Here is a 1,133,089-nt window from a genome sequence, read left to right as displayed (position 1 = left end):
GGAACTCTAATTATGCCAATCAATAAACTCTGTGACTTTGTGGGCACTTGCATCAAGTGGATCGTTGCGACTCATCATTGAAGTTTTGGGCACAGGAAAGTCATTATACTAGTAGAGTGGCGGAAATTATTTTGATCACTTTTGGCAAATAAGGTGACATAGATTGGTATTCATTGTGAGAAAAACGACAAACAAATTGATGGCAGTTAAATTAACATGGGAAAGAGTAGTTGAAACAGAGAGGCTAGTTACACATCAGCGTGAGTAAAGGTTGATGACATCGGAATGTAAGTTTAATTTGGATTGAATACGGATGCAATTTGTCATTAAAAACTTGGAAATAGAAGTTCCTTGGGAGTGCAACTTTTCTTTTGATTTGAAATATATATATATATGCGTATATATATATATATATATATATATATATATATATATATATATATATATATATATATATAATATTATACTTACCACTTAAAGTTTTACCATGCATATGCCTTTACTAATCATGCCTTTACAATGAAAGCTTAGCTATAAAGGCATGCATGGTAAGACGCATTCATTGTAATGAGTGCAGGGAAAATGCATGTGTGGTAATGGCATGCAGGGTTCCATCATACAACCTTCTAGAAGAGTTAAGACAGTAGCGTAGTGACTGTCTCTGACCTCTGCTCTTTGAGCGTCTTAAGAGCAGTCAATTTCTACATCTGTTACAGCTACAAGTGTTTGGTGGCCAGTTTCACTTGTTCTTCCTTCACATATCTTACATTCCTAGAGCCCTGTCCAGATGCAGCCTCGTGGTCGGTCCTGTCTGATTGTGTCATAAGTATTTGTGACGGTAAATATCCTGACACAGACCTATCAACTTCTTGAATTTAACTGTATGCACTTGTGGGTCAGGCATTTGGGGTCTCGGTCCTGTCACACCTCAAGAGCACAACTTGACATTTTAAATTATTTTTCTAATTCTACTGACATTGTGCACGACTTATACATGTGTTTTCCAATGGGGAATTCTTTCTTTTTTACCTTTTGAAACAATTTTTCTATTCGTGTTCACTCATGTTTTATATCTTTCTAATTAAAGGTTTCACTTCGGATTAAACTTCGTACCATCATTCGGGTTCTTTATTTCTTTAACTGTATTGCTGTTATGTTGACTTCTCAGGCACAGTATGTCACGCATTTTCTTAGAGGATCACCTTGCTGATCAGACAAAGCTACCACACGTGAACTTAAATTTTCATTATTGAACTCAGTACACTGATGTGGAAACCCATGTCTGTGCCTTGTAGGAACAAAGTCACAGTTCATATCAAGAATGCGGTTCCTCTCTTCAATGGCCTCTAGTGCTTTTTCTTAAATCTGTAATTTATTTGTGCTTTTTGTTCAGGATAATGAGACATTGATGATTCTGTCCCTTCAGGTGGCATGATTCCATAGCACTGTGAGTCCTGGAATGGAAAGGTGTACATGGCATTGCAGCATCATTGTCTTCATGTGCAAACTGGCTGGGCCAGGTTTGGAAAACCCCCTGACTGAGTGACAGGAAGCAAGTTCAGGAGTACACTTCCCCCTTTAGGAGTTTCTGATGCATCTCTGCCGTGAGATAATGAGGGCTGATGGAATCCTCCCCTGTTAAGTGTATTTGTCTTCTTAAAATAAATTGTTATACTACACATACATGCACGTAGGCATCTGGAAACATGCCTGCAGTAATCATGGCGAGCCATATGTTATTAGCGGTCTCATATTAAGTCATGCATTCCTTAATTTAGCTTTTCCTTGTGGTGACAAATGTATTTTGCTTCTTCGAACTGTGTTGCATGATGTTATTGGCCACTGTTAGAAAGTATGTAGGAAAGACTAGACTTACTTCAAGAGACTGGGGAAAGATTTCTTCTGAGATTTTCCTCTCCTCTTCTTCACCAGAGTTCAGGCATAAACATTCCAACCTCCCTCTCTCTCTCTCTCTCTCTCAAGGTTCAAATTGACACTCTGGTGAAAGCTACACTATCTGCAGCACCAGAAAGAAAATGCCTCTATATCCTTTCCTGAGGCATCTACATGGAGAAGGTGTGTATATCCTTTACACACCTCTGTGCCAGATTAATTTAACACTGGAGGGCATCACAAAGGACCTTTTGGAGAACCTATGATCTCCTAACCTTGAAGCTTCTTCCACAATATAATACTCTCCATTCTGGTAATATCAGCGTTCTTTGATACCCAAACTTCCTCTGAATCTTGTAATTGAGGACACTATTCTATAGAGTGTTTGGAACTGGACAGGTTGTCAATATCAACATTTTATGCTAAGATGCATAGTATGAACGTAGTTCCTGAAATGGAGTTAGCCAGTGCTCTTTCGGTTGAATTATTGACTTGTAGCTTGTTAGTTTGCCCTTTGGCTCTCAGGAATGTGTCCCTCTTTCTAAAGAAATACTACTCATATTTTATCTTGGCTCTGAGATCTGGCTCCTCTGTAGCATATATCTCACTGTCCCTCCTCGAGGGCTTTCTACATGGTATGTAGGGTCTAATTGCTTGGTAGTGTTTGACTCGATAGAGTAACAAGTGTATTTCCTGTCACTATTGTGGTGGGGTTAATTGGCAGCCAGGTAATCAGCAATGACAAAGTAGGCTCTCTGAACATCTCTTACCAAAGCTTTGGTTTAAGACCAGGGCAGTGCAAGTGATGATTTCCATAGACTTGCATGGCTGTGTAAAATCACTTCATGCAACTCAGTACCCTGCGTTTCATGGGTGGAGCATGGGCGTTTCCAGGCATCCATCCATGTATTTTGACACAGACCCAAAATATACTAACAGCAGTATACCTGAGTTTGTACCAGAATAGTGTGCCTACCTGAGAGATTTGTATTGATGAGAAATATCTTAATTTCTCCTTGTTACTTTGTCTTTCATTGTGTGTTACATTCAGGGCTGGCTGTAGCACTGGTGGCACCTGGTGTGACAATCTTTTTTGGTGCCCCCCCCATGACCTCCTCCTCAGATTCCCTCACACCCAGCAAAAGTGCCCATATTCTCTCCATAGCCCACTCTTACATACATTTAATTTGTTTTAAAGTGCTATTAAAAGGCGGCTTTAATTTTAATAATCCACTCAGCTATCCACAAAAAATACAGATCTGTTCTTTGCAGCAGGAATATTAACCCTCTTTGCTACTTTATGGTGGGTCAAAACTGCCACTTGGCAAAACCTGGATCTCTCTTTAGCAGGAACATTACTCACAAGTATTACAAACAAGAAACTCTGCAGCAGATGCTTTCAAATCATAAGTAATTGCCAAACACAGTGCCTCCCTGAGGTCAATGCCCCCCTCCAGTTCATCGCTGAGTGTGGTCACTCAGCACATGGCCTGAGCAGCATTCTGCTGTTCATGGAACAGTTGCATGGCCCTAGAGCATGACCTGGCTGCATTCTGAATCTGCAGCACACATGGAGAGAGAAATATACCTCTAAGGATTATTTTTGTGCAGGGAGGTATCTCTCCTTGCACAAAAACAATCCTGCCCGTAATGCAGGCACATTTGCATCATGGGCCAAAAGTATCAGCATTGGGGCTAGGCTACCTAAAGTGCACCAGCACAATGAGAGAGTAGAAGTAGCCTGTATCTTTGTAGATATGGCACGTATGTTCTCTTCCTTTTACCCAACGCATTGCAGCAACTTCCCTTGCTGCGTTATGTTGCATCAAAGTTTAGTAAATGTGCCCCTAAATGTCATCTTGTGAATAGCTGTGAAATGTCACGGAGAGGACAATGAATGACCTTCTTTGAGTGGGGAGATTCTGGGGCATCTACTTCTACTTGCTGAGTCTTTGAAACAGTGCATTTTGTATTGGTTTAGCTTGACTCCGATTTATTTTAGTCTGAGACACTCATTATTTCTTGACATTATATGTATGTGGAACATCATGTCTAGTGATACACTACTATAACTCTAAATAAATGATCAGTGTCACATAGTACACCTGTGGTGCTCTTTTCTCTTCGGTTTATGCCCAGATACTGCTTGGTTATGTCTCATCTTGTAAAACGGCGGGCGAGGAATAAGGGCAAAGCTCTAAAGCTTTTGTCTGACCTTCATTAAGCCAAGCCCTGCATTTTCTCATCCTGCTTTCTATAACGCTCTCCCTTTTGATTCAAAGATCTCAATTCATTGAGAGGGATCCTGTTTGGTGCCTTTGTTTACCACATACGGCGTGGAGGCAGAGAAAGAGAAGGAGGATGAGCTATGGACCTCATTATGGATCAGCCTGTTAAGGGTTTCTGTAAGTTCTCAATGAGAAAAAATACTTGGTTTCTTAGATAGGCAGCAATGTGGCTTTTTTAAGATGTGCACCAACCTTATTCTGAATAGGACTAGGAAGAGGAAGAGGGAAACTTCCATTATTATGAGTGGCCTTGTCAATGGGCTGGATTTTCCCCATCAGAGGTAGTTACCGATACCAGGGATACTATACATTTTGGAGTGGCGAAAATACACCCATTGCAAGTTGGACCTAGTTGGTCCACTAAGAACTGAGGAATTACTATGGGAACCCATAAATCTGGGTACGATTGCACTGTTAATTCCTTATTTGGGCCAGACTGTCACCTGGATACTTTGGCTGCTTTTAGGTTCCGAAATCTTTGGGTGAAAGTTAAGATGTCTGTGGTGTTTCTGCATATGTCATGATTCCAAACAAGCTGTTGTCTGCTTTTACCTGTCCCATTGTACGGGGGGACCACTACTAAAGAGGGCATATATGCAAATAATATTACCAAGCAGAGAATTATCTCAACGTGTGGGCAACTGCACGGATTGCTTTGATGCAAATGACTTTGTACATCACTGTTCACACCACATAGAACACTTTCCTAGCCATTTCTGTTTAACAGTAAATCTTCTGCACTTCTGACGAGGTCTTAAGACACAGCTCTCAAATCAAGCCAGGCAGTTGCATAGCCATTCTTATAGTTTCAAACTCCTGAACATGTGGATACACTTTAAGGTAAACAAATGTAAGTACTAGAATGGTGCAGTGAAGAAATATGTAAAATTGGTGTTGAATGAAACTTAGAAGACATTTAAGTAAATTTGACTGCAAGGCAATGGAGGGGAGAGAGAGAGATTAAACAGTCCCCAAGGAGACACCTATAAGAACAAATCACATTTGGCTTTGCTATGGTAACGTAGCGTGAGCAGCAAAGCAAGCCTCTAAAGAAATGCATGTGAGGATCTAGTGGCGAACAAATGACAACAAACATTAGTAAATTAAAAGAAATAAAGACATTAAAGGTCCAAGTAAATTTAAATAACCTTGATAGCAAGATAAAATGTCATAGGTGCATAGATAGTAAAGTTTAAAAAAATCCTCATAACAAAGCAACTGTTTAGTGTCAGTCAGTGGTAAAAGGGTAATATCCTCTAACAATAGGAAAGTCTTACTGGAACCCAGGAACAAAGTGAGGCTGGCCCACAAAAGCACATGATTAGATTAACTTTGGGACTTGAGCTGCTCAAGGATTTTACATTCTGATTTAGAAAGGTTTTGGAAAAGTCAGAAGTGCAGGCTGAACCCAGACTTGTTCGCTGGTTATGCAGAATCTAAAGCTGCATGCTGGAAATTCACAATTGAGGATGAATGTGCTGAGTGGAACACTTCTCCTAACTGAGGAGGTTGTGTGTTTCTCAGGAAGGCACTACAGGGCCATCCTAGTTCTTGCAAACTCCCAAATGTATATGAGTCCTATTCACAAAGATACACAGACGTTTGGTCTAAGCATAGACCAAACGTCTAAGTTTACGACTATGGGAATTCACAAAGGGCATTTACGAATAGTATCTTTCGGTCTGCACATGGGGGAGGAGAAGCCCCAAGTGCAGACCTAAAGACACTACTTGTAAATGCCCTTTGCGAATTCCCAAAGCCATAAACTTAGATGTTTGGTCTACGTTTAGACCAAACTTCAACGATTACCTTCGTGAATCTGTACCAATAATGTTTCACACCAAAGGTGTTGTATTTCTACATACAGTGAAAAGGCAAGTACAGACAATCTTACTAAGTTAGTAACTCATCCACTTTAAGATAAGGGTCTAGGTATAAACTGGACAACAGGCCCCAAAACTATCCCAGTACTTCTTCAGTCGCCTGGACATTCATGCAATAATCAGATGGTTCCATCTGTTCCAGAACCTTTCAGCAGCAGGCATTGCCAGGCTATAGAAAGAGGGGAAGACGATGGTGCAGCAGGGCCGGATTTAGCACTGGTGGCACACAGTGCTATAGTTCCCCCATGACCTCCTACCCGCTCCACTTTTCTCTTTTTGTACTTCTTCTATTTCCACTCATTTCTCTTCCCTCTCCTTGTGATCTCACATTGTCTTTTGCTTCCTTTCCCTCCTCCTTTCCTTCTTCCTCACATTTCTTTTTTCATGCTTCTTTCTTTTTGTTTTTCCTCTCTAGTTTTCTTTCTCATCTTCCTAGGATCTTAACGGATTCATTTGTGTGTCATTATTGTCATAATGTTTTACAGTGTGGCAGTCACTGTCAAGATATGTTTACTTGTATATGCCTATGAAGTCTGCATAGGCCTCACATAATGCATTAGTGCTAATGGTCCTTCTGCACGAACTATCAAAATGAGACAGCGTCATCTTATCCATTGAATGACAATGAGAACATAAGTCTAAATTACAGCTCAACAAATTTCCATTTTTAGAGATAAATACAGACAGAAAGCAATGTTTTTCCTATCTGTATTTACTTTTAAATGCAGAAAAATACTGAAAATTGTACTTTTGAGTGACTCTCCATGTTGTCTTTCATTAATTCCAGGATAATATCTGAGCAGCTAGAATGGGGAGTTAAAAATACAGGTTGAGATTTCCTCAACCTAATATTTACCTGAGAGTGTAACACATTGCTGTAAATTGCCTGCTTAATTTGCTAAAATGCAACACACATCAAAGTAAGACTGTGTTCAGCAATTAAACAAATGTGGAAATATCCCATTTTATAACTCCATTTATTCTGAAAACACAACATAAATATGGATAAATACCAATAAGATGGTCAAAAAATCAATATGGAGAAATAAAGATGGAAATGATTAAAAAAATTAATACCATAACACCAGTAGCCCTAGCCTAAATTGACTCCTACGTCTCAGTGTGATTCAGACAACAGACAAAACTGAACCTCGTGTGCCCCACAAAGTAACATTTTCTGTAGAGCTAACGGTGCATTTGTGCTATACTTTCTCCACACCAGGACTGGTTTACTCTAGGGGCAGTGTTTAAGTTCTTTAGACTTTATGTATACTTATTAAACTCTCTTATATTAGGTGGTAGCTCAAGATGGTTTTCAGTGACCACAGGTAACTCTCGCTACAGAAAAGGTTGGAGTCCTCTAGGCTAGATTCTCGCCCTATGCTAATGGTGGATGATTGTTGCTTTCTCCTGCTCTTCAGTCCTTTCGGGTTCCTCAGGAACTTCCTCCTCTCCTTTCCATATTCCTTCTTTCTTGATTGTTGATAGATGCGAAAGGACAAGGCCTCTCTTGCTATTACAGATCAGAATGCCCAAATCCAATGCCCAAATCCAACTATATCTTGGGCATAGACCATTTTATCTTTTTTTTTGTTAATAAAAATAACACCGAGTGAGATGTTACTCTGAGATGTTAATTCAATGTATGTGGTATTCGAGTGATGTAGTTTGTGTATGGATCCTGCAATCTCTTACTGCCAAATGTCATTCAACGTAGTGCAATGAAATAAAACTTATTCTATTTGGTATAATTTGAACTTTAACAATATGGTTACTGAATTTGTTTATAACATGTAGTAGATATTGAGATAACATATCAAAATATATTATTCTCTATGATTTAGCTTGTGCAATATAACTTGTGGGAGTGTAAGATCGTAAATGAAGAAACCACGCTGGGATCACAAAGGAGTCAATGTGGGGTCTGAGGAAGAATTTCAGCTGAATGAAGTGACAAAAATGAATATGACAATCTAGATTTCTTTTTTTGCTTCTACCTGATATTTGTAAATATGTTTCACACCAATGTTTCTTCGCGTAGGCCTTGACCATTTCTCTGGAAGTGCGGTCATGAGGCACAAATGTTTTATAAACACTGTATTAGACATTGTGAAGGTGTTATGTTGCTAATCGCTTTGACATTTCGTTTTTGATGCGCATGAAAAGCAGAGTTTGACTTTTCATAATATTGTAATTTGCACAAGACACGATGATAAAAATTTAAAATTAATTATTTCATATTTAATATTTATATTTATTTAGAGCAACTAGAGACGAATTCATGGGAAAAACTACAAAATATGTGATTTGCAAAATAAAATAAAAAATGTAAATATGGCATACAATAAAGTATGACTACAGCTATGACTATGGTTTAAGTCTTTTGCATTCAGGGTGATGGAAGGGCCGACAAGAGCTGAGAGACTCAGACACAGGAAGTGTTCAAGAGTGTAGGGCCATATATGGATTGTGGGGTGTCCCATTTTCCTATTAAATGCTGACAGTTGGGTTCTTGGAGGGCCTTCCGGGTCTATGAACCCTCTGCAAATCTGTATTTCATAAATGATACAAAATAGCTTGTTGAGATGTGTTTTTTCCATTTGCTTCAGGGCCGGGCCAGGTGTAATAATTCTACGTTTGTGAGGTGGAAAAATCGTCCTAGTCTGGCTAATGTGCTATGTGTACTCTACTGTAGCTCTCTTCTGCTCCATAGTCTAAACCCTGTGAGCCTTCAACGAGGGTGAAACTGTGTGGCTCTGACAGGTAATCTACATGAAACTGAAGAAAATTAAAACAATAAAATAAAGTGAGGACAGGTTTCAGAGCAGTTCGTAATGCTGTTCTTTGGAAGGCACTTCACTTGTTTGGACTACAAATATGAATGGAAGGATTTTGGACCTCCTAAATTGGGAAGTATTGTGTTTCTATCTGGGAAGGGTAGATATCAGCACCGGCCACTGTACACCTTTAGGCTAATGGCCGATGGGCCAGCTGCAGTTTTCATGCCAGCCCCTTGACGGGTAGGGCCACTTCACTGCCAAAGTTCCTTTTCACCCTTCTAGTATCGCAAAACGCGTAAATTGTGTAGTGCAAGACACCTTCTGGTCCTATGGTCATGTTCTAAGCAAACTCCAGGCAAAAAGAGGCACTCCACAAGTGTTATTTTTGAGAATAATGTTCACCTGCTCACAGATATTTACAAAACGCCACTCAAACGTCTTTCCTTGAAAACCCTCATGCGGAACACTCTCCTTACCGCTATCCCAAGTACTACCAACACTCGTTGTGCCATCTTTTTGTTGGGCACGTTTCAGTGCTTGTTGGAACATTTCAGGCTTAAGCTCTCTGATTTCTACTGGATAAACAATGGCCCTGCAAATAGTGATGCATCTCCTGCGAGTAAATATTCCTTCATAGAACTTAGCCCCTGTATAATGGAATGTTTTCACCTGGGTAATGTTCTATATGTGTATAGTTTGTGCCGCCTGTAGATGATTGTATGGAACAATAGTGTGCTTTTCAGACTTGCAATACCTGCTTGGGTGAGAGAAAGATACACTGCCATCCTCTACAGTGATGTCAGCTTTTTCACAATGCCCGTTAGTGAACATCAGCCTGGCTGAGTGTGGAAGAGGGGCATTCAGGGAACAACCTGGTTGAGACTGTAAGAGGGGCATTCAGGTGTCAACCTGGCTGAGAGTGGAAGAGAGGGTAACTGGATGTCACCAGGTGCCAGGCAACCCTTCCAACCCGGTGGCATCCACAGTTGCACTTCCACATATCTTCTCCTGATGGCCTACTGGAATACTGAACTATGCAGCCCAGCTGATTAACAATCGATGAACATACAACAGAATTGATCCCATTCTAACCTCTCTTGTTTGACTAACCCTTGAGTATTGCTCCACTTATAAAGAAATGTGCCCTTTAGAAAAAGCCAGATACCCAAATACCTCCCACATACATAAGCAGGAAGTGTTCATTAATAATATGATACAAGCAAACCCATCTACACTACTTCTCAAAGCACATTGTTTCAAAAATATCTAGCTTTGGGCATAATATTTCATGGAATTTACCTAGTATCTGGAATGCCCTTCCTTCTCATATAAAATTTTCTTTCCAAATTAATCATTATAGCCAAAATATGAGTCCATTTACTGACTCTTCAATTCCACCACTCAGTTTCTTCATACCAATAAACTTACCCTGATGATGTGGACAATATGTGTTGCACTACCTTTGTACAGTTGTTGACCTCAAAGGTATAAAACTTGTCATTTGCACCCCTACTACAAAATTATGTCAAATTCTTATCACTGCTCTGAGGTTCAAGTGAACTTCAAGTCTTCTTCATGTACTAACCACATTGTCACCCCATCCTCACTGCAATAATGACTGCTTATTGGGAATGCACATATCTCACGTATTACTATTTTACTGCTTCTCACTACATATGTTCAATTATTGCTGAAAACAAATGAGTATATTTCAAGTGCCTTCATTTTAGCGATTAGAAATATAGAACACATTCAGGGCCATATGTACTAAAACATTTTTCCATAGACATAGAATGGGTAAAACCCTTTGATACATCTGGCCCTGTTACATCTCTTCTGATTGCAGATGACGTTCAAGTTGTTATCTTCCATTAATCTATTTTTTAGAGCACTCTGTTTCTACGGGTCTACCAGCTCTAAAGCAAAACCTATATAATAATAATAAAAATAAAATAAGAAGCAATGTGAATGCTAAATATTGTAGGAAACATATATTGCATAGAACTGGAAAAGAATCCAACCACTTGCAAAAAGACCCACAGAGAAAATGAAAACAAAAGTCCACTATCCTCAGCTTCAGGAAGAGGCCTGAGAAGTACATCTCCTAAGAGCAATGGAGAGAGTACCTTACAAGGAATGGTACTAGGAAACTAAAGAGTACATTCAGTATACTTCCTAATACCAACCTAGGCTTTAAGGTGTAGATCAGTTCTGGGCATGTCGCTCTTAAACAAGTTTGTAAAGACCCAACAGTTCCAGATGAGAACACCGCAAGATGTCATTCTCTTATTGGAAGGAGTCTTCTTCACAACAACAGATCTCAAAGATGCCTACTTTCACATTCTGATGAAACAGGACCATCAAAGGAATCTAAGGGTTGTGGTGTGTGCTGTGGCTTTCTGTCAAAATATTTGAAGCAGATGTGTTAAAAAATGTCTAATGGTGGTTGCTGTGCACTTTAGGCAATAGACTATTCATTCTTACCCACACCTAGATGAACTAACTGGTAAAGGGAATTTACTTTTACAGTGTCAGAATGGTGACATATCTATTATACATATTGGGGTTTGAAGACAACATGGAAAATGTCATAACCCATTCAGCCCACACAAATTATTTTCTGAGAAGTGGAGATGGACACAGAAATGGCAGTACTAACACAAAACACAATGCTTGTATTACAGGAACAAGTTGTCCTCTACCAGCCATCCCAATCTGACAGTGAGAACTGAGATGTAAATGTTAGGAATGGTTGTGTCATGCATTCATTTGATGCACATGCACAACTACATATGCATCCACTACAAAAATTATTAAAACACTGATAGGGACAGACGCCAGACTGGGATGATCAACTGGTAGTTGTGAGCAAGATGAAAAATGAATTAAGGGACTAAGCCCATAACAACATGATGAAAGAGAGAATCTTCCAGAACCAGCTCGACAGTGACATTAACATGTACTGGGCATGCATCTAAACAACTTAAAGGTCAAAGGTCTTTGGGCACCTAATGAAGTTATCAAATGTAACGCTCTTAAAACTCAAGACACTACGGCGTATTTGGTGGCAGGGTACTCCACCATAAACAAGCCAGTTATTCTGTCAACACAATTACAAATTACATTATAATCCATGGTACTCAAAGTACAGCGTAAAGCTTTTCAAAGTTAGATGCAAGAGAATTTAATTCAAATACAGAAAGACAATAGCATCGCTGTTTTGCATAAACAAACAAGGAGGAACAATGTCCTACACTCTCGCAAGGTTCGCTAGGGCATTTGGCAGTGGGCCATTCATCACCACATTAGAATGGTGAAACATCACTTACTAGGAGAATAAAATGTATAGGCAGTTGTGTTAAGCAAACAGGCAAGCATTTGCCATGAGTGGGAGCTCGATCATGATTTTGTCAATGTCATCTTCCCAATATAGGAAACACCAAGCATACATGTGTCTGCTATGAAAAACAATTCAAAATGACATACTTTACATCCAGACACCCAAACCTCACAGTCTCAGGGGAATGCACATATTCAATCCAGAAGATTTAGGTCACTTTTCCACTGAAATAGATAATTTCTCTCATCAGCAACTGGTGCAGAGTCGCACATATGACCAAGGCACTAATAGCACCACAGTGGTTTCGACAGTTATGGCATTTCCATCTCATGACAATGTCACAATAAGTGACATTTTCATGAGGTGACATTGTCAGTGGCTGGTGATATTTTCACAATAGCTAACTTTGGGAGGGGGAAGAATTTATCCACCGGAAGCTCTGATTTCAAACTCCTGGACACATGGCATTCCCACATTTAGTACCACAATGAGCAACCCACATTCATCCCTAAATTACAACAGCATGAAAATTCAGTAGCGGTACATTGACATCAATGAGTATTGGAAGTTGACAGATAAGCAATGGGATAAAAAGAACTTCTCAGCCATCTTGTTTGAGTATTCTGAATCAAGGCACTGGCAGGAGAATACTATGGCCCTCATTACAACCCTGGTGGTCGGTGATAAAGTGGCGGTAATACTGCCAACAGGCTGGCGGTAATAACAGCGAAATTATGACCTCGGCGGAAACAGCTCAGACAGACAGCCACTTTAACACACAGACCGTCAGGGCGGAATCAACAGGCACCACAGCGGTAACCTCCTACAGCCAGGCGGAACACAATGTTCTGCCCACTGTATTATGAGACAGAAAACCGCCACCTTTTCTGTGGCGGTACCAACAACATCAAAAGCCTGGCGGAAACAGATCTCAGAAGTCAAAGGATTCACCTGTGGAGGCTCAGGGAAGAACCATGCCACCATGGAGCCTGAGTTGCATGTCTTCCCAATGTTCTTCTACGTGCTGCTCCACTACGAACACCAACGATGGCAAAGACGACCACGGTGAGTACAGCCACCTAGCACACAGGGGAAGGGGAGGAAAAAGAGAGTGACACACACACACAACATGCAACACCCCCACCCCCAATACCACACACCCAAGCAGATGCAGTAACAAAACATATTCACCCCGTACTCCTCAGGAATAATGCAAGGACAACTACAATAGAGTAAAAAGAGTGTAATAAGATAAATATGGTAGTAATATGTGCATCTAAATCAAAAAGTATATACATATTCATACATATTCACAAATCAAGGGACACTGCCCAGTCCTCAATGTTCGTGGGCCACAGGGCCACATCACAAAGTCCAAGGCCCCACCTCACTCCTGCAACAACACGGAGAAAACACTGCAGGGGCATCAGGTCGAAAATAGTCAGGCACCTCAGGGGGATGGGGAATGGGGGGGGGGCACCTCAGCTGGAAGATGGTACAACACCACTAGTCCTGGAGGGGGCAACATGCCCTGTGCTTGATCCCGGGGAGTGCAAGACCACAGTCTCTCAAGTGGGTCACTTGCCCACATGCTCTGGAGGGGGCAAAATGCCCTGTGCGCTGTCTTTGGGAGTGCAAGGCCACAGTTTCTCAAGTGGGTGACTTGCCCACATGCTCTGGGGGGGGGGGCAATATGCCCTGTACTCTGTCCTGGTGAGTGCAAGGCCACAATCTCTCAGGTGGGTGACTTCCCAACTGGTTCTGGAGGGGGCATCATGCCCAGTGAGCTTCATCCTGGGGAGGATGGGGTGAGTGGATGTCTTCTCCACTGGTTCTGGAGGGGGCATCGTTCCCAGTGAGCTTCATCCTGGGGAGGATGGGGTGAGTGGATGTCTTCTCCACTGGTTCTGTAGGGGGCATCGTGCCCTGTGAGGTTCATCCTGGGGAGGATGGGGTGAGTGGATGGCTTCTCCTCCACTGGTTCTGGAGGGGGCATCGTGCCAAGTGAGCATCATCCTGGAGAGGATGGGGTGAGTGGATGGCTTCTCCAATGGTTCTGGAGGGGGTATCGTGCCCAGTGAGCTTCATCCGGGGGAGAATGGGGTGAGTGGATGTCTTCTCCACTGGTTCTGTAGGGGGCACCGTGCCCTGTGAGCTTCATCCTGGGCAGGATGGGGTGAGTGGATGGCTTCTCCTCCACTGGTTCTGGAGGGGGCATTGTGCCAAGTGAGCATCATCCTGGAGAGGATGGGATGAGTGGATGGCTTCTCCAATGGTTCTGGAGGGGGCATCGTGCCCAGTGAGCTTCATCCGTGGGAGGATGGGGTGAGTGGATGTCTTCTCCACTGGTTCTCATGGGGGCATCGTGCCCTGTGATGCAGATCTTGGGGAGTGCAAGGTCACAGTCTCAGCTGGGTGTCATACCCACAGGATTTGCAGAGGCTAGGCCGCACAACAGCCCAAGGACGCAGGCCTACACACTGTCTGCCAGCGGTGATGGCTCTTCAGTGGTGGCAGTGGTGGTGCTGCGGCTGGTAGTGGTGGAGGGAGGCTCCAGCCCATCCCCTGCAGCCTTGGATGGCTTCCCACTGGTGCTGCTGGTGGTGCTGGTGGCGCTGCTGGTGGCGGTGCTGCTGGTGGAGCTGGTGGTGGTGGGGGGAGGCTCCTGCCCGTCCCCTGCAGCCTTGGACAGCTGCCCACTGGGGCTGTTGCTGCAGGTGTCGGTGCTGCTGGTGGAGCTGGTGGTGGTTGCGGGGAGGCTCCTGCCTATCCCCTGCAGCCTCGGACGGCTGCCCACTGGGGCTGCTGCTGCAGGTGGCGGTGCTGGTGGCGGAGCTGCTGGTGGAGCTGGTGGTGGTGGTGGGGTGAGGTTTCAGCCCATCCCCTGCAGCCTCAGATGGCTGCCCACTGGGGCTGCTGCTGCAGGTGGCGGTGCTATTGGCAGTGCTGCCGGTGGAGCTGGTGGTGGTGGTGGGGTGAGGCTCCAGCCCATCCCCTGCAGCCTCGGACGGCTGCACCACCATGGTTGGTGGTGGTGGCTCCAACTGAGTCCCAGCACCAGGCCCCTTGTCTCTACTGCCTGCTGTTGCAGGCCCCTTGCCCTTCCTTCCTGCAGCTGGGGCTGGCTCCTTGCCCTTCCTTCCTGCAGCTGGGGCTGGCTCCTTGCCCTTCCTTCTTGCAGCTGGGGCTGGCTCCTTGACCTTCCTTGAAGCACTTGGGGCATGCACACTTTCCATCTGGCTGGGTGGTGGCCGGGATCCTTTCCCACCTGGAGTTGCTCGGGACACTACTGTGCCTGTGGACTGGGTGGCTGAGGTGCTTGCCTGGATTTTGACTGCCCTGGCCTGACGTGAGGGATGGGGGGGAGGGCTAGGGAAGAAGTTAATGGTGGCGAGGAAAAGCTTCTTAGGGACATTAGGGCGGGAAGAGGGAGATGGTTTGGGAGTGGAGGAAGAGGGAGTGGTGGTAGGAGGTGTCAATCTGTTGTGTTTGGGTGCATGTGCGTGGGCTGGATGCTGTTGTGAGGTGGATGGCTGTTGGGTGTCTGAGTGCTTGCGTTTGTGTACTTTGGGAGGAGGGGGCACAGACACAGTGGGAGAGGACACAGGGGATGTGTGCATGGATGTGGGGTTGGTGACTGCCAGTGAGGGGTGTGTACTGATAAGTATGCTGGTGATAGTGATAGTGAGTGAGGATGTAGTGCATGCAGGTGTGAGTGGAGACGCTACTGGGAGGGAGGTGGACGGCGAGGAGGAGGGGGCCACAGTGGAGGCAGTGGATGTTGGTATGTCTGCTTCTGGATGGTGTTTGTGTGAGTGCCTGTGGGATGAAGTGTGGTGCTTGTGTTTGCCATGTCCACTCTTGTGTGTTGTTCTGGGTGCCTGCTTGCCTGCCTGTGTGCTTGGGATAGGTTGGGGTTAAGGGGAATGGGATTGGGAAGAGGAAGTTGGAGGGTGGAAACATGTACAATGGCTGCCATCAGAGAGGAGGCCAGAGCCTGGATTGATCTTTGTTGGGCCGCCAAGCCAGTGTGAATGCCCTCCAGAAATGCATTGATCTGTTGCATTTGGGCTGCCAGCCCCTGGATGGCATTCACAGTGGTTGACTGCTCAACAGAGATGGTTCACAAGAGGACAATAGCCTCCTCACTCAGGGCAGCAGGGCTTACTGGGGCAGGGCCTGAGGTGCCTGGGACGAAGGAGATGCCCACCCAACTGGGTGAGCGGACATGGGAAACTCGCTGAGGGGCTGCTGGGAGGGCGGTGCTGGTACGAGGGTGGTGGCTGTACCTGTAGCTGGGGTGGGCACAGAGGTGTCCGTCACAACCAGGGAGCTTCCATCGGAGGAGGTATCCATGTCCGAACTGTCCCCTCCAGTCTCTGCTGTGGTGGTCTCCTTGCCCTCCGTCCCACTGGTGCCCACACCGTTGGTGGATTCGGCCTCCTGGGTCCTGTGGGATGCAGCTCCCTCTGTCGCTGGTGCCTCTGCTACTCCGTCAGATGATGCTAATGCACATAAGGAGAGGGAGACAAAACAAAAAGGGGGGGAAGAGACAAAGGACCCATCCACCAACGCCTCTACATGAGGCCTTCACACACAGCCCTCCATGCATTCACGTCCCATGCATCATACTCACGGTGTATTCACCGGTTGGTCTGGAGGCCCATACAGCAGTTGGTACTGGGCTAGGACCCCATCCACCAGTAACTCCAACTCTGCCGAGGTGAAGGCAGAGGCCCTTTCCCCAGTAACACGAGCCATGGTCGGTTCCAGACACAGGTCACAGCAGCACATGCTTTATAGGTCCTATCCTGTTGAAGGTCAGGTAATAAGTGAGTGAACAGATAGAAAATGGTGGTCACGTCCGCAGTGGTACGTACCGTCACTGCCGGTGTATATCACTATTGGCCACTGTACCCCATAGGGCCCAATGATAACCAATGAGGAGTTGCAGGGTGGTTCTCGACCGCCTCCTGCAATGGCGCACAACATCATCGGAATTATCTAATTTCCACCTGTCCCTCCATACAGGACAGGAGGATGTCATTTCAGGGGGGGTGCAGGCCATGGATCCTAACTGCGTCACAGTACACAAATTCACATTTTGGACATATCCCACCAAAATAATGTTACAATCACAATATGCTTTGAACTGTAGTGGTTAAAATGTACAGATAATGACCAGCTGCTCACTCTTTTGCCCAACTGATTGCAACCGCTGCGGATGAATAGGAGATGGAGACATACCTCTGTGTACAAACCGTTGGTGGACCTGGCAACAATGGAGGACAGGCACATTATCCTCATCTATAGACTTGACAGGCCCGCAATCACGGAGCTGTGTGCCCAATTGGAGCCTGACCTAATATCTGCTATCTGTCACCCCACCAGGAGCCCCCCTCTTGTGCAAGTCCTATCTGTGCTCCATTTCCTGGCAACTAGTTCTTTCCAAGTGACAGTGGGCTTGGCAGCAGGAATGTCATAGCCAATGTTCTCAAAAGTGCTGACCAGAGTGTTGTCTTCCCTGATTAAACACATGTACAGCTACATCGTTTTCCCCCAGGTGAAGGATTTGGCCACAGTGAAAGCTGACTTCTATGCAATGGGACATATCCCCAACATCACTGGGGCAATAGATGGAACACATATTGCATTTGCCCCCCCCCGGCGAAATGAACAGGTGTTCAGAAATCAAAAGAGTTTTCAGTCTAGGAATGTCCAGATGGTGTGCCTGGCGGACCAGTGCATCTCCCACGTCAATGCTAAGTATCCTGGGTCTGTGCATGATGCCTTTATCCTGAGGAATAGCGGCATCCTAAATTTGATGGCCCAACTCCAGGGGCAAAGGGTGTGGCTAATAGGTGAGCCCTCGTTCCCACCCAGCGGATGTTGGTGTGTGGGTATGTTGTGGGCCCTAAAGCGAGTGTTGTCCCTCGATATTTGCAGGTGACTCTGGTTACCCCAACCTCTCATGGCTACTGACCCCTGTGAGGAATCCCAGGACAAGGGCAGAGGAACGTTACAATGATGCACATGGGCAAACAAAAAGGATAATTGAAAGGACCTTTGGCCTCCTGAAGGCCAGGTTTCGGTGTCTCCATCTAACTGGTGGATCCCTGTGCTACTCACCCAAGAAGGTCTTCCAGATAATTGTGGCATGCTGTATGTTGCACAACCTAGCCTTGCACCGCCATGTGCCTTTTCTGCAGAATGAGAAAGCTGGAGATGGCCGTGTGGCAGCAGTGGACCCTGTGGACAGTGAAGATGAGGAGGCAAAGGATGAGGATGAGGACAACAGAAGTGCAGTTATTTGTCAATACTTCCAATGAGACACAGGTAAGACAGCGTTATTTCACATATCATTGACAGTTTGATGTGTGACATTGTCACTGGCAGGCTGTGAATTCCTACTTCTATGCCCACTCACTGTACACTTTGGTATCTTTTTTTGCAGAAGTTGGTGCCCCACTATTGCTCCTGGTGTGTTCAGTGCGGCCAACTACAGGTCTTTCCTATGTAAACATTACTGTACAGTTGAATTGCAATGTTTGAACCTTGTTAAACGAATACATTTTTAAATCATTTGACATACGCAATACTTGTATTTTATCAAAGTGTGTTTATTGCAGTGCTCTGAAGAAGAGAGGGTAGTTCAATAGGCTGGGGTGATGATGGAGGAAAGTCCAGGTTAGAGTCCAGTCTATTTGTAGCACAGGTGCAGTGTCCAAGGGGGCAGAGGAAGGGGAGTAATGGCAGTCTTGGCAATAGTCTCTGGCTTCTGCCTGGATCACAGGCAATGTTTGTGTGGTGGTTCTCCTTCTGCAGGGGGAGGGGTGCTGGTGGCCTCCTGTCCACTAGTGGCAGAGGAGATGGAGGGCTGTTCAGTAGTCTGGCTAGTGTCAGGGGCCCGCTGGTGTGCCACTGCCTCCACAGCCTTATGTTCTCCTGCATCTTGTCCATGATGTGGCCCAGCGTATCCTGGGAATGGCGGTATGCTCCCAGGAACGCAGTGAGTGCCTCCTGGAGGGTTGGTTCCCTGGGCCTGTCCTCCCCCTGTCACACAGCAGTCCTCCCAACTTCCCTGTTGTCCTGTGCCTCTGTCCCCTGCACTGTGTGCCCACTGACCCCAGGTCCATGATTGTCCTGGGTTTGTCGGGTGCCCTGGGGTCCCTGTAGTGGTGGACACACTGCTGACTGATGTGTCCTGGGGACAGAGGTATGGGCCCGCTGGGTGGGTGCTGTGGTGGTGTTTCCTGAGGGGGGAGGCTCTGTGGTGGTGTGAGAGTGTGCCTGGGTAACCGACTGTCCGGTGGTCCCTGATGGGCCAGGTTGGTCATCCAGATCCAGGCGACCAGAGCTGCTGTCATCACTGTGGGCCTCTTCTAGGGGGGAACTGGATGTTGCTGGCACCTCTTCGCCGGTGACATTGGCTGGGTTACCTGTGGGGATGTAAATGCAGTATTATTGTTTCTGCGTGTGACATGTTGTGCATGGGCGTGTTGCCCTCTATGGTTGTTATTGCTCTGGCAGCTTTGCCTTGTGTAAGTTGTTATTTGGTGGACTAGGTGATTCTCTCTAGTGTGCATGCTGTGGCGATAGGTGTCCATGTAGGACTGTGAGTGGTGTCCATGCATTGATGGTGCATGCAGGGCTTGGCATTGGGATGAGTGAGTTGTGATGGTGGGGTGTGTGGGAGGTGGTGGAGTGATGGGAGTGAGGGTGATGGTGGGGTATGTAATGGCATGCAGGTAGGGGGTGATAGTAATAAAAAATTGACTTAGCAGAGTCCAGTCCTCCTTCTACTCCTGCCAGGCCCTCAGGATACATGATTGCCAAGACTTGCTCCTCTAGTGTTGTTAGTTGTGGGGGAGGAGGTAGGGGTCCACTGCCTGTCCTCTGTACAGAGAGTTGGTGTCTTGCTGCTTTGGAACGCACCTTCGCCTGTAGGTCGTTCCACCTCTTCCTGATGTCATCCCTTGTTCTTGGGTGCTGTCCCACGGTGTTCACCCTGTCCACGATCCTCGCCATAGCTCCATCTTCCTAGCAATGTATATCTGCTGCACCTGTGATCCAAATAGCTGTGGCTCTACCCGGATGATTTCCTCCACCATGACCCTTAGCTCCTCCTCAGAGAACCTGGGGTGTCGTTGTGGTGCCTTGAGTGTAGTGTGAGTGGTGTGGGTGAGGCTGTGCAGGGTGATGTGTTGGGGGGTGTGATGTAAGGTGCGTGGGTGGTGTATAGGTGATGGTGGTATGTGGCTCTGGTTGTGTGAGTGCTCTTGCTGTCTTGCTCTGCTGGCAATTGTTTGTAGTCTTAAAGGGTTGTGGGTAATGTGGGTGTGTGTTTTATAGTGGTATGTGTGTGGTGTGTGTATGGGTGTCAAGTGTGTGTTTGAATTGTCCAATGTGGTGTTGTTTTGTTTGAATGTGTGTATTTTGAGAGCAGCGGTATGTACTGCCAATGGTTTACCGCCATTGAATGTCCGTCATGGTGATTAGTGGGTCATAATGTTGTGGGCGTTGTTCTGTTGGTGTAATGGTGTGGGTTTTGATACTGCCAGTTTATCACTGACCTTTGGGCTGGTGGATTTGTGTGTGTGGCTGAATAGTGACGGATTGGTGTGTGTGCGTGTCATAATATGGTTAGCGGATATCTGCTGCGGCGCGGTATGTTGGCGGCAGTCTGCATGGCGGTAAGTGGGATTCACCGCCAATGTCATAATGAGGGCCTATATCTTTGATATCTGGCCTAGTGTAAACAGCATGCTCAATTCCACCACAGCTCGGTCAAGAAACATGCAGAAAGCAAAGAAACAGGTATAACAAGGAAAGACCAAACATAAGATCACAAATAGAGAGAAAAAACATTTTTCGAATGAATTCTGGGTGTAGCCTAGTAGGAATGAATGAATGAATGTATTAATTAAGCTAATTTGTAGAGCATTTGGCTGCTTATACTGAAACATGGCAGTGCTAAGTTTATGCATTATCTGAGAGGGGGCTGTGCAGTATCTAATACTGAATTAGCATAAATTAAAAAGCCAATATTTTACTTGTTTTCTTAAAAGTGCCTCGGAAAAAGTTTTCCAAAATTTTACTGGCAAGCTATTCCAAATTTTTGGAACAAAAAACCCCACCACTTTCTGCTTTTAGGAATCTTTGGAACCAGTGCTAGCCTAGCATCACAAGGGGCCTGATTTAGATCTTGACGGTATAACCGCCAATCTACTGCGACGGTGGTCCCAAGTACTCCGTCAAACTGACAGTGTTCCAACTGCCATATTTAGATATATTGCAGTTCAACCACTGTCTGCATATTGTACTCCATTGTGCTAGCTGCAACCCACAGCCGATGCGTCGGACTCCATTGCTGGCGAGTAGCACTCCATCCCCGTTGGTGAGGCGGTATTGCACCCACCATATTTAGATAACACAGTTGAGCTGGTGGTGTCCCAAAGGCGGTCCCATGACAGTGGGAGTTCGTTGTGGGACCTGTTCTGCATTGGACTATTGCTGTGGCTAACGGATGGATGATATCAGCCCACACCTGATGTATCTTGGACAATTATGAACACCTGCAAAACACACTCCATTTCATACCATGATCCTTTGCCATTCCACTGCTGACCATTTGACCATTCTGAGGATGACTTTGCCACTGAACAGCCAGGTTATTTTTTGTTTTCCTATTCTCTCTTTGTTTTTTCACTTTTCAGTTTTTTCATTATTTTTCAAATCACTGTAGGGACACTGGAATATGTTATCTTTTCATCACTATGGCAGAGAGGAGGAACCTATGTTTTACAGAGGGAGAATTGACATTCATTGTGGATGAAATTATTAGAGTAGAGCCACAATTGTTTGGAGCACAAGTACATAATACTACCATTTCCCAAAAAAGACAAATGTGGAAAAGAATAGTCGACACAGTGAATGCTGTAGCTAACAGTGTACGCACACAGCAGGAAATTAGGAAGAGGTGGAAAGACGTGCAGAGGAGAGTCTGTTCCCTGGCCTCTACGCATCACCTGGAGGCCCAGAGGACTGGTGGTCGTTCTCCCAGCTCCCTATTACAACTCTTCCGCTTGGAGGAGAAGGTGTTATGGAACCCACATCCTGAGGGCTTGACAGGAGCCCCTGGTGGAGTTGAGGCTATTAAGATGCACCTATGTGTGTCTCACTAATCACAAATGGAGTCCTTGCCATTAACATAGCGTTTCAGAATGTTTCTAGAAACCTATCAAAACATATATATTTAAACTTCAGTTACCAAAATACCCTTTGTAATTCAGATCAGTAGCATCATGGTTGTTACAATTTATTTAACAATGACCAATATGTATTGTCAGATTGTGTGTTGTTCTTTCTGGATCCCCCCTTGCATTTGTCTAGTCCTTAGATGTATCTCAATGTAGGTTGTTATACTTCAAGAAACAGGCTCCAAACTCCATTCAAATGCACATGAACCAATAGTGCTTATAAATGGTATCTCAGCCTGTTGACGTTATAAACATGTGTGTACATATTGTAAGTGTGTGTTTAATGTTCACTGTATAAATGCATATCCGTATGTGTGACCCACTTTTTTACAAGTATTGGCAATAGTGTTCTCAAATGACTACAAAAACCATGATGCCCTGCTTTTGTCTCGCAAAACAAGAGTGCAATGTGATGTTGCCCAACCTCCCTTTCCTTCCATGTATGCACAAAAGCCAAACCTTTATGTAGTTGTTGTTCACCATTTCATGTATGTATCACACTTTCATCTGCTTAGTTGGTCCATTATGTTGTCACCTCCTTGTTACTCCATTGAATTGATCTACTTGCTTGCATAAATAATAGTGTGTATGTTCAAAGGTTTCCAATCATGTTCTGCGGCATGCCGATTATAAATACTATTGATACACAATTTTCTTTGGAGTGTTCATATGATGACCAATGCCATTTAATCTAATAAGTTGTACCATGGCTTGTTTTTGAGGCTGCTAGCAGTTAAAATGGCTCAACTCTCAAATCTCATCTCTACTTTGTTGAGTTGCATGTCTGGTATATGTAATGTACACTTTCTAAACAATGTTTTACATCTTAGGACATCTCTTCATCATTGTTACTGAAATGTGCCTCTTTGTATTTTAAACTGTATGATTAAAAACGTGAAAAATCACACAAAGTCATCAACATCCCATTAATCATAACATCTCTTTTTTTAGGTTGCTTCATCTGTACCTGAAGACAGATTTAAGGTACAATACAGACTTTTAATGACCAGAAGACACCTTTGCTCCAGGCCAGGATCAAGCATTCAGTGAGGACAATACTCCTGCAAGTCCAGATGATGAGGGGATGCCTGGTCCATCTGGTCTGTCTGGACAGACAGCACCAATGAGTCACACTCGGCCCACACCTACACCTCTCACCCCATCTGCTACAACAACTATCCTCATGGATACCTCTACTTCCTTTGTCCAGAGGAACAAACCCCCATCTTAGGTCCCCCCATCCTGGCTACTGTTGAGCAACCTTCACCACCACCTCCAGTTGTGCCAGGACCCAGTGGAATGGGCCACACTGCCTCAAGGGTACAGGCTAGTGGGAGTAGGTGTCGTGGAAGGGAAGCAGTGGGCCAGGAAAGTGAGGCCATTGGCATCATTGTCACTCAGCTCACCATTGACCGAATCTTTGGAGCAATACAAGGGTCGCAAGATATGATTGGCCAGGTCCTAACAGAGCTCCAGGACATTAAGCGGGTGCAGAGGGAACACAGTGTTGAGATGCAGAATATCAACTCCAATTTGTGCTTCTTGACTGGGGCGATGTTTGACATTTGTCAACACATGAGCAGGGCTTTTTCTGTACCATCCACTCCTGCCTGTGGTCCTTCTACATTCGGACAAAATGCACCTTACGCAGCCACAGACAGGGAGGACCTGCCACAACAGGACAATGATCCACCCACCCCAGTCCCTTCACCGTGCACCTGTGGCCCCCTCCACCACCTCAAAGAGATGCAGAACCTAATTTCCTCCAGTGTGTGTGTCTACCATTCACTCTGTTTTTGAGAAGAAGTGTATTTTGTACATTGGACTCAAAACAATTTGAGCTCAACAATTATAGTTTCATGACCCACGGTAGAATTTAGTTTTTTAATCTTGTTCTTTTTCATTCTGGTTTCAAAACTATTGCACTCATCGTTTTATTAAAAATAAATGCACACAAAACAAAGACAACAACCAGTGTTGCATTTATTGTGGTAATTCCTTTTCTATGTCTTCTGCATACCATAATTTTTTTAATCTGTCAAACAATATGATACTAAAACAAATGAGAGACGCCAACTTGGTAATGTGTTTCCTTTGTAAAGAGAAAGATGGAAAAAGAAACAATGAAATCTGAATGTATTGGTGCCATACATCTCTAGGTAACAAGTTTATGTCACAACCAACTATGCTTTCACAAGCCATGCAGAAGCCAAATCATCTGTGTCATTTAAGAAGTTGACAATCCAGAACCTTGACACCATGGACAAAAATATTTCATAAAATCAACTTAAATAGGCAAACTATTGTTGATGTGTGACCTCAGCTGCAGCCAGTCATTCTACCCTCACAATAGGAATTCTACATCAGCAACACCAATAGTCTACATCATTGCAGTAAAAATAATTGAGGCCATATGACCATTTCAGGACACTGTGGCAGTATCTGGTGCAATGTCATAATCACGATTTAGTGGTGTGCTAAAAAAGTTATTTCAGATATGAGGAGATACATCAATAGCTTCCTACACTGAACACAAATGGAAGATACAGCCAATGTGAAGGGAGATCAGTATGCTATGGCTAGACAGACACATGTGTTTAGAGCAAGTTAAGCAGCACATATTGCCTTGGTGGCAACATCTAACAGAAAACAGGTCTGATACAATCGCAAGAACTTCCATTCAGTCACAGTGCAAGTTGTCTTTGTACAAGATCTGTCCATCCCAAGTGGGTGTCCGTGTCAAGATCAACCCATGTTCACTTTGTACTTTCCAACAGCAACATATCAATGTGAATGTCACAACTTTGAAATGTCCAAATTAAGATGACATTGTGAAGGGACCTGAAACAGAATAACAAGGAAAAAATTATAATTTCACATGTACAATTTGACTCAAATGTTAAGTTAGAAGGATACATATTTTTATCACAAGCAAAGTTAATCTCTGTCAATAAACACAGTAGTCAATGTAGGGAAACTCTGACCCAGAAACATCTTTGCCTTGGACTTTTCCAGAACTAACCATTCCTGCCAAATTACCACTGCAGACAGATATGTTCAGTATGTCACACGTTGTGCTGACTTCATATGCCACAATATGGAAGGTTGCACTTACAAGCAGGTGACAAATTGGTCAATGATCTCTTGAGGTAGGTCAATGACATCCTCACCCAGTGGTTCTTAGTGGTCTCTATCTTCTGAGATAATTGAGATGTTCCGTCAGAAGGGCGATGTTGTGCAGCATGCATCAGGCAATTAGGCACACGTTATTGGGTTAGTTCATGAGGGCTCCATCGGGCTTGTCCAGACACCTAAATCTGGGCTTAAGGAGCCCAAAAGCCTGCTCTACTGGCCTCTGTGTTCTTCCGTGGACCACATTGAATTGGACTTCCCCTGGCGTTGTTGTATTCCTCAGTGGTGCCAACAACCATGGTCAGTTATGATAAGCTGATTCTCCTACATAGAAGCAATAAATTGATAGATTAAAATCTTATCAAGCCATTGTATGTTCCTAAACTAGGAAAAGAGCAAATGATCCTCAAGTCATTGTACTTACCAACAAGCCAAGCTCTCTCATGTTCAAGTTGTGACATTTGCAGGGGTATGGTGCTGTTCGTAGTAGAAGGGAATCATGTGTTGACCATGGAATGTAGGCACACACACGTGAGATGTATAAATCCGATAAGCAGACAACTTGCACACTGATGGAATGGAAGTTCACCAGATTGCGCTAGACCTTTTCCCTGGTGTGTGGTGGCATCAAGGCAATATATGTGCCATAAATTGCTCCAACCACATGTGGTAAGCCGCCGAAATGAAAATATTCTCCCCTCATAAATGTCAAATCCTGAGCTCTTGAAACTGAATAAAGTTGTTGATGTATCTTATCATTGTAGCAAAGACTTCTGATAGCACACCACTGCAAGTTGGCTGTGACATGCCATCAAATACTGCCAAAGTGTATTGAAAAGAGCCAGTGGCCACAAAATGAAGTTGTATTCCTATTGTGACACATGACATAAGGCTCCAACTGCTGGCACAAATCCAGAATAGTTTGCCTATGTAATCTGAACTTTTTGATTTTGTCCCTTTCCTCCATGGTGACAAGGTCTAGAAATGGTTTGAAGACTTGAGGATGCCTTCTTCTACCCATCCCTGGGTTCATATGTCTAACGAACTATCAATTAAAATTGTCACACAAGACTTTCACAATCAACACACATCTCATGTCTTAGTCAGATTAGTGATCTGATTGTGTCATATACGTTACCATAATTTTCAAACATCATTTTACATTTTTCCAAATAATGTGTGAATAATACATTTGAAATCTTTTTTTTACAATTACCATCAACAGAAGTATATAACATATATCGCATCACTATCTATGTCAAGCACAGTTATGGCTCATTTTTTTATGTGTCATATCTTGCCAAAAACAGTGTTGTACACATCTGAGATTTGTATACAAAGTAGCTACTATTTTGAGTACTGGTGATACACAAACAATTAAAAAATACACAGCTACACATCCTAAAATGGTGATTGCCTAACCTTGCAGTCAGGATATTGACTCTACAGCAGCTGTCGGCAGAAGTTGACCTCATAGTAGGTGGAACACTCCACGACAGGCACTGTCATAGACTAACGTGTGTAATAGCTATGCACGAAAGCCAATGACTGTGTCCATCTCTGCCACGGAGCATATATGCCGTGTATTTATACATGGCATGTGGAAAATAGCAGACTTGCCTCCTAACTCTGCAGCCAACAACACCTCCTCGACTTTTGCTGCTGTTACTGACCTCTGGGAGCCAGGATGCTGGGCGAAGCAGGTGACAGGGCTCCTGCCTTCTCCCCTAATGAGTTAGGGATCCTCATCAGAGAGGTCCTGTACCTGTACAGCGAGCTGTGTGGGAACCCAGAACAACAGGTACATATTTGAGTGGGAATGTTTTTCAAATTAACTTGTTTTTTCTTTGTACACAAGCCAATTAATCCCCTTTTGTTCATGAGTGAAGTGTTGTTATTGGAGAACAGTGAACTGAATAATTTAGCTGGGTACAGAATGTTATTTATCAATATTAGAAATGTCTGTACATAGAAATGTAAAGTCACCTGAAAGAATAAGCTTAATTTCCAGTTCATGTTACTCACAATTCCAGATTTCATTAGACAAACTGCATGTCCCTTATTTCCAGTGGCCAGTAGCCACTGTACCACTAATAAAAGTGAAAACATACAGCCCATGTTGAAACAAGTGAAATGTAAAGTGCAAAAAGAATCTTTAAAGTTGTGGAGTTGTCTGATGCTGTTCTGTCAAGTGAAATTACATCCCATAATTAGAAATGAGTATGTGTATGTTTGAAACATGTCATGGTGCTACAGTGTAGTTTGGCCTTTAGTGGCTCACAACGATTAAGACTAATCAGGATTGGCTCTCACTACAGGAAAGGTTTCCTAGGACTGCCTAGATGATGTTTGTGGCCTGGATTGGTAACATGAGGAGATAGAAAGTGTTTGAGGGTACTCAACAGATCACTGCCAATTAGTATTTCCTAGGAAATTTTAAATGTTTAAACAAAATTGTTCTGAGTGTTTTGGGAATAACTGTGAAAGATGCAGCACAATTGTGTAACCCCACTACTGACAAATAAAATCACTTTTCACAATCATTCAGGTCAACACCCATCAAAAGCAGGACATATGGTAGGCCATCTCAAAGAATGTGCAGACACTGGAGGTCCATAAGTGATGCAGCCTGCATTGCAGCAACAGTTGCTAGGACCTCTGATGTTGTACCAGAAAGTCAGCCCAAGCCAGATCCGCCAAGCCTCCCAACGAGGCAAGCATGTGCACTGCTCCATAACCACCCCTAATGGCCGCCTTCCTTGTGGCGGCCTACCAGGAGCTTGATGGGCAGTTGAGGTCCCAACAGCAGCATCGAGGGGGTGAGTTATTGTATGTAGCTATTCATGTTTTTTTAACTAATTTGATTTACAGCAATGTTTTTGGGCATCAACATGACGGTTGACACACATCCATCGCAGATGAGGATTTCTGGAGGTGTGAGTTATTCAGATGGTGACTGATGCTGTGTTTGGTGTATTGTTTTGTGCTAACGGTATTCACTAGCTTCCTCATCACATGCCAATTGCTGTTTTAAGCAGACACATCTCTGCATGCAAAAAAGGGGAACCTGCATTTTCTCCATGCAATGAGGAACATTTGTACCAAGCATGCACAATTTGAGGGTTGGGTCAGGTTGTCGAAGTAAGCCTCAGCAAGGCCTACTAGTGCAAGGGGTTCGCCCTTCTATGCACAAAGTCCTCAGACCATATAGGAAGAAAGTTGGCACAGAAACTGAAATAAAAAACGAAGTTTATTAAACCTCATGAGGTGCTGCCACAGTTCAAACAGCACCCTTCGGTAATGTTTGAAGTAGCACACTGGATAGTCAGTAGTTTCCTGCCCCAGGTGGAAACAAGAGCCCAAAACCATCCAGAAAACGTCCAAGTACCAGTCTCTGTGTGAATTTCTGCAGCAATTTTATGCAATTTAGATATTGCATCATATACTGAAGGTGAGTGATCTGGAATGAAAACACAGCAACTACTACAGATGATGCGACATGCACCACCTCGCTCAGCTAATATCACATCTAGTACCATACGATTTTGGAGCGCTACAATCCTCGCAATTTGGAGCTCCTCGGTAATATTCCCAAGTGCCAGAGCTGCCTGATTGGTAACAGCTTCCACAACCCTAGTCAATCGTCTCACTTTCCTACTGTTTAACGCAGCATCCACAAAGGAGAACAACCAAAATTAAAATTAACATATTGTTGCAGGCTAGTGTCCGTTTGGTCTACCTCATTTGTACGTATTGTCCTTTTATATCTATTTTTAATGATGTCATTGAACAGTTTAAAATCTCGGTGATATGATGCAGGTGCCAAAAACACAGGGGGTAATAGAAAAGATACATAACACACACCTGACCACCCAACAGGTAGTTGGTAATATCCATAGTTACCATAAACAAAATATGTATTATGTGAAGCTGTAAAACTACTATTATTTACACCCTGAATAGTTAAAATCAAGGTACAATCGCTTGTCCCCACTGGAATTCGCCCAATGCTATGTATACATAAATCTGCTTTAGTTTTTGTAACAGAAATCACAAATTGTTCTTTTTTGTCAGAGTCTCTTATATTTGTGAAGACATATGGTATTGAAACATTGTCCGGTTGATACTCTTCCCATTCCCATTTAGTTCCTTTGGCTTGGGGATACCCATCTTTGTCTTGGTAGCATACTTTATTAAGGCGAAAAAGAAGTCCACCCTCTGTACGTTTTCCTGATGCAAACAAAAGCGTATACCAAGCTTGACAAGAACCATTGTGTGAAAAGGAAGAGGAATGAAAGGTGTTCCTCCTTTCTTTTGATGCGCAGGTATCATTCCACATACCCAACAGTTAGTAGTATTTGTAGCATTATGAGTATGATGCAACATCTGAATGAAAGTATTATTGAAGTACGATTGACGGTGCTTCTGCTCCTGATAGGGAAGCATAAAGTAATAGTGATCCTCTGGTACTGGAGTAGTGGCAACAAAAAACTCACGCGCAGGAGCCATCTTTTCAACAAACCAGGTGATTATTGCTATAACCACCAAAACAACAACAAACCCCCTAGTACTAATGATCACTTTGTTATTCATTTTAGCAACAGTGATAACCGACCCTTCCAGAAATTAATAAAAAACAATCGTTGGCGCTCTTATCCCTGGACAGCCGCTGATTTTTTCACCACGGGCCAAGACGGGTGTCATTACTCTAATGCATGGCTGATCCCCCCCCCATTGCCACATTGGCTCCCCGTTTCACTAACCCAGGGCGGTAACTCAACCAGTTTTTTTCAGCACTACAGATTCTTTCCTCGGTCTCAAAATTTATCGCGACACTCCAGAAATCGTATGGTCCGGGAAGAACTCCGCAGATTCGTCAGGTGATATAGCACGGCCTTTCTCCGTAGTCAAAATCTCTCGATGATCGGTCAGCACAGCAGAATCCACCAAAGTAGGTAGCACTCTCTTGCAGTGAGTACTATGGACCCAATTCTTTCGGTTCGTCACTCAAACTGCTGTCCTTGTCGCAAGGAGCACCTGCTCTGGGCCTCGCCACCTTGGTTCCAAGCTGCTTGATCTTTCAAAGGACTTAATCATCACCTGGTCACCAGGTCAGAGTTCATGGCCTTCACCTGTAGATCTGTCATGAAGTGCTTCTCGAACCTGCTGATGAAAAGAAACCAAATTGTCGGTTAACTGTGCCAAATAATCATTCATCAGGGCACAAGGTACATCATATACAGAATTTGGCTTAGGAACTCCCCAAATGTTCATTGGCCTTCCAAATACTATTTCATAGGGGGTAAGGCCTGTTCGAGAGAGTGGCACTGAGCTAATAGACAATAATGCCAACGGTAATGCATCCGGCCAAGTTAAAGATGTGGAAGCCTGTATCTTCGCTAACTTCAGCTTCAAAGTAGCATTATACCTTTCCACCAACCCTGCTGATTGTGGGTGGAAAACCGCATGGAACTTCTGTTTGATCCCTAATCCTTTCAGGACATACTTAATAACTTCCCAAACAAAATGAGGTCTGTTATCATTCCATAAAAGTCTACAAACACCAAACCTAGGGAAAAATTATTTCAAAAGCACCTTCGCTGTGGTAATGGCAGTATTATCCTTTGTGGGGTACGCCTCTATCCATTTACTGAAGGCACATACCACCACCAAGACATACTTTAAATTGCTGCAGCGTTCAAGCTGAATATAATCCATTTGTAGAACTTCGAAAGGTGCAGTTGGTGTAGCAAACCCTCCCGTAGGAGTTTGTTTCCCTTTTCCAGGATTGTATTGTAAACAGATCAAACAAGACTGTACTACTCTCTTAGATATACTGCAAATTTCTGGATGCTCCCAAACTTGCGTAAGCAACTTCGTTATTGTGGAAGCTCCAACATGTGCCAGCCCATGTGCCATCTGAACCATAGGTTGTACAAAAGCTATAGGCAATTTCCATTTATCCATCTGCTTATTCCCCCACCAGCCCTCATCATCCAATTCTCCTTCTTCAGACCATTGCTCACGTTCTTTCACAGAAGCAGATTTCTGTATATCTAATACGTCTTGTCTAGCATTATGCCATAGTTCAGCTTGTGACTTCACTACATACATAGAAGTAGTACTTCGCTGCATCGCTGCATCGCAGTCTCACGTGCTACGCGGTCCGCAAGGGAATTACCTTGCCCTATCTTATCGGTCACTCTCTTGTGTGCACTACATTTCATAATAGCTATTTTCTTTGGATATGTCAATGCAGTCAAGAGGTTATGCACTAATTCTCCGTGCATTATCTGCATCCCGTGGGATGTGAGAAAGCCTCTCTCCTTCCAAAGCAAACCAAAATCATGAGCCACTCCAACAGCATAGCGGCTGTCTGTATAAATATTCACACATAAGTCAGTACTAAGCTCACATGCTCGTGTCAAAGCTATTAGTTCAGCTGCTTGACCTGACTTCTGTGGTATACGAGCTGTCTCCACTACCGTGTGTATTGTGGTGATTGCATATGCAGCTGAGGTCGTACCGTCTGGCAACTTCAAACAAGACCCATCAACCCACAATTCCCCGTCTACATCTGGAAGGGGCGTATCTTGCAAATCAATACGACCCTTTGTCTGTTCTTCGGTAAGGAATGTACAATCATGTGTTTCTTGTGACTGAGGCTGAGTCACCGGATATGGCAACAAAGTGGCTGGATTTAGTGTTGCACATCTCTTCAGTGAAATGTGATGAGCCAGCAATGTCAATTCATATCCTGTCAGGCGAGCGCTAGTTAAATGTTGAATCTTTGTTTGATTTAAAAGAGCATCAACCGCATGGGGTACTAACAGCAACAGCTTATGTGAAAAAACTATCCCTTCACTCTGACGTATTGACACAGCTGTTGCTTCAACTGAACGAAAACACCCAGGCAACACTCGAGCGACAGGATCAAGTACTGCTGAAAAATATGCGCAGGGACGCTGCTTATCACCATGTGTCTGTACTAAAACTGACAATGCACATCCATCTTTCTCATGTACGTAAAGTGCAAAAGGCTTTGTGTAATCTGGAGTACCTAACACTGGTGCTGAACAAAGGGCTTGTCGTAACTGCCGGAACGCGGTCTCACATTCATCTGTCCATGGGAGGGGCATTGGAGTATCTTTAGGCAAAAGTGCTAGCAAAGGTTTGACAATGTGTGAAAACCCTAATATCCATTGCCTACAAAAAGAAGTAAGACCAAGGAATGCACGAATATCTTTCTGAGTAGAGGGTACTGGTGTGTCTAAAATTTCTTGAATACTATCTGATGTAAGTGCACGGCCCTCCTTTGACAAAAGGTGACCTAAATAGGTTACCTTTGGTCTACAATATTGCAATTTCTTCCGCGACACTTTATGAGGTGTGAAGCAAGAAAAGAAAGTAAGGACAAAGTGCACTTTTCACATTGCTCAGGGGTATCAGCTGCCAACAAAATATCATCGACATATTGTATGAGAGCCACACCTTCAGGCAAAACAAAAGAATCAAGTTGTCGTTTTAACGCTTGACTATAAATACTAGGACTCCCAGCATAGCCTTGAGGAACTCTGCAAATTCTATATAATCATTTATTCAAAGTTAAACCAAACAAATATCGGCTGTCAGGATGAATAGGGATCGAAAAGAAAGCATTCTTCAAGTCTATCACAGAGAACGTAGTTGCTGTCGGGGGAACCAAAGTAAGAAGTGTTGTGATGTCAGATACCACAGGATATTGTGGTACCACAATCTTATTCACTTCTCGTAAATCAATAATGAATCGGTAAATCCTAGTATCAGTATCCTTTTTCAGAATAGGAAGAATCGGACTATTACAAACATTATACAGAACTTCCTCAACAACTCCAACTGCAATAAGATCATGCACAATTCGTGTGGGTGCTTCTTCGCCCTCCTGTGAAATTTTGTATTGAGGCCAACGTGGCAATACAGCTCCCTCCTTGACACTAATATGTACTGGTGGAATAATCATTTGTCCCACATCAGTATCTGAAGTAGCCCACAAAGTACGGGGGAGTGAAGCTAATGCAATATCCTCTTTAACAAGACAAACTCTTTCCATCACAGGATGATTATCATTCAAAATAACACGCACCCCTTCAGGAGAGCATCGTATTGTAGCCCTGAAATACTTGAGCATATCAAGACCCAAAATATTGTCTGGTGTATTTGGAGAAAGCAAAAATGGACATGGAGCAGTAAATTTATCAACATGGAATGCAAATGGTTGTGACAATGGGCTAGGGGAAGGTGTTCCATCGAAACCTATCGATGTACTGGTTAAGCCAGACAGGGGAGCCCTTGGAACCAATTGTTTAGACAAGGCACTACGAGTAGCTCCTGTATCAACCAGAAACTGATCAGTAGAACCCAAAACATGTGCTGTAACATAGGGACCCCTCTGATCTACTGGAACTTCAACTGATTCCTTACCCCATCCTAGGCAATCCTATGCATAAGCAGAATCTTGGAAATCAGGCTGCACATAGTTAGACTTCTGGTATTGGTTCCGTCTATCAAAAGTGTTAAACCCATCCTGCCTTCGTTCATTAGCATCAAACCTAGCATGATCATTCGTGCTTCTTGTAGGCCCTGAATATCCTGAGCGATTTCTCATTTGTCCCCGACCACGTGAACACTGCTGAACACGTAGTGCTGGACAATCGGCAGCCCAATGCCCACATTTCTTACAATACGCACACTGATCAACAGACAAATTCGAACGAGTGTAAGAAGAACCATAAGATCCACGTCCACCTCTATCACTACCTCTAAAAGGCGGACCATAAGCTTGAGCCAACATAACCTTCGTCTTTAATTCTTTAATCTTTTTATCCTCGCTACCTTTTGCTTCTAATTCCTGAAGTTCATAATACTGGGCCATAGTCAAAAGAGAAACCGGAGTAGAGGTAGTCCATGAACTTTCACTAGCTTTTAGATGACTAGCTATTCCTGGTAACAGATTTGCGACATATTTATCGACAAACAAATGTCTGACCGTATCATCTGACAATAACTGGCCGCTAAAATCATGAAATGCTTCTTCAAAGCGTGTAAAGAAATCAGAGACCGATTCATCTGCCTTTTGCTTACAAGACGCTAAAACAGTCCAATCTATTTTTTTAGGGGGAATTATTGTGTTTAACTTAACTAATATGGCTGCGGGAAGATCTAGAATCAACTGATACAGCTTTTTTGCAGGTTCCCCATCCCCGTCCATCTGTTCTAATTCTTTCCATGAAACTACACGATCATCAACTTTACGAACCGCTCTCCACATATCTGGCGGTAATATAAATCCGAAAAATAAATCAATGTCAGCCAAAGTCATAGTACAAGAACTAATTGCTCCCTCAACTTCCTCATAACAGGCGGCTGGATTTTTCCACGGGTCAGGTAATGCTGTTTTAAGTGCCATTACATCTGCCCTATTCCAAGAAGTATACACCCAATTATAAATAAAATAACCCTTAGCATCAACAGAAGTTTTATCATCACTTGTACCCGATCCTTTAGGAGGAACATACAAAGGCGCGGCCTCCCGCATTGGTTTCGTGTGAACTATCATAGTCTTATCTGTTCCTAAGATAGAAGCTTGCACCCCGCCGGTCTGAGATGTCCCTGCAACTGCGTCCACGGCCCTTTTCTCCTCTTGCAAACGGAGTGCCGCAACACATAATTTCACCAAACGCCTGATTGCATCAGCCACCCGGGAGAAAACAAAAAGACCATCACACATTTGCTTATGATCAGCTGATACATCATCGGGCTCTAACTCATCAATGTATTTCCGAAATAGTTCAATAACTTCTGTGCCAAATGCCTCAGTAAAATATAGCTTCTCCTCTTCCGTCCACCCTTTCATATTGTCTAAAAGTTCAGAAGCAGAGACAACGCTACGAATTGTTTTATGAGCAGTAGATCTAAGCTCAGACGCACGGTCAGCAGGCAACATAGAGCGACTGTCTCGTATCTTCTGTTGCTCCGTACCGGAGACCTCAGCTAACTCATGAGGGGCAGAAGGAACGACATACAGAGGTGGAGGGCGATCTAGTAACAAAAAAGCATTGTGCGGTTTATTAAGGATAGGATAGAGAGGTTGACGAACAGTGTATTGGCCAGTTACCTGTAATGTACGTTCATTCTCTTCTATCTCCTTTAAATCGTTTATTTCTTTATTTCTCAATTCCAATGCTTTCACATATACATTCTTCCGCTGCTCTTTCTCAAGCAAGGCTTGCTCACGCTTCACTCGTCCACGCACTTCTTTCTCCCACATTCGTACACAGTCAAACATATCTTGCCTAGACCTTTGCTTACACATACATTGTTCCACGTACTCAATCTTTCGCAAATCAAATGACCCATGCATAGGCCAACGTAACTCAGGATCCGCACAAGTGTATTTATTCCAGAACTTGCTGTACGTTATAGAAGAAAGACCATGTTTAACATACATATCTCTATTGGGCGTCCCCTCTGGGGGTGCAGGTTGCGATTCTTCCAGTCTCAAATTGGTACCGTTACAAAAGCAACACATCCTACGAAGTGCGCTAAAAACAGGCATGCCAAAAATAGTGCAGAATATGCAGTATTATAATCAAAGTAGCACTTAAGGTGCCGTTCAAATCAAAATTAAATTGGAGAAAATTCTCCTCATTACCTGCCTATATAAATTGCAATTTATATGTCAATTCAAAGGACACAAATTGACTAGTCACCCAAAACACGAGAGCCACAGTAAGTGGTGAAACCAAGGCATCAAAACCCACAGCAAGTGCCGTAAAACGGCTCTTACCAATCACAGGGCGTCCAGGTTCTAACTGCCAAGTTCTAAAATTGACCAAATGGTCACTGCACGACGAATGAACAAAAAGGATCTCAGTCGAGGACCGGCGCCACCTGGATGGTCAAATCAGAAAGAAAGGAAAAACACTGTGGTTGTCAAGACTCGGGTCCCCTCAGGCATTGATCGTCCACAACGAGATCCCAATCCTTCGTCGCGACCAATCCGTCGGGCGTCCGAGTCGCTGATGAGTCCCTGTTCGGGCGCCAATTTGTCGAAGTAAGCCTCAGCAAGGCCTACTAGTGCAAGGGGTTCGCCCTTCTATGCACAAAGTCCTCAGACTATATAGGAAGAAGTTGGCATAGAAACTGAAATAAAAGACAAAGTTTATTAAACCTCATGAGGTGGTACCACAGTTCAAACAGCACCCTTCGGTAATGTTTGAAGTAGCACACTGAACTAAGAGAGCATGGACCTTTTATACCCACGCAGTGGCTAAATGAAGGTGGTACAATTATAGAAGCAAGACTTATATACATATAAGGTCATATGGAAATGCACAGTCGACACGTAGGAGGGGCTAACAGTTTTCAAAGACTAGTAGACACATTACTGTCGGTTACTAATTACTAACAGGCGCAGACCTTACTAGGCATGTGCAAAGTGGGAGATGCTAAATTTTACTTGTCACTAGACAGATTTTCAAGAGTAGTTAACAGGAAGGTAGGACAGAGCACATGGCGAGCACATGGCAGCATGTGGCAGAGATAATGGCTGCTATGAATACAAAATGGATTCCTCGAAACGTTCACAATAGTTGCTAAATACAAGATGTCTTCTGCTAATGCTCTATCTAATCGCTACTAAATTACAACAAGGTGTGATGCTCCATCACAGTTGTGAGTAGGTAATGGAGGGCCTATAATTGCTGCCATAGTATAATATGCACTTATGGCACAGTTGATGTTTCAGACTTTACATTGGTAAGTTGATACAATGACAATATGATCAGGAGCATGTGCTCCAAAAGGACTGGAAACATGTACAATGGCATCAATCCTTATCTTAAAAATGTTAGAAATATATTTTCACACCAAGATTCAAGTCAGTTCATGGAGCCAGTAGCAGACTGTCATGAAGCCTTAGGGGCATATTTATAAGAAAGTGACGCATCGGTCCCGATACGCTACTTCTCTTGCATCGCCCTTGCCCAACTTAACGACAATATGGATGCTGCATATTTATAATATGGGGCAGCATGGTGGTCGTTACTACAACAGCGTCTGAATTTTTTATGCTGTTGTGGCGCTTTCCTGCACTAGCATAAAAAAAATTGGTACTAGTGCATCAAAGCACTGCGAGCCCCATTGATTTTAATGGGTGCGTTCTTTTAACGCCTGCAAGCAGGGGGAAAGGCCACCTTAGCGCTGCCTTAGCGTAAAAAAAATGATGCTTTGGTGGTGCTAAGGTGGTGCAAGGGGCATGTAAATATGCCCCTTAGTCCTTCGCAAATGTGCATGTAAGCCAGTCTATGTCAAACATCATGAATTCTTATGCCAAACTGTATTGATTGAAACAGACAGAAATGTGTCCCCATTTGTGACATAGTTAGACGTAACCCAAATGACATTTAAGTGTCCTTAGTTATGTCCAGATTAGAAATCAATGATGGTGAGAAAATTGATACTCAAAAGGACGTTTGTGGATGGAAGGTTACATCGTATAGATGTTGAAGTATCCCATCTTGATGAGTCAATATTAGACCCAAAACATGACTTTTTTGGAAATGTGGATATGTTTTAGTGCTGTATTGAAGTGGGTTAGGATTGTTTCCAGGCTTATGTATATACTCATGCTGTCGAGGTCATTTGTCATGCAGAGAAATAAAAGTGGATACAAGACAAAAGGCATACAAGATATGGGAACTAGACTGTGAGGAATTGGTTTGTGGTGAATGATACTGATGATAAAGAAGCCAAGTTTGAGGGCCTTGAAACTAATTTAATATGTAAACTTCGCCAATGTTTTGTGAGCAAATTTCATGTTCCATTGTATTTAAACAGATACACTCAAACTGTTGCATCTGTGTTTTCAGCATACTCAGGACAAGGCGAAGGTGACAGCGGCCATGTTGGCAGGGAATAAGCTGAGCACTGTGGTACCGGTTCAGACACCACCAACACTGAGGGACCCAGTGCCACGGAGGATGAGGAGACTGACATGAAGGCCACCAGTGACTCAATATCATCTTCAGAGGCCTCCACAGAAGACCAGTCCCTAGTATTGGTGCATCTAGTGTGACAATTCCACCTGTATTGTTATCCACCATCCATGTTAGCCTTCTCCACCCTCCCTCCTGCTCCCTCCAAGTTGGCTGTAGCCACCCCCTAAAAGGGGATGAGTCACCTCTGCTGCAGACATTTCCCCCACCCCTGTTTCTCAGTCTGTGCTCAATTGAGGCCAGACTGCACTACTGAAGGTCATCCAGGGGCTTAGTGGGCAGATGATGCAGATACTAGCTTACCTGGATGGCATTCTGGTCTACAGAGGTCATTCAAAGGTCTGGCCTCCTCATTGACCACAGCCTCCCAATCCTGCCTCCACTTCCACCCCTTCCTCATTCTAAATCCCTCTTCCCAGCACTCTCCAAAGCACACACACACATTTGCATGCACCCACTCAAACACACACAAGCAGCACACCCACACACAAACACAGCAAGAAACGCAGAATCACACACACACATACAGACACCACACACCCTCACCACCACTACGACCACAAGTATACCCACAGGCACCACACCTACCACACAAACATCCACACTCAACAATATCACACTCTCACACACCACTTCCACCATGACACACTCATCCACAGAAACCACCAGCTCACCCGCAGACACCACACCTACTGCAATACAAACATCCAAAACCACAACCACCACATCGCAGCCACCACAAACACCATGACCCACACTTGCACCAGCACATCCACTGGGAACCACCACCACACAGCACCTCCGCAGCAGACCCATCCACACACACATACTGTGTGCACATGCACACACTTACCCACACAACAGACACCAAGTGAAAAACACAAACCAAAACATATACTACGTACACCAGACCAACTAACACCCCCACCATCAACAGACACTGCCACTCCCTGTCAACCCCAAATCCCTCCATAACACCCTCCCTTTTTCTCTAAGGAGTACCTGATATCTGCCCTGGTCTTGACCGCTTCCTCATCCCAGACCACCCTCCCAAACATAAGACCACCCCACCTGCACACCTTGGAACTCCTTACTCACCCCAACCCACCCCTTCAATATCCCAACCCACCCCTTACAAAGCCAAACCCACCCTTCCCAAATCCAAACTCACCTCTCCCAAATCCAAACGTGCCCCTCCCAATCCCAATGACCCCCGTCCCAAGTAACATAATTGAGTTGCCTGCTCTCTGCCCCATAGATGCCCCTTCCAGAGGAGGTTTATTTTGCCAGTGTGAGTAGGAGGCAAGTTATTGGAACACCACCCAGAATTGGGACTTTGTAGCCTTGAGCCTTTTCTGTTTTTTGCTTGCTACAAAAAAGAGTTATGTGAGAGTTATCTCATTTATATAAAAAATATATTTTAGAATACCTTTGTCCTGATGTTATTTTTAAGTGTTACTAATTGTTTGCTGATGATGTTATTTCTGCTGTGTGTGCCATGCAATTATTTCATTTGTGACAGTGACAAGCACAGGTTTTCTTTTTTATACATACTTTGGTGTTGTACATTTGTGATTGACATGTCAATTTTGATGCAAGCATCCATCATGTTACTGGATGCTTACACCACAATTATAAGTGTTTCTGTTATTGTCACTGGGGAATGCATGTGTGTTTATTGTGACATGATGTGTCAATTATATGCACATATGCATTACACAGGCAACCTGACACTTCACAGTTAAATGAAATCTAATGCTTGCCGTATATTGCACAAATCAAGGGGACATGTGACCTTCTTACATCTCTGACATGTTTGCAATTTTGAGGTAAGATTGGTTGTACATTCTGTGTACTCCCACTTGTAGCATTTTGTAGTGTAATTGCTGTATTATAATGAAGTTAAGTAGTTCCTATTAAGGATACTGTTTATGTACATGATATGGTAGTTTAGGCAAGATAATTGCACACACCTGTATGGACACATTTGAATGTGGGATTGCTGTGACTTTTTGTGTAGGTGTCCGTTGCCATGAAGGCAGTTAGTACTAGTTGGTGGGTGTAACTAATATCTCAAGGTATGCTTTTTAAGTTTTTTTTAACTACAACATTACACACACACAAATGCATTGCACATCATTGAATTTTTGTTTGCAAGTATTTTTTAAACATGCTAGAGTCCAGTGCTAATGTACCGCAACAATTACGAGGATGACAGGTTAAACAGTGACTTATCTTCTGTTGCGGTGATGACGGGTTGATTTTCATCTTGGTCACGTAGCAGCAGAGATAGTACTTGCACGATCGGATCCATGGTGGCAAGAAATGGGAAAAGTGGAAAAAGGGTAGGTTTTGTGATTATATCCCTCCCAATCTACCAACTCAGGTGTGGCACTTGGCCGCCAAAATTAGGTGTGCAGGAATGCACATTGTGATTGGCTTGGCAGGAAAAGGGGCTGAGTCCTCACGCCAGCGGCTTTCGCTATGGAGCCGTCAACGCAGTTCGCCAGCGGTCTTTCGTCCATGAGCTCGCTAACATCTAAATAGGGTGGGAGGATGGCCAAGTCGATGGACAGGGAATCCAATGGAAAATCAATGGTGGGACCGTTACCACCAGGATCTAAATCAGGCCCAAGATCTCAATTGTCTTGCAGGGGAATAAGGCTTGATCAAATTTTGAAGGTAATGTGGACCAGTATTTGAATGTGCATTATAGATACAACATACGGCTTTAATTTAGATCCGCTGCTCAATTGGTAACCAATATAGCTCTCTCAGGCCTACCCTAATAGATGCTTGTCGGGGGATGTTCAGCAGCAACCTTGTGGTCAGTTTAGACTTGTGTAGGAAAGACCTAAACAGAGAACATTGCATTAATCCAGACCTGTGATTATCAGAGCTTGAATTAAGATTTTCTGAGTCACCAGGGGTAGAAACCATAGTATCTTCCTCAGACCTCTTAATTTACCAAAGTATTTAACTCTTAAGGAGTTTACTTGATCTTCAAAAGTCATCTTGTGATCTAACCAGACTCCTAGGGTTTTTAACTTTAGGGTTTGGATGAGGAAAAGGACCCAGGCGCACAGTTACTGGTGTCGTTGCCCAGTAGCAAAGCTTTTTCTCCCTATTAACTTTTAGGCAATTACCATGCATCCCTTTTGGCCACCTACAAAAGGCAAGAAATCAACTGAGGGGCTGTTACACTGGGATTCTGTGAGAAATTAATAATGAGTTGTGCATCATCTGTGTAGAAAATTATTGAAAAAAAAAGGCTTCTATAATGTCAGGCAGCGGCTGAATATAAACATTAAGAAAAATTAGGACTCAGGGAAGGCCCTTTATGAACTCCTTGTCGCAAAGGGAGACCATAGATTGAAAAAGTTTTAAAGTTACTTGAAACAATTTGTCTTGCAAATACAAGGCAAGCCATAGTGGTGCCTCATTAATGATACCACACTCCCACAGTCTCTTAAACAAGATATTGAGGGAGACCGTTTTAAAGGCTGCACTAAGACCTAACATAATAACTGCTGCTGATCCACCCTGAGTTAGGATTGAATGTATACTTTCCATAGCTAGTAAGAAGGCTGTTTCTAAGCTCTAGGAGCGATGAATGAAGGTTGTTTTTTCTAGGAAATTAGGAAGCTGTTTATTTACATGTTTTTCTAAGATCTTCATAAAGAATGGTAACAACAAGATTGAATGATAATTCTCAGAGTTTATATGCATTAATAAATTGTTGCTGTCAAATGTAGGTTGACATCCCTCCTGGAACCTTAGACGTGACCTTCAATACCAACTGTATGGGATCTCTGTGGGGAGTGTACAGTGTTGATGGAATAATTGATGCACATATGTCTATTTGCATGATTCTAATGACCATATTGTTTTAATAGAGTCTGTCTGAACAGTACGTGTATACAGTCTTTTTTACATGTGCTGGATATTGGATCTATTTGACCAGTGTGATTAAATATGGCAAATTGTACTTAAATAATTCCTCTAGGGACATTTATTTTTTGAAAACTTTTAAAAAGTGGCATTTTCAAACTTGCAATGATAAATCTAACTTTACCATTAAAGAGGGTTTTAAATGCCAAGTCAACATAACAATGTGACACTGCCTTCAAGCTGCATTGGCAAACTTTATTGGATCTAGCAGAGATTTGTTAGCATTGGAATTACCATCCCATGTTTCCAGGACAGACGTACACATCTGGTAGTGATAGATAAGTTAATTAATTCACATAATACCGGTTAAATGGATAAAGGCCCATGCTAAAGAACATGTGGTCGGTTGGGATCCTGCGGAACCCTGATGTGACAGAATTCCTGAGAAGCAACATCTCCTTCTGTTGGATAGGATCAAACATTAGTAGGCAAGGGACCTCATCTGTTGTAATTGCCCAGGTATCTGTCTGGGGGCAATTTCTCACCTCTGCCAGAAAATTTGCCTATATCCTATTCTCTTTTTGAGAAAAGAAAGAGGCCAGCTCGTAACTCCCCTGCAATGAGGGTAGAACAACAGGAATAATTGACAACTATGTAGTGTTTGATTTAACTATAGACAAACCCTCTCTCAATGACTTGGCAGCATTCTGAGGTTTATGCACAAAATGCTTCTTGCAGGTTTGCCTGATCAATTTCTGGTGACTTTTATGGACTGCTGTAGGAAAGTACCATCTTGCCTGGTATGTTACCCCCATATTTCACTGTATATATGTTGTTTTAGTCTATGTGTCACTGGGAGGGCCCCAGTGCTCATACGTATGTGCCCTGTATGTGTTCCCTGTGTGATGCCTAACTGTCTCACTGAGGCTCTGCTAACCAGAACCTCAGTGGTTATGCCCTCTCTGCTTTCCAAATTTGTCACTAACAGGCTAGTGACTCAATTTACCAATTCACATTGGCATACTGGTACACCCATATAATTCCCTAGTATATGGCACTGAGGTACCCAGGGTATTGGGGTTCCAGGAGATCCCTATGGGCTGCAGCATTTCTTTTGCCACCCATAGGGAGCTCTGACAATTCTTACACAGGCCTGCCAGTGCAGCCTGAGCTAAATAACATCCACGTTATTTCACAGTCATTTACCACTGCACTCAAGTAACTTATAAGTCACCTATATGTCTAACCTTCACCTGGTGAAAGTTGGGTGCAAAGTTACTTAGTGTGAGGGCACCCTGGCACTAGCCAAGGTGCCCCCACATCGTTCAGGGCAAATTCCCCGGACTTTGTGAGTGCGGGGACACCATTACACGTGTGCACTGTACATAGGTCACTACCTATGTACAGCGTCACAATGGTAACTCCGAACATGGCCATGTAACATGTCTAAGATCATGCAATTCCATGATCCCCCGGGTCTCCAGCACAGAACCCGGGTACAGCCAAACTGCCTTTCCGGGGTCTCCACTGCAGCTGCTACTGCTGCCAACCCCTCAGACAGGTTTCTGCCCTCCTGGGGTCCAGGCAGCCCTGGCCCAGGAAGGCAGAATAAAGGACTTCCTCTGAGATAGGGTGTAACACCCTCTCCCTTTGGAAATAGGTGTGAAGGCTGGGGAGGAGTAGCCTCCCCCAGCCTCTGGAAATGCTTTGATGGGCACAGATGGTGCCCATCTCTGCATAAGCCAGTCTACACCGGTTCAGGGATCCCCCAGCCCTGCTCTGGCGCGAAACTGGACAAAGGAAAGGGGAGTGACCACTCCCCTGACCTGCACCTCCCAGGGGAGGTGCCCAGAGCTCCTCCAGTGTGTCCCAGACCTCTGCCATCTTGGAAACAGAGGTGTTTGTGGCACACTGGACTGCTCTGAGTGGCCAGTGCCAGCAGGTGACGTCAGAGGCTCCTTCTGATAGGCTCTTACCTCTCTTGGTAGCCAATCCTCCTTCCTAGGTAGCTAAACCTCCTTTTCTGACTATTTAGGGTCTCTGCTTTGGGGATCTCACCAGATAACGAATGCAAGAGCTCACCAGAGTTCCTCTGCATCTCCCTCTTCACCTTCTGCCAAAGGATCGACCGCTGACTGCTCAGGACGCCTGCAAAACCGCAACAAAGTAGCAAGACGACTACTAGCAACCTTGTATCGCTTCATCCTGCTGGCTTTCTCGATTGTTTCCAGGTGGTGCATGCTCTGGGGGTAGCCTGCCTCCTCTCTGCACCAGGAGCTCTGAAGAAATCTCCCGTGGGTCGACGGAATCTTCCCCCTGCAACCGCAGGCAACAAAAGACTGCATCACCGGTCCTCTGGGTCCCCTCTCAGCACGACGAGCGTGGTCCCTGGAACTCAGCAACTCTATCCAAGTGACTCCCACAGTCCAGTGACTCTTCAGTCCAAGTTTGGTGGAGGTAAGTCCTTGCTTCCCCACGCCAGACTGCATTGCTGTGTACTGCGTGATTTGTAGCTGCTTCGGCTCCTGTGTACTCTTCCAGGATTTCCTTCATGCACAGCCAAGCCTGGTTCCCTGACACTCTAACCTGCAGTGCACAACCTTCTGAGTTGTCCTCCAGCGTTGTGGGACTCCCTTTTGTGACTTCGGGTGGACTCCGGTTCACTTTTCTTCTAAGTGCCTGATCAGGTACTTCTGCAGGTGCTGCCTGCTTCTGTGAGGGCTCCCTGACTTGTTGGGCACCCCCTCTGTCTCCTCATCCAAGTGGCGACATCCTGGTCCCTCCTGGGCCACAGCAGCATCCAACAACCCTAACGCGACCCTTGCAGCTAGCAAGGCTTGTTTGCGGTATTTTTGCGTGGGAACACCACTGCAAGCTTCTTCACGACGTGGGACATCCATCCTCCAAAGGGGAAGTTCCTAGTCCTCTTCGTTCTTGCAGAACTCCAAGCTTCTTCCAACAGGTAGCAGCTTCCTTGCACCCTCAGCTGGCATTTCCTGGGCTCCTGCCCACTCTCTACACAGTTGCGACTATTGGACTTGGTCCCCTTGTCTTACAGGTACTCAGGTCCGGAAATCCACTGTTGTTGCATTGCTGGTGTTTGTTCTTCCTGCAGAATCCCCCTATCACAACTTCTGTGCTCTCTGGGGGTAGTAGGTGCACTTTACACCTACCTTTCAGGGTCTTGGGGTGGGCTATTTTTCTAACCCTCACTGTTTTCTTACAGTCCCAGCGACCCTCTACAAGCTCACATAGGTTTGAGGTCCATTCGTGGTTCGCATTTCACTTTTGGAGTATATGGTTTGTGTTGCCCCTATACCTATGTGCTCCTATTGCAATCTACTGTAATTCTACATTGCTTGCATTACTTCCTTTTGCTATTATCTGCATAATTTTGGTTTGTGTACATATATCTTGCGTATATATCTTATCCTCATACTGAGGGTACTCACTGAGATACTTTTGTCATATTGTCATAAAAATAAAGTACCTTTATTTGTAGTACTTCTGTGTATTGTGTTTTCTTATGATATTGTGCATATGACACCAGTGGTATAGTAGGAGCTTTACTTGTCTCCTAGTTCAGCCTAAACTGCTTTGCCATAGCTACCTTCTATCAGCCTAAGCTGCTAGAAACACCTCTTCTACACTAATAAGGGATAACTGGACCTGGCACAATGTGTAAGTACCTCTGGTACCCACTACAAGCCAGGCCAGCCTCCTACAACTGCCAGGTAGCTTAATTTACATACTGGCTTGTAGAACCTGCGCCATAAACATTCTAAGGCCTAGATTCTCTAAATTCTTCTGCAGCACAGCGGCCAAAAATGATGCACTACATTGTGTGAGAAGGGGAGAGCAGGAGAGTGCCATATTTAAAGAGACATGGAATTCTCTTCCCCTGTCCGTAGCGCTGACACTCAATCAGGCAGCTGTGCGCTATGCACACATCTTTGCACCATACTGCAAGGGTATCTGCATGCTTCTAGCATAGGTTTTGTCCTGGAAGGGTTTCATTCCAGTACAAAATACTATGCTTAGACTAACTTTAAACTTTTTCTCACCTGGTATGGGTGTTGTACCGTGCAGCACACATGCAAAGTTGGAAAAGGAGAAATTAAAGCTTTTGTCCTTGATATCAACTATGTGAAATGGGTATTCTTTTTGACACAACTCCCTATATACTCTTTTTAATAAATAGGGTTTTGCATCAAAAGCCATGGGTGGTTGCATGGGAGCACCCATGCATCCACACATGGAACACCCCTTCACATTAAGAAATACAACACAGTACTATGCCCTGCTTTGTGTTACTTCCAGGTGAATTTCAAGCACATTACATGTTTTGCGCTGGAAAGTAAATTGAGAAAAAAAAAAAATCTGTACATTTGTGTCACTTTTTCTGACACACACACGGTGCTAAATCTAAGTAAACATACCACTAAATGTTTATACTTCTTCTTCATGACAGTTAATTCATTATTACACCAGAATGCTGATGGCTTCAATGTAGATGAAGACAGTGTGGTTAAAAGGATTGTTTTATCCAAGGCCTCAACAATTCAACTACCTACTTCCTCATTGGCCTTTTCTACGTTGTTAGCCAGGCTAGGTTTGTGCCTTCTAGACGTAACAGAAACAGCCAGTAATAAGCTTAGCCCGGCGACTAGACCGCAAAGGTGGAGGCACTAGGCCATATTCGGCCCTCACGACTGTCACTACCATGGGAATGGTAAGATGGTCAGACCAGATCAATAGAATAAGGTCTAAATTGCCTATATAAGGAAAACCCTGGTCTAAAGTATGGTAAACAAACAAATACAGCCAGAGTAAAAAAGAAGGAATATCAGGAGCCAATGGATTGGCTATGACATCCAGGTTAAAGAGCAGGCAGAATGGCTGGGTGAGTAACAAGCACAGGGTGTTTAAAGAAGAGTGTGAATTTTACAAACTGAAGGAGTGGCAGAGGAAGAGTGTAACCACCATCACAGGTTGCATGTCAAAATTTCTTATACAACTATATCATCTTACAAACATGTTGAGTACCACAATATAATTAAAATAAGTGTATATAGGAAAGAATAGAATTACTTTTCTTAAACCACAAACTGTGTGCAGGCAGATGATAACAATGATTGTGTATTTCACTAAGTCAGCAGGTCAGATGACATGCAGGGATGAGAGAGATCATCCAAGTCTGCAGATGCTGTTTCTATCACAACCACACTTGCTGCTTTGAATTCAAAACCAAAATATCATAGAGCACACTCAGAGGAGAAAGCTGGGCATTTCTATGCCGAACAGCCTTGATGTGCAAATCATTCTGCTGCCCTCATGCTGCTAGGCACTCCCTTCTTAGTCCTCCAGTACCCGCAGCCGTGGGTATTGCTTGAAGAATGTGTTGCCCCCAACCTGATGCCAACACAACCCCACTGCTACCCGCATATAGGAAAATATTGTGTTCCAAGGAGCTCGAATGGAAAGAGTAGAAATTAGCACCACACCACAGCCCACTGAATCTCACAAAAAGACAACTAGATGGAGGTGAGGAAAGGCAGTATAAGCTGCCAGGTGTGAAAAAAATAGAAAGCAGACTACTGCCCAGGAAAAATGAGCATCAAAACCACTGATGCACAAGAGAACGCACCCCTGAGGAGACCACACCAAATGGATTTCCTCCTCCAGCTCTCAGTCTCAATCACCAGCAGGCCCTTCAAACGAAGCCAAAAAGGCAACACCCACAGCTGCTGGTACTGGAGGGTCAGATAGGGAGTGCCTAGGAGCATGTGGGAATAAAAGTTATTTACTACAGCAAGACCATTCTACATAACAAGTTACTTACCAAAGGACACAGTCACAGGAGCAGTAGATGGTATGTATAAAAGGAATGAAACTTATAATTATCTGAAAACAGAAATTATCGCATCAGAACAAATAGGACATCTGGATAGGTGGTGCCTATTCATGACTCTGAGGAGTTTGTGGAGCTAGACACAGAGACCTAGGCTAAGAATTACCAAAATATTGCATTGAGTTTCTGTCACTTATTTAACGCAGACTGGACACAAAGTCCATTTTAGCATTTACAAGCAACACACCTGTCAATTTGTGTTTCCTTGTAAAAAAAATTACATTGCATCAGGGAAGCATTCCATGGGTAGCACATAGCCGTAATAGTGCATCAACCCATGGATTTTGACTCATATCTATATTTACAAAGAGTTGTAGACATGAGTTTGCACCAAAATGGTGCACCTGTCCAAGGAGAAATCTCTGTAATTTTCCTCTTTATTTCCTCTTTGCATTTCTGCTGCATTCTGCAACACATATAGAAAGAGGAAAAAGCCTCCAAGGATAGTTTTTGTGCAAGAAGGAACACCTTCCTGCACAAACACTATCCTGACCGTAACACACAGGCACCCTTGCACTATGACAAAAGGGTGCCTGTGTGGAAGCAGAAACATACCCAAATATTCAGGACACCGCAAAAAGCAGAACACCCAAAATGCACCTCAAGTGGTTCTCCCCATGTTGATCTTGCGCATAAAGGTACCCTTCCCAACATCAATTACCAGAGTGGCATAGATAAGTAATTAGACCCAGTCAATAACTGACTTCCGGATCAGGAAAAAGTTAAAGGGTTTTATTACAAACATCTCAGAATCTCAGAATCAAGTGGTACAGAATAAATGTAATGGGGGCTCAAATACAGAGTTATACAGAGTAGTCAACATAATTCTAAGTACCAAATGAGCATGAAAATCAAAAAAGAAATGGGCAGCATCTTTAGTAGAAAAGGAAAGTCTTAAAAAATCTCTGTCTCACCCACAAAAGCAAGGGGATCTTACACAAAATTCTTGAAAAACAATTTCAAGAAACAGCTAAATCATCATGGCATGATCACAAGTAAACACTCTCTTGGCAAATCAGAATAAGACATGCCATCATTTCAGTAGCTAAACACTATCCCTTTTTAAGTGAGCATCTAGAATCTTTCATGTTACCTCCAGATGGAAAGGTTCAAACTAACAGGTAACATTTCAACAATAATGCTTTACACAAATTGCAAGAAATTGGGTTCTTGGATGAGTTGGGTATGAGCCCCGGTCAAGCACCAGACACAATCCCCTGCAGGGAAAACCACAAACACTCAATAATTTAACCTGTGCTTAACTATGGGTAGCTTGACACAAAAAGCTGTGAGGCTAAACTTAGAGGCAATGCGTTAAGTATTTATGCAGCACACAAACAGCAATACAAATACCAAACCAATTTAGAAAAATTGAGACTTTTTAAATAAATGATTTGACACCAAAGACATAAAAATTGAATTAGTAGAACCAGAGTTAAGTTTAAGGTTCAAAATAGCAAGTCCTCAGTTTTAGAAAATAGCCATCTAGGCACCTTTAGCACCACAACCAATTGTCCAGGAGTGGCCATTGGACTAACGCTGCAATGGTACACCTAGGACATGTTTTAAAGTGGGTGGCACAATAGGTGCTGTAGGCCCGCTGGTAGCATTCAATTTGAAGGCCCTGGGTTCACAGTATACAACTCTACAAGTGACTTGCATGTACATTAAATATGCCAATAAGGTATATGCCAATCAATTCATGTTTTAAGGTCAGAGCACAAGCACTTTAGCACCACTGAGCACAGAGTCCTAAGAACATTAAGCAAAAAAATCCAGCAAAAAGTAGGAGGAGGAAGGTAAAACGTTTGGGGTGACCCTGTAGAGAGGGCCATTTCCATCACAAATGAATAAACTAGACTCAGCAATGGAACTACAGTGGAAGGGCTTTTTAAACTGCTACAGTAAAGAACACCAGAAAGTTAATTCTAAGCACAACAGTAAAAATCCATTATATCAATTCATCTTCCCTTTTGCAGAGCCCACAAGGAGAGAAGATGCACAAGGGGACGCAATGGGAGGATTGAATGAAAGGACAGCATCCGTTTAATCTAATATGGCATTTTCACAGAAAATGTGGCTCAGATAAATTAAATCATTAAACAGTCATCTGTACATCACCTAAAACTCATTGAACTTTAATCATGTTAATTCATTATTGACATATTGGGTCCAACATAAAATTCATTATTCAACATTATTATTTTTCCACGAAAATGTAAACCCAGAAAAACACTACCATGCCTATGTTAGTGCTAAGAAATCCAAAGAGCGCTAGCACAGGGAGAGCTGTTTTACAGGAACTCAGGTCTTTTAAACTGATCACCAATTTGAATCTATTTGATGCTTTAGAGAACATTAATATCCAAGAGTAGACTCTGCATTCACTCTCTGGGAGAGACAAAGGAATGATGGCACATTTCTGCAACAGTTTTGCAATACTCTGTAGTCATATAGTCGTTCTCAGACCTGTAGCCACTGTTGACTTTATAAATTCTATTCTCACATTCTATTTGATATCCCTGGGACAACACATTTAAAACCCATTGGTCAGACACTAATGGATTCCATGCAACGTGAAAACATTTCAGACGTCCACTGACCAGAGCATCCTTTGGATAACTAATCTTCCAGCCAGGAGGAATAATCTTCCTTCTGTTATGATTAAAAGTGAGAATGCCCTTTCCCTGCTGGTGGATCAAATATACTTTTCCAGCATTACAAAATGAAGAGAATGAAAAGAAAAAAAAACAAATCTGTGTCCTAGTTCCTGAAATGGTGGCAGATCCTTCTTGAATTTACATTGGAAAGAAAATGCTGATGTGGCAGAGCTCCTTGTATAGTAATATTCTCATGTAGTCATTATATAAGGAGTCTCCACTGGGCATATGGACCTTTGATTGTTGACTGAAGGCATATGAAAGGAGATAGCATCAGCAACATATTTCAAATTACAGTGAATTCAATTTGGTGCCACAGAAACAACAGGGCAGAGTGCCCAAATTATGAAAGGTTCATTAACAAATTAATCAAAGTACAAAGCCATCAATTAGTAAGTCAGTTTATGCAAAAACATATATATCAATATGGTAATGCAATCTAAATGTGTATATAATAAAGAAAAAGATGCAAACTATAACAATGTAAAGAGCACAGAATCTGAAATAAATGGATTCCATAAAGAATTTCCCTATTCTAAATAAAACATCGAAAGTAGCAAGGGAAAATTCAAAGAGGAAGGTGTCAGCATCAGATGAACAAAGTTAAAATTCTTGAGGCTAGCATTCAGGCGTGAAGCTCAACACCCGGAGTAAGGGAAATCAGCAGAGTTAAGAAAGGTCTTTCTATAGCGAAGGCAAGACAGGATCTGCAAAACTAAGCTAAGAAACTCAAAATTACTAACCAATAGAACCTTCTGCTCAACAGCTCCCACTCAACGGTCCGATCACAAGATGTTGTTTCCTGGGGGCAGGTAAACTCCCTTGTTTCCCAGCACTGGACAAAGAAGGCATGCACCTGCAAGGCCTTGAGATTACCAACAGTTTGGTCTGTCTGGCACAGGAGGATCTTTGCCATCCCCACCCAAAAACATGTTCAGAGCCAAATTCTAATTAATCCTAGACATAGCACATTTTCAGTACAATAAAAATGAGCTTATTCTAACTAACGAGGATTCTTATAAAGCACCTGCAAAGAAAAGAGAACATGAAACTTACAGTGCAATTATAAATGAACAATTTATGTCTGAATCTTGATTACAAGTTAGGTCAATTTTAGAACATCATGGTTTTCAAACAAATGCAGTTAGCATGAGTAAGTACTCTGATTACATTTTGGTTATATATGTATGGCGTAAATGCAGTTACCTACTATTATTGAATCAGTATGATGCAAACAGAATAATAGGATTATCATATAACATGTACGTAATGTAACCATGCATGAAGCTCTAAATTGCACTGTACCAATACATACTTCTAAATCTCAAATACCTTCTTTCTCCATGTTGGTGGCTATTTGTATTATTATTTTACATATTATTAACAATATGAAGAATGTGGATTTATTCTCGATTTTATATGTGCATTCTGATATAATAGCATTGCATTTGAAAATATTTTTTTATGACATGAGAATTGTAATCTTGCTCTTGTTAACTAGGCCTCATTTTAGGCATTGCAGCCTTTTTTTACAAAATGGATGTCCCCCTCTGCACATGCACACTTTCGTTATTTCTGCAGCACCGAGACAAGCAGAATCATGTTTGTTTATTTCCATTTCCATTATTCTTTTGCGATCTTGAAGGAAATTTCCAACATGTATACTGTATTGTTGCTCTTTTCACAAGGCTCTTCCACTAGCTCACTGCACTGTATTAATTCAGAATAGCATATTGTTCATGTAATTAGCGTTTACTGCCACCTCAGTGAAATTAGCATAGAGTAGGCAGGAATAAAATTAATTTAGTGGGATAGTGCTTAGGTACTAAGGCAATAAGATGCTTAATAAAAATGTGCTCTCATCTTCTGAGACTGTAGCTATTTTGCCCACACCACAATGAATGAGCACTGTCTATTTTCATGTTCTATGTTCAATTGTTCAATTGGAACTGAAAGGGGACCTTGTGTACTTCTAAGCCACTCTTTGAAGTCTCCCCCACTTCAAAGGCACATTTGGGTATTTAAGCAGGGTCTCTGACCCTACCAACTCAAACACTTCTGGACAAGATACCACTGGAAAAGAAACCCTGAACCAGAACCTGCAACATGCCAAGTGGAACTGCCTGGCTGCCCAAAGGACTCACCGGACTGCTTTTCTGCAAAGGACTGCTGCCCTGCTGTTGCGCTGTTGCCTTGCTGTCCTCTGGCTCTGCTCAGAAGTGCTCTCCAAGGGCTTGGATAGAGCTTGCCTCCTGTTCCCTGAAGTCTTAGGAACAAAAAGACTTTATTACTGCAAAAGAACTCCCTGTGCAGTGAAAATCAACACACAGCCTGCAAGAAATGACGCACAGCCTGCATCCCGGTGAGAAAATCACTGCACACCGAACTGGATCGACACAGCCCGACTTCCCAAAGAGGTGAATGATGCATCTCTACTGTTGCGACCGGAAATTTGAAGCACGGCCCACTGGATTGACGCAAAGCTGTGCAGGAACGATGCAGCCCGACTTCCTGAGTGGAATCGATGCAGCAATTGCCATGGGGCTGAAATTTCCATGCATAGCCCACCGGATCTACGCAGTCCCTGTGACTTCATCCTGCACGCCTACGATTTCCAAAACCCCACAACCCAAAGAGGATCCCAGTCTACGCGCCGGAAATCAATGCAAACCTGCCCTGCGTGAAAACTCAACGACGTATCGTCTATGTGCGCCGGAAAAATCGACGCACACCTCCCCATTTTCCACGCAACTCCTCCTCTGTGATCCCTTGCGTAGAATTTGAATGCAAACCATGTACGTTGTGCTTGCAAGAGACATTTGTTGCTTTTTAAGAACTAAAGACTCTTTATATCATTTTCCAAGTGCTATTCCAATGTGTACTTATTGAATCTTAATTGTTGTGACCTGCATTTAACCAGATAAATATTATATATTTTTCTAAACACTGTGTGGTGTATTTTTGTGGTGTTATACTGGGTTACTGCATGATTTATTGCACAAATACTTTACACATTGCCTTCTAAGTTAAGCCTAACTGCTCAGTGCCAAGCTACCAGAGGGTGGGCACAGGATAATTTGGATTGTGTGTGACCTACCCTGACTAGAGTGAGGGTTCTTGCTTGGACGGGGGTAACCTGACTGCCAATCAAAGACCCCATTTCTAACAAATGTAATATGAACTGCCACCCTTGGCAAATCAGAATTTTTCTTGTAGATTGATAGATCAGTGTACTTTGGAACTTCAGTCTTGGTCAGTTTACAGCACTCTCCTGAGGTGTTCCATGGAGATCTAGAGGCTTGGAGATGCTTTGTTGATCATGATGTCTTGCTAATTAAGATTCCCTGAATGCTATGCCCTTGGGTAGGAGAGATATCTTCCTCTCTGCTATTTGCCCTATCCTAAAATTCCCTTTTTAAATTTAGTAATCCTTTATTTTGCCCTTTCCAACGACTCATGCCTGACACTTTCTCTTTTTATCTATCTTTTGCCAAACTTAATTAGTATTTTTACAGTCAAGGTTGTGTTTTATCAAATTATTTTTGTCCCTTTTGTGCTTTTTGTATTTTCCCCACATGTGTTCCTCCCCACACATGTATTAACTAAATTTGGTTAGCTGTGCCCAGCCAAAGATTATTCACTCTGCTAAATTTGAATCGATTAATGATTGTAAATTCTGAGCATCGTGTATTATCTGTGTCACAGATATTATTATTGACGTTATGTATTATTCTTCCTGAATGCTTAGTTTTATTAATGTTAGTTCATTTAGAACTTGCTTTTATGCACTGTCTACATGAGTTTGAGCTTGTGTTTGTAATAAATTATTTAAGTTTATTTTTTATTGGAGTTTTTCTTCTGTGGCCACATTGGTCATGGTGGTGTCTAAATTGTTGGGGTGGTGTTGAAATACTGTTGACACATCTTTCTGGGTCAGTGTCTTCATAATAGCAATCCTTAACCCTACTCTGTGTTCTTTGAAAATATTTTACCTACTCTTCAGTTGCTCCCTTGACCTCAGTACTCTTTTTATCTTCTTCTACAATTATTTTTTATTAGGCTCTTTATTTCAGAAATAGTTCATATATTGTATCAGTTTTTCATTGATCAAATTTTGAATTTGCAGATCAATAGTTCTTTTGTAATCAACAGCTTTCAATGAGGTTCTAGCAGTCCCTTGTTTCAATCAAGCAAGTCAGAAATAGGAACATTCAGAATTTGGCTTTATAATATAACCATTCAGGTAACAAATACCTTTGACACCTGCTTGAGCTTCTGATTGTGTTTGGTTTTTCTTCTGTGTCACTTATAGCACTTACCTCTGCTTCTTCTTAGATTGTCGGTAGTGCTGATTCAGCTGACACATTCAATCTTGATTTTTTTCTACTGTAAGCTTTTGGCCATCTTTCATTATGTGGATTACATCTTGTCTTCATTTCAGAACGCATTCCTTCTCCTGGATCATCAATCTTCTCTGCTCCTTCTGGAACTGATCCAGAAATGTCTTCATCAAATTGTTTTACCAGTTCTTCTCCAGTGCCACTCTGAGAGATGTCCGGCAATTGGACCTCTTCACCTGTCAGAGATTCTTCACCCCTTACTCCTTCTAGCTGTCTCTGATCACAGTATTTTCTCTCTTGAATTTATTCTCGTCCAATGTGTGATAGTACGTACACCAGTGTTTTTGGTTCTGGCTCATAAAATATTATTTCTTCCCTCGTTCTCTGGGTGTGTAATGTGTGCACCCAGTTTGGGATTCCAGCACATTTAACTTCTGCATTTGTGATCGGGTTTCCTTGATAAGGGCCTTTCCAACATGGCTCTAGACAAGTCTTTTTCACATGCTTCTTGACTGAGACCCAGTCACCAGGATTAAGGTAATGACACTGCTTCTGGTTTGGATTTGCAGTAACAGCTTCAACCTGCAGAGAGAAAGAACATACCACATCAGACAATCCCTTACAGTAATCAAGTACCATGTCATCTGTAATATTCACAACTACAGTTGCTGGAACTGCAGACAATCTCTTTGCTCTACCCATAAGGATCTTGTGGGATGATAGGCCAGTTTTCCTGTCAGGTGTACTTTGTACTCATCAACACTAGAGGCAAATCATCAAGCCATTTCAGAGAACTGGAAGCACAAATTCTCACCAATCTTGATTTAATCATCCCATTAACTTGCTCCACAACGCCTGAGGCTTCTAGACGATAACTGCAATGAAGCCTCTGTTTAACTTGTAATGGTGCACACAACATTTTCATACTCTCACTGTTAAAGTGAGTACCTCGATCTGACTCTAGAGAGACTTGCCGCCATATCTTGGCACTAAAACATTAACTTTTCTACAGTGACACTATCATATCTCGTAGTTAAATAAGCTTCGACCCATCTGGAGAAGATGCAGGCAATCACTGGGATATATCTCAACCCATTACAAGTGGGCATTACTATTGGTATGTGGTTCCCATTTTGGTAATAGTACTGCATGTTTAGGATGGCAGCACCACTGAGTGTGAGAGACTGAGTACACCCCACACAGCTTGGCAGTTGTTGGCCTATCTCCTGGCTAGCTCGCAGTACCTCACCCCCACCACCAAACCTGTCAGGGCAAAAGGTGATTACAGCAACGTAAACATGATACTCAGACTTCTCAGGGAAGTTGTGAAAACAGATTGGACCCCTTTCACTCAGTTACTCACACAATCCAAGGTCAAACACAAAATACGAAATGTAGTTCTATGCATTTATAAAAGTGACCACATTTGTGTATAAAAAGCATGAGCTGTGATAATTAGGCAGATAAACATAGCACAGTGACCAACTGGACAGCAAGAGTTAACAAGATAAACAACCCCACCACATTGCTTGTTCCTAGAGAGCCTAGGTGTTCCAACTAAAAGCCTATGTCGAAATCGGAAAGCAAAGTGGTTGTAACCCCTTGCCTTGCCTGACCTGAATCATTCACCCCAACCCCATGCCTGAATAGAGCAGAGGTCTCCCTATGTTGCAAATGGTAGTCTCCTCAAGAGGCTGAGATATCAGCATCAGCATCAGCAAAGTTGTTGGTCAAAAGGAAAGCGTTCTAGAATGGTCATGACCGGAATACCCTCTACCCATTTTGAGTCTAGGTGTAGTTTATACAATGACCCATGCCTCATTTGGGCAACAGCTCTGATGTAATGCTGTGTCTCAGACATAGAAACTGACTACTGGGCTGGCAAATACAAGTTAGCATTTCATGCCTTGTGCGTCCCAGCCTTGGGCAAAGAGTGCAGATTATATGTCGTATGAGGCTGATTAAATGTGCAGATTGAACTCTGCCATCCTAGAAGAAGCAACTGATAAAATATAAAAACAATTGCTAAGAGCAAGCTTGCTAAAATATGAATAAAGATGCTTATAAATATGAAATACGGCATGAGCCATGAAACTAAACTAGGAAAGGGGTGCCCAACCTGGGAACAAAAGGCCCTTTCAACAGCCTTCTCTTGCTAGTCTAGGAGTGCAGATTCTAATATCCCTAAAAGATTAAAGGAGAAAAATTATTCTAAAGCAATAAAAACTTAACAGTAACGTTTAGGGAAATGGATCCAAATTAAAAGTCACCGGGACCCTCCAGGTGGTCATCAGACACATCAGTGGAGATGGGATCTAAGAGGGACTCCACTTCAGAAGACAACATAATCACCAGAACCTCATCCAAAAGGTCAAAGGAGCATACATGATCAATAGTCTCAGCTGTAGCAGAGGGGGCAGCATTCCATGCAGTGCCAGATGATGGGACACCAGGAGCAGAGACAACCTGGCCCTGGAAAGATGACTCAACGGAAGCGCAGCAACCGCAATCTCGTAGGACAACTCTGGGAATGAACCCTCAATGGGAACATTATCAGATTAATGTTCGTAGAAAGCATCTGTTGCTGAACAAGACACACCTCCATTGCATTCTCAAAAGGACACCATCAGCAATGGAAAACACGTTGCACACAGCAAAACACTGGCCCGAACCAAAGAGACCAGTCCTTATTAAGTTCCTCTAGAAGTGATGCTCCAAAATACTGCATCATGAGTTCAGGACACAGTTGGGCTGGTGGGAGCTCCATCAGCCTTCTTGTTTAAGATGGAGCAGCCATTGCAAATCAAAAATAGCAAAAGCAAAATGCTGCCAATTTAAGCCAATAAAAGTGGAAAACCTCCACCACACTAAAAAGAAGTAAGTGTATGGCTGATGGTATAACCCCCAAAACGGTCTGGAGTGTGCTTACAAATCCAGAACTTATAGCTTTAAAAAAGTGTACAATCCTTGCAGTGTTGGATGGTTTAAAAATATGGCTCACCAATTCACTGAAGTGTCTTGTGAAGTTAGTATTTAAGAGGGACTGTATCTCAGCTGATGACCTTGCCACTTGTAGGTCATAGGTTTCACAGGCAGATATGAGTGCCATGTCATTTTGAAACAAAAGTGCCTTTAGCCTGCTCAGGTTGTCGAAACTGACATTGGAAGTAGCAATGTGAGGCCACAAATTTGCTACTTTTATCTCATGTGTGGGCAGGAAAAGTATATTCCTACAGTAGGCCACTATATGAGAAAAATAAATCACATATGCAACGCCTGTTCTCATCCCACAGCAGCACTGATTACTTGGCATTACTCAGCATACAGAAACTCCCATTCGAAAGTAACTGAAATATTGGGTGAATCAAAGTAACAGGAATACCCTTCAAGTAGCAGGCTAAGGTAGACAATGATGTGTTGCAAGAGAGGTGCAATGCCACCTGTTTACAAATCAATGAATGGCTTACAGAAGTTTTGTCCTCGCTTCCGCTAAGAAAAAATTGCTTTTCCCCACTCACACACTTGTATTCAAAAGTAAGTTCCCACACCCCATGAATGTAACTCCCCCCTAAACATTCAAATCTGCCTATTGGAAAATGTTTTAGACATTAAGGGAATCATTATGACCCTGGCGGCCGGCGGTAATTTGGGGAAAGGTACTGCCAACAGGCTGGTTGGTCTCTTTTCCCAAATTATGACATTGGCTGTTTGGCTCAAGCCAAACTACCAATGTACCACTCCGTCCGCCAGGGTGGTAACGGCCACTGGGCTGGAGATCCAGCCAGGCGCCGTCACAATCCCATCCTCGGGATTATGACCCCGCCTACCGCCATGGTTTCCGTGGCAAGCGTACCGCCATGAAAACCATGGCAGTAGGCACTATCAGTGCCAGGGAATTCCTTCCCTGACACTGATAGGGGTCTCCCCTGCCCCCCTCCCCAGAGTCCTCCCCCAGCCTCCCTCTCCCTCTCCTGCCCCCGCATATTTACACACCCACACTCGCGCACACACAGACTCATACACACACGCATACCCACATCCACCCATGCATGCACACATACATACCCACACACAGCAACACACGCTAACATACATTGTCGCACACACGCATTCACAACACACAACATACACGTACACTCACATTCAGTCATTCACGCATACATTCAATGCGACACACACCCGCATGAATGCATACAAAAACAGACACACACCCCCACACAGACACAACACCATCAGAAATGCACACAACACCCTCCACCTCCCTCTCCTGTCAGAGAACCCGACTTACCTGCTTGCAGGGGGTCCTCCGGCAGGAGACGGGACGTGGCGCTCATGATACGGTCGGCGGTGTTTTGCTGGCGTGACACTGTTGCTGACAGCAGCGCCACCTTACCGCTGTCTGCCGCCATGACTGTTGACGCTATTCCGCCAGCCTTCGGGCGGAAATCTGTCAACGGTCATAATGTGGGTGGGCAGCTGGTAGGCACGGCAAAGGTATGTTGGCGGCCGTCACCATGGTGGTAGGCGGCAGTTACTGCCAAAGTTGTAATAAGGGCCTAAGTGAATTGGAATGTAGAAATCGGCAGTGATATCATCCCATTTATTAACCACACTGATAATGCTGTTTCTGCAACCATAAAATGCACTAAGCATGATGTAGCTAGATTCTTTCTTTGCCATTACTTGTTGTTTCCTAGTAAGGCTGAAAGGAGTAAATAAGGGACTGGAGTGGCACATGATTCCCCTTCAAGGCTTGCAATGCCCAGCTAAACTGCAAAATGAACCTAAGCTGTCTCTGTCCATATTGTAATGATGACATGTCTTTTTGAATGACGCCAATTGCAGATGACACTATGGGGCATATTTATACTCCGTTTGCACCGAATTTGCGTCGTTTTTTTTTACGCAAATTCGACGCAAAACTAACTCCATATTTATACTTTGGCGTTACACGCGTCTAGCGCCAAAGTTCCTGGAATTAGCGCCATTTTTTTGCGTGAAAACCTTCCTTGCGTTAATGATATGCAAGGTAGGCGTTCCCGTCTTAAAAAATGACTGCGATGCTATTGCGTCGTATTTATACTCCCGGGCAAAAATGACGCCCGGGAGTGGGCGGGTGTAAAAAACCCGCATTCGCGCCGGATTTTAGCGCCTGGGTCATGGCAGGCGTTAAGGGACCTGTGGGCTCAGAATGAGCCCAGAGGTGCCCTCCCCTGCCCCCAGGGACACCCCCTGCCACCCTTGCCCACCCCAGGAGGACACCCAAGGATGGAGGGACCCACCCCAGGGACATTAAGGTAAGTCCAGGTAAGTATTTTTTTTATTTTATTTTGTGGCATAGGGGGGCCTGATTTGTGCCCCCCTACATGCCACTATGCCCAATGACCATGCCCAGGGGACAGAAGTCCCCTGGGCATGGCCATTGGGCAAGGGGGCATGACTCCTGTCTTTGCTAAGACAGGAGTCATTTCAATGGGGGATGGGCGTCGTTAAAAAATGGCGCAAATCGGGTTAAGACGTTTTTTTTGCCTCAGCCTGACTTGCCCCATTCTTAGACGCCCAAACGCCATTTTTCCCTACGCCGGCGCTGCCTGGTTTACGTGTTTTTTTTTCACGCACACCAGGCTGCGCCGGTCGGCTAACGCCGGCTAACGCCATTCAATAAATACGGCGCCCGCATGGCGCTTCAGAATGGCGTTAGCCGGCGCTAATTTTTTTGGCGCAAAACTGCGTTAGCGCAGTTTTGTGTCAGAAAGTATAAATATGGGCCTATATAATTTGAAGTGTAAATTTGAGTGGACAGTGTAGTCATACCATTATCAACATGGCTAGTGCTTTCTCTAAATGCCTTTATCTATTTGCCTTAAACAGGCCATTTGTGAAAACTTCCATATTTCATTGTACAGTATATTGCATAAAAAAATCTTTTGGAGCGTGGTTTTCTAGGACCTAGAAAGACATCTTGCAAATCAATTTCTTCAGAAAGGAAAGTGAGGTGTTCTTTAACAGCTGTCAATGTGGAGTGCTGCAACCTTTGCCCCCACTATATGTGTGACTATACCTTAGTGATGTCTGGTGATGTACAGAGTGTCAGGTTTGCTTGTCTTAAAACCTGGTGAAGGGTTAGTAAAATGTGCATGACAACCATTTGTGTCCACTGGCCACAGTAACCTCTTGTCGGGACCAAAAGTGTTGAATTAAATGAGCCATTCTTAACCATGCCATTAGTCTCGTCTTCAGTGAAATGCACAACATATTGCCAATTCTCAAATTTTCCTATTGTGGGAATACTTAGCACATTCGTTTCTTTCACTTTTGCTAACCCTATGCAAGTTGTTTGCTGAACAACATCATTAAAAAAAAACATTTACAGTGGAATTAAGCATGCTTTGAATAAGGCATCCATGCCTTGCACCTCTCAATCTTTCACTCCCCAAACTGTTTCTCCATCGATTTTCCTTTTCCAATATTCATAATCTTCTATGGCTAACTGGGAAACAAATACATTTGAGTAAATCAATATGGTATCTGTCAGCAGGGTTTTCCTGGGTTTAGTTGCAGGCAATTTAAAACAATATGACTCTATATTAAAACCATCATACCCAGTAAAATAAGTAATTTTTTCTACAATGTTTTAGAATTCCCCAAAGGTAGAGTTGGACAATGTTCCCATAGTGTATAATTAAAAACTATACGTGTGGTACTAGCTCTGTGCAGGTAATACTGTCCATAATGATGGTAACAGAACATTTCACCAAAATGTGCTGAATTCATGTACATATTCTCACTTTCAAACACAGTATAATATTCAAGCTCAGAAAGAATAGAATCCACTGTTTTAACATCCCAATCATCAGACACACACACAGGTGTGATAATGTCATTAAAGGAGATTTTAAAAACATAAGGAATCTGTATCGTTTCAGTAGGATCAAAAATGGCACATGGAACTTTATCCCAAACAATCCAATCAGGATCTGTAACAGCAGAAATGTTCCCTAGGGACAAGTCTCTCCGTATTTTGAGGGAGGATTAATAAGGTATAAAACCTCATCCACCAGTTCAAGAGCAGAGCTTTAAGGAAGATAATGCCCATGTTTAAGCAAGAAGAAAACAACAACAAATCCAATCCAAAGAAGAAAAGCAAATAGTGTCAATATAATCAATCGATAATACAATGGACGAATCAAATAGGTTAGTTTAATCCAATTGAAAAGCTCACCTATACCATGTCTTAAAGCAGTCGGCGTTGAAGTATTAGTTGTCGCTGAAACTAATTATCCAGGTCTACAAATTAACCAGAAGCAGTCTGTGCAAAAACTAGAGCCAGTGCAGGCGGAAGAGAACTGGTAGATGCATCCAATGGTGGTTTATCATACAAAATCCCATGTGTTTGTGTTCATTAGTGATTTGTAGATTAACGTTTTGGACGTTTCTTGTGCTTGTGGTTATAGCAGTAACAAGAATACACAAAAGTTCATTCTATGCCCTAACCAGCTTAGGGGAAACAATTTCAGCATTGTTCAGTGCTTGAAGAGGTATCTTCTATAGGGTAGTGAGAGGGGTAAGGTAACTACCCAGGAATCGAGTTCTACTGTACAGTATCGGCCATATAATGCAATTTTATTTGGTCAATGGAAACACAATAATTGCCTTTAGAGTCAGGCAGCGGTGGTAGTATCACTGCCCTGCTTCCCAGAACATGACCGGTACTCAATAAGATGGGCCAGACTTCTTTTTCAGAGGTACCTTTTCACGAACCAGAGCCCCAACTTTTGGAATCCAGCCTGTGGAAGTGTTTAAATCCCTCATTCCAAAGTGGTGGCTTCCATTGTGGAACGCTCATCTCAGAACTGTTGTAATGCCTGTAAAACAGTAACACGTTCATTTATATCAATAGGTGTGTCTACTACCACTGCTCCAGGATCATCAAGATCTGGGATGAACATAGTGATGCCAAACAGGTCTTCATATGGGGTACAGCCACCGAAAGATCTTTGAGGCAGATTGTTTAATGCTTTCTGGACCCCATATAGGTGATGGATCCAACTACGACCTGAACCTAATACTCTAGCTGTTAAGGATTGCTTTAAGTCTCGGTTTTTCTCCTCCACAATCAAATTTCCCTCTAGATGTTATGGAGAGGAATAATGCACTGAAACACCCAACGTTCTCATGACATCCCTGTAAGCTCTAGAGGCAAACGTAGGGCCTTGGTCAGAATGGAAGGTGGCACCTGCATATGTCCCAATAAAGACTTGCAAATGTTTAATACAGTGCAAGCATCAGCCTGTCATTGTGGCCAAGCCCAAAGGAATCTGGAGCAAGACTCTCCAACTAGTAGTATGTATTTGTATGCACCATCAGAATTCAAGGGACCACAAGGCTATAGGTACATACACTGCATAGGCTTGTTTCACACTAAGACGGGTATCTGCAGTGGGCGTCTGATGGTGGAGCCTTTGATTCGTTGACAGAAGTGACAACTAAGGATATACTGTTTGATCCATCTGTATAGACCATCCCACTGATGATGCTTTTGTAACAACGAGATAGTAGCTGCCACCACAGTATGGGCAGAAGCAACACCCTCATGTGCTGCTTTAATGAGTTCTAGCTAAGATCTTGGTTGGGGAATGATCGCCCACCCCAATTACTGTTACATAAGGAATGCTTTGTGCACTTAAGTGGTAGAAATATTTTGTTGGGTTTGCTTTTTGGAGCGGCTTGCCATCAACCGAGGCATTTACAGTAGCCAGAATTTCATCACCCTCATATTGGAATGAGTTATCACAGCAACAGTTGCTGTAACAACTGCAGACTTGGTCGCTTCATTAGTCAATAAATTCCCTACAATGTGTATTCCAACACATTGGTGACCCAATGAATGTATTACATGAGCCCTGTCATGACCCTCTCTTGCACCCTCTGTACAGAGGGTTTGCCACACAAGGCTCATGTTGTATTTCCCCTTTGGAACTTTATGGCCTCCTGTGACATCAGGATAAACACCCTTCAGACCACATGTCCCACTACACTTAACCATTGGTAGGCCCATACCAGAGCACATTAACCCATTAGAACATTCTCATATCATTTTTCGTTTTCGGTTTGCACACGTGAGGAACAGACACGTGTTTCCTGTTTATTGTTTCCAACTGCCATGACCTATTGACTCCACCTGCCAATGTTAATTGATACCACCTACTTCTGTTTATTGTTTCCAACTGCCATGACCTATTGAATCCACCTACTAATGTTAAATGATTGTATCTGCTTGATTATAAGGTCAAAATCATTAGGCTGACCTATGTGCACTCCCAGGGCCCATTATAACCGTCTTGTCTCCCACATGAGCCATGTGCCTTTCAGGAGTCAGCCACACCCATAGAGTATTTAAGCCACACTTGAAACTCAAGTCGCTGCTTGGCCTCGTTCCTGTCCTGAGCAAGCATCATCCCTGCACTCACCTCCTGAGTCCACCGGGTTCCTACAGCACTCCAGTCTTCCTCAGCCTAAGCCTCCCTGCACCTGCTGTGATCCTCATGCCATCAATGCTGCTGTCTCCAGTGTGATTCCTCTTCGGCTCCCTGCACTACAGCTACAAAGACATCCTTTGGATTTCAATTTTAAGTAGGAGAGACAAGGCTAGGTACTTGATCACAGGTTAATGCACACTAATCCTTGGATTAATCCCAAAACTATCCATAAGACTGTATACAGAATAGAGAAAACTCGATTTTCAGAAATCAGGCACTAACTTGGTTTCAGTAGCTTTAGTTCTCTGAACTCCTTTACTGATACAGAGTGGGCACTTCGGACTTGAATTATATCAGAACTGAAATACGCTCACCACTAATTCTTGACAATTGTTGTATTCAGAATAAGAGAGGACTTACTAGAGTGCCCTATATATGTATACAAACTTGTTCAGAAAAATGAATGTAAAATTATTCTTGGGAGTGCCAGAAATTCCAGCCTTAAATCTTGATTTGTACCTGCTCTCATTCAGTACTTGTCGTGAAGCCTGTAAGTGCATAATACTGTGAATAACTACCTAATCTTTGTATGCTGAGAACTGTTGGCAAACTATTCTTCTTGTTATTGCACTACATCCACACCAACACAAAAGGTCCGGGGAGTGCAGAACACAGTGTTGCAAGGCAACAGAGCAGAACCAGTGCTGCAAGTCTATCTTTTCTTATTTTGTCCTAACCCCCCTTCCCCTCAAGGGCAGTGTGTGATTTAAGGGGCTAGAGTTCCTTGATTGTGGGCTGCCCTCTGGGGGGATAAGAGGTCCAGCATTGCCTGCGCTGTTAGAACCAGGAGAGTAAGTGCTAGAAGGCCAAGCCTTGCACTTCTTCCACTGCTCTGATGATATGGACGACCAATTACATGTTCAAGACCTAGCTCAGACATTGTCAGAGTACTTTCCAAATGTGTTAGAATTAGCAAGGGCACTATTTGAAGTGCAAAATGAAGTTAACTCCTTACAACAGGAAAATCTGTTGCTCCAAGATGAACTTGTGCGATATCGCCCCCTCTATTCGCCATGGTTATCTGATGCTGGGGTAACTCCTAAAGGTATACGTGCAGTTCTTCAACTCATTTTGGCAATTTAGGGGATCAAACTGGCACTTCCCCCAAAGGTTCTGTTAGTCCGGTTCATTTCACTGTAACCACTCCAGTCCCTGTGCCCCTGACTCTGTCAGAAAGGATTTTTGGAGATAGTAATACATTTGATGCATTCTGGAGTCAGTGCCAATTGCAATGTCTTGTAAAACCAGGTGCCTTTCCTTCAGACACAGCTAAAATTGCATTTATCATATACTATATCGGAGGCACAGATGCTAACTGGGCTATTTCACTCATTGAAAAAAAATGACCTGTTGTCAGATGATTTTGGAAGCTTTAAAGAGTCGATGCAAAGTCTCTTTGCCAAACACACCTTTGTTAAAGCCAGTGATAATGAGTTATGAAATTTTAACCACACACCTAGACTGGAACAATACCCCATGATTGATTTAAATGACAGTCAGTAGGAGATTAGGTGTTTGGTTTTTATGTGTTTTAAGGCCGTAAAGGATGTTCTTTTTTATTCCTCTTATTTCCTTTTTAACATAATTTTTACTTATCTTTTATCTTTCTACCGGTGGTTGTTTTGCTTTTAGGGTTGAAAGTAACCAATAAAGCTATGTATGTACAAATATAACTGTGGGAGAAAACAATTTTGCGAGGGCTTGATAGTGTGCCCCCGAAGTACACCACTGATCCCAATGTTTCTTGATTTGGGGCTAAACCAAGTAGCTGATTTAATTTCCCTATGACCTCTATTATATTGGATAAGGATTTGGACCACCCTGAATTGGATTTATACAAAGCATCATTGCTTGACCTGCTAAAGAGACCAAATGCAGCTATTATTCCTTGGATTAAATATGTGTCCAATTGGTTTTGTATCTTGGGGTTTGGAGATTATTGGGAGAATCCCCAAAAATTAGTGAAATCCCATAAAACTGCTTTGAAATCAGCTTACTGGTCCAATGTATGGAACAATTATATTTGTTGTAAAACTCATGGTCGATTATCTAATCTTTTTACTGATTTTAAGTGGTTTCCGCAGTATGAATCCTATTAAGATATTATACTAGATCTACAGGGCAAAGGTTTATGTGCTAGATTCCGTTTTGGGTCCTTACCAATGTTGTCTTTAACTTGCAACTGGGGGCCAATCACTACTTCAGATATATGTCCGGCTTCTGGCGGTGCCCCGGAAACAGTTGAACATTTTATGTTTTTTTGCCCAACATATTTTTTTTCCACAGTCAATATGGATTCGAAAAACCTGTAGGGAAATGGGGCTGGAAAATTGCAGTATAGCAATAAGGGTTTTAAAAAAGCCATAGATCAAATTAATTAATCTTAGCAGTCAGCAAGTTTTTAGTGGCAGCATGGCATATACGTGATCACCATTTCAATCAAGGACCCACGAAGCGTGCCCAGGCAGGATTTTAGATGAATACTCTGATATCACATGTATGTATTTATTTATGTGTTTTTTTTTTTTTTTTTTTTTATAAAATTATTAAATCATTGTACAGATTATAAAATAAGATGAAATTTTTCTTTTAATGTATGTGATGCTTTCATGGTTAATTGACCGAATAAAGCTTGACTTGACTTGAGTTATGAAACTTACGTCAGGGCAACAAGGATTTCCAGACTTACATTACAACCTTTTGTAATCTGGTTCCAGAACCCCCTGGCAAGAAGAGAAAATAACCTCCATCTTTTAGAAAGGGTTAAGCTATGACTTCATAATCAAAGTTAAAGTCAAATCAGCTTTCTTTCGGTTAATAAAAACCATACAAGCATAAACAAATTAAAGATATAAATAATTACAATTATATACGGTAATAGAAATGGTTACAACATTAAATCAACCCCCATTTAATATGCAAACACCCTTAACCAAGCAACAATATGCAGGCTAAAACGATAGTCCCTCAAGAACTCTCTTAATAATAATTCTAGGGACATGTCCTTCTCCTACATCTAATCATAGACATTTAAAAACTAGCAATGTATGAAATGTCCTGTATACTATGAAGCATCTGGAGGTAGCTTGAATGCTGGTCTAGCCTGAACAAAACCCTTCCCCTTTAAAAGTGGCACAATAAACCATTGATGTGGGGCACAACGTGTTTACACAATAGAACAAAGTGAAGAGTATCTTGCACCGAACGATTATTGCAAGAGCATGGGCCCATCTTCTCCAGGTTACATATCCCTTGAAGACTAGCTAGCAGCCAATGCAAGTGATTTAACCTAAACATGGTCATAAGAAATCTATGATAGGGTTTTCTTGTCTCGACAAGGTAATGCTCAATGGTAAAACCAGTTTTAAGCACGATGTAAGACCGCACTGAGGGTTTGACTAACTCACTGGCTTCCCATTCCATATTTGCCACTAGCAGAAATTACCTTTGCTTTCATTTCAGATCTTTTTTTAGTAAGTTCAGTTGGAGACTCAAACAGCTCCGGGCAACCCAGTTTCTGGGAGAGGCTTTTTATATGCTGTAAGCAGCAAATGCTTCTCACTTTCTTCAGGGCCAAACAATCCCTGACAATCTTCTGAGTTAACTCTAGAGCAGAGTTTATCCATATCCTAATCCAAAGTGCAAAAGGAAATATGATCACCTGATCTGAGAGATACCCCATCCCCAAATCTTTGTGCCCGATATATGTGGCTACTAATTGAGGTACCAAGATAAGCCTGCCTAGAAATTTGTTTTCCATGATTTGTAGTGCCCTGCAGTCCTTGTATCCCCAGACCTCATATCCATAACTTGCTATTGGTATGCATTTTGCATTTTACATCTTTAACAGAGCGTGTATTGGCCTTGCCCCCAGCCTTTTAGCAAAATCATGAAATGCCCCTACAGCTCATCAGGGCATATCCTTTTGCTTTCCAGAGGGGTACCCAAGAACCGTTCTCATCGAACATGGCACCCAACTAAGAAACATTTGGGACTCTCATGATCTCATTGGTTCCACAAAAGATTTTGTTACGATTTCTCCGTCCAGAACCCAGTACCATCATGTGGGACTTAGCAAGGTTGGTACTGAGGTCCAACGAGGCCATGACTTCTAAGTAGCCCTTAACTAAACGTTGCAGACCGACTGCTGCCCGGCCCAGCAGGACAGAGTTGTCTGCATATAGGAGCAATAGGATGAACTACCTTAAAGATGATTAAAAAATTGCTTGGTGCACGTAGTGGAACCCCCGTTGGATTGCTCTGAATTCATTGAATTAGTTGTCCGGTCAGATCATAGGCTAATTTACCAAAACCAAGCATCAGGATAATACAGAGTCTATGCAGATAGGGGACTTGCACAGCCCTCTGACCAATGGGGAAAAGGAATGTAGAAAAAGGTTACATTTGTGTTTGAATTGTGATAAGGCAGGGCACTTTGCTCAATAGTGTGCTGTCAAACCAAAAGCAAATCAAAAGAATGTTGCTGTGACAAATGATTTGGTCCTGGAACAGACCCCACATTACGTGGCAAACACCTCAGATAATGTCCCACAGCATTTTACAATACTAGTCACCTTTATATTTTCGTCCCAACAGCAGAAGGTCATACCTATGCTCCTAGACTCCACGGCTATTGGAAACTTCTTAGACCTAGCATTGGCCATTTTTTCACATATTCCACATGTTGAGAAAAGCGAACCGGAACAGATTAGAGCTGTGGATGGCTCTGAGCTTTCTTCTGGGATGATCACTTATCAAACTGCACCAACAACTCTAGTACCTGAGAATAGGTATACTGAGACATTGAACTTGATCTCAATGATACACCCACCTTTCACACAATATTAGGGGTCCTCTGGCTTCAACTTCACAACCCAATCATTGACTGGGCCCTCCTATTGGTCATCCTGGATTCTCACTTCTGTCGAACCCATTGTTATAAAGAGACACAGGAAGTTCCATCTCCCCTGACATGTGGGGTCTTACAACATGAATCTATGATGCAACTTTCTGTAGAATATCAGGATTTTCTAGACATCCCTGCAGCTCCTGATGCTATTGATGCTTCTGTCATCTTCAGTTCCAGTGTGGTGGAACCTCTTTCTCTTCAGATCCCTGCACTACAGCTACAAAAATGTCCTACGGATTCCAGTTTTAAGTAGCAGAGACAAGGCTAAGTACTTGATCTCAGGTTAGAGTGTGTTAATTCTTAGATTAAGCCTAAGACTATCTATGAGACTGAGGGCCTGATTTAGATCTTGATGGGAGTTCCGTTGCCCTGCTATGGCAGCGGTTTTGAGTACTCCATCAAGCTGACGATGTTCTGACAGCTGTATTTTGATGTATTTGTGTAACAACAAAGGTGTAGCCCTTGACGTCCATGGCAGTGGTTGATTAGCTCACATCAGTAAGGCTTGTTCAGTACCTTAAACATTTTATTCAACAAGCATAACTCAGACTTGCCTAAATCTAAACAGTCATCAATTTTACATATTTCGGTTCAGGTGCTCCTTTTAAAGTAATGTGGAGTGCAAGTGATTAAAGTGAATCTAAAAGTGCACTGTTATAAAACAATTTATACAAATGTGGCTATAACTTCTCTATGCAGCCCTTAATAAAAGGTGTCTAGAATCTACTAGTAGGTTTCATGAGAGTCCACATTCAATTTCTGTCAGCATTTTGACCCAACCTATAAAGTTGATTAAAAATGGTTCATCATTAGGACGAAATAATGTGTGCAGCATTTCGAAAAAAAGCTCACTTGCCCCTTGGCACTGCAGTCAACACCTCCTCCTCCACTTTTGCTGCTGCCACGATGCCAGTCAAAGCAGGTGACAGGACCTCTAACATCTCAGCTGAGGAGTTGGGAACACAATGATGTTTAACAATTTTTTTAAATGTCTGTAAACTGAAATGAAAAATATTCAGAATAAATAAGGTGACTTTTTGTTTTAATTTACTCACAATTCAGAATTTACCATTCACAAGCTGCATGCCCCTTACTTCCATTGGCCAGTAGAAAATGCACCATAAGGATAATTGAAAATTACAGCCATATGTTGCAATGAGAGAAATGTAAAGTGCAGGAAAATGCATCTTTTCTGATTTTTTTTGCACTTTTATTTTATACCATTGTCTGAGTAATGTCTATCTGTACATACTATACATGTAATGATGCCACATTTGGGGAACGGTATGTCCTTTCCTGCAATGACACAGGCTTTAAGTCACCCATTACAAATATGTTCCATTCCTACACACACTTGTTCATACATCATCAAAAATCATGCTCTCACTGACACACATGGCAGCTCTTCTATACTGCCTTTACTCATAGTATGTGGTCCTAACCATGGTATCTGGCTTTAAAAACATGATGCATTAAGCCAATGAAGATGGGCGTGAGGATGTGTGCTAACAATGTACAAGTTGTTTAGCCTGAAGTAGATTGCAATGATTTATACAGATTAGAAGTAGCTGTCACTGCAGGGAATGTTTCAGACCCCTTGTTAGATCTGACACCCTTCGGGAGTTTCCCATCATGCCTGTTCGCATTGCCTTTTACATCAAACGCAACACATTTATGTTCTTGCATTCAAAATCACACGGAAATGGCACCACATGGTTCACATGGGCATGGCCATCTTGTTTTTTACTCTGTTTGTGGTGCTTTTTTCATCCCTTAGTGATCTTTTCAACCCTCTACGATCCTAATTATTCTACCCCTCATTTTTAGGGTCGAGCCTGCGTTGCATGCGCTTGCGCATGCGTATCGCAGCGAGACTCTTTAGTGTTCAGAAAAGGGCTTGGAGCCCTGTCAACATCACGTCAGTGTTTTTTATTGGTTCGTGGGCTTGCCTAATAAAATCTGCTTGCTTTCAATAGTCGAAGGCACGCATAAGTCATGCCTTTTCCGGTGGCTAGCCCTCCTCGAGCGCAGCGACCAAGTACAGAAAACATGCGAGGCTCGCTGTTTTCCATCGGGCTCGTGGGCTTCTTTTTCTCTAATTTACGAGCGCGATCTCGCTTGGCAGAAGTCGAGTGCTTTACACACCTCACCCCTATCGTCCACCAAATGGAGCTAGTCAGCAGCGGTGGCTGCTCCTTTAGGAAGAAGGAGCATCGCCCCATTGCAAATTCACTCTACCTACCTCAGATAGTTGGCATTGATTTCCGTACCTCCTGGACAAGGGAGCGGGGGCGGTTCTGTTGCCTTTGGAGTCTGCATATAGCTCCTTCCAGCTTGCTTGTTATGCCAATGTTTTTTTGTGAGGTTGCGTAGTTATGTGTTTTGAAATATAGGAATGACAGCTCAGTGGGTTGAGCGGTCTTTGATGAGATGCGCATGCAACCTGCAGGTCGCAGGCTTTGTACCCTCAATCTGTTCATTAGAATTTTTAATTTGATAAACTGAAAACCGCCAAACTAGGGCACATTGATCTTATAGTGCTTAGAATCAGAGTGCATTGTAATTGAGGTGGTGTCTACATTTGCCTTGACCAAGGCTGTTTTTCAGTTATGTAAGTGACATTTTGAAAGACTTTTGTTTGATTGGAAGTGTCCTCTAGTTCGTGGCTAGTAAACAGAACAAGTGGCAGCGGCGACCTATTAACTTCCCAGAGCTGGGCTCGTATAGTTCTCGGTAGCTCATCGGATGAATGTGTTGCCGAAACACACATCGACTCCGTAGGCAGCTCACAGCTCCGATGAAGATGTTTCAGAGCTGACACTGATCGGACAGGTTACTTACTAAATCCACACCTTGATGAGCAATGCCTGTGTTTGTCTAGAAGTGCTTACTTGTCATGAGTAGTGAAGTGTTTTGCTTCTTTGAAGTTAGTTTTGCAAGTCGTATCCCAGCTCCGCAAGTTGCAATGGTTGATCTTGCGCAAATCGCAGGGTCTCCTCTCCTCCTGCCTATATTGGAAATAATCATCTGTTTCCAAAAAATCTCTTTACCCTCTTCTGTTCCTTAAAACCATTCGACAGCTAAATAAATCCGATTTTTTCTACTTCTTTTGGGTTCAGATATGTGCAGTGCTTTGAATCAGTTTTATGACTCTGTGTAGCGCTTTACTTTACAAGTACGCCAGATAAATATAGATAAATAGATATACAATAAACTGCTAAATGTACGTGAAGCGTTTGAAATGTGACAGTGGACAGCTTGCTGAAATACCTATATTTATTCATTTATGTGCAGTGTGTGACATTCTATCAGATTTCATGTGCGAAGGAGGGGGTTTGTTAATAGTCAGGTGCCATAGATTACAGTCACCCCTGTCTATACCAGATTGTTGCTTGCTCAAAGAGAGTTAGTTAGTAAATATAAACTCACGAACCAGCCAAGATCACACATGGCATGTGTTGCGAGCTGTGAGGTATGCATAGCTTTCCCATTCTGTTAAAGCTGTAGTTGCTTGTTAAATGGCTTCCAGTAGCTATTCTCATATTATTGACTTATTACTTGGGACAGGAGAAGAACATGGAGGTGGCGGCCAGCAGTGCTCGGTAGGATGAGATTGTGTTTTTTAGGGTCGAGCCTGCGTTGCATGCGCTCGCGCATGCGTATCGCAGCGAGACTCTTTAGTGTTCAGAAAAGGGCTCGGAGCCCTGTCAACATCACGTCAGTGTTTTTTATTGGTTCGTGGGCTTGCCTAATAAAATCTGCTTGCTTTCATTAGTCGAAGGCACGCATACGTCATGCCTTTTCCGGTGGCTAGCCCTCCTCGAGCGCAGCGACCAAGTACAGAAAACATGTGAGGCTCGCTGTTTTCCATCGGGCTCGTGGACTTCTTTTTCTCTAATTTACGAGCACGATCTTGCTTGGCAGAAGTTGAGCGCTTTACATAGTTAATTGCACTTTTTCGGGTTTCGTATATAAATGCACTTTTGCCCGATAGGTGAAAAGTCGGGTTAGGAGTTTACAACGCGATCAGCTCTAACATGAGCAAACGCGAGACCCGTTGCATTGCAAATGCTTGTTATTTATTGTATTAGTGTGTCTTTTTGTGTCTGTGTATTTTTACTTTTTTCATTTTTTGTGCTTTTTGTGACTTTTTGTGTTTTTGTGTATTTTTCCCTTTACTTAATGAATTATTCTAATTTCTTCCTTCCTTCCTTCACCTCATGTTTCTTTTCTTCACCCTACCACCCAATGCCATGGTAAAGTAGGGCAGCACTGGTGAACAGGAGAGCAGCAGTGCCAGACTCCCCCTTGGGACAGCCAGCAGCAGCCTTCTATCTTTTGTGTTGTGGCACCGCTAAGAGGTGTAGCCCTGGCCCATCTTTTGTGAGGTGAAGGTGTCAGCACTGGTTTTCTTCATGCATCACCACCTGGTGTACATGCTGGCAGCATGGCCTGGCAGCGGCTACCCTGCTGGGGCATCAGCTCCATCGGGGGAGAATGCTCAGATTTGTTAGGTGCACCACCCAGGTCCAGCCAGAAGATATCATCGACCGTGAGCAGGACCTGGTTGACCTGCTAGACGTAGAGATTCAGGGTCTCAGTGAGTATTTACTATATTTGTGTTCTAAAAAGCTATTTTTTTTCTCAATAGCATGCTACTCACTCTCAGAAGTAAACTACCTCTAGTTTACATTAAGAATATTATTATGTGATCCATTTAGAGCTAAGCAGGTGCTCATCGCTTCATCATCATACTAATTGGCGCTCGCTTAGGCTGATTATTTGAGAAGCCATTGCAATGCAGACTCCTCCGTCTTCCTGTCAGCATAGTGAATTTGTGAAGACAGTGAATTAGTGTTCTCTGTGACTTTCTTTATGTAGCTCGTACAGTCCCAAGCAATTTCACAATGATGCATAGTACTAGTATGCATCTATGCACTGCAAAAAAGGGAGATTGAGTTGGTCCATGAAAGGGGTTGAGAAATGAGAATAGGATCAAAGTTCACTCATTACAATGCATTAGTTCCAAATGCAGTTTTTGTTAATTACATTTGGAATAAGGATTTTAGGATTATAGCCAACTCAACAATAGTCGATCCTACTTGAACCTTAGACGATCTGATTTAGAAAAGTACAATGTTACTGCATTTGCCTGTTATAATAATTTTGTGGAGATTAACTGCACTACTAACCTATTTTTTTATCTTCTTTTTTTCTTACATCAGCACCCAAGGGCAAGAATAGGAGCACCATACAGGTGGGTACAGCAGGAGCTAGGGAGAAGCCGACCACCAGCACCAATGCTGAGGGCTCTGCTCATTCCAGTAAATCATATTATTTATTATTATTATTATTTCCCTAACTTTTATCTCTGCCCACTATTATTCTACTTTTAATTTTGCCTTGTTTACTTTTTTTATACTGTCTCCTTTTTTTTTAACTCCCTTATCCAATTTTTGTTTATTTCCTGTTATCCCAGCATTATCTTTTTTTGTTGCCTTTCATTGACCATTTTTATTCCAGCCCTTCATTGCGCTTCAATGATTCCCAGTCATCATCATCATAGGCTATAGCTCTGCCACCCCGTTATGCAAAGTTTTTGGTTGGTTTGACTACCTGGCTTTTCTAGCATTGTGAACCGACAAAATGCCCAGAGTGATATTTTTGATAGAAGATACTGCACTGCTAACTGAACTGTAGCAATGTATAGCGGTTGCATTTTTTTTATTACAAAAATTAAGGGGAGGTATGCCTGGCATTTAAATACTGTATATTGTTTTTTCTAGTGAAACTGACCACCAGTGGAGCCGGCTTAAGTTCTGCTGCAGAAGCAGATGGAGCAGGGGATTAGCGGAGGCAGGGACGGGTGGTGGTATGTCAAATTGCTTGCTTATTGACAATTACTATTGCTCACCAGCTACAAGAACATCATCATGATTGTGAACTTCCCCACTTTACCAGCTCCAGCAGTGGTTGGGTTACTTGTGGCCTTTTCTATATGCAACTCAACAAAACCACACATAGGGGGTCATAGGGGTCTTCAGACCGCCAGGGTAAAGGTGGCAGTTTCACTGACCACCACATTATGAGTGTGTCAGGTTGGCCTGTGCCAACCTGCCACATCTCCACTCATACCGTTAGGGTGGTCGAAGCCACTGGGCCAGAGATGAGCATCTCCCACCTGGCGGTCCACAGAGACTGCTGGCAGTATTAGGAGCCACCTTTCCACTATGGTTTTCCGCAGTGGCAGCACCGCCACAAAAACCCTGGTGGAAAGGATGCTGTGACAGTGAATTTCTTCCCTGTCACCGGTAGACGACTCCGCCACCCCACCAGCAAGCACTAAACCCTCCTCCCCCCTCCTGACACAGCGCCCCCTCCCCCGCCCCACTTCCCCCTCACCCTCAGACACAGCACCCTCCTCCCCAGCACCACGCATACACTCATTCACCTACACCTACACACATGCAATCACCCCAGCACTCATGCACGCATTCAACCACGCATACCCACACCCATCCAAACATGCACACTCACATGCAAACACACATTCACCACAACACTCATACTCACATACACACATGCATACACACTTACATGCATACACGTACTCACTTCTACATTCAGACATGCATACAACCACACATACACACATTCATGCACACACGCAGACACCACACACTCACACACGCACACACAATTTTTTTATTTTTTTTATTTGAATTCATTCGGTCTAGAAATCTGGACCATTTAGAGTAACAAAGGTAACAATCATACATGATAAATAATATATGTTAAAAAACGTAATAACAATATAAAAACCAATATAATCAGAACAATATAACAATAAAATCGACAGGACTAAGCTTTTGATCATAGATAAAAATACAATAAATAGGACATGGATAAAAATAGTAAGAAGAAAGAAGATAAAAGCTAGGATATAAAACTTTTGTCTAACATACCAATGTGTGCAGCTATTTTCCCATAAGACCTGGCCCTCGTCAATCCAAGAAACAAATATAGTTCCCATTTAGATATAAGATACTTTGTCAAGAAGCCTATCAGATTTCAACTATAAAAATGGCTCTATGAGCTTATACAATCTCTATTGTTCATATGGAGGGCAGCAAGTTCCTACTGAAAATTCCTACTGGTACTACATTGAAAATAACAGTTGAGACTCTTTCTGTGGACTAATGTCAGGATGGCTCAAATGCCCTTTGATACGGTAAACCTACGACGGATGTACCAGGCCTCCAATAGATATTTGGTAACTGTAATAGCTACCACGGAGGATGAATCATGTGTACAGATTCTGGTGGCGTTTGCTCTATCCTGCAATGACATGTTTTTGCAGAGGGGAATGATCCACCTCTCTCTGGGACTCTTATACAAAGGGCAGAAGAATAGTATATGCTCTGTTGTTTCTTTACAGTATTGGCAAGAGATGCATCTGTCATTTGAAACGATGTTAGATGGCCAGTGAGCCGTAAAACCATTAATAGGCAATGTACCATATCTTAGCTGGAGATATAGAGCACGGGCATATGGAGGCATGGGAAGGTTCAAGAAATTCTCAGCCCAAGGCTCGTGCTTGAGTTGGAGAAATGCCATTGTTAGCCTGCCCGCCCCCTTTTGGTGCAAGGAGTCTTCATTAACTTTCTCCCAATATCTTCTTACGACAAGTTTCCTTGCATTATCGGGGATTTGATCCGGATATTTCCAGTAGTGGGGAAGACCTAATTTATCCCAGGCAGATTTCATCTCCTTCAGCCATGGAATTTTCTCCAGTGCCTGAGGGGCGGCTATGAGCTCTCTTATAGCCAGCCTATATGGTTCGAGTTCAACAGATTTCCATAAACGAATCCAATAGGAGAGAGGTCTTAGGGCCGCTGTGGTTTTAATACTATTTAAACCTAGGTCGAGCCTTAAAGGGGTCATTGGTGTGCCCATACCTAACCGGGACACCTGTCTGAGGAAATAATTTTCCTTGGTTTGCAGAATGTCCAGGTTTTTGTGGGACCCCCAAAGTTCCGCTCCATATAGAGCCGCCGCTCTGATTTGAACATTGTAAATCTCCGCAAGTATGTTCAAGGGGGGGCTCTGAGCCTTTCTAGATCTACGGACAAGGGCCCCGCCTCTTTGGCTTATGATAAGAGCCCCTTTGTCAATGGCTGCCTTCCATTTGCCTGTGGTCGATAGTCTGAAACCCAAATAGTCGAACTCTTCTACTTTCTCCAACGGAATCGAGTTCATTTCTATACTGACGAGCGATCGTTTCTTGGAAGTACTATATATCATAAGTTTTGATTTCTTGATGTTTACGTCCAGACCATAATCACTACAATAAACACAGAATTGATTGATCAAGTTTTGGATTCCCATTGGCGATTTTGATAGCAAAATTGTGTCATCTGCATATAGCAGACACAGGATTTTTTTCCCAACCAGTTTAGGTGAGTCATTTATACAATTCTCTAAGTAGTGAATGCAATTATTGATATAGAGCAGAAGAAAAGTGGGTGCCAGGACACATCCCTGTCTAACTCCTTTTTTGATAGCTACGGGGTCAGTCAGCTCACCCCCCTGGCCACATCTAATTTGAGCGAAAGTATTTTCATGCAGTTGAGCAATGAGTTTCAGGAGACCAGATGGCACTCCCATATTTGATAATGTTGACCACAGCAAGTTTCTGGGGATCAGATCAAATGCGGCTCTGAGGTCTATAAAGACCACATAGAGATTACCCCTCCCCAGGTCAACATTCTTCCATTTTATTGACATGAATCTTAGGGCTTGGTCAACTGTACTCACTGCAGGTCTGAATCCCACTTGTAGGTCAGAGAGAGCTTCAGACTCCATAATCCATTCCTCAAGATGGAACATAAGATGTTTAGCATAGATTTTTTGGGAGTTATCAAGGAGACTAATCGGACGATAATTGGCAGGGGTATTTGGGTTTCCTTTTTTAAAAATGGGTACTATTTCAGCCCCTTTCCAAGTATGTGGAGCGGGGGCCCCCGCTGCAATTGCATTGCAGATAAGGTTAAGATATAGTGCCCATATGTCGGGTCTTGATTTGTATAGATCGCCTGGAATCTTATCTGGGCCAGGTGACTGTCCCCATTTCAATGAATCAATTGCTGCTCTTGTTTTGGTTAGAGAGAATATAATCGGGGTGGTCTCTTGGTTTATTGGGGCATCAGGAGCCCACAGAGAAGCTTCAGATGGCCCTTCGTATAATTGCCCAAAGTGCTCTACCCATGATGCTGAGAGAATTGAGGAGCCAGGTGCGGCAGGGGAATCACTACAGTCAAAAGCTATTAGTTTCCAAAACCTAGATGTATTGTTGGATTTAGCAGACTCCAGAATGGTAACCCATCTGGCCTCTTCCCAGCTTCTGCGTGCCTTGGAACATTCCTTCTTATAAACCTTCCTGGCTGTTCTTAACAGCTCAGCATGGCCTTCTTTTATTGCTTCCAGGAGAGATAGTTGTGCTTCTCTGCAAGAATTGTCGAACCAGGGAGCGCAGTGCTTTTTATTTGGATTATTGAGAATCTTTTTTGTAAAAAGATGCTTTAAAGATTGGAACAAATCAGTGTGGGCTGCTAAGAGTCTGTCACCCTCCCCGTTCTCATTAAACCAAATCATACACTCCATTTGGTTGGCAAGCAGGTTGTAAATAGATGCCTGGTGCTTAGGGGAAGAAATAACAGATTCCCATTTTAGGTTGCGTCTGTTATGTGTTAGGGCCAGCTGGGAGGCATGGGTCTTAGAGTAGGGCACTTTAAACGTAGGAAAAAGACCTCTGGTCGATAAAATCAACAGGTCATGATCGCTCTCAATCTGCTCTTGGACCCTCATATCGGACATGTGGCTCCACAGTCGGATGTCAAGAAATATATAATCAATACGACTACTGTGCCCTCCGCGCCTAAAGGTAGCTTGCAAATTTGCATCTGAGCGCGAGCGACCGTTGCAGGCTCGTAGGCCATGGGCTAGTGTGATATCAGCCAGTAAGCGCGCAGATTTGTTCAGTCTTGGTCTTTTGTTGGAGACTAGCTGAGGAATGCCCCAATGGGCGTCCTCTTCTTTACATATTCCTTGAACTAGAGGATTGGGTTCGAAAGAGACATTAAAATTCCCTCCAATCAAGACAAAAAATGAGGGATTGTTTTTAAGAAAACTGTCCAAAATGGACAGGACATCGGAATCAGGGTGGGAGCTCACATTCCTGTTATAGATATTAATTAAAAGTAAAGGTCTCTCTTCAGAAATCGTTATTAATAGGACTTGCAAATCAGGGCAACCCATATCTATTTCTTCTAACTTGCACCTAAGAGAAATATTTATCCACACAAGCAGCCCTCCCGATGGTCTCCCAGAAGATGACTTGCGTGCTGGAACCCAATAGCTTTTAAAGCCTGGTCTATATTTGGGTTCTAATGCCCACGTTTCTTGGAAGAGGCAAATCAGGTGATTATCAATAAAGTTGCCCCATCCTGGGCTTTGTAATTTGCTTTCCAACCCTGCTATATTCCAGCTGAGTACCTTATCGAGATCCTCTGTTTTTGTGGACCCTACTTTATTCTGGGGATATTTCCTACAGGGGGGGGAACTGCTAGGAACCATGCTATTTCCCTCAGGTATATTAGAACCAGTAGCTTTCTCACTCTGTGCCTTATAAACCTCGCTGGATGTGATCCCAGCTATATTTAAGTTTGGTGAATTGGCTATGCGGGTGGACCCCAGGATGTAAGGAACAATTGACAGGTTCGGAATACATTCCTCGCTTGCTTGGCACATGGTGCTTGTGGGTAATCCCTGATTAACAAAATTTGCCAAGGTCAAAGGGACAACAGGGTTAGAGATGCTGAGGACAGTAGGGTGAGTGTCCTCAGCTTCACAATTACTCGGAGCCACTTCCGAAAGGTCATCTCCTAGTCAGTCTGTCTCAGAAAGAGATGACGAAGGGCATCTAGGGCCGAGTGCAGGGATAGACTGTGTGTGGATAACCGGGGGAGCCCCGTGTAACGGTGGCGATTGTCTACTCCAAGATGGCATGGAAGGTGGATAAAACACTTGTAGCCTGCAAAGTGAAGCTTGACTAATTATAGGATAGGGTCTATTAGCGTTTAAAAAAAGCCGTTGGACAAGGTCAGGAGAGTTAAAGTTGATAACAATGCAGTCCCCTGAACCGATCTTCGCTAGGGAACCCACCCACCATACCCTTCTCACCGTCAGTATTGAGGGTGTCATGGGAAAAGCAAACCCCGCATACGCGTGCAACCAATGGATGACTTTGTTTTTAAGTTCGGTGAAAGATTCGGTGGAATGAGGTTTGAGTTCAGGTACATTAGATATAATGAGAACATAAGGGCTTGATTCTGGTGGTAAATGGAGCACTTTTGGATCTAGCAGACCCCTGATCTTGTCCCTCTTCTGGTGTTCTGATTGCGGGTGCTCCCAAGTGGGGTTACCATTTCCCGGATTAGTTACTGGGTTATTCCATGGGGCGGTTCCTTTTGAAAGGTGCCCAAAGTGTGTGTATATATAGCCCGGCCCAACCACTTTTCGGGCGCAGACGGGCGCAGGACGGGTAATGAATTTTAGGTTCCTGCCCTTGGAAGAAGAGTGGTGCCGCCTCCTTCCGCCCTCCAAAAAGCGTGATTCAATAGGGAGTTATGTGATGAACTGAGATAAATTCAACTGAGTATACAGAAAACCTGCAAATATCCGGTTTGGGTTGCTAGTTTTCCACGTGCTTGATGGGGCCTGGGGCTCTATGGGAAGGCTGCCCACGCACGAGCAAAGCAACTTAAATTCTCCTTCAGGCAGCCATGGGCAAGTTAGCTGTCAGGTCCCCGTCTTTGAGTAGATGACAGGGGGGTGGCCCAACCCTGCCTCTTCCTGGCAATGACGGGCAAGGACGGGCCCGCGCGGCGGGAGCGCAAGTTCAATTTAAAGGGCTCCTGCCCCTTGTCAATCCTCCCGGCACCAACAGCGCTTCCCGCGACGGCGGCAGTGCGAGTTCAATTTAAAGGGCTCCTGCCCCTTGTCAATCCTCCCGGCACCAACAGCGCTTCCCGCGACGGTGGGAGCGCGAGTTCAATTTAAAGGGCTCCTGCCCCTTGTCAATCCTCCCCGCACCAACACGCACACACAACAATGCCCACCCTTCCCTGTTGGATGATCAACTTACCTGGTCCGGGGAGGAGGTCGTCTGGCAGGGAACAGGAATGGGCGCTTCCACTGCCGGCAGTGCCCCACCAATAGGACACCGCCTGCTGTATTATTGCTCATAATTTGGCGGGTGTTGTCCTAATGGCAGGGCGGGGCCGGTGGCGGAACCAGCCAAGCGCCTCCGCCCGCCAGCATGGCTACTGCTGGTTTTCCACCCAAAGTGTAGCAGAAATCCAGCAGTACACGTGATATGGTGGGCGGAAGACCGTCAACACTGGGGGTCTTCTGGTGCCGTGGCTTTGGCAGTCTTCATGGAAGACCGCCAAAGTCATAATGACCCCCATAATGTACATTAAAAATAGTGACTTGATGGAAATGGGAAAGAACAGAAGGTTAACAGAAAGCATGGGTGAAATGAGTGAAAGGAAAGGATGCGTGGGTGGGTAAAAGGATGTGTGGGTGAGAATTGGGTAAGTGGATACAGGGGTTAAAGGATGATTGAAAGAAAGGGTTGATATTGGATACTGAATGGATGGATAATGGATTTTTTATTTTTGTGAAAGGCTGGATGAGAGAAAATAAAGCTTCAATCAAGCTACGGGTGAATATAGTAGGAAGAATGAAAGGATGATTAAATAATTGCTTGGATAATTAAACAAGGGAGCTGTTCTGGAGAGTGGCATGCTGCTCACATACTTTACTTTGTGTTTTATGGCTATCAAAGCTATGGTTCAAAGTAGGGGGTATTTTAATTTGTATTCTAATCCCTTGACTCACTGTAATTGTTAAACGAGGCAGATATGTATGCCAACAATCATCATTCATCAACCGTCTCCCTGCCCATGGCATTTGATTTTGTCACCTATGACCGAAGAAGTGCGGTATAGTTCAATTCATGCCTGCAGTGTTGGCTGTGCAATGTGCGTCTGTTTCAGTTAATATGGCATTTACAAAATTTTCAATGCATTGCAAACCGAACACACAAGATGTGTTGCTTTGCTTCGCCCACTCAGTCACCTCTTAGTACTTCACTTCCCTCTTTTATTCTTTCCTAAGTTCTTCTGTCCCGGCCTACCAAACAAATTGGAAAATTCATTCTTGGCATGTGCTACATTTTTATGGTTTCCCATAACAGATTTATTGTACACCTGTCCAGATTGTTCCCTTTAGACTTTCACCTCTACTGTTACTGAATACGCCACAGCTTATGCACATGATGAATCGATGATCAGTGACATCCCTCTAATCTATAGCAAAATTCTACCTACCCGCCTAATCTCTCTGCCTTACTTTGCAGTAGAGTAAGTCAAGTTTCCTTTCCTTACTGCCAAGTGAATGAGTTTGTTGGAAAGAATTTGAGTACAGTGGGACTACTAATTGTCCAATTTGATTTCATGTTTAGCAGAAGGGATTCTCTGTGACGAACGTGCCAAATATAATCTATGTCGCCCGTTCCTTTCCCTGTAGTGCAGCCTATCACTTAATATAATATATCCACAGTTTATATGTGACGTGTGACGTATCTTATTTATTCATCTGACTCTTTGGAGTTGGGGTAGAAACTAAGTGAAAGGCATTTGGGGAAGAGCAGGGCCATTGGAATTGAAGATAGATAATTGTCAACTACAGCTGCACCAGCTGCAGACAGTAGCAAATTACTCAAAACAGTGTTAGCATGCCTCCATTAATTTTGTACAGCAACATGCACTCCATAGTGCACATTGCCTTACTCATAAATGAGAGGTCATTAATTTTTACCACTAAAAGTGTCTGTTTAGTTACTAGAAAAACCTTTAAAAGAAAAAAAATGAAATCACAGTTTTGTTTAATCTGGGGTTATTCTGCCTTAATTCTTTTCTGCCAGACAGCCACTGTTTTTTTATGTGAGGCAGGTTTGGGGAAGCATATAAAATTGGCCCGGTGACTCCTAATCATAAAAATCACATCAAATTCCAATGTCCCTAGAGGACCAGCAATGTACTGCTACTGTGCCACCCACTCCCTACTTTTGAAGAAGTGTTTGTTCAGAGCATTGTTTACAATTTGTCTTTTTTATTTTTGTTTTTCTTGATATAGCTATTCCCCCTGGTCGACCAGCACCACCCACCAGGGATGAGATAGCGGCCCAACTGTGGTGGCAAAGGCTGGAGAACATTCTGGCTGAATATCGCCGGCTGGTGGTCCTGGAAAGGGAAGAAGGTAAAATAGTTGTCTATGACCCAGGACCCATCTCAGCAGCACACCAGGCCCAGCTTTTAGCCCCCCGGCCACTACATAGCTGGTGCCACCTCCAGCTGTCAGGGTCCCTGGCTGAACCTGCTGCCACCCCCTCCCCTCTCTGACAAGGCATTGCTCCACCATATCCTGCAGTGGATGGACTGGATGGAGAGCCAGCTCGCCAGGATCGAGCAGAGCCTAGACGAGCTCCGGACCCATGTAGACAGGGCTCTCTTCTAAGCCCTTTTTTAGTTTTTTTGTTTTGGTGCGAGGGACTTCTGGGTGGAGAAGGTGGGGAGGGAGTTGGTACCAGGTTTCACATTGGACTTTTTGTTTGACTTTTCGGGGAATAGGCTATTTGTGTGGGTAGAGGTTTGGGCCTCTTGTGCGTAGAAGGGTGAGTTTTTGTATTTGTTAAAAATGAAAAAAGGGGATGATTTATTTTACTTAATTTATGGCTGAAATGTTTATTTTGGTGTTTTAGTTCACACTGTGGTATTTTAGTGTAGCCTGTTTTTTAAATCTGCTACAAAAAGTGTATATCATTTACTTATACCCTCTACTGCCCCCTGTAACTATATTGACCACTAGGGGATGGTTGCCATTGCCTATTTTGTCTGCAAAAACATAGATACAGACAGACAACATCTTCTTCAGTAGGAGGTAATTACTAACTAAACAAGTCCTCCTTGACCCATAGTACGTCTCTTACCTGCATAGATGAAGCGAGGAAGTCTTCTTACTGCAGGTTTTTTCCCAAGGTGGCATCTTTATTCTTTAAGGGGTGATAGTATTAGCAGGCTAGGGCGCTAGCAGGGAACACACAAGGTGCTACTCCCACCCATGTGAACTCCAACTGTAGGTGCCTAGCTGAACATAGTCAGTAGGTGCGCTGGAGTCTTGAGCTTTCACCAAGTTTTGTTCTTGCAGGAGAGGACTAGGGTAAGGCCTGCGTATTGTAAAAACAGTAACTGTATTATAGAGTAGAGGAGAAGGACAAAAGGAAGCAAGGTAAGCTTCATGAAGAGTCAGCAGGGTACCAAGAAGACTCAGAAGCAGAGCAAAAACATAAGAGGAATTTGACTTTTGAGCCAGCATAACGGCAAACACATGCCCAGCAGTATTTACCAACAACACACCTCTCTCCAGTCCACAGAGCTGAGTGAGTACTAGGCCTCAGAGTCTTCGCAATCATCATTGTTTCTCTTTGAAGTTGGTAACTTTCTCCTTCTCGCAGTTGAGGTAGTCCCTCCCTTAGTCCTTCCACTCTACTCCTTCTGATTCTGAAGAACTCTGTCCCAGTCCTCCCAAACTGAGGCCCTCATTATGAGTTTGGCGGTCATGAGACCACCAAACTCGCGGCGGCGGTCTAACCGCAGCGGACCTTGTGGTAAATACCGCCTCATTATGAGTTGTGGGGTTTGGCCCAAGCCAAACCGCCACAATGCCACCTGTCCCGCTGGTCCGGTCGGACCACTGCAGCCAGATGTGAGCTCCTCCAGGATGTCGGCAGGCGTAAGGTTGTGGGCCTTATAAGGAGGCAGCAAACCGCCAGGCTTTTCGCTGCAGTTGCCCCACCATGAAAGCCCTGGTGGTAACACACTGGGCGACAGGAATCCCCATTCCTCTCACCGCCACACCCCCCCCCCACATGTCCACACACATGCAGACACCACCCCACCCTTCCACACATTTCCAAACACCCCCCAACAGCACACATCCATACCAACACCCCCACCCACTTTCACACTGACATACTCACACCCCCACTCACACATACACACCCCTCTCTGCAATCATTCACACCCCCACACCCCTCCTCAATCATCCACTCCCCCACCCCCTCTGCATGCATGCACACCCCCTCCACGCACACATACATTCACACACACCCCCATCTGCACACTTGCACATACACCCTCATCCATACACTTTTATATGAACACCCCCACTAGACGGCACGCATCCACAGACACCCCCACTCATTCTCAGAATTGCACACATATATGCAGACACACACCCTCCATGGACACAAACATACACACATGCACTCATGCACACAAGCCCCCTCCTGTTCACACACTTGCGTACCCCCCCTCCCAACCGCACACTTGCAGACACCCAGCACCAGAACACACGCACATACATACAAACACCCCCACTCGCTCTCACACTGACATGCACGCACCCCTTCTGCATTCATACACACACTTCCCCCTCCACATTCATACACATACTCACCCCCTGCATTCATACACACCCTCACCCCTTCCATGCATCCACACACACACCCTTTTGGTCGGTCCAACTACCTGTCTGGGCGAGGTGGTTGTCCGGGAGGGGATGGGTATCAGCTGTTCCACGGCCAGCCCCCTACCACTGTTCAGGATCCGCCATGCTATATTACATATTGTAATACGGTGGGCGGAGTCCTTGCAGTGTGGCAGTGCTGGCGGTGTAACAGCCTCTCACCCGCCGTTGGTCAGGCCGACTGTGAAAGGGCAGAAATCCGTGGGTGACACAAAATATGTCAGTCACTGTACCACCAGCACTGGCAGTATGTTGGCGGAATTATGCATGTCGGTCTTGGCAAAAAATTCCTGCTGTTATAATGAGGGCCTGAGTGAGGTAGACCTGGGTAGTCAAGTGCACTGCTGTTGAAGAACAAATAGAGAAACAGAACTGGAGTATTTTATGTAGATTTGTGTTTGGTAACTAAAGTGACTGGTCTAGTCTGAGGAACCAGAAAAAAGGAGTAGACTCTGCAGGTAAATTTCACTAAGTATGAAAGACCAATAGTTTTCAGGTAAAAATGATCAGCCATTGGCCCCCAAACATTGTAAATCATCAGACTCACGTTTACAAATTTCTTGAACTCCCTACCTCATTATCAGCCACCATACACATCGTCAATCATCACTCACAATCACTCAATATATCACCACTCATTGGTGCAATAGTTAGTAGTTACCTCTTCTGACCCAAGCATGGTGGTCAAACACAATTATCTCCTGCATTGGTAGCAAGCAGCAGCACTTTGGAACTGTGCATTGGCACTGGCATCCTCTGAGGAAGCCCTGCTAGAGGTAAACGTCCTCAACAACGACTCTGGAAAAACGATCACGTGAGCAACGCGTAATCACACTTGCAGAACAAGGGGTAGTTGTTTTTGGGGGTTGGAGGTCGGGGTAGTTCTGTTTTTAGTGGTGGATGGGGGGGTCGGGTAGGTTTCTTTTTGGAGGTGGGGGTCAGGGTAGTTTTGTTTTTGGGGGTGGGGGTTGGGGTAGTTTTGTTGTGGGGTGGGAAATTGGGGTAGTTTTGTTTTTAAGAGGGGGGTTGGGGTCAGGGTAGTTTTGTTTCTAGGGGTGGAGGTGGGAGGATCGGGGTAGTTTTGTTTATAGGGGTAGGTAGGGGGATCAGGGTAGTTTTGTTTTTGGGGGTGGGGGATCGGGGTAGTTTTGTTTTTGGGGGTAGGGGTACTTTTGTTTTTACAGGCGGGGTGCGGGATCAGGGTCATTTTGTTTTTAGGGGCGGGAGTGGGTGGTATGGGTACTGTTGTTTTTGGGGTGGGGGTTTGCGGTACTTTTGTTTTTGGGGGCAGGTGGTCGGGGTAGTTTTGTTTTTAGGGGCAGGGTGGCAGGATCAGGGTTTTTTGCTTTTGGGGGTTGGGGATTGGGTAGTTTTGTTTTTAGGGTGGGGGTGGGGTGTCGGGGTAGTTCTGTATTTAGGGGCAGGGTGGGTGGCCTGGGTACTTTTGTTTTTGGGGTGGGGTTTGCAGTACTTTTGGTTTTTGGGGCGGGTGGTCAGGGTTGTTTTGTTTTTAGGGGCGGTGGTGGGGGGATTGAGGTTGTTTTATTTTTAGGGTCAGGGGCGGGGGGTTGGGGTAGTTTTGTTTTTTATGGGCGGGGTTGGGGGGTCAGTTGTCTTTAGGGCGGGTGGGGGATGTAGGAGAAGGTTTTAAGGCTCAAGGTGGGTGGGAGATATCCAGGATAGTTTTGTTTTGAGGGCTGGGCGGTCAGGATAGTTTTAGTACTAGGGGTGGAGTACTTCTGGGCCTTAGGGCAGGTGGGGGGTTACATGCTAGAACCATGCATGCCTTTGCACACATGCCTTTCCAAGGCATGCTTTTACAATGAAAAATCGCTGTAAAGGCATGCGTGGTAAAGGCATTTGTGGTAACAGCGCAGTCATTGTTCCGACCGCGTTGTTCAGGCATGCGTGGTTCCACATTAGTGTTCCATCATACAATCCTGCTAGGTGATGTAAAAAAAAAGATAGGCAATGGCATGTGAGGAAGGCAGGCATTGTCTCCAATGTACTGGAGGGAATGTAGGCACTTGTTTCCCTGCACACAGGTCCAACTCTAAAACGGCCATATAATATATGACTAAAAAATGGTGGGCCAGCATAAATTCAACACAAACATAATGTTCCACTAGTAATTGTTTTTGCAAAGACAGAAAGAAGTTCAACGAGAAATAATATAAAAGTTCTATGGTTGCAGTGGCATACTCAGACCAGGAAGTAGAGTTTGTCCTCAGGCTCAGGTGGTTCACCCAGAAGTTGGTCAGCAATCACACTTGATTCTGAACCAATCATCCTCTTCCTCCTCCTGTGGTGTTTCGGGAACAGGTGTTTTAAAATACTGGTCCTTTTGATCATGTTTAATCTCACCACATCTTGAGGTGAGAGACTGGTTAAAACAGCAACAACTGCACTGAAAACACGTTCATCAGACAGGCTGCCTATAGTACAAGCCAGATACTTTTTTGCCAGCCTGCTGAGCTCTGGCCATTGGCACATCTTCCCATACCAATGCACCAATGGGTTTTGATCCACATGCACCTCTTTTGGGTCATCCAGATACTCCTAGAACATCATCTAAGTGTCATTGGTGCTGCCACTTGCTCGACCTCTTTTGCCTTTGCCTCTGCATTTAAGAGCTGCCACTTGAAACCAAGACAATGCAGAGATTGGATCCAATTCTTCTGATTCTGTTATTGCCGGTGTTCTTGTTGCCAGTTTTGGCTGCTGTGAGACAAGTCTGCCTTTTCTGGAAGTTGAAAAGGAGGTTTACAGCTGCTCAACGTGGGACATACTTGTCCCAGCATCCTATGGAGGCCATTGAGGGATGGGAGGAGAAGCCCTGTCATGTCATCTTTAGCACTATATAGCATGTCTCAAGCCCTTGTGGAATGGGATGTTTACAGCTGCTCAGCGTGGGACTACTTGTCCCAGGAATCCTGTGGAGGCCATTAAAAGCAGGAGGATGAGGAGAAGCCCTGTCAAGTCATTATTAGCACTATATAGCACATTTTAAGACCCCACAGCATGGGATGTTTACAGCTGCTCAGCGTGGGACTAACTGTCCCAGGAATCCTGTGGAGGCCATTGACGGGTGGGAAGAGAAGCCCTGCCACATATTCATTAGCGCTACATACTGTATCTCAAGCCCCTGTGGCGAAGGACATTTACAGCTGCTCAGCTTGGGACTACCCGTCCCAAGAATCCTGTGGAAGCGATTGATGGGCGGGAGCAGAAGCCCTGCCACTTCATCATTAGTGTTATTTTGCAAATCTCAAGCCCCCACGGGACACGCGCGGGTGAAGTCCGGGTGAAGGGCAGGCCCATCCTGCGCCTGTCAGTGCCAGGAAGAGGCAGGGACAGGGCTACCCCCCTGGCTCTGTCCATGATTTTCTGTATGGGTAAGAGTTTGGTTTATTGCTAGGTGTAATGGTAGACTCCCTTCCCTCCTCATTCTAGTACTGTTTTTCATGACTGTTTGACGCTGCATAGTAAAACTAAGAGGGGGCCTTGTAAGAAGTTGTAGAAAAAGGGTGTTTGATTTTGATGCTCTGTTTTCAGATTGAATTCTGGTGCTTTTTTAACTTTATTTCAGGTTTTTATTATAGAGGAACAAAGACATCACACAAAGCATGAATATTCAGATAATATGAGCATGAGCATGACAAGTCAATCAAATACAATTGCCCAAACCAGATATAATACTGTTGGAAACCAGGGTGTATTACAGTATTCAGTGTGTAACATAGGGCTTTAAGGCACCTCAGTGGGCAACAGAAGGCTGCGGTCTGAAGTAGGGGAGTGTCCATTGTCTGCTGTAGGAGGGACGGGCACCTGAGTTTGAAGATATGTCTTTAGAGGTTGCCATATATCCTTCGGGCAGGAAGCTGGTGGTTGCAGAGAGGCATATAGTTCACTGATGGTGTCACAATCAGTGAGATCTCGCAGCCATGCCATCCCCATGGGGTAGATACCATTGCACCAGTGCAAGACAATCCGGCGTATTGCTTGCAACAGTGCTATAGCAGCAAATCTCCAAATAGACGTTGGCAGTGGTTTAAGGTAACCCAACAGAGCCTGAAGAGGATCAGAGGCAATCTCTTGGTCAGACAAAACAGAATAGATGACACCCCAGTATGCAGAGATAAAAGGACAGAACCAGGCCAAGTATAAAAAAATCGACATTTTCGGCCTTGCACTTCGGACAGTGGTGGGACCGTGTAGGGTCTAGTAAAGAAAGAGCATGTGGGGTGGTGTATGCTTGGCGTAAGAATTTAAAATGTAACAGTTTATGTCAATAGTTGTTTAACACCAGTTTAACCTGTGTACAACAATAACACCAAATTTTGTCTGGCAAACACCACCCCAGATCCCTCTCACAGCCGACCATTGACTCTTCCGGCCCACTAGGTCTGAGTTGCAGGAAGGAGTGGTACAGTTGTGAAATTATATGCGAGCAGTCAGAAGTCATAATGATTAGGGACAGTGGGGAGAAATTCTTTGGTTCCGCAGGGTGAGGATTGATGTCCCTTGGTCACAGTCGTGGCTGAGCGGAGCATGTAGTCTACAAACAGGTCCCCGACTGTGCATAATTGGAGGGAGGGAAGGGTGAACTAAGTCAGCCACTCACATATGAGTGGGAGACATGGATTGTTGGATAGGGTAATGTGTGGTGAGTAAAGGGTGTTAAAGCCCAGGTAATGGAATTGTTTCATCCATGTCCAACAGGTTGTGGGGAGCCTCTGTATTTCAGCTGGGTTTCTTGGTAGGCCTTGAGGCAGCAAGTTTTTGGAACCTATTATTGGGATGGTACCAACAGTATACAAAGTGCACCTGGGCAACTAGGTAATAAAGATAGAAGTCCGGGACACCAATGCCTCGACCTTCAAACATGAGCGTTAGTGTGGACCAGCGCACACGGGGTGTCGACCCGCCCAAATAAATTGCATAAGAAGGCCACGTAAGAGAAATTGGAATATTTAAGTATAGAAATCGTGGGAGAACCACCATCTTAAATATGGCACCTTGCCCAGCAAGAGACATGGGCAAAGTGATCCATTGCTCAGTTTGAGTGGTAAGTTTATCAACTGCTGGGTCGTAGTTGCGCCCAAAGATTTTGGCACCACTCCTATGAAGATTATACCAAGATATTTAGTAGAGTCTTCTCTCCAGATTAAAGGATAAGGGAGTTGGCAGGGAGCCATGATGTCAGTAAGAGGGAATAATTCAGAATTGTTTCAGTTAATGGACAAGCCAGAAAAAACGCAGAATCTGACCACTTCTCCAATCAGTGGGGCAAGATTGGTGACTGGATCATGGACAAATAGCAGGATGTCATCTGCATAGAGGGAAGCGCGTAGGAGGCCATGTCGAAATCAGAGTTCCCAATGTAGAAGGTGTTCCTGGAAATGGCACACCGGAGGATCCATGCAAAGGATAAATAAAAGGGGGGAAAGTGGGCATCCCTGGCAAGTGCTGCTGTGTGTTAGTGAAAATGGGTCAGAGAGCTCCCTATTAACCCACATTTGGGTCAGTGGTACATGTATAATAATGCTATAAGGTCTCAAAAGCCCCATTGTAAACCTAGTTTATACAGCATCGCATAGAGAAAAGGCCACTCAAGAGAATCAAGATCCTTCTCAACATCTATCAGGACAGCAGCCGCGGGAAGTTCTGGAGTTATCTGATTGAGGACAGCAAAAAGCATATGCAAATTATTTGAAGTAGAACGGTGGGGAGCAAAACATGATTGCACGGGGGCTATTATGCTTTCCATTAGTAAGAACAGACGTGTAGCAAGGACTTTTGCTTATTGTCATGGTTGAGTAATGACAACGGGCGATATGAGGTGAAATGTTGAGGGGGCTTACCAGATTTAATGAGAAGTACAATCACCGCCTCGTGCTTTGTTGGGGGGAGGATACCCTGATCAAGGGACTTAGCATAGACCTCAAGTACGTGTAGGTGTAGAATAAGGACATCTTTATATGCCTTAAAGAAAGCACCCATTAAGCCGTCAGATCCCGGGCCTTAATACTGCCAAGAGAATCTAGAGCCTGCAACACCTCCTCAGCATTAATGTGAGAGGCCAGGAATTGCTGCTGGCCAGTGTCAAGCCACACCATAGCAAACTCAGCCAAGTAATCTGTAACTTCAGCTGTGGCTGCAGTAGCACATGCCATTTATAAGAATTGACAATACTTTGTGAAAGTAGATAGGATGGCAGGGGTGTCTGCGGCCATCTGCACATTGTCCATTTGGTGAGTGGTAACATCGGAGGATTTATATAAAGGGTGTTGCAGGCATGCAAGTGGGCAGCCAGGTTGATTGCTTCGCTATTATGCCGTGCCATAGTGTATTTACAGAGGTATGGCACCTCGCGATCAGCAGCTTCCCGAACGTCCCGCACCAGGGAGGCTTTCTATGGGGGCATCAATGATGTTGGGGCCGATATAGCTTGATGATCTAACGCTTGTAGCTCACTCTCAATTCTAGCAGGTCTCCCCTGATAGAGCGGAGCACCCCAGCGTGTTGGGAATGCACATCCCTCTGATGTTGGCCTTGAAGGTATCTCAGAGCATAGCGTGCTTTTGAACAGTGCCCACATTTACAGCAAAGTATTCAGATATGGCGTTGCGGATTTCAGAGTGGAACACTGCATCATGCAATGCATTTGCAGGAAAACAGAGCAGCTGAGTCTGGGACAAAATACGTAGGGTAGCTATCACCCGTGAGTGATCCAACAATGTATGGGGGAGATGAAGATCCCCGTAAGCCAGAGGAGTGCAGCCGGCGTCACATACCAGTGATCAATTCGGGATCATACATTATGGGGGCTAGAATAAAAAGTATAAGCTACAGCGGTGGGGTTGTGGGTGCACCAAACATCAGTGAGCTGGAAGTGTCAAGCAGGGTAGGCAATGTCTGCATGAAGCAAAGTTTAGTAACCCAGGCGGAGCGGTGATGTCTAGTTGTCTGAGGCAAGTGAGGTTAAAGTCTCCATCTAGTAAGATGTGTTCAGGTTGGAAGCGTTCCATCTGCACACATAGGTCTTGGGAGTCTGTGTTGGACACATAGAGATTGACAAGGAGGAGAGGGATGTCAGTCAGGGAGCCTCGAACAATTAAATAGCAACCTTCTGAGTCAGATAATGACTTGTGACACACCAAAGGTAGACTCTTGTAGATGAGAATGCACACCCCGTGGTGTAAGAGATGTAATGGGAAAAATATCGATTCTCTCCCCATTGCAAAGCAAAACTGCAGGTTGAGCAGGGTGACAAGTGAGTTTCTTGTAGAAAAGCAAGCTTAATGCCATGCCTGTTCAAATACGAATGGACCTGCTTATCCTTCCTGGGATTGTTCAGCCCCCTTATTTTCCATGTTGCGCAAAAGATGTCAAGAGCTGGGTCATCCATGGAAAGGTGCGTCATGGATGTGGTAATGTACCAGCAGGGACTGAGCAATGAACCTGTTGTGCAATATCGTGTGATTGAATAACAGTAAAAGAAAGAAAACAATATAAAAAATAAGATAAAGAAAACCCCTCCCACACCAGAGAGAAACATTTCCGGTGAAATTCCCAAACCCCATAAGAATGAAAAGGATAATAACACGGAAAACACCATGTGGATGTAGCAATACTCCATAAAAGGGACACACATATTGCCTTATGGGAGGAGAGTAAAGGAATATAGTTAGTACACATCCGCCTGTAATAGTAATAGATCAGCGAGAAGCATCACAGGGGGATCTACAAGTGTCAGTCGGTGTGGTCTTCCAGCAGCATTGGGAAGTAATCAAGACAGCAGTTGAATACCACCTATACACAAGGCAATGTGTCTCACATTGGTGTGGTGCTGCGCGATGCCTCCGGTGAGTGGTGCAGGGGTCCCACAGAGAGTGATGCCCAATTGATGAGTGATCCAATTTCTGTTGTTTGCAAAAATGTGTGCACCTGCTGGAGTATTGAAGACATGGTTCATACCGTTCAGTTTGATGCGCAGATGTGCAGAGTATAGAATGGAATAGCACAGGCCAGCTCGCTGTAGTAAGTTTTTGACATTGGCATATTTGAGACAAGCTTCCTGGATCATAGGAGTAAAGTCAGGATATAGTGACTAAGCCATTCCCTCACCCTGCAGTGGGGCCTTATCACCAGCTTAGTGGAGAGCTGCGTTGAGGTCCTGATAGTTTAATGGGAGGGCAATGATTGGGTTGGGAGGACCCCAGGGACGGGTTAGGGGCCCAAAGATTGACGTGCCTTCTCCACTGCAAGGGTAGCAGTAAAGGAGTCCCTGACAAACAGTTCTATGAGGAGATAATTGATATAAGTACTCATGGTTCCGGTCTTGATGGATTCAGCCACGCCCGTGATACCGATATTATTGTGCTGTGAACGGGCCTCTAGATCTTCATTTTTCAGCGCCACGGTCTTCAGCAATCACTTGACTCTCTCAACGTGCACGGTCAGGGTTTTCGCGCCCAGCCTGGTAGAGTGTTTATCCAGGTGCTCAAGCATTCCATCCAAACACATCAGAAGGGCATCAAAGCACGTGTCTATGGCCTTAAAACCACCCTTAAATTCAACCATTATCGCCGTGGTACCCTCCAGCAGGGTGGGGCAGGTTGTATGCCATCAGCTGGTCTGTGCCAGGTGGTTCCTCAACCCCCTGGTGCCGGGGGGGGGTCCTAACCAAATCAAAAGAGATTTTGCACTGTTTAGGGTCACTGCGCCCCATCTTGAAATCAGCGAAGGAGGAAAGGCTGGGCAGCGTGGAACAGCCAGGGAGGGGTGGTACAAGCAGACTTCAGGTAAAGTATAGCCGCAGTGTAACGAGCGGCAGCCAGCCACGCTCTCCAAGGAGTAGCTGGCCTCACATGAAGAATGTGGGAGGTAAGTATTGTGGTGCGGGGGGCCCAGCATGTACTGTTTGGAGGTTGTAGAGGGTTATTCACAGAAATGGGGCTGCAGAGGCTGCGATGTGTCAACATATTGCATGCACTACAATGATGTGGTTGATAATCTCCAAAGCACTAAGACTAACAATCACTCATAGGAACCTTCCTCACTGAGAGGGCCTGAGGGATAAGTCCCAGGTGGCGGCCAACAGGCCGGTCAAATCAAGGAGGCCATGTACAACTAGCGGGCCAACACAGAGCGTCCGGGAGGCATGGCAAGCTCCCTACAGCACCTCACAGTGGGCTCCACAGATGGCAGTGCGAGACCTCGCCAACACAGGTCCCAGTGCTCCCCACCTGCCTCAGGCACAGGAGCACAGGCAGGTGGAGAATCTGAAGCCCGCCATCGTCAGCTACATCAGACAGAACGCAGCTACTGCACTGCTGAAATAAGCCGCTGATTGCACTGTGGCCCTGTACTCAGGCTAACCTGCATCCCCTGTCACCACTAGACCTCCAAGGAAAGCAACAGCCCACTACGGCTGGTTGCGCGCTCCCTCTACCCCAGTGCTACACCAGCAGGCACCCAGTCACCAGCAGAGTGGTTAGTGGCACTCAGGTGCTGGTTCGGGCGGGTGATGATGGCAGGAAGAATTTATTTGCAGGCAATGTCCCGAGAGCTTCACAGCCGCCCAGCCATCTTGGTTGACAGTTAGGCCATTTCCCCTGAGTTCTGGTACTTAATACTCACCTGCAGCAAGTCTACAATTACAGTACTATGGAAAAGAGAAAGGGGGAGGTGCAGAATACCACAGACAAACCCCCAAGAACAAGCAAATCCATACTACCTTTCCTTAGCATTGTAGAGGGGGTGTTAATGGATGAAATCATTAGCATGGAAGATGAGCTCACGCATTCCCAACAGGTAACAGACACCTTGACAACTGCAGACGAACTCACTCCAGTGGTTTCAGCCTGTACTGCATCTACCCAAACCCTGCCTCTCCCCAGCGCACAGATTCTCCCCACTTCAAATGAAGTCCAGGAGGCTTTTGTCACACTTACTCCGCAATAACAGCAAGGAACTTGTAAAGTAAGTAATGGGAATGTGGAGGGGGGATTGAGGCCAAAAAGTAAAAGGGTCTCATAATTCTAACCAGTTCCAAGTTATTAACAAAGTCAACGGGAGCAAGAGGGGTCGACCTTAAATGTGCCAGAGCTTAATAACATGCAGGTATTTTTCCGGAAAATGGAAGGTAAAATGCTTTCTACTTTTGACATTCTTAATGTGCGGACAGCAAACTTGGAAGCAACAGTAGGTTCTCTAGCGAAAACGGTGGAGAATTTGTAATTCAATTGCAGCTACAAGTCTCCGAAGAATACTCCCCCAATTACTTTACACCTGGGCCAAATTTCTTCTACCATTCTATATAATAATAAGGATATGAACTCACTGAATATTCTTGAGTAGTTAGAAGGTAATTGGTCAACGGCTCACAGTATATCTGACTTGGGCCATCAAGCTCTGGTCCCATCAGCTCCTTTGCTGACAGATGATAGAGCCCCATGTACAAGGGAAGGAGGTATCTCTGATTTAAATCCTGGGCACACGCCAGGAAATGGGTTGGGAACGAGCCAGCAAGCTCCATCTAGTAATTCCCCGGCTCCAATTCCCACTGATGTAATTATACAACGTCCTCCTGCTTGCACACCATATGTTTTGCTTTTGGCAAATGTACCCCCTCTAAATCCCAAATCTGAATCTTATGATCAACTCAAAAATAAGGATGTACATTAGCTAGCAGGAAGGTTTACAAACCAGCTCAGTCATGAATTGGATAAGCAAATCATTATGATCAGAAGGGTGGGCTGGATCGGGCGTGCCCAGAAAGTCTATAAAGGAGATTGTATTGTGGTCAGTTTTCCAAACGCTTACAGGGTGGGTTTTATTCTAAATGAGTCCCTGCCCAGTCTGGGCCCCAATAGAAATATTATTCCTTTACCACTGTGTTTTGCTTATAAGCCAAAGAAGGAGGAGGGGTCTCAACAACTTTATTACTGCAGAAACTCAAAGACCCCCTGTAGTACTGAGTCATCGGTTTGAACCTTTGAGTGGATTTGATGAGCAGAAGTGACTCGGTACCCATACGTACCAAAGACCCTAAGTGGCTTAAGGTATTGAACTCTCTGGATATTATCTACTTACAGGAAGTGTGGGACTCTAAAGATAAATTTTGCTTAGATGGCTATGTCTCATTTAGTAAAAAGGGTATCCGGTCGGGCAGTGGGCGAGCAAGATGGGTCTGGTTACACCGTATAAAACTAAATTTGGAACGTAAACCCAAGGTGATCCTGACTAAATCCCTCTTTTAACTCAGTATTTTCTTATCTTTTGGACAAATTTTGTATTATTTGTATTAATATACACAATTCTATACATGGAAAGAGCCCACAGATGTTGTGAAGGAACTGGCAGAGTTTTTAAATGCTTTCATTACCCCTCATGTGAATCAACAAACCGTTTTTTTTAATAACAGGAGATTTTAATCTTCACCCGTGTACTGATTGTTATTTATATGATTCTATGGATTCTGCAGGGATTGAGAAAGACCAAGTGAATATTAAGCATAGTCCCCAATGGGACTTTTTGAATGACCTGCCCATGGACTTTTATTTGGTTTAAATTCTCTCTTGAATGGGTCGATGTCATGCTAACATATAAAGGCCGGGGGTGGGTCCAATCCTGATTACTTCTATGTCTGTAAAAGTTTCATCCCGTCTATGAACAGCTTTGCCACAGAATCGAACATCTTTAGTGATCATAATCCCATGTTTGCTATGATTGCATGGAAGAAAAGACAGGCAGACAAAAGTGTGCTATATAAGGCTGTGGCTCTCACTAAAGACAGAGGTCAGAGATTGAAATGGGACAAGTTTGTGCTCTCGAGTCCTTTCATACTATTATGATACAGGCATGTCAGAATTAATTCTTTTATCTGTTTAGATGTAGAGGACCCAGATGAGAGTATTTACTTGGGGTAGGCGGTGAGCTCCACTGGCAGTGCTACCAGAGTTTTTGGCTCTCCGCGTTCCGCTTGAAGCGTGGAGTTCTACCAAAAACTCAGCTAGTCCCACCAGTGGAGCAGAGCTCACCACATGCACACTTCAGCCCAGGTAGGGCCACACAGCGCAAGTGCAGACAGTCTGCACTGTGTAGACCATAATTGGTCTGCAGTGCGGAGTCTTGGCCTGATGTCAGCGCCATGGAGCTGCTGTTGACACCAGATCCAGATTCCCCCAGGCCTCCCTCCGCCAGCAGTCTTGGCCAGGCCCGGGAGCAGGGGGCAGAGGGAGGCAGAGAGCCATGCCACTGGCAAGTGGCAACGGGGACCCTGGAGTAGACCTGGACCCAGGTGAGATCCTGGTTTCCCTTTCTCTTCTGTGTGCATATGGCTGGGGCCTGAATTCAGGTCAGGGCCGTAGGCAGCAAAAGTTGCTTTTTCAGGCCTCTTGTGCACTGGTCTGCCCAGGCCTTCTGTGCACCAGCCTGCACTTGAGCAGTGCACATGGGGCAGGCTGGTGCTCTAGAGGCCTGAAAATGCAACCTTCTCTGCCTATGGCCAGTCCTGAGTGCCCTGACTTTGGAAGCACAAAGCAGGGTTGGCCCTGCTTAACACTTCCTAGATTCAGGACAGGGTGCCAATAGGGCACTGAAGGGCAGGTGGCAGTGGCACTCCACTGCTCACGGAACTCCGTCTCTGTGGAATTCCAAGGAGTTTTAAATCAACCCTGCAGAATTTTGTGGAGTGGAACTCCATGAGCTCCACCCAGGCCTCGTATTTACAAGGCTTTTGATTCTATCTGTAAGTTTGTAAATTCAGCCCTTACTAAATCAGGGGGAGCTGGTCCTCCTAAGCCCTATAGCTGGTTTGATACATATTGCACCAAGACCAGGAAAGAGCTCTTGCTCACTTTAAAAAAAGAAAAACAAGGGACAGGGTGGAGATCAGAAGGTGTAGGCATGCTTATAAATCTGCTTCAAGAGACAGAAAGAACAGCTTAAAGTCCAGGCTATGGAAGGAACTGATGACTGCAAGTAACCAGAAGGATAGTTGCCAGTTTTGACAAATTTGGAATCATCCTTTTTTTAAGAGGGACCAGCTTTTGGATCAGGCACCCACCGTTTCTGCTCAGGTATGGGTAGATCATTTTTCTGCCCTCTATGATTATGAGAGTCCTGAGCTTACATCCCAATGTACCCTACAGGAAGGTAGGCTTTCAGTTACATGGGAAGAAGTTAGAACTGCAATTTTATCCCAGCCCTCAGGTAAGGCGCCGGGTGCGAGTGGGGACCCAGGAGACTTATTGAAATATCTTGTTGAATTATGGGCACCTATTCTCACCCTACACATTAACGTGGCCAGCCGGGGATCCTTTCCAGAGGCCGGGCGACAGTCAGTCATAATCCCAGTTTAGAAAAAAGGAGATAAAAGTGACCCAGCCTGGTATAGGCCAATCTCTCTAGTAGATATTGAAGTTAATGTAGTAGGGAGTGTTACTTTGGAGAGACTGATTAGCTGGGCCAATGAAAACAGAATCTTGTCTGACATTCAATACAGGTTTAGACCCGGAAGGGATAGTGTGGAGCAAATCCTAAATTCGTCCCTACTGATCTCCAAATAAACTGTGGCTAGAAAAGGTTGAAATCTCTCGCCTTCATAGACCTAAGCTCAGCCTTTCATAAGGTTAATCGCGAGAAGCTTTGGACTGAGCTGATGTCCATGGAGGTTGAGCCGGCTCTTGTTACCTCTTTGAGAGATTTGACAGGGATGGTAGCCTACAGCGCCAATGGTGAGTGCTCCCAGCTCTTTCACTTGAAAAGAGGTATGCGTCAGGGTTGTCTCCTTGCTCCGTTTATTTATTATGTATATTAATTGTTTGGAGGGGATCCTCTCCAATAGTGGATTAGATGTCCCTAAAGTTAATGGCAGGCCAATTCCTGTGCTTCTATATGCCGATGATGTGGTTTTAATCTCTAGAAAAGCCTTTATATTTATTCATTACTTTTATGGATGATATGGACCTTACCACAAATTTTAAAAAAATCTAATTTTATGGTGATGAGTCCTAAGAATACTAGAAGCGCAAGATTTTTGGCCCAAGGGCTGACTCTGGATAAGGTGGAAATGTTCTCTCATTTGGAAATTCTATTAAAATAAAATCTTAGTTGGCAGCCTATGTGTAGGGTCCCTAAAGAGATCTAGTTCCGGCCTAAGTGACTTTGCCAATCGTAATGGCCATAGGCCTCTAAAAATCATGCTGGATGAATTCAAGGCTAAATGTATTTCCATAGCAACATTTGGAAGTTAAATCTGGGGTTACGCCACTATTGAAGTAATTCAAGTCATGGAAAATACATTTTTGAGGGGCCTTTTCGGGGTAGGTCAGCGCACTTATGCGGCAATTGCACATGAGAAATTAGGTATGAAATTTATTTCAGGTTTTATTTGTGTGTGTCCACTTTTACTCTGGAGTTCAGTTTGGTATAAGGAGGAGCTCTAACTAAATAGATTGAGCCTTCTGGACTGCTTATTTCTGGATAATGCACTTCAGTTTCTGTGGCTGTTATATAAAATTGACTTTTAATATTTTATGACATCCGGGCTTTTTCCGAGAGCCTGAGGGAATTAAGAAAACAGACACTGTGTGGGTAAAACAGTCCTTTTCCCTCAGGATGGAAGCAGATCGGGAGGCCTTAGCTCCAACGAAGCAGTCCATGAGATCATATGTAATGGCCAAATCAGTAGAGGGAATTAAGTCTTACTTTTGGAAATGTCCCATCTTCATAAGCGTCTTTTGGCTTATTTTAGACTTGGTACCTTTCATCAACTTTTGTTTCCAAATGGGGTTTGGCATAAACCATCTAAAATGCCCCCCGTACCTGTGATAATATATCAGTGTGTGGCACAATACATGTTGTGCTTATCTGTCCCAGATTTGCTTCTTTGCTCCATAAATACATTTGGCCTCTTTTATTGCCCATGGGTTTTAGACAAATTAGACCTGCGTTTTTATATTTACAATTGTCATCTACACCAAACCTGTGTTTTTATGTGTCATGGTTTTTGGTGGGGGTTTTTAAGGCAAGTTTCTAGTCTACCGGCTTGTTCGCTTTTCTATGTTTTTCCTGCTGGATGCCCTGTAAGGTAGTTTAGCCTTGCACTTAGTACTATATTTTAGGCCAATATGTATTACTGATGTTTTCTCTTCTGCTTTAGGTATTTTAAAATATGTTTGGCTCCTGTCATGCATGGATTTCAACTGCTTTTAATGTATTTTGGCATATTAATTGTAATGCATGCTTATATGATTTTTCAAAAAATCAAATAAAATTCTTTGATGATGATGAAGGGCACACCTCAGAACTGCACAGTGGGACTCTAAGTTCCAGCCATTCTTCTTCCAGTTCTCTGGCTTTCGCAACAGTCCATCTTTTGTATTTTGAAACATCCCCTTCAGTAAAAGGAATGAAATTGTGGAGAATGTTTTTGTAGCATGGATGAAGTAGGGTGGCACAATATACTCTTTGGATGAGATATTGTAATTTTGTAGCCTTGCATATAAAGTGACAGATTAAGCTCTCAACTAAGACATTCACTTCTGGGTTTTCCGCTCACACCTCCAAGTGCAAACCTTTCAGACAGATTCTTCAGTTGCTCCTTTCTCAGATGCAATAATGGATAGCTTGGCCCATCATACTGTCCTCCTTGCTAACTTCCCGTGTGAAAACCTCCAAAAGGAGAAGCATCTGTGTCAGACATTTGACTAGGCCCCATTTGTCTGCATCCATAGGCATAGCTTTCCCAATTGCACCCCATCTTAGAATGAAATACTCATTGATCAGTCTGTACTGCTCAAACAGATGTTGAAACATATAATCGGTTGAGTTTCAACAAGTTACCACCTGCTGTACCAGGACCTTAACTGGTACTCTGTTACTACACTGAATAATCCCCAAGTACTTCCAGGCTTTAAAAGAATGGCTGAAATGAGTGCAGAATCGACTGCAAGTGGTCAGTATGTTGCTGACTATGGGCATCATTATGAGTTTGACGGTTCATGCACCGCCATGACGACGGTCTGAACGCCATCGGCATGGCGGTCAGACCACTGTATAATGAGTCATGTGGACCTATGGAACAAAGACCGCTGTGGTCCCGCCGGCACCACCAGGCAGCGCAGACTGACGCAGTCACCAGGCAGCACAGTCTGGTGGAGCAAGTGTTTCCACCGGACACATTATAAGGTTGCACACCGCCAATGTGACTGTGGCGATTGTTTTGCTTTCCTTATCATATGACCGAGCTGACAAAACTTCTCTGGAATTCACTTCTTAGTTTAAAGAAGACGTTTATTATTATTACTTAATCACAAGGTTCCTGAGAGACGAGATTAGTAGGTTGGAAGCACACGTTTAAAAGTAGTCACAGCAATGAAAGGAAAATATATCAAAGTACTTCGCAGTTGCAATGTACACAGCAAATACATGTGATTATATTATAGCATAACTTCAAAGCGAAGAATAAAAGTCAAAATTCATCACAGTAGGACCTATCACTGCTCGTCATCTTTCTCATGCCTGCAAGTTGATGACTCCTGTTCAACTGCGAGAAAGAGATTTTCCACCCAAACGGGAGGTCAGGCAGCTGACGTCCGCTCCTGATTGAAGTCTTGGAAAATCCCACCTTGCTGCTGCCCAGGGACACCGTTTTATAATGAAAAAGCCTGCTAACAGGCCCTTTCCTCTAATAGTCAAAACATGCATAGTTGGGAAGAAAACAAGCTATTGGAGATTGGCCAGATCTCCTAAACCTCGCTCCTTCTCAAGGCTGAGTAGAGAGGAAAACACAAAATATACGCTCTCTTTTCACGCTAGGGTTCGGTGTGAACAAAATACGCTTGGTCTACCATGTGGGAAAACACAGCTCATCTGCAATGTCTCAACTGCAATGTCGAACTCCACGATAAAGCCCATAGGCAGCTAAACTGAATACAAAATGTAATGTCTAATGCCACGTTAAAGTCAATAGACAACTAACCTAAATACACAAAGTATTGTCTAATGCCACGTTAAAGCCAATAGCCAGCTAAACTGAATACAACACGTAATGTGCTACTGGTGAACATTGAACAACTAATATGCGCAGTGGTGAAACACAAAGTCAGTGGTCAACCACAATTAATGGCATAACAACGATCCAACCACCACGTCCCATTAAACTGCAAAGGACCCACACATCACCCACATTGCAACACATTGGAAGGACAATGGGACACACAATAGTCAGAGAGACAAATATACAAAGCTCAGTATGCAAACAATACCTGTACAAAAAGGATGGGGATCGGGAGCACTCAGGGAAGGATGCTGCCCTGGAACTCATTACACTTAGCACACACCCCTGAAACAACATTTGCACAGGAACTGGCCCTTCATGTATCTCAGGGACAAACAATAGTAGAGCCTAGTGAAATGCCTATCTGCATAATGTGTAAGTGCAAGTCAGGAAAGCACATACAAGAGCAACAGCATGGGCCATATATTTAGATGAAGTAGCTGCAAGGTGCACACAGCAAAATAGAAACATGTTCAGTCAAATGCAAAGGAAGTTAGCACATTTGAACACCCTCCATGTCTGGACAAACAAACCTTGAGCTCCCACACATGAGACAAATATACAATCCATATCAGGGGGACAAGTCTAACACTATACATGCTGACATTGGCCAACACAAGATGAAATACTTACCATGCAAAATGTAACATAATGCAATGACACCCCAACTGCATTAACACTCACATATCCATACAGTTGACATCTACCTCTCTCTTGGGTGACATCAGCACTGCCCACAAAGTCAGATATTGCAAACAACAGCAAATGGATCAACAATCAGGGTGAAACACACACAACTGTAGGCATACAACACAAGTGGTGGTTGATGTCTGTGTGGGTGTATGTTGAGTGCTTGCGTGCCGGTGTGTCTTGTGGTGTTTGTGTGCATCTTGTGTGTGTTGAGATGGGTGTGTGTGGATGTGTCTGTGTGAAGAGGGAGGTGAAGGCGGGATGGAAAGAAGGGTAATTGGCTGTCGTCAGTGAGGAGGCCAGAGCCTGAAAAGATCTCTGTAGGCCAGACAAGGCACTTTGAATGCCTTTCAGTAAAGCATTGGTCTGCTGAACTTGGCTGGCCAACCCCTAGATGGCATTCACAATGGCAGTCTGACCCACAGAGATACTCCTCAGAAGGTCAATAGCCTCCTCACTCAGGGCAGCAGAGGTGGCAGGTGCTGGGGCAGAGGCAGAAGTGCCTGCAGCAAAGGAGGTGCCTCTTGGGTGAACCTGCATGGCTAACTGGATGGGGAGCAACAATGAGCATAGAGATAGACCTGGGGGTGACGGACAAGGATGGTTCAGGAGTAGGTCCCAATGGGTCTGCCACCATTAGGAAGTGGCCACTGGAGGCAGAATCAAATGATGATGATGTAGATTCGGTCATCCCATGGCACCCCCTCACCCTCTGGGCCACTTAGTCCCTCTGTGTCAGTGGAGTCTTGACGGGAGGTACTGTGGCCAGATGCTTCCTCACCTGGCTGTGCCCTGTCTCCTTTGCTTGTATGGGCTAATGCTGAAAATACAGAGAAATAGGGTCACCACATGTCCCTGATCACACTTGAACAACAGCTCTGGGTAGCAAACATTACCATGATGTCAAGTAGGCCCCAGCAACAAACTTCACCTAAGTGGCCCCTGCATATGCATGAATATGATCTGAACTGTCAAAAGATAACCACTGGAAAATCAGGATCCAGACAACTACAATTGCATGGTTTAAGTTGTGCAATCACAGTAACCATTTAACAAGTAGGAGACCAAATCATCTTCAATACTTTGCCTCACGGAGCATACCTCAGTTATCTGTTGTCATACAACAGTAGGCCAATGCCAAGTGCATTCCCAAAGATCCCAGAGAAGGTCATGCAAACATTTATTTGCCACATACACAATAACACACAAAAAAAAAATGATTCTCCCGGAACATGCCATGTTGCTGACAACAGTACAGTAGCATGGAGGAGGTGACATGAAAATACTCTTGTCACACTGGAAACATATACACAATGCGCACTTCATTAAGTGAAATTTGCCAAAATCGAGTCATGGAGGTAGTGCCAATGCTGCTTTGATAGGCTACACATTCGGCGTGGAAATGTACACTGTAGGCATCATTTGCAAATTGCCAAGGAGATGTGTCCTTAAAATCCACAACACAATGAATCAGCAAGCCCCAGGGAAATGACCACTAATGTTTCGCACCTCTTGCAATTACATACTCTGACTATATCAGCAGAAGCCACTAGTCCTTTGTATGTTGGAGAGGCACAGAGGTTTGCAAATACTTGTAGAAGGCCCTCAACGTGTTGCCCAATTGGAAGCTACATCACTGTCTCCATTTTGGTCCAGCAAACCCAGATGTCTGTGAATAAATGGTTGTACCCACCCACATCTGATTTCAACATAACTGCAAGTCATTCCATGATGCATACCAACAGTAAGGTAAAAAAAACCTTCCCCATTACACATGTGCAGTGCATTTTGCTACATGGCCCCACATCAATGGCCTGGAAATGCACATTGTGGCTAAAAAAATCTAGTCCTACACTTCTTGTCCCTCATTGCTACTGCAGTTGTACATGCCAAATGACATGCAATGACGGCTGAGAGTATATGTGAGCCGAGAATCAATGGTAACGCACTCCTGTCTGTGGCACCACATGAAGTGTACGCCGTTTGCAAATATCCTATTCTTCACACAGGTTGGCATGCATGTATATGTGAGGGAATAGAGGAATCAGTCCATGAACTGAGGTAGACCATGCATGAAAGAGCAGCGTACACATTTTGTCAAAAGAGAAAGAGACACATGCCAACATGTAGGCACAAGGATTGTTGGCAACAGTGATGGCACACAACTCAAGTCCATGGACATTACTCACTTACCAAGGGAAAGTATTGATCTGTAGCTGCACCCAAAGACCAATGTATGCCCTGTCACATGTATGATGGCCATCTTTACATGACAGCCTGTAGTGAGACACCAGCACCTGTCACACGCTGAAGATAAGTAGCCTCCAGGTGGCAGATGCTAATATACTATTTTAACCAGATACATGGCTGAAGACAGTGATCCATCACTTCCTTTCCGTTGGCCTGTACAACTGAGGAGTAGTGGTCTGATGCATAGAATTTATACCCACTACAACAACAAACATTACTTGATTGATCAATATACACAGCTATATGTTGTCCCTGGAGAGCAAATTGTTTGTGGATTGTACAAAGTTGTGTCCTAGGTCCTGGGCTAATAGGCAAGACACATTAGTATGCACCACATTACATATCTACACAAACAGTCACTCATCTAGCGGGTCACACATGGCACATCCCTAATTGTCAGGGGAGATGTCAGAACCTGGCAATGTCACAGGCAGGGTTATGCCCTGTACTCACCCCCTTGTGCCCATCAAGGTCTGGGTATGCCAGCACCAGAATGCATGACATTGGGGAGGTAATGGTCTGAAATGGGCCCCACCCACATTGGAGGACAGCCCCAGCTGGACTGCAGCGATTTTCCAGTCTCAGCGTCTCAGGTCTTCCCACCTCTTGTGAGAGTGGGCACTCCACTGGCTGTGGGCCCCCATGGATTGCACCTTCTGGATGATGGTTCTCCATAGCTCCGTCTTCTGATGGGTGTTCACCTGATTGGATGCAAAAGACAAATCAGGAGATTACAGTCCCAAGTTTTGGCACAAATGGTTGAGTCACACACGTCTGAAACACCAAGCTATACATTTTTAATTGGTTAACACAACACAAGTGTAAAGCACACAAGCCCATAAATACAGGGACATGACTACAGACATATATATATATATATATATATATATATATATATATATATATATATGTATATATATATATATATATATATATATATATCAATCTGCAGGTTAACCCACTACCCTGCCTACAATGACTAACCAGCACTACTGACATCAGGTAGCCCATGCTCCAGCAACATGAACTGTAATGTGAGCCACACTGAAACACTATACATATATGTGGCTTCTGAACGGTAAACTCTTGAGGCCTGACTGGACAACACAGTCACCCTCTGTGAGATTGACTCACTCCATACAGTCCCTACAGGCAACTGCCATAGTACAAATGTCACCCTCACACTTGAGTGACAATGAAGGAGATGGCATGGTGGGTACAGAAAGTGTCTTCCTTGTGCATGTGTGGACATGTGGCCTACCAAATGCAGACTCATGCCACTTCAGGGGCTGGGTTATGTGGTATGTACCTGTAGCTCACAACATTCCTTTGGACATTTGTGTCTATCCTACAGAGATGACATCCAGCATACAAAGGTATACATTGTACAATTTCTTCTACAATGGTGGTTGAGTAGAAGGACCTTTGTGACCAAGCTACTGAGTCACATGTCATGGCCTCCCAGGAATCAACACACTGTCTGCACTGTGGGACTGGCATCAGTGCAGTAAGTCTGTTCAGGACAAATATGACTTCTGTGAAGGAGACAACAGAGCTGTGGGAGTAGGGGACCTGTCATGAGTCACAGACACACATTGACCATGATGATAAATGCACATATTGACTAGTTCATGGATTTACCTCTGTACCCATTCCTAATCTAGTCAATGGACTGAGGCATTCAGGGCACGTTTTGCCACTAGGCCCTCATATTGGCCACATGACAGGATCTGCTGTTCTACAGGGAGTGGGCACAGTGCAACAGCTGCATAGGCACAGTGATTCTACCACAGCCTGGACTATGCCCCATACTGGGAGATACATTTTGACAGATGATGGTCTCTGCAGGATGAGCATGCCTACATGTCACTCCATGTCCATCACTTCCATGCATGACAGTACATCATGTGGCCATCAGCAATTTGGCACTTGGGCCCTGATTTCAACCAAGGCTGAACCGCCAGTCGGCCGCCCATGCTGCCAGAAACCCACCGGATGCATTTGGACAGCGGGGATGTCAGCTGTAACATTGCAGCCGGGTCCTAATAGAGTCGGCGGCAATGTGGCGGTGCGACGGGTGCAGCAGCACCCATCGCGCTTTTCACTGTCTGCCAGGCAGACAGTGAAAATCGCGACGGGGCTGTGTCTGGGGGCCCCTGCACTGCCCATGCCAAGTGCATGGCCAGGCAGGCGGTAAGGGTTGTCAAAATGCCCAGGGCAGCGCTGCAGCCCTGGCGGATTCTGACTGCCGGGACATCCATGGCGGTAAACCGCCGGTCCCAGCGGTGTGACCTCTGCGCTACCTCCACGCTCATAATATGGCGACCGTAAGGCTTGTAATGAGGCCCTTGGTATGTGTGGCAACCTAAAGAGCATATTGAGTCAGGATATGCCTTCAGAACTATAGTTTGGCAAGGCCAGATGTGGGGTGAAAAATCTGTGGTACTATACACATTGCTTACAAGATCATCAAATGACTCATACAAAATGCATACACAGCTCATGCTGTCATGCACATACATGTTGTCTAAGTTTTACAAACAGCGTAAAGAAAAAGATGTCAGTGGGTGTAAGCAAAGTCTCCTTACCTAGTTATGTGTGTTCAAACAAGGAGGATCTAGGACCCCAAAAACCTCACACAAAACAATGTGACTGAAACAAACATATAGCACTGACCTCCAATGCCTGCACCATGTACATCCCATTGATGCCACTCAGATTGCAACAGCAGGCACAAAAGAAGTCTAATTGGCACATAGGGGCACATTGTAGTCTTTGAGGAGGGAAAGGATGGTGTTGAACAGTATCAATTGTTCCCATGAAATTCTTACCTGTTCCTCTGGTGAGCCTTAGAGCTGTTCATACAGGTGTAGGACCTCATTAACAAGCCTCTGCAGCTCCTCATGAGAGAAGGCAAGGGCCCTATCACCTCCTGGACATGGCATGATTGCTCCCAGAGGCAGCACACAGGAGCTCAGGTCATGGAGGTGTTGCTGGCAGCAGTGTCAGGATTCAAGTGAGTGAATGTGCACAACAGGGCAGTCAGAGCTGCCTCATACATGGTCGTCACCACCGGCGGACACAGACATTGGGCCGTGACCGTCATAGACAACAATGTTAGAATTTGACTGTGTCTGCTGCGGTTGCAATCTCCTACCACCCTGATGACTTCCACCGGTGTTCAAGAACGGTTGCTAATGTCCAGTGGAGTAGGTCAGGCATCCTCCATTTTGGCAGCCTGGATGCTGTATTAGGCTTTATAAACTGTGTCACACCTACCATGAACATCCTTATTCTGTCTTGTCATGAAGGTCCTTCTCCTCAACCACCATTGTAGTTTGTTGCAGGGCACAGATGGCATTTAACATGGGCCACCACCGCCAACAGTCTTTTTGTCAGTTGGAATACACAGTCACATTTCGACGGGCAATTATGTAGCACATCTTTGAGTTTCATCCAAATCCATGTTGTGTACATGTGACCCATGTGTAGCTGCCAGTTGTGGTGTGCGCTATGTGTCATGTCTATCCAGTCAGAAATGCTTTGTAACACCGTATTGTTGGCATGCATCATGTATGTTGCTGTGGACAAATTGAATATTGTTACAAATCATGTCTTGTCAAACATAGGTACTCTGGGAGAGGGAGGATGCAACAACCTGCTGTCTACCGTCCACTGCCCAACCTTCAGGCCATGGAAGAATACCATGTCATCCACCTGTATCATCTAAATAGGTAAACAATAGTGGACTTATGCCGTCAGTTGGGGCCAAATCTGATGCTAGCTATTAGTTATCCAACCAGCACACCACTTATTGTACAAGTCATGTCAGTATTGCACTTCCTACACACAGGATCCTTCCAACATACAGTGGCCCTATCTGCTGGTATGCCCCAACCTATGTTCAGACTGGTATTGAAGGATTTCCTCTCAGCAATGGTGAAACACATTGACAGCTTTATCAGGTTCCCTGACATGAGGATTTAGCCAATGTGAATACTGACTTCTATGGTTTTGCCCGCCTTCCACATGTGATGGGGGCCATTGATGGCACACATGTTGGCTTGGTGCCACTGCAGGCCACTGAACAAGTCAAACACAATGTGCAAGTTTTCTGCTTGGCGGATCACTGCATCTCACATAACTGTGCCCGTTATCAGCCTCTCATTACTTCATAGTGCATAACAGCACCATACCCCAGCTGATGGCACAACTGCACCCAGAGAGGGTCTGGTTGGTTGGTAAGTCATGTCTGTCCTGATCGCTTGTGTGCAATGAGAGGTGCTTCAATCAAGTGAGTGACTCATTGTTGCACTCATGTCCCATTCCTTGATAGGAGACTCCGCAAAGCCAACCTGTCCTTGATTGTTAACGCCACTGAGAAATCCAACCATGCCAGGAGAAATACACTTCAATGAGGCCCATGGAGGCCAGTGAAGCAGGCTTTTGGGCTACCGAAGGCCAGATTTTGCTGTCTTGACCAGACTGATGGAGCCCTCCTCTACTCACCCGGGAAAGTGTGTCAGATCACTGTGACATGCTGCAGGCTCCACAACCTTGCCTTGCAGAGGCATATCCGATACATCCCAGAGGAGGGGGAGCCTGCAGTGCCACAGGGTGAGACTCCTGAAATGCCAAGTGAGGATGACAGTGGTGAAGAGGAAGGAGCTGACTTGCAGGAAGATCTCAACAACAGCTACTTTTCATGAGTGTAAGTATGTCATGTGATGTCATGACTGTGACTGTATGATGAACTGTAATTGTGAGAATGTGTAGCATTGAGTGTTTTACAAACAGCTAGAGAGCTGATACTCTGCAAAATATTAAGCCAACGGCTGCTTGATAGGATAGCTTTTGTTGCACCCCCACCATGATAATGTTGCTTTTTTGTGTCAGTTTTCAAGCAATGTACTTTGTTTTCCAGTTTCTTGCTATGTGGCTTGTGTCATAGGTATGGTTTCAAGCCTATATTACTTGGGTTGTTCTTTGTACAGGTACCTTAACCAGGGCATCTTCATGTGGGCATTTCAGAGTTGTGACATTGGCAGGTATCTGATGCTGTTCTGAAATACAAAGTGGGCATGGACTTTTCCATGTAATGTAGGTCGCAGTGTTTGGATGTATGAGACCTGTACCAAGACAGTTTGCAGTGTTTGGGTGGAGGTACAGAAGTACATATTGCACTTGTTTTGTGTCTTGTGGTGGGTAATGTGCCATCATGTGGTCTGAAAATATGTAGTCCTAGCTTTTGACCAAGTTGTTTTCCTTCACATTGTCTAAACACTCCTTTTGTATGACCTGCATATAGATGTAGATGTCTTTCATCATTGCAGGCAACAGTGCCTGTGCCACAACACTGACATAAGTTTGTATCATACCATCAGATGCATGAGCATTGGATTATGATGGGCCTGTGATCAGGGACTGTTGTACTGCCATCTGTCTGTATCTTGGAATATGTGATCTTGGATTACTTTGGTGTGGTATGTGATAACATTCAAGCTGCTGACATCAACCACTTTAATGTTTGCCTATTCTACAGGACAATATCTGTCAAATCTGGTCTGGGGGTCTGTACCTTGAAATATGTACTTTGACTCAGTATGAGTCACACATTCTTGTTTCTAAAAGTCCACCTATATTGGCCTATGTGCTGTATACTGGAATACAATTGTTGGTTTGACCAAACACTTGCACTAATGTGTTGGTGTGTAATGGTGGTAATCCTGACCTGGACACTGCATACCTGTAACATATCCTTGCTTGCACGAGTAGTTTGTATCTTCATCATATGGTTCACATGGTCTTCCATCTTTACATTGCGAACTGTGAAAATTAAGCAAGCAGACAATAAGTTTGTGATGGGTGAATTTCTTACAATGCCAATGCAGAAAATACATTTTGGACAGAAAGAAACAAAAGATGTAAAGTGAAGGGGTCAGTCATGGTGAATGAAATCACTGGAGTAGATGCCACTCCATTGGGAGTCCACAGTCCAGAGAACTCCTCCAATTGGAACTGGTAGGTGGTCAACAGAGTGAATGTGTGGCACACAAAGGAGATCCTTTAGGAAGAGCTCACTTGCTGGCAGTGGTGGGTGTTTTGGCATCTGCACCTCCTGGATTCTTCGCTGGAAGTGATCTGCTGCTGCAGAGGTGTCTGGGGCTGCTTCTTCCTCTGGCAGTGGCTCCCTTCCAGTGGCTGGCACCGATGTTGATGTGCCTGGTGTTGATGAGCCATAGGAAGGGGTGGACTGTTGTTGAAAAGCCCTGCTCAGGGTGGTGTGAATGTCCCTCAGCACCCCTATTAGGGAGGCCATGTTGGTATTGTGGGCCTCCATCTGTTCCCATATGTCTCTGTGCACGTCCCTTTGTAGGTTCTTGATTTCCCAGAGTACAGTCAACAGCTGGCCTGTCACGCCTTGGGACTCATGATGGACCCCCAAGACATGGCTGATAGCAGCCCCAGATGCCTTGGCCCACTGGCCCACAGCAGCCCTACCCTCACAGGCCTGTGCCCTTCACACAAGGTGCCCTCTCCAACTTGTTTCTGGACCATCATTGTTGGAAGTGTTGTGCTGCAACTCAAGATCCAGGACTGGGGGCACAGGATTATGGACTCTCTGCTAGGGTCAGCGAGACCGGATCCTCGGGGTTTGCGCCTGTTCCAAATATGTCCACCTCTTGGCAGCTCCAAACTCTGCTAGCCGTTATAACACAGAGTTAAAGAATGGCCAAGTGGGGGGTGGGGTTTAGGTTGGGAACAGCGGGGAAGGAGACCTGTGGAAGCAAGAGTTAGGAACACAATAGCAAAGTTATTCACATTAATCTTCATGAATTTTGTTATAAATATCTATACTCTGATAAAATGAGAGATTCAAATGCCAGGAAATGATTGCGCACTCTGCTGATCTGAACTGCAAGGGTTAATTGCCAAGAACGAATCACGCACACTGCTGCCGATTCAACCATCAAGATTCAAATGCCAGGAAATGATTGCGCACTCTGCCGATCTGAACTGCAAGGGTTAATTGCCAAGAATATATCGCACACACTGCTGCCGATTCAACCATCAAGATACAAATGCCAGGAAATGATCGCGCACTCTGCCGATCTGAACTGCAAGGGTTAATTGCCAAGGATGAATAGCGCACACTGCTGCCGATTCAACCATCAAGATTCAAATGCCAGGAAATGATCGCACACTCTGCTGATCTAAAATGCAAGGGTTAATTGCCAAGAAACAATCGCACATGCAATTTAATCAAAAGACCAAAACTCAAAAATCTCTGGAAACGGAGTTGAGGGGCTTACCCCAACTTCCGCCTTACAGCCCTGCTTGAGGATCACTAAGGTAATGAGTACAGGGCCTGGAAATGTCCAAGTAGGCCTCCGGAACAGGAGCCCTGGAAAATGCTGCTGCTCTGCACCGGGACCTCTGAATAGTGAGCACGTGGAGCTGGGCTGGGTTCCTTAAATAGACCCAAGCCCCACCCACCTGCCACACCCAGTCAGGCTGCAGGAAAGGCTAGGAAATAACTAATACATTGCAAACAGTATTATTGCAAACAGTTTTAATGACATTTCAAGATTATTACCTGCAATGCAAAAAGTTAATATGCAATATCAGCACACAATGCATGAATTATTACATTGCATAATGTTTGTCATCTTGCATTATGTTGCCTGTAGAGCGCGCACTGTCCTGGTGTTGACAGCTAGGGTCAAAGGTTGGGGGGCGAATGGTTGCCTGTGATGTTGAGGCAACAGGGCTGGGAGGTAACATTGTGGCCACAGTGAGACTCACTATTTTCTCCTGACCAGGTTGCCCAGATGGGCCAGAACCGTCCTCCACATCCAGACATCCAGGAGTGTCTTCTTCACTGAGGGCTTCATCCAGGGGGGTAATGGCAGTCTCTTCTGTGGCCTCTGGGTGCCCCGTGGCAGCTCGACCTGTTGATGTAAAATGTACATTGTTACTGGTTGCATTGTGGCATCTATCTCCAAGAGTTTAGTGGTGCAGTAAGAAGAGACCTTGTACAAAGTTAAATTGCAGTTAATCCTACTATGGCAAGTAACCATGGTACTGGGTGTATTGGCATGCCATGTGTGAAGCATGACAATTCATTTTGACTCAAGCTGCTGCTGAAATGTGCAGATCCTTGGCACTTGGGAGGATGGCCTGAAAATGACATATTGCCATCAGTGAAGGCAGAACAGTGGTTAGGCAAGATATGGATTTGCCCATTAGGATGCCTAGGTGAGTGTGATGCAGGCAGACCCAAGAATTCATCATTGTGGGCCTAGTGCACGTGGAGTCATCATGTGCTTATTGCAGTGTGACTGTGTCTGCTGACAATACCAATCTGGTAATGCATCTTGAGGCCTTATGAATACTTGTTATCCTGTCCTCCAGTATTTCATCTTGGGTTAGCAAGTCACAATGGAGCTATGGTGACAAATGCATCTGTGATTTGGGCATGATCTGTACTTGATCAGCCACAGGTGAGTATACTTCAATTGAGAGTTGACAAACAAGGTATTTGGGCAAGTGGCCACTGTGCTTGTGGTTGGAGTTAGAGTTACTTGGCCTATTGGGCTTTGCAGTCGTATCACTCCCACTACTTCCAAACACTTAGCAAATGCTATCCTCCCAGGTGAGTACACTTCAATTGAGAGTTGCCAAACTGGGGTCTTTAGGCAAGTGAACACTGATCTGGTATTTGGAGTCAGAGAAACAGTGCGTCATGGGAGTTGCAGTCAAGTTATTCCCTCTTCTTCACACACTTGACAAATAGTATCCTCCCAGGTGAGTAAACTTCAATTAGGAGTTTCCAAACAGGGGTCTTTGGACAAGTGAACAGAAGTCTAGTTTTTGGAGTTAGAGACACAAGGCCTCCTGAGAGTTGTCAGAAGGTCACTCTCTCTAGTATACACACTATACAAATGTTATCCTCCAGGTGAGTGCACTTCATTTGAGAGTTAACAAACAGGGATCTTTGGCAGAGTGTACACTGGGCTGGTGGTTGGATCTACAGACACAGGGCCTTCCTGGCCTTTGCAGTCAGGTCACTTCCTTTGCTTCCCACACTTGATAAATGGTATTCTCCCAGGTGAGTAAACTTGAATTAAGATTTACCAAACAGGTATGTGTTCAAGTGAAAACTGGTCTGGTGTTTGGAATCAGAGAAACAGTGCCTCCTGAGAGTTGCAGTCAGGTCACTGCCTCTACTTCACACACTTGACAAATAGTATCCTCCCAGGTGAGTAAACTTCAACTGGGATTTACCAAACAGTGATCTTTGGAAAGTGAACACTGGTTTGGTGTTTGGAGTTAGAGACACAAGGCCTCTTGGGAGTTGCGGTCAGGTCACTCTCTCTAGTACACACACTATACAAATGTTATCCACCCAGGTGAGTACACTTCAACTAAGAGTTAACAAATGGGGGTATTTGGGCAAGTTTACCCTGAGCTGGTGGTTGGATTTACAGACACAGGACCTTCCTGGCCTTAGCAGTCTGATCGCTCCCTCTACTTTCCACACTTGACAAATGGTATCCTCCCAGGTCAGTAAACTTAAATTAAGATTTACCCAACAGGGATATGTATATAAGTGAACATTGGTCTGGTGTTTGGAGTTGCTGAAACAGTGCCTCCTGGGAGTTGCAGTCAGGTTATTTCCTCTACTTCACACACCTGACAAATAGTATCCTCCCAGGTGAGTAAAATTTATTTGTAGGTTACCAAACAATGGTATTTGGACAAGAGAACACTGGGCTGGTGAGTGGAGTAACAGGTAACAGGGTCCTGGCCTCAGCAATCATGTCACTCACTGTACTACACACACTGTACAAATGTGATCTACCCAGGTGAGCAAACAATTTGTGAGTTACCAAGCAGGAGTATTTGGACAAGTGAACACTGGTCTGGTGTTTGAAGTTAGAGAAACAGTTCCCCCTTGGAGTTGCAGTCATGCTACCTTCTCTAGTACACACACTATACAAATGTTATCCTCCCAGGTATGTACACTTCAATTGAGAGTTAACAAACAAGGGTATTTTGGCAAGTGTACACTGGGCTAGTGGTTGGATTTACAGACACAGGACTGTCCTGGCTCTAGCAGTCAGGTCACTCTCCCTACTACCCACAATTGACAAATGGTATCCACCCAGGTGAGTAAACTTAAATTAAGATTTACCAAACAGGGGTATGTGTTCAAGTGAACACTGGTCTGGTGTTTGGAGTCGCTGGAACAGTGCCTCAAGGAAGTTGCAGTCAGGTCACTCTCTCTAATTCACAAACTTGACAAATAGTAACCTCCCAGGTGAGTGAAGTTCAATTGTGATTTGCAAAAACGGGGTCTTTGGACAAGTGAACACTGGTCTGGTGTTTGGAGTAATAGAAACAGTGCATCAGGGGAGTTGCAGTCAGGTGACTCTGTACTACATATACTATACAAATGTTGTGTATTACATATCTGTATGCAAACTGCATTTGGGTCTGGGTATATTTACCTGTTGAGACATGCCACGAGTCCTGCTATTATTATTAGATACTGAAAGACTTATAGGCCCCATTTCTATTTATGACATGCGATGGGCCTTGGAAGCTGTGCTGTTTGGTCCACCAATACAGATTGACAGTGTTAAATCTCAGATACTTTGGGTATTGAATGTTGGTAGGGTACATGAACAAGACAATGGCAAAAGGTGAGCTGTGAGCATGCATGACATGGCATTGTGGTGACAACGTTTTGTTGTGACTTACCAGACTCCACTCCCCCAGATAGTGCTGTCAAGCCTTAGGATGCAGGATGGCCACGATCTTCTCCTCCCGGGACAAGAGATGTAATGGGGCATTGAAGGGCCGCCACCAGCTTTCTTGGCTTGCAGCTGGTACCTGGAGACCAAGGAAACTCACTTTGTCCCCAAGGTCATTCCACCTCTTCCTGATGTCCTCCTTTGTGTGCAGGTTGATACGTACAGCATTCACCCGATCAACTATCCTGTCCTACATTTCCATTTCCTACAGAGAGGAGTGTGCTGGACTTGTGATCCAAACAATTGTGGCTCTGCTGTTATGATTTCATCCATGATGACTCTTAACTCATGTTCTGAAAAACGGGGACTTTTTGAACGTGACATGGTAGAAAAAAAACAGGTGACAGTGACTTACTAAACAGGAGAAGTGCAAAAGGGTGTGAATAGACAAAAGTGTGTTCAGGGTGTTCTATGGGATGGTGAAAAAAAGGGTGCCTAATCTATGAAGTGCTCGGGAAAAAAGATGCTCCGGCTTCTGTCTTTTGCATTGAAAATGTAAAGTATTGTGGACTGTGAAGGGGTATGTTTTACAGTGTCCTTTGCAGGTGTGTCCATTGTGGCAATGTGTGTCAGCTGTTTTTTTTTTAAATTCAACCAATGTACAGTTGTCTATTACTTTGCTGACCACGAACCACTGTGGTTTAGACCACCGTTGGCTGACCACCCTGAAGGGTCTGCCACAGCAACTATGTGTTTGTAATATGCTCGGTGGTTGGCTGCTGTGCTGTTGGCACTGGAGGTCGGGCTGTCTATTTCCAGGCCGGCATGCTGCTGGCGGTCTGCCACTTTTGCTTGCCGGTCAGAGGTTCTGCCTGTACAACTCGTAATAGGGTAGTCTAAAAGAACACCAGCATCAAAGTCTTTTCAGGACCACTAACATGGCAATCAGGCGGACCGACCACCAAACTCATAATAAGGCCCTATGTCTTCTTTTTTAGAAAGTTTCGCATAGCCAGGTTGCTGCCATGTGCCAAACACAGGACCCTGAAATAACCACCATCTGCCATGGCCTTGACTATGCTACTACCATTGTCCATAGCAGCAAATCCTATTCTGAGACCTCTGAGTCACAGCCATTCAGACACCTTGCTATTCAATTTGTCCAACATGTTTGCAGCTGGATGTGATTTCTCCATGTCAAACATGGCTACTGTTGCATGCCACCAAACGCTCTTAAAAATTCCTTCAGGGACAAGACCTGTAGATAGCTTTTGCCATACCCCGGCAAAAGACATCCAGTGTGCTATGATGGCCATGCAGTCAGTAGCCTGAAAACTGGTCCACATGTCCGTCGTCAAGTGGGTAGTGTGGACAACAGTTTGCTGCAAAGCTTATCCAGCCAATCGCAGCACATCGTGATACAGCATTTAGACAGCAACTCTGGCAAAATAGGTCCGACTTGGAACCTTCCATTTCAGGCAGATGCCTACCATAAATTCTAAGAATCCCACTCCTTCCACAAAAGAAAGAGGAAGGCAGTCCAGTGCTAACATTTGTGCCAGCTTCCCATTGTTCAAAAATGCCATTGGGTGGTTGTGGTTGTAGGACCCCTCCTGCCTAAATATGCCCATAATTGTAGCCTGGATTTTCTTCTTATGTGGGGCCACAGACACATGCAACTTTTGAGATGTAGGTGGTGGTAGACTCAATGTGTGTTGTGGTTCTATATGCTGTAGTGTCTCCATTTGACTCTGAGTCTTCATGTGCCATTATGAGGTTCTTGAGGCAGGTGATTCTGGCGCACTGCTGGGTACAAGGCTGCTTTGCGTAAGGATATCACCCTCTTCTTTTCCACCTTCCACTGTGATTTGACCAGTTGTAGCTAATGTTTCCCAGCTCTCCTCCTTCACCACCCCAACCACGTTCAGTCAATTTTTTAAGGTGCTCCACCCACCGGATTGTGTGATGATTTATCATATGGGTCATCAGGCTTCCATTACAATAATGTGAACCAGGCATAGCTCGATGAAGACTCGAGTGGCTCATGGAGCATATACCAAAGATTTCCTGTTTGCTTATTGTAAAAAAATTACCGGGAAGGAGTACTTTCATATTGGGCCACTGCAAATGCTTGAAAAAGAACTGGAGGTTGCCTTTCTGCAGTGCATACTTCTACTGAGGTACGGGTTGGTGCAGGTCTCTGCTGGGGCCTTACAAATATGGGAGCTGGTGGTACTGCCTGTGCCACATCCCTCAGAGCAGGTGGATACTAATGTCAGACCCCTTTGTGCATGCTTCCAAAATGACTGGCTCATCATCATCATCCTCATCATCATCCCCTTCCATGATTCTTTGGCTTTCTGGAACTTTTCTTTTCCCTTGCTATCATCTCCCGGACTCTGCCAGGGTCCACTCCATGTCCCTATCCTCGTCACCAGAAGTGGTGTTTTGAGAAGAAGGTGGAGTAGTACCCTTCCTTTTTCTTGCTGGAGATCCGGGAGCCATTGATTCTAAAAGAAGAGGTTATTTCTCGGCAGGAAGCCCGACCTCCTGTTCTGCTCCAACTTCAGGAAGATCTACTATTGCTGGCTGCAATTGCTGTCCACTTTGCTCTGTTTCCTGGAATGATTGGGTACTAATTTGTAAAACGAACAAATCCAATTCAATGTCACTGCTTGTCAGCGTCGCCATGATTGAACTGGCTGCCTCACTGACAAACATGGTTGTTGGCTTAAACTGGGGTAGTACTGTGGATGCAGAAGTGTTGCTGCTAGGTTCCTTCCTTGAGGCCTATGTAGTAGGCACACATCTCCTGAAAAAGGTTGCAGTTGGCATGACACTGGTGAGAAGTTGCTTCTTCTCACTGTCCACTTTCTTGGGAGCAACTTTCTTTTGGGCCATATTAAGTTCTAAGTTGTCAGTGGCACTAAGATGAAAAAGCGGAAGAGTTTGGAGGACTGAAGTAACTCTACAGGACTTCTTTTTGGCAGTGCTGCATGTGATATGATGTCTTTTATCTTGTGCACCTAAAAGCAACCAAGCAAGAAGAACATGTAGCTAATGAAATGTGGCATTGTTGCAGGTTGAAGTAATACAGACAAATGCAATCTTAGTGCGATTGGTTACTTATGTAATAAATACCAATTTAATCAAACATTGTAAAGTCGAACCACACCACCACACCATAAAATTTCATTTCAAATTAGGCAGCACAACATGCAGATACAGCTCTTTGCATTATATTCATCTGTTTTAAAGGAGACACCTGTGGTAGTCAATGAGAGGTGCATGGTTAATGGAATAATCCTTAAAAAACCTATGGAGGCAAGGTGGTCCAGGGGAAATGGAGTAATCATTTACAAAAATTACATATGCTGCTGATTTGTCTGCAGCGCACCACAGCCAGGATGTGCAGGGAGAAATAGAACTATGATACACCTGAAGAAACAGAATGCTGTGGTGCGGATGTGCGCCTTTAGTGGATGGATGGAGGAATGGATGAAATAAAAAAATAAAAAATATAAAAAAATATAAAAAATGTAAAAAATATAAAAGATATAAAAAATGTTTAAGAATTAAAAAATTAAAATAAAAACAAAAAAATTAAAATGAAAAATCAAATAAAAAAATTCAATTAAAAATATTAGCATAAAACTTTTTTTAAAAATTGAAAAAATAAAATATAAAATTAAAATAAACAAACGATCAATAACTAATGGTGTTTGTATATAAGCCTATGGCAATTGGCAAAGACACACTGGCTGGATGCACAAAATGGCTGCCAGCCAACTGGTGAAACAACAACAACGAGCAAGGAGGCAGGCAATCAAAGCGCACATGCAAGCCTGCGGCAAACGGACACTTGCTGGATGGAGAAAATGGCTGCCATCCACACAGTCAAACAACAACAGGGAGCAAGGACGAATGGCAAACAAAGAACACCTGCAAGCCTATGGCAAAAAGGGACACTTTCTGGATGGACAAAATGGCTTCCAGCCAAATGGTCAAACAATAACAACAAGGAACAGGGAGGCATGGAGACCAAAGAAAGAACACATGCAAGCCCATGGTAAAGGAACACTGGCTGCATGCACAAAATGGCTGGCAGCCACATGGGCAAACAACAACAGCAAGTAGACATGGGGAACTAAGAAGGAACACATGGAAGCCTATGGCAAAGAAACACTGGCTACATGCACAAAATGTCTGGCAGCCACATGATCAAACAACAACAACAAGGAGCAAGGAGAACAAAGAAGAAATCATGCAAGCCTATGGCAAAGACACATTGGCTGAATGCAGAAAATGGCCACTAGCCACATGGTCAAGCAACAACTGCGAACAAAGAGGCATTGAGAACAAAGAACACATGCATGACTATGGACGTAGACTACACAAAATGACCCCTGGCCACACGGCATGGAGAACAAAGGCATATGGTGGACAAACACATACACACTGGCATGGAGGTAACACTGAAGAAACACTAACATTAAGTCAGCAATGCAAAACATGAAAATTAACTGTGCTATAAAAGTTTCACAACAACAGTACACACATCCTCCTATGCCATCAAATATTACCACACAACATATATACTTTTTGCAAAACAACAAAATGCAAACAATAGCCAACATTTTTAATTTAATCCAATGCAATTTCTGCTCTAAATGAAGTTTTAAAAACATATACCATTGAAATATTTATTTCAAGCACTGATGATTGCTTGTATTGAGCATGCTGGCGAGATGGCCCTTTGGAAATCCAGCCCACATGGAAAATAATATTGAAAATGCTGCAAACATGTAGAAACGGACAGGTACTACTGAGCTGTGCAACAAGTTTCCTTTACAAAAGATGAAAAATCAATGAAATGCTAAATAAATACCTAGGCCCCAAATTAAACTCCAGGCCACCCACCACTATAAATGTTTTAAATCAAATACAATACAAAGAAATATTGGTGCATGCCCAGGCAAACCAACAACACCCTTATTCAATAGTCTTGGAACTTGTGTGATTTCACAAAAATAAAGTCCTTAAATCCAAAGGTATATCCAGGAGACAAAGTGAGTGATCCTTCTACCTTGAAATCTAAGTGAAAAGCGAGCAGGAGATGAACAAAACACTGGGAGGAGCCTGCTAGATTGGAACAGGAAGTTGAAGTCTCTGGGCCACTTCCTTTCTGTTTGGAAAAAAAAGTCTTCTCGCACTGAAAACTAACTTGAAGGGTCTATTGGAGAAGAAAATCCACTAAAAAACCACTTTTTGACTAGATTTAGATGTATCTCATGCTCATGAGTGGGAATGTTTTGGCCGCTGCCATGGCCAGAAGCAGCACAGGTAAACACAAAGTCTTGCGTGCATGGCTGGAAACAGCGGGAGCAACTAACCTGAATTCCGCAAACTCCACCAGAGGAGTGGAGTTCTAAACCCGGGCCTACATATATCACCCCTAAGGTAGACCCTAGGAAGCCCATAGAACAGGGGGGGTGTAAATAAAAATCAGGACATGTACTTTGAAGTTTTACATGTCCTGAGAATGAAAAACTCCCAAAGTCATTTTTTATTACTGTGAGGCCTGCTCCTCTCAAAGGCCAGCTTTGGGAATTTCTTAATATAGTTTAAAGCTGTAATTCCTGATCAGAAAGTAGTAGCTGCATCCTGTTTTTTATCAGTGGAATGGTAACGATAGATACTCTTTACTGGTAAAGTCAAATTTAATATTTCTATTTTATAACTGCCACTATTAGAAAGTGGCCATTTCTCTAGCCTTGTGTGTCTGACAGCCTGTCTCCAATACCTGTCTGGTCTGGGCTGGGTGACAGCTACATCTAGGCATTCCCTTCAGACACCTACAACACAGGATACTCAACTGCATCTGCATTCATCTGCACACTGATGGGTCTTGGGAGGGTTGGGAGGGGCTCATACTTACACTTCAAAGGGTAGTGGCCTGAGCTCACAAAAATGGCTGATAACCCCTCACTGATAGTCTGGAGCCATGGCAAGACTGAAAGGGGGACTTGTGCACATCTGAGAGTTCCTTTAAATTAATTCCCCATACCAAAGGGACTTTTGGGTATATGTAATGATTCTCTGGCCCCTTGAAAGAGGATCACTACTGGATTAGGGAAGAACTCTGATTGATTAAAGACTGCTGTGCTGTAAGGATTGCCACTCTGCCTGGACTGGCTGCTCCAAGGAACTGATTCCCTGCACTGCTGAGATGCCCTGCTGTCTGCTGATCTCTGCCTGCTGAGGACATAAGAGCCCTGGAAGTAGGGTCCAGCAATGGAAATGGTGGTAGCATACCTGAAGTTTTCAAGTGAGTCCTGAGTCCATATCCCAAAATATATGATGCCTAGTTTCAGTGTGGGGGATGACGTAGATGACTGGTTGGCATTTTATGACGTGCACAGGGTCCCAGAGGAGTTCTGGGGAGGTAGCCTTTGATGGTACTTGCCCCCAGTCGGGAGGGACACAGTCCTTACATTAGAGGCGAAGGACCAGACCAACTACCAAGCCATGAAACTATTTTAGTCAGGGTGTTTGGTTTGTCATCTGAAATGTAAAGGGAAAGGTTCAGGTTTAGTCGCAAACTCAACACACAAACATGAGTAGATTTACTGGATTAAGCTGGTAAGGCACTGAAGGACTGGTTGAGGGGCAGCAATGTTGATGATTATGAAGGGCTGTGCAACCTATTTTTGAAGGAGCACACGCTTGATAATTGTTTCCAAGATCTGCACCAACAACTGGTGGATAGCAAGCGGACTGACTCCAGGAAGCAGGCTGAGGAGGTGGCTATCTTGGTCAGCACCACAGTATCCACAGAGGTAACTAGGGGGGTCTCAAAAGGGTGGTCAGGGTTCGCAACAGAAGAAAAAGGGGGAAGATAAAAAGAAGGAGCTCTCTAAAGACCCCCAAAAATCTCACAGAGGAAAGGGTCTGGTTCTCATTCTCAATCAGGCCACCAGAAACAAAACTACCCTGACAAAAGTCAGCAGCCCAAAATGCCCAAGTGCAATGAGTGCGCTGAGTATGGACACTATAAGGGGGAATCTAAGTGTCCAAAAAGAGCACACCCTCCCACTGGAGGTAAGAATCTAGGGGTGACTAGCGTAGTGCTGGGGGAGGAGTTTGTCCCAGTTAATTGGAGGAGTTAGGTGGGGTTACCCTACTGTCTCTGAGATGGTTCCTAAGATCCATGTGCCATCAAATACTACCAAGTATAGGCAATGGATCACCATCAGTCGACAAGGTGTTGAAGTTCTGAGGGACACAGGTACCAGGATGACTATGGTAAGAGATCAGCTGGTGTTTCCGGAGCAGGTGATTCTCACTGCATTCCACCAAGTTGTGGTGGCTGATAACAGGGAGGGTCACTATCCAGTGGCCTTTGTTTCATTTGAGTGGAGGGTTTTAGGACTTCTGAAGGTTGCTGTGAGTCCTGGCATGCCTGTGGAGTCTTTGTTAGGTACTGATTTTGAGTCCTCTATCTGGAAGGAAGTGGAACTTGGGCCTTGTGTGGAGATGTTGGGGTTACCTGATTGACCATTGAGAAGGTCCATGGCTGCCTGGGAGGGGAGTGAAGAAGGACTGGATCCTGGAACAATGGCTCAGCCAGCTTCTACAAAGGGGAAAGGTGGAGGGTGTGATAAACAGGCCTCTGAGGGTACCTCCAGTGAGATGGATGGTGCACCTGTGGGGGCCTCCCTGGAGTCTACTGAGGAGACCACTGCTCCCCTTGGTGACATGCCTACAAGTGTTGATTGGCATGTGAAAGGAGGACCCACCTAGGGAGGAATTCTATAGGGCACAAAGAGAGTCCCCAACTCTTGAGGGCATGAGGCGACAGACCGAAGCCCAAGCTACAGGTGATGTCTCTGAGAGCTATCACACTTACTGGGTGGACAACCTACTTTACAGTGAGCCTAAAGGTCCTGTGCATTTGAGAACAAGGGCCCTGGTGGTCCCCCAATGCTATAGGGCCTTCCTACGGAAGCTGGCTCATGGGATTCCCATGGCAGGATACTTGGGTCAAGACACAACCTTTGCAAGCCTTGTCCCTCACTCAGGACTTCTTCGGGCACATACTTCAGGACCTGTGTGACCTCACAGGCCAGTGGGAACACAAGGAAAAATCTAAAAGCTCTCCTGGAACCACTACCCACCAATAGCACCCCTTTGAAAGGGTGGCTCTGGTGAAACATGCCACATGGTAGCCAGAGTCCATCCCTCTGAGGACCACCCCTGCACCTGTAGTGGCAAATGTCCTAGTGGGGATTTTTACCCAGGTGGGTTTCCCCAAGCAAGTGGTCTCTGACAGGGGTACCAACTTCATGTATAAGTATACAAGTAGTCCATGTGGAAAGTGTATAAGGTGACTTACAAGTTCTTTCCCCTTACCACCCCCAAACCAATGGGCTTGTTGAAAGGTTCAACAAGGCCCTGAAAGGTATGATCAGAAGTCTGCCTGAGGAACAAGTGTTAATATGGATAAGAACAATGTCACTGTATGCCATGATATGTGCCAGCACAACAACAAACTTGCATCACTGATGTCGAATCCACTCTACATGAACTCCCCATCAACTCCGAGTCAGAAATACATGGTCAGGCAAGCCCTGCGACCTAGACCTGAAACAACTGAGTGACAGATCACAAGTGGGGGAACACGTAGCCAGTAGACAAACACTCGAACAGAAAAAAAAACAGATCAATCCCTCAGATAGACAGTGACAGCACAGTAGTCGTAGGAGATTGGCCCCTAATAAAACACAATTGGGCATTTGGGGGTAGGGGCACAAATTCCGAAAACGCCATAAAAGTCAGATGCCATATGAAGTTAGGAAAAGTCCACCTTTTCAGTTCCAAGATGAAGCTATGTTCCAGTGTCTGCAGCCAGGTTTCCCATACAATTGGGATGATGAAGACAACTTAAATCTCCATAACACTCGCACCAGATTGTAAAGCATCACATGGCATCAAGGCAGTCATTATGAACATGGCGGTTCGGCCCGCCATGCCGGCAGTGGCGGCTGAAGCCACCAGCCGGCATGGTGGGCCGAACCGCTACATAATGAACAGGTGGACGGCCGCCAGCGGCAGCCGTCACCCACCGCAATCCTCCTGCCACCAGGCAGCCTGGCAGCGCAATGAAACACCATCCGCCAGGGTAGCTGCGCTACCCTGCGGATAATGTTTCATATGCTGCCAGCCTTTTCCTGATGGGATATCCCGCCACGAAAAGGCTGGCGGAGGGGGTGCCCCGGGGCACCCCTGGGGGCCCCTGCACTGCCCATGCATTTTGCATGGGCAGTGCCGAAGCCCCCATTCAGGCCCCGTCGCGCAAGTCACTGCCCAATGTACGGGAATAGACGTGCACGACGGGTGCTGCTGCACCCGCCGCACACCAACATTGGCGGTGGCTCCTAATAGAGCCGTCCTGAATGTTACGGCTGTGTTCCCTGCCAGGCCGGCGGGCGGAGACACTGTCTCCACCGGCCGGCCTGGCGGGGAAAACATTATACGGCCGGCAGGTTTTCCAGGGGGCTGGCGGTCGATGAAAAGACCGCCAGCCTGAACACAGCGTGAAATTCCGCCGTGTTCAAAATGAGGGCCCAAGTCAGTAGGAAAATTAATTCGGCATCCCAGCTCATTTCCCATATTGGACAAATGTTGACAAGTCCTAATCAGGCACCTTACTCCCATCGTAGCAAATGCTCTGCCACCTCTTCTCCCCAAAAGGCTTCCAAACAATCAAAGTCTGCTTGTTGGATCATGTCCCTCCAAAACAGCAAGAGTAGCGTGTTGCTGGTTAGAAGTCCCTGGCCATAGCTGGGGGCGACAGGCCTAAACATCCAAGAGAAAGGGTGCTCGGAGGGAAAGGGACTCTGTAAATGACCATCACAGTCCCATGTGAGGTGCACTGATAAGCTCACCATCGCATCTGGCCTGTCAGTCAGATTACATGAGGCCTCCAATAAGCACATCATCTGGGAAGCAATAGGCCTGATCCCAGTCATTGCTGCATCAAAATCATACAGGGACCATGGAGCACCTTTCCAACACTATTTGGCAAACCGCAATAAAACACCACCACATGAAGATCTAGAGAAACTCCTAGTGACCCACAAAAAGAAGCCCAAAATGGATTTTCCAGAAAAGGGATGTCGACTAAAACACCTAACTCTGTAAAGAAGAACCTTATTGCATGCCATGTTCAGAGATTAGAGGGGCATACATGTGTCCTCGGAGCACGTTGCAAACACCAGCAACCCCAAAATTGGGACACTCCCCTTTCCTTTCACATTGCTCCACACATGTGTAGGTCAAAAGGTTCTATCTGCATCAGTAAAGCACACACACAAACACGTTAGGGAAAATAGCTAAAGAATAACCCCACAAAGATCACCCCAGAGAAACACTCTCCTTTGCTATGGTGAGAGGAGAAGACCAAATGCCCCATAAAATAAAACTCTGGCAACCCATGACTGAAACGCTCACTGCTCCCTAAAATAGTTGCCCCTACTGGGGCCACCTCCAAAATAAATGTAGGGAACATAAGTATTAAAGGAAGGCAAAGGAGTCTCCTTAGACCAAATAATGATGTATGTTTTTCTAAGCTAACCTAAAACCCACAGCTCTTATCCAACAGGTCTGCGACCAAATCATGAGTGCACCACCTTTACAGTGACCCGCCACCTCCTCAGCAACAACTTCCAGAACTCAGACAAGATCGAAGTGTGCAAAGACAAGAGCACGGACTGTTTTTTATGGACGTTCTCTTACAAAGTCTCTTAACAGGTACCGCAGCACTTGGCCAGAGAAAAGACAACCCTGATCATTAGAAGATCGCAGATGTTTCCACAGAAAACCATCCTAAGACCTGAAAAACTCTAAAAGGTATGTATTTTGCACCATTGTACCCCCTTTGTTTGTTGTGAGTGTGGCTGAATCCATGCATAGCCAGAAATCTGCCTAGTCACACAGAGCCTATCTCAAAATTACTACAGCACCTACATAGGGGCCTTTCCCATATCACTTTCAATTACACTGAAACTAATGTTAGTACTCCACATGTACTACACAGCACACTCTCACACAAACTTGGTATCAGCACATGGCTGCACAGACATCGGCCAAACCGTACTACATCTGTTCGCTGATACCACTTGCAGTAGGTACAGATAGGCTTTATTTGTCCCAGTAGATAGCCCCAAGGAAAGCAAAATGTCTCATACACCTGCACCATTGTAGAATCAGGGTCAAGATACAACCTAGTAGGGTAGAACCTCATAGAGTAATAGTAAACATTACTCAATGTGAGATCAATTCCACTGTACTGTACCTTTACACTGAGCCGAGCGATCTTGAAACTGAGCTAGACAGGATGCGCAGGTGGGACACTGTAGAGGAGAACACTGTTTGGACCTGAGAATTTCCAGAAAAGAGGTTCTTGGAGGATGCAAAACCACTGCAAAAGTGCACCCACTGCATCAGTGCACAAACATTTCTGCTCCTGCCTTCGTCTATGGTCCCACGGTGGCTCTTAGCATGGCTGGGGCTGCCTTCCTTAATAACAAGTTGATCCCAGACATGAAGATCCTATGTAGGGCTATCCACCTCAATGATACAAGGGGAAATAAATCTCATAAGGGAGGATTAAATACCAGCATAGATATTGCATGACATGAAATCTGGGATACTGAAATATAAAGGTACAAGTGGTTGGAAGGGAAGGGGCAGCCTCTAATTGTATGGAAACCAACTTTGTATTTATTGTGTTACAGAGGCAAAAGAATGATCCCTCTCGGCACAAATGAGAACTGTGGAAAAATACTGCACATACCAGACATGCATTGTGGCATCTCTACGTTGATGGACTTCTACTGGCAGTGTGGAGAATTTGCCTACACTCAGCCTGTCCCCAGATGGCTGGACCTCTGCTCCCTCCTGACCTTATATACTCCAACCCTGGTCATCCCTGGAGAAGACCTGTCTGAGTTGTTGCAACATCCGCTACAGAAGAAAACAACTCTGTTGTATCAGACTTGAGAGAAAAGAATTCCTGATTATTTTAGCTAGGCTCAGTAGAAGAACATTCCAGAAGAATTCAGACAATTCACTGACACTCAAGTAAATGCCGGAGGGTCCATACCCTTTTTCACCCTACAAACAAAAACGGACGCCCGCTGGTTGCAGATAACCATATGGAAAATGCTGATCAACAATACTGAACTTGGCATAAATGCTATCAAGGAAGAATTAAGCGCCGTCCCCCTCATGGTGATGCAACATCGCCATGTGTTGGACTTGATGGCCGTGCTGGAGGGTGGAATGTGCGCTAAGATTAGTGCGTCCTGTTGTACGTTTATACCTGGTAATGACCTGGACAATGGGACACTGACTTTTGCCATCCAAGCACTGCACCATCTAAAAGTCAACATGAAGAAGGAGGGAAGTACCCCTGGGCAGGAGTGATTGTTTGATTGGTTTTCATGGCTCCCACAGTGGGTGACCAGACTGTGCATGTCATTGTTGCCAATTCTCATTCCTGTGCTGTTTTTGTGTTGTTTCATACAAATGAGAGTTTCCTGCTGTAAAAACGCAGTTTGGCAGTTCGGGGTGGCCTGGGAGCAGGGTCAAGACTGATTTACATATGGCTGGGTCTGAACTTGGTGACGTGGCAAGTAAAATAATGATGGATTAAACCTAGATCTGTGACTGGGGGTGAGTGTTCGAAAAGTTTTAACACTCCGTCTATTATTTTATTTTGTGATGTTGTAAAAACCCAGTCCTCAAATTAGGTAGAATCAAAGTCATTAGGGAAATAGTAGTGGACCCACCAGAAACATGTCAAATCTCAAACAATGTGACTGTCATGACATATGGGGTGGATAAAGTATGAGAAAATTCAACTAGCCATGGGAATATTAATATGCATAAAAATGATATCAATGTATGCCATGATATGTGTCAGCATAACAATGAATTTGCATCACTGTTGTTGATTCCACCTGACATGACCTCCCCATCAACACCGAGTCAGAAATACGAGGTCAGGCAAGCCCTGTGACCTAGACCTGAAGCAACTAATTGACAGATCACAGGTGGGTTAACACATAGCCCATAGACAAACGCTCAAACAGGAAAAATCCAAATCGATCCCTCAGATAGGCAGTGACACCACAATAGTCATAGGAGATTGGCCCCCAATAAAACACATTTGGCCGGAGAGGTGCGTGTTCCCAAAACAGCAAAGAAGTCAAATGCCCATGAAGTTAGGAACACTCAGCCAATCAGAACACAACACACACATAGCACACAGTGATCACACGCCCCCCATACCAGACATCTAGACATATTATCTACTGGGCCACATTTTGTCCACACAAGGTCGAGACCCACCTGAGCACATTATCAGATGGTCAGATTTACAACTCTGTGACTAGGCCCGGATTCCTTTCTGCAAATAATGTATAGAATTGTTTTATAACCCTTTTCAGACCCTGACTCTGTACTGCACTCTTCTGGCCACTACGTATAATTAAACCGACTGTTACTGCTTTGACAAATGCCTCATCTCTTTCATTTCTTTAGGGTAAATCTGCAGTCAAACACCATTTTATTACAGGGAGGCACAGCAGAAGGTAGTGAGCTTCAGCCCCTTTGAGCTTCTATATGGGCACCCCGTCGGAGGGCCCCTTGGTTTGGTGAAGGAGGGTAGGGAGCAAGCTCCCAAGAAAGCTCCCAAGAAAGTCCTCCAGAATATCGTGAGCTACATGCTGGCCTTCTTCTGAAGCCAAATGGCTAAGTTGAGGAAGCAAGCTTCTGACAACTTAGAAGCAAACCAGGCTGTGATGAATGAGTGGTATGACCAAAATTCTACTACTCTGTAATTCCAGCTTGAGCAGAAAGTGTGGGTGATTGTACTGGTATAACTTGGGAGACCCAGTACAGCTGGATGGGGCCCTATGAGGTGACTGAAAAGAAGGCTAAGGCCACCTATGTGGTGGACCTTAAGACCCCCAAGCAAACCTACAGGTTGCTTCATATCAATCACCTCAAACCACGCTTTGAGAGGTCTGAGGTCACCATGCTGTTGGTGACTGATGGATCTGATAAGAAAAAGAGTGAACCTCTACCTGACCTCTTGGCTTCCAAGGAAAATGATGGGTTTGTGGAAGGAGTAATCCTATCCTGAAATCTGACTCCTGATCAGCAGAGGGACTGTCACCAAGTGTTGGAACAGTACTCCTCTCTGTTCTCCCTTGCTCCTGGGATTACCCACCTGTGTACCCATGATGTGGACACAGGGAACAACCTCCCTGTCAAGAACAAATCTTAAAAGTTGTCAGATAAGGTGGGGGCCAGCATCTAGAGAGAGGTTGCTAAGATGCTGAAGTTGGGGTGATAGAACTCTCCAATAGGCCCTAGTCCAGTTCTGTGATTCTGATACCAAAAGCTGCCCCACCGGGCACCACATCTGAGCTGAGGTTCTGTGTGGATTATCAAGGGCTAAATTCTGTAACCAAGACTGATGCTCATCCCATTCTCCAGGCTGATGAGCTGATTGACAGGTCAGGGGCTGGCCAGTACTTAAGTACCCTTGACCTTACATCAGGGTACTGGAAGATCGCTCTGACTGAAAGCGCGAAGGAGAGGTCAGCCTTCTCCACTCCAGTGGGCCACTTTCAGTTTAGAGTTTTGCCCTTTGTTTAATGGAATGCCCCACCACCTTCCAGAGGCTAGTGAATCAGGTCCCCGTTAGGTTGGAGGCCGTCTCAGCCGCTTATCTGGATGACATAGCTGTCTTCAGTAGCAGCTGGGAGGACAAAATTTTTTACCTCCCGGAAGTGCTTCAGGCTCTGTAACAGCCAGGCCTGACTATCGAACCCAGTAGGTGCTAGATAGGGGCAGGGGTCAGTACTCTACTTAGGACAACTGGTGGGAGGGATAAAGTGCAGTCTCTACAGGCCAAGAGTGAAACTTTCATGGCCTGGAAGCCCGCCAACATCAAGACTGAGGTCAAAACATTCTTGGGCTTCACTGGATACTATGGGCCTCATTCCAACCCTGGCGGTCTATGACCGCCAGGGTGGAGGATGCCGGAAGCACCGCCAACAGGCTGGCGGTGCTTCATATGGCATTCTACAGCCGCGGTCTCCCAGCCGGGTCCGGCGGTTTCCCGCCGGATTTCCCCCGGCTGGGGGAATCCTCCATGGGGATTCCGACCCCCTTCCCGCCAGCCTGTTTCTGGCGGTTTTCACCGCCAGAAACAGGATGGCGGGAACGGGTGTCGTGGGGCCCCTGGGGGCTCCTGCACCGCCCATGCCACTGGCATGGGCAGTGCAGGGGCCCCCTAACAGGGCCCCAGCAGGATTTTCACTGTCTGCTTTGCAGACAGTGAAAATCGCGACGGGTGCCACTGCACCCGTCGCAACCCTGCAACTCCGCCGGCTCCATTCGGAGCCGGCTTCCTTGTTGCAGGGTCTTTCCCGCTGGGCCGGCGGGCGCCCGCCGGCCCAGCGGGAAAGTCGGAATGACCCCCGTGGTCTCTTGACCGCGGAGCGGTCTTCCGACGGGGTTACTTTGGTGGGCGGCGGAGGCCCCCTATGACCCCCTATATGTGGTTTTTCAAAGGATATGGCATCATTGTTGCTCCCTTGACTGAGCTGACCCCTAAGACGCAGCCCAGAAATGTGATTTAGTTGGAAACATGCCAAAACACATTTAACTCCCTTAAGCAAACCATGTGCACAGCCCCTGTGCTCACGGCCCTGAACCTCTTCAAGGAGTTTACCGTTCAGACAGGTGCCTCAGAGCAGGGCATGGGGCAGTTTAATCACAGCTCTTTTTAGAAGCCCTGGACCAACCTGTAGCCTTCATCTCTTGGAGTTTACTTTCCCAGGGAAGAGGTGGAGTGATATTGAGAGCGAAGCTTTTGCTGTGATTTCTGCCCTGAAGAAGATGAAGCCATACCTGTTTGGCACTCACTTCCTGTTTCAGACTGACCACAGGCCCCTCAGGTGGCTCATGCAAATGAGGGGTGAAAACCCTAAGCTATTGAGGTGGTCCATTTTCCCAAAGGCTATGGACTTCAGAGTGTAACTGTCAGACGCTCAATCCCCTTGGTGCCTCTGAGGTTCGAGCCCTTTAAAAAAGTGGAGCACGTAGCCTATAAGGCTGTGTGTTGCACCTCAGATGACCACTTGTTCTTTGTACTTGCTCCTGGTGTTTCCAGTGAGATGTGCTGCTTGTGTCTCTTCTCCTGGTGTCTTTGGACAACTTCTGACTTCCTGCTCTCTGGTTTCTTTGCAGTATGCTACCGGCGGCTCCGCTGGCCCTGGGGTGATTCTCATTCCAAAAATGTGTTCTTCTTTGGAATACACATTTCAAGCGCTAATTTGTTTGAACCTTTAATTTTCAACTACAAGCCTAAAGACATTATTAAGTCTTGAAATACTTGAGATTCTGTAGTATTTGCTTGCCTTCACAAATTGTTTGCTATCGGATATGTTTGTTTCATGGACATTACTCATTGCTCTTCTAAAAAGCAGAGTCATATAACGCAAACCTGTGTTTCACTTCCTATGTGTATGAGCTCTATGTGAGCCTAAGATGTGGTTGTGACCTTGCTGCATTTTCTTACCATCTGAGTTTTGGGAATGAGAAACTTTCCTTTTGTATTACACAAGGATATTAAGTAATATTCCTGACGGAGTGTAATGCATTGAAGCGATAATCTATCGAAGTTTAATATTCTAGCCAGAACTGTCTGCTCTCTCACTCTATATTCTCTGAGAAAACATTTGTTTCTGGGAAATAGCTCTTCGGTCAATGCTCCCTGTGTAACAAAATAGCTATTCTAAATTTCAGCAATTTATATATATATTCACGGAAATAAACAAAGGTTATAGGGGCGCTATAGTTAGGCTCAAATCTTAAGTGTACAAAACCATAGAAATACATCTGTTATAGTTAGAGTTATGCCAAGCAACTATAACTCATGCCCTAAGGTAACTAGAACTCACGCTCCCTCCATACACAGTTTTTTCATCATATATTTTACTGCAAATATCAATGATGTTATCAAAGTTGTCATGAGTCCTGTAATTTGTGTGGTGATTAGCAGTACATGGCGATGGCACGAGTTTGCTCTGGCTTCCACAGCAAACAGTTAGGTCTCATGGTGGGCACCCCAGGACACAGCAGGAGCGGCCCTATGGAGTGGTGGTCCCTAGGGCTATTATTGGCTTGATGAGGGGGTCTGCCAACGTGCACATAGCCCTGGGGAGATGGTGATCCCCGAGGCTAATGGAGGTCACAAACAGACCCTCTTTACATTATTTAGAATGTGCCCCAGTAGGTGGTGATCCCCAGGGCACGAGAGGCCGGTTGACCACTGCTAATTATTCATTCTAGTCCTGGAGAGGTGGTGGTTCCCGGGGCCCTGCGTGAGGCCACTGGGCCTCCCCCACGCATGAAAAGCATTTTTGCCCTGGGGGTGGTGGTCCCAGGGACGGGGGCTGGACGCCCCCTGCACACATTTCAATATTCACCCAGGGAGTTGGTGGTTCCTGGGGCCGTAGGGCCTCCCTACTTAAAAAAAGCATTTTGCCACACTACTTCAAATGCCCCAGGGAGGTGGTGGTCCCCAGGGCTTATTAAATTCTTGGAAAAATTAGCAGATACATTCGCAGATTTTTCTGATATTTAAAAAAAAATGCTTTTTAGCCTTTGTGGAGTCCCTCAGGGACCCCAGCACTAGGGCTAACGGGTCCGGGTGACTCTACCATGGCCCCTTTTCCTTTTGTTTTACTTTTTTTCTGGGACTCGGCTGAAGCCGAGTCCCAAGATGGCTACCAGCACTTCCTTGTTGAGGTGTGGGCAGCCAATCAGATATCAGTACGGGGACAGTTTGATCCATGGACAATCTTCGGTGGTAGATACCTATGTTTTTGGCCTTAAATTACTCCAAAACTACTGAACAGATTTACACCAATCCACAAAATGTGTGATCTGTGGAACAGAATATAGCTTTATGCCATATCTGGTAAAATGTTGTTGAGCGGTTCAGGCTGTAGGCTTGTCTAACGAATTGAAAATCCCCATAGACACAGAATGGGGAAAAAGTGCTTTGGGACCCCCCTTTATTTCGGCGGCTCCCACTTCATGGATCACCCCAAAACATCTAAGACATCAGCTGAACTGACCAAAGCATACGTTTTGAAAGTTCTGTGAAGATTCATCAAACAGTGATAAAGTTATTGGCAAAACAAAAAATCCTCCGTCTACGGAAAAAATGATCCTAACTATAACTACCTAGTGGCGACCACCACTAGGTAATATATATATATATATATATATATATATATATATTGATATAGATTTATCTATAGATATAGATATAAATATAGATATGTATCCAGTGATTTGTATTAGCAATGAGACTTGCCTTTTGAATTTTATCTGTAGATTCAGGAATCAGATCCTACAAGGTGCCCTTAACACAAAGATAGAGAGAGGGGATGTTAAGGTAAATCTATGCTACCTATGATTCTAGTTCTAGATAACTATATTATTGAGTATGAAGGTATTAATGGTGATATGTTATTTTATAGATGCAGATAAAATGCACCACAACAGATGTTAATAAAGGTAGCCTGGTAATCTACAAAATACATTCCTTCTTCCTGGGGAATCAGATGACTCTTTTATGGAGATGGTTTGGTTATTTGGAGACAGGGTTCTATTGTATCCATTTCACTCTTGCAAACAGGTAGGAGCCTGACAGGAACATAGACCTGGGGTAATGCTGATGGCCCATCTAGGTTTTTCTGCCTTAATGATGAGAACTCTCTAGAGGTTGGTTAGCATGTGATAGACCTGACATTCTTAGGGTGGTCTTACCCTAGACTTTTTTGCCTTTCATCTCCTGCTTTTAGCTGCATCTTTTTTGTTGGCCTTTGGACTTCTGAGCACTATACCACCGCTAACTAGTGCTAACGTGCATGTGCCACTCCCCTAAACATGGTAACATTGGTGTATCCACAATTGGCATATTTAATTTACATTTAAATCCCTTGTAAAGTGGTAAACCATATACCCAGGACATGTAAATTAAATGCTGCTAGGGAGCATGCAGCACTGATTGTGCCACCCGCATAAGTAGCCCTGTAAACAAGTCTCAGGTCTGCCGCTGAAGAGCCTGTGCGTGAAGTTTCACTGCTACTTCGACTTGGCATTTAAAACCTCATGCCAAGCTTCAAACTCCTCTTTTCTTCACCCCTAAGGTAGACCCTAGGTAGCCCATAGGACAGGGTGCCATGTAAATAAAAAGCAGGACATGTACTTTTACGTTTTACATGTCCTGGTCATGAAAAACTCTCTAAGTCATTTTTCATTACTGTGAGGCCTGTTCCTCTTATAGACCAGCGTTGGGAATTCCTTAATATACTTTTAAACTGTAACTTCTGATCAGAAAGGAGTAGTTGCATCATGTTCAGTATCACTGAAATGGTAATGATAAATCCACTTCACTGCTAAAGTTGGATTTATTATTACTACTTTTGAAATGCCACCTTTACAAAGTGGGCATTTCTCTTCCCTCACTGCCCTATGTGCCTGACAGTCTGTCTCCAATACACGTCTGGCCTGGACTGGGTGACAGCTATATTTGTGCATTCCCTTCAGATACCCACAACACATGATATTCAACTGTATCTGCATTTATCTGCATACAGATGGGTCTTCCTGGGGAGGAGGTTGGGAAAGGCTCACACTTACATGTCAAAGGCCTGAGCCCAAACAAAGGGCTGATTACACGCCCACTGATAATCTGGGGCCATGGCTGGGGCGAAAGGGGGACACGTGTACTTCAGAGAGATCCATTGAAGTCATTCCCCACATCAAAGGCACTTTTGGTTACAGGTACTGGGTCTCTGACTCCCTGAAATCAGATCACTATTGGCCTTGGGAAGACCTCAGCTGGAGTAAAGACTGCTGTGCTGTAAGGATTGCCACTCTGCCTGGACTGACTATTCCAAGGAACTACTTCACTTCATTGCTGGGTTGCCCTGGTGGTCTCTGCCCTGCTAAGGACAAGGACTGAACCCATCCTGCTTAACCAAAGTGTCTCCAATAGCTTGTTGGCTTACCCTCTGTTCTTGTGCATTCTCAGGAACATCCAAGACTGCTTGCAACTCTCTTGATACTGCTGGACTCTCCCATCTGTGAGTTCTACCCTTGCCTGAGGTGCTCCTCTCCAGTCCTGGGCCTCAGAAGTGGGTTCTGCAGCTACCCCGAGTGTGGCAGGAAAACCAATGCATAGTGCCCTCAGTGACGATTCTTTGCTCCTCAAACGTATTGTTTCAGTGGACCCTGCGTGAGTTCTGTAGCCGGCCTACCTTCCATCGTGGTCATCTTGGATTTTGACTTTGCACCAGTCCCCCGTGACCTCAAGTAACCTTTTGATGGCTGAAGACTTCTAATCATTGTTTTCACATTTAAGGCCTGATTTAGATATTGGTAGATGGGTTACTCCGTCACAATGGTGATGGATAGCTCGTCTGCCACAATCTAAATCCCATATAATATACTGGGATTTACATTTCAGTGGATGGGATATCTGTCACCGTTGTGACCAAGTAACTCATCCGCCAATACCTATAACAGGCCCATAATCTTTAAAAATTAATATCTCAAATTCTACCTATTGGATTTTTGTTGTTTTGGTCTTGTTTTATTCAGATAAATATTCTCTATTGCCCTAAAACTGTGCGGAGTATGTTTGCGGTGTTTCAATAGAGTTACTGTATTTTAAGTGTGTTGCACAAATTCTTTACGCATTGCCTCTTAAATTAAACCTGACTGCTCCATGCCAAGCTACCTGAGGAGGAGCACAGGTTAATTTAGGGAGTGTTTCTGATTTACCCTGACTAGGATTGTGGTACCTACTTGGACAAAGTGCATATCTCTGGCAACTTGAGACCAAGTTTCTCAACCCCCTTGCGTAGATGGTGTTTGTGGACTGATTTTTTAAATGAGGATATTAAAAGTGATGAGGGTACTCAACATGTCACTAGAAATTAGCATTTCCTAGGCAATAACAATTTTTAGAAAATAATCTACAATAGCATTTTAGAAATGCTTGTGACAGATTTTACAAAATTGTGTGGCAGTAATGCAGACATTCTTTTTTCATATCCAAGCAATATGGAAGGCCATCATGTGGACGTTGGGAGTCTACAAGTGATGCAGCATCCTTTTCTGCAGGGTTTGGGAGGACCTGCAATGCTGGACCCAAAAGTCATCTGAAGTCCAGCTCGGCCAGTCTTCCGAACGTGGGAAGTTCATGTACATCACACAAACCCCCTTAATGGCCTGCATTCTCATGGTGGCCTATTTGGACCTTGATGGGCACTTAAGAACCCATCAGCAGCATCTGGGAGGACAATATTGTTAAAGTTCTTATTGTTAGTTAACTATTTTTTGTTACAGCATTCATTTCTGGCCTCAACATAAAGGCTGACACACATCCAATGCAGAAGAAGAGTTCTGGAAGGTGTAAGATTGGCAAAAGGTGTATGATAATGTGCTTTGTGTACTGATTTATGTGAAAGGTTGCCAATAGATTCATTTTCACTACCAAAGGACTGTTTTGAGCAGACACATGCCTGTCTGCAGCATCTCTGTAAGCCAGACAGCGATTGCAAACGGCATCCGTGGGTTAGTTCTCAAATGCAACAGATGGTGCGTTCCTGGAAGCCATTTATATCTCAATGTCTGGCATGCAGAGATCACTAGCAAAAATAGCCTCAGCACTGACCACACCCTACCAACTGGCCCAACCGTGTCCCTACTCTGGTCACATCCTCATCCCAAATCCAAACTCCCACCCCAATCTCAAGCATACTCACTTCCTAGCATGCACATACTTCAACAAACAAAATCAGCAAACACACACATAAACACAAACATACACTATCTAACGCTACTGACACTACACCTACAGACACCACCATAACCACCACACCCAGAAGCACCATCATGCCCACAACCACATGCACCACCACAACCAACAGTACACCCACAAGAACTATAACCACAACATCCACCTCAACTTTACATTCATCCAAACACACATACACACAAACAACACCCACCAAACCCACATGCTCACAATCAACAGAGTACAAAATACCTACAAAACAAAACACATTGAACCATACACCAGACACACATGCAACTACAACACATACAGACACCTGCACCACAACAAACACCTCAACTGTACACTCACAAAAGAGCACACACAGACCAAAACCCACCAAACCCAAATGCACACACTCACCTGAACACCACACACATTCAAAGAAAGACACACCCAAACATATACCACATATACCAGACCAACATGCACCTGCAAAACAGAGAGAAACACACGGAACAGCCACTCCAGCTCCCTCTACCTCCCAAACAACATCCTCTCCCACCCCTTCTATCCCTTCTCCTCCAGCCGCTTTTACTGCCTACCTGTCCTTGGCCCCTTAAAAAACCAAACTCACTCCTCAGAAGAAAGATCACTGAGGTGCCTGCTCTGCCCACTAAATGCCCCTTACTGAGGAGGTTGCCCTTGGCAGTGTCACTACGATGCAAGTTCCGGCCCAGAAGCCCAAATTGTGTAGCCACATAGCCACATCTTTGAGGGACAATCACTATTTTTTGTTAAATCAATGATTCCAAGAAATGTATCTAATTTATTAAATACATTTTCATTTATTTTCACAAACTTTGTCTTGGCATTATTTTTAAATTAATAGTAATTGATTGATTACAATGTTACTAATGAAAATGTAAGTAACATGAACTTATTTTAATTTATGACAGTGACAAACACAGGTTTTATTTGTGTCATATGTGTATAGTGCATACATTACTGATGGAAATTTGTAGTGGAATGGTTAATTTTGGTGCAAGCATACACCATGATAAAGGACACTTACACCAAAAATAAACATGTTCATATTTTGTAACTTGTGAATGCAGGTGTGTTTATTTAAACATGATAAGTGTTAACAATAAACAAATATGCATTACCCATGAAAAAAACTGTTTTTGAATGAAATTAAATCTAATAATTTACAGAAAATGCACTAGACAAGGAGAACATTAGTAGATGCATGACATGTTTTAAGTTTAGAAGTGACAATGAATGTATGTTTCTTGTTAACTCATTTGTTGCATTGTGTAGTGCAATTACTACATTTTATTAGAGTAATGTAGTTCTAATAATGTGCAATATATATGTATCTGATGTGGTAGTTTAGGGAAAATGATTAAACTCACCTGTATGGGAACATTTTGAATTTGGAATTAATTTGGCTTTTTTTGTAGGTGTCCATTAGCATGAAGGCAGTATGGACAAAGTAGGTAAACGTAAATAAAATATAGAGGTGTTTCTTTACATTTTATACCACAATACACACCTATGCATTGGTCATTATTGTACTATTGCTTGCAAGTATTTTTTATAAATGCACAAGTGCAGAGTTAATGTACACAGACAATTCCAATGGTAACAGATAAAACAGTCATTAGCTCTGTGGTAAAACTGGCTGTGTTCCCTCAGCCAGCCGAATTTGCCTATGGTGCCGTCGACGGCGGTTTGCCAATGGACTTTCTTCTATGGGCCCGTCAGCATCTAAATTGAGCGGACAGACTGCCTTGTCAGCGGACAGATTATCAGAAGGAAAAACAATGACGGGACCAATTCCGCCAAGATCTAAATCAGGCCCTGAGTTCTGAATGGAGAAATCTTGCTTTACTGAAATTGGACACTACCTTTGTTTCAATAGCTTTAGTGCTCTGAAATATCTTAGAGAGTGTGCACTCCGGACTTGAATTATATCAGAATTGAAAACCGCCTACCAGTAATTCTTGACAAATTGTTGTGATAAGAATGAAAGAGGACTTACTAGAGTGCACTCTACATCTGTGAAAACTTGTACAGAGAACTGGATGTAAAATGATTTGTACCTGCTCTCATGCAGCACTTGTGGTGAAGCCTGTAAGTATACAATATTGTGAATAACTACACAATCTTTGTAAGCTGAGATTTGTTGGTAATCTATTCATCTTGTTAGTTTCCGTTCACTACATCCACACCAACACAAAAGGTCCAGGGAGTACAGAACCTCTTATGCAGTGTCACAAGGCAGCAGACTGGTGCCATAAGTCTATCTTTTCTTAGTTTGCCCCAACCTCTCTTCCCCTCGAGGGAAGTGTGTGATTTAAGGGTTTAGGATTCCTTGATCGTGGGCTGCCCTTCGGGAGGATAAGCGGTCCAGCATTGCCTTCACGGTCAGAAGCAGGTGAGTGTATGACGAGCCCATGGCAGTTTATCCTTAAACTCTGTCACCTTCCCACACAATAATCGTTCTTTTATGGTGTTTCCTTTGAAGTCTCTGAATCCATTAAGGCACCAGACGTGTAAAGACTGTACAAAATAATACGAATCACACACAGTGAGTGTGGACAATTTAGGATTTGTACGTTCCAGTTGCCAAACCAATGCTTTGTTCTTAGCAAGTTGAGCTGTTCAGTCCCCAAGGGACTATGGGGGTCATTATGACCCCAGTGGTCGGTGGAAATGTGGGGGTAGTACCGCCAACAGGCTGGCGGTACATACCGCCACATTATGACATTGGCGGGTTAGCTGAAGCCAACCCGCCAATGTACCACACCGACCACCATGGAGGCAGCAGCCGCCGGCTGGAGATAACAATCTCCAACCCAGCGGCTGCTACTGTTCGTAACGCCATGAAAACCATGGCGGTAGGCCCTACCAGTGACAGGGAATTCCTTCCCTGTCACTGGGAGGAGGCTCACCCCCAACACTCCCCATACTTCCCCTACCCCCATCCACTCTCACCCCCTTTCAATCCTCTCCCCCATATACACACACTCACAGGCACACACCACGCATTCACACACTCACTCACACAGGCATACACGCATTTGTACATGCATGCATCCATTCATTCACGCACACATCCGTACACACATCCCAACTTACACACTGACATGCATTCACATTTGCATTCATACACGCAGTCTCACGCATGCACACACAAACGCAACCAACACTACACACTCATGCGCATGCACGCACACACTTACACATTCATGCACACACACCCCCTCAGAAACCCGACTTACCTGAATCCAGGGGGTCTTCCGGCAGGGGACGGGATGGGGCGCTGCTACCGCCAGCAGAACACCATCAGGCCGTATTATTTGTCATAATACGGCTGGCGGCGGTCTACTGGCGTGGCGCTGCTGGTGGTAGCAGTGCCACCTTAACACCGTCCGCCAGCATGACCACAGCCGGATTTCCGTCCTTCTTGTGGCGCAAATCGGGCTGCGGTTCTATTATGGCGGATGGATGTTAGCTGCAGCGACGGTCTTTAGGCAGCATTTACAGCCAAAGTTAAAATGTGGGCATATTTATAGATTTGGTGAGGGTTGAACTTGTCATCCCTTGACTCTCTAAATGGCTTCGAAAGCCATGGATTACTGGTGAGTGGTACCTATGACAGTCTGTGCCGAACCATCAGTGTAAATGAAGTATTTGTAATGTACTAGAGGCATGACACTAGTGGGCAAGAGGTACTCAAGTTCATATTGGAGAAATTCTTGGGTCAGTATTTTTGGATCAAAAACAGAATCAACATCAGTGGCGGTCAGGGAAGTAGCCCAATGTATCCATTGTGGATGTAATGCTTTAGCATTAGGAACACTTGCTTTGGTAACAGCCTCAATGGCTGCAACTACTGTAACAACAATAATGCGCTTGCCCTGGGCTAGTGGTCTCTCCTTAATGACAGCCATCTGAACTACAGTCAGTATTTTTTCATTGGGGACAAAACACATCTCTGCGTTACAATATAAATAGGATTAATTTGCAATTAGTACTGTGTCACCTTAATTGAATGTGACATATGTGAATCTGATGGCACCTGGAATTATCGGGATGACCACATTTGTTTTATTTTCACATGTATGCAATTGTTTTGCTTCAAGCATGTCAGTCTGTAATGCTCTGAGTCTTTGTGCATGTTGTGGTGTCCAGTGTTTACTAGAAAAATCTTGATTAATTAAATCATAAAGTGGTTTTATGCTCTGTGTATAATCTGGTATATATATAGTCTGCCAAAATTGAAGAATCCTAATAATTGCAATTTTCTATGGTATTTGGGGGTTGTAATTGGGCATACTTTTCTAGGAAATGAGGTGCCAGACTCCTCCCCTCATTTGCCAGTTCATGTCCCAAGAATAAGACGCTAAGAAAAGCAATTTTTGTTTTCTTAAAGATAAATCTTTAGCCCTGTTTGACAAATCCCAGTATAGTGTGATCCACCAAAGCCGAATGTGTATTGAGGTCGTCATCTGTCAGATAAATGTCTTCTAAATAAGATAACACCTCAGGATCAATATCATGCAATACTGATGTTACATGCATTGAGACCAATTCAAGGTATTCTTATACCCTTGGGGAAGTCGACAAAATCTGTGTTAAGAGCAGAGCATGGAAAAATCAATTAGATCCCTGCTTTCAGGCACTACATTTTGGCAGAAAAAAACATTGGAAATATCCTATTGCAAATATGCAGATAAGACTATTCTGTAGGAATGATCTGGCTTAGCTATGGGGAATAAAGGGTTGTTTATTGACAATACACATGGTTCAATTACTCTCTGGTACTCTGGTGTGAGAGAATTACCCTTACAGGGGCTTTAGCATTGTACTTTATTGGGCACTATGGTTGTAATTGTGGGCTGGACTGTATGGGTATAACATGGAAGGGAGAGTCCCTTACCCAGCCTATGTGGTTGCGGTACAGTGCCGGAGCCTTTGCCAGAGCCCAATCTGTGGCATAGACTTATTTTACTGGATCTAGAACTAGGACTGAAAAAGATGACAAAATAACATCTCCTTGTGGGAGCGTTCTGGCAAACTCTGGGGGCCAATCTTTTTCTCCCAGAAGAATGTCATAGCTGAGCAATAATCTTTCCCAGAATATTACTTTAATAGTTAGCTTTATGTTTGGATGTTTAATTTAAAAACACGATCAGGAGAAGTGACCCGCCTGTCTGGGGTTTCGACTTCAATGTAATCGTTAATCACTTTCACATCCAGAAACTCTTGAAGATCCTGGTGAACTATTGTGACCTCTGCTATGCTGTCTAGCAGAGTCACTGTGCACGTCCTGTTCTTCCGCAATATCCTTAATATATGTGGTAGACTTAGTCGAAATCCCCGCAACCTTCTTCTTTTTAACTGGGGTTGTTGTTGTGGAAGTTTCTTTTACCTTTTTATTGTGATGTCAGATGAGCGTTGTGAGACTTTTTTTCCATTTCACGTACTCTTCTTTTCTACGGTCTGCCCGTCCACCTCTCTAGGTCCGTTTGTTAGACGAGTCCTGAAAGGAACATGAAGGGCGTGTATCAGTATACTGATGCCTGCCAGGTTGGTTCAAATTGTCATAATTTCTTATATTATATCTTTTCTCTGAGGTCTCCAAATGCGGAGGTTCTCCACACGGTTTAACTTTATTTTTATAAAATGTTGGTCTGTTCTAGCATTTTTTAGAAAACTCCTATGCTTGCGTGGTACTATCCTTTTTGGAGTTTCAATTTAGCTGTGGTTTATTTGGTCTTGCCCCCAAATTATCCCAATTTATACTACTATAAATCTAAGAAATTAGCTCAAGTTCCTGGTCTATTTGAGGAACTTGGGTGAGCTGTTGGCATGCTACCAGTGCTGATGTTTCCCCTTTAATATTTCCTAAAATAATTTAGGAGACTGTGGCAAAAGTGCCCATTAATTTAATCCCCAAATCCAGGCCAGGGGCAGTCTAGTGTTCATTTTGAATTTGTTTCAACGCCTCCAAAAGATCCAACATAGATGGTGTACCATGAGTAATAATATATATTGCAACATATTTTATACTACATGTGGAGCAATGTCAACTGAGAGTACTATCTCAAATGACTAGCATATTTGTGAGAATACTATGTTTATCATTGGATCCCGTATGGGGAAACACTAATTTCAGCTGATTTTCTGCAATTCAGAATGGAATTTCTTCGTGCTTGGCAGGAACCTTACCCATAATGGAATTAATGATTAGCAAGTTTAGCCCTGGTGTAGCCAATTGGTGTTGAACATTTGGAGCAGCCCTTGATAGGGCAGTATTCAATGTTCTCATTATGAACTGTATTAAGTGTCTGTATATTCTTACTAGATTATTATTATTATTATATAATGGGCATAGATCTGCTACATGCCAATTTTGTGTATTTGGATAAGGGGTGTAAGTAGCCAAAACAGGTCATGAGGCACCGTCATTACTGAGGGGACCCAATCTAACATGTTCAACTACATTTGAAAGGGCACTTTGGAACTGATTTTGATGTTACTGGTATGTTAATGTTATTTCTAAATTATTGCATGCTCTGTATTGTGCTGGTGGATTGGGCACTGTATATGTGTGAAATGTATTTGAATTAGCATTGGCTGCAGGAAAAGTGGCCCATGAGTGAAACTATTCAGTTCTATATGCATTGTGTACCTCAACCATGAGCATAATATGTCCTCCCCCATTCTGTTGCCCATTTGCTAATAAGTATTGAGTGACAGCATGTCCAAAATATTCTGCTATACTCACTGGTTGTACCATTGTTAAACAGAATTCAGAGATAGAAAAACCAAATGGGGTATCCTTTTAAGGTTCAAGCTTAAATGACCTACAGACTAGTATGGGTGCTACCAATACAGCTGAGGATTTTCCCTAACACCACAGACGTCTCTGTTTAAAATGGGTATAAGGCACCTTTGCCTATGAGAACTGCTCAGGAGATCCTTTAAATAAGTACTTCACCTTAATATGTTGGGTGCCATGTTATTCAGTTCCCATACTGGTAATACGACTGTGTGTGTAGAACAGCAGTACCACTGAGTGTGGGAGACTGAGAACACCCTACACCACTTGCCAGCTATCGACCTAACTCCTGGCTAGCTCACAGTGCCTCATCCCCACCACCAAACCTGTCAGGGCAAAAGGTGATTACAGCAATCTAATCATGATACTCTGACTCCTCAGGGAAGTTGTGAAAACAGATTCTACCCCTTTCACTCTGTTACTCAAGTAACCCAAGGTGAAAGACAAAATGTGAAATGGATTTCAGTGCATTTATTGAACTAATCACATTTGTGTATAAAAAGCATGTGCTGTGATAATTAGGTAAATGAAACATAGCACAGTGACCAACATGACAGCAAGAGTGAAGAAGAGAAACAATCCTACCATATTGTGTGTTCCTAGAGAGCCTAGATGTTCCCACCAAAACTCCAGGTCTAAATCTGAGAGCATAGTGGTTGTAACCCTCTGCCTGGCCCAACCTAAAGGATTCGCCCAAACCCCATACCTGAATAGAATAGCAGGGGGTCTGCCTGTGTTGCAAATTGGCAATCTCCTGAGGAGGCTGAGATATCGGACCCAGCATCAGTTAAGCTGTCAGTCGGAACCAAAGCATCCCAGGATGGCCATTCTCAGATTGCCTTCTACCCCTTTGGGTCTAAAGAATAGTTTATATAATGACCAATGTCTCATTTGGGCAGCAGCTCTGATGTAATGCTGTGTCTCGGAGATGGACACTGACTCCTAGGCTGGCAAATACAAGTTAGCATATCATGTATTGTGCATCACATCCTTAAACAAGGAGTACAGATTTTATGGTGCACAAGGCTGATAAAATGTGCAGCTGGAACTCTGCCTTCCTAGAAGAAGCAACTGATAAAATATAAAACCATTACTAAAAACAGACTTGCTAAAATATGAATAAAAATATGTATAAATGTAAAATAAGGCAAAAGCTGTGAAACTAAGCTAGGGCAGGGGTGTCCAACCCTCGGAACAAAAGGGCCTTATGACACTATGAAGTCCATCTGCATCCTGTTGAATGATCTTCTTACATGACTCAATGTAACCTGCTTGTTTGCCTACATTCATTTTTTGACATGTTACACATTGCTGACACAGTTCTTCTGCATGGGCTCTGAATCTGGGATCAAACCAAAATTGTTTAAAGGTTAGAATCATTGCATCCCTACCTAGGTGAGTTGGGCCATGGACATGTCTTGTCATTGGAGATAGCAGACTGTCTGGCAATGCTGGTCTTCCATCCACTGAAACCCTAAAAATTTACTTGTCTATTCCACATCCTGCACTGATCCAACCCTGTTTCTCTGTCTCTGGTGCATTTTCTTGCATTTGCCTCAATTCATCCCAACTATCAGCCACTGTCAACATCATGGAAAATACATTTTCCCCTGGATTTTCATTGGTAAATAAGTGTAGGCTACAACTGCACAATGGTGTACCTCTTCATCAGCATACCTGTTGCCGGCTGTGACATAGCTACTGTCACTCCTGTGTGCTGCACAATTCACAACAGCAACTTCAGTGGGGAGTTGCAGAACTTACAATAAGTTCCTAACTTTTTCCCCACTTCTAATGGCCGAACCAGATGAGGTCATGAAACCTCGCTGTCATGACAATTGTTCAAAATCATGGACAACACCAAGTCCATACTGTTTATCTGTAAAGACAGTCACTCTCAATTATGCTGCAAGCTCTGGCAAGGGCAATTTGTTCTACTTGTGCTGAAGAAATTCCTTGAAGCCATGAAGCTTCTATTATTTCTTGAATTGTGCAGACTGCGTATGCCGCTCTCAAGGAACATTCATTTGTTCTCAAGCATGAGCCATCCACAAATAGGACATAATCTGGAGTTATTAAAGGCTCGTATTTTCTTTCTGGTCTGAGTTTGGTGCAGAAATATGTTACATGAAGGCAATCAAGTTCAAAACAGTCAGATTCACCTCCCTTGGTGAGTGGTAACAATGTGCTAGGATTCAGTACTTGATGTCTTCTCAGCACAACATTACTTCCCACCAGGATCTGCTGTTCATAACAGGGTTGCCTTGAATAAGTAAGGTGCTGTGTTTTTGTTCTTGTAAGTAATACCTCTGCAGAGTGATGGACCATAACTAATAAAGTACCTCTGCAGAGTGAGTGACCATGATTATTAAAGGAAGTCCTATCACAATGTTTTCACACTTTTCCAGGCTAACGCTCACTGCAGCTACTGCTTTGAGGCAACCAGGGAAAGCAGCGGCTACAGGATCAAACGTCACAGAGAAGTATGCCACAGGCTTTTTGGCGTCACCATGAATTTGGGTTAGCAGTGAAAGAGTGCAGTCTTCCCTCTCATTGTGAAGCAATATGAAATATTTTTAATAATCCAGCATTCCCAGTGCCACAGCACAACAGAGACTTTCTCTCAGTTCTAGGAAGGCTTTCATGCATTCTTTGTCCCATGGAATCGGATCTGATATAGCTTTGTGTGTCAACCTTAGTAAAGGTTTTGCCACCAAGGAAAAACTGGGGGGCATATTTATACTCCGTCTGCGCCGATTGTGCGTCAAAAATTTTGACGCACAATTAGCGCAAACGTTGCCCCGTATTTAAACTTTGATGCTCGAGCCCTCGGACGACAAAATTCCTCCGTGTGCGTAATTTTTTGGATGCGGCAACCCGCCTTGCGTCAATTATATGCAATGTAGGCGTTCCCGTCCAAAAAATGGCTTAAACGCCCGTGCGTCGTATTTATGCTTTCGGGCAAAAATTACGCACGGCCGGGAGGCGGAACCAGAAAATGACGCACAGCCCGGTTTGCGTCAAATTTTAACACCTGGGTCAGGGCAGGCGTTAAAATGGGGCAAACACACCTGTATTTAATCAGAACACACAGAACAAACAGCAGACGCAGAGCCCAGCAGCAACAACAGCAGCTACAACAACACCAGCAGGGACCCCAAAGGCAGCGCAGAAGGCAGGAGAGGATATTCCGCCCAAGAACAACCCTTCATGGCCTCAGGGAACACGACATCATACAGAGGTACCGGTTGAACTGGCAGGACATTCAGCAGCTGCTGCGAAACATTGAACAGAAGTTGGCCCCCACTTTGGTGACACCCCGCACCATCCCAACAGAAACAAAGCTGCTTGCTGTACTTCATATGCTGGCAAGTGGCTCTTTTCAAACAACTGGTGCCCTGATTGGCGGAATATCACAACCATCATTCTCCGCCTTTTTGCCCAAAGTACATGCGTCCACGCCATCATTCGACTGACACCTCGCCACATCTGCTTCCCTAACACACTGCAGAAGCAGCAGGAAACTAAACAGGGGTTCTACGCAATCAGTGGCTTCCCACACGTCCTTGGTGCAATCGACTGCACACATGTACGCCTTGTGCCACCTGCTGCAACTGAACACCTCTACTGCAACAGGAAGCCCACACATTCCATCAACGTGCAGGCCATAGTCGATCACCAGGGATTGATCACCAACATCATGGCTAAATATCCTGGGAGTGTACATGACTCATACATCTTCCGTCACTGCACCATCAATGAACACTTCCAGGATGGACGGTATGGCAATGGACTACTTGTTGGTAAGTACAAAAACCTACCTATACATACACTGCACAGCAACCCTCTAGGACACACAACACATACACCACTACAGCAACATGTAAACAGGAACACACTGAGGTCGTGACATCGCTAGCCATGTTTCTTAAGTCACCATTGAACCTGTCACACATTGGAATTTACTGTACAGCCTAATGTGAAGACGTCAATGAGTGTGGTTGCCTAAATGTCACCTTGCAAATTGTAAGTGTCCCAATGACATTTACATTAATACATTGCATAAGTCTAAAGATATGGGATGTCCAGGGTACTTTGATATGAACGTGTTAACAACACTTTCAATTTTAACTGTGCATGGAACTATCATCTCACCCCCAGTGAAGACACACGGACACCTGTATCACAAGTCACAATGCTAGGGAGGGCACACTGTACTGCAAATCCCAAAACATACTGCTGACAAACGGTCAGCAGGCAAACACTCGTTCAGCCAAGGAAACAACACAATGCAGATGGTATAGCCTACAAGGATGTCACATTAGTACACAAAAGAGTCACAGACAACACAAGACAACTATTGCCATTAAAGGTCTTTTCAATAGTGCCAGCTACATCAACATGATCCCATTCATTTTCTCTTGCAGCTGATCAGGGGTATGGCATCCAGCCATGGATTATGACACCATTTGGCAACCCGAGTACAGCTGCAGAGCGTGCATACAACGAGGCCCATGGGAGGACACGCAGCATTGTCGAGCGGACCTTCGTCATCCTCAAGTCAAGGTTCCGCTGCCTCAACATCACTGGTGGTAGCCTCCTATATTCCCCTGAGAGGGTCTGTAGGATCATCCTCACATGTGCAATATTGCACAACATTTGCATTAGAAGAAACATTCCCCTCCTGGAACCAGAGCCACACATGCCTGAAGAGGAGGAAGATGAGGATGCTGGCATGCAACAGGAGGGGGAACTACAGAACACAGCTGCTGGTATACGCAGACGGCAACAGATTGTAAATAATTTCTTATGAATATGATCACCTTCACCACTTTAGTTAACTGTTGTATTTTAAATAAACACCTATTATAATCACCATATCATGGTCTGGCTATTCCTTTTTACACACCTTCATCTCTACTTATCAGAATAAGAGTGTTGCCTCATGGAGCATTGCTGAGATACTGAGTAGGACACGGAACATCCCAGAGCTTATGTGATGCCTAACATACAATGGTCACATACACACACACTCTCAATGACATATATCATGTACATATCTCCTTTGAAGGCCTATAGCAGAGGACCACAACTATTTCACACATACATGTTGAAAGCAAGGTCCAACGCAGCATATGGCACACAACTATGACACCATCACTCAATAAGGGGAAAACAAGCCTCATACATGAGGCAGTCAATGTGCTTTGGCATCACTAACAGGAATGTCTGACAAGACCCTTGACAGCCGTTAGTCCAACTGCATCCAATATTTGCAAGGAATATCTGTGACTAGAGTTCCATAGAAGCAGAACATAGACAGAACAAGTGCCACACATATGACATGCATTGCGCACAAGACATTCCATGCACATGTCAGCCCATTTCCTAACTCCTGACACACCCATGCACCTGGTCACAACCCACCTGTCGAAGAGGTCCCTGGAATACTAAGATGTGTACCCTGATAATACCTCCTCTACACACACAGAACAACATTATCAAACCAGTGTGCTACACCCTTTCCTAAGGTATGCCATTGTCATAGAACATCTGACTGCATGGACATCAGGTCAATTTATACACTGTCTTCTAGTTTCAAAGCCCTGTTAGCACATGTAGATTGCTTCCCCTTGTGAAAATGTCTGTTGGCCCTTAGAATGCAAGTCTCACCTACAGGACTGGTGAGAAACAGATGTAGCCCACACCTGTGATCACCTCCATGCACACCACCCATTACAAAAAGCACTGCCCCTGATGATGCATGGAACAGCATAGGAGTCGCCATTATGTCAAATACACGTCAACCATTGATAGTAATTAAGCCGTGTAACACAGCCCTTGGGTTCATTTGTCACCTTCAAAAACACAGGACGTACACAGATTGACATGTCAACTGTCTAGTTTGTCCTCCAAACAGTCTCAGTCAGACCACTGATTATGTAACTTGTCCAGTAGCTGGCTCCTGAATCATCTTGCATTCTGTCAGCCTGACTGGCAACTGTCTGTGCGTCACACTAAAGTATCCCTGTGTCTACATATGTACCACACTTGCGTTAGCAAACCTGCCATTCATCAGGGGGCATTGGGCATGGGCTTCTACCATGCATACACAAATACATTGTATAGCATCATCTGCCTTTTAACTGTCCAATTTGAGTTAAATCCTCTTGGAAAAGCAAAATTCATGGCCCATCCCTTGTCTGGGTTGCATTTATGCATGAATGACAAAGTGTGACAGTGTCCCAGGGTCATAGGCAGGGATTGGGTACGGGGCTTTCAGCACAACCAGCAACCTCTGATAATGTCCATGAATAATACACAAATGTCAGAACCATGACAGTTCACACACAGCATCAATGGGCCGTGTGTGGTGTATAGCTGTGAGAATAAACAGCACAGAGGCTATGATGTTCCCAGATGCAGTGGGAAGTGCGGAGGCCAACCTGTGTACAAATGTTGTAATGACACCTGCCGGAACATGACAATTGAGACATTATCTCACTCAGCACACCAAGGTTGCCCTGTTGACTGTCTCATTACACGTCATTAGTGACAGGGTGGGACCATCCACATGTTGGTTCACATGTCCACATCTACTTTACTCACATTGATCAACCAAGGATACTCAGTAGTTACAGGAATAGCTGCCACTGACTCATGATGAGTCCTGGTCCGAACTGTGACAAATTACACCCCAAAAAAGCTACAGGATCATCATTGGACCACACACATGAACAAGACACCTATGTGCAATTGATCACTGGAAATATGTGGACACGTGCTGTCTTGAATGCTGGTCCACCACAGCCACTAGATAGTTGGGGCTTACTTCTATGGCCTCAACTGTGGTGTCATCATACATATGAGATTGACCCTTGTCTGTCTGTGCAAACAACATGGTACCCACTTCCTCAATGCATGTGTATAACTCACTGTGGGATTCATCAACTAGTGCCTAGGAAGCTGTTACCAATACTCTAGGACATAGGATGTAGAAATTGTGGACCTTTGACATGAAAATGGGTCTGCCATCCATCTGGTGCATGCTATGTCACATGTGGTGTCTACGTGACCCTAAAACCTGGAAGTATACTTTGCGGGTGTTGTTACATGTATGACTAACACATGCCCTTGCTCATTCCAATTTTTTTCTTGCATCTTAGGGTTGGACACATGGAGGTCACATTCATACAACCAAATGTACAATAATGCTTCATGTGATGTACACACACACTTGGTCAACCAACAAATTAGTTGTCAAAGCACACACTTTGAGCCAAAGGCAATTAGGTATTGCACATATGTGCGTCACATTGCTATCCTCCCCTTATGGCAAACATGCACAATTTGTGCCACACATATATGTAGGGCACACTTATGACCATCTATGACGTCAGCCAACTGTAAACATACTGTGAAGGGTGTAGTGGATGATGTTCCGCTGCAGTATGATGTCACACATGTGAACATACACCATCAACACCATACTGTCTTCAATTAGCCAATCTCTGATGTGTTCCAAATGTAAAATAACCAAAAAACAAGTACAAATGCCCCAAACCAGTTAATGCACTGTAATTTTGACGTCCCTAGCGGTGTGCGTAATTTTTTGTTTGCCAAAACTGTATTTGCGTCATTTTTGTTTGACGCACAGGAGTGAAATTTAGCCCGCATCCAGATATTTGTACAGTCCATGTATCAATGTGTGGATGCGGGTTAATATTCATGTCATAACGCGAAAAAGGCGGGACTTTTCATACAGGAAGTGATGTAATAGGATATCCTGTTTACAGATCATGTACAGTGGGTGTACTTTCACTTTCACTTTGCAGTCTATGATCCTTCTAGACTGTGTGGCTGTGTAGAGAGTGTTGTCCAGAGAATTTGTGCTGTATTTGTCCTGTGTGCTATCTGTAAAGTCCTTTTGTTAAATAAATATTGTTTGTGTATACTGTAGTACTGTGTTTTGTCTACATTTGTCCATTTATCTTGTGTATTTCTTGTTTGTGGGAGTCTGTTGTGGGTAGTGTTAGTTTGGGGATAGTTGGGCTCTTTTAGTGTTTAGGTTTACTTTATTTCTGTCTTTTTACCCCTACTTTCACCCATTTCTCCTTTCTATATCTTTTACCCCTATTCCTTCTCTTCAATTATAAGTATGTCTGGTAGGCCACGTCTTGGCAGGATGGGGGAAGAGGAGTTGGGGGGCTTCATCTGGCTGGTGACACATTTCTTGCCGCTCATGATCCAGGCAGGGTCATACAGGGGTACCCGACAGAGGCACGCAGAATCCGGTGGTGAAAGGTGCTGCATCACCTGCAGCGTGTGTATGCCAGCCAGAGGAGTGACCACCAGCTGAAGCACCGGTGGGCTGACCTCATCACCAGGGAGCAGGATCTCTTGGACCACCTGGAATCATGATTGGTGGCACTGTTGGTGAGTATGACTATTGTTATTGTGCACAATTAAATGCTCTGTAGTGACATCAGTGGATTAGTGCAATGTCTGCCAGCTAACTTGATGACTGTGTGTAATTTTGAGGAAATATAAGGGGATCATTGATGCACTATGGCAAGGATCACAATTGCTAGCTGTCAGGTAGCACGTGCTCAGCAAACTTACAGGCAACTTTACCGTTAAAGGAAATTGGTGCGGCCTTTTTGTCAGCACAGCTAACAAAATAGGAGCCAATCTTGTCTATATAGGGTATTATTGACAGAGAAGTACAGATGTACCAACATTTAGGCCAACTATGTTGACGCAATTGCTAGACTGACTTTAGAATCACTACATGATGCTGAAAATTAATGCTGCCTTCACGTCAATTGATAATAGCAAAGTGGCTCAAACATTGGTCTCATGTTAGTCTGGTGAGTGTGGAAGGAAAGCGTTCACAGAAGTACTATGAATGTGTGGGATTATTGTGTTTCTTGATCTTTTTGGATACATGTCAGTTCATGATTTGAAAACATTGTGAAAAGGTGTAAGGTGCCCTCAGCTAACATCTTAAGATGTTTGTTGGAATTGGTTGAGCCACAATCCAAATATGGATGGCAGTCCAAGTGTATGCACATGGCTTTACATCTCCATGGTTGGTGCAAATCACCATAGCTGGGCCACATCAATTGACTATACTGTAACAACAGGATGGCTTACAGGAGTCCCTGCCCCTCCCTCTGTACATTGGGCCTATGTGCACTAAATGTGTCATGGCCACAAGGCATGTTTGACTGGTAATGCAGTCCTCAAGTAACCAGGCGTTGGATGTTTCTCTTGGATGCACATGATGAGACGATTACACTCAATATTTTTTAGTGCTCACCAATTATGGGGCAAGTTTGCAACCACATGATAGTTAGGGCCAATGTATGTGTGCAGATATGTGTGTAACTGTCACAGGAGACCCATGCTATGTACAAGTTGGCCGTGAAATATCAGATGCAGTACCATCATGTCTGAATGGCTGCCATTTCCTTATTCAGCCTACACATTGTAAATGATACTGAAAATGTTGCACTGTGCACAGATTTTGAGCACATTTCTTCCTTCCATACCTTACAGGTGGACCGGCGCCCTACACTGTGGGAGAGGTGGTGACATTTGAGGACCCCGACCACTACAGTAAGTGTTGATATGTCTGTTATGTGTTGTGTTTGCTGGTTATGGACTCGTGTGAGTTGGACGCATAGCAAGGTGTGATGCGGTGGGCAAGTTTTTCACTTGTTCCATGAGTGGGAATGCAGTTCTCACATGTTTTGAGTTAGCCAATGGGTATCCAATGGTATCATGTAGGGATTGTAGGACATCCCTGTAGGCCCCACTGTGAGTACAGGGGATAGTCATGTCTCTGACACTTGTATCACCAAGAGTCGCAATGGAAGTCAGCCCCTGTTTAGTCAGCCTGTCAGACCCAGATTCTCTAAGATTGGTGGAGCTAATAGCTTCCCAATAGACATCTGCTTCCCTATTTACCTACGTCATTTTGAAACAGTAGGTAGAACCTCCTAGCAGCATGTACTTCCACATGTAGTGCATCAAGTCTGTGGAACCTGAGTCTAATGGCCTAGGTGTGCATGCAATTCATGATCATGGGTGTTCTAGCAACTCTGTGTCTGATGTAAGTCAGGCCTCACTGGAAGTATATGTTGTGTACTAAGTTCTGATTTTCCTGACATGTCTGACCCTGTGAGTGCTCCAGGGTTTGTTGACTCCAAATTGTAGATAGACCTTATCTGTGGTGCGTCTGTAGAGACAAACACGTGTGGATTAGCCTATACACTCCTCGGTGTACGTGTTGTTGGCAAATTATAGTTGTGTATCCACCGCCCCCCCTCAAACACGGCCATGGGTTTGTGAATGGGGTACCTAGTATTGATGCTACCAGTATGTTACACAAACCTGTGAATAAGTGACGGTTTGGATGCATAGTAGTATACACACTCAGGTTTGGCACTTGGTACCATACTGGAAAGTCCAGTTACAACTTGCAGACCATGTGGCTTTAGTTTTGCTTTCCGTAGACTGACATTTGTAGCCCAGCTCTTGGTGGAGGATATGCAGCATGATTCTTAGATGTTAACTCTTAGAGCTCAGATTGCAAGTCAAGGCCAGTTGTTACCCATCTTGTGGGTTATGAATGTGCTTTGTGTGATGTGACCTTTGTAGTCTGGCCTGCCATGTACTTCCTCAGGGACATTCGATGCTCTGTATCGTGATATGAGCTGTTAGAAGTACAGTAGATGTAATGTCTGATTAACTTGCTGTGCCGTTTCACACAATGTAGTTACTAAGGTGGCATATCTGCATTTGTCTTCACAGCAGCTAACATGACTCCAGACCAGGTCCGTGAATTTCAGTGTCAGGCCATGCGATACCAGCACATCCTGGTGGTGGAGTCAGGGTTCCGGAGGATGGCCCGGCAATATCGCCATGAACGTGCCTCCAGGGCATGACGAGCCTTCCCACAGGGTGGGCCTACTGTGCCCACCACAGCCACCACAGAAACAACCACCAATCAGAGCCAGGTGGCCCCACCCACATCTGCCTCTGTTGAATCTACATCTGCAGGACTTCCTGGCCCCAGCATTGCCACCGGTGCAGGACAGCCCACACAGACCACCTCCACCGGTACCCAGACTGCCACTGCTCCAGCTGTTGACCCTGCAGCCTTCAATAGACTTGAACACAAGATGGACAAAGTGCTGCGCAAGGTGAGCCACCTGAGCCGGGACGTGCGGCACATTAAACAGCGGGTGAAGGATATCAAGAGGACCCTCCGGAGGGCCAACCTCTAGACAGTTGAATAGATGGACATGATACCCTCCCCTCCCTCCTCTTTCCTTGTTCTTATAGTTAGTGGGCTTAGGGGGCTTAGTGTTAGGTTAGTATAGGCTGTTAGTTTAGTCAGTGTTAGTGGGTGGGGGTAGGGGGTTCTGCTTGTTTCTTTTTTGACTTATTACATGTGTGGGTGGGTGGGTGGTGGGCTATGTTGGGGTTATTGTGTGTAAAAAAAAAAATACCAAAAAAAGCAAAAAACATAAAAAAAACAAATTAACAAAAAAAAATATATACTTGTTTAGGATAGTATAGTATGTGTTTAGGTTAGTATGTGTTGTCCTCAATGTGTCACGTCTCATAAGGTGGGTGGGGGGTAGATGTTTAGAATGTTTCGTTACATGTGATAAGTAAGTGTAGCTTAGGTTAGTTAGGGACAGTTGTGGGTAATGAGTAGTCAGGGTAGATTAGGGTAGGTAAGATTTTTCCTTCAGTTTCCTCATCTATGGTTAGCTTTTAATAAATATTTGGTTACTCCTTAATAGTATGTGTTGAATGGTACTTGATCATGGGTTTGGATTCCTTGTACATCTCTTTTGTACTAAAACATCTGTGTCCAATGCTACAAACAAATCCCAACTGAGCTGTACGATTGGCAGCTAACCCAGAGCTACCTTGCAAAGTGTCTACCCTTTATTGCAACCACCAATCACAGTTAATATGGATGACAATGTGTTTCTGTTGATAAGTGTGTTTTCAAAGTCACTAACAGTGCTTCCAGACTTGATATTGGGGAAACAGTTTTAGGTCTGACTGCAGTGTGATAATCATGCACACCCTTATAAGATGAGTTCTCATTGGCAATCTTGTATTCTTGTCTTCATGACCCTCATACATCATTTGTGATACAGTTCGGCATGATTACTTATTTGTATGTTAACTCAGACACCTTCATTTATGCAGTTTTTTTTGTATTTACTTAGATTAGTGTGTCATGTTTATTGTGTTATTTTTGCATGTTGACAACATTTAGAGGGCACTATTTGATGACTTAGTTATCCCCTGAGGAAGTATTCTTCTGTCCAACACAGCATGGTGGTGTATGGTTTCTCACTTCATCAGATTATTCCCTCAGGATGGGCAGAGTATGATGCAATCATGGTCACTGTGCAGATTTCTCTAACTACATAATATCTGGAAAGTTGTATTGACAAGCTACGTTATTTGACAGTAGGGACATTTCAATTATCTACTTCACAGTTGATATGTCACATTACCCAGAGACAGATTTGTTGTGTAAGTGCTATTTATTGAAAAGGTCTGTAGTGCTATATGTACATTGTCCATGATTGTGAGTCCATTATAGTGATATCTTCCAGTGTGATCCAACACAAGGGTTTACCAAAATGCTTTTGTCATGCTGGGGTTGCTGTTTCAGACAGTCCGGAGGGACAGACTTAGCCAATGAGTAGGAGAGAGACAATCACTGTGCTGGGTGACAAGTTATACAGTGGTTAGCAGAACAGTGCTTGAGTACAGTTGTTGTAAGACTGTCATGTTTCAAAACGCAGGACTTTGGTAATGGTTGGCCATGTGGCAGGGACTAGTGCTTCCGGGTACTTTTCCTTGTGAATGTGATCTGTTCCATGTCTTCTTCTTCTGATGTGTGTGTTGCCTGCTTTGTCCTTGTTGTTGTTGGTTGTGAAGGGGCAACACACACCTCAGTGTTAGAAGACGTGGAGTCAGACATCCCGGTGGCTGCTCCCTTTGAAGGTCTTAAGGCCAGTACTGCTGCAAGGAGGGCCTGCTGGTTCTTGAGAATAGCAGCCACATCACGATGGTAGGCAGCCAGGTCGGCCCTTAAGGGTTCAATGTTGCATTCGTGCACACGTTGACAGGATTGCTGTTGTAGGTGTTGGGTCAACTGTATTACAGCTGTGCTGATTTCCTTCTGGGTTTTCTGCAGTTCCTGCAAGATAGATGTTAGGGCTTGCATAGCTGCTGCCTGATCTGCAGATGACATCATGCACGAACGCATCCCCTCAAGGCTGGCTGCCATATTTTGCATCCCCACCCGCACCTCCTTGGCCAGCTCCCGCTGTACTCCAACTACAGTTCTCTCAAAGCTGGTGCCAGTGTCGTCTGAGTCCTCAGCTGTATTGGAGCTGGCAGGTCTTACAATTGGGGTGGTGGGTGATTCCTCTGCGATGGCTGCTTGTTCTGTGCTCCTCCTTGTGACTGAAGATGGGGTCTGGAGGGTTTCAAGGACCTTTTGGATAGTCTCCTGGGGAATGTTTATCGGCTCGTCATCCATGTCATCAGGGAAATCTGGGACAGGCATATCGGCAGGAGATCCATCTTCCTCTGCAATGAAACAGGGTACAATTAGTGTGTCTGTGTTGTGACAATTTTGACGTGACGTGTCTGCCTTTTGATGAATTCACTTTGTGATCTTGTTTTGGATTAATATCTGCAGTCCTTCAGATGGGCATTGTTTCAGGCCTATGGCCCACCTGTGTGTCACATGTATGTTATTGGGTTATCAGACTTGTCAGCCTCATCGCCTCTAGGTGTTGGTTTATGCCAAATAGAGAATTGCCACCTTCTTGTCCTACTCGACCCTCCGTGTATATCCATTCTCATGGTGAGACCTTTCACTGGCTGTGGGTGTTCTGATGGCCCTGGCAGCACACTTAACTATCAGGACCTGCCCCAATCCCTGATCGTTCACATCGACTTAAATGTAATTGACATGTTGCATATCCTATGCATGGCAATGTTATGATCTGATATGGATGTTGACATTGTTAATGGGTCCTGCTGATGTTGGGTAATGTGTGTTACATTGGATTGCCCTGATAGTCGTATCAGTGTCCTATTTCGTCCTCTGACTGTGCAGGTGTATTTCAGTGACCAGTTACATGTGTCCCCTCCTCAATGCTGTTGTCTGAGCAGTATGACATTTGGGATGTTGCCTTGTTACCCAGGCACAGGATGGACCCTGACATATGCAGCATGGGTGTGTCCTTAGTGCTGTGTCGCTCCTATTGTTGTTTACTTTGGCTGATGTTTGTGACAACTATGGGCATTGACATTTGAGTGTACTGGGGCCTTTGTCTTGTTTCAGGGGATTGTTGCAGATGTCATCCTCACCCCCTAATTTAGGTGTGTATGTTCCATGGGGAGGTTACTGCCATTGGCTACTTGAGCTGCACACAGATCAGAGGTGGTAGTGGCAACTGTTGTCGCAGTTACATTGCAGTTGTCGGTTTGGCTAGAGGATTGCTAATAGGGCCCTAGTTAATGTAGGAGGTATGTTGGCTGACGAGTGCCAGGATGTCAGTTTGACGTAGTGGCCTTCCCTCCTGTCGTGGCTTTCCCTTTGCTCCATCGTTGGCATGACAGCATGCCCCCATGGGACTGTTGTTGGTGTTGTGTAATGGTGTGCCCCAGGTCTTCTCAGAACGGGCCATACTCCCATGCCGTGCCCCTTTACCCATGCCACTCCATGTATTAGATGACTTCCATGCATTTAGTGGTCGGTATCCTCCCCATGCTCACAGTTGACATTATTGCATTATAATTCCCCATGCGACTTACCCTGCATGTGCGTTGTGTCCTGGTAGTCTGCGCTGTCCTGTCCTTGAATCCCTGTGACAATCTCCTCAGGGATGACGGCTGCGACCATCTCCTCCATGTGGTCCAGGGCCTCCTGGTGTGCTGGACTCCCCCCTCCAGTCTGCAGTGCTGCCTTTCTGTTCCTGGCCATCTTTTCCTTGGTCCTACGTTTGCAGTCATGCCAGCGTTTCTTGCACTCGATGACTGTTCTGCATACTTCTGCCACACTGTTTATCTTGTCAACAATTTGTTGCCATATAGCCTCTCTCCTACTGATTGGCAACTTTGATGTGACAAACAGTTGTTGCTGGTGTTCCGTTACCTCTTTAACCAGGATTTCCTGCTCCTCTGCACTGAAGTGACACTTTATTTTCTTCTTAAAAGTGTCCTGGTTCTTGTGTGGGTCCTCCTGGCTGGTTCCTGGTCTGCTGTCATCTTCCTGGGGTCTGTAGTGGCATCTGGGATCCATTTTGGCTCTCCTCTGGTGAAATGGCTGTGTTTGCTGTGTTTTTTGATGCTATTGCGTCAAAAAAAACGGCGCATATCCGGTTTGCGGTGTCGTAAATCGACCCACAGTCATTTCAGCTGGGTTAATGTTGTTTTCCTTTACGACTTGACGCAGCGGTGTGCGTCAAAAATAATGACTCCCACCTGTTGTTTGTGCCGCCGTGCGTCAAAGTATAAATCTGACGCCCGCACGGCGCACCAAAATGGCGTTCGCCGGCGGTAATATTTTTGACGCAAAACTGCGCCGGTGCAGTTTTGCGTCAAAAAGTATAAATATGAGCCTGGGTGTCCACTGTCTACAGTAGCCAACCATTCCCAGGAACATCATGACTTCTTTCTGTGTTTTAGGATCACTCATTTTCAGAATAGCTTTGACTCTCTATTTTGACACTTTTCTTGTTCCTTTTTCCATTATGTTTTCCAAATATTGAACCTCTTTTCAACAATATTGCCATTTCTTTGGAGACACTTTGGCGGTCATTCTGACCCTGGCGGTCAAAGACCGCCAGGGCGGAGGACCGCGGGAGCACCGCCGACAGGCCGGCGGTGCTCCAATGGGGATTCCGTCCGCGGCGGTAAAGCCGCGGTCGGACCGGCACCACTGGCGGGCTCCCGCCAGTGTACCGCCGCCCCATTGAATCCTCCAAGGCGGCGCAGCTTGCTGCGCCGCCGAGGGGATTCCGACCCCCCCTACCGCCATCCAGATCCCGGCGGTCCGACCGCCGGGATCCGGATGGCGGTAGGGGGGTCGCGGGGCCCCTGGGGGCCCCTGCAGTGCCCATGCCACTGGCATGGGCATTGCAGGGGCCCCCGTAAGAGGGCCCCTAAATGTATTTCACTGTCTGCTGCGCAGACAGTGAAATACGCGACGGGTGCAACTGCACCCGTCGCACAGCTTCCACTCCGCCGGCTCGATTCCGAGCCGGCTTCATCGTGGAAGCCTCTTTCCCGCTGGGCTGGCGGGCGGCCTGAAGGCGACCGCCCGCCAGCCCAGCGGGAAAGTCAGAATTACCGCCGCGGTCTTTCGACCGCGGAACGGTAACCTGACGGCGGGACTTTGGCGGGCGGCCTCCGCCGCCCGCCAAGGTCAGAATGAGGGCCTTTATGTCCATTCTCTGCCAAATGATTCAACAAAGCAGTGGTGTCAACTTTGCTAAATTATTTTGTTCCTGATGCAATGATTAAGTCATCTCTATATTGCACCAAGACCAAACTTCGGGGTAGGAGCAATGTTTCTGGATTCTTTTAGAAGATCTAGTTAAAAATGGAGGGACTCTCAGTGTACCTTGTGGGACACAACACCATACTAATACTTTCTCTTGGAACATGAAGGAGAACAAGTACTGACTGTCTTCATGCAATGAAATTGAGAAGGAAGCCTGACATAGAACACTCATAGTAATCCACCCAGCTAAGAAATGGAATTTGATAAAATATGTTGGCTGGATCCGACACCACAGGACAACATGGGATTACGACATCATTCCCTTTTCTCAAGTCTTGGACATTCCTAAATTTCCCATTTAGATTTTGCATTCCCATAATTGGTGAGTTACATGGACTACCAATTATCCCTCCTAAAATTCCCTTTTCCAGCATGTCAATAATCAAGGGTATTATTCCCTCTATCTCTTCAGGTGTCATGTGAAAAGGTGGTGTTCTAAGGAAAGCTGCATTTGGTGTTATGTTTAATCTGATGTGTTCAACTCCTTTTATTAATCCAATGATCTTTCCTGTGAAATCCCACACTTCTGCATTAATTGCCCTATTAAATCTGCAGGCAAATCTTTTGTTATTAACATTGGGCAAATCCCTAATGTCTCTTGTTGGGCAATTTTAAAATCCAAGTCCTCATAATGAGTCGGGAACTCCAGTCCTCGAGGCATGCTGTAGATTGTGCAATTTAACTTGCACAATAAATCTCCCTAAAAGATTAACAGGACTCGAATCACACATCATACACTGATGATTTTCTTCAAAGGAACCTATTTTTACAGGAACTTCATTTGAAATCGGATGAGTAATTTGTCTGTATGTTACTCCTACGACTTAGATCTCTTTTCCCAAGAGGGGTAGGTTTGGTAGTTACGCTGTTCTTACAGTGGAATGGGTAGCTCCTGTGTCAATCAAAAATTACACTTGGTGGCGATTCACTTCACCTTCTGCAAATGGTTCACTCTGGTGTACCTCTAAGACTGCGCCAAGCATGCAATCTACCTCCCCTCTCAGGTACTGTTATTATGACGTGCCTACATTTAACATCTCACTGTTAACAAACATGGGAAACTGCTTTTCTGCATTATGATTCTGAACCTCCATCACATTTCAATTAATTTTCGGCAACTAATTCTGATATAAACTTGCATTGTTTACATTGGATTGGACCACAGGTGCTTGTGGCATGGGTACCATTTGAACTTGATTTTACATTGGCACTTGTATCTGTCCCATAGGAACATTTGGCATCTGTATTTGGTTTACTTCCTGCATCTTATTATTGACAACTCTATGTGGATTTAGCCTACACTCGTGCTTTCAATGCCCCACCCTCTTACACAAGTGAAAAGGTGTCATCTTCTTCAGCCTTGCAACATGAACACCTGGGCCCAGATCAATCAGAGCACCTCTTTCTCTTCCCTGAGACAAAACAATTTATCTCTGCACAACCTGCATTCCTGCTTTAAAACCACCTGTTTGCATTCTGCTTACTTCTTGAACTGCACCAACATTTCTAACAAACAGCTGATTCTGAAAACCTTGTGCAAACTAAGGGCCTCATTAAGAGTTTGGCGGTCTAACAGCCAGATCACTGTGGTGGCAGCTGCCAAAAGACCGTTTTGTTGATAGTGATACAGACCATCATATTACGAGTTACACTGCAAAGGCCACCAAAAGACAGCCAATATCCCGACACTGTCAGGACTCTGGAGGGTAAAAAAGAAGTAGTCCGACCACCGGCACAACCAGCCCATTAACTAATAACAGAACCTATTGCAATTTGAAAATTGCCATGGTGGTTTTCCAATGGCAGTGCAAACCACAGCAGTTGGCGATCCCCACAATACCATATGGATTGATTTGAAAACAACATATCTGACACAAACTCACACACTCAACACACTATAAAACACACCCCTCCACACACAATCCTCTGCATCTCCCATGCCAAATACAGAGACCAGAGCAACATTGGAGCAAACCAAACCATAGACTAGGCACCCCACCCTATCTCACAATGCACATCTTCACAACACCCCCAACACAGATATTTGCAGCCTATCACCATATTTACTCCTCGTATCCCCCTCATCACACAGCATGCACAATTTATTTTGCTCATCACTTCTTTGCCACCACCATGTTACCACAAAAACATCCCCGTTTCACAGATGACAAGTTAAGAGTCATGGTGGATGAAATCATTAGAGCAGAGCCATATCTCTTTGGAGCCCATGTTTAGCAGACCACTATCACTAGGAAAATGGAAAGTGGCAAAGTATAGTCACCAGAGTGAATTCTGTACGCAGCTACCCACGCACAAGGGATAGCATCAGGATGAGGTGGAACGACCTGAGTGAGAATGTAAGCTCCACGCCATCCAGGCACCAGCTGGCAGTCCACAAAACTGGTGGTGATCCCCCACCTCCTCCCCCACAGTTCACAGCATGGGAGGAGAAGGTCTTGGCCATTCTGCATCCTGAGGGCTTGACAGGAATACCTGGGGGGGTGAAGTCAGGTAAGTCACATAAACAAATATTGTCCAGCTAATTGTATTGGCATGCATGCTCACTGATCGCCTTTCCTCACCTACAATGTCACACCACACAACAGTCCAGTATCCAACTGTCCATAAACCACTGTCTGGCCTCCAACATGCCAATCACACCCACCAGGGGGAACAACATCTCTGTGTAGTAAGTGTAGTACAGTGTTTGACAGCACTGCAACTTCCAGCAGGCACTGTTCCACCATCAGTAATACCAGAGCAGTGTAGCCCAATCCAAATCATCACCTTTGTCAGCTCCACATAGGAGTGTACCCGCCAGAGAGAATATAAACTGTACAGTGTGTGGGTTAGACAGGCAAAAACAGCAATGTCAACCTCAGCAGAAACTCGCAAGGTCACTCTACTCAGCCAGTACTGTGTTGTCTGCTACTAGGAACATTCTCTCTCTACTCAGCCTTTGCCATGTACTCGCCTATGGGGATACCGACTGTATAGTGTATGGGTAGGACAGGCAAAGACCGCAGTGCCAAGCTCTGCAGGTACTGACAATGTCACTCAACTCAGCCATTACTGTGTTCTCTGCTCCTAAGACCATTCTCCCTCTACTCAGTCTTTGGGGATATCAACTATATAGTGTATGGATAGAACAGGCAAAGACAGCAATGCCAAGCTCAGCAGGCACTGTCTACTCAATGCAAAACACCTGATCATTGCACATCTGTCCTAAGATCCTTGTACAGCAACTTGCTATGAAAGTCTACTCACCTGAGAGGATGACTAATGTATGCTGTGTGTAATACTTGGTGTAACATGACTGTAAAACCCAGGAGGAACAGTCTCCCTAACTCCAATAATCAGGACACTGTCCACAATGATATTGTGCTGCTGTCTGTTAATTCGCAAATGCAGGTTACCTACCTGGGAGGGACCAATATACAGATCATGGTACACTCTGTGATGTGCCAAATCAACTAGATCCAGCTTGAGCAGCCAATATGAAAATAATGTGGACAGGAAGGACAGCCCAACCTATGTGCCCCATTAATGTAGGACAACTCAGTGCTACCAAGATTCATCATCAAAATGCATGTGGCAGAACACATATTCACACTGCACGGACAGCATAATGACAACTAACATATACAACAACAAGGATTTGGGTCTGCCTGCATAGCAGTTTACTAGGTCTTGCGTTTACCTAAGCGACATCATGCCCAGACACTGATTTGACTACACTGCTGGAAAGGGACAAGTCTATGAACAGACATCCAACTGCCAAATACTCAGACCTCCTGTAGCAAGGTGACTTGAAATGGAATTGTTCTGTTCCTAAATGTTAGGTCTATACAGTTAATAGCTGGTGTGTCTCTCAAGGGGAAAATGCAAAGCCAATGTGTACATGGCCTTAGTCAAATGTCACTGTAAACTGTTGATACATGTCACAATACAACTTGTAACATTCTGTCCCTCACTTCCACAGGTCTACCTGCCACTGGGTACACAGACACCAATCAATAGACTGCCGCACACCCCATGGATCAAGCCCTCAGTAAGGATACCATTCCTGGACATGTGGACGCTGAGGACGGCGCTGGTCCATCTGGGAAACCTGGTCAGACGACACCAGTCAGCCTCACCTTGACCACTTCAAAACCTTCCCAGACATATTACATCAACAGGCAAGCAGTCACCCCCAAACCTGTGTCTTGAGGACAGAATCAACAATTTTGTGCCCCCCCAGTCCAGGTACCTGAGTCACATCTAAACACCTCTGACAATGATGGACCTTGGCGAAGTGGTAGGGGCCAAACTGTTCCGAGGGTTCAGGCAGGTGGGGGTGGGGTGCATGGGAGGGAGGGATGGTGTGGGTCAGCGGCATGAGGCTGCTGGGGACGGGACTGGCCAGGACACCATCACCTAAGTTTTGGGAGCCTACCAACAGTCCCAAGGCATGATGGGCCAGGTACTCACCAAACTCAGGGAGATCAAGTGGCTGCAGAGGGATTACCACCATGAAATATTGCAACAATGGGAGGCCCACAATGCCACCTTGGCCTCCCTAACAGGGGTACTGAGGGACATCAACACCACCCTGAGCAGGGAACGAGAGCAACACCAGACCCTTTACATTGGCCTAGTAACATCTGCCCCTCCAACCTCTGTGGCAGCCAGTGGAAGGGATGCCCTGCCAGGAGAAGGACCTGCCTCAGACACTCCTGCCTCTGTAGCTGAAGAACCTCCCACAAGTGGGGAAGTCCACCCAAACATCCAGGAGATGCAGATGCCAAGAACTCAACCACTGCCAGGAAGTGACGGCTTCCTGATGGAGCCCCTTTGTGTGCCACAGATTCGCTCTGTTGACTGTACTTCACACACTATCCATTTTCCAGGATAGTAGGGCACTGGACTTTGGACTTCAAATGTTTTGCCAGCTACTCCAATGATTACATCCGCCATGATTGATACCTTCACTATTTGTATTTTTTCACAATCAATTTCCACCTTAACATCCAGAGCACATGTGAATAAACAGAACTAGCACAAAATAAATGCCTAGTAGTGATTGTGGGATGTACACTGTGAACTTCATCTGAATAAAATGAGGCACTCTTAAGATGGTAATGTTAGGAGGTATATATCACTGGCAGTGTCAAGCTGAGGACTACCAGCAACACAACAAAAGAAGTGGTTTTTATTTACACTGTACAGCCCATAGGCTGAAATTATGTCTGGACTGCCATTGCCAAGAACGTGTGAACAGTGTTGCTTCTGGCTACATATCTCAAAGTACCATCTCCCTGGCCCAGAAAGGGCTATGTCAGACCCTCTCCCTTAGTATTGTTGGATGTTGTCACCAGCCTGAGCATTATCACATACCAATACCAGGTCTATTCAATTTAACATACCCCATTACACAGATAGAGGACAGTATAACAGTCCCTAGTCAGAGGTCCATCCTGTTACAATGGTTAGGCATCTAGTGGTATGTTACACACCCATATCAGTGGTATGGCACAGGCTCTATTACCTGCAATGAGGAAACACATGCACATCTACGTACAGGGCATACAGGATCATTATCAACACAATAAGAAGGGAAAATGGATGGATTGCACAGGATGCCATGTTACAAGGCCACATGATCACACACATGAAACATTGGACCAACATACCAGGGCAAAAAGGTCTAACCTGCAGCTCAGATAACTGGCCTCCCACTGTCCAGGCAGCCTGGGCATGGAACTCACGCAACTCAAAGTTGCGACAAACAGTACTTGGATCAATTCCATGTCCCCTTCACATTTCAGACCAGCTACAGCCACCTGCCAATGACACAATTCTGAAATGCCCACATGAGGATGGCATGGAGAAGAAACCTAGAAGGAGAAAATGGTGGATGCCTGACCAACTCCACTGGCCATTAGGAATTGCCTGCAACCGCTGGCGGAAGACATCATGGCGGTAGGTGGATGCTACTGCGCTGGATACTGTCATAGGATAACATTGCCGCCTGTGGTGGTCTTGGCCCAATGGCAGTGTCCGCTGGTGGTGATGGTCGCATACATGGTGGACATGACTACCATTTTCTACTGATTCTCTCACTTGACTCCTGACACTGCTGCCAGCAAGAGCTCCATGACCTGAGCTGCTGTGTACCACCTTTTCGAGAAATCATGCCTCATCCTACAGATGATAGGCCCCAGCCTTCTCACTCAAAGAGCTGTAGAAGCTGGTGGAGGAGGTCCTACTCCTGTATGAACAGCCCTATGGTGCACCAGAGGAGCAGGTAAGTGCACCATGTGCACACTGTTCGCTGTACCTCAACTTATATTATCTTAAGTCATCCTAGGCTCAAGACCAGTTTGTCTTATTGTGTCTGCAAAGACCTGTAGGTACTGTCAGTGTACATTAATGGTTGAGTCAAAGGGCATGTATCTATGTCAAGTGACAGGTTTGTAGTCTTGTGGCAATATGGTGAGTGTGCATTGAGTGTTCCCTGTACCAACTTGCGTTTGATGCACATGGCTAGGTGAAGTGTTATGACAGCAATCCCCAGTGCAAACTTAGCACAAGATGTTTGTAATGCGTAGTTACATGTGGATGCATGACAGCAGAAGGGTTGAATGCATATTGTATGTGTTGGTAGGCCACTATTTGAGCTCTTTCCGTGTCTGTACAGAGATCTCTGCCCACATCTGGCCTTGTTGGACTGTTGTTCTGTAGCCAGGTAATGACTCACTATGCCCCTCAGGTCTGCACATAGGCAACAAATGTATATTCACAGTAGGCTACATGATGTCATGTGGTACAGGTTTATGTTTAGGACATGGTATATTGTTTAGGTATGTCTCCTCAGCCTGCGGAGCAGGGGCCTACGTATTGTCACTCACTCCAGAATTGCAAATCTGGGCTGGCATCAATTCCCTTTTCCACTACAAGTGACACTGTGCCCACTCCCCGTATCTCTGGACATCGTGTGATGGTGCCAAAAAATTCCTCACTGCAAATCTACAGCTCCTTGAGGCCATGTCCACTAATTACTATGGGAATGGCACTGGGGGCAGGGTCATGATCTGTGACTGATGTGATCATAATATCCCTGTCAATGTGTGTCACATAGCCTTGACAGGTCCCTGGATCCCACAGCCCTTTTGTCTCTTTCATCCAGCACTGATTTGTTCAGTGCAGGCGCCTATTATCGACAGGCAGTGTGCAGTTGAGTGATGTGCCATGATATTGGACTTTGCGGTTATGGTCATGAGGCAGAACATGTACAATGCAGGACCAGGTTTCTCTTTCAGTACTGTAGGTCTTGTGGACACACATGTGAGTGTGTGAACCTTAATTTTGATGTGACACACAGACCACCACCATCAGAAGTAGCAGGTGTCTGCATCTGTATCTGCAGATGTTCACACATGGACAGGCTTGCCTATTTGCGTGCTTAACATGTCACTCCCTTCAATGAGGTTGAAGCACAATGGGTCTGTATGTTGGCTTGCTTTGACATGTCAGGACTGTATGCAGTGGGTGACATTTAGAGGTAGTAGATGCTTTTGTGCATTGTTTGCAGTGTGCTTTAACTGTCATCTTCCACATGTTCTGGTCAATGTCAAGTGATTAGCTCATGTCTTACCAAAGTCACAGCTTTTCTACATGGTCAGTGCAGGGCCTGAGCTAGGGAGTGTGTATTGTGCACCCTAATGGGGAGTGTTTGCTGGCATGCCCCTGAGTCCAATGCATGCTATGTGCCACAGGTAGACAGGACGGGCAGGACAGGACGTCATTACCTAGGTGCACTGACATGTATGTGACTCAGCCATTTTGTATGGGACTTATGGACACGATATTCTGTCTTGTCTTTTGCATCCATGAAGGTCAACGCACATCAGAAGAAGGAGATTTGGAGAGCCATTGTCAAGAAGTTGCAGACCCAGGAGGCCCACAGCCACCAGAGCGCCCACTGGAGGACCTGAGACTCTGGGCCTGGAAGACTGCCGAAGCCCAGCTGCGGATCTCCTCCCAACGAGGATGGTGTGCCCGTTGGACCATGACCCCCCAATAGCCCACATTTTGGTAGTGGCCTCTCTGGCCTTGGATGGGCATTTGAGGCCAGCAAAGCAGCCAAAATGGGGTGAGTACATAGAACATCATGATTGAACCTTTAGCAGGTGATTGAGTGAGGGTCGGACTGCTCCCCCTGACAATGTAACAGGTGTCATGTGTCACATATCATCTGGGATCAAATTGATGTAGGCAGGACATGTGTTTCCAACTAGTGTGCTCATCATTTCTGAGGTGGGACCTAGGATTAAACTATGCTGAACCCTCAGTCACAATGCCCAGCGTGGAGCAGTTCTGACTGTGTTAAGTGTTCAGATATCCTGTTTTGACTGGCCTGGTGATTGTTAGTTTTCCACCAACAGATCACTCCTGACAAATGTTACAGTCCAAAGGTAAGTAGGATGTGTCTTATGTCATGTTTCTGGGGACGTAGGTAGGTTGGCATCTGCTAACCAGGTGCAAATTTTGCTCCATTGTATTTTGGGTGGTGGTGCCTCACAGCAGTCTGTGATGCATTGGTGTCCATCGTACTGTGACATGACCTACATAGTAACATTTTGGCAGCTGTAGCATGCTACTTTCCCTTGGTAAGTGGGGAATGTGCATTGTAATGAGTGATGTGTCATCAGTGTAGTAAACATATGTGTATACGTGTGCTCCATTCCCACAAGGACACATGTCTATGCAGTAGATGTATGGAATGTGCTAGCCATGCATATGGGATGATGTTGAATAACTCTCAGATATATGTTCATAGGGTCCTGTTGTTGTTATGATACTTCTGCAATGGGTGCCCAGTTACTATGATGCCCCAGACAGGACTGTGTCACCATCATATGTAGTCAGACAGAAACCTTATGGTATGTCTTAAGTCATGTGTAACTGCAGTAGCCATGATGGACATGACAGGTTGGGGCAGAGTGTTGATCCACTTGATTATGATTTGTACCCTTGATGTGGTATGATGATTGTAGGTCCACATCACCTGTGTGTTGTTTGTGAATTGCGCCCTGGCTGTATGGATGCATCATGGATTGACTTGCAATAATGTTTGTATGACATGTGTTTTGGGTCAGTGATTCATCCACTGACAGATGCCATGCCTGTTATGTCTGATATGTAGGTAATGATGTTGATTCTCATTGTACAAAGATTTGTTCTCTTCCTGATAGTGATTGCAAGGTCTGTGCCCAACCAATCTGCACGGTACGGTTGTCTACTACAACCACACTAAGAAGTGTACATGGAGATGGGTATGAGATATAGTTGGGGGACACCCTGGTCCTAACAGGGCAATTCATGTGTGTATTCTGGAGACATCTCTCCATGACGTTTGGGACCTGACTTCATTGTTGTTACATGCAAAACCACATGTGGTTCAAATCTGGCTGACCTTGTTACTATCTCCTTGACTCATGTTAGAAAGGTGTGACTTGTGGTGCTGTACATTGTTGTGATGTATACATTGTGACATAGATGTTTCCATGGCACCAAATCCAGGAATGTCTGTTTTTCCTTACCAACATCACTCATTGTAGAGACATCATGTTGATGCAAGTTAGGTGTGTGCATAGGCTTGTGAGAGTGTAATTTGTAGGGTACCTTACAATGGTATCAAATTGTTGGCTACTGGTTCCATGTGGTGAGCTGCATGTGGCACAAGTTTGATGTAGAGTGGTCAGCTGGTTGGGTTATGGTTAATGTGGTAGCTAGACTTCATCCTTGCTATTGTAGTTATCTGAGACCAAGATTTGTTCATGTGTTACTTTTGTGATTCCAGATGGCATGCATGGTTTGGTATTGGCACATGATGCTGGCACATTGCTGGCACTTTATGTGGTGGACCACTTGACATGATGGTATGTTTTCTCTCTCAGAGTTGTGATTGATGTTTCATCATGTGCGTCATGACCTAAAATAACTATCATTGCCATCATCAGAACTGGCAAGCGAAGGGGATGGGCCGAGCCAAGTTGGGAGGCATCTGGCCACGGGTCCTTTAGTTAAGAGACCACTGACAGAGAGGAACCCAGTGCCCTGGAGGACGAGGGGAGTGTCACAGGGGAGACAATATCTGACTCAACATCATCAGATTCCTCCTCCAGTGGCCACTCTCTAGTGGTGGCAGACCCTTCGGGAACCACTCCAGTACCATCTTTGTCCACCACTCCCATTCTGTCACTGCCCTCCCAGTTGCTCGAAACCTAGTTGGCAGTGCCCGCTCACCCAAGAGGGTGGGCTTCTTCTATGCCGTATTCACCTCAGCCCCAGCTCCTTTTAGCCCGGCTGCCCTCAGTGAAGAGGCAAGTGATCTCTTGAGGTCAATTTCTGTGAGTCCATGGCCATTGTGATGCCATCCAGGGACTAACATGCCAGATCCAGCATAGCAATGCGTTCCTTGAGGGCATTCACTGTGCAATCGCTGTCCTACAGTGATCATTTCAGGCTCTGGCCTCCACACTGATGGCAGCCAGTTACCCCTTGTCTTCTGTCCTCCCTCCACCTTCCTCTTCTCATTTCAAATCCCCTTTCCCTGATCCACCCAAAGCACACAGACAGAACTACATGCAATCACCTCAACAGACAAGGCTAGTGCACACAAACATAAGCACCACAAGACACACACAAACAGCATCCACCTGCAGACACAGCAACAGTCACAATTTCCCCTGATACCCCCACAACACACACACAACATCTGGCACATCAACAGACACTGCATCACCAGTCACTGATCCAGCCACCACACTTATCATACCTGCAGACACCGCCCCAGCAGACCCTCAGACATCCACCCCATCACCACACCCACAGACACCACAACCACAGACACACCTACATGCAGCACATCCATCATACCTGCAGTCACCATCCCAACAGACACCCACCCACACACCACGACACCCCCAGCACCCCCACTCCCTCAGCCCCAAACACATAAACGCCCTCATTCACCCACCCAACAGACACTCACCACACACAAGAACACCTCCCACAAACATGCAACCAAAACATCCACAACAATACGTCAGACGTCCACTCCCTCAACCTCCAAATACCGAACCACTTCTGATGAACGGCAGTGTGTGTCTAAAAACATTTTCCTCTGTGGTCTTGACCTTATCCCCTTTTCTTTCCCCACTCTGTACCACCCCAAAACATCTGTTTCCCTCCCCAAGGCACCCCTTCCACCTTCAAGACCTCCCATACCCCCTTGCAAGCACCCATGCCCACCCCCCCACCATGAAGAATCTAACTGCTCCCAAGAAGGTTCCTCCTCCCAAGCCCAGGCCCAAGTTCCCCCTCCCCAAACCCTATAATCTCTGAGGTACCTGCTTCCCCCCCGATGCCCCTACCTGTTGCAGTTACATGGCAGTCAGGAGTCAAATAGTGGCCCAACACTGTGCCTTTTGGGAAGACATGTTTGTACTGGCCTATGGCCTTGGACTAAAAAACAGTTCCATTAATAAACAAACCAGTTGCTGGTGTTTTGGATACAGCTTTGTCCTGTATTTCCTTCTGTAGCTTTCTGTTGTTCCTGGCTGATATTGGTGGTGTGTCTGTAGCTGTGTGTTTTTGGCCTGCTTGCTGCTCCATGTGGTGTTTTTTCAAGAATGTGAGTTTGTACGCATTGCTGTTGACCCCCAAGTGGAGGGAGTGTGTTGTGTGATGAGTATGTGTGTGTTGCTGCAATGTTGGTGTCATGGCATTGTCTTGTGTTGGTAGTGGTATGTGTATTTTTTGGCGTTGTACAATGTGGGCATGTATGGTGTATGACTTGTCCCCTGATATGGCTAATGCCTACTTTTGGTTTGTTTTCTTGAGTGTTCTCAGTGCAGAGCTGGAGTGCGTTGCGTTGTGGTGGTTTGCTTTGCATTGGAGTGCACATGTGTCCATTTGGGTGTGGGTCCCTTGCATCTCGTTAGTGTAGGGGTATGCCCAATGGACTGTGAGTTGTGTGTGTTTTGTTGCCTGGCCCTTTCCCCATTGTGTGACTGTGCATGACAATGGGTATTGGTATTGCTTGTCCCTGATATTCAATTGTGTACAACTGCTGTGCGCATGTTGTTTGGTGTCTTGTTCAACAGGATATGTGTCCCAATGCAGCCTCCTTTCAAGTATGGTCCTGCAGCTGTGCAGGTGTTGTGGTGGTTGTGCGCTTTGTGTCTTTTGTCTATTTGTCTCTGTGTGCATTGAGCATGGCATTGTTGGTCTATTGTGCTATGGGTGTGTGTGTTGTGTGTGTTGATAGCAGTGGTGTTTGATGGTCCTGTTATGTATATGCCATGGCACATAGATGTATATGTGTGTTGTTTGTGTGGCCAGTCCCTGGCCAGTGTTGCTTGTGAGTTTGTGAAATGCATCCATATCTGTGCAGTTGTTGTGTAGTTATTCCTCTGTGTGTGTATGTTTTGTGGACTGTAGTGTCCCTGAGCCTGTGTTGTATAGTTGTGCGTATATGTGTGGTACTGTTGTGCAGTGTGTGTGTGTGCTGGCTGAAGTGTACATGTTGTCAATGTGTGGGTGTCTGTGTTGCAGTATGTGAGTGTATGTGTCTGGAATGATAGGTGTAGCTGCTGCCCATGGCGTTTCCCAGTAGTTGTGTGTACGTACGGTTGGTGTCGTCCACATTGGCATTGTAGCTATTGTCTTTTAGCGAGCAGGATCAGCGGCATGATGTTTAGGAATGGCTCGTTGGCGGCTCTGGATGTGTATTGCTGTGTGTAGGTGAGTGTCTCCCTTTAAACTGCTTATTTCTGCCTGCTGACCCGTGGTGGTTGGACCACGGTGATGGCATTGCCGGTGTGCTACCTCGTAATAGGTCCAGCAGAAACATGGTCTCCACCAGCTTGTTTGTGCCTGCAGAAGACCGCGGCAGTCTGTGCTGCCTGGCGGTGGAGCAGACCGCTGGCTGTCTTCTATTTCCTCAACCGCCAAACTCGTAATCTGGCGGTCCACTCCACCATGCTGTTGGTGGTCGGACCGCCACCATCAACATGCTGGTCACTGGACCACCAAACTCATAATCAGTCCTTTAGCCTGAGCCAACAAAAACTTCTCCTTAACCTTGCACTGTTTCTTCTCCTGCTCATCGCTGAAGTATTGTGCAAACTTCAAAATCTTATCCAAAGACTTTGTTTGTCATCAAATTATATTCTGTTGTATGTTGTGACAAATCTCAGGCCTCAAACCAAGCAAAAACAGTATAATGAAAAATGGCTCAAAATGCATCTGTCCTGTATCCTGATGAAATGCTTTCATCAATCTTTCATCGACTTCATGAACAGTTTCCTTTGCTTCCTGCTGCACTTGATTCAATTTTAAATTATTCAAATCTTTAGATAGAATAGTGCCTTTCAAAAATGTTATCACTCAATTACATTTAGTCATTAACACAGGTGAAGGCGCATTTGTGATAGGATCTCTCGCTCTTCTGCATCTGGCCTTTAAACAGCAGTCTTACATTCTGCCCACATATCACTTGGAATCAAAATATTGAAGAATGCATTTAAACCAAACCACAACACCTTTGAAATCTTAACAAATGTCTTGACTTGTGTTTACCATTGCTTTGGGATTTCTCTCAATTTTGGAAAATTGTTAATAAATGATGCAAGGTCTTTCCTACTCGGGGGACATGTACATACCCTCCACCTGGTGTCTCTCTTAAAGGATAAGCTGTAGTTGTTCCTTTATTTTCTGAACATGCTGTTTGTTATATTTTCTCCTCGGCCTCTTCTACCCGTTTCTTTATCTTCTCATGTTTTTGTGACCATTTATTTTCAAATTTGTCAAATTCACGCTATTTGCGTAGGCATTTTATTAATTCAGTGAAATGAATTTGCGTTCCTAAAGAGTGCATGTTTTCAATTGATTCATCATTTAATTGTGCACTGAAACTTTTCTGTAATAGTATGTGTTGGACATAGCTCTCTGGGGGGAAAAATTCTGATGTTTTTTGCTTATTCGTATCAGCCTATGATGTCTCCATGTGCCGGACCTTGGGACTCTGGAAACTTTCCTGTTGTCTGGCAGCTGGGAAGCAAGCCCCCGCCTACCGAAGATAGGGTAAGGGGGGTAGGACGTGGTGGGAGCGCTGCCTCCAGCTGACCCCGTGCAATAGGTGCACTAGATATCTGGGGTGGGGTTGCGGCCTTGGTTGCCAAGGGGAATTCAGGCACATGTGCGGCCCCCATTAGCAACCCCATTGGCCATGTCCAAGGCCTAACTGAGTAGACCTGTGGGCACCTGCGCTCAGGATCGGATTCCAGTGACTAGGACTAGACCTGAGTGGGCTCTACGCTGTTCCCAGAGGGCCCAATTAGAAGGGTCGGCATGGAGCTGGACGGGCACCCCCTCAAAGGACGAGCCCAGGTAGGGGAGGACCCCCCAAGGAGGGGAACCCCTACTAAAAGGGAGCTGGCTGGGTCCCAAGGTGGGAAGATGATTCCATGATACATGGCCATAGGCCACGAGCATTGGCCCCCTCTGTGGGCAGGGTGGAGATGGAGGCACGGGGGCTCCTCGAGTGATGAAAACGTGCTGGTCAGCATATGTGGGACCAGCCAAGGTTGGATGTAAAGTGTGCCTCAGGCCTGGAGGGCTGGGTAAAATATAGGCACGGCACAGCTGGCCTGTACCAGCATACCAACATGCTGGTGTGGTGCGCAGGGTGGTGCGCTGGGGCAGGAGCTTGGAAGATGCCTGACCGCAGTGGGTCACCATATGACTCAAGAGCATAGGAGCTCAGAGCACTTTCCCTCTTCAAGAGCTGGGTGAAAGTGCCCATGCCATCCTTATGAGTTGGAAACTGTCACTGTCACCCATATGCAGGTTTGAGTACTTGGGCTGGGCCAGGTATGGCTGGGGGGTGGCCTCTCCAGCCCGATCGTCCATGTCTACCACCGGGTGGGGTGCTTCCTATGTGGACGCACACATGGCTGAAGTGACAATGGTGAGCGTATTTACGTATGAGTATTCATGAAAGGAACAGACCCTGGGGGCTCAGGCCTACCAAGGTGCACGGGCACCATGGTAATGGCTATAACTGACGTGTCACCTGCCTTAGCAGGTTTGTGCATGAGCTAGGGCACATGTGCCCTGGGAGTGCCGAACACCCACTCGTTATCACACTGGCACTGAGAGATGCCCTACCCATATAGTGATATGGACACCAAGGCATATTAAGTGCAGTGCAATAAAGGATTGCATTAGAGTAGCCTCATACTGTTTGCTATTGTTGGACTCAGGATGACAAGCTCAAGCTGTTGGTAACTGTAGCTTTGTCAGCCTTTGCCAGGAAATACCACTTCTGGGAAGTGGGCATTTCTAGGCATTGGGACTGGTTCTCGTGCCCCATAAATTAGGCTTCAGTACAGGAGTATCAGGGGACGAGCACATCTGCACATTCCCAAGATGACCACTATAAAACTTGGGCAACCAGAATGAAAGATCCCTGCCATTTAGGGCCTGGTGAAAAAGAGTGGTTGAGACACTTGGCCTCCCAGAGCCAGAGCCTGGCATCCATAAAGATAAAGATCTGCATTCCAGGACCCCAGGGCAGATATGGAGGAAATTTAGGGGAGACACCTGTTGTTCAAAGGAATACCCTTCGAGCCACCCCCACTTCAAAGGTTTTACTTATTATAAGTAGGGGTACTCAAAGTCTGCAATTTAGAGTACCACTGACTTGGGACCAGTGCATTTGGACCGCGTGGGCCTCCTGTCAGAGGAATCTGGGTGCCCAGGAGGATAACTTTTCAAGGAAGGGGAGCCACACACCTTATACCTATAAGAGACTGGCCTGATGCTGATTATCTGCTGCTGTGTGGAATCCAGAAGTGTCTCGCAAAGGGCAGGTTGGCTGCCCCCTGCACTCTGCAAAGGTCACAGGGCTATCAAAGACCTCCTGAGAGGGACATACATCATGATAGGTAATATCTGGAGAGCGGTGCCCTCTGGGTGTACATTGTGCCGGACTCCACCTGGCAGGAGCGGTGTATGTGTGGACCAGAAATTATGTCTGGAGACTGGGTGCACCAGGTGCGGGGTAGCAACATATTGCTCACACTGCTGGTATGTGGCCCTTCAGCATGGGGACCACTGCACCCCGAAATGGCGTGTGAAGTGAACAAATCACTGATGCAGGACCCTGCTGGGGCCTCGTTGAGGTTGAGTGGGAGCATTTCTCTTGTTTGACCCTTCGCTGCATGCTCATTGTTTGCTGTGCCTGTTCATAGGTTGAAACCTGTGGAGGTGTGGGTACAACCCGAGTGTTTTACATGGCTTAGTATTGCACAACAGAACTTCGGTCTAGTGTGTTCATCTGGAGAGTCCAGTGCTACAACAGTCATAGCCTACTGGACAGAGTATCTCAACCCAGAGGGGCATGGAAACCAAGTCTGGAGCATGGCACTGAGCACTTTCTACATGGGATTGGACCTGTGTGGGGCCACCGGAAATTCACAGGCACCAGACAGACTATCTCCAATCCAGAGACACAGAACTGGTCACTTGTTGTGTGAAACTTGAAGTGTTGAGGGCGTGTCGAGTCAACACACCCTGATGGAGTCTCTCCATTCCGGAGGTGCTAAATTTGGTTACTATTTGGTAACATTAGAATGTCTGGCAGAGCTGGACGCCTCCGAGTCTAACGATTGGCCCTGGTGACTATCCCCCTGTATTTTGCAGACCTCTGAGTGACCCCGCTATTGGGAACCTGAGTAGCTCCTACTTAATTGTTTACTGGCTTTTGTTTTTCCTGTCCCACACCTCGGCCCTGACACCTGAGGATTTGTGACTTAGTCGTGAGCAGCTGGGTGCTCAGGGGAAAGTTACTATAATCTATGGGGTTGCGGTGGAGTGAGGTTAACTTGAGGCTGGTTGGCAGGTGGAGGGCAGGTTGGGACTCAGAGGGGGTACAAGTGTATGAGAATCAACTTGCCAGTTATCAGGGCACAGCATAAGGGTGCCGGATGTGAGTGCAGACGAGAGTGTGTGCATGTGTAACAGCAACAACTGATACCTGGGCCCATGCATAGGTGCAGGGTAGATGTGCGGGAGTGAGACTGAGCTAGAACAAGTGAGTGCTGGGGTTGCATTATGGTGTTGCTGGGTACTTAGGCTCTGCGATGGAGTTTATAAGGCAGACATCACAATTTACTAGCATGGCTGAGGCCGTGGATCTAGGTAGGAGTGTGGCTTACTGTAAGATACATTGTGCTGGTACTGTCAGCCCTGGTTACACCCTGGATTGCACGTGTTACACTGATCGGGGGTACTGTGAGGGTGGGCCTAGTGCTGACTGTGGGTGGGCACCTTATGGGGATGCAGGGAGGAACTGAGCGGTTTCCTCAAATGTATATACAGTGATCAATGGTTAAAGCAGTGGGACCTATTATTGTGTGTTGCGGGAATCATTGAGATTCACGACCAAGTTTACATTGAATATTATTGATATAATCTAGGTTTTACACCTTCTGATTCCCAATCAAGAAGAATTCTCCACTTGCAAGGATGAGTTCTCGACCTGCGAGAAATCACCTAATTAGTGTTGTCACTTTTGAGCATCAGGCTTCTTACTTCTTAGTCCGATAACCTCTTATCTCTTTGACAAAGCACATAAAACATAGCAATTGCAGTTCAAAATATGATTAAAAACATTTTCAATAGAAATGACAAATCAAAATGTGCCCAATATTGACGCATCACTCTATTGATACTCATACCTGTCAGTTTCACTAGTTCTTCAACTGCTATTGTTTCAAACACTGCACTTCATCAGCCTTCTCAACTAGGTTCTAGGCAATTGGGCTTTATCTAAATGTGGGCACTTTTTAAATACTGCAGCCTATTTCCCTTGCCATACTAACCTTACCTCTGCTACCAACTTTCTGAGAGTGCAGAGAATCCTACATTTATAAAATACCTGCAACTCTTAGACACCGAGGGGGGATCGTTGGAATGGGCTAGAAATAAAAGCTGAAATTTTCAATTACAATACACGACAAATATACCTTTCAGAAGTCAATAAGGAGAGTTTTAGTTAGAATTAAAGGTCTTATTCATCATAAGTTTAAAACTGTTACTTTATTAGTCAAATAAGGTTTACAGATCATTTGCATAAAGCATATCCTGCAATCTATCCCCATTCTAGTATTCTAAATCAGTAGTAGTAAATCATTTTAGTCAGAAAATAGCAAAAGGGAACAAATATCTGTGAGGCAATCTGGGTAATGAAGCTAGCAGTACTCATAAATAATAGTGTAACAGACTGTGCTAGAGAATAGTCCAGGCAGAGAGCAAAGTCTGTCTGCGTCTCACAGTCAAGAGCTCTTAGAGAGAATAACCTGAATCTGAAAGTGTGATATCTGTTCTTTCCCTAGTACACCTTTTATAATAGAATGCAATAGTATACATTTTAATACAATTGTTTTAGATAGGATATTAGACAGCCAATCACAGGCAATTAAAGTGTGAGACGAGAACAGTTTCCATAGAGATGGTAACTTTCAACAAACAAAGCTGTAATGTAAAACACATTTAACAGCATTTCTACATAAGATGATATTCTAAAATATTTTCCCAGTCGTCCTGGTCTCTGAAAGAAAAGACACTCATGTAAATGTTATTCACAATTAGCTTAGGTCATAATTATTCTCCCATCTCCATCCACTAAAGCCTATTCATAAAGATTAGTTTTCTCATCCTTCAACCGACCACTAGGCACTCTTGTAACATTTCCTGCCCCATGGTCCTGCATGGAGCCTCCGTAGCAGAGACTGACTATAAGATGCAGAGGCACTCAGTCTGAGGACACCCAGGACCTCACTGAGGTGTTGTGATCGGCGTACACCACACAGTTTGCAGGGGGAGATGTGTGGGGGGGCCTGAGGAATAGCTGGCCATTTGCTCTCAGCCCTCAGCTGCGCACCAAATGCTGCTGAGACCCTCCTTACCCTATGTGTAGTTCCAACAGTGAGGACAACATACGGAGTGAGGGGCTGCTCATCCGGCAGACTCCCACAACATCAGGGAGGTATCAGGTTCTTCCAGCAGGGTTAGACATATGATGCACTACGAGCCTGGGAAACTGCCTGTCTTATTCTACCCACACCCCTCGACTACCTGCCTGACATTGTGAGGACAGCTCTTGCACCTTGGTCCTGAGGAATACTCCCACCACAAGCTGCACCAGCAGTGACTAAAATTACTGTACTCCTGTGGACTAACACCAGGGAATTCTCTGGGGCACTGTGACTGGGTAACTCTTGATCCCCAGTGGCTGCTAGCGGGCCTGCTCCGCCTCCCTCTTCCTTCGTGGGATTGCCATACCCCGAATCCTGCATGATGGGGCACACTAAGCTGCCTAAACCAGACCAGCCATATTCCGTCCCATCAACCCTACAGGTCAGACAACAAAATCTGCGAAATTAAGCACCATTCTTCACATGATTGAAACCTGTCAACTTTCCCTTGAAGCCAAGGTTGACTATGTGACAGTAGATTTTACTCTTCTACAAGGTGATCACTTTAAAATGTCAGATAGAGTCACCAGTCAGAGAAGACTCTGGTTGACACCTCAAACCACTGACCGACAAGCCCAGGTGAAGTACCTCAGAGAACAAGTTTGTTTCCTAGAGGCTCAGGCTGAGGATGCGAAGGCCACTTCTGCTGCAAAGAGTTTTGAATCGTGACCTTGCGGAGGGCCGACAAACTGAGGACTTCTTGGAGACCTGGATTTGTGAGCTGGTCCTTGGCTGACAAACTGACCTCATATATTTCAGTGGAATGAGACCACAGGGTGCCCAAGCTATCATAGCCAGTATCCCACACTATAAAACTGGGACACTATCCTGCATCAGGCTAGACACCAATCCCCACCCTTAGGTACAACTAAAGAATTCTTGTTTTTCCTGACTACACACTGGCAGTCCAAAGATAGAGGACCTCCTTTTTGGGAGTCAAGCAGGGACTTAGAGACCTGGGCCTTTCATATGCCCTGCTCTTCCCAGTGAAGCTCAAGGTCATAGCTGATCAGAAGACCCACATTTTCACAGACCCACAGGATGCCTGGGAGTGGGTTGAGATGAGGGATGCTTCCTCTGCGACATGGTGTCACAGGGCCCCTCCCTGCAGTTACTCCAGCTATTTGGTGGGGGGTAGGATAGTTTATTTTTTAGGGCGAAGGTTTAAGGAAGGGAGGGAGGAGAGGAGGAAGGATCAGGAGAGGAAGCAGTGAGATAAGTGGGGTTGGATTTAGTGCTTAGGGTAGGTGGGAGGGTCGGGATAGTTTGTTTTTAGGGGCAAGGGTGAGAGGGTTTGGGGTAGTTTTTTTTAGGGCTTAGGGTAGGTGTGGGTTGGGATAGTTTACTTTTTAGGGGCAGGATGGGCAGGCAGGGTAATTTATTTTTTAGGGGTGGGAAAGATTTAAGGAGGGGCAGGAGGAGAGTAGAGGAGGAAGGATCAGGAGAGGAAGTGGTGAGGTAAGTGGGGTCAGATTTAGTGCTCAGGGTAGGTGGGAGGGTCAGTAGTTTTTTTTAGGGGCAGGGGCGAGAGGGGATGGGGTAGTTTTTTTTTTAGGGCTTAGAGTAGGTGGCGGTCAGGGTAGTTTATTTTTTAGGGGCAGGGTGGGGAGGCAGGGTAGTTTATTTTTTAGGGGTAGGGAAGGTTTAAGGATGGGCAGGAGGAGAGTAGAGGAGGAAGGATCAGGAGAGGAAGCGTGAGGTAAGTGGGGTTGGATTTAGTGCTTAGGGTAGGTGGGAGGGTCGGGTAGTTTTTTGTAGGAGCAGGGGTGAGAGGGGTTGGGGTAGGTTTTTTTAGGGCTTAGGGTGCATGGGTGTCGGGGTAGTTTATCTTTTAGGGGTGGAGATGAGGATGCAGGGTAGTTTATTTTTTAGGGGTAGCGAAGGTTTAAGGAAGGGCGGAAGGAGGGAGGAGAGAAGAGGAGGAAGGATCAGGGAAGAATGTGGTGAGGTAAGTGGGGTTGGGGCAGGGTTTGGGGTAGTTTTTTGTAGTAGGGTGGATTTAGGGCTTAGAGTAGTTTATTTGTTAGGGTTATGGGTGGAGGGGGTCAGGGTAGTGTATTTTTCAGGGCTTACAGTGGGTGCGGGGTCAGGGTAGTTTAGTTTTTCGAGGAGGGGTGGGGGATTGGGATAGGTTTTTTTAGGGCTTAGGTTAGGGTGAGGGAGTCGGTATAGTTTACTGATTAGGAGTAGGGATAGGTTTTAGGGCTCTGCGTGGGTGGGGGTGTCAGGGTAGTTTAGTTTTTAGGGTGAGGGTTGGAGTAGTTTATTTTTAAGGCTTAGGGTGGATGATGGTTGGGTAGTTTAGTTATTAGGAGTGGGGGAAGGTTTTGGGGCTCAGGGTGGGTGGGGAGTGTCGAGATAGTTTAGTTTTGAGGAGCAGGGTTGGAGGGTTTGGGTAATTTGTTTTAGGGCTTAGGGTGGGGGTCGGGTAGTTTAGTTTTTAGAGGTGGGGAAAGCTTTTAGGAGTCAGGGCGGTGGGGGTGTCGGGGCAGTTTAGTTTTTATGATTGGGGTGGGGAGATTGGGGTAGTTTTTTTTGTTAGGGCTTAGGTTGGGTGGAGGGGTCAGTGTAGTTTACTTATTAGGAGTGGGGTTAGGTTTTAGACTCAGGGTGGGTGGAGGGTGTTGGGGTAGTATAGTTTTTAGGGGTGGGGTTGGACTAATTTTTTTAGGGCTTAGGATGGATGGGGATTGGGTAGTTTATTAGGAGAGAGGGAAGGTTTTAGGACTCAGGGTGGGTGGAGGGTGTCAGGATAATTTAGTTTTCAGGGGCATGGGTGGAGGGTTTGGGTAATTTTCTTTTTAGGGCTTAGGGTGGGGGGTCGGGGTAGTTTAGTTTTCAGGGGTGGGGAATGTTTTAGAGCTCAGGCTAGGTGGAGGGTGTCCAGGTAGTTTACTTATTAGGGGTGGGGGCAATTTTGAGCCTAGGGATGGGTGAGGGGTTGTGGTACATTTTTAGGTTAATAGGGGGGTTGTATGACAGAACCATGCATGCCCTTTCCACATATGCCTTTACTAAGCATGCTTTTACAACGAAATTCGTTGTAAAGTCATGTGTGATAAAGGCATGCATGGAAAAGATGTGGTCGTGGTTCTGACCTCGTTGTTAAGGCATGCGTTGTTCCGGTATGCGTGGTTCTGTCATACAACCAACTGATGTCTTCAGGACCACCTAAAGCTCTGCTGCCACATGCTCCTTTCCTCCCCGTGTCCACCTGTGCCCGATAGCTGATCTTATGGGAAATACAGACAACATTATTCTCATATGCTAACTGCCTTAGTCTGGTAGTCCCCTGCATGGCGCCTCTTCTATCAGCCATTACAGAATCCTAGGCTTGCTCTTGGCTCAAGCTGACACCTAGCACACCCAGACCCCATGCTGGGGTTGTTACAAAGTGGTTTGAATGATAGCCTATAGACTTGTCGCCCTTTTACCAATACGCTGTTAGTATCTAGTTTTATTGTTCACAGTATTATAAAAGCATCCCCTCCTTGGCTACATCCTTCCCACTCTGAGGCCTTCTACTCTGGGTAAATTCTTTGCTCCCTGATGCCCCACCTCTGCACCTTTCAGGTTATGTCCTGGAACATCAAAGGTACACAAATGCCTGCATGCCACAACAAAATTAACTCCTTCCTCAGATACAGGTTTGTTGATATAGTGCTGCTACAGGAATAGCACTTCACACACGAAGAAGCAGAGCCTCTCCAAAGGCAACGGAGGGTTCAGGCATACTGTACTAGTTTTTCACACTATGCCAGAGACACTTTCATTGGGCTCTGGTGAGGAATTTCCTTCCAGGTTTTGTCCCATGAAATAGTTCCAGAGGGTCGCTTCATCCTCCTAGAGGCCAGACTGGACTAGTTGACAGTATAAACTTCCCCAACTTTGATCAAAACAACCTCTCTGTGCCGTCTATCTGCCCATTTGGTGAAGTGGGTGCATCTGCCATAGGTTTTGGGAGGGGACTTCAATAGCATCTTTAATTTTTCCTACGACCACTCTCACCCTCCTCTCCCAGCATCCTCATCATTGACCACTGTTTGTAGTCTACCTTCTTGGCACCACTAGTGGTCTCTCTGTATTGCCTGGCAACACCATAACCCCCATACTAGACTATACTAATGTTTCTCCCCGGAATACAACCTCTACGCCAATCTCAATCAGATAGTACGCTTGACCTCAATTTGTTCTTTGGCTTCTTCCCCTGAGTACTTGAGCAGAGAAATCTCCAATCACAACCCCCTACTGATGGGCATGAAATCAAGGTAAGCCCCCTCCCAGATCCCCATGCAAAAGCTACAACCTTCCACATTGAAAAACACTATGAGGGTAGTTAGGGTGAGAGCAGCCGTACTTCCGTTAAGTAACAACACAAGTAAATAAGAGAATCAGTGAGAATAAGACATTGGTGCTCGATGGGTCGGGTGCCTAACTCCCCTAGTAGGCACAGAAATGCGTAACAGGTACACAATGGAAATAACAGCAGAATGACCCCGGCACACAGAATCGGTGTAATCACAGTTCAAAATGTAGGACAAGTGTCCCTGGTGTTCAGGTTCCGGACGTGAGTAATAAATCCGAATAGTCCTCAGTTGGTGATGCAAGTGTCTTTATTTGAAGGCCCAATTTGCCATAGGTTTACGTAGTCATCAAAGAACAGCCAACACGTGTTTCGTCACACAAGTGACTTTTTCAAGGCTGGGCCAGTTGGCCAGGAAGGTAAGTATTGGGTGAAACCGTTAAAAGGAGTTGAATGGTTGGTAGTGAGTATGACCGATCCAGTATATGTCGGTAAGCAAAAGAAGCCTTGATAAGCCTTAGTTGGAGACCCTGGTGGGTTGATAAGCCGGTCGTGTACTGACGGTGAAGCGCGTCTCAGTGAAAAACACAATCTTTCAGACTATAATCGCCAACCAGTTTGTGGACTATTTTGACCATAACAATGGCTCCACCACCTCCAGTGGCTGGGTGGGAGCCCTTTAAAATGGTCTTTAGGCAGTCTTGTATTCATGACATGTATGGTGGAGCCTCTTGAGGGAATTAACCCAGGCAGAGCAGGCCTACATTGACATGAAGTGTCAAACGCTAGACAACCCATACCAAAGACCCTCCCTGACCCAGATTTGAGAACAGAAGCCTCAGCTGCTGGGGCGCTTCTGCTGCCTTGACTACTGGGCCTGTGTTGCCAGATCCCACTCAAAAGAGGACAAATCATCCTTCTTTTGGCCTGGCTAGTAAATAATGGATTGCAACAGCCCCCAATACTGCAACTCCGATGGCCAGATGGCACTATCTTTTACTGTCAAGAAGATATCCATGAGGCCATGATGGCCTTTTATGTCTCACTTTACTCACTGCTCTGAAGCGCCCCAGAGGCAGATGTGCAGAGATTTCTAGGCACTGCGTCCAATGCCACACTCTCCATGTTTGAGAGACCTGAGATTGATGCCCCTGTTACAGCCGCTGACATCAAAGTAGCAGTAATGGAAATGGTGACAGGGAAAACACCTGGTATCGATGAGCTCCCTGCATAATTCTATATATAATATGCAGCCACCGTAGTTCCCCAACTGGTGAAGCTTTTTGATGCCTCAGTGAATCTGGACACCTTCCCGAAACTCTCCATGAGGCTCTGTTATTTTCTCTGCTTAAACTGGTAAAGGAACCTGACCTCTTATCTTTCCAATTGCTATCAGAAATGCAGATTATAAGATAGTTGGGTGGCCTCCAGCATCCAGTGAGCTCTCTCTTGGCCCAGACCCGCAAGCCTGGAACATATTCCCTAAACCTAAGGCTGATGTAAGAACACCTAGACATTGATGAAATTCTGAAAACTTAACTCAGTTCTCGCTGGTCTATAGTCCTGTTATGGTTGACAGTTGAACTTTGTAAGACAGTTAAGAAAGCCTAAAACAATATATGTCAGTGATCTGTGAATCACTGGATTCACACAGGTATGAAGAACAACAAAACTAGATTCAGAGAGAAATATTCAGGTGAATCTCAACAGTAATCGCATTCCAAGGGGAATCCTTTGATCAGCTTGTTACGTCGACAGCTCATGACTTCAGATTAAGCAGCTCAGTTGTGTATCCCTAGACCTATCTTTAAAGGGTTTGGGAGTAAAATTAAGGTGAAACTCTCCACTCTTTCTCTAGATACCACTTTAATTGGACCCAAAAGATGTGGCTTTTTGAGTATATCCCGCTGACAGCTCATGTAAGGCACAAAGAGTGGGGACCTAGGTCTAATAAAGATCCATGGTGAGCATGTTTACCCCTGCTGTGGAGCTGATGACCTTAAATACAATGTTGGATGGTGATGATGTGAGAGAATGCATAGTGCGCTACAGGTCTATGGCAACACTGATATCAACTGTAAAGAGTAATTGTAAGAAGGTCTGGACTACCCATGAAAGTGGGCCCAAACATAAGTAAAATGTGGGTCCACCAAAGCAGGTTGACATCAAGGCTAACATGAAATTGTTTGGTGAGGTATTCATCATAGGGATTCCTTGTTCAGTGGGTGGTTTTTGCCACATGTTCTGGTCAGGAAAAGAAGAAGCCATTTTCTTAGGAACACTTAGAGCTTATGATGTGGTGGGGTCACCACTTATAGGTACAGATCTCAAACATTCCATTCATCAAAGTCAATGTTTCCTCCTTGGTCCAAGAGTAGTAGAAGGTGGGATAGTCATGCAAAGACATGTAATGGTAGATGCCAATAGGAGTTGCTTTATTTCTCACCTCCCACTATGTGCACATTTGATCAATTTGTCCACTTTGTCTGATGGAAATATTAAGGGGGTGACTGCTAGAATGCATTACAATGCCATAATAATAGTAGATTGTATTCAATTTTTGAGACAAATAACAATAACAGCAAAGATCTAACTGTAAATCTATTCACTGAGGACTCTAAATTCCTAGTGTACCCTCACACAAATTACAACCCATTCAACATATGGATATGGAGATTAAATAGGTAGAGGAAAGGAAGATGCAAGCTATAGTGGTCTTAGTTCAGTTTTATCTGCTGCACTGTAACACTGTGGATCCCTTTACTTTCACACAGAGACATCGGCTGCTGCAAACAGCTGGTATCCCCGTTTGAAGGTTCAGGAGAAAGTGAGGAAATACTGGGGCAACCACATTAGAAATTTCCAATTGACTGGTAATTTTTCATTTTTTATTATAGACTGTATTTTTTCTATACCCAGAGCTCTGGGTAACCCCAGTACCAGTAACTCAATGGTATGGGGAACTACTGGTCCATCATAAGCCACTTATGATGAGGCCATAATGCTGAAGTTTCCTCCCTAACCAGGATTTGTGAGCAAATGACTTTTTGCTGAAAAAGGAACAAAACAGAGCATGCTGATCTATAAAAAAGAATAGAAACAATGACGCATCACCATTTAAAAATGTTGTGTTTCTGAATCACGCAAGCTACCCAAACTCATAGTATTGGTTATCCGAATAGATATACCTTACTGCAGTCACAGAATTGGTTAATCTGCATAAAATTACCTGTCCAAGGTCACAGTATTGGTTAACCTAAGTAGATGGTTTAGTTAAATGAGTTAGTGGTCTAACTACTTCAGGATAATTCAGAAATTCTTTTGTGTGTGAAAGGTGATGTGACTGTCATCCCTTTGGATTTAATCAGAACCCTATTGATGCACTATATTTGTGCAGCCAAACCAAGGTGCAGTGGTCAAAAGAGGTAAGGAAGATAGCCTTCCTATAACATATGTTGCCCCTGGCCCTATGTTCCAGAGGTTTAAGCCCTGGCATCTCAAGAGATCTTTACAACAGTTGGTAAAGATCTCTTTGTTGGAGAATGCAATAGGACTAACTTCAGAGATGGCTGATGCACATGCATGCCTAAAATTGGAGAGCAGATCCTGAACAGGTCTGATGTCATAAAATCAGATAACAATAAGCTAGTTTTCCCTTCTCCCAGAGGGCCATATTTATCATTTTTTCAGGCACCTTGCTGCACTGCATGAAAGGGAAAGAACAGGAATGTGCAGTATCTATCAAGATATGGGGCATTCCTGTTCTGTCTTATGCTCTGGACCCTTTTGGCTGCCTAGTGCCAACAAAGCAACCTTTGCACCATGGGACACCTTCCTACACAAAAATAATCCTTTCCGGCTTTTTCCTCTTTCTGTATGTGCTGCAGAATGCACCTCATGTAGAAAGAGAAAAACAAGGAGAAATAAAGATATTTCTCCTTGTTATGCCTCCTCTGGGAAGGTGTAGTATTTTGATGCATCCCCAGGTCTACCAACAAATCTGAGAATGCGCCTAATTCCCACACTCCACCCATGGAAGACATCACTGGGGCAGAGTAATGCAAGGCAGTGACTTGCGCTGTCTTATGTTACTCCAGATTTATTAAGCCATGCAGTGCCACGCAAGGTGGCCTTGCGTGGCTTTGTAAATGCCATTTTAGGTTTGGCGTCACCCTGCAAACCCTTGCGTGATGCATGGTTAATGTAAAACCTTTGATAAATCGGGCCCTAAGTGTTGAGCATAAGGGAAGCCCCAAAAAGAGTGGCATTCACATACAGACTAGTGGCAGGTATTTCACTCTGAAGAATTTATCTAGGGACAATAGGAGTTGTTGTATTGTCTTGAGGTAGACACAGGCAGATTAACCTTATGAGCCTCTTAAGATATCACTAGCACCACTATGTAAGCTAGCATATCTTCATTCAAATGAACGTAATAATGGAACCCCAATGATTGGATGTTGCCCAATAAGATGTTCTTTACAATTCCAAATGAATATGACTAGATCATATTGAATCTAGCTTCTTAATGCTCTACAGACTGGAGTCTTGATATTTCCATTGGAGCCAACATGTAGAGGCAGTGGGTTTGAAGCCATTTTTCAAAGATTACACATATCCTTAATCCACTCCTTTATTTACAGAAATCATTCTAGGTGTGAGAGGAATGATACTGTCCTTGCTAGGGAAAGTACCTTCCAACACAAGCATCGGACCTAGCCTGGTTAAGCATGTTCATAGATGATATTCTGCTCTTTACAAGGTTCCCACAATTAGAAATAGTCTGGATGACAAAATGCCATATTCCATGATCTAATTTTAGCATGTAATTTGTTATAGGGTTTTGAGGGATATTTGTAAGCAACAAATCTTTTCACACAGTCGACAACTGCTCACCAGTTGCATACAAACAATAAACACACATGGAGATAGTGGGTAGACTGGTGGAACTGGTCATAAATAGAACCTAATCACTTTACATCCTCTTTGGGCTAGGATATATTTCAAAGGAATTTTTGGGCCTGACAATAGGCTTATTTTGCTATGTCAACACAGCAGTGAAACACTGCACACACCTGCTCTTCAATGGCAGGCCTGAGACATGGTTAGAGGGCTACTTAAGTAGGTGGCACATTCAGTGCTGCAGGCCCACATGTAGCATTTAATTTATGGTCCCTGGGCACCTGCAGTTGAATTTACTAGGGACTTGTAAGTAAACTAAATATGCCACTTGGGGAATAAGTCAGTGTTACCATATTTTAAGCAGAGAGCACAAACACTTTAGCACTAGTTAGCAGTGGTAAAGAGCACAGAGTCCTAAAGCCAACAAACAAAGTCAGACAAAATAGGAGGAGGAAGGTAAAAGGTTTGGGAATGACCCTGCAGAAAGGGCCACGTCCAACATTGTTCATTTATTGCTGTTTCTAAGTGCAAACTGTATCCTTGTATCCATCTTACATGCGAGGATGCATTTGTGCTAAGAAATAGCATTAAATGTAGAAACACTCTTCTCGCATAGTTCTGCAACATCTTGTGGCAATCTGAGGTATTTCTGCATGATTATGCTGCACAGAATGATGCGTGCTACACCCACCTGTAATGCATTGGTTCAAATGGGATAAACATTAATATGACCAGCAAAACTAGGACTTCATAATCTTAGATAGGTGTGAAGATAGTTATCCTTCTAAGATGTATACCCGAATCTGTGTTTGATTGCACAGTGTCAAGATTGCATTTAGTTGTCTGGGCTTCAGACGCTAATAATGTCAGACCCGGAGAGGAGATGCTTTTAGCCAGAGCGAGAGAGAGAAAGTGAGAGGGACAGATATGTACAAGTTACTTACCTTTGATAATGATATATCTGGTAGAGACATATTCTAATTGCAGATTCCTTACCATAGAATTTCCCCCAGGTGTCAGACTGGATCCAGAGATTTTTCTTCAAGCAGTACCCCTGCGCGCCGTCAGGTGATGTCAGTCTACTCTGCGGACGTCGTTGGCATTGTGGTTGTGATATATTTGTGATATATTTAGAATGAGCTATTTGTCTCCAATTTAAAATAAAAAATGTATTTTTATTCTTAAACATAATATATTTTTTTGTTTTAAAAACAAATGGAGATAAGTCCAACTGGATTCAAACCCCCAAATCTCAGTGTGAAGGTCACAGACCTTCTCAATGGGTTATGTTTTTTTTTTAGCCCTTTATGTGCTTTCTGGGATGGCGAGGGAGCCTTTTCAGTTCCTAACTATTGTTTAAAATTATTAATTGTTTTGAAACATTTTTTTTTATAGCAAATAGCCCTTTATGGGCTACCTGGCAATGCAGGGGAAACCTTAAGGCTTTCCTCGTGGTGCCAATGCTTCAGCATGCAGGGAGATGCTTTGAAAGCACCTCACTGCTTGCTGAAGCATTTCATCTCTGTCCCCTGCACTTGTGCAGGGGACAGAGATGAAACATTGGATTTTGACAGCGGGACCTGGTTTATGTGGTTCCCCTGTCAGTGGGGAGCTGAGGGCCCCCCTGCATATTTTAAAAAGAAAGCCCTAGGAAGATGGCGTTCCCCAGGGCAGCGGTGGGCTATGGGGCCCCCACCATATTCGTAAAGGAAAGCCTTGGGGAGGTGGCTGTCCCCAGGGCTGCAGGGGCCGTGAGCCCACACACAAATAAAAAAATGATAGCTCCGGGAGGTGGTGGTCCCTGGAGCTGTGGGGTGGACGGGAGGCACCCCTACACTAAATTTTTATTGCCCCTTGGGACCTGGCCCACCTAAGGGGGCTATAAAAAAACAAGCGCTGGAGCCCGCGCTCGTTTTTTTTAAATGTGTTTCTACAAATTTGTAAATATTGCGAACTTGCGGCCAAAAAATAATGATAAAAAATACTTTTTTGCTCTGAGAGGGTCCCTCTAGGTCCTTCTGAGACCCCCCCTCCACACCTAGAGCTAAGGGGTCAGGGTGTCTCTACTCTGGCCCCTTTTTCTTTTGTTGCTGGTTCGAATTGTTGGCAGCCAATTAGAGTAGGCATTTCCCTTCGTGACCAGAGATATACAAATTTTAATTTCCCTAAATTACCACCAGCCTTTCCATGGTAGTCAGACAGCCATGAAAAGGCTAGCAGTAAGTTGAGATGGAATCAGCCAGGCGGTGCTGAGTTCAGTGCGGCCCTGGCTAAATACAACTCAGACTGCCGTCACTCCATCTGGAACCATGTTCCTGGCTGGAACGTCGGTCTCCTGGTGCGCTCGCCCACGAGAGTTGTAATGTGGCAGTTGGACACCCACAGTTTAAGCGGTCTGACCGTCACCATGAGGCTGCAGTCCTACGACCGCCAGCCTTGTAATAAGGCCCTTAATTTTTCAAATACTTACAAGTACACGTGCATTTTTTACCACAAGTCTGTCTTAACCATTCATGCCTTTACAATGAAATGTGTTGTAAAGGCATCAGTGGTAAAGGTATACTTGTGGTAAAATTGTTGCAAATTAATTGTAAAAACTTTTGTTGTAAAGACTTCCACAGTTCTGCTGTTGTTAATAATGCTGTTTTCCTGATTTACGATTTATATTGGAAACTGAAAATGGGTAATATGACCTCCCCTTTTCCTTCCCATCCTTTATCCTCAATTTTCTAGTTGGAATTATGAGTGGAATGTTTGTTGTTAATTTCTAGGGTGACTAACAAACTGTGATCCTCTGTATTAATAACATTGTTGATTAATTAATGTAAAAAAAACAGAGAGTTTTCAGAGTGGGCCAATGTTTATAGAATAAGGGTCTCAGGACTCAAAAGAAAACATTATTATGAAGGCTTTTATTAGACCTGTCAGCCTTAAGGTGGTCTTCTCCCAACCTTTTTGCCTCCTCCCTACTTTTTTGCTGAATTACGTTTTGTTGGTTTTAGGAGTCTGTACACTTTACCAGTGTTAATGTGCTTGTGCTCACTCCCTAAAACATGGTACAATTCGCTTATACTTGATTGGCATACTTAAATTACTTATAAATCCCTGGACAATTGCTATACCATACACCTAGGGCAGGTCATTTAAATGCTACAAGTGGATCTGTAGCACTCATTGTGCCACCCACTTATGTAGCCCTTGAAACACCTCTCAGGCCTGCCACTGCAGCCTCTATGCAGCTTTAAACTCAAATTGCCAATTTGATGTGGCAAAATAAATACCTTGCTGGACCTATAACTACCTCTTGATACATATAAGTTACCCCTAGGGTGCGCCCTAAACAGCCCATAGAGCAGGGTGCATTGCATTTAAAAGGTTAAACATGTACATTTAAGGTTTATATGCCTTGGTTTTGAAAACGTTCTAAATTCGTTCCTCACTACTGGGGGGCCTACTCCTCCGATTGGATAATACTGGGTTACCAAATTACATTTAATAAGTGACAATGTTAGTTTGGATTATAAGAAAACAACAGTTCTTATTAGCAAAAATTCAACATGGGAATAAGATAAAGCAACAATGGCTGTACATAACATAATTGTTCAAAAACAAATTACGAAGAAGCAGAGAGTAGGCAAAAAAGTATGCAAAAAGTAATTCATTTTAATCTAAATATACTCAATGTACACAGTGTCCCACGTGAAAAGAATAGAACCAAACAAAAAACACAATGCATACAAATACCAGAAAGAAATAACAAACATATGTGTTCCTTAGAATGACAAACAACCATATAAGTATCTGAATGTGACAGGAAATTATAATAAATCCTTTCCATTGAGTCATTCAAGGGAGTTCGAAGGTTGGTTTGTTTGGGTTAATTAGGTGCTAATGGTGTTTTGATGCAGTACAGGACTTTAGGTCTCATCAAGACAAACAGGTATAGGGACACCTATAAAACAAATAGGAAAAATAAATTACTACTCTGTAGAGACAGGAGGATAGGTGTCATTCTAGATAGTAATGGACACTGTATACTAATGGTATCCTCCAGGACTCAATAGATAGGCAACAAAAAACACCCCCAGTGTCCATAAGGAGAATTTATTACTCAGGAGGACCCCCAATAGAAAGACTTTAGAGAAACAGAAATTGATATTAAAATTAAAATTAAAATGAGGAGATTTAGATGAAGATGTCTTGAAATCTGGGGATGCACATTTACCCCCGAGATGAAATTGGAATGAACAAGTGTGCCCAGTTACTCTTGACACATGAGCAAATATGAGAATCTTCTTCATGCAGTGGTTGTAGTAATGAAAACGCAAGTCCAGCCTAGGGAAAGCATGGCAATTTGAATTAGGATAGGGATATCATTAGGAGGCGCTTTAGACATGGGAGGGGTTTTCTCCTAAGTCTCAATGTAGTCCATGCACATCATCACTGGTGCCCTGGCTCGTGAATTTGTCCCCCTCCCCGAGCAAAAAGGATCACCTCTTTCACTGCTGCCATTGTCCCCACAGCAGAAACCATCCGTTGGACACCTGGCCCCATCCTCTACAAGGCCCATGCACACCACTGATCATGGATTGAGGGCTGCCATCTTGAATCCCACTGAAGAGCTAGGGAGTTCTTCTGTTGGTTAATATCTTGGGGCTGACAGTATCAAGCTTCACTGAACATGAGTTGGATTGCAGAGAGTTGCTTCTCTTACCAGTGTGTTCATAATCGCCCCAAGGTATCCTTAAGATGGAAGGCAGCAGCTATGTACAATGGATCTATGAGGAGCTCCAAGGAGTGCAACTAACCACACTTCCCGGATCCACTATCTTTATAGACTACCATGGTTTGACTTTGTTGCATTGTTTCATATTGAATTACCATTGAGTTCTGATCCAAAGCTGTGCTTTACACGGAATGATGGAAGAAACAGAAAAAGGTTCTAGGATGTAAATATTCAGTTGACTTCTGGAAGGCTATTACTAGATCACTCTGCTTAGTTAAACCTTGCTGCTGAAAATGGTACACCTGCTTTATCCTTGCCACCCCTGCTTTCTTTTTGTTTTTTTTTATATTGATTTTCCTATTACCCAAAGCTAGGTATAATTAGCAGAAATAAAGCGTATGTATATGACATTATTTGCTGATTGGACCTAGCTAGAGAGCAGACACAAGGCTGGTGGATAGCCTGGTTCTGCAAGTGACAAATAGAAACCCATGTTCTTCACAAGCAAAGCTCGTCATTTTTTTATTTGCTTGAAGAAAATATGTTGAGACACACCTTCGATATTCCAAGTCACACACACAATTGTGACCAAAGTATTATAAAGAACACTGATATTGTTTTAATGTATGAAAATTTATTAAACTCTGCAATTAATATTTATTTACAATTGACCGCGGATACAACTGAGGTAAAAATATATGTGAGGTATAAATATGATTACAACATAAACAATGTCCTTATATTTTGGATTCCTTTTGGCAAGATATTTGAACAAAACACTGTTATGGATTGTTACACAGACATTCAATGCATATTTCTAGGACACGTATTGCATTTACATTTGACACAACAGCTACAGATGCTAACACAAATTTACCTGAAATCTTGTGAACATGTTACAGCAGATAATTCGGAGCAGGAGCATAGTTAGGGATATCACCAGACTTTTTTTTTGTAAATATTCATCATTGTCTACTAAAATTGACTTTTGTTTTTATATTGAGGACCAATGAAGGAGAAGACATTTTGACACCTAACACTCTTATTCTTGTAGGGCTCGCATTCGTACATCTGGAAGCTGAAAACAGAGGTATGTAGAAAACATGCTATTGGTGGTATTTAGGGTAAAAAGGTAAACATTGTGAATTTGTGGGCTCTGACAGGGGTGCTCTCAACTTCCCCTATAATGACCCGCTCCATCAAACTTCTCAATCACGCCTGTTCAGCAAAGAGCCGGGGGTCTTTCAATTTCTATGCAGCAGTACAGAAAAGTGAGTCCTGTCATGCATAGTTTAGAAAAATTAGAAATGCCAACTTAATAGTAAGGTAATCTGGCGAACTTAATCTAACTAGTGGTACAAATGTGAGAAAATATTAGCTAGATATTATTTTCCCACTATGTATTATAAAGAGATGACACTGCATTAATCAGACCACTACCCATTTTGACCCTAATCAATGAAGGCAGAAAGTAGATTTTACCAAGTCATTGCTATTTTTATATAATTTTGAGTTCTGCGGAATGCAAGGACCTTTTATGGGTCGCCTTTTCCTTTTTATTACAATTGCTTTCACTTTTATTGAAAGCAGCTGCTTAGGAATCCTTCACACATGCACCTCGCCCTAAAACAACTGTTTTCCTGAATCTGCGCATTATCACATACCGGAGCCATTTTTTGCTTGTATGAACAAGAAACACAACATTAAATAGCTTCTGAAGAGACTGGGAGCCTCATTCAGAATTTTATGGACAGTACTCCATCACAAATGAGACAGATATACCATCCCTCCAATTACAGGTACATTGTAATATAATCACTTGTGATAAGTCGGATGCAACATCTGCCACCTTTGAAACAGAGTACCTGCCAGGCAAACTCAAACGCTAAATCGGTCCCTTGAAGCCTAAAGATGCAGTATGGATTGGGAAAAAATGCTTCATTTAATAGATGAAAGTAATCTGCATTGATCTGTAGACTATTTGTCTTAGTGATTTTATTTCCAAGTCTGAGAAAACAGACACGGGGGTTATTACAACTTTGGAGGAGGTGTTAATCCGTCCCAAAAGTGACGGTAAAGTGACGGATATACCACCAGCCGTATTACGAGTCCATTATATCCTATGGAACTCGTAATACGGCTGGTGGTATATCCGTCACATTTGGGACGGATTAACACCTCCTCCAAAGTTGTAATAACCCCCACGGTGTATGCCGTCCACTACAGACATCAGATTTGCATCTTAGGCAGTTCCTTCTTGTTCTTATTGGGGGTCTAGATCCTGAGAAATGAAATGACTCAGGACAGTAGAACTATACAGGACTTGTTGAAAAATTAGTTTCAATGAAGTTACAAAGATCGCTGTATGGAAAAGGCACGAAACGGAAAACCAGGAACTGATATCTGTTGAAAACATCTGAAATATTCTATGAAATATACTCTATAAAGATGTTATTGGCCAAAATCAAAGCAGTGACATAAGAACATGCTTGATGATCTAGCATTATAGCTTGCTGCAGATGGCTACTCTGGCAGTTAAGGGCCCTCAACGCGTTGCATGAGGAGGGAGAGGGCACTCAACAACCAGCATAGCCTGGGGCACTAGAGCAATGATCACATTAGAACATTTTTCTCATATAGGGTATAGTGTTCTATATTAAACACGGAGAAACAGAAAGACAAAGACTGAAATATTGGCCAGAAGCTCTAGACCTGCATTATTAACCCTCTGCACTCCATTGTCTCCAAAGGAGCTCTCAATAATGCAAAGCTCTAATACACCACATTGTCGCATTTGAATAATGTAATTCATTTTCTGCTGTTCCAGTGGACTAATCATTGACTTGGGTTTGAAAGTTTGTGTGTGTTTGTACACGTACAGACATGAGTAAGGCATAAACTCAATGCTCCAGATTACCACACTGGTCATCTGTATTGGCAACAGAAGTAAAATAAACACTGGTATGTAGGTAAGTACAAATGTAACCTAAACCAAAGAATCAGAAGTGCTAACAGCAATAGGGGACAGACAAAGTCATATTATGACATCAGAAGGGGTGTTTGAAGGAGTAGACCGTCGTCTTTTGCCACAGTCAGCTCCTGGGTGTCATTTCTTTCCTTGTTTAGATTAAGAGAATGTGTGAAGACTGGTAGGTTTCTGGGTTCCAAAAAACGGCAGATTTGTTAAAAGGGACCCGTTAACCATTTTGATTCTCCAAACTTGATGGCATATTACATGTTCTAATTCCCTCTGGAGGATTTGGTGACCAGTGTGTGTGTTATTTTCTGGTGAACAGAAAACTACTGTAGACTCCATTTAATTTTCAGATATCTCTCGACTGCCCCAAAGAAGCTTATCATTGCAGAAGAGGCGCAATAACACTGCGTGAGTAATAGTACTCTTTGTGATTCATGTGAATGGCAGTGAGGACAAGTCAATAGCCTAGACTTGATGATCTAAACCATTTATAGCACAGCAAGGACAGATGGGAGGATGAACATAAGAATAATAAAACTTCAGGGAGCGGATGTCTTTGGACACGCCAAATTATATACAAAATAATTACTTTACATACAGTAATATATTATATGTACAGTATATAGCTATATAAATATATACATACCACATAGATCATTTTATGTACAATAATAGTACGCTTCTTAGAAGCATATAAATATAAAAGTGACCCAATACTCAGATACTCTGTTTATTGTAAAGTCCCAATGATAAAGCTCTGAAAAGTTAAAAGCCTGGTTCAATGAATGATATGAAAATTGTGGGGTTTGGACAGGATGTTTTTTGACTGAGAGCTGGTCTCGGCGACGGTCCGATTTCAACACCAAAGCTACTCGAGGCATGAAGACTCTAGTAAAGTCTTCACTTGGGAATAGGGTTCCATCCTCGTTGGACTTCATGCAGTTTTTCATGGAAAGAGCTGTTAGATTTTTGTTTCGGGGCCTTCTGTAACCAAAGGCTGAAATGAATTCCTGATCCTCGCCACCTCTGCTGCACACAGGTGACCGAAACCCTTATTGTACCATTCCAGACAATGACCCCTAAAGAAAAAGAGGAATAATTGTTAGAGGACATGCTTTCCTTGCATTTCAAAACCAAGAATACCTACAGCAGCCGTAGTAGAGGAGCACACCTTAGATACAATCACATCTTCATCAGTAAGTCACAGAATACCACAGGGATAATCTACAGTCTGACCACCGAGATCTACATCGCTAAACTATCACACATTTTCATCATGGTTCCATAAGTAGTGCAATGTTGCTTTTAATGTACATACCTGTCCTCACAAACCAGAATGATCACCTCACAAGTATTTTTTTTATTTTGTGGGGTCATGAAATGATTACTTTTTTAATTGCAATTAACAGCAGATATTTCTAACACACTTCATGAGTGCATAATGTTTTCTCAGTGTTAAGAGGCAATGATAAAGGAAAAAAGTGTCTAGAGTAAAAGATTTGGAGACCCAGCTCTAAAAAATATAAAGATCTATAAAATGAATTATTATGTAATCTGAGTACATCCAAGATGAAGTTCCTTTCGAGACGGATCTTCTGACAGAATGTGAAATGAAGGAACACCTGCAGAAACAATATGTATTTCTCTGCATATTGTAATGTGGGCTGGCCTAAAGGTGGCAAAAATTAGAAGATTGCATTAGGAGACTCTTTTAAATATGATTGAATCGGGGAGAGATGGACAGCCGTGATTTCTCAGGGCATTTCCAGATGGTCTTTAGCATATTTTCCACAACCAAAGATTTATCTTTGGTAAAGTTCAGTCTTTACAAAAAGTACAATCATTTATGGCAGTTATACTACAGCGATGAGGTTTAGATGGCAAAATCCACCTCTCCTCAGGAACATTTTGCCATATCTTATTACAGGAGGATTCTGATGTCACAATACCTCCTGCCGCACAAAACCTGCTCCTGTCTTCCTTCGATGACTGAATGTGAGGCGATGTCTGGAGGACAATCAAGTTCTCTGCCAGTGTGCCAATGTCATGGCATGTAACAAAATTCTACTAGAGATGGCACACTACTGAGCAGTAAATGAGGAAACATAGGTAGAAAATATGTGCATATGATGCTGTTTGGGAATGAGCTCTATGGAAGGGGGTCAAAAACTGTGTATGGATGGGACATGCTATCGGGTATTTTGGATTTTAAAAATGGCACTGTGGGCTTGCAGGGCATGGCATAAAACACCAGTGATTTTGAAGGAGGAGGAGCATGAAACTTAGGATCCAGAGACGTGAGGGAGAGGGTGCTCACATGCACACAGAGACTGGCACAAACAGAATGCCAGCACAGATCACATTACAGTGCTCAATCGTGACGCAAGGCAAGAAGTGTGAGTGATAGCAGATCAGTATGACTAACATTAGGTACTCACTTGAGGTCTATCCTAGAGATGTGTGTTAGCCGTGATTTCCCAGAACCACAGGGCTCGATTAGATACTGTGAATCGAGAACAGCAGCTCGCACTCCTCCCATCAGTGGGGCTTCTTCATGATCCACTGAGATGGCTACCATGGTGCACATTCCTTTGGGCAAGTCTGTCCTCCATGTCCTTATGAAAGATAAATAAAAAATATGTTAGTATTACTTTGGAAAGAGCTTCCGGAGCATGACTTTTGCATTGTTGCTCATATGGATTGTACTTTGTGTAGATTACCAGGCAATAAGGGAAATGTTTTCGTTTCATAAGGAAAGAAAGGGGTCAACCATGCTACAAAAACTTTTCTTGCCGCCAAAACATGAAAGCAGTGAATGAGAGAACACACATTTACCCCCTTGCGCTACAATTGTTACGCTTGTACACTGGTATAATAAAACAAAAGATAATGACAGTAGACATCTGACTGTTCGGGACACACAATTATGCCCTCAGTAAAAGGCAGGTATCCTTTCAGAAAAAATACTCTTTGCATGTTGTGCCACCTATTGTGCTTCTGAATAGCCAGTAACTATCAGAATCTAAGTGCGGGGCTACATATCTGTGCATAGATATAAAAGCTCATTACATAAACCTGCCTGTAGGAATTTTAAAACCACCCCATGCAGGTACCATGGTGCACTGTCAAAATCACACATTTGAAGTAGTGTAAAGCAGTAACTTTATGCATTGTTCACATGCAAATCAGGACAAACAAGTGAACATCACAGCACTGCACATTTTAAATTACCTGTTTAAAATGTCTACTCATCTGATAGGCAGAGAACCATTACAGGACATGTGTTACAACATATTTGTATGCACCATATATTAAGGGCCTGATTAGAGTTTGACAGACAGGCTATTCTATCACAATTAGAGTCAAATTAAGGTAAGAACTCAAGCTCTACAATGATCTATTTCCCCCCACAACCAAGGGAACTCTGAGTCTAGTTTAACCTTCAGGGGTGGGGTCATTTATTTATCAGTGGCCATTGATTGCAAGGCATGGTGGTCACCAAAGAGGAATGGCACACCCTCACCCACAAAAAGTTGGTTAGGGTGCCACTTATGATGATGGACCACAAATATTAATGGAAAGGTTTGATGACTTCCTACTTACCACCTGAACATGTATTGGGCAGACGTTGAATTTTGCCAACTCACACTAAATATGGTGCATGGCTGGATGCTGCACAAGATGCCACAGCTTTGTAGAGCCGAGAAGCATGCCCAGCACCCAACTTTCTTGAAACCACAGACGGGTTTCAACATCGGAACATGACGGCCTCAGGATAATGGCCATTTTGTGTTGTTTGCTGCAGGAGGGAGCAGTGTATAACGCAAGAAGCGTTTTTCACCATCAGGCAGCTGCCATTTTAAAACACCTCATACATGCCTGAAGTAATTTGTCTCACAGCACAATGAATCCGTGCACGCTTCCCCACATCTGAATTCCAGCTGTATTCCTCAAATGGATTTATTTCTGCATTTCTACTAAATATATCCCGTAATATTCTGACTTGGGCTCATTATCATTATTTTTTATTATTTCTTTCACGGAGGCAGTAACTGTGCTCAAACATTATAATTGCCCCAAACTTTTCTCATAATCATTTCTGCCTCTTTCGTCCAGTATTATTATTACAAACCTGCCAGTGTTGTTATTGTCCTATAATTCTCGCTTCTTTGTTTTTCATGGGAAAGGCACATAAACCTAAAGGCAGTCAGTCACCTTTCTCCAACACGTTTGACACCTCCCTACGGGTTTTGCGCACCTGTCCAACAAAACCTTCTTTACCACAAACAGTCACCATGGAAAATGCTTTCGAATTCCTAAAAGAATGCTCCCCGCCCCCTCATGTTACCAACGCAGTTGCAGAAAAATCACCTAATACCACTTCAGTCAAACTGCCAAAAAAAAACTTGAATCTTCCTCAAAATCGCATTTAACCTTGGATGACATCATGGAAGAATTAGGAGCCTTAAAACCAGTTATTATGGACACAAATCCATCTCTACAATGCATAGAGGAGATGTGGTCAATACATGAGCAACGTATTCCAACTTTGGTCCAAAGAGTTAGTAATCTTGAGGATGACAACAAGGATAACTGTAAAATCTCCATGGAGACAGCACACCTTAAAAGTCTCACTGATATTTTGGAAAATAGAAACAGGAGAAATTGGTATTCCAAAAGGATCAGAAGGTTCCAACATGATTGCATTCTTGCTAAAGGCGATACCTTAAATTCTCCATTCGCCTTCTTCCTCAACTATTTCTATTCAATGTGCGCGTCGTTTAGGTCCATGGAATTCTACTAGCACTCATGCTTGGCCCAGAGTAATTACCATCCTCTTTCTACAATTCACTGATTTGATGAACATTTTATCTGAGGTGTGAGAAGGTAGCCTCTTTCTAGCCTTGTTACCCCCACTTTTGGCCTGTTTGTGAGTGTATGTCAGGGTGTTTGTCACTGTTTTCACTGTCTCACTGGGATCCTGATAGCCAGGCCTCAGTGCTCATAGTGAAGACACCATGTTTTCAGTATGGTTGTTATGTGTCAGTGGGATCCTGCTAGTCAGGACCCCAGTGCTCATAGGTTTGTGGCCTATATGTATGTGTCACTGGGACCCTGTCACACAGGGCCCCAGTGCTCATAGGTGTGCATGTATATGTTCCCTGTGTGGTGCCTAACTGTCTCACTGAGGCTCTGCTAATCAGAACCTCAGTGGTTATGCTCTCTCATTTCTTTCCAAATTGTCACTGACAGGCTAGTGACCATTTTTACCAATTTACATTGGCTTACTGGAACACCCTTATAATTCCCTAGTATATGGTACTGAGGTACCCAGGGTATTGGGGTTCCAGGAGATCCCTATGGGCTGCAGCATTTCTTTTGCCACCCATAGGGAGCTCTGACAATTCTTACACAGGCCTACCACTGCAGCCTGAGTGAAATAACGTCCACGTTATTTCACAGCCATTTTACACTGCACTTAAGTAACTTATAAGTCACCTATATGTCTAACCTTTACCAGGTAAAGGTTAGGTGCAAAGTTACTTAGTGTGAGGGCACCCTGGCACTAGCCAAGGTGCCCCCACATTGTTCAGAGCCAATTCACTGAACTTTGTGAGTGCGGGGACACCATTACACGCGTGCACTACATATAGGTGACTACCTATATGTAGCTTCACCATGGTAACTCCGAATATGGCCATGTAACATGTCTATGATCATGGAATTGCCCCCTCTATGCCATCCTGGCATTGTTGGTACAATTCCATGATCCCAGTGGTCTGTAGCACAGACCCTGGTACTGCCAGACTGCCCTTCCTGGGGTTTCACTGCAGCTGCTGCTGCTGCCAACCCCTCAGACAGGCAGCTGCCCTCCTGGGGTCCAGCCAGGCCTGGCCCAGGATGGCAGAACAAAGAACTTCCTCTGATAGAGGGTGTGACACCCTCTCCCTTTGGAAAATGGTGTGAAGGCAGGGGAGGAGTAGCCTCCCCCAGCCTCTGGAAATGCTTTGTTGGGCACAGATGTGCCCAATTCTGCATAAGCCAGTCTACACCGGTTCAGGGACCCCTTAGCCCCTGCTCTGGCGCGAAACTGGACAAAGGAAAGGGGAGTGACCACTCCCCTGACCTGCACCTCCCCTGGGAGGTGTCCAGAGCTCCTCCAGTGTGCTCCAGACCTCTGCCATCTTGGAAACAGAGGTGCTGCTGGCACACTGGACTGCTCTGAGTGGCCAGTGCCACCAGGTGACGTCAGAGACTCCTTGTGATAGGCTCCTTCAGGTGTTAGTAGCCTTTCCTCTCTCCTAGGTAGCCAAACCCTCTTTTCTGGCTATTTAGGGTCTCTGTCTCTGGGGAAACTTTAGATAACGAATGCATGAGCTCAGCCGAGTTCCTCTGCATCTCCCTCTTCACCTTCTGATAAGGAATCGACCGCTGACCGCGCTGGAAGCCTGCAAACCTGCAACATAGTAGCAAAGACGACTACTGCAACTCTGTAACGCTGATCCTGCCGCCTTCTCGACTGTTTTCCTGCTTGTGCATGCTGTGGGGGTAGTCTGCCTCCTCTCTGCACCAGAAGCTCCGAAGAAATCTCCCGTGGGTCGACGGAATCTTCCCCCTGCAACCGCAGGCACCAAAAAGCTGCATTACCGGTCCCTTGGGTCTCCTCTCAGCACGACGAGCGAGGTCCCTCGAATCCAGCGACGCTGTCCAAGTGACCCCCACAGTCCAGTGACTCTTCAGCCCAAGTTTGGTGGAGGTAAGTCCTTGCCTCACCTCGCTGGGCTGCATTGCTGGGAACCGCGACTTTGCAGCTACTCCGGCCCCTGTGCACTTCCGGCGGAAATCCTTCGTGCACAGCCAAGCCTGGGTCCACGGCACTCTAACCTGCATTGCACGACTTTCTAAGTTGGTCTCCGGCGACGTGGGAATCCTTTGTGCAACTTCGGCGAGCACCGTTTCACGCATCCTCGTAGTGCCTGTTTCTGGCACTTCTCCGGGTGCTACCTGCTTCAGTGAGGGCTCTTTGTCTTGCTCGACGTCCCCTCTCTCTTCAGGTCCAATTTGCGACCTCCTGGTCCCTCCTGGGCCCCAGCAGCGTCCAAAAACGCCAAACGCACGTTTTGCGTGTAGCAAGGCTTGTTGGCGTCCTTCCGGCGGGAAAACACTTCTGCAGGACTCTCCACGGCGAGAGGGATCCGTCCACCAAAGGGGAAGTCTCTAGCCCTTTTCGTTCCTGCAGAAACCTCAGCTTCTTCTGTCCAGTCGAAGCTTCTTTGCACCTGCAGCTGGCATTTCCTGGGCATCTGCCCATCTCCGACTTGCTTGTGACTTTTGGACTTGGTCCCCTTGTTCCACAGGTACCCTAGATTGGAAATCCACAGTTGTTGCATTGCTGGTTTGTGTCTTTCCTGCATTATTCCTCTAACACGACTCTTTTGTCCTTAGGGGAACTTTAGTGCACTTTGCACTCACTTTTCAGGGTCTTGGGGAGGGTTATTTTTCTAACTCTCACTATTTTCTAATAGTCCCAGCGACCCTCTACAAGGTCACATAGGTTTGGGGTCCATTCGTGGTTCGCATTCCACTTCTGGAGTATATGGTTTGTGTTGCCCCTATCCCTATGTTTCCCCATTGCATCCTATTGTAACTATACATTGTTTGCACTGTTTTCTAATAAGACTATACTGCATATTTTTGCTATTGTGTATATATATCTTGTGTATATTTCCTATCCTCTCACTGAGGGTACACTCTAAGATACTTTGGCATATTGTCATAAAAATAAAGTACCTTTATTTTTAGTATAACTGTGAATTGTGTTTTCTTATGATATTGTGCATATGACACTAAGTGGTACTGTAGTAGCTTCACACGTCTCCTAGTTCAGCCTAAGCTGCTCTGCTAAGCTACCATTATCTATCAGCCTAAGCTGCTAGACACCCTATACACTAATAAGGGATAACTGGGCCTGGTACAAGGTGCAAGTACCCCTTGGTACTCACTACAAGCCAGTCCAGCCTCCTACATGAGGCTAGAAAGGTGAGCCTTTTATACTGGTCAGATCACAAGGTTTTCTTCACACAAGACTTCTCTCCTGCAACAGCAGCATGATGGAAACACTCCTAGAGCTACGACCACAACTGAAGTCTCTACATTTTCTATAGAGGCTACTCCATCCATGCCTATTTAAAATAACGTTCAAGGATAAAACCTACTCATTTGAGGAACCTGCAGACCTGAAAATGTTCATAAACCAACATAAAATAGAAGCTATGGATCTAGGATCGTCCTCTATCACTTGAACATTTAGTATACTATAACTCTAATGTTAACTATTTTCTTCTTACATTCTATCCTAATGTATATAGTTGGATAAGTGTTATGTTTCAACTTGGTGTTTTCTTCCTTTGTTTTAAGAGACAACACTTTTTGTGGAATCCTTGTGTGCTTTCCATGTTATGTTTCCTTCCCCGCCCTCCCAACTGTCCCTTCTTTATTTACAATGGTAAGTTTGGTTTTCATTTATTCCAACCAAAGTCCTCATACATTTATATGTTTTATGTTACCCATACGCCACACGGTTTACCATGCATTTCATGCATATATTGTCGTTTTACATTACTGGTTCTCATTTCTCTCAGTTTTCTAATACTCTTTTGTTTTATTAAGGATGTCAAAGTTGCTTCTGCCTGTCTCTCTCAGTTGTTCTGCTGTCTCTCTGCCCTTTGGGATTTCTCCTTTTCTATTTACTTTCTCTTTTAGCATTCAAGGACTCTTGTTCCTAAAGTGCCATGTTTATTTACATACATTTTGAGGTAATTCTGCTCCATCTCTCTCCTATCATTTTGCCATCCTCTCTTTTATTTCACTTTCATTATATTGACATGCATCATATTTGTTCTTGTACAGCAACTAGGTATTAAATTCAGTTGTTATGAAACTTAGAATAGTTACTTGGAAAGCTAAGGGGCTCAAAAACCCCATAAAGCGTCAATGAGTTAGCTAGACTCAAATGTCATATCACCCTACTGCAAGAAAGTCATCTTATAGATAAGGAAATTCTTAAGCTTAAGAAAAAAATGGTTGGCAAAAATGTTTTCTCTCCCTCCACTACAAATAAAAACGGAGTTGCTATTTTATGTCACAAATCCCTCAAAATCACTACACTATCACAAAACCAAGACAAAGAAGGATGCTGGGTTTTGGTTACAATTACAATTGACAATACTACTTTTTCTACCCTGAATATACATGGCCCAACACACCAATACCCAAATTTTTGGCAGAATCTTTCCTACACCATCTCTGAGCATGCTTCGAGAAATGTAATTCTTGGAGGTGATTGTAATCAAATACTGGACCCCTATTTGGACAGATTTTCCACCTTACGGTTCACTCCACATGCTTCACATAAAGCATTTAGAAATCTCATTTCCCATCATGTGCTATCAGATTCATGGAGAAATGTCAACCCTGATCTATTGGAATACTTATTTTCCTCTCCCACTCACAATCTAGAATTGAATACATCTTTCTCAGTAATGACCTATTGACACACATGCTGAATTCTGAAATTGGCTCTATCTTCATATGGGATCATGCACCAGTCATAGTAGACCTGGACATCCTTGCAGTTACACATAAATCCCCACCTTGGAGATTTAATAATTTTTTACTCTCCAATGCTCCTTTTATCACCTCTTACACTGCTTTTATTGAAGATTATTTTCAACTTAATTATATTAACCAAGTATTATTTCATGCAGTGTGGGATGTCTTTAAGGAGGCCTCAAGAGGGTTTATTAGAGGACATGTGCACTCTAAAAAGAAGTCTGCGCAACAAAAGTCTGCTCACATTCTTGAACGCATAAAATAGCTTAAGCATGTTTATTATACTCAGAAAAATAATAAGACATCTTGAGGCCTTGGTTACAGCTAAACTACAATTTAACAAATATACCATGATACAAGCATGCAGTACCCTTCCTAAAGTCAATGTCAGATACTATGGAGGTAATAATAGGGTGGGATCTCTCTTAGCTCGATATTTAAAACATAGAAAGGAGAAAACAACCACAAAAACAATCACAGCTAACCATGGAATTAAACACTTCATGGGTGCAGATATTGCAACTCATTTTGATTTCTATTATAAGGATTTATATACTGCAGAACAGAATCAGATGACTCCTTTAAAACTGATTTCCCCCACCTCCAACCTGGAACAATGCCAACGATTTATCTCTCATTATTAGAACAACCATTTAAACTTTCAGAACTCTTTACAGCATTGCAATCGCTACCTAGGGGGAAGGCCCCAGGGCCAGGTGGCTTTACCTTCGAATTTTAGATCCACTTTGCTAATCTTCTTTTTCCCAAATTCTATATATTATTTAAACACTTCATAACTTTAAACTCTGCTTCTAGATCTTTTACAGAGACCATGGTATGTTTAATCCATTAAAAAGATTAAGACTTAACTCAATGCAAAACTTATAGACCCGTGGTCTCCAAACTTTTTAATGCTGCGCACCCCCCAGTTGAAAAATAAAAATCATTGGGCCCCTTCGCAGAATTTTTCACAATTATTTTATAAAGATGGCAAAGTTTAAATATGTCTAGACCTATTTAAACATTGCAGTTAAGTACTGCTCCCTTTTTAAAAATGCAATAACATGCTTCTGCTTAAAACAAAGGCCTATTATCTGTCTAATGCTTCTTTTGGCTAGAGTCTGCCCCCCCCCACCCTGGGAATCACTTAAGGCCCCCCTAAGGGTGCCCGCCCCCAGTTTGAAGACCTCTGTTATAGACCCATATCTTTAATTAACACAGATTGTAAAATGTATGCCAAAGTCTTAGCTCTTCATTTGCTCCCTTTTATGTCTGATCTAGAAGATGTGCATCAGTCTGGATTTATTCCTGGTAGGAATGTTGCAGATAATTCCCATACTTTCCTTAACATCATTAAAAAGGCTTTTAAGATTAAGATTCCTTTGGATGCATTATCATTAGATGCAGAAAAGGCCTTTGATAGGGTTAGCTGGTGCTTCTTCTCAAAGTCTTTGGAATAGCACAGCTTTGGTCCTACGTTTAAACAGCTTATATCATGGTAATATTCCTCACCATGCTCTCTGGTTATAACAAATGGTATTCAATCCCCTTTCTTTTCTCTTAGTAAGGGTACCCTTCAGGGATGCCCATTATCTCCTTTACTTTTCGTTTTGGCTCTTCAACTTTTTCTTCATCAATTAAGGATTTCAGAATGCTTCACTGCTTTTCAAATTAATAATGCACACATCAAATTTACAGCGTATGCAGATATAATTTTATTTATGTCACATCCAGATTGCTCACTTACTGCTTTCTTTAATGAACTTCATAAGTATTCAGATGTTTCATGTTATAAATTTAATCTCAACTAAATTGAAGTTTTACCTCTTAACCAGTGCTGTTCAAGATCTGTCTTTGTTGATGCAGGCTTATCCTGGAGCTCTTTCAAACTTAAATATTTCGGCATAAGTTACTTCAATACCCTCAAGGACACACTGGATGCCAATGCAGAGGTTTTATGTGAAAAGCTTTTAACTTTGTCCCAGAAATAGTCCCATTGTATCTTTCTTGGTGGGGTCGACTCGATACCATAACAATTATGCTTCTCCCAGTAAGTAATTTTTTTCGCATGATGCTTCCCATTAGGTTACCTAAGTATGTTTTGGTTCATTAGGCAAAATATTATCCAACTTTTTAGGGCAAGGTAATACTTCTCAAATCTCTCTGTCAAAATTAAAACTCCCTAAATCCCTAGGTGGAGTTGATTTTCCAGATTTTCTTAACTACCATAGGGCATTTGGTATCAAGCAAATACAGCTCTACACGTGTAAAATTCATTTCACTGCTTGCATTGCCAGTCTCACTCAAATCATATTTTTCTTTTATAGCAGACTCTTTTGCACCCCTGACTAACTTTGTAAACTTAAACTTCTTCCACATGACACTTGCTGGCGACGCACTACCCAACAGGGCACATTTTTTCCTATGTTCTTTTCCTGTCCAACATTATCCTCTTATTGGGCCTCGAAACATATAGAAATATGGAAACATATAGAAGATAATACCCAGATATCTATCCCTCTCTTGTATGGATAGTATACACAGCATTTGAATCTCACAAACGTTGCTTGGGAAATTGGTGGACCTATTGTTTTCTTTGGCAATTTCTGTTATTACTCCAAATTGGAAAACTCCAGATAAAGTCACCCTGCTAAATTAGTGGAATTTAGTATGTTATCATCACAAATTAGATACTTATAAACTGGACTCTGTGCAACTTTTTATCAAACGTCATCAACTGTGGATGCCACTCTGTAGTTATCTGTCATGTGTAGCACAGGACATGGACTTATCCCACCCCAAAATAAAATTATAAGTTATTATATACTTAACTCTATTCTTACAATGTATCATTTGTATATAGATATGCTGTGCATTTTACTTATTATTCCTCATTTATATACGGCTATCAATTGTTTATACTTTCCGCTGTTTTCTCTCTCTTGTCGCTTCTAGTCTTCTCTGTTTCTTTCTTTCTATTGTTTCCCTCTACAAAAACTTATAATTTGACCTTACATTTCCAGATTTAATTAGCTTACGCATTTTTTAAATGTTGATGTGAAATATCCACTATTTTATTATTTAAATATGTATTGAAGGTATCATTTCACTCTATGTATAAGCAATGCATTGTTCTATTTATTTAGATTTTTCCTATGCTCTAAAAAATGTCTTTAAAAAAAAACTCACACTGCAAGTGTGAGCGCTGCTCCAGAGATAAGGGTTTATTACTGTGTTCAAAGATCAAGCCCACTGCTAAAACTGCCGGACACACAGCAAGATTTGTTTTTGCCTGCCAAATTAATATTTCCAGTGTGTCTAAGTGAACCAGGTAAAATATGTACGGTATTGTAAAGCAAGGTATAAGGACAAATGATAACATGACGTACATGCTCACAACATCTTCTAAATGTATGAAATGGCAGAGCAGAAATGTAAGATGCCCTCTAAATGTCCTGAGTTGAGCAGATTTTCCCTCTTCTAAAACTGTGACCTACCTTAGCACATTGAAGTCCCTGGTAGGATGCGGTGCCATGCTGTTCAAAACATACTGATAAATCTCTGTCTGCTTATCAAGGGTCTCCACCATCTTCCACTGCAGAAAGTCATCATCCCAAAGGTGACGTTCTCGAAGTATTCGGTTCAGCACAACCTGTGGAGGGGCTTCCACCTCGACAGAGGCCTTCCACAGCCTCAATGGATTCTCATCACCGACCTACAATAAAAAGTGCATTGGTATTCAGAACACTGGATAAAGCTAATTTTGAGTAATAAGAATTCATTGTAATGAAATAAATGTCCTGCATTGTTGCAGTGTGTTGTCCTCTCCAGGTCAGTCTTCTAAACCGAGGCTGCAAAGGCTGCCCATGGGTGTTAAAAAAAAGGCCCGACCCTGTGCAGAGCAGTGTCTGCACACCCTATAGCTTACCCCAGGTTAGCCTAGGGCCTTGAAATGTATATATTGTGAGGAAGAACAATGACTTGTTAGCTGCCGCTCTTGTAATCCTGCAGATGGAGCCCCACCGTTTTGTGTTACTTCTCTGCAGTTACCTTTTTGTATGTGAGCTCTGCGTTGTTAATGCTAGGACAGGAGACCCAGCCCTTGAATTTCTCCTTGGCTTCCTTCAGCAGGCCTTGAATGAGGCCCTCCAGGTATGTGTGGTACGTCCCCCCTTCCTCTTCCAGCTGCTTCCCGAGCTCCTCCAGTGTCAGAGGGTTGACTTCCGCCTCCACATACGAATTGCGAGACTGGGTTATGATCTCATGTGGTACCTGTTTTAGAAAAATTTACGCTGAATTAAAAAAGGGAAAACACGTTATCTGAAACACAGACATGTGCATGCTCTGTGACACCTTTCAGGTTGGTACACAATGCAAGCCATATGCAGGTTTGGATCAGGTGGTGGACTGCCAGGGTGCTCTGCATTTTCCTAGTAATATAAAAGATATTGGACAGAAAAGTCTGAGGCTGTGGGTATGTATGTTCCACCCATGATTCAACATGGAGGACGCTGCCTTCGCCATTTTGAAGGCGTATGCTTTTCACCATCCTTTTTACTCGCTGTAATCCTGGCGTCCCACATACTTCACTTCTTTCAAACAACGCAAGGTAGATGACGTCGATGAGACCCGATCTGGGTGCATTGCGGCTGTGATTGCAGAATGTATTTCACAGACATCTGCCTCGTAAGCGATCTGCTCTTTTATAGTTTTTAGGCAAATGGCCCGTGCGCCGACTGTGTGGGAAATTGCTCAATAACTGGGATCAGGGGGCAGCGTGGTTTATAGATAGCAGTGGCGATTGCCTTTTCTCACTGCGCCAAATTACATGAATACGTCACTGGAACAAAACAATAGCTTCCCCTCCTGTTTAGAACTCAGTGAGCGTCTGCGATCATGTGTGAGTTGAGTCAGCCACAGGAGGACTGGTGAGGAAAGAGCGCAAAAAATACCGGAAATGAAAAGGAGAATGAACGGTAAATTCGGGATAGATATACAGTGAAAGAGAGGAAGTGATGCAGACCACAGACAGAGAATAAACACTGAGAATGCCCCCGGAGACACAAGTCCTTCGTCTGTGTTTTGTTTACAGGGAGAAGGCCAAACAACAGCCCCTGAGTCACTCACCTCAAAGAGTTTGCTGCATTCCGTGATCATGTGCGCGAGACCTTGTGTCGCTGCCAAGTTCTCATTCAGATCTTTCTGATCCGGTCTCCCGGTCGCGTACTTTTTCTGTATCATTCTGTATTACATGGAAGGTCAAAGGTCAGAACCAGAAGTACAGTACATGCACAGACTTGAAAGTGTCCAAAATATTGACTTTCCGATTAAATGGCGATTATTGTATTATTGTCATTGGGATAGCTGTGCTCTTGCTACAGGAAATACCCATAACGTATCCTAAATGTCTACGGGACAGGGAATTACGACTCAAAGTGCAACCGCGAAGTTACCGTCGATACCATGAGATTTGATTTGTAATAAATAGTACGGTATGGCAGGGTTCCACCACTGTACGGTACCGGTGATTACGGGTTTGGAGTCTGCACCCCTCAAGTAACATTTAACTTGTACTGAGACCCCTAGTAATAACATGAGACAGATTGAGGGGGCACATGGTAAGAAGGAGAAAGGATAATAGGAAAAATGCCACATCATTGTTATGGAAAAGTAATAATATTGTGGTTAGTATAGTGTTGGTTTTTTTTTCTAAAGAAAACAGTATAAATTATTAAACAAAGGCTTCCTTTATTCCCAGTGCATCGGAATGGGTGAAGCCCTTTTCGTTGGGGAAAATGGATGCATTAATCCAAAGTATTTCATCAAGGATTGTTTTTTCAGCAGCTGCTTGGACGTTATAAGGGACATGGACCCGTCTTATCTATATTTGAATTCAGCTCCAAATTTTTGGGGCCATTCCTGAGAAAGTTCTCCAGGGATGGATTTTTTAACAAAGCGAGTAAGTTGTAGCCTGGTATTTGCTCTCGCTTCTGTTTCGGGGCCCATGTTAAATAAGAGCAAGGGGATTACAATGAATTGTCACATGGAGTGGTCATGCACCTGTGACGCAGGAGAAGGCATCTACAACTTATAAAACACAACAATCAACAAAGCATAGGAGTAACATCAAATATGGAGAGGCAGGAATGTCATGTCAACTACTAGCATGGACATAGATGCTGGCACTAGATAAATGCCACCCACCCCATGCTGCACTGCTCAGTCACTCATCTCACACTATTACTTTCCAGATCACAGAGATATGTTTTGGGTGCACCCAGCTGCACCTACTAGCAACAGCAATGAACACCTGTTCCTTCCAGAGCCTGGGGGGAACTTGGCTCATTTTTGGAGCGAGAAGTCTCACTGGCTTAAGGCCCCTCTTCCTGAACTTGCATTGTGACACATTTCATTGCATGCCACAATTTAGCAAGCTCACTCCCAGGAAAGGCCATAGGTAGTTGTTGTGATGATGCTGGGGCTTACCGGTATGTAAAGGATGAAATGCTGTGCCTTACTACAAGCAAACTCCAACTACAGTGGTCAACTACTTAGGCACTCAGTTGGAGGGCTTCAGTAATTCCAGGATTGGTGCAAGTGAGTGCTCCCCCTTAATTGGACTTTGTGCACAAAGCTTGCAATAACTGTGTGTTTTTCCCTCGCACACACTTTGCCAAGTACGATTTGGCAAAATCTTGACAGGCATAACTTGAAAAATTCCATGATCTGCAGGTTAGAATGAAAAAAAATGTGCAGTTTTGCCCCATTCTGATCTGGAAAACTCAGAATGGGGAGGTCACACTACGCTGAGCAAAAAAATCCTCCACTGTCGGTATTTCCCCAGGTGGTATTACCACACCCAGGTGTTGTGCCCTGCAATAGGAAGACCTTAGACACTCATTTTTTCCATTATTAGAACCGGCAAAGTATTGATTTAGGGCACAGCGTGTCAAACATGTACAGCTATTTCCAAAATGTAATGATCAGATAAAGAGACTTTAGAAAGGAAAGTGACTGAGAACATAACAAAATACAAGAGTGAAAAGATACATTTGGAAGCCAATTATAAAGGTATACAAATCAATTAAATGAGCTTCATCCTTAACACATTTACAGCAAAGTCTTGAAAGCCACCTAGAAAGGATCGGTGAAAGTGTCTACCTTGGAGAATTGTCTTTCTTTAAGAGATTGAGGTGGAACAGGGAGGGTGCAAGACACACTGCAATGTTCATGGGAGTCATCTGGTTCTCTTCCACGGAGGTGACGTCACCCAAGAAGCACAATAGGGTCTGCAGGACCTCTCGGTTTTCGTCGGACATCAGCATGATGGCCGCCTGCACAGCCTGGAGACGCTGCTCTTTGGGAACGTCTAGGGACAGATAAATAACAGTGAACGATCAATGAGCAGATGGACCATACACACCCTGGAACTGTGGGTAGAAAAAGCAGTGCTATAGGTAGCAGAAGACAATCCAGGAGTAGCAGCCCCAACACATAGCTGACTGCAAATGACACCCATGGATTCAAGTGAACAGGCCCCTTACAGAAATTATACATTTCGAAGCAGGTTACATGTGCAGTGGTCCCGCGCCCACCCACAGTGGACCCACTGTTAGCCCTTTTTTCCCGGGGCCATCTCACTTACACTGGTAAATATGAAGGAAGGTCTCTCCAAGTTTACTGGTGAGAAGAGGTTCTGGAAGGTCCCTAAAAAACTGCTTGACCATGTCCGCCACGTCGTAGGCAGACTGGTCTTCGTAGCTGACATTCTCTGGGGAGCTTTCGTTCATCTGTCGCAACGCCTGTATCCGGGATTTGACTCCAGATTTTCGGAACAGCCCCACCTGCAAGAGTCATGACAGTGGCCATGTGGTAAAACAGCATATATAGGACACTTTATAAACTCATGAGATTTTGCTGTGAGCGAGGTGGAATTTTGAAACATGGGACGGGCCTAGGGACAACTTGGTAAATAAATAACACCATAAACCAACTCTACTATCTTTTAAGCGCAGAAAGCAGGCTACTGCATGGTACAAAGGGAAAACTTGTTTTCCACTTTTGTTTCCTATTCCCCTTTGTGTGGATGTAAAATATATATATATTCACCAACGAACAATCTACGTTCACCTTCTTCGAGATTAAATTGAAAAAGTGTTCAATTACATTCCCCGAGTTGTTAGATACCATCGTGTGTGAGTTTGCAAAACTCCTCTTTTTGTATGTTAGCTGTACCAAAGAGATGTACACAAAACATATTGTTAAACGCAAGCCAGTGCCTCATTAGAGAGTGTTATTACTGGTGTGAATGTTTCAGTTCTGAATTAAAATAGTCCTGTTCACTGTGGGTGCTGGTCAAGGGGGGAGTGAGAGCCTAAGGGGCTTGAAGACTTCTGGGCGGTAGTTCTGGAAACGAGCCCTAAAGCTTTGCCTCCACAGCTGCACTGACTGCCCTTTGCAGTAGTTCTCATAACTGAAATACCCTAGAGGCGAATTCCTGAGCAGCAGCTACATCGTTCACTTCCTATAAAGTCTCCTCTATTACACTCGGGATACAACATAGATGGGATCCTTTCTGGCGTTCTCATAGGAGAAAAGCACGCAAAACACAGCAAGACAAAAAAGGAACAACACAAAACGAATCTTTTTTTCTCTAAGGAGGGTGTAAATAGTCTGCAAACGAGGTAACCCCAAAAGGGACGTGCGGCATTGCCCTTGAATTTTAAGAGCACTCATTACACGACAAGTGCAAACAAATGTGTTAGCACACACAGGTGGCAAAATGGCACCCGCTGTACCTTGCGGATCTCCGCAGAGAATGGCGCTGTCTGCGTGGGACCAACAGTAGTACGCGTAGTTAATGTGCATGCGTATGCGTTTGTAAGGCCTGAAATCATGTGCAGCAGACGCTGGAGTGAGTTCAGGCTTTGGCAGTTTTCCGTGCACCCTCGCTGGAAGGATTTGTGATGGTATATAATGATACAACCACAGTCAGGTGTTGATACATTTACTGGGGAATTTGTGGGTCTTTCTGGTCCTTTTGAGAAACATAAGACATGAATATGTTCTTCCTGTCACGTTACCACGTGGGGAATTGCCACTCCTGCCTACTCTACAGCTGTATTGCTACATCTGCCACAACGGCGATGCAGTTCGGCTATTATACTTGTTTGCTCGCTTTGGTCAATATCATAAATACCGCACCTAGCCTTGTGTCTGCTTGGAATGAAATGGGTCTGGATAACTATGCACGCACGAAGTAACTCTAAAAGTTATTTACTGCACGGGCTCCAGTCAGCGCATCTTGGAAACATTAAGCTGTCTTTAGTGCGTATGTTATTCACATCTGCGCCAGCAGAGGGCATATGGTGGTTCCAAAAAGGACAGCTGTTGAAAAAGCACTGATGGAAACAGAAAGCCCGGCTGTGACTGTTGCGTGCTTTACGTCACCAAGAACTTGGTCAACAGTTTTGGCAAATACGATGAAAATGAAATTGAATCTAGAAAGTTTAGTAGTCCAATTAATATTATTTCTCCGTCTAATTGCACTTTTAGTCTGCGGTGATGGGAAATATACAAGTTCAATATTGGAGAACTAGCGTCAGGTAGCATCTTCCTAGTTCTGTATTATGTTTGACATTAAGCAATTAAGCAATTTGCAGTTTGACAATTTAGTTCTGCATCAACAGAATGCTAAGTCAAGTTGATCCAGAGTTTCCTACAGGCAGCAAGACACTGGACATTATTTTGCTCCTGTTTGCTAGCCAGGCATATAATTAAAGCACACTTTTTACAGCCTTTGGTAGAAGAGCACAATATGAAGGCTTACCTGGTCCAGGCAGTTGTTGCGCAAGAAGCGTAAAGCTTGCTGAATGCTTTGAGGAAGAGGTTGCCCAGTCCGTTGGACATGAACTATTAATGGGACCCCAAATACATTCTTGTCTTTGTAGTCGGGAACTTTCATCCTCTTCATGAACTTGGGGACAGACCTGGAATGCATACAATTATGGTTAGTTGTTTAATGCCGGTGTGTGACCGAACAGGACACTTGCTGCAGAAGGGATTATGTTTGGCGGAGAGCAACTAACTAATCTGAATAAATTAAGTTTTGATGTTTCATTACACAATGTGGGCTAAAAAAACAATCACTTAAGTATGATCTATGTACTATTTATGTATTATATATTATCGAATATATGTGGTCCATTCATAAATTAAATAATTCCTTACCATTTATTGTCAACAATGGTTGAATTTTCTTTACCAGTGTAGGGGTGTAATGTCAGGTCTAGTATGCTATTCTATGCCAGTAGTTATTTTCAAAAGCCAGTGCTAACTTCTAAGAAGCACTATATAGTAGAGGGCCACGGTCAGACCATGATGAAACTCTGATAATAGGTTCATCATGTGAGGAGTTGTGGGGCCTTTATGGGGAAGGATGTTCTGAGGTGCGGTTTGAGGACATCCCCTCCTGGTCAACCATGGAGCTGCCAGGGCCATGGAAAGGGGTGAGACTCAAAGCGCTGCAATGTCTGAGCAGATCCTTCACATCCTTCCTCAAAAACAAATAATGAAAGCTTCTGAGGCTGCAGTTGATGTCCTGGGGAGGGCGCAAAACCCCTGATGGAGTAGTGCACAGCCTCCAAACACGAACTGGAAACTCGCACTCTGCAGGGTTTTCCACCTCACTTTAAGCCAGGGGTCTTCAAACTGGGGGCGGGCCCCTAAAGGGGGCCTCAGGTGATGCCATGGGGGAGGGGGCGCACAGGATCTGGCCAAAAGAAGCATTATGCTCGCAATAGGGTTTTGTTCTAAGGTAACAAAAAATAATCAGCAGTAAACTGCTATGTAATGGTCCATCATTAACCTGTACTGTCATTTATATCCAAGCTCGGAGTGTGTCAAAAGGGAAAGGACTCCAAATACTCTTTAAAACCCACATCCCCACTTCTATTAATCACACTGTGGATACGTTTCCACGTTAGTACTGCCTGCCTGACCAGAATAGCATCATGTATTTTATTACATTTTGAAAACAGTACCAGACCTTAACTACAATCTGTAAATAAGTGTAGCTATACTTTAACATTGCCAATTTAATAGAATAATTGTGAAAAATTTGGAGGGGGGCAATGATTTTTTTCCCCCACTGGTAGGGTGCGGCAGTAAAAAGTTTGAAGACCACTGCTTTATGCACATCATATGACATTGACTCCTTATCTGAGGGTCGTTTAAAGGAGCCGTTATCATGTGACAGGGTGTCACCATATGAGTTAGAAGGTTCTGTGGTACTGTCAAAACAGACACAAGTGGTATTAGTACCAGTTTCATCATCAGGACTGACTTGGCACAACATGCAAGTTCTGCTGCCTCATATTTGATGCTCACTCTTGCCACCAGCCTTTATCTAGTGGTAACAATGAGTGCAAGCAGGACACATTTAATAACAAAAACAAAGTAGAACTGAGCACAAAACAGCTGCTCATTTAGAACTACAGACTCCGTAGATGAGCTCCATGTAGATCACTGCATGTATATTTTATTTCTATTGGATATCCTCAAATTCTGGGCTAGACTTTGTTCTCCTGGACCTACGTTCGACAAACCTGCTTTAAGACAATGGTGTTTTATGTGTATCTGTGCACACCAACTAACTGCATCTTGGGCTGATGGCACCCACAACACTAAAAATTAAGGCTATTAAAATACACCAAAGACGGTTCCAAAGCCCAATGCCTACTGTTTAACATACCTGCAACTGATGGCACCATATATGGGGCGAGGGAGTAAATATATGAAAGGTTAACATCAACCTCCCGATAATTTTTGCATTGTGATTTCTTTCAAACTATATTGTTCAGCCCTCCATGAACCTGTGTAGGAAAGCTACACACACACGTGCATGGCCATGCGCTCCAACTAATGTGCTGCGAAGACACACCCACCCCTCAGATATTTGTACCACACTGGCGTTTCCGGGCTCCTTCTGCTTACCAGGTCCAGCCATGTTTGTTTGACATGGAATACTTCTCCATGATGGCGGTCAGGCGAAGCAGCGAGAACTTCTGCAGCAGGTTCAGCTGGCCGGCGGACTGGCTGCTGATCTGCAGCGATGCCACTGAGCGGCTCATTCGATGGGAAATATGGAAGCTGTGCCACCGTAATCGCCTTCAAGGACAGACACAAATAGGATTGCAAATTACTGCATGCACCGGCAAATACTGGCCACATTTATACTTTGCAGCACATCTAGCAACACGTCCTGGGAAAATGCATGTACAAAATCTGTATTCTCGCCAATGGCTCGCCAATATATTACAGGTAGTTGCCACAGCACTTAAATACTATGTAGAACCTGTAAAGCAATGCTCATTTCCAGCCAATTTATTAGAGCAACACTCTTACGTCTGTCCCACTATATCTCTTTAATGCTCACAGATGCCTTGAAGTCTTCAGTCCTATTATTTCTCTGAAGATTATAGTTGTACAAATAAGTTCAAACTTAATGTATCTCCGTATGGATATAAATACTCTATAAACATAATTACTCTACAGTAAATTGCCCTGTTCTAGTGTACAAATGCATTGTTCCTATTACTAAAACAGGTGGACTGTTTCACAGATAATTAAAATCGCATCGTGCATGTCTGCTCTCCATGGTTATATTACGCATCCGTATGTTCTGGAGATGTCGAATAAAGCAAATCATGTGTCAGGAGTGTGGGTTCAAGAACATGGGCATGGATTTTCCTGGTTCCCTTTTCAAATGCGAAGCTTTCTCATGCATGCAGACACCGCGCAGACTGCATTGTCTCTAGACTGCACGTTCTAACGTAGAGAAGCATGAGACGGACTGCACTTTTCAACAAAGGGCCACAGAATGTAGACTGCACTTTCTAAGAAAGGCATCATGCAAACTGCACTTTCCAATGCAGAGAGGCCTCAGGACGACTGTGCTTTCTAATGCATGAAGGCCACGTTTGGACTGCATTTTTTAACGCAGGAAATCACTATGCAGAAAACACGTTATACTGTAGGGAAGCACATGCAAGATTGTGCTTTCTAAAGGTTGGCGATTTTATGGCAATTCATCTTTCTGATAAAGAAAGCATCACACAAACTGCAAAGTCTAAGATGGTAAGACACGAGACAGGGTGCATTTTATAACGCAGGAGGGTTCATACAGACTGTACTTTGTAATTGAAGAAAGCACTTTGTCTTGTGGGACACAAGAGGGACTGCACTTTTTAATGTGGAAAGAGATGAGACAGGCTGCACTTTTTAATGCACTGAGACATGAGGCAGCCTGTGCCTTTCAGTGTGGGGCTGGAACTGAGCAGAATGCACTTTATCGTGTGGAAAGGTATCTTATCAAACTACACTTTCTATGGCATTATGCAGAGTGTACTATGTAATGATGCATTGACAAAAACTATCATTTGATATTCATTAAAACTTACATGTCATAAATCCATGATGTTGTACACAAAAGTAGGTGATTTGTGGCACTTTAGCAAACCTTAAATAGGCGCAGTTTATGCACTTGCATAGTTGTTTGCCCAAAAATAAGCTACACTACCTTACAGGCCACCCTTTCTTACAAATGTCCTGGGACATGTCTTGTTTATCTAGATGGAACTGAGGTTCTCAAAAATGTATGTCGGAAGTTTTGTGACTACCCTCAAAGTTGCTGCTTGGTGGGTGTATTGGCTTTTTTACATTGCACAGACTTGGCACTACGAACATACACTTTTACACAAAGCGCATTGGTATGGATACACTACGTACCGTTCACATAGCTAGATAACTTGTCAGTTGGCATACTGCACCTCTCCGAAATGTACAAATTTACCTAGTGAGTGACTCTGTCGAGGCCGAGCTACGGGCAACTGGCGAATCCAGTTCAAGAAACATAGGCAAACCCCTGGGGCACGCTCCACACACACTACAAATATTTCTGAGTACCGAGCTAATTTTACTTTGACATAAAACCACACAACGTTTTACTAAATTAGACATTTAAAATAATCCATCTCTCTCAACCATACATAATCAAGCACCCATACAAAACAAATCAATGGAGATCTCAGAACTGTGTGCAATTGGCTCCCAAATTCAATTACTGATAGTAGAAAGTGCTTTTTCAAATGCTATTAACATAGACAATACACCTCGTATTCTAGTCACAAGTCACGCCTTCACATAGGAAAAGCTGTATTAGTTGCAATTGTATTTATATAGCGCTTATTAGCCCTGATGAGGCATCAAAGCACTTTTTCATTGAGTAGTCCGCTAATCCAGAACCCAAAAAGGATTAGTGGTGGATTATTATAGGGAAATATGAGTTAATTTTAGCGGTGTCTATTAGTTGGATTAAATAGGAGAATGGAGGGATAGAAGAGGGAAGGGTCTAGAGAGATTTATTTGGGATATCATAGTAGTAAGATGAGGTTTGGGGTGAGTAAAAGGAGAGATGGAAGAGGGAAGAGTCTTTAGAAATGTATTAGGAAGATCATACTAGTAAAATGAGGTTTGGAATGAGTCAAAGGAAAGGTACATGAGGGAAGAATTTAGAAAGGGTTGTTTGGGAGATCATAGTAGTAAAATGAGGTGTGAGGTGATCCAATGAGGGATAGAGTAGGGAAGAGTCTAGAAAGGATTATTATGAAGATCATAGTAGTAAAATGAGGTTTGGGATGACTCAGAGAGTGGAGGCAGAGGATATGTTGAGTGATGTATAGGGTAAAACATAAAGTAGTGCACTGGATATAGTCAAAGGTTTTTTTTTTCTTTCATTACTATGAAAACTCCGCAACACATCTTCCTCCACTTGGGATTTTCACACAAGGTCCAGGCTACTATCTCTCTTGTACTGTCTAAACCTGTTTATGTCAGTGGCCTCTACCACAGATAATCTTTATCAACTATGAAAAGACTACAACAGATTCAGAACTCTGTTGCCAGACTACTCCTACATGTAAAGCCACAAGCCCACATCTCCCTTGATTTGAGGGCCCTACATAAGTTACCAGTTGCAAGAAGATCCACCTTCAAGCTCCTTTGTATCACTCAAAAAGTGATACATGGAACAGGACAGTTTTCATCTGTATTAAAATCACCAAATGCATCCAACAATGGAACATCTGCTCCAGATTGGCACCTAAGGCATAGCTCGTTCAGGCTACTCATAAATATAAAGCCACAATTTAACATCTCCCCTGCTTGGGGGTCCTACAATGGTTACTGGATGCCAGAAGATCCACCTTCAAGCTGATTTATACCACCCACAAGGCAATAAATGGAAAAGGACTGCTTTTATCAGGAATAAAATCGCCAAATACATTCAACAAAGGAACCTCCACTCCAGATTGCCACCTAAAGCATAGCTTGGTCAGAACTATCCAGTAGCTATGTTGGTGGTGTACCCTGTGCTTTAGAAAAGCCATAAGTGAATGTGACGTTCACATGCGTTCACCTTCTCAGGGTGTGCTTTGGGAGTTTTTGGTGTGTTCTAAGCTACCTACTTTGTAATCTGAATATGAATCATATCTTCACAATTTTACCTTGTCAAATGGTAGAGTGCACAAAAAGAATCAGTATTAGCAAATAAATCATTTAGTTATACACGTTACCTTTATAATTACTATTGTCTGCAAAATAAAAGTCACACCTTTTATAATAAAGCTACCAACCTGTTGGGTCTTGTCAAGGATGCACCAACGCCAGAGTCCCTCCGTTCTCTTGGTCCATCTAATTCATCAATTGATGCCCCATCTCGGTCCATATCACTTGGTGTTGTCCGGCCATCTGAGATAGAGTTACCCTCAAAATCCAATGTTAAATGATTGGGAGACTGGAATGGTGCAGAAGCCGGTTCTGCCACCGACAGATTCACGTCCTGTAGTTCAGGCAACACATTCTTTGACCAGTGATCAACAACTTTCTGGAGTCCATTGACATGCAGTAGAATGTCATCCAAGTGTGGAAAGAGGTCCTCCCCCATGTCCATGAGGTCTCCTGTGCTAGCATACAAGTGAGACCCAGGCACATTGTCATAAACACTTACCCTGCTCCCACGCGGACAAAAGGAAGTGGCAAGTCTTGGTTCCTTTGGATTGCTGCCTGGCTTCCTGTTCAGTGAGCTCTTACCAGTTTGCCAGTTGATAGTGCTGCTGTCAGTCGGGGAGAGACTTTCAATGGAGAGGGCCTTTGGAAAGGTCCCAGGTTTGTGATCCTTGGGGATATAAACAACAAGATTTTCTTGCGAGTGATACTCATTCTTACGATTTTGGTCCACCACACGCCGGCCCTCTGAGGCTTTTAGGATGTCTACGTCTTCCAGGTACATGCCCCCTCGCTTGTTGCCTCTATGACCATTGTGCTCTGTTGAGCAGGGTGTGCTTACAGCACTGCTGCTAGTTTCTGACTGACTACTGTCACTGCTGGACTTAGCAGAAAAAGAAAGTTCCCTTCGTGCTATGTCTGACGTCATGTTTGTCACATCATCATACCCTATCCGTTCACAGGGCAAGGACTTCATAACTTCTGACTCCTGCTGAAGGACTGGTCCACTGATTACCAGATTTCTAGTCCGCCCCAACCCCTTTGTTTTTCCAGGACTTCCTCGCTCCCTTAGAACGTCCATGCGCTTAAAAATGCTTCTGGCCTTGATTCGTGCTGGCTTCTCACTTCTCGTGATAAGTGAGCCATGTATGACGTCCCGTGGGTAGTGGGGGAGCGTGTCACTGAGGGAGATGGAGTCAGGCAGGAGGGTGGGCTCTGCCCAACTCCGACCCGAACAGTCATACATTTCTCTGTTCACTGTGTTTATGCCAGACTGGCTCCTAGTGTCACTTCCTCCACTGCTCTCACTGTGAAGGGAGGAGACCTCAGGCTCACTCAAATCAGTGAGCACGCTCTCACTGCTGGTCGTGTTTTTCATTCTCACGTCCCCCACAGACCCTTGCCTGTCTGATCGGCCCAGGAAGCCGTCAATGTCGTCCACCCGGGACCATCGCCGGCTGGTCCTCTGGAACGTCCATTTGTCACTGATGGCGCAGTGGCTTTCTTCATCGGAGTCTTCACCCTGAAAAACACCAAATTTAATTATATACAACAAGAAGTGTTGTTCTGTTTCCAAATATATGTATAAGAATGATTTGGATTGCGCTGTTTAATTATCAACGGGTTTCCACATGTTCCCTTCCTGTAACTTCAAATATATTAATTGAGGAGTCCAGTTCTCTTACTGAAAAAAGGAGTTCAGAACAACAAACAGCCCAGATGCAAACAATTTTGATGGAAACATGAAAGGATCTGAAAATGAAAAAAAGTTGAGGGGGCCACAGAAATAACCTAAGAAGCGCGGTTAATAATGAAACTGTGTAGACACATGCCCTATGCAGCACTAGACAAATGCCTCGCTATTGCATATTCATACGCTTGCACCCTCTATACCAATGAGTCATCTGACTGTTTAATGTTCCAGAAAACATCTGTATTTCAGCGAGCATGTACTTCTATCAATGGTATATCAAAAAGAAGGTTTCAAGAAGTCATGAGTACGGCCAATTGGTCTTTTGACATGATCCAATGTTTCTCACAATTATTGTTCATATTTAGTGACAAAAACTCCTGAGCATAAAAGATTGCCGTTTGATTCCAACCCACCTAGCTCTTAACACAAACATTTACAGACAATGCAAAACCCATTTCTGTAAGAGCAAACTTTAATTCTCTACCTTTCTTAACACTGAGTTCCAGTGTTCATGTGCATAATTTTCAATTCTGACAGGTTAAGTTTGAACTTTCATTGCACAGACCTAATCTGGTTGGCCTCCTGTAAGCCTGCACAGTCTATTTTCTGTATTTGGGCATGAAAACCACCTTTTACTCTAGGCCACTCAGGGGCAGACAAAAAAGGGAGGAGTTTGAATGGTTTGCATTTCGACAAACAACTTTGCCCACCCCCTGTTCATTAGGATGTATTTCCTCATCTTCTCCATACCTGGACATGTTTACTTATGCAAGCCCAGACTATGTTGAAAGTATAAGTATAGGAGAAACAAGCATTAGCAAAACCAATAGGTTTTGACCAAAATATTTAAAATCCTGCGATAGTGAAAAGAAAAGATAAAAAAGGTGATCTTTTCTGCCTATAATGTGTCTATGAGTTAAAGATTTTAAAATGTAGTGATCTAGAGTACTTTTAAAAGGTAAAATAGTTGTATGCAATGCAATGCCAGTACTCCATAGGCGGTTGAATGATACACCAAACAGCTAATAACATGAGGTGAGACAGTAACACTCGCTGTTTACAGCCAAAAAAGATGCTATTGTGTATTTTAAAGAATTGATAAAATAGGTCTTTCAGACAGACTAAAAGACTAAAAAACACGAGACTGGTGCAATTTGACTTCACCTCTTATTCCATCTGTTTATATACAAATAGGTTTGACAATGAGGAAAACATAATTCCTTCAAAGCTTCGTGATTCACTTAACACAAATGCAATTCGGCTTATTTATTTGCATTAGCTGTAGAATTTTCAGTTTATTCAACCTGGTAGGTAAGCTCGATTTGCAGTAAAGTACCTTCCCTTAGCTGTTAGGATAATGTAAGGTGCATTGTCTGGTATAACCTGAGAAACTGAACTTACAAAGCTCGATGATAATTGGTACATTTTTCCAACAATTAAGTTGATCAACACTATCCTATTATGGAAACTCTATGAAGACTATTAGATATATGAACAAAGATGGCTTTCACAAGGTTAAAGAGTTATCTAAAGTGTAGTCTACATTTTACAGGTGTTATTGACCTGCACGGTACTTAGTTGAGAAGCAAGACATGTGGGTTGGCCACATGCTAGTAAGGTTTTCAACAAACAGTACCTCTGTGTGGTGCTTGGCTTGCTTATTCCCTCTTTAGGGCCAGCACGGCTGCCCTACCATGCTCTTCTACACTGTACACTTCCACACTACACAGCTTTGCATAGCGTTGCATCGCCCACCAGCCTTCACTTCCTGCATGCCCAGGACTTGCTTTGTGGGCCAGACATTTCCCACTGCCCTTTCTCCTTGCTTGCTTTTCCCTCCTGCTGCATAGTGTATCTCTGTAATCTGCCCACCATGCTTTTGACTGTGCTGCTGCAAGAGTAGGCTCCTGCTGTGACGAAGATGATGTTTGCTGACCACTTCAGCCATGATGGGTTCTCGCCTTACATCATGTCCCCTTGACCCGCTAGATGTTACAGATCTGGAAGCCTTCGCGAAAGCCTGTTAACAGTAGCAACTGGCCTAAACCTAAGGCTTCTGATGGGCACACAGACCTTAATGATCCCTTCAACATGGTGATACAAATTATCATAGACTAAGAGGACAATACTATGCAAACTAATTTACAACAGAAGTGATTTACAATTTGGTGGTAAGCAGCATCAATTAGGGACAATCTAAAGGTCAATTGTATTTTCTGGCCATTTGGAAACTTTGTAATAGATAGAGAGTAGTAGGATAATGTCTTGTTAACAACAAATAAATGTATCAGAAAGAGGGTCATGTTCTTGTCCACATGGACAGAGACGTATATTCTTGTATCAAGCCCCACAAACAGAACAAGCCACCTGCAGTCCACTGATGTTCTCATAGTCAGATATATGTCAACTCTGTGAAAGGAAAATCTGTGTACCGCCAGATAAAACAGAGTTCAGAAAGTCAATTTTATTCCTAGAACATAAAAGAGAACATTTATGTGAGCTGCTTAAAGTGAGCATGCCTCTATAAGAGAAGGTTCCACACAGGAACGGGAACCACATTAACTATAGGGGGAGATTGCCTTCTAACACTTTATAAAGAATAAAGTGTTCCTGTGAAGCTGGAGTATTTGGGAAGTCTGATTAAGACAGATGTAACCTTCCGCAATCAGGAATGAACATAGTTTTGTTAGTTACCAAACCTAGTACCACTACAACCTGATGTAAATGTATTTTAGTTGGTTTCTTCTATAGTGTCCATAGGGATAATGTGTCACTTCAGTTGCACACAGAGTCATTCATGAACAAGTCATGGCAAAGCCACCTGGTCTAGCTTTGCCAATGTGCTTTTGCTGCTAGTATTGGCTTTGTCAGTGTTTGTAGAATAGTAGCACAAGCATTTACAAAGCCCATGGCCGGCGAAGGGCAACCATCTTGGGCTGTTGATTTGCATAGTTCCAAAGCTGCAGTCATACTGCATTTAGATGCAATGTGACAGCCATAATGGAATTGTATAGCAAAAGGTAAACACAATAAAACTGTTTACGAGTCCAAGAAAGCCATCACATTAAATTTAGATGCAATGTGGCAGCCATCTTAAAAGTATACAAAATAACACTTCAAGGTGGCACGTTCACTGCTATTCATTCGTTTGTCAGTATTTGTGCAAATTGCAGGGTAGCTACAAACGGGAAGTAAGGTCGGGGGGAATAGGGGAAGGATAAAGAGAGAGAAAGGAAGGAATGAACAGAATATGTACTCCGTTGAGTACTGTAGCTCAAATGCCACATAAATATGCAGAAAGAAAAACAGATCGGTGACGTCAGCAGTGGCAGGAGACCCTCAATCTATCAAATTGCTGGTGAAATGCACCAGCAATTAGACGAACAGAAGAATGGGTGTTGAATGAGGAGCAGAAAATCAATATAAACATGGAAACCATCCATTAATGAGTAAAGGGCAGACACAAAGCCCACTCTAGAAGTGGTCTTCAGCATGACCACAAAAATCACATTCATGTTTGTACCATGATGATACTGACATCTATAGATATTCCTGTTCGGATTCTCCTAAAGCTACTACCAGGAGAACGTATACAACACGCATTTCGATTACCCAGCCAATGAAATTAAGGTGGGGGTAATGGAAAGTGTGTCGCCGTTCCTTCTCGCAGTGGTAACTCTGCAGTGTTGCCTGTGGAGCGACATGAAACTGCTCTTTGACTAGTCTGTTCGACCCTCATCTGTGACTAATCTGCATCCTTGCAGCTCTTTGGGTCCGTGTGCTTCCCCTTAACTCCAATGCCAGACCACGGTACTCAGAAAGTGAAGGGGGGGAGTGGGGGAGAGGGGTATTATTACAGTCATTTTAACACCACTATTCTTTTCTATCGCCTGCTGTCCCTTTCTGCAGCTCACTGGTGTCTGCAGCCCTGTGCGTACATTTTAATGGACGTTGTAGAAATTTAGCATTTTTAACTATTGCCAGTCCATAGACTTAACCCATTTCCGCAGCCAGGCGTCCCTTAGTGCAGTTTTGAGACGCATCGGTGCAGGGAGAGATGTGTGAGCTGTCTGTCGCCCTCCCACTACCTGGCCCCCTTAGCCCTCCCTCGCCCCTATTAGTCTCTCACTGGAGGTGACAGGCTCACTCAATACATTGAAGAAGCTGCGCGCGCTAACGTGACAGGAGGACGTGTCCCACATTCCTCAACACACACTCCGCGCGCGCCTGTACCTCACCGCTCCACGCGCTGGCGAATACACACCGCACCCCTTAACGCCCCACGGGCCCCAACCATCCAAATGACCTGCCACTTCTCACAGCTTTGTGAGCTTCCGGTGAAATGTCAAGATCTACTACAGTTTAATGAATGGCATTAATTGTTTTTCACATTTAAGTCCCATGAAACCTATACAGCGCGTTACCATTAACGTGCTGAATTTACAGAATCAGTTTTAAGTGTTTTACTAATGATAGGGCAAACAACTACACTTTAGTCAATGATGACATCTACTCTGCTGTCACAGCTGCGCACCCCCTACCCGCCGTTAATACTCTTCGAACCGCAGACCTCAAAGTGCACTCTTTTTTAATGAGGTTATGTCACTTCCCTGCGTCTCGTGCCCTGTCTTGTGTGCGTCTGTCTATGACGTTCACACTGTGCTCGCGCCACTCCTCTCCTCCCCTCCCCGCGAAATTAAAAAATTAAGTCTGTTTTTGACTTGGGGACGAAATGTCCACGTTTGGAAAATTGAAAGCATTGATGGATTGCCGTATTATTATATATTGTATAAACGACACGTCTTACTTAGCAGGAATTGTTCCATGGAAGCATAAACATTATAAATACACTAAACAGACACCTAAAGTCACTGAGGCGAATCTCTAGTCGCTTTTTTAAAATGTTTTTGGTAACTTTATTTGTGTTATGCTCCTGTTATATTAAGCGAATTGAATATATTTGGAAAAATAAGTACACAGAATGGTATATTGCCATCTTGAACGTGAACATACATATAATACATTGCTGAAATGAAAATATGTATGGAGAACTTTGGAATAGATTCTGGTTACGTACGTTATATTATTGCATCATTAGTCACTGATGCAATTTTCAATGTACTATCTCCAACGTAAAGGATGGCTGTACCTCATATATCTGTCAGCTCAAAAAATAGAATGTAACGGAAAAGCTTTTTTGTGAAAGATCTTCGAACAGAAAAGTCTGATTTACCATGGTATAGTCAAAAGCAGAAACCAATAAACTGTTCTCATTTACCAGACTAATAATTTGGAATTAGGGAACTTTCAGAAAACCGAGGAGCACATTGGCGAACTGCAAGTTACCTTTTCTTGTCACTGGAGAGTAAGCAGGGGTGGAAACAGAACCTCTGCAAGACAGAGGAGGTGTAGGGCCGTGGGTGGAGGAAAGGGGCATGAGGTGGAAGACTGAGCACACTTGGTGTTCGTCAATATGAGCTTTTGGCAGTGCCAGTGGTAAGGTTTAACTCTATCTATCTATCTATCTATCTATCTATCTATCTATCTATCTATCTATCTATCTATCTATCTTAAATTAAGCATTAGTGGAAGGATTGGTAAACTATTAAACTGTCCAGTTAAGAAACTAACTAGGAATCCACTCAAGCAACAAACACACACAATCAATTGACTTTTTTACAATTTTCATCCCATGCACCGAAAATATCACAGAGCATTAACCATTTCCAAACATTTATCATTGAATATGAAAAAACATTACGCTTTGAAAGCTGAAAATACTAACCAAGATGATTTCATACATAAGACAGTGTAGTTCTGCGGTTTAAACATCAACATTGGCGTTATGCCACTCACAGAAACAAAGTAAGTAAATAAAACTTGAGATATAAACAGTTATTTTAAAATGTTGCATTTATTTATTTGTCCCATCTAGTAACCCAAACTTCGAGCAATTGCTAAATCGAAAATTCATCTTTTTCTGTGCATTTATTCTCACATGGTGTAAGTGCATGAAAGGACACGGTTACAGAGAGCAGCCTGGCGCATGCGCGGACTCACCTTCTTCCTTTGAAAGTTCACATCGAGTTTCATGGAGGCGCACTTGTTCAGGGTGTTCAGCCGCCTAGGAATGAAGCAGAATCCAATGATTAACATCCCGGCACTGACTACCAGCCCTGGCTTCCGTTCTTTCTCGGTCTGCTTTTCCTTCCACGGCTGCCCTCCCATCGCCTCCTGCGGCCTGGTTCAAGCAAGGCCCTCGGGTATCTCAAAACACAGTGTCTCTACACCGCCTGACGCTGGGCCACCTGAGGTACCATGGTAAATACAATCCCAAATCCTTGCCACACACTGTAGCCACGCTGTTTCCCAGGGCAGCTCCTGACTACTGTGCGCTGATGGACCTCAGATACGTCCCGAGGTTGGAGGCAGCATCCAAGGGGCTCCCATTCATTCAAGTCCAGGTAGCTCCAGCCAGCACCTCATTGGCCAGATCTTGAAGAAGCCCCGCCTACTCTAGCCAGGACAGTGGCCCCTTCCACCTTTCACAAGGTGATTAGGTGCAATAATCCACCTATCAACTTGCATCCTTAGAGGGTTAACTGTTTACCTTTAACCTAATCACAGCTCTCGTTTTTGTAATGTACAGAGTTAACTTAAGCCTTTCAATCTTTTCAAACCTAATCCACACAATTCACCTTGAAGGAGGCTGATTAGTTTAAATCGTGCTCAGGCCTTGCTGCGCTCAAAGCCATCAGCTAAATCAACATCTCTCATTGTCCAGGGAAGGACCGAGGCAGAAAGAGCACTTCTGCACACTCGCACTAAAATATCTATTTACACACACACAGCAGACAGGCGCACAAACACCAGCCAAATTCTACCAAAGCCCGTGGACTGCCTAGATTCGTTCGTACAAGTGTGCCACTTCCAACATCATCAGGGTAATATTTACCGAGCAGCGTTACCCTAGTGATCAGGACACTCCACACATTTATGTGCCCCTGGGTGCTTGCTAAGTGGTGCGGTTAATAGCTTACACAAAGATATATGAAAGGTGGAGTCAGGCAGAGTATGAAGCTGCGATCTGTTTGTTACTGCATTGGCGCCACGAGCAGGGTCAAGCGGTGATAACTCAGTAGGTTATACCGAGTTATCACCGCTTGACCCTGCTCGTTGCACTGGAGTGCACTCAACCATCACAGCATGCAGAACTCTAACCTATCGCAAGTAGCTGCGGTGCCCGTCCTAATGTCAGCATGTCCCATATATTACTTGATGATGAAAAAAACACAGACACGTCTGGGAAATGTATAGAGAGTGGAAAAGCGCTCACTGGGGACAGAAAGGCTCTGTGAACATGAACACCCTGTGCTTTGGAGGGGCTCCTGTGCTCCCCAGTAACCTTCACACATTTTACACATTGCCAGTGCTTAATTTGTGCTTGTTGTTTCCGGTGCTGAGCACCGGCACTGATATATGAGGGCTAGCGCTTATCTTTCTGCCTCAAGCACTCACTGCGAGCACAAAGCAGAAAGCTGCAAGACTGAGCTGAGGGGGCAGTGAGTACCTTAAAATGGATTGAAGAGGCCCGAGGCGGCTTCAGGATTACCTGCCTCAGTATTCCGTGTTCGCACATTTAATTGCGGCAGCCGCGTGTTTGAGAGGAGGGCTTTGAGCACCGGCACCTGTTTATTTACAAATTAAGCACTGCACAGGGCACATCATATCTAGGCTTACAGGGGATGCATCAATCACCCCAGGACCTCTTGGCTCACCGAGCGCAGAGATAAGAACACACACAGGCCAGCCGCAAGGCTAGGCCTCTCTCATAGATGCTTCTTCCGCGGCGACGCGCAGCCCACCGCTGCCAGGCTCTCCGAGGCACACCACAGTGCCAAGAAGCTGTGGAAACGGTTGACTGGGCACTATAGAACACTGCGTGTAACAACAGCATTAGAGTCTTTAGATTTTGAACTGAAACACACATACACCCCTGGTTGTGGTATGACGTGACAGCATAGCTGTCACCAGACAATTATGTGAGCATCATCCGAGTAGGGCTTTGACTCCGCCCACATGTTGGGAGCCAGGAGTACTTGTTTCCAGTGGGCAGACGTGCGCTTCCAGGAAAAGTGCTTGCCTTTCACACTGCTGAGATAATTTTTAATAATAATGCAGCTGCATAAGCCTGAACTTTCAGAGACACACACATAACATTGGAATGCGAAAGTGTCTTCCATACCTAAATAATCGATGTTATTAGCTGTGGCAGCAACACAAAGGGGAGGAGGGCAGTCATCAAACTACATAGACTTCTAGATCTGGTATGACACTGCAACTGTCACGTGACCTTTTAACCTACACCAATATTATTTTACGATTCATTGCTTCCATAGAAATACAGATCCATTCCCATGCAATCTAGCCGTAATGCTCCACATTCCAAAGCATCATTCCTTTAAAGCTAGTCCTATTGGCGTTACAAGCACATTTTTGTTGTTTCTTTATACTAATAACGCAGTGCACATAAACTGCACAGGCCTCTTCAATGACTGTGCTATAACATACACAGAGTTCCTTGTAACAATCTACTCGCCTGTAATAAGAACAAGAAAACACGTCCCTTCCCTGCTGCAGTCGTTTATCAATGCTGCCCTATGACGTCACGGCACCCGCTGCCGGACTCCAGTAAAGGCAACTTCTTCGCTACTCAAACAATGAAAAGGAATCGGGGTGACTGGCCTTTCAACCCTGTCTTCTAAAGGTACTTTATCTGAAATCCACCATTAGCTGATAAAGAATCATTTATGGGGGTGTGCTCACGTGTTAGAAAGTATTTCAAACAATATAATTGGCTTTTACTTTAACTGAACTGTTTGAATATGTATTTGAAGTTGATTACGGTCTTCACAGTCATTGTTCTTTTCACAGTTTAGTTTACACATTAATTATTCTGCATATTTGTAATCGAATATCTCCTGCAAGAGCGGGAGGACAAGTCAAAGGCTGTGGCCAATTATTCTTGTCACATATGGGCAGAAAACTGCCACTTGCACAGACCAGATCCTAATCCACAGAATGGTGATCATTAAACAAATCTGCTGCATGTGCCAATATTTCTGCTGTAAACGATTCCCAAGGCTGGAAAAATATGAATTCCTATAGAAGTGTCAGGGGTGTGGCTATTACGAAGGCTGAGAACACCCACAAGGTCGTATGTAACTTTATGTGTATTATCAAACATTTGAAAATCTATTGCCGCCTTATAGGCACTTCTGTCCCTACACTTATAAAAAGTAGATGTGGGTACCCCATTTAGATCGGAAACGTGTCCCAAACTCCCCTCTTTTGCGCTGAGGGTGCAGGGAAGGGATTTCTTCAGTTGAAACATATTCTCAATAAGGAGAACACAACCACTGGCAAAGCCAATAGGTCTCGCCTATACAAGAGCTATTGGCTTTGGCAATGTATTTTGCCACATTGTACACCAGTGTGGCTGCAGTTTAGCATGGCTAAAAGCTAGTGGGGTGGAGTGAGAGAGTGGAAGAAACAGGCACAGCAGGACAGCATTGCAGCTGGGTCAGTTACAGTGCGTGAGTAGAGAGACACTAAGCTCACCAAGCTCCCTAGTTGGACCTCGTACCCCCAGCTGGCAATGCCAAAAAGGAAATACAATATGTGCTGGCAAGGGATGTGGGACTGCTCTACCCTGCAATCCAAATGCACGGGGGGAAGCACTTCTCACCCACTGGCTGCTAGGGCACTGGACGGAAGCAGCAGTGACTCCCTAGACCATACAACAACACAGATCCGAAGGAAAGGACTCCATAGTCCGATTCCTCTATAAACCAGCAGCACAGGTTCCAGAATGGGGTAAAGCGCTAGTAGGGCCACACGCAACGGAGGAATCAGTCACCCAATCCACCAATCTGGGGCAACGCCCTGCACACAGCACCGCGTTAGCAGAGATGTTTACAGGGGGTTTTAATGTGCAAAGATCACTCTCATGACCCGCGTCAACAGTTGGTCATCACGAGCCCAATTCCTCCTGCGTTTCCCCCCTGCTAGTAGGGAGCGCATCATCACCACCTCGGAACAGAGCCTTCATCACTACAGCAGACCAAAGCCGCTCAGCAACTTAACCGTCCCGTGGCTTGCTCCCCTGGGGGGTTGGTAAAAAAATGCACAAGATGATGACCATTGCCCAAGTAGTCCGTGAACTTGAGTGGTCTCTGGTACAAGAGAAGTTGGTGGCAGAATGCAACTCCTTAGAGATATCCTATACACCTGAGGAACAAACAAATACCTTGCCCACCATTCAGGGCAGGACGAGTCTCACAGATCAGGAGCTTGGGGCACTGTCCGAGCAGTTCCTCAACAATCTCGAGGAGCAGATTGACAGAAAACTTAGCCTCACCACAATAGCAAAGAGGCACTCGGGAGAGGATGGGGGCAGACCAACTTGTGGATCAACTCAAGGGTGCCCCACAAACACACAAGAGCTGGCGGCTATTAGATCCTCGCAGGACATTATGGAAAAGGCCCTTCTCTGTCAGTCAAACAAGATGGAGCTGGAACTGGACCTGTTTCAGTCCTGGGCCACACACCTCCTTGGAATAAGAGCAAAGGTAATGGACTTGGAGACCCACCTCGCTTCCACAAAGAAGGGAGCTCAATGTTCTTGCTTCCCGATCATCGACAAAATAAGCTACCTACCTAACATTCTGAGTGAGCTAGTCAGAGTAGTCAAGGGGACAGCAAGAAGAGACAAACCTACAGTGGCATCATTCCCCTCCCAAAGGTGCCATCCTGCTCAACCAGCTCAAGGCCAAGGCCAAAGCCTGAACACAGCTGAATCAACAGTAACCCCAAGCAGCCAACCCTTAACATCTCCTGGGGTAGACAACTTAATTTCATATAGTTTATCCTCCCCAAGTAGATACATAAAGCCCTGCAAGTGCGATAAGACAGAAGCAAATGTTAAAGCTGTCACCTCCTACCACGGTGACACAATACAATCATGCAACTCCTCTGCAAAGTCCACTCAAGTCGGAAGCAGAAATGCCAAAGGAGATTGGTCAAAAGCCTCAAAACTAACATCGCCCCCGAAGCACCGAAAGAGAGTGGCACAGCTAAACTGTTCCCAATCTTTCAGGCACGAACAACACAAAAAAAGCTTGGAACAAGATCAAGCGGAAGAATTGTTGTCAGCCCCCTCATGCAGGGAAGGGAAATCTACATCTAAAGCACAAACATCACCACTTGGCACTCCCTGGCGACCACTACCTGCTCAACCACAAGAACATACAGAAGCAACAAAGATGGTGCCTCTGAGGGATCAGGATGCAGCAGTAGCCACTGGGCCCAGACCACCATCAGACAACAGAAAACGTGCCCTAGTAGTCACAGCAGGGAGCCCAGGGACTCAGAAAGCTTCCCTGGATTACAGAACCCAAGATCCAAGGTCCGTCCTAAACACAATTCCAGTAAGGATTTCAACAGCCTGCTCCTCTAAGGAGGGTGCAAGGGAGCACACTAGTCTGCATAGCATACAGGAAAATCATCATGATCTCCATAAGGGCACAAGGAGTGCTCAGCAACTGCAGCTCATAGTGTCAGCTGGTTCTAGCAAGGAGGGCACAAGGGAGCACCTTAGTCCACATAGCATACAGGAAAACTATCACGAAATACAAACTGACACATGGAGTGCACAACAACCACAGTACTTAGAGTCAGCGGGCACCACCAGCTATGAGAGCAGGGGAGAGATGGCTCTCCCATATAGTGCAAATACAAATCACCTCGACCCTCCAACTGACACCTCTAACTGAGCCAGGCTGGGCCCGCTGTCAGCTGGACAGGATACATCAGAACCGGTAGAGCAGGACTCACTGGAACTTATGTTCATCCCTCACTACACCTCAAAGGGCCTTATAGATATTTTAAACAGTAGGAATTTATTGCGCTTATTTCCTCAGGTACCAGCTCTCAGGCACATCACCTCAGAAGACATGGACTGGGTTAGGTTCGAGCCTCCCTCCCTAAACACAACCAGCGAAGTCACAAAAACAACTTGGAAAGGCGCAGAACAGTGGGCTGCAGTCTGTAATGCAAGAGAGTCCTTTGCAGACTGGGGCATTGAACTACACATTTCCCCACCTCACAAATATCCTTCTAAAAACTCTCCCTGGACACAGGCCGAAATCAGTCCTAAGAGGATCAACTGGGGGGAGGAACCACGGGACCCATACAGTAGTGTCCCCACAGACCATGACCATAGTCTGTGCGCAAAATAGAAGAGAGGTCCACACGGTCACACACTCATCCCCGCAAAGCAAGAAGAGGGACCAGGTAGAACCAAGGTATTGGTCCTAGTACTAAGTGGGACATAGAGCACTTCACTTTGGGCTCATCCAAATTCCTGTCAATCTTGTCATGGAATGTGGCAGGCCTCAGGAGCATTGGCAGCTCTAGTGAGGCAATGTCCTACCTAAACTCTAATGATATCATCTGTTTGCAGGAAACTTAGGAATGCGTTCCATCTCACTTGCCAGGTTACTAGGAGATCTTCCAGCCAGCCACTCACCCAAGTATTTTTGGTTGGCCTTCGGTTGGATTATCCATCTTCATCAAGCATGTAGTGCGCTTGGCAACCACTGAGCTTACCATCAACAGCAGAATGGCCCAAGTTATCACCATTAACATTGCCCGACAAAAAGTAGATTTGATACTAATCAATTGCTACATAAATGCTCCAAGGAAATCAAAGGTAGCGACAATCCCCAAACTCCTGGAGAAGTTGGAAACTGTCATCTTCAGGCATCCCAGCCACAAAATAGTAATGTTGGGAGATTTTAATGTAAGTGGGCTAGATGCGCCACCTGAGCATCCCCCCCAGGACAGAGGCTGTCAACTACTACAACATTTTCTTACAATGTTCAGACTATCTTCAATCCAACAGGAGCACACAAACTTTCTGCAAGGTTGTCCCATTCCTCCATCGTTCAAGGGAGGCTCAACTATTGATTACGTGTTCCTCTCAGAAAAGCTCACGCAGAGACTTAGCCACTTTGAAGTCACTGAGAGGGCCGAGAATGATCACAATCCCTTGAAATGTATAATTGAACTACAAGCACAGGCAGTAAAGCAGTACACAGGGGCAGGGGCCTCACCAGGCATTGAGAAGGTACACTTGGTGAGAAGAATCAAATAAAGACCAGAGTATTCATCTAAAATAGCCTTATGGCTAAAAACCCATCCTCGAGAGCCTAACCAGAATCTCGAATGGTGGGCAAAGTCGGTGGGCGATCTATGCATTATTCTACAGGGTAATCCAAGGTGTGCTCACGTATCTCGCTACACTCGAGGAAGTACGACAATACCACTGGACAAAAACGTGCTCAAGGCAAGGCGGGCACTTCGCAGAGCTATACGTATGCATAAACAAAAGCCCACACAGGACACAGTGGCTCAGATAACAAAAATCAGAAGATCCCTCAAGAAACAGGTACGGGAACTCAAGCTGGCACAAGATCGGAAAGAATGAGAAACCTTATTCCAGCTCCTAAAGGACCCAAATCACGCATGTTTCTGGGACTATGTATACAAATTAAGGAACGCCATAAGTCAAGGGAGAATGGCATATCAGAGGCTGTATGGGTCTCTCACGTAACAGTCTTGTACACATCCTCCAAACTAGAACCAGACTTGCCCAGCAACAGGCTGGAAAAGACTCAATTTCCATCCTCCCCCACCACGATAGGCCATCTTCAACATCTGAAGAACACATGAGAGCGAAGCAGATCAGCCAGCCGCATATGACGAGGCAAAAGGCACGGAACCGACTCCTTCCTCCATTAGGATGACAGAGAATGTTATAAAGAGGTTGAGGAAGGACCGAGCCCCAGGGCTAAATGGCCTACCCGCTTCTCTGTTTAAATGCTCTCCGTCGGACTGGGCAGAGCGGTTGTCTCAGATCCTTAACAGCGCATATTACCTGACCATGATCCCGGATTGCTGGAGAGGGTCTATACTTTTCCCTATATACAAAAAGGGGGTCCACTCAGTAGCTTCAAACTACCGACTAATAGATCTCCTGGATGTGGAGGCAAAAATGCACGCATGACTGCTGTTGGGTCAACTGGAAGCCTGGGTTTGGAACTGTCAAATCCAGCCATTCGTCCAATCTGGCTTCAGCTTTGGGGCCTCAACAGTGGACAACATCATGGCACTGGCATACTTGCAGCATAAAGCGGCTAAAATCGGTCACAGGCCGCTATTTTGCTGGTTTGTTGATTACAGTATGGCCTTCTACAGGGTAGACCCTGAAACTCTATGGAGGAAGCTGTCATAGTTGGACATTCCCACACAACTCTTAAGAGCTATCATCTCATTGTGCTCCCATACTTGGGTCCGGGTTCAAATAGGTCCAGGATCTTTATCACGGAAAATAGAAACCAGCAGAGGCCTCAAACAGGGATGCGTTTTGGCCCCATTACTGTTTAATTTGTATACTGCAGACCTGGAGAAACATCTGAAGGCCAGCACCCTGGTGCTACAAAAAGATCAGGCTCACAAAACTCCAAATCATTCAATATGCCGAAGACATTGCAATAAAAGACTGCACAAAAACTGGCCTACAGCAAGCTCTAAACACCCTAAACACTTTTAATAAGGCTAATCATCTCCACATTGACCAGGAAAAAACTAAAGTCCTTACATTTGGAAGGTACAAGAACAAAAATACCAGAACCTGGCAACTGGGAAGCCAGACCATTCGCACAGCCAGGAAGTATAATTACCTGGGGGTGTGGTTCACAGAAAACAACATGGCAGGGGCACAGAAAACTGCAATTAAACATAAAGCTGCAGCCATCACATGTGGAATCTCCCAACTGAGTAACAAACTTAGAAGCGCTTCGGCTGCCCCAATACTGAGGGTAGTAAAGGTGACCCTACTGCCTGCCCTGCAATATGGCTACCTGGCATTTCCGGGGTCTTTAGAATCCACTGTAGAACAAGCTCATTGCAGAGCATATTTAAAAATCTTCCAATAACCAAAGTACACACACGGCTCCAGGCTCAGATTGGAAATGGGCATACTGTCACAGCAGATAGATGGTCAAAGCCGTCATCCTGAAATATTACATCAAGCTCAGGAAGGCCAACTTGCTCACTTTAAAACACCACTTGAGAACTATTGTTGAAACTCCCGGCAACCCATGGTCCATGCAGCTAACCAAAGAACAGGTGACTCCATTTAGGTGAGAGACACCGTAGCTTTGAGTGCATGGAACACACCAATCAACAGAGGAGCAAAGGAACTCCAAGGGAGCACGACATTCTGTCAGTTAATTCTCCATCAACAATGCCAGGGTTAAACGATTCCTATTTGATAGGAGCCCCTCAACCATACCTTTTAGAAGCAATAAATGCAAGAACTTGGCACCAGATTCTGTATATGCGATCATTAGTCCTGCCAATAATGGACGTTAATCCTTCCTGGCCTGCACATAGGTACAAAAAAGCCTGCTGGATCTGCTCCTACCATCAAGAAAGTTGGCTACACCTTCTGTGCCGCTGTCCCAAACTAGCAGCCGAAAGAAGAGAGTTAATAATTCCAGTGGCGTTGGTTCTGGGGGCGCGGTCTTGTAACGAGACATCTAATGTCTGCTTTTCACACTCGGCTGCCTGGGCCTTGACAAGTTGCGCAAAATACGTGACAATTCTCAGGCGGCTGCTAACACAGCCGTGGGGGGATAACAGCTTAGTGCATGTTGGGGAAAAGACACTTAAGCCCCCCTTGCTGCAAACTGAGACAATATTTACCCTTTCATAACAGTTTTTTTTAAATCAAATTTTAATGCATATATTTTCTACTGTATTTTATATAATGGTTTCAATTAACTCAACAATAAATTGACATTGACATTGAGAGTGAAGTGGGGCAGTAGAGTGTTGTAGACTGGATTTCTTTGAATGTCGTAGAGTGGAGTAGGAGGATTAGGTGTTTTACAGTTGAGTAGAGGGGAGTAAGGGTTCAGTGGCAGAGGGTGGCATGGAGTGGAGTGAGGTGAAATAGGATGGAGAGGGTTGGAGTGCATTGAGGTAGTGGGGTGAATTGAATTGGAGTAGAGTGGGGTGGATTGGGGTTTAGTAGGGTGGATTGAGTAGAGTGGGGTGGATTGATGTGGGGTGGATTGGACTGGAGTGGGGTAGATTGAAATGGGATGCGGTGAATGGGATTGGGGCGGATTTGAGTTGGGTAGATTAGATTGGATTGTGGTGGGTGGTCTGGATTCAAGTGATATGCTCAGGTGGGGTGGATTGGATTGGGGTGGATTGGATTGGGGTGGGATGGATTAAATTGGACTGGAGTGGGGTGGATTGGATTGGAGTAGAGTGGATTGGATTCACTGGATTAGACTGGAGTGGGGTGGATAGAATTGGAGTGGGGTGAATGGATTGGGGAAGATTCGAATGGAGTGGGGTCAATTGGTTAGAAGTGAGGTGTGGATTGAAGTGGGGTGAGGTGGGGTGGTTGGATTGGAGTAGGGTGGACTGGATTGGGATAGCGTGGGTGGATTGGAGTAGAGCGTGGTGGATTAGAGTGAAAGGGGTTGATTGGAATGGGGTGGGGTGGATTGGATTGGAAGGGGGTGGATTGAAATGGGTTGAGATAGACTGTACTGGGATGGGGTGTGTTGGATTGGAATGGAGTGGTTTGGAATGGGGTGGATTGCATTGAGGTGGGGTGGATTGAAGTGTGATGGGGTGGATTGGAGTGGGGTGGACTGAACTGGGGTGGGGTGGACTGAAGTGGTAGATTGTGGTGGGGTGAGTTGAAGTGGAGTGGACTGAATTGGAGTCTGATGGATTGAGTGAGTGGGGTAGATTGAAATGGGGTGGGGTAGATTGTAATGGGGTGGGGTGGATAGGATTGAGTGGGGTGGATTAGATTAGAATGGGGTGAAGTGGGGTGGGGTACACTGGAGTGGGGTGTGTTCGATTGGACTGGGGTGGATTGGAGTGGGGTGAATTGCTTTGAGGTGGGATTGATTGGAGTGTGGTGGGGTGGATGGATTGGAGTGGGATGGACTGAACTGGGGTGGAGTGGATTGGACTGGGGTGTGTTAGATTGGGGGGTATGGAGTGGACTGAATTGGAGTGAGGTGGATTGGAGTGGCATAGACTGACTGGATTGGAGTGGAGTGGACTGAACTGGAGTAGAGTGGAGAGGGGTGGATTGGGTTGAAATGGGCAGGGGTGGTCTGAAGTGGGTGGGTTGTATTAGGGTGGGGTGGGTTGTATTAGGGTGGGGTGGATTAGAGTGGGGTGATTGGGCTAGGGTGGATTGGACTGAGGTGAATTGGATTGGTGTGGAGTGGCTGGAATGAGGTGGATTGGAGTGGGTGGACTGGAGTGGGGTGAACTGGAGTTGGGTGGTTCAGATTGGGGTGTATCTGATTGAGTTGGTATGTAGTGGTTTGGAGTGAAGTGGATTGTATTGAGTTGGGTGGATTAGGGTAGGGTGGATTGGATTTGGGTGGATTGGATAGGGGTAGGGTGGCTTGGACTGGGGTGATGTGGTTTGGACTGTGGTCGGGTGGATTTGGGATACATTGGAGTGGATTGTGGTGGATTGGACTGGTGTGGAGTGGATTGATTGGAGTGGGGTGGATTGATTGGAGAGGTTGGACTGGAGTAAAGTGGGGTAGATTAAGGTGGTTTAGAGTGGGATGGACTAGACTGGAGTAAGGTGGATCAATGTGGATTGCACTGGAGTGGGATGGACTGGGGTGGTGCGGGTGGAGTGAGGGGAACTAGATTGGAGTAGGGTGGGATTGGCTTGAGTGGGTGGGATGGACTGGAGTAGGGTGGGATGGACTCGAGCAGGATGGATCGGACTGGAGTGGGGATGGGTTGACTGGAGAAGATTAGACTGTAGTGGGTGGGTTGGATTAGGATGAGGTGTATTGGATTGGAGTGGGGCAGATTGGACTGGGCTGGCCTGGGGTGGATTGGACTGGAGTGTGTTGAACTAGATTGGTGTTGGAGAGGACTGGATAGGAATGGGGTGAATAGGGGTTGAGTGGGTGGATTGGATTGGGATGAGGTGAGGTGGATTGTATTGGAGTGGTGCAGATTGTTTTGGATTGGAGTGAGTTGTTTGGGATTGGAGTGGGACAGGGTTGAGTAGGGCAGATTGGAGTGGGGCTGATTGAAATGGATTGGAGTGGGGAAGGTTTTTTTGGATTGAAGTGTGGCAGAGTGTTTGGATTGGAGTGGGGCAGATTGTTTTGGACTGGAGTGGGACCGATTGTTTCGGATTGGAGTGGTGCAAATTGTTGTGGATTTGAATGGGGCAGATTGGAGTGGGACAGGTTGCTTTGGATTGGAGTGAGCAGACTGTAGTGGGGCAGTGTGTTTTGGGCCTAGAGTGGGGCACATTGTATTAAGGTGGGATTAAAGTGGAGTGGATTGGGTTGGTGTTGGGTGGGTTGAATGGGAGTGAGGTGGATTGGAGTGGGGATAATTGAGATAGAGTGGGGTGGATTGGATTGGGGAGAGGTGGACTGGATTGGAGTGGGGCTTATTGCTTTGGGGGCGGATCGTTTTAGGTTGGAGTGGGGCAGATGGGAATAGGGCAGATTGGAGTGTAGCAGATTGCTTTTGATTAAAATGGGACAGACTGGAGTGAGGTGCACTGGAGTGGGGCAGATTGTTCTGGATTGCAGTGGGGCAGATTGGACTGGGGTAGATGGGAGTGGGGCATATTGCTTTGGATTGGAGCGGGCAGATTGTTTAATTGGAGTGGGGCAGATTGTTTTAGAGAAGTGCAGATTGCTTTCGATTAGAGTGGGGCAGATTAGATTGGAGTGGATAGGAGTGGGTTGTGGTGAGTAGTTTGGATTGGAGTGGGATTGGTATGGGGTGTATTGCACAATTATGTGTTAAAGCATGATTTCATAAATTACACATAATAAAGAAACAATCTTGCATTGCAATATTTCGAACAAGAAGATTGCCATTTTTTGAGAGGAGTGCCCATGGGCAAAAACAGAATAAAACATGAGTGGAAAGTGAGAAAAGACTACTTGGCAAAACAAAAGAAAGTTTGGTATAAAAAAGGTAAACTTTGAATTTTTTTTTTTGTCCTTCAGGGCATATTTTTGCCCTTCACTAGCCTTCTGTTTGCAGGGCACTGGAAGTTAAAAAGAACAAAATAGTATCTCAATCATGTCGGGAGCAGCGTACGTGCACTGGTTAAGTTTAATCAATCAGTGCTTCATCCTTGCACCACAGAGAGGAATGGAAATGATGACAGGCCTGAAGTGGACGAATTATGACACTCTAAAGAAGAGTGCCAGTGGTGAGAGACAGGCAAGCTCCAAACCCTTTACTGTACACAACAGAGTCTTGCAGACGAGACAACATGTGCTAGCTCATGCACTCACAGACTTGACCCTAAAGGTGAAAAGGAAACATTTGCAGATGTATACTTTTCTTTCTCCACACTTGCCTGCTCAGAGGACAATCCGCAAGCATTAGGGGAAACAAGCCTACGTTTCTAAATCTATGAAAGATGCAGATTCCAGGAAGTATGCGAGGCGGTAAGCGGGTCTCTTTCTTGCAACTCCCCACATTTTTTGTTTCCCCCGCCCACCATGCCGAGAGTAAATAGCACCAGGTAAGGGGAGTGCTCGGGTGTTGTGGCATGATGGGAAGGGTAGTTAAAAGGTTATGCAATGGTACATGGTGTGATTAAATGAGATTTCTATCTTAAGTCATGGTAATGGCTTGTGTCAAGTCTAACCCCCTTTTTTATCTCATATTTAGTATGTCGTATTTATGTTGGTCGGCGGGTGAGGTCATGATTGGTGGGAACAGTTCTGGGCCATGTCAGACATCTTTTTAGACCAAAAATAACAGCGGTGTTACAGGACCTTCCAAGAGGTGCTGGCAAATTTGCAGGGTCGCGGGAGTTTGGGGTCGTCGCTGACATGTGGTCCTTATCTGGAAACCACCAGTGCAGGTACAGTGCACACAAGCTAGCACAGGCCTTTGGGAGGTGGAAGATGGGTGTAGCAGGTAACAGAGGTAGGTTCGTAGTGGGCAGATGGGCCCACTGTACAGGCACATCCTGGTATGGGAGGTCAGAGGGGGAGGTCGTCCTATAAGGAGGGACTCATCCATGTCCATTTCATAGGGCAAGGGGTTTTAAGAGGAAAGGCTACTTGAACCAGTCATGATCTTACTCGTAAAAGTATATTTTGAAGAATGCACAGGAACAATCTTAGCTATGGTTAGGTGACTCCCATGTACTAGTATCTCTGTTAAGGCTAGGACTTAATCCTGTAAGGAAAGATGTACATTTTTGGGTTAATGTGCATAAATTGCTGAAATGTGTTTTTGTTTATATGTGTAGATAAATACAGTCAAAGGTCTTACAACCCTTAACCCAAAGAACTTGGTGTACTTGTCAGTGGCATATGTGTGTTGAGGTGGGTGTGGCTGAGGGTCTTCTCAAGAGACATCTGCTATTGCCAGGCCATATCAATATTTCTTCTCAGCAACAAATGTAGGGTTAAACAAATGAGCATCTATACAAAAACGGATTGATGTAATTGTCAGAAAGAATGCCTGGGTTCCGGATAAGGATGCTTCTCGCAGGGTTATTTATGTAGTGCACATCAAAGCCAAAGCTAGCCTTATTCCTCAGTAAGGGATCTAATTCATTACACAGTTTTGGCGGGGCCCTTGTTCTGAACAAAGTACTGGACAACACGGTGCATAGAAGATCTGTTGAGGGGTCAACCATGAGTCTACCCAATTTACTCAAATGGCTGTCTGATTTAGAAGCACAAATGTGAATATTGCACTGTAAATATGTTATGGTCAAGTTGTCTTCTTCTGATATGTAATTGAAAATTTCAATAAAAATGTTCATTCAATAAATACAGCCTGAGATATATTCTCAATCGACAAAGTTCAGTCTCTGACATGTTACAGTCTGGTCCTTCCTCTGAGTGAGTTGCAATATATAACGAGGCCTACTCAAAGCCATTTTGGATCATGCAACGTAAAACTCATGTTCATGTATAATTCGGTTTTACGTACTCTAACATGCTTTTCCAAATTGCCCACACAACATCTAATATGGAAATATAGTGGTAATACTCAGGGTTTATTCTTATAGATTTAGTATGAATAGAAAGGACTGTGCCCTCTGCAATTTTACCAACAGGGGCTAATTCTCAAAGGCGTGTAACAGTACACAAAAGATGACTCATGTAGTACTACTTTTTATATTCACAAATGCTTTTGTGGATCAGCCCCTTTATTTTATTTTAAATGGACATACTTTTGTGGTTAATATATCTGATGTGTTCTTTAGGTGTCAAAGACCCATAATTGGAAAGTACAGCATGCAAAGTTAATCCATTGTTTTCTCACAGATGTTTGTTAGGAGTATTGAATGTGAAACATATGACCAAGGTACTCGCACTCAACCATATCTGCAACCACAAAGGCATCCCTCTATCCTGCAGTTATCTCCTATGAGACACATTCATTAGTGAATATGGTCACCTCCTACTTACTCTCACCCATGCTTGATAGACCCCTGGCACATGCCTACCACAAATACATGTCATTCAATATGGAACCCAAGACAATGCAACATCTAACAATATGCATTTTCAAATTCACACAACTTGACAGTAAAAATAAATACTGCCCACTGTCCGACCTGGTTCCTGAACTTTCTACTGAACCATGCCCTCTCAGCTACAATGGCTTAGGAAGGTCTTGACCAGTTGAACGATGTCTCAGTTCAGCACCCAAATGACTTGTAGACCCACCTAATAAATCACATTCAGCACAAACCTTTTGCAGGCAACATATTTAGTGTGTCAGTCAAAGATTCTGCAGCATTCACTAAACACCTGTCATCTCACCAAACATAGCCCACATGCACACGAGAGCAGTAACATAGGACCCTTTTCGGCCACCAGATGTCTTCCTGGATCGGACGTATAGTAAGTCACCATACTTCCACCTGACATGCAACAGACCAAGTTCTTTTTTCCATGCCTCCTGCATAAACAAGTACCTAATTCCAGCTGGATCCTCATTTACATGCACATGCTTCATTTGTTTGTGGCTGTACACACTCATCTGACTTCTCCACTGTAAAGTTCTACTGGTAGTAGAAGGTGCGGCTCAGCCTACATACACTGCTGACTGCAGGATCATCTGAACAATGTTAGCAGACACATTTCCACTTCCTATTTACCAGACCAATTGGCTTCCTAGATTCGGATTATGAGCTGCATGGTACTGGCATGCTGGTAAATCTGCATGTGTTCAATTATGAGCTGAACCCCATGGAATGGGGAATTATTGCATGGGACCAGATTTTGGGTTATAAAACCACAAGTAATTCCAACTTCCATTGGGTTAAATGGATACATTTAGCACCTGTTATGCGCAGGTAGCGTGCAGGGGCCTCTATGTGGGTATGAATGGAGTGAGGGGGTGAGGGAATTATGGGACGAAAGGGCAAACTATGTCCTAGCATGGGGTAACTTTGCATGGTTCCCTGGCCAGAAAAAAAGGCTTCACCCCTACTGCAGCCAAAGCCTCATGCAATTTTTCCCGGCGGAATTACTGCCTAGTACAATAGGGTCTGGAGTTTCAACACCTGGGAAAACCTAGTGCAGGAACAATAGCCCACTCAGAATCAGGCGGCGTGAATTCAATACAGTACCTCAGCTCTGCCGCCCTCCTAATCAGCACTTTAGTAATAGTCCAGCAGCAGCTGCTCTCTGCACAGCATCACCTTCCTTCGCAGCAAGTGATGGTCCACTTACTCAGCCTTCTGACGTTTCCTTTTTTTTCCACAATAATTTTTATTGAGGTTTTACACCCCTTGTGGGTACAAAAATTATCAAGAAGGAATAAACATCAATCTATAGTCTCTTTGTAGCTGTTTATCTCTATGTTTGAAACAGAGAGACTCAATCGCAAAACAGGGAAATCACCGACTGGAGAACATAGTCATAGGTTCGATATTCATATACAAATGAAAGCTGCTAAGGCTTGATTGTATGTGAGTGACTGTGTCGGTATATGTCTTGAACCAATGTCCCAACTGAGCATGGGTAGTTTGAGGGTCCTGCAAAGGCAGAATGAATCTATAAGAATGGAAAGAAGGAACCTCTTGTGATTTGGGGGAAGAACATAAAACTGGGGATAGGTCTGGGGTAAGGAAATAACCAGGGGAGGGGAAAGTAGCACAGGCGGAAGCATCAAGTTTGTGTCCAGACTTTGGGACTGAGATGAGGACAGGAGTGCCTGAGGGGGCGAGGGCAGGATGGAGGGGTGGTGGTCAACGGGGTGTTTCATCTTTCGTGTTGTCACTCGGGGAGTGGGGTAAGAGAGATGCGTAGTAATATAGTGACTCCGAAATGCGAGGGTAGGCCTAGGGGGTACGTTTGGTTTTGTGTTGCAGATCTGCTAAGATCCCCTACATCTAAAGGAGATTAGTAGCCTTGAGGCTATGTAGTCTGGGAGTGAGGAGAGCGCTCCTGAGTTAGGTCCACGAGCTGTGTGCGCACAGTGTCCAGGCAGCTGCGATGGTGCACCTACGAAGGTGCCGGGCCACTTCCCAATGTCATGCTGAGCTTTCTGTCTCCACCCAACAAACCATTGATCCTCCTGACGTTTCATGGTTACTGGTGAAGTTTAAGGTTTTATTTTCTCTTCAGTCTTCAACACACAGGTCCTGTTTCTAGTCAGTTTCAATACTGTACTCTCTCATAGTCTCTTATTAATCTAAGGCCAGTCCAGTAGAAAAACAGTTCTTATTTATTAACGAGCAATAGCACTAAGTTACTAATGAGTCTTCATGTATTTTGAATACTAAGTTTATGTAGAAAATGTAATAACTTAGAAAAATAATGGAGGCATTTGAAAATGTGATTACGAAAAATAGCCACAAATGTTAATGAAGTATACTAATCAATGATTAAATATTATGAAATGTTAAATATATGTTAGACTAAGGCAGTAATATATCATATTGAGGGTTATGTAGTATGCTTTAGCTTTACTAATTGTAGGCCTTAACTTAGCAAGTGTCTAGGCCTACCTCCCAGGCCTCATGTAAAAGCTGTATTTCTTAGAATTTAATAAAAATGCTGACCAAGTGAGTTAAACGATGAAATGTATATTTTATTGTTTAAAGGTGCTCATAACGGAAGCACTTCATGAGAACCGACTGCTAGGAGATGATGTTCCTGCTAATGCAATATTTTATGTGTAATGGGTGTGAGACTGACTTTCCCAGGACAAGAACAATGAAGATACTGACTAGAGTAGAAGCTGCAACAATATTGTTACCTGACAAGCCGGATGATGAGGACATCGCAAGACAAACCAATCAACAATATGAGAATGGAGAAATAGTCAAATTCATGGATTTGAGATTTTAGTTTTATTGGACAGAGCGCGAACATACGATTAACTGACCAATAGGGAATAACTGCACTGAGAGAAAGCAGTCATTCTGCCCTTGTCTTCATGCAGTCATTCTGTCCATATTTTCCTGACCGAAAGGTTATTACTTTCTTATGTTTCTTGATAAGAGACATGCTTAACCTTAATGCTTAAAGCCGTTGCCCTTTAATAATTCTGATGCTGAAGCCTGATGTTTTGCTGATCGACTGATGTCCTGAGGACGAAGACTGATTCTGCGTTGCTTATCCACCCTGAGGATAGGTATATTCCAAACTGTGATTACCACGCATATTTGCTTTTTCTTTCTAGGTACCAACTGCGCTATTTTGATAGAACCCTTGTTAGAAGTTTTTCCAAATTCATGTTACTAAATTGTTTTGCATGAAGCCCAAAATGTTGATGCTAATTTGATGTTAGTTAAGGATTCTCATTATTGAATTGCGATAACAGGGACTAATACTTGGTGAATTTTTCTGCTAAACTTCATGTACATCATTTCGCTGACACAGTTGACTGTGCTATTGATTTGCACCATAACCTTAGAATGTGTTGTAGTTCAAGCTTTGATTAGGCTACATTTCTTCTACCGCTTTGGACAACCAGTGTTGTTTTTGTATGTGTTCCATATGATTTTGAGATTAATCTACATGACCTTAGCATTGTTAATATAGGGAAATAAACATTCTAAACTTTACTAAAGGTGTGTTTATTCATGACTGAAAGGTCATGGTGCGAGACAATTACTGACTCCATTGATTATTGATTTTATTGATTAATGATTGTTGATTATTGTGTATTGATTGTTGTTTATGTACTGGAGCTATGGTAGGAACATCTTAATTGCGAGTCAAAAGGTTCATCAACCTATTCGCGTCCCCTTGTTAGTTTACTTATTAAGGTCAGGAGCGCTAACAACTCACTAGCATTCTGTCATACACCGGCAGAGGTGGAGCAGAGCATGGAAAGGAACAACAGTGACAGCAGACTATGATTATTCCTTGGTATTTCACATTTGGTTATTCCTGTAAATATATTTTATTCTGCCCATCACATTCCCCATCACATCCTCACCCTCGTCTTCAAATCTGCTCACCTTCTACAACCTCCACTAAACTTTTAGTAACTCTCCCTCCTAGTGCTTCATCCTGTTCTTGCTTCTTCGTGTTCCTCCCCCACAAGCTGGAATGTTCTTCATCTTTACATTCATTCAGCCAAGACCCTTTCATTTTCTCGCCTTAAGCACTCTTTCCTATAGTCTTCGTTGTGATCCTCTTCCAATCATATTTTTTTTTAGCATTGCCATTGGCATTTTCTGCCGATTGTCTTGTTAATTACTTTTTTTCCTTTTGCAGTCTTGCATGAACTTACATGAAAAGTGGAGTTAAAGGTTGACATCATGCATTTTTAGAGTGTAGTCCTTTGAAAATAATGCCAATGTATGAAACGTATTTACAATGTGCCTACTTTTGGTGGGATGGGGTCCAGCCTACAGGTTCTGCTGCCTACTTTCAATTACCTGGATGAAAGGACAGACAGCAAGCACACGCAAAATCTGACATTTATGCTTTTCTGTCGCTCTGCTGTGTGAAAAATAAGGGCCTGACTTCTGTTTCAGCCGTTTCTAATATTTTGGAAAGTCTGCGCCAAACAATTAAAGGATTAACAATCTGATTCACAGGTTTATCCTTTGCCAGAAACCCATATTAAATGCAGTTTTCCCAAACCTTCCACACGTGCAAGGCATGTCACAGCGTGCCGCACTGAGGTTTCCTTGTTTGTTTTACTCAGTTACTGGAGTATCAGCCAGCAAACCTCAAAGAAACAAAAAAAGCCTTTAAATGCACCAACAACTGAAAGCACAGCCACAACAGGCCATCGAGAAGCTGGTCTTATATGGCCCAAGATCTGAAAGCCACTCTTGCTTATGAAGGAAGCAACAACACGTAGAGGAGGAGCTGTAAAACGAAGCAAACATAGGCCTCTGTCATAAGAGACACCTTCTGCTAGGCCTAGGTTGTCAGCCAAGAACCCTGTGTATGGTGGAGGATGTAAGCCGACACTTCCATTGCAGGAATAAAAAAAACTACACATCCCAGCAAGCAAAATGCTGTTGACTTTAAAAAAAACAGGATTGGCGTAAAACAATAACAAATATACAACTGCAGATGAAATACTGCTATTAGAGTGACTGACTGCTTTCTGGTATTTTTGTGGGCTACGTTCCTTTGCAGAAAAAAAGTTTATCTTCTTCAGGACTCAAAGTTTCATGGAATGGGCCCGTGGATGTGTCTTAAGCCATGCGGTAATAGGTAGAAATTCTTAATCGCAAACTAAACAAATTACACATTTGCCAAATTCACTGATATAAATTGTGAATTGTAGGGCTTTGCCAATGCAGTTGTGAGGTTTAACAGCCAACCAAACATGCTAGTGGCCAATTATAGTTGGGAGCTAGGGATGGAGCCAACCTACCACTATGTACTATACTTCTATTTCCATAAACCTTTCTTATGAAGTCAGTGAGAAGGTACCGATTATTTGTAAGTACTGCAGTGCCCATGTGTAGGATAAAAAGACCATGACTTAACCGTGCATAAACTACACATCTCGCATATGTGCACTAAGGGCCAGATTTACAAAGCTTTTTTCTTGTTGCAAACAGCCCGATTCACAGAATCAGGCCGTTTGCGACAACAAAAAAGCATTTTGCGATGCGCAGTCCCAATTTTGCAATTGAGTAATCTATTTACTGAATCGCAAAAAGGGTTTGCGTGTCGCAATTAGGAAGGGGCATTTCCTTCCTAATTGAGAGTCGCAGTGCAATGTGTGATTGTTTTGTGACTGCAAATGTTGTCACAAAACAATCACAGTTAGCAGCAATTTCAAATTTCCCCTCATGGGACCCCTTCCCCTTTGTGAATGAATGCAGAAATATTTTTTCAGAGCAGGCAGTGGTCCCACTTCATTTTTTAGGGTCGAGCCTGCGTTGCATGCGCTCACGCATCGCAGCGAGACTCTTTAGTGTTCAGAAAAGGGCTCGGAGCCCTGTCACCGTCACGTCAGTGTTTTTTATTGGTTTGTGGGCTTGCCTAATAAAATCTGCTTGCTTTCTTTAGTCGAAGGCACGCATACGTCATGCCTTTTCCGGTGGCTAGCCCTCCTCAAGCACAGCGACCAAGTACAGAAAACATGCGAGGCTCGCTGTTTTCCATCGGGCTCGTGGACTTCTTTTTCTCTAATTTACAAGCACGATCTCGCTTGGCAGAAGTCGAGCGCTTTACATAGTTAATTGCATTTTTTCAGGTTACGTATATAAATGCACTTTTGCCCGATAGCATTGTAAACTCCTAACCCGAATTTTCACCTATCAGCTCTAACATGAGCAAACGCGAGACCCGTTGCATTGCAAATGCTTGTTTTATAATGCAGCCGTTTTCCTTTAAGGAAAACGGGATGCATTAAAAAAAAAAAAAACACTGCTTTATTTAACAGCAGTCAAAGACATGGTGGTCTGCTGTCCCCAGCAAGCCACCATCCCTGTGAGTGCGGTGATTCCCAATGGGGTTGCAATACCTGATATTTGTACATGTGGCCCTAAATCTTTAGTGCTGAGCAGGCTTGTGCAGAATTACTCAGTTCTGCTTTGCACAAAATTAGGATCAACACCCCAGATGTACATGTTACCCGATGTTAGAAACTCTATCCAAGGTAGGAGCTGCCTCCCTGAATGCCCCTACAGTAGCTCTGTCACTGAGTTTGCCACTCCAGGTCTCAGGAGTCTTGAAGAAGGAAGCAGGAATAGGAAGTAATGGGTCTATGACAAACCTATTAACTTTCCACTTTATGCCCTTGTTTTATCACCCCTGCAGCGAATAAGAAAAAAATTGTTGATTGGCTGAGTCAGACAAAGATTCAAACAAGTGATGTTACTGCGTCAAAGGGAGTGTTGTGTCACTTAAGCTTCTCCTGGCATTCTGGTGAATCGACGTTCATGTCAGCTCGGTACGGTATTTTGGGTACATTTCTGAAATTTCAGAATGTTTTCATGTTCGGACATTTTTGAAGTACATTAAATTTTCGGGGAATAAAAGATGCATTTCATAACTCATTTTTTAACAAAATAAATAGGTTCAAAAGGTCACCTTTGCCGCATTTTGGCTGTAGTTGTGAACGTAAGTTCAAACCTCAGGATGAGGCCAGGTGGACTTGTAAGGAGATAGTTCTGCAATACCTATGACATTTTATACAATATATTTTGAAAATTGAACTGTGAAATAAATGGTTTGGTCCCATTTAAATATATATATATTGAAGAGCAAACCTACAAAATGTTTCGAAATCTGCATTTATATTGCACATTTTGCCAATTGTAAATTATGTGCAGTTTTCTGGTCATATTCCATTAGAGGTTTTTTTGCTCACTGTAGCACGAGGCTGGTATTAAAACATATGTTAGAGTTGCTTTCAGCTTCCACTCCAGACCCTTCAAAGCAGTGCTTAATTTGTAAATAAAAAGGTGCTGGTGCCCAAACTCTCCTCTGAAACACTGCAATTAAATGTGCGAGCACGGAATACTGAGGCGGCGTAATCCTGAAGTCATCTCGGGCCTCTTGAATCCTTTTTCAGACACTCCCTGCCCCTTCAGCTCTCTCTTGCATCTTTCTGCTTTCTCCCTTTGACACGCTTTGTCATTTTTCTCTTCCTCCATCTTTCCCATAGGTGTCTTTTGATCGCAGTAAATGCTTGAGACAGAAAAATAAGTGCCTGTTCCCAGCACCGGAAACCACCAGCCCAAATTAAGCACTGCAAGGTGCTTTTGTTTTCAGCTAATGATGGTTCACTTAGGCAGGAGCACACATAAAAAAAAATGTGGAATTCTCCATACATACACTCAGTATTCTAATATGAGTGGAAAAAAAGTCAATATTTGAAGAATAATATTTTACCTTTTTAAGCAGATCTTAGTTTGTGCAGTTGCACTCCCTGTACTTGTGCACTGCTTAAGTGAAAATGCCTATTTTTTTTGCAGCAGTGTTAATGGTTTTTGCTCCCTGTCTGCCATTGTAGAGCCAGCCAAGAGATTTAGTTTTTAATAAATTTGTCAATATGTACTAGTCTCTACAAAAGCCAGGAAAACCACCTCAGTGCACTTAGTTCACTAATGAGCACCATTATTTTAATTAACACTAACACATGCTATTTATACCTCTTATGAATAACAAAGCTGCAGTATTACAAACAAGCACTTGCAAACCTAATAAGGGAAAGTGCTTTCTTACAACAGAAAGTGCTTCTTTATTAATTGTGTACGCGATTGTGGTGGATGGCTCAGATTTGTGCAGATCTGTGTTTGCATATTTTAGCACAATAAAATCATAGCTATTGATTAGTGTTAACGTCATAACACAGGCAAACAAAAGGATGTATAAGCATGTCATTCCACTACAAGAAGTAGAAAGAATGAATGAAGCATAAAATGCCTACTATAAAATTCATCCATCGCTATGACTGTAACTAGTTGGCTTATTCCCACAGGCTTGAGAATAACACAAAATACTAAATGGAAGATACCAGGAAAATAAAGGCTCCAGCCAGAGACTCCATTGCCGGCGAATTTCAACCCACAGCACAAGTCACTCAAAAAAAGACAAAAACCCTTTGCACACATTCGATGGGCATTGATATGATTTATTTTCATTGGAAGCCATTCAAACAATATGTATCTTTGTTTATTTGAAAGCCCCTCTGTCGGAGATACTGTCGATATTAACATTGATTAGGGAGGATGGGAAGGGAATACATTGCGCTACGATGTTGAAAATGCTTGTGGTTTAAAAACTCCGGTAAAACAGCACAATGCATTAGAGCAAATTAAGAGTATATATCTAGTACCATCAACATTTTAAAACAAATTTACCACAGCAGCCGACGCTCAGAACTTTCTTTTTCTCAGCGTACCTCTTACATCATCATTAGACCATTAGGATTTCAGCTGCATGGCAGATTTGAAAGATCACAAAACATTGTCATATCTACTGAGCTGTGTACTCCCCAGTGGCTGCCGACAATTTTTTTTTTTTTTCAAAAACCCGTGTTAATAGCATCGTGTGCTTCATCAAACTGATCACGTATATATTGAGATGTTCAAATGCTATATTTCGTCGAGGCACCTTGGCTCGACTTTTCCCAAGCTCTCATGCATTCTTCGCATGACATGATCCAGATCTCAATTCTAAAGCCTGAAACGCCCATCACTTTCTGTAAACGGTTTAAAACTTACTCACGCTTTAGTAGGCTCTTCCTGTCTCCTAAGTATAAAAGCACATCGCTTTGCTTAATCACGCATTAGTGGAACACCCTAACGAGTAACACTGCGCTGTAGAAATGGCCACATCAACCAATCATTCAACACTGAGATCTCCATGGGAGACAATAATGACTGGTGTTGTGGCCCTTCCTTTGCTCCAGCTTTCCAATGTTTGTCTTTCAGTTTCTCGGAGTTCACTATAGAACATTCTGTCCTCAGTGAGTGGAAAGGTCTAATTGCTTTATATCCCTTCTGCCTCGGGCTGTTTTGGGAGTTACAAGCCGTCTCCCGCATTACGGGCTCTTATTTGCGTCTCACGCCTAAAACGACCAAGATAGCCCGCGCAGCGCCCTATAGTAGCGGATAGAAACGTCCGTAGACATCTGTTATGCTTCTGCACTGCGTCACTGCAGTTTCATTTGCACATGACGTTCACAATTCCTGTTGGATCCTAATACACTTTTCTGAGCGCGCTATTTTGCTCGAGAATTTGTATTTTAAACACAGTTTAGTCGACTGTTCAGTTGTTTTCGGTTTCTGAAACCGATTTCTGCCTGAAAAAGAAAAGTATGCAGTGCAGTGGTCCACGTAGCAGGGAGACCACAACACCAGAGAAGGAATCTATTTTAGCGCTTGATCTGTAGTAAAAATTATTTAAAGGCTGCGAACATTGTGTTCTCCTTTTTTAGTAGTGGCAAGAGGAGTCTCTCATTTGTATTTGTTTTCGTTTTATGTAAACGTAATGTGCATGTAATACTCACGTTAAGGCACAGAAATGCATTTTCAAATCTACTATGTAATTTCTTGTTTTATGCAGTGCAATGCTCTTCATTTCGACACAATGCCAGCTGTCAATGCAAAGTAGGACAAGCCGCATAAGGACATTGCAAAATGTACCCCCCGCTGTAAAGTCCCACTGTTCATTGGCTTCGAGTCAATCAAATGCCAGGGGTAGTGTGGGTGACATCACGGCCACGATCGAAGTAGTCGATAGGGTAATCTGGCATTGCCAGAAGGGCTGGTCTGAAGGGTCAGTGTATAGGCCGTTTTTGGGCTGTTCGTGCGCCTGCAATATTGTCTTTTTCTTTTTTTTTTTTTTTTAATGTTGATTTCCCTGATATTACAACAAACGTTGCCGGAAGCAAGCACAAATAAATGTAGTTAGACATACCTGGCAAAACACTTATGTAAGTTCAAAATATGTCTCGATTTGCAGAATGTTTCTCACTTTCGTGGCAATCTGATTTGCTGATAGGGTCCAGTTTTATATTGTTGCATGAGCCTATCTGAGGCCCCAGTCCGACCTTGATCACAACTTTTTTGTCTACTCACATAATCCCAGGGGGTGGCATTACCCCCTCCTCGGCCTCCTATTTGCTTCTGTGTGGCAACAAGATGGTCAAGGAATGTAACCCATAGGAAGTAAGAAGGGTTCTTGGAGTCACATTTGCTTTCTCTTCCTTGCACTGCCGTCATATCCCCTGGGGCTAGGGCTATTTAGGGCAGCCCCTTCTGTACCCAAGTTGTCCTTATGGGCAGTACATGCAACTCCTGGCTACTTCTAATGGGTGTCCATGTATTTTCACTCTACAAGAAGGATGCTGCTGTTAAGCAGAAGGCGTAATGGTGCATCTCCAGACACTAGTGCCGATCTGGCTTAGGAATTATGCTAATATGTCATGTGAGTTTAAAATTTATGTTGTCCTGTATGCCACCGTAGGCTACTTCATACAAGGTGTTTGTTCCAAACTGTGTGAGTCATCTGACCTGCCATCTTTCTTCTGCTCTCATATTAACTACAGGAAAAGGCTATATGGAATGTAAGTGCTTTAATGCAGCACTATAGCGTGCAGTGGAGTGTTATAACAATGTTTAAAGACCCTCTTCCTCTGGTGCAGACCTATAGTGAGGGAGAGGGGCTTTAGCAACTGGCAGAGAGGCAAAAGAGCTATAATGCTATTAAAGCATCACATCATACGAAAGTAGATTTTTCAAAATTAAGCACAGTGAAATTATATTTTGTCATGTCACACTCCTGGCAATGGAACATATTTTATAGTCCTACCAGCAAATTGGCATTCCCTAGATGATGGCAATCAAGCAGCAGTCTAGAATTGCTTTGCTGTAATTCCACCCATAACACTCCCTCAGGCCTGCTAAGGAAAGTATAAATATGCTCTTGAACTATTCTGTATGGTTAACAGACTTCACAAGCACTGAGGCTGTACCCACAAATGTGGGATGATACTAAATCCACCATTTTCGAAGCTCAGATCCTTTTATATCTGAGATGCAATCTTGCCAGAGGTAGGCACCGGGTTCAGTCTAAAAACAAAAAACACTTGTCTTGTGTTTTTCCACCACTATTTCTGTTCCTGAGTCAAGTTTATTTGACCTTCATCAGGATGTCTAACTTCATGCCCCTAAAAGAGATCAGTGTGACAAGCCCGACAAGTGCAGGTGAGCCGCGTGGCAAGTCTGATTGTTGAGCACACATCTTTTGTGTGCTGAGGTCTTACTTGGTTGGTTTTAGGGACTCCCCTACTAGTCCCACGTCGGTATGCACTAGACTCCATCTGGTCCATTGTGTTGTATGCATTAGGTTCCTCTTTTCTAACTTTATTTTTGCTCCTCCTTACTATAGCCTTCCACCAGAAAGACGAATCTTCTCAAGTAAGAGATTTGTCCATCTCCATATCGACCTTCAAAGACAATATATTAAAATAGCACTTCCTCAGTGACTGTATTATCCCTTCCTCAACACCTAGGATCCCAGTCCTGGAAAATACTTTCCCAGAGTGCCAAAACATACCACATCGACTCCCATCCTCAGGAGAATCCTCTGAAGCAAATATAAGAAGAGAATGGGGCCTGGATAAGGAATTGGGGCCTGGATAAGGAATTAGGACAATACACTGACTATCTAGAAGCTCATGCCTGTTCCCAAGCAATCCTCTGAAAGGACTTTTTTATGAACCATCCTTGATTGTTGGAGGCCTCCCCACAAACGTCTCAAAACATCTAAGGGAGGCCCTTTGGCTCATCTGGGTCCTTTAAAAATCTCTTATTATTATTGTCTAATAGAAGTATTTTGTATCAACACAATACATTTTATTTCACTACTGTGCTCGCGTGAGCAGTTCACTCACTATGCTGAATGAATTTGAGCGCCTTTGTTTTTCTACTTAGTTCATACTACATTTCATATTCATTATGTTGGAACTTCATGCTAATAAATTACCTTCAATCTAATCTTCAAAGTATGAAATCCACTTTGGGCCTTATTACAACTTTGACGGAGGGGTTTCCTCCATCACAAATGTGATGGATAGGCCATCCGCCGTATTACAATCTCCATTGAATATAATGGGATCATAGTACCATAGACAGGATGTCTGTCGCATTTGTGATGGAGGTAACCCCTCCGTCAAGGTTGTAATAAGGCCCTTTGTCTTGTAGTGCTATTTTCAGTAAATTGCAACTCTGTATGAATAGTTCACTCAAGGTCACCATTAACCTTTATTTCCTTGCTACAAAAGATGTCTTTCATAATCTATTGTCGAAGAGGGTTCCCTCTTTGAGTGTATCATCTGATAGCATGAGCACTGGTTCATCCCCATTGTTGGTAGTCTGAGTTTAAGAAAAAGTGTCTCCAAACCAGGTGTTCAACACTTAGCTGGCTTATCATCTAGCTTTATCAAGACACTCAAATACGTCCTTGTGTGGACACACGTCACAAGATCCACTGAGAGTCAGAACCCTATCAGCACCATTATCTGTCCTTTTGGATGTAGAGATTGTAGTGCAAGATATCCAAATCTGAAGGTTACTCCAACTAGGACCATAAACTGGAAGACAAAGCACGGGCAGTATTACACATTGTGCCATGTGTGCCCACTTTGAGCACCACTGGGGGCACAATGGTATAATAGAAGGGGCCGCAGACACTTGAGTGGCCAATTCTGTAATAATGATAGTGCTGGCACACATGTAGGTCCAGGGCTTTCCTGAAAAGGACTTCCCTCATTTGCATGTGAGTATGGCCCCATGCAAATGGGGGAATCAATTTGCCTCTGCTCTTAGGAGGCACGCTCACAGTGCACCACAAAATGATTGCGCACTATCAGGGCACCTTTTAAAGGCAGCCAGCTATGGAAGAGAAAGAGGTCCCACAGACATTCACTAACTGTACTTGTCTGCAGGGAGATCTTAATCCCCTCTGCATGCACTGCACAGTGAAATACAGAGTGGCTGATTTAAACAGCTGCTCTGTATTTCACTAAATGTGTTGCCCCCAGGGCAGCCTTGAGTTTGTGAAAGTGCTCAGGGGAGCGCATTCATTGTAACTGGGTGTATTTTCACGTTTGCCACCAACGCACCTATTTAAAAACAGTAAGCCTGACACATAGTAGGGCCGCAGTGTCCAAGCCGAACACATTTTTACACCACACACAGACACATTGATTTTACTGTGCTGTATAATACTTTATTTCCACATGGGTGACATCCTTTATTTTGTGTGTTATAATTTCCCTAGGTACTGCAATCCTTTAGTAGACATGAAAGGCATATTTTTGTTTTGGCTGGAGTATCATGATTGACTATGTTCTAAAATTTTCAAAAACTGTTCTGCATTTGTGATCACATAGTTATCAGAAACAATATATACATTGCTTGCAATGTATATGTTACCCTTAGTATATGTATCCAGTGAGGATAATGCATTGTTAGTTTTAGTAGCTGCTTTTTTAATGCGTGTGATTTCTATCATTTGGTTTCTATTTTTATAGTGTGTGTGTATTTACTCACACAAAACCAGAGAAATTCAGCAGTTATAGTTATAGTTATTTCAAGTAACTATAACTCACGGTTTAAGGTAACTATAACTCATGCCATCGCCCTGCACAGTTTTTTCTTTAATAATTTGACTTCTAATGTTTCACTGATATTTTGATTGCTGTTATAAAAGTTGTCGTGAGTGCTGTAATATCTGGGGTAACTAGCAGTGATGGTGAAGGCGCAAGTTATAGTTACCTTAGGCCGCAAGCTATAGTTCCTTCAAATAACTAAGTATAACTGCTGAATTTCTCTGGCTTTGTGTGAATACATTTAGAATTTAACTATAATGGCCCTGTAACGGTTGGTTTTTTAAGTGGATTTTTATGTTTAAAAAAAATTATATTTCCTAACTATAACGTCCCTGTAACCTTTGTTTTTTATGGGAATTCCTAGGGTCTTTTTAACCAAAAATAATTCTCAAATATGTTAATTCAACCACCACCCGCACAGTCTTTGGCTGTGTGCGGCAGTGACTGGCAGCAGGTCCTGGCCTGTGGTCAGTCCCTGCGACCAACTCTCTATTACCACCCAACCCCAAGCCTGGCCTTTGGCCATGTGCAGTGGGGGTTGACTGCAGGGCCTGTGGCCATACCTCTAACTACCCAACCCCATGCTGTGCACTTCGGCTATGCACAGTGGGTTTTGGCCACAGGGTGTCTCTCTCTGGGTGTGAGAATAGGTGTGAAAGCATTTTTCCGGGTGTGAGAGTGGCTGTGAGAGTGTCTGGGTGTGAGAGGGTCTATGTGGGTGTGAGAGCGGGTGCTAGACTCTCTGATTGTGTTCCAATAGATGATAGATGCATTCACCTCCACAATGGATTTCACATCATTTTTCAATATGGAATCGCAGAGTAAATACACTTCCTTTGCCTTGGCCAAGCCCAGGAGTTAGGATCATGTGCCCTTTCCAGAAGTGAAGCTTTAATCGCGGCACCTGCTATGTTTATATTTGTAAGTGCTTCCTGTGAAGGTTTATTTCCTGTGAAATTAGTATTATGGCCAGAACAGAAGCTCACCTGCTCGTTTATCCAGCAAAATTCCAACCTTTTGCACAAATGTCTATCCAACGAGAGTACTTTCTACTGGTTAGTTAGAAAGTACTACCTCGCTGGGTGAATGGCCAGTGTGCAGGAGGGGGGCTACATGGGCCCCACTCCCCAGCCAATTTCAGCCCCGGGGACCCCATCCCCCAGGCCCACCACTATTAAATGGGGGAGGGGAGCCACATAGCCCACCATCCCTGGGCTGATCTCTTCCCCCACACCCCCAGGGCCCAGCCTTCATTATATGGAGGAGGGGACCGCATGCCCCCCCGGCCGATTTTGGCCCCAGGGACCTCTTCCCCTGGGGCCCTGCCTTATAATATATTTTTTTTGGGGGGAGCATGGTCCCACCTCCCGCCGGGCAATTTCAGCCCCAGAGTCCCCATCCCCGGGGCCCAGCCTTAATATATATTTTGTTTTTTTTGGGGAGGGTGGCCATGCGGTGCTCCCAGGGCCGATCACGATCCATCCCCCGGGGCCAGGCCATGTCACCTTGGTGCTCCCAAGGGCACCCAGTCACCACCATTGGGGACAGAGGGTCCCAGTTGGCTCCTCGCCTCCTGTGACAACCGGCACTGCGGTCACAGACAGGGAGCTGCTAAATATGCAGCTCCCTGTCTGTGAGACCAATCATTTCCTCTGTTTCCCTCCCGCATGTCTGCAGGCAGGGAAAGAGAGGAAACCTCCACTCCCAACAAGTGATAGCTCTCGCTTGCCGGGAGCGGAGTTGTGTTTGCTCTGACTTGCCAGGAGCTGTCAAAGCTCCCACGAAGTCAGAGAAAACAGCTATGTTCTGGGAGTGGGTACCCTGAACATAGCAGGAGTTGGCCCTTGGAGGTGATGGTCCACAGGGCTATTATTGGCTCCACAAGGGGTGCTGCGTGGCCCCCCTCCCACATTTAAGTTAGCCTCGGGGAAATGGTGGTCTCCAGGGCTGGGGTCCCGCAGTGGACCCTTTATCTTATTTTATTTCAGCCCTGGGGAGGTGGAGGTCCTCAGGGTTGTGGGGGGGGGGGGGCTGTGAGCCCTCTGATTATATAATAGATAGCTAGCCCCAGGGAGGTAGTGGTCCCCAGGGCCTTGGGGGTAAGCAGGACACCCCCTACTATAATTTTAAAAGATTGGCCTGGGGAGCTGGTGGTCCCTGGGGCACAGAAGGCTGCATGGCCCCAGCATACTATTTGATTTAAGCCCCAGGGCGGTGCCAGACCCCGGGGCATAAATAAGCCCAGGAGGGGGTGTTGGTGTAACCCTTCCTTTATTTTTGATATCCCCCCATGACCTGGCCCACACAGGGGCTTTAGTAAAACTAGCGTGGGAGACCTTGCTTTTTTTAGTTACAAAATGTTTTTGCTGTGACTTCACGACCTCCAGTAGGTAATATATATATATATATATATTTATATATATATATATAAATATATATATATATACACACATTGTTTAGGGTCTCATTACCCTGCTGTTCTGGTTTATCGGGTTGTATTAAAGGTGTGGAGTGCTGTTCTTTTTATATTAAATTACTGTTTGGGCATTTTATTTCTTTGCTGTGTTACGCACCACCACATTTGAGCTAAGCCTTGACTGTTTGACAATACTCTGAAGAATATTGAAAGCAGGGGAGCTCTCAAGAGACTATGCAGCCTACTTTGTGAATATCATTGTGGAATGGCTGGAGGGCCCAAGATGGCAATTCCTGGAAGCACCCATAGCCCTGAAAGATTTAACAGCAGTGATAGTCATGTAAGGCTCTCAGAAGCAATGGTTTCCAGATGGGGGTATATTAAGCTTACTCACACCTACTGGCTCCCTAACTCAAGAGTTTATAATGAGGCATTTGAAAAAGGTCTGCTCCTACCCTCCTTTAGAGTAGGCAGAATCATCTCACTCTTAAAACACGATAAGCTACCCACACAATGTGACTCATGCCTCCCTGGCTAAGTTTCTGGCAAATCTGCTGCTACTGCTGATGCCTTATCTGGTCCTACCTGCCAAGGCAGGATTCCTCCCAGGAAAGTCCACCAACCATAATCTCTACTCCCCATTTGCTCTGATGCATCATTTAAACTTGCAATAGAGCGCTTTGGCAGTCTTCCTGGTTGCCATCAACATACATTGGACTGAACTTCTGTACTCGCTGCCCACTGCTCAGGGGCAGCTGAAGGACATGCTTTCTGATCAATTACCACTGGGGCAAGGCACCAGATAGGGCTGTTTACTGTCTCCCGTACTGTACACCCTGGCCTCCAAACTGTTGACCTGTGCAATTTGCCAATTGCATGCCCAGCGTGGCTTGAACTTCATGCCTGCACTCTCATTGTGTCATTGTACACAAAAGATATTACATTATATCTACGAGACCTAGCTCGCAACCTTGGTCCCATCATTAGGGAATTCACACTGTTTAAAGCTGTATCAGGTATCTCCATCAACTGGATTAAATCTGCAGTATTTTCGCTGACCTCAAACACTGTTGAGTTTGCACTTGAATATGTTGTTTGCATGTGATTTCATAGAAAATATATTTTATGGAATACTATTACTGAGAAACCCTTTCACCTAAACTGTTTAACGGAGCTTTGGAGGATGAATGGCATTTACCATTTCATAAAAAAACCGAACTGAATGACTTTTTCAGTATTGGCTTTTGCGTGCTTATTTTGTAAGATGTGAGTGCAACAGTTGTGGGCCTTACTTTTTTGTAGGAGGTATTTATTTTAATGCTTTTAATTCACGAACCCTTTACCACCCTCAAACACCATCAATCTCTGACCGTATCACAACCCCAGAACACCTGCATCCCAGCCTCCTAAAAACCCATCACTACGTCATCCCTAACCTCGAAGACCCTCCCTTCCCTAACCCTGGCCCTAAAAGCCCTTTCTACCCCTAAACTCCACCCATCCCTGAACCCTAAAAATTCTTCACCATACCTAAACTGCACCCATCCCTGACTCCTAAACTCCACCTTATCTTGAAGGCTAAAACCACAAATTATTACCAAACTCCACCAATTTCCGAACCCTAAAAACTCCTATGCCCAAATCTCACTTTTAACTGAACCCTTAAAACCCCTTACACCACTAAACTTTACCCATCCCTGAACCCGAAAAAAACAATCAACATCCTTAAACACTACCCATTCCAGCCCCTTGAAAATCTTTCCTCACCCTAACCTTCACCCATCCCTGACCCCTAAAATCCGCTTTCTACATCTAAATTCCACCCATTTTGGAACCCTTAAATCCCCTCACCACTCCAACCTCCACCCATTCCTGAATGCTAAAAACCATTTACCTCCCCTAAACTCTATCATCACTCAACCTTAAAATCCCCCTTAACCCTGAACTCCGTCCATCGGCGAACCCTAAAAACCTTAACACTCCACCCATGTCTGAACCCTAAAAACCCCTCACCACCCAAACATTCCACTCATCCTGGAGCCCTAAAAACAAACTCACCCGCTATAAATTCTACCCATTTCTAATCCCTAAAACCTTCACCACCCCTAAACGTCACCCATTTCTGAATCCTAAAAACCCCTTTCTATACTATAACATGCCCATTGCTGACCCCCAAAAATATCACCCATACCTGAACCCAATAACTGCTCACTACCCTAAAACCCCACCCAATTGTAATGCAATTCTGGATTTTTGCCTAAAATGATCTTTCCTTTCAAATGTTTTCTTTAATTTTTTTCCATTTCCTTAAAACTGTTTTTCTATGATTTGGTTTCCTCCAATGTGGTTTCTCATTTTTTATTATTTTTATTAATTTTCATACATCAGAATACCCTATTTTTTGGTGCACTACTTTGACAAAATACCTGGACATCTGGATTAGCATGGGCAAGGACATAGTGCAGTCTGAAAACTATAGAGTGGGCATGGTTAAGATGTAGGATCAGGTCCACAAATGGCAACACTTACCCCTCTCTTTCATGAGCTGTCTTGCCTTGATGAAGATGGTCATATTGCCCCCTGCTACTATACATCTTTTATAATGTCCCCATCATCCTGACCAAACAGTGTTTCGCAACACTAAGCTCGAGCATGATTTCCCTGGCATGGGCAAGCAACAAACTCAGGGTTTGTTTGAGAAATTCCATATGAACAGGTTGACCTGGCAACACCTGACTTGGAACTATATTGTACCTGTGCACAGGCACAATTCGCCCACATTGGTTACACCCCCTGCGGTATATTACACACACAGAGATGGGTTTTACAGTGTTTTATAGACTGCTTGCAGCCTGAGATATGTGAGTCTGTGAAGTCCACTGCAGTCTCTGGTAGCCACAATAGATATGCAGTTGAGGAATTGCCCCTCTGGGTATATGTCTCAAATCTGAAGCAGCCTCCAGGATTGGAATACCATAGAGCCCTCGCTATTTGTGTACATCAGTGGATGTTGTGTGAGGTGCTGAGAAGGGGCATATAGGCGATCATTAGGACCCTGGTGGTCACCAGGGCTGTGGTGGCGGTCAGACTGCAGCCACATTACGACTGTGGCGGGTGCGCCACGGTTGGACTGCAGCATTGCCAGATCACGACTTGTCATCGGTCTGGCAGTCCTGATCCAACAGGGCAGTGATGCAAGCAGTGCTGCCCTGGGGATTACGAGTCTCCTCTCTGCCAGCTTTTACATGGTGGTAGCACTGCCATGTAAAGGCTGGCAGAGATGAGGTGCAGGGGGCACCTGCACTGCCGATAAGCAGTGCAGGGGCCCTCATGGCGAGCCCCATCGCGCTTTTCACTATCTGGTTAGCAGACAGTGAAAAGCGCAACAGGTGCTGGTGCACCCTACGCACTGAAACATTTCCGCCGGCTCAATTATTAGCCAGCATCAATGACCCAGTGGGAAACTCTTAATAGGGGCCGTGAAAAAGGGGACCGCACTGGCGGTAACCTGACTAGGGGAGTTTGGCGGGCAGCTTTTTCTGCCTGCCAAACTCATAATGAGGGGCTTACTCTTGGCAGTTTCAATCTACACTGAATACTTTCCCAGGCTTTCTGAGTGGAAGCCACCAATTTAATCTCGGAGCGGCAGCAAGATTGCTTCTGGCCAATCAGTGCCCCTAAGGAGATGAGGTAGCTCAGTGTCATGTTTGATTATCCCTCTTTCCAGGAAAACCCCCCACAGTGCAAGGCCTTGGAGACAATCTTCACTAACCTGTCCAAGCTGACAAAGGGGGGCACGATTACAAATGGGTAGCTGTGAGCAAACTGGTGAACTGTTCCCAAATGGCCGATTGTGACTCATACACTTCAGGTTCCTGCATCGGGTGAACCATATGTGCTTTAGCCTGACCGAATGCCAATTGTGGCTGGACTCTCATTGTCTTAGATTAGGGCCCCCGGAAGAGGACTAAATTTGTCTTGCCTGGGGATGCTCAACAATAAGCATATGCTGGACCTAGATCTCTGACACCCTACCGGAAAGGAGTGAAGCCCCCTTAGAACTCTCCCCAAAGATGCAGTTATTGCGATATACTGCTAAAGTTCAAGCATGGGCACTCTGCAATTTCTCTCAATTGCCTTTCTGCTAGACATGTGCCATGTAACTGGGAAAAGGACAAAACACCCACTATTAGTCAATGGCTGCTGGACAGGATGCTGTGTAATAAACAACTACAACTGTATTACTCTATCATGCCTCCATCCAGGAGACCTAACCTTTGCAATCTTGCACGCTGCAGAACAGACCACTGGTGGTTCCTGGACTAGGAGTAGGTAACAGGATTTAAATGTTAATACTCATCCTTCACATGTGAAGTATTATAACATGTGTTAAAGTTTATTAAACTTTAAAGCAAATCTAATATAAACATTACCAAAATTATTATAAATAATTATAAATATTAATGTATAATAATCATACATTTGTTTTAAATCTGGAATTAATCAAATGAAATTTCATAGCGCATTGATTTAAATTATTAATAATTAAATTACATATTTATGTTAAATATATCTAACTTAACAATAATATCCTAAAAAATATTTTTTTTAAACCTCACTTACATTAGAACAATTATTCAGTATGCAATAAAATATATTAAAAGTCATATAAGAAATTTAAATAATAAGTACTTGACAAACATTTTAAAGTTTATTATACTTTAAATATTACAATGATTGTATTATACTTCCAAAAAACAATTATTAATCACAGTTTTTCAATATGAACCGAATGTGTGTATATATATATATATGTATATATATATATATTTTTTTTAATTTGAAATAATTTAATTTATTTTAATATTATTTCCAATAGGGTTTTGTTTTTAGTCCCTGCCTCTGTTAGTTACCACGTGAGTGTGTTGTAGTGCCTGTGAAACATCTGTGGTGCTGCATATACTCCTATGTTGAGCTAGAGTACATTTCCAACTGTTTTGGGACCACTTTTGCTGTAGTAACTTCAGAAGTACAGGTGGGAATAACAATGGGGTTACTTTTGTGTGGGTGGGTTTGTTTTTACATGTCCTTCCAGTGAACACCTCCTTAATCCTCCCTCCCCCCCATTTAGCAGTAAGTGTTCCCCATTTTCCAGCTACTCCCCCTGTATCTTCCACATTTGTGACTAAAACATAGACCAACGTGTGCGGAGGTTTCAGCACCTATGGCGGAGGTCTCAGCACCTATGGCAGAGACTGCAACAAAGAAAAGATAGAAGAGAAGTGGAGGTCTGTAAATTGTGTTTTGTAGCACTTTAGAAGAATTACAGTAGTAATTCTACCAAACATACTCCAAAATGCCTTTTATGAATCAGGTCACTAGTGTGCTGTTTTATAGAAAATACCTGCAATCTTATCTTTGAAACTGATACTGCTAAGTGATTCCCTCTACTTCCTAGGCCACGGAAAATGTTTGGTAGTGACACTGGTGTTCAGTCTTTTTTTGAATGCTCAATTTAGGCAAATAGAGAAAGTGGTGCAAAGGAAGATATGATAAAGTGCCTATGGCATAATTATAAATCAGGTATTTGATTCTTCAAGGTTGGATAACACTGACCATACAGAAATTGCAAAAATATACTTTGCTAAATGTTTTCAAGTGTAGAAAACACATTATTGCTTCAACTGAACATGAAGATGGGTGGCAAAATCTTTGCATAGTACAAGAGAAGATTATCAAATTCTGGCTAATAACAGGGAGAGAAGACAATCCTTTTCTCATCACATTGTTCCTGTCAATGTATTTATTCAGTCTTGCATTGCCTGTGGAGATGCAAATTGTCCACTTCTAGCATTTGCTGCTTGCATATGATCCAATGTAATCATGTCAGGATAGTACTTGCTTTGAATAAGTGAAAACCTGCCCACCAAATGCCACATCAGATGAAACCCACGGAAGGGAAGGAACTAAAAGCACACAATAACATGCATATGCATGAGAACGTTTGCCATTGTGTATTCCACACTGCTCTGATTACTGACACATCAGGAACTAGTCACACCATGACATATACACAAAAACCTACCCTTGGCCTCCTCAGCCAAAGAAGACAAAAGGAGCTGGAAGACAATTAAACCTAGTGTTCTGCTTTGAAGGGAAATGTCTGCAATCCCTCCTTTGATATTGTTAAGTGGTCGCTGCAACTTCAAAGATTAGAAAAAATGACTGACAGCATGCAGCAATGGTCTTGGGTCATTTGCTGAATACTTAATTTAGGCGAATAGAGAAACTAACACACAATGATGTACCTAATACAGTCAGAAATCAGAAGGCTGGGTAATAGTGATCAACCAGAAACCCCAAACTTTGTCAAACACATTTGGCTCAATCAAACATAAGGCTGCACTGCGGCAGGCACAATGAAACCATCACCAGAGACCTAAATCCATGTGGACATTGTACAAATAACCCTGCAAAACAGCTTATGGTCCCAACTCTAATAACTAAATATTACAAACATCATGTATCTTCCCATAAACACACAGACACAGAAGCGGCAGGAGAATACACCTGATGCAACTATAAAACATCTTCAGAAGGACAACAGTACACAATCCAGCGTGTACAATTTAGTGCCATAGCAACTGCCATCGCTCGGCAACTGCCCTTATCACAATGCACTCAAGCTGCAAACCTTCCTAACCCCCATGCAGGTATATCTGGGGTCTGGATGAAGAAGTAGAAAGCGGCAATCAACACAGCAGAAGGTACAACCGAGCCAAATCCCATTATGTTCATCAACTCACTTTCATTCTGTACAATGCCATTAACACCCCTTCGCTTCAAGTTAATTTTCTTGGAAATCACAGATGAAATGAAATACATCTACTGGCTACTCAAGACACAACGAGCCCCAGAGAAGAGTGTGAACACAAGGAGTGGTTGTGCCTTGACAAGCGACTTTCAGAATGTAAAATATTTAGGTTTCTTGGAAGACACAAGTGTATTTTGATGTACAGTGTTTCATATCACATCTATTTTAGCTTTCAGGTGTTGACCCCAGTAAGCCAACAGTGTACTTCTTCAGGTTACCTGCAAAGTGGTTCTACATGGTCTCTGTCCAGGAAATCATGATCTTTCTTTACAGCTGCAATGTCGATTGGGAACTGAGAATCTACAAGAAAAGATACAGCATTTGTAATCCTTACTCAGCAATATTAAAATACATTCCACATGTACAGTACACTTAAGTTCTTCCTGATGGTGGTCTCGAGTGGCCCATTCTGATTCAACAAAGCACACCCCAATGTGTTTCCTTAACATCCAGCACATTGTTATGAGCCATACATAGTGATAGTGAAGTCATCTTTAGAATCATGGGTTGAGGTTGAGCTTCATCAAAATGGACCACTCGGCGACATTTATTAGTTGTACCTTGTCATGTTTGCAGTGCGATCTGTTAGCTGCGATAAAGCTTCTACTTTTGGATTTGTACACATCCCAGGCAGGTCAGTGTATATGTATCAGCAGCCCCACAATGCACCCTCTACCTGCCATTACTCCAGTCACATTTTACAAGCCAGGCAATATGCAAACCAAATTACCCAGACGTCTCACAATCCATTTTTAAGACCTCTGGCCAAACCCATCAAACACTACACCTTTTGGACACATCCAGGAACAAAACACACATTGATAAAAACAGTAAAAACAACTTCAAATACACCATTGATGATAGAGCTAAACAAGCCAAACCAGACCCTGGTCCGTGAGGGAATCCCCGAGATCAGCAGTGGAAGGTACTCTGAGTCCATTATCATCACACATGCATACTACTGTTTGAAGGTATACTACATGACTGCATCGCAAAATAAATTAGATGCATGTGACCCCTCCCTCCCCCCGACAGCATCTAAAGTGTCAACCAGGCAAATAATCGAGTGCAATACGATCACAAAAAACAAGGATTTTTTTTTTAAATCCTCACAGGGTTAGCACAACAAAAGTTAATGATAGGGAGCGGGCCACCCCATAAGGTGTGACACAAAGTACAATTTTACAAAAAAGTATTCAATCTTGATAAAATGATACAACAAAAGTGTGCTACATTGTACACTCTGCTTTCCATCCTGACATCACACACACTATATCAAAGCTACTGCACTCTCTATTATGAAGTGTGGAAGTAGACAAACTACTTGTTTTTGATTGCAGGCTTCGTTGGCATCTCTAGACCCATCCTCTAGCAAACACTTTACAACAGTCTGCGTTTTAGTTCATAATTCCATGTTCTTTACAGACAGTCGCAATGATGGCCCGGGTATCTAGAAGTACCTTAGATGCCTGATGAAGTGATGCTGCTTTCATCACTAATGTAGTGTAGGAGTGAGTGTGATTGGGGAAGGAAGAAGAATAGGATGCCTACTCCAGGATAGGCTTTCAGTCCAGCAATAAACAGCTGAATTTGAATACACATAAAAAAAGATTAGATTACCATGAATTCAGAACATCATACCAGCGCTCCTCTCCCTAGAGAAAATGCTGCCACAAGATGGCTGCTGTAAGGCATACTGATGTTTAATTCATGGTGAGGCATGTACTCTTGGAGATAACATTAAGTCTCCCTTTACGTATCTCAGAAGTCTTCTTTCGAGATGTCTTCTCAGATGGTGTCCACTGAAACGTGTTGAACAATTTTGGTGGATCGTGCACTTCACAGCTCTGCCGATCAGATAATATCATTACATTTCAGAGGAGACATTTCAACAGTAACAAAGGATTAAAGGAGTGCTCATATTCAAATAGCTTGGAATATTCAATAATGTCACCTATTTTTAAGCTAAGATTATCAATTAGGAGCATTTTGCTCACTATTTTGATTGCGTAAATTCATTTTGTGGGGGCTGAAAAATAATTCCTTTTTCAGCATGTTTTTGTTGCTGTGATCTCTGCATCTTTGCTACGCATTACATAAAAAGGTTTACTCCTCTGAGAAAAAATGATAAGATGAAAAGCAGAGCAGGTAGTATTTGGGTTTCTTTTCGTTTCCAAACAAGGCAAAGGAAAATGGGCCTCTGAGATTTAGGGTAATGAAGTAAAACCATTTAGCCCACTGGCTTCATTTTTAAAAAAAAATCCTAGAACTCTTTCTCCAGTGATGTGAGGAGACCCCAGCTTCCTCATGCAGCAACACCACCACGATACAGTCAGGAAAAGCTTTGCAATCTACTATTCACTTCGACGAGTCTGATATGAGAAGCTTAATATAAAACGATGGGAATTTAAATTAGTGTTGTCTGCTAGTAAAACTGCCTTCGGGAAGTTCTGTCAAGAGCGACAAGAATGCTACATTGAGCTGCTCTAAAGGCGATGACTGATTCCGTGTCATGCAATGTCTCATGTGAATGACAAGAAATCTGAGGGTGGACTGTTGAGAGTATTTACAGAGATCTTTCCGTCTGCAATTTACTGATCTGCACTCCTTAGTAGAGTTAACTTTAAAAGCTGGAGCTTGGAACTTTTTCATTTTTAGGGGAGAGTGTCCTTCATCAATGTGTATCACACTGCTCTTCCCACACACCACCCAGTTCAGAGACTACCTGCCTAGTATGGGTTTGATGGAAAGTGAGAACTTTGTGAGCTACAACTAAGAGTAAGAGAAAGGGGAGGGAGGGCGTGCATGAGGTATCACTGAAACACAAGTGTTTTCTATCTCAGTTAACAAAGTGATAAATAATTGCCCTTTCACCTACTCACAATCCTGAAGGAGTCACTCTCTTAATACTCTGCACCTTGAACAGTTGAGTTGTGTCTTATGTTTAGCTTGTAGAATATTATAAGATGCAGCCTGCATCTCATGTCATGGCTTTCACCAAAAGTAGCACATATGCATGGGCGTTTTAAGATGACTGTGAATGCCTCTTTAGCTGCATTATGGCTGGACTAGTCAGTGTCTGAGGCAGTGAGGTGAATACAAAATCTGTCAAGTGCTTCTGTGCTGCTAGATCACTTCTTCAGTGCATCCACCGAACAATCTCCATTGAAGATCTTCTTAAGAAGAAAGGCCTAACTACACCAAAGGCCAAATAATATCTAAATAAAAAGCCAGGTCATTCATTCTTTTTGAAAGCTCTCAAAGTTCACTTCTGCCCTCAAGGATTACGGCAATGAGTTCCAGTGCCTAGGGTCAAGTGAGAAATATGCTCCTCCCTAGTGCACAGGACCACAAGGGACATTGCGTTTGATGATCTCAATGCCCATTTTTGGAGAAGCGGGACTCCTGGCTTGGATTACCAGCAGTCCTTATGTTGAACTCTCTATGGAACACACGTAGAGGCTTAAACTGTACATGTTGTTGCACTGGAAGTCAGTGCAGTCCCCTTAGATGGTACTTCGTGGCTTTGAGCAGTCAGTCTTATAAGTAATCTCAGCACAGCATTTTGAATTTCTTGAAACATTGGGTAGATTTCTTAGGAAGGACGAAATATAACATTTTATATTAGTGAATGCGGGATAAAATGAATGCGGAGACCACAATATTATGTGTGCTTTTAGGGAGGAAAGACAGTACTTTGAGCACTTTGTGATAGGGACAACAGGTAGATCTGATGATTTTAATTTGTTGAGAGAAAGAAAGGGTCGAGTCCGTCATGACACCCAGTTTTCTTTTACTATGTCTTTTGGAAATGGGCAGAGGCTCCATATCAGCTGGCCCCCATACTAGGGACCAAGTCAGCAAAGCCCCACCAAGCAATAGTAGTGCTGTCTTATCCCCAAAGAAGTTGAGCATATGAGATCCCATCCATTCAGCCACAGATAACACAGTCCTGACACCTCTGTCTGGGAGCATGCAAGGCACTAGCAAAATATACCGAAATGTGTGTCTCACCACAAAAGGACATTAAAGCAAAAAACGAAGCCCTAATTAGGCTCAGCAACAGGTGTCATGCAGATGTTAAAAAGGGCTGGATATGCAGGAAGGCCATTATTATTTTTGTGTTGCTTTGTGTCTGGCTTGTGAATTGGTCCACCTCATGGTCCAAAAGACTGCAGTGACAGAAAACCCTCATGGGTCATAGCAAGCTCTATAAATCTATATAACATAATATAATAGCAATAACTTAATATAATGTGCATAATGGACATTTCATTATCAATTCTTCTCAAGCCTAAAGAGCACAGTCTCAGGATACCCTCTCAGTTGATAGCATGCTCTATAATCGAATATAACCTAAGATAATAATAACATAATATAATATACATAATGGGCATTTCATTATCAATTCTTCTCAAGCCTAAAGAGCACAGTGCCAGGATACCCTCCTGGGTGACAGTGTGCTCTACAAATCAATATAATATAATAATATAATATAATAGGCATTTGTTATGTTTCCCTTCTGCCAAAAAGGTTCACAAATTCAAGATGTTGGTAATCTACTGTTCAAGAAAGAGAGAAGCAAAGAAACCACCAGCCACCTCACAGCTCAGTTCAGTCCACAGCCAATTTCATTAAAATAAGAATACATCTCAATGAAAAGCCCATATGATCCAGTGACATTCTTTTAGCATCTGTGAATGCAATACAAAGAATATTACAACATTTCATTATCGGTTCTTCTCAGACCTGGCTACGCGATGGCTACAGGAGTTGACAATCAGCAAAGACAAGCAAAGGCAGTTTGGTTTCCCAGGAATGAGAAAAATGCTAGGACCAGATGAAATGTAAATTATGCTGGAGTAATCTGCATAATTTCAAGAATTTTGGGTTACCCTTATTAACCAGAATTCTCCAAATTATGTCACGCCATGTGATAATACCACAGTTTGTGGCAAAATTATAGCGCTGAAACACAGAAAGAATTTGAAGATCTAGAAAGCAAGTGGTTGTTGTTTGCAGCAATTGTGCTGTTCTCACTCTTTTTACGTAAGAAATGCATCCTTACATCAAAAATTGACACATTTCATTCTACAATATATCACTAAATGACTGATTTGATTTTCACGTAATTAGTCAGACTTTCACGTAATTTTATCAACATTTTGAGTACTTTCACATAAGCAAATTACGAAACCCCTAAAAAATTCATGGTTTTACTGGTGTGCACCTGATTTATAGGGTTAAAGTTGGATTTTAAGAAGTCAGCCACTATTATGCAACTTTGACGAACACACCTATCAACACACACCTGTCGAATCTACTGTATGCTCATGAGAAAGCGAAAAGGAGGATTACTCAAATACAGTGAAGGGGTACACTGCAAAGGTGCATACTAGATGCATATAAGAAAGCATGCAAAACTCTTATCCAAACAGGATACCTCGCCCTTCTGCCCTTCTTACACGTTGCTTTTGGTAGTGAGAAGTTATTACATCCTTTTAAATGTTCCATGCTCTCCCAGAATCGAAATTACCCTTCAGCCATTATATTTTCTGATTCCTGTCCGGCTTTCCTAACGTTACAGTCACATCAGGACTGGATGCAGGGCCAAGCAGCAACATTGGATAAAAGAAGGTTGTTCCCCATATGTTAATTTATGACTAGTAATTCAGGACATACACTTGAAGAGAAGGTAGAGTGAAAAAATAAAAACTGAAAAGAATCGAGAACCATGATGATCCTATATTTTATCAGTGGTATTCTACAATGTAAGATCTAGACACCTTCTGGTTCTGCAAAGCATGAGCACATTTTTCAGCTAAAAAAGAGATACCAAATGCAATGATGACCATAGACCAGGAGGCACTAGATTTGGCTTCGTTGGGCAGAGTTTGGGAAAATGTTTGCACCACTGCTCTAGGATTACATTTGACTTAGGGGTGGATGGATGAAAAGGTATTACATCCTATTTTTACATGTATCCAAAATATATTTGTTTCATTCTGGCTTGAAGACAGAGGTAAGCCATTTCAACATGTCAGTTATCAGAGAGTAGTTCTATGGGACACACATTTACACAAACCCCCTGTGTGATTGTAAACTGCTTTTTGTGTGAATGTCTATTCATATAGTACTTACATCCGTCACCTAATATTTTCTAAGAGCTCTCTTGGAAATGGAAACAAGGGATGATGTAATTTGCCAGAGAGCACACACTGTGCTCAAGTGAAGGAGCTACCGTTTAGACCACGGGACTCCAGGATCCACAGTTGAAATCGTTGTCAGAAGACCAATCCAATTTCTAGGAATCATTTGACAATTACATAATCTGCCTTAGCAAACAAACTTTCTAAAACTCAGAGACGTGATTTGCCAGTGCACCAATGCAGCAGATTTCAGAACAAACAATCCTTCAAGCACATTGTCTAGAGACTCTAGCCAATAACCGATTGACTGATATGTAATATGCTAGCATTTTACTTCTGAATGCAATGAGGAAATGCCGTTTCACATGCTGTTTAACAGCGCTGTTCAAATGCAATGGAGAAGGTAATCATATATTATGATAACGCAGTGCTCTTCCTAAAGATAAGGGCTTGTGCTAAGTAAATGGAAAAAGAGCCAGTATTCTTTAGAAATACATGCTAGCTTTGTACATTTATTTTGAAAACGGTCTGAATATTGGAATGGCTATAAATGTGGATGAGCTCCATTTACCTTCTGGGTCTCTGAACAATCTTTTTGTATAGTAAAATGTGATGGCATTAGATATGTTTGAAAAATGTCCTAGAGATTGCACAACTTGAGAACTTTGCACTCTGTTTGAGAATGCATGTGTGGGTGACAGGCTAACTTGTGAGAAGATAATTTGCTGTTGTTGTGTGACTACGCAGATTTTACTTCCTTCTTGGTTGTTTACACTCATCAGATAAAGGGAGGGGGATTGACTGTTCTGCCCTATTATTAGCCCTACTTGTTCTGCTTCGTTCTCATACGTGCATCTTACTGAATTCTGAATAACTTGACTCACCACAAATTTCACCTTTGCCGTCGCATAAATACTGGCGTCCCTAGAAAGGGGCCAGATGCTGTCAGATAGCCTAATCCACTAAACTTAGTCTGTGAGGCTGACAAATAGAACAAGCATTTGCAATGCAACAGGTCTCGTGTTTGCTCGAGTTAGAGCTATTAAACCCAGCGAGATCGCACTGCGTGGAAATAAAAAGATAAAGTAGTCCGGAAACCATGCAGAAAACATGGAGCCTCATATGTTTTCCGTAGTTGGCTGATGCGCTCGAGGAGGGCTAAACACGGGGAAAAGGCATGATGTATGCATGCCTTTCACTAATTAAATCAAGCAAATTTTAAAAGGCAAGCCTACTAACCAATGAAAGTGACAGGCGTGTATGCCCAAAGAGAGATTATGACAGGGATGGATGGAGCGCTTGTGCACTTGACCCTAAAAATGTGGGAAGGTTGCATGCAAAACTCAGAGGTGATACACAAAGGCAATTTGCCTGTGGAGATGCCACTCTTGCATGTGGACATTATGTTTAACTTATCGATGTGTCTGTGTCACCAAAAAGAGTAGCTGTGGCAATTTCCAGGTGACATTCTAGGTGGATTTAAAGTGGAAAATCACAGCTGCACATTCCCTGCAGAATAATGTCCATGGCCTATGCACTGGCATTTTAGGTTTCTCACGCATCTGCCTTTCATAGGGAGCTACTGCATATAATATGCGAGGGGGGTAAAGGGTGGTTGTGGAAAGTGTTGGATTTGTGATTGCTTGAGCAAGAAATGAATGTGGAATTCATACTTTAGGAACAGAGTTTAGCTGTCACACCTAGCTAGTATGACACCTCCACTTCTGTTGATGCAGAAAGCACTTTGCGACAGGTATTTGCTATCAAGCCTATAATATGATCAGTATCTATAACCTGTGGATGATCGGCTTACGTTGTCGCTTTCAAATTCGCGCTCTGGCCGTTGTGTCACTTGGAAAAAGAAAGATTTACTGGATGGGACACAGTCCGCATGAAACAGTAAATACTTATTGTAGAAAGCAATAACTGTGTCCCCAAAAAATGTGTGTAACCATTACCTTTCCGCCCTTCTCGTTGTTGATGGAAAAACAACACCGTACACAACTTGAATGTTTACTTATTTTATGAAAAAATAAAGGGAAGACAAATTTCATTCTTCTGCTAAATACCAAGTTAAATGTAATTTGCATAAAAATAGGAATACAAAATGAGATAGCCGTAAACACCAATTATATGTTTGGTTTGAAAAACGAAATCTCGAAACATTATAATATTGCAGACTGCGGGGTGGTTGGAGGATAGCTTGCTTAATATATGCTGGACATCATTTTTGAATCCCTGAGCTTTCATTTAAGAAATCATGAATTCTGGGATTTGCAGTGCTTGTTTAGTTCTACTGAAGCAATCTTTCGAATGATAGTGAATTGTAAAGGTGAATTCCAGACCTGTGTGCAAGGTGTTTCCTGTACATGTTGCTAACTAGGAAACCTAAGTGTGGCATATGAGTATTAGAGCAATGACGTTAATGGATGGCAGTGCTGAACAAGAATTGGGATAGAAAAGAGACCAGGTACAGAGCAGGAATGGAGAGCGCATTACGTTGTTACCTACAGGGGAGTGATTTACTATTGTCATTTTGCACCTTTTTCTTTGTGTTCCCATTCATTACGATTTTTAACAAATAAGGGAAAACGATGCAAATAAAAACTCAGAGCCCTGGCTAATATTGCATCACAGATCTTTCTATTCAAGAAAAGGATTTCTCCTATAGCTCTAAATGCAAGATATCTACTCAATTATCATTTTGTAAGGTTTAATACAAGACATAGGCCCTCATTCCGAGCCTGGCGGGCGGCGGAGGCCGCCCGCCAGGCTTCCCCCCTCCGAAATACCGCTCCGCGGTCGTAAGACCGCGGAGGGTATTCCGAGTTTTCCCCTGGGCTGGCGGGCGGTCTTCACAAGACCGCCCGCCAGCCCAGGGGAAAACTCCCTTCCCACGATGACGCCGGCTCGTAATAGAGCCGGCGGAGTGGGAAGGTGCGACGGGTGCAGTTGCACCCGTCGCGTATTTCAGTGTCTGCTTTGCAGACACTGAAATACTTTTAGGGACCCTCTTACGGGGGCCCCTGCCGTGCCCATGCCATAGGCATGGGCACGGCAGGGGCCCCCAGGGGCCCCGCGACTCCCCCTCCCGCCATCCGGTTCCCGGCGGGAGAACCGCCAGGAACTGGATGGCGGGAGGGGGAGTCGGAATCCCCATGCCGGCGCAGCATGCTGCGCCGGCTTGGAGGATTCCTTTGGGGCAGCGGGAAACCGGCGGGAGACCGCCGGTTTCCCTTCTCTGACCGCGGCTGAGCCGCCGCGGTCAGAATGCCCCACGGGGCACCGCCGGCCTGTCGGCGGTGCCACCGCGTCCCACGGCCCTGGCGGACTTGTTCCGCCAGGGTCGTAATAACCCCCATAGTTTGTTATATATTATACACTGTATATTTAATGTGTTGTGGGTTTATAACTCATGAAACTATAAAAGTAATGAAAGTGTTATTTGATACAGTCCAAATTTCTTCACTATGAATAAAAAATAAAACAGGTGAAGCACACTGGAATGGGGAGTGGGTCCCACCTGGGAGCTCCTTTGGAAAAATTAGTAGGTGCATTGGGCAGAGAGCTCCTTCTTGTGAATGACTAGTGTTAGAAATGGGGTTTCTGGTTGGCTAGGGTATGTACCTCAGCCAGGCAGAACGTACCCACTCTAGTCAGGGCAAGGGAGTTACACAACCAAGATAACCCCTGCTCACCCCCTTGGTAGCTTGGCACGAGCAGTCAGCGTATGCACAACACAAACACATGTGACGCAATATCCCCACCACAAAGGAAGCACAACACCAGATTGTATGAAAATATACTGTATTGTACACAACGCAATTATCAGACCAAACATCACATATCAGTACTATCCTGCTACCTTAGCAGTTGTCAGAACATTACACATTAGTTACTCCGCAAATTAGCAGTAGTCACACATAACACACAGGTTACTCAGTATTCCGCAACATAAGCAGTAGTCAGGAAACACGTTATCACATTAGAACACTTGTCATAAGAATATCATAAAACGCCCATAGTAGGAACATTAGAAAACATATGGCAAGTTAGGGAAACATATTAGCAAGTCATGCCCATAAAAGGAACATTTGCATATGCCCATGAAACACTATCAAAAACAGGTAGGCAACATATAAATCGGAAGAAGTCTCTAGTAAAAACTTTAGATTATATATGTGGACCCTTTTTTAGGGAGTACCTGTTTGGATGGTAAAGGCACCTCCAGTGCCTGAGGAACGAAGAAGGTAAAGAAATGGGGCCCCCGCGCTTCTCTGCGCCGAACGGGGGCCTCCCTGTTCCTTAAACCAGAGGAGGGCGGCATGCATCTCCTCTCTTTGGCGGACGGGCCCCTCTGGGGACCTGTGGTCCTTAGGGCCCCCCCGGGCCTCAACTTGCCCACACGAGGGAGGGGGCCAAAGTTAGGGAGTTATTTTCTTTTCTCGTGGAGGAGGCGGACGCCTTGCACCCCCTCCGTTCTCAGGGCGGACCCCTCCTGGGGCCTGTGGTGGCTGGGGGGCCCCCGGGCCTGCACTGGCCCTCCCATGCAGGGGGGGGCACCCTTAAAGCCCAGCACTCCAAACATGGGGCTCGGCGGTGCAGGGAGCCTCCAATGAGGGTTCCGTCCCGTCGGCTCTGCCGAGGAGGTTGACCGGGCCCCTCCTGGGGCATGCGATCAGGGCGCGGCCCACACGAGGGTTGTGGTGGGGCAGGGAGCCTCCGACGAGGCTTCTCCTCCTGCCCACCTTCAATCTGGACGCTGCGACCCGTCTGGGCTGCAGCCGAAGGCAGGCACCCAAGTAGGTGCCTGCTTGTGTCCCGGGGGCGCTCCCTAGAGCGAACCTCACCCCGGGGGCACTCTACGAGCACTTTTGCTCCGATATTTTTGCCTGAAGGTGCCCCGGGGGCATGGAGAGGAGTGCGCCGGCTCCTCTCTTCTTCCTGGGACTACACACAGCACGCTCAGACACGCTTGAGTGATTTAAAGGGGCCCGGCTGCGGCGGTGAGTCCTTTGGCCGAAAATAAAGAAATTAAATACCAGCACAAAGCCCCAGCAAGGGGAAAGCGCGTTCCAGCGCTAAGGGAATACCCTGAGGAGCGCTTTCCAAAGCGCTTAGTTTTCTAAAAAGGCGAAGCAACTCTCGTGCTTTAGAGTCACTGCAGGGGTCAGAGGCCACAGCACCCTGCCCCTGGGGAGTCCAGGTTCCGGAAAAGGCCCACAGGTGGTGGGGCCCTAGCAACAGGCCAGCACAAGGGAAAAGGCAGCAAGTGGCAAGTCCTTTATAGTGACCAAGCAGGTCACAGGTCAGCACATCAGCAGCAGTCCATGGCGGTCCCTGGTAAGTCCTTCCAGCATTTCTGTGTCCAGTTCCATGATGTTCAAAGAGTCTCCAAATTGTGGGGAAAATTCCCCTGTACTTATAGTCAGTTCTTACAGTGTTTCACAATGGTAGGGAGAGGAGATCCCAGCCAGTTACAACTGGTTCTGGGAGTGCCCCCTCTCTCCCTTCAGCACAGGCTCCAAACATCAGTGGGGGGTTAACGACCCTATTGTGTGAGGCCAGGGCACAGCCTTTACAAATGTAGGTGTGCCCCGCCTCTCCCTTCTCTCAGCCCAGGAAGACTATTCAGTATGCAGATGCACCTCTGTGACACCTCCACCCTCCCTGTGTACAGGCTGTCTGAAAAGTATGCACAAAGCCCCAACTGTCACTCTGCCCAGAGGTGGATTGGAGTCAAGCTGCAAAACAGCAGAGTCATAAGCACAGATAAATGCACTTTCTAGAAGTGGCATTTCTGTGATAGTAATAAAAAATACACCCACACCAGTAAGCAGTATTTATTATCACCATCACAACCATTCCAAACACGCCTACGCTACCCCTCATAAATCAGACAATACCCTTTACACATAAGGCAGGGCATTTCTAATGCAATCCTATGAGAAGGCAGTACTCACAGCAGTGAGACACCAAGTTAGGCTGTTTGTCACTACCAGGACAGGCCATGCAATATGGCACATGTCCTGCCTTTCTACATACATGGCACCCTGCCCATAGGGCTAGCTAGGGCGTACCTTAGGGGTGACTTACGTGTAGTAAAAGGGGAGTTCTGGGCCTGGCAAGTAAGTTTAGATGCCAGGTCCCTGTGGCAGAAAACTGCGCACACAGGCCCTGCGCTAGCAGGCCTGAGACAGGTTTGAAAGTCTACTTCAGTGGGTGGCGCAAGCAGCGCTGCAGGCCCACTAGTAGTATTTAATTTACAGGCCCTGGGTATAGAGATACCACTATATAAGGGACTTATAGGTAAATTAAATATGCCAATTCGGTATAAGCCAATCATACCAACTTTAAATGGGAGAGCACCTGCACTTTAGCACTGGTCAGCAGTGATAAAGTGCTCAGAGTCCTAGAGCCAACAGCAAGAGGTCAGAAAAACCAGGAGGAAGGAGGCAAAAAGACTGGGGATGACCCTGCGTAAGACAAAAAGTCCAACAACTAGCGTCAGAGAGTCCAAACTGGGGATCTTGATGAGCATGTGGGGTTCAGTAAATTACCAATATATTCTTGATAGTCCTTAATTGTTCTCAGTGGTTTCGTTTTTGTGGGTTCTCCAGATCCTCCTGGGTGCAAACGTTGGTGTATGCATTATGTTTCGATAGAGGAGTATTAACTTCTCAGGTCGTCATCAGGATAGGGGTCCTAGGTGTTTCCGCTATTATCCTAACCAGGTGTAAGGACTAGTTTCACAGGTGGGATACTCACTACCCGATGCCCAACTAGGATCAAACCTGTATCTGGGTTATTCTCTACCCACCTCCCTAGGAGGAACAAGTGCACTGATGCCAGCTCCCTGGACTCGTTCTACACTCTCCCATAAGTAACCTATAAGGCCAGCAAAAATGCACAGCAAAAATGTGTCCTGTAGACTCCTTAAACACCTAAGATCCATGTCCTCTCTTGAAGCACCCCTGTTTGAGCTCGGACAATGGTAGTCTTTCACAATAAGCAGACCCTAATATAGCCCCTAATTTTCCACAAGATACTTCACTCTGAACTCCATTTGCAATTAAGTTACCAGTGCCATGTTTTACGAAAATGTTTCACAAACGTAATATACGTTTTCCTACTTGTGTGTTTTCCGTGTGGTATTTTTTTTATTCATGGTGTAGGAGTTTGAACACTATTAACTGAGTGAAATTGCATTTTGAGAGTTTTTGTAGTTTCATGGGTTATAAACTAACAACATTATTAAACAAACAATATATAATAATTAACACACAATGTCCAACAGTAGGCCTTAAAAAACGTAGAGCTCTGTGTGCATCTGGTATTTAAAACCACAACTAACTTGTGCCTCCGCAATAAAGATTTATTTAAGATTAACAACGGAAGGAGGACTTTCTCTGTGAGCATTTCCAAAGGTCTGTATACCACATTGTTAGAAATGGGGTCTCTGGTTGGCAGTCAGTTTGCACTCTATCCAAACAGGGACCCTCACTCTAGTCAGGACAATTGAGATATACACTCAGGATAACCCCTGCTCACCCCCTTGGTAGTTTGGCACAAGGGCTTATCTCAAAGTTAATGTGTAAACTATTTGCACCAACACACACAGTAATACAGTGAAAACACTACAAAATGGACATGACACCAGTTTAGAAAGATAGGTAATATTTATCTAAATCAAACAAGACCAAATACAGTAAAAACTCAAAATATGCCTTTTGCAATTAAAAACATAGAAATAGTGCCTAGAGGCACCATTGCTGCAATTTGATGTTAAGAGGCATTGTGTCGGAGTCATTTCCCACAATGCAACGCCACTGTTGTATGGACCCCGAGGTACAGTACCTTAATAAATGTGTTGAAAACAAGCCGGGGCACGGAGTTGGGCATCGCAGCGTTGCTGGATCTGAGGTGGTGTTGGTTCAGGTGCTGTGGAGCAGAGGAGCTGAGGCGTCAGAAAGAGGTGTTGGGTCTTTGCTGTGGAGTGGTGGAGGTGAGGCTGCGTTGGTGCGAAACGTTGGATTTGCGCACTTTCGGCGGAGTCGATGTCCGGTGGTCACAACCTGGTGCAGCGACTTTCACGGAGTTGTGGATTTCAGCGAGGCTGCAGCGGCATCGGCTCTGTGGGGTCATCGCACTCCAGCAAGGACCACGGCTTCGGTTGCATGCGGCATCATGGGATTCTGCAGCGGCGTCGGTCCAGAGTCATCCGAAGTTGGTTCACTTGGTTTTTTTTTGGTTTTTCCTCCAGCTTCTCCTTTCAAGGGCCCAGGGACTGAAATAGACACCACTTGACAAGGCAGCAGTCTCAGCAGAGAGTCCAGGTACTGGCAGAGGAAGTCTTTGATGGCACTGAGACTTCAGAACAGGGGGCAAGCTCAGTCCAAGCCCTTGGAGATTCTTCTCAAGCAGGAATGCACAACAAAGTCCAGTCTTTGTCCCCTTTCACAGGCAGAAGCAGCAACTGCAGGATAGACCAACAAAGCACAGTCACAGGCAGGCGCAGCACTTTGCAGTTCTTCTCCTTGGCAGAGGTTCCTCTTGGTTCCAGAAGGGAACTTGAAGAAATCTAAATTCTAGGGTTTTGGGCACCACTACTTATACCCCTTTCTGCCTTTGGAGTAGGTAAACTGGCCTGGCTCCAGACTCAGACCAGGGGGTTGGAAACTGCATTGTGTGAGGGCAGGCACAGCCCATTGAGGTGTAAGTGACCACTTCTCCCTCCACTCTAGCTCAGATGGCCCATCAGGATATGCAGGCTACACCCCAGCTCCCTTTATGTCACTGTCTAGTTGGGATTCACATCTGTCATACTGACCCAGACAGGTAATCCACAAAGAGGCAGAGTCACAGAATGGTTTAAATAAGAAAATGCCTAGTTTCTAAAAGTGCATTTTCAAACTAACAATCTAAAAAACAACTTCACTAAAAGAAGTATTTTTAAATTGTGAGTGCAGAGACACCAAACTCCAGATTTCTATCTGCTTCCAAAGGAAAACTGCACTTAAAAGATATTTAAAGGCAGTGTGCATGTTAACCTATGAGAGAGATAGGCCTTGCAACAGTGAAAAACGATTTTGGCAGTATTCCACTGTTAGGACTTGTAAAACACATCAGTACATGTCCCACCTTTAACACACACTGCACCCTAACCATGGGGCTACCTAGGACCTACCTTAGGGGTGCCTTACAAGTATAACAAGCATTTGCAATGCAACGAGTCTTGCGTTTGCTCATGTTAGAGCTGATAGCATTGTAAACTCCTAACCCGACTTTTCACCTATCGGCAAAAGTGCATTTATGTACGTATCCCGAAAAAGTGCAATTAACTACGTAAAGCGCTCTACTTCTGCCAAGCGAAATCGCGCTAGTAAATTAGAGAAAAAGTAGTCCACGAGCCGGACAGAAAACAGCGAGCCTTGCATGTTTCCTGTACTTGGTCGATGCGCTCGAGGAGGGCTAGCCACCAGAAAAGGTATGACTTATGCATGCCTTCGACTAATGAAAGCAAGCAGATTTTATTAGGCAAGCCCACGAACTAATGAAAAACACTGACGTGACGTCGACAGGGCTCTGAGCCCTTTTCTAAACACTAAAGCGTCCCGCTGCGATATGAATGCGCGAGCGCATGCAACGCAGGCTCTACCCTAAAAAGGGAAAGGTTAGGCCTGGCAGGTGGGTACACTTGCCAGGTCGAATTGGCAGTTTAAAACTGCACGCACAGAGACTGTAGTGGCAGGTCTGAGCCATGTTTACAGGGCTACTCGTGTAGGTGGCACAGCCAGTGCTGCAGGCCGACTAGCAGCATTTGATTTACAGACCCTGGGCACCTCCAGTGCACTTTACTAGGGACTTACCAGTCAATCAAATGTGCCAATCATGGAAAAGCCAATTACACAGAAATTTTACACAGGGAGCACTTGCACTTTAGCACTGGTCAGCAGTGGTAAAGTGCCCAGAATACTAAAAACAGCAAAAACAGAGTCCAGCACACAATCAACAACCTGGGAAGCAGAAGCACAAAGTTAGGGGAGACCACGCCATGGATGCCAACTCTAACACTCCTTTATTCACTTTCACGTAAAATATTTAATTGCAATTGGCAGAGATGTGACTTTGCCTAGTGTGCTCTGCAGAAAGACCAAAGACTGGTGGGCCTGTAGACTAACCCAATGTGTGATCCATTGACAGAAACTCACATTGCCTTCAGCCTTAACTCCTAAACTCTCAATTGCATCTTGTTGTGAGCACGCACCCACAGCCTCAATTCGCTCCAGACACTAACAACTACAGAAACACAACATCTCCTAAGAATACAAGCACAGTTCCCTTTATAGTTTTTTTCTGAGGGGTAGGGGTGGGAGGGATGCCCATAAATTGGTGGAAGCGAAGGAGAAGGGGACCCAAATGAGAACTCCAAATGAATGCAGATCTGCACATGTGCAACGAAGTAAATGTGGGCGTATATTTTAGAACTTTTTCTGAGAATTAGGCCCGTAAAGAACTTTCAACATAAGATTGGGCAATGTACGCTTATTTTTCACACATAGCAATATGCATCCATTTTATTTTTCTTTGGGTATCTTTAGTACATGGCCCTAGCTTTCATGTGATCGACAGATCACCGTGCAGAGAAGGGGGAGAAGAATACTGTTGATGCGGCCTCTTTGATTACTGGAGCTTCACTGAGTTCACGGGAGGAGACATTGGCGCGCACAATAAGCAAAAGCTAAATGAAATAAAACCTGAGCGGCGCGCGAGCTCCTGTCAGGAAGTCTCAATTACCCATTCTCTTCTTTGTTTTCAGTGCGTGCCAGCTATTGCGCCGTGGCATTAGCCGGTGATTAAACAGGCTTTAGTTAAATGATGCTATTGTTAAGAGAGAGTGCCTACCTAAAATATTCTGGCACACTGGCAAACTTTTGAGAACTCTCTTCCAGGTGTATTACAGGGAACACCAGGGAGGCCCCTTAATCCCTCACTCCAGTGCAGGGAGTAAGGGCATTCTTTTATTTTTATTTTTTTGGGGGGAGGGGTGTAATGGTGGGAAGGGGGTGGCAGAAGCAGCGGGAATTTTCTTCGATGATGGCAAGTAAGAGTATGGTGACAGAGCCGCAGTGCTATTGAGGGGCAAAGCTAGCATTTATGCAGCGGGAGAAGTGGCACCGGGGTCCAGGAGTGGGAGGGCGCCACTACACCCCAAACACTGCTCTCGTTTACCATCACATCGACAAAACGTAGGGGCCCGAAGCACCCTTGTGCCGCCACTACTGCGACGTGACTTCAACAGCTAGAAAGGCCCTTCCCTATAGAGCAGTGACTCGCAAAATTGAGCCCAAGATCAAACAGACAATGGCAGCCACACGCCCAGGAGAGGGGAGGGGATGCCCACGATGACCTGTGAAGGTCAGGAGGCTGAGGGAACGCGAGGCAGACACAAAGACGCAGACACGACGCGACGTTGATTCAGACTTTCAGCTCTCTGATCAGTAGGTGGCTGCGAAGGGGCTAGCTGCGTAATCAACACCCTAATTCACCCAATCATGGGCATTAAGCAGCGGAAAACACGACCCACCCGCCGGGAGGCTGATGGCAGCAGGAACACCCAAAGGCATGCGCAGTGTTAGAAGTTTGCAGAGCGCTCTCTCGCCCTAATCAGATTCAGCAAGTGCGGTCCAGAACGGGTGCTGACTGCGGATAGGAAGATCGATCAAGCCATCACCGTAAAAGGTGGGGCACTGGTCCTTATAAAAGGAAGGGATTTGCCCCCCGCCCTTAGGTCTTGCTTCCGTAGTAAAACTCAGAGACTATCTGCGTTGAAGTGGTCCCATCGGACAAAGAGACCTGGTGACACTGGACCGGGTGCAGCGCGCCCAGCAAAGCCCTGCACCTAGCCCTCGTGTGTGGGATGGATGTTACAGTCATGCACATTCATAACATGCTAAGAGTGTCATTTAACAGGGGTTGCACTCCTCCTCCCCTACTATAGTAGGGGGTCTTACTTAGTTGTATCATGGCGTCTGCCAATTTCGAGAACTGCTCACTCCACAGATGGATAACCATCCCCTTATTCTGGTGTATGCTGAAAAGTCTAAGGGGCTCTTAGGATAGTTTTTTCTTAGTTTTTAAATACATAAGCAAAAACTCGCAGAAACACAGATCACTGTTGTATGAACTATCTGAACCAAGCAGATTCAATCTTGCCAGGGCTAAAATTGTCTTTTTCTATATTTTACATCATGTTACTTGCATCCACTTTCTTACATGCTTTACAGGCAGCGCTTTCTTTGTAAATTAACAACTTTCTGACCGAACTCTTTCTTAGAAGCCTGTAGCAGGCCTGCAGAATGATTTTTTAGGTCTCAAATGCACTTTACAGGCATCAGTCAATCAATCACACAGAACACGTGGGAAAAATCAAGGAGAAAACAGTGAAAACAAGGGAAAAGCTAGGAGAAGGAACAAAAAATAGGGGAAAAACAAGGAGAAAGAATTGATAATGAGAGAAAAGCAAGGAGAAAGCACATACAAAACAGGGAGAAAATGCAAGGAGAAAGCAGTGACAATGAGGGAAAATCAAGGAGAAAGCACTCACAAAATGGGGGTAAAAGCAAGGAAAAAGACAGGAGCCAGAGTGATGCAGTAGTAGGGGGAGAGATGCGTCTATGACCTGCTCAATGGGGTCGCACTGCAACCTCCATTAAGTAGGTCCTGGGAGGAGTGAGGGGCACTGGGAGGCGGTGGGCTGGGCTAGGCAGGAGGCAGCAAATATGGGCAGCAAGTGGGAGCGGCAATGAGGGAACAAAGCAAGGAGAAAGCAGTAAAAACAAGGGAAAAGTAAGTAAAAGGAAAGCAAAACATGAGGGAAAACAAGAAGAAAGCAGTGAAAATGAGGAAAAAGCAAGGAGCAGGCACAGAGAAAAATGGGGGAAAAGAAAGGAGAAAGCAGTGAAAACCAAGGAGAGGGAAAACCAAGGAGAAGGCACACAAAAAAACAAAGGAAAAGGCAAGGAACAAGCAGTGAAAATGAGGGAAAAGCTAGGAGAAGGCATACAAAAAATGACAGAGAAAGCAATGAGAAAGCAAGGAGAAGGCACAAAAAAATGGGGGGGAAGCAGGGAGAGTACAGTGAGAACGAGCGATGCAGCAGCATGAGAAGAGCTGGGCCTGAGACCTGCTCAATGGGGTCGTGCGGCAGCCTCCATTAAGTAGGCCCTGGAAGGAGGCAGGGGTGCTAGGACATAGTGAGCAGGTCTAGGCAGGAGGTGGGAAATAACAGGTGGCATGTGAGAGTGGCAATGTGGGAAAAAGCAAGGAGAAAGCAGTGCAAACAGTGGAAAAGCAGGTAGAATGCACAGAAAAAACAGGTAAAAAACAAGGAGAAAGAAGTGAAAATGAGGGAAAAGCAAGGAGAAGTTACACAAAAAACATGGCATGGGCTCTCCCTTGTGAGAGATGTTTTAGATAACCCGGGCTTGCAGCCCGCCTGTTGCTTAACATTTTTTGGCTTCATTGTCACTCTTAGTTACTGCCTTCTAAATGGTCAGCACATGCTAACTTCTTTTCCTCTTCTTTCGGCTACAGCATGGACCAGGTACTGATTACTTCAGCTTAACTGCTGTCCTTAGGCTGATCACTCTGTGATTGAGGTACTACTTTTCTTTTCCCTTCTTTCCTGTTTTCCTGGTTGAACACCCTGCCATTTGTAACTTTTTTTACTATGCCACAGGCACTTCAAATTAGCCCTTTCTTCTTTGAAAAACATGTTTATTGAGACAACAGATGTCTCTGCTTTTATTGTGAAAACAGATGTTATATGCTTCCAAATGTATTTTAACTAAGACATGGACATGGGTGCAACTGCTTTCCTCATATGAAAGGAGTTTTTGGTAAATTACTTTTTTTTTTTACACATGGAAAAATTTAACTGATTTGCTCAGAATCAGAGAGGAGTTGTGCCGAAACCTAACAAGCATTGACAAAGTCATTAGGTCTCAATGTGAGTCTATTGGCTCTGCCATTGCCCTTTGTTGATTCTGCACAGCATGGGTATTGCTGGATTTCACAATGATTTGTAGCTATACTGTAAAGCAGGGTGACCGCTGTGCAGCAAGGCTAAAAATAATTAAAAATGCATCCAGAGCTAATGCACTTGGCTGCATCATAGAGCTTTTTGAAATTAGTTTCAGCCACACTGTAAAGCATTTGTGCTTCTGTAGAGCATGGCTGCAAAACATTGCTAAAGCCAATAGCTTGCATAGACGAGACCTATTGGCTTTGCCAGTGCTTGTATATTTCTCCTTTCTTCCTTTATCTCTGTTCTTCGTTTATTCTCTTTCTCTTTGTTCTCCATTTTCTGCCGTCCTTTCATTTGTTGAAGGTCAAAGTCTAATGATGTAAAATAAATGCCAGTCTAAAAAAAGAGAGTGCCAGTGGGCTCCGCTGCCAACCACTGGCTGAGATTAAGCACCGCATACAGGTGCCCGTGATTAAAGCCTTTCTTTTATCTCTTATTTCTTTCTATGACAAAGGACATTTATTTAAAGATTTGGCCAGTTATTTTTTTGCTCAGATAGATTATTTATGACAGGAAAATAATGTGGCACAGGACACATTATCGTTGCTTCCTCCAGATTTTGTTTGTTCGGAGATGAGGAGAAGGTATTGCTCCGGATCACAAAATTTTTTAAGTGGAAATATTTCGTGTGCATGGTGGTAACATAAGGCAGTGCCTATGGCAAACAACTTCTAACACCATATTGCTATAGGAGGTTTATGGAAGCGATAATGTGTGACATAACTGGTTGTGCATATTTATCACGTGGCATTTTGTTGTAGTGATGATCTGTTGTCTTTTTGTGCTGCATCAGAGTAATATAATGCAACGCAATGGTTGTTGTGTTCTGTTTTTATTGTTTTGTTGTTCTGTGCCCGGTTGTGTTTTAATTGTCTTGGCATGTTGTTTTGTGTACCTTAGTGAGTTTTACTTTGTTTCTTACTTTAGATATGCTAACAAATCTTGCTTCATTTCCAGCCAAAAGCAGCAGATGCCTTTAACGTTCCTGTGACAAGCAATCATTTACGACTGTCCAAGGCGGTAAAATATCATTACTATAGCTCTTCAAGATAAGTAAGTCAAAGACTGTGAAAGAGACTGTGTCTTAAATTAGCACTGTGAGTGCCCACCTTTATGTGATACAGAGCATTGCCTTTTATGGAGTACACCTAGCATTGTTCAAGGAGGTTTTAAGTTTGTCATGGCAAGAGTTATAGAGCAAGGCACTTTTGGTGGCATGTTGGGTTGTTATTCGGTTTAGTAATGGCACGACAAAGGTACAGCCAATGTCTTTTTTGGTAACTGTATATAGGGACTTCTGGGCATCTTTTTCCAGAATCAGCTTTTGAAAACATCAGGGTCCATATTATGAATGCGGCTCACTTTCCTTGTTTGTGCCACAGTGCACCTTTCAAGAGGTCACTGTGCACTAAGAAAGAAAGTGTTCCATTTTACAAAGAATGCACTGGCCCAGGGCAGTCACGAACACACACTGCCCTGGAGGAAGCATATTCAAGTGAAACAGGGAGCAGCTGTTTAAAATATCCTCCACGTTTCACAGTGCAGGCAGCACCCTGCCTGAACTTTCAAGAGGGATCAGAGATCCCCTTGCAGGCAGGTGCAGTGGAGTGACTTTGCCCACCTTCAAGGGCATGTCTGCCCCTTCTGTAATACCATTGTGTCCCAGGGGCACACAAAGCAAGCACATGTGCCTGTTGTGCTCTCGTGGGCACAATGTATAATTGGACCCCTTCTGTGAGATGACTGTGTCCTCAAAGTTCTATTTCATATCCCATACTTGAGCCCAGTTTGGTTTGGAGTACCTGGTCATACTTGCTCCTGATCAACAGGATCCCTTAGGTAGCAATTTATGCTTCTGCAGCAGTTTTAATGGTACGTAATATTTAGTAAGTTTTAGGGAGAAAGTTATTCCATAAGCACAAAGAATCTTCTACTTAGTCTAGTGATCAACCTTATCAAGGAATTTTTGGGTCAGGCACGAAGCGCTCAGACCTGTTGTAATCTATCTGTGGGCTTTTAACCACGCCCACCTCACGTCCATCACTATCACTCGCTCGTGGGCTTGCCTTTCATAAATCCTTTGTTATTATTGGTAAATACTTTACGTTTGTCCCTCATTGGGGTAGTTTTGTTACCGCCTTGGCCATCGACCCTGTTACATGGATAATTACACATTTGGTATTATGTTTGACTGCAAGCAAACTTCTTTTTCTTTTTGTGTCTCTCCTTCGCGCTCATGCTCGTGGCAGCCGTGGCACTTTGAATCAGCTCACTTATGTCAACTGTTTTACTTTTCATTTTCAATTTATGTGGCAGGAAAAGATCAGTTAGGAATTTACAATGCTAATAGCTCTAACTTGAGCAAACACAAGACCCATTGCATTGCAAATGCGTGTTGTTTCTTTTTGCCAAAGTTTGAAGACCATATGATTTTTGTTTTTTTACATTTGCCTTTGTTATTTATGACTTTATTTCTCTTGTAGAATCTTTCTATCCATCTTAGAAGCCTCTGAAATACGTTTCCCACATGGCCAAGATTACAGACTCACTGTCAAAGAAAAGAAGGTGGATTTTCACTCCTCCCACTTTTGAAATGTCAATGACTGCTCTTTGTTATGTGTAAAGTGAGGGTATGCAAAAGTTCTCTAATTTGCATTTGTGGAACTATGCAAAATTTAGCCAATATTATGCGTAACTATACAAAATCAAAATCCTTCACTTTTTGCTAAATGTTAACACAAACTGCATTATTGCATCATTTATTTTAAACATAAGGATGCATTTTGTGCTACAAAAAAGAGCAAAAAAACAAAATCACCAGGAACCTCAGTAGCTTATGTTACTGATGTTCAGGTACGTTCAAAGTATAGCTTTACAGTAAATAGCATTTTTCCATTACATTTTTCCTGCGAATGGTGTGTAATTATGCAAAGTGGCGTAATGAGTAATTGTGGGAATTTTGTGTAACAAATATAATGCAAAATCCCTGAAATACGCAAATTACACCATTGTAATTTCAATTTCGCCCAGGCCTAGTGTAAAGCAGATCATAGGTGCACGGACTGAAGAGGAGACGCATTGTGGAATGACTGTATAGCTCAATTTGTTTGACACCCAATAGAGATTAAGACCTGATTTCCTCAGCTTCTTCCACAGCCAGGCTGGTCTATCAGATCAAAGGTAGAGAAGGAGAAGAGAAAGATGGTAAAGAGGGACATCCTTTTATTAGTGGAGTGGCTACTGACAAATATTTGGAGTACAAACATGGCCTAGAACTGTAAGTCACAGGCTGTATCCTCTCTGGATTGATGTTAACACATTTTTGTTGACTCAGCTAGTCTTGTATGTTTGTGAGCATTTTTTTGTGGCCTTTCATTGATCTTTTTATATGGAGTGGATTCGAAACAATCCTTCTCTGGGATTAAAGCAAACTCAATTTGAATACAACATTATAGAATTAGGGGGTTATTACAACTTTGGAGGAGGTGTTAATCCGTCCCAAAAGTGACGGTAAAGTGACGGATATACCACCAGCCGTATTACGAGTTCCATAGGATATAATGGACTCGTAATACGGCTGGTGGTATATCCGTCACTTTACTGTCACTTTTGGGACGGATTAACACCTCCTCCAAAGTTGTAATAACCCCCTTAGTCTTTTCAAAAGCTGATTATAAAAAAGAGACGTCCAATAGTCACTGCCACCTTTGACAGAATTCGAAGATCACATTCATATGTAGATGTGAGGCTGCCATCTTTAATTTAGTTTCAGGAACCTGGGCTCCCTCAACAAATACTCTCCAGAATTTCCTTGTTTATTTTTTGCTCTACAATTCTTAAATGCAGTATTTTTTACCAGAGATGCTCCTCTATTTTGTTTAATAAATCAATTCTACCCTCCTCTATGATTAACAAAATGTTAAACCAATGAGCAAAATGTGTTTGTGCTTAGTTTGCAACCGGTTTTACAAGTTGTGTGCTTATTGAATATGTCAAGGTACTGACCCAGGCATTAAGTCTAAAGCTCTAAATAACATGTGCTGCATTTGGGGACAGGCGTTCTTGAAGGCAGCTCTGGATGTTTAGGACTGCCTCCATTAATAGTAACTGTACGAGCTGAGCCATGCTTAATACTGGACCTCCAACAAGGGCCATTTCTTTCTCTTTATTATTTATTTGGTCATTTCCAGTCACCAGTCTCTGTTTTGTTATCTTCACCAATCATCTCATAAGTTGAGGGCTCAAAGCGCTGATATGCTTCTCTTCCATTACAATAATGTCTTTTGACTTATAACTCTTATGGGTACTCATCATTGCTCCTTAAACTGGAGAGTAGAGTATCATTCACTTATGTCCAGCTCTGAGCTTAATTGAGGGTTTTTGTATAGACTGTTTGTTAACAGATCATACCTGGACTAAGAAGTACTTCGAAAACAGGACCGTTTAGAGGTATTCTGTCTGTAAAAATAAATGAAGACAAATTCTGTTTGTGCTTGTTATCCACCTTTGAATGGTGAGAAACTCGTAATCAGCCACAAAAACTGACACAATATTTGCAGGAGCAATACTTCCATTGGTAATTTTGGTGTCCAATATTATCATCTGAATGAGGCCGTTCATACTAGTTTTGTAGGTCGAGCGTAAACTTTCAACCCCGTGTTTACTTTTAGTAAACTTCTTATGGGTTAAAGCGATTTCATGTATTGTTTTCAGTGTCCTTTAAGAATTCTTGCTCACTAGTGGTCAGTTCTTCCTTTTTCTCCCTCCTTTTTCTGTTTCAGAGCAGTAACCACCTACTGTGTTATTCCACTTTGGTTTCTTTATCTGTTACTGTGAAAGACTACTTTTGTCATTTCCTTGTTGCTCACTTTTCACTGTGGGTATTTTAGGCTGGTAGCTGCCTGTGTTTTATTGCAGCATTCCGTTCCTCCCACCTCCTCCCACGTCGCTGACCCCCAGCGAGATGGGAGAAGATTGGCTTTATTCTTTGTGCTGTCCTCCTTTACCTCTGGCTCCTAAAATAAGCTTATTTTACAAAAGAAACACCTGGTCCTTTGGCTCTCTGCTCACAAAATCCACAAAATACCCTTTCTGTTAGAATGTAGCTAAACATAAAAGCAATGATGTGAAATTTGCTTAGCCACACATCACATCTCAAGTCTCTCTCTCCAGGGCCCCTTCCTGTCAGCATTCACAACATAACACACAGGGCATTGCTTACCTCCTTTAATGGGGCCATAAATATTCTCAGGCTGCCCTCCTCATTAAAATATGAGGCAAGAATGCTTGCAATACTTTTCAGTCTGTTACAATAAAAATAAAATACTTTTCCAGCTTTATTTTCCATTTTCTGTTCAGACGTTTGCACAACTTGAAGTAGTGCAGTCATCTTCTTGTCTCTCCTCAAGGGATTGTTTTCACTGCACATACAACTTTAGTTGTGATGTCAATAGCCAGAAATGCTCATGCCAAAAAAACTGTTCCAGCACCACTGTGTGGAAACAGAATAACCAACAACATGCGTCAATATGACTGTGAGAGGGGAATTAAATTAAGTTAACAATGTATTTAATTACAAAAAAGTCATTCACAACGACCCCACTGTCAGGAAGTCGCACGCTTGTGCTTCTTCAAACCTCTCCCATTTGCTGTTCAGTACGATATAGCCAGACTCTAGCTTTTGCCATGCCCTGCACACCAGTCAAAATGAAAACCAGAAACCCCTTGAGTGAATCACAATAAAAGTTCCATTCAAACTACATAAACAAGGAAACTATCCTATGACCATGTGGCTCTCCTCAAGGGCGAAGGAAATACAGATTTGTTTTTGTGTTCAGGCCATCTTGTGGTGCGTTAGGTCCAAAATATAATTTTGCTTATTCCAATTCTTGATGGTAATTAATGAAATAATGACTATGCCCCTTCAACAATAATTATAATTTCATAATTTATACAAGGGCACTCCCTGTGAGGGTTAATACTCATATATGTACTTTGCATAATTGCATTATTTAATTGGTAAACAATGTCGTCTGACAAGCGGAGCAGAGGGGCTTAACTTGACAGAAAACAAGAAGAGGAAAAAGCAGTGCGTGTCACATTAGATGTGTTTAGTGAAACAATAATATACGTCGGCTCTGATGTTGAAACCAAGGCCTACTGCCAGATAATGCAATTAGAACATGTTAATGCTGGGAGTTCCACTGAAAGCATCTGAGTGGGAGAGGTTTGATGCTTCCTGGCATAGCGTTTTCAATTACAATGTACTAGAACATTCAGCCCTCTGTAGATGGAATGTTCTGGCAGCATTGGAACCCTCTTGGCTCTGGGATATGCCAGTCCAAGGCCCTCTTCTTTTAAGTTGTAAGCCTCGGATTGGTTGAGACCTATAAATCAGAGGGCTTATTATAACCAGTCAAGCCTGCGGCAGAAGAGGTATAATGTGGTAGAACGTACCAATGTATTAGTTAAAAAACCTCATAGTAGCCAGCTAAATGCGTTATCATTAGGCGTGTGGACGTGTGTGCTCCAAAAGACATTACAATTAATTCTGCTCTGGGGGGGCATTTCTCGACTTGTCGCTAACTTGTGTAGAATATTCATCAATTATGTGGCTTTAGTGCAATGTGAGGGTGATAGATTCATGGCAGCTTCTTTTCACTGACACGCAGACATCAGAGAGCACATGGTGCACCACTGGGGTGACAACACATTCACAACTACATGGTGCAAGGGGTTCGTTATTCTTTGTTTCAGATATACGGAACCCTAAGATCCAAGTATTTACGTAAACTGTCACTCAGGAATTGAACCAGGTTGAAAATGCTTACCATGTGAATGCGCATCTTCTGAGTGCAGCCCTGAGGGCCCAAACTGTGAGGGTGATTCAAAGGGCCTACCATTCTTAACACAGGTCCTTTGTCCTGTTAGGATTCAGTTTGGGCTGCGTGCATATCAAAAGCAGCACCGGACGCCACCCACTCACCTGCTATCCTTGTCTTTATTGTCTATGTCTCACCCTTCCTTTCCGCCTGCTATCACCTAATGACAGGCATTGTCATATTAATGGTCAGTAAAAGAGTTGGCCCCCAGCTGCTAAAACTACCAGACTCTCAGTTCCAAGGAGGTGGATGTGCGTATAATTAACAGAGCAGAATGAAATTAGGATGCTAAATGGCAACATTTTATTTTTTCCTGCAGATAGAGGAAGAAGGTGTATGAAGTGCTTTAGTTATATGCAGGGCTACTGGAATTATGTGGTAGGAAATGACCAAATTATAAGGAAAGGTTGACCAATTTATGTGGCAAGCAAAGTCCAATTGGGCATTAACAATGCCAATAGCTCGTACTGCTTCGCTGCAGACCTGCGATTGTCAGACCTGTGGCGGTGTGCCCACTCCACTGACAGGAAATACTCTTATTTTTCTGGGGCCCATAAGGTCTTTTCTATACTAGATTATATTTTTACCCCAGCGGGAGGTGGGGACTATCCACCGGGCAGATTACCTGGCCTGGGGCTTGTCTGACTGCTCTCTTCTGATGGTGCAGTTTGGGAGTCGAGGAGGGGGAACACGGAGATGGAGGCTGGAGGCCTGGGACTTACAGGATCGGAGGGTAGCTCATGGGCACTGAGTTATATTTCTGAGAAAATATGGAGTCAGTCGAGTCTCCAGTGGTGCTCTGGGAAGCACATAAGACAGTGATTGGGGGTAGTGCCCAGAATTTAGTGGCACGGAAGAGCAGAAAGGCATTGAGAAAGTGAGCAACAGCTTTTGGCACTTGAGGAGGCTTTGGGACAGGTGCTAGCCCTCCCCGCCCTCTGCAAACTGGAGCTAGTGAGGGCTGAATACAGGGAAGCAGCAGAGAGGGAAGTTAAAATTCAGCTGCGCACCACCCAAAACAGACTATATGAAACGGGAGATAAAGCAGGGAAACTCTGGCTTGGCTGGGAAGAAAGGAAATGGAAGTGAGGTGGAAAGATGAGATAGTGACCCCAGACGGAGATAAGGTGTCAAATAAAGAAATTGCAGAGGCCTTTGCCGGTTACTACCATTATTTATACAAGGCAATTCCGCTGCAGGATGCCCATTGGATTAGGGAATCCTTACAGGGCCTAGTTATCCCAGTGCTGGACACAGAGGCTCAGCCGCGATTAGAAGTAGCTATCGCCTTGGAAGAGATTAAAATGGCCACAACGAGGCTGCACTCGGGGAAAGTCCTTGGACCCAATGGGTTCCCGGTGGATCAATTTAAAAGATTTGGTGATATCTTAGTCCCCATCTCCTTAAAATGTTCCTGGAGGCGAGAAGTCAAGGAAGCCTTCGCCAGGAATTGAGGCAGGCAGAGATAGTCATAACTTACAAAGAAGGAAGGCCTAAAATGTCCTGTGCATCCTATAGACCGATTTCCCTCCTCAATGTAGAGGTGAAAGTTTTAGCTACAGTCTTAATGATGTGCCTCCACAGTGTTATCACTCCCCTAGTCCACAGGCTTCATGCCGGGATGCTCCACGAGATACAATTTGAGGCGCACACATAATTGGCTACATCCTATCCTGCAAAGCCTGGATCCACACATATTTTTGGCCCTTGATGCTGAGAAAGCATTTGATGTGGTGCACTAGTTCTTTCTGGAAGGCACTTTGGAGAGATTTGGATTCGGCCCCAGATACCGGGAGGGGGTGAGACTGCTCTACTATAACCCAGTGGCGGCAGTTAGGGTGAATGGGACCCTTTCATCTGAGTTCCCAATTGCAAGGGGTACCAGGCATGGGTGTCCCCTGTCCCCCTTGTTGTTTCCCCTCACCATAGAATCACTAGGATGAAAGATCCGTGTTCATCCTGAGTTGCATGGGTTCAAGCTATGAGGGGAGGAGATTAAGGAGGAATGCATTTCATTATATGCTGATGACATACTTTTGTATGCAGCGAGGACCCTAGAATCTCTTACAAGACTTTTCCAAGTATTTGCAAAATATGGAAGCTATTCTGGCTACCAGATTAACTGGGATAAATCTGTGTTGTCTGCCCCGCAGGAGGATACGGTTCTCCACTCCCTCCCAAGTCATTTGCAATAATTGCGTGAGGGATTCAAATACCTTGGTATATTTATGACACATAAGGCAGATCTTTGCTACACTCATAACTTGGGGAAGGTGACGAGAGCTTGTCGAACTAATATGGAGCATTGGGGAGGTCACCCACTCACTTTGATGGGTCGTGTGGCTATGTTTAAAATGATCCCTCTCCCGAAGCTGTGATATGTCCTACAAAATACATATTACTGGATCCCCCTGGAGTTCTTCCAGACCTTGGCACGAGATATGCAACTCTTCCTATGGGAGGGGAAACACCCTAAAATTGCCCTTAAAATGCTGCAGCGTAATCAGTATAATGGGGCCTTGTCTTTGCAGGATCTGGAGGCATACTATTGGGCAGCTCACCTGATTAATATTAACAATTGGATGTATGTGCCTGGGGACCACCCTACTTTAAGGCTAGAGAGACTGCAATGGGAGAGGAAATCATGTCTCCACTATTTATAGGGAGTTAGGGGGAGAGGTGCTTATAACCAGTCACCCAAGCAGCTCTCAGGGCATGGGCTAGAGTTACTAAGGTACTGGGATAGTTGAGCAGACCTACCAGGATGACTCCCCTTTGGGAGGGATGCTGGTTGCTGGAAATCAGTAAACTGATGGGCTTTGAGTCTTGGGACCGTATTGGCATCTCCAAGATTGGAGATGTGATGGAGGGGGAAGATCTCATACCCTTTGAGTCATTTCAGGCCAAATATGAGCTTAGCCGGATGCAGTTGAGACATGCATGGAGGGCGGAGGGCCTTCCGGGGGAGAGAATACCTGAATATGCTCCACTGCAAGGCAGATTGTTGATGGAGAATCTGGACATCAGAGCTGTGTCTATGGTGTATAGGACCATTAACAATAATATGCCTGATGCACTTTGCAGATTGCGCAGTCGTTGGGAGTCTGATATAGGGGAATTTAAAGATGTAGGTTGGGAGGCAACCCTGATGTTCCCACTAGAAGTAGCAATTAGGTCAAGGCTGAGACTAATTCAGTTCAAGATCCTTCATTGGATTTACTATGACAGACAACGTCTACATACTATGGGAAGGGCGCAGCACCCAAACTGTCTCAGATTCCAGGAGAACATTGGTAACTTCCTGCATACCATTTGGGGATGCCCTGTAATACAGGAATATTGGACAAGGATTGTTGGGGAATTGAGGGGGGTGTTGTCGGAACAGATCTCTCTTGACCTAACATTTATTCTCCTGAGAATCCCTAACGACGTCGACTTGTCCCGGGCTAGGCTTACATTCTGCAGCCTCGGGTTGGTGGTGGCAAAGAGGGATATTGCCCGTCTTTGGGGATCAGAGCTGTGCCCAATGGTAGATACGTGGAGAAGAGGGATGACTGGATTTATGATGGCAGAGAAGGTAATATATGCTAACAGAGGATGACCACAAGCGTTTAGGAGGGTTTGGGGGGTCTGGATGACATACCACTCACTGGATGTGTAGAAACATGTCAATTATGGGTCCACCGAACTGTGCTGTGAACCACAAACTGCTGACCATTGCAAGACACATGGACTGGGATGTCTATGATTGGGTGAAGAGACCAACTACTGTTATGTTTAAATATATGCTGAACAGTCTGTGGGCTGTTGGTAGGGGGTTTGGGAGATTGTTGCTAATTGTTCTTTAATATTGGTGCTGTGGTGATGTATTACTGTGTAAAGCTTCTTTGGGTATGCTATGCAGCTGTTGAAAACCAAATAAATTCAAATCTCTCAAATGGGAGACCTATTGCATTGCAAATGCTTATTACTTTTCACATTGATCATTATTTCAACTATATTGTGAAGCAGACCTTTCTTTACTAGGCACAGGGTGTGTGAGATGGCTTTGGACATCCACTTGTTGAGACAGATTACCAGCTCATTTAAAACGACATCATGATCATTGGTATTTCCTGTCCTGATGTGGTGTTTAGATCAAATTTAGCTTTGAGGTTTGGTTTCTTTGGATTTAGTTACTCTGATGCATCTCATCAGTCAGCACTTTATACCTAAATCTTAGCATTTTTCCATCCAAGTTTGGTTCAGCTAATCATAGCATTTCCTAATTAAAGTGCTAGGCCAGTGGTTTCCAACTTGTGGTCCGGGGACCACTGGGTGTTCGCAAAGCCTTTCAAGGGGATCCATGACAGCTTTGAAAATGAACTAAAATAAACATAATAATACAGTGTATATAAGGAAAGTGGTTAAATGTACAATTGAAAATTTTACAACACACTGTAAATGTCAAAGAATTTGAAATTGGAGGCTAAAAATTAAATTAGTATCCTCGGATTGATTTGTGGGAACAGTGCAAGTGCATCAAATAGAATATAGTATGGATGATGTGTGGCTTCAATTGACTTTAGAAAAGCTCCAACCTTTCTATTAAAATTATTTTATTTGTAAATTAAATAAAATGTGTTATCATATGTTTGATGGAATGCTTGTTTCTGTATTTTTTTTGTATATTGTTTTGCGGTTCAAATCATCGACAATTTTTAGGCCTGGGTCCCCGGCTTCCAGTAATGACTCAATGGGGGGGTCCCTGGATTCCAAAAATGATTTAGTGGGGGTCCCCGGGTTCCAGTAATGATAAAGTGGGGGTCCACAGAAGTCAAAAGGTTGGGAGCCAGTGTGCTAAGCTAATATCAAGGAATAATATGGTGCCTTTTGACCCTCCATACTACTTCCATATCTTAAATATGTGTGACCATGCAGATATTGGGATACATAGGTACTCTAGAATGGTATTGGGGTTTAGAGTGAATGTGGAATTCAAAGCTGCATCCTTCCTGTTCTGGCACAAGAGCCTTACAGAAGTGTAAAAATGATGGGATTTTTGCAGTCACATTTTAACATGACCGTTTTATAATAATAATACGATTAGGTCATTGTTATAAAAAATTGAAATAAATATAGGGGTGCCACTTAATGTAGTCATGGAAGGAGGAGAGGGGACATTAGCAGTGCTAGAGAGCACAGTGCTCTATAGAAAGAATGTAAAGGCATCAACTGCGTAGCAACTGTGCAGGAAATGGGACTGAATCGCGCATCGACATTTAAAACCAGCTCATCCCCTTATAGGAGCAAGTAATTAAAAAGCTCGTACACACAGAGAGAAATGTAGATACACTGGAGGGAATCAGGGTGAATTTTATGAAGCTGAATCATCACCCTCGAGAAAGCTTAGACTAAGCTGTCAGATTCATCCTGAATGTGTTATTTCCGGAGAAGTAAAGACCTTGACATAAAATCCACTACTCGGTTGTCCAGTATCAACACGCTGCATGTGATTAAGGCGGAGACCATTATCGCAGAGAATGCAATAGCAGTAATGCGTTGCATTTTTCATCACGGCACTTGTGTGAACATCACCTAAAAGGGTGCGTGTAAAATGCGGTCTTCAACGTCCAGGGCCTGTACTGTCAAGGGAAACATTTTCAAGTGCGAGTATTCCAAGAATGATTTACATTGATTAAAGAGGGACTCAGTTACTCGCCTAGCATATATTAGTAGATGGAAATGACTATCATTTAAGTCTGTCTCACTTCTGGCAGCTTGATGCCTTTCCCCATCATCTTTCCACACAAGACCGCTATAGCAATGCCCTCTGTAAACCTGGGCAGAGCACCAGCAGTGGTGTAATCCTATTGCTTATGCACACATTGGATACAGCTGGGCCTGGTCTTGGCCAGTGTGTTTTGTTACACACCACTGAAGAAAGTATTAGTATTGTCTATGCAGCTAGAAAAAAAGCCAAGGGTTGCATGTTTTCCTAGTCAGTATCCTGGAGTTTTGGACTGTTACCCTAGAATTCCAGAAATGCAGTGGTGCTGGAATAATTTTCAGAGTGGGGGTGCTGGCACCAATTTTCCATCACTGAAGTCAAAGGGATTGTAAAATTCCAAGCGTCACTCAAAGTGTAGTAAATAAGCCACACTCATCGAGCAGGAGACGGGAAAGCATGTGGTATGTAGCCGGTGGTGCATTTTGGAGCACACTATTGAAAAAATATTACTTAAGCATGGGGTGGTAGCGAACTGTCATTCAAAGGCAGTACATTTTCCATTAAAATGTGCACAGATATATAGTTTTACTGATAAAACTATGAAGTTAAAAGAGATTATGGCCCTCATTATGACCCTGGCGGTCCGAAGACCACCAGGGCCGCGGTGGCGGTCTCAACACAAACGGGCTGGCAGTGAAGACCGCCATATTTCGATGTCGGCGCAAGCCAAACGCTGAATCCTCGCTGGTCCTGCTGCTTTTTCATGGTCCGCCATGCTGGAAGTGAGCACCTGCAGCACAGTGAACCCAGCAATACCGTCAGCGGTATCATGAGGCGGGAGACTGACAATATTTTACTGGCGGTCGCACCGCCAGAAAAATGCTGGTGGTCTTGCATCCTGGCGACAGGAATAAGCATTCCTGTCGCTAGGACACACACACATCAACATACCTCCATGCATGTACCCAAACACTCCTACATGCACACAAACACACCCCATGCACCCACACAAACTCGACCTACACGCCCATTCACACTCATTCATACACCGCTGAACGCACGCATACACTCCCCTTCCACAACGCATTCACACACCCCCACTCACCCACGCATTCACACAAACATACACTCACCCCCGCTCAGCCCCGCATTCATACATTGAAACACGCACTCACACATGCACGCACTCAACATGCCCCACCCCGCATTCAAACACACATGCAGACACCACACACACTCACTCAACACCCCTCTCCCCAGTCAGATAATCAATTTACATCATCCATCGAGGAGGTTATCCGGGGTGGGATGGGTCCCGGTGCTTCCACCGCCAGCAGCGCCCCGCCATCAGGACACTACCACGCCATGTTACTGGCTGTAATACAGCGTGCAGCATCTTTTTGGCGTGGTGGTGCTGGCTGTGGGACCGCATCTTCAGCGCCGACCGCCAGCACGACTGCTGATGGAATTGCGCCTGATTTCTGGCAGGAATCTCTCAGCACTCGTAATATGGCAGTCAACTGGCGGGTGAGGCTTTAGCGGTCTTGAGAAAAGACCGCCAAACTTGTAATGAGGGCTTATGTGTGTAAATCGGGTTTCGATTAATATTTAACATTTGCACATCACCAAGTGTCTAGACCATTATAATCCTATTTGTTTCCATCACACTTCAGAATTACAAATAAGTCTACCTCATCAGGACTTTCTTAACTGCTTCTCTACTTTGAAATATTTGTACAGCTAATTGAAAGGTATTTACATTTTGTGTGTTATAAAAAATGGACATCCTACAGGATTTTTTTTCGCACTCTACGCACTCTAGCAAGATTGTGGCACACTTTACTTTACAAAATGCTCTCACGTTTTAATCAGAGAAAGAAAAGTAAACAAAAGTCATCACTTAAAAAAAACATAAGAACCAAAGTATCAGAAGGCCTAATCTGAACATTAGACCGGTATCTTTTAACTCACAGCAAATGCAATAAGATATAAAGGGGCTTAAGTATGAGGCTAGCAGTCCCAGGACTGCCAGCCTCGAGGTGACGGTCGGACTGCCGGAGCTGTGGTGGTCCGACCGCCACATTACAAGTTTGGTGGGCGGACCCTCCAGGGGACCGCCATCCCCGTCAGGAACAGGGTTCCCTGATGGGGTGATGGTGGTTGGAGCTATACTCAGCTGGGGTGGCGCTGAATTCAGCGCTGCCTCGTTGATTACTACTCAGCTTTCTGCCAGCCTTTCCGGGGTGGGGGGGACCCCACCATGGAAAGGCTGGCAGAAAGCCAGTGTCGGAAACCACAGAGGGGTGCCAGTGCAGGGGTCCCCCAGCCAGCACCATCGGAAGGTGCACTTTCTGCACTGCATTCCGATGGTGGTGTTGTGCTGCGGTCTCGGCACCCTTAAAGGAGCCTAGACCAATTACATAGCACTGTTCCTGCCGGTCAGCCTGGCAGGAACGCATAATCCAATGTTCCTGTCGGTCAGCCCAGTGGGAACATTGTAATACGCTTGTGGGGGACGCCACTGGTATGACAGTGGCATCCTCCCCGCGAATTTAGGGGTTGGCTCGTCCGACAGCTAAACTCCTAATGAGGCTCTTTATTTGTAGGCTTCGTTAGTGCTCATTCACCTCTGAACTCCAGCATGGCTATTTTGGGGGTGCTGCAGCACCTCTGCACCCACATTTACAGCATCTGTGGTGAATGTGGCAACCTTAGGCAGCCCAGCACAAATAGATGTAACAGAAGCTTTACCCTAAGAAATGTCATAAGTCAATTGCAGGAGCCAGGTGATAGTGAGTACCAAGCCAATGGTATTTCAATATTGTGCAGGTAGGACTGCATGTTCTGCTTGATTCAGGGGTACTTTTCTTGTTAAATTCAGGCCCCTAACTTGTCAGCTGCTGGCAATTCCAATGAGGTTAAAGTGAATGGAAACAAACATGATAGTGACAGGTGAAATTGTAGCATCCGTAACAACCAATGCCATTCTGAGGGTCAATAGCGGGGAGTAGAGTCTATTGACATATGGTGGATGGATAAAAATAGAGGACGATGAATATAATATTCAGAATACTTCCAATAGAAGATTAGCCATTGAAGCTTTACTCAATAAAAGGTAACAAATATAATTTAGTCACTTCACATCACTTGAAGTGTTCACCATCACAGACTGACCATTCACAAGTACTCAACCGAGCATCAAGTCCCCTACGCATCATGTGGTGCACTGGGGAAAGACTGTCTCGAAAGCATCTCCGGATGATTGGGCATGCCCCATTCAAAGCAGAAGTACAAGATGGGTCACGCTTACTACCAGGCTTGCCAGAAGGGCAATTTCTTTTCTTTGTTATTTATTTGATCTTTTCAGGTCATCAGTTTATATTTTGCGATCCTTGCCAATCATCTCATAAATCGAGGGCTTAAAGCACTGACATGCTTCTCTTCCCTTATGCAATGTCCTTCGACATAAAACCTTTATGCACGCTCATCACTGCTCCTCAGACCAGTGCTAGGCATCATTCACTCTTTCGCCTTTATCCTGGAAAGCATTTATTGTCCCATGTCCCTTATCACCTTTCACAAATATCAGTCACTGTTTTATGTTCTTCTATTATGTGACTTGGATTGCAACCACTATTTTGCACTCATCACTCGTACTGTCCTAGTATTTGGTGTCTATATCACTGTATTTTTCTCCTTGCCACAACACATCGATTTGCACTCCTTCCTTCCTACTTGGTTATTTTAGGGCACCTAAAAGCTTCCACGCATCTTGTCTCTGCACTTTCCTGAGCATTATATACTGTCGGTGTACCTCACCACACACCGCTGCTGATCTGACCTTTTACACTGACCTAAGCTCTTTACTCATCAAGTGAACTGATCGAGGCATTAACACAGCGATCCCTGGTCATTGCCACCAGTGGGGCAATCAAGAACTGGCTTGTGTTATCATATTTGCTAAACAAAACCAAGTAACATCATTCTGATTGGTTTCCAGCGACTTGTGTTAAAAACAGAACTTAAACTCTATTCAGTTGTAAGCATATTAACTGTCCGTATTTTATTTCAAATTATTTAAAATGCGATGGCCAGTGCTTTAAATGGGCCGGTACTGAGTACCGGCACATTTTTATTTTGAGAGGGAGAGTACCGGCATATCTGAAGAAAAACGTAATACTTTTAATTGGAGAGTACCGGCACTTCTCAGAAACAAGCAGGTACTCTATTACAGAGTACCGGCACTTCTCAGAAACAAGCAGGTACTCTGTTACAGAGTACCGGCACTTCTCAGAAACAAGCAGGTACTCTGTTACAGAGTACCGGCACTTCTCAGAAACAAGCAGGTACTCTGTTACAGAGTACCGGCACTTCTCAGAAACAAGCAGGTACTCTATTACAGAGTACCTGCACTTCTATTTTTCCATTTAAAGCACTGGCGATGGCGATTAAAAAACTATTCTAAGAGTGACTATCAGCGGTGGATCTGAAGGCGTGTACTGGTAGTTAAGCAAAGGCATACAGGAAACTGTAAAGTATAACACAGATAAACACTGAAATACACCCTGTGCGGTAAGTCAAATAATGCATAGGTGACTGATTTCTTCACCTTTTCAAGTAAGCATCTGAAAGTTAATATTTAAATGCAGTTGTAAACTATCTTCACACAGTGATGTTTACATGTATTTATTTTAAAGCAACAGTATTAAAATAGCACTAGGATATGCAATGAAGAATTTCTTATAATACTACCACAGAGAGTATCATCCTCGATTTAGGCATTTTAGTTTTACTATTAAAATTTAAAAAACGACGTCTTGCAACCCATATTTTGTTTGCTCCTAATCTATCTAAAATGTTTAAGGCTATGGGCCTTTTACATCCAACAGCACATCCCCTTTATGCATTTATGCAAAAATTAAGCTCTGTTTTTATCCAATAAAGTGAAAAACATTGCGAGGTACACTACTCCAATCACGTAGGACCTGATTTTTTGTTTAAACTTTCAGCCTCTTTTGAAATTGACGTGTACCGAGCTTGTAGCGGGTACCTAGTTTCCAAGTTGTTTGTGCTCTCCGAAATTGGTAAAAAGCATTGCCACTCACAATTCCCTACACTACAGAAGAATAAGAATGATTCATTACACCTGAATTACTGGCATAAGAACCCAAACCTACAGTGTTATCACAAGTACTGAAAACTATTCAATATACCCCAGTGAGCAGAGGTGAGCCTTTGTTTAGGACAAAATCATCAAAACCGTCAAGGCCTGCACAGTAGACTCTGCTTCTCTTAGGTCAGTGGTTCCCAACCTTTGGTCTGGGGACCCCTGGGGGTCCACGAAGCCTCTTCTGGGGGTCCGCGACTGCTTAGAAAATTAAAGAATATTAACAGATTAGGTCCCCAGCTTTCAGTAATGACTAAGTGGGGGGTACCCGAATTCCAATAATGATTCAGTGGGGGTCCCCCGGTTCCAGTAATGATAAAGTGGGGGTCCACAGAAGTCAAAAGGTTGGGAACCACTGTCTTTGGTCTCTCCTTTTGAACTGGCTTTAATGTGCCATGGAAGGCCCATGCACTTCCCAGTGCTCTTCTTCAAAGTAAAATAAGGTACTCCTATGAAGTTCACAATTATGTACAAGCACAGTAAGCAGGACAAACTAATCCTGTGTCACAAAGAAAAAAGGAGGCAAAAGAAAGGAAAGGAAAATACGGCAAAGGAAAAAGAGCAAGAAACAGAGACAGAAAGTGAAATAATTACAAGTGAAAGAAATAAAAGAAAGGTAAAAATGAGGCACAATGGAGCAAAATGGAAAAGTGATAAACACAGAGAAAGAATCAAGCTAAAAACGGAGGACAGAACAAACGAAAAAAAGCAATGTAGTGCAGTGAAAGGAAAGGAGAGAATACACAAATAATTCGTGAAAAGGAGATACAAGTAGAGCGAATAAATGGACAAAGCTATGTTAAAACACCAAAAATGGAGAGAAAAAAAAGGGAAAGACAGATTTGCTCTCTGTTCTATCAAGAGACCTCTAAGTTACAGTGCGGACCCCCATTTCACCGCAGACCATAATGTTTGGCCTCCATATAACATGGGTTTGGCCCTGTGATTCAAAAAAGTAGGAGTCCTAAAGCCCCATCAGTCCCTGCATCCTGGGACGTAGACTTCATTAATTGTTACTAGGAGGTCCACTGTGCAAACTCCAGCATTTTTGGGATGGGATTAACTCTTTTTATGGTGTGGCTTGACAGTGCAGAAACTGGCAGACAATTATGTGAGCATCACTAAAGAGGTGCTTTGGCTCCTCCCACATGTTGGGAGCCAGGATTAGATGATTTGATTGGGAAGAAGTTGTGTGCTTCCACAAAACAGTGCTTGCCCTACACACAGCTATGATTATTTTAATCATTTGTTCAGCGGCCTGAGCTTGGACTTTCAGGGACACATATATTACATTGTAATGCTACTAATGTGTCTTTGATAACCAGATCATTTATGGTGCTTTCTCTGGCAGCAGCACAGATGGGAGGAGGGCAGTCTTTATCCTACATGGATGTTTAGGTCTAGTTTGACAATGCAATTATCATCTGACCTTTTAACATACAACATTAGTACACAGTCCTTTGCTTCCACACAAATACATATTCATTCCCATGTTATTTACTGGTAATGCTTCACATTACCATACAGTTTTCGTTTAAAGACAGACCTATTGGCATTGCCAGTGCTTGTTTGGTTTTAAATAATCCAAATCCACACCATCCCCAAGAAGGATTCTCCCTGAACCCAAGCCACTGACTCTGTGTGGCTATGTTAGAGACTTTAATTTTGGATCTGTTTTTCACACATATGATCCCATCCCTTCAATGGGGTGGCCTATTGTAAAATTCACTGTATAAGATATTCATACTATCAAAGTTTGCAGATATGTGATGTTTTATTATGCATGGTTAATTTCTATGTATAATGATTTCTTTAGCATTAATATGTGAAGGATATTTGGAAAAAATAATTGTCACTACTAACACTATGGGGCATATTTATACTCCGTTTGCGCCGAATTAGCGTCGTTTTTTTCGACGCAAATTCGGCGCAAAACTAACGCCATATTTATACTTTGGCGCTAGACACGTCTAGCGCCAAAGTATGAGTAAAGAGCGTCATTTTTTAGCGTGAACGCCTTCCTTGCGTTAATGAGATGCAAGGTAGGCGTTCCCGTCCAAAAAAATGACTGCGCCGCAAATGCGTCGTATTTATACTCCCGGGCAAAAATCACGCCCGGGAGTTGGCGGGGCAGAAAACCCCGCATTTGCGCCACTTTTTAACGCCTGGGTCAGGGCAGGCGTTAAGGGACCTGTGGGCTCAAAATGAGCCCACAGCTGCCCTCCCGTGCCCCCAGGGACCCCCCGTGCCACCCTTGCCCACCCCAGGAGGACACCCAAGGATGGAGGGACCCACCCCAGGGACATTCAGGTAAGTTCAGGTAAGTATAATTTTTTATTTTTTTATTATTTTTTTTGGCATAAGGGGGCCTGATTTGTGCCCCCCTACATGCCACTATGCCCAATGACCATGCCCAGGGGACAGAAGTCCCCTGGGCATGGCCATTGGGCAAGGGGGCATGACTCCTGTCTTTACTAAGACAGGAGTCATGTAAATGGCGTCTGGGCGTCGTTTAAAATGGCGCAAATCGGGTTAAGACGATTTTTTTGCGTCAACCTGACTTGCGCCATTTTTAAGACGCCCTAACGCCATTTTTCCCTACGCCGGTGCTGCCTGGTGTACGTGGTTTTTTTCCACGCACACCAGGCAGCGCCGGTCTGCTTGCGCCGGCTAACGCCATTCAATAAATACGGCGCCCGCATGGCGCTTCAGAATGGCGTTAGCCGGCGCAAAAATTTTTGACGCTAAACTGCGTTAGCGCAGTTTAGCATCAAAAAGTATAAATACGGGCCTATGTTTCAGACATGCTTGATTCTCATGCCTTATTTTCACGAACATCTTGAGAAAGATGTATTGTCTCTTCAAATGATTTTTGTTTCTACTGTCTGTTCACACATTTGTTTCTACTGTCTGGTCACACATTTTTTCATTCAGTATCCCAAGTGTAACTTATAGCGAAAGGGACGAATCACTTTGATGTCAGAAATGCTAAAGAACAAGCCCTAGATTCCTCAAACCATGGACTGAACTTGCAGTAAACAGTGTAGATATCTATGATGAGGGATTCATACTCAGCTTGCCCAAGCAAGCACCAATGGGACCAGAGTCACACTATTCCAAAGATGTGGAAATCCAAAATCCTTGCAAGGATATAGCTTGTGTGCCCCTCTGCCCTGGATGACAGAGCAATATCGGAACAGGTTTGTACACTGCGAAATACGGACCATGTCTAGATGTTACACTTGACAATATCTCTTGAAGGATTAGGGTTGAAGGCTTGGGACTACCCCCATTCTTCTCAAGGTTTTCTATACCGAATTCCACAATGTTTAAAATGTGGATTATATTTTCAATTAATATTAGGTGAGGGTCAGTCATATTTATGACAGATGTAATAACCACACTATAAAGTATCTGGAATTATTCTTCAGACCATACCCTGTAAGCTGTCTTGACTAAACAACCAAACTACACTTGGAGGCCCAACTTTCCATCCCAGACCCAGAACCCTACATCCTGGTGCAGTCTCACCTTTCATACTGATGCGTAATTTATACAACTTCAAGAATATGGAAAAAGTTGTGGCATAAAGCATTTGTTACTTGTGTTTTTTATCAATAGGGTGAACCAAATTGCACGACTAAAATGATACGTTAACTTCAACACATTTCTAGAAATGTAATGTTTTATTATGTTTAATGGAAAGCTTCAACTTACCCTCGTACAGCTGAGCATACTGAGGGAATCCAGCCAATCGTAGCCAGTCACAGGCTTCTTTTGCCTCCAATTCTGAAATATTAAATAATAAGGCGTTTTATGTATCAGTAATTTATAGTTTTTGGAATACATTCGAATGCTAATTATTAACTAAAGATAGGAAAATGTAACTGGTTTCCAAAAATGTTCTGTATTTAAATATGTTTAGTAAGCACAAACATAAAACAGATAAAAATGCCACAAAATCACAGCATTTAGTGTGACTATATTTACAACTTCGATTCAATTACAAAAAATTTGATCAATAATTCTTAAACTAATAAATTTGATTTTTACAAAAATCTTTTGATTATACACTACGAATTGTTTCCCATTCCTGATGTTTCACATTCTTCAGACTTCAATATACACAGCAACTCCTACAAACTTATAAGAAACCACAAGGAGTGCTAAAGACGATGGAATCGTCACACTAACAGACAGGTGAATGAAATGCATCTATCGTCAACATTTTAATTAAGATCAACATTATCCACTATCAAACTTTAAGAAAGTGGTCAAATTTCACATTGCAACTGATCAGAGAAAGAGAAACTGGAGGCATTGTCATAATATTTAATGGCATTTTTCTTGATTGAGATTAGTGTCTCGCCTGAATTACATCCGTTATAAACAAAAAAGAAAGCCCTCTTTCTTTGCCAAGACACATGAGCATATTGCAGATAATGAATGTTCTTTTCCCCTTTGTCACATGTTTTGATTGCTTAACAATGGAGGTAGATTAAACCAGAGCCAGGGACATATTGTATGATTGTGCTAGTATTTTAAAAGGGTATAATTTGCACAGAAGTCTTAATATTTTGCTTGCTTCCCTAGAAAGGTGACTTAAAGCAGATATCAGGGTTTATGATAATAAAAATACTTTTTACGAAATAGCAACCTAGGATACCCTCAATCCTGTTATCAAGTTCTAAACATCTTTAATTAAACTAAATGTCATATGAGGCTCCTGTTTAATACTCACTTCCCCCAGGTATAGCAGTGGCTTTCACCCCACGTTATCTTGAAGCCCAAATAGGAATGGGCAACAAACTAAGTCTAAGTACCTCATTGATTTTAACTAACTTCTCTGTAATTAGTTAATACAATATAGACTGCTCCCCTAAACCTCCCCCTCATAGCTATCTTCATCAACAACCTTTTCACTATCAGTGAGCATGCTGCTCAAATCGAGTTAGGAATCATTGCACCACGTCGCCAGTCTTCTCTAAGATCACTCCCTCATTCTCAACAATTTTTTTGCCAGGACTGATTTGTATTTCCAGGTCAGCCATGATGAAGGCCAGATATATTTTTACGCAGATGGAAAGAACTGCCTGTGAGGGATATATGGGATGTCTGATAGAATATCGATGACAAAAATACTGTGTGGACAGAAATCTGTGTGAAAAATATTGAGGACCAAAATATTGAGAAGTTAAGTGTTTTTTACCCAGCTTTCTCTCAAACTCCTGGCTAATCGACTGATGCTTCCCCACCATGGGCATCTGCGGGGGATTGGAGCTTGCCAAGCCCTGGATTTAGGTACAGCCTGGTGTGCAGGCTCACAGTGCAGCGTAACACTATGGCCGCCGTAGTGTTACGCTGCGTGCACTATTACGGCCACCGTCCCCATGAAAATTATGCCCCCGAATAAATGTCTTCTGGCGCCCATGTTCTCCACCCCTTCCCATCGCATTTTTATAATTCTGCTTATTTTTGTATTGACAAGTCTGGATGCTGCATTTGGCGGCCAGAGCGTTTTTTGTAAATGAAGTATTTTCACAAAGTTTAGATATTTTATTAGTTTACCGCTTCAAAATAGCCATTGGCGATCTTGTACCTCAAAAAAGTAAATGGCTGCTGCAGCGTCATCACACGTGTGCATGCATGGGATGCATGTGCCTTTTTAGTTCATCATGCTGTGGCTTCCGTAGTGTCAAGGGCATACGTGGGCATTCTTGATTATTTTTGTGCACACATGCATCACCGTGCTAGGCTTTTTTTTTTCCACCGATGCTGTTTGTCATTGGCATAAACAATGTCATTTTTCGTTTTCCCAGTGCTGAGCAGCATCGGCAAAAGGCACAGTCAAAGCCAAATGGGGAGTCTTATTGGCGCTAAAAATAAGGTGCAGACTCGAAGTGATGAGCATTTAAGTTGCAGCACTAGAGAACACAGAGCAGTAACTTAAATTCCCCATTAACTTTTTGAGGAATGCACTAATTATGATGTTCTGTTGCACAAATCCTGAATGCAGAAACTATGGCACATACATGACAACACTGACAGTTTTCTTTCAGATGCAACTCGATATACATTTCTGGCAACTGCAATTACTGTCATTAAAGCCAATCTCTGAGATTAACGTGCCAGCAATCACAAAGCTTCTCATTTAAACAGCCATATTAACATAACTACTTAAATTATAGGGCATCATAATTGCTCATCATTTTTCCCTTCAAATCTGTAAATGTTAGAAGCGTTTAAAAACTCAATTCAAAGAGTGTCAAATCATTCAACTCATTATATATTTAGTCATCTGGAAAACGTTATCAGACAAAAATATATATTTTTGTTTTTTTAGAAACCATCTGCAAAAAAAACAATAATATGTGTGAAGTTTTCACAGTACCAAATATGGTGTTCAGAGACATGGGGCCATTGAATTAGTTGTAGATATAGACAGGTAGGTGCTGATGCACAACCAGTCTGGCCCCTGGCTGCCTTCAGAGAAGACCAGATCATTCACGGTATTTTGAGCAGCTCCCCCACTGAACACACCCTCCGTCCTTGCACCAAGACGGCCCGCGCGGGTCTTTTAACCAACCCCTCGCTCCTCCACTGGTAGCAAGTCTTCACTGACCCTGCTTCTAACAGCAGTGCTAGCATGATGCTTCCAAGGCCCAGAGCTGGCAGCTATGGAGTGTGTTCCCCTTTCCTTTCACTGTGGACTACAAGGAGATATTGAAAGAGAGGAGGTGTGAAGTAGCAAGAAAGACAAAGGAGGGGACAGAGAGTGGAGGCGAGCGAGAGGAGGGAGGGAGAACTGAAGGGCAGATAGATAGATAGATAGATAGATAGATAGATAGATAGATAGATAGATAGATAGATAGATAGATACTGCCACTAAGATAGACGAGAGACAGACAGAAGAGTGAAAGGTGCTAGAAGGAAGTGAGAAGAAGAAGAGGAGCTGTGGAGTAGCAAGAAAGACAAAGGAGGGGAGAGAGAGTGGAGGGGAGAGAGTGGGAGGGGAATGAGAAGAGGGAGACAGGATTCAAGGACAGATAGATAGATAGAGAAGAAAGATAGATAGATAGATAGATAGATAGATAGATAGATAGATAGATAGATAGATAGAGGTGAAAGAGGAAGAAGAGGTGTGAAGTAGCAAGAAAGACAAAAGAGAGTGGGGAGAGTGGAGGAGAGAGGGAGGAGAGAGTGGAGGAGAGTGAGAGGAGGGAGGGTGAATTGAAGGGCAGAGAGACAAAGAGAAAGAAGGAAAGCGTGCCCCTCCCCCACCGTCCACCCTCTGTATCTCTTCCCAAAGTACATGAGACCTACAGATCACTCAAAAGTGTCAGGAAAGAAAAACAACGCATGAACTGAACAATGAACTGAAAAAACAGAAATCAAACAAAGGTCCAACTTTCCCTGAGAAGGAGGATTCCTAAAAAAGGAAAAAGACACCTGGGATCGGCAAAGGATACTGTGCAGATGGATGGTAATTTTTCAAAGAAAACACATTTTAATCCAATCTACTAACATAAGGCGCGAGGCCTAGACTTCATGCGAGAGAACTATGAACTATAAAGGGGTTGACTGTGAACCGAAGTGCGACAGAGGAAGTTTAATCACAGGAAGCGAGAGCACTGAGAAGCATGTTGGGTCTTTTAAGAAATCGAAAAACTTTTTGATTCCAGAAGAGAACGGCATTTAAATGTAATTATCGAAAGGTAGAGGCGAATTCTGAGCTTAAACGTAATTTATTAAAGTGTGTGCGCATTAGCCTTTGCCTCTTCATGAGGCCATGAAAAATATCCAGGGTCGTAGCTTCAGAGGGTGTTTGGGGTGTTACAGTGCCCTAAAAAATGTATTCTTCAGTCAATAGTTGGGTACAACTGCTTTCAGTCGGGTATGGTGAGGTGTCAGATGTATTTTACCTGAGATTTTTACATACACTCCATGGCAAAACACTCTCTCTCATTTCAGTTTTGAGGACCTTCAAAAATAAATGTTGATTAGTTTAAAAAATGTTGTTTTTTAAGCGCCCCTAATAGTCCACCCTCCTCTCTCTTTTCACTGCCCCAAAAGCCCCCCTATCGTCTTGCTACTCATGTGTTTTAACAAGATATCCCAGTGTGACTGTTGGGAAATCAGAAGCTTGCACCCCTCGAATCTTATTGGCCAAGCTACACCCCTTAAAATATCACCACTTTCCAACCTGAAATGTTGCTAAATATGCTGCTATTACATTCTACAGTTTGAAGCGGCTGCTACCCAGTGCAGCAAACTATCTGGCTCCTTCTCTGGTGCAAAAATTTCAAAGCCCCAGGAAAAATGAGATTTTGCCATTTGGGTGCTCCATTACTTCTGTCATAAAGGTCATTTTGAGGCAATGTGGAAACTGGTGTTCACTTATGAGCATATGTAGTGGCTCCGGAGGGGACCTGCCTACTGCAGGTCCAAGGCAGAAATAGCCCCAAACGGTGAAAATTCGGCCTGACAGTTGCTACTCAAACAAGTTAACCAGCCATGCGTTACGATTACTGTATGATTTAAACATGCATGCTTGTTAGAGACTTTGCTTAATTTGAGCCGTGGTTGCAAGTGGAGCACACCTGTACTTAATTTTCCACAACAGTCTTTGATCCAGAGCAAGTGAGAGGAAAAATACAAAAGCGGAATGAAGGCTGAAGAGAACGATGGAAAAACAGTGACAAAGAGAGGAAAGCACGGATTAAAAATAACCTGCACGACAGAGCTAATAGGGAAGGATCAATTCATGAGGTGGAATCAAGCTTAGGCAGCCTTGATGCTCGGCACGCCTGCATTGGATAGCGCCCACCACAAGGTCTTTAGAGCAAAACCTGTTCTTTTCCGAATGAAGCACTGGTGAGAGAGATACGGCCGGATCCATGGAGTAAAACAAGTTGTGATTATTCATGTGCTCTTTTCATCCTTGTTAGCAGGGTGGCATTTTGCGGTGCATAATTTGCCTAATAGGTCAGCAATCTTTTTAATAGTGTTAATTTTTTGTCAAATTTGACTACTGAATGCGTATATTTTACTTTGCCATGCAACTTATTTTGGTGCTGAAATGCAAGCCTAAACTATTTTACGCGTTCAACACTTTTGTGCAAAGTGATAATGCTAATTGTGAACTCTCAATAGATTCCTGGCTTAAAAAACAGGCAGTGTTGGATTTCCATAACTAAGAGTTAATGCACAGTGCAAGGACATAAATCGGTCCAACCAAAATTACAATTTGCCTCTTGAGCATCTCAAATAAGGGGAACTTTCGAAGTTTCACTCCATAGCATTAACTCTTCATTTTTTTACTACATATTTTCCTTAGAAGTGAAAGTTGCAGATATGATTCATTGCTCGCCTTCCAGGAAAATGAATCCACCAATGTGCAGATTCTAAGAAAGCGCATATGGTTCTGTCTGATGGAAACAATGTGTGCCTTAAGAGCCTAGAAAAGGCGTTTGATCCACGGGTGCTTTTGAAGAAGGAAATCGCTCTTTGCTGTCTCCATGCCATTTATCAGGGAACAAATTCTGTTATGTGTTTTTTCTTTACTTTTGGGAGTCATATCAATATGGACAAAGTTCCAAATCCAAGCCCAGAAATCCGCAAAAATTGTGCATGTCTGTTTGACTCTGGAACACTGAAAGTGATTCCATGCTAAAGAATGGACAGCGCCGTTCAAAGACTGTCTGTCTGAAAGGCAGCATCGTTTCATCGTGAACCTGCCACTTGCCGAGGGACTACTTTTCTTCACTTGCTAGAGGATGAATACTTGAGCGATGTAACTGCTTTGGAGCCAAAATTTGAGAAACTCATATGGGGACCAATGGAAAGTAGGGATCAGATAACGAACCAGGTTTTGCGCTAGCCACGTGTATGGGATTTATAAAGCACAAGCGTAGTGATGAGGCGCGGGAGCACTATTCAAGCTGGGTGGGGTACAGGTATGTGTCAGGGACAAACGTTGCTCTCTTACCAAGGGACTACTTCTCTTTCTTCATCAGTTACCAAGACACGTGGGTGATCAGACTAAGTACCTGCCTGAAAACTATGGTAACATAGTATGTTTTCCGGTATGTACTTACATATGTAGAACATTTACACACCACAAACCCAGCTACAAGATATGGGAGTGTTGCACGTCGGGAGGATTCAGATAGACATTACAGTCAGAGGGAGGACTTTGAGGAGGACTATGAGCGGGTTAACAGAAGAGTCTGTTCTAAAAGGCGCCATAAGTATTGAAATGGGAAATCGCTTGTGTTACATGAACCACAACATAACCCCCACGTCAAGATTCCCAAATTTAGATGAATCTCGCCAGGTGTTGCATAATACAGAACATCTCAATTTGTGCCCCATAAATTCCTGTGAGAAGACCAGTATGAAACAAGTAGTCAGCCCGATATGTCAAGTGGGGAGCAAAATATATTAATTTTGTTTAGTTTAAGGCAACATGAATATTACGATCTTGAATGGGCATTTGACTTAAGAAAGGATGTTCATCAAACCCCACAGGAGAGAAGTGAGGTATGTGCTCAAGTACGACATCCTACAATCCAAGCAGTTATCACACAAGATACTTGAGAATTACAATCTATGGTCACTCCTCCCATTTCACAATTAAGAAAAAGTAGGATAGGGTCATCTACCGGTTAAATATCTTTCTATGACCCTACCCTACTTCTTATTAAATGTGAAAAGACAGAAGTGACCATAGATTGGAATTCTTAAGTATCTTGTGTGATAAGAAATGATGGTGCCTTCCATCAAAGGACCTCTGAAAAAGATCTGGACCCAAATTACAGTTTGTGTGCACTGCCCCTGTTAGCATTTCAGTGCACTCTTAACCGGGTGCACCTAACACAGACCAGGACAGTGCACCTGATCACAAAAATATGCTGTTCACAGTGCATGCATGAAGTGTTACCCGCTCTGTGAACAGCATATTATTGAGAAGCAGACACTACCAAGCCACCAGTCTGCTTTCCCTTCGGACAGCAACCCAACTTTGCTTTGAAGAGGGAGTATGTATGTATTTCCTTGTAGGTGGGTGAAGTATGTGATTGTTCTTGCCTGGAAGGAATGCTTGGGGGTCTTCTGGGACTCTTATACTCAACTCCAAAGGTGGACCCTCAGGGTGCCTTGAGAGTGTGCCAACTCATTTGTGGTGCACAGTCAGGGAGCCTCCTGATTCAGGACTCTTTTTTGCCTGTCTTCCCACTTCTGTGATATTGTAAGGGCAAAAGGTGTGCTCCTGTGCATGGAGCCACGCCTGCAAGTGATGGAACACCCCCTTGTGATTTCAGTAGCAAAAATAAGTGGGGGCCACACAAGCATCTGCTGCTCCTTCTTTAATACAATAGTGCCCAGCGTGAAAAAAAAAAAAACATGCACAGATCTTATTCAACCCCTGGAGCACAATATAAAACAGCCCCTGATGGATGCCCCTCCCTCCCTCATGATTCATTAACATTGCTGACTATGGGGTGACCTGACGGGGTCTACCGTGGCAGGATCATAAGTCATCCCAAAAGCCGGGCAAGGACTGTGTAACTCATTCCCCACGTAATGATTATTGCTGAGCAAAATAAAAATTAATTTTAAAAGGCAGTTGGGACCATGATCTGCAAACATTTTCCCATGCAGTTGAAGGCTGGAGCTGAAGATTCAAGTTAATCAGGTACATTTCAGTAAGTACACTTTGCTACAGGTTACTCTACTGATTTCTTAAAAGAAGTCGCAAACATAGAGAAGGTAGTCCTTTCATCCGCTGTGTAGTGGGTTGGCTGGTTTTACAGTAGCATCCAGTATTGTGGACATGCCTCTAGGCAAGCACATGGAACACTGAAAAACACATTCATCTGTGCTGTGGTACCTTCACTTTTACTTGCCTCCAGTGCTTAATTTGTAAATAAAATCCTGCTGGTGCCCAAAGCGCTCCTTTAAAACACCTGGCTGCTGCAATTTAGTGTGCAAGAACGGAATACTGAGGCAGAGTAATCCCGAAGCCATCTCGGGCCTCTTCAATCCAATTACAGCCACTCCCTGCCCATTCAGTTCATGCAGCTTCCTGGTTTCTCCCATTGTAATGCTTTTCATTTTTCTCTTCCTCCGCTTTCCCCTATGTCTTTTGCTTGCAGTAAATGCTTGAGACAGCAAAATAAATGCCAGCCCTCAAAAATAAGTGCTGGTGCCCCGCACCGAAACCACAAATTAAGTACTGCTTGCCTCCCTGCCTATAGGTTTGTGTGGGATGTGCGCGCTTTTCCTCGTAAATTCAGTCTGACAACTTATCCACTTAGATTTTATGCGAATGAGTCAACACTCCTCGCTCAGTCCTCGCAGTGGGACGTGGGAAACTGTTGAAGGCCTTAGCATTTTGTGCGAATACAAACTGATGAGAGGAAATGCTAAACTCATTTTTTTTACATTTATTTATGTAGTTTTGAAAAGCTCGTAAAAGGCACGAAGGGAGTTTAAAAGCCTGAAACATAAGTATGAGGCCGTAAACGGGATATAAAAGACAGCAATGCAGTCAAGAAATTAAAATAGTAAATACAAAAATAATAGGTTTATACAGGGAAAGATTATGCCTGCAAAACAAGTACTATTATTCCAGTGTAGAGTATCGAGTAGCGTAATCAAGCATATGTAGGAACAGAGGGTGTACGTACCGAGAGGGAATATAAAGATAACAAGCATTGACAAAGCCAATGTGTTGGCAAGCTACTGTGGGGGTTATTTTTCTTTACTGCAAGCATTTGTCACAAAAATGAAAAGAAGAAAAAAAAGAAAAAAAAAAGTCCCCCTAAAGTGGCATCCTTATGCTAGTAATAAAAAAATCGAAATAAAAAATAACCATCGCCTATAATCTTACTAGAACAGTGTGACTGCATCCAAGAAGGCAGCTGTAGGTAGCAGCCTTTTTAGTTTTAATACACATCGCTAGAAAATAAGATTCTTATTGCTGGAAATAATATCTTTTGGATCCATTCAACCTGTGAAGTTTAAAAACAATCAAGACTAAACAAGTATTAGCAATGCAACTGGTCTTGCATTTGCCTGAGTTAGAGCTATTACGGTTGTTAACTCCTAATCGGACTTTCTTGCCACATAAATTGAAAATGAAAAGTAAAACAGTTTCACATAAGCAACAGACTCACAGCGCCACGGCCGCCATGAGCACCAGTGTGAAGAGAGACACAAATGGAAAAAGAAGTGCGCTCACAGTTAAACTTATCAGCAAAAGTGCAATTAGCCATGTAACGGGGCGATGGCCAATGGCGGGAAAAAGGTAAACCATTTACCGGTATCATCAAAGGATTTTTGAAGGGCAAGCCCACAAACGAGTGGCAGAGGTGGGGAGGGTTAAAAGCCCAAATACATACCACCACGTCGGAAAGCAACGCCTGCGCACTGCTATGCTCGACGGATAAAGAATGAATGGCATGAAAAAACCGTTGGCAAAGTAGTGACCTACAAGCCTTGTCACTGAAGTGCATTCTTTTATAGGTAGATGTACACATATAATAAGCAAACATGGCTGCTGCTTGTTCTCATGATATAGGGCTCTTTGCACAAAAACCGACGCACACCAAAGTATTCAGGGTCTTGAGTACAACAGCTGGTATTTTCAAGAGCGCTACTAGGGTTGTTTGAATCAAAAAATAATAGGTGAAAAGAGTGCAAAGCATAACACACACAGTTAATGTGAGTAGCTTGGAGCATGGTATAAAGAAAGCCTCTAATGTGGTAAGAGATGGGAGCTGCAAAGGACTGATATTCAGATCCTCACCTTAGAGGAAGTGGCAGGATGAGGAGTGTTGGATAAGAATGCAAAATAACAGAACTGCATCTGTGCCAACTGAACCTAACATGAGTCTGTCGAACCCAACTGACCAGTTATTCAAATATATTTCAACCTTAATTTCTCAAAACCTATTGAACAGACTTACATCAAATCACAAAAAGCACAATCTATAGACCAATATCTAGCTTCCAGTCAAATTTGGTGTAATTCAGTTCAGCGGTTTTTCCTGTAGCCCCACCTAAAGAAGTTTATGGCGAATGCATAGGGATTTTGAGTTTTTGGACCCCCTTTTTTCTCGGCCCTTGCTTGATGGATCACCCTGAAACTTCAGCCTCAAATCCTCCCTTACACTCATTGTGGTTTTTCAACTGTGGTTCATGCAGTTTGGAAAGATATACCTATCAAATCTGTTTTAACTGTTTAACTGTATCATAATTAAACCACAATATTTCTAGCTTTGATGAAGTTACTCTCTATTAACTATAATATGCAGGAGTGGGCGGGGAATCAGACTAGAGGTGGGAGGGGGAGATGGTCACATGATCTAAATTAATCTTACAACACCTGTAGGTGGAAAAAAGAGCACAAGAATCTTGCAAATGAAATGGCTCAGTTGAAAAAGGATAATGTAACTAGAAAGAAGAGCATTGTTATTGTTTTGTTTTTCTAGTGAATGTACTCAGTGCATTTTAGCCATGTTGTCGCTCATTTCTGATGAAGCTAGTATAGTGCAATAATTTACCTTTTGTTCCACCATATTGTTTATCACGTCTCCTGCATCACTAAGTGAAAGCTGGCTTTAGATACACCTAAAACACACCTGGAATACACGCTTTAGGTGGTGTCAGGAACTACAGTGTGATGGATAGCTTGCCAACTGCAAAATCAAGACCCTGAATTCTAGTCCTGCTTTGTCAGCCTGGGAACATTGTGTGATCCTGGAAAATCACATGGCATTCTTCCAAATAAAATCGGCGAGATCTGAAACAAGAAACTGTTGACATAAAACGAATGTGTGTCACCAAGGAAAAATAAAATAATGACTCTATCTGATATATTCAGATGGGGTCCTCAAATATTGTGTTCCAAATCGAATTTCTCTGATAGACTCAGATGGGGGTCTTCACTTGTTGGGTTCTAAATCTTTTTTTAATTTCCATTAAAAAAAACGTATTTCTCCACAAATTCCCTCATTATCACACCATCCTTCACCACTGTCCCTCATCTCTCCATGGCCCCTCTTTCACATGCATTTAGTTTCCTTTATAGCTCTACTCATACCAGTTTAGGGTGTCACACCACTTTACATCACACATGTTATACCGACCCAATGAATCATACATATGTAAATCAATCTATATGAAATGTTACATAAGACAATAAGGATTACAAGGTGTAGGTGTCACATGTCACCAATAACAGTAGGCAGAGTGGTCTGGAGAAGCACAAACTCAGGTTTTAAAATGTTCCACAGAGGATGGTTTTACTAATAAAAATGTATTTCTACCCAAAGTAACCTTTTTTAGAAACATTAGGATAATAAAAGATAAGCATAATACCATGTAGTTTGCATGCAGCTCTTTGATAACAGTTCATTGCGCACTGTGCTATATTATGGTTGTAACTTTATGATTTGCATGGTACATGCTCTTTGCAGCAGGCATATTAAGCCTCTGCTCTCAGTGCTTAATTTGATCTGGTGCCCGGCACATAATTGCCAACACCACCACTTATGACAGTCTGCCACATGGTGGCGCTGTTTGTTTTATTTAAAGATGAAGACAACAACAGTTGTTAATTAAATCAATATACATTATAAATGACTAATACCTGCCATCCATCCCATTCTTATAGCTTTAGGGGACTGGAATAGTCTGAAGCGCTGCACTTGTATGAACGTGATGGTAATAAGTGTGCTAGTACTGTCACCGGCAGGGTTCGAGAAGCAATTGGTAGTGCAAACTGCAGTGGCCCCTGACGAGGGCCCCGACACGTATTTATTGTTTTATTTATTTTACTAATCAAACACTGTGTTTCCTACTTTATCATGAATGGAAACTGCCATTACAGAAAACTAACTTTCTCTCCAGCAGGAATATTAATCACCAGAGTTACCCTGACAATTTTTGTTGCCTGAGACTTCTGGAAACACAAGGAACTTTGCAGCAGGTGATTTTTAAACCTGTACTACTGCTATACTTGTCCCCCATATCCCTCACCCCGAGGTCAGCACCAAGAGTGACTGCACCAGTCCCACTGCCCTAGAGCTGGCCCTGCTTACAACTCCCTTATTTACTGTAGTTATTCAGAAGACCACTTCTATACCTTCCAGAATTAAGACAGATACAAAGTACAGAAATGTATAGTTTCAAGGAAGTACTCATTGGGAAAAGTCTAAATAACGTTTAAAAAATCACAAGACATTTTTTCTGAGATTGTACCTGGAATAAACAAACAAAAATGAGCCTTTCGGAGGCAAAAAACATGCACACTCCACCGAATGGAGAGGTGGTGTTGCCCAAGTTAAATGCATGGTTTTGAAGAGAGGGAGCACACTGCCTGCACTCCAGCAACAGAGTATGACTCCAATTCATCATGGTAAATGCAGTCAATTCGTAGTCCGTTCAAAAAGTAAAAAGAGTCTTTCACCTCTGTAGGTGCAGCAAGTGCTGTATATAACTGCGAAGACATTTGGCAGCATTCCAAGCACAGCATTCCAAGCAAGCCCCTAGTCCACGCTGCTCCCTGCTGATGACGGGCTAAACCCAGAAACACGTGTATAAGGGATATATACAGCACTTGCTGCACTTACGGAGGTGAAAGACACTTTTTATTTTTTGAACGGACAACGAATCGACTGCATTTACCACGATGCTTTGGGGTTATACTTTGTTGCTTGAGTGCAAGCAGTGTGCTCCCTCTCTTTGAAACTGTCTTTTGATGGCTCCCTTGAGCCACGGCTGATGAGCCTTGGGAGGCGCCTGTGCGCCATGAGCGGTACTTAAACCTGAGAAGACATTTGGCGACATTCCAAGCAAGCCCCTATTCCACGTTGCTCCCTGCTGACGGGCTAAACCCAGAAACACGTGTACAGGTATATACAGCACTTGTTGCACCTACGGAGGTGAAAGACTCTTTTTACTTTTTGAACAGACTACAAATTGACTGCATTTACCATGATGCTTTGGGTTATACTTTGTTGCTGGAGTGCAGGCAGTGTGCTCCCTCTCTTTGAAACCAAGTTAAAGGCATGAATGGGGGCAGAAAACACTTGACGCCTTCCTCACTATGTGAACATAATTGCATGTTCTAAAAGATTGTATCCTCCTTACCAGTTCCAAGGGAGTGAGCGACATTAATGGAGTCTCACGCCTTGCTCTCACTTTAAAAAAAAAATAAACGTCATTTTGGTACAAAGCATTTACAATTCTGTGGAAGAAGCAATACAATGCAGATCATCATTGCAAGTGTATATTTGCCACTGTGCTCTGCACATAGGCAGGACACTGAGACGCTCCGGGTACCTCTGCTGGTACTTATATGTGTTTCAAGCACTGGCCTGGTCCAGTCCCATGGTTTTCCAGAAGGAAGTGATCATCTGGAGAACTTAGCTTATAAATCTGTATTTATAGATGGAGACAAAGGGAGGGAATTGTAGATAGCTGTCTGCACAGATGTTCAACCGAACGCAAGAAGAAAATGGAGTAAGCTAACATCCTGGTAGGAACTTTATAGTTTTCAAAGCACTTTAATTTTAACTATACAACTGCATCATCATCATCAAACCAAAATATTTCTATCTTTGATCAAGTTACTCTTTATTAACTGGAGTTGGAGGCGGAGAAATTAGAGCTCAAGGGAGGGGAGAGGAGGGGGAGGCATTTATTTCAAATATATCTTAACTCATTACGGGCAGCTGGAACGAGCAGAGCACAATACTCTTGTAAAAGAGGCGGGTTCGTCGATTAAGGGTAAATTTACAAGAAGTGAGTGCATTGTTAACTTTTACATTTGTAAGTGAATGCGATCACTGCATTTTTCCCACGATTTTTTTCAAACATTTTTCCTGGTCAGGGCTAAACCTAGTCTGGCTTTAATTTGCAATTCTCAGCAGACCTCAGTGAGAAATTGATATACTTTGGTTCACAAAACCGCCACCTGTGTGGGTCCTTCGGATTCCACAGATTTGTGGAATGTGGGACATTATAGCATCACAGACAATGCTCATGTGAGAAGAATCCGAAAGTCGCAGATCACTAGTTATTAACACTGCGAGAACATGAAGTCTAACACAGACAGAAGCAACTGCATCAACTTGCGAATCTGTCTGAATCAAATGTTAAGAAAAAAACTGGAGTAGCCCCTTTGTTCACCTCAAGCAAACACGCACAAACGCTCTTCACTTAGAGATGGGGTAAGTCCCCTGAGGGATCAGGCAGATTGCACTGAGTGACATATAATGGTCTACACCAGGTTGCATCATGGGAGCCCGGTACGTAGAAGAGACCCATCGATTAGAGGGCAGGCTGGCAGCAACATCCCCTTTATCCGCAGTGAAGAGAAGAAAAGGTGCAGGAGTTGACACTGCTTCTAGGAGGTCCCAGGTGTATCTGGGGTGAAGGGGAAAAGAAGAAGACTAATGATGTTTGCCTTCAGAAATACATTGATCTGGATTTCTTGTGCCATAAATAGCAATGGCAAATCTGTGGTGTTTCTCGAACGGCAGACACATCAGGAAGTCGTATAATGCATACATTTATTTTGGGCCTTGCAGAAGGGGTCTCCATAAATGATCATGGCAAATATTCCTGGCAGGAGGAAGAGACAGAAGTCACCAGAATAAGCCTGGGGACAAAGCAGAGGCGTATCCAATTAACATGTTCAAAGGGTCCTTCATTTCTGCCAGTTGACAGTGGGACTGAGGCCCCCAATTATTATCTAGGACGGTATGTATTGCCGCTATGTGTAATTGCTGCACTCCTTTGGTCCTAAGTACACTAATATCAGCTATAATGATCGCTGACATCCCTGGTAACGTCACATCTCATCACCATTGCCAGCATCAATTACCTTGCAAATGACTGGCTTTTCAGCGCCTGGCTTCTAACAGCCGAAATACAGTCACGTTTCTATGAACATTCACTTCAAGGACCTCTGTTTGTTTGCCAGATGTCATATCCTGGGCCGGAACCCACTTCTAAGGTCCGAAGGCTACATGCACTAACAGGAGAAGCTTTGGAGCCTCACAGGAAAAGTGTGGCTCAACAACACTTACTACATCCTCTAGGTTAGAAGTCCCACATGAGGCTAGTTACTAAGAACCATCAATCTTTTCTTTTCAAAACGTTCTGCAAAGTGAAGATGACATTGACCCGAGAATCAGCTGCTGATCAAGCATGATCACACATTTTGCCAAATCGTGCCTGAAATTAGCAATAATCAAGGACGTTTATGAACCACCGAGGGATGATGGTCTCATCTTGAAATCCTGGTAGTGAGTCAGTGGTTCATGTTGTGAAGATAAACTGAGTAATCGTGGGACATTCAAATTTGCTCTTTCTGTTGCTTCTGTGGCACAGCATGTAATTTGCATTGTAACACAGTATTTTGTATTGTATACAGCAATCAGCCTTATAATAGGTAAGCTTCTTTAAATCATTCATTTTACTCACTCGTATAATAATATATAAGATTTAAAAGGATGGGGAAGAGGGGGATACAAATCCAGCTCATCTTTCTACGTGAGTGACAGTACATAATGAACTCACAGAATGTGTGCCTACTACGTACGAGGCGTATCCAAATAACTGAGTTCTAACCAGTACATGTCAATGATAGCAAAATACAACACGTGTTCCATATATTTTCTACCTAACATGTCAATTCATTGAGATTATTATGCGATTTTGGTAAAATTATGGTAAATAAAACGAGTGACACATTAAGGTAGGTGTCAATGGAAGTTCCCCCTCTAGCAAAAGAGTCATGTTTCACTAGATTTCATTTTTTCACCAAAAACTTTGCTTTCATAAGTTTGTTTAAAGCAAAACATTAATGGACAACCAAGACATAATTGATGCTAAAAAAGCATCCGAGTCGCCACTCTTCTCCAAAAAATTCAAAACAGGGTTCCATGATCATTAGCATGAGGTATGTAGAAACTGCGTCACAGACTCCAGCCGCAGAGGCTTCCTGTCTGTAGCAAGCACCAGAGTTCCACTCCCTTCCCAGCATCAAAGAGCCCCGCCTCATCACAATGTACACAAGGCCAGTCTGGATGGCTGCACGCGGGCACATGGGCGTGGCGTGCCAATGGTACACACATCTGGTGAGAATTTAGGGGGGTCAGACCTCTATTACAGAGGAAGAGCAGGAGAAACCCCTCCGTTACAAGCGCAGGGTTCAAAACTATAAACCTAGTTTAGGCCAAATATGAGAAACTTGGAGTTTACAACCGACCGCATGCGAGCATTGAGTTCAAGGCGTCTGGTGGAGCTACACACGAATCGCAGCTAACTTGTGGTTAACTTTATATGCTGCGTTAAAGGAAAACAACATGAGGGGAAGGTCTGTGATGTGGAGCAGATCACAAACTCGCGTCTCTCTTCATTAACAGAAGGTAAGCAGAGAATGCACACAAAAAGGGGTACAACTAAAGAACGTGATACATTCTCGGTGGTAGACCCTGAGCGACTGCAGCCACTGAATTATGAAGGACATCACTGATACAGGCCACGGCTAAGTGAGACTTCTTGTCATAAAAATAAAACGCGGAGTTGCTTTTTCTACTGCATGACATACATTACTTGCAGACGTCATTTTCAAAGCACCTCACACCAATAGCTGTTATCACCATTTATATTAGATCGAAATCCGAAGTGCTGTTTTCCCTTCTGTGACCCTCTTCCTGACACTGCTCTCACCGATCCTCCCCTTTTCTCACCAATTTACCTCACTCTTAGTTTCCTTTGATAGCCAACCAACGTCAGGGTGGCTAAGGGACTGTCCAAAAGCTTATCTCCAATTCGACTGTCGTTGGGTAACTTCGGTAAGTGATAGGTGCGAATCAAAACGATAGATTGCGGTATCTTCATTCTTTTCCATACTTTTCAAACCTCCCACAGGCAGAAATATGAACCGGCGATCTACTTAGAAGACCTATTGTTTGACAACCACTAGTTTTGTGTTTATTAATAAAATCTTAACTAACGTGTGCTCAAAGTAGTCAATCGTCTGTTACAATTTTTGAAACAGACTCGGCAGATTTTACCACTCTTCAGTCTTCCGTACTTGGAATGTGCAGGGGCCATCTCACTGATAAGATGGCCTATCTGCTATGAGATGAATATATACTCCACCCATGATATGATATTGATAAAGATGTTTAGCAAGAGACCATTTTCCCACAGAGACTTAACCCTTATATGCACCAGTGGTAATCACAATTTTTGAATGTCTCAAATTATCATGTGTTTATAGTTTCAAGACATTCGATCAACTATATTTTTTAACAATATTTAATAATAAGTCTTTCACCGGCCTTATTATTTCTCTGATATATCCACCATATATTGTCTGCCAGTCCCTTCCCAGTGCTTGTTTAATCTGCTCATTATTCTGGCTGGAAAGTCAGCTCTTTCGGTTGACAACCTGCTGTTACGTATCTAACCTGCAGCCTACAGGCTCAAGTTTTCAGTAAATGTAGTCTGTATACTTATTGGCACTGATGGACTGGGCAGTCAGTGTGTGAGAGTTCGACTTAGAAAGTGCATCTTCCTCTGCACAATGTCTAGGTAGCTCACTCGACATATGTAGAAGTTAGTGGATTGTGGAAACTAACTTGTGACACTGACACATCTTATGTGGCCAGTTTGGGAACCATTGTTAGCTCTTCAGGGGATAGGTCTGTGGTTTTATGAAGGGCTTCTGGCTACCTTGGTCTGCACATGCAGTACATAGGTCTTCTAAGTGGGTGCAACTGCAAAGCTAGATCCTTCACCAATCTATAACTTTCACACTACGGCCAATAAACCATATTTTATAGATGTTTAAATTTACTGAAGCAAATAAATGTCATTCTTGTGGCAGAGATGTATCACTTATAGATTAATAGAGCACATCTTGAGCAAATCAAGATTTTGTGGGTTTTACATATTCATATACGTATACCTCTTTAGAGTGACACATATATGAAATATACCAAGCTGTTTACATATCATACAGAGTTAAATTGTTAGTACTTTAGGACTCAATTGTCCATTAAAACATAAATACATTACGATGTATGTTAAGTATATTCGAAAGGTAAGTACTATACTTCTTCCTAAAATACATTGGTATTAATCATCTGGCAAGTACATACTGTCTAGGTAACATTACTGGACTTATATGCAGCAGTCACGTGGTACCCCTGGTCTCATGTATTTGCTGGCTGTTGTTTCCCACACCCATTTGTTTCTGCAACACTGTTTGAAACAAAACATGGTTGCCAATTAGGTGCTGCTACCCCTGCTTAGCCCTTTGGTACTCCTGACACTGCTGCCGCTACCCATGGTCTCAGCGGTCATGAAGGCAGCAGCAGGAAAAGCAAGAAAACAGGCCTCTTAGGTCCCTGTTTACTCTCTGTGGTAAGTGAAACAGCTGTTTCTTTTCTGTACTTCCCACCCCATGCATTTCCCAAGCCCCAGCAGCTAAAGAAAGGCCAGAGATGTGACAACTGTGTCAACCAATGTGATGTCATTGGGGTCAAAGTGCGCATGATCTCACTTCCATTTCTCCAGGCGTTTGATGAATCGACCACTGCGATTAGAATGTAGGGGAAGCATAGTGCTGCCGCTTGCAGGTCACTGATCTGTGTTAATTTAACCACGTTTATGTCTTTGTAAGCTCAGCAGGCTCATTGCAGATCCCTGCTTAGCACCAGAGTTTTCACCAAAGCCAGTAATTAGGGCCAGCTATGAGGCCTCCATCTTTGGCGCACTGAACTGCCAGCTGTTCTCCAAAGAGTGCGCTAAACTCAGTTCTCATAAAACATGGCCTTTGTCAGCCATTTTCTCCCCATCTAATGAGACCATTATGTCATCAGCATCAAACATTACATTTCCCAAAGCCTTTGATAACATTTAGAGTTCCACTGCACAGACAATGCCAAACTTTGTAAACAGGAAGAATATATCATGAACGTTCACTGCATGGGAAGAGGAATGCCTCTCGGTTTGCATGTGAAAGGGCTATTTTTAGCCACGGAAATAATTGCAGGGCCTTTGATTTAGACCAGGCTGCGTGTAATTTCTTGGAAAGAGGCACACGAACTATTTTTATGGCATACTTTTGGGTCTCTACTTTTGGGTCTCTGACAGAAGCATTGTATCAGGATTATTATATTTGTATGCACATTCAAGACGAATTGGATGCGGTTATCCTTCGGTGTATTTGTATATAAATTGTGGTTGAAACACATATTTTACAATCAGGGGGTTATTTTACACATCCTAAACTCTAGACCAATTTCTGCAAATAAAATCCCCATTATAAATGTAGCCTGTCCAATCTGGGATATGCTTTCTTTCCTCGTGGGCGCTGGGTTCTGAGTGTTTCCATATAGTATTACGGAAGTGTCAAAGGGACCTGAAAAGAACTTAGATCGATGGCATCATGGATGGGCAGCAGAGTAAGACTGACAATTTGATGTCTTATTTAAAGTGAATGACCTTGGGCTATAGATGAAGGAGTTGGTTGCTCGTAGGTCAGTGCCACCAAGTCGGAACAGATCAGTTTAAATGCAAGAGTTGGTTGCTGTTGTGTCAGGGACTCCAAATCGGAAGAGATCAGTTTTGGATCCAGAAGTTCATATCTCTGTGAAATGGTTCTGACTGTTTCTGTTGTCCTTCAGAAAACAAGTCAGCAAATAGCTCACCGTAAATTAAACAGGTTACCATTGGGGTGCGCACAGGGCGAATGGAAGCATGCTTGGTTTAGAAGGTGCGCTCCAGGATTTTCCTAATGGAATTACCCCTAGCGTGTGGGAAGAAAGCAATCCCTGGATAGATTATTGCATTAGTGCCCACGTCGGCCTTCTGGCAGGGCTCTTCCGCAAGCTAGAATATGCCCAGTATACTAGTGTCACTAAGGAGAGTGGGACCACCTACCAAGCAGATACATAAGTAGCATACCAGCAAACAAGCCACAGCACAAAGCAGCCTTTCATACCATCTACAACATCTAAATTCTATTTACCTTTTGAAAATCTCATACCCACTATGAAGGTCTGGCAAACGTCGGCATTCCCACAGCAATTAAACACCATCTGACAGGAAAAGCATCAACTATCTGGAATTGCCTCCCTGTAGAACTTTAAAAAAAGCACATTAACTCTTTGTTTGTCAGAAGACTCTGCAATCAGCTTTCATTTGATTTACTTATAATCTATTATGAGCTATTGAGGTCTTACATGTTGACTAAACAAGCATTGGTCACTTCTTCCTGTGCTTCTAAAAAACAATACCTGAAGCAGAGGATCCTTTGGTCACCGCTTGCATGACAATCTTTGCTATTCCTTGAACTCTGTTCTTTTTGTCCTCAAGCTCCTCCCTCCCCCCGTCTATCCCTCACAAAATACATATTTTGGTAAGTGGAGCTCTTACATTCCTCTTACTCCATTTTGCATATCAAATTTCAGTTGAGATTTAAAATCGCACCTTTACTTTTGATTGATCATTGTATTTTTTCTAAATTGAAAACTCCTTTAAAGAATTGGTTCAAAAAAACATTGGCAAAGTCTATAGGTTTGAATTGGATTTGGAGCCAGGGTGAAAATATTAGAAGCCTAATACGGTGGAAAAAGAATAACATTTCCTCATGAGCGAATCAAAAACTAGTGCCTAAAACTGTTGTGTTTTTATTAATCAATAAAAGTTCCATACACACTTCATGTCTGCAGGAAAAAGGTTGGTATGGGGAGAATTATCTTGTTATGCACTGTAACCAGGATTTATATAGCACATTTCTACCATTTGTATAGTCTCACAGGACCTTTAGAATCAGGGCACCTTTCCTGCATACTTCTGGGAATTCTTATAGATGTGCTGGGGATGAGGTGGCGAGAATGAGATGGTGTTGTGTGGTGATGTGGTTCTTGTTACAAATGCTTTGTAGCACCAAAAGATTTCACGTTTCTGAAGAAGGTTTGGTCTATTCATGTTTATTACAATTACCATACAAATATCAACGTGCTAATGTTACATTTGAGTGTTAACCTTGTTTTAAATAAGATGTTCTTAAGGGACAAAATTCTGCAGTTAAAGGTATTTTTGAACTCACATTTACATCTTTACACAATCATTTGTAAAAGATATGCTTTACAGGGAAGAAAGTTACAAAAGGATAAAGGGGTTCGAAATAAAACCAGTGGTTCAAGGTGAATACAGAGAGTGAGATAATACAAAACAATACAATAGTGTCATGGTCAGTGGCTAGCGAGTGATCATTGTTCTCCGCTGAGTTGCTCAGCTCCGTTCATGGCTGGTACAATATTTGATAAAGCACCAGATGGGTGATGCAGCTTAGTAGCTGCAGAAGCCTTTGTGGACAACTGATGTCTCAATCCACTTTCCATCTCTGATTTCCAATGGCCCTGGCTGGACAGTATTACTTATACACACATAGGCTAATCTTTACATACATTTCTAACTATCCTGGAATTTGCAAAGAATTCCACAAGTACTCCTGGGAACATGCAACTCATTGCCTTCAGGAGTATTCTCATGTGTAAACATTACTGCACAGAGAAATGCAGAAAATCTATATTTCTGCATGAGTATATGAAACACAAGAGTGCATGAGTATATGATACACAAGAGTGAATTTGAGATAATATATTAACTTCTGATTCTTTCTTTGCAGGTAATAATACATTTGTTGTAGACAGAACCACTGTACCTATATCCCCCAAAAATGCCAAGCATGGCCTTCTGATTCCCCACCTTTTGTTTCGTCCTACCTTTCTGGCCCCAGTCTCCTGGCGATAAATCCATTCCAATGTTAAAGAACCTGGGCATGAAATTTGATGTGCAAATAAGCCTGACTGCCCAAATGAACGTTGTAGTCATCACAAGTTTCTTTCAGCTATGTGTTTTAAAGGGAATTCTCAATTTTTTGCGTTTTTGCAAAAGGTGTTGAGCATGAATCCTTCATTTCTGCCTGGATTGATTATTGTAATTCTCTGTATTTAGATCACCCAAATTTAATCAAGCAAAAACTACAGTTGATCCAAAATCTTGCAGCCCGGAAAAATTTAGTCTTACAGAGATGGGATCGCATTTCTCCAGACTTGGTCTTCTTGCAATGGTTTTCAGTGAAGCATTAAGGCCTTTTTAAATCTCTCTGTCTAGTCGATAAAGCCATTAATGATTACAAGCTTACTCCTTGGTCTTGGTGCTTCAAGTGGTATCAGCCTTTATGTTTACTATGGTCAGCTGATTAATTTAACTGTTTTCATTCAACCAGAGCGCAACTTGTTTAAGATACTTGGTTTTCCCTCACCAATCTGCCCTACTGATCTCTTGTCTCTGGTTTGGCCTGTGTCTTCCAGTGCCAAGATGCCTCCAGTTGCCAATGTGCTTTATAAATCTTTTTATAATTCTAATTACCACTGTAAAAGCGGATTTTATTCCTGGCCATAGCAAATAAATATCTGATAGTGTCCATGGTAGACTTATTCATGATAAAAGATTTTTAATAACTACATTATCACAAGTGTGTTCGCACTCACCTATTTTTTCAGGTGCCCCTGAAATGAAGGACCCACAGCCTGACCTGTGAACAAAGTTACTCCCAGACGCGTCCTGCAATACTGACAAATTTTGAGTGTATTTGTGTGTAAATCCATAAGTGAAAGTTCACATTCCTGAAATTTGTGTTCATATCTTCACATGAACATACTAGATAAGTGCACAAATACCTTTATAATAAAGATGCTCTTTGAGCAAAACGAATCCCTTTGGGTCTTTTCCAAGAGAGAAGAGAACATGTATGCATTCTTATCCGTACTGCAGGAGATAAACAAGTGAGATGACTGCTGTATTTAACTGTGGATAATCTCTTGCTGAACAGGCCTGCGTCTTGAATAGCACACCAATAATCTCACCTCTTTAAAGTGAAACATAATTTTAAGTGCCTTGGCAGTTTATCATAATCCAGCTGCATTCTTGGAAACCACTTTCAATGATGGATCATCAACAGGAAGAGGAGAGGGTATTAATGAGTAGACAGGAAAGGTTAGATTGTGCTACAACAAAAAGTATTTACTGCGCCTAAAGAGAGTCCTCAGTCAGATGCCTCCATTTCTGGACAGCAAGCAGACTTCACACTGAAGTCAAGCCAAGTCAGGAGTGCAAAGCACAGATTCACATCTCACATATAGAAGGGGAAAAAGAGAGGAAAGAAAACCTTAATACCCACAACCGTTCTTCCCTCAACAGTTCAATAGAGAGAGAAAACAATGCAGATAAACACTCCTCAATGATAATGCCAAAGTGAAACAATCTGTAACGATGACTGGCCGGCCAGAATGTTAACTCCGCTACTTCTCTTTAAGCCACAGTTGAGACGAAAATGAGAAAACTATCCAGAAAATGTATGGTCAGAGTCTGTGGAGGTGTGATGTGATAAGGTGGTGGAAAAAAAATAGATAGTAGAAATGTTGCTATTGCGGCTGAGATCATGTGGTCCCCTAGACGTATGGCGTAATTTATACTTAATCGGTAATGGAAAACCTTCTGAGTTCTGAAAGAAGTTCTTATGGCCAAAGGGGACTCTATTGGCAATATTGTCACCATCACACTATTCTTAATTAGCTTTAATGGCCAGTTGGCTTAAGAATTTGCAAAATGCCACTGGCGACTTTGAGTAGACACTGCAAATTTGCATTGTATGTGTAAGCAAGCCAGAGTAAGACAGGCCTGCGTGATGTATGTAAGGTGCCTAAAATCTGACGTGCTACAGAAGATAGGGTGAGGTTGTTTTCTGAGACACTGGAAGTATTTTGCTGACATTCCTAAAGCTGGAATGGGGGGACCTAGACAATGAGGTGAGGAAAGACGAAATAAAGCTCTCTTAGAAATTGAATTAAGCCCTTTGCTGAGCAAGGAGCATCTGATTAGTCTTCTTTGATCACTGCAATTTGATAGATAGTAGAGGTGAAGGGGGGCTGCAGACTCTAGACACTATAGTGTAATATGTAGATGGCGCCTAAGGACAAGCCCACCAATTTCTCTTTGACTTTTCAATCTCTTCTGATTGGCTGATAACAGCAAGTGGGAACCTCACACTACTTTGTGTCTCTGTTGTGGGTACTCCAAGCTGCAAATAACCCTGCTGTGTGAGGCATTATGCTACACAAAAACTGTGCTTGGAGAGCAGACTAGAAAAGTCACTTGAAAAGAGAAATGATTAAGAAAGTGAGGACAGAGAATCCACATCTCCTGCCTGTGCTGTATAATCTGGTACCCACTGACCCATTTGTTGTTACAGTTCCTAGTTCTCTATGACCAAAGAAGGGAGAGCTCCACAAAGGGCTCAGAGGACTGCTGTGCAAAACATTGATAATAATGTCCTTTTGTACCATGAAACCATGACAATTAACCAGTACAATCTGCTGCAAAGTACTTTACCTCACAGGCAGGAAGTCATGACTACTAAGCAGTACAGTCTGCTGCAAAGTACTTTACTTCACTTGCAGAAGTTATGACTACACTTGAAGCCATGACTACTAAGCGATACAATCCACTGCAAAGTACTTTACTTCACCTGCAGGAAGCCATGACTACTAAGCAGTACAATCTGCTGGAAAGTATTATACTTAACATTAAAGAAGACTACTAAGAGGTACAATGTACCGCAAAGTACTTTACTTCACTTGCAGACGCCATGACTACTAAGCAGTACAATCTGCTGCAAAGTACTTTACTTCACTTGCAGGAAGCTATACTTCACTTGCAGAAGCCATGACTACCAAGCAGTACAATATACTGCTCAGTACTTTACTTCAAGTACAGAAAGCCATGACTACTAAGCGGTACAATCCATTGCAAGGTACTTTACTTCACGTGCAGTAAGCTGTAGCTAGTAAGTGGTGCAAAGTACTGCAAAGCACCTTATGACACGTGCAGGAAGGCATGACTACTGAGCAGTACAATCTGCTGGAAAGTATTTTACTTAACATTCAAGAAGACTACTAAGAAGTACAATCTACCGCAAAGTACTTTACTTCACTTGCAGACGCCATGACTACTAAGCGGTACAATCTACTGCAAAGTACTTTACTTCATGTGCAGGAAGCCGTAGCTAATAAGTGGTGCAATCTACTGCAAAGTAATTTATGGATCGTGCAGGAAGCCATGACTACTAACTAGTATAATCTACTGCAAACTACTTTACATGACGTGTAGGAATCTTTGACTAGTAAGCGATCAAACCACCATAAAGTACTTTAGTTCAGATGCAGAGTGCCATAACTAGTAAGTGGTGAAAACTACTGCAAAGTACTTTACGCCATGTCGAGTAAGCCGTGCAATCTACTGCAAAGAAATGTATATCCCGTGCAGGAATCGATGACCGGGAAGCAGTACAGTCTACCCACAATTAATTCAAAGCCAAGACAAACACCACTCCTAACGCGAAGGAGCTCCTACAGAGCCAAGGAGCTTGTCAAGGCGCTGTCACTGTACTGGAGTGCGGCTGGGTAAATGACCTTCACTTAGAGATAATCGGAGTCCAGCTCAGAGTAAATGTTTATGGTATAATGAACGGCAATAGAAAAAAAATGGAAATGTCTTCCAAACAAGTCATTCTTCACAGAGTACGCTTCTCAGTTAAGTTTGATGTGCGTGGGCCGGGACACGGTCTGCGTGTCTTACGCTTGGGCTGACGCCAAGACGAGCAGTGTCCTGTTCCAAATCAGCCCAGTGGAGCAGAAAGATTCCAAAGCTCCGCACAGCTCTCGTCTCGCTTTTCATTTCAGCTACACATTTCCACGACAGATTCCCAGTAGGATAAGGAAGGCACGTAATGCTTGCTCCCCAAGAACCCCTAGTGCCTGTTTCATAAGTGCAAAGGAGAAATCTACATGTTTGGAAATGTCAAACTTTACACTAAACAATCGGCGTCAAGGAGATGGGACTTAAGAGATTTACGAGGGGCTGATAGAGCTTAAAGCAGACGCAACTGCGTTCTCAGTATCTGTTTTGTGTCTGTCTGGTACTTCACCAGCCACTCTACCTGTAAAGCATTTTATGTAGTGGCCATCACAAAAATAATCTTACATAAGTGTCTATAGAAAGGTTTCACTTTCTGTATGGACTTGCTGCAACATTAGTAAATGGCCTCATGGACGTGTTCTAGACCTTTAACCGGGACACACTGCGCCCGATTCACAAACTGCATTTTGAGCATGTAAAGTAGTCGTACACTAGTGCTACTTACTAAAAATGCAAATCAAGATCCACTGGTGGCAATGTTCACCTCGCCTATATTCTATACTTTCAATGGGAAGGTCTCTGCATGTGTATGTTAACTACTTAGCAATAAATGTGGGCCGGACAGGGAACATGGGGGATATCTACTATAAAATTGAGTGTGTATATATATTCACTTAAAAAAGCAAAGTTTTCAGGGATGTAATAGTTAGGTTCTCAATTTACTCACACAAAACCAGAGAAATTCAGCAGTTATAGTTAGAGTTATTTCAAGTAACTATAACTCGCACCCTAAGGTAACTATAACTCGTGCCCTCCCATGCACTGCTAATTACCCCAGACATCACAGCACTCATGACAACTTTTATAACGTTAATAAAAATATCAATGAAACATTAGCAGTCAAATTATTATAGAAAAAGAAACTCTGCACGGCAGGGGTGCGAGTTATAGTTACCTGAGGGTGTGAGTCATTATATATATATATAGGTTACAAGAACGTTAAAGTTAGGTTCTGAATTTACTCGTACAAAACCACAGAAATTCAGCAGTTATAGTTAGACTTCTTTCAAGTAACTATAACTCACGCCCTAAGGTAACTATAACTCACGCCCTCGACATGCACCGTTGTCTCATCAATAATATTATTATAAATGTTGAAGTGTTAATATGAAAAAAGGGATAGAAGATGTCATTAATGATACAATATGTGGAGTAATTAGCTGTGCATGGCAGAGGCGTGAGGTATAGTTACCTTAGAGTGCGAGAAGCTTGCTTGCTGAAGCAAAATGCATGAAGGGGACAGAGTTCAATTTCAGACACCAGGACATGCTTGACAGGTCCCGCTGTCTGAAACCGGAGTGTTTGCTGTGGCTTGGCGGCAGTTTCAAAGGTACCACCGATCCACAGCAAACACCTATGTCCCGGCGGAGGGCATACGGGAACATAGAAGGAGCTGCCTCGGGGGGGTGGTGGTCTCCAGGACCATCAGTGGCTCCTTGAGGGGGGCCGCCCAGTTCCCCTCCAATGTTCACATTGTCCAGGGGAGGTGATGGTCCTTGGGGCTACAGAGGTCCAAAATGAACTCCCTTCCCATATTTTTATTATTCACCCCAGGGAGGTGGTGGGCCCCAGGGGTCAGGGGAGCCATGCAGTCCCCCGCACAAAATGTAGATATTGCCCCGGGGAGGTGGTGGTCTCAGGGGCTCGTAGGGAGGTGCACAGCCCCTCTGCATTTATTATAATTAAAGCTCTGGGGAGCTGGCAGTCCCCAGGGCTGTGGGGGGGAGGCCAACGAGCCCGCCGCATCTATTGTAATAAACATCCCAGGGAAGTGGTGGTCCGCGGCTGTGGGGGGCTGGGAGGCCCTGCCACACTCAAAATTATTGATGCCCGTGGGACCTGGCCCACCCAGGAGCTTATCAAAAACAAGCAAGGGAGCTTGTTTTTTGTTAAAAAAAAGAAGAAAAAAAAAAAATAGATAAATCGGCAAGTTCATAAAGGTCACAATTTTGCTGCAAAAATAAGAAAAATTTTTTTTTTGTTCCTGGTTTGAAGTGTTTGCAGCCAATCAGAGCTGTGCATGTCCCTGCACGAGCTGGTCTTTGTTTGCAAACACTTTGTGGCCAGAGATATACACATTTGAATTTCCCTAAATTTCACAAAAACTACAGAATAGATTTACACCAAATAAGCACAAGCGTAATCTGCGCACCGAAAGCTAGCTTTCTGCAAAATTTGGTGCAATTCCATCCAGTGTGGCCCACCGTGCTGGGACTCCCCCCTACTCCAGCCAACCACGCACGCAACCTCGGCTTCATCCTCGACTCCGCCCTCACCATGTCCAAACAGGTCAACGCAGTCTCCTCCTCCTGCTTCAACACCCTTCGCATGCTCCGTAGAATCTACAAGTGGATCCCGACGGAAACCAGAAAAACGGTGATCCAGGCCCTTGTCAGTAGCAGACTTGACTACGGCAACGCACTCTACACAGGCATCCCAGCAAAAGACATCCAACGACTCCAACGCATCCAGAACGCATCCACCCGCCTGATCCTCGACATACCCCGCCGATGCCACATCTCCCACCACCTGAAGGACCTCCACTGGCTCCCCGTGGACAAGAGGATCACCTTTAAACTCCTCACCCACGCGCACAAAGCACTACACAACGCCGGACCCGCCTACCTGAACAACAGACTCAACTTCTACGTCCCCTCCCGCCAACTCCGCTCTGCCAACCTCGCCCTCGCCATCGTTCCCTGATTCCAACGCAAGACCTCCGGCGGCAGATCCTTCTCCTACCTCGCCGCCAAGACCTGGAACTCCCTCCCGACCCCCCTGCGCCAGACCCAGGACCTCCTCACCTTCAGGAGACTCCTCAAGACCTGGCTCTTCGACCAATAGCAGCTGCCCCCCCCCCCCCTTCAGTGCCTTGAAACCCTAACGGGTACATAGCGCGCTTTATACATTTAATGATTGATTGACTGATTGATTGATCCAGTGGTTCGGGCTGTAGTCGTGTCTAAAGGTCCTATTTGAATTAACCTGGGAAGCGCAACTTTTTCAACCCTCCCTTTTTCTCGGCCCCCGCGTGACAGATCACCCAGAAACTTTCCGTGCACAACAAGAATCACCACAACAATGTTTGGGGAAAATTTTGTGAAGATTTGTCAAACGGTGTCAAAGATATAGGCAAGTCAAAAGATGTTTTTTGTATTGATACATGGTCCTACCAATAACTACCTGGTGGTGACCGCCACTAGGTTATATATATATATATAAAATATATATATTTATTCAAGCAAAGGTTACAAGGACGTTATAGTTAGGCTCACATTATAAACAAATAAACCATAGGAATTTACCTGTTATAGTTATCTCAAGTCAATATACCTCATGACCGAAGGTAACTATAGCAAAAAGAACATATGATGGACGGAATGCTAAACAATGCAAACATTACCCCCAGTCACAAACATCTGGGTTTAATCTATCATTTTCACTGACCAGGCTGTCCCACTTTGGACCCAGCCATATGCAGATCAGTCTTGACCCTGATCCCCATTGGAACAGTCAAGCCCAAACTGCAAAGCCAGGTCCACCCTGGACCCGAAACAAGCATTCTGGGACTGGTTTCAGAGTATCACCCCTCATCAGCCAGGTAGCTTGAATCCAGTGGTGTAGTGAGCACGGGACCCACGTCTAGGCATACCCTTCCCACTTAGGGCAACAGAAGTAAAAATAACATGTGATGGAAGTAACTATAACTCGTGTCCTTGCCATGCTCTACTAATTACCCTACAAATAACAGCACTCATGACATGTTTGATAACATAATTGATAATATCAGTGTCATATTTGCAGTAAAAAGTTTGACGAAAAAACTGTCTAAGGCAGGTCACGAGCTATAGTTAACTTAGGGCAAGAGTTATCGTTACGTGAGATAACTCTAAGTTTAAAATGTAAGCCTAACTACAAAGTCCTTGTTACCTTTGTTTTTTTTAAGTGAAAATAAAAATATATATGTACATATATATACATACACTGTCATTTGCACTCCAAGGTAACTAACTCGCACCCCCGGTATGCACAGTTTAAAAAAAAAATTTTTTTTACTTCTAATGTTTCATTGAGATTTTTATTGAGGTTATAGTGGTGTAATATCTGGAGTAATTAGCAGTGCATGGTGAGGGTGCGAGTTATAGTTATCTTTAGGTGCAAGTTATTGTTACTTAAAATAACTTAACTATAACTGCTGAATTTCTATGACTTTGTGAAAGTAAATGCAGAACCTAACTATAATGTCCATGTAACCTTTGACTTTTCAATTGACTTTCAGTGTTTCTTTTAATTCTATCTCCTAACTATAACATCCCTTTAACCTTTGTTTTTTCTGTGAATTTCTGTGTTTTTTAACATAAAGTAATTTTAATTACTATACATTAATCCAACCACCGCTGCACATGGCCTTCGGCTAGACCCAGCAGCCAACCCCCTTTAACCACCCAACCTTCTACCACACATGGACTCTGGCCCTGCAAGGTGAGGGCTGGCCCCAGGGTCTGGATTGAAGCCAACCCTCATACCTACATAACCCTGCACCACCCATGTCCCTATGGGTGAGAGTATAGGTGTGGGAGGGTGTCTCTGGGTGAGAGAGTGGGTGTGGCAGTGTCTTGGTGTGAGAGGGTCTATGTGGGTGTGAGAGTGGGTGTGAGAGTGTCTGTTTGGGTATGAGAGTATGTGTGAGAGGGAGTCTCTGGGTCTGAGAGTGGGAGTAAGAGTGTCTCTCTGAGTGGGTGTTTAGGTATCTGTGTGGGTCTGTGAGTGGGTACATGAATGTCTGATTGGGTCAGTGAGTGGGTGCATCAGTGTCTGAGTGGGTCTGTGAGTGTGTGTGTCAGTGTCTGAGTGGGTCTGTTACTTGGTGCTTGAGGGTCTGAATGGGTTTGTGAGTGGGGACATGAGTTTCTGAGTGAGTCTGTGAGTGGGTGTGAGAGTGTCTCTGTGTGTTTGTCAGTAGCTGTGTGAGTGACTCGGCCACAAAAGAACATCACCTGCCCTTTTATCCAGCAAGAGTCCACAGTTTTGCACAAAATATCTACAAAGTTGGGTAAATGTCCAGCGTGTATTCTACAGTACAGCTCCATTGCAGACCATGAAGAAATGTCTCCAGTGAACTAGTGTGCGTTTGGAAATGTGATTGTGACTTGTGAACAGGGCCACTGGAATTATGCAGCAAGGGAGGGTCAAATTATGCAGCAGGGGTGAGTAACTTATGCAGCGAGAAAAGGCAAATTATGCAGCATTATGCGGCACATTTTGTGATAGTATTTCATTATTTTGTAATTTTTTAACATTATTAACACTGTCTTAGCATTGGTTGCGCCTCATTAGTTCCTGTTTAATACAAGCCCTTATAACCACCCAACCTCGCGCCACACATTGCCTTTGGCTGTGCGCATTGCAGGTTGGCCACAGGGCCTGTTCTCTGTCAGTGGATGTGTGAGTGGGCGCATGAGTATCTGACTGGGTGAGAGAGTGGGCACCTGACCCTGTGAGTGCATGTATGAGTGAATGAATTAGTGTACGAATGAGTCTGTGGTTTTTCTATCACGTTTTTTAAAAATAGCAAATATTTTGCAAATAATTCATAGAAATTCACAAAAATTCACAAATGTTCACGAATATCACATGCCATGATGCTAAATTATATTAAACTTAGAGTTTGCCCCTAAAACACACCTATATCACACCCCTTGGGTCAGGGTACCTTCACCCTGACCCCTTATGCCACTTTCAATTTGAATATTCATTCCTGGGGACCGTGTCCCATGAAAAAAATGGAGGTCGCAACTTTTCTAGTCAGGTTTCGGTCAGCCAATTGCAGCGCTTCTTTTCCCACGCGTATTTGCAAAAATTCACGAATTTTGTGAATTATTCACAGCCAGAGATATACAAATGTATTTACCCATAAATATTTCCTAAACTACTGAATGGATTTACACCAAATAACAAAAAAACACTATCTGCGTACTGGCAGCTAGCTTTCTGGCAAATTTGGTGTCATTCAGTCCAGTGTTTCAGGCTGTAGAGGTGTTGACAGGTCCTATTGGAATAGGTATGGGAAACGCAATGTTTTTCTAGCCCCCCCTTTCTCTCGGACCCCGCTTGACGGATCATCCCCATCTCATTTATGGCACCTCTAACACTGATGCAAAGTGTGAGTTGTAGCCCGAGCTACTACAAAAACTCTTAAAAGCAAGGAAATCACTGCACTTCAGGAACTGGTGCATCACTCTTCTCTATTTAAAGCACAGCACAATCACACTGATGGGTTTTGACCTCAGCGGTCTTTGTCAGAGTTGGTGACTCCTTCTACTATTTTGTCTAATAAATGATTTGCCCATTCTACTTCTAATTCAGCACTCTGGGAGTTGTAGTTTGTTGTAGTTTGTCAAGGCTAACAACAATTAAATGAAAAACAAAACACGGTATCACAGACATTTCAACAATTTTGCAACTATAATGTGCTAAGGCAAATTCAAACATTTAATGGAAAACTTGTGACAGTCTCTCGCAACCTTTATGTTTGCTGAATTAACTTAATTTTCTGCCAGAAGACAGCTTTAACTGGTGACTCATAGCATCCAGAAACCTGGATAACTGAACAAATCATTCATCTTTTGGAAGTAACATCATAATCCATTTCTGATTATATTTTTAACTTCAAGTTCAATTCATTAAGCATTAAGTACAAGTAAAGTCCTTCATCATTATTTAAACCATGCCGTGACTTGGTTTGTAATCGAATAATATATATTTTGCCTCCAGTTGTCATAATTTCTTAGTTCTGTCTCCACTTTGTCCAATTTTCATCACTGTTTTGATGCTATAGATTCTTATGTCTTGCCAATTCCCCTCACGCTATCTCTAATAGTGTTTTGCAACTGCATACTAGCATCCCTATTTAGCTACATACACTCTATGATGTACACCTCAAATTGGGATTCACATGTGATTATTTGTTTGATTTGTATTAGATTGCTATTGCTTTCCATGAAGCTCTTCGTGTTCTTGTCAATCTTACATGCTTTGAAGGTGCTGCATTTATGAATCCCATCTGTAAAGAGGTCAGCCAATTGATTGTTTGTGTTGTGTTTTTTTCAGAGTAGCTTCTAACCAGTTTGTCCTATAAAGAAGGTGCCTTTCTAAGTGTTTCTGGTGTCTACTTCCCAATCCTGCTCCTATGCCAGGATCTTTGAAGACCAAATGGCAGTGTTTATTAATGATTTTTTGAATCTCTTGGCTCTATTTGCTATGTGTCAAAATTTATCTGATATCAATATGATCTGTTTTCTTAAACAATAATTGTATTTTGTTGTTCAGTGTTTGGTGTGCATGTTTTTGATGTCACTCTCTCCAGGCTCTTATTTTGATCTTTCCATTTGTAACCTCTTTGTTGAAACTGCTCCATGCCTTCAGCATATCCTTTTTGCTTGTCTTCATTATTTTAGCAATTCCGTCTCATTTTCAGAAGTTACCCATATGATATACTTTCTATTAGAGATCTTGGATGAAACATGCACCATTGAGAATGCTGTTAGGTGCAGTTTCTTTTCTACACAAAGTAGTTTTAATTAAGCTATCTTTTACATAAACTCCAATGCCTAAGAAGCTCATCTTCCCCTGACTTTGTTCACATGTAAACATCAGACCTATATTGCTGTTGTTTAAAGCACCAAAGTACATCATACATTTCTCAATTGTGCTGTTCCAAATTAAGAATAGATCGTCTATATATTGCGTAGTCAAGGGACTATGTTGTCTAGATATTAATAATTCTATGGTCCCAATGCATATTCTTTCTCCCACTAACCCATGGTGAGGATTACATAGCATGGAGAGAAAGAAATCCCTATAGCTCTTCTGCCAGTTGTTGGTTTAGTTCATGATTAAACAGGAACATATTGTTATTCAAACACATCTTAATCATAGTAGCGTTTTTGGGTGCTGTAATTTGCCAATATTGCGCAATTTCAAATAATATCCCCAAGCCTTTACTCAATGTAATGCCTGATCGAGATGCATAGGGAAACTACAACAATTGTCATTAGGACATAGTCATTTTTCCAGGTGCTTTTAGAAAGGATTTGAAGAAAGTCACTTGTGTTACTAATTTATGAGCTGGATATTTTTACCATAGCTGCAAATAACGGTCTATATATTCTGATACCCACTCATAAAGTGAGTCGCAAGCTGGAAAAATCAGTCTCTCAGGTGGATTGATCAATGTTTTATGAAGTTTGGGGAGCAAGTACTTTGTTGCCCTCACTGGTCCATTTAATCATATGATTATAAATTTCAGCGATAAACTAAAGGAATGGCATACAGAATTACTAATCAATTACGCTGAGTACAAATATATGAAATGTGAAAATCCAGCAATGTCACATTAAATTTTTGTGAGATTTTGGTTAGATAGTATATCTTCTCCCTCACCCTCAGTGATTGGCACATCCCCTAATGTTTCTGGAGTTGGAACTAGAATAGTAAATCTGAACCCCTGAACATATATATGTCTACCATTGTTTGTGGATTAGAATTAGAATAGTAAATATAACCTACTAGAAAATATATTTTTCTACAATGTTTGTGGGATTGGAGTTACAATAGTAAATCAGGCCCCCACTAGATATATTTTCTAAAGTGTTTGTGAGATTTGACTAACAATAGTAAATATGATCTCCATGAATATATGCACTTCTCACAATATATGTAGGACCAAAGTTCCAATATTGAATGACAGAGTTAATATCACACTTCAAAAGGTTGGTGAAACTGTAGTCATATTAGTTGCTAAAAAACCCTTCATAATAAGGTAGTTTCAAATACATAATTAGTTACAGAATTTATATTTTCATAATGTAATTTTGACAAAACGTACAATATTCTAAAAGTGCTTTATTGATATTATGAATTTAAAACATGTAGCTCTATAAACATAATAAAAATAAAATATTCAATATTTATCAGGCCTTAATAGACTCGTTTATTGGTATGCATTTAGTTTTAATAAACAGAGTATGTTTCTTCACTTTAAGTATAATAATGGCAATAGAACAATACATATATGCGTTATACATTTTTTAACACAAAGAACTACATATAAATTGGACATTTATTGGGTAACACATTTAAAAAGAAATGGAAGATTTTTAGACAAAATGGATTTTTAAATAATATTTTTGGTAACTAAAGAGTTTCACATTTTTAAAATATATTGAAAACATTATCTAGTTAATAAATATGTTTTCAGCATTATATTTTTTGTTACATATGAAAATATATAACTAATTTACATGGACTGCAATTGTTTTTGTAGCCTCTATTTTCGCCACTATTTTTTTAACAATAAGTGTACTGCAAAGTCTTTTTTGATTTTGTCTCAAAAAGGACATTGGGGACAGTTTCTGCTAAATCTAAGTGAAAAGATTTGTGTATTTTATGTTTTTGTAAGTGCAGTAAATTAACATTCAGTATGTCAGTTAAGTTTTAGTGTGTGGTGTAGTGTGCATTTGTCAATTTACTGTTGGAGTACAGGGGTCAGAAGTAAATTACTTATAGGTTTATTGTTTGCTGTGCTAGAGGATTTTATATTGTGTATGTATGGTATTTTACTGTGGTGTAAGGTTTTAAATATTTCAGGGTTGGAATGTATAATCTATTTTAAAAGGTAGAGAAAAGTGTCCTAAAGACAGTTATATTGGAATCTGCATCAAGGTGCCCTTTTTTGTTTCAGGAACTTTTTTGGAAGAAAGAAGTGTTGGGAAAAGCATATATTTTACATGTTCTTTATAACCTTTGGTTTCCAGGTTTTTTTTCAACCTGAGTTTTCAAAATTTAAAGGAAATCATTGTAATAAGGAACCTCAAAAATTAGACTGCTTTTTTATTTTTGGATAGATGTATTTTGGAATTTCTGGGTGTTCACATATGGATTACTTGTTGTGGAACAGGATTTTCAGGATAGTCAACAGGTTCAGAAATGTGAATACTAATTCTATTATTTCTATGTGGGGTTGTTTATGATGCGTTCATTTTTAATATGCTTAACTGTGTATAAATGGTTACTTGTTCCTGTAAGGGATCTGAGGCCAATACTCAGCATTCCAATGGTGCTGGACGGAGGGGCCCCAGCACTGGCTTTCCACCAGTCTTTCCATGGCAGGGTCTCTGCCATGGAAAGGCTAAAGGAAAGGTGAGTTGCAATCAGCCAGGTGATGCAGAGCTCAGCGCCATCCTGGCCTAGTACAACTCAGACCATCATCAGCTGATCAGGAACCATGCTCCTGGCAGGGATGGCGGTCCAACTGCCAGGTTTGTAATATAGTGGTTGAACTGCCACAGTTGCAGCCATCACCACAAGTCTGGTGGACTGAGGACTGCCAGACTTGCAATCAGGCCCTTAATCTGTTGGGAGATTATATACTTATTTATGTTATTTGTTTTTATTATGTTTCCTCTGTATGTTTTTAGACAATGTTTGTGGTGTTGCTATGTCTTATTGTCCCATTGCCTTATGTTGAAATAAATATTTTTGTTATCTATAAATGTGTGATCATTATATGTCTGATATTTTAATGACAATGCCTTTGTTGTCAATATGACTGTGTTTTACTTATCATGTTTAAGTCAAAAAAATGTTTCTAGTCTATGTTTCGGCAGTGATATTTTTGTTCCACTATCCTTTGTTGTTGATTTTGTGACATATAACCAGGAATTTAAACATGTCAGAAATTTCAGTTGTGATCACGGTTAGTTTTTTTGGGTTATTAAAACCAAACTGGGTTTAAATATCCAATGTCTTTAAGATTCCAGTGCTACTAACAATACAGAGATGAAACAAATGCTTTTGTTGTATTAACAAGCTTTACTGCATTACTGTTTAGCACGCATGAAAAGAAATTTAATCTTACACAACTTGATTATGCTTGCAGGAAGGATTGGGCAGAAAATGTGGAGCCTTAGAATATTTCTCAAATACTCATTTATCAGTCGGAATTGGAAGGAGACAGTACCTGCTGTATTAATGAGATAAGCAGGTGAAAGCTTGAGGCATTCTAGCTTAAGCTCAAATCAAAACTACTAATTTGTCTCACCCCATGAAATTATATTATCATGTGGAGTTCTGTGTTACTTCACAGTAAGGCGTGCTATTGTTTATCTTCTACAATACCCACATAGGAACTGTTCTGTTTGGTACTGATTAAAAATAAAACACAGTGAAATCTGCCTCAGCTCATCGTGTATCATCGCAGGAGCTACCACAGCTTAGATATAATCATACACAGGGAGGTATGCTGACACACAGTATCTACATTAACCTACACAAAGACTTCAAAAATACCATCTCTGGTACCATAGTAAACCTACAAGAGCTTAACATCCACAACGTCTGACAGCAAGATCTGTCTTAGGCAATCACCCCATGTTGGCACAGAGAATGATTGCCCAGGTTTGCTCGAATTGGTCATGTAAAATAACAAACAGTGAGATATACCAGAGCTCATAGTCAATGATGAACAGTGAGAACTACCATGCTACTGCATCCGCAATATCCCATAAACATATCTCCCACTATCTGCCATATACAGTTGATTTTATATTTTATTTATTTTATTGAGCATGTCACTCGGAGTACACAAATTGGAGTCAAATTCTTAGAGGTGAGACAAAGTTTAGTTGAACTTTCTCTGGGACAACCCTCTTTAGCTACTCTTCAATTGTCACTATTGCTTAGAGAAAGCTTCAATTTTATTGAAGTACATAGAGCCGTGCTTTCAAGAATTTCCCAAAGCAGAAGTGATTGTCTGATACTATAAATGGTCGAAAATACACTTGAGACCCCTAGAGTGGTTAGTTACATATATTATAGTAGATATACAAATTGGTAGATTCTAAATCTGTTTGAGACCATTGACAACAGGCAGTATGACTCAAGGAAATGCAAGGTATGTATGTGTGTGTGTTGGTGGTGGGTCAAGGGTGAAGTGGCTCAGAAACCGTAACATGGGAAAGGGAATACAAAGAGCATGAGGTGGTTTATCTCAAGCAGCTGCACTCATTATATGGCCAAAGGACCACTTGAGGCTCCCCAGACCTATTCTTATGGTCGCCTGGTAAACCTCAGGGACACTTGTAATGATGTTCATTTAAAGACGAGAGCAAGAGATTTCACTTTTGAATTCTGCTACAGGTTTTGCAGGAACTTTCATAAATGTCTCCTCCTTATTGCTGTTGTGTGAAGCCCAGAAAGTGCATTGGGTTCTGCAGTTTTTCTCCACCGCATCTTGACAGGCTTTGTTGCCTCACCACTGAGCTCCAACCATGTGACTATTTCTGCTGCCACTGTTGTACCTGTCCTGTGTAACATTATGGTGTTGATTTTGAACCTATCAAACCCTCTCTGAAGTCTTCGGGGCAGAGCAGAGCCATGCCCATTCGACGACAAACATTGTTGCTGAGTTTATTTTTGTCTTAATTACTTCAAACATGTATCCATCACAAGTCCAATCACCATATCCATTCAGTTGTTCTTACATTACTGAGAATGAAAATATCTTTTGGTGTTGCACTATTTAAAACAATAGCTGTCCTGCTTCTCGTATTGTTACATTAAATATATAGTATCTCACCTATAAAGTTATACCTGGTACTCGGAAGAGGCTTCTGTTTGTTGAGACTAGGTGATATCATTTATGACTGACATACATTCATGTGGATTGTATGAATGCTCGGAGATATTTAGAGGCTGGGTCTGCCCTAGCCCCCCCTCTAACCCGCCTCCTCCTTTCACCCCACCCTTCTCCGCCGATGGGTTGTCACTGGGGGGTGGATGCCCGTCCCCTCACCTGCCTGCATGGTAGGACCTGTATGAGATGCTCGGCGATGTTGTGGGGCTGAATGGTTCCCCCGTGATGTGTTTTGTAGGCTGGGCAGGCCTGGCCCTGGTCTGTACATTCCCTTCTGACTCGGAAGTTCACACTACCTCAGCGACAGCATTGCATACTGGTTTGTCCCTCACGCGTCATCCATGTTAGAGGGCATGTGGTGCTTGGTAGATATCATTCCGTTGTCCAGGTGGTGCTTGTCTGGCTGCAATTGCTTTTGCAGGCACATTGATTAGTCTGATCTTTTGTCTTCTGTATGGGTATCACTTCACGTACCACCACAGTTCATGCTGGAGACGTGTTACGGACATTATGATTGTCAATTTGGTCTGTAATGCTGTGATGCTGCTGTGTATCTTATGAACAGTGCAGTTTCTGTGTTGTTATCATAAAAGCAATAAATAAAGTTAAAAAAAAAAAAGTTATAGCCGGGTTTTTAGATATGCAGCTGTGCGGAGACATTCTGTACTGTTCCATTAACAGTTAAGCAAATCACTTGAACACTAGAGGCACTGTCTTATTCAAACCTTGGCAGCCTTGATGAGAAGGGTACTTTATGCCACAATAAAGGTATACCAGGGCCTAGCTCTGGGAAGATCTGTGACAGCCCTGTTAGAAAAACCAACACATGTCCTAGAATTAAGCCTGTGTGCCATAGTAGTAGTTCTGGCTATGATCTCTGCCATGTAGTGAAAGAGTCTGTACCTTGATTGAGTCTTGGTTGTGAAAATGTTGTCAACTCAACATGTTAGGGAAAGATTAAGGGCACCTGTGTTTTACTTGTCATTTGGAGCATAGTCCCAATACATACATGCATTAGGACCGTGTGTAGGTGCATCATGGTAGATGATATGGATTCAGACAGTGAAGGAGTATTGTGATCCATATAATGTCAGAGACGGCAGCCTAAAGTGTTTTGAAACTTTTTGTGGGGACAGATGCATGGTGTGACGGCTCAAGGTCTAGGGTGCAAAGTCTCATGGTGTTGTGCCAATGTGTCTAGGTGGAAGGACTTTGGAGGGTCCTGCCCTTAGTACAGCACTGTGGGGTATTGCTGAAAGTTGTCTGTGTGTAGAGACTGGATATTAGGTGTTTTTTAATACCATGTCTTTGGTGTGGATGCAAGTTGTGCTTACTCTTTTTGACCAAAGCGAGGGCCTTCGGGATGCTGCAGTCCAATGTGAGGGCTGAAGTCTATACATAAATGCACAATTTTCTAATAAGTAAAAAAATAAAAACACAAATCTGAGGTGGATCCCAAAATCACCTGTCATATTTGTCTTTGAACAATATCCATTATGGATCAACGTTGTGGTTAAGTCCATCAGTGTCCAGGAATTTATCTGAAAATATCATTAAGAGTTGTCTGTAAACCTCCCACAACAGTTATCTTTGAAGCCTTTCTAATTTAGGCCAATATACTGGCTGATTCCTACTTCAAAATGCAACATTTGCCAAAGGTTTTTTTTAAAGGATTCTTGGGAATGAACCACAAACATTACTTTGTGGCTGCGTTTGAAGCTTACTACTTAGAAGCAAAGCTTTGGGTGATGTCTACTTCAAAATAAACCACATTATATTGAAAAATTGCCTCCATGTTGAGCCCCAAAATGGAGAGGGTGTGGTGTCCCCAGTACAGAGGTCAATGAATCACACATTCAGCTGCAGGTTTTTATTTTAGAAAGTACATGCTTTACGAGTTTTAGTGCACCACAGAGCAAGCCTCACCAGATATCTGAACAGTGATACATGCCTTTCAGTAGATATTGAGAGTTTTTATAAGATTAGGAGAGAGGTTCCACTGTCTAGCTGGATATGAGACCAGAATATTAAGACTAATCATATAACCTTCCAGTGAGAAGGTAGTCGATGATAAATTAAATGAAAACTTGCAGTTTAAGACACATTACTGAGTAATGAGCATGTGCAGCTTGTGAAATGGTGGTCTCTTTTGTTATAAGCATTTATGTCTAAATGGTTCGAGGCGTCGAAAGGTCAAACGCTACTGAGGTGAGTGTATGTTTTACTTAACAGTGTGCGGCCCTACTGAGTGCCATCTGTGTGATGATGTCTTGTATACAATGTATGTGTTTTAAAGGTTTTTCTCACCAGCTCTGACGTGGGTAAGGTTTGAGTCACTCTTCTGGTTTAAACTTCCTCCCACACACAATATTTCTGAGAAAAATCTGTTCAGCTGTTTCAGTGGTTAGGACGGTACACATGAGGGTTTGAATATTTAATTTCAATAATTCACTGGCTGGATTTGCTAAAATAAAAATAAAACTTTTAGAGCTTGATTCTCACAGAGTGTAATATGTCTACAATAAAAGTGATGACCACCCTACGCCACCGGAGGAGCTGTCCTTTTAAGAGGCTATCTGTATCGCAGGCAGAGCTCCCTCTCCTGTAGAAGTCATCCCATGTGACAGAGGAAGGTATAAATCAGATTTACAAACACAGAAAAACTCTAATCTGAGCTGACTATAGGCACCCAGCCCACTACAGCACCATAGTCTCTCGAAGAGGGAGATGGCAATGTGGTCCCCAAAGCACTCTGTGCCCCACTGAAAGTGGTGTCCTGGCTGTTGCATACCCACTGTAGATTCACCTAGAGATTCACAACCCACTCAAAACATTGGGAACTGGTACCCAAGATTTAGAAGTTTGGAAACAGAGGACTAGAAGCTACAGGCATCATCTTAAATGCATTAACAACCAATGTGATACAAAAACAAATAAAAAACTGTCCATAGTTACTTTACATTGAAAACCTGGATGAGGACACTAATACCCTCATTGTGAGTTTGGTGGGAGGAGAAGGCCGCCCGCCAAACTCCAGCAGTCAGTTCTTCGCCAGTGCGGTGACCTTCCGGCGGCCCCTATCATGAGTTTTGCGCTGGGTCAGCAGGAAACAGCCCACAACATCGACACCAGCTCGTAATCAAGCCGTGGGCAATGTTGCATGCGTAGGGTGCAACAGCAGCCGTTGCACTTTTCACTGTCTGCTAAGCACACAGTCAAAAGCGCGACAGGGATGTCCATGGGGTCCCCTAGACTGCCCATGCCAAGTGCATATGCAGGGCAGGGGGTCACCTGGGGGCCCACTGAACACCGTCTCTGCCAGCTTTTACATGGCGGTGCAACCATCATGTAAAAGATGTCGGAGAGGGGGCTTGTAATCCTCAGGGAGGCGCTGCATGCAGTGCTGCCTGGCGGATTAGGACCATCAGCACCACCAGTCCCTCCAGCGGAGGGAAACTGGTGGTGCCTGTGGTCTGACCGTGGCTGAAATGCCAAGGTCATAATGTGGCAGTCTGACCACCATCAAAGCAGTCGGACCACCGCCAAAGCAGATGGACCACCACTTTGGTGGCAGTCAGACTGCCACTGCGAGTCTGGTGGTCCTAGGACCGCCAGACTCGTGATGATGGCCTAAGGTGCAGATAGTGTGGATAGTTGACCAGTCACACCTTTAAGACCTCAGCAATGCTAGCTCTGCTCATATGACACAGTGGCTTATTGGGGCTGTGTGCTGACCTATTGGGATATGATGAAAATACCTCTGGGGTTTGCTAAATCAAAGTTATTCAGGAGTCAACAACACAGGGAGCACTTTCTACAGCACACTAACTGGGTCCCTTCAACAGGAGCAGCAATCTCTGTATTTCCTGATAACGGCCCCAAAACTATTTGATTCAATACATTCACTACAATTCTCTGCATTGCAATGACACTGTTGTGAATGACAAAAGCATTCCAGGTAGATTATAAGATGACAATCAGATAAAGAACATTCTCTGTCTTTGTAGCTCCCTGATTTTGTAGCAAAGGGGACTGGTCCTTGAATCTCCAGAACTTTCATCAAATTCTATTAACTAGAACATATATCATGTTAGCGTACTTCGAATCTGGTGTAGTCTCACTCTCAGAACCATGAAAGTCATTCCAAGCAATGCTAGACAGCAGCGCTTTACATTAAGCTAAGCTGTGGGGCATCCTTTGGGATTCCTTAAAATGCATTTATGATACGTGTGTGTAGCCTGCCACAATGAAATCAGATGGTTTCACCAAAAAAGTGATATGGAATAAAATGTATATCTATCTGCAATGCTATTGGACCTATCACCTTCTGGGTTGCTTATGGTCAACCAAGATGCAAATGTCTTCCAAGATGGTAGATGAGATGCTATCAAGTTGACAAATGCTAGTCGTCAACCATGGCTCACTTATATTGAGATAACGTCGTCTTGCTGGGTCTTCAAATATGAATGATGATCCGAAGAGATAATTAGAGCTGACCTAAAGCTGGTTAGTATTCATTTTTTTTAAAATGTCGACACTGAAAAATATGAGATGCTAATAAATACTTCTCTCACTCCTTCCCGTTTGCTTTGTAAGAATACCAGCACATCTATCTTGACTCGGCCAAGCAGTCATATCTGAGATCTCTTTAGGAAAAATTCCGACTGAGACTTCTTCCCCCTAGAAAGTTTATCTACAAAAGATGTAAAACAATTTTTGGGCCATGTAACTGTAAAGTAGGTGGTTGATAGGGAAAATCATTTTTTTTTATATTTAGGTAAACACTTCTGTAACCTGTATTGTCTCACATTATGGAGTCCACTCTGCAAAGGAAGATCTTAGCTTGTGAAACGAGCAGTCAGAAGAAGCATCCAAATTGGTGAAGTGCATTACATCTGAAGGACAACAATAAACTGTTCTCTGCAAATATAACCTGATTGTTAATGTAATTAGGAACACCTTTGCTATATGCAACCAGGTATTGATCTATTTTTGAGGGTATACATATGTGTTCTGTGTAGTTAATAATGTATCATTGGATTTGTACTGATTGTATGGATTCTCCAAAATAAACGGATATGAATGAATGCAAATAAATATATTTCCTAGTTTTAAAGAATTTCAAATGGCTATGGCTGGACAGTTGTGAAGTGTTATGCACTGCATTAATAACTTCTTTATTGGCACTGTAAAGTTGGCTGATATTAATTATTTTCTATTATTACATAACCTTGTTAACAAACATTTGAAGTTGTTTTTCCCTGTGTTGCTGCTTTGTAACCAAGCATAGTTGTTCTGTGTCACACAAACACGTTTCCTCAATCACCACAGCTCTTAATCCTGCATCATCATGTAAAGACGTTATAATCCGCCCGCACAGTATCAATTATGTTTCTATAGAAATGAACCAGCTCTGCTGACAAACAGGCAATGACAGCAGAACAATAACAAACAAAAGGCAGAACATCAAGGGGAGCAGATCAGAATGTAAATGATATGAAATGATGCTATTCGTCTGTGCCCACAACGGACATGTGTATTTTGATTCATAAACTACGGTCCAGGAAACAGATTCGTCTGTCTTCTAAATTTGTTAAACTGAATAGGAAACTAACCAAAGGGCCATCAATTCACCTACAAAGCATGCTTAGCCTGGACAAAAGTCACATTGTAGTACTGCTGTGGTGCAAGAATGTTGTGCAGCCCTATCTCTGAGACTTGGTAAGGAAACTAAGCACGCAACCATTGGTCCTGAAAGGAGCCTATGGGCATGGTGGTAACACATGCTGCTTTCTGAGGTGTGTGGAGTAATGCTCCTGGATGGCTTCTCAGAACCTAGCTGAAGTGACAACAGCCTTCCCAGTCAGCAGAGCGAGGGACCCCAGCAACAGATTCATGCCTCCCCATCATGTATTGCTCTTGGTAACTGTTACCCACTCAGACACTGTGCTGTTCTAATCAGGATTTGTGGTCTTCTACCTGCTGGCATTATATAGTTTGATTTACAATTTGGACAAAATACGTATAGTTGTTGATCTTTAAATTATTCTTAGAGTGCCTTCAAGTACCTTCTGTATCTGACCCCACTGAAAATACTAATTTACTGCCTTTCACTTAATATTGTGAATCATTACCAGCTGATCTAAGACACTTAGGGCCAAATGTATCAACCTCAGGAATACCAATTTTCTAATTGCGATTATCTTCGAATCGCAAATAAAAAAAAACGATATTCCTAATGTATGAAATGTTTTATTTCCCAATAACACACCTGAACATGATAACTGTTGTCAGTCTCTCCATAGGCATGGGTCCACATCAGAAATGACAGATCGTCTGTGACCTGACTAACATAGAGTACTCTCCTAAGAAGCACCTTTCCTCGGGGTGCTGGTGACCTACCACTGTTCTCAGGACAGGTGGGCTTTCAGCTAGCATTTAAACACTGTCATAAAAGAGAAGGGGTTGACTTCGAAGGGGAGAACTTTCCAGATCAAATATGCTTGGATTGCAGGTCGTCCTTTGACTTTTGTTGTAAATTTAAACAAAAGAACACCGGGCAGCGTCGTTTCCCCACCACTGCAGGTGGAGTTACAGTGTGAAATCCTTGAATGACTACAGGTGTCCAGAGTTGACACTTTTTTGCTCTTTGCATTTGGCAGCTAGCGTGAATATTTCCTAGACATGTCCTGTTTGTTCAGTCCTCACACAGTGCAAACGAAAATCCATGGTGGTTCACATGATGTTTCATGTGTTACTCCATCAGGAAAATTTCAGTCACAATTTCATTTTTTAAATTAAATTAGGTCAAAATCGTGGTGGAAAAATAGTTCCATAATTTCAACATATGTTTCCGTACAAGCAACATAGTATGACTTTGGTATTAAATATGACATTTAGAAGCTGCCCTGGCTGGTGCCCAAGTCTTCTGTTGCACTGTTCAAAAAAGTACTTCATCCAGTGCCCAAACGACTCACTACCTCGGGCAGATTGGATCAGTTAGCCACATTCATAGTGAGCTCCACTATATTACAATCATGCTAGGAATACATTTAAACTCTTCTGCATGACTTACAAAGCTATCAACCCCAGCAATTCCCCTTATCTAGGAGAATCTCTCTCCACCTTCGGTCATCAGAGAGTTGTAAGAAGCAGAAACACTCTTCAACGTGAGGTTTGTAAAGTAAGAACATCATCTGTCCACTACCAGTCCTTATGTAGTGTCGCCTTCACCATGTGGATGTCCATACCGCATGACATCACGAAGAAGCCCCCCCATCTTACCTTCAGCATACACCTGAAAACCCATCTCTTCCGCCAATTTCTGATCTAATGCCACCTTAAGTTTGATGCTTTAACTTCAGAGCTGCCACTGTTCTTTTGTATGACGGTCTTTCCTCCTCCCTCTTCTGTAGTTTAATCTGATTTTGAGTGTCTCTGTGACTTGATTGTAATGTGTTTTTTTTATTTAAAGTGACTTAATATAAAATAGCCCAAAATCACTATGTAAGAATGTTAACTAAATAAATAAATAATAAAAATAAACACTAGACCTATGAAAGAGACACATGTATGGGGGTCTTGTTCGAGTGATTTAGCAAGAAAGGACAACTAGGAAGTTCCCTTTGAGTGTCTTGAGAGATACACAAAACAAAGACTCACCAATCAGTAGACAACCCGAAATTAGCAGCAGGGAGTGTGTGGTGCTCAAACGTGTTGAATCAACGGGTAGGGAGCAAGGGGAACATAGCAAAGTAATGAAAAATTTCAAAATGCACAGATAGGACGATATGGGCTGATGGGCGGTACAGAACATCTACTGGGAGGCAAAATGCATAGATGGAGAAGGGGAAAATAGTTTCCAAACACATTAACCAGGCAATTAAATGTAGTAAGATCCTGGTTGCAGACTTTATAGTGCATAAGCTGCTGCGGCAGACAAAAATATTCCAAAAGAGAAGAGAGATGGACATCCAAAAAGGGCATGTGAGCACCATTGTCTAGAATTGATCCAAAAGGTAGTCAGCCCAAGTGTCTCTCAAACAAAGAAGTAACATGGCCGCATGTATGAGATCTAGCAGTAGTGTCCTTCCAAGTATCACACCTATATATTGGCTAAATGCTAAGATTAAATCATGTTTTAAATCATTTTGGCATGATGGTGATGACTAAACAATTATACAATATTCCTGAGACAGTAAGAACTGCTTTATGATGGTAAATGTACTGCTGACTGCTTTAACATGTTCAGGTTTAATTCTAAAATCAGGGTTATGAATTTTACTAGTTATTTGGATACTCTGATTTTCTGAAGAATCAAGTGACTGAAGCATGAATGATAGTCTATACTTGAACTTAGAACAACACTAACATAAGGGAATGGTGTTAAAAACAGATCGCTGAAAAAACCTACTCATTCAGCAATTTTTTCTAGATGGCCGAGTTACCTTCCCCCAGTACCTTACTCCATAGATAAATACAAATGTTAAAAAAAAGGGACACCCATATACGAACCTTAATAAATACATTTAAAATTGTATCCTAAATCCCACGTGTACTTAGAAACACCACAGATAAAATGACCCCTAGTGTGAAATTTGCACAAACAAACTGAAGAGCTACTGACCTCAGAGTCCCACTAGAAAAATGATGGCCTCAACACTAGAATGGCACAAACACGTACTGAAATCTCTGAGCCACAGAGTCCCACAATAAACAACCAGGACAAATCACATCAGAAAGTACCTGCTTACGAAGTTGACTAGATCACACTTCAATAAGCCCACCTATATATACTGTAACTTATAGACTTTTGCGGTCCTCAAAAAGTTTGTGGCCTATGCTCCTCCCAGAATAAGAAAAACGATGTTGCTCTTGGAATAATAAGCTTACTCTTGGAGGAATACGTGACTCTGACTCACCCCCCCAGCACACCGATGTATATATATTTCCACTCATACATATGAATAACAAAAGAAATGTTGTATAATCTCAATTGTACCTGTAATAGGATAGTAGTCCATGCTATATAAAACACTATAATAAATAAATATATATATACATTGCTCTGGAAAACAGGCTGGTTCTAGATCCTTCTTAAACTCCACTACTGACAATAATAAAAATTCTACAAGTTATGGTAATAGGGGCAAAATAATGTATTCATAGTGAGGTGGAATTTATTAAAGCATTGTGTCCAATGCGATTTAAACATACCAGTAAACTGAAGACATAAATGTTAAGGAAAACAATGCATCACCAGAACGCATGACTCAAAGGCCGAATGAGATGAAGGAAGAAGAATTGGAGGTGGAGTGGATATGAGATGATCTGAATTCATTATCATGGATTTCGTGCATCTGGGAATGGACCTTCAATCGTGTGTGATGATGCTCGGTAGTAAATTAGGGGCATATTTATGGTTTTTAACACAAACCTGTGCTAATGCAGTTTTGCGTCAAAATCCTTAATGCATGCTAGCGCCATTCCATAGCAGCAGCCAGGTGCCATATCTATGGAATGGTGCACACTGGCGCTAAGGAATGGCTCGCATCTAAAAAAGTGACGCTGACCGGGCAGGGGTGGCCCTTGAGGGGGGGCAGTAGGGTAAAAAGGGCTGGTGGTTCGGAAATGACGCTAGGCTAGTTAGCGGCAATAAATATGGGGCTAACCAGCCTCACGTCATTTTCTGATGCACTACCACCCAAAAATGACTCCTGTCTTAATAAAGACAGGAGTCATACCCACCACCCCAATAACCAGTGTCCCCTGGGCAAGGCCATAAGATCCAGTGCCATGTCAGGGGCCCCAATTGCACACCCACAAAAAAAAAATACTTACCTATACTTACCCAGGATGGGGTCCCCCATCCTGTGATGTCCCTCTGGTGTGGGTGGGGGTGTTCCGGGGACTTTGGGTGGGCATCTGTTGGCCCATTCCATGGTGTTAGGCTATGGAAATGGGTCTACAGGTGCCCTAGCGCCTGGTCTGACCCAGGTGTTAAAAAATGGTGCTAAGCAACCTTGGGGCATTATTTGGGTCCGCCTACTCCATGCATCCTAATTTTTTACACTAGTCTGGCGCTTTGCAGGACTAGCGTCAAAAAGTATGACGCTGATCCTGAAAAGCACCCAGGGGCCCATTGAACACAATGGGAGCCTGTTTTTAACACCTGCACTTAGCAGGCGTTAAAAAATGCCAATAAAAATGTCTCAAAAGAATCTCATAGACTCCTTTGCCCCATTTTTATGGCCTCCTAGAGCAGGCATAATGTGGCGTAAGGGGTTACAAAGTGGTGCATTGCATTGCGCCACTTTTTAAATATGGCGCACCATTTTGCCCTTCCAATGCTACATTAGTGTAAACAAATGATGCTAATGTGGTGCTTAAATGGTGCTAGGCCACCATAAATCTGAGCCTTAGTTTATAAAAAGTGATTAGTGGATAATGGAAAATGTGGATCTGCAAGGATTCATGGCCATAAACAAATGTAGCAAATTATTTTTTCATTACACTCAGTGGTTTCTGAGCTAACTTGATAAAGTGAAAGACAAATTCAAAATCAGTAACATTTATACACCAGAACAGTATATTTCATTGTTATTACAACACCTAGATGACTAGACGAGAAGCTATAGGTTTGAATGAAGGATACTAACTACCTTATTAAATCATACACAGAATTCAGAAACAGAATGTTAATTGAAACATGAAGAAATACTGACAGTCTCGGTCCCAAAACAAAAGATACCAGTATAGAGGTTTTCAAAAAGCAGAAAAATCAGACAGACTCACCTTCCATTAGAACTGAAGAAAAAATATCCATAAATGAACTGCAAAAACGCTGTCTTGATACAAGAGAAAATAGATGAGGTCTGCATACAATGTAGAGTATGCCAATCAGTGGCATCGTGCATTGGCCCAATCTAATAACTATTATACATAGAAAAACTCCTTATTTCCTCTATTTGGGTGCCCTGTGTTCGTGTTCAAGGAGTATTTGCGTGGAGTATTTAAGTTACAACGGTTCAACTAAGTGTGCTGATCTTCCAAAGGACTTGTACAGTTATCTGTAACAAACGTCATTGTAACCACTTGCTACAAAGATGCAAAAGTCTAAGAATAATCCTAATTTTGTTGTTTAAAACACCTTAAATCAACTTGGTGTCAGAAATATTTGGAAGCAATGTATCAGAAAGCCATTACTCTTCATTTTCTTAAACTGACTATATGTTTATACAACTATAAAGAGGACTCAAAGGCAGTTATAAGCTGTAGTTTAAGAAGTTGCAAAATCCTATAGTAAAGTTACCAAACAATAAGTACCAAAATGTTTCATTTGAAAAGGAAAATAAAACAATATGTAGTCATAGCAGAAGGGTTTATACTATTTGAATAAGGACTATCAAAAACAAAAGGATTGGCTTGTGTTTCGGCTTGCGTTTTTAATTAAAAGCATAGGCTATTGGCTTACCAATCTCAGTTCTCAATGATTATATATATATATATATATATATATATATATACATATATATATATATTGTACCAAATGGTCCTAATTGTTGGCACGCATGTTATGCTGGTGCTACCGTGGGGAATGGACCCTTTCTCCCAAATAATTATAAAACAAAACTGTAACCAGTTATAACGCTGCACTCCAGGAAAGTTCTCTTTGCTGTTTAATCAATTTTGTGCATCACCAACCATCACCACCAACGCGTTTCAACCTCTCAGTCTTGTTCACAGTACATAGGAATTTTTTCTATGTACTGTGAACAAGACCGAGAGGTTGAAACGCGTCGGTGGTGATGGTTGGTGATGCACAAAATTGATTAAACAGCAAAGAGAACTTTCTTGGAATGCAGCGTTATAATTGGCTACAGTTTTGTTTTATATATATATATATATGTATATATATATATATATATGCACACACACATGCACACATTTTTAATTAAAAGCAAAAAAGCATAGCCTATTGGCTTACCAATCTCAGTTCTCAAATAAATATATATATACACACACACACACCCCCACAGGAACATTATGGGCAGGCAGAGGTGTATGGGGAGAAAGAGGTGTCACCATGAAGACGTATGAGCAAGGAGACTTTAGCTGGGAGATCCAGACAGGGAGAGGGAGGTGCAGAGAAAAGTACAGAGACCTTGAGGTAGGAGGAGGGAGGGATCGGGCAGTGAGAAGATGCTCCTGAAAGATGTGCAGTCTGTGAAAGGTACAGGAATGGTAAGGAGGGGGCTGGAAGAGGGGCAAACAGGTATAGTGAGGGCAAGGAGTGCTGGAGCTGGAAAAGGCATGAACTGGGAGAGGTGTGGGTAGGGGGCAAACTGAGGGGGGGAATGGAGAAGTGTGAGTAGAGAGAGGTAAAGGCAATGTGAGGAGTTGGCACGTATGCCATGGCTTTTAGGCTTTTAAACAAATGTTATACACAATGCAGGCCTTGTGTTATGTTAACATGCCCATTGTCAGTGCATTGAATGCACTGCGGTGTTGACTAGAAGCCTAGTAGACAGGCATATTCACTACCAACGTGAGCCTTCCAGCTGTGTGCAGATTTACAAATTATATGTGTTCAATTGTGACATAATTTCTGTTGCTCACATTAACGGTGCAGAGAAGGAATATGTCCTGGGAGCCTCCGTTGTGAGTGTCAGTGGCGTTGCCCAGATCTGTATCAGAGGAACTACAGAAATACAACAAGGGACAGCTTTTGTGTGATTTCATTAAGCTTAAAGGCGGCATTGCCTACAGTATTATGTAACAATACATGAGCTGAGCAAAAGCAAACCTCTCCTCACTCCGTTGACCACCGTGTACGGAAAAGCTTTACAAGATATCAGTAACTGGGCTGGGGCAAGCCAGGTAGAGAAAGCTGCTAGAGTGGGACAGACAGGAGGCCCTCCATGTAAGGATAGGCGGCTGTGGCAACGCACGACTCAGCGTACATTAGACTGAGACAATCAGGCTGTACGTTGGACATGTAACAATAGCTTAGGGATGATAACCTATTGCAATGTGAGATGAAATACAACTAGGGTGCATTCAGCATGCATCCATTATATTAGCTGAGTTGTTAAGAACTGACGGATTTCTTAATCATAATTTAGAGAAGAATACTACATAGTAAACATAAGAATAATGTGAAATACCATTACTTGTGTGTGCCCTGATTTTGGAGTTTGGAGCAGGGCTCGTCAAAAACATCTGCAGCTGAGAGATCTCTGCCAGCCATGTCTGACTTCTACCAACTTTGCCCGCAAGAGTATTACTCAGCGGGATGAGTGGGAGACACCCGCCACTTTCCCTTGTCTGAAAAAAAAATGATGATAGTTTCCTTTTGAGGCTTAGGAAATCTACTGCATGTGACCCCAATAATTTCAGGGACCATAACAGATTTGGACAGAGAGTGAGGACTGGAAGAGGTGAAGTCTGGGAGATATGTGAGCAGGGAGAGTCATGGGCAGGGAGACATGCATGAAGAGTTGTGGTTATGGCATGTACAGGCAGGGAAATGCATGGCTGGGGTCGTGTTTCCTGTGTGCAGTCTAGAAAGATGAGGGCAGGGATGGCCCTCTACATTTTTGGGAAAGTGAGGACCAGGGACTGAGAGGTATAGGACAGGGGAGGGAGGTTGAGATAGGTGTGGGTGTGGAGAACTATGGCTAGGGAGAAATACAGGCAGGTAGAGGTAGAGGTACGGTGAGCGAGAGGTACAGACAGAGAAAGGAGACGGCTACGAAAGGTGCAGGCATGTATGATCAGGGGCAGGAAAACGTATTAGCAAGAAGAAGATGAAGCAGGGAGAGGTGCAGGTATAAAGAAGTATGGGCAGGAGGAGGAAAAGTGAAAAGTGAAATGCCTGGCCAAGTAAAGGGGCGTAGATGATAGATGCAGGCTTGGAGAGACGTAGACATAGAGAAGTGTGGGCTGGGTGCAGCCAAGGAGATGTGAGAAGTACATGCAGAGAAAGAAGTGGGCTGAGTGCGGTGTAGGCTGCTGGCAGAGAGCGGGCTAGCCTGGAGGAGGTAAAATATGGGAACAAAATGGGTACAGCCTGATAGAGGTGCAGAAAGATGTGCAGGCTGATGGAGTGCAGAGAGACAGGTGCAGGGCAGTGCTGGCTGACCAGGGTGAGGGTAGGAAAGCATGCGTGCAAGGGAAGATACAGGTAGGGAGAGGTACACCAGGACAGCTGTAAGGACATTTGTAATTATTCTTTGACTTGAGGGAGTGAGAAATGTTTGTAAACTTTTACCCTCTAGCATAATTGTTGATTCAGAGGGTTTGAGGATTGTAACAAGGTGGTCTTGTAAAAAGAAATCCATGAGTAAATGAAGATAACAGGAGCATAGGTTTATTGTACACAGAAAGGTCCCATCCATCCTCCAACTGCCTCTTAGCTCTTCTCAGAGACTTCCTCCTTTCATTCTTACATGACTATTCCATTCCAGATTGGAACACAGTGACTACATTCTGCCTATGCTTGATAATAACATTAATATATACATGTACCTTGGATACTACAAGGATGTTCTGCCACTTTACCAGAAGACTGGAATGAAAAGAAATGCAAGGATTGGAAGGGAAAACCACGGCACAAATAATAAATTAAGACAACCATTTTGGGCATAAAGTAAACAGAATACTTGTTTCTTAGATGCATGGAGTATGCATTAATCTGTGCATAATTATGTAATGGCATTGTGTGCATTGTTGGTGAACATTTACTAGTGTGGATGAGACAAGAATTGACAAAGAAAATTGGTCTGGAATTGGTTGCCAGCCTTTTGACTTTGTTATTGCTCGTTCCGGTTTACTATAATTCTTTTATAAAATGTTGCAGGAGTTCCTGGGCCCTCGCTAATATTTAAGAAAAAATTGAAAATATATTTTTTGGTTTAAAAAAATACACAATGCCATATCAATCCACTGCACTGAGGGAATTTCTTTGTGTGGGTGTGCTCTTTATGTTAGAACAAAATGCCATCACTCACTTGAAGTTAGTCAGTGGAGTAAGTGGCTAACCCATTGTCCCTAAGATTGTGCTGGAGTGGGTGGAAAAAAAATGTGAATACCACAACTGCAGACCAATGGATGAAGAAGACTGGGTATGAGACTCTATAAGTAAGTATAATATATATATTTAACTAAAACAAAAAAGGTCTTAGCTAACGTCAGACCTACAAATGCACTCTTGTGGAGAAATTGTGTACTGAGCAGGGTGAAGTGTTGTTCTTCAAACTGTGTGAAATTTGGTAATAAGAAACTGATGTGTGATGGGAGTTGAGAAGAGCAGGAGGTGGAGAAGTCAAAGGGGACTTGGTGGTGCAATTGCCTACAATGGGAAGCAGACTAGAGGCTTGTGTAATTGGTTGGTTGACCTTCGTCAGCTTGGGAGAAGTGTAGTTCTGTAGTTAATAAGACTCACATTACTCACATTTCACCCCCCACGACCCCTCTCCCTTTGGTTAGCTTGTTATATCCCACAATGAGTGTAAGAACCTATATCAGCCACGGATTCATTCAGTCCCAATAGAACTAGAACTTTCTGGATAAGGAAACCTCACCAACTTCATTGTGGCATGCTTCATCATAAGTAACTTTATCTTGTCTTTGCAAGCTAGTACTGGCTGGGGGGGCCTTCACATTAAGGGAGTCCTTAAAAAGTAATACTGGATAAAAGAAGGGATCCTGAGTTATCAAATTATTTAAAGGCAAACTCAAAAAGATTATTATTGATTCCAGTATCCCAGGTAAGGTTAAAAAGACAAGAGGGTTGCTTGGTGAGTAATACGATTCATACACCCTTATTACATGACAATATGTTTCAGCTTGTAATGTTGCCAGTATGGGCCTTCTTCTGGGTTACTATAGATCCCTACCTAGCTAATACACGTGTTCTTGCATACAGGGCCCTAATGGGAAATATTTTGATACCTCACTGGGTCAAAAGAGCATCACTGGCACAGGCTAAAGGTGAGGGCACTTCTCTGTCAATCTCAAGAATTGTCCAAACAGTAGGTTTTCCCTGAGAGATCGCAGATGAAGTGTCAAACAGTACTAGATTATTTTGAGCTGTTGTTTTAGAATACACTACTGATTTTAGGCTATTCCCTCATGCAAACATTCTCAAATCTAAGAGAGTTCTTTGAAATTGATGGTAAAACTGAATTTCAGAAACGTATTCCTGGCATTCAATTTGCTAAATTCTCGGTGAGAGACACATTCCCGTTCCAGATTACACAGATGTCACCTGATAGTGCTTCCAAATCTTTGTGTCCAATGAAAGTGTTGGTGTAAAAAAAGATATTTTTAATTTCAAAATCTTGGATTTATTAGCATGCTGAATTCAGAGAAAAAGTACTCCCCATGGAAGTTGCAAAAAATCCCCTTTGATTTTGAAGTAATTTCTTGTTAATGTCATGAAGCACAATCAATAACAAATTCTTGAGGGGTCAGGAAATCCCAATTATGATCTGAGAGCAGGGAAATGATCACCCATAAGGTGATTAATTTTTCTGTGGGATACTTTCATAGAGCCGGTCTATATTGATAAGTAACTCTGTTATGGGCAAATCTGCTTCCTTACAAAATGTTAAGCATCTCCTTTGTGTCTTTTAGAAACAAGGACATTTGTTCAACCAGGTGTCTTATGAACCAGTCACAGAATTGCAATAATGGTTCTAATGCCGAACCAGAGATTATGGGTTTCCAGAAGGTGGCTGCTGCAGTTTATGAATCTTGGTGAGGATATATTTTGTTTTCATAATCCAACTCTTTCATTTTGCCTCTCCCACCCTGAACACAATTTCCTACACTACCTCTAGAGTCAGATCCATAGATAACATCTTGTAGTTCCTCTCATCATTGATGAGTTTCATGCACTAATTAATCTACATGTCATTAGGCATTATCACTACTGCTCCTCCTTTATCAACAGGTATAATTATTATGATAGATTGTTGTCTTGATAGTTCATGGGATGCTATTCTCTCATCATTTGATTGATGGTTCTGGTACTGTTTGGTTGTTGTGCCTTTTAAGGAGTTGATCTCTTTTGTCACTTCTTGTTCAAATGCCAGGAGTTCTGGTAGCATGTTGTGAATTGGTGGTGTGTAAATTCATGTAATCTTCAGACTTGCATTAATGGGTTCATTAGTAACTGATTCCTTTTCTGCAAAAATTACCTTTGAGGGTATTTTGCAGAACAATTCAGAAAATTTGTTGTGCATTCTGAATTAATCACCTTTTGGTGTCGGAACGGAGACTAGGCTCTTGGTCAAGAGCTTTATCTTGGTTTCAGTAAGTGTAATTTTGTTAAGGTTAAGGACAACATTCATTTCTTTCTTACCCAAGGCTGTGGGACTCTGGACATCACTTTGCCTGTTCCTTGGTTGGCCTCTTCCCAATTAGCTTTTTGAACTTTACCTTATCGTTTGGTAACTTAACTTAGAGAACTCCTTCCCTTTAGTTTATACCTTTCACCAAACATTACTGCTGAATCAGAGGAATTGCTGCTCCTTGATGAGCTGTCAGACTTTTCTAGATTATTTGGTTCGTAATCCTCCTTTCAATAGGGGTAGATTGCTTCAAGGAGAACCTCTAAGTCTTTATGGAATTTAGGTTTTTCAGAGGGAAGAAATTCTTTCAACTCCGTAATTCCCTTGTTGGTTACCTCCAACTTCTTTTTGAATGTGGGTCTTAAGTGAACATTCATTTGTTTTTATTTTGATCAAAAGGGCATTAGGGATTCTCTTGGATGTCATGATGATAAGAAAGGGCATTAGAGATTTTCTTGGCTGTCTTGATAAGAAACAGCCAGTCCCTTGAGCATTTCCAAGCTATGAGGGACCAACCTTTTAGAAAATCCTGATCTTCAAGGAAAATCCTCAGTTTATTGGTAATAATAAAGACTCAGGGGAAGCATTACTGCTCAAATATTGAGTCATAATTGTCCCATATAAGAAGGTTTTGAACTGAGGTTTTTTTATTTTTTTTATTTAGAGAGTTCAAAGAGTGCTTTCCACTACCCTATTTGCAGAAATGTTTCAGGGGAGAGCTACTAAAACTGACAAGACAATTTTGTCTGTAATAACGAGCCACTAAACTATTGGCTTTGTCAATGCTTTTTTTGCTTTACATTCCAAGTTGGCTAATATAATGAGAAGCAAAACACTGACCCATGTTTTATTTGTAAACAATAATAATACAGGGCAAGAACATTCCTAGATGGCCACCCACGGGTGTGCCTGCACTGGTGGCCATTTTTGACTGGTTTATGTTATACTTTACACTTCTATAAAACAAAGTTCCAAAATGGCCACTCACATGCAAATACAGAGGTGACATCTAGGAAATGGTTTGCCATAAACTACAAAAAAATACAAACAATGATTAGAGCCTCTAGGCTCTCACATAAATGAAAAGTAAAAAACAAAATGACATTTACATTATCTCACCAGCCCTGGCACTAAAGGGGCTATTTTATGGAGGATGTACACATTCTGCACAAGCAAACTTCTGACACTCACAGATGGGTGGTCAATGTCTGACCCATTGCCCCGTGTTGTAGAGGGCAAAAGAAAAGTGAGAAAGAGGATTTAAAAGACCAGTGGTTGAAGACCAATTGATCAAAAGCCCCTATCTATGTGCTTATCATTATTATTAATATTAGGAGTAGTAAAACAACAAGGTTTTAGGTTCAGGTTTTTATTAAAGATTTAGGTCTTACATCGAGATCTACAGTATATAAAATCAATTCAATACAAATTCATAAAAGAACTCAAAAATGTAAAAAGTTTTCCACACATTAATTCATTCACTGGACAATTTAACAAATCCATAGCAGCCTTTGCAGTTCTCACTACATTTCTTTTATAAAACGGTTTTAAAAGTCTCTGTTGTGGTACCATTAAAGCTGGGAAGACAAAAAAAAAACATGCTTAATCGTCTGTATACCTATTTGACATAAATTATAAATCTTTCATCCCTAGGAACACCCCATCAGGCATCAATTAAAATCTTTACCAGCAAACAATTCATCCTAAAAACCAACATGCACCTTTGCACCCTATGCTCATGTTCCAATTTAAATATGCCTGTGGAGTAGCCGGTTAACATGAGTGAATCACATTAATAAACAAGGTTTACTGTTACAAATATTCATATCATGCAGTATAGAATCATTATTCATATAACACTTTAAAAATGATTTAAGATAAACATAACTCATATTCTGATTGTCTAATTCAGACAATGTAAAGTGAATTTCCACAACTATGAAACCCCTTAAGGTATTAGCGTTAGCATGTAAAATACAATTATACTATCTCAAGATAGCTGCTCATCGTCTTATATACGTACTCATCAAACCAAATTCTAATCTTTAGCACTTCCACAGAGGCCATGGAATTTAAAGTACATATAGTACAGAGTAGCTTACTTTCCACCTTATGCATAAAATGCCAACAGCTAACGTTAATCATCTTGGCAGCATAAAGAAGAGTGGAGGGAACTTTCAGTGTATACATTGTTAAAAGATATTTAAAGTGCATATAGCCTGTTGCCCGATAAAGTGCCTTTAGTGCATTTCCGTTGGCATAACCCTTATTTGAAATATGGGCAATATGATCCTTTTCTGCCAAATTGGCTGAAATAATTCTGCTCAAATAAGGGTATGATTTTACTACCTCCAAGGGAATGTTTTTAAAGGACCAATTATCCCTCGGGCAACCTTTTACAGAGCATCTCATAACTTTAATCTTATTTATATTAACCTTTAGAAACTGAGAATCAGAATAAATGGACAAAGCATTGAGATGATTCTGAAGGCCTTTAGGTGTCAGATCCAATAAAACAATATGATATGCACAGAGCAAAGTCTCCAAGGAGTAACCACCTAATTTTGAGGCATCGCCACCAATCTTACTCAACACCAAGGGTATATCTGCCATATATAAAGAAAAAAGAAAAGGTGACAATAGGCACCCCTGTTTAAGCCCATTACAAGATTGTCTGTGTCATGCCCCACCTACGCCCTAAAATGACATCACACCAAGTGCCTGTATGAAGGGCAATAATAGGTTTTAAGAGACCCCCCAGGAATGCCCATGGCATACAAATTCTTCGGAAGAATCTGTCTGTCCATGCAATCAAAAGATGTTGAAAAATCTATAAAAGCCACGTGGACAGGCATTTTCCTTCATTTCACATATTTTTCCAACAGCAGATGGATCACAGTTATATTATCTAGAGTTGAATGACCCACTCTATACCCAGCCTGTTCCAGCGGAATGATATTTTTATCTTCTTCCCATTTTAACATTTAAGAAGCATCTGGCAAAAATGTTTCCTTTAGCATCTAAGAAGGTAATCTGCCTATATTTACACAGAGAGTTTATAGAGCCCTTCTTATGGAGTGGAAGTATAATACTCCCCCTCCATGAGCTTGGGACCATCCCAGTATAATTACTTTAAAAAGTGCAGATAAATAAGTCGCCCGACAATCCATATCTAATTTTATAATAGAAATAGGCAATTGATCTGGTCCTCTGGCCCCCGTATTTCTTGCAGCCTTAAGGTGGAGCAACGCTTCCTGTCGCGAAGGGGGCAAATAGGAAATAATTTTCTCAGCTACCCATTCATCTTGGGGCTTTTTAATATAACCATCAGAGGACTGAGAATTCCTGGTGTGTAAAGACTGCCATTCCACGCTAGTTGTAGTATTTATGTTTAACTCAACAGGAGAGCCAGTATTTTCCCCTACAATTTTCCAAAAAGCTTTTGTATTGTTACTCTTTACTGCCTCAGTTAACTTGATCCAGATATCATCACAGCTACCCCTTTTTTATTTTTAACCATCTAGTCCTTCTTTTTGAACATGCAATCCAGGTGGAATGATGGACAAATTCCCTTCTTTGTAAATGATTAGTAAGCTTATTGAAAGTGAACCTTTCATTAAAATTACTAGACTACTTTAAATATTCCTTCCTGATGGTACCTTCCGTGGTTGGTACTCTACACACTAATTTCCCCATATACTCCTCAAATACATGAATCAGTAACCAACTTGAGGAGGACATAGTATAACAACAACAATAATAATATTATTAGTAGTAGTAGTAATAATAATAATAATAATAATAATAATAATAAACAACACTTTGGTAAAACAGTCAATGCTGTCTCAACGTCCAGACCGGTATACTTCATGATCTATTGGAGAACGTGATGGGGAGAGGCAGAGTTTCACAAAGCCTTTGATATTTAAAATGTGTTCATTTTTTATTAACAATGCACCAAACAAATGCCAGAGGGGAGCTTCTAGGGGCTGCAAGCGGTACAAATGAATCCTATAATTAACAAGACTGTAACAATAACAATCACATGAGGCAACTACAAAGGAAAATTCAATAGAAAGAGAAATTGAGGGTTACCATAGCAAGAAAAGGTAAATCTGGAGACTTTGGGCTTAATTTATATGTTGACAAAGAGGGAACACCATTGCAATGGCTGCGGTGTTCCCTCCCCGCCACACAGTGGTCAGCCACTCGATTTACATGTGACCGGACCATAGGTTTAATCATGGCACAGACTACTCTTGCGATTAAACCCCTCCAATGGCCATGTGGAGTAAGAGACATCAAAGACAGACCTCTAATTCCGCCCACCTGATTTAGATGGGCTGAAATAAAAATCTGTTTTGACGGCCTGTTACCGCCAGGTAAACCCTGGCAGTAAGTAGGAGTGAAATCTTCTAGCTGCTCCCCTCACCATGGGAGGGGATTCCCTTGGCGAGGGGAGTACTGTCTTTTTCATTTTCAAAAAGGAAATCCTGCTTTGAGATTTTCTTTTTGAAAAGAAAAAAGAAAAATGTTTGGTGCAGGGCTCCGTCATGTTGACATAGCCCTGCACGACTGTGATGCCAGTTCCTGCCAAATGCTTTAGAAATTACTGCCACCTTGGCGGTCATTTCTAAATTAGTCGACTGGAATCTCTGTCAGGGCAACAGAGTAATTTACTTTATTGCCCTGGTGAAGAATCGGACCTCCAGCCTAAATATACATCTGGCACTAAGGCCCTGAGTATTTAAGGACGGGGAAAAGATTCGTTTCTTACCCCATCGCATAGATACTGATGCTGTGGTGTGTGATATTTGCTCAGATCAATAATTTGATACTGTGGCTGAGGTATTTTATGCTAAATTTTGGCAACTTTGACCTACCCACACTTATCATAAGAAAGTTGCAAAGATGCAGTGTTTAACCATCCTTGAAATTTTGGAGAGCGCTATTTACGTCAATCCCCTCCCCCCACCTTAAACATGACCTAAGTTGGCTCTCCAGAGGAAATGATGAAATCACAGCCTAGCTCATACACGTTCACAGTTAATGAATGCTCTTTTTTCAACCCTGTATTGCTGTGTACTTATAGTGTGTCATGGAGCTCTGAGGAGCCTATAATGAAGCCACTTGGCACCACACAATATAACTTAAAGTGACAAAGGTATAGTTTAAGACTTTGGCCCGATGAAAGTTCTGATCTTGGTCCTGTTCCAACTAATTGCCCTATAGGCTGACACTATAGTGAGCAGTGATGCAGCAAAGCAGTGTTATGGGAGTAAATGTCACCTACCGCTGCACAGGCACTGTTAAATATTACTTACAGCAGCCTTTACAGCACCATGATTTAAATGACTATGACGTTTGCAGCTGATAATTATTATGAGAAAGGTGAACAGCTGAAGTGTAGAGTCATAAATACTGATGTGTTCACATTGTGTAACTTGGGCCACTGCTCTGATGTACAAAGTTTTCCATTCTAGGCATGTGTGTCATCCTGAAAGAGGTGGGCAGTGAAGCATCATCAGACATGGCGCATCATTTGATTTTGTACAGTCAGAAAACGTAATAACCTTTGCCAATGCCGTTCAGTGGGCTTCTTTTAGATAGCCAACGAAGGGAGTTGATTAAGAAGTAGTTGGTTATGAAGATATAATTTAAAATTCACATCCAAGGCCACCACTTTAAAAATTGAAATAGTCTCAGTGACCATGAACTGAATTTCCCTCGTCTTGACGGATAGGCAATGAGGGACATGCCCCTTTCTGTCGCCCAATGTCCCTGCCTTTGGTAGCACTGCATTCAGCACTAGCGGCTCAAAACAGACCTTTATCCAGACCCCAAATAAATCGACAATTTCTCCCATAAGGTTGACTTTAACATTTGAGGCAACTTTTTGACTTTTTAAAAATTAATAAAGAATTTTAGGAATAGTCAAGAGAGTTTACATAAATTGCAGAATCCTTGAGTATTCACGTTTACAAAGTCCCACAAATAGAATTATAATGTACACAAATCTTCATGTGTACATGGAAGGAAAATGTGCATTTGCATGTAAAGCTTATCTTTGTTTTTCAACGAGGAAGGTATTTTTCCTTACGGAGAAATCACTTTCTTTACAATCCCATGGATTTTGAGGGAGAGGGGCTTTCTATACCCACCTCAACCTGCAAATGCACCTAATCATACCTTGTCTGAAGTAAAGAGAGGGAACCTACCAGTACATTCTCACCAGTTTGTGAACATTCACAACACTCCATAAACCCTGGTTTTATGAATGCAAAAATTCCACAACATTGGTAAATTCTGTATGTAAATGCCACCTTTCTGGGATCTGTAAATCAAGAATGTAAGCTGACCATATGAAATGATTTTGCGAGTCCTGGTATGTGGCCAATATCTTTTAAGAATCGGTCATTATATTCCAGGCTTGGGATTAATCTACCGGGTCAGTACAACGGCTTTTCAATTTCATTTGCTGAATATTCCACAACCACGTTAGATAGAAGACACTCCTATACTTCTTCATTTACGCTACTGCCCCACACCCTTGCTCCACAACATGCTTATAAATGTTTTTTTTTTTAGAGCCACACTTACTCTAGAATACGTTTTCAATGTAAGGTTATGTTTTATGCAAGTTTTTGTGGCATATGTTTTATCACTCGTTAACCCTTGCAGCGCCAGTATAGTTCGATTCCTTCAGATCCCGTTTGCAAGGATTCCAGTCCAGACTGTGATCTAATGTTGTTTGTGATGTGTTGTACGTAGCATGTGAATACTTGAAGTTTTGTTCCTGATAGCGAGAAATATTATAATATAATTATGTGTAGCCTACGGTCTAGCCTGGACACTTGGGCCCTGATTCCAAATTACCAGATGCCATTGATCGTGCCTGATAAAATCTGACTAAAATGGGATAAACAGCACCTATTTCAGGTTTTTGGGGAATAAGTTTGGGATTGTGGTGCTTAATGAACCAAAATTCATGTGATGGTAAATACCATACTGTTTTCCTCTTTTAAATTTTAGCAGGTTGCACCTGCTGAAATGCAATGGAGAGCGAGTATTTACCAAACCTGCAAATTACCTGGTATGGTAAGTACCATCTAACTCAGAATTCACATCACTTCGCTACCAACACAGAATCAGGACCTATTATACAAACTGGATTATCTGGCTTGTGCATTGTCAAGCAGATGTGTATGTGTGTGAACTAACTGGGCGTATTGGGTGGTCCTCAGGAGCCCTGATAATATCTCCCATAAATGAGAGAAAAAAAGTGATCAACTAGTCTCCCTGGTGGGGGCGTGGCCAAGATGCAACCGGAGTGGCAGCATATTTTGGAGCTCCGCACCCGGCCAAAAGTAATCTCCTGTATCCAGGTGATCTCCTGCTCTCCTGGCAGATCGCCGCGAACCCTGTCGTCCCTGGGCCACCCCGGAAAGTGTTGGACCGCGGTGGGGTGCAACCGGAGGCAGAAACGATGCCCAGTCTGCGGTGTGGCGGGGCCGAGGCTGTGCGGCCCACGGTGGAGTCGTGCTCCAGCCATGGTGTGTGCATCTGTAAACGCCGCTAGTGCTGGACGGGTTCGGGAGGTGTATGACCCGTCGCTGACGGTAGCTGAACGGGCACGAGGGCCTGCGCCTGGGTGGATGACGGTTCTGAGCAGTGAAGCAGCGCCTCAGTGGCACTTTTCGGGCAGATGAGGAGCGTGGTGTTTGGTGAGGTCCGAGCTGCCTGATTGGGGACTGGAGGGCCGGGGCAGTGATCTGAAGCTGGGAGGCCCACCCCAGCGGCTGGGGGACTGGTACTCATACCCTGGCATAGTGGCTTGGTGGACCATGGGAGAGATCCAATCAGAATTAGATTGCAGGGCCCAATAAATGGACCAAGCCTTGGGACCGGCCTGGTCGCGACCCTCAGTTTGTGCTGCAACAAGGGGGCGACGGTTGGTGACATCTTCTCCACACCTCCTTGATAGTGAAGCTGTATCGCGCCTGTGATACTTTGTAAGTACACTGTACCATGGCCTTGCAGACACAAGTTATACCAGGTCATCACCACGCTGAAAGGAGCAGGCCTTAATCAGCCCTATATAATAGTGCTAAATCTGTGCGGGGACAGGGACCACTCTGGGATTAGTGGCTGCCTGTGGGGATGCTTGCTACCACCCCCCTGATAAACACAGTTTGCGCCACGCTATCTGGTGTGCCAGTGGACGGGCAACCCCCGGGGGCCTCCCCAACATTTGGTGGTCGGATGGGCAAGCCAAAGTCTGCTAGGACATCTGCGGCAACTATGGACATGTCAGAAACCCCACCTACGGGCCTGGACGTAACCTCCGAGGCATTACAACAAATGGAAGCCACGCTACACAATCACACATCGCAATTCAAAAAGGTACTACAGGCCATATTGGACACCAAAACCACCTTCGAAGCAAAGATCGATGCTTAACACTTGATGTTAACTTACTACAAGCCGACCATTGCACATTGACCGAGAGAGACACGGAAACGGAGAAAGAAGTGGCTGTGTTAAATCCCACCATGAAGGAACTTCAAGAGAAGATGTTACTGTCACTAATCATGCTTAGAGAGAAGGGAAGGGGGCGCAATCACAGTTCTGGGGGTGATGTTGTACCTCCAGAGGGGGCGCGGACAGGTCTTGTTTGGTCGGATGCGGACCAGAATCCTTGGGATCCATCACTGACTCACATTACTACACAGACATGACTACACAGACACAAGCACATACACCACGCTACAATGTGGTCACATGGAACGTAAGGGGAATGGCCACACCACGAAAGCGACAGCGTATACACGCATCCCTGAAGCGCCACCTAGTGCATATAGCTATGCTGCAGGAAACACACTTGTCAGAGTCCACCCTAGGTAGAATACGCTCTAGCTGGAAAGGTCAAACCTTTGGTACCACCTCCTCATCATTCGCCCGGGGCGTGGGAACTTGGATTGCCCCCGGAGTGCCTTACGTAGTTGACAACACACAAGTAGACCGCAACGGTAGATATGTAATAACCGAGGGCTATCTTGACGGTGCACCATTGTCCCTCGTAGCACTATACACACCCAACACTAATCAGAGAGGTTTTTTACATACGACGACAGCTGGGCTGCTTCGAGATCCTGCTGCGGAGAGCCTATGGGGGGTGACTTCAACTGTGTCCTTGACGTTCATCTTGACCGCTCCTTCCCCCCACTGCTGACTGCTCTGAGTAGACATATGTCTCACGAGTTTGAGGCCTGGAGAGAGAAGAATGGCCTATGTGACAAATGGCAAATGGGACATCCAACAGAGCGTGAATACTCCTTTTACTCTCCCGTCCACGACCTGCACACCAGAATAGATCTGATTCTGGCACCATCAACAGTGGTGCATAAGGTTCACGGCCCTGATTACCTAGCACGCACTGCGTCAGCTCACTGCCCGTTACGTGGGTTTTAGGTTTTGGCCGCCCGAACACATGGATACCTACATGGCGCTTACAAGTGGAGGCATTATCTGACCCCCTTTCTGCGAAGAGCTCGCCCATTGCTTATCCACTTACTTCTCGCACAATAATAACACGACGACGCACCGGGCGTCAGAATAGGATGCACATAAAGTGGTGGTACGTGGCCACTGTATGCCCGATTCTGTGGGGGTCTGGCGGGTACTGGTTCGGGAGCTAGCTGAACTGGAGTCTCAAATGTGGGCAGTGGAGGTTGCTGCGGCTAGGGCAGGGGTGCCACCCGTGGAGCATGGTTCCTTGTAGGCCAGACATAAGGAAGCGGACGCTAGATTAGGCAAACATGATTATAGGCAATAACATGACATTACAATACGCGGAGGGAGACAGATCGGGCCACCTGCCGACTTTGCTGGCCCGAGATGCCCCCCAGCATTCACCCATAGGGGCAATCAGGATGGACCTTGGCGAGATAGTGAATACCCAAGCGGCGATTAATGAAGCTTTCTATGCCTACTATCAGGAACTAGGCGCGTCCCTCCACCACCCCCAAAAGGGCGAGTAGCTAGCTTCCTAGACTTTCTCTCCCTGAGTCGCCTGCAGCTGGAGCACCTTCTGCTTGGAGGAGATACGTCTAGCACTGACCAAGGTAACCCGAAATAAGGCGCCTGGCACAGATGGCTTGCCAATAGAGTATTATGCAACACAGGCCAGCCACCTCTTGCAGCCCATGCTTAATGTGTTTAATGAAGCGCACCACCGTGGGTGACTACTGGGTTCTTTATGTAAGGCCCTAATAGCAGTGCTCCCGAAGCCGGGCCGAGATCCTCTTGATGTTAGGTCATATCGCCCTCTCTCCCTGATGAACACGGATTGTAAAGTGCTGGGGAAAATACAAGCCAATAGACTCCTCCCATTTATTCCACAACTGATCCATGAAGATCAGTCCAGATTTAGACCGGGCAGAAACACCTTCATGGAAAATCAGGAGCCTCCTCCACATATTGCACAACAATTAGGAGACCTACCACCGTGGAGTAGCCATATCGTTAGACATAGAGAAGGCATTCGATAGAAGCTGGGACTTCTTCATTAAAAACGCTTGGCGCAATGGGATTTGGCAAAGGTTATATAGCATGGATCACGACATTATACTCTAGCTCATTGGCTCGAGTTAAGACGGGGCAAATTATCTCGGACCCATTCCCCATACACAGGGGCATCAGACAGGGGCGCCCGCTATCTCCCCTACTGTTCGCCATAGCTATAGAGCCCCTGGCAGCCAGTCTTCGCAAATATGCACGGCAGCAGGGCATTCTGGAGCTACACACACACCACATTATGGGGGTCATTCTGACCCTGGCGGTCATGGACCGCCAGGGCCAACGACCGCGGGAGCACCGCCAACAGGCTGGCGGTGCTCCCATGGCATTCTGACCGCGGCGGTACAGCCGCGGTCAGATACGGGAAACCGGCGGTGTACCGCCGGTTTCCCGCTGCCCAAGGGAATCCTCCATGGCGGCTCTGCAAGCAGCGCCGCCATGGGGATTCCGACCCCCTTACTGCCAGCCTTGTTCCGGCGGTTTTGACCGCCAGAACCTGGCTGGCGGTAACGGGTGTCATGGGGCCCCTGGGGGCCCCTGCAGTGCCCATGCCAAAGGCATGGGCACTGCAGGGGACCCCTAACAGGGCCCCACCAAGATTTTCAGTGTCTGCCACGCAGACACTGAAAATCGCGATGGGTGCAACTGCACCCATCGCACCCCTTCCACTCCGCCAGCTCCATTCGGAGCCGGCATCCTCATGGAAGGGGGTTTCCCGCTGGGCTGGCGGGCGGCTTTCTGGCGGTCGCCCGCCAGCCCAGCGGGAAACTCAGAATTACCGCAGTGGTCTTTTGACCGCACAGCGGTAGTCTGCCGGCGGGACTTTGGCGGGCGGCCTCTGCCGCCCGCCAAAGTCAGAATGACCCCCTATATCCCTATATGCAGATGACACCTTGATTTACTTGCGAGACCACGCAATCTCTATGCCGGGGGTAATGTACACGTTGGATGCCTTTGCGGACATTTCTGGCTTGCGAGTATACTGATCTAAATCCTGTATTTTCCCCTTAACTCCTGTCCCCCTGGATCTCCAATCGGACCTACCAGAGTACCACTTACCATGGTGTCATACCACCTTTAAGTATCTGGGAATACAGGTGTATCATTCGATGGAGGACATTAGAGAGGGCAACATAGAGTTCACCGTTCTATACGGGGTTCGCTCCCCTTTTGGAGATCTCTCCCTTTATCACCCATGGGCAGAGTAGCTATACCCAAAATGCTCATCCTTCCTCGATTAGTATACTACTTTGCAGTGCTACCGGTTGTTCTCCCTCGCTCATTCTTGAAGTCCCTACAGAGTGTAACAACTGATTTATTATGGGGAAAAGACAGACGCCGCGTAGCATTAACCACAACCCAACACACACAGGATGATGTGGGTTTAGGTATGCCTAACTTTGAAATGTATTACGCGGCCGCCCAGCTGCAATGGCCTGTCGGTTGGGTAGGGGAACATCACAAAGCAGAGACAAAAGTGATGATGGACACACTTGCACCGACACCATTACTAGCCTGGTTATTGGAAAAGACATGCCCCACACATCGTGGTAACGTCATATTGGACACTGCTAAGACATGCTGGCTACGCTATGTCCATGGAAGGGGTCCTAATGCACTATACTCACCTCTGATCCCACTGTTGCATTTGACTAGAGCCCGTGACCTGTTAGTGCACCACAACATGGCAGGAAGCGGGTCTAGAGAAAGTGAGTGGTTTTTACTCGGATGCTACACTGTTAACATTTGGCAAACTGACGGAGAACACAGGGATTCATGCTGGCGCCTTTCTGACATATTGCACAATACGGCACTCACTGCATATCACGTGGGACACAGGAGATGACGAACCCCAGACGTCACAGATTCTCAAGCTGATCCTCTCTATTAGGATCACCAAAAGAGTGATATCACAGTTATACTCTATGTTTTTGTCGGAGGCCTGCCCGAGTTTGGAACACACACGATCTTGCTGGGATGCAGTACTCCCTGCTCCCCTGTTGCAGTCGGCTTGGAAAGCAGCTCTCTCTACCGTTAAGAGTGTTTCTCAGACCCGAGGCTCTGTTACACCCAATTTAACTACTTACACCACTCCTACTTACCCCCCTCCCGGATAAAACACGTTTCCTGCATCGGACCCCGGGTGCCCTTGATGCGCGGAACCAATAGTGGATTTCTATCATATGGTATGGGATTGCCCACCATTGGCGACGGCTTGGCAATGCATCACTGAAACGGTTGCGGAAATTACTGACCATGTTCTGACGCCAGACCCGGAATCCTGCTTGCGTTGACTGTGACGCCGCACCAAAGGGGACAAACAACTACATAGATTTATTGATCTGGCCTTCATAACTTTTAAACGTTTAATAGCAACCCACTGGAAGGCTCCACATGCCCCTAGTTAAACCAAGTGGCTGCATGACCTGCTTCAGAGGTCCTATGCAGAGGCCCAAACTCTGCGGCTTTTACAGTTCAGAGGGTTGGCAGTTGGAGGCTTTGAAATTTGGGGTGCCTTTATTGTACACATTGAAGCTAAAAATGACACACATCCACCCTGAATACCCCGAAGCCATCGCCACACTAGACAGACACAAAATCCCTCTGCTCTTGGAGTTTTCAACACCCTGTTGGTGTGAATTCTTCAGCTCCCTTGGGGTGCGCCACACCACTGCTCCTGCGTCCACCTGCATGATGCTATTAGGAATTCCTCACCCGCCCCAGTCATTTGTGATGTATACTGTATCACTCTACCAGCAATGCCACTCAGCACTGCTCAGCATACTCAGAGGACAAAAAATTATAGGTTAATTCACCATAGCGCGATTGCTCCTAGAATCAAATGATGGCATCCCACCCTTGCAAATTACACTGAAACACTAACTCTCGTTATGTGGCACAGTTAAATGTTGTTCTTTCAATTGCACTTTTTTTTTATTAGTATAACCCTTATCTCTGTAACTACACCTTTCACTTGTTGCTGCATGTGAGCATTTCGCTCTAAGTGACCGTATCAAAACCAATAAAGAGATTAAAAAAAAAAACTACTCTCCCTGCTGTAGTCACATAACACAAAAACATGGATGAAATATATTACTGGATTTTCCACCTTCAAATAGGATCCCTCATTCGTTTTTTTTAATGAAGCCCTCACCCACATCATAGTGGCATGCTTCATCATTGGGCAACTACAACAGTTCCTGTACCATTGGTGGGTACAATAGGGAACTAGAGTAGAGATTTTAGGGATAAGGTGCACTACTGCCTACAAGCAATATCCAATCTATTTCATTTTTTCTAAGGTTCCTTCTGGCAGGATTGCAAGCAGAATAAGATGGTCTATGTGTGATTATTACCCTACCATCTAGATGTCTTCAACATGTTTCGTCCTTACTCCTGCCCTGAAGGGTCTACGGCATTCACCAGGAGTAGAGATCCCTATACTGTTAGCGTAATTTACAACAGGAAAAATGCCCATGTTAGTGTTGTCAAAACCATGTTGTCAAAACCATTCTTCATTATTAGTCACAGAAATGTAATGATACTCTTGTTTCTGTTGGGCTTCCTAAAGATTTTCTCCAATAATTGGGTCTAATTCTCCTAACCTGGGGAGACACGCGAGCATTGCCTTGTGGTCACACATTCATCCAGAGCTGCTGTAACAATCATGTGTTTCCCTCCACTGATGCACACCGATGGTACAGGAGGTGTTGTAGCTGCCCAATGGTAAAGCGTGCCACTATAATGTGGATGACGGCTTTTCTAAAAAACAAATAAGGGATCCTATTTGAAGGTGACAAACCTAGTAATACATTCCATCAACTTTTTGTGTTACCTGAGGCCTGGTAATAATCTGTCTTTTGTGGACAATGGTTAAAGTTAGACGTTCTGTTTAGATGTTTACTACTGCACGATGGTCATTGCTGACTGTATGGATGAATGTTGCTGTGGGCACTTTAGTATCCATCCAAGTGGTAAATGTGTGCCTCTGTGAGATGTACAGTTTAATAGGTTGTGTTGGAAGTGTCTATCTGTTGTTCTTTAGAGGAAAGTGCTGTTGGGAGTAAATTGATACTTAACTATGGAAATTGTTTGTATTGCTTGTTTTGTTTGTACAGAGCTCTGTCTAATGTGTTGTGCATGAGATAGTGTTAGTCTCGAGTACTTCTGGGGCCCCGTGACAATCTTTTAAGGCATTTCAGAGCTGGATGAATAGAAATTGAAAAAAAAACAGAAGACCTAATAATTCTCATCCACTGATTGTGGCTGGCCACCAATAACAGTAAGCTGAATTCAGTGGCATCATCTGAAACCATTTGGGCTGGGTTTGCTGTCTCATTACACAGATAGTGGATGTCAATCAACATCAACCATCAACCTGCACCAACTTTTGCCAGTGATAGATTTCACCTTACAATGTCCATCACTCATGCAACAGTCGACAAAAGGTAGGTGGAATGAGGTGAGCTATTTCTATCCACCTGCAGACTTCCTTTGTCATTGGAAATTTCAACTGGTTAGCATTAGAATATCTTACCAAAACTCCTACAAACCTCAATATTTCTCTCTCGTATAAAGCTGCTCACCACCAATAATGTGCAACGGTGTATTTTGTTCAAATTGTAGCACGGCCACATTTGCTAACTAACATACAATTAAATACAGTTCCTCGGAGAAAGAGATTTGCCACAAGTACATCATACTTGTACAGTTCACACACAGTTTGGATCTTTAAAAAACAACTGTTCATGTAAAAGTGTACATTACATGTCAGTTTATTAGCATGCTGTCCATTTGCAGGTTTCACGTGGCAAATTTCACCTAAAATTATTTGAAAAAATATAAAAGATGATATTTGAACCTGCCCTGTGAACTCTGCATAACCTTTCCAATGTGATGCACTTCTAAGCACTTCCCACATCATGTACATTTGTATGTGATGGAGATGGGAAAACAGAGGCTGGCAGGCGGCCAAGGTGAAGCCCCACTCTGCTGAATGGTCATGTTCAGGTCTTTTTTATCTGTCTTCATATTTTCCAGCCTTTTATTTGCAATGCCAACCGCCTGGATAGATAGGAACCGACGGAAAGCAGCTGGGACTCAGCACTCAGTCCGACTACCAATTGGACGTGGCCTGACAAGATACGTCACAAGTGTATCCCTATCAGAGCAGGTCAGACAGAGGCCGAGCGATCAATATTGGGTCCCCAAAGCTTCAGTCACTGGTCTCCTGTCCCACCCCTAGGGTGATGAAACCAATCAGTACCAGTTTCTGAGAAATACATAAAGCGGTCCTCCTCAGGGAAGATAAATGATTGCAGACATTGGACAGCTGCCATTTTCCCACACAAGCGCTGCTGTTTTGTCATCCTTATTGGGCCATAACACCGAGCATTCTTTTTCCATTTCAGAAGTTAAAGCCAATTTGTCACTGTCTGGCTTGGGAAAGATGCAGTGTATTAAAACGATTGTGAAAGAAGCCCTTCGCTTGCACGTTTGCAAAGCAGAAATAACACAGCCGTCCAAGCACGGTTTCCTGGACATTAGACATATTTACTTCATACATTACAGCTACTGCTTTTCAGTAGGAATGTTTTTCAAACCTATGGTGCTTCTGGGAGAGTTACAATAAACAGCATTGCAGCGAGAGAGGAGGCAAATGAACTGTTCATTGTTGAAGAAAAGAACTTGTAATTGACTTCTACACCCCAAACCTTCCAACACACACTACTTAAAACGTTAAACTTTTTTTTATGCAGCAAGTAAGATACATTGCAACCCCCCGTCCTTTCAAGATACCTCAGAAAAAAACACCCTACACATAAAAACCTGCCAGCCGTGGACTATCCCCTCCCCCGTTCATTACTGATGGATGTCACCAGAAAATAAGAGACAGGCTAGATTGGGGCGTGGCGGGCTCTAGGAAAAGCTTGTAGGGAGGGGGTGCGCTCTTCTGTACGGCGATATCCCTTGGGGATCTTCATTAAATTAAAAACCTCCAAAGGGCAGCATGGGACAATGCGAGATATACAAAAGCTTTCTGCTCGTGAACTCCTCAGTATTAAAGTTTTTTTCTGAAGAGAACTGGGTACCAAAGGGGAATGTATACTAAAAGCTAAAAAATACAATTCAAGCAAGCAAAGAAACACATTGGAAAAGGAAGGGGGTTGCATTCAGAGGCATGTTTCTTAAGAATTAACTTTGATAAAATTATGCAGATGTGAAGAAAGCATGTAGATTAATGGAAAACATTAAAAACCTACTATGCACAGAGAGCGTCGCTGAATGAACGTACTCCTTCCAGGGAAGACATAAGTACCTCACTCTGCAGATCTGAGCGCTGTTCCCAGGCACTCAGTCCTGTCCGCTTCCTCGCTGTTTCCACAGCCTGCAGGGCGCGTGGCTCTCTGGGTGTCCTGTGCCCCGTTCCTCGAGCCCCGGTTCCAGGGAGGCGTGGAGGGCTCCCGTGCCCGGCGCCCCCTCCTCACTGCCCCGGCCGCCTGCAGCTGAGACCTCCACAGTGATCCTGTGCGGACTGCGGAGCCGCGTCCTGCGCCATCCCAGCTCTGCTCACAGCCCCGTCTGGTTGAGGTGGGTTCAGGCCCCGCCCCCGGGTCTCGGATGATGGAAAAAACGGCACAGCTGGATTTTCTTTAAATCATCCCGTCCCGCACTGGCTGTGCCGCGGAGGGACGTGCTGAAAATGGAGCTTCGCCATTCGGGAAACAAATTGTAAATATACTTCGAAAGGATGAAGACAACTTCAACCAGACATTTGGCTCGAGCTTGGAGCCCGGCTGCAGAAAGTGCTTGCGCTAAAAGATGTTTCACCAACTCAGTTCCACCAGCAGCCATAAAAGATTTACATGACGGCTCGCCGCAGACCAGCCGGCCTGGTGACTAAAGGAATGCGCATGCGAGACCGCAGGGACAGTTAAAGTTTTGCAAGATCCAGTCTTGTTTTTTTAACGCGGGAATCTTTTCAAAGTTAGTCCAGGATCCACCGGTGTCTGTAAGTAATTACCCGCCCAGACTCAAAGAGTTATTCTGTGGCTGCTACCGTCTCGCTATCTAATACCACTCACCTCTCACACTATTTTAGGGACATGCGCACTTCTCACTTTAAAAACAACCAAGAATAGCTGTGGGATGACTGGCTCTGTGTTTTTAAGATGGAAAGATTAGTATTTTTTACAGTGCCTTTTACGCGGTAAACCGTACGGATTCGAGCTGCTGAGATGGTGAGCATGAGGGTTCGGGTGCACCAGATTACCTAATGGGTTAATTGCTCTAAGGGGGAAACTACATCACCAGTAGCGGGATCCCAATAATTATGGCTCATGACAGGCTGTACAGGGAGTGCAGAATTATTAGGCAAGTTGTATTTTTGAGGATTAATTCTATTATTGAACAACAACCATGTTCTCAATGAACCCAAAAAACTCATTAATATCAAAGCTGAATATTTTTGGAAGTAGTTTTTAGTTTGTTTTTAGTTTTAGCTATGTTAGGGGGATATCTGTGTGTGCAGGTGACTATTACTGTGCATAATTATTAGGCAACTTAACAAAAAAAAATATATACCCATTTCAATTATTTATTATTACCAGTGAAACCAATATAACATCTCAACATTCACAAATATACATTTCTGACATTCAAAAACAAAACAAAAACAAATCAGTGACCAATATAGCCACCTTTCTTTGCAAGGACACTCAAAAGCCTGCCATCCATGGATTCTGTCAGTGTTTTGATCTGTTCACCATTAACATTGCGTGCAGCAGCAACCACAGCCTCCCAGACACTGTTCAGAGAGGTGTACTGTTTTCCCTCCTTGTAAATCTCACATTTGATGATGGACCACAGGTTCTCAATGGGGTTCAGATCAGGTGAACAAGGAGGCCATGTCATTAGATTTCCTTCTTTTATACCCTTTCTTGCCAGCCACGCTGTGGAGTACTTGGACGCGTGTGATGGAGCATTGTCCTGCATGAAAATCATGTTTTTCTTGAAGGATGCAGACTTCTTCCTGTACCACTGCTTGAAGAAGGTGTCTTCCAGGAACTGGCAGTAGGACTGGGAGTTGAGCTTGACTCCATCCTCAACCCGAAAAGGCCCCACAAGCTCATCTTTGATGATACAGCCCAAACCAGTACTCCACCTCCACCTTGCTGGCGTCTGAGTCGGACTGGAGCTCTCTGCCCTTTACCAATCCAGCCACGGGCCCATCCATCTGGCCCATCAAGACTCACTCTCATTTCATCAGTCCATAAAACCTTAGAAAAATCAGTCTTGAGATATTTCTTGGCCCAGTCTTGACGTTTCAGCTTGTGTGTCTTGTTCAGTGGTGGTCGTCTTTCAGCCTTTCTTACCTTGGCCATGTCTCTGAGTATTGCACACCTTGTGCTTTTGGGCACTCCAGTGATGTTGCAGCTCTGAAATATGGCCAAACTGGTGGCAAGTGGCATTGTGGCAGCTGCACGCTTGACTTTTCTCAGTTCATGGGCAGTTATTTTGCGCCTTGGTTTTTCCACACGCTTCTTGCGACCCTGTTGACTATTTTGAATGAAACGCTTGATTGTTCGATGATCACGCTTCAGAAGCTTTGCAATTTTAAGAGTGCTGCATCCCTCTGCAAGATATCTCACTATTTTTGACTTTTCTGAGCCTGTCAAGTCCTTCTTTTGACCCATTTTGCCAAAGGAAAGGAAGTTGCCTAATAATTATGCACACCTGATATAGGGTGTTGATGTCATTAGACCACACCCCTTCTCATTACAGAGATGCACATCACCTAATATGCTTAATTGGTAGTAGGCTTTCGAGCCTATACAGCTTGGAGTAAGACAACATGCATAAAGAGGATGATGTGGTCAAAATACTCATTTGCCTAATAATTCTGCACTCCCTGAATAACAACTCCCTTATAATCAGAGCCACTGGAATTGTGAGGTTCTGCGGCCACTGCTTTTTTGCATAATCGTGTATTTGCTGTATTTGCCACATAATCAATCATCCGCTGCATAATCTGCAGATTTTAACAAAAATAGTTTCTAGGTCAAATGGATCAAAAGTCACTAAAAGCCTTGGGAAGAGTTCGGGTGCCCTGGAAGGTCATTTGCAAAGGTTAACTGGTCATCATTCAGTTGCTTACTTTTGTATTTAGTTGTCAAATTGGTGCTAAGGAGATGAAACCTTTACCCACACAATATTGACACATTTAAAAAATCAATAAAAATCAAGAAATAGTATTCGAAAATGTGATGCATTATGCCACATAATGTGCCTTTTCTTGCTGCAGAGTTTAGTTAACCCTGCCGCATAATTTGGGACTCCCCATGAGGCATAATTCCAGTGGCCCTGCTTAGTCTGCTTAATCCCCTGACAATCACATACCACATATCTGATACAGTGTTGTCCATCAACCAGTACTGTACCAGCTCATAAACCAGCTATCACCAAAGGAACAAGCATGGGATAATGTTAGAGATGTCACCTACCGCTGACCAACCGAAGGATTCTAATATAGTCCACCACTGCAGGTGCCACTAAACTGTACACTATGGCCACTTTGTATCTCACAATAACATTCACATAATGGGATGATATTAACAAAGCCCATCCCAGCTGATCTCTCTGTCATTTCTCTTTCCAATCATGATGGCTCAAGATGATAAACTTTAAACAAAATATCCTGTTGGACAACCCAGTGCAGTAATCAGCTAAGTAGACTATGATCATAAGAAATACCCTGCAGAGCTGCTCAAAGCTGCTACCATAAACAGTGCACCTGTCTCTCACACCTCAGCATCCACCGCACAGCTAAGCACTGCATCCGATCACATAACTGCACCTTGGTGGTCATCACACACAACATGGAATTATTTCCTACATAGGATCAGAAATCAGAGACAACACCAACCCAACCACACACACTACATGGCACAGCTTGCTGCCTGTGAAGTCAAGTACCTCAGTGTCTCTCATAAGGGTAGTTAGAGTCATATTAATGTTGTAATACAATGAAGTATGTCTCAGTCTGGGGAGGGCATGCGTTTTAACTACTCACTGCGAGATGCTGGAGCACCTCCCTTTAGTGGTGTGTTTTATTGATGACCATCTTGCCTACTAAAGAGCATTCTACATCTGGCTCTGATGCAATTCTCTAGTCAGTCAGTCTTTCCTGTGATGCTTTAGTGCCAGAATACCGTTTTGGGTGACTGACCCTGCTGTATAAATTTTCAGATTGCACTAGGCTGATTTGATGGTCACCTGATTGGCCAAGATGTCTTATTGAATAGAAGCTTGCCAGAGTGGTGTTGCAAAAGAGGTGATGTGAATTTGGCAATGGGTAGGAGATTCAGGATTGTAGGCCCATTACAGCAAAGGGGTGTATGTGCTCTTCCAAAGCAATAGATAAGTAACTAATGACAGTATATTTGAATTTTGGGATTTAGCTTTTGCAGTCTATCATCAAAAGGGCACTTTTGTATCAGGCAACTGGCCCTGAATCACACTTTTGTCATCAAATATTTCAAAGGCCTTTCGAGATGAAACACAATACCTGTCCTTGTTTTAAGACTACATCACTGTAGGAGAAGTACACAAACAACTGAGTGAAGGAACTGAATGCTGTCTCCATGAATGAGTGACTGTAAAAAAGAGACTAAATGTGCAACTCCATGCATATAGTTCCTGCAAAAACAAATGAAGAAGGCACTGCATTTCATTTAATGCCCATCATGTTTAGACATGCACCCGCTGACCATGATGTGGCTAAATGTGCAATGATGATGAGGAAGTGCTCCCAGCATAAAGCAAGAAGCATGGGCAAACATGGTCAGCCCCGGAGGAGCTCTCAGCCAATCACAGCTGAGTACAAGTGGCCTTTTGTTGTGCGACCCATTACTTGAGATGGTAAAGTTCTTACTATGTTGAGGGCACCTCGGTCGCACTTGACTGGATTCAGCAGACATGGCAGTCAGGTGTTATATAACAGCATGCATGTTCTTTGCTGCAAACAGCCCCGTCCAGGTATCCGCTGGAGTAGGGGGCACGGATAATCACATCTAGGATTTATCCCTGGGAGCAGCTGAGGCTACGAGATAGCCCAGATTCTGAAAAGGTAGTCTGCCTTTCCCGCCCTAGCGAGTAGGTAAACTGCATTTTAGTAAGGCAGGTGTATAACAGCAAATTGCTACTTGCTGAATATTAGTTAGTGTAGCAAGTGTCACACACGGCTTCTTTTTGGAACTCCGTTTCGCGATGAAAGAAGATGGTATAATGAAAGTAAACTCTGTTTTTACATTGAGGAAAAAGCAGAACATATGGACATTTCACTGCTTACTAAAGAAGGGTAGAGAACTATGCGGTTAACTGAAGATTTGTGCATTATTCTTCAGATACAGATATTCTGCCAGGTCCAAATCTGTGTTAAAGGCACACAATTTGTAAGCATAGAAGGCATCAAATGTATGTAATTTGCTTGTGAATAAGCCTAGTTTCAGCAAAGTCTACTGCTTGTGCAAGAGTGCTCGTGAGATGCTAAGATATTCGCTGCTGCATATCTGCAACGAGTACAGAATTCGTGAGCACTTGGTTGCAAGAGTAGGATTCCATCTGTCGTCGACTCACATGGGCGGTGCACAGTGTGGTGCTGGTGCGAGCAGTTTTCCACTGTAAAAAGGGTCGCACGGCATTGGCTGTATTTATTTTGCTTCCCTAAAACATTTTTAAATGTTTTTTTTTTGTTAGGTTGTGTTATTTGACTTATAAAGCGCTCAAAAAACAGGTTTGCTTGGCACTGGGGGCAAATAAGGGACATACCTCATACACAGCATACGTTTTTAGTGTACAATTTGCAATAAGAGTTACATTATGACATATCATTAATTATTCGTAAGAAACAATGTGACCATTTATCATTAAAATAGAAAAATTCAAGAGCTGCCAACAAGCACGTTTTTCAGGGTTAAATAACGTTAAAAACGTTACACTGTGGCATATGAATAACAACATTTTATTGCACTGGATGCGTAATATGTGGGGGTGTGAACTATCACCTCCACATTTGGAGATGCACCAAATCTAGAACAAAAAAGGGGGCAAAACACTGACCTTGCACAATGCAGAACTTCTGCAACACTGTGCCAGCCGAATAATCTGACCGCTGATGTGGTACAGCGGAGGGCACACAACCACACTTGTGAATCAGTACCAAACTTAGAACACCACAGAGGAATGTAAAGAGTCCGAGGGTAAAAAAAGAAACACCAACCACAGATTTCAAGGAAGAGCGCGAATACGTTGTACACAGTCCCTACTCTAAAAATAACAACTGGTTAGACCACCCAAAACAAAAAAAATAAAAATATTTTTCTACGAAGTATAATCTTAGAATTTAAAATGCCACAATATCTGAAGTACATGCAGAGGAAAACAAAATCGTTTTAGTCACAAAGTTCATCTATGAATGACACGACATAAATATGCTTTTCTTTAGAGGGAGAATTTTTTGAAGGGATTTGCTGCTTTTTTTGAAGCGTGACATTCAGCTGGCTGCTGCATCAGATCCCTAAGCATAAACAATGGATGACAAGTGCAGTGGTGTAGAGCAGGAAACCAGAAACCAGAATTCTTGTGAATATTAAGAATGGAGGCGTCTTCAACTATAAAATTGAAGTCTTTTGAAATGGAACCTGAGAGTCAAACACCAGAATGGAGGGCCCAGCCAATAGCATCCTAGACATTGCTGACAGATTAACTAAACATTGGGTAATGTTTAATTCTGGTAGGGTTGGGTGTTGTAGCTTGGCATACTCCAGGAGCAAAGCATGGGTGCTTGCATCGGAGGTGGTTAGCAAGGTGGGGAGGTGATACTACATGTCATGGCAAGTTAAAGTCAATTCAAATTCATGTTTGGTTATTGCTTCAGGCTTTGTCATTCAATACAGCTACGGTATTGCACTGGCATTACCATAACGCTTTCTGAAAAAGTTGTCCATTGTCCTCCTTACTGGCCAGGATTGAGGCTGGGTTCTCTAAGTCTCGATTTCACAGTGGCTCATTGGACTTACTGGAGGTAGTGGTCTTGAAAAGGGGCTTACTACATTATGTCCCTCATTACAACTTTGGCAGGCGGCGGTTAACCGCCGTGCGGCCGCCAATGCGGCCGCACTCCTGCGGTGGCCATTATGACATCCACGCTGGGCCGGCGGACGGAAACCGAGTTTCCGCCCACCGGCCCAGCGGTGATGTCGGCTGCAACATGGGGGCCGGCTCCAAATGGAGCCGGCGGTGTTGCGGGCGTGCAACGGGTGCAGTTGCACCCGTCGTGCTTTTCACTGTCTGCTATGCAGACAGTGAAAAGCTTTATGGGGCTGTGCCAGGTGGCCCCTGCACTGCCCATGCCAAAGGGGCCCGCGACTCCCCTTTCCGCCAGCCTTTCCATGTCGGTTCCTACCACCATGAAAAGGCTGGCAGGAAGGGGACTCGTAATCCGCTGGGGATTAAATCCGCCGGGAGCAACGAGGTGGAAAACCGCCAGGGCCAGGCGGTGCGACCGCAGCGCTTCTGCCGCGTTCGTAATATGCGAGTTTGCACCGCCAGCCTGTTGGCGGTGCAACCTCCAAAACAGCCCTGGCAGTCTTTGACCGCCAGAGTTGTAATGAGGGCCTATATGATAGTGGAGTTCATGTCGAGAATTATCAATGTTGATCAATGTGCCTTTTGAAGAACTGTGGATGTCACTTATGCTGTAGATAGCCTGTGGCCCTAGGCTTGTGTAGATGTTCAATTTTTGAGAGTATTCTAAGGTTTGGGAGGCAGCGCTCTGTTCTTAATCTGGGGTGTAAGGCGTTCCAGAAATAAGGCCTTGAAAAATGGCCAACTGGGGGTGAGGTGTGCCAAGGTTACTCTCTTTAAACTGACTTACCTCTGAGGGGGAGGGGGTAGTTGACAGCTCAGATGCAGATCAAGACTGTGCCCTCAGCCCACCATAGCTCACTGGTGCAGTTCATCACACAGGACTAGTGAAGCGCAGTGTATATTACAACTAGGTGAAGGTGTCTGGACAAGTAGATGCAAGTTTAGCTTCCTAGCAATGAGATGTTTCTAGTACTAGTAATGAGAGTGCATCATCTACGAATGGTAGCACATTATTGTAAAGTGTATTTCATGGTACAGAATTTGAACCATGTGAACCACACTGCTAGGAATGAGGTTTGTCTAATACCAATGCATCTCCAGTGTATTTTATAGGAGTTATGTCTTTACCGTACGTTTCTCAAAACTGCTAGTTGTCAGAAATATCTTGTTTTTCCAGTTCTGTGGTGTGTGCCCTGCCACAATGTGTGAGATACTGTTTAGCCACGTGTCATATCATTAGACAAAAGTTGCATGCTATGTACTACATATAAGTAGTCTTAGATTTGACTAGGCATGAGGTGTGCTGTATACCTCTAAATATAATGTGCGTCTCACACCACTAGAACCGAGGACTGTGTCATAGTACTAGCTAATGATCCACATACAATGAGAGTCAAATCGGGATTTATAATTCATTGAGTGAGTCCCGTCACAGACTAGCTAAGATGGAGAGCCAACACTTGCTATCCAATTCGAGTCATTCAAAAGTGGATAAAATCCGTCTGAACACTGTTAGAGACTCAGTAACACAGACACAAACAGGAAGTGGAAAAAAGAAAAAAAAAAGATGGAGGCAAATCCTTAAAAATACTGAGAAGAAACGTGAAAACATAACTTCCATGTTTATCCAGTGTCAGATATTCTCAAATTACTGTTTAGCCGCCCAATTTTAAGCAAGACACCACAGGGATAAACTACTAAGAAACCCAGAAACAGCCCATGTAATATGAGGCAAACGTTGCAAGTGGCACATTTATGAATCCGCCCACCTGCACATGCATTACATAAAAGTCCCTCTCACTATGATGCATGAGGCTGACAAACTCGGTGCTTGGGTGACAGTGTTGACAAAGTGGAGTAAATGCAATTACTGGCCCCTCTTGCGGCTTCAGCCCCACTAGACGAAGAGGAAGTTTGTCTAGGAAGGTTGACGCGAAAGGCAAATTCGCTTGATCCTGCAACACTATGGCAATGTTTCTTTTTAACAAGTCGTCTAAGTGTGTGCTTCTGCAGTATTTTTACACCTCCAACCGCTGCAAGTGCAACACGCTCACAAAACAAGACTTGCCAGCACATCCTAAGTTGAACCAGGATGTACTCACCACAAGGGCGTAACTTGGTCAGTAAGATTGGGGGGGGGGGTAGGGGGTAAGCTTCAGATTTCTCAACAATCACACTGACATATCTTGTTAAAATACATTAAAGGAAAAGCAGGGCATGAGGAGCATAAGAGGCGCTGGTATGAGTGAGGAGTGCAGACAGCTAGGGGTACCTAAAACAGTATTTTTCAAACAAACATGTTTAAGGTCTTCAAAACAGAGACGAGAGAGAGTGTTTTTGTCAATGTGGCAATGTCAATCTCCCAGGTGAAATCCGACAGACACCTCGCCATACCTGACTGAAAGCATCTGTACCCAGATATGAACTAAAGAATACATTTTTAGGGGATGTGATACCCCAAACACCCCTCCTGAAGCTACGCTCCAGACTCACCATCACTCTTTGGTGTCTCAAACCTAGTGACCCCCCTCAGTGTGAATTATGTAAATGTGGATTTCTGAAAGTGCCTTTTATGATTGTAGCATGATGCAACTAACCACTGGTTCACGTTCGTAAAATGAGCTATTTCCTTTTGACAACAAGCTCTTTCGACCTGCAAACCTGAATACAGCAAAGGAATGACAATTCTTTCGAATGTATTCTGAGAATCAGCGCACGCTGAATGCTCCTGGTTGAATCCCTGCTTTCAGGAGGGCGCGATGATTGCAAGATAATTTTAAAAAAGAATAAAAACCTCTGCGTTTTGAAACTATTTCCAAAGCGGTTAGTCCCCTAAAGCCTCTGATGCGAACAGATACTCCATTCATGATCTGGCTCGACGTGTGGGTGGCCAATAATACCACTGGCAGCTCGGGGGGGTTTGCTAATGCATCTGCTTTTAGAAGTGTCTAATCGCATCGCGGCCGATTACAACTCTGCCCGCCTCCTGAAGCTGCTCTGCATTTCTGAGCACGGAAACGGAATCTGAGGAACTATTTACCCATAAACACCCGCCATGCTGCTGCAGGAAATGTCAAGAAAAGGGAGTTCTTTGCATTCTTTTATAGCATAAACCTAAGAAAGTCCTAACATACGACATCACCAACGCTTTTTAAATGCAATTGACCATCAACCAAATTTTATTCGGCGTTTTTCCAATCCGTACAATTAGGCAAAACAGAGCAGAGGACATTCCTTGAGGCCTGTGGTGTTGTGCGTGAACACACAGAGTTGTGTTGGTTGCCACCGTCTTCTAGCACCTTTGGTTGTCCACCACGCCGTCAGGTGTACAATAGGAGCGCTGAACAGCCATGCCATAGCACCGGAGACCCATATATTTTCAGGTGGGTAGGTCATTCCAAGGACGGAATGCGCCATGATGGGTTAGTTTGCCAGGGGAGGGGTTTTTGTGACAGCCGTGGTTCTTCTTTACCTGGGTGCTGAGGTCCTGTTTAGGTGAATTTTTGAGTTGCCTTCCCTCCCTCCCCGGTTTCATAGTTCTTCCCTCTGGTTCGTGATCACTGTCTGAGGATCTTAATATCAATGTTTAGCTGCTGCTTTGTTGGGTATTGACTTCTTCATGTTTGAGACTTGTTTCCTTGCTGCTGATACGGCATGTTGCCGTAAAGCACAAGTCTGAGGCACAAACTGGGAAGACTAAGGGGGCTACCAAGAGTGGGGGTGTTGGAGGATGTGACACTTTGAAGACAATGTTTGGGTCATATGAAAAAATGGTGGACAGAAGAATATTTGGATGGCACTGGATGTTGGGTTGTTTGATTTGGGGGTTTCACAGCTGTGAGAGGGCTTTAAGGGTGGGAGGGGATAGGTTTGGTCTAAGAATTAGTGAGGTGGGGTTTCTGCAGCGGATTGTTATGTTCTGATCACTAGCTGCACACCTGTCTTAATAAAGAGGTCCTTTGCTCTCTCAAGTTGTCCTTGGTTTATAGACGCTTTCTTGGCCGATTCCTGGACGCACTTCTGCATGAACACTGTGGCTGTGTCATTTCTCCGGGTAGGACAAGGCCTAACACTTCACAGCCTATACACTCGCAAAAAGTGTGGGGTACTTTACACACATGGGGCATTTTGCAACAGCATGATGGGTTGGTTTAAGTTGTGTTCTGCGGAATATACAAGCCATTACAAATGATACATCTTACTGAACCTTGTGCTTATTGTCAAAAGTGCAAAGGCTTTCCTCTAGAAAAACTTACTATTTCATACAATATATATCTTATGTTTTCAAAGTGTTACACCTAGAATTTTTACCTCCGGCATACAAATGCAGAAGCTGACAGACTTCAATATTATATTCATCACATTTTTGCAAAAGTGGTGCAAAATGCTGAGCTTTTTTGAAAGAATTTCGATGTTTTTTGGCATTCTACCAGATGTTTATTCGTACTGATGTGTAAAAATTCGTTTGAAGTATTCACAGAATTATTTCACCCAAAAACATTTTTTTAATGGTTCCGTTCACTTTTCTCTGGTCATTTGTAATCTGTGGATCAGCTGCCATCACAGAGGATCTCTTGAGGATCACTGGAGGAATGAGGCATATCACCAGGAGTGCTGTACTGACTCTTGGCTAGAGATGAAATATCACACAAGATCGCAGGTGGACTTAAGAAGGACATTCAAACATACTCCTTTCTAGCTGTTTGAATATCCAAGCACTTCTAACTGGAAATGTAGCTCCTTAAAGGGAATCTTCCGCTGTGGTTGTCAGAAGGGATTGAAAGTTCTGTGGTACACGTAAACCTACTTTTGAGAGGGGCACAGACATTTATTGAGTTGGTTTATTTTGGTAAAGTGCTACACTTTGTTTCACCATTTGTGGCCTATGGATGAAGTCAAGGTAGAGTCTAGATCATCCAGTAGGTTACTCTGGACAACTCTACAGTCAGAAGTTTTTTTTCTGAACATCAGCCAATCAGTCTTCCAAGAAGACAACCCATCCTTAGTTTGTTTGGTAATTTGAAGGCTCGTAGAGTCTTGTAGAGCACTTAGGTTCCCACTGAAGTTGTGCTTTATAAAAATAGATATAAATCACCGTCTGCTCCTATTGGAGGTGGTTTCCAGCAGAATGACCACATGCCTGAATGTTTGATGAAAGAATACACTCCAATGTTTGATGTTATTCCACAGTCAGTATGCAGCACAAGGACAATGCGTAGAAGCCAAGACTTTGTCTCACAATAAGAGCTTTTGCCCCCATCACTTGAAGGGTTTGACGATGATTAAAGAAATTAGTTTTCAATTGTGTAGACTGGATATGTGGTAAAAAAAGGGGGTGATTGGCCAAAAATAACAGCAGCATTCCAGCATTTCCCGACACTGTTCATGTCTCATCGTCTGTTCCTTTCAGCGGATGCCTTTTCACATTACAGTCAAAGTCTTTTTCTCATTATTTTTTTAATTTGTATCATCAAGGGGGTTTGTCATTGTCCAGAATACACAGCCATAACTCTTTATTTGCCCCAAACAAGGGCAATTGGGCCACTGATTGCTGAGTAACTTTTAATGATATCTATAGTTGGCTTTTAATGATATCTATAGTTGGCTAATAAAGTTTGTATCTTTTCTATTGTACTTTGCCATAGGTATTTTTTTTACATTGTTGCTTCTCAAAATTACATTACAATTGATGTCAAGCAAATGTACATTCTGACCTAAAAACTGTACTCATACATGTGTGGTCCCATACAGCATGTATGTATGCATATGTATGGTATTTACATCGCCCAAATCTAGCCAAAAATAAGAGGAGTGCTGTACACGGTCAAAGAAAAAGGATAAAGTCAACGAGTGATAGGTGAGGTAGCTGGATTGTGGGTGTTTAATGCATTGAGCTGTTGTGTTCTTTAAAGAGATGAATCTTCATCTGTTTCCTAATTTGAAGCAGCAATGTGACAGTCCTGATGGATAAGGCAATGTTGTTACATATCTTGAATACATAAATGGAAAGACAGTATTCAAATGTTTTATTTAGCACTGTTGGTAACCTGACTGTCATGTTACCTATTTGAAAAAAAGAATGTAGATATTATTAGGATTTACAAAGATGAAAGATATACCTTTAAGATGATATTAAAACAACAAATGCTTAATTCTGAACTAAGAATATATGACTGTAGTTATTCAGTAAATATGTATGTGCCCCATGCTATTTATTGTACTTAACCATTTGTAACAAGGTCATGCAGAAAAAATAAGGGGGTGCGTGGGTGGAGATGGGCTCATCCAGTTCTATGGGGTTTTTGGGAGGGTTTGTAAGGGCTGGGGGAATAATGGAGTTGACCGATAGAATGGTGGGGTTTTGGGAAGGTGCGTAGCAGAGGGCATCCTCTTTGTTCCTCAGTACACCTAGTTGGTTCTACCTGCATCTCCTTAGCGAGACAGGCTTGTTTAGCTTAGGACTAGGAATAGGTTGAGGATGGCAGTTAGCAGGGAACAGGACAGGAGGGTGAACTTTGTTGCCTTAGTCATGATAGAGGGTGGATAGATGTGGAAAGGTAGGCCAGGAGATAGGCGATGACGGGCTTGGCAGCAGTGCTGATTAAATACTTGCTGCTGCTCTCACAGATTTGGTGCAAAGGGAAGGTGCAGTGAGGATATTGACAGCATGGCCACAAGGATGGCTGGATGCCATTGTGCAGAAGTATTGTGATGGATGGGGGAGGCCATGGAGTCACACCAAAGGAGGTTGGTAGACAAAGGCTGGGTCAAGGCAATGAACCCGGTGTCTGCCATCAGAAGAAAGGAGGCCTGGGGAGTGGGTGGAAAGGAATGGGAAAATGAAGGGGTAAGTAAAGAGTAGTTTGGAGGGGCTGGGAAATCAAAAAGAGGAAAAAGGGGAGGGGAGTGAGGTGACAGGTGCACCTAACTGGGGGTACTGCAGGATGACACACCGCCTTGAGGTCAGGTGAGGCAAGTGGGAGAAAATGGCAGTGCGAGGGAGAATGGGGAGGGAGTTGGTAGTGAGGGCAAATCAAAGCAGAAGTAGGTGTTGGGCAAAGGAGCATGAGAGTAGCTGATGGGAGAAGACAAGGTGGAGGGAAGGGAGAAGCACGAATAGTTGGGGAGGGGTGGCTGGGCCAGATTTGTATGGATGGAGAGAGATTGAGAATGGCTGGAGACAGGGAGTGGTAGGTCAGGCATGGTCCCCAGGAGTAGCATTTGCTGACACCCATGGGGTCCTGACACGGCTCCTGTGGTGGGCCCAGAAGAGTAGGTAAGACTTCAGCCTAAAGTCAAAGACAGGAACTTGGATCCCTGTCTGACATCAATGTCAAAACCTGCTCACTTTTCGGTTGACGTATGTGTAAGTAAAGCAAGGGCAAGAAGTGGGGGCCAGGTGTGAATGACAAGGGGGATGACCACACACTGGGTGGCAGTTTGTGCAAGGAAGAGTAGGTGAAAATGGTGGGTGCCAGAGGAATTAGGGGGAGCACCAGGGGGTGTGTGCCTAACAGGAGGAGGGCAATTGGTGTTATGTTGAGTCCAGTGAGAAGCAGGAGCACCCTGGGGACCAAAAGACTGCTGCTTGTTGCATAGATGTGATGGGTAAGAGGGAAGAATGACTTGTCTTTAGGATAAGAAAGGCAGGTGAAGTCCTTGTGAGCAGGAGGTCAGGAGAAAGAGGGGAGGCTGTAAGGTGTGTGGGAGCCAGGAGCAGGGTTAGTGGTAGAACTAGGAGTGGCACAACTATAGAAGATAAGGGAGTGAGGACAGAGCCATAGGAAAGGGGAGCGGTAAAGGGTGGAGAGCTGAAAGAATCAGGGGCAGCTACGGAGTGGGCTAAAGCAGTGGTAGAGACTGAAGGGAAGAAATCTGAATACAGAATGATCCAGGAGAAAATAAAAGGTGGTGAGGATAAGATAAGTATTAAGAAGACAGGCAGAAAATATCTGTATATGGACACAACAAAGCTTTGGTGGTGCATTTAATTGCCACCAGTGCTCCAAGTGTGGTACTAAACAGCCCATTGTACAGTGTAGGGTGGCATTTGTGGGATGCCTGCCGGGATCAAGAGAGAGACATAGAAGGTGTAGTTGAATTGGGGCCAAGGGTTTTTACTTTAGATATGTGTGATAGGCTGGAGCATTGTTTGAAGGGTTATATTAAAGAGTGTAGTTAAGGTTTGGAGGAAGAGATTTGTGCATGGTTTTCAGCACGTTTAGAAGAGCCCAAGAGCGGGTAGGTGGTCAGAGAATTTGAAGTCAGCAGTGAGGTGGCAGGAGGTTATTAGGAATAAGTTGGGAAAGGAAGTTGAAGAGGGGAGGGCTGGTGGTCCTTTTTGGGATGGCCATATAAGAATTTGTGTCTCTACTCGGGGTGGTAGTAAAAAAAATGGAAGGGAAGTTTCACATTATTAGTCATTGGTCTTGGCCAGATGGGCAGTCAGTGAATGATTTTCTAGTGGAAGAGGGCAGTTCTCTGAAATACACTAGCATGGATGATGGAGTGCTCGTGATTAGGAATTGCAAGGTTGGGGCAGACATGATTAAGTGTGATAAAAAGTTGTCCTTTCAGTTGCTTCTAGGGTACCCAGAAACGTTTCCATTGTTAGGGATGCTGCTTGATGGAAGAATATATGTGGATCAAGTGTTGCTCATAGTGTATTTAGTACCATGTGTGCTTTTTGAGATGTTTAGCATCTTTCTGGAAAGTTTGCTCCCAAAGGTGAACAATTTGGACTGGGTACACACTGTTTAGATGATTTCTTTTCAGGCTTGCCTGAATCTGCAGAATGTGGGTACATGATGTTTGCTTTTCAGAAATTGATGATGGATTTGGTGGTACCTTTGTTGCCAAAGAAAGGGGAGGGCGTGAGTACATGTATTAACGTTCTAGGTATGGAGGAGCATTTAGTGAAGATGGAGGTGTGATTTACCATAAGCGAAGGTGGAGGATTTGTGGCAATTGCTGGAGGAGACGGTGTCTGTAGACAAGTGGGAAATGCAAAAGATAAAGCATTTGTTGGAACATTCGAATTTTGCATCATGGATGGTTAGGGTGGGGAGACTGTTTTGCAGAACAATTGGATTTGCAATGCATGAGGAAGAGTCTCCACATCTCAGGGTAAGATTAAAGAGTGCATTTGATTTGCAAGTATAGAGGCTTTTATAAGCTGTTTCAATTGTGTTTTGATGTGGTTTTTGAGTGAGGAAGCACAGTGGAGGGTTTAGATTCAATCTGAAATGGCAGAGACTGGAGACTAGTTTGCTTTGGCAGAAGAGTTGGTGTGCACAGCAGTGTCCAGAAAGGGGAATGAAACATGAGTGCAGCATAGCCTTTTTGGAATTTTTTCAACTGGTGGTGGCATTGGTGCTAGGGGATTCAGGTTTGGTGGATAAAGTAGGTTACCTATAATATTGATAACATGGTGGTGGTGAAGAGGCAGGAAGATAAGAGGATGTTGGTGTTTATGAGGGTGTTTGTAGTTGAGTGTCTGACCCACAAAATAGTCTTTCAAATGTGCCATGTGTTGGGCATTGAAAATTAATAACAGATGCATTATCTCTTTCAGAGAGGCAGAGGATCCCTGGGTTGGCACAGGAGGTGGAGTGCAACAAAATGGGAATGCTGGCTGAATTGTAGGCACTTCAGATAGCGAAGGTACTGAAGCTGACTGAAATGTTAGTGGTGGAGTCTACAAGGATGACACAATGGCCAGCATGGTGAGAATTTGAGAGAGGGAAGCATTGGGGCGTGCAGGGAAATAGGGTGTAGAATGTTTGAGGGCTGGGTGTGAGAAAGGAGGCAACAGTGCAAGGTGAGGTGGCTGAAAGTTATAAGACTTCTCTGGCAGTTAGAGATTTGAGGGAATGTGTGTTGAAAGGAGCAGGTAACAGATATGTTCAGTCTGAGTATGGTGTAGATGTTTTTTGGGACAATTCATGCATCAGAACTACTGGGGAGACTAAAGAACTTAGGAGTGTTACTGAGGGACGTATTGTGGAAAGATCAGTAGGCCATTAGTAGCCATAAGTGTCCATAGACAAATCAGAGAGGGAGGCATTGGGATGTAAACCTGAGGAAGTCAGGTTTGATGGATATAAGTCCGCAAAATTAGCAGGAGCAATTTCTCAGGATGAAAGGTGAAATTATGCAGACTTTTGGCATGGGCATGGATTGTCAGTATACAGCTTCCAGTTACTGAGAGCTTTGGGGATGTCTTGAAAGGTTGAGTGTACAGTAGTTCAGGAGTTATACCTTAAGGATAGGGGCGGCGATGGAGGCATGTGGCTTAAGGATTTTTGAGAAGAAGGTGAAAGATATTGTAAGGTGAAGATATTTATGTGTGCAGATATCTCAGAGAAGGGTATGTGGTTTGGTGCGGGGTTGATGGAGTGGAAAAGATGCATGTGTAAAGGTTTTCTTGAGGAGTGCTGTGAGCAGCAGGTAGGGTGGTGATAGAAGGGTTGGTTATGTTCTTGGATGGGAGAGGCCACTCTGGGGCAGGGATCAGGAGATGTATGAAGCTGTGAGACTTTAAAAGTTGAGAAAGGCAAAGGTCACATGGAAAGGTTAGGGATAGGTGGACGCAATGGAGCACACTGTAGGTGTTGGACAGCTACAGGGCTTCAGTGAAAAAGAGAGGCTTAAGGGTGGGGGGGTAGTGATGGAGACTGAAGAAGCAAGATGCGTCTCATTTGTTTGTGGGCATTATGCCAGGTTCATGTTTAGGCCTGTGACCTGTTCTCGTTAAAACAGCCTTTTAGAGACTATAATGGGTCCATTGTGCTTGTGCCATGCTGTTTAAGTTCAAATTGTGTAGGAGTTTAGGGAGGAAGGGACTGCAGGGACGCAACCATTGTGAACATTGTCACGGGGATGAGACAAGTTTGCTCTCTGCTGAGAATTGGGCATTTCAGTGAACTGGTAGGTAGATTTTGTTTTTTAAACCTGAGACTGACATGTTACTCTCACACAGTTGCAATAACGGAGATCCATGGCCATAGAGCTACGAACAAGAAGCTTTGGTCAACCTGTATGTCCGGGTGGAATTGTGTTCTTCCAGGAGGGGGTGTTTAATGATCCGGGTCTGAATAATGTGTGTTGGTTGACGCTGAGTTTGATGTATATAGGCTCTCCGTTGCAAAACAGCCTGTGGATGATGCAGTTGTGTGAATTTTATGTGCACCTTAATGGGCATCCATTGTAGCTCATGAAACATTCTGCTGGTGGGATCCTGTGGTTCTATAAAGAGACGCCAGCTGTCACTACTTACAAGCAAACACTCTTACACAGCGGATATATTTCATAAATGAGAGTGATTATGCCAGAGAGGGCTGTATATCACAGACCTACCCATGACATGTACAAAAATTAAAATACTGATGATGCACCAAGGTGCTTTGCGTACAGCAGCCAATGAAAGTCTTTTTAAAGGTGTCACTACTTAGAACGTGTACAATTCTTACCTGGATGGTTACTGCAGCAAACTACTTTTTAGACTAAAGCTAGCACTACAAGAAGAAGCTGCAGGAAGGCGCTTTAAAAAACTGAAACATGTCAAGCCTCACCGTTGTTTGTATCTGAATTGCATATTGCAAACCGGGCGAAAAAGCAACAGAATGACGTATAAGAAAGATTTTTATATATTATATGTTTCTCTTTTATAATACAATTTGTACTTTTCTAGGCACAAGTGCTACTATTGAAAAAAGTAATGGTATTCAGATTATCAAACTCAGAAGCATAGCAGGACTGATAAAACATGGGTGGGTTCACAATATTCTGCATACTGCAATACATATTAGCAGTGAGGGCTTAACTCACTGAGCCATCTTGGACGCTCGAGGTGGACCAGTGAAATGAATGACATGAAGAGGGGCAAGAGAAGGAAACAGAGGATGATAGTGAAAACAACAAACAACAGCTCATGTCCCAACAAGCTGGGGTATATTTTAAACCCTTCGCTGCCAGGTCTTTTCCCCCTCAGGTGCCAGGCCTTTTGACTATTTGGAGCAGTTGGCGCTTAGGCCCTCATAACTTTTTGTCCACATAAGCTACCCATGCCAAATTTGCATCCTTTTTTTCTAACATCCTAGGGATTCTAGAGGTACCCAGAGTTTGTGGGTTCTCCTGGAGGAGAACAAGAAATTATCCAAAACACAGCAAAAAGTTTAAAAAAAAAAAGGGAAAGGGAAAGGGAAAATGGGCTGCGGAAGAAGGTTTGCGGTTTTTCTCTGAAAATGGCATCAACTTAGGGTTTGCGGAGCTATAATCACCATCTTCCCAGTTTTCAGGAACAGGCAGACTTGAATCAGAAAATCACATTGTCGCGTGGGCTCTCATTATCCTAAATGAGACTACTGGATTTCTAGGCAGCAGGATCGATAACGGTGTGGGGGACTGAGTCTGACCCACGTGTAAGGAACTCTGTCACCCTAAATCCGGTTTTTGCTCCGGCTAACTAGCAGTGCCTCATTTCTCCCAGGGGGAAGAGATGATTGGGCAGCCGAGCGCATGACATCTTTGGAACTTCTCAGGGAAGTCGTGGTCACTCAGATCCAAACCAACTCTCTCATTTACAGTATGATCTCATATACAAATGACAAAGGCAGTATAAGTTTTATATAATGTTTTAATAAAACGACTGCATTTTAGATAATAAGGCATGAGCCGCAATAACCAGAACCATACAACACAGTAGGATTGAAATAGTCACCAGGAGAGTAAAACATAAGAACAAAGCTATCATCGTGTCTAATAGTTTCTACTCTCCCTCTGCTTGTTCTATTTCGAGCACAGCATGTTAAGCTTCTGACTTGCCTTTCTGAATCACTGGGGAGACATCAGCCCTCATACCTGAGCAAAGGCCTGTGATCTTGGTTCAGCATCTGCAACGAGGCAGTCAGCGTCTAGTTGTGGTTCCCTGGTCGGAATCTCCCTCTTGCGTGTATTGGGACAAGGAAGTGTTTTTATAACTAACATGTCAGCGTAATCACAAAATGTCCCTACGCAGAAATGCCAAAGACTAAACTCCTACCACGTCTATCGGCAATGTACCACACTGTATCCTTGACTGAAGCACAGAGTGAACAAGAATGTGTTATGGAGAACTCCAGTGCTGAAGTAGGCTAAACAGTGTGATATGAATATAAAACAAGACCGTAGAACTGGCTATTTGAAAAATAACAGTACGAAGCCTAATAAAAAGCATATAGAGCAAAGTGCACAGAGGCTCTAAGCTGTAAGCAAATGAATAAAATACATCCAGGGCAAAGTGCACAAAGGCCTAAAGCCTGAAGCTAATGCGCAAAGGATACGTAAAACTAACCACACTACAACATTTGTCAACACAATTTGGGCATTTTACTGGGACATACCCCATTTTTAGGGTTGAGCCTGCGTTGCATGCGCTCGCGCATGCGTATCGCAGCGAGATGCTTTAGGTATTAGAAAAGGGCTTGGAGCCCTGTCGATGTCACGTCAGTGTTTTTCATTGGTTCGTGGGCTTGCCTATTAAAATCTGCTTGCTTTCATTAGTCGAAGGCATGCATACGTCATGCCTTCTCCGGTGGCTAGCCCTCCTCGAGAGCATCGACCAAGTACAGAAAACATGCGCGGCTCGCTGTTTTCTGTCGGATCGTGGACTACTTTTTCTCTATTTTCCTACCGCGATTTCGCTCGGCAGAAGTCGAGCGCTTTACACAGTTAATTGCACTTTTTCGGGTTACGTACATAAATGCACTTTTGCCGGTAGGTGAAAAGTTGGGTTAGGAGTTTACAACGCTATCAGCTCTAACATGAGCAAATGCGAGACCCGTTGCATTGCAAATGCTTGTTACTATTGTTCGTGCTTTTAGCCTCCTTCTATTTAGTGACAGAAATGGGTATGAAACCAATTCTGGATACCGGACAGCTAAACATTTCTGAAAAGTAGAAAATATTCTGAATCCAGCAAGGGGCCATTTGTGTAGCTCCTACAAGATTTTTTAACAGAAAATAACAGCTGAAATAAAATAATATTGAAATTGAGGTGAAAAAAGCAATTTTTCTCCACGTTTTACTCTGTAACTTTTTCCTGCGATGTCAAATTTTCAAAAGTATTATACTGTTGCATCTGCTGGACTCTTCTGGTTGTAGGGATTTATAGGGTTTGTAGATTCATCAAGAACCCTAAGAACCCAGAGCCAATAAAGGAGCTATGCCTTATAATGGGTTTTCATTGTATACCGGGTATACAGCAATTCATTTGGTGAAATATAAAGAGTGAAAAAAAGTTATCAAAGAAAACCTTGGTATTTCCAACATGGACACAAGATAAGGTGTTGTGAAGCAGTGGTTATTTGCACATCTCTGAATTCTGGGGTGCCCATACTAGCATGTGAATTACAAGGCATTTCTCAAATAGATGTCTTTTTTACACACTGTTTTACATTTGGAAGGAAAAAATGTAGAGAAAGACAAGGGGCAATAGCACTTGTTCTGATAATCTGTGTTCCCCCAAGTCTCAAAATAAAAATGGTGCCTCACTTGCATGGGTAAGCATAATGCCCGCAACTGGAAACGCAACAATGGCACATCTCATTTTTACATTGAAAACAGACCTGTTTTTTGCAAAGTGCCTAGCAGTGGATTTTGGCCTCTAGCTCAGCCAGCACCTAGGAAAACGTACCAAACCTGTGCATTTTTGAAAACTAGACACCTAGGGGAATCCAAGATGGGGTGACTTGTGGGGCGCTCACCAGGTTCTGTTACCCAGAATCCTTTGCAAACCGCAACATTTGGCAAAAAAAAACTTTTTCCTCACATTTTGGTGATGGAAAGTTCTGGAATCTGAGACGAGCCACAAATTTCCTTCCACCCAGCGTTCCCCCAAGTCTCCTGATAAAAATGGTACCTCACTTGTGTGGGTAGATCTAATGCCCGTGACAGGAAATGACCCAAAACACAACGTGGACACATCTCATTTTCCCAAAGAAAACAGACCTGTTTTTTGCAAGGTGCCTAGCTGTGGATTTTGGCCTCTAGCTCAGTCGGCAACTAGGGAAACCTACCAAATCTGTGCATTTTTTTAAACTAGACACCTAGGGGAATCCAAGATGGGGTGACTTGTGGCGCTCTTACCAGGTTCTGTTACCCAGAATCCCTTGCAAACCCCAAAATTCGGCCAAAAAAAAACACTTTTTCCTCACATTTTGGTGATAGAAAGTTCTGGAATCTGTGAGGAGCCCCAATTTTCCTTCCAACAAGCATTCCCCTAAGTCTCCCTATAAAAATGATACCTCACTTGTGAGGGTAGGTCTAGTGCCCGCAAAAGGAAATGCCCCAAAACACTATGGGGATACATCAAAATTATCAAATACAAAACTACTTGTTTTTGCTGGAGGGCACCTGAGTTTTTGGTCCTGGTCGCAGCAGTCATATAGGGAAACCTATTAAACCTGAACATTTCTTTAAATTAGACACCTAAGGGAGTCCAGGGAGGTGTGACTTGTGTGGATCCCCCAGTGTTTTCTTACCCACAATCCTCAGCAAACCTCAAATTTAGCTAAAAATAAATCACATTTTTCCCACATTTCTGTGTGGGATCAACGCACCGACACAAATTTCCTACCACCCAACATTCCCCTCAGTCTCCAGGTAAAAATGATACCACACTTGTGCAGTTGGGCCATGTGTCTGTGACAGGGAAGTGCCAAAAACATTTCAAAATTGAGGGGGCACCAAAGCGGTTCTAAAAGGGCAGTTTGAAAAAAAAAACGTTTTTAGGCTGACAAGTGGGGCAGAATTTTTATCAGTAGAGATGCGACAATGCTGGGTGGTAGGAATTATGTGGATTCCTGCAGATTCCGGAAGCTTCCATCACAAAAATGTGGGAAAATGTGTGATTTCCAGCAAAGTTGGAGGTTTGCAGGGCATTGGGGGTAAGAAAATGGTGCAGGGTGCATGTGAAGCACACAGCCCTGGACTCACCCAGATGTTTAGTTTTCAGATGTGTCTAGGTCTCATAGATTTTTCTACATGGTAGCTTCCCAAAGTCCAAAAAGTGCAGCCCTCCCCATTCCAAGTGGGACGATTTTGAGAGTTAGACAAGCTCTCATGGCCCAAATGTAAAACCAAAACCCCAAATAATCAAATGTCCTCTTGCTTGCCATGGGATAAGATGTGTGCGGGAGGGAGAGATGAAAGACTGTTACCCCCTTCAGTTGGGGTGGGGGCATAACCATGCTCATACTGGTCGGTAGACACCACTCCACTATTTTTTTTTTTATTCCCTGGCATCTAGTAGGCTTTCTGCCCCCCCCGGGGAGTGGATGGGGGTAATTGTCCCATCTGCCTACCGGTGGGCAGAACAACTTTGTCCCTATTTATTTGGGGTGGGGTATGGCCATACCCCCACCGTCTTTTTTTAAAAAACATTCTTCCCTGGTCTCTAGTGGATTTTCTGCCCCCTCGGGCAGATGTGCCTTACAGAAATAGGCCGATCTTCCCCCAAAGGGGGCAGAAATGGCCAACAGTAATGCGCCCCCATGGGGAGCGACCCTTGCCCAAGGGGCTGCCCCCCCCCAATAAAACACACACACCAATCCCTGGTGCCTAAGTGGTTTCTGCCCCCATAGGGGCAGATCAGCCTGATAAAAACAGGCCGATCTGCCCCAAGAGGGGTAGAAATGGCCTCAAATAAATTTGTCCCTCAGGGGAGCGACCCTTGCATAAGGGGTCGCTCTCCATGTGTAAAAAATAAAAAAAAAAAAAAAAAATGATCCCTGGTGTCTAGAGGTTTCTGGCCCCCCGGGGGCAGATCGGCCTAATTATAATTAGGGGGTGGCAGAAATGGCCTTAAAATAATTTACCCCCCTGGGGAGCGACCCTTGCCCAAGAGGTCGCTCTCCACATGTCAATATCACAAAAAATAAAAACATCCCTGGTGTCTAGTGGGCTTTGCCCCCTTCCTGGGGGCAGATCAGCCTAATTAAAATAGGCCGATCTGCCCCAGGGGGGCAGAAAACACCTAATGATGAACTGCCCCCATGGGGAGTGGCCCTTAACTATGGAGCCGCTCCCCTTATAAGTAAACAAAGTATAAACCAAAAAAACAAACATCCCTAATGCCTAGTGGGTTCTGCCGCCCCTGTGGGCAGATCGGCCTAATTAAAATAGGCCGATCTGCCCTCGGGGGGACAGAAAAGGCCTTCTAAAAAATGCCCCTCTTGGGGAGTGGCCCTTGCCCAAGGGGCCGCTCCCCTCATGCAAATTTCACCAAAAAAACAAACTCCCTGGTGTCTAGTGGGCACGATCGGGCAGCAGAAATGCTCAGAGAGACATCCAACAAAAGGAAAGGCATTTCCTTTCCTTTGATGGGTGTCCCGCCCCTGCACATGATCGGAAGAGAAATGCATTTCTCTTCCGATCCGTGCCGGAAGCTGAGCTGGAAGGGAGTGGGGGGGAGCGAGCCAGGTCAAGGACGTAACGGTTACGTTCTTGGCGCCTCTGCGCCGCAGTCAAGGACGTAACCGTTATGTCCTTGGCTGCCAACAGCTTAATCAGAATACATGTAAACATTCGGGCCTTGTAAATTCCAAACTGAGCACCAACAACAGTTACAACCCTGTGCTGGATGAGGGATTTGAAAATAATCTAGTTTGCATGCTCCTTGCTTTATCATTTTTAGAAATGTGCTCTCACGGAGGCCTGGACAGGGAAAATACAGCATGTGTAGTGCATATGCTGCATTCTCAACCATGGTCTACCACAGAAGGACACAGTGCGCAACAGATGACCAGCCAGTCAAAAACGTATTTACAAAAAAGGAGAAGGTGGTGGTTTAAATGCACCACTATATCTAATGAATGTATATGTGCAGGGATGCAAACACAAAACAACACTGACACAAAGCCACTTATTTTGGGTCTCATGTGTTAAAGCATGCAGTGTTAGCATGTTAGAGGACGACACATGGGAAGGAGCCAACAGTAGTGAACAGAGAGCTATAAAAGATATATATAGGTATAAAAGAGTCCCTCATGCAGTATATTGGAATATCTTCAGTGGAGGCGGAAGGATACAGTCAGTTTATAACACTAGGGGCCTGATTACAACTTTGGAGGAAGGTGTTAATCCGTCCCAAAAGTGGCGGATATATCACCAGCCGTATTACGAGTCCATTATATCATAGGGAACTCGTAATACGGCTGGTGGTATATCCGTCACATTTGGGACGGATTAACACCTCCTCCAAAGTTGTAATCAGGCCCTAGATGACCAATGAATACACCATTAGACTGAGCAAAAACATAATTGACAAAGTTTCTTCCCAAACGCTGAACGAGGATAGTCGAAGAAAGCCAATGGTTGAAAGGGCTTGTCCCATATCCCACTGTATGTATGTTATAAACAATAGGTCTGTTTGAGACCTAAACAGACATCTAGAAGTATTTGTTTTTTTCATTTTAGTGACAGTTCGTAACTTCTAACGCTGTTAACAGATGTAATACATGTAGATATAATGAATGTCTGATTTATAAAGTTTTAACAATGCATTACTAGACTTCCACAAAGAAAAAGTAGCAATGTAGGCAAAAAACTCACAAATGTATTTTATGAGTGAGTGAAGTGTAACACATTTCCGTTATGTATGCATAATATATGCCAACATCACCCATTGTGCTCAGATGTACATCGCGAGCAACTGAATGTGGTGGCCATATGTAGTCTTATCCATTTAAAAAGGTAAATTAGGCATGTGTCAATTACAAACAAAGCCAAATTCATTTTATGCTTACTTTAAGTATGACAATAAATTCAATAATCATGTAGTGAACACAGCAGTTATTCGTGAGGAAGCTGGAAGGTGTGGGCAGTCCTTAAGGCGCCGGCATAAAAAACTGCAGTACATCGAGAAGTGGTCCAGATGTGAAAAGCAAAGTTTGTGAATGGCCACAACGTTGTGGATTTCTATAGAATTCACAAACGTGTTGGAATGTACTTAGTACGGCAGATACACTGTGAGGAAGCATGCGCTGTCCTTGCCTCTAGGGCATTCTACGCGTAGCTATCTTTGCGCTGTGTGAGACCCCCACACCAGTGGGGAAAGAGATGCACACAGAGGCACATTTTATCTGACTGGGAAATACAGAAATTCGGTCAAAGTCCATATTCACCTCGGAGGACTGCTCCACATAGTATAAATGGTATAGAGTAGTATGTTATATGTGTACGGAAAGTACTTTGGCACCTCATCATGGGTCTGAAGAGCTATACGTGCATGAAATTGAGAATTTCAAGTCCAGAGACACTTCGCAGAGCTCTTACTGGGCAGCAACGGTGTCGTTCATTGCATCAGAGTACATAAAGATGGTATATTGAGGAGATGTTGGACTCTCGTTATGTCTCCAGGTCCTGGGCCCTTGCCCCTTTCCAAATCCACTGCCTCCACTGGTTCTTCGAATAACTCTCTGGGGACCACACACCTACACATCTGCTCAAGCACCTGGATGCCCTTCACGAGTGGTAAGCGTGCTCTACATACTGACATAACACCCACCCCAATAATACTTAAGCCCTGATTAGAAGAGAGACAGATCATTTTAAACCTCTTAGCATATGCCTGTTTGAACAGGTGTTGGAATTTTGAATTGTGCAAATTTTACCATGCCCAGTAATTATTGGGTGCACTAAAGTCCACACCATATTCCAAGTACATATTGGCAGGTCACATCTGGTGATATCCACCAAGGCAAAATGTGCAGATAACATTGTGACAAGTAAATTGTGGTCCACAAAACACTTAAGTGGGAAACAAGTAATCAAACTTTAATTCCAGCAAAAAGCTCAACTGTCAACACATTGCTCTGAGCCCCCACAACAACCAACACGTTTGCCATCTTATTTAGAGAATACTGGAAAATATGTGGTGATAGTATGAGTTAGTAATTGTGTTACCACATCTGAAATTCACGGTTCTAAAATACCAGCCACATACATGTTTTAGGCCACCATAATAATGAGGTGAAAACCCCATATTGTTTCACATAAGATCGAGGAAATATGATCTGATTTGAATTTTGTTTCCAAATAAAAGCATTACACTTTTGAATCTTAAACACTTTCAGTTATGTTATTTTTCTAGTTGAAACATGGAGGAGAAGGGGAATCGGACTCTCTTATATCAGCTTCTCATTTTCTGAACTCTGATACATGAGAATACAGTGGGAGTCAAAAATCACTGGATACTCTAGTAGGATTCTTGGAGGTGATCCATGAGTAGAGAACTACCAGCAATCACATTTTAAATTCCCATAAACAGAGGTGATTTCATTTCGCTTTATAGGTAGTCATGCAGTAGCCAATATTCATTTTCAGCTACAAATACGAAAATGCCTTCCAAATGTCAATGATCACCACAGATGTGGATAAGTCTCTCGAACAAGCTGTTTGCTTCAATGCTGCATCCGTGAATTGATTATACCACTTGTCTATCAGACATAGGCCCTCATTCTGACCCTGGCGGTCTTTGACCGCCAGGGCGGAGGACCGCGGGAGCACCGCCGACAGGCCGGCGGTGCTCCAATGGGGATTCCGACCGCGGCGGTAAAGCCACGGTCGGACCGGCACCACTGGCGGGCTCCTGCCAGTGTACCGCCGCCCCATTGAATCCTCCACGGCGGCGCAGCTTGCTGCACCGCCGCGGGGATTCCGACCCCCCCTACCGCCATCCAGATCCCGGCGGTCCAACCGCTGGGATCCGGATGGCGGTAGGGGGGTCGCGGGGCCCCTACATGTATTTCACTGTCTGCTGTGCAGACAGTGAAATACGCGACGGGTGCAACTGCACCCGTCGCACAGCTTCCACTCCGCCGGCTCGATTCCGAGCCGGCTTCATCGTGGAAGCCTCTTTCCCGCTGGGCTGGCGGGCGGTCTGAAGGCGACCGCCCGCCAGCCCAGCGGGAAAGTCAGAATTACCGCCGCGGTCTTTCGACCGCGGAACGGTAATCTGACGGCGGGACTTTGGCGGGCGGCCTCCGCCGCCCGCCAAGGTCAGAATGAGGGCCATACTCTCTTTGTAGGTGTTGATGTTAGAATTCAAGCACCTACTACTTTAATGCTCCACAGGCGGGGCTGGCAGGCAAACTTTAAGGTAAGCTCTTTGCAGCACAAATTGCTATGTTTAGGCTGGCTTGGGGAATGAAAAATGGCCCATCTCTCAAAGACCAAGTGGTCACTACTGGTTCTTACAGATCAGCTGAGTTATCTTCGAGATCTGCTACTTGACATTGACATTTTTGCACAAAACAGCTCCTCCATATCTCCAGAATAAAGGAAAACCAAACATCCATGAACATATCCAAAGCCTGCCTAGGCTGAGCCTTGCTTCTACTCAAAGTTAGACTGAAATAAAAGCTGGGCAGGCGATTCTCAGCCCAGGTGGCCAAGTTATAGAACGTTGTCTTTTGAGATCTGTTGATGCCAATGCCTAATTAACTTTCTAAAACGACTGAGATATCATAGTTAAAAAGTTAATGTTAGCATCTTAACACATTTCCTAGCACCCAACTTGCAGCACAGTGCCCTGATGCTTTTGATCAGCAAGTCCCACAAAGTTTATGATATGATGGCCAAAAACGTTTGAGAAATTAGCTATGCAACTTTGAGCAACGTTAATCAATGCACCTCTTGTTCCCCCACATCTTGTTTGCTTTTCTGACAATTAATTGTACACTTTAAGATTTAGGGGGTCATTCTGGAGGGAGACGCCAAATGGCCGCTCCGCGGTCGAAAGACCGTGGAGGCCATTCTGGCTTTCCCGCTGGGCTGGCGGGCGACCGCCAGAAGGCCGCCCGCCAGCCCAGCGGGAAACCCCTCCCCACGAGGAATCCGGCTCCGAATGGAGCCGGCGGAGTGGGTATGTGCGACGGGTGCAGTGGCACCCGTCGCGTATTTCAGTGTCTGCAAAGCAGACACTGAAATACAAAGTGGGGCCCTCTTACGGGGGCCCCTGCAGTGCCCATGCCATTGGCAGGGGCCCCACGACACCCCTCACCGCCATCCTGTTCCTGGCGGTCGGAGCCGCCAGGAACAGGATGGCGGTGAGGGGGTCGGAATCCCCCATGGCGGCGTAGCAAGCTGCGCCGCCATGGGGGATTCCCAGGGCAGCGGAAAACCGGCGGGAGACCACCGGTTTTCCTGTTCTGACCGCGGCTGAACCGCCGCGGTCAGAATGCCCTCAGGAGCACCGCCAGCCTGTTGGCGGTGCTCCCGGATCCCCGGCCCCGGCGGTCCTTGACCGCCGGGGTCGGAATGACCCCCTTAGTCTTACATTTCAAATCCAAATTTCTTTCATTTTCTAAATGCTGATTTTTTTAGCAGGACTTTGGAAAATAACCTGGGCATGCATTTCCCTGAAAAAAGCATTTGCTTCACCCTGCAAATACTTTTAAAATGGCTTGTGTAGTCATATATGAACTCAAGTAAAATCTCTATGGCTTCTATCAGAATTTACAATAGTCAATTTTCAATTGCGGCTAGCCTTTTTCAATCATTGACTTTATTTCATATCGGGCATTATTTCTTCACACCACTCCTCATAAAATTTACCCAAGAGTTAAGAGAAGTGTCACAGTTTATCTTTTGACCTGATAAGTTCAAAAGTTACATTTAGCAATACACTTTTAAACGACTTTCTTTAAAGCCCTCTTTTAACTTAAATGTTAAGAACCTATTAATTGTGTCTGAGGACATTCAACTAGAAGTCAAGTTTGCTAATTATTACATTCCTGTCTTACTTAAGTCATACTTGGATGATCCTATAAAACCGTATTAGAATTAAATTACTAATAAGGAACACAAATAAATATGTGCCAGTATGCAGACAATTCACTTCTTGCAGCCAGTGCTCATGTAAACATTTGTTGTTCCAATTAGACTTTTAATTCAAGGTTTGCCACATTCACTGCAATTATCCACCTGCCAATACCTTGTAGTCACCTGTCACTATTGTATTACCTCAATGCTATTGAAATGTAATTCTCAACTCTTTCAAGTCCTTTGTGAAGCACTCCTCTTCCTCTTGGCTAGGCTCACGCAACAAAAATAACCCACTAAGATAAATCAAAAATTAACCGCCCATCCTTACAACATCAGGTGAAAATCAACACCAAATCTTTAGGCCATCTATCGCTGCACTATTCTTCCCTGGTCCCTTAAATTTCTATTGCCCCTTTTGTGGAGATAAAACTGAACACATAGGCATAGACAGGTAAGGAATTCAAGAATCTTTTCAATCATCACCTGGCTCCACCCAAGCATCTCCACTTCACCAAAGACACCTGCTGCAGTGAGTGGGTCCCTTCAATGTGGGCAAGAGAGTCTTAAATCAATATTTCCTGGATATCACCAACAGTCATTGGAACAAACACGAAGATATTGGGACTAGTCCAGTGCTTTAAATGTGCATGTACTCACGGGCACTCGATATCTGCACTTATTTAGTTTGAAAGGGAGACTACCTTAATTTCTTAGCATGGGTGGAATACTTTTAAAAAGAGAGTACCTGCACATCTGAGGAGCAAACTGGTACTCTGGGTTAGTGAGTACCTACAACTTCATCTATCCATTTCAAGCAATAGACTAGCCAATCAGTACGGAGGGAGCACGATGTAGATGCTTCCATATGACTCTACGTCAGCCTTCTTCTGATCTGTCTTGGCCATCCTGAAGGAGCCTCAGACTATACAAAGGTATTCAATGGTCCAATACAATGACACCACTTTATGTTTACAGTTGATCCTGGTAACTTCCAATGGCAAAGGCCATTCAATATTGTTTTTCAGCTAAGGCAGCTGTACTCGTTTAATCAAACTATGATGCGTTAAATATAATGCACCAATAGGAAATGTGCCTCCAAGCACAGAGGAACAACTGTGCATAAGCCACCAGGATAACCCATAATGTTAACCTTCACCATTGGCACTGCAGAGATCTACAGGGAATGACTTCACTCCTTGGTAAGGCCAACCCTGACTTCCCTTCTTTCAAGGCTGGTGAACCGAGTAACACTGAGACGTAATAATAATACTGATATGTACAGCTCTTAGAAACTCCCGAAGTGAAGTGTGAACAGCAGTATGAAAGCAAGATATTATTCTGGCGACTGCAGATGTAATCAATTAGAAAATATTCTTCTAACTCCATTGAATCAAAAGTCACATTTCTCTCGTGCACGTAGAACAGAAAATATGCTGTGCGAAGGACTAACAAGCATATATCATAAATCTTAACCAAATTAATCGTTGTTGGTACCACAGTGAACTAATTAATACATGGTGTGTCGTACATATTAAAAGTATAGCTCATTTAAACAACAGTGGCATCTCCTAATCATTACCTCCGTAAAGTGACGATTTTTGTAGTCGTGTGGTAAAATGTCAGCACCTAAAGGCAGCAGCTCAAGGTAACATACAAAAAATAAGTGGACAAAACTTGTACTCAATGTGACAGCACAAGTTGAGGGTGGACGTGGGTGTACAGTCATCTTGCTGTTTCTGGAGGGGGACAGACCCCCTTGACCTGGGACTGAGGGGTGTTCGTGGTGTCGCCCTGTGCCTCACTACCCTCTGTGCTCGTATTTTCTTTTCTAACAGTGTAGAGCATCACTGAACTCAGGGTACTTTTATCCTTCAGGCAGCTTTCTCTTTATCTGTGAGAATGGCCCAAAAGCAGGTTATCTTCCACTCTCTTACCTGCACCCCAGTAACCTTTCCTTAGCTTAAAGAAGTGCTATGTATAAAAGAAACTGCAAGTGGTTAGTTCTTTAAAAAAAATATCCCCAACACATTTTATTGTGTAAATCGAGTTTAAAATCTAATATTCAAGGTCCAAAAGTCTGATTAAAAAGTTGTCACTTTCAGCCTTTGCTAAGCTCTGCTATATATTTATACAGAGAAATGAAATACGTGTCTTACAAGAAGTAAAACTGCCTTCGTCCAAAATTGTACTTCACGTTTGAGTCTGACTGCATTAATTTATTGTTTTTGTTTCACGAATATGCAGTCAGGAGGCCACTTCCTATCACAAACTTCATGCAAAATGTCACGTTTTTAAATGTAACCCAAATAACTTGCTTTAACATCGCATATCATCCCTCTCAGCAAATTAATTTTCTCTAAACATACAAAACCTTAAGAGCGTTTAGCTTCTTAAGCAATGTTCAATTTTATTTGTGCATTAGGCATACAGTAGTCTATTAGTTCACACTTTGCTAAGTATATATTTAAAAACGCATGCCTTGGGCTGTAAATGTAGACACACCTATTGAGTAAACACAGAGCTTTTCGTTCAGACAACAAGTTAATGTATGAATGTATTTGACTTAAATGTGTAAACACTGTGCACAAATAATTGCATTCATACACGTACAGTATCTAACCATTGACTGTAAAATTGGCTAGTTTTTTAAAGCAAAATATTATATGGGTGTTGCAACATCTTCTGTGACGTCACTTCCCGAGTCGTCACTGCATTTGACACTATTACATATGTTAATTAGTTTCCCCGCTATTTTCGTTTTTGTTTTTTAGAATTAGAGTCGAAACTCCTCCCAGCCTCTGCTTTGGAAACACACACAGAACTAACATCGAAGCGGCAATGCTCTAAAACTCGCATGTAGTTTTGGTCGCTCAACACAAGGGGTCAGGAATTACTTAGAATAGACTTGGTAGCTAAGGAACCCAACTTCAAGATATCGTAGCGTTATATCTTCCAACCGATCACCAGATAATAAATCAGCTGGGAGAGCAGCAAGAGGCGATTCTTGACAAACACGGCGTGATTTGAGCAAGCTAGCTAAACATTGGAGAGAAGAGTTCAACAACATCGCCACGAGACAGCTGGCAAAGGTTCAGACACTCACAATTACATGGCAAGTACCGCAGCCTCTCGTTGGAAACAAATAAATGGGGCCGGGTCTCGGGACGCACTATTGTCTTGGCTCGTTTTTATTATTTTGTATTTTTATTTTTATTTTTTGCAGTTTTGCATTGCGGCAACTAAACCCGAAGGCACTGGAACGCTTTACATATGCACCAGCCACGTTACACAAAAACACGTTTATATTTTGTAGGTGGGTATGAGATCAAATGATTTCCCCAGAATCATAGGGTGTTAAGTCGACTCAGAATCTAAACTGGCTTTCGAATCGCCTTGTCTCACTCTAGGGGCCATATTTATACTCCGTTTGCGCCGAAATTGCGTCGTTTTTTTTGACGCAATTTCGACGCAAAACTAACGCCAACTAACGCCATATTTATACTATGGCGTTAGAGGCGAATAGCGCCAAAGTTCCCGGAATGTGCGTCATTTTTTAGCGTGAACCCCTTCCTTGCGTTAATGATATGCAAGGGAGGCGTTCCCGTCTAAAAAATGACTCCCAGGCCTTTACGTGGTATTTATACTCCCGGGCAAAAGAGACGCCCGGGAGTTGGCGTGGCTAAAAACGGCGCATTTGCGCCACTTTTTAACGCCTGCTCAGGGCAGGCGTTAAGGGGCCTGTGGGCTCAAAATGAGCCCACAGGTGCCCTCCCATGCCCCCAGGGACCCCCCCTGCCACCCTTGCCCACCCCAGGAGGACCCCCAAGGATGGAGGGACCCACCCCAGGGACATTCAGGTAAGTTCAGGTAAGTATAATTTTTTATTTTTTATATTTTTTTTTGGTGGCATAGGGGGGCCTTATTTGTGCCCCCCTACATGCCACTATGCCCAATGACCATGCCCAGGGGACAGAAGTCCCCTGGGCATGGCCATTGGGCAAGGGGGCATGACTCCTATCTTTACAATGATAGGAGTCATGTTGATGGGGGATGGGCGTCGAAAATAAATGGCGCAAGTCGGGTTAAGACGATTTTTTCAACGTAACCTGACTTGCCCCATTTTAAGACGCCCATACGCCATTTTCCCCCTACGCCGGCGCTGTCTGGTCTACGTGGTTTTTTCCCACGCAAACCAGGCAGCGCCGGTCTGATTGCGCCGTCTAACGCCATTCCATAAATACGGCGCCCGCATGGCGCTTCAGAATGGCGTTAGACGGCGCAAAACTTTTTGACGCTAAACTGCGTTAGCGCAGTTTAGCGTCAAAAAGTATAAATATGGGCCTAGGTGCGAGGGTGAACAGTGCAGCTGGCCTCCAGTTGAAGGTTTAGCGCGAACACACCTCGGAATGAGAGCGAGTCGGGTTTATACACGAGGACGTCTTAGGCAGAGCTCCCCATGGGTTTGAAATCCCTGCCTGATAGACCCTCAGTGGCCGCTACTTCTCGTCAGCGGGGGGCAGCTGCTCAACATCCCCTGATTCTAGACGAATCACGTAATTTATCCAAGCCTAAAATGAACACGCCTTTGTGTGATGTAATTGGTATTCATGTAAAGCGCTCCAATACGGTCGGGTCCAGTTTGCACTATATAGCACTACAAAAAATACTGCTGCCCACATTTAGGAGCTTCTTGATATTTTCTTCGATGCAACCAATGCACGTCTTTCGTTCTATTGCACTCGTTATGGAAAGGATTCTTGGAATACTTCTGTGGCAAATGGCCAGGGTGTTGGAATACCACTGCGGTAAGGGAATTTACTATCCAAAGTAAAATCTGCCTCAAGTTGGTCATGAGAAAGGCAGGGGCGGCACGTCCATTAGGGCGGGGGAGCGCCACCCCCACCCCCGCCAGCAGCAGCTGTTGCAAACCTTTAACAACCAAACAATAATAAACTAGGTTTATTATAATTTGGTTGTTAAAGGGGTGGGGCCATGGGGTATGACGAGGGGACTGGACTGTTCACTGCCCTCAGTGCGCATGTGTGTTTGGCCGGCCGTCTCGGGTTGACGAAACACACATGCGCAGTAGGCTCTCTCCAGTCCAGCAACACAGTAGCCAGGCTAGAGAGGGCCTGCACAGGCTCCCCGTCTGCCTGGGAGTGCCCTGGCTGGGTGCTCCCAGACAATCCTGACGCTGCTCTGAGCAGCGTCAGGATTGGCGCAGGGCAGGCTGGGAGCTTGTGCCTACCAGGAGCAGACGGGAGAGATTTAAATTTTTAAAAATTTTATTATCACTATGCCCCTCAGCCAAGCGCCGCCCCAACCCTTTTAATCCCCGCAAGCCTCGACTGGAGAAAGGTTAAGCCCTTAGCCAGTTTACACATCATGAAGCTCTGATGATGTATAGTTTCTAAGCAATTAGGCGATTCTGTCCTTTAAGGGCTGTATGTATGTCATTCAATTAAAAACCTGTCTGTCTGGGTTGTTATGACATTGAAATTTCACCCAAAGCATTATGTCCTTAGCTGCTAAACCAGTGAAACGTGCAATCCATTGGCCAAGGGAGAGGCTGTCAATATTGTAGCAGGTGCAGTAATACATGACCCACAGGCAAAACACATCATCGTACTCCATTTTCCTGATAATGCATCATGGCCTGAATCGCTGTACATGTAAGGATCCCTGCCTCACAATGAAGGGGGAGGAAGTGTTGATAATGAGTTTCCAAATGTTTCTTGAGGGAGCCTAGAGTGTGGGGAGCCAGAGAACCCCATGTGACCCTGGACTATGGGTGGTCAGTGACCAGAGCTTCCTTAAGCATAAATGCCATTAGGGAGGTGATGGTGAGATTTACTGCATTAAGATTTGTTTTCATGTGAAGTAAATGGTTATAATTTTGACTGCATTGGGAAACCAGTGGTGACAGGGAACCCAGTGGTGTTCTCAGAAAGGGTTTTCTTGATGACCACCTTAAAGCATGTCTGCTGCATTCACTACCTTCTGAAGTCAGATGTCTCAACAGGTTGAATGTCCCTTGTGGGATGCCACTGACCTGAGAGATCATGCACAAACCACTACCCAGGTGGGCATCCAGCTGGTCTCAGATTTTGAGCGGATCACACAGTAGTTTAAGAAGACAGTGGGCATTGAGAATGAGATGGGAGTTTTCAGCAGGCACCGCTAAGGCATGTCTCAGTCTTTTTACCATCTTGTTTGAAACTGCTCTTCTCCTGTCTATTCCTTGAGGGTCGATAGGGCCTTTCACACTGCTAAGAAGGTATTTTGTGGGCACCTGTATTTAGAGTTTAGAGACATTAGTAAAGTGAAAGAAGGAAGGGCCTGGCATCTGATGGGATGCAGTAAGGTGGACTCCATACATGATGTCTGCAGACCTTGAGATGACCTGGTCATGTTGGAGACACACTGCCTGACAAATGCAAAAGATCAAAAAACGCTTTTGAGCTGTATCCTGGGGCACTATATTAGGTGGTGCATTAGCTGCAGTGGCATTGGGGCCCAAGGGTCTGCAGGACCCATTGTACCCCGATAATGACTTTATTTGACTATTCTTTCAGTTTTCTTGTTAGCATTAAGAAACCATCCTAACTTATGCAGTTGGTGACACCGAGGTCCCTGTTGCGATTTGAACAAGTTAAACAGGCTCTCATGTAACAGTGTGTACGACTCCACCAGAAGGCCGAAGGGCATGGGCATAAAGAGTCTGGCCTTCTTCATGATCCTAAGGATGTGATTCCCTCTAGTGAGGAAGACTGTTTTGCTCCTGTGTCATTGACAGCATCATAAGTGTTATTACTCCATCCCATGGTGGTTTCTCCACCGAATATGAGCAGGTACCACTTTCTCCAGGATTTTGGCAGCCAAAGAAGGCCGGATACAGGAAATAGTTAGCCTTGTTACCGGAGTCTAAGGAAGGAATTTTAGTTGTGGGGAGAAGACTGAGTTTGAAAGAGGTTGGGGAATGCCTTCTTTGATCTCAGTGTAACATCTGATACTAGGCCTCAAGAGGTGTCCCTCTCTCCCTACATCTGTCTTCCACCCTCTCTCAACGTCTACATAGTCTAAGTATCTCTGTAGTCCATTCTGCAGTCGCAATCACGTTCCCATGGAACCATAGATTTTTTAAATTAAATAAGTCCAAGCACATGAAATTATATATCTTCCTCGTTATTTTGGCACTTGGAACAGAGATCTGGACCAATGGTCTATTAAGAAGTACTGCTGGCATAACGCCGTCACCACCTGAGATTTGTGGCCTGTGGGCAGCAAACTCTATGGTACTGCAGGATGGCAGCCTATGTTTGTGGGGAATCAAGCACTGAGCAGCCGAACTTGCCAAAAACGCAAAAAGGACAAAAAGTAACACAATCTGTTGTTTAAAAAAATACTCAGCAATGCAGTGACAGGATTATACTATATTATCCTAAAACAAAAATAACAGCTTTTTTGAGATTTCTGGTAAACTGAACAAGAGCCACCAAAAACAGGTTTATTTCTCGTTTCCTGCACCATGAAATAGTCAATACACTTTGGTGCTGATCTCTTGAAACACTGAAAGTTGTGTGTGTAATGGATATATTAAGTAATCAGAAAGTATTCCAAACTTTCAGTAATCTGCAAATTATACATTTTATATGTTTTGCAGAAACCACAGGAGATGGACCCTTATTCACTCAAAGTTTGTGGTTTGTCGGCTATCCCCCCTCACTCTTCAGATAGGGGCGTATAGTGTGACCCATTATTCACCCCAGTTCCAACAGGAGGAAGATAACTAAACTGAGCTATTTCAACACCAAGAAATGTAAATTCAGAACCAGCAATTTATTTTGAGGAAACGGACTCCTCCAAAAAAATCCCCAAGAGCATTAATTAACCAGTAAAAGAGGTTTCGAGATGATACAATAAAAAGCCCTGTTTCCAAAACAGATCACATCTGATTCACATAACAGTGTGGAGCATTTTGCTGATTATGTTTCTGAGAAAGATGCCAGGTGTTCGGGCTCCAGCAGGCACTGGGACACCGCCTCCAACAACAGACTGTGTACTTTATCACCGAGCAACACTTTCACAGGGCCTGCACTTGTTATGCTTTTGGGGAAGTTGACAGCAGTCAGCATGTTCTGAGCAGGCCGGCAGCAGGCGGCAGACAAGTGTGTGAATACACAGCTGTTGTGACTTCTCTGGAGGAGGGAGCTGGTGCTCAGGAAAGAATTGCAGGCATGCAAAACACAGAGCTCTGTGTGAGAAGCCAACTTGCTGTTGTTTGATGAGAAATTCACTCAGTGCAGTCTCGCCTGGGATTCCATTTGAGCCACACGATTTAAGGGGGGGGGGACTTGCTATATCTTGTGCAAGGGGAATAGTAGGGCGGGGGAGGTGGTGGCTGGAGAAGGAGAGGAGGCGGTGCCAGGAATTGGGCGGAAAGGGATGCTCTGGCAAGTTACTTGATTGGCAGCCAAGCCTACTTGGTGTTAGACGAGATATAACACATACACACTGTTTGCCTGAAATGTTGTGCCTGCAATGTGAAGCAAGCATTTGCAATGCAACAGGTCTCGCATTTGCTCAATTTAGAGCTATTAGCGTTGTAAACTCCTAACCGGACTTTTCTTGCCACACAAATTCCAAGAAAAAAAGCACAGCCCGATCGCACTATGTAAAATGCAGCACGATTGCGCTGAAATTGAAATGGAAAAACCGAGCACGATTGCGCTATGTAAACCCCAGTGCGATTGTGCTGCATGGAAAATAAAAAGATAAAGTAGTCGAGAAACCATGCTGAAAACATCGAGCCTCGAATGGTTTCAGTAGTTTACCAGTGGTGTGGTGGGCTAAACAACGGAAAAGGCATGACGTATGCATGCCTTTCACAAATGAAAGCAAGCGGATTTTAAAAGACAAGCCCACGAACCAGTGAAAGTGACTGATGTGACATGGGCGTGGTTAGAAGCCCAAAGAGAGATTACAGCATGGGACAGAGCGATTTGCGCTCACCCATAAGAAGCCTCTACCTGATTCATCTGCAAGAAAAGACGCAGAGCTTCATGTGCAGCAATGGTGATTCAATCAGGTATTATAACCCCTGCAGGCTGTGTATCGATCAGACACAGCTCGAATACATTTGGAATGCTCTGCAAATTAACATGACAATTTCCCTCAACCCACCACAAAAGATCAGTCTTTTCAAGGGAGCCTTCAAGTCTGAACTAAAACTTGTAAGAATTGCTCTGTGTGCACCAAAAACTGCACTTAGGGTCCCTTATAACCTATCACTCGTGTTCCAACATCTGCCTCATCAATGCACAGTCTCAGCCAATCAACCCGTGTCTGTGTTCCAACATCTGTCCCATCAATGCACAGTCTCAGCCAATCACCAGAGTCTGTGTTCCAACATCTGCCCTGTCAATGCACGGTCTGAGGCACCGAGAAATAAAGAACATTCCCAGGTGGCTCATAGATCCTTCGACTCCCTAGCACCGTGAAGTGTCCCCTCTGGTTAGACCACTCCAGAGTATAAAGTCTACACAGTATAAACACTGTTACTTTTGGCAAATCAAACAGATTTGTTTGTAGTCTTTGGCTAATACAGCTAGCTCGTAGTTCATGTCTCCAACAAACCAACAGACACCCGGTGCATCTCTGTGTTGGTTAATACTCACATAACCAACACTGCCTGTATGCTATAACCAGGAGCATTGGAATAATATGATTCTGTGGCCACGGTGATTTCCACATAATTATCGCTTTGCTGCATTTTCCACATCATCTGCTACGTAATTTGCAGATGAAAAAAAAAATCTTGCTTCTAGCTCAAACGAATCAAAAGTAAAAAAAATCACTACGACCACTGTTGCCACACAGAGGAAAGCCCCATGCAAAGGGTCATCTTTCAGTTGCTTATTACTGTGTTCGGATGCTGGTACTAATGAGGTTAAACCTTTGCCCAGAAAGTGTTAATATATGAAAAAATGTCCAAAAGTTTTTAAAATTATGAAGCAACACTATCACAAAATGTGCCACATTAAGGCGCATAATTTGGCTTTTCTTGCTGCATGAATTAGAGAAGCCTGTCCTATAATTTGATCCTTCATGCCGCGTAATTCCAGTGGCTCTAAGTATAACCCCAGACACACTTGTTTTGTATGGGAGCCTGAGGTAGGTTATGGGAGACAGTTTCCACAAAGCTTTTAGTGGTTTTCCTGTCATATCAATCTGACACAAGACCTACAGTGTAATAGACCGAAAAATACAAACTGCTAGAGAGAGCGCAGAGGTAATGGCCAGACAGCATTTTTCAACCAGTCAGTGAAGGCATATAATCAATATATTTCGATTTATGGACAAGAGGAAGGCAGCACACGTAGGTGTACAGCTGCAGATAAAGACATACGCTTTATCTTCAGCGGACTAGGAAAAACTACATTGGGTACCAGATGGCCCCTGTATCAATATTTTCGAAAGCCTTGGATGACATTGCTAATGTGACAAGCAAGGCAACAGCCCTTCCCCATTGTCAAGCATTGTCCTTCTCTCTGTGTCGTACACACATGAAAATGCACGGTGTATTTCATTCTGGAAGGGTGCGATAAAGGGGGAGTGGGCATTTTCTATTCATTTAGACCCTCATTAAAAAAGATAATAAGTGGGTAGTGGTCTGGGGTGATATTATTGAAACTGCAGATGGGGAAGGAAGGGCGGTGAGATGTTGTGAGAATACTTACTCCTGCACCTTGTTAATCAATTGACAACAGGGTATTGATGGAGACCAGGGTCTAGTTCCCTGCATGTGTACCCCTTGCTTTCGGTTCAACAGGGAATTTCTCTGCTCTGTGAAAACGAGTTTCTTCTGGTGATTTATGGATGAGATCAATTTGCTGTAAAAAAAAGGTACATTTTGGAGCCACAGTTTTTGAGACTCTCTACTGGCTGGGATACTGGTATTTGTTGGCATTCATGGTCTATCTACCAAGCATATTTGGATTCTGTGTTTATGGTTCTGCACAACAGAGCTTGAAGATGTTTATCTAAGGCAGGAAATAGGTCATTATCATCCTAATTTTATTTTTTGACTTGATGGTCTGGAATCTTTGGCTGTAGGCCTTGTTGCACTGCCATCTGCCGGTTTTATGTCACAATAATGATAGGACAAATATTGTCTGAAATAACTATTGTCTCTTACATATCATTTATGAAACCATCGCTCCATAGGGTGTAGACTTCCTGTTACTAACTGCAAAGGGGGCTATATTTTCGAAACCAACATTTAGGTGACAATGTTCTGGCACCTTACCTCTGTTGCTGGCTCCTGTTCTAGGTCCACTATGTTTAGGTTTCCTGTCTCTCCCAAATATAAGGGTTAGTGGTGCCCTCTCACCGACATATTTTTCCCTTCACCCTAGCAGAACATTGTCAAGTAGTAGTGAGAAAGACTATGGATTTGCAACTTGACTAGGTCCCTAACTGTACAATGATGTGTCAAAACATTATTTTTTACCCCCAATGGTGGAGCTTAACACTTAGTTGCCCCAGTAGCTTCAAAGAGAACCTGCAATGCAGTAAACCAGCTCTCTTGTGAAAATCTGACCCTTTCAAAACAGTCCAAAATACCTCAGAATATAAATACAGCATTCTAACCTGGAAACTAACTATGGTCATCATGTGTAATCCTTACCCATATGCCTTACACGTTTCAGCTAAAAATAAAAGACACTGCGCAGATCCTATCTGCCCAACGTGAAGTCCAAACCTTTTTCTTTCGGTCAAACTCGATTTTGACCCCAAATGATGGTGATGTTGCTGCATCACTGGATAAACCACTTCGGTAAAGGGACCTTAATCTAACACACGTAATGGCTGTTTAGATATATATTAGGATGCCCTTGTCATTAAAAATTCATGTTGTATAAATTATTGATTATTTTGTGCCATAGCTCGTAAAATACCATCTTATTTTTAATATCTATTAAGAAGAAATTATTTTTTTTGTTCAAACACTCCACCATCATCCTGGGTCCTTTCTGCATGAGGATACAGAAATGCTTGGTTATGTTTAAACAGACAAGTGACAAATCATATTTTACTGGTGGTAATGACTACCTTGCTGAAAACTGGAAGGTATATCTATGCAACCAATGAAACTGAAATGCATTTGGTGAGATTATGCTTATAAACTACACTTTTAAAGAGATTACAAAATTCTATCCTAATACATGCAGTCAGAATCACTGTTTGCCTGGGGTAGTATTCCATAAGACCATATGCCGATGAATCATTCTAGGAAAGGCTTGCCTGGAATTTCACACCTTGTAACACATTAGGATAACACAAGAAGGTCTATTAGGGAGTCTCAGTGTCACCTATTGTTCTCACCCGGGATAGAGAAGAGCACTGGTTCAAAGACCAATAGGTGGGGACCTCCTTCAACCATGCCTGATGAGTAGACTCCCCTCTGAAGTGCAATGGGGCGTAAAGGACCAAGAGTTCAGGATAGAAACCCAAAGAACTTAACATCTTGGAATTCAGGAAACAAAGCATGTTTATTTGTGGCTGCTTCAGAACAGCTCCCCAACAGTTTGCTGATGTAGTGGTAATAGTGGATAGGATGAGGTTAGGGAAAGCTTCTCTTTCATACAATTTAGGCTTTAAGTGGCACCGGCATTAACAACATACAACTGACATAGGTATTCAAGGTGAGCAGTAATATGCACAACTCTAGCACCAATACTGATGTAAAGTCCACCAGTCATGAGTTACCCCTACAAAAATAAGCTCTCCATTACATTAAAAAAAATATGGATAAATTATGGTGGAGGGCGGGAAAGCTTTGGAAAAAGAGTGGTGAGGAAGGATTACTGCCATTAGAATGCACTTGCTGAGAGGTGGTAACAAAAAGGCCTAACAGAAAAGATACTTCAGGAGTGACTTTGGATCACTGAAGTGTCACCTCTCTTGGTGGGCTAGGGTGCACTGCATGATATATAATGAATAACATCATTTATTTTTATGTAGTGTCTTGTTCTGGGCCAACTCTAGGCATTAAATACAGTCTTTGTGGTGTACTCAGTGTGTAATTGAATCAAAGTGCTATGTGGCGATGAGCATTGTTTTATATCCAGGCATTAATTCCAAGTTGGAGGTACGGGAGCTGGAGATGCACAAACATAAAATCTGATTGCTAGGTACATATGACACTACACTCCTTTGAACTCTAAGTCCAGACTAAGAAGATTTTTCTCTGCCTCAAAAAGACTTACCTAGTATGGTTACATTTTCCTGCAGTATATGAACTTTCAACACAGTTGCCTATTTCCCTGGATTAAGTTGACATCTTAGAAGAAATACTACAAGAAGGGAAAAACTGTCAACAGTAACGTTATCATTTTATTGGATTTAGGATATGATATATAGAATGAAAGTGTGGTGTTTTAGGTGATGCTGTCACCAGGATCTATGTGAGAATTAGGGCCTGATGTATGATGCCTTTTTACCGTCGCAAAGGGCAAAAATTGCCGTTTGCGACTGCAAAATGGCTAGGTACGATGCACCATCCCTATTTTGCGAGTCAGTATGCAGTTACTAACTCGCAAAATAGCGATTGCGACTTGCAATTAGGAAGGGGCGTTCTGCAGTGGTTTGCGACTTGCAATTAGGAAGAGGCGTTCCGCAGTGGTTTCTATGATTGTTTTGTGACCATGAATGAGGTCGCAAAACAATCCCAGTTAACACCAATTTCAAATTGGTGTTAACCCATTCGCAAATGGGAAGGGTACCCTTCCCCTTTGAGCATACATGCGAAAATATTTTTTCAGAGCAGGCAGTGGTCCCATAGACCACTGCCTTTTTGAAATGCATCCCGTTTTCCTTTCTGGAGAATAGGCTGCATTTTTTTTTTAAAACTGATTTATTGAAAAGCAGTCACAGACAAGGTGGTCTGCTGGGGAAACACCCAGAACAACGACTCCTTAACCACGAAGTCGTGGAAAACGAAAACGAAACAACGGTTTCGTTTTCCACGACTTCCTGGTTTTCGTGCCTTAACCACGCATGTGTGAACCACGTACATGCGTGGTTAAGGCACAGAAGGGAGTCGACGCGGTGAAGGAGGCGGTAAGTTGGGCTGGGACTGGGGCTGTTTTTTTGGGGGTGGGGTGGGGGCTCGGGTGATTAGGATTTCGGGAGGAGGAGGGGTCAGGGTTTAGGTTTTAGGGGTGGGTTGGGGTGCTTTAGGTTTTAGGGGTGGGGTGGGGACTCGGGGTATTTTAATTTTGGGGGAAGGGGTGGGGGCTTGGGGTGATTAGGTTTGGGGGGTCAGGGTTTAGGTTTTAGGGGTGGGTTGGGGGGTTGGAGTGCTTTAGATTTTAGGGGAGGGGGTTGAGGTTGTGGTAATTTTGGGGGTGGGTTTTGGGGTGGTGGGGGGTTGTGGTAATATTTAGGGGTGGGGGCTAGGGGGGAAGCATGCTGGAACCGTGCATGCTGATCACTAATGCCTTTACCAGGAATGCCATTACAACAAAAAATCGTTGTAAAGGCATTCGTGGTAAAGGCATTAGTGATACCAACAAGTTCGTTGTTCCGAACTCGTTGTTGAGCCATGGGTGCTTGAAGCACTCGTGGTTTCGAGATATAACCAGTCTGCTGAGCCCAGCAGGCGACTATCCCTGTGAGTGCGGCCATTTCCTAATGGGTCGCAATTTGCGATTTGCCTCATGAATATTAATGAGGCAGGTCCCTTGCGACCCATTTGGGAATCGCAAGCAGTGTGATTCACACTGTTGTACATTTTGTTTTGCGACTCGCAATTTTCGATTCGCAAACGTATTGCGAATTGCAAGTCTCAAAACAAAGCATCGTACATCTGGCCCTTAGAAACAGAGGGCAAACAACTCTCCCAAAAACCCATATGCTGTAGAAAAAGTAATGTAACAGGTGGGGCTGCATAAATACACGTTAGATGAATTACTTGATTACAAAGTAAAAATGTAATTGTTTCAGTGGCAGTGACAAAATATCTTTAAATCAGAGTGGATACATGGATTGTTTAAATAGAAAGGAGGGTTTCAAACAGCCTGTAACAAACATTGGCCATAAAAAAACACTGTCTTCTTGATGAAAATGAACCAACCATACATCAATGGTAAATACTTTTGCAAACAGAGTTATACCACCCCAGAATGTAATGAATACAAATTAAGTGATTTATTTGCTATACAATTACCATAAATGATCTAGTGATCAATGTACAGGCTAAATCTATTTGGGCTATAGATATATTTAAAAGCCTTAAGAAAATAAAGATCAGTATTAAGCATACTTCGAGGTTGTGGCAAAGACTATACAGATGTGTTGGGAACAAAGGAAGGCTACCACAAGCTGATCTCAAGTATGGCATAGTAAGACTCAGGTAGTGGCTACTTTCAATCCACCATGTAATGTGCTCTATCACCACAGTATACTGTATTGGCCGGTGTAACTTCAATGGAAGGAAGTTGCCACTTTGCCATGGGTGAATAAAATTGTTGCACCAGACCTGTTAGATTGGGTGACTTCTGAATTTAACTCCAGTCTTGCCTTTGTTATTTGTGCTTGAAAGACTCATCAATTTAGTTATCTTCTGCCATGCCATTATGTGGAGTTCAGGGCCAGCTCATTCCTTTCTTATTTGTTGCCCCAGTGTATTATACACAGAAATCACACCTGTGCAGCACGAAATGGTCTGGAGGAGAAATCTCTGCTTTTTTAGCTTTCACCATTTGTATTGTCCTTTTCAATGTACACAGTGCTTCAATAAAAGAAATGAAACAAAGTGGCACCTCTAAGGATGCAATTATAACAAAGGATCTTATGAACAACTGAAAACCACCTTCTACCGCAACACTTTACAGTCCAGAAAACAAGATTCAGAATGCAAGTGACTTAATCATAGTGGCTAATGGGGAGAACAGGGGCCACCCTTTTTATCACCTCACATCTTGATAAAATGGAACTAGAATGAACAACTTGATCCGAGTCGCTAATGGAGGGAACAGAGGCTACCCCTTTCATCAATTCCCAGACGGATAAATGGGAACTAGAGTGAAGGGTGTGATCATGGTGCCCAACAGAGGAAACAATGGCCAGCCTCTCCATCGTATCAGCTCATGAGAACCTGGAGCTAGAATGAACGCCTTGACCATGGTGGTCAAATGAAGGAATAGAGGCCACCCTCTTCATCGTCACCCATCCACATAAACTCCATCCACATAAACTGAGATTAAAATGAAGGGCTCGACCATGGGGCCAATGAAGGGAATGGGGGCCAGTTTTGTCAACATAACACAGCCAAATAAAGTGGGGAAAAATGACCGGTTTCATCATGAGGGCTAAACGGAGGGAAAAGAGGATAACTTCTTCATCTTACCCAGTCAGATAAATGGAAGCATGAAAAAACAGCTTGGTCAAGATGGACAATGAAGGGAAAGAGGGCAGCCCTCTTCGTCACCTGCCTGTGTGATTAACTAGGATTCAAATGAAGGGTTTACTCATGGTGGCCAACAGAGTTCTAATTGGAACTAGAATGAATAGTTCGATCATGGTGGTCACGAGGGAAGGTTTGACCCTCTTCATCATATCCTAGTTTGATTAGCTGAAGCAAAAATGTGACTTTTGTTTTTAGCTGTGAAAGAAGAGGTCTTGTGATGTGCCACTATTCCCTCCCCTCTTTTTCTATAATAAATATTCTATAACATGTCACCACTTCCCAAATAGTAAAATGAAACTACAAGTCACTAAGTCCAACGCAGGATTAACCATACTAAACAACCAATACTTAACTACCCTGGCCGATTTAGCAATCATACCTAGTTCTGTGTTTGTACTGTAATAAGGGGGTCGTTCTTCCCTTAAAAGGACTGTTTGTATTTATGGCCAGAACAAACATCATTAAACACAGCAGTTGGAAACAATATCCGGCAATGGAAACATTTTAAAGATGTTTTTTATGTGAATCAGTCGACTTCTTAGCAACAGTGTGAGGTTCAAGCCACTGCTGCGTCACTTGGCAGACAAAGGTTTCTTGGCAGGACACATTCCTCTTTTTATTTTTGCTTTCCAATCAGCACTAGATAAAAGTTAATTAATTATGGTCTTGTAAAAGGAGAATCACTTAGGGCAAAAGTAGCTTCTGACGGATTCATCTTACAAATAAAGATTGGACTATTACCTTTTATCTCTGAAAGGAAGGAGGTCCTCTGGTTTGGAATTACAACAGATGTTCCCACATCAGTCAAATTAAAGCGAGCTTGACAAATGACCTGTGGGACTTACTGTTACCAGCTGCAGAAGTACCCAAATGAACATCACAAAAACTAATCATTAACACGGGGGCACAAATGTGGATGTAAATTGAATGTTCTTCCTATGGAGGAGGTGAAAATTCAACACGTGTAGGTAAATAGATGATTCTCTGAACAGTTCTATTTGTTCACACGAGACCCTGTGTGTTATTTTATAGTTTGACACTTTCGGCACATATTCCAGCTGGTGGGAAGTTTGTACTTCCACGGGTACCGTGGGGAGGAGGTGCCACAGCATTACATTTCCCACGCACCCCAAAATCCTCACATTAGGATATCCACATGGTACATTTTAGACTGCACGGTCTGTTTTTCCTGATATTTGGAGTTGCTTAACTTCGGTTTGTCTGTCTGTTCATTGGAAGGTTTGTAAGGTGTGAAGGAACAGAGCTTATGGTGTGATGTCATGTATGGTGCTTGGGAAGAGATTATGCTGCTCGTATAGTGCTGAGGTGGTGCCTTTTTTCTACATGGAGCTTAAGTGTGAAGCACACCAAAGACTCAGGACCTCATTATGAGCCTGGCAGGCGGCAGAGGCTGCCTGCCAAACTCTTTGAGCTGGAAAACTGCCCCTCCAGTTTTCCGCCCGCTGGCCCTATCACGAGTTTCCCGCTGGCCCAGCGGGAAACAGGCCACAACATTGATGCTGGCTCTTAATCAGGCAGTGAAAAGCGTGACAGGGCTGTCCATGGGGGCCTCTGCACTGCCCATGCCAAGTGCATGGGCAGTGCAGGGAACCCTTGGGGCCATTGGCACCTCATCTCCGCCAGCATTTGCATGGCGGTGGAACCAACCTGGCAAAATCTGGCGGAGAAGGGACTCGTAATCCCCAGGGCAGCACTGCTTGCAGCGCTGCCCTGGAGGATTAAGACCACCGGCACCGCCAGGTTGTCGACCGATGGAAACCTGGAGGTGCCAGCGGTTGGAAAATGGTGGCTCCACCACGGTCATAATGTGGAGGCTGGACCGCTGTAAGTCTGGCGGTCCCAGGACCCATAATAAGGGCCTCGGTGTTGTCTCTGTTCTATAAAACATAGGGCCAGATATACTAAAAACCCAGTGGCAAAAAGAGGCTGCAAATATTAATTAGGTAGGTCACAAACTACGACCTACTACGATTGGCAGCAATTACTGGAAAAGTGGCCTACTGCCTACTCCCTCGGAAGCTGCCACCCCGATTCTGAAAAGAGAGATGGTCCAAAGGGGACAGCTTTCTAAGTCAGTTACCACCTAAACTTGGGGGTCAGTAACTGATCAATGGTTTACAACTGAAATTCCGGTTTTGAGCTACTGCTGCATATGGTACTGAATTGCAATTTGGGATGGACACCCATAACTTGTCACTTCCAAATTGCAATTCAATATCCATTTCTAAACCTATGTAAAGAAACTGTAAAACTTTACCACCTCCTAAAACAGATTTAGTACATAGATAATACGTTTTTAGAAGCCTGAAAACCTCTGATTTTGTGAATTTGAGGATTAGAGACTTCTAAAAACTTTAGAACATCTGGCCTGTTATTATGTCCCAATACAATGACCTGTAAAGGATTAAATTTGGCGTAAGTCGTGACTGGACTCCAAGATCTTTAGGTCACTCAAAAATCAGCACATAAAAGTCACATAAGAGTCTGCAGTAGACACACAAACAACTGAGCCACCTTACCAGCTGAGGGGCTTCAAAATGTGCAAAAAGCGATATCTGTGAATGGAATTGACACATAGGATTCTTGTATTCAGGATCTAGGGACATCTAGGCCAGCAGCTGCAACTTATCAGTACAAAACGTCCACCAGTATAGTGGATTTTCAAGTCATATATTTTGTTTTAGAGGAAAGAACATGGGTGCTTCCAATGAATAGACAGGGGATGGCTATTAGTATTGTGAAGAATACCAACAAAATCACATCTTTTGGGGTATTAAAAACCATTTGCAATGCTTTCCCAATTTGGACACTTACTTCTGGTGCCAACAAAATACAGGAGCAGGTGTGCAAATTAGATATGAACATTAATCAATTGTCCCTATAGGATGTAGTGCGGTTGAGGATGGGATTTCTTCGTATAAAAATATTTTGCATATAAAGAAAGGAAGTGTTTAACTTGGCAATACCTACTTTTAGAGGCCATCCGCTCTTTGGACAGTCAGCAGGAGTAAGCATAGTGAATAGTGACGTGTAGATTTCCAAGGGTTTTGAAAGAAAGAAAATACATGCTTTTCTACACTTTGAAAATTATTTTGATATGTAACTAAAGGAAGGAAAAGAAGCAAGCCCATGGGCATTTCTATGGTACTTACCGGTGCAGATCGCCTGTATTCCAGTAACTAGATGAACTGCATAAATATTTTAAGGGAGGTACAGCACCCACTGTTTTGTCAATGTTCACAATGCAGTGCATTTAAAGTGCACTGTTCATGTGTTAGGTCATTATTTTAAATGTCAGGGCGCTGTGTTAAGGTTGTATTGCACATTAACATCAGAATTTCAGAACATGTTGTTTTTCTTCTAAGTTTAGCATTATCTTGTTATTTATTAGAAACTGTAACCCAAACCTCCATTTAAAGTGCATTCACAGTTCATTTCAGAGAAGACGTCTGTAATTAAGGGAACAGCTTTGACCCATTCGGAGATGTCAAGCTAAAATATAATACTGCACCAAATAAAGTTTAAAAAAACAAACTCAAATTCATTAAGCTCTTCCGCAGTGATCTGCCAGAAGACTGTGATCTTAACAATCCTTTGGATATCATGCACATGCAGTGCTTAATCTGTAAAATAAAACCGGGCCCCAAATTATTATCGTAAACCTCCTGCCAAAGCAAATCTTTAGGGTTTCTAACTTTCAACCTAACTCAAACCTCTTTCTTCCAAACTCTACACTCTCTGATCTTTATCTCTGTCTTGCAGGTTGTTTTCATCCCTGCACTCTTCCTTTAACACTATATTTCATGTCTTTCTCTTTCTCCTTCTTTCCCCCTTTTCTGACCCTTTCTCTTTTGTTCTGAGTATGTGTCTGGTGATGATAAATATGTCCCGCATCCCAAATGTGAGTATGGGTGGGCCCATCCTGCAACCACCAGCTCAAATTAAACACTGTGTGCATGCACCCAAATGCACACACACCTCTGCAACCACAATGTGGGCGCAAATGCATAGACACAAACACATGCTTCTTTAAACCTCAGTGATTGATACCTAGCCGGGCCAACCTCTAGGGCACACCAAAGACTGCTGGCATAAGTTAACAGTCACAGCAAAAGCAATACGCATGGCCTTTGTGTGTTTTTCTATTGCAAGCAAATGCCACAAAATGAAAAAGAAAAAATGTTTCTGCCTAAATATAGAAATAACATTGTTAAATTAAAAAACATGTTCCTACATATAATTTTAATAGAACAGTATGTGTGCTTTCTACCAGGCAGGTGTATTAAGAACAGGTATAGAAACCATTCTACATTTTAATGCATATCAAATGAAAATATTAGTCTTCCTGGTGCACAGAAAAGGCACTTTTCTTTTGGATTACTGTAATCTGAAGACACAGGGCCTCATTATGAGGCTGGCAATCTTGAGATCGCCAGCCTGGTGGTGGTGGTCAGGACTGCCACTGCTGTGGCGGTCGGACCTCTACATTAAGACCTTAGTGGTCAGACCACCAGGGTTCTGCTGTCTCCATCAGGATCACTGATCCTGCTGGATTGACGGCGGGTGGGGATCGCAATCAGCCAGGGTGGTACTGCATGCAGCGCTGCTCTGCTGATTACGACCTCGTTTTCCGCCAGCCTTTTCATGGAGGTACCACCGCCATGAAAAGACTGGTGGAGAACAGGTGCAGGGGGCCACAGGGAGGCCCCGGCAATGCCCATGCACTTGGCATGAGCAGTGCAGGGGTCCCCCTACCGAGCACCTTTGCAATGTTCACTGTCTGCTGTGCAGACAGTGAACATTGCGAGGATGCTGGTGCACCCTGCAGGCAACAGCATTGCCGTCGGCTCGATTTCAAGCCAGAAACAATGCTGCTGCCAGTTTCCCACTAGGCTGATGAGCTGAAACTGTCAGCCTAGCGGGAAACTCATAATGGGTCAGGTGGGGAGGTCGCTATTGTGGCAGCAACTTCCCCATCGGAGGTCCGGTGGGCGGGTCTTACCATCTGCCAAACTCCAAATGAGGCCCGTAGTTTAAGTATGCAGGAATGACCGAACAAACTGACGAACAGAAAGAAAAACCACTGGAAAAGTAAAGTATTGCACCCTCTGACCCCTCTCTCTCAGTTTTGGCACTAAAACATGCTTATTTTAAGGCATGTGTGATCTGGAAAAATGCCTTCACTCACAGTACAAGACAGCCAGTGGCTTAAGCGGGCTAATTAATTGCCACACACTGTATGCTATGATGGGCAAAGACAAAATCTGAATGACAGCCGAACAGACCAATCAATGAAGATTGCCCAACCCAAACCCCTCTATGTATCTATTTTCTTATTTATGATTTTAGTTGATTATGCATGGTCGGTGAGATATCAGAAATAGAAATATAGCATTCCACCGCAACTATCAACAATCTGCAGCAGCCCTCTACAAGAGGCATAACGGCCAACATACAGTTTAGTTAAGAAACTAAAATTTAAAAGGCTCAGACTGCACAGAAGGAAAGATATGGCTACTATAGAGCACATTAGGAGCGAGAAGGGCCCCAGTTGAGATTCTCAGCAGAACCCAAAACCCAGGTTAAATGATACTGTAAACTGTACCAAGCGCCAGTGCAGTTCTTAAGGGCCATCTTCTAGTTCCATGCTTCTGAGCATGATACACAGGCTCCAAGGCCTCAATGGGGATCAGCCCCATACTCTCACAGACACACATTCTGTCCACTACCCCTACACACTTTTTGACTGGATGTAAAGTTTAAGAGAGGGAGGAGTCATCTACGTGTTCGGATAGGATGGTGGCCTGCCAGTATTAAAGAAAGACAGCTGCATCAATATATTTCTTAGCAAAGCAGTTGACACTGTGATAATACCTCTGTCAAAGAATTGGTTGAGAAAAGCTGTAACCTTTTTGAAGAAATGTACTCTGCATCTGTTATTCCACCATTAGTTTTATCCATAAAGAATAAAGTGTTAACACATTTCACTTTAGCAATCACATTTGTTTGCCTTATCTCTTTCCCAAATCATGCTTTTTCTGATGAAGTGAGGAATACATTTTAAAATAGACTACCATCTCGGAATATTGGAACTGATCTATTACACTACTACTCCAATGCAGCGCTCAAGGACTCTATTTACTTCTGGGGTGATAAAATGCCGTTCGATCAATAAATATAACAATAGATTGGTAATAGAGAATTTTCAGATTTTTTTCACTAAGGGGTTTTGAGTGACATCAAATAGACAACAAGGATGAAGCTCGAGTTGTCTACGACGTCACTCAGAATCCTGAGGTGAAAACATCAACATTCACTTTTAATCCATCTATAATTTTATGTTATGTAGAGCCCCAAATCATTTATTTCTGTTTCCAACTGCTACTTAAAGGCAGAGAAGTAACGGTGGATAGCGGGGGCATGCATAATACGTTTTTTCAACTGTTGCTATGCCATAGCAATGAGTTACCAGATTTAAAATTTTGTGTAAACAATAGAGGAATCCTATGGAAGAGATACGTAATAATGTGAATCCACAGCTGACAGATAAGACTACATATTCCCAGGGGTGTAGCTTCAGACGGGGTGTGTGGGGTGTTACACCCCCCTAACAAATGTATTTTGTGATAAATAGTTGGGTGCAGGTGCTTTCAGTCGGGTATGGTGATATGTCTGTCAGATTTCACCAGGAATTTTTACACACACAGACAACATACACTCTCTCTTTCAAACAACTTCAAACATGTTGGTTATTTCATTAAATAATGCATTTTCTCTCACTTACCACCCCTACCAATACCCATTCCTCTCCTTTTCCACTGCCCCTTAAGCCCCTCCTGTGGACCCGAATGTGGTATAATGCATTCAGACATTATGGGGGTCATTCCGACCCCGGCGGGCGGCGCGCGCTGCCCGCCGGGCGGAAACCGCCCAAACACCGCACCGCGGTCAAATGCCCGCCGCGGTGATTCTAACTTTCCCGCTGGGCCGGCGGGCGATCTCAAGAAAATCGCCCGCCGGCCCAGCGGGAAAGCCCCTGCAAAGAGGAAGCCGGCTCCGAATGGAGCCGGCGGTTTTGCAGGGGTGCGACGGGTGCAGTTGCACCCGTCGCGATTTTCAGTGTCCGCAAAGCAGACACTGAAAATCATTATGGGGCCCTGTTAGGGGGCCCCTGCACTGCCCATGCCAGTGCCCATGTCAGTGGCATGGGCAGTGCAGGGGCCCCCAGGGGCCCACGACACACGTTCCCGCCAGCCTCTTCCTGGCGGTGTAAACCGCCAGGAACAGGCTGGCGGGAAGGGGGTCGGAATCCCCATGGAGGATTCCCTGGGCCAGGGGTAAACCGGCGGGAAACCGCTGGTTGCCCTTTTCTGACCGCGCTTTACCGCCGCGGTCAGAATTGCCCATGAAGCACCGCCAGCCTGTTGGCAGTGCTTCCGCAGCCCTCTGCCCTGGCGGTTTCAAACCGCCAGGGTCAGAATGAGGGCCTATGTGCCAGTGTGATTGTTGGGAAATCTAAAACTAACACGCCTCCAATCTGAGCAAACTACGCCCCTGCATATTCCTGAGGACTACCTTTTCTACTCTCTTCATGACTACTATGCCAGGTTTTGCCAAGGAAAAACAGAAAGAGAGTGGCTGAACATCAGCTCAGTTCCTCCCTTCCTATATGCGAATGAGCTTTCAGGGGCCTTTCGTGAAATAAAAAATCTTGCCTAGAAGGAGCCAACACTGGGTACATTATTCTCTGCTTTTAACTGCTCTATAGACATGTTTGCCAAAACAGTTACAATAGACCCTGAGGAAGTATTTTTAGAGAGGAGAGATCCTTGTGAAAACTTTCTCCATTGAGGCACCAGAATTGTTCTGTACTGCATGTTTACACAGACTTAGATGGTAAAATCACATTGTGGGGGTCATGTTCTTTTTGTTTACATTTTGTACTTATATAAATGTAATAATTAGGGGTTGAAACACATTTGAAGTATTCTGGCCTGTTCATCATTTCGAAAAGTTATGTGAAGTTTCCTGGAAATGTAACACATCAAGGGAGAAAGATGTTTAGGAATTAAAAAATACCTTAGGGGACTGATATCGAGGTCTAGCACAAGTTATGAACTGTGAAGTCGAGGGGAGTGCTTGTGTCAGCCTTTATCAGCCTTTATCAATAGTCACAATACAAAACAATTACATGCCCCATATTGCAGCAACCTAGAAGGAGAGTCTGGTCCTTCCAGCCTTCAAGTTGCTGTGAACAGGCAGCCAGAGCCTACACTCAGCTGACACATTGCACTGAGCTCCTTGTAAACAGGAAGTTAGAGTCATGCAACCAGCTCCCAAGAGTAACTGTGCTAAGAATTTCTATTAAAAAAGACTTGCAGTGCCAAGCAGTGATAGCAAACAATAAGACCCAGGGCTAGGGGACGGTGCTGCTGTGTGTCTGCTGAGAGCTCACTCTCGTTCAATTGGTTCTTTGAAGGAGGGCGAAGCAAGACCCAGTGTTTAGAGTAATGTTCTGAGTTTGTTTCATTGTTTTGGACACTTATTGAATCAAAAGCAGTGCTGTCCCACTGAAGCGGTTGGTAAACCCCGTTACGTAGTCAAGTAAAATGAGCACAGAGGTAGTGTGGCAAAATAATTAGGAACCCTATTTATAATCTTGGAGTCAGTCATTAATACATGTTTATTTCCTCAAAGAAGAAGGTTGCCATCTCATATGATATTTCCTTCTTACCAGATACCCTTTGTTAAATTGGTATCAGGGGTAAAAAAAAAGTCACATTGGTATGCTAAAATGTTATAGTACAAGACATTCGATTTAAATGATGACTTCCAGCAAAAATAGGCAGCAAAGCTACCCAGGGATCCATGTGCAGATTGTATGCATCTAGCCCTTCGCAGTATTCTAATGATATGATCGGTCAAGTAGACAGAGCAGGCATGTAGGGACGGGGAGTTACATACTTACGTGGCGGTGCAGACTGTGCAGTACATACAAGCACCACCAGTGGTGGTCTGATGCACAGTTTATGTGGTGCCCACAAAAACACAATGGCACTAAATAATGATAGATTTGCAGCTTAGTATTTCAATATTTTGGCTTTTGCCTCACAAAATGGGGGGTTTTGAATGAGTTAAATTTTAGAAGCCGAATGGGGACATCTTTGCATATAACATAAGTCACTGCATAAATCTGAACAGTGGTTCTAAAGGCAAAAACTATACAATTTAATCTCTAATATAGAGAGTTTGATCTTTGTACCAGTTGGGGACCAATCCAGCCATCTGAAATTGTTCAGTACCAACCTCATATTGCACACAGCGATTGAGTCCAACACTCTACACTGACGTTTCAGGGTTCACACCACGTGAAATTACTCACTTTAGGCAATCTCCACAAATAGACCCTAAATGTTATTGAATTTTCTGTTTAGTCCGAAGTAAACGCCCCTATTGTGTGCTAAGTTTCACATGAACCTCGTATCTCCATCACAGCAAATCATGTATGTGCCTTTAAGAACTTTGGGGGTTATTCCAACTTTGGAGGAAGTGGTAATCCGTCCCAAAAGTGACGGTAAAGTGACGGATATACCACCAGCCGTATTACGAGTCCATTATATCCTATGGAACTCGTAATACGGCTGGTGGTAAATCCGTCACATTTGGGACGGATTACCACCTCCTCCAAAGTTGGAATAACCCCCTTTATCTGGTGTTCCCTCAGGGCTGCTCTGGCAGCTGGACGAGTTGAGCAGCCCTCAGGCCATCCTTTGAAAGGCACCTACTGTTTCCCGCCTATCGGCGTGAGGCCTTGACTGTATTTTGTATTGTCAGTCTTGCCTATGATGTGATTTTCAGATGTCACTGCCCTATGTGGTATTTGTTTAGATTTGCCAAAGGCGACTACATGACAGGCTCACACTTACCAATATTTCACGCAACACAATGCAGCAAGCCACATTGCTGCGGTGCGTGAAAGGAAGAGGCATACATGTGCTGTATTTAGCATTATATGGCACATTCCTACTCTCTGCCTGTGCTGGTGCACAAACTGTTGCCTAGTGCCAATGCAGCGCCAACTACTGTCTTGTGCCAAGCGCCTATCACCAAGATAGGTAGGATTGTTTTTGTGCTTTGTGCAGGAAGGGGCACCTGCCTGCATAAACCAATCGCCAGAGGCATTTTCCTCTTTTTAAGAGGAAACAACAAGGAGAAATAAAGATATTTCTCCTTGTTGCGCCTCTGGTGGGGAGGCGTAAATTTCAGATGCATGCCCAGGTCTACCAGAGTTAGTAAATCTACGACTGCGTCAGAATGCATCGGTGGATGCATAAGAACACCCAGGCTCCTCCCATGACACACCTCACTGCCACAGAGTAATGGAAGGCAGCAGTTTGCGCTGCTTTGCGTTCAAGATTTATCAAGACACGGAGGGCACGATGCCAGGGCGACGCAAACCCTTGATAAATATGGGCCTTAGTAAGTACACGGTGAAGAAACCAACAGGGCACTGTGGTAAACACACTTCTCCCTATGTGCTATGGTTACTTCAGAGCATTCACACACAGCATGTTTCTTCCCACAACCAGTCCTTGAAAGAGCTGTAGGGTTGTTTATGACCAGGTCACATTTCAAGGATGCTTTCAAGTTTGAAAATATTTACTTAAGACCCTCATCATTTGTCACCTATCTATTAAATGAACCTTCATGCAAAGCTCAACAAAGTACTAACTGCCAGGCAGATTACTGATAGCAGCAGCTCAGAGACACAAACTAAAGTAGATAACAAAACGTGATGAAACGTTATTAACTCCCAAGAGGGTGGCGGTGTTTTCCGAATGTTGCACAGCATGAATTGTAAGTCAGAATATGTGTGCTTTAATATTGTTTGACATAAGCATTATGTTCCAAATGTTGTTTATAAAAATATCACCCCATTGGGAATATAATTTATATTATTAACACCAGTGAGGCAATATGTTTGTAAACAATGTTTAGAGCAGAACTTATTTGGCAGAAAATATTGTGACAGCGAACTTCTGGAACCACAACATGAGGATGAGTTGAAAACACATGGAGCACAGTACAAACAAGACAAAACACTGAGGGATCACTCTGCACTGTCGCTCAAGCATGGAACAGTTCTTTTTGTTTTACTGATCTAGTGATCTAATACCACCGTTAGTGCATTTGTGCCTGCTTGGACACATGGCCTGATGTAAAGTGAGGCTGAAAAGGTGTTCATAGCAATGGAGACACAGTAACAATTCTACCATCCTGAAGCCTCATCTAGAGTCAGGCAGACCTTCAGTATGTCAGTGACGGAGACTACTCCATCTCTGCTGCTGACATACACCTCAAAAGGACCAACGTAGTAAAGGTTTTTCCATTTGTCTGCCACCTTGTTTAGAGTGGATGAACAAATGGCACGTTTTTAAGTTCGCACACCGCCATCCAAACCATGGTGGTAAGCGACAGTCAAATCATTTTAAAGACACCCACACCACGGGAGAAAAAGTTCCATGATGTGGTGAGGGGGTGGGGTCATTGTTTTGTTTTTTTGTTATCGAAGAGTATATCCTGATTTGGGATTTTTATTGTTTGGGAAAAAAAAAAGATATTGAAAGTGTACAATATGGATCCAAGATGTTAATGGAGCCTTTTAGCCCACCTTCAATGTAAGCGATGCGGCTAGACAATGATGAGAAGTGTGGTAAAAAAAGACAGGTCAGGCAAAAACAGCTGTGAAATAGGGAGAAAGGTAGAGAGGGGGGATGAAGAGGAGAAAGAGGGGCAGATGGGAACTCAAAAGGCGAGTGGAGGCTGATACAGACTGTGAAGTGGAGACAGAGAGGTGAAATAGAGCAGTATATCAGAAGAAAGGGGTTGAGAGAGGGGAGCGGTAGAGGAGGTACGATGAAATAGAGGATACACAGAAAGAGAGAGGTGGACAGTAAGATAGTTAAGCTATAGGCAAAAAAGTTAGAAAGGTGGGATAGAGAGCTGAGGTAGCAAATGAATAGCGAGGGACGTTGAGCGGCTAGGTAATGAGTGAGTGAAAGACTAGGAGGTAGGATAGAGAGTGATTTGATAATGAGAAAAATGTGAACTAGAGAAAGGTAGAGAGAAAAGTTGAGGTGAGCTAGAGAGTGGTGAAGTACATACAGAGGAGGTTGAGCGATAGACCAGTGAGGGGTAGAGAGAAAGAGAGAGAGACAGCGGTGAGATGAAGAGAGGTCCAGGCATGGGAAAGGGCAGTATGGTGCAGAGAGAATGTTAGGTAGAGAAAGTGGTTAAAATGGTTTAGATAAACAGACAGTTCTGGAGAGAAAGAGATGAAGTCATAGAGGTGAAAATGAGAAAATAGCGATAGAGAGATAGGGGCAGGAACACAGAGCTGTGCAGAGAGAGAGAGAGAGAGAGAGACATATAGAAATGAATAGGGTGCAGTATAAGAGGTGAGTTGAAGTAAGGAGAGAAGCATGAGAGAGAAACATAGGTTGGGTAGAGAAAGACGTAGATGTTGGTAGAGAGAAGTGGTAAGAGAGAGTGGGGTAGACAGAGGTGTGATGTAGAGGGAAGGGTGGGCATTTAGTGATTGGTGAAACAGGGAGAGATAAAATACGAGAAGACAGAGATACAGAGCATGATGAAGTAGAGAAAGGTGATTCAGAAAGAAAGGATAATAGTAAAAACACAAGAGACAGACACGGCAGGGCAAGGGTATGCTAGAGGGGTAGATAACAGGTTAGTGAGAAGTAAAAAGGAATAAGTGAGGTGGGAAGAGAGAAATGATAGCACGAGGGACAGATAAGGTGGAGAAAGAGGGACAGAGAGGTGTAGAGAAAAGTGAGGGGAGGATAATAGAGAGACAGAGAATCTGAGGAAGATGTAGGAAGACAGAAGGAGAGACGTTCAGTAAGCGAAAGAGAGAGGACAAATAGAGCATTCTATGTTTTCTGATATCTTTACTAAAGGGTCTCTTGGAAAGTAGGGGCCCTGGGCAATCTCCCACTTTGCCCATGCCTTAAAATAGCTGTGGAATGAGTCACACAACACAAACAATACATGATCTATGTTGTGCCGTGCCGTGTTTGCAATACTGTTCTAGTCGATCACTACAGTTATATTCATCTGATGATACAACACTGGGTGTCATTATTGTGGTGAGATTATGGACAGAGACACGGAATAGCAAAACAGGTGGCTAATCGGCTGAAGTAAAGAATCAAACCAGGAGAAAGAAAATGTCATCTAAAAGTTGACACAGAGATACCCCTCTAGGTTCCAGGCATGTTGAGTGGCATAGCAAGGGTGCAATGGGCCCTAATGCAAGGAAGGAAACTAGCTGTGCACCCACACTCCACTTTAGGTAAGAACCGACTACCATAAATGGGGGCAGACATCACCTCAACCCCTGGCTTTCGGTGCCATTACACATGCTGCGCCAATGATAGATACTCCCCCGGTGTCCCAGATGGCAATGAAATGCTGAGAAGGATTGAGTGGGGTCCAAAAATATGAAATGGAAGTTAGTTTTTCCAAAGAGAGATGATTTCAAACCCTGGATCCGCCACTCATACTAGTTGATAGGCAACATTGAGGGGCAGGGCTAACAACCAGTGCTGGAACTGGACTGAAACCAGTACTGGAAATGGAAAACATTTATTCTGGGTTCACATAAATTGTGGGTCAGTGGTTGGCAGCAGAAAACGGGTGCAGTCATCTTACACATCTATTTTGTAAACATCTCTGCGTCAAATAAACTGGCAACAAGGGCAAATGTATTCCTTAACTAGTCACAAATAGACTGTGTTGTAAAATGTCATAAGGGTTAAGGAACACATATTTGTGTACCCACCAAGTACTGGGGAACAACAACAGTAAGAGAACTTTGGTGTTAATGCAATTGCTAGAGGAATCTGCATGCAAACTATTCACAGATTCGACTCTTCAAAATAGCGTGGGGCAAACGTCACTGGTACAAACCAGACAGGTAACATACAGATTAAATATATGTATTTTCTGTAGATAGCACAGTGGATTGCTACTTTGGTTACCTGCAGGTCATATAATCTGTGTAATATAGCTCATTGAGTTATGATAAACATGAAAGAGGCATGCAAGCAGGAAGGCATATCGGTAGATCGTTACTGTTTTGTTAATCGATCTTTTGTTTTTCGAAGGTTTTGAAAACGAGTTTTTAAGACATTAATATATATATATATATATATATATATATATATATATATGTATTTCACTTGTGCTCTCGCCATGCAGTTTTCTTATCAAAAATGGAATGGAATATGTCCGGTAATTAGCTGTACATGGCAAGGGTGCAAGTGATAGTTACCTTAGGGCACGAGTTATAGTTACCTGAAATAACTAGCTGCATTTCTCTGTTTTTGCGTGTGTAAATTCTGAGCCTAACTGTAACATCCTTGTAACCTTTGTTTTTTTCAGTGAATTTTTATGTTTTTAATGCCTGCTGCCAGGCCCTGCGCCCAAACCCCCACGTACTGACAATCCCAAGGCCGTGCGCCACAGGCAGGCTCGACCCCGCACCCAAACCCCACACTCTGCCAACCCCACGCCTCACACTACCTTTGACCATGCAGTAGGGAGGTTGGGCACAGTCCTGAGCCCAACCCTCCATGTGCTACCAAGGCCATGCCGGGTTGGTTGAGTGTTTGTAATTTTTTTTGTTTTATTGGGCTCTGGATCCACTCCAGATTCACTGTTCCAGAGCGCTTCTGCGGTTCTGCTGTGGATTTCCATGGGGGGGGTCACACTGAGCCCTGCGGCGGATGCGCAAATCCTAGAAACAGGCGGAAAAAAAATGTGACTCCCTCCATCTGACCTCTACAGTCCTTCAAACAAATATCCTATCATGAATTTATGGATTTGGTCAAAGCAAGCAGACCTTCTGGTTGCCCTTCTAACCCTTGCCCACCACAAATCTTCAAGAACATTCTTCTATCTACTTCTGCTGCCACACCTGTAAGAAGAATCATCAACAACTCTTTAACTTCAGGAACTTTTCCTGTAGACCTGAAAAAGGCATACATACAACCTTTATTAAAGAAAACAAACCTAGACCCGCAAGACCCCAACAACTACAGACCAATCACAAATGGACCTTTCCTGGGCAAATTGATAGAAAGAGCAGCATTCGCCCAGATGTCACAATTCATTGAAGACAATTCTATACTTTCAGACTTCCAAACTGGATTCCGCCCAGGAAGAAGCACTGAGTCGGCACTCATAGCAATCTGGGATGATCTTAAAAACACAGTCGACCGAAATGGAGTTGCTGCACTACTTCTCTTGGACCTCTCAGCTGCCTTTGATACGGTTGACCATGACACCCTAACTCAAAGACTCCACGAAGCCGGCATACAAGGGATTGCTCTTGACTGGATTACTTCCTATCTTCAAAAAAGATCGAATATCATCCACTCGCCCCCCTTCTCGTCGGAACCCTACCTCACAAAAGCAGGGGTCCCCCAAGGGTCAATCATCTCACCTTTGCTTTTCAACATCTACATGATATCTTTACCAGAACTGATCAATGATTTCCATCTCACATGCTACAACTATGCAGATGACACACAAATACTACTTAAATTAGAATGCCCCAAAAACATTGAAAACTCACAAATCTTCAGTTGCCTCAGAGCCGTTGATCAGTGGATGACCTGGAGCCATCTCAAACTAAATACCTCCAAAACAGAAATACTCATATATGGTGACTGGAAAAATTATGACCCTCTCTGCGTCTGGCCTGACGATCTCGGACCACCTCCTCAATTATCCAAGGAAGTTAAAAACCTAGGAATCACCATGGATTCCAAGTTAACTATGAATGCCCAAGTGCACAAATTAGCACGAACAAGCTTCATCACCTTGAAGACTTTACGACGCATCTTCCCCCATCTCGGATTTCCACATAAAGTGCAAGCTACTATCTCGCTTGTACTATCCAAACTGGATTATGCCTATGGCCTCTACCATGGATCATCTCTATCTGTTATGAAAAAACTACAACGTATCCAGAACTCCGCAGCCAGGCTACTATTACATGTAAAGCCGCAAGCCCACATCTCCCCTGCCTTGAGAGCACTACACTGGTTACCCGTTGCCAGAAGATGCACTTTCAAGCTGCTTTGTATCACCCACAAAGCTATACATGGAACAGGACCGCTTTTTATCAGACACAGAATTACCAAATACATCCAACAAAGAAACCTCCGCTCAAGATTGGCACCCCGCCTTAGAACACCACCATACAAGAAAAAGACTATAGGTGGTACATCCTTCTCCGTTCAAGCAGCAAAACTATGGAATTCACTACCACCAACTATAAGAGCCACAGATAACTTTCTTGTCTTCAGAAAACTACTCAAGAGTTGGGTCTTTCCTTCATAACCACCATATTCAAACAACTAAGAACTGCATATGCCTATGTTGATAAATATTTTTTTCAGATTATGTGTATATTTCTAGTTATTTATAGTTTCTTTAGAAAATATGTATTGCTACTATGTCATAACAATAAAATACACACACACTCTTTAAACCTGTTTGACTAAGTATATTTTACCCAGGGTTCTAATTATGTATTGTATGTGCATATGTGTGTGTATTCAAGTGTGTGTGTATGTGTATATATATATATATATATATATATATATATATATATATATATATATATATATATATATATATGTGTATATGTTGTTTCTGTGCTTGGCATGTTCGTGGGTCATTGCATGGCTCGTGGGTGGGTTGTTATACTAGATATGTGAATTCCTGCTCTCATCTTATCACACTTATCTACCCATCATCATATGTCATGTCTCTATCAAACTATCCTCCATTCTCACTCTGACTCATCCTAAATCCTTTCTACTACTTTCATCTCCTAAATAACTCTGCCTAAGCTCTTCCCTCCGCTTCCACATCTAACTCACCAAACCTCACTCTACTACCGTGACCTCCCACACAACCCTACTAAATTCTCCCGTATTTATCTCACCCTGCTACTATGCTCTCCCTAACCCTTCCACATACTCTTCCCTCCTCCACCTCCTTTACCCATCCCAAGCCTTTGGGTTGAGTAAATTAAGAATATACTCCCAATTAACACTTCTGGATTTCTTTCCTCCTCAACCCCTCCATTACTCCAGCCAATCTAACTAACAAACTCTCATAACTCATAATAATACTAAAACTGTACTCATTATTTCCCGATACTAATCCATCACTAATTCTTGTTGGGTTCCAGAGTAGCGTGCTACTCACCGAAAAGCGCTTCAACGCCTCGTAAGGGGTAGTAAGCACTATATAAATACGATTACAATACAATAAAATCTGTCCTATCGGGTCAGGATACCTCTATCCTAACCCCTTATCTCAACTTCTTTTCATTTTTCCCCACCGCACTGAGTCGATAAACAAAATGCCAGCCGAAAATGTTCTCTTGGATTCCGATCAGCCAATCAGGAACTTTCTTTGGTAAGGTGACTGGTGAAGCCGCTGCGGATGGATCCGTGTCCCTGGATAGCTATATGTCTTTTTTCTGTAATATGTTTAAAATTACTGAACGGATTTACACCAAATAATAAAAAGCAGGATCTGCATACCAAGATCTAGCTTCCTGCCAAATTTGGTGCAAATCTGTTAAGCGATTCGGGTTGTAGTTGTGTCGAAAGACCCTATGGGAAAATGCACAGGGAAAAAGTGTTTTGGGCCCCCCTTTTTCTCGTCCCCTACTTGACTGATCACTCCGAAACTTTCAAGACAGCAGCTGAACTGATTGTTGTATTAGTTTTGATCATTTTGTGAAGATTTGTCAAACAACGCCAAAGTTACTGGAAGGACAAAAAAGCTTTTCCTTTAGAAACTAGGCCCTATCTAGAACTACTTATTGGAGAGGTTTTATATATATATATATATATATATATATATATATATATATATATATATACACACACAACTATTATTTTAACATTTTTATTTTTAATTATGTAGTCCAACACGAAAGAGCATACAGTACTATAACAAACCAAATAGCCCATGCACTAAGTAAGGCAACATTACATAGTAGTATTCCCAGTTCAGTCATTGTTCAGGACATACCCATATAAATGTTTATTAGTGTAATTACTCAGACACAGATAAAGCTGACCTTCTTAAAGTGCAAGAATATCTGTTATAAGCAGAGCATGGTAAACTCAAATACATTCCTCCAATTCGTAGTTAATCTCAATTAATTGCTTAGTGGCAAGCTGATTGTCTTTGTTTGCTCAATGGCACTGGCATCCTGGTGTTAAATCTCCAGCTACTCTTGCTTGGAGAATCCTGGAACAAAAGGAGTTCTAACGGCCCTTTAAGTGAGGCATTTGTGTTAGGCCGAGTTGAAACTGAAAGTAAGAGATCCTCTTCACTTCCTGCAGATTGCCGCTCTGAACCCAAAGCAAGCACTGTGACTGTGCCTCGGTGTTGGCGATCTACAATGGGATAAAGTTAGCACATTTCACTGGGTCCAGCCTGGATTCCAGATCCGGCTCAATAACAGTTGTGCTGATCTGGTATGCAGATTTCGCTCTCTCATTTTCAGCGCTGGATGGAATACGCCCTATCTACATTTGATCAAGCAATTTACTGGTAACTTGTGCTAACGTCTACCTCCAATACACATAGCATTGGGTGCTCGGCATCTTCCCCATCTCAGTGATGTACCTTCTCAAATCATGTCCTAGCAGTACGGTCTGCAGTGCTGGTAAGGCAGGGTAATACAGAAAAAAAGCATCTTCTTTGGCCGAACTAATACCTAGCATCTACTTTGTCCCTGATTCCAGGCTGCACTTCCTTGACACACCAGATGCTGCGGGCCTCAGGGGTGACGAGGGACACCTCCTCTGAGGAAGCCTCACGCGGACTCTACTTCTGTGTTTAGGGGTGTCGGTCACGTGATCACTGAGACAACAAAAGCATCCAGCACTTTGGTAATGGAGAAAACCTAATTTTCTCAATTCTGAGCCTGGTCACTGCTACAGACACAGAGCAACATGGCCTTCTCGGTGTGAAGCACAGAGCCGTGACGTGTGGGCTCTTGGGGAGATGCACTTCTTTTAAATCTAATTCATTGCAGTATTTGGAGCAAGTATGATTTGAGTAAAGGAAAGTGAAGGTTCTGTCAGTTGTGTGTGCTGTTGTTTCATGAAAGAAATGTTAATTAAGAGCAATATGCGCATTCCTATTACATTTCCCTCTAGAAAGCCACCTTGTTCCTCAAATATGGTCAATGCCAATGAAGAAACACAGCAAAATGTATGTCAAGATCAAGCACAAGAGGACACTGAATTGTAATAAATATTAGTGAGATAGTCACCATGTTGGTGAATGCTTTACATATAGTAGTTCCGTCAATGTTTGTTTAGATTCCAGCTGAACACTTATCAGGGGAGTAGACAGGAATTTCTTCCTGAGTGTGCAATAAAAGTGTAGAGTAGGGCTGACAAAGGCAGAGATCCTCTTTGTTTGAGAGTAATTTAACAGATTCACTAAATTGTCAGAGGGAGTGACAGTGACAGCACACCCTTTGACAAACCCTTGACTATGCTTTTGAGGTTCCAGAGGACGGGAAAGGAGCGGAAACAACAGAAAGAACTAATGGCAAAGCTAATTGGCCTGGCATTGGCTACCAGCCTTTGGCAATGCTTCTTTTATGTTGTCATGCTTTTTGTAAAACTTTGTTGTTGTTGAGGTTGCCAAGCACTCACCAATTCTAACAAAAATTAGCTCAAACCAAAAATATTTTGGTAACAGAAAGCACACATTGCCATCATAGTCCTAGGTACTTAAGAGAAGTACTTTTAGGCTAGTTGTGCTCCATTTGACAGAGTAGAAAGCAGTCACTCACAGTAATGTTATCCAGAAGCTGAAGTTGGCTAACCCGCTGCACCAAGCTACACTGGGCAGGAGGAAAAAAATGTAATCATCACCCAACAACAAACATGGATGAAGAAGGCTAGCAGAAATCCTATTTGCAGAAAAGACTAAGGTTAAAGTATCATAGTAAGATAAGGCACTAGGAATTCAGTTTACATTAAACAACTATAAAACTTCATTGAGAAAATAAAGGTTAAATTGATGTTATAATTAGTTCTTGTAATAATGTAAAAAATTGTGGTTTAAAAAAATGTGGAGGTTCACTAGTTATAGTTTACTGAGCTAACTGTAACTTGTTCCCCACTGTGCATTGCTTATGCCATTACATCGCATATGACATGTTTAATGACATAATTGATGACATCTTTAATGACATCACTGCTAACATCACCCAAGCTAGTGTTGTTCAATTAATTCTACAAACCAGTGCAGCAATTCATGGAGAGACAGCCAAGCTCCATTAGATGGTCAAGTCGCTACTACACAGAGCCTTCCCTCTGGGACAGTTCTTCACTGAAAGTTTAGCCACTCGAGATACCCTAGTTCAATTATGTGGCTAAGCCCCTACTAGACACAGACATCACCATGTGCACTGCTCTTCACTGACAGCCCACTCCCTTCAGACAGAACAAATGCACACCAACATTAATCACAACACTACCACACCAATAAGTAGAGATAAGGTACAATACCACCAGTTCACCGTGATGTTGGTCAATGAGAAATCTATTAACCATGCGGAAAGCACTCTAAAACCACCAAGAGTGCCAAAAGGCCAGTTAATGTCAGACGTGTCTATACAAATGAAAATCAAATACCATGCATGCTTCATTACTGTTACATCTCTCTGTGCACAGTTCTGGGGGGACCTCGGCTACACTGTGCAGGTTTCACTAGAGGTCTGAAGCCTAAATGTTAGCCTGGAAAATTGCAGGCACTGAAAATCTAGGTTAGATTACACAGCACAGTGATCAACAAACTGTTAGGCTTAAAAAGTAAGTTAAGACCTCAGCAGTGTCTTGATGTATGCACTACTCTTATTCAAACTATATATGAAGGCTGGCATCCAGGGTGAGGTGGAAGAATATCTGCTAACCATGCTGTCACTTTAAAGCAAAACACTACGTCATGAGAATGCTAATACAAGGGATCATACATATATGAGAGCTGGGAAACACAAGAACTTTCATTGTCACTTGGGGACGGTTGGATCCCTACATATTTTCCTCATGGATTTCCAAAAACATATGAGACATGATTCATGAAAAATCATAAAAGTTCATGCATGGATTTACATTTCCACGTAATCTGTTTTATCTCTACAAAACATTTCAAGCATATTGCCTGAAAAGCTACACCAAGTGCTTGTTTTGAGGTGTACTACTGGGGGTTTCATGTGACACCTCACCTGACTCCATTTTCCCTTGTGAGGAAATCTACCTATAGTTTTTTAAAGCAAGGGATGAATGGAATCAACTGTTTAAATGCACATTTATTCTGTTTTTCCCCGGATAAAACAACCTCATGCTTACCCACCAAATCTGGGGGTGATCCATGCTCCTTCCGTCAGGAAGAGGAATTACTGCAGTCCCAGCTGCAGTAAATCTCAAACCATTCCCGAATTTCAGTTTATGAATCGCCACAAACATACATGTTCGTGGGTATTCACAAGCTTACAAAGCTACACACCCTTTGTATTCCCCCCTTCTCACCTCGTCCACGGGATTTACTGATTTACTAACGTGGATTGATTGCTCTGCACAGACAATGGAGAAATACTTATGAGTTAATCAATTTGTACCTCCATCCTCCCCAGGAATCTTTTTGTGAATTCCTGAGAGGCATAAGTGAGAGTAGTTTTGGCTATAAATTTATATTTACATATGAGCATCCCTTTGTGACTCAGGCCCATAGATTTTTTAGAAAGAATGACTAAGCTACTTATACTTAAAAGAGGGATCTGATTCAGTGATATGGACTGAAATACAGTCCATGCAAAGTTATTGTTTTATTACTGGATTCTTTAATGCTGTCATGCTGAGATGGTGAATTCTAGTTTGTGGGAAGAGGTTAAGGGCAATAACTTGAATATAACCTTAGAACCCGCCGTAGCGGGCTCTACCGGCTATTAAAGGCCCGCTCCCCGCGTTAAATGCCCGAGCCGAAGGCGAGGGCATTTAACAAGGGAGAGGGACTTTAATAGCCGGTAGAGCCCGCTACGGCGGGTTCTAAGGCTATTAGAACATTCTGCCACTCAGGGCAGAATGTTCTATTAAAAAAAAAAATGTTCACGGAGCCCGAGGGGATTAAAATCCCCTCGGGCTCCGTGAGGCTTTGTTCACAGCTGTTGCTGTGAACAAAGCGAACATTGGACTGTTGGCGCTGCGGGCTTTTACCGGCCTGTAAAAGCCCGCAGCACTCCATTGTTTTCAATGGAGCTACCAACATTCCAATGTTCTAATATTGATTACAGCAGAAATGCAGGACAAAGATGTAAAATACAGGCCCTTACTCGGATATGTGAGAGGAGGTGGGTGTTAACATCACCTTTGTAGTCCTACAAACTTGCTGAGAGTTGTAAAAGGAGAATGACCAGTCACGGCTCGCTGGAGTTACAGGGGGCGGGATGACGCATGGGGGTGATATTAATAAACTTACAAAAATAAAAATAAATAAAAAATACCTCTGTACTACTCCTCCGTCTCCACAGCAGGCAGGCACAGGCTCCCAACCTGCCCTATGGCCAATCCTGATGTTGCTCAGAGCAGCATTAGGATTGGCTGGGAGTGTTCAGCCAGGGCGCTCCCAGGCAGATTGGAAGCCTGTGGCTGCTCTCTCCAGCCCAACAACACAGTGCCGGCCTAGAGAGAGCACAGGGCGCATGCGTGTTTGCCCAGCCCGAGACGGCCGGCCAAACATACATGGGCATGGAAGGGATTGCTCTCTGCACTCCCGTCCATGGCTGTCATCCCCAATGCCCCGCCCCTTTTACTACAAAATGATAATAAACATTGTTTATTATTGTTTTGTAGTAAAAGGTTTGCAGCTGCTGCTGCTGGCTGGGGGGGGGGTGGGCAACGCTCCTCCGCCATAGCGGAGGAGCCGCCATAGCAGAGGAACCGCCACTGAGAATGACATAACTATTGGATTACCTGGTACCCGTTACAGTGTTAGAACCCAAGATAAAATGAAGACAGAGGCATCCTATAAAAAGAATTCTGGAAGATGGATAGTAATGTCTGTTTTCAATTGATTATATGCGCTTATTAAATTGAACTGTCATCTCTTAGTAAATTAATTTTGACTAGCCTGTTCACATCGAATGCCACCAAGAAATGTGTAAAATACACTACAACTGTGACACATTGTGAAAAGGAGGGCAGAACAGTAGATAATAACATGAAATTTAAATATCTTTTTTGTGTGCGGTTATCCAAAGATCTTTATGAACGAACAACAAGAAATCAAGAACCGTGAACTACATATGTTTAAAAAATGTTCTTGGGGGAACAGCCCTCTTCTAGAAGCCAGTGATATAATAAAAAAAATGCACTGCCCTCTCAGGGCTTTACCTTCCTCGGTGAAGTGTTAAAATAACATAAAATGGTGACCTTAAAAAATAAAATAAAACACCCTTCCCTTAAGCCTGAACTGAAACCACCCAAATGATCCAGTAATATAAGCAAACCATCCCCACTGCAATATTCTGCCTTAACAAATCCACTCAGGCCGGTGCGTGGAGAATTCCACCAAACTGAGAACTGATCTTGTTGGTCAGTAATTTTTATTATTATTTATAGTTTATTATTAATATACGAAGGTTATTATTTTCTACTCACCGTACACCATTGTGCCAAAAAACATAATTAAGAGGAATGATGTAACGGCAGAGATTGTTAGCGTAAAGTACAGGGAATGGTATTCTGGCGAATGCCGCCTTTCCACCAATCGGAAGCCTCGAAAGAAACCATTATTATCGACGCTGCTCTCATTGCATTGTATTTGCTATTGCGTCATTGGTGTATACCTTGTTCACGGGTACAGCTGTTAAATGGCGGCCGTCTTTGGCGCTCATACATCCGTCCGTGGACGATGCTTGTGAGCCACAATTCAGCTCTTGATCACAAACAAGAGGCGGCAGAGATGGTTGTCAGCGGAAAAGTCACAAAATGGCACAATGAGGGATGAAAATGTCAGAGGAAATTATCGTATTTGAAAGGGAACAGCCCTTGAATGCCTCATTCTTCCAGCAGACAGATGCCGCACTGTATGCGAGTCCTGCGCGCGGTGTGTGGGCGAACCCTGACTCTGTTCTTTCCCTCATCTTAGCCACTTGAACTTGTAAATGGCTGATGAAGTGGGCCCTTGGGAACCGAAAGCAGAACGAGTGGGAGTAGAAGGGTGAACTATTTCTGACTGAGCCATCTCTTTCACAATGCAGCTCTCATAAAACCAAGTGGTCCTATCAGAAATTACTGGACGAGAGAGAAAAGAGGTCTCTGAAGCAAAGGTAGCTGTGCATTTCTAAATGCTGTAACAGGAATGGTGTCTGGTAGGGATTTCCAGATCTGTGCAATGGTTGCGGGGAAGGCCGGACTGGAAACCCAAGGCAGCCCAGGCAAATTTCGTGAGATCAGGTTCATGATATACTCAATTGTCTTAGTTTTTAAAGCAGAGTAAATGATGGCCTTACAGTGCACTAGCATGCATCAATCTTCACTGGGGCTCTTCAATTATTCCATCACCCGCCACAGTACCTCTCATTTCTCCATAGCCCCTTTCTCACATATATTTGATTTGTTTTTTAGCGCCTCTTTTACCAGCGTAGGGTGTTGCAGCACTTTAGATCACACACGTACGGAGACAAGGAATCATATGTGTAAATCAGTGTATAGAAAATTTTAAATAAGACAAAAGGGGACTACAAGGTGTAGGATTCACGCCAATCATACTGGTAGTACATGGTTTGGGGAAGCATAAACTTATGATTCAGAAAGTAACACAGTGGTTAGGACTGACTTTACTAATAATTTATTTCTACCCAAACAAACCATTTTTAGCAAAATTAGGATAGACACTGGGAAAAACACAGAACTTTCTAACCTGTACCATGCCATTTGTGTGCAGCACTTTGATGGCAGTTCATAGCTCACTGTACCAGATTATGATTGTATCTTATGAACTGCACAGTCACAAAGGAGCTCTGTGACAAAAGCAGTATCCCACTGAGCACTGCACATAAAATACCGTTCTGTGATCTGCATAGTACTCGTTCTTTGCAGCAGACACGTTTATCCTTTGTGCTACCTTAGATGAGTCAAAACTGCCACTAGACAAAACTCCGATCTCTCTGCTGCTGGTACGTTAGTCACCAGAATTATCTTGGCACCTTTCATTGCTACCTGAAAACTATTGGATATATAAGGAATTCTGCAATGCTTTTAAAACTGTAGCACTGCTACAAAATCAGAACCCCAGTAACAAAAGTGAGCCCCCAATCCTTCCATCCTCCCGGGGAAACGCCCAATACCCGGTCCAGCCAATCCAGCCTTGGTTGCGGGAGTCTCAGACAGGTTAAAAATGCCGGTGAAAGGCTGTGGTTAGCAATTCATTCATTCATGTCGTATTCTTCAGAGGCTGATGTGGAACATGGTTCTCGGCACAACATGTTTCCAATCAGTTTGTATTCTGTTCTTTTCTCTAGAAAAGAAGCCTTGAGTTTTGTTGAATGTTATTTACTGGGCACCAGTCAAAATGATCTAAATAACAAGCACTGGTAAATAGAGTTGATCTCGCTTTCCCAATGTTACTGTCAACCATTAATACTGCCAATCATTGCTTTGCCATCAAATATGAGTAAGAAGAGAAAGTGGTCAATGAGTGAACACAGAGTGCTTGTGAAAATCATATGGATGGTGCAGAGTGACACACATGGAAACAAGGTAATGATGTAAAGTAAATTGCAGAAGATCAAAACGCCACCAACAGTTTTCTGACTGAAAAAGGATAGTTATTAGGCAATAACACATCCATGAAATTTTGGACTTTATTTTCATTCATGCACAATATTAGATTATCATTGCTTTCCTTACATTGATGCTCTTTGGGACATTGTTGTATGATACAAACGTTACCTACATCCCTTCAGGTGTATGGGTGACTCCTATTCTATATAATACTCCCAATGGACAGCTCTCTATGTTTATTTTAGAAGTAATACTTGTATTGTTGAGGCAGGTTAGGAAAGTTAGCCTTGGAGGGATGAGAGATGCTCATGTATGCTTTATTTCAGACATGATTAATATCTACTTTAAGGAGCTTTAACTCTCTACCAGAGTTTTTTTTTTTACCAACCCACTCAGAAAAAAAGTATTCCTACTTTCATTCACACCCACACCTTTACCCTTTTACATAAGCAGCAACACTCATTCACACACCTTCATTCCCACCAATACATGCCTTCCATCTTTGGACAATCCATCCATCCGTCCATCAATGAAGCCATCCACTCACAGGTGTAACTGTTTCTGGGTTGCGCTTGGTGTGTCTGAACTTGTGCGTATGAGTGCCTAAATGTATGTTGCCTGTGTATGCTTCCTTAAAAATATACTACAACATACAGCCAGCAACTAACAGGAAAAACATACTTACAATATTCCAAAATGGTTGGTAAGCCAATAGTTGTTAAAGGAGTGGGGAGAGGAAGAACGACATGATACCACTCCAGTGATTTTCTTCTTTACATCCCATCAATAATTAGAAACATGGAAAAATGTGACTATAGCTAAGAAGCACCAGACCCATCCACTGACTTGGGGTGCCAAACCTGCCTCATCAAACAGACATTAAACAATGTCCCTCATACCATGCTCAGAATAAATGTTTTCTCTGTGTGCACTTTAAATTACATTGCCCCAGTCTCATATCTTAAATACTAAACCTACATTAAATACTTCTAACATTGGTTTCATCCCTAGGCACTGATAGCAAGATTTATTTATGAAGTTTATTTCTAATGTACTTTTGTTAACAGTCTCTTCAGTGGATTTATTGTTTAGAAAATGCACAATGATAGACCGTTTCTGGGCTAGAAACGTTCTATCTATACCTTTATTAAGATGAAGGTTGAAGACGTGGATACAATGTTTGTGACAAGATCTGTTTAGTTAGAAGTACTGCATTTACACAACCTCCTTTGATGCTTTTTACAACAATTTGTATTCACATTATAGTGCCCATATTAAGATTTGAGATTTTAATTATGCATTGTACTCTAGTACCAATTTTAAGATTGTCAGTTATGATACCCTTAAAATTTTCTCTGTGTGGCCTAGTAGGCCTTTTTTTTTTCATCTTCGAATGCTCCCCTGGATTTCTGTTGGCTGAATTGTCCCTTAGTCGACACCTGCTTAGAGCATACATGTTAAACATGCCTAATCTGAGTCCACTTTCATCAGTATTGGCAGGTATTCACATTTTCTAGTGTCCCATTTATAAATGAGTCAACAATAACTGCGCCAAACACTACTCCTTCGGGCAGCCCTCTCATGGCTGTTATTTTCTCAAAAGGCTTCCCTTTAACTGCACCAATTAACACTGAGGTTTAGCAACTCGGTTCTCGCTCTAAGGGAACTCAAACTGTTCCCAAGATTTCAAGTTTGATCCTATTTGAGAAACTGTATGAAAAGCTTTAGTGAAAGCCACGTCCATTGCTCTGCCCCAATTTTCTCATCTGGTCACCTAGACAAAAAACGAAATTTAAGTTCTTAGACTATGGTTTAATTTGTACATGCTTTGGTTTTGCTCTTAACATTGAGGTCTCTAGTTAATACCATTTGTTACAGTATCAGTTTTTGTAGGAAATGACCCCAGACAAGTTGTAAAGATCCCCTTATTCATGGACAGTCACAAGATCCTTGAGAAAGCCGCAAAGATGAAAGCAATTGCTGTGGTCTACTTGCCATGCTACACAGCAAACGTATGTCAAGTACAATATGTGCAGGAAATGTTTTACCTTGAAGACACGCGCAGGTCTAATTTTTTGGTCTGGGATTTGATAGTACATATATGAAACAGACCCATTGCTGAGGAACATAAATAGAGTTGGCTTTGAGGGCACCTATTTCAACCAATAGCTTTCTCCAAACCGCCTCTTTCAACCACTAGTTTGAGACTTTGTCCTTAGCGCCTTGGCTCAGGCCAGTGGAGTATACATCTTTCACTTAATGCTAGTGGCTGTTTGAGTGTATTCTTTCATCATCATTTGATTGATTTCAGTGAATTACAGGAGGGGCTACTTTACATCAATTGCCCTCTGTGTCTGTTCCATTTGGTTTCCTCCCACGCACCTTGTTCTGTTCCTCCTCTCTGTTACAAATATTTGATAAAAATTCAGTTCTCAATATGATATGTATTCTTACTTGTTTTGTGATATTTTAGTGCTTTGATTCATCACTATTTATATTTATTCAACCTTTTTCTTTTGTACTGCTTTTAACAATTGGGGTGCTGGCATACATCCTATGGATAATGTTATGTATCTGGTACCATCAATTTTGCAACATATTCAATAAAACAGCTAGCATAATGATGTTTATATCTATCAATAATACATGTCCGTATTAAAGTTGTTTGTTACTCAAATAAAACCATAAACATTGTTAAAATACACAAATAAGGGACAGAAAAATAAGCAGTGTTTAGATGTGCATTGTTAATTCTCTCATTGTTCCCTCTGGCTTCCTCTCTCTGGTACCTCCTTCCTAGCCCATCTACCCCTTGTTCCGCCGCCAGGACAGCTTCCCCTGTTTGGAAATGGGACTGTTTTTTAGTTCCATAAGAATGAAAAGCAGACTGTGCTGAAGACTCCCTTGCCTACAATAGCATCCTCTTTTTGTTTATATTCCCTTTCAATCTGTACACTTTCCATCTGCACTTTATTTGAAATAGAAACAAAAAGAGGACAATATTATAGCACCTGCATCTTGTTTCTTGTTGTAAGGTGCTTATGCTGCTCATGTTAGCAAATTAAACCCAGACCTATTAGCTTTGACAATACTTTTTTTAAATGTTGTGACTATGTAATGAGTATGAACGGTCAACGGAGGGATAACTATCTTGCAGATCAGTGATCCAGTTTGTTATTGATTCATAAGATCAGTCTACGATCTCAGTCCCTACAACTGGGATACAGAAATCAGTAAAATCAGTCCAGACATAACTTAAACTATTAGGGCACCTAAATATTTTGTCAGTTGCCATGCATTTTATGCGTGTTTATATAAGCCCACTGACCGATGCCCCATAAGAGACACATTTGGCACATGTCGAAAAGGCATCTGGGTATGCCGTTTCACAATTTACAGACTGTTGTTTAGCAATCTTCTGTAGCAAGTTCTGATTCAATCTGTTGATGAGCTGGCTGACCTTCGGCACAGCTTCCATGCAATCAAAGAGAAAATCCCATGACAGGCGAGCTATTTATGGAATGCATGCTACCCAACAATGCTCTTATTGAGAGATCAACTATTCATTTCTTGAGTTCAGAAGAGATTTCAACAGTGCTTACTGGGTGGATGAACATAGTGTCCTGGAGCAAATAGGGGCATGGAAAGCACAGAAAACACCATTAAAAATAAAAGGATCCATTCAATGAAGTTTAAAAAAATTAGTAGCTTGATGTTAGGCAACTAGACGTCTAAAGATCTGAGAAGGTGGATTGTTAATATCCACAAGTTTAACATTACTAGTTCTTCCAGCAGGGTCCGTGGTCTCAGTGGACTAAAACATCCACTCCAGAGATTGTTTTTTGTCTCCTTGGCCACCGGTCAGAATCCCAGAAGGTGCTCATCCTAAAGCAAATACCACAGAGCTGAGTAACAATAAACATAAATTACCTATTTTGGCTGTGATACAAGGTGCCTTAAAAGATTAAAGTTTTGGCAGGTTTCTGGTAAATAAGTCCGAATACATATGTATTAGGAGGTGTATTTGATATTTCCTGTCAGGCAAAAGTCTAATAGTCAGTAGATCTACTAGGTCAGCAAAATAAAATCCTGCCTCATGGGGACTAAAGACCACTGGACAAGCTCTTTTACTTTCTAACCTAGACCCAGGCCACGTCCTACTCCTCCCCAAGCTCCAAACTAGTCCCACAGAAGGACGTCATGCATGTGCTGCTTGACTTGTCAAACGCCTTAATTAGTACAACAAGATCATCTAAACTGTAACATAACTGCACAGGCTGCCCCTGCTGGCAAGGTCACCTTCAAGACCAGCTGCACTAACTACAAAGCAGTAACAACCGGTCACCACCCGCCCAGGCAGAAATGAAACTTGCCATCTCATAGTGCAGGTGCAACTACAGAAGGCACCACACTGCCGGACCTTAAATCAAGAAATGGATAGAGGAAACAATGAGGACACAAGCCTCCTTACTCTATACAAGAAAGGTCTGAAACACCATCCATGCATGCAGCACTCCTGAAACTGAGGATGGAGCTAGAAATGCATCTCATCAAAGAACTCCACTTCTGACACCTACATGGAACCACTAGCTCCAAACATGGGACAACAATAAAAAGACTACATTGTTTCATTTTATATAAATGACAATGTAATGCCCACCCTGCTCTCCATCGCTCAAGTACATTAAATTGAATTGTGTGATGCCTACTTCTGCGCACATCACTCTGTTGCTTCCTGGTTCAGGGGACCAAACTATACAACTGACAAAAAATAATATACGAAATAAACTAATCCTCACGAAGCAGGCCCCACCCTCAAGGACACATGATAAGGAATATGCTTACCATGAGAGGCTGTTCCTGCCCTGGAACTGACCATCCAAATGTAATCCTTCTTTTATTTTCTGCTTTAAAAGACAGTTTGACGCTGCTGTGTAGTTCAACCGGCAAGGACTCATGGTCATCAGAGGTATATTAGATAACCATTTTTAGGATACTACAAACTGCAAATTAGAATGATTTGTGTGCTAATGATGAAGTAATTCCCATTACATTATTTTAGACTAAACTGTTATTTTGGACTGCTATTTTAATGTTTTCATTCAATAGATACATATGAAACTCACACTTCAAATTAGACACAATTGCGAATATGCCAGTGATCTAATTAAAGTTTCTTTTTTTGAATTAGACTAAACTTTCGGGTTGAATGTATACTGAATAGGACACAGAGCTTTAGCAGGAAGAGTAATAACAATAGTCAAGATGCCACAAAATAAGAGCGGGAAGAAGACACTTGACAGATGGGAAACCAGCACATTTTCCAGACAGCATAGAGTTGTGGTAGTAGATCCGGATACCCAAACAAAGGTGAGCAGAAAAAGGAAGAGAAGTCAAAGATCACACAGTTTGTAGCAAGAGGGGTAAAGAAAGGAAAAAAAGATGATGCCATCTGGAGAGAGGCCCTCGGAACAGGAGGGAGCACACAAAAAACAGTATGTTAGCTTTATTGAACTGAAGACCAGAGGGTGTGGAAGCATCCACAGGGGTCCAGCAAGAAGGAAGAGTAAAACATGGTCATGAAGTTGGGACATGACGGTAGAAGGTGAAAAAGATTTGCGAATCATGATTGCCAAGTGGGATTAAAGGAGGGAAGGAGAGAAGCTGAGGGCCATATCAAGGGGACCAATACAGGTGCCGTGAAGGGCAGGGCACTGGTAGGCACCAAAGTGAGGAGAAGTAGAGGTAACACCAGACAAAGAGTTTGTCCGAGGGAGCCCCAGTGAGATGCCAAATGAAAAAAAGAGCCGAGAAAGAAAGATAAAACAGTAATCAACAACGCCAGAAACAGCAGAAATGTCATGCACTGGATGGAGAGCAAACTAAAAAGAAGAGAGTGGCACGCCAATCAAGATTTACGAGACAAAAGGACAAACTTATAAGCTCTTCTGCTCAGTATTTAATGGAGTCTCTCTCTTCAAATCTATTGTCCTGTTAGACATATCCATGCAAGCCTTTTGTCTTTGGACCATGAAAAGTGCCCCTACACCTCCAAAACCAATGAATCTGTTTGAATTGTACAAAAATACATTTGCTAAATATAGCGCCTACCTTCGGTCTGGTACTTGCCTCCCCTTCTACTCAGCACCTCTATAAAATGTTGAAGCTGTGGGAAATGCACATTGCCTACTAAGACAGGTGATGTGAAGGAACACACTGAAGAGAAACAGTGCTTTACCTCACCTGTTGGTAACTGTATAATGTTCTCAGTGTATGTTTGCGCGTGCCTGAGAAGAGAGCTCGGGCAGTTCTAATGATGGCTACATGACCAAGGATGTTAGGCACCCAATCTAGCATGACCTTTATGCAGCTGCTGGGAAGCTAATTCCCTTTTTATGTAACCAAAATAATTTGGCTTCCTATGCCTTCACACAAAGACTGAAGCAATGTCTTTCCACGGACTCCTAATAAACATCATGATTATCCAGAGGGGCCTAAACCAAAGGTCACACATGCTCAATTATACACAGCCGGCATGTGCCTCCCTGCCCCCTACATCAGTCCAGACACCTGTTTTTATAAATCCATAGCACTGCAGGATGCCTTACATGCGATATTAGCAGCTGTGATTTTGTTGTTAGGGCAGGGGAGCATCACCCTCTGCTCCCCCCTCGCCCCTGTGAAGCACGCAAAACGTAAAAAATAAAATGGCAATGAAATTATTTAATTTCCATTTTATTTTTTGCCAATGTGTGCCACAGCAGCCAGTCTGCTCCTGTGTAAGGAGATATGCTGGGCGTGTCCTCTGCTGCTGAGGACTGGAGCAGCGGGTTGACTGCACACTCCAAACGGCGCATGCCACTTTTCCCGGCAGACTTGCGTAGGCCAGAGTGACATGCGCACTTTGAAGCTCTCTACCCAGCTGTCTTAAGACAGCTGGGTGGAGACTAAGCACAGGCCTCCAAGGCCTGAAGGAGCGTTCAGCCAAGCCGCTGCATCCAATCCAGGCACTTGTCTCATGCTGGTTAACAGCATAAGAGAAGCATCTCGATTGGTTAGGGGATCATCCTTAGTGCATCTGATGGCAGAGGAACACCGAGGAGGAGATGGAGCTCGTCTGTAAGTACAATTTTATTTTATTTATAAGGAATGTGTTGGGCATGTAAGTATAGTGATTAATTGGTAGTTATGTTTTTTAGAGGTTTTGGGTGGAGGGGTTGCTTTTATTTGTTTTTGTGAGGTTTGGGGAGGAGGGATTGTTTAATTTAAGTTTTTGCAAAGTGGTGGAGCACTTCAATAACCCCACCACTTTCTAAGGCTACCAGCCGCCCCTGGATATTAGTCTAAAAGAAAAAATAAGCAACCAGAAAAAGCATTAACTGAGTCTATACATCTGGCATGCACATTGAGGTCACACTGAAAGACAATCCAGCCATGAAAACACAAAATAAACTAGCAACAGCAAAGCGCTGGTTAATAATGTTTTTATTATAGCAAGCCTATGCCACACAAATAAAAACAAAAAACACACGTGCCCACCTTATGCTTGCAAGAAACATTTTACATTAAGAAACTTTCACTGATGTAATTGTTTTACTAGTTAAGGTTTTTGTTAACTAAAAAGTCTCAGTTGTGCCATGCATTTCTTTATTTTTATTTGTGAACGCGGCCAGATTAGGTCACTCCCTAACCAAGTACTCATATTGCAGGCAATTACAACGTTGTTATTGTCACTTAACCACTTTATAGCATCCATTATCAAAAGGGGATAGACAATAAAACGCTATGTAACTAGGCACCCAAAGGGCAGGAGAAATTAAAAAAAAAAAACGTTATTTAAAGTTAATAGAAAAAAGCACACTTTCAACCAGCTTTATCACCGAATTGAAATGAGCTATTTTTAAATGAAGGCAAACAATCTGCACAGGCCTTGTGCGGTCACCCAAATCGTAGGTAGCCAGTGGGTAAATTAGGCTGACCTATTGTGCCATGCTGTATCCTGTGGAGGGAGGAGGCAAAATGTGAATGACAATTTAACACACCAATGGATATGGCATACTGACCAAAAGCCCCTCTTGTCTATAGGATTTTGGAACGGTAAGTGTATGGTGAGACGTCTACAGGTAGTCTTAAAGGCTCACTTAAAAACGATTGCCTCCTGTATACAATACATTGTTGAAGTAAACATGTTATTGTGTCATAATTCAGTGTTCTCCTGAGTTATAAAACAGTTCCTTTTACATTACAACTTTTTGCACTCCATCAGAGGTGAAATGATGCACCTAAAGGACAACAGCATGAGGTGAGAGAAAATGCTCCTCTAGGCGGAGCCAAAGCTCACGTGGTGTATAGATGTGTCAATTTTCAGAGTATGTGCTTAAAACCTTTGAGATTAAATCAGGGCATCAGATATTTGTTAGAGGTAAACAACTAAATAGAAGACGTAGAGCTTCTTCTACAAATCTTTTGACCCCCTAAAATACCCTCGGAGGCCACTCTTAGGAGGTCTAATACAACCGTTAGTTAATCTGCCCCAAAGCATCGTCCCCTTCATTCAATGCATATTCCATGAAGGCTGAGGCTTTAATGCTTCTTATAGGTTTAAAATGCATTTAACAATAAAGGGTTCTCTTTATGCATTCACGACATACTAGTGACGTAAGTGTTGTTCACTCCTGCTCACTCCGCTGCTCTGCGGGTGCTTCATCACAACACGCTGTAGTTTATAAACAATGTAGAAGACACCTTCCAAATTGTTCTGCAATATTTTGTGAAGAGGGGTGCGTCAAGCTCACTTGTCTTGCATTCTACACAACACCTATGAAGCCACCGTCAAATTGGGTTCATGGTTTTACCTTTCCCTCTTCTATCCAGAAATTAAATTAACTTTTATGGGGGACGAAGTGAGAAAATTTTAATTTCTTGCCTACAAATGCGACTCTTCATTTTTTTTTAGGCACTATGAATTCCGTGCTCAAAATTACGAGTGAAAAGGATTCCTTAGGCAAAATATGGAAGCTTACTCTTAGTTGCGGTGTGGACAGAATCTTCTTCCTTCTGTTTTTTTCAAGTTTGAAAACAACATGGGAGACTGAGCAGCCAATCGGAATTGGAGACATTCTAATCTGGGCAACAGGAGTAGAGGAGGGGCTTAGGAAGGCAATCAATGAAAATACTGGCCATCTGAAAGTGTTAGAATACTTCTGAGCCCCACAGATGCAACCTATGTACTGCCCCCCCAGCCCCCCTGACATCCAGTGTCCCATTTGGGGGGCTTTTGGCTTGCTCTTGTTTTAAAAAAAACGCCCACCTAGAGCTTTATTGACAATTTGTTCATATCCAGCCAAACAACAAACAAAATTTCTTCCTGGAACTGGACTGTCAATCATTTTAACTTCAACTTCTTTATCTTGTTGTCATCTTTGCAAAGATGATATAGACTAACTTAAGGTAAAGAAGGTGGTGACTCCCTGACCTGATTCTGGCCAGGTGTCCACCAGCCTGCCTCCGTGCCACTGACCCTGCCGACTGCAGCCACGCTCGAAGTTCAAGGCCCTCCACCACCCACAGGCACCCACCTGTGCCTCATCCCTGGTGCCTAGTGGTAGGCATATCTTGTTGTGCTCTGCTTTGTTAATTTTACTGTGTTTCGTTTTTAAAACAGTTTTTTTCATTTTCTGCATTGTGTATTTCTGCCCCTGTGCCCTTTCTGTATTCCGCTTCATTTTGCGTCCGTTTGTTGTGCTCGCCTGTTTTTCCAGCTAGCTCTCGCTGGTCCCATTTGCCCTGCCTCTGCGTCCCCTACGCCCCTGCCCCCCTCGCTCATCTATTGGCCCTTCCCTCCAGCCTCCCAGGTACCCCACCCTCCACTTTAAATGGCGGCCGCGTGGAGGCGCGCCAGAGGCAAGCCCGTCTGCGCCCGTCCACGCCTGGCCTGCACCCAGCACCAGTCCCCCTGGCCCCCACTGCCCCCGCTGCCCCGACCCCCGAGGCAGCATTACTCTTCCAGCAAACTCCACGCCCTTAAACAAGGACAGCACCCCGCCTGGGCCCAAGCCAACCCCAAGCACACACACGGACCTTTCACATGTCATGCATTCTGCTTCTCCTGCACCCCCACAAACACCAACAACACTAACGCGCCCCACACCAACACTAACACGCTCCACCCCAACACTAAACACACTCCACACCAACACTAACATGCTCCACAACAACACTAACATGAACCACAACAACAGCCCCCACAACCACCTTAACTGCACACTCCTAAACACCCTCTCCGTCCACAAGCACGCCATCGAGCTCTGGGACTTGATCACAACACACTCCCCTGACATCGCCTTCCTCACAGAAACTTGGATGAACCCCTCATCAGAACCCGACATAGCCATAGCCATCCCAGAAAGCTACAAAATCTCTCGTAGAGACAGTATAAACAAACCAGGAGGAGGCATCTCCATCATACATAAAAGCACCATCAAGATCACCACCAACACCCACAACACCCTAGACAGCGCAGAACACCTACACTTCTTAATTCACATAAACGCCAACACCACCCTCAGAGGAACCCTCATTTACAGACTACCAGGACCCTGCCCCCCTTTCTGTGACGCCATTGCTGATACCATCAGCCCCAATGCCCTTACCTCCACAGACTACATCCTCCTTGGTGACCTCAACTTTCACCTAGAAAACACCCACGACCACAACTCCACAACCCTACTAGACAACCTCACAAACATAGGACTCAAACAACTGGTCACCTCACCCACTCACTCAGCAGGACACACGCTGGATGCAATTTTCACCTCCAATAACCACATAACATTCACACACACCCCCGAACTCCACTGGACCGACCACCACTGCGTCCACTTCTCCTTCACGAAACCCCCACCCACTACCGGCAACACACCACACCCTACAGAATATGGGACAAGATCCCCATAGAACACCTGAACGCCAAGCTTACACAAGCTCCACACCCCTCAACAGCGACCCGAACACCGCTGCTCACAACCTCACACAATGGCTTACAAACTGCACAGACTCCTGCAACATCAAGACCGCCCCCTGGTTCACCACTGAACTCCAAGCCTCCAAGCGTGAATGCCGCAGAACCGAGAAAGCTTGGTGCCAAGAACCCTCCATTATCAACTTCTCCACAATCAAAACCACCATACGCAATCACCACCAACTCATCCGGACCACCAAAAGAGTTTACTACAAAGAACGCATAGATAGTAACTCACATAACAGCAAGGAACTCTTTACCATCATCAAGAAGCTCACCAAACCCAAATCCTGCACCATCGACCCCCCTCACACACAAAACCTTTGCAACTCCCTCTCCAACTACTTTCACCTCAATATTTTAGACATACACAACAGCTGCACACCATCTGCACCCACCATCACCACCACCGACACCACTGACATGACCAGCAACACCACACCCCCCCACTCCAACCAACTGCACCCCTGGACCCATACCGACGATGAAGAAACTGAAAAAAACCATGAACTCCATCCACTCAGGTTCCCCCACAGACCCATGCCCCCACCACATCTTCAACAAGGCCAGCCCAATCATTGCTCCCCAGCTCCGCGCTGTAATCAACAGCACCTTCGACGACGCCACCTTCCCAGGCACCTGGCAGCACGCCAAAGTCACTGCACTCCTCAAAAAACCCAAAGCAGACCCGGAAGATCTCACAAACTATGACCCATTTCTCTTCTCCCTTCCCCGCCAAGGTAGCTGAGAAGATGGTGAACGCCCGTCTGTCTCACTTCCTAGAGGAAAACAACACACTCAACGTCTCCCAGTCTGAATTTTGCAAGAACCACAGCACTGAGACCGCCCTCATCGCCTGCACTGATGACATCAGAACCAGAGTTGACAAGGGCAAGACCGGCGCACTCATCCTCCTAGACCTCTCCACGGCCTTGGACACTGTTTGCCACCAAATCCTCTGCGCACGCCTTTTTGACGCAGGAATCCGACACAAGGCCTGGACTGGCTCACCTCCTTCCTCGCCGAAAGAACCCAGAAAGTCCGCCTTCCTCCCTTCCAGTCCCCAGCAACCAAGATCATCTGTGGGGTCCCCCCCAAGCATCCTCCTTCAGCCCTACCCTCTTCAAAATTTACATGGCCCCGCTCGCCAACATCCTCTGCCCCCACGGAATCACCATCATCTCGTACGCAGACGACACCCAGCTCGTCATCTCCCTCACCAGGAACCCCACCACCGCCAAGACAAACCTCCACGCCGGACTCCTTGACACTGCCAAATGGATGACAGCAAGCCACCTCAAACTCAACTCCAACAAAACAGAAATCATCACCGTTGGCCCCAACAAGACAGTACGGGATGACTCCTGGTGGCCTCGGCTCTGCTGACCTCGCCCTCGCCACAGTCCCCCGCACCCAACGCACCACCTCCGGAGGCAGATCCTTCTTCTACCTCACCTCCAAGACCTGGAACTCCCTCCCCACAAACCTACGCAAGACCCAGGACCTCCTGACATTCAGAAAACACCTCAAGACATGGCTTTTTGAGCAGTAATAGGCATCTCCTTTCCCCTACCCCCCTCCCACAGCGCCTTGAGACCCTACCGGGTGAGTAGTGCGCTTAATACATTTTTTGATTGATTGATTGATTAATCTGTTTTATGAAAGAGGGTGCTGCTCATTGACAACTACCACACTGAGGCCCTCATTTTGACTTTGGCGGGTGGGAAAAGCCGCCCACCGAAGCCCCGTGGTGATTGCCAGTGCGGTGACCTTCCTGCGGCCCCTATTACGAGTTTGCCACTGTGCCAGCAGGAAACAGCCCACACTATTGACGCCGGCTCATAATTGAGCCGGCGGCAATGTTGAAGTGCGTAGGCTTCAACAGCACCTGTTGCGCTTTTCACTGTCTGCTAAGCAGACAGTGAAAAGCACGTCAGGGATGTCCATGGGGGCCCCCTGCACCCCATCAACCGCCATGTAAGAGCTGGCGAAGAAGGGGTTCATAATCCCCAGGGTGGTGCTGCATGCAGCACTGCCCTGGTGTATTAGGACTCCCAGCACCGCCAGTCCCTCCAGTCCCTCCAAGGTCATAATGTGGCAGTCAGACCGCCGCCATAGTGGCTGGACCACTGCTTTGGCAGTGGTCAGACCACCGCCGTGAGTCTGCCGGTCGTAGGACAGCCAGACTTGTAATGAGGGCCTGAATCTTTCCCTAGGTTTTTTGCTGACCGTATTCTTGAGGAGATCAACTGTAGTCATAAGAAAGCAACGAAAAACTGCCTTGCGTTTGATCTTCAAATACCTGTACCTCAATTTGTAATATCAAATTGCAACATTCTGTGATGTACTGGTTGCAACTAGTCTAATTAACCTATTTCTCTTTCGAAATTATCATAATATTAGCTAACATTTCTATATATGTCCCAACTCAGTCTCAAATTAATGTTTCTTGACCATCACTGGTAATTATTTTGGGGTATCATCATTGCTGGCATGATCACTGAGACAATGCTCTCGCCTGACATTTTATGTAACACACAGGCTACCAGTTTGAATGCCAGCAAGACTAACTCAGCCGTCCTATTTATGAAAAATAGCGACCAACTTGGGGGTTGGGTGTGGCGGGGGGCCGGCTACATCCTCCTGAAAAAAAGTACCAATAAATAAAGTATGAAGCATAAAGAACTATAAAAAACAAGTTATTATTATCATCATGCTACAAGCTCAGACTTTAAGAATTCAATTTATTGCTTGACCCTGATATTAAAGATAATATATTGAAGATTCCTATCTTTGGACTAATCTTCCCACCGTTAGTTGATCAATTTCTAGCTATCTATTGTTTTGTTGCACTCTGCATGCACGCTATTCTTTTCCTGACACTGCTTGTCTTCAGTGCCAAGAGTTTAATTTGCCTTTTAGTGATATAATATATTCAGTAGAGGGTCAGAAATTCCTAAGCGGGTTGAGTGTGTGCTGCATGGTCTTGGCATGTGTTCCCAGAATTAGTTGTTCACAGAAGCTGCTTTCCACTACAACTGTTTGCCCATTCTGTAGTCGCTATCTGTCCTCTAAAGTGCATAGATGCAGGACACAACTTCTACATGGACAATATGTGAAATACAAATATATAGATTCTAAGATGAATAAGATGAGTGCAATTGAATTGGACATTATGAATTGCTCACTATCCAGGGACAGAAGAGAAACCATACAAAATTAGAGTCTGCTTAGCTTTCCCTGCAATACAAGGCAAAATAAGTTCTCCAGAAATGGCAGCGTCAACTCTGGCCAGCCAACTTTATCTGCTGTCTCCTATTCAACTAACTAGAAAAAACAGTAATTCTCGGCATACAGCTTACCATTCATCTCTCCCAGTGCTTAATTTGTAAACAAAAACGTGACGGTGCTCAAAGCCCTCCTTTTAAATATGCGGCTTCTGTAATTAAAAGTTCGAGCACGGAATCCTGAGGCAGCGTAATCCTGAAGCCATCCCGGGCCTCTTAAATCTATTTAAAGCCACACCCTGCCCCTTCAGCTCACTCTAGCAGCTTTCTGTTTTCTCCCTTTGTGACGCTTTTTCTATTTTTCCCTTCCTCCGTCTCTCCCATATGTGTCTTTTGCTCGCAGGAAATGCTTGAGGCAGAAGAATAAGCCCCGGCCCGCAAAAATAAGTGCCGGTGCTCAGCACCGGATACAACAAGCACAAATTAAGCACTGATCCCTCCTCTACTGTTTTTTCAGTCATCTGTAAACCTTAAGCTGTGACACAGACTTGAAAAACCACGTCTCACTCACTGTCTGTCAAACGCCTACTACATTGACCACACCTTCATTTGTTTCCTGTAAACATATAGCGTGCTTAATGATATCATTGCCTGTGTGACCAAGACAATTATCTGGCATTTGATAGCTAGCGCCAGACTAGTGGTGTGCTATATTACTTTTTTTGTATTTTCATTAGTGAAATATTGCAAATTTCCATTAAAAAAAAAATCACAAAATTGCACTTTCAAAGTGAAATGTGATTTACCAGTATTTTGCATGAGTTTTAAGCAAGTGTACCCCCTACATACAAATGCATCAAGTAAAACAGAAAGGAGAAGGGATGAAAATGAAAAATTAATTTCAAGAATATCATATTTTTCAAACTTTGCGAGCACAGTTAAAATTCTACCAACAGTTACAACCTTTACAAGCGATTTTCGAACTTTGACAATACCTACAAATAGCACCCATTGTACGTTTGCCCTATGCATATGGCCATCACATAAGAAGGGCTTATGCCAATTTCCCAGTGAACTTGTGTGAGCCAATGAGGAATGGCCGGGAGGGGTCTAAAGAACAAGGTCATCTCAGCAGATTCCCAATTCTCAGACATGTCCCCATGGCCCATTTATCCCAAGGAGCATTGCCCTTTGAGTCATAAAAAACATGTGTTATGACTACATAAATAGTTACTGCAAGGCACTCATTTGGAAAGGCTAAGAAGGGATTTCAGAGTTACTTGACCTGATTTCTTGGAGTTTATCATTATCAATGCAACTTGTTGAGTCTTTTGAGGTACAGAAAGCTGTACCAGACTTACAGCCTGATTTAGACTTAGGTGGACTGGTATTCCACCATCACAAATGTGAGAGATAGCCCATCAACGTTATTGCAAGTGCCATAACACATGATGCACTTATAATAAGGCAGACAGGATATCTGTCTCATTTGTAACGGAGTAACCTGTCGGCCACACTAAATCAAGCCCATAGTCTTTACCCACCTAGGTTGTAAAATTCACCATTTTACTGAAAAACTAAGTCAGCATACCTAAACAGTTGGGGCTGACAAATGATCTTGTCGCTAGCAAGTGCTTGGGAAACATGAACAGTGAGCGAACTGCAATAGTATCATATGGTGCTGATGCGGTTGATCTTTACTGGGACAAGAACAGGTTGCATGAACGCATGAGAAAAGAATTATATAACAGTTTGGTAAAGCCAAAACACTGACACGTTTCTTGATTTACCAAAGTTCAGTATACTTCTGGGGAATAAAATTTACTTTTGAAGACATTTTGAAGTTCCTGCTTTACCATAATTCTTTATCTGGGCAAAGAGCAAAAAATGACTAAGCTGCTAAGGGGGGAACGCCATTAAGGACACAAAGTGGCTATCAGAGGAGGAGTTTTAAAGTCAAGATAGATAGCCTTTTTGACGACCTTCCTCCTTTTTGCTGTGACAAAAATGGCAGCAGATGTACAAAACCCTATTGTTTCATAAATGCTGGATTCTAAGTGGGTTGGAAAATGTTTTCTCCCTGTAGCACGGCAGAAGAGAGAATTATTTGTGAACTAGAGTGCCATGGACTAGGGTGATCTAATGAATGCAAGACAAGGACCTGAACTTCCACGACACATAACAGACTAAAACAAGCCGATTCAAAGTGCCACGCCGCCATGAGCATGAGCGCAAAGGAGAGACACAAAAGAAAAAATAAGTTTACTTGCAGTCAAACGTATCGACAAATGTGCAATTATCAAAGTAATAGGGTTGATGGCCAAGGTAGTAACAAAACTGCCTCAAGGAGGGACAAACGTAAAGCATTTATGATAACAAAGGATTTTTGAGAGGCAAGCCCATCAATGAGTGATAGTGATGGACGTACGGTGGGCGTGGTTAAAAGCGCACAGATAGATTACAACAGGCCAGAGCGCTTGCGCGCTCGACCTAAAAACATAAGAACAGTGATGAAGCAAAACTCAAAAAAAGTGGGCAGGTAAATGATTGCAAGCACAACATATATTCTAATGAAAACAAGCGGAGGATTGCAGTAATATCTTTCACTTTTTATATAAAAGCAAAATAAATGCACAACAAAAATTCATAAATGTGAATTCGAGTGGTTGGTGTGCACCGAGAGGGGAATCCAAATAAATGGCTTGCGAATGATACTGATGGTTGCCCAAGCTGCATAATATGTAAGAAACGTGAGGTAGAAGAATCATTGTCATCTTACCACGCATGTGTGCGGCTGACGGCTGCCCCGTGCTACCGTCCGGAGCGCGCGCTGACAGCTTTGCCTGGGATATGTCCGCGAGCCCAGCGTGCCTCGGTATCGCGTTCACATTTCCAGTGTGTGACTTCACGCAGAGCCGTCTGTGCGCTGTGTCTGACTCACTCGCCTATATTGGAACCCCCCGCCCTGCCTACAGCGCCCAAACGGAATAGGCCGCTAGTTAATAATTGACCAAAGAGTACGAAACAATCGAGCTTTATTCTCCGACTTTATTCCCATTTATCTTCCAGCTGCACAGAAGAGAAGCCGCACGCTATGGGCACCAACCTCTCCCCAAAAGTCCACATATTTCACAGGCGCATCATTAAACCCACTTTCCATGTAGACAGGCTGCCTTTTTAAATTCCTCCATAACTCTATTATCCCAGATTAAATAATCGTATATAGTGTTTTAACACTTTCCTTAAATATCATGCTTCAATTATTGCTCTTATCCCATCGCACCCCACTAGTGGGCCTCAAAGGGCAGAAATATGCAAAATTATGTAATTATCTATTGACCAAACCAGGCCTAGCATACCAACCAAGCCTTGCCAATGTTTGGTTGGTATGCTACTAGTTCAGTCAGTCAAAAGGTCTGGCCTTGGTAAGCAAACAATTTATTAATGCTTCGCAGATATATGCAACATGCGAAAAGAAAAGCTAAAAATATAAAAATAAAATAAGCAACATAAAGGAGTGGCTCAGCAGCCTAGACACACCAGCACTGACAATGAAGTGTGCTCCCTTTCAGGTGGCACATGTATCAGGCAAAATGGAATCAAAGTGCAAGATACCCATTAGATGAAGTGAGCAGACCTGCTGCTCAATTCTGTATGCTGTGGTGGGTGAATGACATCTGAAAAGACCAACTGATGAAGAGCGCTGACCGAAAGCCTATGTATGTTATGTATTATGCATTTTTATTATGATTTTTTGGAAAACATGTAAAAAAAATTTTTACAGCTAAAGCTGTTTCTAGGCAGGACCTAAAAATATACAGCCTGAAAATATAACTTCACAATCTAACAATATCCTACATAAAGACTTTAATTTATTCAAGATAATCTTCAATATATTCACTGAACCTTTCTTAATTTAATTTTCACAGTTTTGGGTAGGGGACAAAGCCCAGAAGGTTGTCAGACAGTTTAACAGGAAATGTGCCATGAAAGAACAGCGCATAATAATAAAAAAGTATGAAATAGGAAACATAATTTGTTGACTAATTCAACACAAGAGAACATGAGGTTCTGATACAGGCAAACATACCATGCATAGTGTACAAGAAACAATGCACAGAGATAGAGAATGCTATCAAAAAGAAGAAACTTTCAGAGTACTGGGTCTGTTATCCTTTCATCACTAGAATTTAACACAATTATTCCACCACCCACCCCCAGGCAAAGATGCTTCGCAATCTGGGCATTCTCCTTGACACCAACCGTTCACATGAATCCTAAGTGTCAAAAGGGACCCGCACATAGCTTGTATAATTCAGTCATCTTTAAAAAACGTAGAAAACACCAACCTTTTATCAAACCTAATTGACACATTCCATTAGTCAATGCCTTAATTCAGTCCTGACTTGACTATGCAAATGCCATTTATTTGGCTGCTCCTGAAAAGCTCTACCATCACTTCTTGGCAACCAAATATAGGACATTTCCAAACTTGAGAGGGTATTTCAATCAGAAATCTTCACACTAGCACACCAGTCTCTTCAAAGTGGCATTCGAAGCCCTCATCCTTCTACATCAACACACCTAGCTTTCTCGATGTCCCAAATCCTCATTCTTCCAGCCTAATAGACTATAGGTGCAGCCAATTAGTTCCTGCTAATTGTGCCAAGAAGAGCAGCTATGTTTGAAGACGGGACATTCTCCATTGCAAGAGCGAAATTATTAACTTTCTTTGCGTGCATCCCAATTTAGCCAAATTCCTGAAATCTGTGAAAACCTGTCCCCTTAATTGGTAAGAACCAGGGGCCACATGTACTAAAGCATTTTCCCATAGACACAGAATGGGTAAAACCCTTTGATACATCTGGCCCAAGGTCTCTTTCTCACTACAGGCTCATTATGTTACCAACTTAGTGCCTAGAAGCTCAAAGAACAAGCGCTCTACAATAAAATAAACATACATGTAATATACAGTATAGTGAAAACAAGCAGTACGGTACAGAAGTTGATATAAATTAAATCAAGGGACTGTTAAGGGAAACTCAGTTTGTAGTGCAAACCTGATGGTCGAGGGTGTGAGAAACAGAGCGAGTGAGTAACTGATAGACAGCATCAAAAGCTGCTGGGGAAGCAATGAGCATCGGAGGGCACATGGGAAGAAAGACAGTTAGTTGAGCGATGCTGGCACTGAAGCAGTAAGCATTCATGGAGGAGTGGGGAGTGGTAAAGGCAGTCCACGGGAAAGAAGGTGGTAATGAAAGGGCTGTTCGAAAACGATGAAGAAGGGTCATTGGGACAGTAGCAGTAAGTGTTCTTGAAGAAGTGCATTTTTTGTTCAGAAGATCAGTGGTAACTTCCTCCCTCAAAATACTTTGCCAAAACATGATTTAAGGTCTCCAATTTATTTGCTAGTGTTTACTTTCATAATGAGTGTTATATTCCCTGACTGAAATTAATTCATTTTACATATATCCTTTAGACACATTTTAGTTGTCTTGAAAGACCAATGAAAGACAAGCAACTCCACAATAGAACGCCATTAGTAGATAAGAGTTAGTCCAAACTACAATTGCCTGAGTGCTCCTCGGTCTCAGAGGTGATATCTTCACACGTAGTAGGACCCTACACAGGCCACCTGTTTTCCAGCAAATCCAGTTCGAGGCTCTCTGCATCATACAGGGAGCAAAGCATGGGAGGATGGGAAAACGTCCAAAACACTCCCTATGGCTGCGAAAATACTTTCATGAGAATAAGGTCTCTCAGCAGGAAATGTGTCTGAGGCCAAGGTTTCAGACAGGTGGGCAAGTCGCTCACAGGTAGCCACTTCCCGACAACATCTCCAGGCCAGTGGTGTTCCCTTATCTGCCCACGGCATGTGGGTACCATGAGCTAGCATCTAAGTGCTGCTGTTTGAGCTAATGTTACTAAAGTAAACAGTTCATGTGACAAAGTTTGGGAAAGCAGTTGACAGAACAATAGTTGGGCAATGAGGCCTGCAACCCGTAGATCCATTGTTGTCTGGTGCATGCAGTGCTTAATTTGTGCCAGTAGTTGCCACCAGCACTACATTTTGGGGACACTGAGTGCGGGCAGGAGAGGAAAAAATACACAAAGGGAAAGAAAATAGGAAGCGAAAGACAGAAAAAACATTGCAAAGGGAGGAAGCAGTACCCTGCATGAGTGAGGCAGAGGCAGGAAGGGGCATAGTTATACACTGTTTGCGCTGAAATAGCGTCATTTATTTTGATGCTATTTCAGTGCAAACTTAACTCCATATTTATATTTTAGCGTCAAAATATTGGAGTTAATGTCATTTTTTGCCTGTGGAAAACTACCTTGCATCAATGAGATGCAAGGTAGGCGTTCCCGGCAAAAAATGACTATAAGGCCATTGCGCCTTATTTATCCTCCCATGCTAAAATTGGGCACGGGAGGGAGGGGGGTCTAAATAATGGCGCTAAGCTTGCTTAAAGCCATTATTTAACTCCTGGTTCAGGGCAGGCATTAGGGGACCTGTGGACTCATGACCATGGCGGAACACTATGGAATTAGTCCACAGGTGCCCTTCCAAGGCCCCAGGGACACCTCAACCCACACCAGAGGTACGTACAGGTAAGTAGTTACCCTTTTTTCAAAAAAATGCCATAGGGGGCCAGATAGGGGCACCCATACATGGCACAGGGTGCAATGGCCATGCCCAGGGGACCCTTGTCCCCTGTGCTGGCCATTGGGGTGGTGGGCATGACTCCTCCCATTTCTAAGGCAGAAGTCATGTGGCATGGTAGGTTTAGTGCCATAAAATGACGCTAATCTGGTTAGAGTCATCTTTTTCACTCTAACCAGCCTAGCGTAATTTTTTGGTGCTAAACACCCATCTTCCATACCACCACCCCCATTCGGCTGATGTCAGTTTTTTTTACGCTAGCCCACCCTTTGCGCCGGATTGCGCCATTCCATAAATATGGCACCCGGCTGGCGTGCTGGATTGGCGCAAGCCGGCGCTGTACTTTATAAATCAGGGCCGAAGTGTCTTATAGTGGATGGAAGAGCCATGAGGTTGATTCAAGAACACACAAGCTTGGTGCTGGCATTTAAAAGCACCCTTGGGTTTCGGAGCAAAGGATTAGGTTCCAACACACACTCTGTTAAAGTAAGCCCTGGGTGCAGGCACTAGTGGAGGCAGGCATGTAGGGACTATGGGATGCGCTCAGTCTCCATTCTCTGTGTGTATCTGAATAAATTGTATTGTACAAGCCGCGGGGAGCTTGCACTGCTGTTGCCTGCACTAGATGAGTTCTTTATGAATAAAGCACACATGGCTGCTTTCTGCATGTGCAGAATCTTTTCTCTGTGTCAGGGAGAAGCTTGCACTGATCCTGCCTATGTGAGACCTCTTATTTGTGTATAAGCAAAGTCTTAGTTGCTAATGCCTAAGCAGTAATTATTCAGTGTGTGTGAGGGAAGTTTGCACTGTTGATGCTGATGGGAACCCACATGGACATCATTTAGGGATCGCCAGGGGCCGTCGCTGTGATCCCTGGCTTGCCTCTTGCAACCCCTGGCACTTCCTTTGCGACCCTGGTCTCAGAGGTGGCAAAATGAGTGCCTGGAACACAGGGTCAGCTCCTCCTCGTTGTTGGGGATCCACTTCCCTTGTTTTATGTCATTTTGTACTATTTAAATAGTGAATAACATTAGTCACTATTTGTGTGATAAAAAATGGAGTACAATCAGCTGAGTATGACCCTATCTGGCAGCTAAGTTAGTAAGAAATGTTTTTAAATGTATTTTGTATGCATACTTGCAGGTGAGAGTGTGTTTATATGAAAGAGAGTGTGTGACTGTGTGTGTATGTGTTAGCGTGTGTGTGTGAGTCAAAGTAAAGGTCAAATGGCATCTCATGTGATGTCAGTTCCGCTACCCATGGCATTTTGGTGAACTGACACCCATTGGTACCCGTTTAGTGTGTCTGATTAAAGCTTTCCCTGATTGTCTCTCTCTCTCTGGTAGCATCTCCTTTAATATACCTCCAATGTTCAATGATTTAGTTAGTATCAATTGAATTTGCTTTCAGCTCTCATGGAGCGATATTTCTAAAAGTTGCTGACACATCACTCCACAAATGACAAGTTTCACAGAAGACGTTGATTTAGTTCTTTTTATTCTGTGCTTCCGATCAGTAATATTCCAGCCCGCCATTTCATCACAATGGGTGACACATCATGAAAAAATACACAGTTCACACAATCAGCCACGTATACGACACCATCACACAAAGCACGGGATATTAGATCTATCATTTACGAATGATATGAGATGTGATGTATTACACCAGTGTGTGGGCAAGTAAATTGTATTTAACAGTACAACTATAGCGCAAATGGTCTGTTTCCTTTAGGACTCCATGTAGCTCCCACAAACAATAGAAAGTGATACTAAGTAAAAAGTGTGCAACAAGCAGTCCAGGCTGTATTTGGTGCATGAAGTTCTATAGACCCGATACACAACACATGTACAGGTAGCTACAGTGACCCTACCCTTGTAGTAGAGTTCCTTTAGCTTTGGTGCCCTGGTGGAGTGCAGAAGTGTTTCCTTTTTAGAACATAACAGGTTATGCTCTCCATACCTGTGAGGTTCTGTTATTTTCTATTTCTCTAAAGTCATTCATAGGTGTTCGTCTATTCAGATAACATTGATAGGCCTGCTAGGATGAGGGTTGGGAAAACTATGTAACCGCTTTAGTTTGGGTTATAAATACCATTTGAAACAAAATGGGTTATGTGGTAGCAAGTCCTGGACCCAATCTATTTTTATTTATCAGTATAGGGCAACACGCTTTTATACAGAATATTGTTCTATACTGTAAAACGTATCAGTAACAGTATCGTAAAGGATGCTTCATGTATTATTGCATGTAATTTTTGCCCGTAAAGTTAAACTTGTACGTGTGAAAAATAAATCTAATAATCTAATCTCAAATAAATAATTATGCTATGACTGCAAGATGTGTATGATACCTTACTGTCAAATCTCACGCTTGACAGTGTAAGTCCATGTTGCGTAATATGCCTGGCATCGTCTGCTAAATCAACTAATACCTATATTTGCACTAAACATTAGCGACACAGTTCAATATACATTGTTAGGGAATCACTTTTTCTTATTAGTGTATTGTGTGCATAAATCAATTTGGTGTCTGCTAATTAGGCATGTACGCTACAGTTCTACACCCCAAGATAAGTGATCACTTAAGCACGTTTGCGTGTAAGCATAAAAAATACTGTGGTGCCTCCTAATATCTAACTACTTTTATTTGCACATCTGACAGGTGATAGATATGTGTACTCAATTGCCAACTACTCTTCTGTAGTGGCTAAGCGCCCTGAAATGTTCAGCAATTCTGTCTTTCAAGACCCTGGTTATACTTCCTATATACATTTTGCCACATGTACAAAAAAGAGCGTAAACAACAAACTTAGTGGAAGAAGTCATATGCACACTGATCTTAAACTTTATGTGGGTAATATAATTAAAACATTATATTTTGTGGCGGGTAACATACACATGCTACAGTTGTAAAAGCCATTCATTGGTTGCTAAAGCCAATGTGCTGGTGTCTTTGTACTTATGTAGCTGGGACATATAGGCCCTCATTATGTCATTGGCAGTAAAAAAAACCTCCTCTGGTGGCGGGCGCCACCAAAAGACCATCGGTGCGGCTACAAGCCGTCCGCCGTATCATCACCACAGCTGGATTTCCACCAGAAGGATGGTGCAAATCCAGCTGTGGCCATGCTGGCGGATGGCGATAAGGTGGCGCTGCTGCCAGCAACAGCGCCACGCCAGTAGACCATCGCCAGCCATATTATGACCCATAATACGGCCTGGCGGTGTTCTGCTGGCGGATGCTGCTGCTGGCAGCAGCACCCCGTCCCGTCTCCTGCCGGTGGACCCCCTAAACACAGTTAAGTGGGTGCTCCAACAGGGGAGGGGGGTGTGAGGTGTTGTGTGTGTGTGGGGGTGTGTGTTAAAGTTTATGGGTGCATGTATGCAGGTGTGTGTTGCATGTTGAATGTGTGTGCATGTATGGAGGTGTGAGTGCCTGTATGTTGTAGTCTGTGAATGCGTGTATGTATAAAAGTGTGTGCAGATGTGTGTGTGAATGGATGTATGCATGGATGAATGTGGGAATGGGTGTGTGGATGCGTATGTGCGTGTGTGAAAGGTGGGGTAAATGTAGGGGGGGTTGGAGAGGAATGGGGGTGGTGGGGGAATCTGGGGAGGGGGTTGGGAGCGGAAGACCTCTATCAGTGACAGGGAAAGGATCACCTGTCACTGATAGTGCCTACCGCCATGTTTTTCGTGGCAGTAAGGGAGCCACGAAAACCAAGGTGGTAGGCGGGGCCATAATCCCCCAGGCAGTACAGTGACGGCCGCCGGGCTGGAGACTGATATCTCCAGCCCATCGGCCGTTACTGCCTTGGCGGTCGGTATAGTACATGTTATAATATGGTGGAAAGTACGGCCTGTTGGCAGTACTTTCCACCATATTATTGCAAACCGCCATGGTCATAATGTGGGCCATAATGTTTCTAATAGTCATACCCCTGTGGAAGGTGATCCACTTTATGGCTGTCTCATGTGTTGCAGGCAATCTCCAGTGTAGATTAAAAATGCTATTGATTTTGCCTAACATTCAAGGTGACTTGTCTTTTCACTTGACCTGTCCCTTGATCCCTTTTTTAGGTTGAGCGTGCAAGAGCTTCAGATATGTTGTCTTTCTCTTGGGCTTTTATCCACACCCATGTCATGCCCATTACTTTCATTTGTTTGTGGGCTTGCCTTATAAAATTCCCTTGATTTAATTTGTGAAAGGCATGCATACGTCATGCCTTTTGCGGTGTTCAGCCCTCCTTGAGCGTGCCGGCCAATTACTGAAAACATAAGCAGCCCCATGTTTTCCGCATGATTTCTGGACTACTTTCTCTTTCTTTTTCCTACACAGCATGATCTCGTTGGGCAGTAATCGAGTGCTTTGCATAACTACCAGTTTACTTCTATTGTTTATCCAAGCGCTCCTTGGCGAATTCAAGGATTTACACAGCACTATCACACTCGTTTTTTTTCTTAATTATTTTTTTTTCTTTTCCCCCACCATATCCCCACCCTCGTACGCCTTTCTCCTTGACACTTCCAGCAGCCGCCGCTGCACATATGCATTACCACACGTCTTCTAGTGTGTCATATTCACAACGGCACAATTTAGAAGTTATGAATTTACAATGCTAATAGCTCTAACTCAAAACAATGTGAGGCCTTATTGCTTTGCAAACACTTGTCTTTTCTTAGGGTTCATTGTAGGCTGCCTATCCACAGACTCTGCCCTGTTAATTGGCAATCTAATCAATTGTTTGTCATAGCTTCAAATCCTAAATCTAGTTTGTATACCCCATAAGTTCCTGCAAAATTTGTCATACTCTTTAAAAATTCTTGTTGTTCTTATCATCTTACTGTAAGGTATAGTTTCTATCTGTGATTTTTTATTTGAGCTCATAGCATTTAAAAAAGAGTTACATGAAATTTCCTTAGGATATATCCTGCTCTCGATCTGCCAGAATGGTTACCACTGTTTGGTAGAACCGATATTCACAAATACGTTTGTCAGGCCAGATTTAACCAAAATCATCTGGTGGAAAGCCAGTCCACATCACAGGAGTCCAGCTCTGGCACGATCATATCTTAGGAAACAACCTAGTCTGTCAACCTTGAAAACATACTTGAAAACAGACACTTCACAGAAGCCTTCCCAACAACTCAAGAAACCACTTGAATATCTCCTGACCCACCATGGCCAAGAAAGGATAGGGCCCTGTGTGCTCATTCTCACCTGCGCCGAAGATTGAAGCTGGTTACCTTCACAATCACATACTTCTACGATCAATGCTCCAGACACAAAGGGAGCCAGAGATCAGCAATGAATTGTTGTGGATATTATTAGTCCTAAGAAGTGACAACCTTCACAAGCCAGTGCTTAAGAAAACAATAAAATAAATAAATGAAATAAAGTCAAACTAACTGAAATAAAGGACTAACGCTGGTGCATCGAGTACCACATCCCCTGCAGGGATATGCCTACATAATGAAGGATCAGCCCATGTTTCACTGAAAAATCTGTTGTGCGCACTCTGCATTGATACAGTGTTAAACAGGGCAGTTTAGTTTCAATATTTGGAGTACAGGAAAACATTGACAAAGTGAAACTATTTTTGATTGGTTTAGTGTCACAGTTCCACATTTCAAGGGAAAAGTGTTTTCTTCAAATTACAATGTTATCTTATACTAAACATCATTCCACTCTTTATGCCTACTGTCAGAAGTTTGTTTGCTTTAGCGGGCTTGTGTTTAGCCAACTCGCGGGGCTACACACACCTTTCAAAGTTCAATTCCTCTCTGAAGAGCATTGTGATTGGTGGATTTTGGATGGATGTTTCTTCATGGGCATTTTTATCTGGCTGAGGGGCAGAGAATCAAGTCAATTTTCATCCCAGTAAGCTCACATTCATGGTCCAAAATAGACAGAGTAGCGTAGCACTCGTCCAAGTAATGTGCTTTGGGCGCTAACTCTGGGATCTGGAGTGAGTGTATATATGTGTACACACACACACACACACACATAGATATATATATATATATATATTTATATATATATATATATATATATTTTAAAATTCAAAGGTTGCCGGGACGTTATAGTTAGGTGATAGTGAGGGACATTATTATAGTTATAGTTAGGTTCTGAATTTATATGCACAAAACCATAGAAATTCAGCAGCTATAGTTACCTCAAGTGACTATAACTCGTACCCTAAGGTATCTATAACCTTTGCCCTAAGGTATTTATAATTTCCACCCCGACTGATTTCTATGGTTTTGTGTGTGTACATTAAGAACCCAACTATAACGTCCTTTTTTTAAATTCTATTTCCTAACTGTAACGTCCCTGTATCCTTTAGTTTTTTTCAGTTAATTTCTATTTTTTAATGTTAAGTAATTTTAAATTAAATTAATCCAACCACGGCCATGCATGGCACGGGTTAGCCACAGGGCCTGGTCTGCAGCCCAGGCCCTGCACCCTACTCCCTATAACCACCCAACCCCATGCCAAGCATGGCCTCTTGCCATGCATGGTGGCGATTATCCACAGGGTCTGGCTTGAAGCCAACCCCCTATAGCCAACCCACCTTGCGCCATGCACTGCCTTCGCCAGTGCGCAGTGGGGATTAGCCGCAGATCCTAACCCCTATAACCATCAAATCCCATGCCAAGCACCACCTTGCTGTGAGAGGCAGGTGTTGGCGGCAAGGCCTACCCTGTACAACCACCCAACCCCACATCACTGATGAAGTGCTTCTTTGTTTGGTGAAGATGTGATCATATTTGTGTGCATCAAGAATGTGTCTCCAAAATCAGTGGGAAACATGCTTGGGGATCCTTTTAGTAAGCTGCCCATCCTTCTGGAAAAATGGAGGAAGACTTTGCATACCACTAATGTATATAGGGTGGGACCAAACATACGGGCTTTTGGGCCATTTTACATACTTGTAGTTTTTAAAAGGGAGAACACGATCCCAGGTCTCAGCAGCAGATGACAAGAAAAAAGCCACTGGTCACAGTAACTACCTAAGATATTGTGCTAAAAAAAAGCAAGGATGCAAACACCTCCATCAAGAATTACAGATAACTTTTCAAGGTGGAATACGTAGAGAAACACTTGCTTTGCCTTGGTCACATGAAAGAAGTTAGGATGATTAGTACTTTACTGAAGTGGAGCTTCAACCTGGAAACTTGCTTTGTTTATAGCTGTATGTGCTTCTCGTGGAGATTTAATTTTTGCGAAATGAGCATTGTGCCAGAATTAATCCTGCCCAGCGTATTTATCAGAAACAAAGCCACCTTTTTTTTTTTTTTAAACATATTGGGGATTCAGGGGGAGCCGGAAATGCAGCTCCCTGTGTGCAGGAGTGATACTTTCATCTCTTTCCCTACCTGCATGTCTGTGGGTAGGGAAAGAGACAAAAACTCAGCTTCCAGCAAGTGGGAGCATTTTGACAGTTCCCGCTTCCTGGAAACAGGGTTGGTGTTTACTTTTGCTTGGTGGGAGCTGTCACAGACCTCCTGAGAGGGGCACCTTGGAAGATAGCAGGAGCTGGCCCTGGGGAAGCAGTCCCCAGGGACCATTAATGGCTTCAAGAGCGGGGGCACGTGGTCCTCCTGTCCTTTCTTTTGCACGGGCCGGCCCTGGGGAGGTGGTGGTCCCTATTTGACATGAGAGGGGGACTGCATGGCCATATCCCTCTTTTAAAATAGTATTTGGCCCTGGGGAGGTGATGTTTCCCAGGTCTGGGAGCCTGCACGGACACCCTCCTTCTTGTTGAAATTCATCCCGGGGAGTTGGTAGCCCCCAGAGCATATGAAAGCCCCAGGAGAGGGATCCCTGTGCCCCCATCTTTTTTAAGAAAAAGCCCCAGAGAGGTGGTGGTCCTTGGGGCATGTGGGTTCCTTGCAGCCCCCCATATATTTATACTAATGTAGTCCCAGGGAGGTGGTGGTTCTCAGGGCATGAAAACGCCCTGGAAGGAGGGCCCCATGTGCTCCCCTCCTTATTAAGACAAAGCCTCGGTCGATGGTGGTGGTCCCCAGGGTCCGCACCCTCCCCTATATATTTTTTGTAATGTAGACCCGGGGAAGTGGTGGTTTCCAAAGCATAAAAAAGCCCTTGGAGGTGGAGCTCTATGCCCTCTCTCTCCATTTGCCCCCCCTTTCATTAAAAAAAAATATATATGTGTGACTGCTGGACCTGGCCCACTTGAGGGCTACATTAAAAACAAGCATGGGAGACTGTAATTGTTCTTTTTTGTTTTAATTTACACAAAAATGTGTGGATATCCACGAATTTCACTGTAATTTAAAAAAAAAATGCTTTTTGCCCTGGCAGGGCCCCAGGGGAACTCCAGGACCAAGGTTAGGGAGTTAGGGTATTTGTATTCTGCCCCCTTTTCTCTTGTTGTGCATTTTATTTGGGACTCAGCTTTAGCCGAGTCCCACATTTCCTGCCAACACTTTCTGGTTGAAATATTGGCAGTCAATCAGATCTCTGCATGAGGATGGGAGTATTCACAAATTCATGGCGACTTGGGATTTAGAAACTTGGATTTCATTTCATTTCCCAAAAACTACTGAACGGAGTTACACCAAGTAATAGAAATGGTGCTTTCTGGACCAAGAGCTACCTTTCTGCCAAATGTGGTGTAATTCTATCCAGTGATGCAGGCTGTAGTCGTGTCTAAAGCCTCTAAGAGAATTAACAAGGGAAATGCACTTTTTTTTACCCTACCTTTTTTTCTCAGCCCCTGCTTGATGGATCACCCGGAAACTTTTTATGTACAATAAGACCCTAGAGGAGACTTTTGTTTGGAAAATTCCATGAAGATTCACCTTGCTGTGCCGCTTTTCCCCGACCCCCGCGACCGATCGCGTGTTCGAGGCCCTCCTCCACATCCCTGGTGTCCAGTGACGCTGGTAAGTGTTTCTATTCTGTGCATTGTGTTTTGTTTTTGTGCCTTTTTCCACTGTCTCTGACCGTATCTTTTTCCTTCTGTCTTCCGCTGTTCTTTGCTATTCTGTGCATTGTGTTTTGTTGTTGTGCCTTTTTCCACTGTCTTTGACCGTATCTTTTTCCTTCTGTCTTCCGCTGTTCTTTGCTATTCTGTGCATTGTGTTTTGTTGTTGTGCCTTTTTCCACTGTTTTTACCACACCGTTTCCTCTTTTCTGGGCCATCTCGACCCTTGTGCGCTCCCCCGGCTCTGCTTATTCCCCGCCGCTGCGTCCCTGCGGCCCCGCCCCCCTCCCACTCCCATTCGCTCTCCCGTTCCCGCCCGCCTCCCGCCTCCCAGCTGCCCCTCCCTCCCACCTCCCCCTCTTAATGGCGGTTGCTGCACGGCCGCGCCAGAGGCACGCCAGAGGCAAGCCCGTCTGCGCCCGTCCGCGCCCGGACCGCGCCCAGCGCCAGTCCCCCTGGCCCAACCAGCCAAACTCCCCCCAGAATACACTTCCACCCCCACTCCCTCCTCTCCCTCAACCCCGGAGCTCGCCCCAACTGCATTCAAACCACCCCCACACACACACACAAGGCCCCTTCTCCTGCCACACCTGCCTATTCTCCTGCTCCACCTCCCACCCCCCAAGCACCCCACACCAACACCAAACACAACAGCCTCCACACAACAACATCAGCACCCACCAACAAACCCCACAACCTACACAAGCCCCACGCCGTTGCCACCTCTACCCACAGCAACACCACAAGCACCCCTGCAAACACTATCTCACATCACAACAACCACACCACCCGCAACCATCTCAGCTGTCTGCTACTAAACACCCGGTCCCTACACAAACATGCCATAGAACTCTGGGACCTCATCACATCACACTCACCCGACATCGTCTTCCTCACAGAAACATGGACAAACCTCACATCCGAGCCAGACATAGCCACAGCCACCCCGGAGGGCTACAAACTCCAACGCAAAGACCGCCTTAACAAACCAGGAGGCGGAATCGCCATCCTTCACAGAGACACCATCAAGGTCACCACCAACAGCCTTGACACCCTCAACAACGCAGAACACATGCACTTCCTCATCCACATCAACAACGCCAACACCCTCAGAGGCACACTCATATACAGACCCCCAGGACCACGCCCCCTTCTGTGACACCATCGCTGACACCATCAGCACGCACGCTCTCACCTCCACAGACTACATACTCCTCGGCGACTTCAACTTCCACCTGGAAAACCCTCACGACCACAACTCCTCCTCCCTCCTGGACAACCTCACCAACCTGGGACTCAAACAACTGGTCACAGCCCCCACCCACTCGGCTGGACACACACTCGACGCAATTTTCACCTCAAGCCAACACGTCACCTACACCCACACCACCAAACTCCAATGGACGGACCACCATTGCGTCCACTTCTCCTACAACAAACCACCCACACACCACCACCAACACACCACCCCCTACCGCATGTGGGACAAGATCCCCACTGAGCGCCTGAACTCCCAAGTGACACAAACCCCCCCCAACACCACCGACCCCAACACCGCCGCACACAACCTCAACAAATGGATCACCACCTGTGCCGACGCTCTCGCGCCCTTCAGAAAAAACATCACAACCCGCAATATCAAGAACGCCCCATGGTTCAACACTGAACTCCACGAGTCCAAACGCAAATGCCGCAAAGCAGAGAAAACTTGGAGACAAGAACCCTCCACCACAAACTTCTCCGCCCTCAAAACCACCACACGCATCCACCACCAACTCATACGCACCGCCAAAAGAGTAGACTACAAGGAACGCATTGACAACAACTCCCAAAGCAGCAAAGAACTCTTTACCATCATCAAAGAGCTCTCCAAACCCAAAGCCAGCAATCGAGACCCCACGCACACACAAACCCTCCGCAACTCCCTCTCAAATCACTTCCATCGCAAAATCCTGGACATACACAACAGCTTCATACCACACACACCCTCCACACGCACCCTCCACCCACCCAACACAAACCCACCACACACACACCCCAACCTACTCACCACCTGGGCCCCCATCACCGACGAAGAAACTGAAAAAACAATGAACTCCATTCACTCTGGCTCCCCCTCCGACTCATGCCCCCACCGAATATACAACAAGGCCAGCCCCAACATCGCCCCCAAACTCCGAGCCATAATCAACAGCTCATTCGAAACCAAAACCTTCCCAAACCTCTGGAAACACGCGGAAGTCACCGCACTCCTAAAAAAAACCAAAGCCGACCCAGACGACCTCTCCAACTACCGCCCCATCTCCCTCCTCCCTTTCCCAGCAAGGTCACGGAAAAAATAGTCAACTCCCGCCTATCCCACTTCCTCGAGACAAACCACACACTCGCCCCCTCCTAATCTGGGTTCCGCAAGAACCACAGCTCGGAAACCGCTCTCATCGCATGCACCGACGAAATCAGATCCAGAGTCGAGACGGGCGAGACGTAGCACTCATACTCCTGGACCTCTCCGCAGCCTTTGACACTGTCTGCCACCACACGCTCCGCACACGACTTCACGACGCCGGGATCCACCACAAAGCCCTGGTCTGGCTCACCTCCTTTCTTACCGACAGAACCCAAAAAGTCTGTCTCCCACCCTTCCAATCCTCCGCCACCAAAATCACCTGCGGAGTCCCACAAGGCTCCTCCCTCAGCCCCACACTCTAACATCTACATGGCCCCACTAGCCAACATCCTCAAACCACACGACATCACCATCCTCTCATACGCTGATGACACACAACTCATCTTCTCCCTCACCCGCAACCCCAACACCGCCAAATCCAACCTACACTCTGCACTCCTTGACACCGCTGCCTGGATGACAGCCAACCACCTTAAACTCAACTCCAACAAAAGCAAAATAATCATTTTTGGCCCACACAAAAACACTTGGGACCCCTCATGGTGGCCCACCACGTTAGGCCCCGCACCCACCCCCGCAAACCACGCACGCAACCTCGGCATCATCCTGGACTCCTCCCTCTCTATGACCCAACAAATCAACGCCCTCACCTCCTCATGCTTTAACACACTCCGCACACTGAAAAAAACATTCAAATGGATCCCTACAGAGACCAGAAAGACAGTCACCCACGTACTCATCAGCAGCAGGCTTGACTATGGCAACGCCCTCTACGCCGGCACCACACTAAAACTCAAGCGCAAACTACAGCGAATCCAGAACTCAGCAGCATGTCTCATCCTCAACCTCCCCCGACATGAACACATCTCACCACACCTCAAATCCCTCCACTGGCTCCCCATAGACAAAAGAATCACCTTTAAGATCCTCATCCACGCACACAAATCCCTCCACAACACCGGCCCAAGCTACCTTAACGAAAGAGTGACCTTCCACACGCCACCTCCGCTCCGCCGACCTCTCTCTCGCCACAGTTCCTCGCATCAAACACACCACCACTGGAGGCAGATCTTTCTCCTATTTAGCCCCCAGGGCCTGGAACTCCCTCCCCACCTACCTCCGCAAGACCCAGGACCTCCTACTCTTCAGGAAGAGCCTTAAGGCCTGGCTTTTCGAACAGTGATCTCCCCTCCCCCCCCCCCGCCCAGCGCCTTGAGACCCTCACGGGTGAGTAGCGCGCTCTATAAGTCTCTTTGATTTGATTTGATTTGATTTGAAAGATATAGCCAAGTCAAAAAATAAATTCCTATGGAAACTAGGTCCTACCTATATCTACTTACTGCCGACCACCGGTAGATAATATATATCTATATAAATATAATATTATATTTATAACAAATATAATATTATATATATATATTATTTGTTCTGATACTATTTTTTTTTAATAGTTTTTTTTGTTAGCATAGCTTTTTAAGAAGACAGCAGCCATCAGCAGGCCGACAGCTTACCTACTGGGGATAAGAAGAGATTGGCAATCTACAGTAGGAACTATATCAGTAGGAAATTTACAAGTGATGTATGAATTCACCCATTAGGGTATTTAATCAGTGTTATATAAGGCTCATACTTTGTGGTTTAGAGCAATGCATATTGGTCAATAATGTGGCAATTTGTATATATATTTTTTTTTGTGTATTTTGTAATAATCATTTGTAAAATACACACAAATTGGATGGGTTTCAAAAATGGAATGATTTACTGCAAAAATTATACATACTAATAAGATGGCGACCACTGTTGAAGTAAAAACAATAGTCGGTTTGCAGTGTTACTGAAATGCTTTGGGAAATGACGCATTAAAGAAGGTGGAAGAGTGCATAGCAGTATACGGTGAACAAAGCTCTGGAGAGCTGAAACGTGTTTTGTGTCTTGTATGTCTAATATGCTGGATGGGTAAATCACAGTGAAATGCTGCTGGAGTGCCAATCTTCATTCTTTAAAAAGAAGGAGGAGGACTTTTGTGTTATCACTCTGATGAGCACGGAGAGGCACCGCTGGCAATTTGCCGCACGCTGGTTACTGTAGGTAGAGCTTCTGCATACCTATAGTTAAGGCAAGTAGATAGCAGCCATACTTACTTTTACAAGATGGAATAATATACTCACACAAGGCAAAGTATAACATTTTTGTAACCTCATGTGATGCACCAGAGGCCTATAATCCGCACTGAGGGAAATCCATATCCGTAGTGTTGGAAGTTTCATTAATTTCACAAGTATTTTTTTTGTTTTTACATTACTTACCAATGAAAAACATTTTCTCCATTTGAAGACTCTCCTTCCATTGTATGTGGATGTTCAGTGCAGTTTCTCACATTTAATGCATTGCTTATGTTCAGTTTATTTAGGTGCAAGATTAGAAGTGCTGGTAAGAGTGGAACCATGCCCGGCATATGCCCGGTAGGAAGGAAGTTCTCTCAGTTTACAAGCTAAATGAGGTTTAATCGGAAGCCCTTTCCTAAATACGTCACGACTTCTGACAGCTAATAAGAAACGCTCTTATCGTTCCTTAAAAAAAAACGATGAGGTATCCATGTTTTCCTATGTCCTGAGGAGGCTTGAAATTTATCGCAGCCGAAACGCGTCGACAGACAAAGATCCTTGAGGAGAAATGAAAATTTGTAAATTGGACATAAAAGCAAAAAGATGAGTCCACGTGAAGGAATCAGTCAGGATGTCATAAGAGACAATTGTGCTGGACACTTTCATTTTCATCCCCAAAGGAGATGACTGCTTGGTGAATTGTACATATAGCAGTTTACTCGAAATTAAGGAAAACTTTTTTCTATTCGTGATACCTGTTTTTTTTTATAAAACATGTGATTTTGTCTTGTGTATATCTTGTATTTTGTCACGTAGTGATATTGAATAAGTGATGATTAATTGAGGTGCTTATACTAACTCCGTATGTGAATAGAGGGGCAGTAGTCATTTGTACAAATAGAAGAGGATTCTATAATAAAGAGTGTGTAAAGAAATACAGGACACTCAAGTGATCAATTTATGTATCACTTTTGAAAATAATGAGAAAGTATTTGTCCCTACTACAGTTGATTCCTAGTGTTGGTAAGAGGGGTAAAGGCATTGTAAACAAATAATGATTACCCACTATGTTGTAACTCCATGTCTTAATGCTTTCTGCATGCTCTCCTGCACTTCTGTTTCCCTGGGACTACCCAGTGCTCCTACTGTAGGTGTCATTTATGATGGGGGAAAAATCTGCACACGTGGTTGAACTTTTACACATATGACGTGTCTGCATGAACAACAACAACGATCCTGAAGTTATATATCTGGGATGAATTCGTATTTGTGACAAGATGTAAAAAGATATTTTGAACAAGCAGTCATATGGGGTGACATCAGATGTCCACATGAAAAAACATTTCAAAGTGGATCAGTCATTAATTGGCTTTGGAACATAACACATGTATAGCTTGAACCACTGTGCGGTACTTAAATTTTTTTAATGATACACAATCTATGTATTTATTCAACTAAACCTCTCAGCTCACACAGCAGCTCTGCTGACAGCTACACTGTGGCAGAATGGTTGTCCATCCTCACAAAAATGATATCCACTATCTGACTTTTAATAGCAGAAATGCTTGACTGATCCTCCTAAACATTACTTAGAAACATTTCATTCAATGAGAATGTAAAGACTGATGAAAACCATGGATACAAACGCTCCATTAAAGTGTCAACGAGTGGATCAAAATATAGGGAACAGAGGACGATTACAGTAGTTCCACACTAGCCACAGGAATGGCAACTGAAAATAAATTTCAAACTTAGAAATAGCCACACATTTGTCAATAATATCGTTATCCTGACCCCTGCTGATCAACTCAGAGACCAGTGTGGGGTTAATCCAGCAAGACAAATAATGTGCTCATTCCTGGGTAACCTTCAGTTGGTCACTTGCATCTTCTGTAGAATGCCATGCCTTTTCTATGTCATCCCGTGCAAACCATAAGCACGTCCCGTTCTGTCTTACTGCCTTCGTCAAACCACTCCTATTTCTGGAGGGCCTGTGCACAATTCACATTCTTGCGAGGAGCGTCATAATCAGTTTCAATATATGCACAACAGCTGACCTTGTGTCTCTTTTCAGTGTCAAAAACAGGTTCTACTGTCCTCCTCGGTGGTTTGTATTCATAGTGTCAAGAAACAGCATGAAATTAATTGGTTCCGCGTCACTTTGGAATGGGCATATTGATGTACTGGATCCCTCCCTGACTAATGCCAGCCTTAATCGCCATATTCAAATCTTGTGAATGTGCTTGAAACACACACCCTTCATAAAGTCCTAATCCTACTGTTACTCTCAGCCCACTTTTATGTTACGTATTTTATTACCGTGTAGACTAACATTTGTGGCAACATGCACGCCCCTCCACCCATGGCATTCCAATTCCAACCCACAAAGCTCTTCCTCTGGTTCTTTTTCTCAGCTGGCATGCCACACGACTACCACGGTGGACACACGCCCCATTTTCGTGATGTCTTAACGTTTATTTGCAGCCCTCTGCGTGCCAAGTGATTTATGGACGATGCGGAGTTTGCATTACTGCTCTGCACGGACTCGAAGCAGTCACACGCGTGACCCCAAGCTGGCTGCGCAAACACCCTGCAGGCCCTGTAACGAGGCATTAACATGATGTCAAGTCACAGTATTTGCGCACCTCGCCTATTCACAAGTGTGCTTGTAGCTACCTGTCCCTGCGCCGTGCTTCATTGGCACACAGACACTTCACAACCGAGAATGCTAGGATCAAGGTTGGCTGAGTCACTCCGTGTGAAGTGAAGGGGCCTGCCACTGGATACACCAGGAGCGGATTACTCATTAACCCCAGTTCGAACCACGCCAGGGCTGCTGGGCCGCACGCAGCACGAATAAACAGCGTGTGTTCCTCCTCCACCTCTCTGCCTGCAGCACTTATTTATCGCGGAATGTCACTGCCCTTGGAAAAGGAGGCGCTGCCATTTTACAACGTCACCGTTCTCAACTTTTTCCCCCAAACTAATTTCATTTTCTTCAAATTACAAAAGAATGTCTCTAAAGGAACTGATACTTGGTACAACTGCGAATCCACAAATTCCCAGACTAAAATCTTGTGAAATAAAGGACAAAAGCAAAACATAACTTGCAAAACACACAGTTAATCCCTCGATGTGAACTGAACACACCCTGTCTTTTCTTGGGGGCCAGATCAACAAAAATTAGTTTCCAATATGTGTATTCGCAGGTCTCAGAAAACACACATTACAAAGTGAATTTGAGTGTGCACTTGTGTGAGATTGTTGCGGAACGATACACTCGCCCTCACCATGGACCTGATGCAGGGCTCAGATATGCCAGGATGCACGGCAGAGAGGGGACACACCTGTCCATTGGCCACTGTCGTACACCAACACTCACGTGATGTCTGGTCACTGGTGGCCATCTATTAATTCGTTTCTACCCCTGAGTTAGAAGTAGAAATTGGCCTTCCCAGTGAGGATCTTTTATGACCCGGATGGGTAACGTGGTCCCTGAATCTTGTGAGTAGAAGGGGGTGGCAGCTGATGTGAACATAGAGCGATACATTACAGAGGGCCTCATTTACAATGTAATGGTGTGACATATACCTAAATATCCAGGTCTGATTCCAAAGGTATTACTTTTGAATAGCAGTTTCTTCATGAAGGTCAATTCACCAGCGGAAGTGACATCACACGCCATTTGACCTTTACGTTTATTCACACACACACACACACACGCGCGCGCTTAAACATACACGCACGATGCCACATACGCTCTCTCTCACATAAATGTGTTCTCGTGCACACATGCACCCAACATACATTTAAAAGCACTCGCTACTTACCTCAGCTTCTGGGGAGGTTCACATTCCATCTAATTGGACTCCGTTTTTTATTGTAATAATAGTGATTATTATTATTGACTATTAGTGTAAAAAATGCATTGAAAAAAGAAATTGGAGCCCCCAACCGATGTCTATTAGGGCGAGCTGCCCCTTTGTTCCTTGCACTGATTTTGCCGCCTCTGAGGCCAGGCAGGGGTCGCAAATGCAGTGCCAAAGGTCGCAAGGGGCAAGCTAGGGGTCGTAGGTGCGACCCCTAAATGACCTCCATGAGTTTCTTATTTCAGACTTAGGTGTGAATTACTGATTTATTTAGAATAGCAAGATCGGACACTGAGGTGGGGACTCTCCTTATATGAGCCAACCCTCAAATGCCTTTCCTGCTCTGTCAGTAACAACCCTTATAATTACACTTCATTTCTAGCACTTTCATCATTTTGACCATTTTAAGTGTGCAGAGGGCAACGTCTTCGCTCTCGGTGCTCGACTCCACATCTACCAATCATAATCGTCTCCTCAGGCTTCAGAGAAATAAAAAAGCACTGTCAAAGCCAATAAGTCTGACAATGGATAGCTAGCAGAATGGTTCTATTTTTTATCATTTTAATTGCAAGCATATGCCACAAAAACTAAAAGTAAAACTGAATGCAGCGGCCTTTTGTGTCCTTACATTTAAACAAAAAAGATCACATTTTATTTGAGTACAACAGTACAGGTGCCTCCTAGCATGCAGTTGAAAAGAACAGGTATCGCCATCGTTTTTTAATGTTAATGGACAGCACAGGAAAATACGTTTTTTATCTGCAGAAAGAAAAGGTATTATTGGCTTCGTTTTCGTTTCAAAACAAAAGAACTAAAGACTAAAGAAAAAGCATTTGCAAAGTAAAGTATTGCTCCAGTAGCCTCATCTCTAAAGTGCACTTGTTTTTAGGTAAATGTGTACACGTGTTCAGACAAAATGCAGTCACCCACAGTACAAGAGAGCCATCGACTGAAGTGTGCTGACCCGGTGCCCTCTGCTGTGTGTTGTTCTGGCTGGAAGAAAAATTTGAATAATAGTCGACTTGACCAGTGGATGAAGAGGCCTGACCCAAAGCCCCTCTATGTGTGTACATAGGTAAGTACTTTTCATCCATTCATTTCTTTTTATTACATAAAGCTGAAAACAGATTTAAAGCTGTCCCTAGTCCAGTTTTAATTGACAGCAAGAGTGAGAGTAGTTATCAGAATGATTTTCTTTAGTTTGGCAGAGGGAGGATTCCCCTTTGCATAGAAGGTGGATGTGTATATTGTGCAAGGGCAGAATGTCATCACTTACATCACGTAAGCCAATCGATAGAGTGAGCTGTCCCTGTACCTATATCAGGAGAGGCTCGCAGGGCTTTGAAAGGAAAGGGTGTCGCGTGCAGGGGATGGTGAGAGGCGTGATTAATTTAATAAAAAAAATACACTTATCTTCAGTCACCGTTGCCTCCACCATATCACCACTCCTCTCCTGCAGGTTGCAGGCACATGCTCCCAGCCTGCCCTGCAGCCAATCCTGACGCTGCTCAGAGCAGCATTAGGATTGGCTGGGAGCTCCCAGTCAAGGCGCTCCCAGGAAGACAGGGAGCTTGTGCATGCTGTCTCCAGCCCGGCAACACAGTACCAGGCTGGAGAGAGCACAGTGTGCATGTGTGTTTGGCCGGCCCAAGACGGCTGTTCAAACAAACATGCGCACTGAGGGGAGTGCTCTGTGCACTCCCCTCCATGGCTGTCATCCCCAAAGCCCTGCTCCGTTTACTACAAAATGTAGTAAAAGGTTTCAGCTGCTGCTGGCGGGGAGGCGACGCTCCTCCGCCATAGAGCCACCGCTAACATATATGCTGTAGTGTGTGGAAGAAAAATGCAGACCTATGGAATAAGTAAGCTTACTGAAATCCTTTGTAAGTAAGTAGGTAGGTATATTATGTATTCTTATTGAAAATAAAGAGCCTTAGCTAATTCCAGAAATAAAAGGTGATGAAATAACACATAGCCATATACGGATGACCTTATAAATAAATTTATGTGTTTGTCAAAGTCCTTTACAAACAAACTACACTCTTCTGAACCAAATACATGAATTCATGCAATATAAGCTAATATTTTTCTAAGTGGAAAGAGAATTAACAAAGCACTGAGTTCTAGAAATAATTTAAGGATGCAATGACTGGAGAAAGCCCAGGGGCCATAAGTCATATTTTCAGAGAATGGTGTCCAAACAATCAACCTCTAGCATCTCCTTCCAATCAGAGCCCCTTTGTTATGTCTGACCCGTCTTCTAAGAGAGTAGAGCGTTTTGATTTTTCGCGTAATCAGTCCTGCAAACGGGGGTTTGTGGCATTACATAATATCCTTCCTGAAATCAGAGCTGCATCTAGGCTGGGCATCCTTCACACATCACCGGTTCCTGCACCTTACGACAAAACCATTTTCCTAACTGCCTTGGAAACAATCTCTGAGAACAAACACAGTGCAACTGTGCTTCGTATTCCCCGGCAGGGCCGGCTTTACTCCATGAAATGTGCCTGGTCTTCAAAATTAATTATTCAGCTCTAAGAACACCGGCTTTATTTTTATATAGAACTCCAGCTGTCACAAAGTTGACGTATCAAAGTGATGTAGCTTCTGTCAACAAATCGGTTGTAAATAAGCCCTGCAAATAAAAGATGCCACTTATAGCCAATTTAGTGATAAGCAATTTACTGACCTCACAGGGATAAGGGGCTGAGTCGACCTTCAGATCCCTGGGCACCCATCTCAGCAGATGTTAGCAACTGCCGTGAACATTTAACTCTCAAGTACTTTCTAATTTATTGTGAAACTAGTACCCACCTGTACTTAGTTCATCAACTCTTTCAGTAATACTGACTTCAGCCATTTATCCGACCTTAACAGTAGCACTAAGAAGCCCTTTTCTGGTGAATGTTGCGCTTAAACTAAACATCAACATGAGCAATTGAGTCAGCTCTGCTGAGATGCAAATTAGCAATTTACACTTTCCCATAGAGCTCAGCAGCAAAGCCTAACTCATTGAGCGAGTTCAGAACCGAACAGGATTTAATGCTAGTATCCCTGGCTTACAGCCTTAGTTCCTACTCACATTGGCCATGGTCGTTTGTATCATCCATCGGCAATCAAAAGCAGTTTGTAAAGAAAAGGAGTTGCAGAGGCAGCACTCTGACAGTGGTAAACTGACCAATCACAAAGTTTCAGAGTGAAATGAAATGGGTACAGCATCACCAGGATGCTGATTTCGATGGACATGTATGGGATATTTGACCCGGCTCACTGTAGAGACTTCAGGGGGTTAGTCCACGAGAGATGGATTCATGCCAGATTTTTAGGATGTCTGTCTGGGATAAATGTATATACAATCTATGTAAACTGGAATTATAGAAAGTAGTTAGCCTGACATGAATCCAGCCCTTGTGTTTCAATGGCTGACACAATCAGGCAATGGTTAAACATCAAAGAAAGAAGCAGAAGGATACAGAAAATGAAACTCTCTTGAGAACTGTGATGGAAGAAACAAACTCTTACAGCCAGACCAACAAATCTGAGAGACATATCCTTTGCGAGAACATCAAAATGGGTTGATGCACAATGCATCGTCAAAGCCATGATTTTACACGTCTATAAAGATTGGTTTGAAAAAATAATCAACCAGGCACTTGCATTTCTCAGGGTGGAGGGTTAGCATGGTGGCTTTGTAGCTGAGTGATTGATTAGTCAACCTTTAGCAGTGGAGGCCACAGTTCTATTTCTGACTCATTTGCTTCACAGACCAGTTATGGAAAAGGTATGCAAAAAAAAGCAATGCATGATTCAACCATTACGACAATCCCAAACTGCAGGTCTGAGCCACATCATAATATGTTTGAATCAATTGAGTTCTTAAATTCTTGCAAGTCATCACCAGGTGATATACCTACCTTACAGCCAAAAATAATCAATGTTGCCTTTCCTAGGAGTTTGATTTATTCAGTTTTTTCATTGCTATTTATTGATTTTTCAGTTGCTTCAATTTGCTTTGGTAGTACACTGGAATTATACTTCAAGCATTCAGACAGGGTAAAAAGTGTGCAACTGTATTATTAAGGCATGCATCAAAGGAAATACACATTAGACATCACATCTGCAATCATTCAATGCCACCTATTAAAACTATGTTGATGAAACCCATTTTATTTGAAAAATGGTTGGCCAACAAGACCTCTACAACTCAAAACTTGACAAATGACTTTGTGCCATACACACATGGGTGGCGAGTAACCACATAAGACAGAGATCATGGCCTAAGCCTGTTGGTAAAAAATACCAGCCTGCCACCATATGGCCCACGTACATCATGGTCCCTTCAACAACATCAAGCAAAGACAGAAACCTAGGGGTAAGTATGTATTTAGAGCTATCCATGTTATCACAAGCCAACAAACACAAAGATTGCCTTCTACAAAATTGTCCATACCTACAAGCCACCCTCTCACTCATAATTTCCAAGTTTGCTTATGCCAAAAGGCTATGCCTTGATGCACTCAGGTTCATCATATGCACTATAGAGCTAATACAAAATGCTGTCACAAGACTCCTTCTCCACCTTCACCCAATAGAATGCAGGAGTCCAGTACTGCAATTGCTCTTCCTACAACTAGAAGAGCAATGTTCCAGGCACTCTGCATTGTCCACAGAGCTTCCCGAGGAATAGGACCGCTATACTTAACATGTTCAATTCAAGAAATGCAATAAAAAAAGGATACTGCATTCCAAGCTTGCACCACATTTCATTATACCAACTTACCATCAGAAATCCATAGAAGGCACTGCTTCCTCAGGCCAAGCTGCCAAGCTCTGGCACGCACTACCAGCCAAGCTTCAAAGCATCGAGGAGCATACACACTTTAAAAGATAGTTGAGAACATGGCTATTTCCTAGATAATTACATCATCCCACAACCTTGAGACAGAACCTGAAAAGATAATTGCACCTTCAAGTTACAGTTCACAACCCACAGATATGGTTGGCCTATGGGTAAGCCTGGGTATTATAGAGTAATGTCAATTCATATATAACACTTCCAGCCCTCACTAATACCATAGCACTCATGGGTCAGCACTATAGGTTAATCCTCCTACACTCACAAATCACACATCTGCTATGAGTCTTGTCCATCACCCAGTACAGCACCACCCAATAAACCAGCCATAAACAACTCAACATACATGGAATAAGTAAGGAGATCTGTCACTTACTGCTGGCCAAGCAGAGGACTCTAATGTAGTCCACCCCAGCAGGTCCTAACTAGCCACACCCTACGACCTCTTCATTACATCTCACAATGACATTCAGATGATAGTAAAATAGAATCTCAGCAGACCAAAAACTCGGAACAAAATATCAGGTTGGAGACCCAGTGCAGTAACTAGCTAAGTATCCTACGATCATAAGAAATACTATCACCCACACACCCTGCAGGGCGTAGATTGCTGTCCAAGTAGGCAAGTGCTTCGGTGCCCCCCATAGGGGTACTAAGCACTGTAGAATTGCTACAATGCAATACTTTTCGCTACATATGTTGTGATGAAGGCAAATTATAAGGAACATTCTTCTGTATTTTTATCTATGTATTTTGACATTTTAACCCAGATACAAATGTGATCTCAGCACTATAGGAAATCCTGAGGCTTCTTGGGAAAGAAAACCATACATTTGGAAAATACTGTTACTGCAAATTATATCCACTGGTAGGTCATGATTTTCTCACAAAGTGGAAGCGCAGGAATGTATTTTTATTTAACACTGTTCTTTCTACCTCTCAGAGTAAAATAGCTTTTGTAAAACTAATGAAATGTTTCATTCAGAAGAAATTAAATAAACCCGTACATTTTTTGTTATAAAAGGAGTGACTCTTTTATTTTGCAGATTCAGTTATGTTTTAAAACGTGTGCTCGGTTTCTAGTTTATTCTGTGTTCACATCATAGAAAGTCTAACGACACCTCATTCCATCAAAAACTGCTTCGCAGAGTATCACTGAACAGAGCATATTTGTAATGTATATTTCTAAACTGGGTGACAGCTATAACTCAAGACAAAAGCCCTTAAAAAGAAAGGAAAACTGCTTCATAATCTTCTAATTTCTGAATGTGCCCTCTTGAAATAATGATTGCTTTTAGAGCAGTCTCTGGAGTAAACACGTCTTCCCCTCTATTTGAATGGAATTTAAACACAAGAATGTGGTTCCTGCTGGTGACTGAAAACTGGCATATAGTCCGACTGGCGATATAAACACCATTTGCCCCAAATTAACAGTCTTTGATGTTTATGAACCAAAGGACCAGTCAATATTTGCAAATTGCAGGCTATGTCCACACCATGTGCAACATTTTAGTAACTTTTGATATGTATGAGTTAGAGACACTTTTCCGATGAAATCTGCTGCTTATGGAGAAGCTGCTGTATTTCGTATTAATGTGGAAAATCCATTAGTGCATGGACAATTCTGTGGTTGCAGAATTGCTGAATATCGGTGACTAAATTTGTAATCCTGTAAATCTCAACCTGTCCACACCTAATCACGCACCACTCTTGATTCATCTACGCAATGTCTGTGCAATTTTTTTTTTTTTCCTCATGATCAACCTACACTCTTGTTCTAGCTTTGAGTCTCCTAATCAGATTTAAGCATACATACATTGCATCTTTTTCCCCCAAGCGAATTGCGAAAAAGCTTGGCAAATCACAACCTTCATGCCAGTAAAAAGAACAATCTCAATTTGGCTGTAATATGCAGAAGTGAATCAGGACGGCAAACTGGAAATGAACAGGTGTTTTTACGTCCTAGGAATGATGCAATAGGGTTTGGTGTGCACAAGACATTAAAAAGAAAAAAAATGTTTGGTACTAGGGGCCTAATTTACAGTTTGGCAGAAGGGATACTTCGTCACAAATGAAACGGATATGCCGTCCACATTAATACAAGTGCTTTGTGTCCTAAAGCACTTGCAGTGCGGCAAATCGGATATCCGTCACGTTTGTGACTAGCAACCTGTTCCCCAAACTCTTAATCAGGCCCATACTTGCATAGAGTTTGACTGACAGAAACCGGTAATCCCTGCAAACAAAATAAAAAAGACCAACATATTTATGCTACAAAATATTAAGGTGCTTATTAGCAGAAATTTCACAGAAAACAAGTTTTCAAAACATTTTAAGAAAAAACGCCGAATTTCAATTCACCCATGAACTGTTTATAACCAGTATATGTGCTCCCTGGAACCACGTACAACTGCCTCATACAGATTATGTGCGCACGTCAATCTTATTTCCTCTTTAGTGGAAGAAACAGGAGTTAATGTGGAACTCTTGTTTCATACTAAATCATCTAAACCGAGAGATACTGTCCGTGTGATTATAGCTGTTCCATTCCAGATAAAACTCTGAGACCATAATTGTCTTACTTTTGCCTAGACATTGTTCACAATGAATAGCAGAGCAGAGAACACGTTATAGTATGACCTCAAAATCCAATTGAATTCCACGAAACTTTCCTCGCAAGCGCTAAACCAATATTTAATTTAATTATTCGGTATTGATTAAATCCAAAGTTATATATACTCACGACTTCCAGCGTTCAAGCATATAAACATTTAAACAGACAACGGAAGCCTCACAAAGATTCCATTGGCGCCAACTGGATTTGTTGCTATATAAGCACACATATATACTCTAAAGTATAAACAGCCTTCCGAGATGAATGCAATTCAGTTTTTCAGGCATCTCAACATAGGTCGGTTTATGGTGAAACACATTCAAATCCCATTGGGGTTCACTAAGCCTTTCATCCTGCTAAGGCTGATAAATTGATTACCAGGGCATGAGCTGACAGTAACGCTTTCTTTTACAGAGCCAAATTGAATCAATACTGATTGCAGATGCAAGCACTTTAGACACGATTTTTACTGTAAAGTTAGCTCTTCTTGAGTACTCCATTTACTGATGTTCAGTCTGATTTCAACACCTGTATCCCTGTCAGTAATTTACTTGCCCAAGATCACACTGTTTATATTCAAAATAAAACAATAGGGAAGCGAACTCAGGACTGCTAGTTTGCAAAGACGGCAATGTAGCCCCGCGTCACAACTCCTCTTCCACCCAGATCTCCACCCACGAGACCACCTCTGTCTCCTCATACTCCGTATTGAGCAGGTCATGCCCTATATCCCTGTACATTAAAGGGGACCCGCAGACTGCACGGAACTCACCTTGCTGGATTTTGGCCAAGAGCTGGCGGCGGGCCAGTATCCTGCTCATCCGGTAGGCTGAGAGCCTCCTCGTCTTCTCGAAGCGGACGCACATGTCCTGGCCCTCAGGTGTCACTGTCTTCACGCAAATGCAGCCCTGGACAGGAAGCGCGGGCCCCTCCATCAGCATCCTCACCTCCTGTGCGGCCGACTGCGGGCTCCACACAGTCGCCAGAGCAAGGAAGAGACCCGGGGCGCGCTGAGAAGAGCCAGCGCATTAAAACAGAAACTAGGAGTGCCAAGAGCTACAGCACATATCATTCCAACCGCCTCACGTGACGCCCAAGGCCCAATCAGAGCTCGAGAAAGGAAGGGCGCGCGGACAGGCTGCCCGGCGTAGTTAGTTGGAGCAAAGTCTCCTTAGGCATTCCTAATCCCACAGTGTGAAGGCGCATGTACATGCTAATAGCATACCTCGCAGCTGACTAAGCATCAAAGGCTACCCCTGCAGGGAACACGGGCAGGCCCTGAAGCGCCCATTTCAGGAAGTAATGCAGCAGACAGAACATTTTTCACTGACTGCCCTCACAGTATATCGTCACCTACGGATAACGTCACTAGGGCGGGAGTGCCTGGCTACGGTCTGGTCTTTTATTGAACCAATCAATGTATTGTGTGAGTTATAAATAGTGCCACTGGAATTATGTGGTAGGGGATGACTGAATTACGTGGAAGGGTTGAGGAAATTATGCAGCAAGAAAAGGCAAATTACGCAGTGTAATGCGGCACGTTTTGTGATAGTATTGCATCATTTTTTTTATAGAGAGTAACACTCTCTGGACAAATGTTTCACATCGTTACTAACAGTTTCACACCCTGATACAGCAGCAAGCAACAGAAAGGGTACCAGTCAACCTTTGCAAGGGTCTCCCACTCTGCAGCAACATGTGTTGCCACATTTTCTGTAACTTTGGATCCGTTTGCGCTAGAAACAATTGTTTTCAATTAAAACCTGCAGATTATGCAGTAGATGAAGGATTATGTGGCAAATGTGGCAAATCTAGAGTAAGATGGAAAACACAGGTGCTGCAAAATTGCATAATTCCAGTGGCTTTGGTAACAATCTTGGCTCAGTTCAACTGAACAATTACATTCATACATCTGCTAACAAATTGTTAAAAGGAAAGTCCAGGCGTGGTATCCCACCTTTCCCAGAGACAAATACCAGCCATTGTTCACTTTTTGAGTCTGCACATTATTCTTAAGTAGAACACTGTAGAAAATATTTGCATTCATTTTTAACATTGCTTTACTGTCTTGATTTACTTTATTTAACAGTCTGGCATCAATAAGGCAATTATAGAACACATTTAAAGTGCTTTCTTATGTTTACCATCTACAGTATGCAGTGATAAGGGGAAAAACTACCCCCTTTAGGACATTTTCCTAATTTTTTATTTTAAGGTGTTGCTAATTTTTATTCTAGCCAGGATATTAAAATACCGGTCATGACAGTAAAAAAAGATCCAGGTGCCAAGGCTACCAGTCACTTTCAGTTATTTGGAACCCTCCCTGAAGGGGCAGGTTTATGCCTGGCCAGCACTGCAATTGCCTTCTAATGAAAACACTGCATACTAAAATGTGAAGTGCAGAGGGCCTGAAGGCAAAATCTATTTAAAGTAGTCTGGGCAAGTACTTCTGACTCAAAAATTAACACAGAACGGTGACTGAAGCAGATTGTGCTAATGTAAATGGAATGTGGTATGTAACACTGATCATTAATTTTTGATTTTGTTTGGATACAGCATGCAGCATTTTATTTTGGCATAAACTCTTTTGTGTATAGTTTTTGTCTGCAGATATTAATGTCTACAGAATTCCATTTACGTTTCGCAGTCTGCCTCAACAGCCCCACACCAACACAGCTTATTTTCTGTTCTTAAAACTGTGTCTTTTCGTGGGCCACAGGAGGGAGGTGATGGTAGAGCAGTGCTGGGAATCGTGGACGTCTGGAAGGGAGGGGGGAGTCATTAAGGCTGGTGTCATGAGATGGGGGTAGGTTTACTATCCCTACTTCAGAGTAAGTGATATTGGAGAAAGTGTTGGAACTGAAGGGGTTACATTTACTATTTCAATTCTAATGCAAGCTTCACTGGGGAAAGTATTGGACATTGAAAGAGTTAGATTTAATATTCCTAATCCAATCCAAAGTACATTAGGTAAGGTGTTGTACTTTAATACGGGCGGATTTAGTATTCTCCCACCAATCTAAGCTCAATGGGAAAAGTGTTGAATATGGAAGGGGTTAGATTTACTAGTTCCACTCCAACTTAAGCAACACTGGGGAAAGTGTTGGACTTTAATAGGAATAGATTTACTATTCCTACTCCAATCTAAGCTACATTGGGTGAAGCATGAAACTTTAATAAGGGTAGATTTACTCTTCCCACTCCAATCCAAGAGGTTGAATGTTGAGGGGGATAGATTTGCTGTTCCCACTAAGGTACACGGGGGAAAGATTTGGATGTTACGGGGTTCTAATCTACACCGCACTGGCGAAAGGGTTGGACTTTAATGGGGTAAATTTAATTATAAGAACACCAAAAATAATATAAACTTTTGTTTCAAATTTTAAAATAAATAAAAACACAGAAAAATAAAATAAAAATGCATTTCTTTTACAAAAGTATTACATTCATCATACAATTTATTTAAAATATAGTTTTGTACATTTTATTTTTTTCAAACTATTGTTATTAACTATATAGCTTTAAAATATTGAAACTTCAAAACAATACCTAAAAACGAACTTTACTTTAAATGATATTTCCCTACAATATAAAAAATTCTAAGATATGTAAAATTAAAAAAATAAAAATTGTTAAAAAAACATCAAAATCTAAATTAAAATAGGTTATACAAATAACATATAATCTTATAAATAAAACAAATGTGTGATATAAAATATTCGTAAAATAATTCTTCCAAATATTGAACAATTTGAATGGTATTAAGCTCTTCATAAACATTAAATATTAAAAAATGAGTTACTTTCAAAACAAATAACAATGTAGTATGTAAAGAAAACTAATACATTGCTGCTAAAATTGTAAAAAAAAAAAAAAAAGCACTCCCCACTCTTTTCCCCAATAATCCTACATCCTGCCCTTAAAACATAATACATTAACACACAAAAACATAAAAAACAATTATGTTTAAAATAAAATAAATTATTTTTCATCAGAACTAAAAATAATATATGTTTTATAAACAAAACTACCCATTACATACCCCTAAAAAACAACATTCATATCCTAAAATATTTAAACAGTTTAATTAAAAAAATAACATTTACAATAATACAGAGAAAACAATGTCACATACATCTATATTATATACAATGATATTTATAACAACAATATTAAATACAACACTAAAAAACAATATACTTACTTTTGATATTCCAAGTGACAATATTTTGGATATCACAACATAGAGGCAAGAATATTATTTGAAAACTTTATTTTCATCACAATAAAACAGTACACACAATCATATCGTACATGTGGAATCAGTATTTCTTTGGCACAATGAGCACTGTAAAGCTGCCAAAGCTATTTGCCATGGCTCCACCTTACTGTGAAGCATGAGTTTCTAATCATTTGCCATGATAATCCCTAATGAGAGTGTATGGTCATCTAGGGTCTGACTGCAGATTGGAGATATTATGTTATGTTTGTGGCAATTGGGTGTGGAAGGGTCTGCCATCAATATGACCTTGTAATATCAGCCATCTGGTTGCCTGCCACTACTCCAAGTTTTGCATTACATTGTGATATGCATTTGCTTTGTATTATGGTCAGTGTCTAGTTTGGTGTTGGACATATGTTAGAAGTCATAACTGATTACTTATGCACAGATTTAAATTGGCATTATTCCCACCAGTGAAACAAATTCTAAATGTGGTGCTGTTGGCTTTGTAACACACTGAGCTGTGTTAAAACTGGGTGTGGTGTTTTGTCAAAAGTGTTGCTAACATCTTCTGTGAGCCTATTATTTTCTCCCTCATGCATTCCTGTGTTTGGTGAAAAGGCTTCCACAGTGGATTCTGCAATTGGTGTATTTGGGGTGTGTGGTGACTTGGTGTGTAAATCACCCTAAAAGCTGAGTATATGGCACAATTGTGCTGTGTTCAATTATGGAATTTGTTGTGCTAAATACTTTGCATGTCATATCTCGTTGATAGCTGCTGTCGATGATGACTGAGTTTCTGGCATTCTGAGCAGTGCTAACAATTGGTAATATGTTCTGTTTAACATTTTGTGCTGGGATATTGGCTGCCATCTGGGAATTGCTTAACGCTTTTTACAATTACAAATTCATTTTGATGACATTCAGATCTAACTTTGCCTGGGGAACAGGAACAACAACACAAAAATCATGAGGGTAAGAGGTATGATCAAGAACATTAAAAAATCTGATGGCCTCATATTCAGGGAGCAGCCAATATACCAGTACAAAATGTAAAGAACCTGAAACTAATATTCAGTTAGGATCTCTCCTTCACAGAAGAGATAAATGTCATGGGTAAAACTCTAATTTCTAATCTATGATCCTCGAGAAACTACAACCTCCAATCCTTTGGTGGATAGAGATTAAATTTCCTTGAAAATTCTTAGCTGTAAGAGTCACTTTTAAGCTGCTTACACGTGTACTGGTGTTCTCTTGATTCACCGATTGTAATGCAAACTACACAATCATACAAAAAATGAAAGATCTTAGGTTTAACATCAGCAGAAAATGTGACAGCTAAATGAGAGTAGGAATAAGGATGAAGGTAAATCTTTCACATTGCAGGGCTGTAGACCCTAGAGCCTATTTGTCACACACCAAAGAGCCATAAAAAAGCCTCTTTGCATGAAATAACTAATTTAAAAATTACTCTCTTCAAGGAAATCTTTTCAGAAATCTCATTCTCCGAAATATTAGACCATTTCCCACCTCATAAATTATGGAACTCATAGAATAATCTTTTTTTCTGATCCTATTAGAGAATGTCTGAACATCACTTGGAAAAGAAAAATCTACAAGTCAGTTAACCCATTGCTGTGAAATCCCCACACCTCTAAATCAACACTGCACTGAGGACACTGAAAGGGGTTGGCTGTGGTAAAGTAGAGCTAATGTTAAACAGTGGTTTGGTACAAAAGACTTTCTTTTGAAGGAACATGGATCAGAAAGTTAATGAAGAGGAACCTAAACTAAAATAGTTTGGTTAGCAGTAGAACTTAAATCAGGGCCATGGGAGAGATAATGAAGAGGTAGAAATGATCATAAGTGGGGGTCAAAGTCATGAAGAATGATAGATACACACAGCTAGCAGTCAACATTAAGCAAAAAATAAATGGCTAAAATCAAGAAGCAAAATGTAAGAATAGACAGATATAGGGGAGGGCAGAGCTGTGGATAAAAGAAATAAGTAATGCCTGGTTTTAGATGAATTGAACAGAAGGCTATGCATAGCCAATTGGTGGTTAATGGAAGTGAGGCAGCCAGCCATTTTGGTTTGAACTTGAGAATTAAGGGAAGAAACATCACACACCGTTGTCATTAGCAACACATGGGATCTGAAACCAAATGAGGAGATGCAGCAAGAGATAAGGGGAATCAGCACTCACCCTCATGGAGGAAGTATTAGAGGTACACTTTGGTGTCCAATAATTGTTATACATTAGAGGTGTTCCACAACATCTGGAGTTGTAGTGTGTTATGCTGTTTTTTAAATACATCTCCGTTTAGACTGTCAAATGTGAAATATTTTCTGGAGAGGTGATGCATCTACTGCAATACACATGCTAACAAGAAGGGTGCACATATCCTTTTCAGCTGTTATATATCTTGCTTGAAAAATATTACCAGAGTTTCTCGCTCATTAATACAAGAAATTGCTAATCCCGAGGAAGGTGGGGAATAGCAGCATCAGTATCAAAAATATGGCTATGATTTCAACCTGAGCTATCTATCTCCATGTCAATGGTTGCCAAGTTACCTCAAGAATCCTCTGTGGAGCCTCAGATTTGACTTGCGGGAAAGGGATTTATTTTTCAAGAATGAAAAAGAAACTTTTTTATGAAGCAAGAGGAACCGAGACACAGAACCCCTATAAGAACAGGAAAAAGATGCCTGCTTTCTATAGGGGACTAATTAATTATGCTTGCTGTTCAGGTGTCTTGGTGGAGATAAAATGAGCCTAACTGGAGACAGGAGGAGTATAAGTTAAGAGACAAGGAGCCCAAATGAGTAATCATGTATCTGAATGTGGAGAAGAGGTTCAAATTCCTTTATTCAAACCTGAGCGGAGTCACAAAGTGAGATTTACATAACAGTATATCAAATTTAAAAAAAAGCAAAAACACAAGTGCATAACCTTCAGCATAAAAAGGTTACCACCTCTAAATATGACCCTCTGTTTTGTCAGGGGGTGACAACAGTGCCAACCCTTAACAACAGATAATATCCCTGTTGAGGTGTTAGTCCTTTTTAATAAACGTCTGTGGTCCCACAACAGCAACCAGACAATACAGTCTAAAGACACAAAGTCATCATTCTGGAAAATGAATTCTGTGCACATGGCAGCTAAAATAATCTAATGCCTTGCTACCTAAGAGACTAGGAACAGATGATTAAGAAGATTAGGACGACTGAGAGAGATGGGAAGAGTTTTATGGCTCATTTGGGATAGTCAGTAACAACCTTTCCTCTCTTAGTAGAACAGAGACAAAAGGCGCCATCAAGCATCCTTCTGAAAATTATGGATCCTTTGTCAGATCTTTTGTTAATTCTTATCACAATTTCTATTGTTGAATAATGAGGATTTTGTATCCCTAGTGAAAAAGAACAAGTCTATTGGCAGATATTTTACTTGCCAAATTACATAAAGATCTCCTTTTGATGGACCATTTGCTATTATCAACCCTCATTAATGATGGACATTATTGCTAGAAAGTGGAAAAAAGATCAGGTTACTCCTTTTTAAAAGAAACTATCTATAGTATCTTGGTTGGCCTCACATCCAATATGTCTGAGGTAGTGCCTGGAATGCTGAGAAAGAAATATTTAATAGAATGTTGGTGTGTGGTGTGGAGTGGAAGCTAGGATATAGGGAAAGTTGGTAGAAGAATGGAGCCCTAACACACCCTACTTGCTATTGCTGTAGCCTAAAAACCTAAAATGGAATAAACAAATAACCTCCTGCCTCAATGGAACAAACTCTTGTATAAAGACCTTGGTCTCTACTTCATAATTTTGGTGATTAGTTGTTAAGGACGTATGTAAAAATATAGCAAGACTGTGGTGGCAGTTGAGATCCATTTCTGGCATCGGGGAGACCTATCCTGAGAAGGAATATAACCCTGTGACCATGGAGGGCTAAATTGGAGACCCCCAACCTCAAATCCACTGGCAGGTAGAGTCAGCTCAAGCTACATGGCAGGATGCACACATTGAGGAGTGTGGCCAAGTTCTGGCAAGGTAACCCTTTGTTGAAGGTAGCCAGTGGGTTCTGTGTTCTGGTTGTGGCATGACTGAGCATCAGTGACTACTTGTCCCACATGCATAAATGTTCTGTGGTGTCATTATGAGTAGGTAGACGTGGTGGTAGGGTCTAATGCTGAAGGATGCCACAAGACTTGTGTCTCTTGGACTGTTGTATAATGTTAGCGATAACCTAGTTGTTGTCGGTTCTTTGCTTGACGTGGTGTAGGGAGCCTCATGTTATGACTAGTTTCAGATCGATCTTCTATGACTACTATTGTTGTCTTTGTGTATCTGTGGGTATTGGAGAGTTTAACAGGTTGTTGTTGGGTAAATGTGTAAGCCAGACATTCTGGAAATTGAGTGGTAATGAATGGCTGTCCCTGTACTTGATATGCAATAAAATGGATGGTGTGTGTTTTGTTGTTTGTAAGAGAGGGTTGTAGTATCCTGGTTGTCTCCATTCTCTCTATGTCGGAGTTGGTGTCTGGAAAGTTTAGAGTGAATAATATAATAGTATGTTGGTGTGTGGTGTGGAGTGGAGTGGGGGCTAGGAGATAGCAACAGTTGAGTGGAGAATGGAGGCGTGAAAGGACCTACCTGCTGTTGCTTTAATGCAAGAACTTATCCGCCCCCCCCCCCCATCGAGTGGCTCCAGACTCTTGAATCAAGACTCAGGCCCTAATTATGACAATGACGGTAAATGCCACCTACCGCCGCTGCAACGGCCGCCAAAAGGACGTCGCCGCAGCCATCCATCCGCCATAATATGTCTACATCTGGATTTCCACCACAAGAAGAGCAGAAATCTGTCTGTGGCCATGCTGGCAGATGGTGTTAAGGTGGCGAGTAGACGGCCTCCAGCTGTATTATGACAAACAATACGGCCTGGCGGTGTTCTGTTGGCGGGCACTGCTGGTGGTAGCAGCGCCCCATCCTGTCCCCTGCTGGAAGACCCCCTAGATGCAGGTAAGTTGGGTTTCCGATAGGGGAGGGGGTGGGAGGGTGTTGTGTGTGTGTCTATAAATGCGTGAATGTGTGAGTGAATGAGAATGCGTGTGTAGTGTTATTTGTGTGTGTGTGCATGCGTGAGAATGTGGGTATGAATGGAAATGTGAATGCGTGTCTGCGTGTCAGTATGAATGTGGGTACGGATGTGTGCATGAATGAAGGGATGTATGCATGTATGAATGCGTGTATGTCTGTGTGAGTGAGTGTGTGTCTGCGAGTGTGTGTGTATGGGGGGAATGTGAAAGGGGGAGCGTGGATAGGAGGGGGGTGGGGGTTGTCTGGGGAGTGTTTCTCCTAACAGTGACAGGGAATGAATTCCCTGTCCCAGGTAGGGCCTACCACCATGGTAACGCCACGAAAACCATAGTGGTAGGCAGCGTCATAATGCAGCTGGCAGTACAGTAGTGGCCACTGGGTTGAGGATTGTTATCTCCGGCTCGGCGGCTGCTACCGCCATGGAGGTCGGTGTGGTATATTGGCGGGTTAGCTTCAGCCAACCCGCCAATGTCATAATGTGGCGGTATGTACTGCCAGCCTGGCAGCAGTACTACTGCCACATTTACACCGAACAGCGGGGTCATAATGACCCCTTCTGTTCTCTAACTGGAGAGCCATCTCTTGACCCTGAGAACCTGGATTACTACATACCAACCTTAAAGGTCCATACTTGACCAAACTTTTTGAACGCAAAGTTTACAACTAGTTTTCAGAATATGTGGTGCACAATGATCTTATACCTCCTGTGCAGCCAGCTTTCATGCTAAGAGCACCTTAGAGGCTCTTGTAAAAGCTGTGCTGGATGAACTTCGAAAACCTGTGCACATTGCGAAATCCTTGTGGCATAAATACTATTAGATCTCTTTAAATATGGTCACACATCAGCTTCTTTTGAATTATTTAGAATCGCTGAGAATTAGGTCAATGCACCTGTCTCATTCAGAATTTTTTTTGTGAACAGACGAGTCAATGCCTCTACTACTCCTTTTGATAAAAATACTTTAAAATGTGGTGGTCTTCGGGGTCCATATTTTCACTGCTTTTGTTTCAATTACATATGGTTTGTTTGGCTTTTTTAATCCATTTTTTTAATTTTTCCTACCTCGTTTATGCTGGTTATACACATATGAGAAACAAGGGGGTATTAATCAGAGAGTTATCACTTTAATTGTTATCTTTAAATCAATGGATGCTTAGATGTGGTAGTTAAACTGAATGTCAAGAAACAGACAACCTACTTCCATTGGGATCTTCCACAGTATGGGGTCTTCCTTTTTGGCCAATGCTTAGGTGAGACACCTGTTCCAGTAAGTTGTTTTAAGAATTTAGGAGTAAAGTTTGATTCTAGCCTTACTCTATCTAAACAGAGGTCAGTTCTTGTCATTTGCAGCGTTGTGTTTTAAGGCGCTTAATTCATCGTTTATTCATTTGCACACACGAGATCCAGATTCATTTTATTTTATTGTCACATGACTAGACTATTGTACAATGGTCTATATTGATTTACCAGATAAAGCAACAAGAAAATTGCAGTTAGTCCAGAACTCGGTGGTCAGACTTGCTTTTAAACAGTGGCGGCTGCTGCCAGGAAGGGCTGGTGTGGCAGCGCATGGAGCGGGGTGAAGAGGGGAGACAATAAAAAAAATAATAAGAGTTACCTGCCACCTCGGTGTTCCACTGCTCTAGCCGCTCCCGCTGCCTCTGTGCTTTTGTGCTTGTTCCCCACCCCTCCCAATCCAATCCAGACGCTTCACTCATGCTTTTACCCAGCATGAGAGAAGTACTGGGACTGACTTGAGTGGGTTGAAATGCTGCTCAGTTAGGAAGTGAGAGCCTGCTCTTGGTCTCCACTCGGCTGTGCAAATACAGCTCGGGTTCAGAGTTCTAAGTGAGCATGTTGGTTTGGCCGCCCAAAAACAGCACTTAGAGTGCACCCACCATTCCCTCTCCCTGCTGACGCAGAGTATGCTGGCTCCGCCCCGTTCTGCCCTATTATCAGCAGACTAGCTAAGCGGAAAAATAAAATGATAATAAAATGTTTTTTTTATTATCATTTTATTTATTGCTTTCTGCTGTGTTTCAGCAGTGGGATGATGCTCCTCCAATATAGCGGAGGGGGCGTCACTGCTTTTAAACTGAAAAGTTCAGACCCTGTCGCACCTGTTCAGCAGTCCTTACAATGGTAACTGTTAAACAGCGTGCTGTCTTTAATTATCTCTGACTTGTCCATAAGGCCCTCTGATTCACAGCTTTCTTGTGTAACTCTTCCTTTTCAACTTTACCAATCAAAGCGTCATCTGTGATCAGCTAAATCTTTTTGTGTAACTGTGCCAAATTTGCAAATGACTGTTGGTGTCAGAACCTTTTCAGTGGCTGATGCCTATCAGTAAACAGTCAAATGTCCATCTGAAAGCTCTTGTAGCCAATATTCATGAGACTTGTGGGCACCAATCTACACATGGCACCATGAATGTTTAGCCCATCCTGTTTTTTCAAAACATTAAATTAAAATGTGACATCAGCTATTACTGCACATGGTTAGCAGGCTCGTCCTCTTATTTAAATTTGATGTTTGCTGACCTGAATCCACAAAGAAAAGCAAAATGTGAGTACACTTACTCATGGACCCTACTTTAATAGTTTAGGTTTAAGATCTCTTTTATCGATGTTTTGAATATATCCTATATCCAAAGGCTGGTTGGGCAATGCCATGTCAAGTCAACAAAAAAGTGAAGAACAGAGATACCGAGAGTAACATGGGAAAAGGTAAGTTAGGAGGCAACACCCAGTGACTTCTGTTGATAGGCTTGAGACATCTAAAAAAGTGTGATAGAAAGGGGACAGGAGTGACAATGCAGGCAGTTGGCCGATCTCTAGCAATAAGCCCCATCTAGTTATGACCGACTGTTGTCACTTTGCGTTAGGCAGAGAATACACAACTATACGGGGCATGTTATTTCCTGAAATTCATCCTATAGGTAACAAATACAAGGACTCCATGTCTTGTCAAATAGCAGCAATGACTCACAGTAGCCGTCAGTTTCTCCAACCCCAATAAGTCCCATAGTTTGTGAAGCCAGTCAGTGAAGGCCGGAATCGAGTCCGATCCCCAGCGGGAAAGCAGAAGCTGTTTAGCAGCCCCCTGTACCAGCATAATAGGGCAGCCTTCAGCAGACCTTAGAGGGTGTTTTAGTGAGTTGGGAAGCCCCAAGAAGATATAACTAGGGAATTGGGGAATGTCCATGTTGTAGATCTCATTTGTCAGTTTTAGGACATCCTGCCACAAAGGACCGATTCTAGGACACTGTCACAGTAAATGAGTAAGGGTACCCATCTGTTCACGTCTTCCAGCCAGCTACCCTTGCTGGGGTGTAGTACCAGTAGTGGACTATCTTAAGGAATAGGTTGGTACTGGACATTTCACATGCAGACACACAAGCACGATGCAGCACGTCTTGCCACTCTGGGTCTGTGAAGGTACATTCGCACTCCGTTTCCTACCTACGTTGTGCAGCTGTTTTGGTCATCTGTGGTGGCGTGACCAGAAAAGCATATCTATATCAGATAAAAGTTGTTTATCAGATCTAATCGGAGGAAAGCGCAGCATGGTGACCGAGTCCAGAAATGCCTCAATTCCACCAGCATTGAGCTTGTCCACTACATATAGGGCTGCATATAATAATTAAAAATCCTTAGAAATCAGGTCCTTCCTGACAAGTCAGGGTGCTGTCTGCCATCCTCAGCTCCTCTACCCTCTTGTGCACAGCTTGTGAATGGAGGTGGTGCACCAAGAGGCATCCTGCCTTATTCCCTCTTACATAATATTTTTGCTTCACTCGCAATAGGGCATACTCTGCCCTGTCCATAACTATTGCCCTCAATTGATTTTGAGTGGTAGGCAGCTTTAGCCTGATTGCTAATGAGCCTGTGCATCTAGGCAGAATTTCAAGTTCCCTCATTATATCGTCCAGTTGCGTACGTTTATTGCGCCTATCCGCATTTAGGCGCACTGTGATGGCAATTAATTGACCCCTTACCTCCACTTTCAGAGTGTCCCACAGCAGTGTGGTAGTCACAGCCGGAGTATCATTCATGGCCAAAAAGGCCTTTATAGTGTTCCTAATTTCTGTGAGGATCACATTGTAAGTAAGGAGTCTAGAGTTGAGACACCAAAGACAGGGAACCGACGTGGAATTAGGCTCTGTAAATCTCAGAGTGATGGGTGAGTAATCAGAAGGGGCAGCCACATCGATATGGACTGCTCAAGTCATACTGGTGAGTCACGGTTATGTGAGAAAAAGATCTATACGTGCATACGTTTGGTGAACAGCAGAAAAAAAGTGTAGTCTCTTTTGGTCTGGTGTGTCTGTCGCCAGATGTCTGTCAGCGCCGTCTCCGCTAACCAGACCCAGAAGGCCGAGGACATTGTGGAGGTCTGTCCTTGCCTCTGTATGGATCTGTCTACTTGTGAGTCAGGGACAATGTTGAAGTCACTGCTTACGATAATATCTGTGTCTGGTGAATGAAGGACTCGTCCCAGGGCATCACGAAGAAATCCCTCCTGATGGTCATTAGGGCCATAAAGATTTGCTAATGTGAACCTATGTCCCTGCATGTCAATGCACGATAAAAGGAGACTCCCGGCTATCTCAGTGTGTGTTTGCGTCACCCTCCCGGGGAAGTGGGTTGCCACTAATATAGCCACTCCAGCTTGTTTCCCAGGTCCAGATGAGAAGTACTGGCAGTCAAACCACCTAGATCTCATCTGCTTCCAGTCGGCCCTGAGCAGGTGTTTTTTGTATGAGGCAAATGTCGCACCTGGCCTCTCTAATAAGGGAGGGGAGGGCCATCCTCTTGACAGGGGTGTTAAAGCATCTAACATTAATACCAAGAATTTTAACCATTATAAGCATTATGTATGTACTAGTGTGTGCCTTCGAAACCTATACAGAGGTTGGGGGTCCCCATTAAATTGCCACCAAATTATGTCAATAAGAACTACAGACATAAAAAAAAGGCGCCACTGGGTGAACAAGGAGGTTGAACATGAAATATAAAAACAAAACAGTTCCCCTTCCGGGAACACACACAATCAAACTCAGGGGATCCATATTGTTTGTCTGAGATCTCGCCATCACCATCGCTGAGAGGCCAGAAGTGGAGCTCCACTGCACAAGTTGCATCCAATAGCCGAAGGCTGCCCGCCTATGTCCCTGTCCATTCAGCAAGGAAGGCACTAATGCTTCCCATTAGGGACGTCCATGATGCAAATCACTCAATAAGAGTGGTTCTAGGATGCTAGAGTTAAAATGTTCGTTCTCTGCCTCTGATGCACTATCTTGGTTCTGCAGTGGGCGGATCAGTGCAACTCTTCCTATGCTGCTCTCTGTCTACGAGGACTTATGCAGTTTGCCTTTTTTTGAGCGAGCTGGACAGTGCGGGTCTGCCGCATGGGTAGCCAACTCCTGTGACGGCTTTTAGGTCTGGGGGTTGCCTGTGAGGGACAGCATGTCCATCAGCGAGTGGGTCTCCTCTAGTGTGCGTATGCTCTGCATCTTATTGTTCCAGATAAACTGGAGGCGAAAAGAGTATCCTCACTTATATCTGATCCCTTTCTCACAGATCAAGTCTTTCTGCAGATGGTGAGACTGGCGGCAGTGCAGAGTCAAAGTCGAGAGGTGCTGGTACAACCCTATTTTAAGTACTTCAAAGTCAATTGTGTTCTGATCACGGACCGCTGCTAGATTGGCCTCTTTTTGTCTTTAGTGATGTAGGCATGTGAGGATGTCCTGTGCCTGACTGGGGGAGCAGGTCGGGTGGCCAGTCCTGTGGGTGCAGTCAAGGATTATGTCTTGATCCTTGAGCACTGGGGCCACATGGCGGAAAAGGCAAAAAGTAAACTCCTCCAGACTCCAAAAGATTGCCTGCAGCGGAACTCCTTTAATACGAATGTTGGAGCATCAGGATTGATTTTTTCAAATCTTCCAGGTGGTATTGCAGTTCCAGATTTTGGTCTCGTAGTTCCATCAGTTTGCGGAGATGATTGTCCATTTCCTCTTCACAGGCATCATGGGTCTGTTCAAGTGAGTGAACTCGCTGGCCCAGCTCACCGATGTCCCTTTTGATTTATTTGACTTCCAATGCCATCTTTTTTTTTTAAGAGCTGCAAAATCATACCTGCGGGCCCCGAAAACCTGTTCCAGAAAAGATCTTGTTTTCGAGGCAGCAGGATCATCCAATCCCTTTGGCCCTTCAGCATCACCCAGGCCCACTGCATGGTCCCTGATCGAGTCCACCTTCTTTGATATGGTTTTAGCAAACAAATCTTTGAGGGTGCCATTCCTTTTGGAGTGGTGTTGGGAGGCCACAGCTGCTGGTGATAAGCCTCTGTTTCACTGAAGGGGGTGTGTGCCAGGCACTGGGGGGTAATAGCATGTCCGCTGTGACCAGGATAGGTAGTTCAGTCCCCTAAGCCACCCCCCTCACCTGCTCTGGCTCAGTGTGTCCCTCTCCACCAATTCGGGAGCAAGAAGAACACCACTACTCAGTTGGTGTGTACAGCAGTGCTTGCTAGGGGTAAGTGTCCGTGAATTTCTTCTCGGTAGAGGCCAATCCAGGCCCACCAGGCTTCACACAATCAACCCTGGACTCTTCAGGGTTGAGGCACAACCCTAGCACCACACATCTGAGCCACAGATCCTCTATGTGTTCTCCGTCAACTTGAGGCGCCACAATCCTCATAACAGCTGTTGGCCAACCCTCCCACGCTTCACCCCAGGCAGCCAGGAACCTTCACATGGGCCCCTCTGGCCCAGCACACATTGTAGCTCCACTCAGAGTTTCTCAGGCCTCAGGAATCAAATCATAGGCACCTCAAGCACAAAGCTGCCTGTATCTCAGTCTGACCTTCAGTATGCGCCGACCATGATCCGCGTCACATGCGACCAGGCTGATCACTGCCCCCTGCAGTTACTCAGCAATGTCAGCAGGCCATTGCCAGAGTGCCAGCACAATCTTACTGCCTTTCAGCTAACGTGATTGGGTCCCCCAAGGCCATCAATCTCCTCTGCTATTCACACCAGGCTAGCCCCAATGAGTCAGATTCCTGGAGGCTCACCGGCAATTCCCATCGCTAGAATCAGGGCGGCTGCCATTCTGGAAGTGACACAGCCTTTCAGATCAGGCCGCGTGTAGGCACCTCGGCCTGGCTGTTTACCTCTAGGCAGGAGGACCTACAACATCCAGACCGCTCATCGGTGACTGCACACGGAGCGAAGTGGCCCAAAAATACTGCGGGCAGCCAGATCTGCTCTGACTGATGTTGCTGGCAGTGGAGCTTCTGAGAGGCGCCCCTACTCGGCACCATCTCAAACACGCTCCCCTGCTTTAATAGTTTAGGGAAAAAATATTTTTCATGTGTAAAAAAAAGCATAGAACACATTAACTAAGAACAAACATGTCATAGATCCAAATACAAGTGCGTCACTTCCAAATATATTTACGGTAAGTGATTAGCATAATATATTTCACAACTGTAACAATGTTACATAGTAATATGATATTTACATGCATGTCACGACAGGGATCACACTTTTGGCCCAATAAAGCATGACATCTGGAACAAGTGTTGTAATAAATATGGATTCACACATTTATTACTAAAAGTGCAAATATCAGATTCAATCATTCAATAAGCCCAAGTACTGTAGATATCACTTTACGAGGGAAACCACTGGGCCGCCTGTCACAGAGCCTTTTTATTAAGATTGTGCTCTGGATATGGCCGAATACCTTTGTTTATAACTTCTGCACTAACAGAGCAGACTACATGTGCCATATATACACACCCACCCTGGGTAATATGCTATTTATTACCATTGTTGAGGAAGTTAAAGAACACCATGGCCCACTCAAGACTTCGCCTTTCACGAGTCAACAACCAATTTTGAATTGAAGTAACTAGACTCATCCCTGCCTGACAGAATCTTCCCATGGGGCCTTATTGACACAGGGTTATGCATACTCTAAACATCTTTGGGAACTAGTCAAATACCATAAAATCACCAAAGATATAAATCTGCCCAAATGCCTGAGTATGTTTCAAATCTCAACCAGGCGAAATGACATTCTGGATTCGAGATGTTTACCTGTTGTTGATGATGAAGCATTCTAATACGTTTAGTGGCATATTTGATGTTTCTGTGGGGGTGATATATTTCTTTTTGTAAGAACAACAGAAATATTCAAGCATAAATTTAAAAAAATTATTTCCAGGTTTAGCACTGAACCTAGGTGGCATTAAGTTTTCCTATATGTAAGGAACTTAGAAACAATGATGACTGTCATCCTAACCTCACGGTAAACATGCCCCATAGTGCGAAACAGAAAGATAAGGATGCTTTCATAAAACAAAAATAGACTATCATGAATTAAGTCAGTTTCTGAATGGTCAGTCTAAAGGTATGGCGTGTGAGGTACCCTGCTAACAGCCGCATTTCGAAATAAAACATATTTTACATGCTGGACACACATCAGAGGACCTGTCAATCAACCAAATTCCCTCAACCCATTCGCTCAATGTATAGCTATCACATGCACATGTATGTCACTTAGATTAAGAACCCTTCAGTAAACGCCTAAATCTGACTTTGTTATCACAACAAGCATTATTAATCCTCTTTCAGGAAATCAGTGCTAGGGATTTATGGCTTCAAATTATATAATCCTCTGGTTTTACGTTCAATTTATGACTGCAAAAGGTCTTGTGAATCATGGCCAGTGCTAAAATCCTATGCAGCTTTCCTAAAAGAGTGATAACTTTAATTTAATTACGGCAGAAGACTAGCAAAAACTTCTCTAATTTAATGAGTGTTTCACATATACTTCCCACACTCTACCAGTCATAACTGGTATTGCTTTATAGAGACATTGCTAGATCCTACTTGTCAAAACAATTTGTGAATTGTGAAACTAGCAAAATCACTTCTTTTATCAATCTGATTGTCGAAAGAAATTAGGATTTGAAAGCTGTAAATCATCTTTGCGGCTGAACCAGAAAACATGTGGTTTTATTGTGTTAAAAGAATTATTTGGGAGGTTCTTCCTGGCCCGCTAAATATGTTCATAGAGACTCACATGAACTGCGCTCATTGCATGGACCACCTGAGCCAGTGACAACCAGGGAAATTGGTGGTTCATGGGCTGTTAAGTGTGTCTCAGGTTTTTTTAGGTCTGGATTTTGACAGCGCAGCTAACAAATTGACTGCTTACAAAATATGTAGCGTGGGCTTTGGGTCCACCACTTTCAACTACTTGCTTTCTTCAGCCAGCCTCTCTCAGCGATTAGCTTGAGACTTTATCAGTTACATTTTGGCGCAGCCTGGTGGAGTATTCATCTGTGTTTGACTCTCTGGGTACATCATTCTGCCTTAATATGCATGCTTCTATTGAACTGCCCCAGAGACAAATTTACAACTTTGTAAGTACCTGCTGGATTTAATGTGCTTATGCTACATACCTTAGAACAGTAAAACCAGACCTATTGCCTTTACTATTGCTTGCTTTCATCTGTTCCAGGAGGAAGAAGAGTATAGACTTGCTTGACAACTACGACCTGGTTGTGCTCACCACTAAATGAAAACAAAATTCAAACAGATGCCGTCCTGTCCCATTTCCCCCACTCAACCAATTCCAAAGCAGGTTCTATTGACTATGCCATCTATTTTACTACTGTACTGCAGTAATAGATGTCCAAGGCTTATGCTTTGTTTTAATAAATATTTATATTCTTAGCACACTATTCTTATTTTTTCTGAACAATTATTCTACTTTATGTATTAGAGGTATTTTCTCTATTGCTAGATTCTTTTATAGGATTGCTGCAAAACCCTCTGCTCTTTTGTCTTGGAACAGGAAACATGCAGGGACGGTTCCTCCGCTATGGTGGAGGAGCATTGCTGACACCCGGCAGCAGAAGCAGCTGCAAACCTTTTACAGTAAAACTATGTTTATTATGTTTTTACTGTAAAAGGGGTGGGACCATGGGCATGACTGGGACAGATGGGGAGTGCATAGCACTCCTCCCCAGTGCGCATGTATACCGGCTGTCTCGGGCCGGCCAAACATACATGTGCACTAGGCTCTCTCCAACCCGGCAAAGCAGTGGCAGGTTGGAGAGAGCAGGCACAGACTCCCACTCTGCCTCAGAGCGCCCTAGCTGGGTGCTCTGTCCAATCCTAACGCTGCTTTCATGCCCCTAGCAGCATGAACACAGCATTAGGATTGGACGCAGGGCAGGCTAGGAGTCTGTTAATGCAATGTAGGACTGTAGAGGTGCGCGCAAAAAGGTATTTTTTAAAATTATTATATATATTATTTTTTTTGTCATCCCCCCAAGCCCCCACCACCACACGCCACACTGCCCCTTTTCCCTCCCACAAGCCGCGATGTGGGAACACGAGCAGCCATTTCATTGAAAGCAGGGTCGGACTACGACAGGAAATAGGCCCAGGCCAGGCCCAAAAATAGAAGTAGCCACATATGTGAATCAGATAGCCAAAAAAGCGGCCCACATTCATGAATAGGGGATGTTTTGAACTTCTAAATTATCTATGAATAGCATGTTGTGCAAGGTATGAGACTGCGTACATTTGTATTAGCTGTAAGCAATGTTTGTGGAAATATCAAAGATCTCAACTGTAAAAAACGGCCCACTAATCAATAAAATAGGCCCACAAACATCCGTCATCAGGCACAAGCTAATACAGGCTACGTTAGCAATATTGAACAAAACATGGGAGCATATTTAAAACCCCCTAGCGCCATCTTAGCCCCGCCATAGCCTCATTTTGTATACTAAGATGGAGCTAAAGTGGCATTTTCCCCATGCCAAATTTACAAAGTGGTGCAATGCATGCATAGCGCCACTTTGTAAACCCTTGTGCCACATTATGCCTGTGCCAAGCATAATGTATGCAAGGGGGAGTTCCCCCGTTAGGGGCAGAAAAAAATTGCAAGGAAATCTAATAGGTTTCCTCGCACCATTTTTTTCGGCACTTTTAACACCTGCTCAGAGCAGGAGTTAAAAGGGGGCAAACCATTATTTATAATTGGCCCCTTTGTACTCTGCAGGGGTAGGCCCAAAAATTTGGCACTACTCCTGCAGAGTACATCAGTAGCGTAAAAAAAAAATGAGGCCATTGCTCCCCTACCCTGCGCCATGGTGCGCCGTATTTTAAATATTGTGCACACATGGTGGCGGTAGAGGGGCCGTAGAGGGGCGCTAAGGGGCACAAGGAAAATGGCACTGCACTAGGTGCAGCGCTACTTTCCATAAATCTGCCCCATGATGTTTCAGGGTTGGCATTTTAATAGATGCCTGTTTACGTTGTTGAGCAGTGGTCCGCAGCCCACAGGGGTGTAGTTGGCGCTGTATAAAACAATACATTAAAAAATCTATTTTCCTTGCAATGATAATACTATTCCCTCCTTCCCTTCCTCGGGACCCACCGCCAGTATTCCACCTCTCCACTGTTATTATGGAATTATCATGCTCGGTGTCTAAGTAACAGGCAGCTCCAAAAATAATGAGACATTTTTGTGTTACTTCTAAAAAATGTGTATGGCTCTATATTTACCCAAACTAATTGGACTTACGAAAGTCATTCGTCTTGTCAGTGTAGCTGTAAATTAAAAGTTGCCACACAAAAGACAGAAATGATAGCGGGCACAAATAAGATAAAAGCCTGTTATGGGTGTTACAGGTTTTACGAGCTAGCCTGTAATTTCGAGGAGAGCGCTTCAAGGGCCGGCTCTGCAGGCGGGCGCTTGATGCACCGTAAGAGCTAATTTCCATTCACGTGAATGCCCCACATTGGCCAGCACAGCTGCGCGCGGAACACAAAGCACCCGCATTAACTTTAGCACCACAGGATTCCGTCCACGCGCTCACGCCCCCTCCAGTTATGTCGCACGGGAGCTCCTCAGGAAATTCCAACCAGTCTTAGAGCCATGGCAGAGGGTGGATACCATAGGTCAAGCAAATGAAGGATTCTGCCGAGAGCCCGTCTCTCCAGCCCTCGCCCGAAGGCGCGGTTAAGTCTGCAGGAGCCTGGGAGGTTTTCACCAGGAATGTGGCAATCAGAACCCTCAATGCAAATGCACCTAACATAAAGGGTTCCTGACTCTGGCGTCTGATTGATTATCACGCAGTTTCCGCGGCTCTTAAACTGCTGCAGGCTAGTTACGAATTTGTGTCCTTAGTTCATCCCAGCAAACATTGGGCTAGGTTGATCAAGGCTTCGCTCCGCTTTAGTGTCACAAAACACAGGTAACCAGCCCAGAGTCTTGAATTGAGATTTTATGTGCACTGGAAATCAGCGCCAAAATAAGGCGAAGTAGGGCCCTGCACTACTTAGCATCACAGGGGTGACATATCCAGGGCTTAATTTGTAAAAGAACAAGTAGTGCGGCCTTAAGATTTGCTCAGAAGTCTGTGGCTGAGGCTTTGGAATGTCAGGGGCACGAATACTGAGACTGTGCTGTCTTGATTTCGCCTCACAACTTTTGCATCCACCATTAGACTTTACAGGCCCCATGACCTTACAGGCCCCATTACTTATTTTAGGTTTTGTCATTCCTTTTGTTCGTTCTTTGACACTGTTTTTCTATCTTTTTCCTTTCCCTCGAGCCTGCGAGTGCATAACTTCCAGTGCCCCGCAGATAGAAGGCTTGTTACTGGCAAAAACGTGCAAAAACGTGCGCAGCACAGCACACGTTCAAAGGTAAAATAGTTTTACACTGTGTCTAAGCAAAGTATTTTGTTCTGGAAGAGTACCATTCCAGTATAAAACCATGCTAGGCATCAGAAACAATTGGCTATGGTGCAAGGATGTGGGCACTACACAGTGTAGTCAAAAGTGTGCAGCGCTTGATGCAACAGCAGCAGAGCCTTAGCTTATTACAAATAGAGCTGTACGTCTGTCTTCCTGCTCTGTATAGAAAAATAGTAAATTTGGCCCATTGTCTGTATTCATCATGAGATGTTTAAATTCCAGTGCAAAGTCTCCCATTCAGATGAAAATTCAGTGAACGGATTTCACACTATTGCAGACCTAAATGAAACACGGGTGAGGGAGTCAATAAAGCAAAGTTGTTGATGTTGTCGACTGACTAAAATGCACTCTTTTAAACCCCTTATGCTAGGTGGTTATTGGTTAGAAGTCTGGAAATCTCGCCTTCAGAACTCTCCCTGAGCTTCCTTTTAATAAGAAGTCAATAGTCTGTCCTTTCGGCTTAAACTCCAGCCCCGCCCTTCAAACTGCAGACAACTTTCCACTCACAGAAAGCCCTTTTTGCAATAGTCTGCTATACAAGTATCATTACATTGTTTACCAAGGTGTGATACTATCATAGCTGTGAAAAATAGAGCTTATAGGATAACCTATTCGTTGGTCATCTGTAAGTCTTGCTGCCCGAAAGGGTCTTCTTTGGTGTGAAAGGTCCTACCTCAAAGCAGTTTCACATAGTTTTGAATTTTTGAAGTTTGCAGAAAGAACTTTATATTCTTGAAGCTTTTGCACAGTTAGACAATTGCTCTTTGCTTGTATGAGCTTAAATTGGTGTAGAAAATGGATGTTGCTTTTTCTTGGACAGACCGTGAAAGCCTGTTTTGCAGGTAACTCGCAAGACGATTATATGCAAGTATGTACCTTGTGCTTACAGCAAACAAGATACAGTACAAACTTGCTCAACGACATAAACTTTGACAGCTTCAAAACCCAACTTTCACCACATGTCAAGTTGCCTGGATACATACTGGACACCAGCCTCACCCTGAAGCAGCACACTGCCAAAGCACACAAAGACAGCCTGGTACCAGCTCTCTGGTCTAAAGAAAGTCAGCCCATTTCTTCCAGAAGGTGACGTGAGCATTGCTATTCAACCCTCATATTCTAGCATCTTGGTGATTGCAATGCCCTACTTCATGGCATCTCAGACACCACACTGGCACCTCATTATGGGCATCATATGATCTCCAACACACAAGGGCTTAGCTTGAGGCGGAGTGTTAGAGGTGTGATTCTGCTGTGTCTGTATCGGTTTTTCCCATCGTGCACAAAAAATGAAAGACAAATCAGTGACCTTTCATGTAAAACAGGAGAAATAGACAAAGAAAGAGACATAGATCTGGTGGCTAAATTTCAAAAAGTGAAATAAGATACCTTTGAATCAATATCGGCTTTCCAGCTTGTCCAACTTGTGTGATCCTAGGCAAACACTTTGTTTTACAGAGGGATGGTGGTCACCGTGCAATGCTAGACTTGGCTTTCCAAAGTTCCTGCTGCACAAGAGCCCTAAAACATGATTTTGCCTATTTGTCCCAATTACCATTGATGACATGGTCATTCCACAGTCCATGTGAATGGTTTGCTGTACTGAAATATTGCTAATAAGTAAACAATAAAATCACCATTCCACACTAATGTTTGCCATTTCCTTGTTTAGAGCAGTATCAAAATATTGCAATCTGCCCTCTTTCAGGACAATTCTTTTTCAAGAGAGGCTGTACCTCTTTTCAGATATCAAATATATATATTACGTGTTATCATAAATGTTTTTTCAAAACCCCATTGTTTTCAATAAATTTCACTGAGAAGTATATAAATATCTCTATTTGAATCTTTATTGGTGAGGGGAATTTGTATAATTTAGGGTGTGTCTGCATAATTCTTTGCTCTTTTAGTACTACTACAATCTTGGCAAAGGGTTAGTACAAAGAGAGTCACAAAGCACAATCAAACAAGGGCTACATTAGCAGTAATGAAAAAAAGCAGTGATGTTTCTGGTATTTATGGCCAGATGTATGACACATTTTACCCATGGGGCCGTTTGTGACTGACAAAATGCATTTTCCTACAGACCAACCCTGTTTTTCAAGTCAGTAGTCTATTACAGACTCACAAAATAGGGTTTGTGAGACTCTATTAGGAAGGGGAGTGTAAAGGGTGTATGTAGGAATGTTTTGTGACCGGGAATTAAGTTGCAAAACAATTGCAGATTACTACCAATTTCAAATTGGTTGTAAGCCATTCCTAAATGGGAAGGGGTCCACAAGGGAAAGAAGGCTTTTCATTTTAATTTTGAAATGCATCCTGTTTTCTTTTCCCTTCCCAATGTTAGTGCATCTCTTTTTTGCAGAACAGACAGTCTTTGTTTAATGTGATGGTTTTCACAGCAAGTAGTGACAAGCATGGTCTTAAGCTGGAGTACCAAGAAAGTGAGAACTTTGATGCATGAAGGCTTTGTACCTGGCAGACATCAGTCTTTGGGAGTAGTGCCTCTGGAAAAGGTAAAGGCGCAGACATTTCTCATATGATTTCCTCTGCATTTCAAAGGTTACCACTGCCTATTCCACACCACACCCTCCATCAAGCTAAAAGGTGTTGCACAGGATGAGACAATCAACAGGCTTCTGCTAAAAATGTCACTCAAACAGAACAGCCCTAGCCTTGTCTTTCTACATCTTACTCAGTGCTTGAAATGGAAAAATTAAAGTGCCGGTACTCTGTGCCAGAGTACCTGCTTGTTTCCGAGAAGTGCCGGTACTCTCCAATTAAAAGTATTACGTTTTTCTTGAGATGTGCCGGTACTCACCCTCTCAAAATAAAAAAGTGCCGGTACTAAGTACCGTACAGAACCGGCCCATTTAAAGCACTGATCTTACTGACAGATTAAAATCAGAGCTCTGGAATAGCAGCAATACATTTTGCCTGGCTGGGAAGGTTATCTTTCAGAATCCAACTTGTGTTATACTTTACCAGGGATGTTCCAAAATGGATCGCACCGTTTTCACATTCACACACTTGCATTCAATATAGAGATGCACTACCCATTCTTAAACTAAAGGGTAATATCTGTACGACAAATCAGAAAAATGGAATGACACCGCCACTGCTCTATGCTTATGTCCCAAAACATGGACGGGATACCCCTACCATAGAAAACATGTTTTCTGCACTCTTTCAGTCTACAGAGCCTTGCTTTGGGTCTTAGAATTGTGCACACAGCCTAGCACGGAGGATTATTGTGTGTCCTAAGCACGAAAAAACAAATCAGGATGCCCTTGAAAACTACAAATGTGATACTCAGAGCAGAGATGTTTGTCAGTAAGAATGTGCAGGGGCAGTGCCGTCCCAATATGCTGCATTTAATTGAACACATGAGCAAAGAGCACAAATACTTAGTATTTTAATTAGATTAGAAAATGGTTCTAAATTTGGGAATTATAGACACATTCAGCAGGCCTCTGTTGTGTTTCAACGGTGTTATCAACAGGAGTGGTAATGGAAAACAATTTCACAACTGAGCCACATCTTTTTCAGAGGCAATAGTCCATCTTCCCTGAGTGGATTGTTGAAAGGTCACTTAAAAAGGTAATTCTGCATGACCACCAGGAGCGAAACGTGTAGGTGTTAGAAAACCTCTCACATCAAGAACAACAGCACAAGGCATAGCAGATGGAATTGACAATTTCTGTACATTATATTGAAGGGTGGGTTGACAGCAGCAAAGGCTAGAAAGGGTTAACAATCTAGAATTCTGCATTAGGGAAACAATCCATGCAGATCAGTTGCTGACGGCCTGTTCCAGTCATATGGTACAAGTTGTTACTAGATAACCCCTAAAACTTCTGTTTGTACTTCATTAGCAAAGAAAAAATGCAAAAACAACAAGGTGATGGGTGGAATGCATTAATTAATCTCAGTCACTGGCAATCGCTCTGGCAGCATCCCAATCCATTGTTTATTGCCACCATGCCAACCTGGTTTGAACCCAGCCATATACAAATCATCTTCGACACTGTTCCCTATGGGAACTGTCCAGCCTGAACTGCTAGGCCAAGTCCTCCCTAGACCGGAAACAAGCATCCTGGGACCGGTTTTCGCATTAGGAAAAAGGAAGCTTTGGGCTTTCTGGGTAGAAATGGAATGTGTGCATTTAGAGGGACTGTAAAATATTTGACAGCTTTGCATTTTGCTCTAGGTTGATATTTATGCCTTTAAATATAAACTAATTAATATATACAGGGAGCTGGTACCTCTGTACTGGCCTTTCAAATTTTTTTTAATTTAACTTAAGGGAGTGTCCCTTTGGCAATTTCACATATAGCTTTGGGAGCCAGGGTGTGCCCACCCTGCCTCTAATAAGGCCTTTTGAAAAAAATTCCAGGTCTCAGGAATGAGCCATTGAGTCCTGTAATGGTGGGCGAAACATTTTCTTCAGTGTTGCAGGCTCTCTTTCAGATCATTGGGTACCACCGTATCAGTGCCGGACCACAGTATCGAATTGACAGCAGGAGAAAATGCTCCCTTGGCCAATTGGATTAGCCTACTTTTTTGTAACTTTTTGTGGCATTTTGGGTGGCCTGTGGGATTCCTGCAGGACCACTGTCCAAATATAGATAACTTTTTCTGAGGGTTTTTGTCCAACCCAACCTCTCTTTGGGTGCTAATTGCTTGAAAACAGCTGAGTGGATTTACACCAAATCCCAAAAAGCATGTATTTTGAATAAATATCTATCCTTTTGCCAAATTGGATGTAATTCCATTCAGATGTTTTCTGTATTAGAGAGCAAAGTTGTCTGTGGAAATTAACATATCAAATCTCACTTTTTTGACCCCCACCTGAAGTCTCAGCACACAACTTTCCAGGAAGGTGCCAAAGTGGGTGAAACCTAATATCGTAAATGTATGGTCCTACTAAGTAAATTCAAGTTACATCAATGTAATGGAGGATTCATTCCACATCTCTTGGTGTTCTGTCTGTTAAACTATCCATCTGCCAATGTCTTCCTGTCTCTGATGTTATATGAAAGCATTTCACACACGACAGGCTGATATTTTTACTTTCCTTATTTGATAAAACTACAGCGAGGCACATAAAAAACTATATGCCCAGCTACTTGACAGCCAGGGTTAAAATAGTAAATAGCAAATTATTATCGTCTTGAATATTTGGGCTTATATCTATGCCTCTCCTCCGAGTTTATGGGGATGTACAAAAATACACACTTCAGGGAGGCATGGACAGAGAAGGGGGCTTAGATGCTTAGAACACAGGCAACATCTATCCTTACAGTGGATAGGTCCCCTCTTTTATAATATACGTGATGTTGCACAACCACAATAAGTGTTGGTTATTTTGTTGTTCAGTTACAATTAAGACTTCAGCATGAATAAAAACCGATAGTACAATGATTGAATGAAATATTTATTTACAACAAAGTGCAATGTATCTGTAGGAGGTATAGGCTGGTGCCTGCGGGTGGAATGGGCCTCTATCTCAGCGCCGGCAGGCTCTTGAGAGGCTCAGTCGCAGCAGCAGCAGGTGGAGCTACGAGGAGGGGGCGGCAAATGCTGACCCTTAAGAATGGGAGGGCGGTAGGAGGGTCTGGACAGCTGGGAGGCAAGTGGGCGGGAAAAGCGATTCATGGGTGGGGCGCAGGTGCAGCAGTGGAGGGGAGGGGAGCGCGGGAAGGGGAAAGGTGCAAAAAAGCGGCAGTAAATTGGAAAAAAGAGAGAAAAAACAGGGAATGCAGAAAGCAAAAAATAGAAAAGAAAAGTGAGAAAAACAAAGAAAGCAGAAATACAGAAACCAGACAGAAGCAGATGGCCACTGGGGCACCAGGAATGAGGTGCAGGCTGGTGCCTGCGGGTGGAGCGGGCCTTGATCTCACAGCTGGCAGGCTCTTGAGAGGCTCGGTCGCTGCAGCAGGTGGAGCTACAAGGGAGGGAGTGGCAAACGCAGGCGGGTGATCCCCAAGCAGGGATCCACTCCACTAGGCCACCAGGGAGGGGTGGGGTGGCCCCTTGGACAAGGGCTTTTGCTCCCCCTTATTTTGTTTTATAATTCAGTGTTTCTGTCCCCCTGGTGGCAGATGGGGGCAATAGCCCCTAACATGCCTACCGGGGAGGGGGGCAGAAAGCCCACTAGCCACCAGGGACTTCTTTGTTTATTTAGAAAAGGGTGGGGGCTACCCAGAATAGGCAAGGCAATGCCCCAACCCAGCCCCCAAAATAGGAGCAGTCTTTCTCCCCCCCCCGGGGCTGAGCGCAGGACAAAAACCCAGATGACCCCTTATCTAGCACAAAATGCCCTGTTTTTGCAAGGGGGTACCTGTGTTTTTGGTCCCAGGCTCAGCGGCCATCTGGGGCCATCAAAGTGAAGTATAATTTTCAGAATGAGACCAAGGGGATTGCTGGATGGTAGGAAATGTGTGCCTGCGCAGTGATCCTACACAGAAATGTGAGGCAAATGTGATTTTTTAGCTAAATTTGAGGTTTGCAGGGGATTCTGGGTAAGAAAACTTTGGAGGATCTATGCAAGGCACACCTCCTGGGTGTCTAGTTTTCAGAAAGGTCTGGGTTTGATGTTCGATAGGTTTCCCTAGATGACTGCTGAGCATGGGACCAAAAATGCAGGTTACCTCCTAGGAATACCAGGTTGTTTTGCGATAGATCATTTTGATGTCTCCACAATACGTTTTGGGCAGTTTCGTGTCACGGGAACTAGGCCTACCTACACAAGTGAGGTATCATTTTTATCAGGCAACCTAGTGGAATTCCTGATAGAGGGAAGTTTGTGGCTCCCTGCAGATTCCAGGACATTCTATCATAGAAATTTGAGGAAACTTTGTGTGTTTTTAGTGAACACTTGAGGTTTGCAAGGGATTCTGGGTAAAAAGATGTGGTGTGAGCCATGCAAGTCAGCCTATCCTGACAGGTTGGCTAGGTTTCCTTAGGTGCCGACTGAGCTAGGATCCACAATCTCAAGCTGCCAACATTGGAAAAAAAGGGTCAGTTTTTGGTGGAAAGCTGCGCTGCATCCATGTTGCGTTTTGGGCCATTTCCTGTCGCAGGCACCAGGACTACCCACAGAACTTAGGGATCATTTTTTTCAGGAGACCTGAAGGAATGCTGAGTGGAAGGAAGTTTCTAGCTCCCAGCAGATTCCAACACTTTCCATCACAGAAATTTGAGAAAATATGTTTTTTTAGTCAAAGTTTGGGGTTTGCAACGGATTCGGGGTAACAAAAATGTGGTTAGAGCCTGGCAAGTCACCCCACTGTGGATACCCCTAGATGTCTAGTTTGTAAAAACACACAGGTTATCTAGCTTTCCCGAGGGGTTGGCTGAGCTAGAGCCCAAAGTCCACAGCTAGGCACATTGCAAAAAACAAGTCAGTTTTCAGAGGAAAAATGTGATGTGTCCATGTTGTGTTTTGGGTCGTTTGCTGTTGCTGGCACTAGGCCTAACCACACAAATGAGGCACTATTTCTATCAGGAGACATGAGGGAATGCTGGGTGGAAGGAAGTTTGTGGCTCTTCTCAGATTCCAGAATGTTCCATCACAGAAATTGAATTTTTAGACAAAATTTGAGGTTAGCAAAAGATTCTGGGTAACAGAAACTGGTGAGAATCACACAAATTAAACCATTATGGATTCCCCTGTCTGTCTAGTTTTAAAAAGTAAACAGGTTTGCTAGATTTCCCTAAGTGTCGGCTGAGCTAGACCCCAAAGTCCTCAGCTAGGCAGATGGTTTTCAGTGGAAAAATGTGATGTGTCGAACATTGTGTTTTGGGCTATTTCCTGTCGCAGACACTGGGCCTACCCACACAAGTGAGGTACCATTTTTATTTGGAGACCTAAAGGAACACAGAAGAGTAGAGCAAGTGTTATTGCCAATTGTCTTGCTCTGCATTTGCGCCTTTCAAATGTAAGACAGTGTGTAAAAAAGAAGTCATTTTGAGAAATGCCCTCTAATTCACATGCTAGTATGGGTACACACAAACTCTGAGATGTGCAAATAACTAGTACATCTAAATTCCGTATCTTGTGCCCATTTTGGAAATACATAGGTTTCCTTGATACCTATTTCTCACTCTTTATATTTTACAAATGTATTGCTGTATACCCGGTATACAATGAAACCGTTGCAAGGTGCAGCTCTGTTATTGGCTCTCGGTACCTCAGGTTCTTGGTGAATCTACAAGCCCTATATATCCTTGCAACCATAAGGGTCCAATAGACGTAACAGTGTATTGCTTTAAAAAATCTGCCATAGTTAGAAGTTGCAGATGAAAATATAGGCACAAATGGCTATTTTTTTCAAATCAATTTCAATATTTTTCATTTCAACTGTAACTTTCTATAGGAAAACTTTTAATGATCTACATAAATGACCATTGCTAAATTCAAAATGTTGTCTATTTTTCAGAAATGTATAGCTTTCTGGGATCCACCATTGGTTTAACACCCATTTCTACCACTAACTGGATGGAGGTTGAAAGCACAAAAATTAGGAAAAATGGGCTATGTTCAGTAAAATGCCAAAACTGTGTTGAAAAATGTGGTTTCTGACTCAGGTCTGCCTGTTCCTGATGGTGATTTTAGAAATTGTAAGCCCTTTGTTGATGCCATTTGTAGGGGAAAAAAAACATACACTTTATTTTGGGGGACGTTTTTATTATTTTTCCCTCAAAATCACAAATTTAGCTGTATTTTGGCTAATTTTTAGGTTCCCCCAAGGGGAATCCACAAATGCTGGGTACCTTAAGAGTTCCCAGGATGTTGGACAAAAAGGATGCATATTTGGCACGGATACCTTATGTGGACAAATAAGTATGGAGGCCAAAGCATGAACTATCCCAAATAGCCAAAAAAAAGGCTCAGCATGGGAGGGGGAGGCATAGCCGTGAAGGGGTTAGAGAACAATAGGCTTGCAAGCAACAGTGCATGGGCTGTCTCAGGAGATGCCTAAAAATGATATCTGTGTCCCAAGAAAAGAAGACAAGACAAGAAAGCCTGCTAGCTCTAACATATGCTGTATAAATGCAACAGAATGGTCTTGATCTTGGAAAGGCTAGACTTTGAGAGCAGTTTAATTAAATTTAGGAAGATGTAGGTGTAATCATACAGATTTTAGAAGGGTTTTGGATTCTTCATTAATTCTGGAGAGTCCCACCTTCACATATACTTTTTTCAATATCATATACATTTGAGTTAATCATACTAAAAGGAGAGGTATTGTGGGCAAATGTAACCATTTTAGTGACACCTGACTAGATATCAAGATCTGATATAATGATAGCATATGAAACAGGTGCCATTTATTAAAACTAGGACATTTTTGTTAAAAAACCCACTTACATTGTTTGTTCAGTTATCATATCTGTATGTACAATTGTGTCATATTAGATTGTTGTAAGCAATTAATGATCTGTTAACCTGAGCCCTAATTGTGAAAGGAAAGTTGACAGCGTATCCAGAAAACTAGAGTGTAAAACATTTTGAAACCTTTCATCAAGCTGGCGATACTGAGAAACGCACTTCTGACTTTACAAATCACAGAAAAAGAACTGATTTGGTTAACAGAGTAACATGGACTGTGTGTAAGACTAGAATCTGGCATTACTCCATGTTCTGGTCTTCCTCATCACATTCCTTATAATGTGAGACCTGCCTCTCCTTTGACATATCCCAGCAAACAAAAATCTCTGTACATCAAAATGGGTAACTTAATGATGATACCATATATAAGCTGCATACAAAGACTGGCTTGAACTGGATTTTGGTGTAGATGTGGGAGAACACTAGGATTACCATTGTATACTCAACACACACATCACCAGCCCTCAGTGCCCAAGTTTAGTGTGGCTGAAGACTTCTGCCATCATGAAATTGCTTAAAGTGGGTACGGTTACCCTTTACTGCCTTGGTTAGGGTGTCTGCAGAAGTTATTCCCACCCACTAGCTTGTGCCAGGCATACATGTGGCACCTGAGTGCTCTGAGAAGAACAGATGAAGGGCTGCCCTGCTATCTCTGACCAGAGAAGAACCCCAAGGCTAGATTTGCTCTGCCTCTTGTACCCAGGAGAGGAAGTAGACTCCAAGGGTCATAAGGCTAGTCTCCATTTAACCCCTTTGCTGCCAGGCCTTTTACCCCTCAGGTGCAAGGCCTTTTTTTTGGCTATTTGGGGCAGTTCGTGCTTAGGCCCTCATAACATTTTGCCCACATAAGCTACCCAGGCCAAATTTGCGTCTTTTTTTCCAACATCCTAGGGATTCTAGAGGTAACCAGAGTTTGTGGATTCTCCTGGAAGAGACCAAGAAATTAGCCAAAATGTAGAGAAAATTTCATTTTTTTTTTTTAAATGGGAAATAGGGCAGCAGAAGAAAGCTTGTGTTTTTTCCCTGAAAAATGCATCAACAAAGGGTTTGTGGTGCTAACATCACCATCTTCCCAGCTTTCAGGAACAGGCAGACTTGAATTAGGAAATCAAATTTTTCAACAGAATTTTGGCATTTTACTGGAACATACCCCATTTTTACTATTTTTTGTGCTTTTAGCCTTCTTCCAGTTAGTGACAGAAATGGGCATGAAACCAATGCTGGATCCTGGACAGATAAACAAATCAGAAAAGTAGACACCATTCTAAATTCAGCAAGGGGTCATTTGTGTAGATCCTACAAGGTGTTCCTACAGAAAATAACAGCTGAAATTAAAAAAAAAAATGAAATTGAGGTGAAAAAAACAGCCATTTCTCTCCATGTTTTACTCTGTAACTCTTTTCTGCGATGTCAGATTTTCAAAAGCGAAATACCAATACATCTGCTAGACTCTTCCGGTTGCGGGAACATAAAAGGCTTGTGGGTTCATCAAGACCACTAGGCTCCCAGAGCTAATAAAGGAGCTGCACCTTGCATTGGGTTTCAATTCTATACCTGATATAGAGCAATTCATTTGGTGAAATATAAAGAGTGAAAAATAGGTATCAAGGAAACCTTTGTATTTCGAAAATGGGTACAAAATAAGGTGTTGAGAAGCAGTGGTTATTTGCACATCTCTGAATTCCGGGGTCCCCATACTAGCAAGTGAATTACAGGGCATTTTTCAAATAGTCGCCTTTTTTACACACTGTCTTACATTTGGAAGGAAAAAATGTAGAGAAAAGCAAAGGGCAATACACTTGTTCCTCTATTCTGTATTCCCCCACGTCTCCCAATAGAAATGGTACCTCACTTGCGTGGGTAGGTCTAATGCCCGCGACAGGAAATGCAACATGGACACATCACATTTTTACATTGAAATCTGACGTGTTTTTTGGAAAGTGCCTAGCTGTGGATTTTGGCCTTAAGCTCAGCCAGCATCTGGGAAAACCCAGCAAACCTATACATTTTTTAAAACTAGACACATAGGGAAATTCAGAATGGGGTGACTTGTGGGGCTTTCATCAGGTTCTGTTACCCAGAATCATTTGCAAACCTCAAAATTAGGCAAAAACACGTTTTCCTCACGTTTCAGTGAAAGAATGTTCTGGAATCTGAGAGAAGCCACAACTTTCCTTCCACCCAGCATTTCCCCAAGTCTCCCAGTAAAAATAGTGCCATTACTTGTGTGGGTAGGCCTAGTGCCCGTGAAAGGAAATGCCCCAAAACACAACATGGACACAACACATTTTCCCAAAGAAACCAGGCCTGTTTTTTGCAAAGTGCCTAGGTGGGGATTTTGACATCTAGCTCAGCCGGCACCTAGAGAAACCTACCAAACCTGGACATTTCTGAAAGCTAGACACCTATCAGAACCCAGGATAGGGTAACTTGTGGTGCTCTCACCAGGTTCTGTTAACCAGAATCCTTCTCCATTGTTTTCTTATGCCAGAATCCTTAGTAAACCTCAAATTTAGCTAAAAAAAGCATATTTTTCCCACATTTCTGTGTAGGATCACTGCACTGGTACAAATTTCCTACCACCCAACGTTCCCTTCAGATTTCTGATAAAAATGATAACGTCACTTGTGTAGGTTGGCCAAGTGCCTGTGACAAGGAAGAGCCAAAAACATGTCGAAATTGAGGGGGAACAAAAGCCGATCCAAAAGAGCAGTTTGAAAAAAAACGTTTTCAGGCTGACAAGTGGGGCAGAATTTTTATTGGTACAGATGTGACAATGCTGATTGGTAGGAATTTTGTGGATTCCTGCAGATTCCGGAATGTTTCGTCACAAAAATGTGGTAACAATGTGTGATTTCAAGCAAAGTTGGAGGTTTGCAGGGCATTGTGGGTAAGAAAATGGTGTAGGATACATGTGAAGCACACCACCCTGGACTCACCCAGATGTTTAGTTTTCAGATGTGTCTAGGTCTCATAGATTTTTTTACATGCAGTATCCCAAAGTCCAAAAAGTGCAGCCCTCACCATGCAAAGTTGGACGATTTGGAGAGTTAGACAAACTCTCGTGGCCCAAATGTAAAACCAAAACCCAAAATAAGCAAATGTCCTCTTGCTTGCTGTGGGATAAGATGTTTTAGTGTTTTGTGGGGGAGAGCTGAAAGACTGTTACCCCCTTCATTTGGGGTCGGGGCATAACCATGCCCATACTGGTTGGTAGCCACCACCCCACTATTTTTTATTTTTTTAAATTCCATGGTCTCTGGTGGGCTTTCTGCCCCCCGTGGGGGCAGATGGGCCTTACAAAAATAGGCAGGTCTGCCCCCAAGGAGGGGCAGAAATGGCTAACAGTAATGTGCCCCAATGGGGAGCGACCCGTTCCCAAGGGGCTGCCCACCCAAACAAAACACACACACACACCAATCCCTGATGCCTAAGTGGTTTCTGCCTCCGCTGGGGACAGATCGGCCTAATAGAAACAGCCCGATCTGCCCTCAAGGGAGGCAGAAACGGCCTAAAATAAATTTGCCCCCCAAGGGAGCAACCATTGCCTAAGGGTTCGCTCCCCATGTGGAAAAAAAATCCCTGGTGCCCAGTGGCTTCTGCCCTCCCTGAGGGTAGATCAGCCTAATCAAAATAGGCTGATCTGCCCCTGGTGGGCAGAAACGGCCCCATAAATAATTACCCCACAGGGGAGCGACCTTTCCTCAAGGGGTGCTCCCCTTTATTGTTTATGTAAAAAAATATATATCCCTGATGTCTAGTAGCATTTGCCCCCCCCCCGGGGGCAGGTTGGCCTAATTAAAATAGGCTGATCTTCCCCTGGGGGGGAGAAATGGCCTAATAAAAAAATTGTCCCCCGGGGACCGACCCTTGCTCCAGGGGTCGCTCCTCTTGATTCTAAACGTAAAAAAAAAAAAACTCCCTAGCATCTAGTGGCTTCTGCCCCACCTGTGGGCAGATCGGTCTAATTAAAATAGGCCGATCTGCCCCAAAGGGGGTAGAAATGGCCTAATAAAAAATCCCCCCCCCCCCCCCGCCGGGTCGCTCCCTTTGATTCTTAACGTACAAACAAAATTCCCTGGCCTCTAGTGGCTTCTGCCCTACCGGGGGCAGAGCGGCCTAATTAAAATAGGCTGATCTGCCCTCAGGGGGACAGAAAAGGCCTAATAATATCTTGCAACCCTGGGGAGCAGGACTTGACTAAGGGACCGCTCCACTTATGCATAAATCCCAAAAAAACTAACATAAACAAAACATCCCTGGTGTCTCGTGGACATTTCTTCTGCCCGATCGCTTCACAATTGAGCAGCAGAAATGCTCAAAGAGACATGAAAGGAAAGGAAAGACCCTTCCTTTCCTTCCATGTCTCTGTGCCATCCCCAGCCCCAGGATCGGAAGAGAAATGCAAAGCACTTCACTTCCGATCGCGCTGGAAACTGAGCTTCCAGCGCAATGTGGCAGGCTCTATTGTGCGCTGACATCACCAGACGTCACAGCGGGGGACCGGGCTGGAAGGGGAAGCGATTCCCCTTCCATCTCTGCCCATGGGAGGGGTGGGAGACTCATCGCTCCCCCATAAGCCAGTCCCAGGATGTAACGGTTACATCCTTGGTGCCTCAGCGCTGCAGCCAGAGACATAACCGTTACGTCCTTGGGGCGGAAGGGGTTAAAGTTACAGGGACACAAGAAGTTACAGGAGGCGTTTTCTCTGAGACTGACTAGCTGACCAATGCCTCTGCTTGCCACCCTTTGAGTCTCTAGGTGTCTCCTTTGATGTCTTTTGGGGACTTCAGAAATACTCCTGGGACTGCACCAAATGACTAAAGTCAGAAGGTATAATCCATGACCAGGACTAACCTGGTTAGTTAATCTGACCTGCAGTCCCTTGAGATCAGTGTCAAATTGCATCTAGGTCCTGTTATATCATGACCATTGACTATTATTGTCACTTTCTACTTCTTGGTGCTATTTTTACTTAAACCTTTAAAAATTCTTACCTCCGGTTCCTCTAATTACATTTTAGTCATTTCAGTTTCATATTGATACTAAATTTGTACTCTATTTTCATAATTTGTTTGGGGATTTTTATTGTTTTGCATTTCAAATGTACTACTATTTTAGTATTGCATACATACTTCACACATAGCCTCTAAGTTAAACCTGACTGCTTTGTGCCAAGCCACCAGAGGGTCAAGCACAGTTTTACTTAGTGCCTTTTGTGGGTCACCCTGACAAGGATTGTTATGATTATTGGAGGTGGGTTCTCACCTCCCAACCAACTAATATTTCCAATTTGTTACACTTGGGAAAATCCGCTATTCTATCCAAATAGATGGACAGAGCTCTATGAACTTCCAAGTTAGGCAAGTTAGGTAACTTTTCTTCTACACTTAATGGAGAAGAAAAAAAATACACACAAAAACTAAATCTTGGGAAAGATGAAAAACTGAAGGAACGTTAGTGAGAAAAAACAAAGAGGGACTTAAGCCTTACCTGGTCTGAAAAATAATAAAAGAAAGGGTCATCAAACCGAAGGCACAAATCCTGCCTACACAATGCCCTGACCAAACACCAACTAAAGACATTAGTTTCAACTCAACTGACTGAAGAGGCTCAAAACTGATTTCTTGCAGACTCTGTAAAATCAAATGACGATCCCAAGAAGGACCTGGGGGATTTGGCAACAGGTCACTTCAGAGAAAACCTCTTTAAAGGTCAGAAGGCCAATTTTTGAATGAGACATACTTCTGCTTGTCTTAAGGCCCTTGAGAGTTGATGCAGCCAGTGCTAGCTAAAAATCCATCCCTAAGAAAATCGAGAATTGTAACTGGTTCACAGGAACCAATCTCAAACCCCTTGGAGAAGCATCAGGTCTCCAAATTCTTCTAGTGCCTAGACTAAACCTTTAGTCTCTCAGGTTGTCAATATTATTGGATACAATGGGCAATGTATCTTAGAAGAAACCTGAACATCCAATGTTCGTCCAATGAACATCAGGTTCCAAGCCCCCAGCTGAAGATGCCTGAGGAAGGCTTCTGGTAGAAGAGGACTTCATAATAGGGATGATACAATTGGGTTAAGCTAGATCTAGGAGATAGGACTGGAAATCAGGGGCGTCTCAGCCAAAATGGGACTACCAAATGCACCTGAGTCTGCTCTTTCTGAATCTTCCCTAGAACTCTGAAAATGAATGGTGTTTAATGGAAATGTATAGAAAAGATCCTTCAACTAATGAATGGCTACAGCATCAACTCCCCGCCATCCCAGAGAAGGGACAAGAAATCAGGAAAAAGGATATTGTCTATCAATGAAAAGTGATCCTGCAAAGGAAGACTGAATAAGAGTGATATCTCCTGACACAGACTGGGTCATAGACTGATGGACAACAAAGATGGACATATTTGGCTGAGATGGTTTCCAGGCCCATTCTCCCTCTCCGAAATATATACCACCATCAAAGACAGAGATTTTTGATTCCTGCCCACTCGTAAACTCTTTGAGCTAGCGCTATCAGAGCCTTGACATGAGCGCCCCACTCCTGATCCACATAGTCACCTAACTACCCGATTGTCTGTTCTCACTTGGACTGACTTGCCCTTGATCAAAGAGAGAGAAGTAGCCCAAGGCTCAATAAGTTGCAGCTTACTCTTCTGAGTTGGAAGACCTATGAATGGGTCTTACAGACCAAGGGGAAGATTTAAGAGCCCCTAGCACCTCCTTGCACCACATTAGCTTCATTTTGTTATGCTAATGTGGCCCAACAAGGTCAAAATCGATTTGCAAAGTAGTACAATGTATGTATTGCGCCACTTTGTAACCCTTTGCACTACATTATGCCTGCACCAGGCATAATGTATGCAAAGGGGACATTCCCTTGTTAGGGGGGCCCAAAAAATTGCGCAAAGAAATCGAAGAGATTTCTTTGAGTCATTTTTTTCGGCACTTTTAACGCATACTCAGAGCAGGCGTTAAAAGGAGGCACATCATTGTTTTCAATGGGCTTTGCAGGATCAGCATCAACGTTTTTTACGCTAATCCTGCAAAGCTCAAAACTAGTGTAAAAAATGTTGACGCTAGTTCCCCTAACTACCGTCTGGTGTGCCATATCTTAGATACAGCGGACACGTGGTGGCGTTAGGGGAGTGCTAAGGTGTGCAAGAAAAGTGGTGCTGCACTGGCTGCACCGCCACTTTTCTTAAATCAGGCTCCGAAAATCTTGGATCAACCCTTCTGCTATAGTTTCATCCCATCCCTTGGTGCTGGCACCTGTCGTTAAGACCTGGAGGGAGAGGGTGAGAGAGATGTCAAAATCCCTTAACCATCATATTCCCCTGCATTTTCAACTATACTCTGGCTGTCTTCTCTGACACGTGGGGCAAATAGTGCAGAAGAGATGGCAATTTTTTGTCTGCGGTAGAAAGAATTGTCATATGTTTGTTTTGAAAAAGTCTCAAAGTATAGGAGCTGCTGCACAGGGGAGAGATGGGATTGTTTCCAGTTGATAAGAAATCTATGTGCCTGAAGCACTTGACACACCTGCAGAACATTCTCTTAAGCCTTGGAAAAAGAGGAGGCAGATTTTAGGTAGTAATCTTAGTACGGAAAAAACTAAACGTCCAGGCTCGCATCCACACAGTCCAGCGGGCCTGCCAATGAAGAAGTGAATGCTTGTGCCAGCGCAAATTGAAAATCAAAGGATGTAACAGATAGGAATCGTTCTTCCTGTTCCGTCAGTCACCATATTTGTACAATCACGCCCATATTGCATTTCACCTGCTAATGATTGAAAGTCTTTTAGGAGAGACTGACCCACAGAAGGAGAATGGTACTGGCATGGACAGAGAAATTAGAAGCCGAAAATTATCATGTTATTTGCACTTTCTTAATAACCATGTCAAAAGCAAAGGAGACTCCAGAAAAGATAAACCTTGCAAAGAAGGTCCAGCCATCAAGAAATCCACTTAGATGATTGTGGGAAACTTCAGTGAAACACTGCGAAGAATATAATTTTGCCAAAATGTTGGATAATAGAGGGATCCACGTCTTTCCATTCTCTGATGAGCAATGTGCCCTACATTATGTAGTGGAAGACATTCTCACTCCTGCCCATGATATTACAAATAAAGAAATTCTTCTCCACTCTTCAACCTCTGCCTTCTTGATTGACTTACTAATCAGCACTAATCAGCACCATTTTGATCAGACAGATCCCCCCCATCTGGGTTACTTTGTGGCCAGAACCACCTCTCACCGATATTTAGTGATGGGCGTAGCGTCAAAAACCACTGTATGCTTTTTTTAAGGTATTTTAATGGGATTTTTCAATGTTAGGTCCACCTTATATGGATCAACAAAGATGTAATTATAAAATGGACAACATGAACTGCAAAGTGACGACAGATATATGACTGGTCTGCAGGTTATACAGTGTAATAGTAGCAGCATTACAGAGTAATTATGTAAATAAAGACATCACCTAATGAAATAAAGCAACGTAGATTGGCTCAATAAATATCGTTGAGAACCACAAGCATATGGCAAAGTGGTGGGTGGTGTAGTAGGGTGAATTTCAACATGGGGGCATCTAAACCAGATAAACAATAAGGCACCCAGATGCACCATTGTCGAGGGAGTTATGCTAAGTAAAGGATCCCATAGTATGGGGAAGGGAAAAGGTGCAGGGGACACACAGTGGACCCTATCTTCACCTCAAGCAACTGGATCACCATCAAGATCATCTGCACCCCAGACTGGACCGACCACTGCTAAATACACTTCACAGTCACCGCACTCAGCAGCCCGACCTGCACTTTCAGGACCTCCTACAGGAAATAGAATGAAATCACCAATGGGCCTCATCACTCACCAAATCCCTACTCTGATGACGCCAACCCAGCAGCCCACAATCTCAACGCATGGATCACCGAATGCGCTGACACTGTAGCCCCTCTCTGGCTGACATCGGCCAAACGCGTACCTAAGAAAGTCTGCTGGTTCACCACCGCACTGCAAGAATTAAAGCATACCCGCAGACATTTGGAGAACAAATCGAGGAACAGCACAAAACAGTGCAAACCTCACCTCATTCAGAGCTGCAACCGCTGCCCACCGATGAAAAATCAAGAACGCAAGGAAGGAAGCACTCCAGGAGCCCATCAACTCCTCCACACACAACTCTAAGGAACTCTTCTCAGTCATCAACGAGTTCACAGATCCCCCCTCAGAAGCTACCAGCATCCCCGTCATGGAAATTCCTGGCACTGGAACCTGTGACCGACGGCCCCCCCCCAGAACCCACCCAGACCATCTACAGCTGGTCCACACTCACCATAGAGGATACACTAAATATCATGTACAGCACCCACTCCAGAGCCCCCTCGGGTCCCTGCCCACACCACATATACATCAGAGCCAGCACATACATCGCCCCCGAGCTCCGTAACACAATCAACTGCTCTTTCAACAAGGGCACCTTCCACAAGAACTCAAAACACCCCAAAATACGCCCTCTTCTGAAGAAACCTTCTTCCGACACATCAGAAGTAAAGAATTTCCAGCCCATCTCGCTGCTACCCTACCCCGCCAAAGTACTGGAGAAAGCAATCAACACACAACTACGGAATTTCATCGAGGCCAACAACTCCCTGGAGAACTCCCAGTCCAACTTCTGCAGCAACCACGGCATAGAGACAGCCCTACTGGCAGTCACCGATGATATCCGATTACTCCTAGACCGTGGCCACACCGCAGTGCACATTCGTCACAGTCTCCCACAGCACTCTGCGCACCAGACTCCACGACATAGGAATCCACGGAAGAGCCCTGGAATGGATCCACTACTTCCACTACTTCCTCTCCAGGAAGACGCAGAGGGTCAGACTTCCGCCCTACACTTCCAGACCCACAGGAGTCAACTGTGGAGTCCCCCAAGGATCCTCAATAAGTCCCACACTGTTTAACAAATGCATGGCCCCTCTTGCTGTCATTGTCAGAAGCCACAGTATGAACATCATGTCATATGCCGATGACACACAACTCATCATTTCCGTCACCGAAGACCCAGACACGGCCAAAAGGAACTTCCACTCAGGAATGGAAGCCGTTGCCACTTGGATGAAAGAAAGCTGCCTCAAGCTCAACTCCGACAAAATGGAGCTCTTCATCTTCAGAAACGCCACCTCAGCCTGGGACGACTCCTGATTGCCCACAACCCTCAGTGCCCCTCCCCCGCACCGACTGAGCACACCTGCAACTTAGGAATCATCCTCAGCTCCTCCCCATCCATATCCCACCAGGTAAACTTTGTCCGCCCCACTGCTGGCACACACTCCGCAAACTTCGGAAGATCTTCAGATGGATCCCAGCAGACTGCCACAGGACAGTCACCCACGCCTTGGTCATTAGCAAGCTTAACTACGGCAATGCCCTCTACGCCAGCACCTCAACTAGGAACATCAAAAAACTTCAACTCATCCAGAATGCCGCTGCCACACTCATTCTGGACCTTCCTCACCGAGAACACATCTCCCAACACCTGAGGAGCCTCCTCTGGCTACTGGTCGAGAAGTGAACCACCTTTAAGCTTCTCACCCACACTTACACGGGCGTACACAACGCAGGACCAGCCTACTTGAACCCCTGCATCTCCTTCCACATCTCTCTGCTCCACTCCACGCAGATGGCCCTGGCCACTGTCCCTCGCATTCGCAAAGCCACCGCCGGAGGACGATCTTTCACCTACACTGCAGCGAAGAGTTGGAACAACCTCCCCCTGCACCTCAGACAAAGCCCGTCGCTCACCATCTTCAGGAAGAACGTCAAGACGTGGCTCTTCGGATGAGGCCCCTCCTTCCCAGCACCTTGAGACCCTCACAGATGAGTAGCTGCGCTTTACAAATATTGATTGATTGATTGAGGGGGTAAGTGAGTGAGCAATAGGGCCAAACCTAAGACTGCAACAGTGGAGGCAGGACATAGCAAGTAATTGCGGGAAGTGAACAGATGTGTGCTAGATCATCAAGGGGGTTTTGTTTCATCTATTGTCGACCCCAAAATTTCAAGTAGCATTTCATCCCAGGGGGCCAACTTTAGCATGTTTTTGGATGCCCTTGAGAGGGGTGGGCGGGGGAAATAAAACAACAATTTAAAAAACAAAACTTACCTGTTCCTGCAGCTGCCACTGGCCGCCTCGTTCCTCTTCCGATGCAGTCCAGCAGTCCCTGGGACACCAGCGCAGGCTCCCCATGCAATTCTGGTGCTGCTCTTATGCTATACTTAGCACGAGAGCCACGTCAGGATTGGTCTGAGCAGCTTGGTCTACCACTCAGACAGTGCACTGGGGTCTGTGCAGTTTCTCCAACCCGGCTGTGCAGCACAGCCGGGTTGGAGAAACCTAAGTGCGCATGTCAGTTTGACAGGCTTAATACGGCTGGCTAAACTGACATGCGCACTTAGTGCACTCACTTCACTCTTCCTCCCCCCGCCTCCCTAAATGCTTTTACCACACAGTTTTCTCTCCATTCTTTTTGTATGTCATGAAGTCTAATTATTTATCATCTTTCTATAACTTTAATGTTCATACCATATGTTTAATTTTACACTCTCTAAAAATTCATGAGTAAACAAAAATCCATCTTTTATGATTGTGATATATTATGATATAAATTATGACGCTATTGTAGAAACACCTACGTGGTGCACTGTATTGTAAATATGGCGCAACTGTGGTGTTGTTAGGTGGGGCAGGGGCGACACAAGAAAAGTAGTGCATCCGGACCGATGCGCCACTTTCCTGTAAATCTGGACCTGTATTCTCACAACAGGCCATGCCACAAAGACCCCAGCTGATAGAATCTTTTGAAGCCAGGAGCAGCACAGTGAGGTGAGTGGAGAAAGTGGAGAAAGTGGAGAAAGCAAGATGGGGAGAAAGGAGAGCACAGAAGACAGGCGAACAAAGGTCAAAAATCATAGGTAGGAGGTGAGAGGAAGTACTTTGCAGCCTTCTGTGACAAGCTCACAGCACGCCCACATCTCTCTTGTAAGACTAGTCACTCCCCAAGCAACCAATCAGCCAATGAAGCCAGAGGCTAGAGAAAGTGGCCAGCAACCTGTAAGAACAAGCCCACAGCAAGTCCATTGATCAGTGGCAACATGTGTTAGGCAACCAAACAATCAACCAAGCAGCAAAGTAGGGTGGCTTACAAGTAAGCAAGCAACCAAACAAGCAAATAAGTCAAAACAGAGCATGTATAGTTTCTGGGGCACCCAAACCACTAAGTATGACAAAGGCCCAGCAAAACTGCATCCTCTGAGGCCCAGCAAAGCTCAGTAAAGGCCTAGTAAGATCCATGAAAGATCTGTCCAGCAGGCCTGCTTAGCAGTTTATAGTATGCCCTGCAACAGCCCACCTGGTAGTTTCCTGAAAGGGAATGTGGGCATGCTCAGACAGTGGCGGTGTACGATTGGCTGCCCGAATAACACCCTCATGGGGCTCAGTGCATGCATGGTGCAAGCAGTGGTGGTCATAACACCCAGAATTCCCTGGATCATCACGATCAATAGTTAGAACCCCTGCAAACACTGAAAGCACCACAAGCACCCTCCCACGGACTACAGGCAGTGCCAGTGGAATGGGTCTGGCCAAAGACAAAAACAAAAAGCAAAATACCAAAGAGGTTTCAAATACCTGGTCACAAACACAAAATGATGAAGTTCACCACAGGGCCCAATTGATTAAGGATAGAAGTGAGCAAAGCAAAGATGATAACCACAGCAAATACTGTGCACAACAGGGGCGGCTCTTCCAGTAGGGTGGAGGTGTGTCGCCCCCCCGCCAGCAGCAGCAGCAGCTGCAAACCTTTTACCAAAAAACGATAATAAACTGTGTTTATTATCGTTTTTTGGTAAAAGGGCGGGGCCATAGAGGTGACGAGCAGTGAGGAGGAGTGCTCAGCACTCCCCCTCAGAGTGCATGTGTGTTTGGCCGGCCGTCTCGGGCTGGACAAACACACATGCGCAGTAGGCTCTCTCCAGCCCAGCAACACAGTTGCTGGGCTGGAGAGAGCCTGCACAGGCTAACAGTCTGCCTGGGAGCTCCCTGGCTGGGTGCTTCCAGGCAATCCTGACGTTGCTTTGAGCAGCCTCAGGATTGGCCACAGGGCAGGCTGGGAGCCTGTGCCTTCAGCGAAGAGATGGCGGAGCGGAGCAGCGCGCAGCGTTCAGGTAAGTGTTTTTTAAAACTTATTTCTAATTTGATTTTAATTCATCCCGTGCTGTCCCGCCCCTTCTGCTTGCCGTGAGCAGAAACTGGTGCACACTATAATACTATGGACAGAGGGACCACCGGTCTGTCAAGTTCCGTACTGTATACGGCGATGGACTCTGAATCCATAATACTACAGGCACATTTCATGTGCTCAACTGAAATTTATGCAGCTCATCAAGCATCTCACAAATGACCATGTCATCAGGTCACAAAGCTGTCGAAGGCAAAACCATGGCCAAGGAAATAATCAACATAATAGGAAGCCCAACAGCCAAGTGAGAGCCAACCTTGGTAACCGCAGAGGCACACCATGAAAATAGCCTCCCAATCAAAAGGAAATGTGATCAAAGGTTAACAACAAACAACAGCAATAAAGGAAATATAATACCACGTTGCCTATTGGTCAGAAGATGTCACAGTAACTAATAGACTTGACCCATGACCCAGTCCCGCCCCTCCCTGCACATGTTGGCTTAGCCAGCAGCTGAAAAATAAAACAATATTTTACTATTGCTTTATTTTTCAGCTGCTGGCTCAGCCAGTGGGGCGACGCTCCTTCGCCATTGCGAAGGAGCCGCCCCTTCTGGCCTCTACTCTATGTAAGACCATACTCTCAGCCCACCACAGTATCACACCCAAACAATTCCTTCAACATAGGAGGGAGGTTTCTCTTCCAGTTCAAGGATATGGATCGCTCACCAAGCAGGAAAAACAAAGTCGAAAAATGTGGATTCAGCGCTGTGGGTTTTGAAGCATTTAAGGAGGCCCAGCAGCTTGTGCTCAGTCAGGATGCCACTAGTTAGCCCAGTGATTTCAGTGGAGAGCTGCAACATGCTGTGGCAGGAGGTAGTGCGGTGCAGGCAACTCCAAAACATATGTGACCAGTGAAAGCCTCTTATGCTTGCTTTCTTCTCTATGCTTCCATGAAAAGGGTTTCGATCACTTAGTGTTATGGTACACATGGCTAAATCTTAAGCCAGAACTTTTTGTAGGAAGAGGATTGTAGTGCCTCACTGTGCCCTCTTATTGATGGTAACCAGCACAACTTGGTACACCAGCACCACTTGATCACAAATGTTATAGTTGTTTCGAGTCTGAAGAATTAGCTCTGCTAGGCAAGGAGAAGGTATTTGGAGAAATATGCATGATTTCACTCGTGCTGCATTTCTACGCCCCATGCAGCTGCGGACTGGCTCATGCAAAGCGTACTAGCACAAACTTGCATTAAGTACATTTCCTACTGCAGGAAGGTATAGGCACGCCTTTCGCAATGCTAATAAATAAATAGGGTATTTTGTACATATTGCAATTAAAGGGAGATGGCCCACATGCTTACGCCAGGCTTCAGGGTTGGGATTGTGGCATGTGTGGTATATGTGCCCTTTTCCTTCTCATTCCAAATCGCATTATTCATATATGTCTGGGAAATGTGTTCTATAGATTAGTAGCGTCTGATGGAAAGGTCCACCCTCCTGCCTTATGACACATGAAATTGTGTGGGACCAAAAGTAATTTACTGCATCTCACCAAAGTGCATGTGTGTGTTGATTGTGCAGAATTTTACCTATGAAACACCTGCTTTTTCCAGCTCCAAACAAAACCTCAGATAATGCCACTCATAGGCTATAAGCGAACATTTTTGTGAGATCTCAGCCTGTCAGATGTGTTTAAGAATTAAATGCTAAATGTATTAGCTTTTTTCCAGTTGCAAATGGGCCGATCCACAGAATCAGTATGTTTGCAATTGCAACAAAACATTTTGATATGTATGAAACTTAAACTGCGATTCAGTAACATATTACCAAATCACAATTTGGGTTTGCAACCAAATACTGATTTGGCATTTGGAAGGTGCGTACCTTTCAAATGTTGAATCGGAATTGTAAGTATTAATGTTCTGTGATCGAATTCAGATCACAAAACATTAATAATTTACCGACAACAAACATGTAGTGGGAACCCATTCATAGGTAGGGGAGAGGGGTCCCCCTTTTGAATGTAAAAAAAAAACAAGTTTGTTTAAGAGGAGGCAGTGGTCAACGGGAGCACTGGAGCTTCTTAACAAAAAAAGAAACTTTTATTTTTAAATGCAGTCGCGTTTCCTTTAAGGGAAATGCGCTGCATTAAAAACAACATTGCTTTGTTAAAAAGTAATTACAGACTTGGTCTGCTGACCCCAGCAGGCCACCATCCATGTGATGGTTGAGATTCATAGAGGGTTGCAAATTGTGACCTACCTCATGAATATTAATGAGCTAGGTATCAATTTGTGACCCACTACGAATCCCTAATTTAAATTTACAACTTTCATTCATTAGGGGATTGTGATTTCCAAATGGAGATTCAGGAAAAAATGCACTTTGAGAATCACAATGAATAATCTTGATACATTTGGCCCTGAGAGTTTAGGACTCCACAGTGTAATGCAGTTGACATATTTTGAGAAAGGGTGAGATAGTGAGAAAAGCGTACTTTCTTGTCTATTGTAAAGTAAAGCAACAATAGTTCGAGGCAGCTGACATTTAACCTTAAAATGAGTAAAACAATTCAGTGCCTCAGATGCTTTACTCACTGTAAATGTAAGGGTTACATTGGGATCATAGTGTCTTTGTTGTTAATATCTCATGTTACTCAATCTAAAAAACTAATTTTAGATACAGTCAACTCAGCATGTGATTCTAATAAACCCCCTTGGGAGGTATATCAGGAACCTTGTATACTGCTAGGTTTGTATTTTACAACCATGAATGGTAAAATGCACACTACGATTAGTCCTTAAAAGGGCCAGTGTGATTTGGAAAGGACAATCTTTGATTAATTTACAGTCTGGCAGAGTAGTCAAAGGTAACATGCCAGTACCCAACACGTGATCTGAAACAGAAAAATGCTTCTCAAAGTTACATCTTGAACGGAACAGTTAATCTTACCAGCATGCACTAATTTGTCAACAAACCAGCACATCTGTTTTAGTGCCACCCGAACAGTGATGGACAGGAATGCTAAAGCGTTTACAGGTCAACCAATCACAAATGATAGAACGAGACCATCCCAGACCATCCCACGTATGAAACTACCACACTATGCAAACAGCAAGATTGTCAGTAAATTGACTTCATGCTAAGATAGATATTTCTGATGAAGACCTTCCAGAGAGGCAAAGGGGCTGGAAAACATTTAACCCCGGACCTCAAGCTCAAAAGGGGGCCCCAAATGTATAAACCTGTCTATTTTCCTGTGTTTGATATGGCTACAAAATTAATTGTTTGCATAGTTTAGGAACTCTAAAGATGGAGGTAGATGGGGGACTTTCTGATATATGTGAATGCCTGGTTCTCAGTGTGGAAGTGGTCTTTTCACTGCCCTGTAAGCAGATGAGTCACAAAGAGGGTTTTAGGTCTGCACCCACAAGTCCATACTACCAACTGCTGGTGCAGATTTATGCCTTTTTAGCGCAGCTCAAAACATATAAAGAATCAGGACTGGAAATCTGAGCCAGCTGCAGGTTTCTTGCCATACTTCAAGAAAGCATTTATGAATTCATGTTTTCAACAATTTAGACCATTTCCCAAGCGTAAAAGTACATTATGGGGGTCATTATGAACACGGCGGAAACAACCGCCGTGCTCATGCTGGCGGTCAAAACACTGACCGCCAGCGGCCCCGGAACCCCGCCGGCCACATTATGAACCTTTCTGTCAGCCAGCGGGCGGAAACCTAGTTTCCGCCCGCCGGCTCACAGAAAGGCTCGGCCGGGACATGGAGCCGCCGTCAATGCCTTTGTGCGGCAGGTGCAGTTGCAACCATCGCGCAGATCACTGCCTGAAAATCGGGGCACACCCTCTGCCAGCCTTTTCCTGGTGGGATATCCGGCCAGGAAAAGGCTGGCGGAAAATGAAACATTATCCGCAGGGTAGCGTCGCTACCCTGGCGGATGGTGTTTCATCCCGCCCCAAAGCTGACTGATGGCGGGAGCCCGGCGGTGGGTGACAGTTGCCGCTGGCGGCCGTTACAATGTATATTATATGGCGGTTCGGCCCGCCATGCTGGCTGGCGGCTTCAGCCGCCACTACCGGCATGGCGGGCCGAACCGCCATGTTCATAATGAGGGCCTTAGACTTTGGTACAGCACAATGAAATTGCCTTGCTGCAATGGCTCATTTTTTCCTTTTTTCCATGGGAGGATATTTTTCCACTGGGAAATCCTTTGCCCCAGGGACCTATCAGACCCATTGGGTCTGTTCTTGTTGCTTCCGACCCTGGGAAGGAATTTAATCAGAAGTATATCTCATCATTTTCAGGGAGTGAAGGGCTTAGAGAAGGGAATACTCTCAAACTCTTCAGTTGTTGACTAAAAATGACATTAGCTCTGTGTTCTGTCTCTAAGAACTATAGGTCAGATTTACAAGTCCCTTGCGCCTCCTTGCGCCACACTAGGGTCATTTCTTTTTACATCAATGTGGCGTTAAGGAGGCCATACCAGAGCACCATATTTTAAAAAAGTTGCGCAATGCTTGCATTGCGCCACTTTGTAACCTCTTGCGACACAATATGCCTGCACCAGACATAGGGGGTCATTCCAACCATGGCGGTCATGGACCGCCAGGGCCGGGGACCGCGGATGCACCGCCAACAGGCTGGCGGTGCATCCAGGCCAATTCTGACCGCGGCGGTAAAGCCGCGGTCAGAAAAGGGAAACCGTCGGTTTCCCGCCGGTTTTCACCTGGCCTGAGGAATCCTCCATGGCGGCGCTGCAGGCAGCGCCGCCATGGGGATTCCGACCCCCTTACCGCCAGCCTGGTTCTGGCAGTTTTGACCGCCAGAACCTGGCTGGCGGTAACGGGTGTCGTGGGGCCCCTGGGGGCCCCACCAAGATTTTCAGTGTCTGCATAGCAGACACTGAAAATCGCGACGGGTGCAACTGCACCCGTCGCACCCTTTCCACTCCACCGGCTCCATTCGGAGCCGGCATCCTCGTGGAAGGGGGTTTCCCGCTGGGCGGGCGGGCGGCCTTCTGGCGGTCGCCCGCCCGCCCAGCGGGAAACTCAGAATTACCACGGCGGTCTTTTGACCGCGCAGCGGTATTCTGACGGCGGTACTTTGGCGGGCGGCCTCCGCCACCCGCCAAAGTCAGAATGACCCCCATAATGTCTCCCGTTAGGAGGCCCAGAAAAATGGCGTAGTGAAATCTACAAGATTACACTGCATCATTTTTCCGTCATTTTTAATGCCTGCTCGGGACAGATGTTAAAGTGACAGGCCCATAGTAACCTATGGGCCTACCTACTGCTTTGCTGCACTAACACCATAATTTATGGCACTAATGCTGCAAAGCACCACAATAGCAGCATAAATTATGATGCTATTGTGGAAACGACCGCCATGGGGCACCATATTGTAAATATGGCACAACTGTGGTGTTGTTAGGTGGGGCAGGGACGACGCAAGAAAAGTAGCACATCTGGACAGATACGTCACTTTCTTCTAAATCTGGACCTGTATTCTCACAACAGGACCTGCCACAAGGACCCCAGCTGATTGTGCTCTGCCTTGAAACTTTTGAAGCCAGGATCATATCTTTGAGGTGAGTGGAGAAAGTGGAGAAAGAAAGAAGGGGGAGAAGGGAGAACACAGAAGACAGACGAACAGAGGTCAAAAATCATAGTTAAGAGGCGAGGGGAAGTATTTTGCAGCCTTCTGTGACAAGCTCACAGCACGCCCACACCACTCTTGTAAGACTAGTCTCTCCCCAAGCATCCAAACAGCCAACAGAGCCAGAGGCTAGAGAAAGTGGCCAGCAACCTGTAATAACAAACCCTCAGCAAGTCCGTTGATCAGTGGCCACATGTGCCAAGCAACCAAACAACCAACCAAGCAGCAAAGTAGGGTGGCTTACAAGCAAGCAAGCAACCAAACAAGCAAATAAATCAAAACAGAGAATGCATAGTTTCTAGGGCATCCAAACCACTGTAAATATGACAAAGGCCCAGCAAAACTGCATCATCTGAGGCCCAGCAAAGCTCAATAAAGGCCTGATAAGATCCATGGTAGATCTGCCCAGCCGGCCTGCTTAGCAGTTTATAGTATGCCCGGCAACAGCCCACCTGGTTGTTTCCCGAAAGGGAATGTTTGCATGCTCAGACCGTGGCGGTGTACGATTGGCTGCCCTGAATAACACCCTAATGGGGCTCAGTGCATGCATGGTGCGAGCAGTGGTGGTCATAACCAACACACACCCAGAATTCCCTGGATCACCACGATCAACGGTTAGAACCTCTGCAAACACTGAAAGCACCACAAGCACCCTCCCACAGACTACAGACAGTGCCAGTGGAATAGGGGTGGCCAAAGACAAAAACAGAAAGCAAAATACCAAAGAGGTTTCAAATACCTGGTAACAAACACAAAATGATGAAGCTTACCACAGGGCCCAATTGATTAAGGAGCCTGAGGATAGAAGTGAGCAAAGCAAAGATGATAACCACAGCAAATACTGTGCACAACAGGGGCGGCTCCACCAGTAGGGCGGAGGTGCGTCGTCTCCCTGCCAGCAGCTGCAGCTGCAAACCTTTTACCAAAAAACGATGATAAACTGTGTTTATTATCATTTTTTGGTAAAAGGGTGGGGCGATGGGGGTGATGAGCAGTGAGGTGGAGTGCTCAGCACTCCCCCTCAGAGTGCATGTGTGTCTGGCCGGCCGTCTCAGGCCGGCCAAACACACATGCTCAGTAGGCTCTTTCCAGCCCAGCAACACAGTTGCTGGGCTGGAGAGAGCCTGCTCAGGCTACCAGTCTGCCTTGAGCCGCATCAGGATTGGCCTCAGGGCAGGCTGAGAGCCTGTGCCTGCAGCGAAGAGATGGAGGAGTGAAGCGGGGCGCAGCGTTCAGGTAAGTGTTTTTTTTTAATTATTTCTAATTTAATTTTAATTCACCCCCTGCTTTCCATTGCTGTCTAGCCCCTTCTGCTTGCTACGAGCAGAAACTGGTGCACACTATAATACTATGGACAGAGGGACCACCAGTCTGTCATGTTCCGTACTGTACACAGCGGTGGACTCTGAATCCATAATACCACAGGCACATTTCATCTGCTCAACTGAAATTTACGCAGCTCATCAAGCATCTCAGAAATGACCATGTCATCAGGTCACAAAGCAGTCGAAGGCAAACCCTGGCCAAGTAAATAATCAACATAATAGAAAGCCCAACAGCCATGTGAGAGCCAACCTTGGTATCCGTGCAGGCACTCCATGAAATTAGCCTCCCAATCAAAAGGAAATGTGATGAAAGGTTAACAACAAACAACAGCAATAAAGGAAATAAACCCATGTTGCCTATTGGTCAGAAGATATCACAGTAAGTAATAGAGATGGCAAAACGCCAAGAAGAAATGCTCGTGGCTGGTCCAAAACAGCTGCAAAAAGAAGAAGTAAAGAATTAAACCTAACAAACAGCGGGCCTTAAGTGAGTAGAATCCAGATTTGATTGAATAAGCTGTGAAATCATCACCCAGCTGCATAAAGACTAAGGACCTGATTTATCTTTTTTAGCGCTGCATTTGCGTCATTTTTTGACGCAAAAGCGGCACAAACATACAAAATAAAATTGTATTTTGTAATTTTGTGCCGCTTTTGCCTCAAAAAATGACGCAAACACGGCACCTAAAAAGTATAAATCAGGCCCTAAAAGACTAACATTCAGCCTCAAAGAAAGAGATTATTCAACAGTTCCACCATGATAAACCCAGATGATGATGCAGGGTCTTAGCATCCTCAACACTCAAGCCTCTCAGCAAACCAAGAAGTACAGAACACCCAAAAAACGTCATGGCTATGCCAAAGGAGAAAAAGATCTATGCCTAAAAGATGACAAAGCAATCAGAAGATTTTAAAAAGCACAGAGGACAAGGCTCCTACAAGTAACTTCCTGAAGGAGACATTGGAAGGGGCAAATAGCAAAGGGAGGGACTTAATGGAAAAAGTGATCTACCCCAGAACAAAAAATTCCAGACAGGAAACTGATGGCAAAAACAAAGAGGCACTCCTCCGTCAACCTCAGCAACCCCTCTAAAAATCAGCCACATGGAAAACATTAATATAAGGGAAAACAGACATTCTATATGAGAAAAGGAATTTAGTCAAGCCCATCAATAGAAGATGGAAATATATTAGACACAAGTAATAAACAAAACGATTGGGACAGACAAAGACAAAGCAATCACCCCAAAGAGATAATAAGGCAACTAACCCTGAAAGTGAAGACAATGGCTAGACAAAGGCACCAGGAAACAACAAACCTAGAGACTCACCAGTGGCATTATTCCTATGAGCACTGAGATCACTTGAAAGTCAAGAAAGAAAGGCTTCCAACACAGCACCTCTGAGATGCTAGACACTGTAAACACACTCACAAATTCCGACAACTGACTGTGGCGCACTACTCTATAAAGTTAATAACATTTAATACAAAAAATCTTATTCTATGGAAAATAATAGCCTACCTCACAACAGGACCAACGCATGGGAGCAGCAAAAACAGAATTCTGGGCACCAGTCAATGGTGCTCAGACAAGCAAACAAACAACAGGGGCCCCACATTTCACCTCATGAACCAGATGAGCAGTACCTTCAGGTGGATGCCCCAACAAGACCGAGGAAGCCAAGTAGACAGCTGAAATCACAAATCTGAATGACAGCATCAACACACTAGCCAGCCATATCACATATATGGAAGAAATGGACCATTGTGGAGAGCTGCTTCTCAGATAATTCCTCCACAGGCAAATTCAAGACTGGAATGAACTCCCCTTACCTATTTAGCATGTTGCTTAAGCGTGAACAATTCAAACAACATCATTATCACTAACTTCCATAGAACAAATCATAAGAAACCAGTGGTTTGCTAAAGAACAAGGACCAGAAGTGTCTGGACAGAAAAATCAGTAAAGGAGCTGTGCACAGAAAATATATCAAATTGGTAAACGGAAGAGATGTGATCCAACTGGACAGAACATCTACATGATCCCCCTAGCCAACATCCTCCGAGCACACGGAATCACTATCCTCTCCTATGCAGATGACACCCAACTCATCCTCTCCCTCAACCGCAACCCCACCACCACCAAAACCAACCTACACGCTGCTCTCCTCGACACCACCAACTGGATGACCACTAACCACCTCAAGCTCAACTCAAACAAAACTGAGATCATCATCTTCGGCCCCAACAAAACCACATGGGACGACTCCTGGTGGCCCACCACCCTAGGTCCCGCACCCACCCCGACAAACCACACACGCAACCTCAGCATCATCCTGGACCCCTCCCTCTCCATGACACTGCAAATCAATGCTCTAACCTCCTCCTGCTTCCACGCTCTCTGCACTCTAAAAAAATCCTTCAAATGGATTCCCCCAGAAACCAGGAACACAGTCACCACGCACTCATCAGCAGCAGACTGGACTACGGTAACGCCCTCTACGCCGGCACCACACTCAAACGCAAACTCCAGAGAATCCAGAACACAGCTGCACGCCTCGTCCTTGGCCTCCGCCGCCATGAACGAATCTCACCATACCTCAAATCCCTTCACTGGATTTTTCATTATCATTATAGAAATGCCACTTCTAGAAAGTGCACAATTGGGCTCTGTGCATACTTTTCAGACAGCTTATACACAAGGAGGGTGGAGGTGTCACAGAGGTGCATCTACATAATGAATGGTCTTCCTGGGCTGAGAGGAGGAGAGGCGGGGCACACTTTCATCTGTAAAGGCTGCACCCTGGGCACCCTCATTGAAAATGCTTTTCAAAACTGAGCATAACTACAGGGGATTTTTCCCCATAAAGACACACAAGAAACATACTTGGAAGTGGACACAGAATGCTGCTGGAGGGACTCACCAGGAACCGCCTTGGACTTTTGCTGCTGTGCTGACCTGTGGTCACAAAAAAGGTCACTAAAAAGGAACTGCCACTGACTGCATCCCCCTTGTACTGGCTTGTTGCTGGGCCCTGCTACCCTGTGTCCCCTGGTGTCCTCCAGAGACTGGGTGCTGTGGCATTTGTCCTCTGCAAACCTGTGGCTCTCCTGTGGCAGAAGTGCCTCACTTTATTGATTCAGCGCTATCATCGTATGCTCCTGTAATGGGGCTTAGCGTGTGAAGAGGAGCACTTCACGTTCATTGGTCGCTTTGCTTAAAAGAGCTTTTTCAGAGTGCTCTATTTGCCTTGGGCACAGCGCATGCCAAACTCTTTGCCCGTGTGACTGAAGGGAGCCTCACCACTGTGACCTAGGCCTGTTAAGGAATTCCTGCGCGTACGGAGAGCGCTCTGAAGTTAGTGCACCTGGGGTACAGGAGCGCTCTTGGGAGTGCCCCCAGGGCACAAGCAGGAAATGCTTCTCTAAGGATCACCGTTGCAGCTTGGATCAAGCAGAAGCGCATCTCTCCCCGTGTGGGGTACTAGCCAACCTACGAATCATCGGGCCAAGTGAGTGGCGCGTCCCGTCGGAGCCTCAGAGGGCTCATACCCTGCTCCCGGAGGAGCGCACTGGAAAGGGTTGCGGGTAATTCTAGGCATCCTTGTTTTTCACCAGGATCTTTTCCTTGTGTATGGTGCTTATTATGACTCTATGCCTCTCTGGTGATCTGTGTTAATGATATATTTACTGCACCATGCACAATTAGGATTACATATTCCCTTCTATGATTGCCATAGGTTTTCTAATGTTCCTTCTGATGGGCATGTAAGTTTATCATGGTGTCCATTATGTTCCTAATGACAACCTGACTACTACTTATGTTGCAGGATGACTACTCCTTACTTCTGCAGAGTACTAGTAATCTGTGTACTGTTCTGACTACTACTTGAGTAGTAGGGTATTACTGATACTGGTTATGTTTGGTCTAATTATGTTTTGTGCAATACAGTCTATTTTTACATAACTCAGTGTTGTGTTTACTTGGTGGTGTACCTATTGCATCACGTGTGTTGTGTGTGTTGTGTGTGTTGTGCAAACGCTTTACTCATTGCCTTAGGGTTAGGCCTGACTGCTCATGCCAAGCTACCAAGGAGGTGCGCAGGGGTTATCTTGGACCTGTAACTCGTGTGCCCTGACTAGAGTGGATGGGTTCTACCTGGCTTAGGTTTATATCCTAGTCAACCAGAAACCCCACTTCTAACAGGTAGCAACCACTGCATTTTGAAACCATCAATAGCTACCATCAAGTTTTCCATCGGCTAGACCAGATAGCTTGCCATCAGCAACAATGGCTCATCCTGACTAGCACTGCATGGCACATCAAACTGGAAGAACGAGATAGCTACAAAAACCTAGTTCCAGATCTCCTTAAACCCTCAAGTTATCTCAAGCAAAGCATCTGATCCACATATAACCTTATACCTGATGTCAAATTCAGTCATTACCCTTCAAGACACCTGGATAATGCTGGCCTGGAAACCCCACGACTGTGTGAAACCAAAGTGAAAAAATTGAGTTTGGAAGGGGTCAGTCAGTACTCTTCGATGAGGTCCCAACCAACATTAATACTGAGGCATTCTGGGCTCCAGGGGCAGAAGTTAGGGATAACTCCCAGATGAGCGTCAGCACACACATCTTGCAGATGAGTGGACAGCCCACCAGGAGGTAACAGTGTACAATGAAACACGACCGATAGCCCAATATCCGAAGCACAGAAGAGCCTGGCAGTTATGCAGGAAGGACAAATCACCTGATCAGAGCTGAAAAATACTGGAGGAGATAAAAGGAGTGAAAACTACAAAGCACCAGGACCCAAACATGATTCCTCCTGAATGGTTTATAAGCTTCACAGAATGGTGGTCACATTTCCTCTCAAAGGTCTTCATGCTTTTTGGGTAACAACACTTGTTTTCCTGAATCATGGAAAACATGTTTGATAGTAGCAATCTATAAGAAAGGCACTTTTATGCATGACGATCAAATTAGCCTAACTTGCATAGAAGAAAACATTTTCACTAAAATCGTCTTGGAACTTATGCCCACTTGGACCTACGAGAATGACATTCTGAACCACATTCAGGGCAAGGTCACAGGAGGGCTGATAGGGTTCAGAAGTTAAGAAGGTCAGACAGAGAAGCTGCAAGGTGCACTTCTGTAGATATTTACGGTTTTCAGGATTAAATATGGGTGAAATGTCCCAGTGGGTTACTGTATTTATAAATACTATCCATTGGTAGTTTGCAGCTCAGTGACGTAGCTCAGTAGGTTCTGCATACTAACTGAAGAGAGCGATGTGTAACCCGTTGGTCACAGGTTATCTGAGTGTGGGGACTCTATCGTCCCAGCACACAGTGCAACACAAAAAATAAACAAAGTTCAATTTTCCCCAAAAATATATTATTATTGCTCTCAAAACCAAGAAAAACATGCCTACTGATGCCCCATCATTCCTACATGCATTGCTAACGCCCCGGAACATACTGTCATTCTTAAGTCTTAAGTGCAGGGCCTGATACCATAAAACACACTTATGTAAGCCTTTTTAACTAGTGAGTCTTGAAAACTCTCCTGCTTCCGTTCAGTACTAAGCAATTCGGGGATTCATGCATATAACAGAAATATTTGTTTTTTTTTGCTCGAAAGGTCAATCGTTTCCAACAGGTAATCAAAAGCACTAATCGATAAAGGATACAGGTTCCAGAAATATAGTAATGGGCAGAACGGAACAGCCTGCCAGTTTTTAAATGTAATCTTTTTTCGTCCACTGACACCTAGTGGTTGATTTGTGTAAACGGGTTAACTGTCGCGTCCTTCAGGGTAGGATCAAAAACGACATGTGTGTGACCTGAGATCATTTTGTAGCGTCATTGCTAATACTTGACTGTAATGCTCATTTGTGGGTAGGAAAGAGAAAACTCGGCATATCGGTAAACTGAACCGATGGGCCCGTCCTGTCATACATGTACTTGCTGCACTATGTTTCCTGAAAGCCATAGATATTAAAATGCTCCACAGTCCGTAATTATTTTATTTTTTTACAATTAATGTTGTGTGAACTTGGACCGAAGTTATTAGAGCGCTCTACATGAGCACCATTTGTATTACGCACGGCCACGTTATATTTTTTAGGCACAGGGAGATTAAGCAACTTGCTCAGAATCACAGGTCTTGTGCCGACGCCGAAGAGAGCTAGACGTAATTTTGTCTTACACATTTCGTGCAGCGCTACATGAGTCAGGCGTGTCACGACTCGGTCAAAAATGACATAGTCGCCAAATGGTCCGCCCCATCTGTCACTCCTTCAGCAAGCCCATTAAGCACGGGTTCATTCAGACTTTTATCCTTCTGGGTTCGCTGAAAAGAGTACCACTGGGTTATGTCACAATACTTTGTTTAAATAGCGCCCTCGTGGACATTGGGTCCACCTCTACATACTCAATACCAAACTCGAGTTGGTGACCTGCGTGCACGGCTTGTGGCTAGGCACTAGATGGAGTGAGATGATCTCTGAGTACAACAGTGCCCCAAAAAAGCCATGAGCCACATATACAAGTCTCATTGTTTCCCTGAAGTCCCCTTCACATGGTCTGTGTAGGGCAGGCAGTACTTAATTAGTAAATAGAAACGTGCCGGTGCCAAAGCTCTCCTCTGAAACACTCGGCTACTGCAAATAAATGTGCGAGCTCGGAATACTTAGGCAGCCTAATCCTGAAGCCATCTCGGGCCTCTTTAATCAATTTACAGCCACTCCCTGCCCCTTCAGCTCACTCTAGTAGCTTTCTGCTTTCTCCCTTTGTGACGCTTTTTCGTTTTTCTCTTTATCTGTCTTTCCCAAATGTGTCTTTTTCTCGCAGTAAATGCTTGAAGCAGAAAAACAAGTGCTGGTACCCCGGACTGGAAACCTCCTGCTCAAATTAAGCACTGTATGTAGCCACGGACCCCGGGCATGAGACTGTGCAACTCACGCAGGGTCTCATAGGAGTCCTATGTGCATCACGGGGCCCCATGTGGACCACTTGACGCACAGCATGAAGTCACATATATTCCTTTTATCACCCCTTAATTATGGGTGTTAAGGAGAAAAAAAATACATTTTCTGGGGACGGGGACGGAGGTAAGGGCCCATTGTATGCTACATGAGCCAAAACCCCATGTCAGAGGAGACAAGATATTAGGCGACAGTCTGTCAGAACCTCTGTCCTTCCATCCACTTGGATGAGGGACCCAGTGAATACAACAATCAATTGCTTTATTTCACGATTTGGAACTCCGAAGAGATCCACATGTGCAATAATCATCAAATACAATACATAAAGTGGGGATAAAATCAGTGAAAAATATGAGAACACGGTAATCTATAGGATTCAGAACAGCCAGATCGCTACCCAACAATCTTAACATAGAATGCCGTTCAATATTATAATGAATAAATTGACAGTCATAAAAGAAAACTTTTGTGAGATGACTTTGATTCTCGACCCCTCTTGCCTAATTCACAGTGGTGATCCCATAAAACACTTTATAATATATAAAAGGATAAATCAATTGAAGATACGGTCGCATTAAAACCCCCCATTTATAATAAGACCAATAAATATTTAAATATCTTCTAATCTAAAAGTCTTAAATCTGAGTGTATCCTTTCATAGCTCACACAAAGAGTTCAACACCTCTCCTACTAAGTAAATATTAAGATGGATAAACGGTAAATTTCGATGCATCTGGATTATTGCCCAGCATATTTGTGCTAAAACAATGCCATACCAATCTGCTGTATACAAAGTGCATTAGACCTAAGATCATAGCTACTAAAAAAAATGCCTACGCATCTCCACCCCACTGGCTTATTTCACAGTTTATATTCCTTCGGAGAATACATTCTTATTACGACCACCTTTAGGTGATAAAATCAATAAAGATTTAAAAAGGACTTAAAAAACTTAAAAATCCTTAAGCAGAATAATTCATTCAGTGGCTTGTACATAAACTCCAAAGCCTCGCCTGCTGAGTGAATATTAAAATTCAAATAAAGCGGTTTCAACAATTTTTGTCCTTAAGAAAGCTAAAGAGGGACAAACAAATAGCACGTACTTACATTTCTGCACCCCGACTGACAAAGATCACAAGTGTTCGAAGATCCATCCAACTTGGAGGTCAATTCTTTGAGGGGCAATCTATCTAGTCTCAACAAAATAAAAAAGAGCTATACCCCATGTGGAAAATTCCATAATAGATAAGGTTTGGAATATTTAAAAATCACCAAATTGGTTAAAGGCAAAAGTCTCCACATTTTGGGCCAGGACTCAATATCCAACAGGGAACCTTTATCCCTTGTAGCCTCTTTTAGGCTCTTTTTAAATAAAAGGGGCGGTAAAGATAAAATAAGATCAGAATCAAATTCAATCAGCTGCACAGTGAGGTTATAATTTCTAAAAAACTGTGATTTTTCTCTTAGCAAACCAAAGATTTATTTCTATGCTAAATGTCTTAGGGAATATTCTGCACTGTGTACTAGACAAAAGGCCCTCCGAACTACCGCCACAATTCCCTGTGCATAGGGACTTTTAGTACCGAATTCAAGCCTTAGGGCTGCCACGGATGCTGAGTTGTTACAGGAGACCAGACATCTTAAGATCCGTTCTTCTATCTTATTTGAAGACTCCCATTTAGAAATTTCAATACCTTCTATGGCACACAAAAGGGTGGCCGGAATCTTAGCTTGTTAAACAGACAATAGATGAGTAAAATGCCGCTGGCCAACTGCGTTATAAAAGGCCAACAGACCATGTGCCTGAGAAAGAGCCTTACTGACATTATTATGTATATGGTATCGGTCACTAAGTAAACAGGATACGGTTTTTCCCAGGAAGCAATAGGATTTTAACCGCTCCAGCCTCTGATGACCCACAGATCAGGAGGAATTAATTTTTTACAAGATTTATTCCCTAAAAAGCATACCAGTTGAGACTTTAGTGCACTAATTTTTAAATAATGCTGCTTGGTGTAGTCGTTTAGGGCAGCCAGGCACCTATTTAGACCTTTTGGGGTGAGATCAAACACCACTATGTTATCAGCATAAGGAAGGCAAGAGATTGAACGACCTCCAATTTTGGGTGCAAGGCCTTGAGTATTCCCTAAAGTGGAAGGCGGATCATAGATATATAAAGAAAAAAGTGAATAATAACCATGGTTTTCTGCGGCATGGCAGCCCCTTATCAAGGAGGGTGGAACAGAAGCAACAGAGCTGCCTGCTCTTTCAATGACCCACACTATTAAAGTCATCACTGTGAATTTAGGGCTTGCAGTTTGTGCCACGCCTTTTGCAAGGCCAACTTGCTAAAAAAATTAACCTCATGTTTTCACTTAAGGAGTTTTCTGTAACAAGCCATTATCATGTTCATTTGAGTGGAGTAAAGCATATAAAGCCGGCAACTCTAACCACTGGAATTATACGACAGGGAACAACAAATTATGCCGCAGGTGTGACTAATTATGTGACTGGAAAATGCAAATTAAGGCAATATATTTTGTGATTGCACTACTTCATTATTTTGCCATTTTTTTTACAGATGTTAACGGTCTGGGCAAAGCTTTTACCTAATTAGTACCAGTCTGACACTCAAATACAGCAATAAGCAAATGAAAGGGGACCTTTGAAAAAGTCTTTCCACTGCAGTGCAACACATGTAGCCATGTGTTTAGTAACTTTTGATCATATAGTTCTAGAAACAGTTTCTGCTAAAATCTGCAAATCCTGTAGCAGATGGTAGATTATGTGGCAAAAGCATCAAATCCAAATCTATGCAGAAAATGCTGCAACCACAGAATCACCCAATTCCGCTGGCCTTGCCTATAACTCCATGACGCACTGGCTTCTTCATGAAAGCCCAGAAATGGCGAGTAACATTTTTCTCTGCCAACAGGGCACAGTCTGATCATCGTGAGTGGCAGTCGCAACTTAAAAAGTGCTTTTGTTAAAAGACGTCAGCACTATCCGAAGGTGCCAGTCCATCATGATCAATTTGGCATCTTTGTGAGAAGATATACATACCCAAAGCACGACACGTACATTTTAGCAGTTTCAATGAAGTTCACTGTCCTGGTTTGGAGATGTTATTGGATGCTTCTATGGCTGAAATGTTTTTATAGAGGTGGGTCTCTGCTTTCTTTCTCAATGTCAGGCTCCTTTCATTAGATTTACTTGCAGGTTAGTAGATTTCACATGTGGGCAGCAGACAGCTAGGGTATCTTCTGTTTAAATGTGTCTTTACGGATTGTCTACATGTTAGTAACTTTGCTGTGGATTTATTTGTGGCCTCATTCTTGGTAGCCGGAACCTGCTTATAGGTCATCATAATTATTTATGCTGTATCGCACTAAGCAACCCCATCCGTGGGCTTCAGAGCACTGTGCACGTGCCATATGAACGCTAGCAAGGCAAGATGATTGTTTATAGGCAGTGCATGCATATTTAAAAGGAATAGTTTATTCAAGTGTGTAATTGATACATAGCTTGGCAACCATGATCACAATATCTGAAACTAGGGCCTCGTGTTCAATACTTGAATAAAGTACATCCTTTGGGACTAGATCAGTTTCATGTACATTGGCTGAGTAGCGCAGTAGCCACGTGCATCCTGCTTTCTCATTATGTTTTTATATGTAAAAGATGTGCGCCATGAGTTCCCAGGCAGGCGCTCCACATGTTTTGGATGTTGCTCTCATAGAGACTGCAAAACTCTGGGAAGTGACAGAAGTATAACAAAGTAAGTACTCTTTTAATATGGGTAATTTATCTCCCTATGACCAGGCAAAGATATGACTCACGGTTGGTGGCAGCTGAGTAACAGAGGGTAGAGGCCTCTTCCACCATCACCAGAGTGGGGGGGCTGCCTCTTTTTATCACTGTGTAAGTCTGTGTGGCCCGTCATGACTGCACCGCTGATTCCCTCCCAGAGTAAGTGGATTATGTGGATTATGTGGGTTGTGCCTCAAAACATAAGGTCCCTAAATTCGCAGCGTTTTCCATAACGTTTAGTGCTAGCCAGAGCTGCTGTTCCCAAATATCCCTGTCTGCCCCCCACAGCCCCTCCCCCCCCACACACACACCTCGCACTGCGCCCCTTTCCCCTCACCCTGCAGAAACATGGTAAAGGAAAATGTATGCACCTGGGTTGACATCAAATAATCCCAGTAGAGAGAATGGTAGGCAAAACATACACATTTGTTCTAAGAATTTCCTAATCACACTATTTATGTCAACACTCTTCAAAACAGTCCGTGGCCAGTACACAACCCAATACACCGGAAACAGGGTGCTGATTAAATCTATTTTACTAACTGCAGATAAAACACGTAAGTGCTGCATACGTTTACATTTGTAGCAAAAATATTCCTTCTGCTCTGTTGGTTTAGAGCTACTGCCAAAAGGCAAAGTGCCTTTTGGCGAAACTGCAACACTGTAACCTGCTCCTACCGAAAGCCTTGATTGGACATTGCATGACGCCGTTTTATCATGAGCCTTGAATTCATGACAGACTTATCGAATTCAACTGCCTTCTATCCCTTTTGCACCGGCTTACAGATGATGTTTTTCGTGTGTTTTTAGTTTTGTGACTGTAACACTTCCATCATCTGGCTATGTTTTACAATCTCAAGGGTCAGATTCCCATCATTTTGTACCTCACAAATGTAGGAAATCCACCTTTTCTGTGTGGTCACCCCATTTTTTTGCCTTATGATAAACCCTATATTATTGCTGGATTTACAACTCTGTGCACTCTACTCTTACTCTTCAGTAGTATATGGCCTGGAAGTTAATGCCCCTTGTGGACTGCAGTTACTATTGTGCCATCCCCTACAGTGGCAGTGCAAATATGCCTTCTGGCCTATCATGTAACCTGACTGTAGCAGCGTAAAAAACAGCAATAAACCCATTTGACTCCTGTTAACCTCCCTTTTAAATACTCATAAACCAGGCATATGGAGGCCATGTAACCCACAAGGCTGGGTGTGTGGTAAGTAAAAGTAGGACCTGTAGTAATTTAATGTTAGCATGCCCTCACAGTGACAAATACCTACAAGCTAGTATCATTGTGGCAGGTCTATCCGTCTTTTTAAGAAAACCAGAGTACAGATTAAAAAATACTGTATCTCAGGAATGCGAACAGCTAGACAAATACATAAACCGCTATTTGTGGAATAACTCTGCTTTTGTTCTACCAGACTTCTGTCTTGGGGTTTACACATAACCCTTAGGGCATACTTGAAAGGGAAAAGAACAGGATGACAAAAAGATTCTGGTGGCGCCACTGCCTGGTTGCAGAAGGGCTTTTTCTCTTGCCATAACAGATTTCTGTCTCTGGGTTTATTGTGGGTATAGTGACCTCTTCAAACTGGATTCTTCATAATGCCCAAGGTGGGTCAAGATGGCCCGGGAACTTTTACATTAGGGTGTGCCTAGGGGTAATTCCCCCCCCTTAACTAGTACCAGGCATAAATGTTGTATGTTTGATTTGGGAATGCTTGTCTTCTTCCTGATTTTTAAGGGCAAGCCTCCAGGCACCGACATCAGAACACTTCCTGGACCTGTGGGATATCAGAAGAGGGCTGAACCTGCTGTTGCTCTGTGCCATAGCTACCAAGGGGTTGAGCGCAGGTTAATTTAGTGACTTTGAGGATTCACCCTGACAGAGGTTGTGACTCTTGCTTGAGGTGAGTAGTCTCCCACCCCAAATACTAACCTAATTTCTTACAGCTAATACAGCGAAAATGGCTATTTTCTCTTTGTGTAATAGGGAATAGATCAAACAGGTTTTCCTCCAGAGTGATGTTCAAACCTGTTGGGTTTTCCCCTAGTTAGCACTTAGTGATTAGTTCTGTCAATTGTACATGAATGTGAATCACAACGCAAATCTGCCATTTTTGCTGGATCCACATCTGTTACAAAAAGCATAGAGAAATACAAACTAAAAGTGGTAATTTCACAGTGCCCGCAAACTGCTGCAGTGTAGGTGATTAGAACATTTTAGGCATTTAAGGAAGTTCATGCAGTTCCTGCTAAAAATCCATCAAATTCTCTAGTTCACCTGTGCAAAAGCTTTGCACAGGTGAACTATGCAGGTGAACCAATTTCCTATGCAGGTAGACCAAAAAAAGATGATTTTTATGCAATCACTGAGGTCCTCTAAAAAAGTAAAGAACATATTAGTGAGTTGATGGCTCACCAGTTTGCTTTGTGGTGAAGGTGCTCATGGATATGGTGGTGGGTGTCACATATGGTGTTGTGGAATAGTGAAAAGATAAAGTGCATACAATTGTTTTCTGTGTTACTATGTTTTTAAACTTCATTGTACTGGATGTCCTTTACTGATGTGCATAACATGGTTCTAAGTCCCGTCCATTGGTACAATGAAATGTAACTACTCATATGCATACTGCTGTTTGAACAAGGTCCTAGCCACCACAAAGATTTGATGCATGACCTTTCTGAGCTGATTTATGGCCGATTGGGGAACTCTTGTATTCTTCCTGATTTTTAAGAACAAGCTAAAACAAGCTTTGGCAAAGACAATAAGTGGGCCATTTTGGTGAAAGTTTTATTTGTGTAATGAAGCACAACAGATGGAAGAACCAAGCACCCTTGCTGATGAATACGGTGAACAACGGAGAAATAGAATTGCAAAAAGTATGTTAGTCACAAAGATTAGTATGAGATGAGAGAGAGAACATAGGGCTCAGTGATAGTGTCTGATTGCTGCAGTAGGCATGGGAAATATTAAAATATATACACCTGGTAATCTTTCTCAGTTAGTGCAACCTATAAATCTATGAGCAAAGAACTGGTGAGGTATACAGAGGTTGCATGTAGGCGATGAGACAATCTTCTTTGAGGATGCTTTCCCTCAGAACAGGCATTCATGCTCTGTATCTGTTTAGGAGCAAGGCTAACAGTGTAAGTGCTTGCACTCTACCTGTTGCAAGAAGCTAAGCGTGCTAATGTCTCTGTTGTGTGTTAGATAAGAATGTATTGCCAGTGTCTGTACTATATCTGCTCTGTGTTTGGGGGAAGCTTGACCAAGAGCTGCTTCATCTATGTTCTATGTGCTTGAAGCTTATTGTTACGGTGCCGGTGCTGTATTGAGTCTGTCTGTGTAACGAACATGCACACTGGTGCCTTTTCTCTGCGCGCTGGATGTCTGTGTAAAGGAAACGTGTACTGCTGCCCTTGATGTGCATGTTTGGTGTGCAAGTTGAGACGAGTATGCACTGCAGATTATTGTCCTCTACATAACTTGTGTGTGAGGGAAGCCAGCACTGCTGTCAACCGTACACCAGTCTAAAAAAGGGATGCTTGCCCTCCTCAACCTATTCTGTATCCGAGTGAATCGTTCATTGGGTCTCGTACATGTTCATTGTGAGGGCAGCTTGGGCTGTGAATCATTGTGTTGTGCTTGTGTGCGATCAGCTTGCTGCGGTCCCTGCTATATGTTACCGACGTTTTCACTGTAGATGATGCAACAGTACCTGCTCTGAGTGAGGGAATCTTGCCCTACAGATGGCTGCACTGGACCTGCTCCCTGGGAGTGAATGTTGTCCTTCTTTTGACAGACCTTTTGCAGTGCGTAACGAAACTTGAGGCCTCCCCCCGCACAGTACGTGGAGGGCCCCCCAATGAACTCACGCAGGAACTCTCAGGCCAGAGTACTGCACTGAGGGGGTCTCCTGGAGCTTGCCCCCCGCACTCCAGGGGGCCTTTGTTATGGCACTGAGCTTTTAGTGTAATGGGCTCTTGCACTGCTGACCTTGCTGCACATGTTCTGTGAGTGAGCGGAAGGACGCCAGTACTGTGCCTGCTGTGTCTGCGAGACGCTAGCACCGTGGAGGCGTCTGCGGTACCTGTTGTGTGTCTGGGACAAGCTTGGACTACGGACGCCCGTACTGTACCTACACCTTATGTTAGGGCAGTGTAATCCGGAGATGACTGTAGTCTACCTGTGGTTTCTGTGAGGTAATGTGGCATAGAAATGGTGCTTGGAATAAGCACAAGTGCCTTTTGAATTATTATAAATATAAATATACTTCAGTCTGCAAAAATTCAAGCTGCCTATTTTATTTGCCTTAACACACACTGACTATTTTTTTGGCAATCTCTGCCTGCATATAGATGCAACAATGAGGTACCAGGGAAGTCTTCTGAAATAGATTCGCCCTGTCTGGTGGCCCAGCTCAGTAGATTATCCTCTAAAATGTTCTACGAGAATGCTGGTCCTTATTGTGTCAGCTAGGTGCAGATATGGAGCAGATTTTCTCCGATTTCTCATTTCCTTCTCTCACTGTCAGTGGCCCACAAGCCCCACAGAAGAAATCAGCCATAATTATGGCCGCTGTACTAGTTGTCCCAACTGCAAAGCTTTGTGTTGACTTCATTCTTACCGCAACAAAATGTTGTGATGGCATGTTCCATGAATACATCTCTGTTCTTGTTTGTCATGTATTGTCTTGGTTCCTTATTTGTTACAAAATGCACAAGATATAAGGGACTCACGATGTTAGTACCATAATTTGGCTACTATGGGATGAGTTGTGATTTGTTGGATAACCATAAGTTCCTAGATGGTTCATACAGAAGGATTAGATTCTGGAGATAAATTGATCCTTTTTTGTGATGCTCTGTGAGCCGTACACAATCACTTAAATTATATATTTGTTGTACCGGAAGCCAGTGGAGGCCCTTTAACGCAGGTGAGTCTGGATCACATTTTTTGTTGCCATGGCACGTTCTCGATGCTTGATTTGAATCCTTTATGGTGTCAGGATTTGGGCCTTTGGATACCTGCTTAAGAATACCTGTAAATACACAATTGCAGTAGTCCAACTTTGAGAAGTTGAGAGCCTTGTAAGCTCAGCTAGCGCTAATGAATGAAAGAGGCCAAACTTTCCTAAACATGAAGAATCACAGGGCTATACTTTTCACCACTGAATTAATCAAAGAATGTAATTTCTTTGTCAAAAATAATTTCAAGATGTTTTGCTTTTGATGACAACGCAGAAGGCTGTCCCAAAATTGTGAACCAGTGGATGAAAATTAAAAAGACAGTCAAGATGTATGAAGGAAATTAGTATTAGGTCGTAAACCATGCTTGCTGCTATTATAGAAATGGAACATAGGAATATAGCAGCATTCTAATTTTTTAGATTTCGCAAACAGTGACGCACATGCACATATTTCACGTCCCCCAACATACCACGGATGCAAACAAACCTGTCAGCTTAACCCTCCTCTCACTCCACAGGCAATTCCCACTTAGGATGTTCTGCTCTTGACGCCAAAGAAAGCCCTAACCGTGCGCCCTGTCACTCCCAAGATACACACACGGTATCGTGCCCCATCTCAAATTAATAAATAAGGATCCAGGCCTTGACTTTACTATTACAAAGAATTGTTTTCCGCATTGTTAGTTTAACCAAAATGAACTCGGACTACAATTTCCAGAATGTCGTAGGCAGTTAAACTGGAGCCCAGGAGTAGAGCATTGCATCGTCAGTGACTTAGCAATCTTGTAAACAAATGGAGAACTAAGACTCATCATTGCAATTATACATATTTCTAAAACAAAAGCAACCTATATTATAATAAAAAGGTGTTTCCTCCTCGTGCATACTGTGTTTTAGATTCCAGTGCAGTATTTGGAGAACCTCACAACCTCCTCTCTCCCAGTAACACTTGGCAGACTTCACCTTCCAATCTGTGGTTCACTCTTTGATGGGCATGAATACAATAGCCTGTCTTAAAACAAGAGATAAGGAAATGCAGCATTCATCTCCGATTTTAATCTAGATTTATTCAGATGAAGGGGCTCAATTACATGGTGGAATAGGGTTTTTTGCCCACAATAATAAAAACATACTGAAACTCCATGGTGTTCCACTGGGATCCCCCTGAATTGTTAAGCACCCACCTTCTTGCTATTTAGACCAGTGTTTTGCTGATTGTAAATGCGCCTTTTTGCCGGGGGCGTGGAGGACGGGGGGCTAACCTCTGCTTCAGTGCTTAATTTTTAGTGGCTGACGGTTTTGGTCTGACGGTTTTGGACCGGGCATCCTTCCACAGACAAACACAGAGTTGACACTCCATCAAAACTCTGACAATGTTCTCTCTTTCTTTAACAAGCTATACATCTTCTGTAATATATCATCAAAGAAGGCTATAAAAAACGTCACATGTAATGGGATATAACATGGAAACTAGATCCTGAAACTACAAACATGGATCTGTTGCTGACCTTTGCATGGTGCAATATTCTAATGGCGGCCGGTAATCATGTCACAGATGCTTCCAAATCTATATCATCAATAAGTGACATTAGAAGGAAGCTGCAGTCAAAAGGTCACACTTTATTGATAAATATGATCAATGAACACTAACAAGCCAGCAGTGACAATAAGGAAGCATTGGAGACATCAGGATTCTGGAGAATTCAGGTGCAGGGTCTTGCAGAGTGTAAATTATACTGTTACAGTCAATTGTACACAGAGATAACTCGTAGTAGTCCCATCAAAAGAGCAACAGAAACAGCACAGTCTATATATCCTGATTTTGGCCTAATAAATAATGCCAGTCTACCATGTGAAGAATTCTGCCCGACATAGTGACACAAGCGCTTTGTTGTGCTTAGTTTATATTTTTTAATAACTACTATACAGATCAATGGATTTGAAATCTGCTTATTCACTGCGCTGATGTAACAGAAGGTAAAAATGAGTTTCATGTATCACCATTCTTTTCATCAGAGTACTGCAAAATTAGGAATTTAATCCTGTGCTTGGGCGATCACTGATTACAGTCTCCCAGGTCTCCAGAGATCCAAAGGAACGTTTGGAGATGAAATGAAGGTCAGCCATCTCTGCCACCTTCCATGCCACCTCAGGTCTCTGAACACCCAATGGAGACTCTTAAATGTGGGTAAAATGTGAGTGTTGTCAACCATTACCTCCTAATCCTATTTTCCACACCACGGTCCTTTCCTGAGTTATTCATCATTGTTTTTAGTACCCTTAGGAACTCATTTGCAAGAACTTGACGAAACGGCTCCGATGCGTCAGATTTCTTGAGCTGCCCTATGTCCCCCTAACAACACCGTGGATGAGGTGTATTTACAATACAGAGCTCCATGATGCATGTTTTCACAGATGTGTCAGAAATTCTGACGCATCTGTGGCGCTAAACTGACGCATTGCTGGACTACCATAAAAAAAAATACAATACTCAAGCAATGTGAGCTATCTGCTTCATTAATGGAGGACACTTTTATTTTGGTGCCTGAGCCTTTTATCTGTCCCAGTCCGACACTGCCTACAATTCGCCACATTAACAAAGTACATCTGCTGAAAAAAATGTAATAGAAAATAGAAATAGTTTTACTAAAACAAAGGGCATGTTCCCTCCGGATGCATAGGGCAGCAATATTGTCCTAATAAAGGCACCTTTGTTCAAATAATAAATCTCTATTGATAAGTTCTTTTTAAGGTATTAAAATATCTTCTCTGTTTTTTGACAGTGCAGCTGTGGTTGGGGCTGGGGGGTGGAGTTTGCACATACAATAATGGATAAGATGAAAAGGTAACTCATTTCATCGACTCCCTCCAAATGCTTTTATGTTTACAAGGTGCATGGTAGAACATATGACTCATGCTGGATGTTGACACAAACGTTGTGCTTCCTTTTCAGTTGATTTGAAGAATAACTTGACTGTCACGCAGCCACATCACAAGATGGAGTTGTGCAATGGTTTCCCGGGAAGCATAATTTGCAAATGCACAAAATGTGCACGAGCATCAAAAAAGTGGATGAAGAAAGGGATAAGAAGGAACATTTCTTTTTTTACAAGTGCAAAATTAGCATGATGATTAAGTGGCACCTGAGAGGCAATTCACATAGAGGAAACCCTCCAGATGGCAAGGCTCTAACTCAAGCAGATGCATAACACAGGTTAATGTATACTAGATACACTATGGGCCTAATTACAACTTTGGAGGAGGTGTTAATCCGTCCCAAATGTGACGGATATACCACCAGCCGTATTACGAGTTCCATAGGATATAATGGACTTGTAATACGGCTGGTGGTATATCCGTCACTTTACCGTCACTTTTGGGATGGATTAACACCTCCTCCAAAGTTGTAATCAGGCCCTATATCTGTTCAAGGGAAATGGCATTTGGCGAAAAATAACAGTAATGATAATTCACTAATTATGCCACTGAATTGTACAGAAAGCTGTTTCTTGTTACATCTTTCCCATGAGCAGAATGAGCTATGTCCAAGTTACATCTGAAAGAACGTTCAGCTGTGCAGTGTTACTGTTAACGTCCAAGGCTGCTTCACGGTATGAGTATATATACCAAAAAATGGAGCAAACCCTGTAACCTGTGGACCCACGTAGTAAATCTGAATACAAAAGCTTAGCCTGTGCGCGGGAAGTATAAGCCTAGGCTCCCACAGCAAAGAAAAGTCTCTCTTGCAAAAGGTATGGTCTTCCTCCAACTGATTATAGTAGAGAAATGTGTCTTTATTCTTTAGGAAGCCAAACTCTTTCTTAAATAAACATACCAAATCTTATTGGAACATCAAAGAAGTATCATTAAAAACAGTAAATACTGATGGATCAAGAAGCATGGTGCTCCTACAAAGTGACGGTGCAGTGAAGAGTGAATAAGTGAACTTAAAGTGCACCAGTGATATTTACAAATATACAGTCAAAAGCATGTGGCAGTAAAAATGCAATGATTTCACATTACAACACCCAGAATTTGGAATGTCATAAATCCTCTAAACTGTTTTTAGCAACAGTCCACATGTACCAATGGGTCATCATCAGGGCCAATAAGTGTTGTAGGAAGCACCTAAGAGAAAAAAGACATGGTATCACGTTACGTGCAAATAAGAACAAACTATGGGGGTCATTATGACTCCGGCGGTCGGCGGTAATACGGTGGTACATACTGCCAACAGGCTGGCGGTACTTACCGCCATATTATGACATTGGCAGGTTGGTTGAAGCCAACTCGCCAATGTACCACTCCAACAGCCACGGCGTTAACAGCCGCCAGGCTGGAGATATCCATCCCCAGCCCGGCGACCGTCATTGTTCCACCTGCGGGATTATGACCCTGTCTACCACCATGGTTTTCGTGGCCTCCTTACCAACACAAAAACCATGGTGGTAAGCACTATCAGTGACAGGGAATCCCTTCCCTGTCACTGATAGGGGTCCCCCCTCCCTCTCCAGTTACCCCTCACCCCTCTGCCTCTCCATAACCCCCCACTCTCCTACATTCACGCCCCCTTCTCACACACACACGCATACACACACCCATTCCCACAAACATCCATGCATGCATACATTCACTTACACACACATCCGCACACACTTTCAAACATATACGCAGACACCCATTCACATAACACAACATGTAGTGTGCAATCCTAGGTCAGCGGTGTATTTAGAAACTTTGGAGGAAGTCATCTTGTATGATGGTTCTGGGGGGTGTTCCTGGGGAGCTTATATTAAAAAGACTCTAGAGAGCTTTTGGTTGAAGGACTTGTGGGTGGATCCTGGTAGAGTTACCAAAGATATGGTCCCATCATTCAAAAAAAGGCTAAAGAGTAGGGGTGCCATGACGCATCCCTGCTGTACGCCCTTTCGTACCTGGAAGGGGTCTGTGCATTCCCCACCCATCTCATACCTTACAGTAGCCATGTTGTCCGTATGCAGAGATGCTATAACTTTCACTAGGGAGGCATCAGCCCCCAAACTTAGCAGTGATCTCCATAGTTTACCCATATCTACTGAATCAAAGGCGGCTTTCAGACCTATGAAGACCAGATATAACAAGCACTTCTTGATTACAGTAAATTTATACAAAATCAGGTAGAGACGAATGATCCGGTCGATGGTTCCAATTCGGGGACAAAGGCCCACTTGCACTTCTGATAACACACCCTGTGCGTCAACCCACCCATGGAGGCGATTGAGCAGAACTTTCTCTAGGACCTTCCCGGCCCCGTCTAGCAAAGAGATTGGACGGTAATTAGCAGGGCATCCTCGGTCGCCCTTCTTATAAATCAGAACAATGATGGCAGAGTGCCAGGACTGCAGTACTATATTCCCCTCCAAGGCTGCATTAAACACCTTGGTGAGTATTTTGGCCCAATAAGGGGATGCCTCATGGTAAAGGTCCACCGGCACCATATCTGGGCCCGGGCCTTGTTCCTCTTCATTGCTTCCAGTGCTCTAATTACCTCTGGGATTAAAATTCTTATCTCACAAGGGGTAGTAGAAGGGGCATCAGCCACGGGGGTACTGTATAATGTGCTAAAGTAATCAACCCAGGCAAGGGGGCCTATGCAGGATCCTACAACAGTCGCTGCCCCCTTCTCCACTCTTGCCACCAATGCCCAGAATCTTTTTGGGTCATAGTCAGCGGTAGTTTCTTTAAGTTCAGCCCAGAGTTTACTTTGGTACGTCCGCTTCTTAGTTGCCAATAAATTCTTGTAGCCCTTTCTATGTGCTCTACATTTCTCTTCGCTAGCAGCGCTGTCATGGTGCTGGGATAAGGCAAGTGAGACCTCTCTTTTCACCCTTATACACTCCTCGTCAAACCAACCTTTGCGACCCATCTGCCCTTTTCTACTGATATCACAAGGCTTAGGTGTTACAGGTTTGGACCACAAGGCCCTCAACTCCAGTATCATTGCATCATATGCCGCCAGGATAAGGGAGCTGGCAGTGGGCGAAGCATCTGAGATAAATTGTCCATAGTTAGCCAATATGAGTTCACGTTGTGGGAGATCCTGCAGGTACTTTCCCTCATCCCACCGTATTCTCTTTCTGCAGTTGTTCAGGACAATCTCCCTCTCATATAACCCCGTTGCCTGCCCTATCATATTTCCAAGCCCCAAAACATTTGGCCCTACTAACCACATTGACAACAACATAATCGATGACAGATTGAGATCTGTCATTGTCAAAGGTTGCCTTTGCAGTACCATCCGACTTGGAGCGGCAATTCACAAAGCAAAGGCCGTTGTTGAGCATAAGGTCAATGAAGGCCTCAGCTTTTTTGTGTAGACTGTGGACAATTCATCGCTGTCTCCGGAATTCCAATACTCCAATCTTCTGTCACAATTTCACTGCTATTAATGGTATCACAAGCTGATGTGTTAAAGTCTCCACATACCAGTACAGAGGTCTTCAAACTGGGGGGCGGGCCCCCCTTGGGGGGCCTCAAGTGATCCCAGTGGGGGCGCCAAACTCTGGCCAAAAGAAATATTATACAGATAACATAACTTTGTTTCAAGCAGAAGCATTTTATTACAGTTTTAAAAAGGTAACAGTACTTAACTGAAATGTTTAAATAGGTTTAGACCTATTTAAACATTGCCATCTTTCTAAAATAATTGTGGAAAATTCTGAGGGGGGCCCAATGATTTCTATTTTTCAACTGGGGGGGCTCGGCATTAAAAAGTTTGAAGACCACTGTACCAGTATCACATCCCTATCACTATCATGGCCCCATGATGTTTTATCATTTGCAGTACCTCTTCTAATTTTGCCAATGCATTAGGAGCATTCTTCCCCGATTACCTGTACGCCCAGAGACCCTCCCGGAGGGGGGGGGGGTATAGACATTCAAAATATCTGGTACCCTCCCTTTATCCCTTGCTGCCCAAAGTCTCACGTGTTGGATATTAGCACGAGCCAGCAGGTGTGGCACATCTATTCCTTCTATTTTGAAGTTTACCCTTTTAATATTTTTGTTTTGTTTTCCGTTGCTGTAGGCAGTTAAAAAATATATTTTGGTCAGGGCTCAAAATGCAAGTCTAACTTATTTAGTTTGCAATACTGGTTTTACGTAGTGGTGTGCAGCGTCCTTCCCTGCCTGCAGATTCAGCTATCCTTAAATAGACTCCTCGGTTTGCACTTTCTTTCTGTTCAAACATTTGCATTTGTCAAACAAGCAACTGTTTCACTGAAATGTATTTCTGTGTTAATTTACAAGCTGGAGAGGGATGCTTACATGCCCTAATAGTGTTTGCACTTAGCAAACATAAGGCTGTAGAGCAGAGGGCACAGATGCAAGGTTGACATGAGCAGGGGCCACTGGTCGATTCAAGGGCAACAGGAGCACGTCCAAAAATGAACCACGTGCTCCAAAGCCGGAAGAAACAGACGTCCTTGAAGAGCTGCTGACCAGATGGGTATCAGACTCGGTGGCCAAAGTATCGATCGCAAGACGCGCTGCCCTTTGTTGAGTACCCCAGGGAGTCTGGCCCGCATGCCGAGGATCACAAATGCGCTCTGCCACGGGCTCTTACCTGCCTCCTTCGGGGTCAAACACTTTTCACAACCGTGCCGTCTGTTGTGTTTGACTTTGAACGTCTCCCCGAGGGCGCTCTTTTGTTTACTTTAAAGGGCACGTGCCTGAGGCAGCCATGTTTGTGGTGCCGCTCGTGCTATCTTGGCAAAGAGCACAAAAGGGGCCGTCAACACGCACCTCGTTTACGTTTTACGGGCACCAGTCCAGGCAGTGGTTAACCTGAAAGCTCTGCAGGCCAGGCTTCCCTGATCTTTATCAGAGTTTTGTGTAGGCAGGTTGAAGCCTTTGCTGACAGCACTAGCTGGGAATACACGGAAGGCTGCGGGATTGGCCTGTGTTACTTCAGACATACAACCTTCCATCTCAGCGTGGGGGAATCCTGTATCTAGAGGAACCTAGCATGGTGCCCTAGGGTACTGGCAGGGGTGAGTAACTACGATCTAATGGCCCCATTGCAGCATGTGTAGTTCTGAATTAATGGACCTGATTAAAAAGCCAATTCTGTTGGCTAAATTTTAAAAAAATGAAATCATCATACAAAGCTAAACAATCAAAAGGAACTAATAACAATTAATGTCGTGGAAAACCATTTGCAACTGCTTTCAGCTGAAATGATATCAGAGAACAATTGCTGTGCTAATCAGCTAGTGCCACCGATAATTCTTTCCAGATAAACCCAATGGACACACAGGCATGCGGACATCTAGACTTCTCTCCCTTGAAAGAAATACTGAAACACCAAGTGGATAGAAGCAACAACATCTGTAGTTAAAGCGCTAAACTGGCAACAAGTGGATAGGTAGTGCGTGCTAAGGACAGGGTGTATTATGTTCACAATTGTGCATGGTAGTACTCATCATAACCTTACGCCATACTTAATACGAAGACCCTCATTATGAATCTCCAGTTCCGGATGGTATACCCGCACCACATTTCAGTGATTAGAACCTTTCTCCCTGGATTGTGGGATAACTGAGGCATATAGTGTTACTGGGTCCTTTGCCATGCATTTCTTCACAACTCTGGGGAGAAAAATGCTCAGAGTGTAAACCTACTCAGAGCAGGTGTAAAGGGTCGGCAGGAAGGCTGGTGGGAGGTGGTCGGGTGGACTGGAGGGTAGGTAGTCAGGAAAGGCTATAGCGTGTCAGAGGGGAGCACTGTCTACGTCCTGGTGCTGCTGCAGGGGTCAGGTGGGAGCTGGGCTGCTTCCAACAGCCCCTGCAGCATGTTAAAGGGACCGGTGTCTCCAGGCCAGGATTTATTGGGTTTGTGTACTTTGCACACTTGATAATCGTAGAACTGGAGATACTCAGAACTGTGAGTGGCAGAATCCTTTTGGACTTATCACTCTCAGCGCAAATCTGCTTTTTGCAATAAGGGCCTAAATGTCTAGGAGATTAAATATATTCAAGAAATAAAGACATCCTCACAGTTGAAATCCCAATGTTCTATAAATAACATTTGCTGTCACAATCCTGGCCTGGTGCTGCCCCATTATTATGGAACAGCATTCGCTACAACTCAAGAAAGACCCTTCTTTCTCTACCTTCTTAAAAGAGATGAACCAATACGTACCAAGCAAACACCAGGGACACATTCAAAGGTTATAAAACATTCAATACAGTTAGGCAGGGTCTTAACTCAAGTCATGGCTGCATCATCTTGAAACAACACTTAAGATAAACGCTTACTACAAGGCAAGAGACCTGCAAATACAAGAGTTCAAGGCAACCTAACACATCAGGTGGGCTGTAGGTCAAGGCAATTCACTGAATACCTCAAATACATACAAATAGCCCCTCGAAGCAGAAAATTGCAAAAAACATTACAGCCAAGTGTAGAGTAAGAATGCTGGAAAATAGAATCTTGCCACCTCAGAACATTTCTATGTAACATGCAAAATGACACACTATGCAAGATGTACCTAATAGGCAACCGCCCATGGAACTGAATTAACGTAGAGAAGTACAAAACCTTCTCCTTAAGACTGGATTTTACCTTTCTAACATGCAACACACACATCACCATTACAGAAATTAATCCGCTAACTACGGTACTCAATCACTGTTTCTATTTATGACGCATCATAATATAAAGCACTTAGACATTTCAATAGACATGACCAGGACTATGGGAAACGCCATAAAAAGTTATGATTGTTATAAGGATATTTATGACCATTCTTTGTAATAATAATGACAATAATTATAACAATAATCATTATCATAATAATAATTCAATATAACAGCCACGATTTATTGTTATATGGCTATAACATTATTATTACTATTGTTATTATTGTTAGTAGTATTAGTATTATTAAAGTTACTGTTGTTATTGTTGTTATTAAGAATAAGAATGACAAGAATTCCTCCACATAAGGAATATTAAGACGTAAAGTTGTTGCATTTGTGAATTGCGTCAATGGAGCTGAATTTACTTGATTATGTATTAAGTATGTGAAAATGTGGTCATTTTTTATGCTTTCTGCCTCAACGAAGCGCTCCATTCGTGCAGTTGCCATCTCTGCTCCTAGCAGGAAACATATGCAGCGTGTTTATCTGTGTGCTCTGAATGAACATCAGTGCGCGAGTACATCCCACTGCCAGGGCTCCGAAAAGAGCGGGAAAGGAGCGCGCTGCAGCCTGTGGGGTTGTGCACTGTAAACAACGCAGCAGTCGAGTCTCCGCCCGCGCGCAGGTCCACAGCGCGGTCTGCAGGGGTCAGGGAGAGGCCTTCCTCTTCCACTGACAGCCCCTGAGGGGGGTAAGTGAAAGTGAAAAAGGTGCGACATGTGGTGATACACAACGGGGTGCTGCTAGAGAATGGGTGCTGCTGGCACGGACAGGGCGGCGTGCCCTTGAGACATGGTGACAGCTCGTGACGTGCCCGGCTGCGCCCGCGTTTGGACAGCGGCTCAGGCGGGGCACTGATTGTGGCAACTGGGCTTGTCGCGGTGGCAGTACCCAGAGGCGGACACAGGAATTGAGCTGCCTGTTCACGCGGAGCAGTAGCCACTCATCGTTTGGCAGTGCCCAGAGTCTCGTACAGATTATATCTTCCTTTCTCCCTCGGGGGGGGGGGGGGGTGACTAATGGGCAAGGGTCGTTGATCACTCAAGCAGTGCCCAGAGTTTGAGGCAGGTCATCGTGAGCTGGCTTTGGACTCGGGGCTGAGTAACTGCGCATGTCAGCATTGCCCAGAGGCTGGCACTGGGGTTCTACTGCCCTTCTCCCTATGGCAGGAGTGACTGCTGCACAGCAGTGACAAGATTAGGGGCCCTTCCGTGGAGAAGGGACCCCTGATAACCAGGGTCACTGATTACCCTCCATTGTCCAGAGGCTGCGTGCCTTCCTTTCACCCCGGGGCAGCAGTCTCTGATGGGCAGGTGTCACTATTCATCAAGGCACTGTCAGAGCCGGATTTAGGGGATCAACTGACTCTCTATTCAAGTTCAGTGATCACTTCGGCGCCAAGAAACCCTTCGCTGTGGTCGTCGAACGCTTTATAATTGACAAATTACATTACAAGACTGGATGCCCTGATAGCGCCTGGACGCCGGTGCAGGTGTTGAGCTGGTCACCTCTCCTAGGACGAGACTTTGCTCACATTGATGGACAGGCAGTGCCGCAAGCGGGTGGAGAAGGTGAGTCCGTCGGCTGCCCGGGCACTGTTCAGAGACTGCCATCGGTGAGAAGCCGCAGCGCTCAGTCGCTCCTGCGTGCTCCGTACTATCGCAGTGCCAAGAACAGGAGGCAAGTATTAAATATTCTGCTCCTACGAGGACTGCACGCACTGTGGTATAGCTGCACATAGTGAGATGCTCTAGACTGTCACCGGGCCCTGCACAGCGCAGACACTGATGCAAGTGACGAGCTGCGCATCTCTCCCATGCACTGAATGTCCCGGTAGTGCTGTGAAGCTTGTGCATAGCCAGCTGCGGCTGGCTCTCATGTGACATTGAGTACTGCGCACCGACTATTGTGCCAGTGCACTATCCCGCCAGTACATGCCCCATCCTTAGCTCTCTTCTGCAAATTCCATTTGCGTGCCATGAAGCCGCTGCATGTTACTGTGCTGGACAACCATAAAGTGCCTCGACGCTGGTGCAAGTGGCGAGCTAGTCGCCTCTCCTGTATGAAATGACCTCTGAGAATGCGCAGTGCCCGAGCAGCCGGCTGTGCGCAGAGCCGCAGTGCCTTCAGTGTGTGGGTGCAGTCAGGTGGTGGGACTGACCTGCCAGCCGCCTCTCTCGGACATTCCTCCACAGTAAGTCCCAGGCTTTGGTGGTAGAGTCCCGCAGCTGCTCGCTGAACGATCTCCGGAGCTGCTGCTGCTTAGCAGTTTTCCTCTTCCCGGACATGATGGAGACACCTCCGCTGAACCCTCGGGCAGATGCTCTGGGAGCCCCGGGGCTGCCCCAGCGCCTGGGAGACGCATGGGTGTGTCAGCAGTCCCTGCAGCCGTCCGTGCTCGGCTTTACATCCTGGCACCTCCCTGCAGCCGGGCACCGAAGGACGCTGGCAGTAGCATCGATCCCGCCTGCCCCGGCGGTGCCCTCCCTTCCCACCACTGAGGTAACGGGAACAAGACAGGCGGCACCTCCCTGCGCGCGGCCTCCTGACAGCGCCGAGAGTCACTCCCACCCTGAGTGGAAGAGAGGAGACTGGGCTGCTCTCCGTCTCCTCCACCCTTGGACAGCCCTGAGTGCGTCTCGGCTGGTCTCCTCGGTACAGGTGAACCGCTACCTGCAGACGTCCCACGGCTTCGTGAACCGGAAGCAGCCTGTCTGACAAGGCGACACACTCCTTGATAGCGACTTTCAGCCCAAGAGCAATTAGCAAATGATTCAATAGCCCCGAAAATCCATGTAAAACACGAAAAAGCAGTCTTAAGCAGTGTGCACCTTAGCCAATCTTTTTTCTTTTTAACACCACTTCCACGTTTTTTGTTAGACACTCATCTGATATTTTGCAGTGGATCCGTTTTTGAATAAAGTGCAAAGTTAGATGAGTTGTCTTTGTTAAATCGAATTTTTTCACTTTTCCTTAAAAAAAGTTTTTCTTTTTTTAAGAATTTTTTCAAAACTGCGAACTGCACCGTTTGTCAAAAATTCTCGGTGTTAGCGTCTAGAATGACAGCTTTTGATTAACTTTCTTAGGTAGGCGTCTTAAAATCAATTATTCCAATGCCTTCCAGTTGAGAGTTGGCTGGTGTGACTGGAATGTCCACCTGCAGACTTCCAAGACCCAGTTTTCAAAATGACAGGCCAACTTTTGGCCCGATTCTACAGAATAACTATCTAGAGCGCTGCTCCCTTAAACTTTGTCCATCCTACCAAAGATCAAATCACTTCTACCGCTAGCCAAAACATGTACATACAGAAGTAGGTGCAATTATAATGCTTTTTTGCTGTTTCTTTCCTCAGTTAAAGCCTCATTTTAACAGCTCAAAAGATATTCCGACGAACAAAATAAGAAACGTGAATAGGTTGCATCACTTTCGATTGCCCTACCTCTGACGTCTGTGTACAATGACGTCGATAGTACCGAGTAGGGCTCTACTTCATAGGTGTACAGAGGCAACAGCAGTAGCGTAGTAAGGACGCCATGGGCCCTGCAGCAAGCAAGGAAAATGCCCCCTTTGACTTCTTCTGGGGAAGTAAAAGAAAGCAATCATCAAGGTTTAATGGGCCCTCTGGGGTCTGGGCCTCAGTGCCCTGCACCTCCTGCACCAAAAGTGGATACGCCTCTGGGCAACCGCCATCTCCGCTGGGCCCCACGGTCGCACCGTCCCTCCACCCTCATGCAAGCTCTTGCCCCATAACTGTATGCTGCCACTTACGAAAACTGGGCACTCAACCCGCTCATACAGATGCGTGAAGAGACTCGTCACTTCCGCCCACTTGCCTCTGTGTGCATCCATTTCTGTGTACCAGCGCAGCTTCAAGTGGACGTGTGAACTTGGTCCCGCAACAGTTTATCAATAGGGTAGTTATGAACATTTTGAAAATGTTACAAGCCACCTGCCTTTAATTGAACATTTGTTTATTAATAGTTTTTTTTTACAGCCTGGCAGGGGTATTTTGGAAATCAGTTTGCAACAGAGTGGTGAATCAGAATCGTGCCCCTGTTTCCCAAAGAGTGAAAACGATCCAATTCCCACCTCCACAATCCACACTCACCAGGAACACTATAACCCTATTACCATTCACCAATCGACATGTTATGTTTACAAAACTTCATCTGCCGAATGAATTTGCCACTTGCGGTGGTAAAATGATTAATGAGTGAATAAATGATTGGCATACACATTATTATATATATATATATATGTATATATATATATATATATATATATATATATATATATATACATATATATATATATGTTGTTCTTTTAAGCAACTATAACTCGCGCCCTAAGGTAACTATAACTCACGTCTTCACCTTGCACAGTTGTCTCATCAATAATTTTATTGCAAATGTTGCAGTGATAATATTAAAGATTGGATAGAAGATGTCATCAATGATATAATATGTGGAGTATTCCGCTCTGCATGGTGAAGGTGCGAGTTATAGTTACCTTAGGGTGTGAGTTATAGTTAGTTGTAAGCACTCTAGCTATAACAGCTGAATTTCTATGGTTTTGTACAAGTAAATTCAGGACCTAACTATAATGTCCCTGTAACCTTTGTTTTTTTCAGTGAATGTCTATGTTGACACCCGTGCAGGGTAGGGGTTGTCTGCAAGGGCTAGCCTGCAGCCAGTCCCTGCAGCCAACCCCCCTAGCCACCCAACCCCATGCCGTGCACAGCCCTTGGGCCGTGCCCAACAGAAGTTGGCCGCTGCCACTCTGGGTGTGAGAGGGTGTATCTGGGGGTGAGTGGCTGCCAGAGTGTGTGTCTGGGTGTGAGAGTGCATACATCATTGTTTTAGTGGGTGCGTCACTATATGCGCAGGTCTGTTTTTGAGTGCATGAGGTGTCAATGGGTCTGTGAGTGGGTGTGTGACAGTCTGAGTAGTGTGTGAGGGGGTGCATAACTGAGTGGGTCTGGTAGTGGATGCATGACGGTCTGACTGGCCTGTGAGTGAGTTCATGAGAGTCTGAATGTCTGAATGGGTCTGTGAGTGGGGGTGTAAGTGTCTTAGTGGGTAAGAGATTGAAAGAGAGATTGAGAGAAAGAGAGTGAGAGGGAGAGAGATCGTTGTTTAGGCCTTGATATAGGATATACATAGACTGAGATATTTCTTAGCAAATTAAAAAGAAAATTGTATTTGTTAGTTAAAAGGAGTAAGATTACTTTTCAGTATGAAGCATACCTTTCATCTCTGTCCCTGCAAGCGTGCTTTACAGGTCCCGCTGTCAAACAGCGGAGTGTGTGCTGTGACGTGGCTGCAGCTTCAGAGCTACAACCAAGACACAGCAAACAGCAATGTCCCAGGGATGGGCACCCAGGGACATAGCAGGAGCCGGCCCTGGGGGTGGCGGTCCCCAGTGCCACCTGGGGCTCCTTGAGGGGGACTGCTTTACCCCCCTCTAATGTTAAGATAGCCTTGGGGAGGTGGTGTTCTCTGGGGCTAATGGGGTCTGAAACGTCCCCCCCTTCACTATTTTTAGTCTTTACCCTGGTCACTGGGGTGCAGGTGGGGGACGGGGAGCCACAGGCCCCCATATAAATTATAATCTAAGCCCTGGGGAGGTGGTGGTCCCTGGGGTGGGAGAATGTGGTCCCTCCACATATATTTGAATCAAAGCCCTGGGGAGGTGATGGTCTCCAGGGCACGGAAAGGCCATGGGCCCTCTTGCATATATCGTGGAAATCGCCCTGAGGAGGTGGTGGTTTTCGATGTTGTGGGGTGGCCCAGAGGCCCCCACACACTCAAAATTGTTAATGCTTCTGGGACCTGGCCCACCTGGGGGCCTATAAAAAACCAAGTGTGGGAGCCCTGACTTTTTAAAAACATTTTGTTTGCCTCAAATATCAGAAATTAGCAGAAAAAAATGCTTTTTTGCTCTGTGGGTGTCCAGTCCATCTGGGACTCCCCACCGGAACCAAGGGGTCAGGGTGTCTCTACCCTGGCCCCCTGCCATTTTTTCCCTTTTTTACTGGGACCCGGCTGTAGCTGAGTGCCAAAGTGCAGCCAGTACTTCCTGTATTTTTTAACATTGACAGCTTTGCAAATTTGACCAAGTTTAAAAAAAACCTTTATGAAGTTGACAGAGAAAAGCTTCACAAATTTCAAAGGCCCATGAATAAGAAGTATCTAAAGTTGTCAAAAAGACCATTATTGACATTAAGACTCATAGTGACACAATTTTGTGGTTGCAAGCTGTGAAAATCGCCTTTTGAGGCTGCAAAATAGCCTTGTTGGATGTACTATCCCTATTTTGAGAGTTGATATCCTGTTAACGACTCGCAAAATAGGGATTGCAACTCGTAATTAGGAAGGGGCGTTCCAAGGGTGTCTGATCCTTATTGCACCTCGCAGGCCCATGCATGATTGTTTTGTGACCTTGAATGCGGTTGCAAAACAATCGCAGTTATCATTGATTGAAAATTGATGGTAACCCATTCGCAAATGCGAAGGTGTCCAGAAGGGACCCTTCCCCTTTGTGAATGTGGGTGCAAACATTTTTTTCAGAGCAGGCAGTGGTCCTAAAGACCACTGCCTGCTCTGAAAAAATGAAAAGGTAATTTTTAATTTTTTTGTTTTTTTACATGCAGCCTGTTTTTCTTTAACTCGTTCTGTGCTGGGAATGTAACTGTTACGTCCTGCAGCACAGTGCTCCTGTGCAGAGGACGTAACCATTACGTCCCGGCACCAGAGCTCGGAGGGAGCACTAGCGCTCCCTCCGTGGGCTTCCCTTCCACCCCCCCCAGGGCAGGGATGGAAGGGGAATCTCTTTCTCTTCCACCTCCGACCACCCACCCACCCCCTTTAATGACATCAGCGTGTGATCGCGCGCAGACATCATTAGAGGGTGCCAGTTGTGCTGGAAGCCATTTGCTTCCAGCGCAGCGTTAGGCGAACAGGTGAGTTCATCCTCCGGTTGGTGGGAGGGGGGAATGCAAACAAAGAGGCATCGGGGAAAAGGAAAGGGTTTTCCTTTCCCTCGATGTCTCTTTGAGCATTTCTGCATCGCGATCGGGCAGCAGGAATGCGCACTAGACACCAGGGATTTTATTTAAAATTTTTAATTTTGCTTTATGGTGTCAGGGAGCACCCCCTTAAGCAAGGGTCGCTCCCCTTTGGAGGGCATATATATTATGGCCATTTCTGCCCCCTTTGGGGTCAGATCGGCCTATTATTTTTAGGCTGATCCGCCCCCAAGGGGAGGCAGAAACCACTGGAATGTCAGGGATTTTTTTATTTTTTTTATTTCTGTAGTGGCTGCGCCCCCTTTGGCAAGGGTTGCCCCCCCAAAGGGGGCATATAACTGTTGGCCATTTCTGCCCCCCGTGGGGGCAGAGCAGCCTATTTTTTAGGCGCATCTGCCCCCAAGGGGGGAAGAAGCCTCTTAGGCACCAGGGATAATGTGTGTTTGTTTATTGCATGGGGGGCAGCCCCTTGGGCAAGGGTTGCTCCCCTTAGGGGGGCATATTATTTATGGTCATTTCTGCCCCCCTTGGGGGAAGATTGGCCTATTATTTGTAGGCTGATCTACTCCCAAGGAGGGCAGAAACCACTGGAATGGCAGGGATTTTTTTATTTGTTTATTTCTGTGGGGGGGGGGGGGGGTGGGGTGTGCCCCCTTGGGCAAGGGTTGCCCGCCAAAGGGAGGCATATAACTGTTGGCCATTTCTGCCCCCCTTTGGGGCAGATCGGCCTATTGTTTTTGGGAACATCTGCCCCCAAGGGGGGCAGAAGCCACTTAGGCACCAGGGATAGTGTGTGTGTGTGTATGTTTATTGGATGGGGGGTTGGCCCCTTGGGCAAGGGTCACTCCCCTTAGAGGGACATATTATTTATGTCCATTATTATTTTGAGGCTGATCTGCCCCCAAGGGGGGGGAGAAACCACTGGAACGTCAGGGATTTTTTTTTTTGTTTATTTCTGTGGGGGGCGCCCTCTTGGGCAAGGGTCGCCCTCCCAAGGGGGGCATAGAACTGTTGGCCATTTCTGCCCCCCTTGGGGGCAGATCGGCCTATTTTATTTTAGGCCCATCTGCCCCCAAGGGGAGCAGAAGCCACTTAGGCACCAGGGATAGTGTGTGAGTGGTTTTTGTTTGGGGGGATGGCACCTTGGGCAAGGGTTGTTCCCCATGGGGGCACATTACTAAAGGTATTTTCTGCCCCCTCTTGGCGCAGATAGGCTTATTTTTTGGTAGGCCAATCTGCCCCTAAGGGGGCCAGAATCCACTTAGACACCGATTTCTAAATGCTTGATGGTGGGGTGTTTGTCAACTGGCAAAGTATCTGCATTTACTATTATAACAGTTTCTTTCTCCTTTGTGTTCTAGTCAAAGCTTTTGCTTTCTTTGCTGTGGCTCCTTGTGGTTTTGGCAGTGGTTGACCTGTGGTTTGCGTAGTTGCATATTTTAGGTAAGTAAAAACAATTTACTCCAAAGGAGTATTGTTGCCATACATGAATGACACGTTTGTAGGTGGTGTACTAAATGCAGGATTGTGTGTGAAATTGTCCTTATACTTGTACACAATTATATTTGTGTTGTCTTATTTCTAATTTGCTTTTCTTTTTTTTCTTTTTAGTGGGATATCATTGGTGATTGCTGTGTCTGTGCAGAGTAGTTGCTGGTTAGTAGGTTTATCCGGCAAGTGAGTGGTAGAGTTTTTCAGTACATAACTCTTTGTGATAAAGCCACACTTTGTTTAATACTTATCTTACACAGTGCTGGTTGTTGGTGGTCCATTTGTCCAGTTACTTTTCATAGAAAGGATCATGGCTAGCAGCAGGATGACCCCTCAGCAGGTTGTTGGTATGCTTTTTGAGTAATTGTCTGATCATGATTATGAGACTGACTCTGCATCTGAGGCAGAGGAGAAAGTGAGAGATTTTGGCAGTGAAGTTTCTGTCGGAGACAAATCTTCTGATGAGGAAGCAACTCTAAGTGCAGAAGAAGGGCCTGTTGTAGAGGAGGACACTGATGTGCCAATAGTGCAGCAACCTAGGGCAGAAAGGTTTCCCACTGGAAGACCTGAACTCTGGGTTGCCCCAAACATGGAGCAGCCAGAGTTGACTGCATTTACTGGTCTCCCGGGTATAGAGTCACTGTCAATTTCTGTCAATTTATTTGAGTTGCTTATGGGCGATGTGTTTTTGGAAGAGATTGTTGAGCAGACTAATTTGTATGCGGAACAGTATTTGAGGGACAATGCTGCCAGACTTAGGCCACACTCTAGAGCTAATCAGAGGATTCCCACAAATTTGGAAGAGATGAAAAGGTTTTTGGGTGTGACTTTTTTATGGGGTTGATAAGGAAGCCATCACTGGCTTCTTATTGGTCTGCTAGGCCCTTGATGGCAACAGCTATATTTCCTGCAACCATGAGTCGTAATTGGTATTTGATTCTTCTGAGGATGCTGTATTTCGTTGACAATGCTTTATCCTTGCCACAAGATCACACTGATTCCTACTGTGTTTTTAAGATTAGGCCTGTCCTTGATCATTTTGTAGATCGGTTTTCAGAGGTCTATGTTCCAGGCAAAGAAATAGCTTTGGATGAGTCTTTGGTCCTCTTCAAGGGTCGTTTGGTTTCTAGGCAGTACATTCCTAGCAAGAGGGCACAGATTGGAATTCAATTGTATATGCTGTCTGAAAGTAGTACAGGATATGTGTATAATTTCTCGGTCTACACTGGTAGGGATTCCAGTATTGACCCCCCCCCCGGTTGTCCGCCCACTTTTGGAGTTACTGAGAAAATTGTGTGGGAACTTGGTAGACGACTGTTTAACAAAGGCCACCATTTGTATGTAGATAGCTTCTACACTGGAGTGCAGTTGTTCAATTAATTGTTTAGAGTGGACACTGTTGCTTGTGGCACAATTCATTGTAACCGGAAAGGCTATCCAAGGGAGCTTGTCTGTAAAAAACATAAGGGGACAGTGCAGTGCCTTGCGGAATAATGAGCTGCTAGCTCTGAAATTTACAGACAGGATGGATGTCTACATGCTAACGTTTGGTATAAGAAGTTAGCAATTCACCTGTTCCACTTGGCAACTTATAATGCTTTTATCGTGTTCAAGGATAGGTCTCCAGAGTCAAAGATGACATTTGTGAACCATCAGGAGTCAGTGATAGAGAGCCTTATTGAGGCGGAACAGGCAAGAGTTCCTAGAGAAGCAGCGGTGGAGGATGTGGCTAGATTGAAAGATCACCACTTTGCTGAGCACATTCCTCCCACGCCCAAAAAAGACTTTCCAGCTAAGAAATGTAGAGTATGTGCTCAAAGAGGTATCTGGAGTGAGACTCGAATGTACTGCCCAGATTGTCCTTCAAAGCCTGGGCTGTGTGAGAGTGGATGTTTCAGGAATTACAACACCCAGAAGAATTACTGGGAACTACAGTGAGCATAAACTGCCTGTTTTATATTTTCATGTGTTCAGTTTCATGGTTGGCATTTCTGCCATGTATTTAGTTAGAGCTTTTGTGTTTGTAGTTTTGTACTTATTTCAAAGTTAGTGGTTTCTTTGTTTAAAAAAAAAAAAGTGATGCCATTGTGTGTAGAGTGGTGCTTGGCTGGCAGTGTAAATATTGACTTGCTGTTGGCTACTGCAACACACTGCCAGCCAAACACCAGTCCACACATTCCCATCAGCTGTTGTGATTGCTGTATCAGACATGTGGGCATATGTAAGTGATGGGCCCCTGAGTGGCGCTGTCTGTCGATGCGAGTGTTGTAATGTGCTGGGCCCGTGGCTGGCGGCCTGAATGGTCTTGTGCATGTCATGTATGAAAGGTGTGTGAATGGACTGTAAAGCAGTTGGTGCCTTGTCGTGGCTTTACAGCTCATGAGCTGTGAGTTTTTGGTTCAGTTTTTTGGCCTTTCAGTTATTACCAATGCATTTCATTTTTGTGAAATCTCTTGTTAATAAAATTTGATCTACTGAACCATCACTCACCCTCGTGCTAAATCCAATCAGTATGTGTGGTAAAAATGACAAAACCTGCTCCGCTGTAATCAGGAGTCACAGCACACCTGTGACACGCTAAGTGTCTCTGGTGGGAAACCGATGATGAAGCATGCCACCAACTTGGTTGGTGAGTGAGGTTTTTTTTTAACATACCTTAAGTGCGTTTCTTTTCACAATTTTAGTGTTTGGAACATCACATAAGTACGTGGACACAATCAAAATGATCTATTGCAAAACTACCTGTGTTTGGGTGAGGAGGGGGCACCTATGTTTTTGGTCCAGGGTGCTACCTTCATTTATGGAAACCTACCAAACCCAGACATGTTTTAAAACTAGACACCCCAAGGAGTCCAGGGAGATGTGGCTTGCCTGGATCCCCCAACATTTTCTTACCCAGACTCCACTGCAAACCTCAAACTTTGCTTAAAAAGCATATTTTCCTCACTTTTCTTTGTAGGATCACTGCTCCAGCACTAATTTCCTACCACCCAGCATTCCCCTTAGTCTCCCAAGTACAATAATACCTCACTTGTGTGAGTCCTCAAAGCAGAGTCAGCCTAAAAGATGTAGAAAAGAAAAATATGTGCTTATCAACTCGCTGTTCTACCCCCTCAATCTCTACAGGTTTTTGGCATTTTTCTGTTGCAGGCACCTGGGCCACCCACACAATTGAGGTATCATTTTTATCAGAAGACTTGGGGTAACACTGGGCGGAAGGAAATTTGTGGCTCCTCTCAGATTCCAGAACTTTCTGTCGCTGAAATGTGAGGAAAAGTGTTTTTTTAGCCAAAGTTTGAGGTTTGCAAAGGACTCTGGGTAAGAAAACACTGGGGGATCCATGCAGGTCACACCTCCCTGGACTCCCTTGGGTGTCTAGTTTTTATAAATGTTTGGGTTTGGTAGGTATCCCTATATGGCTGCTGAGCCCCGGACCAAAAACGCAAGTGCCCCCTGCAAAAACAGTTTTGTATTTGATCATTTTGATGTGTCCACACAGTGTTTTGGGGCATTTCCTTTCACAGGTGCTAGGCCTACCCACACAAGTGAGGTATCATTTTTATTGGGAGACTTGGGGAAACGCTGGGTGGAAGGAAATTTGTGGCTCCTCTCAGATTCCAGAACTTTATGTCACTGAAATGTGAGGAAAAAGTGTTTTTTAGCCAATTTTTGAGGTTTGCAAAGGATTCTGGGTAAGAAAACAATGGGGGATCCACGCAAGTCACACCTCCCTGGACTCCCTCGGGGGTCTAATTTTTAGAAATGTTTGGGTTTGATAGGTTTCCCTATATGGCTGCTGAGCCCAGGACCAAAAACGCAGGTTCCCCCTGCAAAAACAGTTTTGGATTTCATAATTTTGATGTGTCCACATAGTATTTTGGGGCATTTCCTTTCGCAGGCACTAGGCCTACCCACACAAGTGAGGTTTCATTTTTATCGGGAGACTTGGGTGAATGCTGTGTGGAAGAAAATGTGTGTCTCCTCTCAGATTCCAATACTTCTGTCACTGAAATGTGAGGAAAAATGTTTTTTTAGCCAAATATTGAGGTTTGCAAAGGATTCTGGGTAACAGAACCTGGCGAGAGCCCCACAAGTCACCCCAACTTGGATTCCCCTAGGTGTCTAGTTTAAAAAAATGCACAGATTTGGTAGGTTTCCCTAGGTGTCGGCTGAGCTAGAGGCCAAAATCCACAGCTAGGCACTTTGCAAAAAAACAACCTGTTTTCTTTGGGAAAATGTGATGGTCACGTTGTGTTTTGGGGCATTTCCTGTCACGGGCACTAGGCCTACCCACACAAGTGAGGTACCATTTTTATAGGGAGACTTGGGGGAACACAGAATAACAGAACAAATGTTGCTGCCCCTTGTGTTTCTCTACATTCTTTCCTTTGAAATGTGAGACAATGTATAAAAGACACGACTATTTGAGAAATGCCCTGCAATTCACATGCTAGAATGAGCACCCCAGAATTCAGAGATGTGCAAATAACTACTACTTCTCAACACCTTATCTTGTGCCCATTTTGGAAATACAAAGGTTTTTTGGATACCTAGTTTTCACTCTTTATATTTCACCAAACGAATTGCTGTATACCCAGAATAGAATGAAAACCCAATGCAAGGTGCAGCTCCTTTATTGGCTCTGGGGACCTAGGGTTCTTGATGAACCTACAAGCCCTATATATACCCACAACCAGAAGAGTTCAGCAGATGTAACGAGATATTGCATTAAAAAATCTGACATCGCAGGAAAAAGTTAGAGAGTAAAACGTGGAGAAAAATTTGTGTTTTTTTACCTCAATTTCTATATTTTTTATTTCAGCTGTTATTTTCTGTAGGAAAACCTTGTAGGATCTACACAAATGACCCCTTGCTGAATTAAGAATTTTGTCTATTTTCAGTAATGTTTAGCTTTTCGGGATCCAGCATTGGTTTGACACCCATTTCTGTCACTAACTGGAAGGAGGCTGAACGCAGAAAAAATAGTAAAAATGGGGTATGTCCCAGTAAAATGCCACAATTGGTTTGAAAAATGTGGTTTTCTGATTCGAATCTGCCTGTTCCTGAAAGCTGGGAAGATGGTGATTTTAACTGCAAACACTTTGTTGATGCAATTTTCAGGGGAAAAAAACCATAAGCCTTCTTCTGCAGCCCCTTTTCCCCATTTGGAGTGGATAGCTTATGTGGACAAAAAGTTATGAGGACCTAAGCATAAACTGACACAAATAGCCAAAAAAAGGCTCGGCACAGGAGGGAAAAAGGACTGCATTTAAAAAAAAAAAGCTTTATTGACAGAGCAATCACAAACATGGTGGTCTGTTGACCACAGGAGGCCACCATCCCTGTGATTGTTGCCATTTACAAATGGGTCACAATGTGCGATCTACCTCACAAATATTGATGGGGCAGGCCCCTTGCAACCCATTTGTGAATTACAGTGTGGTTGACACTGTTGTACATTTTGTTTAGCGACTCGCAATCTGCGTTTCACAAACAATTGCAAATTGCGAGTCGCACAACAAAATAGTTGTACATCTGGCCCTAAGTCTTTGTGAGTAACTCTCAAACAAAAAGTACACATAAGGGGTTAGACTCGTCATCTGAAATCCATAAGGTGTAAAAAAAAAAGGGTAAGTAACATGCCTCTCTTCTCACTTTATTGTCCCCCCCCCCCCAAATTGAACCTTTACCCCTCACTCCCTGCTAAGGAACCTGTATTATATTTATGCAAACCATGTTAACCCTAGAAGTCCTGACAAATTATTGTAAAATTGTTAAACTGTTAATTGATTTTACTCGATACTGCACATTGACTCACAAATCCTAGGGCTATTGGCTATCTTCTCTCTTCTACAATTAATTGTCCACCAACACTATTATAAACTGCATGCTACAACACAATTTGTTTTCTGTACCCTATGCTAGTGGTTCTTTACCTTTTGACTTGTACTGACCCCTACTTAATCATTAGTGGAACCCAGGGTCAGCCACTGAATCATTATTGAAATCTGGGGACCCCCAGTGAGTCATTACTGGAAGCTGGGGACCCCGACTTATAAATTTTCAGTGATCTGTACCACAAAACAGTACACAGAAAATACAGAAACAAGCATTTTTCAAACAAATACACACATGATACCCAAATTAAATATTTTGTTTATTTCACAAAAAAATAAAATTTTAATCAGAAGATTGGAACACATCCAATTTCAACTGAGGCCACTCATCGTCCATATTACATTCTGTTTGGTACATTAGCACTACTTCCACAAATCAATCTGAGGATTCTAACTTAATTTTTAGTAACCAATTTCAATTTCCTTAACATTTGCAGAACTTTTAAAATTTTTATTTTTTACATTTTGCTTCTTTATTTATGTACACTTTATTAATCTGCTACTATTATTTAATTTTCTAAGCAGTCATGGACTCCCTGAATAGGCTTTGCAGACCACGGGTTAAGAACAACTGTCCGATGTGAAGCCCTTTCCTGCATCCTATGGCTAGGTCCATGTTATGTAAATATGCAAAATAATAAAACTACTACAAAAATGCTAACACATTCTGTATCAGTGATGAGCAGAAGTTCAAGAATGTTGGTAAATCTCTAGTTGCCCTCTGCTTGTGATAAGTTTCACCACAGTTTTGGATGCTTGAATCTGACATAGCGAGATATTCATGGAATGGACCTCAACTTACATGAACAGTCCCAAAGTGTCATAACTGTGTTATATTACTTTACGATGTGGGGCACAGAGACAAGTGAACAAAAGCATATAGGCATAGAGAAGTAGATACACAGGGCATAAGGCAAGAATGCTACCTGAATCTTACATCAGAGAATTAACATGACAAAGACCAAAGAGAGACATTCAAATATGGTGGAAGTGGAAAGGGATGACTTTTTAGACACTTGAGGTATTGAAAGCCAATAATGCTCTTATAGCTTCAAGGTTTATTGGAACTTGCAAGTTTCCACATGACATCACTCTTCCTTGTGATGGAGTTCAGTAGAGTCAGTTGGGAAGCTGGTGTGATGGGTCCCCCAGGGCAGCACTGCCAGGAGCTCCACCCTGGGGATTACATCCTCATTCTCCGCCAGGGATTTCATGGTTGTTTCAACACCATGAAAAGGCTGGATGAGAATGGGTGTAAGGGGCCCCAGGGGAGGCCCGGCACTGCCCATGCACTTGGCATGGGCAGTGCAGGGCCTCTCCTGGCCAGCACCACCGCAATGTTCACTGTCTGTTTTGCAGACAGTGAATATTGCGAGGGTGCTGGGGCACCCTGCACACTCCAGCATTGCAGTCAGCTCCATTATGAGCTAGAGACAATGCTGTAGGCCATCACCACAGGGCCAGCGGGCACAAACTGAAGAAACTCATAATGGGCCCGGTGGAGAGGCAGCTACATTGGAGGCAATCTCCCCATTGGGATTTTGGCAGACAGGCCTTTCTGTTCGCTGAAATTGTAATGATCCCCTTAGTAGTTTAGTGTTTTGGGCCAGTGAAGATGGGAGATTTAGTTAGACTGTTGGGAAGTGAGTTATTGGTAGTGGTAAGTATGAACCTACCACTGGCAATAAGGCCACTAACCAAATATAGGTTCAGTAAAGGTCTCAGTGAATTAGCCCATTGCTCAACCGTTGGTAGCTGTAACCGTGCAGGCAGGAGTGTAAAGCATTCAAAAACACCAATACAGTAAATAAGTGAAACACAACACACAATAAAAATCCCACACCAATTTATAAAAAAAAGTTATATTTTGATGAGGGAATAGACACCAAAACAACACAAACCCAATACAGGGAACCAGAGATATGAATTTTAAAAGAATAAACACTTTCTAGTGCTTAGAAACATAAAGTGCCAACTTTACCAAACTTCTCCAAACTTCAGGAGGTGTTTCCAGAAGTCCTCCTTGCAGGTACAAACGGTCAAAAACACAAATCCACAGGTCCGGAATAACCCGGTTGGTCCTTGGAACCGGGGATATGAATTTTTTAAAGAATAAACACTTCATAATGCTTAGAAACACAAAGCGCCAACTTTACCAAAATTCTCCAAACTCTTCCAATCTTCAGGAGATGTTTCCTGAAGTCATTCTTACAGGTACACAGGGTCCAAATCCAAGGGTCTGGAATCTCCTGGATGGCCCTTGGAAAGTTGGACCACAATTCCCACAATGCACCTGGTCAAATCCTTAAAAGTCCACTAGATGCACTCCAGGCTGGGGACTCTTGCTGGGGATGATGCATGTGAATCTCAGTTAACCTGTAGCTGCAGGGAGTCGACTCTGGAATCCTTATTGAAGCAAGGCACTGTCCCCAGGGCTGTAGTACCAGATTGTGCAGCAGGCACAGTTCACTCAGAAGTGCAGGCTAAGGGTGCAGATCCATATTCCAGCAGGGCAGTCATTCTTTCTCTTGTAGTTTGAGGCAGCAGATCTGAGAGGCTATGCACCTCTCACATATTTATTCCCAGATCGTGGGCATCAAGAAAGGGGCACCCAACCAATAGAATGCAGAGTGACACCCAGATGCATGACCATTTCCTCCAAAGTGTGGCATATTCCTGTCCCAGAAAGTACCATACTTCCAAAATCCATGATGACTGAAATGTCAGCAGAGCAGTAAGAGCTGACTAAACCATCCTCCAGTGTGGCTCATTTCCCTAGCTCTCCTCCTCCTAACATCTTCAAATGCCTTCCTTAAGCCTGGTATCTGGCTGAGGGGTCCAGAAGGTGGGGGTTTGATTATCCGGCATTTCCTCCTGTCTTGCTCTCCTTTGAGGCTGCATGTTTTATTACCACTCCCCCTGCTCTGGCATTCCTGTGTAGCCCCAGAGCTGCCCTTCACCAGATAGGCTCTTCCCTGGATAGCCACTTAATCAAGCAGCTCTGCTAATCCTGTTAGCACTGACCAATCAGATGGGACCTTCAGAAGGCTGGATTTTGGCTTACAGAAAGAAAAGCCTTATATCTTATTTTCTGTACAAGTTGTGATCAATTCACAAATATCAAATTGCTGGATTGATCAAAACAAATCTTTTGGGTCCTTGAATGACTTTTCTGTGCCTTTCCTTAATATAATTACAATGAAATACAATGTAGGAATGATAGCCTCTGAAGGCCAGTATCTATATTGGGGGAAATGAAATGATTAGTTTCTCCCTAACCATGGTTTATAAAACATCTTTCATAAGGCCCCTGCTTATAGTTACATGACCATCCACCCCTGGAACACCTAGGGGAGACCCTGGGGGTACCTAATATATAAAAGTAAGGTAGATAATCACATTTAAAGTGCCCACAGCACCAAGGTCGAATTGGGACAATAGTTCCATTTAAATACAGTCTTCAGAGTCAGGGTGCATTTAAAAATGACAGAAAACCTCCAGCCGTGCCCAAATGCAAAGGCAGCAATTATGCTTGACCTCTACTTCTATGCCCTATTATGTACTAAGGTCTTATATGTAGTTGGCACCCCCTTGCCATATTTTTTACTAGGGACTTATAGGGACTGTCATGCAAATGGTAGGAATTTAACTTTTAAAGACAGGCTGCAAGGCAGGCCTGCATTTAAAAGGACAGGAAGCACACAGCAGTGCACACATGCAAGTGTGGAAATGCTGCTGAACATCTAATCTCCATGCCCTATTATATACTAGGGGCTTATAGGAACATTGTACACCCTTGTTCAATTATATACTAGGAACTTACAGGGACTGCCAGGCCAATTGAAAGGGTGCCCTAATACCTAGTGTACTCTACTACATGTGTGTGTTTTAACATAGCACTGGCCTGGGTCTGGCTAACAGAGACCAGGGCACATTCAGAATCAGTTATCATCAGCACCAGTCAGCAACCAAAAAATGGGGGTGAACAGGGCAAAAATATGATTTTGCAACACAGACACATGATAAAGTAGACACAAAAACAAACAATAGAGAGGAAGAGATGTTCAGAACAAGAATGGGAATCTCAACAGTCAGGAGCCCGTAGGAATAACCAGAAGATGCTGGAAGAGGAAAGTGGAGGAGAGGAAACTTGAGTTTGAGGCAAATTTCGGATAGAACATGGCAAGATCCTGACCTAATGGATTAGCCATGTATAACGTCAGACTTTTTCCTAGGGTGGGTGGAGTCATTGGAGGCTGGTTTTGAAGGGCCACCACATCAGTTTCCAGCTCCTCATGGTTAATGCCAGCAGGCACAACTGAAGCAAAACAAGAGTGAGAAAGGGAGTTCCCAACATTTTAATTCCACTTCTAGCATCACTCTTTGTGATTTGGTCATTGAAGGCACCAGGAAAGGTGGTAAGGAAAGTAAGCCAAATATACATATGTTTAGATATATCAGAGATATAAAATTATTTGCAGATGTTCCCCTATGCAGATAATAAAGCCAGTAACTTCTTTAGTTTCCCCTTCCTAAATAATGTAAAATGGGAGAACCCAAAGAGCACACTCACAAAAGCATTTTTTGTGAAACATCATCAGTAGAAAAGTGGACACTAGAACACTCGTCCCCTGACAGTTCATCACTGTTGCACGCCTGGTACTGAATGCAGAACAGAAACAAAACCTGAAATTAGGCAAACCCTATCGCTCATGTGCATATTCCAAAGCAATTTCAGTGCCATTTATGAATTTTCCAAACCAAAAAAAATGAAGCTATTAGAGACTTTAAAAAAATAAAGAAATCTCTTGGTGGATTAGACATAAAGAATGAGACATATTATATATACATCTTGGTAAGGTTAATAAGGTCTAAATGAATAGATGCAAATTTGCTCATGATGTGAGCTTCCTAGTGTTTTCCTTTAGGATAGCAAGGTATTTAAAAATAAGCAGATCAGTAGTCCTGGAGCTATACTTATTTCTAGGTAGTCACAGGATGAGTTCTCTGGGGGAATAGTGGTAGGATAAGTCAAAGGTTAAGAATTGTGTCTTTGCAATATTCAGGGAGTGTTCTGAACTTTGTTCACGTTTCTTTGCTAGTGGGGGTGCGGCCTCTTTGTTGCTAGTAAAGATCAGAATAGTCCTTGTTTATTAGGTTGTTCTGAGGTCTCTTAATGATTATCTATATAGCTAGTGCAGCCCAATGGAGTTCCTGCCAACTCAGTTCTTTCCGCAGCATATAATGTATACAGACAGGAGGAGTCACTTGTTGAACCTTCTGGAGTCATAATACTAGCGGTCTAAATTCACTGATTTCCTATAATATTTTAGGACCAATTTGGATATTTCTTTCTTTTAGAACTTAAAAATTCATGGAATGGTGATTTCCTCACCTTGGGAAATATTTAAGTGAGTGGATTACAAGTGTTTGTCTTGATGACTCCTTCCTCACTTGGTTCATTATTTCTGGATTCTTCATTTCCTTGCACCCTGTTTTACCCCCACATCTTCTGGGGTTTGCACATCCATGTTATGCATTTCAAATGATGATGTCCACCTTTAGCTTGGTCTCTTGTCGTGATGGCTGTTTCAAACTCTATTTTTGACATTAATTATCATGCAGGTGTATATTTTCTATAACTGATTTATGGACATGCAATTCCCATTTAGGGGGACTTTTTTCTTCATACAAATCTCAAGTCCTAATGATGGACTCTTCAACAGTTGAATCCGGGACCGAAATGTCGACGTGCAACACAACTCATCACTAATTTTCCAATTTGACTAAGAGCCGTGAATCATTACCTCTTGAACAATTCTTTTGGACAGTTCTTTTGAGTGAGCTGTGGTTACATGGATATTTGGTTGACAGAACTTTGGTTGCATCACACCCACCATGTATATGCACATTTCAAGTTGTTTATTTATGTACCCCTTTAAATTGATCTTTGTCCTTTTGTACTTACAGTTTCAGAGTTTGGCAGTGAGGGTACCCTGCCTCAAATGTGCTGGCCACAAAACTAATTGTCCACCTGCCCTATTTTAGGTTAAGTGGCATGTCACGTTTCAAACGCTGTTGCTCCCACTAGATCTGCCATTGGAAGCCCTCCACCATTCAGACCATCCACCCTATGTTCAGTGCACTGTCTGGTGGTTTAGAAGAGAAAAAATTAAAAAATGACCACCACCCCTTGAGGGAAAACTCCCAGCGTGTTATGGTTATTTTATTTATTTTTTCAAACAAAACTACCAGATAGGGAGTTTATTTTTGGAAAAAAATAGTGTCTGCCTGATACATGGTGGCTATTCACCAGACTTTCAGGCCCATATTTATACTGTTTTAGCGCTGCATTTCTTAAATTTTTTGATGCAAAAGCAACTCACACTTACAAACTACAATTGTATTTTTTGAGTTTGCACCGCTTTTGCATCAAAAAGCGGCGCAAGTGCAGTGCTAAAAAAGTATAAATATGGGCCTCAGTGTCTTAAGAGGAACTGTCATGAAAGCTGCTCCTTCAAAGGCACAGTGATCTATGCAAGGCAAGCTGACATCGCTAAATATTGTGGGCGGTAGTCTAGCCTCGGTGGTGGATGAACAAAATTAGGCCCTTGCTTGTGTTAAACACAAGAGTACATTTGTTTTCAGGTTGCAAAAGGAGCAGGAATACCCCCAAAACTGTGTGTGTGTGTGGTGGGGGCGGTGCTAGGGGTACTGTTTATCAGTGTGGATTTATTTTTTTTTTTTAATGGAAAAAATGTTAGAATGTGACAATATTCATATGCATAATGTATACACATTAAGAAATATACAACAGTTAAATTTCCAAATATGTAAGTGTTTATGCATGTGAGTGCTCCTGGGATTCTTTGGGCATTCCAGGAAAATCAGGAGTTTTCTCAAAATATAGGAATTACACTAGGAGGAGAGCACTTCTAACATTCTTTGTGAATATGGTCATATATGTGGACTTCAGATTTGTATAATCCAAAGCAAATACATGGATCTATAAACCCCAGAAAGTGTGTCACCACCACAAACATAATTAGCACTTACAGATGGTCTTATTTTGGCAATATAGAACTGCCTTTGGCCGACAGTGTGCACATTAGGCACATGGTGGAAATATATAAAAGTGTTGCTTGTCATCTGTGCAGTAGGAGGTTGCTGTTTGGAATTTATTGTCTGCTCTGGCAGTCACATTTGTCTTACATGATGTCTTCCTTGAGCTGTAGCTGATGCCTGAAGAACAACTCACATACAACTAGGGGTTTTACCTTCATAGAGGTTTGCTCTCTACATGGTTTCAGAGACTATAAAGACATATATATATATATATATATATATAAAATAATTGTTTGATACATTTTTATTTAAGCTTTTACTTTTTAAAGTAGGGCAGACAGCAAGTAATATGCCTGACAAAAGAAACATTGCTCAAGAGAAACTGCAATCCTTTCAATCACCTCCAGCTTTTTATCTCAGAATTATGGCACACATACTCAGCAAGTGCAGCACATTTGCACAGAGAATCAGCTCATCTTTAGCATGAATTCATCCAAGCAATGGCTTGCTTTAATGTGTGTAAAATACACTTATAAGCTGTGTGTATTCTCATATATTTCTATGAAGTGCCATGTTAACAACCACATAGTAGTTATGAATGTATCAACTATTATTCAAATATAGATATTGCCTTCTATTTGCTTGAAGCTTTCCTTGACATTGAAATGCTTGTAAAACGTTTATGCTCTTAGCAGGCCCAGAAGCCATAGAGCCCAGTATTGTACTTTGCACAATTTTTAAAACAGTAATTTCATTTTCAAATCTGGCAAGAAAGGAAAGATTTTGTGTGACCAATGAGGCCAGTATTGTATACATGAATGGTATCTTCCCCTCAAGGCCATTCTGAGCTTCCCTGGGGGGGAAGATCCTTACACCTGCACATTAGATAAGTTATCGCTGAGAATAACACGTTTCTGTCACATGATCATGCTCCATTGATTTGCATTGAGAGAAACTGCATGCATACACTAGGTTGATTTTACATGAATTTTAGAGAGAATATGCGACACATACGGTGGCATTTGTATTAAGCGAATATGATTATTTTAAATTCTCTGCATAAGCATTCAGTTCAATACAAAGTCATTAACATCATACCTGGACGTCACATGAGATCACAATATAAATTGTGGATAAGTATTGCAATAATTTTGTTGATGCTAAGGTCATGAATGCAATTTTGACAACAAAAAAAAAGCTTAAAAACCTGAGCTCCTTCCCCGCATGAGTTAGAGTTTCATGCGTACTTTGAAACAACCTACCAAGTTTTCCACTAGTCATCTGTCCTTGTGCACTAGCACTTCAGGTCCCACTCTTTCCTCCCACTCAAACGTCAACCCCACCTGGTCATTTTCTATAAAACGTAGGGATGGTTGCCATACTACCAGAAACCTCTCCCACTCCTTGATCTATGCAGGCAGTCTGTCCACAGGAATCAGTTCCCTCGCTCTCCAGCATGAAGAGGGCCATGTTGGACTAGCTCATTGCTTCCACTGTCTGGCCACTGTCAATTTAGCTAATAACAACAACAAGAATAACAACAAGAATAGCAATAGTAATAACTGATGTATCAACTTTCCCGGGGAATCTCCTCCCAGTCAAGGGGGAGCGGGTCACAGGTGTAGTACCTGGGTTAGCTGACATAAGAAAACTCGTCATTCTTTTTAGTAACAGCCAGGATCTTATTCTAATGTATCACAATATTTTGGGCAAATCCACCATATATGGAGAGGTGTTCCTTCTTTGCTCACAACCCTTCTGGTTACCACCACATCATCATGCTCAGTGCTGATTCTCTGTCTTGGACTGATAGGCTATTTGTAACTATATCTCTCCAGGAGGCTTCCCATTTCTCCTGTACGGCTCTTCACTCAGAACCCTTCCCTAATTAGTCGTATATTTCCAGGCCGCCACAATAAGGTGGGGGTTTAGAACTCTGTTAGGAGCTGAAACTCATCCATTGTTGTCTTGACAAGAAGTTGAAGTATCTCCCCTTGTCTCAATGTCCTTATGGAAATCTGATATTAGACACAGCAGCTAGAAAACGGAAAGGGGCAAACCAAGGTCACCGTTTCTAAATTATGCGATTTGGCATTCAAACTTTAAAGCAGATAAATATTCTGCTAAATCAACTCAAAAACAGCCGCCTGGATCTGCGCTGACCCAGCCCAACTATTCATGAAATGGCCCTAAGTTTAAGTGTGAGGTTCCCCCACCGTTGCAGGAGATTCTGCGTCTTCTTTAAGGCATTAGCTATTCTTGGGCCTGGGAAAAAATCGAAATCAAACTAATCTTTCAGAAAAAGCGTGTAGGCGGCATTTATGATTACAGATCTATTTCATGTGCTCTCTAAAAAACCACAAAGCACACGGTGGCTCCCCCTTCCCGTCGCCTACTCGGTAGATTCATTTCAGGAAAGGGTGTCTTTAAAAAGAAGATACAGAGATTAATAAAACGAGCATTAGGCCATGTTTGCCTGCTTCCACTTATTGGCTCTGAACTAGAGATAAGATGCCTTTTGTTGCTCATCTCCGATAAAAATCATTCTGCCCAGGAGTAGGCGAGCATGGGTTCAAACGAACACACATTTTCTGGATGGAAATCAGAAAAATAACGAGGAGCTGATGTAAAACATGTTCTCTAGAGACCCCCGGAGCAAAGGCTGAAACTAAGAACAGGCAAGACGTGGAATGGATACAGAAGGCTCTTGAAACTTCTGTATTCATCAGAGGAGGTTTGCTAAATAACAGGGACTAAAATCCACCCAGGCTCCTTTATTCACTTTTGAATGTAAGAATTACCCACCAGATATAAATAGCTATCAAAATAATTATTGACTATAAAAATAAAAAACACAAAATTAATGTTAATGATTATTAACACTAGGAATGCCGCCTCCATAATATCTTGATTATGTCTTCTTAGTCCCAGTACTTACATAATCTGAGGTTCCTTTGAACTTTGGTAAATTACCTTGGTGGTGACTAAAACTTACAGTACTGTCTTCAACTTAAGCCCTTATCACGGTAGTTAACATAAAGCAACATCTTAGACATAATTGTCCCGACGTGTTCCAAATTCCATAAATGTTGAAGGAAGAAGTACCCATGAGTGGACAGGTGTGGCATAAGCAATGAGATGAGAAAAAGTAGAACTGAAATGATGAATCTAACAGAGTCCTGCACACCAAGATATCTAGCATTGGTGATGGCAAGAGATCTATCAAAGATGATTCTTTCGGACCCTTTAATGAAGCATCCTGCTATGAGGCTTGTACAAGGGAACGTATCTTTCCAAAATATCACTGTCAGAAAATCATCGGACATTAACAATGTTTCCTCAATATCAAATACAAAAACATGGCCCTACTGCAATTAATAATAGAAAACCAAAACCAAATGTGATGATATGCTTATGAACAAAATTATCGAGATGCACAGAACATGATTATCTCTGCACGGTGGTCCCACTTTGAGATGCGCTACTCTGAATTAGAACATTGGGATGTTGGGAGCACCATTGAAAACAATAGAGTGCTCCAAGCTTCTAATGGTGGGTAGAAGCTCGGAGCTCCAACATTCCAATGGTTTTGTTCACAGTTATTGCTGTAAACAAAAGCTTCATGGAGCTGAGGGAATTTCAATCCCCTCGGCTCCGTGAGGCCTTTGTTTTATTTATTAGAACATTCTTCTGGCAGAATGTTCTAATAGCCTTATAGCCCTCTGTAGATGGGCTCTACCAGCACTGAAGAACAGCTCCCTTTTTAAAGGCCCAAGCAGAACAGTGGATTGGGCCTTTAATGGACGGTATAGCCTGCTACGGTGGACTATAAGGCTATAATAGGGAACATATGCATGTTCAGGGGCAGGGAACGATGGCAAAGAGCCTAAGGGCCGCCTTGTGACCTTTGACCCTGTCACCAGGCAGGTCGCTCCCCCCATCTGCCACGCAGCCCCCTGTGGGTTGAACCTCCGTTGCCGCTTTTGCCGCCTGACTACTCGCTCCCTTTTTTCTGTACCCCTGCGCTTGGCTTCTGTGCCACTTTGTTTTTTCAGTTTGTGCCCCTGTGTTTTGCTTTCTGTACCCCTGTGCTCTGTTGTCCCTCCCCCGCCGTCTTTTCCCGCCGTTTTTTCCCCGGGTTTTCCCCCGGGTTTTTCCCCGGTTTTTCCCTTGCTGCTGAGCCCCTGCTGCCCCGCCCCCTTCACTCCCATTGGCCGCCCCGCTCCCACCTCCCAGCTGATCCTCCCTCCCTCTGCCCTCATATGGAGGCCGCGAAGCGGGCGCGCCGCTGGCACGCCGAAGGCGCACCTAAGGCAAGCCCATCTGCGCCCGTCCGTGCCTGGACCGCACCCAGCACCAGAACCCCTGGAACCCGCACCCCCCGCAACACCAGACTGCACTACGACGCAAGCACCCTCCACGCACTCAACACCAGACGAGACCACCCCTGCTACCGGGCCACCCCGAAACGCACCCAGGGGCCTTTCACCTGCCGGAACTGCAGATTCACCAGCATCCAACCCTCCACACCACCAGCCAGAGAACCCAACCACCTCCGCTGCATCCTCCTCAACACCCGCTCCGCTCGCAAGCACGCCATTGAACGTTGGGACCTCCTAGACTCCACCGCCCCTGACGTCGCCTTCCTTACGGAGACCTGACTGAACACCACCTCAGCACCAGACATCGCCATAGCCATCCCACAGGGCTACAAGATCTCCCACAGAGACCGCACCAACGGAGTGGGAGGAGGAATCGCCATCATCCACAAAGACTCCATCAAAATCTCAACGAACACCGATGACACCCTCACCACCGCCGAGCACATGCACTTCCAGATCCACACCGACCCCAACACCACCCTCAGAGGAACTCTCATCTACAGACCTCCCGGACCCCGCCCACAGTTCAGTGACACCATCACCGACCTCATCAGCATCCACGCCCTCGCTTCCACGGACTACATCCTCCTCGGGGACCTGAACTTCCACCTCGAGAACAACAAGGACGCCAACTCCACCGCCCTGATCGACAACCTTGCCAACCTCGGACTCAAACAGCTCATAAAGACACCCACTCACGCCGCTGGACACACGCTCGACCCCATCTTCTCTGCAAGCCCCCACGTCTCCTTCAACCACACCACCGAACCACACTGGACCGACCACAGATGCGTCCCCTTCACTTTCAGAAAACCCACCACACACCACCGCACCCAACAGCTACCACGCCGCTGCTGGGGCAAGGTCACCGAGGACCAACTGACTACCGCCCTCGCCCTGAGACTACCCACTGACCCAGACACCGCCGCGACCAACCTCACACAGTGGATCAACGACTGTGCCAACACCCTCGCCCCTCTCAAGACTTTTACAACCAACCACACCAACAAGAAAGCCGCCTGGTTCACAGAGGACCTCCGGATCTCCAAGCACACCTGTCGGAAGCTGGAGAAGAAATGGCTCCACGACCGAACACCAGACAACCACACAGCCCTCAAGAGCACCATCCGCAGACATCACCAAATCATCAGGACCGCCAAGAAGACCGCCTTCAAGGACCGCCTAGACAACAACGCACACAACACCAAAGAGCTCTTCAGCATCGTGAAAGAACTCTCCAACCCCAGCTCCATCACCAACGACATCCCGCCATCTCAAGACCTGTGCGACTCCCTGGCCACCTTCTTCCACCACAAGATCACCGACATCCATGACAGCTTCAACCCCGACCCCCACGCACCCACCACCGAGTCCACCACCCCTGCGACTACCACTCGCACCAGTTGCCTGACCGTCTGGTCCAGCGTCAGCGACGAAGACACCATCAAAACCATGAACTCCATCCACTCCGGATCCCCATCGGACCCCTGCCCTCACCACGTCTTCAACAAAGCCAGCGCAGCCATCGTGCCCCACCTCTGGAAAACAATCAACTGTTCCTTCGAGACAGCAACCTTCCCAGAAAGCTGGAAGCACGCCGAGATCAACGCCCTTCTGAAGAAGCCTAAGGCGGACCCCACGGACCTCAAGAACTTCCGGCCCATCTCCCTGCTCCCTTTCCCGGCAAAAGTGACAGAGAAGATTGTCAACAAACAGCTGACCCGCTACCTCGAAGTCAACAACATCCTGGACCCTTCCCAATCCGGTTTTCGCAGTAACCACAGCACCGAGACGGCCCTCATCGCCGCCACTGACGACATCCGGACCCTGATGGACAAAGGAGAAACAGCCGCCCTCATCCTCCTGGACCTATCAGCAGCCTTCGACACGGTCTGCCACCGCACCCTATCAGCACGCCTCCATGACGCAGGTATCCAAGAGAAGGCCCTGGCCTGGACCACATCCTTCCTCTCCGGCAGAACCCAGAGCGTCCGCCTCCCACCCTTCCGCTCTAAAACCACCGAGATCATCTGCGGCGTCCCACAGGGATCCTCCCTCAGCCCGACACTGTTCAATATCTACATGGCCCCCCTCGCCCACGTCGCACGACAACACAACCTCAACATCATCTCCTACGCCGACGACACCCAGCTGATCATACCCCTCACCGAAGATCCCCACACCGCCAAAGCTAACCTCCACCGAGGAATGAAGGCCATAGCCGACTGGATGAAGGACAGCAGACTGAAGCTGAGCTCAGACAAGACGGAGGTCCTCATTCTTGGACCCACCCCATCAGCCTGGGACGACTCTTGGTGGCCCATGTCACTAGGCACAGCCCCGGAACCCACGGACCACGCACGCAACCTGGGGGTCATCCTCGACTCCACTCTCTCCATGACCAGGCAAGTCAACGCTGTCTCCGCGTCCTGCTTCAACACCCTCCGTATGCTCCGCAGGATCTTCAAATGGATCCCCCTCGACACGAGAAAAACTGTTACCCAGGCCCTCATCACCAACAGACTCGACTACGGGAACGCCCTCTACTCAGGAATTACAAACAAGCTCCTGAGACTACTCCAACGACGCCAAGACCTGGAACACTCTCCCCACCATCCTACGACAGACCCAGGACCTGCTGGCCTTCAGAAGACTCAAGACCTGGCTCTTCGACCAGTAGCACCCCCCATCCCCAGCGCCTTGAGACCCTCACGGGTATGTAGCGCCCTTTACAAATGCAGTGATTGATTGATTGATTGATTGAAAGAGGCTTGAAACGGATGGCTACAGTAAACATCTGAGAGAAGACATGAAGGGCTATATGTCCCATGGAGCCACCTATTCCTCCTAAAAAATTGCACCATATTGAAAGCTCAGCGTATATGTTTCTCGTGGTTCATAGTGCCCTTGCTAGGAAATCATAATACCTATTTGCTGCAGCCAGATTTGTAGCCAGAAGTTAGGAAATTTCACATCCTTTCAATCTAGAATTCAAAGAAAGACTACTCTAGAGTTAGAGAAGTTTTCTAATACAACGCATTTGTTAAAGGACATAGCACTTGCAATTGAACATTATTTAATAAATTATTGTCAAGCATTAAAAACTCTTAATTTTGCACTTGTTTGTTTTTACAAGGAGCCATCTATTAGGATTACGAACTCTAGCTTTGCACTCCTTAGTTTTCAATGAGGAAAATGGTAATTTAGTAATGATGTCAAACTATACATTGCATTTATTGGTAGAGGAATTATGGAAGCTTCGTCTCACACAAACTGTTATATTTTTCTTAGACTAGGAATCAGAAGTTTGAGGCTACAGTTGGAGTAATGCAACAACAACAAGCTGAAGGAAGGAATGCTTGAATTAATATCAGAAACTGGCAATCGCTTGGAGCTGTATTCCAGTCCATTGTCTCCTCCCACCATGCCACTCTAGACAAAGACCCACTCTATGTAAATCAGTACTGACCATGCTCTTCATGGGACTCCAGTTATACTTCACTGAAGAGACCTAAGCGGGTTGAAACAAGTCTGGGATTTCTTCTGGTCTCTTCTAAAGGGGCCTTGTCTTGCAGTCTGAAGATTACTTTTCCCATGAGAAGCTGGGTCAGAACTGACTTACATAAGGCAGGTCTTTGTTTAGAGTTCTAAGGTGGGTGAAAAACAATGGAATGGAAGGTGGACATGTGAAATGGCCAGTGGCTGAAGTTAATTCAAGTTTTGTACTCATCCCCTTGTTGTTATAGTCAGTGTAATAGCAATAGCAAAAGCCTCTTTTTTCTTTAGACATGAACACTCCTGCAGCGCACATCACGCACAGCTGGGCATCCAGGCACTATTTGATATGCAGTGTCTCCGTTTCTCTCTCTTTTCCCATCCACTTTTATCTGAATCCATGTCTAAGGTACATATTGTCAGTACTTGGGTTCGGCGAAGTGTGTAAGCACACATCACTTCCGTTGGATCTGGACTGCTTGGTTAGTGCATCTTGACAGATATTTAGGATTTAGGACATCAGATTAAATTTCTGACTACAATATCTGACACACAACTCAAAAGGAAGGTCATAGGTAAGAGAAATAGATGAAGCTGCCAATGAAAAATGACAAAGCCATTCTAAAAATGTGCTGTATACTCTTCAGGACGTGGAATCCGTGGGGTTGAAATCTGCTGGTGGAACCTTTAGACAGTTTCGGAGATTAAGCCAGTACTTCAATTCTTCCTCAATATTTCCTGTCGTACCACTGGGAACTCTGTCACCAGATTTGTAGAAAATTATCAGCCCTCATTTCTTGATGCAGTATCATGTAAGGGGGCATATAAATCATGCTGAGGCAGAGATCCTGTGAAGAAGGCAAACTACGTGGTCTCTCAATTCATTCTACCTTGTATCTGGAAGAAAGACTGCACTCAGATGAGTCCTGAAGTGGGCCCTGATAAACCCACGTCCTGGTAAGGCAAGCAGTTGGATTTCACCAGGTTCAGAGCGAAGCAATCATTAGTCAACATAGCAAAGACCTTATCTATCTTTGGAGCCAGGAATGGGAGTGAACTAATTGATTGTCTGTGTGCTGCACAAGAAGAGAAACGCAAAGGCATCATGGATCTGCTCTGCAAATCAGGATAGATGAGAGGGAATTCTGGAGATTGAAAAATGACAACCCTCTTTGGGTTGAAAGAGGAAAAAGTAATTGAAGAGCATCGATCTTGATTTTTTTTTAAATTGATTAACCGATTTTAAAACTGTATGGTGCAATTGCCCCGGGACTTTCTTACCACAGGGACCTCTAGTTTCTCTCCCACCATATCAAGGACTCTGATGTATGTACAAATCCAATGTTTTACAAGTGATATATTACTGAGCAGCTGCCACTGAAAATCGTGATGCTCTGCCCAGCCTCAATTGGACAATTACACCAGCACCACATTTGGCAGCTTCTACACCACACACATGTTATTTCAGATGCAGACTTTGATATCAGGAAGGGCACTTTTTGATGATGTGGATGAAACCTTTGGTAATATTTTGGCAAACGTTTTCTTAATCTCTCCTCTAAATTAACGTGTTGGAATCAATTCTAAAATTACCCATAAACCATGTCTTCAACTGAATATTTATAACTCGAGAAAACATTTTTATAAAAGGGAACTTATATTGGGCTCTATCCACCCTCCAGTCACACTTAGTAATATCTGCAAAATGCAACCAAGGAACCAACTGACAAAGTTGCTAACTTTATTAAGCAGACAGAAATGCTGCCTGCCTCTCCATCCTGAAAAGAAACAATTCTTGCCATTATATATTCCTTCAGCCAGTCACTGAAATTCCTAGAACAGGGATTATGGTGTGTAGAGAAACAATAAAGGCCTGCCTGCTGTGTTAAGGTGAGTCATATGTAATTTATATCTATCAGAGTCTCTACATTTTGTTTGTCAGCAGTAGAGAAGACTGCTTGGTCATTAAATAATGGCATTTCAGAAAAGGCAACGTAAGATAAGATTCACCTGACTGTATAGAAAACGTGGCAACTCCTTTGACAAAGTGGCTGAGTGAGACACACAGTGGGGGGGGGCAACCTTTCTCCGAATTCCACCATTCTTGAATGCTGAGCTTCCTGACTGCCTGGTGCGTTGAGAGTTTTAGCACACAGAGACAATAAAACTGTTGGAAGAGTTCCTTGGTCATAAGAGGCTGAGGCTCACCAGGAGTCAGGCCCATGTCAGAACCTTGGTAAAGCAGGAGACAAGGAAACTCTGTATTCTGTATATGTATTTCAGACTAGGTTCTACATCTGCTCCTTCACATTCTCACGATAGTTAAGTAGTTGGATGATTTACACCAAGAAGAGGTAATGAGAAGTAGTCTGAATTGGACACTCTGCAACAGTAAGTCCTTAAATTGTTGATTCTACAGAGAATTAGATGGGGTATACCCATGAACGGCTTTTCTGCTCCTACTTAAATCCCATGCAGGTGTCCCTATGAGTGGGCAGCAATACTCAAAAGAGATTTGTGCCAACTAGAAGACCAAAGCAACGTGATGAACAACAAGGGGGGATTTATTGGACTGTTGTTTCTGGAGACATTCCAAGGTCTGTGAAACACAGATCATTTGCAAATGCTGAAACAACAGGATGGGAAATTAATATGTCCTTGGTGGGAAAACAATAAGCATTATGCATGAGTTTGTGATTTATGTCCACTTCCTAAAGGGGAAGGAAAGTTGCAAATTGTATTTTTATTTGAGGCAGTGGGTGTGCATCACTAGTGAGCTATACAGATATCAGCAGAGTGTGTAAATCTCTGAACCCTCTTGCTAGCTGTCCTCATACAAGCCACTTGAAGGCAAAACTTAGATCGCCCTACAAGTCATGAAGATGTGAGGTGCTTTACTCAACCGGCTCTATGGAAAGCCAGATAACTTGGAAATTTCTCATTCCGAGGACCCAATTCAAGTTGTGATCAGCACACAAACTCTAGGGTCGCATTCAATACTACAAACTCTATAGCTCCACAGTTCCAGACAGGAAGGTAATGGGCAATAGAGGAAACTCATACAGCTCTTTCACATACATTGTCTTTTCTTGTTTGAAACAACTATGATATTGAAGCAGAATTTATTTTGAACTAGTGTGACAACTTTGCCATTGTATTATACCAAGATAGGATCTGCAAGTCCAGTGATACTGGGAGAAACCCGCTAGTGCCATGGAATAGAGTATAGCCATTTTACTACTGACCCACCTACCCAACTACCTTGTGACTGACTATTAGGATTTATATTCTTTAAGAAACGCTACACTGCTCTAACTTATGTGAAACACACTTTTTCCAACATGTCAACTATGGAGAGGGAGTTCTCAAAGTGCAGTAGGAGCGATAAGCAGTATTTTACAACCTCAGCTACAACATACTTGTTAAACTACAGATGTCACTTAAGGCAAGAACAGGAGGTCAGTATTTTCTTACAGGTGGCCCTGCACACCTTACAAGAAATAAACACAACAGTCTGGTAGTTTTGGGCTCCGAAGATACTATTAGCGGTTGAAACAATATCTGTGAGGGTTGGGTAAAAAAAAGCCCATTACTAGTTGAATCCTGAGGGTTAACTTATCTGATTTCCCTGGCAATTTTATCATTGCTGCCCGAATTTTTAGCCAGAGATTTCTGCTGTGTTTAACACCCAGTGGTCTTAGAGCAAACTATGCAGGTTTGCACTGTTTCTGCACTTCTCGTAATCCCAAAGAGCCAACAACTCCAAACCTTGTGCGCAGTTGCATTATGAGTAACTCGTACTGCGTGCCCAAGAGGGCTCCTTGCATATGTGAGATCATGCAGGTATTACCTTTAGTACTCTCTTTTTCCACAGGTGAACTATACTGTGAACCCCTTGAAGACACAGTGGAGGAGGTTTATGTAGAATTTCATGTATCTACAAAGAGCACCCGGGCTGGCTGTTCTTCTTCTGTCTCTCAAGAGACCACATAAGGGAAACCAAAACACTAATCACACCATCCATGCAATCAATATATGGAGAACTTGCTGTTTAGATATCCTTAAGAGACCTGCTGTTGATTGGCCACAAATATGTAGTCAAACAACTGCACTGTCCAGGCTCCCTGCAGGCACATCCATATCTGTTCAATTACAATCTCAATCCTACGGTGGATGTCTAGTACCGACATCAAAACCATGTGATGAGACCCGCGGCCATCCTTTAAAATTGATGGGCAGATTGAACTAGGAAAATACACCCAGTCACCAACCAGAATCCATCATGTACATACTTGTGGTCCACAAATACATGCAATGCCTCAGCATCACTAAGACAGATCAGTGGCAACTGCATGACAATCAGACCTCTATTATAATGAGATTCACAGAACCTCTAAGCAAAACATCATCATTGTCTTCTTACAGCAGCCACAGTCGGCCTTGATATATTTACAACAGTGCATAAGGTACTTTGCAGCCAGATCACAAGCCAACTAAAAAACCCGTAGTCCACAAGGTACTCTCTGTATGTGGAATGTGTAGAAACTCCGGAGGAAGTTGCTTATTCTAATAACTCGGTTTAAAGATGAGAAACAAGGTTTCATTGACGTGATTAGTAGTGAACGGGAGTATCACGACTTCTTCAAGAAAAGGCACAACACTTTGATGCTCTAATAAACCTGGTATCACTCATTAGATGGTAACCATCACATTTATAACATCACTTGAATACCTTGAGCCTTAGTATTGTATAAGTAAAACAGAGTAACAACATTAACAGTCTCAATCACAAACAGGTTGGCACAGGGGAGGACAGACGGTTCTGCATGCCATGGTTTCAGGTGGTGCAGAATTGATACTGGTCACCAGCAGTCCAGGGGCACATCCTGTATAATATCTGTATCTAAAGGAGCAGACATTGAGCACCAGGTCTGTGGAAATGAGACTCTTGACGTCTAATATGTATGATGGACTGCCAGGGGGCTATGTCCCACAACAGAAAGACAGATTTGAGCAATCCTATTATATAAAAGAGATAAACATTTAAAGTTGTTGTCCATGTTTATGTTACTTCTGCGGTGCCTTACCAGTATTAGTTTACCTTTCTCTGCCTGTTGTGCCAATGCCCCAATACACAATTGTCGCTTTACAAAAAAGCACAGCCAGCTTGAGCATTAATCACCTAATCAAAACATACTTCAATTGTTTCCTCCTCGGTCTTCTTTATCTGTGCTGCATGTGTATCTCTCCTGCCCGTTCCTAGCCCAGATATTCCCTGGTGCATTTTTGATATACGGTGTAAAAACATATCACGGTTACCTTGCACACCTTCTGCTCCCTAAGGCTGTGCGCAGATATATAACGCCCCTTTTATGTATCCTGGAGTATTTGTCAAGTTTTGTACTTTGATGCACTCTTTCAAGTGTGTAGGTCTGCGCTGCAGCACTTGCTTTAGTTGATGCGCATCATTTTCTCCTCTGCTTGATATGTGGACATGAAGCATGGCACATCAACTGCACAATAGGTTCATGATACCTCTTCCTGTTTCTGGACATTGCTTTATGGGCGTTTGTTTGGACCAAATGCACACGCCATTACCACCACCAGTATAATATGTCCTATACTTACTGTGTCCATGAGTGCTGTAACCATCTGCTGCCTGCTGTCTTTGTAAATTTGTAAATTCTTGAAGTCATATCTTTCATATTTTTGATACCTTAAGTAATTGTCTGTTGAAATCTGCTGTTGCAAGTGGCATATGTCCCTATAAGGATATATAAGGATATAGGGGGTTATTCTAACTTTGGAGGAGGTGTTAATCCGTCCCAAAAGTGACGGAAAAGTGACAGATTTACCACCAGCCGTATTACGAGTCCATTATATCCTATGGAACTCGTAATACGGCTGGTGGTATATCCGTCACTTTACCGTCACTTTTGGGACGGATTAACACTCCTCCAAAGTTAGAATAACCCCCATAATGTGCTTTACTGGAATAAAAAGGGCTATGCGTGGGTGATCCACACACGTTAAAATTTGTTACGTTACTTTTTCTGGAAATGGGGCTAGTAGCACGTTATGCGCACACTAAATTAATCCTGCCCTTACTGTAGTGACAGCAACATTGCAAAGCATGTGTAGACACGATCTGGATAATCCTACAAGTGGCGCCCAGTGACTGAATCTTCACCTGGCACACAGCGGGCTCGGATCTGCCTCTTACCAGCTCTACTACTGCTGGATGCAATGATTCATTTGTAGAAATGGGGATTGGGCCTAAAGGTTTTTCTAGGAGCCAGAAGCCAGTGCTGTAGAACACCAAGGCTGCAGAATACCAAGAGTGTCTAGAGTTCACCTCATGCCTCTTTCTGACCCACCTAATACTCAATGTCTCTTTTTGTCACTCTGGTGGGTTATTTTTCAGCATTTCAGCATTGCATTCTCCCTCTGTCCCATCTTTCTATTCCTCCTTGTTTTTCTCTTTTCTCCCGTCTCTTCCTCACCCAAGGTCAAATGAGTGATGTTGCTCAAATTAAGCACAGATTGGGTGGTATTATCCTGCTTGTTGACCTGTTTGTCCATTTGCAATTAATAAGCCATTTGGGGTTAGTGTGAGATGCTTGGTGGTGAAACTGAATATGTCCTTTATAGTCGATGGAAAAGAGTCTGTTTCCTAGCCGTCTGCACCCCCATTGAAATAGCGTTTGATTGCAGACACGCATTTTCAATTGGAGCACATTGGCAGCTTTGTTGTAAGATTAATTTCTGAACGTAAGTATTTATCACCATTATTTAATCTAGAATGTTAAGATCGTGCCCTTGGACCTTGGCAACTAAATAAGTAGTTCATGTATTGGGTTTCGTACACCTTTAAACAAAGTCCCCGCTCATTCACTTTTTTAATTCCTTCGCCTCACTTTATTCATTAACAACAGGGCCTGTCATTTGGTTCGATAATAGCACTTTGGGTATCGCCAATCAAATGTAGGTACTGTGGCCAATCAAATGTAGGTACTGTGGGCAATCAAATGTAGGTACTGTGGGATGCCGTACTCTCCAGGTGTAGTTTTCTAACGTAATTTTCAGATCTTCACCTGGGATTGGAGGAATAATGAAGAGATATCACTTTTCCTCCCGTTTCATGGTGCAAAAATCAATATGTGCTATATTTATCCCCGCACAAACATCCCTGGTTTACACCAAAAAAATATGTGCAGTGCTGGCGGGGAGGCCAGTCTGGAGGGCTGAGGATTATGGTATTACTGAAATCTCGATTTGGGTTCAAACCCCTGTTTGTGCCTGAACTGGAATTACTGCAGGAGGTGGGACGAGGCATTTAGTGTCAAATAAGCCTCCTCAGTTGGGAAGATTTCGTAAAATGTTCCATTTCCAATTCTTAAGATATGTTGAGCTCTTCTCTGGCATGGTAGATATGTGAAAACAGCTGCTCCAATCGTCGGGAAAACATTATTCATTGACTGAGACATTCTCATCAAACCGAAAAGACGGGATTTTGATTCTAATATTTCTTTTCAGCTTCTCATGTACAGTTGTAACAAACCGTGTTGCTGGTTTTTGTTCTCATGCGTGTTATTTGCTCGCGCCGTTTGTAGTTCTTCCTATATACCAGGGGTCTTCAAACTGGGGGTCGGGCACCCTAAGGGGGGCCTCAAGTGATCCCAGGGGAGTCGCAACCTCTGGGCAAAAGAGGCATTCTGCTGATAATACTGTTTTTTTAAAGGAGAAAAAACATGTATCGCATTTTTAAAACGGTAACCGAAGTTAACTGCAATGTTTAAATACGTTTAGACATATTAAAACATTGTCAACTTAATAGAACAATTGTGAAAAATTCTGAGTGGGGCCATGATTTTTTTTTGTTCCCCACGTGGGGGCGCGACATTAAAAAGTTTGAAAACCACTGCTCTATACCATGAAATGTCTCAGTTTCAGAAGGTGTTGTTGAAGGGGGTGCGACCGGCGTGCAGGAAATAGAACTGAAGTGGTGAAAGCAGCAAATCAGCTACTTATGTTTTTGACAGTTGGTTCTCAAACTTGGTATTTGATAAGCCTTGGTGACTGTGGGAAACAAAGGATAGGAAAACAGAGTGCCAATTTGAAATCCCCTGGAGAAACCATCTGGGCTGCAGTGGAAACCTTAAGAACTGACAGGCAGCGAATCAAAACAACCTTTTTGGTGTCAGATGCGAAGTTCACATTGGATTACTCCAAACAGTGCCTTAAAGAAAGGAATTTCTAAAACAACAACAAATAACTCGGTTTGTTATTTTCTACTTTTATTAACAGGTGCAGAAAAAAACTGGTAACTACAGGCCACTCAGGCAAGATCGTCTTTTTGAAAGACCAAAAAATCTGATAAGAAGGACGGGAATGCTATCCCGCGAGTAAGAATTGAAGTGTGTGGAGCTCCGTGGTCTCGACTGGGTGGAAATGCAGGGAGAAACATGTAACAAATTCAGATGGGATGAAAGACTTGGCAGGAGAGCTGGGATCACCATCCCCACAAGCCTAGAAAGAACCCTATACGGTGGACTTTTCCATTCATTCAATATCGCCACGAAGAACAGGCGTCTTTTATTTTTCGATGCACACTCCATTTTATGCACCTACTTCATGCTACACTTAACCCACTTCAGTATATGGGTAATTTATATTTCACTTTACTGGCTGTCCCACAGCGTGCACAGACACATTTCCCAAGAGCCTGAGTATTGATTACTAAGTCAAGGCTTCTCAGCCTCAAAGTGACAAGATGGTAGAGGTAGCAATTTGAAGGAAAACCATAGATAAGTGGCTATTGGGCTTCACCAACAATTGATCGGGAGACCCCTTCACGCCATCAGTCGACTTCAAAAGGGAGACAAAAGTCAACATTCTGTTACAGGAGCACTGCTTCAGAGAGCGCAAATGTAGTTTACACAAGTGCCTAAATAAATATATTAGAATAGTCATCTTTGAGCTACACAATGAGGTTCCTACAACTAAACTGAATAAAATATACTACTCAGTTATACACAAGACATTTTAGAACTATTAATCTATTACATTATTTCATTCAATTTTTTATTGCTAGTAAAAAACCAAAATCTCGCAATGTACTATCACAGGTATGTCGAATAAGTTACATGTATCCCACTACTGAAGCATATATTCTATAAACTCTGCTTCTCCCCGTCCACTGAATCTAAGGGAGAAAACACCACTCTTGTTCTTTGAAGCAAATATTCTGTACTGTGGTAGTTTATTCAGAAGGGACACAAGGCCTTTCTACATTGCCATTGGGTCTCATGTCCTGCCACCAGAAGAAAATGGAAAGGATGGGCACCCTTGCATACTTGCAACAAGGTGGACCTCACTAGAGTATCAAGCTTGAACATTTCTCAGCCACTTCATACTCTTACATCTTACTGCACCTGACCCAGGTACTCATTACAGAGTTAATGAGATGAGGGTGCTAGGCCTGAGAAATTGTCAGCCACCATGAATGTTATATTCAGGTGGGACCTACGGTTTCCAGAACCTGATTGGGTATTCGGACGGAGTAATTTTCAGTTGACTCTACATTTAACATTTTGATGGCTTGACTGAAGCATTCACTTCTCCCTAAATTAAAATGGGGCACCAGATGTAAATCATTTTCACCCTCCTTTGCATCTTTCACGTGGGCTGACCTGAGTAGGGCACTATATATTTCTCAGTGAGCTTAGCTGAAGTGCTTTGCTTGAGTAATTCTCAACTGTCTATGCTTCTTACAACTGGAAGGACTTGAGTAGTGTTCATGAAACCCGAGAAACTCTTGGATGCCTCATGATCTCACATATTGGACAATGTTTGCATGGACAACTTGATTGAGTTAGTGGAGGCCTGAGCGATCCAGAGGTTCCATGGCATTTTACATCTTCTTGAACCTGACAGTATTTAGGACCTAATCATTTTCTAGTTGCAAGCATCTTACACTGGGTGGACCAAATAGGGTATTAATTCTTTATTGAGAATGTGGGGTTACTTATGCCAGACCACTCAATCAATTACAAGAGTAGCCAATCTGTCTCAAAAGTGACCAAGTGTTGGTGTAAAACTGGGCTGTATGTGATTTCATAGAAAAATGATTTCTTGAAATACCATTATTGAGAAACCATTTTATCTAAACTGTGTAGTGTTAATTTTCAGAATCAATGGAACTGATCTTTTCATAGAAACCAATTCACAGAATGTCTTTTCGGTTAAAATTGGCTTCTGAAAATGATTTTTTAAGTGTAAATGCAATGGTTGCAGGTCTTATTTTCTGAAACATTTTTGTCGGAGATATGTATTTCAGTGCTTTACTTCAGGGGACATTATTTTGTATTTATAGCTTTTACATTGTCAAACAATTACTATGGATGCTTTTAATTTACTGACCCATCACCACCATAAACACCATACATCCCTGACCCATCCAATCCCTAAACAACATCAATCCCCACCACACCAAAACTACACCCATCCCTGAAAGCCTTTTCTACCCAAAAGACCTACCATCCCTGAACCATAAAATCACTCACTACTGCTAACTCCACCAATTAGTGAATCCTAAAAACTTCTTTCTGCACCTAAACCCTACCCATTTTATACCCCTTAAGCACCTCAGCACACCCAACTCCACCCTTCCCTGAACTCTAAAAAACCTACACTGCCCTTAAACACAAGCCATCCATGACCCATACGAGCTCATCATCACCTTAAACTACTCCTCCCTGAACCCTAAATTCCCCTTTCTATATCTAAACTCCACCGATACCTGAACCCTTAAGACCCTTCACCACCCTAAATATCACTCCATTCTGATTCCTAAAAACTTTCCACCACCCCAGCTGCTACCCATAATTAAACCTCAAAACCTCACCAGCCGTAAACCCCACCTATCCATGAACCCTAAAATCCCCAACATCCTTACACTCCACCCATCCCTGAAAACTAAAAACACCTCATGCACCTAAACACCACTCATCCCTGAACCCTAAAAATCCACCATTCCCTGTAGACTCCATCCATCTCTCACCCTAAAACCCCCTATCTATACCCAAACTCCAATTATTCCTGATCCCTAAAAACTCCTCATCACCCTAAACATTATCCCTCCCTGAATCCAAAATCCCCACAGTAGTCCTAAACTTCACCCAAATTTATTGTAGTTTTGGATTTTTCCTTAAATGATCTTTTCTTAAAAATGTTTCCTTTAATTTTCGCCCCTTTTGTATTTCCTTAAAATTGGTTTTCCTTGATTTGTTTTCCTCCAATGTGGTTTCTCCATTTTTGTTTTTCCATTAATTGACAAACATCAGAACCTGCCCAGTTACAAGTGCAAAACTACTGTCACAATTGTAATGTAGGTAATCTAGAGCCTAGTCCCACATAGCTGCATGAAGAAACTAAATACATACTAAGAATATAACATTATAGTGTCTGGACAGTACAGTAAGGGCCAAGATTGAATCGTATACAAATAGGTCTGACTGAAAAGGACTATTGGAGCACAATAGGAGTGCTGCACTGGCAACTAACAGAGCTGCCTGAATCGTACCAAAATCACCGATTCAGCAGCACTCAAGAGCACTGCCTAAAACATACCCCTCGACATCTATGTCTGATCAGTATTATATCAGCATTTTTGAGAACTGTACGAAAAAAAATTCTGATGTGTACCAAACCATCATTAACTGAAGTCTAGTATTACAGCAGTATTAGAACTACTGTAGAAGAAGAGAATGCCTGTACATTACTAAAGCAGCAGTATTAAAGAAGCCGAGTCGAAAACGTACTAAAATTACACCCAATGAGCAGTGCTAAAACTACACTGTGAGTGATACTAAAACAGCACTACATGAACAGTAGCATAACTGCTTCGTCTCTACAGCACTATAGTAAGACCATGTGAACAACATAAAAACAGCACTGCATCATCCTTTTCTGATCTGTACTACAAAGGCCTTCTTTGAACAGAACTAAAACATCACCGTTTCAGCAGAACTATAACAGCACTGCTTGAAAATCACTGAAGCAGTTAATGTCGAAAGGGTAATAAAACAGCACTGATTGGAAAATATTAAAGCAAAACTTTCTGAATAGCACCAAAACAGCACCACATGAGGAGTATACCTGCATTTTCTGAACTGCAGTGCAGTAGCAACATCTGAACAGCACCGCCTGAATTGTACTACCACATCATTTTCTGATCTGTACTAAAATGGCATTGTCTCTATCTTGGGATTATTACAGCACTATTATAAATTCACTAAAGCAAGCACTGTCTGAATTGTATTACACCAGAACTCTCTGAACATTACTAAAACCGCACTTGTCAAACTACTAAAATAGTAGAGTTTGAACAGTGTTAAACAGCACTTTTCTGAACAGTAACGTAGCAGCGGTGTCCAAAATGCACTAAAAGAGCAGTCCAACTAGCACTTGAAAATATTTTACCATTTAGCTTTTCATAAACCCGAAGCAAATGGGGTCTCTAGTTGGCAGTTTATACCCTGTCCAAGAAGGGACCGCCACTCTAGTCAGGGTAAGAGGGTCACACTCCTAGGATAACCCTTGCTCACCCCCTTGTTATCTTGAGCAGCCAGGTTTATCTCAGAGGCTGTGTTCAGTATTTGTACCCACACACACTAACTCAGTGAAAACACAATAAATGGTAACAAGACCAAAACGACAAAAATCCAACATACACAAGCAGATATATGAATTTTTAAAGGTTAAATCTCAATAAATCGTTTGAAAACACAATAGCTCCAACTGAAGCTATCACGGCATTGTGATGGAGTCGATCCCAACAGTCCGACGCCGCTCGCAAGGGAGTGTGGCGCCAGTCACTGAGTCGCACCCCCCCCAGGTACAGTACCTCAGAAACCAGGCAGAGTCAAAGACATGGCATGGAGTCAGGGAGGTGAGACGTCACTGGAGACGGTACGTCATCGGTTCTCTACCGCTACGCAGGAGGTGAGTTGTCGGTTCCTTACTGCTATGCAGGGGAGGTGAGGCGTCAGTTCTTGCAGAGGCAGCAGAGGTGAAGAGGTGTTGGCGGCAAGGCGGCCGCCGTTCCTTATGATCTGGCGGGGTCAATGAGTCCAGCGGGTCAAGACGTGATGAGGTGACTTTGCAGTGTCACGGTCACACCATGAGGCCACAGGTGCCACTTTGGAGTTGGGTGTCACGGACGTCAGTGACACAGTACTGCTTGAGTACTTGGGACTCACAATGGGACTCACAATGTTGCAGGACTTCGGAGGCGCTGCACCAACGTCGGGCCTGCAGTGTGGATCGGGGTCATCACACTTCAGCAGGGACCACAGCTTCGGGTGCAGTGTGCGGCGTGACGTTGGGCATCAAAACCGATTCTGGAGTTGTCCGGAGTCAGTGTGCTGGGTTCTTCTTGTTTTTCTGCCAGACTTCACTCCCAAAAGCCAGGGAACTGGAGTGGGCACCTCTTGGCAAGCAGGGTCCTCAGCAAGAGAACCCAGGGGCAAGCAGGTGAAGCCTTTGATGTCACCAAGACTTCTTAACAGGAGGCCAGCTCAGTCCAAGCCCTTGGAGAAGCTTCACAAGCAGGGTACACAGCAAAGTCCAGTCTTTGTCTTCTCCAAAGCAGACGCAGCAACTGCAGGCCAGCGCAGCAAAGCACACATAGCAAAGGGGCAGTACTTCTCCTCACAGCTCTTCAGCTCTTCTCTTTGGCAGAGTCTCCTCTTGATCCAGCACTGTTCTAAAAGTCTGGGGTTTGGGTCCAATACTTATACTAATTTCTGCCTTTGAAGTAGGCAAACTTCAAAGGAAAGTATTTGTAGTGCACAAGACCCTGCCTTTCCTACACTCTAGGGGGTTGGAGACTTTATTGTGTAAGGACAGGCACAACTCTCTTCAGGTGCAAGTCTCAGCTCCTCCCACCAGTCTAGTCCATAAAGACCCATCTGGATATTCAGGACACATCTCAGCTCCCTTTGTGTTACTGTCTAGAGTGAATTCACAAACAGCCCAACTGTCATCCTGATCCAGATGTGTATCCCAGCAGAGAGGCAAAGGCACAGAATGGTGAAGCAAGAATATGCCCACTTTCTAAAAGTGGCATTTTCAAACTTACAATCTAAAAACAAACTTCACCAAACTATATATTATTAAATTGTAAGTTCAGAGACCCCAAACCCAACATCTCTATCTGCCCCCAATTGGAAATTGCACTCAAAAGATATTTCAAGTCAATCCCCATTTTAACCTACGGGAGGGATAGCCTTGCAATAGTGAAAACCAAATTTGGCAGTACTTCATTATTCAGGACATGTAAAACACACTAGCACATGTTCTACATTTTAAATACACATCCCTCTGCCCATGGGGCTACCTTGGGCCTACCTTAAGGGTGCCTTTCATGTACTAAAAGGGAATGTTTAGGCCTGGCAAGTGGGTGCACTTGCGAGGTCGACATGGCAGTTCAAAACTGAACACACAGACATTGCAATGACATGTCTGAGGCATGTTTACAGGGCTACTCGTGTGGGTGGCACAATCAGCGGTGTAGGCACACTAGTAGCATTTGAGTTCCAGGCCCTGGGCACACATGGTGCACTATACTAGGGACTTACTAGTAAATCAAACATGCCAATCATGGATACCCAATCATAAGCAGGGGTGGGCAGTGAGCTCCAGGAGTTAACAGAGTTTTTCACATTCCATGCTCTACCTCTGGCAGCGGAGCGGAGCTCATCAGTGTATGGCCCGGGGTAACTGAGCTGAACTTTACATTCGGCCCAAAATGAAGACATTTGCCCTTGGACAGGCAAGGAGACCCCTACCCGAAGCTTTGCTTTCTGCTTGTCGTCATGGAGATGGTGGTGCAGGCTGCTGCTGAGTGGGGGGAGCTGCTCTAGCTCCTCCCTCTTTTCACTGTCCTCAGCAGCCCCGGAGCAGGGGACAGATGGAGGCAGAGAGCCAGGCTGCTGGCAACAGGAACTCTGGACCCACAGAGCATTCAGACCCTAGTTTAGCTTTCTCTTCTCTGTGCACATAAGGCCGGCTCTGGGCCTGGTCATTATTTGCAGATGAGTGGGGTGTGTGCTTAGAAAAAAGAAAACTTGCAGTCAGAGCTCCACAGAAAAGAATCTGTCTCCCCAGAGTCCCTGAACTTACTCAGAGAGTCTGGGGAGAAAGGTTCTTTTCCGTGGAGCTATGACTGAAATATATATTTTTCCAAGCACAGACCACCCCGCCACATATGCAATACTGTCCAGGTCCAGAGCCCCTGCCCCCTGTGCCTCTCGTCTATTGGCATGGGACTGGGAGCATTGAGCCTGAACATTGTTTGCATATGTGACAGGGTGGGGAGATGGGGTCTGTGCTTGGTAAAAAGAAAATGCCGTCAGAGCTCCAAGTAAAGTACCTATCTCCCCAGAGTCCCTGAGAAAGGAAGTGGTGTTAGGAGGTATGATGCTGAGGCTAGCAGGGAGGGCTGGAGACTGGCTAAGTGCCAGCTGCTACTGCTGGGTGCTAAGCAACCGAGAACGGGTACATTCTAGCCACGTGCCAGTAGAGCAGGCGGCACTTTGCAGCATGTGGAACTCCACGGAATTTCACTGAGGTTTTAGCTAACTTTCGGAATTCAATAGAGTTGAACTCCATGAGCGCCACCCACCCCTAATCATAATCACAATTTACACAGGAAGCACTTGCACTTTAGCATTGATCAGCAGTGGTAAAGGGCTCAGAGTCCCAAAACCAGCAAAAATAAAATCCAGCACACAGTAAATAATACAGGACGCAGAGGCAAAAAGACAGGAGAAACCACGCCAAGGATGCCAGCTCTAACAAAACCCATTTGGAAAAGTTCCCAATTCTGTTTATTAGGCTTTCAGGGCATCAAATGGCAGATCAGCGAGGTAGATTCTTGGGCAAAATAATAGAATTCTAGGTTGCTTCCAACCTTAGTTTATACACTGTGGATGCTATTGACGTTTTTTGACAACTTAATTTTATTTGGCAGTTTATCTATTATGACCCTTTTTTTATCAAATACTCATGATTACTTTCCCCTCACTATCTCGAGGATATGGTGGATCTTAGAAAAGGTATACATTTTAGACGTTTTGAGTTGCCACAGCAAAGATGTTCATACGTTTTCTGCTCTTGGCTTTAATGCCCTAAACCTGTGGCACCAGCAGACAGTGTGATAAAGTTAATAGAACATGAAGTGGTGACATTAGTGTGCCATGTTCACACCCTTCCTATCTACTGCTTAAACTGCATTACTCCCAATACGGATGGAAGCGTTATAGCATTCCAACCCCCTATGCACTCCTGCAGGATTCTTGTGGGATGAAAAACATTTATAGCCTGTATAGCACTTTTTGGGCTGAGGCCAGTCCTTTATCAAACCCCACTAAGTACACACTTCCCACAAAAAAACCTTTTTTGTGGCGATCCTAGCTTAGTCCGTGACCAAACTCTACTATTTACAGTTTGACTTGTACAGTGTTTTATTTTTGCAAAGAGCACAGTCCCTCCCCAAACCCTACCATCCAAAGAGTTTGCACTGCACAAGTTTTTGTTGGGAAAGGGACTAGTTACTCAACAAACCCTACAGTGCCAAAACACCGCTCAGTACAGCGGTTTTCACAGAGTGGACAGTCCCTGACCAAACCCTACTACACACAGTGTTCCGCCTATACAGTCTGGATGGAGAGGATAGTCCATCAGCAAATTCTACTGCGCACAAACTTTGTCCTGTACATCTTTCTTTGTGGAGAGCCCCATACCTCACCAAAGCCTACTATGCACAGAGTTTGCCCTCCACAATGGCCATGGTGAAGAGGCTAGCGACTCAGAAACCCAACTATGCATAAACTTTTCCCTGTACAGTGGTCTTGGTGGAGAGCCCAGTCCTTCACCAAACCCTACTATGCACAAACGTGGCCTGTACAGTGGTTTTTGCTGAGCGCCTAATCCCTCCCTCAGCCCTACTACACACAAACTTCACCCTGTACAGCATTCTTCATGGAGATCCCAGTTTCTCACAAAACCCTATCACACACAGACTTTAACATCTACAGTGGTCTTGGTGGATGTTTCAGTCCCTGACCAAACACTACTATGCACAGAGTTTGCCCTTTATAGCAGTTTTAACAGACAGCTCATTCCCTCACCACACACTACTATGCACAGAGTTCATTCTGTATATCTGTCTTGGTGGAGAGCCCAGTGCTTCATCAAACCATATTCTGCAAAAACTTTGCCCTGCACAGTGGTATTCACGGAGAGTCGAGCCCCTCACCTATCCCTGCTAGGCAAAGACTTCGCCCTGTACAACAGTCTTGGTGGAAAAGCCAGTAACTCAACAAATGCTGCAATGCACAAACTTCCACCCTGTACAGCGGTTTTCATGGCCAGGCCAATCCCTCACCAAATCCTACTATCCACAAACTTCAACCTATAAAGTGTTTGTTGCAGAAAGCCCAGTCTCTCATCAAGTCCTACTATGCACAATCTTCACCCTGCACTGCAGTCTTCACGAAGACTCCAGTCCTTCATCAAACCCTACTACACATAGACTTTGCCCTGCACGGTGGTCTTGGAGCCCAGTCTCTGACCAATCCCTACTATCCATTTAGATTGCCCTGTACAGTGGCATTTCCTGGGGAGCTCAGTCCCTCACCAAACCCTACTACCTTTTGCTCTGTACACACAATCTCCCACACACTCATGCACACAGAGGCACACATACGCTCACACTCACATTCTCATACATACACATACAGACATACTTTCACGCTTATAGAAACACATATACTCACATAAATGCCGTCACTTTCTCATACAGACATGCAGACACTCTCTCCCACCCATACACACAGACATATTCTCACATACAAATACACAGACTGTCAGACAGATATATGTACGCTCACAATCACACTCTAACCTAGCTGGACTATATTATCACATACACAAGTAAACTTACAAATATGACATTACATTTGTCTTTTTTTCACCTGTTTAGGTGGCCCTGAAAATAGCCTTTTTTGTGTTTGCGTAGAACAGTCTTTAATTTTATTTTTTGTATTTTTTTCCTTTATTTAAAAACTGGGTTCTGAACCACCCCAAAAAATCAATAAGTTAATTTCCACTGGAGCCCTGGAAAATTAGTGCCTCAAATGGCACTTAAGCTTCCTTGGAACACATTTGCAAATTCCAGTGCGTTGGTCACCAGCAAATAGCACCTGGGAGCACTTGCTGCAAATTGTCTTCATAAGCAAACTAAATATTATCCTCTGGAGGGAGGACACTTGGCAGAGCAGTGACTTTTGCAGCAGAGGAAGCAGATGGCTGCTCATCTTGTTGCTGCTTTTGCTGCTGTTGCATCTCAGCACACGCAATGTGCACAGGTGCATTGCGTGCATATACCGCTTGCCAATTGCCACAAAGGAGTATTCATTTTCACTCCCACATGAGTTTTTTCTTTATTACAGGTATTGCACGTAACATACTAGATGGAGATTTTTTTTGGTTCCTTCTGGAATGGAAAACAATTGCCAGATGAGTGACTCCATCATTGGTGGCCTTGGTTGCTGTTTCTCCTCCTTCATCAAATTATGGTTACCCCTGATACTATAAAAACGCCTTTTTGAAAAAAGCACAAGATCTCAACAAGGTATGATGTGCACCAAGTATGAACCTCAAACAAGAGTAAATATGTGGCTGTGCCCTGTAAATGGTACCAGACATTGATTTTAAAGAATCAGTAGACTTTTTGATGTGACATCATTCCTGCCGATGTCTTACGTGTATCTCACAAGGGTCATGAGGGACCGCGAAATATAACCAAGACACCTATACCTTTATCTAATTAATCAAAACGCTTCATTATTTGACTTTTTTTTGTAAAACATCGGCACTCAAATTTGGTTTGGAATATAGTCACATTCATTATTAACGACAGATTAATCATGATCTTGTTTGCAGATGAGATACACTTAAAAACTGACAGACATCAATAGTAGGAAGAGTACCTCCCTCCAGGTCATTACACCTGCTGTTTTCAGTCTTGGACTTTCGTGTGGAAGCCTACTGCATTCCTGGTGCTCTAGTCTTGTTTTGCTTCCATTAAATTTATTAGGCTAACCCACCTGAAATCAATGATTTTAAGGTGGAAATTTATGGACTGGAAATAGTGTGCACAACTGACCTGGAGTGAGGTGACAAAGTCAACAAGACAAACAGACAGCTGCTGATAGATGAGTTGTTATTGGTAGCAGAATGGTTATCCAAAATTGATTGCAGTGGATCACAAAAGAAACATTGATAGGCATTTTTTTCCCTGACAGATAGGTGGACTCGGGGTTGAGGGATGATCAGGTGCCTGGATGAAAAATGCTGGATGGAGACAGACAGACATCCACATTTACTGGTTATAACCTATCTCTCTTCTACACGCTGTTCTTGCTAACTGATGTTACGTATCCTCTATTATAGCCCCTACCTATTTCTTAACAAAACTGTATAAGAGCACTCACTGCCTCCTTTGTACTAAACATACCTTTGTAGGTTGATTAAGCATTTTTTCCCAGTACATGAAGTACTCTGGCAGTTTTGCTGTAGGCAAAGATGTGGTGCACAAAAAACTAAACAAATAACAAAATATACAAAGCAATAATTCCCTGGGAAAATAAATGGTAATATTTTACAAACAGCACTTTGCCGACAGGTCAGTGTGTGTATTTAGTTCTACAACCATTTGTCCATAAATGTGGGGCAGTTGCTCAGCAGACATAAGCTCTACCTGGTGTGTTCAAGTTTCAGGGAAGGCAGCACAAACCTTTGTAAACGTCACCCATGATATTTGAACAAGTATTGGAAAAGCCAATAGACCTGGCCTTGTTAAGTGCACAATTATTTTATGCATCCTTTTTTGATTTGCAAACACATGCATCATGCAAAATTGCAAAATACACGTTTGGCAAACAGAAATATGTAAGTAAAGGAGTGGCCCTACAGCCCAGGCACAGCAGGCCTGGTACTGAAGTGCATTCCTTTTCAGGCAGCTGTGCACATGTGATCAGGCAAAATGACATCACTCACAGTACAAGACAGTAATAAAGTGGCCTGACTGACTGCCCCATGCTCTTTCCTGCAATGAATGGAAGCAAAAAGTGAATGATACTTGGACAGTTCAATGGATGAGCAGGGCTGAATAAAAAGCTCTTTTATCATTTTGCATGAGTGCATTTTTATCATGCTTTTTTTTTGGAATACATGAGCTGTCTCTATGCCACACCTGAAGAAAACTTAAAGACAGGGGCCAAACGGAGCCTACTTCAAGCAACACAAAAAGTTGGGATTGCCAAATGCAAAGGGGATACCCATAGGAAATAGAACAAATAAAAGGCATTACAAACTTTTAATATTCACCAAGAAAAACATGCATTGATTCCATCTCATAACTCTTTATTCCACTACCACAATTTTCTGCCTCTGTCTCACCCTTTCAGCAGTACTCTTGCTATCTTGATTTGACACAGTGTTTTTATCTTCTCTTCCTCCTTCCTTCTCTCTTTTCTGCCTTTCACTCTCTTTCTCTGAGCTAAAGGCTGATGATGGGAAAAATCCCTATCGTGATAAATGGGTCCTGGTGCCGAACACCTACAACCACTGGCACAACTTAAGCACCGTGTGTCACACTGAATAACACGGAACACATAAGTTCATGTTGTACATACAAAACCAAGCCCAAAACAAGCAGAGCTAACTTGTTAGAATCATGCACATGGGATGTATTTATTGCAAAACCTTCAAGTATGAAACCGTGAAAGCGACTCAAATAGAACTTACCACACGCAAAATTTAACGAAATGTTGAGTCATTATTTTGAAATTTATAACAATGAATATTTTTAAATATGTCATTTATGAAGCATGCTTTTTATTACAGTGCATTTAAGTAGTTTTTAAAATGCAAGCTGAAGAACACCGAAGATCGACCTTCTGTTATATAACTTGTTGTGATCCAAGATCACATGTGATTTTTGTACAACTTGGATGAATCATGTTCATTCCTCTCTGTTTACAAGTAGACTAATGATCAGCCCGGATGCTTGGCAACTGAAAGCAAAAAGTGGAGAGCTACTGTCGGAGCCAGCATCACAAGGCTGAAGGACGTATGCCTGCCTCTTAGGGAGGGTGTCTTTTAGGAAAACAGACTAGAGATTATACTGAGTGAGGACATGGATTGCAGTTGCCCTTGTAAAACCGACCGACTCTCTTCTACTGTACTTTTTAAAAGTGCATATTGAAAGGAAAGAAATTGGCCTGTCAAAGAATATACGATACCGTCAATGTAAGTTGCGGGTCTAACATACAAAACAGAATGATTATCTGTCACCTAGTGAGGGGTAGTGTTTGGATTTTTATGGCTCATACTGTGCTCACAAATATTAAACAGTGGCTAAAAGCTGATTGCTTTGATTCATAATGAAATTGATGAATGTGCAACCAAGGCCTACATCATCTTGTGGGGGCAGATTTATGGGTTTCAGAAATTCAGAAAAGTTTCAAAAACCTGGACAGAGGTGGGTTTCTGGATGTACTCAGAGATGTGGATTTCTGAATGTGCTCATGGAAAATATTTTCTGAATTTCATTTATGTATATGCAATAATAGATGTTAATATTTGCTCATGTGATACTTGGGGTTGCATTCATTTTATTTTAATATTCCTTGCCCGTGGGAAAGAATATCCCAAGTAATGAATGAAAGCAGACTTGCATAGCTGTGAAAAACTAAATCCTGTTTGTATCATGCACATATATTCCTATGTATTAAAGTAGTAACGTTTACACATATAGCCAAGAAAAAATGGATGTCATTTTACAGTGGTTCAGAACTTCAAATACTTTTAAATATGGCTGCTAATTTCCACACTTCAAGTAAGACTGTGAGCCATGTAACTCTAGATTGTGCATTTGCACATTTCAAATAAGCGGAAGCTTGCTTTGAAACCTAGCAAGGGATAGAGGGATTTTAGGAGAATAGCAAGACTAGATTGTGTTTATGAATGATACCTTCCCTTCAAGACGTTATGCATGTCTTCAGAGAGAATATCCTGCCACCTGCATATTAGATATGTTTTTGCCTAAAGTAACAAGTTTCTGTCGCATAGTTACACCCCATTGACTTGAATTGAGAACAATCATATATATATATATATATAGATATATATCTATATATCTATATATATATATATATATATGTATATATATATATATATATATAGTTATTCCAGAAGCATCCTTTAACAAAAATGGCACAAGGCACCCTTACGTTCCGGCGATGGTGCATGCCCCCTCGGCTGGACAAATGCCATAAATTTTCAAATGCTGATCCTTCACTCTGATAAAGCAAAGAGGGATGTGTTCACAGTGGTTTCACTCATGCAATAATTTATTGGATTGCTTCTCAGGCGATATAACAACCCAACGCATTTTGGTCTTACAACCTTGATCACGGGAGGTGTTGCTCACAACACAAGCTTCTCTTTATGTGTGAGTAGTCTTTTTTCCTTTTCCATTTCTCAAACACCTCTATTTAATCCCTTGAGCCCTTGAACTCACCCTGTAAAAATATACAAATGCTATTACACCCTGTGGCGATCCCCAATCTGATAAAGAAATGTGCGATCCAAAGTGCCACACTACGACTTATTTTGAAAAAAACAAAAATTCCAGCTCAACTAATTGCATTTACAAATTACAATGCATCGGTCAAATCTATCAAATTTTCCCTGATCCTTAGAATGCATTATGGGCTCTGTAGTTTTTGTGCATTTAATGCTGTTGCTTTATAATCTGTCCTGTTTGTAGTCAGAATTACTTAAGCACCCTGCAATGTTTATACTAGCTGCTCCCTTTGAGGCTTGGCAATATACATGGCTATCTGAATTGCCGTTTGTGTAAAACTACTTACATAGACACTACTGTACTCCATCCCTGCTCCCCCTGTGTGCCAATTATCCATTATAACCATGTTCCATCGCTTCACTGATCTTGGTGTCACCTATTCATTTATCTATGACATTCAAAACGGTGCATTCCTATCACGATTGATCCGGATGGTAAGTCTATACTTGCACACTGCTGGTGCTATTATCGATTCTTAATACCTCCCTGAGTTGTAGGTCATGTCAATAGCTCATTCCATCTTTCATGGCCCTACTGAATTCCACATCAACACATTATTCCACTACTCCTATTGTCATTACCTCAAATGATGTTGAGCAGCACATAGCTGCCTCTAATGCCTAATGTTGTTGCATCCTATGTGTATTTGTGAGAAATGGATTGCTTTCAGCAATAGGACCACTTCATCACAATCAAAGCAGTAATTGGGACCCTGAGGGGTTGTTGGGTGGTGACTGAAACGCAGCCCACACTTCTCAGAGACATTGGTTGGTCAAATCATAAAAGGAAAAATTGTTGTATATATGTTTGAATTAGGGTGCTACAACATTGGTCATTAGTCACAACTATTCAATCGGATGTGGACAGACTATTATCAGTCAGTTAATACATGTCTTCTATTTATATCAATTTCATCCCATGTTGTTTACTTCATATATATTTCATCAATGTTCTAACCTCCTATACTGAATAGAATGACCAGCATATGTTAACCAATAAGAGTATATAATACAAGTTTGGGACAACTGCAATAAAACTGAAGTTCTAAAAAGTCTGTTCACATCTGATTTGATTATATTGGCCAAGTGGGAAATATTTCGTGATAATAAGTATTTGCTTCTTCATGTGAGTCTGCCATCTTGCTCTCCCATCTACACCACACAAGAAAAACCCACCTCCTACTTCCAGGTGGCACTAAAATACCTTATTGTATCCTTTGTATACTTTAACCTATGAGACAACATTAGGGCATCTTGGAAACTGGTTCATTAAGTCATTGGCCTTCAGCTCTCTTCGCTGATCCCTCCAAGTAGTATCATTTGCCTTCAGTTCAGGGATATTTACACCCTTACTATGATAGAACTTTCCCCTCTAGTACCACACTTTTGTGGCATTCACCACAATTAGCATTCTCAGATCCCTAATAGTTTCCTTTGTCTTCACTTCAGAGACTTTTGCGCCATCCTATGATTCAACTGCCCCTTAAGCTACCATGCTTTTCTGGCATCCTCCACAGTGAACGTCCTGAGATCTCCCTTGCTGTCCTCTGTCTGCAGTTCATGGATCTTGGCATCCATCCTTCGATCAAACTCTACCTTCCATTGCCACACATTTGTGTCACCGCAGTCAGTGTCCTAAGATCTGCCTCTTCCATTCCTGCAGCCATTGTCCCTTCCAACCTACCAGAATCCCGCTCCCCCAGAGACTTCCCACTGTCCAAAAATCTTCCACCCAATTGTATAGTCCTCTCCCACTTCCAGCCTTGGCATATTCCACTGTGTACATCCCCTCTAGCCTAACTTGTCATACTTTCTGGCTCAAGTTCATTATTGCGTCATAATTGCGACTGTGGTCTTTCCCATAATGACGTCAACATTTCATTTAGTCATGAGCAGTCAATATAATTGCCACCTCCTTCCATTGTCAGATTTACAGGAGCGGCTAATCCCTACTCCCTTGCCTCAAACTCTTCTTTGCAACTGATGCTGTGCGGCCGTTTCCCAGCAGCTCAGATACAGCGAGCTCCCTCTGCTGCCTATTACTGAGTGACACAGCCTCCTATGTTTCATATCATGCCAGTCATCAAGGTGAGTCAAGGGCGCCATTGTTTTGCTGCAGTGCACCACTTACCGTGCCAGCCCGAGGAGCACTGCTGGGGAGAGCAATGCTTCGGTTACTAGGTCTGCCGATCTATATTTAGTTTCTCACTGTATTCTAAAGCAATAAAGCCTTCTCTTATTCAGCACGACTCCGTGGGTTATTTCTATACACCTACTCTGCGAAAAACAGCTTTCAGGGTCTGTAGTCATGTTTACAAATATTTTGTATATTATTTTGCCGTATGTTAACTACAGTACCCTTAGGGTTCAGTCTGAACAGAGTGAACACACTGTTCTGAGGACGAAACGCTGCACTGTGTGAGGGGAGAGGATTATGTATTGCTGTTTTGTGTTGTTGGCTGCTAACCACAAACAGTTTCAATTGCACACACTGGCGCAAATTCAAAAACGTTTGGTACCAAAGCTGTAAACCGCACCAGACAAAGACAGATACATGTCTATGTGATTCAGGTGTAAAAGTTCGCACGGCGTAATTTATTTATTAGGGCGTTTCATAACGCACTGCCTATCACCTTTCAGTCACTTTACAGCACATGACATAGGAAAGGAGAGCTTGTGGTTGTGAGCGGAGCCTGGAGTCCAGCCAGGCTGCACAAGTGCCCCCCTCTTCCAAGGTGAATTCTGTTAAATGCCAATCTGCAAAGCTTCATTTTCAAAACTTTTCCGAACTGTATGTGATAGGGTTCAGCTCTCAAATGTGGGAGACTGGCATACTGTATACTTTTATATGATCGTTGGCAATTAAGATGGGTGGACTTTTAATGGGTGGGGTCAAGAATGAGGGTAGCAAGGTACCAGTTTCTGTAAGTACACAGGGCACTTGCACAAGCAGTCTTTATCAGCAGTACATAACACCTTAAATGTAGTGCTGGAATTTATAGGCAGCCAGTAGAGGGCTGTGAGGGTCATCTGATGTGATCTCTTTTACGAAAGTTAATGCAGATTCTAGCTGCCTGGTCCCGAATCCATTGGAGAATGCTAATACATTTATTTCTGAGACCAGAGTAGTTGCAGTAGTTGAAGCATGCCAGGAAGGATGCTCCCGTCAGCTTGATTCTGTGGTCATTATATAAGAAAGGGAGAATTGTTCTCAAAGGTGTCAGCGCTGCATTTTGATGCCATTTTCCCTTTTCATTAAAGTAATGGGCAATGGAAATTAGCATCAAAGAGAAACCTTGGGTTCCTTTTATTTGAGAGGCAGAAGGCAGTTACCAAGTCTTGAGGTCAGGCAAAGGACAGTGGGTCAGACACAATATCTCTGAGCATTAGAATTTTGGTTCTGGTGACATTCATGGACAAGGAGCTTTCCTTCATAAAATGGAACATGAGGTTCAAGCACCAAGGAGGGTTGTTTGTATTCTCCAGTCTATTTTCCAGGTGGAAGTGGGTTTGTGTGTCATCAGTGTACATTTGGAAGATTACTCTGCATACTTTAGGGAACTGTGCCATGGAATGTGTGCAGATACTGAAAAGTAGGCACTAAAGAATGCCGCAAGATACTGAGCATGAAGATTATCGAATTGATCCGATCTCATCCTTTTGCTGCAGCTAGTGACAAATGACTGGACACAAAGTAGAGCATTGCCAGCTATGCTGTCCTATGTGAAAGCATGTATATGTAACATAGTTGCAGAGAATTATAACGTATTCCCATTTTTGCAACTTCTTGTGACCAATGACACAATATGTAGATTGCATATCTCTGGGTTGGATAGGCCTGTTTGTGTATCAGTGTTGCCAGTCACAAAAAGCAACCCACTAACATATGAGATGGCTTGTGAGTCAGTGGATAGGCAAATGGGCTGCCATTGTAATATTCTCCTTTATCTTTGTAAATAGGTATCTACATTTTCACAGGAGGAAAAACATTTAAAGAATGGTATCACTTCTATGGGGGAGGTTTAACAGTTTCAAGACGTCAATGAGTCAATCAATCAAAAAATTTGTAGAGCGCGCTACTCACCCGTGAGGGTCTCAAGGCGCTGGGGGGGGAAATGGGAATCTGGGGGGGGGGGGCAGTGAGGGTCACTGATCGAACAACCATGTCTTGAGGTTCTTTCTGAAGACCAGGAGGTCTTTGGTTTTGCGAAGGTCGGTGGGGAGGGAGTTCCAGGTTTTGGGGGCGAGGTAGGAGAAAGACCTGCTTCCTGTGGTGGTGCGTTGGATGCGGGGGACTGTGGCTAGGACGAGATTGGCTGATCGGAGGTTGCGTGTGGGAGTGTGGAAGTTGACTCTTTCATTGAGGTAGGTTGGGCCGGTGTTGTGGAGGGATTTGTGTGCGTGGATGAGGATCTTGAATGTGATTCTCTTGTCTATGTGGAGCCAGTGAAGGGTTTTGAGGTGTGGTGAGATTCATTCATGGCGGGGGAGGCCAAGGACGAGCTGTGCGGCTGTGTTCTGGTTTCTCTGGAGTTTGCGTTTGAGTTTGAGTGTGGTGCCAGCGTACAGGGCATTGCCGTAGTCCAGTCTGCTGTTGATGAGTGTGTGGGCGACTGTCTTTCTGGTTTCATAGGGAATCCATTTGAAGGATTTTTTTTAGAGTGCGGGGTGTGTGGAAGCAGGAGGAGGTTAGAGCATAGATTTGCTGTGTCATGGAGAGGGAGGGGGCAAGGATGATGCCGAGGTTGCGTGCGTGGTTTACGGGTGTGGGGCCTAGGGTGGTGGGCCACCAGGAGTCATCCCATGTGGTTTTATTGGGGCCGAAGATGATGATCTCGGTTTTGTTTGAGTTGAGCTTGAGGTGGTTAGTGGTCATCCAGTTGGCGGTGTCGAGGAGAGCGTGGTGTAGGTTGGTTTTGGCGGTGGTAGGGTTGCGGGTGAGGGAGAAGATGAGTTGGGTGTCATCTGCATAGGAGAGGATAGTGATTCCGTGTGCTCGGAGGATGTTGGCTAGGGGGATCATGTAGATGTTGAAGAGTGTGGGGCTGAGAGAGGACCCTTGGGGGACTCCGCAGGTGATCTTGGTAGTGTTGGAGTGGAAGGGTGGAAGGCGGACTCTCTGGGTCCGGTCGGTGAGGAAGGAGGTGAGCCAGTCTAAGGCTTTATGGCGAATTCCTATGTTGTGGAGGTGTGTGCGGAGTGTGTGGTGGCAGACGGTGTCAAAGGCTGCGGAGAGGTCTAGGAGGATGAGTGCGACGGTCTTGCCTTTGTCGACTTTGGTCCTGATGTCGTCAGTGCATGCGATGAGGGCAGTTTCCATGCTGTGGTTTTTGCGAAACCCGGATTGTGAGGGGTCAAGAGTGTTGTTTGCTTCGAGGAAGAGGGATAGGCGGGCGTTGACTAATTTCTCTGCAACCTTGGCGGGGAAAGGGAGGAGGGAGATGGGGCGGTAGTTGGAGAGGATCTCCGGGTCGGCTTTTTTTTTTTTTTTTTTAGGAGAGTGATGATTTCCGCATGCTTCCAGGGATCTGGGTAGGTGGCGGAGTTGAAAGAGGAGTTGATTATGTTGTAGAGTATAGGGGCGATGGCTGGGCTAGCTTTGTTGTAGATGCGGTGTGGGCAGGGGTCGGAGGGGGAGCTGAAGTGGATGGAGTTCATGTTTTTTTCGGTTTCTTCGTATGTGGCGGGGGTCCATGTGGAGAGTGTGGTGGGGGGGTCGTGAGTGGGGTTGGGTTGGGTGAGTGAGGAATGTGTGCGGTGGGTGTGTGTGGTATGAAGCTGATGAGTGCACAGAATATTTTAAAGACTAAAGTTACCGTGTGGATATTTAATGCCTACACAGAAAACATTTCACAAAATGTGGTACTTTTTAATATTTTACATCATAGGAAGATATACAGCTAAAACACACATATCAGGAGGTGATACAGCAAATTCTCTGGCAGCACTCCCATAATTCCAGCAAGTGCTGGTTACAATTTATTTAAAGAAGATATCAGCTTTCCAAGCAACTCACATTATGAGTTTATTACTGAGAGTGTGATCACAGTCATAACTTTCTGTGATGAGGAAGCAGACGACAGACGTACTGCATCAATAAAAACAGACTTCAAGGCACTCTGGAGTTTTCATATCTTATATGTTTCTATTTTTCTAGAAGAACCATGTGGCCTGCGCCTCCCATTATCCTTGAGTTCTCTCTTGCTGCTTCTAGTGGAACTGTACTGTGTGTCCTGTTCATTTGCCTTTTCTTGAAAACAATAAAATAAAAGTATATAAAATGAATAAAAACTCACAAATAAAAACATATCATGCATATCATGTCTTCTTCTTTAGGAAATGGGGAGATACCCTGTTGAAGATGTGCTGTATCCTCCAAGATTGGGAGATGTCACGAGGACACTAGGCCCAGCTGGAGCCTGGACACCCCTTCCTCTGTGGACATGGGGGGAGGCAGGAAGAAAAGAGAATAAAGGGATATACCACTGTAGGGCAGAACAGGGGTCACTTGGGTGGAGATTAGCTGCCCTCCCCAGAAAAATGGAACCAGTACATTAGGGGGTGAAATTTTAAATAGAAAACTTATTGCAGTTCCTTGTCTCATAAAAATTATTGTCCCTATGCTGTAGACATTACACCAATGTACCAAGCAAATGTAGAGGATGTGAAAAATCACAAATAAAAAAATTCACTTGAGAATGGAACACCATTGAAAGGCCAGCGACGATCCTGACTTGGAGACGTTACAATATAGACAAACTTTCATTATGTGAAAAAAAGACAACCTTGACATGGTGTTCTGTCCTTGACACATTTATAGGTCAGTCTTATCTCTTTGTAGTGAATCCGAAAGCGTTAATTTCCAGCACAAATGTATATAACAGTATATAAAGCTATATAAAGACACCCCTTTTTCTGAGGTACTCACTGAAAATAACACTCATTTACTACTGCTCAACCTCTGGCTGCTTGCAGGGTTTTGTTGACATTAAAACTATGTTAATTGTTGCACTTTAGACTAGACATAATTTGTTTGCCAAGATAAACCAAAGAGCAGATTCCATGGACAAGCTGGGCATGCTTACCAGCTTTCTCCTTCCATCTTCTCAGAGACCGCAACTGTTAAAATGAAAATAAGGATTTGTTTAGATCATGGCAAATACAAACGAATCTAAAATGCAATAAAAAAATAAACAATAAAGCACTCTAATGTCTAGACACACCCCGCAAGTTGTATATACCCCTCAGAGTCTACCCTTGGATTCAGGTACACACGTTTTGCATTTTCTTTCGGGTGCAGACAGTCATAATCTGTTGTATGCAAAATAATATTTTGTACAGGTTGGTTGGTTCAAATCTCAGTCGAAATGTTGGTCCATGTTAACACCATCATCTATGTAATCAGTTAATATTGGTGCACAATTCAAGAGGCACAGGTGAAACCTACTGTATGTACTGCTGTACTCAGTCGCCTATGGCTTAACCAGCTCGTACAGTGTTCATATCTCCGAGACATAGACAGATTAGCTTTTATTTTATTGCGTTATGAAGGACACTGACAAAAGCTTTGCTGAAACCTAGGCTGACTAAATGCCTCACATGTTCTTGACCTTATTCCATACTTACACAGTCGAAGAAATGGATGAGGTTTAACTAGCATGGCATCCCTAGCTGAAAACTCTCTTCCTGCCATCCATTGTCTTCAGATAATTCCACCAGCACTATGGAACCTCTGAGTTCAGTTACTTGTCAAACTGGACCAAGGAGGAGAGAAACTTCCTCTACTGTGATAACCAGATGCACTAACGTACACCATTTGTATTACATTTGCAGCAAGTTTTGTCACTGGAAGAGTTCTGACTAAACAGTCATTATCTTGATTATATCGTGAATATAAACCATTTAATCACATTAAAAAGCACAACGAATAAACTTTATTATATAGGTACCAAGTACAAGCAAGACTTTTAGGTGTTTACTTCGACAGAAAACCATAACGCAGATGTGCATCAGTTTAGACCAGTTCCACATAATGAAATTCACATATAATAACAAAAATAGTACAGTAACAATCTCCCTGTTCGTTACTATAATGCGAATTCACAAGCGTTTATTTCTTTACTAAAATAAATAAACAACGTCACTAAAAGAGACTAAATTCCAAAGTCCGTGGCCATACTAGAAAGTTTTCACTCATCTGAATACTGGACTATTAACTCAAGAATCAAATTATGGGGCTGATTCACACAAGTATTTATGAATGAAGGAGGTAGTACTGCACGAGTACCCTTTCACGTACACTTATATGCCTTGTGGATTGGCCATCATCCTATTGGTAAAAGTGCAAAGTATTTTCTATTTGTATTAACTGTATGCAAATATTCCCTAAATAGTCGGATTTTATTAATATTTTAGATGTTTTGCATCTGATTCACAAGGGTATGTAAGAGTAAGTAAAAGAGTACTAGAAGATTACTTCTTTACGTACTCCAACATTCATTTGTTAATAAAACCCAATATGTCTAGCTTCTGAGCGCAGCCTCAGATAATCCGATTATGTGCAATACCGGAATAGCAGCAAATACTGCCATAAAAGGTAGGCATGCATTGTGCCTCCCAGTGGGAGCCAATGTGATATTTCAGGATCAGGAAAGCGTGGCCATATAATCTGAATCCTGTAGTAAACAAGGCTGCAGTATTAAAACAATGTCCTTAGTGGAGCCAATAACACCATTATAAATCAGGCTCATAGTGATGAGACTAGGGCCAAGATTTGTGGATATGATCAGAAAAGAATGTATGGGACATATCTAATTTGCATACATAGCGACATCACATGATGCAACATCACATTAATGGAAATTACAGGAAGAGAAACCATTTGGTGTGACAAATCATGAATTGGCACATTAAGAAATGACCTTTCTAATCTTCCTCAACATTCTTATTTTTGCTGTTTCTCCCTGTCTATCTTCCATTCAGTTACTCTAAGAAGAGTTAAAGTGAAATAATTGTAAATATGAGATAGATTTGAACCAAATGCATGATTTAAACATAGGCATTTCTAAGTTCATCTTGTATGATGAACGGACCGTATTTGATAAGACTGCACAAATATTTATGAAAACTCCTTTTTATTTGGCCCTGGTATAACGCTAATCTGGTGTGTGTGTGGAGTTCTAGGCCTTTCTCTGGTAGTGCAATGTCCAAATCCTGTTCTGTGACTTGGAGGGGTGCTCAAAGAAAACCCTCCCAGTGGCCACGGAACTATTGACAATGCCATAGGTGAATCACATAAAGTGGTGGTGGCAGAGTGCCATGTTTATGTGGATCATTAGTATGACCAAACATTTGCCTTTGTGTCAGAAAACGGTAGTCTACAGACCCCTCTTATGTAATGTTATGGTGTTTTGTGATCTCCAGAAAGGTGCACTGACATTCTGTGTGAATGTCAAGTGTGTGTTTGTGTGTTGAGTGTATATCACTTGTATGGTAGCAGGACAATGAGTGTGGTGAGAATCTGAGTAATGGGACAAGTGGGATCTATTTTGGATGGCTCCTGGTGTAGCAAGTTGCAAGACGAAGGGCGGATACAGTCTCCCCAGATAGTGCAAGTGTATTGACTGCATTCCTGTGCTTGGAGGCTGCAGACCCATGCTCTGAAGTGAGGGAAGATGTAGACAGGGCTTCCCTCAGAAATTCATTGAGGGCCTTGTTATTAAAGGGCTGCTGATTAGTCTTTTATGAGAACTGCCATTTGGTAGATTGTAGGGTTGAGGGGAAGGATTGCAGTTTCTGTTGTTCAAAGTGAGGATGTTTCTCGCAACATCTGCACTACTGTCTGTCCTTGATTACTGCTTCAAAAGGGTTGATGACAGCCAGGTGCAGAGATCGGAAACTTAATTCTGCCGTTCTTTTGGATACGCCTGCTTGCAGCCAGTATCATTGCTACCTACTGTAAGAAGCATGTCTTGCATAAAGGCTGTTTCTGAGGAACAGGCAGAAAATGATATTTAAAAGAGAACCAACCTCAGCCAGTTGCTCTGGAGAAAACACACGAAAACAATAGAAAGTATGTCTACATCAACTATCTGGAAAATGTAACTAAAAGTGGAATCCAAACCACCCACCTTTGATTCGTTTCCAAGTTCATCTCCATAGAATACTCAAAGGACTGCTGAGTGGCATGGGCTGCCTAAACCTTGTATCTCTTGTGCCTGCTGGCAGCCTGAAGGAGTGTGCCTATCCATGCACTAAGACAGACTGTCCTGAATTTGAAACCCAGCATATTCCAAGCATGTAGAATAGCCAGAGAGAAAGAAAATACAGTAAGGGAGTGGAGTCAAGTGTGACCCATGTGTGGAATGGGTCCCCAGTTCTCCCTCACCAGTTCTTGTCATGTATTGCATCAAGACTCCTACAAACATTGAGCATTGTGTGTGAGCAGATGTCCGCCATGACTGAAATACAAGTGCTTCCTCTGCTGAAGTCTGAGTCAGAAAGCTCGCACAGCCGCAACACCGCCAGCTCCATTTGGAGCTGGCTCCCATGTTTCCGCCTGCCGGCCCAGCGAGGATGTCATAATGGGCACCGCGGGCGGCCGCATGGCGGTTACAACTTGGCGGGCGGCGATTGCCGCCCGCCAATGTTGTAATGACCCCCTATGTGGCATCCTGCTGTTAGAATGTGAAACATAGAGGGTTATAATTATGGGAAAGAACATAGTGGCAATTGCAAGAATTTCCCATCCTCTGTAAGTTGGTCTATGTTAAATCTCTAATAAATAAAATTACTTTCAGGAAATTGACTCTGCAAGATGGTAAGGCAATTAGGTGAAATACTGATCATGTTAAAATGTCTTTGAAATATGACCTGGTTGCTTTATTTGACGACTCAAAAGATCTCACTTCTTTATCATACATAAGGGGGCCTCTTGATACAAGAAAATGCCTTTTGGATTAATAACAGCTGTCTGTCAAAGAACCATGCACCCGTTATTCAAGGAAGTACTCAAGGTGTGTATTTTAAAGATTATATAATGATTACTGGATGAACAGAGGCTGACATTTTGAAACGCAAAGTTCTCCCAAGTAAAACTTGATTTGTGCAATGATCAAACCACCGGGGCTAAGTAATAAAGACTGTTAGTGCTGTGGGACTCAGAGCAGGTTTGCATTAAGAACACTAAAACAGTCAGATAAAAAAGAGATGTAAGCCTGTAGGTGGGGCATCATACATTTTTGACAAAATGTGTGAGAGACACCATTCATTGTTCACACAGATCATCGCTCATTGGTAGATTTATTTACTACAGAACGTTGTAAAAAGGCAACACATTGAATTGTGGTGTGGCAATTTAAATTATTAGAATTCAGCTCTGAAGTAGGATATTTACCAAGAATAAGAAATGTATTGGCTGATTTACTGGTAACCACAGCTGTTTAGGAGAAAGAGGGAGAAGAAATAAGATATAATGAACGTGAGGTAATTGCAGAAGTGACAGACATGTCTAAGGGGGTGCTTACCGAAGAAGACTAAACAGATGGTTAGACTGATGATGATGTGACAAAAAGATAGTGGAATACATGTGGTTGGCCTGAGACAAAATTGCAGGATCATGATTTAATACCCTCCCCTGGTGTAGTAAATAAATCTATCATTAATCAATTGTGTTTCGTACAGGGGTTAGATGCTAGTAGTACCAACCTCATTAGCGTGTAGAGTATTACCTTTGGCACATGAAAGTCCTCTAGGAATGAGTGGCATGAAAAGAATATTAAGAATGCATTTCCAGTGGTGTGGGCGTGTCAATGATAACGTTCTCTCTTGAGTAATAAATTGCAAAAGACAGTGGTCCAAAATGTGGATGCACAACTTTCTAAACATTTCTAAGCATCTCTCAGTCAGAGAGGGCATTTGGGCTCTTCACTGGCTTCCAGTCAGAAAGTGGATAACTCCTTGGTACTACACCATAAAAGATCAAAGCATCTTAACTCTCTCGTCAAATGGTATCTGCCACACAGATCCCTCAGATCATCTTCTGTCAGAAAAGTGTTTACTTACAACTTTCACACAGTTAGATGGGGAGGTCATTCCCTTTCGGTCACAGCACCAAATTTGTGAAATACACTGCCTATCCATATTTCAGAGGCAGATTCCTTTTCTTTGTTTACGACAAATAGGAAAACATGGCTTTTGTTTCCATAAACTTGGCCTTGGGTTTTCAGGATCTACAAAGAGGGTCACTCTTTGGCTTAGCTCTTTGACACCTTTGAGTTTAGTGCACTTTATAACTACTTTTTTCATTTCATTTCAAGCATTCCAGGAGGTTGCAGATATAGCCAATGGACCATAGGGAAATTATCACTAAAGATATCTGGTGTTTTGGAAATTTCTCTTAAATATGTCACTAAAGTGTTAGGTCAGTATTCTCAGTAGCCAGAAGTCAGTTTTGTGACACAAATAAACACAGACGAGGTAGCTTTTTTTTTTTTTAAATAATTGTTTTCGCAGAAAAAGTGTTCTGCAAGAGATTGTAACTAATGTAGTACAACTGGTATCCAGGGAAATTAGTGATTTTTTTTATGTGGCACAGAATAAGGGACAGTCTCTCTTCTGTGTATTTTCTCCAGAGCAATAGCAAACTGGAAAGATGGAATCAGGCATGGAGAAGAGCGAAAGAGGAAATATTGTAGGTTTATCACACAACTCCAAGAGACATTGAGGATGGTTCTCTGTTTGAGAAGATGGAAGGGAGAAAAACAGGAAGGGATCTGAAACAGGTTTCGATCGATCAGGGCTCGACTAGAAAACAGTTGAACATTAAGATAAGCTGTGACTTGGTTCGAGTAGTGGACCTGGTTAGAGAGAAATCAAGACAATCCATGTGCAAAGTTTTGTCTCAGTATTCTAGTATATTTTAGATAGTGAACATGGGGTCAGGTGGTGGAAATGAGAGGTGGATAGTAAAAGTGGAGGGGTGACATGTGGTGGAATTGAGAGGTGGAAATGTGTAAAACAAGAACAAGGTGGTGGTTGTGCCTGATAGTGTAAAAGCTAAAGATGGGCCGTGGAATAAAGGCTCTAGAACTAACAATAACAATGACCTTGGGGCCATGCAGAAGACAGAAAGGTGAGTTCATGGTGCAGTGGTTCAAGAATGATGCGTTCTTCTAAATGGATGAGGAAGTTTGCATGTTGCTAATGAAACAACTGTGCAAGGCAGTATTTGAGATATCTGTATGGCTTGCTGTGGGTCACAGAATATTAATGGTACACTAATGATAGTTTTATATATTATTTAGTTTAGTTTTCATTACATGCGGTATTCTACTTAGACATACTGCGATATTTCATTATTATAATATATATTTGGCACACTTGCTTAATTCCTTTTATTTTATTATTTAAAAAGGAGTGCAGCATTCCCCTGGCGGAATGTGAAACGTATAGGGGTCAGAATATTGGGGCAAAACGGTATTTTAATTGGCAGCAGTTACCCTCCTCTGCTCTATCTGTTGGTATGTTAAATCTCAAGTAAATATAATCACCTTCAAGAAATTGGCTTGGCTGAATTGTATCTTCCCACACTGCATATAAGAGAATGTGTGCTGCAGACAAACTTTATCGTAGATGTTAAAATAATTGTAGCAACGCGCGTTTCTGTGACACCACATATTTGCTTCCCTGAAAGGAGCACCTTTCAGATGATGATATTGTACAGCCTTTGTCTGCAGTGACTGGAAACTATCTGTTTCTAAAGCAGGCAGCAGCTCCGCTGACAACACTGCCAGCCCAGCGTTCACTTTCATTATCTGGTGATAACACAGCTCAGAACTGACCAACTCAAGGTTTTAAGTGGGGCGGGTCCTGCCAGGTCTCAAACCTGGTATAATTAAAAACCGACTTTGAAACATACCCTATATTCAGGTCCTCAAATGTAAAGGCAACACCATTTATTGATTTCTCGACAATGACTGTAAGAAGCCTCAAGGTAATCTATGTCAGTGATGCAGTCCCAGTTCACAGATTTTACTTTATCCTGCATTCCCTAACATTATTTGCTTTTGCCAGGCGTTGTATTTCTCTAGTCTTTTTCATGCAAAACAGTGACTCTTGCATAGTGACACTACGAACGGTGTGGCCTCAAGGCGTCTGGGTGATTTCAGGTTGCAGGTGGGTTCTCATGGCAGGCCACGATTGAGAGTTCTGGAGCTGAGGATGAAGGGAGTTTGACTGTCACAAGCTCATAAACGTGCTCAGTCTACATGCTCATTCAGTCCTAGGCCCCTCTACAGAACATGCAGAGCGATGGTCACATATTTGGCGGGTGGATGGCTTGTCTGCGTGGGGGAAAAGATGAAGTGGTGGAGTGAAAGGAATACGTACAGAAGGAGAGTGAAAAGGCAGTGATGAAGAGACAAGAGATGGCATGAGAAGTGTTAGAAATGGGGGTTCTGGTTGGCTAGGGTATGCACCTAAGCCAGGCAGAACCCACCCACTCTAGTCAGGGCAAGGGAGTTACATGTCCAAGATAACCCCTGCTCACCCCCTTGGTAGCTTTGCATGAGCAGTCAGGACTATCCCAGAGGCAATGTGTAAAGCGTTTGCACAACACACACAACACATGTGACGCACTATCCCCACCACAAAGGAAACACAACACCAAGCTATATGAAAATATACTGTATTGTCCAAACACAACATGTCAGTAATATCCTGCTACCTTAGCAGTTGTCAGAGCGTTACGCATTAGCCACTCTGCAGAACCAGCAGTAGTCACACATAGCACACAGGTTTCTTAGTATTCTGCAACATAAGCAGTAGTCAGGAATCACATTACTACACAAATGCACTTGTCATAGAAATATCATAAACGCCCATATCAGGAACGTAATAAAACATATGAAAAGTCAGGGAAACATATTAGCAGAGCCTGTCCATAAAAGGAACATTAGCAAAACATATATGTAGCACATCATAAAGCAAAACAGGTTAGCATATAAATCCTGTAGCAATACCTGTAGAAAGTACCTGTTTTCTTGAGGGAAGGCACTACCAGTGCCCTGAATGCTTCAAAAAGGGGGACCCCGGCGCTCCTCTGTGCCACATGGGGGCCTTGGGCTCATTTGGGGCGAGGGGGGGCGACCTGCACCCCCTCTGGTTTGTATAACGAGCCCCTCCTGGAGCCTGTGATCTCTGGGCCCCCCCCGGACCTCCACTGGCCCATAAGGGCCAAAACAATGCCCATGAAACAACAGGGGGCCCAGCGACATGGGGAGCCTCCGATGAGGCATCCACCCAGCACGCCCTTTGAGATATTGGTATCAGGCCCCACCTGGGGCCTGCGATCACTGGGGGGCCACAAAGGGGGACTGGCGGCGTGGGGGTCCTTCGGCGAGGCTTCTGCCCCACCTGCAGTCTCTGGAGATGATTGGGGCCTCCGTTCGGCTTCCTCCCCCGCCAGTCCACAAAACCAAAAGGGACCCGGTGGGGCGGGGTGCCTCCGCTGAGGCTTCCTTTCCCCCGCCCGGCTTCTCAACACCACAGAGAAGCTGGTCCGGCCCACAGCAGTGGGCAGGCACCAAAGCAGGTGCCTGCTTGTGCACCGGGGGTGCTGTTGGGAGCGTGCTCTCCCCGGGGACACGGTAGGAGCGTGCTCGCTCCTTTCCTTGCTTCTTCTGGTGCCCCGGGGGCACCGAGGACAGCGCGACTCCGGCACGCTTGAATACACAAAAGCCGGGTTGTGGCAGTGAATTCTAAATCGGCACAAGTGCTTCTCAAAGCGCTGGGGGCAAGGTATAGATCCCGGGCCGGGGTGGTGATATCCACGGCTGCAGAGCATTGCCAAAGCACTGGGGGCACAAAAAGGACAGCTTTCACCAGGCACTTGGGGAATATTGGTACATCGCTCTCCAGGCGCTACCAGCCATAAAATTGAAGTGCTCCTCCTGCACTTCTGATGGTTGCATAGGTCAGGGGCCATGGCACCCTGCCCCTGGGGGACAAAGAGTCCAAGAAGAGGGAGCACAGAGGGTAGGGCCCAGCAGCAGGCCAGCGCAAGGGGGCATGCAGGCAGATGGCAGTCTCTCCTAGTGACCAGCAGGTCACAGGTCAGCACAACAGCAGCACTCCATGGCAGTTCCTTGTGAGTCCCTCCAGCAGTCCGTGTCCAGTTCCAGGTAAATTCCAAAATGTCGTCAAATTGTGGGGGAAATTCCCCTGTACTTATACTCAGTTTTACAGTGTGTTACAAAGGAAGGGGAGACAGGAGGTTCCAACCAAGTACAACTGGTTCTGGGAGTGCCACCTCTCTCCTCCAGCACAGGCTCCAAACATCAGTGGGGGGTTAACGACCCTATTGTGTGAGGCCAGGGCACAGCCTTTACAAATGCAGGTGTGCCCCGCCTCTCCCTTCTCTCAGCCCAGGAAGACTATTCAGTATGTAGATGCACCTCTGTGACACCTCCACCCTCCCTGTGTACAGGCTGTCTGAAAAGTATGCACAAAGCCCCAACTGTCACTCTGCCCAGACGTGGATTGGAGTCAAGCTGCAAAACACCAGAGTCATAAGCACAGATAAATGCGCACTTTCAAGAAGTGACATTTCTGTAATAGTAATAAAAAATCCACTTACACCAGTAAGCAGCATTTCATACCACCATTACAACCATACAAAACATGCCTACGCAACCCCTCAAAAATGAGACAATACCCCCTACTCATAAGGCAGGGCATTTCTAATGCAATCCTATGAGAAGGCAGCACTCACAGCAGAGAGACACCAAGTTAGGCTGTTCGTCACTACCAGGACAGGCCACGCAACCTGGCACACGTCCTGCCTTCTACATACATAGCACCCTGCACATAGGGCTAGCTAGGGCATACCTTAGGGGTCACTTACGTGTAGTAAAAGGGGAGGTCTGGGCATGGCAAGTAAATTTAGATGGCAGGTCCTTGTGGCAGAAAACTGCGCACAGAGGCCCTGCGCTAGCAGGCCTGAGACAGGTTTGAGAGGCCACTTCAGTGGGTGGCGCAAGCAGCGCTGCAGGCCCACTAGTAGCAGTTAATTTACAGGCCCTGAGTATAGAGATACCACAGGTAAATTAAACATGCCATATAGGTATAAGCCAATCATACCAACTTTAGATGGGAGAGCACCTGCACTTTATCACTGATCAGCAGTTCTATAGTGCTCAGAGTCCTAGAGTCAACAGCGAGAGGTCAGAAAAAATAGGAGGAAGGAGGCAAAAAGTCAGGGGAGTAACCTGCCAACAAGGGCAAGGTCCGACAGAAAGCAGATGGAGGATTTCAGAATGATATCAAATGAAAAAGAGTGTAAGTCTTTAACAGAGAGAAAAGTGGTGTGAAGGGGAGAATGAGGGTGATTGTGAAAGTTCACAGACCACTACCCCTCCCACAAACCTTATTAATGATTAATTCATAGTCTAATCTCATATTTTCAGAATACCACTGTTTAAAATTCTACTTGTTAACATCAAAATCATTTGTTTTGTTCATTTATTTGATACTGTTAACAAGCATTGACAAAGCCAATATGTCAGGCATTTGTTAGGCCCTGGTCTGTTGTGCTACTTGTCTGGAAGCAACAACAAGATAAATATGGAAAGGCTTCCAACTAATCAGCTGACACTCTTAGAGAAGCACAAAATTTTAGTTTGCATATTTTAATCCATATATTTAATCACGTAGGCCACACTTCTGGAAAAGAACTCCTAGTTACATTTCATTGGGTGAGCACCTTTTAGAGACCTCCCTCCACGCTTTCAATCCCACTGCAAGAACTGAAACTGAAACTGTTCCTTCTTCTTATTGGGAAGAGTTTGTCAATAATTCTCTTGTAAATAGGGAATTAAGACATCACATTTAATGAGCAGCATTTATTTGAAAATAGGACTTTTAGCATTTGCAGAATGTTAATTAATTAATTAATAAATTATTTACAAATTGCGGGAATTATTGCAGAGCACGTTTCAAATGGGTAGTTTACATAAAATAATAATAAAAGTGTCTGAGTGGTAGACAAGTACCATCGGCTCCAAAAAAACATCCAGATACTGTCAGTAATACTCACCATTAAAGAAAATAAAGCATAACGAAAATGCAGATCCGAAAAAAAAGAAGTGTGTTTTGGCAATTACAGGGCCAGATTTACAAGGCCCCAGCGCCACCAGAGAGCCACTTTTCGGGACGCTCCAGTGGTGCTGTGCAGTGCGCCACATGTACAAGGCAGCTCCAAGCCACTTTTTATGGCTTAATGCCACCTTGTAAATATGGGCCCCATCGACACAGGCGGGGGGGGTGCAATGGGTCTTGCTGTGGGCGTTCCACCGCAAAACACACATTGCTTTTGACACTGCCCCAGATTTACAAGAATTCGTACATCTGTGGCAGCGCCAAAAACTAACGCCACCCTATGGGTGGCACTAGCATAGACAACGAGGAGGAATACTTTTATTCCTCCTCGTTTTTGATTTTTCCATGTGTGCCAAATTCTGCAGCACACATAGAAAGAGCAAAATGCCATGAATGATTATTTATGTGCAGGAATGTGTTCCTTTCGGCACATAAACAATCATTCAAAAATGTAGATTTAGAACTTTAGTGCATTATGAAGCACACAGAGAATGCCAAATCTCCATTGTAGTTTGTTTATGTGCAGGAAGGTGACCTCTGCTCACCCCTTTGGTAGCTTGCTACAAGCAGTCAGGCTTATCACAGAGGCAATGTGTAAAGTATTTGTACAAACACACACAGTAACACAGTGAAAACACCACAAAAGGACTCCACACCAATTTAGAACAATAGCCAATATTTATCTAAATCAATCAAGACCGAAATGACAAAAATCCAACATACACAAGCAAAGATATGAATTTTTAAAGTAGAGAGTCTCAATCCATAGAAATCAATGGATGCATTGTTTTAGCACCAAGTACCTAGTATGCATCAAAATTAAAGCTGCATGGGCGAGCGTGCGTCGATAAAGCAAGTGATGTGTTGATTCCTAACTCGCAAGTGAGGCTGTGCATCGATTCTTTCTGTGCAGGGAAGGGATGTGTCGGATTCAGACACATCCCTTAGGTCTGTGTGGTGATGTGGAAGATTTTGACGCCCAGGGTCGATTCATGGAAAATTCCGACGCGCTGTGCGAAGGGTTGGCGTTGAGAACAGGCGTTGTGTTGATTTTTCAGCCACAGGACAGGCGCTGCCTCGGTTATTCTGATGTGCACACAGCGGTGCATGGATTTTCCCTTGCAGGTTACCAGTTTCCACTTCTATGGGCCCAGGACTGAATTTGGCACCACTTAGCAAGTCAGGACTCTCAGCAGAAGGGCCCAGGCACTGGCATATGAAGCCATTGATGTCCCTGAGTTTTCAGAACAGGGGACAACCTCAGTTTAAGCCCTTGGAGAAATTTCACAAGCAGGATTTCAGAAAGCAAAGTCCAGTCCTTTCCCTTTTCAGGCAGGAGCAGCAGCAGCAGGCCAGCACAGCAAAGCAACAGGCATAGTGGCAAGTCCTCCTCAAGCATCATGCTCTTCTCCTTGGCAGAGGTTACTCTTGATCCAGAAATAATCGGAAAGTCTGGGGTTTTGGGTTCACTACTTATACTAATTTCTGCCTTTGAAGTAGGTAAACTTCAAAGGAAAGTCTTTGTAGTGCACAAGACCCTGCCTCTTCCTTGCCCTGTCCTATACAAAACTAGTGGGTTGGAGAATGTATTGTGTGAGGGCAGGCATAGCCCTCTCAAGTGTAGGTGTCAGCTCCTCCCTCTTACTGTAGCTCAGGAAGACTTAGACAGGTATGCAGGACACAGCTCAGCTCCCTTTGTGTCACTGTCTAGAGTGAATTCACAAATAGCCCAATTGTCAGTCTAACCCAGACATGTATTCAGCAGCCATGCAGAGGCACAGAATGGTTAAGCAAGAAAATGTCCACCTTTTAAAAGTGGCATTTTCAAACAGACAATCTGAAAACCAACTTTAACAAAAGATGTATTTTTAAATTGTGAGTTCAGAGACCCCAAACTCTATATCTCTATATGCTAGCAATGGGAACAATGGGCACGTAAGAGGAATTTAAATGCATCTCCATGTTAACCTATGAGAAGGATAGGCCGTGCAATAGTGAAAACCGAATTGTGCAGTATTTCACTATCAAGACATGTAAATCACATTAGTACATGCCCTACCTTTTAAATACAATGAATTCTGCCCACAGGGCTACCTTGGGCACACCTCTGGGGTGACACACATGTAGTAAACGGGAAGGTTTGGGTCGAACTGGCAATTTAAAACTGCACACAAAGACACTGCAGTGGCAAGTCTGAGACATGTTTACAGAGTTACTCATGCGGGTGGCACAATCAGTGCTGCAAGCCCACTAATAGCATTTGATTTACAGGCCCTGGGCACCTCTGGTGCACTTTACTAGGGCCTTATTGGTAAATCAAATATGCCAATCATGGATAAACCAATCACCAATCCCATTTAGATAGAGAGCATATGCACTTTAGCACTGGTTAGCAGTGGTAAAGTGCCCAAAGTCCTAAAGCCAACACAAACAGTTTAGAAAAAATAGAAGTAAGGAGGCAAAATGTTTGGGGATGACTCTGCAAAAAGGGTCAGGTCCAAAAATTACACAGAATGACCCATGTAGCCATAAAAGAAAACTCCAGTCGGGAATAAAGTAAAGAGGTATTATTACAAACTAAAGCTCAAACTCATATAGACAATCCTCAAGACAAGGTTATAAAGATACAAAATCACCAAGGGTTGACCAAGGCGATAAAATATGTTTAAGTGAACTAACATTAAGAGAACTAGGCATTCCATAAAGACAACACAGAACTTCAATAAAATGATCTGGTGAATAGAAAACAAGCGTTGCTCAGTTTTAACAATCATTAAGGCAATTCAAGTCATCAAGGTTCAGCTAGTTTAGCCAATCAAGGAATAAAGTGTGGGGCGGAACAAATGGGGGAAAAAGACAAAAAGGTCAAAAAGAATTTGGAAGAAGGTAATCTCGGACACCAGATCTCTAACTAAATTGGGTAAAAAGTAAGTAAAAAGGAAAGCATCAGCATGTCAGAAGCTCAGTCAAGAGTCTTCTTCCTAGTGTTAGGGAGAAATGTCTAAGGCTCAACAAGGCATTTCAGGGGAGCAAGGTCAGAGAGGATAATACCTCTGAGTTTAAGGGATTCAGCATATGGGGTTTGCCATCTCAAATCTATGGGATTCTTCTGACCAAAGTCCAAGTGTGCATCTGTATATTAAAGTTCATGGGGCAAAAAGATTTGTCAGTTTATCAGTCCACCTGACATTGAAGGGGCAATAGTCAATAGAAATCGATCATGTGACTCCAACTTGAAACATCCACATGGTTTCCCAGGTTTGTCATGAGAACTGTGTCCATCTGTACTCTTCCATGCAAGATTGAAACAATTGTACAACCTGTAAGTCCACAGTCCAGGATGTTCTTCATTCAAGGATGCTTTCTTACACTTTCTATGTGTAGAACAGTAGATATCTATTACCAAGCTAGCATTCTCATTGGAACGAAATCTGAAAGAAAGACACACGTTAGCAAGATGACTTGACAAATTCTGCACAGTTACGAATACAGGGCCTAGCAGGCATAACTCAGACTAATGCAAGGGAATTAAAATATCACATTAATCATTGAAATAAAACACATTTTAATATGCAACTATGAATTCGGTATTATTACATTTTTATTAGCATTCATGTAGCAGTAACTTTAAAATGAAATAACTTTGTCAATACATTTCCATTAGTGCGATGCAGAACTGCGTTTCTCTATTTTGCAAATTAATTTAACACATTACTTATTAAAAATTCAATATTGTTTCAATGCAGACTATTAGTTTAGATGCTAAAATATAACATAATGGCAGGTGAATTCTACAAATGTAATTTAATCTCGATACCACCTATGTTTCAGTGAGTAGTCTATGGAGCTGCACACTAACATAGCTTCCCCGGTCATCACTTTGCAATCAGCTATTAGTACTTTGATTAGCATAATGCATGAGCTGTCATGTGTGGATGATCACTGTGACATGAGTGACAGTACTAAAATTTCAACTACATCAGTAGTCACTCCAAACTAGTTCAGGGGGTAGCTTCTGTCACACTGTGTTTGGAGGAAGTGTGGCCAGAGGAACAAAGTTTTGCCTTTTCAAGAGCTGACCTTACTTTTACTTATGACAGGGCTGACCCTTTATAAGGTAATGAAGTTCCTGGGTCTGTCTTAACTGTTCTTCCTGCAAGGAGAAGAAAAATACCTCCCCATATTTAGGCCATTGTTCCTACCCTGGGAGCAGATTTCTTGCCTCATTAAGGTCAAGTAGTAACTGGACAGCTGCTGGCAGGCTAATTCAAATTAGCCTTCAGGAGCTTCAGGCACAGAAAAGTTAACTTTCTAAAGTTACGTTTCCTAAGTATTTCTTAAAAATTCAAATTAATAATTAGATTAGGCTTTAATAAGTATAAAAAAATAGTGGTTGAACTATTTCTCCAGCTTGTTCCCAACTTGGGATAGAAAAATTAAAATGTAATACCTCTTTCCTTCCAAGTGTTTCTCTACGGTCCAGCCAGAGCCTTCATCAGTGAAAATAGCTTTAGAGTGCTATGCCTTACAGGGAGATGTTAACTATATTTCTACGTGACTCACTTTTAAATACCATGCACCCTACCTTGTGAGATGCAAGGCCTACACTGGGGTGACTTATTAATATTTAAAAGGAAGATTACCCCCCCGTCAAAAGAGTAATTTTCACAGTGTGGGTGGGAGGTTTAAACTGCAGTAGTCAGGCTACAGTAGTAGGCCTGAGATCGTTCTGTCTTGTCACACAAGTGGATAGCACAATAAGTCTTTTAGTCCATGTGTGACATTTAGCTTTCCATGCCATGGGTGTATTTTCTACGCAATATAATATGGCCTTATAAGAAAGTTAGTTATGCCTTTCAAGGATTAGGAAATGTTTATGTTTCAGGGGTCATGGCTTATACACTGGATAGTGGGCAGTGTGCCCCATGGTGCAGAGTCTTAAAAACAGGCATACAATTGAGCAAACAATGGGTGTGATGATGTAAAAAAGGTCCATTTTCTCACATTCTACTAAAAGCTTGTAGTCAGATGGGTTAACTCTCTGCTCTGCCAAGGTGCTGGAGACACGTAGAAAGAAAGCGGTAAAGCACCAGGGCCAAGCAACAACACTAAGCTGAAGCAACTGCAAAAGTAAAGAGACCCCTGCCGCAGGGAACCCTAGCCATCCCTCCCCTGTCAAGATTACAGTAATAAAATAGAAAGTAGGGGGAAATATGGAGGCTTCCCAGCCCCAGCTCACCATCCATTTGCAAGACTGTGTGCAGAGAAATCAACTTGAGACAAAGTTATGCCAGGGCAACAAGAATCACATCATTTACAGGGCAAATGGATGATGTTATTATATTTTGATTGACACAAATGCAAGAATAGCTCGTCCTATATCAGCCCTGTTTTTCACAGCAAAGCTCAGCGCTGCTGCCATTGGCGCAGAGTTCCTAATTCTCGCAAAGCACGAACAATGAGTGTTCACAGGCAGTAGATTCAGTTTTGGGTGCTTTTTTAGCACAGCTCTAAAATAAAGAACGGCGGGTAGGTAAACAATGTATACGTCCGCGCTATGTCAGGAACTGAACCGACATATGAGAGACTGTTATGGAAGAAATGCACTAAGGGGGTGCGTCCAGATGGGCCAATAGCTGAACAGGCCTGACGAGAGAGGGGGGGGGGAGAGAGAGAGAGAGGGAGAGATCTTTACAGACACATTTTGGCCATTTTTTGCATTATCTTCCAATACGTTTTAAGAAATAAGTAAAGAAGTTGTCAGAAATTATAAACACCTGCCAAACACTTTTATTCGATCAACACATTTACAGTCGGCATTTCAGTCAACGCCGCAATGAGGAACACCTTTTCCTTGAGACATACGAAGTCGCATGATGGAAGCGACAAGGTAATCAGAGCTGAGACAAGCCAAAAGCGGCAGACTTTCAGAGGGATTTTCACCTAGAACTTCGGAAGTGTGAAGTGAGTGGCTCGTGCGTAAATCCAGTACCAACGTGGAACAAAAGCATTTTTAAGGCCACGACTAAATAAAGATCATGCAGGCGCAGCGATTGAAGGGCTCTCTGCAGGAAAGTGATCACGCAACACTCTCTTGTCAAGAGGTCCGGTAAGACATACAGTAAATGTGAGTGACGGCTCAGAAATGCCAGTCAGCAAGAACTGTAGAGCCTTGATGTCCCAGCTTGAACAACGCTCTTCCCCTGACAGCACATTCAATTTTAATTGCCAAAAATATGCTCACTGCCTGGGGAAAGATCCAAATCCTATGGTAAACAAAGCACATGAAAAGGTGATTGACAGAATAAGGTCTATCGCCTTCGATTTCAACTATTGACGTGTTGTATGCTCCCTCAGCACGTACTATATTTGTCCCACAAGGCCCTATTTACAGGCATTCGATATAAACACAATTTGCTGACAAAAGCTTTGCACTCACTATCTGTGATGTCAACCATCTCGACTGTAACATATGGTGTCAGGCAAGTGGAAAGAGTGGGTGCCAGATTTTGCGAGTTGAAAGATAATGAGATAAAAAAGGAGAGAGACATGATGGTTTTCTACAGGTTCACCTTATCTTCAGTTTTGGAAAACCGGAAATCTAGTTAAATACTTATGCTAACTGACAGGCACTTAGATCCACAGTTGCTATGGTTGCTATTGCACTCACACGATTCCCCGCAGTTAGGAATTCAAAGGGCCTTTAAGTAGTAAGGAAAAGCACCCACTCCGCAGTGGGGGGGCGCGTCCCGTTAGGAGACGGGGCCTCCAAGGCCCTGGGGCACTCCCCCCTTTCCTTCTGCCGGGGGTGCCGGAGTTCGGCCGGATTTCCGCCCTGACGCCTCGCGAGGCGTTAGGGCGGAAGTCAATCCTGCAGGGGGCTTGACGTGGGGGCCGGCGTTCGCCGTGCACTGGTTCCGGCCGCCGCATACTGGTGGGGGGCTATATAAAGGCCCCCCCAAGAAGGCTAGACCTTCTTTTCCTGTGTGCGGCGGCGGCGGGACCTGGTGTGCGGCCGCGATTGTGGAGCCTCTCTCGACCCGGGTTGTTCGTGTTGGGATCTCGAGGACCGGTGAAGAAGTCTGCATGGAGAGGTCTTCGCGGAGCTTTTGTAAGTATTGCCGCAAAAGGAGGAAGTGTTGGGGGCACGCGCTAGAGCGCTTGTCGTTGTAATTTTTCTGTTTGCTGCTCCAGCGTTGATTGGTGAAACCCGAGCACGGTGGGCTTGGTTCAATCTAAGTGTTTTGTTCCAGGAAACACTGGGTATTGTTTTGGGCATTGACGCATTAACGCTGTAAAATTTTAATGCCCGGGGTTTTTGCGGCAGGCATTTTGTAGTCGCGTGTAGTTAGGTTTTGGCTCCCCCACGGGGGTAAACTCCGGAAGCGCCTCTTGTTAGCACATTTAGAGCGCTCGCTTCATCCCGGATGGTCTTAAATTAAGCCGCGCGCCAGGAGTGCCGTGTACGCGTCCTCGCAGCCTGTACCGCTGAGAGAAACAGTATAGTCTTCTAATCAGCAGCAGCATTTAAGGACTTCTTGTTGAAAGAGAGGCAAGGCGCGGGTGTCACGTTTTTCTCGTGGCTGGGATCGGCGGAAAAAACATTGGCGGTATGAAAGGGGGTCAGAGCTCTCCCTGGGCATCCTTTTTTTATTGGCCCCGTCCCGGTAAGCACAAGGGGTATTTGGCTTCATGGGCAGAGCTCCCGATTCGGCAACTGGAGATCGGGGTTTGAGTCTTAGCGTGGCATCAACATGCTTGTTATTCTGGCCACATCGTTAGGCGCGCATGCTGCCGGGGGGTGGCTCACACAAAAGGCGGTTTGGCAAAAACTATGTGGAAACTAAGGGGGTCATTCTGACCATGGCGGTAATTACCGCCATGGCGGAGGTCGGCGGTAGCACCGCCAACAGGCTGGCGGTGCACCGCGGGGCATTCTGACCGCGGCGGTTCAGCCGCGGCCAGAAACGGAAAGTCCGCTGCCCGTCTGAATCCTCCATCCACCGCCATGGGGATTCTGACACCCCCTACCACCATCCTGTTCATGGCGGCTCTCCCGCCATGAACAGGATGGCGGTAGGGGGTGCCGCGGGGCCACTGGGGGCCCCTGCCGTGCCCATGCCAATGGCATGGGCACGGCAGGGGCCCCCGTAAGAGGGCCCCAAAAAGTATTTCAGTGTCTGCCCAGCAGACACTGAAATACGCGACGGGTGCAACTGCACCCGTCGCACCTTCCCACTCCGCCGGCTCAATTCTGAGCCGGCATCCTAGTGGGAAGGTTGATTTGCCCTGGGCTGGCGGGCGGTCTTTTGGCGGCCGCCCGCCAGCACAGGGCAAATGTCAGAATCACCGCCGCGGTCTTTCGACCGCGGTGCGGTGTTCTGACGGCGGTACCTTGGCGGGCGGCCTCCGCCGTCCGCCAAGGTCAGAATGACCCCCTAAGGCTTTAATCATTGGGCTCTATACCTTGCTAGAGAAAATGCGTGTCTATGATGTTTTAAATACAATGAGGGCCATTACTTCGGCTGTAACTTCACGTAGGTCGCAGAGACAAATCGCCATATGTGCTAGAACGAATGCGTGTCTGTGAGGTTATTTTCACAAAGGTCGTTATTACTTCTGCTTTAAGATTGTTATTACTTCGCAGGGGTTAATCCGGCCTGGTTTTGGTAGACCGCCCGTACCGGGTTAAGAATGTACGGTTGTTTATTACGATCTGCAAGGCTTTATTGTTAGGCTCTTTACCTTGCTAGAGCGAAGGCTCGTCGGTGCTGTAATTAGTACAAAAATGGTTATTTCTTCGGCTTTAACTTCATGTTGGTCGCAGAGACAAATCACCGTCTTTATGTTACACCGTTTTTACTGTCGTGGGTGAGCTAATTCTCACGCTACTCCGGGCCTTTTTGGGCGGTGATTGCTATGGCAATCAAGCCTAAGAGTTCAGGGCCATGTTCCGGGGCAGTCTCCGATCTGATTGGTCTCCCACATCTAATGTCTCCATTTCGGGCTCCGAACGCGCGCCTAGGCTTGGCATGCTCCCCGGCTTGCGGGGCGTCAGCTGCCCTAGTAGCCTTTTGGAAGTATGGTGTTTGGTTTGGAGCGCTGTGGTTTGGGTCGCTAAAGCGCCTGCCTCATAATGAGGAGATCCTGAGGTCAAAAATCTCAACGGTTCCTTGAGTATATTCTATTTTATATAGCTTCTTTACTGATATCCGTTGCGCGTAATGGATGATGCCAGGGATCCCTCACAGCAGTCTGGTGGCTGAGCCATACGGGTCTGGGAGGGTGTTATGACTGTCATTAAGACAGGTACCGGTGTCTAGGGGTACTTGGTGATCAAAGGGGAGCATGTTGTGATAATTTTTATGGCTACCAACCCAAAAGAGGGCATCTTTACTGTTCTAGTTTGCCCTATGGTGTTTGTCCTTAGGTGCTGAATTAGTCATGTTCAATGAAATTGTTGTAGCAACCATGTGGACACCCAACCAGGTGGTGTACCGGGGCTGTGTTGTTCGATAGTACACAGCACGGTATGGTTGGGAGTTATGGAATGCTGTCGGGTCAAAAAACAAAAAAGCAGCAATTTCAGGCATATGGCCTAGGGCCTCTGGGCAGCCCCCCCCGGTCAGGGGTCCGTATACTTTTTGAACGAGGAATCGGAGTATGGGAAGGTGGGTCCGTACCCTCGTGTGTACTGGGCCTTTGTTATGGTGTCTGATATATTGCACTGGATTTGTATTGCCAATCTATGTTCACCCAGACTACGCTTCCTTCTTAGTTAAGAAAGGCATTTCTCTCCTTCTTTTGGCTGGTTAACTAACAGTCACATCCTTTCATAGGTAACAACGAAATAGTTAGTGTTCTATGAATTATCATCAAGTGTAATTGCTTTTCGCGTAAGTACATTTGGTCTACAGTTTCTTTGGAATTAACTACTCTCCTTTGAGGTAGTTCGCTCTCAGGTTAGAATCATTTCTTAATCAACACACATATTGTATGAATCCTTGGTGCTGGGCCTACATATATACTTTAACAGCATCCCCGTTCCCGAGTGTAGATTTGATGCCTTTTTTGTCAAAGGTTCACCTTCTCGGCGAAACAGACGTGACGCATCGCTGTTTCTTAGGGAGGGACGAAAGTCCCCAGGCTGGAGGTGCTCTGATCACAAGGGTGATAAGGGGTGATGGGGCCTTTTCGTCAGAGCATGTCCTCACGGGAAGCAATGGTTTGTCCTGGGTTTTTTATTACAAGGTCTCATCAGTTGTCCCAAAAACTCGGTTAGTGACCAATACTTCCGGGAGCAGCAGGTTGGAGATACTGGTCGTGCCAATTACTGGTCATTCTGATTCTAATGTAGATATTTGCAAGATCAAAATTCAATGAGGAGTGTATGAAGAGGGAACAAATGAAGTGTTCCGTTGCTAAAGTCTGGTAGGTCATGTTAGCACTGGTCAGGAACCATGCAGGCTCCACGTGGGGGTGCTTATGTAACATGAAAAGTAGTTAATAGGTATTTGTGCCAGTGGTTATGGTACTGTTCCGCTCGGCTCTTCGCTTCTCATAATTTGCAGAAGGGTGTGAGAAGTACCATCAGGTGGAATGAATGGTACAACTGAATCAGGCATTACCAGTTAATAAGCATGGAATTCATTCAAGGGGTAGTTCATCCGTGTTAGCAAACTCGAATTCGGAGAGCATCTAGGGGGCTGGGCTTGGTCGCGTGCAAGCATTAATACATAGCAATAATGAAGATCCCCGATTCCTGCTGTAAACTCGGGCCAGGGACGGGGTCAGCGGTTAGGGCTCACGTAGGCAATGTCGGCACCGAATACTCTCTTGGCACAAGAACAATTTTCCTCAGCAATAATTTGAAAGGGCATTAAATATACGTAAGTTAGTGCACCAAGTTATCATGGCTCACCGCAGGATTTGCATAGAACCTGATGCTACTCTGCGTCTGTTGGTGTTCTCCAGCCTTTAAAGCCTGGGCGATAGGAAAAAGAACCCTAGTCATATACAGAATCTCTAAGGTGGCTCCTGGGGCTGGGATAGCTTAACCAGCTAGGGTTTGCATTATTACCTGTAGGCACAGCCGGAGCGATCGCACTGCTAGCACTTAAGGAAGGTCTGGCAAGAAATAGGATGGGAAGGCTCCTAATGGCTGCATCTTAGGTAACTAGCAATGGGAGCTGGTAGATGGAGCTTCGGTTGACCTTTGGTTGCATCGCAGGGCGAAATGCTTAAACACGAACATATTTCATTGCCTAGTGGCTCAAATTGAGGGGGGGGGTGCAGCAGTTTGTGGCCGGGCCACCCTATCTCTCACCTATGGCGTGTGAGATACCCAATCATTTGGGAGCCCATCCCTTTATCCTTTTGAGGTCAGAACAATGAAGACCAATTTTACAGTAACCAAGCTACTGTGAGCCCGTAAATGACTCAGGCAATTCAGAGGCACCCGTATGATACCTGTTCAGTTCCTTGCCCTTGGGTTCATAGGTATGTTTGTCAAATACATATCTCTTTGTTCCGTTAATTGGGGCTGTTTCATCATGGTGGTGTTGGCAGAGGGGCACCGATGTGCGCCAGCATGACTGCACTCGCATCTCAGGTGTCATCGCACAGCTTGCACGAGTCCCTCCCATAGCAAACCCTCGCTGGGTCAATTACAGGTCGTCTCTCTCTCTCTCTCTCCTTAGCGGGCCGTCTCTCTCTCGCCCTGTCGCTGGAACACCCGTGGTTCCACTCCGTAGGAGGCCTGTTCCGGCCAGAACCCTATTGTTGCTTCAGCAACATTCAGCTGAGACCGCAGCAAGCAGCTGCTCATTTGACTTAAAGGCATCCTGTTGGTGGGCAGTTCAGACAGGGCGGCGGACTCAGGAATAACCATGGCCCCCAACTGGTTAGTTGGCGGTCATTCCTTCAAGGGCCGGCTGCCGCCACGGCAAACGCTGGTATGTTCTCAGGGGAAGCAGGAGCAAGCGGCTAGGGCCCCCCTGTCTGCGGCTGGCGTTGTATTCAGCCGGTGATGCATTAGCACATGCTATTCTGCTTCGCTTATGCCTCGCTTCTGTAAAACACACTCATGCTTGTTATCTTCTATTTCAGTAGCTGGACGGGTTATGAGTGCTCAGTCACTCCTTTGTCTGGCAGGCGGCTTACAGGTTGCCTCCGCTCCGTAAGCCCCAGCCGGCATGGACTGCACAACATGCACAGTGGTGATCGTTGGGCTGAGAGTCGCTCACCGACAACGACTGGTCCTGAAGGTGGAAGGGGGCGGGGGACTTCTGTTCCCAGACCTCAGTGCAGTATACAGGTGAGACTTGGTCATGGAAGGGTAAGCCTACCATGGTACTGCCCCGGTTCAGGGCCTACAGGGAATACCCTACATAAGACTAGTGGTGGTGCAGTCAGATGCTAAGAACAGGGTGCATATCTCTGATGTGGGAACAGACCGTTGCAGTGAGGTCATTGGGCCCCTTTTTTCGTTTTCGGTGGGGAAGGCGAAGAACCCTGGGCACCTGGTCGCCTTCAAGGGCGCTTATGGTTTATCCCCCACAAACTGCTGAAAGGCGTGCACATGTTTCACAGTGACCAGGTTCATTTGTCTGTCGAAGGAACCAACCAATTTATCTGTGACAGGTGGTGTTGTGTCTGCAGCCTCTTTTTGGGTGGGGAGGGCGAAGGACCTTTTGGGCCCTAGTCGCCCTTGTGGCGGAAATGGAGATAAAAAATGTGACAAGAAACAATAGGAGGGGGTCCCCAAGGTGGGGCCCCCAGGAGGACATCTGGGATAGGATCCTGAAGTTCTGAGCCAACCAGCGGATGTACACACCAGATCAGGGGGTAAGAGACCTCAGATCGCTGGGGGAGAACATGGGGCTCCAGCTCTTGGCTCCCCCCATTACACCCCAGGGCTGATTGGTGTTTGGAGGGGGGGCGGAACCTGAAACTAGAGGACAAGGTACCGTGTAGTCAGGGTAACCATCCCCCCTATGGATACAGGTGAGACATGGGTCACCTGTGTGGTCCAAATGGTGGTTCAGGACAGGAAGGGATCCTGTCAGATTGGTTATGGTCACAAGAATTTCCATAAAAATGTTTTCCCTATTGACTAACCTTGCTATACTTGCTATTTGATGTTTGGCTTGTTGAAGTTATGAGTTATTTTGAATTATGTCTTTTGAAAATAAAAGATACTACTTCCAACGAGTAAAGCTTGTCGTCTCGTGTATTCCTGGCGGGGGAGTGTGGGCCGTTTTGGAGTCCTCCGGATCCTAACTAAATTGACACTATCATCTGCTTTGCCTCCCGTGTTGCTGAGCACATGTTTAGAAAATGTGGGCCTACATGTTAATATAACCTCATGTGTACGATGGACAAATAAAGGAAATGTAGTGTTATTGTGTAACGACATTTTTTCGCGTGGTGTGTACTTATGGTATGGACAAACTAGGGGTGTGCAAAAGTCGCACATTTTGGTTCAGTGAAATTGCAGCAAAATAATGGGAAACAATGTTTAATTACAAAAACTGCTAATAGATCATTTTGCACTATATTTTAGTGTGAAATGTGCTATTGCATCATTTTTTTACGCATTTAAACAAAAGCACCATGAACAGCTTCCACCTGCGTTCTGTTGTCCCCGTACATTCGTTATATATTTTTATTGTGAACAGCACCACTCATGGTACATTTTTTTACCAAGAATGGATGACCCATAATCGCACAAAGTGGCATAATGTCGCAATTTTGGGAATTTTGTGTGACAAGCGTAAAACGAAATTCACAAAATTGATGGAAATTAAACAAGCATAATTTTGATTTCTAGTGGATTTTTGACATTCCAACCCCTATTTGTTTTCTGCAATCACCCGGAGGTAGACAAGAAATATTAGGCCAGATTTACAAGTCCCTTGCACCTCCCTTTGCCACATCAGCGTCAATATTTTTAGGCCAATGGGGCTATAGGTAGGCATTTCTGATGTGCCATATTTACAAAGTGTTGCAATGCTAGCATTGCGCCACTTTGTAACCCATTTCACCACATTATGCCTGCACCAGGCATAATGTATGCAGGGGGGCGTTCCCCCGCAGGGAGACCTCAAAATATGGGGCAGTGAAAGCTACAAGATTTCACTGCGTCATTTTTTCTGTCATTTTTAACACCTGCACTTTACCTATGGGCCTCCATAGTGCTTTGCTGGACTAGTGCAATAATGAATGGCGCTAATCCAGCGAAGCACCACATTAGCATCATAAAATCTGACGTTATTGTGCTAACGTGCATAATGGTGCGCAGTGTTGTAAATACATTGATACCATGGTGACGTTAGGGGGACTAAGGGCGGCACAAGAAAAGTGGTGCATCAAGACTGATGCACCACTTTCTTATAGATCTGGCCCATTGTCTTTTGTAAAAAAAAAAAAAAAAAAAAAAACATAAGGTATCTCTTTTTTTCATTTTCTTTTTCTAAAAAAAGAAACTTTTAGATCTGAAGTAAAACCACACTCAGTGTATCAGTTTAACACTTTTTGACTTCATGATTGTCTTTGACTTGAAATGCACTCTGCTGCCTTTTGACTAGGTTCATGCCATAGAAATACCATATACATACAGGTCCTAATACACAAAGGTAAATTTACACTTTTATGCAACACAAAGCCCATCCTTTGGTGTTAAACGGGAAAGATAAGGATGTAATCCTACAGTCTCTGAACTGCACAATATGCTATCCTGGATTCCAATCCCACTTTACCCACTTGACCTAACTGCGTGATCCACGGCCCATCGCTTTACTTCACTAGGAATAATTTTCCTTAACCATCCATTGTGTGAGCATATCAAAGTACTGTAACATCAGATTTGTGATTAACAAAAACCTTACTTAAATATGGTGACTGTAAACTAAGCTTGCTTCACGTTTAATAAAAGTATATAAAACATGACAAACTGATAAGATTTGCCCAACCCTCTCAGGGCATGGGGGGGTATTCTTGAATGTTTCATTAAAAATATATGTAGGAAAGTACCATCTTGCCTGGCATGTTACCCCCATATTTCACTGTATATATGTTGTTTTAGTGTATGTGTCACTGGGACCCTGCCAGCCAGGGCCCCAGTGCTCATAAGTGTGCCCTGTATGTGTTCCCTGTATGATGACTAACTGTCCCACTGAGGCTCTGCTAATCAGAACCTCAGTGGTTATGCTCTCTCTGCTTTCTAAATTGTCACTAACAGGCTAGTGACCAATTTCACCAATTCACATTGGCATACTGGAACACCCTTATAATTCCCTAGTATATGGTACTGAGGTACCCAGGGTATTGGGGTTCCAGGAGATCCCTATGGGCTGCAGCATTTCTTTTGCCACCCATAGGGAGCTCTGACAATTCTTACACAGGCCTGCCACTGCAGCCTGAGTGAAATAACGTCCACGTTATTTCACAGCCATTTACCACTGCACTTAAGTAACTTATAAGTCACCTATATGTCTAACCTTTACCTGGTAAAGGTTGGGTGCTAAGTTACTTAGTGTGTGGGCACCCTGGCACTAGCCAAGGTGCCCCCACATCATTCAGGGCAAATTCCCGGGGCTTTGTGAGTGCGGGGACACCATTTCACGCGTGCACTATACATAGGTCACTACCTATGTATAGCGTCACAATGGTAACTCCGAACATGGCCATGTAACATGTCTAAGATCATGGAATTGTCAACCCAATGCCATCCTGGCATTGGGGAGACAATTCCATGATCCCCCGAGTCTCTAGCACAGACCCGGGTACTGCCAAACTACCTTTCCCAGGGTTTCACTGCAGCTGCTGCTGCTGCCAACCCCTCAGACAGGTTTCTGCCCTCCTGGTGTCCAGCCAGGCTTGGCCCAGGAAGGCAGAACGAAGGATTTCCTCAGAGAGAGGGTGTTACACCCTCTCCCTTTGGAAAAAGGTGTCAGGGCTGGGGAGGAGTAGCCTCCCCCAGCCTCTGGAAATGCTTTGATGGGCACAGATGGTGCCCATCTCTGCATAAGCCAGTCTACACCGGTTCAGGGATCCCACAGCCCTGCTCTGGTGCGAAACTGGACAAAGGAAAGGGGAGTGACCACTCCCCTGACCTGCACCTCCCAGGGGAGGTGCCCAGAGGTCCTCCAGTGTGCTCCAGACCTCTGCCATCTTGGAAACAGAGGTGCTGCTGGCACACTGGACTGCTCTGAGTGGCCAGTGCCAGCAGGTGAAGTCAGAGACTCCTTCTGATAGGCTCTTACCTGTGTTGCTAGCCTATCCTCCTTCCTAGGTAGCCAAACCTCCTTTTCTGGCTATTTAGGGTCTCTGCTTTGGGGAATTCTTTAGATAACGAATGCAAGAGCTCATCAGAGTTCCTCTGCATCTCTCTCTTCACCTTCTGCCAAAGGATCGACCGCTGACTGCTCAGGACGCCTGCAAAACCGCAACAAAGTAGCAAAGACGACTACTGCAACCTTGTATCGCTGATCCTTCCGCTTTCTCGCCTGTTTCCTGGTGGTGCATGCTCTGGGGGTAGCCTGCCTCCTTCTTGCACCAGGAGCTCTGAAGAAATCTCCTGTGGGTCGACGGAATCTTCCCCCTGCAACCGCAGGCAACGAAAGACTGCATCACCGGTCCTCTGGGTCCCCTCTCAGCACGACGAGTGTGGCCCTGGAACTCAGCAACTCTGTCCAAGTGACTCCCAAAGTCCAGTGACTCTTCAGTCCAAGTTTGGTGGATGTAAGTCCTTGCCTCCCCACGCTAGACTGCATTGCTGGGAACCGCATGATTTGCAGCTGCTCCGGCTCCTGTGCACTCTTTCAGGATTTCCTTTGTGCACAGCCAAGCATGGGTCCCCGACACTCTAACCTGCAGTGCACAACCTCCTGAGTTGTCCCACGGCGTCGTGGAACTCCCTTTTGTGTCTTCGGGTGAGCTCCGGTTCACTCCTCTTCCAAGTGCCTGTTCCGGTACTTCTGCGGGTGCTGCCTGCTTCTGTGAGGGTTCCCTGACTTGCTGGGTGCCCCCTCTGTCTCCTCATCCAAGTGGTGACATCCTGCTCCCTCTTGGGCCACAGCAGCATCCAAAAACTCTAACCGCGACCCTTGCAGCTAGCAAGGCTTGTTTGTGGTCTTTCTGCGTGGGAACACCTCTGCAAGCTTCTTCATGACATGGGACATCCATCCTCCAAAGGGGAAGTTTCTAGCCCTCTTCGTTCTTGCAGAATCCACAGCTTCTACCATCCAGTGGCAGCTTCTTTGCACCCTCAGCTGGCATTTCCTGTGCATCTGCCCACTCTCGACTTTGTCGCGACTCTTGGACTTGGTCCCCTTGTTACACAGGTACTCTCGTCCGGAAATCCACTTTGGTTGCATTGCTGGTGTTGGTCTTCCTTGCAGAATTCTCCTATCACGACTTCTGTGCTCTCTGGGGAATATAGGTGCACTTTACACCTACTTTTCAGGGTCTTGGGGTGGGCTATTTTTCTAACCCTCACTGTTTTCTTACAGTCCCAGTGACCCTCTACAAGCTCACATAGGTTTGGGGTCCATTCCTGGTTCGCATTCCACTTCTAGAGTATATGGTTTGTGTTGCCCCTGTACCTATGTGCTCCTATTGCAATCTACTGTAATTCTACATTGCTTGCATTACTTCCCTTTGCTATTACTGCATATTTTTGGTATTGTGTACATATATCTTGTGTATATTTTGCATCCTCATACTGAGGGTACTCACTGAGATACTTTTGGCATATTGTCATAAAAATAAAGTACCTTTATTTTTAGTATATCTGTGTATTGTGTTTTCTTATGATATTGTGCAAATGACACCAGTGGTATAGTAGGAGCTTTGCATGTCTCCTAGTTCAGCCTAAGCTGCTCTGCTATAGCTACCTTCTATCAGCCTAAGCTGCTAGAAACACCTCTTCGACACTAATAAGGGATAACTGGACCTGGTTCAGAGTGTAAGTACCCCTTGGTACCCACTACAAGCCAGGCCAGCCTCCAATATATATATATTTTTCTTTCAATAAACATCACTCAGTTCAGTGATACAATTATATGTAATCAACCGAGACAGAGAAATGTTGAAAAAAACATTTTTTTTACAATTTAAACTTTTTATCATAATTACTTCATTAAATGGATTGTCTGATTTACTTATTTTGAGTGCTCGGCTGGTGCTTAACGCTCTCAGAGACAAGTCAGACCCCGGGCACATCTCTCTCCAAAGATGGATGCGAGTCCGTCAGAAAGTTAATGTCTTCTACGCCCTTGACAGTAACAGTTACTATTTGCTTTTGAGCATTTGGTTCGCCAAAATGACTACCTAAACTTTCATGCCGATATTGGCAGTTATGTGATATGGCCTTACCTAGTTAGTGAGGTATTAAAACTGCATCACTAAACTCAGTGAACTGTTAACTTTAAAATATTTGCAAATGGAAATCCAGTTCAGCACATTTTTTACCATTTATTCTGCAACCTATAAAGGCATTTACATTTTGACTTATACACATTTGCTCTGAAGCGGCTACCAGCTGATTGCAAAAAGATACACCCCAAACCTCATTGAAAAAAAAGGGGGAACGTTTGTTAATGTGAAATGTTTTACCCATTATCAGATTTGTTTAGCATAGTTTTGAATACTTGCTTCCAGTGTTTTTTCATCTCATGCCCATGACAGGCATTGAAGTTATACGAGATGATACTCATAATATGGTATACAACTGGGTGGCAGTATAATATAACAAACGATTTTTGGATTTGTATGCCAAATGCTAATACATTAAAGGTCCTTATTATCATAAAGGCCCTAATTCTCGTACATTAAAGGCTAATACATGAAAGATCCTAATTATGGTACTAAAATTGGAGCAGACCTTTGCCAGTTTTAGAAATAGTAAAGTGAACATAAAAGTGATGGATGGAATGCTTGAATTAATCTCTGTCAGTGGTAATTACTCGGGCTGCTTCCCAATCCATTGTTATTATACACACCATGCATCCGCAATTTGGACCCAGCCATATGCAAATCAGTCTTGACCCTGTTCCAAAGGGAAACATCCAACATGAACTGCCAGGACCATTCCTCCCTGAACCTTAGTAAGCTAGGATCACTTTCACCCTAGTTAACGTTCATCAGCCAAGTTTAGTTTGGTTCCAGCGACACAGTGTACATCAGATCCACGTCTTGGCATATCCATCCCAGTTAGAGTGACACACTAAAGTATACAACAGGTGATAGATGGAATGTTTCAATTAATCACAACCACTTTTAATTACTCGGGGAAGCAGCCCAATTCATTGTTATTTTCCACTTCATGCCACCTCAATTTTGACCCATTCATATTCCAATTAGTATTGATCCTGCTCCAATGAAAACAGTCTAACCCAAACTGACGAGCCAGTTCCTCCCTGAACTGGAACACAAGTGACCCAGGACTGTTTTCACTCTAGTTACGGCTCATCAGCCAGGTATAGCTTGGTTCCGATGACAGGGTATGCACGAGACCCATGTATGGGAGTACCCATCCCATTTAGGGCGACACATTAAAGTATACAAAAAAGTGATTGATGGAATGTTTGAATTAATCACAGCCCCTAGTAATCACTCGGAAAAGCATCCCAGTACATTATTATTTTCCACAAAATGCCTACTCAGTTTTGACTCATTCATATTCCAATTAGTCTTGACCCTGCTTCAAGGGGATCAGTCCAGCCCTCAGGCCAGTTCCTCCCTGAACAGGAACACAAGCAACCCAGGACAGGTTTTGGTTGCATGTGTCTCAGTTCAGGCTAGACAGTTCCCAGTGGAGCAGGGTCAAGACTGATTTTCATATGGCTGGGTCCAAACTGGGGTGGCATGGTGGGCAAAAATGATGGATTGGGATGCAGCTCCAAGTGACTGCCATGGGCTGAGATTAGTTAAAGCATTCTATACATCAATTAGTTTTCGATGACCTAAGTTCAGTGGTTCCCAAACTGTGTGCCGCAGCGCCTCAGTGTGCATGCAAAATCAGCCAGGGGTGCTGTCATCACAGTTGCTGAGAAGAATACATTAGGCTTTACCTTGCCTCTGGAGTGCAGGCTGGGTGTGCTGCATCTGGCGCCCACTAGGTAGTGCACTTGCTGCCTCTTAGCATAATTTGTGGCAAATGAAGAAACGCCCGGTGACAAGAATAGTTGACCTCATTAAAGGTGTTTTCATTTTGCTTAAGCATTTGCTGAACACTCCCTGCCTCTGTGAAATCATCTCTAGCTCGATGAAGGACAAAAGAGTGGAACTTCATAGCCCCCAGATTACCATGTATACCTTCACTTTTTGACGTTATTACCACTGAATACGATCTTGCGTGATTCCAGCCCGGTTACTTCTTCAGCCCCACAGAACAAGCGTCTTAATTTCCTTACAACACTGCCGTATATTTGCCCATCATTCATAGCACCGAGGAACAAACCGGATGTTGCCCTTTTTCATTAAAGACGGGTAGGGAGGCTTTGGCATAAATGTATCTTATTACGCCAAGATAAACCTATTCTGTTAGCGCATGCTATAGGTATGGAATAATTGTCATATACAAAATATGTGCGCAGAAGCGTTCAAAAAGTGGTTATTAGTGATTTGAAGACATATCACGGACATTATGAAAATTCTCTTTGTTTAAGATACGAATGTTAATTTACAGATAAACAGTAAATGAAAGGATGAGGAAATGCATTAGATTTTAGGCAAAGCACACTTCTCAATATTTAAGCAACATATGATTAGGTACTTTTAATGCTGCCACATACTCAAAAACCTGTTTTTAAGTTTCAAATCACTGCGTAATTCTTAACTGTGTACATGTAATGCCCTTGCATCATTCAAATTATGGTTTGCTCTTGAGCTTCATACCTTCCTCCATACGTGAGCACCCAGTAGGAGGGCACCCTCCTTCTCCTGCCATCCCAAGGACTCAGGGCCAGCTCCTCCACTATGGCAGAGGAGCGTCACTTCCTTATCAGCAGCAGCAGCTGCAAAATGTTTACTATAAAATGATAGAAAACTATGTTTATTATCTTTTTATAGTAAAAGGGGCAGGGCCATGGGGCTGTGACGAGACGGAGATGGAGTGTACAGCATTCCCCCTCAGTGCGCATGTATGTTTGGCCAACCGTCTCGGGCCGGCCAAACACACATACGCACTGGGCTCTCTTCAAACCAGCAACGTAGGCACTGCATTGCTGGGTTGGAGACAGCAGGCAGAGACTTTCACTCTGCCTCAGAGCGCCCTGGCTGGGCACTAATTCCAAATCCCAACGCTGCTTTCATGCTGCCAGCAGCATAAAAGCAGCATTAGGATTGGATGCAAGTCAGGCTGGGAGCCTCTGCCTCCAGTCCAGTCGAAGAGCATATGGGAGCGGCAAGGCACGGCGCAAAAGGTACTTTTTTTTAATTAGCTTTTTTTTTTTGTCCCCCCCACCATGCGCACCCCACGCTTTTTGCCTCCCCCGAGCTGCTACTGCAAGCACATATAAAACTTGAAGAAATAGATATCTGCAGAGGCACATTCCTATGCTAAAAGCCACCTCCACTCTTCCTGCAAGTGATCATAGACACCCTCCTTTTTCTGCCACGGTTCTGTTTTGTGGAAGAAACCAAAAGACTTTCATTACCTGGTCCTACCATAGTTATAGGCAGTTAAGACAACTCCTATTTTACCTTCTTAGAACCTGAAAAATGTCATTGACTAGATCCCTGCATGAAGCCCTACAGCTAAGCTAACTCCAAATGCCTGCTTCCACACACACGTCATACAATGTTTATCCCCATTCCCAAACATGTCCCACACAATGTTCCTACAAAGATAATCACAAAAACCCATGCACATTCCACTCATTTCTCCTGATACTCCATGGACGTACCTGACATTACACCTCATGCACCTCAATGCACACTTTACAGTATGTCGTAGCACATAAGTCCTAGACACCACAACCACATACTGTCTGGATGCATTTGTCATTGAAGAGATGAAACTCAGAAATACCATGACACATTATTGATGTCCTAGCCACACAGGATATTGCATACATCGGCAGTATGTTTAAGGCACTGCAAGATACATATACTTTAGGTGTTGCTTCCTCACCTCTAGGAGACTGCAATTAAAGATACTAGCCATAGATCTCAGCAGTCCCTCAAGTACCCTACAGTGTGCTATATCTCTCAATTGGTAAGTAACGAACATGGAACTGCGACCTAATGCAATAATTTGGGCCCCACTTTTAAACACCTTTTCCAGTTAGAGGAAGTTAATCCCACTGTCTATGTGCCACTGTCAATGTCCAGGAAGCAGTTCATTTTTCCTTTTGTAAAACATATACAGTCCTTCTGGAAGGTGATGACACACACAGCAGCTAGTGACAATGCTGCCTCCAACTTAAGCACCCAAAACATGCACTAAATTAAGTGTGAAGACTCTGCACCTGGCTATCAAGCACTCAGGGAACAGATAAACGAGGAGAGGATCTGACTAGATTTCTACTCCTTCAATGAACTAACTCACCTCCCCACCCCCTCTTTCAAGCCTACGCGGCAATGCTCAGGAAGTAATAATCATCAGACTCTTGCTAACCAGGTCACCACTGCATTTCTAAACCAGCCCTGTTGCCATCTCCTACACTTCATTGTTTGGGGCTTCACCATCTAGCTCAGGGATGCAAGCAATACACATCCACTGTATGGGGATGCCGTACCTCAGCTTCCATTTTGTGCTTTCTTTAACCAAAGGTACTCAGAATGGATCCCACTGGTCCCCGGATACACACATGCTTAAACAGTATCAAGTCCCGCTATCAGTCACCAATCACAGGCCAATCAACAAAGCACAGGGATTTCAGAGTAGGGTCTGGGCATACATTCAAGTGAAACTATACATGCAAGGGGCCTGTAGGTGCCATGCTTACCCCTGAATAGTAAAAAAAGTCTGGTTAGTACTATCAAGCAGAAACATAGTATGCTGCCACCACAGCTTAGTATATATAACCAAGGGCACGGACCTTAGTCCCATGTCCACTACAGAGCATGCTTGGTGCACTCCACCATATTAGAACAATGAAGAAAAGCCTCGGATTCAGACCGCACAATGACTGTCATGTGTGCTGGACCAACACATGTCAGGATACAAGTCACCCCGCTGAAGGGATGACTCAGTACAAGAGTGCAATCCTGTAATATTATGAAAGGGATATTCCTATTCCATCAATTTAAGTCGGACAATATTTCTATAATAGATGTTCTGACATACAACACCATCAGCACCATTGACAAACAAGCAATAGCACATATTGTCTACTACACACTTTGGGTCTGATAAGAGTGTGCTACACAGGATCCAATCCCACCCCTCTAAAAGTGATCTTTTCACTCAGATTAACACATTCACATTCTACAGGATGAATTTAATCTGCACAGTATCCCACGACTCCTTCCTCGCTCCTGATATCTCCTTCCTGTAGATTGTGCCGTTTGAGTGCCATTGGCCAATCGCGTCATCGTGTTTTACCAGCACTTCAATTACATTCATCTCCACATACTAGCCTCCCCTGATATTCAAGAGGCACGGTCTCTTAAACAAGACTGCACGATGGATGTCTGCAATTTAACACATCAAGTTGTTTTAGTGATGCAGAACCCAATGTCCTCCATCATAACACGTTTGGTCCCCAGGTTCATTTCATTTTGTAATTTTTATTATTTAATCTTCTCGGCACCTTGTTGATGGATGCTGTTACAGGTAGCTTTCTTTCAGTTTATAGCAAAATGTGTGCAGCAGGTCTCCCTGTAGTTGAAAGGCGAAATGTAGCATCACTTCTTTTTTTAGCAAGACCACAGAAACATGATTGGAGTGATTTTTTTCTTTTATTGGAATTGTTCATTCAATTTAATATGGTACACATTAGTAAAAACAGAAAAGCATGTTCTCTGGCTAAATACAGTTATCTCCTAGCGGAAAATACCCAAAGGATGTACTAGAGTTTTTAGTTTATTCACTTTTTAATGTACTATCCATTAACATGCCTTCAACTTTTGTCAAAAGTGACTCCCTAATCAATGGATACGAGTAGTCATTGAGTGATCTGCAGCCCCAATTACGGGTGGCCCCTTCAATTCCGATCCCTGTGCAAACTACTGTTTGCACAATAATTTGTATTACGAGTTTTATGGTAGTTAACACATGCCTCGCAACTTACCCCATGTTCATTTCAGTGGGTAAACCTGCCGAATGTTTTCGGGGTAAAATGCCCGGTAAATATTGGTACATGTAGATTTTGGTGTGCAAAGCACTAACATCTGCATATTAAGCACCATCTTAAAAACACAACTTTTAAAAGGTGTAGGAACATAGACGTATGATACCTAAAACAACGGTGTGGGGTGTTTAGCTGGTGCAGTAAACCACCATAGATCTCTACTGTCTCTTAGTAAACCCACACAACTGAAAGAGAAACACTGACAATTCCTGACAGTTCAATAAGTTTGTCTTTGCATTTGCAGTGATCAAGAGAATGCTTATCAACCAGTGGGACCCATCAGCACTCATTTTTGGGAACCAGCACTTTCCTCATAAGACTTTGATCTAGAGCAAGAGAGAGCAAAAACACAAAAAGGGGGAAAAAGGAGGACGAGAAAGAGAGAAAAACAACAAGCTGTAAGAGAGAGATGAAGGGGAAGGTATTGCCTGGTGATTGATGAAAGAGGCGAGAGGCTGAATCAAGATTATGCAGCACTGGCATTTACAATCCCCATAAGCAGCAGCGGGCGTCTGAGAAATCTTTGGGCACTGGCACTCATTATTTTACAAATCAAGCCCTGGTATAGTCAAGGGTGGATTCACCTATGCAGCGCCTCTTTATCAAGGATAGGAGCTTGGCACAGAGACAGATCTAATTTCGAAATCTAGCAGCTCTGCTAGTACAGCATAAGCACTCCTCTGCAGGTGTGTAATATTGTTTAACCTCGCAGAGGAAAGGCAGGGAAGGGAAGAGGACGCGAGGGGAGGAGATTGGAGGAGAGAAGGATAGGAAGGGGCGTGGGGAGGCTGCAGGGTTCTTGAACTTCTCCAGCCAAACCACTAGAGGAAGGGCACTGGATTTTTGGCTGTGGCTCACATGGAAAAATGCAGTGTGGTGGGGATCTCATTCCTGGAAACCAGGCCAATGAATGTGAAGAAACAGAATGAAATCACCCCGCAATAAAAAAAAGCCTTTACTGGTTTTAGGAAACCCTGCATAACGTCAAAAGGTACAAAAACTATTTTGGGACAAGGGATGAGAGGGACAGGAAACACTGAACCACCATTGTCTACCAACCGGGACCTCCACTTAGCTGACTTGCAGACCATCTGTCAGTGAAAGCTCAAATTTCAAAAAAGGAGTTATTCAGTGACTGGATAAAAAATAATCAAGTAAAAGCCAAGATACCTCAGAAGGGTCAAAAGCAAACCATGACCCTCTGTGTTCATTCTTCACCACCCACCATCAACTATCCCTATACTGATGTAATTAAAAATTAAGAAGAATCCCATCCTGCCCCGAGTCACTCCAAGAAGTCCACTGTGTGGAGATAAAAAAATAATAATAATAAAACAGCAGTAAATACAGTTCTTAATTTGAGCCGGTGGTTTTCCGCTGCAGGCACTGGCACTTATTTTTTAGGGCTGGCACTTATTTTTCTGCACCAGGCATTTACTGCGTGCAAAAGACACATATGGGAAGACGGAGGACAAGAAAAACGAAAAACCGCCACTAAGGGAAAAAGTGAAAGTCTGCAAGAGTGAGCTGAAGGGGCAAGGAGTGGCTGTAAATGGATTAAGAGGCCCAAAATGGCTTCAGGATTAACTGTCTCAGTATTCTGTGCTCGCACACTTAATTGCAACAGCCGTGTATTTCAAAGGAGAGTTTTGGGCACTTTTATTTGCAAATTAAGCACTGTGTAAATGCCTCTGTTTTCTAACTAACCAATGTGACTTTTTCTTTTTAAATGACACTTTAGTGTGTCATTGCACGCAGATAGCAGGCAGGAATGATATATCACACTAGTGAATCGTGCCTTTTTAAATAAAGGACGCAAAATATATTTATATAGATTTTATCAAGTAGTTAGTTGAAATAATATTATTTGTAGAACACAGCAAAGATCTAATATCTGACACCTTGGAAAACAAAAATGAATTTTGCCTCCCAACGATGACTTAGGGTGGCTCTCATGGTATTGCTCATCGAAAAAAATAAACCGTAGAACAAACTATTTCGCAAAGAACTTTGAATCTCAGCAGATTGAAATATTTACTAAGTTGAGCATGTGCACGAGTTAAAACAATATTTGTAGATCATTTCCAGCAGTGTGCCAAAGGCATGGTTTAGTGGTGTGCAATAGGAAACCCCATCATTGACTTTCCTGGATGATTTATTCCCTCATCACCCATATTTTTCATTGGATAATTTTTCATTGCTGTTCCACTGAATAATCATAAGAAATGTCAGAACCAGAATAAAGTCTGGACTATTTGCGCTAGGAATTCTTATGTAAGTCCTTTAACCCAGTTAGTTTTTAATGTGTATTATATCCTTCTGGCAGAATGGCTTGTTTTTTGTTTTTGTACATTTCACGAGTGCCCAGTTTCTAATTTGGATCTCAAATTAGATTATGAGGTAACCTTATTTGTCACTGTGAGCCTTGCGCTTCATAAAGAGAGTGTTTTTCCATGTATTAGCTGCGAAAAACCGTGATTAGAGAAATGCTGCTGGTAAGGTATTTATTTCACAGACATGGAGCCTCCTTGATCATGTGGGGTAAACAAACAAAATGGCTACCACCGAAACTAAACTGTTGCAGTTCCCTATCACGTACAGGTTATTTATGGTGTTGTGAAGGAGCCAGGCTTGCCCACTGTTGCTTCAGTGGGCACCTCGAATGCCATGCTGCTGTCGAAGGATTCAGTTTGCAGTTGGCTCCACCCTTGCTGGCTGCAGGGGATGGCCTGCCAGAAGGCCTGATGTCAAGTAAGGGAGAGGCCAATGTGCTTCTCAGGCCGATGGCAAACCTCCTACCCAAAAAACAAGCACAGCCCCCTAACAGGAGTTTAAAGGGAGGCTATATAGCAGAGCCCAGAGCCAGTGCTCAATATCACAGGGTGACACAAAAGGATGATGGACGGAGTGCTGACAATGCAAACACTCACCCCTAGTCACAGATCTGGGTTTAATCCATCGTTCTTTTGCTCACCATGCCACCCCAGTTTGGACTTCAGCTAGCCTGGCTGAAGAGGGGTGATACCCCAAAACCGGTCCCAGGATGCTTGTTTCTGGCCCAGGGAGGACCTGGTCTGGCAGTTCGGGCTGGACTGTTCCCATGGGGAACAGGGTCAAGACTGATTTGCATATGACTGAGTCCAAACTGGAATGGCATGGTGAGCAAAAAAATGATGGATTAAACCCAGATCTGTGACTGGGGGTGAATGTTTGATTTGTTCTACATTCCGTCCATCAATTGTACTTTTTGTGTTTGTCGCCCAAGAGGGAAGGGAAGCCCAGACGTGGGTCCCGTGCTCACTATGCCACCAGATTCAAGCTAGCCTGGCTGAAGAGGGGTGATACCCTGAAACTGGTCCCAGGATTCTTGTTTCTGGCCCAGGGAGGACCTGGTCTGGCAGTTCGGGCTGTACTGTTCCCATGGGGAAGAGGGTCAAGACTGATTTGCATATGACTGGGTCCAAACTGCAATGGCATGGTGAGCAAAAAAACTGATGGATTAAACGAAGATCTGTGACTGGGGGTGAATGTTTGATTTGTTCTACATTCCGTCCATCAACTTTTCTTTTTGTGAATATCACAGGGCGAGCAGCTGTGTCTTCAAGGTCCTTGACAGCACTGCAGCAGTCAATCAGTTTCTCGGGATTCAGTCTTGCATGGTGACAGGGCACTGAAGACCTGATTCTGTATAACCCTTTTTGATGACCTTCTATACTTTCTCTGAAAACCCCACCAATCACTCCTAAGTCATGACGGAAGCCAAGGTAATTCTTGAGGAGCTATTTGATAAGGGGACAAATGGTTGTATACTATGATAGCAGAGCACTGTGTAGACACCGGAAGTGTCCCTGTCATTCTAGATGTGACATTGTTAGAAATGGGGTCTCTAGTTGGCAGTCGGTTTGCACCATGTCCAAGTAGGGACCTTCACTCTAGTTAAGATAAGGGAGATACCCGCTCAGATAACCCCTGCTCACCCCCTTGGTAGCTTGGCATGTGTAGTGAGCTTCTCTCAGAATCAGTGTGTAAAGCATTTGCACATAACATACAGTAATAAGTGAAAACACTACAAAAGGGCACCACACGAGTTTTAGAAAAATAGCCAATATTTATCTGTGTAAACAAGACCAAAATGATAAAAATCCAACATACTGTAACAGATATATGAATTCTGCAAGATTTACTCAAAAATACAGTTTCTTGAAGTCAATAACTCCACCTGTGGCTATCACAGCATCGTGATCAACAAAACCAACAGCTCAGGCCAGCCGCGGCATCGCGTGCCAGCTACGGTGTTGAGAAGACCCATAAACAGTACCTTTCGATTTGCAGGGCGTCGTGATGCTCTCTGTGAGCTCCAGAGAGTGGCATCGCTGGCATCGCCATGTCGGTTTCGGAGTCAGTGCAGGAGTGGTTGGGTCCCTGAAGTCACATGCCTTGTGGATCTGCAGTCCGGGCTGCAGTGCAAAGCGGGACGATGCGACATGCGGTGTCTACAGGTCACGGTGCAGGCAGCAGCTTGGTGACGGCGTCCAGCAGTGTTGGTGAGACCAGGGCTGCGGTGTGAAGTGGGACGGTGCGATGTACGGTGTCACCAGGTCATAGTGCTGGCAGCGGTGTCGCTGTTGCTGAAGTGCTGTCGTCGGTAGGCCTAAGCCAGCGGTGCGGGAGGGGACAGTGGTTCATGACCTCAGGAGCGGTGTCCACAGGCCACAGTGCAGGTAGGGATAACGGAATACTTCTTATTATACCTCTTTCTGCCTTTGAAGTTGGCAAACTTCAAAGCAAAGTCTCAAGTGTTTGCAAGATCCTTCCTTGTCCAGGCCAGGCCCCAGACACACACCGGGGAGTTGGAGACTGCATTGTGTGCGGGCAGGCACAGTCCCTTCAGGTGTAAGCTACCACTCCTCCCTCCACTCTAGCTCAGATGGCTCATCAAGATATGCAGGCTACACCTCAGCTCCCTTGGTGTCACTATCTAGAGGAGAGGTGTGAACAGCCTAACTGTCAAACTGACCCAGACGGGGAATCCACAAAAGGCTGAGCCACAGAATGGTTTAAGCATGAAAATGCCTCCTTCTAAAAGTGGCATTTTCAAACTCGCAATCTAAAAATCAACTTCACTAAAAGATATTGTGAGTTCAGAGACCCCAAACTCCATAGGTCTATCTGCCCTCAAAGGGAAATCTGAGCTTTAAAGTTATTTAAAGGCAGCGCCCATGTTAACCTATGAAGGAGGTAGGCCTTGCAACATTGAAGTCCAAATTTGGCAGTATTTCACTGTCAGGACATGTAAAACACACCAGTACAAGTCCTACCATTTAAATACACGGCATCCTGCCCATGGGGCTACCTAGAGCCTCCCTTAGGGGTGCCTTACATGTACCAAAAGGGAAGGTTTGGGCATGGCAAGTGGGTACACTTGCCAGGCCGAATTGGCAGTTTAAAACTGCACACACACACTGCAGTGGCAAGTCTGAGCCATGTTTACTGGGCTACTAATGTGGGTGGCACAACCAGTGCTGCATGTGCAACAGTAGCATTTGATTTACAGGCCCTAGGCACCTCTAGTGCACTTTACTAGGGACTTGCTAGTAAATCAAATATGGCAATAAGGAATAAACCATTCAACAATACAATTTACGGAGAGAGCATATGCACTTTAGCACCGATTAGCAGTGGTAAAGTGCCCCGGGTCCTAAAACAAACAAAACTGGTCTGAAAAATTAGAAGGAAGGAGGCAAAAAGATTGGGGATGACCCTGAAAAAAGGGCCAGGTGCAACAGACATCTCCAAGATGAGTCACTCAACCTGCTTCCTCCTGGCAGATCCACTCTAGGCAGCTACAGCTTTGCCTCTGCTCAAGCTATACTGCTTACTTCAGGGATAATTTAATTCCAGCACCCCACTCACCACATTCCTGAAAAAATCATCTTCCAAGCAGAATCACAGCTAGTCCATTAGATTGTTGCAGACGTCTTCAGAAAATGTCATCCGGGAAACTATATGTCAAGGACACTAGCCCAGGTTTTTTCCCCAGTTCCCTGCAAGGTGTAACCTATTCAGGTCCAGGAGAAGTTGTGGAACACTGACTGCTAGTTTCAGTCCTTACTTTACATTCCTTTCGTCAATCAGTTTTTCAAAATTATTTGCCTTGAACTGGTTTCAGGACAGTTCTTCATTTTGTGGATGTCTGATCTTCCAGAGCGGGCACAATCGCAGACATGTAATTATAGGCATTAGGGATGATGCTCAAAGTGTCCATGGTTAGAAACTCACAATATGAGGGCAAACATGAAAGAAGCCTTCACACCTGGCATATATAAGCCTTTTGGGAGCAGCTCCTCTTGGGGAGTGGGATGAAAGGAGCAGACCCTGTCAAAAGGCTAACCCTGCACCTCAGAGGAGATTGCGGTCTCTAGACTCCCCACACTCACCATCTAATTTACCGGAAGTGCTCCAGGAAGGAACAAAAGGAATAACACAGCAAAAGGTCATTTCTAAATAGGGTTGGGCCTCTGTTCTACATGTACTTCATAGACTGAGGCTACACAAAGCTTCTGGAACACTAGCAAAACATATTATTAGTGTGGCAGGCTACCTCTTACTTCCATCTTGTACAGCACTCTTTCGGTAGCAATACAAGATGGTTTCCACTGAACTCCCATACACATTGGACACATAGTGCAGCCATATACCATCACTCACCATCACTACATAATGCACTATCCAGGGACAAAGATCTGGCAAGGGTCCCGGCTATATGAGATGAGAAAGAACTTCAGAGTAAGAGGTCAGTGGGCCCCAATGCAGAATACAGAACAAGGCCTGATCTGGGACTGAATCAAAAACACACTTCCACCACTGTCAAACTCATGTAAACCAGCCAATGGATCGTAGTGCCATCTACTTTTGAAGGTTCTATCCAGACCAGAGAGCCCTGCTCTGGATCTCAAAATCCAGCAAGGTAAAGTAGCCCTGAGTGTATTCAAACAATGGTATGCACAGAGGCCAAATCGTGGAAAACATAACAGAGGCTTGCATTTAAGTATCTTAAGGCAAGAGTGCATGCTCGTAATTTCTCTCAAGGGACATTCTTGTCTCAACAAACCGGAATACATCTTCATAGGGCCAGTAAGTGAAAAAAATGGGCTGGGTACACAATGTCTAACTGCAGATGTCAAGGCAATAGAAATAAGAACCAAATATGTCTGCCTTTTCCTGACATTACCCACCCGAAGGAGAATATACAGTTAAACAGAAACTTTGAATTGCATACCTTCTGTAGAATAGTAGATTGAGGATCAAGATAGTCTGGTTCTTTAAAAGGATAGCTGCAGGATCAGAATAACACGCGGCCTCACTTGCGAGTAAGGAATCAACACATCACTGACTTTTCCAATGCAAGCTTGCCTGTGTAGCTTCATTTTTTAAGCAAACCAGGTACTTTGTGTAAAAGCAAGGCATCCATTAATTTCTATGGATTAAGACTCTTTTTACTTAAAAACATCATAATTTTGCTTGTGTATGTTGGATTTTTGTCAGTTTGGTAGTGTTTGATTTATGTAAATATTGGCTATTCTTCTAAACTGGTATTGTGTTCATTTTGTTATGTTTTCCCAAATTTTTCATGTGTGTGTTGGTACAAATACTTTACACATTGCCTTTGAGATAAGCCTGACTGCTTGTGGCCAAGATACCAAGGGGGTGAGCGGAGGTTGTCTTAGGAGTATAACTCCCTTACCCTGAGTAGTGTGAGGGTCCCTGCTTGGACAGAGTGCAAACTGACTGCCAACCAGAGCCCCCATTTCTAACAGACAGGTTCCTGGGCATCATTCATCATTATATCAATGGTGTGCCTAACCTAGACCATGATTAATGTCTGGTCTACTTGCTTGGTAGATCAATTCCAAGAAACTGATCTTTATTAATGAATTTGTCAGCAGTTGGGAACAGTTTGATTCCCAACCATGGATGCTGTAGGATGACATTGTACATCATCATTCAGCCTGTGTGTGCAGGTTTACAAAGTAAAAATCCATGTGTGTGTTTTTTTACTATATCACTGTCGTGGGTATGTGTAGGACTTATGCTCATGTGGTATAGAATTAGAAAATAAAACTGTCGTACGACTCATACTAGTGTGAGAATATTCTTTTATTGACTATGTTTCTATTCAAGCACTTTTGTTTTGTTTTTCCTCTTCTTGTCTCTCTCTCTCTCTTTCTGTTTTCTTTTCTTTTCCTCGTAGTCTTTTCTCTGTGACTTTTATTGATATCTTCTTGTTCCTTTTTCTCTTTGTAGTTATGTCTCAATTTCCGGATGTGACATTCCCCAGAAGGATGGACACGACCGGGAAAAGAAAAAGATAGAAGGAAGAATTAGGGGCCAGTGGGGTCCGTGCCTAAAAGTTCATATTAGTGGACTTTTTTTATCCTTCTTTTTTGTGCCCAAGTGCTCTGGTGTGTTAAAAGAAGAGAAGAAAAAAATAATAAAGATTGAAATGATCTTATATCGCCTCTGTTCTCCTTTATTTATTGTTTTCCTGACCTATCATGCAGGTGGTTTTCACGAGTACTTTGAGGTTTTCCCTCTTCTGCTATATTTCTTTCAGGTTCTCCTCCCCTCCCCTTTTTAATCCCAAAATTGGTACTTGGGTTTTGCAAGTAAGCCCATACCTGCATTAGCCACGTCCCTTCTGGGATGTGGTTAGAGATTTCAGCGTCCCTGAGCAGGTCCTCGACTTCGGCTGGGAACTCCGTTTCCTGAGCCCTTACGGACTCCCCGGATTTCTCACCGCTCTCCTCTGTCCTCTCAATACCTGCTACCTCCGTCGATTCCCCGACCTCCGCGCTTTCCTTGTTGGTTCTCCGGTCCTCTTCATCGTTCCGCGCCACCTTCTTTTTTTCTTCCTCTACTCCCAGTGCGCTAGAACAACCCTCTACTTCCGGGTTGGCGTGCATGCTGGAACGTGGGTCACTTCTCGAAGTGCCCTCGGGGCACTCGTCTATCCGCCCCACTCGCGTAGAGGGGCTGGATGTAACAGCGATCCTGTTATAATGACTGACACTTCCTAGAAGAAATGGCTGATGGGCTATAACCAATAGTCCTTCCCTGTGCATTTTCCCCTTTTATTGGTATAAGTTTTCACAGACAATTCATGCTTCCTATCACGACTTAAATAGTTGAAGAACAAATAACTTAGGTACAGTACTTTGTGGTAAAAACATAAAATGAGCCTACTGAAACGTCAAGGCACTAAACCCGTTAGGCCCATTATGAGTCAGGTGAATATATGTCTGAAGATAAAAAATGGCTGGATTTAAGTTTCCAGCCAGTATCTCTGCACACATATCGCTCCCATTGCAAGTGAAAACCCACAGAATAGGGAATAATGAGGCAGGCCTATTTTTACCAGCTGGAACTCACAGAATTCCCAATTCCATGGAATTCAAGGCTTACTTTTACAAATGAACGGCAAAGAACTGGAGTAATTGACCCCGATAAATGTCCTGTTTAAGGATGAATATGCAAACCTAGCCAAAAGACAGTGGAGCAATATACATGGACAAAGGCAAGCATAAAGTCAACAATTAAGAGGATAGAAAGGTGGGTTGTAGATGGTTATTGCATTGTGATGTTAGTGTTCTTTAAAAATGTCAGTCTTTAATTATTTCGTAAATTTGAGAAACACTGCTATGGTCCTGATAGATATGGGAATGTTGGCCCAGATCCTAAATACATTGATGGAAAAGGTCTTCTGTTTTTCCTTTTTTCTTCTTTATGCCTACTATTCTGCAGTCTGATGTTGTCCTAGCTGTGGTTGTGCTGAGATCCACCAGAGATGGTGAGCTTGTCTACAAGTTAGGCAAGTGTGCTGGTATTGATAGCTTTAAAAATGATTCAGCTGGTTTTGAAGATGGCACAGCCCAGCAAGGGGAGCCAATCAAATTCCATCAGGAAGGGGGGGATGTGGTCATATTTCTTCAGGCCCTGGATGAGACATGCTGCAGAATGTAGGATACCCCCAAGGGGTGCCAGTGTGGAGTCTGGGACGCCATGGAGTAGGGAATCACCACCATCCAGAAGAGAAAGTATGAGGGCTTGAACAAAACATCTGAAGTCACTTTCTGGAACAAATGGTTTGACTTTCTTTAGAAGAAAGAGCTGGTACCAGTGGGTCTTTGTTTTTGGCAATATGTTCCTTGAGGGTGAAGATTGGTGTTCAGGGTAAGTCAGGGAGAGGCTTCGAAGGGTTCGAAACCATCAAGCTTCATGTCATTGAACAAGGTTTGTACTGTATCTTAATTATTGTTCTCGACAAATAACAGTAATTCTGTTTTGGTTGGGTTAATCTTCAGGTAGATGCTTGACAACCAGGGCTAGGTGATGTGCAAATAGTGTCTGAGGCATGGATGTCTGAAGCAGAGGAGAATTTCAATCGATCAGTCATGGAATTTATAAAGTCCACTACTCACCCGTGAGGGTCTGAAGGCGCTGAGGGGGGGGGGGGGTTGCTGCTACTGCTCAAACAGCCAGGTGTTATGAATTCTCCTGAAGGGAAGGAGGTCCTTGGTCTGACGCAGGTGGGTGGGAAGAGTGTTTCATGTCTTGCGGCGAGGTGTGAAAATGATCTGCCACCAGTTGTAGTTCTGCGGATGCGTGGGACAGTTGAGAGGGAGAGGTCGGTGGAGCGGAGCTGTTGGTTGGCATCCGGCATATTGGTGAATCTTGATGCTATTATCTGTTAGAAGAGCACCAAGCATCTCCACAGGGCCGGCTTTAGGGCAGGAAACTGGAGCAGCCACACCGGGTGCTGACCTGGATTGGGAGCACTGACCTCAGGGGGCACTGTGTTTAGCAATAACTTATAAAACTTGCAATATAAAAGCGGCACCTGCTGCAAAGTTCCTTGTGCGCCCAGCCTTTAGGAAGCATTTAAAGTATCAAGATAACTCTTGTGATTAATGTTCTTGCTAGAGCTAGAAATCGGTGTTTTGTCCAGTGGCAGTTCTGATTCCCCACAAAGTAGCACAGATAGTTAATGTGCCTGCTGTAAAGGACAGATCTATATTTTATGTGGATATCTGCGTGGATTTGTAAAGCCAGCCTTTGCAAGCGCTTTAAGACAAATGAAATGTATGTGCGAGAGGAACTACGGAAAGATGAGGGGCACTTATGACAGGTGGTAATGAGGGAGCCTGACGAGGTGGTCATGTGGAGGGGGCGCCAAAAAGATTTCTGCAGCGGGGTCCACCAGCGCTAAAGCCGTCCCTGCGTCTCCATGTATAGTCTGAAGATGAAAGAAGATGGTATTGGAGCCCGAAGGACCCCACAAGTGATGGGGATCTTTAGTGACCTATGATTAAAAACACATTTGGCTGTCCAATAGTGATGACTCTTGGAATCCTAGGAGTAAAACAACAGTGATTATAAACAATTGCATTCTTCAAATAGTGAAATCCTTTACCAACCTGGTATGAAATGAATGTCATAATAAATTGGCACACAGTTAGATTATGTCTGGCTAACATTTCCTAGGGTCAATAATGGTATTTAAAGCTTTACTAATAACCACGGGGTCCACACTCCCTCTGTAATGCACATGTATAACACCAAGAGTGTGATTTCTGTGATTTACAGGGCTGGTACACGAGGTGATGGCGAGATTCAATCACTGAGGACATTTCTGAACAAGTCGTAGGATGCCTGGATTCTTGACTGAACTAGTCCCGATCTTTCTCGTCAATTCATGGATTAATTGGGCCACACAGGTAGTTTACATTTAACTGTAGACCAATCCACACATTAGTCTCCCTAGAAATATTCTGACTTTTTTGAATTCAGAAAATCTTCACCGTATACCGTGGCATAAGTACACTGTCAAAGAGTGTCAGACAACTGGGATGCCTAGATGTTTTTGAAACGTATGCGAACCTGAGAATAGGAGATAGCCGTGTCAATGGAGAGCGAAGCATCCGAGTTCATGAAGCCCTCTTGTCAGGGTCACTTTTTCACTAGAAATTCCCTTGCCCTAGACCGCTACTTGAGCTTGCTATTTAACTCTTATGATCGATGCAAGAGGTGTCTTAGTTCAGAGAGTAACATGCACTTCTTTGTACCGACTGCTTATCAAACAGTCCGAGCGCATGTTTAATTCTTTTGCATCTATTCTGTCGAGCCTTGAAAAAGCTTCTTTTCCTTGTTCTCTGTAGATTTCGAACCAGAAATTGCAGAGGTGTTTTTGTAAATATGTTGGCTTTAAAGCATGCTTACATTTGCTTCTCTGTCACTGAATTCTTAAGCACAGCGTTTAAGACAAGGAAAGGCCTGGAGTGAGGCTGATGTGCACTGTTGTATTGTTGCTTTGCTCCAACTTCTGCAGTGCCACGTTTTCTCCCATACTATGGGCCAAATTTAAGACAAGTGCCCCTGCACCCAGTGCGGCACCACTTTTCTTGCGCCCTTTAGCCCCCACCTAATGCCACCATGTGCGTGCCATATCTAAGATACGGCTCACCATGGCAGTAGTTAGGACACTAACGTGAAAAATGTTGGCGCTAGTTTGGAGCTTTGCAGGATTAGCACAAAAAATGTTGATGCTAAGCATGCAAAGCCCATTGAGGCCCATTGTAAACAATGGTGTGCTTCCTTTTAATGGCTGCTCTGAGCAGGGGTTAAAAGTGTCCAATACAATGACGCAAAGAAATCTCTTAAATTTATTTGCGCAATTTTTTCAGGCCCTCCTCCACCCTCTATGGGGGAATGCCCCCTTTGCACACACTATGTCTGGTGCAGGTATAAGATAGCACAAAGGGTTACATAGTGGCGCAATGCATGCATTGCGCCACTTTGTAAATCTGGCTTGCCGATTTTGGCCTCGTTGCGCCACATTACCATAAAAAAAATGAGGGCTCTAATGTGGCGCACGGAGGCACTAGGGGCTCTTAAATCTGCCCCTATATTTTAAACTGGTACTGCATTTTGTCTGCTAAATTGTTTCTTTGTGGGTTTGTTCCTTGCTTATTATTGCAAACAACTACTTATTGAGCTGTGTAGAGTTAATGTTAAATTCTTCCTGCAGAAGGCATTTTATGAGGAAGGTTACCTAGATATTTCCTTATTCAGATGGAATTTTGATTGCTATAGTGGCGTTCATTTCATTGAATATGCTTATTTATTTTTATGCTGTATGGTAATTGCATGTATATACCGCTTACTACCCCTGAAGATGCATTGAAGTGATTTAACCCTGGGCAGCTCACTACTCTGGAACCCAAGCTTAGTTGGTAATCCAGTGTTTATTGGGATCAGTCTTGTGTTCTTGTGAACGTCATTCAATGCATTTACTTCAGGTTCTATATGGTGGATTAAATAGATGGGAGTTAGACGGGATCATTAGTGGGGTGAGATGGGTATGCGAGTACATACAAATTGTTGGTGGGACTAATAGACGAGACAGAGGAGACTAGGTGTTGTCAGGTTGCAAGGATCACTTTCGAATAAGGGGAGATTGTGATTTTTTTTTATTGTGTATGTAACTGGAAGGGTTTTGTTCACATAAAGTATTTTGTTTCACAAAAAACTCAGTTGCCATGATATGCACTATGCCATGATGCCGGTTATTTGATAAGACGTTTTATTTTTTTTGTTGGTTTTATTAATTTTCTGGGGTTTAGGTAGCATGAATCAACCCCCTGCAGCACAATATAAGTGCCCTGACATCTTTAAAATATGCAATAATGCAATCAGAGCATTATTTCAGTTCCCACATTTTTATTCTATTCGTTAATTTTGGGCATTGTTATTGCTTGTTTGGTGTATCATTCTTCCATCTAGAAAGTGCTTCCTTTGCTGCTTTCATCTAAAACTACGTTCAGTCATCTCACGTTTTGTGATGTCTAATTCTTTTGCAAAAAAAACTTTTTATTCATTTTTTCGCCTTTTCAAGCATTTATTAATACTTTTTGTCAGGACTTGAGCGCAAGCCTTAACCTACCCTGGTCGCATTGTATGCTTTCCACTACTGCATCTCAAAATGGCCTGACCTTAAGATGGTTGCCCAAAGCCTCACAAGAGCAACAACAAAAGCTGACCAAAAATGATTTCACATAAACGTTCATTTTTTCTATTTCTCGATAAAAAAGCATTGCTTGCATTATCCATTGTATTCAGTACTGAAAGGGGAAGACAAATCCAGGCTAATTTTGTGCAGGCAATAAGTGTTTGGGTAACGAGCAAAGTCAGATGGTTAGGCATAGGTCTTGTATTGGTCACCCCTAAGGAAGTAGTATCACTTTCCTGATCATGTTCATGCTTTTCACGCGGAGTCTGTTTCACTGTGTGTGTAAATTAGGTCCGATGTGGAATCTCCATGAGGACCAGTTGGGATTGTAGTTAAAGAGTATGCATTATAAAAAATCATCTAAAGTTGGCATTTGTCGTGCTTTTCATTAATTTCTTTAATTTGCATCTGTTCATTTTAAAGGCGGGAGCTGTGTTTCTATGCATGGCACCACTTCTGTTGCTAAGAATGCCACGTTATCAAAGGATCAGCCATGACAATTACAATGGAAACCAGAAAAAAATGTTTCAACTAGACTCTGAAGTGGTGAGTAATGATCAATAGCGAATCTTGGTGCTCATCTCGAGATGTACATCCACAACGTAATCGTGTCCCTCAAAAATAAGCTCCTAGTGTCAGCTCCTTCTGCCGGGCATAGAAACAGTGGCATTGTGAGAGACTAACTTATCCATACCACTCTATGCCCGGGGCACCATGTCACCCTAGACTGCACTGTGTGTCAAACGAGTCATTTAACAAGGGCACGCTCTACGCATAGTATGTCACAGACTGAAGCAAGATGCTGCAAGTGTCAAAGCCATGTGTTCATCCATGTATTGTTCTACCTCGTTTGCCATGCCACTCACGTAGTCTGCAGATACAGCGTGAATTACTGTCAGATAAAGCCTGCTGTGGCTAAACTATAGCTAAGCATATGGCCTTTACAGGTGTAAAACCAACATCCAGATTGTTTTACGCTTATGACAGTTAAATGTATGTTACCTGGAATTATAAACGAGAAACAGAAGGTGTATTTGCAGGACAATTGAAGCCTAAGTAAGGAACACCTAATAATTTTTGTGTCCACAACCAATTATATATCAAGGTACTTGATTTTCCTGTTCAATCATCCACGTGTAAGGCAGTGGAACACACGAATGTATACACACAGCAAAGTGCACCACCATTGTATAGCACAATAAACTTAAAACCAGGTTTCGGATCCCTGCACAAATGACTCCAAAATCTAACTTGCATTGACAGTCAGTCGTCTACCTTCACTGTTCTGAAGCATGCAAACAGCATTTGTTCATGCCTGTAGATGGGCGTTAGCTCTTTAAGGTGAGAACTGTTGCATTTGTCAGTACCTGCTATTTTACAGTCAGCACAGCTACCCCTCCTTCTGACACTAGTGGACGTATTTACAAGCCCCTAGCGCCACGGGAGCATCACTTTTTGTGACTCTCCGGTGGCACTGAGCACTGCCCCGTATTTTCAAGGCAGTGTTAAGCCACTTTTTGTGACTTACCAGCACCTTGTCATTATGGCCCCTTAACACACAGCACTTTGCAATGGGTGTTGCTGTGGGCGTGCCACAGCAACACCCATTGCATTTTGATGCTGCCCCAGATTTATGAGATTTCGTAAACCTGAGGCAGTGTCAAAATCTAATGCCATCCTAGGGGTGGCATTACCATGGCACAACGGGAAGAAATGCTGTAATTTCTCCTCGTTTTTCGCTCTTTCTATGTGTGCTGTATTCTGCAGGACACATAAAGAGCAAATCACCATTGAAGATTGTTTTTGTGCAAGAAGTTTCCTTCCTGCACAAAAACAATCCCCCCCGCAACGCAGCCATCCTTGCACCATGGCGCAAGGGGGGCTGTGGTGGCGCTGGGCAGCAAATTTTGTGGCAGTGCATGGAGAAACGCTGGGGTGTGCCCTATTCTTAATACACTGCATCCCTGGGTTCCTAAAGCGACACAGTGCGGTGCTGCCAATTTTGGCACAGCGCCGCGCCACTTTATTGTAAATATGGCCCTAGGTGAGAATGGCACACACAGCTGTTTACACATTCTCATCACTAATTCTAGCATGCTACCAAAAAGCCAAAGCAACTAGCACCAAACTGCCACCACATGTTCACGGTTGTGCACGCTATCAAAATATACTCGGCATTAAAATATCCTGTTTTTCTGCGCAGGTACACTTTTCACCTATACAATTTTAACGCATTCCCTGGAAGTGTTTTTTGGCGTCTGACTAGAACTGGCTGCCTGCGCGCATGTCCTTTAATTAGGTTTGCTCAACGTCCCATGTGCTCTCCTGGGAGGAGGCCATGTGACTAAGACATTTTAGCTGCAATGCAGACAGGTCTGTCATTTCCATTTTTTGTCTTCCAGTTTAGTCAAATGACCTTCGTGAAAAATACTCAAGGATTCGGCAGAGACGCTCACTGTCCTCTTCCTGCTGAGTCATCCTCACAGAGAGGTAGCCTGGGAGCATGTGTTGAAGACGACAAACAGGTCCCTGAACGGAAAAGTCCTCCTTTCACTTCAGACAATTCAGTGAAACTGCTGCCTCATCGCTTAAGCCTGAGCAGCCACTTAGGACGCCATTTTAATTGAAATGAAAATACATGTCCCCCTGCCGACAAAGCAACCTCAGACAGCCATGCGGTCAATCTGGCAATGCCAAAGGCTACCAAAATACAACTGCCAGTGTGATCGCATTTCTGAATGTACTTAAAAATGCGCGGCTCGTCCAACTTAAGAAAAATAAAAACAACATTTACAGTTATTCCAACGAAAGCTGCATCAATGAAGTATTCAATAAAAGATGCCCAGCGTCACTCACCGATTCACAGAATTAAAAACAAAGTTTACCCATGTCCTAAAAACGATATCAGATAATAAGTGACATAGTCCTGCTCACAACAGAAACAAAATTCAAAGTGAAGAGAGAGTCCTAAAATGTGACTTCTCCCACCTATATCCCCTATCTTCATTGAACCTTTCAGTTTTTAGCCAATGCTAAAGATGTTGAAAACATTCACTCCATACTCCCCAGGATTATTGACAGGTCCCCCAACAGCCCATGCTGGAGGTGGTGGTGGGAGGAGCGCACTCTCACATATGTTCTGTAGTCCTCTCCTAGACCAGTAACCCTCTGGGAGGAGGTGGGTCCCACAGTTAAAGAAGCCACAAGGCCAGGTTTAGCTGTATGCCTGGAACATATTTTACCAGGCTGTGCCCCTCCCCGGGTTATCTACTCACTACGCTCTAGGAAAAGTAAGATCATATCACACACAGAGGCGGTGCCTCCTTTAGGGCAGGGAAGCATCACCCACCTTTCTGCCAGCTCAGCAAAAATGAAAAATAGAAAGACAATAAAACCATGTTATTACTATTTTATTTTTCAGTGCAGCCGGCCAGCCCAAGCCAGGTTTTGGGGCGGGCCATCACTGCTGACTGACAGCAGGGGAGTAGGAATGGTGGGCACTCCAGTTTAAAGTCTGCATGTCTCTTTGGCCGGCTGTCTTGCAACGGCCAGCCTCACATGCTCACTTTAAACCTCTCCACCCGTGCTGTCTGAGACAGCTGGGTGGAGAGCAGGCACAGACCCTCATGGTCAGAAGGAGCGTCGAATTAGCATGCTCCAGCCCATCCTGGTGCTCCTCTCATGCTGCCTGAGGAGCATGAGTGCAGCACCAGGATTGACAGCTAGGAGTTGGCACAGAGTCCCTCTTGCTGCCGCACTGCAGGAGGGAGAGGACTGGAGTAGGCAAATACATTTTCTTATTTTTTCTAATTTACTGCGCTGTTTTATTTTGTCTTACACACTGCTAGGCAGTGTGAGAAATTCGCACTGCCTTCAGCCTTAACTCCATAGCTCTTAATGGTGACCTGTTATAAACACTGTTTGTAATGGACCACTTTTCAGAGTTTTGCGGTTGGGCCTAAGGCCATTCCTGATCGCCTCACCACTTTAAACAGTAAGCAGTAACCAATGAACACACGTGCCACTTGCATCTTAGCATGATACCCTGCCAGATGAGGGTCGGTGGTCCTTCCGTCCAGGGCTGGCTTTAGGGTGGTGCTAGGTGCAGCCGCTCTTGACACTGACCTGGGGGGGGGGGGTGCTGCATTTAGAAATAACTTAGGAGTTTAAAAGACCCTACTACAGAGTTCCTTGTCTGAGCAGCAGTTTTCAGGCAACAATAAAAATGCCGAGATAACGCTGGCGATTAGTGTTCCTGCTGGAGAGAAATCAAAGTTTTGTCTACTGATTGTTTTGACTCAAAATACAGGAGTGCAGTGGGTTAACATGCCTGCTGTGAAGGACATGCAGATCACAGAATTATATTTCAAGTAGCTAGCTCAGTGCATTACTGCCTTTGTCACAGAGATCCCTTTGTTACTTGCTGCTAATATGTTACAATCCTAATATTGCAGAGTGACCTATGAACTGGCATATAGGTTAGAACTTTATGTTTTTTCCCCAGTCTGATTATCCTAATGGTTCTAAAAAGGGTTTGTTTGGGTATAAATATATTCTTAGAAAGGCCAACCACAACTAGTATGTTACTTTTAAATCCTGAGCTTGTGCTCCTCGGGCCCTGCATTCTTAATATATAATACCTAGCCGTATGGATGACAAGTAACTCCTATTCCTTGTAGTCCTTTTTGTCTTATGTAACATTTCCTATAGACTGATTTACAAACAGATGATTCATTGTCTTTGTAAAATGCATGTGTGAAGTAAAGTGCTCAGACACCCTACACTGTTATGAGTAGCACTATAAAACAAATGAAATGCGTGTGAGAATGGTACTATGGAGAGATGAGGGGCACTGTTGGAGGGTGGTAATAAGGGAATCTGTGAAGACGCAGCTCGTTAGGGGTGGGCGTCTGCAAAGATTGTTGCACCCGGCGCCACCAATGCTAAAGCCGGCCCTTCTTCCCTCCATGTAGGAATTGGTACAGAAACTGCAGTGACTGCTGGGGATTAGAACAGCTCAGAGAATGCTACTTTCACAAACTGTGGAACACACTTATAATGTACTTCTCTAGAGACTAAAAGTAACTCTATTGCCTGAAGAGACTGGGGAACTGATCATACTAGAACACTTGGTATTATAACAAGTGTTGAAAGACTGAGACCAACGGCTAGTCCACAGCAACATAAAGCGATGGGTCCTGTGGGGCTGCAAACTAAGGGAGGGGTCTCCTGTCACCTATTGTAGATGAGAGTTTGCCTTGGTCTGTACAGGTGGATGGGGTTGATAGGGTCAGGGTTAAGGGAGGGAAGATAGTTAAGACATGGTTTTCAAGATGGTAACGCCCAGCTGTATGTTGTAAACTTTGAATATAATGTATGGAAATCTAAAAATGTTAAAACTGTGACCACTTTAGAGCAATCAACTTTATTGACCCAAGCACAAAGTAGATCCACATATAACATTTTAACTTTTTACAGTACATTACAAAGACATACTATAATTAGGACAGATGTGTTGCTTTTATTTTAATTTCCTGGGCAATGTAGTGTATCACTCAGCATTTGAAAATTCCCTTAACTAATCTAAAACATGATGATTCATAACTTGTCAAGTACCCAAACAATAATATATAAAGAGTAATACAAAGTGAAAATGCACTGGAATGGGGCAAAGTCACAAGTTCAGACGGACCACGATGGAGAATGGGCCAGCTACAGGGACCCACTTAGGTCCGCTGAGCACAGTACCGTAATGCTGGTACACGATTTGCGAGGTGTTGCTTAGTGAGACTTTGCGTTGTCCAGCGTTGGTTATGTTGAAGCTGTGCCATGAGGCTTTGTGTGGCTATGCATCGGTTCCGGTGAGCTGTGTGATGCAACTTGGCGCAGCTTTGCATCACTTTGTGTTGGTTCCGATGGAGCTGGCAGCTGTGTGACAAGGCTTTGTGTCACTCGGTATCGATTCCGAAGAAGCTGGCAGCTATGCAGCAATGCTTCTGGGGCTTTGTGTTGCTTCAAATCTATTCCAAAGGGCACCACAGCTGTGCTTGAAAGAGCACATTTAAGCCCACTTCCAAGGGTATATGACTGGGCAGGCACCACTTGGGAGGACAGGACTCACAGATGACCTGTTGTGTCCTTGAGGCTTCTCATCAGGAGGCCAGTCAACTAGTCCTTGGAGTCACTCTGGGGTACTGGGATCAGAGTAGTAAGTCCAGTCCTTCTCACCCAGGGAAGAGGACAGCAGGCAGCAGGTCAGCACAGCAGGACATCAGTCCTTCAGAGCAGGTGTCCAGCAGAGTGAAAGTCTTTTCTGCAGCCCAGCAGTGCTTGTTCCAAGCAGAGTATCCAGAGGTCCAGAAGTGTACTGAAGAGTTAGTGTCTGTTGTTCAGTATTTATACATGGGCATTCCTTTGAAGTAGGAAAAGCATCTAGAGGATTCAGTTTGAAATCCACAGGCATCCTGCCTTCCCTCCTGGCTCTAAACTAACTACAAGTGGTATGCAGCCCTTTATGTGTACCTAGGACACAGCCTATTCTAGTGTAAGTAGTTCTGCACCCAGCTCTGTCCTCCCATCCTGCCAGTGATGGCCCATCCAGGTGCATCTAAGCTCTCTGTTGTGTGTGGCTGTCTAGAAAGAGTACACAAACCTCAACTGTGAGCTACACCTATTAGTGTGACCCAGAAACAGGCTGCAGACACTGAATGGCTAAGGCATAAAAATGCATAAACATTGAGTTTTTCACTACCAAGACATGTACAACTTAAATGTCCTGTCTTTTAACTACACTGTACCCTGCTCTTAGGGCTGTCTAGGGCCTACCCTACGATTGACGTATGTATTAAAAAGGAAGTTTTGGGCCTGGGAAAAAGCCTTATTTTGCCACGCCAAGAAGGCAGTTTAAAAACTGCACAGACAGGCTACCATGGCAAGCCCGAGATGTGTTTCGATGGGTACTTAAGTGGGTGTCTCAATCAATGCTGCAGACCCACTAGTAGCATTTAAGTAAAAAAGCTTATTTTGCCACATCAAAAGGGCAGTTTAAAAACTGCACAAACAGGCTGCAATGGCAGGCCTGAGATGTGTTTAGGGGCTACTTAAGTGGGTGTCTCAATCAGTGCTGCATGCCCACTAGTAGCATTTAAATTTTAGGCCATAGGCTCATGTAGTACCACTTTATTAGGGACCTACAAGTAAATTAAATATGCCAATTGGGTATAGGCCAATTCGACCATGTTTTAAGGAGAAAACACAAGCACTCTAGCTCTGATTAGCAGTAGTAAATTGCTCAGAGTCTTAAAAGCCAACAAAGGCAGGTTCAGAAAACAGGATGGTGAAGGCAAAAAGTTTAGGGATGACCCTGCAGAAAAGGCCAAGTCCAACACAGGAGTATTACACTTACATTGTATACGATATCTGTTTTATGTTGCTACTATGGGTGTGAGTTGATGAAAATGCAAGTGCTAGCATAAATGACATCAGGTGCCTTTCAACCCAAATGGTATTACGTGGTTGGCCCCTTGTTTTATCCGTAGCCCACATGAGCTTCCTATACCCTGCAAAAAGAGTAGGGGATGGACACAGTGAAAAAACGCTGAAAAAAAGGCTCCTAGAGTTCTGTTTGTTTTCTGTTTGTCTTCCATTCTTCTTGAACCTTGAGATCAGTAGTACCAAGGCCAGAGCCAGGGATCCAAAGTGTAAACAAGGAGTTGCTAATATTTCCTTAGCTATTCGTAATAGACGTCCATTAAACTATCAACAGAGGTATGAAGACTGAGGTCTGATTTTCAGCTTGAAGGACCAATCCTTACATAAATACTTGAACGCTGACAGCAGCTAAACTCAGTATGCACAATTCTTGCCATCATTCACACCTCAAGTAGTCACCAGCATTGTCTTCCTTTCATAAAATGATTTAGGGGGCTATGTTATGCTCTTATCTTGCCTCCCTGTCGACATAGCCCCATTCCTCGCCTCTGCCTGGCTCGCCATGTTGTCAGCCTACCTCAACTTTTTCTGTGAAGCCTGGCCAGCCTCCTTTACTGATTCCTGTACGGAGCTGGTAAGTGCAAACCTTAATGGTGGCGAAGATGCAGCAGTAATGTTTTCACGTATGTTGTTCAATGTAGATATTCTCATGTGCTGCCGAGGAAGATCTTCAATGTTTAACAATTACATGTTCAGTTTCATTGCAAGTTGTTGATAAAAGAAAAATAAAGAAAGACTAAATTGCCATCGGTGTTATAAGATTTTAAATCAAGGAAGACGAGGATAATGGCATAAAAGTTAAGGAAAGCAGGAACTATAAGTAACAGCTATCAGGTGAACGAATAATGAAAACTGTGCTAAATGGATAAATGGGACATCTTGTCATGTGAGGGATGTCTTCAATATCTGCAGCCAATTATTAGATTCAGACTCATAAGATCCCCCCATATAACACCAAAATTACCTTGCAAGCATGGGGTGTGTCCTTTATGGGCGAGAAGGTGAATATTCGTTGTTTCTTCCACTTTTCTAAAATTTACAGAAGGGAATAATATCTTGCTACTGTATAGTTTAAAAATGTCGACACTCTCAGAAACCTGAGTTAGTAAATCTGTCTAATGGGTGGTGTAGGTCAGAGTTCTGCAAAGTTGGTCCTGGAGAGCCGGGTCCATGCCAGTTTTTTAGCATATCCACCTTTAGAAAAAAGATGTTTCAGAAATCTACATTTTTCTAAATGTGGATATGCTAAAAATCTGTCATGGACCCGGCTCTCCAGGACCGACTTTGAAGAACCCTCGCGTAGGTGCACAGAGGTGCGTGCACCAGGCATTGGAGAGATTGTCCAGGGCTGGCAAAGTTCCAGGCCTGGCCTCATGGTCCTGCCACGGCTCTGGGCCGGGGAAATGTATCCCTGGGTGCTTTAGGCTTAGGAGAAGCAGTGCATGGGACTACTTGTCAATCAGATTGGCACCTCAACCTCGCCATCTCGTCACAGGGTGGAGTGGGGCCACCAGCCTCAACGAACCCACCCCACCCGTTGATGATATGGGGGGATGAGGTGAAAAAAACAAGACAATGAAAGGTGGAGCCTACACACCACAGACTCCATCTTTTAGTTTACTGCTTGAGTACTCCAAGCAGGAGGAGGCTGTATTCCTGCCACAATAGTCTGCCCAGAACCAGCAGAGGAAGCATACCAGCACACGGAGCTAAAAGGTAAGTAAGAAACAAAAAAAACTCTGAAATTTGTGCGTGTGTGTGCATGTGTATGTGTGAGCATGTCAGTATGTGTGTGGGTAAGTGGCAAGGCAGTGAGCTAGAATAAGTTGCAATGAGTGTTAGTATAACTGTGAATGAGAAGGACTCGGAGTGAGTGATGAGAAGGGAGACTAAACTAGAATGAGAGAGGGAGAGTAAGTGTGAGTCCGTGTGACTGTGAGTGAGAGTGACTGGGTGAAAATGATCGCGATGAGAGAGTTAGAGTATTTATGAGAATGTGTGCAAGTGAATGAATGTACGTGAGCATGTGAGAGTGTGTTTGTGAGAAAGTCAGTGCATATGTGTGTGAGTAAAAGTGAGTGAGATTGAGTGACGAGGGATGAAGTATAGAAGGTTTTCTTGGCACGGGGAAACCAAAATAATGGCACTGCCACCTTGGAGGTAATTCTTTAATTAGGGGGTACCCTTTGCAAAATAATGGTGTTGTCACACTAGAAATGATTCTTAGCATATGGGACTCCCAGGGAAAACCACTGGCACTTGCGCTCTGACATAATTCTTGGCACAATTATGGTGCTGGCGCTAGAGATGTTCTTTGGCATATAGGACACCCATTGCAAAATGGTAACACTAATAGCCTGTAGATAATTTGTGGTGTTAGGTAGGACAAACAAGGCATGTGGAGGGTAATTTTGACATATGGTCACCCATGGTATATGTATACACTCAATGGTAAATTTCCGGCTCTGGCATATTGTATGTAATTCTTGCCATAACGGGGCAACCATAATCTATTGGAGCATCCATGACAAAATGTTGGCTGTGGCACATTAGAGGTATTGTTTGACACATGGGTCATCGGTTGTATATGGATGCAGTCAATGGCAACATTCTGGTACTTGTATATTGTGTTCAATTCTTGGCATACCTGTGAAATATCAGGTATACATGGCAAAATGCTAGCCTTGACATACTAGAGATAAGTTTTTTCACCTAGGTCACCCATGGTTTATGGAAGCAATCAGTTGCAACATTCTGGCACTGACCTATGTATGTAATTTATGGCATAATGTGGCATCCAAGGTATTTGGGGCAGGCATGACTAAATGCTGACCCTGGCACATTGGAGGTAAATATTGACATACAGGGGCACTCTCTGCATTTTGTTTAGAAACATGGGACCAGCTCCTTGACAACTTTAGGTTTCATTGACCTGGCACACCACGAAAATACTTCAGTATTTAATGATGCCTATTTTTTTCAAGGACCTTTTTTCGGAAAATCATGATTTAAAATCTGTGTTTGACTCATTTCTTTCCAAAAGGTTTTTAGGGGAGTAATCCCTTCCCAGCATTTCAGGAAGAAGTTAGAGTCGATTGGTGTGTCACGTTTTTCTTCACTTCACGTTCAAAGATCACTAGTTGCCACTGGAAGTCAGCAACCAACCCTACGCATAATACTTACTCAACTTTAATCAGCCAATCATTACACTCATCACGTACCACATATTAACTCCAGCAGTGGAAAAGTGGGAGAGATTAACCAGCATATCCACAGATTTCAATTTGTGGCCTATGCGTGACTCAAAGACATGATTTAAATCCCAGCTACAAATATTGCACACATCCTCAATACCTCAGTCACAAAAAGTTTTTTTCCGGTCTGCAAGAAGCAGTAACAGTCACCCATCTCCATAAAAAGCTTAAAACAGACCTGGAGATTTTATGCAAACACAGACCAGTAAAAACTGCAACACACAAGATATTACACAGCTAAATAACAAAGCAAGCCGAGAAATAATCAATGTACATAACCACTGTAATGATTGTTATTTCACTCTTTGAAAAAGCATCATCCTGAGAGACTCAAACTATTGGTGCGTCGCCCATCTCTTTTCATCGAGGAAACAATCAGAGGACAATAATCTTAAACCTTCAGGAAGAATCACTGCAATTAATCTCCTACATGATTATAAGTTTGATCTTAGATCATGTTACAGCGTGGAAATAAAGGCATAATTGAAAGGACGACATATTTATAAAGCATGGCCAGCTGCTCTAACCAGGGCATCCCTGAGTTACGGATCACACAAAGAGAAAAGATCTTAGTTGGAATTAAAGATTAAAAGCCACGTTTTTAGCTTCTTGCAGAGTAACGATTTAGAAGTGATATGATGTAACTCTTAGGCAGTGCTTTCCGTTGTTAAGCAGCTATATCAGGGTGGCAGAACCCCCCTTATCTAACCTGACTGACAGGTGGCTTGTCTGGAGGCTGGCAGATGATTATCTAAGAGAATGCCTGGGGTGTAACAGTAGAACAGCCGATGGAGGTAAGGAGGTCCTTTGTTTCCAATTGCTCTAAAAGTGATGGCCAGAGCCTTGAATCTGATTCTTTTACTGATTGGAAGGCAATGAGGTTTTCTCAGCAGTCCATTGATGTGGTGATGTCTCAGGATGTTAGGAATCAGCCGGATTGCTGCATTCCGAATGACCTGCAGGTGCTGAATTAGATATTTGGACAGTCCTGGGTAGAGAGCATTTCAATAGTCCAGATGGGACATGAAAGAGGCATGAATAAACACTTTTTGGGAACTAATAGACAAAATACTTAAAACATTTTCCTGTGAGATTTCATAAGTGTGAAGCAGGTTGTGGAAAGTGCTTTGATTTATGGTTCAAAGGAGAGAGCATTTTGTATTTGTATGCTGAGGTTTCTGGCTGTTGTAGTTGGTATGAGAGCTGAGCCAAGATCATTGGGCCACCAGGCAGGAGACCAGCTTGTGTTGGTTCTGCCTCGGAAAATAATTTTGGGTTTATCTGAGTTAAGTTTCAGGCAGCTTCTTTGTAGCCAGGGGGCCATTTTTAGCAAGCAGAATTTATTTTGTTCCCCAAGTTAATGAGGGGTTGTCTTGATCGAGACAATTAGCTATTGTCTGCATATAATACAATGATGAAACCATAGATTTGCACCACATGAGCTAGAGGGATCATGTACTTGTTAAAAATGCGGGGTTCAGGAGCCAGGAACAATGCTCTTTCTAATCTTCATAAAAAATAAAATCCTTTCTTCTGATTGACGTCACAGTAGTCTTCGACACCGCCAACCATTCTCATCTGCATAACATCCTAGATGGGTGAATGGTTTTTACCGAGACAATTGTTTCTCTTACTCAATGGAGGTAAGTAATTCATCCTAATGTGCTCCTTCAAATCCCATGCAGCCATGTGATAAAGGTTGTTACTCAGGGTACCGTACTTTCTCCAGGAGCCTTCAACCTAAACATGGATCCCATCACGTTCCTTTTTATCAAACTCAGAATGAAAATCAAAACGTATGATTAACTCAATTTGAAGGTTTTTCTTATTAATGGCATCAACCAACGTAAAAAAATGCCTCTCCTCTTATTCAAGCCAGGGTATTGATTGCCTATCTCAAGATGAAATTGACAAAACAGAGTTCATCACACAACAAGGAACACATTCCTCTATCTGTGAAAAGATGTGAGGTATCAAACTAAGGTAAACACTGGGCATATTTGAATGTTTAATGGTATTTATCCAGAAAGGCAATCTTTTCTACTGAAACAACAAAAGAAAAGAAAGAAGTTAAAATGTGCAAATTTTGATGCCTGTAGAAAACCTAAAACTTGAAGTGGCAAACAACATAATCGACTTTTATTAAAATACAACCACTGTTTTTTCAATACACATATAAGTTAACTCCATTGTGAAGTGAGTTCCAGAACCCAGCGTATAAGATTTTCTAATTGAAAAGCATGCATGAGGACATACATTAGCTTGCCATTCAGAAATGATTTATTTAATGTTTTACTTTAACATATAAGAAAGGGTGAAGCAGTATTATAGTATAAAAGAACAATTTTGCTGATATCTCATGGTTACATATGAAACAGGCATTGGCAAAGCCAATAGGTCTGACGTTAGTTACCAGGCTTTGTCAATTCTTGCTTTATTTTGACATGGTTATTGCAAAATGTTTTGTTAGGTAAACTGCTGCACCCTCATCAATCTAAAATAGACATTGGTTAAACGCAAAAATATGTTTTAGTCTAAACAATCACACATTGCAATATAAGTGCCTAGCATTTAAAGGAACAACTTTGTGTGTGGATGTTCTCCTTATGAAAGGGCACAAATCTGTCACTCACACTAATGTGGGCTGACCCTTTGCCCCTTGTTGCATACTGTAATGGGAGTAAGCAAATTGTAAATGACACACTAACAATGGAAAGAGAGAGTGCAAAGCCCGAAGACGTTATTACATTATACATGATATATTGTTATGTTATGCAGATTTGTGGAGTGCACCATCACCCCTGAAGGTATCCTGGAACTGAGCAGGTGTGAGCCTAGCCAGACCTACGGCCCAGCGGAGCTAGTTGAAAAGCCAGGTGTTCAGCTTCTTTTCGAAGTTAAGAAGCAAGAAGGAAGATTTTTATGTGTACTGGCAGAACGTTCCATGCTTCAGGAGCAATGTAGGAGAAGTCTCAACTGCTGAATCTGGTTTTCCATATGTGTGAGATGTGTGCAAGTAAGGGGTCCAGATGAGCCAAGGTGTCTGGAAGGTTCGTGAAAGCAGATGCAACATATACATTCAGTAAACTCAAAAGGCCTTGCATAACACTAGACTTAGTAATGTAGTCATGCAAAGAAATAACTGAAGACTGGTGATGTGAACAGTTTTTGCCAATATCTTGGGCTGAAGGTAGGTCTGGAGTGAATCACCCATGTCTAGCTGATTGTTTTAGTTTGCATTAGCAGGGTATGTGATTAGCTTGTCATCAACTAGATAGTGCTAAACCACATTTCTTGTCTACATGAAACTACAAGTTATGATTGCTTGGGCAGTTACTATCATTTCTCGAAAATACTTCTCCTGAAATATGTTGCAGGACTATTATGCTCTTCAGTGGGAATCCCATAGCAATTTTTGGCTCTGTAAATTCTAATGCGAGCAAGGCTGCCATGTTTACCTTTGTTTCAGTGGTTATTGTTTTATTCTTAACACCATGCAAGGTGAATCGATGTACAAACATGATATTTATCCGGTCTCTGGGCCCAAAGGCAAAAAAGGATTTCCTACTTTCCAAAACAAAATATGTCTTATCCTCTCTCTGGGCCCAAGGCAGAAATGTATTTCTTACTTTCCGAAACAAAATTGTCTGGGATATAGTCGCAGTTGGTGACTGGGCAAAGTGGCAGGGTAGGGGCGGGGAGAGCAAAACAAAAGCAAATTTAAAAATAAATAAATAAATAAACTTACCTTAAGGTCCCTGCCGCACCACCGCTGCACCGCTGTCACACTCCAGGCACAGGTTCCCAGCTTGTCCTGCGCCAATCACGATGCTGCTCAGAGCAGCATGATGAGGGTCTGGAACGCCCTAGCTGAGCGCTCCAACGCAGAGTAGGAGCCTGAGCCCGCTCTCTCCAACTCGGCAACACAGTGCAGGCTGGAGGGAGCACAGTCTGCATGTGTGTTTGGCCGGCCCAATACGGCCAAACACACATGCGCACTGAGGGCAGTGCTCTGTGCACTTCCCTCAGTGCTCGTCACCCCCATGGCCCCGCCTCATTAAAAATAAAACGATTATAAACACTGTTTATTACAATTTTATTTTTAAAGGTTTGCAGCAGCTGCTGCTGCTGGTGGGGGGTAGGGGGGGGGCGATGCTCCTCCACCACAGCAGAGGAGCCGCCCCTGCTGGGATACTTGTCAGGTTTCATGTTCACATTTTTTTGTGTGTTCACATCATTTGTCATGATTGTGCTTTTTTGTGGTTGTACCGATTTTGATTTTTTTTTAAATCTACTAAAAATTCAGTTAACCCATAGGTTTGCTCACAAGAGAGAGTAAGGTAACGTTATTTGTAAAAGTCCAAAAGTGTGAATAAGATTTGATACTCCCTTTCTCGACAAACCCAAACCGTCTTGCACAAGGCATATGTCCTCACCATTGTGCTTTTATTTTATTATAGCTTGAAGTTGATGCAAAAAGTTGTTCATTAGGTTTAAAAATCACAAACTTCACAAAACCTAGTAGTAAAAGTAAAATTATATATCCCTCTTCTCCCATCTAAAGTACACCACAGACAATCCACTGTGACTATGGCAAGAATAAACCATAGAATTATCCTTTGCTACTGCCAGAGTGATTTCCAGTCAACTGAAAAGTTCGTAACACTGTGATTCTACAGTTTTTTTTTACTGATAGAGTACAATTTCCAAATCACAAATTACTTTTCTTCCACAAACCTTTTCATTTTTTTTAACTCATAGATGAGTTTACATAAAGAATGTATGTTTTGTGTAACAAATTCATTCGTTGTTTTCACACATAAATGTGATATTTCCACAAGTCAATTGTGTTTTAAGAATCTATAATTTTAAAGAAACTATTATCTGTGTTCACAATCTGATTCTTGTATGAAACAAAGTAATTCACTTTTACCATTTGTTTGGTTAATGTTTTAGGGGATATTTGGGGATGATTCATATTTGTGGCAATGAGTTCACAAGAATGTCAAAATAAATTTCTCTAATTCACTTTTAGGCATTTACAATTTGTTCAGGTCTAGAAATAAACCTAGAATAAGAATCCAGAGCTGAACCATTGTTTAATGAGGTGCATGCTCTCTTGAAAAAAAGCAGAAGATTGAGTAAGGTCCTCTGCTCAGTGGATAATCATTTCATTTCTTTATGTTCACTAGCGAAAATGCCCTAGATTCAAATAAGAAATGTTGACCTGGAACATAACTACCAGAGTTTCATAACAAAAACCTCTGTGCATTTGCAGTTTAAAAGTACAGCACTTTACAACTAAAGAACATATAGATAACTAAAATACAAACGCGGACAGGTGGAATCTTCCAATTCCCATTCATTAAGACAGACGGGGAGCTGGGAAGAGTCAATCACTTTGCTGCTAGAAACTAGGTGAATTTCCTAAAACCCAAACCAGCTTTGGGAAACACAAGAAAAGGACGCAATGATCTACTATTATGTACATATACTTGTTTATTCATCTATAAGACAACACAATTGTCTGATTTCGGAGTGTGTCAATCATCTTGCTAAAGGTCATAACATTTCCAATGACTGTTATTTTTACAGAGAGATCAGCCATACTATACATTAAGTCTGAGTTGCTCATTTACCATGCGAATTCGGAACTGTGTCGAAGAAATTGTGTTTCCACCTGGCTGTATCTCCCTATTTAACTTTTTGTAGGTGAACTGGATCATAACGTGCAGTAAAGTAATTAACATGCTGTTTTGTATATGTTTCTTGGCCAATTGCTACCCTTATTTTGATGGTGAGAAATGAGATCATTTGATGTGGTTTGACTGTCAACAATGTGGTGAAACCATATCACATGAACGATTTTAATGATGTACTAAAAATCTACACTAACAGTAAAATATGCACACACTGAGTGTAGCCAATCTGCCCTTTCTGCACAGTCACACCCGATTTTTAACTTTTTCTGGACCCTTGCTGGCTTCCAATTGCTATATAGTGGTAGAGTGCTGATGTTTCCCCGCTAGAACTTGTGCTGTACATTAGAACTCCATATTTGGCCTCCATAACATCCTTACAGTACACTGTAAATAGTGTCTACAGCGTGTATATGCATGGGAACTTAAATATCATATGTGTACTGCAGTGTATTTTTACACCACCCACATATGCAACAAAAAATATATATCTGCCAGGAGCACCACTGTCCTCTGGCTAAGCTGTAGTTTAAATGCACTGCAGGCACACATTGCAGGGAATAATACCTTTGCTACATAGGATAAGCCCGTTTTTATATAGTCATGTCAACCCTAATGTATGCCTTGTTAGCCCACAGGCCAGGGTGCTACTATGTAACAATAGGGTGCATTACATTTTGTGATTAGTGTGCCCTCAAAAACAAATAAAAGACAAAATGCTATTTCACTACGTAGGCCATCATGGACATTTTTAGCAAGATTAAGTAGAATTAAAATATTAAATTCCGCATCCCTCCTCAGGAAAAGCCTACAAAAATGTTTCAAAGTTATTTCCTTTCCAGTTTTCAAAATCTGATTTAATAGTGAAATCAGATTTTTGATAACATAAGCAGAAAAGTAACTTTACAAAAATGTAATTTAGGCTGAGCCAGAACTGACTTTTAAGCTAGTTCTGCCACTCACCATACCTCCAAAGCTGGAATACACATTTTTGGCTAGGAGAGTGAACAATTCAGGTTCAGAGGAGAAATGCTTGTCTCTGAGCTTATGAAAGGCTAATGGGTGTTAACCAGATGCAGCTTCTCCATAAGGGCGGAGGAGTGATGCCCCCGTCCAGCAGCAACAGCTGCAAAACCTCTGAAAGAAATTGATAATAAACTTAGTTTATTATTGTTTTTTTCTGGAGGGGTGGAGCCATGGGGGTAACGAGTGTGAAGGGAAGTTCTCAGCACTCCCCCTCAAGGCGCATGTCTGTTTGGACGGCCATCTCGGGCTGGCCAAACACACATGCGCACAGGGCTCTCTCCAACCCAGCAGCACAGTTGATGGGCTGGAGAGAGCCTGCACAGGCTCCCAGTCTGCCTGGGAGCACTCTGACTTGGTGCTCCCAGCCAATCCTGATGCTGAACTGAGCAGCGTCAGGATAGGCTGCAGAGCAGGCTGGGGCCTGTGCCTGCAGCCTCCTGCAGCAGAGATGAAGGAGCGGCGCGGCCTGCATTCAGGTAAGTTTTTTTTTTTAAATTGTATTAACATTTCCCTCACCCCCCTGCCACTCCCATGCTGCCCCCGCTGCACCGCTCCCCCACCCAATTTAGGACCCGCGAGCCACGACTGGTGTTAACTACTGACCACTTAGCAGCGCTTAGCTAACTAAAAATGGTCAGGAGTAATTGGCAGAACAAACAACAGCTTTTGCACTTCCTCTTTTGACTTGTAGATGCCTAGGAGGCCTTTTTCAATTCATCCCTAGAACTCTACTGGACAGCCAGTCTCCAGTCACAATATGAGGGAAAACCAGTTACCATCTCACCTAGGGGAGTAGCTAAGAAGCTGAAGGCAGGCCTGGCTGGTGGCAGCTGGGTCCTGTTGTGTTGAAGCAAGGGATCCTGAGTACTTTTACACTAAGGTAAAGAGGAATTGCAGCAAAAGGAGGTGGGGGCAGTAAAATAAATAGCTAGGAGTTGGTGATAGAATTTCTCCAATCACTTGCTAGCACATAGGATAAATCTGGCACTTCAACCTCCATCTCCTTAGAACATTCTTAGAACATTCAGGGGCCTGTGAAAAACTCCATCTGAAGAAAAAGGCCTAGTTGGAAGACTTCAGAGTTCTGATTCAGAGTTGGAAGAAGAAACTTCTAAATCCTGCTGGAATTGCTCTCTAAGGGTGAAGTGGATGACCCTCTGTTTGCCTGATTATGGGCTATAAAAGGTAGAAGGACTCCTGAGTCCAAGAGTGCTCAGCTGCATAAAGAGGACTAGACCCTGCAGGAGACTTTGCTAGAAACAGGCTTGTCCTGAGGAGCTAGGGGCAGCCAGACTGACCAGAAGATATTTTCACAGCAGTTGGAGACTACGTCTGCTGATAAGACTTTTGACTTCAAAGTATGTTGGTGTATCTGAACTCTCCTCCACCCAGTCAGTCTAAAATTGCTCATAGGTCCAGATGCACCGCAAACTGTTGTTTTTCTATAGGTTTCTAGGTTCTCCTTTCTTTAGAGCTTTAGCAATTTGTATCATTGCTTCCTGTTAAACTATTTTGATGATTTTAGCATGCGTTTCCCTGAGGATTGCCTGTTTGCACCATGGCTACCATGGGTTGAGCAGAGATTCTCTCAGGACTGTATTTTGACTAAAACAGATTGGGTTTTTGAATTGGTAGGGGGTTTTAGCTCTCAAATTAATAACCCCATTTCTGACACTGTGTCTCTGTATATTTTAATGACCTTGGCAATGGTCTATTGGTGGTAACATCCTGACATGTTATGGGCATCTGGGACATGATAGTTCCCAATCCTTTGTAGTGCTGACCCTGATGCAGTGGTGATAAGTCTTACTGTACTCTTGGCATCCGTGACATTATAATGGCCAAAGCTGGTAAAATAGTAAAATCCTTACTATGTCATGTCAGTGGTGATTCCTGGCATATCGTGAGCATCACAGTATGAAGACTTGCACTCACGTAAAAGGCAGGCCAGGGGATAATGGTGGTAATTTATGTCATATTATGGATGTAGGAAGTTGGCTCTGTATGTGCTATTTCAAAGTAAGGAATAGCATGCACAGAGTCCAAGGGTTCCCCTTAGAGGTAAAATAGTGGTAAAAATAGATAATACTAATGCTCTATTTTGTGGTAGTGTGGTCGAGCAGTAGGCTTATCCAAGGAGTAGTGTTAAGCATTTGTTGTACATACACATAGACAATAAATGAGGTACACACACTCAGAGACAAATCCAGCCAATAGGTTTTGTATAGAAAAATATCTTTTCTTAGTTTATTTTAAGAACCACAGGTTCAAATTCTACATGTAATATCTTATTCGAAAGGTATTGCAGGTAAGTACTTTAGGAACTTCAAATCATAAAAATTGCATGTATACTTTTCAAGTTATTCACAAATAGCTGTTTTAAAAGTGGACACTTAGTGCAATTTTCACAGTTCCTAGGGGAGGTAAGTATTTGTTAGGTTAACCAGGTAAGTAAGACACTTACAGGGCTCAGTTCTTGGTCCAAGGTAGCCCACCGTTGGGGGTTCAGAGCAACCCCAAAGTCACCACACCAGCAGCTCAGGGCCGGTCAGGTGCAGAGTTCAAAGTGGTGCCCAAAACACATAGGCTAGAATGGAGAGAAGGGGGTGCCCCGGTTCCGGTCTGCTTGCAGGTAAGTACCCGCGTCTTCGGAGGGCAGACCAGGGGGGTTTTGTAGGGCACCGGGGGGGACACAAGCCCACACAGAAATTTCACCCTCAGCGGCGCGGGGGCGGCCGGGTGCAGTGTAGAAACAAGCGTCGGGTTCGTAATGTTAGTCTATGAGAGATCTCGGGATCTCTTCAGCGCTGCAGGCAGGCAAGGGGGGGGTTCCTCGGGGAAACCTCCACTTGGGCAAGGGAGAGGGACTCCTGGGGGTCACTTCTCCAGTGAAAGTCCGGTCCTTCAGGTCCTGGGGGCTGCGGGTGCAGGGTCTCTCCCAGGTGTCGGGACTTTAGGTTCAAAGAGTCGCGGTCAGGGGAAGCCTCGGGATTCCCTCTGCAGGCGGCGCTGTGGGGGCTCAGGGGGGACAGGTTTTGGTACTCACAGTATCAGAGTAGTCCTGGGGTCCCTCCTGAGGTGTTGGATCGCCACCAGCCGAGTCGGGGTCGCCGGGTGCAGTGTTGCAAGTCTCACGCTTCTTGCGGGGAGCTTGCAGGGTTCTTTTAAAGCTGCTGGAAACAAAGTTGCAGCTTTTCTTGGAGCAGGTCCGCTGTCCTCGGGAGTTTCTTGTCTTTTCGAAGCAGGGGCAGTCCTCAGAGGATGTCGAGGTCGCTGGTCCCTTTGGAAGGCGTCGCTGGAGCAGGATCTTTGGAAGGCAGGAGACAGGCCGGTGAGTTTCTGGAGCCAAGGCAGTTGTCGTCTTCTGGTCTTCCTCTGCAGGGGTTTTCAGCTAGGCAGTCCTTCTTCTTGTAGTTGCAGGAATCTAATTTTCTAGGGTTCAGGGTAGCCCTTAAATACTAAATTTAAGGGCGTGTTTAGGTCTGGGGGGTTAGTAGCCAATGGCTACTAGCCCTGAGGGTGGGTACACCCTCTTTGTGCCTCCTCCCAAGGGGAGGGGGTCACAATCCTAACCCTATTGGGGGAATCCTCCATCTGCAAGATGGAGGATTTCTAAAAGTTAGAGTCACCTCAGCTCAGGACACCTTAGGGGCTGTCCTGACTGGCCAGTGACTCCTCCTTGTTATTCTCATTATTTTCTCCGGCCTTGCCGCCAAAAGTGGGGCCTGGCCGGAGGGGGCGGGCAACTCCACTAGCTGGAGCGTCCTGCTGGGTTGGCACAAAGGAGGTGAGCCTTTGAGGCTCACCGCCAGGTGTGACAATTCCTGCCTGGGAGAGGTGTTAGCATCTCCACCCAGTGCAGGCTTTGTTACTGGCCTCAGAGTGACAAAGGCACTCTCCCCATGGGGCCAGCAACATGTCTCGGTTTGTGGCAGGCTGCTAAAACTAGTCAGCCTACCCAGATAGTCGGTTAAGTTTCAGGGGGCACCTCTAAGGTGCCCTCTGTGGTGTATTTTACAATAAAATGTACACTGGCATCAGTGTGCATTTATTGTGCTGAGAAGTTTGATACCAAACTTCCCAGTTTTCAGTGTAGCCATTATGGTGCTGTGGAGTTCGTGTTTGACAGACTCCCAGACCATATACTCTTATGGCTACCCTGCACTTACAATGTCTAAGGTTTTGTTTAGACACTGTAGGGGTACCATGCTCATGCACTGGTACCCTCACCTATGGTATAGTGCACCCTGCCTTAGGGCTGTAAGGCCTGCTAGAGGGGTGTCTTACCTATACTGCATAGGCAGTGAGAGGCTGGCATGGCACCCTGAGGGGAGTGCCATGTCGACTTACTCGTTTTGTCCTCACTAGCACACACAAGCTGGTAAGCAGTGTGTCTGTGCTGAGTGAGAGGTCTCCAGGGTGGCATAAGACATGCTGCAGCCCTTAGAGACCTTCCTTGGCATCAGGGCCCTTGGTACTAGAAGTACCAGTTACAAGGGACTTATCTGGATGCCAGGGTCTGCCAATTGTGGATACAAAAGTACAGGTTAGGGAAAGAACACTGGTGCTGGGGCCTGGTTAGCAGGCCTCAGCACACTTTCAATTGTAAACATAGCATCAGCAAAGGCAAAAAGTCAGGGGGCAACCATGCCAAGGAGGCATTTCCTTACACAACCCCCCCCCAAACGAAAGAGGATGAGACTAACCTTTCCCAAGAGAGTCTTCATTTTCTAAGTGGAAGAACCTGGAAAGGCCATCTGCATTGGCATGGGCAGTCCCAGGTCTGTGTTCCACTATAAAGTCCATTCCCTGTAGGGAGATGGACCACCTCAACAGTTTAGGATTTTCACCTTTCATTTGCATCAGCCATTTGAGAGGTCTGTGGTCAGTTTGAACTAGGAAGTGAGTCCCAAAGAGGTATGGTCTCAGCTTCTTCAGGGACCAGACCACAGCAAAGGCCTCCCTCTCAATGGCACTCCAACGCTGCTCCCTGGGGAGTAACCTCCTGCTAATGAAAGCAACAGGCTGGTCAAGGCCATCATCATTTGTTTGGGACAAAACTGCCCCTATCCCATGTTCAGAGGCATCAGTCTGCACAATGAACTGCTTAGAATAATCTGGAGCTTTGAGAACTGGTGCTGAGCACATTGCCTGTTTCAGGGTGTCAAAGGCCTGTTGGCAGTCCACAGTCCAGTTCACTTTCTTGGGCATTTTCTTGGAGGTGAGCTCAGTGAGGGCTGTCACAATGGATCCATATCCCTTCACAAACCTCCTGTAGTACCCAGTCAAGCCAAGGAATGCCCTGACTTGAGTCTGGGTTTTTGGAGCTACCCAGTCCAGAATAGTCTGGATCTTGGGTTGGAGTGGCTGAACTTGGCCTCCACCTACAAGGTGTCCCAAGTAAACCACAGTTCCCTGCCCTATCTGGCATTTGGATGCCTTGATAGAGAGGCCTGCAGATTGCAGAGCCTTCAAAACCTTCCTCAGGTGGACCAGGTGATCCTGCCAGGTGGAGCTAAAGACAGCAATATCATCAAGATAAGCTGTGCTAAAGGACTCCAAGCCAGCAAGGACTTGATTCACCAACCTTTGGAAGGTGGCAGGGGCATTCTTTAAACCAAAGGGCATAACAGTAAACTGATAATGCCCATCAGGTGTGGAGAATGCTGTCTTTTCTTTTGCTCCAGGTGCCATTTTTATTTGCCAGTACCCTGCTGTCAAGTCAAAGGTACTTAGAAATTTGGCAGCACCTAATTTATCAATGAGCTCATCAGCTCTTGGAATTGGATGAGCATCTGTCTTGGTGACAGAATTGAGCCCTCTGTAGTCCACACAAAACCTCATCTCTTTCTTTCCATCTGTGGTGTGAGGTTTGGGGACTAAGACCACTGGGCTAGCCCAGGGGCTGTCAGAGCGCTCAATGACTCCCAATTCCAGCATCTTGTGGACTTCCACCTTGATGCTTTCCTTAACATGGTCAGACTGTCTAAAGATTTTGTTCTTGACAGGCATGCTGTCTCCTGTGTCCACATCATGGGTACACAGGTGTGTCTGACCAGGGGTTAAGGAGAAGAGTTCAGGAAACTGTTGTAGGACTCTCCTACAATCAGCTTGCTGTTGGCCAGAGAGGGTGTCTGAGTAGATCACTCCATCTACTGTACCATCTTTTGGGTCTGATGACAGAAGATCAGGGAGAGGTTCACTCTCTGCCTCCTGATCCTCATCTGTTACCATCAACAGATTGACATCAGCCCTGTCGTGGAAGAGCTTAAGGCGGTTTACATGGATCACCCTTTTGGGGCTCCTGCTTGTGCCCAGGTCCACCAAGTAGGTGACCTGACTCTTCCTCTCTAGTACTGGGTAAGGGCCACTCCATTTGTCCTGGAGTGCCCTGGGAGCCACAGGCTCCAGAACCCAGACTTTCTGCCCTGGTTGGAACTCAACCAGTGCAGCCTTTTGGTCATACCAAAACTTCTGGAGCTGTTGGCTGGCCTCAAGGTTTTTGGTTGCCTTTTCCATGTACTCTGCCATTCTAGAGCGAAGGCCAAGTACATAGTCCACTATGTCCTGTTTAGGCTCATGGAGAGGTCTCTCCCAGCCTTCTTTAACAAGGGCAAGTGGTCCCCTTACAGGATGACCAAACAGAAGTTCAAAGGGTGAGAACCCTACTCCCTTCTGTGGTACCTCCCTGTAAGCGAAAAGCAGACATGGCAGGAGGACATCCCATCTCCTTTTGAGTTTTTCTGGGAGCCCCATGATCATGCCTTTTAATGTCTTGTTGAATCTCTCAACTAAGCCATTAGTTTGTGGATGGTAAGGTGTAGTGAATTTATAAGTCACTCCACACTCATTCCACATGTGCTTTAGGTATGCTGACATGAAGTTGGTACCTCTGTCAGACACCACCTCCTTAGGGAAACCCACTCTGGTAAAGATACCAATGAGGGCCTTGGCTACTGCAGGGGCAGTAGTCGACCTAAGGGGAATAGCTTCAGGATACCTGGTAGCATGATCCACTACTACCAGGATATACATATTTCCTGAGGCTGTGGGAGGTTCCAGTGGACCAACTATGTCCACACCCACTCTTTCAAAGGGCACCCCCACCACTGGAAGTGGAATGAGGGGGGCCTTTGGGTGCCCACCTGTCTTACCACTGGCTTGACAGGTGGGGCAGGAGAGGCAAAACTCCTTAACCATGTTGGACATATTGGGCCAGTAGAAGTGGTTGACTAACCTCTCCCACGTCTTGGTTTGTCCCAAATGTCCAGCAAGGGGAATGTCATGGGCCAATGTTAGGATGAACTCTCTGAACAGCTGAGGCACTACCACTCTCCTAGTGGTACCAGGTTTGGGGTCTCTGGCCTCAGTGTACAGGAGCCCATCTTCCCAATAGACCCTATGTGTTCCATTTTTCTTGCCTTTGGACTCTTCAGCAGCTTGCTGCCTAAGGCCTTCAAGAGAGGGTCAGGTTTCTTGTCCCTTACACAGCTCTTCCCTTGAGGGTCCCCCTGGGCCTAAGAGCTCAACCTGATAAGGTTCAAGTTCCAAAGGCTCAGTTCCCTCAGAGGGCAGAACTTCTTCCTGAGAAGAGAGGTTCCCTTTCTTTTGCTGTGTTGCAGTTGGTTTCCCAACTGACTTTCCTGTTCTCTTGGTAGGCTGGGCCATTTTTCCAGACTCCAGCTCTACTTTTTCACCCTGTGCCTTGCATTGTGCTCTCGTTTTCACACACACCAGTTCAGGGATACCCAGCATGGCTGCATGGGTTTTTAGCTCTACCTCAGCCCATGCTGAGGACTCCAGGTCATTTCCAAGCAGACAGTCCACTGGGATATTTGAGGAGACCACCACCTGTTTCAGGCCATTGACCCCTCCCCATTCTAAAGTAACCATTGCCATGGGATGTACTTTTCTCTGGTTGTCAGCGTTGGTGACTGTGTAAGTTTTTCCAGGCAGGTATTGGCCAGGGGAAACCAGTTTCTCTGTCACCATGGTGACACTGGCACCTGTATCCCTCAGGCCCTCTATTCTAGTCCCATTAATTAAGAGTTGCTGTCTGTATTTTTGCATGTTAGGCGGCCAGACAGCTAGTGTGGCTAAATCCACCCCACCCTCAGAAACTAGAGTAGCTTCAGTGTGGACCCTGATTTGCTCTGGGCACACTGTTGATCCCACTTGGAGACTAGCCATACCAGTGTTACCTGGATGGGAGTTTGGAGTGGAACCTTTCTTGGGACAGGCCTTGTCTCCAGTTTGGTGTCCATGCTGTTTACAGCTATGACACCAGGCCTTTTTGGGATCAAAGTTTTTACCCTTGTACCCATTGTTTTGTGAAGAGGCTCTGGGCCCACCCTCCTGTGCAGGTTTTTGGGGGCCTGTAGAAGACTCTTTACTATTTTTAGTTTTGGTTGTCTCATCACCCTTCTGCTGGGGAGTCTTTGTGACCCCTTTCTTTTGGTCACCCCCTGTTGAAGTCTTGGACACCCTTGTCTTGACCCAATGGTCCGCCTTCTTTCCCAATTCTTGGGGAGAAATTGGTCCTAGGTCTACCAGATGCTGATGCAGTTTATCATTGAAACAATTACTTAACAGGTGTTCTTTCACAAATAAATTGTACAGCCCATCATAATTACTTACACCACTGCCTTGAATCCAACCATCTAGTGTTTTCACTGAGTAGTCAACAAAGTCAACCCAGGTCTGGCTCGAGGATTTTTGAGCCCCCCTGAACCTAATCCTGTACTCCTCAGTGGAGAATCCAAAGCCCTCAATCAGGGTACCCTTCATGAGGTCATAAGATTCTGCATCTTGTCCAGAGAGTGTGAGGAGTCTATCCCTACACTTTCCTGTGAACATTTCCCAAAGGAGAGCACCCCAGTGAGATCTGTTCACTTTTCTGGTTACACAAGCCCTCTCAAAAGCTGTGAACCATTTGGTGATGTCATCACCATCTTCATATTTAGTTACAATCCCTTTAGGGATTTTCAACATGTCAGGAGAATCTCTGACCCTATTTATGTTGCTGCCACCATTGATGGGTCCTAGGCCCATCTCTTGTCTTTCCCTCTCTATGGCTAGGATCTGTCTTTCCAAAGCCAATCTTTTGGCCATCCTGGCTAACTGGATGTCCTCTTCACTGGAGTTATCCTCAGTGATTTCAGAGTTGTTGGTCCCTCCTGTGAGGGAACCAGCATCTCTGACTATTATTTGTGGAGTCAGGGCTTGAGAAGCCCTGCTCTCCCTAAGTAGGACTGGAGGGGGGGAATTTCCCTCCAAGTCACTATCTTCATCCTCTGAGTTGCCATCCTCAGAGGGGTTGGCCTTTTCAAACTCTGCCAAAAGCTCCTGGAGCTGTACTTTGGTAGGTTTGGGGCCCATTGCTATTTTCTTTAGTTTACAGAGTGACCTTAGCTCTCTCATCTGTAGATGGAGGTAAGGTGTGGTGTCGAGTTCCACCACATTCACATCTGTGCTAGACATTATGCTTCTAAAAGTTGGAATACTTTTTAAGAAACTAAAACTGGTTCTAGAATCTAATTCAAACTTTTAACAAACTTTTAAACTCTAAAAGAAATGCTAAACAGGATCTAACACAAGGCCCTAGCAGGTCTTTTAAGAATTTAGAAAACTTTTCAAATTGCAAAAATCAATTTCTAATGACAATTTTGGAATTTGTCGTGTGATCAGGTATTGGCTGAGTAGTCCAGCAAATGCAAAGTCTTGTACCCCACCGCTGATCCACCAATGTAGGAAGTTGGCTCTGTATGTGCTATTTCAAAGTAAGGAATAGCATGCACAGAGTCCAAGGGTTCCCCTTAGAGGTAAAATAGTGGTAAAAATAGATAATACTAATGCTCTATTTTGTGGTAGTGTGGTCGAGCAGTAGGCTTATCCAAGGAGTAGTGTTAAGCATTTGTTGTACATACACATAGACAATAAATGAGGTACACACACTCAGAGACAAATCCAGCCAATAGGTTTTGTATAGAAAAATATCTTTTCTTAGTTTATTTTAAGAACCACAGGTTCAAATTCTACATGTAATATCTTATTCGAAAGGTATTGCAGGTAAGTACTTTAGGAACTTCAAATCATAAAAATTGCATGTATACTTTTCAAGTTATTCACAAATAGCTGTTTTAAAAGTGGACACAGTGCAATTTTCACAGTTCCTAGGGGAGGTAAGTATTTGTTAGGTTAACCAGGTAAGTAAGACACTTACAGGGCTCAGTTCTTGGTCCAAGGTAGCCCACCGTTGGGGGTTCAGAGCAACCCCAAAGTCACCACACCAGCAGCTCAGGGCCGGTCAGGTGCAGAGTTCAAAGTGGTGCCCAAAACACATAGGCTAGAATGGAGAGAAGGGGGTGCCCCGGTTCCGGTCTGCTTGCAGGTAAGTACCCGCGTCTTCGGAGGGCAGACCAGGGGGGTTTTGTAGGGCACCGGGGGGGACACAAGCCCACACAGAAATTTCACCCTCAGCGGCGCGGGGGCGGCCGGGTGCAGTGTAGAAACAAGCGTCGGGTTCGTAATGTTAGTCTATGAGAGATCTCGGGATCTCTTCAGCGCTGCAGGCAGGCAAGGGGGGGGTTCCTCGGGGAAACCTCCACTTGGGCAAGGGAGAGGGACTCCTGGGGGTCACTTCTCCAGTGAAAGTCCGGTCCTTCAGGTCCTGGGGGCTGCGGGTGCAGGGTCTCTCCCAGGTGTCGGGACTTTAGGTTCAAAGAGTCGCGGTCAGGGGAAGCCTCGGGATTCCCTCTGCAGGCGGCGCTGTGGGGGCTCAGGGGGGACAGGTTTTGGTACTCACAGTATCAGAGTAGTCCTGGGGTCCCTCCTGAGGTGTTGGATCGCCACCAGCCGAGTCGGGGTCGCCGGGTGCAGTGTTGCAAGTCTCACGCTTCTTGCGGGGAGCTTGCAGGGTTCTTTTAAAGCTGCTGGAAACAAAGTTGCAGCTTTTCTTGGAGCAGGTCCGCTGTCCTCGGGAGTTTCTTGTCTTTTCGAAGCAGGGGCAGTCCTCAGAGGATGTCGAGGTCGCTGGTCCCTTTGGAAGGCGTCGCTGGAGCAGGATCTTTGGAAGGCAGGAGACAGGCCGGTGAGTTTCTGGAGCCAAGGCAGTTGTCGTCTTCTGGTCTTCCTCTGCAGGGGTTTTCAGCTAGGCAGTCCTTCTTCTTGTAGTTGCAGGAATCTAATTTTCTAGGGTTCAGGGTAGCCCTTAAATACTAAATTTAAGGGCGTGTTTAGGTCTGGGGGGTTAGTAGCCAATGGCTACTAGCCCTGAGGGTGGGTACACCCTCTTTGTGCCTCCTCCCAAGGGGAGGGGGTCACAATCCTAACCCTATTGGGGGAATCCTCCATCTGCAAGATGGAGGATTTCTAAAAGTTAGAGTCACCTCAGCTCAGGACACCTTAGGGGCTGTCCTGACTGGCCAGTGACTCCTCCTTGTTATTCTCATTATTTTCTCCGGCCTTGCCGCCAAAAGTGGGGCCTGGCCGGAGGGGGCGGGCAACTCCACTAGCTGGAGCGTCCTGCTGGGTTGGCACAAAGGAGGTGAGCCTTTGAGGCTCACCGCCAGGTGTGACAATTCCTGCCTGGGAGAGGTGTTAGCATCTCCACCCAGTGCAGGCTTTGTTACTGGCCTCAGAGTGACAAAGGCACTCTCCCCATGGGGCCAGCAACATGTCTCGGTTTGTGGCAGGCTGCTAAAACTAGTCAGCCTACCCAGATAGTCGGTTAAGTTTCAGGGGGCACCTCTAAGGTGCCCTCTGTGGTGTATTTTACAATAAAATGTACACTGGCATCAGTGTGCATTTATTGTGCTGAGAAGTTTGATACCAAACTTCCCAGTTTTCAGTGTAGCCATTATGGTGCTGTGGAGTTCGTGTTTGACAGACTCCCAGACCATATACTCTTATGGCTACCCTGCACTTACAATGTCTAAGGTTTTGTTTAGACACTGTAGGGGTACCATGCTCATGCACTGGTACCCTCACCTATGGTATAGTGCACCCTGCCTTAGGGCTGTAAGGCCTGCTAGAGGGGTGTCTTACCTATACTGCATAGGCAGTGAGAGGCTGGCATGGCACCCTGAGGGGAGTGCCATGTCGACTTACTCGTTTTGTCCTCACTAGCACACACAAGCTGGTAAGCAGTGTGTCTGTGCTGAGTGAGAGGTCTCCAGGGTGGCATAAGACATGCTGCAGCCCTTAGAGACCTTCCTTGGCATCAGGGCCCTTGGTACTAGAAGTACCAGTTACAAGGGACTTATCTGGATGCCAGGGTCTGCCAAATGTGGATACAAAAGTACAGGTTAGGGAAAGAACACTGGTGCTGGGGCCTGGTTAGCAGGCCTCAGCACACTTTCAATTGTAAACATAGCATCAGCAAAGGCAAAAAGTCAGGGGGCAACCATGCCAAGGAGGCATTTCCTTACAATGGACATCCATGGAATATGGTGGTGACCACTGGTATAAATCTTGTAAATGCTGGCCCTGCCATACTGGTAGTAAGTTTTGGCACATAATATGCACCCATGGCAACAGATGGTAATTCATGGGCTTAAAAACGTAATCTATCCAAAAATGATCATTTGATTTCCAGCCATCAAACATGTATAAAATAAAAATTAAAAACTGCTTTTTTCCAGAGAAAATGTGTTTTTTCATGAAAATGATAGGCTTTTGTTTGAGTGAGTCACAAAATGCAAAGCAATTATTTGATAGAATTCAATCAATCAATCATAGCATTTGTAAAGTGCACTACTCACCCGTGAGGGTCGCAAGGTACTGAGGAGGGGGGGTGCTGCTACTACTGGAACAGCCAGGTCTTGAGGTGTCTCCTGAAGGTTAGCAGGTCCTGTGTCTGTCGCAAGTGGATAGGAAGAGTGTTCCACGTCTTGGCTGCGAGGTGGGGGAACGATCTGCCACCGGTGGTCGTTCTGTGGATGCAAGGAACGGTGGCGAAGGCAAGGTCAGCGGAGTGAAGCTGGCAGGTCAGGGTGTGGAAGCAGAGTCGTCTTTTGAGGTATTCTGGTCTAGTGTTGTGCAGTGCTTTGTGAGCCTGGGTGAGGAGCTTGAAAGTGATTCTCTTGTTCATGGGGAACCAATGCAGGTCTCTCAGGTGGGCTGTGATGTGGCCGGGATGTCCTGGATGAGGGGTGCAACGGCGTTCTGTATGCGTAGTAGTCTTTTCTGGAGCTTTGCCATGGTTCCTGCATAGTGGGCGTTGCCGTAGTCCAGTCTGCTGCTTACGAGGGCTTGGGTGACCGTCCTTCTGGTTCCAGTGGGGATCCATTTGTAGCTCTTCCAAAGTATACGTAGGGCGTTGAAGCAGGAGGAAGAGAAAGCGTTGACTTGCTGGGTCATTGATAGCGATGAGTCAAGGATGAACCCCAGGTTGCGTGCGTGGTCGGTGGGTGTCGGTGCGGTTCCCAGTGTGGCAGGCCACCAGGAGTCATCCCAGGTGGAGGGGGTGGAGCTGAGGATGAGGACCTCAGTCTTGTCAGAGTTCAGTTTCAGGCAGCTGTTCTTTATCCACTCGGCGATGGCCTTCATTCCCTCGTGGAGGTCGGTTTTGGCGGTGGCGAGGTCTTTGGTGAGGGAGAGGATCAGCTTGTCATCGGCGTATGAGACGATGTTGAGGTGATGTGATCGGACGATGTTTGAGAGTGGAGCCATGCAAACATTAAAGCGGGTCGGGCTTAGGGAATACCTCTGGGGTTCGCCGCAGATGATCTTGGTGGCTTCAGAATGGAATGGAGGGAGGTAGACTCTCTGGGTTCTGCCAGTGAGGAAGGAGGTGATACAGTCCAGGGCTCTGTCGTGATCCCTGCGTCATTGAGGCGTGTGCCTAGGGTGTGGTGGCAGACGGTGTTGAAGGCGGCTGAGAGGTCCAGGAGGATGAGGGCCGCAGTTTTGCCATGTCAAATAGGGTCCTGCTGTCATCGGTGGTGGCGATGAGGGCGGTTTCGGTGCTGTGGTTGCTGCGGAATCCGGATTGGGACGAGTCCAAAGTGTTGTTCTCCTTGAGGAAGTGGGTCAGTTATTTGTTGACGATCTTCTTGATGGCTTTTGCCAGGAAAGGGAGCAGGGAGATGGGCTGGAAGTTCTTAAGGTCCTTTGGGTCCAACTTGGGTTTCTTGAGTAGGGCGTTAATCTCGGCATGTTCCAGCTATCCAGGAAGGTGGGGGTCTCGAAGGAGCTGTTGATGATCTTCTGGAGTTGAGGTGCGATGACGGAGCTTGCTTTGTTGAAGATGTGGTGAGGGCAGGGGTCGGATGGTGAGCTAGAGTGGATGGTGTTCATGATTTTGATGGTGTCGTCATTGACGTGGGTCCAGGAGAGCAGGAGGTTGGTGTGGCTGGGGGGCGGCAAGACTGTGGTGTCAGTGGTTGACGAGGGGTCTGGGTATTGAAGCTGTCATGGATGCATGCTATCTTGCGGTAGAAGAAGGTGGTTAGGGAGTTGCAGAGGTCTTGCGATGGCGGGATGTCATTAACATTGGAACATGGGTTTCAAGAGTTCCTTCACGATGTTGAGGAGCTCCTTATAGCTGTGTGCATTGTTGTCGATGCATTCTTTGAAGGAGGTTATTTTGGTGGTTCGGATGCGTTGGTGGTGTCTGCGGATGGCGTTCTTGAAGGCTGTGTGGTTGTCCTGTGTCTGTTTTTGCCGCCACTTCTTCTCAAGTCTTTGGCATGTTTGCTTGGATTCTTGGAGGTCAGCGGTGAACCAGAAGGCCTTTCTGTCGGTGCATCTGTTTGAAGGTTTCTTGATCGGGATGAGAGTGTTGGCACAGACGTCGATCCATTGCCGAAGGTTGCGGGTGGCTGTGTCAGTGGTGTCGATTGGTGGGTTCCAGGAGAGGGTGGTGATTAGCTGGTCTTCGGTGACCTTGTTCCATCTAAAGTGGGGAATCCGCTGTGGGTGGTGGTGCATTGTGGGTTTCTCAAAGGTGAAGTGGACACAGCTGTGGTCGGTCCAGTGGAGTTCAGTGGTGTAGCTGAAGGAGACATGTTTGATGGCGGAGAAGATGGGGTCGAGAGTGTGTCCTGCAGAGTGGGTGGGTGTTGTGACAAGCTGCTTGAGTCCGTGGTTGGCAAGCAGGGTGGTGGAGTTGTTGTCGTTAGTGTTCTTGAGGTGGAAGTTCAGGTCCCCAAGGAGTATGAAGTCTGTGGATGTGAGGGCGTGCCTGCTGACAATGATAGAGTTGCTGAGCTGCTGTCAGGGTTCGGGTGGGTCTGTAGATGAGGGTCCCTCTGAGGGTGGTGTTTGGATCGGTGTGGATCTGGAAGTGCAGGTGTTTGGCGGCGCTGAGGGTGTCTCCGGTGCTGGTTGTGATTCTGAGGGTATTCCTGTGGATGATGGCGACGCCTCCTCCTGGTCTGTTGGTGCAGTCCCTAAGGGTGATCTTGTAACCGTCCGGGATGGCTATGGCGATGCTGGGCCCTGAGGAGGGTTTCATCCAAGTGTCCCTCAGGAAGGCGACGTCTGGTTAGGCTGAGTTGAGCAGGTTCCAGAGTTCTATGCATGTTTTAGGACGGAGTTGGTGTTGAGTAGGATGCATCTGAGATGGTTGCATCCGGCCTTGGTGGGCGAGTCGCTGGCACTGAGGCTGGTGAAGGTGCAGTTCCGGCAGGGTGGCTGGCGGCAGGTGGATGAGCGGCCGGGGTTGAGCGCATGGAGGGTGATGGCATCGTAGCAGCGTCATGTGTTGCGGCAGTGGGGGGAGTGAGAATCAGGGGTTATGGCGCTGGGCCCAGTCCAGGCGTGGACGGGCGCTGACGGGCTTGCCTTAGGTGTTCCTTTGGCACAAAAGCAGTGTGGCTGCCATTAAATAGGGAGGGCGGGGAGGAGAGGGCAGCTGGGAGGGGGGAGCGGGGATGGAAAACGGCATGAAAAAAGGGGCCGGGCCACGGGGCCAGCAGTAGCGGGAATGCAGCGCGAGAGAGAGGAGGGGGCGGGGCCACAGGGGCAGCAGGGTAGAGAGAGAGAGGGGGAGAGCGAGAGTGAGAGAGAGAGAGCAGAGTGAGAGGAGAAAGAAACGGAGAGGAGAGAGTGAAACGCAAAAAGCGAAAGGCAAAAGGAACACAAAAGAGAAGGAAAAGCACACGAAGAGTGAAACAGAGGCAAAGTAGGAAAAAAGGAGAAGAGAGGCAGAGGACAACCTAGTAGAAGAGCAGAGCTCTCCCACTAAACACCAGGGATGAGGCGCAGGCAGAAGCCTGTGGTTGGAGGAGGGCCTCCAATGCCTGACAGAGGTCAGGAGTTCAGAGGAACAAATTGCTCTACTTGCGGTGGAGCTACGGGAGGTAGAGCAGTTCACTGACTAGGTCAGTGATATTGCTTGTCCTACCACCTAGCGGCTGCCATTAAGAAGGGAGGGGGGGAGAGGACAGCTGGGAGACGGGAGCAGGGGTGGAAAACGGCACCCAAAAAAGGGGGCGGGCTGCAGAGGCAGCAGCTGTGGGAAAGCAGCGCAAGAGAGAGGAGAGAGGCGGGGCTGCAAGGGCAGCAGCAACGGGGGATAGTGGGAGAGCGAGAGAGAGAGCGGAGTGAGAGGAGTAAGAAACGGGGAGGTGAGAGTGAAACACAGAAAGCGAAAGGCAAAAGGAACACAAAAGGGACAGAACACTGAAGGAAAAGCAAACAGAGTGAAACAGAGGCAAAGTAGGAGAAAAGGAGAAGAGAGACAGAGGGCAGCCTAGTAGAAGAGCAGAGCTCCCCCACTAGACACTGGGGATGAGGTGCATGCAGAAGCCTGCAGGTGGAAGAGGGCCTCAAACTCCCGACAGAGGTCAGAAGTTCAGAGGAACGAAGGGCTCACTAGAGCTCTCAAGAACCCCAGTCTGTTATACTTAAGTAACCCATTTACTCTCAAAACCTGTAAAATCTCTTGCAATCTGAGCGTCCTGCTGCGTTAGCCTGGAAAATCTGTCTGGTAAAACAACAAGATTTGATACATTTATTATTTTTCTATGCTGCTTTTTCCAAGGACATTGTCAGTCATTACATGCGATTGTGAATCTACTGAGGATGTATAAATTAAAGGAACCAAATTTCAGAAGTTAATACAGATACTACGACAAATAATAGGAAATGCATTTTCTGAAGTGTCCGTATAATCTGTTGCTTTTTAGAGTTTTTTAAAGACAATTGTGCTGCAAAGTGCACCATTTTGCCACCAGATTCTTTGTGTAACTTAATCACTTGACACTTCTGGCTAGTTATGAAAGTAATGGAATATTTCAAGAGTGACTTTTCAGAACATTTGAATTTGTAGCACATTTATGTGGAAACTGTTCCACACATTCACGACGTCGAGCTCGTTTTTCAAATTCTGACTTCATGGAGGGATGTGGGCTTGCTCGCTAGCTGCAATTCGGGATTGGAATTTATGGAACACCAACATCATCAAACCATTTCTTCGTAGAGAGGGCATACTAACACTTTCCTAGGACGCAACGATATTTCCCACCAAGTTTACCCAGAGTTAGACAATAAAGATACTTGTCTAATTTGGTGGTGTAATTTTAGCACCAACTGCACTGAAGTTGCAGGTATTGGTGTTCCCAGTGCTTAATTTGTAAATAAAAAGGTGCCGGTGCGCAATGCCCTTCTCTTAAACACGCGGCTCCTGCAATTAAATGTGTGAACATGGAATACTGAGGCCGCATAATCCTGAAGCCATCTCGGGCCTCTACAATCAATTTAAAGCCACTTCCTGCCCCTTCATCTCACTCTTGCAGCTTTCTGCTTTCTCCTTTTGTGACGCTTTTTCGTTTTTCCCTTCATCTGTCTTTCCCATATGTGTCTTTTGCTCGCAGTAAATGCTTGAGGCAGAAGAATAAGCTCCGGCCCTCAAAAATAAGTGCCGGGGCTCAGCACTGGAAACAACAAGCACAAATTAAGCACTGGGTGTTCCTTTTTAAGGTCGAGTCTGCGAGTGCGTGTGCTTGCGAGATAGTGCTGTGTTCAGTACAGAGCTTGGAGCCTGCCTGTCGCTCACCATTTGTTGGTTTGTGGGGCACTCTTCTTGAGGTTCGCCAGCTGACCACAGGCAGTGTTCTCTGTCAGTGGGCATACACTGTCATTATGGAGTAGTCTTGCCATTTACAATAGCTTCAGTCTCACAGAACCAAAAGCTTTACCATGGCACCTTTGCCAACATAACAAACGCTGCCTATTTGTGTGGAGGTGGCAAATGTACTTTTAGCTTTTACACATGTCTCCTTTGAAAGGTCGGATGTGTTCTAATAACTGATGATGAAATGTATAAATGATTTGCTTTGCAGAGCTTTAGTTTTCAATCTTTACCCTTTAGCAAACTTAGAGTTATAAAAATGCAAACACAGCATTCCTGAGGTATTTAACGAAAATTCAATTTTAGTCTATATGCACAGGGTGGTGAGATGGAGTGCTTGTCTTGTGTAAGAACAAACACAATCTGCTTAAGCAGTCATATGATACTATATATTTCTAGAACTATGAAAAATGCACTCTCTTGCGTATTCTTTATTAAATACCAGTATGTATAAGCTGAAAAAACAATAATACAAGTAAAATATTGCATTAAACCAAATATTCTCATCTGGAGCCATAGCAGTAACATCAAAATGCCAACTTCTCACACAATCATCTTCTCCAATCATAAGACCATGCAAACCACCGTAATACTCCACGCCACCTTTCCCACCAAAATTACAGAAGTTGAAAAAAAAACACTCTCCAATCAAATAAAAGGAACAACATCCACCACACCCAAAGCTCAATTGTCAGAAGATTCCATCCTTTACAGCACTAAGACATGAACACTAACCTTTCCTGAAGCAATCAATCATGCCCTTTCACAGAGTGTGGAAACCACCTAGCATGGAACACACAACCCAATCTATTTCGTTCATCTCAAACCCACATAGCGTACTTACCACAGACAATCTATAAAGCCAAACAAACATTTGTCAGCGAAGGTAAGGCACACCATCAACACTTCCCAATACCTCTTCAGGGCTGTACACAATTTTTTCACCTTTGTGCAGATCCGTTGTGAACCTCCAACTCAAAACCTGTACAACACACATGGCTCAGTTTTTATAGACAAGGTTAAAAAATCAGAATGTCTCTGCCCTCACCAACCTTGCAAACCCTTCCACTACCAAAATGCAGGAAACTCTGCTAGAAGGAACCTACAATTTCTATTTTACATCAGCCAAGCAAAAACAAATTCTACATCCTTGAAAAACCCAGCAAGACTTGAGCGATCCTAGCTCTGCTGATGTTGCCAAAGCACACACTCAAACAACGGCCAACCCAATCACAGCCCTTTACGGAACTCAGCCATCTTAGTACACTCTGGCCCTCATTCTGACCTTGGTGGTCGGCGGAGAGACGGCGGTCGGACCGCGAACAGACCGGCGGTATTAAAAATGGCATTCTGACCGCGGCGGTCACCGCCGCGACCGACCGCCACTTCCCCACTCCGACAGCCACGGCGGTCATGACCGACGGGCTGGAGTCTGCGCACTCCGGTCCGGCGGTCGACCCAAGACCGCCAACGGTATCATGACCCTGCTTACCGCCGCGGTTTCTGGCGGTCGGGAACCGCCATGCGAACCATGGCGGTAGGCACTATCGGGGCCAGGGAATTCCTTCCCTGGCACTGATAGGGGTCTCCCCCAACCCCCACTGCCCCCCCGAGTCCTCCCCCCACACCCTCCACCCCCCTGCCACCCCCCAGAGGTGGTACGAACCCCCTCCCCACCCCCCACCCCGACATGCACATACACGCACCCCGACATGCACACACCCCCTACATGCACATATACACACTCCCTACACACACACATACACAACGGGGACACATACCCGCACACATACATGCCGACATGCGCACCCGCCGAACTACACACATTGCCCATAGGCACAGCAGCACTCCCCGCCCGCATGCACGCACTCACACACCCCCTCTACACACTCCCACGCACACCCCCATGCACGCACACATCACACAACACCCCCCCACCCCCTCCCCTCACGGACGATCAACTTACCTTGTGCGTTGGTCCTCCGGGAGGTGACAGGAGCCATGGGGAGGTGACCGCCAACAGAAGACCGCCAACAGAAGACTGCCACACAGAAATGTGGGTCGTAATTCTGTGGGCGGTGTTCTGCTGGCGTGGCGGTGGAGGTTGACCAGTCTCCACTTTCCCGCCGACCGCCAGTGTGGCTGCTGGCGGTTTTCCGGCGGAACGCTCCCAGCGGTCAGAATGCGCACAGCGGCATACCGCCGCGGTCGGCGGTCTTCACCGCGGCGGTAACTCGGCGGTCTTGCGAAAAGACCGCCAAGGTCAGAATGAGGGCCTCTGTGCTATCAGTTACCCTTATCAAAGCCATCCCAACTTCAGCAGTTCTAAAACACTACAACCCCACAGCTGTTCTTTCACTGGCATCAAGTTTGTTTGAGAAAGTTCGTCCAATTCCACATAGAAGCCTATCACATCACATCACAGACTCTCAATCAGGATTCTGCTCTAATCAAAGAACCAAGACTGCCCTAGTTACCTTATAGGTTGTCACACCAGATCTAGCAGATTTAGAATCTTTCAGCATGATGACCCTCCTAAACCTCCTGTGAGTATTCTATCTTGTAGACCACGAAATCCTACTCTACCACCCACATCCATGAACAATGTGTTTTATGATAAGCTCAAGTGGTATCAGCCTCTACTGAGGGACAAAACCCAAAGAATGAGAAAGTACAATTGAACCTCCTGGCCCAATACAGTTGTGTGCAGAATCTCCCTTTGGCTGTTCAACATTTACATCCAAAACTTGACAGACCTCCACACCAACCACCTACATTTCTGTTTAAAGACCAACAACACACACATATACCAATACACAGGGCTGACTTTAGCACTGGTGGTGCCCAGTGAGACAATGATTGCAGGACCCCCTGATGACCACCTCTGAAATGAATTCCCTCACTACCATCCTTTAACAGAGCCACTGAAGTCTCCATAACCACTCTCTCTCAGATGCATTTATTTAGTTTTATAGCATCACTCATACCAGTGTAGTGTGTCAGAGTAACGAAACAATTAATCCTACATGTGTAAATCAGTGTGAAGGAAATGGTATGTCAGACAGAGGACTACAAGGTATAGGAGGCTAAGGCCATCCATACTGGTAGGCAGTATAGTTTAACAGTGCTTGTTCGGAAGAAGCATAAACTCAGACTTAAAAATGAATCAGCATAGTTGGGTGTTCTCTTTAATAATAATAACATATTTCTGCCCAAATGAACCCTTTTGCAACATTGGGATAATGAAAGACTGGAGAAAAATTCATAACACATGAATCTGTACCTTGCTGTTTTCATGCAGCTCTTTGATGACAGTTAATTACTTACTGTTCTAAATTAGGGCCTTAACCTATAAACTGCAAGTAACAAAAGGATCGCTCTGACAAAAGCAGTAACACTCTGACCATTTTGCATTACATGCACTTTGTGATCTGCATGGTACACATTCTTTGCAGCAGACACAGTAACTGTTATGATAGAGTCAAAACTTCCACTAGGCAAAACTCTGATCTCACTCCAGAAAGAACATTAATCAGAGAGTTATCTTGACATTTTTATTGTTGCCTGAAAATAGTTGGAGGCAAGGAACTGTGGCAGAAGGTGCTTATGAAATCATATTAGGCTTGTAAACAGGGCACCCCCACCCAAAGTCAGCATCTGGTGCGGTGGCACGAGTGGCACCACCCTAGAGCCGGCCCTGCCAATGTATCCCAGTAAAAAGCGCCAAGTCTCAGCCAAAGCCTCCTTGTTTCCTAAATGAAATGAGTTCTCCATGTTTCCAGAGTGAAACACCTAGGCAGTGTGTGGGATGCACACTCTCATCTCGGTTCTAAAAACATATTCTTATAACTGAAATCCTTTAAAAAGACTCTGCCAAAAGATGGAATTCTGGCCCATTCAGACTCAAAAAATGCCATCTTTCTTTTACCCATAAAATAAGTATTAGAAATGGGGTCTTTAGTTGGCAGTCAGTATACACCCTTTCCAAGTATGGACCCTCACTCTAGTCAGGATAAGGGAGATACACAGCTCAGATAACCCCTCCTCACCCCCTTGGTAGCGTGGCACAAGCAGTCAGACTTATCTCAGAAGCAATGTGTAAAGTATTTGCACCAACACACACAGTAACACAGTAAAAACACAATAAAAGAATTATACGCCAGCTTCGAAATTAGCCAATATTTATGACAAAAATCCAACATACACAAGCAAAGATATGAAATGTTAGAGTAAAAGAGTCTTAAACCATGGAAACCAATGAATGCGTTGTTTTAGCACAAAGAACCTGGGATGCTTGCAAAGTAAAGCTGCACGGGCGAGCGTACATCAGAAAAGCAAGTGATGTGTCAACGTCTTACTTGCAAGTGAGCCAGTGCATCGGTTCATTCTCTGCTGGGTAAGTGATGCATCAGTTTCTGGACCAGCAGCCTTGGGTCTGTGTGGTAATGTTGAACATTTTAACGCCCAGGGACGATGCGTGGAAAATCTGAATGTACAGCAGCAATGAATCCAGGCTGAGCTGGTGATGCGTTGATTTCACCGGCGCTGCATCAATTTTTCAGCAGCAGCGCAGGCACTGTGTCTATTTTCTGCTGTTTGGCTCCAGTGCGTTGATTTTCTCTCTGGTTCTGCCAGCTTTTCCTCCTAGGGGCCCAGGGACTGCATGTGGCACCACTTGGCAAGTCAGGGCGTCTCAGCAAGAGAACGCAGTGCTTGCAGGTGAAGTCTTTGATGTCCCTGAGACTTCTTAACAGGAGGCAAGCTCAGCCCAAGCTCTTGGAGAATTTTCGTTAGCAGGATACACAGCAAAGTCCACTCTTTGTCTTCTTTAAGGCAGAAGCAGCAACTGCAGGCAAACCCAGCAAAGCATACACAGCAAAGGGATAGTACTCCTCCTCCAGCTCTTCTCCTTGGCAGAGGTTCCTCTTGATCCAGATGTGTTCTAAAAGTATACTCATTTCTGCCATTGAAGTAGGCAAACTTCAAAGAAAGGTCTCTGTTGTTCACAAGACCCTGCTTTGACCAGGCTTCAGACACACTCCAGGGGGCTACAGGCTGCATTGTGTGAGGACAGCAACAGCCCTTTCAGGTGCAGGTGTCAGCTCCTCCCTCCCCACTCAAACCCAGTAAGTTTCATCAAGATATGCAGGACACACCTCAGTTCCCTTTGTGTCACTGTCAAGAGAGAATTCAGAAACAGCCCAAATGTCAGTCTGACCCAGAAGTGGATTCCACAGGCAGGCAGAGGCACAGAATGGTTATGCAAAAAAATGCCCACTTTCTAAAAGTGGCATTTTCAAACAAACAATTTAAAAAACAACTCTACCACAAGATGTATTTTTAAATTGTGAGTTCAGACACCCCAAACCCCTTATCTCTTTTTGCTCCCAATGGGAAACTGCACTTAAAAAATAATTAAAGGCAGTCCCCATGTTAACCTATGGGAGAGATAGGGCTTGTAATCATGAAAACCGAATTTGGCAGTATTTCGCTATCAGGACATGTAAAACACACCAGTACATGTCCTACCCTATAAATACACTGCAGTCTGCCCGTGGGGATACCCAGGGCCTACTTTAGGGGTGACATACATGTAGTAAAAGGGAAGGTTTGGGCCTGGCAAGTGGCTACATCTGCCAGTTCTAATTGGCAGTGCAAAACTGCACACACAGACACTGCAGTGGCAGCTCTGAGACATGTTTACAGGGCTACTCGTATGGGTGGTACAGTCAGTGCTGCAGGCCCACTAGTAGCATTTGATTTACAGCCCATGGGCCCCTCTAGTGCACTTTATTAGGGACATACTAGTAAATCAAATATGCCAGTTAGGGATAACCATTCTGAACCACAATGTAAACATGGAGCACTTGCAGTTTAGCAATGGTCAGCAGTGGTAAAGTGCCCAGAGTATAAAAACCAGCCAAAACGAAGTCTAGCACACAGTCAAAAATACAGGAAGCAGAGGCAAAAAGACAGGGGAAACCATGGCAAGAATGCCAGGTCTAAAAATAAGTCCCAATTGGATCCCCATATAATTCAAAATCTGACTGATAATTCTATGCCAAACATGTATATACCCAGATAATAGACAATGGGGCAAATGATATTTGCAAGACAACAAAGAATGTAGCAAACTGACTTCACAAAACTTTTGCTGTGTTTATTGAAAAAGAAATAGCGTGATTAAACTTTTTTCTCTTTCCATGTGACTAAGGTTAAGGCGAGATCGGTTAGGTCCATTTCTATTCCACAAGTAGCAAAAAACTTGCAATATCAATTTGTTCCATTAAAAAGATAAATATTTATTCATGGACTGTGCTTCATGTGCTAAAATCTCTCTTATTAAAATAAAATAATTTGTAAGCCTAAAAGTGATTTATATTTCCTTACCCTGTTTTTTTTTTGTTTCACTCTAGTGCAAAAGCCATTCTGCAATACCGAATGGAGAAAAACGTGCTCTATTTAGTATTTTTGAAGGATCAAAGTAGTGAAAAATAGATTGGCACTTGCTTGAACTGGTCCCATGTTTCTGTAATACTTCTTTGGATATGGTCCTCCTTACCCTGTCTATCTTTTCGAGTTTTACTCTGATGCAAAATATATTCTTCAATACTGAATAGAGAAAAAGTTGCCCTTAATGCAGAGATCAAAATAGCAAAAAAGTAAGTTTGTACTTCTTTAAACTGGTAAAATGTTTCTGTAATACCTCCTTGCATGTGTTTTCCTTTGCACCTTAATCATGTTAACTACTAAATATTTTTTTATACAGTCTACTTCAACGCACTCTGATTTGACTATTGTGAGCCAGCCATCCATGAATTATAAATCCATTTAAATGTGTGCAACTTGGATGACTTAATAGAAAAAAAAATTGTAAACCTAGTGGATATATAATAATTTCACCAAACTGACTAAGATTTTCTGGTGCAAAGTGGAGTGCAAGAGATGTCTATTTTGCACAGATCTGAAAATGTATCTTGCAGAAGATGTTTTCTTTTTTACATGTAAAATATGATTTAAAACACTGCGCACCATGGCAGTAGTTCGGGGTACTAGCGTCATAATTTTTGACAGTAGTACGGAGCTTTGCAGGATTAGCGTAAAAACAAAGTTGATGCTAATTCTGCAAATAACCCAGAGGTCCATTGAAACCAATTAAAGTCTCCTTTTAACGCCTGCTCTGAGCAGGTGTTAAAAGTGCTGAAAAAATGGCACAAGGAAATCTTTTATTTTTACCTCCCTGATGGGGGAATGCCCCTTTTGCACACATAATGGCTGGCGCAGGCATAATTTAGCGCAAAGGGTTGCAAAGTGGCGCAGCATTTTTGTCCTTCAAACGCCACATTAGCATAAGAAAATGACACTAATGTGGCGTTAGAATGGCACAAGGCCCTCTTAAATCGGGGCCTGTGTTTTTTTAGTCTGGCCTTAGGTGCCTTAATGACATTTATTAAGTGCAATGATCATCTTCAATTCTCAAGACTGCCATTTTGAAAATTCAGATTATATTGTTGTGGTTCAAGTGGTATTGGTGTACTGGTATCAATGTGGGGTATAGTCAGTCTATGGCCCCATAACAAGGCAAAGGATAAATTCCAAAGCCTGTGCAAACCATTGTTTGCAAAGGGATCTGAATTATGAGTTGTGTGAAAATTATCACACGCTCACAATTTGCAAATAGGAGTCTGAACAACGCATGCTGGAACCATGCATGCCTAAACAATGCAGTCGGAACAACGGCTGCGTTGTTACCACAAATTCCTTTACCATGATTGCCTTAACAATGATTTTTCATGGTAAAGGCATTCCTGGTAATGGCATGCGTGAACAGCATGCATGGTTCCAAGATGCGACTCCCCCACCCCAACCCCCCCAGTCTCTTCGGAGGCGTGGGTTCAAATCCCACCGCTGCCACCAATGTAGGAGGCTGGCCTGGCTTGTAGTGGGTACCAGAGGTACTTACACCTTGTGCCAGGTCCAGTTATCCCTTATTAGTGTAGAAGATGTGTTTCTAGCAGCTAAGGCCGATAGAAGGTAGCTATGGCAAAGCAGCTTAGGCTGAACTAGGAGACATGTACTACTATACCACGGTGTCATATGCACAATTTCATAAGAAAACACAATACACAGATATACTCAAAATAAAGGTACTTTATTTTGATGACAATATGCCAAAAGTATCTCAGTGAGTACCCTTAGTATGAGGATGAGAAATATACACAAGATATATGTACACGATACCAAAATTATGCAGTAATAGCAAAAGAAAGTAATGCAAGCAGTGTAAAGTTACAATAGATTGCAATAGGAGCACATAGGTATAGGGGCAACACAAACCATGTACTCCAAAAGTGAAATGCGAACCACGAATGGACCCCAAACCTATGTGAGCTTGTAGAGGGTCGCTGGGACTGTAAGAAAACAGTGAGGGTTAGAAAAATAGCCCACCCCAAGACCCTGTAAGGTAGGTGTAAAGTGCACCTACAACCCCCAGAGAGCACAGAAGTCGTGATAGGGGGATTCTGCAAGGAAAACCAACACCAGCAATGCAACAACAGTGGATTTCTGGACCTGACTACCTGTAAGACAAGGGGACCAAGTCCAAGAGTCGCGACAGTGTCGAGAGTGGGCAGGAGCCCAGGAAATGCCATCTGAGGGTGCAAGGAAGCTGCCACTGGATGGAAGAAGCTTGGTGTTTTGCAAGAACGAAGAGGACTAGGAACTTCCCCTTTGAAGGATGGATGTCCCACGTCGTGAAGAAGCTTGCAGAGGTGTTCCCACGCAGAAAGACCACAAACAAGCCTTGCTAGCTGCAAGGGTCTTGGTTAGGGTTTTTGGATGCTGATGTGGCCCAGGAGGGACCAGGATGTCACCACTTGGATGAGGGGACACAGGGGGCACCCAGCAAGTCAGGGAGCCCTCACAGAAGCAGGCAGCACCCGCAGAAGTAACGGAACAGGCACATAGAAGAGGAGTGAACCGGAGTCCATGTGAAGTCACAAAAGGGAGTCCCACGACGCCGGAGGACAACTCAGAAGGTTGTGCACTGCAAGTTAGAGTGTTGGGGACCCAGGCTTGGCTGTGCACAAAGGAAATCCTGGAAGAGTGCACAGGAGCCGGAGCAGCTGCAAATCATGAGGTACCCAGCAATGCAGTCTAGCGTGGGGAGGCAAGGACTTACCTCCACCAAACTTGGACTGAAGAGTCACTGGACTGTGGGAGTCACTTGGACAGAGTTGCTGAGTTCCAGGGACCACGCTCGTTGTGCTGAGAGGGGACCCAGAGGACCGGTGATGCAGTCTTTTGTTGCCTGCGGTTGCAGGGGGAAGATTCCGTTGACCCACAGGAGATTTCTTCAGAGCTCCTGGTGCAGAAAGGAGGCAGGCTACCCCCAGAGCATGCACCACCTGGAAACAGTCGAGAAAGCCGGCAGGATGAGTGATACAAGGTTGCTTGTAGTCGTCTTTGCTACTTTGTTGCGGTTTTGCAGGCGTCCTGAGCAGTCAGCGGTCGATCCTTTGGCAGAAGGTGAAGAGGGAGATTGCATTTGGTATCTGAAGATTTCCCCAAAGCAGAGACCCTATATAGCCAGAAAAGCAGTTTTGGCTACCCAGGAAGGAGGATTGGCTACTAAGAGACGTAAGAGCCTATCAGAAGGAGTCTCTGACGTCACCTGCTGGCACTGGCCACTCAGAGCAGTCCAGTGTGCCAGCAACCCCTCTGTTTCCAAGATGGCAGAGGTCTGGGGCACACTGGAGGAGCTCTGGGCACCTCCCCGGGGAGGTGCAGGTGAGGGGAGTGGTCACTCCCCTTTCCTTTGTCTAGTTTAGCGCCAGAGCAGGGCTGGGGGATCCCTGAACCGGTGTAAACTGGCTTATGCAGAGATGGGCAGCATCTGTGCCCATCAAAGCATTTCCAGAGGCTGGGGGAGGCTACTCCTCCCCAGCCATCACACCTATTTCCAAAGGGAGAGGGTGTTACACCCTCTCTCAGAGGAAATCCTTTGTTCTGCCTTCCTGGGCCAGGGCTGCCTGGACCCCAGGGGGGCAGAAACCTGTCTGAGGGGTTGGGAGCAGCAGCAGCTGCAGTGGAGACCCCGGAAAGGCAGTTTGGCAGTACCCGGGTTCTGTGCTAGAGACCCAGGGGATCATGGAATTGTCTCCCCAATGCCAGAATGGCATTGGGGTGACAATTCCATGATCTTAGACATGTTACAAGGCCATGTTCAGAGTTACCATTGTGACGCCATACATAGGTAGTGACCTATGTATAATGCACGTGTGTAATGGTGTCCCCGCACTCACAAAGTCCGAGGAATTTGCCCTGAACAATGTGGGGGCACCTTGGCTAGTGCCAGGGTGCCCACACACTAAGTAACTTTGCACCCAACCTGCACCAGGTGAAGGTTAGACATATAGGTGACTTATAAGTTACTTAGGTGCAGTGGTAAATGGCTGTGAAATAACGTGGACGTTATTTCACTCAGGCTGCACTGGCAGGCCTGTGTAAGAATTGTCAGATCTCCCTATGGGTGGCAAAAGAAATGCTGCAGCCCATAGGGATCTCCTGGAACCCCAATACCCCGGCTACCTCAGTACCATATACTAGGAAATTATACGGGTGTTCCAGTATGCCAATGTGAATTGGTGAAATTGGTCACTAGCCTGTTAGTGACAATTTGGAAAGCAGAGAGAGCATAACCACTGAGGTTCTGGTTAGCAGAGCCTCAGTGAGACAGTTAGTCATCACACAGGCAACACATACAGGGCACATACTTATGAGCACAGGGGCCCTGCCTGGCATGGTCCCAGTGACACATCGACTAAAACAACATATATACAGTGAAATATGGGGGTAACATGCCAGGCAAGATGGTACTTTCCTACAAATACCTCCTTGCATGTCTTTTCCTTTGCACCTTAATCATGTTAACTACAAAATATTTTTTTATACAGTCTACTTCAACGTACTCTGATTTGACTATTGTGAGCCAGCCATCCGTGAATTATAAATCTATTTAAATGTGTGCAACTTGGATGTCTTAATAAATAAAGAATTGTAAACCTAGTGGATTTATAATAATTTCACCAAACCGATTTGCTGGTGCAAAGTGGAGTGCAAGAGATGTCTATTTTGCACAGATTTGAAAATGTATCTTGCAGAAGATGTTTTCTTTTTTACATGTAAAATATGATTTAAAATACTGTGCACCATGTCAGTAGTTTGGGGTACTAACGTCATAATTTTTGACAGTAGTACGGAGCTTTGCAGGATTAGCGTAAAAAATGTTGATGTTAATTCTGCAAAGAACCCAGAGGTCCATTGAAACCAATTAAAGTCTCCTTTTAACGCCTGCTCTAAGCAGGTGTTAAAAGTGCTGAAAAAATGGCACAAGGAAATCTTTTATTTTAACTCCCTGATGGGGGAATGCCCCTTTTGCACACATAATGGCTGGCGCAGGCATAATTTAGCGCAAAGGGTTGCAAAGTGGCCCAATGCATGCATTGCACCACTTTGTAAATATGGCGCAGCATTTTTGGCCTTCAAACGCCACATTAGCGTAAGAAAATGACACTAATGTGGCGTTAGAATGGCACAAGGCCCTCTTAAATCAGGGCCTGTGTTTTTTTAGGCCTTAGGTGCCTTAATGACATTTATTAAGTGCAATGATCATCTTCAATTCTCAAGACTGCCATTTTGAAAATTCAGATTATATTGTTGTGGTTTAAGTGGTATTGGTGTACTGGTATCAATGTGGGGTTTAGTCAGTCTATGGCCCCATAACAAGGCAAGGGATAAATTCCAAAGCCTGTGCAAACCATTGTTTGCACAGGGATCTGAATTATGAGTTGTGTGAAAATTATCACACGCTCACAATTTGCAAATAGGAGTCTGAACAACACATGCTGGAACCACGCATGCCTAAACAATGCAGTCGGAACAACGGCTGCTTTGTTACCACAAATTCCTTTACCATGATTGCCTTAACAATGATTTTTCATGGTAAAGGCATTCCTGGTAAAGGCATGCGTGAACGGCATGCATGGTTCCAGGATGCGACTCCCCAACCCCAACGCCCCCACCCCTAAAACAATCGTACCCCACCCCCCCACCCTTAAAAACAATTCTACCACTACTCCAACCCCCAACTCTAAAACTTAAACTACCCCTCCCCTAAAACTACTGCGACCTTCCACCCCCTAAAAATTAAAATACCCCAACCCCCACCTGCCCCTAAAACTACAGCGACCCCCCCACCCAAAACTACCGCAATCCCACACCCCTAAAACCTAAACTACCCCAACCCCTCAACCCTGCCCCTAAAAACTAAAAATACCCCGACCCCCGCACTCCTAAAACAACCTCGACCCCCCCACACCTGCCCCTAAAAGTACTGCGACCTCCCACCCCCTAAAACTTAAACTACCCTGACCCCCACACCCAAAAACTAAAAATACCCCACCCCTGCCCCTAAAACTAAAAATGCCCTGACCCCTCCACCCCCCTAAAACGGCCCCAGCCCCACTTACCTCATCATGTCCTCCGACGAAGCCGTCTCCCTTCTTCTGTGCCTTAACCACGCATGTGCATTGTTCAGCACATGCATGGTTAAGGCACTGAACAAGGAAGTCGTGGTTAACAAAGGCATTGTTCTGCTTTCATTGTTTACGATTTTGTTGTTCGGGAGTCGTGGTTGGGGATGTTTCCCACAATTTGCCTTTGATATTTTGCAGTAGATCAACACTGCAGAAATATATATCGGAAAAAAGCCAAACCGAATTCAGTGCTTAAAAATGATTCTACTTCTTTTCACATTGAAAACTCAGAATAGAAGGTAGTTACATATGTGATAATTATCTAATCCTCTGCCGCCCAACTTGTAATGAGGGCCTGAGTCAGAGCCACCCAAGGCTATTCAGTCATGGTGTCTCCTGCATGTAAATGGGGACTTGTGTTTTGACAAACACCCTAAATGAGTCAGAATTGAATAGAAATCATGTATCCAACAGGTAAACATGGGTCTTCTCAGTGTATGAATAAGTGCACTTTATCTTCCTCCTCCCTACTCTGCAACACACCATATTAATACAGAGCTGCGAGCTGCCCCATGTGATGTGTGCCAAATACAGCCCTGGCATTTTCATTAAACTATGCAGAATTCTGGAATGTGGGGTTTATATTTGCATTTTTAATGTAGGCTGTAAGTTGAAAGCATGCAAAGCATGGGTAGCGAGCTGGCTGAAAGTCTTACAAATGGCATGAGTCCATTTGTTAGCTTGGATATGTTGAGAGTTACTAGAAACAAAGCATTGAAGGGGCTATCTGATGAATGATGGAGCACAAGCAGACATCATCGAACAAAGGAACATTCTAGAATTCCTGCCGTTGGAGATTGTTAGTGATGCGGGTCTGGATAAAGAGAACTTTGGGCCTGATTTAGAGTTTGGCGTGGGGGGTACTCCGTCACAAACGTGATGGATATCCCTTACACGGTATTACAATCCCGTTATAACAAATGGGAATCGTAATACAGCGGACGGGATATCCATCATGTTTGTGACGGAGTAATCCATCCACCAAACTCTAAATAAGGCCCTTTTTTTCTACAGTGGATGCCCCACTTTAACTAGAAAAGAAAAATGTTAGCACGTCTAAACAACGAAATAGAAAAAAACATACATTGCACAAAAGAAGCCAGAACTCCACACAATTTCCCACAATGGATCATCCAACATCAACATCGTGACTGGATGTTATCAAGCCTCCGTAGGCCTCCATTTCCATGGCATGACTCACTGTCTCCGTTTGCTGTCTACACTTCCTTTGGCTGCCAGACCAAGTTCTCCTCCAAAACCTAATTCACAACGACCTAAAGTAGCAGCGAAGCCAACAGCTGGAGCCCGCATGCACTTATGCACATCTCGAAAACAGTTGTGAGTGGTACATATTGAGTATATCAGTGACTATTGCCAGGAAAACTGTTTTTAGCTAGAGAGTTTCCACTCAGTGATGTGTTGTTCTTGGGCCGTATTTGCCACAGTTATATTTGTGTAATAGTCATGGCACAACTACGTGTTCAAAGCCACAATGTCACCTATCAATTTCTACTACATTGAGTGAACCCTCAGTATAGAACATTTCTCATTTCTCTTTGGGAACCGGTTTCCTATTTCGATCGTTTAGTATCGGTCACTGCTTACTATGCATGCATACTATAGGTGCTCCATGCGACAAGCAAGTCATGCCTTTAAAACGGGTTTCCTCTGAAATTCTCTGCTATTTGAACGCCGTTTGTATTTTATTTATAATGATTTTGATAGTAAACAAAGTTTTTCTTTATTTCATGTTAGTGATTTGTATAGCGCAGGCTTGTGACAAGAAACCACTACACTTGTTTTTCTTCTTTATAGCATGTAAAACTACAAACCATTTAGAATTCATTTAATGTCAGTACTGGGTATGAGTACAGTCTGAATGAAATGCATTAGTAAATGCAAGAAACGCAGTCGCACAAAGGAACACCCCTCCAAATACTAAGCTGCATAAGAAGGGTCCGGATGTTTTGGCTAATTGTAAAATAAATGTGTCAATAGGGGAAATTTGTACATAAACGTCTACTCATATTTCCACAAGTACCGTTATATCTTTTCAGACTAAAGATAGGTGGGAAAAAGGGCTGGGAACTCATCATGAACCTTTGTGAACGTTTGTGAATGCGCACTACAGTACACACAATGTTCCACATGCGTGTGTTTTCTGAAAATTCTAATAGGCACTGTACAGGAAACAATATTTTCCTACCCCTTTAATAAACTTTGCTTTAATAAACTTTAATATTACTGAGGGAAATTCTGCCAAATTGGTGGAATTTCCGCAGTTTTATTTGAAATTTTGAGGTTGGAAAGATCCAGAAATCCAGAAAGTGTGAATCAGAATGTTCTGAATTACAAATGAAAAGTGATCTTTTGGTGGTCGTATGTTAACCCGACAACCACAAATGTTTTGTGAATCGGGCAATAAACACATCACACAAAATGCATTTAGGTTCTTCATGTTCATGCACTTGTTCTTTCCACACTTGTTTACAGGAATTCTCTCCTCACTGGCCTTCCTAAGGTTCGGGTAGTTCCACTTAGTGTGGTGCTATAAACTGCCGCTTGATTTGTTTCTGAGCGTGAGAAATGTGACACAATATTTGCTGTACTTAAGTAGTGATATGAATACTTTGGATTCTCATTGACGCAAGGCAGCATTTTAAGATGGCCTGCATCACTCACAAAGTTCTTCAAAAGTCCACTCCCTCATTTCATGGAGAAAGTGAAACTCTTTGGGGTTCAACAAGGGGTGCAACATGCATCCATTGATAACCATTTATCCTTTATGTGTCACAAATGCTACTTATGTTTAATATTTTAAGCACCAGATCCCATGATCCAGGAATGCGATGAGGTGACTGGGCTGCCACAGGGAATCTCTCCACAGTAATTGAGTGTGGCGATTTACCTATGCAATAGTTCGTGGTCTGTCCGACCACAGAAGCTGCCGCAGCAGCATGCATGGCCACAATAAGGCCTTGGTGTGATCTCTACATGGGCAGAGGTTGTGGCTCTGCCACGCACATACCCTATCCACACATGCCTCATCACCATGGGTGGTCTGAAGTGACTCACCTCTTCTGATGTAAAAATTCAAACAGGGTTAATGAGGAATGATATCAATAAAACAGTGTCAGGTGAGACTCTGCCACCACACCACTTCTCAATTGTAGTAAATAATTACAAGTCCATGGCATGTTCTGATATCAGATCATTTCGTAATATGAACATAATCTATCAAATCTCCCACCAACTACAGAATTATATTTTTGGATTCAAGCTACAATCATTCTCTCAGTTAAAGGACATTTTTTCGAAATCTCTAATAAGGAAGTGTACATCAGGTAGGAGGCACACTCATATGTGTGCTTATCTGTCATTCTTGTCTTTGCATCATGACATGCATATCCTAAGCATCCATGTTTTTTGTACTGATTTTCATATTTTCATAGTGCGGAGTGAAACAAATATTTATTTCTTGATTATTCTTTTCTTCCAGTTTTCACTCTTGAGTTTCTGAAAGCTGTCTGCCTAATTTCCTGGCAGCTCTTTGGAACGCTGTGGCTTTACCTTCTGACACAGAGCTGGAACAGTATTGCCCGACTCCTGTCCAGCCACCGAAGGCAGCTGGAAATAAATCGTTTCTACCATCCTGAAACGCAGGTTGGAAGGATAATGTTGGAAACGATGCAGCAATAATATCTATGTGATATGCTCAGTGTGTCATGGCACTGATGTGTCATTAATGTCTCCCTGACCCAGAAACATTGCAAGGAATTCCAGCACTTCAGGCAAACTCATATTTTGACTACTGGAGCTTTCCCTACAACTATAAAAAAGACCATTTCGTGCCTTTTTGAAGTAATTTGGCACAGTCTGCAACTATCCCATGAAGACTTCTGCCTTCCTTTATCTATAAGTGTTCCATCCATGCACCGATTCTCATTACCATACATATCTTAATTTAGGTTTCGTTTCAGAAAAGAATATTCTTACACAATGTCACCCACAGATATTATCACTGTAGCTTTTATTATTTATACCTATTGTTTTGATCATTAACAGCAATAAAAATAACAACACAAATAATAAAACAAAATGATGGTACAGAAACAATTTTATAACTATGAAAAAAGAAGTAAAAGAATAAAAGGTCAAAGACCATGATACTACAGATGTCTTCTTTTTAACTATATTGCATAGAGTTCAAAATCTATGCATCCTATTGTTGTACATTAATGAGGATCTTTATTGTGTCAGTTGATTTTAAAAACTGCACCATATAAAACCAAATGCAGAATATAAACTAATTCAATACAATGCATACATATAACTCATTAAGACTAAGCAAGACAAATAGCATATAAAAACATCACCAGCCAGCTATCCTGAAACACCAAATCTCTTTCCATCAGTATAGCTTCCTACCTCTGATAGCTTGACCAACCACTTTAGGGGTAGTACCCCTAAAACAAAATAGAGTAGCTTCAGTGGTGGTTCTAACTCCCTCACTGTTAAAGATAGGGTTGAAATCTCTCCTGCTGAGACTATGAAGCTCAGGGCACAGGCAGAAGATGTGTTTCATGGTTTCCTGCTCTGTTTACAATATCCGGAAGGTACTGTTGACCTTTGGTCCCTTTAAGGTGTGCGCTTGCGCACACACAGTCCCTGTCATTTCACACACACGCGCACGGAGCCAGCAAGGACGTCACAAACATTACACAGAAGCCTGTTCATGAACTACATTGAGAACTAATACAAAGTAGATATTGAGGGGACGCCCTTTTTTGCACAGACGATTAGAAGAGATTGCACTTTTTGTCGACATTCCAGTCTTTGTGCGTACTGCTTGGATTTGACTCCTTCTGATTTGAGCCTTAAGATGCTTGTAAACTTCTCACATGTTTCTCTCTTGCAGCCCCACCCATTCCTCCAGTGTGCTCCTCTGCATGTTCATCTGGCTCCATCATAGCCTTGAGCACCCCAGGGCATTCTGAATAAACCGAGGACTAACAAAAGCTTGTCAGGGATGGACGGAACCCAGCTCGTTCAGCACTTCAGGTGCACAGATTTGCACTGCACAATATGCAGTAGGTTCCGCGCTTAGTTTTAAATTCAATGGAGTGATTTCTTCTGACATTAAAACTAGGGTGTGTGGCTCCTCTCACTTGGTGCACAGTGTTTAAGTGCTATAAACAAATCACATTACAATTCCCTTTTTTTAACATTTTTTCTAAGACACTAGCTTCCATCTGACATCCTATATAGTATTTTTATCTGCAAATTGTGTTTCACTTTGACTTAGTTTTCCTAGAGGACAAGCTATGACACTTAATGCTACAACAATTTAATCTCTACATTGAAGATTGTGCAAAGTTTAAATGTCAAAGTCACGTTCCTTCATGGTCCTATTATTTATTGCCAAGTTTACACCTTTTGTCAGCCTGATTCACAGGAAGTGACAGAAAGAGAAGAAGGAAGAGCAAAAGTGTGAGGGCAGACACACCGATTTCTGAGAAAGAGAGCCATTTGTGGAGACAGAATTAGTGAGCATAACATATAGCACTAACACGGTTGAAATGGTAGCCAATGAGAGATAGTGAGTGGGTAAGCATGTGAAGAATGTGTTTTAGTAAGATACTAAGTTAAAGTAATAGACTGAGCATAAATAAGATAAAGAGAGAGCGTGGTGCAGAGAGTGATAGAGAAAAAGTGTGGGTGGGACGAAGATATATATGCACTGGGAGCTGTAGATGGAAGGAAACTGATATTCAAGTGAGAGACAAAATTAGAGAGAAGTTTGAAGATAAGTAGTTTGAGAAAGAGAGGGCACGGGAGACAGAGAAGGAAACAGAAAAGACAGTCCTTCTGTGAACCACTGATGGGAGGCATTATAGATAGGAATTTGATGCTTATCTGCTCCATTATATCACCAAAGGCATCACAACACAAACATACATTTCATGTTCACAGTTTCTACAAACAATGCCTGGAAGGCAGGTATTCTGTGGCACACGTAACTGCATGGCAGGGGTTTTGATCACAGTAGCTGATGGTGGAGCAGGTTTATAGATGTTCTGTGAGCACAGTAACTATGATGGGTAAAGGAGAAGCTCACAAATTAACCATGCTGTGACCTAGCAATTCTGATGCAGATATCATCCAGCTACATTAATTTTGATGGACATACTGTAAAATTTCTCAATTTGATGGGCCATTCATTTCCTGTTTCACAAAGTATAAGAGTATGGTGATGTATTGGTGGATGTCATGATTTCCCATATAAGCCTCCCTCCAAAATAAGTCTTTTTACAACTAAGGTGGAGCAATCTGCTTTAAAAGCACCAAGTAATTCCACATTTACCAAGCAGGAATTCCTCCAAATCACCCCATAGAAGTGCAAGCTTACCAGCAGTTGCACACATTGCGATAGAGGGATGCACACAAGCATTCCCTTTCTGCACACACACAAACACTATTAGAGGGAACATCGCTGTTGACTCTCAATTGATTTTTCTATCGACCGTCAAATTGATAAATAGTTAAGTAAAAAAGTCAAAAACGTAAGTAGAGTTTTTTCCACTTGATGTCTGTATTAAATCAATATATAGTTGCTGTTGCAAAGTATACGATGTCAAGGTGTACTTTGCATACTTATATTTAATTAACCTTTCAATGTCCAATAGGCAGGTAGATGTTTTTATTTTCTGTTTAAACGGTGCCTTCTGGGCTAACTTCGTAATTTTATCAATATCAGTCATATCTGGCAAACGATGACTGGACACGTCATTCTTAATAGAGTATTTCACTTGCAATACAAGATTGATGGGATTGAGGAGATCTTTCTTAATATGGAACTCATCTTCGCTGAGCGGCAATCATTGAAATAGTTGACGTAGTTAACTGTAGCCCAAGCATGCATGGATACAATTCTGAACTCCAGTCTCAATTGACTTTGTGGAGTTGAGTTCCATAGATTAAACAATCTAATGTTGCTAATAAATATAATTCCAACCTTGCCTATTATGTCTGGGAAACAACAGACAGACCCATACATAAGTGCTGGGACTAGTTTAGCATTGACAACCATAAGTGTGGAACCCATCGCTACTCCTCCTCCATATTTTGTAGCAAATATTTTTATTTCACTTATTAGTGATGCTCTATGTCACAAATACAATTGGTGAGCCCTTCCAACTCAATGTATTGTCTAGTGTCCTGCACAAATAAGCATAAATTGACACAAAGTTGACTTTAGTGTATCCTACATACCAGGAGTATTTTGGGTCACAGCATCCAAATGCCATGATCTTTGTCATTTTGATGTTACTTTGTATGTTGTTGTCCATGATAAAATAACATAGCCTGGTTAATTGAGTTTGTAAGTCAGCCTGTGTAGTGGATAGATCCAATAATCATCCGCATATGCCAAATATGGAACTTTTGTGTTGGTCAATTTGTGTAGCTCACCCGTGTCCCACTTTAAAACCCCTGTTAGTTCAGAGATGTATAGATGGAATAATAAGGAGGCCAGGATGCATCCTTGTTTTAAACCATTAAATGTGTTAAATTTCAAGGTCAACCCTTTCCTATCCGAAAATTTAACTCTTAACCATGTATCTCTGTACAGCTCAACTGAAAGTTTTATTAGGCCTTGATCTATCCCCCACAAGTTCAGTTTAGACCACAGCTTGTACCTGTTATCTTTGTCAAAGGTGGTAGAAAAATCAATGAAGCATGCAAAGAGTCTTGGAGCCTTGGTGTGACAAGCTTTTCTAAGCCGTGTATAGTACCACTATTTCATCTGATGAAAACCTGATAGAGCTAAAAAATATTGTCTTGGTTTCATCCACCCAGTTTTGGAAACAAATGTAGTAAGTGCTTTGCAAAACAAAATTCCCTCAGCATTTCAAAAGACTGGATAAAACATATGTTCCCAAATTTATAGCAAAGCCTTTCCTTTGACAAAACATTTAAAGGGCTGTGCCCTTTTTCAATTTGTTTACACCAATCTGCCTAAAAAGGAACTATGCTCATCTTCCAATAGAAGGTGATCATTTAACTTGGAATTAACAATGAGAAGAAACAAAAATCTGCTTGCCTATTCCCACCCTCAGCTCCCAAATGTTGATACTCAAGGACCAGAGAAAGTTCTAACATCAAAAATACTACTCATTTTTAAAAATATATATTTTCAATATCCCTCTGTTTTTGGCATTTCCAAAACACATGCTCACACATTTCTTCAATCTCACTGCATCATTTACCAGTCTTGTTAAAACCTGGAAACAATGTACTCAGACTGAGCAGAGTTGATTATAACTCACACAACAAGTCAGTGTATTTACCTTTCTGCTAATGCTGAGCTCTAATGAATGCAGAAGGAAAGTATATATTATGTCAAGGGTCCACCACAGCCCTCCAACCTTGGTTCAAGAACAGTTCAAGGACCAATGGTTCATAAATCTCTAACTTATTAACAATTTCAAGCCCACTAGACATGTTTGGGTAATACTAATTTCTCCAAAACTACTGAATAGATTCACACCAAGCCAAAGAAAAGCATTTCCTTGAGTACAATTCTAGCTTTCATAGCGTTATCCACTATACAACACATACTAATCTTTGGACTAGCTACACCAACGGACATAGTGCCTTACAGGTCTGCCACAGTACCCAGAAGTACCTTTTCTTTGTTGCAGAAAGTGTGTGTCTATATAAATGTTTGCTCGCCTACCACTGGATGAACAGAAGCATTTCTGCACTATAGGGCAAGTAGTATCTATTTGATCCATATTTAGGCCCATATTTATACATTTTGACGCAAAACTGCGCTAACGCAGTTTTGCGTCAAAAAAATTAGCGCCGGCTAACGCCATTATGAAGCGCCATGCGGGCGCCGTATTTATTGAATGACGTTAGCCGGCGTTAGCCGCCGGCGCCGTCTGGTGTGCGTTAAAAAAAACTACGTACACCAGGCAGCGCCGGCGTAGGGGGAAAATGGAGTATGGGCGTCCAAAAATGGTGCAAGTCAGGCTGAGGCAAAAAAATCGCCTCAACCCGATTTGCGCCATTTTTTTCTCACTCCCAACCCCCATTGAAATGACTCCTGTCTTAGCAAAGACAGGAGTCATGGCCCCTTGCCCAATGGCCATGCCCAGGGGACTTCTGTCCCCTGGGCATGGTCATTGGGCATAGTGGCATGTAGGGGGGCACAAATCAGGCCCCCCTATGCCACAATGTTTTTTTTTTTTTTAAATACTTACCACAACTTACCTTTTCTTCCCTGGGATAAGTCCCTCCATCCTTGGGTGTCCTCCTGGGGTGGGCAAGGGTGGCAGGGGGTGTCCCTGGGGGCATGGGAGGGTACCTCTGGGCTCATTCTGAGCCCACAGGTCCCTTAACGCCTGCCCTGACCCAGGCGTTAAAAAGAGGCGCAAATGCGGGGTTTTTTGCCCCGCCCACTCCCGGGCGTCATTTTTGCCCGGGAGTATAAATCCGACGCATATGCATCGGAGTCATTTTTTAAGACGGGAACGCCTACCTTGCATCTCATTAACGCAAGGAAGGTGTTCACGCCAAAAAATGGCGCTAACTCCATGAACTTTGGCGCTAGACGCGTCTAACGCCAAAGTATAAATATGGAGTTAGTTTTGCGTCAAATTTGCGTAAAAAAAAACGACGCAAATTCGGCGCAAACTGAGTATAAATATGCCCCCAAATCTAATAGAAAATTGCCTACTGACAGCTGTATTAAGGGAAACACCCTGCTAGGTCATAATGCTTATCACCATTCTATTACCATTTATTACCACATCAAAATGCATGTCCCAGACCAGTAGCCATATTACCACAGTACATAATGGATCACAGTGTGGTCAGTCTTCACAAAGTCACAGTATGTCAAGAATCCTATTGCCTCCACAGTGCCTCTGTATGGAAATCATCATATTCTAATTGATGTTCACAGTGCTCCAGTATGTAAAGTAGTGTAGTTAAAGCAGTTTCCACAACGCCCGTCATGTTTACCTGTCAATATAAATAGGATAATCCTTTGCACCTGTAGGGATGTGAGTACATACACATGAATAACATGTACATATGGCCTATTTATGTATTCTATTTGTACGTGGTCACTAAAAGAGCCAGTCCTTAATGTGTGTCAGGGGTTGCAGATGGGTGGTGATGGCACAGTTTTTTTGGAAATCAGGAACTATTTTTCATCCCCAGACTGTGACCTGCTACAAGAAAGAGAAATGTAGACAAGGTGTGGTGATTAGAATGTTGGATATAGATCATAATGGAAATAGAAAATGGGAATGGAATGGAATGGTCAGGAGGAAAAAGGTTGTTGGAGGCAGTTACTGAGGGCCGGTTGCTGGCTCATGTTGTGCTGGCATTGCTCCATACGATGAACCTATTTTATTAAATATTGGAATTGTTCCTGTATCATTGTGGTCTGGTTCTATACAATGGCGACGAGCGGGCAGGAGCAATGCTGCTGTAACCATTTCTTTATGATGGATTGAGGAAGTTCAGATAGCAGAAGACGAGCAAAGTCGTCCAGCATCTGGGTACTCACCTACAGGTCAGATTGTCAGGAGAAGAAAACTCGCCTGGGTACTGTTATGTTTATCAACACTGTATGCTGATGCTTATTAGTATCGGTACCAATAGAGCAAAGCACGAGAGACACTGTGTGCGAAGAGTGCACGAGGAATACAACGTGTTATTGGCTCATATGGTTTATGGGTGAGAACAAGCCCTATTTTCTACAGATAGAATGTGAAATGATGTTCTGGCGGCCATCATTATCAATTGGGCAGAATCTCATCTTAACATATTGCTTACACGGTCATTGGCACACCTGTTGTCTCATCCGCATACGATATTCGGATACCTCAAATCTGCGCGTTCGGTGATGCACACACCTTTAACTACGAAGAGTTCTGGATAATAATTCCTTTAGTGTGCAAACTCTGTCCGTGATACGCACACCTTTAAACAAATTGTTTTTACAGCACTGCAGATTAAGAGGTTGTGTAAAGAATATTTTAAAGAAGATTTTTTGTTATTATAAATTACTATTATTGTTATTTCTGAAAAACGTCTAGTATTCAACCTCCACCCTTCTTTCTAGTGAAGCATGGGGAACCGCCTATTCAATGAGAGTTGTGGTTCGATCTATTTGAAGCGCATGTGGAGTATTAGAGGATGGGGAATGCACACCTGAGAGACATTTATCATTGCTTGAACACAAATTTGGGGCTATAGGTTTGAGAGAATTAAAAAATCTTCCAGCATTGGATAATGTTGGTGAGGAGGATGTAATGTACACACTATCATACAGTTACAAGAGAGATATGGCAGGAAAATTAATGCAGTCATGGAAAAAGTTTTACTCTAGAGAACAAAAAGAAGATGAATCGATTGACCAGTATATGGCAGTGTTAAGAGGAATCGCTGTAACTTGTGCTTTTGAACATATGACTTATGACCAGGTTTTAAGGGACCAGTTATTGATGAAAACTAAATCTAACAAAATACAGGAGAAACTATGCTCTTCTGGAGAATTGTCTTTAAAAGCAGCAGTTGAAGTGACAAGAAGTATTGAAATTACTGAGAGGTGTATACAAGTAATCAGAAAAGAAAACGAACAACGGTGCAGTATGTGCCGTTGGAAGTGAGAAAGGTGGTAAGGAAAAAAAAAAATTGTCGTTTATTCAACGGATAATTCTAAGCAATTACAAGGGAGTAAGAACGAGGAAGAGAAACAGTAACAAAGACAGAAAACAGAGATAAAAAGGTACCTATTAGGGTGAGCTAAAGATAGAGGGAGTGTAGGGTGACCAGTGGTAATTTGTGTCAGTGGTTGTTGGAGTGTGAAAAATGCTAATAAAATTACGTGATTAACAGAAAGAAAAATGTGCATTTAAAAGTGCAAGGCTGAAATGAAAATGAGGCCTACACTGATAACTGACACAGATATTTCGAAAATGAACATAAATCACTGTCTAATTAAATGTATTTTATGTTTTACTAACTGAGTGTAATGGAAAAATAATAATTACATGTTTAGAGAATAAATAGTTTGAGTTTTATGAAATGTTGTACTGCACATTTTACTGAGTTTTTAAACAGGCCTATGTTAAGCTAATTCAGATGAAATAATGTGATGCTTAGAAATGTTGATGGCAGTGGAAAATGTTCTGCTCTTTTCTGAAACATCTTGTGTGATGATCTAATATTAGAAACAAATGTTCTCCTGCTGTAACATTTATAACATTTTATTTAACTTTCTGATAGATATTGTTCCACAGAAAACAATGGCTTTCAGTAGTTTTATGTAGTTAAAACATTTTATCTGTGCAACGGAAACTGGCGATGACAGCAGAAGAAACTGAACCAATGTGGGAGAAAAATGAAAACAAGAATGTAATGAAGAAATGTGTATGGGGTTTTATTGGTTCTGTCCTATTCACCACATAGCCTGACCAATGGTACGGTAGCTAGTTATTTTCTGTGGCTTTAATATAGCAATGTTTAGGTGATGTCAATTCAGATTTATTCTTTTGCTGAAGCAGACTTATTTTATTCTTGCTCAAGTGCAGATTTCTTCTTTCTTGCTGAAGAGAGACATTCTTTCTTGCTCAAGCTCAGACTTATTTTTAGCTGCAGTTACTGTCTGTGTTGAATTAAAATGTGCATTTATTTCTGCTAGTAAATAATGTGCTATGTGCCACTTACAGTTCAGACACATTAAGGCCAAACATTACTGCACTGTTTCCCTATGTGTCACTGTCCACTGAAGATGACCAGAAGATGCTCAACTGAAGAAGACTTTGCCGCCTGTTGAACCCATTACCGAGAGGTATAACAAAGATATGTGCATTTGTCTTTCTTGCAGGTTTACATGTTTTCCTGTTTTTCTCTTCTAGAAACCCAACCGCTATTTTTGTTAGCGCGATAGATAGATGTTTTCCAAATTAGTTTGTGTCTTCTTTTTCCTTTTTGCATGAAGCCCTACATGCTTCATCTAATTAGGGAAATAGTTAGAATGTCACCTTCTGAATTTGGCTGCGCACAATACCTGATTGTGAATAATACATCTGTGCTAATTCAATGTTTTCAATCTCAGCTGTGCATCTGATATTATTGTATTCTGTATGGTGATTGAGTGCCTAATGGTTCATATTTTGTCAAAGCTGAGATTCTTTAGAAGGTTTGGTCAACCTGTGTTATTCATGTATCTTCATAATTTGGTTTTGCGCTTGAATTACGTGATCTTAGTATTGTTAATCTAAAGGGCAATAAAGGTTTGAACTTTACTAAACTGATATGGTGATTCATGGCCAAATAGGTCATGGTGTGTATAAATGTCTGACTCTAATGTTGATTAATGATGTTATTGTTTTGTTTACTGTTGACTTCTTTTTGTTTAGAGCCAAACACTCACACCTATCTGAGTCCAAAGGTTCATTCGACCTCATGAGGGTAGATGGTTATTTACCCTTACGTGTCCCCTTATAAATGAATTATCAAAACAAATATAAGGTAGGACGCTCCAACAGTTGCCACTGGGCCCCACCGGCACTTATTTGTGAGGACATGGACTTGTGTGGTCAACCCGCTGGCAGCAGTCCCCCTCACTGGCCCACACAAGAAATTGTTGCACCATAGCAGGGTCACAACTTCCATTTCACAATTGTTATTTAAAAAGAATGTAAAACTTGGTGCTTATTACTCTGCTGAGGCACAGGTCACGGACACACACAGTGCATTGGTATCTGTGCATATACCTCTGTATAGTTCATTCCCTTGCCCCACCCCTGTACATGGTTGCTGCCTTCACTGCCCTGCCCTGCATTGACATCACAGAGCAGGCTTTCATTTACATCACTGTACTCTGAGGGAAAAACATTAGTCATTAAATACATTGACACTGCATCCTGCCAGTCGGGGTTCCCAGTGCCCAAACTCCTGTTGAGGCCTTCCTCTGCCTTGTCATGCAGCTCTCATATTCTAATGCTGCAGGGTAATAAGGACCAAGTCAAGGACTTCTTAAAGTAGGGCTGGGCAGCCACTTTGCCCACTTCCACTTTTGGTGCCAACCTCGAAGCCACTGGTGGTGGCACTTCGGGCACCTTTTGATCCTTCATTTCAGAGTTAAAAGGACCAGGAGCCTGGCCGAAGAATGTGGTTCACTCCAGGTTTCGCTGCTTCGTGTTGGGCCTCTGTCCTGCTGAATGCACAATGACATCAGCCACTGTTAGTCTGTATGCCAAGGCAGTCACAGAGACAGAACCACATAGTGGGAAATCCATAGACACTGACATGTGAACAAACATTCTATTGTCATTAGTATGATCTTGGAGAGCTGAGGGGAAAAGCATAGCCTTTCTTGAGGCAGCTCAACAGTGTTCAGCTACAGTCATCGTGGTCATATGCTCTTCACTTTTCTTAGCTGTTCTGGACAGCTCGCAATTTAGATTCACTCCTAAACACTGGCAAAAGAAACTACAGTGCATCAATGACCTAGCTTGAACAAAAGCATACCCTTACTACAAAACTGTCCATTGTCCAGCCAGTGTCCTGGCTCTTTTCTACTTTATGTTATTTGTAAAATCAATCTTAACCTCAATTGCTTGGCAGAACAGGAAGTTGTTACGACTAGTTAAAAGGTGTCTGGACAGTCTCCATGTTAGCATCAGTTGCAGAGCAAGGTCGCCCTTGCCCTAAATGCAGGCAGGAAAATAGCCCATCCCCTGGCTAACTTCCCCTAGCCTTCTGCCTTCCCCGATCCAGTGGGTGCTTGGTGTCACAATTTCAGGAGGGTTTGTTTTTTCAATTTACAGTGCTTAAGGTCCTGTTTAAGAAAAAATTCTGGGAGGCAAATTTTAAATTACAGTGGTGCAGCTCAGTGGGCACTGCCATAATAGGATCTAAAGAGAAACTGGCAGTGGGGCGGTCACACTAATAAATATTGGTGACCTTTAATTGTAAAACAGTATATTTAGAAGCATATTTGGCTAAATCATCAGTGATAAAAAACATTACTGCCAATTTTTCAGAGTAGCTGTTTGACAGGTATTTGTATAGCCATAGCACACTGACATTTACACATATAATCTAATGTAATACTGAAAGCACTCAGAAGGACTTCCTGGACCCCAGGGGACTGCTCTGCTGCTACCAGAGAACTGCCCTTCTGGTTGAAGGACTGCCTTGCTGCTTGACAGAGAACTGGGCCACCAAACATGACTCCAATGGCTAGTTGGCTGGGCTACCTTATGAGCTACAGATACATAACAAGCCCTAGAGACCTTTAACCCTGCCCCTGGCCTCTGCTGGAGTGAATCCTAACCCCCAAGTGATGCCCGCCAGTTCCTGGAAACTTGGAAGTAGTGTTAGATGTGCTGCTCCTGTCCAGCTTTACATCTAGAGACATAGACATGTTTTCACCAAAAGTGCCTTATGAAACGACAGAAGACTAGGACCTACCTGTCAGCCAATCCACCCAAGGTGCATCACCGGTCAGTCTATGTTCTTCTTCGCAGCAGAAAAACCTGTTCAGCGGGACCTCTTGATGAAGTATCTGGCCACCTGGATCACCTCTTGGCTAAAGCCTAATTTGTCCTGCTGGAGATTGTTGACTTCCAAAAAAGTGACAAAGTCCTTATATAAAAAGCTTCTCTGCAATTCCATTTAGCGTGGCACAATAACCACGACTCCTCCTTGAACACTGTCTGCTACATTTTCAGGAATTTTCCTTCAAAACTTCTTCTAATTCTGAATGAAAGCCGAGACCAGGCCTAATCCACTCTGTGTATCTGACAATCACGATCTGCCTTAACTTTTGACTTTACCCCAGTCTCGCACTACCAGATACCCCCAGTTGGCACTTTGATCTTTTAGGTGCCATTTTGCAATAAAACTTCAAAAAATAATAACTCCGGTTCTACTGATTGGGCTTAACGCATTTTGGTGTCATTTTATTAATAAAAATGTACTCCATTTTTCTAAATTGGTTTGAGGCTTTTCTTGTGTTGTGTTGGCACGCTATTACTGTTTGTGTGCTTCAAAAACATTGCCCCTACGTTAAGCCTGACTGCTTTTGTGCCAAGCCACCAGAGGGTTAAACACTGGTTAATTTAGAGACTTTTGTGGTTCACCCTGACAAGGATTGTGTTTGTTGCTAGAGCAAGGTTTTCACCCTCCGCAGCTAATAAACTGAATTTTTACAGCTCCCCTCTTCCCTAGCTATACAGCCCACCTCAACTCAACCCAACCACTATTCACAAGCAACAACTGGGACTTTGATACCTCTCAGTTTGAGCCCTGCCACACTTGTACTTAGTGGTTAATTTGTAAAAGAAAGAGTGCTTCTGCCCAAAGCTGTGCCCAGAAGCCCGTGGCTGGTGTAATCAAATATTGGCATGGCTGTGTTGATTTTAAATTCACCTCATGCCTCCTTAAAGGACTACTAGACACTCCCTATCTCACTCTTGCAAGTTCCTGCTTTCTCCCTTTGTGACTCTTTTTACACTTTGTGCTGTCTACATTCTATTGTCCTCTGTAAATGTCTGATGCAGAAAAATAAGGGGCGTCTCCAAAAATAAGTGCAGACAGCCTCCACCAGCAACCACCGTCTGAAATTAGGCACAACATGCAGAGTAACTGGGCCAACATTTGGTTATTGAGGAGCCTTTACACAGCACATTATGGGCGTCATTACAAGTTCAGCGGACGGTTTAGACTTCCAACGGGGAAGTTGCCACCATAGTGGCTACTTCCCCGCCGGGCCCATTAAGAGTTTCCCGCTAGGTCAGTGGGCAGAAACCGAGGTTTCCACCCACTGGCCTAGTGGGAAACAGCCTACAGCATTGTCTCCGGCTTGTAATCAAGCTGGGGGCAATGTTGTAGGATGCAGGGTGCACCAGCACCTTCGCAATGTTCACTGTCTGCACAGCAGACAGTGAACATTGCGAGAGTGCTGGCCAGGAGGACCCTCACTGCGCATGCCAAGTGCATGGGCAATGCAGGGTCCCCTCTGAGGCCCCCTTCACCCGTTCTCCGCCAGCCTTTTCATGACGATGCTACTGCCATGAAATGGCTTTCAGAGAACGAGGTTGTAATCCACTGGGGTAGCGCTGCTTGCAATGCTCCCCTAGCGGATTAGGACCGCCGCAACCGCCAGACTGCCGGGATGTCTGATCCTGGTGGTGCTGGTGGTCCCACCGCGTCATGACTGTCATGGTCAAAATATGGCACTCGAACCGCCGCATTGGCGACGGTCCGACCGCCATCTGCGAGTCTGGCGGTCAAGTGACCGTCAATCTTGTGATGAGGATCTATGTCTCTGCTCTTCTGTTCTTCTGTTCTTCTGTTCTTCCGGTCATCTGTTCTCCTGTTCTTCCGGTCTTCTGTTCTCTTGTTCTTCTGTTCTTCCGGTCTTCTGTTCTTCTGTTCTTCCGGTCTTCTGTTCTTCTGTCTTCTGTCTTCTATCTTCTGTCTTCGGCTCCTCTGCCTCCTCCGTCTTCTTCTCCCCGCGCCTGCCCTCCTGCTCCTGCCTCATCCCCCTCCCTCACTCGCCTCCCCCTCTCTATCACCCCTACCTACCCCGTTCGCTATCTACCTCCCTCACTCCTCCTATCTACCTATCTCTCTATCTCTCTATCTCCCTATCTAACTCCCTCACTCTCCACCTCCTCCTATCTACCTATCTCTCTATCTACCTATCTCTCTATCTATCTATTTCTCTATCTATCTACTTTCTCTATCTATTTCTCTATCTCTCCCCCCCTTCCCGCCACCCCCTCTATTACCTATCTTCCTATCCTCTCACTCTACCTCTCACCCTCACCCACCTCTACAACCCCCCCTCCCCTATCTTCACAACCCTACTCCTATCTCTCTCCCTAATCTCCTAAACCTCCTAACACTCACCCCCCTCCACCCTTAAACCCCCCTACCCCAGCTCTTCTCACTCTACCTGCCCCCCCTCCCTCGCGCTTTCCCGCCGCGACCTCCTGCACGCCCCCGCCCCCCAGCTCCCATTCGACCCCAGCTGACCCCTCCCCCCCTTCTACCTCATATGGCTGCCACTGTGCGACTGCTCCGCTGGCGCGCCGGAGGCGCGCCAGAGGCAAGCCCGTCTGCGCCCGTCCGCGCCTGGCCCGCGCCCAGCGCCACGACCCCTAGTCCCCAGCTCTCCCAAGCCCCGCTGATCTGCTACGACCCCACCACCCTCCACGCCCTCAACCCAGGGCGCTCCAACACCTGCTTCCAAGCTCACCCCAAACGCACCCATGGACCCTTCGCCTGCAACTCCTGCAAACGCATCTTCCACCATGCAACTACCACGACCACAAGCCCACGCGCCATCAACCACCTCAAGTGCATCCTGGTCAACGCTCGTTCCGTCCACAAGCACGCTGTTGAACTCTGGGACCTCCTGGACTCCACAGCACCGGACGTCGCGTTCATCACGGAGACCTGGATGAACGCCTCCTCTGCTCCAGACATCGCCACCGCCATCCCCGCAGGCTACAAGATCTCCAGAAAAGACCGCACCAACCAAGTAGGAGGAGGTATCGCCATCGTCTTCAAAGACTCCATCAGCGTCACCACCTCCACCGAAGACACCCCTCTCGCCGCTGAACACCTGCATTTTCAGATTCGCACCGACCCCAGGACCACCCTCAGAGGATCCCTCGTCTACCGTCCTCCCGGATCGCGCGTCCCTTTTAGCGACACCATCGCCGACTTCATCTCCCCGCACGCCCTCGCCTCGCCGGACTACATCCTCCTAGGTGACCTCAACTTCCATCTGGAACAAAACGACGACCCCAACACCACCACCCTGCTCGACAACCTCGCCAACCTCGGCCTCAAGCAACTGGTGAACACCGCCACCCACATCGCCAGACACACGCTTGACCCCATCTTCTCCGCCAGCAAACACGTCTTCTTCAGCCACACCTCCGCTCTACACTGGACCGACCACAGCTGTGTACATTTCACATTCCGACGCGAGACCCGCCACCTCCGCACTCAACCCATCCCTCGTCGACAGTGGAACAAAATCCCTGAAGAGCAACTCTTCTCCGCACTCGCCGCCAACCAACCCACCCTCACCACCGACCCCAACGACGCAGCCCTCAGCCTCACGAACTGGATCTCCAACTGCGCAGACAACCTTTCTCCCCTCAAACGCACGCATCGACAGGCCAACACCAAAAAACCTCTCTGGTTCTCTGACACCCTCAAAGAATTGAAGAAAACTTGTCGCGCCCTCGAGAAGGCCTGGCGCAAGGACCACACCGCTGACAACGTGACCTCCCTCAAGAACGCTACCCGCGAACACCACCACCTGATCCACGCTGCCAAAAGGAACTTTTTTACCGACAGACTGGACAAAAACAGCCACAACAGCAGAGAACTTTTTAGCATCGTCAAGGAGTTCTCCAACCCCAACGCCAACGCCGTCACGCCCTCACAAGATCTGTGCAACTCCCTTGCCATCTTCTTCCATCGCAAGATCAGCGACCTCCACGACAGCTTCGGACACCAGACCCAACCAAGCATCACCGAACCCACACCTCAGACCATCACCCTCAACGATTGGACCCACATCAACACCGAAGAAACCAAAACCACCATGAACTCGATCCACTCCGGCGCTCCATCGGACCCCTGCCCTCACTTCATCTTCAATAAAGCCGACGACATCATCGCCCCGCACCTCCAGGCCGTCATCAACTCCTCTTTTTCTTCTGCTACCTTCCCCGAATGTTGGAAACACGCCGAAGTCAACGCACTACTAAAGAAACCTATGGCTGACCCGAGCGACCTGAAAAACTTCCGCCCCATCTCGCTCCTCCCCTTCCCCGCCAAGGTACTAGAGAAGGCCGTCAACAAACAGCTGACCACCTTCCTGGAAGACAACAACCTGCTCGACCCTTCACAAACCGGATTCCGAACCAACCAATGCACTGAAACCGCCCTCATCTCAGTCACAGACGACATCAGAACCCTGATGGACAACGGTGAAACAGTCGCCCTCATCCTCCTCGACCTCTCGGCTGCCTTCGACACCGTCTGTCACCGCACCCTAATCACCCGCCTCCGCTCCACCGGGATCCAAGGCCAGGCCCTGGACTGGATCGCCTCCTTCCTCTCAAACCGATCCCAAAGAGTCTACCTCCCTCCGTTTCGCTCAGACCCCACCGAGATCATCTGCGGCGTACCTCAAGGCTCATCACTCAGCCCGACACTCATCAATGTCTACATGAGCCCCCTCGCCGACATTGTACGCAAGCACGACATCATCATCACCTCCTACGCCGACGACACCCAACTTATACTCTCCCTCACCAAGGACCCCGCCAGCGCCAAGACCAACCTACAAGAGGGCATGAAGGACGTCGCAGATTGGATGAGGCTCAGCCGCCTAAAGCTGAACTCTGACAAAACGGAAGTCCTCATCCTCTGCAACACCCCGTCCGCTTGGAATGACTCCTGGTGGCCCACGGCCCTCGGCACCGCACCGACCCCCACAAACCACGCCCGCAACCTCGGCTTCATCTTGGACCCTCTTCTCACCATGACCAAGCAAGTCAACGCCGTGTCCTCCGCCTGCTTCCTCACCCTCCGCATGCTCCGCAAGATCTTCTGCTGGATCCCCGCCGACACTAGAAAAACCGTGACCCACGCCCTCGTCATGAGCCGCCTGGACTACGGCAACACCCTCTATGCTGGGACCACCGTCAAGCTCCAAAAACGCCTGCAACGTATTCAAAACGCCTCGGCCCGCCTCATCCTCGACGTACCCCGCAACAGCCACATCTCCACACACCTGAGACACCTGCATTGGCTCCCAGTCAGCAAAAGGATCACCTTCCGACTTCTCACCCACGCACACAAAGCCCTCCACAACAAGGGACCGGATTACCTCAACCGTCGCCTCAGCTTCTACGCTCCTACCCGTCTCCTCCGTTCCTCGGGCCTCGCGCTCGCTGCCATCCATCGCATCCGCCGCTCCACGGCGGGTGGGAGGTCCTTCTCCTTCCTGGCAGCCAAGACCTGGAACTCCCTCCCCACCAGCCTCAGGACCACCCAGGACCACTCCGCATTCCGGAGACTCCTAAAAACCTGGCTTTTCGAGCAGCAGTAACCCCCCCCCTTTTTTTCCCCTAGCGCCTTGAGACCCGCACGAGTGAGTAGCGCGCTTTATAAATATTAATGATTTGATGATTTGATATTCTGTTTATGTTCTCTGGGGGGACTCATCCACAACTGATCATCTGATCACACCCTTGAGGAACGTGAGCTTACTTGCTCATTCAATACAATCTGGCTTTGGGAATTGTCCATGCATGCAGTGTGCAGCAGTGGTGAAAGTGAGCTGTGGGAGTGAGGTGGGTCGGGTGTCGTGTGTAGAGGCACTGTGCCATGGCAGTGAAGGAAGTGAGCTGTAGGAGTCGGGGAGGAGTGGGTAATAGTTTCTTAAGAAAAAGGGAACCGGTACTTGTTGATTTACAAATTAAGCACCTAGGAGGATGGAAGAAAGTGTCATGAGATGGAATCAAAACTATTCAGATTTGGTATTCGGCAATCCAGTCATTCAGTAATGCTGGCGGTAGGCGTCACTGCACATTTATTTATTTGCAAATTAGCGACTGATATTACCCCAACACACTGGATCAAGAAAAGGCAGCATGCGCTGCATGCAGCACAGAATATGTACCAAGCACGTAAATACATTTCCACGACACTACCTCAGATTCATAAAGTGCACAACACGTTTCAAGACAGCAGATCTTATGTATACGATGCGGCAGTCGTTTTCTTGAACGAATCGTAAAAAGTTATGTTGTCTAGCACTATTGGGTGCCGGGATGGATGCCTGCAGCAGGCAGTACGCCTCTTCTACTGAGCCGTTAAGTCATGTATTCATCATCCGGGCTTCCTTCAACGGAAAGTCAGTTTCCATTTGCTGCCGTGAAAGGGATGAGATTAATGCAATGTTTTACTAGAAGAAAATGCAGTTGCCCCATAGTTAAATCATCAAGAATGAATCGTGGATGTTATAACTGAATAGTTTGAATACACATTTTCTGTGAAGGGCGTCTGCTTTTAATTTCGTGCAGCCTAAAAATGGCACTGTCAAGTTATGTCTTTGAATTGATTTACAATTTGCCATTTCACCGTCGGTTTTCTAAAAATTGGGTTTTACTATTTTGAATCTGCAGCATAACAAGTCTTGTGAAAATATCTTGAGCTTTTAAGTAATGGCTGGAATGTAGACCAAACCAAACTGGCCTCGCGCTCCAAGGGTGTGTCACCCTTCCTTTTCTGATTGGTTTAGAGTCAAAGATAACCGCAGGAGGAAGTGGGTGAGTGTTATGTTTTTAGAAAAGCGTACAAGAGATTTCAGCTGCATCAGTTTTTGGACAGAAAATGATTGCTTGTGGTAAATGGCAGAATCAAGAAAATCAAACACTGCATAAATAACCAGTTTTGATATTTAAACGGAGTCTGCTGATTCATAACCAACAGGAAAAGAACATTCAACGGACAGCTGTCTAATGCAAAGAAACGAAGGCCTGGGAAGTAAGGCTTTTATTTCCTTAAGACTGGTGGGGGCGTCCCAGGAATCCCACGGTAGTTCAAACGTACCCCCGGATTGTGTTTTTGTTGTGTGAGGTTGACTGAAAACGTTTTATTAAATTTAATTAGAAATCAACTCCTGTGAAGATTAGTATTAATTTAGGGAATTTAATATGCGACACCTGCTGCTTCACGGAGCTGTAGACCATTTTACAGAGAATGTGTATTTGTGGAAGAAGCATTCAAGCAAGCAGTCCTGCACTTAGAAATTTATGGGATTCCCGGATCCAGAATGTGATGGAAACATGTCACTCGGATATTATACCATAACCTTGCTTTTAATACTTCAATTAATTGCACATTTATTCTATATTAGACAATTTTACATATTTATAATTTGATATAAAGAACATTTTTCGTTATTGGGCCGAATCACACAACATAACACAATAGTCCAACACTGTCATTAGAGCAGATGTTTGCAATTTGTAAACTAAATGGATTAGACACTTCACCAGAAATCTTTCTTTGAGTGCCAAGGCGCCAATTTCTCCTTTTATTAAATATTAGCAAATCTTCCTAGCACTGTAACCTGAACTCAACAACAATCTGCATTCAGACCTTGTGAGGTGGCCATCTCACTCCATGTCATTACAAACCCCATCTCTAGTCCTAAACTTGTCATCCACATACCATTCCCTTCCAGTGTTTTACCCAATTTGTTTGGAAGCAAACAAGATCACATCACACAAAATGCATTTGGCTATCACACAAAGTCCAGGACTGGAAGCAGTGTTCCTAATGACCGGAGGGTGGTGGTCATCCTACTTGGCACAGATTATGCTCCTGGGCAACTTTATACTATGGATACACGAACACAAGCTCTTTTGGTTGTAACACACATTTCATTATTATTCCATTTCATCCAGTTCATTTGACGTTTTTAACCTAAAAAATGGTAAACAGCACTGATGGCATACTTCAATCACAATAGAACAGCAGAGTTTCTCGGTGTTCAGGGTTTCCCCAAAGTTCACTAGGTACAACTAGTATCTGTGGCTGGCAATAAACTATACATTTTTAATTTGTCTGTCCTAGTTGTCACGTGACAGATCCTCCCATATTGAGCCCCTTGCTATCCCATCATTTTCACCCCCTCTCTATGGAGTCCAACATTTTCTAAAGATCCTTACTACAGTTCTACTTTTTGACTTTGTCTGCTTTTTCCCTACTTCACTGACCGACCACTGACCTTCCACACCCTCCGCTGTTGCACCGATCAAATTTTCCTCTACTTGCTGTTTGGGAGCAGTATGAGGCATCTACTCGGATTTACTTGAATTATATTGTCTGTGTTTCCTTCTCCAGTCATCTCTTTGATTCTTTGTTTTCTTGTTCAGATGCCTATTTAATCTACTATCAGCTTTTTTTGTTAGTAACCTATTGTGCCTTTTCACTGACCATCATTAACGTTTACCAAAATGCATGCTGTGAAAACTGATCAGGTTTATTGTTCTCTGCACCTAAATTATTCCATTGTAAAACTTTCTAAAGTCCTTGGGCCATGTTAGTGTTATAGAAAGCTGAATAAATAAATAAATACATCTGTACGTGGTGCAAAGCCATCAAGTTCCCGCATAAGCAATCCAATCCATTGTTAGCAAAGTCCAAGTGAGAATATCTTTTTATTAGACTATGGGCTCAATTCACAATGGCTTTGCTATGAATAGGCGTGATTTACTCGTGTGGTACTTCATGCTTACTCCTGAATCACTGGAGTTAGCTAGGTCCAGACTTGGTTTACTCCTGGGATTTAGGTTTAAGGCAGGAGTAATCCAAGACAAGTTACAGAAAATTTGGGGGAATCCAGTCCGTGGTTGTCTCTAGGCTACTCGTTTTGTTAAGGGCTCCAAGCCAGGGTCGCTTCTTAAAAACAGCAACAACAAAAAAAACTACACAGGCACACTTCACACATATGTTATTTTGAGTAGTTCTGACTTACTATTTTAGTATTCTTGACTTACTCCAGAGTTCGATTAGAAGATCAGGAGTATTAATTAATGTCTTAGTCATGGAATTCAGGAGTAATTCTGAAGTTCTACAAAAGGAACTCACAAAATAATCATTATGGATTGGGCCCCATATATCTGCTTACCACTCTAACATCCTGCAGACAGGAAAGTGTGACTGTAAATATATCAGTTAAATAAATGTGAAAATATAATAGCCACAACTTCATTTTTCACCAACTGAAAAAGGTAGGCTTATGTATCAATGTGAACAGAAAAAGATGGATAAAACAGAGAAACATGTCCAAAAAACAGAAATAACATCAAACTCAGAACATTAACTAAAATTACGGTCCCTGATTTTACTGTATTTTTTTTTTTTACCACTCACGTTTGTATTTATCAGTTTTTTTTGCCCATATTAGTATTTATTTTTACGATCAAATGAAGTTGTATCTAGTATATTACTGCTTACCACTGACATCCATACTGACAATAATATATTTATACATAATATATACTTTGTATAATATATACTTTGACACAGCCATTACTACAGGGGTTTTGCCATATAATGGGACTGTACCATGACTCACTCACCAGAGGAACAGACTCACTCACTCATGCCTACAGGGCTTGGGTACAGTAAGATACCACATACCAACTATCCCATGGAGGACAACATAGAGGAAACCATCCCAAACAGTAGCAAAATATCAGGAGCAAGTACTATTTCTCTGGAAAACACTATTCTCTGGGTGATAAAAATCTAAGTAGAAGATTGAGTACTTTTATCCATAGAGTTTACACAAACTAAACGGCCTCTTTCCAGTTTAAACATCATACTGAATGATGCAACCCAGAGAGGCTGAAGACACATGTCAATCCTATGTTGTACCCCACAGGTCACACAAACTTCTTGCCACCTCCAACCAAGTCAAAATAATGAGGAAAATGGTAATCAAATATCATCAGTCAAAATATTATCCTGATCATTCGATCATTCCTAAGGATATTTGTTTATATCCACCGATAATTAAAAAGACTGTAGGGAAACCTAAGCGACGCTATTCTCTTCAATGAGTACTCTTGGTCTTCCTCCTGGCAACTGCTAGTATTCTCCAGCAAACAGAATGAATCAAAGAATCTAGTGCATTTCACTAGACCTAGTACCTGATGAAGAACCTCATAGATCATTAAATCTTCTGTGCTCTAGTTGCCTCCCTCCACTACATCTCTGCAAGTGGTGCTTACGGATTTCATCAGTGCCTGATTTGTACAAGAATGAGTGCCGGTACCCAAAACTCAGCTCAGTAGCCTGAGGCTGGTGCAGTTAAATGTTGCCGTGCCAAATACCTATGCTAGGCAGTCTTAAATCCATCATGTCTTTTAATTCTCTACCAGACACTCCCTGCCTTTTTGTTTTGCTCTTGCATGCTCCTGCTTTCTCCCTTTGTGATGATTTTCCATTATTCTCTTCCAACTTCCGCTTTTGTGTTTTTCCCTTTCTTGTGTTGGTAAACCCATTATGTGGCAAAATAAGTGCTGGTCCTCAAAAAATGAGCACTGGTGGCCCCCAAAGGCAACCAGCGGCTCTTATTAAGCACTGGATTACACTAACAAGGACAGTTTTGGCATGCTAGGAGAACCCACAGTTGTACTACTGGTACTCCACTCTCCCTTAGCCTCTGTACCCCGTGCAGGTACAGAAAAAAGATGAGAGAGGATGAGGAAGGCATCAGCAGCCATCCTCAGTTCAGGTATTTAAAAAAAATGCTTTTTAAAGTGAAGCCATGAATTTTCCTCTTGTTAGCTGTGGTCACGATTAAGGCAGAATGCACCCCCTTAATTCCACAATGGTTTAACTAAGGTGGTAACCTTTGTACAAATCAGAGAGCAAAGGCCCAGTTATGTCTAGAATACCCTGATCCATGGCCAGGGATGGTGAAGGAGATAGGCCTCAATTATAGGGCACCTTAAGGAAGGGACATATTGCTCCTGTCTTGTTGCAGACACTCCTTACAGGGTATTTTCTGGAATTAGTGAGAGCAAGAAACAGTTCATGTATTCTTTAGTTCCACTAAAGTTTCTGAACACATTTGGTCCACCAGGGTAGATATGTTATTAGGAATGAGAGAAAAACTCCAGATTTGTGTTATTCATGCAATTGATTTACCCTTTCTAACTCATATTTCCAGAAACAGATCCACATTATCAATGGAATCTTGGAGTAAAAGGCTGATAGTTTCTTCCATTTAAGGACATAGCCAGTCACAAGATAATTACCTGGCTTCACAATATGCATTAGCACTCATTATGAGTTGTCCTTTTTCCGACCTCTGCACAACCGACTCTTTGTATTGGGAACAAATTAGAAGTTTAGTGGTAATTACCACATGCCATGGAATGTTCCCTGAGTTGATTTCAGAAGCGGAAACCCGTCAATTTTTACAAAGTGAAAATGGCATGTAAATACCAGTGCATACGGATTTTGGTAGAAAAAGTACAAAAATCCGAAACTTATGCCCCATTTTAAATGCCAACTTGTAATAGGTAATAATTATCACATCTTCTAAATTCTAATCCCAGTGGTATCAGATTTTAAAAGGTCTGATAATTATCACTTCCTCATCCCCACAGTTCATAATAATATTATCTATTCTCCTCCCTTCTTGGCCAAACTCTACCTCACAAAAGCAGGAGCACCCCAAGGATCAATCATCTCACCTTTGCTTTTCAACATCTACATGATGGCATTACAACAATTGATCAATGAATTTCAGTTCACATGCTACAACTATGCAGATGACACACAAATATTACATAAATTGGAACGCCCCAAAGACACTGAAAACTCACAGATCTTCAGTTGCCTCAGAGCCGTTGATCAGTGGATGACTTGGAGTCATCTCAAACTAAATGCTTCCAAAACTGAAATACTCACATGTGGTGACTGAAAAAATTATGACCCACTCTGCGCCTCGCCTGACATTCGCGGACCACCTCCTCAAGAATCCAAGGAAGTTAAAAACCTTGGAATTATCATTGACTCCAAGTTAACAATGAATGCCCAAGTGGACAAATTAGCACGATCATGCTCATCACCTTGAAGACTCTGCGACGCATCTCCCCCACCTCGGATTTCCACACAAGTTACAGGCTACCATCTCTATTGTACTATCCACACTGGATTATGCCAATGGCGTCTACCATGGATCATCTCTAACTATTATGAAAAAACTACAACATATTCAGAACTCTGTGGCCAGGCTACTATTACATGTAAACCCACAAGCCTACATCTCAACTGCCTTGGGAGCACTACACTGGTTACCTGTTGCCAGAAAATCCACCTTCAAGCTGCTTTTTATCACCCACAAAGCTATACATGGAACAACATCGCTTTTTATCAGAAGCAAAATAACCAAATGCATTCAACAAAGAAATCTCCGCTCAAGATTGGCACCCCACCTTAGAACATCACCATACAAGAAAAAGACAATAGTTGGGTACATCCTTCTCCGTCAAAGCAGCCACACTATGGAATTCATTACCCCCAAATATAAGCTCCACGGATGAATACCTTGCCTTCAGAAGACTACTCAAAGTTGTCTCTTTACTTCATACCCACCATATCCAAACAGCAATGGACTGCATATGCCTGTGTTGATAAATATTTATAATCTGATTATGTGTATATTCATTAGGAAATATGTATCATTACAATGTCATAATAATAAATTATACTCTTCAAGCCTGTTTAACAAATGCATATTTACTCATGGTTAAATATATATATATATATATATATATATATATATATATATAAATATATATATATATATATATATATATATATACACATATATACACACATATATATCCAAGAAAGAAGTGACTCAAACAGATGATCTCATTAAAGAACAAAAATATATTTCTACTACAACGTTTCAGCTTCCGCCTTCCTCAGGTAGTACAAGATGGTTTGCTCAGTGGCTGCACAGCTGACACTGGTGGATTTTCAAAAAGCATCATGAGTGAAGATTCCAATTGGAATGTGGAATCAATGCAGTCCTGAGAACTCTTCAGATATGCAGAAATCAAGTGGTATTGTCAGTGATGTTCAGTCCATCTGGATGCAGAGATTTTAAACGGTACATCCAGAAATTTTCTCTGATGTCCAGTAGTTCTTCCTTTAAAACATGCTCCACAGGGAAAATCTTCAAATCTGATAGTAAATGGTCCACAAGGTTAAAATGGTTGGCTACAGGCTGGTCAAGTTTCTTGTTAATTATTGCCGATTTGTGGTTCCTGAATCGTGTACGGAGGTCATTCACAGTTTGACCTACATATTGTTTTTTACAGCTTTGACGTTGGCACTGAATCACATAAATAAAAATAAATTTATTATTTATTAAATCACATAAATAAAAATAAATTTATTATTTATTAAATTTATTTATGTGATTCAGTGGCAACGTCAAAGCTGTAAAAAACAATATGTAGGTCAAACTGTGAATGACCTCCGTACACGATTCAGGAACCACAAATCGGCAATAATTAACAAGAAACTTGACCAGCCTGTAGCCAACCATTTTAACCTTGTGGACCATTTACTATCAGATTTGAAGATTTTCCCTGTGGAGCATGTTTTAAAGGAAGAACTACTGGACATCAGAGAAAATTTCTGGATGTACCGTTTAAAATCTCTGCATCCAGATGGACTGAACATCACTGACAATACCACTTGATTTCTGCATATCTGAAGAGTTCTCAGGACTGCATTGATTCCACATTCCAATTGGAATCTTCACTCATGATGCTTTTTGAAAATCCACCAGTGTCAGCTGTGCAGCCACTGAGCAAACCATCTTGTACTACCTGAGGAAGGCGGAAGCTGAAACGTTGTAGTAGAAATATATTTTTGTTCTTTAATGAGATCATCTGTTTGAGTCACTTCTTTCTTGGATATTACATTTTCTTGTGGCTCTTTGTATCCTTTGGGATCCAGATTTTTGCCCTGGCTGGCTGTTGTTTTCTTGTGATCCTGCATCTTCCAGTATACACACATATATATATATATATATATATATATATATATATATATATGTGTGTGTGTATGTGTGTGTGCATGTGTTAATATATGTGTGTGTGTGTGTGTGTGTATACATATATATGTGTATATTATTCTATGCTTAACATGTTCATAGGTCATTGCATAGCTCCTAGATAAGTTGTTATATTAGATACTTATGAATACCTGCTTTCGTTTTTATATCACACTGATCAAATGTTTTATTATCATAAGCATTTTGCTATTCAGAAATTGAGGAAAGATAAATAAATCTTATAAAAGTACACTTTTTAATTAACATCAAATATTACAAATCTTGAATGTCTGTGTTTATATGATACTACTTTATTTTTCATATTATTATCCCCATTATTATATTTGTTGCACATATATTCCCTTACTATGTTTTTACATATCTATTTATTACTCTAGTCCTACTGTACTAGAGAAAAAATAAATACAAATAAATACAATAAAATCTATAAATTCAAATTCTAAATTAAATTACAGTTAAATATATATATATATATATATTAATAATAATCAATACATCAAATAAAAATAAAAATATTAATACAAACATATCTAAATAAATAAAATAATAAATATATTTATTTTTAAAAATGTATACGTTTACTCTCTTGTAAGGTTTACTCTGTCTCCCCATCACCCTATGTCTCTATCAGTCTATCCTCCATTCCCACTCTGACTCATCCCAAACCCATTCTACTACTTTCATCTCCAAAATAACCCGGCTTAAGTTCTTCCCACCTCTGCCACATCTAGCTCACAATGCAATAGAATAATGAGAACCCTACATTCGTTAGTGTTTTTTGTCATATATTCACTAGAACATTTTGACTGGCTGTACAAAGCATGAAGCAGTACACTCTCTCATAGCCAATGGAAAGGTTACAAACATCATTGATCAAGATGACTGATGAGAAATGAGGGCAAGCAGCAATAGTATGTAACATTTCAGATAACACAGAGATTGTTGAGATCTAAGATTATGAACAAGTTTGAGAGTAGAAAGATGATGAGGCATGTTACCAAGCTGTGCTGCAAGAATGTTGAGGTGGGCAGTTTAGGCAAACTTGAATGTGGGAAGGATGGTTCAAGCTTGATGTTTTCTTGGGACGATGTTACATGCAAGAGGTGCTCAAAGGGCAAAAATATCTGGGTTTGGAACAAAGAGGCTTGATAATACTGAGGTGGTTAATTATTGTAGAGCACAGCACTCATGTTGGGATTTATCAAGAGATGTAGATGGAGAGATAGGTGAGTCAGATGCCATTTACAACCATCAATATACAGATGAAGACTTTATACGATGTATCACATTGAGTCAAGAGTCAAGAGACTTTAGGTCCAGATTATCCCCGTTCGCAATTACCATTTCCAGGGGTTGTGGTAAATGTGATGGTGAGAAAACAATGAGGATTACAAGTTTGTGGGGTCTAACATGTGGGAAACAGTGTTTCCAAGTCAAATTTGGAATGTATCACCGGGCCTTTTAGAAGGACATTTTGGCTGCTTTTTCGGAGAGAAAAGCCAAAAACATTTAATATCAGTGGACCGCAAGTAACTCCTGTTAATGGAGCAGCCAGAAGCCCAACTCCACCACCCACCAGCGCCACCACGGACCCCACCCCCCATCTGACCCTGAGCCAATGGACCCTATCACCAAAAAAACAAAAAACAAATTGAACTCTATCCATTTAGGGGCACGCTATGTCCCATGCTTACACCACATCTTCAACCGAGCCAGCGCCACCATTGCCCCCGAGCTGTGCCAGACAATCTACCACTCCATCGAAACTGCCACCTTCCCTAATGATTGGAAGCACGCAGAGATCAACTAAAGAAACCCTCCTCCGATCCTAGAGATATGAAAAACTACAGACCCATCTCTCTTTACCCCTTCCCAGCCAAGGTAACCAAAAAGGTCATCAACAGGCAGCTCACAGAATTAATCGAGTCAAACCACATCCTGGACCCCTCCCAATCCGGTTTCAGGAGCAATCACAGCACCAAAACTGCCCTCCTCACAGCCACAGAAGTCATCCTCATCATACTCTACTAAAGCAACAAGGCTGCCCTCATCCTTCTCGACCTCTCCACTGCTTTCAACACCATATCCCACACTACCCTATGCACCAGACTGCACGACACCAGCATCCACGGCAAGGTCTTGGAGTGGAACCGCTCCTTCCTCACCAAAAGGACCCAGAGGGCCAGGCCCCTGCCGTTCATCTCTAAACCAACAGAAACCTGTTGTGGAGTACCCCCGGGCTCCTCCCTGAGCCCAACTCTCTTCAATATCAACGCACAGCCTCAACATAGTCTCCTACACCAATGACACAGAGCTAAATTCCTCCCTCACTGACAAACCATCTACAGCCAACACCAGCTTCCACAACGGAGTGAGAGCGGTCACTGACTGGATGAAAAACAACTGCCTCAAGCTCATTTCGGACAAGGCAGAGATCCTCTTCCTGGACCCCACTCCCTCTGCCTGGGACGACTCCTGGTGGACAGCTGCCCTTAGTAGCGCCCCCCCTACCCACCAACCACGCACACATGCAATCTGGCCATCATCTTGAACTCCACACTGTCCAAGACCCGTCAAGTCAACGCCGTCTCATCGTCATGCATCCACATGTTCTGCCTCCTACAGAAGATTTTCAAGTGGATCCCCACCAAGGCAAGGACAATCACCCACGCACTTCTCAGCAGCTAACTCAACTACGGCAACACTCTTTATGCCGGCATCATGAAGAAGCTCCAAGCAAGAGTCCAGAGAATCCAGATTGCAGCTGCCAGACTCATATTGTACATCCCCCACCACGGCATCTCCGCCCACCTTAGAGACCTGCCCTGGTTCCCCATCAACAAGCGCATCACATTCAAGCTTCTAACACACGCCTATAAGGCCCTGCGCAATATTGGACCAGCCTACCTCAACCACCGCCTGTTGTTCTACACCCCCGTCAGACAACTCCGATCTTCTCAACTTGCCTTCGCTGCAACCCCTAGATTCAGGAGGAGCACAGTGAGAGGCCGATCCTTCTCCTATCTCGCAGCACAGACCTAGAACACTACCAATCCACCTTGGGCAGGCCCCCTCGCTGAATCAGTTCAAGAAGGACCTCAAGACCTGGCTCTTCAACTGATCAGCACCCCCACAACACCGCCTTGAGACAGCCTGGGTGATAAGCAGCCTGTACAAATGGCTGATTGATTGATTGAATTTGCCAGCCACTCTAAATGAGGATTCTAGTGGAAAGTCGATGTAGACCTGGGAATAGAAAATATAAGGCTAGCAAAGTTAAACATTTTGTTGAGAGATTCGATGGATTGCTTTGGGAGGAAGACTAGGAGTGATGTCAGCTTTCAAGCTCGTTCACAGCCAGGGATTTGGTCCGAGATTTATGCACATTTTGGGATGTTCAAAATCTACTATCACTAACATATCTTCTTCTGTGTTTATTGCATTTAAATATTAAAGTACATTTCCTTGAGAATCGGTCTTCAGGACACATCTATAAGTTAAAGGAGGAAACTAATGTTCCGGTACAAGAGGGTGTTAAAAAGTGATATGGATGAGTGGCTGTAAACCTGGGAGGGGAAAAAGTGGAGTGAAGTAGCTAAGTTAACACTTGTGTTGAGAAACATGAGAAAATTATTTGGGAGATGAACTAGGAGCAAAGTGCAGTAATTATGATTGCTGATGCCAAGGTTGTTGATCAGAGCTGTTCAATTGCTTAAAAAGCTGTTCAAATCGTTGGAATATTCAGTAGTTGAAACTTGGCAACACAGTTCATGAAGGATGCCACTTTACAATGACGTTGTATTTCAAAATATACTATTTCTTGCATATGCATTCAATGTTTACTATATTAATAGCATGAACATTTATTTGTGTAAAACTCAATATTCAAAACGAACCTATCAAGTCAAGAAGCGTGGTAAGTATCAGCAGTAGAGGGGCTACAGTTGTGCCATCACTTGATTGCTCTCGTTGATTGAATGGAGGGTTCCATTATAACGCAGCCTATTGGCACAACGAAAGCTTCTACAGGATGTGAAGTAACGCATTGAAAACTAAGAATTCCTATACATAGTACAAGATATCGGAACGATTGGGTAATCAAAAGAGCCTACTGCACTCACTGCTGAATCTTCTTTCGGCCTTGTTCCTGCAGATGCGCTGTTCGCAAATCCATTCAGATCTCGGTAGCCAACCCTGGAGCTCCGACGCAATCCCTTTCGATGTAAATTTCTCTCCCCTGTCTTCTCTGTGTCAGAAGAAGAACTCTGTTGAAGGTATAATAAACATCCTTTAAAAAATGAGTTTGTGATCTATAATGTATTTATTTCTGAGACCACAAGGAGGCAAAAATACATTTCCGTTTTGTCGTTGTTGTGAAAGTGATGACATACATTTATGTTTCAACTGTCAATTAAAAACTATTGAGCATAAAATGGAAGGGTCATGGTATACAGATAGATTGATCAACAAACGTTACATAAGCAGAGACACCCAATGGAAAGTAATCTATTCGTTAACATACAATGAAAATTGAAAGATTGTTTACTATGAAATAGGACAAAATGGCCCCTTTTTGCCTCCAGAGAGGGGGTTAGGATTGCTCTGTGGCAAAAAGTAAACAAAGACCAAAAAAGTTTGCTTCTAGGTGCAATGTGGGAATCTGGCCTATACATTTACCTTAATGATTATTGCATTAAAGTAAATACAATGCACTGCCACTGTGCTCTTCAAAGCAACTTCCCCAGAATGGAAGCCTCTGTGCAGAGCCTGTTTGCAGGGTTCTCCTGATGTTCTGACAGGCAGGTGCCTCACACAGCACCTCGCTGGTACTCATGCGTTCATGCACTGTCAAGAAGACTAACATGGCCAGGCATAGCCAAACTGTTTTCCCTCCATATGGTCAGAGTACATGGGTTTCCCTCAATCTAGCATTTCTGATTATGGAACACCTTTCATTTCTCAGCCATGGAACAACTTTTTTTCCATGTTTAGGTAGTGAGGTAGATCTTACCTTCCATCTTACCGCTGTGTGTTAGCATATCAACTACAAAAATATTGTTTGACAAATATTGCGGCCTAAATATAACTGACACACATCATTCAAATGGGCACAGATTTTCTGTTGTTACTTTCAATGCGGCGATATTTTTTGTAAGCACTATTTGGAATAGTATACATTTGTCAGATACAAGCTTTCACCCACTTTTTCAACTTGCTCATCGAAACTCTTATCGAACTTTTGAATCTTTCTAACATTAACTACCACATGTACGCTGATAATACACAACTGTATTTGAAAATCCCCTTCCTTGATGACAACAAACTAGTCAACTGCACTCAACACCTTCAAAACTGAATTCCTCTTGATCACTCCACACAATCTCTCTGCCTATTTTATTTTACACAAGTGTGACTCAAGATAGTCATAGGTAGCGTAGTCCACCTTCAGCAACTCCATCACTGCTTCTGTAAAGGTTTCTCTGTTCTTCTGCACTTACAGTTTCAATCCTAGACATTTCTCTCCTGTGTGCTAATTCACAAGTGGAATCCTTTCACATGTATACATATTACACATCAGCTTCAATGAGGAGAGACTCCCAGTGCACAGAAGGTGTGTTAAAGACATTGTGATTCACAACAATTTAGTAAATGTAATCAAACTCTTGTAATCCTTTTGAGTGTGTCATAAAATCCAGTGTATTCAGCAAAAACTTTAATCAAAAACTTCCGGCAAGCATTTTAAGATCTTGACTTCCATTGCTACTTGTGTCTTCAATGCATTTAAGAAAGGTTCTTTTATCAGAAGGTGGTAGTTTATGGATATACATATAATGTACACCTTTGGTTCTATATTAGATTTGTGTCACAATGTACTGCAACTTTATCACAGTAGCCAGGTTTAAGTCTGGTCAGAATATTTGGCATCAGACATAGGAATCCTTTCCTGTGCATCAAACAAACATCATTTAACCCTTAACTATGCCAATAAGCACATAACAAGGTAGATTACAAGCATCACAAGTCTAGGCCTATGGAGACCAGCTCTAGCTTACAAGCTAGATCAATTTTGTGTCCTCTAATAGTTTTTCATTCTCCATTTCAAAACTGGAGAGGGTGGAGACACAGTTAAACTGAAACATCAGCTACCAAGTTGCATGAACATCTTCCAGAGATGGTGCTTTATTAAGTGCCTGTGGCAAAAAAGTTGTTTGCACCCACATCTTTAATATTTTAGATGGGGATCCAAATGCATGTATGGCCACTTCTATAATACAGTTCAAGATGGCAAACATTTGAGCTGGTGCGAGCCAGAGGGTGCTCCCACATATGTATTGCAGTGTGACCCCATGCAAAAGGTGAAAACACTTTTCCATTGCACCATTATACATATGTAGACACTAAGGCAAAGGAGGTGTTGTGAGACGCACTTTCTCAGTGCACCTTCTGAAGGTGTCCGTTGGAAGAGGGTGAAAGAGGGGCCCTGCCAGACACTCCTTGCTGGGCGGGTGAGAAGCCTCACTGTACCTGTCCTGCAGAGGGATCTCTACTACCAGTTTCAAATGCAAGATTGAACCAAATATATATCTTAACCTATCTTCATTTATGCCAACATCAAACTAAGAGGATGAATGTGTCAAATTTAAGATTCAAATTTACTGGGCTCTCTGAATGCAGCACTAGACGGGAGCTGCCGTCTAGTTTCCTCGTAGAGCAGCACATGCTATATCTTGAACCAGTATGCACATGCACTTGCTACATTTTTTTGCACATGCACCTATTGTTAGTGGCAGTCTACTCTTATGTTATGATGCATGCACCACTGCAAATTGTTATTTACAGGTTTTCTCCCAGGTCAATAACAGCTCGTACATACCCAAATACACATTCCCAACAGGTGCATCAGCAGCTGCTGTTGGTCTCTTGTGGTGCACATCCCATAACCAATAGATGGTCCTGATACCTCCATGCTATTCAGAGGCACAAGTCCTTTCCTCTGACAGATTTTGGCAATTATATAAAATTATGAAGGAATTTAAGGAAGATCTTATGATGGCATTTTGGGTTTCTAATTCTGTTGTTTATTTCTCTTCAGTCCTTTTCCCTAAGCCTTCTTAAGTAGCCTGCAGCCATTGAGAGCCAGGTTTCTTCCACTGAGACGTTAGAACAGATTGAAGGAGTTGGATTGTATAGAAGATTGGGCATGTGGCACATGATCGTTACACAATGGTATAAAACACAGAAATTTGACTACTGGATGTAACAAACACGAGGCTACTTAGAGATCACATATCTTCCTCCTAAACACCCTTGAAAAATTTACTAACTTGTGATTGTCACTGCTCTTACTGAGATGAGTGGCATCGTGGGGTCCTTTCAGAAGGATGGAAAATAAAGTAGGACCTCTAAGTGGAGAAATATCCATTGACCTCTATGATTCAGTGGTTCTTGAAATGTGTTTCTTATCTCCCATGCGACTAAAGGACATCTTGCATATGCCTCATGACTTCTAGATCATGTTCTGACAAGAGGAACTGCACCAGGCCATCCTTATCTCCACAGCTTAGGGGTAATAGTATTGACACACTAGTCTCCCCTAAATGAAAATATAGAGAGTGAATTCCTTAAGTGAATTTACCATATTTTTCAAGCATTCAAAGTCATACCCTGGCATGTGTTTCCTAAAACTGCATTAAAATTCTTCTTTCCTCTGTCAATTTGTAGGCCTCAGTTGTGACAGCCCAGCTGTCAAACAGACCCATTCGTAACAATATACATGGAGCAGACTTTGGATGGGCACCTCTCAGCCAATGCTTTTCTTTGACCAACCTCTTTCTGCCACTGGCTTGAGACTTTGCCAACCATGTTCTGTCTCAGCCCAGTTTAGTATCCATCTCCCATCTAATGCTTTTGACGGTTTGCAGCTTCCTCACGAGTGCTTCCATTGACTTCATGAGGGACTAATTTACAATAACCCTCATTGTTTTTCAATCCCAATGGCGACCTTCAGAGTGGTTCACTCTATTGTCTAACACTGTACACATTGCCACATTAAACCCAGACCGATTGGCTTTGCCAATGCTTTTTTTATCATTCATATATGATTGAGGTTGTCTAGTTGTCTTCAAGGTGCTTAATCAAGGGACATGTTGCATCTTCTCCAGATTGCAGTAATTCTAATTCAGTTCTTGCCCTTCAAAAAACGATTCTAGATTGTTGTAAGCCCTGTTTTTTCAGTAGCAAAAAACTTAATAATGCCTATAAAGTTGCATTACTAAGCTGCAGAAAACACCAATACATCCCGACACTAATCTTAACCTCGATCCATAACCCAATATCAAAATTTTAGGTCATGAACTGCAGAGTGTGACCAACACACATTGCCATTTCTAATCTTACTTTAACAAGCGAGCACTCAAGAAGCATTCCCCATATTGATTGAAGGTACCCACAAATAAAGTGCATAGTGCATGAATCAAACTGATCCTCTGTATGGTGTGTATCCAATTCCCATTAAATTAGATCTTACGCATGCCCTGTGTTTATAAGAATGTGAAATAGTGGTAACTACGTTTAAGTTTGCTACTCTACCGAGAATTGGTAATTGGAGTGGGGATGTTCCATCCTCATCTTAGCAATGCACATTTACGTAACAGTTTATCCTCAGAAGTAAAAAAAAAATCTAGTTTAAGACACATCACTCAGCTTTAGCTTTCCTTTTTACCAAGCAACCTATCATGAACAGTTCTGCAGGTATTGTCAGAAATTGGTCAAGTGAATTGAGAACTTCTAGTATGGGAAAGGTTTCCATTTCCACATTCTTTTTTCAAAGAAATAATGCTTACGTAACTCTTAGGTCTCGCCTGTGGGACCTATTGGTTTTGTCAATTGTTTTAAGAATGCTGTACAGCATTCCCATGCTATGCAGCATGGATATAGAGGAAACTACCAAAAAGTTGCTATTTCATGGCTACATCATTTTGTAACTGTCCACAAGACGCAAATGCACGCCTACAAAACGATATGGGCTCTTTTTTATTTACTGAGCCAAATGAAATCAGAAAATAAAAATACGTTGCTCAAAGACATTTTTTTAAGTGGATGTGAAAAGAAACGCGGATGGTGCTTGTTGGGAAGGAAGCACCACAGAGGATGGGTGGGGAAAGGAAGCAACACAGGGGAATGGAAGCAACACCATTGCACTGTAAACCACACAGAGGGCTAGGGTTGGGAGTAATACACAGGGAGCAGAAGGGGGGAGCAATACAAAGAGGGGGGAGTAACATGGGTATGAGAGAGAGGAACAAGGTGTGCAAGGGTGGTATAGAAGCACATGGGCCAGAGAGAAGAACTTGGAGCATGGGGTGTTAAGCACATGAGGAAGAAACTAACAGGAAAGAAGCACACAAGGGCAACAATAACATGAAGAAAGGAGGGGGAAGCACACAGGCGAGAGAGTGCAAAACAGGGTGTGGCAGAGTACTTATCTAAGTACTCAAAGAAAGCAGCTGAAAATACATGCACTTTTATTCAGAGCTTAAAAAAGAGAATGTAGTGTCCAAAAAAAGTAAGCAGTGAAAATGCTGTTGCGCTCCACCTGGTTCTATTGGTGCATTTTATGGATCATGAGCAGTGTTAATCCCTGTATGGATTTGGTGCTCGAGATGGAACCTGGCTCTCTTTTGGCATTCTAAATGACAGCCAAATTTAGAACATGAAACCCACATGGTCTCACAAAAATGACAGAGTAAGCTTAAATATTAAAGGTTTATTTTCAGATTTGAAGTCATACAATATATTAAATAATATCTAAATCAATAGATGGAATGCATAGCTCAGCCAGACTACAAGATCAAAGTTCAGGAAAGCAAAATACAGAGCATAAAGTGAAATCAGGGTAAAAACCAGCAGGCATTTGTCTCCTTAGGTTAGTGAGAAAAGAGCCCTCACACATTCAAAAAGACTGCACTTTCATAGGGTTCTGAACAAAGTATTTCACACATTCAACAAATCTGTACTTAGTTTCCACTATGGACCAATCAAAATTAAGCACAGTGAAACAACTTCAAAAGAATACATTTCAAACGCCTCCCATAATTCTATATTATGGAGATTCTCATGCAGTCTACTTGTGCTAGAACAAACAAGGTTACATTTTACATCATTTTACTAGGACAGCTAGGGTTAGACATTGGACACATACAATTTTGCTGAAACAACAAGTTAATATTCTTGGGAAAGACATTTTCTTGTCTGACAAAGATTCATCCAGCATTTTTCAACTGAACATAAAAGTTCCTTTACATGGTACAAAACACTGGCAACAAACATCACAGCCAAGATCGAGTCTGAGGCCTATACATTTCAAATTAGCATGAGTTTGGTTTTACTTCGTGCAATGCATATAATTTCAGAAAAATTGCTAGATCAGAAGTACACAAGTAATTAGGCCATGCTCCAGGGAAGGGACAAACACAGCAAGCGGAAGGCCCACAAAGGCTGATGAATAAAAAGCAAGCAAATGAGAGTGACAATAAAATTAACCAATGGTAATCAACGTGTTGTCTCGGCCCAGTTTAGTATTCACCTCCCATCTAATGCTTTTGAGGGTTTGCTGAAGGACAGTTAGTGAACTTTTGCTACCTGTTACTAACCTCAGTTTTTAGGTTGTTGTCCTCATGACATACAAATCTATAGTTGGGATGATTATTATGGTCCTATATCGTCGAGAACGGCTATTGGGTATTTATGTCACCTGTTGAGGGGCCTACAGCTATTTAGCCTATAACCATTTTGAACATATATTGCCACAATGCACCCTCTTCCTCACAATTCTTCAACAAAACCAGCTGTTTCTCATCCCAGCCTCTATTCGAGTCTGGTTTCCTCGATCCCCTCTTGACCTCACTTTCAGTCCACTTAAGGACACCCAATCTCAATTTGCCTTGGCTTTGAACCCCAAACTAATTTCCAGGCCAACACTAGGTGCTGTTTCACCAGCACAAAGGTAAGATCAGCAAATATACTGGCCACTTTCTGTAGTAGGGGACCAGACCCATGACACAGACCTCTGTCTAAAATTGGACAGTTCTGAGGGTGGCTCCATTTCAGGTTGTACTGTTAATCTACAGTATGATGCCAAGCTAGTACAACCTCAAGACCACATGGAAGAATCTCACCTTTTCTTTTTTTTACATATCTCTGACATAACAAATTCGTCCTTGAGAAAAATGTATTAATCATTCGACTGTATAGGTAGTTTTGTGTATTATGTTAAATTGTTTTAATATAAAGGGAGCATTACTGAACACTTAAGGGGTGTTGCTCAGTATTCAACTCCAATATTTCTCGTTGATTGTCTTGTTAATGTCTACTACTCACTTTTCTCTCAAATAATACAGTGGGCATTTGGATTGACTGAAGCTTGTCCGATATAACACTGCTTTGTTCCCTTGACCCAACATAAATATAATTTGCAATTCATTTCAACATTCTAATGTGTTTGTTTTATAATTGGCAGGTATTTGTAGAAATTGAACTTTACAATTAAAAACTATTGTGGGAGTTCCACAATTGACCTGAAAGCCTCCATATCAAATAATTGTCCCACCATATACTTCACATTTTCACACCAAGAGCTGCAATCTAAATCATGGAAAATCCCAGTCAGTGATGTATTTTTATCTATTGAACTACAGATTGTAATGTGGAGTATCACAGACAAGTACCTGATATTAAGCTACATTTTTTACCATCACTATTACATTTTTCAGGACAGTCCCCTCAAAAAACGTAATCAGATTACAAAAGTGAAAACAACACTTGTTGAGGGTTCAGACTCACATCATGTGAGTATAACAAGAAGATCCTCACACTCATCAGCTTCAATGGCCTGACACAGTGATATTCAGAAATACAATGTAAAATCTGGGTAGACCTATCCCACACATAACAATGAGAGCTTTAAAACAAGCATTTGCAATGCGATGGGCCTTGCATATGCTCGAATTAGAGCTATTAGTGTTGTAAATTCCTAACTGGACTTTTCTTGCCACATTAATTGAAAATGAAGAGTAAAACAGTTGACATAAGCAAGCCAATTCAAAGTGCCAGAGCCAGCGCGAAGGAGAGACACAAAAGGAAAAAGAAGTTTGCTCACAGTTAAATGTATTGGCAAATGTGAAATTATCCGTGTAACAGGGTCGATGGCCAAGGTGGTAACAAAACTGCCCCAAGGAGGGACAAACGTAAAGCATTTACCAATGATTACAAAGGATTTTTGAAAGGCAAGCCCAGGAATGAGTGATAGTGATGAGCTTGCAGTGGGCGTAGTTAAAAGCCCACAGATAAATTACAAGTCAGAGTGCTTGCACGCTAGACCTAAAGAGGAGAGTCCACAGAGGATCACAGGACATCCAAATATAACTACTTATGGAAGCATCCTCCCACTAAAAATAATTTGCGAGAGGCATAAAGAGATAGATAAAAAATAAATAAATTCAGAAGTGAAAAATCTGCCCAAATTTCTCCCTAAGGTGAAGTATGTGCTTTTTAAATAATGGTTCACAACTACTTTTGATGGTACTAGCTATGCTCCAAGTAATCTTCACTACCGCATAAGCTGTCTGCTTTACTGTTTCTGATGCATGTTTTATCTAGTTTCTGAAATAATTAGTTGTGTTTTATCCTGGATTATAATGTATTCTGAAACTGAACTCCCCATCAATTTCAAGAATTGCATTCAGGGCCGAGTCCACACTGGAAACTACATTTGTCACTTCATTGCTGAAAGCAAGCACCCATTACATTGATTAAAATGATCTGATGGGATTTGAGGGATGTTTGTGTTTTTAAGGCTAAAAGCATTGTGTGTCAGTCCAGCGTGAAATGTGCTTCGTAAAAAAATAGAATACAGTTTTAAGGAATCTCCATCATATATTTCTACATCATCTCGTGCAGAGCTGCATTCGATGACCCCTAGAAACACGAAAGAGCCATTTGCAAACTTTTAATCATTTCTTTTCCCAGCCATTTATACATATGTTTACATCTTTATCCGGCTCTATGTAAACCGATATATCATCTCATAACATACTTGCATTGGCCTGGCAAGCAGCCTAAGTAAAACCTTAGTAAAACGGTCAAATATATCTTCCAGCAGACCTGGAGAATTGCAGCACTGACACAAGATCTAAAGATAGCACTGAGGAGCATGGAAAAACTATTTGATTTACACTCTACCAATGTTAGAAGGGATTATGAGACTTAAAATACTATAGTCACACTGGGACCGATTAATGAAGCTTTTCTCCCTGAGTAAACCAATCCCAGGCAAAGGTCATGCTGTATGCATGTGTATACCATGCACCCATCCACGTGCGATGCCCATGTGCCTCATGTGTACAACATGTACGTATAATATACGCACATACATTTCAACTGGATTTTAAAAAAAAGATACAACCGGGGAATACAATGTGGGTGTAAACCAAATTTACAAAACATTCACTCTTTGGGCTTTCACTAAAATTTAGGAATGTACATTCTACTCTCGTGTGAGCACCTAATCCTTAAAGGATTTATTGCAGACCTGGATTAAATCTTGAAAACTCACTATATTTCAAGATTCACAACTTTTGCAAAACTCTTGTTATTATGAGTGTTCTGTGGCATTTTTGGTTGAAGCAGAAATGTCTTGCGGGGACTTTTATGCTCTAGATGAGAGACATTTGCTCCTCATACCAGGCTCAAGCGGCATCCTGTGTGACTTTTATGCAAGTTAGGTCCTCATGTTACATTCAAACAGCGACAGCGGGTATGGGCATTTGCATAGTTTTACAATTTCACAAATTTTTAACAAGATTTACACACATTATGTGAAATACACATTTTACAATTTTGTTCACCCTTTAAGTAACTCTGAAAGTGTGCGTCAATGCCCCAATCAATTTTTTCACAGTGTGTAGGAAGAGGCCCTGTGTGTATAATATTTGTTGCAGGGCAAAAAACAGACAGTTAGAAAATGAGTGGGTAAAGAAACAACCATGAGATACTGGCTGTAAATAGCGTTCTTGTATCTGTTCACATAATGTTATTTGCCTGAAACACACCAGATACTAATAATGTAAGCTAACATGCACATCGCATATTTTAGGCTTGATCACCCTCATTTTGTAACTTGCTGGTGGCCGGCGGATTGGTAAATATGTCCATAATTAGATTACCGGTCGTCTTTACTGCTCCCCTTTATTTAGCACTGATGATAATCAGGGCCGTCTTTAACGCTCGTGGCGCCCTGTGCGACAGTCTTTTTTGGCCCCCCACCCCATGACTACCTCCTCAGATTCACTCACTACCACCTGGCAAATGAGCCCTTCGTCTCTCCAGAGCCCCCTTTCACATACATTCATTTGTTTTAAAGCGCTTGAAAAGGTTGGCTTTACTAATCCACTCAGCTATCCACATACAGTATAGTTTTGCTCTTTGCTGCAGGCATATTAACCCTCTCCACTACTTTAAGGCGAGTCAAAGCTGCCGCTAGACAAAACTCCTGTCTCTCTCCTTAGCAGGAACGTTAATTACAAGAGGTATCTTGACATTTTAATTGTTTCCTGAAGGCTGGACACACAAGGAACATTTCAGCAGGTGCTTTCAAATCACCAGTTTTCAAAATCACTGCTAAACACAGCACCCCCAGTGCAAGTCAGTACCCGGTGCGGCCGCACCGCTCCCACCGTCATAAAGCCGACCATGATGATAATTACACTGGCATCTCACTCATGGCAATATTTAACCACGTGGACTAGGGGTCGCCAGGGATCGCAGCTGCGAACCCTGGGACTGTCTTGGCGAACCCTGGCCTCAGAGTTGGCAAAATCAGTGCCAGGAACACAGTGGCAGCTTGTCCTTATGGATGTCGTTTGGAGCTCCACTCAGTTTTCTTTCAAATTTTTTTATTACACTAATAGTGTATAATGTTTCATTATTCTCTGTTAGTGTAATAGAACATTGTTAGAAATAGGGTCTTTGGTTGGCAGTCAGGTTACCCCTGTCCAAGCAAGGACCCTCTCTCTAGTCAGGGTGAAGAGAATCACTCTCAGCTAACCGCCACACACCCCGTTGGTAGCTTGGCATGAGCAGGCAGGTTTAACTTCAGAGTGCTAGGTGTAAAGTATTTGTAACAACACATACAGTAACTCAATGAAAACACTACAAAATGACACAACACATATTTAGAAAAATAGAAAATATATATCTAAACAAATCAAGACCAAAATGACAAAAATCCACAATACACAAGTCAAGTTATCAATTAAAAACCAAAAAGAGTCTTCATGTAATTTTAAACACAACGCTAACGCTGTTAGCGTGGAAATGTACCTGGGTGCATCAAAAATAAGCCCACACAGGGGAGGGTTTGCGTCAAAAAGGGCTTGCAATGCGTCGATATCACTCACGAGCGAGACCGTGCGTCGTTTCTCCTTCAGTCAAGTTGGCGTGCATCGTTTCTTCTCTCCGCAGGTGAGTGATGCGTTGATTCGAACCAGAATCTCGGGTCCGGGCAGGCCTTGCGTCGTTTTTACATGCCCAGCGATGTATGCATCAGAAATCCTGCCGCACGATGATCCGAAAACCACGCAGCGCGGGTAGCGATCTCACCAGCCTCCGTCAGCAATGCTGCGTGTTGTTTCTCCAGCCATGTGCGTCGATCTTTCAGTCACCCTGCAGGCGAGCGTCCATTTTCAGCCACAAAGACGGTGGTGCATCCATTTTTCAGCTGCATCTCCGAGGTGCATCAGTCTTTTACCCCCACGGCGGTCTGTGCGTGGATTTCTCACTTTTGTTCTGCCACCTTCTCCTTTCAGGGTCACAGGAACTGGATGGGCACCACTTGGCAGAGTAGGAGGCTCAGCAGAGGCTACAGGTGTTGGCACAGAGAAGTCTTTGCTGTCCCTAAGACTTCAAACAACAGAAGGCAAGCTCTAAATCAAGCCATTGGAGAGTTCTTCACAAGAAGGAAAGCACACAAAGTCCAGGCTTTGTCCTCTAGCACAGGCAGAAGCAGCAACTGCAGGAACGCTCCACAAAGCACAGTCACAGGCAGGGCAGTTCTTCTTCCTCAGCTCTTCAGTTCTTCTTCAGGCAGAGGTTCCTCTTGGTTTCCAGAAGTGTTCTAAAGTCTGTGGTTTTGGGTGCCCATCTTATAACCATTTTGCCCTTCGAAGTAGGCTTACTTCAAAGGAAAGTCTCTCTTGTTTGTGAATTCCTGCCTTGCCCAGGCCAGGCCCCAGACACTCACTAGGGGGTTGGAGACTGCATTGTGTGAGGGCAGGCACAGCCCTTTCAGGTGTAAGCGACCACTCCTCCCCTCCTTCCTAGCACAGATGGCTCATCAGGAAATGCAGACTACCAACCAGCTCCCTTTGTGTCACTGTCTAGAGAGAGGTGCAAACAGCCCAACTGTCAAACTTACCCAGACAGGGAATCCACAAACAGGCAGAGTCACAGAAATGGTTTATGCAAGAAAATGACCACTTTCTCAAAGTGGCATTTTCAAACACACAATCATAAAATCAACTTTACTGAAAGATGCATTTTTAAATTGTGAGTTCAGAGACCCCAAACTACACAAGTCTACCCACTCCCAAAGGGAATCTACACTTTAATCTTATTTAAAGGTAGCCCCCATGTTAACCTATGAGAGGGACAGGCCTTGCAACAGTGAAAAACGAATTTAGAAGTGTTTCACTGTCAGGACATTTAAAACACTTTACTATATGTCCTACCTTAACCATACACTGCACCCTGCCCCTGGGGCTACCTAGGGCCTACCTTAGGGGTGTCTTACATGTAAGAATAGGGAAGGTTTAGGCCTGGCAAGTGGGTACACTTGACAAGTCGAATTTACAGTTTAAAACTGCATACACAGACACTGAAGTGGTAAGTCTGAGACATGATTACAGGGCTGTTCATGTGGGTGGCACAACCAGTGCTGCAGGCCAACTAGTAGCATTTGATTTGCAGGCCCTGGCCACCTCTATTACACTGTACTAGGGACTTACTAGCAAATTAAATATGCCAATCATGGATGAACCAATTACATACACATTTTGAATAGGAGCACTTGCACTTTAGCACTGGTTAGTAATGGTAAAGTGCCCAGAGTAACAAAAGCAGCAAAGACAGAGTCCAGCACACATCAACAACCTGGGAAACAGAGGCACCAAGTTAAGGGAGACCACGCCAAGAATGAAAAGTCTAACAAAAATGGATTACAATTAGCCAGAATATAGCCTTCCCTGGCAGCTGAGGTAAGTAAAAAAAAAGTGCTTTTAAATGTATGTTGTGTGCGTGCTTGCGGGTGAGTGTGTGGTTATGTGAGAGAGTATGACTGTAAGTGTAAATGTGTGCATGTGTGAAATTGAAGATCCAAGGGCGTAACGTTCATGTTTAACCACCGGATGACTGCCAGAGTAAAAGTACACAGAAAACAAGGGAAGAATTTTCTGTCCGCAACTTTGTTCTTGTGGATTATTCCCCATCCTTTCTGGGAAAATTCTAAAAGGAGCAGGAAAGCTGTAAAATAATGCTATTAGTGCTGCCGCACATTATCACTGTTATTGGCAGATAGCTCCTACATTAGGGAATAAATCCACACTGTTATGATTCTATTTCACCGTTTCTATGAAAGGCTTGCTTTGAGCATGGGGAAGAGGGTGCAGTTCTAACTGAAGTCTTGGGAGAGGATGTAGCGCAGCGGTGAGAGCAACGGTCTTGGGAGCTACGGATCCAGGTTTGGGCGTCGACACAAGATCCTGTGATTCTGGGCTAATCACCTAATCGCCCTGTGCCCATGGGCAGTGCCTGGATACCCTCACGGGTGATAAGCTGCGCTATATGAATCTACACATTTCATTTCATTTCTGAATTAAAATGTGATGGGATACATTAAGCACAGAGAGGAATCAATGGACGTCTCGTAAGCATTGGTAGGGGTTGAAACTGTGACCCCTGGCTTGCCCTGTGTTACCCCTGATACCATCCTTGTTAGCTTCAGCCTCCAAGGAAGACAGAAAGGAAGAAAATCCAGTGGAATAAGTGACAGAGTACTGATTCATGAGATTATTCTCCAATGCGAGAGTAAAACCTTATGAAGCAACAAGAATCCTCTGTGGAATTATGGATATTCAAGGTACTGGTATGTCTAGACAAGAATCAAAAAGGCATTTTTCTTGCAGATTTACAATGTGGGCCTGAATGTTTTAATTAATTTTGACAGTTCTTAATTTGAGCCGGTGGATGCTGTTGGAGTCCACCAGCACTTCTTTTTGGTGACCAGCACTTATTTTTCAGCGTCAGACAATTACGAGCACAGGAGAGGGGAAAAACACACAGGAAGAGAATGATGGAAAACCCATCCCAAAAGAAGAAAGCCGGAAGCAGCAAGAGTGATATAAAGGGGCAGGAAATGTCTGGTAGTGGATTAAAGAGAATGGATGTGGATTTACAATAGCATATGGCAGTCGGTGCACTGACATTCAATTGCAGTGCTGCATGCATCTGAGCTGAGCACTGGGCACCGGTACATTCTTTTACAAGTTAAGCTCAGAACATTGGGTCTAGCTGTAGTATGATTTTACTTACATACATAATCTCAGATCTATTACACAGTTACAAAGTGTTGCCCCTAACAATTACATTAAAACTGCACTGCCTATTAACTGTAAACCGTAAAACACAAGACATGTCTTCTTAAAGAGGTGAAGGGACTCCATGTCTTTAAATTGTGTTTTTATTTCTATAACATTTTTACCTCACCTCAATAATTGCACTCATAGAGTTGGTGGCGGAGTCTCTCTGCTGCTCTTATCGGTTGCTACCATCTTGCACGCAATCCCTTTCACCTGTATGTCTAACTCTCATGCTTTCACCATCTCTTTCACCTCAATCTCTGCTGCAGCCCCCTCTCCTCTCCAACACTGTTCTCTTCCTATTCCATTCATTCCCACTCTTCCTCACCCCACCACCTCTTCCCATAGTAATTAACTGTCTGTAGCTTTCCCAGTATTTCTTCTTGAGCCACCTGGCTCTCTCCTACCTGGCCCATTTCCCTCTTAAGTCCATGTCTGTCCTCCTGTTTCAGCCATCTATTCCAGCTTCCTGTTCACCTTTGAAGCTATCTCTTTTATTCTTACATCTTTGTCCACTGTTCACTGATCTCCACCTTTATTTTTTCACACTTTATCACACATCTACCTCTTCTTTCTCCCCCTTTGTTTCTGCCAGTCTCTCTCTCCTCAATTTCTCCTCCTTCTTTGCATGTCCTCTGTCTTGTTTGTGCACTCTATGTTTTCCAGTTTGTACCATATCTCCAACTGTATCACTCCCATTCTCTCATATCAACTACTTTTCACAATTGCCTCCCACTTTCACCCTCTGATTCCCAGCTCCATTTCCCTATGTTCCTCACTATGGCATCTTTAATTCTCTGTTATGCCCCATATAGTCTCCCTTTAAGTTTCACCCCTAAATTTGCCCACTATCTATCTCTTTACTTCACCTCTCCCCCTCTAGCTTCATCCTTATGCACCATCTTATTTTGCACCATCATCCATACCTCTCTAATCTTCTCAACTCATGTCTCCCAAATTAACACCTATATCCACGCTTCATTCTCTGACCACTACCATCTGATTGCCCTCACCTGCATTCCTTTCTTCTTTTCTCACCCATCTCTACTTTCCATCATTGTCTACTGAGCTCCTACCTCAACATTTCCCCATTTTCATCTTATTTGCACCTTTCCCAATTTTTCCTTCAGTTTACTCAAAATCCTGTTTTGTCCTTTATTTCTCTCTTTTATTGCCATGCTTGTACCTCTCTCCCATCATTCTATTTCTCTCAAATGCACAAAAGGTGAAGGGAGAAATATTTGCAGTTAGTCTAAAACACTGGCTATACTTCTTGGCAGCACTCCAGCTCGTTGTTTTTCACTTACTGTGTCACTCTAGACAGAGGCCCAACTTATACTAATCAGTAATGATTCTGTTCCTCCTGGGAGAGGTGATCCAGAAATCCTCATCTCTCCATTCACCTTATTACATCTGTCTCTCTTTTACCTCAGGACCCGGCTTGCACTGGATAGTTCCATCCCTCCCCCTCTTACTCGCTCTTGGCCTTGTTAGCGTGTCTGTCCTTATTTGGCCTTTTATTGTTTATTTATAAGGGGACGTGTTAGAGGCTCAATGGACCTTTTGACTGTGCTTAGAGTGATTCCACCGTAACTCCTAAATGCAACACAATTACATCAACATAATCAATATAAATAAAAAACAAAATTCCTTAGAGTCAGTAATCTTCACACACCTTGACCCATTTGGACACAAATAACCACACCTTTGTATAAAAGTTAGAAAGTTTATTTCCCTATATTAACAATGCTAAGGTCATGTAAATTAATCTCAACACCAAATGATTAGCATATATCAATAACACCGGTTGACCAAATGTTCTAAAGAATCTCAATTTTGCTAACGCATTGACAATTAAGCATTTAAGAGCCACAGTACAAATCAATAGCAAGAATAACTGCACAGTAGAAATAGCATACATCTAGATACAACGGGTTAAATAACAACAATTCTTTTATAATCATTTGTTAGCATTTTCAGGTCTTCCTAACTAGCCTTCTAACTAGAATAGCAAGTTTGGACTTCATGCAAAACAATTTAGTCAAGTTAATTTGGAAAAAAACATCTAACTATGGCTCTATCAGAATAGTGGTTGGTATCTAGAAACAAAGAACAGATCTATGACATAAACAATAGCATTTTGTTCTACATTCTCCTTAATATGGATCAGGAAGCTGCGATTCTCTTCGTCGGTTGGACATCAGTTCGGTCAGCATCAGCAACGGGCAGTGAAAGGGGATGGTTCAGACGGGGACTCTAAACTAACTGAACCACATAAGAAACAATATCTAAGGGATCAGCATTCAGTATTAGAAACTTAAGCAAAGGAACTGTTCAGCTCCTCAAACAGAATAGAATAAGCACGCCTGTCCTCTGTGCAGTCAGGCTAAGTTAAAATCACCTTGAGAACTTCCCACTTTGCCATTTGGACCAAAAATCGCACATTTACAATTAATCCAATAGAAATAACACTCCAAATCTAAGATATAACTAAACTGTCTTTAGCTGATTGGCTCCTCTTCTCCTGTTACAAGCGTCAGATTAATCAGGTAACCTTTTTTTGTAGCGATTCGTACTCTAGGCAGTGCATCCATTGTTAGTTCCCGGGAACATTGCTGTCTCATGCATCAAACTATACATTGTAACGTCTTCTACTAAAAGACATTCTAGCAAGCAGTTCTCATGAGAAAGTTAAAGACATCTGCAAAGTTTGGTCAACACAGTGTGAACAATAAGTGTATTCATTTCTCTGGACATACATTCCCACAATTTTATTAAACAGTGTAGCTTAATGTGAGGATGTGCAGACTAGGACCAAACCTCGCTAACTTAAGGCCTACAGACATTAAGCAAAGACATAACATGAAATCATTAATATACCACACACCTCTACAATTCCTCTACACCTACAAGTTGAATAATGATTAATAAGCATTCACTAAAAGCATTACATATTTATTGGCGGCCACACAAGTGGGCACATTTCCAAGTCAAACATTATTTTCTCTATTAGTCTAATTCTATGCAAATTCTTAACCCATAATATATCAAATTCATTAGTAATAAATTCAGCGTTCACAATCCCTCCTCTGATGACTTAATATGTCATCACTCCTTACATCTTTCCATTCAATTCTTTTTTCCCCTAAAATTTGCCTTTCCTGTAACCTTTACTTCTTCTTTACCTTCTCAAATTTTATCTAAAGTACTTTTCCATTTTAATTTTTTTCCTCCTCTGATAATTTTTTTAATTCTTCATTTTAACCACATGATACAAAGTATAAGTTCCCCATGCTCCAATTATACAAATCACAATAATCAATATCACTTGCAATATTTTCAAAATTATCCCTTTCCCTAGGTTGCCCAGCCAATTTCCAACTGAAGCAAAACCTATGCCAACCTTCTCCCAAAGTCCAGGTTCTATCACTTCTTTCAAGTCAGCACTATCATTAGTCAAATTGTTAATACGGCTTCTAATTTCTTTACTATTGTTAGGTATATATGTGCAACAATGTTATGAATTCAGCATTTTACAAACACCTCCCTCCTTTGCTAAAAGGATGTCTAACTCAAGGCAGTTCTGAAGAGTCATAGATGTTACCGCAGCCATCTCTGTATCCATTAGGATCATGGCTCATGAAACATTTCCCAGCATGTTATCCACAACAGTAGACAACCTTTGAATTTTCAAACAATTCAGAATTAGTCCTACTGAAGGAATTATTGCTCCAAATATGTCTCCATCTATGCCAGAATAAGATTCTCACTTTTGTCCAACCTGATGTAATTCAGTAATTTTAGGTATGTCACTCAGATTCTCAAGTTGATAAATCTTTGGGAAAACTATCCCCAAGTAATATGTACCATACCATCCTCTTGGAAGATGGTAATATGCATTTGGTCCACAGATGTAATAAACTCCTTTAATTTCTGGGTCTTGTCCATTTAACATGAACGTCCATTCATTCTGAAACAAAAACACATGTCTACATTCACTCGTTCCCACAAACAATGTATCAGTTCTAGACTTCGGCCTTGTGAGAGGCGTCAGAAAATGGAGGGACACGAACGTATCTTTAGAAATAGTTTTATTGATTTAACATAAGGCAATGTCAGTCTCTGATCCAGTTGTCTTTTGATGGCTGTTTGTTCTTTTCCTTCTCTCTGTCTTCTATCTGGGTCTTCACACTTGTTCTCTTGTCTTTCTTTCGTTTCCCAGGGTCAACTCAGGAGGAGCATGTAAAGGAAAGAAGAACACAGGTAGTGGGTAAGTAGGTTCTTCCTTATTTTCTCCCTTTCCAGCCTTCCCTCCCTTCTTCTCCTTTCTTTTGTCGTTTTTCTGAATAGGCTCTTTCCTTGTCCTTATCCTTTTTTTTTTCTTCTTTCGCTCCTCTTTTCCTGCTGCTAGTATCTCCTTATTGTTTTCCTTCTTATTTTCCCTCTGTCCTTCCTTTTTTTTCTTCTCGTTTTCCTTTCTTCTCTCTTCTTTCTATTTTCGCTCTCTGTCTCTTCTCTCTCTCTCTCTCTCGCTGGTTGAAAGAGCACTTTCCTCTTATCTGTTTTCCTGAGTGGTCTATCACACTATATTGTTGTTACATCTATCTTGTCTTGAGGCTTTCTGTTCAAAGTAAATGTTTCCTTAAATACTGATTTCGTCAAGTCCTAATTTATTGTACTTGAGACACCACACAAACGGAAACTGAATTTTGCACAATAAAAAACAATAGGTTGGGTTCCGAACTGTTGTAGGCTGAAGGAAACAAACACGGTTTTCTTTGGGTGCTTTCCCCATTATTAAATGCTATGCCCCAGGACCCCTAATTCACCAAACAAAATAAATCCAAACATGACAAAACTAAAACCCCCCCCAAAAAAATCAGTTACCGACCCTCTACCATCTTCCCTCTCCCGTACCTGGTGTGTCCACGCTCTCCAGAGCGTGGCCGACTTCAGCGCGGGCTTCCTCCTGCATCCTGGTTTCCCGAGACTTCAGCAGGCCCCGATCCTTCTCTTGGATGGTGTCGGCAGGTCTCCGGGATGCATCTTCCATCTCCGGTGGTTGCCACCATGTGTGAAGGTGGGGGCTCTTAAAAAGCCCCGATGCTCCGTCATCCTCCGTCCTGCCGGCAGCACCCAGAAGTGCTTCCGTGTTAGGACGTCCATCACCGGAAGGGTCTCCGGGGCCTTCTGCACTCTGGAGTGTGCCCCCGGGGTACCGAGGGGCGACTTCGGCAGAAGACACCCCGTCACAGGCCTATATTCACAAAGCTCTCCTATATGTTGTGCATCCAAAGCTAATTTCCCCTGTGTCTTTATGTCACTTAATGCATGATCATTTCTAAAAGTTATTTTCTCTAAGCCCTTTTCTAATTTCTCCTTTAATGCCTTTCTCCTGTCATCAGTCTTATCTAGGAAACTCTTTTTTATAGGGGTAAGCAAGCATGTTAAATTGTTGCAGTGGGCGTAAGCTGTGCCAAAGGTTAATGTATGTCCAAAGAAACCTCTCACTAGATGGTATTTTCCTTAGCTACTGTACTCAAATACTTAATTATAGGAACAAACGAAAACACTACATCGTGATTTGAATAGAAGTGCTGAATGTGCTCCTGGCTATAGAATCTTGTTAGTAAAATACTACAACTTATCACATAAGCAAGGCGCAAACTATGATAAGTAACTCTTTCTTCCACTGTTGAAGGAATCTGCGTACAGACATAACAATCTCTCTCATTCATCGTTTCAACATACTCACGCAATACGTGATAGAAAACATTAGATGAAAGATCCCCTTGGTTGCTGTCTATGTGCAAATATTTCTCATCTATTCTAAACTTGCCTAATTCTGTGAGTGCAGTAGTCGTCTCTAAAGCAGAGGTATGGTTGGCTACAGTCTTGTCAAGAAGAGTCATGCGCACAATCAACACCAAACACAATATCATACATACAATCGCCAAACCAGTACTTATGTATTTACAGCACCTATTGTTCCTAACCTGTTGGTTATGGTTACTCATGATCTGTCAAGAATCAGAAAGAAGAAAGAAAAATTATAACTATACAGCAAAAACAAAACAGTTTTAGCCAACCTCTCTTAGCACTTATTTACATCTTTCAGTCTTTCTTCCAGGACCTTTTGACAAAAATAAGTAACTTGTCCAAAATCTGCAGTTGGTCAAAATTTGTTTAGCAGCTTGTCAAATCAGGTTATTTAAAGTCTCTTCCATTTACTTTCCATTGTCTCTTTTTGCACTTTCTTTATTTCCACATTTCACAAAGTTCATTGATTTCTTCACATGCCAAGGTTTTTACCTGGATTTTCTCGATCCAAACAAAAAGACAAAAATTCACTCTGCCATTCGCTTGTCGTTGCATAAGCCACCAAGTACCTTCTGTTTGCAATTCTCTTTCTTTTCAATCTTTGATCTCTATTTAATTCTCCATCGCTCAAGTCTTCTCTTCTTGTTGGTTGTATTTCTTCTTCGATTGTTGTCACTGTAATTATTTCTTTCCTCTCGACTTACGATTTCGGCCACTTATCTCCTTTCAGTAGACCTTTTGTCAATGCTCTTTTTAGTGCTGGACTTGTAACTTTTCTTGCTCTGCAGTATTTTCTCCTAATGTACCTGCAACTGTTTCTGGAGGAGTCAGATCATTTTGGCTTTGATCCACCTCAACTGCTTCTACCTCGGAGTCTGTAGTTTAATCTGTTTGCCTTTCAGGACCGTCTGCTTCTGGGAGAGTCCTCCTCTGATTAGTATTTCCTACTACCTCAGTTGAGGTTGGTTCACTGTCACTCTCCTGTATCTCCTACACTTTGTCTCTCACAGGAGTATTTGCATTGGGTGCAGTCTGCTCAGATTCAGTTTCCGATTCTCCCATTTCTTTCTCTCTGCCTGGGTTTTATCCAGAAGTTGTTGGTACTCTCAACAACTCTTCTTCATTGTCCAAAGGAGAGGGTTCTTTCCTAGTATTGCTGGCATGGATCCAGTTCGGAACTCCAGTGCACTTCACAGCTGTAGTAGTAACCAGTACTATCTGGTAGGGGCCTTTCCACCGAGGCACCAAACGAGTCTCTCACGTGTTTTCTGATCACAACCTGATCTCCCGCTCTCAGGTTGTGGCTTTGATCTTGAGACGGTTGCAGTGTGGTGGCTTCCACCTGATGAGAGAAAGAGCAAACTACATCAGCCAGGCCTTTGCAGTAATCCAACACTATATCATCTGTCATGTTCATAAGAGCATTGGCAGGAACCGCTGGCAGCCTCATGGCTCTGCCCATGAGGATTTCATGTAGCGATAGTCCAGTTTTCCTGTTAGGTGTGTTTCACATACTCATCAAAACTAACAGCAGTATGTCTGGCCATTTCAGATTTGGGGACGCACACATCTTTGCAATTCTTGACTTCAAGGTGCCATTCCTTTGCTCAACAAGTCCTGAGGCTTCAGGGCGGTAGCTACAATGCAACTTCTGCTCAGTGTCTAAAGCTGAACATAGTAATTTAATTACTTCATTGTTGAAGTGATTTCCTCTATCTGATTCTAAAGAGACTGGACAACCAAAACGAGATATCAGTTACCAAAGTAATAACTTCACTACTGTAAGACTGTCATTTCTTCGTGTAGGGTAAGCTTCAATCCAGTGGCTAAAGATACAAACAATCACCAACACATATCTCAGTCCTCCACACACAGGCATCTCAATGAAATCCATCTTCATTCTGCTAAATGGATCTCCTGCTCTCCTGCCAAGGCAAACAGTTAAGCAGTGGTTATCACGGTCAGTCTCTATTTTTATATTGTGACGCCTTTTATGTTGTTCTAAATTTAGAAAATCACATTTTACCTACCAGGATGCCTGTGTTCAGTGGCATCCGATAGGCTTATCTTTTTTAAATTACTCAGCTGACTTTAAATTAGTGGCCTCTCTACTCCTTGCTGCCTTTTAGGACCACCATTTTTATTCTCCTTCTGGTGCCATTATAGAGACGTCATTTTGGGAGGCGCTCTAGTTGTTTTAGTTGCTCTTTCTTGCCTAATTAGTTCCCTATTTAAAAGCTGAAGAGTCGGGCGTGCAGCGGACGTGCCACTGGCACGCTGAAGGTGCTCCTAAGGCAAGCCTGTCTGCATCTGAAAGGGCCCAGGGGCCAGAAACTCTACCCTTACTAATTCAGGTAAATTGACTTACTCCTCAAAGGAATTGTTAGGCATTAGGAGGCATTCCAATCATTTTAGTAAAGTTTGTCAGCATTCTACTCATCCTGATTCTCTTATTATAAGATGTGACTCCTGTCAATGGCTCCCTCAACTTAAATTGTCTCCTGCTCTCATGAAAGATTCAGAGCATACGGGCAATTTTCTTCTAGTCAATTATCGTTCTCTTCCCACACACAAATTAGATATCTACTCACTAGTGAGCGAACGTGCCCCAGAAGCTCTTTTTTTAACTGAAACTTGGCTTTCTGAGGAATCCTCACCAGATGTGGTTTTGGCTCTACCCCAAGATAATCTAATACATCACCTGGATAGACCTCCCCTTAAAGGTGGAGGAGTCACAATCATTTATAAAAATTCTATCAAGTGCACTTCCCAGCCTATTGCTTTAACTGATAGTGAGAGTTTAATCTTGTCTTTAGCAATCAGCACTACGTGTACATTCTCTGGAATTCTAATATTCCTTCCTCCTGCTCCATATGGGAGGTTTCTACAGGCTCTTCCAGAATTGGTTGCGGAGTTGACCTGCAAACACCCCAACTTTACTATCCTGGGTGATTTTAACATTCATATGGATGAGATGCACAATACAGCTAGCAAAACTCTTTTGATGGATTTGGCATTGTTAGACCTTGGACAGTTGATCACCGCCCCCACTCATGCCAAAGGTCACACCATTGATTTAATTCTTAGCAACCTCCAAATGCTATTTGTACAACCCCCCCACTTCCTTTGGTCTGGTCTGATCATTTCTTAATTCCCTCTAAGATTACTCTCATATACTCTACATCAACATCCGACCCTTTTAGAGAGCTGACTTTGCGGCAGTGGTCTAAACTTAACTGTAGGGATTGGTCAGACACCCTAAAATATAACCGCACTTTTCCAATAGAATCATGTTCAGCAGAAAGATTTAATGAATGGATTTCTAGTTCCCTAGATAGCATTTTACCGACCAAGCCGATGGTGAAAAACGGGGTCCACAAAAAGCCACTTTGGTTCCCCCCTCAATTGCGTCTTTTAAAAAAGGAGTGTAAAAGACTTTAAAGAAAATGGAGGAAAACCTACAATGATGTTTCCAAATTGGAATACAGAAAATCATATCATATGGAAATCAAATCTGGGCAGGCAGCCTATTATGCATCTAGAATGGAACAATCCACTAATTCTCCTAAGGAGATCTTCTCTAAAGTTAAGGAAATGACTCAGGAACCTGTTGCCTCCAGTCTTACAGAAGCTTCCACAGAACACAGCAATAATTTAGCTTGCTTTTTTTGTAATAACATTTTTGAGATCCAGTCAACCTTTTCTAATGACTCATCTAAAGAGACTAAAAAGTTATCTCAGACTGAACACCATCACTCCAGATCCTCTCTCTCAGTCATCCAACTGATGACAGGAGAACTACTTTGAATTTATTTGTTAAGAATAAAATCAGAATCTCCTTTGGATCCTGCTCCTCCAGCCATTTTAGTTCAAGGTTTGGATGTTATATTGCCTATTATACCTAATATTTTTAATGATTCTTTTATAGTTGGGAGTCTATCCCAAATTTGGAAACACTATCATTAAACTTCTACTGAAAAACCCAAGCTGGATGCAGCTCTACTAAGCAATTATAGACCTATTGCTCTTCTTCCTACAGAATCCAAAATAGCGGAAAAACATGTTAACAAACACATTTCTGGCTTCTTAGAAAAACATAAGCTCCTACATCCCACTCAGATTGGTTTCAGACTTCAACATAGTATGGAAACCGCCCTTTTGGCAGTGACAGAAGAAATTCAACAATGACTAGATACTGGTGGTTATGCAGCAATTGTTTTATTAGACTTAAGTGCAGCATTTGACACAGTCTATCGTAAAATCCTTCTTCAAAGAATGACTCAAGTGGGATTCAAAGGTACTATTTTTAACTGGCTTTCTTCCTTCTTAGAAGGTAGGTTGTTTCAAGTTTTGGATAGGTCTTTTATTTCTGTTATCCGTTCCTTTAGCTGTGGGGTTTCTCAGGGCTCCTCTCTAAGCCCCACTCTTTTTAACATCTATATGTCTGCCTTAGCTACAAATGTGGAACCCCTATGGTTTCTCTCTGATATCTTATGCTGATGATACCCATATGGTCTATTCTTTGAGTACCAATGTAAACTCTGATCAAGAAACGTTATCCTCCTGCCTTACAGACATCGCTAACTGGATGTCAGATAGTAAGCTCAAGTTAAATGATGAAAAAACTGAAGTAATGTTGGTTGGCAATTTTTCCCTACGTAAATCTCCCATCTCAATTCCAGAAGAATTGAAAAGACATCCTCCCCCAAAGGAAACCATAAAAAGCCTAGGAGTATGGCAGGACTCCCATCTATCGATGGAACAGCATGCAAAAAAAATTGCGTCTTCTTGCTTATATCTACTAAGAATGCTTAGAAAAGTTTTCAAATCTCTCCCCTTTGTTGCCAAAAGACTTATTATTCAAGCCCTCATATTATCCCTGCCTAGACTATGGGAACATGCTGATAGTGCAGAATGCGGCAGCCCAGCTACTCATGGCCATCCCCAGAACTGCATCAGCCAAACCAGCCTTAGCCTCCCTCCATTGGCTTCCTATCCAGCAAAGGATTAATTTTAAAGCTTTGTGTATGGTACATTGAGCTCTTCATGATAGGGGACCTTCTTTTATCAAGCACATGATCACACCCTACACACCCCAGAGAACCCTTAGATCCTCAGCTGCTTCTCTAATTAACACCTGCCATTTAAAAAAAAACAAGATGGGGAGGTAGGTCCTTCACATTTAAAGCCACAAATCTATTAAATTCCCTCCCCCTGTCACTTCGAATGGACAATTCCAAACTCTCCTTTCGAGGGAAATTGAAGACTCTACTCTTTCCAGCATAAATTCTCACTGTGATGCCTTCATACTCTTTCAGCGTGGGGAGGCCTTCAGGTAGCCATGGGCTTTATAAATCTAATAAACTAAACTAAACTCTTCCACTGTGGCTCATGTTCACCACAGTCCCTTTGCCACGCTCATCTGCTGACAGATAATGCAGCAATGGCAAATTGCTTCGGCAACCTGTCTAAACTTTGAATTGAACCAAAATTCCTTAAAAGTTCGAATCATGGCATCCCTTCCAACATGTGCTTGACCATGATAATATCTAGCCACTTGAGTCAACAAACTGTTTGGCAAAACCACTTGTCCCTCTATGAACACCCATCGTCGTCCTCACGTGGAACACATTTGAACTTTAGCCAATTTTTCTTTTCATCCCTGTCAACATTATCTTGAATCGCCTTCAGTTCCTCCTAAGTGTCAATTACATGTAAAGCATAACTGGTACAATTTTCTTCTTCTACTAACAATTCCCATTTGCCTTTGAACAATATACAGTTCAATGCACAAAACCTTGCGACTTGATCCGCATATTCATTTTCCACTGACACAAAATCTTGTGATTTCAGGTGTGCACTGCATTTCACCACAGCAATCTTTTCAGGCATATGTAAAGCTTGTAACAAGTCATGAATCCTGTCACCATTTCTAACTGGTGAACCCGAAGAGGTCAGGAAACCTCTCTGTGACCATAGTTGGCCAAAGTCATGGACTATTCCAAATCCGTACTGGCTGTCTGTGTAAATAGTAACATTAAGCTGTGCTGAGACATGGCATGCTCTTGTAAAGCCTACTAACTCCTCCACTTGTGTGGAATCCACTCCTCGAAGCTTGGAGTATACCAGAAATTGTGCACACAGCATATCCTGCTCTCAGTGTTCCCATGTTATCACTTAAACAGGAACCATCAACAAAAATATTTGGTCATTTTCTTCCAATCGGGTATCTCAAATATCAGGTCTCGGTTTTGTGCACAAATCAATAACCTCCAGACAGTCGTGTCGATTTATCAGCCTCAATATTTTCTTTTGGAAGTAAAGTTGCTTGGTTAAGCACTGTACACTTTTACAGCGTTACATTGGGGGAACCCAGAATGACAGTTTCATAACTCGGCAGCCTAGCATTAGTCAAATGCTGAGTCTTGGTTCTGGTAAGTAAAACTTCAATGGAGCGAGGGAGCATAACAATTAAAGAATGGCCCATCACAATGCTCTCACTCTGAGTGAGGCTCAGCCCAACTGCTGCAACTGTGTGTAAACAGCCAGCTAAAGCTTCTGCAACTGGATCCAAAGTAGCTGAAAAATATGCTACTGGGCGGTTTGCACCACAATGGACTTGAGTCAGAACAGACAAAGAACATGCATCATGCTCATGACAAAACATGAAAGGTTTTGTGTAGTCAGGCATGCCCAAAGCTGGGCCTTTGCACAGACTCTCTCAATTCAGTAAAGGCTTTCATACAAGCTTGATCTAACTCTAAGGGATCAATAAATTCTTTGTGAGTCAGCTTTTGCAATGGCTTTGAAATAACTGAAAAGTTGGGAATCCACTGATGACAATAGCTCACCATTCCTAAAAATATTCTGACATCTCTTTGTGTTGTTGGGGGATTCATCTACAATATGGCTGTGACCCTCTCTCTGGAAATCTTCCTAGTTCCCTTCTCAATTAGGTGACACAAATATTTTACTTCTTTTTGACAGTACTGCAATTTCACTGGGGACACTTTATGTCCACTTTTCCCTAAATGATTCAACAAGGCAATAATACCATACATGCGTTGCTTCTCTTGTCTTTGACTTCGACTAACAAATCATCCATGTATTAGACTAATGTTGATTGGAAAGTCATTTCCAATGACTCCCGGTTCTTTTTCAGGATCTGGTTGAAGATGGATGGGGACTCTGAAAACCCTTGAGGAATTCTGCACCAACAGTAGACTTGATCCAAAAAATAAAACAGAAAAGAAATTGTGTATCCTCATGAAGCGGTATGGAAAAAAATGCCTGTGACAGGTCCACTACGGTGAACCACTCAGCATCACATGGAATCTTAAACATTATCACTGCTTGATTTGGCACTACGGGACAAAATCTAATCACAATGTAATTTACTTTCCTCAAATCCTGAACAATCTGAAATTTCCCACATGGCTTTCGCAATCCCATTATTACATGGGCTGCCCAACACAACGCCTTGGTTAACAAATTCTGCAATTATAGGTGCAATCCCTTCAATTGTATCGTGTGTCATGTGGTACTGGGGAATCTGGGGAAAATCGTATTAAGCTTGACTGGGACTGTAACTGGTTCAACTCCTCTAATTAGACCAATGTCTTTTCCTGTAAAATCCCACACATTCATCTTAACTGTTCCCTTTCCATCAGAAGGAAGATGTCTTACTGTGAAAACTGGAAAGAAACTGATCAAGGGGTACTTCTCATTTACAGTTGGTTTCTGTGGACAAGTCATCTTCATCATTACTGTTTGTCTGAATGCCAAGTCCAGCATTTGAGCAAGTGATAGAACACCTCGTTTTGCATAGCAAGTCCCTTCCTAGTAAGGATACCAAAGTCACAAACCACAACTTTGTGCAATCCTTTAAAGTTTCCAATCTTAAATTGAACTGGTTCTGTAATTAGGTTTGTCAAATATTGGTTTGCAACCCCTACAATCTGCACTGTTTTTCCTGATAGGGGCAAGTTTGGAACTTCTTCTGTCCTCACTGTAGAGTGTGTGGCTCCTGTGTCAACTAAAAATGAGACTTTGTGACCCATCACTTTTCCCTTCACATATGGACCTGTCTGATCTACTTCTAATGAAGCAGCCTCATCCCAGCTCTCACTCACCCAATCATAGTTTATTCCATTCTGTCTGTGTAATGGGAATTGGTGTATGGTGTTATTACTCTGATTAAACCTTTGACTTTTGAGCTGCTGAGGAAGCAGCCTGCGGTTGCTCCATTGGGTCTTGAGGTATTTGAGTTGGCTGTAAGGTACCATTTGAACTTGAGGTTGCATTTGCTGAGACTGAGGCATTTGCAAACATGGTACCTGCATCTGTTGCATAGGCTGAAAAACTTTGCACCTGATTCACTTTATTTTGAAAATTTAGATTTTGACCTCTCATTCTTGGTCCTCTCACATTTGGGAAAGAATTGATTTTGTTTGTCTGCTGAACAACACCTTCCTGCACTAACATCAGACACTCCCATTTTCAATGTCCGAGGCCTCCGCAAGTGGGACATGGTATCAATCTGTTCATTCCTTGCACATCGTTCTGAACAACCACTGTATTCAAATCAGGTTCACATTTCCAATTCCACCACAACCTCTACCTTTCGCCTGGTTCTGCAACCACACATTTTCCTGCTGCTGCTGTTGTGGAAAACTTACCTGCATTCCTGTTTGTGCCACTTTAATCTGCATCACCATTGCCTTTTTCTTCAACTTTTTCTGTTTCAACTCAATCTCATCACTACAGTACTTGGCATACCGCAATACTTCATCAATTGGCTTCGCTTGCTAGCAAATCAAATGACTCTTAATCATCTGGGTAATTTTGGGTCTCAATCCTTCAACAAATCTGAACACAAAATAAATCATGTCTTTCGGCTCAATTGTCTCTGTACCACTGTAATGTCTGGCCAATCTCTCATACTATACATGTACTGACTCTATCTTCCTGAACTGTCCTTTCTATTCTCTGCCAATCAATATTATTGGGTGAAATTCTCATTTTCAGAAATTCAATCACCTTATAGGAATACTTCATTATGTCGGGAGATGGTGCACCTGTTGCTGGATCTCTCTGAGGTTCTCTTGTCAGCAAATCTACACTTCTCTTGCACTCGACCCATAAGTCTGCTCAAACCACTTATTTCTAAAAGGGTGTTCAAATCCTCCCACAGGCATTTTGCGAGTTTCACAAACCTATCTGTTTGCTGGTACCATTCCACTGGTTTCTCTCTCAACCTGGAATAACCATTGGTAAGGGACAAAATGTCACTTCTGCTCCAAGGGATATTGACAAAATTCCCTCCAGGAATCTATCTCATTGGTAAGATTTTTACCTGGTCCTCAAACTGCTGCACAGTCTCAGTAATATTCTCAGAATTCCTTTTCTTCTTGTCTCTTTTCTTCACCCATCTGCCTTCCCATTTACATTATGCTCCCCATGTTTGAATGCTCCGAGTTAATTCCCTAATATGAATTTTCATTCCCAGGACTTTCATGTTCTCAAAATCCTTTGATTCAAATTTTAACCTGTAACTCCTCTTTCAATGTTTGGTTTTCTCAATTTCTATGTCATATCTTTCTGCCAAGTCTGCTAATTTCTGAGGTGCTATTCCTGCTTTGTTAGTAATCAGTTTGCACAAATAATGCAACTCATCTTCTCTGAATGTGTCAATTCTGTCTAACCCCATTCTTCCCTCAATTAGGTCTTCCTCATCTAGTCTAAGCCTGGTCAAATTTAATGCACTTCCTCCGTTGGAATCTCCTTGGGTGCTACACAGCTTTTCTAACCATTCAGTTAACTGCTGAGCCATCAAACATTGAAATGAAATGTTCCTATTGCTGACACCAGGCACTTGCTGTAACATTAGTCTTTGGGTCTCTGGTGTCAGTATGCTTGGATTGGGACATGTCTTGAATCTCCCTTGACTATTCAGAGGAGTCCTAAATGAACCCAAATCAGTTAATGGACCTGTTCCATCAAATGACGGTCTCATGGGAGTCATCATTCTTGCATTCTCAGTAAATCTCTCCCTCTGTACACTTGGATTCAGGATTTTCTGTTCATTGTTTTTATTATTTCCCTGGGCAAACAACGGTATGACTGGACCTATGTTAACTGGTACTAACACTGCATCTGGATTTGTATAGACATTTGGATCTCTGGGGTAGATTATTCCTGTATTCTGACTTGTCAAAGCAGACATTTCTGTCTGTGATCCTGTTTTGGGGCGTATCTCGGGGTCATCTGTGTTTGTATTGGGGACATCAAATTCAAGGTAGACTCTGTCTGAATGAATGTCGGCTTCTGATAAACCTGTCCCGTCGGCACTATTAAGTTTGTTGCAGCATCTACAGTAGGTACATCTGGACAAATTCTGGATCTGTCACTCTGTGGCGTAGGCCTTTGAATCGCAGAAGTAGCTGGAACACTATGACTAACCTGTATCCGGCTCTGTCTAGAGTCAATTGGTTTCGGAGCTGTAGAGTCTACACTAGTGCTTGAGCCTCCCTCATGTGCTGCATATGGTGGGGGACGATTTCTCAGTAACTGTAAAATAAACTCATAATCATCTGACTCTTCATTGTGTGTTGAAGACTTCCTAGACTCTGTGGTTTTCTGCTCTCTCTCATCTGAAGGATTTGAATCGCTCTTCTTAGTACTCTTTTTAGCCTCATTCCCAATCTCTTGTGTAATTACCGGAAACAGCTTAATTCCCTGTAAAGTCTCAGTTCTCCAAGATTATGGTCACTATCCTGTCTAGCCTCTGCTAAAGTCTTTTCAGCTTTCCTCATTCTTCTCTCAAATTTCAGTTGCTGTTGCTCTATAGCAACTACTGTAGTTCCCAAATCACTAATGCTTCAAATTGTGTAGTTCTCGAAAGAGGTTTTAAATCATACAACTCTTTCCTCAAATTCTCCAAAATCCTCAAATTAAATGTTCCATGGAATAGGAATGCTAAGTTCCCATCCCTCTCTTGTTCTTTGCACCATTGTTTCAGCCAAAAACATGGCACAGCACCTTGTGCTTCAAATACAATATTTGCGGGTGTACCTTCTGGTGGTGTAATTTCTCCTATTCTAGTTGGAATAAACTTATCTCCCCTTGGGGCACTCTTTAAGGCTTTGAAAAATTTCATTTCTGTAATTTACACTACATTCAATCAAATCAGGAAATGACTTTCAATCCCAAAATCCTTTTTGCCGACCTTCTCAACCAATTACCCTTCACGGTTGTCCACCAATCCGTTCCCGACCTCCTCATTAATCAGCCTATCCCAGCACGGCTCCAATGACGTCACACTCACATGTACAGTGGCTGACAAAGGCTTTCGGCTTGGCCTCCTAAACTCAGATTCACACAAACCAAATGCAAATATAGTGAGCACCAAGTAAAGCCCAATACACAAATTTGTCTGTTTACAACAGGTAGGTAACACAGTCGCTTCAGAAACCTTACTGATTTTTCACTGTGGCATTTCGCTCTGAGAGATACTCCTTCTATCTCAGTTTCCCTGACTCACAAGCAAAATGTGACCAGTAAATTTTACTCTCAACTGATCATGGCATCCTCCTGGTGCACATTGGACTCCCCAAATCTCAGTTGAAAAACCTATCATTCACTTTAACAAACACTCGCAATTTTGTCAACCAAACCTGATTGACCTATTAAACAGACAAATTACAACATAAACCAAGTGTCTCATAGACTTATTCAATACTCCGGAGTCTTAGACCACACAGGGTCTGTATACCAACAACCATATGGACAATTTTTGAGCACAAAGCGCCAAACACATGTGAAGTTCGATGACTTCCCTACTCTCACACTTTGGAGTATGCAAACTCTCTAAACAACTTCATCTGGAGTACGCAAACTCCCTAAACACTCTCAAACATCACAATCCACCTGCGATTTGCTTAAGCTATGTAAGTGCAAAACCTATTTCTTTCACACTATCACTAGAAATGCTGAGAACATCCTCAAACAAACATTGGCAAACTCCAAGGTTCTGGGAAAGTCATGGTAGGCTCTTAAGGAGACCTAGTCTTTTCTCTTTGTATCGCCGAATCTGGAAATCTTAACCTTTACCAATTTCTTTATCAAATATGTCAATTACTTTGATCTGATAGGGAGACTACCCATCCAACTCTTCTTGCATAATTTAATGGAACAAGGCCTTTATGGTGACCACTTAAGGAGGCAAACCATGTAACTCTTTTACCTATTTCTAAAGGGGAAAGTTTATGGTGGCCTCTGAAGGAGACAAACCATCCTACTCTGCTGCCATTTCTGTTAGCGCATCTGTCCTTATTTGGTTTTTTATTGTTTATTTATAAGGGGACGAGTTAGAGGTTCAATGAACCTTTTGACTATGCTTAAAGTGATTCCACCATAATTCCAAATGCAATGCAATGCAATTACATTATTATAATCAATGTACATCAACAAAATTCCATTAGAGTAATAATCTTCACACACCATGACCTATTTTGACATGAATAACCACGCCTTTGCATAAAAGTTAGAACGTTTATTTTCCTATATTAACAATGCTAAGAGCACGTAAATTAATCTCAACACCAAATGATAAGCATATATGAATAATACCGGTTGACCAAATCTTTAAAAGAATCTCAATTTAGTTAACGCGTTGACAATTAAGAATTCCAGAGTCACAGTACAAATAAATAGCAAGAATAACTGCGCAATAGAAATAGCATACATCTAGATTCAACAGGTGAAATTCCATAAATTCTTTAATAACAATTTGTTAGCATTTTCGGTCTCCCTAACTAGCCTTCTGATTAGAACAGCATGTTTGGACTTCATGCAAAACAATTTAGTCAAGTTAATTTGGAAAAACATCTAACTGCCTCTATCAGAATAGTGGTTGGTATCTAGAAACAAAGAACAAATCTATGACATAAACAATAGCATTTTGTTATACCTCTCCTCAATATGGATCAGCAAGCTGCGATTCTCTTCGTCGGTTGGACATCAGTTTGGTCCGCATTAGCAACGGGCAGTGAAAGGGGATGGTTCAGATATGGGGGCTGTAAACTATCTGAACCACGTAAGAAACAATATCTAATGGATCAGCATTCAGTATTAGAAATTTAAGCACAGGAACTGTTCAGCTCCTCAAAGAGAATAGAATAAGCGCCCCTCTCCACTGTGAAGTTGGGCTAAGTTAAATTCACCTAAAGAACTTCCCACTTTGCCATTGGTCAGAAAATCGTATGTTTACAATTAATCCAATTGAAATAACACCCCAAGTCTAAGATATAACTAAACTGTCTTTCACATGTGGATGATTGGCTCCTCCTCTCCTGTTCCCATAGTCAGACTCATCAGCGATTCATACTCCAGTCAGTGCTTCCATTGTTAGCTCCTGGGAACATTGCTGTCGCACACATCAAACTATACATTGTAACATCTTCTACTACAAGACATCCTAGAAAGCAGTTCTCATGAGAAAGTTAAAGACATCTGTTTGGTCAAAACAGTGTGAACAATAAGTGTATTTATTTCTCTGGACATACATTCCCACGATTTTATTAAACAGTGCAGCTTAATATGAGGCTGTGCAGACTAGGCCCAAACTTCGCTAACTTAAGGCCTACAGTAATTAAGCAAATACATAACATGAAATCATTAGTATAACACACTCCTACAATTGCTCTACACCTACAATTTGAACAATGTTTAGTATGAATTCACTAAAAGCATTACGTATTTAATGGGGGCCACTCACGTGGGTACATTTTCCAAGTCACCCAGTATTTTCTCTATTAGTCTAATTCCATGCAAATTCTTAATCCATGATATGTAAAATTCATTAGTAATGAATGCAGCGTTCACAGCCTCCCTGCCATGGTCGCCCTCTTGTTTTCTTTCTTCCATTTGTTAACCTTTTTTTCAATTCTTCTACCTTTCAATTGCTCGGTTACCTATCCTTTCTTTCCATATTTTACTTTATTTTCTGATTTTATTTGTCTTTAGTACATCCCATTTCTGTATTTAGCTGTCCTCTTTTCCTTTCTTTTTCTTCCCCATCTATCACTAGCTACTACTATCCTTACTTCTCTTTCCCTGTTTTCTCTCTTCTTTCTGTAATTCTTCATGTGGTTCTCTTCTCTTCCCTTCCCCCTTATTTGCTGTCACATCTGCTCTTTCATTACATCTCCATTTTCTTCACGTTTCATCCCATTTCTTTCACTCCCGTCATCTTAGTCAGGAACACTTCATGTAATGTCCCTTCCCCTTTCTTATTGGTTTACTTTCTTGCTGACCTTCACTTTTATGACTTTGCATCCTTCCAAAATTGCTCATTCTATCTCACGTTCTCTTCCACTGAGCCACACTGCTCTTTTCTCTCTTGTTTTCATTATGTGTCATTCTCTCTCATGGGTCATTTGTTCATTATGAACATGTGCCCTTCAGTCAGCCTCTTCCATAAATAGTGAATAATGATGATGGGGCTATCAAAGCCATGTCAATATTGAAAAATTATGCAGTACAAAGGTAGCAACAGAGCAAGGTTGTCTCAAAGGTGGAACACGTGGTAGCAGTAAAAGTGTTGCTCACACACAAACACTTAAGCATTTAAAGCTCAATACAAAAACAAGTACTGCACAGGCAGGGGTTCAATATCTCCTCATACACTGAAAGGTACAGCACAAGCAACATCACTGCATGAATTCCCCTACACAGAATCAGTGGCCAGCTTGAATAGGCAAAACACATAGCAAAACAGTGAAAACGTGCCTGAGACAAAATAGATACAGCATGAGAGGAAGCTATGCATGCTTCCTTCATACACAGAACAGGCACTGCGTTGACAGCACCTGTTCAAGCTTTCTTTCCTTGTGCAGAAAAGGCACAACATTGCAGCGGCTGTAATACCACTCTTGCACAAAACAAGTACATTACAGGAAATAACTGTTTAGACTCTTGTCTCATAAAATAAGTGGAGCAGGAAAGCAGTAGAGCATACAACCTTGCAAACAAGCATTTGCAATGCAATGGGTCTCGCAGTTGCTCGACTTAGAACTATTAGTGTTGTAAAGTCCTAACCGGACTTTTATTGCACATAAAATTAAAATGAAAAGTAATACAGTTTTACATAAACAACATGATTTAAAGAACCTCGCCAAGAGCGTGAAGGAGCACACACAATGAAGCAGAAGTTCGTTCGCAGTCAAACATATTCGCAAATGTGCAGCGAGATTGCACCGCATAGGAAATAAAAATTAAAAGCAGTCCAGAAACAATGCTGAAAACATGGAGCCTCATATGTTTTCAATAGTTGGCCAGTGCACCCGAGGAGGGCTAAACACTGGAAAAGGCATAATGTATGCGTGCCTTTCACAAATAAAATCAAGTGATTTTTAAAAGGGAAGCCCACAAACCAACGAAACAGGTGGGCATGCGATGGGCTTGGTTAAATGCCCACAGAGAGATTACAGCAGGGTAGAGCGCTTGCGCACTCGACCCTAAAAAGATACAGCACGAGAAGCAGTCGTACAAGTCTCCTTTTCAAAAAGTATGACATATAGGCAATAGCTTTGGAAGTGTCCCTCACAATAAAATTAGAGCATGGATAGACTGGCTCAGAACAGGTACAGGACTGCAAGGAAAGAGCACTGTAAAATGTTTGGACAAAAAGTACATGCTGGACAGCTGTGCAAGTCCCCCCATACAAAACAGGCACATTGTCCACAGCAGCTCAGTACGCCTACCTCACAAAAGAGACTTTTCCATTGGCAACAGTGAAGGGATAGATGTCCACAGCTGCCAAGCAGTACCATGTCATGTGTAAAGCATATATCCTTTCCTGGCTTTTTATTCAACAGCAGTTTGTTGGCTTTTAAGAGATTAGTGATAATGGTTAAAAAAACACAAGTTCCAGAATGTAAATGTGTGTTGGTTACAAATCTGGGAATTGATGTCATACATGATGTGTGTGCGTGTATGTATGTATGCATGCAAGCAAGTAACAACTTTGAATCGAATGACTAAACTGCAACATTGAGCATAGTTAATGTCTGAGACTTACATCAAGATCAGCTCGATCTTAAACTTTAAATTGCTTAGTTTTGAGATCAGCTTGTGAGCTCTGATGTGTTAAACGAGTAGCTTTTGACTTATCCACAGGACTTAACTAAATACACTGAAAGGATTGAAAAACATCTTATGGGCAGATTTAAGAGCCCCTAGCACCACCTTAGTGCCCCCATAGTGTCATTTTTGTTACACTAAGGCGGCACTAAAGTGGCATTTTCCCAGCACCATATTTACAAAGGGGCACAATGCGTGCATTGTGCCACTTTGTAAACCCTTGAGCCATATTATGCCTGCGCCATGAATAATGTATGCAAGGGGGGGGCATACCCCAACTAGCGGGGGCCAAAACAAATGGCACAAGGAAATCTAGATTTCCTTGTGACATTTTGTTTGGCTCTTTTAACGGCTGCTCAGAGCAGGCATTAGAAGGGCGCTTCCATTATTTATAATGGGCCCCTATGTACTCTGCAGCAGTAGCGCAAACATTTTGGCGCTACTCCTGCAGAGTACATCAATAGCGTCAATAAAAATGACACTATTGTCCCCTACCCTGCGCCATGGTGCACAGTTTTTTAAATACAAGGCACCAATGGTGGCGATAGGGGGGCGTTAAGGGTCACAAGGAAAGTGGCGCTGCACTAGCTGCAGCGCCCTTTTTCTTAAATCTGTCCCTTAGTTTCCATGAAGCATTGTGGCCTCACAGGCAAAAAGGTCAGCAAGAGCCTCACAGGCGCCCTGCTGCCAAGTCTGGGGCCCACAACCCCAAAGTGCACTCTCTTAAGGTGGAACATCAAGTTCCACTCCTTTCTCTCAGGGCCTGAATGATATAGGCTGCGGACACTGAAGGGTACCACCAAGCACTGCCTCCTTCTGCAGGTTTAGCTTAGAGCTTAGCGGAACTTTGTGTTTTTTTTCTTTTGCTGCATGGGCATGGGGCGAGGCAAGGCCAGCTCTAGGGCAGTGCGACAGGTGACAGGTGCCACCGCACCCAGTGCTGACTTTGGGAGGGGACACGTGTTTTCAAGTATAGTTTTAAAAGCTGGTACTGCAGCGTTCCTTGCCGCCAGCAATTTTCAGACAGCAATAAAAATGTCAAGATAACTCTGGTGATTAATGTTCTGCCTAGAGAGAGTTTGGAGTTTTCTCTAGAGGAAGTTTTAAGATGGCACAGGGTGTTAATATGCCTCCTGCAAAGAGCATGCACCATGCAGATGACAAAGTGCCTATAAGGCAACTAGGTCAGTGGTTTACTGCCTTTGTCAGAGAGGTCCTTCTACTACTTACAGTTTAGAAGTTGAAATCCTAATAAAGAACAGAAAACTGTTATCAAAGAACTACATGCATTCCGCAAAATATAGATTAGAGCTTCATTATTTTCCGCACTCTTTCATTATCCTAATGTAGCAAAAAGGGTTCAATTGGGTATAAATCAATTCTTAATATTAAGAGAATCCCAACCATGGTGTTACCAAGTACTCAAACAATACAGCCTACCAGTATGAATGGGATGTGACTCCCACATCTTGTAGTTCTCTGTCGTATGTAACATTTTTTATACACAGATTTACACATGTATAATTGATTATCTCTATGTGATGTGTGCAGGATGTAAAGTGCTCTGAAACCATACATTGGAACGAGTGGTGCTACAAAACCAATGAACTGCATGTGAGAGTGGTTATGGAGACTTGAGGGGCACTGTTAAAGGGCGGTAGTGAGGGAATCTGTGGTGGAGGTGGTCATTGGGGGCGCTAACAAACATTGTCGCACAGGATGCCCCCAGCGCTACGGCCGGCTGTGGGCGGGCGGTGGGGGAGGTGGAGATAGAGTGATTCCAGAAGGAACGTTGCTGGACCACTGGCTCCATCTGATCTGCTAATGATGCCACTACCCCATATCTAATGCATCGAGACGAATTAATGTTCATAGAGAGGACTGTGTTCTCCTTTGTTCCTGCGCCTTTCTGAGTATTTATAGCAATGTATGGTTATGAGCTCTTCATTAACAAAGGTAACACATCCATACCGCTTGGTTGCGCCTTTTAGTCGATGGTGTGCTGGAAGGAGAGGAGGCCGCACTCAGGGCGTCTTCGATGTCGATGTTCAACTGTTCCAGCTTCATCATGAGGCAGCTCATTGATTGTGACCACTCGGACAGGTGTGTCTAGGGAAAACCCAGAATAGAAGCGGATCAGACAGAAGAAATGCTGTTCAGGCCATTAAAAGATCCTAAAACACTGTACTGCACGTCCTTGGAAATGGCAGACAATCCCATGAGGGCTTTCAAAGGCCTCTGCCGAACGTACACTGCTACAAAATAACATAAAATACACGTAAACATTAAAAAGTGTGTTTGATATTGCAAGCCATGCACTAAATGGAGCTTATTTAGGATCTCGAACCTGGCTTTATTTGAGTCTAAGGGTTATGAAAACAGATGTTTTATGAAACAAAGTTCAGACATTTGTATTGCCTTGCCTGATTCCTATATTCTTGAATCTTTTCACCCTAGTTTCTCTGGGGTGTTCACTACTTTCGAATGTGCCCCTTTCCACCCACCACATTATTTTCTTCTTATTTTGCCTTCAGCTAACCTAAGCCAATTTCAGCCACTGCCCTTTCTGCCCCGCCCTCCCCACTATAGTGAGAGAAGATGTTGTAGGAACTAGAAAGCGTTGCATGCATGCATGAAAGACAGGACATGATGTGGTCTATTCTCCTTTCTGTTAAAAAAAATTGCATTTTGACATGCGAAGATAAAGCCAATAGGTTTGATTTTTCATAGTGGTTTCATACAGCAGCCCAAGCAAATCATCCAAATAGATCTCTTGGCAGGTCTGAAACGACGATAAAGTATCATAAGGTCTAATGATCATACTGAAAAAGATAGAAAAACAATTTGGAAAAAACTTTGTGATCCCTATCAATCAATAGTATTTTCACTGGTCCAGGCAACCTTTATTTAAGAGCATGTGAGATAAATGGAGAATCACTGTCACAAAGCGATAGTTAGGGCTAGAGTCCTCACATTTTCTGCAAATTCTATATTTATCTATTTTTTAGGATTGGACTAATGCCTATTTATTGCAGTTCTTTACGAATTTAGGGCATACATAGGAAAGCTGCAATCTGTCTTGAAGTAAAAATTGTAAGCTGTGCAATTTGTGTTTGTATTGCAGTATGATGCATTACATTAAACTATTAGCTGTGGATGTGCAAAGTGTATCCTTTAGCATGAGACGTCATCCTGCCACTAGTGTGTGAATTTCAAGAATGCTATGTCTTCATACTGCCCATGATGGGGGTCAAGCATTTGAGATAACTGTTTGTTTGAAAATCAATCAAGTTCCTGACTTAGAAAAGTGACTTTGATGCCTCATTTGCCTCACAATAAAGTTAATACTCTCTAGTGTCACCATAAGTTGATTTCTTCTAAGGAAACAGCCATACCAGTAGGTAGGGAGAGATATTGATAGTTACACTGCTGTATCTGCCACACCACCTCCAACTGTAGGTAATACATATGGCTTGTGGTGGACCCACTCTTTCCTAACACCTGCTTTTTTGTTGATGTTTTGAGTGCTTCTTTGAGTTGTGGCATTTGGTTGATCTTATCTGTGCCTTGTCATTGACAGCTACCACAAGACAGAATTACATTTACTTTCACCCACTGTCTACAGAATACTTTCTAAGAGTGTGAAGAAAGATTGACAAAACAAGAAAGAATCATCAGCAGTATCACACACATTGTCATAGTAACATTCCAATGTAAGTTGGACAGAACATAGTCATAAGTCCAAGCCAGACTTACCGCCATCACAAATCAACAAACTAAACCTAATTTTGAATTCCCCAATATCCTACTGAAACCTGCTTCAACAGAATGTTGCAAGTCGCTGATTTTTTTTTTTTTTGTTTGGTTAATAAAAACCATTAAAAAACATAGAGTTAAAAAGATAAATATATGTACAAACTCTTTGGAAAAAGACAGTTCTTTTAAAGGACATTCTATTTACATTACCCATAAATTTAGTGATTTTTTACACATTTGTCATGCAGTGACATTAATGAAGTTCAGTTCAAACCCATTTTAGTCTACAGATTGGAATGTGAAAGAAATCTGGTTGCACGTGCCATAATTGTTATTTACGAATTGACAATTCAGTTGGGTGTTCTCTCCAGAAAGACATAAATTCAGCAGTTCTTACTTGTAGATCCAGAAATTCTGTCCTTAGCAATTTTCTTCATATATCAGTCAAAAGGGGACAGGTACAGAAGATATGCAAACTGGTCTCAGCCTTATAATCAGACAATGAACAAGATATAGAGGGCCAAGTGTAGTTCCAGCGTGGTACACACTCCTTTGGAGTGACAGCACAATACCTATAAGACATCTATGACAACTTCAAGTGAGTTGGTCATTAATTATTTTCCTACAAGCAGATACAGAAGGGGGTTGTCACATTCTCCTTGGTTAGGCCAGAAGACTTTGTCATCCTGCAGTGAAATGGTCTTCTTCACTGGGTACAAGGGTATGGGTTGAGCTGTGGCACTGGGTGTAGTGCTGAGAGCAGACATCCTCTGAGCTTCTTCTGAGTCATCATTGATGATGGAATGTCCTTCTTTTGGAGACCAGCAGCAATTGCATTGTTTGTGCAGCAGAGGGGCTTATGTTTCAATTACAGAGAAGGCTTGATTGCAGAGGGACAAGGTGCAATCATTTGGGATGCTAGACTTCTCACACAGAGAGTGTGCTGGAACCAGTGCTTTCAATGGTAGTGGCTAGGCCTGGACATTGACCCAATCTCAGTCAAGGGGATGCATGTAGGGAACTGTGGATGTCATGGCAATAACTTGGCCTCTACATAAAGACCTTAATCTAAAGGTTAACTAAATTTATTCAAGTACTCACTAAACAGTTGTGAGATGTAGGAGATCTACTTTTTCAAGAAAATATGGATAAAATGGGTTATAATGCTAGCTACACTATTTCTAAAGTTACTCTACCAGAAATGTAAATGTACGAATGACCTCCCCTTGCCATCCAGTAGAAGAGGCAGAGGGGAACCTAATATGGGCCATTGTGACTTCTAGACACTTATATTCTCCCTTTTTGAGGCCTGGATTTTTTTGCTCAACTTCAATGTACTATTACCTCCTTCCTCTCACGTAGAGGGCTGGACCACACTTCTGCTATTTAAAACATTTGAGTTTCACTTTCTAAACCTCTCACTCTTTCATTAAATGGTTCAAAGACTCCATGGAAAACTCTGGTGATGTGATTCCTAAAAGCTCACCTTTACTGTTGCACTGTGGCCCCAACAGTAAACATGTGCATTTCTCAAACTGGACTATTGACACCTTCAACAAACTAAGATGCTTTCTCTTCCTGACTAACTGGCACCTTGGTGCAATTAACATTAAAGACTCATATCAGGCAGGGTGAACACCAATGGTGTTATTACTATTGTTGGAGGCTGGTTAGTAGTAGAGATAAATACACACCTACCACTAGCAATAATGTCCCCAAGCCAATGTTAGGTCCAGTCAGGGTCTCCAAAATTAGCCCCTGGCTCAAACCCTGGTGATTTGGCAATGAGCAGGCAGGCTTTACTTAGGAGACAGGTATGTAAAGTAATTAAATACAACAATGCAGTAAATAAGTAAGATACAACACACAATAAAAATCCCACACCAATTTATAAAATGAGTAAATATGTTCATCTTTAAAATGACACCAAAGTGATAAGAATCCAATGTAGGGAACCAGAGTTATGAATTTTTAAAGATTAAATGAAGAAATTTGCTTTCTAGTGCTTAGAAATCAATAGCTCCAACCGGGGACATCTGGGCACGCTTGACCGGGACAAAGTCAAAGTTTGAGATAGACCACAATGGAGCCCTGCTTGGATTCACTGAGCCAGAGGCCTCACTCAAAATGTTACCTTCGCATTCAGAAACGTTTCTAAGGTCCTTTTGGAAGGCAATGTCCTTAGGGTTATTGTTCCAGTGTGCAACATGAGCAGTACTTCACAGTGCAGTTCTTGGGGTTGCAGACCAGGGTTCCAGCAGGGCAGTCCTTCTCTTGGTGGTTTCAGGCAGCAGATTTGGGTTGCAATGCAGCTCAGCCACATTTATTCAATCATCTTGGAGGACTAGCAGGGGGGCACCGCTGTCCAATGAGATGCAGTTTGTCACCCAAAACCATGACAGCCTCCTCCAAATTGTGGCATTTTCTTGTCTCATAAAGCACTGCACTTTAAAATCCAAGATGGACAATTTTTCTCCGGAGGAGCAAGACCTGGTTAAACCAATCAACTGTTGTGGCTCATTTCCATTAACACTTCCCCTCCAGACCATCTACAAATTCCTTTCCTGGGACTGCTATCTATCTGTGGGTTAAAGGGTGAGCTGCCAGGCCTGGCTGGCATTCCTTTCTGTCCTGCTTCCTTCAAACTCAGTTTGATTTACCCAGCCCCCGTCCTGGCCTGGCCTCTACAGCTGCAGAACTCCTGCCATCAGATAACCTCTACTCAGTGCAGGCCACTTATCACCTCATCAAAGCAGCCTGGCTAATCATGTTAGTGCTGACCAATAAGGAGAGGCCATTGGCAGGCTGGATTTTGGCTCACGGAAGAGAAAGTCTCATAACTTATTTTCTGTATTAGTTATGATACATTCAACATTGGCAAGTCGTTGGATGTCTCATTACCAATCTTTTAAGTCCTTTCATGACACATTTAGCTCCTTCCTATCAATATTTATACTTATTTGAAATATTCCCATGCTAACCTATGGAGCCAAGTATCTACAATGGGAGAAAATTAAATGGGCAGTTTTTCTCTCACCAGGGCATATAAAACAACTTTTAGAATGTCCCCGATTAGTTACATAGCACTCCACCACTGGGGCACCTAGGAGAGACCAGAGGGGTGACTTGTATGAAAAAATAATGTAGATTATCACTTTGGAAGTACCTTTAATTCCAAACTCGAATTTGCACACATTTTACTTTTTAAAGACAGCCTGCAAGGCTGGACTGCCTTTAAAAATGACAGCAGACAACACAGCAATGCACAATCCAGTGCAGGAAATCTACTGGGCCTCTAAACTTCCCTGCCCTATCATAAACTAGGGACTTCTAGGTATTTTGAATACCCTTTGCCTTATCATCTACTAGGGACTTACAGGAGTGTGTCATTGCCAATTGTAATTGTACCACTTTACCACATACCTTTTATTCAGAGCACTGGCCCTGGGCCTGGTTAGCAGAGCCCATGTCACAGTCAGGGTCAGTCACCACCAGTATCAGTCAGAGAACATGGGGTGGACATGCTAAAAGGATGACTTTCTAACAACTATGGATCAGTTAATCGAGCTTTCTTTCCAGATAAAGGCTGTAACATTAGGAATGCAAATTCCCAGACACACTTACTCAATAAGCATCATATCTGTAGTTTCTCTTATAAACCAGGCTGGCTTCCAGGTGCTTGGTATCTTATCATTAGCGATTTGGCTTCTGTTGTTCCAGGGTCAACTGCATAAAAAACTAACCGGCTGCTTAACAGTATTGTTATTGGCTGGGATGCTGCCACTCTTGGGCTACTCCATATAGTATATTTACTGGTTTCTCAATATTGCTTTCCCCAATTGGGATCTCATTGCCCCTAGTAGAGGACCATTCAGTAGTCACATATGAACTGAAAGTTCTACATCAATAATGGAGTGCATAACAACTCCATGATATCACTGTAGCACTCTGGCAAACTGAGCAGAGCCCAGGTGCCACTGTCAGCGCCTCACATGTTCAGCAACACCCTCAGGACCTATTGCACATAGAGTACTCTGGGGGCACAATGGGCATGTAATCCTGCTTTAAGCACCCCAGTGCACTTTGGTATTACAGAAGGGGCAGAAGATGCTTGTGCAGCCCCTTCTGTATTACTGATAGTGCTGGTGCACATGTAGCACCAGCGCTATCTTGTAAGTGCATTCCATCATTTGCATGAGGCATGGCCCACTGTCAGTGGGTCCCCTGATGGCAGCCCTCTGGAGAAGTGAAAGGGTCGTCTGATGGGTCAAACCCCTACGAAGGGAGGTGCAGTCACTCACTGAACCCTCATACAAGGGGATCTCTCTCCCATCTTGAAAGTACAGGTGGGTTGCCGCCTGCACTGTGAAACACAGAGTAGCTTTTAAACAGCTGATCCATATTAAACGTGAATGCTCTTCCCCCAGGTCAGCTTGAGTTTGTGGCTGTCCTGAGGACTGTTCATTCACCAGAATGTGGTGCACTTTCCCTGTTTGTGTCATGGCTCAAAAAGGGCAAAGTGCACCTTGTCAGTGACCGGACTACGGTGTCTTGAGCAGCACCAGTAGGTGATTGCCATTCCAGAGATTATTTAATCTGGGCAATATTTCTGTCTGATTCTCGGATTTCAATCTATATATTTTGATAGGTTCTTTATTGTCTTTGATGTGTATGGTTAGTCATGATTTGTAAAGAGTCTGGATTAGTAATGATTTGTGTTGCTTAATGTGAAAGTAAAATAATTTGTCTTTGCAATCTTTGTATATAGTTATGTTTATTGATGGGTGTGTCAAAGGACTCCCTTTTCAGTGCAGCTGGGTCATTGATGGTACTTTATTTTTTGCCACATTTGAATATCCAGTGGCTCAAGAACTGAAACAGGCGCAGTATTTAAAACTGGTGTTTCTCCCTATGGCACAAGATTTATGATGGACATTTCTTTCTGCTGAGGACTAATGTGTCAGCACTGAGTGATAAAAATATAGCAATAATGTGCAAAAGGGCCACAAAATGGTTTGTCTGCAGTAGTTCCCATTTGTAGGTCTCACCTGCTGCTCCTCATGTGCTCCCACTCGTGAGACATTGTATAGAACAAGGAGATTGCAGCCCCAGCACTGCTTAACATTGATTGCTGTCCTCCCGCTGATTTCACTGTGCTTGAGGCGATACTTTTTTCTTTTCTTCTTCTTCTTTGTTGAACCTCCTGCCATTAGTAGCTATGTTTTACTATGCCACACACACCTCAAAGTAGTATTTTGTTCCTTTGAAATGAATCTTTAATCAGGCTATAGATATTATCTGCATTTACTGTGACAACAGATGTTATCTGTTTCCAAATGTGTATTTATAAGACATGGGCGTAACAGCTTTCTTTATGTGGTAGGATTTTTTGCCAAATTACATTCTTTTTCATACATCGGGAGATTAACTGATTTGCTCAGAATCATAGGTGCTGAGATCTAACAAGCATTGGCATAGCCAATAGTTCTTGCCTTTGAGACTAATTACTCTACCATTTCATTTTGTTTGTGCCATACAGCATGGGCATTGCCAATTTTTACAATGATTTGTAGCCATGCTGTGAAGCAGTGTGGCTGCTATGCAGCATGGCTTAAAATAATACTAAAAACAAGCACTGGCAAAGCCAATAGGTCTCACCTATGCAAAGGCTATTGGCTTTTGCAATATGTTTTACCCATGTTGTCCATCAGCATGACTGCTGTTCATCATAACTAAAAGTTAGTAGCATAGAGAAGTCAAGTGGAGTGCTGTAGAGTGGAACGGAGAAGAGTTGAGTGTTGTTGAGTGGAGTGGCAGAGAGTGTCTCGTATTCGAGTGGCAGAGTGTGGGGTCACATAGAGTGGCATACAGTACAGTGGCATAGAGTAGAGTGTACTGATGTAAAGTGCATTTCCATAGAGTCTTGCAGAGTATAGTGGTGTGGAGTGCAGCAGCATTGAAATCAGTGGCATACAAGGCAGCATCATAGAATGCAGTGGTGTAGATGGGAGTGGTGCATAGTAGACTGCAATGGTGCAGAGTAGAGTGGCACAGAGTAGAGTGGCTTTAAACCTGACAGCCTTAGGGTGGTCTTTCCCTGATTTTTTGTCTACCTCTCTCCATTTGTCTGATCTTGTTTTGCTGGTTTTAGGACTCTGTGCACTTCACCACTGCTGACCAGTGCTAAAGTGCTTGTGCTTTCACCACTAAACATTGTAACATTGGTTCCTACCCAATTAGTTGATTATTTTACCTATACGTTCCCAGTGACATGCACTATATGTGCCCAAGCCTGTAAAATAAATGCCACTAGTGGACCTGTAGCACTGATTATGCCAACCAGATTAGTAGACCTTCACCCATGTCCCAGGCATGACATCGCAAGTCCTGTGTGTACAGCTTTACTGCCACCTCAAATTGGCATTTCAAAGCCTCTGCCAAGCCTAAAACTCCCAATTTATTACATATAAGTCACCCCAAGGGTAGCCCCTATGTGACACACAGGGCAGGGCGCAGTGTATTTAAAAGGCAGGACCTGCACTTTTAAGTTTTAAATGTCCTGGTAGTGAAAAACTCCCAAAGTCGTTTTTCACTATAGGGAAGTCTGCTCAACCTATAGCCAGCATTGGGAATTCCTTAAAATACTTTTAAGCTGTAATTCCTGATCAGAAAGGAGTCGCTACATCAAGTTTCATAACTTCAGAATGGTAATGATAAATCCTCTTTACTGGTGAAGTTAGATTTAACATTACTATTTGAGAAATGCCAATTTTAGAAAGTAGGCTTTTCTCTGCTTACTTCTCTAGCTGCCTTACAGCCTGTCTCCAATCCATTTCTGGTCTGTGCTGGGTGACAGCTCCTCTTCTGCACTCAATCCAGACAGGCATAAACAGAGGACATTCAACTCAATCTGCATTCATCTGCATACTGATGGGTCTTCCTGGGCACGAAGGCTGGAGGAGCTCTCACTTACACTTCAAAGGGTGCTGAGTCTGACACCACACAAATGACTGATCACCCCTACAGATCTTCTGGCAGACAGGACTGGGCTGAAAGGGGAACTGATGCACTTCATAACCACTCTTTGAAGTCTTGCCCACTTCAAAGGCATAGTTGGGTATACATACTGAATCACTGACACCATCAGATGAGACATGTCTGAACCTAGAACTGAACCTCTGTCAGAAGAACTGCAGTGCTGCACAATGGTCTCAAATGGCCTTCTTTTCTGCGTGGACTACTTTTCTGCTTGCTTCCCTGCTGCCTGCTGCTCTCTGATGGGAAGGCAGAGTCCTTCCAGTAGGGTCACAGTGATGTCCAAAGCTTGCTTGTTTGCCCCCTCTTCTCCTCCAGTCTCAGGGATATCAAATACTACCCAAAAATCAGCTGGTGCTGCTTTCTGTGAGCCTCACCCTTGCCTGAGGTGCCAACCCCAGGCTCTAGGTCTCAGAAGTGGGTTCTTCAGCAGAATTCTGCCAAAGTTGACACATCACCCCAAGTGCGGCCCGAAAAAAATCAATGCATTGCCCCAAGTACGGTTGAAAAATCGAAGCATCGCACCGAGCGCAACTGAAAAATCAGCGCATCGATTTTCCAATGACGACGTTTCGCTGCCCGACCACGTAGTATTTACCTCAACGGAGCCTACAAAGAACGCAGTGACCCGACTGCATGGAAACTGCATAGCTACACCAAAGGAACAGTTTCAGTGGGCCCTGAGTGGGTTTTGTAGCTGGTCTGCTCTCCATCGAGGTATGGCCTGGATTTTGGATTTGCACCGCTCCCTCGCAACCTCAAGTAACCTTTTGACCACTAGTGACTTCAAAGCACTGTTACCACATTTAGGCCCTCATAATGAACACGGTGGTCTTTACTGCCTTGTTCAGGCTGGAGGTCATTTAACTGGCCGCCAGCCCCCCTGGGATCCTGCCGGCCGCATATAGAACATTCTGCTGGGCCGGCGGGCGGAAACATTGTTTCCGCCCGCCGGCCCAGCAGAATGCCTGGCCAGGACATTGCCGGCAGCTCCACATAGAGCCGCAGTCAATGCCTCTGTGCGGCGGGTGCAGCTTCACCCATCGCACTGGTCACTGCCCGTAAATCAGGCAGTGACCTGGGCAATGGGGCACTGCACAAGGGCCCCTGCACTGCCCACGCCAAATGCATGGGCAGTACAGGGGCCCCCAGGGGGGCCCTGGAGCACCTGCCAGGGAAAGGCTGGTGGCTGTAGGGATCATTATCCGAGGGTCAGCAGCGCTGCCCTGTCGGATGATGATTCCTTCCACAGTCAGGCTGCCTGTTGGAGGCAGCCTGCCGGTGGAGGAGGGCCACCTATGGCAGCCCTCCAAGTGTACATTGTATGGCGGTGCAGCCCGCCATGTCGGCGGCGGTCTTTTTACCCGCCGCCGGCATGGCGGGCTGATCCGCCGGGGATCATAATGACCCCCTTAATCTTTAAAAATTCATGTCTCAACTTCCACTAGATGTATTTTTGTTGTTTTGGGCTTATTTTAATCAGATACTTTTTATCTATTTTTCTTACACTGGTGTGGAGTCTTATTGTGGCGTTTTCACTGTGTCACTGTAAGAGTTATTTCAGAAATACTTTACACATTGCCTTCTAAGTTAAGCATTCCTACTCTGTGCCAAGCTACCCAAGGATGGCACAGGATAATTTAGGATGTGTTGTGACTTACCTTGACTAGGATTCTGGTCCCTACTTGGACAGGGTGCATTCCTCTGCCGACTTGAGAACCAATTTTTAACAGTGGAGTAGAGTAGAGTGCAATAGAGTAGAGTGGCATAGGGTTCAGTGATGCAGAGGGCAGTAATGCAAAGTAGAGGGACAAGTGGCACAGAGTGTAGTGGTGTAGAGTGCAGATTACAGTTGAGTGGCATAGAGCGCAGTGGCGTAGAATAGAGTAGAATAGAGTGGAGTAGTTCAGAGTAAAGTGGCAGAGTTCAGAGGCAGAGCGCAGTGTTGCAGAGTAGAGTGTCAGAGTACAGCAGTGTAGAGTGGAGTAGAGTAGCTTAGAGAGCTGTGGCATAGAATACAGTGATGCTGAATAGAGTGCAGTGGCATAGAGTGAAGTGGCGTATAATGCATTAGAGTAGAGTGCAGCAGTTAAGAGCAAAGTGGTGTAGAGTGCAGTGGCATAGAGTGGAGTGGCACAGAGTGGAGTGGCACAGAGTGGCGTAGAGTGAAGTGGTGTAGAGTAGATTGTTTGAGAGTAGAGTGAAGTGGTGTAAAGTGGAGTGGTGCAGGGTAGACTGCAGTTGCATAGAGTGGCATAAAGTGTAATGGTGCAGAGTAAAGTAGTGTAGAGTGCAGTGGCATGGAGTGCGGTATTATGGAGTGCAGTGATGCAGAGTAAAGTGGCGTACAGTGGATTGGTGTAGAGTGCATGGGTATAGAGTTGAGTGTTACATAGTAGAGTGCATTGGCATAGAGTGTATTGGCATAGAGGGCAGTGGCGTTAGAGAGGCATAGAATACAGTGAAGTAGAGTGGAGCTGTGCAGAGAATATTGATGTGACCTAGACTAGAGTGGTGTAGTGTGCAGCGGCGAAGAGTGCAGTGGTGTAGAGTAGGATGGCGAAGAGTGCATTGGTGTACAGTAGAGTAGTACAGGGGAGACCAGAGAGGCATAGCATGAAGTGGAATGGAGGGAAATGGCAGAGTGGAGTGGTTCAGAGAGCAGTGGCATAGAGAGACACAAAGAATAGTGGAGTGGTGCAGAGTACAGTGGAGTGGTGTAGCATGGAGTATGCATGGAATGGAAGCACACTGCCATTACAGACAACACATTTTCAATTGGAATGACTACTACATTTGCACAGATATGTAGTTTTACTAATAAACCTATACAGTGCACAAATGATAACATATGTATATTAAATCAACTAGTGTAATGATGCATTTTGATCATATTAAAGTATTTGTATCTCACACACACCAGAAATAACAAAACATGGGCTTCATTTCTGTTCATAATTCTGCTATATTCTGAAATACTTATACTGCTCATTCAACTGTTGTCATGTGCTAGACAAAACCTCTTTCCTACCCCCAGTATCCAGCAAGATTGTCAAATACATTATTTCACTTTGAAATTAGAGAAAGTAAAGTAAACAAGCATCCTCGGGAGATAGTGCCTGATATTTGACCTTGGTCTTTGAATGCACAGAAAATGTGACAAGATAAGAACAAGATTTAGAGGCCTGTTTACAGAAAGGGATTTCATGGAAGAATACAGTAAGCACGGTTTAAGCAACGGGAGGGACGAACTGAACCTGCAGAGCCGAAAGCAAATAAAGCCAACAAATAGAAAGCCAGAAAATGTGAGTTACAAACCACAAAGCCAATGGTAGTCAATACTCACAATGCGTTCCTAGGTCAACTTTCTGAAAGTCCCCAAGATGTCTTTAGCGAATAAGAATGCTCTGCTGTCTAGAACGCTGCGTTCTAAAAAGGACTATGGTGCACCCAGTGCTAAAGCACTTTAAAAAAAAAGACTTTGACTCTAGCTGCATTATAGCACTCTTTAAAATTACTATTAGCCACAAAGCAAAGCATCCACGATTCTGTACAGCATCGTTACAAAATGTTACCAAAGCCAATAGCTCTCATAGCAGAGATGTATTAGCTTTGCTAATGCTTATTTGAAAATACTTTAAATCAGGTGCTAAAACAGTCTGGGAATAACAGACAATTAATAATTGGATGCCATGAGTTTCCTTCCAGATTAAGAAACAGGGCCAAATCGCAACTTATTTTTGGCTTGTGCTATGCATATTCTTAGTGGTAGGTAAGGTAGTGCTTTTTCAGAGCACCTTTCACCACTGTATCATGAAAGTACATTTAAGGGAGCGGGGGAGTTATGTATGACATGAATATTTGTGCATATGTTTTGTGCTGCATTCTGTTGTGGTGGTGATGTGTTGTGTTGTTTTATTCTTCTGTATTGTTGTGCTGTGTTATTTCATTGTGTTACTGAGTTGTACTGTGCTTGCTATGTATTCCAACAGATTTGTTGTGTGTGTTCTTTTATGTTTTTGCTCTATTATTATTTTGCTTTGTGTTATGTTATTGCTGTGCTCTGTAACTACATTTCCAGACACAAGCATCACATTATTTTAATGTTCCAGTGACAAACAGCAATGTTACCCTAAGGTAATATGACACTGTTGCACAGCCAGATAATACACCAATCAGCCGAACTGAGACTGAGGTGTCTTAAATTAGTGCTCTTTTTGTGGGATAGGCCCCCAGTGTCTAACTGGCATCGCTAGTATGGCACACAAGGGTCATCCATGTTTTTCATCTAATTAGAAAGTGTTTGACATCGATAGCAGTTCAAAACTAATATTTTGACTGTGCTCCCTGTTTACAATGTCTGACAAAGAGGTCTTGCAAATCAAATGTCCCAGACATTAAGAACTCGTGCTCATTCCCGGCTCAAAATATGATTAGTCCCCCACGCCCCTCCTTTGAGGATGAAAAATATAACCACTTCATTTAAACGCCATCCTATACTTCCACAATAACAGAATTCATTCAAAGCACATTTGATAGCTGCATATTAGCCTTCGTGATTGGCTCGTGATGTTTGTTGCAAATGGGCATTAGCGATGCCAGTACATCTAAACTCATCTGATGGAACTTGGCAAACGATCGCATGCCTGCAGGATACTCTGAGGTCTGGGTTGGAATTTCAGGCAGACCAAAGAGTGTTCTTGTCATTGGAAACCACAAACACCCAAAGGTTTATGGGAAGGTTGCACAACCCTTGTTTTTGCATTCCTTTTAGCTACCCCGAGAACATTGTGCACCATCCATGTGCAATCACCCCCTCACTGAAGAGATCGGGGAACTTCATCAGACCTCTGCTGAAATCGCATTTAAGGCAAAGAAGAAAAAAACTTGTAATTATTTTACAACTATTGATTTACTTTATGTGAAATGTACATTTTTATGAAACCCTGAAAGCCATCCGTGTGTGTGACCTAAGAACCATGAATGATTTTCTACAGAAACTAGTCACTTTTTGCACCGACAATGACATTATTTTTCTCTACAAACTTTTATAGATAGCTAACAGCATTAAAATGTAATTTATAAATATCACTGCAGATATGTTTTAAACCCTCTAATCCAACCGCAGATGTGTGCCATCTAGCACCTTGAAGTGGGAATTTGATTCAACCATGTCTTTCCGCTATACATTGCTCATAAGTGCTGTCTTTCCCCCATCATTTTGTGTTAAGTTGTTCCTATATGCTGAAGACTGTTAAATAGATAAAAAGATTTAAAACATGATTTGTCCAAATGTGAGAAGCATAAACTGAATAAAACGTTTCATATTTATTGCCTTAGTTGATGTTTTTCATGTGTTTTATTGTTACCCTAATATCATATTCACTTTCATGTAAACTAGGTGAATAAATCATACTGGGGTTTTTTAAGAACTTCTGGCACAGGCAACTAATGACCTAGTTCATGTTCATTGGTCACTTGAAACTGAGAGGTGGCCACAAAGTCCGACATGAAATGTAAGACAGGACTTGACTCAACATTGCGAGGTTTCCCCTTGCTGAAGAAGAGTCCATACAGAACTCAAACGACCTATCTCAAAGAGAAACGCAGTTGGCACACGATGTCAGTATCAGATCATCAGGACTAACCACCCACAGATCTGCCAACCGGGCTGCAAACTCCGCTGATTAAACAAAACACTCAAGGCCTTAGATTCTAGAATGCTCCTACCAAATGGAATTCTACAACGCATTGCCTCTTTTTCACAGTTGTCATTTACCATGCCCCAAATTATGTTCTGTTGATGATCATCTTCACCTTGTACATGAAACCCATACGTGAAATAGTGACTGCACAAAGCATTAATACACTTGTCCCCAGATGACATGCCCTTATGCATTTCCAATAGATCACCACATATTAATGCTTCACACAGATATTGAAAAAACTTTGAATTCGAAAAAGGGTGACAAACCACTACACGAAAGTAGCAATATCATAATTAAATTCATGATTTGATTTACTTGCACCATGGACCTACAAAAATGTAAAGAATTTTCACTTTCAAAATACCTGGAGTTCACACGGAAGAGCGCAAAGCTAGTTTCCAGCAGTTGTTTGCTGCAAAAAGTGAAATATTTCGTACCCAACCAGGCTCCACACAGCTATGCAAATGTAGTAATTTATAAACATAACTTAAGAAATGTGACAATTATCAAACTTGACAAGAGAAATTCTCTCCTGAGCAGGCTACCTTACTTAAGAGTAGAGGAAGTTTATTCTTGCTGTTCAGAAAGATTGTATTACAAGACAGAGAAGGCGACTCCAAAACTATATGAAATTCTGTGGCCACGCATCTAGGTTGGATCGTTCTCAAACTGCTATGCACCATCGCTACAACAAATAACTATCCATGATGGGAAAAAAACAAAGCTAACACCTACACTTTTACAACAATGAAGCATAAGCATTCTGCAAACACTTACCCCATCTAACCTGTACCCCAGTAGGTAGTCAATATAATCACCAGCAGCACCATTGTACATCTATTATGTTGTGAAAGTTAAACTTGTTTCCTGGCTGGGCAACAAAACTGATAACAATCTAGTAACCAACAATTGATTGGATCCGCATTCTCTAAAAAACACACATATGAAAAGCACAAAAGCACAGGAGTTCTTCAGCATCAGGTCTCATGCTAATGCCATTAGCAATGAGTGTTGTTGTGAATATTGAGGGCATAACCTGGGTCACTGTGTCAAAGATTTTCTGAAACTGTCCACTGGTTAAAAGCCAGTAAAGGACACAACAGAATGCTGGGCAGAAAGCAGCAACTTTGCTAAAAGTATGAGAATGAACATTATCTATTATAAATATATTATTAATGAATTTATTGTTCCTGATCAAATTGTCATTACCACTTCACTCCCTTCAATCAAAGGGCAGATATTCATGATTAGAGACTTAAGTCCAGGTTTTAATCTGATACAAACTCTTGCTGTTTTTATTATGATCGCAACAACCCTTCTTGACCAAAAACTCGATTACTTGTATGGAAAACCACCAAGAATGGAAAAGGAAAGTGGGTAAGATTTTCTTCATGAGACATTTTTCACCAATATATGAATCTAAATTATGTCATCCAAAAATACACCCTTTGCCCCAATTAATTAACTCTTGGAGCCTTCTCTCTTGGAAGAAAAAACGTATTCATTATAGATCAGTCATAGGAAAATGACTGTGTAATTAGATTTGAACAATTACAAAAGAAATTCTATGAAGGCCTCATTACTGGTTATGAATCCATAATGGGCGCAAAGAATTATCAAATCTTCTGGAGAAGTGACCTGTGGAATATATCAGGTGTAGACTAGTATCTGTGTTTGTCTTAACAAAATATTACGTACCGGAGATATTGGACTCCAATAAAGTACGGAGTAGGTCTGCAGGGTAATGATCTGTACTGGACTTGCAACAGAGGCCAGGGTACCATGATCCATACGTTGTTGGCATGTACTGGAATGCAGATGTTTTGAGATGATGTATTTGAAAGGGTTAGTTTATTCATTAACAAAGCTCTCCACTAGGATGCATTCTCAATACCATTACAATATTACAATTTAATTCATTTTTGGTGTAATTTTCTAAATCATATCCGGGTGTTCAGGTTTGACGCTTTGTTAGCAGCCAAATGGACATTCCCATGACATTGTACATCAAGACTTCCAGTGAGTGTGGAATTATAGACTTTATCTACAATCAAACTGAGGAGACGTAAGAATCTATTGCAAAAATAAGATTTTTTTAGAAAAACAATCATGATTTGAAATGCTTTGTGGAAGCAAATGAGTGAATATATGATCAGCTGTTTTTAGGAGTATATAAGTTGGACCATGACAATATGAGCTGTGTATGTCTGCTTTGTTGGATGTTGCCTCTTCCATGTGTTGAATAGTATATTCAATCAATGATAGAAGTAAGCATTGTATAGGATATCCACAGTTTTGGAAGTATACAAATTCAGATGCTTTGTTGGATATTTGTTGGAAATTACCATTGTTTGTGTGGTATTCCCCCTGATTTTTTGCCTTTTTTGCTGAACCTATTTTTGTTGCCCATATGGCTCTGCATCATTGTGGGACAAATAGAAGTTTACTGACTTTAGTAAATTTGGGTTTGCATCAAAATCCATGGGTGGATACATGGGAACACCCATGCTCCACCCATGGATTGCCTCCGTGACACAATTCTGTTGCCTTACGTTACTAATTTTTTTTTTACTAACCAACGCAAAGCTGTGCTAATCAGGTTTGGCATGGTTTAATAAATTTTGACATACATTTTGTGTCTGGACTGCATCACAAACATGGTGCAACATGTTAGTAAGTCTGGTTCCCAATATTTTACATTAACAGCCAGTGAAAAACATCTGAAGCCATTTATCCACTGCAGCAAAACTGGCTCTCCCACAGGGAAACTTTGGGTTACATTATACAGCAATTGATGCTTAATTTCAATTTTGGAGTAGTCAGAAAAAATATTTAAGGACTCATTTTAATGGCAATTTAAAATCCAATGTAATGGTATTTTCGCATTTTATGCAAAGAAAACTTCTAGAGAGTTCTCTCTTTAATGCCCAAAACCAAACGGCCTTTGAACCAGGGTCTAAACACAAACTAATTACTGATGGCTCCCACACAGGTGATAAACAGCTGTGGATGTGGGGAGGGTGTTTTCCTCTTTAACAGGATGGCCTGGAGAGCTGTGCCGAGCATCTTGCTGACCTTCCCTGTCACTGACAGATCAAGCTCACACCTAGGCCTGCATCCTTTTTGACTATGGAGTCAGGCTGACCCCAAAACTGGTTTAAAGGGTGGACAAAGAATTTCCCCGAACCACCAGCTGCACTGGGCATACAAAGTGGCATCCCTTGAAGAAATCTTCTCAGAACACTCCTGGGCCTGGGAATAATCAGAATAAAGAGTGTCATGCTGTCTGTAGAATGACTGGACCAGCTTGTCTTGGACCCAGGATCCCCAGAAGTTATTCTAAGAGTCAGCTGACTGACCTCCTGGTTGAGATACACGGCTACAACAATATTCCAAGAGCCTTTTCCTATTTTGTAGCAGACCAGTCCAAACTGGACCTGACCTGGTCCCTTCTGCTGGGTTCTGTGGGAGTGAGCCCTGCACCCCATATGCCGTCTTTCACGTCCTAGACCCTTACCTGTGGTCAGGATGTATTCCTCCCTGCCAAATTGAACGTTTCACTGGGCTTGATGCCAAGCATTAATGATGAGCAGCTCTGGATCAAAGGCTCCCCTGGATTTGATGCCAGATGGCACATAATCAATGGAAACAACCTTAATCAGCAGCTTTACCGGACCCGATACTGAGCAGCCTCTTATTGACTCTGAGACCCCTGTGCAGCTGCTCTCCATCATCAACTAGCCCTTCCTCGGATTAAGTCAACTACCTGACCCCGCTAAAGACTTTCATTTGCACTATGAGTCTCTAACTCAGAAGGTAAAGATTTCACCGAGATGAACCTGGTCCCTCTGTGCACCCAGTGATCCATTTCTGTCTGCCTTAATTTCTGACTTTGACCCAGTCTACCAAGACCAGATACCCACGGTTGGCACTTTGTGCTTTTGGGTGTTATTTTTTACTCAACATTAAAAAAAATATATATCTGTTTCTACATATTGGATGTTTGTCATTTTGGTGTCATTTTATTGATTAAAATATTGTCTATTTTTCTAAATTGGGATTTTTCTTGTGTAGTGTTTTCACATTATTATTGTGTGAGTACTGCATAAATACTTTACACATTGCCTCTAAGGTAAGCCTGGCTGCTCTGTGCTATCACTACCGGGGGTTGACCACAGGTTAAGTTAGTGACTTTTGTGACTCACCCTGACAAGGACTGTAACTATTATTTGAGGTAGGTTCTAATTCACTCAACTAATGGTCCATTTTTTACATTTAAATATGAGTGTTATACACAGAACGTTTGTACTCTTTTCACTGTGTGATATTGTTTTACATAATTTTTTTTTTAAACACTTTAAAACAGGCTCTCTTTAATGTCCGCTCTTGGCGGTGTAAGTAGCATGTTTTGCAATGGTACTCCCAGAGGAAGACAGTTCAATTAGAGATGGTCAGAAGGAATAACGCTGGGCTTGTACACATCTCATGACTTTACTGGATGTTTTGTATATAAACCATAAAAATCTCGTCTGGGATGTACTAGTCATGGTTTTGCCTCCACCAGACAAAACACTGTGGTGCCTGGGTCATGCTGAGGAGCACACTATGGCCCAGATTTATACTCTGTTTGAGCTCAATTTGCGTCAATTTGTTTACGCTAATTCAGCGCAAACTTAACTCCATATTTATATTCTGACGCTAGACTAGTCTAACATCAAAATATTGGGGTTAAAGTCATTTTTGGGATGCATGAACCCACCTTGCATCAATGAGATGCAAGGTAGGCGTTCCCATCCAAAAAATGACTCTAAGGTCCTAGCGCCTTATTTATTACTCCCATGCAAAAATGGTACATGGGAGAGAGGCAGGCCTAAATAATGGTGCTAAGCCTGCTTAGCACCATCATTTAACACCAGGGTAGGAGTTAGGGGACCTGTGGACCCATTTCCATGGTCAAACACCATGCGTCAAAAAGTATAAATCTGGGCCTAAAAACATTCAAGGCACCTACATCTGTTACTGCTACTGATTACTACACAATTGAGGCAATGCAACAAATATATGCCATCGCTGTCACCAACCTGCAATGATACAAATAAATCTTTACTGCATTGTGTTATAAAAGGAAAGTGTCATGCTTTACTTTTCAGGGACTGTAGCCACAAAGACGATTACTGCAATCCAATTTGGAGTATGTTTTACAGCTGACACTACAAGCTGCACTGAACCACTGTTTTCGAACACAGAAGAAGCCAAGAAAACGTGTATGATGGAGTCTGCCAAATTCTCATGAAATTATCTTTTCTGAAAAGCTGTAAAAAATGGCTTAGATAAACTACAAAGAGCCGATTATCTACCATCCGCCATCTTTGGAAGGGCTACCAGCCGCTTGACTTGTGTGGGTTCAAAGGCGCCAGCCTGCTTTGATATCATGCAGAAAATGCATCTGCCTGGAAACTATGAAAAGATTGAAAGCCTTTCGTTTATCACATTTTCGTTCTTCACAAAATGCGACCAATTTACAATATGAGTGAAACAGGCACATGTGATTGTTTAAGACATTACTGGATTGCTCCTAAAAACAGGTGCCTTGTTGTCGAGAAGCTAGTCCACACGATTGCCGCTCCCACTGCATGATAAAAACAAACAGGCATAATTAGAAGCCCGTTGTTGTCATTTTTTTGCGCGAAGGCGGCATTAAGTAGGCCTTTTTCTCGCACCATATTTACAAAGTGGCGCAATGCATGCATTGCACCACTTTGTAAACCCTTGTTTAAGGCATAATGTATGCAAGGGGATGTTCCTATGCAGGGTAGCCCAAACAAATGGTGCAGTGAAAGTTAAAACATTTCACTGCGCCATTTGTTCCATCATTTTTAATGCCTGCTCAGAGCAGGCGTTAAAATGTTGCACCCATAATAACCTATTGGCCTCCCTTTGCTGTGCTGCACTAGCGTCAACAATTTTTACGCTAGTGCGGAAAAGTTCCAAAATAGCATAAAAAATGTTGACACTATTGTGCTAACCACCGCCATGGTGCGCCGTATTACAAATACGACGCAACCATGGTGTCGTTATGTGGCGGTAGAGAGATGCAAGAAAAGTGGCGCATCGGGACCGATGCACCACACTCTTGTAAATCTGCCCCGAATCTCATATATCAAGCACAATTTAATTACATTCCAGTGGTCGCTAGGCCAAAATTAAGGCTAAACCTATTTTGCGAGATAGGCTCTTGGGTATAGATATATGGGATACCAATAAGTGGCTACAATGGGCAAAAAGTCGGAGTTTAATAAAAAAATACAAATATGATTGCTCTACACATGCCCAAGGAATATATGAAAAAGTGAGAAACAATTGTGTGTGTGTGATAGATGGCCTCAGAGACCTTTTATTCCAGTGTTGCCATTTCAAGACAGTTATTTCATATATAAAGGAAATGTCCTATACCATTTATTATTTTTTCAGGTTTGATTGCATAATTCTTTGCTTAATTTAGACTATGGGCCGTGCTTAATTTGTGTGCATGGTTGCAAGTGGTGGGCACCAGTAATCATGTTCTCTGTTTTCCTGAGCAGGCTTCGAGTCAGAACAAGACTGCGAAAGACAGAACAGGAAGGAAGATTGGGCAAGATAAAGGTAGAAAACTCTAACAAGGATAAAGTGGGGATAGAAAAAAAAGAACTAGCAAGAGCGAGATAAAGGGACATAAAGTGCAGGGTATTAGAAGAAATAGGCATGAAATGGCATCATGACTAGGTAGCCTTGGAATTCTGTAACCCAAAATGTGCATAAGCTGATAGCATGAGCTGATAGCAATTTCCAGCGCCAGTGTTTTGGATGATGTACATATGATTAAAAAATCATTGTTGTTGCCTTGTCTTCTGTAGAATGAGGCAAATAAAAACAAGGATGCTTATGATTTAACTTCTGATAATATGATATAACGTAGTGTGTGTCACCGTCTTTCTGGTTTTCACCCAGATAACAGGAGCAGCAAAAGCACGATATTTGCTGGTTTGAAATTCTTAGTGATACCTATGTATTGAATAATACATTAAGAGAACGTTTGGAGCAGATCATTTTAGCCCTTGGCGTTCCTGTGTTTTTCATGCTTTACAATTGCTTGGATAGGTTGTCCATCAAGGCAATGACATTTCATGGGTAGGTACATTGCCTCATTTATGTTTACATTAAACTTTGATGAAGCATCAAGAGGTACCTTGTAATTACAACAGTTTCTTTGATGTATTTACTTTGCTGATATGATGAAATTGAATTGATGGTCTGTGACTTTTTTTAAGACATGCATGCTGTTTGACTAACATAGCCAGTTATAAAGACAGTTGCTATTCATATTCACCTTTACACATTCATTTATCTCACTTTGCTTTCTTGATAACATGTAGTTGGATTTACAGATTTACATTTTCACAAAGTAAAGAAGTCCGTTTCCTAAACATTCAATGAAAATGTTGTCTATTTGTTAGGAGTACACCATGTGTAATATTTTGTGATGTATTCCATGAAAGTCCACCACTCACAGTGTGAACGTTATCTTCGATCTGCTCTTTGTCATACTTTTGTTTGAGGTACAGCTTTTTTCTACAAATTAAATCTGTTCAGCAAAAGGCCCCCATTGCCATCTTATATTTTCTTTCTAGGGCACCTGGGGATACAATTACAAAGTTTCCCAACTATTCCCAAACATTTCTCCTAACAAAGACATCCCAATTGGCAACCAGATTTTAAAGAAACCATTCAACTAATACTGAAGAATTTGGAATGAAATTTGGAGTAGAAACGATTTGCTTCACATAATAGTAAGATACCTTTTCACAACCCTGTTCATAAAAGAATAGCACTTCCCTAACAAAAGCAATAAAATATGCATCACACATCAGAGCATCAATTTCTCTAACATTTCTAACTGTAGTATCAAACTGAAGGCAGAATGCAGTGTATGTTTGTAGGACCTCTGCTATGGAAGCAATTTCAGATGGGGTGGTGGACTCCCTCATGCAACTTAACTGTTTGTTTGTTTGATTCACAGTTGCCTCATCCAGAGGTCAATGCTACACATGAGCTCATCTAGTTTAGATCAGTCGCTAACAGTTTCCTCTATTACAAATCAAACATAACATCATGCCCTCTGTGGTCTTCTTATGAATATTTCCCATTTTAGAACTCCTTTAGCCAAGTGCCAAGCATAATTTAACATGTAACATAACATATCATTTTAAGAAATATACTAGGGCTGTGCTGTCATGTGCTTTTCCACAAGGAAAATATCAGCAGTTCATGTGAGAATCAGCAGTATTGAGAGTAGTTACTAAAATGCATATTTTTGTGTGAAAATCTGAATTTTTAGTTTTTTTCATCAATATTCAGATTTTTTTATCAATATTTCTCATCAAAATGTAACCATGCTTACCTTCTCATTACTGCTGTCTGCCCTGTGCTGCGTCCCCTCTGTATGTACACTAGCTCTATTCCCAAGTACGAAAATGTAACGTGATAGAAGCTATAGGAAATACTCAGTCACAGAAGGGAAAATTGCAAATGTTGAATGAAATACCACGATTGACAAAAATGATGTTGTAAGTGCAGCACAGGTCTCACCCAGTGCTTAATTTGTAAATAAAAACGTGCCAGTGCCCAAAGCCCTCCTCTTAAACATGCGCCTGGTGTAATTAAATGTGCGAACACGGAATACTGAGGCAGCGCAATCCCGCAGCCATCTCGGGCCTCTTTAATCCATTTAAAGCCACTCGCTGCCCCTCCAGCTCACTCTTGCAGCTTTATGCTTTCTCCCCTTGTGACGCTTTTTCGTTTTTCTCTTCTTCCGTCTTTCCCAAATGTTTCTTTTACTCGCAGCAAATGCTTGAGGCAGAAATGTGAGCGCAGGCCCTCAAAAATAAGTGCCGGTGCTTCGCACCGGAAACAACAAGTACAACTTAAGCACTGGTCTCACACTACTTCAAGATAAAAGCATGTGCAAGAAGCAATCAGTCAGACAATTGCAACACAATATACTTACAGAGCTGTGTAGGCAAAGCAAATTACATTAACTATAGGAAACTCATCTGGAAGGTTCTATGTGGGAGTACACTTGTGCAATAAAAACTACACACATTTCTAAGAGATACAGACTTACTGTATGAGAGCTTAAGTAATCCTCCAAGCCTTGGTCAGCTAAACAAACGTGTACATTCAAATTCTTCTGCCCCGCCTTTGCATACACAATGCAATAAAACCTAATAGAGACAAGACTTGTGAGAGTATTGAGTAGATGACGGAGGTCACAGACAGACCCCGATTCAGAGTGCGTACGAAAAGCATATTTTTGTTACTACACTCAGTAAACGCCATTACCCAAGGGTGACACATTTACTAGGTGCGGTAAATTCCTCCTGTTTACATTTGTTCACCTAGAAAAGAAGCATATCGTGGAATCAGTTTGGGACACACCGAATCTGCAGGCATTATCTTTAATCCAAGTGTTTTTCTGTTGCTAATATTCAGACGGTTTGATCTGCCACGATCTGTCTGTGGAAAACAGTAGGGATCCGATATATATCGCACAACTCATAATTCTGAGCTCTGTGCATATTTATGTTTGGTAAATCACGGTTGATTAGCCATGAGAGGAATGAAAACACAAAAAGATGATTTCTACTTGCACATTGAAAGAGTCTCCTTGAATAAACTACTTTAGTGAACCAGAGTACAAAATATGGCTTTTATGGTTTCTTCTTCAGCATAAAACTTTGTGAAAGGTTTTCTTTTCATGAGGAGGGAATAGTTCAACTCGAAGATTTCTAGAATTTGCTGGTCGAATTCCTATAAATAGCCCCCTTGGTTTTATTGCCTTGTACTTCTAGTCAACATTATTAGTTTCGTTTTCTTTGTTTTCTGATGTAGACCTTCTGAAATTTGTCTGTATTGCATCATGATGTATTATATGCTATTGTATAGTGTTGACTCCCATAGGAAACCGTTGCACCTTCTCCGAGCTCCAAGGGTGAGATTACGAGATTACGCCCTCACCTGTAAAGCCAGATAACCTGAAGAGCGCCCACACAATTTGCAGGATTCTTTCACGTTTCAACTTTACCGAATGCCACCTGTTAGCACATTGAGGTGAACTGTTACCAAACAGGTAGTTTTACTCAGTGCAGAAAATGATTTGCCGTTTATGTTTTCTTTTGAGTATATTTAAGTAATGAGCTGCGCCTTTCTTGCCAGCCTTCTGCTTGATTTATATTTTAGGAGCTTTCACCAAACAAGTAACTTTGCCTGCGGTTGTAGAACACCTGTTTTTATGCGCCTACGTAGCTCTTAGACACTGCGCCCTTCTCTCTACCCTCAAGGTTAAATAGCTCTACAGAGCTAAAATACTATTTAGGGTTCAATGGGGTATGTTAAACGACATTTGGTTTATTTTTCATATAATTTTATATGGCCGGTATGGGATCTAACCGGTCTTAAATATATGTGCACCCCTTCCAGAGCTTTTAGGCACTGGGTGACTTCCCAGTTTTTAGCACAGGACTACTCCATGTCAGATGCCATCTTAAACAATTGGGTTATTAGTTCTTTCTTAAAGTGGCCACTTAGTTCCATGGACAGGGCATTCCATTTCTTTGCGGTGGCTCAAGAAAAAACATGGCCGCCAAAAGAGGTAGACTGAACACAAGGAACATTCAGTAAAGTTTGCTCCATGAATGAAGTTTAAGAGCGTGTTCATGCTTGCTGAACTTATTGAATAGTGAGGCAGGGGAGCCACTGTGCACAACTTGTGAACGATATTTAAACATTTAAAGAGAATTCTCAGCTTTTTAGACGACCAATGGAGAGGTATCAAAGACGGATATATATGTTCCCTGGGGTGCAGAGCGAATGGAAAAGGATGTAAGCGGTTGGCCAATGAGATTACGGGGTGAGAGAAGAGAATCAGTGTCAATGAGTGGGATCAAAGGTAGCACTAGTCTGGCTTGTTGTTACAGGGAGGAGTATTTGAGCTAATGATCAATCCAACAGAAAGCAGATGAGACCTACTAGATGAGGATGCCCCAGATTAGTGAAGACATGCTGCGAGTGGAATTCGGAATAGGAAATACCAGTGGTGCTTATGGTGATGAGTGATGAAAGCCTCATAGCAGCCTGTCATGGCACAATAGTGTGGGGACCATGATTAAGAATTCGAACCAGGAATGTGCTTTAAAAACATAAAAACTGTTTGGACCAATGAATGCAGTATTTCATCATTTTTTCAGCCATGAGATCTGGTGCGTATGCTACCAGTTAAGCAAAGGGCAGCTAGTTGGGACAAGTTCACAGAATGGTGGTGCACTTTGTTTGACTGAAAGGGCTGGTCATAAGATTAGATGGTTCGTAAATGTGACAATCGCCTCACTGACTTGCAAAGGACACTTATTAGGCAACAAGCCTCTGAGCTTGAAAGAGATCAGTTTGTTCTTTGTTTTCCGGAAACTCTGCTCCCCTACTTCTTACATATCGATGAGAGGCTAAACTGGTCACCAGGTAGCAGAGAATTACCTACGTGACAAAAGATGGGATGTCAGGGCAAGGTTGTTTGTGAATGCTGAAGCACTTTTCTCAGATTCAGGAGTCTGGACGATGTGATTAAGTGTTCCATCTGTCTCCTAGAACCCCTCCCTCTACTATTGCTCTGGGGCTCTCCTGGTGATCTAAGGAGGATGCTACCTTACCTAGCCTGCCCAGCGGTTAATTGGTAAATAAAAATGTGCCGGTGCCCAAAGCTCTCCACTGAAACATGGAGCTGCTACAATCAAATGTGCAAGCATGTAATACTGGGGTAGCATGATTCTAAAGCAATCTTGGGCCTCTCTAATCCATTTACAGCAACTCCCTGCTCCTTCAGCTCACTCTTGCAGCTTTCTGCTTTCTCCCTTTATGACTCTTTTTCGTTTTTCTCTTCCTCCATCTTTCCCATATTTCTCTTTTGCTCACAGTAAATGCTTTAGGCAGAAAAATAAGCCCCGGCCCTCAAAAATAAGTGGCGGTACCCCGCACAGGAAATCACTGGCTCAAATTAAGCACTGAGGCTGCCACAACCTCTGTGCTCTCATAGGTAAAGGGAACAGGGTGCTTAGTGAATCCTGCTTTGGATTGACCAATAGCAAATGGTTTTTACTGAATCTAGTTACTGCTTAGTGGTTTGCTAACATCTACTAAACTTTCATGCTAAACATACTATTGATTACTGATGGATTGTAGAGCGGGTTATAACTGTTTAATGAATACTGCTGCATTTGTTTTGCCACTTGTTGAGTAATATTGGGACCAGAATATAAATCCCTGAAAAAAATCTAAAATAAACCATTTAAACTAGGTTAACCAGGACTCCCACAAATGTGGACTTCTATGAGTTGATGTCTAAGAATCAGAGGGTTAGGTGACCAGAGTTGTTCAAGCTCCCATGCACAACCATAGTAATGGGCAACAGTGGAGGGTGGGACTTGTCTGGTAACGTGTTTCTAATTCAATATTTCTGTGCAATACATAATAATGAACAAGAATGCTTTTTAGTTTGGATGCAATATGTAAATGCTGAATTAACATGACTACTGTTGAAAAGAGTTTATTAGGGTGTATACAAAACTGTTTAGTAACATATTTTAGTTAAGCCACACCTATGCGTAACAACCATTTTGGATAAGATGGATGCTGTTTCTGTCATTCACTCCTTTTCTTCCCCCCTCCCATCCTGTTCCACTTAACATCTTCTCTCTCCACAATGTCTGCAGAGCAAAGACAAGCTGAAGTAATTGTTTATTTTTACTAGTAATGGTTGTTTAAGGTACTTCTGCGGTAGTTCCGCTTTGTAGGCTAGGCCTATTCATTAATAAGAAACACCATTGCAAAACGTTTCATATTTTGTTAGAGCATCTATGGGTGACAATAGCATGTGGGGTGCTGGGTGATTTTCCTAAAATATAACGGTGATTCTGTGTTGAGGTAATGATGTTTATATTTCTAATTTGTCAGATGAGTTGATACTCTCTATCGTGAAATTATGAGCCTGCTGTTTTACTAATTTGTAGTGCAAGAATTGTGTATAAGAAACCTTTGATTTTGAGGATGAGCCAGAATTTGGAGAGATTTAGGAGACTTTTTAACTACTGGAAATGCTGTCTGACTTTCTTTTGATTTTACTGTTTATTTGGGATGTATGTTTTCCGATTTTGTCTAATTTGTATAACTGAATTCATGAGACTTCAGGACATTGACTTTGAACTGCTTATTTTGAATTCTTATAATAAAATCCTTTAACTTTTTCATTGGTTTGGAACTCAATAATGAAGGGGGCCTCAATAATTTAAACTGTTTTACTCTGCTAATTGATGTCTGTGGGTGCCTTGACGTGGGGCCACAGTGCCTCCTGAAAGGGAGGTTCAACATTGTTTCCAATCGAGTAAGTAGTGGGAGAACTGAATGAGGTAAGTTTTTGGGGTGTCTAAATCTTGGGGTACAGTTTTGCTCCCTCCCACACTTGATATGCTTTGCATATTTGCTTACATACAAGAAAGGGATTTTACATGTTCTTTAGGAATCAATATTAGCATTTCTAGATTGGCTAATCGTATGGTTGATTGGACTCTTTGCTAAATAACATCCATTTGAATAAGAGTTTGTCTTTGCAAATAGTGGCATTATTTATGAAACATGCATAAAACAGAGCAGCTACATGATCGGCTAATGACATTAGGAGTTTCCAATGGACTCAGAAATTACTGAAGGATAATAGGAGCATTAATACACACCAGGACAAAATTCTGTAGCTTCTTGACTGACGTGCATGTCCAATAAAAATGCTAGTATGCTTTGCATTCCGAAAACTATGTTCAATGTCCTAGCCATGCGGAATATAAGTTCAATCAATGGTCTAATACCCTTCTTCTACCCATTCTACCTTTCAAATTATCCATCTCCTTTCTTTCTTTGCATTTAGTTTCTTCCATCTATTTATTTTGTTTTTTTTTCTCATTGCTTACATGCTTGGAGATATATTTGAAGCTAGGGTATTATTGTTCTCTAAGTGCATTTTTTGAGTGGTGAGAATGGATATATTCCAGACTTATACTGTAATATGACCATGTCTGTTTCATATTAAATTTGTTAGACTTGGCATGCTTGGAGTGGTCTCCCCTAACTTTTTGCCTCTGCTTCCCAGGTTGTTGATGTGTGCTGGACTCTGTTTTTGCTGTTTTTTATACTCTGGGCACTTTACCACTGCTAACCAGTGCTAAAGTGCAAGTGCTCCTATGTAAAATGTATGTGTAAATTGGCTTATCCATGATTGGCATATTTGATTTACTAGTAAGTCCCTAGTAAAGTGCAGCAGAGGTGCTCAGGGCCTGTAAATCAAATGGTACTAGTGGGACTGCAGCACTGGTTATGCAACCGACATAATTAGCCCTGTACACATGGCGCAGACCTGCCACTGCAGTGTCTGCATGTGCAGTTTTAAACTGACAATTCGACTTGGCAAGTGTTCCCACTTGCCAGGCCTAACCCTTCCCTTTTTATACATACAAGTCACCCCTTAGGTAGGCCCTAGGTAGCCTCATGGGCAGGGTTCAGTGTATGTTAAAGGTGGGACATGTACTGATGTGTGTTACGTGTCCTAACAGTGAAATACTGCTAAATTCAGTGTTCCCTGTTGCAAGGCCTGTCTCTCTCATAGGTTAACACAGGGCTGCCTTTAAATAACTTTAAATTGCAGATTCCTTTTGAAAGAAGATAGAAATATGTAGTTTAGGGTCTCTGAACTCCCAATTTAAAAATACATCTGTTAGTGAAGTTGGTTTTAAGATTGTTAGTTTGAAAATGCCATTTTTAGAAAGTAGGCATTTTCTTGCATAAACCATTCTGTGGCTCTGGATTCCCTGTCTGGGTCAGTTTGGCAGTTCGGCTGTTTGCACCTCTCCTCTAGACAGTGACGCAAAGGGAGTTGGGGTGTAGCCTGCATATCCTGATGAGCCATCTGTGCTAGGAGTGGAGGGAGGAGTGGTCACTCACACCTGAAAGGGCTGTGCCTCCCCTCACACAATGCAGTCTCCAACCCCCTGGTGTGTGCCTAGGGCTTGGTCCGAGCAAGGGAGGGTCTTGTGAATAACAGAGACTTTCCTTTGAAGTAAGCCTACTTCAAAGGCCGAAAGGGGTATAAGTACTGGACTCAAAACCCCTGAAAATCCGATCACTTCTGGAACTAAGAAGAACCTCTGCCAAGGAAAAGAGCTGAAGAGCCGAGGAGGAGTGCTGCCCCTGCCTGTGACTGTGCTTTGTTGAGCAATCCTGCAGTTGCTGCTTTTGGCTGTGAAAGGGGACAAAGACTGGACTTTGTGGTATATTCCTGTTTCTGAAGAATCTCCAAGGGCTTGAACTGAGCTAGCCTCCTGTTTTGAAATCTCAGGGCCATCAAAGAGTTCCTTTGCTAACATCTGGACTCTCTACTGAGACTCCTGCCTTGCCAAGTGGTGTACTATCCAGTCCCTGGGCACTTGAAAAGTGAAGTTGTCAGACTAGAGCTGAAAATCCACGCACAGAATGAGTGCGGAGAAATGTTTGACACACCATCTGCAACACGGCTGATAAACGACATGCTGCCGGCCTTGCGGCTAAAAATCGACGCTCCACCTGCATTGCAGATGGACGATTGACGTATTGCAGCTGGAGAAATGGCACACAACACCCACTTGTGGATGCTGATAATGACGCAAACCCCACGCAGCGTGGTTTGCTAACACTGTGCAACAGGATTTTCCACGCATCGTCCCTGGGCGTCAAAGGCAACCTGACTCTGCGTGGATCCAAGATGCCCCATCCGGAAATCGATGCATCACTCTCTTGCGAGGGAGAAGAAATGACGCATCACCGATCCAACCAGAGAAGAAAATGACGCACGTCCTCCCTTGCAAGGAAGGAATCGATGCATCGCTTCCCTCTTCTGACGCACACAAGCCTGTGTGGCTTTATTTTTTATGCTAACCAAGTACTTTGTAACAATAGAATTCTCACTGTTTTCTAAGGATTAAGGGGGTTATTACAACTTTGGAGGAGGTGTTAATCCATCACAAAAGTGACGGTAAAGTGACGGATATACCACCAGCCGTATTACGAGTCCATTATATCCTATGGAACTCGTAATACGTCTGGTGGTATATCCGTCACATTTGGGATGGATTAACACCTCCTCCAAAGTTGTAATAACCCCCTAAGACTCTTATTCTTTTGAAAAATTTGATTTTTGTTGTTTTGGTCTTGTTTAATTTGAATAAATATTACTTGTTTTTCTAAACTGGTGTAGTGTCCATTTTGTAGTGTTTTCACTATATTACTGTGTGTGTTGGTTCAAATACTTTACACATTGCTTCTGAAGTTAAGCCTGCCTGCTCATGCCAAGCTACCAAGAGGGTGAGCGGGGTTTAGCTGGGTGTGATTCTCCTTTACCCTGGCTAGAGTGAGGGTCCTTGCTTGGACAGGGGGCAACCTGACTGCCAATCAAAGACCCATGTCTAACAAAATTCAATACATGTTACAAGCTAAAGAAAATTGAATGTGAGGTTTAACAAGTGGTGCTATGGTTGGTGGGTTGTTGAGGGCCTGGTTGCCATGTACACATTTCTTCTTCTATGTCATTCCCCAGTACTCCCCTTGTTGTGTGGTCCTCAAAGATCAAAACCACAATATTAAAGGGACACAATTTCGATGACAGAATATCAAAAATAAAATATGAATAGATAGGTACATCAAGATTTTGTATACTTAACTCCACAGAGGTACATAAATCTTCAATGTACGCAGATGTGGAGTTCAAATAGTAAATCTATACTCCCTATATGCTCTTACCTTTTGATATTTTTGGCCTCGACAGCCTTGTGCAACATGATAGTTTGTGTTGATACTCAGTAGTACAATCTCCTTCTGTTGCAAGCTTTTACTTTTAAAAAACGTATTCTTAGTGGTAGCATGCACTTATATGAAGAAAATGGGGGGAAAATCACCCTTTTGTTTGGTAATATTGAAATTTACAGCAACATTTTTAATCTGTACATTTTCACCAAAATTAAGGTTCACATTTCCAGTGTATTTCGGGATAAATTACTTTTCTGGGGCAAATTTCCTTTCATTCACAAATTCTCGTCAGCTAATCTATTTATCGTGGCATTCTTCATTTGCACCATTATTGTATGCCTCCTTCCGTCCCTCAAAATACTGCTGTGGATGGGAGTGATATGGTCACATTCTGGAGGTGTAAAAGCCTAGGTTCCATTGCACAGCCTACTACTGGCTGATGTCTCGTCTGTTTCTCCCCTCCTTCTCAAATTATATTTACAATAATGTTCCATGGTTAATCCACACTTTGAAGGTGATACTTATACAATTTGATGCTCTCAACATAACTCACTCATTTCAGAAGGAATTTCAACATAAAAAATGTTTTTGCATAGTAATAAATATCAATGCTCAGGTTTAATTTGCAAACAAATAATGACGGTCATGTTTTTTTTTAGCCACCCGCCGGTGTTGCCAAACTCTGGGGCTGCTGAACATCAAGGCTGCCTCACCTTGATTCCACTTCATGCCCCATCTGACACCTCTCTACACTTCCAATCTCTTAACCTCACGCTTGCAGATTATTGATCATACCCGTTTTCATCTTTTGTCACTGTTTCACTATCTTTCTCTTTTGACCTTTCCTGGGTTTCTTTCTCTTGCTTTCGGTCAAAATCTGATAGTGATAAATAAGCCCCAGTCCCTAAAAATGAGTGCTGGTGCTCACAAATTGCAATTACCGGCTCAAATTAAGCACTACAAAAAATCTTTTAAATTCCATCTAAAAATGGACCACACGGAATCCCTATTACATATGTTTAATTACACACATTTTTATTTTCAGCTTATGTCTGCTCATAACGTACCTAGTAAGAAAAGATGTACACAGAAAAACCGATACACCAACGAACACTTGCATTTCACGGCCTCTGCTGGCTACCAAGATAATGGACTCCTTCTTTCAAATGATGCTTCTCCAACCTGGCGTTGATTACTGATTGCACCATAGACTGGAACATCCTTTTATGCCACACTTCAGGTTCACACATTTCGGAGAGAAAAATACCACCCTTTTGTTGTTGTTGTTTGAGGAGGCTGCAAAGGTCTGGACATTGTACTGAATGGGACTTTTCACAAAATTGAATGTATTCATTTGCAACAGACATTTTTACATGTGTTCCTTTAATTCTTCATCAGAGATTGTTAACTCAGCTCTAGAATACATTTTAAAGTATTTTCTATTAATATTTGCTGTTTTCTACTTTAACGATCAGTGCTAGAATTTCCCTGCCAAGTACCACGCATCAGGCGTAAGATTAACGCATTTTAATGTGATGGTCCGCATCACTGTGTAAAAATTCATTATCGTGCATTTTTAGTGCCTTGACCACCTACACGCGTCTGAGCCTCAGCTTGGGTGAACTGAGTAGTGGCGGTGGTACTGCATTACAGTCCGGAGCACAGCGTGGGCGTCTGAGATTGTGTTGAATGAAGTTACACTGTCAGGGCAGGGATGGGGCAGCAGAGTCGGCCGGTGGCTAGGCCGCACAAGCAGTCGGCAGCTCCGAGTGAGTCCCATCCAAACCGAGTTCGCTCCAAACATACTATTGCCCAGAAGACTCAAAACAAAAGTACATCCAGACCCCATATCCAATCAGCACCACCAATTCTCAGTGGCATACTGAAGATTGGCTGATGTGTAGCAATCCTCCAATGCAGCAATGTCATTTTACACATAGTTCCTCCTCGATCCAGGCCGTGATTCATAGAATATGTTGGAAAGTCGGTATGGGAGAGACCCGGAAGCGCTTGCTGACAATGATATCCACACCTTTATAGCTCAGCTAAGGAGGTTAGGCTGAAGTTATAATGGACAGGTGAGTATCAGACGTCACCTGGCCGTCACTCACCTCAGTGAACAGTTATGGAAGCGGAGTGAGTACACTGTATACACTAGTAGGTTATTTGAGCTGCACGGCTGACTGTGTGTGTATTAAACAGGACCTCCAGGACTTTTAAAGATCTTAATAGGTCCACTCATTGCTCAGAGGGTGAGGACAGGAACTGGGGATAGCAGAAAGTGACATGACTGCTGCTTTCCGAGTGATAATTGCGAACCTAATCAGGGCTGCAGAGGAGTGAGTCTCACACGTTTCACACTGTTATGTGCAGTGCAGACCATCGTTAAATAATTTTAGCAGCTCCAGCCAGCCGCTGCCAAAGAACTCTGCTGACACTGAGAGTAGAGTCACCCTCGCGCCTCGGGCTCGGCTCGAGCTCAGCTGACAGCATGATTAGCAGCAGCAGCTTAGAGACCCCGCCTGGCTGCCTCGCGCTGTCCGTGGCTGTGGAGAGATTGACGTTTTTTCTTGGCATAGGAAGGCTCAGTCACATCTGGGACTGGGCAGCACAACCATGGTCCACTAGTGCTCGGTGAGCTGACAAGTCCAGCTGCTCTGTGTGGACAGCAGCAGCTCGTGACCGTCACTCAGTGATGTGAGGAGCGACGCTTTGAAGGACACACAGTCAATCCAAGCAATAAAGCGGATACATCATTGGCAGCGAGGCCGACGACTGGGGAAACTGAATAGCAGGGGAAGGTTAAACACAAAGCAATGCCCAGAAAACCCTGCTGCCAAGTATCAAGAGTATATTGTAGAATCCTAGCATTAACACAGCAATTAAAAAGCGAGCAGATAATTGTCTGTGCTAAACTTGATGGTGAACATAAAAGCACTATTCTAGTGATAGGAATACCAGTGCTTAAATTAAATTAAATGATATGCTGTGTAACCATTATCAGCTTAACACCACAAGACACTCAAATATCTGGTACCAAAAAAAGTTCAATGCCTGGCTGTGTAACTATGGTGATGTCATCAGAGATGACCGTTGAGCTGTAACTTTCAGTATCTGAGATGAGTGATGACAAGACAGGACAAGGAGGTCAGCGGACCAATCACAAGTTGCTGCCATGTGCTTCTACCCAGCATCACTTTGCACACGGGACATTTAAGCTCAAATGAATAATAAAATAAAAATGAAAACTACGAATCCCAGAGTGCAATGTAATGTACCCTATAGCCCTCCATTATAGGCCCATTCCAGCGTTAAAGGCCTCAGCTGAAGCTGAGTGCCTTTAACAAGGGAGCGGGACTTTAATGCCTGTATAGCCCAGCTATGGAGGGCTATAAAGCTATTAGAACATTCTGCCACTAGAGAGCAGAATGTTCTAATAAATAAAACAAAGGCCTCATGAGTCTCAGGGGATTGAAATCCCCTGGGCTCCATGAGGTCTTTGTTCACAGTTGTGAACAAAAAAACTGGAATGTTAAAGGGGCTTCTACTGTCCATTAGAAGCCTGGAGCGCTCCATTGTTTTCAAAGGAGCTCCCAACAATCCAATGTTCTAAAATTGGCTAAAAAAACTAGAACTAGCTGATAATGTCACATAGGTAAGGGGACACTTGGCATCTAAACAGTGTATAGCAGAGAGTTTTTCACAGCACAAAGTATATATGGGAATAAATGATGCATAGAGCAGATGGAGAAAAGGGTGCTATGAAAAGATATAGGGACTAAAGCAGGAGTAAGAAGAAATATGAACAAGACATCACAGGAGTGCTCGAGGAGTTTGGGAGGACGAGCTAGGGAAGTTAAAGTGAGAGGGGAATGAAGATAAGGTAGTAAGGGCTAAAAGACGAGAGGGAGAAGATGAAGACACGAGAAACTACATACATAAGGAGAAAAGGAAAAGAACTAGTAATTGAGATGAGAAAAAAAGTGAATTAATGAACGAGAAGGATTGGGAGTCAAATTGGATAAGGGGTCGGAGAGCAAAAACGGAGAGAAGAGGAAGCTGGGGAGAAAGGTTGGAATGAATGACAACTGGAAAGAAAGAGAAGAGTGCCAGGAATGTTCTAGTCTGTAAAAACAAAAGGATTACCAGGGCATTTTGTTTTGTGATTCACTAGTTCAGGGCTTGTTTTAGAAATAGATGAAAATGGAGACATTTCTCACGCATGAAAAAAGTGTTTCATCCAGAAAAGAATCCACAGATGGAACTACTTTCACCACAGATATAGCATGGTGGAGGAAATATCACTCGTGGAGTCTCCTCTCTATGCTGTCCGTCGGTAGTGCCAATAGCCAGCTGTATATTATCGCTGCTCCAAGCTGTCACTGTCCTCCCCACCTGTGTCTGATTCTACCAGACCCCGGTGGCCCATAGGATGATGCAAGCCACTGCATCCTGAAGCTCTGATAGGACAATCTAAGCATCTCGTGTGTCTAATGTTGCTGTAGCTCTTTCAACGCCCTTCTAGACCATTCCGCTTTAGATAAGCGCGTTATTGTTACAAATAATCTCTTTATACTCCATGACATGACTCCACCTGTGATAAAGTGTCACTCACAGTCACTGACGTGTCACACATAAAATCATGGCAAATGTGAAAGGTCACACATAAGTAATCTCAAAACTTGGCAGCAATGCTAGAAAGACCGACTTTACGTAATGTCGCTTATTTTTGTACCGACTGGGACAATAAAATACCAATGATGCCGACAGAATGCAGGACATGTGGGGAGCCTAGCCCCACTACTTCGCTGCTTTTCCTGCAGTGAGTCGTGCTGCCAAGCCTCGCTGAGGTAAGTGCATCTTTGAACGCATAAAAATTTAAAAAAGGTAAAACATTTTTCGTCAGAATCATTTGTGCAACATCTTAAACGTACCGACGCAACAACCACTCGTCTCTGAAAATGACCAGTTATCGTTCTGCAGTATATAACATATGTCCCGTCTGCCAACACAGAGCAAAGCACAATTCCCGTCTGTCTCACAAAAAAAGTTGCATTTCTTCCATTGCATTCTGGTGTACTCGAAGAGCCATTGCGTCTCTGGGATGTCATCAGCACTGTGAATTATAATTTTCCTCTACATGACACGACCGGTAAGGCACAGCATTTTTAGCTTGAATCAAGAGCACCATCTAGTGGGAAGTGAATGTAGAGCTGTGTTTTTCTGTAATTGAGAAAATAACAGAATGCGTGCTACATATAATTTTTTAAAGTCATTGTTTTAAAACGGAAAGGAATCACGCTGCTCGGCAAGTTCTTTGTTAATCTTTAATTAACCTAACCATCGCAGAGGTGTTTTAAAAACATAGAGGAACTACATGATATCCAGGATACACAAATATGAAAATAATATTCGCAAACGTAGTCTAGAAAATAAATACGCGCCCGGATTCAGATAACGGGGATTGCTTGGACCGAAAAAGACAAGACCGACAAAAAAGCAGCGGACGGTACACAGCAGTATTTATACATGGCTCGGCGAATTGAACAAATGCTATATATAACTGTCAACATTCTAAGACCAAAAAGCGGTAGATTTTTTCAGATTTCAAAATTGCTCCTTAGCATAATGATGATGCCCCCAGAAATAACATCGCATGACCTTAACCGTGTTGATAATATTACACATCATGACTCTGGAGTTCATCCCGGTCAAAAGTTCTGGTAAATGATGCAGAAGACATTTGCTGCGGCCTTGACAAAAATGGCCAAACCAGACCCGCACCATTTGTCTTCTTGCACAATGTCTCCCTTTCCATCGACTATTCTCTCTCTCCTTCTCTCCAGTCTCTTTTGTCCCTTCTCTAATCTCCTTCTGCCCCCTCTTCTCTTTCTCTCTTGAAAACTCTCTATGATGCCACATTTAACCCCAGGGAGCTGGGGAAACTGGCAGAGGCATCAGTGCAGGCCTGGATTTTCAAAACCAGCCTCCCAGGGCTCCAGCCCACAGCCAAAACCCCGGCCGAATATGCCTCAGAAAATAAGGCAAAAAGAACAAATAATGGACTGACTGCTGAATTATGCAAACATGTACCCCCAGACACAAAGATCTGGGTTTAATCCTTTTTTTTTTGCCCACAGTGCCAGTCGCGGCTTGCGGCACATGGAAGAGGTGGGGCAGTGTGTGAGGGTGGGCTTGGGGGACGGGGCGGGGGAAATAAACAATAAAGATGAATTTAATTAAAAAAACAAAATCACTTACCTGCATGCTGTCGCACCGCTCCGCTTCTCTGTCTCCTCTTCTGCTACAGGCAGGCACAGGCTCCCCACCCTGCCCTGCGGTCAATCCTGACACTGCTCAGAGCAGCGTTAGGATTGGTTGGGAGCATCCAGACTGGGTGCTCACAGGCAGACTGGGAGCCTGTGCATGCTCTCTCCAGCCCGGCAACTGTGTTGCTAGGCTGGAGATCGCCAACTGCGCATGAGTGTTTGGTCAGCCTGATACGGCTTGCCGGCCAAACACACATGCGCTCTGTGTGCACTCCCCTCACTGCTTGTCACCCCGTGGCCCCGCACCTTTACAAGAAAACGGCAACAGACACAGTTTATGATAATTTTCTTGTAAAGGTTTTGCAGCTGCCACTGCTGGCTGGGGGGCAACGCTCCTCTACCCTAACGGAGGAGCCACCACTGCAACGCGCCACTCCAGTTTGGGCCCAGCCAAATGCAAATCAGTCTTGACCCTGCTCTCCATGAGAACAGTCCAGCCCGAACTGCCAGGCGTCTCTTTATCCCACACATCTCTCTACAACCCTGCTGTTTTCTTATTTTATTGAGGATGTGACAAGATGTGGCATTTCCATGGATTTGCAAATATAGCACATGAGCAGACACTAATCTGTGACAAAGAGAGACACAAGCGCATCTGACTAAGGACTTGGAAAGTCAATCAAGAGAGCCTACCACACCTTGGGATTTTTTTCACAGCTTTCTTTAACCCCCGTTGTTCCTAGTTTTACAAGCATATGCAATTTTGTTTTGAGGTGGGCCAGTTGTTCAAAACTGTCCAGGGACATCTTAAGGATTTTTGGAGCCCAGGGCCAAGTGTACTCTGTGGGCCCCCATCCGGAACAGTTTTGAATTTATGATCCAGTTTCAGCTCTTTCATACCCCTTTTGGCCAGGTTACTCACAGTGCACAGGCCCACTGGTCCAAATTATAAATGTGTTTACATCTAAGATTCATGGATAGGGATGTGTTTTCAATATTGTAGCACAGCAACAGCTCACTAATATTACTGCATATAATCTCCCTCCTATTTCTCATATGCGAGGTCCTGCTTTGATCTAAAAGAAACTTTTTTTGAATGGATGTTGTATCAAATAAACACACAATTTCTCAGTAAAATGTCTGATAAGACTCTCTCATATCACCCACATAAATTAAAACGAAAGCTGTGTTTCAAACAATCTGTTTAAAGAATTAGTCAAGGTCATCAGGGCAAAGCTCTCTGCAGAACAGAACTAGCTCTATCAGGGGAACACCCGAAAGGCTGTGGCCCGGGGCCAAAAACAACTTTGCCCATACCTTAAAACGTCTCTGACTCAGTCAGTGATACATCACCACAGACACAAAGGCCCATATTTATACATTTTTAGCGCCGCAATTGTGTCGTTTTTTATGCAAAATCGGTGCAAATTTACAAAATACAGGGGCATATTTATACTCTGCGCCGGATTTGCGTCATTTTTTTTACACAAATCCGGCGCAAACTTAACTCCATATTTATACTTTGGCACTGGACCCGTCCAGCACCAAAGTTATGGAGTGTGCGTCATTTTATGTACCTTAAAACCTACCTTGGTTTAATGACATGCAAGGTAAGCGCTCCCATGCAAAAAATGACTTTAAGTCATGTGCTCCTTATTTACTGTCCTGTGTCATTTTGACGCACAGGAGGAGGCGGGCCTTAAAAAATGGCACCTAGCCGGATTTGCGCCGTTTTTTAACGCCTGGGTCAGGGCAGGCATTAAGGGACCTGTGGGCTCATTTCCATGGTCTCTGACCATGGAAGCAGTCCACAGGTGCCCTTCCCTGCCCCCAGGGATACCCCCTGCCACCCTCGCCCACTGCTGGAGTTTTAAGTGTTTCTCTTGCTCCTTCTTTCCCCTTTGTTTGTTTTTCCCTTTTTTGCTCTCTGGAAATATCTGATGAGGAAAAATAAGCGAGTGTTGGAGGGCCCCAGCAGCAACCACCGGCTTACATTAAGGATGGCATGCAACAAGACTGAAAAATAAATGGGGCTTCATCAGCAAAACAGGTGCAGCATATTGAAGTAAATTCACCGAGGCTGTGGTTCGGATTGCAGAATGGAAGACGTCTCGTCATGTAAAGGGAGTATCCAGCCCTCTAAAGAGTTCTGCCAGCACCCCATGATAGCAAAACCCTCACACAGGTATGCTCTGCAGCACTCCGAATCAAGCTTGCACATCACTTAAACTTTTACCTTTCTTCCATATTCCATTAGTGTGACAGACAGCATAACAAAGGCCCACCAGCATGTAATTTGAAATCATACCTATATCCTTGGCACATGACATCCTCATCACTATCGCCCTCTATTAGTCATGTGACGACCGGGCCATTGTCACACAACACCTAACTATGTGAACTGGCGGGGTATAGATTCGGTGAAATTTCAATGACTTACGCCAAGAGTCCATCACTGAATGACAGCTTTATTAAAGCTCTTACCTCAAACAAAAGTGTACAGCCCATGATCTAGGCACAATTAACTACAAAGAATATCTAATCATAAAACTGGTATTACAAGAACTGATATGTTAATGATGAACATGTTGTCAATTCAATTCAATTTTCAACCCCCATCAAACTTTCAGAGGTGGCTTCATGTTAAATGGTTTTGTATTAGAGAGGGTATTTAGAACTGCTCCTCCTATGTTACAAATATATCGTACTCAATTTACTGGGACAGCACTCTACAGAGCTCATATTTGGGGCAGTTGTGACGTCTTGGTGATAATACAGCTGAAAATGGATTTATAAAATTATGCTTCAGGCTTCCTCCGAATGCACTATTGCTCCCCTTTTTTACATCTTGGACTGAACAGGCTGAGTGATATTGCCAATTTGCACCCACTCACATTCTGGGTGCACTGATAGTCAGCAGTTGAAATTGAAGCCTTAGAAACACATTGAAGGAGCTGCTTGTACTAAACGAAGTTTGTTCTACCCCATCATTAACTATTTAACAAGTTGTTTTGTTTAACTTGTATTTGAGTGATATGCAGACTAGTCTGGAGACTATTACATTGAGGTCTTAAACTGAACTTAAAAATACATTCTGGTTGTAAGTAACGAATCAATGGATCCTAGAATTCAGGAGTGGTGGAATTAGAGTGCCTTTAGAGCACAAATGCTCCCACAGTTCGAGATTTAGCTGGACAGAAGTTTGCCTCAGAGTGCCAAGAACCAGTATATAAAATTCAGACTTGCCATACTCCCAATGAATAGTTATACCTATAAATGGTCTTTTGCTTTTTTAAAAAATAAAGATTATGTTTATTTAAGTAAGCCATGTATGTTAGACCTGTAATTCTTAGGGTGGTCTTCCTCCAAACTTTCTGCATGCTTGTCTCATATTTTTTGCTGATTCTTTTTGGTACTCTGAGCACTTTACCACAGCTGACCAGTGCTAAAGTGCATGTGCTTCTCCCCTAAACATGGTAAAATGAGTGTAGCCACAACTGGCATATTTAATTTACTTGTAACTCCCTTGTAAAATGGTAAACCATATACCCAGAGTCTCTAAATTAAATGCTACCTGTGGGCCTGCAGCACTGATTGTACCAACCACTGAAGAAACCCTTTAACTTGTCTCAGGCCGGCTACTGCAGAGTCTATATGTGCAGTGTGACTGTCACTTCAATTTGGCATTTAAAAAGCTCTTGCCAAGCCTGAAACTCCCCTTTTACTACATATAAGTCACCCCTAAGGTAGGCCTTAGATAGCCCGTAGAGAACGAAAAAGTAGGATATATACTTTCAAGTCTTATATGTCTTGGTAGTGACAAACAGAGAAATTTGTTTTTCAGTACTATGAGGCCTACTCCTCTCATAGGCTAGCATTGTGAATTCCTTAATGCACTTCTAAGCTGTAATTCCTGATTAGAAAGGAGTAGCTGAATCACGTTTTACATCTTTGGAATGGTATTGATAAATCCTCTTGAATGGTAAAGTTGGATCTAGCATTAACATTTTCTCCAATACACATCTGGGGTGGGTGACAGGTACACTTTGGACATTCCCTATAGACAGCCACAAATGCAGGAAGGTTAGGTGTGTCTGAGTGCCATCTGCATTAAACTGCATTCTGATGGCTTTTCCAGGGCAGGAAGGGTAGGAAGGGATGACACATCTGAATAGGAAGTGCCTGTCCCCACACAAAGGGCCGATTATCCTTTACAGATAGTGTGGAGCCAGGGCTGGTGAAGAAAGAATACTTGTGCACTTCAAAGACCCTTCTTTGAAATCACCCTCACTTCAAAGGCACATTTGGGTATATGTACTGGGTCTCTGATGCAATCAATTCAGACACTTCTGGCCCTACAACTGGACTCTGTCAGCAGAACTGCTGTGCTGCATGAAGAAGTGTCACTCTGCTGGACTGCTAACCTGAAAGGACTGCTTTTCTGCTGTGCTGCCCTGCTGCCTCGTGCTCTCTGACTTTGCTCAGTGACAGCTTGACTCTGCCTTGCACCCCCAAGTGATCTCCAAGGGCTTGTTGGCTTGCCTCCTGTTGCCAGAGACTCAGAGACATCAAAGTCTCTACTCCTGCTCCTGTGTCTGGTTCATCTAAAGTGAACCCAGACACTTACACCAGCAGAATCAACGCATTTTCTGCTTGCTAGAAGCAACAACCAATGCATCAAACCTGCTGCACCGCATTTGAAACCAGAGCTTTGCCATCACATTGGAACCACTGCTTCGCCGTCACTACTGACGGAAAATCGACGCACACCTTCACTTCATGTAGAAACTTGGTGCATTGGCTTTGGAACCAATGCATTGATGCTGCATTAGAACCGTCACCTTGCGGCCACTCCTGAAGGAAGATTGATGCATTTCTTCACTGCATGAGGAAAATCTGGTGCATCGGCTTCGGAACCGCCCCCTTCGGGAACCAACACTGTGAGAGGAAAATCATTGCATATCGTGTTTGCAACCAGGATCAAGATACTCTGTTTCCCAGGCTGAGTGGCTCCTGTACCCGGCCCGCACTCCATTGCAATCGGCTTGAACTGTTGACTTTGCGCCGGTCCGGAACGACCTCAAATAAAATTTAAAGCGCTATATGCATCTAAGTGCTAGAACCCTTATTGTTTAAAAAATCATAACTCAACAGGATTTTTGTTATTTTGGTCTTGATATAGTTATAAAATTACTGTCTATTTTTCTAACCCTTTGTGGAGTCTTTTTATGTTTTTGCATTGTGTTACATGTGTGTGTGTGTGTGTGTGTGCTGCACAAATATTTTACACATTTCCTCTTTAGATAAGCCAGACTGTTTGGTGCCAACCTACCAGAGGGTGAGCACAGGTTAATTCTTAGTGTGTATCTGACTTACCCTGACTAGAGTGTGAACATACTTGGACTGGGTGCATACCCCCACCAACTAGAGACCTAATTTCTACCGGTGGATTATCCCTGTCTGCCAGAACTTGGGATCCAGACATTATCAGGAGACTTTACAATTTTTTAAATCGCATACTAATAAATAGGTAACTTTGGTCTTTCAAGGTATTTATATTATGATTGGATTTTAAGAAAGTGCATTATAATACACTGGGAAAGCTTAAGATTACAATGTTTTAACAATGTTGTAGCTTTTACAATTGCATGAATTTGCATATGTTGTTTTTGTGTTCTTATGTGACCTTCCTGAAATAAAACTGAATTGAATTCATAATCCTACAGATAGCATGGTTTCTTCATAGCTCTTAAACTCCTGCAATTTTTCTTACTCTCAGAAACCATCTAATTTTCTCTTCCCACAATTTCACCATCACACCGTTTTTCATGTTTTCATTCAATACTATTCCTTTGTGCCTCATTGACATAATGGATATGACCACATGCACCTCATTCTATATTCCTCTACCATATATTTTTATAGCATTTTTTAAATATTTTGCCACACTTAACTGTTTATTAAATTTAGAGCCCATCCTACTGGTGCACAAATCTTCACCCAATCCTTAACCTCCACATTTAGGTTCACCACACTCTTCTTTTGATCCCTTTTCTTCTCAGTGCTTGTAATTTGTCATCTCCCACTCAGCACCCTCTAGCACCGTCATCTCAACAACCTTTGTTCTGTTTCATCCAACCTGGACAAATATTTGTGTTAGACATGTGGTGTGTGTTGATATGGTTTTGTAATTCTTGCTTTTAATTCAACCGAGTGGTTGTAGACAATCGTATTCCTTCCTTTTAAGTTTTAGGGCTAGATTTATATACTGGCGGGATACCAATTTCTCTGCGAGGGAGACAGAGCAAATTATTCCTTTGCCCTGATGGAGATGCCACCCACCAGATTTAGAAACAACCGTCAAGCAGACAGTAATTTCTAAAGCATTGCCAGGAACTGCTGTCACAGTAGTTCCTGTCAATGCTTTTTTCAGTTTGGTGCAAGGCACCATCAACATGATGGAGCCTTGCACCAAACTGAGATTTTCTTTTTGAAAATGAAAAGATAATGCAGCATGTTTGTCTTGAAAGGGGCTCACGAGGCCTAATGCTATTTCTTTCCATGGATATTTAGGTAATTTCTGCCACACTAATTGCATGGGCCTTTGCTTGTAACTCCTTATTGCATTTGTAGCATTCCATGGAATCTCTGACTAGGTGTTCAACTGTTATCTCTATTGCTGCCCATCAAATATCAAACTGCAATTTTTCTTTTGTTTTTGTCACACTCATTTGACATCCATGTGCACGATTCAACAGTTTTGTGTGAATATATTCCAGAGTAATTAGTCTTGTTCCATTTGAAAAAAATATTATCCACAGCCAAATCATTTCTCATCAACCACCAGGAGTTACTCAACTCTCACAGCTCATGAATATCCTTTTCACTCTTAGAAATTAATTTCATCACACGCTTAAGGCCATTGTCTTTCCTCATGTCTTTTCTCAATTCCTTTTCCAACACCTCACCCACTGTGACTAAACATACACTCACTTCCTCATATTCCCATTTTTACTGTTCACTTTCATCTGGTGATTTAATCTCATTTTCATTTTCAGGATTCCCATCTAATCTTGAAAATCTGCTGAATGCTTTTTTACTTGAGGAAAATATTTTACGTCAAAAGAAAGCTCCTGCAAACTTATTATCCATCTTCTTGTCACAGAAAAACACACATTAAGCCTTTTCCTTGTAGCAGTTCAATTAAAGGTTTGCGGTCAGTTGATACTTCAAACCTAGCCTCCCTTCCCTCCACAAATTGTCTAAATATGTTCACAGCCAAAATCTGTAAGACCTTCACTCTCTAAGACTGATTAGTTCTATTCAGCGCCACGAAGAGCTCATGAAGCACATGCAATGAGTTGCATTCTACCATGCTTCATATCTAACTATTATGCTCCCAAACCATTCATACTAGCATCCGTGACCATCTAAGTATCTTTAACAGGAGCAAAAGTTAGAAAAGATGGCATTTTATCTAACTCTTTCACCAACCTCAACTCCCTTCGACAATTTTCATCCCAGTTAAAAATGGCTTTTTTGTGTAAAAATCTTCTAATATTCACTATTTTGTTTCCATATCCCTTGATACCATGCTTTGAATTTCTCTGCTTTCAATGTTGCAATTGCGTCCAACAATATTCCTAGTACGAAGCTAACCCTTGTGTTCTTCTAATGTTTTCGCATCCCACATTTCAACAATTTATGTACACTCAATGGTAAATGCCTAACTTTGCCTAACACAGGAATACTCCAATTCTTCAACTTAATTGTTTGTAATTTTGCAAACATTCTACTTTTTGAGTAAGGCCCAGATTTAAGAAGCACTAGTGTCATTTTTTCTCGCTATTGTGGCGTTCGGCTTCAAAAATCACCACTCCATAATTACAAAGTGGCGCAATGCATGCATTGCGCCACTTTGTAACCCATTGCACGTCATTACACATGGGCCATGCATAATAAAAGGCAAAGGAGGTGTTCAAAAAGATTCCACTGCTCCATTTTTTGCATCTACTTTTAACACCTGCTTAGGGCAGGCATTAAAAGGGGGCACACCATTGGTTACAATATGCCTCTATGTACTGTTTGGGCCTCTATGTACCAATAAAATGTTGGTGCTAACCCTGAACAGTACATCAATAGCGGCAAAAATGTTGACGCTCTTGCCCCTATCCTGCGCCATGGTGCGCCATATTTTAAGTACAGTGCACACATGGTGGTGGTAGGGGGGCGCTAAGGGGCGCAAGAAAAGTGGCGCTGCACTGGGTGCAGTGCCACTTTTCTAAATCTGCCTCTATTTCTTTAAATTCTGACTCAAATCAGCTGCCAGCTGATACTACTTCATCAAACTGAAACTGAGGTTTAGCATTGGAAATTAAGATTATTCCTAGTTCCCCCTTATGTGTCCACCCAATCAAAATTGTCATCCTTATGCAAAACTTACACCTTACCTACCGTGCATTTAAGTTTTTTACAGTAAACAAATTTCAAAGTAACCTTACATTTTTATGGGCATGCCTCTGTACCCTGCTGGATCAATATCCATTCTGCTCAGTCCAAAAATTTTCTTGTATGGATTTTTCAAGATAATCATCAGGTGGGAACAGGAATCGAATTTTATCTTTAGCTCAACACTATCTATAATTATTGTTAGAAATTGGGTGTCTAGTTGCCAGAGGTATACACCCTTGTCCAAGTAGGGACCACAATCCTAGTCAGGGTAGGTCACAGCACAATCCAAATTATCCTGTGCTCACCCTCTGGTAGCTTGACACAGAGCAGACAGGCTTAATTTAGAAGACAATGTGTAAAGTATTTGTGTAATATCTCTTAAAGTAACACAAAGAAAACACCACAAAAAGTACTCCACACCATTGCAGAAAAATAGATAATATTTATCTGAATAAAATAGGATCAAAATGACAAAAATCCAACTGACACAAGTCGAGATATCACTTTTTAAAGGTTCAAATTAGTCTCAATCCTTAAGAATCAGTGGTTGAATCCTTGTAACACACAGTACCTAGAATGAGTCAAGAATAACGACACACAGGAGCCGAAGAGGAAGAGACGGTTTGAAAAATAAGGCCCTACATCGGATGCATCGTTTCTTTCCATGCTGCAAGGTGATGCGTTGATTTCCAGGAGCACAGCCTTGGTTCCTCACTGCAATGTAGGAATGTTTTGACACCCAGGGACGATGCGTTGAAAATCCTTGATGTGTTGGTAAGAAGGAGCAGGCGCTGCGTTGATCTGGTAGGCGATGCAGCACATTTTCAGCCATGAGACAGGCACTGTGTCGACTTCTGCAGGCATTGCATCAATTTTCCAATGTATGGGTATTTTCTTCTTTTTGGCGAAGTCTTTGTGGCCCTGAGACTTCAAAACAAGAGGCAAGCCAATCCAAGCCCTTGGAGAGCACTTGTGGGGAAGGCAGAGTCCTTCTAGCGGAGTCAAAGGCCAGCAGGCAGCAGGGAAGCAGTCCTTCTCAACAAAGCAGTCTAGATGAGTCCTTTGGGCAGCCAGGCAGTCCCACTGACAGAATCCAGGTTTAGATCCAGAACTGTCTGATTTGGTGTGGTCAGAGACCCAGTATATGTACCCAAAAATGCCTTTGAAGTGGGTGAATTGCACAAGTTCCCCTTTCAGCCAAGTCTTGTCTTCCAGGATCCCTGTGGAGGGTTATCAGTCCTTTGTTTGAGGGGAGGCCACTGGCCTTTGAAGTGTAAGAAAGAGCCCCTTCACCCTTCCTGCCCAGGGAGACCCATCAGTATGGAGATGAATGCAGATGTGACTGAGTGTCCTGTGTTTATGGCTGTCTGGGTGGAATTTACAAGGGAAGCTGTCAATCAGCACATACCAGACGTGGATTGGAGATAGGCTGTAAGGCACAGATGGCAGCAAGTGCAAAGAAATGCTTGCTTTCTAAAAGTGTGATTTCTAAAATAGTAACCAACTTCACCAGTAAGCAGAATGTTCTATTACCATTCTGGCACTACTAAACATGACAGGGCTACTCCTCCCAGATCAGAATCTACTTAAACGTATATGAAGGCAGTTTTAATGCTATTCTATTGAGAGGAGCAGGTCTCATAGTAGTGGAAAACAAATGTGTGAGTTTTTCACTACCAGGACATGTAAAACACATAGATACATGTCCTGCCTTTTACTTACATAGCATCCTGTCCTGTGGGCTACCTATGACCTACCTTAGGGGTGTGTTATATGTAGAAAAAAGGGAGTTTAAGGCTTGGCAAGTAGTTTTAAATGCCAAGTTGAAATGGCAGTGAAACTGCACACACAGGCCTTGCAATGGCAAGCCTGAGACATGGTTAAGGGGCTGCTTTGGTGGGTGGCACAATCAGCGCTGCAGGGCCACTGGTAGCATTTAATTTACAGGCTCTGGGCACATGTAGTGCACTTTACTAGGGACTTATATCTAAATAACTATGCCGTTTAGGTAGGAATTCAATGTTACCATGTTTAGGGGAGAGAGCACATGCACTTTAGCACTGGTTAGCAGCAATAAAGTGCACAGAGTCCTAAAACCAGCAAAAACATGGTCAGAAAAATGGAGGGAGACAGTCAAAGTTGCGGGATGACCACCCTAAGGCTGTCAGGTCTAGCACAAAGGTTATGGCTGACACATATTGTAACACTTCATGTGGTACTCTAAAGGGTAATTCAATTGAACTGTAGGGACACAACAAAAATTCACACTAATTCTTTATGCCATACCACATTCCTCCACTAGTTTAGCATTTGAGAAAATACTTCTGGTGGTGTGCGCTTATGGCAGAGACTGTTGGAAGCCATTTTTCAGTAGAGTTGTTCCACACCTGTGCAAGGGTGCTGTAAGGGTGCAAGAGAAATGTGTGGGAAATGATGGGGTTGTGCATGTATGCAAATATGTAGTGACATACCTAACCGTGGTAATATGAAAAGCTTTTCAGAGAAGCATATGTGCAGTGATAATAAATGTCAGTGCACATGCACATTGGCCCACCTGTCCCAGGTAAAGGTCTGGTTCGCATATACTAGCACACAGACTAATGTTCACTGTGCAGTAAAATTGTGAGAACACCTTCATGCACCGGAAAGCATTTTACAATCATGAATAACACTTGGACCGTTAGAACATCTTGATAAATACGACTTCAAAGTTAGTTATATTTTTGAATTGCACCTTATAATCAGTACGTACTACAAGGACCACTGTCTTCTTATCAGCTAACAATTGTTTATTTACGCATGCAGAAAACAACAAAGGAGACGGCGTTTTAATCAAACTTCATTTTCTGAAACTTCAGTAGTTGTGCCTGTTGCATGATCGCAGTAAAGTTAAGAGCAGTTCCCAAGCAAAGATATAACACAAAAGTCACATTATTTTGACACGCCCCTGTCAGATCTGATTTAACATTCCAAGAAGGGCATACATCCGGGATTCTTCTTCTACAAAGTCATGAGTGTTGTAGTCGTGGAAAGGGATGAATGATACAATATTTCAGACCCCAGTGTAGTTTGTTGAAGTGATGAACTAATCAGTAACCCAACTGAGCACATGTAGCATGAGCAGAAGACGCTGGGCCCAGCTGTCTCCTAGTTCAGAATCGCTTCACTCTGTGTAATCACGTAGAGACGAATTATAATTTATAGAGGCAAAAACGTGTTTCTAAGGCTGCTCTGTGCTGCAGCTGTTCCCTTCCATGTACATACAAACAAGCACTGGCCCCTCACAAGCATTTTTGCAAAGTTCATGTTTGGGATGTGCAGGAGTGTGAGAAGGCCACCCCACGAAGTCACGCGAGGCATCCCACCAGGCCACCTGAGACTCCCCAGTCTTCTCTGGCTCGCTTTAAGGAACGTATCTATAATGAATCAGACTGCGTAGGCAGTGCTTCATTTGTCATAACGTAAATGCATGTGTCCACAAGTTTTCGTGCTACGCTGCCGCCCACTGCTTTCACCAGCCCACCCGCTGCCTCCATTTCTGCCACTGGTTCCCCTCAGAGCGGAGTTTCGAGTCAGTCTACTTTATTAAACGGGGGTTCGGGGTATTATCAAAAGTACATTTTGAAAAAACTTTGTGTGGGAAAATGGGACACTGTTGGGTAGTGAAGAACAGACACAGGGTGTAGTGGGCCACACACACCATATGCACTGGTGCCACTGCACCTGCTGCACTAATGCTACACTGCACCCACTACACTAAAGGTAACTACAACCCTGACTGTGTGTGTTACCGAATCTTTCACTGCTATGTTGTTTTGTATCTAACACAAGTTTGTAATGTTGCTGACTGCGTCATACCTGTTCGCAGTTCTTCAAGTCATGTTTCACTTAATTATAATGAATTACTTGGCATTATCCAAAACTTGGTGTGACCCATTCATTTTATTTTGATTACAGAGAGAGTCGTGGCACGAGATGAGACTTATCAGAGAAGGTGCTGCAGCTCAGTGTTACTGCACTCCAGTGACCCGTGTGATCTGCCTCATTTATTTCAGCCTTAGTGGCTGAAATAAGTACAGAGGGGTGTCAAAGGTCACTAATGTCTGTTAGGCACTGTCAGCAGCAACTCTTCCTCAGCAATCTCTCATGTTGATTCGGTGCTCTTGGCTTCATTGTCTTTAAATGAGGAGCTAAATGAACCTTGGTCTCTTAAAGTAAGTGCTGGTGGGCCCCACTGGAACCTACCAGTGCAAGCGGACTACAAGGGACAGCGTGTTGCCATCCTGATTTGCAAATTCATTCGATCGACTCTGGAGAGCCCATTAGCAGGCAGGGCCATCCTAGTCATGTTCATTCAGCTGTAAAACATGCTGATGGTGTTCATGGTTTAATTCAACATAACATGCCAGATCTTGTCTGTCTGTGTAACGGAGGCATCTCTTGATCAACCAGCAGGTAGGACTTGCATGGCAGAGGTTAGAAGATGTTGAAAGTACCAGGTATAAAAGAAGTATCTGGAAAATGTGCCTGCTGTATTGAAAGCATTCATTTCAGAATCATAGTTCTGTTTAAGTTTATATTGTTCTAAATGAACATGCTTTGCCTTTCGGTTTTGGTATCAGAAGAAGTCATCTCCATTTAAATTGAAGTCCCATCTTCCTTCAGCGGAGATATTGGGGCTTATTCATAAATAAATGTATGAATGTGTGAAGTGGTACTCATCCTTCAATACTAATTCACTACTTTTAAACGCCTTTGATAATTGCCCCTAAAAACAACTACATTGGGAATATGATGGGATTATTCTGGACATATTCAAGCTTTCATTTTCCTGTCCCTGGGTCCGGTGACACTAGGTTGAGTAATTTAGCAGCAGGGTAAAGTTACTCGAATCTTGTGATCATGCTTTGAGAACATGGTGATATTTGGCTGTGAGGGCGTCTCTTCCACTTTCTTGATTTCAGACAAGCAGGATCTTCATTCTCCTTGCAGTATGAAAGTAAATCGGGCCTCTACCAGTATCTGAACTTGCTCATAGGCCCTAGTAGGCTGCATAATGTGTGACATGTCCATGGAACTTGCAGTGTGGTAGTCAGAAGGAAGATTAGTTGATACAACTGCAGCAGAACAGACGTGGTACTTGCTGGAAAGTGGGCATATTAAGGACTGTTCAAATGTGACATTCACAATATTGCACATATACATTTTCAACAAATGGCAAGTTGATATTTGTACCACATTCCAGGCAGATGGGTATTAAATCAGCCCCCTTGCACAATGCCAGAAACAGTAAGCTCCTCTGTGGTTTTGTCCTTGTGAAGATCATCAGGTAAAGAGTTGTGATACGATTGTTAGGACAGTGTAGGTGTCCTAATAAGACTGCAGCACAACCAACTAGGGCAGTTGTAGAATTGTACAATGTGGCAGTGAGAATAAGAAAACCCCCGGGCAAGCAATTAATTTGGACTAGTGCCCTCTAGGGAATGATGCCTCCCTCCCCAAAACCTGCACTTGTTCCCTTCTGCCACTGGACATCATTTTGTTTCTCTGTTGGCCCTCTCCAATTCCCTTCCCACTGACACATTCAGCTTATGTGGCTAGAGGCCTCTGATTGACCTTTGGAGGCACAGGTTCGTGAACCAGGCAACCATTTTTGCTGTCCTCCTTATTTTTCTTGCACCTCTTTTGTGGGCAGGGGCGTAGCTATAAATGGTGCAGCTGGCGAAGAGTCACCTTGACCAAGGGCTGTGAGTGGCCCTCTGCACCCACATTCTAACTACACAAAACAAAGATAGGGGTCATTTTTCATGCTAGAATTAGGGCTCACAGCACCCATGCAATGCCATGGTGTGCCACTTAACTTATCTCTTTAGGTACCCTCCCCCCCCTGCTGTTGCCTTATCAACTTAACATCTTTGCTTCTAGAAATCCCATTGATTGTCAACAGGTATCATGCATCCTCTTTAACGTGTCCTTCTAAATGTCTCATAGCTTTTCTAAATGTTTTGTGGCCTAACTTCCCCTCCCCTAAAATCAACAGTAATCCCATGCTCTTTGTGGACACCACTTACCATCCTCTACTGTTTTCTCCATTATTACTCTCCCAACTCCCACAATCCTTTTCATGGACCTGCTCCTTTTGATTGGCCACTGGGGTCCTATAGCTGTGACCTCTCTCCCACGTACAGATCTGTCAGGGTGTTCCTGTCCTGGGACTGCCCCTGTAATGGGCAAAAACAGGAACAGCAATAGCACTTATTGCCCTTGTTTGGAATTTTTGAGTGCTGGAAGGACCCGAGCAAGCGTTATCCCACCTACAATCCATCCTAAGCCGAATCCAAAGACTACTGAGAAAATGAAGAAAAGAGCCATTGAACAGCAGTGAGCTGGAGTCTTGGAAGTCTCTGCCTCTAAGTTTTGTCTAACCTTTCAGTTTTTTTTTTGCCACAACATCTAGTTTGGCGGCTACGTACACTGTTATTATTTTATAATGTACCTGCCTTCATAGTTCTAAATAGAGCACTTCTAAATCCAGAGACTGCGAAAGCACTTTAGAAAAGTTATTGCAGGAAAACTAATAAGAATTATTTAATTACATAAGATGCACAATGAGTGGGCATGGACAACACAACAAAAGAACAGCAGGTGAGCAACATATAGGCATCACGAACAAGTTGGACTATGAAAAGTATGCAATGGGTGCACCATACACTTCATGACACCTCATACAATACCACTTCACAACTTACCTGCAGCATATTGTATCAAATAATACCACCCTACCTCTCACTCTGTCACTCAATGTAGCATCATAACACCCTTACCAAATTATAATATATCCTAATGTCAGGTAGAAGAAGACCACACTTACCATATCATGCTGCAATACACTATAAGGTACTATCCAACTGTAGATCATTCAACACTAGATTTCATAAACTCACAGCAAGAAGGCATATCACTGTGTCCAATATGTACATCACATTACCCAACACCTCACCTGTGTCATCATTTATCTCTGCAACACTTCATATACCAACACATCACACTTACCAATGGCTCATAAAATCAGGCCATACCACATCATAGTACATAACACATCATCTTTATACACCATGCAATATCTCATCCCAACTCTCGGCAACACACCACACCACAACCTACATTAATATTCATTTACTGCAGTGGTTCCCAACCTGTGGTCCTGGGACCCCTGTGGGTCTGCAAAGCCTCCTTCGGGGGTCCACCACAGCTTAGAAAATTAAACAGTATTAACGGATTAAGACCCCAGTGTACAGTAATGACTTAGTGGGGGGTATAATCATAAAGTGGGGGTCCACATGAGTCAAAAGGTTGGGAACCACTGATTTACTGTATACCACCATACAAAATTAAATTCCAATCATGAGGGAAAGCAGTTGAATCAGATGTCACCACCTGTGGGGATGCACTGTGCAAACAAAGAACCATCACTGACCCATTAAAGGACTAGGCAAAAGACTCCCTGTGAGGCTGAGAGGAAAGATGCAGACACCATCTTGACTATGAACATAAGAAACAAGAAAACACTAATCCATTCAGGATATCAATGACCCCCAAGCATCCTATCTCAGCAGGCCCACAAGGGTTGGCAACTGGTCACAAAATTAAACCCCTCCACAAAAAGCTCCTTAGCCATAACCTGTAAGGTACCATTAGCAGCGGTGAAGATATGGAGCATATGCAGAATAAAAGCACAAGCCAACAGACCTGATACTATGGAAGCAAGAAACAAGCACTAGACCAGTTACGAATGGTTATGCACAGAACCTGGAAATACAATTCTAAACAGAGGTTCGGACATACATGGATCAAGGCTGAGAATCATGGGACCATCCTCCATTACCATCTAATCCATGTCATGATTTCTAAACATTAAACCACATCAACAGTCCATTGCTGTGGTCGATGTTGGACTATATAAAACATTGTAATCTGTACAATTAAATATCAGAGGATCTCAGTAGCGGGGTACTGTATCAGCAGGCCAGAAATGCAGCACATGCACCACATGGAGTGACCTTTCCACATGTACATGTCGTTTTATTGAATGTGAGAGGTATGTAATGTACTATGAATGTCCAAATCTGAAAGTGCAGAATGGACAGCACTGGTTTGGACAGCTGAATGACGCAATTAGCACAGAGCCACATTTACGAGTAATCTGGTGCGCACCATGCTAGAGGGCAAGATGACACTATAATGGTTTCACTTTTTGTAAGTATTTCCTTTTCACAATGAAAACTCTACATATTCTATACTGAAAATGTGATCTTCCTAAAAACACCTTAAGTTATTTGAAAGTGTCTTCCTAAGAAAAGCCCTATTTTAAGCATGACCTCGTTGGTGTGAGGGTGACGTTGCAAAGTCAGCAACTTTGCAAACAAACTTTGCCAACTTTTTTAACGACCTCAGCTTGGTGTTTCCTGGAGCAGCAATTACTTATATTTTTTGTTGCTGGCACCGCACCCTGTCTCTTGCCCATGGTGTGTAAGGCCCAGAGCGACCCTGGACCATGAAAGGGGATGACATGGCTGAGCGGTGATTATTTTTTGTTTTCCCACTGCCAATCAGGTGGCAGCATGGAAAGAAATCCTTGCAGCCGGATGTCCCTCCCACGTCGGGATGGGTGTCCTGCTGCAGGGCGAGCTAACTATCTCAAAACAGGCAAATTCTGGAAACTTTGTACTTTTTCACTAAGTGAAAAGTCCCTACAGTTCAGCCAATCATGCAGGCATAATTAGAAGTACTTCAACCACTACATCTCCTCCAAATGTTAACCTCAGCATAAAGGACTCTGGTAATCCCGTTTTACCCATTGGAATCCCCTCCCTTATTCCCTCCTCTCTACTCATGTCTACTCCCACCTTCGCTCAGCGCTCCAATGCTTTAAAGCTTGATTCATGCTTTGTAGATCCCAACGCACACATACATTTGACCATTGCACATACGATAATGGTGTCTCCAAAGGAATGAGATGCACAAAATGGTTTGTTTTTGTTTTCCGTGTGATACAATATAGAGCTATTCTGATAACAAGAGCTGTGTCACTGAACCAAGCATATTAACGAAGGTGGAACATTTACATACAACCCACATTTCCATGGATCACAAATAGGTGTCATCTATTCATACAATAATGTACTATGAATGTACCCCCAACAACTATTTACCTTCTTTGTTAATGCCTATATCATACTTGTTTTAAACATTTTTTTATTTGTGTTAGGATTTTGTTTTTGGGTTGTTATTTTATCACCGGTTTCACCACCCTGAATTCAGTACTTGTCATCAGAAGCTACACTTTTTAAAATATAATATAAAGTTAGTCTTCGTCATCCTTCCCTATCCACCTTTGTCATATATGTCCTGAATTTACTCATATGCGGTACAGGTTTGGCCACACTATATAGTCTAGTCTGCCTCTATCACGATGTTCACTTCCACCTTCCATTCCTGCAACCATCAGCCCTTTTCCTCGCAGCATTGTCTGTGATTATGGCACACCCTCACCTCCTCTGCAGCACATAATCAATCCCCTCCTCTACCAATAACACATTCATTGCCTCAGTAGTCACCAGCTGCTTGGGTTGCGCGGTTTCCAGTTGACGGTTGTTACCTTTTCCCAAGGTGACTGCAGTCACACTTTCTTCCATGTCCATTCTTCACAGCCATGAGGAATAGAGTTCCATTGCGGTCTCTATCTTGCTATCTTGTCTCCCCACAGGTAGTTCAGGTATGTGAGAATACACATAATTTATTGCTAAATTGTGATAAGTCGAGAATTTCTTGATTGCAAACAAATCCGCACTACAATTGACATACAATAAAGACACTGTACCTTGAAACAAAAAGGCTCTAACTGAACAACACCAACAAAAACCTAACGGCAGCAAAGAAGACAAAGACAATCGTTATCACAGTTTTGATAGTGACAAAACTTTGATGCATTATTTATGTAACTAGAACAGTACTCTTAGTAAAGCTGCTACATTAAGATCTGTGCGCTTTAAGTTGTCTTAGGTTTAAAGAAATGGTCCATCTATCAAACAAGTGAGGGGACATAAAGTTAGGCGTAGAGCAGAATTAATGCAGAGGTTCATCACCTCTTCTGAAATCTCTTGCCCATTGACAACACTGTAAGTTATCATCCATGGAAGGTGCTGAAGGGCGTGAGAGTCACTTGAAAAATGGACATTGTTCTGAAGCATCAGCTAATTTTCAGCAGTTTTGCCCGACATAGAAAGTTGAACAGAAGAGGAGTTGAAGAATGAAGAATTAGTAGTTTCTAGACGTTTTACGATGAAGGCAGACCTGGCATGAGCACAATGCGGGTGTCCTATAAATCATCAACAAACAAAGGGTAAGCTCAAAAGTCGGGAGATTCGCAAAAATGAACCTGGTCCTGTGTATAATACTCCCATTTAAATCACTAAACAATGAATACACAGTTCCATTAAGAGAAAAAAGACAGGATCCCTGTAGAAACCCAGGGGCAGAAAGACAAAAAGAAGTCCCTGGGAGTCCAAATGTAATGGAACAAGAGCCCTCACTCACCAATAGGTGACATGCTTCATCATCGGGCTATGCTCCTCGTCAGGCCGGCACTTCAATGCTACTAAACTTCTGTCATGAGTGGGGGGGAGAAAAATATAAGGTCTCGTCTCCCCTGCTTGAATCAAATTTCAAGACTACGCTAACCCTTTTTACAGTTTATTGCTTTTTGATAGCCATCACCCCAAATCTTTAAGGATGAATTTACCCTTTGGACAATTCCTGAGAGTGAGACGTAATTGTTCTAACGTCTCTGACTTCTATTCACAAGCTGATGTCCTTAGCCAGAAATTGAGGGATCGCAATTACCCCAAACATATCATTGGACAGGCCAAGAAAAGAGCCAGGAATATACCTAGAGAGGTCTTCTTGACTGATAATGCACGTGAACCACAAACTAGGTTAACCTGCGTTACCGCTTTTACTCCTTTGAGCAATCGTATTAAGAAGATCATTAAGAAACACTGGGCCATTCTGAACAGTTCTGGAGAGTCTTTAGAATACCTCTTGTTTGCCTTCAAAATAACCCAGAATATTAAACACCTTGTGGTGCATACTAGACCCATACCTAGCAGGAATAAAGATACAACCATCACCAGATCTTGGTTAGGTGTCAAAGGCCATCACCCCTGTGGTGGGTGCAATATTTGCTCCCTAACAATGAGTACCCATGAGTTAGATCTAGGAGAGACCAAGAAATGGCAGTTAACAACACATATGAATTGCCAGACTAAGAACTTCATCTATATGATTACCTGCCCTTGTAACTTAAGATATATTGGGAATGACCACAAGGATGGTGATGACCCGGATCAGCGAACATTGCAGTACTATAAGATGTCAGAAATCCTCGACAAAGTTGACAAAACATTACATAGAGCAACATCATACCCCTAATGGTCTTAAATGGGTAATTTTGGAGAGTTTTAAGGATAACAGAGAATGCATTACTAGATTATTTGAGAAAGAACAAAGTTGGGTATACAGATTAAAGACACCAGAAAGGATTGTAAAACAATCCTAATGAGAAACTATATCTGCAGGGTTGGATTGGGACGAAAAATAGGCCCGGCACCAAAATAAAAGTGGCCCCCATTGGAGAACCAGATATCTAAAAAAAATTGGCCCACATTTGGAAAATTAGGCCTCTTTTGAACATGTGAAGACATGATGAAAGATATGTGAGACTGCATGCATTTGTGTTTGGCCCAAGCAAAGATTGTGGTAATATCAGGAAAATCAACAGCATAAACCGGCCCACGTGGCCACAAACCATCCCAGAAACTGCTAAAAACCAGGCCCACCCACCTATCTGTCAGACCAGCCCATGGGGAACTGTGCCGACCGCTCACATCTGTGCCCACGCTTACCTGCAAAGTAATATTATTAATTAAATTGGGGAAGACAAGTGGATATGTTCACCAGAATCAAGAGATCAGAACATCTCTTATTTTGGGAAGCTGTAAGACTGTATCTCTGAATGAGTATGAGTAAAGGATTCAAATTCTTAACATCACAATTGCTCCTCCTCCTGCCATACCATTATTAACCATCCTTTCATTGTCCTTCTCCCTATACACCAGCTGCCCTAAGTAATTTTATACTTCTGCGAGTCCTAAAACCATTTTTTTAGAGGAGTAATCTGCTGGCCCATATTTTATTTAGGCCTAATAGAATGCTGTAGAGTTTTCGATAATTGCTCACTTTTCTTTCTAAACTTTGGTTTACTCATCTAGTTAAAATTGCAAACATATTTTTAAACAACTCTTTAATGCCATACCTAGCAACCATATCATTCAGAGTAGCTCTTGTTGGTTGGCCCATTTTGCTTCTGTTTTTGCCAAATCTCGCCAATACTTTGATGCTATTGTTAAAACGTAATTATTAATTAAATAATATATACATTTTATACTTAATGTTTTTGCTTCTGCTTTCGAAAACCATTCAACAATAATGTAGTAACTGTAACGTCGAAACAGTGAAAGCTATTTTCCCCGTCCTTCATTAATGTGACAGGCGCCCAGAGGGCCCCCTGGAAAGGCTCATCAACATGTGATTTAAAAACCGGATACATGCAGGTTTCATGAAAGAAAGACATCCTTAGCTGGAATTGAAAATCAACAAAGCATTCTGTAACTTCATTAAATTGTACCAAGTCTATCTCATGACACCCCGATGTATTACGAGAACTAGTCCTTAACACTCCCTAACAGAGGGGAGCTGCTGGGGCACTTGCAGGATATGTGCTCTCTGTCTGAGAATAATCTGATCCGTTTCGGGTCCTGTTCGAGGTCATAGTGTGCTCCTCCCCCACCCACCTTTTTTCAGGGAGAAGCAGTTTCATTTGCAGTCCTTGATGTCCCTTTGACTTTTCCAAAACCCATCTGCCTTTAGCAATGGAGACGGCAGAATGGGTCACTGAGTTACATGCCAACTGACACTGGGTGGGAGGAGAGGGGTGGGCGTGGGGAGGGGGCGTATCTTAAACCACGACTAGGATGCCATCTTGGCCAAATCAGCCTACCTTCTGCCTGAAAGCTGGTTAATTTTGCTTTATTGGACTGTATAATAGGAACAACAGTAATTTACAGTGCTTAGAATTGGCATAAGTGAGGTATGAAGCGCTTTGAACAAAAACAAATATTGATAGACATCAACCTAAAGCAAGTTTGACGTTCAGTTTGCAAAGTTTTCTTTCGATGACGGAGGACAGAACCTAAGGGAAACACCAGTGCAAATTAAGGATCCTTTTGCATGAGCTTGAGAAATACACTTTCAAATAACTGAAGGTGTTTTACGGACTGGTTTGATAGTAGAGTTGTCTGGTAGACCTACTGCTACCAGGTCTTGAAAATATGCAAATACATGGACTATGCATGGCTACACACAGAGGGCAATTTCTTTCTGTCCTCCTGCTATTGAGTTTTAGGTGTACGATTCTGTCTCCTGTGGATTGATTGCATCATAATGCATGAGGGGTTATTTTACAATTAAAAAGTACAAAGAATGATAACACATTACATTCTTTGCATCATGTATGCATGATATATAGGAAGCTACCATTTTTGTTTTGTATTTGCACTGCAGTAAAAAATGTTTAATGTTTTACTCAAGGATCACGTCTCTACATATCTTGTCTGAGGACCTGGTGGCCTTAGAAGTGTACTACTGTACTCAACTGGGCCTTAAAAGAGCAAGGATATCCAGTCCACTGTATTACAAGTATAGTATATCCTATGGCACTTGTAATATGGTGGACGGGATATGCATCACGTCTGTGGTGGAGAAACCCATCCGCCGCAATATAAATCAGGCCCTAAGTCAGAAGGTAAAATATTTGACCAGGAAAACCTGGTTAGTTTATCATCCTGCATTCCCTCACAACCAGCCTCAAGTTGTGCATAGGTCCAGCCTACCATGAGCCTTGATTAGCATTGGCACTTTGTGCTTTTTGGCACTATTTCTATTTAAGACTTTAAAAATTAATTTCTCCGGTACCCCTTGTTGGATTTTTGTCATTTTTGACATCAGTTTATTAAACATCACTTTTTTTCGAATTCTGTTTGGGATTTTTATTGTTTTGCATTTTGACTTTATTGCTGTTTTGGTATTGAATGAATACTTTTCAAGGTAAACATGTCAGCTCTGTTCCTCAGCTACCAGGAAGTTGAACTCAGGCTAATTTAGTCACTTTGAGGGTTCACCCTGACATGGGTTCTGATTATTCCTTGAGGTGGGTCACCACCCAAAAATAATCATGTAATTTCTAAAATGTGTCCACTGTCAAATAAGTCTTAAGCCATAGCCTCAATGAATAGTTAAGGGCAAACGTTAAAGACCTCAAGGTGGAAAAGTACTCTCACACTCCTCACAGGCTAGCTGTTGCACAATACCAAATGTATTCTAGCACCCCTCAAATATTAACAGTCTTGTACTTGTGACAGCACTCCCTCACTCATCAGAATAACAGTCAGACACTGCTAGAAGCACTCTCACACCCTCAAAAACTAGTGGTCACACAGTAAAATCAGAGCTCTCAGCCCTTGCAAACTAGAAATTCTACACTAGCTGCAGCTATCTGACATCCCTCACAAACTAGCAGCTTCTTACTATGGTCTGCACTCTCACACTTTCGTAGCCCAGCAGTCACATACGACCCAGAGCACACACACTCACACCACTCACCGACTAGCATCAGCACACTAGTGACAACACTCCCACGCCCCTCCCAGGCTAGCTGCCACATACTACAGGAAGCACTGTCACTCCTCTAGCAGATCATCAGCAAAGCCAAATTGTATGCCTTATATATGAAAGTGCCTCTTGACTGGTGAGTTGATGTGTGTGTTACTGAGGATAGGCAAGTGGTTGAATGCAAGAATGAATCGATGTGGTTCTGAATAAATGCACAAGGGTAAGGATGATCGACTGAGAATGTAGATGGTGAATGACTAGGTGTGTGGATCAATGAATAAGCAACGGCATGGAAGGAAGCATCCACATATATTTGGATATAAGTTCGACATAACCAGCTTTGCCATTGCTTGTTTTTATTTTAGTTTTTCGGAATTGCAAAGATTTGCATCACCGTTGTTTTACCTGACTTAGGTTTTATCTTACAGTTCTACCATGTTCCAAACTGTTGCTTTCTACTTAATGATGTGTATTTCAAATGTGTAACCCACCCATTCCTAATTATGAAGCATGTTACAAATTACATCGTCAAACAAATATCTATACATGTACTGACATGCAAATAAAAAAACGTTCAAAACAGTGTGGGTTTTCTAACTCATGGATTGTGCAACCTAGGTTTAGAATGCTTGTACAATCTAACAAGTGCAATCAACTATAAAACATTTTTTGAGGCTTAAACCTTCAAGTAAATAAATTATATTTCGTTGTATTAGATCTTGACCGACTTTCACGTACAATTCTTTATGCGGTTCTGCCGTGGCAGAACTCAGACCATTAGACTGCTCCGTGGCTTTCCCTTTCAACTACAATTTCTCTCTGCCAGACAACATGATAACCATAGATGATATTTATCTGATTAAAACAAGACCAAAACAACAAATATCCAATAAGTAGAAGTCGAGATATGAATTTTGAAAGATTAAGGGGGTTATTACAACTTTGGAGGAGGTGTTAATCCGTCCCAAAAGTGACGGTAAAGTGACGGATATACCACCAGCCGTATTACGAGTCCATTATATCCTATGGAACACGTAATACGGCTGGTGGTATATCTGTCACTTTACCGTCACTTTTGGGACGGATTAACACCTCCTCCAAAGTTGTAATAACCCCCTAAATGTGGAAACAGTACTTAGAGGTCACTAGTGTTCAAAACGTGTTTTGAGGTCACGAGGGACTGGTACAAATCCAAAATCCAGGCTGACCAGAATGGGGGGTAGACCAGCTACAGAACCTACGCAGGGTTTGCTGAAACAGTACCTTTGATGGAGCGAGGCACCGATGGCAAGGGCACGATGCGTAGATCTTTTTACATCACTAAGGGAACTGCATTGTTGCCAGGCTCCATGGAAGTGAGTGCGATGCATCGTTGTCAGGCCACGGAGAGCATTCTCATCAGGCCACGCAGTCTTCGGGCCCACAGTATGGTGATCCGCTATTGTCAGGGAGCCGCTGCATCACAGTCAATAAGAGATGTGATGATTTTTCTACTGCACTTGGGGCGTTGCACCACTTATTGTAGGTTTCAGCTGCAGAACCTATGGGCACTTCAGGCAAGGGTATGACTCACAGATGACAGAGTCCAGCAGCACTAGCAGAGTTGCAAGCAGTCTTTGATGTCCTAGAGACTGCAGAAGAACAGGGGGCAAGCTAGCAAGCCCTTGGAGATTCTTGGGTTCAAGTATGCAGAGAGCAAGTCCAGTCATTCTCACTGCCGGCAAAAAGCAGCAGGCAGCAGGCCAACACAGCAAAGCAAGCAGTAAAGTGACAGACACAGAAATGCAGTTGCAGAGTGGCAGTCCCTCCAGGCAGCACAGCAGTCCTTCTTCCTTCTGATTGTCCTTGGTTCTAATAGAGGTCTGATCTGCTGAGGTTTAGGAACCAGTACTTATCCCTAAATGTGCCTTTGAAGTAGGGGAGACTTCAAAGGAGGCATTTGAAGATCACAAGGTCCCTGCCATTCCTTCCCTTGCTCCAGACACTACAGAGGGTAATGCAGCCCTTTATGCTAGGAGAAACACAGCCCTATTCAGGTGTAAGTGTTAGGTCCTCCCACCCATCTAGCCCAGAAAGGCCCATCAGCCTGGTAATGGGCCATCGGGATGCAAATGTCACACCCAAGCTCCCTTTGTGTGTGACTGTCAAGAGGGAACAAACAAAGCCCACCTGTCAACAACCTCAAATGTGTAGTCAGAGACAGGCAGAGGCACAAAATGGTTAAAGTAAGAAAAAGCCTACTTCCTAAAAGTGGCATTTTCAGACTTATAATTTAAAATCCAGTTTCACCATAGGTTAGGATTTTAAATTGAGAGTCCAGAGACACCAAATGCCACATTTCTATCTTTTCCCTATTGGAAATTACACTTAAAAGATGATTTAAGGTAATACCAATGTTATCTAATGGGAAATAAGGCCTTGCAATAGTGAAAAAATGAATTTAAGAGTTTTTCACTATCTGGACATGTTAATCTTAAAAGTTTATGTCCACCTTTTAAATACACTGCACCCTGCCCTTGGAGCTAATTAGGCCTGCCTTAGAGGTGACTACCATGTAATAAAAAGGAAAGTTTGTGCCTAGCAAGTGGGTACTCTTTCCAGGTCGAAATGGCTGTTTAAAACTGCACACACAGGCTCTGCAGTGGCAGGCCTGAGACATGCTTGAAAGGCTACTGCAGTGGATAGCACAATCAGGGCTACAGGTCCACTAGTACCATTTCATTTACAGGCCATGGGAACATATAGTGCACTTTACTAGGGACTTAAAAGTAAATTATATGCCAATTGTGGAGAAGACAGAATACAAAAGCTAGATAAAACGACATCAGATAACAGGGGTTTAGAGGGCAAAAAGTGAGGAAAAATCACACCAAGGATGCCAGGTCTAACAAGTAGGTACCCAGTGAGAGAGAACAATAACAGAAAATTCCCCACCACTCAATCCATACCTTGAAAACATGAAATATCTGTTGTGGAATAAACTAGGAACTGTCAATAACCAGGTGACCAAACCCCATTATTGTTTCTATTCACCATCCCCTCAAACGTTCCTCAAAATTAACTCTTATAGAACACATTTTCAGAGTGGGCTACAGACGTTCATGCTGCTTTAGGCTGGAGTTGTTGGATGCAGGTGAAATCAAAATAAGGGCACGAGGAGCCATTCCTTGGCCATCAACTAGGATGAGGAAAGCTGCCTCTTGATAGGATCGCGGTCTAAAGATCTTGAACTAAGAGGTCTAGGGCTGTTGGCAGAGCCCACTATTGAGAGATGTCGCCTCTGTGTCCATCTGGACTGTCGGGGCAGTTGCTTCCATCCAAGATTCCCCACAGAGCTGTCACAAGGCTTTAGCGAAGGTAGTGTATTGCATAAGAGAGTATGCCTTTCTTCCAGTCACTCCCATGCAGATTCTGGGGTATCAAAAAAGATGGGAAGTTTTCTGGAGCCCAGATATCATAGCTGGCAGGGTGCGGAGTGTGTCCTCCGCTTCAGAGATGTGACTCTTTGCTTTTGCTGCTCTTGCCACTGTATTGCGTAGGTCTTGGCACAATAAGGAGATGCCTACTTTCAATTTGCCTATTTACCCTTCTAGCAGGGATCTGTATCACTTGCAGAATAGCAGCATACTGTTCCGAGGTGGGTGGTATGTCAGGCGGGTGGCTCTTTATCGGGAGTCATTGTTAGTTTTGTGAACTTGCCTATTTGTTCCTGAGAGGCCTGAACCTAACCTGTTTGTCTTTCACCAGGTCCCTTTCTAGGGGAACCCCAATGTGTCACCAGCTAGTAAAGAACTGTAAAGGTATCATCAGCAGTCACAAAATGAGCTCTGTCCCAAGTGGGTCTGACATCCGCATCATGGTGCAGCCTAAAATCTTCATGATCTCTCCAGGCCTTCGCTGATCTTCTCACCTCTTTAGACTACATTGACCAGTCTGTGTGGCTGGCAGCTTTCCAGCCCACCTCTGTAGTCATTTCAGCCAATCCTTAGGTCTCTGATGTGGGTGTCACCTACTCTGGTTGTTGCGATCACCTCCACTCCACCCCAGTGGTGCTGACACTCCTCTGGGGTTCCACGGAATGCTTGTGTAAGATGAGCCATGTTGTGGTCTTTTGCCAGGGGGCAATGTGGAAAGTGCAGGGAGTCACCTGCTATTCCCCCAGCCGACAGCACCCAATCTATTCCATCTAGTCTTGAGAGCTGATTCGGAAGCCCTCCAGCACTCCACGGTGACTTTGGTAATGAGTTATGTAGTCTGTTTTCCTCAATTCCAGTTCTTGTGCCGATGCGTGGCTTTGGGCTGTGGGTCATTATCTCCAGGCCCCAGTTTTGTCTCTCACAATGGGAGCTGGGCCCCACCAACCTCTTTCCCTCTATGTGTGGTGGTGTAAGAGGGAGACCAAGGGGTGTCCCTCACACTCCAGGCCACACCGCACCTTTGTGGTCTCTCTGATGGTGCGCTTACTGTACCTGCAAGGCTGTGACTCCAGGCCCCGCTGTAACTTGTGGATTGGGAGCAGAGTGTCTTTGGCACCCGTCACCCCAAGCACAGCAGTGCAAGAAGAAAGGGTTGTGTCGCGCCGCGCGGTGCGGCGCGAGCCGAGAGCTCGACTTATGCCGGGCGTTCGGCTCGGGCCGCGCACCGCGTTATTAAGACGCGCCGCGCCCCCAGCCTCTCCTGCGCATTTCGAGGCCCCAGATTTGCTTGGGGCCTCGTTCTTCCTTCTGCCTTTCACTGTCCCAGGGGTCTCTGAACCCTCTTACCTGTTTTTCTTCGTTTCTTTGTCCTTTCTTCTTTTTGCAGTCTGTTGTGTGCCTTTCTTTATGTCTTTTCCTCCTTGCCAGATTCCTGTGCTTTCCCAGCATTCCTTGTTCCCTATTCTCTATGGTTCCTCTACTATTCTGTTCTATATATTGTTTCCCTATCTAAGATGGTGTCCTTTTACTTCCTGTGGGTCACTTCCTGTTTTTTGGTATATAAGGGCTGTGTTTTTCCTCTTTCTTTGCGCTGCAACACTTTCTGCTCAGTTGGTGTCTTCGCTCCTGATTTCCTTGCCTTTTGGTTTTGGACTCAGCATTCTGTGTTTTCTGATTTTTGCTCCTTTTGGATTCCTGTTTGTTTGTTCTTGTTTTTCTCCAGGACTTTTCCTGTTTGGAGGTTTTTCCCCTTTGGAAGGGGTTTTTCCCTCTGGCGCTACTTTCTGAAGGGCACGGTCTGTTCTTGGTGTCTCCATTGCCTACAGCACCGTGGCTACCAGAAAGAGTCGCCCCTTTTTGGGCCAAAGCCGAACATTGAAGATTCACGCCACCAGATCTGCAAATTCCAGGCGCAAGCAGCACGTGAGTCGTGACAGATTGCAGCGCCTAACCATTCCGACGTCCTCAAACACCATGGATAATACAGTGGCGGCTGCTGCAGATCCGGAGCAATCTCTGTTAACCACGATTCAGCAACAAGCCCAGGAATTGCAACAACTACGTAATGAAAATGCTGCGTTACGACAGGCTTTGGCCCTCCGCACCAGTGATGTTCCGACAATCTCCGCTTCTACCCCTTGTTTCTCTGGTGAACCAACCAAGCTTCGCGAGTTCTTGGATGCTTTAACGGTGTATTTCGCCTTCCGACCTACTCAATTCTCCCACGACAGGACCAAGGTGGGTTATCTTATCAGTGCCTTATCCGGTCCAGCCTTGGCCTGGGCAACCCCGATGGTGTCCTCCGACGACCCTGTATTGTCAGACTATTCCGCCTTTGTGAGTCGCTTCAAACAAATGTTTAGCCGTCCTGGATTGGAAGCCTCCGCTGAAGAAGCCTTGTGCGACATCCAACAAGGCTCCCAAGACGTCCTGCAATATATAACCCGTTTTCGTCAGCTGGCGGCAGAGACCACTTGGGTGGAACGTACTCTGGTAACATTATTTCGTAGAGGACTCAAAGAAGAAATAAAGGATGAACTAGTGCATTCTACCAGAGCGGAAGATCTTCGTGGCCTGATGGATCAAGCACTGTCCATCGAATATCGTCTTCAGGAACGGAGATCGGAAAAGAAAAGGAGTAGAGGGTTTACCCAGCCAAGTAGCTCACGTGCATACCTGCAGCGTTCCGAGGAACCTCGCACTCCTGCTAGAGACATCGAAGGGGAACCCATGCAGGTGGATACTACCCGAGGTCCGCTCTCTGCTAGTGAACGAGAAGACAGACGCAAGAGAGGGTTGTGCCTGTATTGTGGTTCTGCTGGTCACATACTCCGTACCTGTCCAGTACGTCCGTCCAGACCTTCGGGAAACGCCACCTCCCGTCCTCTGTAAGAAGGGAGGGGACGGGATCTACAGCTATACCTTCCATCAGCTCCTTTAATGACAATACAACTGCCTTGTTCATCTTTCCTGTCCTGTTACAACTTCCTGACGGTCGTCAAGAAAAGACTATGGCATTACTAGACTGTGGTGCTAGTGGTATATACATGGACAAGACATGGGCTGCTGCTAACCTAGTTCCTACTCAAGCAAAAGAAGTACCCGAACAGGTACACACTGTGGATGGATCTTTGATATCCTCTGGTCCTGTAGACACCACTACCCTGATGTTAAGTCTACAGGTGGGAAACCATCAAGAACACATCTCCTTCGATCTTATTACGTCCCCTAACCATACCATCATTCTTGGAATTCCGTGGCTCATTAGACATAACCCATATATAAATTGGGTTACCCGGACAGTCTCTTTGTCTTCGCAATTTTGTCATGAGAACTGTTTTACTTCCGACAAGTAGTGGTCTCCGAAAAGATCCTTAGCTACTGAAGGTGCCACTGGTATGTCCATTAATACGGTCCAAGGGGTCCCAGACCACTATTTGGAGTTTCAGGATATTTTCCAAAAACCGTCAAAACCTGTGCTACCTCCACATCGAGAATATGATTGTGCAATTCCATTAGAACCCGGCACAATTGTTCCTTTTGGGAGGATGTACTCCCTCACGGAACCCGAAAGGGAAGTTCTAAAGGAGTATCTGGACGAAAATATACAGAGTGGTCTTATTGTTCCATCGTCGTCTCCGGCTGGGGCCCCTCTCTTTTTTGTGCCCAAGAAGACTAAGGATCTTCGTCCGTGCCTGGATTTTCGAGGTCTGAATAAAATCACCATTAAAGATCGTTATCCTTTGCCTCTCATCAGGGACATACTGGAAGCAATCAGAGGGGCCCAACGTTTTACTAAATTGGATTTACGAGGAGCCTACCACCTTTTACGCATAAGAGAAGGCGACGAATGGAAGACAGCATTCAGGACCCCATTTGGCCATTTTGAATATAGGGTTATGCCGTTTGGTCTTACTAACGCCCCCGCAATCTTCCAGAGATTTATGGACTCAGTGTTTTCAGACCTACTTAATCAGACAGTCGTGATCTACCTAGATGACATTCTTATTTATTCTAGAAATCCTGAACTCCATACTTCCCATGTGAAACAAGTTCTTCAAAGACTTCGTGATCATCAACTATTTTGCAAACCAGAGAAATGTGAGTTCGACATAACGGAAGTCAAATATCTGGGCTATCATTTAAGTCCCACCGGCATAGCTATGGATCAAGAAAAGGTACAAGCTATCCTAGAGTGGCCTTCTCCTTCTACCATAAAAGAAACACAATGTTTCCTAGGTTTAGCAAACTTCTATCGACAATTCATTCTAGACTTTGCCAGTCAGACTAGCCACATAACTCACACCTTAAAGAAGGACAATTTAAAGAAGGGGTTTGTCTGGACTGAGGCTGCTGAAGCAGCCTTTCAAAGCTTAAAGAGAGCCTTCACCCAAGCCCCCATCTTAAGACATCCAGATACCACCAAGCAATTTATAGTAGTAACTGATGCTTCTGAGAGAGCCATCGGAGCTGTCTTACTCCAACGACAAGAGGATGATGGCCTAGACCATCCTGTTTTCTATTTGTCTCATATCCTTTCCACAGCTGAACAACATTATTCCGTACTTGAAAGGGAATTATTGGCTCTGAAAACAGCCTGCCTTGAGTGGAGACAGTTTCTGATGGGTTCCAAGGAACCATTTGAGGTGAGGACAGACCACCGTAATTTACAATGTTTAAGAAATTTTGTATGCCAGAATAGTCGTCAGGCCCGCTGGGCCTTTTTCTTCAGTCAGTACGATTTTTATATTACATATATTCCAGGATCTCAAAACATTCTGGCTGATGCTCTGTCTCGCCGATATCCAGAGTGTTCTCCTTCCTCATCCCAGTATCTTCTAGAACCCAGTAAGATCATTGGAGTGGCTCAGTCTTTCCTGGAAGAAGTACAACAAGAATACGCCAACCTATCGGACCATGACATAGAAGAACTAAGACCATTATTGTACAAGAAACAAGGATATTTTTATTACCAAGACCTGATATTCCTCCCTACAAACAAGGTGCAAAAGAAAGCATTACAAATGTGCCATGATTCCCCTGTAGCTGGTCACAGAGGCATCAAAGCCACACAAGAACTACTTTCACGATTTTTTTGGTGGCCTACCTGGAAACTGGATGTGGAAAGATACGTTCAGGCCTGTCCCATATGTGCCCAAGTCAAAATACCTCACACCAGACCGGCAGGATTACTACAACCTTTGCCTGTTCCATCGGCCCCATGGCATACTATCTCTACTGATTTTATGTGTTCGCTCCCACCATCAGCAGGAAACCGGGTTATCATGGTCACAGTGGATTCTTTCACAAAAATGGCTCATTTCACTGGCCTAAAAAAGCTGCCTACTTCCCAAGAACTAGGTCAAATATTCATAGATCATGTCTTCCGTCTCCATGGACTTCCACATACCATAATCTCTGATAGAGGACCTCAGTACATCTCCCGATTTTGGAAGCATTTTTGTAAAACACTGAATATGAATAGAGCCCTGTCTTCAGGGTTCCATCCTCAGACCAACGGACAGACTGAGCGTCTGAACCAAGGACTAGAGCAATATCTTCGATGCTTTTGCAATTCTACCCAAAGTAACTGGAGCACTTACCTCTCTTTAGCTGAATTTTCCTACAATAACTCAGTCCATAGTGCCTCCAAGGTCACTCCCTTTTTCTGTTCCTATGGTTTTCATCCTACCTCTTTCCCTACTTCTCCACAATCCAACTCTCCTCTACCTGCTATTAACTATTTCTCCAAACGCCTTCTCCAACTCCATAAACTAATTCGATCTAATTTGTTACATACCAAGAGGTATATGAAGAAGGCTGCAGACAAGAGACGTACAACCAATCCAAATTATCATCTGCAAGATAAAGTCTGGCTCTCCTCCAAATTCTTGCCCTCACGTCTCTCTCAAAACAAGTTCACACCTCGTTACTATGGGCCTTTCCGTATTCTCCAGTTGGTCAATCCTGTCACTGTCCGTCTTCACTTACCCCATACATGGAAGATCCATCCGGTTTTTCATGTTTCTCAGCTTAAACCTTATGTGCCTGATCCTTACTCACGTCAGTTTCCTTGTCCACCTCCTGTCCTTGTGAATGATGCTCCTGAATATGAAGTGCAGGAAATCTGTGACTCTCGTCTTTTTCATAAACGACTTCAGTATCTGATTCATTGGAAGGGTTATCCTCTCAGTGAATGTTCATGGGAAGATGCCTCTTCCGTTCACGCTCCTCTCCTGACTCAACGCTTTCACTGTTTATTCCCTCTTAAACCTGGGCCTTCGGGAGGGGGACCTACTGTCGCGCCGCGCGGTGCGGCGCGAGCCGAGAGCTCGACTTCTGCCGGGCGTTCGGCTCGGGCCGCGCACCGCGTTATTAAGACGCGCCGCGCCCCCAGCCTCTCCTGCGCGTTTCGAGGCCCCAGATTTGCTTGGGGCCTCGTTCTTCCTTCTGCCTTTCACTGTCCCAGGGGTCTCTGAACCCTCTTACCTGTTTTTCTTCGTTTCTTTGTCCTTTCTTCTTTTTGCAGTCTGTTGTGTGCCTTTCTTTATGTCTTTTCCTCCTTCCCAGATTCCTGTGCTTTCCCAGCATTCCTTGTTCCCTATTCTCTATGGTTCCTCTACTATTCTGTTCTATATATTGTTTCCCTATCTAAGATGGTGTCCTTTTACTTCCTGTGGGTCACTTCCTGTTTTTTGGTATATAAGGGCTGTGTTTTTCCTCTTTCTTTGCGCTGCAACACTTTCTGCTCAGTTGGTGTCTTCGCTCCTGATTTCCTTGCCTTTTGGTTTTGGACTCAGCATTCTGTGTTTTCTGATTTTTGCTCCTTTTGGATTCCTGTTTGTTTGTTCTTGTTTTTCTCCAGGACTTTTCCTGTTTGGAGGTTTTTCCCCTTTGGAAGGGGTTTTTCCCTCTGGCGCTACTTTCTGAAGGGCACGGTCTGTTCTTGGTGTCTCCATTGCCTACAGCACCGTGGCTACCAGAAAGAGTCGCCCCTTTTTGGGCCAAAGCCGAACATTGAAGATTCACGCCACCAGATCTGCAAATTCCAGGCGCAAGCAGCACGTGAGTCGTGACAGGTTGGGGTTCCCTACCTATTCTAGGTACCTCTGGTGCTCTGTGGTTCACAGGCCTTGTAATCGGTAAGGCTGCTTCCGGGTCTGCGGCGACCAGGGAACTTGCAGGCTACCATCCCGGGTTGCAAATAACAAATTCAATTCCCTAATTAATTTTAATTAGGCAGGTTGGTTGACTGTATGTAGGTTGCTGTGATCACCTATTGCCACATGCCATGTAGGATGTATATATATATATATATATATTACCTACTGGCAGTTGCCAGTAGGTAGTTATAGTTAGGACCATGTTTCCATAGAAAAAGCATTTTTTGCCTTGCCTACATCTTTGCCACCGCTTGACGAATCATCACAAAATGTTCCCAAAAAAGTAGCCCGATGATTCTTGTTGCGCATGGGAAGTTTTGGAGTGATTCATCTTGTGGGGGCCGAGAAAAAGGGAGCTCAAAAAACTTTGTGTTTACCTTGTTAATTCCCATGAGACCTATCAACACGTCTACAACCCAAACCACTGGATGGAATTACACCAAATTTGACAGAAATCCAGCTGCCGTTACGCAGATTGTGCTTTTTGTTAATTTGTGTAAATCAGTTTAGTAGTTTAGGAGATAATTAAGGGCAAATTCGCAAATACGCTCCTTCGCCATGCACAGCTATTTACTCCATATATGATGTCATTGATGGTATTTTGTATGGCATTTTTTATATCACTGCAACGTTTGTAATAACAGTAATGATAAGAAAAACTGTGGATGACAAGGGGGTGAGTTATAGTTACCTTAGGGTGTGAGTTATAGTTACGTGAAAGAACTCTAACTATAACTGCTGAATTTCTATGGTTTTGGACGAGTAAATACAGAACCTAACTATAACGTCCCTGTAACCTTTGTTTTTTTTCAGTGATATATATATATATATATATATATATATATATTGACAGTTTCATAAATTAAAGCAAACATCACATACTTTTTAAACATTTTATTTTATGTTGTTTGCTCTTTATATTTACTTTGCAGGCCACAAAACAGGGGAAGGTAACCCTTCAATGAGAGGTGGTCCAACATTTAGCAAATAGCATTTGCCATAACTATATGTGATATGTAATTCTGTTAAAGGGGACAACTTGGTTTTGTCTCCTACACGAACTACGCATTTGATTAGATTATGGCACTATAAACGTCCGGAAGAATTGCCACTTACCTAGCTGGGGCACTACTGGCAAGAAACATGTTGACTACATCCCAGAATTCGGGGACCGTTATTATTCCATGACTTCTCCTTGTTGTTTTTTTTCAAATTTACATGGACAACCATTGAGAATCATTTGTTTTCTGCGCTCCATAGTTAATTTTAATGTTATCATTATCCCAATCTACTCAAAACTCTCCTACTGTTATAGGGAAGGGAAGTCTTTCTGTCTTATGTATATCAGACTCAGAGATAAAATGATCTCTGACAAAGAGCTGGACCACAACCTGATGATGAAGTATGCCACTTCGGTAGATTAGAGTTCCTGCATCCTGAGAAGGATATTCCCAGGGACTTAAAATACCGTCAAGAAGAACCTATGAAAAAGTACACCTTCTATGACATAAATTCTGCAAAGTGAAGATGTGTGCTGTACTGTTCAATCCCTCTCATCTCCCCCCTTTTTTCTTTTGGGTTTGTGACGTGACCAATTAGTACATAGTTGAAATTCCAAAATTAATTTACCAGTCGCTAAATGTTAGTGTTCAAATTGAGGGCAATATGTGTGAATTGTCTCTTTCCCCGACCAATGGCCCATGAATGTAATCAAGGCAAGGTTAAACAAGAACCTATAAAACATCTGCCCATGCCATGATCAACAGGCAACCTCTGACAACAATGGAAACAACCAAAGAACACAGTGGCATATTTACTCTAACAGTGGCACAGAACAGCGCAGCAAGTTACCTTGCTGCAATGCCCTGCAACCCAGGGAAGGAGCATAAATGCATTGTAGTTTTGAAATATGGTGCATTCCTGTCCTTTGCCCATGTGCTGGTGCCATTTTGGTAGCCTAACGCCAATGCAGCCACCCTTGAACCATGGTGCACCATGGTGCAAGGGTGCCTCTGTTGAATGCAGGATTGTTTTTGTGTAGGGAGGGGCATTCTCCTGCTCAAAAACAATCCAGGGAGTTGTTTTCTTCTCTCTATGTGTACTGCAGAATACAGCACACATGGAAAGAAGAAAAACGAGGAGAAATAAAAATATTTCTCCTTGTTACGCCTCCCTTCGGGAGGCGTAAGGTTTTAATGCCTTCACAGGTTTACAAGTCCTTGCAAATCTGGGAATGTGTCAACACCATTGGGCGTTGCTTGGGAAAACCCACCACAATGCAGAGTAAGGGAACACAGAGACTTGTGATCCCTTGCCTTACTCCATAACTTTGAGGCCATGAAAAGCCACACAAAGCAGCTTTATATATAAATATAGATATGAGTCTGCATTCTATGCTGCCAGAGCATCAAAAAAGTGATGCTACAGCAGCGCACATGGCTTGTAAATATGCCCCACACTTTCTTGCTAGATTCCAACAGGTAGCAGAAATTGAAAGGCAACATGTAAAAGCAGTGGTCATCTTCAATAAGTTATAATAGTGTATCGAAACGAACAAAACGTAGGCGAGACCACACTGGGTCAATCAAGTCCTAAAGCAGTTCTCACCTAAGAAGAAGAATCATAAAATGATTTAGAGATCACAAAGGGGTAAACAGAGATCATTGTGCGGTCCAAGAAAGCTTCGGCTTCAAATATGATATAACCTTTAGATGAGGAGGACTATACTTTGTAGGAGGTTAAAGATGAATTATTAAGAGGATTCGGGACTATGCAATTTATCCTGAGAGGGCCACTGTGCCCTTGGGTAAACAGAGAAAATCAGAAAAGTAATCTCAATGATACAACCTCTATGCTTGTACCTCCCTATGTGTGTTTTCTTTTCTTACTCTACATGTATTCTAAAATATGCTTTATCTTCTCTATTGTTGATATGCAAAAGCCAGGTGACTGAATGAAAATGAAAAAAGGCGAGTCTGCCTAAACATCTAATGGAAATACTTTCTCTCAAACGTACTTATTAGGAACTACTACAGCCATCGGACTAAAATTATTATATTCAATTGTTATATTCAAGAACATTTAGTTAACCTGCCTAGTCCATCTTGAGGCAACACTGAATAACAGTCATCTGAAAACTTTACTGACTACATGTATGGTACTCTAAGACTTGAGTACAATGCAGTAAAGAAATTGAAAGAAGGTCCCCTAAATTCTCTTAGAACTGACAAAAAACCCACTGAAGAACCATGTCTTAAGGGAAATCCTGGAAATCCTGGTAATCGACAAGGACCACCCTTACCTAAGCAAACAGAACACAATCATCTCTACACTTTTTATTACCAGTGGGACACACAAACCGGTCTCAACTACGCATCAGGCCAATAGTCAATGTGTTTAAAGCTCTTTTGCAATGTGTTCGTTTTTTCATTAACCTTTTATGCCTGATGAGCTAAACAGGAAACACAGCGAACATAATCTTGTTGATTGTGTTTTCCAGATAATTTTGTATGAAGAACCATCAGAGGGCAGTAGAGATTGAAGCCATTAATACTGATTTCTGCAAGAAGAGTCAGTATATAGCAATGTATTTAAAAATCAGTCTAGTCCAAGTCCCAACTCCATTTTTTATCACCTAAGCCTACAGTGCCCTTATAAACATTTAAATAGTATTTCTTGACACTCCAATGGATGTTACCTTTTCCTCTGACTTAGAGCATCTATACATAGCCCATTTCAAAGAGAGATTTATTTAAAATGACAATAATCCAGTTATTCAAAATATAACATTAAAGTCATTCTCTAAATATGGCATGTTCATGCTTTGAAATGACTCTCTTGCCGGTGTTACAGAGTTTCAAAACTGGTTAAGAATGTGCAACAAGGCTCACTATCTCAAACTTCCTCACAATCAATATACTACTACATTTACATATCAGCCACTGAAATTGCTGTATATATAAAACAACTTCCAGATAAACGGACCAAAAAATAAATCACTGGACTTATATTTTAATCAACATGCCAGGATGTTGGCCAGCCGCGCTGCAAGATGGGCGTACTGCGAGGAGCTCCGGCCAGCTGTTCCTTTCTACCTGTTTCCCTCCCAAGTGCCTGAACCTGAAGGCCGCTGCACCATCTCCACTGCACCTCCAGGACCCTGCGATGTGAGATGTACCTCCCGATCGAACCGTGGAGAGCACCAACACACGCGCTGCAGCACAGATGCAAGTCTTCAAGGTGGCAGCTAACCCGCACGACCTCAACTCACCTGCTGCCTAAAAGAGACGTAGCTCTTCTATGATCCGGTATCTCAGACAGTAAGCGAGGGTGCCTTACTTTCGCTGCTGCCTGGAGAGAGGGCAAAGGCGCATACTTCATACTACATGGCTGTAGAACCTGCCACACGCCTATGTGGGGGAAATGTATTTGTGCCCTGAAGCACTACACTTCCTCTAGGTTCTGCCCTCATCCAGAGAGGGGCGTGTCACGCGTGCAAAGGAGACTTATTTGGGATTCATAACTTAAATCAGGAGTGACCTGTGCCTTGCCTGGCCCCTGAGATTGGAGGAAGTGAGTGGGCCCACTGTGATTCTGAGGCACTGCATCACTAAGTCCCCTCTCCCCGGGAGGAATGTCTGGAAGTGGCCACGGCCTGACCTGTTGCAACTGCATCCTCACACCCCTGCTGGACTGGGGCATTCTGCGGATGCCTTCTTGCCATGGTCCCAGCGTTAGACACATAGATGGCATGGCTTCCCCCAGGCCCTCCTTGCGATGGGATGCACAAGACCACCAAATATTTTCAAAGGGAGAGTAGACGTTCCAAGGCTGACAGTTGCCTTTTTGACCCAGAAGATGAATGCACCCTGGCTGCTCTGCTCCTTTTACTGCATGATGAAGTGAAGAAGGATCCAACTTGTCACTGGCCCACATCTTGGAAGCCATTAACAAATCACACAAAGCTTTCGAACACAAAATTGACAAGATGGCTCTTGACCTCGAACTGCTCCGAAATGACCATAGCAAGCTGGCCAGCAAGGTCAAAATCCCTGAGGGCATCCTCGGTGATGTTAAACCATCAATGACCATAATGCAGGGCAGCTGATGGACCTTATGCACAGGGTGAACATACTGGACTGCTACGCTGAAGATGCTGGTGGACACAGCCATAGTAACAATATTTGGATTGTGGGCATGCTTTAGGGGCTAGAGGGTATGGAGATAAACTCCTTGAGAAATATCAAGATGGCACCAGATGGCTAGTCCAATGTCTTTTCCCTAGAAAGAACACCGTGTTCCCAGCAAGGCCTCCGCCTCTGGCGGCGCAACCTAGACCTGTTGTGGCATGCCTATTACACTATCAAGAGAGTTCTCATCTTGCAGTAGTCCTGTGCTGTGGGCAGCTTAAGAACGGCAGTGCCACTGTGCCTATCTTCCTGGACTATACTCTGGAGGTGCAGTGCAGCTGGACCTCCTTCCTTGTGACTCAGAAAGTGCTATGAAAAGCAGAACTGCGATACAAGCTGATGTTCCCTACCAAGCTTAAAATCATGGTAGATGACCGCGCCTTATTCCTCTGCACCACCAATGCTGCTTGGGATTGGCTCAAACAACAACACACTGGGTCACAAGGCGCAACTTGGACCCACACTGCACCACTAAAGTGCAGGAGGAGGAGATGTTGGGATAGAACCAACTCCCAATGTCACCCCAAGCATCAGGTTGAAAAGGAGAAAGCGGAAGCAATACAAACTCTTTTGGGCTCTTGTAAAAGGGAGCATCCAGCGATAAGAACTCAGAAATGCCCTCAGACAGACTCAGAGGGAACACTAGGGAAGACCTTGTTGCCTTCTTGAATAACAGATCAGACTGCAGATGAACTTGGAAGTCATCCTTATACAATGGAACTCGTGGTTCAGGGCATTTGAAGGCTATTGCCCATCCTAGTTCTGTCTGTAGTGTAGGAAGCTACATCGGCAATGGGACACTGGGCAGTATGCCCATAGACAAGGCTTTTGGCACAAGTCTTTTATTTTTCTGTTACATGGGGAGATAGGAGGGGTGGGCGGTGAGCTTAGCTTGTGGAGTTAATGGAGGTTTTAGCGCTACACTTGGCTTGCGGAGTGCGGCCACAAACTCCGCTAGCTCATCAGGGGAGCAGAGCTCACCAATGTGCACACTTCAGTCCAGTTATGGGCTACACAGCGAAGTGTAGACAGTCAGCGCATGCGCTGTGTGGCCCATATCTGAGCTGCAGTGCGCACTCGGCCCAAATCTTGGCGTGGAGCTGCTACTGAGGGGCTGCAGTGGCGCCAGTTCTGGATTCAGGACTCCCTTCTTTCACTGTCATCAGCAGCCTGGGAGCAGGGGCTGAGGAAGGATGAGAGCCAGGCCATGGCAAAGGGGACTCTGGACCCAGACATCATGAGATCAGACCCTTGTTTTGCTTTCTCTTCTATGAGCACATGGGGCCGGCATAGGGCATGGACAGTATTTGCATATGAGGGGGGTCTGTGCTTGGAAAAAAGGAAACTTGCAGTCAGAGCTCCACTTTAAAAGATTCTTTCTCCCCAGAGTCCCTGGGAAAGGAAGGCAGTGATACTATGGGATACGGTGCTGAGACCAGCAGGGAGAACAGGAGACTCATCAGCTGCTGAGGGGTAGTCCGGCAGCCTCCGCCAGATAGAGATGTGTGTAGCCTGAGAGAGTGCCTTAGAGCCCAGTGGAAAGCAAGGCTAGGCACTTTGTGAAAATTCCAGGCTGCTGGTGGTGAGCTGGTTTGCTGCTGCAAGTGCTGGGCCCTAAGGAAATGGCAATCTTAGGCTGTATATAAGTGCAGACAAAGCAATTGCAAGGCTGGTGCAATGCTTGGCCCTCCGTAAAATGTTTGTGAAGGAGGGGAGTTGGTGAAGGGAAGTGTGCAGGTGTAAGAGCAGCAAGGTCCAGGCCGGTGGGCTGTGTCTGCACAAGAGGCCTGAAACTGCCCCTTTAGCTGCCTACGGTATACCATTACCACCTTGGACTGAATGCCCCCGATCTCAGAAGCGGTAAGCAGGGTCAGGCCATCCGACCCTGTTTAGCGCTTCTGAGATCGGGCGCATTCTGGCCAGGGTGGTAGGGCAGGCGGCACTCCGTCACACGCAGTACTCCGCTTAATTCCACAGAGTTTTTAGCAAACTCCATTGAATGCTACAGAGTACAACTCGGTGAGCTCAACCCACCCCTGGGGAGGAGGGCTGGGAGGTGAGTTAAATACCTGGCATGGCCATGCACTCTCACTCACCTCTCCCTTGTCTCTCAGTCTGGGGAGTTTGCTTTACTGATCGACTGTGGCTCTCTTTCTTTCTCAGCACACTTGTTGAGTTTGTCACTTTTGGGCAGAATGCCATTTGCACTGCGGCCTGGGTTTGGGGAGTTTTTCATGTTTTCTTTTTCTTTTTCTTTTATATTTTTTCCATATTTGCATGCCCATTATTAGTCAGGCAGTGTAGAAAGAGAGAGGGAAAGAACTAACAGCTCTAAAGAGTTCCATCCATGCATTAGAAAACTCCCTAACCACAGATCTATCGGCTAGACCCAGACCTGCAGCAGAACGAGAAAAACATACCACCACTCTAGAACAACTGCGTGTGCTACGGACTCCAGACTACATGCATCTCAATCATACAAAGGGTTGAAGGGCAGGCCGACAATTGGCATGGCTTGTCCAGCCTGCTAACCGCGGTCACCCAGTTACTTGTATCAAAAAAGTAACTGGTGATGTTGCATTTCCCCAGAGCAACATTCACTAGATCTTTGTAAATCACTTTCAGGAACTTAACGATGAACACCCATGGGTACCCGAGAAGGAAACAGACGCTTTTCTGGATAGGCAGCCACGTGCTTGAGGACTCTGGAGGGCAAGGCCTTTGGAGGGGACATCACGAAACAAGAAAGCAAGGAAGACATAGTGGTAAGGTGCGTGGCATAGCTTCAGGGACTAATGGACTGCCAGCTTAATTCTACCACAGGTACACAGTAGCCCTTACTTTCAAACTGGTTTCAATGTATGCAAAAGATTTGGAAAGTGGCATCTTGGAAGCACTTATAGTGTTGATCCCCAAGTCTAGGGCAAGACCCTCTCAAAGTATTGGCCTACAGGCCACTCTCTTCATTTCTCACTGTAGTACCTCCCTCAATACCCAGAACCTGTTTAGGGTGCTGGATGATACCCTACCACAGCACCTAGCCATGGTGCAGATACTAACTATAGACATTTGCAAGGCATTTGACACACCGGAATGGGGATATCTAAGAGCAGTTATGCACTATATAAACCTGGGATCGGGATGGGGCAAATGAGTGGTTCTATTGCACTCAGGTGTCCCAATAAGGGTCTGAATAGCCAATTGCATTTCAGAGGCATTCGAGGTGCACAGATGAACACGTCAGGGATGCCCTCAGTTCCTGCTGTTTTTTGCGTTAGCAGTGGAACCTTTTGCATCTATGCTGAAAACAGAGGGGAGACATAGAGGGATTCCACTGCGGGACGCAGAGCATATTGTCTTGCTTTACCTGGTGAGATGACATACTTCATTATCTACGCAACACCAATACCGGAATCCCATGGAGCACAGAGATCCTGAACTCTACAGGGGAGGGGGGGTGGGGGGGTTCCAGGGTTTACAAACTAACTGGAGTAAATTCTGCAGCTTCCTGATATCACACGAATTCTGGGACCCACTGTGGTTCAAGCCTCAATACAGTGTTAAGTAGACCCCTCAGGTTCTCTGATGTTGGGGAATCAAGGTATATAATTCCAGAATAGACATGAGGGAAGGAAAACTGAGTGAGACACTGCGGACCCTGTGGAGCTGCATGTGATTCTGGTGCACCCTTAAGCTACTTATTTTTGCCAGAATCGTCCTGTTTAAAATGGTCATTTTGCTACAAGTCCTGTACTTCTTTGTGAATACCCATATGGATACCACACAGCTGGTTCAGTGAACTAAATACATGACCTAATCTGGGATGAGGGGAAACTTTCGGGTCTCACTGGAATTGCTGAGATGCCCGACAGACAGGGGAAGGCTGGAAGCCCCAGACTTTGAACTGTAGTTCATGTCAGCCCAGATACAATGGTTGGCAAGATGGCTAGCTGGACGCCATATTGCCAAGATGGGGGAGGTGGGCGACCTATGTCTCAGGGGCGCCTTGTGGAGATGAGTTTGCAAGTATGACTGAGAGCAGTCCTGCACACTGCGCTGCTTAGCCTACCACTCTGCTGGTGGTACAGAGTGGCCCAAAGGCACAACACTGCCCACTGTATGTGTCATTAATCTACTGAACCTTCACAGACAATTTACCTTTACTACAAAACCAATGGGAAAACAATCTAAGCAAACGGTTTAGGGGACAGGAATGGGAGCAAGCCATGGATACGGAGCACAGAGTGTCACAAAACACACACTACAAGTATAGGCACTCACATTTTTTACACCGTGCCCACCTCACAACACACAATTTGAACATCATGGCACAATTGGATACCAGACACTGTCCTTGCTGTGCCTAAATGTATGCAAACGTCATCAACATGGCATGGGATTGCCCTTTCATGATGATGTTCTGGACCAGGGTTGTCAGAGACCTAGGGAGCGCGTTAAATAGACCCAATTTACACACCACAGAGATTTGTATTCTGGGCATCTACACTAAGCAGACAAGTTAAAAAGTGGGTAACACACTTTGGCCCTGGTTATAGTCCAGAGGGCATAGCATGGCACTGGCAGCCACGGAGTGAACTGTCCCACAGTAGATGGGAGACTCAGATGGCAACCTGGGCCACAGCAGAAGGGGCTGCCCTACAAGTCAAGGACTAAAGAGGATCTTCAAGAAGCCCATAGCAGACCTGTGGATAGGCGTCCTCACCGCCTTCATGGAATTAGACAGTTATATACCCCCTACAACACTTCCTCCAGTGATTTACATAGAAACAGGTGCTTCTGCCCCAGCACCCTCCCTAGTGGGTTGTCATTCCAATGGTAGTAATGCATGGAAACGGATTTGTACGTTCTCTGAACTAGACAGGGTACTGAAGGGGAGAGGGCTATTCTTGATGCTTATAATTTAACTTATAAATTAATGACATAATCTGACATGATCACATGTAGCTGGGATAGGAAAATTCTAGCCTGTGGGATATTTTCACGTAGCATTTGTGCAACTGGTTAATGCTTTGTATTTTGATGTGCACATGTGAACATTTATATACCAGTATTCTGTACTCCAACATCCTACTGCATATTAATTTTGCTAACCAACAATTTAATAGAAACGTCTTAAAAAAAACATGCCAGGGCGTTACCAATATTTGAAATGGGATGTTTCGAAGGGTCTGACAAAACTTCCAAAATGAACTATTTCCATTAGGAATAAAGAGCTATATATAGAGATTACCCAAAATGTTTGGGTGGAAGGTCATGCAGGGCATGAAGGTTTTTTTTTTTTTAATTGTGAGGCACTCTACACCATTAAAGAACAAGCACTGAGAAACCGCATTATGTGATCACGTCATGAGATTGATCAGTAACTAGTTGCACACGCTGTACTACGGGGACTTTTGAAATGAAAGACTACCATTTGCATTCAGGAGAGGAACACAATTATCCTGATCAAATGATGACAGCACTATGTGACAGCACAAATCCAGAAACATCATCACCCAAACCTCGAAGTTGAGCCATTTGTTGGGAGTCACAACTGTGTAAACATGTCTGCCCATCTACTACATGGAGAGTTGCAAAGAGTTCAGAAATAGTTATCTAATTATTCTTCCCATAACTGTCCTACCACAAATGCCACAAATAAATATTGTGTCTCTGCAACATCTGCAGTATTGGCATGCGTTAGAGATGGGGTTTCTGGTTGGCTAGGGTACGCACCTAATACAGTCAGAACCCATCACTCTAGTCAGGGCAATTAAGTTACACACCAAAAATAACCTGTGCTCACCCCCTTGCAGCTTAGTGCAAAGCAGTCAAGCTCATACCCAGAGCAGTGGCATTACGAACTTGAGGGGGCCCCCTTTGAAAGTACATGGAGGGGCCCCCTCTGAACTCATTCAGGAGCTCTCAGGCCAGGGTACTGTGCTGAGGGGGGTGTTTGGAGCTTGTGGACCACCCGCATCACAAGGCTGTGTGGGCCTTTGTTACACCACTGCCCCAAAGGTAATGTGTACTAAGCAGCCCTCGGTGAGAGTCTCACTTGGTGTCCCAGGCAACATGGGGCTCTGCAGGTGGCCCACCTGGCTAGCGGGTTGCCAAGACACGCGTTGCTCTCTTTGGGCCAGAGAGAGACAGCAGCAGCACAGCTCTCACCCATGCTGTGGGAAAGTGAAAGAGCTCACTGCGCAAAAGTGGAAACACTCAAAGGAGCAATACAAAATGCTTCCAACGTGCTGTCTTGTAGATTCAGAGCGCTGACCATGGGTGGTGATCTCTCCAGCAACTTCAGAGGTGGATAGGTCAGCACAAACAATAAAGCAAGTAGCTCAAATGGCGGTTCCTCCCAGCAGCACCACAGTGCCTTGGCAGAACAGGGTCCAGGAACAGTTGGTAGCAGGGCAACAAACAGAAAAGCAATCCAAGGAGTCCAATGGGCTACCCAACAAGTAACAGGCAGCAGGACAACAACAGAAGAGCAGTCCAGATGAGTCCTTTGTGCAGCGCAGCAGTCCTTCTGACAGAGGTATAGTCCCAGTTCCAAACGTGCTTTACAAATATGGAGTCACAGCCCCTTTACTTATACTCAAAAATTTCTGTGATGTAAGGGGTGACTTCAAAGGAACCTTTTCAAATGTAACACAATTCCTTTCAACCCAGCCATGGTTCCAGACATAAGTAGGGTGTAAATCAGCCCTTTGTATGAGGGCAGGACACAGTCTATTGACCTTTCCCCCTCCCAGCCCAGGAAGACTATCAGTATGTAGATGGATGCAGGTGCCTCTCCTGTTACACCCAGAACTTCCTGTGTTGTGGCTGTCTGGAAAGTATGCACAAAACATAACTCTCACTCTGCCTTAGATGTGGACTGGAGCCAGGTTGAAGAACACTAGAGTTATGAGCACAGAGAAATGCTCATTTTCTAAAAGTGGCATTTCTAAAATTATAATACAAAATTCAACTACACCAGTGAGCAGGATTTCTCACTACCATTCCAAACACACCAATGTTACTCCTTTCAGATCAGAAATTGTCACTTAAAAACATATAAGGGAATTCCCAATGTTAACCTATGAGAGGAGCAGCCCTCACACTATTGAAAAACGATATATGCTGTTTGTCACTACTAGAACATGTAAAACATAAAAGTACATCTCCTACCTTTTACATACACAACACTCTGCCTGTAGGGTAAGCTAGGGCCTACCTTAGGGGTGTAGTAAAAGGGGAGCTAAGGCCTTTGCAAGTGCTGTGAAATACCAAGTCAAGGTGGCAGGAAACTGCACACACAGGCCCTGCAGTGGTAGGCCTGAGACAGGTTTTAAAGGCTACTTCTGTGGGTGGCGCAATCAGCTCTGCAGACCCACTAGTAGCATTTAATTTACAGGCCCTGGGTAGATGGTATACCACTTTACTAAGGACTTACAGGTAAATTAAATATGTCAGATGGGTCTAATCCAATCATACCATGTTTTAGGGGAGAGAGCACATGGCCTTTAGCCTTTAGCACTGATTAGCAGTGGTAAAGTACCCAGAGGCCTAAAGCCAACAAAAGGAGGTTCAGAAAAATAGGAGGAGAACAGCAGAAAGTTTGGGGATAACCCTGCAGAAAGGTCCATTCCCAACTGCACGGCTACAATTTGTGGGGAACTGTAAAAGAGGTGAACAAAGATATAAGCAGCACTGATTGAGCAATATGTACATAAAGTCAATCTGTTGTACATGGTCCTAGCAGTGATCGGAGCTGAACTTACAGGTGGCAATACAGATGATTGCCAGATGACAAAGAAAGGTAAATGTATAATTGCTGAAGTGTTGAGAGCAATCTGACAATGAATAGTGAGTGCAAACATTTGCTGTGGCAAATATATGATACACACACACCACACACACACCACCCTCCACCCACCCAGATGGCCAACCTATTGGAGTTAGTAAGTAGTCGTTCAAAATTGCTTTCAGTTAGCACATAAGCAAACTCTCTTTACCACCCACAGTGTCCATGCTCACCCACAACCCCTAAGACAGGCCTCTGCCCATACAAACTCTTCTGGCAAATTATTTTCAGTCCTGAATATTGATGGTACCATTATCTTGTATGTGACATATGAACGTCTGCTACTTGAGAGGCTAAATTGTGGCACATTTATAAACAAAATGCCTTCACTTAAATGCAGAACATCCATAATGTTAGTAATAATTTATCTGGTGATTTCGCCCCTGCTTCATTGAGATGAACGTCTGAAAATCGTCAGACCTTGATGGTATGTGTAGCATTTCTTGTAGGTCATTCTGGGTTCCACAATTAGCAGCTAGAATTAGAGATTTTCCTTATTATGTTTCATCCTTCCTGGGGAGGTTCAGTCGCTGAAAACCAGCACCGAAGCGGTCCTAGGGCAGACACCATTCACAATAGCAACCTGCACATTCACTGCCTTCTGTGCATGTGGAGGAGAAGTGGGGCTGTACCCACCCCTAAATGAGCTCAAGCGACTTTTCTAAATAGCATAAATGATGATGGGAAATAATTGTATTCAGGTTTTCAAGTCAGAAGTAGCACGACAGGCGAAATAAATGGATGTCAACTTTATACTGAACAAGTAAATCGTCTTAGGTATACTCCTGATAATTTGAGGGAGACTGTTTTTAAAGAAGGAGCTGTCCCTCCTCACTTTATAGCCAGTAGTTTTGCCTTTTTAGACAGGGAATGAATACCTAAAATGTATTAAAATGTGACTGTTTGGAATATGAAGGTGAGCCTGTCCTAAATTGTGTCTGTTTTATCTATTTGTGGCAATTTGGACAAACAAACAACATGTGAACCAGAAACTCGATAAGCTTACTGCTCATGGGCAAGCAACAGCATCACAAACATAATGCTGGTTACTTAAACTGAATAATAGCACCCTTATGAATAGCAGAGTCATCTTTCCATTTTGGTTTTGCGCTAATTAAAGGAAGAATAATGGATAAATATGTGTTTTTGGACTGTTGTCCATCAACTAAGAGTAGCACGTTGGTTTTGGAGTGCTGCTCAAAGTTTTAACAGGAGAAAATGTGCTCAGCACTGAGTGCGCCCTCTATGGTGCACACTTCAATCCTTGTGAGCACTGCTCCCACTAAGTTGCGTTTTGGGGTGCCTGCCTAGCATCTGTCTCCATGGCGTGCACAGATGCCTGAGAAAGCAAAGGCATCAATCATCGCCTTCCAGGAGTGGACTCGCGAATGCCCAGGTATTTTGAAACCCACATACAAGTAATGAGATTAGGGCAGATCGTAGAATGTTTCTGTGCTGTTTCATTGTCCTGAACATGGGAGAAAATATGTGCTCATATCTCAGGCAATAGGCTCTCCTCCCCACTTTCACTGGCTCTTCTTTGTATGTGGTTGTGCTCAATCACATTCACTATTTCTCCAGATAGAGTGAGTCAGAACTGTCAGAGACTTCAAAAAAGAACCAATATGCAAAGCTTCGACCAGTGGGTTTTGATCCGCGGGGATCCTCACTTGATAACATGGGTATGCTGCTTCATATTTTATGGCACGTCAATGAGATTCAAGATGAAAAAGTGGCAATATCTTTGGATGCTGGAAAAACATTTTACAATGTGGAATGGGGGCTACATTTTCAGTTCACTGGGCAGAGATGGCTAGAGACACCTTTCATTATCAAGGTTCTTTGACCATATGAATAACCCTCTGTGCAGGTAGCCTCCAAAGGCTTTCATGTCTGAAGTGTTCCCTGCTAACAGAGATTTACATAAGGGATACCTTATTTTCTCTTTGTTGTTTAATTTAGTGTTAGAGTCCCTAGCCTCCAAGATTCGTCCATCTACCAAGATCAAGGGCATCATGACTCCATCCAGATAACAGAGGATTATTCAATATGTGGACAATATAGTTTTTGAACTCATCCTGGCAACAATTTAGTCCATAGAAATTCAATATGTGGACAACATACGTTTTGAACTCATCCTGGCAATAATTTCGCACATAGAAGTGTTTTCTGTTTTTAAGGTTCAAGATTCATTAGATGTCAGAACCCCTATCACAGGGCAATGGCAAAGAATGAGCTACTGGGCACAACCGGGGGGTTAGGGCATTTCATTCCTGATGTCCCGACACCTGACCTAATATGGATCCTGAGCAACCGGGCAAAGAACCACTTCAGCACTTGACTCTTAGTGGTAGCATGGGTCAAGCAGTACAAGGCTTCTTTGGGAGATTTAGACACAGGGGTTTGAACATATGCTCACAGCTCAAAATATGTTCAGCAGCAACAATGAATGATGTCTAGTCAACTACTTGCTTTTATGAACAAGATCATGTGTGTTCTCTTTCTGTTGTTCCCAATCCATATTTCCACCTCTTATAACCATTGGAGATTCATATCCCTCAGCTGTTCTTATCTGTTGTAGAGTGGTGGACTGGTATTGGAATTACTTTCTCCAATAGGGCTCTAAAAAAAGTCACAACAGTATTTTATGGCATAAGGGGGCATGTGTAGCCATCAGATCAACCTGTTCCCATGAGGGAGGTAATCCCAGGGACAACATGAAATTTATCAGAAAACACCTGAGCCAAACGCATGAGAAATTTAGCAGAAAACACCTGAGTCAAGCGCAAAATGGATGAGAATAGGAAAAGGGTGAGATATAAGAATGGGTAGCCAGACATTAGCGAGACATTCAGAAATAGGGAGGAAGCCCAATCTACATTACCTATTGACACTGCATAGTGGATACTATCCTATCCTACAACTGTGAAGAGTCAGGTAGTACAATCCAAAATTAGCAACTGGTTCTGCATCTGGGAAAGAAATAGAATCGCATTGATGAAGGGCTGTATCTGCCAAGAGCAGGGTGTAAAAAGATAAAAGGGAAAAGGAGGGGGTGAGGGTGGACTTCCAGCAGACCCAGATAAAAAGTTGTTGTGAATAAAGTGAGAAATATCAAAAGGGAGGCACAGGATCTATTCCGGGTCTGGTGGCTTAGTGGACTAAGGCATCCACTTTAGAAACCTGTGTTCAACCTCATGGTCACAGGCTCAAATCCCGGCAGGTCCACTCAGCCTTTCATCCAAAATTCTGAGGTCAATAAAATGAGTACCATTGAGTTGGTAACAATAAACATCTGTTCTTCAGTGCCTAGATACCTACGGGGTATGTGTGCTTTACAAATACACATGTTATGTTATCTCAAAGACCTGGAGCCATGTAGGACTTGGTAACTAAAGTAATGCTTGCAATATGATCCTGTAGTGTACGTCCCAATCTGTGTGCATTTCAAGTCCTAAGGGTGTGGCCTAGCTACCAGGTGGTATGGTCCCTAGTGTACCAGCAACACACAGGTAGCAAAAGTAGTTAAACAAAAATATCAGTATGAATACCGTTGGTATCTGAGATTGTCTGGGGTACAGCCCATTACTGTACCAGAGGTGATCTGAACTTGTCTTTCATTCTCCCTCTGTCTCTCTCACTCTCTTCCTCTGTCCAGTATCTCTCAAGACTGAAAACTATTTCACTAACCATTTTGGAAATTACTCTAGGCATTCTCTATGTCCTCAAGTCAGCCTCTGGGTCCACGTGCCTGTTCACATCAACGAATGGCTGTGTGTCAGGATGCCTAACACCGTCAGCAGGTTTGGAAATATTTCTACCCATAATATCAAGAAAGTCTAAAAATGGTTCCAAATTGTCTGGCTAATAAAATTCCCTCTTGTGACCGTTGATGGTGAGTGGCACAATAGCACATTCAAAAAAATGCTTTGCACAAGGCTTTGAGACTTGAACGTAGGGACAAAAACGTTCTTCTCTTTTATTTTGTTTCCTGCAAGAAGTCTGTGGAAGTCAATATATTGTGGTTCTTATAGAGGAAGGATCCATTGTTCTGTTTTACTGTTAAGATTATCCTTCTAGCCCGCAGGTGGCACAGGAGGCAAGCCAAAATGGGTCACAGAGCACACCCATCTTTGTCTCACATCTAGAGAACAGACTGTAGGGCCGCTAAAGTTTTATTGAAGGGGAGAAAGTTTACCACAGCAGTTTGGGAATGAAGGATACAAAGAAAGCCATCCTGTCACTTTGTTCTTCTTCTTACAGAACCCCAGAGATCCTGACATTGTGGTGTTAACTGCTGTCATTCATGCCCCGCTTTCTATATATGGACTGCAGCTCCTGTCTCCATTCTAGTGATTCACCTATCTCTACTAGGTGATCTTCAGCAAAAGTGATGTGATGTGATGTGATGTGAGCTTAGTCTGGGCAAGAAAGGAGATATGCCACCATTTGATTTCAGCATTTGTCTCAGGTGTCCTCTCATAACAGTAGTAATGGAGGTTTCAATGCAGTAGAGTTCTGCTATCTTTGATTTCAAAGTAACCTCTGGAATGTCTTATACAGACCTAACCTACTGGTCCTTCCTTTATTTTCCAGCAAGAGCTTTCGTAAACCAAAGGCTTTTTCAGCAGAGTGGAATACAACAAGAAGCGAGGACCAACAATTGAGCACTAGCACTGCTCAGAAATCCACGCCCATCAGCAGACTGGCTATGCAGGATAGCTGTTCTCCATTGCGTGACTTTCATGCTTGTGTTCCTGCTACCCTGGTCAACCAGCCAACAATCAACCATAAAAAGCACCCAGAGAGATGTTAGTGTATACCAGTTAGGTCTGGCTGCATGAGAAGTTGCATTGTTGTTCTCTATGTCATCAGGGGAGTCCCGAAGAGAGGAAAGTCCAAATCTGATGAAGGGAAAAATAGTCTGGGGGTGTGCCTGGGCTCTCTCCACTATGCACCATGATGACTGCAGGGTGAAACGGGGGCGAATACAAGGTTCACGATTTGGACAAGTATTTGCAGGAGCTTCAAAGAACAGCAGCCACCATAGGTAAGCCAAGCTCCACCCACTGTAATATTGTGTTGTTCATGGTCATGTAAGAACCCTCCCCCTGCAAACTGATCCCATAGATAAGCTGTGCAGGCGGAGATCACTCAAGGGAGTTTAACATGTAAAATGGCGGGGTGTCCCCAAGCAAGAATTAAACTAGGACTAAACGAAATATCCCACTTGCATTATTAGCCTTTGCTCCTTCCTACTGATAATTAAATACATCTCCTTGTGTTCTGATAGCCATCTCAATCTCACTTTACATTCCCCCTGCCTTCAGAATGCAGTGTGGTTCTCTCATGCTCATGGAGAATTTTCCTGTGGAGCCACTGTGCTTGCAGCAGGGTCAGACTGACACCTAAAATAGGCCCAGGCCACAGTCAAAAATGGCCTCATTAGCAAATTAGATAACGAAAAAAACTGGCCCACGTTTGCAAATTGGGTCCGTTTTGAACTTGTAAAGATATGCTGCCTTGGTGTTTGCTAGGTACAGGAAACTGCAAGCATTTGTGTTTGCCGCAGGCTATAATTGCGGTAACATCAGGGAAATCAACAGTAAAGACTGGCTGTAAAACAGGCCCATAAACAGCTAGAAAACCAGCCGACAAACTGACCTTCTAACACAGGCCTTCTGGCACGGCCGCGCTGTCCTATGGCCAGGCCAATCCTGCAACTCAGTGATAAACAGACACTCTCTGGCATGACTTTTAAGGTTAAGTATCTTCGGTGAGATTCACTGAGCAGCTAAAGGGAGGAAATAGCAGGTGGTGGTGCCACAATGTCACTAGAAACTCACTTGCCTCCCCTAGGCCTGTGGAGACCCAAAGGCAGAATGCGCTGGTGGGGAGGGGCAGTGGCTGACCAATCACCATTTGCATTCCACCACCTCCTTCGTGACTCTATAAACGGGGGTGCGGTTGACCTGCATATTTCTTCCACTGCTTCGCATTGCCCTCCATAGACCACAAGGAATGGCGAGGGGGGGGGGGGAGATACCAGCGACAGCAGACACCAACCCCTGCGAAGCCACCAGAACGGAGTTATATTTTTCACTGATTTGACATCAAAGTAGTAAAAATAACCACATTGGAATTCGACATACATTATCATGACTGTCCTCAAAGATGTAACACTGACAATCCTCTCTCTCCCCATGACCCTGCACAACATTTCGCCCGATCATTCCACTGACTTGTGTCAGTGCTTGAAAAGGAAACATAGAAGTGCGGATACTTACTATTTAGAGTACCTTTATACTCCCGAAACGTGCCGGTACTCTCCCATTAACTATATTGCAGCAGTGTTCAGGAGTGCAGGTACTCTCCCTTTCAAATTAAAGAAGTGCAGGTACTCAGTACCGGACAGTACCAGCCATTTAAAGGACCGACTCGTGTCCCTCTTTTTCATCCTTTTTACCCGACTTTTCACTCCATCCTTCTTGCACTCGTTCTCTTTCTCCGCCATTTTTCCCATTCCTTCCCCTTCTGCTATTTCTGGTCTCAATAAACCTTTGCAACTTGAGCAGGTTTAGAGCAAATACCTCAGTGACCCTGGTGTTGACTGTATATAAGTGTACAAAGACCAAAACTAAAGTATTTGTAATGCAACGCTAAAGGTTTTCTCTGTTGAAAAGCCAACACTATCGCCGTTTCCAGCACGTGTTTAATATGTATAAATGTTTTACTTTAGTTTAAAAAAATCGCGCGATGCAGCTTTTTAGCTATGAAGGTATCTTTCTTCGACTGAGATACAGGGCCAAATCAGGTCAATTTATAATTTTCTAAACGAGATGCCTGTGGCACAAATTATTTAATGTTTTTGACTTTTACGCCTCGGCTAAAAATGTACGCACTTTTAAAGTTTCCTGCTGCTGGTTTGAGCAGAAAACCTTTTGTTCGTTGTCAATGTGTCTGCAGAAGAAGCATCTATCTGAAATCTATGGATGTCCCAATTACATTTTTGCTGGGCCGTTTTGCAAGCCATGGCGACCCAATGTTCTTTTTTTTACTAATGCTGGCATGACCTCCCATTGTTGTTGCCATAAGAGAACATCTTTATTTCAGCATGTTTAAAGAACTCTTGTTTATCGTGCTGTACTTTTTATAAATGTAATTGGAGTACATTTTTCCTAATGCCCAAAAGCTATTTCCTAGGCCTCACAGCTAGCATTTCTGCAGCACTACTATTTGGCACACTTATTTTAAGTAACTATAATCTATCAGTAATACGTCCCTCTTGGCCGATAATAGAAATAGTTTTCCTGCCCCTAGCAATGTACCTTAGAACCCACAAATCTCGCGATAGAAAGGAAATATAGCTTTTCCAAACCGGAATGTTTGGTTTAAGACTTTTTTAGATTAAAGCTGCTATAAATTAAGAAAGTGTATTTTTAGGTTCTGTATAACTGTTTCAAGTTTGTACAGAGTGCTACGATCATTACTTAAAATTTTCTGAGGAGATATTTCATGCCAACATGTCACGCATTTCAGCTTTCGCAATTTAATGTCAGTGTTACAAACTTCTGTCTATACAAGAAGACCTGGCTGCTCGCGAGGGAGTTTTCGAGGTCTACAAACTACCACTGTGTTTTGGAAAGGAGCAGTCATTTAACGTTTTAGTTATGTGCAAGTTATTACATTCACGTGCACCAGGGGTGTTAATACAGGCCCCTGCAGCCCTGCGGTGCAGGGGCCCCCGAAACCTGCAAGGGGACCCAAACCCTTGTGGGGGTGGGGCGTATTATCCAGTTTAAGACTAATGAATGGCTGTGAGAAATGGTAGACTTGCGGGCTCCCCGTCATTTTGTAATACACCCTGGCGTGCTCAGGATGAAATTGCACAGTTCGGAAAGTATGTGCAGCATCGGTGTAGAGAAATATTGGGATAGATGACATCAAATTTGCAATGGAAGCAGGGGCGTAGGAGACAATAAATTTCTGGGGGGGACAGGGACAGCCTTGGGGACTTTCTATCAACCCTATACAAATCGCTCGTTGTTTACGAACTGCAGGCTCCGATAAATATACACAATCATATCTATTGGAAGTGAAATAAGTAGAAAGGAAGGCATGTTTTCACAGTCTGAAAGTATCTTTTATTGTTATTTACATTCACAAAATAATTAGCTCAACTGTGAAAATAACATGTTGATTAACCTTGCATCTTCATGCACCAAGCAAATCAAGGTAGGAGGGTAAAAAGGAAGAACATACCCTTTGCGCCCCACACCCATCATGCCCATAGCCTCATGCCAATTGGAAGCGCAATGGAGAGATCAAAAGCGATTAGGTACAATAGTTGTAAACTGTGCTCGGAAACCATAGTTCTAATAACACTTCTACTCCTGTATGTGTTCTTGGGAAGTTCAGCTCCGCATCAGTCATAACTAGAAGCATTTCAACTGAACACGCTTTTGGAGTTACAGGCTATATAAACATGGATTCTCTAATCTCTGTATAAACTGCAGTCACTAATTTCTTTAGAAACGGCTGTTTGTGATACACCAAGACATTCACTGATTATAAAGAAAAGACATCAGAAAATGACTATGATAGGGTTATTATAGTCGAGTTCTGATATTACAATGCCTTCTGCCTTAGCTAGCAGCCAAGGTAAAAGGCAGATCATATCACAGAGCATAAGTAATGCAGCTGTTTAAAGCAAAAAATGGAATGTTGCTTTTCTTTCTTCTGCTCTACTTTAATAGCTTGGAATGACAGAAGCTGTGCACTAAGGTTTTAAGTGGTTTGTGGGAAAGTTGGTAGTGTTACCATGTATTATATGGGGTAAAATACCCCCTGTGTACATAAGGATATTGCAAGTCATCTTAAAGTTCATACCTTATAAACAAGCATTGGCAAAGCCAATAGGTCTCGCCCATGCAAATTCTATTGCCTTTGCCAATGTGTTTTAGCCATGCTGTACACTAGTGAGACTACTATTCAGCATGGCTCAAAGTTAATGGCATAAAGGAGAATGATGTGTCATCGACTGGTGTGGCGTAGTATCATGGAGTAAGTTGAGTGTCCTAGAATGGAGCAGTAAACTAACTTTAAAGGAACAGGGGTCCCTTGGAAAAAATGCAACACCACTCCCATAAACAATGATATTAAAGTAGTATGCAAATGGAATGTTTTATGCATTTATTCAATCAAAATATAAAAGATCAAATGTAGTGGGAAAATATCAACAGGGGAAATCGAGAAAGACTGGTATTCCGGCATTACACAAGTTATCTGGATGACCCAATGTCGCCAATTACAAGAAAAATATAAAAAGTAACCTATATAGTACAGTGGTTTGGAGGAGGCTGGCCTGGTTTGTAGTGCGTGCCTATGGTACTTACACCTTATACCACGTCCAGTTATCCCTTATTAGTGAAATGTAGGCAGTGTCTAGACGCCAGGCTCTCTAGGGGTGGCTGTAGCCAAGGCTTATCTAGGAGACATGCAAAGCTCATGCAATACCACTGTAGTCACACAGTACTCACACACATGAAAGAAAATACTCAGTATTACAAAAAGAAAGGTACTTTATTTTAGTGACACAAATGCCAAAAATACCATAGAGACTATACTCCCTTAGGAGGTAAGTAATACACCAATTATATACACTAGTATGCAGCAATAGCAATAAAAACAGTTAGAAAACAGTGCAATTAGTGAAAATCACAATGGTTAGAAATGGGCCTAGGGGAAACACAAACCATGTACTAAGAAAGTGGAATGCAAATATCGGTTTCCTACCTAGGCAAGTGTGGTGTGTAGAGGGGCGCTGGGAGTATTAGAAAACACCAAAGGTAAGTAATAGAACCCACCTCAGAGCCCAGGAAAGCAGGAGTAAATCACAGTAACTTTCCTAGAACACACAAGAACACAAGAAAGAAGATAATGCAAGAACCAGAAGAGACTTTAAGACACAAAGGGTGGATTCCTGGACGTAAAGACCTGTGCAAGAATGGGACTAAGTCCAAGAAGCACAGAAGAGTCCAGGGAGGACAGGAGCCCCTGCTAACCCGAATCAAGGTGCAAAAGAAGAACCACTGGTGAAGAACAACAGTCAGTACTGCACCCAAGAAGATGGATGCGGGTTCGTGCAGATGATGTCCCACACCGGATGGATGATTGCAGTCTGGTTTGCATCGCTGGATTCCACTAACAAGCCTTGGCACAGGCAAAGCTCATGGTTAGTGGAAAATGGCACTGCCCGAGACCAGGAGGGACCTGGTGTACTCTACCCAGGAGGAGGAGTCAGAGGGGGCTCTCAGCAACTCAGAGAGCCCACAGAATACCAGCCAGTGCACACAGGAGTCCCCCAGCATGGGGACAAAGGAGTTGCGAAAGGAGGCCCATGCAGCACAAAAACAAAGGATCCCATGCCGCCAGAGAACCACTCAGGAAGCTGTGCATCTCAGGAAGGAGTGCTGGGGGCCAGAGCTACATTGTGCACAAAGAATTTCATAGAAGGATGCCACACGCCTTGGAAACTGAAAAACACGTGGTGCACGGGGTACTGTCTTGCGTGAGAAGGCAAGCTCTTACCTCCACCAAAGTTGGACAGAAGGACATCAGGACCATCGGGACCACTTCAGTCTACCACCCGTGATGCAAGATCCATGCAACTCGTCAGGAGAGGGGAGCCATGCCGATGGTCTCCTTCACTCCAACGGAGATCCGTTCATTCTTCTGGTGCAGACTGAAGACAGGCTGTCCTCTGAGGATGCACGACCGGGAAACAGTTGCATTTGCTGGCAAGAGCTGAAGATACAATGTTGCAGAAGTCGTCTTTCCTTCGTTGTTGCAGTTTGTGGAGTTCCTGGAGGGTCCAGATGCAGTTTCTTCAGTGAGAAGGTGAAGTAAAGGATGCAGAGGATTCCTGCTGGAGTCTTGCAATCTGAATCTGAAGAACCTCCCAAAGGAGAGACCCTAAATAGCCCTGAAAGGGGGACTGGTCAGCTAAACAGGTAAGCACCTATCAGGGGACGGCTCTGACACCACCTGCTGGCACTGGCCACTCAGATGCTCCCAGAGTTCGCTGCCAACTTGGAATCCAAGATGGCAAAACCCAGGGACCCTCTGGAGGAGCTCTGAGCACCTCACCTGGGGTGGTGATGGACAGGGGAGTGGTCACTCCCCTTTCCTTTGTCCAGTTGCGTGCCAGAGCAGGGACTGGGGGTACCTGAACCGGTGTAGACTGAATTACGTAAGGAGGGCACCAAATGTGCCCTTCAAAGTATTTCCAGTGGCCTGGGTAAGGAAGCTACCCCTTCCAAACGTATTTCCAAAGGGAGAGGGTGTAACACCCCTCTCCCAAAGGAAACCCTTTGTTCTGCCTTCCTGGGCTTGAGCTTCTCAAGCAACAGGAGGGCAGAAACCTGTCTGAGAGGTGGCAGCAGCTGGGGCTGCCTGGAAAACCTCAGAAGGCTGGATAGGCAATACTGGGGGTCCTCTAAGGAGCCCCCAAAGTGCATGAAATCATGCTTGCAAAAGCCTTGGGGTAGGATTCCAACATGTTTGATACCATACATATCTATGTTCGGAGTTACCATTATGTAGCTGGGAATAGGGAGTGACCTATTTCCAGTACACATGTAAAATGGCATCCCCGCACTCCTGAAGTCTCGGAAAATGGTCCTGGAGGTCGTAGGGCCACCTCTGCTAGTGCAGGGGTGCCCTCACACACAGGTACTCTGCACCCTGCCCTCAGGGCTGGAGGGCCTGCTATAGGGGTGACTTATAAGTGACCTAGTGCAGTGTAACTGGCAGTGAAAGGGTGCATGCACCTTTTCATGCAGGCTGCAATGGTAGCCCTGCAGAAGCCTTTGCATGGGCTCCCTATGGGTGGCAAAAGAGATGCTGCAGCCCATAGGGATCTCCTGGAACCCCAATGCTCTGGGTACCTAAGTACCATATGTTAGGAACTTATAAGGGGGCACCAGTATGCCAATCTTGGGTGAAATACTGGGTTACCAGTATGCAACAACCATAATTTAAGGGAGAGAGCATACCTACTGGGGTCGTGACTAGCAGGATCCCAGTAGACACACTCAAACACACTGGCAAACAGTCCAAATGTGGGGGTAACCAAGCTAGAAAGAGACTACTTTCCTACAAGGTTAGCATCCACAATAATGATTTACAAGCTTTTCTACACCCACTTTTACATGAATGACTCAAATTGTGAATCAAGAAGTCATTAGCTCATAGTACCTATGCTTATGCCAACTTATGTACAATATTACAAATTCAAGTCAAGGTACTTTGGCCGACGATATTTCGATCCCCTAGACAAGTATCAGGATCATCCTAATCCTTCGTTAAGCTTGAGTTAAAAGGGTTACAGAGTGCTTGTAACCAAAATGGCGAAGATAGATCTGACTCACGTCTCATATGAGTGACAAGGCAATCAATGGAGATCTGAATCTCTAATCAAGCACCAATGCCATAAAGTAGTAGTAGAGTGGAGTAGTGTCACGATGTAATAGAGTGTCAGAGAGTGGAGTGTCAGAGTGTCGTAGAGTGCAGAGGCATAAATAAGAGTGAACTGGAGTAGAGTGAAGTAAAGTAACGTGAGCTAGCATAGAGAAAGTTGGGTAGAGTGTTGTTGAGCATAGTACATTGTTGTATAGTGGAGTGGCATAGAGGGTTGTGCAGTGGCGTTGAGTAGAGTATCGTAGATTGAAGTGGCATAGAGTGGTGTGGAGTGGCATAGAGTGCTGTGGTGCAGAGTAGATTGGCATAGAGTGCAGTGGCATAGAGTGCATTGGTTTTGAGTAAAGTGGTGAAGAGTGCACTGGCAGAGTGCAGGGGTGTAGTGTACAATGGTTAGAGTAGAATAGCATAGATTGCAGTGCCGTAGTGTAGAGTGTTGCAGAGTAGAGTGGTGTAGAGTGGAGTGGTACAGCATAGATTGCAGTGGCGTAGAGTGAAGAAAAGTGGTGTAGGGTGCAGTGGCATAGGGTAGATTGTTTCAGAGTACAGTGAAGAAAAGATAGAGAAAAGATAATATACTTCAATATGCTGAAGTATGTAATGATAACAACAACATACATAATAACGCTAGGCATAACGGCCCAAAATGAAATATGTCTTCTCCCTGTTAGCCACGCTATAAACAAGCCCTTCATTACCTAAATAACAAAACATTAAACATAAATCTTAGAAAAATATACCCTTCTAATAGCTAAATTGTTGTGTGAAAAGATAAAATCTGGGCCCAATCTCGACTTCACTGTTTCACCAACTGGTGTGATCTTAGGCAAATGCAAATATTGTGTTTCACAGATTCTCCTTTCTAGCCTGCGGGCACCAGGCTGAGTGGGACTCTGTTTCCTCTTTAGATCTTCCTCGTTGTGTTGCAGCTCCTCTTGAAGGCGTCCTGCAGTGCTCCTCTTCAAGGCGGCAGGTGATGCAGACAGTAATCATCCAAAACTCTTTTCTCCTCCTCGTGCCCTTTGTTCTTATGAGCACCCTTAATGCCCACAGCTGTAAACAGGACAAACAAAAGGGCAGAGGGCTCAGTGGGCCTCCTGACTCACCTTCATTCTGTTACCATCAGATTGGAGGATGGTCGGTACAGGGCTATTATAAGTAGCGCTTTTGTGCGCTAATGGCCCTCTGAATAATAGATGTAAAAGGGCAAATTATTTTGTCCCCTTGTCCCCCCCTCCTTTGTCCCCCGTGTCCCCCCCCCTCCAAAATCTGGAGGGGGGATACATCCCCTGTGTCCCCCACACTTCCTATGCCCATGAATGGAAGGTCTAATTTATGGCATGAGCTGGATCACAAAAGTGTGTGCTGAAAGAACATATTTAAGGCATGACCTCTGTTGCAGTTCCTGGATGTCTAGTATCCTAAATAGTGGAAGACCTGGAGAAGCGGTATTTCCAACATTAATAAGTGGTAAATAGGTGTCTGGAAGCTAAGGTTGAACAGTGGAAATATGTAAGGGAAATACAGAGCAAAACACAAAATCAAAGTACAAACCAACATAACACAAAAAGTATAAAAAGGCAGAGCACTAAAAACAGAACAAAAACACAACAACACAGCACCATAGCACCGCAACACCAGAACATAAAAACACAGCAGTGATAATGCAATCAGTATCAAAATTATGCAAACTATGGCCCTGACCATGACCCTGGCGGTCCGAAGATCGCCAGGGCGGCTGTGGTGATGCCACTGCAGACGGGCTGGTGGTGACTACTGCCAAATTAGGGTTTTGCGGTTTGGCCGAAGCCAAACTGCCGAGCCTTTTCCCGTCCTGCCACATAGTGATATCATGACGCGGCCGAACGCCAGCATTTTCTGGCAGTCGCACCACCAGATAAAGCTGGCAGTCTTGCACCCTTGTGACAGGAATAGGCATTTCTGTCACCAGTATACACTCGCACACACGTCCACATATCCGAACACATGCACTCACACACTTCTACACACAAAGACACCCCCACTCACCCACGTAAACGCGAAATACACATCCATTCACACTGACAAACAAACACTACATACATGCATGCATTCACTTCCCCATGCGCATACATACATTCACACCCCCTCCCCCTGCACTGCATACATTCCCCCTCGTCCCCCCTACACTGCATACATACATTCACCCCCCTGTACCTCATACATACATTCACACCACCCTGCCCCCGGCACTGCATACACGCACTCACCCGCTCTTCCCCATCCACTCACACAAACACTCACCCCTTTACGCCATCCACACACAATCACTCACACATGCAGACACACACCCACAAATACTCCCCCCGCATTCATGACATACACACATGCACTCACACACAAACACACCCTCCCCTATCAGACGATCCACTTACCTCGCCTGTCAAGGAGGTCGTCCTGGAGGGGACGGGTCCTGTGGCTTCCACCGCCGGCAGTGTCTTGCCATCTGCACACCGCCACACTGTATTACGGGTTGTAATACGGTGTGCGGTCTCTTTTTGGCGTGGTGGTACCGGTGGCGATACCACCCCTGCACCGCCGACAGCCAGCACAACTGGTCTCAGAATTCCACCCGATTTCAGGCGGAATACAGAGATCAGTCCTATGAGGGCAGTCTTAAGACTGTATTTTGGCACCGGTGGCGGTCTTTGGAAAAGACCCCCAAAGTCATAATGTGGGCCTATGTCTAAAAACACAGTGCTGATAATACAATCCGTAAAAAAAATTATGCTGATGTTTTGTTTTGGGTTGTTATATTATTGAGTTGATGTATTGCTTTGTTGCCCTAGTGTTGTTTTGTTACATTTTGTTGTTGCATTGTATTGTGTTGGGATGTTGTATATTTGTTGCAGGGTTTTTGGTGCATTGATGTGCTGTCGTGGTATATTGCTTTTACGGTGCTACGTTATTGAAATTTAGTGCTGTGGTGTTGTTTTACATCAACTCCATTCTTTATGCTTAAATGTGAACAAGTATTCTTTTCACAAACGACCACCTCCACACATCTGCCACCATAATATAGGCCCTCATCATGACTTCTGTGGTCTTTTCCAAAGACCGCCAAAGCTGCCAGCACCGAAATACCACCAGTGCTGGCAGTCTTAAGACTGGCCTGATAGGACTGATCTCTGAATTCTGACCGAAATTGGGTGGAATTCTGAGACCAGTCATGCTGGCGGTCGGCATTGTAGAGGCAGTACTACCACCAGTACCACCACGCCAAAAAGAGACCGCACACCGTATTATAACCCGATGGCCAGGAAAGGGGTGTGAATGTATGTATGCAGTGCAAGGGGGAGGAGGGAATGTTTGTATTCAATGCAGAGGGGAGGTGGGTGTGAATGTGTGTATGCGCATGGCGGTGAGGGGGAGTGAATGTGTGCGTGTATGCAGTGTTTGTCAGTGTGAATGGATGTGTATGTCGCGTTTGTGTGGTGGGTGGTTGTTTGTGTGTAGAAGCATGTGAGTGGTGTGAGTGCATATGTGTGGGTATGTGGACGTGTGTACAAGTGTATCCTGGTGACAGGAATGATTATTCCTGTCACCAGGGTGCAAGACTGCTAGTGTTTTCTGGCAATGCGACCGCCAGAAAAATGCTGGCGGTCTCCTGCGTTGTGATACCACTAGCGGAGGTGCTTACCCATAGCCTGGCGGAACACTGTAATGTGGTGTGATGGGTGGAGGCTCAGCAGTTTGGCTTCGGCTAAATCGCCCAAATCAAAATTTGGCGGTATTCACCGCCAGCCCGTCGGCAGTGACACTGCCACAGCCGCCCTGGCAGTCCAAGGACCACCAGGGTCATGATGAGGGCCATAGTGTTGAAAGGTGTTTATACCACACACAGCCTTGCTTACCACCAAGGACAGGTAACATCACCATCCAAATTTTTTTAGACTGGGTTACACAAAGAGCTGCATGATCCCCTCCGTCACAGAAACTTTGCAAGACCCCCTAGAGGTATACCACTTTTCATGTGGAGCATTGCGCATACAAAGAATGAGGGCCCTGTGTCTCAGGAGAACATTCCTATTTTGGAATCTTTGAAAATGAACACAGATAGCCACATAGATCAGCGGTGTACATTTTGCATTTACCCCTAGTTGTCTCACTTCTAATAACGTCACATGTATATAGTTCTCTATTCCCCTGATGGGATGATAAAGCACTCCAACAAGAAATGGGTTCCTAGGATCCCTTTTGTCATACATAATTGAAAGGATGTTGGTTGTACAGTAGATTGGCCTATAAAGTTATGATAGGTGAGGTGTGAGGGATTTAGAGATGGTATTTAAACACAGTGCAGCAGCTATGCTAAGTGGGTGTATGACATGTAGTGGAGTATGTCACAATAGATGCAATGCGAGGAGCTACTTTTTTAGGATTAATTATAACATGCTATTTTTCAAAGTGGAAAGCACCATTTATTGCATGTTGTCTGGAATTCAAGATGGTTAAACATTGATATTATGTGCGCAGGGAATGAGTTTCATAACTTAGATGCTTAGGCTAAGAAGGATTTTCTTTAGTTCTTTATTTACTGAAGGAGTGGCGATGGACAGTACTGGAGCCAGCATAGATCAAAGTGCAGTGGATTGGTGTAATACATTGGGTTCAGTTACCACAATCCTTTTCAGTGTGAACCAGGAAAGTTACTAAATTAGCCTGTGCTTAACCCTCTGGTAGCTTAGCACAAAAGCAGTTAGGCTTAACTTTGAGGCAGGTGTAAATTATTTATGCAGCAATCAAACAGTAATCAAGTGAAAAGAAAACACAGTAAAACTCCCAAGCCTATTTAGAATAATACATTAAATTTTTATTAATAAAATTACACTAAAATCAACAAAATCCAATCAATAGAACTGGATATATTAATCTTTAATGTTTAGGTAAAAATAGTGCTAAGAATCACAAAGCACCACTTGTTAATAACTGCTCACGCAGGTTTAGCATCACAAATGATTGTTGCTGTAACTTAAAGAGATGGTCATCGTGTACCTTTGTGTTTGCTGTCGGCTGTCATTGCTGTAGCATGAAGTACAGGTCTCGCATTGCCAGTCATTGCAGACAGTCGCTGTGATTAGCAGGCCCTGCTGGATTTTCGCACTGGTGGTCATTGTGGGATCGCTGTTTTCAGCATAAAGAGGTCACTTTGCAGTTGTGAGGGGCCCAAGTTACGGGATTTTCATTTTGTCTTGAGAGGAGTCCTCACTGTTGACAGCCAAGGGGCTAAAACGTAGTTGGTACCTCTTGTGGATCAGGACTCAGCAGCATGTCTTAGGCAGGTCCCATTGGTGCTGTTCAGCTAAGCAGATGCAGTGAGACCTCTGGAAGATTGCTGTGTCCCTGTAGCTCACACAGGAGGTCAGCCAACTGACCCTTGGAGTTACTCTGGGTAGCTTGGGACTAAAGCAAGCAGGTCTAATCTTCCTTCTTCAGGCAGCAAGACTCTGCCTGCAGAAGCGGTACAGTTCTTCTCTGAATCTTCCACTGGTCCAGGAGTGTTCTGAGTTCAGGTTCTGAGAGTGCCACTTTTATCCTGTGTCAACTTTGGGAGGGAGATTCCCCCTTTGCCTACTCTTTCCTGAATTTGACGCCAAACTGGCTAGATTCAACAAAGGACAGGCAAGCCTAGGTGCGAGCTGCATTAACAGTGGTAGGACAGCTGTCCCTTAGAAGTCAGGAAGGGATGAGCAAACTCTGAGTTTGTCCCTTTGAAGCTCAGGAAGATTGAGTGGTAACATGGACATCTGCTCATGGAAGCAACACCGTGCACAACACCAAAGGCTTTTTTGTGCCTATGTCTCAGCGGAATACACAAGACCCCACGGCAGGGCCATTCACAGTAATGTGACTCTGGACACTGGAAGAAAGGCACATTTGTTTTAGCCAGAAAACTCAAACATTCTGTAAGTCGCCTTACAACAGTAAACAAGGACTTTAGGAATATTTAAATCTCTGGACACATAAAATGTAAACATGTCCTACTTTTTAAATACCAGTCACTCTGCCATAGGGTTGATTAGGGCCTACCATACAAGTGACTAATACGTTTTTAAAAGGATCGTTTAGGCCTGGCAAAATGTTTATTTTGCCAGGTCAGAATGGCTGTTTGAAACTGAGACATGTTTCAAAAAGCTAGAAACATGTCTCAGTGCTGCTGCCTCCTTGTAGCATTTAATATACAGGCTCTGGGCACATGCAGTGCCACATATTAGGAACATAAAAGCCTGTTAAATAAACGAATCAGTTGGCATCCAATTTACCATATTTTAGGGCGAGAGCGCAAGCACTTTACCACCAGTTATGAGGGAAAAATGTGCACAGAGACCTAAAAACCAACAAAAAGTGGCTCAGCAAAGGAAGGCAGAGGAAGAATAAAAATCTGAGGTGGCACTGTAGAAAGGTCCAGGTCCAACAATTGGACTCAAGTTATGGTGAAGAAAGTGGAAACTTGAGCCATGTTTGGCATGAGAAGCAAGGCACATTGCTTTACGTGTAATAAGTCTAGTCACAGTGAGCCAGGGTAGAGAATGAAGTGCAGATAAAATGCATGAACTGAAATTAAATTAAAGGTATTGTCTTACAGCTTCATTCTAGATTTTCTGTAGAATTAGTGTGAGAGTTTCTCCGACGTATATTGCTGTGATAACTCAGAAGCGAATGTACTAGTTTTTCTATGTATAACTAGGCTATACATAATTTTGCTAATGTTCTGCATGGCGTGCTTTCTTGTTTCTCTTGAGCTGTTACATCACTCCCCTGGCACTAAGTACACCTGTCCAGCACACCCCTCACCACCTTATCACTCCCCAAGTCACCCTATCTACCACTCCACCTCATACCCAACCACCTAATACCCCTCCCCTGCATGGCACACCATCACCCTGCCACAATGAACACACAGTTCCACCCAAGTGCATGGATAGCCCTGCCAAAAACAATCACTACAACTCCCACAAAGCACCTGTTCATCCACATCAATACCTGCTAACAGCACCTCACAGTACAACTCCTGCATGTACAACCATAACACCCCCACACCAACTTGATGCATAGAATGAGGACCAACTCATGACAATGACAGCAATGCAATCCCCATGCCCCAACATTCAATGTAATGTGTTATCTTGCTCACAATCCACTATCCACAAACAATGGCTACAGTGCTGCATCTATCATTGCAATAACTTAGAATCAAGTTAAGCCACTATATGCATCAGACATACAGACAACCAATCACAACTACCACCAGATAAAAATCTTCCACTCCTTTCACAGGTACCACAGCTAGTGTCACCATGGAGATGATGACAGAGACTGCCAGCCCTCTCCAGGATAAAGGCCCCAGTGACGAGTACACCTCAGGATGCCTTGACAGTGATGACTTACCTTGCCCATCGGGCACAACTGGTCAGTCCACCATTCCCAGACTCACTCTGCCCACATCCAACTCCCCCACCTTGTGTCAATTACAGCACAGCCAAGCCCTCGTCTCAAACTTGTGTCACAAGGACTAGTCAATCAGTTGTGTGCCCCACAGTACAAGGACCAGAGTCTAACCCACAAACACAAGACAATGAAGGTCCTGGGGATGCTGGGAGTGGGCACAATGTGCCGGTGGCACAGGCAAATGGGGGCAGGGGGTGTACCAGGGCACCTGTGGGCCAGAGGATAGGGCAGACAAGGGACCCGACTGACCAGGTGGCTATCTCCCAAGTCCTGGCAGCATACCAGCATTCCCTGGACAAGACGGGCCAGATCCTTACCATCTTGGGGGAAAACCAAAGGCTGCAGAAGGAATACCATCAGGAGGCCATTCAGAAGTGGTAGGCCCTCAATGCCTTCATGGCCACCATTGCAAGGGTGCTCAGGGACCTTCTCAACTCCCTGCGTCCCACCTCCACCCACCAGTAGGCCCCTTCCACTGGCACTCTCTCATCAGAGCCATCTATGTCTTTGGCAACCAGTGGACTGAAGGCCCTTCCAGGGGACCCACAGGCCACTGACACCACTCCCTCTGTAGCTGTGGAATCCCCCCGCAAACGTGGTCGGCAATCCAGGCATCCGGCTGGAGCAGATGCCAAGATCAATGCCACTGCCAGGAAGTGAACCTCACCTGAACATTCTCCCTTGTGTGCCGCTGACAAACCCTGTTGACTGTTAAATGTCGTCTCTCACCTTTTCCGATCGCCCTTGGACACTGGACCTGTACTATCTACAGCTAAGCCATCGTTTCCAATGAAAACATCCACCATGACCCCACTCATCAACTGTAGGACAATAGGAGCACAATAAACACTGTAGAGCACAGCATATGCATTTGTGTCTTTATTGTATGATGTGGAAAGTGAGCAAACTGAAATGTCATGTGTCATAGCACCCATCAACCTACAGTCAGGGGAAATCACAGTAGAGGGAGGCATTCACCTCAGGGAACATAGGACACCAGATATGTCACATCCGACTTCTCAAAGAGAGTTAGCAGTCCAGCCACACACCAGAGTAGATCCGGTTATCCAATCTGTAAAAAGGACAACATAGGGACACAAATCAGGATGTGAGCTATGGTGCCACTCTATGCACATATGCAGTAATTTGTAGCAGTGCTCCTTGTGCCCTGGCAAGGAAACAGGGCACAACACATTACCCCTCAACATCAAGAATCACAAGAATGACATAACCAAAAACCTGTAGCTGGCATCTAGAATGGGCTCATTCAACACAACACCTCCAACTGTTAGCAGACCCAACTTGCCATGAAAGGCTCAGGCAACAGTTAGAATATGAAAGGAAATGCTGTACAGAACGCATCGCTTGACCCACTTCTGGACAGAAGATGACATGACACACAGCACACTATCGGACTGTCCTCAGTAGATGTCAAACTAGCAACCTGCATATGGTAATGTTCCTGACATAACCTCAATTGTTTATCACCACCCACATACGGTAAGTGTCAAAGTGACATTCACACTGATATACCTGGCCAGGAGGAGCTGTCTATTGAATCCAAGTGCAAATATGTCCCCTGCTACATTACACACACAACATACATGTATGTCATTGGAAGTGCTAATTGATCAGCTCCGTCCTAGACTCTGCTGCGCCATCATCATCTGCCTCCTCATCACTTTCCATGTGTCCATCACCACCCACCGGTCCAGCGGCCATCTCCTCATCTACCAGTAATGGGATTTGACACCTGAGGGCCAGATTGTGCAGCATACAGCAGGCAACAATGATCTGGCAAACCTTTTGGGGACTGTGGAGGAGGGCACCTCCTGAGACGTGGAGACACCAGAATCTTGCATTGAGTAGGCCAAAAGTCCTTTCTATCACACGCCTCATCTTTCTGTGGGCCTCATTGTAACGTGTCTTTTCATCCATGGTAAGGTACCTCACTGGTGTCAACAGCCAGGGCAGGTTAGGATATCCTGAGTCGCCTGTATGAATAAAGGAACAACCAGTTGCTAACCAAGGACAGGCACAGGGAAGGTAGTGTTGACAGGTGCAACAACAGAGACACATACCACCGGGATACCTACCAATGAGCCAAGCCCTCTCTCTTTGTAGACGTGCCATCATGTGTGGGACATTGCTGTTCCTGTAGGAGTCATAGACAGATCCCGGAAACTTGGCAGTCACTTGGGAGATGTACTGGTTCGCCAAACACACCACCTGAACATTAATGGAGCGAAAGCTTCTCTGGTTATGATAGACCTGTTTGTTGACCCTTCGAGGAACCAAAGCAATTTGGGTGCCATCAATTGCACCAATCATGTGTGGGATGTGTCCCAGCTAATAGAAGTCAGCCTTCACAGTGGGCAAATCCGCAGGTTGGGGGAACCTGAAAAAACTGTCCAGGTGTCTTAGGAAAGCTGACAGTACATCCCACAACACTATGCTGAACATGATCTGTGACATCCCTGCAGCCAAGCTCACTGTGACCTGAAAGGACACTGTGGCATGAAAGTGCAGCACCAACAATACTAGGACCATGGGAGGGGTGGCATACGGATTGCAGATGGTAGGTAGTAGATCAGACTCCAACTGAGTACAGAGCTCCATGATGGTGACACGATTCAGATGATAGGTCTGCCCAATGTGTCTCTCTTCCAAAGTGGCGATGTCGTATAATGGTCAGGTGCTTTTCTACTCATCCTCATTACATGGTATCTAGGATGTAGAGGAGAAAATGTAGCATGTGATGAGCAGTGCCAACATGTTAGCAGGCCAATATCCCATGCCACATAATAAACAATGCAGACAAGTCTGAACGGGTGAAAGTCACTTCATTGTGCATGCAGGAGTACCATTAATGCCATGCGTGGTGCCCATTGGTGGCCCTGTACATTGTTTGTGCCAACCAATACATGTCTTATGTTCCATGTCATGTGCACATATGTGTCCTGCACGGACCATGCATGTAGATATGACAGTGATTTAGGGTACAACACCACCTACGATGCAGCATGTAGGGGTAAATTCATTTCAGGTAACATCCATTTGGAATATCACATGTATGTACCCATACATGATGTATATACATGGGCCTGAGCAGAATAATGGACATTTCACTCTCATGACGCACTTACATTTCATGGAAAATTCCATTACCTGTAAGTAAAATGGCAGCCGCCTGTTCTGCTGCACAGGACAGTTGGAAGTGATGCAAGTCCGCCGGTGTATGTCATCATGGTGGTAGGTAGTCACAACCGGCGTGCAGCTTCTCATTGGTTAACCTTGCTGCCTTTGCGGGACTGGGGCCAATGAGGATCACTGCCGGTGGTGATGCTCTTGTATGCAGCGGCCATAACTGCCATTTTCTGCCACCTAGCTACCATGACTCCTGCCACTCCTGCAAGCAACACCTCCACTACGTGAGCTGATGTGTACTTTCTCTGGGAGCCATCATGCCACATACTGCAGGTGGTAGGGCCCCAGCCTACACCCAAGAAGAACTGGACAAAATGGTGGAAGGGGTCCTACCTCTGAATGGACAGCTGTATGGAGCCCCAGAGGTGCAGGTGAGCCCCATGCCATTGTAGTGTGTGTTAGATATGTGTGTCGTAGTGAGTGGCATAGGCATACTGGCCATGGAGTGCATGCATACTGGGGGCATGGATACGTGGAGTGTGAGTTATTTGGATCTATGTGGATGGCAATGTGGCGTGTCTGGTGTTTGTAGTCCACTGCTGTCGATGTTGTGTCACTCCTAATCACGTTCTCCTCCTGTCTGTCCCACCCATCCAGGTCAGCGCCCATCAGAAGAAGGTGACATGGCGTGCTGTCATCAAACAAGTGTAGACCCTGGGGGTCCATAGCCGGTGGATCACCCATTGCATAAAGCAGTGGGAGGACCTGAGATGCTGGGCCTGGAAGATCGCAGAGGCCCAGCTGGGAATGTCCTCCAAACGAGGGAGGGGAGCCCATCGGACCCTGAACCCCCTGATGGCCAGCATTTTGTTGGTGGCTCACCCTGAGGTGGATAGGCACTTGAGGGCAGCACAGCAGCTACAAGAGGGTGAATACTGAATGTAATTTCACACTTGACAGGGCTTTAGTGGAATTGGGCGGCTTGATTCTGCCAAATGAATGTGGACAATGGTAGCCACAAAACTACAATGGGTATCAGTGAACCTGCCAGGGTACCCATGTTTATGTGTGACAAGAAAATGCTGTCAGTGGAGCGCACTCCCAAACCTACCTTGTTTGGGCCTGTTTTGACAACCTATACAGTGTGTCTGAGCAGCTCCAAACATCGCCATGAGTGTATCAGAGCTATAAATGCAAATCCATCTGTGTTGGTCTCCTACTGGAACAGCATACGTATTGGTTTGGTATAGATGCAGCCATTGACTGTGGGTTGGTCTGCCTCCACATTTCCATGACAAGAAGGGCCTCAATGGGACAGGAGTATTGGCCTGATAGCTGACTATGCAATCATATGTCACCTTCAGTGTTTAGGGATGTGTAGGGACACAACAAAGGGGTACTGCTAAATGACCTTACATGAGGGCAGATGGAAGAGCAAGTGTAGCTCTTGTAGAAATCAGTGTGTGGACTTGGCCTTACAACAATGAGATGGTACTAGATGTGGTAAGTGCTCAGGGATGTCACTGAAGAGACGATTTTGTGAATTCATGTGAAATTACATATCCCCCTGCCAAAAGCCTGGTGTGATGCAGTGTCACTGCCTCTTCATGTCCATATTCCTACTTGTGTGCAAATCTGATGTGACATTTCCATTACAGCTTTGCAGGTTGAAATAGGTATTGTCAGACTGGGAGTCCAATTGCAATGGCATGCCCTGACATGTGTTGTTATGTGTGACATGTAAATGTACATATGTGTTAATGCAAGTTAGGTTTTGATCGTTTCCCTACCTATCTTTTTCTCTCCCCCATGTCTTTTTCTCCCTTTGTGTGCATCAGCATCATCTGGTGAAGTAGAAGGGGCACTGGCGAGTGGGGAAGTGGCAGACCACGGGACCCATGAGGCTGAATCCAGCGAGGCTGAAGGTCTGAGGGGAGTGACATGGGAGAGACCTGATTATCAACATTATCCTCAGAATCTTCCTCCAGTGGACACTCCCAGGCGGTGGTGGATCTATCTGGGAGCACCATCTTGGACTGCCACCCCCCTTACTAGCACTGCCCTCCCTGTAGCTCCCCACTGAGTTGCCAGTGCCTGCTCATTCAAGAGGGAGGGTGTCTCCTTCACAGCAGGCACCTCTGCCCCCACCCCAGTCTGCCCTGCTGCCTTCCCTCAGTGAGGTGGCTATTGCCCTCCTGAGGTCGATCTCTGTGGGTCAGACCACCATTGTGCATGCCATCCAGGGACTGGCCGCCCAAGTGCAACAGAGCAATGCATTACTGGAAGGCATTCATGGTGCTCTGTCTGGCCTGCAGAGATTCTTTCAGGCTCTGGCCTCATCCCTGATGACAGACAGTGTCCCTTTGTCTACCGTCCCCCCTCCACCTACCTCTTCCCAATCCCAATCCCAATCCCCTCTCCTCACACTCATCCAGAGCACACCTTTACACATGCAGGCATCCACTCCAACAGACACGGTTGCACATGACAAACACAAGCACCACAAGACCCACCACCGGCATGCACACAGACAACACACACCTGCAGACACGATGATATCCACTCCCTGTACGGACTCCCCACCACTCCTTCCATCACAGACAGTACTCTACTCATACCTGCAGCACTACATCAACACTCCCTGATCCAGCCACTACTCCCATCTCACCCACAGCCACCACAATAGTTGACCCACAGACATCCACCCCAGTCACCATATCCGCACTTACCAAAACCACCAACACCGCCACATGCAGCAAATCCACCAAACCTGCAGCCACCACCCGAACACATACTCACCCATCCATCATGGCCATTCCCAGCACCTTTTCCCCCCCTCCCCCAAGACACCTAAATGCCCGCACTCACCCACACAACAGATACCCAGCACACACAGCCATTCCATTGACACACCTGCACGCAAGACACACACAAGGACACATCTGACAACCACTCCCACTCGCTCCACTCCCAACGCTTTTCCCATGACCACCTGTGTGTACCTAAAAAATGTTTCCTTTTTAAGTTTAGCCAGTCCCCTCCCCCCTCCCACCCTGTGACGCCCCGAAGCGCCCTGTGTCCCTGCCAAAGTCCTGCCCTTCCACCTCCACCTCCTCCCATGCCCCCTTGGTGTATCCCATGCTCCTCCCCCTACAAAGAAATCAACCCCACCCAAATCCAGAATCCCCCCTCCCAAAGCTAAAGCTCAACCCCGCCCAAACCCAAACCCCACAACCCATCCCAAGGACTCCCCTCCCAAACCCCTAGCACCACTACACCGTCATCCCTGAGGTGCCTGTCTGCCCCCTTGATGCCACTACCATGTGGAGGTATATTTTGCAATCAGGGGTCAAGTTTGGGCAGATGTACGCTGCCATATGTGCCACGGACACACATGGACATGGACTGGCCACTTGTATATAGTTGTATATAGTTGCTCATTTTATTTATGTTCATATTTCATAGATCAGGCCCAACATACAGTTGGTGTCGGTAATGACATGCTTGTCATGCCTTTCTTTCTACACGTCTGTTTACCGTTTGTGGACTTTGTGTGTCATTTGTGTGTGTGAGTTGTGTCTTTGGTTGAGCTAGCTGTGTTGCTTGGAATGCATGGTATGTGGTCCTGCCATTGGTCCTGATGTTAGTGATGTGTTTTGTGTGAGTGTTATGATTGTGTGGTTCCATGCATACGTGCTGCTTAGTTGTGCATTCTGCATCGTGTGATGTGTTATAGTGCTGTCGCTTGCCATGGTCTGGTTGTTGTGTGTGCATCCGTGTATGTAGGTATGGCTTTGTCATCTGCGTTGTGTGCTGTGTGGGTGTGGTGTGTTATTTGGTACATTGTGTGGGTGTGTGCTTGGTTGACTGGTTGTGAGTTGTCTATGATTGTTGTTGTGGGTATTTGTTGTCATGTGTAGGTGTGCAGTGCTATATTGTGGCAACGCATTTGTGTAGCTGCGGTTGTGTTGGTGTGTGACTCGGGTGTTCTGTATTGGCATGTGGCAGTGATGTGTGTGTGTGTGTGGAGGTATGTGTCTGATACGTGTGTGTTGTGCTTGATGTGTGTATGGCACGAGTGTGTGTGTTTTTTGTGTTTGGGCGTGTGTGTGTGTTTGTGTGTGTGTGTCTGTCGCTATCCGTCCCAGCTGTGAGTGTTGTGTGTGCATGTGTGCTGATGGCTTTCTCTCCCGTGTGTGTACTTATGGTTGTTGTCCTCTTTGTCACTGCAGTTGCTGGTTCTGGAGATGCAGTGCGAGCAGGAGCATTGGGAAAACTTTGAGTTCTGGTTCCATGGCAGCTCCGGACGTGTCTGAGTTCCTGAAGGTGAGTGTCCCCTTTTATGTGGTTCGCTTCCGTCAGGGTTTTGATGGCTCTGCGACTGCGTCAGAAACCCTGGTGATGTGCTACCTCATAATACGCTCAGCGGAAACATGGTCCCCTCCTGGCTGGAGATGCAACCGCCATCCAAGGCGGTCTGTCCGCACTGGCGGCACTGGTGGTACTGGCGGGGGTTTGGTTGAGTTTGTAGGTCATAATATGGCAGTCTTCTCTGCCGGGCTGGCGGCGGTGCGGCCACCACCATGCTGGTCTTCAGACTGCCAAAGTCGTAATGAGGGCCTTTATCATATTTTACATTATGTTTGTTGAATGATTTACATAGCAATATTTGGGGGGGCTTAAAAAGTGCAAGGGCTCTAAGAGTCAAGCAGGATCTTTGACTTGGCTCTGGCTCAGCTCTCCCTGTTAATCTTTTGGCTCGCCCAACTCTTTTCTCGTGTGATTGTCAAATGTGCCAATGATCTTGCAATCAATTGTGGATGACCTGAGAACTTCATCTGGGAGCAAGAACTCCTCAACTACAATAATAATAATAATAATAATGATATCACTCCCCATCAGGGATGAGAGTTAAAACAGAAAATAATAAAACAGTAACAATTGCTGAAGTACATCAATCTGTTAATATAAAGAATTAATACTGTTGTTAGAAACTGATCTCTAGTTGGCAGAGGTATGCCCCCTGTCCAAGTAGGAATCACAATACTAGTCATGGTAAGCCCGATACACAACCTAAATTAACCTGTGCTCATCCTCTGGTAACTTGGCCCAGAGTAGTAAGGCTTAACTTTGAAGGCAATGTGCAAAGTATTTGTGCAACACTTATTTACAGTAACACAGTGAAAGACACCTCAAAAAGACATAACACCAGGTTAGAAAACTAGGTCATATTTAGTGGATTACAACAAGACCAAAACAACAAACATCCAATCAGTAGAAGTCGAGATATGAATTTTTGAAGAATAAGGGGCATATTTACAAGAAAGTGGAGCATCATTTCAGATGCACCACTTTTCTTGCGTTGCTCCTGCCCCACCTAACGACACCAAATGGCAGTCATTAGAACAATAGCATCAAACCTTCTGACGCTTTTGTGGCACTTTGCTGTACTAGCATCACAAATGTTGATGCTAGTGCAGCAAAGCACAGGGAGGCCCATTCATTAAAATGGGTGCTTCATTTTAACAGCAAGTGTTAAAAATGGCGGAAAACATGGCACAGTAAAATGTTGTAACTTTCACTGCGCCATTTTTTGGGCCTCCCTGTGGCAGAACGCCGCCCTTGCATACATTATGCCTGACCCAGGCATTATGTGGCGCAAGGGGTTGCAAAGTGGCGAAATGCAAGCACTTTGTAAATACTGCTCTGGAGAAAGCCACTTTAGCGCCACCATAGCATAAAAGTACGACACCATGGTGGAGCAAGGTGCTGCTAGGGGCTTGTAAATATGCCTCTAATGTGAAGACAGTGCTTAGAAGTCTAGAACTGTAAAAAGGTTACTTGAGGTTGCGAGGAACCAGTGCAAATCCAAAATCTAGGCCAACCGCGATGAATGGTAGGCCGGCTACAGAACCCATGCAGGGTCGGATGAACAGTACCTTTGTTGGAGCAATGCATCAACGATGAGGACACGATGCGTAGATATTTCTGCAGCACTCAGTGTGATGCGTAGGTTTTTGAAGTTTGTATCTGCAGAACTCACTTCTAAGGCCCAGGCCTTGGGGGGTGGGGCACCTCAGGCAAGGGTAGGACTCACAGATGGCAGAGTCCAGCACCAGGAGATTTGCAAGTGGTCTTTAATGTCCCTAAGAAAGCAGAAGAACAGGGGGTATGCCAGCAAGCCCTTGGAGGCTCTCGGTTTTAAGAATGTAGAAAGCAAGTCAAGTCCCTCTCACTGCATGACAGAAGCAGAAGGCAGCAGGCCAACAAAGCAGAACAAACAGCAAAGTGACAGTCCCTCCTACAGTACACAGCAGCAGTAGGCCAACACAGCAATACCACCCCCTCATTGGAAATCTGAAAGTAGGAATACACAAACAATCAAATACATTCTGCTCTCAAATGCGCAATGTAGTGGAGAAGACACAATTCACCAGAGCAAGTAGCAGAGGGCAGCAGACCAGCCAACAAATATACATAACATGAAAATAAAAAATACATTTTAAAAATGATAAAAGAGGGAATATAAGGATTACTCTGAAAATCTTCATTTTATATCCAAAGACGCAATAATTAACAAGAATCATCAAAACTCCTATGGCTTCTAAGATACTGTCAATTCATCACTCCTGGTTCGTTTGAGAGAATTTTCAAAAAGTTAACAACGCAAAATTACCTCTTTCAGAATATGTCCTGAAACATAACTGGTTGGGGTCAACTATCGAATCAAGAAGATGCATTAGCATGCATCAGTAAATGTGACATAATTTTCAGGCAAGAGACCTGGAATTCAAAATGATGTCACTGCCTGTTTACAAGAGTTTCTGCATCCAAGCAACTGAGAAATCAACTATGAAATGACCAGCACGGGTGAGGGAGGTTTTCATCCATCGTTTCCACACAATTGCAAATGGATATGGCATTGGTTGACATCAGGATTTAATGGATCTTGGGTGATAATATCAAATTAAAAAATGAAACTATTATGTTTAAGGCAACTACTCATATTAAACATATATCTCGATCCAGAACGTAAACAATTATGTACAGATGTGGCAACACTAATGGCCTACTTAAAATTTTGAAAATTGCAATGAAGGATTGTGGAATAATATTGATGGAAGATTTCAGTCCTAATCATTTACACAACAATGATGCAATCTCAAGGCCCGAAGATGAACATATAAAATGGAGCAGCACAAAAAAAAAACAAATAAGATTTCCCCCCCCAAAAAAAACATTGGTATTAGACAACTTAATAGCTTACATCAAATACAAATGTGAGTGCTGGATGGTAGGTTACCTTCCGACACCCCAGGTAGCTGTACTCACATATCAAAACAAAGGAAAGTATTTTTAGATGTCACATTAACCTCTATTGAATTAAATAACTTAATTCAAAAATTCCGAATAAACCACCAACTAGAAAGTGATCACTATCCACAAACAATGACTCTACCTTTGAATCATTACTGCATATTTCATTCTAGAGTGATTGGCATCAGCGATGGTGAATATTTAAATGGTGCTCTAAAGTAACGATAACTTGCACCTTCCGCAATGCACTGCTAATTACATCACACATGGCATTCTGTGACATAATTGATACCATCACCTCAATATCTAATATGACATAATTGAAAGAAAGACTATGCATGTCAGGGTCGTGAGTTATAGTTACGTTACAGCACAAGTTATAGGTACTTGAGATAATTATATCTGGTGAATTTCAGTGGCTTTGTTAGTTTAAAATTGTATGTTTTAACTGACATTTTTACCTAACTATATAACCCCATTAACCGTTGATTTTTCAGCGAATTAAAATATTTTATTTATTATTATATACACACACATATACATATATAAATAAATATACATATATATATATATATATATATATATATATATATATATATATATAAATATATAAATATAAAGACGATTTCCTTAGTTTTATGAAAGGAAAAACGGCACTCCAAAGGTCTTCATTTTCAACTGCTTTAATGCTGGGCTCCATATACTTCAGAAGAAGTATATCAAGCCCAACATTAAAGCAGTTGAAAATGAAGACCCTTGGAGTGGTTTTTTTTTCATAAAACTAAGGAAATCGTCTTTACATTGAAACGGATGTCCTACCATGAAACCAGCACCGCCGTAAAAAGAAGCGCACCAGAACATGCCAGCATAGGACGAACATTTCTCGGATCAATATATATATATATATATATATATATATATATATATATAAATAACCTACTGCCGGTTGCCCGTAGGTAGTTATAGTTAGGACTTAGTTTCCATAGACAAAGCATTTTTTGCCTTGCCTATATCTTTGGCACCAGTTGACGAATCTTCACGAAATTGTCCCAAAAAACATGCCCTAGTGGTTCTTGTTGCACATGGAATGTTTCGCGGTGATCCGTCAAGCGGGAGCTGAGAAAAAGGGGAGGTCAAAAAGGTTGTGTTTCTTATGTTAATTCCCATTGGACCTTTAGACACGACTACAGCCCAAACCACTGGACGGAATTACACCAAATTTGGCAGAAAGCTAGCTTTCGGTAAGCAGATTACACTTTTGCTTCCTTGGTGTAAATCAAAATGTTTTTGAGATATTAAAGGAAATCCAAATTTGTATATCTGTGCTCGACAATAATTCATGAATACTCGCTCATGCGAAAAGAAGCACTATAATTGGTGGAAAACAACCTGTCTAGAAAGTTGCTGCCACCATTTTATTTCACAGGACATGGTCCTCAGGGGTGAAAATCCTAATTGAAAGTGGCGTAAGGGGTCAGGGTAGAGGTACCCTGAACTCAAGGGTGTGATATCGGTGTGTTTTAGGGACAAATTATGGGTTTAAATTAATTTTGCTTTGCCATGTGTGATATTTGTGAAAATTCACAAATATTAATGAATTTTCACCCAGTATTCACTAAATCTTCGCAAATATGAAAATTGGGGAGAGAACCCACAGACTTCTTCATACACTAATTCATTCATTCATTCAATTATACATGCACTAAGAGACTCATCCGCCCACTCTCACACCCAGACACTGATGCACCCACTCACAGACCCACTTAGACCCTCATGCACCCACTCACAGACCCACTCAGACACTGATGCACCCACTCACAGACCAAGTGAGACACAGATGCACTCACTCACAGACCCACTCAGACCCTCATTCACCCACTCACAGACCCACTCAGACACTGATGCACCCACTCACAAACCCAGTGAGACACAGATGCACCCACTCACAGGCCCACTCAGACACTCATACATCCACTCACAGACCACTCAGAGCCTCATGCACCCACTCACACTGTCACACCCACCCACAGACCCACTCAGACCCTCTCACCCCTATTCACAGACCACACAGACACTGAAATATTCCTAATGCACCCACTTACAGACCCATTGAGACCCTCATGCACCCACTCACACACCCACTAACACACTGATGCACACACTCACAGACCTAGTAAGACATTGATCCACCCACCCACACACAGCCTCACTCATCCACCTACTCACAGACCACTCAGAGCCTCATGCACCCACTCACAGACCCACTCAGACACTGACACACCCACTCAATGAGACAATGACATATCCACTCACAGACCCACTCAGACACTGATGCACCCACTCACAGACCCACACAGTCCCTCATGCACCCACTTACAGACCCACATACACTGACACAGCCACTCACAGACCCATTGAGACCCTCTTGCACCCACTCACAAACCACTCACTCTCATGCACCCACTCACAGACCCACAGAGACACTGACACATCCACTCACAGTCCCACGTAGACCCTCACACAGCCACTCACAGACCCATTGAGACCCTCACACACCCACTCACGAATCTACTCTGACCCCCATGCACCCACTCACAGACCCACTCAGATTTCACACATCCATTCACAGACCCACACAGACACTGACACATCCACTATCGACCCACTCAGACACTGATGCACCCACCCACAGACCCACTCAGACACTGACACACCCACTCACAGACCCACACAGTCCCTCATGCGCCCACTCGCAGACCCATTGAGACCCTCATGCACCCACTCACTAAACCACTCAAACTCTCATGCACCCAGTCACAGACCCACACAGACACTCACACATCCACTCACAGATCCACTCAGACACTAATGCACCCACTCACAGACCCATTCAGACTCTCACTCACCCACTCACAAATCCACTCAGTCCCTAACGCACCCACTCACAGTCCCATTGAGACCCTCATGCACCTACTCACTGACCCACTCACACACTGATGCACCCACTCCCAAACCCAGTGAGACACTGATGCACACACACACAGACCAACAGAGACACTCATACACCCACTCACAGAGCACTCAGAGCCTTATGCACCTACTCAAAGACCCACTCAGTCTTTCACACATCCATTCACACACCCACACAGACACTGACATCCACTCACATACCCACTCAGACCCTCATGCACCCACTCACAGACCCATTCAGATCCTTATGCACCCTCTTGCAAATCCATTCAGACTCTCATGCACCCACTCACAGACCCACTCAGACACTGTCACACCCACTCACAGACCCACTCAGACCCTCACACACCCTTTCACAGACCCACAAAGACACTGACACATCCACTCACAGTCCCACTCAGACAGTGATGCACCCAGTCACAGACCCAATTAGACCCTCAAGCAATCACTCACAAATCCTCTTTGACCCTCATGCACCCACTCACAGGCCCATTGAGACCCTCATGCACCCACTCACAGACCCACTGAGACACTGATAGATCCACTCACAGACCCAGTGAGACACAGATGCACCCACACACAGACCTACTGGGACACTCATGTACCCACTCACAGACCCAGTCAGACACTGATGCACCCACTGAGACAGTGATGCACACACTCGCACACCCAGATAAAGACTCTCACAGCCACTCCCACCCCAGATACACCCTCTTATGCCTATTCCCACACATGGAGAAATAGGCTGCGGCCAACTCCCTTTGGCCATGTGCAGCATTTTTTGGGGGATTAATGTATAGTAATGAAAATTACTATACGTTAAAAAAACATAGAAATTCACTGAAAGAAAACAAAGGTTACGGGGACTTTACAGTTAGGAAATAGAATTTTAAAAACCATTGAAATTGACTGAAAAAAACAAAGGTTACAGGGACGTTAGGATTAGGAAACAAATATATAGAAAGGTTACAGGGGTGTTATAGTTCGGTTCTGAATGTACTTCCACAAAACCAGAGAAATTCAGCATTTATAGTTACCTGAGCTAACTATAACTTGCGCCCCCACTGCTAATGACATCACATATTACATCATTCATGAAATAGTCAGTGACATCACTGATGACATCTCAAATTACATCAAATGACAAGTACCACAGGTGAAGAAACAAGCTAGAAAACTACTTCCAAACAATAGAAATGAAAAAAGACGAAGCTTGCAGGAAAGACAGCTCTGGCTCTACCAAAATCTTCAATTGTTGATATAATTTCTGCTTTCAAAAACATAAACTGTTACATTACACACCAATAACTGACAGCCAGACAGACTGCCTCGGCCAATAGATTGCTGCTGTTTCAAGGGAAATGTTACTTTTTTCCCCCCGTTGTGATAGCCTCTGCTGGGCAGTCCTTGAAAAGGTGTCAGCAGGTTTGTTTCCTCTTCCAGGTAAAGTCTCTCTTCCTGCACAGCGAGCACCAGGACCCCGACGCCAGAAGGCTGCTCTTGAGGTAGGGTAGCCATGCACCTTTTTCCCGTGTGTGCCTGGGTCTTCCAGTGATCACGAGGTGCCCTTTGTTACGTCAAACCAGATCATACGATTACAATTTGTCATTGTATTCTAGTACTTATAGAGGTATCTACAAGTGCTAGAAGGCAAGTCAGACACACAACATTGAGTGATCGACTTATAAAAACTTAAGATGTCTAACGAAGGGCATGTGTAGCCCAATCACTTTCGGGCTATGTTCAGACAGTATAAGATAGCCTATGCTGTAAAAGCCTTATAACCTAAGGTTTTGCATCTCGAATCACAGAGGGACTAATCCAGCCTTTTATCCATTTGAGGTGGATGAAAGGGGTCACAACTGGTCAACAGCAACCAGAGCTTGGAAATGATTCGGTTTGAAATGTGAGTTCCCTACAGACATTCAGTATTACAGTAGATGCACATGGCTCGTCATAACTATATAAAAAAACAAAACTTTGTAGGTCGAGTCTAGGTAGCCTAGATGCGCTGTCCGCAAGACATGCTGTATTCAGCTAATGGGCTTTAACCACACCCACTATTGCCATTCATTCTTTGTTGTCGTTGTCTTAAATGCTTCCCTAATATAGTTGCATTTTCCTAAATGTCCCTCCTTTGGTCCCTCCCAGGCGATTTCACTAAGAGAACACTTTTGTTGGCCATCACACTAAGTTCATGCTTCCTCCTGTTACAGCATGTGATGGCCCCACCTTCTGTCTGGGCTTTGCAGCGTTCGTGTTCTTTTGGTTGTCCATAGCAATGTCTTCCCATCACACCAGTGAAAACACTGTGTTTAGAAAAGCGCCCAAGGTTTCAGGTTTCGTTTGTTCTTGTGCCTCCAATTGGGTATACTTAATTGATGTTTTCCAAACCACTTTTCCCTCCACTGCTGTTTTAGAAATAATTGGCTCTATGTGCGTGTTTTTCAGTCACCTTGATCCGAAAGTCCTCTAACCGGTACTGCAGCTGCTTCTCTGGCTCTGGTCCCAGTAGTAATTCTTCATTCTTAATCCTAAAGGCAGTGCTGCTAGCTGCTTCTCTGGTCCCAATGGTAATTCCTCATTTGTAATCCTATATGTAGCACTGCTAGCTACTTCTCTGGTCCGAGTGGTAAATGCTCATTCTTAATCCTATAGGCAATGCTGCCAGCTGCTTCTCTGGTCCCATCAGTAATTCATCATTCTAAGTCCTCTAGGAAGTGCTGCTAGCTGCTTCTCTGGTCCCATCAGTAATTCCTCATTCTAAGTCCTCTAGGAAGTGCTGCTAGCAGCTTCTCTGGTCCCAATGATAATTCCTCATTCTTAGTCCTCTAGCAAGTGCTGCTAGCTGCTTCTCTGGTCCCATCTGTATTTCCTCATTCTAAGTCCTCTAGCCAATGCTGCAAGCTCCTTCTCTGGTCCCAGTGGTAATTCCAGTGCTGCAGATGCTTTTCTGTTCCCGTCGGTAATATTCCTCCATTCTAAGTCCTCCAGGCAGTGTTGCAGCTGTGTCTATGTTTCTAGTAGTAATTCCCCATTCTTAGTCCTGTAGACAGTGCTGCAGCTGCATCTCTGTTCATACATCCACTACACTCCAAACCAAAACACAAAGGAAAGACATTGTCATTTACAATGCCAATAGCTCTAACTGTCACATATGTGATACCAACTGCATTGCAAATGCTTGTTCATATTAATATTAGAGAATGTTGAGTGTGTAGAGATGCTGTCCAGGGTGGTGATATGTGGAATGGTGCCTGGCTTTCGGTTGAAGTGGACCTGCTTTCCCTCTCCCCTCTCACTCTTCATTCATCACTCCAATGCACACCTAGTTTTCCAAGGCTCTGGATCTCTGGGAGAAGACTTTGTCAGTGGCTGTCTTCTTTCAACAGATGTTTTTTTCTGATGTGCATTGCACAGCTCGGACGAGTACACTACGTCTTTCACTGCAGTTTTCTCTGCATTTCTTCATCTTATATCATTACCTCATGGTACCATCGCCCAGATCATTTACACAGCGCACAGCACAGGGGCATTTCATAATGACCCAGCACAGCATTACTAGCATTGAGGTGCTGTACAACAAACCGGTGCATTCCGGGAGTTGTAGGCTTCGTGGGCTGCTTCCTGCCGTCTTGCAGTTATCCGACAATCCTGAAGCGGTACTCATTTGACGTTACTCAAAAGGATGGAAAGGTACTTGTGGAGATTGTCAACACTGCCTTATAGGGGAACAGAGATCTCCCCAGGAATGATACAGCCCACTGAGCTATGTGATTAATCTTCTTCCTATTGCTAAACATAATTTGAGCACATTTGAATTTGGAGCCGGGGTGCTTTCATGAGGCTGTCGAATAAGAGGTCTTGGGTTTCCCGGGTTCATACTTGGGTGGCTTGTTCGGTCAGGATTTTTTATTTTATATTTTCGGACTTTTAGTCCTGATTTTCATTCTGAGATGAATGGGACAGCAGGTCCGGGAATGCTAGGAGGGTGATCTGGATTGGACGAGGTACTCGTGTATGTACCGGGGAAACCTAAGGGTGCTGAATGAATGAATTTCACAATAGTTTGTTTCTGGAGTTGTTATTAGCTGGACATATAAACATCTGCCAACATGGAGTCAGAACCGTGGCATCTCTCCTCCTCTCCTATGCCTACAAGTTGTGAGAAGATGGGTCTTCGACACTGAGCAAATCTTCACGAGTGTACGCAGTTGATGTTCTAATTTTCAACACTTTTCCACACTTGCAAGTTGCCAATGACACTTTTAGCAATGGCTTGTTATTGAAAACACCAAACGGGTGTGTAGCTTAGAATTTGTTTCAGAAACTAATGTTTTGAATTTTTTTAGCAATGCATAATTAATACCAATCACGTATCAAACAGACTCGGGCCCAAATGAGGAAACTGGTAATGTTTAAAGGCACTTTAAAGAGCAATTGTGTGTAGGCACTATTTCTATTTCTAACTGCAACTAAAGCTACACAACCCGACGACAACACGATTGTATCTATTTTACAACACATTTTACTAGCCACGTGAAAGTAGCAATGAATAACATTTGGCTTCCGTTTCTAGGTACAGAAGTCCACCTTCCTTAGCCATGAACTTTCACACCTCCATCAGTGTAATGACCCCCTCGGGCATAGTACTCGATCATGATGGCTTATCGCACTAAATCCCTTAGGATGCTATAGGAAGTCTGGCGAAATGAAGGGGTACGTGCAATATCCCTGGAACGCTGCCCTTTAGCTAGTTAACTGTACTCATTTTTGATGCACAACTGCTATATCCACAGAAGCTCTGTTTTGGGATAGTCATGGCAGAGACTATAGTGAGTACAATAATGATTACCCTGGGGTTTACCAGGTACCTATCCAGGGTAATCCCAAAAGGTTATCATTCAATTGCAAGGATGGTACTTTATAAGGAGGAAACTAGTTTTTTTTCATGTTAACAGATCAAAGAGAGCTTGCAAATAATGAAATGTGGAATCAAGGCTGATTAGTTTATCTGTGGATCTGTTTGTACCTTATCTTTTTTATCTGCAGGGGTGGAAGGTGGGGGAGGAGTTTGTGCTTTTAGTGTATTTAGTGCAATGATTTTAACTAATTGAACAGTTAATACAATTCAGTTGAATTTCACACCTCCACTGACATCATTAATACATTGTGACATCATTTTGATTCTCCTTACGGGGCTATTCGCTATATTTCATTCAGCAAGCATCACTTTAGCTGTCCAGCCAGTGGAAGAACGAGAACTGCTTTTTTTATCCTACATAAACGCACTTCTCTGCCCATCATCGCGTGCTCATGCTGTGTTGCATACTTCATCCATAGATTTTGCAACGCAGCAACTACCTCTGAATAATGAGGGTTTAATATTTTTCTGCCAGCTTTCCTTTTCCGCAGAAAATTACATCCGCCTGACCCTGGGATGATCACAGGACAAATCTTCTACCCCAGGGTAACCATCAGCAAAATACTTGCTAACTACAGTATTATGTGAGATTTCATGAAATAAAATGGCCACCAACAGGCATGATGTGTATTTAATGGGCTAACTACAGTATTATGTGAGATTTCATGAAATAAAATAGCCACCAACAGGCATGATGTGTATTTAAAGGTCTATTGCATAATAGGCCAAATGAATATTTAAAAGGCTATTGAGTTTAACGAATGATTTTCATAATATGTGTCAGGGCCTTTGCTGTAATGGTTCATAATGAATAGATTAGACTTAAGGCATGTGACATAACGTTTCACATTAAACCAATCAGGCCTATAGACTTTATTGTTGGCTAGTCACCCTAAACAAGGCCTACTGCACCCACTAGGCGACCATCAGGCATAAAGTCATAAAATTACAAGTGTTTAAAAATACAGATTATGAAAATACACAATCCCTCCTAAGAAGCCCTAACAAGGATTTCATAGTGCAAGTTGTGGACACCCTGGGGTATGTCAAAGTAGGTAACCAACACCAAACCATCAACTACTAAAGTAATCTGTTAGATTCCCTGTAACAAAAAATACTACCTGCAACAGACTCTTAACCAGTGGTCTACGGTCCCCTGAGGGTCTACAACACTGACTCCGGGAGTCCAGGACTGTTTACAAAACTAAGTAATATTTGCAGATTGATAAAGTAACTGTGCATAAAAAAGGAAAACTGAAAGTTTTAAACCCTCTTAGTGGCGTGGATTGGATTGAATAGGGTGGATTCATTTAGACTGGATTGGACTGGAGTGGGTGGATTAAAGTAGATTGTATTGAAGTGTGATGCTTGGGGTGATTTGGGGGATTGGATTGGAATGAGGTGGATTGGGTAGCAGTGGGCTTGTGGAGTGGGGTGGATTAGAGTAGGGGTTGGATTGAAGTGGGGTGTGTTGACGTAGGTTGGATAGGAGTGGGTGGATTGGAATGGAGTAGGGTGGATTGGACTAAAGTGTGGTGTATTGGACTAGAGTGGATTGGGGTGGGATGGATTGGATTGAGGTGGGTAAATTGCACTGGGTTGGATTGGATTGGTGTTGGGTGGATTGGATTGGTGTGGGGTAGACTGGATTGTAGTATGGTGAATTGAAGTTGCGTGAATTGGGATGAGTGGGGTAGACTGGATTGGAGTGAGGTGGATTGGAGTGAGGCGTATTGGATTGGGGCAAATTATTTTGGTTTGGAGTGGGTTGTTTGGGATTGGAATGGGGTAAGGTGGAGTGGAGCAGGTTGGAGAGGAGCAAGTTGGAGTGGGGCAGGTTGGAGTAGGGCAGATTGTTTTGGATTGGAGTGGGGGAGATTGGAGTGGGGCAGGTTGTTTTGGATGGAAGTGGGGCAGAATGTTTTGGATTGAAGTGAAACAGATTGTTTTGAATTGGAGTGGGGCACATTGTTTTGGACTGAAGTAGGGCATATTGTTTTGTGAGTGGGGCAAATTGGCATGATGCAGATTGGAGTGGGGCAAATTGTTTTGGATTGGAGTGGGGCAGATCGTTTTCGATTGGAGTGGAACAGATCGGAATGGGGCAGATTCTATTCGGGTGGATTGAAGTTGAGTGGATTGGGTTCTATTGGGATGGAGTGGGGCGTATTAATTAGGATTGGAGTGAGGAGATTGGAATGGGGCAGGTTGGAGTGGGACACATTATTTTGGATTGAAGGGGGGCAGACTGGAGTGTTTTAGATTGGAGTGGGGCAGATTGGAGTGGAGCGAATTCAAGTGGGACAGAGAGTTTTGGAGTGGAGTGGGGCAGATTGTTTTGGATTAAGGTGGGGCAGATTGTTTTGGATAGGAGTGCAGCACATTTCAACGGGGCAGACTGTTTTGACTGGGGCAGGTTGGAGTGGTGCAGATTGTTTTGGATTTGAGAGGGGAAGATTGGAGTGGGTTAGATGGGAGTGGGGCATATTGTTTTGAAATGGAGTGTGGCATATTGTTTTGGATAGGAGTGGGCATATTACTTTGGATTGGAGTGGGGCAGATAGTTCTGGAGTGGGGCATATTGTTTTGGATTGGAGCGGGGCGAATTGAAGTGGGTCAGATTAGATTGGGGTGGGTTGGGAGGATTGGAGTGGGGTGGGTTTGGAGTGGATTGGGGTGGGTTTGGAGTGGATTGGGGTAAGTGGTTTGGATTGGAATGGGATGGATTGGTGTGGGGTGAGATGGGGTGTATTGGGTTGGATTGTAGTGGGCCGGATTGGGGTGTACTGCACAACTATGTGTTAAGGCATTATCTCAGAAATAACATATAAACAAAGAAACAATGTCACTTTGCAATATTTAGAACAAGATAATCATCATCTTTTTAGAACAGCGCCCACAAGCAAAAACTAAATTAAACATGAGGGCAAAGTGGGAAAAGAAGACTTGGAAAAATAAAAGCAAGTTATGGTTAAAAAATAAAACTATGCAATTTGGTTTATCCTGTTGGGCATGTTCTTTTTAGTCACAGGCTTTTTGTCTGCAGGGCTCCAGAAGTTAAAAAGAAAAAATAGTACCTCAATCACGTCGGGAACAGAGGATGGACAATGATTGAGTTGAATCAATCAGTGCTATGTTCCTGTGCCACACAGAACAGAAATGATGCAGTGATGAATTACGAGGCTGTACAGAAGAGTGCCATGCCAGCCAACAAATAGTAAGGGACAGGTGGGCTCCAAGCCCTTTTCTGTACACAACATTCTCTGAAGCTAGATGCATGTGCTAGCAAATGCATTCTCAGGCTTCACTCTAAAAATAAATATAGGGGTGAGGGCTACCCACTAAGGGCATTGCCATTCCCCCACTCCTAAAAAAATATAGTGCCAGTCTTTTTGTCTTCCCCGGAGGGCAGATGCGGGCAATTGCCCCCAATCTGCCCCTCCGGGGAGACAGAAAGCCCACTAGACACCAGGGAATGTTTATTTGTTTTTTTAAATTTAGGGCTGGGGCCTCCTCACTCAGGGGTAGAGGAGTTAAATATCCCTGATCTGTCCCCACAACCAGTCCATGTGAATAAAGTTCCTAGGTTAAGGCTGATGAAAACAGGAGGTAGGTCATTTTCCCTCCTGGGTCCTCATACCTGGAATGGGCTTCCTGCCGAATTGCGTGAGATTAAAGGCAAAAGTATTTTCAGAAAACAACTCAAGACCTAGCTTTCCACACTCTAGTGCTTTTCTGCTCTCTTAAATTCTGCTTAGCGCCAGGATCTCGGAGTGGCCACATGCTCTAGAAATCTCTCTATTCATTCACTCATTCATTCTTCCTTTCATTCATTCATACCCCCAATCTATCCCCACTGGGTGGGAATGGGGGGTGCACAAAGCCTATTAGACACCAGGGAACAAAAATATAGGGATGGGGGCTGTCCACCCAGGGCATGGCTATGCCCCCACCCCAAAAGGTCGCAGATAGTCTTTCTGTCCTCTCAGGGGCAGTTTGGGGCAATTACCCCAATTTTCTCCTCAGTCAGAAAATCCGCTAGGCACAAGAAACTATATTTATGCAGTGTTTTTGTAGAAAAGGGGGAGGTGGCCCTACTAGGCATGGGCCCATGCTCTCCCTCACCTCACAGTCCAAACGACTTTTTGCGGCCTCGGGGGTGGGTAGGGTAGTCACAACGAATCTGCCCCGTGAGGGAACCAAATGTCCACTTAACACCAAGCATTTCAAAACATAGGCAAAACAAACAAAAGGAGGGTGTGGCCTACACTAGCATCAAGCCATGCCCCTGCCCCAGAAGGGGCAATAGTGTCTTTCTGCACCCCCTGGGGGCAGGTAGGAGTTTTTTACCAATTTGCGAGATTGCCCCAAACACGCCTTTCAGGGGTTAGACCGTTCACCTGATACCCTGACACCAATGGTGCAGGTGTTGCATTTCTGCATCGGCCACACCCCTCTACCCCCCAAAAAAGAAACAAACCAGTCTTTTTGCCCTCTCCCTTGGACAGAGAATAGGTTTGCCCTAGTTTGCCCCTGGAGGCCAGAAAGCCACTGTATGGTAGGGATATATATTTTTTAATACAACTAGTGTGGTGTTCTGGCCCATCCTAACTGCTGGCCCACCCTCACCTTTAAAGCCTTAACTGTCTTTCTGCTCCCCTGTGCACTATGAAATCCCATCCCAGTGGCAAATGAGAGAACATTTGATTTCTGTGGGTGCTGTTTTCACATATGGGCCAGGAGAGTGTGGTTAGCTCCCAAAATTGTCCTAATTGCAATGATGAAGGGTTGCACTCGTTGGGTTTGGGTAGACCGCCACCTGGTAAAGACTACCAGACCCAGACAGTTCTGAAAACTACAAAACTAGACATCTGGGTAGTCCGGGGTAGTGTGCTTCATGTAGATTCCACAGAATTTTCTTTCCCACAATGCCTAGCAAATCGCAAACTTTGACTGAAACCACACATTTTTCTCACATGTTTGTGATGGAAAGTTTTGGAATATGTGGGGAGCCACAAGCTTCCTTCTACCCAGCATTCCCCCAAGTATCTTGATGAGAATGGTATCTCACTTGTGTGAGTAGTCCTAGTGCCAGAGACAGGAAATAGCCCAAAACACAACATGGAAACATCTAATTTTTCCACTCAAATTTGACCCTTGTTTGCAAAGTGGGTAGCTGTGGACTTCGAGCAATAGTTGTGAAATCTAGGATCTAGAATATGCAAAGGTGGCAGCAAATTGGCAAGAGCCTTTATTACATTTGCTGTATCAGTCTGACAAATAACTGATATCCTACTAACATATCCCTGATATGCCAGTGACGTAATAATTTACCTTGGTGCAGAACCCTCACCATTTTAATGTATATTGAGACCTAATAACTGGCCTCTTAGATCTTAGGAGTTCATTTCTAGACAGGCTAGTCCTCTCTTTTGTAATTATTTAATCAACAAATAACAATGTCATGAACAGTATCTCTTGTAATCTGAATCTATAGCACAGCGAGCTATACATTTAAAAATATGGAAATCATGGGAATGGTCCTGAAAGAGGTTTCTCTTCCTCCTGAGTTTAAATATCAAAGGGAATAACTAAATTCTAGTAGCAACCACATGCAAAGAGGCTCCATACTAAATCACTTCAAGCCCACAAGTGAATGTGTCCTTCAGCGGACATCAAATTTCACATTCTAAAGTTCCAAATATGTGACATCAAGATCCACTTTCAATCACTGGGGTAATTCAGGGAGCTCCCTTAGTGCATTCTACAATTCAGACCACTGGATTCACAATCAAAAACAGATGCAGGAGAACTGACTCTCTCTGCAACGACCTAAAATTGAAATATCACACCAAAAATAAATCTTTGATTTGACCTTTTTCAGTGCTCTAAGAACCCAGCACCAACAAAAAATGTCCTGAAACATATATTATATATTTGATTCAGCCTTTAGTCAATGTGTTTGTCTCTGGGTAATACATTCACCAAAAGGGTCCACTACTCATTCATGTACTATAATTAAAGAAAACACTAAATTCAGCATCAAAAATGCCTATCACTGAAACATGGCCATAAGGTGCCTTGAAAATACTTAAGTAAATACATAGATTTAGAATAAAATAAAATGCTACTTAAACCATCTTATGGCAATGCCATATACACTGAATTACCCAAAAAATAATGTCAGAAGAGCTACCTACTACAGATCACAGCATCAAGAGTAATAATTCCAAAGGAAAACTCAGTAAAATTTAAGTTCAAAATATCTAAACAGGTTCCTTGTGGTGCACCATAACACTAAGGGCCATATGTACGAAAGCTTTTTCCCATAGACACAGAATGGGTAAAATCCTTTCGTACATCTGGCCCTAAATCACTACACTTCTCCAAGAGTCCACAGGCTTTTCAGATGAACCCATAACAGCGATCAAGTGGTACAGGCCAGAAGAACTAAGGTACTTAAAATACATGACTTAGCATGACCTACTAACTTATCAAAGCCTTTAAAGCAGTTGCATAACACAAAATGATGGACCCCTGCAAAATGTGAAGAGGGCCCCTCTGAGTCTCCAATATCTCATATATTTATTGGCTTTGGGCTGAATAGGGACTCCCTCAAGGTTTGGAGGCCCCCTGAAAGTTTACCCTCTCCACCCTGTGCCGCAGGGGCTGTAATGGCCTGGGTTACACCCCTGCTCTGAAGACCTTTTTACAATCTTATGAAAACAAACTTTAGCCTACAGCTAGATCTTTAATTATAATTTAGTATTATGTTTGCTGTAATCATGGCATACTGCATATATACAGCAAAATATTGAATAAAACATTTACAGCGCTAAAATGGACACTCAAAGGCACGTGATTCTTCAAAAAACATCAGACATTAATTGAACATATAAATTTATGGTGTCACAGGTATTGTGACCGTTGACGGACAGGTGGTTGAATGTCTTTTTTTTTTTTTTACTTTTTAGAATTTAATAGAGGAAACGTCATGTTACTTGACAAATTTCAGAATTAAGTTTAAGAATTAAATATTTTCAAAGGTTCCGCATGCATTCATATCTTCCACCAAGTACATTAGCCCCCAACACAAACAAAGCACATAGCATACCCTACACTTCTATACTTGTATGTGTCCTGCCAGTTAATTATTTTACACTTAACAGTACAGTTCTGTCTGCCTTTTGTGTTGTTCGGACAGGGTAGCAATGATTTTCCTTACCACCATTTTCTTCTTCTCCATGCAAGCCACATTCACCTCCTCCTCGGAGGACTCCCGGCAGATTTCTGAATGACATGTATCCGGCAATGCAGCATCCTCCTCCTTGTACTTTTTCCATCGAGGACTGCCTTTTTTATGTATGCAATTGAAATATGTGTCATACTGAGGCAGATCTGTGAACACATCATCATCATCGTCATCTTCTTCATCAGAAGAAGAAGTCTCTGTACCTGAAACTTCACAGACAGGGATGTCTGAGCTACTGCTCTGAGACGAGTGTGGGAAATCAGGGAATGTGATAGCACTTGGCTTGTGCTTTATGACCCGGAAATCAGGATGTCTTCCTTCGGTGTCCAGCAATCCCTCATTAGATGAAAGCATGGGTTGGCATTCCATATGCCTTGAACAGAAAAATTGATTAGCATCTGGTCTGCACCCCAGAGAGCACAGCAAATCTTCAGGTAGAAGCATTACTCCTGGGTGACCATCTGCAGTGGCTGCTCCTGGCACCAGTCCAAGCAAAAATGCCAGCTTTGAATCCTTTACCGGTGATGCAGAGCTTTTGATTACAGGATCATGATCCAATGAGAAGGTATGAACCTCATGTTTTACAACATCAGGACTACTTGAAGCCTGTCCTGTTGCACTGGCGCATTCTGTAGACTCTTGGAAGCACTGGATAGCTGCAGTAGCATAGGACCCAACCTCCTTTTCAGAAGAATAGGGTTCCATTCCAGAAAATTTCAAGTATCCATCTGGGAAGTTTAACACGCTTTGGTCTCTCTGGCATGCTGAATGATGAATTATAGCATGAACTTCTGCCTTGCCTTCAATATCTGCTCCATGCCACCAATGTCAATGACGTCAGCTTCACACACAGGAAACTGATTTTTTTCCTAAAATCCAGAAAGCAAATTCAGTTAGTCAGATTTTAACACTATACATATATTGGTTTGCCTTTAAAACATGTATTTACATTAATAATTACTAAAGGTATCTTAAATCATAATGCAGATACTTAATTCAAATGTTAAATACATTAAGTACATAAGTTTTCATTAGGGCATCCAAAAATCAAAAACACCTCCAAAAGCCTGCTGAGAAGCCATACTTGATTTGGAAACTTGGTGTTAGGCACACTCATTTAGCCTTGTGTTTTTGCAACTGTTAAATGTTCTTTGTCCAGACCCCAGATTGTTTCTGTGAGTTCATCTGTTAGGAATGTAACTTGCTGTTCCCCTTTACATACTTTTTAGAAACTATAATTATATAGGTTTGTTCCTATTGTGTTGGGGTACAATGCCTTGCAAATCAAGTAGCAGCCAGATATTGAAAATGCAATAGTGACAAAAGACCAATATCTACATACATTTTAGCAAGACGAGCACTTAAGTAGCATGTCAAACACCCCTGTTTGTGCTCAATTTTCCAATTATTATTTTTAAAGAATAAAGGAAGAATGGAGCTTTAGTGCCCTTTGATCATAGTGTTAATCACTATTACCTGCCGTGCCATAAATATTGTCTCAAACAGAAGGCAAAAGCATGCTCTGAGCACCTGCCCCCCCACTTTCTAACCAGACACACATAATGAAACTCACCCACTGGCTCAGTCTGATGCACATCCCTGGACCTAGAATCAGGGCCATAGCCACTGTGGTGAGAGGGATGGGTCTGACAGTAAAGCCCCTCATATCAAGGGTTGCCCCCCTAAATACAATGGGCAGAATGCAAGGCTGACAGGTTAAGAGATTGCTTTCTAAAGAAAAGCTTAGTTCATGCCCACCAGGTGAGCGCAGTCTCATCGGGTTGCTTCCACACCCTGAGCATGCTTCAAAAAATCTACAAGTGGATCCCCACCGAAGCCAGAAGGACAGTCACCCAGGCTCTGGTCAGTAGCCGCCTCGACTACGGCAATGCACTCTACGCTGGAACCATGGCCAAGACCCGGAAAAGACTTCAACGCATCCAGAATGCCTCCACCCGTCTCATCAAGAATGCCCCACGACACAGCCACACCTCCGCCCTTCTAAGAGACCTACACTGGATGCCTATTGACAAGAGAATCACCTTCAAGCTCCTGACCCACACCTACAAGGCCCTACACAACGCCGGACCAGCCTACCTCAACCACAGACTCACCTTCTACACTCCTGACAGACAACTCTGCTCTGCCGACCAGGCCCTCGCCAACGTCCCTCACATCCGGAAAACCACAGCCAGAGGAAGATCCTTCTCCTACATCGCTGCCAAGACCTGGAACACCCACCCCGTCCACCTCAGGCAATCTCCCACCCTGTCACAGTTCAGTAAGGACCTCATGGCCTGGCTCTTTGACTGATCCTCAGCACCCCACACACCTCCCCCAGCACCTTGAGACCCTCACAGGTGAGTAGCTGCGCTGTACAAATTCCTGATTTACACTTCCTTCACCTCTGAATGGTTCAGCATGGAAGCTAAAATGAATGGCTTGCGCTGCATTGTGAAACAAACTCCAAACCATTACTGTAGGTGTGGAATCATTACTGCAAGTGCTCCAACATGATCATCTACCAAATTAGCGTAATTTGAGAAATAATCATGCTGCATGAGTCACTCTGATGCATGCTTTACTGAAATAAATGCCCTACTTGCCAACTATCCCTTTTTTGAAGTGGGATTTGAAGTTATCATTCCGAAACACTCATCACTCCTGGCCCCTTTTTAGATTACCAGAGCGCTCATCTATCCTTACCTTCAGCCCTCAGGTTTCTTCATTCCTTTTAGTACTTTGAAATGGATTTAAGGTGGCATAAGTAGTTTACAACTGAATACCAGCAAAAAATTTGACGCTAAGGTTAGTGCACTAAAATAGGAGGGCCCACACTGCAGAGACCCTGACATAAGGGCACCAGCATTAGGACAGAGACACAAGGATGCTATGATACATGAACTCCGATAACAACATTAGGAAGTGACATGACATGTGGACACCAGCATGGAGGCCCTGATATGAGCCACTAGCACTAGAGCACCAACAGTGACAAAGAGAAACTGACTGGGCTCCAACACTTTCTATTGAGCACTGATTGACGAGACACTGACTCAAGTATACTTAGAAAGGAACTGTGATGCTAGAGCACTGATGGATATATTGGCCCAGGAACAGAGGGATATCAGCACTCACACTCGAACACAAGCCCATCGCTGTCACCGGCACAGACATTGACATAGAGATATTGGCACTGGGAGATGTTAGCATTTGGGTACTAATATGTGAATACTGATAGAGAGACATTGTGGCTAACACTTACTTTGAGACTTGGGGTTACAGGAATACCGAATCATTAACACAGACACTCAAACTTACCAGTCGCGGCTCGCGGGTGTAACAGGGGCAGGGCGGCACATGGGAGGGGGACACAGGGGGCGAGGTTGGATTAATAAAATTAATTTAAAAAATAGAAACGCTTACCTCTTCCGTCGAGCCATGACGATCCTCTCCCTCGTCATCACCGCAGGCACAGGCTCCCAGCCTGCCCTGCGCCAATCCTGAGGCTGCTCAGAGCAGCGTCAGGATTGGCTGGGAGCACCCAGCCAGGGTGCTCCCAGGCAAACTGGGAGCCTGTGCAGGCTCTCGCCAGCCCAGCAACACAGGTGCTGGGCTTAAGACAGCCTATTGTGCATGCGTGTTTGGCCGGCCAGCCAAACACACATGCGCTCTGAGGGGAACACACTGTGCACTCCCCTTACTACTCATGACCCCAATGACCTGCCCCTTTCGCAAGGAAAGGATAATAAACACAGCTTACTATCCTTATCCTTTCCTTGGGAAAGGAATTGCAGCGGTTGCTGCTGGTAGGGGGGGGCACGGGGGCGATGCTCCTCCACCCTAGTGGAAGAGCCGCCACTGAAACTTACACAAGTTTGACACTTAGACAAGACAACACAGGGACACTATAGCAAGAACTCAAAGGCTAGGACAGGGAGACAGACCAGGAGACCACTGACACTCAGACCACGACATAGGAACAGGCAAGACAACAGTCACATCTCAACAACAATGCTCTTTGACAGCCCTCATAACTAAGAGGATATGACTTTGTTCATCAGCAATACTTTGTCATCTTTAGTCTTGAGATAATAAGGTAGCCCATCAGCCTCCATGCACATTGGCCACTCAGACATGAATAGCCACAACCCCACGCAACAGCCACAAACATAGAAAGAGAGCAGTATATATTTTGATTCCACCTCACACCTCTTTGTCCATCTCTCTATAATTGCTGGTTCTTTTATTATTCTTGCAGGTTCCTTTTCATCTCTGCTCCCCCTTTGTCATTGCTATCTAAACCTTTCTTCCTTCTTTTTGCTCCCTTTCTCCCTTTTCTGCCATTCACCCTCTTGGTCTGAATCAAATGATGATGAAGAATAAATCTAGGTCCAAAAAATAAATCAGCGTCTGTATCAGTCACCTGCACAACTTGGGCACTGGGTCAAATGTTCTAGGTAAATAGCTAGGTGGCTGCCTGCTTAATTCTTGTTACTTTAACTCATGGAAGTGGGCCCATCACCACACACAGTCCCTGAGCTGTGCCTAGGACCCCCTAACACCCTATGCTTACCTTGCCAACCTGTCCTGCTGACTGTTCTGTCGTGATTTCCCCCTCAGGAGTCAGGTACAGCGCAAGTGCAGAGCAGGAGTGCAGCGTTGACAATAAGTGCATGCCTTTGCAAGCATCATGTCTGTGCACTAATAACTACGTGCCAATATAGGTGTCTGAAACTGTTAAAGCTGATTCAGTTATTATCAATGGTTATTAGTAAAATGTGCCTAGGAATACAGCATTTGCTGCACACTTCCCTAAAGGTGCTTTGACAGAGAACTTCGTTTTCACCAATCGTGCTAGCCTAAGTGCCTGCTGTCAAAACACCTTTTCACACACATTTCCTTAAAAACACATCCAGGGTCACTGGCACATTGGGCTTTAAAGGGCACCATTATCAACTACTTATCACAAATAGTTTTACAGGTAGACTAACACTACCACTTTAAAAAGTACTGCAAGTTATGTTGCGCCCCTAAAAATCTCACTATATTATGGAATATTTTTTAGAAAAGATATTGTAGGGAAACCAGACTCCTGTACTACTGCGAGGCGCCTTTTATGACGTAAGTGTTCCTTGGGGCTACGCCCCTCAAAGCATCTTCGCCTGCCTACAGGCCTGCCTTGCATGCAGGCTAAGAAGAGCTTTTACATCCAGTATGCTGAACACTCTGCTTGGTCTGTCAATTCCCTGCAGCATGACATTAGAAAGAGGATAGCCCAGGCCTGCAAGAGGTATGCATTCTGCCAGCTTACTGACCGATCTTTACCTTGTGAAAATTGTACCAATATAAATCCCTAGTTTATAAGTACTTTTTGATTCATATTTTTTCTCCCAAAAAGGTATGTGCAGTGAGCAGAGCCCTCCAGTTTACATAGCTATCAATAGGTGCTCAAGGGGAAGCCGGTGAAAAGGATAGGCTATAGACTTTCAGTCTAGGAACACATATCAGCTGAAGGACACAATTTTAAAAATATTTCGATTTCAAGAGCGTGAGGAATGTAGATCTGTCACAATGTAGTCCTTGTTTTTACCAATGTTGTAATTGCTGTCACAATAACTCATTCACCCTGGCTTCAAAGATTGCACACTTTTTCCAGCTTTACTGAACAGCTGCTATTGAAAATCACAGATTGCATTCATTCATAACCATCATGTTCCTCTTTGTTCACAAAGCCTATGGCTTCAAAATAGCATGTCCTTTTGACTGTCACAAACCTTCAAATTGTAAAAGATTATTTACTCATTTGCTTCTTCCATCGCATCCCTTAACAGTTTAAGCTATATAATGATTGAGACATTCAAAACCTTAATTATAATTAGCATTGCTTATTTTTTCAATCATTACAAGAGTGCATTGTCAATTTTATTTATTGTGCAACCACGTTAAGCTTTTGAAATTTGCATCGACAACGCCTTACATCATCACCCACCCTCATTCATTGACCTTCTTCACAGATAAGCATTTCCATCAGCACATGTATTTCACCAATATAGATCTCGTTCCATATCCTTGTGTTCAATGTTTTATATTTGGGTTTTCCTCCTGCACAGGCCTATTCGGGCAGCAGGGCACTGTACACAGATCACGAGTACGGCTAGACAAACAGACACACGAGTAAAACCTCTACATTAACAGAGCTGAAACTGGATGTGGCTTCAGGGGACAGTTCAGATTTTGTTTCCTCGAGAACAGAGGAATAGGGGCGAGTTTCCCAGGGGGGGGGGGGGGGGGCAGGGTAGAACACGCTGCCTATCGTCTTTATATGCGTGATCTGGCATTCCTTCTTGGTCAGTCCCTGGGGAGGTTATTCAGCATTCCTCAGGTGGCGGGAGGTCCCAAGGATGGTGAGTGAAAAAAAGTTGTTTTAAATTCTTTCAAGAAGTTGATCAGAGCAGCGATTTTGAAGACGAAGAGGAGGAAGTTCTTTAGCTTGGGAGCATTGTCAGAGAATGCTTGTGTGTATGTCTTCTCTTTCCTACACACAGAGGTTCCAGGTCTGGTTGGGATTTAATCCAAATGGAACACATGCCCACCAGTATGTGAATTTGTTACTGAGGTAGGTAGATCCTTGGTAGATGAATGAATGGCCTTTTTCGGTAAAACGCGACCGACTAGGATGGCCCAGTGCTCAGTAAGGAATCATGAAGGATAAGAGAGTAGCCAGTGGTGATAAGATTTAAGAAAATACATCTGGCTTTCTATAGTGTTGGTACTGACACCCAGTGCAGAGTGTGTAGTGTGGAAGTGGTGTGTTGTCAAGTAAAGCATAGAGGATGATTTGGCACATTATGTAAGTGTGGGTGGGAAGTCATCACAGTGAGCCATGCTTGGTTGGCAGATTAAAGTCTGCTACCACAGAACTTCACAAATTCAGTTCTTGCGGTTTTTAGTTTGAGGAATGCTGAGGACAGGGCAGACCCTCGTGGCCTTCTAAGTACTTATCACACACTAGTATTTGTCTATGTCCTAGGCATCTTCTCCAGAGTTTTTTTCCCTTTTGAGGTTTTCCTCTTAGGTCTGGAAGACACTATCTGCCTGGGCACTAAATGTATTGGCGACATCATGGATACCAGAAGGGGTCACCCATATCTCTGGCAGACAAGAACAGTGACAATTGGACTTTAATGGTCTCAGATGAAAAGCTCATTACCTTTGAAGTCTGGCAAAAAATGGGTGCAAATCCAGACTGTGCTCGTGGACCCTTTGCTAATATGTCTGAAGTAGTGTGATTATTCCAGGCAGACCACTACCCTGGAAGAAGTCCTCAAATCAAGCAGAAATGGATCAGTTTTTGAACAACTGAAAAGACATCTGGTAGAAACAAAACGCACGAGGCATCCAGTAGTTAGGTCCAAATTGCATGCAGAATGATTTAATTAATGAGAGAGGAAGTGAACAAAAGAAAAGTCCTTATGACTGAGAATGTAAAATCAGTTGCGAATGCCTAGGAAATATTGATCGAAGTCAGAACAATTTTTTATTCCATTGACAGTATTGGCCGTGATGTATTAGTTGTCCTGTTTTGTAGCCATGAACAACTCCAATTGTGGAAGACAAAAGTTATCAAACTAACATGCTTTCTCAACTGAGTAAGCAGTTAGAGACTCGTACCTAGACACAGCACATTATTGAATCACAGGACAAAATATACCCATTTGTTAACTTGCCTAAGAAAATGCAGTCTTGAAGAAATTAAGTTTTTATTAGTTGGATATTTTGATTGCACGAGCTACTGACCTCTGCAATAACTTAATTTACTAACAGGACGATAATATTTATTCTAAACTGCTATGCCGATCATTCGCAGAAATCATCTAGGTTTGCCCTGTGTACTGTACAGAGTAAAGGCGAGAAGGAAAGTGCATGTTTTCTGCAGTCAGGTTCCAAAACATATGTGCAATTTTTAAAACTGGACTCACTCTCGAATTCAGTAACTTTTGAAAGGACAGTGTATCATGACATGCCAAACCCCTCTTTTAAAGGGGACCTTAAAAGCACTTTCCTAAAGATCTCTTGCAATCGGTACTCACCTATTAAAATTAGTCTCCTTAATCCTGTATTACAAATATACTAAAATCTTTCTTGCTACCCAGCCTTCCATTTTTTGTATTATTTTGCCATTTTACTGATATTTCTTTGCCAAGCCAGTAAAGTGCTCTGATACCCTGTGATCAGGGTCTTAATGTACTGTAAATTAATGAAATAAATCAAAACCATATTCAAAGTGTAAAGGTAATCTAGACTGAAAAGGTCAATAGCATGATTACAATTCCATTACTTATAATGTTTTTGCCAATTTTGGAATATTAAATATAGTCTGCCTAAGCTCAGCTGGGAGTCTGAGGTTCTGTACAGAGTGAAGTGGAGAAGGTAGGACGCTTCTCATTTGCACATTAAAACGAAAAAGTCTCTTTTAGTAGTGCATGTTTTCTTTAGGCAGTCTCCAAAACATATTTGCACATTTGTAATCTTTATTCACTCTTTATTTCAATAACTTTTGAAACAATAGTGTTATCACATTGACAGCAGGTGTCAATCTCCACCTAAAAAGCACTCCCTAAAAGGCATCTCAAAATCCGTACTCACCTGCTGAACTAGGCCTCCTCAACCCTGTGTTACAGATATACAAATATCTTTAAAAGTATGATGCTTCTTTAAAAGAAGACCATCCAATAAGCAAGAGCAGGATGGAAGCTTGGGCACTGGGACTTCCAGATAACATCTCCCCTGGTTGGCTCTTGTAGAACACCTCTCATTTCAATTTACAGCAGAGAAACAGTCTATTGGTGCAGACCATTTCATTGGAGAAGGGACAGGCAGGCCCTAGGGAAAGCAGATTTACTTTGAAACCTGGTGGCAGTTACTGAGTGACTCTGAGGTAGGGAGAAAATAATCCATCATCTTGGTACTTATGATGCAAGGGACTATAGAACGGAGTTTTGCTTGAAAGCCTGTCCTGTGAACAAGAATTCCCGCCTGTCTGTTAATGGACCATGGAAGGCAAAGTTTCAATATCTCTATTGAACCTCAGTGTCCAAAACTGTTTGCAGAGCTAGTGATGCTAGTGATTGCAGACCTTAAGGGAGATAAGGGTCCTGGTTCTATTAGTAAAACATGTTTACTCTTGTGGAAATTTCTTCCTATGTTAGTAGGATGCAGAAGATCCCCTAGAAAGAATGATTTCCTGCTAGCTCTTGTGGAACTTCACTTCTGTATTTGGAGTGAGCCGAATGTGAGTAAGAGGTGGCTTGGGCCCAGGTACCACCTTAAATTAAGACTTCCTTTTACTTAGATTAATAATCCAATTTCCTACATTAATTATTGGCTAGATCATTTGGACTCTCCGGGGAAGCAAATGAGGAGCATCAGCTTGATCTTCAGTGATTGCATGAGAAATGTGCACAGAAGAAACGTGTTCAGTCAATGGGAATGTGGAAATAGTTTTGCAGAACTGTTTTCCAAGAAAAACAAAGATTGGGGGAAAGATAAACAAAATATATCTACCAGGGTCAGACCAGCCTAATACACAGCAAATGGAACAGAGTTATAACTAAGCAACCCTTGGATATTATGAGATATATGAGGTTTCCATAAGATTATGATGGTTTATCACAAAATTAAACCAAATATGAAATGATCAGGATATTCAACAATTTAATAGTGAAAGTTTCAGTAAACATTTATGTTGCCAAAACACAACCACGGAATGAGATGGGTGTGTGTAAGAAAGACAAAATACATTCGAAGCAGCATCTGGAGTAGGTTTGCAGAGATGATGATAAACAAAGCTGGTTAAATTGACAGTAACCATTTGTGTAGACTATTTAACAGGTGCCCTGGTCGAGTTTGAAACAGAATGGATATTCAAAGTATTCCTGGATAAGACTACATATTTACCACCAGATCTAGCTGAACTATCAGCACAAAGAAGCAATAAGTCAAACAATTGTTGAGAGGAGACACCAAGCTAACTATTAATAATATAAACGCATCAAGATCATGAACTAGTATATTGTAATTGAGAATCGTGGCATTAGACTGTTCTACACATAAACCTTCAAAACAGAAGTCTTGAGACAAAAATGATATTCCATAAAAGTATTTTTTAGCATGTTGCAATGCATTTCTCAGTATTAGAATGACAAAAACGTTATATGTATAAGTCATATCCACTTTCTTACTATGCACCATGTCACACTCCTTGAGGGAAGTATAAACATCACATCACCTCTTAACTCTCTCCTACTATCATGCAGATGTATGGTCACTGCACTTTCGACTCCATCATTTCTTTCGCCAGCTATGACCACTCTTCAAATTATCTTCAGGTTAACTTGCTTGCCTCTGTATTCTTAGTTGTTACCTTCCATTTCATAATTTGTTCCATATTGTGAAAGTAGACAGTGGACTAGAAAGAAGATTACCCCACCACAATTACTATGCTTTTAAGTTCTCTTATTTTGGCCATCATATTTAAATGGTTTAAAAATATCTTCATAGATAATCTACCTTTCCCTTCTATGTGAAATAGGCTTGCATTTTTCTGAATTCACTTTTTGTAGATCACTTCATGTATGTGGCTACTTTTCGAGTGGATGCCTCTCATAAGACAAGGCTGACGTAAAATTAGGTAACTCATATTTGACGTTAGAAATTAAAATGCATGGTAAAGAGAATGTAAGTGGCATTTTAGTGTAGAAGACAGACCTTATACACTGGTTGTGATTTGTCCTGGCATGTGAGTAGCAGCACTTGACAAAATGTGAGTATGCAATACTGCCCTTACCTTGACCTTAAAAGGTTCACCTATACCAGCCATTGCTATTACTTCCACTGCTCTTACCTATGGACACCTGGGTAAACATGCACGGAGTAGTTATTTTCAAGTTTTTGCCTTCCTGTATGAGTCTTTGGATGGGTATCTCTCATAGCTGGTGGATAATGGATTCAATCCTCCAGCAGTTTAGGCTTCTACCTACCCCTCCTACCACCAGCGGTATGGATGTTCCAGACCAATGTTCTTCACAAAGAGAAGAAGGGGCCAATCTTTTCTATTCAGCAGAGGCTACGCAAGGAACCTAAAGATAAGCAATGTGTCTTCTCCTCTTGTGAGGGTTGGGGCAGACAATTCTTCTTTTTTCAACAGTTGACTTCAACAGAAAGTGGCCCTTTGTTATGCCAAACAGTGAGGGAATTTCATATAGATTTTTATTATGAAACCTCTGTTCAAATCAGATGGCCTACACCAATACAGTTTTCCCATGGGGTGAAAACTAGTTACCACAGAGGTACAAGAGTTGTTGCAGAAGGGAGCGATCAAATTGTATCTCCTACCAACCAGGAGTTATATCAGCCGGTGATAAACTTGAGAGATTTAAACCAATTTGTGCTTTTCTGGCATTTCAAGATGGAGACAATCATATGGCTCAGGGATTTTCTTTTGCTGGGAGATTGGAAGATCTGGCTGGATGTAAAAGATGCTTACTAACCAGTGCAAATATGTCTGCAACACAGACAATATTTGCAATTCTTGTGGCAAGGTCAGGCATTTAGGTTCAAGGCCCTTCTATTTGGGTTATTCTCTGGTCCTTTGTGCTTCTCCAAACTGTTAAACCTCTGGTAGCAGTCCTCAGAGCCCAGGGGCTGAGGATGCTATTGCACATGGATGAAAAGATCTGAAGGGACTCACTCATGAGCAGATTTAAGTATGATACTTCTACTTCTCATGACTATTGCATTTCCCTTTATGCAGATGACATTCTACTTTACATACAAAACCCTGAAACCTCCATCTAAGCCTGTCACAGACATTAGACGTTTACGGTGACACCACCAGACTTGAGGTTAATTGAACAAATCTACATAGGTGCCAATAACAGTTGACCACACCGGACTAGAAACAACCTGTAAGCTGCAATCAGTCACCAGCCACTTCAAGTACTTAGGTATTCATATTGCCCTCATAGAACAAAGAACCAAGAAATTGAATGTAGACTCACTTTTTACCCAGACTCAACAAATCGTGATATCCTGGCACTCAATCCTACTCAACATGGCTGGTGTGGAGCAACATTCAAGCTGAACTTTCTTCCTCGCTTGGTTTACACATTTCAACATTTCTCATACAATACATCACTTAGCCTAATACAGCCCCTTCAATCCATCAGCTCAACATTCCTCTGAGATGGAAAACAGGCAAGAGTATTCTTTAGGAAATGGGTGTTAACTTCATATGAGTTAGGACTCTGGTTAGCAGACATAAACCTTTATTATTGCGATGGTCTAATTACACCTAGTAATGAGTGGCTGTCCGCTGATCGTAATGATCCAAGTGTTTGCTCTGAGCTGGAATGGATAGAGGCAGGACCTTCTCTCTGTTACTAAAGTGACAATACTTTGCTGGGGTACTGCACTTGGATGAATACGACAAGAAAGTGTTCTGACTGCTGACACTCCATTGTGGTGTGCCACCTGGCTTAAACATACTGTGAATTTGTTGTTATTCCACCAATGGAACGTTATAGGGAATCTCCAAACTGGACAGCACCAAGACAGGTGTGACATTATCACTTCTGCATCCCTGACTAACACAGCCTACACAAAAACACAATTTCATTGCTACTTACAAGTAAGTTACACACTTGAAGCACACACACCTGGCATTCAGGCCTTGCACAAGTGCAACTGATCAGTATCTAGAACAAAGATCACACAAATGTGTAGCAAGAGCATCTCTTACTTTTACTGCACACTGGGCAATAACAGTCCAGATTCTCTCCTACAGTGCAGCAATAGATAGACACAGAATCAGACCTTGGACTATACTTATGTGGCCAAGGCAAAGATGGCCCCAAGAACTCTTGCAGTCTCGATGCATCTGAGGCTCATACAATTCAAGTAATTATACTGAGTGCAATATGGAATAAACTGAACAGAATGGCCCCAGGTACAAATCCCAATTGCCTGCAATGCAAAGTGGCTTTGGGTGCCATCTACCACAAGGTATGGCGTTGCCAAGTATTACAGCAATACTGTACCTCCGTGCACAGTAGATTAACTCACATTATAAACAGACCAGTCATGTCAGACCCTAAAAAGACTTTCTTGGTTCTGATGAGGTGGTAGTCGAGCCACAAGACTGTTCTTAGCAATAGGTCTACCCGTAGTTAAGCAAGATATTGTCCCTCACTGCAACTGGATAGGACTCCCACTCCGAAGAATGGACAAAGAGTGGACTTCTATGCCAAAGCGAAGGAACCTATCTACATCAAGGCGCTGTCCCCAGAAATACCACAAGGCTTGGGATCAATGGTGGGAATCTGAATATTGATTGGCCCTTGCACGTTTCTCACCATTATTTAATATGAATGTATCTTGGAAATGTTTTTGAAATGTATTGTTGTTAGCTGAATTTCTACCTTGCCGCCACTGTTGCACTTTAAAATGAATAATAAGTGTTGAAAAAACAGTTAGTGTCCCCCCACGCACTGCACTTTCACCCTTCATCAATTCATGTATTTAGGAATGCATTCAACTGCTTTCAAGCATCAATCCATGCACATCCTAACTCACTCACTCACCCATTAACTGTCCTACTCCATGCACCAGCCATTCACTGCCCTAGCCTCAATACATTACCCTTGCCCCATACTGCCATTTCCTCTACACATTGACCCCTTCATCCATTCATACAAGCACCCATTCAGCCATCATTTACATCCATTCAACTATATAGCCAATCATTCATTCTCCCATCCATGCATTTCATCAATTCGCATTCATTCAACATCTGACGTGTTTTCAAATTCATCCACTCAGTGATTCACATGTGACACCAATAAAGATACACCTTAAATTATCCAAACTAGCGGTGTCTGCGAGGAAAGTGGCAGCGGTTCATCACGGGTGAGGAATGGCCATGAGTAGGAGGATAGGTGGGAGGGAGGGAAGTGGGAAACATCAAGGCAGGGTATTGCTGCATCATCCCTCTATCACTTCCAACTTACTCCTGCCTCTGACCTGCCCACCTACTCCTGCCCCAGTATTCGTGGCCTACCACAATATCCCTCTTACTCTCTTCCTCCTGCATGGATTCATCAAGCACCCTGATCTAGAATTGGCGGTAACCCTACAGAGGGTTATTAAAGTCCCTCAAAGTAATTAGCAGGATCGAATCCCGCGAGATAAATGCATGTGTAGATTTTGGGAAAACACAGAGTACATTAGTGGTTACCATGTTACTGCATGTTGTTCCCTGTGTTTTCTGGCAAATCACTATTGATGTGACTCCGCAGTCGATAACATGTTGGCCTACTTTTCCAGCGAGGCCTGCCAGTAACGCTTCAAGACTGATATACAGTACACAAAGTGTGCAGGCGAATTTAACAAGAGACTATTTAAGGGTTAAAGGGTATTTCACAAGAAATATTTTAATGAGCTGATAACATGTTTACTACGCAAATCTATCATTGCACAAATCTAAGAGGAATGTACCAGCACAGTTACACAATACTGGGACTGTTTGCCTTGGATCTGTATCAGACACTCCTTCCCAAGAATAATGGCAAGTGGATCACACTATTCCTCGACCTGTCAGTGCCTTCAAAACCTATACAAATGCCTCATGATGTTCTTGTCCTGAATGTTTTGCATTTTGTTTGCTCTTCTTCTAGGGCATTGAAGTGTTTCAGGGAAGGTGCCCAGCCCGGACAGGACTCAACAATAGCTTATTGCAGAAAAAGACTCTATAGAGCGATCCTTTACTATATCATTTATGAAGGCAAACGATGAAGCGGGTGATGAGGATAGAGCGATGGTTTAGCATGTTGTGTTCCACTTGATGAGTGGGACTAGAAGAATCAGCCAGTGTCATAACCTTTGAACTGGCCTATCACTATAGATATGTGGTCACATGTCAGAGGGCCCAGCAGTGCTAGGATACCGAAGGTCCAGTTAGAAGAGAAATGAATAATCTCAGAGGGAAAACAACACGACCAGCAAACCTTGCAGCCAAGTCAGAAGCAGCTTTGGAAAATGGAAATGCATGCTCACTGATAACCTTGAAGACCACATGCATCCTCGAAGCAAAGCCCGCCGACCCTCTCCTCCCCCACCCAAGCACCCATGTGCAGTTACAAACTGGCGACCCATCAAAGCACTACTATCCCAAAATGGGGTGCTCCACCGCCCCCTTGAAGTAACATGCTGCAAGGAAACATTAAAGCAGGCTCTTGCCTCTGAAAGGATACAAGCGGCTGTGGCGCACTGGACTGGGTGCCCTGATGGTTTTTATGCAGCGCACCACCTGCTATTTTATGGATTTATTTAATAGTTAGCTATTTGCCTAGGGCAGCAAAACCAGATGGTGTTAGCCTGATTTAAAAGTAAACCGACAAAAGGAGAGTCAAGGAAATCTCTTGGGGGATTAGGTTTGGAACCAGAAGGTAGCTGAGGAAAGAATGCTGTACAGTGTATGGGAAATGCATTCATAATTGGCATACCAAGAAATGGGCTAATAGGAGTGGAAACAAGGCCTCATAATAACGGGTTTGGAATAACCCAAATCATTTCTGGAAAAACGGAGACAGCGAGGTCAATTGAAACCAGGGTTTGAAAAGAGAACAGAGATCGGGAGTCTCAGAGTTAAAGAGTCAGAGGAGAGGAGTCCTAAAGCTTGAACTGCTATAGTGTACAGGAGTTAAAGAGTAAAATAGTGAAAAGACTTGAGTGGGAGGAAAGGTAAAACAGAATATACCACTGTTCGAATAGAGCTGAAACCACATGGAATATCAGTAATATAATAACGCATAGGACAATTGGGAGGAGACATTGCGGAGAAAGGTGACACGCTACCTCTTGGCATCATATAATATTTTCAGTGAGTTCAGGAAAAAAGGGTCACACATAGGATATTAATAGAGATGAGCCAAAGCCTATTCAAGGTCAAGGTAAATGTGAGGAGGAAACATGTAGGGAAAAGAGAGCAGAGAGTGTTAAGGGAGAGAATTAGGTGGCGCTGAAAGAGATGCATAGGGGCAAATTTATGAAAAGTGGCACTGCACCTGGTGCAGCGCCACTTTTCTAGTGCCCCTTAGTGCCCCCCCAATGCCACCATGTGTGCGCAATATTTAATATACGGCACACCATGGTGGTAGTTAGGGAACTAGCATCATAATTTTTTACACTAGTTCGGCGCTTTGCAAAAAATTGACGCTAATCTTGCAAAGCCCATTGAGGCCCATTGTAAACAATGGTGTGCCTCATTTTAACCCCTGCTCTGTAGACTAGAACTGACACATTGCCTCTGCTGTGAGTGCTCTCCCAATGCAAGGACTCTGCATCAACCTCGCAGTCTGGTTCGGTACCGCTGATGCGCGAAGCTTCACAGACGCAGGCCCTCGCATCGCAAATCTCTTGTCAACAGCAGCCTCAATGACGACGCAGTTTCTTGCATCGCAGCGGTGCACTTCTTCCTAACCGACACATCATCTCGGCTGCGTGATGTACCCTCGACACCAGGCTTCACATCGCAAAGCTATCATCAATGGAATCCTCATTGTTGACGGAGGACCTCACATAGCAGCCTCACAACTCCTTGGAACCAACATGAGACCTATCAATGCACTGCAACCAAGTCTAAAGGTACTCTTGTTCAGCAAGCCTAACTGGGTCCCTGTAGTCAACCCATGCTCCATCGTGGTTGGCCTAAACTTGTGACTTTGTCCTGGTCCGGCGCGACCAGATATCTACCACTGGCGCTTTGTGCTTTTTAGCGTTATTTTCATTGAAATATTTAAACCTGAATTTCTCCAGTTCTACTAATTTAATTTTTGACACTTTAGTCTTCTTTTATTTATTAAAAATTACTCTATTTTGCTAAACTGGTGCAGGATCCTTTTGTGGTGTGTTTTCACTGCGTTACTGTTTGAAGTGTTGCACAAATACTGTATACATTGCCTCTGAGTTAAGCCTGACTGCACTGAGCCAAGCTACCTGGGTTGAGCACATGTCGATTTAGGTTTTGCTTGTGACTTAATCCTGGCAAGGATTGTGGTTTTTTACTGAGAAGGGTTTCAGCCCCCTCAACCAGTAACCTAATTTCTTCCAGTCCTCTTTTCATGTTGGTTTAGGGTCTATAGTCAATGGAAGAAACAAAACAAAAGAAACTATAGCAAAAGAAACCAAAAGAACGAAGGAGCAACCAAAGGACCTCTTTTTCAGTTGAGCATCATCCATCCAAGATGTGCCATCTATCGGCAAAATATGCCCCCTTCCAAAAAGGCCATGTTTAAAGGCTTAAGACTATTACTTGCTTAGTTGAAGTTGGCACTAGAATAATCTGTACAGTGTATTACCACTTGTACTGTGACAGGTTCAAGATAACGGAAGTGGGATAATATTTGCCTCCTTTGTCCTTAATTGAATCAAGACTCTCCTTCAAAAACTGTCTAGAAAACTCTGCAATTTTATTACAAAGCAGGAGGCTCCATTGTGCAAGGTTAAAGCAGCCACACAACATTTAAATATTGAATGGGTTTATGATGAAACATTTAAATGTTGACACTCTAGACCAAGCAACAGACTTAAGGACTTAGGGCCTGATTTAGATTTTGATGGAGAGGTTACTTCATCACAAAGCTGATGGATATCCTGTTCGCTGAAATCACAATCCCATTAGATATAATGGGATTTACATTTTGGCAGACGGAATATCTGTCACCGATATGACAGAGTATCCCTTCCGCCAATATCTAAATTAAGCCCTTAATGTCTTCCAACCTGGCCCAAGCACAAAAAGCCTTAGATGCAATAACCACTCTCACAGAGTGCACTCCATGATAATCTGTAATTACCTCTGCCATGACATCACCCCTAAAACCTATCTGCCAAGGGGTAAGAGGTAAAGGGTAGTTAAGGATACGGGAGTAAATGGATTATTCAGGGCTATCAAAAGCTGTGAATCAGATGTTCTTAGGTTTTCACTCACCTGCATGTACTGGTTGACACATCTTGACACTCATAAGTTAGGGTGTAAAGCAAAACCTTGAAATTAAATTGCAGTGGTTCGCCTTGTGAGCGCAAAATAAACACCCATGGGGAAAGGTGCATGGAGGAAATGTATAAATCTAACATCTGCCACTCGTTGAAAAGAGACCACGCACAGCAACATCATCAACATTGCAGAGAACAGTTTATGTGACAGCTTGTTATTATCTTCCCATAACTGAAAATGTTGCTGTATTCTATTCACATCGAACAAGGTAAAATATATATGTTTAGGTGGATTGGAAAACTGAATACCTTTCATCAACCTGCAAAATAGCAGATGTTCCCCAACTGATTGATCTTCAATCGCCTGATGTCCTGTTGATATAGCAGACTTATAATCATTAGTAGTCCTACAGGCCTTCTAGCTAGCTGCCAAGGATGCCAGGAAATTTAGAACACTTGTGATGTTTCAAGATCAACAACTCATTCTACATACAACCTAATGCAGGCATCCAATGCTGAACTATTAGCCCTTCTTATACATTTTGCCCAGCATGCCCTGACGTAAGCAGAAGATGACTCTGAAAGGCCTGACAGATCTCCAAACATCCTGAAATGCTTCCATTTTACCAAAATGAGCTTGCCTTCTACAACAAGAATGTGCCAGTGCCCAAGAGGATCCTTGAACCACTGAGGAAAAACCAGAATCAGAATTGGGTAATCCCTTGACAATCCTAGGAGAGGGAGATATCAAAGTTGTGCATCAGTGGTGTAGTTAGCAAGTGGGTATTGCTAATTGACTCCAGATCTGAGATATTCATCTTGGTATCATGACAAAATGTGAAAAGACTTAGGGCCTGATGTAGCAAGCATTTTGCGTGGTGCAAACTGCGAAAATCGCAGTTTGCGCCATGCAAAATGACGATTGCGATGCTCATTCACAATTTGCGAGTCGGTACCGACTCGCAAATTGTGAATGCGACTCGCAAATAGGAAGGGGTGTCCCCTTCCTATTTGCGACTCGCATCGCTATGCTAAATTGCTTTATGACCGCGAATGCGGTCGCAAAGCAATTCACAGTTACCACCAGTGTCACACTGGTGGTAACCCATTCGCAAAAGGGAAGGGGTCCCCATGGGACCCCTTCCCCTTTGTGAATGTTGCCAAAAAGGGTTTGTCTGAAAAACCGAAACCAAATGGTTTTGTTACTTTTTTTATTTTGCAACTCGTTTTCCTTTAAGGAAAACGGGCTGCAAAATTAGAAAAAAACTGCTTTATTTAAAAAGCAGTCACAGACATGGAGGTCTGCTGTCTTCAGCAGGCCACCATCCCTGTGAGTGCAGGGACTCGCTATGGGGTCGCAAAATGCGACCCACCTCATTAATATTAATGAGGTGGGTCTTTGCGACCCCATAGCGACTTGCAGACGGTGTCTGAGACACCGTTCTGCATCCGAGTTTGCGAATCGGAAATTGCGTGTCGCACCGACTCGCAATTTCCGATTCGCAAAATCGGACCTACCTATATCTGGCCCTTAGTGTTGTCCACCAAGCCATTTCTGAAATGAAGCTATTCATTGCTAGTGCCTCAGGATCTGGTCTCCATAAGAAATATTTATTTAGCTTGGCTGTCAACTGTGAAGTGAAAAGATCTGTTTTGACAGGACCCTGCACCTCGTGCAGGGTACTCAATATCTGAGGGTTCGTATACCACTCACTGTTGTCATACAGATTCCTTGGATGCCAGCCCAATTCCATTTTACATGTAAACAAAATATATCCTGCTACCAGAGAAATCCTGTGCTGAAGACAAAACTCCCTAGTGGATCTGGACAATTCGGCTAACAGCCTTGATATCATTCCCCCTAGTTTATTTATAAACCTGACCGTTGCGAGGTTTTCTTTCCAAAGAAGGATTGCATATTTTGCTTAGTTTTTGACTAGGCTATGAATTTCAAAGGAGCCTGCAAGATGTTGTAAACAGCTTATGTGCATTGATAACTCCACCCTGGACAATCATTCTCCAGCTGAGTAACTGTCATATCTGTTGGCATCCTCAAAGACTTGCATCTTATTCAAAGTCAAGACCTGGGGACATAAGGAAGATGGTGCGATCATTCCTGTTGTCTGTGTGATGTATCATCAACGTTTTATCTCCCTCGATTCCTGATCTAAAGGAATGTCCGATAAGTATTTTAAACCCATCTCCAGATGTCTTATCTTCAGACGCATGAGTCCACTAATAAAGTGATCCCAGAAAGAAATCTTGAATAGAGGAAAAGAACAGCCGTACAAGATGTGCCACATGACAAAGAGAATTCTGCTGTTTTGGGCCACCTTCCTCGACAGTTCCCTCTTGATTACCCTTAGCTTTGATTTTGGCATTATCAGTATCTCCTGCCCTGAGTTCACCAGAAACCCCTAAAATTCCATCCTCCTTGAAGGAATGAAGGTGAGAGGGGGCAACTCTCACGTATACCCCATTGACATTCAAATGGAGGATATAAAAATCAGTTAAACCTGAACCTCTTCCAGGCTTAGTATGGAAGATTTTTATATATCATCTAATGAGAGGGCTAAAGTTTACTCGCTCTGAAAATCAGAACATGAATGGCCAGTATACTGAGTTCAAGGTTGTTTTTCAAAATTTATTAGAATTAGAGCACATCTGTCTGTAGAGGATTTAGAGCATGCAAGGGCAACATAGAGTCACTGGAGACAGTGACACTTGCAGTGAGCAGACATAAAGCAATTTGGTCCCAGTGACCCAAACCTTGTATCGACCCTACAAGTCTTTTGGCCAGCACATTGGCTAGGAGTTTAACTTTGAGACTAATCAAGGGAATTAGCTAACAGGAAGCACAGTTATTTGGTATTTTCCTGTATTTAAAGGTGTAATGATGAAAACTTGCAAGTAATATTGTAGGGTGCCTGAATCCAGAGCCTCTTAAAAAATAGTTAAAAGTGAGGGGGTAAAGAGCAAGGTGTAATTCTTAAAAAATTAAACTGAGAGGCCTTTGTTCCCCCTGGGAAGGGCATTCAGTGCCTCTAGTAATTCTTCTTCAGTCAGTGCCTCCTCAAGTCTTTGGTGGTCCATGTCTGATACTCCTGGAATTAACAAATCTTAAACTATAGAGTCAATATGTTCAGCTGTGGAGGGTATCTTGGAGGTGTATAAGGTGTTGGACAAACTGCTCTGCAATCTTGTCTGGATCTGTAAGACTCCCATCAGAGGGGGTATCCAATGTGGGTTCTTATTGTAGCTTTAGGTCCATCCGGGCAAGCTAATACAATTAGCAGCTTTGTAAAGAATATTTTGCATAACCATGCGTCACTGTACGGTTGAGTCTAACAGTTTTTGCTGCAGTGTGAGGCGTTGAATCTGTTTCATGGCTTAGAGTTGTGTTAAAGGAATCAAACAATCCACCTTACCCTATTGTATGGTGGCTTACAAATCATATATTCTTTAATCTTACAAATGCAAGGATAGTGTTGGATGAAAGAGTTAGGTGGTGAGGTTGAACAGTGTGGAAGTAGCACAGCAGATGAGGCACTTTATTTGGTAGGGTCAATGAACGGATCAGTGACAGTGAATGTAGTACGAATGTCTACCTGCATGAATTGATGGATTGACAAACAGATGAGCTAGGGTGAGTAGTAAGAGCCCATATCACAGATTACTCTTCAGGTATAGTGTTCTCATTGTACAAGGGGGACCAGAAAAGGATTGTGGATGTGTGTCCCACTGGCATTCAAGGTGCATATAATGATTGAGACACATTCACGATAGAAATTATCCTAAAAGAGGGATTCGAAGTCCATGCGTAAACCTAATGAATCCACGTGGGTGGCCATCTGAAAAGGCAGAGGGTTTAAGGTCGATTTGATCCAAAAATCATCTATAACAAAGGTTTCACCATGATGGGAAGCAGAATATATCAGCAGTTATTATATGTAGACAAAACAATACATTCAAAATACAATGAACCACTCACCTTTTTAGTACATTTTTTGACGTGAATGATATGTCTTTTAATTTAAAAATCAGAGAAGAAAGGCCGTCACTAATCTCTTTTAGCAGGCGTTTTTTACAATTACACATACTTCTAACAATCCATGTCAGTCTCAAAGAACATGATATAAATTTGAAATATAAATATAAACAATAAGAATATAATAAAGAAGTAAAGACGTTTCAGAATAAATAGCACGAAGCACAGGATGTTGACTATATAACAGATCCCAGCAGGGCTAACACTTTGGGCATCCTTACCTCCTGTACCAAGAGAAGCTGGCGTGGCTTGCTGCAGTCCTTCAGATTCTGACTCGTTGAGCTGCTTATCCAACAAACGATTCTACCAGCACTCAAAGTGAAAGTGCTACGCTTGTTGAGGTCATGCTGTGTGTGATTGGGTGGGACCTACGATTGAGGGCAATGGCCCAGGAGGCCACAGCTGTGTCAGTCAACTGTGCTTGAGTGCGGTGAACATGGCATCACTTGCCTCACTGTCTGCAGTTGGCCTCACACAGCAGTTCCAAGGAGGTGGAAGGGTTCTTCTGCCTATTGGGCTCACTTCTTTTTTTTATGCAGAGTCGTACAAAAAGTGGCATAATGTCATCAGTCATAATACCAGCAAAAACAGCGGCCAGAAAAAAGGTGAAAAGTCTAAGGTAATCATGCATAAAAGGTTGATTTCTTACATGAACTATGTAACGTTGCCCTGAAACAGTGATAGAGTGCAGCAGTTATCAGCATGCGGTCAAATCACGCGCTCTCCAAAAAAATCTGAAATACGCCTCTTAGCACCTTTTCTGTTTGTGCCACTGTCTTTAGTTTGTTGTTTTTTTATTATTTTTTTTTTTTTTAAATAAAATGTGCATGCTGTGTATATTCCCATTCTACAAATCAGTCTGCATGTGCACTCCTTTTCAGGTTTGACTTAATAATGTATGTGCCGTTCTGGGCAAAATATTGCGCAGAATATATAACAATCAACTGGATTGCTACTCTGTTTAATTGTTTTGCGGCTGAGTAATAGAATGAGGTATACAGCGGACAGGAATGGAGCTTACCCCTATCACAGGCTTACTGATTATCTCTTTCTTTTGTTGGTGGCCAGCTAGTGCTGATAGACACAAAGGGGCAGATTTAAGAAAGGTGGTGCTACACCTAATGCAGCGCCACTTTCTATGCGCCCCTTAGTGACCCCTACCGCCACCTTGTGCGTGCCATATTTAAAGTACGGCGCACCATGACGCAGGGTTGGAGGCAATAGCATCATTTTCTTTTTATGCTATTGTTGTACCGTCTTTTAATACCTGCCCTGAGCAGGCATTAAAAGTGCTGCAAAAAATGGTGCAAGGAAATCTTCTGGATTTCCTTGCGCCATTTTTTCGGCCCCCCCTTACGGAGGAACAGTACATATGAATACATAAGCATACATTATGCTTGGTGCAGTCATAATGTGGTGCAATTTTTCACAAAGTGGTGCAATGCATGCATTGCACCACTTTGTAAATATGTCACGGGGAGAATGCTATTTTAGCGCCGTCTTAGCGTAAAACAAATTACGCTATGGTGGCGCTAAGGGAGCACTAGGGGCTCTTAAATCTGCCCCGAAGGGTCCTATTTACAAGCCCCTTGCACAGCCGGTGTGTCACTCAGTCTCATAGAAAAAGTGACGCACCGGCAGTGCAAGGGGCTTGTACATAAGCCCCAAAGTGTGTTGGTACAAAGGGCTGTTTCACTCAAGCATTTCTTGAGTATTTCGACACTTATTAATGTGTGGCTGGCTGACTGATTACAGAGCAATACTGTCATGTTACAGGTTCTACCTGCTTGCATGCAATTGTCAAAAAATACATAAATGGATGCAGCATGAGCATAACAAACAAATTAAAATTAATTAGTGTGGAGAATGCAAAGGGGGAAATCTTTTAATTTCTCCATCAAAATAAACAATTTTTCCCAAGCAATAACTTACAGAGAGGCAATAATCACAAATTACCAAATAATCAGCACTATGCAAAACTGATCAAATTAAAACAATCCAAATAAAACAGGTATATGCAAGTTTACAATGCAAAGAATACTAGCAATGGTTGGAAGATTGTTTGGACTGATTTGGATCGAGGTTAGAGTAAGATTGTCTTGTGACAACCACACTGACAGGTGATATAATGGTAGACATAAATGGCTCCATTCGGTTGTAAATCTACACACAGGCATTTCTCTTGCATTCCTATTGACCAATTGAAGGATTCTGCTAGTAGAAATTAGAAGGTGGCAAGCTTACCACTTCAGCCACAATTGATGTCACACTTAGGCCCTCATTAGTGTCATTGTGATATATACAGAAACTTCTTTGACCACACATATCACATTTAAGAGGTTGGTGGCAAATAACGCAGGCCTGCAGTTTTCCCCTCGTGGTTTGACACGTTGAACCTGACAAAATGTATTAAGTGACAAATGCCCCTTAATTATCGGGACTTGATGATTTTGATGCATTGAACACCAAAATATGCATGTTATTCCCCTTTTTCGGGGGCAACTCCTTATTTGGAGTCATTTATTGGACCCAATAAATTCTGACCCAGCAGAGACAATATTGCTCCAAATGCTGGACAGCTCGTAATGAGCGTCATGCTATCAGGCTACTGACTAGGTGGAACCAATGGTCCGAGTAGCAAGAGGCTGACTGTAAGTTAGCTCTCAATAAGCCCCTTAAAACTTAATGCAACTCAAAGGATGGACTGAAAGTGATCAGCGCCACTCCTAGAGTGTTTACTTCTAAATGCCACCTAACAAAAATCCCCAATCAAAATCGCTTCTCGAACAGCGAATCTTACAGTGGTATAACATACAAAAAGCAATTTACTCTTATTTACTTTTGAAATGATTGAACCCACTCAACATATTTTGGGGCAGGACCCCCAAAAGAATATCCACAAAGTAATTGCTTAGTCCACTTGAAGCAGTTCTGTGGATTAAGCGAGATAATCCTCAACAGCCAGTTTACCAATAAACAATCTGTTGGTTAAACCAACACAGCAATTATAATGGGCTAATTAAGCTAATTCCATTATCTCCCTACCACGCGCCAAGTCAAATTACCATTCTTTGGCTTTCGATCACACTAGGAGGTAATTTACAAATGAAATTAAACATAGAAAACAATTCTTAGGGATCATAAGCGGCCAAAGTAAAAATGCAGAAATCAAGAATCTCAGTTAATATTCCTCTTCAGCCTTCCTGGAGCTTTATTCATTTTATCACATTAATTTACCTTGGAGTTTCACTCGGAACTCACAAAATAGCTATGAATATAAATGAGCACAATTCAGACTCGTGAGCTTCGAGTAATTTGTACAATTTTATTGAATTAGGCTCGCTTGGAGTGCACATTTTTACCTACACACTTTAAATATTAATAATACAGGAAACCGACCGATTACAACAAAAGAAATAGGCATTGAGACTCCGTCTTTTAATTAGAGACAAGGTGCCCTAAGGAGGCTATCACATTTTGAGGCTGATGTCCTGATCTCACTGTTCAGTTCTTCAGGTCAAAACTTGCATTAGTAAATTGGGCTCTTTAGTGGTTTCGTGGTCTGTGCAGTTTATAAAATTAGCATTTAACAAAAATAAATCGACACTGCAACTCCCTTCACCTTCATGCGGTGTCCTGGTTTCACCTGCATACATGTATATGTGCTTTGACAGCGTGGCAAAAATAACGCCAATTTCATGTGTAACAATTTCATTTTTAAAAACCGCCTTTTCTGATAGCAACTTTTCACATTTCTCGTGATCAAGAAAAAATCCAATCTAATGACCACTGAAACCACACATCATCCCTTTATATTTCATTACAACAGTGCTGGAACACTTCTCAGAATTACCAATATTGAATTATTCGAAATTCGTCCCTGAATCTGCCTCAATTAAAGCAATTTAGAAATGTTAAGTTCGGAATTGCCAGCAAAGTTCATTGAAAGCAACGGAGACACAGGGCAGTATTTCTGTATGCAAAACACCGGTATGCAAAACATAAAATTCACGAGCTAAATTTGTCCAGATAAATAGTCAACTTTTTCTTCTCTACGAGACCCCCACACGACTCGCATTACTGGGATTTTGTCTCGAAGGAAAACTCTGTGAAAGGACATGCTAAAAACATTTTCTCTTCACTGGCAAACCCATTCACGGAACGCGTGTATACGATGGCAGAGGCGAACACTATTTCGGAACATTAAGGTATTTTTGGGATAATTGTACCTGATTTCCAGGAGAATCCATAGTTTTCAGAAGTTTTCCATAAAAGAAGAATGAAGCAAATAATCGGCAGTCCAGGGATCCCCCGAGGTTTAGCAGGAATCCAGTACTTCTTAAGCATGTGGCATTTCAGCTCGCATACTGCACAGGAACTATGTCAACAGAGGTATGTGTGTGAAGTCTGCCCTGGGGCTACAGCAGCCTCCTGCAAGCACCGGCCAGACTGTGGGAAGACAGAGAGCGGGAGAAGAGGCAAAGAATACAAGCAGAAAGGCTGCTGAACATACAGCATGATATCACGCTTCTCTCAAAGTCAGACTTCCACATGCTTGCCCAAGATCACCTGGCGCTGGGGCCCCAGCGGCTTCATTTTATAAAGCCTGGAACTGCTGCAAAAGCCTGGTCTGGAAAGCAGAATTCCCTTCATACCGTCTGTAGAATTATTCTGTTGCAAGGTTTAGTGGTACTGGCTCGCCTATCAGTGTATTAAGGTGATGATACATTGGGATATTGCACACCTCTATGGTTGTAGCTAATATTTGCCCCCCTTTTCAAATGTGAAACAATCAGCCACATTTGTTTTTTTTTAATTCCAGTTTCTCTTAGCATTCTGGGAATTGTAGTTTAGTGCACAGTGTGGCAGGTGTATTTTTGAAGCATGTCCAGTTTATTACTACACAATTACAACAAATGTAATCAGTGTCAGATTGCATGTTGTGAGCATTGTCCCTGTGACAATTACACTTTCCCACATTATCAATGACTAAAGGCTCTTTATATTTTCATGATAGCACTGTTTCTTTCACATTGACCTGATGGTTTAGGGCATGCTTATTGGACTGCAGGCAGAGGAGGTTCTAGTCTGGGACTGTATGCCCATTATTGGGTCCTCGAGACGCTACTGCCGAAGAATGCATGTGTGCAGTCATCAACCAATCCTGCTGTTTTTAGCCCACAGCATTGTGCAGGCTGGGATTTGAAAGCCTAAATGAGGGTGAAAACAACACTTAGGCTGGCTGAGAGAGGGGACTGTGCTAGTCGGGGATGAGCACCAGGGACTCTGCAAATTGGGACTTGTGGTTCACCAATATCATCAAACTCTAAAATGATGATGGCAAGAGGTGTAGGTGTTCTGGAACTATTCCTTGATACTGATGAAGGGGCAGCGTTCGTAACTGACAATGACATACATGAGATGCATTGGTGATTCATCCATACAGTGGAGCAAAAAACCCCTCTTAAAAGTTCGAGCTCTCCTTGGTGCCCTCTGGCAGGGTTCTTCTGCAGGACTAGCAAGGCCTGTATCTAAGCTCTGTCCCACACAATGGTGCCAGTTTTCTGGAGCCAGACTGCCCCACTGCTGATGTCTTGCGTGAGTTTGAGCCATACTGTGAAGATGACAAGTTAGCCCTCAAGGCTACTTATGGTATGTTCCTCTGCCACGTAGAGTTGCCTTATACCGAGACTTCCTCCATCTTTACTCTGCTGGTAATCAAAGGCACAGTTTCCTACATTGGGATACATAAGAAGAGAGAACGTCCGAAAGGAAAGGTGTGCCACGGTCAATGTGCTTCTGAACAGGAGAGCCATAGCACACATGATGGTGTCCAAGCAAAAGAATGTAGAGGTGCCATTCAAGGCCGCTGTGAAGAAGGTGAGGTCAGATGGCAACGCTGTGATCACACAGGTGAATGGTGAGAGGAAGGGCTTGGTGTATGACAGTGTCTCTTTGAAGATCAAGGAGGGAGATTTAAGGGATGGGACCTCCACAACATCCTGTAACATCAAAGAGCTGCGCAAATACTTCTCTCATGGCACCTTCCATCATGGCCACCTGCCATTCTAAAATACCTATGTAACATGTACTGTAACCAAGATGAAAAAGCATCATTTTATGTCAACATGTTTTCTACTGTAATCAGTAAAGCTAGAAAAGGCTCACAATGCACATGACCAGTTACAAGAAGTACAGGGCTGACAGGTGACAGGCTCTGTCCTAGCCATTGCAGCTTTTTAGTCGCAGCAGGCCAGAAGGCTATCAACTGTACCCCAGCCCTAACAGACTCCAGAAGCATTAGCCTGAACCTTGACTTGACATTCTTTCATAGCTTGTATTAGTATGGGTAAGTAATGCTGCATATATCATAAGTTTTACGTTATGGTAACATGGTTAATATTTGTGCACCATGTTCACTTAAGTGCATGTACGCTGTTTAGGTCCTAGAAGACAAACCTCCCAATACTAATTTGGGCGTTTCAGCTTTTTTAAAGGTCTATCCTCAATCAATCATCACATATTTTCTACTACTCACCTTAATAGGCTAGATAAGGGATTTGGCCACATCCTCGAGCAGCTTACATTCTCGGGGTCTGTGGAGCAGCTTTGCAACTATCAACGTCCTTTCCTGGTTCCATGCCAGAGGAAATAAAATATATAATGGCAGCAGGTTCTGTGTGTTTAGTGAAATCTGAATGAAAGATTTGTTCACTTTTCAGTATAACAGCAACAAAAGTTGGACATGAGCAGATCTCTCCTTTCTCCACAGACGACCATGTAAGAAAAAGTTATGAAAGATACCAGTGTTAGAGGTAGGGCAAGTCAGATGAACTGATTGCTGGAGAGATATTGAGAGACAAATATCTGACTTATGACATAGAGGTATGCGGGCCTGTCCATGATTATGAGCTATGAAACAACCTATACTGTAAATCGGCTAGTCATACTACAAGTAGGGATTCAACTAATTTCATAGAGTTGTGTGATGAAATATGATTGGGGTTCATTAAAGGCTCACCCTTTTATTCATGATGTTCGCTGACAAGATACTCACTGGACCAAAACATAAGCTAAATCTTTATTTATCCAAGGAAAATGGCTAAAGATGATTATTTTAAAGAGGTAACTGGGTGTTGGTTGCAAACACTGAGTCAACACTGAAAGGCCATCTAAAAAACACCTCTGGAGGGATCAGGCCAACCGATGCAACCTACAATTTGGAATTTTCCAACAGTGACCATCTGAAGAAACCATGCAAAAAGATATACAGCTTCATTCTTCATAAAGTCACATGTGGGAATGCCAGCTCTGCCTTCCATTACCCCTAAAGTAGGTAAATTGAGTACCCTGGATGGGCAAGAGTAATACCGGTTACTTTCAGCACTTGGCAAAACTTTGAAAAGAAGCACCCTTTAAAGAACCGTGGTATTATTATTATTATTATTATTATTATTATTATTATTATTATAATTATTATTATTATTATTATTATTAATGTTGTTATTAATTATTATTACTGTTACTATTATTATTATATGATGTTCTGCCCTTGGCTTTTATTGAGGCAATGTGTTCCTATGCCTTTTTCAGATCTCTTACAAAAGATTATATGTATTGAAAATGAATTGTCCCAACTGCAGATCTTAAATTAGCAACATCCCAAAAGAGCCAAATCAAGGATATGTCAGAATAATTTTAACATTTTGTCACAGGAAGAAAGACAGGTTATAGAATCAATTAAAACAATCTTTAAAAACTAATTGTTAAAAGTCTCATTGATGCTATACATATAACTAACACACCCATAACAAATTTGCATCAGAAACTTGATGACCCACTTCAGGTTCAGTTCATCAGCTGAAGAAATATAGAGTTGCACAGACTAGTAAAGATGGAGAGAGATAGCATTTGTCAATGTTCAGTGGTGACAAATATGCATTTGACTTATGTTTCACAACTTTTATGTTGAACTTCGTATTACACCTTTCTTGCGTTACTCAAAAACTGCCACTTAGGCAAAGTCCAACAGCACAATTGTACCACTTAGTGCTGAATGACCCGAGAATTTACCTTGCCTTTGAGAAAATGCTTTCCATAGTCAGAAAATTAGAATACAGAGTTTCAAGCCTTTAGGCTAGGCAGAAAGAATTAGCTTTAATTTCTAAACGATTAACACACGTTTTACTAAAGTCGCTACATGCCATGTACACTTTTGATTTTAAATGTGACTCATATTGCAACGTATGTAACATACCTTTAGCACAGGCACTTCAGACTTTATTTTGAAAAGTCTGGTAATTGTTCAATTCCACTAAGAAGTGCTTAATATGGAAGAATCCACTAGTGGAACTTCCTCCACCATAAGAATAGCTGGATTTTGTGTTGTGATTGTATGGAGTATTTACAAGATCTGTAATCTAATCTGGTTTGATTTCATGTACATTCAGACACTCACTTGATAGTGGGGTAGGTACCCTTTCAGATGCATGGATTTCATCCCACAAAGTAGCTGGGGCCCACAGGAGCCGCCATTTAGGAGGACATGATGAAGTGTTCGGGGCACCATACAGTGCTTAATGTTTGCTAAGATCTTGATGAAGGTGAGTGCCGCCACTCAGAAGTAGAGGCTCAGTATGGTTCTCCGTGGGGTTGCCTGGCTTAGGAAAACCATGCACAGATTCATAGGCCAGGTCAATTGTTAATGCAAAGCATGGGTTGAAATGTCCAGATCGCCAGAATCAGGAAGTTCTCCTCTTTTTTTTAAAAAAAGGAGTGTACATTTCTGCATGGATGTCTTTTTTAGTAACTGAGCACCAACGTTGAAAGACTGTCCACCATGAAAGCAAATCTGGGCAAGATTTTTTTTCTCACAAGACTGCATAAAAAACTTGTGATGAAAGACTATTGAGTAAGATGAAGCAACTTTCCTATTTTACCTCATCTTCAATAGGAATATGTACCAGTTACATATTTGTAAAGAAGTCCATTTTTGTAAACTAACTTCAGTGGTTTGTTTACATCGTTTGTATCTCTCTATTATTTCAAAATCATCATTTAATTTCAATGAACATTCATATATTGTCTTTCATGATAGGTGCAGCTAATGGTAGTTTAATCTTATTCAGGGAAATTCACAGATTACAAAGACCCTCGAGGGAACTGCTGAAGTATGGAGCACTCTAGACTTCGCCGGCTTAGTACTAATCCTCAAAGCCCAGACTTGGTAATTGTTCAGTGCCTTTTGATTGAGATAAAACAAAGTGTGGGATGGGTCAGCAAGAAACCTTTGCTTCTGTATACCAATAGGAGAATTTGAACACATTCCTGTGCAGACCCTTTAGTTGTACTTATTACTATTATATAACAATGATCAATAAGGTATATCTATATATCACAAATATTGTACTATCAGCCAGACACTATGCTGTGCCAAGAGAGGCATAGGTTTGTGCCACACTTGTGCATGAGATGTCCCAAATCTGTGAGGGGCGGCTGGCCATAACAGAATCTTTTTACGGCCAGCAAACTAGAGCCTTCGGGTCGACGGTCTCTATTTGTAGTCCGCAGGCCTAAAATGGCTGGTGGAAGCAAAATGCTACCTTGGGATGGCTTTATATTTTTTAATTTTAGTCTACTGATGGATCAGAGACCTACCTGTGGACGGACTGCGGACTTAGGCATCCAAGATAGGCAAAAGCACACTCAGTACTTAAAAAAAAAAGGATATATCTGAAATAGTTTGACTGATTTACAACAAACAAACACAAGCGTGCTTTCTGATTAACGTAAACAAGGGCTGAGGTCTGCCCTGAGCCGTTACAGCTACTCAATATACTACCTCTGGTTTGCCAGACTATACAAGAACACAAAAAGAAAAAAGAAACAGCACAGGAAATAGGTGCATAGAAAAGTATCCAAAAGGAGAGGTGGATTGCAATAAATAGGTCAAAAAATTAGATTCACGGACGCCACATATGGTTTCAGAGTTGCTAAGGCTGCAGAAGGTATAGTTCTCACACTCAAACTGCCCACGTTGTAATCCTTTAAAAAAACAAGCGTTGACAAAGTCAATAGGTCTGGTGTTGTATGTCAGCCTTTTGGATTTGTCAATGCCTGTTTTTTCATGTTTTTTGTAAAACGTGATTTTTGGGGGAGATGCTAGGCCAATATAATTAATAAAAACAACTTTGGATGAAACCAGAAATATTTTTGGGTCTCGAAAATCAGAAATTACCATTGTAATCATTGGCACTGAAGGGTATTACATTGTGTTTGGTTGTGCTCACAGTGAAGTTAGCCAATGGCTGAAGTTGACTACCAATGCTGTATGCTCTAGTGATGACAAATAAAATGTGAATGACACAACAGACCAATTAATAAAAAAAGGACTGTCTGCAAGCCCGTATAAGTAAGAATAATGTCCTAATCATTTTAGTAAAACCAAAAGGTTTTGACTAACCCCTGACCTAAAATAAATTGTAAAGTTGTGCATTGAACTCCGCAACTTTGCCTACTCAAACACAATATTCATGCATTTATTTAATAACAAATCAGCGTACATGAAGAATTAATGAAATCGTAGAGTAGACAATTCAAGAGATATAAAATGTCATATCATTTTCAAGCAGTAAAGTAAATGATATATGGGAAATATAGGTAATTTTCCTAAAGTCATATTTACCATCTAATTAAAAAAAAATTGTCTTATTTTATTCTGCCTGAAGCTGTGATGTTTTTTATGAATTAATAACTAGCTTTCCAACTGGAATACAATCTGTCAGTCAATAAATGCTCCCAGAATGTTTCCTCAAACAGATATTAGATCTACTGGGCAGCAGTTGCCATGTATAGCACATGACAAGTGTGTGCAATCCTGATTCAGATTTTTTTCTGAAAGTTTAAATGCTGACGTGAAATACGGTGAGCATAAATAACGGTTCACTGTGGATTATATAAATGGAATAATGTATTATCAGCTGTTAGTATATACATGAAAGTATTGCACATCACAGAGGGGTTCGGTGGCCCTACAGAGGACTGAGGCTACTAAGTGTCTCTATGAGGTTACAAAATTCCCAGAGGACGTACACAATCTACTTATGTACTTCTTCAGTCTCACTTGCAGGCAACTTTCAATGTCTATTGACCAGACCTATAATTTCCAATACTTCACATACAGTGAGACTTAGGTTCAGCTCCTCATGATTGGATGGCTTTGTAGTCTATTTCACTTTGCTGCTCCTGATTCAATGGCTTTCGTCCCTATTTTTGTGTTTGTACCACCCAGGAGCATTTTGGTCTCATAGGGTTTGATTGTTTGATACGTCCTACTGCTGATGTTAGACTTTATATTGCATTGTGGGACTATTTTGTGTCCCTTGGTTTCTCTCACTGTTCCACCTTCTTACCTCCTAACAACACCCTCCCTTATCTGTCCCCCTCTTGCCAGCTGCGCTATCTGTGGGTGGCCATCTGAAAATGTTTATTTTACTATTTCAAGATGGCTGCCCATGTCTACACATGCACATGCAAGCATCGTGAGCATCTTGAATTGTGTTTTATATTTTTTCAAGTCTCTTGTGTGCATGGATGAATTGAAGCCTTCTTCTTGCCAATGTCTGCCCTGTTTCCCTTAATAGGATACAAAAAGGCAGCTCACCATGTTCCTGCCCGGCAACATAAAGCTGTTACTATTTGGTGAATTTGTTAACAGAGTTACACTACAACCCTTTGTGAAGATTTTCAGTATTGTCCCTGTGCAGAGGTGTGTGCAGCAGTGTCAAACATTTTAAATCCGAACTCCATATTCTTTTCTAGACAAATCTACATTCACCCCCACACAGTACACAGAGTTAGACTACACATTTGTCACTAGGGCCTCAGCCGTCACTATGTCCTGGATAAATACTTCTCCATTGTTTGTGAGGTTTCTAGAGATTAGAACTGCAGCTGGTCCCTCACTTCAGGGGTGTGGGTTATTTATTTCACCAAGGAAGCTGCTGTGAAGACACGAATGAAGGCACAACTCCTTCTCTGCACTTCTTCTGGATAAACACTTTGATGCTTGTGAATCTGCTGCCTTATGATGGTCTCAGTCTAACCATAATCCTCACTGCTACTGGAGCAGTTTAATGTAACGCACCACCAAATGACTTGAAACAGGCATCTTCAATGTAGGATTTATCCTCATTGATAACATTGGATAAAATTCTTTGGATCTTTTAAAGCACTGTAAGCTCCAATAAGATAAATAAAAGTCACAAAGCTGTTACTCTTAAATTATTATTGCATTTAAGTGTTCTTAGGTGACTTTGACTTTTGAAAGTGGAATTAAAAATTCCCCCACGCAAGCCGGTCACTGACTCACTTACTTGTTACAAATTTTTCAGACAATTTGCACTTTGATTGGATATTTCCTTCAAATGTGGGTAAAGGAGTTGCTTGCTCACTTATGCACGAGGAGTATGTATTACCATTCTGATTATAGCTTGGAAATTAAACTGGGCAAATTGTTCACGGTCATTATCTCAAAACACTTATCAATCAATTCAAGTGAAACAAAAGTTATGAGTAATAGAAGGGTAAGGTAACATGGTTGGTTCTCCATAGATTTAAGTATAGTCTTTCCACTTGGTTCTGAATACTTTAAGTTCCTGAGTTGTCATCTTTAAAGGCTCAATATAAACTGTACAACAATGGCCTAGTTTTGAAAGTACAAGGGCTCTGGTATGTTCAATCTTATGCCTGCTCAAGTGGCTGAACTAAGCTTCTCAGTCTAATGAGCTGGAAGTTAGTATTCTTTGCCATTCTATTTAGAGTTATATCTCTCACACAGCAAATAAACTACTCGTGGAAATTTAATCACTACCAATTAGGTCCTCATTAGGACTGATCCATAATATTTTGTTGCCTCCGGATTTACCATTACCTGGGGCCTTGATAATTCTAGGGCAGGGTACATAATGAGAATTTATCAGTTTTTGGGTAGTGCAATGCAGAAATCAGACTTTCTGTTCTGAATATTCTTCCCAAGTAGTCACACTGGACACTTACCTGCTTAAAGCAGGGGACATTTCTAGGTGAAAACAAAAAGCTGATGGGTGGAACATTTGAATGAATCTCAGCCACTGGCAATTCCTAGGGCCTCATTCTGGTTCATCATTTTTTGTCCACCATGCCACCTCAGAGAGGAATCAGAAATATACACATCAGTCTTGGTCGTGCTCCAATAAGAACAGTCCTGCCTGAATGGCCAGTCCACGTCCCCTCTAGATAAGATTACAAGCAACCCCAGGCCAGTTTTGGTACAAGTAGTCCTGATCACTGAGGTGTAGCTTGAGTCCTGTGGTACAGTGAGCATGGAACACATGTCTGCGCATATCTGCCACACTTAAGGTGGTGCACTAAAGAAAACAAACAAGTGATAGATCGAATGATGGAATTAAAATCTACCTCTGGTACTTACATTGAGCTGCATTCTGGTCCATTATTTGTTTGCCCACCATGCCACCTGAGAGGAACCAGCCATATGCAAATAAATGTTGGCCCTGCTTCAATAGGAATATTTCAGTCTGGTCCATGGCTCCTCTCAACAGGCACACAAGCAGGCAGAGACCAGTTTTGAATGAAAATTGTGGCACCCGTTGTCCTAAAGTAAAATTAATCAGCGTGAGATACCAAATTTCCTCGCATATACACGACTCCTCAAATATACCAAAGCAACCGCTTACTTAAATCAATAGTTTTTTTTAAACAGTGGTTATTTATTATGTACGTCCTATTGAATTCTGTAATTAAAATTTCCTATTATTTACATTATCCAATTTAACAATCAAACCTAAGTATATTTCACAAGTCCACAAGTCCAAATTACACCAGTCCAAATAATTCCTAGTGAGCTGTATACACTAAGGGCCTCATTCCGACCCTGGCGGTCATGGACTGCCAGGGCCGGGGACGGAGGAAGCACCGCCAACAGGCTGGCGGTGCTTCAGGGGCAATTCTGACCGCGGCGGTAAAGTCGCGGTCAGAAAAGGGGAACCGGCGGTTTCCCGCCGGTTTTCCCCTGCCCCAGGGAATCCTCAGCGGCGGCGCTGCAAGCAGCGCCGCCATGGGGATTCCGACCCCCTTCCCGCCAGCCTGTTCCTGGCGGTTTACACCGCCAGGAACAGGCTGGCGGGAACGGGTGTCGTGGGGCCCCTGGGGGCCCCATTCAGATTTTCAGTGTCTGCAAAGCAGACACTGAAAATCGCGACGGGTGCCACTGCACCCGTCGCACACCAGCAACTCCGCCGGCTCCATTCGGAGCCGGCTTCATCGTTGCTGGGGCTTTCCCGCTGGGCGGGCGGGCGGCCTTTTGGTGGTCGCCCGCCCGCCCAGCGGGAAAGTCAGAATGACCGCCGCGGTCATTTGACCGCGGTGCGGTCTTCTGGCGGTCTCCGCCCGGCAGGCAGCGCCCGCCGCCCGCCGGGGTCGGAATGACCCCCTAAGTTTGTTATATTGGTTTCCAAAGTCCATGTAAATCAAAACAAATGTTCCTGTGAAACTGATTTTCACCTCCAACTCGAATAAGAATCCACCTTGAAATCAAAATTGTCCAAGTTCCTTACAACGATCTCTCAGCCGAGAGATCGTTGTAAGGAACTTGGACATTTGTTTTGATTTACATGGACTTTGGAAACCAATATAACAAATTTAGTGTATACAGCTCACTAGGAATTATTTGGACTGGTGTAATTTGGACTTGTGGACTTGTGAAATATACTTAGGTTTGATTGTAAAATTGGATAATGTAAATAATAGGAAATTTAAATTACAGAATTCAATAGGACGTACATAATAAATAATCTTTTTTTAACATTTTTATTCAGACTTGGGACTGAGTCCTGTGTTCTAAGATGGCTGTCACCACTTCCCTTATGTCTTTTTTTTTACATTTTTATTCGGACTTGGGACTGAGTCCTGAGTTCTAAGATGGCTGTCACCACTTCCTGGTTGAGGTGGTGGCAGCCAATCAAATCTCAGTTTGAGATCTGTTGGCTCCACGGATACTCCATGGCGTGATGTATACAATTTTTCTGAACCTTCATTTTTCCAAAACTACTGAATGGATTTACACCAGCATACAAACCAAGATCTAGCTTTCTGCCAAATTTGGTGTAAATCCTTTCAGCGGTTTGAGTGGTAGCGGTGTCTAAAATTCATATGGAAAAATGAAGGAGAAAAATGAGTTTGGTACCCTCTTTTTCTCGGCCACCGTTTGATGGAAGACCCCAAAACTCTCCATGCACAAACTGGTCTTTTTGGAAAAGATTTGTGGAGATTTATCAAATGGGGCCAAAGTTATTGAAAATACAAAAAATGCATTTCCTGTGGAAACATGATCCTAATGACCCTAATTGTAACCACCCATTTGCTATATATCAAGGTAAAAGTGACATTATGGTTAGGCCCTGTAATATTGTAAACACTGTTGTTTTGTAACAAAAAAGAATACTGAAATTCACCAGTTATAGATTACTGAGCTGAATATGACTTGAGCTCCGACCAATATTTCATTATTCATGGCATGTTAAATCAGGGAAACATCACTTACATCGCGGTGAATGCAAAGAAATGCATTTACCACGATGCATTTACAACGCACATGTGTTTACCACGCATGGCTTGACCACGCATGTCTTTACCACAAATATACCTTTACCACTCATGCCTTTACAACGAATTTCGTTGTAAAGGCATGAATAGTAAAGGTGCATGTGTGGTAAAGGTTTTAAAGGTAAGTATTAAGTGGGTTGAGTGATTATATAGTGAGTATATAGAGTTTTTATGGTGGGTAAAAGTTACTGGCGGTAATTGCATTTTTAAGTTTTAGGGTGGGTATGGGTTTTGGGGTGGTAAGGGCATTTTTAGGTTTTAGGGTGAGTATTGGTTTTGGGGTGCTAAGGGCATTTTTAGGTTTTAGGATGGGTATGGCTTTTTGGGTGGTAAGGGCATTTTTAGGTTTTAGGGTAGGTATGGTTTTGGGGTGGTAAGGGTATTTTTAGATTTTAGGGTGGGTATGGGTTTTGGGGTGGTAAGGATATTTTTAGGTTTCAGGGTGGGCATGGGTTTTGGGGTGCTAAGGGCATTTTTAGGTTTTAGGGTGGGTATGGGTTTTAAGGGCATTTTTAGGTTTTAGGGTGGGTATTGGTTTTGGGGTGGTAAGGGCATTTTTAGGGTTGAGGGGTGGGTATGGGTTCTAGGGTGATAAGGGCATTTTTAGGTTTTAGGGTGGGTTTGGGTTTTGCGGTGGTAAGGCCATGTTTAGGTTTTAGAGTGGGCATGGGTTCTGGGTGGTAAGGGCTTTTTTAGGTTTTATGGTGAGCATGGATTTTGGGGTGATAAGGGTATTTTTAGGTTTTTGGGTGGGTATGGAGTGAGGGGTGGTGAGGGGTGTTTAGGTTTAAGAGTGGGTATGGGTTTTGGGGTGGTAAGGGCATTTTCAGGCTTTAGGGTAGGTATGGGATTTAGGGAGGTAAGGGCTGTTTAGGTTTTAGGGTGGGTATGGGTTATGGGTGGTAAGGTAATTTTTAGAGTTTAGGGTAGGTAGGGTTTTTGGGTGGAGAGGTGTGTTTGTGTGTATCTCTCTCTCTCTCTCTCTCTCTCTCTCTCTCTATCTATCTCTCTCTCTCTCTCTCTCTCTATATATATATATATATATATATATATATATATATATATATATATAATAATGTATGTTATACTTACCTCTAGTTTTTATCATGCATATGCCTTTACCAACTATACCTTTACTACAAAATGTTTGTGGTAAAAGCATATACATTGTAAAGATATTTTGTGGTAAGTGCATGCGTGGTAATGACCATGCATTGTACTTACCGTGTTGTAAAGGCATGCGATGTAAGTGCATGCATTGTTTCATCATGCATCCGTTAAATTATGTCATTGATACCATCCAATGTCTTGTTGCTGGGCTACGCCCATGGCCCGCACAACCTCTCACAGACACCCACCACACATTTTCCATTTAAAAAAAAATATTTTTTTCCTGGGACAGTTACACGAGCATCACTCCAATGTTCACTTTTGAATGCTAGCATGGTTCCATGGTATTCCGTCTTATTCCTGTGGTACTACAGGGGATCCACGCTGACTCTTGCTGAGTACAGCAAGACTTCTGCATTTTTTTCTGGCACTACTGCCCAACAAGGCCCAAGAGTTTCAGTGCTCCCCTGCCCTTCCCCATGTATATTATTTTTTTCCAAACTCAGTATAAGGGCGGGTACAAGTGTTTATAGATGTTGCAGCCAGTCAATCAGATTGTGGATGTGTGTGTGTGTATAATTTGAAGGAATCACTGGGTAGTTGGAGGTGGAGTGCAGCTTCTTTTCTATGAAGCACTCTGCAACACCACTAGCACTCTACAGCTGCTCAACTCAAATGTCTGTTTCTCTAGCACTATTTTAAGCAGAGGTTAGGCATAGTGCCATCCATGCTGAGCTAGAAAAGTGACAAACTATTTTGCCATTTTTGCAAAGTAGGCAAACTTCAAAGGAAAGTCTCTGTTGTTCACAAGATCCTGCCTTTCCTAAGCCTGGCCCCAGACACACTCCCTCCAGGGGGTTGGAAACTGCATTGTGTGAGGAGAGGCACATCCCTTTCAGGTGCAGGTGTCAGCTCCTCCCTCCCACTCTAGCCAAGGAAGACTTACCAGGATATGCAGGAAACACCTCAGGTCCCTTTGTGTCACTGCCGAGAGGGAATTCACAAACAGCCCAATTGTCAGTCTGACCCAGATGTGGATTCCACAGACGGGCAAAGGCACAGAATGGTTAAGCAAGAAAATGCCCCCTTTCTAAAAGTGGCATTTTCAAACAGACAATCTAAAAACCAACGCTACCAAAAGATGTATTTTTAAATTGTGAGTTCAGAGACCACAAACCTCATAACTCTATCTGCTTCCAATGGGAAACTACATTTAAAAGATATTTAAAAGATATTTAAAGGCAGTCCCCATGTTAACATATGGGGGAGATAGGCTCTGCAATAGTGAAAACCGAGGTTGACAGTGTTCAGAACATGTAAAACACAATGGTACTTGTCCCACCTTTAAATACACTGCACCCTGCCCATGGGGCTACCAGGAGCCTACTTTAAGGGTGACTTACACGTAGTAAAAGGGAAAGTTTGGGCCTGGCAAGTGGGTATACTTGCAAGACTGCACACACAGACATTGCAGTGGCAGGTCTGAGACATGTTTACAGGACTACTCGTGTTGGTGGCACAATCAGTGCTGGAGGCCCAGTAGTAGTATTTGATTTACAGGACCTAGGCACATCTGGTGCACTTCACTATTGACTTACCAGTAAATCAAATATGCCAATTATGGATAAACCAATCACCAAAACAATTTACACATGGAACACTTGCACTTTAGCACTGATCTGCAGCGCATAGACAATAAACCAGTAAAAACAGAGTCCAGCATATCATAAAAACAGTAGGTCAGAGGGCAAAAAAAGACAGGGGGAAACATGCCAAAAGGTGCCAGGTCTCACACATGTCCCCTCCAGCTGAGAGTAGGGAGAACTACCCAACCCTTTGGGAGTTCTCCTCACTAAGGTGGAAGAACCTGGACAGGCCATCAGCATTGGCGTGTTCTGTGAGAGGATGGGGTTCCACCGTAAAATTAATCCCCTGTAGGGAAATGGACCACCTCAGCAGTTTTGGATTTTCACCCCTTATCTGCATTAACCATCTGAGGGGCCTGTGGTTGGTCTGAACCTGCAAGTGAGACCCAAAAAAGTAGGGTCTTAGCTTCTTCAGTGCCCAGACAAAAGCTTCCCATTCAATTGCATTCCACTTCTGTTCCCTGGGGAGTAGTTTCCTGCTAAGGAAGACTAGAGGTTGGTCTAGGTCCTCTTCATTCAGCTGTGAGAGTACTGCTCCCACACCATGCTCTGAAGCATCTGTCTGTACCACAAACTTGTTGGAGAAGTCAGGAGCCAGCAGCACAGGGGCCACGCACATGGCCTCCTTCAGGGTGTCCAACACAGTTTAGCACGCCTCAGTCCAGATCACCTGTCTAGGCTGCTTCTTAGAAGTCAACTCTGTCAGGTGAGCAACAAAGGTGCCATAACCCTTGACAAATCCCCGGTAGTATCCAGTGAGGCCTAACAAGGCTCTCACCTCTGTCTGCATCTTGGGGGTGCCCAAGCCCGAATGGTGTCAATCTTGGGCTGCAGGGGTGCCACCCGGCTGCTTCCTACCTGGTGCCCCAAGAACATCACTGACCCCTGCCCTATCTGGCACTTACTGGCCTTGATAGTGAGGCCTGCGGTTTGCAGTGCCTCCCACACTTCCCAGAAGGGGTTCAAGTGGTCCTCCCATCTGGAGCTTAAAACAGCAAAGTTTTCAAGGTAAGTGGCACTAAAGTTCTCAAGCCCAGCCAGGACCTGATTGATCAACCTCTGGAAGGTGACAGTGGCGTTCTTCAACCAGAAGGGCATAACCCAGAACTGGAAGTGCCCCTCTGGCGTGGAGAATGCCAAACTCTCCTTGGCCCCAAATCTGCCAGTTCCCCTATGTTAAATCAAACGTGCTGAGGAAATTGTCAGTTTCTAACTGATCAATGAGCTCATCAGCTCTGGTGATGGGGTGGGTGTCAGTCTTGGTGACTGAATTGAGCCCACAGTATCCACACAGAACTGAAATTCTGGTGTGGCACCAGGCGCAGCAGCCTTAGGTACCAAAGCCACTGATCTGGACAAAGGGCTTATGGAGTTCTCAATCACCCCTAAAGCTAACATCTTGGATACCTCATCCATGATGCTGGCCTTCACTCTATCAGCTAACCTGTAAACTTTGTGCTTTGCAGGCAGGCTGCTCCCAGTGTCCACATCATGCGTTCATAGATGAGTGACACCTGGAGTGAGTGAGAAAAGAGTTGAAAATTGTCCCAGTAACTGGGGACAGTCATTCTGTTGTTCTAGACTCAGAGAAGGGTAGAGAATCATGCCTTCTACTGACCACTCTTGATCCCTGGCAGACAGGAGGTCAGGGAGAGGCTCACTCTCCTCTTCCACCCCATCAGCTGTAGCCAGAAGCATGGTTAACTCAAGCCTCTCAAAATAGGGTTTGAGGCAGTTCACATGCAGGAACCTCAAGGGGTTCCTAGGAGTCTGCAAGTCCACCAAGTAGGTGACATCACTCTCATACTCCTTTATCTCAAATGGCCCTGTCCACTTTTCCTGTAGAGCACAGGCCTCTACTGGGACATTGACCCACACTTTCTGGCCAGGCTGAAACTCAACCAGAATGGTATTCTGGTTGTACCAGCGTTTCATGTCCTCCTGTCTTGCCTCCAGGTTCTCCTGAGCGAGCATCCTGAAGCGGGCAGTCTGGTTTCTGAAGGCCAGCATGTAACTAAATACATCCTGGGGTAGCTTCCTAGGAGCTTGCTCCCAACCCTCTTTCACCAGACTTAGAGGTCCTCTCACAAGGTGCCCATACATCAGCTCAAAGAGGCTAAAGCCACCCCCTTTCTATGGTACTTCCCTGTGGCAGTGCTTAATTTGTAAATAAAGAGGTGCCGGTGCTCAAAGCCCTTCTCTTAAACACGAGGCTGCTGTAATTAAATCTGCCAGCACTGAATACTGAGGCAGCGTAATCCTGAAGCCATCTCGGGCCTCTTCAATCCATTTACGGCCACCCCTGCACCCTTCAGCTCATCCTGCAACTTTCTACTTTCTCCCTTTATGACGCTTTTTAGGTTTTCCTTCTTCCGTCTTTCCCAGATGTGTCTTTTGCTCACAGCAAATGCTTGAGGCAGAAGAATAAGCCCCGGCCCTCACAAATAAGTGCCGGTGCTCAGCACCGGAAACAACAAGCACAAATTAAGCACTGCCCTGTGGGCAAAGAGAAGGCATGACAAGAGGACGTCCCACTTACGCCTCATGGGGTCTGACAGACACCCAGTCATGCCTTTCAGGGTTTGGTTGAACATCTCAACCATCCCATTAGTTTAGGGGTGGTAAGGAGTGGTGAACTTATTGTTGACTCCACACTCCTTCCATATGGCCTTTAAGTGCATGGACATAAAGTTAGTTCCCCAGTCAGATACTACCTCCTTGGGGAAACCCACTCGGGTAAAGATCCCCATCAGTGCCCAGGCCACGATGGGCACCATCACTGTCCTCAGAGGTATAGCCTCTGGGCACTGAGTGGCATGGTCCACCAAGACCATGATGAACTTGTTGCCTAGGACTGTCTTGGGGTCCAAAGGCCCTACTATGCCAATGCCCACCTGCTCGAAAGCGGTGCTCACAACAGGAAAGGGTTGAAGGGGAGCCTTACATTTCCCTCAACTATTGCCACTCACTTGGCAAGTCTGGCATGACCTACAAAAGGCATCCATATTTTTTCTCATTAGAAGTGGGTGACAAGCCTGTCAAAGGTCTTGCCCTGCTCCAAATGTCCTGCCAGAAGCACATCATGAGTTAAACCCAGTAGGAAGGCTCTGAAGTGTTAGGGTACCACCAGCACATAGGCTGCCCCAGGCTCAATTGCCTTAGGCTCACAAGACCATTCTCTCAATAGATTATGTGAGTCTTGGGCTTAGCGGCAACTGCCTGGTCTTTGGCCTGTTGCCTAAGACCCATGAGAGTAGGGCACACCTTCTCCTCTGCACAGAGCTCCTCCCTAGTGGACCCCCTTCTTGCTGCCAACGGGTCAGCTCAGGTAGGTCTCCAAGTTCAGCCACTTGTTCCCCTGAAGGTGCCAGGATGTGCCCCTCAAGGTCAGCCTCCTCCCGGACCATGGGAAATTCAGGGGCTGGTTTCCCGCACCCCCTGCCCTATCTCTTGACTGGCACCTGGGCCACAGTATCAGGCTCCAGGTCCTTCTATTTACTCTGACTTTTTTCCATGGGCCGAGTGGTCACACGCCCAACCCCAACATCCCCAAGTGTGACCTGAGCTCCACCTCTGTCCAGGCGGAAGTCTCCAGGTCGTTGTCCAGCAGACAATCAACAAGCATGGTGGGACTCACAGCGGCCCTCAAAGAACCTGAGACCACCCCCTCCACTCAAAGGGATCCTGCTCCACCCTACGCTGGCACGCTGAGTTGTCCACTGCAACTACTTGGTGGAATACACCAGAGACTATCTGCTCTTCAGACACCAGGCGACACCAGACCGTGTTCACACTGGCTCCAGTATCTCTAAGAGCCTCTGCCCTCTGTCCATTGATGGACACCCACTGCCTGTAATTTTTTGTGTTATCAGGCATCTCACTGTCCCCTAGTGGGACAAGGGTGAACTCAGATGGTTCCCCACACCCACCTGGGTCCAATTCCTCCCCAAGCGCTACACTGGCCAAGCCCTCGGTCTGCCCACTGGTGGGTGGCTGTGTCCACTTGGGACATTTTGGATCCCCCTTCATGTGGCCCATCTGGTCACAAGCAAAACAGTTATGGGGGCTCATCTCTGCATGCTTCCCTGAAGAGACCCATTGTTTCTTATCTCCTGGGGGGGGGCGGGAATTTTTACCCTGTGTACTAGATTAGGGCCCATTGAAGAACTCCTTTTGTTCACCATTGTCCCCCCCCCCCCACTCTGTTGCTGGGGACCCTGCCCACCTTTGGCACAGTCTCCTCCATACACCTTCCTGTGGACCCTGGTACTCACCCAGTGGTCCGCCTCCATAGCAAGCTTCCTGGGGTCAGTCAGCTTACTATCAGTCAAATGCTGGCAGAGCTCTTCAAAACACTGACTATTTTGAATGAATGAATGATCTTTATTTGCATGATTATTTAAAACCTTTGCAAAGTCCCAACAGTTGAAAATACTTAAAGGGATGGCAAAATTAAAATTGCACTTCATTTTAAAACCACATATCCTTCACAACATCTATCGCCGCATCATTGCCTGAGAGAAGCCGATATATGTATGAAATGTACAAGTCTGCAAGACATGAAAAAAGCGTAATTGTTGCAAGTATACAAAAGAAATGAGTACCAAAAAAGAGTGCAATAAAAATACAAAGAAATGTGGAATATAAAAAAGATGTAATAATGAGTATAAAATTCTATAAAAAAATTAAAATGTGGATACAGGTGCCCTATAATGTAGAGTCCACCTCCATATAGCTCCTACCCCGTGTGGCAATCTACTGATGTTCAGGGTCTATGTTCGGTCTCATATGTGAGTGCCTGTGCAGCACGCAGTTGCCGTCTTTAAAACTACTCACAGTCAACATTTGGGGGGGTGCGTCAGCCACTTAGTTAACAATGTTATTTTAGGTGCTGCCTCCCCCTTTTAATTTCTGTACTTTGGTAGGCACGTGCTAGCAGTAAATGTTTCCTCATGATGATAAAAAATTTCCCAAAGCGGGCCAGCTCCATGGTAGTCTCAGCAGTAAATATGTATTTAACAGCTTCTTTACATGTCCTTAGGCCATATTTCAGAAAAAGAGGTTTTAAAAGTCGGCATCTGTCTGATGCCAGACCCGGGCAGCAGCATATTAAGTGACAAATGGATTCGGTGTGATAGTTACATAGAATACATTTCTGAGAGTGACCCCACATTGATTTCCAACTGTATCTAAATTCCCAAGCCGGTAATGTTAGGAGTCGCATTAGTAAAATACTTTGAAAAGTTTGAGCTCCCAGAGCTGCTTTCATATACGGCTGGAGGTTAGCGACACTGTACGACTCAGCGAGACCCTCTGCCCCCCTAATTTCCCTGATTATGGCAATGTCCTTTTCTCTGGAGATTTGCATGCCATGATCTTTTAATATCTTTTTCAGGAGGGCCTTTTTGCAATTTATGTCCAAACTTGTTATGTTAAATGCTAGGCGTATCCCTGCATGTCTGGTGCATTTAGGGATTTGAAAAATCCTTTTGTATGCTTTCATTTGACATTTCTCCAGAGGTTTTGTTATCATACCTGGATATGCTGAATGGCCATAAGTGATGGTGGGTAGAAGTGTTGCTTTTATAACTCTCCTAATTGATTCGGATGTAGGTGCTTGGAGCCGGAGATAGAGTTCAGCTAAAGTGTAGGTGGTGCTCTCTGCCTTAATTCTTAGTGCTGTTGCCTTGTGTACTATTTTACCGGCATTAGATAGCCATACTCCGAGGTACTGGTATTGTTCTTCCGTGTCTATTTGTAAGGCACCAAGCTTCCACGCTCTTGGATATTTCTGCAATTGGCGTCCGAACACCAAAACCTTGGTTTTCGCTGCATTAACCTTCAGTGATTTTTTTTCGTTGTAGTCGTGCAGGATGGCCAGGCTCCTTTTCAAGCCTAATTGAGGCTGGGCAAGCAGGACTAGATCATCCTTATATAGGAAGCACTGTCTTTCCCAGTTTCGGGGGGAATGTATTTCCTCTGAGTAGGTCCTTACCAAGGTCGGTTGTATAGAGACTGAAAAGGGTAGGAGCAATGACACAACCTTGTTTTAGACTTTTATTAGTATATATTCTTTTGGTCACATGCGTGTTTGAAATAGTTACTCTCACCCATATGTCAGAGTAGAGAGCCATTACTGCTGTCAATAGATCTCTTGGTATCCCCCAGGTGGGCAACTTCTTCCAGAGTATGTGGTGTACTACCCCGTCAAAAGCCGCACTGTAGTTGATGAAACATGCAAAGAGAGGTTAAGCAGCTGGTTTCAAGGTTTTCTGTCCTAATTATGTGAGAGCCAGCACATTGTCTAGAGTGGATGAACATGGCCTAAATCCTGTTTGGTACATTGGTATAATATTGTTTTCTGTAATCCAATGTTCCAGTTCTCGAAGCAGGACCCTTGCATAGGCCTTACCATCCACATCCAATAGAGCAATTAACCTATAATTTCCCAGGAGAGTTGAATCTCCCTTTTGAAAAATTGGATGCAATATTGAGCCTTTCCAGGCTCCTGGAACGTCTGGTTGACGTAGGTAGTTGTTGAAAAGAGTGGTCAAGGGGGTGGCTCAGAAATCTTGGTCATCCTTAAGTATGCTACCAGGTAGGCCATTTGGGCCTGGAGCTCCATCCCGCCTAATAGTGCTTAAGACATTTTTAGTCGATTTGGCTCTGACCGTTAATGAGGTATTTTCTAGGCCATCAAAATCGAATTCGCTCCCCATGGTGCGCTGAGTTTCAGTGCATCCTGGATCCACATAAAGGGAGCCCACGTGTTTTTCCCAGACACTGGCTGCTATTACGTTCGCATTACTTGCTAGCCTGTGTTCTAGTGCATTTATGTAATCCTAAAACTCTCTACTTTTGTTAGGGGGCAACAAAGCTTGTAGGTGGATCCAGCGTTCTTCAATCTCCTTCTGCTTCAGTTTGCATACCTTTCCCTTAAGCTCTTTCCCCGCCTGTCTCCTCAGTATTTCTGCTGCCGAGAATATATTCCTTCTGTATCTTTTTTCTAGCTGCCGGCACTTTTATTTACTCTGAAGATATTCCCTTGTTGTATTGGACAACCATGCCTTTTGTCTGTTGTTATCTAAGGGCCCTTGTTGGACTGGGCAACTTAATGAAGAATGTAAATTCTTTCTCATATGTGCCCACTGTTTGCCAATGTTACTAATCTCTCCTTCTAAGATTGGGGATCCATAAGCCTTCTTCCAAAGCTCGTATTTTACCTTATCCTTCTCACTCCATTTGATTCTCTTTGTCAATGGACAAAGTTTAGTTACGAGTTGCTGGCTGCTAGCTATGTAGATGGGCAGACTCGCTACTTCCAGGGTTATTTCTATTGTAACAGGGTTGTGATCACTCTCAGGTCTTTGGGTCACCTCATAATTTAAGCATCTATACCATAAAGCCGGGCTCAGGAAAATATAATCTAGTGTAGAGATATTTTGAAATGTTGGAATAGATGGGCCCAACCTCGTGGTCTTAACATGTGATGATCTCAGTTGGTATTCTGTGAAAAAGGTCTCTAGGGCAGATCTCAAGGAATCTCGGGGAGACTCACACCCTGCCCAAGTTGTCGAGTATTGAAATCTCCAGCGATTAAAATTTCATGTTCCGGATACTCTTATACATATTCCTTTAGAGTAGGCAATATTGACTTAAGCTTTGTCTGTTTAGTTTCTCGGTTAGGATTTATGTATAAATTTATGATTGCAATTGGTATTACTTTTTTAGCCAGGACAAAACCGTATGTGGTTATTATGTGTACCTCACCGGTTGATTTGTCTCAAGGATCTAATTTCACTGCTCGTTCTAATTTGACCTTTGTTGCGAGACCACCCATGTGTCTTCCAAACAAGTTTTTCTTTTTTGTGGGGGTATGAGTGGTTGTGAAACCAGCTATGGTTTGTGGTTCCTTCGTCCAGGTTTCCTGGAAGCAGCCATGGAAATCCTCAAAGTTAGGGCTAGCAATGAGAGAGGCTAGTCCTCCCACATTTCAACTGATGACCTTAATCACATTATCCATATTAGTTTGTTGGGGGCCATGGTAGTTAAAGACACGTATTCTCATTGGTGTTCAAAGCTGTAGGGAGCCAATCTCAGGTCGGTCTATCCGAGATACTATGGTCCATACTTGCGCTCTCCTGTTGGGGCTTTCCAGCGTGTTTTATTAACTGTATGGAGATCTTCTTATCTATTATCAAGGGTTCTACCACCAGAGTGCCCTTCAAAGCGCTGAATGGTTTTTTAGTCGGGCGTGTTGCTTGAGTTTACCTGGTCAGCACTTGCGGGTAATGCTCCTTTCTTGGTTTACTGATTTTTATGCCCCAGTCTTCCAGGAGTCCCTCATATTCAAAGATTTTATCAACCTAGGCCTGGTTAATCCAAGATGTTAGTGTAGATTCTCCTGGGCAAATCCATGGATATTTGTTGAGATTCAATGTTAGGAGGACCCCTAATGTGAGGGTCAATAGTGATGGTATATGGTGCAATAATCTCAAGACGTTTGACCTGTTTAGTATATCCCAGGAGCCCTGGGATGCATATAAGGGGGAGAATATTATTGTCGGCTGTTCACCAGTTTCCTTCTGATTTGTGCTATATGTATTTGAAGTCCCCTGGTACACCCGCTCTTTCTCTAACTTATTTGTGATGGGGTGTTCTGGTTGGGCAGTATTTACGAATATTTGCTATCTATACTCTCTACTCCAGGCATCCCTCTGAGCAAAATCCATTACATCTGTGCATACAGGAAATTCTTCATTGGACTTCCAGTCGACTCTTTTTTCACTTAGACTAGATTCCCGGAGGTATTCCTCCTGTCTCCCTTCCTGTTCCAGTCTATTCGGTTGATTATTGTAACCTTGTGTAAATGGTTCCTGTTATTGATGTTGAGTTGCGAAACTCGTCCTGACCTTTCTGTTATATGTTTCATACCGTTTGGGAGCACCATTGGTAATGTATGAGGGAGTCTCTGCTTCCTTATCCCATGCGATGCTCCTTCGATCGTCTGAGACTGGCTGATTGGTCGAGGGGGGCTGCTTCTTGTTAAAAGCCCCTTCTATGTCAGCCTCGCCTCCCTACACCGTGGCCAGTTTTTCTAGGGCCATTACAACTTCTATCTCATCAGTCGTTAGTGCTTCTTGTTCTCCTATTGGAATTGAGTTATCCTTTTCTGTTTCATGAACATTGCCTTTGAAGAGTGTTTGAACCGTGGCCACTTTGTATTCGTTTGACCCTGCGTTGGAGCAGTCTTCCAATTTTATGTCCTTATAACACTTTATTTTCCCTGTTCCAGCTTGATCGATTACTGTGCAAGTGTGTTCCTGGACACAGGTTTCATGTATCACACTTAATTGTGGTCTCTGCCGAAAAATTGGATAAGACTCAATCTGCCCATATAACTGCTGGGGATCCCCAAACCCGGTGCGTCTGTATTTTTGTTTTTTGTTTTGCGACTTTAAGTGTTTTTTTCAACTTCTTTTTCTGTTGTCTCTTCAATTGTGGTTGTTGATTGGTCCTGAGATTGTGCTCACACGATGACTTGTGGTTTATGTCAGAAGCTTGCTCTTCTATACTATTTACTGGCATGTTGGTTGCCTCAGAAGGCTGCAATTCTAGGGGTTTCACTTTTTGTTGCAGTTTGTTTGGTTCCAACTCCCCACTTCCCTTTTCCCCTTCTGTAAGCGCTGTTAGGCCCTCTTCAGAAGGTAACTCAAGGGGCACATTCTCTTGCTGGATATCCACTGCCCCATACCAGTTGTTTTTTTGTAGTTTCCGGCAGCTGTTTTGCAGTGCTGAATAATGCTAGTTAGTAAATCTGGGAGGGTCACCAGTTTATCTATTATTTCATAATTTCGTGACCCCATGGCCACCTTAACCTCTCTCCCACTATGGTCCCAGTTGTCTAATTTGCAACAAAGTGAGTTCAGTTTGCTGTCTAGGGTTAAGACACTTTGGGCTAACAGGTGGGTTCATTCTAGGTGGCTCTCCAGTTTGTGTGACTGCCAGGTTAAGGCTTTTAGAAGGGAGGCATTGATGGTCTCTATGATGTAATCTGATCTAACCACATCTCCCCTGTCCTTGTGGGGGGCATTTTGGGATGGCTTTTCCTCCAGGGGACTCTTTGTCCCTTTCCCGGTGCTTGATGCTCCCATGTTTGTTTCTCGCAGTGGCCAATCATCTTGCTCGACTATGGTTAGCCATTCCCGTGAGGCTTTCAATAAGCCTTGTAGCGGGATAGAGCAAACTCACCCATTGTCTGTGGATTCATTTGCTTGAACCACCTCTGTTTGTGGTTGAGACAGGTGGTGAATCTCAACCACTATAGCCCAGTTGTTCCCACTTAAAGGTTCCGTCTTCATTTTCCCTGATTTCGGATTAACGCTCCCTAGTGGATGTTGGTCCAGATGTCTCAAGCTTGTATTCGGAACTCTCCGGCTATAAAATGCTTCTTTTGGCTCCCCCACAAAGCGTGTTTTTGTTGTTGTATTTATCATTGTTTTTATCCTTGGGGATATTCCAGCACTCTTCCGGGGCAGTGTCTGCCAATGCAGCCAATTCTTCTATTACTGAAGAGCCCGTGCTAAAGCTTGTCGCACTGCTAATGGAGTCCGGCTCTTGCTCCTGCTTCAGACCATATTCTCCTTTATGCTCAGTTCGTGTCAGCCTTGGTGCTGGGTCGTGCTCCAGTATCGGAGATGGCAGAGTAGCTAGAGCCTGAGGAGCCTATGGAGCGGGGTCATCCACGGGAGCAATGGGGTCTCCCTCTTCATCTCATTCTCCTGCCCTTCTTGCTCTTGTAAAGTAGTTGTGGATGTAAATTTTGTTAGAGCTGGAAGCCTTCCGCCTGAGGGCAGTCTTGGAGTTTTATTCTCATCTACTAGTTGCTAGCCTCCTGTAGTGCTTGATTCACTGTCCTCTCTTTCATGGTGCTTCGTTCCAGTTAGTGCTGCAAACACAGGACCAAGAGGGAGACGCCACTTGATCAGACTATGTGGGCTGCACTGGACGTATGATGGAGTGGGTTAAACGCCGCCACGCCCAGCCCTTGAGAAAAGTGGGAGAGGGCATAAGCACCCTACTCACTGCTACTCGTTGCTGCTTGCGGCTTGCTGTTCCCCCAGTTTTGTACCCTTTGCCCTATGCCAAGACTGTAGTCTCGGCCACGAATTTGACAAGGAGGTTAACATTGGTCGCAGGTACTAGATTTTCTGCTGTTGCTAATGGTAGTGGTGATGACCTAGACTGCGCCTGCACTCTTTGTGGGGCCAAGTTGTGAAGTTATGGGTGGCAGGGGCTGGGGATTTGTGCAGGAACCCTTCCCCTGGCCCGTGGTTCTGTGTGTCACACCAGGCTGATGCAATCTCTGTACGGTTGCACTCACAGACTGACAGGCCGCTGCTTGTCAATATTTCAGACTGTTTCGATTTCCCACAGCTTTCCAGAGGTCCTTTCCCAGATCTTTTCCCAGAGGAAAGGCAGGCAAGGCAGGGGAAAGTAAAGCAAACTGACGGTCTGCAGGAAGAAATATGCTGTGACAAGCTAGACAAGTGTTCCCATGCAATTACGTTGTACAGCCCCTGAAAATCTGTGACAGTACTGCCCTTCACCAAACCATCCAGTGATCTATAAAAAAAAAACACACATTCAAACCATCTTTGTGAATCACTTTTCTTTCTTCCTGTGAACTGATCCCTGTACTTGTCAGGAGTGTGACAATACCTAGTGAGAAGGGCCTCCTTCATGTCAGATTAGGTGAGGTTGAACCTTAACCCAAAGCTAACAAGGTGTCCCTTCCCTCCTCTGTGAAGTGGTTCCACAACCATGCTCTCCAGTTATTCTCAGGGACCCCATTCATGTGGATCGATGACTCATATCCCTGAAACCACCTCTGGATATCATCTCCCTTCTTGTATTCCTTTCCTACATTTTTGGGAATGTGTACTATTCTATCTGAGTGCACTGAGGTATTGCTGCCACCAACTATGCTGGGGTCTCTAGTTGGCAGTCAGTTTACACCCTAATCAAGTAGGGATCCTCACTCTGGTCAGGATAAGGGAGATATCTATCTCAGATAAACCCTGATCACACCCTTGGTAGCTTGGCATGAGCAGCCAGGCTTATCTCAGAAGCAATGTGTAAAGCATTTGCACATAACACAAAGTAATACAGTGGAAACACTACAAAAGGACACCACACCACTTTTAGAAAAATAGAAAATTTTGATTTGTGTAAAACAAGACCAAAACAAGAAAAATCCAACATACAGTAATAAAGATATGAATTTAGCAAGAATTACTTAAAAAAGACAGTTCTTTGAAGTCAAAAGCTCTGCCTGGGGCAATCATGGCGTCGTGAGCAACAAATCCAACAGTTCAGGGCGACCACAGGATCGCGGGCCAGCTACGGTGTCAGGAAGACCCACAAACAGTACCTTGGAAATGTAGGGTGTTGTGATCCTCACAATGAGGTCCGGAGTGCAGTGTCGCAGGCGTCAGCGGGCATCGGTTCCGGAGGTTGGTGCAGGGGTCATCAGATCCTTGAAGTCAAACGCATTGTGGATCCAACTCCGATCTGTGGATAAAGTCAGGAGTGCTGGTATTGATGGCGTAGGGGCTGTGGTGCGAAGCGGGGGGGTATGACGTATGGTGCCCACAGGTCACGGTGCAGGTAGCGGCTCGGTGAAGGCATCCTGCCACGTCGGTGAGACCAGTGCTGCGGTGTGAAGCAGTGTGGTGGGACGTAAAGTGTCTCCAGGTTGCGGTGCAGGCAGCGACATCATCGTTGCTGAAGCTATGTCATTGGCAGGCCCAAGACGGTGGTACGACATGGGGCAGGCTCTGTGTGGCACCCACAGGTCACAGTGCAGATATGGGCATCTGTTGATGTGGCTAGAGTCGATGACACTGGCATTGGTGGACCGGATCTGTGGTGCTGGACAGTGTTTCGTATACCTTTCGAGCAGTGTCCTAAGGCCACGGTGCAGGCAGTGGCATCAGTTTCAGCATAGAACAACGTCACCGGGAATACCAAGGCTGCAGTGTGAGCAAGGCAATGCAGAATGTGGGGCCCACAGGTCACGATGCAAGCAGCAGCTTGGTGACAGCATCTGGTGGCAGCGTCGGTGAGATCAGTGTTGCGGTGCGAAGTGGGGCTTGGATCAGTGCGGAGGCACCAGGTCATGGTACAGCAAGTGGCGTTGTTGACGGCGTTGTGGTGGTTTTTCTACTGTTGCAACACAAAACACACAGTTCTCAGTTCTGTAGGCAGATGGACCTGAAATGTAGGGTTTTGTGATCCTCGCAATGAGATCTGGAGTGTAGTGTTGCATGCTTCCGCGGACATCAGTTCTGGAGGTCAGTGCAGGGATCGTCGGACCCTTGAAGTCACACGTGTTGCGGATCAAACTCCGAGCTGATGATAAAGTCAAGAGTGCTCCTTCCAACAGGAGGCAAGCTCTACTTTAAGCCCTTGGAAAAACTTCACAAGCTGGATTCACAGCAAAGTAATGTCTTTGTCCTCTTTAGGGCAGAAGAAGCAACTGCAGGCCAACCCTGCAAAGCACACACAGCAAAGGGGCAGTACTCCTCCTCCTTAAGGCAGAAGAAGCAACTGCAGGCCAACCCAGCAAAGCACACACAGCAAAGGGGTGGTATTCCTTCTCCAGCTCTTCAGCTCTTCTCCTTGGCAGAGGTTCCTCTTGATCCAGAAGTGTTCTAAGAGTCTAAGGTTTTGGGTCCACTACTTATACTCACTTCTGCATTTGAAGTAGGAAAACTTCAAAGGAAAGTCTCTGTTGTTCACAAGATCCTGCTTTGCCTAGGCCTGCCCCAGACACACTCCAGGGGGCTGAGGACTGCATTGTGTGAGGACAGCCTCAGCTCTTTCAGGTGCAGGTGTCAGTTCCTCCCTCCCACTTTAGGCCAGGAAGACTCATTGGGATATGCAGGACACACCTCAGCTCCCTTTGTGTCACTGTCTAGAGAGAATTCATAAACAGCCCAACTGTCAGTCTGACTCAGACGTGGAATCCACAGACCTCAAAGAGTAAAATAATACCACAGTAAAATGATTAGCAAATCTGTATGAAATCACAAAAGAAAATCTATACCACAAGCCACCACCATCCCCAAAACATGCATCATTATCCCTTAAAAAACATATGCCCACAAGGGCTCCTACTCCCAACTCCAGCCTATTCAACAGCAAACAAAAAGAGAAAAATAAATTAAAAAAGGAATCAGAATAGTAGTGCCTGCCCCCTCAAACAACAAAGGTTTTGCAAAGTAATGCACTGAACTTTAGATGCAACAGAGATTGCAGACAACAAGAGAGTGATGCTTTCCCTCCAAAATCCAAATCCAAAATGACTAAGGACTGAACAAAGCAGAAGGAGTTTTCAGGACAGGAAGAGGAAGTAAATACTGTATGTAAAGTAGCCTTTCAGTCTCTAGAGTACTTTAGTCCTGTAATATTAAAGAAAATGAATTTTAAACTAAAAAAACTAGCCATTATAGTAAAAACTAAACGTTAAAATGTATTTTCGAGTTGATTTTCCAGTCACTTGCTTTAAATGAAATGCTGCTAGTGATAGAGCGTTCCGTCCTAATAAATTACCTGTATTTGGACGCTCTTGGGTCGATGAATCTTTTGACCAAGTGGGGCTCTCTTCACCCGAGATTAGTCAATTTAATCAAATCAATAATCAATAACGAACATAAGCAATGCCCTGATCAACATAACACTTCACAATTAATCCAGAAAACATTTCGGCGAACCATGACCTTTCGGCCATGAATAACCACACCAGTTCATTCAAAGTTAATGAATTTATTTCCCTATATTAACAAAGCTAGCACGATATAAATGTGTCTCAACACCAAATGATATATGTAAATGAACATTAATAGCTGTCCATAACGGCGAAAAGATGCAATCTATGCAGCATTTGAATAACAATGCATTCGATAATAGCAACGCAAACCACTAAAACTATAATCTGTAATGGGCTAATTGCATACATTAGTCAGCATAACAAGGTCTCAAATTGCATCGTGCAACAAATGAATCCTCATCTAACCTCAAATTAGCATCTGCATGTGGGACTTCATGCAAAAAAAACAATTTAGCAACATTGATTTGGAAAACTCCTAACTAGGGCTCTTATCAAAAATCAGCAGTTGGTTACCTAAAAAAAAACACAATGCAATTGTACATTTTCCTTTCATATTTACCAAATTCAATCAGCATTCAAGGAAGTCTTCGTCTCACAGGTACCGGTTTTGATTAGCAAAGGGGGCAGGGTGGACGGGGCAATTGCCTCACAGCGGCAAGATAAAAGGACAAAACTACTACTTTATGCAAAGGGGCAGATCAAAGTTAAAGTCTCTAGAGCGAGAATTACTTAAAGTCTCTTTCTCTCGATTAGAGAAAGCATCAAAGTCTCATTCAAAATGGCGTTGAACATCAATTGGCATCGTAGAAGATGGCAAAATGACGAGGTCGGCAAGATGGGCCATAATGGCTGCAATGGGCAATAATGTCCTCAATGGGTGCAGTGGGTAATGGCCGCTTTCTTCTTGTGCACCAGGTTTAAATAATCAACAGTTCAAATCCAGTAGGGTCTTCCATTGGAGAGTTCATAGGTTGGCTTCAAATTGTCCAATCAAAAACAACAATTTACAAGCTTCTACCTAGGCCTACATTATCCTTGGAGTCGGGAACGTAAGTTGCAACATATTTTACCAATTAACTCACTTTCAGAGCTTCCATTGTCTGCACCTGCAGATTGACCTTGGAGCAAAGAAGAAGATGCCAGGCTGGCACGAAACCTTAAAGATAAGCATGTGAACCGATCTCACTGGAAAAGTACAGCTTCAAGCAGGAATACACGTTTTATTAGCACATTAGAAAAACACGAGCATCTAAACCGTGAGACAAGGCAACTAGGCCGAAGCCTCCACTAAAGTTATGCTAAGTTAAAACATTTCAAACAAGCAAATCATGGCACACGTTTACGGTTATGTCAGATTAGTACAATTCTAATACATCACGTTATATAAAGCACGCTTATAAATGTTGGCGAACTACTCTGAGGGCACATTTGTCCCCGTACAATCTTTATTAGTTCGGTTAAAGTCACACTTGATTATTGCGGCACTACGTTTATGCGCTAATAAATGTAAAACCTTCGTTTCTGCGTCATCAATCCCTCCTCTGATGACTATTTGTCATCACACAAAACTATTCCCACAAATTTTATTCCATTAAAATTCTGTCAGTTCTCTTTGCCTTTTAGTCCCCCTTGTTCTTGCCTTGTATTCTTCTGCCATTCTTTTCATCATTTTCTCTTCCTTCCTTCTCTTAATTCTTGCCATGATCATTAGTATTCCCCTCTTTATTCCCCAAATCCCAAAGATGCAAATTAGTACTATTAATATTCCCTGTATTATTTTTAGTAATATTCCATTCCAAATGCCACCAAGCCAATTTCCCACTGAAGCAACTCCCTTTCCAACCTTCTCCCAAACTCCTGGTTCTTTCAATTCCTTCAAGTCTGCACTCTCTTTTGTTAGATTTGCAAGCATTGTTTTAATCTTCACACTGTTGTCTGGTATATACGTGCAACAGTGACGCGCACCAAGCATTTTGCAAACGCCACCATCCCTTGCTAAAAGAATGTCTAGGGCAAGCCTGTTTTGAAGAGTCATAGCTCTTTCTGCTGCAAGTTCAGCATCCATCAGGATTATAGCACCTGAAAACTTTGTCAACATGTTATCCACTATAGTAGACAACTTTCTTATTTTGATGGAATTCAACACAACTCCCAATGAAGGAATCATGGCTCCAAATATATCTCCTACCACAGCAGCTGCAGTCTCTCTTTTCTGGATACGATGAGATCCAGACTTCTTTGGAATCACCGATAGGTCATCCAGTTGATAAACCTTTGGGAACACTATACCCAAATAACATCTCCCCCACCATCCCTTTGGAAGACGATAATAGGCATTATGCCCACAAATGTAATATACACCAGGTATGACAGGCTCAAGTCCGTTCAGCATGAATGTCCATTTGGCCTTAAAGATAAACGTATGTTTACATTCACTCGCTCCCACGAAAATGTTATCATAATAAGATTCACCACGGTATATACAAAATTTCCCTACATGCCAAGCGTCTAAAGCTATTTTTCCTTGTGTTTTTATTGCGGCAAAAGCATAATTATCTACTGAAGTCCTCTTACTTAGCTCTTTTTCTAATTTCGCATTCATTTGTGCCCTTCTATCATCTGTGCGATCTAAAAAGCTTATTTCTACTGCAGAGAGCGAGCAGGTAAGGTTTTCCCTATGAGCGTGAGCTGTTTCAAAAGGTTGCATTGGCTCGAAAAATTCCCTCATTATTTTAGCATCCCAATCTTTAGCAATCTGGCTTAGTTGCGTTATTATAGGAACATATGCAAAGGTAACATCATAATTTGAATAAAATACTGTATGTTAGTTTGATCATAAAATCTAGAAGTTACTAAACTACATGTAATCCCATATGTAAGAGGCATGTGGTGATAAGTCACCCCTTCCGTTACCGATGTCGGTATCTGTGTACACACATAACAATCTTTCGCATCCATAGTCTCAACATATTCTGTTAGTAGGCGATAGAAAACATTATACGAAAGTTCCTTCTTATCATGCAAGTGTCTCTCATCTAATTCTAGTCTTTTCAATGCGGTTAGTTCAGTGACAGTAACAGGAGCAGAAGTAGAAGCATCAATTTTCTCATTCTCACCCTTACCACGCGTTGCAAGCACTATTGCCATTATTATTAGTACACATGCAGTTATCAAGCCTATACACGCATATTTACAATATTTCACTCTACTGTTTTGTGTAGCGTACTTAGTCATGATCTGTATAGAATCAGAGAGCTAGAAGCACTTATAAAGAAACGATTTAGCAATTAGTTACAAAGCTGAACGAGCGCAATGTTCACACAGTTTTCTTCAGGAGCCCAGTCACTTATCGGTTAGCAGCATTTGTCTCAATTCGGCAATAACTCAGTCTTTTATCAGTTAGCAACGTTGTCTCAAATCGGGTTTAAGAGTCAATCAGGTTATCAAAGTCTTATCAAGTTAGCAAATGTCTCATCCGGTTTAGCAATGTCTCAGCTGGTTGTATCATGTTAGATTATAGCAAGCAATGTCATTTATCACCCTTTCAATCAATAGTGTCCATAAAACTTTTCTTTTCTATTGGTATCTCTTCTTCTTCGTTCTCGAGGCTAAGAGATACAAATTTGTCGGTCCAATCGTCATTGACTACATATGCCCATTCTGGACCGGAATATCTCCTGTTTGGTATCCTTTTCCTTTTCAATTTTGCATCTCTCTTCGATTCTGCCTCACTGGTACTTTCCTCTTTGGCCAAGTCTTTTTCTTCACTTGATGTTGGTACCACGACAGACACTTCCTTTCTTTTCTCTTTCACTCTTGGCCCTTCACTGTCGTTCAACGTTTCTCTAGTTCTTAGTTTTACTGGTGATATACTTGGTCTTCTCTTTGCACTGTGTCCACTTGATGGACCTGCGATCTCTTCTGAGGAAGTTTGAACAGTTTCGTTCTGTTCTGCCTTGTCCCCTCCTTCTGGGGAGTCAATCAGGTTTTCCTTTTCTTTTTCTGTACCGTCTGCTTCTGGGAAAGCCCTCCTCTGATCAGGCTCTCCTGCTTCTTCACCTCTTTCGAGCCCTTTGTCACCGTTACTTTCTTCAGGCTCTTTGTTACCTTCAGCTGCTTCAGGCTCTTTGTTACCTTCAGCTGCTTCCTCGCTGTCTGAGGTTTCTCCTTGGTCTTCCCCAAGTGAATCGGTTGTTTCGTCCTCAGAGAATATTTCTCTCTCTTCTATTTCTGCCTGTTCGCTCCTAGTTCTGTTTTGCTCTGTCTCAGCGCTCGGCACTTTGTTATCAGGTACTGGCAGTTTCAGCGCTTCAACTTCCTCATCTGTGGGACACAACACCTTCTTTGTATGACTGGCGTGAATCCAGTTGGGAACTCCCGCACACTTCACAGCGGTAGTGGTCGTCAGGATCACTTGGAAAGGGCCTTTCCAACGGGGTTCCAGACACGACTTCCTCACGTGCTTCTTTATCACGACCCAGTCACCTGCTTTCAGTGTGTGTCCTGGACCTTGGATCGGTGACAAGGTGGTTGCTTCCACCTGGTGAGAGAAAGAGCGAACCACGTCAGCCAGACCTTTGCAGTAGTCTAACACCATATCATCTGTAATATTCAAAAGCGCGTTTGCGGGAACTGCAGGAAGTCTCATGGCCCTGCCCATGAGAATTTTGTGCGGGGACAATCCAGTCTTTCTGTCAGGGGTGTTTCTCATTGACATTAACACCAAAGGCAATGCGTCAGGCCATTTCAAATTTGTCGATGCACATATTTTCGCCATTCTTGATTTCAGTGTACCATTCATCTGTTCCACCAGTCCTGAGGCTTCAGGGCGATAGCTACAATGCAGTTTTTGCTCAATGTTCAGCGCTGCGCAAAGTAACTTTATCACCTCGTTATTGAAGTGACTTCCTCTATCTGATTCTAAAGAGATCGGGAATCCGAAACGTGGTATCAACTCCCTCAACAATAGTTTTGCAACTGTAAGGCTGTCATTTCTACGTGTGGGGTATGCTTCAATCCAGTGACTAAAAATGCACACAATCACCAACACATACTTCAGACCTCCATGCACAGGCATCTCAATAAAGTCCATCTGCATTCTGCTGAACGGGCCACCCGCCCTGCCAATGTGGCTCACGTTCACAACCGTTCCCTTTCCTGGGTTCATCTGCTGACAAATGACACAACGATGGCAAACTGCTTCTGCAACTTGACGGAATCTGGGGTTAAACCAATCAGTTTTGAACAATCTTATCATGGCATCTCTCCCTAGGTGAGCCTGCCCATGATAGAACCGCGCTAGCTGCGATAAGAGACTATTTGGTAAAACAAATTTTCCTTCATTTGAAACCCATAACTCATCTGGTCTCCTTGTACATTGTGACTTAATCCAGGAAACTCTTTCATCCTCCCTGACGCTATTCTGTAATGCTTTTAGTTCATCCATTGTATCCACGACCTTCAAGGCAAATGCTTCAGCTGGTTCGAGTTCTGGTTCACTTATCAAATTCCATTCATCCCTGAGCAATATACAGTTTAAGGCACAAAATCTTGCGACTTGATCCGCATATGCATTTCCCAGGGAAACATAGTCCTGTCCTTTTGTATGAGCACTACACTTTACCACTGCAATTTCGGCTGGCATCTGAATGGCGTGTAACAATTCCCTTATTCTCTCCCCGTTTTTCACTGGGGACCCTGAAGAGGTCAGGAAACCTCTCTGTGACCATAGTTGCCCAAAGTCGTGCACAATTCCAAACCCGTACTGACTGTCAGTGTAAATGGTAACCTTCATCAATGTAGACAGTTGGCATGCTCTTGTAAGGGCTACAAGCTCTGCTACTTGTGCGGAATAGACTCCTTGGAGCCAGGACGCTTCCAAGACACCTGTTACAGTACATACAGCATATCCTGCTTTCAAAATTCCCAACCCATCTCTTAGACATGAACCATCAACAAAAATAATATGGTCATTTTCATCAAGCTTAGTATCCCTAATATCAGGTCGGGGTTTTGTGCAAAATTCAGTCACCTGAAGGCAGTCATGCTCAACGTCTTCAGTGTTCTCAATTTCAGCATTTTCACCGGGAAGCAAGGTTGCTGGATTCAACGTAGTGCACCTTTTCAGCTGCACATTCGGTGAGCCCAGAATTATTGTTTCATACCTTGTGAGTCTTGCTCCAGTCATGTGTTGCGTTCGGGAGCGGGTCAAAAGTATCTCAACTGAGTGAGGGACCATGACTGTTAATGGGTGTCCCATCACTATTCCTTCACTCTGAGTGAGGCTGATACCAACTGCTGCTACGGCGCGCAAACACCCTGGCAGTGCTGCTGCGACCGGATCCAAAGTAGCTGAAAAATACGCTACTGGTCTGTTTATGCCACCATGGGCTTGGGTCAAGACAGACAAAGAACATGCATCACGTTCATGACAAAACAATGTGAAAGGCTTTGTGTAATCAGGCATACCTAAAGCTGGAGCCCTGCACATGCATTCTTTCAATTCAATAAAAGCATCCATCTCATCTCCTTTCAGCTCAATTTCATCCAAGGCAATCCTTCTGGGTCAGTTTCAGTAAAGGCTTTGCTAGAGTTGAAAAGTTGGGAATCCACTGGCGACAGTAGCTCACCATCCCCAAAAACTTCCTCACCTCCCTCCTCGTCTTTGGTGGACTCATTTGAAGTACACTTGTTATTCTTTCCTTCATTATTCTCCGCGACCCTTTCTCTATTTGATGACCCAAGTATTTTACTTTCTTCTGACAGAACTGCAACTTTGAAGGAGACACCTTGTGTCCATTCCTTCCGAAATGGTTCAGTAGAGCAATGGTGCCGGCTGTGCAGCCACTTTCTGTCTTAGATGCAATCAGTAAGTCATCGATGTACTGTACTAGGGTTGACTCGAATGGCAATTCTAACGCTTCCAAGTCTTTCTTTAGAATCTGATTGAAAATTGACGGTGACTCCGAAAACCCTTGAGGAATTCGACACCAACTGTAAACTCTCTCTAAGAATTTGAAACAAAAGAGAAATTGGCTGTCCTCATGAAGAGGCACCGAAAAGAATGCTTGTGACAAGTCAATGACTGAGAACCACTCGGCCTCGCAAGGGACTTGAAACATTATCACAGCTGGATTCGGTACTACAGGGCAGCATTTAATTATGATGTCATTTATTTTCCTCAAGTCCTGCACGAATCGGACCTTTCCACTCGGCTTTATTAGTCCCATGATTGGTGAATTCCATGGACTGCTTAACACTTCTTTCAGTACTCCCTGTTTTACAAACTCGTCAATGAGTTGGGCGACTTTCATGAGGGTGTCTTGTGCCATGTGGTATTGTGGGGTCTGGGGAAAGGTTACATTGGGTTTTACGGTCACTTTCACTGGTTCCACTCCTTTCACCAATCCCACCTCTTTTCCTGTCATATCCCACACTTCCTTTCCGACTGTTTCCCGTAATTCAGCTGGAATATCTTCTTCAGTTATCATCGGAAAAAGGTTAATCAGAGGATATTCTTCATCGACAGTTTCCATCTCATCCCCTTCTACACTGTCCTCTTCTTCCCCATCACTGCTCGTCTGAATTCTAATTCCATCGTTCGAACACATAATCGAACATCCCAATTTGCACAATAGGTCTCTCCCTAACAGTGCTATCGGGCTTGAGTCACATACCACAAAATTATGTGACCCTTGATAGTTACCAATTCTGACTTGTACTGGATCTGTGATTGGGTTCGTCAGGTGCCTGTTTGCTACTCCCACTACTTGAACTGTTCTCCCTGAGAGTGGCAAATTTGGTACTTCAATGCTCCTAACAGTTGAACGTGTGGCTCCTGTGTCAACAAAGAATGAAACACGATGACCCATAACTCTTCCCTCCACATATGGACCCTTTTGATCAACTTCCAAGGATGCTGCAAGCACACAATTTCCCTCCTCATCTGAACTTTCACTCTCCCATACATTGTTTATTCCATTCTCACTGTGTAATGGGAACTGTTGTACGGTGCCATTTGTATTCATCACCTGACCCGAGACCTGTGGAGGAACCATCACTTGCTGCTGACTCACTGGTGCCAAAGGTATTTGCATTTGCTGATTAGGTACCATGGGAAACTGCTGTTGCATTGGCTGCATTTGCGTCATCTGCATACGGGGCATCTGCATCTGCTGCAGCTGCATGGGCTGTAATCCCTGCAGCCGATTTATGGTCTGAAAATTTGGGTTTGGACCTCTCATTTTCGGTCCCCTCATTGTCTGGAATGCATTGACATCATTGTTTTGCTGACCAACACCTGCACCTTCCTGCATCACCATCGGGCACTCGCGTTTCCAATGCCCGATGATTCCGCACACGTGACACGGCATCACCCTTTTCATTGCCTGCACACCATTCGGAATTGCAACAGTGTTCAAATCCGGACCATTACTCCCAAAGCCTCCTCTGCCTCTCGCCTGTGGCTGAAACACCATATTTCCCTGCGGCTGCGGCTGCGGTATCTGCTGTTGGAACCCTTGCAACCCTTGCAGACCTGTCTGAGCTGCTTTAAGTTGCATCACCATCACTTTCTCTTTCAACCTTTTCTGTTTCACTTCAATTTCGTCGCTACAGTATTTCGCATAATTCAACACCTCATCAATAGGTTTCGACTGCCAACAAATCAAATGCGTCTTTATCATCTGACTTATCTCTGGTCTCAGCCCTTCCACAAATCTAAACACAAAATGAAGCATGTCCTTCGCCTCTATTGTTTCCGTGCCACTATAGTTCTTGAACGCCTTCAACAACCTCTCATAGTAACCATGAATCGACTCTTTAGCCTCTTGGGCAGTTCGATCAATCTTCTGCCAATCCACATTTTTCGCGGCAACCTTCGTCTTCAAATGCTCAATCACCTTATAGTACAAGCTCATTACCATAGGTGATGGTGCACCCGTATCCCTGTCTCTCTCTGGTTCACTTGTCGGCCAACCTACAGCCCTTTTGCAGTCTTCCCACAAATCTGCCGGAACCACAATCTCAAAGAGGGTGTTCAGGTCTTCCCAAAGACATTTTGCAAGCTTCACAAACCTATCAGTCTGTTGATACCATTCAATCGGTTTCTCTCTCAGTTTGGGAAAATCATCCGTAAAAGACTGAATGTCGCTTCTGTGCCACGGTACATGTATTAATTTTCTCCCTGCTGTCTCCCTCATTGGTAACATGGTTATTGCATCACTACTCTGTGATCTTTTCTCGTTGTGCTCTGGGACACTGTCTTTCCTCTTTTCCTTTTTCTTTGCCCATCTGCTTTCCCATTTGTCTAAGCACCTCCACACTTGTGCACTCTGCAGCAATTCTCTAAGGTGCGTTTTCATGCCTGCTGACCTCATGTGTTCAAAGTCTGTGGTCCCGAAATCCAATCTATAGCTCCTGCTCAAGTGTTTTGTCTTGTCTATCTCAACCCCGTTTTTGTCAGCTATTTCTTGCAACCTTCTATGTACCTTGTTCACTTCTCTCGTAATCCTAGGACATAGATACCTCAGCTCTTCCTCCGAGTAGGACTCTAACCTATTCAAACCCATAGCCCCTTCCACCAATTCTTCTGCTTCCATGTTCAACCTGACCTTATTCAGATAGTCTTCTCCCTTCCCACTGGCTGAGCTTTGTGTGGAATTCAGACTGTTGAACCACTGTGTCAGCTGTTGCGCATTCAACCCCATCAGTGTAGCATTCACATCGACTGCCATTGATGGTTGCGGCAACTTTTCAGTGTTCGATGATAGCGGTATCATCAGTGGGGGACTCGACCTCACCACTGTTGACTGAGCACATATGGGACTAAACTCCATCAAGGACCCAGATCCAGTTGGCAGAGCCGCTATCGGAGTTGTCTCTGGAGTGTTTTCTATGCACCTCCTTTCCGTCCCACTCTGCACCATTGATCCTTGACCGCTCATACCTGAGTTAGGCTGAATGTACAAAGGTACCGGTGGACCTACAGTAATGGGTAGGGATATCGCATCTGGGTTCTGTCCATTCCCCAGGTTCTGAGGCATGTTCATTCCCACACTATGGGTCATCATTGCCGGCATGCCCGTCTGACTCCCCGTCATCTGAGCATGTGCGGTTCCCCCCTGCATCTGCTTTTGAGGCATCAAAAACTGGGTTGATTCAGCTTGTGCCAATGTTGGGTTGCGACCATTCTGTACTCCCATTACAGTTGGATCTAGAATCATTCCCGTACTGTTGTCACTGCTGTAGTACCTTGGGACCTGCGGCTGATAATTTTCTGCTGTTTTCAATACAGGCACATCTGGATATATTCTCCTAACCTGCGGTATCTGCGGGGTGAACAGTAAACTCGGGTCCTTAGATCCCGATGGCGTTTCTGAACTCGGAGTTTCATTATTCTGTACCGGTGCCGGAGGGGCAGAACTGGTACTTGGACCTTGTTCACTCTCTGCATAAGGTGGTGGACGGTCGTTCAGCAATTGCATGATGAACTCCTCATCCTCTGACTCGTCTTCTCTCCTTAACTTTTCCTCGTCCTCTCTATCTTTGGAACACCTCCTGTTTGTCTTACAGGTAGCTTTCTTGCCTGTCGCCTCTTCTTCCTTAGCAATTGCGGGAAACAATTTTATCCCCTGCAATATATCTGACCTCCACACCTTCTGTGCATTATCCCACCTAGCGTCCGCTAGTGTCTTTTCTACCTTTCTTATCCTGGTCTTGAACTTCTTTTGCTGTTGCTGTCTAGCCATTAGTTCCCAAATCGCTAGAGCCTCAAACTGTGCTGGCCTTGGAGGTACCTTCATGTCGTACATCGCGAATCTCAAATTCTCTAGGATCCTTATATTGAATGTCCCATGGATCGGGAACGCTACGCTCCCATGCCTCTCTGTCAGCTTGTACCATTGCTTTAGCCAAAGGCACGGAGCTACCCCCCTTTCCTCCATTACAATGTAAGCTGGTGTACCTTCGGGTGGCGTCTCCTCTCCTACGCTCGCTTTAATGTAAGACTCCCCCTTCATCGCACTCTTTAATGCTTTAAAAAATTTCATTTTCTCGTCTTTTATTTCACAAAGTTTGTAATCAATAAGTGACTTTAATTCCCGGAATACTCTTCGCTTGCCTTTCCCCTTCCAATCGAGCCCCACGGACTGCGTCCAATCCGTGCGCGGCCCTTCTTTGCAACCAACCTATCCCAGCGCGGCTCCTAGTGACGTCACACTCACACACACTGCGGCTGACAAAGCCTCGCGGCTTGTCCTCCTTCACTCCGCTCCTCTCGTAACAACTTCTGGCATGTATCGCGAGCAACCAAATAATAATAAAACAGATCTGTCGGTTTACTACAGGAAGGGTAACACAATCGCTTCAGGACCTTAGGGATTTTTCACTAGCCTCGGCAGTTATTCCATCTTTCTCGGTCCCCACTTTCGCAAGCAAATCCTGACCCGCAGACTCTGCTCTCAACTTGTCAATGATCTATTCTAGTGCACTTAGAATTTGTCAAAGCCCGAAGTCGAAGTTTTCTTTCACTCCCTTAACACACGTACCGACTCGTTGACCACGCCCGGTCAACCTATTAAACCGACCAGACCACAACATAAAACAAGTGTTTCATACACTTTTCAACATACTCCGGAGTCTCTTGACCTCGCAGGGCCCGTCTCAACAACAACAACCACGTGGACCTTTTTCTGCACAAAGCGCCACATGCACATGAAGTTCGACGACTTCCCTACTCTCACACTCGGAGTCGCACCTCCGCTATTCTCTAAAATCCTCGCAACCTTTTCAAACAATCTGCGGCAATAAGCTGTGCAAGCGCAAAACCCTGACTTCACTCATACCGTCACTAGTACCGCCAACGCCGATTTCACACCTCCATTATCTCCATTCGCAAGCTCCGAGATCCCGGGAAAGTCGCGGGGGACTTAGGGCATCATCATTCTCTCAATCTGTTTTACCCAAGAAAAATCTAATTCAACACCATATACCTCTCGAGTGGGGTCTCAAAGAGCGCAACCGTTACCTCTCGAGCGGGGTCCCAAAGGGCGAAACCGTTACCTCTCGAGTGGGGTCCCAAAGGGCGAAACCGTCCTCTGCTACCATCTACTGATAGAGCGTTCCGTCCTAATAAATTACTTGTATTTGGACGCTCTTGGGTCGATGAATCTTTTGACCAAGTGGGGCTCTCTTCACCCGAGATTAGTCAATTTAATCAAATCAATAATCAATAACGAACATAAGCAATGCCCTGATCAACATAACACTTCACAATTAATCCAGAAAACATTTCGGCGAACCATGACCTTTCGGCCATGAATAACCACACCAGTTCATTCAAAGTTAATGAATTTATTTCCCTATATTAACAAAGCTAGCACGATATAAATGTGTCTCAACACCAAATGATATATGTAAATGAACATTAATAGCTGTCCATAACGGCGAAAAGATGCAATCTATGCAGCATTTGAATAACAATGCATTCGATAATAGCAACGCAAACCACTAAAACTATAATCTGTAATGGGCTAATTGCATACATTAGTCAGCATAACAAGGTCTCAAATTGCATCGTGCAACAAATGAATCCTCATCTAACCTCAAATTAGCATCTGCATGTGGGACTTCATGCAAAAAAAACAATTTAGCAACATTGATTTGGAAAACTCCTAACTAGGGCTCTTATCAAAAATCAGCAGTTGGTTACCTAAAAAAAAACACAATGCAATTGTACATTTTCCTTTCATATTTACCAAATTCAATCAGCATTCAAGGAAGTCTTCGTCTCACAGGTACCGGTTTTGATTAGCAAAGGGGGCAGGGTGGACGGGGCAATTGCCTCACAGCGGCAAGATAAAAGGACAAAACTACTACTTTATGCAAAGGGGCAGATCAAAGTTAAAGTCTCTAGAGCGAGAATTACTTAAAGTCTCTTTCTCTCGATTAGAGAAAGCATCAAAGTCTCATTCAAAATGGCGTCGAACATCAATTGGCATCGTAGAAGATGGCAAAATGACGAGGTCGGCAAGATGGGCCATAATGGCTGCAATGGGCAATAATGTCCTCAATGGGTGCAGTGGGTAATGGCCGCTTTCTTCTTGTGCACCAGGTTTAAATAATCAACAGTTCAAATCCAGTAGGGTCTTCCATTGGAGGGTTCATAGGTTGGCTTCAAATTGTCCAATCAAAAACAACAATTTACAAGCTTCTACCTAGGCCTACATTATCCTTGGAGTCGGGAACGTAAGTTGCAACATATTTTACCAATTAACTCACTTTCAGAGCTTCCATTGTCTGCACCTACAGATTGACCTTGGAGCAAGGAAGAAGATGCCAGGCTGGCACGAAACCTTAAAGATAAGCATGTGAACCGATCTCACTGGAAAAGTACAGCTTCAAGCAGGAATACACGTTTTATTAGCACATTAGAAAAACACGAGCATCTAAACCGTGAGACAAGGCAACTAGGCCGAAGCCTCCACTAAAGTTATGCTAAGTTAAAACATTTCAAACAAGCAAATCATGGCACACATTTACGGTTATGTCAGATTAGTACAATTCTAATACATCACGTTATATAAAGCATGCTTATAAATGTTGGCGAACTACTCTGAGGGCACATTTGTCCCCGTACAATCTTTATTAGTTCGGTTAAAGTCACACTTGATTATTGCGGCACTACGTTTATGCGCTAATAAATGTAAAACCTTCGTTTCTGCGTCATCACTAGTATTCTGAATTGTAGTCTCATACAAAAAAATTACTCGAATGGTCTGCTCAGGTAAAAAATAAACTTGAAATGTTTGTTGACTGCCCTCTTAAAAGAACTGCTGCATTCTTTGTGAAGATGCCGTTTTTGTGCCGATCACGTTGTTTCGGGCCTCTTGCATTTTGATTTTTCACCGAATGGAATGGGATTTTTGTTACGAGCATGGCATAATCTCAGTAGTTAGGTGTAAATGTTGTTAAGCAAAATGACTAAAATTATCCCAATTACGCTGTCATTATTAAAATATCATCCAGGTATAAAGTTTATCACATTTGATTCCTACTACAATTCTCCATTTTGGGAACATTTCACACTACATTTTTTTTTGGGGGGGCGAGGTGTACAACGGGAATGATTTATTCCCACATCGTGTAATTTTCTATTCATTCAGAAACTCTGGGGAATCGGGAATTCTATGGCCATCGGCGTGAGCATGATGAGGTTTGATTTGGGGTGCGGTTGGATTTAGAGTGCTTTCAACTGAATCGATACATATTGCACAAAATCTGCTACCTCATAATCTACGGGTTTAAAACCTGGCAATTTGGGGGTCCAATTTTCTATTGATGGCGAAAGAGGCATTCTTACACGTGTTAGTGTTTCTTCCTAATTCTCGGAGCTATTGTTCACAGGGAGTTTCGACCTGTCTACTAGTTTAACTACATATTTAAACTTGGGGGTAACTACTTATATTATTCATTGCCTATATATATTTTTTAAACTTTATGTGGCTGTATCATTAAAAGTGCCTTAACATTTTTGCTGTTGAGCGCAGATTTTATTATTTTTGCTTTTGTAAACAAAATGTGCTAAAGTATAAAATTAATTATACCTTTGATGGTCTTTGGGAAGACAGTTATTTGCCATTCTAAAAGAGGCCAGTGTTTCTGGAGAGCAAAATATATAAATTCATGACTATGCATTTTGTTACTTCCTGCGACCACGCTTGTTTTGCACCTACATAAACTTTCTTCGCTTCAGATTTCCAGTCTCCGATGATGCCTGGTTTTCAACAAGCCAGGACTAGATAGGTGTCCAACGTGGTATGTGATCTTCCCCTGACCTGTGAGCTGCACAACTGCAGAATGCCACAGCACTTTCGACGCTCAGCATTACATACTTACTGAGGCAACTACAACACCAACGCCATAGGCTGTTTTGCTGTGTCAAGTTACTCGAGTCTATCCACCTTAAAGTGATGGTGAGCGGGATTTCCTGTGTTGCATCGTTATAGAGAAAAACAGCAGGCAAATATTTTTCAACTTCTTTAGAAACTGATACACAAGGTTACAAGCAGAGACAAAATGCCCCGCGGAACTTCGAGGGGGTCATTCGATCTGATTCTAGCCTGATCCTGAGCTAGTGTGTACTTCACAGGACTGACGTTTCTGACGGATGGGCCGTTCATGAGCTGGAGCTGGTCTTCTGATGTGGTGTATGTACCAGAGATGCTTTGAAAGGGTGTGTTTTTCACGTTGGTTTATGGCAGGCGGTGCAAAAGAGGAGAAGGGGGAGGTGAAACATACCGTGTCCGAGACATTTTTTTTAATGAAGGAACTCTGGAACATTAAAAGAGTATGTTACAGTCTTCAGTCACAAAAGGGCATGTTTAAAAAAAAAAAAAACAATAGGAAAGGATGTTATACACCAAAGAGTTGTAAAAAAATGTTTTTTTTAAATTCAATTCTCTCAGTTATTTCAAGCATAGCACATTTTGGGATAGAATTGATAAAATTAGAGTTTACGGTTTTACTAAAAAAACAAAGTGGAGGAAAAATTTCAGTGACATTTCTAAGTATCTATAATCCAGCTAGCAGCACTAGGGTGCATACATAAAACAAGACACGATAGAACAGAACATCTACCTCTTACACGTCCAATACAGCACAGTTATGATAAACAGGTAAATCAAGGCCCATCACGGTGCTCCTCTCTGTGCTCTCCACCACAATACATCAGAAAAACATGCAACATAATACAATAAACAGAACAATTCAAATACATCAGTCCCATCACAACCAAGCCACATAGTCGCCATTCCAGTCGCTTCCAAAAGACCTACACGCATAGATGCACCCCACACAAACATGCAACAAAATATCACAAATTCAGAGCACAAATCTAGAATCTCAGCAGCAGCTACATAGATGGCTTACAAATAAGTAAACACCACGGAGAAACACAATCACACGTGTTATGTTTCTTGCCTGAGAGCACATTAGCTGGAAAACAATATATTCCCAACATAAGCAACAGACCCCAATAAACAAAACGCCCCACATTCCTCCAAAACGGCACAATGTATAGTAGGGTCCCAGAATACCATTTATGGCAGGAGCCTCTCCGAGATGGTAGATAAACATACCACGCAGCTACCACCACACAGTGCTATAGACGGGGCAGGATATAGAATTTTACATTTAATCATAGGAGTTGTTATATTGTAGTGTCTGGTAAAAATCTTGACATAGCAAAAAGCACCAACAGACTACCCAGAGCACAACAGGGCTATACAGCAGACGGTGCGTTATACAAAGGCAAAACATAACACAACATAAAAACTGTAGGACAAAGAGGCAATTCGAATTCTCCCCAAAAGAATAATTAAAATAAAAAAAATAAAAAACACTGATAGTGATGAAGTCCATGCAAGATATCTGTTCAAATCATCCTCAGTGGTAAGACACTGGTTTATGATGTAACCAGGACCCTCAATTGAAAAACTGGACCAAATTACCCTGTTACTGTTGGAAAAGACCCTTTCTGCAGGGTCACCCCTAAAGGTTTTGCCTCCCTCCTCCCCTATTTGTTGAACTTGTTTTTGCTGCTTTAGGACTCTGCACTTTACCTCTGCTAACCAGTGCTAAAGTGATCGCCCTCTCCCCTTAAAATGTAGTAAGTTTGACTTATACCCAATTGGCATATTTAATTTACTTATGAGTTCCTAGCAAAGTTGTACACCATGTAACCAGGGCCTGTGAATTAAATCCTACTAGTGGGCCTGCATCACTTATTCTGTGGGAGAAAGTCATCCCTTAAGCCCTGTTCGTCCCCATTTTTTTGACTGACACTAGTGGTAACTGACTCTCACTGCGCTCTGGGCTCTGCTAACCAGGTACACAAGGAGTATGGGATGTTTAAGTGGGTACCAAGTACAGGCAAGTTGCCCTGGACCCTCTGTGTGTCCCAAACTTCGGGACTTGTTTGTGTGCTAAATGTGGCTGTCCGGAGGGGAATTTCTCCTTATGGACTAGGTGGTCTCGCACACTATATAGTGTCATGCTTCATCATTTGACCACCTAGCCCCATCCAGGTGGGATAGAGCCACCTATACAGACTCAACCTTGCCGTTAAAAGAACTCGTAGGGAGTGCAGAGATAAAGGTTATCTGGATAGAAGTGAGATCCAGTTATACTACAGAAAATATACAATCACCTAAGCAGTCACCTGTGTTATATTGACCCATTATTCTTGGTGACTGTTGGTAAGATTAAAAACAAACAGTGGGACACCTATGGAGGGTAATGACTCGAAGGGTCACCTACTGTTCACTGGCCAACATGTTTCTGCCCACTAACTAGAGCCAAAGGAGGTCTGGGGGCATTCGTCAGGGCCTAGGATCCCTAGATTCATGCACTAAGGAGTCGTGTGCAGAAGGAAAGAGGGAGGCTACCTCAGTAGGAGATGGCCAGATAGAGGTAATGGAAAGAGGGCTTACCTGTGGAACACTTGACCATGAGGGCCTACATATAGAAGAGAAAGGATGCTCAATAAAGACGTACTGACTACAAGTGCTACACAGCAAACCACAGCACACAAATAAGTGAAAGAGCATGCCCGAAAAAGCAAATAATCATGCAACATCTTTACAAATAGTAACACTGGATGTGGGATATAGTGCCACGGATTGTGGGAGGGAAAAGAAAAGATGGTCTCTTACACTATCACTACAGGGCAATTCGCCCCTGGTCTATGGGAGGGGGAGTGTCCCCTTATAGTCACACACTGTATATGGGGGAGAAATGCCAAAAGGCAGAGTGAGCCTAGTACTAGGGGGCAGACAGAAACATTATATATAACCCAAAGAAAGAAAGGAGGGAGCGCGACAGGCAAGCCATGAGTGGAGTTTAAGTAAATGCCAAAGCGCCCACCTGGAAGCAAGAAGTGGGGGGCGCAGAATTAAGTAAATGCCATAGCACCCACAAGGTCAGGCAAAGTTTAGTGGTGCCCCCTCTTGGTGGAGGCCTCATGATGCCCAGTGTATCCAAAAAACGAGATAAAAGCATGGTGGACACAGGTTGTACCGACATAAAACATAGAACACAGAATAGCCAAATTGCAGAGCGAAACAAGAAAATTGTCTGTGGTGGCTGCCATTGAAAATTGAACTATGCAGACAGGGCATAAAACAAGACACAAGATCATTATCTGTGATGGCTGCCCTTCACATATGAGCTATGCAAACAATGTATAAATAGAACTAAAGAAAAGAATTGTAAGCGGATAGGTCTTTTCTGTCCAAGGAAGCCGCCCCCGGTCGCCGTAAAGGGTAGAGCACAGGTCGCGGAGAATGCCTAGTGTAGAGAGTAGACTGAGTGCTTCAAAGGGTGACGCTCTTGTGCACACCTCATCCGACTCCCACCCCGACCGTGAGTGAATTTCAGTCGGGGAGGCTCAGGTGAAAAGTAACCCATGGTGTGGTTGTACCGACGCGGGAGAGCGCAGTGCGCGGTAGCGCGGGGCGTGGCAGCGTGGGGCGTGGCAGCGCCTAGACTGAGGGAGCATGGGAACTGTAGTCCCATGTCTACCGCTGTTCTCGACCTAGGGGAGAGCGCCGGGAGTGGCGGCGCCCACCCCCAGGGGGAACCATGGGAACAGTGGTCTCATGAACATGCTGGTGAGGAAAATTAAAATTGAAATAAAGATAATGAGAGAAAGAAAAAAGAGAAAAAAGGGGGAGAAAAAGAGGCGGTCGTGGGGGGAGGAGGGGAGAAACAAGGGAAGAGGATGAAAATGAGGGAGGAAAGAAAGTGCAGAACAACAGAAGGAGAGAGTTTGGGGGAAGAAGGGAAGCAGGGGAAGCAAAAGGGAAAAAGACTGGGAAAAAAACCAGGGAGGATATATATAAAGACAAAAGAAAGGAAAGAGTGAGAGGTAGGGGACCAAGGGACAGGTACCGGGAGGGAGATAGGGGAACCAAAATAGAAGAAGCCAGAGAGGAGATTGTCAATGAGTCCTCTCATTTGTTTAGTGACGCCCATGGTATTTTGTCATTAAGTCCTCGGGTATCTGTTGGAAATCTCCAGACCCATCTCTGTTCATAATAGAGGAGCTTTTGGTTCATGTTGTTTGTTGTAGGAAAAAGTTTGTCTAGTACTGTACATTCTAGGTCATCCGTGGAGTGGTTGCTCCTAATGAAGTGTCTGGTAAGTTTTGTAGCATCCCGTTTGCAGCGGATGGTGCTTCTGTGTTCGCAAATGTGGGTTCCCACCCTCCTTGTTGTCATCCCAATGTACTTTAGTCTACAAGGATATTGGATCATGTAAATCACATTCTCGCTATTGCAATTCATGAGGAATTTCAATTCCCAAGGGGTTTTCAGACCAAGGTCCACAGTGGATGTTTTCCGTGTAAATTGACATACATTACACTTCCCACATGGGTAGTGGCCTGTCGGAGGAGGCAACTGCCATAGCGTTGCTTGATTGTTGGGAGGTGTCCTCATGTGGGGTCGTGTGTGGACCACGATGTCTCGTATATTGGCTGCTCTCTTGTAGGCATATAAAGGTTGTTCAAAGGGGAGTCCACCTGACGTAAGGATCTTCCAAACCTCCCTTATTATTTCCTGGATTTTATTTGATAGGGGGTTGAAAGTGGTGACACAGACGACCTGCTCCGTCTTTTTCTTTACTCGTAAAAAAATCTAACAGTTGGTCTCTGTTGTTATTTCGTGCCCTCTTGTCGGCTCTCCTGATGAGATCTGCCAGGTAGTTTCTCTCAAGGAGTTTCTTTGACAATCTTTCAGCATGTTTGCTGTAATCCATTATATCCAAGCAGTTTCATCTAAGGCGCAGTAATGGCCCCACCGGTAGATTTTCCCTTAGGGACCTGGGGTGGAAACTCTGAAATTGGAGAAGATTATTACGGTCTGTTGGTTTGTAATAGACCTCAGTAGCTAGTGTTCCATTTTTCTCATAAATATGCAGATCAAGGAAAGGTAGCTCGTTGCCACCTATCGTCATAGTGAAATTAAGATAGGGGATCAATGCATTCAGACAGTTGGCGAAAGTTAGGGCCTTGTTGGCGGTACCTGTCCAGATTAGAAGGATATCGTCAATGTAGCATTTCCGTAGTCTGATCTGCCCCAGGAAGGGGTTGTCATCTTGGAACACCAATTGTCTTATGAAATTTTCCACATAGGGGAAGGCTAGGCTAGGAGCAGAGGTACTACCCATGGGTGTCTCTGCTAACCCGGCCCAGGACCAGTGCTCTGATTAAAAAGGGATATGGTAATTAGGTATACTTACAAATGGCAAAATCAGACCCCTGTAAATCCCTTTTATATAATAAGGTAAGGGGGATTCAAACTACCTATACGTCCCTAGTATTTATTAGGGCAGGGAGGTTTAAAGGCCCAGTAGATTTCCTGCACTGGAATTTGCACTGCTGTATTGCCTGCTGTCATTTATAAAGGCAGCCCTGCTTTGCAGACTGTCTTAAAAAGTAAAATATATCTAAATTCGACTTTGGAATTAAGGGTACTTCCAAAGTGGTAATCTAACTTATTTTTAAATATAAGTCACTTCTAAGATCTCCCCTGGGTTCCCCATGGGTGGGATGCTATGTAACTATAAAAAGGGACATTATAGAAATTGTTTTATATGCCCTGGTGAGGGTAAAACTGTCCATTTAGCTTTTCCTCATTGAAGATACTTAGCTCCATAGGCTAACATTGGAATATTTTATCTAAGTATAAATTTTGCTAAGAATGAGCTAAAATGTAGTTCAAGGACCTAAAATTTATCATAATTAATACAGAAGAGAAGTTATAGGACTTTCTTTTCTGTGAGCCAAAATCCAGCCTTTTAGCAGCCTCTCCTGATTGGTCAGACCTAAAAGGCTTAGCCAAGCTGCATTGATGAGGTGATAAGTGGTGTGCATAGAGCAGAGGTTATCTGGGGTGGTAGTTCTGCAGCTGCAGAGAACAGGCCAGAAAGGGGGCTGGGAAAATCAAACTGGGGTTCAAAGACAGCAGGACAGTAGGGAATGCCAGCTGAGCCTACCCCCTCTTTCTGTATCCGCAAGCCGGTTGGCAGCTCAGGAATGGAATTTGCAGACGGTCGGGAGGGGGAGTGTTAATGGAAATGACCCACACGAGTAGGTTGGTTTAGCAACGTTTTACTCTCCTGGAAAGCAATCCCACAGCTTGAATTTTAAAGTGCAGTGCTTTGTGGGACAAAAATATGCCACACTTTGGAGGAAGCTGTCATGCTTTTGGGTGACACCCCAAAGTATTACACTCTGAAGGACTGCTCCTGCTGCACACTGGGAAGTACAGGCCTGAGGACTTTGCCTTTCTTCCAAAGGACTGGACTCCCTAAAAGCAACAGGTTAACAGACCTTCTCTGCACTATCTCCATTAAAATGTCCTCAGCCTGGAGTGTGTCTAGTGGACTTTTAAGGATTTGGACAGGTGCATTGTTGGAATTGTAATTCTACCAAGACCATCCCATTGCTTGGATTTGTGTTTTGGAGATGCTGAACTCTCAAGGGGAACTTCAGGAAGAAGTTCCAGAAGTTTGGAGAAGTGTGAAGAAATATTTGGAAAAAGCTCCATAAGTGGACCGACCCCACGTCAAGAGACAAGCCGACTACCTTTAACCGCGACCCGGCCTGGATTTCAGGTTTGTCCCGCTGAAAGCTCTAGAGCCCCAGACTTCCAGGACCTGACTGGGGCCTTGCGGAGAAGCAATCCGAGGATGTTGCATCGAAATCGGACTGCTGAACTGGACCACACAACGTTGAGAGAAAATCCTTCAGAAAAGTTTCAATGTCCAAAGGTAAAATCTTGATGGTGGCCTCCCACATAGTGTATCCAACCAGGGCTCCTGAGAAGTCAGCCTTCACCTTTACTTTGTCCCGGTCATGTGCGAACAGATGTCCCAAGGTAGGGCAATGGGTTTTTAAGCAATAGAAAGCGTTTAATCTTTGAAAATTCATTAAAAAATCATACCTCTGGTTCCCTATATTAGATTTTCGTTGTTTTGGTGTAATTTTAAAGATAAAAATATGTACTATTTTTATAAATTGGTGTGAGATTTTTAATTGTGTGCTGTGTCTTACTTATTTGATATATTGGTGTTTTTAAATGCTTTATATACCTGTCTCCTGAGTTAAGCCTGCTTGCTCGCAGCCAGCTACCAAAGGTTGAGCCAGAGGCTAATGTATTGAGACTTTGACTGGACCTTATGTTGTGGTGGTGGACTTATTGCTAGTAATATGTGCATAAATACCCCTACTAATAATTCACCTTCCAACATTGTGCCACTCGCTTAGGTAGCCCTTTAAACATGTCTCAGGCCTGCCATTGCAGAGCCTGTGTGTGCAGTTTTAAACTGCCATGTCGACCTGGCAAAATAAAACTTTTGCCAGGCCCAAACCTTCCATTTCTATACATATGTCACTCCTAGGGTAGGCCCTGGACAGCCTGGAGGGTGGTGTGCAAAGTATTTAATATGTAGGACATATACTTTGTGTCTCACTACTGCAAGGCGTATCTCTTCTATAGGATAACGTTGAAGTTGCCTTATTCTATTTTATAAGTTTCATTTCCAAATGGGAAGAAATAACTGATTCATATTTGGTGACTCTGGAATCTTAATATAAAATCCTAACTTATGGTGAAGTCAGATTTTAGATTAATATTCTGCAAATGCCACTTTCAGAGATTTGGTATTTTCTTGCTCTAGCCATTTGGTGCCAGAAGCCTGCATCTGGTCACATGACTGGGTGTAGTTGGCAGTCAGTTGTTGTGTATTCCTCCTAGACAGCCACACACATTGGGAGCTTAGGTGTGACTGGATGAGCCATCACTGGTAGGATGCAAGGGAGGATCTGGGCCCAGCCTCACTTACACCTGAATAGGTTGTGACCTGTCCCCACACAAAGGGCTTAATGACCCCGCTTTGTCATTTCAGCTAGCTTGAGCCAGAGCTGGGGAGGCAGCGAATTCCTTGCACTTCAGAAGCTTCTCCCAGCTTCCAGAACCAGGGCACAAATGTATAAAATAGGGACCTTAGACACAACAACGTAAGCAAACTTCAGGACCCGTGGATACTCTGCCAGGAAGAAGGACTGCTGCACTGTTGAAAGGACTGCCACTCCACTAGACTGCAACTCTGAAGGAGCTGCTGCCTTGTTGTGCTGACCAGCTGCCTGCTGCCCTCTTGCCTATTGAGAAAGAACTGGACCTGCAACGCATCTTGAACCCAGGACCCAAGAGTGACTCAAAGGGTTAGTCTGCTGGCTTTCTGATCTGAGCCTCAGTGACATAACAGATTCCCCAACAGCTCCAGGACCCGTCTTCAGCGAGTTCCTGACCCCTAAGAGCTGCTTCTCAGGTTCAGGACTCTTAATGTGACTATCAGGCTCTTAAATTCAAGCTTTTGGGCTTTTTGTGACTGTGAATGGGCTCCTTTGCACCTAAACCACACCACATACATGAAACTCATTGCAAGCCTCTTCAAGCCCATCTCTTTGCCTAGCCAACATCGATCGCCCAGCAAGGACCACTAACTCAAAGCTCCAGCCTGCCCATCCTCAACACCTGTCCTGCATTTTGCACCATGCTGACTGCTGCCCATAACACTCTCCTTGCTCCTCACAATCCTCTCAAACACGAACGGGACTGTTAAAACAAAGCTTGAGAAGTTAAACCTTCAGCAGGACAAATCTGGTACTGTATCTGACCCGGTCTCCATCGTGGTTGGATTAAACTTTTGACTTTGACCTGATCCAGCATACACAGATAGCCACTGTTAGCTATTTATGCTTTTAGGTGCTATTTTGCAGGTTATTCCTTAATAATTCATAACTACTGTCCTACTGATTGGATTTTTGTTGTTTTTGTTGCGTTTTATTTATTAAATTTTGCTCTATTTTACTAACCTGGTATGGGATACTTTTTGTGTGATGTTTACACTGTTTTAGTGTTTGAAGTGTTCCACAAAAACTTTACACATTGCCTCTAAGTTAAGCCTGACCGCTGTTTACCAAGCTACCAGGGGGCTGAGCACTGGTTAGTTTGGTGTTTTTCTTGGGCTTTACCCTGACGAGGATTGTGGTTGCTCCTTGTCCAGGGCTCACACCATAGACAACCAGTAACCCAATTTCAAACAGATGCCCATCATGTATTTTCTCTCTCTTTCTTCAGGGTTCCCTGGAACCCTGCTGCTGGCATCTGTGGTGTCCCCAGGACCTCTTACCATGGCTGGCATTAGAATGTACTCCTCCTATTCCTATACTGCAGGAAATGTGACTTAAAATCGTTTGCCACCTTTCTGCCTAGAGTGACTGGTATGGCTGTTGAAGTTGCAGCCATGAACATCATCCCACCTATCGGCCTCAGGTAGGTGGTTTTCCCTGCTTGAAGAGATCTGACTTCTAGAAAAGTTTTAAAGTCCGAACGAAGAGGAATTCACCAGGACCAACACCAAGCAGCAATCCACCTAAGTCAAGGTCTTTCCAGGCACAAAGTTCAGACTTTGCCCGCTCTGAGCTTTCCTGCCTTCATCAAAGACAGCACCAGGACCCAGCTCTTCAGGGACCCGCTGTCATCTAACCGCGCTTCAGATCTAGCTTGCAGCTTGTCCTGCCAGCAATTTGTGTAAGATCACTTTTTCTCCATGAACAGTCCTAAGTCAGAAGGTACACTTTCCACAGTGACAAACTTGGTCCCTGTACCCGACCGGTGATCTATTGCTGTCGTCTTTAACTTTTAACTTTGACCATTTCCACGGTGACCAGATAACCACAGTGAGAGCTTTGTGACTGTTGGCGATATTTGTAATTAAAATTTTAAAATTCATAGCTGCAGTTCTCCTTATTGGATTTTTGTTGTTTTGGTGTCATATATTGTATTAAACTATTTTTCTAAATTAGTTTGGGATTTGTCTTGCATTGTGTTTTACTTATTTATTGTTTGAGTGCTGCATACATACTTTACACATTGCCCATAAGATAAGCCTGACTGCTTTGTGCCTAGTTACTAAATGGTTAAGCACAGGTTTGTTCATTAACTCAGGTGGTTCACCCAGACAGCGACTTAGATTCCTATTTGAGGAGGGTTCTCACCTCCTTCAACTAATACTCCAATTTCTTACAGTCTTCCTCACAGACCATTCCTTTACTCATACATTTGAGGAGCACACAGGCTGGGAGTAATGGAAAGCAATTGGCTTCTCTTCCCTTTGGGTTAGAAGAACTTTATGAGCAGACATGCAGCCACTCACAGAGGTTTTTTTTTTTGGCCTCTGTGAGTTAATTTTGGGCGAAAACTGTTTGTTCGGAGGCTGGATCATACATCGTCATTTTGATATAATTGTTAAGAATGGATTTGAAGACCTGATTTAGACTTTGGCGAATGGGTAGTCCTTTACATATGAGTTGGATATTCTGCCTGCTGCTGCTATGATTCCATCACCTCCTCGACCTTTCCCACTGCATGTAAAATGTTTTATGTCTTCCAAGAAATGTGCCTCCATATCAACACTATCCGATAAGAAAAGCCCAGTTGTCACTGTTTAGGATTCTTCATAGAACACTTTTAATCTCTGTTAGAAATGGGGTTTCTGGTTGGCTAGGATATGCACCTCAGCCAGGCAGAACTTACCCACTCTAGTCAGGGCAAGGGAGTTACACGTCCAAGATAACCCCTGCTCACCCCCTTGGTAGCTGGGCACGAGCAGTCAGGCTTAACCCGGAGGCAATGTGTAAAGCGTTTGCACAACACACACACACATGTGACGCAATACCCCCACCACAAAGGAAACACAACACCAGATTATATGAAAATAGACTGTATTGTACACAACGCAATTATCAGACCAAACATCACATATCAGTACTATCCTGCTACCTTAGCAGTTGTCAGAATGTTACACATTAGTTACTCTGCAAATTAGCAGTAGTCACACATAACACACAGGTTACTCAGTATTCTGCAACATAAGCAGTAGTCAGGAAACACGTTATCACATTAGAACACTTGTCATAAGAATATCATAAAACGCCCATAGTAGGAACATTAGAAAACATATGGCAAGTTAGGGAAACATATTAGCAAGTCATGCCCATAAAAGGAACATTTGCATATAGTAAGTCATGAAAACATATTAGTATGGTATGCCCATAATAGGAACATTGCACACATATGAAAAATATCATCAAACAGGCAGGCAATATATCAATCAGCAAAAGTCTGTAGAAAGAACTTTGGATTGCAACTATATTGGTCCTTTAAACAGTACCTGGTTGGATGAAGGCACCTCCAGTGCCTAGAAGGCAAACAATGGGGCCCCGGCGCTCCTATGCACAATACGGGGGCCTCCCTTATACTCCGGGGTCAGAGGAGGGCGACATTCACCTCCTCTCTTTTATAGACAGGCCCCTCCGGGGACCGTGATTACTGGGGGCCCCCCAGGGCCTCAACTGGCCCTCACGAGGGGGGCCAAAGCCAGCAAAAACAACTAAGGGTAGGAGGGGGGCACCACACACCCCCTCCGGTTTAATGACAGGCCCCTCCCGGGACCCGTGATCTCTGGGGGGCCCCCCGTGCCTCCACTGGCCCTTCCACCAAGCTGGGGGGGGGCACAATAATGCCCGTTTTACCTAACAGCAGAAAAGGAGCGTCCTGCTCCTAACGCCGAGGCCAGGGGGAAGGGGGCACTCCCCGCGCCTTCCCCTGGTCCTGCCGTGAAGCCACAAGAAGATCAGACCCCTCCTGGGGCCCGAGCAGACACTCGCCTGCACCCGATGCGGTGCACGAGTGTTCTTCCAGCTTCCCGGGCTGCTGCGGTGATCTTATTTAAAGGGGCACAATACAGCAAGGAGCCTACGAGCTCCCAAGGCTCCATAAGCGCGCTGCAATCAGCGCTATGGCAGCTGAAACCACGGAGAAGCACCCCTCGTGAAGAAATGGATGCAGGGGTCAGGGGCCACAGCACCCTGCCCCTGGGGAGCAGAATCTTAAGACAAGGTCCTCAGGTGGAGAGCCCAGCTGCAGGCCAGTACAAGGGAAAGGCAGCAAGTGGCAAGTCCTTCACAGTGACCAGGCAGGTCACAGGTCAGCACAGCAGCAGCAGTCCATGGTGGTTCCTGGTGAGTCCTTTCAGCCTTTGGTGTCCAGTTCCAAGATGATTCCAAGAGTCTCCAAATTGTGGGGAAAATTCCCCTGTATTTATAGTCAGTTCTTAAAGTGTTTTACAATGGTAGGGAGAGGAGGTTCCAGCCAGTTACAACTGGTTCTGGGAGTGCCCCCTCTCTCCTTTCAGCACAGGCTCCAAACATCAGTGGGGGGTTAATGACCCTATTGTGTGGGGCCAGGGCACAGTCTTTACAAATGCAGGTGTGCCCTGCCTCTCCCTTCTCTCAACCCAGGAAGACTATTCAGTATGCAGATGCACCTCTGTGACACCTCTACCCTCCCTGTGTACAGGCTGTCTGAAAAGTATGCACAAAGCCCCAACTGTCACTCTGCCCAGACGTGGATTGGAGTCAAGCTGCAAAACACCAGAGTCATAAGCACAGATAAATGCGCACTTTCTAGAAGTGGCATTTCTGTGATAGTAATAAAAAATACACCCACACCAGTAAGCAGCATTTATTATCACCATCACAACCATACCAAACACGCCTACGCTACCCCTCATAAATCAGACAATACCCCTTACACATAAGGCAGGGCATTTCTAATGCAATCCTATGAGAAGGCAGCACTCACAGCAGTGAGACACCAAGTTAGGCTGTTTGTCACTACTAGGACAGGCCATGCAATATGGCACATGTCCTGCCTTTCTACATACATGGCACCCTGCCCATAGGGCTAGCTATGGCGTACCTTAGGGGTGACTTACATGTAGTAAAAGGGGAGTTCTGGGCCTAACAAGTAAATTTAGATGCCAGGTCCCTGTGGCAGAAAACTGCGCACACAGGCCTTGCGCTAGCAGGCCTGAGACAGGTTTGAAAGTCTACTTCAGTGGGTGGCGCAAGCAGCGCTGCAGGCCCACTAGTAGTATTTAATTTACAGGCCCTGGGTATAGAGATACCACTGTACAAGGGACTTATAGGTAAATTAAAGATGCCAATTAGGTATAATCCAATCATACCAACTTTAGATGGGAGAGCACCTGCACTTTAGCACTGGTCAGCAGTGATAAAGTGCTCAGAGTCCTAGAGCCAACAGCGAGAGGTCAGAAAAAACCAGGATGAAGGAGGCAAAAAGACTGGGGATGACCCTGCGTAAGGCATAAAGTCCAACAATCTCTCTGTATCTCTGATCTATCCATCGCAAGCTGGTTGCCTTCATTCATATGTCTACAAAGCACCCTTTCCTCTTTCCAAATGTTGCCACCATTCTCCCATAATCCTTCTCACTTTTCCATTCGAATGTTTGCTTGGTGTTTTGCAATGTGCTTTCCACATCTCCTATATCTACTCCTTTGAGTTCTACCCAATCTGTCTGATACTCACTGGAAATTGTTGAGTATGGTCTTTCTTTTACCAGTTTTTCTTCTAACTTAGCTATATCATACCTCAGCCACATTTCTTCTAAAGTATTTGATCAGTTCTTACTTATTCCCATCTACCTCCCATCTCGTCAGAAAATTGCATTACTTCTCACCCACTCTCTGTGTCCCCCCTTTATAATTTCATTTAAAGCAGCTACAATTTGTTTTGAAAATCGGCTTGTTCAACAAACAAGAGTCATTACAATCCGACTAAGGCCTCCTTGATCTCACTGTCCACCACCGCATTACATTACGCTAAATGTTATTGTAGGAATGTGCTACTGTTGGCATGGTTACCTTCCCACACTTTTTTGCCTAGAGTTGATGCCAACTTCGATTGAAAGTGTGCCGGGACCCTGCTAACCAGGCCCCAGCACGAGTGTTCTTTCCCAAAATCTGTACCTTTGTTTCCAGAATTGGCACACCCTTGGCACACAGTTTAGTCCCTTGTAAAATGTACCCATGGTACCAAGAGCCCTGTGGCCAAGAAAGGTACCCATGAGCTGCACAAGTATTATGCCACCCTAGGAGACCCCTCACCAAGCACATGTACACTGCCCTTGCAGCTTGTGTGTGCTGGTGGGGAGAAAAAGGAAAAGTCATCCTGGCACCCCTCTCAGGGTGCCATGCCCACAAAACACTGCCTGTGGCATAGGTAAGTCACCCCTCTAGCAGGCCTTACAGCCCTAAGGCAGGTTGCAATATACCACAGGTGAGGGCATAGCTGCATGAGCAATATGCCCCTACAGTGTCTAAGTCCATTCATAGACATTGTAAGTGCAGTGTAACCATATTGAATATATGGTCTGGGAGTTTGTAATTACGAACTCCACAGCTCCATAATGGCTACACTGAATACTGGGAAGTTTGATATCAAACTTCTCAGCACAATGAACCCACACCGATGCCAGTGTGGGATTTATTGAAAAATGCACCCAGAGGGCATCTTAGAGATGCCCCTGTATATTAGCCATACTGCTAGTGCAGGACTGACCAGTCTGTGCCAGCCTGTCAGTTTCAGACATGTTTTTGACCACATGGGGAGAGAGCCTTTGTGCCCTTAGTGGTCAGAAACAAAGCCTGCCCTGGTTGGAAGTGCTTCACACCTCCCCCTGCAGGAACTGTAACACCTGGCGGTGAGCCTCAAAGGCTCTAGCCTCGTGTTGCAGTGCCCCAGGGCGCCCCAGTTAGTGGAGTTGCCCACCCCCCAGACAAAGCCCCACTTTTGGCAGCAATTCCAGCGGGAAAATTAGGAAAAACAGGAAGGAATGGCTAGGGCCACCCCTAAGGTGTCCAGAGCCGAGGTGACCCCTCCCTGCAGAATCCTCCATCTTGAGTTGGAGGGCAGGGACCAATAGGATTAGGATTGTGTCCCCCTCCCCAAATTGCGTGGACACAAGAATAGTGTATCCACCCTCGTGGACAGTAGCCATTAGCTACTGCCTTCTGACCCCTGTAACACCCCTAAATCCAGGATCTAAGGGCTCCCCTGAACCCAATTCATCAGATTCCTGGTGACCTGACAAAAAAGAAGAAGGACTGCTAAGCTGAAACTCCAGCAGAGAAGAAGGAAGACAACAACTGACTCGGCCCCAGCCTTACCAGCCTGTCTCCTGCTTCAAAGAACTTGCAACAGAACAGTGACACATCCAGCAGAACCAGCGATCTCTGCCAAGCTCCAGAGGACTGCCCTGCACTCAAAAGGACCAAGAACTCCTGAGGACAGCGACCCTGTCCAAGAAGAATCAACAACCAAGGACTCCAGCCGCACTCTGAATTCGTGAGTCCTGACCACTCTGCACCCAACGCCCACGGCCCATGTCCAGGTGGTCCAACCAGACAAGCAAGTGGGAGCAAGTGCCCACCTGGGTTGACATCTCCAGTCCCCCACGATGACGCTTGCAGAGGGAATCCTGAGGACCCCCCTGACTTCGAAGCTCCAGACGAAGATAACCATCGCCTAAAAGACTACTGGACGTGGAGCCCCCAGGCCTTGAAGAACCTGACCTCTGGTGCAGCAACATTTAGCAGGTGTCCTTCCTCTCTGTCCAACCTATGTTTTGCCTGAGACGACCTCCTGGATCTCACCTGCAGCCTCTGAGTTACCCCAGGGTCCCCTCATAGAGAATCATTGGAGACCCAACATCTTGTTTGCACCCTGCACCCGGCCGCCCCAGTGCCACTGAGGGTGCATGCTTGGTGCCTACCTGTGGCACCCCAGTGCTCCTCTAAACCCCTCAGGTCTGCCCTCCAAAGACGCAGGTACTTACCTGCCTGCAGATCTAAAACCGAGTGCCCCCAGTTTCCATGGGAGCCCATGTTAATTTTGCCTACACTTTGACCTCTGGACCTGGCCGGCCCCGTGTTGCTGGTGGTTGGTGTTTGGGGTTAACTTGAACCCCAACCTGTGGACTTCCTGACCGCTGGAGACTGGAACTGTAAGTGTTGTACTTACCTGTAAAACAATCAAACTTTTTTTCCTTCCAGCAACTGTTTCTGAAAATTGCAGTGTCACGTTTTAAAACAGATTATTGCCAATATTTCAAAAACTGTGTAACTTAGCGATTTCCAAGTACTGTTTATACGTGGGTGAAATACAGTTCTATTGAAATACTTACCCACAACTTGAACCTTGTGGTTCTAAAAATCAATTAAGAAAATATAATTTTGCTATATAAAAACCATTGGTCTGGAGTTAAGTAATTGAGTGTGTGCTTCTTCTGTGTGTGTACAACAAATGCTTTGCACTACCCTCTGATAAGCCTAACTGCTGGATCACACTACCACAAAAGAGAGCATTAGCCTCTGTTAAGCCTGTGGGGAACCCCCAGACTCTGTGCACACTATATCTCATTTTGATGTTGTATATACAGAGCCAGCTTCCTACAGTTATCACCTGTCAAGGGCCTTCACCTCTTTTTGCTTCTGGCTTTCTCCTCGTACCCTAAATAGAGATACAGTCTTTTGTGTATCAGCAACCTTTTGAAATACCCGGGTCAGAATTTAAAGCCTCGGTTTCCACTTCAAGCATATTTCCACAGGCAGCAAGCAATGCTGAGGTCATCAGACTAGGTCTCTCAACTGCAATTTTCCCCTGCATTTAATCCCACATTCTACCAGAGATCTTCAAAGTCATAATTTATGAAGTATCCCACATTTGCCTCTGAACTGTGATCTGGCAGACTACACCACTACCTTAAAACAATGACAACAAAGCACTTAATAACTAATTGAAAGCTGCCAGCTACCTTCACCTACTAACAAACCTCCTCCACATCAGTGTTGTACATGTGTTTAAACAATTTTGCTCAATCACCTGCAACCTATTTTCATACAAAAGTCCCAAGGACACACTGCTCCGGCCTAGCTGTAAACCCTCTCATTAGAACTTGGCTAGGAAAATGCCTCGTAGAACAGTTTCCTCTATTACTATAAATTTCTTTGCAGATATATATGGATGTTGCCTGGGTCATCAGCAGGGGCCTCATGGTCCAGTTTTAGGTTGAGCATAGCAGCGCACAAGCTCTGCTTTTTCGACGTGTTGGTATCTATGGTGGCTTTTAACCACGGCCATCACTTTCACTCGTTTGTGGGCTTGCCTTTCAAAAATCCTTTGATGACACTAGTAAATGCTTTACGTTTGTCCCCCTTTGGGGCAGTTTTGTTACCGCCTTGGGGACTGACCCTGTTACATGGATAATTGCACGGTTGCCGATATGTTTGACTGCAAGCAAACTTCTTTTTCCTTTTGTGTATCTCTGTCAGAAGTGGGGTATTTGGGTGGCAGTCAGGTTACCCCCTGTCCAAGCAAGGACCCTTACTCTAGTCAGGGTAAACGAGAATCACACTCAGTTAACCCCCGCTCACCCCCTTGGTAGCTTGCCAGGAGCAGACAGGCTTAACTTCAGAAGCAATGTGTAAAGTATTTGTACCAACACACGCAGTAACTCCGTGAAAGCACTACAAAATGGCACAACACAGGTTAAGAAAAATAGGTGATATTTATCTAAAGAAAACTAGACCGAAACAACAAAAATCCAACATACACATGTTTTAAAAGAAAAGAGTCTTAATCCTTAGAAAACAGTGAGAATGCTGTTATTTCACAAAAGTACCTGGGTAGCGTCAAAATAAAGCTGCACGGGTGAGTGTGCATTGAAAAAGGCCAGCTATGCATTGATTTCTCACTTGCAAGTGAGACCATACATTGTTCCTCCTCCAGTTGGGGCGGCTTACCTTGTTTCTTCTCTCCCTCAAGAGAGCGATGCGTCGATCCGGATAGGCACCTCGGGTCCAGGCAGGCTTTGCGTTGATTTTTTGCACCTAGCGATGTTGCGTTGAAAATCTAGTCGCACAGTATCACAAAACCATGCTGCATGGGGTTTGCGTCATTATCAACCTCCGTTAGCGGGTGTTACTCGTTGTTTCTCCAGCTGTGTTGCATCAATCTTCCAGCTGTGATGCAGGTGGAGCATTGATTTCAGCCACAAAGCTGGCGTTATGTTGTGTATCAGTCACGTCACAGAAGGTACGTCGCAAAATTTCTCTGCATGGTGGTCTGGGCGTGGATTTTCAGTTCTTGGCTGCCAGCTTCACCTTTCAAGGGCCCAGGAACTGGATAGGGCACTGCTTGGCAGGGCAGGAGTATCAGTATAGAGTTGCAGTGCTGGCAGAGGAAGTCTTTGATGCCCCTGAGACTTCAACAATAGGAGGCAAGCTCAGTTCAAGCCCTTGGAGATTAGTCTCAAGCAGGAATGCACAACAAAGTCCAATCCTTGTCCCCTTTCACAGGCAGAAGCAGCAACTGCAGGATAGCCCAACAAAGCACAGTCACAGACAGGGGCAGCACTTCTCCTCTGCTCTTCAGCTCTTCTCCTTTGGCAGAGGTTCTTCTTCATTCCAGAAGTGATCTAATTTTCAGCAGTATGGGGGCTCTTCTTATACCCCTTTCTGCCTTTGAAATAGGTCTACTTTAAAGAGAAGTCTGTTGTTTTCAAGATCCTGCCTTGCCCAGGCCAGGCCCCAGACACACACCAGGGGGTTGGAGACTGCATTGTATGAGGGCAGGCACAGCCCTTTCCGGTGTAAGTGACAACTCCTCCCCTACCTCCTAGCACAGATGGCTCATCTAGATATGCTGGCAACACAGCAGCTCCCTTTATGTCACTGTCTAGAGAGAGGTGCAAACAGCCCAACTGTCAAATTGACCCAGAGAAGGAATCCACAAACAAGCAGAGTCACAGAATGGTTTAAGCAAGAAAAATGCCTACTTTCTAAAAGTGGCATTTTCAAACACAAATCTAAAAACAACATTTATTAAAAGATGTATTTTTACATTTGAGTTCAGATACCCTAAACTCCATATTTCTATCTGCTCACAAAGGGACTCTGCGCTTTAGTAATGTTTAAAGGCAGCCCCCATGTTAACCTATGAGAGAGATAGGCCTTGTAACAGTGAAAAACAAATGTGGCAGTATTTCACTGTCAGGACATGTAAAACACATAAGTACATGACTCACCTTTAATATACATTGCACTCTGCACATAGGGCTACCTAGGGCCTACCTTAGGGGTGCCTTACATGTATAAAAAGGGAAGGTGTAGGCCTGGCAAGTGGGTGCACTTGCCAAGTCAAGTTGGCAGTTTAAAACTGCTCACACTGACACTGCAGTGGCAGGTCTGATCCATGTTTACAGGGCTACTAATATGGGTGGCAGTGTTGCCCCCTAGTAGCATTTGATGTACATGCCCTGGGCACCTCTAGTGCACTGTACTAGGGACTTATTAGTAAATCAAATATGCCAATTATGGAAAGTCAATTACACATACATTTTACATAGGAGTCCTTGCTCTTTAGCACTGGATGGCAGTGGTAAAGTGCCCAGAGTAACAAAAATAGCAAAAACAGAGTCCACCATACATCAACAACCTGGGAAACAGAGACAAAAAGTTAGGGGAGTCCACACCAAGGATGCCAAGTCTAACACTCTCCTTCGCGCTCCACGCTCATGGTGGCTGTGGCGCTTTGAATTGTCTTACTTATGTCAACTATTTTACTTTTTGTTTTAAATTTATGTGGCCAGAAAAGTCCAGTTAGGAATTTACAATGCTAACAGCTCTAATTCGAGCAAACGCAAGACCAGTTGCACTGCAAATGCTTGTTAATCCTTCCAGTTAGAATTGAGTCTATTTGGTCTCCATTATCTAATTCCTGGTACTACTGGAATCCCATGCTGGCCACAGGGCTGCCTGGATTAAAACTTTACAGATAAGCATTCCTCCTATTACTAGGGTCCAAGCACTTGCAATATTCTCAAGGTCCCTTAAAGGAGGCTACATATCCCAATTAAGAGCTTTATCTGTCTTCTTTTCGGGTGCATTGTGTTTTTATAACCCTTTATGTGATTTTGTGGAACTTTTGGAAGCCCCTCATTTTAGGACTGCACCCTTTGGTTGCTATGCATGAACATTCTCTCAATAATTTCTGAAGGGGCTGTAAATCTGATAATATCTGTCAAGGGATGCTGCATTTAAACAAAATGTAACTAGTTGCTATCAAATTAAGCAATTTCTGTAAGCATAAAATTTGTTTCGCCTAACTAAGCCACTCCGTTTTTTAGACTAAAATTTAAATTTACTCATCTGAATGTCCATGGAAAATCAGCAGGTATAAGTGTAAGGGAAGAGATATATGTCTTGGGATCCATCCCTTATGTGTTTTCCAAGTCAGGTTCCTTAGTTATATGTGAATACCAAACAATGCAAAAAACTACTCAAATCACAATACGTAGATTTCCATGTTTTAATTTGCATGAGAACCAAGGACACTATTTAGAAGCTGTGTTTTTTTATAATTATGGACTGGTTGTTTTTTGATGTAAGGAACAATAAATAGGTTTACTTAATGACTGAGAACACTGAAACAAAGTCACTAAAAACTGACAGCTAAAAGCCACCAAATATGACTGCTAGCCACTATCGTCTTCATATTGTTGTGGGGAGTAGTGCTTAATTTGTGCCGAGGTTTACCGGTGCTCGACACAGGTACTTATTCCTAAACACTGGCAATTAATTGTGCCAGTCCAACACGTGGTGGTGCAGTCTGCCTTTTAAAAAAAAAAACAACAGGGTGTTTTACAATTCCATATATTTTAAAGATTTAATGAAACAAGCACATCTCGTCCATCCGTACAGCTTAAGATGGGTTAAAATAGTAACAAATGTCCCATTTTTGATGTGAGTGTTATGGGTAGTAGGTAGCAACGGAATTGGCATTAGGCAGAGCTAGTATGACACTCGTGATGCGAGCTGTGGTGCTTCTGAGAAGTAACTTCGACAAAGTAAGCACTGTGTCGCTGACACAGTTGCTCAGTAGGGAGCACAAAGGGATTCACAAGAGCACTGTGATCTGCCAATATATAGACCTCGGTGCTACCAGAGACCTTCACAATTGTCAATGCACTCCTAAATCAGGGAAAAGTTGCTGAAAGGATTTTTTCTTTGTATTGATGTTAGGGGCTTGTTTTGTACTGAAACAGGTACAGTAGTGGGATGGTGCCCCAATCAATACCCCTTTTTACTCCCTTTTATTCAGATACCTTCACAGTTGTCTCGCAAAACACAAGAAACCATACAACCGCACAACAGCCATACCCAAGAAGCTACCCTTTGATGAATATTCGAATTCTCGAGATACAAACATGCAAAAATACCCTAATTCTTTTGTACGGAGCAGAATGCTCATTAGGACAGTGGTTGACTTTCTTGGCAGGGAAGTAACAGCGAGAGATCCTCATAGACCGTATGGGTTAAAATACAAAAGAAATATACCAACTGTAGGTTGGAAGTTACCAACATTTGAAGGGACACCAGGCTTGTGTTTACAGTGTTTACACTATCAGGTATTTACTGTCACAGGAAGAGGAGTCCAGATTACATTTCAATTTGCAGCCACCTGCTAGCAGCTAAAGAAGGTGCCCAATCACATTGACTTTGGCAGCAGTACCATAACATGTACTAGGGGCGGTTCACTGGGCGCAGAAGGGTTGTGCGGTGCGCAGGGGTTAACGGGGGAAATAAACATTAAATGTATTAAATTTAAAAAAAAACACTTTCCTTCTCCGCCGCTGCACCGCTCCTTTGCTGCAGGCAGACACAGGCTCCTACGGCCAATCCTGAGCTCAGAGCAGCATCAGAATTAGCTGAAAGTGCCCAGCCAGGGTGCTCCCAGGCAGACTGGGAGCCTGTGCAGGCTCTCTCCAGCCCTGCAACACAGTGCTCGGCTGGAGAGGGCCTATGGCGCAAGTGTGTTTGGCTGGCCTGAGACAACTGGCCAAACACACATGCTCTCTGAGGGGGAGTGCTGTGCACTCCCTCCCTGTCCACGTCATGCCTGTGGCCCGCCCCTTTAAAAGAAAACAATAATAAACAGAGTTTATTATCGTTTTCTTTTCACGGTTTTGCAGCTGCTGCTGCTGGTGTGTGAGTGTGTGTGTGGGGGGGAGTTGTGCAATGCTCCTCCGCCCTAACGGAGGAGCCGCCCCTGAGATTTAGCACTGAACACGGGTAGCTCAGATCCTCCAACAAGCTATGCTAATGAATGTCTTCCAAAGAATACTTCCTGTTAATATGCTGCCAGTGAGAATGCAAAAAGGGCCTACATATTCATGTGTTTAGACACACACTGGGCAAAGCATGTTGTTCAGTTCACGCTGTTAAAGGAGTTGTCTGCCACAGAAGAATTTCTCCTCTCTGTGTTACCATAAACTGGTTTCCTTTAGAAGAATACTCGTCCAGAAAAGACGTGTCCTTTATTTGCCACACACTCGAAGAGTTTTAAGGTGAATACTTCCACTCTCAAATATCAGCTGAATATTATCTGGTGTGTCAGATGACCACAGAGAATACTGACCAGGTGGCTGGTGTAAGTGGGCTGCCCTGGGGTAAATAACATATTAGCACCGTGCAGTGAATGCTGCGATTTTCTGTGCCAATCATGAAGTATACAATTTAAGCATTAACTGCAATTGATTGCCTGTATTCAAAGATCAGTGAAGGCGTAGACCGGGGACATGGAGGAGTTGGAGACAGCGGGTATATGTAAGGACACGGTTAGAGGAAAAACAGGTAATAACTTAACCTCCCACAGGCTAGTGAGCGGGTATGGTGCATTAATTACACTTTCACCTCATTACACCTTATTAGGCGGTAAAAGCTTTAGAAAAAGTGGAAAAATTTAAGGGGAACTCTGTGATTGGCGTAGTCAATCTGAGGGCTTAGAATGTGGCATAAATTATTGTTGTTTGGCTGCATTTTAATTTATGTGAAAGACTTAGCTATGGGCATTAACAAGACAGGGGCACTTGGGTTGTTCGTCAGCCTGTAGGGCGTTAGATTAAAAAGAGGTGTCACATTTGCCTGATTGCTTACATTAACAACTGTTAATTGCCCTTGCCAGTCTTAATCCATCCTCGCCTTCCATAAGACCTTAACTGTGGAGCAAGTAATTAAGGGCCTGATTTAGAGTTTGGCAGATGGGTATCTCATCACAAACGTGACGGATATCCCGTCCGCCATATTATGATTCCCATAGGATATAAAGGGATGTTAAATGGGGGACTGGATATCCATCATGTTTGTCCTTCCGCCAAACTCTAAATCATGCCCTAAGTATCGTTAACGCCCTCAAGAGAGGGCATAAACTCCTGTTAATACCCTCAGAAGAGGCTAGCAATGCTTTAATATTTTTGTTCTGATAGTCCACGCTAAACTATGTATATTGTCCTACGACTGCAGCTAAATGATGAGAGCCCTAACAAAGGTTCATTCTGAATTAAAATGTGTGTTGGACGAATTCATGGAAAGAAAGGTTATTCTAGCAATAAAAGTAACACAATTTAAATTAAATAAGACCCCTTGCGTGAAACCAAGTGTCTTCCAACTGCAAAAACATATCTTGTTCTGGACACAATACCTCTGAAAAAGATGTGCCCTCTTCGTTACACCATATAAAAGCATCCCTGGCTCTCCTTTCAGCAATTCACTAACATATCACATACCATTTTCAGTGTGAAAAGTGCATGTTTTTCTGTCTGTGATAAGGAATAGATCTTTCATAGGTATGCTGGCAAGGACATAAGGTTCCTTCAGTTCAGTTCATGTGAATAAAGATTACTGTAATTATGTACTTGTTTTTCCGGTAATTTTTTTAGGCAGCTCTAACATAAGGTCACAAGTATGCTAGCAGTATATCTAGCACACGTTCCTCTAGACAGGGCCAAACGGGGAACTCAAAGCAGCCCTGGCAAATTTTGTCAGACCAGCCCCCATAGGGTGCATAGCAAGTGAGTCTGACCACTACACAAAGAAAATTTGGGAAAAAATTGCAAAAAGCTGCATTCTACAACATATTTTTCAATATATAAGCAAATGTATTGGTTTTTAAGGCATAGTAAATGATGACCTTACAGTGCACCAGGACTTGGCAAATCTTTATTGGGGTGCTTCGATGATTACTCACCATGCTCTAACAAAGCTTGTCATCTCTCCATAGCCCTTCTCTCACATGTATTTCATTAGTTTTATAGCGCCTCTCATACCAGTATAGAGTGCTGGAGCACTTTACATCACACACAGAGAGACAATTAAGCAAACGTGTAAATCAGTGAATAGAAAATGTTGACAAAGAGTACAAGGTCAGGATTCCCATGTCATCCATACTGTTAGGCATTTTTTAAGAGTGTGTGGTCTTGGGAAGCATAAACCTAGAATTCAGAACATAACACAGTGGTTAGGGTTGACTTTCTTATTAACAATTTATTTCTACCAAAACAAACCCTTTTTAACAAAACTAGGATAATCAAACCCTGATAAAACATACATTTCTAACATGTACAATGCAGTTTGTATGCAGCTCTTTGATGGCAGTTCACAGATCGCTGTGCTAGATTATGATTGTAACTTATGATCTGCACAGTAACTAAGGGATTTCTGTGACAAAATCAGTACTCCACTAAGCTGTGCACATAAAATACTGTTATGTGATCTGCATAGTACACATTCTTTTCAGCAGGCATATTAACCCTCAGAACTATCTTAGATGGGCCAAAACTGCCACTAGACAAACCCTGATTTCTCTCCAGCAGCTAGATTAATCACCAGAGCTATCTTGGCAATGGTATCCTTGCCTAAAAATTGTCAGATGTACAAAGAACTTTGCATTGCTTTTAAACCTGCTGCACTGCTATAAAACCGCCACCCCCGTAACAAAAGTGGGCTCCCACGCTTCCAGCCTCCTGGGGAAAAGACCAATGTGTGCTATGACCAGCCCGGCCTTGCCTCTAGATTGTTGTCCTGTCTTACTTGCCTTACCTCAACACTATATTTTCATGTAGACACAGGTGCATTTTATCTTTTTCAAGGCAGACATTCACTTTAATCCAAAAGGTAAGAAATGTATCAGTGAAGTAGCATTCTTTAGTTTTAAAAAGGCATCCTTTCAGTAAATTCTAATATGTTTAACATTTATTATGTGTAAAATATTACATTTTAATGTTGTATCTTCAAAATTGTGCTTCATACCACCCAGACTCCAGTAGTAGAAATGATGCTATGTTATTTCTGTTACCTCTTTATTATTTAGCAGATATTTAGGATAGAGTATTTTGTACCTGGCTGGAGCAAATTTAAGCACGCTTGGACTAGCCTACAGGACAATCAGGTAGTGCCCTAAGGGCTGGTTTGACAGGTCAGTGTATGGGCTAGTTTTGTGTCTGTTTGCGGGACAGTTTTATTGACTGTTTTTATAGTTGATTTATTGTTGATTTCCATGATATCACCACAAACATTGATTGCTGCAAGCACGTCCCTGCAGTCTTCCATACCCTGCATAAAGCCTATATGCTGTGTTTTTACAAGTTCAAAACTGCCCTGATTTGCAAATGTGGGTCACTTTATTAACCATCTGATTTGTTAATGGGGATACTTTTATTTTGGTGCCCAGGTCTATTTTCTGTCCCAGTCCTACCTAAATTCAAAGTATTGATACTCAGCCAGAATTCACAAAAAGAGACATGCACAGGGATCTCCAGGGAGCCAGGTTAAAAAATCCATCCCCAATGGGTTAAATGCGCTGGTGGCTGCCTCTCATCCACAGTGTCTCTCCCCATAGTGCAAAATCTGCATACCTCCTCAGTGGATGCTGTGATGGAGGATGGACCACAGCCATCTTGCGGGAGGACTTCACAGTGGTCCAGGGTTTCCCTATGGACTCTGATGCCCACAACACTCAGGGATTTGAAATCAGAAACCTCTGAAAAGTGAAGCAAGTTAGCCCAGTTAAAGGCTTCTGCCATGACCATAGCAGGTGGAACTGCGAGCCTGCAAGGTAGCTCAGTGACTTAATGTTTGCTGCTGCCATCTGTAGCTATCTGAAGGATATGTTTTAAAAATCGTGGTACAACAGATCTGACTTTCATTCTTCCAAGTTTGATAAGTTTAGTACTGTAAAATTGGGTAATAGTATCATCTGTTACTTAGGGGGTATAGAAGAGGGGGAAGTGACATGTACAAAACACGTTATTATTGTTACATATTAAGCTTGGTGAAATTGCTTCCTGTAGAGCCATATGATTGCATCTTTTCCTGGACCTCTCTAAAGAGAATCCAAAAACACTACAGATTGAATGAAACCCAGAGCCTGATATTCGGAGTACATTGACTGCACAAGGCCCTGATTTCATGTATGAGGAAGCATGCATTAAAGTGCAGGGCTTTGGGTTAGTATGCACCTAACGTGGCACTTTTAATAAGCCCTAAAAGATCACTTCCCTAACGTAGCTTAATGAATGATAAATGCATTGAATGCAAGATATAAATTATATGCCAACCACATGTTTAAGCAGTGCACTGTATACCATCATATGCCACTGGACCTTCGAACAGTAGCACACTACCCTTAACCATTCACAACTAGTGTTTTTGAAATAAATGTAATGTTAACTTACCGGAAATTACAAAGTAATACAGCAGTAGAGTAGTACAAAGAAATAGGTAAATGTTAGGAAGTGTGCACCTGAATATGACTGTAGCCCTGAAATAATAGTTTCGTATACAGTAGATGCCAACCTAAAGGAATGCATTTTCAATACAAAAGGCTGCCCTACCGTCTGATTAGAAATAATAATATCAAAAAACATTTCCAGAACCGTTCTGAGCATCTGAGATACACAATAGACTCCGAAACGGATTACAAAGAGCACTCATTCTATTTCGGGCACAACATGATTACCGGATGTTTCCAAATTCCTATTCCCAAACTTTGGAATGTTGTGATTTCCTGCACAAATTTCGCTGGGTTTTTCGTCGAGGTCTGTGCAGTACTTTCTCTTCAGTTATACCGTTTTGCAAGCAAAGCCACCTTTGCAGATTATAATGACGATAAATATTTCTTGAGCACCTGAGATACAGAGCAGAATCAGGCCCTGATTGTAATGGACGCGAATTATATTTCATGCACACCAGCATTAGTTGAGTATTCCCCTAATTTAAAACTGCACATTTTGGAATATTGTGAGTTTTTTTTTCCTGCATACATTTTTAGAGGTTTTACCTCAGGTCTGCACAGTATCTACACTTCAACTATACCTTTTTTGCACGCAAAACCCATTTGCACCGAAAACAACGATAATTTTGGCACTTGGAACGAGGACATTTGATCTTGTTTTGTAGGACATGAATTGAAAACTAATGCTACATGCCTCTCAGATTTAGTTGCACAACTGATAGGTGGAAGAAGTCACTGCTCCTCTGCCAAATTTGGAATGTTTTACCTAGAGAGTGAGACAACCCAGTTTGGGTACAAAAACCCAATTGTGCATGGACCCTGTCTGACCCTGGATTAACAGAGCACTTAAAATGACGCCCTTTGAAGTGGGATATAGCCTTTGGAGCATCTGTTTGGGCACCCATATTTGCCCTCAGAGCCAAGATGTAGCGCTACATGGAAGAGGCCTTGTCACACTAAGGCTGTCTGCATCTCTGCTTGTTGTGTCCGAAACGTAAGCACCGCTGCAAACTTTGCTGACCGTCGACTTTAGTTTAAACCGATCTATAGTTTCCCTTTTAAAGGGCATTGTCGATGGTGTCGGTGGTTACTGATATGCCCATGTCTCCTTTTTCTAATGACGCATCCATCTCCAGAATATAATTATTGTACTCTTTTGTATTGGCTTGTACGTGGCGCTTTGGTTCGCAGTTAACTGCGTGCAGAAGAAATAAAACGTTTAAAATATAACAGGAATAATGCCCAAGTGGGCATGAGATCTCGAGAGCAAGTGCTGAACTATTTTAATCAATAAATCGTCTTGAAAAATATGATGAATGTGAAGAAAAGCTTGGAATGTTATTCTACCCCGAGATCTAAGCTGCGGTGAAGAGCTGGTGTTTATCTGTGTCTCTGGTGAAATCTACAAGCCACTTGAACTGGAGACAAGAGGAGCGCTCTGCTGACAGGCACGGTGGGGAGCCGGGTAACAACAGATTTCTTGTGTTCAAAGCTCGCTTCCCTAGTCAAAACATACCTGAGTTTGACATGTCTGACGATGTTTTGAGGAGATGATTATCTTTGAGCATGATATACCAACAGCATAGCCGACATTTTTGGGCATGCGCTGGAACAAATATGTTACCATCACCATGACCACAGCTCCATCAAACCCGGAGAGCAGCGCGTGAGAGGGAGTTTCACGGACACCTTCATGGTGATAAGAGCCCCACACCATCCAAGAATATATCACACAAATCATGAGCATGAATCTTCTGGCATAAGCTATGATTTAACACTGCCTGGAAGGGGAGGGTGAATTATAAAGTTTTGGGAGAGTGGTATAATTCATACTGGTCAGTTTTATACGCCAATAACCTCACTTCTGACCACTTCTGAATTAAGGAAATAAAGCATGGAAAAAAATAAGAGGATTTTTTTTCCCAATTCACACTAGGTATATGTATAAGAAAAATATTTCGGCTGTGTTTTCCCATAAGACTGAGGTGTAGGCATCCCTCTTCTCGCTATCATATTCCCTGCTGTCAAAAAAAGGAGTACACATGACACCCAACCATTACCCTGGTCACAAAAAGACAATTCTTGTTCTTTCATTTTCCAAAAGCATATGTAGAGCAGCACAGTAAGACTTCCCCAGCAACCCTAGTGAATTTTGCCTTCCACCAATCATATTTGCTTAATTGAAACCATGGCATCACCTCATAACCACTAAAGGCACTGAACAACCACGCATACTGACCCACCTGGTGGCAACCATGGAGTACACACAATATCATTCCATGCATTCAAAAGACCAGGTATCAGCATCTCCAATTAATGCACGCAAAGTATGCCCTCTGCACTAGTAGCCCCCAACCCCAAACTTTAGCGCTTCGATGCTACGGCCGGAATGCGCTCTACAAATACATATAATACAATACAATAATAATACAATTGTAGGACACTGATACTCTGGAAACAACAACGCCCAAATCTTCAATGAGCCACTATGAGCTATGACTTTGAAATGGTCTTACAAAGATAATAGTCACTCATTCAGGGGCATCTAGTAAAAAGCACAGAGAAATGGGGACTATTAAAGACGTAGGGAAATTAGGAAACTATGTGAATTACAAATAGGCCAACAATCAGCATCTATGCGAGACTTCACACACATAATAAAATCTGTGCATACCCCTAAATACAGCACACTTATGGTATGGTGAGGAGGCTTTTCAAGTAACTCATAGACATTTGCTTGTATGTTTTAAATGAAAATCGATTACATCAGCATGTAACGCAGCATTTGCCAAGGAGCAGTATATGAAAAAGTGTTGTTAAACTTTTTTATGGTCAATTTAACCTGTTGGAGTGAGCTGTCTTCCCTTTCCCTTACTAGCTAATAATAAGCACATAAGGAGGTGGAAGGGCTGCAGATTTTGTTAATGTTATCAGACCATGACATTCCTTTAGACCAGGCCTATTCTTTCAGACAGAAACAAGCACTGGCAAAGCCAATCGGTCTCACCTATGCAAAAGCCATTGCCTTTGCCCATAAGTTTTAGACATGGTGTACACCAGTGTGGCTGCTGTTCAGCCTAAAGGAGAGTGACATGGGGTGGAGTGTCATGGAGTAGAGCGGAGTGCTATGGAGTGGTGTGGAGTGGCATAGAGTGGTGTGAGTAGAGTTGAGTGGCATGGAGTATCGTAGTGTTGTGGAGGGTAATGGAGGGAGTAGAGTGTTGTAGAGTGGAAGGGAGTAGAGTAGAGTGTTTTATAGCTGAGTGGCCTACAGTGGAGTAGATTGTCATAGAGTGGAGTGGCATGGAGTGCCAATCTGTTGCATAGATTAAAGTAGTGTGTTGTAGAGCAGAGTTCCATAGAGTGGAGTAGATTGCCATAGAGGGAGTGGCATAGAGTTGTAGTAGTGTAGTAGAGTGGAATGGCAAAGAGAGGAGTACAGTGAAGTAGAGTGCTGTACAGTGTATTAGAGGGAAGTGGCATAGATTGTCATAGTGGAGTAGGGTAGTGTGAAGTGGCGTAGAGTCAATCAGTGGAATGGAGTAGTGTGTCAGAACAGAGTGGAGGAAAGTGACATGGAGTGGCATAGAGGGAGTTGCATAGAGTGTTGTAGAGTGGAGTAGTGTTATAGAGTTGTATAGATTGGAGAAGAGTGTTGTGGAATGGCATAGAGTGGAACGGAGTGGCAAAGAGTGGAATAGAGTTTAATAGAGTAGAGCATCATAGAATGAAGTATCGTGGAGTGGAGTGTCGCAGAGTGGAGTAGAGTGACCTAGAGTGAAGTGGCATAAAGTACAGAGTAGACTGGTATAGAGTGTAGTGGCATAGAGTGCACTGGTTTCGAGTAAAGTGGTGTAGAGTGCAGTGACAGAATGGAGTGACTCAGAGTACAGTGGCATAGAGTGGAATGCCACAACGTAGAGTGGAGTGGCATAGATTGGAGTGGCACAGAGTGGAGTGGCAAAGGGTAGACTAGTGCAGGGTAGAGTGCAGAGGGGTAGAGTAGAATGACATAGAGTCGTGACGTGCAGTGGAGTACAGTGGTGCAGAGTAGATTAGAGTGGATAGAGTGATGTAAAGTAGAGTGGCGTAGAGTATGGTAGCATAGAGTGCATTGGTGCAGAGTGCAGTTGAGTGCTGTAGAGTTGAGTGTTGCAGATTAGAGTGCAGTGGAATAAAGTGTAGAGGTGCAGAGTAGAGTGGCATAGAGCTCAGTGATGGGCAGTACAGTCTTGCAGAGTAGTTGTAGAATGCAGTTATGTAGTGTGGAGTGCATAGGCATATAGTCCAGTGGTGCAGAGAGCAATGGCGTAGCGTACAGTGGTGTAGAGTAGAAAATAGTAGTATAGAGTGTAGTGGTATACAGTGCAATTGTTGGACTTGACCCTTTTTGCATGGTCATCCCCAAACATTTTGCCTTCCTTCTCCTATTTTGTCTGACCTCTTGTTGGTGGCTCTATGACTAGGAGCAGTTTATCACTGCTGGTCAGTGCTAAAAGTGTAGGTGCTCTCCCTTCTGAAGTTGGTATGATTAGCTTACACCTAATTGGCATATTATATTTCCCTTTAAGTCCATTGTACAGTGGTATCAATATACCTAGGGCCTGTAAGTTAAATGCTACTAGTGGGCCTGCAGCGCAGCTTGCACCACCCACAGAAGTAGGTTTACAAACTGGTCTCTGGCCTGCTGGCGCAGGGCCTGTGTGCACAGTTTAATGCCGCCACAGGGACCTGGCATCTAAATTTACTAGCCAGGTCTGGAACTGCCCTTTTATTACATGTAAGTCATCCCTAAGGTAGGCTCTACCTATCCCTATGGGCAGGATGCTATGTATGTAAACGGCAGGACATGTGCCTGGTTGTGTGGCCTGTCCTGGTAGAGACAAACAGCACATTTTGTTTCTCACTGCTGTGAGTGCTACCTTGCTCATAGGATTGCACTGGAAATGCCCTGCCTTATGTCTAAGGGGTATTGTCTGATCTATGAAGGGTAGAGTAGGCATGTTTGGTATGGCGGTAATGGTAGTGGGAAATGCTACTTACTGGTGTAGGTGGATTTTTGTATTACCATTATAGAAATGCCACTTATAGAAAGTGAGCATTTCTCTGTGCTTATGACTCTGGTGTTTTCCAGCTTGACTCCAATCCACGTCTGGGGCACAGTGACACCTGGGCTTTGTGCATTCTTTTCAGACAGCCTGTACCTTCTGTAGGGAAGGTAAAAGTGTCACAGAGGTGCATCAGCATATTGAATGGTCTTCCTACGCTGAGAGAAGGAGAGGCGGGGCACACCTGCATTTGTAAAGGCTGTGCCCTGGCCTCACACAAAGGGCTCATTTACCCCCAACTGATGCCTGGAGCTTGTGCTATAGAAGAGAGGGGACACTCCTAGAACAAGTTGTAACTGGTTGGAACCTCTTCTCCTCCTGATTATAAGTACAGGGGGTTTTCCCATGTTGCAGAGACAATAATGGACTACTGAACTGGGCACAGAATGCTGCTGGAGGGACTCACCAGGAACCGCCTTGGAGTGCTGCTGTTGTGCTGACCAGTGACCTGCTGGGTCACCAGGAGGAACTGCCACTGACTGCAACTCTTTGTGCTGGCCTGCAGGGGCAAGGATCAGAGTGTAGGAGCTCCCAAGTTGGGACACGGACATCCCTTTTTTGACCAGCATTCCTTTGTTTAGCGTCTTGGTGGGTGGCAGATCGTACTTGCCGGTTTCGGTCAGTCTTATGATCTGTACCTCATAATAATGTTCCTTCAGTGGCATTCATGGCATTTTTGCAATATTTACGCAATGTTGTTTATGGTATGTGCAGTCATGATGTTGTTTGACCTTTCTGGTGACATGTGTTTTCCATGACGTGCATTTCTACTGATATTGTTTTCCTGACTACTGCTTATGTCGCTGAATAACCAGTAATCTATGTGTTTTATGTAACTACTCCGGGCTTTCGCATAGTACTAGTAACGGAGTAATGTTCTGACAACTGCTTGTGTAGCAGGGTATTACTGACATGTTGTGTCTGGTCTAATGATGTTGTGTACAATACAGTTTATTTTTATATAACTTGGTGTTGTGTTGCCTTTTTGGTATACATATTGTATCACATGTGTTGTGTGTGTTTGTAGGAGGCTGGACTGGCTTGTAGTGAGTACCAAGGGGTACTTGCACCTTGCACCAGGCCCAGTTATCCCTTATTAGTGTATAGGGTGTCTAGCAGCTTAGGCTGATAGATAATGGTAGCTTAGCAGAGCAGCTTAGGCTGAACTAGGAGACGTGTGAAGCTACTACAGTACCACTTAGTGTCATATGCACAATATCATAAGAAAACACAATACACAGTTATACTAAAAATAAAGGTACTTTATTTTTATGACAATATGCCAAAGTATCTTAGAGTGTACCCTCAGTGAGAGGATAGGAAATATACACAAGATATATATACACAATAGCAAAAATATGCAGTATAGTCTTAGAAAACAGTGCAAACAATATATAGTTACAATAGGATGCAATGGGGAAACATAGGGATAGGGGCAACACAAACCATATACTCCAAAAGTGGAGTGCGAACCACGAATGGACCCCAACCTATGTGACCTTGTAGAGGGTCGCTGGGACTATTAGAAAATAGTGAGAGTTAGAAAAATAACCCTCCCCAAGACCCTGAAAAGTGAGTGCAAAGTGCACTAAAGTTCCCCTAAGGACAAAGAAGTTGTGTTAGAGGAATAATGCAGGAAAGACACAAACCAGCAATGCAACAGCTGTGGATTTCCAATCTAGGGTACCTGTGGAACAAGGGGACCAAGTCCAAAAGTCACAAGCAAGTCGGAGATGGGCAAATGCCCAGGAAATGCCAGCTGCGGGTGCAAAGAAGCTTCTACTGGACAGAAGAAGCTGAGGTTTCTGCAGGAACGAAAAGGGCTAGAGACTTCTCCTTTGGTGGACGGATTTCTCTCGCCGTGGAGAGTCGTGCAGAAGTGTTTTCCCGCCAAAAGAACGCCAACAAGCCTTGCTAGCTGCAAATTGTGCGGTTAGCGTTTTTGGACGCTGCTGAGGCCCAGGAGGGACCAGGAGGTCACAAATTGGACCAGCAGAGAGAGGGGACGTCGAGCAAGACAAGGAGCCCTCTCTGAAGCAGGTAGCACCCAAAGAAGTGCCAGAAATAGGCACTACGAGGATGCGTGAAACAGTGCTCGCCGAAGTTGCACAAAGGAGTCCCACATCGCCGGAGACCAACTTAGAAAGTCGTGCAATGCAGGTTAGAGTGCCGTGGACCCAGGCTTGGCTGTGCACAAAGGATTTCCGCCGAAAGTGCACAGGGGCCGGAGTAGCTGCAAAAGTCGCGGTTCCCAGCAATGCAGCCCAGCGAGGTGAGGCAAGGACTTACCTCCACCAAACTTGGACTGAAGAGTCACTGGACTGTGGGGGTCACTTGGACAGAGTCGCTGGATTCGAGGGACCTCGCTCGTCGTGCTGAGAGGAGACCCAAGGGACTGGTAATGCAGCTTTTTGGTGCCTGCGGTTGCAGGGGGAAGATTCCGTCGACCCACGGGAGATTTCTTCGGAGCTTCTGGTGCAGAGAGGAGGCAGACTACCCCCACAGCATGCACAAGCAGGAAAACAGTCGAGAAGGCGGCAGGATCAGCGTTACAGAGTTGCAGTAGTCGTCTTTGCTACTATGTTGCAGGTTTGCAGGCTTCCAGCGCGGTCAGCAGTCGATTCCTTGGCAGAAGGTGAAGAGAGAGATGCAGAGGAACTCGGATGAGCTCTTGCATTCGTTATCTAAAGTTTCCCCAGAGACAGAGACCCTAAATAGCCAGAAAAGAGGGTTTGGCTACCTAGGAGAGAGGATAGGCTAGTAACACCTGAAGGAGCCTATCAGAAGGAGTCTCTGACGTCACCTGGTGGCACTGGCCACTCAGAGCAGTCCAGTGTGCCAGCAGCACCTCTGTTTCCAAGATGGCAGAGGTCTGGAGCACACTGGAGGAGCTCTGGACACCTCCCAGGGGAGGTGCAGGTCAGGGGAGTGGTCACTCCCCTTTCCTTTGTCCAGTTTCGCGCCAGAGCAGGGCTAAGGGGTCCCCTGAACCGGTGTAGACTGGCTTATGCAGAATTGGGCACCTCTGTGCCCAACAAAGCATTTCCAGAGGCTGGGGGAGGCTACTCCTCCCCTGCCTTCACACCATTTTCCAAAGGGAGAGGGTGTCACACCCTCTCTCAGAGGAAGTTCTTTGTTCTGCCATCCTGGGCCAGGCCTGGCTGGACCCCAGGAGGGCAGATGCCTGTCTGAGGGGTTGGCAGCAGCAGCAGCTGCAGTGAAACCCCAGGAAGGGCAGTTTGGCAGTACCAGGGTCTGTGCTACAGACCACTGGGATCATGGGATTGTGGCAACTATGCCAGGATGGCATAGAGGGGGCAATTCCATGATCATAGACATGTTACATGGCCATATTCGGAGTTACTATTGTGAAGTTACATATAGGTAGTGACCTATATGTAGTGCACGCGTGTAATGGTGTCCCCGCACTCACAAAGTTCAGGGAATTGGCTCTGAACAATGTGGGGGCACCTTGGATAGTGCCAGGGTGCCCTCACACTAAGTAACTTTGCACCTAACCTTTACCAGGTAAAGGTTAGACATATAGGTGACTTATAAGTTACTTAAGTGCAGTGTAAAATGGCTGTGAAATAACGTGGACGTTATTTCACTCAGGCTGCAGTGGCAGGCCTGTGTAAGAATTGTCAGAGCTCCCTATGGGTGGCAAAAGAAATGCTGCAGCCCATAGGGATCTCCTGGAACCCCAATACCCTGGGTACCTCAGTACCATATACTAGGGAATTATAAGGGTGTTCCAGTAAGCCAATGTAAATTGGTAAAAATGGTCACTAGCCTGTTAGTGACAATTTGGAAAGAGAGAGCATAACCACTGAGGTTCTGGTTAGCAGAGCCTCAGTGAGACAGTTAGGCACCACACAGGGAACACATACATATAGGCCACACACTCATGAGCACTGGGGTCCTGACTAGCAGGGTCCCAGTGACACATAACAAACATACTGAAAACATAGGGTTTTCACTATGAGCACTGGGCCCTGGCAAGCAGGATACCAGTGAGACAGTGAAAACACCCTGACATACACTCACAAACAGGCCCAAAGTGGGGGTAACAAGGCTAGAAAGAGGCTACTTTCTCACACAACCCCCCCCCCAAACGAAGGACAATAAGGCTAACGTTGGCCAGTTGAGACTTTATTGTCTAAGTGGTGATAAGTAGAGAGTAGCTCTGCAATAGACTGGTTACTCCCTTTATCATCCACTATATGGTTACTTCCCTGTGGGGATGTAAACCACCCTGTTTGAAGTTTTTTAGCTAAGCAACAATGTGAAGATGTATTTTCAGAGTTTTTATCAGTAAGTTTTAGTTTAGAGCAGTGGGAATTGTCCACTGAACCTATTTGTAATGATGGGAATGCCAGACAGGGATGCTGTCTCAGAAAAGCCATAGCTGGGCAAAAACTTTGTCCATATGGCTGGAAGAGAGAACAGGGATGCTGTTTCTCTTGAGTTGGAGCAGGGCAGGGATGCTGTCCTATGAGCTCCACACTAGGGCAGGGATGCTGTCCTAAGTGTTGTGAGGCAGTGCAGGGTTTCTGCACTAAAGTTTCTCTGGGAGGGTTGGAGGGATGCTCCATGTTAACTAAACTGGTGCTCTTTTTCTCACCAATGTTAGTTATCCCACAGAGAGGTACTTCCACCTCAGGGAGTACAGTACAGTTTTGCCAACTGATGATTCCCTTGGAACAGGTGCCACCCCAGGAGAGGTTTCTCCCACCACAGGAATGGAATCCTGAATGGTAGGGTGGTTAGGGGATACTGTGATACCCTTTTTACCTGTTGATGGAGAGGGATCCTGAGTTTTCAGGCCTTCTCTCCTTTGCTTTTTCATTTCAGTAGAAATGAGAGGGAACAATTCCTCAGGGATGCCCAGCATGGCTGCATGGGCATAAAACTCTACATCAGCCCAACCTGAGGCCTCTAGGTCATTACCTAAGAGACAGTCTACAGGTAAGCTAGGTGATACCACCACCTGCTTAGGGCCAGTAACTCCATCCCAACTAAACTGAATTATAGCTAAGGGAAGAAACTTAGTGGAGTTATGGACATCAATAATCTTATACTGTTGTCCAATGATGTGCTGATCAGGGTGCACTAGGTTTTCAGTCACCAAAGTGATACTGGCACCTGTGTCCCTGTAGGCCAAGGCCTCAACACCATTTATTGAAACTGTCTGCCTGTACTTATCCATTGTAAGGGGACAAGCAGCCAGTGTGGCAAGGCCAATGCCACTAGGTGTGACAGAAACTGTCTTGGGACTGACTACCCCAGTTTCTATGATGGACCCATAAGTGAACCCAACTACACCCTTTGCTTGACTGTTGCCAGCAGTCCCACCACTAGTACCACTACTGCTAGGGGCACTAGAGCTTGATGTATTAGTGGTGGTAGGCTCAGGGGGTTTACCTGGACAGGACTTATCCCCTGGCCTATGGCCTCTGTTTTTACACACAAAGCACCAAGGCTTTTTAATGTGTGTGGGTTGAGAAGAAGAGGAAGAATTTGTTTTATCCCCACCCTCTGAAGAGTGTTTAAGATTTGAAGTGGGATCTTTGGTTTTACCCTTATCCCCATGCTTATCTTGAGATTTTTCACCATCTTTCTTCTTATTGCCATCTTTGTCACCCCCTGTATGAACTTTTCTGTTCACCCTTGTTCTGACCCATTTGTCTGCCTTCTTTCCCAATTCTTAGGGAGAGGTCAGATCAGAGTCCACCAAGTACTGGTGCAACAAATCAGACACAATTATTAAGAATATGCTCTCTCAGGATCAAGTTATACAGGCTGTCATAATCAGTAACTTTACTGCCATGTAACCACCCCTCCAAGGCCTTCACTGAATGGTCAATGAAATCAACCCAGTCTTGTGAAGACTCCTTTTTGGTCTCTCTGAACTTTATCCTGTATTGTTCAGTGGTTAAGCCATAACCATCCAGGAGTGCATTCTTAAGAACTTGGAAATTATTAGCATCATTTTCTTTCACAGTAAGGAGCCTATCCCTACCTTTTCCACTAAATGATAGCCATAGGATAGCAGCCCACTGCTTTTGAGGGACATCCTGTACAACACAGGCCCTCTCAAGTGCAGCAAACCACTTGTTAATGTCATCCCCCTCCTTATAAGGGGGAACTATCTTGTGCAGATTCCTGGAATCATGCTCTTTTGCAGGATAACTATGGGGAATACTGCTGCTGCCACCATGGGTTTCTAAACCCAACTTCTGTCTTTCCTTCTCTAATTCTAAAGACTGTCTAGCCAAATCCAGCTGTTGCTTTTTAAGCTTCAGTCTGGTTTGTTCCACTCTCAATCTATTGAGCTCCCTTTCTAACAATCTGTCATCAGGGTGGGTGGGAGGGACATGCCTTGAAACAGAAGTATGGTGAGAATGGACAGAAGGAGACCTGTCCCTTACAGAAGCCACCCTAACAGCTTGGCTAACAGAAACATCACTACCAGTATGGTGAGAATAAATGCTTTTGCTATGATGTGAGACAACACTATTTATATGGTGTGGCTCATCATCATTACCAACTATGCTAGACTGTCTAGTAATGGGCAGGCTAGGAAGTTTCTTTCCTGAATCTTTTCCTGGGGGAGTCCCTGGATCAGATTGAGAACCATTAGCTACTTTTTCAACAGATGGGGCACTTATGGCCTTACCCTGTACTCTAAGCATGTTAATTAACAGTTCTAAGGAAGGATTCTTCCCTACACTCAAACCTCTCTCTATGCAGAGACTCCTTGCTCCTTTCCAGCTAAGGTGATCATATGCAAGTTTGGACAGATCAACATTTTGGCCTGTGCCAGACATTTTTAGATAGAGTTAAAGTGATAGTAAAAGATAAAAAGTTTGTCAGAGCTTTTAGAAAGACAGAGAAAAAAACTTTTAAAACTTTTTAGAACTTTTTAGAAAGTTAGAAGTACTTTTCAGCACTTAGAAAAGAGTGAAAAGAGGAAATGCAAAACTTTTTGGCTATGTGTATATACACTGACCTTGTTTTGTATATTTTTCTCTTATGAAAAGTACAAAGACAAGAGTGGTAAGTAGTCTCAAAGCACTTATCCCACCGCTGCACAACCAATGTAGGAGGCTGGACTGGCTTGTAGTGAGTACCAAGGGGTACTTGCACCTTGCACCAGGCCCAGTTATCCCTTATTAGTGTATAGGGTGTCTAGCAGCTTAGGCTGATAGATAATGGTAGCTTAGCAGAGCAGCTTAGGCTGAACTAGGAGACGTGTGAAGCTACTACAGTACCACTTAGTGTCATATGCACAATATCATAAGAAAACACAATACACAGTTATACTAAAAATAAAGGTACTTTATTTTTATGACAATATGCCAAAGTATCTTAGAGTGTACCCTCAGTGAGAGGATAGGAAATATACACAAGATATATATACACAATAGCAAAAATCTGCAGTATAGTCTTAGAAAACAGTGCAAACAATGTATAGTTACAATAGGATGCAATGGGGAAACATAGGGATAGGGGCAACACAAACCATATACTCCAAAAGTGGAATGCGAACCACGAATGGACCCCAACCTATGTGACCTTGTAGAGGGTCGCTGGGACTATTAGAAAATAGTGAGAGTTAGAAAAATAACCCTCCCCAAGACCCTGAAAAGTGAGTGCAAAGTGCACTAAAGTTCCCCTAAGGACAAAGAAGTCGTGTTAGAGGAATAATGCAGGAAAGACACAAACCAGCAATGCAACAGCTGTGGATTTCCAATCTAGGGTACCTGTGGAACAAGGGGACCAAGTCCAAAAGTCACAAGCAAGTTGGAGATGGGCAAATGCCCAGGAAATGCCAGCTGCGGGTGCAAAGAAGCTTCTACTGGACAGAAGAAGCTGAGGTTTCTGCAGGAACAAAAAGGGCTAGAGACTTCCCCTTTGGTGGACGGATCCCTCTCGCTGTGGAAAGTCGTGCAGAAGTATTTTCCCGCCAAAAGAACGCCAACAAGCCTTGCTAGCTGCAAATCGTACGGTTAGCGTTTTTGGACGCTGCTGAGGCCCAGGAGGGACCAGGAGGTCGCAAATTGGACCAGCAGAGGGAGGGGACGTCGAGCAAGACAAGAAACCCTCTCTGAAGCAGGTAGCACCCGGAGAAGTGCCATAAACAGGCACTACAAGGATGCATGAAACGGTGCTCGCCGAAGTTCCACAAAGGAGTCCCACGTCGCCGGAGACCAACTTAGAAAGTCGTGCAATGCAGGTTAGAGTGCCGTGGACCCAGGCTTGGCTGTGCACAAAGGATTTCTGCCGGAAGTGCACAGGGGCCGGAGTAGCTGCAAAAGTCGCGGTTCCCAGAAATGCAGCTCAGCGAGGTGAGGCAAGGACTTACCTCCTCCAAACTTGGACTGAAGAGTCACTGGACTGTGGGGGTCACTTGGACAGAGTCGCTGGATTCGAGGGACCTCGCTCGTCGTGCTGAGAGGAGACCCAAGGGACCGGTAATGCAGCTTTTTGGTGCCTGCGGTTGCAGGGGGAAGATTCCGTCGACCCACGGGAGATTTCTTCGGAGATTCTGGTGCAGAGAGGAGGCAGACTACCCCCACAGCATGCACAAGCAGGAAAACAGTCGAGAAGGCGGCAGGATCAGCGTTACAGAGTTGCAGTAGTCGTCTTTGCTACTATGTTGCAGGTTTGCAGGCTTCCAGCGCGGTCAGCAGTCGATTCCTTGGCAGAAGGTGAAGAGAGAGATGCAGAGGAACTCGGATGAGCTCTTGCATTCGTTATCTAAAGTTTCCCCAGAGACAGAGACCCTAAATAGCCAGAAAAGAGGGTTTGGCTACCTAGGAGAGAGGATAGGCTACTAACACCTGAAGGAGCCTATCAGAAGGAGTCTCTGACGTCACCTGGTGGCACTGGCCACTCAGAGCAGTCCAGTGTGCCAGCAGCACCTCTGTTTCCAAGATGGCAGAGGTCTGGAGCACACTGGAGGAGCTCTGGATACCTCCCAGGGGAGGTGCAGGTCAGGGGAGTGGTCACTCCCCTTTCCTTTGTCCAGTTTCGCGCCAGAGCAGGGCTAAGGGGTCCCCTGAACCGGTGTAGACTGGCTTATGCAGAATTGGGCACCTCTGTGCCCAACAAAGCATTTCCAGAGGCTGGGGGAGGCTACTCCTCCCCTGCCTTCACACCATTTTCCAAAGGGAGAGGGTGTCACACCCTCTCTCAGAGGAAGTTCTTTGTTCTGCCATCCTGGGCCAGGCCTGGCTGGACCCCAGGAGGGCAGATGCCTGTCTGAGGGGTTGGCAGCAGCAGCAGCTGCAGTGAAACCCCAGGAAGGGCAGTTTGGCAGTATCAGGGTCTGTGCTACAGACCACTGGGATCATGGGATTGTGCCAACTATGCCAGGATGGCATAGAGGGGGCAATTCCATGATCATAGACATGTTACATGGCCATATTCGGAGTTACCATTGTGAAGTTACATATAGGTAGTGACCTATATGTAGTGCACGCGTGTAATGGTGTCCCCGCACTCACAAAGTTCAGGGAATTGGCTCTGAACAATGTGGGGGCACCTTGGCTAGTGCCAGGGTGCCCTCACACTAAGTAACTTTGCACCTAACCTTTACCAGGTAAAGGTTAGACATATAGGTGACTTATAAGTTACTTAAGTGCAGTGTAAAATGGCTGTGAAATAACGTGGACGTTATTTCACTCAAGCTGCAGTGGCAGGCCTGTGTAAGAATTGTCAGAGCTCCCTATGGGTGGCAAAAGAAATGCTGCAGCCCATAGGGATCTCCTGGAACCCCAATACCCTGGGTACCTCAGTAGCATATACTAGGGAATTATAAGGGTGTTCCAGTAAGCCAATGTAAATTGGTAAAATTGGTCACTAGCCTGTTAGTGACAATTTGGAAAGAGAGAGCATAACCACTGAGGTTCTGGTTAGCAGAGCCTCAGTGAGACAGTTAGGCACCACACAGGGAACACATACATATAGGCCACACACTCATGAGCACTGGGGTCCTGACTAGCAGGGTCCCAGTGACACATAACAAACATACTGAAAACATAGGGTTTTCACTATGAGCACTGGGCCCTGGCAAGCAGGATACCAGTGAGACAGTGAAAACACCCTGACATACACTCACAAACAGGCCCAAAGTGGGGGTAACAAGGCTAGAAAGAGGCTACTTTCTCACAGTGTTGTGCTGTCGCTTTACACTTTGCCTCTGGGATAGGCCTGACTGCTCGTGACAAGCTACCAAGGGGGTGAGCAGGGGTTACCTTGGGTGTGCAACTCCATCGCCCTGACTAGAGTGGGTGGGTTCTGCCTGGCTTAGATGCATACCCTCGCCAACCAGAAACTCAATTTCTAACAGCAATGTTGTGCAATAGAGTACGGTGCAGTGGCGTAGAGTCTTGTAGAGTATAGTGGCGTAGAGTACCGTGGTGCAGAGTAGTTGGCGTAGAGTGCAGTGATGTAGACTGCATTGGTTTTGAGTAAAGTGATGTAGCGTGCATTGGCAGAGAGTGAAGTGGCTATAGTACAGTGGCGTAGAGCACAGTTGTGTAAAGCGGAATGGTGCAAAGAAAAGTAAAGAGGAGCAGCATAGAGTGCAGCAGCCTATAGTGGTGGTAGAGTGGAGTGGCACAGAGTGGTAGAGTGGCATACATTGCAGTGGCATGGACTGCAATAGCATAGAGTAGACTGTTTCAGAGTAGAGTGAAGTTGTGTGGAATGGCATGAAGAGGTTTAGGGGAGAGTGGAGTGGTGCAGGTGAGAGTGAAGTGGAATAGTGCAGTGGCATAGAGGGCACATGCATGGAGTGGCACAGAGCGGAGTACGTAGGCAAGGAGTGCAGTGGCAAAGAGTGCAGTGTTGCAGAGTAGAGTGGCATAAAGATCATGTTGTAGGGTATATGTAGAGCAGAGTGAAGTGGCCTAGACAGGAGAGATGTAGAGTTCAGTGGCAGTTCAGTGGCAAAGCTTAAAGTGGTGCATAGTAGAGCAGAGTGGGCTAGAGTGCATTGGCACAGACTAGAGTGGTGCAGAGTACAGTAGAGAGGTATAGAGTGTAGTGGTGTAGAGTGTAGTGGCATAGAATGCATTGGCTTAGAGTGCAGTAGAGCAGTGCTGAGTACAGTGCAGTGGTGCAGAGTAGAGTGGAGTAGAACTCAGTAGCATAAAGTGCAGTGTTGCAGAGAGGAGTGTCACAGAGTGCAGTGGTGTAGAGTGGTGCAAAGTAGAGTGGTGTAGACAGAAGTGGCATAGAGCACAGTGGTACAGAGTAGAATAGAGTGATGTAGATTGCAGTGATGTAGAGTACAATGGTCAGCGCAGTGGTGTAGATCAGAGTATTGCAGAGTAGGGTATAATGGCATAAAGTGCAGTGGTGCAGAGTAGATTGGTGTGGAGTGCATTTATTTTTAGTAATGTGGTGTAGCATGCACTTGCATGGAGTGCAGTGGCATAGAGTGCAGTGATTAAAGTAAAGTGCATTGGCACAGAGTAGAGTGGTGCAGAGCAGAGTCATGTTGCATAGAGTACAGTGGCTCAGAGTGGAGATGCGCAGCATAGGTTGCAGTACCGTGGAGTAGCGCAGAGTAGATTGTTTCAGAGTAGAAAGAAGTGGTGTGTGGTAGAGTGGAGTGATGCAGGGTAGAGTGCAGTAGCATAGAATGTCATAGAGTGCCGTGGGGTTGAGCGCAGTGGTGAAGAGTAAAGTGGCAAAAAGTGGATTTGCATAGAGTGCAATGGCCCAGAGTGGAGTTTTACAGAGTAGAGTGTATTGGTGTAGAGTGAAATGGCATAGAGTGCAGTGTTGCAGAGTAGAGTGGCATCGAAAGCAATGTTGCAGGGTAACATGGTATAAAGAGGGTGGCCTAGACTGTAGTGGTGTAGAGTGCAGTGGCAAAGAGTGCAGTGGTGCATAGTAGAGTAGAGTGGGGTAGAGTGCATTGGCATAGAGAATAGTGGTGCAGGGTAGAGTAGAGAAGCATGGAGTGGAGTGGCAGAGAGTGGAGTGTTGCAGGGTAGAGTGCAGTGACACAGTGTGGAGTGGCGTAGAGTGGAGCGGCTTAGTGTGGATTGGTGCAGAGTAGAGTGCAGTGGCATGGAGTGGTGCAGAGTAGAGTGAATTGGGGTAAAGTAGATTATGCATGTTATGGTAGTGCACTGCCATTACAGACAATACATCTTCAACTGAAATTACCATTACATTTCCACATACAGTTTTACTGATAAAAATATACAACGCACAAATGATGTGTGGAAATGTCATCACCTTTTTATTGATTTTCTTTCTTATTAAAATATTTGTTTTCACCACAATTCAGAATTACCAAAAGGTGTGTTTCATTTGTGCTTCCCTAATGCTGTATATTCTGAAATATCTGCACAATGAATTTGCAGAAGGGACCTTGCAAGGTTGGGTAGTGACGTGTGATAGCTTTATAATGACGGTGTACACATATAGGGGAAGTCAGTGTGGTTTACTGTCTTGTCTGCAGTGACACTTCATTATACACTTATGGGGAAGGCTGCCTTAGAGTGCAGCTCCGCTTCCCCTTGGTCTACAGACACCAGAGTCATCCCGATATACAGTGTAACCTGCGTGAAAAGAACAATTCTGTAAGTCTAAAGACAAATCTGTATAGTTTATGGGTAATCCAGGAATGTCATAATTCTCTTGCTCAGCTCAGGATCAGAGCTCAGGCGTTTTGTGACCATGCAGGGCTGGGTTAAATATTTTTCTCTCAAGTGGGATGAGTAAAGGCCTCCCCCCACAAAAGGAGCTATTGACAGTGATTACTTCAGTTCCTGGGAGGGGAAGATTGCTCTGCATCAATCAGCCAGCTGTCACCCTGTGCAAGGAAGAGGGTCTACCCAAGCTCACTAAACAAAGGAGGGAGTCCAGACCCCTTGAGCCAAACCAGGAAGGGGGCTCCTTTGAGGTTTTGCTGGGCAAGGCCCTGACAGTGATGTCAGCAAAGGGTGGAGCTGAGACCCCCAGAGAAGATGTGGCAAGTGACTCCTGGGTGGCAATTTTTAAAGATCCCAGGAAGCTGTGCAAGATTGGGACAGGGACAAAGAGGTGATGCAGCACATCGGGATAGGCCAGAGGTGCAGCCCTGCTGAACTCTCCGCCCCCAAATAAAAGGTCCTGTGAAGGGGAGAGAGCTCTCTTTTAGGTCTCCTTTTCTGCTGACTACTGTAACTGAAGGCAACTGCCATGGACATTTGGAAGGAGGAACCCCAACTGCCCTTTGTATGAAAGACTCTGACTCTAATCGATCTAGTGGGACTGTCCCCCAGGACCAGGGAAGCTGGTCCACTTATACCCCCTGAGGACTAGTTGGGGGAAAGACTGGGCTTCTGTGCAAGAAGGAGGAATGCCCAGAGGAGACACAAGGAGAAAGACTATTGCAGGGAGCCAGTGAGACCAGCTCCCTGCAAAATTTGTCATCTTGGAGGCCAGGAGGCCTGAAGACAGTGCATCTGGTGGCTAGGGCTCAACACCAGGAGAACAAAGAGACCTAGATCATTAGAATCAGTCCAACGGGCCTGAGTTATGGATGTTGGCACTTTGGTGACCTTTGACCTCTACCGGTGACTAAGCACGTGGGGCTCCGCCGCCATGTCCCACTTTGCCCCCTGGGTGGGACAGGGCTTGGGGGCTGCCCCAGGAAGAAGAAACCATAAGGAGGCTCTTTTGCACTTTCCCTGTGAGAAGAGTCTGATGCACTGTTAGGAAGGGAGGGGCTCAGGACCCCATCATTGGGCCTCACAAGTAACAGAGAAAAGGGGTAAGCATCATTGCAGGAGCTGCCAGAAGAGTTCTGCCTGCGCCTGTGACAGCACACTGGAGTGCTGCTGGCGCAGGGAGCCGGTGGACACTGCCAGGGATTGGCTCCCTGGATGTCTCCCAGCTTGTGGGTGCCGCAGGGTGCCCTGGTGGGACAGGGCACCCCAAACCAAAGCCCACTGCACAAAGCCACACCACAGATCAAAGACAATGGCTTTCCTCAAAGGCAGTGGGAGAGCCGCTCATTTAATATGCAAGAAAGCTCCAAGGAGCACCCCATAATGCCCTGTGGGGCTCACCAGTTTCCAAAAGTGTGGGGTGGAGAGCTGCCAGGATTTCAGGAGTCTCCACCCTAGGTTAGGTGGGACTCCAAAACAGAACTACTGTGAGTTTTCTATGTATTTTCAAGCATTCTGTAGGCTGGAGCAGGTGCTGGGAGTGCTGAGTTCTCTAGGGGCAAAGTCTAGGGCTGCAGTCTTTGTGGCCTGAAGAGGTTCAAGATCAAATTTAATTCTGTAACAAACACCCTCTACTGGTGAAAGTCTGAAATTGCACAGTGTTGTGATTATCAAGGGATTGCCCTTTAGGGGCAATGTTTCTACCATGTACCTCATGAAAGTATTTTGAGTGCACAAATCATTCAAACATGCATAGACAATATTCTCTCAAATGCTGTATTTAAATAATGAGGTTGACCACCATTTGTGATCAATGTATGTATGCTTTATTGCCACTGTTAAGTGCTCTCAGTTATGGTCATATTAGTTATTGCATTTACTAGCCCGCACCACCTCCTTTGAGTAGGTTTTGGACTGCTCCACTTTGCTACCCTGAGAGAGTCAAGCACTAAAATGGGTTGTTAAATGAAATTGAGCCCCTGTTGAAGGATACCATAAATAGGTTATGGGCTACCGAAGAGACAAAGTCAAGAGAGACTAAAACAAAAAGCCAGCAAGTGGAAAGCAAGCCAATATGAGTTACAAAATACAAAGCCAAGGTTAAGCAATGGACGGAATGCATTCCCAGGGAAGCTTTCCGAATGTTCCCAAGATGTAATTAGCAACCAGAAAGCTGTGCTGTCTGGTAGACTTCGACCTTAAAAGGAAAACCTTCTCTGTATGAATTTGAGGATGGTTGTGAAAGCTCATGATGGACGGATGTGAGGGTGAGTTGGGACAGCGAACATCCCCTCCCCCCAGCATCTGCAGGTTTATAATCCGTAACACAGATACCATTGGTATGCAGCTAAAGAGTAAGCAACAGAAAATGATTTGGGCTGTCTGCGTGCCTCTGCAGTCCACAGATAAAGTAGTCTTTAAGACGTCAGAATGGGATAAGGACAAGTGAAAGGAGGTAATAACAAGCTTTCAAAACTGGGAGCTCATTTTTAAGGGAACAATGCATATACTTTGATCTAAAATGCAAGTCGCATATCATATTAAATGGAAAATCTCCTCTCTCTGGCCCTCTGAAAGTCTGTTATTTCTGCACATTTTCTAGCTAATAATTTACGTAGTTATTTTAATAAAACGTTGTGGTGGAAGAAGTGTCTTGTGAAAATCACAGGTTTAATGAGTGTTACACAGGGAAAGGCAAGCATATATGCGAAAATCGGGACTTTCACAATGTTTTTATTACAAGATCCCATTTTCACCATTTCGTCGAGAAATGTATACAAGACCTCATGCAGCAGTCCTGAATCACTATCTGCTGCCAAGTCAGTGGAGATTTAAAGATTCAGGAGGTATGCGTTCACATACAAAATACATGCAAGATACTGACGCCAAGGTATGCCCATCCCTTCGCACAGTAAGCGTTGCTCGGGCACACTCGGCTTCAGTGCAAATCTTGTTTCACAGTAACCATAAGGTATTTGTCCTCAAACCAAGTCTAGTGCTAGAGAAAGCTATGCCTTCAGCCAAATGCTGGGAAAACATGAAATTATGCAAACTGAGGTAGACCCATAAATGCAGGCTAGCCATGTTTACCATTGGTCAATAAAAAAGATGTGCTTTTCCACCTAAACGTTAGATTGGCATTCAGCCAGGACCGGTTTTGCTTGTCTTTAAAGTTACAGCAATAAGGATTTTGTTCTTAAAGCAGCATGTGATCAGCCCCATATCTAATATCATGTCATGTATGTCAATGGTGGCCCTCAACACTTTGAACAGATGCAGTACCTAGGTTGGAACTGCACTGCGCCTGGTGAACGTGCATTGAGACCTCCCTGAAGAGGTTGGCACCTGTGAGCCAGTCTAGGGCATAGTTACCTGGGCTACCAGATAACTACTTCTCAATGTGTGGAAAACTCTGGAATCAGCATAACGTGTATTTGTAAAGCGCACATTCACCCAGAAGGTTATCTTGGCGGTGAATAACAGATGCTTATTATTACCCAACTCAATGGTACTCATTTTATCGACCTCAGAAGGATGAAAGGCTGAGTGGATCCGCTGAGATTTGAACCTCTCACCACGCAGTGGACACGTTACTCTACTAAGTGGACACATTAGTCCCCTAAGCCACCAGACCCTGCTTAACAAGATCTACTAATTTGCAAATGGCCCCAAATTAAAAATTTTCTCCAATTTGTCAACTAACTTCCAGATTTAAGAGGGACTAGCACCATCTGACAACACATTAGCATAATTATTTTTATGCTTATGTGGTGTTACATGGACAAAAATGCAGTGCCATATTTACAAAATGGCGCAATGCACATTGCTCCACTTTGTAACCCCTGGAGCGATATTATGCCTGCAGCAGGCATAATGTATGCAAAGGGGTAATCCCTACATTAGGGGGGCTGCAAAAATGTCACAAAGAAATCTAAGAGATTTCTTTGGGTCATTTTTTCGGGCATTTTTAACACCTGCTTAGAGCAGGTATTAAAAGGGGGAACATCATTGGTTACAATGGGCCCCTAGGTACTGTTTTTGGTGCTAACCCTGAGCATTACATCAATAGTGTCAAAAATGTTGACGCTATTGCCCCCTACCCTGCGCCATTGTGCGCTGTATTTTAAATACAGCACACACATGGTGGAGGAAGGGGGGTGCTAAAGATGGCAAGGAAAGTGGTGCTGCACAGGGTGCAGTGCCACTTTTCTTAAATATGCCCCTAAATATCTATGTTTCACATCAAAATTGTCATTGAATTGATTTAGGTCTGCAATCTGCACTGGATTTTTTTCTTCAAATTGTATCAGCAGGGACAACAAGTCAATAATGCCAGACTGTGGAACAAAGACTAGTTTTTAAGAGCCTATTTTCAAAACATGATCATTCAAAATTTGAAAAAAACACAGCCATCCTTGAGTGTGTGTGTGTGTGTGGGTGTGTAAGACAGACAGTGAAAAAGTGAATGTGAGCAGTGGAAGGCTCACTGTAAGGAAAGTTAATTCTATGAGAAGAGCGGGTAAGTTTTTGCAAGGGAAAGGAGGATTTGAATCAGGGAATGAACCAATTGTTTACCAGTATTCTTCATTACCCCGACTAAGGGCGCTCCTCATCCTAGTCCTGACTGTGAGCTGCCCTTGGCCCCCAACATACTTACCAATCACAATGACTATTTTTATGCAGAGTGCATTTTTTAATATCTGTTTGTGACACTCTGCTTATAAGATCCCTCTACCAACCCCTCTTCCTGTATGCACCATGGCTCACGTTTATCATGAGTTTGTGTCACCCTTGCACCTGCAAGGGGGCACAAGAGTGATGCAAAACCTTGAATGATACCAAGCTACAAGGCTTGGTAGCCCTGCGTGGCTTGGAAAATGTGGAGTAATGCACGGCAGCGTGAAACTCTGTTCTCACACATCCATTGATGTATCTTGGGACATTTCCTAATTTACCATTAGTGGTAGACCTGGGGAGGTGTAACACCTGAGAATGCATACAAATCTTAAGCCTCCCAGGGGAGGGCTAATGAAGAGAAATATGTTAATTTCGCCTTGATTTTTGCTCTTTCTACATGTGTTGCATTCTGAAGCACACATAGAAAGAGGAAAATGCCTCTGAGGATTGTTTTTGTGCAGGAAGGTAAGCCCTCCTGCACATAAACAATTCTGCCCTTTGGTGCATGATGGAGGATGCCTGCATTGACTCTAGGCAGCCAAAATTGTACCAGCGCTAGTGAATAATAGGAATTCGCAGTACAGTGTGAAATATAGCACATCTCTGTCCTTTCCCTTTCTCACAGCACAGCAAGATGGCTTACTGTGATGTGTTGCATGACTTTTTAGTAAATATGGCCCCAAGTTTATAACTGGTGGTGCAACAAATAGGAGGGAGGAAGGGATGTGGACTGAGATGAGGAGGACCCTTAATCGGAGTAATGAAGATTACTGGTAACTAACTGGTTCATTAAACCTCATATTGTCTTCCCTGTACCAGTCCCAACTATGTGAGGCTTTCCAAAGTTAACAATATTTGCATCAACAATTACAGATGCTATATATATATATATATATAATTTCATTCAACAATTCCGTTGGTGGTGAAGAAATGACATTAGAACCAATGTTCAGAGAATCAGAGACATTGAGGGGTATATTAATGAGCCACCTGCGCTGCTGATGCATCATTTTTTATGACACAACGAAGACGCAAACCTTAAACTCATATCTATGAGAGCATGCAAAGCTACTTTGTGTGGCTTTGAATGGCCCCATAGATATGGAGTAAGGCAAGGCAGCGCAAATCGATGCGCTGCCTTACTCTGGGCAAAGGAGGCACTTCATGGGTGTTGCAGTGTGTGTACCCAGGCAACACCCATGGATTTTGATGCACCTCCAGATTTACAAAAGCTTGTAATCCTGGGAATGCACCAAAACTTTACGCCTTTCTCAGGGAGGTGCAACAAGGAGAAATGTCTTTAATTCTCCTACTTTTTATGCTGGAAGGTGCCCCATTAATGCTCCCAATTCACCTCATCTCCTTGCAGATGTTATGGCAAATAAATTAGCTATCTTATTAGATAATCACCAGGTGTGGTCCGCTTCCTCTAGAGGTTCAAAATGGAATAGCAATGGAGGTACACTAAATACAGGAGTTGAAAATAACCTCTCCAGGACAGCAGGAGGGAAACTCAGGAGGTCTTGGCCAATAAGGAGCCACCAAAATCACGTTCACCCTCTCCCCTGAACTTTCTGAAGCACATTCAGGAGCAGGAGGGGAATCAGCTTGAAGGCAATCCTAGAGGCCATGGGACTGATGGGGCACCTGCAGCCCATGTCTGAGGATACCATGTTTCCATGCACAAGATTGGGAGCATTCCCATCTGCTGAAACACAAAAGGATCCATCAATGGGGTTCCACATTCAAAACCCCATTCGGACCAGATCTGATTGAATTGTCAGTTGGAGTGATGGTACCTGGTTGCCTGTTCTTACCACTACATTCTTTCTCTCCGAATGTCAGCCAAGCTTTTCGGTTTGACAACTCGTAAGGTTCTTCTGGCAGCCAGGGTACAAGGTGCTACTTAAATTGGCAGGTGGGAACATGAAGCAGATCCCTAAACCTAGTAGCAGCCCAGATTTTTGTTTGGGCAAAATTGCATCTAATGGCATTCAAACAAGGTACATTCAGGGCAGTTGAATTTTCATGGACAGCCTTAGCTGCAATTTACCATTTTCAAGGATGTACCATTTCTCCAACAAACACGATTTTCTTCTTTTCAGTTGCTTTTTGGACCATTTTGTCCAGTTCAGGACCAAATAACTTTTACCCCAGAAAAGTAAATTTATGTATCAAGGACCTCCTTTCATCCATGATGTTTGCTGTCCAGCCACTGAAGCCCTGACTGATGATGTCCAAAGACTCACAAACACTAAACACTAAATCCCATAGAAATGTAGCTAGTAACTCCATATTCACAAGGATTGCTGTTGGATCTTCATTAATTTGTAAACAGTCATAGAGAGCCTGAAAATCCTTAAGGATGACTTGTGTGGCATAAGTTGCATCAGTATTGGCTCTCATGACATAATTCAAGGCCATTTAAGATTATTTTTTTTTTTGCCCTGATCACACCCATTTTTTGTGACTGGTGGTTACTGACCCTGAAAGTGCCCTGGGCTCTGCTGAACAGGCACAGGACCAGTCCTCTGTACTCTAGAGGTATATGGTAATTGGTATAATTCTAACCCCTCAATACTGCCCAAATGTCCCTAGTCTATAGTACAGCATGTAGATTTAGAGACCCCAGTGGCCCTAATGCACATGTGTGCACTTCTGTGGTGTCTGGTGTCATTTGAAAGCCAGGTCTTCCTTGCTGGCTGGTTCTAACCTAAAACCATGTCCACATTTAACTTTGGAACTAAAAGTTCTTTCAAAATCCCAAACTACCTTTTTATAATGTATAAGTCATCCCTAAGATCTGCCCTAGGTGCCTGAAGGGAAGGATGCCTTGTTATTAAAAACAGGGACCATATAAAATATGTTTTAAACGCTCTTGTAGGGAAAGACAGCCAAAGTTGTTTTTCCCTGTTGTAGTGCTACTGGCCCCATAGGCTAACATGGGAAGGCTTTATTAAACTTTAGTAAAATCTTCATTTGGGAACTAACTAGCAATTTCTTTTAAAGTATCAAAATAATGGTTATAATAAATCAACAACATGCCAAGGTGGGATTTATTATAACTATTACAGGAAAGTCATTTTAGAACTTACAATTCTGAAGTTACCTAAAGCATCTCCTTAAAAGCCTCTTCTAATTGGTCAGCCTTTTACTGCCTGAGCCAAGCTGTTCCATGAGTGGGTGTGAAGAGGACTGGGGTTGAAACAATACAGCCATTTGGAGGGAGGAAATCTGCTTCCTAAAGAAGCCAGGGAGATGCAGGGGCTTGGGAGATAAGTTAGACTTCAAAGGCAGGAGGAAAGATGTCACAGGACCCATGCCAGCCCCCACTTCTTAGTCAAATGGAAGCCCCCCTAATTATATTAGGAGAGGGGCTGGAACAGGAATGTAGTCAGATGATAGCCACACCTCTGGGTTGGGTTACACAGACACACACTCCAAGTAGAAAATGTCTCCATTTTGATTTTTGTCAAAACAGTGCATTCTTGGTCAAAAATATGCCACACTTTGAAGGAAGTGGTCATAACACAGGCAGATAATTTTGCCCCTATTGGTTGGGGTGTCCCCTTCTCTTGTCAGCCCAGGATGATTACTAAATATTTGAAAGCTGCAGGAGATCCTCAGATCACTGCCTGCAACAGAAGAAGAAGAAGGGATACCCTGCTGACCCTTGGACTGCTCCACAGAAGGCTTGCACTCAGAAAGACTGCACCTGCTGCACTCTTGAGGCTCCACAAAGAAAGGACTGTGCCTGACTCAAAGGAAAAGGAGTGGACTTCCTGAGCAATAACAGATAAAAAGTGATTAAAGAAGTCACCTGCAACAGACAAAGAGAGGACTACCCCAGCTGACCAGCTACAACTGGATTTCCTGAACTGGGCAGGTGCATTGTTGGAGATCCCCTCAGTGGCAACCCAGAGCTTCTGAAACCTTGCCAGCTCTAAAGGACACTTCTCTTCCTTAAGGAACCAAGAACCAATTAGACTTCCGATCCTGGACCCATCTTAAAAATGTTCCTGACCCTCAAGAGGTGCAGCTCAGGACGTGGGACTTTGGAGACGTTCCTGAGATCTTTAATTTAAGCTTTTGGGCTCTTTGCGACTGCAAACAGGGCTCTTGGCACAAATCATGAGAAGCTAAACCTTCAGTGGGAATGATGTGGGACTGTATCTGACCCGCGGTCCTTTGGGGTTGGCTTAAACTTTTAGATTTTACATTGTCCAGTGCAACCAGATAGCTATGGTTGATGCTTTATGCTTTTAGGCGGTATACTACTGTTTATTCTTTAAAAAATCATATCCCTCTTTCTCTACATTGGATTTTTTAATTTTGGTGTTTAAATATAAAAATGTTCTCTACATTTACAAATTAGATGTTTTATTGTGCTGTGTCTTTTACTCGTTTACCGTTTTGGTGATATTAAATGCTTTACACAATTAACCTAGCTAGCCTAAGGTGCCAATAATCCACTTCCGCACGTATGTATAATAAGTTAAATTCGCATAGAAGAGGGTAAAAGGGAAAGGTGTGACTGAACAGTAATAGAAAGGGGAGAAAAGACAAATAAAGGTGAAACAAAAGAAAATTAGAAGAGACTGAGAAGAGATAGAAATGTAAGCGAAAGAACAGCAAATGACAGAAATGGAGGGAAAGAGAAAGAGAATTATGGAGAAGGTAGGAAAGGAGAGAATGTATAGAGGTAGAGGATGCGTAGGGACAGTGAGTGAGAGAAAGGAATATCTAACAGAGAAAGGGTGACTATAGAAACAAAACAACGGTGGAAGGAGAATAAAAGCATAGAGGTGGGTTTTTTTTGCAATTTTTTCTTTAAACATGCCATACTAGGCACATGTCAGTATAGTAAGGACCCAGCCTTTAACAACTGTGAATGTGAATAACATCAGTTTAATCTTAAGGTGGTGACGGCACAAGACAGTACGTTTTGATTCTAGGAGCTTCAGCAGGTGTCAAAGTGACAACAGCAGAACTTTCAGGACGCTGACATACAATATCACCGGAGTATGAATGGTAAGAGAACTTGCATATTAACTGATTCTCCTCACATACAATCCTCTAACAGAGATCTGTTTGCAACCTACATGTCACTCATGCCTGAACTGTGCATGTTCCATGAGCAATTAAAGCTTGTATTAGTCTGCCTTGTTGAATCTCTTCTGCAGGGAATGAAAGACATCACTCTCTGCTTTCTGCCAGACAGGAAAGATGGCTCTGTTTTTGTCATGCTGTGTCTGTGCTGTGAGCACGAAAAGCTTGCACTGCTCCTTCGTTATTTGAAAGTGGTCTGTGATGGTGAAATATTGCACTGCTGCTGCTCTAGCTGTACATGTCCTTAGATGGATGGAAACGTACACTGTTTCTTCCCAATATGTGCTTGTTCTACGAAGAACTGCTATTGCTTCATCTTATTAAAGAGAAAAAGATACATTGAATGCACTTGCACAACATGCCCTATGTATCCGGGAATTTTTCACAATATTTGTAGTGAGATACCAAGACCTGTAGTCCTGAGGAAGACATCTGACCTAGTAGGGACAATATTTGAGCATTGAACCATGATAATAGCTCACCCGCACCCAATTGTTATTTATCTCAATAAAAAGGGAGGACATGCATGTTGATGTGAGGGAAACCAAATCCAAACTAGAGAACCCATAATTATGCCACTCTATAACCAGTGAACAGCTCTGCTCTCAGGCGCTTTCCAGTGCTAGATGTGAAACTCATTTACAAAGCATAACACACTAGGTAGTTGAGGGTTTATCATTCCATATGAGTACTTGAATGTATTGTAATCCCCAAAAGATCTGGGTGTTTTTTACAGGACTATTGTACTTCTTTCATGTTAAGTCTGTTCATCTAGAGCGTACGACAGTCTTTCAACTGGTCTCATCCCCCTCTTTGGTGATTTGCTTCCTGTATTGTACTTTTTGTACCTGTACTGGATTGTGACAGAACAGTGTGATGTCCCTCTTGCTTCTGCAATCTGATTTTTACTTATTCTGTATAGTAAGAAAGGTAGTGTTGCAACTGCCTATGCTGTACCTTTGTTGTGATATGAAGCTCAGTATTAAACTTACCACTACACAAAAGACAAAATGGTTTCCATTACCAATGCTTGTTTTAATGCACGACGTGAACGAATTTTGTTAACCCTCACAAAATATTTTAGCTGAGCTAATTTTTGTTTTTTTGTGTGAAGTAAGCAGTTTTTTTTAAACTTGACTAAATGATTTTGTAAGAAGAAATGTACAACATAGCTTACAAGTGGTTTAATGCCATGCATAACACCTTATGACAATTCTGGAATTGTAACCAACAGCGCTTTGCATGTTGGTGAGTCTTGTCCACAGTAGCAGAATTCAAAACAAAACTATAATTTCCACAATTCAGATCACGGCTTGAAGGAACTGCCACTGCTCAGAATTACGTGCACCGCTTTTATTTAGATCCTTCTGATTCTTGGAAGCTGGAAGCAAAATGTATTTTTGCTGAAATTGTCAAATTATTCTCCAGATGGTGCAGTATCTGAAAACGAGGCACCCACATGGTTATACAGATAATGCTACAGCTGCAGAAAGAAATCATGCTAGTGGCCATGATCATACATCATAGTGCCACTGTTAATTTTCCGAAGTGTAAAATAAAGTTAATGACTTATTGCCATTTTTTCTTGTGAACAATGAAGGGTTAAACATGGTGGGAGAGGGCAGAGACAGCCTTCCAAATGAACATGTGAGCGTGTCACTGATAAACAAATGCGCCCGTTAAAAAGCGATTTCTCAGAACAATAGTAGCAGTGTAAAAGAGACACTGAAAAGAAAAACAATGTGCCGGCCCTCCCTTCCTGAGTCCGTCCTGTGCCGGGAGGTTGGTGTATTTAGGTGGGGTACCTGAAAAATGCCCTGCTTGAAACAAGTGCAGCACATTCTGCAGATGCTGCTTTGCAAGGTTATGCATTTATCTTTATATAGTGGCAAAAACAAGACTAGTATTTGCAATGCTATGGGTCTCGCGTTTGCTTGAGCTACAGCAATTAGCATTGTAAACTCCTAACCGGACGTTTCTTGCCACATAAATTGAAAATGAAAATAGAACAGTTTTACATAACTAACTGGACTTTTCTTGCCATATAAACTGAAAAGTAAAAGTTTCACATAAGCGAGCTGACGGCCACCATCAGCGCAAAGCAGACACACAAAGGGAAATAAAAGTTCACTCGTAGTGAAACCTATCAGCAAAAGTGCAATTATCCATGTAACCGGCAAAAGTGCATTTACCTACATAACCGGCAAAAGTGCAATTAACTATGTAACAGGGTCGATGTCATGCAAAGTGCTCGACTTCTGCCCAGCGAGAACGTACTGTGCAAAAAGAAAAAAGGTAGTCCAGAAACTGGACAGAAAACGTGGAGCCTCGTATGTTTTCAGTGCTTGGTCGCTGCGCTCGAGGAGGGTTAAACACCGAGAAAGGCATGACTTACACATGCCTTTCACTAATGAAAGCAAGCAGATTTTAAAATGCAAGCTCAGAAACCAATAAAAGAAACTGACGTGACATGGGCGTGGTTTGAAGCCCAAAGAGAGATTACAACACGGGACGGAGCATTTTGCGCTCGCCCCTAAAAATGACACCAAAGGGCTTTAGATAAAACCAATTCTTTAAAAAGTGTGATTTATCCTTTTATGAATGACACGATAATCTATATTTTCCCTATACTCCAAATGACATTACAGTTCTTAAGGACAATGGCTAGGACCGCCTCCCCATCTGCCTATTTCCTAACACGTTGTAGAACCACGAGTGGATTTTATGAGCTGATCTTAACATCGTGCCTGGCATGCAGGGCCCCCATAACTAAGCATTTCTCTTATTCTGAGATGCCACCTCCCTGCTGGATCCAGCACATTACTTTAAATGTGATTAATAAACATCAGTGACAGCCTTTCTTGTGGTAATTAGCATTGTGCTTTGTAGAGAACAACTTAACATGCATATGTATGACAGTAATGTAATGCAGGATAAAGTCTAAACACAGACGCTTTGTACTTATCACTCCCAAGCTGTGCGATCCTGGGCTAATCACTTCCGTAAGTGGGGGTGATGGTTGTGATTGCTTTGTAAATGATGCAGCTGGTTTGGAAGATAGTGCAGGCTAGCAAGGAGAACCAATGAAGTTTCATTAGGGTGGTGGTGTTATGATCATTACTCTTCAGGCCCTGGATGATATGCGCTGTGGCATGTATGATGCCCCTAAGTGGTGCTACTGTGGAGTCTGGGATGCCATGGAGTAAGGCATCATTGTGGCATCTGGGAGGCCAAGGAGTAGGGCACTACTACCATCCAGATGCGAGAGTACAAGTACTAAAATAGCAGTTTTGAAGTTGCTTTCTAGAAGAAATGGTTTGACTAACTTTAGAAGAGAGACCTGATGCCAAGCCATATTTGTATTTTGACAATGTGTCCCTTGAGGGAAAGGTTGGTGTTCAGGGTGAAGCCATGTTATTTGGCATTTGGTGAGATCTGAGCTTCGAAACTAACAAAGTTTGTGTCACTGAGCCAGGTTTGAACTCTATCCTGTTTACTGTTCTTGACAAACAATGCAAATTCTGTCTTGGTTCAGTTGAGCTTTAATTAGGAGCTAGACATCCAGGTTTGAATGATGTGCAAGCAGAGATTGAGGCATTGGATCTCTGAAGCAGAGGAAAGGTTCAAGCAGAGTTGTGTATCATTAACATATTGGTGAACCTTTGTGCTGTTATCTGTGAGTAGACCACCAAGTGGCTCCATGTAGTGGTTGAAAATGGCAGGAGACAGCATGGAACCCTGGGGAACTCCACGTGTGATAGGTATCTTTTGTGACCCAGAGGTGCCCATGTGAACTGGTGTCAGTTAGAAAAGTGACCATTGGCAATGAATCCCATTCAGAACAATTATTTGAATCCCATTCAGAACAATTATTTGCATTGTAAATAATTGTAATTTTGTTTACATCAGTTCATATCCATGATTGCAAGGTCACCTACACAGTGTGATTTAATAGTGAAGAGAAACAGTGGTTGCAGTGGTGACAATAATGAAGTGTCCAAACCTCAGTGAGAGGCTAGATGAATTGTATAGCACTTTAAACTTCACTTCTGACATTTCGAAGCACACTAAATAATAGATGTTATTATTACTCAACTTAATGTTTTATTATTGTGTTCAAAGATGCTCAATTACTAAGCTTAGAATGATGGAAGAGTGAGCCTGCCTTTCGGGGACAAACGTGTGCCCTTAAGACCTTAAGATTACTGCCCATGTCAAGAGCCAGTATTATCCTGCTTAATTATCTTGCAAATCACCCAGTATGGGTTGAACCTAGATCCCAATACTGTTTCTTTATAGATAATGCACAGTTTTCCTTATTTCACTTTTATGTTTTTTTTCAGTACCACCAGCACATCGTCTAATAATGCCATTAAAAAGCCGTGCTCCAAACACATGTTTTTAGAATTTATTTAAACCATTTTATTACTCCAACATGTTACCCTTGGCATGAACAATACAATACTTTGGTTTAAGAACATCTTTGAAATGTTCTGTTTCCCTTAAATAATAATACATAAAATGAAATACAAAATATGTTTGTGGCTAATGGAACTTCACACACTTCACCAATCATATCAATTAAATGAAAGTACAGGTTCAATTACAAATCAACACTCTATAAACCACATATAACAAAGTCTGTAGCTATTTAGATAATCTTCCACTAATCATTTTAGTCCTCTTCAGGACAATGGAAGTGCTGCAAAAAGCTATAGTACAATGTTTGTGCGAACAAATTTGTGTTCACTTTTTTAGCGCCTAGTTTCGGCACCCATATTTTAGTCTTTATGCCCATAGCTTGTGCCTGTAGGGCACACACATGTTTTATCAGCTTTAATTAATTTGATTATATATCACCAATGCTAGATTTTCAGCTTGTTACTTTTACGTTTTATCAGCTGCCATTCGCAGAAAACACATTTTGTTTGTGTTCCATATTTAACTGCACTATGTATGTATTTTGTTCTGCGCTCTGCTCAAGTCTTTTATATTTAGCCACAATAGTTTACTAAATATTCCCGCTACAAGTAACCTCAAGGACACAGGATAAAATCAGGGCTGTTCTCAGAATACCATACGTTTGTTATAAAAACACCACAAAGGCCACAGGAGGTTAGAGAGGGCGGTCCAGCAAGGGAAGCCATTTATGTGGTTCGCCACTTTGTCAAAGCTTTGCTGACCTTGGCCTGGTCTTTCCAGCCAAGCTGAAGGACTGCCAACCAGACCAACAGGCAATACCCTGGCCTGTCTCTCAAGTATGGGGTCGGGCCTCTGTCCATAAGACGGGATGGGCAAAAAAGGCTAGAACTGCTGAGCTCGCTTGTTAGAGAATTGGGTGTAGGTAGGAATTCTTAGACACATGTTTATTTTAGGATGTTGGGACTGTTTATCTGTTTTTCCCTAGTGGTCACAATCCCTACTATGCTATGTTTCATCCTCATAATAATTGCAGCTCATGTCTTTTATCGTAGAATGCAGTAATTTCAATAAATGCATTTAAATTTGTTGTGAATCTCTTTGTCAACCTCTGCATATGTAAAATGTTGTATAACTTAGAAAAAGGGGTATGTTCTATTGACCATGACTTCCCTGGGGAGTCGTAATGCCATGTTTTCTAGGCTGCCACAAATCACCTTTACTTTCAGGTTTTGGTGAGGTTCTGCTGGCTAGCCGACAAAGTCAGGCCGACACCTTCCAGCCAATGTGGGACTGACTCAGAACCTACACATGGTGACCTGCTGCTTGAAACCAGCAGCCTTAACCCCAAGGTAAGAGTCCTATGATATTGGAGCGTTAACTAACATATCATTGTTATACACAAAACATAAATTTGCACTCATAAATGAATGTAATCACTTGTAAGCAAGTAAAATTCTATGCATGAACAAGTCTCCCTACAGCCTCCCTACGGGGACATGTTGTGTGTTGTTCTAGATGGGAACACCTGTAGAATTTGGAAAGCACCCACAAACTTGTGGGTTTCAATGCAGTCACAAAAGATTTTTAGTTATTTTTCACTATAGATTGGCAGCAGAAGATTGGTAGTCTGTGTTTGGACACATCTGCAATTACACTGGGGATAGTGTGGCAGTCATAGCTTCCCCGGAGTAATCCTGAGATTGTTTTTGAGTTTGAAGAAAGACAGACATTGCTTCAAATATAGGAGTAACCCCACAGAAGAAGGTTTCTGACATGCTTGTGAATCTGGCCATCAGGATGCACAGAGGACAGTGGAGCTGTTGATCAGGTTCAGCCTGCATTGCCCTGGGGAGGGGTGGGCCAATTTTCTTGTTCTTACTATTCTCACAGCCCAGATGCAGTATTTAGATATTCTTCAAATGAGGTGCATAATGACAGCAGAGTATTGTTTGTAAATAAGAGTATTGTCTTTTTTGATTGGTGTCCAAGCCCCATCACACAATTTTGAGAGGATTTCTGCTAATCCCAGAGTAGTGCACATCAGGTAAATGTGTGCTACAGTCTCATCACAGACACTGTGGTTCTCAACAGGACTAATGCAGATAGTCTCTTGTCTTGTCCTTCTCTGTTAGGAATGATACACTCTCAGCTTCTACCACGCTTCTTCTGCATGTATGGAATAGTGCACTTTCTCCTTCGTCCACCCTGCTGCTGCTCTTTAGGGAACAATGCAGCCCCCACCAAGTCTTTGTAATAGCAGCACAGGAATAGTTATGAGCCACTTTTGGGAATTGTCCAATGCTAGAATTATTGTTTGTTAATAATGACACAATGTGACTCCAGTAACAGAATGTTACTGCTACCTCTATTAAAAGTGCCTATTATTTCTTCCTAAATTGTTAAAACCAAAGTGCCTATCAGGTCCATCATTCTTGACTCGCTTACCTTTAGGCTACCTTCAATGTTGATTGTACGAGAGTACCTGAAATCCTCTGTGAGAGTCTTAAAAGACATTAGCTTAAAATACCACTTCAGAGTACACATATATTAGGTATATTATTTTAGTAGTAGATTATTCAAGTGTATTCTTCATCTCTCTGTAGCTCTCGTGATATGCATTTAAACATTATTAAAATGACAATAAGATATTTTTATATCCAGAAATTACAGCATATCCCTAAAGATGTCTACTACTGTGGATGCAAGCATCTATTGTAAATGTATTTCCTTGAGGGAAATTACCTGGCCCTAAATATGGTTCCACACTTTAGAATTTGCTTCCTGTAAATCCATCCACATTAGAGGCAAAAAAGGGCATATTCAGGGCACATTAAACTATCTGGTGCAGGAAGTTTTGAAACATAGTCTGGATGCTTCCCTCTCTACTCAACCACTTCCAACCCAATCAAAGTGGTAACTGACTCAGTACAAATGTTAATTTCATTATCAACCAATATTCTCAAGCACACAGGTAAGAAAAGTGTAGTTATTGACATTCTGTTACTGTACAAAAAAAGAAAAAAAATCAGGAGAATTGATCAAGGGTAGTTCTGCTTCTTTTACCACTGGAGATACTGGTGCCGTCCACATTGGTAACTTTGGCATGCTAGGGGAAATACAGAGCATAAAACTACCTGACTTGCAATGATCCATGTTACACCAAACTGAGAGGCTCTTATCCAATCTAATTATACTTCACTTTACTGCCTCAGAATCCTGCAGCAAGTTTGATTTTCACTTGTGGAGCAGTGCAAGCATGTTTTCGTCACTGGTGTCTGGAAAGTGAAGGGTTTTTTTTTTCGTTTTTTTTTTTTAACAAATGCCCTCTCCCAAAAGTAGCCAATGGCTTGAGTTAGGCGCTGCAAGCAGGAGAGGAGACACAAGGCAATTCTTAACCCCATGCTGCTCTCTGAAGCCCATTCCCACGTACATTCACACATCAATAGACACAAAAGGACCCAGAAGAGTCAGAAGAATTGAAGAATACACAGAAATATGAGTGCATCAGGCTACAATGCAGCGTGGAAAACTATTGTGAGTGAGATAATTGACTGGATGTTTTTTTGTAACTTGAACATTGATGACTTCAACATTGGAATCTATTTATCCTAGATCCTAACATATGAGCTAGCTTGTGGCCAAAACCCTCTACTACATTTGGGAACTCACCCTCCATCAGGGGTAAAGGACTTTTACATTTGTTTTCAAATCTCAAGCAGGAAGGGGTGTAAAAGGGTGCCCCCTCCTTTCTAGGATTCAGAAAGGAATGCATCAATTGTTTGGACTAGCACTAATGTTAATGCCTTTCATTTTGAATCTTGCACATGCTCTAAAGACATTTGGCTGCTAGCAAAATCATCATACCAAAAACAAAGTCTAAAAATATGTATAAGAACATTGAGTGTGACAGAAACATAATCAGCAAACCTAGCTAGGATAGTGGGTCTTTGTTGAATACCACATGAAGCTCCCCCATTATCAAACTCACTTAGCACCCAAAAAAACATATTGGGAGAACCTGCCATCTAAGGAACTTCCTCTCTCTTGGTATACTTTCCAGTTCACAAAAGGTTTCCAGTTCAAATACCCACTGTGGTTATCTCAGCTCTCTCTGCACTGAATAGGAGAATGATTTGTCTTAAAAACAATTTGCTTCCTGTAAATCCATCCACAGGAGAAGTGACTCAGACTGGTTTCTCTTACCACATTTTAAATTCAGCTAAATTAAATGTGTGCCAAACTTCCACCTTTGTTTTATGGTAAAGAGGCCTTCCTAAATGGTCACAAGAGCTGCAAATTGGAATTACACCTGAAGAGCTCAGGTATAATCTTTGGGACACTTCCTGGGCACTGTTGCTTAACTAACAGAATTTAAATATGCTGAAATATAGCACTGAGTTTAAATTGATGGCACTTGGTAATTGTTCTACAGGGCTTGGAAAGGGTAACTGCAGCTAACGCAGAAATTAAGCTGAAATTTGAGAATACCTGAGAGTTTTGTAGAGGGTAAAGTACTTGTTTATTGGGAATTGATTGAATTCATAATTCAATGTCTTAATGCCTATAAAGAAATTATCAAAACATGATGGTCTCAAAATAGAATGTTTTGTAATCTAGTGACAATTACAAAACATTTAACCAGCTGCTTCATGGATGTTTAGAACCTAGCAAACCCCCTTAGTGAGATTTCATAACCATGATACATGTAACCCTGGGGTTATCCTCCTTACATCCGCCTTAAAACGAGTACAGTTGCTGTTTAGCGCACCTGGTAAATAATTATACCACAGGGTACGTATTTATTGGGTGCAATAAATAGCACCTAATGTGAGTTTCTGGAGAATAGCATTATGGATTTTGGTGTTTAACACACCAGAATCTGTATGATATAACATATGCCATGTGGTTTCCTCCTGTTAAGTTTTAATTTAATGAAGACTGAGGTATTTAAGCATCTGATAATTATCGGATGCCTTGAATAATACTCTACTCCCAATTCCGACCTCTGCGCAAATATGGGCTTAAGCAGGGGTCAGAAAACAAGGATCCACTCGTAATCGGGCCCTAGATTGCCCCTGATAGCTCCAACTGGGACAGGTTTCGTGATTAGAGACAGAGCTGGAAATTAAGCAGAGTCCTAACAACCAGCAGAGCACAGTGGCATTTTTTCGGCCATTAATATCCAAGTATTTAGACATTTTGTTTCAGTAGTGTCAGTGAGATGTCATTTTAACGTGTTGGCATCTAATTGGGGAAAAGACGTGATAACAAGTTTGACAGATTTGCGTGTTTGTGGCAACGACATTTTAAAGACCACATTTTATGTTTTGTGTAAGATAAAAACACAGAATCAAAACTGTTTGTGTGGACAGCAATTACATCCAAACATGTTTCCAGTGAATTTTAAAAAGGCTTTGTTTGGCGCCATACCGAAGAATAACCCGATGACCTTAGCATAAAAATGGTATTCAAAATATTACTGACCCACTATATGAACATGACTCATAAATTAGCAAAATAGTAAATAGTGCAGCAAAATCAAAACATATTTTGAAGAGTAAGTTTCCCAGGTTCTTTTTGATTTTACAAAGTCTGTTTTCTTTGTTTTTTTTTATTAAAACTGTGAGCTATTTTCTGTTTCAAAAAGAAGTAGCGTTTCTCTGCATTTGGTCTTTGATTTAAATTATGTACATACCATTTGTCATAAATATTTTTTGACGTTACACGATTGAGATGTTTACCTCTTTCTACAGATGTGTACGGGGAACAGCGCGCGCGCTCAGGCACACAGAAGGGTCAAACACAGCCTCCATTCACTGAGGTAAACTGCGCCACGCCGTGCCGCACGTGCCGGGATTGGTAATGGCGATGGAATGTTTTCCAAAGGTTTCTCCTATGTTATGCTTTCTCTTCGACAGTGAGGTTTATTCAGCTTCCACTGGCGTGTACATTTTACATTCCCTAGTAAAAACATTCCTTTCTAAAATGTTGTAAGTGTTAGTCTAGCTGAACCCAGCCCAGGTCTTGGTTTCAGCAGCAGTAAAGTAAACAGGTACTAAGGTATGCAAGCCACACTTTGAGTGACAGATTGAGGACAGCTCCATGAAAAATATGCCGAAGTGTTTGCTTATATGATAGGTGTATTGTATTTTTTGTATGCCTCAAATCTGCTTCGAAGGCACTGGGTAGGTATGCAGTGTGAGGAAATACACATTCGGTGGTTGACTTTCCCTTGGACGTGTAGCAGAAGTAAGGGCCTATTCACAAAGGCATTTGGAGTATGTTAAGTAGTACTCCTATAGTGCAACTTTACACACTCTTACATGCCTTTATGAATTGGCTCACAATCATCTCAAATGGAAATAAAATGGGAATATTCATTCATATACAGTTAAAGTAGAACTTTTACTAATGGGAAAGGAATCCGGACTTTCAGGGCCAATTCACAAAGTCAGTTCTGTAGTACTGCTCAGTATGTTCATAAATGTTTTTGTGAATCTGCCTCATAGGTTTCATTGGATGTGGATAAGACAGGTGATAATTTGGATACTGTTCTTTACAAGACCAGAACCAAAATAAAATAGTTGACATAGACACCAATTGCTCCAAAAGGCAACTTGAATCAGCTGGCATATGCAAGGTATTGATCCAAACACCCATATGTCAAATGGATCAATAAATAACTGAACAACATGAATTTTACCTAGGGGATTTTATTTAATTCGAGCCAAATTAACCAAGACAATTTTTTAATACCTCTGGGTACATGTGCAGCAGATAAACATGTGAATGTCAGAGGGCCGGCTATAGAGTTTGGTGGATGGTTACTCCATCACAAACATATCCCATTTGCCTCATTGCAAGTTTATTTTATTCTTTGGCATTTGTAATAAGGTGGATGGGATATCCATCACATTGTGACAGAGTAACCCATCCACCAAACTCTAAATTGGACCCTTGGTCTCAAATTTGTATGCCACAAACTGTACCTCATCAAATGTGCCTGAATAAATCATATAATATTTTCCTGCAGTCTCCTAATCTGCATTCAAGTTCTTAACTATCAAGTAAGGAGTTCTCAAGGTAATTTAATGCCACATGAGGTATTCTATTTGTGCCCCTTTATTTTTGCATGTGAAGATCATTACTTATCCAGTTTTCATGTTTGCAAAAAAACTATGGCTACCTGGACATAGACTAAGGCCCTCATTATGACTTCAGCGGTCTTTTCTTAAGACCGCCAAAGCCATGGGCGCCAGAAGACGGCCAGTGCTGGCAGTCTCTCGCCCTCCATATAATGGGTACTGCTGGATTTCCACCACACTTTGGGCGGATATCCAGCAGTAGCCATGCTGGCGGTCTGATGCGCCTGGGCGTTGCTACCACCTGCACCGCCCCACCAGAAGGATATGGCCTGGCGGTGTCCCGCTGGCGGGGATCTGCCGGCGGTAGCAGTGCCCCTTCCCTTCCGGATGACCTCCTCGCTGTACAAGGTAAGTCGGGCATCAGACATGGGAGGGTGGGTGGGAGAGAGGGTGTTGTGTGTGGTGTCTGCCTGTGTGTATGTGAATGCGTCTGTGAGTGTTGTGGTGTATGCGTGGTTGTATGCGTGTGAGTGAATGTGCGTATGAATGTTGCAGTGAGTGATTGTCTGCAATGTCAGTGTGTATGCGTGTGAGTATGCATGTGAGTATGTTTGTGTGGATGTGTGCCTCAATGTGTGTGAGTATGTGTGAGTGAATGCATTTATGGATGAGTGTGGGTGAATGCATGTATGGATGAGTGTGAGTGGATGAGTATCTGCAAGTGGAGGTGAATGGGTGTATGCGTGGTGGTCGTGGGTGTGTGCTATGTGTGTGGGGGCGCTATGTGTGTAGGGGCGCCATGTGTGTAGGAGTATGTGGCTACCGGTGACAGAGAAGGAATTCCTTGTCACCGATAACCCTACCACCATGGTTTTTGTGGTTGTGCTACCACCACAGAAACAATGGTAGTAGGACAGCCTATAATGCCGCCGGCAGTCTTCTGTGGACCAAAAGGTCAGAGATGAACATCTCCGGCCCGGCGCTTCATACCGCCATGGCGGTATGACTGGAGATGTGGCGGGTTGGCAGCGGCCAACCCACCACACTCATAATGTGGCGGTGATACCGCCACATTAACCCTGGCAGTCAAAAGACCTCCAGGGTCTTAATAAGGGCCAAACTTTTGATATGAAGCACAACATAAACAACAATTTAATACTTAAATTCTGGTTAAGGGAAAGTATCTTGGAATTTTAGTCACACTGTTCATGTGCATACTTTGTGGCCTGCATAGCAGTGAAAGTTCTTCAGCGAAACAATAGCTGGAAGAAAACTGACCTAGCAGTCCTTTCATATTTGCTGTGTCTTTCCCTTCACATTTCTCTGGGGCTGAACTAATCGACAAAAGTAATTTTTATCAGAGGTTGTCTACCCCACCAAAAAGACAAAAAAAAAGCTTTGAGGCTATCGTCCATGTCCACCCATAATTTAGTTTGAATTGAGTTGAATTGGGTATATCTAAACCTTGGGTTTCTTGACACGCTACATGTATGGCTTAAAGCCTGGGACCATTCTTCAGTTGTTAATTGGTACGGTAGCACAGTGTTCCAACGTGTTCTGATGTTTTCTAATCCGTTCACAGGGAACGTGTTTAGGACTTTGTACATGTTTGTTATAACTTTGTTTTGGTTGTCATATGACAGCATATGGTGCAGCGCTGGGGAAGTACTGGGTTCCTGGTCCCCTGATTTCCACACCTTCTTGACTAAGTGGCAAATAGAATAGTATGCTAAAAATTGGCCCGCTCCCACTGCGGTAAGGTCTCTCATAGACTCAAACGACATTAACTTCCCTTCCTCAAAGCAGTCTCCCACCGTTAGTATGCCCGCCTCTGCCCAGGTTGCAACCGAGTACATGCCGGCTGCATTCCCCCTTCCTGGGATTTGACCCAGCGGGATGAGGGGAGAATATGGAATCTCTTTTCGACCCCTTTGGATGTACCTTGTCCAGCATTCATGTGCTGCTATCATTAACAAATTCCCGACTGACCTTTTTGACACACTATTTGACAACCATGTAAGAAGTGGCTGGCCGTGTAGCTGCTTCATCATCAATATAGTTTCAGCCGATTCGGGTCTGTGTATCCAATTTAGGATCCACTGCAGCTGTGCAGAGGCAAAGTACAGTTCAAAGTTTGGGGCTCCCAGTCCGCCCTCGCTCAGTGGGCGCTGCAATGTGGCGAGTGTCACTCGAGTCCTGCCCCCCCCCCATATGAGTCTCAGTAGAACTGCATTTAACTCTTGGAAAAAACTCTTAGGCACCATATGCCTATGTTGATAAATATTTTTTTCTGATTATGTGTATATTTCTAGTTATGTGTAGTTCTTTAGAAAATATGTATCGCTACTATGTCATAACAATAAAATACACACACACTCTTTAAACCTGTTTGTCTAAGTATATTTTACCCATGGTTCTAATTATGTATTGAATGTGCATATGTGTGTGTATTCATGTGTTTTTGTATGTGTGTGTGTATGTGTGTATGTATATATATATATATATATATGTATGTATGTGCATATGTTGTTTCTGTGCTTGGCATGTTCGTGGGTCATTGCATGGCTCCTGGGTGGGTTGTTATACAAGATATCTATGAATTCCTGCTCTCATCTTATCACACTTATCTACCCATCATCATTTGTCATGTCTCTATCAATCTATCCTCCATTCCCACTCTGACTCATCCCAAATCCTTTCTACTACTTTCATCTCCTAAATAACTCTGCGTAAGCTCTTACCTCTGCTTCCACATCTAACTCACCAAACCTCACTCTACTACCGTGACCTCCCACACAACCCTTCTAGATTCTCCCGCATTTATCTAACCCTGCTACTATGCTCTCCATAACCCTTCCACATACTCTTCCCTCCTCCATCCCCCTTTGCCCATCCCAAGCCTTTGGGTTGAGTAAATGAAGGATATACTCCCAATTAACACTTCTATTTCTTTCCTCCTCCACCCCTCCATTACTCCAGTCAATCTAACTAACAAACTCTCATATCCGCGTCTCAAATTAACTCATAATAATACTAAAACTGTACTCATTATTTCCCGGTACTAATCAATCACTAATTCTTGTTGGGTTCCAGAGTAGCGTGCTATTCACCCAAGAGTGCTTTGATGCCTCGTCAGGGGTAGTAAGCGATATATAAATGCGATTACAATACAATACAATAGCAGGCATGGAGAATGAAGGATACATACATGAACAGTTTGGAGAGAGAAGGATTGTCTGTGTTGCTAGCATGCAGACAACTTGAGAGAAAGGGTAGATATCCGCCTACAATTATGCCTGTGCCTGAACATCAAGGTCCAACACCACTGCACAGGGCACCAGAGGCAATGGTATGTATGGTGTACACTTAGGCACAACTGTGCATTGCACTCATTAACAGAAATAAAGACATATACAAATGCTATTGTAAGGCTACCAGATTGACTATTTCAGAGATGTTGTTCTAATATATAAGACCAAATGCTGCCTTTATGGCTACTTTAGATGTGCTAGATATGGATCATTCCATAGGGAAGACATTCCGATGGCTTGGAAACTAGATGTGAAAACCAAGCTAAAGATTTTACCTTCCTAATGCCTAAGATCTCAATTAAGGCCCTTTTATAAGATGCCAACTCTGGAGTGACCAGGCTCTGATCCAAAATAGTAAATGGTGTTAAAGCAGCTGTATTACTTATCCGTTTATGTCCTATTTCATAAAATAAAGGACCTAGAGATGTACTTTGTGGTAAATTGAAGAGTAACCTAAAGAAAAAAATATATTTTATAGCAAGATCCTTTGTTCTGACATATACCCAGATTTCAGCACCATGCAGAGCTGTGCTTTGTACCTTCTCTATTAATGTCTATGGCCGGCGAAACTTGTCTGGAGGCAGTTTTTTTAAACCTTTTTCTGACTACCAAGGCTCACTGTAGCAAAACACTATTATTTTTCAGAAAGTGGGAGGACCAGGATTGTGAGTTATCTAATCTAATACCTAAGCAGTCAAAACTGTCCACCCTGTGCAGGTAACAAGCTTTCATACTGAAGTTACATTTAAACGATCTATGGGGATTAAAGGTCATATATTCTGTTTTTGCCGTATTGACTTATAGTCCCTTTTTTGTCACAGTAGCCTGAAAATATATTTAGCAGGTTTTGAAGTTCTAAAGGAGTACATGAGATGAGTATGACATCCGTTAAATCTGGGTGAGTCATGGGTACAGTCAAGTAGGAAGGTTATTACATTATTAATATATTGAGAAAAGAGAGTTGTGAGGTCAGGACACATTTGTCAGGCACCTCTCTCGATATATGGTCAGTTAATTCGCAGTTGGGCCTCAATCTCACTTGGGCGTAGTTAGCTTTGTGGAGTCTAACAATGCTATTCAACAGATTGTGACTCATGCCTATCTGTCCTAAAGTGTGCCATTACAGTTCTCTCGGACTTAGGTTGAAGCCATTTTGAGGTCAATAAAAGCCACATAAAGATAGTCTTTGGTTAGCTGAAGATACTTCCAGCACATTAGTGTTAGCCAACATATCTGGTGAATGGTGCTGGTTTTTGGTCTGAAGCATGCCTGTACATGGGAGGTTATATTGGCTTCACTTATTGAGTTTTGCGTTTTAGCCAGCGTCTGGTGGCAAAACACCTTCTGAAGATTTATTAGGCTATAATTCCCTGGCATATGTTTTTCTTTTTTTTAATATTAGGGATTACTTCCACACCTCGCCATGTGTCTGGGATGTTACCTCCATTGGCTATCCTATTTGATAACCTGTTAATGTAAGGGGTCCAAATGGAAAATTCAGAGCAATATAGATCACCCAGAACTTTGTCCAGCCCTGGAACTTACTCTGGTTGCAGAGAATTGATAACACTGCAGGTGTCTTGTAAATTCTAATAAGGTGGAAGGTCCTCTAGTTTATGCCGCAATGTATTCTCTGGGCACCTCGCTTTTTTTCAATATTACAAGGAGAGATAACACTGTTCTCAATAGGGAGCTTGTATTTGCTATACAAAGTCTGAAGTGTTCTTCCTACTGGACGGCTGAGATGTGATGATCTTGTGGGTTGGACCCACCTGAGCGCCCATGAGCTACAATGTGCCAAAAGGTTTTAGTGTCTCTGATACTTGTCGCTTTAGCGTGTTCGGACCAATTTGTGTCAATCCAATACTGCTTGGTATTCAATACAGCTTCCTTATGTCTAACTCTCATGAAGCATATTTGCTGGGTAATTCCCTATTTGAGGGCTAGAAGTAAGTTCAACTTAGCCCTTCTGTACGTGCCATTGTACCAGGGGATATGGAGTCAACTTTGATAAATCCCTGGACCTGTTTTCTGTATTACAGAGGATTTTCAAATCCATAAATAAATTATTGGGTTGTTCCATAAAAATATCCTGTCTGTGTGAATCAGATAAGAGTGGACCAAAGTGGAAATAAGTGGGTTATAAAGTTGGGTCAGGTTTTCAGATTTAGCAAAAAAAATGTCCATTTGATGGATCTTCTATTGTTACTCAGTGACAGCGTAAGCTCAGACCTACTAACAATATTACTGGTGCTATGAAATAATATTGGTATGATGGACAGGTTTACTGTTGATCCTATCTAGAACCTTATAATCAGGCATAACTTCGAGCTCTAGCAATATATAATCTATCATACTTTTGCTACTCCCTCTGTGGAAGGCAAATTTGAAATTCTGATCCAACATGGATCTCCCATTGCAGGCCTCCATTCCAAATTTGAGAGCTGGAGAATTAAGCTGGAATGTGAATGTGGACAATTTTTTAAGTGCAGCTATGTCAAGCCTGTGAATGCTTCGGGATTTTATTGGTATTGGTTCAAAGGTTGTGTTTAAATCCCCTGCAATGATTACTGAGGTTTTAATCTCCCTTTTGGACAGATGGTGATCTAACTTACTCACAATAGGTGACTCCATGCTCCAACTCTCCGAACAAAATATATATTTTGAACAAAGAAACCACAACTTGATTAGGGCCTTTTATAGACAATCCAATTATATCACTGCAGTCTAAGAAAAATCATTTGAAATTTAAGTTTAACAAGGACCTTATCGATATTAGAACACCCCCAAGGGCCAAAAAGCTTCAGATGGTAGTGCTTCAATACTATATAATTTGTGTAACCAATTATGCTATGAGGAAGTAGTGGCCAAGTTTCTTGCAACAATATGAAAGCATAAGATTAATATATGTAAACCATTTGGGATCCTGCATTTTCCTGCTCAGCCCTGATACAATCCATGAGATCAACAACAAATCAGAAACACAACTTATCCTCTCATATGCAGTACTGGCAGGGGAAATCAATATCGGGTGGATTGCTAGGTTAGTGGCAGTGACCTCACGATGCAGAGTATGACTGGATAGTAAATCAAGCTCCGTCTTAAGCCAGTCCACCTGTGAAAGTTGGGATGTACCATTGTCAGAAAGAGGCTGTAAATTGTTAGATACCTTGTTCCCCACTATTGAGCAGGATGTGTCTGTAACAGATGCTCCTTCAAAGCACGGGTTAATTGTGAGTTGGACCGAGGATTCAGGAGGAGGCATGGATCTTGCCTCCAATGCTAACAGCCCATCTACCAACTCCTGGGCTACCAGTACAAGCTTGATGTAGTCATGTGTGTTTGAACAGCCAGACAATCAATATGCTGAAATAAGATTGCTGCGGTTTATAGTGCAGCATTGGCATTAAAATCGGACCAATTAAGTGATTTGTTAATCAGGGCATCCATTCTCTCCCTTTGCCCTGCTTTTAACTTTGGCACATTCTTTGGGTAAACTACAACTTTTCCATAAGAGTTCCACTGCGGTTTAACTTCATACAACTCCAGAAAAGATAGTCTGAAAGGTTGGGGGAGGTTTAGTATAGGCTATCTCAGTTGTGGTGCCCGCAAGGAGTGATTTCTCTCAACACCTCTTCCTATTTGCGAGTCGCATTCACAATTTGCGAGTCGGTCCCAACTCGCAAATTGTGAATGAGCAGCGCAAACAGCATTTTGCATGGCGCAAACTGCGATTTTCGCAGTTTGCACCATGCAAAATGCTTGCTACATCTGGCCCTTAATGTGTAGTACAGGCCCAGGCACATTCTGGTTTCCACCAGATATCATAGCTGAATGAATTACCTCCTGGAAATCCTGAAGTCAATTGCTCAGTGAGCAAATTGCATCATTGATTTGAGTGAACTTGTTCCTTAGTAAGCCTAAGATGGGCTTAACGCCCACAATTTCTGGTGCCAGAGGAGCATTTGCATTAGCAAGTGCACACCCTACACTGGTTCATGGTTAAAGAGCATGTTGAGCCTTATTTCTCCATGTTTGCCCCCAGCAGGTTAGAAACGTTTGTCAAATTAATTTGAGTAGCACTTTCAGTTGAATGATGGCCCTATCCCACTGCGCAGTGGGAGACCAGGGAGCTCCTTAAGCATGATGGTGCGGTGACCCCTTCTCTCGGGTGATATTTAAGAATACTCTTTTCCTTTCAAAAGTGGAGAAGTGTGGCACAATGGTTAGTGCAGCAGACCTTGATGCGAAGATCTGGCCCAGGACCAGGGTTCAATTCCCGCCTTGGCAGGTCTTGGGCTCAATTCCCTTCGACCAGATAATTCTCGCCTCAGTGCCTAATCTAATTAATGGGTCCCACTCTGGGCAATAGCTTACTTAATCTCCACAACTTCCCAGACAGTGCTTGGATGCCTGGCTTCACCCTGGGGATTGGCCAGGAGTGGGTGCTTCACAAGGGAAAGCCAGGAGTGGTTCCACAGTGGTATGTGTACAGCGCCTTGAGACCCTAACAGATGAGTAGTGTACTATACAAGTGCAAAGTTCTTCATGACCCTTCAGTAGGTTCACAGCATGTTTATCCAACCTCCTCAGGCAGCGAACCAATCGTAACTCCTTATTCAAATCTCCCTAGAAGATTGACACTGCCTGGAATGCTGTGACTTCACAGTGATTGTCACCACATTCCAGCCAAGTGATCTAGTGCAAACCAAAACACATCTCCCTCCCTTATAATGTCATATTGGAATACAACAGTTAAAAATCAATATTAAAATAATAAGCTTCTAATGAAACAAATTACATCATGGAAGTCATAGGAGCACAAAAAGAAAATGAATCATATTTTATACATATACATGCATTCACTTTATGTATAAAAGTAGTAGTTCTCTTATTTAATAAAATTCTTCCATTCATGACTTAAGACTGTAGTTTGTAACTTTTCCCATTACATAGTCCTTGTGTCAAGTAGGTTTATATCTCTCTCTTCTTAACAAAATCTCGTTGTCATCATTTAAATCCTCCACTCCTTAGCTCTCTTTTAGCATAGTTCCTGAACCAACCTCATTTAGTTTTGTTAATCTAGATATACTCCAGACATCCAGAGTCTTAAAATTGCAACATTCCTTTTAAGAGGTTACCACAAAAGGACCCATGAATTTTGAATGCCCCTTTCTTACTATATTAGGTCTTTTCACTAAAACTCTGTCACCGACCTGAAGGTTTGATTCATGTGCACAATTCTTAGCATCATAGTGAGTTTTATATTGATTTTGATGTTCCCTGCTATGCAGAACAAGCTCATCATCTGGAAAGTCCACATTTTGTTCCCCACTAATTTTTAGCCACACAGGATTGAGTTTACAATGTGGTTTCCTGCCTTTAAGTGAAACAAATGGAGATATAGATGTTACACTATTAGGAGTGACACAGTGTGCCCATGTCTGTCAACCTTTCTTTTAGGGATGGCTTATTCAAGAGCGCACACTGTGCACAATTTTTTATTATCTTATTCATCCTCTCTGCTGAACCATTGGTTTGAGGTGAATAGAGGGGTGTCTTGAAATGAGTTATTGACAATTCTTTAAGAACATTTTTCATTTCCTGGGATACAGACAGCACCCCATTATCAGTTATAAGAGTTTTCGGAACACCCTCCCTAGAAAATTCTTCTTTTAAAAATGTGATTAGTATTTTAGTGTTTACGGTAGCCACCAACTTCGTGACCATCCAGATAGATGTATAGTCTACCAGCAGGATCACATATTGTTTATCATTGGCTAGAAGATCAAGTGGCCCTGCTATATCTAGACCTAGATTATTCCATGGCTCCACTCGAACCTCCACACCTTCAACAGCTCTTTGTCATTATTCGCACAATGCCAACAATTCTTTACCACCACTTCAACTTCTTGATCCATTTTTGCCCACCAGTACCATTCACGCAAATGAGCCTTGGTTACATTTCTCCCTAAATGTCCTTCATAAGCCAAGTTAATTAACTTCTGTCTCAAAACATCAGGAGGTACCACCCGTTCCTCCCTTAATAGTTCCCCATCACTAATGCTAAGTTTGTCTTTTACACAAAGAAATCCTTCCACATTAGTTGGTATATGTTTCTTGTTTGGCCAACCTTTTACAATGAACCCCTTTAATGTAGATAATGCTAAGTCATTTGAAATAGTATTGTAGTGTAGCCATTTTTAATGTAGCTTTATGCGCGTTTGCTTAACGTATTAGGCCTCTGTGCACTTTGCCCTAGATACATTTTATTTAGCCTCGCACTGTTATTTTACAATAACCAGTTTCACAGTCTTGTTTTATTTCCTTCTATCACACTGTGTAGCTTACTTCAGCGCTGTGTTCGCAAACAATACATTCTTGCTCACTCTGTGCTTCAGTCAGGGAAACAGTCTGGTACATTGCCGATAGACGTGGTAGAAGTTTAGGGGCATATTTATACTCCGTTTGCGCCGAATTAGCGTCGTTTTTTTCGACGCAAATTCGGCGCAAAACTAACGCCATATTTATACTTTGGCGTTAGACGCGTCTAGCGCCAAAGTATGGGCAAATAGCGTCATTTTTTTGCGTGAACGCCTTCCTTGCGTTAATGAGATGCAAGGAAGGCGTTCCCGTCTAAAAAAATGACGGCGACGCAAATGCGTCGTATTTATACTCTGGGCAAAAATCACGCCCGGGAGAGGTCGGGTCAAAAAACCCCGCATTTGCGCCACTTTTTAACGCCTGGGTCAGGGTAGGCGTTAAGGGGCCTGTGGGCTCAAAATTAGCCCACAGGTGCCCTCCCCTGCCCCAAGGGACCCCCCCTGCCACCCTTGCCCACCCCAGGAGGACACCCAAGGATGGAGGGACCCATCCCAGGGACATTCAGGTAAGTTCAGGTAAGTATAACATTTTTTTTTTTTTTTGGGTGGCATAGGGGGGCCTTATTTGTCCCCCCTACATGCCACTATGCCCAATGACCATGCCCAGGGGACAGAAGTCCCCTGGGCATGGCCATTGGGCAAGGGGGCATGACTCCTGTCTTTACTAAGACAGGAGTCATGTAAATGGCGTCTGGGCATCGTTTAAAATGGCGCAAATCGGGTTAAGACGTTTTTTTTGCGTCAACCTGACTTGCACCATTTTTAAGACGCCCTAGCGCCACTTTTCCCAACACCGGCGCTGCCTGGTGTACGTGGTTTTTTTCCACGCACACCAGGCAGCGCCGGTCTGCTTGCGCCGGCTAACGCCATTCAATAAATACGGCGCCCGCATGGCGCTTCAGAATGACGTTAGCCGGCGCAAAATTTTTTGACGCTAAACTGCGTTAGCGCAGTTTAGCGTCAAAAAGTATAAATACGGGCCTTAGTCTTTATAGTTCGTAGACAGTACACATTCTTGCGCAGTAACATCGGGGTGTTAGTTCACATCAATAGTATAAAAACACTTTCTAGTCCCAGTACACGTAAGAGGGAGATTCTGACCAGGAACCCGCAACTTGTTGCTGACTGCCATATTGCAGATGCTGATCCAGATCACAGGTTTTTGCTCAGGTATGAGGATTGATGTCCTGCCGGGGAAACCAGAAAGGCAGGTTTAGAGCTTCACATGCTGTGCTCCAAATATAACTTAGAGAGAACATATTTTAGTTACAATATGATAGCCTTATTTTTATGTTTTACTCTCCTCGTTACTATTTCCATCTTACTGTGTTGTATGGTTCTGGTTATTGCGGCTCACGCCTTGTTATCTAAAATGCAGTTGTTTTATTAAACTAATCTTTAAAACTTAAACTGCCTTTGTCATTTATATATGAGACCGCACTTTGTATGAGAGAACTGGTTGTGACCTGAGTGACCACGGCTTCCCTGGGAGGTACTAAGATGTCATGCGCTCGGCTGCCCAATTGCTTCTTCCCTTCGGGAGAGATGAGGCACAGCTAGTTAGCCGGAGCATAACCCGAACTTGGGGTAACAAGGGGCCTTCATCATGGGTGAGACTTAGTCCCCCACACTGTGAATGATCTTGCTGCCCAAAAATCCAGTAGTCTCTTTAGGATAATGGGAGCCTACGCAACAGTATTATCCCACTCACCTTCCTCCAGGGCTGATTCACATACCCAATCTACAGCTACTTCTTCACACACATATACACTCTGGTTGACCTGCAGTTTAGAGAGTCAACCTGCCAAAAATGTCCCAATGTTGGTAATTTTCCAATGCTGCATTTAATACTGTTGATAGACCGATCACATTCATCAGTCCATTTGAACTGGGCACCATTCTTTAGTAGCAACCTCAATAGTTGAAAAACACCAGCCAAAGGATACATTTTGAACAAACTTCTGCCAAACCAAGAAATTATAGTATTTGGTCTTTGCAATGAGAACACACCTCTCTCTCGAGTCAACCAGTCACAAAACTCACCAAAGTTCCGCCCTCACCTCGGGTCAGCAAAAACATACAGAGCAGTTTCACTCTCTCTTGGCGGATCCCCTCTCACCTCTGTGTCCACAATATCACTTCAAAAGACACTTAATATGGGTCGTGTGTTCCAGTTCATCTAGAAGGTTGGGTATAGTTTCTCCCTCGTCACCAGTGTTAAGAATACGCTTTTCACTTCAAAGGTTCTTCATAAACCTTTATTAGGTTCGTAGCATGTTTATCCAACTTCCTCAAGCAGTGAACCAATCGTAACTCCGTATTCAAATCTCCTCCAGAAGCTTGACACTGCCTGAAATGCTGTGACCTCAAAGTGATTGTCACTGCATTCCAGCCAAGTGATCTAGTGCAAACCACAACACAGATGCGGCAGGCAAAGTTGCAAACTGGGATAGCGAGTCCCTTCCAATATGCCCCCAGCTGCCAATATGTCACGGACAGCAGGACACTATGGAGTGCTTTAAGCACAATGGTGCGGTGGCCCCTCCTCTTGGGCAACGTGATGGGCAAAGATGTAAATTGGGACAGGGAGTCTCTTCAGCTATCCCCCCACCTAACATGTCTTCTTTTACCCAAATGTTTAAATATTTATGATGAAGTTTCCTCCCAAACTATTATTTATAATATAATCTTCATTATTTTTATTTGCACAGTGATCCCTTGAACATTTGTTGACTAGATTTTATTAGAATCCTAATATAAAAGTTTTTTGATCCGCGGATAGGGGTAGAAAATACTCTGCATAGGAAGGAATTGTTTAACTTTGTGTTAGAGATCCTGAATTAGCATTATGAGTATTTGTTAATGCATTTCATAATGTTCTGTCTGTATATAAATTGAAATGTATGTATATAAATTGAATCTGGATAAGTCGGAAATGTTTTTTTAAATAGGCATTTTGTACATATATAATAGATTTCAATTAGTTGGAATAATGAAAAAAATATATATAATGGTTTATCATTTGCCAAATCTATCAGGGTAACCCCATTAAATTAACTTTCGACCTTTTTAAATCAAGGATTGTAGCTCTCTGTCTTAAAAATGGTCTACTTGGTGTCTATTTTGAGGATGTTTACAGGTATTTAAAGTGATGACAGTTTCAATCACTGTACATCCTGTGCCAATGTAAACCATTCAATATACCTAAGCCTTTTTTTTAAGGTCACAGATAAATTACTCAAAAAGGTTTTAGGGAATTCCAAAAAAAAGCTAGGCCCAGACTTACTTACACCTTGCGCCAGTTTTGCATCACAAAAGTGATGAAAACTAGACATAAAAGGTTGGGATTGGATCTAAACCAGGATTTGATTTGGAATGTTTCCCAAAGTTACAAAGTTGTGCTATGCATTACGTTTTGCTACTTTGCATCAAGGACCAGCATTCCCACTTATATTGCAGAGCATATCACCATATCTGGTGGTTATTGGCAAATCCACAGCCAGGACACAATCGGCCTGCAGACTAAGAAGTGTTAAAAAGAAAAAGAAAAATAATAGGTCTTTTTGATCTATGCACCTAGGATCCGGAAAAACATTCCCATGTCCACCAGGACTGCCTCAGCAATCCTCCAATTTAGGAAAGAGTTGAAGACTCACCTTTTCAAAGAACACTACATCACAGTACATTAACTGTCCACAACTCAGCTTCCTGTCCTATTACTTACCAACTTGCTCACCTTTTACAATATACAGCACTCACTGCCTTTTTGTGAGATTTGCACTATAGAAATATATTATACATACATATATACAAGGGGTGTTCTATGGGTGGGACATGCACATTCCCATGGGTTTTGATGCAAATTCCTGTCTCCTAACATTCATAGACAAGGGTTTACGTCAAACTCATACATCTCCTTGAGACAGGTGTAACAATTAATATTTTTTGTATTTCTCCTTCTTTTTCCAGCTATGCATGTGTTCTGCATTGAACAGCACACACACAAAGTAGGAAAATCCTCAATGGATAGTTTTTGTCCAGGAAGGGTCTCGCTGGACCTGGTCAAAGTCAAACATACAGGACGACCACGATCAAGTGTGGGTCAGATAAGGAAACCAAGTTTGTCCTGGTAGAAAGTTTACCTTCTAGCTTTGTGTTATTGGTGTGGTTGTTGTCGACAAGAAGAGCTAAGTGGCAGTCAAAACTTCATTTTGTTGGAATGCATAGGTCAATAAGTCTGTGGCAAGTACGAATTGACACGGCAATACGATGCAGTTTACACATCTGCCTCAGGGAACTCCATTTAAGTTCATGAGGAGACCGGCGAAAGTTATTTTTCAATACAAAGAGCCCAGAACCTCTGAATTTTCACCTGGAGTCTAGTTCTTGTAGTTTGGAGTTTGGAAGAGTACACTCTGACAACAACTAAGATTCCAGGACATCGAGAAGTATGCCTTGGGGTTCAGGATACACTCCAGCAGAGGCCCTCAATACGATTCTGTCATGTCCAGTTGCCAGTTGAAGGACAGTTACAGGGAAGGGAAGGGAAGGGAAGGGAAGCTTGTTTTGACCCTGTAGCTCAAACAGGAGGTCAGCCACCTAGCCCCGGGCTTCTGGGGCCCTGGGCTTAGGGCAAGCAGATCCAGTCTTCCTTCTTCATGCAGCAGTGTAGACCTTTTTCTGAATCTCCCCCTGTCTAGGATTGTTCTGATTTCAAGTTCTGAGGACGCTACTTTAATATCCAAGTGTCAGTCTGTTTGGGGTCAATCCCTGGCATATTCCCAAATTAGTTCTAGCCAGTTCTTTCCTGGGTTTGGCTCCAACCTGTCTAGGAAGACAAAGGCAAGGGCAGGTCTTGTGTCAGGTTACTTTGTGTGTGCTGTCCACAGGTTTCTTTGAAGTGTAATCAGGACAGGATGCAACTCTTCCCCAGCCACCCTGGCATGAAGACCCGCAGCCTCTACACCTAGGCCCTTTTTGTCCCCTGTGTGGAAGAAATATACTCACATTACAGGAGAGCTGCCAACCATTAACAGTGATGTGACCCTGGACACTGACAGAATGGCACATTTGGTTAGGCAGAAATTTGTCAGCTTTCTAAAAGAGGCATTTTCGAAATAATAACTTAAAATCTGACTTTACCATTAAAGAGGATTTTAATTACAATTCACATGAGGGGAAGAAGTATTTCTTTGCTCCCAAACTGAAGTTATCACTTATTAAGTGTAGGAAGGTAACCAAGTGTTAGTCTATGAGAGAATTAGCCTTGCTGCAATGAAAAACAGCTTTTGGAGTTTTTCACTTTCATGACGGGTAAAGCTTAAGTACACATTTCCTACTTTTCAAATACCATGCCCCTTGCCTTATGAGCCTTTAAGGTCGTCCTCAGGGGTTACTTATAAGTAGTAAGAAAGGAAGGTTTAAGTCTGGCAAAAGATGTATTTTTCCATGCCAAGATAGCAGTTTAAAAGTCCACTACAGGATGCAGAGGCAGGCCTGAGACATATTTTACAGTGCTACTTCAGTGTGTTGCACAGTGAGTGCTGCATCCCACTTATAGCATTTAATTTACAGGGCCTGGGTACATTAAGTACCATTTACTAGGGATATATAAGTAACTTAAATATACCAGTCGGGTGTATACCTATTTGGTCATGATTAAAAGGGACAGCACAAGCACTTTACCACTGGTTATAAAGGAACGTGTTCAGAGTCCTAAAAGCTAATACAAATGGGTTTTAGTAAAGAAAGGCAAAAATCTTGGGTGAACCTAAATAAAGAACTAGGTCCAACAGTTACCAATACAGTTATTTGTCTTTTTAAATGCAAAGATAACTCTATAGTTTGGATATCTCAATTATATGAGAGTAATGTTCTAATGTCCATCTTCTCTGTGTTAAGAGATATGTTTGGTTTCACTACTTACATCATGCCTTAATATATTGTCTTTAGCTGGCATTTCTGGGCTTGCCTTTACCCTGTCCCTTTATGGTCATGGGATTAGAATCAGATAAGGCGGCTGTTACAACCTGAAGCCTCAAAAATATATTCCATTATGAACTCTCTTGGGAGCTCATTTAATAAAATCCAAAATTGAACTACTCTGGGAAAAAGGAATTTTTTAACTTGGTCAACTACTTTAAGGGATTATATTTGGAAGAAAAAAATTATCACATCTAGGTTCACTAACATAACTATAGCATCGAGCAGCCTTGGGCATAGGTTCATGGTGAAATGTTGTGCAAGGAAAGTGATAACAACACTTTTGCAGAATAGCAGCTGATTAGAAAAATAAAACATCCCTGCTAAAAAGCCAGTTATGCTAACATGAATTAAAACACATAACTGAAAAAAGACATGTAACTAGGTCTGCCGCGGCGCGAGCCGAGCATTCGGCTCGGGCGCAGACGCGGTTCGTGGTGGCCTGGCAGGCCACACCCCTTTTGTTCTGTACTTTCTTGCACAAGTCCCCAAAGTGGGCATGAGGCCTCGACGAGTCTTGGGCACGGTGCGCCCTCAATAATACTATGCCACCTTCCCACCTACCCCTCACTTACCTGGTGAGCCTATCCTTTTTTCTTCTTTTCTCTTCTTTTTCTTCTTTTCCTCGTGTTTTTATGTGTGCATTCAGCAGCCATGTTCTTTCTTTTTCCAGGCATGCCTTCTTTTTCCCTGCATGCCTTAGGACCCTTTTTCAAAATGGCGTCTTTTATCTATAAGTTCCTATGTTTCTTTCCCAATCCAAAATGGTGACTTTCTACTTCCTGTTGGTCATTTCCTGTTTTGGGGTATATAAGGTGAGTGATTCTTGTTCTACTTGCGCTGCAACACTTTCTTTGGTGGTGATCTTCACTCCTGCTTATTTCTCTCCAGTTATTTACCTTGCCTGTACCAGCTTCTTCCAGTATTGTTTTTTTCCCTTAGGAAGACTCATCTTTTTGCTTCTTTTTGTTCCAGGGAGTTCCTGCTTTTAGAGGTTTTTCCCTTTGGTTTTTTTTCCTCTGGGACTCCTTCTGGAGGGCACGGACTGCTTTTTTGGCGTTCCTTTGTCAGCAGCACCATGGCTACCAGAAAGGGCTGCCCTTACCTTGGTCAAGGCAGAACCTACAAGAATCAAGACCCTTCAGCAGTTCCAGTGGGCCAAACACATAAACGACGAGTAGCTCATGACAGATTACAGCGCCAAACGAACCAGACTTCGTCGAGCAAAATGGAGAACCAAGCCAGTCCCTACTCTTAACCATTCAACAGCAAGCCCAGGAACTGCAACAATTATGAGAGGAAAATGCGGCTTTACGACAAGCCCTGGCATCCCGAACCACAGATGTTCCCACTATCTCTGCTACCACGCCTCATTTCTCACGAGAGCCACATAAGCTACGAGAATTTCTCGATGCTCTGACTATCTATTTTGCCTTTCAACCAGCACAATTTGTGCAAGATAAAACAAAAGTGGGTTATCTCATCAGTGCCTTGTCTGGTCCTGTCTTGGCCTGGGCGGCTCCGTTAGTAGCCTCCAATGACCCTGTGCTATCTGACTATTCAGGGTTTGTCACTGCATTTAAACAACTGTTTGAATGCCCGGGATTGGAGGCGACAGCAGAGGAAGCTTTATGTGACATTCAGCAAGGAACCCAAGATGTTCTCCAATATATAACACGCTTTAGACAATTGGCAGCCAAGATGACATGGGTAGAACGTACTCTGGTGACTCTTTTTCGTAGAGGTCTACCAGACGAAATAATAGAAGAACTAGTACATTCCACTACAGTGGAAGATTTACGAGGCTTGATGGATTTAGCACTCTCTATAGAATATCGTCTACAAGAACGTCGTCTAGAAAAGAGAAAGAATCATGGACCTTCTCATGCAGGAAACCCACGTACAATTGTTCATCGTTCTGAAGAGCCTCAACCTGAATTAAGGGAAGCAACAGAAAGGGAACCAATGCAAATAGACACCGTCTGTAGTCCTCTCTCTACTAGTGAGCGTGAAAATAGACGGAGAAAAGGATTATGTCTATATTGTGGAGCTGCCGGCCACTTGCTCTGTACTTGACCAGTCCGTCCTGTGAAGTCCTTGGGAAACGCAAATTCCCATCTTATGTGCGAAGGGAGGGGATGGGATTTTCTGCAATACCTTCAATCGGTTCTTCCAAAGAAGATGCCACTGTCCTGTTTCTGTTACCTGTTACCCTGTAATTACCTGACGGTCGGGAAGAAAGAGCTTTGGCATTGTTAGACTGTGGGGCCAGTGGAATTTATAGGGATGAGACCTTGGCCAAGAAACAACAGATTTTACGACTACCGAAGAACGTTCCAGAACAAGTGCATACTGTAGATGGATCCCTATTAGCATCCGGTCCTGTCATCAGTACTACTTCTACTCTATGTCTACACTTTGGAAAACATCAGGACCATGTCTCTTTTGATTTATTCTCCTCCCCTAATCATACAATAATCCTAGGATTACCCTGGTTTATGCAACGCAATCCATATGTCAATTGGGAAACCAGAACTATTTCTCTGTCTTCTAAATTCTGTCAAGACCATTGCTAAGCATCAAAAATCTATTGGTCCCCAAAGAAGATGTTATCCACAGAACCTGAATTAGGGTGTTTCATAAACTCTATTCAAGGGGTACTTAGTCACTATCTGGATTATATAGACGTGTTCCAAAAACCATCAAAACCAGTACTACCCCCACATAGAGACTACGATTGTACCATTCTCCTGGAACCTGAAGCTGTTGTTCCCTTTGGTAGAATGTATTCTCTTACGGAATCGGAAAAACAGATACTCAAGGACTATCTGCAAGAAAATCTACAGAGTGGTCTTCTTGCACCATCTTCTTCTCCTACTGGGGCTCCCCTCTTCTTCGTGCTCAAGAAGACGAAGGATCTACGTCCTTGTATAGACTTTTGTGGATTAAATAAGATCACTATAAAAAATCGATATCCACTACCTCTCATCAAAGACATATTAGAGGCAGTTAGTGGGGCACAGATCTTTACAAAATTAGACCTTCGGGAACATACCATCTTTTGAGAATTAAGGAAGGTGATGAGTGGAAGACTGCCTTTCGTACACCTTTAGGTCATTACAAATATAGGGTAATGTCTTTTGGTTTAACTAACGCCCCCTCTGTTTTTCAAAGATTCAAGGATTTGGTATTTTCTAACCTGTTGAATCACACTAGTAATTTAGTTAGAGGATATCCTCTTATATTCCAGACACCCTGAACTCCATACTGAACACGTAAAACAAGTATTAAGCAGACTTAGGCAACATCAGCTCTACTGTAAACTTGAGAAATGTGAATTTGATGAGACCGAGGTGAAATATCACATTAGTCAGATCGGTATCTCCCTGGATCCAGAGAAGGTTCAGGCCATTCTAAATTGGCCACCCCCTTCATCAAACAAAGAAACTCAATGTTTCTTACGTTTGGCCAACTTTTATCGCCATTTTATTTCAGACTTTGCTCAACAAACTAGTCAAATCACATAGGGGGTCATTACAACGTTGGTGGTAAAAGGCGCTTACCGCCGTGCAGAACACTGCCAATACACCGCCGCCGCCGCGGTATTCCGCCACAGCTATTATGACCCACATCTTGAAATCCACCGAAATTCAGACACCCACACAACACCGCCACACCAAAGGTCAGTGATAAACTGGCGGAAACAAATCCTCCACCTCCACGCCAACAGAAACCCGCCCATGCTATTACGACCCACGAATCCACGCGCCGGTATTTCAAATGCGGTATTCCATTGGCGGTACACACCGCTGCGCTCAAAATACACACACATCTCCAAAACACCGCCACATTGGACAATTCAAAATACACACACCTGATACACATACAAACACCACTCCCACACACCCAACACAATATAAAACACACACCTACATCACCCACAAACCCCTACGACAAAAAATTCAGACAGAAGACCAGAGAGACAGCACAGAATAGACAACTCCATCACACAGAGGCACACAACACCATCACCCACACAACATCCACGCACAAAACACCACACACCACTACACTCACCACACTCATCACCACATATACCACCCCACACATCACCTACACCACCCCATGTCACGCCAAAGACACCCCCGCTTCTCCGAGGAGGAGCTGAGGTTCATGGTGGAGGAAATCGTACGGGTAGAGCCACAGCTATTTGGCTCACAGGTACAGCACACATCAATAGCCAGGAAGATGGAGCTATGGCGCAGAATAGTGGACAGGGTCCACGCTGTGGGACAGCACCCAAGAAAAAGGGAGGACATCAGGAAGAGGTGGAACGACCTACGGGGAAGGTGCGTTCAACGGTCTCCAGGCACAACATTGCGGTACAGCGGACTGGTGGCGGACCCCCACCTCCTCCCCTACAACTAACAACATGGGAGGAGCAAGTCTTGACCATCATGCATCCAGAGGGCCTTGGAGGAGTCGGTGGAGGATGGCACACTGGTAAGTCACATCATAACTATCATATCCCCCACACTACCTGCATGCTATCACACACCCCCACCCTCACACCCTCCCCTATCACTCCAAATCCTCACTAATCTACCCATAACACAAACCACACATCCCAACACCAAGCCCTGCATGACACAACTAAGCATGGACACCCCTCACTAAAGCATGCCCACTGCACATACCCAGAACAACCCCCCAACCATCATCACACAAACCCACACACAGGAATGCTTGCACTGGGGTACACAAACACCCACCCATTGCACACCATGACACACACACATGCAATAATCATGCTCTTATGCCCCTCCAGGAACACGAAGGCCCGTCACCACACCAGAGGGACCAAACAACACCACTCCACCCCCAGCAGAGGCCCACAATGACGAGAGCAGCTCTGCCCTACTAGATCCTGATGACCAGCCCGGACCATCGTGGGCCTCGGGACAGTCGGTTCCCCTTGCACAGGCACAGCCCAACACCGACCTTCCACCCTCTGATAACACCAGCACAGCACCCGCCCAGCGGGCCCAAAACTCCCTACCCAGGACAGGTCAATCAGCGGTGTGTCCATCACTACAGGGAACCCAGGATAACCCACCACCCCAACAACAACAGGGACCTGGGGGCAGTGGTAGTGGGCACACGGTCCAGGGGAAGGAGGCACAGGAACACAGGGGAACTGGGAGGGCTGCTGTGCGACAGGAGGCGGACAGGCCAAGGGAACCCACTCTCCACGAGGCCCTATCATCCATCATGGGAGCATACCACCACTCCCAGGAGACGATGGCGACGGTCCTGGACAAGTTGCAGGAGACCCTGCACCTGCAGGATGAACTGTATTTGGGGTTCAGGGAGGAGCTCAGGACTATCAGCTCCACCCTGGGCACCATCGTAGGGGTACTGAAGGACATACAGCAGACCTTGAGGGACACCGTGGCACTCCAAGGGGCCCCTTGCACTAGCATGGGCGATGAAATGCCCACCACCTCTGCCGGCGCTAGTGGACAGGTCACCCCGCCACACGACCAACACACCAGCACCCCACCCCCTGCAGACGGACAACCACCACGCAAGCGGGCCGTGAGATCCAGGAACAGGACAGAGAAAGATGGCAAGACCCCCGCCAGGAAATTAGACCACCCTGATTGTCATCCCACTGTCCCACTTTGTTACCCTGTCCATACTTAAACTGCCCCAGCTCCACTTCCTATGCCCAGATGGGCAGTGCACCTGTGAGACTAATAGATTGGACTCTGCCATGGACATTCCTCCCCCATCACCCCTCACCATTTTACAAACCCCTTACATTTCAGAGCACTTCAATAAACACCCTTGAAACACAAAACAATCTGGAGTCAGTCTGTGATTTAGAAAATATGTATTATCAATGACAGTGTCATAATGGGTTTACCATTGTAAGGCTAACATACCTATGTCACGCATCACAAGCCCTTGAAGGATGCAAGCAGTTTACACGTAGGTAACCACACCTGTGAAACCGTAATGGAAGGGTACAACTCAGTTTCCAAATAGTGATTTAAATCGAGAAACAGGACAGAGGTAGACGTGTGAAAGTTAAGGTAATGCTAAAAATGAAAATTTTCTCACCTGTGCCTCACTGGAAATATTGCTGTATGACTGACTCCCTGTTGTCGTTGTCTTCTTCCTCAGCTTCATCCTCATCACTGTCCACAGGCTCCACAGACTCCACAGCTGCTACAACACCATCATCTGGATCATCCTCCTGCAGAAAAGGCACCTGGCGTCGCAAAGCCAAATTATGTAGCATGGAGCAGGCGATGATGATGTCGCACACCTTCTTCGGTGAGTAGAATAGGGATCCACCTGTCATATGGAGGCACCTGAACCTGGCCTTCAGGAGGCCGAAGGTGCGTTCGTTCACCCTCCTAGTCCGCCCATGGGCCTCATTGTAGCGTTCCTCTGCCCTGGTCCTGGGATTCCTCACTGGGGTCAATAGCCACGAAAGGTTGGGATAACCAGAGTCCCCCAATAGCCATACACGGTGCCTCTGGAGTTGACCCATCATATCAGGGATGCTGCTATTCCGCAGGATGTAGGCGTCATGCACTGAGCCAGGGAACATAGCATTTACCTGCGAGATGTACTGGTCTGCCAAACAGACCATCTGGACATTCATTGAATGATAACTCTTCCTGTTCCTGTACACCTGCCCACTCCTGTGGGGGGGGGACCAGAGCTACATGGATCCCATCAATGGCACCTATGACGTTGGGGATATGTCCAAGGGCATAGAAGTCACCTTTCACTGTAGGCAAATCCTCCACCTCAGGGAAAATGATGTATCTCCTTACGTGTTTCAGGAGGGCAGACAACACTCTGGACAAAACGTTGGAAAACATAGGCTGGGACATCCCTGATGCCATTGCCACTGTTGTCTGAAAAGACCCACTTGCAAGGAAATGGAGCACTGACAGCACCTGCACGTCAGGGGGGATTCCAGTCGGATGGCGGATTGGTGACATCAGGTCAGGCTCCAACTGGGTACATAGTTCCTGGATTGTGGCACGGTCAATCCGGTAGGTGACGATGACATGTCTCTCTTCCATTGTCAACAGGTCCACCAGCGGTCGGTAAACCGGAGGATTTCGCCATCTTCTCATATGTCCCAGCTGACGGTGTCTACGAAGGACAACAGCGAAGAACCAGTCAATATTCCTCCAGGTATGTACCCACAGTTACACACAAGACTACACCACTCACAAAACCCTTCCTGTATGTGTGTTGAGTGTAGGCCTAGCTATGTGTGACGCAGAGGTAACTGAAGCCATGTGGGCCCCTGAAATGGAGGCTGCCTGACCTCTAAACTGGGATTGTGGGATTGTGGGGTAACTGCGCTGGCGTTGCACACCGTCGTGGTAGGCGGTCGTAGACCGCGGCGCAATTCTGCATTGGTTAACATTGGACCCTATGGGTCCCAGGAGCCAATGAACAGGTGCGCTGGCGGTGAATATGCGCACCGCCGCGGACGTCATCGCCGCGGACGTGACCGCCATTTTCTATCTGTTCAATCAATAGATACCTGACCTTCGACAGGAGAGGACCTACACTGCTAGTGCTGCAGTGACCTCGGTCTGGAAGCGACGATGGCTGCTGCGTCTGAGGAAAGGGCCCCTGCCTTCACTGCACAGGAGTTGTAGAAACTGGTAGACGAGGTCCTCCCCCAGTACACGCTACTCTACGGTCCTCCAGACCAACAGGTTAGTACACAGGGAGCATGTTGTATGGGCTAGGCCTGGGTGGAGAGGGCTGGTTGGAAGAGGGAAGGGGGCAGAGTTCATAGAACAACAATGCATGGGAATGAAAGGGCCACATGGCCAGAGTAGGGAGGGGGCCACTCACAACGACGGTGCAGTTGGTAATGACTGTTCCTCTTCCCTTGTGCATGTCATGTAGGTCAGCGCCCACCAGAAGAGGGACATATGGCGTGCCATCGCAAAGGAGGTCCGGACCCTGGGGGCCCACCAGAGACGGGGCACCCACTGCTGTAAGAGATGGGAGGACATTCGCCGCTGCAGCAAAAAGACGGCGGAGGCTCAGCTGGGGATGGCCTCCCAATGTGGGAGGGGTGCCCGTCGCACCATGACCCCCCTGATGTTCCGGATCCTGGCGGTGGCCTACCCGCAGTTGGATGGGCGCTTTAGGGCATCACAGCAGACACAAGGGGGTGAGTACAACATCATTCTGCTGACTTTGCGTGCAGTGGAGGTGTCTGGGTGGGGAAGGTGGGCTGTGGGTGTCCCTAGGCCAGGGCGAGTTAGGTAGGCAAGGCCCCTCCGTAATGTAGGCCATGTGGCACTCTACCCCACCTCAGCAGAGTTCCAAGTCGAGGTACAGTTGTCCCTGTGGCATACATGTGCGCAGATGTCCACCATTGCCATGTAGGCCATATCCCAGAAATTGCATGTGCAGAGGGCAGGAGCACGGCGTAATGCAGGGGGCTGCTGCGTCTATCTTGTCCGCCAACGGTAGCGGTAATCCATGCACTAAAACCCTCTTTCTTCTGTCTCCCCCCCTTTTTCTGCTCTCCCTGTCCTTTTGTACATCAGCATCAACAGTCGGAGGTACAGTGGCACCGGAGCATGAGGGAGCTGCATCCCACATGGCCATGGAGGGGCACACCACAGACTCTGAATGCACCAGTGGGACGGAGGGAGAGGGGAGCTTCACGTCGGCCACCGGATCACCAAGCAGCGACACGGACTCGTTCGCCGATGGGGGCTCCCTTGTGGTGGCGGCACCATCTGTGCCCCCCACCTCTACAGGTACAGCCGCCCTACCAACACCGCCCTCCCAGCAGCCCCTCAGCGTTCGCCCCGTGCCCGCTCATCCAGGAGGGTGGGCATCACCTTCGCCCCAGGCACCTTAGGCCCTGCCCCAGTCACCCCTGCTGCCCTCAGTGAGGCCATTGACCTCCTCAGGTCACTCACTGTTGGGCAGTCTACCATTGTGAATGCCATCCAGGGTGTAGAACGAGAGTTGCAACACAGTAATGCATTCCTGGAGGGCATTCATTCTGGTCAGGCTGTCCTTCAGCGAACCCTGCAATCTCTGGCCTCAGCACTGATGGCAGTCATTGTCCCTATGTCTAGCCTCCCCCCTCCAACTTCCTCCACCCAGACCCAATCTCCTGTACCCCAGCCCATCCCAAGCACACCTACAGACCAGCATGCACACAAGTCAACACACACAAGTAGCTCAAGCAAACATAGGCACCACACACACCACAGGCACTCATGCAAGCCTCACCCACGTACAGACACAGCAACATCCACTGCCTCCACTGTGTCCCCCAGTCTCCTCTTCTCCCTCCTCCCTCCCAGTCTCGTCTACACACACACCTGCATGCACCACATCTACAGGCACCATGAATCGCACAAGGGCACCCAGCACCACACGCCGCTCACCTGAACTCACCACCCCCACTGCCATTTACACGTCCCCTGTGTCCTCTCCCAGTGTGTCTGTGACGCCCCCTCCCAAAGTACACAAACGCTGGCAATCACTCACCCAACATCCATCCACCTCACGACAGCCTCCAGTACCTGCACCTGCACCCAAAACACCTAAAGTGACACCTCCTACAACCACCTCCTCTACCTCCACTCCCAGACCCCCTCCAGCTACCCACCCCAGTGTTCGTCAGAAACTGTCCCTCTGTAACGTTGACCTTTTTGCCCCCACCCCACCCCCTCCAATTCATCAGTCCCATCGTAGCGCCTCAGCCAAAAAGCCTCCAATACCAGTGGTGCCTGTTCAAGGTTTGTGGAGTGCACCGCCCACCAGGGCAGGCAGTAGGACCCGGAGCCAAGGCACTGGCAGCCCACCCCCTGTAAAGGCTCTGAAATTGGAGAGTGGACGACGGGACCGTGTTAAGACTCCTGGTGGGAAAACAACTGACATGGGTTCCAAGGGGATTGGAGAGTCAGCTGTGACTCCACCAAAGGTGGGGAAGGGCCTGAGGAAGTCTGCCCAGCCTGTTGTGAGTGTCACGGCGGAGAAGTGCGCCATCATTTCCGGCGGTCGACACACAACCGCCAGCACCGTCGTCACTGGTCCAGAGACCACCGCCGGAGTCACAGCCCAGGAGGGCCCGAGTATCGTCACTGGTCCAGAGACCACCGCCGGAGTCACAGCCCAGGAGGGCACAAGTATTGTCACTGGTCCAGAGACCACAGCCAGAGTCACAGCCCAGGAGGACCCGAGTATCGTCACTGGTCAGGAGGCCACCGCCGGAGTCACAGCCCAGGAGGGCCCAAGTATCGTCACTGGTCAGGAGGCCACCGCCGGAGTCAGTGCCCAGGAGGGCCCAGGTATCGTCACTGGTCAGGAGACCACCGCGGGAGTCACAGCCCAGGAGGGCACAAGTATCGTCACTGGTCCAGAGACCACCGCTAGAGTCACAGCCCAGGAGGGCCCAAGTATCGTCACTGGTCCAGAGACCACCGCCGGAGTCACAGCCCAGGAGGGCACAAGTATCGTCACTGGTCCAGAGACCACCGCCAGAGTCACAGCCCAGGAGGGCCCAAGTATCGTCACTGGTCCAGAGACCACCGCCGGAGTCACAGCCCAGGAGGGCCCGAGTATCGTCACTGGTCAGGAGACCACCGCCACCGCCGGAGTCACAGCCCAAGAGGGCCCGAGTATCGTCACTGGTCAGGAGACCACCGCCACCACCGGAGTCAGTGCCCTGGAGGGCCCCGGCTGCCACAGCCCCGCTGGGCAATGATGGAACGTCATGCCACACACCAATGCCCAGTGTAGAGAACGTCATGCCACACACCAATGTCCGTATCAGAACCGCCATGTCAAGGCACCACTGAACAGGGCAAAGACCGCCAAGTCAAGGCACCGCTGAACAGTCCAGACCCACCATGGCAAAGCACCGCTGAACAGGGCAAAGACCGCCATGTCAAGGCACCGCTAAACAGGGCAAAGACCGCCATGTCAAGGCACCGCTGAACAGGGCAAAGACCGCCTTGTCAAGGCACCGCTGAACAGTCCAGACCCGCCATGGCAAAGCACCGCTGAACAGGGCAAAGACCGCCATGTCAAGGCACCGCTGAACAGTCCAGACCCGCCATGGCAAAGCACCGCTGAACAGGGCAAAGACCGCCATGTCAAGGCACCGCTGAACAGGGCAAAGACCGACATGGCAAAGCACCGCTGAACAGGGCAAGCACCGGGTAGGAATGAATGGCCCGCCACATCAGGCATCCTTATCCCATGTGCAGCTGGGACAGTGACAGGACAGGAACTTTCACGGGGAGACTCATCCAGTCTGGGCACCAGTCCCCCCCAGTACCAGTAGAGACCTGCATCTACTTGAGAGACTGTGGCTTTGCACTCCCCAGGATATAGCAGTGGGCAAGCCACCCACTGTAGAGACTTATGAGACTGTGGCTTTGCACTCCCCAGGATGGCACAGTGGACAAGCCACCCACTGTAGAGACTTGTGAGACTGTGGCTTTGCACTCCCCAGGATACATCAATGGGCATGGAGCCCCGTTGTGGATCTGGCTTTGTAGTCATCCGGCTGAGGTGCCCCCCCTTACCTTCCCCCTGAGGTGCCTGTAGTATTTCAATCTGATGCCCCGGCAGTGTTCTCTACGATTTTGGTCAGGTATCCTTTGTGGGCCTCACCCATGCATTTTTGGACTGTTGGTGCACGGACATTGTAATTTACATATCTGCACCACTTCTCGTATTGTATATATTTATGACTGATTTTCAAAGATATATCTGAATATTTTTGTGTGACATGTATATTGCCACATTACAAGGTTTGACCGAATTTCGCATTGTCTTTTCATCCTTCCGGGTGGGTTGGGGGTTGTTACTGTGATTTTTGTGAATGCATTGGTGTGTATGTTGTAATATGCGAGGGTGGGGGTGTTTGGTGGGTGTCCCCCTAACTTTTGCCTCCCCGTGTCATAGGTGCAGTACTCACCGTTGTCTTCGGCGCCTACGTAGCTGTTGGTCGTAGAGGAGCAGAAACACAAGGGCAGGGAGTATTTGGAGTTCCGGCTCCATGGAGTCGTCGTTCCTCGTGGGATGTGTTCAGGTGAGCGTTTTCCCATAGCAAAAGCTGTTTCCGCCGTGTTTTTATCCACGGTGAATCCGCCCCGGAAAAGGTGGCGGATTGGCGGGTTGTAATACTGTGGGCGGTACATTGTCTTCCGCCTGTCTGTTGGCGGTGACCGCCGCACTGCTTGTTTGCACCGCCGTGGCGGGCGGTGTGTTAAAGTGGCTGTCTTTGTTGGCGGTTTCCGCCAGGGTCATAATTCCCTTTTTTTGTCCGCCGGACTGTTTGCGGTATTACCACAGCTTTAACACCGTCCGCCAGGGTTGTAATGACCACCATAGACTCTTAAAAAAGAGAGTTTGCGAAATGGTTTCCTCTGGACAGACGTGGCTAAAAATGCTTTCCAAAACCTAAAACAAGGCTTCACCCAAGCAACTATACTAAGGCATCCAGACACCAACAAACAATTCAAAGTTGTTACTGATGCTTCAGAAACAGCTATTGTGACAGCATTATTACAAAGACAGGACGACAATGGATTAGACCATCCGATATGTTATCTGTCTCATGTGCTCTCTGATTCTGAGCAAAATTATTCGGTATTGGAAAGAGAACTCCTAGCTCTAAAAACAGCTTGAGTGGACACAATTCCTCATGGGTTCTAAAGAACCATTTGAAGTAAGAACAGACCATCGCAATTTACAATGCCTATGAAACTTTCAGTGTCGGAACAGTCATCAAGCCATTGGGCCTTTTTCTTTAGCCAATTCGATTTTTATATTTCCTACATTCCGGATTCTCAAAATATTTTGACAGATGCTCTATCTCGACATTACCCTGAAAGTACTAACACCCCTTCACAGCCTCTAATGGAACCAGATAAAATAATTGGTTTAATCCAGTCTTTCCTCAGTGAAGTACAGTCTGAGTCCTCAACTCTATCAGAACAAGAATTGAAGGAACTGCGTCCAAAAGTACACAAGAGTAAAGGGTACTACTATCATAAAGACGCGTTATTCCTACCTTCTAAGAAAGTGCATAGAAAGGCACTCCAAATGTGTCCTTCACTCTTTTTGGTGGCCTACACTTAAGCAAGATGCTGAAAGTTATGTGGTATCTTGTGCCATTTGCGCCCAAGCAACAATACCTCATACGAGGCCTGCAGGACTACTTCAACCATTACTGGTTCCACCAGCCCCCTAGCATACAATATCAACCGATTTGATGTGTTCTTTACCTCCCTCAGCGGGAAACTGAGTTATAATGGTGACTGTAGATTAGTTTACAAAAATGGGTAATTTTACTGCCTTGAAGAAGGTATCCACATCTAAAGAATTGAGCCAGATCTTCATCCAAAAAATCTTTCGTCTCCATGGCCTTCCTGAAGTTATTGTGTCAGATCGGGGCCCTCAATACATATCACAGTTTTGGAAGTACTTCTGTAAAACCTTAAGTATCGATGTAGCCTTATCTTCTGGATTTCATCCTCAAACCGATGGGCAGACGGAACGTCTGAATCAAGGACTCGAGCAATATCTCCGCTGTTTTTGTAATTCCACTCAGAGTAACTGGACCACGTACTTACCCATTGCTGAATTTTCTTACAACAATACCATACATAGTGCTTCAAAAGCCATTCCTTTTTTCTGCTCATATAGATTTCATCCCAAATATTTTCCTGCCACTCCTAAGACCTCTTCTACACTTTCTGCAATCACCTCCTTTTCCCAAAGGTTACATAGAATTCAACTTCTTATTCTGATGAAAAGAATGGCGGATAAGAAACGATGTGAGGCTCCATCTTATCAAGTCCAAGATAAAGTTTGGCTTTCTTCCAGATTTTTGCCTCTATGTCTCCCCCAAAATAAGTTTAAACCCTGTTATTATGGACCCTTTGTATTCTTTAAAAGATTAATCCAGTATCCTTCCGTCTCCGTTTACCTCAAACATGGACAATCATCCAGTTTTTCACATCTCTCAATTGAAACCCCATAAACCTGACCCTTTTCATAGACATTTAACATGTCCTCCCCCTTTATTAGTGAATGACGAACCCGAATATGAAGTTCAAGAAATATGTGACTCTCGTATATTCAAAAACCCTCTCCAATATCGCATTCATTGGAAAGGCTATCCTCTTAGTGAATGTTCTTGGGAAGATGCTTCTTCTGTTCACGCTCCACTTTTGATCCGTCGTTATTTTCATCTATATCGCACAAAACTGGGGCCCGGTGGGGGGGACCTACTGTCGTGCTGCAGCAGACTGCGGCACGAGCCGAGCATTCGGTTGATGGCACGGCCGCGGTTCGAGGTGGCCAGGTATGTTGCACCCCTTTTGTTCTGTGCTTTCTCGCACAAGGCCCCAAAAGGGGCATGGGGCCTCGGTGAGTCTTGGGCGCAGCGTGCCCACAATAATACTATGGCACCTTCCCCCCTGCCCCTCACTTACCTGTTGAGCCTATCCTTTTTTCTTCTTTTCTCTTCTTTTTCTTCTTTTCCTCGTGTTTTTATGAGTTCTTTATTTTTCCCAGCATGCCTTTTTTTTTCCCTGCATGCCTTAGGACCCTTTTTCAAAATGGTGTCTTTTCTGTATATGTTCCTATGTTTCTTTCCCAATCCAATATGGTGACTTTCTACTTCCTGTTGGTCATTTCCTGTTCTTGGGTATATAAGGTGAGTGATTATTGTTCTCCTTGCGCTGCAACACTACCTTTGGTGTTGATCTTCACTCCTGCTAATTTTTCTCCAGTTATTTACCTCGCCTGTACCAGCTTCTTCCAGTCTTGTTTTTTCCTGTTGGAAGACTCCGCTTTTTGCTTCTTTTTGTTCTAGGGAGTGCCTGCTTTCCTGCTTTCGATCACTGGTTGAATTCTGCTATTGTCTTTTGGTTATGCTCTGTTTTGAGTCGCTTGGACAATGTCTATCTAGGGCTGTTTCACTAGGGGCAATGTGGCTTTTTGTGCTGAAGCTAATGGGGATTCCCTCCTGGAGTTTTGCCGTACAGTGACTTGTGCTCCTTCTGCTACCTTTAGCAGACATTGAAAACTCCATGGGATTAAGCTTAATTTTGAGCTGACGGGCTGAGTGCTATGTATAGCATGGGTTCAGGCATTATATTTTCACATTTACTGTTTTACTCCTTTTTTTCTGTGTTTTGACTTCCATATCCCCTCCACTTTTTCATACATTCATCACTGATAATATCTGAGATACGAAATGGGAATTAAGCCCTAATGCTTTGTTTACATACTGGTAAATCTTCATTACTCTGAGCCTTACTCTTCCTCCACCAGTCCAACATAACACCCTCCCATCCTGCGAGTGGTGGGCATGGTTATTGCTTCAATATACAGGATGATCATTTGAGGTTATGGCTAATTATATCTCCCATTGTGGAGGGATCGAACAGTAATTGTAGTTTAGGATTTAAAGGTGCCTGTTTCGATGTGGGTCACACTTTGCTGATAAGGACTAGGACACGGAAGAGTAGTACTCGGTGTAATGAAAATAACTGGTAAGTAATAAAAGCATTTTCTTATGTTCTTAATGTTTACAACGCGAGTTTTGTGTAATCTTTGATCTGTTTCAGATAGCAACATTTTTACTAGAGCATGCAGATTATGAATCAGATTGTCAGTTCTCAAGCAAATTCTGAGAGTCCATTATAATGCGCATTATTTTGTGGCTGAAAATTACTCAATTCCTCTAGTACTGTGTGTGTGTTGGTGTAGCCGATATTTACGGGAAAGTCAGCTAAGTGAATGGAACGAGTATTATGCCTTGCAAGGGGGGACTGAAATCAAACAGATCCAACAGCATAGAATGACAAACACTGAACAATGTTGAAATGGCAAGACCAAAATTAAATAATTCACTTCACTTCCTTTAATGAAGCAATCCTAGAGAGCAGGGGCTTCCCTACAAGAGGTTTTCAAGTCATATTGCAAAAGTATGTCTTGGTGACAAAGGCTGCTAAAGTGTCTTGTATCCTGGTTGGCTGAGAAGGGGGGGTGACGGAGAAGGGGAGGGGTGAGGGTGGTGAAACAGTGGCATTATGAACACGTGGACCACAGTGTCTTACATTCTAAATGAATCATTTACACCTCCTGCCCACCTTATTCCCTTTTTACTTCTTGTACCTTAAAGTAGCGATCTGAAGAAAACACACATTGACTGATTTATTGCATATTTACTATAGAAGAAACGTCCAAAATGTAAACACTGGTTGTTTTTATAACCTTACTTCTGAGCTGGTCTTAGCCAGAGGGTTTGGATTGTGGAAGCAGTTCATTCATGCTAGAACCTGATAATAGCCAAGAGCTAACATTCTGAGCCGCATCAGTCCACCGTATCCAAAAGAATTTGCCAAGTGCATGTCAGAACTCTCCTTCGTACAAATCACCCTATGAATTGTACACTTGCGCAACAGTGCTGACCTCATACTGAAAGCATGCCTTAATGATCCAGCAAGTGGCAACGTTTAGCAAATGCGCTGCATGCTTCACATATGAATCAAAGGGTTTTATCTATTACTTGTCATCACTAGAAGTATATCTTCCAGTGAAAAATGTCTGGAAAGTTTCTTCACCACAAGGGCAAGAGTTCAATGTATATTTTAGATAAGGCAAAATATACATTAAGACGTGTTCATAATCGTTAGCAGTTGTATTTATTTTTGTTTATTACAGCGTTTGGAAGGAAAGTCACATGATTTGCTCTGGAGAATGTGGTCCCTTCCCCCAATATTGTTTTCTCTGAGTGTGCAGTCGCTCTGCGTTTGACTTTTGCCTCAGTAAGCCCGACAGTCATGTATGATAATGATGGGACCACAGTTACATGCCTGAGGGCCACAGGTGTGTTGGTGAAGTTAAAGTTGAGCACCCAAAGTGTCCCCTATATGGAAAACTGGACTCTGCTCTTTCTTCCTGGGCCGTTAGACTGGTGCTGGTGGCAACATCATTTGGAGTGAAAAGACTGATTGTTTGCCTGTATCTTTCAAAGGGAGATCTCTACCATCCTTCCCATGTTTAAATGGATCTGCCAATATTTGTTAATGAGGATCTTTCATTTCCATCTGTGTGAATTATGCGGAAAGGTGTATGTATATGGTGTGTGTTCTGCAGAACAAGTGTGGAACCATTGTAAGCATCTGACAGATTGCAGGAGGGTATGTATTTTGACTTCCCTATATGTCCATGGCAACCTGAGAGAGTAAATGGCTTTGTGCAGAACTGCACAAGTCTCTCTGGACCTTGGACCCAGATCAGTGAGGGGGATATTCATCCTCTGCAGAAGCGCCTAGGAACCAACAGATATCTCACACCTTGTGCCTTTAATGTTTGCACCAGTCCAGAATAAAACTGGGTGTTAGCTTGAGTATTTTGGAGAAAAGAGGGAAAAAAACACCGCTGGCTCAATAACCAGAGGTCGGGTTTTATCTCTACTTACAAGGCACTGTTCAGTCACACCCAAAGAGAAAAAGGGACAATGTAGCACAAGATGTAGTTATGTTGATATCCTTTCCATGGTATTACCACGATCCAGTGACACACTGTGCACCTATCTCTTCTCACAACATATCTGGTCTAGGTTGGTGTTCCCCTTGAACCATCTTTCATCACACTGTCAGACTCCTGAATACCTATAAAAAAAGAACATTACACCAATGAGATCTTCATTTATTTAACTCTGCTGATCTTTCATAAATCAGGCAGTAACATAACATGACAGCTACAAGCACTATAGGTCCTGTTGCACAAGCGTTATGTGTAAATCACACTTCCATCACACAACTTTGTTGTTGACTGTTGTTGGCTTTCTTCATAAAAGTTGTAGTAAACAAAATCCTGAATACTGAACAATATGGTGTGTGTTGGACTTGGTCCTCTCTAAAGGGCCACCCCGACAATTTTTACCTTCACCCCTCCTCATTTCAGAATTTTCTTTTCGTTGTCATTAGGACTCTGGGATTTTTACCACTGCTAATCGGTACTAAAGTTCTTGTGCTCTCATTTCAATATAGCAAAATTAGACTACACCTGATTGGCACAATTAATTTACTTATAAGTCCCTAGCAAGGTGGTACAACATGTACCTAAGGCCTATAAATTAAATACTACTAGTGGACCTGCAGCACTTAGTGCACCACCCACCTAAGTAGCATTTTAAAAACATGTCTCAGGCCTCCCATTTCAGCCTACATGCAGTTTTAAACTGCCAATTCAATGCAGCAAATTAAACCTTTTGCAAGGCCTAAACATTCTTTTATAATAAATATGTCACCCGTAGGAGTGGCTTTAAACAGACCATAGGACTGGGTTTATTGTATTAAAAACGTTGGACATCTTCTTTTAAGTGCTACATATTGTGGTCTTAAATTCGTTATTCACTTCTGCAAGGCCTACCTCTTCCATAGGATAACATTGTGTTACCTTATTACATTTAATAAGTGAAAGCTTTTGCTTCGGAACAGGTAGAAATGTCATGTGCAGTCTCTAGCAAATTGTAATTTAAAATCCTTGTTAATGGTAAAGTTGAATTTTAAGGCACAATTCTGAAAATACCACTTTTAGAAACTTGGCTTTTTCTTGTCCTAACCATTTGGTGCCTGCAGTCTATATCCTGGGTCACATGACTAGGTGTAGTTTGCAGTTGGCTTTTGTGTATTCTTCCCAGTCAGTTTCACAAAGGGGGACTGGGTGTTGGCAGGATGGGCTATCCTGTCCTGATCGGAGGGGCGGAGATGTCACCTACCACACTTGCACTTCAAAGGAGCTGCCTCAGCACACACATAAAGAACTTCACACTAGCTGTTTTGTTACTCCAGACAGCCTGAGACCAGGGAGGGGGGAAAGGAAATTCCAGAATCAGATGTGGGAGAATCTAGAAGTTTATCACTCTTCAGAGCTCACACTAGGTGTAAGTTTTGGACTCTTGGATCAACTCTTAAGTACACTTCTAGACCTGTGCATACTACAAAAGAAGGACTGCCCTTGTACCTGAAAAGAAAAACCGGACCAACTCCCTTCATCCCATCCTCTCTGAAGTGACTCCAAGGTTCAGCTAACTGACCTCCTGTTCAGAGCTACAGGGACATAAGAAGCTACAGAGGCCTCCCTGCAACTGCCCAGATGACCTGCTGCAAATGGACCTGCCTCGACCTGCACCTGGACCTGCCGGAGCCCTGTTGGCCTCTGCAAGAGTGAGTCCCCGATCTCCAAGAAAAGCCTCCTCAGGTTCTGGGCCCTTGGTTGGCATCAGAGTGCATTCTTCTAATGAAGAAGAAGATATCCTGAAGTTTTGGGCTGTTTGCAATCGCAAATGCACCTGTTTGCACCTAGATTTTGCCACCTGCGATGACAGCCAACGCAATGCTCCTGTGGACCTGACTCTTTGCACTACAGCAATCACCAGCAACAACCGGTAACTTGAGATATGCACTTCAGCATTGACAGTCCACAGTCACAGCCAATGCGAAGCTTCAGCAATGACCATCTGCAACACTTGACAGGATCTTTGTGCAACAGCAATGACCATCAAGGAAGCTCAGCCTGCTCTTTGTGCTACAGCAACAACCACCGATCATGCTCTCTCTGCTCCTCACAGCTCCTTCCTCCAAAAACTGGACTCTTCACGCTGGACTTTGAGAAGGTATCTTTTTCAAATGGGCTTACCTGGCCCTTGTATCCGGCCTGCACTCCATTGCTGTCAGCCTGAAATTGTGACTTTCACTTGTTCTTCCACAACCAGATAACTGCAAGTTGCACTTTTGTGCTTTTAAGTGCTATACTTACCTCAAATATTTGAAACTACATAACTCCAGTTCTACTGATTGTATTTTCATAGTTTCTGAGGCAATTCAATAACTTTTGCTTTATTTTTTCGAAATTAGCATGGGATTTTTCTTGTATTGTATTTTCACCATATTAGTTTGTATGTTTCTCATAAGTAAGTTAAGCCTGACTGCTTTTGTGCCAAGCTACTAGAGAGTTAAGCACACATTAATTTTGTGACTTTTGTGGTTCACCTCGACAAGGATAGTGGCTGTGGCTTGAGAACATCTCACACCCCAACCTAATTTCTCATAGTGTGTATAAGCAACACCTAAAACTAAATTTCACCTGAATATAGCTAAATCTCTCCTAAGTCTAAATGTTAATTTTTTAAGTCTCATACACTTGTATTCGATTAGCAAAATATTGAGTAGGTTTATCCTCTCCCTGATGCCCACCACTGGGACTAGCTGTGTACACGTGTCCAAGGGATATGTATTAACAAATAGTATGGGCTCCAACTGCGGTCTCCTAGCAGGCAACTGTGTTTCTCTAATGCTGTATCAGCTGCTGAGTAATTTCCCTCCATGTATTATCTTTGATGGGGCAAGTGCTGCGTAGCTGTATTTTCTGAGAGCTATTGCAGTAGGGTCTTTGTGCTTCACAAGCCTTGCTTCTGCTGAGAAATGGGTCTTACTCCAAGGGTGAATTATTGCTGTTGTTCCTGGCCCTTGTTCCCTTGATGTGAATGGTTCTGCTACACACCATAGTTAAGAGTCATGGCAATGATTATGTATGGATTTAAAAGGGTACTTTAAGGAGTATTTATGCATGATTTTATGTTTGTTAAAGGGTGTTAGAAATGGGGTCTCTAGTTGGCAGTCGGATTGCAACCTGTCCAAGAAGGGACCCTCAATCTAGTCAGGATAAGGGAGATACCCACTCAGATAACCCCTGCTCACCCCCTTGGCAGCTTGGCACGAGCAGTTAGGCTTATCTCAGAAGCAATGTGTAAAGCATTTGCACATAACACACAGTAATAAGTGAAAACACTACAAAAGGACACCACACCAGTTTTAGAAAAATAGCCAATATCTATCTATATAAAACTAGACCAAATACAATACAAACCCAACATACAGTAATAAAAATATGAATTCTGTAAGATTTAGTATAAAATGCAGTTCCGTGAAGTCGATAGCTCCACCTGGGGCTATCATGGCGTCGTGATCAGCAAAACCAACAGTTCAAGCCGGCCGCGGCATTGGGGGCAAGCTACGGTGTTGGGAAGACCCACAAACAGTACCTTGGATTTGCAAGGCGTCGTGATCCTCGCGGTGAGCTCCGGAGAGCGGCGTCACTGACGTTGCGGTGTCGGTTCCAGAGTCGGTGCAGGAGTCATCAGGCCCTTGAGGTCACACGCGTTGCAGATCGAACTCCAGGCTGATGAAGTCAGGTTGGCAGCGTGGATGGCGTTGGGGCTGCGGTGCGAAGCTGGACAATGCGACGTGCAGTGCCCACAGGTCACAGTGCAGGCAGCGGCTCAGTGACGACGTCCAGCGGTGTCATTGAGATTAGTGCTCTGGTGTGAAGCGGCAGTGAGACGTGCGCTGTCCACAGGTCACGGTGCAGGCAGCGGCATCGTCATTGCTGAAGCGCTGTTGTCGGTAGGTCCAAGCCAGCGGTGCTGGACGGTGCTTCGTGACCCTCACGAGCGGTGTCCACAGGCCACGGTGCAGGCAACATACCTGGCGATGACACAGGTGTTGATGGTGCTGGTGCCGGTGTCAGCAGGACCGGCATCTTCAGGGATGCCCAGGCTGCTGTGTGAGCAGGCGAGGCTGGAGTGCGAGGCTCATAGGTTGCGGTGCGAGCAGCGGCTCAGTGAAGTCGTCCGATGACGGCATCGGGGAGACCAGGGTCACGGTGTGAAGCGGGGCAATGCGACTCCCTGTGGCATCAGCAGGTCACGGTGCAGGCCAGCGGTGTCGCTGGCAGCGGCGTGGTGGTTTCTCCTCTTGAACAGCACAAAACACAGTTCCCATTGCTGCAGGTCGAGGAAAATGAAGGCTTTGGTGTCCCTGAGACTTCCAACAGGAGGCAAGCTCTACTCCAAGCCCTTGGAGAATTTTCTCAAGCAGGATACACAGCAAAGTTCACCCTTTGCACTCTTTTCAGACAGAAGCAGCAACTGCAGGGCAGTCCAGCAAAGCAACACAGCAAAGGGACAGTACTCCTCCTTCAGTTCTTTAGCTCTTCTCCTGGGCAGAGGTTCCTCTTGGTTCCAGAAAGATTCTAAAAGTTTGGGTTTTTGGGTCTTCTTCTTATACCCAGTTATGCCTTTGAAGTTCCCAAACTTCCAAGCAAAGTCTCAAGTGTTCGCAAGATCCTTCCTTGTCCAGACCAGGCCCCAGACACTCACCAGGGGATTGGAGACGGCATTGTGTGAGGGCAGGCACAGTCCTTTCAGGTGTGAGTGAACACTCCTCCCCTCCCTTCCAGCACAGATGGCTAATCAAGATATGCAGGCTACACCCCAGGCCGCATTTGTGTCACTGTCTAGAGAGGTGCAAAACAGCCCAACTGTCAAACTGACACGGAGAGACAATCCACAAACAGGCAGAGTCACAGAACGATATAAGCAAGAAAATGCCTACTTTCTAAAAGTGGCATTTTCAAATAGACAATTTAAAAACCAACTTCACTAAAAGATGTATTTTTAAATTGTGAGTTCAAAGACCCTAAACTCCACATTTTTATCTGCTCTTAAAGGGAATCTGTGCTTTAAAGATATTTAAAGGCAGCCCACACGTCAACCTATGAGAGGGATAGGCGTTAGACAGTGAAAACCGAATTTGGCAGTATTTCACTGTTAGGACATATAAAACACACTAGTATATGTCCTACCTTAAACATACACTGCACCCTACCCATGGGGCTACCTAGGGCCTACCTTAGGGGTGCCTTACATGTAGTGAATGGTAAGGTCTAGGCCTGGCAAGTGGGTACACTTGCCAAGTCGAATTGGCAGTTTAAAACTGCGCACCCAGACACTGAGGTGGCAGGTCTGAGCCATGTTTACTGGGCTACTACTGTGGGTGGCACAACCAGTGCTGCAGGCCCACTAGTAGCATTTGATTTACAGGCCCTTGGTCACTCTAATGCACTTTAATAGGGACTTACCAGTAAATCAAATATGCCAATCATGGATAAACCAATCAACAGTTCACTTTACACAGAGAGCATATGCACTTTAGCACTGGTTAGCAGTGATAAAGTGCCCATAGTCCTAAAGCCAACAACAACAGTCCAGAAAAAATAGGAGGAAGGAGGCAAAAAGACTGGGAACGACCCTGCAAAAAGGGCCATTTCCAACGAAGGGCTTTTGTTTTATATCGTATTATTATAAGTGATATGTACTTTTATGGTTGTATTAAATTAGCCAAATAAAGATTTTTGAACTGAACTGATAATGATTGTGGGGCATTTTGTGGAACGTGATTCCCTTCCTTAAACCTGATTCCCTGTTCCCTTGTATGATCATGTGTCTAGCCCTGCCTCGGACAGTGGCACTGTCCCTGACGCTGTACTTTGTGTGCCTGACTATGCCCCTTGAATTCCAGGCTGACCTAGTCATGTCCCTTATGTTCCTGCCCATGTTCCTTCTGTGCCTAGATCTATATTAGAAATAAAGATCTAGGGAAAAAGCTTATACAAAGCATAGAACCCTACCATCATTGTTGAAAGGTAGGTTTGATGCCTCCAAAAAGTCGTACTACTAGCCTCAAAAGTCACAACCAATCTTTGATGGTTTGGATCACTGCGATAGTGATACATTTAGTGATATTTTGGATAAAAAACATAAATTGACAAATGTATTTTTGAGAAATATTGAGATCAGAAGGAAGTTTTGACTGCTTTCTTTGGACATGCAAAGGAATTTGAGTTATCTGTACATGGCCTGATGGAACTGTGTAGCAGATTTCGTTGACAAAGTGGTACAAATCCTTTCTGCTACTGATTACTCAAAGTCAGTTGATCAAGTTCAAAACCTGACACAATATGTGTTTCTGAGATTTATGACAGGGCCCTGCTTCTTCAAGCAGCCCATGCCAAGTTCCTTTATGTCCTTCTAGCAAAATCTGATTTCTTGGCAGGCATTGGAGAGGCCCATCTGTGATACACCTGGGGGAAGACACAGAGTGAAGAATCTAATTCCGAAATTGCAATGACTCCTGGTAATCCATCTTTGTTTTTAGGCTTAGCCACTTCACTTGGCAAATTGGCAACTTCTCACCCATCAGTTGCCCATTGAAAAAGCAGGTTATTAAGAGGAAATCTTGTACGGGAAAGCCTGTAAACTAAAGATGATAGACAAGTTTATGGCACCTTATCTTTATGTACAAATTGTATTTAGAAAGACAATTGATTGAGGTTGCTGGTTGCAAGGAGAGGCTGGCCTCCAGAAGGCCTTCACTTTTATCTCTTCCTTGCAGTTACCCACATCAAGTGTCTGTATTGGTGGAAGGAGGTGTGGTCAAGCACAATCGCTTGTATCTCTAAGGTGTGTGATTGTAGAATCATCAATGCGCCGCTCTGTTAATTATGTTGCTTTCAAAAATGTATAAAATGTGTTTGATTGTGTACTTCAGTCTTTTTACCCCAGTTCACAGTCATGATAGGGTGAAGTGGTGTGCTGTGGCTGCAGGATTTCAAAAATCAATTGTTAAGTAGTCACTCCAGTCAATATACCATTGTTGAAGTATTTATTTGGCAGCACAGAGACAACTGAATTTATTCAGCCCAATTGAAAATTAACTCCCAGTCACTCTATATTCCAAATCCAGCCAAGGGCTCACACCCAGAACAACATTAAAAAATAAACTAACAAACATATCCTAACTCAAAAGGACAACACAATAACAATAAACCAAGTCATACAAAACATCTCTCCTAAAATGAAGAAAGAGAGAACAATATAAACAAGACAAAAATAGGTCAACCATGTACTATAGAATTTTACCCTCTACACATAACCTCCATATTTAATGGGAGGACATCTCTCACTGCATGACTTCTTAACTCTACCTGCTACAAAATTATAAAGAATTTAGCTTAAGAATTTAGCTTCCTGCTTCCAGGATCCACCTGTTCACGCACTCTGATATTCAACCCAACCTGATTGCGTTGAATGTACTGACTTCCCTGTAATGAATTATCAATTCTGACCGAGAAATAATCACCTTCTTGATAATATTTTCCTTAAATCAATCCACTCTTACATTTCACAACCCTTCTTCTATTCCACACTTTACCATCCTGAGTAACAATACCGTTAGTGTTCACCTTGATCACTTTCAAAGTGGTACCAAATTTAGAAGCACCTTTTGTCAACATTTCTGGTTTAAAGATCTTTACCCAACCTCCCACTACAAAAGTAGGTTTCTTTACTTTCCATTTCCAATCATGATACAGTTTAGTTCTTTCTTGTTTCCTTTTTAGGTTTCATCTGTGCAGCACTTGTGCTGTGCTATTGGAATCTATTGTATTAAATATAAATCTTAAAAGGGGCTTACATCCCGCTGCCTTGCTTTCCTTGCTTTCATTGTTTCTTGTGCTTGCCACATACTCTTCCTCCATTTCTATTGGCTATAGCACTATTTTCTTGCATTTACCAATGCTTGTCCCAAGTGTGTTTGCTCTTATCAGTGTCCGGAGGCCTAAGTACTGTGTTCATCTGCTTTGGTTTCGGAACTTCTTTTATTGTTTGATTTGCTTCTTCACACATATTTGCTTAAGGCTGCACAGCATTTATTTATTTTGTCTGATGACAAACAATCAAAAGCATTAGGAGTGTGCCGGAAAGTTTTTTTTTTTTTATGATGGTATGGCCAACAGAAGTAGCCAACATTAAAAAGGACTGCAGAGTCTGAGAAAGGAACAATGAATGCAGGTCAGTAATGTTACCTCAAAACAAGTGGAGAGGTTTTTCAGAATGCACATCCTGACAGCCATCTTGTGTCCACCTGGAAGGCTCCCCCCTCCTCCTCTCTTCAGACTCCTCCTCACTGTGAATCTGGCTCCCAGCCCGACACCAACATGGTGGCTCACTTGCAGGTCAGTGCGCCCTGCCAGGAGGGCAACAATAACACATGCATGTGTCGGGCCACTCCACTGACATCGCTGCTAAAGTATCTGCACTGCAGACAGCGGGGGAATTTGGTGGCTTGAATCTCCTTCTCCTGCTCACACAGTGGGGTTTGAGCTGCAGATGCCACGCTGCTTCTCTGGCACTCGCATTGCTTATTGTGTGTTTGAGGCGGGAAAACATGTTCTTTCCTTCTCCTGTCATTGTGCTTCATGTTCTCAGCTCTGTAAGGTTTGGGGGCTTCCAATAAAGCCGAAGCACACACTTCCTAATTTATAAAGCGAAGCGTGCGGCCATGTTTTGGCGCAGGCGTGTATGCGCGAGTGCTCAAGCAGAGCCCATAAAGTTACAGAGCACAACCAGAGCCATTAAAACACCAGCTTTGATCTGAACAAGTACAAAAGCTTCACTCAAGATCCTGCAGCTGGTTACGCTGAATTGACGATCCTGTCATGTGCTTTACAATATGTGGATTCATGTGTATTTTCTTTACAGTAAAAGATTTCACAAGCTAACAGTTTGCAGAACAATGCTATGTGAAGTTTCGTGTTGACCTTAAACTCTCCAAATAAAACCATGCTGGTGCCTCTTGAAGAGTACTGCATTTCCATAAAGTGTGTGTGTTCTGCGAGGACGCTGGTGTTCCGCAGCCCTTTGCAGGCATCATGTAAAACTGATTTACAAGTTGATGAAACAGGCAAAATCACCATAAATCGGATGTGTCACAGTTCTGCTAAGAACTGCAGGCAGGCCTAGCCCGAGCTGAATATAAACAGTGCAGATTGCAAAAAACGCTGTCGCAAAAATAAAGCGGGAATGTGAAAATGCTCACATTTGAATAATTACATTTACCATCAAAATGTGAGCGTAGAACAACCGAGTTACTGTACCAGAGTAACAGAGGCATGTGCAACGCTTGTGCAAACCCGTGTATAAGATCCTGTGTTTTATTCCAGCTGACCAACTGCAAATGTTTACTACCGGAACCAGTTGCAACACATGGGCTTTGGAGCATCTCCTATAACCGGTTTTAGATGATTTTGTGTGACTTTTTATTGTGGCCCATACCCCTTTTTTTTTTTTTAAATAAACTTGAAACCTGCCTACATAAAGGGCAACTGGAATAAAGTTGTTATAGAGGAACACATAATCCGGGAGAATTTACTATATGGCCCTGTCTGTTTCGGGCTGTCTAAAGGGCAATCAGTCAGTGCCTGACAGGCTGATCTGACAGGTCAGTGTGTGAGCTGTTTTTTTGCTGTTAGTGGGCCTGTTTTATGGTAGGGTGGCTGATTTCTACTGTTGGTTTCCCTGATATTGCAGCAAACATTGCCTGCAGAAAGCACAAATGCATACAGTTTTGTTACCTTGCAAAATACTTTTATAACATGTTTTTATAAGTTCAAAGCTGCGCGATTTGCAAATGTGGGCCACTATTTTTTCTAGCTATTTGATTCACTAATGGGGCCACTCTTATTTGTCTGCCTGGACCTATTTACTGTCCCAGTCTGACTCTGGGTCTTGTGTGGAAATCAGAGGAATGTATTTTATGGACATTATTCTAAGTTCCAAGGTATTGTGCTCAGTACCTCGACAGGCAGAAAATAAAGATACCTGTGCCTGCTTCTTGTAAAAAAGATCTCCCTCTTTTATTCTGCGACATTGAGTTATAGTTTAAACTTGTCTTCATATTATTCTATTCTCCCACTAAGGAGCCTCTGTAAATGGCTCTTTCTAATAAAAAGTACCTCACCACAGCATTACTTTAAGTTATATATTAATTTTGTACTTGCCTCACAAAGACTCTCTTTATGTTCAGGATTCAGGTGCTGTGCCTAAGTTGAGCTGGTAGCTGCAGGGTGTCAGAACACACCTATGGTGACCACCTAACGTCAGGACACCACACACACTGACTCCAGTCCTGAACGTTTCACATGCAAATTGCTTTTTTCAGGTGTGTTAGTTTAATTGGATCAATAGAAACAGAGCATTACTTTATTACATAGAATGCTTTGGGTTATCACATGAAAGTCTAGAAGAGGTTTATATGTTGCTGTTATCAATCACCTTTACTATTACCACAGTACTACAGCCTCATGTTTCCAAGATGAGTTGGCACTTTTTTTCACTAGAATAAATGCTGCACAACAGCTAGTGCTGCTGTGGAACATGTCTAAAAAGCATTGACAAAATCAATAGATTTTGCAAAGGCTGAAAAAAATTTCATAATACTTTTACGGTTTTTCTTTCACTTATATTGCACAACTGCTCAGCTGCTCACCAAGCTAAAACCTATAAAAAATGAAGGGCCAGATTTATCAAACAATTTTGCATTCGCAAACGGTGAGAATCGCAAAATTCGACAGTTTGGGAATGCAAAAATGCCTTTCAAGATTTATGAAAGGCATTCGCAGTGCAATTTCATGGAATCACTAAAAAAGTGATTCCCTGAAATTGCAACTCCATTTAGGGAATCGCAAATTGCAATTCTCTAAATAGGAAATTTCCAAAGCACATGTATCATGCATTTCCTAAATGCGAATTGGGCATTTAGGAAGTGCCATTACCACCAAATCCAATTTGGTGGTAAGCATGTGCAATTTAAAAAAATGCATTTTTAAAAATGACATGAAGCACACACATGCCCGTAGGTCATGTGTGCGCTTCACATGTCTATAAATATTTTTTTGGGGTGCATCAAAGGGGGCCTTACGCCCCCAGCACCCTGGGGTTTGCATTACCTAATTTGTGAATTCCTAACAGGAATTTGCAAATTAGGTAATGCAAAACCATTCGCACCTATTGGGATTAATGTAGTTCCATTCCCTAATTGCGATTCAGTAATAACAATTGCGATTTTTAAGAAATCGCTATTACCGAATCACAATTTTCATACATCCCATTTTGCATTTATTAAATAGCAATTTCTTTAAAAACGCTATTTATGAAATGCAAACCAGGACTTTGATACATCTGGCCCAAAGTTATTAATATTCACATAGGCAAAAACTTATTACAATTGCCAATGCTTGTTACTCTTAATGGCACTTTTTTTTTATCAACTTCTGGCTCCTCACAAACTCACTTTTTTAATCCACCATGGCCACAACTTAGACATTGGCTCCCTTCCTTGTAACAACTTGAAAGGACTTAGGGCCATATGTACTAGAGCATTTTCCCATAGACACAGAATGGGTAAAATCCTTTGGTACATCTGGCCCATAATTCTGTAACAGTATGCAGTGTAAAGTGATACATCCATACATCCACAACTTCTCCCTGAAAACATCTTTCATTCACATTTAGATTTACATGCTCAGGCGATACCATCTTTCCACACCTGGTCAAACCTCTCTGCTCAACCATTCCCTATTGGTTCATATAAGGCTATTGTAACATACTGAATATTGCAATGGTTTAGACATCTTTCAATTTCCTATGATTTTAGTTGAACATCACTATCTGTAATCAAAATGTCTGTGCAACCTTTTCTTGCAAAAACATCTTTAAAAAACTCCACAACCATATTAGTGGTAGACTGTGCTACAAATGTTACCTCTGGTTACTTTGAGTGGTAATTTACCAATACCAAAGCACACCCGGCATCCTCTGGTAAAAAATAAAATGGTGCCAAATAATAAAAGCTATTTTTCCCATGGATACTCAGGCCATGGAACAGTTTTAAAGAGGCTGGTGAATACCTTCTTTCAGTGTTACTTAGGGTAGTGAGGCAAAAAACACATTTCATGCCTCTTTCCCACACCTTTGCGATAACACACCTCCAATGCAACACAGTCTATTATCAACCATAATAATATACTCTTTGTTCATACAAGATGGTTTTAATTTGGGAGCTTCCACAATCTTCATCTTAATCTGTTCAAATGCCTCCTAATGTCTGTTTGAACATATAAGCTCAACATCCTTCCTAGTCAATTCTCTTCAAGACTCCATTTTAGTAGAAAATTGTTAATGAATTTGCTATAATATTCACATAACCCAGCAAAAGAAAGACGTTTCTCCTTGTTGTCTTGTGTTGGTGCTTTGACATTTGCATTAACTAGTGACCTTTTGGGCACCACACCCTCAGCAGACAATAGGTAACCCAAGTATTCCGCTGACTTACAAAATAGCTTACGTTTGTAGTCAAATATCTTGAGTCATCATACAGTCCAGTCTGACGATAAGATGAATGTAGATCCAACATTGAAAACCCTTTCATACCCTTCAACATGCATAACACTTCCTTAATATTGGGACGTGGATGACAAATCACAACAATGTTGGCATTCAATGCCCTCAGGTCTACACGTAATATCAACTTTTTGTCTGCATTACATTCCAGAACTATTGGGAAAAAAACGTTCTGGCAACTCAGTTTATTCAATGATACCCTCCATCATCATTTTATCTGGAGTGTCTTTCAACTTTGCCATACATTTATCAGCACCCCTCCTAACTTCTGTTTGACAGGAACTGCATTTCCTTTTACTTTAATTCTATGTAAATAACCAATTAATTTGCCTAACTTCTCAGTGAGAAAGTGATCAATCCTGTACATCATGAAACCCAGGCTCCGTACTCCTAGGGTTCAAAATTACTCCTAACTCCCATTTGTCTCTCCAACCCACAACATTCACTCCTTTCACTGCCACATACAACTTAATTTGCGCCCTTTTCCCGCGGAACTCAATCATAACACTTTGGTAATCAACCATGTCAACTGTTGTTCCGTCAAAACTTTGTGTGTAACATCAGACTTTTTAAGCTCATCAACCTCCAAAACACCTCCAAACTTCTAAAAAAAATACTCCAAGAAAAGCCTGAATCCACCGTAAGTTCCAATTTCACTACCCAAATATCTCAACTAAACACATAGATGCAGAACACACCTCCCTAAACCTCTTTATTGTGCTAAAATCTTTAAGAGGCATAACAACTCATTTATGGCTCTCATCCATTTTGCTGCATTCAAACACTAGTAACATAGCCTCTCTTTTTTTTACACAAGAAATGTTACCTCTAGAAGATTTATTGTTTTCCTTAAATCCTTACAAACTTGTGCAACGTGCCAAATACATGCACACTTCTTACACTCTTTACTAATAGCCGGCCACTTGTGACATATGGCAATATGGTTTGAACTACCATACTTACAACATGCACCTGATTTATCCACTCTTTCAGCAAAGATATTATTGATTGAGTGGGTATTGTTACCATTCACACTACACACATCTTCCACATACTTACATTGTTATGTACAGATTACATCCACTTCTCAGACTGCTTTAACACCTTAGAAGTAGCAATAGCATCATGCAAATAAGAGTCACCCAAACCCACAGCTGTTCATGACTTTTTTGTTACTTATGTGTACTGTTATTAAACCTCTTATCATTTTATCAGTAATCACCCCAAAATTACAAGTCATAGAGAGAGCCCTTAACGCTGTCCGAAACTCATCAATGGACTCCCCAGTCCACTGTGCTCTGGTGGAAGATTTTAACCTATTCAATAGAATGCTGGAGGTAGGTTTAACTGGTACTCCATCATCAATAAAGCCTCCTCATAAACGTCAATGTGCCCTTGTCTATTGTGAGACATCACTTGAGGTACGATTCTGAAAACAACTTGTCCTTCGGATCCTAAACAGTGCAAAATATGTAATTATTTTCTCCCAGAACCCGTACTTTACCCAACAATGGCTTTGAAAAATGTGATAAATTCCTTTTTTTATCGCATCTAAGGAACGGTAGGATCTCTTTACACTGTAAAAATGTGGCTGGTGGATCAAACTGAATCATGTATATATATTTTGAATAATTTCAGCAGTAAGAACAAGGTAGCTCATAAAATATTCTAATAGTTATTGTATTTATGATATCAAATAGTACTTACAAGATCACAGTGGATTGTAGTGTGCTCTTCCCACCATAACAATAAGCACGTGAAATGGAAACACTTCTCTGGTTTTGTGAACTCAGCAGGTAACAACAAGAGCATTGTGTTGAATGTTACTAGGCAACACACTTCCTCTCATGTAACACAAAATGCACATAATAATAAGGTACTGGCTACAAATGTCAGCTCTTACAGTATCCAGGAAGCACGATACCTGTGGCATGCACAGCACATTAGCTAGAATCTCCCTGCTGAGTGTTCACAGAATGCATCAGCCCATACTAGATCTAGGAAGTGCAAGTCCAGAAGTGCACAGAGCAGGACCTGTTGATTTAGGGAATCAAGTGGAGTTCTGTACTTTACACAGCAGAAATGCATTGACCACCTGGACTGCCCACTGAGTAAAGAAGGCACAATGCCTGTTGAGTCTCCCGTTTTCTTACAAAATTGAGTAGAAAAATATATTTCCCACAATGCTATTTGCTCTAAAGCACCCCACCATAAACAGAAGCCTCATAAAATTCCTTAAGGGTTCTTCATAAAGTACCTCTCCAATGCTGCTAGAATGGCAGGTATTTTCCTGACACTCGTCACCAATGTTAAGTAGTCACGCCAGCCAATGTGCCATTGTTAAAGTCCTTATTTAGCCGCACAGCACAGAGACAACTGCATCAAATCAACTTGACTGGAAATTAACTCTACATTGTATCCACTTCTCTATTCTAGTGACTCTACATTCCAAAGGAAGCCCGAGGTTTGTGCATAGAACAGCATTCAGTAATAAACAAACATACAAAGTCTAACCTAAAGGGACCACAACATAACAATAAACCAAGAAATACAACACCAATATGAATAATTGAAGTGTTCAAAAGTATTTAGGAAAATCATTTGCTGAAAGCCACCCTGGAGTCTACAAAAGTAGTGGAACTGGAAAAAAATGTTCTCTGGGATCCCATAAGGTGGGGACAACGTGTTGCAGAGGAAAGGAGGGTAAAGTAACGAAGGTCAGAGCTTGAAAAGCAAAGACTGACAGTGAACTCATACATTTTAAAAAGATTTTATCTGCTGCAAAGAAACTGCCAACAAGGACAAATGTGGCAGCAAACATGTTCTAGCATGCGTAATTAGTCACAAAGTGGCTCAATTTTAAAATATCTTACATGTCTAAGACATCCTCAGCAGAGATCTTTGTGTGCCCAGCACTTTTGAGGAGATTATAATAGTGATGAAATAACCCTTGTGGTTAATGCAGTTCTGGAAGAAATCTGAAGTTTGTTCAATCACAGTTTTGACTCATAAAGTAGCATAGTGGATTAATATGCAAAGCACATTCTGCAATATGCAGATCACAGATTTGTATTTTATATTGGTAGATAAGGGGGCTACTGTTTTTGACAGATAATTTTTTTAGTTGTAGTTCATTCGTTACAATCCTTCTAATATAGCACATACCGGCATCAAGGAGCTACATGCAAACTGTAATTCATGGGTTACATCCTTATTGTTTGTTTTTCTCAATCTGTCATTATTTTAAGAATGCAAAGAAGGGCTTCACTGGGAATTAATAAAGTTTTAGAGCCAGATGTATCATTCTTCACAATAGCGATTACCTAGTTGCGATTTTAGGTGAATCGAAATTAAGTGATCGCTATTGGAATATATGAAACTCCAGGAGTTTCATAATGCAATTCACAAGGGCTCGCAAATGGACCTACCTCAGTAATATTCATGAGGTAGGTCGCAATTTGCGAGCCATTGCGAACAGCTACAATCACAGGGGTGGTGGCCTGTTGGGCTCAGCAGACCACCATGTCTGTGATTGCTTTTCAATAAAGCAATCTTTTCTTTTTTTTTAAATGATGCCCGTTTTCCATGAAGGAAAACGGGATGCGTTTAAAAATGAAAAATGAAAAGTTTTCTTTTCATTTTTTAAGAGTAGGCAGTGGTCCGTTGCATTCATTCACAAAGAGGAAAGGACCCTTGGGGACCCCTTCCTAGTTGAGAATGGGGTACCACCAATTTGAAATTGGTGGTAACTGCGATTGTTTTGTGACCACATTCACAGTCACAAAACAATCACACATACCTCTGCGATTCGGTATTAGGAAGGGATGCCCTTGACACACCCGTTCCTAATACTGAATCGGTATGTAGTTGCAAATCCAGTTTGCAATTCGGTAACAAGTTACCGAATCGTAAATTTGACTTGTTACATACCAAAATACATTTTTGCAATCGCAAAAATGTTTGATACATCCGGCCCTTAGTTCTCAATGACAGCGTTATGTTTTATATCCTGACTTTGTGTCTCTCCTGACCATTCACGCTTAGCATATAATGTTTGCAAGTATGGATGATATGTGATTCTCACACTTTATAACTCTTCTTGCCTTGTGTAACATTTCCTTTACATTGATTTACACACTTGTGATTTTTATTGAAATGATTCATACACACAAATAAATATTGCATTTTTATTATGCATGCCCATCTCTTACAATGGGTCAAAAACCTGCCTGCAAGTCATACTTTCTCTAAAGTACTCGTGAAGTGATGAGGTATATACCTTTGTTTTCTTCCATTGCATTGACATATAGGTGTAGGCTCCAGATGGCTCTCTGCCAGGGTGATACTTGAAAAAAAGAAGAGCTGATGGCCCTTTAAACAAGGCTTTTGTCTGTGCCTAGCTGAAATAGAAAATAAGAAAGCCCCCTCATCGAATGCAGGTTGCTGCACCGGAAGGAATGCAGACAATATGCGGGCACTGATGAATTGTGTTCCGATGTTAGAAATTGACACCAGGACAAAAACAGCATATTTTTCGAGTAGACCAGATCCTAGATCTGGACCAGAAATAGCTATTGGAGCCAGGACCGAGGGTGACACGCTTACTTTCCAGCACAGGTCTTTACAAAATAAGCCATGGATAAGTTCCTACCTGAACTTTGATCTTGTATCATTTATTGTGTCTTGTGAAAAACATGGGCGCACAGACTAATGGTCACTATCAGAAAAGAGAGTAGATGTGTACATCAGCTGCTGGATACAATATTGAGTTTACTGCCCAAATATTTTCAAAAAACACCTTAACCAGTGTCATTCCACTTAGAACACAGGCACTATAAGCCTTTGGACAACACAAATAATGTCCTTACCTATTAAAACAGCTATTATCATAGAGGGAATAATAGGGAAGTCACACAAGTATAATGTTTTTTGTGAACACCCCTGTTTGCTATTTTCAGGTCTAGCATCTCTCCCAAAGTGTTTAACTTTGAGCACCTGGGTGAGCACTGTGAATCGCAGATGAATCCTCCTTGGAATATTTCACCAGTTAAGCCAATGCCTTTATGCTCTTGCTTGATTTAAATAGTAGATAAGAGAAGCATCACTGCCCCATGTCCTGATAATAACATCGTAAAGAAGTGAACTGGAAAACGGGAAAACGGAAAACATTTTGGGCGTTGTATCCTGATAGAAAATCAATGTACAGCCATTCTTGCCGGTCCTATTTATTGTGAGCATCATCATTTGCAAACTCAATAGCTGCTAACACCCTAAAATCCACGCCACTTGATTGTTTCTTGCTGACCTATATGTGTTGCTCCTTCACATTTTTTCTGGCATGTAGAGCATAAAAAGACAATACTCTAGAGCTGGCATCATCTATTTTACAGCTTTGAGATATGTAAATAGTTTTATCTTGTAAAGAAAAATCAGCTCTTGTTTGTCCCGTCTTTGCTTATTATGCATTGGCCACTGTTCAGTAATAAATATAGGTAATGGCTCTGGAGAGTACCAATTGGAGTTTATAGTCATGGAGAGCCAGGTGACTCTATCAAACAGATGTGTATGCTGCTCACGTGAGTCCTGTCACAATGTGCTAAGGGGTGTCAGACGTGTATTTTAAAATGATATTATGGCAGTCTGCGCAAGTCCAATAGGCAACATGATAAATGTCCTTTTGAATGTGTGCATCTGCGACCAGAAAGCTATACGTCTGCCTATTACTTCATTGGGCATAAGGTCTTCCACCAGCGCAGCCATGCCATTCATTCCAGAAGTGGCACTTGTGGTGCAGAACTTCGTCGTTGCTGTACTCCTGCCTCTCTACAAAGGGCACAATCACAGAACTGGCAATACTGCCTAAGGATATTGCACTCATGCAAATAACCACCCCACAAAACCACGTTTGTGACGTCTACTGGATCACAGATCCAGAGAAAGGAGTGGGTTGACACCAAAGTTAGGACCAGAGTTTACTGGTCTTTATTTTAGCAGTGATGGTGAGGTGCTCTTGCTGGCATTCATCAGTGGTAGGACTACCAACGGTGCTTCATACACCCCTCCTACCATCACCCCAAGGGAAAAGGATTGTTCTATGTGATACCTGGCTGAGGTAGTAAAAGATGTCCCTATCTTGATCTTGTATATAGATGGCCAAAATATCCTGAATGCCATGGCCAGCAGAGAGAATACTCACAGAGGTTTTGGACAGGCGGCAACAGTTTCATAATTTACAAATGATTATCCTTCCACATTGCATAGAGCTAGTTACTTCTTTGCACTGCAAACCACTGATTATTCATTGCATAGAATCTAATGTAACTATGCTGCATGTTGCGTAGATTGTATGCCTGGAATTTAATCAGAGTGCCCTGCACTGGAACACTAGTCCCATTTATTGGGAAAAAACAATAGTTATCAACAGATTTTTGTAAAATTGATATTTCTTATCCATAGAAAATCTGAATCCTCCTAAACATATGTGCTCATATAACTTAAGGTTAACAAGACTTGCTTTGAGTTTTGAAAACCCTGCTAATGCAGAATGCTTATGTTGTCTAGTCTTAAATAAATGTTTTTTTTTGTTTTTTTACCAAAATCAAGATGGGATTTTATACCCGCATTTATAATGAGGATCCTATGAGCAAGAGTAAGAAAAGGGAAAATTAGTCAAGGGATCGGAAGATGATGGCTGTAAGACTGAGGAACTGCTATTGTCTGATGATTAAAAGAAATGCCAGAATCAATGAAAGGATCTAGATATCTGAAAACTTTCACCAGAATATGAGCTGGCCCTAAGGAGTCAGGTTAGGGTTGAATGTCCCAATTTAAGGGATAGGTTTGAATTAATAAAATTTCAAATTTGGACAACTTAAGTTCCAAAACACTATTCTCCATCAAACAAGGGTAGGGTTTCAGTGTGCCAGAACATCACAAAAATGCATTAATGACTGTTCTTGCAGATTAAAAAGAATTTGAGTGGCATCTGCATAAATCTACCACTTGGTATTATAACCAAGTAGCAGGAAAATGACAGTTTCAAGATAAAGTGCTGAAATTAAAGGTTTGTCATACTCTCCTTGAGCTACTGGCTACTAAGTGCCATTCTCTGGGGGTCACTCCACACCTTGTCCTATACCATTCATTGTCCTGGGTGTGTTTGATCACTGTACCCCATGTGTTTTGTTCGTTTTGCTGCTTCATGTGTCAGTGGTCATTATCCCACCTGTGACACTTTGCTGTTAAATGTAATTTCTTTGAACACACTAAATTGTGGCTCGGACATCTTCTGAGTGTGAGTGCACTTTTGATTTGTCTCAACAGGTTTTGATGGCGTGATATTCATCGTCCTTTCCCCTTTGCTATATTTCACTCTGCCCGTGTACCATGGTCCACCCTTAATATAATGTAAATGTAATATAATGATCATACAATTATAATATAATATAATATAATATAATATAATATAATATAATATAATATAATATAATATAATATATTTTGATCACCCAAGCCTGTGTACTGCTGGCCACATATGCCCATGTGACCATATAGCGCATAACAAAAACAGGTTAATAAAAAAACAATCATGGTGTCAGTCACCCTGTCCAATGCACTGAAAACCATTGTGCCCATGTGGTGCTTGTCGTCTTGTAGCAAGTGCTGCTGGCTGTGCTGAAAAAGTGCTCCTGGTCATGTTGTCCTTTGTGGTGTTTTCCACAAGTCCAAGAAAAGAGCCCAATGGCATATGACTTAAGAAAGGTTTTTAAACATACTTGTCCAGTTCGACTAAACTGGGGTAGTCATGGAAGAACTATCCTAATGGCTTCCACCCTAATTAGATTTTAACTTCTATGCCTCCTTCTCATCCACCTCTCCCATCTATTTAGACTCTGCCATATCTACAGAGCTCTACATTAAGTAACATGAAAACAACTTTGAAAATGTAAATAAATTAGCAGACAAAACGAATAATGAGCAACAATTCTCGTTCATTCCATGTTACATGTATTTTTTTCTTGTAGACAATCATAATATCAAATATGGTGCGTCATGAATGTTTGTCCCTTTTCCATCTTTCCAACACACTGTTTATATCTCTGGCACAGCCATGCAAATGACAGAATGCACCCTATCCACTTGCCTAGAATAACATAATTACAATAACAACATAGCATGACACCTTTTTAAAAACTCAACTTTGCATGTAAAAAAAATAGGAGACACCAGCCTAGCTGTAGGCCAGACCAGGTTTGCCCTGCTTCAGGCCCGGATACCCTACCGGGTGATAGCGTGCTCTACGAATACACATAACCATACAACATGTTTTGCACTTTTGCAAATGTGGGTGCCTATTTAAAAGTATCCTGAATTGTGCATTCATTTGAGCCTTGGTTGCCATTTCTTGTACTCACTGGATAAGAAATAACTAGAGATGCATATATTTTACAAGCAGGACAAATCGTATGTTTGAATAACTCCTACGGAGGAAGCTTTACGCGATGTACCCAAACTGCAGAAACACACATTGCTTCTTTCTTGTCCATTACATATTTTCATAAAATGAAATTGTATTCATTCAGCAATTGGGAATGTGGATAATAAAATAGTTATGCAAGCTCAGGTCTTTCTTTCTTTTCAGCCTTTTTAAAACATCAGAGGTCTTCTTCTCAGTTCACTGCAGTCAACATAAAATATGTTCATTATTAATGTTAGTTGAAGTGATGTTGAAATGTTGAGCATTTTCGGGAAAAAAACAATAGCTCTCCTTGCAAACATAAAAGCTGTTACGACATAAAATGCGATACGTATTTATTAAGGTTAAAAAAGGAAGTTTTAGATACAGACTGAGCTTCAAAAATCTCAGCTGCACATTGCACAGATGTAGAAGAATGATAAAGTAACCTAAAGGCTTTTAGGAAGATGACTCCGGGGCACTTTTGGTCCTCAAAATTTGCCAGGACCATTGAAGGCACAGAGAGCATTCAAGACACAAACGGTGAAAGTTGTCTAAAATTGTTTTACTGTTCTGAGGGCAAATGTGTCCTTTTCAATTTAAGAATAACTTCCATAGAAACCGACAAGTGCAGGCAAAGCAAATTCAAATGAATGTGTGCATATTTTAATTTAATTTGCATTAATGCCGCTGGTATTCCCCGGAGAACGCGATAATTAGCACACGCGATGCACCTGATGCCAGCAGACTGTTTCCCTGATGGCGCACGTGACGCGTGAGTTTGACAGCGGGGGGTCGGCTTTCTTCTACCCACCAGGGCACTTCACAGGGTCACCGAGAGCAAAGCAGATTGGCCTTTGTCTCCAAACCGCTGCCTCGCTGGGGACTTCCCTTCAGCGTAAGGGGCATTGTGTAGTCGTGCATAAACATTTATATATAAAAAAAATAGATTCTCCAAATGCCAACTAGAATGTTTATATTGTTCCGTGTAACAATTTTTAACCTTTTTACATGAAAACAGTAATGTACTCAAGTAATTTTGAGAACGACTCGGGGTTACGCTAATCATCACTTAGGAATGAAAATGTACAGCCCACTCTTATGGGTAGCATGCAGGGCTGCAGTTCAGTATGCCAACAGCAGGTCATTCAATAAAAGTAAGTTACATGTTCACTTTACCTCGAAAGTCCAACATGCGAATTCCCCTTAAATGTGACACAGCGCTCCGAGTCCCAGCTTTATATCCCCCTTCGTAAATAGTTGTATTTGTCAGCCCGGGGTCTTCTCCGCCGGAGTTCAGCAGGGTCTGTCTGGAGTCAACTGGGAAGCCGGAGTGAATGCGCTGTGGAGCAGCTTCTTCGAGGTCCCAGTCACTGACAACATGTGCTCTTTTCTGACTGATGCCAAATGAACCTTGGTGGGAGGTGGACGTGTAACAAAGATTCTCTTTGTGGGCAGCGTATATTTTATCAAAGAATGTGTACTTTACTCGGCGGGGCTCCCCCGCAGTATGTGGAGACAGTCGGTTAGGTTAATATTGCGCGTTTCATTATTGTCATTTGACGTGATGCAACGGAAATAGAAAGATTTAAGGAGATCTTAATGAATTTGAGGTTTCACACCTGTTTTCAATAGATGCCTTCCCCAAGCTGGTAATAGGCGCATCATTGTTTTGTGATTGACCACAGAATGACTTTGAAGGAGACATTGTATATTGCCCCTAGCAAGAACCTTTAAGGTTGAAGGCAAAACAGATAAACCTCATTCATCTGGGAAGACTCACTGTGAAAAGCGGTGTTGTAATTACATCACAAAACAATGCTGCTTTCTTCTGTGCATATTTTTTTCCATAATCTCGAAATGGCTCCTGGAGTTGCAAATGCAAGATGCAAAACAAATGGAATTCTGCAGTACATCACTTAATGCTTGCAGCATTATAGTTTATAGTTTTTGAAAGAGGAAGCCAATACTTTGGAGTAAGGGTAAAAGGGTATATGAAGCTAGTGTGCTATTATGGTGTGCATATCCATATACCAACTGTTTCCGGAGAGACGTATCGGTACTTCCGTTTGAACCCTTTACATGACTTCCTTTGTCTTGAAACGAAGTTTCGCTGCTTTTTCAAATACGAGGTACATCGGCAACAGTATAAAGTTGTAAAAGTTATGGTCAGGCAAGCAAGAAAAATTGATTCCTATGCCTTGGATGGCTTGGAAAACACAGTCATGTTTGGGATGCAGCGGGGACTTCACAAAAGGGGGGGAGGGGGACTGGTAAAGATATAGGACCCCATACAAAAATAAAAATGGCTCCATTAATGTATCTAAAAAGATAATGATAACTAAAAAGTAGTGGCACACATTTACACATCGGTGCAGTTTAAACTTATAAAGACACACTGTGTAGGTGTTTTGAAAAGTATTGGAGAGTGCAGGCATTTGTGCTTATTGCAGGCAATGCTTGTGGTAAGAACAGGGAAATCAACAGTAATCAAGAATTGGCAAAACCAATAGGTCTCTCCTATAGAAGAGCTACGGGCACTGGCTATGTGTTTTGCCATGGTGTACACCAGTGTGGCTCCCGTTCAGCATGGCTAAAAGTTAGTGGTGTGGATTGACAGAGTGGACTGGGGCAGTAGAGTGTCGTATAGTGGATTTCTTTGAATGTCGTACAGTGGAGTAGGAGGATTAGAGTGTTGTAGAGTGGAGTAGGGGTTCAGTGTCAGAGGGTGGCATTGAGTGGAGTGAGGTGAAATAGGGTGGAGTGGGTTGGAGTGTACTGAGGTAGTGGGGTGGATTGGATTGAAGTAGAACATGGTAGATTGGATTGGGGTAGAGTGGGGTGTATTGAGTGGAGTGTGGTGGATTGAGTGGAGTGGGGTAGATTGGTGTGGGGTGGATTGGAGTGGTTTGGATTGAAATGGCATGAGGTGGATGGGATTGGGGTGGATTTGAGTGGAGTGGATTAGGTGGGTGGTTTGGATTGGAGTGATAGGGCTAGTCTGGGGTGGATTGGAGTGGGATGGGATGGATTGGATTAGAGTGGGCGGGGTGAATTAGATTGGACTGGAGTGGGGTGGATTAGATTGGACTGGAGTGGGGTGGATTAAATTGGACTGGAATGGGGTGGATTAGGTTGGAGTGGGGTGGATTGGATTGGATTGGATTGGGTAGACTGGAGTGGGTGGATTGGATAA

The 1,133,089-nt window shown here is 43.7% G+C and overlaps 1 protein-coding gene and 1 long non-coding RNA gene across 5 annotated transcripts; one reads left to right on the top strand and one right to left on the bottom strand.

Annotated features, from left to right (window-relative positions):
• Positions 1-196,402: 196,402 nt before the first annotated feature.
• STARD13 (StAR related lipid transfer domain containing 13) lies at positions 196,403-966,175 on the bottom strand. 4 transcript variants are annotated; one of them, XM_069205550.1, is made up of 18 exons: positions 966,005-966,175; positions 939,647-940,542; positions 809,533-809,670; positions 771,031-771,174; positions 639,581-639,614; positions 312,338-312,409; positions 270,843-270,924; positions 231,695-231,758; positions 224,070-225,463; positions 220,372-220,545; positions 218,207-218,366; positions 216,023-216,221; positions 215,539-215,746; positions 213,505-213,619; positions 212,428-212,649; positions 211,875-212,092; positions 201,204-201,380; positions 196,403-199,844 (listed from the first exon to the last, which is right to left on the bottom strand). In XM_069205550.1, exons 2-18 carry the CDS (start codon positions 940,376-940,378, stop codon positions 199,727-199,729), a joined length of 4,251 nt encoding a protein of 1,416 aa, XP_069061651.1. In that variant the 5' UTR covers positions 940,379-940,542; positions 966,005-966,175; the 3' UTR covers positions 196,403-199,726. The 4 variants fall into 4 exon arrangements, with proteins under 4 accessions (XP_069061651.1, XP_069061654.1, XP_069061653.1 ...); XM_069205553.1 differs by lacking the exons at positions 639,581-639,614; positions 771,031-771,174; positions 809,533-809,670; positions 939,647-940,542; positions 966,005-966,175 and adding an exon at positions 582,580-582,931; XM_069205552.1 differs by lacking the exons at positions 639,581-639,614; positions 771,031-771,174; positions 809,533-809,670; positions 939,647-940,542; positions 966,005-966,175 and adding an exon at positions 503,970-504,236.
• LOC138250557 (uncharacterized) lies at positions 631,070-683,458 on the top strand. The gene is made up of 3 exons (XR_011194980.1): positions 631,070-631,157; positions 678,537-678,717; positions 683,258-683,458. It is a non-coding gene; the product is annotated as an uncharacterized lncRNA (long non-coding RNA).
• Positions 966,176-1,133,089: the final 166,914 nt, after the last annotated feature.

The sequence above is a fragment of the Pleurodeles waltl genome, chromosome 8 (assembly GCF_031143425.1).
Source record: "Pleurodeles waltl isolate 20211129_DDA chromosome 8, aPleWal1.hap1.20221129, whole genome shotgun sequence".
In the NCBI taxonomy this organism is placed as follows: domain Eukaryota; kingdom Metazoa; phylum Chordata; class Amphibia; order Caudata; family Salamandridae; genus Pleurodeles; species Pleurodeles waltl.
The sequence above is the reverse complement of the archived record's forward strand: the minus strand, read 5'-3'. Positions and strand labels throughout refer to the sequence as shown.

Bases quoted from the DNA above. Each gene is read 5' to 3' on its own strand.
- STARD13 (XM_069205550.1), bottom strand. From the start codon at position 940,378: ATGGAACCCTATTCTTCTGAAAAGGAGGTTGGGTCCTATGCTACTGCA. The intron at 212,650-213,504 runs GTGAGTGACTCA...TTTCTAAAACAG, and splicing joins AATGCAGCAAACTCTTTGAG to GTACCACATGAGATCATAAC. The intron at 212,093-212,427 runs GTAACTGCAGAG...TTTTTATTGTAG, and splicing joins CAGAGCTCACATACAAAAAG to GTCGGTGATGAGAATCCATT.